Source organism: Carassius gibelio, chromosome B4 (genome assembly GCF_023724105.1).
Source record: "Carassius gibelio isolate Cgi1373 ecotype wild population from Czech Republic chromosome B4, carGib1.2-hapl.c, whole genome shotgun sequence".
NCBI classification, from domain to species: domain Eukaryota; kingdom Metazoa; phylum Chordata; class Actinopteri; order Cypriniformes; family Cyprinidae; genus Carassius; species Carassius gibelio.
The window spans coordinates 7,491,045-8,409,808 of NC_068399.1; the positions used below are offsets into that span (position 1 = coordinate 7,491,045).

General features: G+C 39.0%; 15 protein-coding genes and 9 long non-coding RNA genes across 47 annotated transcripts in view; 11 read left to right on the plus strand and 13 right to left on the minus strand.

The window, feature by feature from the left end:
• The window catches only part of LOC127956124 (uncharacterized), a 24,229-nt gene extending 21,021 nt beyond the window's left edge, over positions 1–3,208 (minus strand). Inside the window, exons 1-2 of the long non-coding RNA XR_008153490.1 lie at positions 2,298–3,208; positions 1,653–1,739 (exon numbers count right to left, since the gene is read on the minus strand). This is a non-coding gene — a long non-coding RNA (uncharacterized LOC127956124). The remainder of the gene's footprint in view (positions 1–1,652; positions 1,740–2,297) is intronic.
• A 9,564-nt stretch (positions 3,209–12,772) lies between these two features.
• On the minus strand, positions 12,773–13,393 carry LOC127956130 (uncharacterized). The gene is made up of 2 exons (XR_008153496.1): positions 13,358–13,393; positions 12,773–13,265 (listed from the first exon to the last, which is right to left on the minus strand). It is a non-coding gene; the product is annotated as an uncharacterized LOC127956130 (long non-coding RNA).
• A 17,199-nt stretch (positions 13,394–30,592) lies between these two features.
• On the minus strand, positions 30,593–61,952 carry LOC127955929 (zinc finger protein 271-like). 2 transcript variants are annotated; one of them, XM_052553590.1, is made up of 4 exons: positions 61,376–61,952; positions 38,355–40,078; positions 37,008–37,141; positions 30,593–36,916 (listed from the first exon to the last, which is right to left on the minus strand). In XM_052553590.1, exons 1-2 carry the CDS (start codon positions 61,677–61,679, stop codon positions 38,361–38,363), a joined length of 2,022 nt encoding a protein of 673 aa, XP_052409550.1. In that variant the 5' UTR covers positions 61,680–61,952; the 3' UTR covers positions 30,593–36,916; positions 37,008–37,141; positions 38,355–38,360. The 2 variants fall into 2 exon arrangements, with proteins under 2 accessions (XP_052409550.1, XP_052409549.1); XM_052553589.1 differs by having other exon boundaries at positions 37,008–40,078.
• A 577-nt stretch (positions 61,953–62,529) lies between these two features.
• LOC127956099 (uncharacterized) lies at positions 62,530–66,007 on the plus strand. The gene is made up of 2 exons (XR_008153460.1): positions 62,530–62,599; positions 64,024–66,007. It is a non-coding gene; the product is annotated as an uncharacterized LOC127956099 (long non-coding RNA).
• A 42,070-nt stretch (positions 66,008–108,077) lies between these two features.
• Positions 108,078–115,442, minus strand: LOC127956081 (gastrula zinc finger protein XlCGF49.1). Its single transcript, XM_052553860.1, has 3 exons — positions 115,294–115,442; positions 112,559–112,688; positions 108,078–109,620 (listed from the first exon to the last, which is right to left on the minus strand). Exons 2-3 carry the CDS (start codon positions 112,644–112,646, stop codon positions 109,160–109,162), a joined length of 549 nt encoding a protein of 182 aa, XP_052409820.1. The 5' UTR covers positions 112,647–112,688; positions 115,294–115,442; the 3' UTR covers positions 108,078–109,159.
• Positions 115,443–145,862: 30,420 nt separating this feature from the next.
• Positions 145,863–147,170, plus strand: LOC127956333 (uncharacterized protein F54H12.2-like). Its single transcript, XM_052554170.1, has one exon. The coding sequence runs from the start codon at positions 145,863–145,865 to the stop codon at positions 147,168–147,170; it is 1,308 nt and encodes a 435-aa protein (XP_052410130.1).
• A 25,603-nt stretch (positions 147,171–172,773) lies between these two features.
• On the plus strand, positions 172,774–192,340 carry LOC127955925 (zinc finger protein 271-like). The gene is made up of 2 exons (XM_052553577.1): positions 172,774–173,206; positions 187,268–192,340. The coding sequence occupies exons 1-2, from the start codon at positions 172,963–172,965 to the stop codon at positions 189,175–189,177; spliced, it is 2,154 nt and encodes a 717-aa protein (XP_052409537.1). The 5' UTR covers positions 172,774–172,962; the 3' UTR covers positions 189,178–192,340.
• A 45,124-nt stretch (positions 192,341–237,464) lies between these two features.
• Positions 237,465–553,292, plus strand: LOC127955956 (zinc finger protein 501). Of its 3 annotated transcripts, XM_052553658.1 has the most exons (3): positions 237,505–237,603; positions 237,676–237,974; positions 549,997–553,292. In XM_052553658.1, the coding sequence occupies exons 2-3, from the start codon at positions 237,731–237,733 to the stop codon at positions 551,187–551,189; spliced, it is 1,437 nt and encodes a 478-aa protein (XP_052409618.1). In that variant the 5' UTR covers positions 237,505–237,603; positions 237,676–237,730; the 3' UTR covers positions 551,190–553,292. The 3 variants fall into 3 exon arrangements, with proteins under 3 accessions (XP_052409617.1, XP_052409618.1, XP_052409616.1); XM_052553657.1 differs by having other exon boundaries at positions 237,465–237,974; XM_052553656.1 differs by lacking the exons at positions 237,505–237,603; positions 237,676–237,974 and adding an exon at positions 475,529–476,145.
• Positions 255,154–490,368, plus strand: LOC127956046 (zinc finger protein 93-like). The gene is made up of 2 exons (XM_052553800.1): positions 255,154–255,196; positions 488,890–490,368. The coding sequence occupies exon 2, from the start codon at positions 489,080–489,082 to the stop codon at positions 489,968–489,970; it is 891 nt and encodes a 296-aa protein (XP_052409760.1). The 5' UTR covers positions 255,154–255,196; positions 488,890–489,079; the 3' UTR covers positions 489,971–490,368.
• On the minus strand, positions 277,424–375,253 carry LOC127955934 (zinc finger protein 658B-like). Of its 4 annotated transcripts, XM_052553600.1 has the most exons (4): positions 297,647–297,763; positions 282,148–282,434; positions 281,618–281,685; positions 277,424–281,140 (listed from the first exon to the last, which is right to left on the minus strand). In XM_052553600.1, exons 2-4 carry the CDS (start codon positions 282,297–282,299, stop codon positions 279,510–279,512), a joined length of 1,851 nt encoding a protein of 616 aa, XP_052409560.1. In that variant the 5' UTR covers positions 282,300–282,434; positions 297,647–297,763; the 3' UTR covers positions 277,424–279,509. The 4 variants fall into 4 exon arrangements, with proteins under 4 accessions (XP_052409560.1, XP_052409562.1, XP_052409559.1 ...); XM_052553602.1 differs by lacking the exon at positions 297,647–297,763 and having other exon boundaries at positions 282,141–282,284; XM_052553599.1 differs by lacking the exons at positions 281,618–281,685; positions 282,148–282,434; positions 297,647–297,763 and adding an exon at positions 374,707–375,253.
• Positions 299,476–301,885, minus strand: LOC127956083 (uncharacterized). The gene is made up of 5 exons (XR_008153437.1): positions 301,764–301,885; positions 300,279–300,379; positions 300,110–300,175; positions 299,955–300,027; positions 299,476–299,846 (listed from the first exon to the last, which is right to left on the minus strand). It is a non-coding gene; the product is annotated as an uncharacterized LOC127956083 (long non-coding RNA).
• LOC127955974 (zinc finger protein OZF-like) lies at positions 352,112–357,852 on the minus strand. 3 transcript variants are annotated; one of them, XM_052553699.1, is made up of 3 exons: positions 357,695–357,852; positions 356,870–357,280; positions 352,112–353,817 (listed from the first exon to the last, which is right to left on the minus strand). In XM_052553699.1, exons 2-3 carry the CDS (start codon positions 357,213–357,215, stop codon positions 352,775–352,777), a joined length of 1,389 nt encoding a protein of 462 aa, XP_052409659.1. In that variant the 5' UTR covers positions 357,216–357,280; positions 357,695–357,852; the 3' UTR covers positions 352,112–352,774. The 3 variants fall into 3 exon arrangements, with proteins under 3 accessions (XP_052409659.1, XP_052409658.1, XP_052409657.1); XM_052553698.1 differs by having other exon boundaries at positions 356,870–357,283; XM_052553697.1 differs by having other exon boundaries at positions 356,870–357,333.
• LOC127956093 (uncharacterized) lies at positions 515,477–518,784 on the minus strand. Its single transcript, XR_008153453.1, has 4 exons — positions 518,722–518,784; positions 518,055–518,072; positions 517,519–517,613; positions 515,477–516,937 (listed from the first exon to the last, which is right to left on the minus strand). It is a non-coding gene; the product is annotated as an uncharacterized LOC127956093 (long non-coding RNA).
• Positions 527,294–718,891, plus strand: LOC127955937 (zinc finger protein 271-like). Of its 2 annotated transcripts, none has more exons than XM_052553608.1 (2): positions 527,294–528,027; positions 715,695–718,891. In XM_052553608.1, exons 1-2 carry the CDS (start codon positions 527,844–527,846, stop codon positions 717,446–717,448), a joined length of 1,938 nt encoding a protein of 645 aa, XP_052409568.1. In that variant the 5' UTR covers positions 527,294–527,843; the 3' UTR covers positions 717,449–718,891. The 2 variants fall into 2 exon arrangements, with proteins under 2 accessions (XP_052409568.1, XP_052409566.1); XM_052553606.1 differs by lacking the exon at positions 527,294–528,027 and adding an exon at positions 701,138–701,530.
• Positions 570,516–574,491, plus strand: LOC127955939 (uncharacterized). Of its 2 annotated transcripts, XM_052553613.1 has the most exons (11): positions 570,516–570,691; positions 570,930–571,053; positions 571,285–571,519; positions 571,620–571,896; positions 572,024–572,201; positions 572,317–572,393; positions 572,488–572,668; positions 572,879–573,127; positions 573,243–573,414; positions 573,497–573,645; positions 573,767–574,491. In XM_052553613.1, the coding sequence occupies exons 2-11, from the start codon at positions 571,020–571,022 to the stop codon at positions 573,934–573,936; spliced, it is 1,722 nt and encodes a 573-aa protein (XP_052409573.1). In that variant the 5' UTR covers positions 570,516–570,691; positions 570,930–571,019; the 3' UTR covers positions 573,937–574,491. The 2 variants fall into 2 exon arrangements, with proteins under 2 accessions (XP_052409573.1, XP_052409572.1); XM_052553612.1 differs by lacking the exon at positions 570,516–570,691 and having other exon boundaries at positions 570,766–571,053.
• LOC127956092 (uncharacterized) lies at positions 573,953–575,405 on the minus strand. Its single transcript, XR_008153452.1, has 3 exons — positions 574,735–575,405; positions 574,498–574,652; positions 573,953–574,089 (listed from the first exon to the last, which is right to left on the minus strand). It is a non-coding gene; the product is annotated as an uncharacterized LOC127956092 (long non-coding RNA).
• LOC127956086 (uncharacterized) lies at positions 597,085–603,930 on the plus strand. Of its 6 annotated transcripts, XR_008153442.1 has the most exons (9): positions 597,085–597,202; positions 597,300–597,442; positions 597,542–597,592; positions 597,750–597,892; positions 598,299–598,469; positions 598,613–598,738; positions 600,695–600,894; positions 601,356–601,436; positions 602,728–603,930. It is a non-coding gene; the product is annotated as an uncharacterized LOC127956086 (long non-coding RNA). The 6 variants fall into 6 exon arrangements; XR_008153440.1 differs by having other exon boundaries at positions 597,085–597,442; positions 600,695–600,905; XR_008153439.1 differs by having other exon boundaries at positions 597,085–597,442.
• On the plus strand, positions 604,520–637,172 carry LOC127956006 (zinc finger protein 239-like). The gene is made up of 2 exons (XM_052553751.1): positions 604,520–604,909; positions 632,856–637,172. Exons 1-2 carry the CDS (start codon positions 604,756–604,758, stop codon positions 633,833–633,835), a joined length of 1,134 nt encoding a protein of 377 aa, XP_052409711.1. The 5' UTR covers positions 604,520–604,755; the 3' UTR covers positions 633,836–637,172.
• A 32,981-nt stretch (positions 718,892–751,872) lies between the features above and the next one.
• On the plus strand, positions 751,873–754,127 carry LOC127956088 (uncharacterized). Of its 3 annotated transcripts, none has more exons than XR_008153448.1 (3): positions 751,873–752,048; positions 752,810–753,488; positions 753,593–754,127. It is a non-coding gene; the product is annotated as an uncharacterized LOC127956088 (long non-coding RNA). The 3 variants fall into 3 exon arrangements; XR_008153447.1 differs by lacking the exon at positions 753,593–754,127 and having other exon boundaries at positions 752,810–752,994; positions 753,137–753,509; XR_008153446.1 differs by lacking the exon at positions 753,593–754,127 and having other exon boundaries at positions 752,810–753,509.
• A 17,797-nt stretch (positions 754,128–771,924) lies between these two features.
• LOC127955927 (uncharacterized) lies at positions 771,925–784,083 on the minus strand. Of its 4 annotated transcripts, XR_008153414.1 has the most exons (7): positions 784,034–784,083; positions 783,326–783,546; positions 779,478–781,190; positions 779,284–779,361; positions 779,002–779,185; positions 777,815–777,856; positions 772,563–772,658 (listed from the first exon to the last, which is right to left on the minus strand). XR_008153414.1 is itself a non-coding variant. In XM_052553581.1 (6 exons), the coding sequence occupies exons 2-6, from the start codon at positions 783,347–783,349 to the stop codon at positions 772,429–772,431; spliced, it is 1,905 nt and encodes a 634-aa protein (XP_052409541.1). In that variant the 5' UTR covers positions 783,350–783,546; positions 784,034–784,083; the 3' UTR covers positions 771,925–772,428. The 4 variants fall into 4 exon arrangements, 3 of the variants coding, with proteins under 3 accessions (XP_052409541.1, XP_052409540.1, XP_052409542.1); XM_052553581.1 differs by lacking the exon at positions 779,002–779,185 and having other exon boundaries at positions 771,925–772,658; positions 779,478–781,008; XM_052553580.1 differs by lacking the exon at positions 779,002–779,185 and having other exon boundaries at positions 771,929–772,658.
• A 17,422-nt stretch (positions 784,084–801,505) lies between these two features.
• Positions 801,506–817,955, minus strand: LOC127956059 (membrane-spanning 4-domains subfamily A member 4A-like). Of its 3 annotated transcripts, XM_052553824.1 has the most exons (8): positions 817,887–817,955; positions 817,368–817,555; positions 816,806–816,916; positions 810,366–810,434; positions 804,931–805,083; positions 804,475–804,591; positions 803,876–803,956; positions 801,506–803,709 (listed from the first exon to the last, which is right to left on the minus strand). In XM_052553824.1, the coding sequence occupies exons 2-8, from the start codon at positions 817,539–817,541 to the stop codon at positions 803,638–803,640; spliced, it is 777 nt and encodes a 258-aa protein (XP_052409784.1). In that variant the 5' UTR covers positions 817,542–817,555; positions 817,887–817,955; the 3' UTR covers positions 801,506–803,637. The 3 variants fall into 3 exon arrangements, with proteins under 3 accessions (XP_052409784.1, XP_052409786.1, XP_052409785.1); XM_052553826.1 differs by lacking the exon at positions 816,806–816,916; XM_052553825.1 differs by lacking the exon at positions 817,887–817,955 and having other exon boundaries at positions 817,368–817,560.
• Positions 817,956–847,676: 29,721 nt separating this feature from the next.
• LOC127956071 (membrane-spanning 4-domains subfamily A member 4A-like) lies at positions 847,677–876,396 on the minus strand. Its single transcript, XM_052553847.1, has 8 exons — positions 876,353–876,396; positions 875,745–875,943; positions 875,204–875,314; positions 852,495–852,563; positions 851,824–851,970; positions 851,374–851,490; positions 850,837–850,917; positions 847,677–848,117 (listed from the first exon to the last, which is right to left on the minus strand). The coding sequence occupies exons 2-8, from the start codon at positions 875,919–875,921 to the stop codon at positions 848,049–848,051; spliced, it is 771 nt and encodes a 256-aa protein (XP_052409807.1). The 5' UTR covers positions 875,922–875,943; positions 876,353–876,396; the 3' UTR covers positions 847,677–848,048.
• Positions 876,397–901,013: 24,617 nt separating this feature from the next.
• Positions 901,014–902,894, minus strand: LOC127956133 (uncharacterized). Its single transcript, XR_008153499.1, has 2 exons — positions 902,773–902,894; positions 901,014–901,253 (listed from the first exon to the last, which is right to left on the minus strand). It is a non-coding gene; the product is annotated as an uncharacterized LOC127956133 (long non-coding RNA).
• On the plus strand, positions 902,889–909,673 carry LOC127956065 (gastrula zinc finger protein XlCGF7.1-like). 2 transcript variants are annotated; one of them, XM_052553836.1, is made up of 3 exons: positions 902,889–903,013; positions 906,277–906,512; positions 907,944–909,673. In XM_052553836.1, exons 2-3 carry the CDS (start codon positions 906,344–906,346, stop codon positions 908,531–908,533), a joined length of 759 nt encoding a protein of 252 aa, XP_052409796.1. In that variant the 5' UTR covers positions 902,889–903,013; positions 906,277–906,343; the 3' UTR covers positions 908,534–909,673. The 2 variants fall into 2 exon arrangements, with proteins under 2 accessions (XP_052409796.1, XP_052409797.1); XM_052553837.1 differs by lacking the exon at positions 902,889–903,013 and adding an exon at positions 905,194–905,284.
• Positions 909,674–918,764: the final 9,091 nt, after the last annotated feature.

A 918,764-nucleotide genomic window follows, 5' to 3' on the forward strand; every position in this document is an offset into this window, starting at 1 on the left:
GTGCATTTTGAGTTGAAAAATTTGAACTTTGGCGTCAATTCGCGCCGCGTTAACCAATCAGGAGACTGCTAGGAGTCACTCATTCAACAGTATGTTCCTGCAGCCTCCGGTTGTGCAGGAATACCCTTCTCCACTTATTCAACAAGGAGGAACGACATATGTTGTCAGTGAGCAGTCAACCGGAGCTATATGACAAAAGTTCATATTTCTATAGAGACAGGAATAAAAATGACCTATATATATATATATATATATATATATATATATATATATATATATATATATATATATATATATATATATAAAAAACATATTAATAGATAAATTGAATATAGGCCAAAGATAAGAAACGTTTCATTTTACCCCAAACTAATTATATTTTATCTTGAACCACTAAAGACACATCAGAGCCAGTGGCAAATGTCAGAAGATCTAGCCGAGGTAAGGCTACTCTCGGCGGATACATGATGACGGAGCTCCCGCTGATCGCATGGAGCTCATCTCCGAGATCGGCGAAACACATTTTTTAAATAGACGCTGTCATTATAAATAAACCGCATATTTGAGTTTAAAACAACTACATTCTCGCCTGAAATACTTTTAAAACTACATTTCATGACACAATAACAGTTATATTTTGAAAATTATCCGAATAAAAATGGCGGTTGAAAATGCTGCGTGAACTCAGCTGGCAGAAGCCCCCCCCATGACGCGAATTCGCGTCTGTTGTGAAGTTAATTTCAACCGCGAATGATCTCAAAATTGTCAAGTGGCAAACTAGGCGCGTTAGACGCGAATTTGACGCTCTATTCGCGTTTGGTGTGAACACAGCATTAATCTGTAAACTTAATTTAAAAATGCTATGAATGTTCATGCTCATTTTAAAAAACAGAAATGTCATAGGCTCTTACAACCTTGTGAACAGTTGATAATAGACGGACTGTTATGTTATTAATTGCCATCATTCGGATTTATATTAATATGCTTTAGCAATCATACAACCATCAATTGGCTTGGGTTAGGATAGACCTTTCTCTTATATATTCAACAGTTTGTTATCATACAGACTGAAAGCCTGAATAGTCTCTCTCCCTCTCTCTCTTTTTATGTTTGTGTGTGTTTATGCATGTGTGGGTGCATGCGCAGGAGGGGGGGGGGGCGATTATTGACCACTAATCGAATAATACAAAGCGATTATCGATTATTACTTTTGCTTGAAATGCACATCCCTAAATAGAATGCAAACTAAGTACATAATAAATATTATTTATTCAAATACATTGTGAATATGGAAACATTTTAATTTGTGTTGAATAAATACATTTAATTGAAATGATTTGTTGGGGAGTGAGGGGAACTAAAATAGCCTTTAGGCCTATTTCTGAATTAAATAAGTGACTTGTGTTTTTTTTTTCTCTCAAAAAATAAAAATAAAATAAAAATTATACAAGTAGCATATTTTAACTATGCAGCAAATCTTTTAAAATATTTTTATAAATTACTTTGTAATTTAATTTTGTCAAAATCCTTAACGGTTGGCTAACGGTTAACCGGTTAAAATGAACATCCCTAGATCAACTATTCAGTAATTTCTGCTGATTTCAGAAAAATGTTGCCAAGTAAATATAAAGTTGTCCTGAACTGTGTCCTACCTAGTGTGTCTTGAAAAGATCTGCTGAGTCTTCTTTTCAGGAAGTAGATCTGCCAGGATATCATAGCTTGAATGACTGATAATGTTCCTGAAGACAAAACACAAAATTAGAGAAATTTAACTCACAATTAAGTAACATTTATGGACAGCTTATTTTTATAATCATGTGTTAAAACATGCCAATGTGGAATTACTTATAGGAATTAAATTTATATTATCTATATATATATTATATTAAATATATATTGAATATCATAAAAAATTTGCCAATATCAAGATTTTTTCACATATTGCCAAGCCCTAATCTTAATCAAACATGACTGGTTCTTAGATGTCATGATGTCATTCTTGTTGGACTTTAGTTGAGTTGTGTTATTTTTCATCTGTGTATTAATGATTTGATTAATCTAATATTCAATTGGATTAGAAATATAAAACTTATAAAACAAAAGTATAGAATTGCTTCAGAAGACTTAACATTTGTGCTGCTGGTCATTTCTGGTCACCATTACATCTGCATTAATAGCAAATCATCAAACAATAAAAACAAAAGTACGATGTATTTAAGTAACTGTTTTTAACGGGACAAATTACATCTGGTACAACACTAAAGCCCATCAATTTGTTTAATGTAAATAGTACTTACCGGTACTTCATTTCAGACCCATATTATTGCAGCCTTCTTGCTGCCAATACCACCACACCTTCACTCTCTGCCTTTGCACTAAAAACATTGATTTCAAAGTATGACAGCAATTTGTTAGTATGTATTTTAAATAAGACAACGTGAGGAGCAAATAACTGTAAAATGTGAACTAACGTTAAACAGCCATTATAAACGCTCTTCAGCCCTTTTGTTAAACATTCGGCGGATTTAGTAAACTTGATCAGCATCAGATGGGACAATCTAGATGAAACCTACAGATATTCAGTAACACTGAACACAAAGGTTAAAATGTTTTAATGCAGTGAATGTGTGTTCGCTTTACCTCGCTTCAGATCTGTGTAGGGAGTGACGGTTAGAGATCAGCGTCTCTCTAACGGTAACATTATTTTCAAAATAACGTTACACTTTGCGGGACTCGTCATACGCTGTGTAATGTGATAAACCACAAAAATACTTCTTAATTTACCAATGACGAACTGTTGTGTATGCCACTGCATATTTAACACTTAACACCGTTGATAACTTTGATATAACTTAATGGTGCGTTATCACCTTGCTCCTGTGCTAACCTTAGCTAGAGTTGCACACATTTTGATAATTAAGCTTGTTAATTTTCAGATAAAGTTGACTTTAGAGTGCTTTAAATGGGATTAAAGAAGCTCGAAATGCTTAATGTTAACGTACCTGTATTTTTTACCATGACCGCGTCGTGTCTCGCGAATAACGTTAATCCTGCTGTGGTCCCATCAGCGAGTGAGTGAGCGCGGTCCAGTGTGGATGAGCGGAGTGCACGTGACGTGACTGACTGAAAAATGCGCGCGGTTTTTGAAAAACACACGGATATTATTTTGTCGAGTAAAATAATTACTTTTTTACTCTGTTTAAAAACACGAATTATGTTCATTATTCTTTTAAATATTTTGTGGTCAGCCATTTATACTTAAAAAGAATAGATTGTATGGTAGATTCAATAAATTAATATGTATTTGTTTTAGCTTGAGTTCTGCTTAACCTAAATAGCTTTTGAGTTCAAATCACAAATTAAGATGAAATAATCTTTTACATTTTTGAGTTAAATTAATTAACTTCAATTGGCAAATTTCACTTACACTTACAGTGTATGCCATTCACGTAATACCCCGAAGTGACTTCAATAAATTCAAAAAGATATATAATTAATAATTATAAATTACATTCAGGCGATTAGCCACCACATACTCAAGGTTGTAGTTTCATATTTAAATACATTTATTTTTCTATCCTAATGTATTCCATTGTATTATATTCATGTTTTATATAGCCTATAAGAAAGAAGTTTCTCTCAACATTATGATAACGTTCATAATAACCTGAAAATATAAGGACATGCTGTTATCATAATATTTTAGGATAACACCATAACAACATTTATCAATTAATTAATTTAGAAATTACATTAATAAAATTGAAAGCTCTAAGAATATTGTTCTAAAATTGTTTTCTCTCAACACTGAGAAAATTGAGTACAAATAACGTCTTAAAGATGTTCAGATATCATTGTGCTAAGAACATTATCTATCAACCTTACAAGAACATTAACAACGTTATAAGAACATTCATCAAGTACAGATAACGTCCTAAAGACATTCAGATAACGTTGTTCTAAGAACGTTTTCTAGTGACCCTATAAGAACATTCATCAAGTACAGATAATGTCCTAAAGACGTTCCGAGAATGTTGTTCTAATAATGTTTACTGTCAACCTTCTAAGAACATTCATCAAGTACAGATAACGTCCTGAAGACATTCCGGGAACATTGGTCTAAGAACGTTTTCTAGAGACCTTATAAGAACATCCATCAAGTACAGATAACGTCCTAAAGACATTCCGAGAACGTTGTTCTAAGAACGTTTTCTGTCAACTTTAGAAGAACATTCATCAAGGACAGATAACGTCCTAAAGACGTTCCGGGAACATTGGTCTAAGAACGTTTTCTAGAGACCTTATAAGAACATCCATCAAGTACAGATAACGTCCTAAAGACATTCCGAGAACGTTGTTCTAAGAACGTTTTCTGTCAACTTTAGAAGAACATTCATCAAGGACAGATAACGTCCTAAAGACGTTCCGGGAACATTGGTCTAAGAACGTTTTCTGTCAACCTTCTAAGAACATTCATCAAGTACAGATAACGTCCTAAAGACATTCCGGGAACGTTGGTCTAAGAACGTTTTCTGTCAACCTTCTAAGAACATTCATCAAGTACAGATAACGTCCTAAAGACATTCCGGGAACATTGGTCTAAGAACGTTTTCTAGAGACCTTATAAGAACATCCATCAAGTACAGATAACGTCCTAAAGACATTCCGAGAACGTTGTTCTAAGAACGTTTTCTGTCAACTTTAGAAGAACATTCATCAAGGACAGATAACGTCCTAAAGACGTTCCGGGAACATTGGTCTAAGAACGTTTTCTAGAGACCTTATAAGAACGTCCATCAAGTACAGATAACATCCTAAAGACGTTCCGAGAACGTTGTTCTAAGAATGTTTTCTGTCAACCTTAGAAGAACATTCATCAAGGACAGATAACGTCCTATAGACGTTCCGGGAACATTGGTCTAAGTACGTTTTCTGTCAACCTTAGAAGAACATTCATCAAGTACAAATAACGTCCTAAAGACGTTCCGAGAACGCTGTTCTAAGAACGTTTTCTGTCAACCTTAGAAGAATATTCATCAAGTACAGATAACGTCCTAAAGACGTTCCAAGAACGTTGTTCTAAGAACGTTTTCTAGCGATCTATAAGAACATTCATCAAGGACAGATAACGTCCTAAAGACATTCAGATAACGTTGTTCTAAGAACGTTTTCTAGTGACCCTATAAGAACATTCATCAAGTACAGATAATGTCCTAAAGACGTTCCGAGAATGTTGTTCTAATAATGTTTACTGTCAACCTTCTAAGAACATTCATCAAGTACAGATAACGTCCTAAAGACATTCCGGGAACATTGGTCTAAGAACGTTTTCTAGAGACCTTATAAGAACATCCATCAAGTACAGATAACGTCCTAAAGACATTCCGAGAACGTTGTTCTAAGAACGTTTTCTGTCAACTTTAGAAGAACATTCATCAAGGACAGATAACGTCCTAAAGACGTTCCGGGAACATTGGTCTAAGAACGTTTTCTAGAGACCTTATAAGAACGTCCATCAAGTACAGATAACGTCCTAAAGACGTTCCGAGAACGTTGTTCTAAGAATGTTTTCTGTCAACCTTAGAAGAACATTCATCAAGGACAGATAACGTCCTAAAGACGTTCCGGGAACATTGGTCTAAGTACGTTTTCTGTCAACCTTAGAAGAACATTCATCAAGTACAAATAACGTCCTAAAGACGTTCCGAGAACGCTGTTCTAAGAACGTTTTCTGTCAACCTTAGAAGAATATTCATCAAGTACAGATAACGTCCTAAAGACGTTCCAAGAACGTTGTTCTAAGAAAGTTTTCTAGCGATCTATAAGAACATTCATCAAGTACAAATAACGCCCTAAAGACGTTCCGAGAACGCTGTTCTAAGAACGTTTTCTGTCAACCTTAGAAGAACATTCATCAAGGACAGATAACGTCCTGAAGACGTTCCAAGAACGTTGTTCTTAGAATGTTTTCTAGCCACCTTATAAGAACATTCATCAAGTACAGATAACGTCCTAAAGACGTTCCAGGAACATTGGTCTAAGAACGTTTTCTGTCAACCTTAGAAGAACATCCATCAAGTACAGATAACGTCCAAAAGACGTTCCAAGAACGTTGTTCTAAGAACGTTTTCTAGCGACCTTATTAGAACATTCATCAAGTACAAATAATGTCCTAAAGACGTTCCGAGAACGTTGTTCTAAGAACGTTTTCTGTCAACCTTCTAAGAACATTCATCAAGTACAGATAACGTCCTAAAGACATTCCGGGAACATTGGTCTAAGAACGTTTTCTAGAGACCTTATAAGAACATCCATCAAGTACAGATAACGTCCTAAAGACATTCCGAGAACGTTGTTCTAAGAACGTTTTCTGTCAACCTTAGAAGAACATTCATCAAGTACAGATAACGTTCTAAAGACGTTCCAAGAACGTTGTTCTAAGAACGTTTTCTAGCGACCTTATAAGAACATTCATCAAGTACAAATAACGTCCTGAAGACGTTCCAAGAACGTTGTTCTTAGAACGTTTTCTAGCCACCTTATAAGAACATTCATCAAGTACAGATAACGTCCTAAAGACGTTCCAAGAACGTTGTTCTAAGAACGTTTTCTAGCGACCTTATAAGAACATTCATCAAGTACAAATAACGTCCTAAAGACGTTCCGAGAACGCTGTTCTAAGAACGTTTTCTGTCAACCTTAGAAGAACATTCATCAAGGACAGATAACGTCCTAAAGACGTTCCAAGAACGTTGTTCTAAGAACGTTTTCTGTCAACCTTAGAAGAACATTCATCAAGGACAGATAACATCCTAAAGACGTTCCAAGAACGTTGTCCTAAGAACGTTTTCTAGCAACCTTATAAGAACATTCATCAAGTACAAATAACGTCCTAAAGACGTTCTGAGAACGTTGTTCTAAGAACGTTTTCTAGCGACCTTACAAGAACATTAACAACGTTATAAGAACGTTCCAAAAACATTATTTCAATAAAGTTTTGTACTAACATTTACACAACTTTTAAAGAACGTTAGTGAATGTTGTGGGAACGTTCCCTGTTAGCTGGGAGTATAATGAGCCACGCCCACTGATCCCCGCAGCCAGTACGTTTGAACGGTTTCCACCTAATCAATGGTAAACTAAAACCAGTCTAATTAAGCACTGATCATTTTAGCCAAATGAATTAATATGATATATTTTATGTGTTTAAAATATATCTGGTTTATGTGAACAGAAGGTAGGTAGATATAGGATGTATGTAAAGATGTGTATATATAAGTGAAGCATCAAATTGTTTTGTATTTAATTGAAGGATAAAAATAGAGAAATGGGGTAGGACCTGAAAAGTTTATGAGCTTCTTCCTACTCCTTTTGAACATGACAATTTTCTAATTTGAATTGGTTACAATAATATGGAAAGATTGTGCTGGGAAGTACATGACATAATTTGGTTGTTATTTTAATTATATACGTTTGCATGCCTGTATGTATATAATTTTTTATTTGTATTTTTTATTTTATTTACTTGTTCAAATAAACAAACAAACAGGATATTTCATCTCTACTAACATTAAACATATTAAAAATGGCATCTCTTCATAATGTAAGGCTTTTGGCTAAGATGTCATGTTCAGCAATTATCCTACCTTCAGCCTTTTATGTATTCAACTTATTCCACCGATACCTTTTACTACTGCATTAGTAAATTACTGGACACAGGTTGAGTATTGTTTCCAAAACGAAAAAACATCCCTAAGTGAGAGTGTTTAGAAGTTGCACATCATATCATGTAGCCTGTTGATTGTTGATTCTTCTACAGATTGTTAAAAACCTGTAGAAGTACAACCCAAATACAATATTTAAAGACTAAAAAATAAAAATAATCCTTGCATATTTTGCACTTGTAAGAGAATCCCTCGTACTTAGAAACCCATTGTACTTTTTTTTTTATACTGAAACAAGTTGGGTCTTTTTGGGAAAAACTATAGTTTATGTGAAAACATGTTTTACTAATGTGTCTCATTACAAGAGAGGTGTTCATTTGTGCAGTGAAAATGTTGAACTGTTTGAGAATAGAACCTGAAACAGAATCCATGATAAAAAGAGTATAGGAGCAAGTGACCCGTCTTGATTTTTGTCGACAGCCAGAAGTGGCCCTAAATTTGAAAAACCCCAACTTCAATGTAATACATTTCTACTTAAAATATTAAATGCTTCTTCAAACTCTGATAAAATGTCAGAACCAACAGCCTCGTGCATATAGTGTGGTTGTGCTTCGGGTGATCCTTGAAAGTGTCCCAGCTCTAGGTCCTTTCTGATGCAGTCCCCTCCTCTCTGTCCCACTCGTGCACTTTCTGTAGTAAGTAAAAAATATCAGCTTGTTAAATATCTTTAACTGAAAACTGAATGCAAAACAAAATCACATACAATATTTTCACTTTACAGTTCAATAACAGTGGGGTTGGAAACAAAGTGCACAAGTCTATTTATTAAAAACTTAATGTATTCAGATGAAAGTTTGCAATATTTACAAATTATTCACAAGCAGTGTTTTCAGAGGCCCCAGTTACACTGTTTTAATCAGAATCCCAACTATACAGTGGCTACGTCCGAAATAGCATACTTATTGAGTAGGTAGTAGGTAGTTAACTTCAGTAAGTACCTACTTAATGAGCGTTAAAAGAGTACGTGGTCTACGGCCAAATATCGTTGAGTATGAATGCGATTTTTATTTGGATGAAGCAGCTGACCACCGTGCCCACCTTCGCCTGTCTTTGCCATCCATCAGGTCTATCGTTGCTGCACTCAGACAGGAATCTGACCATGAGTGGGACAGGGATATCGAGGTGCTTGTGTTTCTCTACTGGCTGGCTCATGCAGCATCCTACAGGGTCGTGTCACAGACCTTTAATATCCCCAAGTCCAGTGACCAAAGTGACCAAAGCAATAATTGAAATTTTGTGGAGGGTGACTTCTTTTGCGACTGGTGATGACCTGGAGGCAGTGGAAGCAAGATTTGCACAGCTGGCTGGGTCACCATCTTTCAGCAGGGCAGTTGGTGCAATAGACGGCGGTCATATCCGCATGAAACTGCCGGTAAATAACTCCCACTGTTACAACAAAAGGAACTGTTTCACACCATTTAACTCCAGGCCATCACTGATCACCGAGGGAAATTTATTGACATTTTTGTGGGATATCCTGGGTCTGTGCATGATGCCAGGGTGCTGAGGAACAGCCCTGTGTATACTGCCAACCTGTACCCACCACCAGGGAAGTGCATCCTCGGGGATGGTGGCTATCATTGTCTGAGTGCACCCATTTGCCTCATCACCCCATACTGAGAGCCTCTACAGAACCCTCTACAGGCTCGTTTTAACAGCAAGCACTCCCGTGCCCGAAACATCATTGAGAGAGCTTTCGTGATGATGAAGACACGCTGGCACTGCATTTTCTTCAAGGCCTTAGAGATCAGCCCTGCCTTTGTGCCTGAGGTTGTTGCATGCTGCGCTGTGCTTCACAATCTCGCTCTTCTCAATGGGGGCATTGTTGAGGCAGAGAATGAGGAAGACTATGATGACGGCCCCCCTGAACCTCAAAACCCTCAGGCAAGAGTGAGAGAACATGTGCCGGACAATCTTGCTGCAGCTGTGTCTGCTCCAAACATTTGTGTGGCAGCTCTCCATGAGCATGACTACCCGTAAAATATTACAAAAATCAACGAATTTACACTTCATGTTGTCCATTTCTTGCATAGTTTACAAGTACATGCTAATTTGTTTTGTAGTGTTATCACTTTTGTGGTGTAGTGGGCAAAACCATTTAACCCCTTACTAGTAACCCCCCTTTTTTGGCATGGAGACAGAAATGACATACCCAAAATAAAAAGTTTTCTGCTCATGATTCTTTCTGACTAGATACATAATCAACATTTGTCCACAAAGCTGACACTTCAAAGTTTACTGTTCAGGAATCAGAATCACTCAGACTGTTATGATAATAGAGATATGTAAGCTCAAACATAAAAACAAAAATAAAAATATTAAATAAATATTTTTTAAATGTATTTTTAAAATTGTTAATGTAGGATATGAGTTTGAAAACACAGTGTATGTAGCTAAGGCCACAAGTCTTCCAAAACTTCATAAAAAATGTCATAATCGAATCTGTAAAACTGTGAATTTTATGAAATATTTTCTAAGGCCATGTCATGTGTGTTTTTAGAGAAGGCTAATCAGATTGATTTATGGCCCTTGTCATCTCTGTAAGATCTCACATGTAAACTCTTCTGTGTATTTTGTGTGTGTTTGGTTGTGAAAATTATCCTCATTATTCTTTTATCATTATTCTTTTGTTTTTATTCCACCTTTATTAGCCTTTATTGTGGTTTTTCAGGCTTTACAAAGCAACAAAGCAGCGATCTCACTTCATTCTCTCTTTGCATTTAGCCCTTATTTATCAAAAGTCTTACTATAAAAATACAACAAAACATTTTCTTACGACCTTACGTGTATTATTGAGACAAAAATGCATTCTGAAGAAGAAAAGCACCTGCTTTTAGTAGCATTGGCGCTAACATTAGCATCAAGCTACATCATACAATTTATGAAATTATTAGTACACTTTTACTCAAAACTCACTTTAAACCCCGATCGAGTGTTTATAATAACTTCCTTTAGCGATCAGGGGTCGAATTTGGTCGTTTACTGTTGTAAAATATGTTATTTGTAGCCTTTTTCATCGCTGCACAAGTTAGCATTTCCGATGTACATTTTCGATTTTTTTTATAAAAACGCCCCCGATCTCAAGAAAATCTCATACCAAGCTTTACTATCGTAATCGCGGGTTTATTATTCGGATATTTCGTGTGTACAGAGGTGTTTCAGTGTTGTTTTGGCCAGATAACTACCAGGAAGTGTGCAGGAAGCATGTGACACGATGTGGCGGTGTCCGGTTATGACACTCTAATATTGACGTTGGGAAGGCCCAATCGGAGTCTGAGTGACACACAGCACGAGCTGACAACATAGCAAACACATACACAGATCGCTGGGAGAGGCTGTTTATCATCAGATCGCGTAAATCCGTGGAAAATGAATAGAAATGATGATTCTGTCTGAAGAAATATGAAGTAAACATCAGTAAATATATCCATATATCTCCGCAGATATGCATCTTTGGTCTATAAATCCTTATTGACTGAATATGAGTGAGTGGTGAATTTCTATTCAAAATGTGGCATAATACGGATTTATTATTTTGCACTCCTGACATAAATCACTAAATATCTGTCACTGCAACAATATTTTATCAAAATATTGGTCAAATATCGAAGCTAGAGTCTTTAAACTTTCAATTGATGCACAGTTTGTCCAGATCAAGTAAGACAGCGATGTTTAACATGTTGTGAAAGTGAAACAATAATAAACTGGGGCCGTCAGCGATGTTTGCACGTAAAGGGGTTAAAGGTCCCCTTCTTCGTGATCCTATGTTTTAAACTTCAGTTAGTGTGTAGTGTTGTTGTTAGAGTATAAATAATATCTGTAAAATTCTAAAGCTCAAAGTTCAATGCCAAGCGAGATATTTTATTTAACAGAATTCGCCTACAAAAAACGACCCGTTTGGACTACATCCCTCACGTTCCTGCAGTAATGACGTCACTAAAACAGGTTTTTCATAGGTGAATTGTGTGAAATACTGTCTGAATACTGTGTTTTTTTACATGCGAAACATGAACACGTTATATTGCACACTGTAAACACAATCAAAGCTTCAAAAAAGCGCAAAAAAAAACTGGACCTGTAACTAAGCAGACGGTTGCCGGTTTGCAATCACCAGTTTGTCCTTGAGCAAGGCTCTTTACTCCAAGGGGATTGGGGAGTCCCTGTAATAAAAACACTGTCACTTTGTCACTTTGGATAAAAATATCAGCCAAATGCATAAATATAAATAAATGTCAAATATTTCAGTACAGCCTTTTTAAAAGTGTCTTAGGCACAAAGCTTAATTCAGCTGCTGTTTAAGTAGTAATTAATTAAATACAGACTGAATTTATATGTTTGAGTGAACTAACCCTTTAATCACTGTTACTATGTGTAGTTATTGCAACATGTAAGGTGGTTTGGTTTGTGTAAAAAGTCTGAAGTTCAACTTGGGTCATAGAGGGCCATTGTCCTGTTGAGTTTTCCTTCCCCTAATTGAACACACCTGAACAATATAATCAAACCAATTAATAACACACCACTTGAAATTTACAAACAGGTGTGTTGGAACTAACCCCTGCAAGGTTGTAGTAGCCCTACATGACCTGACTTGAATATCCCTGTATGAGTTCTGTTTGCATTCAGAAGCCAGATAAGACAATAATACAAGGATTGTTTTAAAAGTATGTTTTGTGTGTCTGTGCATTATACCACACACATTCACAAAATAATCACTTTATATTTAAATTAACTTATAAATGTGAATTCATTTTATAAATTATAATTATCACATAATGTCTGTTAATATTGTACTGTGAATGTGTAGAATTATATTTTATTGACACATATAAACGAGTTGTACTAAAGTCTTAAGCAACTATTTCATGTTTTAGAACTGCTATAATGACCATATATAATTATTTTTTTAAACCTGTTTAATAGATTAAAAAAGAAATGGGTGGCCTATAATTTTTGCATAGTACTATGTATATCTATAAAATATTTAAAAATATGCTTTTTTTTTGTTTTTTACACAAACCCAAACCAAATGTATTAATGACCAGAAGATGCATTTGTTACATAATTTATTGGTCTTATTTTTTTTAAAAGAATTTCAAGGAGGCGAAGAAATCTTTCCTCCCTTTCCTTTGCCTCCCTGTCTCTCCTTTCCTCTTTCTCGCACGTTTCCTGGCGACATCGGTCTTCTCTCTCTCTAGATTCTCTTTCTCGTCTCTCCTCTTTCTGTCTTTCTCGTTCTCGACGGTCTTCTTTCTCCTCCATTTCTCTCCATCTTCTTTCCTCCCTCTCAGCTGCTTCCCTCTCCACAATCTCTTTCATCAAATCCTCAATTTTTCTTGTTATTTTTCTTGCTGGGGCTGGGCTTAACGAGGAAGAAGAGGCCAAAGCAACATCTTGACCAGATGAGGCAACAAGGACAGGTGGAGTGATGGATGGTCTGCTCCCTATTGCCTCATCCATAGCGCACCATACCATCTCCAGGATGCTGCTGTGGACGCTCTCTCCATCCTCAGTGCCCACGCCAGTCTGCGGACATTTCAGATCCTATAAAAATGCACAAAAACAATACAAAAGCTGTCACTCTGATACCACAGTGTGATTTCATTTCTGTATTAAAAGTAAAAAAATTAGCTTACTTTATATTTTTGTTTAAGGTTTTGCCTTTTTTTTTTGGTCTTGCAGGCCCTTTTCCACCGCAAAAGCTCTTCGAAGGCACAGAAATCAAGAATCAGAAAATTGCTGTAATAACTCAGTTTGAAATTACAATAATAATTAAAGAAAACAGCAACTTTAGATTTACATAGATTTTTTAAATGTATTTATGTAGTATACTTACTCAAATCCTTTGATAGCTGAATTTATTTTTCCGGTGAAGAGGGCTCCATTAGCAACTCTCCTCTGTGTGCTCATCTGTCCCTGTAATGTCCAGACAAGATTTAAGTTACCTCTGTGATTAATGTGCTCAATAAATATACATGTTGAGGTAGTTGCTTATGTAACTCAATTTTTATCCAACAGAAATGTTAATGTCAACATTACTAATGGACAAATAAAACCGTTAACTTAATTGTTAATTTAAATAACTTACATTTATGTAATGTAAGCAGGATTGACAACAGTGAATTCTGCACAACAGCACACATACATCACTCACTAAGATGCCTATTTGCATGTCTTTTAGATGTTTTAGCAAACATTTTCCTATAAGATGTTAGACATTAAGTTATCATGTATATGATTTATGTAAATGTACTTTGGTGACGTGTGCTTACTTGAGCTCTGCTGTTCGCTATACAGTACATAATAAAACATTTAAGTGCAAATCACAAATATACTATACTATTTAACTTCTTCACACCTTTAGCTGGCATATTAGTATGCAAATTATGTATATGTATGACCGAAACTCACGAGAATTTGGCAATTTTCGCCTACTCTTTTATGAATACTGAGGTTTCAAACATACTAATTTGCTCGCTTACTGCTTTTTGCCTACTATATAGTATGGAAGTATGCGATTTCGGACGAAGCCAGTGTATTTTGTAAAACAAGTAACATAAAATTTCCGTATTTTTCGGACAAGTCACACCTACGTATAAGTCGCACCATCCAAAAATATGTCTGTTTTCAGGGAGAGGCTACAGGAGCACTGAGCAGCATAGAGCACCCTCTCGCAGCTGTAGATGGTAAAGTCTTCTCTTGGTTCATGTCAAATTAATTTTGATAAATAAGTCGCACCTGACTATAAGTCGCAGGACCAGCCAAACTATGAAAAGAAGTGCGACTTATAGTCCAGAAAGTACGGTAAGTACATTTTTTATAAAATAAGTAAAATCACAACCTATCACAAAAGGTCAATGAATCTCTACCAAAAGTGACAGTGCAGTAGATGACAATTCCTCAGAAATTTGCTAAGAATAAGCTAGATCCTTGATGACTCTACAAGGGGAAAGAAATTGTTTACTTAAGTTCTTAAAAAAGCAGGATTTCATTTTATACCATTTCTTTAAACCAGTGGATGGACGTTTCCAAACTTCTCCTGTCCAATCATCCTACTACTTGTCCACTTGATCCGATCCCCACTCACCTCCTTCAAGCGATCTCTTCTTCGTACCTTCGCTTACTCACATTATCAATTATTCTCTTCACTCTGGAACATTTCCCTCAGCATTTAAGCAGGCTCGGGTAAGCCCACTGCTTAAGAAACCATCTCTAAATCCAGTGCTTCTTGAAAACTACAGACCAGTATCCCTTCTTCCATTCATCGCAAAGACACTTGAGCGAGCTCTATTCAACCAGCTTTCTATGTTCATTGTACAGAACAACCTCCTTGACAGCAACCAATCTGGCTTCAAAAGTGGCCACTCAACTGAGACTTCAAAATCCTCAGTACTCATCTTACTGGACCTGTCTGCTGCTTTTGACACCGTTAATCACCAGATTCTCCTGTCCACCCTCAGAAAGATGGACATTTCTGGAAAACCGCACTACTGTGGGTTAAGTCCTACCTCTCTGATAGATCCTTCAGTGTGTCTTGGAGGGGTGATATTTCTAAGTCACAACAACTTGCTACTGGGGTTCCTCAAGGCTCAGTACTTGGACCACTTCTCTTCTCCATCTACATGACGTCATTAGGATCTGTCATTCAGAAGCATGGCTTTTCTTATCACTGCTATGCTGACGACACCCAACCCTACTTCTCATTCCAACCAGATGACCCAACTGTAGCTGCTCGCATTTCAACCTGTCTGAATGACATTTCTAGCTGGATGAATGACCTTCACCTTCAGCTTAACCTTACGAAGACTGAACTCCTGGTGATTCCAGCTAACCCATAGCTTCATCACAACTTCTCTATACAGCTGGGTTCGTCAACCATTACTCCTTCCAGGACAGCCAGAAACCTAGGAGTTGTGATGGATCATCAGTTAAGATTCACAGACCACGTTGCTACAACGAACCGGTCCTGCAGATTCGTCTTATACAACATTAAGAAGATTAGACCCTTCCTGTCAGAGCATGCCACCCAACTTCTTGTCCAAGCTCTTGTTCTCTCCAGACGTGACTACTGTAATGCTCTCCTGGCGGGCCTTCCTGCATGTACTGTCAAGGCTCTACAATTGATCCAGAATGCAGCAGCGAGGGTTGTCTTCAATGAGCCAAAATAAGCTCATGTTACTCCTCTCTTCATCAGGTTACACTAGCTACCTGTAGCCGCTCGCATCAAATTCTACTTTTCAGTAAAAGGTACTGATGCTTGTCTACAAGATGACCACTGGCACGGCACCAACACACCTAAATCAGTGACTACAAGTCAAGCAACTCCACACCAACAGTCACGGACGTCTCCTTCCTTAACGAGCTAAATGACTTTTATGCTCGCTTCAACAGCGACAGCAAGGAGACGGCCACCAAAATCTCAGCCTCTTCAGACCACCAACCTCTCAAACTCACCTCCAAAGATGTCCACACTGCACTGAGCCGGATCAACGCACGCAAGGCTGCTGGCCCGGATGGCATTCCTGGACGTGTGCTTAGGGCATGTGCAGAGCAGCTTGCAGGGGTCTTCACAGACATTTTCAACATGACCCTCATCCAAGCAACTGTGCCTACATGTTTTAAGTCCACATCCATTGTGCCAGTACCAAAACACTCCTCCCCAACATGCCTCAATGACTATCGCCCCGTAGCACTCACACCCATCATTATGAAGTGCTTCGAGCGACTGGTCCTAGCACATCTCAAAGACTGCCTCCCACCCACACTGGACCCACACCAATTTGCCTACCGCAGAAATAGGAGCACAGAGGATGCAGTATGCACAGTGCTGCACTCTGCACTCACACACCTGGACCATAACAACACGTATGTTAGGATGTTGTTTGTTGACTTCAGTTCAGCATTTAACACCGTCATTCCCTCCAAGCTGACCACAAAACTTGGAGACCTGGACATTAACAGCTCCCTCTGCAACTGGATTATGGACTTTCTGACCAACAGGCCTCAGCATGTTCGGTCAGGCCACAACCACTCCACCACCATCACACTTAACACTGGCGTACCACAGGGCTGTGTGCTGAGCCCATTCCTCTACTCCCTTTACACCCACGACTGCAAGCCTGTGCATGGATCCAACTCCATCATTAAGTTTGCAGACGACACCACGGTGATTGGCCTCATCAGTGACAACGATGAGACTGCCTACAGGGAAGAGATACAGCACCTGGCCACATGGTGCGCTGACAATAACCTGCTCCTTAACACCAATAAGACCAAGGAGCTCATTGTGGACTTCAGGAAGAAGAAAGGAAGCACGCATGACCCCATCCACATTAACGGGATGGTTGTTGAACGTGTCTCCAGCTTCAAGTTCCTGGGAACCACCATCTCAGAGGAACTGTCCTGGGCCACAAACACCTCCAGCCTCGTCAAAAAGGCTCACCAGCGCCTTTTCTTCCTCAGGACACTGAAGAAGAACCAGTTGTCTTCAACCATCCTGGTGAACTTTTATCGGTGTGCGATCGAGAGCATCCTGACCAGTTGCATCACAGTCTGGTATGGGAACTGCTCAGTGGCTGACCGCAAGGCACTGCAGAGGGTGGTGAAAACTGCCCAGCGCATCACAGGGACACCACTTCCTGCTCTTGAGGACATCCAGAAGAAACGCTGTCTACGTCGAGCTCGCAGCATTCTCAAGGACTCCTCTCACCCTGACCACGAACTGTTTAACCTCCTCCCCTCCGGAAGGCGTTTCAGGAGCCTCCGGACAAGGACCACAAGATTCAGGAACAGCTTTTTCCCTAAAGCTGTCTCCTTGCTGAACTCTGCCCTCTGACACCCCTCAACACCCCCCACACCACACATAGACTCCTCCCCCTCTTCAACACTCTGATTTATTTATTTACTCACAACAAGCAAAAAGTAACTTGTTATTACTTGCACTACTGCCTGTTCATCCAGGAACAATGTATAATCCATTTGCACATTGAAATATTTTTTTCTATGCACTTTACTGTCCATTGCAATACTGTAAATTATGTTCATAGTCCAGCCTATAGTGTACATACACTTTTACATAGCCCATCTGTATAGTATGTTCATAGTACACCTATCTGTATATCGTGCTTATAGTATTTAATATCTGTAAATTATGTCCATAATACTTACCTGTATAGTTATTGTACATATTATAGACCTTTATTCTGTACTTACTGCTTATTGCACTTCTGGTTAGATGCTAACTGCATTTCGTTGCCTTGTACCTACATGTGCAGTGACAATAAAGTTGAATCTAATCTAATCTAATCTAAACTCACTGGTTAAATCTTATGTGCCCTCCAGAAGTTTGCGCTCTGCAAGTGAACGACGCCTTGTGGTGCCATCCCAAAAAAGTTCAAAATCACTCTCACGGTCTTTCTCCTGGACTGCGCCAAGCTGGTGGAATGACCGCCCAATCTCAATGAGTCTTTACTCATCTTCAAGAAACATCTAGACTCATCTTTTTTGATAGCACTTAACCAACTAATACTAGCACTTTTCCTTCTTTTCCTGTCCTTTCATAAAAAAAAAAATGGCTATGTGTTCTGTACTAGACTAACTGAGACTTGTCTCGGCACTTGTATACTGTTGTTGTTTGCCTGTTGACCTGACTGCTTCTATTGTTCTCATGTGTAAGTCGCTTTGGATAAAAGTGTCTGCTAAATGATTAAATGTAAATGTAGCTTAATTTTCGTTTTTCGTTCTTCAGACAGAACAAAATAATAATAGTGATAATAATACTAAAATAAGATTGTCATTTCTCTTTATTTCTTTTTGTTTGTATTTAGATTTGTCACTAAATCAAACCTGAGACATTCAAATAAAGAAATCTTCATAGCCCAGACTCGGTATTGTTAAAAAAAAAAAATTTGGTTTAATTTTATCAAATTAAACGAGTCATTTCCCTTGGGTCTGGGTCTGAGTGCAGTAATTGGATAGCATATTGTAGAAAGATTGGAGATGTATCCTAATAAACATAACGTTACAGTAAAAATAATAAAATACATTTAAAACAGTGTATTTTTATAATTTCAGCAGAGTGCAGATGCTCTTTTATGTTAGAACTGCGGCGACAGCAGCGCGGACAGTCGTTTAGCTTGCTCACATTATGTAGGGTGAATTGCCCTAAAGTTGGACACTGGCTAATGTATGACACTTAAGGTTTGGTGTTTGTAGCTCACCCATAAATACATGAATGCCATTGAATCTCTGGGTTACCAAAGCTGGAGACACATCCTTGGGTTTTTAAAATGGTATTAGTTGTGGATTTAATGTTTTAATGAAATATGTCACAGAAATCTATAATGGAAAATCATATTGTTTTTATGACGTTGTTGAGAAAGAAATGTCGTTTTAAGGAGATAATGTGGTTTTAACGATGTAACATCTCGTTATTACAAGAAAATATGTCGTTTTGACTACATAACTCATTATTATCAGATGAGCGGAAAAAAATTATGTGTGGAGGTGAAACACAACACTCACGCTCAGATGCAGGCCCAACTTGATTTCTCGCTCGCTGTGTTGACTTTTGTTAAGGATGCACGATGCGGTCACCACCTATCTCTGTCAGTCACAGTTATGTTTTTATAAGGGAACCTATGAACCGCTCTGCCCCAAAATCCATCACTTAATAATTCATTGATTTATTAGAATTAGAGGTGTGGCTATGAGAATACTGCTTTCAAAAGATCACCGCAAATACCCCCCCCCCCCCCCCCCCCTAAAATAAAAGCAGTCCCTGCCCAAAGTTATTCAATTCGCTCTCATGGGTCGCTGTCCCATCTCGTTTTCTCGTTTCTCCCAAACCGTCTCGTTTCCCATATTTACAGGTTCAGAAGCTGGAGCAACCTAAACACTATATGGTACAAGATCTTGAGCCGTGACTATAGGCATGGTATTAAAGGTACTAGAGGGTGGTAAAACTTCCACTTCAGAGGCAGCACACTTAATTGCATTACGGTGTAGAACCTTTTCCTTCCCTCCCTTTTCAGGTCTTACCCGATACACCAACCCAGTTTCTCCTAATGTTCCTATCACAACATGGGGCACTGAACCCCACCAACTGCACAGCTTTCCCCGACCTTGCCTATTTCAGTCCCTAACCCAGACTCGCTGACCATCTAACAAGGGTACATCCTTAGCCCCACAATCATAAGTCTGCTTCATTTTCTCAGCAGCATGATCCATCTTGTTCTTAGCCACTGCGTAGGCCCATTTTAACTTTTTGTAATGATCATGGACCAACCCTTTATGATCCCACTTCTGCTGATCAACCACTACACCCAACCCCAAATCTACAGGGATCCTCACTGTACGCCCAAACATCAGATATGATGGAACAAAACCTGTAGCGCTATGAACAGTGTTGTTGTAGGCTTGCATCAGCTCAGGGAGGAAATCAGGCCACCTATCCTGTTTCTCTTGTTCCAATGTACGGAGCATATTTAACAATGTCTGGTTAACACGTTTTACACTACCATTTCCTGCAAGGTGATAGGAAGTAATTCGTCTCTTCACCGTTCCATATAACAGGCAAAACTCCTGAACCAACTTGAACTCAAAGTTTGGTCCTAACCGTTAGATGTAGTTTAAAGGAGTTCACTTTCAAATGAAAATTAGCCTATGATTTACTGACCCTCAAGTCATCCTACGTATGTATACGACTTTCTTCTTTTAATAATAATAATAATAATTCTTTACATTTATATAGCGCTTTTTTTCTAGACACTCAAAGCGCTTACATAGTCAAGGGGTATCTCCTCATCCACCACCAGTGTGCAGCATCCACCTGGATGATGCGACGGCAGCCATAGTGCGCCAGAACGCCCACCACACACCAGCTTACTGATGGAGAGGAGACAGAGTGATGAAGCCAATCAGCGGATATGGGGATTGTTAGGAGGCCATGATGGTCAGAGGCCAATGGGCGAATTTAGCCAGGATGCCGAGGTCACACCTCTACTCTTTACGAAAGACATCCTGGGATTTTTAATGACCACAGAGAGTCAGGACCTCGGTTTAACGTCTCATCCGAAGGACGGTGCTTGTTGACAGTATGGTGTCCCCATCACTACACTGGGGCGCTAGGACCCACACAGACCACAGGGTGAGCACCCCCTGCTGGCCTCACTAGCACCTCTTCCAGCAGCAACCTAGTTTTCTCAGGAGGTCTCCCATCCAGGTACTGACCAGGCTCAGCCCTGCTTAGCTTCAGTGGGCAACCGGTCTTGGGCTCCAGGGTGATATGGCTGCCGGCTTTTAGACAAATTCATCTGACAGAGACATTTATTATTTTGCAATGATTATGATAAAATCATAAATTCTCTAAATATCATAATGAACCTATTATGCAAACAATTGCTGCACTTGAATTGGTGCTATAATGTCCATGGCCACAATGGCATTCATAATGGTGCATGTCCACTGGTGCTGAGCAAAGGAAGTATTTTCAGTTTATTTTGATGGAAGTTGACCTTTCATAGTAATTTATTGCAAATGCTCGCTCTGCATTTGATGACATGTACTGTGAGTGATTTTAAATTGGAATGTAAAAAGATCCACCTTGCCTCACCTTGTCCCAGTCACATCAATATTATTGTTGTTGTGTTGCTTAACTGGTGGAAAAATGTCCTCACTGTCAGATCCATAGTGAAGTTGTTGTTGTTTTTCCCCCAGAAATTACTTGTAGTTCTTACAATGCAGAAAAGCACAAAAAAGTGAGGTCGAAGGATTCCTTCATAATGTGTCAAATGTTAGTGAAGGAGCAAATCGTCACAAATATTTTACTGCAGTTTTACAGGAGGCAGGAAGGAATAGCCGTGTTGTTGTTTTTGATGTACAAATGCTGAGTCCCAATTTGCATACTATCCATCCTAAATAGTACGCAAAACTAGAATTAGTATGTTGAAAAGAGTATTGAGTATTCCAAAGATACCCGGATGGTTTACTATTTATGGTTAGAATTCGAAGTGCAGATCAATGCACACTCTAAGTGCTAATATTGCCCACAACCCATTGCTTGCGGGAGGGAGGAGCTTTGCGATGGCTTTGCGGTGATGTAAACATGGCAGCCGGATGCAGCAGCGGAGATGCGCCCTCAGCCTTTAAGTGTAAGAATTCAAATGTTTAACCCTAATTAAAGTTATATTTTATTGTCTCATAATATTATTGGGTTTATGTTGTGCTAAAAAAGTACCGTGTTTATCTTGTAGGATCCGATGAAGATACTGAGCGTCTCATTAACTGGCACATTGCCAATGATGCCCTTTTCACAGGAAAAAGAAACGTGGCAATCAAAGGTTTTGAGTAAGTAGCAGTCATTGACATTTGTGTGCTTTTGTAGATGCTGTAGTAATTGGTATTTTACTTTATTTGTTATGTGTCATAGGCTTATATATTTGCTGTTATATTGTGTAAAAAAAATTATCCATCGGATGTAGGAAAAGTCTGTCCCAATGTCTATCCCTCTGATTTGTAATAGAAATATTATTATGAGTAATTAAATATACATCCACTGTACAACTCCTGTAAAATGTTCCTCTGGGTTTTTTTAGTCCAAAGGTGTGCTCAGTAGGAGAAATGATATGGATATGTGTTTACTTAAATAGCTCTAGAAAGGAGCAAGTTAGTGTGAAAATAATTGAGCTCTAAACTCTCATTTAATGGCTGTTTTATTAATATTTTAGGGTGTACAAGTGATACTCATAGGTTTTAACTCAGTGGCATGGGTTAAAAAAAAGTGGGAAAATACAATACAATACAAATACAAAAATACAAAGTAAGTAAATGTGATGTATGTTGTCTTCTATTTTTGCCTTAAATATAAATAATTAGTTAAATAAAATGTTAGTAATTGTAAGTCTTTTTCCCACAAATGTTATAAGATCTTAAGTGTCCACAGTCAGGGGTCAGCACAGAGGGAGGGGAACTGACAGCCACATCCTGGAAGTGGTATGGGGTGTCAAAGCCATCCATCACCCCACCAGTATTAATACAGTCTGGTGACCAGGATGAGGCTGTTGGTCCCTCTGTTCCTGGCCCTTCTAACATTGGAGGCACAAAAAGGAAGAGAGGGTCAGGAGAGAGTGAGCTTCTTTCCTATTTGAGAGAGCTGGAGGAAAGGGAGGCTAAGAGAGAGGAAGAGGCACAGCTGCGAGAAGAAAGAAGAGAAAGAGAGTTTGAAGAGAGGGAGAGAAGAAAAGAGGAAGAGAGGGAGAGAGAAGAGAGAGAGCAGAAGGAGAGAAGAAGAATTTAGAGTGAGAATGGAGATGAGGGATGAGGAGATGAGAAGAGATGTAGCAGCTAGGGAAGGGAGGCTCCTTAATTTGATGGAGGTCCTGACCAAATCTTTAATTAATAAATAATTGTAATTAATCAGTTTGTATAAAGAGTTAATCAGTTATTATAATGAATTAATAAATTAATCAAATTGTAAATTAAGACCATCTCTGGTATGATTTTTCGTTCTGTTTGAGTGATTATGGTATTAATTCGTTCCGTCTTAAATTATATTCCAGGAACAAAAATATGACCATTCTTTAATTCTACAGTAAATGTAAAAGCCATTGATAATATACATTATATATATTCTAGTGCAAAAGGCCTGTGCAAAATCAGTTTTTGAGTGTGTTTTTAGTAATTGTTGGTTTGGTGTGTTTGAGAGCTCATTGTTACAATTACACAGCAAAAGTTCTGAGACATTTTTCTGAGACATTTTTATTTGTCTATGGTAGAAAGCAAAAACTGATTCTGACATAATGACATAAAATAAATGTAAAAAATTGAGGAAAAATATAATATTCAGAAGTAAACAGTATAGCTGATTTAATGTTAAGCTAACAGAGTCTTTATGTCAGAATGTTTATTTTTAAACCACAACTTTTCTTTGTGCTTCTTTTACAGAAACAACCCTCTAATGTCAGAATGTTTATTTTAAACCACAACCCTCTAAAAATGATATATTTAACAATATCATTTGCATTTCTCATCCAAACAACGCCATCTCAAACTTGGCACTGCACTTACTCGTGCCCGTAGCAAGACACCTGTCAAGTTTGAAATCCCTCGGACTAAAGGTTCGACAGATATGCTGTTAACAGACAGACAGACATTTGTATAATTTTTATATATTTATATATATTATGACATATATTTAGTTATACCCTCTGTTGCAGTCCACCATAGTTAATATCAGTTAATTATGTCCATTGGAATGAATGCAGAATCTGATAGGGTTAAAATAAAAATTAATGGGCACTGTATTCAGTTGTTGACAATTGATTGAGTTTATGAAAATCAGTATAGCATTTATGAACAAATTTGATTGACAAACTACACAAAGTATTGTTTTTCATATATAGTAAACATCTGAAATCAAGGGTTGAGTAGTGTTTGTAGAAGCAGCCAGGACAGGAGGAGGTAGTGATTATTTGTGGAGGGTGAGTCATTTTTAAATTCTCCCAAATCCATAGGATTTAATTTTTCTTCCTGGCTACAATTTTGCAGACGATTTTAGAGCTAATTTAATATAATGAAAACCCATGACACATTGTATGTTAATTGGAATATTTTTAATATTAACAATACAAAAGTGCTTATTACTACGATCATGAAATAATTGTTTAACTGAGAATGTGGTTTAATAAAATAAAACTTCTGTAGAACTTTAAAACAATACAATATAAACTTTATAACAAAGGAAAGTAAAGGTGGATGACTCTAAACATACACTGTAATGAATTGCTGTAAAAATTACAGCATTATTTTACAGCCGCGGACTGTTTTTTAATAATACATCATATTGCTGTAAACTGCAATGCATTCTGGGGTCACGTGTAGGTCTGACTCAAATTTACAGAATTTTGCTGTAAATTTCAAATCTTCAGAGCCGCATCGTTAGGTCTTCAACGGTCGAGGAGATTAACGTTAAAGGCAAGAGGAGTGATTCACAACTGTGGTAAGTGACTTCAGTTTTTATATTTCTTATTTGGTAGTTTATAGTATATGAATGCATCTAATTCGCGGATTATATTGGTAACTCCAGATTCAAGCATCATCCGTCCGCGGGGCGCGAGGCAGAATTGCGCGGGGTTTCAGTAGCGCGGTCGCGGTAGGATTTCACACATCCCCCGGCGCTATATCGGCTATTGGCAGAAAATCTCTGGATTCCTTCTCTATGAATGACATGTTTCAGTGCTTATAGTTTATATTCACGGTAACTTCGTGTTTATCAGCACACTTCGTTGTGATTATTTTATGATGTAAAACAACTTTGCACAGGCAGTCATCTGTTAAAGGGTTAGTTCGCCCAAAAATGAAAATTATGTCATTAATAACTCACCCTTATGCTGTTCCAAACATGTAAGGCCTCCTTTTATCTTCAGAACACAGTTTAAGATATTTTAGATTTAGTCCGAGAGCTCTCAGTCCCTCCATTGAAGCTGTGTGTACGGTATACTGTCCATGTCCAGAAAGGTAAGAAAAACATCATCATTCCGTGTCTGTTGTGAGAAAGAGTTCAAATCAAAGCAGCCTGGATATCCGCTTCGCGAACGAATCATTCAGTTCACCAAATCGAACTGAATCGTTTTAAACGGTTCGCATCTCTAATACGCATTAATCCACAAAAGACTTAAGCTGTTAACTTTTTTAATGTGGATGACACTCCCTCTGAGTTCAAACAAACCAATATCCCGGAGTAATTCATGTACTCAAACAGTACATTGACTGAACTGCTGTGATGAACACCGAGCCGAGCCAGATAACGAACAATAGACTGACTCGTTCACGAGTGAAGAACCGTTTCTGTCAGACGTGTCCGATTCGTGAACCGAGGAGCTGATGATACTGCGCATGTGTGATTCAGCGTGAAGCAGATCGACACACAGAGCGTCTGAACTGATTCTTTTGGTGATTGATTCTGAACTGATTCTGTGCTAGTGTTATGGGTGCGGGTAAACCGAAGGCTTGAATCAAAGGCAATCATCGCCAATGACGCCATTACGTCGAGCGCAAAAGAACTGGTGAACCGTTTTCTTCAACCGGTTTATTGAATCGAACTGTCCGAAAGAACTACTGGTGATCCAAACACCGATGCAACCGGTTCTTGACTCATGAATGAGTCAGTCTATTGTTCGTTATCTGGCTCAGCTCGGTGTTCATCACAGCAGTTCAGTCAATGTACTGTTTGAGTACATGAATTACTCCGGGATATTGGTTTGTTTGAACTCAGAGGGAGTGTCAGCCACATTAAAAAAGTTAACAACTTAAGTCATTTGTGGATTAATGCGTATTAGAGATGCGAACCGTTTAAAACGATTCAGTTCGATTTGGTGAACTGAATGATTCGTTCGCGAACCGGAAATCCAGCTGCTTTGATTTGAACTCTCTCTCACACAGACACGGAAGAGAAGACAATGCTGAATAAAGTCGTCGTTTTTGCTATTTTTGGACCAAAATGTATTTTCGATGCTTAAAAAAATTCCAACGGAGCCTTTGATGTCACATGGACTACTTTGATGATGCTTTTCTTACCTTTCTGGACGTGGACAGTATACAGTACACACAGCTTCAATGGAGGGACTGATAGCTCTCGGACTAAATCTAAAATATCTTAAACTGTGTTCCGAAGATAAAAGGAGCCCTTACATGTTTGGAACAGCATAAGGGTGAGTTATTAATGACATAATTTTCTTTTTTGGGCGAACTAACCCTTTAACACGGGCGCCGAAATAAAACGCGTTTCTAAAGCCTCGCGGTCAGTCAGGCCCGCTCACGGAGGATGTGTGTGTCATATAAATTCTCAGTGGTGCTTTTCCAAGAGGTTAACGTAACCAGTGAGATGTACATTTTTTTTGAGCCTTTGCTAACTTCAGGTAACGTTAATGTTAAAACTTTAACAAATCTGTTTGATATAAAGTCTGCTTTGTATAGTTAGCCTAATTTATTAACTTAGGGCGACCAAATACTTTTTCCTTGAAATTATAAAATATCCTATTTATAGATAAGTGTCTATATTTATGTCGGCAGGCAAATCATGTGTGTATTTTGGCACAGGGTGCACAAAGGCACCTTATCAGTGCGGTGACACTGACCAATAAACAAACGAGTTGACTTATTGCGTCTATGACTGAGACTTAGGTCTCTGCAGTGCAAAAGTGGGCGTTTATCACCATGTGGGTGTTTTCAAACTGCTGGGTGTTTCTGAATCATGCAATCTAAATGATCCCCCTTACCCAACCCCACCCCTAAACCTAACGTCACTATTACATCAACCAATTAGGTATCATGGTGTAAAAACACCTTGATCTGGTAACTCCCATTACTTTCCTGCAGAGACCTATACTGGGGCTATGACTTGAATCTTATCATCAGTTGAAGTGATGGGAAGTTCAGATCATTTTACCGAATCGGACGTTCAGCAAAATGAACGAATCTTTTTTCGAGTCATTTCAAATAAACGAACAACCCAAAGGTTCAGGAAGAAAAAAACAAAGTGCTATTAGTCTGCTTCACATTAGGAGGCATTTTGCTGCATAATCGATCCACCACTGACCATATGCAACTATGGAAGCTCAACTTCCATTAAATGGACTGAAAACGCTCAAGTATAAGTCTCAAAACGCTTGCTCTGCGCCAGTGGATAGACACACGCAGTTATGTGCATGTCACAGACTGTCCGGGCATGCACTTCCGCGTTTCAGAGATCCGCCTTTTACTTTCCATCAACATTACATTAATTAACGTTTAGAAAATTGATTTTTGACATTTGTGAATCAATTCAGACTCGTCTGCTTATGCATTGCGATACATTTAAGAATCAAATTTTTATCCCACCCCTACTAAATATAGTATATAATGTAAATGTAAAAATCTGAAATACAAAAAAATAAATAAATAAATAAATAAAATGGTATAGGTATTAATTACTATTGTGATATTGATTGTTTTAGGGGACACTTTGACAATGGGCACTGGATGCTGGGTATTGAAGGTGAGGTGGTGTGTGAGGGCACTCAGCCCAGTTTCCTGTCCGGCCTTGCCACTCGGTTTGCTGCTTATTACTTGTTTAATCTTGAGTATCGGGAGGAAGCAGTGTGTACCTTGGAGTTCATTCAAAGGTAATGGTTGAATTCTAACAACTTCAGAACCAGCATTTTATAGATAAGTTATAGTAGAACATTCCTTTTAATAATGTTATGTTATAAGTGTTATTTCTGTTGAGGCCTTTAAAACAATGTGTCTTAACTCGAGAAGAGAATATATTTGTCTCCCTATTTAACACCAGCAAACTATTGAGTTAAATATGTTTTTTTTTTTTTTATTAGTGGACATCTCCAACTTTCTGGGAGGTCCTAAAACCGATCTTAATTACATATTGTCTGTTTCATGACCCTTTAGCCAAGGGAAAAGTGCCATCGAAATAAAAACAGGACAAGTGATACAGAAGAAAATGTGTGGCAGTCAACCCACGTTGCCACTCTTCTGTGCAAATTCCAGTGGAATTTCTGAAATGTAAGGATACACACACACCAAGATTGCGTCTTCCTTTTATTGTTCTCTATCTGCCTTTGACTGTACCTCTCATCCCTCTGTCTCTCTCTGACTGTATCTCTCATCCCTCTGTCTCTCTCTGACTGTACCTCTCATCCCTCTGTCTCTCTTTGACTGTACCTCTCATCTCTGTATCTGTCACTAACTGTATCTGTCCTCCCCCTATTTGTTTCTGAAAGTATTATTATGTTTTGTAATATATCTAATGTATTGTCCTCTTTGCTCTTTTCAATATTTCTATTCACACTTTGAATCCTGGGATGGAACTTCATCTGGAGCATAATTGTTATTTAGTTGATTTTTATCTGTTTGATGGAAAGTTTGTATGACTTGTTTGGCCATATCGGTCTACTCTTTAATGATGAAAGCTATCTGAAAACGTCTTTGTGGTTTTTAAAGGATTAGTTCACCCAAAAATGAAAATTAAGTCAATAATTACCTATGTCGTTCCACACCCGTAAGATCTTCGTTCATCTTCACAACACACATTAAGATGTGGCTCAGTGAAGCCTGCATTTCTAGCAAGATCATTTATTTTTTATATGCTCTGATTTGAACTGAAATATTAATAAAGCTTCAAAGCTTCATGAAGCAGTGTTTTTTTTAAAAATCATCCATCGCGAAATATTGTTGAATAGTCATTATTTTGTTTTTTGGCACACAAAAAGTATTTTCATCGCTTCATTACACTAAGGTTGAACCACTGTAGTCACATAAACTGTTTAAAATATGTTTTTAGTACCTTTCTGGGCATTGGAAAAGGAAATGATCTTGCTAGCAATGTAAGCATCACTGGGCCATCAGGTTTTATAAAAAATATCTTAATGTGTGTTGTGAAGATGAACAAAGGTCTTAAGGGTGTGGAATGACATGAGGGTGAGAAATGACAGAATTTTCACTCTGGGTGAACTGTTTTAATATGACCATGTTGGTCATGTTTCGGTTATAACGCAGTTTGAATATTTCTTTGTGTCTAGGTCCATGATGGCCAGTATGTTCCAAGTAATAAAAAAGAAATCATGCCAAAATTTCATATCCATTTAAAAAAAAAAATGAAATAATTTTAAAATAAATAAAAATGAGTTCAAAATAATATACTTTTTGTCATTTTTTAATGTAAATTTGAAAGTGATATATAACATTTTGACCTGTTTTTTTTTTTTAATGTTATTTATTTTATTTTTTTGGTGAATTAAGTTATGCATTATATAACACTTTATGCAGTTAAAGTTAAGTCAGCAATAGGGAAAATATATTGTATGCTATCATTTTACATACTTTAAATATAGCAAATACACATATGCTTTTTTCAAAGAATTGCTTTGCACAGTAAACTACTTGAATGTGTGCATTTGCTATTTAAATAATTATGTTAAATGCCATATTCAATATATAAAAAAATGCAGTATAGAATATTTTTTTGTAAAAATGCAGTATACAAAATATAAAAAAATTACTGTAAATTTTACAGTAAAATACTGGCAGCAGGGTTGCCAGCCAGTTACTGTAAATATTACAGTAGTCTTAATGTAATTTAATTCACAGAATTTTACTGTAATTGAGAATACAGTAAAAATCTGTAAATTAAATTACAGTACGACTACTGTAAAAATTACAGTAACTGGCTGGCAACCCTGCTGCCAGTATTTTACTGTAAAATTTACAGTAATTTTTTAACAGTGTAGTCATGTTCCATTATTGCAGGAACGTGGATGTCGGGTGCGGAAACTGCTGCTGCCAGACGGTTCCGCATGAAATCACTGCACAAAACTTCTCTGTTGATGTCAGCGTTGTCTTCGTTGTTGACATCATCATCATCATCGCTGTAGCAACAATGGGTTGTACAGAATAATTAACTCAAATGATATATAGGGAATTTGAATAATTAATCAGGAATATGATTAATATTTATATCTCATATGACAGTTACAATAAATTGTATTGATTATGAAAAATAGCTCAACTGTCTATACCAATAACTAATTACAGGGCACTGTAACTTACTCAATAATATGTCAATATTCCATTCTTCATATCAATTATTGTGATATCTCTTACTGTAAATTACTGCAAATCAAACAGTGGTTTGTCCAGCAAACCAGATTGACCTATCAATTTTCAATAAAGTTATCACTTCTTATAATTCAAGGAAAAATATTCTCTGGCCATGAAAACATTATCCTATCCTTATGATAAATTTAGTTTCTAAATTTAAAGCCTGTAGCTAAAGATCAGACATCTCAGTGACTCGTAATGTGAGCGGGTGGTGGAGACAAGAATCATGAATATATGGGTTTTAATAATTACTAATAATACATCGAAACTACAAATCACACAGAGTAAATATGCGTACGACAATACAGACAGTAAACTTTTTACAAGACATAACGGAATCCAAATAAAAGAGAGAGAGAGAGAAATGAATGAGGTCACAGAATGAGCTCAGATATGGAAATCAGTCAGTAACCCTTCTCAGCCAACAACGGATCAAATCATAGCAACACTTTAAAGCAGCATTTAAATCTCCATAGAAAACGATACTTACATGGCCCAGACGAGGGTCGCACAGGAGAGCAGCGTGTCCAAGAACGAAGAGAGGAAGAAGTGAAGAGAGAGGGCGGACCTTGTTTGGTCGGTTCTTATGGCTTGGGATGGTTCACGCCTCTTTTCGCATGAACAACCAATGAACGTCCGCGATCTGAAGCGGAGGGAAAGTTCCTTTGTCTCTGTGGAAACACCCACCCTAATGATTTAGGGCTTGTCAGATTTCATCAGGGATATTCTAGCAAGTTCGTAATTCCAGAATAAAAAATTTTTCATTACTTTGCTTTAGATAAGTGGGTCTGTCAAAGCATGACGATTACAAGAACACCAAACAGTACATATATATAACTGATAGAAACACAAAGTTACATTCAAATGCAGAATTACACACATTTAAACATTAACACATGCTAATAAATTGCAGATAGTCACAATTTATATGGGAAACATCTAATGTACCAAAAAGAAATACGTAATACATTTATAAAACATAAAAACAAAAAGGTAATGGTTTAGAATGCATTGGGAAAATAAACCAGTGACCTGGCTTCTCTCCTGTCCTGTTGCCCAGGGGGGTCATAAAGTTTATATGAGCTGCAAAGCAGGTGGGGGTTACATAAACATGACTATTTGAGAAAGAGTTAGACTGAGGAGAACATTTCCACTTATAAGTCAGCACTTTAACCATTTACCCAGGATTAACCATTTTTATGCAATACACAAACATTCAAAATACATATTAATAAGGACTTACAAAAGTAAGGAACTTTAAGAAAGGTTTCGTTTTGCGTGTGTGTGTGTTAAGGAATTTGGGGGGTTTTCAGGTCTCCTTTGAGGCTCGCATGGGTATCATAAAATAATTTAAGTCCAGCCAGGCTGGCGCCAGGCCAGGCTTTTAGTGCAAAAAGGGTTTCATTTGTATGCCTGAATTTAACCCATGAATCGATGACCTGCATATGCGTTACACATCCCCCTTTCGTCAGATGAAGTCCCTGTGTGGACATCATCGGACGGCAATCATCAGGATGGGCAGATGACAGGTGAATCGTGATGGTCATGTAGCAGGTGGATCATGATGGCAGGTGGTTCAAGATGACAGGTGGTTCCTGGAGCTGAGGATTCAGCTTGATGAGGTTTGGTGTTGTCTTTGACTTGGCACCCCCTTTCCGGGGATTCCATCGGCGATCTCCAGTCACAGTTGTCGTGGGTTTGGCGGTAGAGGTTTGCGTCTCGTTGAGTATCCTGTATAGGATGAAGGTCACGCCAAGAGTCAGGGCGGGACCCATGACGGTGGAGATGCACCGTGCAGTGTCGGCAGCAGTCCAGGCTCGGACCGCAGATGACGGGTTCAGAAACGGGCTGTCGAGACAGTGCTTGGAGGGCTGTGTCAACAGGAGTAATGTCAATGTGTTGGGTGGTAGCTTTCAGTACTTGGTCAAGCAGCTTGGCACGGGTGGCGGTGTCATGCTGGTCATAGGTCAGTGTAGCTGAGCGCACAGGAGTGTTGACGAGCCATCTGTTACCCACAATCTCTGCTTCCGTTTCTGTGACTTGTGTACGAGGCTTGGCTTCGTTAGGGCAGCGCGTATCGCTGACCCAGGGTTGCAGCTCACAGATTCCTTCAGCGTTGTGTCTGAGGAAGGGTTTGCTAAGGCAGAGATAATGAATGTCTTTGGTCAAAGTACACATGTGCATGTTTGTGGCCAGGTACAGCTGTGTGTCGCTGTCGCGGTAGGCCACCACATCTGGAATGTGTGTCTTGGTGTGGGTGTTGCTTTTCCACATCCTGACACTGACAATGTCTTTAGGTCTGTAGACTTGGCTTGACTCGCTGATGAGTTGGTTCAGGAGCACATTCACTTCTCTCTGTTTGGGGTTGACGTGCCATCGAAAGGCACTATCCATTTACATTTACATTACATTTACAGAAGAAACAGTTGAGCAACATAGAAAGACAGCAGCTTGTGAGTGTTTTGTCTTGTTTTCTCATCAGACTAGTGTGTGATCATCATTGCTAGGAAAGTTTTAGGGTTTAAATTGTGTGTGTCTTAACCTGGTTAATACGTGCTGAAAGTGGCTCTTGGTTTTGCATTTGCCTATCGCTGGACTGCCTGGTTTCGATCTGCTAAATAGCAAGGCGTGGCCAAAGCCAGTGAAAGTACTTAATTAGCTGTTTGGAAAGCACTTGTCAGAAGAAACAGTTTAGCAACATAGAAGGACAGCAGGCTTGTGAGTGTTTTGTCTTGTTTTCTCATCAGACTAGTGTGTGATCATCATTGCTAGGAAAGTTTTAGGGTTTAAATTGTGTGTGTCTTACCCTGGTTAATACGTGCTGAAAGTGGCGCTTGGTTTTGCGTTTGCCTATCGCGGGACTGCCTGGTTTCGATCTGCTAAATACCGAGGCGTGGCCAAAGCCAGTGAAAGTACTTAATTAGCTGTCTGGAAAGCACTTGTCAGAAGAAACAGTCGAGCAACATAGAAGGACAGCAGCTTGAGAGTATTTTGTCTCGTTTTCTCATCAGACTAGTGTGTGATCATCATTGCTAGGAAAGTTTTAGGGTTTAAATTGTGAGTGTCTTACCCTGGTTAATACGTGCTGAAAGTGGCGCTTGGTTTTGCGTTTGCCTATCGCGGGACTGCCTGGTTTCGATCTGCTAAATAGCGAGGCATGTCCAGCTGACTTCAATCACAGGTAATCAGGCTAATACAAAGCACTAGGTTTCACCGTGGCAGCGGTCGTGGCAACCCTCGTGTGAAGCCTCCTCGTGTGAAGACCGACGAGTGTAAAGACAATCGACTCTACCTGCGCGACTCCACCGAGCAAGGACAACGACAGGGCACTTGAGTATTGCTTTTCTCTTTCTTTTTGTATAGCCTCTCAAATATCTTACACTTGTAGTGACTATGTGCTTTCAGATCTCTACTATCACTACTAACACTCGGAGAGCACGCTATGTACGTCGCAGGAAGGCCTGTCTGACAAACCTACGCCATGTCCCTCTGACCTCTACTACTATGCTCTCTATTCCAGTTGGTCTCTGGAACTGCCAGTCTGCAGTTAACAAAGCAGACTTCATTTCTTCTATTGCTACTCATTCCGGTCTCAACCTCATGGCACTGACAGAGACTTGGATCAAACCTGAAGATACTGCCACCCCTGCAGCCCTCTCCACTAATTTCACTTGTTCCCACACTCCTCGTACCACTGGGAGGGGTGGAGGTACGGGTCTCCTTATATCCAAAGAATGGAAATTTGATCTTCAGCCATCACCTACAGGTACTGGTTCATTTGAATCACATGCCATTACTGTAACCCACCCTGTTAAAATCCACTTTGTGGTCATTTATCGTCCCCCAGATCATCTGGGAAACTTCTTGGAGGAGTTGGATGTGCTGCTATCAAACTTTCCTGAAGATGGTACTCCTCTGGTACTGCTTGGTGACTTCAACATCCACCTAGATAAACCCCAGGCTGCTGACTTCAAAACTCTGCTCACCTCATTTGACCTCAAGCTAGTGTCTACTACAACGACTCACAAATCGGGCAACTAACTGGACCTCATCTACACACGCTGTTGCTCTGTGGACACCTCTTCAGTTGCTCCACTGCACACCTCTGATCACTTCCTCATTACTGCTAACCTAGCACTTACTCCTGAAGTGGCACACACTCCAACGCAGGTCACCTTTCGACGGAACCTACGCTCACTCTCTCCATCTCGCCTATCTGCTGTGGTTTCATCCTCTCTTCCACCACTCTCTCAGTTTTCTGCTCTGGACACGAACAGTGCTACGGACACTCTTTGCTCCACTTTAACATCTTGCTTGGACAACTTTTGCCCACTGTTGTCTAGACCAGCACGCACTGCCCCATCTGCCCCCTGGCTGTCCGAGGTTCTCCGTGAACATCGCTCTACACTCAGGGCTGCAGAGAGGAAATGGCAGAAATCAAAAAACTCTACGGACCTCAGTGTGTATCAATCTCTCCTCTCTTCCTTCTCTGCAAATGTCTTCACAGCTAAAACATCCTACTACCACAACAAAATTAACAGCTGCTGTGACGTTCGGACACTCTTCAAGACTTTCTCTTCTCTTCTTAATCCGCCGCCTCCACCTCCTCCATCAACTCTTACAGCGGACGACTTTGCAGCTTTCTTCACAAATAAGACAAGATCCATCAGTGACCAATTCTCCACACCGCAGACTGAGGACAACTTTACAATGACTGATACACACTCTTTATCCTCCTCCTCCCCACTCTCAGAGATGGACGACTAGAAAAATTCTCCTGTCCAATCATCCTACTACTTGTCCACTTGATCCTATCCCCACTCACCTCCTTCAAGCGATCTCTTCTTCAGTCATACCTTCACTTACTCACATTATCAACTCCTCTCTTCACTCTGGAACATTTCCCTTAAAATTCAAGCAGGCTCGGGTAAGCCCACTGCTCAAGAAACCATCTCTAAATCCAGCACTTCTTGAAAACTACAGACCGGTATCCCTTCTTCCATTCATTGCAAAGACACTTGAGCGAGCTGTGTTCAACCAGCTTTCTATGTTCCTTGGACAGAACAACCTTACTGGACCTGTCTGCTGCTTTTGACACTGTTAATCACCAGATTCTCCTGTCCACCCTCAGAACGATGGGCATCTCTGGAACTGCTCTCCTGTGGGTTAAGTCCTACCTCTCTGACAGATCCTTCAGTGTGTCTTTCGAGGGGTGATGTTTCAAAGTCACACCACCCTGCTACTGGGGTTCCTCAAGGCTCAGTACTTGGACCACTTCTCTTCTCCATCTACATGACATCTTTAGGATCTGTCATTCAGAAGCATGGCTTTTCTTATCACTGCTATGCTGATGACACCCAACTCTACTTCTCATTCCAGCCAGATGACCCGACGGTAGCTGCTCGCATTTCAGCCTGTCTGAGTGACATTTCTAGCTGGATGAATGACCATCACCTCCAGCTTAACCTTACAAAGACTGAACTCCTGGTGATTCCAGCTAACCCATTGATTCATCACAACTTCTCTATACAGCTGGGCTCGTCAACCATAACTCCTTCGAGGACAGCCAGAAACCTAGGAGTTGTGATGGATCATCAATTAAGCTTCACTGACCACATTGCTACAACGACCCGGTCCTGCAGGTTTGCCTTATACAACATTAGGAAGATTAGACCCTTCCTGTCAGAGCAAGCAACCCAACTTCTTGTCCAAGATTTTGTTCTCTCCAGACTGGACTATTGTAATGCTCTCCTGGCGGGCCTTCCTGCATGTACTGTCAAACCTCTGCAAATTATCCAGAATGCAGCAGCGAGGGTTGTCTTCAATGAGCCAAAAAAAGCTCATGTTACTCCTCTCCTCATCAGGTTACACTGGCTACCAGTAGCCGCTCGCATCAAATTCAAGGTACTGATGCTTGCCTACAAGACGACCACTGGCACGGCACCAACTTACCTAAACTCACTGGTTAAATCCTATGTGCCCTCCAGAAGTTTGCGCTCTGCAAGTGAACAACGCCATGTGGTGCCATCCCAAAGAAATTCTAAATCACTCTCACGGACCTTTTCCTGGACTGTTCCCAGCTGGTGGAATGACCTCCCAATCTCAATTCGTATAGCTGAGTCTTTACTCATTTTCAAGAAACATCTAAAGACTCATCTTTTTCGCCTGCACTTAACCTACTAACACAAGTACTTTTCCTTTTCTTGTCTTTTTCATTTAATAAAAAAAAAAAAAAAAACCTACCTGGCTATGCGTTCTATACTAGACTAACTGAGACTTGTCATGGCACTTGTATACTGTTGTTGTTCTCTTGTTGACCTGACTGCTTCTATTGTTCTCATTTGTAAATCGCTTTGGATAAAAGCGTCCACTAAATGATTAAATGTAAATGTAAATGTAACTCAAACGTGAAACCTACCTCTGTGCATCAACCCTGCACAATTCAAACTCTCTCCCTTGAAGCTGTGGAAACGTGCTTCTGAGAATTTCTGCAAACTGTGTCTCACTCTGCTCTCTCTGTACAACAAGTCTCTGACTGGCAATGGCATCTATTGGTCAACAATGTGAAATGCTGTTAGTTTAATTTGTTTACAATCAACATCACAATTTCATGAATAGCATTATAAGCAAAGTACTTACCTCTCAAAAGAAGATAACCGATCAACACCAGTCCGGAGAAGAATTACTTTAAATGGACATGTCACATTTCTCCTCCACACCCTTTTGGGACGAGCATGCCATGCAACGGCTGTTCATTGAGGAACATCTCAAACCTTTCAGAGAACATTTAAACATAACTCTACTACGAAATTTAAACATATTTGCTATAACCTAATTAATGATCTGAAATAAAGTAAGTTTGATACTTATTGTTTGTTATTATAATGTCATGATTTAAGTTGTCCAATTAAATCATCCAATTAATTTATGTTTATGTTTTTATTAAACATATTAAGATATTTTTGGTCACTGAGGGTTTCTGTAAAAAAAAAATAGTAATAGATCATATTAATTATTATTAAAAGATAACATTACTACTAATTCTACTATCATACTAATATATATACAAAGCACTATGAATTGATGAGCTGCTGGGTTCATGAATATTAATCACGTTTCTGCCTTCGGTCAAACTGATTTGGAGAACATGGATTCATATTTCAAACAACTTTTGCGGCTTAACATTTACAGATACTGGTCCATATGGAGATTTGATTTGATTAATTTATACTAACTTTGACAAATTCCACGACTGTCCATATTAAAATGTAAGTTTAATTTTCATGACTGGATTTTGAGATTCCGTCCTCGTTTTCTGCTTCGCGGAAATCATAGCGCTGAACCGTGTTTGAACGAGACCTCGGTACTACCGGTACTTAAAGAAACCTGGCACCGTCACATTTACATTTTTTTAGTACCGACTTGGTACCGAAGTACCGGGTCTTTTGACAACACTACTTCTCATACAGTCGAAGACATGACTCGAGAGCACTTTGTTGCTCTTTGAGCACTAGCTTGATACCGTTAGCTATAGTTCCTCAGTAAATGGCAGAATCTTTCATTTTTTTCTTTATTGGTGATTGTTCAATCTGTCTTTCCCGAACATCCTTGACTGTGGCTAGTTGTTCACAATTTACTGACAGGATATATATAATTTCTGACAAAGTGAGCAGACCAAAGGACTATGCGTGCATTGCTGCCGAAGGGTCACATAATCTTCCATGACATTATTTCATAAAATATACAGATTGGCTGTACACACGAAAATGCAAAGGTGTAGCTTTTAGATCCAGCCACTCTGGGACCCGGTTTAAAAAACAAAAAAGTGATTTCACTACAAAAATGCCGGATCCGCCTGGACGAAACACATATACCATACAAAATATTTACAAATACAGCTAAACATGTCTCCATTTGGACAGGACTGTGATTGTTTTTTGTATAACTGTGTATAACAGATGACTGAATGAAACACTTGCCACGTACAGTGCATTAAAACGGTTTCTCTCCAGTGTGGATCCTCTCATGTCTTTTCAGATGTGATGAAACAATGAATCTCTTGTCACAGTGTGAACATTTATACGGTTTCTCTCCAGTGTGGATCCTCTCATGTGTTTTCAGATTTGATGGATCACTGAATCTCTTGTCACAGTGTGAACACTTATTTGGTTTCTCTCCAGTGTGGATCCTCTCATGTGTTTTCAGATGTGTTGATTGATTAAATCTCTGGTCACACTGTGAACACTTATAAGGTTTCTCTCCAGAGTGAATCCTCTCATGTATTTTAAGACTTGATGAATCTCTGAATCTCTTGTCACAGTGTGAACATTTATACGGTTTCTCTCCTGTGTGGATCTTCTCATGTGTTATCAGACTTGATGAATCTCTGAATCTCTTGTCACAGTGTGAACATTTATACGGTTTCTCTCCTGTGTGGATCCTCTCATGTGTTATCAGACTTGATGAATCTCTGAATCTCTTGTCACATTGTGAACACTTATATGGTTTCTCTCCAGTGTGGATCCTCTCATGTGTTTTCAGATGTGTTGATTGATTAAATCTCTGGTCACAGTGTGAACACTTATAAGGTTTCTCTCCAGAGTTAATCTTCTCATGTGTTATCAGACTTGATAAATCTCTGAATCTCTTGTCACAGTGTGAACATTTATACGGTTTCTCTCCTGTGTGGATCCTCTCATGTGTTATGAGACTTGATGAATCTCTGAATCTCTTGTCACAGTGTGAACATTTATACGGTTTCTCTCCAGTGTGGATCCTCTCATGTGTTTTCAGATTTGATGAATCTCTGAATCTCTTGTCACAGTGTGAACACTTATTTGGTTTCTCTCCAGTGTGGATCCTCTCATGTGTTTTCAGATGTGCTGATTGATTAAATCTCTGGTCACAGTGTGAACACTTATAAGGTTTCTCTCCAGAGTGAATCCTCTCATGTGTTTTCAGACTTGATGAATCTCTGAATCTCTTGTCACAGTGTGAACATTTATATGGTTTCTCTCCAGTGTGGATCCTCTCATGTAGTTTCAGACGTGATGAATTTCTGAATCTCTTGTCACAGTGTGAACACTTATATGGTTTCTCTCCAGTGTGGATCCTCTCATGTGTTTTCAGATGTGTTGATTGTTTAAATCTCTGGTCACATTGTGAACACTTATAAGGTTTCTCTCCAGTGTGGATCCTCTCGTGCTGTTTTAAATTGCTCACTGAACTAAATGTCTTTTTACACTCAAAGCACATGTACTCTCTCACACTAGTATGTACTTTCTGATGTACTTTCAAACTTTGTAGATTCCAAAAACTCTTACCACACAAATAACATGAATGTGGTTTTTCCTTTGAATGAAATTTATAGTGTTTCTTAAGACGTGAAGCCCATAAAAACATTTCACCACATTGATCACATGTGTACGGTTTCTCTCCAGTGTGGATCTTCATGTGTCTCTTAAGGTTTGCTGATTGTTTGAAACTCTTCCCGCACTGATCACAAGTGAAAGGTTTCTCTACAATATGAATTCTCATGTGACGCCCATAACTTGCTTTGTGTGTGAAACTCTTTCCACACTGAGTGCAGGTGAAAGATTTCTTGACTCTTTTTTTCTTTAGATCTTTCAAAGGTTTTCCTCCAGTTTTGATATGATTTTTCTCCTCAACTTCACTTGATTCTTCATACTCCTCTTTCTCTTCGATGAACTCTGAAATAAAAGTAAAAATTATTTATTTTTGTTAATTTGTTAAAAGCTGTGAAAAGTGAACATAAAAGTGCTCACTGAATGTTTAGCGTCTGTAAATACACAACTGAGTTTTTTTGTTTCAGATTTAATGGGGACAACTCTTTAAACATAAAATTCACACAATGTAATTTTTTTGAATGCCCTCTACAGATTTTGACACATCGTTGTTCTTTGGGGTCAATATGACCCCAAGGTCTTTGAGCTGTATAAAACAAGAAATATAAACATTTTACTAGGGCTGTGGCGGTGGCAGATATTTATTAATTTTGTTTTATATTTATGTATTTTATATACACAGATAGGGCCTATCTATCTATCTATATATATATATAAAAGGGATATACTGGTATCAAATTTTCCTCTTTCGATTAATTCATAATGTTTTTATCATGGTATTGAAATTTATTTAGTTTAAAAAAAGTGGTCACAATATAGTATAACAAGATTATATAACTTTTTTCTTATAACAAAATTAACCGAACATTTAAATATAATAAAATATATAAAGTGCAAAAGAACTATAAAGACCCATAAGTATCACTTTACAATAAGACCTCATTAGTTAACCTTAGTTAATGCATTAACATTAGCAAAGTTGAATAACTTAGCAAATGTAGCTATTGTTCATTGTGAAAGTCTTGGCTCATTAAATAACACAGTTGCAACTTTCGATTTTTACCAACGTGATATTAAATATTGGAATAACTAAGATTAATGAATGTTCAGATTTATTTTTCTTTGACCGTTTGTGCTAACTAATGAATTAACTGATGTTAACTAATGAAGCCCTAATGTAAAGTGTGAACGAACAATAAAGAAACATTTCAAACAATATCTAGGGCATGTTGTAGTCCAGATTAAAATGGAAAAAAAAAGATTGAAAATAAGTAGCCTAGTCTAAATATTTGGCTCTGTGATAAACACCATGGCAAATACACAAATCTGAATGGGTATTTAAAATGATTTAAATAAGTTTTAGAAAGTAGCACAGCTGCTTTATGGGGATTCCAGGGTAAGGAGCTGCATTTTCTGCAGTTTAGCGCCATCTGCTGTCAGAGAGTTGGTTGTTTTGAGCCCCTGCCCCTATGAGGTCTGGTCTGCGATTTCTTCCGAGGGAAGGGGTGTGCATTATGAATATTTTTGATCGTGGACGATAAAAATGTCTCCACAATCTGCCTTTGAAGAAATATTTTTGTATTATGCTGCATTGCAAATTCTATCCATGGAATGAATATACTGCAACAGCCAACATATCCAGAAACATAGACACAGGTATTTATGTCTATCTCCAGTTCTGCGGTCCCACACAGAGTACGCAGTAAGGCACCATACCAGTTGCTCCAAAAATAAACCTTTCGTTTTATATGTACATTAACGTAAATGTAAATAAACATGTACACAGAATTTTAAAAAATGGGTTTCACGGTGAAGACCACAGACAGGTGAAGCACACGTGACATGCCATTGCTGGAGCCACATGCTCGCTCTCACCTCAATCTTGTCACAGTGTTCAACCATGAAACAAAAAAAAACGACGACAATAAAAATGAATCTACTATGCTTGGTTTCTTTTCATTTATTTTGAACAGACAGTAGTACAATTATTTTTTTCCACCTAGATGTGAAAATACTAAATATTATGTTAAATATATATAATCTTCAGTACATGTGTACATACAAGGAATACGTTCTTTTCAATACACTTAAGGCCCTTTCACACTGCACGTCGGACCCGGCAAATTGCCGGAACATTGCCGGGTCGCCTTCTGTGTGAAAGTAAACGTGTCCCTGGATTGATTCCGGTGTTCAGTCCCGGAACGAGCGCTGTGTGAAAAAAAAGTCAGATCTAATGCCATGTCGTAGTGATGATGCACATTATCACGCGACTCTTTTACCAGGTGTTTTGAAGGAACATCAATGTTCGTGACTGAAAAACATTTGCAAACTGTAATGAAGCAGAGATCAGTTAGTTCCTCATTATCAATGCTGACGCTGGGATAGATTCGTAGCTTCATTGAAAGTATAACGTGCCTAAAGTTTTCGACTCGTACATTACATGTCACACCCTGATGTCACGTGTCGTTATGGGACCTTTACGGGTTGTGTGTGAAAGCACGCACATATTCCGGGTAATCACTGTCAGTGTGAAAGTGCAAAATCTAGCGACCCGGGAACAATTGCCGGGACACATTACCCCTGTATTTGCCAGAATCGCAGTGTGTAATGGGCTATTACTTTCTGCCATTTGAGTTCTTTATTTTATTTTTTCATTGTGAGTGCATGCAAAAAAATAGACCTTTATACAGTGATGCAATATTCAAAGACAATGGTTTAAAGGGATAAGACAAGTGTATAAAGGGATACTCCACCCCAAAATGAAAATGTTCATTTAGGTGCTAGGGTTTTTTGGAAAAAATGCTGTATTTATACATCAATATTGCAAAAGCTTGTGGCCTGAAAGGGCTTAAAGATAATGATCTACTGTAAATTAAAAAAATGTTGGGCATGATCGAAAGTTTATGTTGGCTGTAAATATACTCATCTAATTTGCAAATTATGATGTCACAAGGGGGCAGCCTTCTCGAATTTCATAATATTTAGGAAATATTAGATATTGAATGAATGTTTGAAATTATTTGCAAGGTTTTCCGTATCTGTTTTATTGTTTTGTTATTTGTTATTTGCTATGTTCGTCTTCGGAACACAATTTAAGATATTTTGGATGAAAACCGGGAGGCTTATGACTGTCCCATAGATTGCCAAAAAAGTTACACTGTCAAGGTCCAGAAAAGTATGAAAAGCATCATCAGAATAGTCCATCTGCATCAGTGTTTCAACCGTGACCTTATAAAGTGACAAGAATACTGTTTGCAAACAAAGAAAACAAAAATAACTTTATTCAACAATTCCTTTGTCAACAGTCTCCTCTGTGTCTCCCCACATCACTCAAACTGCCTACGCTTTTCTGTGTCAGCCGCACCACAAGGATGCACTCTTTGCTTTCAAATCAAAGCATAAATACATGTAGAAACAGCACATTGTTGCGCAGCTGACACAGAATATAGAATATTCAGTCTGTGAAAGACACATTCAGTATCAGCACATGGTTACGGTCTAGCAGGCTTTGTTTTCAAGAGCGCAACTCACTTCATTCAATGTTCTTCTGCTGGTAGTCAGCATTGTATCAAACAGCATTGTATTGCTCCGATTAGAGGTCAACCGATATTTGATTTTGCAGATACCGATAGCTAGGTTGGACCACACTGGCCGATACAGATTAATTGTTTTTAAAATGGATAATGAAAAAAAAAAAAAAAAATCTTTATTTACAAAAATTATTTTCCATGATTTAAATTTCCTGGATTCTGTTTTTTTTTTCTTCTTTTTTTTTATTCTACTCCACTCCTTTTTAATAGTTAAATTAAAGTTTATTAATCATAATGCAAGTCTAATTAATTAACAAAAATTACATGATTGAAATGAAAAGTTTTATTTTTTTCTCACCATATATTTTTTGTTACCAAATATTGTTATAGCATGTCTAATTATTTGAATGCATAAAACAAATTAATCTTTTTCTTAAAGAAGCCTAATGGTTTTCCCCTCAAAAATTCTGTGTATTTGGATTTTTATTGTTATCAAATCAAGGCATGAAAATTTTATTTTATTTGTCTTTTAATTACTGAAAATTAAGTAAACATTATTTTTTGGCAAACAAAGGGGATTTACTTTTGAAATTAAAACATGGGAGATATTTTGTGTGATTCTTCCTTAAAAATAATGTTTGTTTCATTTTATTAGTAGTAGTAGTAGTAGGCTATGTACATTATACTGAACAATAGACTTCAAAATCGGACTTTTATTTTGATGGGTTTACGGGATTACCTTTACAGCTTTTATTGTACAGACTTTATTAGAGCCACAGAAAGATAAACATTTAGATGAAAATGCTCAATATACAACTCATTATGTACATTCACAACGATTCGGGGCGAATATAACTTCATTTAATGGAAAACTATGTGAATGGCACTCTGAGGTGCGCAAGGATTTTCTGTCTGAAGTTTCTCTCACTGTTCAGCGTGCATCATCACGTTTCTGAACAAACAGCATGTGCTGTCAGTGATTTCAACGACTAGAGGCTGCTCTTGCACTGTATAATGTAAACAGAACCTTCTCAGCTGCTCCAGCAACAGACGCAACCCGGGAAACTATCAGCCGATCCAGCAAGGTACGAAACGCGGAAAACTATCGGCATGGATTTTTGCCGATAACCAATTGTTCCAGCAATCAACTATCGGTGCCGATTAATCAGCAAAACCAATAAATCGGTCGACCTCTAGCTGTGATCACCCCTTTCTGGATTGGAGGTAGAGCTGGACGATTAATCGAAAAGTAAATCGAAACAGAAATTCAGAACCTCTAACCGTGTTAGAAAAAACACTGTTTCACACACTTATATGTGTGTTGCACACACGTGTAAGCGCGTTTGTGCATGCATGCGTTCATATTTGCTCATGTAACGTTAGCGTTATGTGTATGGGTGCGTGTGCATGCATACATAATTTTCTGTGTGTATGTAAGTGCATGGACATATCTCTCTCTCTTTCTCTCTCTCTGTGTGTATGTGTGTGTGTGTGTAAGTAAGTAAAGTGTGTATGTGTAAATTTATGTTTGTCTAAGTGCATGCATGTGTGCATATGTTTGTGTGTGCTACTGCTAATGTGTGAATGTGTATATGTGTGTGTTTGTGTGACGGTCACGGAAAGACCGCACATTCAACATGGACTTTAATACACACACATACTCACAAACACACACAGAGACTGTTTAGTGATAAGAGTTTTTGATCAGAATGAATGGAATACCTGTAAACGATGTGTATTGTTCCCGTGTAGCATTTGTCCCGTGATTTTTAGAGTCCCGGTAGGAAACAATGGCAGGAATTATTGGTTCCGCTTAGGGTGGGAATCTACCATGTATTAATTGAGCGTGGGGGTTTCAGGGGCAACGCGGCCGAGTTGTTGCTGTTATTTCCTGTTTAATGTGAATGACTTAATAACATCAAAGTAGATTTATTAATTAGAACATCATGCCAATATGTTTCTTTTAGACTCTGTATATTTAGGTGAACATGTGTAAAGTGTTGTATGTGAGTTTGTCCCTCCCCATGGGGTAATGGTGCTGGCCACCAGTATAAATGTGAATGACTTTGTAATGGAAGGGAGTCTGTGTTTGTTGCTGCAGTGGAGAGTGTGGCCTGAGGGTTGTAGGTATTGTGGGTATTTTGATTAGTTATTTTGAAATTGACCTTGTTGTTAAGGAAGTTATTTTTGGAAACTTTATTTTGCATTTGAAATTAATTTGGATTTTTCTTTTTGGTTAAGACTTTGTTCCTTCTATTTTTTTGTCATGTTTAATCATATTATTGGGCTTGGATGATTGCCCTTTTGTAAGTTTAAATAAATATTTGTTTACATTTCAAAGTTGTGTATGCAAACTGCCTCTGTTTAATTTGGCTACAACATTTGTGGTGCCTATTATTAGGCTGACCATTACAGTTTGTGTATATGTGTTTGTGTGTATCTGTGTGCATGTGTATCTGTTTGTGTGCATGTGTGTATCTTATACAGTCTATGATGTGTATGCAAATGTGTGTACGCGCTTGCGTGACTGTATGCATGCATTTATTTCTATATCTGTATATTTGAGTGTGTGTGTTTAGGTGCATGTATGTGTGTGTGATTGTGTGTATGCAAATGTAAGTAACTGCAGGCTTTATTTTTATTATTTTATTTTATTATTATAGTTATTTAATTATTATATTGTTATATATTAATATATTATTTAGGGCCGGGACTTTAACGCGTTAATTGAGATTAATTAATTACACAAAAAATAACGCGTTAACTAAGATTAATTAAATACAGAAAAAAAAAATTCCCGCATTTTTAATAACTTATTTTTGCACCGCGGAACGTTTCTCACTGGATTTGTTTCGGCGGACCAATTATACTGAAGCACCAACTAGCGTTCGCTCCGCATATCACTGCAGCCTACAGCACATCGAGCCTCAAGTATCACCTCAACGCAAAACATATAGCAGCTAGCGTGGACTTTACACTTTATGTTGAACTATATATTATTTTGTTGTTGCAACAGTTTATGTTGAACTCTTTATTGTTTTGGCCAAGGTTATTGAGAGTTGGACTTAGTATGTTATGGCCTCTGAAGCAACAGAGAGATGTTTTCTAATAGTCAGTGTTTCCAATGTTCTGAATGTAATTGACAGTATTGTGTTTTACTTAAAAAACTCTTTACAGAAGGTTCTAGCACCTACAAGCTTCCTGAATTTCTGAAATGTACTATTTCTAAATTGTTTCTAAATATGCTATTGCTACACCTCATGGCAAAAATTGCACTGGTCTGCTAGACTTGGTTGAACAAAAATAAACAATATTTTGTTACTTAAGCTTATGTATTCAGTCATTATTCAATGGTATACTATAAATCCATGTGAAAAAAATTACTTCTCACTGTTTTCAGGTCAAATATTTATATGCGATTAAAATGCGATTAATTTCGATTAATTAATTACAAAGCCTCTAATTAATTAGATTAATTTTTTTAATCGAGTCCCGGCCCTAATATTATTTTTTAAAATGTTCTCTTACTAGTGAAGTGAAGTGAAGTGACATTCAGCCAAGTATGGTGACCCATACTCAGAATTTGTGCTCTGCATTTAACCCATCCGAAATGCACACACACAGAGCAGTGAACACAAACACACACACTGTGAGCACACACCCGGAGCAGTGGGAAGCCATTTATGCTGCGGCGCCCGGGGAGCAGTTGGGGGTTCGATGCCTTGCTCAAGGGCACCTAAGTCGTGGTATTGAAGGTGGAGAGAGAACTGTACATGCACTACCCCCACCCACAATTCCTTCCGGCCCGAGACTAGAACTCACAACCCTTCGATTGGGAGTCCAACCCTCTAACCATTAGGCCACGACTTCCCCAAGCTTATAAATTGCTTCATAATGAAAAGTAGTTTTATGTACATATATAGTGAGTTTGTAACACATGCTGCTTTTTTTTCAGTTTGGTTTACTCCAGTTATCTATGAAGCAGCAAATGGGCCATCTACATCGAACACAACACCATCTCAGAGGGGCTGGGGCCGTGGTCGCAGCTGTAGCTGTACAATAAGTACATGGGGGGACTTGACACCTCCAACAAGATGCTCAGAACAAAGTCGGTGCCCCATAAAACAAGTCATATGTGACCATTTTCCAGCACTTCCTGGACATTGCAGTGACCAACAGCTTCATTTTACACAAAGAACTGTGTGCCATCCACCATGATAAGCTCATGACACAGCAAAACTTTCAGGAGCTGCTAGCTGCTCAGCTCACAGGTTTTCTCCTGGATGGCCGGCTGAGAGAGATGCGATCATCTGCCTGTTCCTGTGAGTGATACTCAAGACCTTTCACAGAGTTGCATATGATGCAAAAGGAGCACCCCATGGAAGTGCCAGGAATGTGATGTGGGACTATGCTTGCAGTTAGACAGGAACTGCTTCAGATAGCACCACATTTATAGGACTGGATTGAAGGATCCAAAAACGCATGGAGAACTGGAGTACAACAAATGGCTCCTGAGTGAAAACTGTGCAATCCAGTGTCTCAAAAAGACTTGTATTTATGTATTATAGTTCCTTTTTCAAGATTGAGGCATTAGATTCTTTCGATCATGAGTTTTCAGGTTTTTTCTAAATAAAAATCAGTACAATTTCTTCCCGTTTTTATTTTTTTTGTCTATTTAAATTATATTTACTAACTCATTACACAAAATACATGTACAATAACTGTAATTCCCTGAAAGCCTATAATTTTCTGAAAAAAATTACACCTTACACTTGAAGATACCACATTATGTTCTAGTTTTATACTCAAAAAAACAAAATGAGTGAAAACGGCCAATTTTAGCTTTAGGTTCTAAAGGGTTAAAAGCATACTACCTGCGTGTAGCCACATGACTCTGCTCCGTCCAGTCAGTGGCATAAAAGCAAAACACGGATGTGAACGCCGGTTCAACACATACTGATGGCCTTGCATCTTCACTAAACTTTGTCAGTTCTATTTGTTTTATGGTTTGGAAATTCAAGCGATTAGATGATCAGATGTGTATTATTATATCGAGCTGCCATGTTCGCACTTGGGCTGTAAAAAAAAAAAAAAAAAAAAAAAAAAAAAATAGAATTTAGATTATTCGTAGAAAAAAAAAAAATCCACATTTGAATGCAAAAATGTTACATTCAAATTGTAGGTGTCCATTAAGGAGGCAGCTTTAAGGCACGCCCCGGGTACACTTCACATTCCGCGTTCTGTTCCGTCTCATACAGCTTCATCCACACAGCTTTCAGAAGGCGGAAGAGCTCGACAAGCAGTACCACTTCGGTCATCATTCACCTCGTACATGCGCTGCTGACAGCCATGCACCCCGTCCACGTGCAGTCACTTTTTCCCAATTGACCACAACATTCTTTTGCATAGACTTGAACATTTTGTTGGCATCAGTGGAAGTGCATTAGCATGGTTTAAATCTTACTTATATGACCGCCATCAGTTCGTAGCAGTGACTGAAAACGTATCATATCGATCACAAGTGCAGTATAGAGTACCTCAAGGCTCAGTACTAGGGCCGCTACTCTTCACGCTTTGTGTTACCCGTGGGAGATATCATCAGGAAACATGGTGTTAGCTTTCACTGTTATGCTGATGATAGTCAGCTCTATATTTCTTTGCGGCCGGTGAAACACACCAATTTGAAAAACTAATGGAATGCATAGTCGATATAAAAAAACTGGATGACAGTGACAGATGACAGTATTTCTTATTGCTAAATTCTGAAAAGACAGAGGTGTTAGGACCTAATTATAGGACCTAAAAACTCTGCTTGTAATAACCTAGAACACTGTCTAAGACTTGATGGTTGCTCTGTCAATTCTTCGTCATCAGTTAGGAACCTAGGTGTGCTATTTGATCACAATCTTTCCTTAGAAAGCCACATTTCTAGCATTTGTAAAACTGCATTTTTCCATCTCAAAAATATATCTAAATTACGGCCTATGCTCTCAATGTCAAATGCAGAAATGTTAATCCATGCATTTATGACTTAAAGGTTAGATTATTGTAATGCTTTATTGGGTGGTTGTTCTGCACGCTCAGTAAACAAACTACAGCTAGTCCAAAATGCAGCAGAGTTCTTACTAGAACCAGGAAGTATGACCATATTAGCCCGGTCCTGTCGACGTTGCACTGGCTCCCTATCAAACATCATATGGATTTTAAAATATTGCTTATTACTTATAAAGCCCTGAATGGTTTAGCACCTCAGGATTTGAATGAGCTCCTTTTACATTATAATCCTCTACGTCCGCTACTTTCTCAAAACTCAGGCAATCAAAATCAACTGCGGGCGGCAGATCCTTTTCCTATTTGGCGCCTAAACTCTGGAATAACCTACCTAACATTGTTCGGGAGGCAGACACACTCTTGCAGTTTAAATCTAAATTAGAGAGCAATCTCTAACCTGACTTACACATAACATACTAATATGCTTTTAATATCCAAATCCGTTAAAGGATTTTTAGGCTGCATTAATTAGGTAAACCGGAACCGGAAACACTTCACATAACACCGATGTACTTGCTACATCATTAGAAGAATGGCATCTACGCTAATATTTATCTGTTTCTCTCTTGTTCCGAGGTCACCGTGGCCACCAGATCCAGTCTGTATCCAGATCAGAGGGTCACTGCAGTCACCCGGGTCCAGTACGTATCCAGAACAGATGGTGGATCAGCACCTAGAAAGGACCTCTAAATCCCTGAAAGACAGCAGAGACCAGGACAACTAGAGCCCCAGATACAGATCCCCTGTAAAGACCTTGTCTCAGAGGACCCCCAGGACAGGACCACAGGAAACAGATGATTCTTCTGCACAATCTGACTTTGCTGCAGCCTGGAATTGAACTACTGGTTTCGTCTGGTCAGAGGAGAACTGGCCCCCTTACTGGGCCTGGTTTCTCCCAAGGTTTTTTTCTCCATTCTGTCACCGATGGAGTTTCGGATCCTTGCCGCTGTCGCCTCTGGCTTGCTTAGTTGGGGTCACTTCATCTGCAGCGATATCGTTGATTTGATTGCAAATAAATGCACAGACACTATTTAAACTGAACAGAGATGACATAAACTGCCTTTAACTATAATTTTGCATTATTGACACACTGTTTTCCTAATGAATGTTGTTCAGTTGCTTTGACGCAATGTATTTTGTTTAAAGCGCTATATAAATAAAGGTGACTGACTTTTTAAGACCGCGTGGACGGATGCATGGCTGTCCGCAAGCCCTCTTGATGGCTGAAATTACATAATGCGGACAGTGCGCGGATGCGGATGGTCAAATTATACTTTGGCCTTTATCAGTGACGCACGAGATGAGATGACAATATAAAAGTTTCATTGCATTATAATGTTTTCGTTAACGTACAGTTGAAGCAACTAGATGGAGCGCTGCGACGTTCAATCAAAATATTGCAGAAAAAGAGAATGTGGAGAAGATCTTGTTTAGGTCAAACCTGAAACCTTATTTCACGCCTTTTCTAGAGAGGGACATCTAATACCGTTGCACTCGCGTCTCACACAATAGAGCCGCATGTTTAGAAAGCCATGTAAAATTAAGGTGGGTTCAGTTTTTTTCTAAAAAATATCATGACTTTATGTTGTCTAGGGTTGTAGCTATCGAATATTTAAGTAATCGAGTATTCTACCAAAAATTCCATCGATTAATCGGATTAAATTTGTTTTTGCTTAATTGAAGTGCAATATTAATTATGCAAGAGAAAATAAAACTCCCGGGTCTCTTAAAATGAATAACTAAGTAATAAATAAGTTTCCTTTTTTAGAAAAAAAATATTTTTATTTTGTTAAATGCATAGAATGCAATGCATACATCAAAAATAAAAATTTTATTATTACACATTGTTTCTCTGTCTGTACTTGTACTCTGAACAATGACAATAAAATTGACAGATGAATTAAGTGCATTTAAGTGCCATTCAGTTGGGGTTTTAAATAAAGCATTTTCTGGGATGCACATTAAACACAAAACATTAATTTAATTTATCTTTTAATTATTTAAAATTGAGCAAACTTAAATGTTGGTAAACAAAGGGGATTTACTACTAAAAATCAAACCTTAAAAAACCTTTAAAAAAAAAAGGTACATTCTGCTGAACAATAGTAATACATATCTGGCAAATACTACCGTATTTTACGGATTATAAGTCGCACCTGAGTACAAGTCGCATCATTCCAAAAACACATCATGATGAGGTAAAAAACATAAGTCGCACTGGACTAAAAGTTTCATTTATTTAGAACCAAGAGAAAACATTACCGTCTACAGCCGTGAGGGGGCGTTCTGTGCTGCTCAGTGGTAGACTACAGGAGCACTGAGCAGCATATGGCGCCCTCTCGGGGCTGTAGAGGGTAATGTTTTCTCTTAGTTCCTTTCTCTCGGTTCATTTCAAATTAATTTTGGTAAATAAGTCGCACCTGACTATAAGTCGCAGGACCAGCCAAACTATGAAAAAAAGTGTGATTTATAGTCTGGAAAATACAGTAAATATTAGATATGTTCTGATACCCTTTTTCTTTTCCTGATACCGATTCCGATACCTGGGCTCAGGGTACGGATCCGATAGCTGGGTGTGTATTGGTATATACAGCTGTATATACTACTAGCTCTGGGTAAATTGCTAGAATTATTATAATGGTGTGCTTCAGACTGATCCATTAATAAAACATGAACAAATACATGGTGAACTACTGTATTCATTATAGTATTTTTATTATCTGACATGAATTAGACCGTATTTATTTAAGCGAAAAAAAAAAACTTCAAATGCAGCCAAAAATCTAACACCGCAAACTAAAAAAGGTATTTTAGTTTTAAAATATAGCTGTATAAAAAACTGCAACAAGTCTAGGAATATAAAAAATTATATATTAATCAGATAATCTCTTTACAACAAAACAAGTAAAAAACAAGCAACCATCTAGGCATAATTATTATTATTAATAGAGACGTATTATTATTACTACATAGAGACATAGCTAAATCTACTGTAGGCTACAACAGTAGCTTAATATATTGTCAATTTGCTCATGTTAAACCAAACATTTATTTTAATGGGCTGCCATGAAGATCTTTGAGTGTCTGTGTTTATGATATGACAGTTTTCTCAAATGTAACGGTAAATTCTAATGAAGTGACGGTTTATGCGTTCGTGTCCTCATATAGTGACACACGGCAGAGACTACAAAACAGCGAGCTCCCTCGCATCTGCGCCCGTCACCCACAGGGATGTAGAATTTGCAGAAGTAATATTTAAATAGTTTTTTGCAGTTTAATATTCACAGACATTAGTATATATTCGGCTACTGTCTGGAGCCCTGCGCTTTGACTAACACGGAAGTGACTGAACGCAGCTGCGGGTACCAAATATACTCGTGAGTCGGTAACTAAACGGGTTGCTTGTGGCAACACAGCACAACTTCCTGTGTTTGCAATGCATTCTGAGCAGCGAAGAAGAACTGTGCACAGCTAGGGCATCATTATATCTGACATTATATCTGACCGGGAAGCCAAAATGCGTGGGGCATTCAAGCTTCTCCGTTCCTCCGCTCGCCATGACCACTGAGTGTGGACTGAACATGCGCAACTTTTTTTTTTTTCATTAATCAATCCACGGATCACGTGTGTGCCGAACCGAAGATATTGATCCGAACGGATCACGGATCAATGATTATCCGTTGCACCACTACTATAGTGTCATTTGAAAACATTGCAGTTGCGTTTTAAAATACAACAAAGAGCACCACGAAACCATTTAAAGAGGCACATTCAGCGGTCTCCTTGACGGGAAACAGTCAACAAAGTAAAATGATCTCCAATGTATGGCGCGCTCTCTTCATTTTATCAAATGATCATAATCACATCTATTCATTTTACGGTCCTGCTACTAGCATTTTATTCAGACTAAAACCCCTTTAATTTGGGTGAGAAAGCTTTTTTTCCAAGTGGCTTTTGCACATAATAATAATACTGCTGCAGACGCATTTTGCAGCATTAAGGTTATTACTTGATCGTTAATTTAAACGACGATCGGTCGTGGAAATTATTGGCATTCCTAAATACAAATGAGTTGGATGGAAAACTGGTTATTGTCTGCATCAAACCATGCTTCCGAACAAATGTGATTCACCATTCTGGGCAGCTCCAGGACAGCTGTCTCTCCGAGCACGGTGCTGTCTGTGAGCGGGGCAGAGTAACGTCAGAGAGAGTTTACTTTGGTAACGTCACGCTGCAGTGTTTGTAAGAGTTGCCAACTTCTCCGCCCCATTTACAGAGTGAAATTCTCTGACTACCTTTATCTCCCAGGGCTGTTGTTGAATCTTCCAAAAGTTTTGGTTTGGGGTGCTTCACATGCAGCGGCAGCAGCACTTTACACCGCACCAAAAATACGGGGCTGCCCGCCGACGTGCCTGACTTTAAATCAGCGATACTAAACACGGATATCAGCCGATGCCAATATATTAAAAAAAATGACAAATACCGGCCCGATATATTGGCCAACCGATATATCGGTCAACCTCTAGTTTATGCAAGTGGTACACGTTGAAAAAACGGTTTTAGGACAATGTAACGTTGCCATAAAAACTGGGATGAGGAAGAGGTGGCAAGAACCAACTTGTATGATGGCCCGCAGCCATATAATTTTGAACCTGCCAGACATGAGAGGGCAAATAAGCAATTGCCAAGAACTGATGTATGTGAAAGCCAATTAAATGCATGGTCCGATGAGAATGAGTGGAGAGTTGGTGAAGTGTCCTGGTGAGTTGTTATCATTTAGCAACGCAGCAATGAGCACTGGAACTAGTCTACGTCAGCAGTGCACAATAACGACACATATAGATTTATTTTTTACTGTCATTTGAGAGCACCGAGTGAAAAATCTAAGTTTTCTTTATCTAGTGGCAGTGATCATGACGTTAGTTCAGATAAGTACTGGTAACCTTTGTCATAGAGCCGTAGTACTGGTAAACTTTGTCTTTGTCATCTAGAAATAAAAGGCATCATGCTAGCTATATGGGCGTTTCTAAGCATTTCTCTCTTACTCCGGTGAAAATGTTGTTGCAAACGTAGCCGCGTGTCTGTCGCCTTGTTTGGCAGGTGCTTGTGTGGGGGCGGTGCCGTCCCATGGAAACTGCGCTGGAAAGCTTGTGCTTGTAGGGAAGTGTGTGCGCTTTGGTCGTTATTGGTCGATATCTATCTGTCTATCTATATAAATTTAATCTATCTGTCTATCTACCTATATGTATTTATCTATAATCTGTGCTATCTGAATGCCCATCATCTACTACTCGTCTCTCTAGTCATTCTCAATGCTATCAAGGCTGGCTTTGGTAAATTCTCTACCCAACGTGACATAATGCAATGCATTGTGGGGGAAAGGAGAATCGTTGCAAACCTGCTGTAAGAAAGTACCTACTTTTTCATATTATATTACATTTTGTGATACCCAACAACATAAAATATAATGGATAACAATTTAAATGTTTATTACCAACAAGCAAATTGCACAAATTCATTGAAAAATTAACCCTGCAACACGGCCTTTAACCCCTTTCTAGGCACCTCCTTTTTTGGCATGGAGACAGAAATGACATACCCAAAATAAAAAGGTTTCTGCTCATGATTCTTTCTGACTAGATACATATTCAACATATGTTCACAAAGCTGACACTTTAAAGTTTACTGTTCAGGAATCAGAATCACTCAGACTGTTATGATAATAGAGATATATAAGCTCAAACATAAAAACAAAAATAAAAATATTAAAAACATATTTTTTAAATGTATTTAAAAATGTGTTGATGTAAGATATGAGTTTAGCTAAAGCCACAAGTCTTTCAAAACTTCATTAGAAATTTCATAATCTAATCTGTAAAACTGGGAATTTTATGAAATATTTTCTAAGGCCATGTCATGTGTGGTTTTTAGAGAAGGCTAATCAGATTGATTTATGGCCCTTGTCATCTCTGTGAGATCTCACATGTAAACTCTCCAGTGTATTTTGTGTGTGTTTGGCTGTGAAAACTGCCCGATTAATCCCTATCTGTTATTCCATTGTTCTCACCAAACGAGTCTTTCACACCTCCGCCAGGTATGACACATTATCCGCATTATTCTTTTGTTTTTATTCCACCTTTATTAGCCTTGATTGTGGTTTTTCAGGCTTTACAAAGACACAAAGCAGCGATCTCACTTCAGTCTCTCTTTGCATTTAGCCCTTATTTATCAAAAGTCTTACTATAAAAATACAACAAAACATTTTCCTACGACCTTACGTGAATTATTGTGACAAAAATGCATTATGAAGAAGAAAAGCACCTGCTATTAGTAGCATCGGAGCTAACGTTAGCATCAAGCTACATCAGACAATTTATAAAATTATTAGTACACTTTTACTCAAAACTCACTTTAAACGCCGATCGAGTGTTTATAATAACTTCCTTTAGTGATCAGGGGTGGAATTTGGTCGTTTACTGTTGTAAAAATATGTTATTTGTAGCCTTTTTCATCGCTGCACAAGTTAGCATTTCCGATGTACATTTTCGATTTTTTTTATAAAAACGACCCAGATCTCAATAAATTCTCATACCAAGCTTTACTATCGTAATCGCGGGTTTATTATTCGGATATTTCGTGTGTACAGAGGTGTTTCAGTGTTGTTTTGGCCAGATAACTACCAGGAAGTGTGCAGGAAGCATGTGACACGATGTGGCGGTGTCCATATATGACACTCTAAGATTGACACTGGCAAGGCCCAATCAGAGTCTGAGCCACACACAGCACGAGCTGTGACCACTGCGCACACACACAGATCGCTGGGAGAGGCTGTTTATCATCAGATCGCGTAAATCCGTGGAAAATGAATAGAAATGACGATTCTGTCTGAAGAAATATGAAGTAAACATCAGTAAATATATCCATATATCTCCGCAGATATGCATCTTTGGTCTAAAAATCCTTATTGACGCTGTTCAGTGAGTCTATGTGAACACAAATAAACCGCTACAGACATGACTGAATATGAGTGAGTGGTGAATTTCTATTCAAAATATGGCATAATACGGATTTATTATTTTGCACTTCTGTCACTGCAACAATGTTTTATCAAAATATTGGTCAAATATCGAAGCTAGAGTCTTTAAACTTTCAATTGATGCACAGTTTGTCCAGATGAAGTAAGACAGTGATGTTTAATGTGCTGTGAAAGTGAAACAATAATAAACTGGGGCCGTCAGCGATGTTTGCACGTAAAGGGGTTAAGGATCTGTGCACCATCAGCATTACGTTAATTTCATCAAGAGGGCTCGCGGACACCCCGTGGTACTGCGCATGTGTCAAGCTCATCCGTCCGCGCTTATCTGCGGTTAATTATACTTTTGAAAGCTGTTGGAAAATAGTAGTGGTTTTGAAACCATGAGATTTTCAAATCATGGTATACCTTGAAACCGGTAATCGGCCCATGCCTAGTAGGTATGTGTCGACAAAAGATAGTATTGTGTATTGACGATAGTCAGAGATAGACGATAGCAGATGTGTCTGTCAATATTTAAGACAATATTAGGTTCATTCTCCTATTAATGTATTATTTGTATTTTTATTAGGCGGCCTATTAAAATTCAGCTATCAAACTGCCCAACTATTTCACTTCAGCTACGCATTTTGCATACACACATGCGCACTCAAATCAGGATTGGGGCCTGTAGCCAATGAAGAAGTCTCCATCAACAAACAGACGTACACTGTCTGCAGATATAAGGTATTTCATTGCACTTTAACAAGTAATCTGAACGGCCTATATATGTACAACATTTTAAACAAGCCCTCATTAACTGAGTTTAATGCCACAGTTATGTTAGAGTGCATTTCATTCTAAAAACTTTTTTATTTAACGTGTTTGTTTATGTCTAATATTAGTGATAAACTGTTGGACTTTCAATGAAATCTAATTTTGATTTTCACCGTTTTTGCAGAACAGACTGATAACTTCCGTGCTCAGATGCGGAAGATTTGTCACAGGACACGCGATATGACAGTTGCGTCCAATTATATATGAACTAGCTGTTTTAAATACAGTATTTTTAAAACACCAAATACTTAATCTATGACAAGAACCAGGGGTGTGATTCTTCTGGAAAAATCCGGAAATCCGGCTTTTCTGACCTGAAAATGATGCTCTCGTAAATCATACAAAAAAAAAATGGGTTATGATGTGTCGGGTATTGGTAAACTTAATGACCGCTCACCATTGTCAATGTTTTTTTGTGCCTCTGATTCATGTCGTCGTGTCACTCCGCAAGTAGTCGAATCATTTGTCACGATTGAAGTTCAAAGTGTATGTGCACGTGCCCAACCGTCTACTCACATGAACAGCTTCAGTTGACTGACGAAGACAGTGAACACGGATGATTAAGCTGAGCAAATCCAATATATTGTCCTTCATTTTTATAAAAAATAATTTCATTTTTATCGATTATTGCACCCCATTCCTCCCCCTTTTGCAGCGCTGCGCTTTCATTCCTCCATAAAAGCCTAATTTCCGGTGAAAATCAGTAAAATCATGCAACGTGACATTTGCAAAACGGGACGTGCTTGAATTATCAAAGTATACTTATTCATGTTTTTAAAGAGAATTTGCACTGCTGCTCAGGAAGATATAAGCACAGAGACAGAACAGAACACGGACATTTAAAATCATCTTTTAGCTCAAGGTGCACGCCTAAACGGTCAAGTACATGCAAAAATGTGTCAAAATGCTGCGCTTGGTGACTATTAATGCATACATTCGTCGGTCATGTAATAAATGAATGTAAAGAGTTGAGAATGAAAATACGGATCCGTGCGGCTCTTAAAGTGACTGCGGGCATTTTATTTTACATGTAATTATTAATTCCTGCAGTAGGGTGTACAACGCTACATGAACCTTTTCATATAAACTGCAATAAATACAAAACTAAAGCCAAACTTAAACTGAAACGAGACAGAGACATTAATAGTAAATGGTATAGCGAATAAATGAAATAATCATACTGCTTGAGACAGCTTGTTCAATTTGTATCTTTTTACTCTTTTGTATTTGTTCCTTTGCTGTTTTATTACTGACAGTTTAATTATTTTCAATCATTTTGAGGACTTTTTGCTTGTTTGAAATTCTGCTGGTCTCCAATATGTAGATGTCCTAGCAAGTCAAGTCAAGTCTGCTTAATTGTCAATTCTTCCACATGTACAGTACATACATACAGAAAATTTAAATTGTGTTACTCTCAGACCCCCGGTGCATACAGATAACACTAACAGTAGAACATTAAACACAGATAATAAAATATAAAGTACAACTATACAAATAGGTCATGTAAAAAGAAAGGGAAGTAAAGCAGCACATGGTAGACAGAGTGCAAACCAGTGAAGTAACCTGTGCAGATATAATGATTGTAGCAGCCTTATTTACAGGAAATTCATATTTGATATCTATCACTATCTTTAAATAAATCACTCATATAAAGTTTTGGTCATATGGCCCCCTCATGATCGTGTTAAATAATCGTTATTTGACCGTACAATATTGACCAAAATATTTGTGATTATGATTTTTGACATAATCGAGCAGCCCTACTTTGAACCGATTCACTTTAATGAATGCTTAAAACTGATCTGGGTCGAGTTTCCTGATAACGATGTATCTTAGCTCTGAAGAGTGCTCTCTACGTGCAAGGTTACAAACCTTCACCACAATTCCATGCGCTTTTCTCCAAAAATTTACTTGACATGAACGCGTTCTACATGCTACTTTAGAGTCGCTGCCAATTCGCGAAATTCATGCTGAAATATAAACTATGGAATCGTATTCTGAATGTTCAACCTAATAATCGTCATCTGTTGTGGATTAGCAATCATAGAAGTATATATAATAAAGCACATACCTACTGGCGGAGGCACTGACAAAATGGCTGAACAAAAACACAAGAAAAGATACCTTTCAAAAATATAGAGGGAAATAAAGATGTTGTTTTTAATAGATGTAAAGGACACCATAGAAATAAGGTTAAAACAAAACATCTGGGAGGACAAGAAATGCCCAATAAATGATTTTTTTGGAATTCATCCCTATTTTCCCTAGTTTGTTTAATCATTTAATTTAGATGTGTATTTCTATGTTTAATCATTTAATTTAGATGTGTATTTCTATTTTTCTTCTATTTTTAATTAATTAAAACAAAAAACTAGTACAATAATTTATTAATTTATTATTATGCTATATAAATTATGTCACTGTGTGTGTGGGGGTGGGGTTCTGTCGCCGTGTCATGGTAAGTGCACCGTATAGTTTCCTGCTTTTTTGTCCTTTGCCAATCACACCTATGCTCGTGGGAGTGAGAAGCTGAAGAGCGGCGGGCGAAAAGACAGGAAGACTGTAGTAGTGCGGCGCCGAAACAGATTGTGAAGTTCACGCGCATCTGGAGTGATTGTTTATTTTTGTAATCATTGTTAAATAAAGTTTCCCATGAGCCCCAGTACGCCGACCCCAGTCTCCTTCCTCTTCATACAACTTAACTCGGTTACACCTATACACTTTTTTTTTTTTTTTACTTTCAGGAGGGTGTACTCATTTTTGCAACAAAGTTATATCGCTTTGATAAGAAAACCTTATTTTGCTGAATAATTTTGGTCATTTTTCTTTGGTAATTGATCTAGCAAGCTAGTTGAAACAGTACAGCTAAATAGTAATTGATGAATTGGTTAAGTTTTAGAGGGAGTGTTCTCATTTATGCTAAACCCTGTATATTCACCATATACAATGCTTAATTTAATTAAAACAAATTTATTTAAGGCTTTAAATCAATTATGTAAGGTTTGTGCCACTGCTGCTCTAAACTAACAGTACTGATGATTACCAAAATCACGTTTTAGCTTTCTATATTGGTTAGTCCTCCGATTTGCGTAAGCTCTTTAGTAACAGTAGTAGGCTATTTCTAATGCTATAATTATTGCTGTTGTCTATGAAAGAAAGGCGGGAAAACGTAGCCTAGTCAAGCACTTTATAGTGTTTTTTTTTTCTTCCCAGATGCCCAATTACAGTCAAAAAATACCTAAACAAGGACAGTGAGAATACAAGCTGTTATCACATGAATAAATACTATTTATTTGTTTGAGTTTGTTATTTGCCTAAATAACGACAATAACATTTTTAGATTTAAACAGTTTTTTTGACAGCTTCCTAAAATATTTCACTTTCTCTTTTTATTATGGTAGGTGGTCTAATAAATTGTTACGCACTGCATGTTTTCATAGCGTTAAATTGGCACTTTTGTTTGAAAGACATTTGGCAGAATTTGAAAAAGTGTTTTTGTCAAAAAAAAAAAATTGGGCTTTAAAAAAAACTAATATAAAATAATAATTAGCCAACTAATAGATTGCCAAAATAATCCTTAGTTGCAGCCCTAAATATAACAATTTAAATAATGTATTATATTCATGCTTTTATGAGAAACAATGTTTATTTTGGTCACTGGCTTGATTTTTCACACACACACACAAAAACATTAACACTTGAGACAAATAAAATCTGACTGAACTTAAATAATTACACATCAGAAATCACTGATTACAGATCAGACATTAGAATGAACAAGTTTATTTCGATGTTGTGACAATGCACTGTGTGCTGTATGTGTTGTGAAATGTATGCTGAATAAATCTGAAAGCTGAATAAATAATCTTTCCATTGATGTATGGTTTGTTAGGATGAGACTATATTTGGCCGAGATACAGCTATTTGGAAGATATCTGGAATCTGAGCGTGCCAAAAAAAAAAAAAAAATAAATAAATAAAAAAAAGTTAAAATATTGAGAAAATAACCTTCAAAGTTAATCGACAGTTGTAGGATTCACAAAAATAAAGTCTAATTAATTAAATATCCTCAGCGTCAGTTAGGTCACAGTCCCATAAGAACTTTGAAACATGCATTTAAGAAAATGCTATGATAATTAAGGTCTTATCTTTACACAAAGGATCTGTGAATGTACCACATTTGTCTTTGATGACTGGAGAATAAAAACCTACCTCCTTGTTCCTCGTGTTTTATTCTGCAGGTTTCGGATTCCTCGTGTTTTATTCTCAATATTTCTGGTTCCTCGTGTTTTATTCTGCAGGATTCTGGTTCCTCCTGTTTTATTCTTAATATTTCTAGTTCTTCGTGTTTTGTTCTGCAGGTTTCTGGTTCCTCTTCTTTTATTCTCCAGGTTTCTGGTTCCTCTTCTTTTATTTTCCAGGTTTCTGGTCCCATGTGTTGTATTTTCCAGGTTTCTGGTTCCTCTTGTTTTATTTCACTCGTGTTTTCCTCACTCTCCTCTTTAACAAACTCCATATTCACAGCAGATCTCAGTTCAGCTAATATTCCTCCAGAATTTCCTGCTTGATTCAAAACTTAGTCACGACTGTGATGATGAGAATATTACAGGCGTTTAATGACCTGATCCAAAAACTTTATTTTTCCACTTACAGAAACAACATTTCTAACAGTTTGTATTAAACTATCACCACGACAAAACAGCAGAGAGCGCGGTGAAACTAATCTTCTTCTTCTTCTTCTGAGGTCTAATGGCGTTTATCTTCTTCTTCTTCTTTGTTTTTAACGGCGGTTGGCAACCAGCTTTTGGTGCATTACCGCCACCTTCTGCTTCGGAGTGTGAATCAGACAATAGGCTTACAATCTAGTTTCCACATTTAAAAAAAAAAAAAAAAAATTAACACCTACACACAATCATTCATTACCCAACACACTTTCCCATATCCCTGTTTATCCTCATAATCTATTAAACAAACCTGTTTCCCTTAAGAAAGTTAACAATAATCTAACCTGTGCTCTGTCACCTATGCTCATCAGTCCTGATAAATTTAATTCCTGAACCCCTAATTCCCTCAAATTATTCTCCTATGGCGTTTATCAAACAAACGAATGTGTTTTAGCGCCACCCGCTGGACTGGAGAGTGAAGCGGCGAGAAGAGGATGGTTTTTTCACACCAGACGCGAAGAGATGGGTATAAACCTTTCTTTTACTGTCTATGGTATAAACGGAGGTCGGAGCCAGCTCCAAATGGGTGGGACTTCAGCTCCAAGTGGGCTGAACAAACCTCCAGAGTCTTTTGATTGGTTTATTTAATGTCATGGGGTTAATGCACGCTGCAAATCCCCACCCACCGGAAAAAAAAAAAAAAAAAAAAAAAAAAAAGACGACGTCAACTTCCCAAGGCTTTTCAGCGTCAAGAAAGAGGAATTTGAATGGGGTAAGTTTAGAGTTGTACAACGTTTTACAAGTTGTGAAAAAGTGCAGTATCTTGGCGGTTGATGTTTTAGTCTTGACGTAGTTAAATCATGATTACAAGTTCATTGCATTCCAGTTTGAAAATGGGAGGACATTCATGTGCAGTTTTTACCTTCAAAACTCATATATGCGATTATTCCGGGATCACGTTAAAACAGCATTAGCAGCACAGATAAATTACATCTTTATTGTGTCTGTTACCTTTTTGTGCTAAATATTTCTGCAATACATATTTAGGATTTACGCTGCAGATTATGGACACTGAAGACCATAAACATATTGTGACTAACGTTACGTAAAATATGTAGGCGTATTATAACTGCACTGATATTTAAGCGATCAATAACTATTTATAGATTTAGTACAGTGTTCCATAAGAATGAGTCTTAGTTAAAACTCCTAAATGATTATGCTCGACTTTAACAAAGCTGGTCATTGTTTCAAAACCTGCTGTTATATTTTTAAAATGTTATCTATTTTTTACGTGTAACGTTAATTCAAATAATGTAATGCAATTGAAACATTTGGTTTAATTACCAAATTCATTTTTCAATAACAGTGGATATATGAAGATAACTGCAGTGTCCACTACCATGCATTACATATCAACAGTAGCCTATAGTAAAATTCATTTTGTCATTGTAGTAAACACCAACAAACAAAAACATTGTGTAAACTTTGTGTTACAGAAAGTTCAAGTCTGGGTGGCCAGAAGTTAAATTTCAATGACCTGGTTACCGCCTCTCTCTGCAAACCCAAAGGATCACTTTCCTGATTTTGTTGTTCTTTCAACCTTTTTTTGTTCTTTATATGCATTAATATGTTTAATTTATTGTGTCTGAAGAATTTTGACTAATGTGTGTGTGTGGGTGGGTCTTTGTGTGGATAAATTATGTTCATACTTTAAAGGTGGACATTTGCAACATCGCTTGTCCCTAAAATTGCTCCAGGGGTATGGTCAGAGACTGTCCTAAATGACAAATGTTGGAATGTAAATGACATTACATTCTGTATCGTCTCACTGTACTTTCATTAATGTTATCATTGTACTTTAGTTAATGTTAACTTGTCAACAGTGAATTATTTTAGGATGTCATTGGACTGAATGTTTAGTGACTAATGACACTTCATTCCAATAAAAATATAATCCATAGCCTTGGAGTGAAAGCAGCAGCAAAGTGTTCCAATGCTGATAAAAATCAAGCAGGTTAAAACCTCAGGTTCCTTAAATATCTATTCTACCGGACAGTATGGGGTTGGACAGATTTTGTAATGGTTTTGAAGTCTGATGCTCACCAGGCCTTCATTTATTTGTTCAGAAATGCAGTAGAAACAGTCATATTGTAAATTGTAATAATATTTTACAATAACTCTTTTCTATTTCAGGCAGCAGTGGATCTACCCCAATCAGCATTAACGGGACCCCTGTGGAGAGAGTGAGCAGCTATGCAAATGCCCTGCAAAGAGTAGCTGAGCGCATCTCCAGAACATCTCTCCCCTCTCTGCAAGAAATCCACACCAGGAGATGTAAATCTAGGGCTGTTAAGATCCTTGAAGACCCCACACACCCTGGAAATCTGCTACAGTCAGGCAGACGCTTCTGCAGTCTGATGGCAAAAACAGAGAGGCTCAGGAGGAGTTTCTTCCCTCATGCTATCAGACTACTAAACATGGACATTAAACACACTGAACTTTATAGACTAGTTGTTTAGGGCTACCCAATAACTCACTGCACACTGCACTTTTTTGACACAACCTAACTATGCAACTCCTCCTCACTGCACATTGTTTACATCTCTGCACATCATCTGTGTAGCAGTTTCTGTGTATCATCTCTACAAATAATCTGGGTAGTAGTTTAATAGTTTAATATTGTGTATATTTCATTATTTGTATTTAATTATCTCCCCCCCAAAAAAACTTTTTATTTTTTTCCTGTTGTTTAATTTTTTGTATTTAAATTTTCTCTTATTTTTTGCACAGTCTAAAAAGAGTATGCCAGACCTATATTTCACTGCTTTTTGCATGTCATATAACAAATGAAACTTGAATTTTGAATGGTGTGGAGCGTTACCTGTGATTGAGTTGGTGATAAAAGGAGATTGAGAAAACAGTGTCTTAAATTGGACTTTAGTACCATTAATATTTTCCTCTTAAGTCTTGGAATGTTTTTTTTTTCTCATTAATTCTCGTATTACTATTTAGATTATTTTTCTTTTTTTTTTTTAATTACATGTTTTGTCAAATTTACTTCCATGTGTGGCCTTTTGTAATGTTGTTTCACCTAGAGCCAAGGGGGTTGTAACAATCTAAACAATATAATTCTCCCTCAGATTTCAAACTTGCATTAAAGAAAAACATTAACATACAGTAAACGTTTTATTGCTTTAAATTACTCATTCATTTTCTTGAAACTGATGTAATTATGAAATGAATATCATTTAATATACTTGAATATTTGCAGTTGTCACAAAATAAAAAAAAAATACCTCTTGTTAATAAAATTTAAACTACAATGAAAAACAATTAATCTGTTTTTCATTAGTATCGCTACTTTATGCCATCCTCATTCGCGCGCACCCCGGAAATGACGCAATTTGAAATTTCCGCGATTGTGTTGTTAACATGGAAATCACGTGACTGATGACAAACGAGGCCTCGGTTTGTGTGTAGTGTCGGTTCCGGATAAAGGGGGTTCGAAACTCACGCCACCTTGTGGGTGTTGTCAGGAGTAGATGAATCAGTTGTAGTAGAGTCAGCGAGTCTATCGCAAGCCGTTTTAGCATTTAAAACGTTGTTTTGACTATCCATAAATATAATTTTGGATATTCACAATTATAATTCGGATAGTCATAATTATAATTTGACTAGTCACAATGACAATTAGAGATATCTGCAATTATAAATGCACTAGTAAGAAATCAGATTAGAGATATCTCTAAATACTTTATGACTAGTCAAAACTACATTTAAGATATCTGTAATTATTTTATAGATATCTTCAATAGACGCGTCATACATCCGCGAATGTAATTAGAGATATCTCTAATTCAATTTCGACTAGTCACAATTATAGTTTAAGATATCTGAATTGCCATTGCTCCAATTCGAAATGCTGTTGTGTGACGTCAGAATAAATTTACTCAGCTCCTCCCCGCCTACTCTGCTAACCGCTAACAACATAATAAAAGTCTGCTTTTGTTGTCACGGAGAGAAAAGCAAATGCATGAAGTGCTTCATGGGTTATTAAATAAATCTGGATGTAGCCTTGTGTGGTAAAATGTCTCCCACGTGCATGTGTTTTAATTGAATCATGTTGCAAAATAGACCAAATGCAGTGTAATGTTCAATAAAGGCAGAAAATCACAAACCCCTTACAAAAAATTACTGCAGTTTTTTAGAAGTAATACTAGAATTTTTGTTACATGTAGAAAAATGCAGTTTTTTGGACACGAAAAAACTGCAATATTGCAGTATTACTGTAAAAAAAAGAAGTCTGAAGTTTTACTTTTGTAGTGTAGTACTACTGCAGTTGTACTGCAGTTGTATTTTAGAAGTACTTCAGCTGTACTGCATCTGTATCACAGTATTATTTTACTAGTACTTTAGATGTATTGGAGCAGATGCAGTACAGCTGAAGTATTTCTGAACTGCAGTACAACTGCAGTAGTACTAAAATAAAGATTACAACTAAAGTACAAGTACTAATAACGTGCTGTACAGATACAACCGGGTTATCCGGAAAATAGTTTTATTTTCACACATATATTATTTTATGTACAAAACAACAGTGAATGCAATTTAACAATACGTTTTTTTATTTATTTAAACTTTAAATAACCGGCTGAGAGTTAGAAACTAAATTAATAAATTAATCATTTGCAAATAAACACTTTATAGTCTATTTTCATTACTCAGGGAGGTTCAGTTTTTTGAATAGCTTGTCCTCGTTGTTAAGCTTGGTTCTTATGACTGCCTTTACATCAGATGAAGACACACTGAATTTCTTTTGGATATAGTCTGAAAAAGAAAAGAAAAAAAGATTCAGAAAAACTATCAAGTTTCAGTTACAGTCTACAACATATAGTAACATATAGCATATAGTATGCTTAAACTGAATTTTGCATTGTGGTTTCACCAAATGTTTGGGGTAAGTATTCATACTGTTCCCTAATTCGTTTGTAATGGCATACTGGTCAGCATTAATGGCAATGAAGATTTCAAGTAAATTAAGTTAAGGTAACACTTTACTTCTTAAAGCATTTATGTATAATACATAATTAAGGTGTGCATAATGCACATTATATTGCATTATATATTTTCATAAGTAATTGTTATTAAAGTTAAAATGCATTATATTTGCAGATTGGTTGTTACATCTGAAATTGGTTGTTTGTCATTTGTTTTATTGCATTACACATTATGCATAACACTTTTGTTACATCTGAAATTGGTTGTTTGTCATTTGTTTTATTGCATTACACATTATGCATAACACTTTTTTTATGAAGCCTGTATTTATAATGCATTAAAAGTGTATTTTTATTGTATTATAATGCATGTATAATGCCTTATAAACAACTTTATAATGTGTTATATCGTCTCATTGATAATCGTAACAATAGTAATAATACTTATTTGTGGTTAAAAGTATTAAGAGTATGACTATTTATAATTGTATTCACTTGTAATAATGGATTATATATCCCATAGTTTCATTTACTTTGTTTCCCCAAGAGTCATACTGTATCTTGACTGTGTTGACTTAAGTTACAACATTGTATTTTTAAATATAAAAGAGTCACCCCCCCCCCCCCCCCAAAAAAAGGTCATAAATAATTCACCCTCATGTTTTTGTGACTAAACCTGTATTGGTTAACAATTTTTTTTTTTTAACTTATACAGGTTTGCAACGACATGAGGGTAAATAAATGAGGATATAACATTTATTTTTAAGGTGAACTATCCCTTTAACTCACTGGAAACTCTTTTACATTTAAAACAATACAATATTGTTTTGTTGATAGCACATATGGAACATGATTTATTTACTATGTATTACAATAAAAATTTAAAAAGCAAATGTCTTATAACCGCATGGTATCTTATGGCTTGTTAAAGCGGACAAAGACTACTCATAAATATCATGAGCACATTGTTAAGTGCTTTAGATCTTTAAAATAAGACTTTGTTATTGTCTCTTTACTTTCACCAGATAAAGAGACTCATTAGATGTAAAATGATACTGTGCGGATCTTCAATGTCAACAATGTCAAGATATGAGTCTTGGGTAAGCAAAATAAAGGAAACTATGGGATATATAATCCATTATTGTATAAGTGAATTAAATTGTTCATTGTGTGTTACAAACAGTCTTACTCTTAATGGTTATTACCACAAATAAGTAATTATTATTAATATTATTACGATTATCCATGAGAAGATATAACACTTATTATAAGGTTGTTTATATTATTTGTTTATATAATGCATTATAAAGGCTCAACCTGGTGTTATGCACTCTTAAACGTTATGACCACAAATAGGTAAGCATTATAATGTATTATTACTGTTTTTATGTTTTTTTATATGATAATACAAAATGATAAGTACAGGCTTCATAGGAATTGTTACTCAAATCTATTGCATTAATACAATGAAAACTACATGGGGAAGTGGTCTCATTACACTCACATATAGAGCAAAACCCACTTCATGGAAAATCATGATTTCTGTTGTTGAAACTTTACTTTTTATTAGGCAAGGTAAATATGTTGTTCTTAAGTTATCTGGGATAATATCCAGCAGTCACTGGAGAAGTACTAAAACTTGAATCATATGCTAACTGATATGATTTATCTTTTTGATATTTTTTCTTTATTTATATAATTTAACATCTGAAAATAGTTGGTTATGTAAAAAAAAAAAAAAAACTTTTCCATATGTATACAGTTTATCAACAATTATTTAATAATTGTAAAAAAAATAATTGAATTAAAGTGTTAATTTTTTTATGTATTTTTTTAAATGTTAAGAATTTAAATGTAAAAGGCATAGAGGGCTTAAGAGCATGTGAGTATCAAATGTGTTTTAATTCCACTCCAGAGTTTTTAAATTTGCAATTAATTAAGTCTTTTATTATCATTTGATGACAGAAGATCACATGCTATTTAAAATGGGAGATAAATCTTGATTTAATACTCACCTAATTCTGAAAGCTATTAATATAACAATTCAAAAATACTTACAAATTTACTATAAACAACTAATTATATACATGGACTGAACACAAAGTAAATTGTTTGACAAATAAATAATAAAGCAACTGATAAAAATTCCAAATACTCTTTCACAGCAGAGCTAGTCTGTGGAAATACATGAGGAGTTACCTATTAAGACGGCCACTGTGTGAGCTGGAAGTGCCTCCTTGCTGGTCTCTGCATTGGGTGCCTTTCTTCCATTTAGAGAGTGAGTGGCAAGAGTTTCTCGCCCAAAGGTTACAAGGAAAAGCTCGCTGGTAATTTTTTTTAAATCTTGGGTGTTGATCCTATCAAACCGGCTTCTCTTGATCCCACCCCCTCCCCCAAATTGATGTAATCGACTACCTAGTGGGGAACAGCAGAGAACAAATTCTTTTCTTTTCTTTTCTGAAAAAGTAAAAGAATTGAAAAAAAGTTGACCACCACAGTGATAGACTACAATCTAAAACAAAATGGCTCAGAAATGCCTTCTAGAATAAATTATAAAGCTACAGAGAAAAATCCAAATACCCAGTACAGAGTTAAAAACAACATCAGCAACCACAAGTTGTGTTAAGTGAAAGAGGTAGATTTTAACACACCTTCTAGCCAGAATTGAAAATTCTGACAGAAAATTGAATACAATAAAATAACTGTATAATTGGGACCTACTTACCTGCTTACTTCCTTGAGCAGAGCATGGTTCTGGAGTTTGAGAACAGATGTTTTGAGAAGATGAGGTCTGCAGATTGTCAGGCTTGTGCTTTGAAATGCACATCTTTATTTCTCGTACTGTGCCTTTTAGCTCCTGCACAACAGCATGCAATTCTGGAAAAAAGCAGAACGACACAATCATGTTCACAATCCACAAAACCTTTACAGTGCCCTCCACATCTATTGGCACCATTTATCCTCTTGGTCTTTCATTCAAGATTCTAATGTAAAATCAAAATAAAATAATTGGGAAAAATATTAATATGAATTGATAAATACAGTCATGGTCAGGATAAATGGGGAGTTGGAAAATTAGCCTATTTCCAAAAAAAGTGGAAAGTGGAGTGTTCCTTTTCATCAGGCACAGCGTTTTCCTAATGAAGCTGTCACTTTAATTGTCAGTTCGCAAAGACCCACCCCCCTTAGTTACTGTCGCTACACTGCTCTCATGACATTCCATGTTCTTACGCAAGGAAAAATACATTGCGTAGCAGAGAGGAGACTGACAACGCACTCACTGACAGACAGGACAGACCAGGTTACTTTTCGGTTACTTTTGATATTTCTGTGTGTGAGATCATTGCAAGATCTCTGTTTGCGAGTGACTGCCTGTGTGTGAGTGTATGTGTGTGTGTGTGTTTGTGTCCTACAATAAAAGCAGCACATTAATTTAGAACAGTGATTCAACTGACTTGTAACCTGTGCATTCATTGTTTAATGCACACTTTCCAGGCAATCAGAATCGAGTATTCAAAAAGAATATGATATTATATATACTGAAGAAGATAGCTCACAAAATTGAGAACAATTGCTACACTATAGCTAGATTTCATTACCTTTCCACTCCCTCAGCTCTCTCTCTGCTTTTATCCTGAAGCGACGCTCATATTTTAAATCTTCTTTAAGCTCTTTAATTTCATTTTTTAACTCTTTGATCTCTTCAGCTATGTCTGACCTCTTACATGGCTGAGGAGACGAAGGACTTGGTACACTTGAATCCTTCAGCACTCCCACGGCAGGTCTTGGTTCCTGAAGTACAATATCAGTTATTATGTATTCTAGCTGTAAAGTTATAGTTTATAAAAGATTAAATAAAGTAGTTTCCTGCTGACATTTATTTGAGTGCAGCTTTGTTTCACCGCAGCCATAATCTTCTGTTGAATGATGTTTTTGGTCTTTTTCTTTTTTTTGTTACCGGTGCATTTTCCTGAAAATAGAAATCACACAATAAAAAAGTATCCCAGAAAAATGTAACTATTAAACATAAATGCTTGTCTACAGTGCATTAAGTACATGTATAAAATACACAGGACTAGGCATACATGTAACTGGATTTCTTGATCTCATTTAAATACTTTTCTTGATCTCATTTAAATACTATCTAAAATTTTAATTATTGAGCTTCAATGATAGCTACTTTCAGAGGTTTGTTTGTGATGGGACACTCTACTCCACTGATCAGTATGACTCAAAATACTCCAGATGTAATTCCTTGGTAACCATTGGCCAACAGGTTGCAAAAATTGAACACATCATTGTTGTTCAAACACAGGCCACCCCCAGACAACCAGTTTTACTGGTAAGGTTAACAAATCAAATTCAAGCCTTTCACAAAAAGTGGATAGTTTGCATGGATTCTCACATACTTAATGTCACATTCTGTGCAGGCTACAAGGCAGTACTTCCATCTGAAGTAACAAACAAATGTATAGAAATTGTAAAAAGACCAGATGGGCTTGTCATTTTGCCCCTACCAAACACATATGAAAGAGATTAAACAATAAGCAGAATTTGATTTACTGTAGTATATCAGTGTACTATGTGAGGAGGAGAAAATTAATGCTTTGAGAAAATAATGTTTACGGATTAATCATTAGTACAAATTTAGTAAAATTGCACTTGTGTATGCTTACCCATCTATTCATTAGAATAACTCAATATAAATATATTTCTTGTATTAACTGCATGTTTCAATCTCAGAATGTGACAAATGATATGTATATATGTATAAAAAGTACAGAATGCAATACAAATAAACATTAATTGAAAGTCACATGTGTACTTGCTTATTTAAAATAATTACTAACGAGATTAACAAATAATCAGATTCAGATTTATTGTGACAGTATCTCTATGCAAAATGTGACGAGGAGAAAATTAATACTTTGGGTATATAATTTATATTATTGCATCCTTAGTACAAATATAATTAAAAAAAATATTCTGTATATTTACCCATGAATTTTGAGAACTCCATTTAAATTTACACAAACCATTTGCATCTTTTATGCATTGGCTATATCTTAATTGTTGTGTTTTATTGATTTTATATGACGAATTGAATTGTCAGCAAGTGTCCACAAAGTCACCAAGTCTCATGCCATTTAGATTAAGACAACTTTTATTATTATAATTATTATTTAAGATAGCTTAAGGTTTAATGTTGCAGTGGTCATAGCTTTTACTTTCTGTACAGTAGTAGCCTACTGTTACCACAGTTGCAGTAATGTAGTATGAGTGTAGGTTTATACCTGCATTTCAGTACTTCATTATATTGGAAAACTACAGTTGTACTTCATTTGACTGCAGATGTACTAAGATGTACTGTAGTTTTACTGCTGTCGTACTTCAATGTACTGCAGCTGTACTGCCATTATACTGCAAATCTACGGCTGTGCTTAATTATACTGCAGTTAAACTGCTTTGTACTGCAGTTTTACTGCAGTTGTACTTCAATATACTGCAGTTGTTTTTTGTAAGGGACTGCTCATCTGAATTTATTTATTATATATTTAGACAATGAAAAACAATGTTTGTTTATTTATTTATTTATTTATAACAGAATTCATTTATAACACCTCAGTATTGTAGTAAAACAGTACGCAATAATAACTTTTTAATTTGAATTTGAATTTAGAAATTTTAAATGGATGCCACCTTACTGGGAAAATTAAAGCCCTGCCTACACCTACCCTAACCCTACCCAATATTTATTTTAAACTTTTTAAATATTTCCTTAATTTTTATAGAAAATAAATGCCTTTCTGATACAATATGAGATGTGAAAAAGGAGAAAAAATGTTTGGGAAAAGGCGGACGCGAAATCGTGTCGATTGTGTCAAAAAGCACATACGTTAATCGCTAATCCACCACAATTGATACTGATATGTAGGTGGATGATGGTAGTCTTGCACTTATTGTAAATAGACACTGATTCTTTTATCATTATATCAAATGTTGCAACAGCTGACATGAAGCTTATGCATGTGTTCTTTTGTAAATATGTCTCAACATTACGAAACAAAAAAAAAAAAAAAACAGGACTAAAGCCTCTCTGTCTAATCTCTAATCTCTGTCCTCTCTGTCTAATCTACCACTTTTACACATGCTCCAGTTATATTTTTATTTCCATACTTTTGAATTACTTCTGTATAAAACAGTTTAAAATCTCCCAAAGTCGCGGGACCTTTATTATACAACTCTTAGGCAAAATTGCGTATGACAACAGTTTCCAAGCTAGGATTGGTTAAGTAAAATGTTCAAGGTGGGGCTCAACAAAGGTGTATTTGCATGCACATTGTAGATATCTACAAACGTATTTTGACTAGTTAAATTGTTAATTCCAGATATTTACATTGCAATTACGCCTAGTCACAAAGCTAAATGCAGATATCTCTAAATATACTTCTTCCTAGTCAAATATCTGATTGGGATATCCATAATTAAATTCCAGATATCTTTAAATGGGTTTTGACTAGTCAAAATTCCAATTAAAGATATCTTAAATTGTATTTTGACTAGTCAAATCATATTTAAAGATATCTTGAATTGGGATTACAGCTAGTCAAAACTCATTTGAAGATATCTCTAATTGAATTATCACTAGTCAAATTGTTATTTGAGATATCTCTAATTAGAGTTTTGACTAGGCAAATCATAATTAAAGATATCTTGAATTGGAATTATGACTAGTCAAAACTCAATTGAAGATATCTGAAAATATTTTTCAATGGAAGTCAATGGAAGATTATGACTAGTCGTAATAGCATTGCAGATATCTTAATTCCAATTACGACGAGTCATAATTGCAATATAGATATCTGGAATTACAATTGTGACTATCCGAAATTATATTTATGGATAGTCAAAACAACGTTTTAAATGCTAAAACGGCTTGCGATAGCGAGTCAGAGTTAGAGTTAGATAGTTGTGTCGTCATCGTTATTGTGTCATATATGTGTTAGGGCTGTATATTATTAGATTATATCAGGTTATATTAGTTATAGTATATTGTTATTATTAATTAAAGTAGTTATATTATATTATTTTTATATTAATTAGATAATATTTTTTGGATTTATTTGTTTTTTTTTTTGGATTTGGACTGGACCGCTTTTTGATTTGGATAGTCCTTTTGCATTTGTTTGCTTTTTGTAACCTCTTCCTTTTTCCTTGTAATGGAGCCAGCAAGAAAGAGGAAATCCTCCTCTGTCTGGGAGTTTTTTTAAATGGTTGGTCACAATAAAGTATGTGTATTGTTATTGTTTTACTGTCTTGATCTAATAATAATACTCACTGTAAGGCTGTATTATATTTCATGTCTATTTATTTATGTTTCTAGGTGAAATGCTTGCTGTGCCTAAAGGAGCTGACATACAACAATAACACCTCCTCCATGCTCAGGCATTATCGAGCACTGCACGAGCATGCACAGACTACTAACAATCTTTATCAAATGAATATTTATCCAAAGTGAATCTCACAAGATCTGAGGATCCACTAGTATATTGGGCTCAACATAAACATCTTTCTCCTCATTTATACCAGCTGACACTGACATTTTTATGTTCTCCCGTGTCCTCTGTTCCATGCGAAAGGATCTTTTCCAAGGCTGGAGAGGTTCTGTCCAAAAGGAGGAATCGTCTAAGCTCCAACACAGAAAAAAATTCTGTTCCTCAATAAAAAGAATGTGTGATCCTTCCTTCACCCACCCAGTGTTGCAGTTTGTTCCTTTAAATCCATAGTCCCATAAGCACAACACTGCACTAAAACTAGTAACAGTTTAATGCACAAAACACACCAGAAACAATTCTTAACCTTTCCCACCCCACACTTTTCTGTTGTAATTTGCGTTATTACACTCCCTCCACCATAAGAACTACAATCAACACAGTTTCACTTTTGTTGTTCCTGCTGTCACTATCCAAAAAATGTATGAATAATGAATGAACTGTGTGTGACAGTTGTCTCTGCACAAGTAAATTCAGACAGAGAGAGAAACATATTTTATTTGATACCCAGGCAATGGACCAATGTCTGCTCAGGTCATTGATTCAGTATTTTTATTGGTCTGCTATTTATTTTGCACAGTATCTAGGTGTCTCTAGTGAGCAATAATGAATGAAGTTTCGAGTAATGAACCTTTTGGTGAAGCAATGGGCTGCGAGGTCTCAGTGGTTCAGCAAGCCTCATTTTGCCATCACTACGTTTGTAGTTTTAAAACGTATTTGCACCACAAAATACAACGTTGTGATTACAAACGCCGTAACAAACGTGCGAAATGACGCCGTTTTTAAAGCCGTTCAAGTTGCCATATGACAGCGTTTTGCTAATAGTATAATGAGCCACGCCAGTGGCTGCGTCCGAAATCGCATACTTAACGAGTAGGTACTACATTTCAATAAGTACTTACTTAACGTGCGCTAAAAGAGTACGTACTCTACAGCCAAATCTCGTTGAGAATGAATGAATTCCGCCATGTTTACGTTATCATGTGACCTATGACGTTATAACAACTTCAAATATATGACTGACTGCTACAGGTTTAATATTTACTACCTAAATATTTTGATGTTGATGCAATTTGCTCCTTTTGTGGTCGGTCTTGTTGAATACACAAATGCCCTTTTATTATAATTGTAGTTTAACCAATATATTTGTGTTGTTTTTGTTTTAACTCTATTGAAATGACCCACAGTTTAATCCTTGAAGATTAAACCCTTCATAGCATCAGTAACTCCACAACCCTACCTCGTACGGTTTTCCTCAGGTTTTGCAGTATTTGTAATATCTGCACAAATAAGACGTTGATCAGGTGCTTGAAGATCTCGTCTTTGGAGAAGAATGTTGATTTTACACTTGAAAAATGTAAGTATTACTTACTTAGAAATTAAGATTACCTCAGAAAGCATTTCTAGCCCACCCCAACACTTATCAACAATAATAATGATAAATGGTGACTAATAATTATATATATTTTATATATATATTTTTTTTCATATCTACGCATAACTTCACACTAGACAAATGCAGCTAAGATGAATACATCTCAATATTCAGTCAAGAAATGAATTAATGTATGTGTTAATGAAGCAATTAGGCTATATTTTATTTACTGACAACAACAGGAGACATGAATAAACAAGTAAAATAATAAATAAAAGTAACCGTCACAATAAATACAATACAAGTCAACAACACATGAAACAAAACTTTATTCAGAAATTTTTCTGTATTTGAATGTTTACAGATGGTGAACCCACATCCGTCCATCAGGTCCCTCACTGCTGCAGTCAGACTGAATCTGATCACGACAAGAGAGGGACCCCTGCTAACAACATTACGTAACTGCAACGTAATCTGGTGACCAAAGTTTCGTTGTGTCGACGTGGCAACCGGAAAAGTAAAAGGTGCGTATACGTCGCCACGACGTAACTTTGTGAAGTTGCCAGTAAGTAACTGCGACGTCGTGGCAACGTCGCGGTTCGGTGGTCGTGTGCTGGTAATCAGTTGGTCATTTTTTTTTTTTTATTCTATGGGCGGAGATGCAGTACTTGAACCTAATTTATGTCTTCATATACCCAAACTAATTTAAAGGCTGTTTCAGCAGCTGTGAATGATGAATACATACTCGAAATGAATTCAGTTAATTTATTAACAAGCAAATATTAACAGTAATACACCCATATTATTAATAAAAACAGGATATACAGCGAAATATTAATGAAAGCATTCAGCACATACAGAAGCACATAAATTGAGATATATTAAATAACAAATACATTTCCATATATTTAAATATCTATACCCTTCTGTAAGCATCCAGGGTCAAAACATTATGCACAAACATGCAAGTCTTAGTAAGCACTCAGCACATTGCATTTAAATATTATCATTAACAATGCACACATTCATCAACTAATCACAAGCTCAAACAATAAAACGTCAGCTAATCACACCCTTAACCGAACCACTACAAATAATTCATTGAAAATAATATGCAATAGCTTATAAACAGATGTATTATAGCAAATCAAGTTTAATGAATCTCACACCTATCATACAGCATTATGGCCAGTTCACACTGCCAAAAAAAAAAAAAAAAAAAATATATATATATATATATATATATATATTAGGGCCGGGACTTTAACGCGTTAATTGAGATTAATTAATTACACAAAAAATAACGCATTAACTAAGATTAATTAATTACAGAAAAAAAATTCCCGCATTTTTAATAACTTATTTTTGCACCGCGGAACGTTTCTCACTGGATGAGTTTCGGCGGACCGATTATACACAGCACATCGAGCCTCAAGTATCACCTCAACGCAAAACATATAGCAACTAGCGTGGACTTTACACTTTATGTTGAACTGTGTATTATTTTGTTGGTGCAACTTGCAGTTTATGTTGAACTCTATCGTTTTGGCCAAGGTTATTGAGAGTTGGACTTGGTATGTTATGGCCTCTGAAGCAACAGAGAGATGTTTTCTAATAGTCAGTGTTTCCAATGTTCTGAATGTAATTGACAGTATTGTGTTTTACTTAAAAAACACTTTACAGAAGGTTCCAGCACCTATAAGCTTCTTGAATTTCTGAAATGTACTATTTCTAAATTGTTTCTAAATATGCTATTGCTACACTTAATGGCAAAAATTGCACTGGTCTGCTAGACTTGGTTGAACAAAAATAAACAATATTTTGTTGCTTAAGCTTATGTATTCAGTCATTATTCAATGGTATACTATAAATCCATGTGAAAAAAATTACTTCTCACTGTTTTCAGGTCAAATATTTATATGCGATTAAAATGCGATTAATTTCGATTAATTAATTACAAAGCCTCTAATTAATTAGATTAATTTTTTTAATCGAGTCCCGGCCCTAATATATATATATGTGTGTGTGTGTGTGTGTGTGTGTGTGTTTAAGCAATTAACATTAAATTCTAAAATCTTAAGTAATTCTTACTTTTTCTATTCTTTCAATATTCAAGTGTTTGTGTCCCTGAGTAATATCTGCATCCACCGAAGTCTGAAAAGAACACAATATGCTAGTAGACACCAATCCTCGTGAGAGAGAGGTCTGGTGTGGAGGGTGGATCTGGAACTGACTTCTCTTGATTATCGGTCTTCACAAACTGCCCTGAAATACAATTCAAACATTAACAATGATTGTTATAAATGTAATGTAAGGCTCTTACATTCATAATGCTCATTTTGGAAATACAGTTATATCAGTAATATGCAGCATGCACGATACAAGGAAGCGGTCAGTAACTACACTTTAAGGTATGATATCTATATCAGTAAGGCTACCTTTGAGAAAAAATTAAATGAATAAATTAAGTTGTGTTATGCATTCAAATAGTTAGACATGCTAAAATACAGAATTTGGTAACAATAATAATAAAAAATAATATGCTGGGGAAAAAATGTAACATTTCATAGGGCCCTAAACATGTTTTTTTTTTTTTTCTTTTTTTTTTACTTTTAATAAATTGATGTGAAAATGTATGTACTACGAAAAAGGAGTAGAGAAAAATGAAATATTTATTTTATCATTGAGGATTTCTTAAAAAAAAAAAAAAATCTCGTCTCGCTCTCATGAACCCAGTCTCGTGTCTCGTCTCGTCTTGTGGGATAAGTGTCTCGTCACACCCCTAGTAGCCAGAGCAAGAGATACATTAGATTTCTTTTGCATGTCTGACAGTCTAACATTAAACTGAAGTATTTCGAATGAGTTAAACCTGTATCCTGTTTTCTGGGTAACATTGAGAATATCACTATATATTGTTGCAACACCTCCAGTCTGACGGGGCTCATGCTTATAACAGTAGTTTAGTGGAGTTTAGACTAATGCTAAATTAAAAATGCCTGTCAAAATTAACACTGGAACAAATCTTTATTGATTGGACAGCACAAGTACTTCTATTTGAGCGTGTAGAACAAAAGTCATCATAACAGTTATTTGAGAATTGGCTTACTAGTCATATGGAGCGAAGTGTCCTGGAGACGTTGTCCAACAGGAGATCTAAAAAGCCTTGGACGCTCCCAGAAAAGATTCCAATTATTAACAAAAAGCAGTTTCTGTTCTTTACACCATGACAATAACAATTCGTTTAAAGCAAAAAGTCTGCTGAACCTTTCATGTCCTCATCTATATGTGGGAAGTGGTCCTGACACGATGATCATCATGTAGGCGATATGCTGCTCCTTCTGCCGTAGCATGGTGTCTTTAACCCCAGCGTGAAGCACGTCCACTCCGATGCTCCCCTCACCCTTCAGGATCACGGGAATCTGTGCAGAAATATCAAGAACATGAGCACCAGGGAAACAGTGAGTGTGGACTTTACCTTCAGCTAACATAGCACGAACGTGCCGGACGATGGAGTCTCTGATGATCACAGCATTGTGTTCTGTCTCGCGAAGTGGAGCGAATCAGGTTCTGGCGGAGATCCTGAGGACCGGAGGCGGCAGATGGAGAGAGGTCGTCGCCCAGGGCTTGGTTCATGTCTTACTCTGTGAAATAGGGTGAAGGACATCTGGGAAGATCGCATCATGGGTACACCGGGCCTTTGCAGAGAACCACACAGAGTAGAGGTGGTAGGAGGGTTAGCTGCAAGGGTGCTGCACAAGATCCCGGGCCCTATGCATAGGCAGTCCTAATGGGCCCCCCTCCCCATTGAAAATATATATTCCAGACTTTTAAAGGGCTCTCTCTTCCTTTGGGGCCCTGGTAATCAGTACTGGTTTTACCCCCAGTCCGACGCTCCTGGTTAGCTGTATACTTACCCTGGACTTATGAGCATCAACCCCTGAATATTTCCAGCACAGCTCTCCACACGCTCAGCTGGGCCTGCTTCTCCACAATATCATGGATCTGTTTCTTCACGGCCTCCAGCTCCTTATTAGAAATAAACAAACTAGAGAATAGGGGAAATGCAGAAAAGAAAAATAGTAATATGGAAACCATACAAAACTATCCTAAGATACCAGAATTCACATGTTTAGATTTTACAGATGCATGATGATATATTGTACAAAATAAATATGAAGTTATTTAATAAGCTTTCTCGGATCACCTGTGTTTTCTATCTCTGTCAGCAGCTCCCGTTAGACATTTTCTTGGAACTTCTCTGTTTTAGAGGCTTTTTAAGACACTCCTGAAATCACTGTACAATTTTATTTATCAATATTTGTTTACAATGAAAAATCAGAACAAACTTGAAACAGTGGTTTGAAATAGTTTCAGCCCATTTTAGACCGCGAGTGACGTCACTGATAGACTTTATAGAGGTCGGGATCATTGCGTCACGTCGCAATGCATTGTTGGAATCGTAGTACAGAAGTAGATGTACTGTATAGTATGCATTAGGTAACGTTGGTCATTTGGTCATTAATTTTGATTATTTTTGGAAAATGGTTCAGTATTGCTGTATTGTGAACTGCTGTAATCGGTTTCATGATCGACAGGGCAAACGCCTCGTGAATCATATTAGTTTTCAACAGTTTTGTCTGAAATCACCAAGAGGCGTCAGATGGCTTGGGTCGCCGCTGTACGGAGGGAAACCATCACTTTCAATAATATTATAATACATAGTTATGATGAGACATGTTTTGTATGGTCTCTCTCTCTCTCTCTCTCACACACACACACACAGACACATTACGTTTTCTCTAGTTTTTGGCCAGTAAGGGAGTCAGTTTAGTGTCTGTATTTTTGGTTTAAACATTTTCTTTTGACCCAATCCTGAACTTAATTTGCTTTTTGATATTTTTGTGCTGACTGTATTTAACAAATTTGAACAACTGGAACGAACTTCAAAATAGGAAGTTGAGCGTCTTGTTTTGGTGAATGGTGGGTTGTGTCTGAGGTGAATGTTCGTCAATATTATACCGGATTACAGAACTACCGGATGAAAACAGTGGATTTTTGAAAGTATGATAGGTGAGTAATTACTCCTGAAGTGTAACAAACCCGCATAGACAAGCTTCATAGCTCGCAGAATCTGATAAGTGTGTGTGTGTGTGTGTGTGTGTGTGTCACCACTGATGCTTGGTTGATGTTAACATTTCCTTAGTGAGAACGATAGTTTTCTCCACGTTTAATTTGCAGATCCATTTGTGATCTGCAGGTGAGCCTCCAGTGGAGGTGATCGGAGGTGTAAGCGCTCACTCCACAGACCCGGTAGGAGAAATTATCAGGAAACTGAGGCTTGATAAACTTTCATGTGTTCATAGGGATCGATTCCACCTACAACCTCTTTTTTTTTTAAGTAGCGTTGTTTGGCTTCGTTATTAAGTTTGTCCGTATAGGTATAGGCAACTTTTTTTGTCACGTTCTATAACTTTTTCTGGAGACCGGACCGGCTATTATCTTATTACAAACCTGCTTTGCGATGCCTCTAAAATGGCCGCCGTTACCCACAATGCACCATTCCATAACGTCTACGCCCGAGCTCTATAGGCTAAATTATCTTAGCTTTACTTAATTTATCTATTGACAAATTACTATCAAAAACATTTACAAAGCAATCAAAACCGATCCTTTACGCATAAGACATAATGAAAAAAGCCCAAACTTTCATTAATAAGAGCTCAAATCTAATACGCTATAACGTTAATTATGTTTCTATGCTAGCGTAATACTTGATAGCAGACATTTCAGGAAAAATACCATAATCACAGAGGTATAAATATTAACAAAAAGTACTTAAAATAGACTGTGGATAATATTAACTTGTTACTTAACCAATCTGTCGCAGTTGTTGGCCTTTTCTTTTGGTATAACTGTCGAGAAACAGAGAAAATGTAAGACGAGTCCTCTCCTCTCCAGCAGCTGATGTGTACGCGGTTGCCATGGTAACTCAACGGTTGGAAAGGCTAATAAAAACAATAAAATAATCAAAAAAGGTTTTGGCGACGTTAGACTTTTGTTTTTACTTTATTTTATACATTTTATCAACATATTTATTTAATATAAATTGTTAGCCTCACCTCAGAAAAGCCAATTCTCCTGTCAGGCACAGTTGAAGTGAAAAGTGCCTCAAACAAACGCGCTGTCCTTCTGATACAACAGTCTCTGCTGCAGATTAGATGGTGTAGCCAGTCTGTGTCATTATTTCACGTTATAACTCCTTACGAGATAGAAAGTTTCACAACTCTTTTTTTTGTCAACACTGTGCGCGCGGTGCGTCAGTTGTGGAAGCGCGCGCCTGAATGTCACGTCACTATATATTAAAAGCATGTCCATATTATGACTTTGTGAAAAGAAATATATTTCATCTTTAAGGAACGTTTAATCTTGTGTCTGAAGTTTAATTACACTTTTTAAATAGCTCTATACTCAGAGGGCATACAAAGAACGTACAAAAAATATGGTAATGATATTACGTGCATACAACGTTGTAGTTACATTGCCAGTAAGTCATGAAGTTACATATTACCAATAGAGGACCTATCTGGGATGTTCTTGGTTATCTGGTCACGTTGGAAGGACGTACTGACGACGTTGTGAGTTGGTAATGTGATGGTAATAAAATTACGGGCATGCGACGTCGTAGTTACGTTGTCAATTGGTAAGTCATGGAATTACCCAAAATTACTAGTACGTAACGTAACTGTTACGTCGTGTGTTAGCAGGGACATCGAGTCCTTGTCTGAGTGCACAGAGAGGATGAGGAAGACCAGGATGAAGACACTGAACCACACAACCCTGAACAAGAGCAGGAGAACATGTGCGAGACATGTGTGTCTGCTCTCCATGAGCACCACGACCTGGAAAACACACAGAGTAAAACACTTTATATCATGTTGTCAGCATTCTATTTATTGCTGAATTACTTTTTATATTTTTACAATTGCATGTTAATTTGATAAAGCTTCATTATTTCTGTGATTTAGTGAACTGAACTGGTGAGCAGAAGGTTTCTGGATCAATCTCCACCGGTGTGTCTTTACTCCAGGTGACTCAAGAGGGATTGAGATCCTGTAATAAGAGCACTGTAAGTCACTTCAGATAAAAGTGTCTGGCAAATTAATACATGTAAATGTGAATTTTGTGAATGCTTTTTTGTATCTTGGGCAGAAAAATGCCTAATAAAGCTGCTTATTTCTTAAAGCTTTTTTTCTTCAATGTTCTACTATAATATTAATGCATGCATACATTTAATACAGATTCTATTTGGGGTTTTAAAGGGTCAGGTCATCTAAACATATAAATTCAGTCATTAATGACTTGCCTCCATTCTGTTCAATCCTTTGCCTGAACAAAAAAGGTGATGTTGGTCAGGTTTCTCCTGCTGGTTTGTGTCCATACAGTATCAGTCAATGGAGCCTGACTTTCAGATTCTTCAGGACATTATTTGATGATACTTTAGAAACTTCTGAAACTCAGGCTTCATTTACTGATGTTGTATGAACAGAAACCAGCAGAACAAACTTGACCAAAATCACATCCTCAATGTCTTTTGGTTTTTCTCTAGATGCTCTCGCTGGCTCTTGGGTCACACTGAAGATGAAGAGACCACAGCAGGATCTGGTCCTGATGAGAAAACAAGAGGAGATGCAGTGATGGAGCATTTCACCCATGGCACTCCATCTTCTCCATCTTCAGAGCACACAGCTGTCTGCAGACATTTCAGATACTATAGAGCTCGGGCGTAGATGTTATGGAATGGTGTATTGTGGGTAACGGCGGCCATTTTAGAAGCCACGCAAAGCTGGTTTGTAATAAGATAATCACGTAGCCTACCGGTCTCCAGAAAAAGTTATGGAACGTGACAAAAAAAAGTTGGCTATACCATATGCGGACAAACTTAATAATGAAGCCAAACAACGCTACTTAAAAAAAAATGAGGTTATAGGCGGAATCGATCCCTATGAACACAATGTTTGGTGTAATAATTATGAAAGTTTACCATACCTCAGTTTCCCTGATATTTTCTCCTACCTGGTCTGTGGAGTAAGCGCTTACACCTCCGATCAATTTAAAAATTTCAAGTCACTGGAGGCTCACCTGCAGTTCACAAATGGATGGGTGCAAGATCTGCAGATCTGCAAATTAAACATGGAGAAAACAATCGTTCGCACTAAGGTAATGTTAACGTTAACTAAGCATCAGTGGTGACACACACACTTGTCAGATTCTGCGAGCTATGAAGCTTGTCTATGCGGATTTGTTACACTTAAGTAGTAATTACTCACCTATCATACATGCAATAATCCACTGTTTTCGTCCGGTAGTTCTGTAATCCGGTATAATATTGACGAACATTCACCTCAGACACAACCCACCGTTCACTAAAACAAGACGCTTAACTTCCTATTTTGAAGTTCGTTCCAGTTGTGACGTCGGCCTCGCCTGATTGGTGGCTGGTGAACCAATTTAAAGGGATATTTTAATAACTAACCTAGTGGAATATCAACGTAATAAAATATTATTGCAAATGTCTGTATTTATTTGTGCAAAAAAAAAAGCTTTTTTTTGTATTATGTCAATTCTTTTTTAGGTTATGCACTCCCAGCGGCTGAATGAACCTGAAGAGTGGGAGAACATGTGTGGGACAATCTTGCTGCAGCTGTGTTTGCTCAAAACATTTGTGTGGCAGCTCTCCATGAGCATGACTACCCGTAAAATATTACAAAAATCAACAAATTTACACTTCATGTTGTCTATTTCTTGCATAGTTTAACATGTTTACAAGTACATGCTAATTTGTGTTGTAGTGTTATCAATTTGTGGTGTAGTGGGCAAAACCATTTAAAGGTCCCCTTCTTTGTGATACCATGTTTTAAACTTTAGTTAGTGTGTAATGTTGTTGTTAGAGTATAAATAATATCTGTAAAATTCCAAAGCTCAAAGTTCAATGCCATGCGAGATATTTTATTTAACAGAATTCGCCTACAAAAAACTACCCGTTTGGACTACATCCTTCACGTTCCTGCAGTAATGACGTCACTAAAACAGTTTTTTGACTAACCTCCGCCCACATGAATTCACAAAAAGGTGACGTGGTCTTGTTGTGCTCCAACGGAGAAGAAGGAAGAACTGCGTTTGTGCTTGCCATGTCATTGAAACGCTGTTATTTTCATCTCTGAGTCCAATCACCTTTGTTTGGCCTTCCCAGGGACGCTATACTTAGAGATCAATGGTTACAATTTATGTTTAACTCGGTTCCCAAAAATTATAATCCACATGTAAAACTATGTGCAGCACATTTTTCTGAAGATAGCTTCCTCAATCTCAATTAGTTTAATGCCGGATTCACACAAAGATTATTCTTGAAAGATGGAGCAGTTCCCTCTTTGTCAGGAGAAGGCGTTGTTTATGGGCCACAATAATAAAAAGAATTTATTATTTAAGTTGCTGCATTTAACAGTTTCTGTAACTTATTACACAAAGGGCAGCGCTGTTTAGCTTTGTTAACTAGATGTTAGGGCTGTGCAAAAAAACGAATGCGATTGTCATGCGCATCTCGTCAGTAAAAACGCTCCTGTGACTATAAATACATCTCCAGCACATGCTCCTGCCCACTTGCTTCTCAAAACTACTGCTTCTAATACACTACGTTTACAGGAGTGCCACGTGCGCTCAGCTGCTGTCAAAAAAGCGCGAAAAACTGGACCTTTAACTAAGGCCGGGCATACACTGTGCGAATTTCATCCGATTTTGAGCCGAATTCAGACTTGTGCGACTCTTTTTCGGGTCGGGCCGAATTTCAGCATTTTCGTGCGTCGTTTGTCGTGCAGTGTTCGTGCAGTGTACAAGGGGAAACGAGAGGCGATAAGCCTCTCCCGACCGGCAATCGGTTGGTCGTATGGATTTCTGACATGTCAGAAATTTTGGTCGCCTCTCGTGAGGTATCGCACTATTGAAGCAGGGCTACGAACTGATTTTCCGCGTTTCCCTCACTGCGCGTGCGCGAAACCATGAACGAAACCATGGTGACACCTGACACAGCGTGTAGTGAACTGAAGTGATGGAGGGATAACTTGTGGAGTTATGGCAAAGAAAAATAAAAATAAAAGAGGAGAAAAAAACGCCTGCTTACCTCCAGTTCGCGTTGCAAAATGGATTGACCATATTGATCACGTCTTCCCAGCCATCTGCCTTTTTATTTTTTTTGGACATTGCAGCACACAGAATTGCGCTTTGCGCATATCACCAAAACAGTGCATTTATCCCGGGAAAGCATGTTTATTCTGAAACCGCGACAAACATCCGGGTTCTGAGGGATCCTATGTGTTGATTCGGTTGATTACTCACGTATAGTGTGAGCAGTCATATCGCAACTCAGCAATCGGACCGTACAGTGAGCGCACAAAAATCGTGAACTTTGCCTTTACATCGCATGCGATCTACCCATACAGTGTGAGTTGGTACCTTGCCGAAATCGCACAGTGTATGCCCGCCTTAAGCAGAAGGTTGCCGGTTTGCAATCACCAGCTTGTCCTTGAGCAAGGCTCTTTACTCCAAGGGGATTGGGGAGTCCCTGTAATAAAAACACTGTCACTTTGTCACTTTGGATAAAAATATCAGCCAAATGCATAAATATAAATAAATGTCAAATATTTAAGTACAGCCTTTTTAAAAGTGTCTTAGGCACAAAGCTTAATTCAGCTGCTGTTTAAGTAGTAATTAATTAAATACAGACTGAATTTATATGTTTGAGTGAACTAACCCTTTAATCACTGTTACTATGTGTAGTTATTGCAACATGTAAGGTGGTTTGGTTTGTGTAAAAAGTCTGAAGTTCAACTTGGGTCATAGAGGGCCATTGTCCTGTTGAGTTTTCCTTCCCCTAATTGAACACACCTGAACAATATAATCAAACCAATTAATAACACACCACTTGAAATTTACAAACAGGTGTGTTGGAACTAACCCCTGCAAGGTTGTAGTAGCCCTACATGACCTGACTTGAATATCCCTGTATGAGTTCAGTTTGCATTCAGAAGCCAGATAAGACAATAATACAAGGATTGTTTTAAAAGTATGTTTTGTGTGTCTGTGCATTATACCACACATATTCACAAAATAATCACTTTATATTTAAATTAACTTATAAATGTGAATTCATTTTATAAATTATAATTATCACATAATGTCTGTTAATATTGTACTGTGAATGTGTAGAATTATTTTATTGACACATATAAACGAGTTGTACTAAAGTCTTAAGCAACTATTTCATGTTTTAGAACTGCTATAATGACCGTATATAATAATTTTTTTAAACCTGTTTAATAGATTAAAAAAGAAATGGGTGGCCTATAATTTTTGCATAGTACTATGTATATCTATAAAATATTTAAAAATATGCTTTTTTTGTTTTTTACACAAACACAACCCAAATGTATTAATGACCAGAAGATGCATTTGTTACATAATTTATTGGTCTTATTTTTTTTTAAAGAATTTCAAGGAGGCAAAGAAATCTTTCCTCCCTTTCCTTTGCCTCCCTGTCTCTCCTTTCCTCTTTCTCGCACATTTCCTGGCGCCATCGGTCTTCTCTCTCTCTAGATTCTCTTTCTCGTCTCTCCTCTTTCTGTTGTCTTTCTTGTTCTCGACGGTCTTCTTTCTCCTCCATTTCTCTCCATCTTCTTTCCTCCCTTTCAGCTGCTTCCCTCTACACAATCTCTTTCATCAAATCCTAAATTTGTCTTGTTATTTTTCTTGCTGGGGCTGGGCTTAACGAGGAAGAAGAGGCCAAAGCAACTTCTGGACCAGATGAGGCAACAAGGACAGGTGGAGTGATGGATGGTCTGCTCCCTATTGCCTCATCCATAGCGCACCATACCATCTCCAGGATGCTGCTGTGGACGCTCTCTCCATCTTCAGTGCCCACGCCAGTCTGCGGACATTTCAGATCCTATAAAAATGCAGTAGTAATGCATGCCGCAGTAATTTGGCCTTGCAGGCCCTGTTCCACCACAAAGGCTCTTCGAAGGCACAGAAATCAAGAATCAGAAAATTGCTGTAATAACTATTTATGTAGTATACTCATTCAAATCCTTTGATAGCTGAATTTCTTTTTCCGGTGAAGAGGGCTCCATTAGCAACTCTCCTCTGTGTGCTCATCTGTCCCTGTAACGTCCAGACAAGATTTAAGTTACCTCTGTGATTAATGTGCTCAATAAATGTACATGTTGAGGTAGTTGCTTATGTAACTCACTTTTTATCCAACAGAAATGTTAATGTCAACATTACTAATGGACAAATAAAACCGTTAACTTAATTGAATTTAAATACTATGTAACAGTGTTCGTGGGAGGGAAGGAAGAGGACAAAGGGGTCGGCTGGACTGCTGACAGGTTTTTTATTAACCAAACAAAAAAGGTTACAAACACCAAAACGGTGACTTTTATTCTGACACTCTCAGTAGCACTTTCGTTTTACTCTTTTCCGGTTTACGCTTCCGGCTTGGGTCAGCAGTCCGTCTCTCTCTTGCTTGCTTCCGTCTCTCCTGGCGTTTTATACTCTCTCCACGCCAATTACTAGAACAAGAAACAGGTGATGATAATTTTTGCCCAAACCACTCACTTACTACTCGTCTCCTGATTCTCTCTCCCGCTGCAGACTTCGCTAAACCACGCCCCCCCTGTCACATACCCCCACCGCCCGACTCAGGCCGGGGAGCCATCCGGCCTGCAGCCCCCCTCCCATTTCTGGAGAGGAAGTTGGCGACCGCCATCTGAACACCCGACCTGTGGATCACCTTGAACTTGAAAGGCTGAAGAGCTAGATACCAACGAGTGATCCGCGCGTAGGTATCCTTCATGCGGTGGAGCCACTGCAGCGGAGCGTGGTCCGAATAGAGGGTGAACTCCCGTCCCAGGATATAATAGCAGCGGGGGAGGACGGCCCATCTGATGGCAAGGCACTCTTTCTCGATGGTGCTGTACTTAGCCTCTCTATTTGAGAGCTTCCGGCTAATGTACAGCACCGGCCGTTCCTCCCTCTCTATCTCCTGGGACAGGACTGCCCCCAGCCCCCTGTCCGACGCGTCTGTCTGCAACAGAAAAGGGAGAGAAAAATCAGGAGAGTGGCCCGCCACACAGAGCAGCCTTGACCTGAGTAAAGGCCTGCTGACACGGCTCCGTCCACTGGACTGTATCTGGAACCTCCTTTTTAGTAAGGTCAATCAAAGGGCTGGTGAGGTCCGAATAATTAGGAATAAACCGTCTATAATATCCCACCAGCCCCAAGAACTGCCTTACCTCCTTTTTGGTCTTGGGTCGTGGGCAGGTCGCAATAGCGGCTGTCTTATCAATTTGGGGACGCACCTGCCCATGCCCCAAGTGGAAGCCCAGATACCTCACTTCCACACACCCAATCGCACACTTCTTTGGGTTGGCCGTGAGCCCCGCTCCCCTCAGCGACCTCAGGACCGCCCTCAGATGCCGCATATGCCGCTGCCAATCATTACTAAATATAATAATATCATCTAGGTAGGCAGCTGCATACGTGGCATGGGGCCATAGAATCCTATCCATGAGGCGCTGAAAGGTAGCTGGAGCCCCGAACAAGCCAAACGAAAGGGTAACAAATTGGTGTAATCTGAACGGCGTTGTGAAAGCTGTCTTTTCTCTGGACAATGGAGACAAGGGGATCTGCCAATAGCCCTTTGTTAAGTCCAATGTCGAATAAAAACGAGCCGTGCCTAGCCGATCAAGCAACTCGTCAACCCGCGGCATTGGATACATGTCGAATTTCGACACAGCATTCACCTTGCGGTAATCTACACAGATTCGGACTGAGCCGTCCATTTTCGGAACCAAAACAATCGGGCTCGCCCAGTTGCTATTAGATTCTTCTATTACCCCCATGTCAAGCATAGCGCCCAATTCAGCCTGAACTACTTGTTTCTTGTGCTCAGGTAAACGATACGGCCGGCTGCGAACTACCACGCCCAGGTCGGTCTCGATATGGTGCTGAATTAGGTTAGTACGGCCCGGTAGGGGCAAGAAGACGTCTGCAAACTCTGCCTGCAATCTCGTTAAATCATTGAGTTGGGACGGCGAGAGGTGATCTCCACCTGGAGCCAGGGCGAGGGATTGTGGTTTGATATTCGCCTCTGGCCTGAGATCATCCTCTCTGCCAATCACCGTTGCCTACATCACTGATTCCGCCTCATTCCATTTTTTAAGGAATGTATCATAATCGAGATCTCCGACCTGTCGTGCGACCTCAAACGGTCCCTGCCACTTAGCCATTAATTTGGAGCTCGACGTTGGGAGTAATACAAGTACTTTCTCTTCCGGTGCAAATTTGCGTAACCTAGTTCCCCTGTTATACAGCTGGTTCTGGCGGTCCTGGGCTTGTAACAAATTCTCCATCGATAGCCGCCCCAATGTGTGGAGTTTTGTTCTCAAGTCCAGCACATACTGAATTTCGTTTTTGCCCTGAGATGGTCCCTCCTCCCAAGTTTCTCTCAGTACGTCAAGCACCCCCCGGGGCTGGAGTCCATAGAGAAGCTCGAAGGGGGAAAACCCCGTGGAGGCTTGTGGGACCTCTCGCACAGCGAACAACAAGGGCTCTAACCACCTATCCCAATTTTTGGCGTCTTCGTGAACGAATTTACGGATCATGGATTTAAGTGGGTGATTAAATCGTTCGACCAGGCCGTCGGTTTGTGGGTGGTAGACACTAGTTCGAATCGATTTAATGCCCAACAATCCTTACAGTTCGCGTAGCGTACATGACATAAACGACGTGCCCTGATCGGTGAGGATTTCTTTTGGAACCCCCACCCGGGAGATAAAACGAAACAGGGCATCCGCAACACTTTTAGAGGAAATGTTACGGAGGATTATCATGTTGCATAATCAACTATGACTAATGCAAAGCGATGTCCTCGTGCCGATCGCTCTAATGGCCTGATGAGGTCCATGCCAATTCCCTCGAAGGGGACCTGCATTAAGGGAAGAGGGCGCAAAGGCGCTTTTGGGGCGGCCGGTGGGTTTTACCAACTGACATTCCGGACAAGACGTGCACCACCTGCGCACGTTGTCATGAATGCCCAACCAAAAGAAACGGGCCATGAGGCGATTTAGTGTTGCGGCCTGTCCCAAATGGCCCGCCATAGGATTAGAATGAGCCGGCTGGAAAAGCATTTCCCTGCGGCTCTTTGGAATTAACAACTGGGTTGTATTCAATTTTGTCCGAGCGTCTTGGGTCACTCGATACAACCGGTCTTTTAAAATGGCAAAATACGGATAGGAGAGCGGGAGGGCAGGTTGGAGAGACTGGCCATCGATGGCGCGGACCTGTTGAAACGCATGTTTTAGCGTCTCATCCTGAGACTGCTCCAGAGAAAAGTCATCATGCTCCGAGAGAATTAGTCTCCCGATTTCGTTAGGCTCCCCTGGAGCAGACCCCAGCGGCCCTGGCTCAGTTTCTCCCACCTGTACCCGCACGGTCTTCTTCCGTGCCTTATTTCCCCAAGAGGCATCCGCACATAACGACCCCAATAAAACCGTAAACGCGGGCCAATTCGTTCCCAAAATTATCGGATGCCGGAGGTGGGGACTAACCGCCACCTCTACCCTATGCGTTTGTCCCCGGAATTGAATGCTAATTGGGACAGCCGGATACTCCACCACATCCCCGTGTACACACCGCACCTTAACCACGCAGCTTGTATCCAATGCCCCCGGTTGAACCAGGCTTTGATGGATTGAGGTTTGGTTACATCCTGAATCCACCAAGGCCGGATATGTACCCCCCTTGATACTCACGGGTATTTGGTACTCGCGAGCCTGACCGGGGCTCCACGAAATGCTCCGGGTCCCCGCAACGCCAACAGGCCAGCCCAGACCTACCCGCCGCCCCAGTGGCAGGGAGTGGAATGGAGAATTGGCGCAGAGAGAGCGGAGAAACGGAAGCACTGTCCCCTCCGGCAGCCACAAGCCCCGCCCCCCTGGGCGGGACCCTTGGACTCGCGAAGTGGCCTTGGTCAGTCCTGTCCCCGGGGCGGGACACGAGGAGGGCCGGATGGACGGGACCTGGGGAGCGGGACAGGGCGAGAGAGAGAAAGGGGAGAGAGAGAAGGAGAGAGAGAGTTAGTAGGTGGGGGTGTGCCGACCCCTGGGCACCAGGTCGAGGACATGCTCCACGTTGCTTCCCTCGGCTAGTAGCAACTTGCGGCAGGAGTCCCGGAGCTGTTGGGCCATCAAGAAGGGCCGGCCGGCCTTGCCAAAGTCCAGGGACCGGAACCGCTGGCGATGTTGTTCGGGCAACCGGCCGACCCGCTGGATGACGGCCCTCTTTAGGTCGTCGAAGATTAGGAGGTTCGCCACCGGAAGTTGTTGGGAAGCCACCTCCAGAGAGCAGGGGAATGAGGCGCACCGGCCACTGCTCCCGGGGCCACCCGCAGGCCTCCGCCGACTTTTCAAAGAGCTCCAGGAAGGCCTCCGGATCGTCCTGGGGCCCCATCTTGTGCAGCAGGAGATGCACGGGCGCGGCGGGCGGCCCCGGCACGAACCTCCCGGTCGATCCAGCTTCGGAACCTCTCGCGGTCCTCCTGCTGGGCCTGGACGATGGCCTGGAACCGCCTCTCCTGATCAGTCCTCAGGTTCGCTAAACCACGCCCCCCCTGCCAAAGCCTTCTATATAGTATGGAAGTATGCGATTTCGGACGAAGCCAGTGTATTTTGTAAAACAAGTAACATAAAATTTCCGTATTTTTCAGACTACACTGTAAAATGTAACAAGTTGAATTAACTTAAAAAAGTGAGGAAACCGATTGCCTTAAATTTATAAGTAAAGTATAGTATTCATTTTAAGTTGGCAAAACTAAATAGTATTTGTAAACTGAATTATCAAGTACTATTAAGTACTGGTGACTCAAAAGCATTATTTGAGGTAACTTATTATTAGTGTTCACTTTACTTGTAAATATAAGGAAACCAATTGCCTCACATTTTTAAGTAAGCTAAACTAACAGAAACGAGTAAAGCAAAAATTTAACTATTTTTCAAAACATTCATTTTATTGTAAGAGTGTACAAAAATTGCTTCTTTAAAGCATGTTTAAAACAAAAAGGGTTGAAAGTGAGTGATTAAAACAACCAATAATTCAACCCTACAATAAAGCATTTGTGTTACTGTAAACACACAGATAATTGATTATCTTTTTTATTAACGGGGAAGTCGTGGCCTAATGGTTAGAGTGTTGGACTCCCAATCGAAGCGTTGTGAGTTCTAGTCTCGGCCCGGACGGAATTGTGGGTGGGGGGAGTGCATGATCAGCTCTCTCTCCACCTTCAATAAGCAAGGCATCGAACCAGCAAGGCATCGAACCCCCAACTGCTCCCCGGGCGCCACAGCATAAATGGCTGCCCACTGCTCCGGGTGTGTGCTCACAGTGTGTGTGTGTGTGTGTGTGTGTGTGTGTGTGTGTGTGTGTGTTCACTGCTCTGTTCACTGCTCTGTGTGTGTGCATTTCGGATGGGTTAAATGCAGAGCACAAATTCTGAGTATGGGTCACCATACTTGGCTGAATGTCACTTCACTTTCACTTAAAACAGACATTTTTGTTCTGGGTATAGGGATTTGTCACCCATCAACCTAGATATAACACCTGCAATAGACACAAGACTAAATCTTTGTTAATACATCTTGTTGAACATTCTAAAGTCCATCCATAAGACCCTCCAAAATGATTGCTGTATCAGTGACCTCCTGGCAAACCTTGTGGAGACATCGGGCTGTCCTCTGGCATCACAGTGAGAATTCCCTTTGATTCTTGAGGTTCAACTATATCACAGACCTAAGAAAGAAAAGCTATATTAAAATACATTCTTATATTGCAAACGCAAACAAGCGCATGTTCCTTTAAAAAATGTAAACTGCTTAAGGTGCTGTTACTAGTTCTTGAAGTAACATTTAAATTTGTAACAGGGCTTCAGTGGAAAATTGTCAGTGATAATTTGGACCTTTTCAGCAAAAGCATCTTTAAAATGTTTAATAGCAATGTCTTTAGTAAAACCGTTACATCCCTACCATGATCGGTTTGGTTCCAAACGTTCCTCAAAATGTTCCTTTGTGTTCATCAGGACAATGAAATTTATACAGATTTATAAAAAATTTGATCTTTTCCCTATCTTTTTAAGGTTTAACTTATTATTTAATGCTAATTATTGGTCATTGAAAGGTATTTGTTTTTGTTGTTACAGCTGAAACAGTCTATTCCAGCAGAGAGTGAAGCGATAGGGTGCAGAACGGATGCTACGGGACATAGGTAAGGAATGGCTATATAGAGAGACCTTTTTTGCGCGGAGTAGCTGGATTGAAATTAGATTGAAAAAAATTCAAGACACTATTCTGTATTAGATTTTTATTGTTTGAAAACAGTTTCATCCACATTTTAAGATTTATTTAATCAAATGCTATGGAAAACAAAGTATATTTTATTTGCACTTAAATGTATCTTCTATGTACTTTATATAAGATCTCTTAAATAGACGTAATGCTGACACAAAAATTGGGACATCTTTCTTGTAGCACAGATATTAAATAAGAAGAATACTTACAAAGCATGTTTTGAAGAAGTCTGTAGTGTCTTCCACAAGAAGGACAGCAAGGCCACAGAGAACTGCTGTCTGTGGAGCAGTGACATCAGTGATGTTCTAACGAATAATCAACAAAAATAATCAACATCAAGATCAACAGTGAAAATCGAACACTTTAAACTTGACAAAATAGACATGCACTATTGTTTAAAAAAACAACACTTACTGCAGACCTTTTTTCAGCTGTGCCTTTCTTTGAATCGAAAACTTCCAGAAAACGAGATGTATGTTTATCAAGGGCTGAGAAAAATTCTTGCTTGAGGTTTTTGCTTGTGATCCGGTTGAACTCAGCAATAATCTACGTAAAGAGAACAAAATTTCAAAATCTCTGTCTTTGTATGGGCACTGAACCATTTCATTAATTTTCAGATGTTGACGCAAATGACAGAAAAACAAGAATTCTGTGCAGGCTAAATGAAGAAGTTGAGTTTAAGCACTTTGTGTGGGGAAAAAGTTGGAATTACTTAATTGTAAGCTCAGCAATTACATTTTACAGTGTATAAGTCACACCTACGTATAAGTCGCACCAGTCCAAAAATACGTCTGTTTTCAGGGAGAGGCTACAGGAGCACTGAGCAGCATAGAGCACCCTCTCGCAGCTGTAGATGGTAAAGTTTTCTCTTGGTTCATGTCAAATTAATTTTGATAAATAAGTCGCACCTGACTATAAGTCACAGGACCAGCCAAACTATGAAAAGAGTGCGACTTATAGTCCAGAAAGTATGGTAAGTAAATTTTTATTAAAATAAGTAAAACACAACCTATCACAAAAGGTCAACGAATCTCTACCAAAAGTGACAGTGCAGTAGATGACAATTCCTCAGAAATCTTCTAAGAATAAGCTATAATGAAGGATAATGAAGGATTCACATAATATTCACATAATGAAGGATGACCTAGAAGATGGGTTGTTGGTAGCCATGCACCTCAGAGTAGTTTCCAGATCCTGGTTCAATCTCTCAGTTTGGCCATTGGACTCAGGATGGAATCCAGAAGATAAGCTCACACTTGCCCCCAAAAGTTGACAGAATGCCCGCCAGAACCGAGAGCAGAACTGAGGGCCTCGATCAGAAACAATGTCCTGTGGGATGCCATAAACTCGGAAAACATGGTTAATGATCAACTCTGCAGTCTCTTTAGCAGTGGGCAATTTGGGCAAAGGAATGAATCTGCCAGCCTTAGAAAATCTGTCAACAACAACCATAATGATAGTGTTACCTTGGGACGGCGGGAGTCCGGTAATGAAATCCATGGAGAGGTGAGACCAAGGTCTTTGAGGTATAGAGAGAGGATGGAGCAACCCTTGAGGTGAACGATGGGAGACCTTCCAATGATTGCATACGGGACAGGTGTTAACAAAGGTCTTGGTATCCTCATTGATGGTCGGCCACCAAAAATGTCTATGGAGGAATTCAAGGGTGCGAGTGGTACCTGGATGGCAGGTCAGGCGAGAGGAGTGACCCCACTGAAGAACCTGTGAGCGAACAGCTTTAGGAACAAACAAGCCGTTGTCTGGCCCTCCTCCTGGGTCTGGTTCCCGGGCCTGGGCTTGTCTTACTGTATTTTCAAGTTCCCATCTTACAGGGGCCACTATCTTGGAGCTTGGGATAATGGATGTGATAGGATCTTCTTGGTTACTGCTTGCGTATACTCGAGACAGGGCATCAGGTTTAAGATTTTTCGAACCAGGGCGGTAGGACAGAATGAACTGAAACCGGTTGAAAAATAGAGACCAGCGTGCCTGACGAGGGTTGAGTCACTTGGCCTGCTGAATGTACTCTAGATTTTTGTGGTCGGTGAGTACTTGAAATGGGTGTTTGGCCCCCTCAAGCCAATGTCGCCACTCTTCAAGTGCCAGTTTAACAGCCAGTAACTCACGGTCTCCCACATGGTAATTCCTTTCTGTAGGTGTAAGTCAGTGTGAAAGGAATGCACAGGGATGAAGTCGGTTATCCTCCCCCCTCTGGGAAAGCACTGCTCCAACACCCACATCCAAAGCATTCACCTGTACCACAAAGTGTTTGTCTGGGTCCGGGAGATTAAGAATGGGTGCTGACGTAAAGCGGAGTTTGAGTTCATTGAAGGCTGACTCTGCTTCAGGGCTCCAACAAAACCCAGCATTATTCCGTTTAGTGAGAGCTGATAGGGGAGCCACCACAGAGCTGAAGTTCAAAATGAATTTGCGGTAAAAGTTGGCGAAGCCAAGGAATCGTTGCACCTCTTTCACTGACACAGGAGTGGGCCAATCCGTGACTGCTTGAACTTTCTGGGTATCCATTTGAATATGGCTAGGCTTAATGATGAATCCCAGGAACTGTACTTGGGTCACATGGAATTCACACTTTTCAGGTTTCACAAAAAGGTGATTATCAAGGAGGCGTTGGAGAACTTTCCTGACATGTCCCATATTTCCATTGAGGGAAGTTGAAAAAATTTGAATATCGTCCAAGTAGACGAATACAAACAAATTGAGCATGTCTCGAAGGACATCATTAATCAATGCCTGGAAAACTGCAGGAGCATTGGTGAGGCCAAAGGGCATAACTAGGTACTCTTAGTGTCCAGTGGGCGTGTTAAATCCGGTCTTCCACTCATCCCCTTGTCTAATGCGTACAAGATGGTAAGCGTTGCGCAAGTCAAGTTTGGTAAATATGGAAGCTCCCTGCAGTAACTCAAAGGCTGTAGCCATAAGAGGCAATGGATAACGATTACGGATGGTGATTTTGTTGAGGCCTCTGTAATCTATGCAGGGCCGAAGACCCCCATCCTTTTTTCCCACAAAGAAAAAACCAGCTCCAGCCGGAGATGTGGATCGACGAATAATCCCTGCTGTGAGGGCCTCCTCAATGTAGTTGTCCATGGCAGCACGCTCGGGAGAAGACAAGGAAAAGATGCGGCCTCTGGGGGGACAGGTACCTGGAAGCAGGTCAATGGCACAGTCATAGGGACGGTGTGGTGGTAAAGAGGTGGCTTTCTTTTTATTGAAGACTGCCTTGAGGTCATGGTACTGGGAGGGGACTTGAGAAAGGTCTAGGGGATTTTGAGACTCGAGGATAGGGTCAGGGGAACTCTGGACAAAACAGGTAACATGACAAGTGGGACCCCAACTGAGGACAGTGCCAGTGGACCAGTCAAGATGAGGGTTATGGTGAAGAAGCCAGGGGTGACCAAGGATAACCGGGAATTCTGGAGACCGTATCAGATGAAAACACAACTCCTCCTGGTGTTGGTGAACAGAGAGGAGAGGGAGAGAGGTAAGAAGTGTTACTTTGCCTGGACCCAGAGGCCTTCCATCCAGAGCAGTAACTGTCAGAGGGGTAGCGAGTGATTCAGAGGGGATCTGGAGACTCCTAGCAAGAGAGAGGTCCATAAAGTTCCCGACTGCACCTGAGTCCACCAAGGCTTTGAGTTGATGCTTATGATTTCCCCAAGTGAGTGTGATGGGGAGAAACAATCCTGAATTGGAAGGTGGGGCAATGTGAGTAATTTCCGTTACAGTCCTTCCTTGCCTGTACGGGACCGAGCGTTTCCCGAGAGCTCTGGGCAGGCAGAACGGAAATGTCCAGGCATTCCACAGTATAGGCAACACCGCTCCCTTATGCGGCGATCACGTTCTGATGGGGAGATCTGAGTACCCCCCAACTGCATAGGTTCGGAAAATCCTTGGAATGGAGGTAACTTCTCTGTGGGAAGGGAAGTGACAGGGGGTGTAAGAACAGACCGTCGACTCAAATTCCTCTCCCTCAGACGATTATCCAGCCGCACTGCCAGGTCAATGAGGCTCTCAAGATTGTGGGTAGGCTCTCGTGTAGCAAGTTCATCTTGAAGTGTCTCAGAAAGACCGTTCTGGAAGCATACCATGAGGGATTCCTTGTTCCAGCCACTCCCTGCTGCAATGGTACGAAAGTGGATGGCATATTCTGCAGCACTGCGGGTACCCTGTTGGAGAGACAACAAACGTTTAGATGCTTCTCGGCCACTGGTGGGATGATCAAAAACTCGTTTGAATTCCTCTTCAAATTCAGAATAACTTGAACAGAAAGGGCTCTGTGCATTCCAAACAGCTGTTGCCCAGGAGAGGGCCTTGCCAGAAAGGAGTGTGATGACATATGCAATCTTGGCCCTATCTGAAGGAAAGGATGAGGGCTGTAGCTCAAATGTGAGGGAACACTGAGTGAGGAATCCACAGCAGGCACTGGGATCTCCAGAGAACCGTTGTGGTGGAGGTAGGCGGGGTTCTACAAGGGGAGCTGACGTTTGAGGACCCGGAAGTGGAACAGAATCTGCAGTTGAGGCCATGGCTCGAGTAGGGGGCAGACGATCGAAGATCTGACGGACAGAGGTCATGACATCAGACAATAATTGTGAATACTTAACCATCAAGGCCTCCTGCTCGACTAGCACTGCTTCATGATGTTGGACTGAGGCCTCATGCTGAGCCACAGTAGTGAGTAGCTCTTGTGTGCTGGGCGTCTCTGGGTTCATGTTGGCTTGGTGTTTCTGTCAGAGCCGGGACTAGAACTCGGGTCTCCGGCATGAGAGTCAGACTCACAGTCCTTGAGCCAATGGAGAATGGTGAACCCAACAGTAAGACACACTTTGGAGAAGTAGAGATGCAGAGAAAAATCTTTAATAAAAGTTCAAGCAACAAAAAATCCACAGTTGGAGCAAAAAACTGCAAAAGAATTTATCAAAAACAAAAACTGTCCAAAAGGGAATTCCACAAGAAATAATTCAAAAATTCAAAGAGATCTTGAAGCAAAAACTCCACAAGAGAAGGTCCACAAAAATACTAGAGAAGGAATAATCCACAGGCAAGAGAAAAACTAAAAAACATCCCAGATACAGAGAACACTTACTCAGTCAACTGGCTTCAGAACAACTAAACACCAAGCAAAGAAGCTATTAGACAAAGTTACTTAAATACACACAGCTGAACGAGACACAGGTGACTCTAATAACACTTATAACAAGCAGAGTAAGCTGGTCATGAGAGCATCATGAGGACCCCTAGAGGCCAAAACAGAACATAACAAGCAAAACACTGACAAAGCACACCTGGCGGGTATAGGCTGAAGAGCTGGGCTGAGTTTGGAGTCTGTAGAGTTAAAGCTCTAGGAGGAGTAGCAGTTGCAATATTTTCGGGCAGATGAATAATAATAATAAGAAGAAGTTTAAATAGGATTTCAGTAAGTTGGATTTCTCAAGCCAACTTAATTATTATTCCTACAAAAGACCAAAAGCCTCTTCTGCTTCTCTGAAGCTTACATACTGTCCTGATGGAAAAGGGTATGACAGTCTGATGGCACTGACAACACAGGATGGAAGAACCCTCCTGTTGCGTCTTCCCAATTTCTCCCCTTTCAGCATCCATTCCAGAACTATCCGGTATGCCACCAGCCTATATATTTAATGTTAAAATATGACAAATGATAACATATGTATATGTAATAATCATACTACACAGGATACTTACTCAACTGTCCTTGGGGCCTCGGACGGCGTCTCCAGTTAATTTTGGGCAAACTAAAAAACACCTCTAACACGCTGTTGCTCAGTAATGGTGGAAATCCATTTTGTTGGTGTAAAAAGGTTCAACACAGTCTAATAGGAAGGAAGAAGGCAGGGGTCGGCTGGTTGCTGGGATGCTCGTTTATTCAGCATACAAAAACAAATAATGATGCCCTCTAGGCATAATCAGCATAACACAGCTTAAAGGCCATGTTGCAGGTTGAACACCACTTTCGATTAATGGGTACATAAATCACTCAAGATATGTATATCATTTTTAAAATGTCTCAAAAATAGGCTTAAAGACCTATTTTTTAGTTTTTGTTTTTTTTATGCAACTCGGTGATGACGTCATGTTGGGGAGAAGTCGAGGAAAGGTAGCCTCAGTCTAGTATGATGCAGCGTTTCAGGCAACCCGTAACCCGTGTTTTTCCAACCTTAAACCCGTGAAAGTGCACTGGAACGACAATCAACCCCGTGACTTCCCACCCGTGAACTCGTGTCTCATACTAGATCGATGCAATCCGAGTTCCGAGGTCACACAGCACGCGAAACAATGATGACAGTCCATACGAATAATACTGCCTGCGGATGCAGTGTTTATGCAAGTAGTAGGCCTACACGTTGAAAAAACTATTTTAGGTCAATGCAACGTTGCTGTAAAATAAATAATCTAGTTAAAATTCCTTGCGCTGAGAAAGTTTGGCTTAACTTGCCTGGAACAGTACAAAGTCGTTAGTAGTGGTATGAAATAGTGATTACGAGCTCAAAAACCTGCCTGGGACGCAGCATCAGAACTATAGCGACTGACTGGGATGAGGAAGAGGTGGCGAGAGCAAACATGTATGATGCCTGCAGCTGTGTAATTTCGATCGAGCCAGCCATGAGAGGGCAAATGAGGAATTGCCAAGAACTGATGTCCGTCAAAGTCTATAATGTATGGTCCGAGGAGAATGAGTGGAGAGTTGGTGAAGTGTCCTGGTAAGTTGCTATCATTTAACTTAGCATCGCAGCAATGAGCACTGGAGCTAGTTTACGAGCAACAGTGCACAATAACGACATACACACACACACACATATACATACATACATATATATATATATATATATATATTGTTTTTTTTTTCTGTCATTGAAAAGCACCGAGTGAAAAATCAATGTTTTCTTTATATCTAGTGGCAGTGTTTATGACGTTAGTTCAGAGAGGTACCGGTAACCTTTGTCATAGTGTCGTAGAACTGGTAAATTTTGTCTTTGTCATCTAGAAATAAAAGGCATCATGCTAGCTATATGGACGTTTCTAAGCGTTTATCTCCTCCTCCGCTGAAAATGTTGTTGCAAACGTAGCCGCGTGTGTATCGCTGTGTTTGACAGGTGCTTGTGTGGGTGCTGTCCCATGTAAACTGCGTTAGAAAGCTTGTGCTGTAGGGAAGTGAGTGCGTTTGGGTCGCTATCTCTCTCTCTCTCCATCTGTCTGTCTATCTATCTATATACTGTATCTAGTCTATCTATCTATCTATATATATATGTATTTATCTATTTATCTATAATCTGCGTTCTGTGCTATCTGAATACTCTCGTCTCTCTAGTCACTCTCAATGCTCTCAAGGGCGGCTTTGGTAAATTCTCTCCCCAACGTGACGTGATGCAATGCATTGTGGGGAAAGGAGACCGCTGTAAGATAGTATCAGAGGTGGAAAGTAACGAATTACATTTACTTGCGTTACTGTAATTCAGTAGCTTTTTTGTGTACTTCACAAAGTACTTGTGTACTTTAAGTAATTTTTAAAATCTGTAATTTTACTTTTACTTAAGTATATTTTGTTTGAAGTATTGTACTTCGCTACATTTTAAAACACATTAATTACTGAGTAAAAAAAAAAAAAAATAATAATAATAATTCGCTCCCTGGAAACTACGTCAGTAAATAATGGGCAGGAGAACAAACTGGCGCTAAAATCACAAGAAAGATGCAGACGGACAAAACAGGCGTTAGTGGTGCAGACACCGCTGAAAACGAAACCCAGTCATATTCTGAAGTTGAACTCAAAGGAAATGAAGTGAACCCCTGGCCATATTTATGCTCTATGCAGTGTAAACTGTGCTTACCTAGAGAGACCAAACTAGCAGCTTATAAAATCTCGACATCAACCCTTCGCAAGCATGTAGAGGTAAGCTAAATAATTGCAACGTTGCATTGGTGGTTAAAATGAAGCTTTGACATTTTAGCAAGAGGTTTTGCACAAATTAGCCAAAAAGACTGGTGCGGAGTGTGCGATTTATCTGGGATATATCGTCTGCTATAATGTCATTGTTGTTTTAACAATGTGCGCGCGCATTTGCAGTGTGTTCTTTCACTGTGTGATTCAGTCTGTTAAAATGCATTTAAACTGATCACAAAATTGAAGATATAGGGGCAGAAAATTTACATATATAATTTTCATATAGTAAATCAAAATCACACAAAGAATGCAGTCTTTTCCTCCAAAAATCATCATGATTATATACATATATATATATATATATATATATATATATATATATATATATATATATACATATATATATATATATATACACACATATATATATATATACACACATATATACATATATATATATATATATATATATATATATATATATACATATATATATATATATATACATATATATATATATATATATACATATATATATATATATATACATATATATATATATATATATACATATATATATACATATATATATATATATATATATATATATATATATATATATTACAACAGGTCAGTAAACAAGTTAATTAAGAGACTTGCGTTTTAGATACCATATTGCCTGTTTTTGCTCTATTTTTACAACAAAAAATAATTCCAAACATCGCCACCAAAGCACAGTTTTGCATCTCTGAGCAACATGACTGTTTAGTTCCTGAATTAATCAACCGTTTAAATGATTTGGTTCAATCGCAATGACTCACTTATTAACAGTGACTTGCTGACACATACTGGCCATTTTAAGTTCACAATTAAAGTATCTTTTGATTTTGTTTTTAAATAATTTATTTCTTATCATTTCAAATGAGTATTCAACATTTTATGTCTTGTATATCAAAAAATTATTCATGCATTTGTAACTGCAGGTTAAATGCATTCTTGTCCTGCACTAAACAGTGTGTAAATACATCTAAATGCCACTTCCGATGAAGCTTCTGCATTTCGTCTGCATTGAAAAGATGAGTTTGTTGATACTGATTTGCCTGGTAACAGCCCAAATGTCTTATTATTCTAAATAACTGATTTCTTTAATTAAAAACAACTAGTTTGAGATTAATAGGCCTGTGCCAGGGGTGTCAAACTCAGTTCCTGGAAGGCCATATAGCCCTGCAGAGTTTAGTTCTAACCCTGCTCCAGCACACATATCATGTAGTTTTCAAATAAGCCTAAATGATTAAATTAGCTGGATCAGATTTGTTTAATTAGGGTTATATCTAAACTGTGCAGGACACAGTTGGTCCCATTTTTGCCTCCCCATCACTGTTAAAATGTAACTAAGTAATTTTTACTCTGAGTAAATTTTAAACAAGCTACTTTTTACTTTTACTTGAGTAGATATTTAGACTGGTACTTTTACTTGAACTTAAGTAAAATTTAATTCATGTAATGGTACTAGAATATTTTTGTACTCTTTCCACCTCTGGATAGTATCTACTTTTTCGTATTATATTCCGTTTTGTGATACCCAACAACATAAAATACAATGGATAACACTGTAAATGTTTATTACCAACAAACAAATTGCACATATTCATAAAAAAATTAACCTTGCAACACGGCCTTTAATCACAGTCATTAACTTTGTATTCAGAGTTTAAGTCTTCCCAGTGCAGCACGAGGTTCCAGCGTGTCTCTCTCTCTCTCTCTCTCTCTCTCTCTGTGGTGACTCTGCTTATATCCGGTCTCTCCACGCCAATTACTGCAATCAAACACACTGCAGCCTTTCATGTGATGGGGAAAAGATCGAAAAAATAATTATATAATCAACACTTCCACGATTCGTTAAAGGGGGGGTGAAATGCTATTTCATGCATACTGAGTTTTTTACACTGTTAAAGAGTTGGATTCCCATGCTAAACATGGACAAAGTTTCAAAAATTAAGTTGTACGTTTGAAGGAGTATTTCTGTTCCAAAAATACTCCTTCCGGTTTGTCACAAGTTTCGGAAAGTTTTTTTCGAGTATGGCTCTGTGTGACGTTAGATGGAGCGGAATTTCCTTATATGGGTCCTAAGGGCACGTCTGCCGGAAGAGCGCGCGCTCCTGTATAGCAGAGCAATGAGAGGCTGAGCACAGACTCACTGATCAGAGCGAGAGCGTCGCAAAATGTCACAAAAGAAGTGTATTTTTGGTTGCCAGGGCAAGACAACCCTGCACAGATTACCAAAAAAAAAAAACAGCATTAAGGGACCAGTGGATGGAGTTTATTTTTACAGAGCATCAATGGAGTTGTGCAAGTGTTTGTGTTTGTTCCTGCATTTCGAAGATGCTTGTTTTACAAACGGATTTGCGTATCGTTTATTTCTTAAGGATGATGCAATCCCAATGAAAAAGGGCCACGATCGTGTGTTGGAACCGCAGGCGGTGAGTAAAACTGCTTCAAATATCTCTGCCTCCTTGTTAGTGCGTCCCCTCCCATGCCAGAGACCGGGGTTCGAGCCCCGCTCGGAGCGAGTCGTTGCTGCTGCTGCTCTCGTTCAGTTTCAGCCTCGGCATCTGATTCTGGATCATAAATATATGCTGAATCTGACTGTAAGCCATGGTTTGTTTTGGTTGGTTTTTTCCTCACAGTGTCACATCTTCCAAACACTCTCAACGCAAAAGCCTACTGGCGCTCTTGATTCTTAGCTCCGCCCACACGTCACGCCTCCAGTCGGTCATTTTTTTCCGGGAAAAATCGGTACAGACTATCTTTCTCTTATGAATATAATAAAACTAAAGACTTTTTAGAGTTATGAAGGATGCAGTACTACTCTATAGGTACTCAAGATTAACAGGATATTGAGTGAAAACGAGCATTTCACCCCCCCTTTAATCTCGACAGCTGTAATAGTAAAAAAAAAAAAAATATATATATATATATATATATATATATATATATATATATATATATATATATATATATATATATATATATGAGAGGGGTTTCACATGTAATATGCATTTCGAATGCAAAGATGCCAGCCAATCACAACAGTTGTGGTTTACTCGGAGTCTCACAGCAGACACGCCCCTTCAAACAGAGCATTCAACCCAGAGGGCTAATGCCAGGATATAAAAATGCTTTTTATTTCTAAATTTTAAATGTAAAAATCATACTAACAATATAAATACACCTAAGGAAACATTAAAAAGCATTTAAAGAAAAGGAAATAATCCATGTCATTGGACCTTTAAAGCATCATCAGTACCCCTGCCATTATTATATATATATATATATATATATATATATATATATATATATATATGTTCTTCAAGTACTAGAAATCCAGCTGTCCATGGTGAAAAGTAGTCTGTGCTGCAGGCTGTGGTAGATTAACACTTACCATAAGTATTCGTTTAACTAACATCTTTAAAGCCCTCATTTGATGTTTTGGGTATTTTGGATAAATAGCCAGATTGCAAAAAGATTGAATCACAAGATTCAGCTGTATCTATTAAATCCTTGAATCACACTTTTACATTAAAATCTGTGTTTGTGCTGTCGCTGAACTTGCAAAATCTTATCATTATTTCTTTACTGAAATACTGGGATAAAAGTTTATAGTTTGAATATAAACACTGTTGTCTACAATAATGATCAAAATAATAATAATCAGAGTACATCACCTTTACCAAAAGGGTGACGGTTCAAATAAAGATTGTATCAATTACAACATAATGCCAGCAGGTGGAGACAAGTGACTTGAAAAAAAAGATTCATTTAAAAACATTGATTAATTCAGGAATGAAGCGAAGTGAATTCTTTATGAGCGAGTCTTTGAATCAACTTCAGCAGTTCAACTTAATTTGTTTTAACAGTTCATTGAATACTGAATATATTTTATAAATAGACTGCAGCCATTTTTACTAGAAACTCATTCATTAAACGTTATTTTGTTTAGTTGTCTTTTTTTCAGAATCGTGGTGTGAGAACAGTGATATCCATTTTAAAAATAAAATGTTTTTTCTTCATTTTTACATACATCCCAGATTGCGCAGCTCTATTTTGGTAATTTATCCACATGTAATGTAAACAAATAAATTACCTTTAATTTTTAAAGCATCGAGGATGTGGTCAGATAGGCTCAGCATCCGGAACGTTTATTGTGTATTCTACAAATGCATTTACTTATTTAATAAAATGTGTTGCTGTTCTGTTTTAAGAAATCTTAATATATTCCTAAATGCATCTACTTTCAGAAGGCCAAATAAAGTGCTTTTGTTTCTCATAGAAACACACAGCATCACCCTGACATGACTGCTTCAACACTAACTGTGGTTACTGAAACCATGCATCTTTGTTTGCGTGAATATTTGAGCGGCATTACTGACCATGGTGTTACCTTTTGTCTTTATTGTCTGTTGATGCTTCTGACTTTATAAAAATAATAATAATGAAAAAAAAGGGTTATATGATTGATTTAAATTCTTCCTTTCTCTTTGGAGTGTTACAAGCTCTTGGTGCATGAAGAATGTCTGTAAAGTTACAAAGAGTAAAGTCTCAAATCCAAAGAGATATTCATCAAAGTTAAGACTCAGCCACACCCCCCTAAAACACCTAGTTTAAACACGTCCCCATGTCTACATCACTATGTGGGAATATTTGTGTTATCTGTCCTGTGTCCTGCAGCCCAGGGCAAATTACTTTGTTACTACATTTCTATTGCTTTCCACATTGAAGGACTTTCGTTTTGTTTCATGAGTTCACGTTTGCATATAATTAGCTGAGGTATGGTATGCAGATTTGGTGTGCTGTCCGGGGAAGGGGCTCCGAGCCTAGAGTACCCCCCCCCCACCTTTCCCATCTAATTTTAAAGTGAACTCGAAGTGAGGAGATGGGGTGGAGGAGGGATGCTGATAAACCGTCAATGGATAGAGGTAAGTCAGGAATATTTATACTGTGGGAGTGATTACTAGATTGTGGTCCACCTGTGTCGATTAGGCTGACGCGCTCCTCCCGAACCTTGTTAATGAGAAAATCTTTTTTTTTTATTTTAAGACGTTTAAAGTTTAAAACACATTCAAAACCTAATTTGTACATTGTGAATGAATGATGCTTTATATACCGTCACAGTTACTCACAGCCGCATTCACATGTTTTGCGCATGAGCCACACACAGCCCAACATTAAATCGGTTAACCGGCCATCGATAGCCTTAATCGATTGCATTTCTAATATTCATATATATCATTTCATTATCAATATCACACAAAGAGAGCTTTTTATTTCTTTAAATATCAGCATGACTACATATAGATTTTTTTTTTTTTACAGTTCAATAAATGAAGATAATTAAGAGACACCATATGGCCTCTTTTTGCTCTATTTCGACAACAAAAATAGTTCCAAGCACAGCCACCATAGCAGTTTTACATCTCCGAGCAACTTAAAAGTGTTTCATTCCTGAATAAGTCAACTATTAAATTATTTTGTTCAATCGCAATGACACACTTATTAACAGTGACTTTCTGACACCTTCTGGCAGTTTTAATTTTACATGTAATGTATCTTTTGAGTATTGAACATTTTATGTCTTATATATCAAAACATTATTTCTGCATTTGTAACTGCAAGTTGAATTAATATATATTTCCTGCATTAAATACATTTAAATGCCACTTAAGATTAAGCTTCTTGAGTTGAATTGCAAAGTTGAATTTTGCTGATACTGATTTAATTTGCCTGGTAACAGCCCAAATGTCTTCTTATTCTAAATAACAGATTCCTATAATTAAGAACAAATAGTTTGTAGTAGCATCTGGTCGATGCTACAAAGCACTGAGCACCAGAATGCCCTGACCCAGAAACAGTTTCATCACTAAGGCAATCCATCTCATTAACACCGGACATTAATTGTGGAACACACACTATTTATACATTTATTTAACACTTAGTCGACATTTCAATTTGCACATAATACTGTATACTTGTGCATACAACTGTCTACTGTTAAATATCTGTATATACAATTTTCAATTTTTTTTTATTCCTTATTTACATGTTTTTTTGTTTTTGTTTTTTGGTCTATCACTGTCATTCTGTGTGTAAACATACCTGGCAATAAAAGCTGATTCTGATATAAGCCCATGTAATTCCTCCTAAGTTCCTGTAAGTTCCTCCTTCCCTCTGTTAAAAACTTAGTAAAGACGGTTCCTACACATTTCCATTTCAAAATTCCATACTTTTCCAGACTCAAATTTCCAAACCTCTCTGTTGATTTTCAGACCATATTTAACATAAATGGTTAATAGTGCCATTATTTTCAGCTTTATATTTGGTATAGTCATCTGTAAATATTTTTTCCCCATTGATTTCCTCGAAGTGACAACATGCATAATCATTCATATGAAAAATGTTTAGCATGCTTATGCATTAAGATCTTTTTGCATCACTGCCATCCTACTATGAATAAAACGAGAGCATGAATGCATATGAATTAAGATATCTACCTGCTCCAAAATGATCAGTTCTTACAGTAGTACTTCTAATATCAAGGCCTAATGTCCAAATGAGCAGAACATTTGGATTGTCACTTTTTTTTTTTTTACTAGTCAATTCAAAAATGTTACTACATGATTCAAGTTACTTTTTCTTTCCTAAGCTAGAAAAAAAAAAAAAATGTCTTATACATACTATGTGTTATCTGGTATGATGAATTTATTTTCACTAAATTCTGAATTTTACATTGTATATAAAAAAAAAGAAATCTGGGCAAAAGTCTGTAAATACAAATATTTTTCCATACTCTGCTTTCTTTTTCATACTTTCCAGACATAGAAAATACTTCAATCAAATTCTGTACTTTTACAAGCCCCATAGGAACCCTGTCAAAAATAATGTATACTTGGCGTAAATTTTAAATAAGCAACTTTTACTTGAGTACATTTTTTGTCTGGTACTTTTATTTGTAAAATGCCAATCATGTAATGGTACGTTTACTTTTTTTTTCTTTTACTTTGAGTAGATTTCTTTTTGCACTCTTTCCACCTATCACTGACATGAAGGTTCATGTGATTGTTAAGTTTCTGTTTTGTTGTGACGCTCTTTCCACACAGGTTACAGCTGTAAGGCTTCTCTCTAGTGTGAACTTTCATGTGTGTTTGAAAGTTTCCTCGTTGAACGAAACGTTTTCCACATTGATGGCAGGTGAAAGGCTTCTCTCCAGTGTGAATCATCATGTGCATTCTGAGGCCGGATCGATTACTGAAAGTGTTTCCACACTCTGAACAGATGAGACGACGTCTAATTGGTTTCTCCTTAGCTTTTGCTGGTGGAGGAGTCTCTTCAGTTTTTTCTCCAGTACTGAAATCATTATGCTTTGCACATTGCTCTTGTTCCTGCTCTTGTTCCTGTTTCTTATGCTGCTTTTGAATCTCCTCTATTATTGCCATCAGGTCTAGGATGAAAAGAGACGGATAAGAGTTAAACCCTGTTTAAGCACAACAGCAGAAAAGAGAACAATAATGGCCCAAATCTGCCATTTATTGAAGGGATACTCCACCCCAAAAACAAAATTTTGTCATTTATCACTTACCCCCATGTTGTTCCAAAACCGTAAAAAGCTTTGTTCGTCTTGGATGAAAACAGAGACGGCTTGTTGTTTTGAGGTGGAGTATCCTTTTAAGGAATGTCAAACACAGATTGTGGAGTTAAAATCCAACCTGCTACAATTTACCTACCTCTAGATTTCAACAAAGTTAGTGTTCGAGCAAAACTCTGCAAAACTCCGGTTTGTGATTTCCTTGGTCTAAAATATTAAAGACTATTATGCATTTATGAATAATAGCAGTCAGGATTTAAGTCCTATTGTTAAACAAACTGTGCTTATCTCTTCTAGAATTATTAGATCACAACATTTTCCAAGTATAACTTATGATCAGGCATTTGTGGACAAGAAATTAATGGTTTATGTCCTATTTGTTAATGAAGAGTGGAGTGTCAGAAGGGTCAGGTTTAGGCCCTTTGCTTTTTTCTTTGTATAGGTTTCCTTGAGACATTACGGTAACAACACTTTTCACTTCACAAAGTACTAGTGTAACAGGAACTATATAACTACATTTTGTAACAACAATATGTATAAGAGTGACTGGAACCATTTGATCCAGGGGGTAGAGATGGATAGGTTTAGGGGTGGGAATGGGATCCAAGGGGTAGAGATGGGGAAGTTTATGGGTGGAAATGGGATCCAGGGGGTGGAGATGGGTAGGTTTAGGGGTGGAAATGGGATCCAGGGGGTAGAGATGGGTAGGTTTGGGGATATGTAAAGTGGGGGGAGTTGGTGCTTCATTGTAATATTAGTGTACTTACATGGTAACTCCTCAGGAACTGTCCACAGTATAAAGTGTTAACATTCTGGACACCAATCACAATTTGTATATAAAGCCTAACTTACTGGCTGCTGCTTTGTAACATCAGAGAAATTACATGATAAAATCTAATATAAAGTGGACCTGTTAGTCCTGTTAACACAATTGTACTTTCATTACCATAAAGTGTTGCTATCAATGTCTTGTTATACATTTGTACTTATACTATTCAGTGGGTTGTTACATTTGTGTATTTACACAGATATTACAGCTCTAGATACTGTGTTCCAATGTGCAATGTGCGTTTACATACTATGTACATACTAAGTACAGAGGTATTAGAGACAGTTATTATAAAGTGGGACCAAATATCAAATATGAGATGGCTAGTAATATTCTTGAACTAAAAACTTTCTTTGAACTGAATTCTAAATACTTAACTTCTACATTTATAGAACAGCATTCTTGCTCAGAAATTATTTAGGGTCAACTAATAAGCTCGAGTTGTTTTAAAATGCAGTGACTTAAGTGCTTTACAGACTTTACAGTATTTATTACAGACTCTAAGGTCATGTCCACACTACAAAATTTTTTATTGAAAATACATATTTTTATCTCATTTTGGCTAGGGGTGGGAGAAAATAATTTCTGCATCGATGCATCGCGATTCTCTCTCCAACGATTCAGAATCGATTTTACCAGATACGTAATGACGCGGAGTTTGCTTTAGAAACACCCATACCCTAATCTCTTCTAATTCCTTGCACACATACACCACTCGAACTTTCCGTACAATAATTTTTCATAAAGGTCAGACGGTTGAAGCAAATTACATGGACATTTGCGGGCTTCATTGCACAGGATGCGCTATGTGAGACACGCTTTACACTTGAAGTGTGTAGTCTCTCCAGTCTGTATTTTCCTTACAAATGCTCTACGAAGTCATAATTTGTGTGGTTTGGAATGCAGTGGACCTCACTAACAGAAAACGTCTTTTAATTTACAAATACCAATGCATGCTTTGTTTTTAAAGACTGCTCTTACATGCAGCTGTGCGTAACTCACAGTAAGGTTTAATGCACTTGCGTCTCAAAATGTTTTTTTCATAACACAAAATTTATGTAAACACAGCCAGTTATTAGGGTTGCCACCCGTCCCTTAAAATACGGAATTGTACCTTATTTAAGGTAAAATGATTTATCCCACATTTTACAAAAGCCAACACATATTTGAATAAATAACTATTTTGTTGTATTATTTTCTATTTATCGGCCGAATAATTCTGGCTGCCTAACATTCAGAGTATCCCTAGTAAATAGTATGTTATTGCGTTGATGATAGTATACAGCGCCTGATAGTAGTCCCCAGCTAGGTAACTAGTTATGATACATGGTATGGCAGCAAAGCTTGATTATAACGTGGAATGAGAGTAAAGTTTCTAGCCATAGCCTAGAAAATCACAACTTTTCATTTCCTGTCGGTTCTAGTACACTGTAACTACAAAAGAGACTAGTTTTAAATAGGAAAATATCAAAACTCTTTGGTCATTTTTGAGCGAGGTGCTAACGGTCTAATCAGATTCAATGATCAATGCTTAGCTAAAAATACTACCGCCAGACCTGGAGATCGACTGAATGGATTCAAAAACGGTAAAACTCTTGTCAAGTTATAAAATGAGCATATATCCAAAAAAAGTGGAGTGTTCCTTTAAAGTGATGGATTTATTTGGGGTACTTCTCTATTATTTTTTTCAGGGTACTTCTATATCTTTTTTTATTTTTTTATTTAATGCTCAACATGCTAATATTAACAAATTTACAGCTTGTAAGTAGGATCTTGTCAGCTAAACTTGAAGGCAGCATTATTATTTGTCATGTGATCTAAACATGTCTGTCCAAATGAGACACTCCATGTACCTGCAGTAGTTATGACACTCTTATGATATTCTTCAAAAATATATTAATTTCTGTACAGCTGAACATTTTTTATAAAAAAACAAATGAGCGAGTTTTGAGAATGAAAACCCACCTAATCCGTCATCATCACTATCTTCATGTTTGACTCTGATTGTTTCCTCAATTTTCACATCTTCACTCTCTTCTTTAATAAACGCCATCTTTATAACAGTGTCACGTGGATCTCAGTCGCTTCACCTTTTCTGTATAAGATGAGAAAAGATGAACAGAAAAATAAATAAGAAAGCTATAATTTAAAATAAATCTGTGGGTGCATCCAATCAGTTACCTATTCCAGAGTAAAAGTTTGTATACTTAAATAAATTACATGATTATCCAAAAACACACACAAAAAAACAATAGCTTTATAAATTTAATAAAACTATTTCGGCGTACATGGTTTGCATTGGTATTTATTGACATTTAAACGTTTACTTTTTTAAAAACACCTGCAGTTTGTTTGTAAAAGTTGCCGTTAACGTAGACTAACCATGTTCTGTACACAACGATGTTCAGTACAGGTGACGTTTAAGCACTGATTGGTGAATAAATAGTTTCAGGTAGTACATAAACTATGTATCGGTGTCATCCTTATTTCTCCCTCTTTCACCCCCAATGTAAACAGAGACCCATCTGCTGTTTGTTTCAGTAAGATTTTAGTAAGTTTGCTCAGTGCACCCACCGCGCTAGGAAATGGATGGTGGGCAAGAAATATTTTAAAACTTCAGCTTGGGAGGGAAGATAACTAGAGCAGCAAAATTGTAAATTTCTATTTAATTTATGTTACCCACAGTACTACAGCCTTTATGAAACTAATATTATGTTATCACAAATTGTTAAATAAATTACCTTTTCTTGAATAAATGCTTTGAAATGGGAGCTTTTAAACACTAGCAGCGTTCACATGGACACTACTAATCAGATCGTAATAGGACTAGAAGCACAGTCAGCATAAAAAAGTGACATGTAAACACGTCAATCGGATTTAATTGGCCAGATCCGACTAAAATTTTGATCGGATTGTAAAGGGTGGTTTATTCCTTTTGTAATCCGAGTGAGAGGACATAACTTGATCGGATTGAATAGACCCTTTTACAGCCCACGTGATCAAATAGTTGTGCGCGCATTTTGGCAACGGAAGAGGTGTTGTTCCCCAGTGGTTCTAACGTGTTAGCAACTCCGAAAGCTTATCAAAACGGTTTCCCAGCATCAAAATGCCTGACTGTTGCGTTTACAGTTGCACTAATCGATATTCCACCAATGGGCTTAAGTTTTATAGGATTTCAACAGGATCACGGCTGTTTCAGAAGAACCGGCGGCGCCTGTGGCTGCAGGCGATTAAACGCGTTGATTGGAACGAGGACATAATAAAAAATGCTCGAGTCTGCAGCACCCACTTTATATCAGGTATATCTATGTAATCTTGGTTTATCTATGTAATCTTGAGTTTACTGGAAAGCATGGTTTACATTATTGATTGTCTGTATGGTGTAGTGTATCAGTGCAGATGAAGTTTGATGACCACATGCATCTAGTTTCATAAACTGCCGTTGGATTTGGCTAGTAAACAAACAGTGTGTGTGTTATTTGCAGATGAGGCATAGTTAGACTATAGTAATTCTCGTTTACATTAGTGAAGTTTCACAAATAAGTGTCCTGTCTTTATAAAACACCTCTTTCACTCAGCGTATGTGAAGTGGAACAGGAACATGTCCCACCAGTCCTTGTTTAAGACACTAGTTTTGGGTGTGGGAAGGGGCACTTTTACCCTTTTTTTTATTAAGTAATGTTAAGCAGCACAACAGTTCATGTGCTGTTCGTCGCCTAATTAGGACATATCATGTGTGCTTTTAAAACAGCATGCAACAGCAGCGGAAACTCTGTATATTCATGCAGTGTGTGCATGTCAGAAGAGTAAAACCTGATCAGAGGCTTGTGACATATAAACGCGCATATCAACCCAATCACTTTATTCAGCGTGCATGTAAACGCTATGTTCGTATTCGTCAATAAGGATTAATTCATTCCGATCGAAGCAAAAAGTGTCCATGTAAAAGCCCCTAGTGATTGCGGGCGATGTACACCTGAGACAGGCAGCAGAAATATCTTACGTTATTAATTTTTCGCATTATTGGATGATCTTTTTAATTATTGTTAATCAGTGCAAAGTGTTTGCGCTTCTTGTCTTCAGAAAGACATGGAAATGGTATTCACTAATGCTTCTTCACGTGGTTCATTCTTAAAGCAGCAATTAACTTGCATTTTTTAACCAAGTAAAAAGGTGCACATCTTTCATATTCACTTGTGTACACTGGCGGAGGAGGAACTTTTCTCAACTTTTAACAAAAACTATTGGTCCTAAATACATCAATCACAGTGTGGCCTGTATAATAGGTATCCCCCCGGAGAAGGAGCACACAAACATGCGCGTCTGTCTTTTAACAACGGAGGAGTGCTCGCTGGCGCGTGCGGAACATGGTTAGTCTACGTCACATGTGTTTTGTTTTGAGCAGCAAAACTCGTCGAGCGACTCAAAACAATGTATAACTGTGTTAATCGTTTGGTTTAATTGACTCTTATATGCACAAAGCCTTGTGCTTGCGTTCACTGATCCACAGTAACTGAACCCGAATTTATGATAAATTGTGTTTGACAACAAAGGAGTGTAATGAGACGCGGGAGCCATTAACGTTACTCATAGAAAATAACATGCCTTGACGTGAGAGTAGGTACGACAATGTTGCATTCAAGTAAAGTTTGAGAAACCTGTTAAACTGCTTAAGTCGATTGTATTAATTTAAAACCAACCTTTCTGTAGTCGATGCACAACAACAAATGCCCGAGTGCGGCGTAGCGTTGTGACGTCACATCGCCAAACCAAAATAAAAGTCCTGTGCACGCGAGCACAAAAGTAGAGGAATTTAGGGTTGACTAGTGATGTGACATTTGAACCGAGGCTTGTGTCGAGAAAAAAGGGGCGTGCCAGATGAAGCCGCGATTCGAGGCTCGTGTTGTTAACATGGAAATCACGTGACTGATGACAAACGAGGCCTCGGTTTGTGTAGTGTCGGTTCCGGATAGAGTCAGCGAGTCAAGATAGTTGTGTCGTCATCGTTATTGTGTCATATATGTGTTGGGGCTGTATATTATTGTATTATATCAGGTTATATTAGTTATAGTGTATTGTTATTATTAATTAAAGTAGTTATATTATATTATTTTTATATTAATTAGATAAGATTTTTTGGATTGATTTTTTTATTTTATTTGGACTGGACTGCTTTTTGATTAGGATTGTCCTTTTGGATTTGTTTGCTTTTTGTGACATCTTCCTTTTTCCTTGTAATGGAGCCAGCAAGAAAGAGGAATCCTCCTCTGTCTGGGAGTTTTTTAAATGATTGGTCACAATAAGGTATGTGTATTATTATTGTTTTACTGTCTTGATCTAATAATAATACTCACTATAAGGCTGTATTATATTTCATGTCTATTTATTTATGTTTCTAGGTGAAATGCTTGCTGTACCTAAAGGAGCTGATCATACAACAATAACACCTCCATTCTAAGGCATTACCGAGCACTGCACGAGCAAGCACAGACTACTAACAATCTTTATCAAATCAAATCAATATTTATCCAAAGTGAATCTCACAAGATCTGAGGATCCACTAGTATATTGGGCTCAACATAAACATCTGTTTCCTCATTTATACCAGCTGACACTGACATTTTTATGTTCCCCCGTATCCTCTGTTCCATGCGAAAGGATCTTTTCCAAGGCTGGAGAGGTTCTGTCCAAAAGGAGGAATCGTCTAAGCTCCAACACAGAAAAAATTATGTTCCTCAATAAAAAGAATGTGTGATCCTTCCTTCACCCACCCAGTGTTGCAGTTTGTTCCTTTAAATCCATAGTCCCATAAGCACAACACTGCACTAAAGCTAGTAACAGTTTAATGCACAAAACACACCAGAAACAATTCTTAACCTTTCCCACCCCACACTTTTCTGTTGTAATTTGCGTTATTACACTCCCTCCACCATAAGAACTACACTCAACACAGTTTCACTTTTGTTGTTCCTGCTGTCACTATCCAAAAAATTTATGAATAATGAATGAACTGTGTGTGACAGTTGTCTCTGCACAAGTAAATTCAGACAGAGAGAGAAACATATTTTATTTGATACCCAGGCAATGGACCAATGTCTGCTCAGGTCATTGATTCAGTATTTTTATTGGTCTGCTATTTCTTTACACAGTAGCTAGGTGTCACTAGTGAGCAATAATGAATGAAGCTTCGAGTAATGAACCTTTTGGTGAAGCAATGGGCTGCAGGTCTCAGTGGTTCAGGAAGCCTCATTTTGCCATCACTAGGGTTGACTTATTGGTGAAATACATATTTAAATACATGTCTTCAATTGTGTGCCGAACATGCGAAGACCCACCGACAAAATTACCGAAAAGATTGTCCTAAATACAAAAAATATATAATGTAATGAAATGTAACTGTTTTTCAAATATCTAATGCAATATATCCATTATATATCAGCCTAGACAGCAAGCAGATCTGGACCAACACTATGTTGCTATCTGGGAGATAGGTATTCATTTCAGATTATATGTAGTGAATTGCTCGCCTCTCCTCAGAAGACTCAAAATCATTTCTAACTGAAAAGGTGTCTATACCTCATTAATGTGGTGTCAAAATAATAGCTACTTTAAACATGATGATAATATGCCTAAAGCTAAACTTCCCGTGAAGACTTGCAATAAGAAGCGTTTCTAAACCAGTTGTCCAACAAGAGATAACAGTTTTCACTTCACAACATCAGTCAAATGCTTAATTTTGTGGTCTGATGTGGCTTCTAATCATAGAATGAGGCAGAAATATGTTCTACATATTTCATATTCTATACTGTAAAAATGGAGATTGGCAAAGGATTAGAAGTATACTTAATTGTGAAAATACCAGAGATGGCTTTAAGAAAACATGTATAAACACATTATCGCAGTCTGTTTATTGGCTTATGTGATGCATAAGTGGAGTCTGTAGTGAGCGCGTCGTCCGGCTTCAAGTATGAATGAAACTTACATTACATGTTAATATCATCCAATAATGGCCAATCCATCCTATTTGGATAAAAACAGGAAAAATACATCTTGAGTGAATCTTCATCAGGTTCTTGATTGTGATGGTTCTGTGTGACGCTGCAGTCATCAAGACTGACTAAAGCACTGAATCCATGTAGTTCTCTATGGGATGATTATAGTCTCATTATGATTAATAAATGCACACACAATTATCCATGTACTAGATACATTTTGTGAATATATTTTACTAACCACAAACAAATGCCATTTAATTTGAATCTGTGGAATTCGGGATTGAATGAGTGTGCAGGAATTTGTATAAATACAGACATGTTTGCAAATAAACATGTTCTGTTATCAATCAATCAATAAATAAAAAACGCTCATTCAAAAATGTATCTGTGCATTTGTGGATCAGAACACGAGTGCATTATTTGAAATCTTGTTCGAATCGATCGTGTTCGGTTCATTTGGATTTTGAGACTTCCTTTTCGCAGTTTACAGCATTCCACCCACCCACACAAACACCCACAACTAACGAACATGCAGTGCTATTCATTAACTTGAACACAATTCGTAAATGGGTGTCACTATACAATGAAACAAATGCTTTTCAACCAGTGTAAGAATTACATACAAGGGCTTCAATTTGTAAAAATAAATGTATGTGAGTAGATATGTTCTACTTTGTATTAACGGGTGACAATTACCGCATGCAAAAAGGAATCGGTGGATTTCTGAACTAGGCGACACGCGTGCATTTATTGATTCCTTGTTCGAGTCGATCCTGTTCATTTGGATTTCGAGACTTGCTTTCCGCAGGTTTCAGCATTGACGATCCACACGCAACTGAAAGGCAAGGCAAGCAGCTACCACTAGATGGCAGTCGCAGAATTACAGAGCTTGGCTGCCCTAGTTCGACAACCGGTAGGTGACAATGGACATTGTTCGCATTCTCCCAAAGAAACTTTAAAACATGGATAATAACGTTACCATTTTAAACCAACAAGCTGGTTTAAACAAATTTTAACTACATAACTGGATGACAAATCTAACCAGAACATGACTAGAATGCTTGGTTTCCCATTAGTCATCACCAGCATCATAGTCTAATCTTAACCTGTTTCATCCCAAATTTTTTCTTGCAAGTTGAGTATATGCATTTTACATATACTGTTAGAAAAATGTAGGTGTGAACTCATTCAGTGCATCGTAGAATGGGTTATTTGTGGTCATGTGTGGGGCACACCAATTAGATCTCATGAACATCTGTCTAATCCTCCAGAGAGTTCACCTCTGCATCATTCAATCATCTACCTGGCAAACAGGCCGTTTCACACTGGTACTCCCTATCTGAGCCATCAATATCACAGTCACTTTCAATTGAGGAGCTCTTTTCCAAAACGCTATAAATCCATTTTAATCATTTTCATGAAAATGACTTTTTTTTACCTAGACCCATACATTTTGTTAATATTTAATTCATCCTTTTAAAAAGGTATATTGGCTCAGTCTGAACATGTTAAAAAAAAAAACTAAATGAAACAACAATATTTTTGATTACAAATTCAAAGTTTATTTATTTTTTCTCAAAACGCTACAAATCCATATTTTTTTCCAAAATGCTACAAATCCATTTTTTTTAATTGTTGGTTTTATGTCTTTTTTTATAAAAAAAAACAACAACAACAACAACAAAAGAACACACAACATATGACAACAGGGACTCATACTATAAATTAATATAAATAAAATAAATATTTGTCCACCACATAAAACAAATAATTTAAAAATAACACGCATACATATACTACCAATTAAATAAACCTACAACAATGTTAACATTACATTCAAATAATTTAGTAAAACATTTAGGTTAATAGTCATTCAGTGCTGAACCTGTAAACAGTAATGATAGTAATCATAACAATCCTCAATAGGCAAGTAATTTAGAAATACATTCAAAGCCTTTTTTTTTTTGTAATGTGTCAAACCTGTAACAAGTAGAACAATTTGACCGCTATATATGCATGAAAAAAAAACTAATAATGATAACAATATTCATAGGCAAGTCATTCAATAATACATTGGTATTCCGTAAAAGTGTCAAACTCGTAAACAGAAGGACCATTGTCCGCTATACATAAAACTAACCACATAGTGTGTGAAATGTGCTTTGAGTGTGTGAGAGGACAGAGAGAGAGAGAGAGAGTGTGTGTGTGTATGACAGAGAGTTAGTGAGTGAGTGAGTATAGATCACTCTGCATCTTCATCACTATGGCCTGCGTTGTCAGTCACATGATACAGTGCATCATCATAAAAAGCCCTCACTACATCAGACACACCTACTGCTCCTAATAGTGCCAGCACATCGCGCTTCTTTGCTGCCTTCACAGAGGTTCGCTTTGGAAGTAACTCAGGTTTAAGGTCAGCCCACCGCTTGCCCCGCTTTAATACACTATGAAAACAATACTCCCCATTGTAAGTAGTCTTCAAACCAACCTTGTTGGTACTCAAGTCAAGCATGCGTGCTTCACTGATTTTAAAGCTCTTCTGAGCCTAAAGCAGAATTGTGTCGATTTTCCTGATCTTCTGCTCAATTCTGCCAAAGACTCGGTCTGCTGGGAGAAAACTGTGGCCCCTTACTGGAAAGGTATGCTCTATGCCAAGGTTGGGAAAAAGCTGACGAAATTCCATGAGCATGGACACCATGTTCATGTTTTTGTTTTGCCCAAAACAAGAGTCACTGAACAGCCGAAGTCCCCTGGATCTGCTGACTTTGTCCTGAAGTCGAACCTTGAGGCAGTCACTCAGTGCAGAAGCAATCATATTGCTGTCTTTGCTATTCTCATTCTCCTGCCACACATAGAGATGGACATCATCTTTTTCCTGTTGGCTGTTCTCACCATGATGTACAACAACACCAAACAGGTACAGATACATCTGCCGTGAGTAATAGGCCTGTCCTATTGGGTTTTTGCATCATATCAAAACTGAGGGTCACATGACCTTCAGCAACCCTGCCTAACAGGTCATAAAACATGTGAGCTCTGCGACGATGCAAGATGAATGATGCAGATTCCATCTTCTTCTCTGTCTCAGTTAGGTTTGGATCTGTAATCCTGATCTTGTACTTGACACAATCAGAGCATGCATCTGTAGCTGGGTGACCGAAGCCAAGATTGAAATCCTTGGAGAACACAGAGTAATAGAGGGAGTAGCTGGTCTGAGCATGGTTCTGAGCCTCAAAGAGCTCATGCATCTTGTGCACATTCAAGTCAATGGGGACATACTTGCGGCCTGGTGCTCCTCTCCGACCATAATGGCTGGCCCTGCAGGTAAAAGACTGGATGTGCTCAACAATGAGTTGCCTTCTCCTTTCGTGCTCCTCGCTGTGTCGTGCACCACCTCTTCTCTCTGGGCGAGCCTCAGCAGTCTCAGCATAATATTTAGCCACCCGGGACACACGGTCTTTGCTGATGCCTGTGAAAGTAAATAGTTAAGATTGAAATAAAGAATTACACACAACTAACTTGCTATTATCCTTGAATTTGAATTTGAGATTGCAAACAGGAAGCTGAATCCGAAGTAGAATTTGAATTCCATAAAATTCAAATAAATTCATAATAATTAATTAAGGTGCATTTAACAATGAAGCTTTACAATATATATAACATATGATTACAACATGAATTTCATAAAGTTATTATTGTATGAACTTTACACACAAATTAACATTAAAACATACTCTATAAAACAGATTATTAAAATTGTAATACCAAAAATTGCTTAATTTGATTACTTTGAAATTAAGATATTGCTAATTATTCTACATTAAGTGAATATATGCTTAATGTTAGTGTCTGTACTTCAATTAGAAAGAAAAATCAATGTTAAAAGTAACGTATCACATTCTCACTTATATGTGATAAGAAATTTCTCTGAATTGTTATGAATTCAGTTCCACTTTTTCAAGTGAATTTCGCAATTCCAATTCAATTCAACATCCTGTAAGGTGAAGTCCATTCAAATTCATTAATTGAACTGAATTAAATTCTGAATTTTGCATAGCCCTGGCAGGTCAGTAGGCTAGTATTATTATCGGTAAGTTACTTTCCATGTCACGTTAGCATGCTTGTTTACAGCAAAAAATCTTTGTCACAAGGGAGAAACCTACAAAACGGTATTAAACTAGGCAAATCTAAAATGAAAATTGTACTTACCGAACACTTTAATGAAGGTCGCCTTGCAAATGGGCACCTTCTCCGGGTGATTGCCGCACAAAAGATTGTACTTGACAGAAATGTTCCGGTCTTTTCATTTGTTAACATCCAGGACTTTCAGACGCTGCCTTTTCACACCCGTTATGTCCAGGAGATTAAGAATGGTCCTGTCCTGGTCAACCTTGTTTGGTCTTTCATAAAACTTACTGAAATTCATCATAAGGTCGTCTGGTGACAGCTTCTCTGCCTGACAGAAACCGGTCGCTTCAGCCTTGTGATGACATCCCACAGTGGGTATTAACGCGCCGCCTGAGTGGCGAAGCTTCTTTTTTTTTTGTTTTTTGTGATTTTCTTTGTCCAATCGGCGTTTTCTGCCACCAGGTGTAGGTCTCACTGGCTCATCCAGGCCATCAAAAGTGTTATTAGCACTCATTTTGAAGACTGAGCAACACAAACAAGTTCCCGATTCAGAGCGCCGCCAAGATTGCGTCAATCGCTCGCCGAATTCTGATTGGTCGATAGGATATATCGCATTTAGATTAAATACAGGTTTGGCGCTTATAGCGTTTTGGAAAAAAACTGCATCTTGCAGTACATTTTAAACAAGGAAATATAGCAATTTAGCATGAAACATTGATGGAGCAGAGAATAGGTTCAGTACACGGCATAATGGCATGACGAAGTCATTTTTTTAAAAATTTGGCGTTTATCGCGTTTTGGAAAAGAGCTCTTCAATTGCCATACGTCTAGAAGGTCCAACACAACTGATAGTTTCTGGGAGGCTGATAAATTTATTTTATTTAATAACATTATATAAATTTAGACAGATTTGTGAAACATATTTTTTGTTTACATAGAAAATGTCTTGTCAATGAAAAATGGGGTCAAAAACAAGAGTGTTGTGTTTATAATTTTGTTTGGTGTTGGATTAACACCCAAAACCTGTGTTTTCAATTGAAGCACTGTGTTGTACTACTGGTCACATTTGTGACCGTTAACAAATTTACACATCTTACGAGCAAAATACGCAGGAGTATAATTCTCAAAATACATCAGTAGTTGACTCTTTAAAGAATATATGTACATAAATATGATAGATCTGTTAATTAAGATGTTTTACATACTACTTTTTGTAGTAGTCTGAGGAAGACATTGTCTTACAGATGTGCAAGCAGGAAGTAAACCTACCTGGTCATGTGACCTTTCAAACTAGTCACATGACACTAATGGATGGAATGTAATTGCCAGTTTATTTTGGGGTTGTGAAGGAGGAGCCAGGGATGACCGAGTACTATGGGTGCAAGAGGAGAGTCAAGGATGTAGAATGAGATGATTTCTGAGTGGTTGCCTGATGTGATCAGGGTAATGTTTTCAGTGATGTTTGAGATGACCGACAGTCTCTGTCCATTGAGGGCGTGAACCGTGATGTGGTGAGTGAGGGGTCTGAGGGGAATTTGAAGTCTGCGTGCGAGTGCATAGTCCATGAAATTACCTTCAGCCCCGGAGTCCAGAATTGCTTGACAGTCGTGAATCTATGCTGACCATCTTAGTCATACCAGGAGGAGCGTAGATGATAATGAGGTCTTCTCGGCGGAGATCCCACCCGATAGTAGCCTCATACTTACTACCGGGCTTGGCCTTTTACCGGACAGATGTAGGCGTGATGACGGTCCCCCCACAGTAGAGGCACAGACCCAGGGACCCCCGCCTCTCCTTCTCCCGGGAAAGCTGAGCTCGCCGCGGTCAGCCAGCCCATGCAGGAACATGTCCCACTGTGCCTCCTCGTTCCATTGACACTCCACCGCCAAGGTGCGGAACTCGATAGAAAAGTCTGAAGTTGATCTCTCTCCTTGACGTAATTCAGCTAGCTTCCTAGCCGCCTCTCTCCTGGCGACGTCTCGATCAAAGACCCACTTCATCTCGGCGGAGAGTGTCTGGAACGAGGCGCAGCATGGATCTTGATTCTCCCACACCACCGTTCCCCATAATGCCACCCTCCCATTGAGCAGTGTTAACACAAACGCCACCTTGGCTTGTTCGTTGGAGAAGGTCCTGGGTCGAAGAGAGAAGTGCACATCGCATCATGTTAAGAAAGCTCTACAGAAATTTGGCTCACCTGAGTAGGTTTCAATGATGGGAAATGGGAACATTTCAATGATGTTGCCATCTGTACAGCGTTACAAAGCTCTCGGATTTCTTAAAAAATATCTTAAATGGCTCATATAATGCTACATGCACTTTTACAAGTTGTTTGAACTGAAATGCATGTTAGCAGTGTGTGTACAAAACAACCCTATAATGATAAAAATCCACCAAGCGTGTTTTTCTTGTTAAATGTTTTCCCCTTTCTCAAATCGAGCCATCTGTGTGACATTACACGTTTGGAGGCCCTTCCCACGATTGTTTGATTAACAGCAGCGTTTCAGCACAGAATGGACTTGTGTCTTTCCTCAGACCCACCCAGAGTGAGCCGTCATCAGTAGTGATGGGAAGTTTGGATCATTTTACCGACTCAGACTTTTGAGTCTCATTCAACAAAATGTATTAATCTTTTTTATAAGTAATTTTTTTTTTATGAGTAATTTCGTTCATTTTAGCTCATCTTTTGCATTTTTGAGTCGAATTTGAAGGCGCTTTTGACTTGAAGCAGCGGTGCACAGAATGATCACTGTATGACATCAAAGTACCGCAAGAGCGATAAGAGAGCACACGGCTCCAATGCATTCGAATTGCTCTCGCGGTACTTTGATATCATACAGGTGATCATTCTGTGCAGCGGTGCTTCAAGTCGAACGCGCCTTCAAACTCGACTCAATGACCGTCGGATGAACCTTGAGTCATTCCTTAATCACGTGACAGTCACATGACTATGGGGAAGTGAGACCACTAGTGGACACCCAGGGAAACACAGACCAAACACTGTGATATTACCCCCCCTCTAAGGAGCAGCTACCAGATGCTCCACCGAACACAAGAGCAAACCAAGGAACACAGAGACCAGGAGGGAGGTGGACTGGTGGAGGATGATGGAGAGGGATGGAGGGCCAGGTCCATAGAAGGGAACAGGCACAGGAAGTGGAAAAAAACAACAAGGAGACCAGGAGGGAGGTGGACTGGCAGACGACCAGGGGAGGGATGGAGGGCCAGGTCCATAGGGGGAAACATAGACCGGAAGTGAAAAAAAAACTACAACAAACCAAAGAAGCCTGGAGGAAATGGAGAGTTAAGAGGCCCAGGGCAGAGCAGACAGGGCAGGAATCCAGGGTGGAGCAGGTGGAACTGGAGCCCACCGGGATGGCGCAGATGGAACTGCAGCCCACCACAGCCAAGCAGGCCGGACTGACGCCCACCAGGGCAGTGCAGAGAACCACCACAGCCTTGCGGTTGAGACAGAGGCCCACCAGGGTGGCGCAGAGGACCACCACAGCTGAGCAGACGAGACAGATGCCCACCAGGGCGGCGCAGAGGACCACCACCTCCATATGGTCGAGACAGAAGCCCACTAGGGCAGCGCAGAAGACCACAATAGCCGTGCGGTCGAGACAAGCTCACCAGGATGGAGCAGAGGACCACCACAGTGGGATCGATGGCACAGGAGAGTCTGGTCAGGTAAGGTTAAAATAGAGAACATGAACAGGTTAAGGATGGCCTCCGTGGCCCTGATGAGATGGTAGATGGTCTCCATGACCATGACAGGGCAGGTGGTGAGTTCCTGGATGATCTCCATGGCCATGACAGGATAGGACGAGCACTCTGGAAGTTCGGCTGAGATGTGACGAGGCTCTGGAAGTTCAGCAGAAAGGGTAAAGAGGCTCTGATAGAGTCGTGGTGATTTGACTGGATTCAGGAAGATCAACTGGAGCTAGACTTCTTTCAGGAAGATCAAAAGTGGCTTGACTTTGTTCAGGAAGATCAACAATGACTTGATTTTGCTCATGAAGATGATTGGTGACTTGACCTTGCTCATGAAGATCATTGGTGACTTAACTTGACTTGTGAGGTCTAACTGTGGTTTTGCTTGACTCATGACCGTTAATGGTGACTTGACCTGACTCAGGACGGTCAACGGTGATCTGATCTGAAACAGGACAGACAATTGTGATCTGACTAGACTCAGGATGGTCATCGGTGTAACGCATATGCAGGTCATCGATTCTTGGGTTAAATTCAGGCATACAAATGAAACCCTTTTTGCACTAAATGCCTGGCCTGGTGCCAGCCTGGCTGGACTTAAATTATTTTACGATACCCATGCGAGCCTCAAAGGAGACCTGAAACCCCCCCAAATTCCTTAACACACACACACACAAAAAGAAACCTTTCTTAAAGTTCCTTACTTTTGTAAGTCCTTATTAATATGTATGTTGAATGTTTGTGTATTGCATAAAAATGGTTAATCCTGGGTAAATGGTTAAAGTGCTGACTTATAAGTGGAAATGTTTGATTTCATTCTAACTCTTTCTCAAATAGTCATGTTTATGTAACCCCCACTCCTTTGCAGCTCATGAAACTTAATGACCCCACGGGGCAACAGGACACAAAGAGCCTTTCACTGGTACCTTTTTCTCAATGTATTCTAAACTATTACCTCAGACGTAGTCTAAAAGGATATAGTATTGTTTTGTTGGTGCTTTGAGATGTTTCCCATATAAATTGGGACTATCTGCAATTTATTAGCGTGTGTTTATCTTTAAATCTGCACTGGTCTTCAACTGTCCCAAAACCTCCTTACGCCTCACACGCTGGACTCTTCGGCTGTGACAATTCAACTTTCAGTTTCATCCAAGGAAAGGCTCCCTTAACATGGGGCCAGATGCCTTGTCCAGGGTAGGTGAGCTACCTTCTAGTCATGCTGTCCCATGTCTTTCCATAAGTTCTCACCACTCATCTACCTTTCCAAATTCATTGGAAGAAATTGCCGAAGATCAAGGATTGGATAATACCATCACTCACTTAAACTCTGACATCCCCTCCCGATCAGCCAAAGAACATCCCATCGTCTTTGAAGACCTCTAAGGGGTTTGGTAACGCAAAATTCCATTGAAGAATAAAGGAGGAAAATATCAGCTTGTGGTACCACAGACAATAAGAACTGACCCCATGCACTATTACCATGATAATCCCCTAGGAGGTCATCTTGGACAGCTAAAAACACTGTTGAAAATCCTGGAGGTTGTGTGGTGGCCGTTCGTCAGTAAGGAAGTTTGGCATTACATCAAAACCCAGCAATACAAAACCATCTGGACTTTTACAAAGTTCACATATCACAGAACCGGGACACATTCTAGGGATAGAATTAATGGGGCCATTACCCACTAGTAATAAACAGAACACTTACCTCCTGGTCATCGTGGACTGCTATACAAAGTAAATAGCAAAGGATGCCAAGACCAAGAAAATAGTGAAAATCCTCAGGGAGGAGATTTTTACTCATTGGGGAGCACCTAAGATCCTGGTGTCTGACCATGGTCCCCAGTTCACTTCTAGCATTCTGGACAATCTGTGCAAGACCTGGGGTTGTGTTCAGAGACTAACAACAAACTGTCACCCATAAACAAACTTAACAGACTGTAAAAACAATGATTGCAGTCTATGTGGGACAACAACTTCAAACCTGGGACCAGTGGCTACCAGAATTCAGCTATGCTATCAACACCGCCCAGCAGGAAAGCACAGGGAAGACACCTGCAGAGCTCATGCTAGGTAGGCAAGTGTTGGGACCTCTGGAACGCCTAATCCACCGACCACCTTCAACAGGACATCATGGTGGAGGAGGTGAAGGATGAGTCAAGGCAAACAAGTTAGGTACTATAATTACCGTTGAAACAATTCGCACCCAAACCGGGTGACCTAGTTTGGATAAAAACCCATCCTCTTTCCAGTGCCTCTAAAAAAATATCTGCCAAGCTAGCGCCCATGTTGGAGGGTCAAGCTGAAATAAAATGTAAAACAGGTCCAGTAATTTACGGGGCGTACAGGGGCAACCCACCTAAAACAGATGTGATGAATGTGGTTAATTTGAAGAGTTATTATGGACACTCACCTTATACGCCGGAGGCCGTGGGGAGGGATATATGTAGCACGGCCACATAAGATGTATATTTATAAAGCTGTTGATTTAATGTTTATGTGATCGTAAATGTGTCACAGCTGTTATGTTCCTTTGTTTGTATTGCCCCGTGGAGAACTGTTTCTTCTCGCAAGAGTTCGCTCGTGACACATCAGGGAATCCCAGTGACATCATCTGGATCAGCTAAGTTGACACCTCCAATAAGAGAAGCGGGGGGGCGCTCAAGATGGCGATGTAAATGGTTGTGTTTTTATGAGCTGAGACAGAAATATAGGGTCCACGTAATTCAAGAAGATTTAAATTGTATGGTTGCTTAAAATCGCTAGGTATTCATTTGTGAAGGAACTTTAGGAGGTCTTTAACAATCTGTTTTGTTCACCTGATTGAATTGATGGACTGCGTGAAGTATGGAGGACTCAGTTGAGATGGAGACGGAATCTACATCGGCAAAAGACAAAAGGTGTATTAATGATCTGCATTCTTATGCTTGCAAAATGGTTGATGGAGGTATTTGTAATACCAATCCCAATACTCCAATTAAATGTCCACCGAAGAAAGCTAAGAATGATGGAGGGAGTGAGCTGTCTTTGACTGAGATGCAAGAGAACATCATTCGTATTCTGATGGCAAAAATCGATCAAAGAGCTGACCAAATCGACATGGCAGTCAAACAGAACACTCTACAAATTGAGGGACTTAAAAAGTTGCTGGATAACTGTTATCAAGACATTGGCGATTTAAAAAAGGAGAATGCATGTAGAAAAACACAGTGCGCCGAATCACAAAAGAAACTTCAAGAAATGGAGCAAAGGTTGAATGACGCGGATCGGTACAGCAGGCGATGGAATTTCCATCTTTACGGAGTACCGGAGAGATCTGAAGAAGATGTCAAAGCGGTTGTGAAAGAAATATATAAAGAGATCCTCCCAGATTCTGAGTGTGCTTCAGTGACAGACATCGATGTTGTCCACAGGATTGGCAAACTTTCAGAGCTGAAGAAGAATGTAACTCTGCGACCAGTGATCATCAGATTTCTTTCTCGGATGATAAGAGACTTGGTGTGGAGAAATGCGAAAGCAAATGAATATCTGGAAAAGAAACGTCTACGTTTCAAAGAGGATCTGACCACTGCTGATAAAGAAGCACGCACCAAGTTATGGTCTCTTGTTGAAAAGGCACGCAAAGAGGGAAAGCGAGCGTATTTTGTGGGTAACAAGGCATACATAGATAAGAAAGAGGTTCGAGTTACCTAATGTTATATTAATTGAAAGATAGTCTGCTTGAGTAAAAAGCTTTCTTTTGAGTAAACAGGAAAAAAAAGCAAAACTGTGTTTACAGGTTGTTATATTTTGTTTATACACAGCAGAACGTTAAATGTAAGATATTCAACTAATTCAACATGACCCTTGTCTAATAATTTAGTTTAAAAAAAGAGGACGAGTGATAAATGTCTATTTCAGTTTTCTCAATTAATGCCAGAGGTTTACGTAATGTTTTGAAAAGGAAATCTTTATTTTTATTTTGTAAAGGAAACGGTGTTGATTTTTATTTTGTGCAAGAAACGCATGCCTGTGAAGAAGATGAAAAATTTTGTAGAAGCCAATGAGGAAATGACATATGGTTTTCACATTGCACCACTTAATCTGCAGGGGTTGCTATATTAAAAGGAAACTTCAAAGGTCAGGTCCTAAGCCATGAAATTGATAATTTAGGTAGAATGGTAATATTACATGTTAACGTTGATCAAACTCATTACACTCTTGTGAATTCATATGCCACCAATAATAGACAATTTAACAATGTTGTTTTTTTTTCAAATATTGAAACTAAATTGAAGCAAATTAAGAATAAATGTCCCCTGGTGAATATTATATGGGGAGGTGATTTTAATAGTATATTTGATGAAGATTTAGATCGATGACCATCAAGAAGCAATGAAACTCTTTGTGAAATTAAGAATGTGTGTGCCCATTTGAGTTTAGTTGACATCTGCCGTCTCAAAAATCCAGACACGAGGATGTATACATGGAATAACAAAGATTATTCTAAACAATCACGTATTGATTTTTTCGTAATATCACATGAACTGGAACAGTGTGTCCAGTCTGTGTGTATAGAGCCATCAGTTTTAACAGACCATAGGGGTATATCAATCTTTATTAATGTACATGGCCCAGTTGACTCAAAATTCAAAAGAGGTTATTGGAAATTGAATAAAAAGTTATTAGATGATCACAATTTTAGAATAATGGCTTGAAAAATAATTGACAAACACTGGACTCAGGCTAAAATAATTAATGTTTATGGACAACAGTGGGAAATATTAAAATATGAAATTAGGAACTTAGCTATTTCAGTGGGGAAATCCATAGCTTCAAATAAAAGACAAAATGAACATAAGGTTATTAAAGAAATAATGCGATTGTCCAGTAAAGGTGATTTAAATATGCAGGAATTAAAGGGGGGGGGGGGTGAAATGCTCTTTCATGCATACTGAGTTTTTTTACACTGTTAAAGAGTTGGATTCCCATGCAAAACATGGACAAGGTTTCAAAAATTAAGTTGTACGTTTGAAGGAGTATTTTTGTTCCCAAAATACTCCTTCCGGTTTGTCACAAATTTCGGAAAGTTTTTTTCGAGTATGGCTCTGTGTGACGTTAGATGGAGCGGAATTTCCTTATATGGGTCCTAAGGGCACGCCTGCCGGAAGAGCGCGCGCTCCCGTATAGCAGAGCACTGAGAGGCTGAGCACAGACATTCATTCACTGATCAGAGCTAGAGCGTCACGAAAAGTCACAAAAGAAGTGTGTTTTTGGTTGCCAGGGCAAGACAACCCTGCACAGATTACCAAAAAAAACAGCATTAAGGGACCAGTGGATGGAGTTTATTTTTACAGAGCATCAACGGAGTTGTGCAAGTGTTTTTGTATGTTTCCTGCATTTCGAAGATGCTTGTTTTAAAAAACAAGGCCCAGTTTGACGAAGGATTTGCGTATCGTTTATTTCTTAAGGATGATGCAATCCCAACGAAAAAGGGTCACGATCGTGTGTTGGAACCGCAGGCGGTGAGTAAAACTGCTTAAAATATCTCTGCCTCCTTGTTAGTGCGTCCGCCTCCCATGCCGGAGACCCGGTTCGAGCCCCGCCCGAAGCGAGTGGTTGCTGATGTTGCTCTCGTTCAGTTTCAGCCTCGGGATCTGATTCTGGATCATAAATAAACGGCTGAATCTGACTGTTAGCCATGGTTTGTTTTGGATGATGGTTTTTTTTCCTCATGGTAATGTCACAGCTTCCAAGCGCTCTCAACGCAAAAGCCTACTGGCGCTCGTGATTCTTTAGCTCCGCCCACAAGTCACGCCTCCAGCCGGTCGTGTTTTTCCAGGAAAAATCGGTAGACTATCTTTCTCTTATGAATATAATAAAACTAAAGACTTTTTGGAGTTATGAAGGATGCAGTTCTACTCTATAGGTACTCAAGATTAACAGGATATTGAGTGAAAACGAGCATTTCACCCCCCCCCCCCCCTTTAAGAGATTTATCATCATTACAAGAACAATTGGATAAAATGTATGAAGAAAAAGCTGAGGGTGCATTTATCAGATCAAGATATAAATGGTTGGAACAGGGGGAAAAAAACACTAAATATTTTTTTTATTTGGAAAAACGGAATGGTGAATTGACTTCTTTAAGTAGATTGTCAATTAATAAAACAGTTATAGAAGATCAAAAAAAGATTTCACAGTTTGTTGCTCAGTTTTATAAAGATTTATATACTTCTAAATTATTATTTTCTGATTTGAAAAACTTTCTAAATAGTGTCAAAGATAAAGCCAAAGTTATTGATGATGATTTCAAGTTGTGTTGTGATGATGATCTAAAATTGGAGGAAGTTATAGAATGTATTGGTAACCTTAAAGATAATCGTTCTCCAGGTAATGATGGGCTTGTTAGTGAGTTTTATAAATACAATTTAGCTCCCTTTTTACTAGCAGTGTTCATAGAATCCATTGAAAAAGGGGAATTACCCGCCTTGTTAAGACAAGGTGTTATTACATTAATCCCAAAGCCAAACAAAAATATTCTTTATTTAAAAAATTGGAGACCCATTAGTCTATTAAATAATGATGCCAAATTATTTGCTCTAATATTTGCTAAAAGACTGAAAAAAGGATTAAAAAGTATTATAGATGAGGAACAGACAGGATTTATTCAAGGAAGACACATTAGTAATAATATTAGATTGATTCTAGATATGGTAGACTACAATGAATATATTTTAGATGATAGTTTTATTTTGTTTATTGATTTTCACAAGGCATTTGATACCATAGAGCACAATTTTTTATTCAGAGCAATTGAATTTTTTGGCTTTGGTAGTTACTTTCAAAATGCTATCAAAACCTTATACAAAGGATGTACTAGTTCTGTAAAATTAGCAAGGGGCACTTCTGGCAGATTTAATATTGGTAGGGGAATTAGGCAAGGGTGACCGATCTCCCCTTTTTTGTTTTTGTTAGCAACGCAAATAATGGCCCTTCACATAAAAAAATGTAATTTTCAAGGAATTGCTGCATTAGGGGGAACATTTAAGTTGTGTCAGTTTGCCCATGACACTACCTTATTTGTGAAAGATTTGAATGAAATCATTAAAGCAGTGAACTGTATAAAAGAATTTTCTGAAGTATCTGGGTTAAGAATGAATATGAATAAGTCAGTTCTGTTTCCTCTCAACAAATGTTTTTTAAATGATTTCCATAATATTCCAATTAAAAACCAAGTAACATATCTGGGAGTTGTTATATGTACTGATTAATTTATGCGCAATAATTTAAACTTCAATCCAATTATTACTAAAACAAGTAAGAGGTTTAATATTTGGTTGCAAAGGGATTTGTCTATTCAGGGGCGGGTACTTCTGTCAAAAGCTGAAGGTATTTCCAGATCAGTCTATACATCCTTATCATTGGATATTCCTCCTAAAGTTATCAAGCAATTGGATAAAATGCTTATTAATTTTGTCTGGAAAAACAAGCCTCATTACCTGAGAAAAGACATTTTATGCAACTCCAAAGATCATGGTGGTTTAGAGGTGTTGAGTTATGATACGTTAAACAATGTATTTAAAATAAATTGGCTTATTCAATATTTAAAAAATAAAGACAGTATTTGGAACTCCTTTCCCAACTATTTGTTCAAGCAATTGGGTGATCTCGAATTTTTGTTGAAGTGCAATTATTCAATTTAAAAAATACCGGTGAAGCTTGCAAAATTTCATAACAAGCTCTTATGGCATGGACTCTAGCCTATAAACATAATTTCTCACCAAGGAGGTACTATATTTGGAACAACAAAGACATCTTATACAAAAATAAAATTTTATATTTTGATTACTGGTTTGAAAACAATATTATAGCAGTTAGCCAGCTCCTAAACAATGATGGAGTTTTATTAACATATAAAGAATTTTTGAATAAATTTAAAATACCAGTTAAACCTAAGGAATTTGCAGTTGTAATGGATGCAATCCCTCAAAAAGTTTTGTTTCTTCTTAGAAATGCATTACATGAGAAAGATTTGAATTTTGAAGAGATCAAGAATAAAATCTTTATTGTTAATACAAATATTATACAAAATAGAGTCTCAAATAATTATATTAGGAATATACTTAATAACATTGTTTATCCTCAAGCTCGCTTTTTCTGGTCTTCTGTATTTGGAGATGTTAATTGGCGTAAAGCATGGCGAACAGTAGACAAATTTTATATTAATAATGAAGTAAAAGAGCTTTCTTTTAAAATAATGCATAGAATATATCCAGTTAAACGTGTTGGAACGCTTTAAATTAGAAATTGATTACTCTTGTGATTTTTGTAAAGGTGAAAAGGAAACTATTTTTCACTATTTTGTCATTGTATACAAAAATATTTTGGATTGATATGGAGTTTTTATTAAGGAAATATTGGACATTTCTTTGCAGTTGAGTGGATATGATGTAATAATATACTTCAGTGATCATGGAGTTGGCAAAGATGAAGCATATCTCATACAATTGATAATTTTAATGGGGAAGTTTCATTTCCATAAAATGAAGTGGTCAGGCTCCAAACCAAACTTTTCTCATTTTCTAAATGATTTCAAGCTGTATTGTAGGATTTTATGTAATTGTACAAGTAAAAAAGCTATTCGAACTTATAGTATTGTAAACAGGTATGCTATTGTATAAAGTGACACCCCCAAAATATTGATTTATTGATTTATTTATTTTTATTTTATGGTTGTTATTGTCCTCTGGCATGGTTTTCATATTGTTGTTCATATTTTCCTTCTCATTTTAATGTTCCTCGTTGTATTGTTTTGATGTATGACATAATAAAAAAAATTTTTTTTTTTTTTTTTTTAAACGCTCCGTTGCTCAATGTAGGATATAGCGATCGATCACATACTCTTTATTACCTGCTGTCTCATGCTGGGACTTTGACTGCTTCTTTGTGGAAATAACTGTTGTCATTGGATTATTTTGCAAAGGACATCGTCAAAGACCAGTGCTCTTCTCATCGTGCTCCCAGACTTGGATTGTGGCACCGGTGAGGCCGAACTGAACACGCACGCACACACACAAACACATACACCTTTGAACTTCCATGGACATTACTCACACACCCGCATACATTTATTGTAAATATTGTCTCTATATATATATATATAGTATGTTTTTTTTTCTTGTATAATACACTCTGGGTTGGCATTAATTTGTTAGTGAGGGGGTTGTTCATCATTCCTGCATTCTTACAAACACCACTATTATGAGGTAAGCAATTTTTTTATTTGTGTAACCAGTTTACTTTAGGCTGAGTATAACGGAGTTAAAAGGAATGTTAAATTAATGCATAAATGGGGACAGCGCCATCTATGTGCTGTGTGATGTGATTTAGCGTGTGGAGTAGACATTGCTGTGGGTGAGTTGTACGTTTTTCACGGTCTGAGAATTACCATTTATAAGTGTCCTAAACAAATAAGTAGTTGCTTTATTGTGACTGTATCTTTCAATGAATATGTTGGAACTCTGTTAAGCCTTGTTTGGCTTCGAGTGTGTTGCTCAATATTGAGTTATAACGTGTTTAGAGACCCGATGGTAATCAATTCGTGTGTTGCCTTGTGTTTCATGTAGAAATGGTTTATTCTCATTCTGAATTGATGGAAACCCTATTTACACACACCTTCTCAATTTGTGCAGGTATCCTGTTAAATGTTTGTGAAATTGTTTTAATCAAAATGAGTTGCTCAAGTTCTCCGCTAGGTGGAGATGTTTCCCTTGACTAAGTTTAATTGTATTGCTCTGTGATTCATTGAGGATCTTTATTCATTGATTTGTGATTTATAATTAATTGAAAATGTGTAATCTATATTCAAACTGTAGATATTTGCAACTGAAACACTATACGATCACAAAGTTAAAAAGAATTTGAGTGACAGAATAAAAAAAGAGAAAACTGTTTTAAATAAACAGAGCAGAGTTAATGAAGCATTGCTGTGGAAATGGTTTATTCTCATTCTGAATCGATGGAAACCCTATTTACACACACCGTCTCCATTTGTGCAGAAAACAGACCGACCAAGCAAGACCGTCACATTGGTGCCGTGAAGTTGTGATGCCGCTGTGTTGCTATGGTTCGTGTCTTCAAGCAAGTTGATTGAGATCACCGTGCTGCTGCATTAGGACTGGAAGCGTGTTTCATCAGTTGAACAGTTCGTCATCATTCCACAGCCTTTGCTGATTGAGGGACTCATTGACTTTATCCTTTTTCGCTCTATTGGACTTTTCTCTTTCTGCTCTTTGACCTTGAGTTAATGCCTGTACTTATTATAGCGTATTTCATTGCTTAAGATGAGTAACATCAATAGATACTTACCTGATCAATGTACTCCTGTCCCAGTGGGTAGAGGCAGAGGGGTTCTAGGTTTCCCAATTCCCTTTCCGATGGATAGCCCTGACACTGGCAAGACCTGGTAGTAGACCTGGTCTTACAAGAGGGGTGTGTTTTAATCGAGAGTACGATACAGCAGACATGCAGTCAGATGTCAATCACAGAGTAGCCTCCACATCTACACCCAGCAATGATAGTGTGCCTGATATGTTAGGGCAGATGAGTTCAATTGTCCATCAAATTGGCCAACAATTAGCAGAGAACATTATGTCTCATCTCAGTTCCCATAGCTTTGACACTGATGCACCAAGTAAAAAACACACTGATGATCATAAGAGTGACAGCCCCTCAAGCATGGCTAATTTGTCACAAAGCCAAGTGATTCAGCACAGAAAATTCAAGGAGCCACCTTCATTCAGAGGAGATGGTTCAGATACAATTGAAATTAAGGAATGGGAAGATCTGATTAGGACATTTGTTAAAAAGAGCAACTTGAATGTGGATGAACACGTGGAGGAAATCTTTGTACACCTGCGTGGTAAAGCTAAAGATGTAGTCAAATTCTGGATCAGAAACTGTGACTCTGCCACCACCTTCTGAATGCTTGCAAGAGCAAGGTAAAACACTTGACAAGCCCAGCGTGGAAATAGTCCACATGTTTATCAGACACTGCCCAAGTAAAGACTTAGCCTTAACCTTCAGATCCAAACCGATTGACAAATGGTCAGCCCATGAAGTACAGGCTGTGCTTAATGACTATCAATCTGATTTATCATTCAAAGCCACCAGTGCAGTGCATCGCAGCCAAAGTGAAAGAGTTTCAATCAACAAGATTGATGTTAACGCAGTTCCAGTGCCCGCTCCCACGTCTTGCTAACAACCAAAAAGCACAGATTTCTAACCAATTCTAACAAACCTCCATCTCATCCTAGACGCCAGCCTCAAACCAGACTTCCTAGGATCGAAGGTCTTGATGCCTTACCATGTTCTATTTGTAATGATGCTGCCCATTCCGCCTTGATGCACTGTCGTGAGCACCGACTATGTTTCCAGTGTCAATCACCATTTCACTCCAGGCGTTCCTGTCTTCGGTGGAGAAGTCAATCCACCCAGCCCAGTCCGGAAAACTAGCAGGTCTGTGCAGAAGGGAGGTTAGCACAGACCAGATTGAAAATCCTCCCATATTTGTGACACAATATTATGAGTCTATTTTTTAACAGAAAAAACCCAGTGTCTCACCTGGGAAAACTGCTGTCTTTCAAGGAATACAGAAAGTCCCTAGAGCTGATTCATTATTTTACACTACTGTGTCTGTAGAGCATGGCCCGTCTTTCGCTGCATTACTTGACAGTGGTTCAATGGCCTGCACTCTCAGTCAGGCAGCTGAAGCTAGTTTGCTGGCAAGCACTTCTACGTTTACAAAATCTTCTGCTGATGATGTTGTAATTATTGGTTGTGGTGGTCATCGAGTCACACCAACGGCGATGTATGATTTGTCCGTCTGTGTTTACGGATGTAAACTGATAATACCTGTGCTGGTCGTTCCAGGCCAGACTGATGAGATGATCTTGGGCAGCAACGCCATCAAGAGCTTGCTGACTCTCCTGAAAAATACAGATGACTACTGGAAATGGATTTAGCTTCCGAGCAGTAATGGACAAAACGAGTGTTTAGAGTTTATTTCTTTGCTTTCCAACACACAGAGATGGAGAGGTGATCACGTACCTGAGAAAGTTGGTACTGTTAAACTCAAGCACTGTGTGACACTTCAACCCCAGAGTGAACACCTTGTATGGGGCAAGCTTCCTGTCAACACTATGTTGTTTGCGGGTAGTACGGTGCTGGTGGAGCCCACCCAGTCCAGATGTGGCCCGAAACAGATCATGGTAGGCAGAGTCATTACACCTTTATGAGGCAATGGTTGGATACCTATAAAAGTTATAAATCCTACAAAGAGTGTGTTGACATTAAGAAGAAAAGCTAAGATTGCAGATGTCTCTCCATGTATCGCTGTGGAAGATTTTCCAGAGAGTGACCCTATAAATTCTCAAGTTCAGCACATTCAACTAGAGGACAGTTCCCAGGAATTTGAATATGAGATGGTGCAAGCCTTAAATGACTTGGGATTGAGAGACCTGGATCTGACAGCGTGTGAAGGGTCTTCGGTGTGGAAAACGAAGTTACTCCATCTGATCAAGAAATATGAGTCAATATTCTCAAGGAATAAGATGGACTGTGGAGAAGCCAAAGATTTTGTACATCTGATCCGCCTAGTGGATGACAAACCCTTTCGTCTCCCCTACCGTCGTGTACTTCCAAGTCATTATGAGAAACTGATAGTAGCACTGGATGAAATGGAAGAGAAGGGCATAATCAGAAAATCAAACAGTGAGAACGCTTCCCCCTTGTCCTTGTGTTGAAAAAGAATGGTGATTTGAAGATTTTTGTACTGATTTTCGATGGCTAAATGCAAGGACTGTGAAAGATGCCCATCCTCTGCCACACCAGTCAGATGCTTTAGCTGCTCTTGGAGGAAATGCTTTCTTCTCGACTATGAACCTTACTTCAGGCTTCTATAATGTACCATTACACAAAGACGATAGGAAATACACTGCTTTCTCATCACCATTTGGGCTGCATGAATATAACAGAATGCTACAGGGCCTCTGTAATAGTCCCGCGACATTCATGCGCATGATGATGTCAATCTTTGGTGACAAGAACTTCACAAGTTTACTGTGCTATCTTGATGATCTCATGGTCTTTGCCCCCAACGAGCAGGTTGCACTTGAAAGGCTGGAGATGGTGTTTTCAAGACTCAAGGTCCACAATCTCAAGCTTTCACCTAAAAAATGCCATTTCTTGAGAAAATCAGTTAAGTTTCTTGGACATGTCATTTGTGAGGAGGGTGTTAAGACTGATCCGGGGAAAGTTAAGGCCATCACAGATGTTAAAGCAGCGGACTTGATGGACTCTGACGAAAGCACTCCATGTCACGAGAAAATAAGATCATTCTTAGGTATGGTGTTGTACTACCAACATTTTATAGAGAGATGCTCTGTTAAAGCCAAACCGTTATTCGATCTGATTTCAAAAACTTACACTGTGGGCTCTAGAGGCAGGAGGAGGAAACTCAACTCAAAGGCTGTGTGTGTTAAACTTTCACCAACAGATTGGAACGACAATTGCCAGAAAGCATTTGACACTTTAAAGGAGGACCTTCTCACAAGTGTAACGCTAGTACACCCTGATTTTAACCGTGACTTCATACTAGCTGTAGATGCCTCATTTGATGGCTTGGGAGCTGTTCTCTCTCAGATCCCAGAGGGTAGCACTATGGCCAGACCAGTGGCATTCGCTAGCAAGACACTTTCACGTTCTCAGATGAATTACCCGGCTCACAGGCTAGAGTTCCTCGCACTTAAGTGGGCGATATGTGACAAGTTCCATTATTGGTTGAAGGGGCGTCACTTTACAGCTTGGACGGATACTAATAATCCCCTCACCTACATACTCACCAAGCCAAGACTCGATGCTTGTGAGCAACGCTGGGTTGCTAAATTAGCCTCTTTCATCTTTGACCTGAAATACGTACCCGGCTCTAAGAACATTGTCGCCGACACACTGAGCAGGGAACCTTTTGTTCAGTCTAGTGTAAGCCATCGACTTGTAACAGAACCTTACCACTTCTTGCTCAATCAGGTTAACGGAGTTGTAGATCAAGTGATCCAAGATTCTTTCAGACTTACCGGTAATTGTCAAGTATTAAGCCCTGCTGATGATCTTTCTGAAGCAACAGGAGTAAGTGGCCAAGGTCAGATGACTGCAGGTGCTTTGAGTTCACAGGATGTAGTTGCACTATTGGATGCACACTGTTCTGGTGGTGTAGGACGAATGATGGGCATGGAAAGCATTCCGCATTTCATCCATGTGGACCAGACTACTGCACTCAGTGTGAGCACTCTGTCGGCTACACAAGCACAGGATAACACAGTGAGTAGAGCACTCTTTTACGTTCAAAGACACCGACGTCCTGACAAGCATGAACGTGCTAGTGAGCCCTGTACTGTCTTAAGGCTTCTTAAGCATTGGAATAAACTCACCATCAGAGATGGCATGCTTTTCAGAGTAAAAAGAGATAATCACATGAACAAAAGTTGTATCAATTCATTGTCCCAGATGCTCTAAAACAACAAGTGCTTAACGGTCTGCATGATGCTGCTGGTCATCAAGGTTGCTCCAGGACACTTTCGTTGGCCAGACAACGGTTCTTTTGGACAGGCATGGAACGGGACATAGCTAATTATGTGAGGAACTGCATGCGGTGTATTGTCGGCAAGACCCCTGAACCAAAAGATTGTGCTCCTCTTGAGAACATACACACCTCTGAGCCGATGGAACTCATCTGCATTGATTTCTGGACAGCAGAACAGGGTGATAACAGAAGTGTGGATGTTCTGGTAGCAATAGTCCATTTCACCAAATTAGCCTATGCTTTTCCCTGTAAGAACCAATCTGCGAAGCAGGTTGCTCATCATTTATGGAAAGGTCTCTTCTGTATTTACGGATTCCCTAGGCGTGTACATTCGGATCAAGGTCCGAGTTTTGAGAGCAGATTGATGAAGGAGTTGCTAGAAATGGCCGGTGTTAAGAGTAGTTCTTATTCTATAGCTTCTGTCATGATGATTTATGACTTTGACCTTTGACCTTTTGACAGGTTGAACTTCCGGTAACCTTATGATGGATGGACGGAACTTTCCGACTTCAAGGGTTAACCTATGACCTTCCCACGCATCGATCATGTGCTTTTGACAGAAAGTTTTACCCTATTGACCTGTTAGTTCTAAATCATGGTTTTGACGGCTAGTTTAAACGGAAGATGAAAGACTCCCCAATCATCGATCATGTGGTTTTGACAGAAAGTTTTACCCTATTGACCGTTAGTTTGTTTGAAGTGTGTGCCATTTGTTTGAACTCTGTGTCAGTTAGTTTGTTTCAAGTTTATCACAGTTATAAGGTTATGTGTGTGTGTGGTTATAAGGCTTCTCCCCCCTCCCATTACATTTATGAGCGGTGTATAAATGGGGTCGGTGTGTTCTACATGCATCGCCAGAAAGGGAAACATGAGCTACATGAGCATGGATGGTTTATCCCCCCCTCAATCGACAAATGCGGCGCCGAGCAACAGGATGACGGATAGTCTGACTATGGCGCCGAGAAAACCTTTCGGACACATCCGTTTGACAAGTTTTCTCCATGAAATTTCAGAATGGACTAAAGGTGAATTTATGATGCGTAGTAACCGCGTATTCGGATACAAATTTCACAAACCAACTCGAGTCGTTACGCTCTACACCACCGACGGCCTCGGTGAGTTTCAGGCAGGGGAAGACGAGTGTCTGGTATTTCCTGAAAAAGACTGGTCTCTATTTTACAAACGTGTCTGGAATGATCTGAATGACGGCGGCGAGGAGCCTTTGTACGTGGCGGAGTGGGACGGTGCGACCCCGAATGTCCGGTACCGTGTGGTGGGTGACCATACTCAAAAGAGACCGAATGATTCTGTTTACATATTCTGCTGTAAAGACAAGACAAAGCTCAACAACACACGGTTTGGACGCATCCTGCCAAACGAGCATCACGATCTGTATGAAATGCAGTTTTTGTTCAAGTGGTGCGATCTGGATCTACTGAATAGGCTTTTTTCAATCATCAACAAAATGTTCAAATGGTGTGACATGCATGACGGATACAACAAAATTAAAGTGCAACTGTTCCACCCCGAGAGATGTGCTCGGAGCAGTACATACTCTCTGCCGTCCCCGCCCATTCACTACACCCATTCTAAAGCTCCACGGTCGGACCTCGTCAAGCGCCGTGTATAAATCAAGGCTGAAGCGCTCCAACGCCCCCTCCCCTTTTCCACAGCGATCATAAAATACCGCGACTCGACCCTCCCGAGCATCATTTATAAACCATGGCCGAAGACCACGTATGCAGCTGCGGTATCTCTTTCGACAGCATTCTCGACCCTCCCGGCGACGACGCAACCCTACATACTCCGACTGACGCCGGCGGTCCATCGGGCCTCCACAACGACTGGGTCTCGGCTAAAACGGTCAGACGGCGCATAGAGTTAGAATCGTGCCTTGAAAATGATTGGGCTCCCAACAACATCGTCACCGCTGAAGCCTCGGACCTCCAAAACTACTTCGGTCCACCTATCAAACGTAGCTTAGACTCGGATCTGATGATCGGGAGTCCCAGCCCCCGCGGAGGGGACAAAAGTTTAGGGGTCCAATCGCAAGACTCCTCTACATTCGACCGAACCCTTCCTCATTCTAATCCTGACTTCGACGCCGTAGACGGATGTTTCACCGACGTCGGATTCAAAATCGTGAAAGCCGCGACCGTGGTTTTACTGCAACATCTCATCAACGATAAGCAGAAGGACGAGTGCGAGGGTTGCGCGATTGACCATCCTAGTCAGCTGCAACATTCCTGTCTGTTTGACCCTCCCAACTACTACTTCGACACACACTTTGACGAACTTTCGGGCAAGCTGTTTAAACCCTCTTTTCATTCCATCATCACTACCCTCCTGGAGCGGTGCGGGTTAAAATCTCAACCCCATCGTATTCAAGGAACAGTCGGGACTATTCTGCGCGAATTAAAAGACAACCATTCATCGTCTCCAAGGTGGAAGAAATCAGGGCGAGACTTCTGGACAAACCCTGTAAGGAAATAGTCGGCGACGTCGTTGATCTCTGGGAAAATCTCCCAAACGCGAATGGCCAGTGACCAAACCGCCTCCAACATGGGTGCAGCCTGTAGCCTAAAGTACTGTATGGAATTATTGTTTAAAGACCATTACAGAGAGCAGATGACGAATCTCGTGAGCAAGATTATTATGGACGCATCCCACCCCGATACTCCGTGTCACGATACCGTGCGCGAGGCAAATCTAAAGAAAAATATGACGTATATAAGAGGACTGGTTAGCTCGTGGGACTATTTGACGGACAAATGTGTTGACGGTAACGATCCACCCATTGTAATGATAAAACAGGTTCTAGATATGTTGTGTGAATCACGATCCCCGCTCGAGATCACCGATCTGCTGAGTACTTGTACCTACGTGGCAGATGTCTGCACCGAGCTGATGAAGAAATCAAAAGAATATGACTCCGATGATCAGGACGACGTTGTCAAAATCGTCGAAGTGATTACAAACGTGGACAAAATTGTCGTAATGTACGTAGATTACATCCTTGACAAAAACATGATGGCCTGCCGCGATTTTCTTTTCTGGTTAGATTACCACTGACGGTATTATTAATCCATTTTGTATCCTGTAACATCCCTGTTATAACCATTGTACTTTTTAGTCTGTGTATGTAACATCATTATATCCATTTTGCATGTTGAATCATATTAACCCCATTTTTTTTTAATCAGAGAGTATGTATTATTTTTACATGTTGTATTAATACCATTTTACTTATAGTATGTATCTTTTCTATCCTCTATTATATCCATTTTACTTATAGTATTTCTATTATATCCATGTTTACTATCTTTTATTATATTCATTTTACTCGTAATTATATCCTGTAACATTTTTTTTAAATAAAAGATTGATTCAAGCCGCTTGTACGCGTCATTCTTTTTGACGATTGCGACGGTACCATGTCGGAGCTCATGAAAGAGGCTTATTACACCCCCTCCAACCCGGGCTCTTTAGGCGGTAAAAAGCGATTAAAAGACGCCGTCTTGAAAGACACCGGGGTCCGTCTAAGCGATAAACAGGTTTCAGAATGGCTGGCTGGTGAGGACGCTTACACATTACACAAACCAGCGCCTATAAAATACAAACGAAACAGAGTGGTCGTGTACGGGGTCGATACTCAGTTCCAGGCCGATCTCGTTGACATGATCGCCTACGCTAAGGATAACGACGGTCATAAATATCTGCTGACGTGCATAGACGTATTTAGCAAGTACGCCTGGGTTCGTGTGTTGAAGAATAAGAGCGGTCTCGAGGTCGCTAGAGCGTTCGAGTCTATCCTCGAAGAGGGCCGCGTGCCTCAGAAATTGCAGACGGATCAGGGAAAGGAATTTTTTAACAAACAATTTCAAGATGTGATGAAAAAGCACGACATTATTCATTTCGCTACCGCTACCGATTTGAAAGCCAGCGTCGTGGAACGATTTAACAGAACCTTAAAAAGTCGTATGTGGCGATTTTTAACGGCTACAAATTCCCGTCGATACATAGATGTTTTACAAGACATCGTGCAGGGGTACAATACCAGTTATCATCGAAGTATCAGAATGAGACCCGTGGACGTCGGTAAAGTAAACGAGGATCAAGTGTTTCAAAACTTGTACGGCGATATAAAGAAGACCGAGAGATCCGTATTTAATTTCAAAGTCGGCGACGTCGTCAGGATTTCTAAAGTGAGAGGTCCGTTCGCAAAAGGTTATGAGCAGAACTACACGGAGGAATTTTTCACCGTATCCTCGCGTATTCCGCGTCAACCCCCGGTCTACAGACTCACCGATTACGACGGCGATGTCATCGACGGGGTTTTTTACGAAAAAGAGCTGCAAAAAATAATTGTGAGTAAAAACAAATCTTTTAAGGTGGAAAAGATTTTAAGCCAGAAAAAACAAGGGAAATCTACGCTCGTTTTAGTGAAATGGCTAGGGTGGCCTTCAAAATTTAATAGTTACATAGATAAAAAAACTCTGCTGGACTTAAAACACCCCGTCGTTTAACGGATGAGATCATACCGGCCAAGGACCGCCATGGACGATCACGGGTTCTACGTCACGTTACCGTGCAATGCGTCCTCGTCGGTTTATCCTGAAAATCGCATATCCTCCTATACGACCAGGTTAGCAAAAGCTATAGACTTGAAAGGACAATGGGAAGTCGGACTCGCCGAAATCGAATATCCTAGAAGTTGGTACAACTTTGATGACGAAGACGGTCATTTCTTCCTACATACGGTCCCGGAACCCCCGGATAGCAAGACCTCCAAAGGCTCTTATAGCGGTTTTTCTGTAATTACGAAATTACACATAAGCGGCGGGTACTACGCAAACATTCGTACAATCCTGCGTGCTATAAATCAACTTACCGCACCGGCGGCCGTATTGAGTCTCGACGAATTCAAAAACAAGGTGAATCTGACCGCGAAACCCAACATTTCGATAAGTTTTCGAGGGAGGCTAGCCACTATTTTAGGAACGACGCTAAAACCTCTAGGAGGTTTAAACTATCATAAAAAACCAGATTTTACCGTAAACGCCGTCGTGGACGCCCCTCATCAATGCGATATCAACGGGGGGTTCTACACGATGTACGTCTACACGGATATTATCCAATATCAAACGGTCGGCGATTCTTACGTTCCTCTTTTGAGATGCGTACATATATCGGGTAAAAGCAACGACTCGGTCATTGCTAGATACGACAACCCACATTACGCATCGATCAGCAAGGATCACATCACCGACATCACCATAGAGCTGAAGGACGATCAAAACCGCCGAGTACCATTTTCTTACGGGAAAGTCATCGTAAAACTACACTTTAAACCGAAAAATGGTTTATTATAGACCCGGAGAGACCGCCGACTACGTCAGCTACTACCGAAATCAGGCCGGCGGGGATTTGCCGGGCTATGCCGGGGGAGGGGTTATGTACGGAGCGGGGTTAGGGGGTCTTTTCAGAGGCCTGTTCAGGATGGCTGTACCTCTGTTAAAAAGAGGATTTAGCATCGCGAAACCCCATCTAAAATCGGCCGCTAAAAATATAGTATCCGACGTCGTCTCAAACGTATTGACGCGGTCTCATAACGATAAAGCTCAAGACGGATCCGGTCTGATGGTCATGGCCCGTAAGAGGATGTCTAAACCACCCGGTGTGAGGAGGCGTGGTCAGTGGGGAAAGAAGAAAACAACACTCGGACCGAAGAAACGCTCAGTCGTACGCAGAAAGCGTAAGGCGGCTGTTAGACGAAAGGCGTCGATCAAGAGAGTCGTAAAAACCATCTTCTAACATGGCGTTATTGCACCGCATGTCGGGGGAGTGCATCAAGTCCGAGTTGGACCTATTTACGGTCCCGCTGACGCAGACCGTTATTGAGAAAAACGGCTATTTAGAAGTAGCCCCATTATCGGCCATATCGTACTCTGCACCGTTGGAGTTTTTTATCGCCGGCAACGGCGACGATTATTTGGATCTTAACAACACGATGCTCTATCTACGGGTGAAAATCACGGGGCCTGACGGAGCAGATATCGCTCACCCGGCTAAGGTGGGACCGATAAATTACCTGGCAGCTACCATGTTTTCACAGGTCGACGTAACCCTCGGCGACCGTCTGATATCTCAGAGCTCCGGAACTCATCCGTATCGCTGCATCATCGAAAGTCTGCTCAACTACGGTAAAGATACGTTGGAAAGTATTTTCAGCGCCGGGCTGTTTCACAAAGACACGGCCGGTCACATGGACGTACATGACCCCGCAGGTCGTAACGAGGGGTTAACGAAGAGATCGCTCTACACCGGCCGAAGCAGCGAGGTGGAACTGCTAGCCCCCATACACAGCGATATATTCTTTCAAGAGAAACTTTTAATTAATGGATTGGATTTAAAATTACGGTTCATACGGGCAAAGGATGAATTCTGTCTGATGAGGTCCGACGACTTGGCTTACAAATTACATATAGCGGCGGCGTCCCTGTTTGTCAAAAAAGTTTCCGTATCACCCCCGGTGAGACTGGCTCACGCCCAAACGCTGCTCTCGACCACGGCCAAGTACCCCATCGACAGGGTCTGTCTTAAATCGTTCTCCATACCCGCCGGCTCTCGAGTTTCCAATCAAGAAAATCTGTTTCTAGGAACGCTGCCAAAGTCTATCGTTATCGGTATGGTCGATAACGACGCATTCACCGGTTCCTACGAGAAAAATCCATTCGCGTTCAAACATTACAATCTGGAATTCCTAGCGGTCTACGTGGACGGTCAACAATTTCCCGCCAAGCCTCTACAACCTAATTTCGACGCCGGTTTGGCGGTGCGCGAATATTATCAGCTGGCGATGACGACCGGGAGACACCTTAAAGATCGACCGCTCTGTATCAGCAGGAATGATTTCCTGAACGGATACACGCTCTACGCATTTAACCTGACGCCGGACGAGGACTGCGGTCAGCACATTTCCCTCATCAAGTCCGGGAACATCAGAGTCGAAGCTCGTTTCAGACAAGCTCTGCCGAATACCGTTAATTTAATAATCTACGCCGTATTCGACAGCCTCATTGAAGTGTCTAACCGTAGACAGGTACTGATCGATCACTACTGAGAGATGAACACGCTACAACTCACAGCTATCGTGGATAAAATAGCGTGCGGGACTCATTTTCTCGGGGTTCTGCCGAGCGATCAACTACCCAAAAAACCGTTGGGGATCTTACCGTCGTTCTGCATCGTTAATACCCACCCCTCTCGATCGCCGGGGGAGCATTGGCTAGCCGTTTATTTAGCGCGAGAGGGGACGGCTTGTTTTTTCGACAGCTTCGGCAATCCGCCCGACAGCCCCCGCTTTCCAATCAGCATCAATAACTTTCTAGACGTCAACGACGTCGACGTATTATACTCCGACAGACGCGTCCAGGATTATTCATCGGATACCTGCGGACAGCACTGTGTGTTTTTTCTATATCATCTAGCCAGAGCTCGCGACTATAGCCACGTGATGAAACTATACACCGATGATTATATTAGAAATGATAAAATGGTGTCCCTCTTTGTGAAGAGATTGAGACCGCATGTTTGTAATGATAAAATGTTATCGTGCGTTCATTGTGTGCAGACATGTTTGACGTATAAATAAAAAAAAATGCTTAAACCATTATATTTCTTATCGTCTTTTATTTATTTAATCATAAGATACAAATGAATGAATGCTCGATCTAAGGAGTCGTTACATTTCCAGCCATTGTCGTAGGTCGATAGTCGGCGATTTAAACGGCGAGTCTTCAAAATCTCCACCCGAGGGAGGTGAATATCTCCTCCCTTTTTTTCTTTTATAAGGTCTAACAGACGGTGATGGGGGTTCTAAGGGTTTACTCTTTAGAGAGTTAATCGTACGTCTGACCTGTTGGTTCGGCACCGTAGAAAAAGGGATGTTTAATTCGCCAAAGGCGCGTAGAAACTCCGACCATCCCGGAGGTCTCCGTTCATCCCTAACGTTTTGCGGAGCCGTAACATTTTTTAACAAATCGACCATGTGCGAACCTTGTACGGCTTTACCCCTGAACACAAACTCCCCGGATTCGTTCCATGAGCTTAGTCCTTTAGCTTTAGACATCTTGTCTAATATGTATCTGCTGTTTTTCACGCTTCTCGACGGGACGTTCTTCAGAACTTCGGCGACGACAGCCTCCGCGGCTTTACCGTCTTCGACGTTAGCGGCAGTCGGCGATTCGTCTTTAGGACCGGGGTCAAGATGGGGTAACGAAAGCGTTAAAACACCGCTCTCACGATCCCCTTGTTTAACGACGGTCAAAAACCTGTTCAGGGTTTGGCTGTAAAGTTTGACTTTTTCATAAGGATTCAAATCGTCGCGGCGTAAAATATTTCTTATGGCGGCGTCCAAATCGCTCTCCACGGTCTGTTGAATGTTCTCGCGAGCATTTTCACTCTTGAGCTTATCCAGTTGATGATGAGGGACTAAATACATCTTTTCGGCATACTCCATCCTAACGTTTCGCTATCAAGCTCGTGAGAAACGGCACGGCGACACTGAGGAGCGGTAGCAGGAACCCTCCCTTCTGGTTGAAGACTCGTTTCTTGGCCGCTATGCCGATTTTTTTATCGGCTACAAATTTAATATCCGCTCTTCTCTTTTTCAGTTTTTGGTACTGTTGCCTGCTGACCGGAATGACCCCGTAGAGGATGTTTAGAGCCACTTCGCAGAGCGCTAAAATGAATTCGTCGGACGCGGATTGTAATATAAGGCGTCGTTGTTTAGGAGTGGCTTTATGTAGCATTTTTAACACCGGCAGATGCTTACAAAGCCTCGCGGACATGGTGATCACGTTCTTCTTTTTTTCGGGATATAAACCACTTGACGGTCTGAAAGCAATCCTGTTCTGAGACGGTACTGCTCCGGAGTTTTCGCTTTATAGTCTATCATTAGATATCCGAAAGGTCGGTCGACCGCGTCGTGATAACACTCCATAAAGTATTTCGTGTTTCCGGGGTACATTTGACGACCTAGCATCGCCACTTGATGGACGTCCCGAGGATTTTTAAACAGGATCATATAATTGGCGTTTAAGCTGATGGTTCGACTCGACTTTCCCTGCGCGAATAAATTTTGCACTATGTAAATAGAACTGAGATTACGATGGTGACAGTATTGAGTGAACACGCGCTGCAGTTCGACGTTAGCGCTAGCTTGCTCCATGAGATCGTCGACGACGAGAAGGTTGGCGGTGGTAACAGGCAGTAAATCATCATCATTCAGACTCTGGGGTATTCCTTGTATAAATTTAATGTCATACAATTGAAGTAAATCATCGTACAAAGTTTGCCAACAATCATACAACCAAACAATGTTTTCAATTTTCTTCGAAATGATATTCAAACCTTTTTCCAACAAAAGTTTCACAAAATAAGACTTTCCGGAATTGGACGGTCCGGATACAACGCAGCTGAAAGGGTGTTGAAGTCTGAAATCAAAATCGGACACATCCTGAGAACCTCTGTGCATCGCCATCTGATCAGTAGCCGTAAGGAAGCGTGGTATAATCGCTTAAAAGCCGACGTTTATCGTAGACGACCTTAAACCTTTTAACGACTGATTTGTTTTGTAATGTGTATATGCTGGACTAGAGCTACGTCGTCTGAGACGAATGAGAAATAGGTCAAGGTGTCGGTGTTGCCAAAAACGATTCTGGTGAAATCTTCGGGCTCGCGCACCAGAATCGTTTGAGGTAAGTTCGGTCTTAAAGAGAAGCGTCCCCACAAACTATTCAGAATTAATTTAGTGATCGCCCTTTGGGCGGCGTTGTACTTGATTTTTTCCGGATCGAGTTGAATACCCTCTTTTTCAAAATAGTCACTAATGTAAGCCTCTTTCTCAGCATCCGTGACGACGTTCGGAGGGTAGCCCGAAGCTTGTTGTTTCAAACATAAGAAGGTCTTTACGTATTCGGCAAACAACGTGTCTGACCGTTGTGGAAAATGCCAAACCTCGTCTATCTTGGCTATCACATAGCCCTTCTCGATGGCTTTTAAAAGCTCGATACTGACCCAACAGCCCGAGAGTGATCTTTCCTCGTCCGTGTGGGTACAGCTCGAGGTCTGGTTTTGGTCTTGAGCGCAGGTTCTACATAGCGCAAACGTCAGCTTCCCGTTCGAACGGAAAGGGAGGACTGGATGGAGTAAGTTGCGGGGAGGGTACACGGTGGCTTTGATAAGTCCGTAATAATTTTCAATCGGTTCGAAATCTGCGAAAATGATTTCGGGGTGTCCGATCGGGTAGCTTTTCCTGGCCTGACAGAAAGGGTACAGACTGGTGAAATCCAGATATCTTATTTTCTCATCGCCGCTCACTTTGTGGTATAGCTTATAGGAGTTGGTGCGGCCTCCATAGAGCGTTTCGCGAGGATTCAGCCTCTCAGGGGCGGAATAATCGGCCATAAATTCTATCACGGAGGGATCGGTCTTTTTCATCCGATTCCATTCGCATTCCCACAGAACCTCGATCTGCAAACCGTACGCTTTCCGGAGAATTTCAATCTTATCGTCAAACTGGTTCCTGAGAACCCCGTAGGGTACTCCGGACAGGGGGTGCGTCTGATTGGGTTCAAAGCGACAGCAATGTCCATGAAAAACACAGCCCGAGAACTCTAAACCGTGCCTGACGCCGTCCTGCTCGTAGTAGCCGTCTAAAAAGAACTTACCGATCGATACCTCGCCGTGGTTTACGGCGTGATGAACGTCCACGTTTCGAGTCTTTTTTATATACTCGAGCCATTGGATCGAACCGCTCGAGTAGGACTTATTCTGGTGGATGTACGCTTTGTTATGCGTCAGGGCTAGCGTGTTTCTGGCGAGATAATGTGTTTTGAAGACCCCCATTGCGCAGCTGGCGATCGTCGTGAACGCAAAAGGGTCGAGTTGGGTGCACTGTAGGAATGACGTCCTGTACTTCATACAGCCTTCACGTAATAACACGACGTCGTTAACGCCGTAGTCGTACAGTTCTTTCTTGAAGTTAAAGAGCTCACCCTTGACCGTGCTGTACCACGCGTCAAACTTTTCTTGGGCTTTATCCGACATGTTCTCGTAGTTGTAGAACTTTTTGTCAGGGTACGGTCCGACGTAGTTCTCATTTTCCACCCTGTTGAAAAGATGGGGGAAATAGCCTTTTTCAGTCGTCGTCAAGTCTAACGCCGCGGGCATTTTGGCGAGAGCGAAAGGGAAAAATGAGTAGCTATCGATGTATCGTTGGGCAAATGCGTCGTCGTACATCAGGAGTAGTTTGCACCCTTGCATTATGACCTCGAGCACGATCCCCGCTTTGCAAAAATACTCCAGAATTAGAAAGGCATCAAATCTGGAGGCGTAATGAGCGATGAAGCAGTAGCCTTTGTATCGGGGTTGTCTGAAGCGCTTGATTAGCTTAGCGATACAGTCCGTGCCGTAGGCGGTAAATTTCTGACCTTTGAACGTCATGGCACAGACAAAATTAGCCTCGTGGCGTCCATTTTCATAACGCGATTCAAAGTCGTAAAAAATATATTTCTCACACGGTTCCTTAAGCTCTAGAGGTTGTATAAAGCATTGATGTGCTCCATCGTCCGTCAGAGACTCTCGACAATGCACACATTTGTCTGGGGAGCATATGTGTTTGGTTTTCTCAGTGCCCGGTTTAACGTCGTAACGTCGGTTACATAGTTTGCAGTATTTGATCATATCACAGGCGGGGTATTCCTGACCGGGAGGTGGGTTTTTTTTATGCATTTCAAAACAATAAGCCGATTTACAGTAACGCAAACAATCGGGGCAATGTATGATTCTTACAGGGAACCTGTAGCATTCCGCGTCGAAACATATGTTGCAGACGTGCTTACATCGATGGTATCTGAGGTTGCTGTAAGATTTGTAGCAAAATGGACACACATATGGTGAGCCGAGGAACGCCTTCAAACTCGTTATCATGTAGTAGTGGTCGTCGTGGAGATACAGAAAGACCGTTTTTGGATGGGGTTCGTCTGAATTTTTGTAGGTTTCTAAGATCATGGCGTTAGATCTGTGAAATACGACGATTTTAATGTCTAGCGCTCGTTCGAACGAGGCTATGTCGCCGAGACCGATTCGGTCTTGGATTGAGAAGCCGACGCTGTTTTGGATGACGGAAGCCAGTTTTTCTAACTCGCTCTCGGGGAGTTGGGGGTTGAGAAAACGGGCGAGACAGATGGAGAGGCACAAATTATTTGAAATATTGATCGGGCAAAATAAACTCGTCTTTTTCCTTTTGATCACCTCATCCACAGCCAAGTCCGTGAGTTTCCGATGTCGACCCCCGCCTTGTCTGTTCATGGCTACGGAAGCTTCAAATTCTACGGTTTGGTCAGATAGTAACCGGTCGTTGCTCTGTAAAACTTTTTCAATTTGATCCATAAACCCATCCACGTCGTAATTATTACCGCGGGTTAAAATCCCGCTAACGGGCGTCTGTAAACTGGGAGTCGTCAATGTGATATTGATCACCGGAGAATTTTGGTCAAATTCCCTAGCGAAATTCACAATTCCAGTAAGCATGTCGTGTAAGCGGGCGTGGTAAGAGGCCAAATCTGTAGAGTTAATCTCTCTCAGATTCGTAGTCCTTCTCAATGTCACGCTATTGAAACGAGGTCGCGGTAAAACATGATATCCGTTAACGTCCCCACCCTCACGAATCAACCTGTCAACGTCTGTACGCCTTAATCGAGTCTGTGTAGTAGGGTCGACGTTACCTGATGTGGACGCTTGCGGAGTTTCATTACCGGCGGGGTGCTCTGTGTTGTCAGGATCAGGATCGGTGCACGGCGCCGGTGGGCTGTTTAAAACACCGCCGTGTTGTACAACGGGATCGGTGTCTAGGCTTAGCAGAGGATCGAACAAATTCATATTAGGATTTACGGCTAATTCAAAAAGATCCAAAATAGGAGTGGATTCTTGATTAAACAAATACTGTTCTAAAGAGTCCGGAAGTAAACTTAGCATTTCGATCTCGTCCGGCGTCAGTTCTGTGGAGGATTGGCGTAAGTCGTCTGAACCGTCCATTTTTAGATTTCAGACCAAAACACGTACTATTACAAAATCATAGAGTTAAAACAAGCATACATGAACTATTACACATTTCATAGAGTATAAAAAAAGCATACATGAACTATTACAAAATCAGAATACAAAAGCATATATGACAAAATCAGAGTATAAAAGCAGATATCGGATTATATATGTAAAACAAAGTATAAAAAGCATACATGAAATATTTAAACAATCATAGCAGACGTGAGATATAAGAATTACTTGAAATATCGGATTATATGTAAACAAAGTATAGATGGAATATAAGAATTACTCTGAATACGTCTATATTCAGTTTGACTCCGCGGTCTCATCTACGATGGTGAGAATGAGGTGGTGCAATATTAGCATCAATTCCCTTTGGTATTGAGTCACCGTACGATCATTTCTATCAAACTGCCGATCAATCGTCGATCTCATAGCATTGACGCGTTGGAATATTTCATTGGCCAGATCCTGAATAAAGCGATCCTGAGCATCGAATCGACTGCGTGTCTCGAGGTGATACGCACGGAGCTCACCGTGCAGAGCGTCTAATCTGCTAAGGGTTTCGATTTGTCTGTCGCGAGACTCGTTGCCCAACGCGATCAATTTGTTGTTAATATCATCTTGTACGTCGCGGAGTTCGACATATTTGTTGTTTATGTCAACCTGCGCGTCGCGAAACTCTTGACCGAATGATTGTATCGAATTAATGGGGCTATGGAACGGAGGCAGATCATCGAATGATTCATCAAGCGGCTGAGGCGCCGGCACTTCTTCCACTTCTACTTCTTCGGACGACGGTGAGGGAGAAGGATATGGCGTTTGACCCGCGTTGGTGTCGGACACCTCGTCACGCTCGCTCGTCCAAGAACTCTGGTCCCAGACATCGATTTGAGACGGTCCCCAGGTAGTCACGTCGTCCTTATGGCTTCTACTCGAGTCTGCTGGATGTAAAAAAAAAAAAAAAATCTTAATGTTTGACACCGTCTGGTTTAAATGCAAATAATGTAGTTAGTCTTACCATAAAACAGATCGGTCTCAGGACTGGTCGCCGGGCTGTTCGGTGGTACCGGACAGAGAGTTTTCCTCTCTGGAGGGCTCTCGGGACTGATCGCCGGGGTAAAACGATAAGCCTTTCTCGGTAGTTCGCCGTTCGATTCAGGTCGGACCACCGCTGTAAAACGATAAGTCTTTCTTGGTGGTTCGTCACACGGTCCAGGACTGACCGGAGAGGTGGGGCGATTCGTTTTTCTAGTCTTCTTTCTCGCTGGTTCGTCGGCGGGTCCAGGGAGTGATTCGTCGCAGGATCCTATTGGATTCTCGATGTGGGCCGGGGCGGGATCGGGTAGAATGTTGTCTGTTACGTTGACGGTGGGATCTTCATCGCCATCTTGCGTGAGATCGATAACTGTCTGAAAGGCGGGTTGTGTGATGAATTGGATAAAATCTAAAGAAAATAATAATTAGATTCCTCATAAACATAAAAAAGTTACAATTTTGATTTCTCATAAAAAAAATTATGGAGATGGATCTTGTCTTACCGTCGACTGCGCTGTCTGGATCAATCCCGGCCTCTGTGAATAAAAAAAAAAAAAAAAAAAAAAAAAAAAAAAAAAAATGATAAAAAAATAATAAAAAATAAAATAAAATAAAATTATATATATATATATATATATAAAATTATATATATATATATATATATATAATAAATAAAAAACGATAAAAATTAAATTAATTAATAATATACAAAATTAAAATACATTCATTTTAGTTTATAAAAAGAATAGTTAATACGTACTTACGTGTATTAATAGCGTCAAAGGCTTGGTGCTCAATATTTGAACCTGAGATAAAAAATAAAAAGTGTTATGATTTCAAACACATGGAGAGGGTTTTTATTTTACAGTTTAATGGAGCACACACACACACACACACACACACACACACACAGTGACAAAGACATCGTGATGTCATAACATTAAACCGCAAGCAGATGGCGCAATTTTCAATATAACGGTGTCATTTCATCCAGACTCACCGGGGGGAGCCGTTTCACCATCATATCCTCATATGTCGTTTCACTGCGAACAGTTAGCAAACGGGAAAAATGGTTTTCTGAGTTACGCTTAGTCACGATTACACCTCCCGCGATGTCGTGTTCATAGATGACAAACGGATAACGCGATGGCAAAACATCGATTTAACGGAGCAGAATTGTTTTTTTCTGAAATCCCTATACGTAGCATTGAAGCAGGCAAAACTAAGCCCGCGTCAACCGGACGTCGTCATATTTTCAAAATAAAAGTGTTTTCAACAGGATATCGTCATATTTTCAAAATAAAAGTATTTTCAACAGGATATGGTGATATTTGCAAAATAAAAGTATTTTTTCATACAAACAGTGATTGGAACGTTAGACGCGGAGATATTAAGTCAAATAACACATACTTTATATTGTTAAAAATATCTCTATCAGCATATGACTGCGTAATCTGCTTAACATGAAATATTAAGACGTCATAAAGACGCCATAGACTGTAAAAATAGGCTTTGATCAATGAATAGTTTTTTTAAATATCACTATCGGCAGATGTCTGCGTAATCTGCTTAACATGAAATATTAAGACGACATAAAGACGTCATAGACTGTAAAAATAGGCTTTGATCAATGAATAGTTTTTATTTTAAATATCACTATCATCAGATGTCTGCGTAATCTGCTTAACATGAAATATTAAGGCGCCATAAAGACGTCATAGACTGTAAAAATAGGCTTTGATCAATTATATATTTTTTTAAATATCACTATCAGCAGATGTCTGCGTAATCTGATTAACATGAGGAAAATTACGGGGGATGACATGAAATATGGTTTAAAACCATCATAGACTGTAAGATAGCATAATTTGATCAATGAATTGTTTTTTATTAATATCATGCTTAACATGAAGAAAATTACAGGAATGTCATGAAATATGGTTTAAAACCATCATAGACTGTAAGATAGCATAATTTGATCAATGAATTGTTTTTTATTAATATCACTACCATCAGATAACATGAAATGATAAAATACTCACTTTGATCCATTGTCTTGGAAAGCAAATGTCTTGGAGAGTCGTCCAAAAAGTTTTTCTGCTTCAAAGTGATGGTTTGTAACGCGTATAAATAGGTTTATAAGGGGCGCTGTGAAAGAAAATCGGTGTTGAGTGACCACTAGGTGTCATCCTTGTTCTATGAATGAACTTGTTCAAAAGGTGGGAAACTGAGCCAGGGTCGCGCATGTCGTCATAAATTAGAGGGGTACAAAGAGATGCTAGCCGCTCGCCCACCGTAATTCATAGATGCAGCCGTCAGAAAACTGTCAAAAACATGGTACTCCTTCGTGAGATACGTTAGTTTTAATTAGCAATGTCTTTGAAGATATTATGATTTTGTAGTAAATTCGGAAGAAAGTGAAGTGTAGCGTGCAAACGAAGACGCTGTGAATACTTGCGGGTCAGGAAGGTGATGTGAAAACAACTCCTTTCAGCTCTCTAAACATGGATCTCATTTTATCTGAAAACAGTCGGTTTCAGTATATTTTTTATAACGGTTTCATTTATAACCTTTTTTAAAAGAACAGAATGTTTTTCAACCTTAGAATATGTATATTATATAAAGAACTACGTGTTTTCAAACTCTGTTGTACTGTTGTACTACAAAGTCTCTGTCTCACTCCCTGGGGCACGAGCGCGCGCCTGCAGGCGCGCTCTCTCTCCGTATCTCTCCTGGGGCACAAGCACGGCTCAACCGTGTGCTATCATTCAGAGAGAGTCCGACAGATGGAGCTGGAGCCCGTTTCTCACAAAGCTGAAGCTTCTGTCTAAATAAGGTAGGTGGATTGCTTTAGTAAGCTTTTTCAACCTTAGTTAAATTGTTTTTAGATTATGTATATTATATAAACTATATAATGTTTTATATATATATATATATATATATATATATATATATATATATATATATATATATATATATATATATATATAATATATATATATATATATATATATATATATATATATATATATATATATAAATGTGAAATAATTAAAATGTGTTTTAGATTATATAAATTATATAATGTTTATATATATATATATATATATATATATATAAATGTGAAATAATTAAAATGCGTTTTCAACCTTTAATTATTTTTTAGAATTATATAAAATATAGAATGTATATATATATATATAAAATGTAGAACACACCGACCCCATTTATACACCGCTCATAAATGTAATGGGAGGGGGGAGAAGCCTTATAACCACACACACACATAACCTTATAACTGTGATAAACTTGAAACAAACTAACTGACACAGAGTTCAAACAAATGGCACACACTTCAAACAAACTAACGGTCAATAGGGTAAAACTTTCTGTCAAAACCACATGATCGATGATTGGGGAGTCTTTCATCTTCCGTTTAAACTAGCCGTCAAAACCATGATTTAGAACTAACAGGTCAATAGGGTAAAACTTTCTGTCAAAAGCACATGATCGATGCGTGGGAAGGTCATAGGTTAACCCTTGAAGTCGGAAAGTTCCGTCCATCCATCATAAGGTTACCGGAAGTTCAACCTGTCAAAAGGTCAAAGGTCAAAGTCATAAATCATCATGACAGAAGCTATAGAATAAGAACTACTGTTAAGAAATCTCACACCACTCCTTATCACCCAATGTGAAACGGAATCACTGAACGCTTCAACAGAACCTTAGGGAACATGATAAGAGCTTTACCTCCCCAGTCCAAAGTCAAGTGGCCGCAGTCTTTACAAATGCTGACATTCTGTTATAACTGCACCGTTCACGAGACCACAGGCTTTGCGCCTTTCTATCTGATGTTCGGCAGAGTCCCACATCTTCCTGTCGATGCGATGTTTCAACATGTTCTCAGGGATGATACTGTTGTGAAATATTCAGATTTTGTATCCAGACTTAAATGTGACCTTGGCGAAGCTGCAAAGATTGCACAGAAGCACAGTTTTACTGAGCAAGCTCGGCATGCAAAACTCTACAATCGGAAAGTGAGGGGTTCACGTTTGACTGTTGGTGACCGAGTCCTTCTGGCAAACCGAGGTGAGCGTGGCAAACGGAAAATTGCAGATAAGTGGGAGTCCAATCTTTATGAAGTGATTTCAATGAGATCACCAATTAATGTCTATCGGATAAAGGACACAGAAACAGGCAGAGAAAAGACTGTGCACAGGAACCTTTTACTCCCTGTTAACTTTCTGTACGAAGATGATGGAATTGGTTTACCATCTCAGTCTCATTCAATCGATGCGACCTCAGACTTGCCTGATCATCCCGACAGTGATAAAAGAACAGCTCACTGGGTTATGCAGTCTGATCAGCCCAACTTCCCTGGAAATGACACAGATTCAGTGGCTTTGTCTGAAGTTCAGTATTCTTTGGATGTCCAGAAATCCAATTCAAAGGCAGACTCTGTTACCTGTGACGGCTCTATATCCACTGAACAGGCCAGTGACATTCCACATTTGTTGGATGATAGACTACCTCCTGACGATGACTTGGACCAGATATCCACACAGCATTCCTTGGCTATGCCAGTTTTTCCACCTTCACATGCAGACAATAATTCTGTTCCGGATACAGTTAACCCTGTAGTTTGCACTCAACCAGAACACTTTCAAACAGGCACAGTCAGAACTAGGGCTGGTAGGACCATTAAACCTCACAAATATTGATCTGTGAGATGAATAATTAGTTTGTGCAGGATTCCTCACCTTCAGTGATTTCTCTTTTAGATGTGGTGAAAACCATTTTTCATGGGTAAATACATATGGTTACGACTTAGATTTTTGCCATTTTGAGTTGATATTTTTCAATCCTTGAATTGTGTATGTGAAGAGAGGTGTTTAGGGCATGTCTTTGGTCTATGTTTAGTCTGGATTTTGGTACCAGTCCATTCTTGCATACCTCTTATGGAGGAATTTTGTAATTGATATTTACGCTGAAATGTCAAGGAAATTCACAGTAATTTTCTTGTTTTGTTTTCTTTACCTTTTTCTTGTTCTTGTGTTAAGTTTTCCTACTGTACTGACGCTTCCCCAGTTTAGCATAATTTAAGGGGGGTGTATGTAACGGAGTTAAAAGGAATGTTAAATTAATGCATAAATGGGGACAGCGCCATCTATGTGCTGTGTGATGTGATTTAGCGTGTGGAGTAGGGACAGCCCACAGCAGAGTTAATGAAGCATTGCTGTGGGTGAGTTGCACGTTTTTCACGGTCTGAGAATTACCATTTATAAGTGTCCTAAACAAATAAGTATTAGCTTTATTGTGACTGTATCTTTCAATTAATATGTTGGAACTCTGTTAAGCCTTGTTTGGCTTAGAGTGTGTTGCTCAATATTGAGTTATAACGTGTTAGAGACCCGATGGTAATCAATTTGTGTGTTGCCTTGTGTTTCATGTAGAAATGGTTTATTCTCATTCTGAATCGATGGAAACCCTATTTACACACACCGTCTCCATTTGTGCAGGTATGCTGTTAAATGTTTGTGAAATTGTTTTAATCAAAATGAGTTGCTCAAGTTCTCCGCTAGGTGGAGATGTTTCCCTTGACTAAGTTTAATTGTATTGCTCTGTGATTCATTGAGGATCTTTATTCATTGATTTGTGATTTATAATTAATTGAAAATGTGTAATCTATATTCAAACTGTAGATATTTGCAACTGAAACACTATACGATCACAAAGTTAAAAAGAATTTGAGTGACAGAATCAAAAAAGAGAAAACTGTTTTAAATAAACAGAGCAGAGTTAATGAAGCATTGCTGTGGAAATGGTTTATTCTCATTCTGAATCGATGGAAACCCTATTTACACACACCGTCTCCATTTGTGCAGAAAACAGACCGACCAAGCAAGACCGTCACATGAGCATTACACTGTGTCATGTGAAAGTCTGTATGGTGAATAAACGGATGTGTAGTGACTGGGAGAAATTTTTAGAAATTTTGAACAAACTATGTTACAGACTTTTCATTAAGCACCTAAAGAATCATATCAACTTGTGGAAAATGTGCATTATATTATGGAATTATATTTGCTTAAAAAATAATTAACTTTATAAAACTGAACGTAACTTTTTCAGAAACTATACAAAATATTCAATTACAAAAAAAACCACAATGACAACAAAAAAAATTCACTCAGTCGCACAAATTTAACAGGCTCTTCAAATTTGGCTTAACAATGATCTACTCTGATTGGATAGTGATTTTTTTTAATATTAGGTGCTCTCTGACCTGGAAGTACAGACGTCACTCAGTGGTGCACATGTTGGAAAGATCTCGTGGAGATTAAATCTGGTCTCTACCACAAAAATTATATTTCACAGACAAAGTGAAAGAAATGTATTTTAAGCTCATACACAGATTCTACCCTGTAAAGTTTTTTATACAAAGATTTAAATATATGATATGATATGGATCTTACAAGCTCTTTTTGTTCGAGTTCTGAAGAAACTGTACACTTATTTTGGTCATGTCACTACACTCAGAAACTTTGGGATTATATTGGTGTGTTTGTCAAGTGTAAGATTTTGCCAGGCTTCTCAGTACATATGAAAAACATTATTTTTGGGTATTATGACTCCGACCCCACAAACAAAAATATCAGTTTGGTTATTAATAAAAAAAAAATCCTAAGCAAATTTCAAATTCACAACTGAAAATTCTCCAACTTTAAACCTGTATTCTTTGTTTTCCTAAAAAGAAATGGAAAGCTATCTGAATGTATTCTCAGTATCTACTAACAAGAAAGCTATAAGGACTGTTAGATTTGCTATGCCTTTGATGTCCTTGCGGTGATTTGTATGCAATACGTCGTGCTTTGTATAACTAAATATATATGTGTAACTAAATATGTGTAACTAAATATGTAAATAATATTCAACCTTGGATCATCTCAGTCTATAAAGATGAGCTCTCAGGAGAGACACAGAGCGACAGCATCTTCCTCCACTGCTTGTCCTTCAAGGCAACATGAAGTAAGCTTGTGTTAGTGAAGTAACCAATAACATCGATACAAGTTTTATTCATGTTACAGTGTGCTACAGTTCGTTGTGAGATATTGTCACAAGCTTACTTCAAGCTGCCTTGAAGGACAAGATCTCATCTTTACAGACTGAGACGATCGAAGGTCAAATATTATTTACATATTTAGTAATACAAAGCATGACATATTGCATACAAATCACCGCGAGAGCTTTCCAAAATGTCCAAAACAAACAACAAACAATAGGTAGGTTCCAGTTTCTCTATACAATGAATTTGGAATAATTGGAGATCAATACAAACTAAACTTCCAGCTGCTTCACTTTTATCCTGAAAACAAACAGATTGAGAAATTTGTCAGTTTGTAAAAGTTGCCAAAAATACCAGGAAAATATTCTTTAAAACATGACACAAATCACTAATTGAACTTAATAGGCATTATGTGAAATATGGCACTGTAACGGAAACAGGTCAATTTAGCTCAAAGGGAATCATTTAAGATTTTAAAGGGAATTTGAACAATCACTGTTTCACGGCTGATCACTGAGACGCCCTGCGATTCACTGAACGAGCCGTTTAACATCAAATCTTGTGAGGTAGTAAATGAGCGGTCATGTGAAGTGTTTCGATTAGCTAGAGAAAGATGTGAAATGGATGCTGAGTAGATGCAACATGATCTTAAAGCATTTTTTTTGGCCCGGACTGAAAAAGGATGTAGTTTGCTATTGTCGTTCTTGTCACACATGTCAAGTTGTTGGAAAACCAAACCAGATTGTTCCACCTGTTCCATTGAAACCAATCCCTGTGCTAGGAGATCCGTTTGAACATGTACTAGTAGACTGTGTGGGCCCTTTCCCAAAAACGAAAAGTGGTAATCAATTTTTACTAACCGTGATGTGTTTATCTACTAGGTTTCCAGAGGCGATTCCTTTAAGAAAAATTACGGCACCGAGTGTTGTGAAAGCACTTGTGAGATTTTTCTCGATATTTGGGTTGCCTAAAATTGTACAAAGTGACCAGGGTACAAATTTTATGTCCAATGTATTTAATCAGGTAATGAAGACCCTAGCAATTACCCATCGCACGTCTAGTGCTTATCATCCGGAGAGTCAAGGTGCGCTGGAAAGATTTCACCAGACACTGAAATCTATGTTGCGAAAGTACTGTCTAGAGACAGGTAATGATTGGGATGAGGGAATACCTTTGTTGATGTTCGCTGTAAGAGAAAGTGTGCAGGAATCTCTTGGATTCAGCCCTGCTGAACTTGTATTTGGACACCAGGTACGTGGTCCTTTGAAGGTTTTGAAAGACAAAATTTTGGAGAATGATCTCAGTGCGAAAACAAATTTACTGGACTATGTGACAAAATTCAGAGAACGCTTGGATAAAGTTTGTTCGTTAGCTAAGGAATCTCTTGCTAAGGCACAACAAGGAATGAAACGTAACTTTGACAGGAAGGCCGTTATGCGTTCTTTTATGCCTGGAGATTCAGTTCTCGTATTTTTACCCATCCCCGGATCTTCACTTTCTGCTCGATTCTTTGGTCCTTATGAGGTAAAGGAGAAAATTAGTGAAACTAATTATGTGATCTGTACTCCTGACAGAAAACGGAAGACTCGTATCTGTCATGTGAACATGTTGAAACTTTATCATGTTCGAAAGTCACCCGAGGCAAACGTGGTTAAAGCTGTCGAATCTCCTGTTTTCTCCGTTGCAGCTGTGACTGAAATAACATCTGTACCTGATTTAAATCCTGAGGATGATGGAGTAATTTTTCGCAATCTTCCTCAAGTTACTGTGAGGTTGACTAACTCTGAAATTTTGAAAGATCTTAGCTCATATTTTAAAAATTTGGATGAACATCAGAAAAATGATCTTATTCAGCTTATTTCAGAGTTTAAATGTCTGTTTAAAGATGTGCCAACATTGACAAATGTTTTGCACCATGACATTGATGTTAAAGATGCTCGTCCGATTAAACAACATGCGTACAGAGTTAATCATGTGAAGCGTGCGGTAATGCGTCAGGAAGTTGACTATTTATTGGAGAATGGTCTTGCAAAACCAAGCTGTAGTCCGTGGAGTTCACCATGCATTTTAGTTCCAAAGCCGGATGGTTCTTTTAGATTCTGCACTGATTTTAGGAAAGTGAACGCAGTTACTGTGCCTGATAGTTATCCACTTCCTCGAATGGAGGACTGTGTTGATAATGTTGGTTTTGCACAGTTTGTAAGTAAGTTAGACATGTTAAAAGGCTACTGGCAAGTCCCGCTTACTTTTAAAGCTTCTGAAATCGCAGCTTTCGTTACCCCTGATTCATTTCTGCAGTATACTGCGATGGCTTTTGGACTTAGAAACGAACCGGCCACATTTCAAAGGCTCGTTAATAAGATTTTAATTGATGTGCCAAATTGTAGTGCCTATTTGGATGATTTGGTGGTTTATTCCAAAGAGTGGAGTGAACACATTAAGTCACTTCGAATGGTATTTGAGCGTTTGGCAAAAGCCTTATTAACTCTTAATTTAGCCAAGTGTGAATTTGGTCAAGCGACGGTGACTTATCTTGGGAAAGAGGTGGGGCATGGTCAAGTTCGACCAGTAGAAGCTAAAGTGAGGGCAGTTTCAGAATTCCCTGTTCCTAATACTCGACGAGAACTTCGAAGATTTTTGGGAATGGTTGGATACTATCGGAGTTTTTGTAGGAATTTTTCATCCGTTGTTAGTCCTCTTACTACTTTGTTAAGCCCTTCGAAGTCTTTTATGTGGAATGCTGAGTGTCAGTATGCTTTCGAAAGCGTGAAAGCGCTTTTGTGCAATTCACCTGTTCTTCAGGCTCCCAACTATGAACGTTCTTTTCAGCTTGAAGTAGATGCTAGTAATGTTGGAGCTGGAGCTGTTCTTCTGCAGGAAGACGAACAAGGAATAACCCATCCAGTGAGTTATTTTTCGCGAAAGTTTAACAAAAACCAGTTAAACTATTCTACGGTCGAGAAAGAAACTCTAGCTTTAATACTTGCTCTACAACATTTTGAAGTTTACCTTGGTTCTAGCATACTTCCAGTTGTTGTGTATTCCGATCATAGTCCACTAGTGTTTCTTTCTAAAATGTACAATCATAATCAAAGATTGACTCGTTGGTCTTTGTTGCTCCAGAGTTATAATATTGAGATAAGACATAAGAAGGGGGCTGATAATGTGTTCGCAGACACTCTTTCTAGAGTTTAAACTTTTTACAAAAGGTTTACTCTTAAGTGGGGGAGTGTTACGGTCCGCGATCTTTTGTGCTGTGTTTTTTTTTCTCCATTTTCACTCTCATGCTCTCAGGTACCACCTTCCTTGGATTCTATTGGATATCTTTGCTGTCAATCATCATTAACATCGTTTCCTTTGCCAATCATGCTTGCATCCAAGAGGTTTAAAAGGAGGACATCTGTGAAAGAGCGGGAAGGACATTTTCTGCTGTGACTATGGTGTGCGTTTGTCGTTTTGCTGATTTCTGATCTGATGTTTTCTCAGCTTATTGATGGTTTGGAAGACAAGGAAGGAGTGGAAGAGTTTAGTAAGTCACGTGACCTACATATCTGCACGTAGTGATTTTGGATGTATTAGAAACACTAGTTTAGTTGTGTGCGCTTGTTTTTGTATGTTTTGGCTTTAGTGCAGTTAGTGTAGTTTATGACGCTTTTGCGTTGAAGACTTTTCTTTTCTTTCTTTATTAGTTTAGGGGTTTGGGAAGTTAGTTAGTTAGTGGGGCTCATATTTCATTTTATGATTTAAGCGCCACTTTAACTTCCCTTCTCTCCTTTGTCTTGTCTGTTTAATTTGTTGTTCCTTGAGGGCAATAAATATTTCTTGTAGTGCAGTTGTGTCATGTATTCCATTGCCACCTCTTTCCCTGCCTCATTTCTTTAAAATGCAACTTAATGTTACCTCTTTTAACCCCTAGTAAAAACAATTTCATCAGAGACGTAACAGGAGGCTTGCCTCTGGCGAAAATATGTTTTGGTTGCACCAGCAACAAAACCAAAGTTCTGAGGTGTGGAAAAGTTTTGACCATGTTTATAATGAGAATAATGAGTGAATAATCACCATCAGTGAGCACCGGAACACATTGAAGACATCTACAGTGGATTCAATCATTTTCCTCCACAAAAACATGTAGACCTAGCATAATCTCTGTGATTAATGGTTTTTCAAATGATAACTATATATTCATTAAGGCTTAAATGCATAATGTGGACTGAGTATTTACGCTAATGTTGGCATTATTCTTTTGTTAAATGTCAGCTGATATGTGGAGAAGCAAATCCGGCGGAGCTTTTATCTTAATTTCGTTATTGCCAAATACTCATCTTAATTTAAAATTTATCTTAATTTAATCTGTTAAAAAAGACTCGTTTTTATTGGTGCGTTGGTTTATTTATAGGCTAAATGAGTCTATGTCTATTTAGAGTGCTGAGATGTTACGATGTTACAGAGGACTTATTTTATTTCTTTATTCCAACTTCCAAGTGGTATAGTCTACGTTAGTTATGAATAAATTATGTTAAAACATGTATAAATGACTCATTGTTGACAAAAGGCAAAAGAGCTGTGTTTATATGCGCACATCTGAATGTCGGGCTGCGCTGCACACTGGTTCGGGCTTTTAAAAAGCTGTCAATCAAAATGTACTTCTCGGGCTTGGGCCGAAACCTGTCGAGCTCGGGTCCTGTTGGGCCTAACTTTTAAGGCCCGATTACAGCTCTAATGCCAATTAATAAGAAATATTGCTGACTTGTGCGTTTACAAGCGCTCTCATTCGTCCGATAGGCTATGTGGCATTGAAAAAGGAAACGTCTTTTTTTTAGACATGGAAAATCGATTTTACAATCGATTCAATGAACACTTATGTCTTAAAAATCGAAAATGCTTTTTACACAAAAGTGACAGCCCTCTATCTGCATAGCATTTATCTAGATACCTTGCAAATGTCTTTCGGTCCTGCAAGGGTACAGAGCTGTCCGTAATCGTAAGCAAGTCTCTAAATGACTGCGATACCACAGTCGACAAGGGCAGCATTTCCTCCACCACACACGCTGCTACAGCTCTCTTCACCTGTCCAGATGTTACCTTCCCTCCCGATCTTGAACAAAAATCTCCGTCCATTTTAACAGCACGAGTTCTCCAGTAATTCATTAAAGCGCATGCTCAATAACTGACGCAGCTGCCCCAAAACGTGAGTAGAAATGCATTTTAATTTATTTACTTTAATATTTTTTCTTACCAATACATTTGTAACGCAAGTAACTTAATTTTATTGACATCAGTAACTGTAATCAAATTACATTTATTTTAAATGTAATGAGTTACATTACTGCGTTATCACGAAAAGTAATTAGAATACAGTAACGCGTTATACCCAACTCTGAAGATAATATATGATTTATGATACCCCCGAGCCAAGACAATATCTGATTGGTCAAGACAACATTTGAGGTGTGGCCAACAGGCCAGTTTAAATACTTAGGACACCATAAAATCTTGCTTTTACATTTTAGCTATGCTTCTTAGCTTTTGCTATTAGTCATGTTTGCTTTTAGTTTTAGCCTTGCTTCTGCTATTAGTCATGATCGCTTTTAGCTTGTAGCTTTGCTTCTTAGCTTTAGCCATGCTATTAGTCATCACTGTTCTTTGAGCGCGGTTCCAGCATGCTTCGGCCTGCACGTCTGCTGCTACTTAGCCATGATGAGAAGAAACACCACCTAGTCTTGTCAAACTTTACTTCTTTTCTTTTCCGTTTGAGAGTTTCGTGTTCTGAAACCGTCTGACCGTCTAACCTCGACTGCCAACCAGCCCACACAACTATGCATCTTCAGCCAACGCCCCACCACGGGCTTCCCAAGACGTCACTTCAACGACAACTGAGCTTCCAGCCAATCAGCGACATCGGGAGACCCCCTTTCAACGACAACTTTACACAGGCAATGTACCTCCAGACTCAGACATTTGTACTGGTGTATCTAATATAATTTTAACCCCATTGAGGAACTCAATGCGAGGGTTAATTAAGTGGTTGATGGTTGTTCATGTCTATGGAATTTCACGTATTGCTGTAAACTTGGGATTCCACATTTCCATTCTCTTAAACTCATCTTTCCCTAAATTTCGATCTTCCTGCAACTTGTGTGAATGTGTGAGTGCGTGCGTTTGTGTGTTAAATTAGTTTATATGTCTTAGATTTATCTAATAAAGCCTAATATCCACTATACTTTGGATATTAATATCCAGCGCAGATTTGATGTTAAACGGCTCGTTCAGTGAATCGCAGGGCGTCTCAGTGATCAGCTGTGAAACAGTGATTCTGTTCAAATTCCCTTTAAAATCTTAAATGATTCCCTTTGAGCTAAATTGACCTGTTTCCCTTGCAACACAAAGGATGGACAAACACTGCATGGCACAACACACGTCATAGAAGACCCCACACCAATGGTTAGTTTACCTCTACTGAAACCCCACCAACCAGACCTGGAATCTTCACAGCTTTTTCAGACCAAGGAAAGCCACCTCAGTCTAAAAGATCGTCAAAAGACTTGCTCCCTAGTTGGAATTGAAACAGAGCCTAAGCTTCCTGTGTGTCTAGCAGAACCTCTTGACCACCTGAGCATCCTCTCGTATTTAGTGCATAGCTGCCCTATTGTACTATTGAAGGACCTGAAATCAAGTTGTGTTGCTCCAACATGAAGTTAATTTTAAGCATTTCTCATCCCAGATACCATCCCTGAAACTATGATCAGCTATGGTCCCTTCTTCCCCAAGTCACCAACAAACCTAGATGTGGTTGAACAGTACTGCATGGATGTGTCGAGAAAACATGGTCAAGAGTATGACATCATCACATGTGATCAAGCAATCTATGAGGTGGTTCTGAGCATGCAAAAAAAGAACAAAGAGAAGTATGCCAAACTTACCTTGCACATGGGTGGCTTCCATATTGCTCAGAATTTCCTTGGAGACATTGGGCATTTGATGCAGTCCACTGGAATCGAAGACATCATGGTCGAAGCAGATGTCTGTCTCCGAGGAACAGCAAACAAAATCATCAGTGGAAAAGACTACTATGCAATGCTGCACGTCCACACTATGGTGTATGCAGCCATGTTTGCCCTACACTGGGAAGCATTTGCCAGATGGTTGGTTGATGAATAGAAGGACCTGGAGAACATGTGTGTGCTTAGCAACAATGTCCAGCTACTCCTAGATGCCCTGTCAGAAGAGGATGTAGAGAAGGCAACTACTGCGTGTGCTGATGCAACTGATCAACTGAAAAAGCTGACATGTTTGATGGCTGAGTTTGATGAAGCACGTACCTCACCTACCACAAAGTTATGGCTAATGTACATGGATTTGGTGATGATTCTTAGATGGTTCATCCATGCTGAGTCTGCAGGTGTGTTGTAGGAGCACCTGGCTGAAGTGGAAAAGATGTTACCATACCTTGTAGCTTCTGGCCACTACAAGTATGTATTCTGCCTGCCCCACTACCTAGAAGCTATGAGAAGCTTGCCTACATTGGCTCCAAACATCTATAGTGATTTCAATGATGGGATGTTCAATACACGTCAAACAGAAGGACGGCTCAATGGTGTCTGGACAGACATGGCATCAACCGTGATTCCAAGACAAAACTCTCCACTGGCATCAGTCACCAGCCAGTGGCCATGGAGAAATACTTCAAAAAGCTCTTCCAGTTCTGACAGCTGTGTCAGAGCAGACAAAGGCTATGGCAGACCTGGATGCAGATGACACCAAACACCACAAGTCCAAGGACAGTCAAGTTGCAAAGGAGGCAGAAGATGTAAGGAAAATAACAGATGTCATCTACAACCAGATGATCAATCCTTTCACATGTGAAGAACAGGAGCCGATCAACATATCAACAGGCCACAAAGCCACATCTGCTGACTTGATCTGTGCTTGTGGAAAGGACTGGAGGCACTGGCTAAAGCCAAAGAAGTCAATATTTATGGCATTCAAAGCCAAAAAGGTAAATGAGGAGGAGAGTGCAGTTGTGCGGAAACCTTTGTTCAGGAAGGTGAAAGTGTTTGGTCATGAATGGACAAGTTGCCCAGCCTCCCTGTTTGAGCCAGATCCGTCCCTTGAAGTAATGCAATGCATAAAGGAAACAAGGTAGACTACTTGACTGCAATCAAGACAGCCCTTGGCAGCTCATGGGGGGGAAGTAGACAAACTACCACCGTCTGACAAGCCTGTTGTAATGCCATGATGCCATGGCGTTCATTTAACGTTACCAACATCTTGGGAGCAACACTTCCCATGAACTGCAAGGATAGTACTTGAGAAAGCTCCTTGGAATCCTCCCAGACAAGTGTGACTGCATCCACTTTGTTGGTGATTGATTTGATGTTTCCCCTGCTGAAAGTATGAAAGGTGAGGAACGAGAGAAGAGGATGAAGGCATGCCCCAGCAAAATGAAGGAGTACAAGCCACATGATACTTTACCTATACCTGAATGGAAAGGCTGCATTCACAATCCACTGAATAAAGTTAGTCTGTTGAACTACAAGGGGGAAGCATAGGCAGATCAGAACAAGTCACTTCCTGCAGGATGCACACTTATTCTTGGAGGAACCTTTTGTGATCCTGGTCGCCCTGTCCTCTTGTCAGGTTGAGTTTCCAGAACTTTCCTGTGAGAAAAATGAGGAGGCTGATACCATGATGTTTGCTCACTTTGCATACCCAGTACAAATTCTACACCACAAACGGGCTGTAGTGGTAGCAACTGACACAGATGTGATCATGATGTGCATGTACTACATCACACACATGGATGGGCTGTGGATGAAGACGATGGATATCTTTCTACCTAATCATGCCATCACAGACGGCGATACATGGTGTCACTCTATGACAGGAGTGACTTTGGTAGTACTCTAGATGCACTGCAAGCCCATCTCTTTGTGAGCATCAAAGGAGACGTGCATTGCCTTCCACCAACTGAAGACACCTTCCTATTACACCTTTGCCGAGCCCTGCATAAGTAAGCTGTGTGTAAGTGGGAATACATGGTTCAGCTAACCTACCCTGCTGCCTCTGATTTTGGGAGACAACTTGTCAATGGCAAATTGGTGGCAACCATGATACTGAAAGAGGCATAACCTTCTGAACTCAAACACAGCCAATACTGCCGCTGCAAGAAAAGCATGTGTACCCGAGGATGCTTCTATGCAAGAGCCAATGTGAAGTGTGGCATTGCATGTCTCTGCACTGGGGACCCCAACAGATGTTCAAGGATTGAACTTACGCTTGAAAACAGGTGTGTGTTTGTGTGTATATCCTCAGGTGGTGAGGGTGAAGGTCTGTCCCCAGAGCAGTATCTGCAGTGTGCCACCCTCCTGATTATCCCACCTCACAGTGACCTGCACCTTAAATAAGTTTTACTATTTTTTCATTAAAGTTGTAATAGTTGTCATCGGAGGCAACAAAATAATCATTTAAAGTCATTTTGCTGTATTATATTTCTTGTGTGACACATTTCCATTGGGAAAACAGGGTTATGTTGAAATTAAAAACATGCCTAGGCCATGATGTTTAATAATTAGGACATTAAAAACCCTGTTCAATATCCAGCATGTCTTTTGGAATTTTGAGAGTAGCCTTCAATTCTATTGAGATTCTGAACCAGCTGATCAACTATTAGTGAAATCATCACAGATCCACTGATTTTGGTAGGATTTTTATGATTTTTTTCCTGTGGACTGAGTATACTGTTTGGTGAAAAGAATGACATATTGACTGATGTCATAACTTGGGGGAATAGTTGATTTCCAATGAAGTAAAGATGAAAATATTGGAAAAAGTGAGAAAACACCAATTTGTTTTGCATTAAATTGATGCAAAATCATGTAGAAATGTATTTTAAGAGTTATTTTTTCTGTGTTTGTTGTCAGCACATGTGTTCTGTGTATCTGGACTGCATTTATTGACAGCCTACCAAACCCAGTGAGGATTTGAGAAAAAAATCTAATTTTTCTTATCAGACCCTCCAATTATTGGTTCTTAGGGTCAAAGTTAACAGGAAAAAACACAAATAAAGAGTATGGCAGACCATGTCAGGTTCAAGCCATTTTATTGAGCTTTTGAGACTTTGGCTCCCCGACTATGAAGTTATTAAATTTACCCCTGCAGGTCTAAACTGCAGTCTATGGGGTTTGCGCAGAAATCTCGGATAAGCGACAGGTGGATGTTGAGCATGAAAAACTACGCCTTGACGAGCGATGTATGTAACACTTAGGTCACAGTATTCCAACATGACTGGAGATAGCAAGATGATATTCACCATTTCTATATGTCCGTTCAGGTTCAACAACTGGCGAGCAGTGTACCTGAGACTCATTCGGGCAGGATCCACACCAACAGCAGCCCCACAGCAGTGTAAACAGTGTACGTCGTGGGCCAGTCAACAGAATAGTAAATTCCAGTAAACCACACTCAGAGATAAAAGCAGTAATCCAGCATGTGAAGCATGACTCCACATCACGGAAGAACAGGTTTTTGACAATACATCCATGCACAAACACAGCAAGCTAAAGTTTATGATTATTTTCATCTGTTTTATACAGTATGTTTCCTAAATAAAACTGTTGTTTTACAATTTTGAGCATGTGGTAGTTTATTGAAGTTGATTGTAAAGCCATTGCTGCCAGTCATTTGATTTTTAATCTTTATAATGAACAGTGTTTATCTAAATGCAATCAGCCTCCCTGTCAATCGATCACTGGTGAATCAATGTTGAAATGCCGGCTGGGTAAGATCTTTCTTAGGTTTAGGAATTAAATTACCTTGCAGCAATGTAGGAGGTAAAGCCTCTTTTGCAACACTTTTAGTTAAAAAGGGAGTAAGTTCATCAGTAAATAATTTGTGCCGCTCAGCTGTAAGTCGTTGTTTTTCAAACCCTTAATTGCTCTTTGTTCCTCAGGAGTAACAATGCTTTCACAAAAAAGTTCTATCACTTTCAGATAATTAACTGAGTCTAGAAATGAGGACTCTGTCTGCTCTAAATACCACGAACTATAAAGATTCATATCAAATTGGCACTGTTTGCTATTTCCTTTGGATCTTTAACAATTTTGCCATTGTTTGCCACGGATTTAGTTTTATTCTATTTTATTAGTATTTTTAATAAGACTACTTTGTCATGTTTTTTGTGCAGATCGTTTTTTTTTACACATGACAATGATGAGATTTGTTTTCTTTTAAAAAAGTATCTGCACAAATAAATGAAGATGAATTAAAATGATTGACTTGTTTGATCAGCATTAGAGTACAAAAACGAACTAGTCAAATATTTAATTCAATATAACACAACGTTGCAGCATGTAATATAATCTATGGAAACACGTGACAGTAATATGTAGTCAACAAATCGGCTCACGAAGTAATTTTCCCTGTATTTTCCTCCTCTCGCCGCTTCTCTCTCTCTCCAGTCCAGCGTGTGGCGCTCAAACACACGTGTGTTTGTCAAACACAATCAAGCCTCAGAGGAAGAAGATTAGTTGCACAGCGCTGTCTGTTGTTTTGTTGTGGTGCTTAATACAAACTGTTAGAAAATAGAATTGATGTAAATAAAAAATATCAGGTTAGTTAATACATGTAATATTCTCATAATCATAGTCGTGTCTACGTTTTGAAGCAAGGAGAAATATATCGGGAAAAGTATAAGCTAAAGATGGTGTTTGTTAAAGAGGAGATTGAGGAGAACACGAGTGAAATAAAACACGAGGAACCAGAAACCTGGAGAATAAAAGAAGAGGAACCAGAAACCTTGATAATAAAAGAAGAGGAACCAGAAACCTGGGAAATAAAAGAAGAGGAACCAGAAACCTGGAAAATAAAACAAGATGAACCAGAAACATGGAAAATAAAAGAAGAGGAACCAGAAACCTGGAGAATAAAACACGAGGAACAAGGAGGTAACGTTAGGTCTTTATTCATATTTAATGACTGTTTGTGGTACATTAGGCAAGGCAAGTTTATTTATATAGCACATTTCGTACACAATGGTAATTCAAAGTGCTTTACATAAAAGAAAGTAAAATAATCATGAAGAAAAAATAACAAAAATAAAACAAGCAATTTTAAAACTTTTAAAATGATTAAAACATTTAAAAACAGTTAGAAAATTACTTTAAAAAAAGAAAATAAATAAAACAGTGAAAATATAGTGCAATCAGTTCGGACATTGCACAGTGCTCATTCAATAAATGCACAGCTAAACAGATTTTGAGTCTAGATTAAAATGTGATTAGTGTTTTAGCACATCTGATCTCTTCTGGAAGCTGATTCCAACTGCGGGCAGCATAGTAGCTAAAGGCGGACTCCCCTTGTTTTGTGTGAACCCTGGTATTTCTAACTGACTTGATCCTAATGATCTGAGTGCTCTGTTAAGTTTATATTCAGTGAACATATATGCAATATATTTCGGTCCTAGGTCATTTCGTGACTTATATACGAGTAAAAGTACTTTAAAATCAATCCTAAATGTAACTGGAAGCCAGTGTAAGGACCTGAGGACTGGTGTGATATGCTCGGATTTTCTGGTTCTAGTCAGAATCCTGGCAGCAGTGTTCTGGATGAGCTGCAGCTGTCTAATGGTCTTTTGGGGAAGGCCAGTGAGGAGCCCATTACAATAGTCCACCCTGCTGGTGATAAAGGCATGAACAAGTTTCTCCAAGTCCTGGCTGGAAACAAAACATCTAATTCTTGCAATGTTTTTTAAATGATAGTATGCTGATTTAGTTACTGCTTTGACATGACTACTGAAACTAAGGTCTGTCTCCAGAATCACACCAAGATTCCTGACTTGATTTTTAGTTGTTTGACCCCTAGAGTCAAGGTATGCATTCACCTTGAACACTTCATCTTTGTTTCCAAATGCAATGACTTCAGTTTTTTCCTTATTTAACTGAAGATAGTTCTGGCACAACCAACTATTAATTTCATCAATGCATTGGCAGAGGGAGTCAATGGGGCTGTAGTCATTTGGAGATAAGGCTAGGTAAATCTGGGTATCATCAGCATAGCTGTGATAGGCAATTTGGTTCTTTCTCATTATTTGACTTAGGCCCCGTCCACACGGAGACAGAGCTTACCCCAATCCGATCTTTTTTTCCCTCGTCTCAAGAAATATCCGCGTCCACACGAAACCGCATAATGATGTAGAATACATGCCAGACCAGTATGCGGCGCTGTAATTCTGCCACAGAGATACACTAAAAACAGAGAAGAAGACTTGGACTATGCTCATAAACCTTGCGCGTGGTACACAAACGAACATGGAACAATACATTTATTAATCAGTGTTAATGTTAGTTAATAAAAAGACAATCGTTCAGTGTTTGTTCATGTTTTTGTTGCTGTTACGTGATGTAGAGGTGTCTGACTGGGGGGAGACGTGGGCTGATGATGTCATCGTTTCAGAAAATATACGGATTAGCCGTCCAGACGAAAACGCAAAGATGGCGTTTTCAAATTTATCCACTCTGGGACCCGGTTTCAAAAAATAATGGTTTCACCTTATGAAAACACCGGATCCGTGTGGACGAAACGCCTATCCGATAAAAAAATTGTGCGTATTCACAGAAACTCGTCTCCGTGTGGACGGGGCCTTAGTGGAAGCATATACAGGCTAAACAAGAGCGGTGCAAGAATTGAGCCTTGTGGGACTCCGCATGTCATGGACATCCACTTAGATTTATGCTCTCCTATACTCACATAATAGCCTCTCCCTTGTAAGTATGATCTGAACCATTTGAGTACCATCCCAGAAAGCCCAACCCAGTTTTCCAGTCTCTCTAGTAGTATGTTATGATCGACAGTGTCAAACGCAGCACTGAGATCTAGCAATACCAGCAACGATATTTTGCCAGAGTCACAATTTAAGCGAATATCATTTATTATCTTAATGAGTGCTGTCTCTGTGCTGTGATGCGGTCGGAAACCAGATTGAAAATTGTCCCAGGTATCCATTTGAGTTTAAGTATTTGTTCAGCTGATTAAAAACTACCTTTTCTATAATTTTGCCTATAAAAGGAAGATTAGATATTGGTCTAAAATTGCTCAAAATTGTGTTATCAAGATTAGTCTTTTTCAGGAGGGGCTTAACAACTGCAGTTTTTAGGGAGTTTGGAAATGTCCCAGATAGGGTTGTAACGGTATGAGATTTTCATGGTATGATAATCTTTTAAGAAAATACCGCGGTTATACGGTTTCATGTTAGTAAACAATCAAAACTTTTTGGGGGGGGGGGGGGGGGGGTGGGGTTGAACAAATGTTTGAAAGTAGGGATGCAAAATATTGATTAATTCCATAATTGATTGTCGTTTAAATTAACAATCAATTTATCTATAAATCGTTAACCATAATGCTGTAAAATGGATCTATTGCAGGCAGCAGTCACTGGCATGACAGAATGTGCTAAAGCCACACACACACACACAAAACGCTTTCTCACTTGAATTAAAGGGGGCTTTAGTCTGAATAAAATGCTAGTACAAGGATTATAAAATGAATAGATGTGATTAGGATTATTTTATAAAATGAAGAGAGAGCACCATAAATTTGAGATCAATTTACTTTGTTGACTTTCCTATCCCGCACAGAGACCGCTGAACGTGCCTCTTTAAATGGTTTTGTGGTGCTCGTTGTTATATTTTAAAACACAATTACAATGTTTTCAACTGACATTATGGTATTTAAAATAAAATAATCCCAAATGTAACTGTGGTGCGCGTGTGACTGCGTTGCGTATTGAGTTAACTGCTTTCATCGGCGCTGCTGCAGCAAAACACTGTTGCTCACATTAATTTGATCCTGCTGGATTCTGTTCTAGAAAATGTCAGATTTAGAATTTTTGTGTTCGGGTAGGCCTAGCCTATTTGTTTTAAAAAATCAAGCATACAGTGCATTAGGTCATGACAGCGCGTGAGTGTAGACGAAGGCGAGCGAGCGCAGCTTTGACTAGATTTATTTGGAGATTACTGCTCATGTCTCATTCGGCACAAATCCAAATGTTTCCATATTCGCAATGTATCTGAATGTTAAACTATTATTTATAATGTAAACTACTTGCACATTTGCACATACACAGAAAAGATGATACTCTTCATATGAGCAAAAACATCCTTGGAACAGCAGAGAGGACCGGTGTACGGTCTATTTAAACTGACCAGTGTAACATTTTAAATGTTTAGTTGACTGTATTTTATTTTGATAATGAACAGACTGCGATGTAAGTTTGAATTGCCTGAATATACGTGTTCTCCAGGCTCCGCCGCGATCGAAACAGCTGAGACAGAGAGAGAGAAAAAAAAACACAGGGTTAGGAAAATGTTAGATGACCATGCCTCTGCCGTTCGAGATATAGCCTTCATTAATGTGGCTTAATTTGTTCTGGTTTACCGGTTTCTTTTCTTAAATCTTCTAATTTCGCAGGTTTATTTTAATTATCTTTCACTTTTAATCGCATCTCTTAGGCTACTGTGTGTGGTAAACATGAGAAGGGATATTAAAGATTTCATGAATTAATAATTTGTTCGATTTATTAATTTGTTCCCTTATTTCAGTTAAATCATGGGTTATTTAGGGAACAAAATTAACGAAACATGGACAATTGCCACAAATTAATAAGTAGTAGAAACGAATTAACAAGTTGTAGGAATGAATAGTCTATCTGTCCTATGTCCCGCAGCCCTGCAGAATGCAGTTATCTGATGAAATGACTACATTTCTATTGCTTTTCATGTTGAATGACTTTTGTGTTTTTTCTATTATAATGTACTTTTAAAGTTAAATCACATTAAAAGCTTAATTAGTACACTGTGAATGAATGATGATACGGTCAGTGTAACTCACAGCCGCTCGCACGTGTTCTGTGCATGAGCCGCACCAAGCCCAACATTACATCAGTTAACCCTTTTCAGCCTTAATCGATCATTAGCCGTGTTTCCACTATCGAGCTAAGACCGGGCGTGCTAGTGCGTGCCAGGGCCAGTCGCGTTTCCACAGTCACTTCTGGGGCTTGATCGTGCCTCGCCGGGGCTTCCTCGGGGCCAACGGCCAGGGTTTTTTGGCCCGACGAAAACCTTGAGCCAAAGCGGGCCAGCTGGGGCTAGAGGAGGGGTTACGAACAAAGGCAGAGTTTCTCCGTGTCTAGAGAGCATCAGCGCGGATAATTTCAGAAAGATAACAGCTTTAACACCAGCATTAAAGATGTTTTAAAATCAGTTGACCTCAAAACTCACTCTTAGTTAGCAGCAAGTGTTTGAAATAACTTGATCCGATGTGAATTATAATCATTAAACAAGGCAGAAATATTTATAAGTGATGTAAAAGACTATGCACGCTAAACATTAACGTTACCATAATAAACATGTTAAATATGACTGCTTGGAGAAATCAGACGTCAGCTTCTTATTCTCTATCACAATTGTGTATTTATTAAGTAACATTTTATCTGTCGTCTCGTTTCAAGAGTTTAGCTCCACGTTGCATATCATCAAAATATAATATTGATTTTTGTTCGGGAGCTTTTATAAAAATACAGAGTCTGCGCTGCGGATCATTTCAGAAAGATAACAGCTTTAACACCAGCATTAAACACTTTTTTAAATAAGTCGAGCTCAAAACTCTCTTTCAGTCAGCAGCGAGTGTTTGAAATAACTTGATCCAATGTGGATTATAATCGCTAAATAAGGCAGAAATATAAGCGATGAAAAAGATATGCACGCTAAACATGTTACCATAGTAAACATGGCAAATATGACCGCTTGAAGAAATCAGACGTCAGCTTCTTATTCTCTATCACAATCGTGTATTTATTAAGTAACTTATATTATCTGTCACAAGCCTCTCCTCGAGAGTTTATCTCACGTTGCCTATCATAAAAGAATATAGCCTAATAATGTTTTTTGTTCGGGAGCTTTTATAAAAATAGAGATATCATTCATTCTAAATATGACGGCTATACTGTGGCTAATAAACAGAAACAGACTCGACTGTATAATAAGGCTATTTTCATAAGCATTAAAAATAAATAAATAAATAAAATAGAAATAAGTGTGTTTATGTGTGATTAATTTTGCATGACGTTGTTCTGAGAGGCATGTAAAGGGCGTGTTTTAGTGACGTGCAGCGGTGCTTCAAGCTCCACTATGGAAACCCTGCGCTATTCTGGCCTCGTGCTATTGGCCCGGGGCTATGAGCCCCGCCCGGCCCGCTTTAAGCCCTGGCTCGCACTGGCCCGACAGTGGAAATGCGGCTAATCTCTTATTGACAATTATTTGAAAGCATGTTTTTATTCAAATTTCATTAATCAAAAACAAGAAAATTTTACCATTGATTATTTATTAGTTTAATAACTTTAATAAATAAAATAATAGTTAGCTAGCTGTAAATTCATTGTCATGACTGGATTCTGTGCTTCACTACGCATCACAGAAATCATAATGCATTAACCTTAAATTATAAATGGGACACAGCTGTATCTGCACGGGATGATGATTTTCTGAATAGGTAAACATGTTCGATGCGCTTGCTCATTTTGCAGCCGCTTTTCGACCACAGTTTTTGCAAGCTGTGTCTACCTTCAAGGACAAATAAGCATTCGTCTTTTCTATACAAAAAGTATTCCCATAGGCCTACTAGTGCCAATTTTAACTCATATTTTGACGTGGGATCGAGATTAGAGATAATGGCCTCTGTCTCTGATGTTGTCTCCGCTGTAAGTGTGGGTGAAGCAATAGAACAGTTAAAAGGCCATTCACGTATTGCGTCCTTTGCGCGCTCAAGTTCGTTATTTCAAATGTAGCAAACGCACTCATTTTTTCCAGGCGCCTCTGCACCGCAGCGAGTTAAAAACATCTCAACTTTTCATAATGCTGCGAACGCACCGCAGGTCATGTTCCTCACCTTTCCCTTAACAACATTGAAAGCTCAGCCAAGATGAAGGAACAGCTGATCATAGCTGTATGTGGATAGCCATTTTTAAATAGATATAGTAGCAGAGCGACTGCAAGCAATTTTTAGTGTTGCAAATTCATTTATCCATGGCTGAAATTTCCACTTCTTCATGGAGAGAGCGGGTCATTGTTGCTTAGCAATGGCAGATGCCTCAAGAGCGCTAGTGCCAGAAGGCTTTGGGACAAAATCAGAAAGCAGCTTGTCTAACATTTTCCACGTGTTTCAGGCGCGATATATGAACTGCCCCTTAGGTGGAACGTTGTTGCCTAGGCGCAGGTGAGATTCTGTGTTTGTTATTTTCTCTCAATGTCGTAGATAAGCAAATGTACACGGTATGATAATCGTACATGTTTATATTGCGGTATATCGTCATACTGGTATATCGTTACAACCCTAATAAGAATAATTTAAGAATAACAAGAAAAAAAAAAAAAAAGAGATTCCAGAAAATCCAGAGATTGCTAGAAATGCAGCATTTACAATGAATTATGATGCAAATAAGTGCAGATGTGCTGATGGCCACTTATACAGATGGTAATAACACAAATGTGCCATAAAGTAAATAATCCACTCTCTCTATTCATATAGACGCATTCACTTTGATAGCCGTGATTAGGGCTGGGTAAAAAAAAATATTTTTCGATTAATTGTTTTTTCAAATGTGGTCAATTTAAAATCTATTCTCAAAGGCCATGAATCGATTTTTTTCCATATTTATTTCCGCAGACATTGAACGCAAGATTAGCGTTAATCTAATTACAAATCTTCTCCACTAGATGTCACCCTCTTATGTGCCTTGTGCGATGTTACCAATGAACCTGTCATTCATTCATTCAGTTTAAAGCAGTGGTTCTCAACCTGCGGCCGTCACGAATTCAAATGTGGCCCACCATATGCTGAACACAAACACACAAACACAACTTTTGAAACTCACTTGAAGAAGTTCAAGCAAATGGAAACACCATATACTACGCAGCAATCATCCTTAATTGAAGAAATGTGGCAAAACATCTCTGGAGAAAACCTCATATTATTAAATTCGAAAGTGCTTTCCATATTTGGATACACATAGGCTATTTGTGAACGCACAGTTTCTGCAATGTCGCGCGTCAAGTCATGCTCCCGTGCGCGTCTTACAGTCGCATCTTAAAGCCTCTTATACTTTCCGCGAGTCCGCTATGGACCGCTAGGTAGGCGTGACGTAAAAATCGTCATCGGAGAGTGTGTGGAGAGGCTCTGAGCAGACGATAACGCGGACAGGTGCGCGTGGTCCGTAGTCTTCAAAAGCACAATTGCACGTGTTTTGGCAGTGTGAAGAAGTCCATTGCCAATTGAACCTGTGCAATCCGTCAATAAAGAATATAAAGACAGCTGTAAGAGCCATTTTGGTCTTATGTACAGGTACGTCCAGTAGGGGTCACTCTTGCTTAATTGTTCACAATATATAGGTGGGAACCTTCCTTCAGGTAGCAGGTGTTGCTGGAGGGAAGGTGCACACCGTTTTTGACCGCTACGCTAGGTTGTTTGTACCATGCTATGCAAGTCATTGTAAAGGTGAATGACTGGTGGATTTACTGACTGTTCATTTGGATTCTTGCCTGTATGGAAATGAAGACCAGTAATGGTAAAATAAATCTACAACAATGAGCAATATTAACATCTTGTGTGGACATTCCATTTAATAGTAACCCAAGCATGCGCGTCCATTACAAGCACCATCCAGCATCCCTCAGCAGCTTAAAGTATTAGACTTGGCTGCTTACAACAGCGATGTGCAATGATTCTGGGCAATTGTTTGTTCACATGTTTGTTGCAGAGCGGACAAGCATGCGCTTTCTGAAGTATAAATAGAAGAAGTCCCTGTCAACGCTGGCCGTGTCTGCGTCCGGATTGCTCATGCGGAAAGTATAATACAGGCTTTACAATCGCAACTTCATTGTGCTGTTACTACATCGAGCCGAATTTCACAAAATTGTTCAGCTCCCAACAGAATCATGTGTAGTAGAATTATTTATTTATATCAATGAATCTAATCGATTAGATATCATAATATTTAGTCTATAATATTATAAATCAGGTTGGTTTGTATTGGTGACGTAATGTGCGCACGGCCCGCGAGAAAAAAGGTTGAGAACCGATGGCTTAAAGGGTTTCAGGTGCTTTGTCGACGATGATGCCACCTTCAGATAAAAAGTCAGAGGTATGGAAGCATTTTAGATGTAGTAAGCAAGACGCCGACGATAGTGTTGTGGACAAGAACAAAGCATTTTTCATCCTGCATTAAACTTGTATTTGTTTAACATAATTGTATGCATTTGAAAATTAGAGCCAGGTTCTGTTTTAATGTAGGCTACCCAAGTGTACCTAAAATAAAATAGTTTAATATACAGGTTTGTGGCTCTTAAAGGGTAAGTTCACCCAAAAATGAAAATTATGTCATTAATAACTCACCCTTATGCTGTTCCAAACATGTAAGACCCTCATTTATCTTCGGAACAGAGTTTAAGATATTTTAGATTTAGTCCGAGAGCTCTCAGTCCCTCCATTTAAGCTGTGAGTACGGTATACTGTCCATGTCCAGAAAGGTAAGAAAAACACCATCAAAGTAGTCCATGTGACATCAGAAGGTACGTTGGAATTTTTTGAAGCATCGAAAATACATTTTGGTCCAAAAATAGCAAAAACGACGACTTTATTCAGCATTGTCTTCTCTTCCGTGTCTTTTGTGAGAGAGAGTTCAAAACAAAGCAGTCTGGATATCCGGTTCGCGAACGAATCATTCAGTTCACCAAATCAAACGGAATCGTTTTAAATGGATCGCATCTCTAATACGCATTAATCCACAAATGACTTAAGCTGTTAACTTTTTTAATGTGGCTGACACTCCCTCTGAGTTCAAACAAACCAATATCCCGGAGTAATTCATGTACTCAAACAGTACATTGCCACCGCAAACGTCCAATAGGAAAAATCTACTGCAGTAGCCACCGTTCCACCTGAAGATGGCAGCACTCAGATGTTTTTACACCATATATTGTAGAATTAAAACACTTTATACTCAAATGCCAAAAAAGTTACTTGAATCAATGAACAGCACTAATAAAGCCCCATTCTTACAGATCATTAATTAAAAAAGTTGGTCTAGATTTTAGTTACTCTTTAACGTCATAAATGTGACTCATATTCATGTATAACATTTCATGCATGCACAGGTTTAAAGAAGCTTTAATCGCCTTTTTTGTAACTTCATGCCTTAACTGACTTGCATGCTCATAGTATCTCAATTTGATATAAAAAGATACAGGCTACGTCATGTGCCAGCACCTTTGTGTGTGCAATGGAAGAGCATGTGCTTCGAGCACAGTAGTTAGCATGCTTGTTTGACTCGTGCCTGGCGCTGAAGTGCAGTTGACCAGTTGCTTCATTGCAGTTTGGTACGGCAGAAATACATTCATTTTCAATAAAATGCTGTGCAGTGAATATATGCTGAAATTATAGGCTTAGGCCACGTTACCTTGTTTCAGCAATGCTTGGTGAAACAGCATGGAGTGGATGTTTTCGGTTCAGATGCTGAATCATTGGAGTCAAACTGCTGTGGAATGCCAGGTTTACTTTGCAGTAGACACATTGCACCTTGTTCTCTTCTTTTTTAAGAATGTAATGATCCCAAACTTTAGACATTCTCTGCCATTTGTGGACATCTTTACTCCGCCATCGTGCCAAATGAATTCAAAATATATGACGCGCTATGGTGTGCTTCCTGAACATTGAACAACTGTCCGTGTAAATCAGATCCCTGCGCATATAGTGCACGTCATAGGAATATTTTGAGGCTTTGATGCAGAGTTTTTGTCTCGAGGAACTTTTGTAATCCAATTCAGTTGCAACCTGAATTCTGGAAATGTTGGGACGTATTTTCAATATTTGAATAAAATGAAAACCTAAAAGATTTTTAAATCGCACAAGCCAATATTTCATAGAACATTGAGAACAAAACAAATGTTTAATCAAATAAATTGTACATGTATCCACTAAATTTCATTTCCAGTGTGATGCCTGCTACAGGTCTCAAAATCAGTAATCGAAAAATTTGTTTCTATTTTCAATTCAGCTTAAAACGATTATGATAATACAATGATCAAGATAAAACGATTGTGCCCAATCCTCCCCCTTTCCAGTGATGCGCTTTCGCTTCTTCATAAAAGATTTTTAACTTAAATCGATGCAGTCTGTCAGTCACATAATGGAAGTCATTAGGACCCATGGCTTTAAGAGTAAAAAAAAAACACACAGAAAAGCAAATTTAACCCTACGGCTTGTGACGATACATTGATGTATAAAGACACAAAACGATCAGTCAGTGCAACTATCTTGAATCTACAACAGACGGTGCGTCTTCTTGCTTTACAGTGGATCGCAGACTTATCTGTGTATTACCGCCATCTACAGGTCCTTCTCAAAAATTAGCATATTGTCAAAAAGTTCCATAATGTAATGATGTTTAAAATTAAACTTTCATATATTTTAGATTCATTGCACACCAACTGAAATATTTCAGGTCTTTTATTGTTTTAATACTGATGATTTTGGCATACAGCTCATGAAAACCCAAAATTCCTATCTCAAACAATTAACATATTTCATCCGGCCAATAAAAGAAAGGTGTTTTTAATACAAAAGTCAACCTTCAAATAATTATGTTCAGTTATGCACTCAATACTTGGTCGGGAATCCTTTTGCAGAAATGACTGCTTCAATGCGGCGTGGCATGGAGGCAATCAGCCTGTGGCACTGCTGAGGTGTTATGGAGGCCCAGGATGCTTCAATTGCGGCCTTAAGCTCATCCAGAGTGTTGGGTCTTGCATCTCTCAACTTTCTCTTCACAATATCCCACAGATTCTCTATGGGGTTCAGGTCAGGAGAGTTGGCAGGCCAATTGAGCACAGTAATACCTTGGTCAGTAAACCATTTACCAGTGGTTTTGGCACTGTGAGCAGGTGCCAGGTCGTGCTGAAAAATGAAATCTTCATTTCCATAAAGCTTTTCAGCAGATGGAAGCATGAAGTGCTCCAAAATCTCCTGATAGCTAGCTGCATTGACCCTGCCCTTGATAAAACACAGTGGACCAACACCAGCAGCTGACATGGCACCCCAGACCATCACTGACTGTGGGTACTTTACACTGGACTTCAGGTATTTTGGCATTTCCTTCTCCCCAGTCTTCCTCCAGACTCTGGCACCTTGATTTCCGAATGACATTCAAAATTTGTCCAAAAGTCCAGTGCTGCTTCTCTGTAGCCCAGGTCAGGCGCTTCTGCCGCTGTTTCTGGTTCAAAAGTGGCTTGACCTGGGGAATGCGGCACCTGTAGCCCACTTCCTGCACACGCCTGTGCACGTGGCTCTGGATGTTTCTACTCCAGACTCAGTCCACTGCTTCCGCAGGTCCCCCAAGGTCTGGAATCGGTCCTTCTCCACAATCTTCCTCAGGGTCCGGACACCTCTTCTCGTTGTGCAGCGTTTTGAGGTACCTTGATACAGCACTCTGGGAACAGCCTATTCGTTCAGAAATTTCTTTCTGTGTCTTACCCTCTCGCTTGAGGGTGTCAATGATGGCCTTCTGGACAGCAGTCAGGTCGGCAGTCTTACCCATGATTGCGGTTTTGAGTAATGAACCAGGCTGGGAGTTTTTAAAAGCCTCAGGAATCTTTTGCAGGTGTTTAGAGTTAATTAGTTGATTCAGATGAATAGGTTAATAGCTCGTTTAGAGAACCTTTTCCTGATATGCTAATTTTTTGAGATAGGAATTTTAGGTTTTCATGAGCTGTAAGCCAAAATCATCAGTATTAAAACAATAAAAGACCTGAAATATTTCATTTGTTGTGCAATGAATCTAAAATATATGAAAGTTTAATTTTTATCATTACATTATGGAAAATAATGAACTTTATCACAATATGCTAATTTGTGTATATATATATATATAATGTGTGTGTGTGTGTATATATATATATATATATATATATATATATATATATATATATATATATATATATATATATATATATATATATATATATAAAATATTGTAGTAGTTTTTGGGGGGTTATTACTTTCCTGTAAAGATATCTATATATAGCGTATATCGAGATATAGAAAAATATATCGGGATATATTTTTTGCTCTGTATCGCCCAGCCCTATGCCATGTCATCTGCTGGTGTTGGTCCACTGTTTTTTCTGAGGTCCAAGGTCAACCCTGCCGTGTACCAGGAAGTTTTAGAGCACTTCATGCTTCCTGCCGCTAACCAACTTTATGGAGATGTAGATTTAATTTTCCAACAGGACTTGGCACCTGCACACAGTGCCAAAGCTACCAGTACCTGGTTTTAAGGACCATGGTATCCCTGTATTTAATTGGCATCCAACTCACCTGACCTTAACCCCGTACAAAAGCTATTGGGTATTGTGAAGAGGAAGATGCGATATGCAAATCCCAAAAATGCAGAGAGCAACCTGGGCTCTCATTACACCCGAGCAGTGCCACAGACTGATCGACTCCATGCCACGCCGCATTGCTGCAGCAATTCAAGCAAAAGGAGCCCCAACTAAGTATTGAGTGCTGTACATGCTCATATTTTTCAGTTGGCCAAGATTTCTAAAAATCCTTTCTCTGTATTGGTCTTAAGTAATATTCATATTTTCTGAGATACTGAATTTAGAAATTTCCTTAGTTGTCAATTATAATCATCAAAATAAAAAATAAAAAACATTTGAAATATATCAGCCTGTGTGGAATGAATGAATATAATATACAAGTTTCACATTTTGAATGGAATTAGTGAAATCAACTTTTTGATGATATTCTAATTATATGACCAGCACCTGCATAATCCATGGATGCAACATTTTCATTGTGTTATAAATCATCATACTCTTAAAAGATATAACCACAAATAAGTAAATATAATATATGGCATAAAATGTCACTTTGTTTTTTGTTTTGTTTTTTGTTTTCATTAATATGAGTTTCCTTTCCTGTATATGGTCCCCCAGTGGCTAGAAATTTTGATAGGTGTAAAACAAGCCCTGGGTCTACTCAATGCTCATCACTGCAGCCTTTCATGTGATTGGAAAAGAGTATTATAATAATTATATAATCAACACTTTCATGATTCGTTAATCTCGACAGCTGTAATAGTAAAAAAAAAAAAACATAAGTATTTGAGAAAGGGTTACAGATGTAATACGCATTTTAAATGCAAAGATTTCAGCCAATCACAACTGTTGCCGTTTACTTTGAGTCTCACAGCAGACACGCCCCTTCAAACAGAGCATTCAAGCCTGAGGACTAAATATATAAAATAATATAAAAATGCCTTTTATTTCTAAATTTTAAATGTAAAAGACAAACTAACAATATAAGCACATATTATAATGCATTATGCATTCATTAAAATGTCTTAAGAATACCCTTGTAATGTGTTATAAATACACGCTTCATAGAAAGTGTTATCGTTATATTTATATAGTGCTTTTCTGGGTACTCAAAGTGCTTTATATGAAAGGGGGAATCTCCTCGTCCACCACCAGTGTTCAGCGTCCACCTGGATGATGCGACAGAAGCCATATTGTGGTAGAACGCCCAAAAAACACAACAACTTATTGGTGGAGAGGAGAAAGAGTGAAGCCAATCAATGTATGGGGATGATTAGGAGGCCATGATGGTCAGAGGCCAATGGGGAAATTGGGGTAGAAGATTAATTCTACTGGCAGTTATAAAGTTTCAAGTAGTTTTAGAGCCAATCTTTAGAATAAAACAAAAAGTATGTTGTATTAATGTTGTAGTTGATGAAACATATTGAATAGTTCTCCTTGTAGAAACATGGTGTTTGTGTATGTAATGTTTTAAAAAATATATTTTTATATTTGCAGGAAGGTTTAGTTTATAAAATTGTATCAGAAAGAACAAACTTTTTCAAATTACTGACAAGTGAACTGTTTTTGCTTTTATTTCAGAGTTTATTGATGAAGGTGAGGAGAACAAAAAATGGAGTGAAGTTGAGGAAAAAACTGGAGAAAAACCTTTGAGTTGCTCTCAAACCAAACAGAAAGATCTAAAGAAAAGCAGAGCCAAGAAAACTTTCACATGTAATCAATGTGGAAATAGTTTTGCACACTTAACAACCCTTAAGAGACACATGAGAATCCACACTGGAGAAAAACCTTATAAGTGTTCACACTGTGACAAGACATTCAGATACTCATCGCATCTAAAAACACATAAGATGTTCCACAATGGAGAAAAACCTTATAAGTGTTCACACTGTGACAAGACATTCAGATACCCATCGCATCTAAAAACACATGAGATGTTCCACACTGGAGAAAAACCTTATAAGTGTTCACACTGTGACAAGAGATTCAATGGGTCAAAAGACCTGAAAACACATGATAGGATCCACACTGGAGAGAAGCCTTTTAAGTGTTCACACTGTGACAAGAGATTCAATAGGTCAACAGACCTGATAACACATGAGAGGATCCACACTGGAGAGAAACCTTACGAGTGTTCCCTTTGTGACAAGAGATTCAAACAGTCATCACATCTAAAAAAACATGAGAGGATCCACACTGGAGAGAAATCTTATAAGTGTTCACATTGTGACAGGGGATTCAATAGGTCAACAGACCTGAAAACACATGAGAGGATCCACACTGGAGAGAAGCCTTATAATTGTTCACATTGTGACAGGAGATTCAATAGGTCAACAGACCTGATAACACACGAGAGGATCCACACTGGAGAGAAACCTTACAAGTGTTCACATTGTGACAAGAGATTCAAACAGTCGTCACATCTAAAAACACATGAGAGGACCCACACCGGAGAGAAACCTAATAAGTGTTCACATTGTGACAAGAGATTCAGTAGGTTAGTAGACCTGAAAACACATGAGAGGACCCACACTGGAGAGAAACCTTATAACTGTTCACACTGTGACAAGAGATTCAATAGTTCATCAAGTCTGAAAATACATGAGAGGTTCCACACTGGAGAGAAATTGTACACATGTAATCAGTGCGAGAAGTGTTTCACACGCTCATTACAACTTAAGGATCACATGAACATCCACACTGGAGAGAAACCTTATATGTGTTCACACTGTGAAAAGAGATTCAATAATTCATCAAGTCTGAAAATGCACGAGAGGCTCCACACTGGAGAGAAACTGTACACATGTAATCAGTGTGAGAAGTGTTTCACACGCTCATCAAATCTTAAGAATCACATGAACATCCACATTGGAAAGAAACTGTTCTCATGTGATCAGTGTAATAAAACATTTTTGACGGCTTCAGACCTGAAGAAACACCTGACAGTTCATACAAAGGAGACGCCATATTCATGTTATTTGTGTGGAGAGAGTTTTTCACATTTTTCAATTTTGAAAATACATCAGAAAACACATACTGGTGTAAAAAAGCACAAGTGCTCTGAGTGTGAAAACACTTATACTTCAGCGGGTGGTTTAAAACAGCATGAGAGGATCCACACTGGAGAAAAACCTTATGAGTGTTCACACTGTGACAAGAGATTCAATCATTCAACACATCTGAAAACACATGAGAGGATCCACACTGGGGAAAAACCTTATGAGTGTTCACACTGTGACAAGAGATTCAGTCAGTCAGTACACCTGAAAATGCATGAGATGACCCACACTGGAGAGAAACCTTATAAGTGTGCATACTGTGACAATAGTTTCAGTCAGTCGTCAAACCTGAAAACACATGAGAGGATCCACACTGGAGAGAAACCTTATCACTGCACTGAATGTGGGAAGCACTTCAGTCATTCATCTGCTCTACACATACATGCAAAAAACTATCACCGTAAGGCCCCTTACAAACAGAGATGCATTTAGATGTACATGTACAAATTTTGTATCCTCTTGGTGTGTCCTCTAGAGGGATTCTGCGTTTTGGGAGCATGAAACTGCTAATTTTTCTTAACAGGTCCCAGAGTGGATCAATCTGAAAATGACACCTTTTGCATTTTTGTGTGTAAAGCCAATCAAAATATTTTGTGAAACAATGAAGTAGGGGTGTGTGATTTGGTAATTTTTGATTATTAACAATAATAATGCGTTTGCACTCTGCTTTTGAAGAAATGTTGTAGTATCATGCTACAGTGTACATTGTCAGCTGCAGTTCTTAGGGTTGCCACCCGTCCCTTAAAATATGGAATCGTCCCATATTTGAGAATAAAATAGCGCGTTCCTTTTTGAATCGATACGGGACGGGGTTTGTCCCGTATTTTCGGTGTTGTCTTCATTGCAGCATCTCATGCAGATCATCCCACAGGCATTCTGTGAAGACTAGTCCTATTCTGCCCCTGATTGAGTAATACTCACTGCCATCGGTGGATTGATTGGTCTGTTTCAGGTTCACGGCCAATCTGAGTCAGAGGAGGGCGGGTCTCTTATCAGAGAGTCGATTTGAAAGAATGGAGGAGGCTGATCAAGATACGCCCCCGCCCCCAGCGTCCAGAGCTGAAACGAAAGCGGATGCAAAGGACCGACAAAATTGGGAAGAATCAAATCCTTGGCTGGAAAGTGTGTAAAGCACAATTTGTCGACGAGTTCTCTGTTTCGCACGGTGGCTTGTCAGATGTGTGACAGCATGCCTCGGGAGAACAACATTCATACACTTTACAATAAGGTTCATTTATTAAACATTAGTGGATTAACTAACATGAACTAACAATGAGTAAGCAATACATTTGTTACAGTTATTAATCTTTGTTAATGTTAGTTAATAGAAATAAATCTGTTCATTGTTTGTTGATGTTAGTTCAGTGCATTAACTAATATTAACAAGATTTTAATAAAGTATTAATTAATGTGGGAATTAACATGAACAAAGATGAACAATTGCTGTATAAGTGCAGATCATCATTAGTTAATGTTAATTAATGTAGTTAATCAAATAAAGAAGTGAAGTCTGCACACTGAGAACTACTGCTCCAGAGGAATTTAATTAAGCTCAAGCAACGTTGCGACCTTCAGGTCTTCATCAGGCACAATTAATGTAGTTAACTAATGAACCTTATTATAAAGTGTTACCGATTTGTTTATTACGATTAAGGTGTACAGTCAGACCCATAAGCATTATTTTAATAAGAGATAAGATAGATATATTTAATAATAAAAATATATTGCCTAATTGAAGCAAATAAACAACTAATTTAAATGATTGCATTCTTCAATAGGCTACTGTAGAATTAACAATTAAAAAAAATAGATTAACTTACCAATAATAATAAATAAAAAAAAAATTTTTTAAATGTTAGTAGACCGGTTATATATTATGTGGTTTCACTGTTTGGATGGTTTTGTCTGCAAACGATGACAAATATTTGATCAAAAATCTGTTCACGCCACCTTATACAATTATTAAAGTTCATAAGCAATTAATATTTTTATGAAAACATATTTTAAGTTGTGATTTACCACCACTGGCACATCATCGGACCTGTGGTCATCGTAGCCCTGAGGGGCGTCCCCCCCCCCAGGCGTCTGTTATTTTTCTGTATTGAAGGTGGCAACCCTAGCAGTTCTGGTGTCTCTGTCTGTTTTTGTACAACATCACATGCATTCACATCAGTGTTAACTCTGCTTTAGAGTTACTCTCACGGGTCTCTGCACTTATTCGCAGACACAAAAGTACATTATTTTTTATGTGCTTATGTTCTTTAAAGCTTTATGTGCTGGTTAAATGTTTTAATTCATGCGCTGGTCTGATGTATGCCTTTTCTGAGCGTTGCGTACACCTTCACCAAAAAGCCTGTCAAACAGCGCCTGATCGCTGAACTAAATTATCTGTTGCGCTTATACTGTCAAAACACAAGGTTTACAAATATACTCAGATGGTTTGTGTAAAATGAAAGTAAGCAGTTGAGAGAAAAATGGATGCGCACTTGTAAATTAGATGCATGCTGGTCTTAAAGGGATGGAACTTAATATGCAGTCTACTGTCATTGGGGATAGTTCACCCTAAAATTTAATTTCTGTAATTATTTGCTCACTCATGTTGTCCCAAAGCTGTATTCATTTCTTTCTTACACTAAACACAAAAGGAAGATATTTTGAAGAATATGGGTAACCAAACATTTGCTGGTCCAAAGTGAATTTGAATAAATAAATAAAGCGCAATGGCAGAATTGACAGACCGATGACAATTTGTATTTTTGGGTGAACTATTCTTTTAAGGGTAATAAAATGAAGTGCAAAGAGAAAAATCACTCACTATTCTTGACTTAAAAACAGTTGTAATACAGTTGCTTTAGGTATCAGTTTGTATAGTGTTTTATTTCTAGATTTGTTCATTAAATTTATTGAATGCTAAGTAAACCTTTTGTATCTGAAAATAAGCCATTATTTGATTTATTAGTAGTTGTAGTTGTAATGTGTATCTGTGATGGGTGCATAGCCCACCTCATGTTTAGCTTCTACCACCATTTATTTGGTTATTGCTATATTTAAATTTACTTTGTTTATTGGTTAATGTTTGATTTAGTAATTTGTTATTTTTAAATCCTCTTATTTCTGATTTAAAAAAAACACACAAAAGTAAAGATTATTTAAAAGTATATTGAACATAGAAGGGTGCACACTTCTTAAGTTTCTTTGTTTGTACCTTACCTGAGTCCTAGAGTCTCTGGCCATTGAGTGAATGGTCACATTCCATGAGTCACCAACATTTAAGTAAATGTTAAAATGCATGTTTTGTTGTGAAGCTTTTTGTTTGGTAGAAGTTACATATTTAAAGGTTGTTCGTGCTACCCAGTCAGTCGGTTGATCATCTGGGCTGATTTCATTTCTTCCATTGTATTGTTACTCTGCTAGCAGGGCAGATTTATTCTTTTTTTAGGCCTGCTTTTCAATTCAGTTATTTTTCCTTTATTTTAGTTGAACTTGTAAGATTTATGTTAAACTGGACTTTTGATATATCTGCTTCTGTGGGTTTGATTAACATTTTTGTTATTGTTTTGATTAAAGAATAAATCAACCATTTTTTCCCCCACAACTGTCCTGCTTGTTCTTGGCTACCACCACAGTATCTTTGTTCTTAATTTTTAACACTACGGCTCCTTGAAATACTTAAGTTTGTGAATCTGGAAAAAATGTCAAGGCCCTGGAAAGTTTTTTAAAAATAAACTTACATAGATACAGGTTCTTGAATATATCATGTGCAAGAAGTTTTCTGGGGAAAAAATTATATAATCCCTCTGGTCCGCTAATGTGTTATTTGACCAACACTTCGTGGCCTATGCCTTGATTTACTTTTTTTTTTTTTTAATGCATTTCCACGTAACGTTACATGTAAGATACATTAGCCCCTTTCACACTGCAAATTCGGACCCAACATATTGCCGGAGCATTGCCGGGTCGCCTTCTGTGTGAAAGCAACCACGTCCCAGGATTGATTCCGGCATTGAACCCGGGTTGGGGACCTACTAACATTGCAGGGTTCGACCCGGGACGAGCGCTGTGTGAACAAAAGCCAGATCCAATGCCGTGCGACTCTTTTACCGACTGTTTTGAAGGAAGATCAACGTTCGCGACGAACAAATATGTGCAAACTATAATGAAGCAGAGATCAGTTAGTTCCTCACTTTCCGCACTGACGCTGAGATCGTTCGCTTGCTTCAGTGAAAGTATAACGTGCCTAAAGTTTTTGACTCGTGCATTACACATCACGCCCTGATGTCACCTGTCGTTATGGGACCTTTACGGGTTGTGTGTGAAAGCACGCACATATCCCGGGTAGCATATTCATTTATCTTAAATCTTATGGTTACATTAGCCTAAGCGCTTTTCAGTAAAATCTATGCAAAATGAGGTTGCCAACCATTCTTTATAATACAGAATTGTCGTGTATTTAAGCCATCACTGATGCGTTCTTTATGAAAGTTTTACAAAACAGTTTGTCTTGTATTCGCAGGAATATGCCATATGGCCATCTAGACCATACAAATAAAAAATTAATAATTCTTTTTTCACAAATCATTGTTTGAACTGCGAATGTAGCCTCTAAAGGAAGGCTTTAAGACCTTGCAGAATACTCTGCCACCTAAACACTCCCACTTCAGATGTACAGTCTTTGCCTGGCTTTATCAACTTGTGTTTGAATGTGGGTAGTCCAAGTCAGGTCCTCGGAGATGTTTACACCAAGGTACTTGAAGCTGCTCACCCTCTTCACAGGGGTCCTGCTGATCATAAGAGGAGTTTATAGGGCTGTTGCTGTCTCTTCCTGAAGTCCACAATCAGCTCTTTAATTTTGCTCCCATTCAGAGAGACAGTTGTTCTAGCACCTGTGGTGTATTTTGCCGGTTCTCCAAAGAATCGAACTCGGTCAGGGATTTTTCTCTCAGAAGAAAATACTTTATTTTAAGCAAAACAAAGCCGAGAGCTCGTTGCAAGGAGATCTCTCGAAATGCAATTTGGTTTCTCCTTATATACACTATATGGGGCGTTTCCAAATAGTCAAACTTTTCCTTATGCTTGCAATTTTGATCCCTCCCTAGGGAGGAGAGGCCCCTACTTGTTTTTGTATAACGAAAGGCCCTTTCTGGCCATATGTTTCTCATCAGTTCTGAACATTACAGCACGTAAGCAACTTTCTATCCATTACCTATAGGATTATAATGGAAAAACAACTAGCAACAAAAATGGCTTGATTCACATTGATTATTCTTGATTGATTAAAATCTTACTAATAAAAATCTTCCACATATTCTCCCCTTTGAGACTTTGAGTCTCACATTTGATTATTCTTATCCAGAGTGCTACTCCATAATCCAGTCATATTATTTACACTACCTAGTGACTAAATAAGTCACATTGTATTATCACCAGTGACTAGATTATGAAATTCCACTCTGAGGGATTACTGGACCAAACATCTCTCTCCTAATTTGACAAGGAGTGAGTAAAAGATCCAGTCTCCCTAACCCCTCTTTAATAGTAAACATTGTCAAAAGCATGAATGTGCAAATGGTTCAGCATTTGCCTGGTTATCACAGTTATGTATAAAAGGCATAAAAATACATACACATACAAATACAAATCACATCACACATTGAATATCACAAGATTATAAGAGTTAATCTTCAGCTTAGATACCTTATGTATCAATTTCCCATTATCTTGACATCTTTGAATTTAATTTGCTTAGCTGTGACTTTGACTAGTGACCTCAATATAGGCAGTATACAGTAAAATAGTAAATATCCTGTCATTAATGCAATTCCTAAAAACTTTCCCTATTTAGTTATAATCTATGCTCCACATGTTCCTAACTGTAAATCGAACCAGTCTTACATTTTATTATCTTTTCCAACATTTTCTTTATCTATCATTCTTAGCCTTTTCAATTTGATCAGTTCTTCATTAAATGCTCCCTTCTATAAATACAACATTTTCCCCAAACATAACACATACTTTTCCTTCTTCAATTCACAAATCTTGAGCTTTTCTATTTTGCTCCTTTCATTCTATTTGTTGCTCTATTTTCCCTTCAAATCTTCCTACATCCATATTTCCCTTCTCATAACCTTCAAATTCTTCATCTACCATTACTTAAAATTCTCTTTCCACATTTTCTTTTCTATTTGTTGGCTCATATCTGCACCCAAGTATTTTGATCTCAGTAGCAGTCCCATCACTCTCTCATTCCATCTTCACCAGGGAGACTCTTTGCGAGTCGTTGCAATGGTCTTTCCCTCGTTGGCAAGGGTGGGTCGTTACTAGCACGCCCTTCATCCCTCACTTCATGCTGTGTGGAGTGGTTGAAGCTGGTTGGGGTATTTTAAGGTTAGAGATGTGAACTCAGGTGTCACTCTGTAACCGTTTTGCTGATTAATGCAAGGCTCTTCCTTGAGCTCATAACTGCACCCTCACTGGTTCCCTTTGATGGAGCGAAGCATTCCTTGGCTTTACTGGAACTGCTGTCACCTGTAAATGGAAAACTTAAGAATTTTTTGTTAGTGTTATCAAGCATGCTAATTTGTTCATCTTGCCAGTCGTCCTTCTTGGTGTGACCTGTGGAAATGTAATGTGGGTTGAGGGCTGTCTTGGCCCCTTTTTGAGTTTTCACAATTTCAATGCTGTCTTTTCTATTTTTTTTTCCCCTTTCAATTTTATTCTCAGCAATTTGCTTATTTAGTTATCTCTTTGTTTTGAAAACTGAGTTCCACTATATCACTGGATAATTTATCTAGGTCTATCTTGCTCAGTAGCATAGGCCTTTTGACCTGGAAAACACTCAACCCACTGTATTTATTTTAACAGTCAGAAAGATAATATTTCATCCTTTTGACACAATCAGCTCCATCATGATATGCTGAAAAGAAAGTTAAATGTTGGGTAGACAGAGCAAGCTTGCTTTGCTCTGCTCTGCCTTCCCATGTTATACGCTGCGCATGTGTGGCACTGTTTTTCTTTCTGCCACAACAAAGACCTAGGTACAGACCAGGAAACTTAACCAAATACATCCATTGGTCATTATTTTACTTGGCATAAATTTGCCCTGTGGGCCCACATTCAAATTTGTATACAGCTGTTTGGGCAAATTGATTGAATTGCCTCAGTGTCTCGTCAGACACTCTCTTTCATGCCATACAACACCATCATTCATACTTTTTCACACACTTTCACTCCCCCCTTTTTTTTTTTTTTTTTTTTTGCCAAAAACTTTTCTTTTCTTTCTTTCCTTCCTTTTTTCAAAATCTCATAGATGAATTTGTTTAGAATATTAGGCCTAGGCATTGGGCATTTGAGAGAGCCAATTATCATTTCTCAAATGTCATGTGTTTGTCTAATTTAAAGTTTGGTCAAATACTTTTTTGTTATTGCTCATGAGCGACTCTGAGAAGAGGATTGGAGATCTCTGTAAATCTTGGATCCATGGCCATCAACATTTCCATCTTGTTATCCCCAGTGACGACAGTATATGTGATTACATGATTTTGGATCTTTGGAATAATCTTTTATTTAAAATTATTTTAGTTCAGTTTTACCTTAGAAAATTACCTTTAAACAAAATGGAGTGACCAATATTTCTATTTTCTCAACAATATATATTTTTTCTATTGTTCATCAAGATACCCTTTTTTATTTATTTATTTATTCTCTTCTTTCCCAAAGCGCTCAGCATTGTTGTCAAGTATTTAGTTGTGCATTTTCCCCTAGTTGTTTAATGAAACTGTCTTACTATGCCAAATCCAGCTCCATGTTTATCTGATTGGTGAGTCAAGTACTCACTTCTGTCTGTCAAAGTTATAATTTTTTCTTTAAGACATGAGGCTGGACTGGTACCTATTGAAAAGCAGATTGAGAGAGTTAGTTAAAACACAGAATTTAAAGAAATGCTGTGAGACCAGTGAATAATCAAGATTAAAACATAGTAAATAAAATAATCAAATAAAATAATTAACATTTGAAGCAGTCTCTATAGTGTTCATTGAATATGCAGGACCTGTGCACAGAAGGGATGGATGTCCTTATGGTCAGATCATCCGCCTGGGCTGTTGTACTGGGTCGTCAGTCTGTGATGGCACTCAAAGACCTGATGTTGTGGTGTACGGTCTCCGTTGTTTCTCTGCTTCTTCTCAGTCTGGCTTCTGGTTGTTTTCTGCCAGAGTTTTGCATGTCATAATGTTCTTTTCAACCTCAGGAAAAGTCTCAAGTGAAAGATTCACCTTTTCCTGCTTTAATTCTTTCTCCATGCTGAAAAGTGTTCTTCTCTTTCAGGAGGGGAGGGGAACATCCATCAGCCCCTCCCTCTTCTTCTCTCTGCAGCTGTGTTTGCTGCTTTGCCATTCCTCGACAGACTCCATTTCATTGCTTTCCTTTGTCAAGGCACTGTTCCAGAAGTCATCTGAAAGTTTAACACTCAGAGACTGCATTAATCAAATGTACCTATGTAACTTCTGACCAAATTGTGTCTGAGCAATCAGCTCTTTTTCTAATTTTCACTTTTCAACCTCTTCTTTCAGTGGTCCCTTAATAAAAACAAAATCATCTGGTTGAAAACAGCAGTTCTCTTATTCTTTGTTAGTTAAGCGAGTTCTTCATTGCAGGAAAATAGCAAGCATTTTTTCTTCCTTGCAAAATGCAGAAATCAGCTACCTTTATTATCTAAATATACTGCAATAAAATAAAATTAAACCTTCCTTTTATAACAGCATGACATGCATATGGTAAAATAAAGACTTCAATCATATTTTTTCTTCTATATTTGCATACATGATTCAGAATAATCTAGTATTTGTGAATTAATGTTTCTTAACCAACAGAAAATAATTCCTATTATTGTAAATAAAATAATTAAATTTAATTCTTTAAGCAACTAGTTCCCTTCCTATTATAAAAGGCCTATATGCTTTTGAATCCAAATGTCTATTGACTTGGTCACCCAATCTTGCTTTCATTCCACATTGCACAAGTTATTTCTTTTATTTTTTACATTTACACAAGCCCAATCTCTGAAACTCTGTAATGGATTAACTTTCATACTGTGTCCCAGGGATAACAAGATACAAATTTTAGATGTCTTCACATATTAGATATAAAGTTTTAAGCACGTGCATCTTTTAAATTCTTTAAATTCCTTTAAATTCAGACAAGTTATTAAATAATAAATGCATATCTTATTTTAATTAATTTATTATTATATCTATATTCCACCATATCTGCCATCTCTATATTAGTCCATTTCTTGGAACATTTGTATTTATTTTTCTCTAAAACAACCATCCTTCAGTTAACTTTATTGTTTTAGGGCTCCTGCACTTATCCTTTCTCAACACCAGCCTCTGTAACCTGATCACTCCCAAGTGATGGTCCAGGAGGGGAGAGCACCTCTTGCTCCACCCATGTAATACAACTTTACTGTGGAAACGTCCTCCTTTGTTCTCACTCCCACTGCGCTGAGCTCAGAAAATTTTCTCCCCTTTGCCCCAGACATCCTAAATGCAAAAATCTATTATAGATCTTGGTTCAAACTTTATTGATGCTATTTTCCTAACCTCATACACACTTTCTGCACTCTATATTGAGCTAGAGTGCTTATTCTTGCATACTTTTTCCCTTTATTTAAGGGATAATCAGTCATTAATTGTCCTTTTATTATCAAGGCTCATCATACATTCATCCCTCTCAAGTGGATACTAGTTGTGTCCAACTCCACCCAGCCACCCTGAAGTGACGGTCCAAGAATGGTGCGCAACTTTTACCCACCCAACATAGAATTTATTTGTTCACACATTCATTCGTCCGGACACAAATACATCCACACAACAAAACACAGCTCACCTAGAGCTCCTTAGGGGCCCACCTATTTCTGTCCTTCGAGAATTTCACTTATACATTCTCAAAGCGGTATCCGTGGGACTTTTCCTCGCGATTCCTTAATCTGCTTATCCGTTTATCACTGTCCTACCTAGGCCCAGCTATCCAATAAACACAGACACACAGCATGCCAGGTCTTTCTGCCTACACCATATTTGTCTTAAATCGAGGTTGCCTTCCAAGGCCTTCCTATTAATAATCCAAATATGTGCATGCAGTTATTTCTTCTGGAGTAAAACCCCTTTTTCAATTTAGATATCCTTTTATTTTTCTAAATTTGGAAGAGCAGATTTTAAGTGTCCTTACCACTCAGAACTGACCAGTCAACAACACACACTAATTATATAAGCAAAAAATGCTTACCTTATTCTATGGTGGCCACCACTGTGTGTGTGTTGCTCATCAGTCAGCTCAAAAGCAGTCGTCCACTCTGCTCCTTTCCAGTCCCATCTGGGGTGCCAAATCTGTGGTGTATTTTGCCGGTTCTCCAAAGAATCGAACTCAGTCAGGGATTTTTCTCTCAGAACAAAAGACTTTATTTTAAGCAAAACAAAGCCGAGAGCTCGTTGCAAGGAGATCTCTCGAAATGTTTGGTTTCTCCTTATATACACTATATGGGGCGTTTCCAAATAGTCAAACTTTTCCTTATGCTTGCAATTTTGATCCCTCCCTAGGGAGGAGAGGCCCCTACTTGTTTTTGTATAACGAAAGGCCCTTTCTGGCCATATGTTTCTCATCAGTTCTGAACATTCCAGCACGTAAGCAACTTTCTATCCATTACCTATAGGATTATAATGGAAAAACAACTAGCAACAAAAATGGCTTGATTCACATTGATTATTCTTGATTGATTAAAATCTTACTAATAAAAATCTTCCACACACCATGATGTTAGTTTCTCTAACTCCTCCAAGTATGTAGTCTCATTGTTGAGAATGAGGCCCAGAACCATCAGCAAATATAATCCTGGATATGGAGCTGTGCGAAGACATGCAGTCATGTGTGTAGAGAGAGAGTAGATCAGGGGACTCAGTACACAGCCCTGTGCGGCTCCTATGTTTAGGGTGATGGAGTTGGAGGTGTACTGGCCTACTTTCAGCACTTGAGGTCTGCCAGTGAGGAAATCAAGAATCCATTTGCAGAGTGAAGAATTCAGGCCGAGGTCCATGAGTTTGGAAGCTAGTTTTATGGGGACTATAGTATTGAATGCTCAGCTAAAGTCAATAAATAGCAGCCTTACATAGTTCCTGTTATTGCTGTCAATGTGCGTTAGGGAATAGTGCAGGTTGTGAGAGATGGCATCAAGAGTGCATCTGTTGGGGTGATAAGCAAATTGAAGAGGGTACAACATATCCAGGATGGAGGAGCAGATGTAGTTTTTAACCAGTCCCTCAAAGATCCTCATGACTATTGATGTGAGGGCAACTGGATGATAGTCATTCAGACAAGAGGGTTCAAGAGGTCCGGCTGCTTTCCTGACGTTCACTTGCTTAAGAGCGGCATGGATTGTTTACTGCGGCACGGATTGTTCTGTCCACCCATTTTTTCTGATTTGAGAAGGTCCTTATAGATATTGTTTCAGTTGCTTGCTCTTTTAGCATATTAACAAAGCTTAATGCTACTTCGTGAACTCGCTGACGTCAGATTAACTTGCCCTAAACATGTCCCAATCTACATCATCAAGAGCCACCTGTAAGCATGGCTTCTGAATGGGCGGACTATCGCGTCACCACCCTCTGCACTGGGGGACCTTGAACAAGTATTTTTGTATATTCCAGTTTGAGGATAATGGTGGCATGGTCTGATTTACCGAAAGCCGGTAGTGAGCGAGCTTTGTAGGCATTCTTAAACTGAGTGTAGCAATGATCCAATGTGTTCGGTCCTCTGGTTGAAAAGGATACATGTTGGTAAAAATTAGGCATAACTTGCCTGTGGTTGGCTTTGTTAAAGTCCCCAGCGATGATAATAGCAGCATCAGAATGTTTGTTGATGTTGCCGCTGAGGAGCCAGGAGGTGGAGCACAGGTGGAGCCACTTAAGATAATACACCTTAGGGTATAAATACAGCTGAATTAGCCTACCTGTCTCCATTGACGGTTTGTCAGCATCCCGGTTCGCTCTGTCTGTCATCTTATCACAGACCCAATTTTCCTTCCAGCGAGGAGATCCATACCGGGGATTTTTCAGATCTGCTACTTTTGCTAATACCCATGATCATTAAATACGGCCGTTGAGCACCATCAAACGTCATCACGACAGCTGCTTTTCTCGTCAAGCCACACGTCGTGGACAATAGACCGTGCAAAGCCCGAGCTCGCTTGACACAATGATTGATCCGATCAAGACCGGGCTCTCCTCGAGCGCTGGAATAACAGCAGCAGCAGGCATTCAACCAGCTTGGGCCGCATCTCAGTTACTGCAGCAAGCCTCTCACTTCCCCAGTTTGAGGCTGCCTCCTCTAGCGGTGCAGACCGTGCACCGTAAGTCAATAAATTTTCAGGTGAAGATGCTAAATATAGGTTTGCGGCTAGAAAGTAGTGCGGGAGCTGCGTGGAGTTCCGATCACATACGTATGCGGAAATTCCAGATCCGATTTGAGCCTTGGATGCATTCAAATATTTGAACTTCTGCGACTAGACCGTATGCGAACACCAGACCGGATGTGATGTATTCTAATCAAATCTATCGGTGCGAGGTCAAAATTACCAATATTTTGTTAACTTTAACATTATTCTTCAAACATAAATTATGTAAAATGGTGGTTTATATTAATTATGTGAGGAATAATTATTAAACCATTATTAATGTGATTAGCCCCATAAAACGTTTGGGGCTAATCACATTTTTAATCATTTTTTAGGTTGCCCCATCAAATGTTACTTAGCTGTCTACTCTTCCCACAGCTAAGGAGGGGGAAGTCATGGCCTAGTGGTTAGAGAGTTTGACCCCTAATCTTAGGGCAATACCATGACTGAGGTGTCTTTGAGCAAGGCACTGAACCCCCACCTATTAGCCGGGCGCCGCAGCATAAATGGTTGCCCACTGCTCCGAGTGTGTGTTCACGGTGTGTGTGTGTGTGTGTGTTCACTGATGTGTGTGTGCACTTTGGATGGGTTAAATGCAGAGCACGAATTATGAGAATGGGTCACCATACTTGGCTGAATGTCATGTCACTTTCACTTTTTTTCACTTTCAACAACTACAGCAGCCGAAGCAAAAGAGGACCAAATCTCTCCTCCTCTTCTCATGCTCCCCTTTACTTCTCTCTTTTCTGTATCTCCCCACTGCCACAGCAGTGTCTGCTCCCACAGGAGCCTTTTCTGTATCTCCTTACTGCCACAGCAGTGTCTGCTCCCGCAGGAGCCTTTTCTGTATCCCCTCACTACCGCAGAAGTGTCTGCTCCCACATGAGCCTTTACTGTTTCTCCCGACTGCCACAGCAGCGCCTGAACTTAATCTTGTTTCTGTTGTGGTGTGTCGGCCTCATCATGAGGCGCGTGGTCCGGAGCGTACGACCAATGCATCAGTTTCAACTAAACTTTACTCCAAATATATGAACTTACCTGTTTTGAATACTATATTTAACATGTTCGTTTACGTCCATATTAGAGTTTAATTGTTGAACTTTAAATGAAATCCACTATTGTTTTCAGCATTGACCGATTTGCAGATCATTTAGACAGATAACTTCCATGTGCAGATGCAGCAAATTTTTCACCAGACAAGCGAGATGACAGTAGTACCCAATTACGTGAACTAGCTTTTTATAGTAGTTTTATATTTAACAGTTTATCAGTGAAAGTCTGAAAGTATATTTTCTTTTAGACTATTGGTGATTCCATAGGCTCTCTTTCTTTCAAATGCATGGTTTAAAACAGCAAATAGTCATGCCATGACAAGAACAGAGTCTCTCTCTTACTCCACCCAAGCACGATAACATCGTCGATACGTATCGTCGAGCTCATGCGCTGACAAGATGACGATTGACAATGAGCATATCGTTGATTCATGGCACTTATTTGGGGTACACTGGCACAAGATTTGTAATTTTTCAAATACAATGACTGCACCAAGATTTTCTGACTTGCTTTCGGAAGCAGCTCGTTGGATTTGTTAAACAATTATGCAAGCAATCCTCATAGCGTCTACCCTTTAGACAACCAAATTGTTCTTAGTATTGAACCTCTGTCAGGCACTGCAAGAGTGCTCTCGGTTGAGCCAACCTTTGCCTTTTCCGTTCCAAAAAAATAAAACTCCTTCACTGTCTGGCCAAATACTGCCCATTCAACTTTACCTTTTCATCTTACGTTCAGAGAGGCTTTCTCGTTTGATGTCGTGAGTATTTACCACCCATCAGACATCGGTGAGAGCCCGTCTAGACCACATTATTTTTTCCTTTCTACGGTCGGCAAGGCTTACCCATTCGATGCCGTGAGTATTGAGCTCTTGTCGGATGTTGGTGTGAGTCTAACGGCTAGACAACTTTTTTCATCCTTTGGTCAAATAATGCTTACCCATCCGATTCCGTCAGTATTGAGCTCCCATGGGATGCTGGCGCGAGCCTCCAGGCCACACACCCTTACCTTTTGCTCCTACCGTCATCGAGGCTTACCTGTTCGATGCCATGAGTATTGAGCTCACATCAGACGCCGGTGAGAGCCTCCTGGCAACACAAATTTACCCTTTCCGTCTTACGTCCGGAGAGGCTTACCCGTTCGATGCCTTGAGTATTGAGCTCCCATCGGACGTCGGCGAGAGCCTCCCGGATAGACAACCTTACCTTTTCCTTTCTACGGTCGGCGAGGCTTACCCGTTTGGTGCCTTGAGTTTTGAGCTCCAATCGGACATCGGCGAGAGTCTCACGGCCACCTAACTTTTCGTTCCTGTTCGACGGGTGACAGTGCTCGCTGTACGACGACAAGAGTCTCCACATCCCGTCAAACTCTGTCCAAATATTTTCCCCCCTCCTTGTGTGGATTACCTGTTCGATGTTCTGAGTCCTGATCTCCCATCGGATGCTGCGAGAGCCCGCGCAGTCGGGTTTTCCTCTTCCCACTCCCTGGCCGGCGAGGCTTAACCGTCTGATGCTGTTGAGTATTGTGTTCGTGTCAGATGTCGGCGAGAGTGCTCCTGGTCGGGTTTTCTTTTCTTGCTGCCCACAAACAGGTCTTATCCATCTGATGCCGTGAGTATTGATCTCCCGTCGGGTGTCGCAAAAGTCCTCTTTGTCGGCGGCCCAAAGCCTGTTTATCTGCTCAACTGAGACTTGATCGTCTTGATCTCCAGTCGGCGGCTTCATGGGTCCTCTCGGTCTGTTATCTGCCCTGGCTGCCCACTGACTAGCAGGGGCTCATCAGCCAGTAGGGCCTGGTAGCCAACACCGTGACCTATTCCAGTCGAGGCAACTCGGGCCCTCATGGTCGAGCTATCCAATCACGTTGCTCCTCCGCTATAGGCCGGTAGGGCTCATCCTTTCGAATGCAGTGAGGTGCTCTGGTTATGCAGCGTAGTCCGATACAAGCAGCCGGTAGGACCTATCTCTCCAAATAGGTAAAGTTGCTCCCACTGGAGTACATAGGCTCTTCCAGCCTGCCAACCAGCTGACTTTCTAAATATCAGTCCCCGCCATGATCTCAACGTTATTGTGCGGGGGTTCTTAGTCTGGCGGCTGTCCTTTGCTTTTTGGGGGGTACTCTAGGTTCAGGCCATTCCTGAGCTCGGAGTTCCTTCCCCAGACAGCACGCCAAATATGCATTATAATACTTCAGCTAATTATATGTAAGTGTGAACTCGTGAAATGTAGTTTCATAATAAGGTTCGGGAGGAGCACGTCAGATACTTTGCCTAATTAACACAGGTGGAGCATCCCCCAGCATCCCCCCTCCACCCCATCTACTCCACTAGAGTTAATTTTACACTTTTATATACGGGGGTGGGGGGGGGCTCTATGTTCGGGCCATTCCCGAGCTTGGAGCCCTTTACCAGGACAATAATACTTCAGCTAATTATACGTAAGTGTGAACTCGTGAACCACAATCTAAGCGGAGGTACCTGGACGGCTACAATTCTCGGCGGCCCCATCTTGTTAAAAAAGTGCTAAAGGAAAAAGGTGTTCATTTTTTTCAAACACCCTACACAAGCATACAAATCCATTGGGATAGTGGCGTTGGAACATACAGCAGCGCACACAATGCTGGGATGGAGTTGCAGAAGCGGGGGTTGGAAGTGGAGGTGCCGACAGTGGTTACGGAAGAAGTCACTATGGAGACTCGACTACAGAAGCCCTTGGGATGGCAGCGGAGGCTACTACTGTGCAAGAAGGCAAGAGAAATTTCAGAGAAGCGGGAAAAATGAATGATGATGAGCGTTTGTGTCATTGACACAGAAAGGCCTCTGTAATCCACAGGACTGAAGGAGAGGCACCAGAGATGGAGATAGAACGTTGGACACTTAGGATGGAAGAGGTTTCCAAACCTTACACAGGGTCCTCTCCAGGGTTGTAGCGGAGGATAAACGCCATTTACGCACCAAGATACTTTTTCGTAGGTATTTGTGTGTTACAGGTGTGTACCAATTTTCGTACATGTACGTGAAACATAGCTTTTGGCCTTCAGATCTGTTCAGGCCAGGACTCTTATCACACATGTGAAGTTTGGGGAAGATCAGACATTTTATGCATGAGTTATAAAAAAATGTATTCCCATGGCGAGACATTGAACATTGTCACGGCGCCATGGAAACGCCTTTTGTTTAAAACTCAGTATCTTCACCACTGAACAACGCACATGCCTTTAGAATAGACTGAACACAAAAAAAGACATTGATGTCATAAAACTTCAAGGAGTAGTTTGTTGCAATGTAAAATATGTCACTTCCTTTTGCCAATAGGTGGTGCTATGACTATAACTGTATATGGGCATGTCAATCTGTTCATGTTCCGGGTCTTATCAAATATGTGAAGTTTGGGGCAGATTGGACATTGTATAGTATGTCTGAGTTATAGCAACTTAATTTTTCATGGCGAATCATTGAAATTCGCCAGCCCGCCACGGACACGCCTTTCAAACGAAAACTCAAGATCTTCACAACTTAACATCGCACAGGCCTTTAGATTAGGCTGACCACAAAAAAGACATTGATGTCATAAAATTTCTTGGAGCAGTTCTTCGCAGCGTAAAATATGACAATTCCTGTTGCCAACAGGTGGCGCTATGACTATAACTGAATATGGGCATGTCAATCTATTCAGAGTCTTATCAACCATGTGAAGTTTGGGGCAGATTGGACATTGTATGTCTGAGTTATAGCAACTTCATTTTTCATGGCGAATCATCGAAATTCGCCAGGCCGCCACTGACACGCCCTTCGACAAAAACTCAAAATATTCTCAATTTAACATCACAAAGGCCTTTAGATTAGGCATACCAAATTTGGTGTTGATCTGAATAAGTCTCTAGGAGGAGTTTGTTTAAATACAACGCATGGAAATGGCAAAAATGAAATAAAATTTGCTCATAATATTAAAAATAACCGATTTCCTGTTAGGTTTAGAATTTTGCTCTAAGATACTTTTTGTAGGTACTGGAGAGTTACACATATGTACCAATTTTCATACATGTACGTGAAACATAGCTCGAGGCGCACACCGTTGAATGTGTATACAATACAATTAATGATTTCCTTTTTACGGTCATTTAAAAAAATCACCACGGCAAAACCATTCAAGCTATCCAAAATTCATTCACAATTTAAGTTCCTACATGTTTTTTCAACATGTAGACAAAGTTTGGTGTTTCAAGTGTACTTCTCCTCTGAACAGTATGCATTAATTCACAGCTGAATTTTCCCAAAAATCCATATTCAAGTCAAAATAGCCAACTTCCTGTTGGTTGTAGCTGATGACTGTAAATAAGAAAGTTGTCCGTCTTGTTAAGACCAATACATGTACTGAGTTTGGTGTCTGTAGCTAAAACTAACCCCCCCACTTTTGACAAAAGGTGGTGCTATAGAGTGCCTCCTTCACACCCTTATAAAAGCTTTCGCCATTGTCTAGCTGTCAATAATACTGATATGTGTTCTGAATTTCGAGAAATTCTAAGTATGTTGTATGCTTCAAAATCACCTGAAAAGTTTTCCAGTTTGACATGTTGCCACGGCAACAATGTTTTTAGATATCGATATCCCCACAGCACATTTATATAGGCAGTGTTTTAACATTATTCTGATGAAGTTTGAAGTTCGAGATATCAAAAATCCCCTGGCAATTTTTCATCCCCAATGTCTTGAGATCATGTTGACCGAGTGTGTTGGCAATCGGGTAAAAAACCTATGACAAGTATATCAAATTCCAGAGCATGCGCTTTTTACATAACTCTAAATAGCTGACTTCCTGTTTGGCGGAGCTCCTAAAGGCCACATATTCCAAGGTGTTTGCAAATTTTCAAGAGTTTTTGAGTATGTTGAGGGCCCCAAAAGCCCCCAAAACGGAAAATACGAATAATATACCCTAAATAGCCAACTTCCTGTTGGGCAGAGCCTATTATATGCAATTTTGTATTGATGAGATCTATATGTGTACTGTTTTCAGTGGATTAATCATGATTAATCACTATTTAAAACTACACCTGAATCCTAACCATTTTATTTCTGAAATGCATACCAAAAGATAAATAACAGGACACAGATACATAATTTTCATGTATTGTTTCATCATGTGGTTCTTTTTATCTTAATTTCAAAAGTTTAACATTTACTTAGATCAAATTTACCTGAGCACTATATCAAACCATGCCATTTAACTACAGATAGTGTAAGAGTTTTAGGTGAACCAGTGGTTAAATATAGCCACATATCTATGAAATTATGCATAGAGAAATTTGAAAGAATGAACTCAGAAACACAAACATGTGCCACAATCACATAAGCAGCACTCTGGGCACTCTTGTTTTTGGGAGGTGTTCATTTGCTCTGCCACAATACTTTAGGATCGATATTTTCACGTTCTGAAGGCTTCAAGTGCCAGTAAAACCAAGTAAAAATGCATATGCTTTTCTAAACAGCTGTAATTTTCGCTGCATTGCATGTAGGCGTTCTGCGCATGCGCAGTATGAAACACAAGACGCTATAACACAGTGATCCTCAAATCTGGCTCGCGAGATCCACTTTCCTGCAAAGTTTAGCTCTAACCCTAATCAAACAAGCATGAGTTTGCTAATCAGTGTCTTTAGGATCATTAGTAAATCACAGGCAGGTGTGTTTAATTGGAGTCTGAGCTAAACTCTGCAAGAAACTGGATCTCGCGAGCCAGATTTGAGGATCACTGCTGTAACAGGAAGAAGAAGCTCCAGCGTATCAACTACCAAAGTCGTCTCTGTTTATCGAGCTTGGCATGAATGTATTTGAGAGTAACTGGGGTAAAACCTTAAGCTTCTTCTGTGTTTTCGTCGCGGCGCTCGACGCTGTTTTTTACTATCTTGAGAATTCAGAGATCGACGAGACTTTCCTGACCTGCATAATTTGTCACACTGCGCATGCATGAAATGCGTTAAAAAATTTGACGTAATTAACGACAAACAACTAATTAACGTCGTTAACGCGCTATTTTTGACAGCCCTAATATATATATATATATATATATATATATATAGAGAGAGAGAGAGAGAGAGACAGAGAAAATATATATAGACTGATGTAGATGCATAACAAATGTCTTTCTTTATTACTTGAGCTCCATTAAACTTGGTCTCAAACTTCTTGTGTCCTCTCCTTGTTCACATGTACACACAAAGCCACACCTTATGGACTGCATACACCTAGAATCCACCTTACGAGCTTCTCTGCCATGAGCTCAAAACTGTGCTTCCCAGTTACCAACACACACTTGTTGTTTAGGTGCTCTAATTAAACATAGCCACAGCACCACCCAGTGGACAAAACCTTTATCATCCCCAAAATGGCTCCTACTAATATATATATAAAAAACTTTTGAAAGAAGTTTCTTCTGCTTATCAAGCCTGCATTTATTTGATGGAAAATACAGAAAAAACAGTAATATTGTGAAATATTATTACAACTTAAAATAATAGTTTTCTATTTGAATATACTTAAAAAAATTATTTATTCCTGTGATGCAAAGCTGAATTTTCAGCATCATTACTCCAGCCTTCAGTGTCACATGTAACATCCAGTCTATCACATGATCATTTAGAAATCATTCTAATATTCTGATTTATTATGAGTGTTGGAAACAGTTCTGCTGTCTAATATATTTGATGAATAAAAGGTTAAAAAGAACTGCATTTATTCAACAACAAAAAAATTCTAATAATATATATTCTAATAATATATTTTCTTTACTATCACTTTTTTTCAATTTAACACATCTTTGCTGAATAAAAGTATTGATTTTATAAAAAAACAGAAAGAAAAAAATTACTGTCCCCAAATTACTGACCAGTAGTGTATATTGTTAACACAAAATATTTATATTTTAAAAACATATTTACATAAAACATATATATATATATATATATATATATATATATATATATATATATATTTTACTTTTTATTCATCAAAGTATCCTAAAAAAGTATTACATGTTCTGAAAAAATATTAAGCAGCAGTATTGTTTCCAACTTTGATAATGAATCTTATTAGAATAATTTCTAAAGGATCGCGTGATAATGATCCTAAAAATTCAGCTTTGCATCACAGAAATAAATGATAATTTAAAGTATAATACATTTAAAAACAATTATTTTAAATTGTAATAATATATCACAATATTACATTTTTTCTGTATTTTTGATCAAATAAATGCAGGCTTGATGAGCAGAAGAAACTTCTTTCAAAAACATTAAAAATAGTAATGTTTCCAAACTTTTGGTCTGTACTGTATGTGTATGTATATATATTCAAGTGTACTGTTTCCTTTTATTGCATCTTGAAATAAATATTTCTGAGTTCTGTTTCGATCTGTGTTGTGTTTATTTTTTATTTTTTTAGGAAGATTACGGCCTTTAATCTCCTCAAAATAAATGTGCATATGAACCATGAACAATTTAATTATAGCTGTATTTATAAAATGCTTACTAATGACTATTAATTTTGGGAGAAGGCTATATAAAGCATGAACTGACTATTTATTAATGCTTAGCTAAGGAGTGCAGCTATTATGAAGTGTTACCAATGCATTTACTAATGTTAACAATTGAGACATTATTTTAAATTGTTACCAAATCCTTAAATAATTTAAAAAGTGTTTTGTTATTGTTTTATTGACCTATAAGCATTTGTGAAATAGTTCTGCTTGCATCACAGCTTAGTCTTCATCTGTGAGTTGAACAGTTTTACTGTTACATCCATGAGATTATGTAAATTGAGATAAATCTCATGTCACAGGGTGTCAGAGGTCAGTATCAAATGAGTTTGAAATTATTATTTGCAGCACAAAAAAGTATATTTCAATTTTTTTATTCCTGAAACTGTCAGAAAAGGATAAGGCCTAAGAGATTTCTTAAGCTGTAATGAAAACAGCACAATTAGCAACAACAACAAAAAAAATTCTGGTGATTAAAGAGATGTTTAAGTCTCTCTTTCTCTCTCTCTCTCTGGCTGTCTGCCACTCAGCTCATGACAATCCCTCACTCACACACACACACACACACACACACACAGTCAGCACACAATGGGTCTCATTCATGAAACACGAGCAGAACGAATTTTTGTGTAAATCGCGTGTAAAGTGGTTTTGGCGTAAATTTTCGGATTCATTAAAACGTTCGTATTTTCCAAATGTTAGTTGGTACGAAAGAAATCTACACCTGCTCCCAGCCACGCGTAAATAGTGCGTTTAACTTCTGAATGTTTTGCTCATTAATACGGCTGCATTTTAATTCACCTTAATCGGGTACATATTTACACAGCATTTTGGAAAAAAAAAAATATATATATTAATTACATATGGTTTTTCTTTTAACTTTTATTATGAGAGCCAGTAATAGGATCTGTAATATGCTGCCAAACTTCCTTTTTAGGACCTGATACGCCGCTAGTACGCTTGAAAATAAAATGTGGCATTTTGAATGAACTTCTGATAATAAAACTTCAATTTCTGCAGATGAGAAATGTTTCTTTTTCAGTCGCCTTTGAGAAGACATGTTGAAATCCTTCGTTTGGTGTCATAATATGATGCTCACATATAGTTGTCAGTCGGATTTAATAGGCGGGATTTATGGTAATTGAGAGTGAGCGTGCACGCGCGTCCCATTTATGTCTGATTGGAATTCATTAACACACACACACATTTCACTATCACATCTGACGTTTACGAAGTTTTTGTGAATCAGGAGAAGAGTTTTCGGGAAGTTCTCTTTACGCGCAAATCACTCAGATATTTACTCGTATATTTACGAATGTTTCATGAATGAGACCCATAGATTCCTCACAGAGAGTGACAGAGTGAGATCAGATGTCTGACAGTTTTTTATTTTTCTTTTAATCATACAGTGTGACAAAAATCACCACGACAAAACCGTTCAAGCTATCCAAAATCCATTTGCAATTTAAGTTCCTCAATGTTTTTTCATCATGTAGAAAAAGTTTGGTGTGTATAGTGTACTTCCCCTGTGAGGAGAATGCATTAATTCACAGCTGTAATTTCCGAAAAATACATATTCAAATCAAAATAGCTGACTTCCTGTTGGTCGTAGCTTATGATTGTGAATTAGAAAGTTGCCCGTCTTGATAAGAACAATTTATGTACCAAGTTTTGTGTCTGTAGCTAAAACTAACCCCCCCCCCCACTTTTGACAAAAGGTGGCGCTATAGAGTGCCTCTTCCATGCCCTTTTAAAAGCTTTTGCCATGGTCTAGCTATCTTTAATACTGATATGTGTTTCAAGTTTCATGTAAATCTGAGCTTGTTATCTGCCTCAAAATCACCATAACAGAACATTCAAGTTTGACATGTTGCGATTAGATATCAATATCCCCACAACAGATTTTCTTCTGCTGTGTTTTGTCATTATTCTGATGAAGTTTGAAGCAAATCAAGTAAAAATAAGATGCTGAATTCAAAGCGTTTCTGCTGCCAGTTGGTGGCGCTATAACTTTGACTCCTAATAGTCACATATATACAATCAGTATCATACAACGAACAAGCCAGTTAAGTTTGATCAAATTCAGGAAATGTATGTGGATGCTATTAGACATTTCCTGTTTCTCATTTCTCGCCATAATTTCAACGCCTCGCCACGAGCAAACCGTTCGAGATATCAAAAATTTCTTCGCAATTTAGCATCCCCAATGTCTTGAGATCGTGTTCACCGAGTTTTGTGTGGAGTTCCTCAGAGGAGGATATCAAATTCCAGAGCATGTGTTTTTCATAAAAACCTAAATAGCCAACTTCCTGTTGGGTGGAGCTCATGACATGCAGTGTGAAAGTTGTTTGGTTTGATGAGTTATATATATGTACAGAGTTTCATATGTATACGTGCAAGTATGCATGATATATGGCCCTCAGTACTACAGGGGGTGCTGTAGAGCCCCTGTACCACCCCCGTGTATCAGACTCTACCCGGCCGTAATGGCCGTGGGTTCCAAGTTTTGAGCATTGAAAAAAAGGCCAAAATCCAAACCTTGGAAAAAAATTAGAAGAATAAAGGGAAAAAAAATATTATAATAATAATCCTAAGGAAAACAATAGGGCTCTCGCCCTCCAGGCTTGAGCCCTAATAATCCTAATAAGCCTCTCGTCCTTTGGGCTTGAGCCCTAATAAACGGAGCAATTTCAATAGGGTCCTCGCACTGCAGTGCTCGGGCCCTAATAATTAAATAAATGATTACAATATTTTGTGATAATATAACAAGAACTAACATTAAGCCTGCTTCTACAGAACTAATCTAAAAATGCACCACACATAGCCTGTATTTTGACAAATATAATTAGGCTAATAAAATAAAAGTAACATAAACCCACTATCATACACAATAAATGAATAAACACACAAAACAAACCATTTATTTACATAAATTATAAATACAAAAAATTAACTTAATTATAAAACCCACTCAAAAAATGTGAAAACAAATAAAATTGTCAAAAGAAAATTATGTATACAATTAACCATGACAACAAATTAATGCTTCAATAATGAAACGATAAAAAGACATAGGCATTCAGTACTATTAAATTAGCTTACTATATCAGTGAATTGTTAATTACATAATAACAAAAACATTACAAGCATATATTAACACCCCGAAACAAACATTGACTATGCCCAAACTTAACATCTTAGAGGGGCAGTGCGTAAATTTAAGCAATACACACCTCACACCCCTCCCTTTCGGAGAAGCTATGATGGTTATCTGGCTAACATGTGGTTGTCTGAGTGAACAGAGAGCTTGTGTGAAGCAATGAGGTTTCTTCTTGCTTCTAACAAAGAATGGTCTCTGCTTCTAATAAACCTACTACTACTACTACTACTACTACTACTTCATTCATACCCAACATAATGATGATGCAAGCTGCCTCTAAAGACAAATTATTTAGAAGAATAACAACATAGTGAAGACACACTCTATAGAGTGTTTTTCCATTTAGAGCTGCTGTAGAAACATGCTGGAGCAGTGGCAACTTGACATGATGAGGGGACTCACGGGGTATATGAAAGAAATGGCTCATTCTTAGGTAATAAAAAATAACTTCATTATGTAACGTCTTCATGTACCGCTAACAAACTTAAACATGCAATATCCGGTCTGCCCAAAGTTTGTGTTTTATATGGGTCCTGGCCTGAACTTTAGGCCAATATTTATTTATATTCTTAGCGCCACCTGCTGGAAACTGGAAACTGGAAATTACTTCTTTTACACTAACTTAAACATGCAATGTCTGATTTGCCTGAAACTTTGCATGTTTGGTAAGGGTCCTGGGCTGAAGAAATGTACATTTCGATATTCAATTATAATCATAGTGAAACATGTTGACAGCAGGAAATGTACCACAAATATTTACCATTTTAAAAGCATATGGTCTAACATTCACTGATCTCCTATGGGCACCGGGTGGTGGTGAGCCCGGGTGCGAGGGTCCTTTCATCACTGCTTGCAGCTTTAATCTGATTTGTAATCGAGCCATCATCTAATCAAATCAAATATACATAACATAGACAATGGCTGCAATGTGATTTTGGCTCTATAAAATAGAGTTAGAAGCGACAGAATATCTATTTACCGTATTTTTCGGACTATAAGTCGCACCTAAGTTTAAGTTGCATCAGTCCAAAAATACGCCATGACGAGGTAAAAAACATATATAAGTCGCACTGGACTATAAGTCGCATTTATTTAGAACCAAGAACCAAGAGAAAACATTACCAATTACAGCCACGAGAGGGCGCTCTATGTTTTCAGTGTGGGCTACAGGAGCACTGAGCAGCATAGAGCGCCCTCCTGCAGCTGTAGACGGTAATGTTTTCTCTTGGTTCATTTCTCTTGGTTCATGTCAAATTAATTTTGATAAGTCGCACCTGACTATAAGTCGCAGGACCAGCCAAACTATGAAAAAAAGTGCGACTTATAGCCCGGAAAATACGGTAACAGAAAGCGCTGCTCGTCTCACCCTCTCACTTAACAGATCAGACACAGAGAGGTGTGTGTGAGTGATGGCAAAGCAAGATCTTGCACTTGTACGGCAGTACCAATGAATCACAGACACTCGCTAACATTTGTCCAAGAAAAAAACTCAAATCTTGCGACAAAGTTGCTAAGTTGACAGCACTCTTGACAAACCTATTTTTACATCCTACATTAAACAGTAATCTTTGCTATAAAATGTCATTAAATTCTGTATGAACTTGTGCTTTTATGATTACAGGAGCTGTGAGAAAAAGTTAACACCAATACTTCTTACTAACATATTTCAATGTTTCTGTCTCACTCTTGTCCTAAGGTTATCATAGTTAGCTGGATTTGATCCGTATCCAGACCAGATGGTGGACCTGCACCCCGAGACGACCACAACACAGCCCTGAATGTCAGTGAATACCATGACAAATAAACATCACGACTGGACAGGAATATTCAGGAATAATACTGATTTCAATGTATTGCATAATGTCAAAAGTTGAACTGAACTCAGTTGGTGTTATGTTAATGAACTTTTGTTTCCTTATTTGGTCATCTTCCTTTTCTTGTTTTGGTTAATTGATTGATCCCCACCTGTCCCCAATTTTGCAGCATTTTCACTGATATTGAAATTGTATTAAATCAACATCAAATTGACATGAGGAGAATAATGAAACTTCTCTGCTTTAAAATTCCTTATAGCTGAATTTAACTAATTCATTTGTAAATATAATCTTCACCCAGTTATTGAACTAAATTTTCTTTAGAGGTAAAGTTTTTCATTAAATAAAAGCAATGTTTTTGTACAATTTGTGGTTGCATTTTTTTTCATGTAATTACCTACTTTTTATAGAGTGTTTCATCGTTTTTGGCCAAGGAAAGTTAAGATTTTTTCAAGTTTTTGTTTTAGTGATGTTTTTAATTTGAGGTAAAATTCAACAGGAAACTGTTAAACAATTTAAACTATGTAAAAGTAGGTTAGTGGATTTCAGAAAGGCTAGAAATAGCAAGTTAGCTTTAAAAGCATAAGATCCAGTGTTGCCAACTAATTTTCAGGGGACATAGCTAAAGGTAGATCGATTTGTTGCTTAAAAACATTGTGCTGTCATTGCGTGGAGACATCATTGCATAACCATGACACAAAACAGCGTTTTAATGTAGAATAAACAATTAGATTACTAAAATCATATTATTTCTCAAATGTTATTTGTTCATAAAAATAGTAAATCTCTGGAGATGGAATTGTAGCCTTGAGATAGTCTGTGTTTTTCTACAATCTTTTCTCTTAAATCCACAGACAACTCTTCACATTTATTTCTTTTCTCTATTGCGAGGGTGACACATAACACAAAGCTTGTCACCTTTTCTCCATTGTAACTGGTTGCAAGTATGATTACTATATATTGCCCATACCTGTTACTAGCCACAAGTGAGTCTAAATACAAATTACAGGAGCATCACATGCTTGAAAAGCAATTATTTCTTACAATTTTGACAAGGTATGCCAATCATTTTGTCCAGTCAATTTTTGTGTTCTGTTTGAAATGTTATCAAGGTGTTTTCTTCTCTGTTTTTTTTTTCTGTGTGTTGTTGCAGTGCAAACAAAAACTATAAGCACATGAATACCAATGCATTTGCAATTGGAACAATTTTCTGAGAAAAAAACATTAGGGATCAGATTCCAAATAGGTAATAATAATGAAAAACTTTATTTTATATAGCGCCTTTAAAAGTAGCATCTCAAAGCACTTGACAATAAAAAAATGAAATTAAAAGATACACATGTGCAGGCAGTAAGAACTAATCAAACTAAAAAAATAAAATAAAATAAAATAGAAAGCCAATATAATAACAAATTAAATCACGTAAAAGCTATCCTAAAATCGTATGTTTTAAGGGACGATTTAAAAACACTAAGGGATTCTGCATTCCTAATCTCAGAGAGCAGGGAATTCTACAATTTAGGAGCCAAAGAAGAGAAAGGCTGATCACCCATAGATTTTTGCCGTGTTGTTTGGACAGTTAAACGACCCATCTTCAGAAGAGCGTAGAGCACGTGTAGGAGTGTAGGGGGTTAAAAGCTCACACAAATATTGAGGGGCCAATTTATTATATGAGTGAGCATGAGAATTTTAAAATCAATACGAAACTAACAGGAAGCCATTGCAATTTTTTCAGGATAGGTGTGATGTGCTTTCACTGGTCCTATTCAGAATTCTAGCAGCTGAATTTTGTACCAACTTTAATTTACTTGCCAGCAATGCATTACAATTATCAACGCGTGAAAAAACAAAAGTGTTGATAAATTTTTTTTGGATTAAAAAATGATGCTTTGACTCTGTTACGTACATGATGGTCAAATGTTAAAGGTCACATTTTATATGTTTTTTTGAAGCTTTGATTGTGTTTACAGTGTGCAATATAACATGTGTTCATGTTTCGCGTGTAAAAAAAACAGTATTTTTCAGACAATTCACTTATCTGTATACCGCTGTTTTCACTGTCATAAAAAAGGGCTGATGACTTCCTTGTTCTATGAAATCCCTCCTTCAGAAATACGGAACGAGTTCTGATTGTGCCAGCGGTTCCTGTGTTGTGATTCGACAGCAGCTGTGTGCTCATACTGTGGTCACTGTGTGCTCATACTGTGGTCACTGTGTGCTCATACTGTGATCACTGTGTGCTCATACTGTGATCACTGTGTGCTCATACTGTGGTCACTCTGTGCTCATACTGTGGTCACTGTGTGCTCATACTGTGATCACTGTGTGCTCATACTGTGGTCACTGTGTGCTCATACTGTGATCACTGTGTGCTCGTACTGTGGTCACTGTGATGTCACTGCGCACTCACTGTGTGCTCATACTGTGGTCACTGTGTGCTCATACTGTGATCACTGTGTGCTCGTACTGTGGTCACTGTGTGCTCGTACTGTGGTCACTGTGTGCTCGTACTGTGGTCACTGTGTGCTCGTACTGTGATCACTGTGTGCTCATACTGTGATCACTGTGTGCTCATACTGTGGTCACTGTGTGCTCATACTGTGGTCACTGTGTGCTCGTACTGTGATCACTGTGTGCTCGTACTGTGGTCACTGTGTGCTCGTACTGTGATCACTGTGATGTCACTGCGCACTCACTGTGTGCTCATACTGTGATCACTGTGTGCACACACACACGCACACACACACACACAATAAATTATATTAAATTATAACTCACCTGAAGAAGCAGAACTTTTGGAGTGATCATCCTCATGCATTGCCACATTTCCCTGAAGAGTATCTGTGAGAGTCATGACACAAAATTCTCTCATAAGGTTCCTTGTGATGTGTTAGCATGTGTTAAAGGGAATATCTATTGTCTCACCTAAGAAAACTGGGTTGGGCTGGCTTGAGTTTAAATAACTGTCATCAGGGCTTTCATTGTTATCATCCAGACAGTCACCTGAACAATGTGAATTAGAATGATCAAATTAGCTTAACCAGATTCAATTTAAGAGAAAAAGTGTTTCATACTCACCAGATGTTTTGACACACAGAGCTTTCTGAATAAGTGGACTCTTGACTACTTTCAAGAAAAGACATAAGACATTCAAAATCTGCAAATAAAATAAGTTTCTTAGATAAGTTAAAACACAAGCTTACCATGGTATCTGGGAGTTTTGGCCAGCTGAACATTCTTTGTCTTCAGACCAACTTGCTTCATTGCATTTCTTGACTTCTTTGAATGCACATCATCTGTTTATCACATTAAAATTAGTATGATCCCCTAATCTTTTGCCATAACAAACCTTGTATACACAATGAATAAACAATGTATACACAAGTCATGTGACGTTGTTGAAGATCATGAAATTCTGAGAGGAAGATATAGAAGTAAGTGGCTTAATGTACATCAATACATGAATGCATGGGTTTTCTAACCGGGGTCAGGGGACCCACAACAGGCCTCCAGAGGGTTGTAAGGGTCTTAATAAAATTCATAAAAAACATAAATATTAATATATTCAAACATTGTTACAGTCACATTTTTAAGTTCTTGATAGAGACATTTAAGTGTTTATATTTGTTTTTTATCTGTAGTATGGGATTTGTATTTCTTTGTAAAACAGAATTCTTTGTAAAGCTTCTATAAAACTAATAAATTTGAACTAAAACTGTTTATCTTCAGGTTTACATGTCCAACATTACTCCTTAGCTAAAGGTTCATCATATATGGTGGGTTTTGGCAATATAAAGTGTAAAAACCACTGCATAGTAACACATTATACGCACCATTAATACATGAATTTATCTTTTGTATATGTGTGTATATGTTTAAATCACCTGAAACATCAGAGCCTGTGGGCTTGGGATCATCCTCATCTTTTTTCCCCACTTCTCTGAAGAGTATCTTTAAAGATAGCTCATGCAGAAGAAAAATATTTTTTATTAAATAAAAGTTTAGTTAAAACACTGTCACACTGAACTTTCTGAATGAGCTGAATATTGACTAATGTTCAAAAGAAGAAAAAAACAAACTAATAAAAAATGGATTGAAAAAACATAAAAGTGCTTTAGCAAGTTAAAAGTTCTACATCAAAGTTAAAACAGGCTAACCATGGTATATAGGAGGTTTGGGCAGTGGGACATTTCTTGACTTCAGACCAGATTGCTTCACTTCATTTCCTGACTGCTTCAAGTTCATATAATCTGTTTAGTACATACAAATAAAAAATGAGCACAGAGTTATGGCTAAATTGTTTTCTGCATACCAATCATTTCGATATATACAGACCTTCACAGGAAGATGTCTCTGAATTGATGTCACTTTCATCACAGAGCTTATTTTTCCTTTTTCTCTTCTCAGGTAATTCCTAAACTGCAGGGTCTGTCATTGAATAAGTAATGGAGTCCTCTGCTGCTGAGACCCCTGTTGTGTGATCTGAGATGTATTGATTTGCTTGATCATAGTCTCCTGTGAGTGGTAAATTTATGTATACTATGTGTATAATGGAAATTCGGTCAACTATTTATTCATCATAGAATACATAAATATATTATGATTAGTAAATTTGTAAGACCACCTATCATAATATTGAGAAAAAAAATCTTCCAGAAATGTTAAATACTTACGTAAAACTAAAATTGTGATTGTCTTATATTGGGCTCAACAACTTGAATTTGTGTTCTTATACCCACATTTCAGCATCACATTCATTTTCAATTCAAATGCACCATTATTGCAATTTCTTACCAATTGATGGTCCAACGATCTTGACAATGTCATAAACCTTCCAGTTAGGGTTTGGGGGAGAATTGTTTTTAATGTTTGAGAGTGATGATGTCCATCGACACTTCAATGTTCCATTGTCACGGTAGGAAATCCATTGTTTCCTCCGTGTCATGTTTTGTGTTTGTATTTGTACTCTCGTAGTCTCCATGTCCTCGTTTGGTTAATTGTTGTCACCTGTATGTTGATTGTCTCGCTCCAGCTGATCCTCATCTCCACTCAGCTATAAATACTCACCCATCTCTCTGTCTGTTGTCAGATCCTCATTCATGTTTCAGCCATACAGTTGGATTACCGTCTCCCGTGTTCGTGTTCTGGATTATGTTCGTGTTGTCGTCTTCGTGTGAGTGTTCCGGTCTGTTCCTGGTTTCATCCATTGACCGTCTTCACCTTCACCACCGACTTCACCATCCAGCACTTCTCACGCCACCGTAGACCTTCTATCACCATTGCCTACATTCTGGACAAGTTTTCAATAAACCACTTCTGATTGCCTGCATTTGCTTCCTCCTCTCTTACGAGCCGTGACAGTAGGATCTGACCATCATGGAAGCAGCAGGCGATCGCTCCCCATCTCATCTGGAGGAGTTTCTGCAGAGAGCCGTTGGTCGTATGGATTGCCAAGACAAGGCGATAGATGAGATGGGTCGAGCTTTCCAAGCAATGGTGACGAAGGTGTCCAAGCTCGCTCTCCAGGCTCAACAACAACAACAACCGCCACCCGCTGCGCCTCCCACGCCACCCACACCGCCGATCGTCTCCGGGGGGATTTCCCAGTCCGAACCACGCCTCCCCATCCCTGAGAAATATGCGGGTGAGCCAAAGTTTTGTCGATCATTTCTGTCACATTGTTCTCTGCACTTCGCCCTGCAGCCCCGCACGTTTACCACCGAGGAGATGAGGGTGGCTTTCGTCTTGTCACTTCTGACGGGGAGGGCTGCCCTCTGAGATGGCGGTGTGGGAGAACCAAGACAGCTGCTTTGCCTCGTTCCACGCCCTTTCGGAGGAGATGAGACGGGTCTTCGACCGCTCCGTCGCCGGGAGGGAGGCGGCTAGACTTCTCACGGACCTGTCAGGAAGACAGGTCCGTATCCGACTATTCTATCGAGTTCCACACCCTGGCGGCGGAGTGTAAGTGGAACGAAGAGGCGCAGTGGGATCACTTCCTGCATGGGTTGGCTGACCGCATCCAACAGGAGATCCGCGCCGTTGAGCTCCCCACTTCTCTCAATGGCCTGATTGACCTCGCCATCAGAGTAGCCAACCGACTCGACCAAGCCGCCAGACGGAGGGGGAGAGCAGTTCTCGCGACCAGACCGGAGGCTCAGCGTCAGCGCTCAGAGGTTGCGGTCAGCCCACCTGGAGATCTTGAACCCATGCAGGTGGGGCGAGCTCGGCTCTCCCGGGAGGAGAGGATCAGGAGGGGATCCCTGGGACTGTGTTTATACTGTGGCAGCCAAGAACATCACATCCAGCGCTGTCCGGTAAGAAGACCAAAGCCCAATAGTAAAACGGAGGCTACTATCGGGTGGGATCTCTGCCAGGAAGACCTCATCTACATCGACACTCCTTCCGGTGAGTCTACGGTGGTTCACCCACGCACTCGATCATCACGCTTTGTTGGATTCTGGGGCCGAGGGCTAGTAAGCTCAACATTCCTCTCACCTCCCTCAAACACCCCATTGCACCCTTTGCACTCAACGGACACAGACTGCCAGTCATCACACAGACCACTTTACCTGTTTCTCTCATCACATCTGGTAACCATATGGAGGAGATTTCATTTTTCATCACGGACTCACCTCAATCTCCCATTGTTCTCGGTCACACCTGGCTCCATAAACACAACCCCAGGATCGATTGGCGCCTCGGATCGGTGGTTAGCTGGAGCGAGGAGTGTCATTTGTCTTGTCTTTTGTCTGCTGGTGTTAATGTTTCTGAGTCTGTGTTTCAGGGGGAAGCAGTGGAGTTGGCTAACGTGCCCGCGGAGTACCACGACCTGAAGGAGGTGTTCAGTAAGTCTCGGGCTGATTCTCTTCCTCCTCATCGTCCCTATGACTGTGCGATAGAGTTATTTCCAGGTACTTCTCCGCCTAAGGGCAAGTTATATTCCTTGTCTATTCCAGAGACGGCGGCCATGGAAAAATATATATCCAGTTCTCTAGCAACGGGGTTCATCCGCCCTTCTTCTTCTCCAGCGGGGGCGGGGTTCTTTTTTGTGGGAAAGAAGGATGGATCCTTGCGACCTTGCATTGACTACCGAGGGCTGAACAACATAACGGTAAAGAATACCTATCCTTTGCCGCTTATGTCTTCAGCTTTTGAGAGGTTGCAGGGAGCGTCCGTTTTCACTAAATTGGACTTACGTAATGCTTATCATTTGGTCCGCATCAGGGAGGGGGATGAGTGGAAGACTGCCTTTAACACCCCTAGAGGCCATTTTGAGTACTGCGTGATGCCCTTCGGGCTAACGAACTCGCCAGCAGTCTTCCAAGCACTAGTTAATGACGTGTTGCGAGATATGGTCGATCTGTTCATATATGTTTACCTGGATGACATATTGATTTTTTCTTCGTCTCTCCAGGAACACGTGCAACACGTACGACGAGTGCTTCTGCGGTTGCTAGAGAATGGATTGTTTGTCAAGGCGGAGAAATGCGTTTTTCATGCACAGTCTGTTTCTTTTCTAGGACACATCATTTTGACTGAGGGTGTTCGCATGGATCCTGAGAAGGTTAAGGCTGTGGTAGATTGGCCATCCCCAGAGTCTCGCAAGGCCCTGCAGAGATTTCTGGGGTTCGCCAATTTTTACCGGCGTTTCATTCGCAATTTCAGCCAACTAGCCGCGCCTCTGACCGCTTTGACCTCCCCTAGTTTGACGTTCAGGTGGTCAAACGCAGCCGAGGCTGCGTTTGCCAAACTGAAAAGCTGCTTTGTTTCAGCTCCCATTCTCGTCACCCCTGATCGCTCACGTCAATTCATAGTGGAGGTCGACGCGTCAGAGGTGGGGGTAGGAGCAGTGTTGTCCCAACGCGCATCCTCAGACGGAAAGGTGCATCCTTGCGCGTATTATTCTCACCGTTTATCTCCTGCGGAAGTTAATTATGACATTGGCAACTTGCACTGGAAGAATGGCGTCACTGGCTTGAAGGGTCGGGTGTACCTTTCATTGTATGGACAGACCATAAGAATCTCGAATACATTAGAACCGCCAAAAGACTTAACTCCAGGCAGGCTCGGTGGGCATTGTTTTTCGGTCATTTCGATTTTACACTTTCTTACCGGCCGGGTTCCAAAAACATCAAACCCGATGATTTATCCCGTCTTTTTGAGCGTTCCGATCGTACTGCTACTCCCGAGCCCATTTTACCGGGGACCATCATTATCTCCGCGCTCAGATGGGAGGTCGAATCGAAGGTTTTGACTGCCTTAGAAGGGGTAACGCCCCCGGCTCGTTGCCCACCGAACCGATTGTTTGTGCCGGAGGGGTTACGGTCAGACGTTCTCCAGTGGGGTCATTGTTCCAGTGTTGCTTGTCACCCAGGGGTTAGTAGAACTAGGTTTCTAGTCAAGCAACGATTTTGGTGGCCTGGTATGGCTCGTGACGTCCACGACTTCGTCTTGGCTTGTTCAGTTTGCGCTATTGGTAAGACTTCCAATCGACCTCCAGATGGGTTACTCTTACCGCTGTCTGTCCCTTCGAGACCCTGGTCCCACATTTCGCTAGATTTCATTACCGCCCTCCCGCCCTCTAAGGGCAATATGGTGATTTTAACCGTAGTGGACCGGTACTCGAATGCGACTCATTTCATTCCCTTGCCCAAATTACCATCAGCCAAGGAAACAGCGGTAGCTGTCATACGACGTCTTCTGTATACATGGCCTTCCGACAGACGTGGTTTCTGACAGGGGTCCCCAATTTGTGTCCAAATTTTGGCGAGAATTCTGTAAATTGTTAGGAGCGACTGTTAGTCTTTCTTCCGGGTTCCATCCCCAGAGCAATGGTCAAACCGAGCGAGCCAATCAGGATGTCGAAAGGGTTTTGCGATGTTTGGCTTCCAATAATCCTTCGTCCTGGTGTCAGCAACTCTCAATTGTGGAGTACGCACACAATTCTTTGCCAGTGTCATCTACGGGCATGTCTCCATTTAAGTGTGGTTTAGGGTACCAACCACCTAATTTTGTCAGTACGGAATCCGAGGTTTCGGTCCCCTCCGCACACGCACTAGTCCAGAGGTGTCACCGCACCTGGACCAGAGCTCGCAGAGCTCTGCTCCAGGCTAGGTCGCGCACCAAGGCTAAGGCCAATCGCCACCGGTCGAAGCCTCCCGGTTACGTCGTCGGTCAAAGAGTGTGGCTTTCAACCCAGAATATTCCTATGCGTTCCGTTTCGAATAAGCTTGCTCCCAAATTTATTGGCCCGTTTTCTGATACCAAAATCATTAATCCGGTAACAGTGCGTCTTAGCCTTCCTCCGGCGTACAGGAGGGTTCATCCCATGTTCCATGTATCCAAAATTAAACCGGTGATTTTTTTCCCGTCTTAACCCGCCTGCCCCGGTCCCCCCCCCGCCTCGTATCGTTGATGGGGAAACCACGTATTTGGTTAATCGTATTCTGGACTCTAGACGGAGAGGACGCGGATTTCAGTACTTGGTGGATTGGGAAGGTTACGGTCCGGAGGAGAGAAGGTGGGTTCCTGCTCGGGACATACTGGATCATCACCTTATAGATGATTACAATCTACAGGTAAGGCAGGCTGGGAACGTCAGGTGACGTCCTAGGGGAGGGGGTACTGTCACGGTAGGAAATCCATTGTTTCCTCCGTGTCATGTTTTGTGTTTGTATTTGTACTCTCGTAGTCTCCATGTGCTCGTTTGGTTAATTGTTGTCACCTGTATGTTGATTGTCTCGCTCCAGCTGATCCTCATCTCCACTCAGCTATAAATACTCACCCATCTCTCTGTCTGTTGTCAGATCCTCATTCATGTTTCAGCCATACAGTTGGATTACCGTCTCCCGTGTTCGTGTTCTGGATTATGTTCGTGTTGTCGTCTTCGTGTGAGTGTTCCGGTCTGTTCCTGGTTTCATCCATTGACCGTCTTCACCTTCACCACCGACTTCACCATCCAGCACTTCTCACGCCACCGTAGACCTTCTATCACCATTGCCTACATTCTGGACAAGTTTTCAATAAATCATTTCTGATTGCCTGCATTTGCTTCCTCCTCTCTTACGAGCCGTGACATCCATTGTCATCAAAAATCCAACTGATTGGTACAACAGATGTCTGTCCATCACTGAATAGACAAATTCGATACTGAAAGACGCACGCACACACACACACACACACACACACACACACACACATTATTCATAGTCTTTGGATCAAAATCAGGATAACATGCAATAAAAAAGGCAAAAACCCTGCCTTACTGACTTACTTGACTAACTAATCAAACTGAATGCATGAGCGGTATAAGCGCTACCGCATTGTATTCATCTTTATCAATCAATGACAAAGGTATCATGATTGCTTTATGTCTAAGTTGAGTGGTGTCAGTATGTAACATTTTAGTGTGATTCCGAAATCCTTTGAATATGCCAATTATTCTGGAGTCACATGGCTTAGGCATGGTTCACACGGGACGATTTTAAAATTGTCGGCCGATTTTCCAAACCTGAGAGACCCCACACACGGCGATAAAAAATCACGGGTCTAACAGTTTTGGTCGTTCAGTGTGTGGTGTACAGCCACACGGCAATATCAACACATCACACACGAACCGATTTGACAGGTCAGATGGGAAATCTCGCAAAATCCCTCGAGATCAAACGTGACTTCAGAGTAAACAATCATGGCGGACGAAGAGGATGCAGTAGCCATAGTTTGTGCTTTGTTTTTAACGGACAAAAAAACATAAGAAAAACAAGAAAAGGCGATGGTCAAAGAGGTGGAGACAATGCGAGCATGGACTATACTTGCTACATCATGATATGGAGGAAAGTAGTTGTTTTATCTCATAGAAATGTTGTTACGTACTACACAGATTAATAACCGTTGAAATAAACGTTCATATATTCGTTTCCATGTACTCTGGTGGACTGCAGTTGTGGATGTAGTTATGCCCATCGACTTTATTTGTATGTGTTATATTATATACGCCGGCTGTTTTGATTTTGTTTCCCGGTACTTCCTCGCCACCTCGTCACCTCGCTTTCTGATTGGCTACACGCCAAAGTCCACAGGCTGCGTGATTGTTTGTCCTCGGGGGACACCACACACGAGAAGAAATCGGGCCAAATAAATCCAACATGTTGGATATCCCCGATTTGAGATCGGAGCGGTCCCGACATTCTTCCGAGCAGAGGAGAGCGGTCTTAACACACCACACACGGCAGGAATATTTGATCAGATTATTTTACGATAATCGGAGCTTCCTAAGATTGTCGGAAGGGGTGAATCGGGGCTAAAATCGGCCTAATTATCCTGCCGTGTGAACCAGCCTTTAGTGTACAAAGGTTCCATTCTGCAAAAAACCTTACAAAAAAAATCTGATTTTCTTGAATTCCATGTATAAGGCAGTAGCTTTCATTGGTCATTCTGTAACATTCTTTTGTCTTTGGCGTACCAGAGTTAACATTTAATTTCTTAGAACTTGATATTGCTTGCCTCTCTGCCAATCTGTTAGCTACTTGAATCAGTGGATCACTTGAACCGCGGATAAACCTCTTGATTTGACCCATATTGTTCTCAAACTTGTACGCTGAACAATAGTGTAATGATCTGTTGTAATTTGCAACATCAGTGAGATGTAGCAAGCAATGCACATTATATGAGATGAAACTCATGCTATACATTCTGCTACCTTTTTCAACAAAATATGTTAACAGCTCATCTGCATAATCACGATGCTCCATTAGGTTTTCACTGTACTAGATGCGCATTCCAATACTAAGTGAAAGGAAGTGAATATACTTCTCCTAATCGAGAACATATTTCAAAATCACTGGTCCAGTATAAAGCAAAAATGTTCGGAATTCAGTTGCTTTCCAGTGCTTCAGTTCATCTAACCCCCTGGGTTTCCTATTGAATTCAGGAGGTATGTGATGTCGGACAGCTTGATGAAAATAAGTAATGGTGCTAAAATGTCCAGCTGATAATCTATGGGCCAAAGGTCCTTCTTTCCACAGCATCAACAGTCGCTTAGTCACTCCTAGATCTACACAATGCATGGGATCTATTGGGAACTGCCTGATCATATCAATGTCCAGATTCAAAAGAATGCTATCTGTTTTGTGATGTTCAGGATTTGTCTTCTGTCTAAATGACTCATTGGTTCTGATTTCCTTTATACAAAAAAAAAAAACATTTTGCTCTCCTGAACTCCCTTTACATCACAAAAGTCACAGCCATAGCGGCCATTAAACTGAACTATTCATTCGATGAGGGCTCGTGCTGGTGCATCACATATGATGTTTTTGAGGACAATTCTCTTCCCTTTAAAGCCTGTTTTCATCAGTTCCTTGCAGCTCCTCCATAAAATCCCTCAAAAACTCCAAATAATTTGGTTTCTTTGCTCCAGAAAACAGAGCAACAACAAAAGGACTGTTTTTCACTTCATCAATGTTGATGACAGCACACTGAAGTGGCCACATTGTGAGGTTTTTGGACTTGAAAATGGGTAGGCAATCAATATTCAAAGAAATCTCAAAGTTTTGAAGTGTCTTGCCTAGACAGAGTATGCGTAAGACCTTCCTTTAATTCAAAATATGTGTATTTGCCAACTAAAAACAAGATTATACAGTTCAGTGAAATTTCTGACTAATATTGCCAAATGAGTGCATGGACATTTTCAAAGTATTCTCAAACTGCCAGAAAGAGGTGTTTTCAATAGAGTTCGTCCGTCTGCTGGAACATCAATATGTTCCTTCAAAATCTTAAGCAATGAGTGAGAGAGGTCATGGAGATGTTGAATTTCATTGTCTCTGGAGAAAAAGCTGTCTGAGTGGGCAAAGCTAGCTCCGAGTAACTTTCACTGGTAACATCCATGGAATCATTTAGTCTATCAATTTCATACCATAGCACTTGATCTTGCATATTAATTATGGTATTCTGTTGTGATTCTGAATCATACTGTTTTTGCAAGTCTTCATTTAGATGCTGCTCCACAACATTCAGCATATTTCCTGAGTCGTCTGATGAGAAGTCTGATTCAAGTTCTCTGGAGTAGTGTTCACTATCAGAAGTGTTTTAATTTTTTTTCTGAAGAGCCAAAAATATATTTTTTGATTTTCTTCGAGCTTTTTGTTGCTGTCTTTTCAATGCCTTAATTTTTGTTTTCAAATCCTAACAGGCCTTAGCCACACTCACTGATTACTTCTTTGGACAATTGTTGTGTATCCTAAAGAAAGTGTGTATCATAAAGTACTTTAAACTACACTTTTGTAGATCTACACTTTACATTCTTAATGATGTAGTGTTGCATCTGATGTCTGGGTAAAGTTGCTTGTTATGTTAATAAGAGGATGTGTCAGGATTTGGCAAGGGAGGACCCAGATGCAGAATTATCAGGGGGGAACAGTTTATTAACAAGCGTGAAACACAGCTGATGTAGTAAGACAGTCCACAATAGGACAGGGCACACAACAGGGGAACAGGCTGGTCAGAAGGACATGGCCCCAGACTCTGTGGCAGAAGGAGACCTGGTAGCTACTCCAGTAGGAAGGGCCTGACCCAGTTGAAGGAACCACAATGTCTGTCAGGTCAGAAGAACCAGCGACCAGGGAGGATTCAGGAAGCAGGGCAGGAACCAACACAGACACAAAAGACAAAACAGGGGAGACAAGAATTTGACAGATAAAAGTAAACTTGCAAACCAATGCCTAGAGAGAAAAGAAAACTGAAAAAAGGGAAAATACCAAGTAATACTAGAAATAACTGGAGTTAACTGAAAACAAAAGGATAACAATTGGAAAAAGCTAGGAATAACTAACTAGAACTACAAACCAAAATAAAGAAAACAGCAACCTTGCTGAAAACTAGAAAGAAAATAAAGATGGGAAAAACCCCAAAAGGTTCTATAACAAAGAAACTAAACTACAAAGACTAGAACTAGACTACACATGGGAACAAGTGAAAACTAGAAAACAAGAGGGAACCAAATAAGTTGCAATACACTGATTAAAGAGTTCTCACAAGACTAAATGTATAAGCAAGAGAATGTACACAAGGCACACACAAAACGAACCAGCAAAGACCAGAGGGAAATGATCACAATATAAAGGGAGCAGAGCACACAAGGATCAGGTGAACAATTAGACAAACAAAAGGACTAAACAAGGGGGCGTGGTGATTAGAAACGAGGAGGCAGTACAAGGGGAACACACGGCCAACATAAACAAAGACACAACCATGTGCTCAGGCACAAAATGAACAGAGACATATTAAACAAAGATAGGACAGACAAGACTGTCAGGGCAGGATCCTGACAGTACCCCCCCTCCAAAGGACGCCTCCTGGCGTCCATCCTGGGTGGAGTTAAATGGGTCACAGGGTTGGTAGGGAGCCAAAATGGTACGGACTTGGGGGTGGGTGGGAAGGGACCCATGGATGTCCAGGCCTGTCAGGAAACACAGGGAGTGGGATGGGAAGGGCGGAAAATGTTCCAGGGGAATGGTTTAATGCTGACCAGGGTGGTGCCATCTTAGGAAAACTTTGCAGACTGTGACCAACAGAGGGTGGGTTAAGGGTGGGGGCATAGTTAGTGGCACCTCTACCAGCACATTTCACAGGTGAAGGTCTCCTTCTGGACTGGGTATTATGGCCAAACTCCAGGATATTCTTCGTAGGCAAGACATGACTAACCAGGGATTCGGAGGTGGCATCAAAGACAAGTTGAGGGCTCTCTGGAAGGGTCTCCTTGGATAGAACATGGACAGTTTTCGAAGGTACAGCATGAGAGATAATGTCATCTTCTGTGGGCTTTACATGACTGACAAGACTTTCAGGGTTGGCCTCCAAGGATGTGACAAGACGGACAAGAACTGCTTCTGCAGCGGGGGGAGAGTCTGAAGTGGCCTCTGGGGATATAACAGGGATTCTCTTAGGAGCCTCTGGACCAAGTTCAAATATTGACACTGGACAGCCCTTGGGACTTGTTGAAATGCCCTCCTGGGCTGCAGGAATAGGCTCAGGGACCGACTCTTGACTCCTGCTGGGGGATGACGAACTGCTCTCTGGCACTATGAAGACTGACCAGGGAACTGGCTCTTGATGGCCCTCTGGGGCTGCTAAACTACTCTCCAGATTTGGAACTGGCTCAAAGACAGTCTCAGGAACACCTCCTGTGGCTTCTAAACGGTCCTCTGGGGACACAGCAACAGACTCTGGGATGGATTCTTTGGCGCCCTTGGGGGCTGCAAGGACAGGGTCTTCAGGAACAAACTCTTTGACTGGTACGGAAGCGGATTCTGAAGCAGACTTTGGAATGAACTGGGATGAAGACTCTAGACTCTGGTGAGGGGCTTGTGAAGATTCTGGAGGCTCTAGGGCGAAAGCATATTCAGTGCCTGTAGGGGCTGATGGGTTGAGAATGCCCTCCATGGATGTGACCGACGTAGTGGGCGGTTTAGGAGTGGTGTCCATGGTAGTGACAGGAGTGGCCAGCTCAGGCCTGACATGAATGTCGGTGACAGAGAGAGGTGGCTGCTCAGGAATGATGTCTGTTACCATAACAGGAAAAACATGCTGCTTAGAACCTGCCTCCATGGTCATAACTGAAGCATCAGGCAACTTGGGATCATCCAGGGTAAGTATACGAGGGGTCTCTGAACAATGGGTTCTAGCCATCCTTGCACGGGACCTCCTACCCTTACGCCCCCCAGAGCCGGAATTTGTCATCTTGCCCACTTCTTGAGTGACTTGGACTGACATAAACACACAATTATCAAGACTCGACATGACTGGCTCTGACTTAACTGGGTCAGACTTGACAGACACCGGAACAGAGGTTGACTGGGAAACTTCTCTTAAAGCTACCTTGACGGCTTCAGAAGGCTTCATTGACTCAGATGCAGGAGCTGGCACTGAGCTACTCTCAGAGGCTGGACCCGGCACAGAGGACTCCATGGCAGCTGCAGCAACTTGGGCTGCCCTCTTTCTTCGGCCCCTTCGTTTCTCAGTGGGAGTCAGAAGATGATTGTGGACTTGACTCAAAGAGGATGGGAGGGCAGGTTGATGGTCACTACTGATATCCTCTGGAGGGTTAAGGATTTGCCAGTCCTTGCGGTGATGCACATAATTGGAGAAGTCCCAGAAATTCAAGATACGCAGCTGCTCCATCTCCCATCGAGGTAAGGGGTCATCCAGAGTGAGGTTGAAGGCCTCCTTTAGGGTTGCATCATCATATTCAAGGCCCCTAGCCATGGTCCAAAAGAATTGGGCATAGGACCGTGGTTCCTGGTCCTGCTGATGAAGTGAGGCCAGTGCCTGTTGGAGCGCCAATCTCCCTTCCGCAGTGGCAGGTGGAACAATCTTAATACTCATTCTGCTGGGTCCTATAATGGCTGGTTCGTTCTGTCAGGATTTGGCAAGGGAGGACCCAGATGCAGAATTATCAGGGGGGAACAGTTTATTAACAAGCGTGAAACACAGCTGATGTAGTAAGACAGTCCACAATAGGGCAGGGCACACAACAGGGGAACAGGCTGGTCAGAAGGACATGGCCCCAGACTCTGTGGCAAAAGGAGACCTGGTAAATGGTAAATGGTAAATGGACTGCATTTATATAGCGCTTTCAACAGACCACATGGCCATCCAAAGCGCTTTACAATTTGCCTCACATTCACCCATCCACTCACTCATTCATACAAGGCGCCATCCAGCTCGTCGGGAGCAGCTGGGGTTAGGTGTCTTGCTCAAGGACACCTCGACACTTGGTCAGGTGGAGCCGGGGATCGAACCACCAACCTTCCGGTTTGTAGACAACCTACATGAACCACTGAGCCACTGCCGCCCTGGTAGCTACTCCAGTAGGAAGGGCCTGACCCAGTTGAAGGAACCACAATGTCTGTCAGGTCAGAAGAACCAGTGACCAGGGAGGATTCAGGAAGCAGGGCAGGAACCAACACAGACACAAAAGACAAAACAGGGGAGACAAGAATTTGACAGATAAAAGTAAACTTGCAAACCAATGCCTAGAGAGAAAAGAAAACTGAAAAAAGGGAAAATACTAAGTAATACTAGAAATAACTGGAGTTAACTGAAAACAAAAGGATAACAATTGGAAAAAGCTAGGAATAACTAACTAGAACTACAAACCAAAATAAAGAAAACAGCAACCTTGCTGAAAACTAGAAAGAAAATAAAAAGATGGGAAAAACCCCAAAAGGTTCTATAACAAAGAAACTAAACTACAAAGACTAGAACTAGACTACACATGGGAACAAGTGAAAACTAGAAAACAAGAGGGAACCAAATAAGTTGCAATACACTGATTAAAGAGTTCTCACAAGACTAAATGTATAAGCAAGAGAATGTACACAAGGCACACACAAAACGAACCAGCAAAGACCAGAGGGAAAAGATCACAATATAAAGGGAGCAGAGCACACAAGGATCAGGTGAACAATTAGACAAACAAAAGGACTAAACAAGGGGGCGTGGTGATTAGAAACGAGGAGGCAGTACAAGGGGAACACGCGGCCAACATAAACAAAGACACAACCATGAACTCAGGCACAAAATGAACAGAGACATATTAAACAAAGATAGGACAGACAAGACTGTCAGGGCAGGATCCTGACAGGATGAATGTCAGTCACTTTGAGTTTTGGTAAATGGGAAGTGACGTGGGAAGCTTTTATCAAAACAGCTACAGTTCCGCAGATAGAAGTTGTTGTTAGAAAAACTAGTCATATAGCGTGGTGAAATAAGGCTTTTTATCTTTAATATGAGTGTCTAAGAGTAGGCGTACTTCATCTTTTTATGAAGAGCAATGATAGTTTACGCTATTCCACCAGTGCAGCATTCTTACTTACTGTTGTTTTACAGCGCTTTTTAATTATTGAAATATAAGTATAAATAAAAAAAAGTAATATATTGAAATATAAAGTTAGTAATGTTGTAATGATCTGACATAACAGGCCTAACAATTCACAAATACTGATATGCAAACTAGCTGCAGCTAGCAATTTTGGTGTGATTACTGAAGGTAAGATGGCTGGTGCACATGTAGCATGGTAAATAGTAAAAAAAAAAAAAGACCAGACCACATTGCACATCTTAAAGTATGTAAATAGGCCACTCACCATTTCTGCGGTGTAACAATACCATGCACAACTTTTTCTCCTTCTTTACATGTTTTATGGTGTTTGGAAGACCAACTTAGATGGTGCATTTACCACCGCCAACTGGACCGGAGTGTGAAGCATTCACAATGAGCTCACGCTTTACACACTTGCTGAGGATCACAGTATGAGGATCAGATGAACTCACGTTGAGCTCACGCTTTACACACATGCTGAGGATCACAGTATGAGGATTGTGTGATGTCACTGTGATCATCGCATGATCTCAAGGGGTTGACTGGGTTAGCGGATGTGACACAGTGAGCTCTCTGTACAGAAGAGGAAAAAGGCAGGCCTACACAACTGCTATTAAACACCTGACAGAACTTCTGCTGCTGTGCAGGTACAGTGACCCTGAGGAAAGCCTGGATGTTCAGGAAAAGGTTTTAACAGCAGCACAGTGATACATGGTGTCACTCTATGACAGGAGGGACTTTGGTAGCACTCTAGATGCACTGCGAGTCCGTCTCTTTGTGAGCATCAAAGGAAATGTGCGTTGCCTTCCACCAACTGAAGACATATTCCTATTACACCTTCGCCGAGACCTGCATCAGTTGGCTGTGTGTAAGCGGGAACACATGGTTCAGCTAACCTACCCAGCTGCCACTGATTTTGGGAGACAACTTGTCAATGGCAAATTGGTGGCAACCCTGATGCTGAAAGAGGCAAAACCTTCTGAACTCAAACACAGCCAATACTGCCGCTGCAATAAAAGCATGTGTACCCGAGGATGCTTCTATGCAAGAGCCAATGTGAAGTGTGGGATTGCATGTCTCTGCACTGGGGACCCCAACAGGATTTAAGGATTGAACTTGCGCTTGAAACAGGTGTGTGTGTGTGTGTGTGTGTGTGTATATCCTCAGGTGGTGAGGGTGAGGGTCTGTCCCCAGAGCAGTATCTGCAGTGTGCCACCCTCCTGATTATCACACCTCACAGTGACCTGTACCTAGTGAATTAAGTTATGCTAAATATATTTTTCATTAAAGTTGTAATAGTTGTCATCGGAGGCAATAAAATAATGAAAGTCATTTTGCTGTACTATATTTCTTGTGTGACACATTTCCATTGGGAGAATAGGGTCATGTTGAAATTAAAAAGATGCCTAGGCCATGATGCTTAATAATGTGGACATTAAAAACCCTGTTCAATATCCAGCATGTCTTTCGGAATTTTGAGAGTAGCCTTAAATTCTATTGAGACCGGCTGATCAACTCTTAGTGAAATCATCACAGATCCACTGATTTAGGTTGGATTTTTATGATTTTTTTTCTGTGGAATGAGTAAACTGTTTGGTGAAAAGAATGATGTCATAACTTGGGGGAATAGTTAATAGGAAAATATTGGAAAAAAGTGAGAAAACGCAACATTTTTTTTTGCATTAAATTAAAAAAATATATCTAAATTACGGCCTATGCTCTCAATGTCAAATGCAGAAATGTTAATCCATGCATTTATGACCTCAAGGTTAGATTATTGTAATGCTTTATTGGGTGGTTGTTCTGCACGCTTGGTAAACAAACAACAGCTAGTCCAAAATGCAGCAGCAAGAGTTCTTACTAGAACCAGGAAGTATGACCATATTAGCCCGGTCCTGTCCACACTGCACTGGCTCCCTATCAAACATCATATAGATTTTAAAATATTGCTTATTACTTATAAAGCCCTGAATGGTTTAGCACCTCAGTATTTGAATGATCTCCTTTTACATTATACTCCTCTACGTACGCTACGTTCTCAAAACTCAGGCAATTTGATAATACCTAGAATATCAAAATCAACTGCGGGCGGCAGATCCTTTTCCTATTTGGCGCCTAAACTCTGGAATAACCTACCTAACATTGTTCTGGAGGCAGACACACTCTTGCAGTTTAAATCTAGATTAAAGACCCATCTCTTTACCCTGGCATACACATAACATACTAATATGCTTTTAATAACCAAATTCGTTAAAGGATTTTTAGGCTGCATTAATTAGGTAAACCGGAACCGGAAACACTTTACATAACACCCGATGTACTTGCTACATCATTAGAAGAATGGCATCTACGCTAATATTAGTCTGTTTCTCTCTTGTTCCGAGGTCACCGTGGCCACCAGATCCAGTCTGTATCCAGATCAGAGGGTCACTTCAGTCACCTGGATCCAGTACGTATCCAGACCAGATGGTGGATCAGCACCTAGAAAGGACCTCTACTGCCCTGAAAGACAGCGGAGACCAGGACAACTAGAGCCCCAGATACAGATCCCCTGTAAAGACCCTGTCTCAGAAGAGCACCAGGACAAGACCACAGGAAACAGATGATTCTTCTGCACAATCTGACTTTGCTGCAGCCTGGAATTGAACTGCTGGTCAGAGGAGAACTGGCCCCCCAACTGAGCCTGGATTCTCCCAAGGTTTTTTTCTCCATTCTGTCACTGATTGAGTTTCGGTTCCTTGCCGCTGTCGCCTCTGGCTTGCTTAGTTGGGGTCACTTCATCTACAGCGATATCATTGATTTGATTGCAAATAAATGCACAGACACTATTTAAACTGAACAGAGATGACATAACTGAATTCAATGATGATCTGCCTTTAACTATCATTTTGCATTATTGAGACACTGTTTTCCAAATGAATGTTGTTCAGTTGCTTTGACGCAATGTTTTTTGTTTAAAGCGCTATATAAATAAAGGTGATTGATTGATTGATTAAATTGATGCAAAATCATGTAGAAATGTGTTTTAAAAGAAATTCTTCAGTGTATGTTGTCAGCACATGTGTTCTGTGTATCTGGACTGCATTTATTGACAGCCTACCAAATCAACTGAGGATTGGAGGAAAAAAATATTTTTTCAAATTTTTCTGATTGATTGTTCGCAGACCCTCCAATTATTGTCAGGTTCAGCCCATTTTATTGAACTTTTGAGACTTTGGCTCCCCGACTATAAGTTATTAAAATTAACCCCTGCAGGTCTAAACTGCAGTCTATGGGGTTTGCGCAGAAATCTGGGATAAGCGACAGGTGTAGATGTTGAGCATTAAAAACTATGCCTTGACGAGCGATGTATGTAACGCTTAGGTCACAGTATTCAAACATGACTGGAGATAGTACGTATGTCATTTTCCATTTCTAAATGTCCGTTCAGGTTCAACAACTGGCGAACAGTGTACCTGACAGCCATTCGGGGAGGGTCACAGCCTCACAGTAGTGTAAACAGTGTACGTCCTGGGCCAGGCAACAGAATAGTAATTCCAGTAAACCACACTCAGAGATAAAAGCAGTAATCCAGCATGTGAAGCATGACTCCACATCACAGAAGAATAAAAAGACAAAGGTAGTATTCACTGGTTCATAGAAAGAAACTACTAAAAATTAATGCGAGAGAGGAGCGGCAGCCAAATGCGCCAGCGTGCCCTTTCAACTGGAACCGGTAGATGAGGGATTATTGATACATTTTTTTATTTGTATTCCTTTTGGATTGTTCTTCTACAGGTTTTTGACAATACATCCATGCACAAACACAGAAGCTAAAGTTTGGGATTATTTTCATCTGTTTTATACAGTATGTTTCCTAAATAAAACTGCTGTTTTACAATTTTGAGCATGTGGTAGTTTATTGAAGTTGATTGTAAAGCCATTGCTTCCAGTCATTTGATTTTTAATCTTTAGAATGTACAGTGTTTATCTAAATGCAGAGTTGGGTATTCACCCATGTTGAAAGGTACGACGATGAAACAACGTTGTAGTATCAACTTTGATTCTACTGGCAAAATCGAATCAGCCTCCCTGTCAATCGATCACCAGTGAATAAATGTTGAAATTCCGGCTGGGTAGAGTAAGATCTTTCTTAGGTTTAGGAATTAAATTACCTTGCAGCAATGTAGTAGGTAAAGCCTCTTTTTCAATACTTTTAGTTAAAAAGGGAGTAAGTTCATCAGTAAATAATTTGTGCCACTCAGCTGTAAATCCATCACACCCTGGGGATTTATTGTTTTTCAAACCCTTAATTGCTCTTTGTTCCTCAGGAGTAACAATGCTATCACAAAAAAAGTTCTATCACTTTCAGATAATTAACTGAGTCTAGAACTGAGGACTCTGTCTGCTCTAAATACCACGAACTATAAAGAATTATATCAAATTGGCACTGTGGTTTGCTATTTCCTTTGGATCTTTAACAATTTTGCTATCAGTATCAACACAAGTTGTCCATTGTTGAGAGGGTAAACTTACACTTTTCAAGATTAAAAAATATGCTGAATTGATGCGGATTTAGTTTTATTCTATTTTATTAGTATTTTTAATTATACTACATCTTATCATTGTCATGTTTTTGTGCAGATCTTTTTTTTTTACACATGACAATGATAAGACTTGTTTTCTTTAAAAAAATACCTGCACAAATAAATTAAAATGAATTAAAATGATTGACTTGTTTGATCAGCATTAGAGTACAAAAACGAACTAGTCAAATATTTAATTCAATATAACACAACGTTGCAGCATGTAATATAATCTATGGAAACACGTGACAATAATATGTAGTCAACAAATCGTCTCACGAATTAATTTCCCCCTGAATTTCTCTCTCTCTCCAGTCCAGCGTGTGGCGCTAAAACACACGTGTGTTTGTCAAACACCAGCCTCAGAGGAAGAAGATTCGTTTCACCGCGTTCTCTGTTGCTTTGTTGTGGTGTTTAAAAACTGTAAGAAAATTAATTTATGTAAATAAAAACATATCTGGTCAGTAAATACCTGTAATATTCTTATCTTCATAGTCGTGTCTACGTTTTGAAGCAAGGAGAAATATATCGGGAAGAATATCAGCTGAAGATGGTGTTTGTTAAAGAAGAGATTGAGGAGAACACGAGTGAAATAAAACACGAGGAACCAGAAACCTGGAGAATAAAAGAAGAAGAACCAGAATCCTGGAAAGTAAAAGAAGAGGAACCAGAAACCTTGAAATTAAAAGAAGAGGAACCAGAAACCTGGAAAATAAAAGAAGAGGAACCAGAAACCTTTATAATAAAAGAAGAGGAACCAGAGACATGGAGAATAAAACACGAGGATCAAGGAGGTAACGTTAGGTCTTTATTCATATTAAATGACTGTTTGTGGTACATTAGTCTTATGAAGCATTAATCCTCTGGGTCTGAGGGGGTTTGGGGACCTGGAGAAGTTTTGACATTTGTGCTCTTTCATTATCTTAAAAAATGTTAATGATTGAAGTTTGATTACACTCTAATCAGCAGAAACTGTGATACAATAATATGTGAGCAGCATGAATGTAGCCTTCATGTGTTTTTGAGAAAATAACATGGTTAGTGAAAAACTACAACTTTTAAGTCATTAAATAAGAACATAAAACACACTTTTGTTCACAAGACGTTTGAGAGCTGGATCTCATAGACTAGAGTTTTTGCTAGGGCTGCTCGATCATGGCCATATGTCCAAAAATTTCTAGAGTGATTTACTTGAAGATAGAGGTGTGTGTGTGTGTGTGTGTGTGTGTGTGTGTGTGTGTGTATTGTTGGTATAATTTTAAGATTGCATGTGAAATTTTTGCAATGTAAAAGTAGGGTAAACATACCTATTAAGCTCACCAAAATCTAGATTAAAACCTTTTCAGAGCACAATATGTTACAATACAATGTTTATTTATATAGCACATTTAAAACATCCGAAGTTGACCAAAGTGCTGTATAGAGAATTCAAAACAAACCAGTCAACAACGTAATAAACAATAAAACACAAACTTATAAGACACACTGTAAAATGGATGAGGTTCACCAAAATAAAGGATCATTGCACAGTAAGTAAAAATACATTGACACACACACACACACATATATATATATATATATACATACATAGATATATATATATATATATATATATATATATATATATATATATATATACATGCATAGATATATATACATACCAAGGATAAGAAATACGTTTTAAGAGTAGACTTTAAAACAGATAGAGATGAGGAAGTCCTGATATGAATTGGGAGACTAATTCCAAAAAAAGCACCACAACCTGTTTTTGAGACGTTCCTTGGGAACTTGCAATAAACCAGAATCAGCAGATCTGAGTGCTCTTGCCTGAGTATATGGATGTAACAAATCGGATTTGTACTGTGGAGCTTTATTATGAAGACATTTATAGACAAACAGTAAGATTTTAACATCAATTCTGTATTTGACTGGCAGCCAATGAAATGTAATCAAAACTGCTGTAATAGACTCCTATTTGCGCTTCCCGTAAAGAGGCCGAGCCGCTTCATTCTGAACCAACTTTTGATGCGAAACGCATGACTGAAGCTCAGATATACAATGAGTTGCAGTAATCCAATCATGATGTTACAAAAACATGCATATCCATTTCAAATTTATTTTAAAGACAAAATGGTTTCACTCTCGTCAGAAGACGAAGATGATAAAAAAAAAAGACTTGACCACCACACTTATCTGCTTATAAAATGTAAGATTATTATCGAACTAAACAACTACGTTTTTTTTGCACATGAAGTTCTATATGGTATGGAAGTTTTAACCTGTTATGCTGTGTTCACACCAAACGCGAATAGAGTGTCAATTTCGCGTAACCTGCGTATAGTTTGCTGCTTCAAAATTTTGAGATCATACGCTTCGTCATGCATCTTACAGCCGCATCTTAAAGCCTCTTATACTTTCCGCGAGTCCGCTATGGACCACTAGATAGGCGTGGCGTAAAAATCGTCATCGGAGAGTGTGTGTGGAGAGGCTCTGAGCAGACGATAACGCGGACAGGTGCGCGTGGTCCGTAGTGTTCAAAAGCACAATTGCACGTGTTCAGGCAGTGTGAAAAAGTCCATTGCCAATTGAACCTGTGCAATTCGTCAATAAAGAATATAAAGACAGCGATGTGCAATGATTCTGGGCAATTGCTTGTTCACATGTTTGTTACAGAGTGGACAAGCATGCGCTTTCTGAAGTATAAATTGAAGAAGTCCTCATCCGTGCTGGCCGTGTCTGCGTCCGGATTGCTCATGCGGAAAGTATAACACAGGCTTTACAATCGCAACTAGGGGTGTCACGATTCTCCAAATCCTCAATTCGATTGCATTTTCGATTCTAAGCTCACGGTTCGGTTCGATTCGATTCTCGATTTTTACATTTATTCTTTTTAAAGCACAGATTGTCATTTTTCAAACTAGACTTTTATGCAATATAATATCTGACCTTTGTTTGCAATGTACCACACTACATTGTCAAATTTAAAAGATATCTATTTAAAAGATTAAAGATAAAACACTTGTTAAACACTTCACTGTCATTCATTTAGATTTAGATTTATATATATGTATGTATATGTGTGTGTGTGTGTGTGTGTGCATCATTACAGTCTGTGAAATATGTGTATCTCTTATTACAAGACTGCAATCACTAGCAATCAGAAGAATTCCAGTTAATCAAGTATCTACAAAAGATCTACTCCATAAACAATGCATTATATTACATTAAAGACAAAAATAAATTAAACAAGAAAAAGAAATGATTACTCACATGTATCTGGTCCACTGATGAAGTCATGGGTCAAGTCAAGTGAATTATTAATCATTTTCTAACAGGCGTCGAATACTGACTTTAGGAAAAGGGGAATAACCAATGACATTTGAGATAACAACTAAAACAGCAAGCCCCGCCCCACGACTGACAAATTAAAATTGTTCGCGCGAGCAGAGGTGAGATGATCGAGCGCGAGGATGTGGGGAATGAGCATGCGCGCGCGGGCTTGTATTGCGCGCAGAGTACATGTCACGCGCGCGCAAGAGTTTGAAATGAGCTCGCGGGCTCCTGTTTCTTCGCATCCGATTCAGTTTTCCTCTCGAGGAAGCCATATAGTGCGCGCGCCAGCATCAGTTGTATGCTCGGTTATTTTTGTCATTGATTTGCCGTCATACAACATGGGGGCGTGGCAGCATCGACGATTCCATTTTTTAATTCGAAGTTCGAGACTGTGACTTAATTTCGATCGATTTCGAAATCGTGACATCCCTAATCGCAACTTCATTGTGCTGTTACTACATCGAGCCGAATTTCACAAAATTGTTCAGCTCCCAAGAGAATCATGTGTAGTAGAATTATTTATTTATTTCAATGAATCTAATTGATTAGAGATCATAATATTTAGTCTATAATATTATAAATCAGGTTGGTTTGTATTGGTGACGTAATGTGCGCGCGGCCCGCGAGACTTGTAGCTAATTGGACCATAATGCGGCCCGGTGGGAAAAAAGGTTGAGAACCGATGGCTTAAAGGGTTTCAGGTGCTTTGTCGACGATGATGCCACCTTCAGATAAAAAGTCAGAGGTATGGAAGCATTTTAGATGTCGTAAGCAAGACGCCGACGATAGTCGTTGTGGACAAGAACAAAGCATTTTTCATCCTGCATTAAACTTGTATTTCTTTAACATAATTGTATGCATTTGAAAATTAGAGCCGGGTTCTGTTTTAATGTAGGCTACCCAAGTGTACCTAAAATAAAATAGTTTAATATACAGGTTTGTGGCTCTTAAAGGGTTAGTTCACCCAAAAATGAAAATGATGTCATTAATAACTCACCCTTATGCTGTTCCAAACATGTAAGACCCTCTTTTATCTTCGGAACAGAGTTTAAGATATTTTAGATTTAGTCCGAGAGCTCTCAGTCCCTCCATTGAAGCTGTGTGTACGGTATACTGTCCATGTCCAGAAAGGTAAGAAAAACATCATCAAAGTAGTCCATGTGACATCAGAGGGTCCATTGGAATTTTTTGAAGCATTGAAAATACATTTTGGTCCAAAAATAGCAAAAACGACGACATTATTCAGCATTGTCTTCTCTTCCGTGTCTGTTGTGAAAAGAGAGTTCAAAACAAAGCAGTCTGGATATATTGAATTAGTTATAATTAATATGTTGTAAAAAAAAAAAAACTGTCATTCAAATAAAAATGAATGTATTCATCAGTAGTTGATGCAATGTTGAAACCCTTCTTAAACCTGAAATTATTTAGGTAAATCCAGGTCAAATGCAATTGCCACCTGACTAAAGACTGATCTTTGTGTAAAATGTCCACAAAACTGGACTATACATATTAGGGCTGCACGATTCTGGATATAGAGATCATGATTCTGAACTAAATAAAAATAATGTGTGACAAAATATTATTGCAGCAGTCGATTTAAAAGTGCCTAATTAATCTGAATGAATTATTAAACATTTTAATATACACTACCAGTCCAAAAGTTTTGGAACTGTAAGATTTTTTTTTTCTTCTCACCAAAGCCTACATTTATTTTATCCAAAATACAGTAAAAGTAGTATTATTGAGAAATATTTTACAATTTAAAATAACTGCTTTCTACTTGAATGCATTTTAAAATGTAATTTATTTCTGTGGTCAAAACTTTGTTTTCAGCATCATTCCTCCAGTCTTCAGAGTCACATGATCTTCTCAAATCATTCTGATATGCTGATTTGCTGCTCAGGAAACCTTTTTTATTATTAGGGGCCAAACACTGAAGGTGCAAGGCACCTATTGTATCCATTAGCGTAATTTTTTTTCTTCCGCCGCAAGTCTATGGCAGCCCATAGAACCGCTTGTGGGAAAGTTGTATAATTTGCCACATTGATAAAGGACAGTCCCATCATTAACTATAGCAAATTTTAAGTCTCTAACTTCAACTCTCTAGCGCCACCACTTGTCCAAAGTTTCAATATTTTTATGTCACTAACTTTTGAACTATAAGCTAGAAAATGAAAATAATTTTTTCTTCTGAATCCTTGGCTCATACCAAGTCGAATTAACCCCAAAATTCAAGAATTAGTCGCAAGAATTAGTTTTTTCACTATTTTCAACTTTTCAAAACCTACTTTTTTAAACTCGTCCTAGACCAGGGGTGCCCAACCCTGGCGATCGACTGTCCTGCAAAGTTTGGCTCCAACCCTAATTAAACACACCTGCCTGTAATTTTTAAGTGAGCCTGAAGACCTTAATTAGTTGCTTTAGTTGTGTTTGATTAGGATTGGAGCTAAACTTTGCAGGACAGTCGATCGGCAGGAGCAGGGTTGGGCACCCCTGTCCTAGAAGGTTAGTCTGATTTTAACGAAAATTGGATCAAATCATCTTTAGACAGAGCTAGCAAAAAGTTATGGAATTCAAATTAATTTGTCCAACCGTTCTTGAATGACATGTGAACAAATTTGACGAAAATCACTCAAATTCATGTGAGGCTATATCTCAGCAACGGTTTGGCATATTGAGACCAAACTTGGAGTGTGTTATAATAACCATGACCTGAGACTACCTGAAGTGTTTCGACGCAGCGCCACCTAGTGGTCAGGAGATATTAAAAATGCATATTTTTGCTAATAACTTCTGAATAGTTCGGCCAAAAATCACACAACTGGTCTCTTTAGATTCAGTCATGTTGAGACGAATGATATCCATGATTGCCCGTGTCAGCCATTTTAGGCATCGGCCATTTTGAATCATATTTAAAATGCTGTATTTATTGAACGCATTATCGTATTGTTTATGAAAATAATTACAAAAATATTCGGCTCCATGCCCTGAAGGTACGAGTAATAATGAGTTATAATGAAATGTCTAAAAAATGCTAATAACTTTTGAATAGATTAGACTATTGAAATGAAAATGGTCTCCCTATATTCTTTGGGTCATGCCGAGAACATTGATTCCAATTATGCCAAAATTGGCCATACTTTCTGTCCGCCATTTTGATTAATGTTGAAAGTCTACTTTTTCAGACTCCTAGACCATTATTCAGATTTTCACAAAATTTGACGATGATTGAGTATTTTAAAATGTAACTTACCCTAATTGCAAGTAATTAAATTTTGGAATCTGATTACATAAGATTTATAAATGCTGTCATTCAATTAAAAAAATTAACTAATCAATCACTTTTTTCCCTGAAATTAATTGCGATTAATCCCACTTAACATTAGTTTTTAAATATAATTTTATACTGGAACAATTTCACATTCAATCTTCAAATTAATGTACAAACAACATAAAGAGAGTATACTTTCAATACTTGTTTTAAGGCATTTATTATGACTGAAGGCCAGTGATAACAATTAATATTAATTTCACTACTATTTCCCTAAAATGTTTCCCCTAAATTTAACCATTGATTATAGCCATTCCACATTGCATTAATTGCTATCAATTTTAACATGTATTAGACTTAATTTATTCTTTCAAATTTAAAGGGGGGGTGAAATGCTCGTTTTCACTCAATATCCTGTTAATCTTGAGTACATATAGAGTAGTACTGCATCCTTCATAAATCCAAAAAGTCTTTAGTTTTATTATATTTTTATTATATTCCGGCAGTTTTATTATATTCCGGCTGGAGGCGTGATGTGTGGGCGGAGCTAAAAAATCACCAGCGCGAATAGGCTTTTGCGTTGAGAGCATGTGGAAGCTGTGACATTACCGTGAGGGAAAACCCATCATCCAAAACAAACCATGGCTTACAGTCAGATTCAGCCGTTTATTTATGATCCAGAATCAGATCCAGAGGCTGAAACTGAACGAAAGCAGCAGCAGCAACGACTCGCGCCGAGCAGGGCTCGAACCCGGGTCTCTGGCATGGGAGGGGGACGCACTAACAAGGAGGCAGAGATATTTGAAGCAGTTTTACTCACTGCCTGCGGTTCCAACACACAATCGTGACCCTTTTTCCTTGGGATTGCATCATCCTTAAGAAATAAACGATACGCAAATCCGTCGTCAAACTGGGCCTTGTGAACAAGCATCTTCGAAATGCAGGGAACAAACAAAAACACTTGCACAACTCCGTTGATTCTCTGTAAAAAATAAACTCCATCCACTGGTCCCTTAATGCTGTTTTTTTTTTTTTGGTAATCTGTGCAGGGTTGTCTTGCCCTGGAAACCAAAAACACACTTCTTTTGTGACTTTTCGCGACGCTCTCGCTCTGATCAGTGAATCGCTCTGATCAGTGAAATGTCTGTGCTGCTCAGCCTCGCTATACAGGAGCGCGCGCTCTTCCAGCAGAAGTGCGTCAGGACCCATATAAGGAAATTCCGCTCCATCTAACGTCACACAGAGCCATACTCGAAAAAAACTTTCCGAAACTTGTGACAAACCGGAAGGAGTATTTTGGGAACAAAAATACTCCTTCAAACGTACAACTTAATTTTTGAAACTTTGTCCATGTTTAGCATGGGAATCCAACTCTTTAACAGTGTAAAAAACTGAGTATGCATAGCATTTCACCCCCCCTTTAAGTGAACTTAAAACAATCTTCACATAAACCCATTATAATAAATGTCATAAACCTGTGCCCTTCAGGATAAATATACAGGAATTGAATAAAGTTATCAAACACTAAATTCTAAACTAAATACAGATGGATTCTTAAAGCTATAGAAGTTATGATTACCTCTTTTTTTTCTTCTTTATTAACAGGCATCACAGCAGCTGGTTATTAGGTTGTTTTGGCTGCTATTTCTTTAAAAGTCACTGTGGAGCATGACACAGATCTGACACACATCGTGTTTTCTCTCAACTCTCTTTACATTTTCTGACCCATTTCAGTCTCTACTAATGAACTGACGGACTGAATCAGGTGTGTTAGATGAGAAAGACATATAAAGGGTAACTAAACCCCTGGTCAGAACCTGACTCCACCCACTGGCAATATTTGAAAAATGCTGAAAACTGGGCAGATCACAGCGGAGATAGAGGGACGAGCCGGGGGTGGGGCTGAGCGGGTTGGGTGTGAACCTGAGACCCGCAGTGAGGAATTGATTGACAGCTGCTGTCAGAGTCATTAAAATGGAGAGTGACTGTAGTGACCCAAGTAGCTTTGCAACAGAGCGTTCATTTGAAGTAGAGGACTTTTCCTCCCCACCTTCACCTGAAGTGGAGGATGTCAAGGTGTCTGTGGCCTGAGCCTAGATATATTGCGGTGATTAATATGCATGATATTGTTATCGTGGGCACTTCTAAATACCGTGAATAAATATACATTTCAAATTATTCAGAATTTGGAATGCATTTTAAGAATAGTATTCCCATCAGCTGCTTAAAATTCACAACATCGCTGTATGCTGCTCGAAAGAGCTCATGCGCTCTTATGTAAACGAGCGCATGAGAAGCACATGGAGGAACACGTGAGAGACGCGCTGAATGAAAAAGCACATTCACTCTCTGACAGCAGATGGTGCTAAATTCAGCCCTTACCCTGTAAACACAGTAAACTACTGAAATATTTAGACTTAATAGGCTATTTATCTTCAAACATTCTTTTTTTTTTTTTTTTTAATCTGGTCTACACATGCCCTAGATATTGTTTGAAAGTGTTTTGTTCTTTTATTGTTCATTCACACTTTATATTATGGCTTCATTAGTTATCATAAACTGCCAATGAAAAAATCATTCTGAACATTCATTAATCTAAGGTATATTGCAATATACAGTGTATTGCACTGTATATTATGTTAAATCATTTTCTATTTTTAAACTGTCTTTAAAATCATTCAAAATTGAATCATTCAAGTCAATTTTTAAATAATTTTCATTTTCAAGTTCTTAAATTGCTTGTTTTATTTTTGTGATAATTTTTCTTCATGACTTTTTTTACATTTATTTTTGAATTACCATTGTGTACGAAATGTGCTATATAAATAAACTTGCTTTGTCTTGAATGTTAATGCATTACCTAAGGTTAACTAATGAGGTCTTATTGTGAAGTGATACGTATTGGTTTTTATAGTTCTTTTGCACTTAAATGTGTAAAACATTTAACTTTTATATGTTTTTCTGTATTGCTTTATTTTTTAAAAATGTTTAGTTATTTTTGTTATAAGAAAAAGTTATTTAACCTCTTATACTGTATTATGACCACTTTTTTAAAACAAAATTTCAATACGGTGATAATACCGTACACCGTGATAAAAGAATTATCAATTAACCGCAACTTGAAAATTTTATACCGACATATCCCTACCTGAGCCATATCATTTCGAGCCGCTGGTTCAAACTGTGATCTTGACTCCCACATCCATCAGGCATCCGGGCCAGTCTCCGAGTAAGGAACTGCATCACTTTTCAGCGCGAGCTGTGTGGAGAAGCCCATTTCCACTTCCATTGCGTTGGAGAAGCAATCCCGCGTAAAATGCAGTTTGCACACCCCATCTTTAGGCAGGAACTCATGGCCTTCTAGGCCAATTACATGCAACCACTGGCAGTCCAGCAGTGCTGTTGCAACCAGCAACACTACACCAGAGCCATATAGAGGCCCTGCACTACACCTACGTACCATCCTGACCACTGTAAATAAATCTACGCTAACTTGAAGCTATCCTAGCTGCTGCAATACTATGTTAACTAACTATGCTTTTAACAATACTAACATTACATTAACAACTATGCTAATTAACTACATAGGCTACACGAAATAATCTAAATAAGTGTATAAATGCTATGCTAGAAAGATTCTAAAATACTCTATCCTGATTGTTTTCAGTACTCGCAATTCCAATTCCTGACTCACTACAGTGATTTTGATGGAACAAGATGGTTTTATGAGCTGGAAACTGCTTACATCACTTGCCACCGCAACCATCCAATAGGAAAAATTGCAGTAGCCACCGTTCATCCGGAAGAGGGCAGCACTCAGATGTTTTTACACCATATATTGTAGAATTAAAACACTTTACACTCCAATGCCAAAAAAGTTACTTGAATCAATGAACAGCACTAATAAAGCCCCATTCTTACAGATCATTAACTAAAAAAAGTTGGTCTAGATTTTAGTTACTCTTTAATGTCGTAAATGTGACCCATATTCATGTATAACATTTCATGCATGCACAGGTTTAAAGAAGCTTTAATCGCCTTTTTGGTAACTTCATGCGTTAACTGACTTGCATGCTCGTAGTATCTCAATTTGATATAAAAAAATACAGGCTACGTCTTGTACCATCATCTTTGTGTGTGCAATGGAAGAGCATGTGCTTCGAGCACAGTAGTTAGCCTGCTCGTTTGACTCGTGCCTGGCACTGAAGTGAAGTTGACCAGTTGCTTCATTGCAGTTTGGTACGGCAGAAATGCATTGATTTTCAATAAAACGCTGTGCAGTGAATGCATGCTGAAATTATTGTTGCGTGGCTACATAAGTTTAAGCATATGTGATGAATTGCCGTGATTGGTCTGACTAGCACGTGAGAGAGACAAGGGTGCATGCTTGTGTGTGTGTGTGTGTGAAGGGTTTTTTTAAAGGCTATACTCTTTCAATTGAACTTGAATGTGAATACCTTTACTACTTAAAAACAACAAAGCTAAACATCATATCTAGTCAAACCGTATCATGACATCGCTACAAATACAGTGTGGGATTAAAATCAGCGTACATCAATGTATAGGCTTAGGCCACGTTACCTTTTTTCATCGACGCTTGGTGAAACAGCATGGAGTGGATGTTTTCGGTTCAGATGCTGAATCATTGGAGTCAAACTGCTGTGGAATGCCAGGTTTACTTTGCAGTAGACACATTGCACCTTGTTCTCTTCTTTTTTTAAGAATGTAATGATCCCAAAGTTTAGACATTCTCTGCCGTTTATGGACATTTTTACTCTCTGCCATCGTGCCAGATAAATTAAAAATATATGACGCGATACGGTGTGCTTCCTGAACATTGAACAACTGTACGTGTGAATCAGATCCCTGCGCGTATAGTGCGCCTCATAGGAAATTTATAAGGCTTCGAGGCAGAGTTTTTGCCTCTAAAAAATGTTTGTAATCAATTTAATCGAGTAACCCGTTGAATCATTTCAGCCCTAGTGTAGACGTTATTTGATTTGAAGCCGTTTGCGCATTTTAAAAGGGAGAGTACGTGCAGTGATTCGTGAAATTACACCTCAAATAAGGTTTTCAAATTACTTTATTTAATGAAGAAATCTGAATTGTACCTCACCTTCAACATTTTAATTATTCACCCACGCCGGACAGAGACTGAGACGGTGCGCTGCATGTCTGTCCAAATCTCTCACAGCAGGTGCATCATCAACTAGAGATTTTTGAGATCTGCCTAATTAGAGACTGCCGATCAAACAGTCCCAAGCGATTATTTGCCAATTGTAATCGGTAGCCGATCAATCGGAGAACCCCTGCTGATTATTCTTATAGACTGAAACTAAAGTGGTAATGTCAGGATACAGAATGAGAATGAGACACAATAACGGTGTGCTAAGCGAATATGTTTTGTGAAGTGCTTCGTGTTTTCGTTTGACCACTGAATGGGATCCTTATCTGGTGGAATACATGGCTCCAGCAAGAACTGTTCCCACTCGTCTCGGCTGGACTCTCTGTAATCATCGCTGTAGAACTGGCTCAGCCTTTTCCGACTAGTGGGCATTACATCCTCTTCATCGTTGGTGACGCACCACTCCCATCAAGGAAAATGTTCTGATAATGTTCAAAAAAGTTTTTTTTTCTCTCATGTTTTTATCGAGAAACCTGAGATGTTTGTGCCGAGTGTCTAGGGCAGACGCGAGAAGAGGAGTTTACACTGCATTATCCAAGTTAGCGGTGTTTATTCGTTGCTTGAGATGCCGCAACAATGTTCTTGAATTTGGTCACTTTCTGTGATTCTCCACTGCATATTTGAAGTACTGTAGAAGACCGCAGTTCTTAGGGTCCATTCACATATCGTGTCTTTTGCACGCTCAAGTTCGTTATTTCCAATGTAAGCGCGCGGTATGCACGCTCATAATGGAAGAGACGCGGTCAAAATGCGCACGCGGTGCAACGTGCCCGCTTTTTCCAGGTGCGTCCTCACCACATCGAGTTAAAAACATCTCAACTTTTCAGAATGCCGCAAGCGCACCGCAGGTCATGTGACAAGAACTAAACATTCAGCTTCATCCTTTCCCTTAAAAACGTTGAAAGCTCAGCCAAGATGAAGGAACAGCTGATCATAGCTGTATATGGATTGCCATTCTTTATTCATTCATTCATTATTTTTTGCTTGCATACATCTTCAAATATGTCGTAGAGAATCACAGAAAGTGACCAAATTGGGTTTTATTTTGATTTTTTTTTTTGCAAAATTCGAATATCATTTTTATTTATCGAATAATTAGAGCAGAACGAATATTTGAATGTTCGACTATCCGTGCACACCCCTAATTCTTACAGTGAAAAAGTGCTGGTTCAAACACCACCCCCCCCCCCAATATGATTATGATTTTGTTATTATTAAGCCGCCCTAACAAAAACATGTTTCTGGACATGGGTTCATTCTTTTCCAGCAGGACACACATCTGGAGCGCTAAAACAGTTGGCTCCCCAGTAACGGCTGTACACAAAGCAGTGCTGAGCTCATGAACACTACTTTACGAGATAAAGTGAAAATGACATCAAACCTTTTCTGAAGACTGTTACCTTCAAAGAACCCAGTCGGGTTTCCAGGGGGTTCCCCGATACAAATTGCGTCCCGGGGTTAAAATGCACGGTTTACAGTCCAAACTAGTCCAAAACTAGCCCAATCGCGTTTCCAGAGGTTTCCCCGATAAAAATTTAGTCCCAGGGTTAAAATACTCGTTTTTTTGGCAGAATTGCATTGGTAAAATTCACATTTTAGGGGCTAAATACCAAATTATTGGGAATGGGGTCGCTTCAACCCGAGGACATGAAAAATAACTGCTTCAACCCGAGGACATGAAAAATAACCGCAGATTTGTCAACACTGGTCGGACTTTGCTACACAGAGCCGTAGTTCATTGACATTCTACTTAAAATCGCTTTTAAAATCGGCAATGAATCGACTACGATTTTGTGTAGATTGTCATTGAACTACGGCTCTGTGTAGTAAAGTCCAATCAGTGTTGCCAAGTGTGCAGTTCTTTTTTTCATGTCCACTGGTCGAAGCGACCACAATCCCAATAATGTGATATTTAGCCCCGAAAATGCAAATCTTACCAATGCAATTCTGCCAAAAAAACGAGTATTTTAACCCTGGGACTCAATTTTTATCGGGGAAACCTCTGGAAACGCGATTGGACTAGTTTTGAGAAGCAACTGTGCAGAACCTGGCAATTCTGATCTGAACGCACTTGCTAGAAATAGACTAGGAGTGCCTTTATTGACTAGATGAGCATTAAATTCACCTTTGATTTTTCGCACAGCCCTAGATAATGTATATTGAAATATCATAAAAACAGTTTTCTGTTAATCTGTTAAACTAACTGTATCTGAGATTAACCCTTTTTTTGAGGTGATGTGGGCTTTTACATAATAATAATAATAATAATAATAATAATAATAGTCACATTGGTAACACTTTCTATGGAGCCTGTATTTATGAAACATTATAATGGTATTCTTAAGGCATTATAATGAATGCATAATGCATAAAAAAACGTATAATATTTTATATAAACTCATAAATAATCATAACGTCAATCATTAATAACTTACCCTCATGTTGTTCCAAACCCGTGAGATCTCCGTTTATCGAGAACGAGTCAGTCTGTTGTTTGTTATCTGGCTCGGCTCAGTATTCATCTTCAATTCTCTCTTCACAGCAGTTCAGTCAGTGCACTGTTTGAGTAAATGAATTACTCTGGGATATTGGTTTGTTTTAACTCAGAGGGAGTGTCAGCCACATTAAAAAAGTTAACAGCTTAAGTCATTTGTGGATTAATGCTTATTGGAGACGCTAACCATTTAAAGAACATGATGGTGACTTATTAATGACATAATTTAGATTTTTGGGTGAACCTAACCCTTTAATACCCCAACTGATTTTTTTTTTTTTTATTTGGTTACATTTTCTTTTGATGGTCCCCTTAATCAGTTGACTATAAGCAATTTTGCAACTACATGCCATCTAACTCTATCATTAGAGTATCGGTGTGCTCAAGAATGGCTGAATCTAATAATACAGAATAAGCTAACATACTTGCAAAGACCCTTATAGTTTATCTGTTGGTTGACCATCAAAGTAAAGATATCATATATTTAGCAGACATACTAATACTTGACTGAACGCAAGTTGATATGTAGTTGCAGAGTTACTTATCAGCTGTCTAAAGGGACCATTAAAATAATAAAACTGATATTAAAAATAAAATAGTTCAAAGCAAAGTGTCATATCACACATTAATCTGGTATCTGATATCTGATCTTATGGCTGTTAGAAAGGGGGAAAAAATACAAGTAATTACTACTTATTAGTGGTTTTTGACTGCTTTAAGTAGCATCAGAAAAACGGCAAGATTTGGGACTTATACATTATAACTATGAGAAATACAGGTGCTGGTCATAATTAGAATATAATCAAAAAGTAGATTTTAAATAATTCCATTCAAAAAGTGAAACTTGTATGTTATATTAATTAATTACACACAGTCTGATATATTTCAAATGTTTATTTCTTTTAATTTTGATGATTATAACTGACAACTAAGGATAATCCCAAATTCAGTATCTCAGAAAATTAGAATATTGTGAAAAGGTCCAATACTGAAGACACCTGGTGCCACACTCTAATCAGCTAATTAACTCAAAACACCTGCAAAGGCCTTTAAATGGTCTCTCAGTCTAGTTCTGTAGGCTACACAATCATAGGGAAAACTGCTGACTTGACAGTTGTCCAAAAGACCATCATTGACACCTTGCACAAGGAGGGCAAGACACAAAAGGTCATTGCAAAAGAGGCTGGCTGTTCACAGAGATCTGTGTCCAAGTACATTAATAGAGAGACAAAGAGAAGGAAAATATGTGGTAGGAAAAACGTGTACAAGCAATAGGGATAACCGCTCTTTAGAGAAGATTGTGAAACAAAACCCATTCAAAAATGTGGGGGAGATTCACAAAGAGTGGACTGCAGTTGGAGTCAATGCTTCAAGAACCACTACACACAGATGCATGCAAGACATGGGTTTCAGCTTCGCATTCCTTGTGTCAAGCCACTCTTGAACAACAGACAGCATCAGAGGCATCTTGCTTAAAAAAGGACTGCACTGCTGAAGAGTGGTCCGAAGTTATGTTCTCTGATTAAAGTAAATTTAGCAATTCCTTTGGAAATCAGGTCCCAGAGTCAGGAGGAAGAGAGGAGAGTCACACAATCCACGTTGCTTGAGGTCCAGTGTAAAGTTTCCACAGTCAGTGATGGTTTGGGGTGCCATGTCATCTGCTGGTTTTGGTCCACTGTGTTTTCTGAGCTCCAAGGTCAACCCTGCCTTGTGCCAGTTTTAGAGCACTTATGCTTCCTGCTGCTGATCAACTTTATGGAGATGCAGATTTCATTTTCCAACAGGACTTGGCACCTGCACACAGTGCCAAAGCTACCAGTACCTGGTTTAAGGACCATGGTATCCCTGTTCTTAATTGGCCTGCAAACTCACCTTACCCTAACCCCATAGAAAATCTATGGGGTATTCTGAAGGGGAAGATTCAGGCAAAAGGAGATATTGGGGTAATGGGGTATTCGGGCAAAAGGAGCCCCAACTAAGTATTGAGTGCTGTACATGCTCATACTTTTCAGTTGGCCAAGATTTCTAAAAATCCTTTCTTTGTATTGGTCTTAAGTAATATTCAAATTTTCTGAGATACTGAATTTGGGATTTTCCTTAGTTGTCAGTTATAATCATCAAAAAATAAATAAACATTTGAAATATATCAGCCTGTGTGGAATGAATGAATATAATATACAAGTTTCACATTTTGAATGGAATTAGTGAAATCAACTTTTTGATGATATTCTAATTATATGACCAGCACCTGCATAATCCATGGATGCAAGGTTTTCATCGTCTTATAAATCATCATACTCTTAAAAGCTATACCCACAAATAAGTAAATATAATATATGGCATAAAATGTCACTTTATTATTATTATTATTTTTTTTTCAATTAATATGAGTTTCCTATCCTGTATATGGTCCCCCAGTGGCTAGAAATTTCGATAGGTGTAAAAAAAAAAAAAAAAAAAGCCCTGCTCTGCCTTTGAGAAAATGAGAGCTTAGACTTACTGTATTCATGTCGTGTATTCATGTGTTTGTTGTTAATTGTGGCGAAAGCATTTTGTGAGAAAAAACGCATTGCAATGACAAGATCACTGCATTTGCGCGATTATCAGACTCTGTCTACTCAATACTCATCACTGCAGCCTTTCATGTGATTGGAAAAGAGTATTATAATAATTATATAATCAACACTTTCATGATTTGTTAATCTGTAATCTGACAGCTGTAATAGTAAAAAAAAAAAAAAACATAGTAAACGTATTTGAGAAAGGGTTACAGATGATTTTGAATGCAAAGATTTCAGCCAATCACAACTGTTGCCGTTTACTTTGAGTCTCACAGCAGACACGCCCCTTCGAACAAAATTTTAAATGTAAAAATTATACTAACAATGTAAGTACACATCAGGAAACATAAAAAAAAGCATTTAAACAAAGAAAATAATCCATGTCATGGGACTTTTAAAACGGTTCTCATGAATATTCATGAGATGATACAACATACGTTTTTTTTTTTAATAATGCATTATGCATTCATTATAATGGCTTAAGAATACCCTTATAATGTATTATAAATACGGGCTTCATAGAAAGTGTTACCATTACATGTATATAGTGCTTTTCTGGGTACTCAAAGCTCTTTACATGAAAGGGGGAATCTCCTCGTCCACCACCAGTGTTCAGCGTCCACCTGGATGATGCGATGGCAGCCATATTGAACAGCCAAATACACACCAGCTTATTGGTGGAGAGGAGAAAGAGTGAAGTCAATCAATGTATGGGGATGATTAGGAGGCCATGATGGTCAGAGGCCAATGGGGAAATTTGGGGTTTTTAATGACCACAGAGAGTCAGGACCTTGGTTTAATGTCTCATCTGACCCCAGAAGATTACTTCTATTGACAGTTATAACGTTTCAAGTAGTTTTAGATCGTTTGTTGTAATAGAAACAATCTTTAAAATTAAAATTTCTAGCAGCAAATAGGGGACAATTTTTTTCAACAAAAAGTATGTTACATAATGTTGTAGTTGATGAAAAATATTAAATAGTTCTCCTTGTAGAAACACGGGGCTTGTGTATGTAATGTTTTAAAAATATTTTTATATTTGCAGGAAGGTTTAGTTTTATAAAATTGTATCAGAAAGAACAAACTTTTTTTAAATTACTGACAAGTGAACTGTTTTTGCTTTTATTTCAGAGTTTATTGAAGAAAGTGAGGAGAACAAAAAATGGAGTGAAGTTGAGAAAAATCATGTCAAAACTGGAGAAAAACCTTTGAGTTGCTCTCAAACCAAACAGAAACATCTAAAGAAAAGAAGAGCCAAGAAACCTTTCACCTGCACTCTGTGTGGAAAGAGTTTCACATACAAATGTCATCTTGATTTTCACATGAGAATCCACACTGGAGAGAAACCGTTCACATGTAATCAATGTGGGAAGAATTTTGTACGGAAAGGAAACCTTAAAGAGCATATGAGATCTCATACTGGAGAGAAACCGTACACTTGTGATCTGTGTAATAAAACATTTTTTAGGGCTTCAGACCTGAAGAAACACCAGACAGTTCATACAAAGGAGAAGCCATATTCATGTTATTCGTGTGGAAGGAGTTTTTCACGTCTTCCATATTTGAAAGAACATCAGAAAATACATACTGGTGTGAGAGAGTACATGTGCTCTCAGTGTGAAAAAACTTTCATTACAGCGAGTGGTTTAAAACAGCATGAGAGGATCCACACTAGAGAGAAATCTTATAATTGTCCACACTGCAAAAAGAGATTCAGTGATTCAGGAGACCTAAAAACACATGAGATGTCCCACACTGAAGAGAAACCTTATAAGTGTTCACACTGTGACAAGAGATTCAATAGGTCAACAGACCTGAAAACACATGAGAGGATCCACACTGGAGAGAAACCTTACAAGTGTTCACATTGTGACAAGAGATTCAAACAGTCATCACATCTAAAAAAACATGAGAGGATCCACACTGGAGAAAAACCTTATGAGTGTTCACATTGTGACAAGATATTCAATAGGTCAACAGACCTGAAAACACATGAGAGGATCCACACTGGAGAGAAGCCTCACTCATCACAACTTAAGGATCACATGAACATCCACACTGGAGACAAACCGTGCTCATGTGATCAATGTAATACAACATTTTTGAATAGATTCATGCAATTCGGGTGGAAAGAGTTTTTCACATTTTTCAATTTTGAAAATACATCAGAAAACGCATACTGTGAAAAAGCACAAGTGCTCTGAGTGTGAAAACGCTTACTTCAGTGGGTGGTTTAAAACAGCATGAGAGGATCCACACTGGAGAAAAACCTTATGAGTGTTCACACTGTGACAAGAGATTCAATCATTCAACACATCTGAAAACACATGAGAGGATCCACACTGGAGAAAAACCTTATGAGTGTTCACACTGTGACAAGAGATTCAATCATTCAACACATCTGAAAACACATGAGAGGATCCACACTGGGGAAAAACCTTGAGTGTTCACACTGTGACAAGAGATTCAGTCAGTCAGTACACCTGAAAATGGATGAGATGACCCACACTGGAGAGAAACCTTATAAGTGTGCATACTGTGACAATAGTTTCAGTCAGTCGTCAAACCTGAAAACACATGAGAGGATCCACACTGGAGAGAAACCTTATCACTGCACTGAATGTGGGAAGCACTTCAGTCATTCATCTGCTCTACACATACATACAAAAAACTATCACCGTAAGGCCCCGTACAAACAGAGATGCATTTAGATGTACATGTACAAATTTTGTATCCTATTGGTGTGTCCTCTAGAGGGATTCTGCGTTTTGGGAGCATGAAACTGCTAATTTTTCTTAACAGGTCCCAGAGTGGATCAATCTGAAAATGACACCTTTGCATTTTTGTGTGTAAAGCCAATTAAAATATTTTGTGAAACAATGAAGTAGGGGTGTGTGATATGGTGATTTTTGATTTTTTGTTTACAATAATAATGCGTTTACACTCTGCTTTTGAAGAAATATTGTAGTATCATGCTATAGTGTACATTCTGTCAGCTGCATTCTGGTGTCTCTGTTTTTGTACAACCTCACATGCATTCACATCAGTGTTAACTCTTTAGAGTTACTCTCACGGGTGTCTGCACTTATTTGCAGACACAAAAGTACATTATTTGCATGTGCTTTAAAGTCTTGCTGGTTAAATGTTTCATTCATGCGCTGGTCTGATGTATGCCTTTTCTGAACGTCACATAAACCCGAAGCGTACACACCAAAAAGCCTGTCAAACAGCGCCTGATCTCTGAACTAAGTTATCTGTTGCGCTTATACTGTCAAAACACAGAAGGTTTACAAATAGACTCCGATGGTTTGTGTAAAATGAAAGTAAGCAGTTGAGAGAAAACATGTTGATAGCTCTTAATGCAATGTTGAATGGCTATAGTCAATGGTTAAATATAGGGGGACAGTTTTAGGGGAATAGTAGTGAAATCAATATTAATTGTTATCAGTGAGACTGGCCTTCAGTCATAATAAATGCCTTTAAAAAAGTACTGATAGTATACTCTTCTCTTTATGTTGTTTGTACATTAATTAGAAGATTGAATGTGAAATTATTCCAATATAAAAGTACATTTAAATCTTTCATGTTAAATGGGATTAATCACAATTAATTTCAGGGGAAAAAAGTGATTGATTAGTTAATTTTTTTAATTGACAGCATTAATATATCTTACATGTTATCTGGATTATGTAATCAGATTCCAAAATTTAAGTACTTGTAATTAGAGTAAGTTACATTTTTAAATAATCATAATCGGACTACAGTTACTTTTTAATTAGATGCGATATACAATGTGGACATCATTATTTTAGATCAGATTCCAATCGGATACAAAGATAATCGTATTTGGACTAACAGTGTGAATGTAGTTAACTACGTCAACATTTAAGCCATAGTCTGCGCTTCTTTTACACATGTACTTTAACTGTACCTCTCAACCACAAACGCCTTCTTTAAATCACTTTTTTGCTCTCTTCTCTTTAACTTTTCACAGAACTCGAAATGTTTTTAACCTATGCGACCGATTAGTACAGACCAAAACTCGAGTCCCGAGTCCCATTCAGAATATAAATTTTTCAGCAGCAATAATCAGCCAAATTTGCAAGTCCATTCAGTGGCATTGATTATGTTCAGTGCCTCCAAAATGGCCGACTTCTGGATTGATGACGCGCCGAAAAAAACCCTCTTTGTTGGTTGTGATTATACACAGTCTATGGATTAAACACAGTAGACTATAATTATATGTATTTATGGTGTAATTACAACATTTTTGTGTCAATGCATGTTCATATTCATGCAAACAATGCTGTGTTACTTTAAGTTTTCTGCGCTGCACATGCTGAATTAGTGTTTGCATAGGGCTGTTCGATACCACAATTTTTGGAATCGATTCCAATTCCTGGATTTGATGGGAATCGATTCCAAGAATCAATTCCTCACTATTGTTTTCTATTATTTTCCAATTCTTGTTTTTTTTTAGATCGAAGGAAGCGAATCTCTCCACGATGACTGCAGGATAAGGTATCCTTCATATAATATGAAGCTTTGTTTGTAACAAAAAAAATTTATATGAATTTTTTTTTTATTTTGTCAGCTTTGCCCGTGTTTATTATAATTATCATTGGCTGATAGAAATGTTTTATAAAATAGTATTTTAGATGGTAATGATCAAGACCCTCAATGACATCATGATTTATCCTGTCATACAGCGCTCAAAATTGTGGACAAGCATGTTGTACCGCAAAATAACCTCCAAATAATTTTTTTTAATATAAAATTGAAAATAATCTTTTCTCACACAACTGTTGTAATTATGGCTTTGGTGAATTTTGCTTCTGAAATGGAAGGCTAGATCCTAAAATTCAAACTCATTTTCTTTCTGTTTATTTTCGTGAATTTAGATGTGTGCAGCCTTTGTCGGATGTAGCCTTCTGTTAGATAAGCTTTGTTGAGCTGAAAAAGACTCTGAATGAGAAGTCGAATCGACTGTGCGGTGACCTATGGAGTGAAGTATTGAACACAGCTGAGCAATGTGATACTGCTGTACAGCCCTCTGCAAAAAAGCTAAGCTCTCAATTTAATGCAGACTGTGAACCCAGTACAGGAGTCAGATTCGGAATGAGAAAAAAAGATAGTTTTCATACAACCCTTTCTACCCTGTTCTAGATCAGATGCTCAATGAGCTTAACAGAAGGTTTTCTAGCAAAAACTGTGAAATAATGACTGGCATCCAAACTCTAAACTCTTCAAGTGATGTGTTTCTCAAAGAAAAATCCCTGTTTTCATTTGCTAGGATGTATGAATCAAATATTGAGGACTTGAGGTATAAACTACATACGTTCATAAGAAATTTAGAAATAAAAATACAAAGTGGCATGCAGAACCCCTCCAGTGTAGTAGAGCTGGCATTAAACCTGTCTCTGGTCCACAATGTCAGATGACAGATTAAGCAATTTAGGTGTTGGCCTTACCAACTTAGGTTTAGGCAAAGGCCTTACCATCTAGATGATTTTTTTTTTTAAATCGTAGAATACGTTATCATCAGTTTATTGGTTAATCTGACTGATATTGAATATGTAAAAAAAATTGTAAAAAAATAGATAACGGAAATTCATTTACAGTTACTGGAACTAATACTGAATATTTAATGCAAATGTATAATAAAAAAAAAAAAAAAATGATTTTTTTGTTGCTGATTTAACACGTGTCATTTAAATGTGAGTTAAGCGAGCAGTTTTTGAGATTTCAGGGTTCCCCCATTCATTACGCTAGGTTTTGTACGAACTGCCCGGAGGCATTGCAAATATTGTAGTCCAGTTTCTGCTGATTAGAGATTAAGTAAATGTCAGTCATTAATGTGTTTTTAAGATACTTAAAAAGCACAAATGTCCAGGGGATGTTAAAACTTCTCCAGGTCCCCCAAACCCTTTAGACTAATGTAACCTTACCACAAACAGTCATTAAATATTAACAAAGACCAACCTCCTCGTTCCTCGTGTTTTATTCTCCAGGTTTCTGGTTCATCTTCTTTTATTTCACTCGTGTTCTCCTCAGTCTCCTCTTTAATAAACACCATCTTTAGCTGATACTCTTCCCGATGTATTTATCTTTGCTTCAAAACGTAGACACGACTATGATGATGAGATTATTAAAGGTGTTTACTGACCTGATTCCAAAACTGTATTTATCCTGTTTACAGAAATTATATTTCTAACAGTTTGTATTAAACCAGCGCCACATTAAAACAACAGAGAGCGCGTGAAACAAATCTTCTTCCTCCGAGGCTTAATGGTGTTTGAGAAACACACAAATGTGTTTTAGCGCCACACGCTGGACTGGAGAGAGAGAAGCGGTGAGAGTAGGGGAAATATCTTTCTTGTACATCCCAGCAGATCAGATACCAAGCTTCAGCTGACGCTGCGTGTTCAGCTCATCCAGCTTCCACACTGATCTCCTCAACCTCCAGGATGATCAGAGCTACTTGCTCCTTCTCCTCAGGCTCTAGATCCGGTGATCTAGTCCTGTAAGCTCTAAAAATGTTATCACATCCTTAAACCTCTGTCTATCACTCAACCCCTTTCCCAATAAATCCATTATACTCACTGACCTGTTCTTTATATTTTTTAAAAGATCACTACGCTGTTCTTCATATTTACTACACTTAAAAAACACATGTTCTACTGTTTCAACCACACCACATTCATCACACATACCATTTCCATGTTTTCCCATTAATGCCAGTGATGAGTTTAATCCTGTATGCCCCATGCTTAGTCTAGAAATCATTACTTCTTTTCTATGTCTTCCATAGCACAATTATTGTTTTCCCTACTGACTTAACCATATTATAATACCACCTACCTGTACTGCCACTTTTCCATCTGTGGTGCCATATTTTTGTTATTTCTCTATTAATTATTGATCTAACTTAATTTCTTCCTAAAGGTATCTAAATATCTATCAAGTCTTTCCTTAACGCTTCCTTTGCTAACTTATCCGCTATTTAATTTCCTGCTATTCAAATATGTACTGGCACCCAACAAAAGTATACAATTATACCCTCTATGCTCAACCTACCCAGATAGCAATTACATTTGGCCCGGATCCGTTTTAAGCCCCTTGCCTCCGTTTCTATCTTAGAGATGTTTTCTGATTGTGAACCAGATCCATGCCAGATAGAGGTTTCAGCTTAAACATTCTAACTGCCATCAGTTCAGTATTTTTATCATTTTACAGATCTGGCCCAGATCACTTTTCCCATGGGTAACCGAAAGACATCAGCTGTGTCTGACACTGACTTGGTCCAGATCTGCAATATGAATCTGAGCCGATACTGTTTTCACATAGGCTACACTGGTGTGGCCCGAATCTGTGATACATATCTGAGCCGACTGCATTTAAAAAAGGGCTAAAAACTGCTCAGGCCCATATCTGCAAACAGATTTGAGCCAACACTGTTTTGACTGTCAGAGACTACCTGATGTGGACCACATCCGAAATGCTTTTCTCAAACTGTGTGAAGAACTCTGTGGAATAAACATTTTCAAAACAACATGGTTACCTGTCTGCATTTTTTTTTCTATCTAGAGCATGAGATAAATGCATTGTCATTAAGCTGAGCAATATTATCAGTGTTTAAAAACTATACAGCAACATTTTATGATGCTATAAGGTCCGTTTGAGCTCCGTTTTACGACAGCGCCAAAAATGCCAAGTAAAGCACCAAAAAATTATAAAAAATATCAAACCAAGCTGTCAACGGAGATTTATCTGACCAGCTAGGCTACCACACGTAAGTTTTTATGTGTCTATGTGTTTATTATGTACATCTATTTTTATGCGTTTATTCTAATTTACTGTTTATTACTTAAATGTGCAAGTGAAATGCTGTTTGCTTGGTAGATAGCAGTTACAGGCTGTTATTTGCGCACCAGTCTGTGTTATGTTAAAGCCGCATCTGCTATAGCGCTACTGCGCTATACAAATAGCCTATGAGTGTAGCACAGAATAGACCAATTATAGGATAACCGAATCAACGTTTTAATATCATAGCATATATTTGCGCTAATGTGCTGAATTTTAAAAGTTACTCTTAGCAATGTCCAGACGAGTAAAAAACTTTTTGCGCATTTTAATAGTATGCTTGCCTAGTGCGCACTGTCGGTTACGTTCAATAATAATAATAAAAACACACACACATGTGTCACAGGTCGGAGCAGACCACAGATGTCATGAGTCTCCCCCCTCCCTAGTTTCCACCTCGAGGAGGTCCCAAGAACACCCCAATGACCAGACGCACGAGAGAGAGTGGGTATAATTAAAACAACTTTATTTAAATTATTTAAAAGGTGTGAGGGGAAGGGAAAAGGGAATCTAAAATCCACTCTTGAGGCCAGAGAGTATAGGTCCGAGTCGCTTCTGACTCTGTCACGGGGACTCTCAGGTAAGCCTGTAGGTGAATTGGTGTCCTTTCCTTCACGTGACTCAACAGGGTTTTTCTCAGTAGTGCCTTTGTGTTTCTCCTGCAGGAGAGCCGTCGGTGGGGCCCTTCCAGTCCCTGCACGCAGAGCAAAGAAGGTAAGTAATTCTGATTAATTGGGTGGGGTGCGTACCTGACGCCGTTCGCCACGAGATTCTGGGTCCGCGGTTGGAAATGCCTAAAAGGTCCACAGGTAAGTATGCAGGTGAATATATTGGGGTCTTGGCCTTCAGTGTATAGGTAAGTATGCAAGAAAGATACACAATCCTTAACTTCGTCCAGGTAAACCCTACGGATGGAGTTTGCAGGTGAGTATGCAAGGACGATGCACTGGTATTTCACTCGGGGCGTACAGGTAAGTATGCAGAAGGACAACTGGGTCTTTACTTTGGACGTACAGGTGAGTATACAAGGGCAACTAGAGCTTGACTCTGGGCATACAAGTAAGTATACAAGGACAATACACTGGCTCTTAGCTTTGGGTGTACAGATGAGTATACAAGGACAATATGCTGGCTCTTAGCTTTAGACGTACAGAGGGGTATACAGGGGCAACTGGAGCTTGACTTTAGGCATACAAGTACAGTATTGTTCAAAATAATAGCAGTACAATGTGACTAACCAGAATAATCAAGGTTTTTCGTATATTTTTTTATTGCTACGTGGCAAACAAGTTACCAGTAGGTTCAGTAGATCCTCAGAAAACAAATGAGACCCAGCATTCATGATATGCACGCTCTTAAGGCTGTGCAATTGGGCAATTAGTTGAATTAGTTGAAAGGGGTGTGTTCAAAAAAATAGCAGTGTGGCATTCAATCACTGAGGTCATCAATTTTGTGAAGAAACAGGTGTGAATCAGGTGGCCCTTATTTAAGGATGAAGCCAACACTTGTTGAACAAGCATTTGAAAGCTGAGGAAAATGGGTCGTTCAAGACATTGTTCAGAAGAACAGCGTACTTTGATTAAAAAGTTGATTAGAGAGGGGAAAACCTATAAAGAGGTGCAAAAAATGATAGGCTGTTCAGCTAAAATGATCTCCAATGCCTTAAAATGGAGAGCAAAACCAGAGAGACGTGGAAGAAAATGGAAGACAACCATCAAAATGGATAGAAGAATAACCAGAATGGCAAAGGCTCAGCCAATGATCACCTCCAGGATGATCAAAGACAGTCTGGAGTTACCTGTAAGTACTGTGACAGTTAGAAGACGTCTGTGTGAAGCTAATCTATTTTCAAGAATCCCCCGCAAAGTCCCTCTGTTAAAAAAAGGCATGTGCAGAAGAGGTTACAATTTGCCAAAGAACACATCAACTGGCCTAAAGAGAAATGGAGGAACATTATGTGGACTGATGAGAGTAAAATTGGTTTTTGGGTCCAAGGGCCACAGGCAGTTTGTGAGACGACCCCCAAACTCTGAATTCAAGCCACAGTACACAGTGAAGACAGTGAAGCATGGAGGTGCAAGCATCATGATATGGGCATGTTTCTCCTACTATGGTGTTGGGCCTATTTATCGCATACCAGGGATCATGGATCAGTTTGCATATGTTAAAATACTTGAAGAGGTCATGTTGCCCTATGCTGAAGAGGACATGCCCTTGAAATGGTTGTTTCAACAAGACAATGACCCAAAACACACTAGTAAACGGGCAAAGTCTTGGTTCCAAACCAACAAAATTAATGTTATGGAGTGGCCAGCCCAATCTCCAGACCTTAATCCAATTGAGAACTTGTGGGGTGATATCAAAAATGCTGTTTCTGAAGCAAAACCAAGAAATGTGAATGAATTGTGGAATGTTGTTAAAGAATCATGGAGTGGAATAACAGCTGAGAGGTGCCACAAGTTGGTTGACTCCATGCCACACAGATGTCAAGCAGTTTTAAAAAACTGTGGTCATACAACTAAATATTAGTTTAGTGATTCACAGGATTGCTAAATCCCAGAAAAAAAAAATGTTTGTACAAAAAAGTTTTGAGTTTGTACAGTCAAAGGTAGACACTGCTATTTTTTTGAACACACCCCTTTCAACTAATTGCCCAATTGCACAGCCTTAAGAGCGTGCATATCATGAATGCTGGGTCTTGTTTGTTTTCTGACAATCTACTGAACCTACTGGTAACTTGTTTGCCACGTAGCAATAAAAAATATACTAAAAACCTTGATTATTCTGGTTAGTCACATTGTACTGCTATTATTTTGAACAATACTGTATGTATACAAGGGCAATACGCTGGCTCTTAGCTTTAGGCGTTCAGAGGGGTATACAGGGGCAACTGGAGCTTTGCTCTGGGCATGCAGGTGGGTATACAATGACAATACTGAATGGATACAACTCAAAGACCCTCGACGAGGTGGACGTCAGGCTTTTCAGCTCGGGAGTCTAGAGAAGGTGTATATGTCACGACAACTGTAGTCTTCTTCAACGGGGCAGACTTCCCAGACCAACACTCAACACGGTTGCCTCCAACCACGGAAACTCTCCCACGACGACTCAGAGCCTCAAGCTCAGACCTGTAGGACTGGTAAGCAGACAGACAGAGTTCCTTCACAAATGTGCTTAGCTTCAGTGAATATGTGGAGAAAGACACACCACCTCTCGAATTAGACCAAGAGTGGATAAAAGTACAGATTGAAGTTGCTGCAAGTTTGGCCTTCCACGGCCTCAGCTGGGGCCACCACGCTGGGTGACTTCAGGTAGGTTTGTGCCACCGGGTATGTACCTCAGGAATGACTCGAACGCTTCCCTCTCCTCTCTTCCAGACAACGGACCAGAGATCTAGACAGGGGCGAACCTCTGAAAGCGCTCCACAAACAGGTATTCATACACAAGGGCTACACAGCTGGATGTTCATATAGCAGCCAACACTCCTCTCAGTCGTCGTCCCCCACAATATGCACACTGTTCCTTACTTGCTATTGTTGACACGTCACCACTCGGCGGAGTAGGGGTCCAAAAGCCACGAGCGGGCATGTATATAAAAGACGGTCATCTCACAACACCGGTGCACGTTCTTCTCCACAGGGTTTTCTCTCCCAGCCTAGAGGGTGATTACTGACGACATGACACAGCACGACACTGCAGACTTCAAGTGTACACACAGCAAAGAAAAGGACTCACCCACTGCACTCCACACACTCACAGTGAATTAGGGTCAAAACCACATAGTTCCTGGACGTTGGGGATTAGTTCCTGGACGTTGGGGGCACCGATGCAGCAGACGGCCAGAGGAAATGTCACAGCCACGACAAGGCACCAGACTCCTTTTTCGCTGGTTCCGGCTCACCCACCAATCCTATTACGGTGGGGCCGCTCACACTGGTCACAACTCACAAGAGGTATATGGATATCCCACACTTGTAAAATAACTGTTGACTCGATGAATATTTCAGTGTACTCACACTTTCATTAACACTATCCTTCCACTTCTCTTCCAGATAACCGACACAAATGGCAGCACGATCTCCTTCCTGCAATCTTAGCAAATCTTCAATGTGTGTTAACTTCACCTCACACAATGCATCTGAACACAATGCTCCAATAAAGATATTCGTATACTCAGCCCTGTGTGTGTCTCTCTTTGCCCAAGCTCCACAGTACACCATACACTCTCTCTCCACCTCTCTCCTCCGCTCCGTTGCACCCACAATAACTACTGGGAATCACCAACCACTTCCTGTGTTTCTGATGCCCTATTTATGTGTCTCCTCTTCACCAAATTGCCCAATCAGTGATCGCCACGCTCCACAAGACACCTGTTCCCAATAACACGCCGATTTGGGTTCGCCAGCGTTCCCGGAAGTGGCGGTGTTTACGATATATGGTCCGGGCGGAACCAATCTCCGTCACTTTTAGTTCCACCCTTACAAAGTCACTCCGTGACATCCTCCCCCGCCAATCCGTTCTAGTCCCTAGAACGTCTCTTTGCCCACTCACCGTAACGGGCAGGGGGGCATCCTCGGTTCTCTCGCTGGGACTGCCGAGGTGGCGAAGCAGGGTCGACTCTGGCAGGCACATCCACAGGGCCCCTTGGGACTACTCGGGCGGGCACATTCACAGGGCCCCTTGGGACCACGGCCCATCCCCCAATCCACGGGGCTACGGGCGCCGGCTCTTTTGGAGCCTCCTCCATGGGGCTAGGGTAATTTGGACCGGGGCGGATCATGTTACGGTGGACTACTCGGTCCGGCCCGGCCTTCCCTTCTGGGCGAATCTTGTACACGGGTTGTCCAGGCCGCTGCTGGCCTTGGATCACATATTGAGTGGTCTCCCACCGGTCACTCAACTTTCCTTTACCTTGTCGCCTGTGGTCCCGCACCAGTACTCTTTCTCCAGGGAGTAGGGGGGCCTCTCGTGCCGTCCAATCGTATAGCCGCTTGTTCTTATCTCCGGCCACTCGTATCCGCTTAGTGACTTGCTCATAAGCAAAATGGAGGCGTTGATGATGACGGCCCACCCACTCGGTCAGGCTCACCTCTTCCTCGGCCACTGCTGTTCCCAACATCAGATCTGTGGGCATCCGCACATGTCTGCCAAACATTAGATAAGTAGGGGCATACCTCGTAGTACTGTGTACACTGTTATTGTATGCCTGGATTAGATTTGGCAAGGCACTCACCCAGTCGTTCTGATGATCCCTGTCCAATGTGCCCAGTAGGCCCAGCAGGGTCTGATTAAACCTCTTGCACCCCCCGTTACCCTGGGGATGGTAGGAAGTAGTGTGAGTCTTCGTACACCCATACAATTGGCACAGTTCCTTTATCACTCGAGACTCAAAGTTGGGTCCTTGGTCCGAATGCAGGAACTCGGGGCATCCGAACAGCTGGAAGACAGCCCTCCACAAGGCCGTGGCGGTGGTGTTAGCCGTCTGATCTAGGGTAGGAACAGCCCAAGCATATTTCGTAAACAGATCAGTGACCACAAGAATGTTCTGATAACGGTCCATGTGTCGGCCCAGCGTCAGGAAGTCCATAGCTACCATGTGGAGAGGGGCTTTTACATTTATGGGGACCCATCGGTGCTCTGGCCTCTTGCCTTGATTTAAATAGAGTACATCGGGGACACGCCTGGATGAAAGCACTCACTGATGCCTCTAGTCCTGGTCAATAAAAGTGTCGGCGCAGAAGGGACACCGTTTTCTCCTGTCCTTGATGCCCCAGCTGGTCATGGTAAGCCGCTAATAAAGCTCGTACCTGATCTTCTGGTACCACAATCTGGCAGATCTCCTCATCTAGCCCCGGATCTCTGATGATTCTGCACAGTACTCCGTCTCTCAACTTGAGCTTCGTCCATTGCCCCAGCAACTTTCGTCCTTTCCCAACTTGGGCTTGCCTTTCCGCCGGTGTTGGCCTTCAGCCCTGTTCCAGCCATTGACTCAGGGTCCTCACCTCTCTGTCTCCCTGTTGCCTCTCCCTCCATCGGCGGGGGTCCCATCCCCAACTTACGGGCACCACCTCTCGTTGACCTCCAGGCGCTTCCACCACGCCTACCATGTATGAAAATTGAGGGATGTCTCTCGTCAATTTGCCCCCTCATCTTGAACATTGTGAACACCTCCCTCATTACTGGTTCAGTTCCAAAAGCCCTTAAAATTGCAGCTATTACACCAGTCCTTAAAAAGCCTGGATGTGATAAGTCAGATCTATCTAATTACAGACCTATCTCAAACTTACCCTTTCTTGCTAAAGTTTTAGAACGTGTTGTTGTGGCACAGCTCCACTCACACTTGTCTTCCAACAAGCTCTTTGAACCTTTTCAGTCAGAGTTTAGAAAGGGACATAGTACAGAAACAGCCCTGGTTCGAGTTATGAATGATCTGGTTATCTCAGCTGACTCTGGAGCCTCCACCATCCTGGTCCTGTTGGATCTTAGTGCTGCATTTGATACAGTGTGCCATTCTATCCTGATAAACAGCCTGGAGAGATGGCTTGGTATCACTGGTACGGTACTAAACTGGTTTAATTCTTACCTCACTGATCGTACCCAGTTTGTTGTTTTGGGAAACAACAAATCTGAACTTGGACAGGTCTGTCATGGGGTTCCTCAGGGATCTGTAATGGGTCCTATATTGTTTAGTGTGTATATGCTTCCTTTGGGACAAATTATTAGGAAATATGGTTTGGGGTATCACTTTTATGCAGATGATACGCAAATTTACATCAGCTCCAAGTCTGATCCTACTCACACCTCAACAGTTCTTTCAGAGTGTGTGCTGGAAATAAAAACAAGGATGCACCATAATTTTTTAAAACTAAATTCTTCTAAAACAGAGGTTCTACTCATTGGCACACCAGCAGCTATTCATAAGGGTAGTAATCTTAATTTGACTATGGATGACAGTGTAGTACTTCCATCTGCTCAGGCTCGTAACCTTGGAGTAATTTTTGACACTCATCTGACACTAGACTCTCACATTAAGAACATTACAAAATCTGCTTTCCATCACCTCAGAAACATTGTAAGAATTAGGCCTTTCCTCACTCCACCCGACGCTGAAAGGCTTATTCATGCATTTGTTACTTCGAGGATTGACTACTGCAATGCACTATTCATTGGCTTACCTGCTAAATTAATCAAACGCCTGCAGTATATCCAGAATTCAGCTGCTCGTATTCTCACATATACTCCATCACGTCAGCATATCACAGGCGTGCTTTATAGTTTGCATTGGCTTCCTGTACAGTCACGTATCGTTTTTAAAACTCTAACATTAACATATAAAGCTATACATGGAACTGCCCCTTCTTATATTTGTGACTTAGTCACCCGATACATGCCTTCTCGTTCCCTTCGGTCTGCTGATTCCCCTACTCTTCAACAGCCTCCCTATAGATTAAAATCTATGGGGGAGAGAGCTTTCTCTGTTGCTGCACCCAGGTTATGGAACGCGCTCCCCATTGCTCTTAGAGAAGCTCACACAATAGCCAGTTTTAAGAAGCTGTTGAAAACTCATCTTTTTAAAATTGCTTTTATGGACTATCAGTAATATTCTACTATGTTGTACTATAATGAATATTTTATGATTTATACTTTTTTTTTTTTTTACTTTGTATTTGCATTTATTGTAGTTTTTGAATTGTATTTCTCTGTAGCGCTTTGGGTTCTAGAAAAGCGCATTATAAATAAAATTTATTATTATTATTATTATTATGTACCCCTCCTCTTCTTGGTCTGATACTGGTTCTGATGGACTCCTCGAATTCCCCACCGCCGGGAGTCGGGACAAGGCGTCGGCATTGGTGTGCTCTCACCCCGGCCGATACTGGAGCTGGTAATCATAATTCGCGAGCTGGGCCACCCACCGCTGCTCCACAGCCCCCAGCTTCGCTGTCTGTAGGTGCACAAGCGGGTTGTTATCGGTGACCACTGTTACCTGAGCGCCCCAGAGGTAGTCTTTGAATTTTTCGCTGAGTGCCCACTTCAATGCCAACAACTCCAGTTTGAAGGAACTATAATTGGTAAAGTTCCTCTCAGCAGGATGAAGACTCCGACTAGCATACGCAATGACCCGTTCCACTCCCTCCTGCCGTTGGGCTAGCACTGCCCCCAAGCCGAGGTTGCTGGCATCTGTGTAAAGAACGAAGGGTTTAGTGAAGTCGAAGGGCATCCGGTCCCATTCAAAAAGACCAAACGGGGTCGTGAAGGCGGTCTTTTCCCGGTCTACCTCTTCCACCTGCACCTGCCAATATCCGCTGGCCAAATCCAACGTGGAGTACCAAGCTGATTTTGTTAAGCTGGCGAGTGAGTCTTCAATCCTAGGTAATGGAAAGGCATCCTTCTTAGTCACTTGGTTCAGTTTTCGGTAGTCGACACAGAACCTCCAGGCCCCTGTCTTCTTCTCCACCAGTACAATAGGAGCCGCCCACGGGCTGCTGCTTTCTCGAACGATCCCCTGTTCGAGCATACCTTGCACCAGAGTCCGAACCTCAGTATATAAGGTAGGTGGTATCGGCGATATCTCTCGCGACTGGGTCCAGCTTCCCCCGTGGGGATCCGATGTTTCACTATGTTCGTACATCCGTAGTCTTCATCATGGGCAGAGAATACATGCTGCCACGTCCTTAGAAGTTCCTGTAGCTTACATGTCTGAGTCTGCTCCAATTCCTCGCCTCGTAGGGATTCGCCCAATAGATGGCCGGGCACCTCTTCCCCAGCCCTCCGGGAGGGCGAGTCTACTTGAGTCAGGCCCACTTCGACCACTGTAGGGCATACCTGGCGGAAACTCACGTCCCTTTCTTCTTGCACTTGAAGGGGTTCCACCATCGTTACTCTTGCCAGACGTTTGTGTTTGTGTAGATGTATGGCAAAGGGCTTCTCATTTCGTACCTTTACCGTAACTCGTCCTTGTCGGACCACCGCCAGTCCTCGGGCCACTTCCACATACTGACAATCCAAATGGGGCTCTACCAGTACCCAGCCTTCTGGCCCGTGTTCTTGTTGGGGGACCCTTACCCATACTATAGCCTCACTTCGGGCCCGTACGGACAGTGCATAGTGGCAAGCTACTCGACCAGTCTCCTCCCGGTCCCTCCGGACCCTGGTCATCTGTACCTGGCGACAATCAGTCACAACACGTTCCCATTCTTGTCGTTCTGCAGGCGGTATTTTCTGAACGGTCTTGGCCTGAAATAATTCCTCCCAACACTCCGAGAGGACGTTCATACCGAGGAGGGCTCAATGAGTTCCCAAGCAGTGGTCTTGGACAATGATCACTCCTTTCTGGGGCACGACAATTCCGTGAATTTCCAAGTCCGCTAGTCTGTAGCCAATATAGGGAATGTCTAACCCATTTGCTCCCTTCAGGGTGAGCCAGGGGGCCTCTGTTCCTTGCATGTTCTGTTTCCCAAACAGCTCTTGTGACAGACTCTCAGAAAATAGGGTGACTTGCAATCCAGTGTCAACGAGACATTGTACCTTGATGCCACACACGTGGACCTCCACCACAGGGCTATGCCCAATCATCTTGTCCTTCGAGCCAGCTTCTATAGATGGGTCATCTAAGGGGGTCCCGACCACACGACCCACTGTGGCCGGTCGACCTAAAAACCCCCCTCCGAGCCTCTTCGGGGACCACACTGTCGACTGTAGTGGCCAGGTTCTCTGCAACGGTTACAAATCGGTCGCCCCTGTTCATCCCACTCGAATCGAGGGCTGGTAGGCCAGCTAGGTCGCCTTCCTGGGTCTCGGTCACAATCTAAATACCCACGGTCTCGGGTGTCAGGCCTTACCTCTTGCCTCGAAGTGCCCAGTCGCAGTTCCTCCAAAAGTGTCTTAGATAACTTCGTCATTTGTTCACGGACATCTTTGAGGAGTTCCGACTTCAGGGCCTGTTTCCAGTCTGCTGCTTCTGGAACAGCCGTTGCACTGCCACTTACGGCTGCACACAGAGGGGGGTCTTTTACTTCAGCCTGATCGATCTCCAGAGCCACCGCCTCCTTCTTCAGATCCTCGAATGTAAGCTCAGGGTCTCTTTGGAACTGCACTCGCAGGCTCTGACGTACTGGGCCTTCTCTCAACCCCAGCAGAAATTGGTCTCTCAACAAGGTCTCTCCGTCCCCGAGACCATGATCTTGACGTCCTCGTAGCCTTGTAAACTGCTCTCGCAGTCGCAGTGCAAAAGCTCTGATGGGTTGTCGGGGGCCTTGTTTACAGTTAAAAAACTGTGCTCTAAGGACAGCTACTGGGGTGGTATCGCCATATTGTTCCGTCAAGAACTGGAAGACGGTTTGAGCGGTGGCTCGGACGGCTTCTGGGGCGGCCTGGACTTCCCGCCGTGCTTCCCCCTCTAGAGAATTAAGAACAAATTGCAGCTGCTGTGCTGCACTCAACCCTTGAATCCCAGCCAAATATTCGATCTGAGCTTTCCATTGGGCTAATTGTACTTCAGACTCAGTTCCGAAGGACTTCTGGATCCAGGGGTTCCCTATAAACACTGGCATGACTCGGGGTAGGGCCTCTGGCAAATCGTTGTCGGCCATTGGGGAACCTTGGTTGCTCAACCTGAGGGGAAATCCTGCCGACTACGCCAAAATCTGTCACAGGTCGGAGCGGACCACAGATGTCGTGAGTCTCGCCCCTCCCTAGTTTCCACCTCGAGGAGGTCCCAAGAACACCCCAATGACCAGACGCACGAGAGAGAGTGGGTATAATTAAAACAACTTTATTTAAATTATTTAAAAGGTGTGAGGGGAAGGGAAAAGGGAATCTAAAATCCACTCTCGAGGCCAGAGAGTATAGGTCCGAGTCGCTTCTGACTCTGTCACGGGGACTCTCAGGTAAGCCTGTAGGTGAATTGGTGTCCTTTCCTTCACGTGACTCAACAGGGTTTTTCTCAGTAGTGCCTTTGTGTTTCTCCTGCAGGATAACCGTCGGTGGGGCCCTTCCAGTCCCTGCACGCAGAGCAAAGAAGGTAAGTAATTCTGATTAATTGGGTGGGGTGCGTACCTGACGCCGTTCGCCATGAGATTCTGGGTCCGCGGTTGGAAATGCCTAAAAGGTCCACAGGTAAGTATGCAGGTGAATATATTGGAGTCTTGGCCTTCAGTGTATAGGTAAGTATGCAAGAAAGATACACAATCCTTAACTTCGTCCAGGTAAACCCTACGGATGGAGTTTGCAGGTGAGTATGCAAGGACGATGCACTGGTATTTCACTCGGGGCGTACAGGTAAGTATGCAGAAGGACAACTGGGTCTTTACTTTGGACGTACAGGTGAGTATACAACGGCAACTAGAGCTTGACTCTGGGCATACAAGTAAGTATACAAGGACAATACGCTGGCTCTTAGCTTTGGGCGTACAGATGAGTATACAAGGACAATACGCTGGCTCTTAGCTTTAGGCGTACAGAGGGGTATACAGGGGCAACTGGAGCTTGACTTTGGGCATACGGGTAAGTATACAAGGGCAATACGCTGGCTCTTAGCTTTAGGCGTTCAGAGGGGTATACAGGGGCAACTGGAGCTTGACTTTGGGCATACAGGTAAGTATACAAGGGCAATACGGTGGCTCTTAGCTTTAGGCGTACAGAGGGGTATACAGGGGCAACTGGAGCTTGACTTTGGGCATACAAGTATGTATACAAGGGCAATACGCTGGCTCTTAGCTTTAGGCATACAAATGGGCATACAGGGGCAACTGGAGCTTTGCTCTGGGCATGCAGGTGGCTTTACAATGACAATACTGAATGGATACAACTCACAGAGCCTCAGCTCGGGAGTCTAGAGAAGGTGTATAGGTCACGACAACTGTGGTCTTCTTCACCGGGGCAGACTTCCCAGACCAACACTCAACACGGTTGCCTCCAACCGCGGAAACTCTCCCACGACGACTCAGAGCCTCAAGCTCAGACCTGTAGGACTGGTAAGCAGACAGACAGAGTTCCTTCACAAATGTGCTTAGCTTCAGTGAATATGTGGAGAAAGACACACCACCTCTCGAATTAGACCAAGAGTGGATAGAAGTACAGATTGAAGTTACTGCACATTGGGCCTTCCACGGCCTCAGCTGGTGCCACCACGCTGGGTGACTTCAGGTAGGTTTGTGCCACTGGGTATGTACCTCAGGAATGACTCGAACGCTTCCCTCTCCTCTCTAGAGATCTAGACAGGGGCGAACCTCTGAAAGCGCTCCACAAACAGGTATTCATACACAAGGGCTACACAGCTGGATGTTCATATAAGCAGCCAACACTCCTCTCAGTCGTCGTCCCCCACAATATGCACACTGTTCCTTACTTGCTATTGTTGACACGTCACCACTCGGCGGAGTAGGGGTCCAAAAGCCACGAGCGGGCATGTATATAAAAGACGGTCGTCTCACAACACCGGTGCACGTTCTTCTCCACAGGGTTTTCTCTCCCAGCCTAGAGGGTGATTACTGACGACATGACACAGCACGACACTGCAGACTTCAAGTGTACACACAGCAAAGAAAAGGACTCACCCACTGCACTCCACACACTCACAGTGAATTAGGGTCAAAACCACATAGGACCGGGGATTAGTTCCTGGACGTTGGGGGCACCGATGCAGCAGATCGCCAGAGGAAATGTCACAGCCACGACAAGGCACCAGACTCCTTTTTCGCTGGTTCCGGCTCACCCACCAATCTTATTACGGTGGGGCCGCTCACACTGGTCACAACTCACAAGAGGTATATGGATATTCCACACTTGTAAAATAACTGTTGACTCTATGAATATTTCAGTGTACTCACACTTTCATTAACACTGTATCTTTCCACTTCTCTTCCAGATAACCGACATCCGACACAACTGGCAGCACGATCTCCTTCCTGCAATCCTAGCAGATCTTCGATGTGTGTTAACTTCACCTCACACAATGCATCTGAACACAATGCTCCAATAAAGATATTCGTATACTCAGCCCTGTGTGTGTCTCTCTTTGCCCAAGCTCAACAGTACACCATACACTCTCTCTCCACCTCTCTCCTCCGCTCCGTTGCACCCACAATAACTACTGGGAATCACCAACCACTTCCTGTGTTTCTGATGCCCTATTTATGTGTCTCCTCTTCACCAAATTGCCCAATCAGTAATCGCCACGCTCCACAAGCCACCTGTTCCCAATAACACGCAGATTTGGGTTCGCCAGCGTTCCCGGAAGCGGCTGTGTTTGCGATATATGGTCCGGGCGGAACCAATCTCCGTCACTTTTAGTTCCACCCTTACAAAGTCACTCTGTGACATCTGCAGAGTTTTATGGGGGGGGGGGGTCTGCAACTCAACTTTGGCTTCTTCTTCATTTTGTTCTCCTTCTCTCACGGTGTGCGTTGACTGCACTTTCCTACCAAGGATGATCGTTTCTTCCTCTGTCATCTTCTTGGGCTCTTCAATATTCATGTCGTAGTCGTAGTGTCGTAGTCACGGGACCAGGAATATTATCTAGCGCATAAACTGCCAGCCTGCTTCAGGTAAAGCTTCATATTTCGCATCTAAAATAGATATGATTCAGGCTTTCAGGTTGGCTGTCAGTTGTTCATCCTCATCCGATGGGGCAAATGTGTTGTCTTTAATGACATGAAGCCCAGGGAGAAGAGATTATGCTGATTATGCTGATCTTTGATGTGGCTGTCTCTTGGCACGTAGCATTGTGGCTGCATTCAGTTTTTAATTATAGTGTATGCTCTCTTTTAAATTAAATTATTTATAACTATTATTTTTACTTAATTCAAATAAATATTTAAGAAAAAATGAATACTTAAAAAAAATCAAAACAACGGTGGGGACGGTGTCACGGTGGAAAATCATGTAACCAGTGTTGCGGCTTAAAACCGTTGCGGCTTAAAACCGGTAACACCGTTAACTTCAGTCTGTGTGCCCTGAATTTATTTAATATACAGGTTTCGCAATTTGAGTTGAATTCCTGAAATAGATTAACTTTTCCACCACATTCTAATTTACTTAGATGCAGCTGTATATGGACCAAAGTGCTTCAGGGCAGTGGCTATAGCTAGGGCCAATAATATGCACCAATAAAGGACTATAGGCCAATAACAGTCGCAGGAGGGGGGGGCACGATGCCAATGTTGAAATGCACAAATAGAACCCTGATTCCAGACCCACCCCAAAATATTGGTCTGGACTGGGGCAACGATCATCTTACTGGGAGATAAGCATAGACTGGATGGCAGGAGGGCCACTAAGACCTTTTTCCACACTTAAAGAAGATCCTCAAGGGTATCGGCACCACAGTACAGGTCATCAGCGACCTTGGCCATCTTTCCCTGCTAAAGGAGGTCGCCAGTCTTGACAGCTATCACCTGCGGTCTATTTAAATTCCCATTCTTCAGTGTCTCTTCCATCGCATTGCTGCTTGCAATTAACTCCCTTCTCCAACCCCAACTCCACCGACTGAACCAGTAATCCAATCTAACTTTTTTTTTTCTTTACAGTCTCTTCATTGGAAGCAGTCGCTCACATTTTGTTTACAACTCACGTAATTGTAAAGTGTAATTATATATATGCTTATAATGGTTCTGTTCTGTACCTCAGGGGGGTTTGTCTTGCTGCTCTCTCCGCTCTGTCCAAGCATGGACAGGCGTGTGGAGTGTTGCCCAGAACATAACCATACCGCCAACATTAATTGTATGCAATTATAATTGTCATAAATATACTTGACGGAAGTGGTCCTGATTGAAGTGAAATTAATGTTCAGACAACTTGCAAAATAGTAAAACCAACATAAGAAAGAATTGTGATAAAAATCGTGAATTGTGATATTTTTGAAAGAAACTGTGGTATGAGATTTTTTCCATAACGCCCACCCCTACAGTATCTTCCTGTTCTGCGTCCGAGTCAGGATTAGGGGTCAGCGGTCTCTCTCGACGTTCCCAAACACTCAACCTCGGCAGCTGCTCCTGGTAGTGGTTCCACTCAAACAGTGTAGGGAAAACACCTTTTTTTCAGACGAGCCCCTTCCATAAAGTCATCAGGTCTGAAATGAACGCTACACACCATTGTGTTTTTGTTGACTTGGAAGTCATCTGTCCTGATCTGAACGTGCCACTTTTTTCTGAGATCCTCCTCCACTGGAAATGAATGGAAACTCACAGTCGAGTTGTATCTTGCTGACACAACGGCACACAACAATGTTCCGATCTAGGTCGCAGTAGCTTTTGGTATCGGAAAACTATTTTCTCCATGTTTAAGATGCCAAAAACTATATATACTTACAACCAGAAATGTTTGTCGCTTTTAAGTTTTGCGCCATACCCAACGATCTCGTGAGGGTTAGCGTCAGATGTAAATATGGAACCGGAAACTGTTAGCCCAGTAGAGAGAATGGTCGGAAACACGTCACAGTTCCTGCTGCATAGAGCCTATAGCGGACCAGAGGGAATATAGATGTATCCATGTATGATTCTTTTTTAAAGAAATTCAGATTCACAAACCTTCAAGGACCCGTGGGGATAGTGTGTTAATAATTAAGAACAAAGATACTGTGGTGGTAGCCAAGGACAAGCAGGACAGTTGTGGGAAAAATTGTTGATTTATTCTTCCACCAAAACAATAACAATAATGTTAATCAAATCCACAAAAGCAGATATATCAAAAGTCCAGTTCAACATAATTCCTGCAAACTCAACTAAAACAAAGGAAAAATAACTGAACCAAAACAGGCCTACAAAAATAATAAATCTGCCCTGCTAGCAGAGTAACAATACAATGTAATAACTGAAATCAGCCCAGATGATCAACTGACTGACTGGGTAGTACCAACAACCTCTAAATATACCCATGTAGTTCCTACCAAACAAAATAAAAAAGTAAACAATCAGATAACACTTTAACAGAAATCCCAAATAACAAAAAGATTCACAACAAAATGTGCATTTTAACATTTACTTAAATGTTGGTGACTCATGGAATGTGACCGTTCACTCCATGGCCAGAGACTCTAGGACTCTAGGAAACATAAGAAGTGTGCAGCTTTCTATGTTCAATAAACTGTTAAATAATCTTTACTGTGTGTGTGTGTTTTTTAATCAGAAATAAGGGGATTTAAAAATAAATTACTACAACGAATAAAACAAACAATGGCTTATTTTCAGGTACAAAAGGTTTACTTGGCAGGAACATTCAAGAAATGCAATGAACAAATCTAAAAATAAAACACTATATAGACTGATACCTAAAGCAACTGTAATACTTAAAACTGTAATTCTTTTTAAGTCAAGAACAGAGAGTGATTTTTCTCTTTGCACTTCATTTTATTACCCTTAAAAAATAGTTTTATTTCATTTAATTTTTGGCCAAAATGTAACAACTTTTTTCTTGTAATTTAACAAGTTTATTCTCAATATTTTGTTTCGACATTTCTCTCAAAATGTAACGACTTTAATCTCAAGAGGTTTTTTAAATTTTTTTATTGCATGGCCTTAATCCTCTTCTGTGGATTGCCGTCAGCACAAGTGAAGTGGGAGAGTTCAGGCGGCAGAGTATTCTGCAAGGTCTTAAAGCTTTTCTTGAGAGGCTACATTCACAATTCAAACAAAGATTTGTGCAAAACAATGATTGATTTGTTATTTGTATGGATAGGATGGCCTGCGAGTACAGGACAAACTGTGTTTTGTATAGCTTTCATACAGAACACTTCTCTGATGCCTTAAATACTTAGGATAATGTAACCAGAAGATTTAAGATATACGAGTATGCTTTTAAGTTTTTCTTTCCTCATGAGTTTACAATACCTTAACAAGCAAATCAATTCAACATTAATTTCACTGTGTGTCTGTGAAAGGTTGAGGTACCATCGTAGAAGTTTTGTGTGCATTTGAATGTCATGGCACGTACAACACAAAGTATCTTACACGTAACATAACGTAACATGGAAATGCACAAACTACCATACCATACCATCAAGGCATAGGCCACGAAGTGTTGATGAAATAACACATTAGCGAACCAGAGAGAATATGGAATTTTTTTCCAGAAAACTTCTTGCACAAAAAAGTTCCATCTCAACTCCTTACTTTCATTTTATTATTAGTCTACTTGTGAACCTTCTGTGTTTTGACAGTATAAGCACAAAAGATAACTTAGTTCAGCGATCAGGCGCTGTTTGACAGGCTTTTTGGTGCGCACGCTTCGGGTGTATGTGACGCTCAGAAAAGGCATACATCAGACCAGCGCATGAATGAAACATTTAACCAGCAAGGCTTTAAAGTACATGCAAATAATGTACTTTTGTGTCTGCGAATAAGTGCAGTGACCCCTGAGAGTAACTCTAAAGCAGAGTTAACACTGATGTGAATGCATGTGATGTTGTACAGTTCAGACAGAGACACCAGAACTGCAGCTGACAAAATGTACACTGTAGCATGATACTACAATATTTCTTCAAAAGCAGATTGTAAACACATTGTAAACACATCAGATTGATCCACTCTGGGACCCATTAAGAAAAAATTTGCAGTTTCATGCTGCCAAAACGCAGAATCCCTCTAGAGGACACACCAATAGGATACAAAATTTGTACATAAACAGCTAAAGGCATCTCTGTTTGTAAGGGGCCTTACTGTGATAGTTTTTTGTATGTATGTGTAGAGCAGATGAATGACTGAAGCGCTTCCCACATTCAGTGCAGTGATAAGGTTTCTCTCCAGTGTGGATCCTCTCATGTGTTTTCAGGCTTGTTATCCTATTGAATCTCTTGTCACAATGTGAACACTCAAAAGGTTTCTCTCCAGTGTGGATCCTCTCATGTGTTTTTAGATGTGATGACTGTTTGAATCTCTTGTCACAATGTGAACACTCAAAAGGTTTCTGTCCAGTGTGGATCCTCTCATGTGTTTTCAGGTCTGCTAACCTACTGAATCTCTTGTCACAGTGTGAACACTCAAAAGGTTTTTCTCCAGTGTGGATCATCTCATGTTTTTTCAGGTTTGTTATCCTATTGAATCCCTTGTCACAATGTGAACACTCAAAAGGTTTCTCTCCAGTGTGGATCCTCTCATGTGTTTTCAGTTCTGCTGACCTACTGAATCTCTTGTCACAGTGTGAACACTCAAAAGGTTTTTCTCCAGTGTGGATTCTCTCATGTATTTTCAGGTATCCTGACTGAGTGAATCTCTTGTCACAGTGTGAACACTCATAAGGTTTTTCTCCAGTGTGGATCCTCTCATGTGTTTTCAGGTATGCTGACCTACTGAATCTCTTGTCACAGTGTGAACACTCATAAGGTTTTTCTCCAGTATGGATCCTCTCATGCTGTTTTAAACCACCCGCTGAAGTAAAAGTGATTTCACACTCTGAGCACTTGTGCTTTTTTACACCAGTATGTGTTTTCTGATGTATTTTCAAAACTGAAAAATTTGAAAAACTCTTTCCACCCAAACAACATGAATATGGCTTCTCCTTTGTATGAACTGTCAGGTGTTTCTTCAGGTCTGAAGCGCTCAAAAATGTTTTATTACATTGATCACATGAGCACAGTTTCTCTCCAGCGTGGATGTTCATGTGATCCTTAAGTTGTGATGAGTGTGTGAAACACTTCTCGCACTGATTACATGTGTAAGGTTTCTCTCCAGTGTGGATACTCTCATGTTTTTTTAGATGTGTTGATTGATTAAATCTCTTGTCACAATGTGAACACTTGTAAGGTGTCTCTCTAGTGTGGATCCTCTCGTGTGTTTTCAGGTTTGTTGACCTACTGAATCTCTTGTCACAATGTGAACACTTAATAGGTTTCTCTCCAGTGTGGATCCTCTCATGTGTTTTTAGATGTGATGACTGTTTGAATCTCTCGTCACAATGTGAACACTTATAAGGTTTCTCTCCAGTATGGATCCTCTCATGTTTTTTCAGGTCTCCTGAATCACTGAATCTCTTGTCACAATGTGAACACTTGTAAGGTTTTTCTCCAGTGTGGATCCTCATATGTGCCATAAGGCTTCTTTTTTGTGTAAAACTCTTCCCACATTGTTTACAAGTGAACAGTTTCTCTCCAGTGTGAAATCTCATGTGAAAATCAAGATGACATTGGTATGTGAAACTCTTTCCACACTGAGTGCATGTAAAAGTTTTCTTAGCTCTCAAAGGTTTTTCTCCAGTTTTGACATGATTTTTCTCCTCAATTTCACTCCATTTTTTGTTCTCCTCACTTTCTTCAATAAACTCTGAAATAAAAGCAAAAACAGTTCACTTGTCAGTAACTTGAAAAAAATTGGTTCTTTCTGATACAAATTTTATGAACTAAACCTTCCTGCAAATGTGAAAATATAAGGTTTAAAACATTACATACACAAACCCCAATGTTTCTACAAGGAGAACTTTTCAATGTTTCATCAACTACAACATTATCTTACATACACTTTGTTGAAAAAAAGTTGTCCCCCATTTGCTTTATTCTAAAGATTGTTTCTATTACAACAAACAATCTTAAATTACTTGAAACTTTATAACTGTCATTAGAATTAATCTTCTGGGGTCAGATGAGACATTAAACCAAAGTCCTGACTCTCTGTTATTTTTAAAAATTCCAAATTTTCCCATTGGCCTCTGACCATCATGGCCTCCTAATCATCCCCATACATTGATTGACATCACTCTTTCTCCTCTCCACCAATAAGCTGGTGTGTATTTGGGCGTTTTACCGCAATATGGCTTCTGTCGCATCATCCAGGTGGACGCTGAACACTGGTGGTGGACGAGGAGATTCCCCCTTTCATGTAAAGCACTTTGAGTACCCAGAAAAGCACTATATGAATGTAATGGTAACACTTTCTATGAAACCCGTATTTATAATCCATTATAAGAGTTTTCTTAAGCCATTATAATAATATAGCATTATAAAAAAAAACATGGAATATTCATGAGATGATACAACATATTATAATATTTACTTATTTGTGGCTATAGCTTTTAAGATTATGAAGATTTATAATAAAATGAACAGGTTGCATCTACTTTTTACAATGGATTATAAAGGTACTGGTCATAATTAGAATATCATCAAAAAGCTGATTTATTTCACTAATTCCATTCAAAAAGTGAAACTGACAACTAAGGAAAATCCTTATTTAAGTATCTCAGAAAATCTGAATATTACTTAAGACCAATACAAAAAAAGGATTTTTAGAAATCTGAAAAGTATGAAAGTATGAGCATGTACAGCACTCAATACTTAGTTGGGGATCCTTTTGCCTGAATTACTGCAGCAATCCGGCGTGGCATGGAGTCGATCAGTCTGTGGAACTGCTCAGGTGTTATGAGAGTCCAAGTTGCTCTGATAGTGGCCTTCAGCTCTTCTGCATTCTTGGGTCTGGCATATTGCATCTTCCTCTTCACAATATCCCATAGATTTTCTATGGGGTTAAGGTCAGGCGAGTTTGCTGGTCAATTAAGAACAGGGATACCATGGTCCTTAAACCAGGTACTGGTAGCTTTGGCACGGTGTGCAGGTGCAAAGTCCTGTTGGAAAATGAAATCTCCATACAGTTGGTAAGCAGAAGGAAGCATGAGATGCTCTTAATTTTCCTGGTATATGGCTGCGTTGACCTTGGAGCTCAGAAAACACAGTGGACAAACAACAGCAGATGACATGGCACCCCAAACCATGACTGACTGTGGAAACTCTACACTGGACCTCAAGCAACGTGGATTGTGTGCCTCTCCTCTCTTCCTCCTGACTCTGGGAGCCTGATTTCCAAAGGAAATGCAAAATTTACTTTCATCAAGAAAGGTGTCAATGGTCATCTTTTGGACTGTCAAGTCAGCAGTCTTTCCCATGATTGTGTAGCCTAAAGAACTAGACTGAACTAGACTGAGAGACCATTTAAAGACTTTGCACATGTTAGGAGTTAATTAGCTGATTAGAGTGTGGCATCCACAATATTCAAATTTTCTGAGATACTGAATTTGGGATTTTCCTTTGTTGTCAGTTTTTAGTTATAATAATCAAAATTAAAAGAAATAAACATTTGAAATATATCAGTCTGTGTGTAATGAATTAATATAATATACAAGTTTCACTTTTTGAATAGAATTATTGAAATCAACTTTCTGATGATATTCTAATTATATGACCAGCTGTATTTCCTGTATTTCTCATAGTTATAATGTATAAGTCCTAGGGTTGTGCCAATAGATAGTATCGTGTATCGACGATAGTCAGAGATAGACGTAAGCAGATTTCTCTGTCGAAAGTCAAGATGATATTAGGCTCATTCTCCTATTAATGTATTAAATTAGAATAATAATAACTATTATTATTTTTATTAGGCGGCTTATTATAATTTGGCTATCAAACTGCCCAGCTATTTCACTTCAGCACCGCATTTCACACACACAAACAAACACACACAGCACGCGTACACCGAGACTGATCACTTAACTTATAACGCACACTATGTGGTGATGACGTAGAAGGACTATGTGAGAACAACTATGAATAAGTTTGCGCTTTGCCACCTCGTTATTATTTTCATGCACAAAACTCAGGGTTTTGGCCATTAAAAAGTCTCCATCCTCAAACAGATGTACATCATCTGCAGATAGAAGGTATTTCATTGCACTTTAACAAGTAATCTGAATGACCTGTATGTGTGCAATATTTTAAACGAGCCCTTACTAACTTAGTTTAATACCACAGTTAATGTTAGAATGCATCTCATTCTTGTTTCTGTGGCCTGGCGTCAGACACGTCATGAGGCGAGCAGTCCAGAGCGCTGTATGACTGATGCAGTTCAGTTCAACTTTATTCCAAATATATCAACTTACCGGTTTCAAATAATTTATATTTAACGTGTTCGTTTATGTACAATATTAGTGTTAAACTGTTGGACCTGATGAAATCTACTATTGATTTTCACCGTTGTCTGATTTTGCAAAACATTTAGACTGATAACTGATTCTTCCGTGTGCAGATGCGGCAGATTTGTCACAGGACGCGTGATATGACAGTTGCGTCCAACTATATATGAACTAGCTGTTTTAAACAGTATTTTTATATTTAACGTTAGTTTATTAGTTTGCTTGAAAGTATATATTTTTTTAATTATGTGATTACTTAGGCTCTCTCTCGCGCACCTGTGTGGTTTTAAACACCAAATAGTTATGCTATGACAAGAACATAGAGTCTCTCTCTTGCTCCACACATGCACGATAATATCGTGTATCATCGGCTGACGATATGACGATTTGAAAAATGACCATATCGCCCAACACTAATAAGTCCCATATCTTGCCATTTTTCTGATGCTACTTTCCTTAAAGCAGTCAAAGACCATTTATAAGTAGTAATTACATTTTTTCCTCTCAAACAGCCATAAGATCAGATTTCTGATACCAGATTAACGTATTGTGGTGGAAAAAATTCATTAAACACTGCTTCTGTATGCTTATATATATATGCATGTGTTTTCTTAGAACTGCTGTGTGGGTTCAGAAGGGCTACACCTGGGGGGAAACAGATGTCTGAGAAATGACCTGAGGGGGTCACCTAATGCCACGTTTCCACCGCAGGAACTTTACCCAGGAACTAGGGACTTTGGCCTGGTACTCAGTGTGTTTCCACCGCAGCAACCAGGAACTAAAAGTTTCGGGTAAAAAAATGCACCTCAGAAAGTCCCTGCTGGCGAGGTGGTACTTTTTCAAAGTTCCGTAACTTTCGGGGCGGGACTTGGGCGCTAAACATGCTGATTGGTTGAGTTCACGCAGCATTGGTTGTGTTCAACCACCATTTATTCGGATAAACATTTTCAAAATATTACTGTTATTGTGTCATGAAATGTAACTTTAAATGTATTTCAGGTGAGAAAGTTGTTTATTAAAACTCAAATCTGTGGTTTATTTATAAAGACAGAGCCTATTTAAAAATGTGTTTCGCCGATCTCGGAGACGGTGAGCTCCACTCGATCAGCGGGAGCTCAGTCCTCATGTATCCGCAGAGAGCAGCCTCTCCTGGGATAGACCTTCTGATGTGTGCCACTGGCTCTGATGTCTCTTTAGTGGTTAAACATAAAATATAATTTGTTTTGGGTAAATCTAACAGGTTATCTTTGGTCTGAATTCAATTTATCTCTATGTTAAAATGAAAATAAAAAAGGCAAATTTATATAATATTTTGTTTCATTGTAATGGCTGTATATTGTAACGGCGGCACGCCATTGCAAAAGGTTTTTTTTTTATTAATTCGGGCGCCAGGTAGAATTAAGGTCTACCACCATAATATATTATACCGGGATAGCTCGTAAGCCACCAGTTACACAAAACATCCCACAAGAAAGATTTAGTGTAAATATTTATATTATTCTTTTACAAAACAAACAAACAAAAAACATTTCTCACAACAGAGGTTACAATAACGAATCACAATGACTTTTATGTAGGTCAAGTGTTGTAGGCTCGCAGTAATCAATAGTCCATGATTTGCAAAGTTTAACTCAAGATATCACACTCATGCAAAATCGTCATGCTCAAAAATAATCATACAAAACATGAACAAAAGAAAAGCGCTCGCTCTGAGCGTATCTTGAAAGAGTTAGAATGAGTAATTATGAATGTTCGTTTGTGTGTGTGTGTGTGTGGGTGTATAACGTAATGTGTGTTTATCACTCACTGACGTGACTGCACAACGCCACAGAGGAGACTTTCGGGCTTGAATGGAATGGATTTGGAGTGAGTACCTGAGGTAAGGCTTTAACACCCGGCAACGCTCGGCAGCTGGTGTCTGACGGTTCCAAAAATGCGGCGATTAAATCCCTTTTTGCAAGGGCGTGACACCGTTACATAAGTATCACATAGTATCGTATACACATATCCCTGAACTAAGTAAATTTCTGCAGCTGTTATTATGTTTAAATGAAAACAAAAGGAGGCAGTGGTATTTGATATCCTTTTTTGTTTTATTCTAAGTATACAGAGAGGAAAATTGCAGTAGTCAAAGCGAGCTGACTGAAGTTATCAAGTACGCTGCGGTTTGCAGAATTACCGGATTTGCATCGTCGCAGACATCACACTCCTGAGTCGAATGCACAAAGTCCGAACTACCGAGGATGCAAGTCCTAAATCTGCGTACTTTGTATTGCGCGCAGACCTACGACACCAGTCTATTTGCCTAATCTTCCCGGTACATTACACCGCGGTGGAAACGCAGAAAGCAACAGGTCTGGGGGGAAAAAGTTCCTGGAAAAAAAAGTTCGTCGTCTAGCTCTTACAATACACACATAGTGGTTTGCTGGTGTCCATTAGAGCCTTTAATTATCGTTCTGTATTAATGAGCTGCTTACTGACACACACACATATCGGAAATCGCGCAGCTCACACATCCAGGAGAAAATAAACTTGTCAATGCTGCCCCAAGACTTTTATTAAATACAGTTTGAATACTGAATCGCTACATTATATTTTCCAGCGACGAGAGGATACAATTGCTGTTTTTAAGAAAACTCACTCTAAAAAGATAAACGCACAGACGCGAATACACCCAACTTTCATCTCTCTCTCTCTCGAATAGGTAATATTTAAAAAATGATTAAGCGATTTCTAATTACTGGGGGGGATTAGTCTACGGCAGTTATCGCCCTGATCAGACATATGCTGTGGCACTATCATGCATTCTGTAATGATATGACGTTAGCAAATATTAGCAATTTTTTGCAAACATTTCTGTGAGTAACATGACCGTTAATATGAACTCTCAATTGAATGAAACATAAAACCAATGATTACTTTTCCTTAAAATCTTTATGCCATAAAGCTTACATTAATGTGTCTTTTTGTTCGCCGTAGCAGCCATGTTGCAGAGATAATTCATACCCCTTCGTTTGAAGTGTGGTCCCGAAATATCTTCATTTGAAGGGCTATCTGGCCCTTCCCCTTACCCCTTCCCCTCCAACCAATAGAGAATCGAGACACCCCTACCCCTTCACGTGAACGCGCGAAACAAAGGGGTAGGAAAGGGGAAGGGCTAAGGGGTAGAATTGGGACTGGGCCTTAATTTTGCCACAACAGTGTGATATGACACATTTGCTATTTTTATTGTAAGATCAGTTTGACTATTTTGATGGTACCCTTTAGACAGCTGTGGATAACAATTACATATCAACTAGCGTTCAGTCAAGTATTAGTATGTCTGCTAAATATATGCTAACCCTTTTTTTGATTGTCAACCAACTGATAAACTGACTATAAGTGTCTTTGCAAGTATGTTAGCTTATTCTATAATACTTGATTCAACCATTCTTTAGGACACCGATACTCTAATGATAGAGGTAGTTGGCATGTAGTTTCAAAATTGCTTATAGTCAACATTAAGGGGACCATCAAAATAAAACGTAACCATATAAAACTAGAGTTGTTCCGATTCCGATACTAGTATCGGAAATATCTCCGATACCACAACAAATTATGGCATCGGCAAGTACATGAACCCATATACCGATCCAATACCATTTTCTTAAACAAGACCTAGTCATGACCGCTAGCTTTGCCTAACCGCTGCACGGTTTTTCTTCGCTGCTCAGAATGCATTGCAAACACAGGAAGTTGTGCTGTGTTGCCACAAGTAACCCGTTTAGAGCAGCGTAGAAGAAATGAAGACAGCACTTAGCAGCACTGATCTATATATGACTGGATCGCTCATCGCGTTCTAAACTGCCAACAGACAGTGAAGCCGCTTTTATAGCATAGATCAGTGGTTAGCAGTATGTCTCTGTAGTACTGGTAGTTACCGACTCCCGAGTATATTCGGTACCCGCAGCTGCGTTCAGTCACTTCCGTGTTAGTCAAACCTAGGGCTCCTGACAGTAGTCGAATATATACTAGTCTGTGAATATTAAACTGCAAAATACTATTTAAATATTACTCCTGCAAATTCTGCATCTCTGTGGGTGACGGGCTCAGATGCGCGGGAGCTCGCTGTTTTGTAGTCTCTGTCGTGTGTCACTATAGGAGGACACGAACGCATAAACCGTCACTTCGTGAGAATTTACCGTTTCATTTGAGAAAACTGTCATATCATAAACACAGACAGTCAAAGATCTTCATGGCAGCCCATTAAAATAAATGTTTGGTTTAACATGAGTAAATTGACAATATATTAAGCTACTGTTGTAGCCTACAGTAGATTTGGCTATGTCTCTATGTAGTAATAATAATACGTCTCTATTAATAATAATTATGCCTAGACTGTTCTTTTTTTTTACTTGTTTTGTTGAAAAGAGATTGTTTGATTAATATATCATTTTTATATTCCTAGACTTATTTGTTGCAGTTTTTAATACAGTTATATTGTAAAACTAAAATACCTTTTTTAGTTTGCGGTGTCAGATTTTTGGCTGCATTTGAAGTTCTTTTTCGCTTAAGAAAATAAATAATATTACTGCCAAATTCATGTCAGATAATAAAAATACTGTAATAAATACAATAGTTCACCATTTATTTACTCATGTTTTATTAAGGGATCAGTCTGAAGCACACCATAAAATAATTCTAGCAATTTACACAGGGCTAGTAGTATATACAGCTGTATTTACAGATACACACCCAGTTATTGGATCAGTACTCGGTATCGGCCGATACCCTTAGCCCAGGTATCGGAATCGGTATCGGGAAGAGAAAAAGAGTATCGGAATATCTCTATATAAAACATTGCTTTTTTCAGTTGGGGTATTAAGCTCACTTCAACTAACATTAGCTCCACAGAAACACTCAACATCTAACCACTAACAAGCTTTAGTAACATACTGTACAGATCTTAATGTCAAGATATGATACAGGCCATTATACTATAAATGAAGTAGATATATTATGGTGTTCATTGAGTGTTATAAATAATCATACTTAAATGTATAACCACAAATATGTAAGTATTATGACATTATAACTGACATGATTATTCAAATTATTATTATTATTATTGTTATTATGTAAATGCCCACATCACCTCAAAAAAAGGTTAATCTCAGATACAGTTAGTTTTTGGAAGAAGGCGTGCTGAGAGGAATGAGACAGAGGGGGTTTCCCAATCAGAAATCAAGCCTAGTACTGGACTAAATGGACCTTTAAACCAGATTAACAGAAATCTGTTTTTACGATATTACGATATACATTATCAGTGTTTCTTATACACTGATTTACCACTAAAGGCTTTTGACAATAAACATGAGCACAACATGTTTTAAAATCTCAACATGGTGTGGGTGATTTATATGAAAGTATCTTTGAAGGGAACTGTTTTCAGAAAAGGTTTGATGTCATTTTCACTTTATCTCATAAAGTAGTGTTCATGAGCTCAGCGCTGCTTTGTGTAAAGCCGTTACTGGGGAGCCCACTGTTTTAGTGCTCCAGACGTGTGTCCTCCTGGAAGAGAATAGGGCTGCTTGATTATAGCAAAGTCATAATCACAGTTGGGGGGGGGGGGGGGGGGGGGTAATGTAATTAATGTAACAGCACAGTCTTCAATGTAAGAATTAAACATGCTTTGTTTTTTCAGTCAAGAAAAGTGAGTGATTTTGTCTGTCTACTGTTTGATTAATATTAAGCACAGAAACAGCAAAAATAATATTACAATTAATCGATTAATCATTAACCATAATACTGCAAAATGCATCTATTGCAGGCAGCTGCCATGACGCAAAAGCCATACACACACACACACACACACAAAACGCTTTCTCACTTGAATTAATGGGGTTTTAGTCTGAATAAAATGCTAGTAGCAGGATTATAAAATAAATAGATGTGATTATGATCATTTCATAAAATGAAGAGAGCGCGCCATACGTTTGAGATCATTTTACTTTGTTGACTATTTTCTATCCCGCACGGAGACCGCTGAATACGCCTCTTTAATTGGTTTTGTGATGCTCGTTGTTGTATTTTAAAACACAATTGCAATGTTTTCAACTGACATTATGGCATTAAAACATTATGACAATTATTACAGTATTTTTAGAATTTTTGCGTTCCGGTACGGCTAGCCTATTTGTTTGTAAAAAACAGACATACAGTGAATTAAATCGTGACTGTATGTGCGTGCAGACGACGAGCGAGCGCGGGTTTGACTAGTTTTATTTGGATATTACTGCTCATGTCTCATTCGGCACAAATCCTAATGTTTCTTTATTTGCAATATATTTTAATGTTAAACTATTATTTATAATGTAAACTACTAACACAGTCGCACATAGACAGAAAAGATGATCCTCTTCATATGAGCAAAATGTCCTTGAACCAGCAGAGTGGACCGGTATACTACGGTCTATTTAAACTGACGTTTAGTTGACTATTTTATTTTGATAATGAACAGACTGCGATTTAAGTTTGAATTGCTAGAATATACGTGTGCGCAAGGCTCGAGGGTGATAGAACAGCTGAGACAGAAAACAACAACAACAAAAAAAAACTTCTCGCAGGGTTAGGAAAATGTCTCTAGATGCCGTTCAAGATAGCCTTCATTAATGTGGCTTTGTTCTGTTTTTTTTTTCTTAAATCTTCTAAGTTGGGAGATTTATTTTTATTAACTTTCACTTTTAATCGCATCTCTTACTGTGTGTGGTACACATGGGTAGGGAAATGAAAGATTTCATGAAATTAAGAATTCGTTCTATTTATTAATTTGTTCTTGTTATATATCGTCACCGTCACTCACAGCCGCTCGCACGTGTTCTGCGCAAGAGCCGCACGCAGCCCACCATTAAATCAGTTAACTGACAATCGACAGCCCTAATCGTTCAATCTCTTATCGACAATTAACCGATAATTGATTAATCATTTGCATCCCTAAGTCTGACACCATGGTATAATGAGCATACTCGCACGCTAAAGAGAGCAGCCCGGAAAATGGAGCGCAGCTGGAGGAAAACAAAACTAGAGAGTCGTAGTTTGCTGACAAGCTATGCAATATCACGTTCATAATCGCAGATGAATCGCATACGATTACGAACGCGATATTGCATAGCTTGTCAGTGAACTACGGCTATGTCTATTAAGTGCCGCTCCATATGAAAGCAGGTGATGGACATTTACCGCTAATCACAGAACCGGCTTTACTAATGAGACACGCATGACAATCGCATGTGATTAATCTTGCCGCCCTATTTAAAATATTGCTTATTACTTATAAAGCACTGAATGGTTTAACACCTCAGTTGAATGATCTCTTGTTAAATTATAATAGAATATCAAAATCAACTTCAAGCGGCAGATCCTTTTCTTATTTGGCGCCTAAACTCTGGAATAACCTACCTAACATTGTTCTTGAGGCAGACACACTCTTGCAGTTTAAATTTAGATTAAATACCGATCTCTTTAACCTGGCTTACACATAACTCACTAATGTGCTTCTAATATCCAAATCCGTTAAAGGATTTTTAGGCTGCATTAGTTAGGTAAACCGGAACCGGGAACACTTCCCATAACACCCGATGTACTTGATACATCATTAGAAGAATGGCATCTATGCTAAAATTAGTCTGTTTCTCTCTTATTCCGAGGTCACTGTAGCCACCAGATCCAGTCTGTATCCAGATCGGAGGGTCACTGCAGTCACCCGGATCCAGACATGATGGTGGATCAGCACCTAGAAAGGACCTCTACATCCCTGAAAGACAGCAGAGACCAGGACAACTAGAGCCCCAGATACAGATCCCCTGTAAAGACCTTGTCTCAGACGACCAGAGGTGTCAAGTAACGAAGTACAAATACTTCGTTACTGTACTTAAATATAAATTTGGGCTATCTATACTTTACTGGAGTAATTATTTTTCAGCCGACTTTTTACTTCTACTCCTTACATTTTCACGCAAGTATCTGTACTTTCTACTCCTTACATTTTAAAATAGCTTTGTTACTATTTAATTTCGGCTTGTTTTCATTCCCGCTTGTAATCATGCAAAAAAAAAAAAACCTATCCAGATAAATCGCGCCATCCGGATGGAGTGAATTTGATTGTGGTTGGATGAGAAGTATAAACATAAACCATTCCGACACCCTATTGGTTTGTACGCGATCCATCGCACCTGCACATGACACACATCACACTCCAGCAAGGACATAGCCAGTTTTGGGTTAGTTTATCAAAAAATATATTTCTTTAAAGTAGGGTTGGGTATGGAACTGGTATCCAATCGCCTCAGAGTCAGTCACCTTAAATTTCATATGAAACCGGCGTCAGACCGGTCTCCTCCCGTCTTTCAGCGCGCTCTTCATACCGCAGACCGCGGCGGAGCAGCGTGAGCTCAAACAGAGACAGAGGACACAAGGTATGCGTTTATCGATAGATTGTTAGAATATCCATATCTGTGCAGTACTTTGTCATAAATACGGTTTACAAAAGGTCACGAAGAAGCAGTCGGTTTCTCATCTACTGTAAAGTTTTCGCTTGTCACTGCTCATCACACCACAGCCGTTTCCTCCAGCGAAAATCTAGCCCTTAACACATATAAACGAACATGTACTTTAATTACACTTATTTAAATATACTTAATTTAATCATACGTACTTTATACATACACTAGCTACTGTGCAAAAGTTTAGGCACGTTATTTTCAATTAAAAGAATGGTGTTCATTTTGCTGTAGTGTGTCAGTGAAAAATATCAGTTTACATATCCAAACATTCATTTTGCCGTTGTCAAACTGCTTGTGCATTCAAAATCGCACTAGATTATTATTCAAATTAATGGCAAACTGATATTTTCTACAGACACACTACAGCAAAAGATATGAATAACTGGCTTAAAACCATTTTTTGGGGTGAAAATACTATTTCTTTTCCATAAGACTTTTGCACAGTACTGTATTTTAAAAATGACATTGTTGCTACTTTATAAAGAATGAGCATACAGTAATTCACACAACTGATTAAAAACAGAGACAGACAGCACTCATCTTAACTAAATATCAGAGATTGACAGAGATACAGTAGAAACATTATGTGTGGTTTTGTATTAAATAATGACCCAGATTGTGAAATACATTTATTAGCCTTAGATTAAAGGAAGCACAACTTGGGAAATGAGAGCATCCAAGGTGAAAGCTATGGATTTATTTTAAATATTTGTAATGTTCTTTAAAGTTATCCATAGTTTTTTTTTTTAGGTTCTTTTTTTTTTTAAGGTATCGGTTCAGGCACCGGTAGGGTTTTAAAAGTATCGAAAAGGCACTGGACACTACTTAAAAGTTATTATTTCTCACTGGCTCATTTACCAAATGCTTCCTCCAAGTGCTTCCTCCTCCACAAAGTAAGCTACTGTAGGTAGTTCGGTAGAGAGACATTTGAATAAATTATTGTTTGCGATTGATGACGTGATTGACAATATTGTGATTACTAGGCTTTACCAACTTTGTAACTCATTACCCCCCAAACACTGGACATAGCACTAGCAGACATATGTACGGAATTCAGGAAGCTATCATTCAAAAAGGTATCAGGATGAGTTATTTTTCATTTTTAGTTTTTGATTAATCACTTGGATTAATCATTAATTTTGACAGCACTATAATTTGGGGGGAAGTCGTGGCCTAATGGTTAGAGGGTTGGACTCCCAATCGAAGGGTTGTGAGTTCTAGTCTCGGGCCGGACGGAATTGTGGGTGGGGGGAGTGCATGAACAGCTCTCTCTCCACCTTCAATACCACGACTTAGGTGCCCTTGAGCAAGGCATCGAACCCCCAACTGCTCCCCGGGCGCCGCAGCATAAATGGCTGCCCACTGCTCTGGGTGTGTGCTCACAGTGTGTGTGTGTGTGTGTTCACTGCTCTGTGTGTGTGCATTTCGGATGGGTTAAATGCAGAGCACAAATTCTGAGTATGGGTCACCATACTTGGCTGAATGTCACTTCACTTTCACTTTCACTTTCACTTTTTATTGTATATAGACAACCATACAAGTGTAATTGTTACTAAGCCTGCACTAATGTTCTTGTCCATTGTCCTCATAGATTCCTGCAGCTAAACTTGGATGTACATTTACATTCCATCAAAGGTTATTGATTGACCTCTGAAGTTTGACTTTTTGCACCATAACAATACTTACTGGCAACTGGTCATCATATCTCTAGCTCTTTAAATGTATTTGCATTGTACTAAAATGCGTTCATTTTCAATGGGTATATAGGCGTCTGAAACAGGTAGCCTAGTGCATCCCAATTTTTTCAACATTAACCTTTTATAGGTCCCATTTTACATGCTTTTTTGAAGCTTTGCGTTTACAGTTTGCAGTATAACATGTGCTCATGTTTCACGTGTAAAAAAAACAGTATTTTTCACACAATTCACCAATCTGTATAGCGCTGTTTTCACTGTCATAAAAACGGGCTGATGACTTCCTTGTTCTATAAAGCATACCTGCCAACCTTGAAGAAATTTTATGAGTACTACACCCCCCCCCCCACACACACACACATGCTCGAACCTTACAGCCCACCACCAATGACCAATGTATGCTCCACCGTTGCACACACATCTGTGAGAAACCTATGAGATACCTAACACTATAATACATATTATACACATAATATCCTTTCACCAATTAAGATTTATTAGTTACTCCATAACATATACAAGTAGACCATAAATGTTATACAATTTCTGCAATCACTCCGAACATTTTGTACTGGAGGCATAGACCATGGAAACTTCTTCCACCTGAAAATCTTGTCAGAAATAAAAGTAAACTGAGGACATTCTTTCTAAATAAATAAATCAAAACATTAAATAAATGTGCAAAACCAGCAGTTATCAATATCAAAATCAGTTTGCTAAAAACAAACAATTTTTTTTTTTCATGCAAAGCGTTTAAACTTTTGCATTGTTTAACTTGTTAAAGGTTGCAGATTTGGCTTTTTTAAGTAGTGCATCAGTGAAAGTCTCTTTGTAACAAATGCTGCCTTTGGAGGCAATCATGACTTTTCTTGTCACCAGAGAACTAAACATCTCTGTGCTCATATTAATATATTATTATTAATGTTGAAAAGAGCTGAGAATATTTTTTTTTTCAGGTTTTTTCGGGGGAATTAATTGAAAGAACAGCATTGTTTGTTACATTTGTTACAGTTACATTTATTTGTTACATTTATATTATTTACATCAAGCTTTTGAATGGTATAATATTGCATATTGTTATTGAAACTTCATAATGTTTTACTTGATTATACATTTAGTCAGGGATTATAGTTTGGAAAAAGTATAACTAGTAAAATGTTTATACGTTATATGAACTAGTACAAGTATATAATTAAATAATAAGAGACTTACTCATGTTTATTATCTCTGCTGAATAAAGCGCTTCATTCTTTTTTTCTGAGGAAATCCAAATCTCAAATACTCAACCACATCACATTTCGGGTGACTTATATCTTATTCCTCTCATCGCAAAGCAAACAGTAAAATAAAAATAAAAACTTTATTTAACATAAGAATCTGAATAGAGCGTTCATTGTGGGGGCATGGTCGAATTAGAAGATAATAAAGGGAGATGTGAAAAACGGACAAGACATCGCGTTGTTTTCATATGGATTACTTTATCACAGAATATTTGTTTTCGGCGGCACTTGTTTAGTTGAAAAGTAAACATGTCAATTTTTCTATATATATATATATCTCTCATGTCTCTTCTTTGAGTATTCACTGAGTTACAGTTCATTTTAATGACGTGCTTGTAAATGAATATCACAGCAGACAAAGGCTGCAGACAGCACACCTTGTTTGTTATCTTTATTTTATGTGCACAAAGTTTTGTTGTTATTATGTCTGTATACAAATAAAAGTAGACCCTTTACAGATTCGATTTTGCTCTTATCTGTACGATCAAAACTGAAAGCGTAATTTAAGTTCTTTTCGGGGTTATCAGGAGAAAATGACTCATAACACGTATACGCGTTAAGCGACTCACGAGGGTTGAACAGAACACTTCAAAACGAAAGAAAACAGACTGCTTTCTGCTTATGTAACGTTAATCCGTATGAAATGTGCATTTCTCTGGCGCGTTCACTACTGCGAAGATCGCAAGACAGCATCGTCAACTTTATCTTTGCAGTCGACACGACATTGATACAGAAAACACTTGTTTATTAATAATTATATTCATAAAATATAAAATATTCATAATCATTACTTTTGCCGGTTCTTTGTAACAGCTTTTAGGTGCGTTATTGGCAGGGCCACCCTTACATGTTAGCCTACATAAACTGAGCTAGTCACAGCTGGACTGCTTGTTATAATGTCAAGGTCATTTTTAATGCCCATAAATTAAATTAGGCTTAACATAGCCTAACTGTTACCTTTATCTTACGTTAATCAGCACCTGGCCTGTCTAAAACCGTCTAGATTTCAAGCCATTTCACCACTTTTCTAACTGCCAACTAAGCTTGTGGATAGGAGGGGCAGGTGGGCGGTGGGTTAACATGCACCACTCTGATTGGCCGAAAGCTTTTCACTCCACTTTGACGCTGTTTTTGCATAGAATAGATTGCATAGAAACTGAAATCTGCGAAATGCGAGACGCAACAAAATGCGTACCTAGAGAGCAGCGAATCGTACAAGCGTACTTATGGGTCAAAATGCGTGCAGAGTACGAAAAATGCGTACATGTTGGCAGGTCTGTATAAAGTCCCTCCTTCAGAAATATGTAACGACTTCTGTTTGGGCCAGCGGTTCCTGTATTGTGATTCGACAGCAGCTTACAGCACGCTGCCCTCCTGCAAACGCAATTGGACTAGTTTGGGAGTCGTTTTGAGAAGCAAGTGGGCAGGAGCATGTGCTGGAGATGTATTTATAGTCACAGGAGCGTTTTTACTGACGAGATGCGCATTTGATTTTTTTGCACAGCCCTAACATCTAGTTAACAAAGCTAAACAGCTTTTAAAGAAAAACTAACAAAAAAATGATTTAACTAAAGTGGGCATGCTGTGATCTGTGCTGTATTTTTTCACTGTAACTTAAAGATTCTGTCTGAAAAAAAAAAAAAAAAATTATATATAAAACAACATGGGAGAGGGAGAGATCGTGAGTCATTCTGGGAAATGGGACGGGAATTTCTCCCAGTTATTTTGTGGGATTGGGACGGGATCTTTTTTTGCGGGAGAGGGACGGGAGAGATTTGAAAATCCACTCCCGTGTCACTATCACCCTCTACTTCACACACACACACACACAGCTGCCATAGCAACAACGAGTCGCATTGGAGTGACGTCAACTCCCCCTTGAACTGATTGGCTAGAGGCCCAGCTGTCAATCTAGAATTTGCGGCCAATGGTGACGCTGAAGCCTCCCCTGATTTACATGAAACTCAAACTGCAACTTTTAGAAACGCAAGCGCAGCGTGGAAAAAAGAGGAAAAGACCACAAGCACACAAAAAAATAACATATGAGCAGGAAACCTGATTTTGTTTGCGATTTGGTAAATGTTGAATTCATGTTTCAGATTTGTGTAATCCATGACTGCACTGTTTGTTATTTTAAAAAATTGAATTTTTTTTTTGGTTTTGTGCATTATTATTTTACACGTGTTTTTAAATATTTTATTTATGCGCATTATTTTTCGATCTGTGACTGCAATGCATTTGGTGGGAAAATAATCCCATACAGGTCCCCAAACCCCCTCAGGCCCAGAGGATTAATGCTTCTTAAGACAAACAGTACCACAAACACTCATTAAATATGAATAAAGACCTAACGTTACCTCCTCCTTCCTCGTGTTTTATTTTCCAGGTTTCTGGTTCCTCTTGTTTTATTTTCCAGGTTTCTGGTTCCTCTTGTTTTATTTTCCGGGTTTCTGGTTCCTCTTCTTTTATTTTCCAGGTTTCTGGTTCCTCTTCTTTTATTCTCCAGGTTTCTGGTTCCTCTTCTTTTATTTCACTCGTGTTCTCCTCAGTCTCCTCTTTAACAAACACCATCTTCAGCTGATATTCTTCCCGATATATTTCTCTTTGCTTCAACACTTAGACACGACTAATGATGAAGTGAATATAACATGTATTCACTGACCCGATTCAAAAACTGTATTTTCCTGTTTACAGAAATTATATTTCTAACAGTTTGTATTAAACCAGCGCCACATTAAAACAACAGACAGCGCGGTGAAACGAATCTTCTTCCTCTGAGGCTTGATGGTGTTTGAGAAACACACGTGTGTTTTAGCGCCACACGCTGGACTGGAGAGAGAGAAGCGGCGAGAGGCAAGAGGGTCTGGCTGCCATAGACAGTAAAAGAAATGGACACAGCGACCCCATTGGAACTCAATTGAGACAAATGAAGCCCAGTTTTAGCGTTTTTTAGCACTTCCGTTTCTGACGCGCAGACTCAAACGAAGCTTGACGACGTCAGCAACCTGTCTGCCAGATGTAAATCTTCTAAGTGGCTGTGCGTGCAAACTGCCATCGGTAATCTTGCAGAGACGGCGAGCTTGAGCGGGGAGTTCTTAGTCGTGAGTGAGCAGGAGTAAGTATTCTGATAAATTATTTTGTATAGTATTTTAAAATGTAACGCCAGTACGCCATATTAAGTTAATTGCCTGCGAGCTTCTCCTCCTGTCTGTACGGTAATGCGACAGCGAGACGAGTGGTTATGACGCAATCGTTAGCCTATTTTTTACAAAAACTGTTTATACGGGGCCATAATGTAACATAGAAGGTAATGGAGCCCTTTATACATTGTCGTGTATCTTTAGAAATAAATAATGGACAAACAGAGTCTTTAAACGCCTCAGATGTAAAGTTATTCGCTGTCAAAGTGACGCCAAAATGAATGGGAGTCAATGGAAATGCTAACGCAAGTGAAGTTCTGCTAAAAGATGGCAGCCCCCACCCGACTTCAACTTCCGGTCGAGTTCCTTGCCCCTTGCTGGCTGCAGACATATGGGCGAGTGGAGCTCCACTCAAGAGCGGAAATACGTCACCTCCACTAGGGACGCCGCCGCCATGTTGGACCGGGCCACACTTTCCGTAGAATTACGTCGCCTCCACTAATGACGCGGCCGCCATGTTGGTCCGGGTAACACTTTACGTAGAATTACGTCGCCTCCATGGGGGCGAGTGGAGCTCCATTTAAGAGGGAAAATATGTCACTACCACCAAACTTTCGTTTTGTATTACTTGTTATATACACGTATAAAGGGTGCTTTGCCAGTTATGTCACCTCTTTGTACGTAATGTTAATATGTTCTGTACTTTTATCTTTGTTACTTTTACCTAGTAGAAAAAAAAAAAATATATATATATATACTAATCTTTTACGGTTTATGACAAGACAGCATTTTTTTTACCCCCCCCCCCCCCAGCAATTTGCACTACAGACATCAATTTGTTCATGTTTGTTTTACCAGTGTACAACTGCCAATGTAACATTCCATACATTTTAGAAAGTTAACCTTATGTTTTTAATATTTAGCAGTGAAAAATAAATGAAATATTAAATAAATTATTAAAATAATACCTCAACCAGAATTATGTGTGTTGAATTTTGTATTTTAATCAAAATAACAACATATACAAAATAACCACAGTAAAATAATGAAGAATAACTTCCACAATTTAGAAGTTTTAATGGTTTTTGAGTAATAATAATAATTAACACATCTTACACTACATTGAAAACACATGAACTGCAAGTGACCATAATTGTTACTGTAATAACACAATGTGTTCACATGCACGCACACTTTACTCTTCAAGACCTCCATTGTCTGTGAAGCAATCCCAGCTACAGTAGCCAGGGTGGTCATCTGAGGAGTAAAACCCCAAAAGCACTCCTTGTTGGCCATTTTCCTGGTGACCAGCCCCACAGTCTTTGTGAAGCTGGCTGCACTGTAGGCGATTGCACCTAGAGATTATGTACGGCTTTCTGTACTTTAGATAGTGTCTCTTTAAATATCTTCACTGCACCTGTTCAGTATCAACAAAAAAAAGGGTAATGTTAAGGAAATGGAAGAGAGTGAGATTACTTAGTCTAATTGTTATAGCCACAAAAACAAGAGGGTTGACCACACTTACTGAAGTCACCATCAAGCCAGCTGAAGTGTGCCTCCTGTTAAATATGCTCCTGACTGACAGTGTTGTTAAATCTCTGGCATGAACAATTACGTCAGATGGGTCAAGTTTAATTACAATACTGACATTTAATTATCATTAATGTTAAAGCAATTTACTTGTTGCTGAAGGTGCCTGGTCCACCACAGTTGTGCTTTGTTGTTCTGATGCATCTGATTGCTGGGCTGGGGACACAAAGAAGACATGAGCACAGCAAAACTGGAACAATACTATGTCTGTGTGCTGATGTTAGGTAAATTCAACACAGAATAGTACTGCATCATTCACCTATGACAGTCCCATAGCAGACAAGGTGATGGTGCTCAGAAGTTTCAGTCTCTATTTGTGGAGGTGTTATGAGGATGGATAACACTTGATATACATTTGATCTGAAACAAAAAAAGTAAAACAATAGAATAACAGAACAACAAAATAGAAAAAATAAATATGTTAATGTCACATGTAAAAAGACCTTGACTTCTAAGGTGGCAACATACATTTAAAATGTAAAGAGTGCTGCATCTTCTATGCCAATCCTATACCTGGAAGTGAATGAAAAATTAAATATGAAAACAACCACCTCATATGACCTTTTTAAAATTATACAACAAATGCTAAAGGAATACACATACAAAACGATCGTGTCCTTTCATTATTCACTATGTTATTTTACCACAAGCCACCAAAAACTAAGTTACATCTATGCTATCCATCATGTACTAAAGGTAAAAATTTAAAGAGCAAACAATTAACAAATAAGTTTATCAGAAATGTATTATCCAAACTGTACTTCCCCAGTCAACTGAAATGAAAGTATGTTCTTCAAGAATTTATTGAAGAAGAGGCAAAGAAAGTAAGGAAGCTTTATTTTACTTATCCAGTTCTTCCTAAAGCCAAAGAAGTAACATTTAAAATTCTAAAGGACATTTATCCATCTAATCACTTCCTACTACAAGAAAGATTTAATTGGGAGAACAATTCATGCGGGTTCTGTGAGAAAGATATTGAAACTGTAGATCATATGTTTTTCCAATGTGAATCTGTACAGACTTTTTGGCTGGAATTTCAAAACTGGCTTCATTTCAAACAGATATCAATACACCCTTTGACTGTGATCTCAGTTAAGGTTGGAGTATTGTTGAAGGAAAAGATCCTAGACTTTTTGATAAATAACTTTACAATTACTTTGTGCAAATACTAGATTCATAGATAAGTAGATAAGTAAGATAAGTACGTTTTTAAAGGTTAAACCTCACTTCAGCGGATGGAAGAATGAACTAAAGATATTTGCAAAGTCTCTTCATTACAGGATTGACAGGAACGCCCAGAAACTCTTGTATGCTTTGAACTTGTTTTTGTTGTTAGAATAAGACCCTAAGACATCTTTCTTTTTCTTTCCGTTATTTATTCTGTTTTATCTTATGGTGTGATTATTGTTATTTGTTTTTTTTTCCATCTTTTTTCTTTCTATTTGGCTGTATCGACACTAATAATATGTGTTCAGTTGTTGAAATGTGGGGTAAAGGTTTGTAATTGAACTTGATAACTTAATAAAAAAACACATTGGACAGAAACATTGATCTATAAATTACTATATGTGGTGTATATATGATCAGTGGCCAGACATCAACATTGCTCGCGATATAAATCTATAAATCCATAGTGTTTAGTATTCTTATGTTACTAATTTCACGTAAGCCCTGTGCGTTTTTCTTACACTGCGCGTTACAACAGCGTCAGTTCACCATTTTAGCGATGCAGAGATAAAATTACCTGAGTTTAAGTTTGAAGTACTCCCGGCGACGCCATCTTGATGTTTTCAAGTGGAGGTGACGTATTTCCGGTTTGAGAGTGGAGCTCCACTCGCCCATGGTCTGCAGCCAGACCATTCTCGCGAGAGGAGGGAAATACAGGGAAAATTACTTGGCGAGACGATTTTTTTGACTACATATTATTGTCACGTGTTTCCATATATCTTAGCTAATATTAACATGCTGCAACGTTGTGTGATAGCCTATTCATTTATATTTGACTAATTCGTTTTTCTCCTCTAGTGCTGATCAAACAAGTCTATCATTTTAATTCATTTTCATTTATTGTTTGCAGATCGGGGATTTTTTAAATAAAACAAATCTTATCATTGTCAAGTGTAAAAAAAAAAGTGTGTCACATATTTTCTTAATCTTGAAAAGTGTAAGTTTACCCTGTAAACAACTGAACAACTAGTGTTGATGGCAAAATTGTTAAATATCCAAAGGGAATAGCAAACCACAGTGCAAATTTGATATGAATCTTTATGCAGAACCTGATTTTACCAAGTGAGACATGTTCCTGGGACAACATCTTTGTTGACACTGGAACAACATTGTGATTAACCAATCAGATTTGAAGAGCAAGTTTATAAATTTTTTGAAGTTTATGCTTACAATCACTGTTAGTTGCTTGTACATCAGTGTCATTCATCTATCATTTTTTCTGATTTTAAGGATCACTCATGGTTAAGGTTAGGTTTAGGTGTAGGGATATGGTCAAGACTACATTTTTGGAGTAAAATCTTGTTCCAGGATCAACAAAATTTGTTGACATAGGAACACATCTAACTCAGCAATATCAGGACGTGCAATCTTTATAATTCGTGGTATTTAGAGCAGACAGAGTCCTCATTTCTAGACCCAGTTAATTATCTGAAAGTGATAGATCTTTTTTGTGAAAGCATTCTTATTCCTGAGGAACAAAGAGGAATTAAGGGTTTGAAAAACACTAAATCCCCAGGGTGTGATGGATTTACAGCTGAACGGCACAAATTATTTACTGATGAATTTGCTCCCTTTTTAACTAACAGTATTGAAAAAGAGTCTTTACCTTCTACATTGCCGCAAGGTAATTTAATTCCTAAACCTAAGAAAGATCTTACCCAGCCGGCATTTCAACATTGATTCACCGGTGATCGATTGACAGGGAGGCAAATTGCATTTAGATAAACACTGTACATTATAAAGATTAAAAATCTAATGACTGGCAGCAATGGCTTTACAATCATCTTCAATAAACTACCACATGCTCAAAATTGTAAAACAGCAGTTTTCATTTGGAAACATACTGTATAAAACAGATGAAAATAATCCCAAACTTTAGCTTGCTGTGATTGTGCATGGATGTATTGTCAAAAACCTCTAGAAGAACAATCCAAATGCAATATAAATTAAAAAAATGTATCAATAAGCCTAAGTTTTTTTTTTTTTTTTTTTCAAATTCCAGTCATGGCCAAAAATATCAGCCCCCTTGCAATTCTGTCAGAAAATCCAACACTTCTCTTAGAAAATTATTTGAATTGCAAATGCTTTTGTATTCATAAGCTTATTGTTTTTATTTGCACTGCAACAAAAAACAAACAGAGAAGAAAAGTCACCCTTAATAACATTTCATACAGGACACAAAAATGGACTGGACAAAATGATTGGCGACTGAAGCTTTGTGTTGTGTCACACTGAGCATGGAGAAAAGAAAGAAGTGTGAAGAGTTGTCTGTGGATTTGAGAGAAAAGATTGTAGAAAAACACAGACTATCTTAAGGTTACAAGTCCATCTCCAGAGATTTACTAATTAAAATATTTTTGTTTATAATATTTTTATGAACAAATAACATTTGAGAAATAATATGATTTTAGTAATCTTGTTGTTTATTCTACATAAAATGCTGTTTTGTGTCATGGTTATGTAATGATGTCTCCACACAATGACATCACAACGTCTTTTAGCAACAAATCGATCTGCCTTTAGCAATGTCCCCTGAAAATTACTGGGCAACACTGGATCTTAAGCTTTTAAAGCTAACTTGCTATTTCTAGCCTTTACATAGTTTAAATTGTTTAACAGCTTCCTGTTGAATTTTGTTAAATTTAGGTTGGGGTGTATTTGCAAAAACCCCAAACTTAAAAGTGTAGATAGCAAAATGATTCCACAAGCTCCAGAATGGGTTCATCTGAGAGTCCACTTGCACAGCGCAACGGATCTGGAACAGATAAGGATTATGGATCCAAACTGGTCCAGAGGTAAGATTTGAAGAACCCTGGTCTATACCAAATTAAAAATGGGTACTCTGGCCAAAACTAGCTATGGAATTACCCAAAATAGAGCTGACAAATATTATGTAGACTAGATTGCTCTATAAAAGCTTAAATATTCCATGTCATTTAATAATAAAGCATAAAATCATTCAAAATTTTCTAAGTTCTTAACTTTCAAAATCTTAACTTTCCTTGGTCAATAACAATGATACACTCTATAAAAAGTAGGTAATTACATGAAAAAAAAAATGCAACCACAAATTGTAAAAAAACATTGTTTTATTTAATGAAAAACTTTACCTCTAGAAAGACGGTTCATTTCAGTAACTTGGTAAAGTTTAACTTTACAAATGAATTCAGCTATAAGGAATTTTATAGCACACAAGTTTCATTATTCACCTTATGTCAGCTTGATGTTAATTTAATAAAATAAAAATTCAATGTCAGTGAAAATGCTGAAAAATGAATACATTAGGAAACAAAGTCGATTTGGCAATAAAGCAGCTCTGGAGAAAACTGATTTCATAATCTGACTCCATTCAGTTCAAGTTTTGTCATTGTGCAATACAATGAAATCAGTATTATTCCTGTCCAGTCGTGATATTTACTTGTCATGGTATTCACTGACATTCAGGGCTGTGTTGTGGTCGTCTCGGGGTGCAGGTCCACCATCTGGTCTGGATACGGACCGAATCCAGCCAGCTATGATAACCTTAGGACAAGAGTGAGACAGAAACATTGAAATAAGTATCGGTGTTGACTTTTTCTCACAGCCCCTGTAATCATAAAAGCACAAGTTCATACAGAATCTACAGACATTTTATAGCAAAGATTAATGTAGGATGTAAAAGTAGGTTTGTCAAGAGTGTTCCCAACTTAGTGACTTTGTAGCTAGATTTAACAATTTGTTTTTTAAGCGACTAGTAAACGAGTCTCTGTGATTCATTGGTACTGCCACACGAGTGCAAGATCTTGCTTTGCTAGCGCACACACACCTCTCTTGATCTGATCTGTTCAGCGAGAGGCGAGACAAGCAGCACTTTCAGTTAAATAGATATTGAGTGAATGTTGGACCATATCCCTTTAAAATGGTAAATATTTGTGCTACATTTCCTGCTGCCAACAGGTGGCGCTATGATTATAACTGAATATCGGCATGTAAATGTCTTCAGGCCAGGGCTCTTACCAAACATGCAAAGTTTCAGGCAGATCAGACATTGCATGTTTAAGTTAGTGTAAAAGAAGTAATTTCCTGTTGCCAGCAGGTGGCGCTAAGAATATAAAAAAATATTGGCCTAAAGTTCAGGCCAGGACCCATATAAAACACATAAACTTTGGGCAGACCAGATATTGCATGTTTAAGTTTGTTAATGGTACATAAAGACGTTACATAATGAACTGTTATGTTTTTATTACCTTAGAATGAGCCATTTCTTTTATATACACTGTGTTAAATTTACACACTGCACCTGTTAAGTTTGGGCAAAGTCAATGTTCGTTTTGGGGTGTTAATATATGCTTGCAATGTTTTTGGTATTATGTGATTAACAATTCACTTAGGACTTCCGGTTTGAACGCCATCATGCGTTAAGACAACGCAATTATGTGCTTAAAGTTAGATAAGTGAGGGGGTAAGCAAAATACACCAAAACTGAAGCTTCGACGGAGCCACATAGTGGGTGATTAAACCTGGGAAAATAGTGCTAGCATCCCTACTAGCGCTAATGTGATTCACTGCTCATCACAAGGTTGCACACTGGTGGACTGCTACCGCACAGTGAAACGGTATGGCCAACATAGACATGGTACTTCAGGAACTGAGGGACTTTCAACCAAGAAAACAATGTGAGTTTGGGGGAAATTAAGGAAGAAATGTCCAAGATGAGCGCGAGAATGGACGAGGCTGAAGGACATAACCTCAGTGAGGCCATAACCATTAAGGGCCTCCTCCTCTGACTGATGAAGAAGTTGTCTTTAAAGGCTAAGCAGGGTCCACCTCAGAGACCCCTACCTTGGAAGTTGGAACTATTTCAGTTTGATTTTTGCCCTGTTTTCTTTTCTTTTTTTATGTTATTTGTTCACGTGTTCCATGTTCAGGGTTTACAAGGGTGGGCGGGGAGCCTATTAAAATGTGTGTGTACTCGTTGTATAATTTAGATGAGTAGCAGATGAGTGAAAATGGTATCAATCAATATTAATGGTTTATATAACCTGGTTAAAAAGAAAGCCCTATCTAAATTTAAAAGAAATAAAGCTCAGATTGTTTTTATGCATGAAATACATCTGTCTGATAGCGAACACAAACATTCTTAATTATCCAGATTTTAACGATCGTTTGAAGAAAGAAATAGAGGAGTACTTAGAATATAACGATAAGGACGAGGTGTCACCGGGAATACTATGGGATGCACTTAAGACAGTGATTAGGGAAAAAATAATTAGTATTTCCTCTCATATGAAAAAAGTAGATCAGCAAAAACTCCGGCATTTAGAGGATAAGTTGTTATTAGGGCCGGGACTTTAACGCGTTAATTGAGATTAATTAATTACACAAAAAAATAACGCATTAACTAAGATTAATTAATTACAGAAAAAAATCCCGCATTTTTAATGACTTATTTTTGCACCGCGGAACGTTTCTCACTGGATGAGTTTCGGCGGACCGATTATACTGGAGCACCAACTAGCGTTCGCACATCACCGCAGCACATCGAGTCTCAAGTATCACCTCAACGCAAAACATATAGCAGCTAGCGTGGACATTACACTTTATGTTGAACTATGTATTATTTTGTTGGTGCAACAGTTTATGTTGAACTCTTTATTGTTTTGGCCAAGGTTATTGAGAGTTGGACTTAGTATGTTATGGCCTCTGAAGCAACAGAGAGATGTTTTCTAATAGTCAGTGTTTCCAATGTTCTGAATGTAATTGACAGTATTGTGTTTTACTTACAAAAAACCCTTTACAGAAGGTTCCAGCACCTATAAGCTTCCTGAATTTCTGAAATGTACTATTTCTAAATTGTTTCTAAAGCTTATGTATTCAGTCATTATTCAATGGTATACTATAAATCCATGTGAAAAAAAATTACTTCTCACTGTTCAAATATTTATATGCGATTAAAATGCGATTAATTTCGATTAATTAATTACAAAGCCTCTAATTAATTAGATTAATTTTTTAATCGAGTCCCGGCCCTAGTTGTTATATATGCAACACCAGCACTCTAGGTCTCATAATGGTAATATTAAATTGGATATGATAAAACTAAAAAAATAAATAGATGATTTGAACACCATGGACATAGAGAAAAAACTGTATATTCTCAACCTCATGTAGACAATAACCAGGACATCAATACCTTTTTGTCTGAACTTGAGTTACCACCAGTGACATAGGGAACAAAATAAAGTTATTATTGTCATGATTCTGCCTTCATGTCCTGACTTTTCTCTAGTCTTGAGGCAGGATCATGACAGACCTGTGTTTTGTGTACAAGCACATGGCCTTATCTTTGGGCCATGTGCTTGTGTTGTCTTGTTCCCTTGCCCCGCCCTCCTTGTTATCCTAGTCTTGTCGTGATTGCCTTATCTGTGCCACCTGTTGTGTCTTGATTAGTTCCCCTATTTAGATCCCCTAGTGTGCTCTGTCTTTTGTCGGTTCATTGTTCCACATATGTGTTTCTACCTGTCAGCCTTGTGAGATATCGTTTCCTTGTAACCCCTTTAAGAAGTCTTTGTATAACCGTGAGTGTTCAGAGTCCTTGTTTATCGTGTCTTGTAAAGTAATTTAGTGTCTACCCTAGTCGTTGTTTTCCCCCTCGTGGGTTTTGTTTTCCCCTTTTTGTGATTTAATAAATCCTGTGTTTGGTACTTCCTGTCTGCATCTGAGTTCATCCCAACCCCTCCACACAACAATTATCCACAATAAGTAAAGAAGAAATTCAACTAACAATTAAAGGGATTCATCAAACAAAGACAGATTTAAGACAATATTAGGAAGGTTTTACACATAATGAGGTGGGTGGATAAGCAAATATCAGAGACCTTAGTACTGAGTTTAGATGCCGAAAAGGCATTTGATTCAGTGAGGTGGTTCTTTTTATATAAGGTGCTCGAAATATTCAGTTTTGATAAATCTGTAATTGAGGTTATCTCAGGGTCATACAATAACCCAATAGCTAGGATCAAAATTAATGGAAACCTCACTGAGTCATTCACACTGGAGCGCGGGACTCGACAAGGGTGCGTGCTGCATCTTGCCTCTCCTCTTCGCCTTGTTTATCGAACCTTTAAGCCAGTGGATCAGGCAAAGAAAGGATATAACTGGAGTAAGACCAGTAGGAGGGGAGCAAAAATTTTCACTTTGCTGATTATTTGCTATTGACTATATCTTACCCAAGACAGGTTGTTCCTAAAATCATTAAACTCATACTAGACTATGGCTCTATTTTTCAGGGTACAAGGTTAATGTAAATAAAACACAGGTATTAACTCTGAACTATGTCCCACCAGAAGAAATCAAATATAGATATAAATGGAAATGGGAGGCAGACAGTATCAGATATTTAGGGGTGGTACTGCACCAAGACTTAAATGTTTGAAGCTAATTATGGCCCTCTGAATACAGCAATAAAATTGCATATACAAAGATGGAATACCATACCTTTTTTTGGACTTTTTCTTTTTCTTTTTTGGACATTCTAGGATTGATTCAATAAGATTAAAATTCTCCCCCGACTGTTATACTTATTCCAGTGCCTACCTTTTGTCATACCTTAAAAAAAAATTTGTAGAGTGGGATAGAATGCTGTCTAAATATATTTGGAGAGGAAAAAAAAACTAGAGTTAAGTATAAAACCTTACAATTGAAGAAAGATAAAAGAGGTCGTGGTCTCCCTTGTCTGCGAGAATAGCCTACTACTGTGCTGCACATTTAAGACCATTAATATGTTTGTGTTCTTCATATTACACTGCAGGATGGAAGGATGTGGAGGGGACAACTATTGAAGCAATACCAGTTGGAGCTTTATTAGCAGACATCAAACTGCAGGATAAAATTCATTTAACAGACAAACCTATTTCACATTTAATGATATCAGCTTGGAATGAAGCAACTGAGATTTGTGATTTGGAAGACACTTCAAAAATCCTAAAATGGTGTGCATACGATTCTGATTTTACCCCGAATCAGCATGATGATAGATTTAAAAATGGGATTTTGAAAGGATTGACTGATTATTACTTATTTGTTCACAAGGGGGCGCTCCAAACGTTTGAATCCTTGCAAAGAAAACATGGAATAGGCTCTGCTGACTTCCTTAGGTATCTTTAGATCAGGCATTATTTTAATCAGGACCTGAAAGTGAATTTAAACAATCTACAATTTGTGGGAACATTTATATCTTTAACTACAAATTTAGTTAATTTGTAAAAAAGATAACACACATTATGTTAAAGCGAAGTGGGAAAAAGAAGGTAATTTGATAATCACAGAGGAATTTGGGAACATATGTGTGAGATACAATGGGTTACTACTGGATCTAATGTATGGCGTGAATTCTGTTGGAAAAATATAATGAGATCCAACAACCGAGGATTGGATAAACATTGTGCAAGAGTTCTACACAATGGAAAAACTGTCCTTTTCACTCAAAGTGCAGAGGGAGACTTTCTATAGGATATGGTCCAAGTGGATGGAATATGTATGAAAAATTTTAAATGAATAACATAATTTGGAAGTCATTTGGTTACTCCGCCACCCACACCTGAGTTCTGTTGTTCCCGTAATAGAAATTAAAAATAGAAAGTAAAAAATCTGTAAAACTCAACATGCTGAAACAGGTCAAATTAGCTCAAAGGGAATCATTTAAGATTTTAAAGGGAATTTGACCAGAATCACTGTTTCACGGCTGATCAGTGATACGCCCTGCGATTCACTGAATGAGCCATTTAACATCAAATCTGCACTGGATATTAATATCCAAAGTATAGTGAAAACACTATCAATTAGCACAGTAACAAGATCAGCAGTTTAAGACATTAACTTGTAAGCACAAAACACAAGATACTTCTCTTTTCAATATGAATAAGGCTTTATTAGATAAATCTAAGACATATAAACTAATCTAACACATGAACGCACGCACACACACATTCACACAAGTTGCAGGAAGATCGAAAGTTAGGGAAAGATGAGTTTAAGAGAATGGAAATGTGGAATCCTAAGTTTACAGCAATACGTGAAATTGCATAGACATGAACAACCATCAATCACTTAATTAGCCCTCGCATTGAGTTCTGCTGAAAAAACCAGCTAAAACCAGCCTAAGCTGGTTGGCTGGTTTTAGCTGGAAATAGCTGGTTTTAGCTGGTCTCTCAGCTTGGCCAGGCTGGTTAAGCTGGTTTTAGCTGGTCTCCCAGCTTGGCCAGGCTGGTTAAGCTGGTTTTAGCTGGTCTCTAATTTTTACCATATTTTCTATCGCCCTACAACTAAACCTACCCCTTACATGAAAACAATACACTCCATTCTGTGTGATTTATAAGCTTGTTTCCCCATGGGGACCTAAAAAAATGTCACTACAAGGTCAAACTGTACTGGTATTAGGCTTACTATTCTATACTTACTATATTTACATTTGGTCCCCATAATGTGATAAATCATTAAAAATAATAGATGATTTAATAATTAATTAAGTTATTTAAGTTATGTTCTAATTTTAAATGTTTATTTATGTACATTCTGCGTGACTGTGACGTGTTTAAATGCCTGTGCGTGCTGAACATTCGAGTTTCATTCAAACACTGGAGCGGAGGGAGTTGCCATGGAAACGGAGCGCTAACACAACAACTGACAAGCAGGGATTCACTGACTTTTGCTGCTGTTTTCAAAGCTTTCGGTAAGTTTAGTCCCTAAAATCACACAGATATTACATACAACTGTTCCAGACATTTCTCTTGCTTTTTTTTGACTCGCTTCCGTTGAATTTACTTCATAGAAATGGTTAATGTCTTCGAATCAGTCCGTTAGCATCTTACCAGTTTCAGTGGAGGTAACATTAGGCTAACTCCATAGACGGAGCTCTTTATTAAATTTTGGGATTTCTATTACATCTTTATGTGTACATGAGAGCATTTGACAGGTCTATGAAATGTTTGCTGTGTTTTATATATTTATTTTAAATGGGTGATTGGAAATAGGCTCATTTATTTAACCTAAAGTTAAACATCTAAACTGTAAGTTAACCGTTAATCGGTGACATCACTTATATCAGCGCGACAATAAACTGAATCATGTGTTTAATCTCTCATGGTAAACAAATATTGACAAAAACTATTGATTTCAGCCTTTCAGGAGAGGAAAAAACCTCAGCAACAGGGGAAGCTCCAAGATTTAGCTATTTCTGAAGGCAGAAGAACTGGGAAAGCTTCTTTTTTTTAAGAAGGCTTTGACATCCATAAGTAAGCAATATTAAATAAGAAAACCTAGAAACAAATTCTGTTATGTTTTCTTTATTTTCTTCTTTTTCTTTTCCTTAGCTTGGTTCCTTGTAATAAAACTGGCATATAAATATGGTTGTCTCTGTGACAAATTGCTTATGTCCCTATATTCTTCAATGCTAATGGCCTGCTACACCCTGAACACTGAACCATACAGTTAATAACCACCAATATACACTATTGTTCAAAATTCAGTAAGATATGTTTTTGAAAAGACATCTCATGCTCACCAAAGCTTTTTAGTTTTTAAGGGAAAAAATTCAAAAGAACAGCATTTATCTGGAAAAAAAAAGTGACACTAACTTTTCATCGATTTAATGCATCATTGCTGAAAAAAAATGTTTTCTTTTGTTTTTAACTAAATTATTAAGCTGTAGTGAGCGGGCTTGGTTCATCCACCTGTTATTGGGAGAAGCATGCACAAGCTCTCAGTCCAGTCTGTTTTTTCACCTTGCCGTTCTCCGGTGGCTTTTTACCCAATCTCTCCACACCAGTTACTGCATCAGACACAGGTGTTTATCATTTTGCACTTTACTCAGTGTTCGTCTCCCAAATATCTGTCCAGCTGGCTGCTGCAGACCTTACTGAACCATACACCACTTTGCCACATAAACTTTTAGTGTACAATACCATTCAAAGGTTTTGGGTTTATTTAAAATAGAAATAAGTTACATTTTACTATATTCACACACAAGACCGCTATTCAGAAAATTCAGCTTGGATCACAGTGATCTATTACATTTTAACATAATTCACACATAACACATCTCATAACCGTGCACTACAGTTATATGTGATGAAATAAATCATCTTTTGTATGAAATAATACGAACAGCAGCTATGCTAATCTTTCTCCTTTTGGTTTCCTGTTTCTATCTTGGGATGCCCATCTCAAAGTTACTAGACATTACGCCAGTTCCAGTTTGAATCCAGCCTTCAGAAGATGCTAACACTCACTATGACTTCAGAAGATGCTAAGACTCACGATGACTTCAGATGATGACAACTAAAGATGAACATACAAGTCTGCCAAATATTATCCTTATATTGTGATCATTGCCCTAAAAAGTAAGTTCACAGATTGTTAGCCAGCTTTCTATTGTTACAGTGTTGGTAATATATGTAAATTAACAATGATTACATGTTCTCTGAATTACATGTACCAAAATATCACCATTTATTTGGAGGCAGAACTTTGGCAGATGATGCAAAAGGTTGACTTCATGTCTCACTTGTGTGTCCTGGTTAGCTGCGTTTTCTGCCTTTGTATTCTCACTGTTTGTTTGCACTCAAACTACTATACTACTTGTTTACTACTATTCAATTATTAATTAGTTCGGGCATCTTTTTACCATGTTTACCTAAAAAAAAAAAAAAAAATAACCCATTGAAAATAGTTGAAAAAAGTCTTTTTTTTCTACTTTAGTGAGGAACTTCTCAACAAATTCACTTCACAGCGCATCAATGGAAGGCTTTCCTATGTAACAAACACGGTTTTCCACTCTTGTATTTATTCATATCAGGTTTGTAAATTTATGGGGGGTTTATACTGTATTTTGCATCATTAATATTGTATGAAAATTATATGAAAAAGAAAATATGACAAGGTCACTGGACTTCTCACGGAATCCCAGTATTATACCACAAATATTTTCTATTTAGCTAATCTTAAAATTAAACTTGGATTGATACTTAATAATACCAGATGTGATAATTCATAATACAGGGGTCCGGTTCCTGGAGTTCTACCTTTCTGCAAATTTTCAGCTCCTCAGGAGCAGTTGACAATTACAGCCAGATCAGGGTTAGATCTGAATTCTGCAGGAAAGGAAGATCTCCAAGAACAGGAATGGGCAGCCATGTTATATTGGTTATGTATGATTGATTTTGAACTGTACTATATTTATTGCAGGTTTTCTGGGATCCCACTTGAAGACATCAGAACATCAGATGTTGGTCTGGACAGCTGTACCTACAGTACATCACACTGACCTCTCTGCTTTTGCACAGATAGCTGACTACTACCATGTTCTGTGAAGGTATTATTATAGCAAAACTGATCACCTGTGACAGTGGAATCTGCAGCTGTAAAAGTAGCAAATGCATATCAGTAAACTGAAGTCACAAAAGTTTTTTTAGGAGTTGCAAATGTTTTATTTACTCGTTCTTTCTCATAAACACAACACAAGAGTAACACCATTTCAAATTCTGAGGTGCACAAATCATATTCTACAAATCACAAAATAAAGAAACCATATGCTCACAGTTTGGACAGAGCTGCTGTAGTGAATGTGGGGCAAAACACTGGTCTGTTTTCAGTTTCGATTTACTGTCAAAGCTGTGCTAGTGTCACTTTAATTTGCATTTGGGAATTCGACATTCATAATTAGAATCGTTTATAAATCTGTTGTTGTTTACAGAAAGAAGTTTCAGTGTCACATGATCATTCAGAAATCATTCAAATATGCTGATTTGCTGCTCAAGAAGCATTAACTATTTATTATTAGCAATATTAAAAACAGTTTTTCAGGGCTTGAATTTCGGTGCGGGAATGCGGGGATTGCGCATAATTTAAACCATTCCCGCAAGGTTAGCTTTTATAGTGCGAGAAATTCCCGCACAAATATATTTGCTTCATCTCAGAGCAAATGATTAAAAAATAAATTCACAGATGCGAGAAAAAATATTTCAAATTGTCTAGTCAAATTGTCTTTTATTTTCGAATTTAATTCCTCAATCAGCGCTGGACCGGCATTTTCTGTCTCAGCGCTGAGCTCATAGACAGTAAACGGCGGAGCCCTGGCTGCTGTAGACAGATCATGTTTCACGCTGTCAATGCAGCGGTCTGCGTTGCGCTGATCTTATTCACACTATCAAGTGTAGGTGCAGCATTCTAACATTTTGAGTCAAAATGAGCTGTTTGTGAAGAAATTATCCGCTTCCAAATTGTCGTTGTAATAACGAAACTGAAACATTAAAAAACATTTTGCTCTTTATGGTGTGCCAGTGATAGAGCGCGGCAGCAACGAACCAACTGATCAGCTTACAGCGTCACAACATTGAATGCTCGGCCGAACAGCTGATCATAGCTGTACAGGGCGCCTTTATTATTTTTCATCTCCATAAATATATCTATAAATATATCTAGTAATAAAGTTAACGCAAGGGCTAGAAATCAATTAATATTTTGCTGATCCTTCTTGTCATCATGGAGAGCGCAGTTGGTTGCATGGCAACGACAGACGCCACGAGAGTGCAAGCGCTTGTGGAAATGAGACTGCGGCGCGCGCGCCCGAGCTTTCCACTTTTTTGAGCATGTGACTGCGCGTTTCCCCTTGTTTTCTATTCATTATGCGCAGCATATTTCCCGCGCGCACAAACACGGCCACAGACAATGAATTGTTTGGTTAGCGTAGTAGTTTAAATATGGACCGTTGGCTGAAGCGAAAGACAAGTTCGGATGATGCAGATCACGATCCAAAGAAAAAAGTTTTCACTGAAATGGAGAAACTCATTCAGACAGCCATGGTCATACCAGTAGCGAGTGTGTCGTGTGAACGTGGATTCAGCACACAAAACAGGATCAAAACTAAATTCAGAAATTCACTGAATAATACAAGTCTCACAAATCTAATGATCATTACATAGCTTGGACCTTCCCTTGAGCAGTTTGACTTCAACTGGAAAGAAATGAAGATGAGGAGACAGATGAGAAACTTAGAATAAGTCACATGAAAAAAAGAAATGGAAAAAAATGACTGAAATAGAACTGAAATGTATGAAAGACAAATACTTATAGTTTAAACTGAGTTCTTAATATCAATTTACGATATCAATATCAAAAGTAAAAAAAAAAAAAAGCAAAGAATTGAACTGAACTGAAACACATGAACTGAAATAGACATTAATATATAGCATAGGCCTAGTTTAAACAGAGGTCTTAATGTCAATTTGAAGAGCATGATGTATTTTGTATAAAGTTTTTTTTTTTGTAAACTTACTTGAGAACTGGAAATGCACAATTCATGCATACAAATCTGTAGATATTAATAAATGAACATGATTAAATTAGACCGATGCATCAAAAGTTATTCTCCCCCCCATAATCTTTAGATCCCCCCCATGTGACCCATGTAAGGGGGGAATTCCCCCCCAGTTTAAAAAACGAAATTCAGGCCCTGGTTTTTGCTGGTTAACTTTTTTGTGGAAACAATGATACCACTCAAAAATTTGTAGAAAGATTTAAAAAGAGAGAGAAAAAAATAATTTAATTCATCATATTGTACATTGAAGTGCTGAAAAGTGAGTGAAGACATTTAAAATGTTTCAAAAGATTTATATTTAATAAATGCTTTAACAAATTTAATACATATATTTGATACATGCAAATAAATACTGTTCAATGAACTTTCTATTTATCAAAGAATCCTGAAAAATACAATGTATCAGCATTTCCACACAAAATATGAAGCAGCAAAACGTACTCGGTTACTGACATAACCTCGGTTCCCTGAAATACGGAAGGAGTTGAAGTAACCTGAATTCCTGTGTCGAAGCGGCCAATATATATAGCATCTTAGACGCAGTACGAGTGAAGTATTGAAAGGGAAATGTTTTTAACATTGATAATTATCAGAAATATTTATTAAGCATGAAATTAAATTGTAATGGCTTCTAAAGGACCATGTGACACTGAAAACTGGCGTAATGATGCAGAAAACTCTGCTTTGAATCACAGGAATAACATTATTACATTTTATAATAGACTAAACTAGAAAATCTTAACACATTTCCACTTTTTTATTTTTATTTGTAGTAATATTTTACAATATTTTGATCCAATAAATGCAGCCTTGATGAGCAGAAGAGATTTATTTCAAAATCATTAATAATTTATGTTAATGTTTCCAGATGTTTCCATTTATATTTTATTATTGCTATATTATAATATTTTCATGATTCTGAAATGCTGTTTTATTAATTTTACAAGATAATAGTATGTATTATTACAGTATAAGATATATATGGCGAAATATTTTTTAATGAGTGCTACTATTTCATATTCAATATTCTAGGCTAAATTAAAGGGATATAGGTCACTTTTATGGATATTTCTTTACAAACTTCATAATTATTATTATTTTATTTTTTTGGGTTTTGCCTGTCCATGATCGAATCCACAAATACCACAGTTACATTTTAAGAAAGTCTGTAAAAATGTGGAAAAAATAAAGATTACAATAAATAAAAATGAAATATAATATTACAGATTATTCCTGATAAAAATGAAATATATCCCTGCATAAATCTGGTATTACAGCCTGTGAAGTTTTTAATTTGTAATTTGTAGAATAGGATTTATACTAAATATTTTGAGAAGGTGTAACTGGTTTGTTATTTTTGTGAGAGAGAGAGAGAAGGAAACAAAATACAAGATTGCAACTCCTAAAACATTTTTTGATGATATATAAAATAATTGAAATATTCTCTACAAATTCTACTGTCAGGTGCTCACTTTTGCTACAATAATTTTAGATACAATAAATGTTCTGTATGCAAATACAAAAAAGGGACATAAACAACCGAATATTCAGGGATGCAAACTTATCATCTTTAAGTGAAAATTGTCATTTTGAATCTAAAATAGATAATTTGCGTGATTTATGTAAGTCCAAAGAGTTTTTGAAAATGTGTGTAGTAAATAGTGATTCAAAGTAGTATCGATTTAATTTAGGTACCTGCTGAAAATGACTACCTTCAAACGCTCCTGTGCATATATTTGTGGCTTTAAATTTGTAAAATGTGCTTAAAAAAAAAAAAAAAAGAACCGCATATTCACTGACTATCGTCTATTATGCACTCACTGTATAATCCATTCACAATTAGGAGAACAGTGACAACCAAATTTACCCAATTACAGGAGTGAATCTGATCAAATGTTCTGAGTAACTTCCTAAATTGCTATGATTGACCCCACCCTCCTTAGTTACTGTTGATGTGTCTGATAAGCCATGCCGCTCTCTCACTCAGTATACCGTCGCAAGAGCTGTGCCAAGTGTGCGTGCCTCTAAAGGGCCTCGCTCCTGGCCTGCATTTTATGTTTAATTTTTATTACTGTTTTTTTTTTTCACCCATTTTGTCCTTTGAAAGACTAAAATAGTCATAGCTGATAGACTGTATAAGACTCTGTGTACAGGAATGAGTAAAGCTGTTTGTTGTTAGGATGACAACATTTTTAAAAGTTAAACTTATAGGCTGGTCTAGAGCCCTGCATTTCACCCCAACTTTTTTATGTCCCTCGGACTGGGCTTCGGGCCAGAATGATTATGATTTAAATTAATAAAACAGAATGATTATAATTTAAAGCTTTCTATTGTAAGTTCCAGTTCATTTTTGCTTTATATTTAACAAACGTTTTCTTAACTTAATAATAAAAATAATAATAAAAACTATAAAATATACAATCAGTTTGCTATTACATACAAAACGGAACTATTTTAATAGCTGGAACAGTAGTATAAGCTTTCTGGGAGAAGGGGGGAAATACAGACTCAGGCCAGTAATTCTGATAAGCTGTCGGACACTGGCATATTTGGTACAAAATAACATAAGTTTAATTCTTAAGTAAATTCTTTTAATTTGTAACTTGAGACTATTTAAATTAGCATATAATTTACGTTATACCTCTTTGTGTGTATTTGAGTGTAAAGGCATTTTCGATATTAGTCGTATAGAAGCTTTGTATACAGGTTTGTATGATGCTCTAAACATTTGTAACTGTATATTTTGTATAAATAAAGACATTTTGACTAAATGTGATGTGTGTTTAATTAATTATTACTAATGTATCTATTATTAAGTATGTGAGATATTTTTTTAAACAAGCAGAAAATCAACATTGTGTCAGTGCCAAAGAAACATTGATTATATGTATGTTCACTATGTCAGTTTGCTATCTGGGTGGTCTCCCAGCCTGACCAGCTAAAACTATCTTAAACCAGCTAAGACCAGCCAGTCTAACCAGCTAATACCAGCTTGACCAGCTAAGACCAGTCAATCTGACCATCTAAAACCAGCTATGTTCGGCCTGACTAGCTAAAACCAGCTAAAACCAGCTAAGACCAGCTTAGACCAGCTAAGACCAGCTGAAACCAGCTAAAAAAGTGGACAAAACCCCTCTAAAACCAGCTTGATAAACTAGCTATGACCAGGCTGGGAGACCAGCTAAAACCAGCCTGACCAGCTGACCATCACGTGATGGACTGATATTCATTTATAAGTCTTTTTGAGTTCATTTTGGTCCATATATATGTAGAAAAGACAGTTTCTGTGCCATTATCTGACATAGGGATGTTCTGTGGAGACCAGAGGTTAAAAGCCCCCCCCATAGGAATTTCAGTCTGGTTCTGATAGTTGGGGGAAGTCAAAGGATCTTGTGTAGTACTCTCATGGGTTTACACGTGATGTCCGGCCGTTGCCTATCAATTACGAAACAACAAATTTGACAATCTCTTCCATGAATTAAAATAGTCAATAATTGTTCTAGTGGTGTTAATGTTGAAAGCTGTTCTGTGAAAGCATTGGTTGGTTATCTTGCTTGGGACTTGTGGCACAGAATGTTTTATGACTTCCTGTTGCCTTACTGAGGAATTTGGCTCATGTTTCAACCACAGCCCTGATAGACTCTTTAATTTGTCTAGTTCGAGTCAGATCGGCTACAATGCTTTCTCAATAAAAGTTAATTAAAAAATAAATAAAACAATTCACTTAAATAGTGAGCTAATTTAATTGTACTGAATGTATATGTGTTTTTATCGTTTCATTGTGATATCAGCCATTCTTGATGGCTGATAAAGAAACTAAAGTTTATCTTCAGTGATGCATAGTATTGTTTGGCTGTGCTAATTAGATTCCATGTTTAATCATGGTACTCATTCTCAAGTGTCTAATTCTCAAGGAAATATTGGCATCCACGTATGTTGAGCTGCTGTCATCCTTGTTCCCTCCATCTATGCTTGAGGATGACTCCAATGTTCTCAAGATGTGGGATGTAAGTGATTATATTGCTTAAGCCTATGATAGACCAGGCAATAAGGGTGTGCCTGTATGAGTATCGGTACTGAATTGTTCACGGGCAAATTCTATATAGCATAGTTTAAAAACTCTTTAAAATATAAAATTTGTGTTTATTTGCAACAGTTATGCTAATAACAATGTAAGACAATAATGACAGTAAAACAGTGCATTCTCAAGTCAAGTCTGCTTTATTGTCAATTCTTCCACATTTACAGTACACATACAGAGAATTTAAATTGCATTACTCTCAGACCCTTGGTGCATACAGATAAAACTAACAGTAGAAAAATAAATACAGCTAAATTATAAAAACAGAACAATGGAAAAATACAAATAAGGTAATGTAAAAAAAAAAGATAAGTAAAGCAGCACAAGGCACATGGCAGATGAAGTAAACCTGTGAAGTATAAAAAGACAGTGCAGATATAATTCTACTGCAAAAGAGCTTATTTAGTTTGATTAAAGTGACAAAATCTCAAAGAGCTTTATTTAAACTGACAAAAGAGGTTCTGCTGACAGACACTGTGCTGTGTTTTCAAGGGAACATGCCAGCTGAAGATAATGAGGGAATTACATAACTTTGTTTGACCAGTGCATTTAAAATTACTACATAATGGCCCACATGTGCCCTGCTTTTTCCTAAGTTTCAACTCCAAGGGGATAGAGTTGATCACGTCCCAAAGTATCAAGATAGAAATTTGTTGCCCACTGTCAATGGGAAAGTGTTTAACAACATTGCTCAAAAAAGTTGTCCTGTGTATAATTTTTTTTAATTTAGATGAATCACTAAAAGTTCAAATGCTGCCTAGTGTTAATTTACACTCTTTTATAGAACACCAAAGAATTATTACAATTATAAAGGATATATTCAAGATCTGAAAGTATAGCCTGAATTATATCTGGATGCTAGGAGAGATTACGGGTAACCAAACCGTTTTTGTTCTAACATTGTCACGGTTCATGGATTCATTGACTCGCCCTCGCTATGTGGTTGCACGTGGGTTGAATATGTGTGGCTCATCAGCACGGCTCAGGTTCCGCTGATGAGCTGATCAGTGCCAGCTGTTTTGAATGAGTATGTCCTATATATTTTTTGTCACTCCGACTTGTCTTTGTCAGATGGTTGTGGAGGTTCTCTGGTCGGCACGCTCCGTCAATTCTCCTCGCCTTAGTTCCCGGTGTCCGTTTGGATTTCTGTCTTGTTCGGAGGATCGTGTGCTGGTCTCCTGCTTGCTGTCTGCCCCTGAGTCCTGTGTTGCCGAGCCTGGTTTCTACTCTGCCTGCGGTCTTTGGACCTACACTACCTCTGTTCTTTGTGTCATTAATAAACTGTTCACTTGCTGTTGAATCCTTGACTGTTCTTTCGAGTCATGACAGAACCATCTGACCACACCCTGGATTCAGCGAGTGCAGCCAGTCTCGAACAGATGTTCGCCAGTAACCACGCCCGCATGGATCGTCAGCATGAACAGATCGGAGCCTCGGGTCAGTCGATACAGGCTCTGGTAACGCAGGCGACCGAGCTCACCTCTCAATTACAATGTCTGGGAGGTCCCACTGCGCCAGCACCGCCCCCGCCTGTTTCCCTGGCTTTCCATGACCAGACCCTTCAATGCTACCCTCCTGTCGGTCCTGAGACTCCAGTGGGCAGGCAGCTCTTTCAATGGCCAGGCGCTGGTGGATTCGGGAGCGGAGGGTAATTTGATGGACTTCTCTTTGGCTCACAAACTTCTCCCCATCACAGCGCTGGAACACCCCATCACCATTCATGCACTAAATGGACAGGAACTCCTGGGCATTACTCAAACCACTGGGCTCATTACCTCGGGTAACCACACTGAGAGGACCTCACTCTACCTCACCCAGTCACCTCATGCCCCCATTGTCCTGGGTCATCCATGGTTGGCTAAACACAGACCCAGGATAGAGTGGGGTCAGAACTCCGTGTCCAGTTGGAGTACTCAATGTTATGCCTCATGTCTTTCGTCTGCTGTTCCGTATGTTTCTTGTTCTGTGTTGCAGGAGGAGCCAGTGAATCTGTCCAACGTGCCACCGGAGTATCTCGACCTGAAGGAAGTGTTCAGTAAGTCCCGGGCTGCTTCTCTTCCCCCGCATCGTCCCTATGACTGTGCTATGGATTTACTGCCAGGTACATCTCCAGTGCAATTTATATTCACTTTCTGTTCCAGAAAGGGAGGCTATATAGAAATATATTTCTGATTCTCTAGCAACGGAGTTCATCTGCCCTTCCTCTTCTCCAGCCGGGGCGGGATTCTTTTTTGTGGGTAAGAAGGATGGTTCTCTGCGACCTTGTACAGCATCACGGTAAAGAATACTTATCCTTTGTCGTTGATGTCTTCATCCTTTGAGAGGTTACAGGGAGCATCAATCTTCACAAAATTGGATTTACGCATATCATTGCATATGCACATCATTTGGTTCTCATCCGGAAGGGGGATGAATGGAAGGCCGCATTCAACAGCCCCTGGGGGCGCTTTGAATATTTGGTTATGCCGTTAGGGCTTTCCAACTCCCCGGCGGTCCTCCAGGCACTCGTCAATGATGTGTTGAGAGACATGGTAGATCAGTTCACATATGTTCACCTGGATGACATATTGATTTTTTCTTCATCTTTCCAGGAGCACGTTCAACACGTCAGACGAGTGCTTCAGAGGTTGCTAGAAAATGGGCTTTTTGTCAAGGCAGAGAAATGCGCTTTTCATGCACAGTCTGTTCCTTTCCTAGGGTACATCTTTTCATCTGAGGGAATACGAATGGACCCTGAGAAGGTTAAAGGCCGTGTTGTAGGGTTAATTTTTTTTGGTAATAAACATTTAAACTGTTATCCATTGTATTTTATGTTGTTGGGTTTCACAAAAAGGATTATAATACGAAAAAGTAGGTAATATCTTACAGCGGTCTCCTTTCCCCCACAATGCATTGCATCACGTCATGTTGGGGAGAGAATTTACCAAAGCCCGCCTTGAGAGCACTGAGAGTGACTAGAGAGACGAGAGTATTCAGATAGCGCAGATTATAGATAAATACATATATATATGTATATAGATGGACTAGATAGATAAACAGACAGATAGATAGAGAGATATCGACCAACAGCGACCCAAACACACTCGCTTCCCTACAGCACAAGCTTTTCATCGTAGTTTCCATGGGACGGCACCCACACAAGCACCTGCCAAACACAGCGACACACACGCGACTACGTTTGCAACAACTAAAAACTTTGTACCGTTCCAGGCAAGTTACGCCAAACTTTCTGAGCGCAAGGAATTGTAACTAGATTATTTATTTTATTGCAACGTTACATTGACCTAAAATCATTTTTTCAACATGTACCACTTGGATAAACACTGCATCTGTAGGCAGTATTATCCGTAGGGGCTGCCATCGTTGTTTTGCTTGCTGTGACCTCAGAACTCGAAGTACATCGATCTAGTATGAGACACGAGTTCACGGGTAGGATTTTAAAAATGATATACATATCTTGAGTGATGTATGTACCCATTAATCGAAGGTGGTGGTTAACCTGCAACATGGCCTTTAAGGCTGTGGTGGAGTGGCCAAGCCCAGATTCCCCCTAAGGCCCTACAGAGGTTTCTGGGATTTGCTAACTTCTACCGGTGTTTTATTCGCAACTTCAGCCAACTAGCCACACCTCTGACTGCCTTGACCTCCCCCAGAACAGCGTTCAGGTGGTCAGACACAGCTGAGGCTGTGTTTGCCTAACTGAACGGCCATTTCATTTCAGCCCCTATCCTTATAGCCCCTGATCCATCATGTCAGTTTGTGATGGAGGTCGATGCATCAGAGGTGGGGGTAGGAGCAGTGCTGTCCCAGCGTTCTCCTACATACCACAAGATGCATCCCTGTGCGTTTTTGTCCCGTCGTTTATCGCCTGCCGAACATAACTACAACATTGGTAATAGAGAGTTGTTGGCAGTCAAGTTAGCGTTGGAGGGTGGTTAGAGGTTAGAGGGGTCGGGGGTACCCTTTATTGTCTGGAACGATCACAAGAACCTGGAATATATCAGAACCGCCAAAAGATTGAACTCTTTTTTCCGGTCGTGGATATTAGGGATTGTAAGATTCACTGATTTGCATCGGTAAATCGGCATAAGCTTACGATGCGATGCATCGATTTAAATAAGCCTACATCAGATACAGTTGGCATTTGCATATTGCGATGCATCATTTCTGACATATTTGCATTGGTAAAAAACGATTGATACATATATAATTATTAGTAGATGCGCTATTCTTTTACTATTTATAAAGCGAACAAAAATTTTTTCATGTAACTTTTAGATTGACTTCTCCTTTTTGAACTGTTTCGAAAGCGCGTTCTCTCATCACCACTGCAGCTGCTACGTGATTATGACATATCACAACAACACTATGGAGACCGAGAGGTGTCCTCCTGAGAGTTACCACCTAGAAGGGATTAACATGGCAGACTCGGAACTCTTTCTTCCACCAAGTCATTTTAAATCGAGTGTTTGGAAACACTTTGGGTTTTATAAGCGAGATGGAAATCTTGACAAAACCCAGCCAATTTGTAAAACATGTTGCGCCGCAATAAAATATACAGGCAGTACGACTAATTTGACAACACACTTGAAGCGCCGACACAATATGAGTGCAGCAGAGACTCCCTCCCCTTCGGAATCCGCTGTTGCTAGTACTAGCAGCTGTGGTACCACTAGCAGGACGCCAGGTGAGCAAACAATTACATCTTTTTTTCACTCCCTGCTGGCGGTCACCTCTGCTCGTTCCAAAGCAATAACCAACGCGATCGCCTTTTTTATTTGTAAAGACATTCAGCCTTACAGTGTTACTGTAGGCCGACCTGAGCCAGATAATGAACAAAAGATTGACTCTTCTCGAGTATTACCTTTCTGGACATGAACAGTATACCGTGCACACAGTTTCAACGGAGGGAGTGAGAGCTCTCGGAATAAATCTAAAATATCTTAAACTGTGTCCTGAAGATGACAGGAGGTCTTACAGGTTTGGAATTTATTTTAATTGGTATTTTAATTTTAATTTTAATTGGTAATTTATTTTGCCCCCCCCCAAAACATATGATTCGACTATCAGTCGAATATCAGCAAGATTTGAAAATTCTGATTCAACTATGAAAATCCTTAGTCAGGGACACCCCTAGTATGTTGCTGATACATATGCTTGTGTGGTCTATATGATTTCTTATATGTCCAAGTCAGAAAGGGAGATGGGGTTGCTGTAAGGTAATGCACAAAGAAAAGCATGTAAAGAGGGAAATATTGGTGCAAAAGATGCACAGAAAAACCTAGGAAGTGTTTATTGCAGTTTACAGTATAGTATTTATTTACATAACAGAGATGTGTGCCCCACGATGTATGGCAGCATTTGCATCAGAATATCATGTTTTAAGTAAAAATGAACAATCTTAAATTAAACAATGGTTGTGGTTTTATCACCAAAAGACCACGAACACAGTTGTTTATGTAAGCTTTTCTGAAGAAACTAATCCAGAATCGTTTTATCAAAGTATTATCCAGTTGTTTCTGCCATACCGTTCAGATATCAAGCTGAAACCTCAGAATTTTTTATCAATTGAGTAATTTTACAAGAATGGTCATGCATTGTTTAGTTATGAATCTACACACTCAGTTAAGTCAGTTGTTGACTTAAATAGAAATAAGTTTGAATTAGAGGCAGATGAACTGGATAATATTCAGAATACAATTGATAGTGACGGTGTAACAGAAGATGGTTGGTGTGAGCTATGTAAGTGATGGTCTAGCCTTAATTAGATCTTTGCATGATTGGCAACATCTGCATTATCTTCTCTAATAGATTAGAAGCTCTAGCCCCCATCAAATTAAAAAATGTTGGAGAAAAACATACCTGTGCCATGATATAACAGTAATACAGTGGGTATTGATGTTATATCATGGCACAGGTACGTTTTTCTCCTACCTTTTTAATTTTTTTCTCCTAAGAAAGAAACTTGTAGTCTTGAGCGCAAATGGAGAAAAAATAACTTGAACATTTTTAGAATTTCCTGGAAAGACGGTATGTCCAGTTAACAACAGCACCACCATGGCAGCGCCTCAGGTGGATGATCATACAGCTACAACAGCACCACCACAGCAGCGCCTCAGGTGGACGATCATACAGCTACAACAGCACCACAACGGCAGTGCCTCAGGTGGACGATCACACAGCTACAACAGCACCACCACGGCAGAGCCTCAGGTGAACGATCACACAGCTACAACAGCACCACCACAGCAGTGCCTCAGGTGGACGATCATACAGCTAACGGCACCACCACAGCAGCATCTCAGCGGAAGAGCCTGCAGCCAACAGCAACACCACGGCAGTGCCTCAGGTGGATGATCATACAGCTAACCGCACCACCACGGCAGCGCCTCAGGTGGATGAGCCTGCAGCTAACGACAGCACCGTTATCTTACTTAGGCTAGATCAGTCATATGCTAATTAGACTTTAGCCATTTAGATATTCAATTCAATTCAAGTTTATTTGTATAGTGCTTTTTACAATACAAATCGTTACAAAGCAACTTTACAGAAAATTATGTTTCTACAATATTTAGTAGTAGCTTATGGTGGTGACTGTCAGTTTGTGCAAGTTTGACAGGATTTTTAGAAAAAATAATACAAGACGTAGTCAGCCAGACGATGAACATTAATATTATTAATTAATAATTATTATGTGATGCAGTCACACTTGTGGCAATATTTGTTAGTTCTGTTTGTTGATTCAGGGTTAGCATCATCTGAGGTCCTCTGAGGGTCAGCATCATCTCTTCTCAGGTGTTCTGGATCCAGACTGGAGCTTCCGTGGCAAAACATAGAAACAAAATAGAGACATCATTAGCATAAATGCTGTTCCAGCAAAGTTAAATTAATTAGTTTAACCCAAGCTAAAGAATAAGAATGCACATTTGATCAGATGCAACTACACTCACAATTTAAGAGATACATTATTTGAATGCTTGGCGAAAAAGATGCGTTTTTAATCTAGATTTAAACAGAGAGAGTGTGTCTGAACCCCAAATATTATCAGGAAGGCTATTCCAGAGTTTGGGAGCCAAATCTGAGAAAGCTCTACCTCCTTAAGTGGACTTTGCTATCCTAGGAACTACCAAAAGTCCAGCATTTTGTGACCTTAGGGAGCGTGATGGGTTGTAGCGTGGTAGAAGGCTAGTTAGGTACGCAGGAGCTAAACCATTTAGGGCCTTATAGGTAAGTAATGATAATTTGTAACTGATACGGAATTTAATAGGTAGCCAGTGCAGAGATTGTAAAATTGGGGTAATATGATCATATTTTCTTGACTGTAGAGGAAGTAACAGTTCATCCGTCTAGTTGCAGATCGTAATCTACAAGATTCTGTGTAGTGTTTTTTGGTCCAATAATTAATATCTCTGTCTTATCCAAATTTAATTTGAGAAAATTATTTGTCATCCAATCTTTTACATTTTTAACACACTCTGTTATCTTAGATAATTTAAAGGTTTCATCTGGTCTCGTTGAGATATATAGCTGAGTACCATCAGCATAACAGTGGAAGCTAATTCCGTATTTTCTAATAATATTACCAAGGGGCAAAATGTATATTGAAAATAGAAGGGGACCTAGGACAGATCCTTGTGGCACTCCATATTTTACTGATGATAAATGCGATGACTCCCCATTTAAGTAAACAAAATTGTAGCGATCGGACAGGTAGGATCTAAACCATCTTAGAGCTTGCACTTGAATACCTGTATAGTTTTGTAATCGATCTACACTGTGTGCAGAATTATTAGGCAAATGAGTATTTTGACCACATCATCCTCTTTATGCATGTTGTCTTACTCCAAGCTGTATAGGCTCGAAAGCCTACTACCAATTAAGCATATTAGGTGATGTGCATCTCAGTAATGAGAAGGGGTGTGGTTTAATGACATCAACACCCTATATCAGGTGTGCATAATTATTAGGCAACTTCCTTTCCTTTGGCAAAATGGGTCAAAAGAAGGACTTGACAGGCTCCGAAAAGTCAAAAATAGTGAGATATCTTGCAGAGGAATGCAGCACTCTTAAAATTGCCAAGCTTCTGAAGCGTGATCATCGAACAATCAAGCGTTTCATTCAAAATAGCCAACAGGGTCGCAAGAAGCGTGTGGAAAAACCAAGGCGCAAAATAACTGCCCGTGAACTGAGAAAAGTCAAGCGTACAGCTGCCAAGATGCCACTTGCCACCAGTTTTGCCATATTTCAGAGCTGCAACATCACTGGAGTGCCCAAAAGCACAAGGTGTGCAATACTCAGAGACATGGCCAAGGTAAGAAAGGCTGAAAAACGACCACCACTGAACAAGACACACATGCTGAAACGTCAAGACTGGGCAAAGAAATATCTCAAGACTGATTTTTCTAAGGTTTTATGGACTGATGAAATGAGAGTGAGTCTTGATGGGCCAGATGGATGGGCCCGTGGCTGGATCGGTAAAGGGCAGAGAGCTCCAATCCGACTCAGACGCCAGCAAGGTGGAGGTGGAGTACTGGTTTGGGCTGCTATCATCAAAGATGAGCTTGTGGGGCCTTTTCGGGTTGAGGATGGAGTCAAGCTCAACTCCCAGTCCTACTGCCAGTTTCTGGAAGACACCTTCTTCAAGCAGTGGTACAGGAAGAAGTCTGCATCCTTCAAGAAAAACATGATTTTCATGCAGGACAATGCTCCATCACACGCGTCCAAGTACTCCACAGCGTGGCTGGCAAGAAAGGGTCTAAAAGAAAAAAAACTAATGACTTGGCCTCCTTGTTCACCTGATCTGAACCCCATAGAGAACCTGTGGTCCATCATGAAATGTGAGATTTACAAGGAGGGAAAACAGTACACCTCTCTGAACAGTGTCTGGGAGGCTGTGGTTGCTGCTGCACGCAATGTTGATGGTGAACAGATCAAAACACTGACAGAATCCATGGATGGCAGGCTTTTGAGTGTCCTTGCAAAGAAAGGTGGCTATATTGGTCACCGATTTGTTTTTGTTTTGTTTTTGAATGTCAGAAATGTATATTTGTGAATGTTGAGATGTTATATTGGGTTCACTGCTGAAAATAAATAACAAAAAAACAAATATATACCCATTTCAATTAAGTTGCCTAATAATTATGCACAGTAATAGTCATCTGCACACACAGATATCCTCCTAAAATAGCTACAACTAAAAACAAACTAAAAACTACTTCCAAAAATATTCAGCTTTGATATTAATGAGTTTTTGGAATCATTGAGAAAATGGTTGTTGTTCAATAATAAAATTATTCCTCAAAAATACAACTTGCCTAATAATTCTGCACTCCCTGTATGAGTATGTCATGATCTATGGTGTCGAACGTAGCACTAAGATCAAGTAAGACTAGAAATGAGATGCAGCCTTAATCTGACGCAAGAAGCAGGTCATTTGTAATTTTAACAAGTGCAGTTTCTGTGCTATGGTGGGGCCTGAAACCTGACTGAAATTCTTCATACAGATCATTTTTGTGCAGGAAAGTGCTCAATTGAGCAGACACAACTTTTTCTTAAATTTTAGACATAAATGGAAGATTTGAAATAGGCATATCATTTGCCAGTACACTAGGATCTAGTTTTGGTTTCTTAATAAGATGCTTGATAACCGCCAGCTTGAATGGTTTAGGGACGTGACCTAAAGATAACGACGAGTTAATATTATTGAGAAGCGGTTCTTCGGCTACAGGTAACAACTCTTTCAGTAATTTAGTGGGAACAAGATCTAATAAACATGTTGTTGGTTTAGATACAGTGATAAGTTTATTTAGTTCTTCCTGTCCTATGGTTGTAAAGCACTGCAGTTTATCTTTGGGTGCGATGGATGTAACTGAAGTGTTAGACGCTGTAGAATCTACATTCGGTATTGTATTTCTAATGTTGTCTATTTTATCAGTGAAGAAATTCATAAAGTCATTACTATTTAACGTTGGTGGAATATTTGAATCAGGTGGCATCTGGTAATTTGTTAAGATAGCCACTGTGCTAAATAAAAACCTTGGATTGTTTTCAATGAGTTTGTATTTATGCTCTGCCCTAGCAGTTTTTAGAGCCTGTCTATAGCTGGACATACTATTTTTCAATGCATTTCTAAAAACTTCCAAGTTAGTTTTTCTCCATTTGCGTTCAAGACTATGAGTTACTTTCTTGAGAGAGTGAGTATTAATGTTATACCATGGCACAGTCCGTTTTTCTCTAACCTTTTTCAATTTAATTGTGGCAACAGCTTCTAATGTATTAGGGAAAATAGTGCCCATGTTGTCAGTCATTTCGTCTAATTCATGTGTATTTTTGGGTACAAATAGCAGTTGAGATAGATCAGGCAGGTTATTTGCGAATCTGTCTTTGGTGGCTGGAACAATAGTTCTGCCCAGACGATAACGCTGAGACATATAGTTAATATCAGTGATACGCAGCATGCACGATACAAGGAAATTGTCTGTTATATCATCACTTTGAGGTATAATATCTATAGCAGTAAGATAGATTCCATGAGATATAATTAAATCTAGTGTATGATTAAAACGATTAGTGGGCCCGGTGACATTTTGCTTGAAAAGAGTTTATTAGCTCAGTAAACGCAAGTCCTAATGCATAATTTGTATTATCAACGTGAATATTAAAAATCTCCCATGATTAGCGCCTTATCAACTGTAACTAGAAGGTCTGAGAGGAAATCTGCAAATTCTTTTAGGAATTCTGTATACGGCCCTGGTGGTCTATACACAGTAGCCAGAGCAAGAGATACATTAGATTTCTTTTGCATGTCTGACAGTGTAACATTTAGCAGAAGTATTTCAAAAGAGTTAAACCTGTATCCTGTTGTCTGGGTAACATTGAGAATATCACTATATATTGTTGCAACACCTCCGCCACGACCAGTCTGACGGGGCTCATGCTTATAACAGTAGTTTGGTGGAGTAGACTCATTTAGACCAAAATAATCATTTGGTTTTAGCCAGGTTTCAGTCAAGCAGAGTACATCAAAACTATTATCTGTGATCATTTTCATTTACAATAACTGCTTTGGGTGTGAGTGATCTAATATTTATGAGCCCAAACTTTAAAAATTGTTTTTGTTCATTTGCTTTCCATGTTTCTGGTTTAATCACGATAAGATTTTTTCTAGATCCTACATTATATTTATATTTTGACCTCACCGTTTGGGGAACAGACACAGTCTGAATAGTTATTACAGCGCAAGAACTTTTATCATTTAAGCGGGTTGAACAAAAGTCATCATAATACTTATTTGAGAATTGTCTTCCTAGTCACATGGAGCGAAGTGTCCTGGAGATGTTGAGAGAGAGAAGCTCTCTGATGGAGAGAATCCATCAGAGCGAAACCTAGGACGCTCCCAGAAAAGATTCCAGTTATTAACAAATAGCAGTTTCTGTTCTTTACACCATGACAACAACCATTCATTTAAAGCAAAACGTCTACTGAATCTTTCGTGTCCTCGTCGATACGTGGGCAGTGGTCCTGGCAAGATGATTGTCGCCGCGGGCATCGTGCTGCGAACCGTCTCGATCAGGCTGCTGAAGTCCCTCTTCAGCGTCTCCGTCTGCCGCAGCGTGGTGTCGTTAACCCCGGCGTGAAGCACAACTGCTTTGGGGCTCTCGTCGGCCTTCAGGATCGCGGGTATCTGCATAGAAACATCGAAAACACGAGCATCAGGGAAACAATGAGTGTGCACTTTACCTTCGGCTAACGTAGCACGGACGTGTCAGATGATGGAGTCTCCGGAGCCGGAGTGAAGGACATCTGGGAAGATCGCATCCTGGGTGCACCGGGCCTGTGCAGAAAAACACACAGAGTAGACGTGGTGGGACTGTTAACAGCACGCTATATACTTACCCCAGACTTGTGCGCGTCAGCCCGGGATGATTCCAGCGCGTCTCTCTGCTCTCTCAGCTGGGCCTGCCTCACCTACAGGTTGTGAATCTGCTTCTCCATGGCCTCGAGATCGAGCTGCACCGAATGTAGCCCGAACTAGTCCCCACCTGCAATCAAAGGTAGACATTCATCCGCCATTAAAGCAAGTAACAGTGAACAACAGTGGTAATGTGTGTGAATAGAGTATTAGCAATGTAAGCGCCACTGATGCTAACGGGCTATAAGCTACCTTATAATAATTAAGGTAGGACCCGGGAGATCAAAATAAACTAGTGATAGCGAGGCGCTCTAATTGTTTTTGTTGTAGAATACAATAGAGTATATATATATATATATATATTCACACGTTATATAAACGGAAATGATGGTGTATAAAATTGATTTTTAAGTTAAAAATAGTCGATAAAGAGAATATAGTGACGGAGCTCAAACACAGTACAGGCGCCAACAACAAACAGGAAGTCATTCACAATCCCCAAAGTATTTATAAGAAGTATTTATAAGAAACTGAAAAAAGCACAAATGTCAGGGCATGACTAAACTTCTCCAGGCCCCAAAAATACCCTTAGACTCCAGAGGGTTAATGCAGTCCATTCATCCCCCTCTCGAATTATCACCAGGTGATATGCAATACGGAGGTATAAATTAGTGAAGATGGTAGCGCCCTGGGGAAGTCCAAAGGCTGTAGCCATAAGTGGTTATATCGTTTCTTCACCCTGATGTTATTTAGGCCATGATAATCGATGCATGGGCGAAGACTTCCATCCTTCTTACCCACAAAAAAAAAACAGCCCCTGCTGGTGAAGTGGAAGGCCTTATAAATCCATTCTCCTGTGCCTTACAAATGTAGTAATCCGTTGCTTACGTCTCTGAATATGACAACGAAAAGAGTCTACCTCTTGGAGGGCCAGTTCCTTGTAGCAATTCAATGGCTCAATCATAGGGTCGGTGAGGGGGAAGAGTATCGGCCCGGGATTTACTAAACACATCCTGGAGATCGACATATTCCTGGGGAACTCGGGATAGGTCAGGAGAAGAAACAATCAGAGCTGGAGGTGTTTGACTTGTGGAATGGCTAGTACCCTAGTTCTTGACATATTTGACTCATGCTGGTCCCAGGGTGGTTTAGGCCCCCCAAAAGACTCCAGGAATGAAAGAATTCTGGCGCTTGGACATTCACATCTTCATCGGGTGAAACATCTAGTTGGCCAGTCAATCTGAGGATTGTGAAAAACAAGCCAAGGGTAGCCAAGAATAACCAGGAACTCGGGAGTGTCTATAATGAGAAAAGACATTGATTGTTAATGGGAGTCTATTTCAACTGAAATAGGAATGGTACAGTGCATTACCTGGCCTATAGTCTAAAGATGTTATAGTGAGCTTATACTAGAGAGTTATTAGTGGTATCCTCAAGCTCTTGGCCAGAGTATTGTCCATGAAATTGCCAGCAGCGCCAGAGTCAATAAACACAGAACCTTTATGCCAACCATTGCCCCAGTAGAAATGCATCACTGACGAAAATCCAGCAGAAGAACGGGGGTCAGTTATTTCTCTCGTCTCAGCCCCCCTCTCTCTGGATGAGAAATCACTTTTCCCAAATTCAGGGCACTGAGTTCGAAAATGCCCCAGTTCACCACAGTACAGACATTGCCGCTCCCGCATACATTTGTCCTGTTCAGATTGTGATAAGCAATTTTTCCCAAGCTGCATGGGTTCCTCTGTGAAAAGAGGTTGTTTCTCAAACCTCCGATCTCTAATTCGGTTGTCCACTCATTGATGGTGACATCAATGAGAGAATCAAATGTGCAGGATATAAGAAAGCTAATTCATCTTATAGCTCTGTTGCAAGAGCCTGATGAAATCCAGCTTGAAGAGCCTGTTAATTCCAGCCACTCTCCGCTGCAACAGTATGGAACTCAATAGCCATTTCTGCTACACTGCATGCTCGAGTAAGTTGAAATAATTATTGGTCATTTCCTATTCCTCCTCCTGGATGATGGAAGACCCTCTTCATCTCTGCTAGGAATTGCTCAGAATCAGAAGTGACTGGTGAACGATTTTCCAAGAGCGCCATAGCCCATTCCAAAGCTCTTCCAGTTAATAAGGTGATGATATAAGCCACCCGACTGCCCTCCGTAGGAAAACAACTGGGTTGAAGTTGGAAGGCTAGAGAGCATTGTGTGATAAAGCCTCGACAGCCCCTGGTAGTCTGGGCTCAAGAAGAGGAACCACTGGAATGGGTTGAGGTTGAGGAAGGATGGGAGGTGGTGTGGGTAACTCAAGAACCTCCTGAGCCAGAGGATTTTGGGGCAAGGATAGAGTTCAAACACTGAAGTATTTGTGTGAGTATCTGTTCATGATGTTGAATAGCAGAAACTTGATGGGTGAGCTTGGATAATATTCTCTCCACACTTGATGAAGGGCCTTGACTCTCTGCTGGGTCCATCTTTTGGTTCAGTCTTGCAGTAATAATACAGAAGCAGAAACTGTGAGGTTATAGATAAAAATCTTGAATGTTGTTTTAGGCAGGGTTAGTACCCTGATCTCCTAAACACAGAGCTGGTGTTCTTCCTTAGTGAGCTAACTCAAGGTTGGGTTTTTTTGAGATGCAAGTGCAGAGGAATAACAAAAACAAGAAGACGAGAGGTATAAACTCCAAGTAGCTTTACTTGTAGAGATCCCCAAAACAAGGAACAAAGTAACAACAAAATACAGAAGCACAGCTTCCAAATGTCAAAAAAAGAGAAAAATAAAACAAGCACGATGGCTTAATAGACTCACAATATGCATTTGGATACACAGGTACAGTATTGTTCAAAATAATAGCAGTACAATGTGACTAACCAGAATAATCAAGGTTTTTCGTATATTTTTTTATTGCTACGTGGCAAACAAGTTACCAGTAGGTTCAGTAGATTCTCAGAAAACAAATGAGACCCAGCATTCATGATATGCACGCTCTTAAGGCTGTGCAATTGGGCAATTAGTTGAATTAGTTGAAAGGGATGTGTTCAAAAAAATAGCAGTGTGGCATTCAATCACTGAGGTCATCAATTTTGTGAAGAAACAGGTGTGAATCAGGTGGCCCCTATTTAAGGATGAAGCCAACACTTGTTGAACATGCATTTGAAAGCTGAGGAAAATGGGTCGTTCAAGACATTGTTCAGAAGAACAGCGTACTTTGATTAAAAAGTTGATTAGAGAGGGGAAAACCTATAAAGAGGTGCAAAAAATGATAGGCTGTTCAGCTAAAATGATCTCCAATGCCTTAAAATGGAGAGCAAAACCAGAGAGACGTGGAAGAAAACGGAAGACAACCATCAAAATGGATAGAAGAATAACCAGAATGGAAAAGGCTCAGCCAATGATCACCTCCAGGATGATCAAAGACAGTCTGGAGTTACCTGTAAGTACTGTGACAGTTAGAAGACGTCTGTGTGAAGCTAATCTATTTTCAAGGTTACAATTTGCCAAAGAACACATCAACTGGCCTAAAGAGAAATGGAGGAACATTTTGTGGACTGATGAGAGTAAAATTTTTCTTTTTGGGTCCAAGGGCCACAGGCAGTTTGTGAGACGACCCCCAAACTCTGAATTCAAGCCACAGTACACAGTGAAGACAGTGAAGCATGGAGGTGCAAGCATCATGATATGGGCATGTTTCTCCTACTATGGTGTTGGGTCTAATTATCGCATACCAGGGATCATGGATCAGTTTGCATATGTTAAAATACTTGAAGAGGTCATGTTGCCCTATGCTGAAGAGGACATGCCCTTGAAATGGTTGTTTCAACAAGACAATGACCCAAAACACACTAGTAAACGGGCAAAGTCTTGGTTCCAAACCAACAAAATTAATGTTATGGAGTGGCCAGCCCAATCTCCAGACCTTAATCCAATTGAGAACTTGTGGGGTGATATTAAAAATGCTGTTTCTGAAGCAAAACCAAGAAATGTGAATGAATTGTGGAATGTTGTTAAAGAATCATGGAGTGGAATAACAGCTGAGAGGTGCCACAAGTTGCTTGACTCCATGCCACACAGATGTCAAGCAGTTTTAAAAAACTGTGGTCATACAACTAAATATTAGTTTAGTGATTCACAGGATTGCTAAATCCCAGAAAAAAAAAATGTTTGTACAAAATAGTTTTGAGTTTGTACAGTCAAAGGTAGACACTGCTATTTTTTTGAACACACCCCTTTCAACTAATTGCCCAATTGCACAGCCTTAAGAGCGTGCATATCATGAATGCTGGGTCTTGTTTGTTTTCTGACAATCTACTGAACCTACTGGTAAATTGTTTGCCACGTAGCAATAAAAAATATACTAAAAACCTTGATTATTCTGGTTAGTCACATTGTACTGCTATTATTTTGAACAAAACTGTAGGTAGGCTCAAGACTGAACCAAAAGCATTGGCTAAAGCAACAAAATACAGAAGCACAGCTTCCAAATGTCAAAAAAAGAGAAAAATAAAACAAGCACGATGGCTTAATAGACTCACAATATGCATTTGGATACACAGGTACAGTATTGTTCAAAATAATAGCAGTACAATGTGACTAACCAGAATAATCAAGGTTTTTCGTATATTTTTTTATTGCTACGTGGCAAACAAGTTACCAGTAGGTTCAGTAGATTCTCAGAAAACAAATGAGACCCAGCATTCATGATATGCACGCTCTTAAGGCTGTGCAATTGGGCAATTAGTTGATTAGTTAAAGGCAAACTTATATAGGACCCTACACAGGTGAGTGTCATCAACAATGATTGCTAAGAACAGAGATCTTGCTCATGGTTGCCCCCTGGCAACTAGGCAGAAAATTGCAGTGAATTATGACTTAAAAATTTGAAATGATGACTAGTTAAATAGAAATTGACTTAAAAAAATACAATTATGAGATTAAAAAAGTTGAAATTATGAAAAAAAACCCTCAATTATGAGATTTTAAAAATCTAAATTATGACTTGCTGACCTACAGCCATATGATCTAACAAGATACAACACTGAGGGTCCGATGAATTGTGAACATATTAAGGAGTATTTTAAATGTGGTTTTACTAATGGCAAAATTCTTGATTTTATTGGTGGAATAGCATGGAATAGCTCTGAGCAAACGCACACACATTGTCTTAGAGTTTGTATTTGACTAACTGGGGCCCAGGTCAGGAAGCAGACAGACTGGCTAAACCGACCTCAAGTCACAATATTCAGTTAATTCTCAGCACATAGAGGCTCCTTCACCTAGATAACACACTATAGAGACTGTGTCTGTTCCCCAAACTAGAAAATACAAAAAAAGTCCAAAACAATTAAGAGTATCAATTTAATTGCTTGGCTTATTAAATATCAGGTCCCTAATCTAGATGTGCTCTGTTTGACAAAAACCTGGCTAAAACCTGATTTTAAACAAATCTACCCATGAGCCACGTGGTTCAATTAATAACAATGTTTTCAGGATTTCTCAGAGGACAGGCTTCAAGTATAGCTCATTTGAAGTAATGGTGCTTCATATAACATTATCCAGAGAAACAAATGTTAATGATAAATCCCATACAGTACTGGCTACTGTATACAGGCCACCAGGGCACCATACAGACTTTATTAAAGAGTTTGCAGATTTTACATCCGAGTTAGTTCTGGCTGCAGATAAAGTTTTAATTGTTGGTGATTTTAATATCCATGTTGATAATGAAAATGATGCATTTGGATCAGCATTTATAGACATTATGAATTCTATTGAGGTTGGACAACACTTCTCAGGACCTACTCATGGTCGAAATCATACTGTTTAATACTGTCACATGGAATCGATATTAATGGTGTTGAAATTATGCAGCCAAGTGATGATATCTTAGATTTTTTTTTGTTTTGTCACACTTCATATAGCTAATACTGTAAATTAAACCTGTAAATTCTACTTCTTGCTAGAACCATCACGTCTACCTCAAAAGATCGCTTTGTAAGTAATCTTCCTGATGTATCCGAATTCCTTAGCATATCCAAAACCTCAGAACAACTTGATGATGTAACAGAAACTATGGACTCTCTCTTTTCTAGCATTTTAAATACAGTTGCTCCTTTATGCTTAAGGAAGGTTAAAGAAAACAGTCTGACACCATGGTATAATGAGCATACTCGCACCATAAAGAGAGCAGCTTGCTTAGTTGGGGTCACTTCATTAACAGCGATATCGTTGACTTGAATGCAAATTATTGCACAGATACTATTATTTAAACTGAACTGAGATGACGACATCACCAAATTCAACGATGAACTGCTTTTTAACATTATTTTACATTGTTTTCCTTATTAATGTTGTTCAGTTGCTTTGACGCAATCTTTTTTGTTTAAAGCACTATATAAATAAAGGTGACTTGACTTGATGATTCAAGACTTATAGCTGGATACTTCATGGATTCAGTAATTAAAGCTGTGGGTGTCCAGCTAGAGTAAGGCTAGATTTAGGAACAGAAAATGTTCATTTGGCTGAGATGCAAAATTTTTGGCTTTCTGAGGTTCAACCAGAAATGGACCATGTAACTTTTGGTCAAAGCTCTGAAAACCAGCACATCAAAAGACAGTGGCTCACTCTGCGAAGTGAATGTGTCCAAGTTTGGATAGACCTCTTTGACAAACTGAGAGAGGATGGGCACTTCACAGCCAATTATTTGGGCAAATCCTTGATCCAGTTCTGTTTCCTTGGCAAAATCCAGGTGAGATCTCATTTATCGCAGCTGCCTTGATTGATTAATGTCTTTAAGAGGACTCTGTAGTTGCCAATTTTATGTGGAGTTAAGCAGGCTTAATAAATGTCTAAATTTATGTTGAGATACTGAATGAATGAATGCTTTATTTTGAACATAAGCATAAAACAAGTAACAAAAGAAAGTAAACTGAAAATAAAAAGACAAACAAACCAAACAATTAATGATAATAATATGAAACCAACATGTCTGAAAAGGAGTAGGATGAAGCATAAGCTTATTAAAACCTACCCCTTCTCCACTATTCATTAAACAATCAGTTTTCCCTAATGAACATATTTACATAATACCTATCTACAAAAAATAGAAAATAAAAAAATTAAGAAAACAAATACATAAATTATGTTTTACCGATTGCTAAATCCCTTCCTCCTCCCTATACCTTGTGAAAACAATATGTTTGTACTGCTTCTTAAACTGGGTCATACTTGGACATAGCTTAACCTCCACACCCAAACTGTTCCACAACCTCACTCCACAAACAGAAACACAAAAACCTTTTATTGTTGTACGTACCCGCTGATGTTTTAAATTAAGCTCCTCTCTCAGGTTATAACCCCCCTCTCTGTTAAAAAACAATTTTTGTATATTTCCAGGAAGTTTTTTGTGTATTGCTTTGTACATGATTTGTGCTGTTTGAAAATGAACCAGATCAATGAATTTTAATATTTTTGATTTTAAGAAAAGTACATTTGTGTGCTCTCTGTAACCAGTATTATGTATTATTCTTATGGCTCTTTTCTGCAATATGAATAGTGATTGTATTGAACATTTATAAGTATTGCCCCAAACCTCTGCACAGTAATGTAAATATGGTAAAATCAATGAACAATAGAGAATGTGGAGTGATTTATGGTCCAGAATTTGTCTTGCTTTACTTAGAACAGAAATACTCCTTGACAATTTGCTGTGAACATATTTTATATGTGACTTCCAGTTATTACCCCAAGAAACTTATTTTCATTTATTCTTTCAATGCCCACCCCATCTATTTGTATCTGTACCTGTGTATTCTTATTGCAATTACTGAATAATATGAATTTGGTTTTACTTAAGTTTAATGATAATTTGTTTCTATCAAACCACATTTTCATTTTGCACATTTCAGAAGTAATCCTCCCCAGTAGTTCATGCAAATCTCCCCCAGAACAGAAAATACTAGTGTCATCTGCAAATAATACTATTTTTAATGTTTTTGAAATGTTGCATATATCATTGATATAAAGTAAAAACAGTTTTGGACCTAATACTGACCCCTGGGGGACGCCACAAGCAATGTCCAAGCATGATGATGAATATTCACCCAATTTCACAAATTGTTTTCTGTTGCTTAAATAACTTCTCACCCAGTGCAATACTAATCCCATACCGTTCCAGTTTATTGATTAATATTTCATGATTGATTGTGTCAAACGCTTTTTTAAGATCTATGAATATTCCAACTGAATGCAGTCTTTGGTCTATTGCCTCTATGATCACCTGAATTGATTCAGTTAGTGCCAGTGATGTTGAACTGTTTGCTCTAAATCCATATTGACTGTCAGAAAGTAATTTGTATTTGTTTATGAAATTTTCTAATCGGTTATTGAATAGTTTTTCTAGTATTTTCGAAAATTGTGAAAGTAAAGAAACAGGCCTGTAATTTGTGAAGTGGTGTCTATGCCCAGTTTTATACAAAGGTACAACTTTTGCTATTTTCATTTTATTAGGAAATTTACCAGTTTGGAATGATAAATTACAGATTTACCAGTTCGGAATGATAAATTACAGATGTATGTAAGTGGTTTTGAAATCCCATCAATGACCTTTTTTACAACTTTCATATCAATTTCATTTAAATCAGTAGATGTTTTACCTTTAAAGTTATTTACAATATGTATTATTTCTTTTTCTTCAACTGCTGTAAGAAACATTGAGCACGGATTTCTCACTATGAGATTATCCTCCCAATCCACGGATAACAGTGAATCAGGAATTTTTTCTGCTAAGCTTGGTCCAACATTTACAATAAAATTATTAAAACTGTTTATCACATCATCCATATTATCTTTTTTCATATTGTTATCAATAAAATATTGAGGGTAGCTCTTTTGTTTCAAACCATTTTTAATAATGCTATTCAATATGTTCCATGTTCCTTTAATATTGTTTTTGTTATTATCTAATATTTTACTATAGTAATCTTTCCTACATGCCCTTATAATATTGGTTAACTTATTCTTATATTTTTTGTATTTATTTTCTGCCTCTTTAGTCCTTCGTTTTATGAATTCTCTATATAGTGTATTTTTCTTTTTACAGGAATTTTGTAATCCCTTTGTGAGCCATGGTTGATCTTTGTATTTTTGTTTTCTGTAGTACTGTCTTATTGGACAATTTTTATCATATAATGACGTGAATATACTTAAAAAAGTTTCATATGCACTATCAATATTACTTTCATTATATACCTTTTTCCAATTTAGTGCTAGTAGATTGTTCTTAAATGCAGTTATATTTTCCGCTGTCCTTACTCGTCTGTATTTTAGTTTTTCTTCTGGCTGTTTTCTCTGGCTATTGTTATTATAAACAGTAAAAACTGGTAGGTGGTCACTGATGTCGTTAATTAATAGTCCACTCACTGTATTATTGTCAATATCATTAGTGAATATGTTATCGATTAATGTAGCACAATGGGATGTTATTCTACTCAGTCTGGTAATTTTGGGGTATAAACTCATGCTGTACATTGTATTAGTAAATTCATCAATCATTTTGTGCTTATTTGGATTAAGCATGTCAATATTTAAATCACCACAGATAAATACAACTTTTGGATTAGTTTTTGAAAACATTTCCTCTATCCAGTTATTGAATGCTTCGATACTAGAGCCTGGTGCTCTGTATATACAGCTGATTATTACATTTTTTACTTTTTTCTTCATATATTTCAATTTTTATACATTCTAATAAGTTATCAATCACAGTTGTCATTTTTTCCACTACTTTATAATTTAACATTTTATCTACATACACAGCCACTCCTCCTCCACTCTTGTTCTTTCTATTTACACAGTTAAATTCATATCCATCCAGTTCAAAATCCATTCCTTTATCTTTATTGATCCATGTTTCTGATATAGCAATAATTTTAAATGGTTTTATAAACTGACTAAGATATTCCCTTATGTTATTGAAATTTGCATACATACTCCTGCTATTAAAATGGATCATTGATAATTTGCTATCCTTTTTATTGGTCAAATTGTACTGTTCATCTGTGTAGTAGCAACAGTTGTTGTTAATATTAAGAGAAAAAATTATTGTCCGTGTCTATGTCATGCTCCATGTCCAGTAAATTATGATCAGTGTATTGAAATGTTCTCAATTCAAGTTTTTCATGATCAGCAATCCTCTGTGTTTTATCTCCAATGCCTCCAGATGTAGATGAATAACTTCTGTCAGACCGAGTCATTATGGTGTGTTGTGTATGAGTCATCATACCTTACTGTCCGGATTGTAATGATCATTCGTATTTTTCCAGTTCCTCGATGTTCCTGATGACAAGGGCTTTGGCTTGTTCAGGTGTCCCATTAAGTTTGATAAATACTTTACAGTTTGATGTCCATGTATGTTGAATTTTTCCCAGTTTTTTCATAAGACATGCTTTTCTGGCGATATCAGTGTTTCATTTTGTCAGATGCTCATTAATGAATACGTTTGATCCTTTCAGTTTCCTTCCTTGTTTTAACAGAGCTGTTTTGTGTTTTCGGCTGATAAATCTCATAATGACAGCTCGTTTGTCGTTACCATCTCTCCGGGGCAGAGGGTGGCAAGCCTCTATGTTGTTGCAGTCCATTTCAATCCCTTTGGATTGTAGGAAGGCAGCCACCTGTTGCTCTATGGAATTTACTTCCTGTTCACCGGGCTCACCCCCGTTGTCATCGGTCACCGCCCGAGCGTATGACCAGGGTTTAATCCGGAGTCCGGTCACAATCACATCATTTATCTGGGTGTACTGCTCCAGCTCCGCCACTCGACTCTCCAGGTACACCAGACACCGGTCCTTCTCCGCGTTCTGGATCCTGAGTGCCTTTACCTCCTCCACCAGGTCCATGATGGCTTTTTGCTGCAGTTTCACAACAGAAATCTCCTCAGACAAGTCCAAAGATTTTTTAATGTCGTCACCCTCCTCGGCTGTCAATGCCTTCTTCGGACGCTTCGAGGTAGCGTCGTTACCCCAGCCGCTTGCTAGCTAGTCTGTCAACTAGCCGCTTTGCTCCGTTCTTTCAGTCCGTGTTTCAAAATCAGCATCGTTAAATCAGGCAGGATTGTGAATCTATATTGTGAATCTATTGTTGATATTCAGTATTTCACCCACTTGTGGACAGAGACATAATTTATAATGTCTGTATTCAAAGTTATTTGTCTAGGCATTAAAAGTTACAAAAGTTTTCTTAATATGTTTACTGAAAAAGGAATACTGTGTAGGTGGTTTAAACCAACAATAATTTACACATTTTGTTCCTTCGATTATGAGAACTGAAAATATATAGCTGATTAACACAAGAAAAAATAGCAAGTGTTTATCTGAAAACATTTTTTACTTTAATCTGAATGGAGCAAGGCTTTGAGATTTTGTCCACACAGGGCTTCAAAACACACACTCACACACAAACAAACAAAAACCTGATCATATTCAATACACTTTATTAGATTTAACTATAGCATAAACCTGGTGTTTAAGGGCAGAATTAACTATAGTTAGTTATTATAAACTGAAATAGGTCAGATCAAAAGTAAAATAACATTCGGTCCATCCATTCGATATGAGCAAATGTCACAAAATGTTGTCTGTCCACCAGATGTCACCTATATTCTAACATGGAATAGTAACTTGGTTCACCTCTTTTATTAATGCGCCTCCTCAGTGTATTTTTTATTTTATAATTTAATAACTTTTATTATGCATACCAAAAATGTCTAATTTATACAAATTCTATTCATTGCACATTTTCTGTGATTTGATTACCCTGGATCCATGATGCATGCTCTGTGCGATTTTCCTGCTAGACACAATACGTTTCCTTACAGGAAGAGCTTGATGAGATTTTCTTAGATTGGAACAATAACAGAATATGGCCTGTCCACAACTCACAGTCACCACATGGCCGACCATCCATCATGTAAGTGGTATCTCATCTATATGGAGCCACAGACCACATGCATCCAGTGCATCTAGAGAGGGTTCAAGTCTGTTTAGAAGTTTGTGTTTTAAAGGACATTCAATGCGATGAAGACATAATTAACACGTTCATCTTATGTCAGAGCATGATTTGAACCTTAAAATTGATGTGTTTGCTGCAGTGGACTTGTACATATAACACTTAGGGAGCTAATTAACAGTGAGTTAGAGCCACATAACTAAAAAAAATGTGTTTATTGAAGAGTTAACATTTGAGATTTGTATTCTACCAGTCAGTAGTGAAGATAGTTGTTTTAACAAGGGAATGGTTTAATTGTCCCACAACAACATGTTCCAAAATTGCAATGGGAAAGACATACAAAAAAGGAAAGCTTTGTATATAATGTGTACAAATATATTTTTTATCAACATACATGACTAATTGGGGTAGAATCCTTTTACTGGAATAACAAAGAGGGCCTTTCAAACTATGTGCCTCTTATTAACAGGAACATTGGAAATGTGAACATGTAAAACACATCTTGGGGAAAAAAATGACAAAAACTAAAAATAAAGTGTGCTTTTAGCCCAATTATGTTATTTAAACTTAACATCAGTTCCTACTTTGCCTTAGAGATAATATAAACAGGAACTTGGGAAATGTGAAAATGTAAAACACATCTTGAGAAAAAAATTTACAAAAATAAAGCTTGCTTAGACCTCAATTACGTTGTTTAAAGTTTATCTTCAGTTCCTTGTGGCCTTTATAAGATATAGAATTATAAAGAAATATGGATATGCAGCCTACAAGATTTACATTACTGTATTAACAGAATTGAATTTATTGTGATGAACAGTACTAGTAAATAAATAGAAGCAGAACTGCAGCAAACTATATTACACATGAGATAGTTTTTTGACAAAGTGGGACCAGAGGGGCTCCATACATTTGTGATATTTTCAGAAGAAATATGGTTCGCTGATTTAAGTTGTACATGTTTGCTTTCATCAACCAGCAAAACTATGGCATCCTTGTTATGATGTCCAGTTTATAAATATAAGATTAAGAAGAATATAATTTAGTTTATTAAATATATATAATTAAGTTTATTAAAAACACAAACTGTAAAAGTATATCCTTCATTAGGTATTAAAAAGTACAAATAGATTTTATTATATAAGTGAAGTTATAGTTTTGAGACAAAATACCTGCGATATCCAAATAACTCAAGATTGAGGATCAGGAGACGGAGTGAATCTTCATCAGGTTCTTGATTGAGATGGTTCTGTGTGGCGCTGCAGTCATCAAGACTGACTAAAGCACTACATCACTGTAGTTTTATACAGAGTTCAGGAGTCTGTCATTAGAAGATAGAGTATGCAAATGATGTAAGCCGGTAAAGGATTTAGCTCAGATTTTCAACAACTCTTATTCCATCACTCATTATCACAGAGATCAGGGAAGGTCACACCTACAGGCATCACTTTCACACTTAACCCAGATGCTGATTAGCAACAATGACCGAGAGTTGTACCGTGCCGCACTTCACTGGACAGAAGCAGCAAGAGGTCATTTGTGTCATGCTGTCTGGTCTCTGTTTCCCTGAGTCTCCACTAGTGGGCTCACTTCCCCATAGGCACCTCACTGCAGGCACTACAATTCCCACAAAGCCTAGTCCCTTCATCACAATAATTGCACTGTTAATTGGACTCAGGTGTCTGCTGTGGAAATGCTGCGCTATTCTGGCCTCGGTGCTACTGGCCCAAGGCTATTAGCCCCGTCCGGCCCGTTTTAAGCCCTGGCTCACACTGGCCCGACAGTGGAAATGCTGCTACTGTGGACCAGCAACTGTTTGGTTTTCCACGTTCCTCAAAATAGCATTTATTTTCAGAAGAAGAAAGAAACTTATTCAGGTTTAAAAGCACTTTTTAATGGGTAAATGGAGGTATAAAAACAAAACACTATGACAGAAATGACAGCTGACAGAAGTTTTATTTTTAGGAGAACTATTTGAAATTAATAAAACAACAAAAAGAGAAACATCATTCACTGCTCTTGACTGAAGAAATTTAATACAGTTGCTTTAGGAATCAGTTTATATGGTGTTTTATTTTAATATTTATTAATTCAATTTGAATGCTCCTGTTAAATACACTTACTGTACCGGAAAATAAAGCACTGTTTGTATTATGTGTTGTTGTAATGTGTATATTTGTCATTCTTTAATCTTTGTTATTAAAAAATAAGTACAAAGATATTTGTCTTCACCCTCTGTGTCCTAAATATGTGCCATTCTTTTTTCTTTTCTTTTTTTTACCTTGAAAGACTTTGTCTTTATAATAGGGAAATTAGTTTGGCTGTCATGCTCAGACAACTTGTAAAATAGTAAAACCAAAATAACAAATAATCATGATAAAAATCGATAAAAATGCAGAGTGGACTGCAGCTGTAGTCAGTGCTTCAAGAATCACTATGCACAGATGTATGAAAGACATGGGTTTCAGCTTCGCATTCCTTGTGTAAAGGCACTCTTGAACAACAGACAGCGTCAAAAGCATCTAACTTCAAAAAGGACTGGACTGCTGCTGAGTGGTCCAGAGTTATGTTCTCTGATGAAGAGAAGGAAGAGAGGAGAGGCACAGGATGGTTTGGGGTGCCATGTCATCTGCTAGTGTTGGTCCACTGTGTTTTCTGAGGTCCAAGGTCAACACAGACATATACCAGGAAGTTTAAGAGCACTACATGCTTCCTGTTGCTGACCAACTTTATGGAGATGCAGATTTCATTTTCCAACAGGACTTGGCACCTGCAGACAGTGCCAAAGCTACCAGTACCTGGTTTAAGGACCATGGTATCCCTGTGTTTAATCGGCCAGCAAACTCACCTGACCTTAACCCCATAGAAAATCTATGGGATATTGTGAAGAGGAAGATGCAATATACCAGACCCAAGAATGCAGAAGAGCTGAAGGCCACTATCAGAGCAACCTGGGCTCTCATAACACCTGAGCAGTGGCACAGACTGATCGACTCCATGCCACGCCGCATTGCTGCAGTAATTCAGGCAAAAGGAGCCCCAACTAAGTATTGAGTGCTGTACATGCTCATACTTTTCATGTTCATACTTTTCAGTTGGCCAAGATTTCTAAAAACCCTAAGTAATATCCTTAATTTTCTGAGATACTGAATTTGGGATTTTCCTTAGTTGTCAATTATAATCATCAAAATTAAAAGAAATAAACATTTGAAATATATCAGTCTGTTTATAATGAATGAATATAATATACAAGTTTCACTTTTTGAATGGAATTAGTGAAATAAGTCAACTTTTTGATGATATTATAATCATATGACCACCACCTGTACAGGAAAAATGATTATATCCAGTGGCTTTTTCCAATTTTCTTAGTGCTTATTGTGCCAGTTTATCAGTAAGTGACGATTTTATTCTCTTTGACTCATTGGATGGAAACAGTGCTTGTTCGCAAATGTTTTGTGCAATATTTAAATTTTGCACATAGGTTCAATTCCCAACTCTGGGTGGAAACTGCTACTGACAGAGTGCTGACAGAGAGGAAAGAGCAGGTTACTTCTTGTATGAAACAAAGTCTCAGCCTTCACATTTTGTTATTTTTTAAAGAAATTCAAACAACAAATACCCCTTTGTGGCTCTTTAACACTAGAACTACCAAGTCAGTCATTTTGACTGTTTTAAAGATTTGCAATGTAATAACTTTGTTGAAATAAAACCCATATAACTACAGTTACATGACTTTTCTTAATTTAATGTAAATTTTATTTTAACATTGTTATTTTATTAAAATTACAAAACACAAAAGAGTTCTGAGTATTTCTACCTTAAATGGCCATAGCGGTCAAGTTTGTGGTCCAAACATTTCCGATAATGCTAAAGCATTGTAAACTCCAAAAGCCAAATGTATTGAATAAAGACAGAAGTAATCATTTCCAAAATTCACAATATGTTTTTATCTAACGAAATATTCTGCTTCATTTTATATTTGTTGAAATTTTGACTTTCAAAAACAACATTTTAACTGCGGTGAAAAACTTAGATCTCCAGCTTGCCGGATGCAAATTGCGGAAAGCAAATTGCGGCATGCACTTTTGTGGGAGGTCTAGTAGCTCTTACACAATAATATCACAAACATATTATATTATGTATGCTTAAATTACCCCACATTTTTCATAAAACATGACCATAGAAGCTTTGAAGTAAATATAACATGACAAAAATGACATTCACTGCTGTCTGGTATGAACAGTCAAAATGTAGAGTTCTAGTAGTTATAGAATTCCGGTAGTGCTAGTGTTAATGTGTGGTGACAGGTCACTAGTGCCTCAGTTTAACTGGTACATGAACCAAACATGTTTTCATATAAAGCATGAAATAAACACAAAAAAAACATCATAAGGCATTTTATTTCAACAACAAAAAGACATAAATACACACCATTTGTCAAGTTTAAGCCACCCATGTTAATCTACTCTCTTGTCTGGATTCAATGTTATGACTGACCAACTGTCAGCTCAGAATCAGAATCTGAATGAGCTTTATTGCCAGGTATGTTCACACATACGAGGAATTTGTTTTCGTGACAGAAGCTCCACACTGCAACAAAGTGACAGAACAAAAAACACAAAATGGAATAAAAAAAATAAAAAAATACAAATAGGTAGATAAGGAACGAAAATATACAAATTGATAATGTATGGCAGGTATATTACAAAGAGCATTATTTATGTACAGGTATATTATGTGCAAAAAATTTAAGTGTACATTAAGTATGTGTGTTAGATAAATAAGTGTATGTATTTATAAATATAAATAGTGTAGTGTATTCCACAGTTTTTATCAATTGTTCATTAGATGGATTGCCTGAGGGAAGAAACTGTTCCTCAGTCTGGTCGTTCTAGTGCTCAGTGCTCTGTAGCATCGACCAAATGGCAAAAGTTCAAAGAGGGAGTGTGCTGGATGTGAGAGGTCCAGAGTGATTTTGCCAGCCCTTTTGCTCACTTTGGATAAATACGGTTCTTGAATAGGAGGGTTGAACCGATGATTCTCTCAGCAGTCCGGACTACCCTCTGTAGTCTTCTGAGGTTTGAAGCTGAGCTGAACCAGACAGTTACTGAAGTGCAGAGGATGGATTCAATGATGGTGGAGTAGAACTGTTTCAGCAGCTCCTGTGGCAGGTTAAACTTCCTCAGCTGGCGAAGGAAGTACAACCTTTGTTGGGCCTTTTTCACAATGGAGTCAATGTGAATGTCCCACTTCAGGTCCTGAGAGATAGTGGTGCCCAGGAACCTGAATGACTCCACTGCAGTCACAGTGCTGTTCATGATGGTGAGTGGGGGGAGTGCAGGGGGGTTTCTCCTGAAGTCCACAATCATCTCCACTGTTTTGAGGGTGTTAAGCTCCAGGTTGTTGAGAGTGCACCAGACAGCCAGCTCTTTTACCTCCTGTCTGTAAGCAGACTCGTCACCGTCCTGAATGAGTGTGGTGTCGTCTGCAAACTCCAGGAGCTTCACAGAGGGGTCCTTAGATGTGCAATCGTTGGTGTAGAGGGAGAAGAGCAGTGGGGAGAGAACGCAGCCCTGGGGAGCTCCGGTGCTGATTGTACGGGTGCTGGATGTGTATTTTCCCAACCTCACTAGCTGCTGCCTGTCTGTCAGGAAGCTGTTGATCCACTGACAGATGGAGGTGGGCATGGAGAGCTGAGTTAGTTTGGGCAGGAGGAGGTTTGGGATGATCGTGTTAAAGGCCGAGCTGAAGTCCATAAACAGGATCCTCACATAAGTCCCTGGTCTGTCTAGGTGTTGCAGAACATAATGCAGTCCGATGTTTACTGCATTGTCCACAGACCTGTTTGCTCTGTAGGCAAACTGAAGAGGATCCAGCAAGGGTCCAGTGATGTCCTTCAGGTGGGCCAGCACCAGTTTTTCAAATGACTCCATGACTACAGAAGTTAGAGCCACAGGCCTGTAGTCATTCAGTCCTGTAATTTTGGATTTCTTTGGGATGGGGATGATGGTGGAGCATTTGAAGCATGAAGGGACTTCGCACAGCTCCAGCGATCTGTTGAAGATCTGTGTGAAGATGGGGGCCAGCTGGTCAGCACAGGATTTCAGACAGGCTGGTGTAACACAATCTGGGCCTGGTGCTTTTTTCCTTTCCTGCTTCCGGAAGACCTGGCGCACCGAATCCTCACTGATCTGAATTGCAGGTGTGGGGGAGAGGGGGGATGCAGGAGGTGTGAATGGTGAGAGCGCTTGATTGGAGATGTGTTCAGGGCAGGTTGCAGGAGTTGTTATAGGTGTGAACGGTTGTTTGGAGAGGTGTACAGGATGGGTTGCAGGAGCTGTTAATGGTGTGAACGTTTGTTTGGAGAGGCATTCAGGGCTGTTTGCAGGAGTTGTGAGTGGTGTGTACAGTTGTTTGGAGAGGTGTACAGGATGGGTTGCAGGAGTTGTGAATGGTGTGAATGGTTGTGTGGGGAGGCGTTCAGGGCAGGTGATGGGTGTTCTTTCAAACCTGCAGTAAAACTCGTTCAGATCGTCTGCCAGTCGTTGATTCTCTACAGTGCTGGGGGGTGGTGTCTTGTAATTGGTGATCTTCTTTAGACTTTTCAACACTGATGCGGAGTCGTTCGAAGTAAACTGAGTCCTTTTTTTTCCAGAATAATTCCTCTTTGCCATTTTGATCTCCTTTTCCAATGTGTATTTAGCCTGTTTATACAAGACATTGTCCCCCTTCATGTAAGCATCTCCATAAGAGTTCATCCAGATCGGTGGCAGCAGCTTCAAAAATACTCCAGTCAGTGAGGTCAAGTGAGCAGTGTAGCAGATCTATTCCAAACACGTTAACCTGGTGAAACTGATTGCAGGAATATAACTAAAGACAGGACAAACTAACAAAAACACAAAAACAACTGCATAGCACATCACAGAGGCAGCCATCCTGTATCGGCATCAACGAAATGTCTCCCTGCGAAGGGTCAATTGTACTTGTAGGGGGCAGTTGAGACCTGAGTCTGTGTGTGTGTATGTGTGCGTCTACGACCTTGGATGGGTTAAATGCAGAGCTCAAATTCCGATTATGGGTCACCATACTAGGCCACAAGTCACCCCTTTTTATCAATCCAATTGCATATGCAAAATAACATTCTTGAAGACAAAGAGTCATAAAAGTTCCCTCCAAAGATAACCTTCCTCATTGGCTCACTCAAATCCTTATTTTTACATGCTTTAATGCAGTAGTCCTGTAAAAAATGTATTTGCTGTGGCCATGAAAATTTAATTAATAGGGTTTATATGAAATTACACTCAATGTTTGCTGGACGAATGGATTAGTTGTTGGTTATATTAATTATGCTAGTGTTACTACTGGCAGCTGAGATAAATTATTTCTAATAAATTGGATTAATTGTAATTACGTCATGATAACTTTTAGAGTGATTGGCATGGTAATGTACATGACAATGTTAACGTGTTTGGAATAGATCTGCTACACTGCTGCAGCAGACTTGCTATTGCCAATACATCCTAAGTGTGCTATTTGATAGCAATCTTTCCTCAGAAAGTCATGTTTCTAGCATTTGTAAAACTGCATTTTTCCATCTCAAAATATATCTAAATTAAGACTATTCTCTCAATGTCCAATGCAGAAATGTTAATCCATGCATTTATGACCTCAAGGTTAGATTATTGTAATGCTTTATTGGGTGGTTGTTCTGCACACTTAGTAAACAAACTACAGCTAGTCCAAAATGCAGCAGCAAGAGTTCTTACTAGAACCAGGAAGTATGACCATATTAGCCCGGTCCTGTCAACACTGCACTGGCTCCCTATCAAACATCGTATAGATTTTAAAATATTGCTTATTACTTATAAAGCCCTAAATGGGTTAGCACTTCAGTATTTGAATTAGTTCCTATTACATCCTATTTGGCGCCTAAACTCGGGAATAACCTACCTAACATTGTTCGGGAGGCAGACACATTCTTGCAGTTTACATCTAGATTAAAGACTCATCACATTAACCTGGCTTAAAAATAACACACTAATACACTTCTAACATCCAAATCTGTTAAAGGATTTTTAGGCTGAATTAACCTGTTAACCAGACCACCCATTATGGGACTCACAATTGAAAGTGCCCTACCTAATTTAAAATTGGAACAGTTCCTTATGTTTGTTACACAAATAATTTTGGTGTCTTTCGAAAGAAGACCCTTTGGACTTTACTTTTTAATATTTTCCTCAAAAATATGAAAAGTTATAGACACTGAAGTGCATTGAAATTTTTTTATTTGATATAAAAATATCATGAAATCAGTCCTGGAACAATCTAGAAAAGTAATGGTGTGAAAGTCACGTCTCACGAGTTTCCATTTCAAATCCGAAGAAGATACCATGAAAAATTAAATTCCTGCAACCTATTTTTTTTAGACTTGTTAGCTCCCCTACTTCCCCATATATTAAAAATATTTAACAACTGTATTGAAGACTTCTACAAACTATTTTAGTCATTAAACATACCAATGGCGTTCACATTGGTAGTTGTGATTACACAGTAATAGCGAGCTGATTTGCACTCAAACAGATAGTAATCATGCAGATACAGCCACATTCAACATAAAACACACTCACACATATATGAAAAATGTTGAAATGTAAAAAAAAAAAAAAAAAAAAAAAAAGAAAGAAATAAAAAGCAGATCGAAGAGTTCCACCTCAATCAGCTGTGTCTGGAGAGGGCGCCAGAATTCAAATAAACAATCTTATGCCTATCTTTCCCTTTTTTTTTTTGTGGATCATCTCAATCTGGTCGTGACACTGTACGCTACAAAACCATAAGCTGTTTTTTTACTATCAATACGCAGTTTTCTGAATGTGAGCTATTCCATAACGCACACAAACAATTCTGTCCCTGAACAAAGGAATTATGATCCATTTTACAACGTTATTGCTTTCTTGGACTGAACATGCTCAATGAGATATATCGTTCGGTAGACCCTTACTTTCCTCACTAAACCGGGATTTACAGCAGTGGATTTGTTTATGGCTCGGTGGTCTCATGTCTTATGAATTCAGTGATGAACTGCCTTTAACTGTCATTTTGCATTTTTGTAACCCTGATTAACAGTCATCATTGTCATCAAAAAAAAAAAGGATTTCACAGGCAAGGATATTGCTACCAGTAAGAGCAATCACACTGGTGCTACTTCACATCCGAAACTCTGATCACATGTAAACTGCTTCTCTCCAGTGTGAACCTTCATGTGTTTTCTAAAGTTTCCTCTTTGAGTGAATCTCTTTCCACACTGGCAAGTGAAAGGTTTCTCTCCAGTATGGATTCTCATGTGGTCTGTAAGGTTTCCTTTTCGAGCGAATCTCTTTCCACATTGTTGGCAGATAAAAGGTTTCTCTCCAGTATGAATTATCATGTGGTGTTTATGGTTTGATTTTCTAATGAAGCTCTTTCCACACTGTTTGCAGGTGTAAGGTTTCTCCCCAGTGTGAATTCTAATGTGCCTCTGAAGGGTTCCACTTTTACTGAAACTTTTTCCACACTGCTGGCAGGTGTAAGGTTTCTCTCCAGTATGGATTCTCATGTGGTCTCTAAGGTTTCCTTTTTGAGCAAATCTCCTTCCACATTGTTGGCAGGTAAAAGGCTTCTCTCCAGTATGAATTCTTATGTGGCCATCAAGTTGTTGTTTATGTGTAAAACTTTTTCCACACTGCTGGCAGGTGTAAGGCTTCTCTCCACTGTGAACTCTGATGTGGTTTTTAAGATTATATTTTCGAACAAAGCTCTTTCCACATTGTTGGCAGGTGAAAGGCTTCTCTCCAGTGTGAATTTTCATGTGAAGATTAAGGTTCCCTATTTCAGTAAATCTTTTTCCACATTGTTGGCAGACAAAAGGTTTCTCTTCAGTGTGACCTCTCACATGATTTTTAAAGTTTGCTCTTCGAATGAAACTCTTTCTACACAGTTTGTTGGTGTAAGGCATTTCTCCAGTGTGAACTCTCATGTGGACTTCAAAATTTCCCTTTTTGTTGAAACTTTTCCCACACTGTTGGCATGGGAAGTAACTTCTGTTTGCCGTCTTTTGAGCTTTTTTTCGTGAATTCTTTTCAGTATGTGAGCAGCTAAATGATTTTTCTCCAGTCATTGAACCATATTTCTCATGGTGAACATTATCTTCCTTTTTACTGAATTCTTGACTCTTCTCTTTCAGTGTCATCAGGTCTATTGCAAAAAGTACAAATCCAAAATTAACAAAATTTTTAATGGCACAAAGAACAAACACCAAAACCAACAACATGTATATCTTATACACTATTAAAGGAGGTATTAAATGTAATCTCAAAAAACTCCCATATATTCAAATTGATGATGAAAAAAAAAACTCTCTATTAAAATTGATGATGAAAAAAAGAGCAATGTGTATTGTATAATTATAGCTTCACGTGTTTCAATGGTCATTTTTGAGGTTATGGATGTGATCCATGGGGTGTACAATTAGGAGGTGATGCTAGGGTCATGTCCCTACCAATATCCAGTAATTACCAAACTGTCCCTTTGGAAACTATAAATTTTGGTCAAACAATTAAATATATGTATATGTTTTTGTAATTTTGGATTAATCTGAAATGTTTCATACTATTGAAGTTACCCACAAATTTTAAGTAAATACGCTAGAAAACCGCACACTTTTAAGAACATACATTTAATACATGGACAGAGTAAAAACGTAAGGCAGTCGCTCACCAGACGAAAAGCACCACATTTACAACAACTCTATTGCCTATTGCATTTAGTTCAAAATGGCAGTCAAACATTAAAAAAGAAAAGTTCCCTTTAGGAATTGAATTAAGTTGTAATGATGAGTTTGAAATACTGTGTTTGACAAAACAGCAAACAGAAAAAGAAAGTGTGATCTATGGAAAAGGCTGTGCTAAAAAATCAAATGTGATTTTTATGCGCATCTTGTCAGTAAAGGCACTCCTGTGATTAGTAGTAAATCTCCAGCATGTGCATCAGATCAGGGTTCCAGGTTTTCAAAACAAAACCTGCCCAATTGCTTCTCAAAACTAGCCCAATCACGTTTTGAAGGGGTTGCCCGATAAAAATTACGTTCCAGGGGATTACATACATGGTGTTTGGCTGGGTTGACTTGGTAAAATTAGCATTTTAAGGGCTAAATATCACGTTATTGGGGTCACTTCAACCCGCGGACATGAAAAACATCTGCAACATTTACAACAGAGAGCCATAGTTCACTGGAAAGCTACACAAAATCGGCAATTCATTGCCTATTTTGAAAGCAATTTAGCCCCTAAAATGCAAATTTTACCAAGTGAACCCCACCAAAATATGTGTATTTTAACCCTCTGAATGCAAATTTTAATCGGGGAATGCCCTTGAAATGCTATTGGGCTAGTTTGTTCAGGTTTTGTTGTGAATACCTAGCAACCCTGATCTGAACAGATGTCCCGGAGACATAAGTGCTATAAATCACTGGAGTGCCTTTTACTGACGCGATGTGCATGAAAATCAAATTAGTTTTTTGTTTTTTTACACAGCCCTATCTATGGATATTATTAGCTCTCTATATTAGTGATAATTTCATTAAGGAAATCTATGTCAAAAATGTTCATCAATGTTTTTTTCCCCTGACGAAAGCGAGAAGATGAAGAGACGATAATAAGGTCATTAAACGATAACTGAGATTAAATTAACATGCAATATCATTGACGAAAAAAGATTAGATTAAATGTAGCTAAAATAACAAAAACTTTATTAAAACCTTTTTATTATTGTTGAAAAAGGTGGAACCAAAACATTTCATAGTGCTGCACAAGACTATTATGTGAGCATTCATATATTTGCGGTTGCCAGATATCAATCATTGTCATCATCATTTTAACCATTTTACAGTAAGACGAAATATATATATAAAGCATTTGACAGGACTAAGACTAAATTAAAAATAGCTGACAAAATTAACACTATATTAATCATACGACAGAAAGACGAATGCTGTGCTGAAAGATACACCTACACACAATCTTCCAACCTAGGATGAAGTCATTATGTACAGTAACAATAATCTGGGACAGTTATAACGTGATTGGATCACAGCAGACTTTAACTAAATGTTGGTAAACTGAATGTACAAATGTACAAACTGAAATATCAAATGAATAACAACTGAAAAAAAGAGCATGCGGTTTATCTGTCAATCAGGTGCACATTAAAGTTTCTTTATACAACAACAGTAGAATTTATTTTAGAATCATCCTGGGTCCAATTTACTTAATATTAAAATAAAGTTGTATGTGATGATTAAGACACCCAGCACTCTGATGCTGCTGTAATATTGGCTCAGAAAATCACAATTTTTGTAATTGTCTGCAAAACATAGTCTACAAGCATAAAAAAACTCTGTTTAGGAATTAAGAAATTATGAATATGTTGGTTACCTAAAGCTATAAAGAAAGTGTTTAGATGGCATGAAACTGTGGCCCTACCATTTTTACCATTATAAAGTTTATATGTATAAATCATTTGACATGACTAAGACTAATTTAGAAATAGCTGACAAAATTAACACTATATAAATCATACGACGGAAAGACAATTTGCTGTGCTGAAAGATACACCTACACACAATCTTCCAACCTATGATGAAGTCATTATGTACAGTAACAACAATTTGGAACAGTTATAATGTGAGTGGATCACAGCAGACTTTAAATGTTGGTAAACTGAATGTACAAAGTTAGCTGAAATATCAAATAAAAAACATATGAAAAAAGAGCATGCGGTTTATCTGTCAATCAGGTGCACATTAACGTTTCTTTATACAACAACAGCAGAATTTATTTTAGAATCATCCTGGGTCCAATTTACTTAACATTAAAATGATATAAATTTTGGCTCAGAAAATCACAATTGTTTAATTATCTGTAACACATTCCCTACAAGCATAAAAAACTCTGTTTAGGAATTAAGAAATTACGAATATGTTGGTTACCTAAAGCTATAAATAAAGTGTTTAGATGGCATGAAACTGTGGCCCCACCTGGGGTTGCCCTGTTCTTTTGTGCACAGTAATGTCCAAGGCAAACCTTGATGTGATCTCAACATATCTGTCCAGATCAGTGGACCCACTTCATATAAATTAAAACATTTTTAATTTCAAACTTATATGATATTCTTCAAAAATATTATAGTCTGTAGAGTTATGCATTTTAATAAAGATCAGTTGAGTTAACCTTTGAGAATGAAAACCAACCTGTTCGTGTCTCAGTATCTTCATGTTTGACTCTAAATGTTTCTTCAATCTTTATGTCTTTACTCTCCTCTTTAATAAACTCCATCTTTGTTTGTTCCTCAGTATCTTCATGTTTGACTCTGAATGTTTCTTCAATCTTTATGTCTTTTCTCTCCTCTTTAATAAACTCCATCTTTGTTTGTTCCTCAGTATCTTCATGTTTGACTCTGAATGTTTCTTCAGTCTTTATGTCTTTTCTCTCCTCTTTGATAAACTCCATCTTTGTTTTTTCCTCAGTATTTTCATGTTTGACTCTGAATGTTTCTTCAATCTTTATGTTTTTACTCTCCTCTTTAATAAACTTCATCTTGGTTTGTTCTTCAGTATCTTCACATTTGACCAAGAATGCTTCAATCTTTGTGTCTTTACTTTCTTCTTTAAAAAAACAGCATCTTTAAAAAAAGTGTCACGTGGATCTGTGATTCCTAAATGAATCAGATTCCTAAAGTTAGCAATAACACAGATCTACTATCTTACATAAGCAAATGTTAAGTGCTATCAATTCACTATTAATTCCGGAACATTTGTGGTATTTAGTTAAGAAATGCGTATCTTTATATGAGCTTTTTTTCATAAGCAAGAAACATGGTTCACTGATTGAAGCTGTACATGTTCAGTTTGATCAACCAGCAAAAATATGACAGCATACTCAGGTGTTACATCTATCATTGTTAGAAGTGAACAATATCCAGTTTCTAAATAAGACGCATTAAGCAGACTTAAAGAGACTTTTAAAGTGTAGAAGTAGATCCTTCACATGGTATAATAAAGTAAACAAATATTTACCTTTAATATCCAAATACGCCTGTAGTAAACTCAAGATTGAGGATCAGGAGACGGAGTGAATCTTCATCAGGTTCTTGATTGAGATGGTTCTGTGTGACGCTGCAGTCATCAAGACTGACTGAAGCACTACATCACTGTAGTTTTATACAGATTTCAGGAGGCTGTCATTAGAAGATAGAGTATGCAGATTTAGTTCACCAACTGTAATCCAATCAGCATAACTATAACACTCATTATCACAGAGATCAGGGAAGGTCACACCTACAGGCATCACTTTCACACTTAACCCAGATGCTGATTAGCATGAACAATGACCATCAGTTAAAGGTGCTGTATGTAGTGGTGTATAAAGTACCTGAAAGTCATACTCAAGTAAAAGTACAAATATCTTACCAGAGTAAGGTAGACTTTGGTAGAAGTTGAAGCCACGGTTTAGAATATTACTTGAGTAAAAGTCTTAAAGTATGTGATATTTATTGTACTCAAGTACAAAAGTATTTGTTTTTATCTTAAATTTACTTAAGTATTGAAAGTAAAAGTACAAGTTACTGCACAATGTAGAAGAAGCAAATATATATGTATGTATATATATATATATATATATATATACATATATATATATATATATATATATATATATATATATAAGTGTATTGTTGTAATATAATTTTATGACACAAATTTTGAAATAGGCTTCAATCAAACACATTTTAATTCAGATTCTGTATAGCAGGCTGATCTTAACTGATCTTAACGTCTGTTAACTAATGACTCATGCAGCCGTTCGCGCCGTGGTGATTTAAAAAAAAAAGTGGAACGTTGGCCTATTTTTACGTTTGCACGTGACTGTTTTGAACCCGTGTTTTGCTGTGTCCGACCCGATTTGCGGGTCACCAGTAAGTACCCGAACCCGTGCAGGACTCTAATACACCTCTGTTTTTCAGAATTTAGCAATAAGAAATTACTCGTCATCCAGTTTTTTATATCGACTATGCATTCCATTAGTTTTTCAAATTGGTGAGCTGAGTAACATCAGCATAACAGTGAAAGCTAACACCATGTTTCCTGATGATATCTCCCAAGGGTAACATATAAAGCATGAATAGTAGCGGCCCTAGTACTGAGCCTTGAGGTACTCCATACTGCACTTGTGATCGATATGAAACATCTTCATTCCCTGCTACGAACTGATGGCGGTCATATAAGTACGATTTAAACCATGCTAATGCACTTCTATTAATGCCAACAAAGTGTTCAAGTCTATGCAAAAGAACGTTGTGGTCAATTGTGTCAAACGCAGCACTAAGATCCAATAAAACTAATAGAGAGATACACCCACGATCAGATGATAAAAGCAGATCATTTGTAACCCTAAGGAGAGCAGTCTCAGTACTATGATACTGACTGGAAGTCCTCACATATACCTTCTCTAAGAAGGTATATAATTGTAAGGATACCACCTTTTCTAGTATCTTGGACAGAAAAGGAAGATTCGAGATTGGTCTATAATTAACTAGTTCTTTGGGGTCAAGTTGTGGTTTTTTGATGAGAGGCTTAATAACAGCCAGTTTGAAGGTTTTGGGTACATATCCTAATGACAATGAGGAATTAATAGTCAGAAGAGCATTTATGACTTCTGGAAGCACTTCTTTTAGGAGCTTAGATGGTATAGGGTCTAACATACATGTTGGTTTAGATGATTTAACAAGTTTATACAATTCTTCCTCTCCTATAGTAGAGAATGAATGGAACTGTTCCTCAGGGGGTCTATAGTGCACTGTCTGATGCGATACTGTAGCTGATGGCTGAGTGGTTGCAATTTGATCTCTAATAGTATCGATTTTAGAAGTAAAGTAGTTCATATAGTCAATACTGCTGTGGTGTTGGGAAATGTCAACACTTGTTCAGGCTTTATTTTTGTTAATTTAGGCACTGTATTTAATAAATACCTGGGGTTATGTTTGTTTTCTTCTAAAAGAGAAGAAAAGTAATTGAATCCAGCAGTTTTTAATGCCTTTCTGTAGGATAGGTTACTTTCCCGCCAAGCAATACGAAATACCTCTAATTTTGTTTTCCTCCAGCTGCGCTCCATTTTTCGAGCTGCTCTCTTTAGGGTGCGAGTATGCTTATTATACCATGGTGTCAAACTGTTTTCCTTAACCTTCCTTAGGCATAAAGGAGCAACTGTATTTAAAGTGCTAGAAAAGAGAGAGTCCATAGTTTCTGTTACATCATCAAGTTGTTCTGAGGTTTTGGATATGCTAAGGAATTTGGATAAATCAGGAAGATAACTTAAAAAGCAGTCTTTTTTGGTAGAAGTGATGGTTCTACCATACTTGTAACAAGAAGTAGAATTTACAATTTTGGCTATATGAAGTTTGCACGAAACTAAATAATGATCTGAGATATTATCACTTGGCTGCCTAGTTTTAACACTATCAACATCAATTCCATGTGACAGTATTAAATCTAGAGTATGATTTCGACAATGAGTATATCCTGAAACATGTTGTCTAACACCAATAGAGTTCAGAATGTCTATAAATGCTGATCCCAATGCATCTTTTTCATTATCAACATGGATATTAAATTCACCAACTATTAAAACTTTATCTGCAGCCAGAACTAACTCAGATGTAAAATCACCAAACTCTTTACTAAAGTCTGTATGGTGCCCTGGTGGCCTGTATACAGTAGTCAGGACAAACATGACAGGGGATTTATCATTAACATTTGTTTCTTACGAGTTCATTACTTCAAACGAGTTATACTTGAAGCCTGCCCTCTGATAAATCCTGAAAACATTGTTATAAATTGAAGCAACACCTCCTCCTTTGCCTTTTAGACGCGGCTCATGTTTATAACAGTAATCTTGGGGGGTGGACTCATATAAAATAAAGTTATCATCAGGTTTTAGCCAGGTTTCTGTCAAAAAGAGCACATCTAGATTATGATATTATTTACAAAAAGTGTTTTCGTAGAAAGGGATCTGATATTCAATAAGCCAAGCTTTATCATTTGTTTATCCATAGTGCATTTGTTTTTTATTTGTTGAACCTCAATTAAATTGTTAGCCTTAACTTGGTTTGGATGTTTTTTGTATTTTCTAGTTCGGGGAACAGACACAGTCTTTATAGTGTGATATCTAGGTGAAAGAGTCTCTATGTGCTGAGAATTAACTGACCTCTGTGACGTGTGGCAGCTAGCAGACGGTCGGTTTAGCCAGTCTGTCTGCTTCCTGACCTGGGCCCCAGTTAGTCAAGTATAAACACTAAGACTATTTGGCATATTTCTAGAGAGAACAGTGGCGCCACCCCAGGAGGGATGAAGACAATCTCTTTTAAACAGGTGAGGTCTGCCCCAAAAGCTCGTCCAATTGTCTATGAAACCTATGTTATTCTGTGGGCACCACTTAGACATCCAGCCATTGAGTGATGACAATCTGCTATGCATCTCGTCACCACGGTAAGCAGGCAGGGGACCAGAGCATATTACAGTGTCTGACACCGTGCTTGCAAGTTCACACACCTCTTTAATGTTATTTTTAGTGATCTCCGACTGGCGAAGTCGAACATCAGTAGCGCCAGCATGAATAACAATCTTACTGTATTTACGTTTAGCATTAGCCAGCACTTTTAAATTTGCCAAAATGTCAGACGCTCTGGCTCCCGGTAAACATTTGACTATGATGGCTGGTGTCTCTATATTCACGTTCCGTACAATAGAATCACCAGAGCCCTAACATTCTTACTGTCCTCAATTAAAGTTTGGATGCGTGTGTCTAATTCTGAAATCTTCTTTGTCCGCCTAACTATTTCCCTGCATTTATCACATGTGAATCCCTCATCTGCGAGAGAGAGAGAGATAAACTGTACATGTGGCAAGAGGTGCAAATAACAATACCAGGAGAAGCCATTACTCACCGTGCTTGATGAAATATTCTTACTGCAATTGTTTGATGAACTTGTGAAAAACTGGAGCGAGAGAGAGGAGAAAACAGGGATAGGTTCGAATGAAAACGCTAATGACAAGCTAACGAGTGCTAATGCAATGCAGGTGTACTGCACTCATGGATATAAAATAAAAGTGAACGATCAAAATTAATCTAAAAAGATTGATCGAAAGTATCAGAAATATGGTATAAATTAAGTTATATTTATCACTTAAAAAAACAGTGATAGTAAGATAAAGATTCTAGCGAAAAAATAAAATAAAATAAAAACAGCTACACGGAGCTACGATTAGCTACAGAAGGCCAACAGGAAGTAGAGAAAACACTGTCCAACAGCGACACCCGCAGTCAGGGAGTCTAAGCACACAAAGTGTTGGTGAAATAACACATTAGTGGACCAGAGGGAATATAGATTTTTTTTCCAGGAAAATTCAAGAACTTTCAAGAAACTGTATCTATGGATGTTTATTTTCAAAAACTTTCCAGGGCCTTGAATTTTTATTTTTCAGATTAACAAACTTTCAAGGATTTCAAAAAGCCGTGTGAACGGTGTGTTAAAAATTAAGAACAAAGATACTGTGGTGGTAGCCAAGAACAAGCAGGACAGTTGTGGGAAAAATATTTTTGATTTATTCTTCCATCTAAACAATAACAAAAATCCACAGAAGCAGATATATCAAAAGTCCAGTTCAACATAATTCCTGCAAACTCAACAAAAACAAAGAAAAAATAACTGAACTTAAACAGGCCTACAAAAAGAATAAATCTGCCCTGCTAGCAGAGTAACAATACAATGTAATAACTGAAATCAGCCCAGATGATCAACCGACTGACTGGGTAGTACCAACAACCTCTAAATATACCCATGTAGCTTCTACCAAACAAAATTAAAAAGAAATCAATCAGATAACACCTTAACAGAAATCCCAAATAACAAAAAGATTCACAACAAAAAATGCTTTTTAACATTTACTTAAATGTTGGTGACACATGGAATGTGACAGTTCACTCCATGGCCAGAGACTCTAGGACTCTTGGTAAGGTACAAACAAAGAAAAGAAGTGTGCACCCTTCTATGTTTAATAAACTATTAAATAATCTTTACTGTGTTTGTGTGTGTGTGTGTGTGTTTTTTAATCAGAAATAAGGGAATTTAAAAATAACAAATTACTAAATCAAACATTAACCATTAAACAAAGTAAATTTAAATATAGCAATAACCAAATAAATGATGGTAGAAGCTAAACGTGAGGTGGGCTACGCACCCATCACAGATACACATTACAACTACTAATAAACCAAATAATGGCTTATTTTCAGGTACAAAAGGTTTACTTAACAGGAAAAGGAACATTCAATAAATGTAATGAACAAATCTAATAATAAAACAAATAAAAAAACTGGCCCGCTTTGGCCCAAAGTTTTCGTCGGGCCTAAAAACCCTGGCCGTTGGCCCCGAGGATGCCCCGGCGAGGCACGATCAAGCCCCGGAAGTGACAGTGGAAACGCGACTGGCCCTGGCACGCACTAGCACGCCCAGTTTAAGCTCGATAGTGGAAACACGGCTACTGTGGATGTTCATGTGATCCTTAAGTTGTGATGAGTGTGTGAAACACTTCTCGCACTAATTACGTGTACAGTTTCTCTCCAGTGTGGAACCTCTCATGTATTTTAAGACTTGATGAATTATTGAATCTCTTGTCACAGCGTGAACACTTATAAGGTTTCTCTCCAGTGTGGATGTTCATGTGATCCTTAAGGTGTGCTGAGCGTGTGAAACACTTCTCACACTGATTACATGTGTACAGTTTCTCTCCAGTGTGGAACCTCTCATGTATTTTCAGACTTGATGAATTATTGAATCTCTTGTCACAGCGTGAACACTTATAAGGTTTCTCTCCAGTGTGGATCCTCTCATGTGTTTTCAGGTCTGCTGACCTATTGAATCTCTTGTCACAATGTGAACACTTAAAAGGTTTCTCTCCAGTGTGGATCTTCTCATGTGTTTTTAGATGTGACGACTGTTTGAATCTCTTGTCACAAAGTGAGCACTCGTAAGGTTTCTCTCCAGTGTGGATCCTCTCATGTTTTTTCATGTCTGTTGACCTATTGAATCTCTTGTCACAATGTGAACACTTAAAAGGTTTATCTCCAGTGTGGATCCTCTCATGTGTTTTCAGGTCTGTTGACCTATTGAATCTCTTGTCACAGTGTGAACACTCAAAGGGTTTTTCTCCAGTATGGATCCTCTCGTGCCGTTTTAAACTGTCCGTTGAAGTGAAAGTTTTTTCACACTCTGAGCACTTGTACTCCTTCACAGCAGTATGTATTTTCTGATGTACATTCAAAATTGAAAAACATGAAAAACTCCTTCCACACGAATAACATGAATACGACTTCTCCTTTGTATGAACTGTCTGGTGTTTTTTCAGGTCTGAAGCGCTCAAAAATGTTTTATCACATTTAACACATGAGCACAGTTTCTCTCCAGCTTGGATGTTCAAGTGATCCTTAAGATGTGATAAGCGTGTGGAACACTTCTCAAACTGATCACAAGTGAACGGTTTCTCTCCAGTATGACATCTCATGTGAAAATCAAGATTATATTTGCTTGTCAAACTCTTTCCACACTGAGTGCAGGTGAAAGGTTTATCCTCAACTTCACTCCATTTTTTGTTCTCCTCACTTTCTTCAATAAACTCTGAAATAAAAGCAAAAAAGTTCACTTGTCAGTAACTTGAAAAAGTTTGTTCTTTCTGATACAATTGTATAAACTAAACCTTCCTGCAAAAATAAAAAATATCATTTTTAAAACTTATTTTTGAGACTATTTATTTATTCAGATTTGAAAAAGAAAATCATGAGACATGTGGCTTTCAACCCATTACTTTTCTAGATTCAACTCATTTCATGTATTTTTATATCAAATAAAAAAAAATGTAAGTGTGTATAACTTTTAATGTATATCAGTGTCTATAACTTTTAATATTTTTGAGCACCATCAAATCTGGTTGATTAAAAAGTAAAGCCCAAAGGGTCTTCTTTCCAAAGACACCAAAATTATGTTTGTAACACACTAAAGTAGGAAACTGTTACAATTATAAGTTAGGTAGAGCACTTTCATTTGTGAGACCCATAATGGGGAGTGCTGGCTAACAGGTTAAAAATCCCAAATTTCCCCATTGGCATCTGACCATCATGGCCTCTTAATCATCCCCATACATTGATTGGTTTCACTCTTTCTCATCTCCACCAATAAGCTGGTGTGTATTTGGGCGTTCTACTGCAATATGGCTTCTGTCGCATCATCCAGGTGGACGCTGGACACTGGTGGTGGACGAGGAGATTCCCCCTTTCATGTAAAGCGCTTTGAGTACCCAGAAAAGCACTATATAAATGTAACTGTAACACTTTCTATGAAGCCTGTATTTGTAATACATTATAAATGTATTCTTAAGTCATTATAATCATTGCATAGTGCATTCAAAAAAAAAAAAAACTATGAATATTCATGAGATGATACTACATATTATAATATTTACTTATTTGAGTTTATAGCTTTTAAGAGTATGATGATTTATAACACAATGAACAGGTTGCATCTACTTACAATGTATTATACAGGTGCTGGTCATAATTAAAATATCATCAAAAAGTTGATTTCACAAATTCCATTCAAAAAGTGAAACCTGTATATTGTATTTATTCATTACACACAGACTGATATATTTCAAATGTTTCATATATTTCAAAACTCAGGTGAGTTTGCTGGTCAATTAAGAACAGGGATACCATGGTCCTTAAACCAGGTACTGGTAGCATTGGAACTGTGTGCAGGTGCCAAGTCCTGTTGGAAAATGAAATCTTCATCTCCATAAAGTTGGTAAGGAGAAGGAAGCATGAAGTGCTCTAAAACTTCCTGGTATACGGCTGTGTTGACCTTGGACCTCAGAAAACACAGTGGACCAAAACCAGCAGATGACATGGCACCCCAAACCATCACTGACTGTGGAAACTTTACACTGGACCTCAAGCAACGTGGATTGTGTGACTCTCCTCTCTTCCTCCTGACTCTGGGACCTGATTTCCAAAGGAATTGCTAAATTTACTTTAATCAGAGAACATAACTTCGGACCACTCTTCAGCAGTGCAGTCCTTTTTGAAGCAAGCCGCTTCTGATGCTGTCTGTTGTTCAAGAGTGGCTTGACACAAGGAATGCGACAGCTGAAACCCATGTCTTGCATATGTGCGTAGCGGTTCTTGAAGCACTGACTCCAGCTGCAGTCCACTCTTTGTGAATCTCCCCCACATTTTTTATTTTTTGATAATCCTCTCCAGGGTGCGGTTATCCCTATTGCTTGTACACTTTTTTCCTACCACATCTTTTCCTTCCCTTCGCCTCTCTATTAATGTACTTGGACACAGAGCTCTGTGAACAGCCAGCCTCTTTTGCAATGATCTTTTGTGTCTCGCCCTCCTTGTGCAAGGTGTCAATGGTCGTCTTGTGGACAACTGTCAAGTCAGCAGTCTTCCCCATGATTGTGTAGCCTACAGAACTAGACTGAGAGACCATTTAAAGGCTTTGCAGGTGTTTTGAGTTAATTAGCTGATTAGAGTGTGGCACCAGGTGTCATCAATATTGAACCTTTTCACAATGTTTTAATTTTCTGAGATACTGAATTTGGGATTCTCCTTAGTTGTCAGTTATAATTATCAAAATTAAAAAAAATATATCAGGCTGTGTGTAATCAATGAAAAGAATATACAAGTTTCACATTTTGAATGGAATTAATGAAATTAACTTTTTGATGATATTCTAATTATATGACCAGCACCTGTATTTCTCATAGTTATAAATGTATGAAAAGTCCCATTTCTTGCCATTTTTCTGATGCCACTTTACTTAAAGCAGTCAAAGACCACTTGTAAGTAGTAATTACTTACATTTTTTTCCTCTTAACAGCCATAAGATCAGATATCAAATTAATGTGTGATATGACACATTTGCTTTGAACAATTTATTTTGATGATACCCTTTAGACAGCTGTTAATAAATAACTCTGCAATTACATATCACCTAGCGGTCATTAGAGTATTAGTATTCTAAATATATGCTAACACTTTATTTTGATGGTCAACCAAGAGATAAAATGAGTATAAGTGTCTTTGCCAGTATGTTAGCTTACAATACTAGATTCAACAATTCTTGAGCACACTGATACTCTAATGATAGAGTTAGTTGGCATATAGTTGCAAAATTGCTTTTAGTCAACTGATTAAGGGGACCATCAAAATAAAATGTAACCATATAAAACATTGAATTTTTTTCAGTTGAGGTGTTAAGCTCACATCAATTAGTTAACATTAGCTCCGAAGAAACACTCAAATAACACTCAACATCTAACCACTCACAAGCTGTAGTAAGATACTGTACTGATATTAAATATCAAGATATTATACAGTCCATTATACTATTAATGAAGTAGATTTATTATGGTGTTCATTGAGTGTTATAAATAATCATACTCTAACTTATAAGCACAAATACATTAGTATTATGACATATTATAATTGACGTTATGATTATTCATGAGTTTATATAAAATGTCATACATATTTTATAATGCATTATGCATTCATTATAATACCTTAAGAATTCCCTTATAATGTTTCATAAATACAGGCTTCAAAGAAAGTTTTACCAATGTGACAAATTATTATTATATGTAAATGCCCACGTCACCTCAAAAAACAGGTTAATCTCAGATACAGTTAGTTTTAAGTAGGCGGCGTGCTGAGAGGAAGTTCCCGGACAGAGATCAAGTCTAGTATTGGACTAAAACGGCCCTTTAAACCAGATTGAACAGAAATCTGTTTTTACGATATTACAATATACATTATCAGTGTTTCTTATACACTGATTTATTTGTGGTGTCTTACCACTAAAGGCTTTTAAAGTTTGACATTGTTGAATAAACATGAGCTCAACATGTTTTAAAATCATAAAATGACGTGGGTGATTTATATGAAAGTATCTTTGAAGGGAACCGTCTTCAGAAAAGGTTTGATGTCATTTTCACTATATGTCGTAAAGTAGTGTTCATGAGCTCAGCACTGCTTTGTGTAAAGCCGTTACTGGGGAGCCCACTGTTTTAGCGCTCCATAAGTATGTCCTGCTGAAAGAGGATGAGCCCATGTCCAGAAAGATGTTTTTGTTAGGTCTGCTTGATTATGGCAAAAATCATAACCATAGTTGGGGGGTGGGGGGTGTAATGTAATTAATATAACAGCACAGTCTTCAATGTAAGAATCAAAAATGGTTTCTTCATTCAATAGAATTGAGTGATTTTGTCTTTGTCTATTGTTTGACTCATATTAAGCACAGAAACAGCAAAAGGAATATTACTTATTGCCACTTTAAGAGCCTCACAGATTAAAGTTTCTGTTACAGTTGAATCTTCATTCTTAACTGTTTACTCTCATTTAAAACATAACTGATTTAAGGTTTACATGAATATACATGAACACCAAGTGCTGCATTTTTGCATTTATATGATGGTATAAAGTATACTGTTTTTCCCAGTCAACACATATTTTGATAACCAAGGCAATAATAATCGGCTCTCTTGGATAGGGCTGTCACTTTCAGTTCAAAAATCAATTGCACAATCGATCTGACCAACCAAAAAATTAACTTAATCCCAAAAAAACCTTTCCACTGCATTTCATTGCTGTGATTAAAGCTGTCATTAAAGCACCTGCTGAGATCATTTCAGTAATCGTCTTGTTAACTCAGGTGAGAATGTTGACGAGCACAAGGCTGGAGATCATTATGTCAGGCTGATTTGGTTAGAATGGCAGACTTGACATGTTTAAAAGGAGGGTGATGCTTGAAATGATTGTTCTTCCATTGTTAACCATGGTGACCTGCAAAGAAATGTGTGCAGCCATCATTGCGTTGCATAAAAATGGCTTCACAGGCAAGGATATTGTGGCTACTAAGCACCTAAGTCAACAATTTATAGGATCATCAAGAACTTCAAGGAAAGAGGTTCAATTCTTGTAAAGAAGGCTTCAGGGAGTCCAAGGAAGTCCAGCAAGCACCAGGATCGTCTCCTAAAGAGGATTCAGCTGCGGGATCGGAGTGCCACCAGTGCAGAGCTTGCTCAGGAATGGCAGCAGGAAGGTGTGAGTGCACCTGCACGCACAGTGAGGCGAAGACTTTTGGAAGATGGCCTGGTGTCAAAAAGGGCAGCAAAGAAGCCACTTCTCTCCAAAAAAAAAACATCAGGGACAGATTGATATTCTGCAGAAAGTATAGTGAATGGACTGCTGAGGACTGGGGCAAAGTCATATTCTCCAATGAAGCCCCTTTCCGATTGTTTGGGGCATCTGGAAAAAGGCTTGTCTGGAGAATAAAAATGTGAGCGCTACCATCAGTCCTGTGTAGGGATGGGTATAGTCAAGGTTTTAACGGTATTACTACTCTTACCGATATTGCTTAACGGTCCGGTACTTTAACGGTATTCTTATCGGTACTTTGCGTTGTGTTAGGCAGTCGAAAACTTTGCATTTCTCTGTCTGCACATAATGCACTTTTGAAAGATGCTTTGACAGTTTGCTTGTGTTTCCGCCCTTACATGCAAAGATTTTGTTGCACTTATGACAACCAGTGTTGTCTGCATCAACTCTAGTAAAGTATAACCACACTTTGGAACGTTTTGTTGTTTCCGCCCATCGTCACTCTTTTTTATTAAGCAGGAGTTTTCGTCCTGTAAGTGGCCATTCACATATCGCGTCTAAAAACGCGTGGAAAACTCTAGGCGCGCCGCTTTCTGATTTTTTTTTTCCCCAAAGCCTTCGGCCACCTGCGCTCCCGAGGAGTCTGCCGTTTCTAAGCAACCATGACCTGATCTCTCCATGAAGACGCGGAAATTTCAGCAATAGATAAATGGATTTTGCAGCACTAAAATCTGCTTGCAGTAGCACTGCTACAAAATTAATTTAAAAATCCACATACAGCTATCAGCTGTTCCTTCATCTTGGCTGAGCTTTCAACGTTTTTACGGAAAAGGTGAGGAAGTTACATGACCTGCAATGCTCTTGCGGCATTCTGAAAAGTTTAGATGTTTTTAACTCGATGCGGTGCGGATGCGCCTGGAAAAAACGAGTGCGTCACACCGCGTGCGCGTCGCAACGCTTCCATTATGAGCGCGCATAACGCGCGCCTACATTTGACATAACGAACTTGAGCGCGCAAAAGACATGATATGTGAATGGCCCCTTATGCGTGTGTGTGCGTGCCGTGCTTGTTCTTGTTTTGTGTGTGTGACACAGACAGCCTCCGCGGCGCGCATGAGAGAACTCGCAGATTTCACAGACAAACGTCTTAATAATATAACAAATTAGAACTGTTTGGTTAGATAAAATGTGCACGATAACATTATTAAGCAAATCTCTTCGCCATCGTCACTCTTTATTATCAAGCGGGAGTTTTCATACGGTAATGTCTGTGCATGCGCCACTCTCGTTGTGGTGTGTGTGTGTGTCGGTGTGTGTGACTGACAGCCTCCGCAGCACACATGAGAGATCTCGCAGATCTCACAGACAAACGTCTTAATATGATCGCACATTAGAAATGTTTGGTGAGATTAAATGTGCACGATAACATTATTAAGCAAAAATACATAGTACATTAATTTTTCACCTTCAGTACCGAAAGCAGAACCAATACCGTCAGATCTTACTGATACTACGGTCTTCCATAATTTAGCCCCGGGGCCATTTTAATGCCGGGTTTTGGTACCCATCCCTAGTCCTGTGTCATGCCAAAAGTAAAGCATCCTGACACCATTCATGTGTGGGGTTGCTTCTCATCCAAGGGATTGGGCTTACCCACAATTCTGCCCAAAATTACAGCCATGAATAAAGAATGGTACCAAAACACCCTCCAACAGCAACTTCTTCCAACAATCCAACAACAGTTTGGTGAAGAACAATGCATTTTCCAGCACGATGGAGCACCGTGCCTTAAGGCAAAAGCGATAACTAAGTAGCTCGGGGACCAGAATGTTGAAATTTTGGGTCCATGGCCTGGAAACTCCCCAGATCTTAATCCCATTGAGGACTTGTGGTCAATCCCCAAGAGGCAGGTGGACAAACAAAAACCCACTAATTCTGACAAACTCCAAGGAGTGATTATGAAAGAATGGGTTGCTATCAGTCAGGTTTGGCCCAGAAGTTGATTGAGAGCATGCCCAGTCGAATTGCAGAGGTCCAGAAAAAGAAGGACCAACACTGCAAATACTGGCTCTTTGCATAAATGTCATGTAATTGTAGATAAAAGCCTTTTGAACGTATGAAGTGCTTGTAATTATATTTCAGTACATTACAGAAACAACTGAAACAAAGATCTAAAAGCAGTTTAGCAGCAAACTTTTTGAAAACTAATATTGATGTAATTTTAAAAACTTTTGGCCACGACTGTATATGCTTGTGTGCTAGTTAAGATGATTAGCTAAACGAGATGCACTTGTGCCAAATTGGATGATTATCTGATCGTGCTCCTCCTGAATTTTGTTAATAATTCGATTAGGTGAACTGGTTACATCGAGTAGAAGATAGAAGATCCAGTTACATCGAGTGATTCATTCACGAACCGGATATCACTAAACTGCTGTGTTTTGAAATCTCACAGACCTTGAAAAGAAGACAATGCCGAATAAAGTCGTAGTTTTTGCTATTTTTGGATCAAAATGTATTTTTGATGCTTCAAATGTGGACTACTTTGATGATGTTTTTCTTACCTTTCTGGACATGGACCGTATACCGTACAGACAGTTTCAATGGAGGGACAGAAAGCTCTTGGACTAAATCTAAAATATCTTAAACTGTGTTCCAAAGATGAACGGAGGTCTTACGGGTTTGGAACGAGTTTCCGGTGATTTAGGCGTCTGCTGTCTCACTAAATAAGGACGTGAACACATGAACAACATCTCCAGAACTGCCCTGACAGTCACTTCATGAGCATTTGACCGTTTGATTGGAGTAAAACTAGCGTCATATAGGGCTGGATGATTAATCTAAATGTAATCGAAACTGAAATTCGGAACCTCTACCCGACTTAATTTTCCCATGTCAGTTATTTCGTTTTTTTTTATCCTGTTAATACTTCCCCCTAAAAAACATACTACCATTTTCATAGTATCATTTTCATGTGTTATTAAGCCTTGCCACTTGCCAATTTAACCATTCAAAAAACTTTAAAGCATTCAAACACAAGACGTGGAAAAGCTGAAATGAGCAGCTGGTTACTCGCTCTGTGCTCGGTGCGCACGAGAGAGAGAGCCGCATCTCACAGACGGTAACACTGAACTGGGCTCTCATTTGTGGAATTGCTAATGCAACCTTTTCACACCACAGACTAAACACAGTTAATCATTGCTTGGTAATTGGCCAAGAAAGTATTGACTGTTGTCTTAAGTTTTGTTTGATAGAAAGACATGTAATGGATTACAAATCAAAGTTATCTGAAATTATCAAGATTAATTTGTTCTGACAGTTTAACTCTGAGTTCTTGTCATATTTTATTACCATTTTCTAAACTATAGCAAATAAACTGATAATGTGAGGAATCTTGAAGGTGTCTGAATAAATTTTGTTTTGACTGTATGCTTAATTTTTACAGTGCTATTTTACATTTAATTATTCGGTTTCTGTACCTGGACAAACTTCAGTCAGAAACGCATGAATGAGAAGCCCCGATATACAACGAGTTGCAGTAATACAATCGTGATGTTACAAAAACATGGATATCTATTTCAAACTTCTTTAAAGACAAAAAAATGGTTTCACCCTCGTCAGAAGACGAAGATGACAAAAACAAGCACTTATCTGCTTACTAACTGCTTTGACTGATACTGAATATGTAATGCAAATATACAAAAATAAATATAAAATGCAAATACTTTGTTGAATGGTTATAAACATGGTATTTTGCATGTTAATGCCTGCAGTGCAGAAAATTATATGACAACAATAAAGTCTAAATGTAACTGGCCCCAGCTTGCAAAAATGTACAAATATGGCCGCCGAGTGAAGAGACTTTCCTCAAGAGGGATTTTGTTTTAGAATTATTTAATGTAATGTGTAGTGTAATGAAACTTTAATCATTAGTATTTTAAGATACTGAAAAAGCACAAATGTCCAGGGCATGTCAAAACTTTTTTTTTTACATAAAAAAGTTTGTTTAAAATAAACAAGATTTTTTAATAAAACATGATGTGAGCTTAATGGGAACAGGGGTGTAAAATGTACCATTAAGCACAGCCGGACTTTTTGCATTTAATGATGTATATCTTAAATGAAGTGCTTTTGTCATTTAAAATAAAATGTTAATCTTTAAACTTTTTCTACTTTAATATATTACAATACAATACAGAATACAATACTTGAAACTTGTGTTGGCATTTGTGGCACGGTGTTGCAGTGGTTTTGTTCATATCTCACCAACAGGAGGTATGTTGTTAGTATTGGAAACCAATCCTCATCTGAGACGTATTTAAAGTCTGGTGTCCCTCAGGGCTCAATTCTTGGTCCAGTACCGTTTTCTCTTTTTTATGCTTCCTTTAGGAAGCCTCAATGAAAATAAAACTGAATTTATTTTGTTTGGCCCAAATGACCACTGTATGCATGATTTTGAATCTGAACTTGTTACTCCATATAGAACTTCATGTGCAAGAAACTTAGTTGTTTAGTTCGATAATAATCTTAAATTTGATAGGCAGATAAGTGCTTGTTTTTGTCATCTTCGTCTTCTGATGAGGGTGAAAAAAATTTTTTGTCTTTAAAGAAGTTTGAAATAGTTATGCATTTTTTTGTAACATCACGATTGGATTACTGAAACTCGTTGTATATCGGGGCTTCTCATTCATGCGTTTCTCATCTAAAGTTGGTTCAGAATGAAGCGACTCGGCTTCCTAATTGGAAACACAAATATGAGTCTATTACAGCAGTTTTGATTACATTGCATTGGCTGCCAGTCAAATATAGAATTGATTTTAAAATCTTACTGTTTGTCTATAAATGTCCTCATAATCAAGCTCCACAGTACCAATCCGATTTGTTACATCCATATACTAAGGCAAGAGCACTCAGATCTGCTGATTCTGGTTTATTGCAAGTTCCCAGGGAACGTCTCAAAAACAGAGGTGATCGTGCTTTTTCTGTTGTTGGCCCTAAGTTGTGGAATAGTCTCCCAGTTCCTATCAGGATTTCCTCATCTCTAACGGTTTTTAAGTCTACTCTTAAAACGTATTCCTTCTCCTTGGCATTACATATTTTATATATATATTTTTTACTTACTGTGCAATGATCCGTTAGTAAACACTCATCCATTTTACAGTGTGTGTTTTTTAGTTTGTGTTTTATTGTTTATTACCATGTTGTTGACTGGTCTGTTTTGCATTCTCTGTGCAGCACTTTGGTTGACTTTGATTTAAATGTGCTATATAAATAAACATTGTATTGTAATATATTGTGCTCTGAGAATGTTTTAATCTAGATTTTGGTGAGCATAATAGTTATGTTTACCCTACTTTTATATTGCAATAATTTCAAATTCAAACTTTAAATTAAACCAACAATACACACAAACACAAACACACCTCTGTCTTCAAGTAAATCACTCGTAGAAAGTTTTGGACATATGGCCGTGATCGAGCAGCCCTAGCAAAAACTCTCAAACGTCCTGTGAACAAAAGTGTGTTTTATGTTCTTATTTTAGTGACTTAAAAGTTTTAGTTTTTCACTATGTCATTTTATCAAAAACACATGAAGGCTACATTTATGCTGCTCACATATTATTGTATCACAGTTTCTGCTGATTAGAGTGTAATCAAATTTTAGCCATTTTTTTTTTTTTTAAGATACTGAAAGAGGACAATTGTCCAGGCCATTTCAAAACTTCTCCAGGACCACCAAACCCCCTCAGACCCAGAGGATTAATGCTTCATAAGACTAATGTACCACACACAGTCATTAAATATGAATAAAGACCAACCTCCTTGTTCTTCTTGTTTTATTCTCCAGGTTTCTGGTTCCTCTCGTTTTTTTATCCAGGTTTCTGATTCCTCTTCCTTTATTTTCCAGGTTTCCGGTTCCTCTTCTTTTATTTTCCAGGTTTCTGGTTCCTCTTTTATTTTCCAGGTTTCTGGTTCCTCTTTTATTTTCCAGGTTTCTGGCTCCTCTTCTTTTATTTTCCAAGTTTCTGGTTTCTCTTCTTTTATTTTCCAAGTTTCTGGTTTCTCTTCTTTTATTTTCCACGTTTCTGGTTCCTCTTCTTTTATTTCACTCGTGTTCTCCTCAATCTCCTCTTCAACAAACACCATCTTCAGCTGATATTCTTCCCTATATATTTCTCTTTGCTTCAACACTTAGTAACGACTATGATGATGAGAGTATTACATGTATTTACTGACCTGATTCAAAAACTGTATTTTACTGGTTTACATAAAATAATTTTCTAAAAGTTTGTATTAACCCAGCACCACATTAAAACAACAGAGAGCGCGGTGAAACGAATCTTCTTCCTCTGAGGATTGATGATGTTTGATAAACACACGAATGTGTTTTAGCGCCACACGCTGGACTGGAGAGAGAGAAGTGGTTAGAGGAGGGAAATATGGGAAATACTGGGAAAATGACGTCTTCTTCTTCTTCTTTAATGTTTAATGGCGGTTAGCAAACCAGCTTTGTTGCATATTCCGCCACCTACTGGGATGGAGTGTGAGGCATTGATATCAGACGTAAACAGGAGAAGAAAAAAACATACCCTACCTTTCTATATTCTCTTATATAAATTAGTTGCTTTCAAAAACAAAACAAGAGCTTCATATCTTTTGAAAGAACTATTAAGTATATTCGGCAAAGTTAAAGAATTGATGCCAACAATAATTAAATTGTTTTTTTATTTAATTCTTTCCCGTTCATTTGCTATATAATTGATTATTACATGCTCTACAGTTTCTGGAAATCCACATTTATTGCACTGAACAGAACAATGTTTTCCTATCATTTGAAGTGATTTGTAGAGGGCGGAATGACCAATTCTTAGAAGAGCATTTCTCTGTATCTTCCTTTCTGTTGTCATAACTAATTCTAACTAAACCAACTTGTTTTTGTATTTTATACAGATGTCAAACCTTTATTTCCTTTATCCCACCTCTCCTGCCACATATTTTTAATAGCGTTTTTAATTAAACTTTTAATTTCAGATTTACCCAAAGGTATTTCTAAATCAATAGCATTGTGTTTAAGGGCCTGTTTGGCTATCTTGTCCACTTCCTCATTACCCTCCACACCAACATGAGCTGGCACCCATAAAAATACTGCTGAAAGTCTTAATTGACACAATCTATATAGAATTTGTAAAGCTTCTATTAATAAATCTTGTCTTGAATCTGATTTCCCACTTATTAAACTAGTAAGAACTGAAAATGAATCCGAGCAAATTACTACTGCAGATGGTTTAACTTCTTCAATCCATTTCAATGCTATCAAAATAGCCACCATCTCTGCAGTATATACAGATATATAATTAGTGATTCTTTTTGCAGCTTTATACTTAGAAAGAGGGATATACATAGCTGCAGCTGTTCTTCCAGTTACTGGGTCTTTGGAACCATCTATGTAATTTTGTAAAAAACTGAAATATTCACTCTCAAAATGCTACTGTACTACTATCACTTTAGGAACTTGATTTTGTTCATCTTTTATATTTTTAAATATCTGGAGATCCACAGAAGGCATTGAGAAAAACCAAGGTGGAGATACTGGCAATGCTACTGTAGGACTAATATTAACATTATTAATACCTATTTACTGAGTTTGCTTTTCTATTATCCATCCAAAGCTTTTAACCTGTGATTGTTCATATTCCCAGCAGTTTCCCAAAACATATTTAACTGGATGGTTTAAAAAATGATCTTTAATATTTGTCCAGTAGACCAGTTTTACTAACTGTAGCTCACGTAGATCCAATGGCATCTCTCCCATTTCTAGTTCTAACAGCTCCACAGCAAACCCTTAATGCTTGACTTTGAACTGTATCAATGTTTTTTTTTTTTGCAAAGTATTTGATGCTGATCCATAAATTATTCTTCCTTAATCAATCGATGATCTAATTAATGCACAATATACTTTCTTTAGTGAGTGTCTTGTGGCACCCCAGTCCAGTCCTGCCAAACATCTCAACACATTAACTCCTTTCTTACATTTATCGATTACCTTTTGAATATTTGCTCCAAATATTAGCTTTGAGTCCATCCATACTCCCAAATATCTAATAATAGACACTTGCTCTAAAGTTTGCTCATATAACTTTAATTTAACTTCAGGGGATTTCCTCTTTTTTGAGAACCAATTACTTGAGTTTTTGCTACTGAAAGACGAAATCCCCACTGGTTAGTCCAGCTTTCAACAGTATCTATTGCTTTTTCTGCATTTTCTTCTCTAAATATCTTAAATTTCTTCCTCTTCCCCATAAGGCTCCATCATCTGCATATAATGACCTTCCTATTTCTGATCCTATTGCCTCAAATATACCATTTATCATAATATTAAAAAGTACAGGACTGCAAACGCTACCTTGAGGAGTTCCGTTATCAATTACATAGGTATCAGAGTATCCTTTACCTACTCTTACATGTATTTTCCGTTCTTTTAAGAAATCCATAATCCAATTAAACAACTTCCCATCAATGCCCATTTGACCTTATTTAATTAAAAACCCTTTCTTCCATACCATGCCATAAGCTTTCTCGATATCAAAAAATACTCCTAGAACCATTTCTTTTCTTACTTGAGCTTTCCTATTTCATTTTCTAAGCAAATTACTGCATCTATGGTGCTATACGTCCTTTCCTAAACCCACTCTGATCTGTTAGATGTTAACGCTATTGGTCTATAATTAGCTGGAACCCTATTATCTTTCCCAGGTTTTGCTATTGGCACCACTATACCTCATTTCCATGAGCTAGGAAGTCTCCCTTGCCTCCATATTTCATTATAAAGTCTTAAAATAACATTTAGTCCATTATCTGAAAGATGTTTAATCATTTCATAACATACTTCACCTTTCCCTGGTGACATATGTTTAACTCCTTCCAAGGCCTGCTTGAGCTCATATAATGTAAAAACAGCATCCATAGTACCCTCTGTTAATTCTTTTTTATCTAACATTTTTTGATTATCTCTTACCATTTTTTCTCTTAATTCCCTCATATTATCTGAAATATTGCTATTGCTATGCACCTTTACAAATGCTTCTGCCAACACCTCAGCCTTTTCTTTAGTACTAATGATTTGATTATATTCTCTTATCAAAACTGGAATTCTATTAGATTTTTGTATTCCCCCCCATTTTCCTAATCATTCCCCATATCTCGCTAATGTTTATATTTTTACCTATTTTGTCACAATATTCTTTCCAGTACTTTCTTTTAGCTGCACACTTTCCTTACTATAGCCTGTGCTCTTTTATACAATATAAAAACATCAAATTAATATGATTTCCTTACTTTCTTTAAAAATCTATTCCTTATTTTAATTACCTCACTACACTCAACAGTCCACCAAGGTACATTTTTCTACTTTAATCTACCTATACTTTTCCTATTTCTTCTGCAACTTTACAAAGACTTTCACAGATTTTATTGTTATATTGCTCTATATCTTCTATTAAACAACTTAAGTTAATTTAATTCCTTTCACTTTTTTCTTGAAATATGTCCCAATCAGCTGATTTAAATTTCCATCTAGAAAATCATTCCAATATCCATTTTAGATATTCATAAATCAATTTTACAATTAATTGGAAAATGATCACTACCCATCATATTTTGATCTATTATGTTCCACATACTTATTTTAGCTAGATTTTCTGACATAATTGTTAAATCTATAACTGAATATTTCATTTTGGATACATCCAACCTGTGCTACTAGGTTGGATGTATCCAAAATGAAATATTCAGTTTTAGATTTAACAATCATTTCAGAAAATTAATTTATACATACCAAATTATTTGTTTCCAAAAATTTCTCCACTTCCCTTCCATTATTATCTGTGTGTATACTACCCCATGATGTATTGTGTGCGTTAAAATCTCCACACCACACCTGATTAGACTTGTGTCATCCCACTATTTTAGTCAAAGCTTCATTATTTAATCTTTTACATGGATTGATCAGATTTTATAAACGCTATCACTCCACCACCAGTACCAATTTCCCTATCCCTTCTAACTGCGGAGTACCCGTTTAACTCAAATTTTAAATGTGGCACAAGCCATGACTCTTGAATACAAATTACATGAGGTTTATCACTAATATCTTCCACAAATTTCTTAAATTCTAGACCATTTGATATCAAACTTCTGGCATTCCTTTGAAGAATAGCTAACACCATTAAGATCCACCACATGTTGTCTGAGAATTTGTTACCTTTACCTTTAATTTCTCATTTATTTGATCCATTGTTACTTCTTCTACGTTTAAGTATTTTTCAGCTGCCCTTAGAATTATTCTGATTTTTCTATACGCCTTTCTGTTTTACGCTGAGCAATTAACCTCTTCTGCTATAAATGCAATAAAAGACATCTTATCAACCAACAAGGTATTTTCATTTTTTTTACTACTGTTTGCATGTGGTACTACCCCTACCGATGGATCTTCCAGCGGGATTGTGTTTTCAGTAACGTTACACGTCTTTGTGCTTTTCTGGACTCGCTTTAATGCATCTGCATATGAAATTCCTTCAAATACTCTTAGACATTGAACTTTCTCAGCATCTTTCCTTACCTTACAACCCCCATATCCTGCACTATGATTACTTAAACAGTTGCAGCATTTTGGAAGAACTCCATGTCCACATTTCCCGTATTCATGATCATCTCCACACCTTGCACAGCGATGTTTTCCCTTACAGCTTTCAGCAATATGACCAAATCTTTGACACTTGAAGCATCTAACTGGTGGTGGTACATATGGCCGAACTCTGTAACTTACATACCCAATAAACACTTTACCAGGCAACTATTCCTCATCAAACTGAATCATAACTGACAAGCTATCCATCTTTTGTTTATCTTTTACATATTTCAGTCTCCTCACATCAATCACACTTGCCCCTGACAAGTTTTCCTTAAATGTTTCAACTGACATATCTGTCGAAACCCCTGAAATCACTCCTTTTACCCATTTCTTATCTTCCATTACTGAACATGATACTTTTATTCCTAGTAATGTTTTTAATCCCACAGCTGCTTTCTGTTGATTCTTGTCTTTACAAAATGTCAGTAGTCTTCCATCTCTTGTCATTTTTGCACTTACAATTTTTCCAATCACTTCTTTCAATGCCTTTGTTATTTTAACTAGGTTTATACAACAATTTTAGCATTACCGTATTTTCCGGGCTATAAGTCGCACTTTTTTTCATAGTTTGGCTGGTCCTGCGACTTAGTCAGGTGTGACTTAATTATCAAAATTAATTTGACATGAACCAAGAGAAATGAACCAAGAGAAAACATTACCGTCTACAGCCGCGAGATGGCGCTCTATGCTGCTCAGTTCTCCTGTAGTCTACACTGAAGACATAGAGCGCTGTCTCGCGGCTGTAGACGGTAATGTCTTCTCTTGGTTCTAAATAAATGCGATTTATAGTCCAGTGCGACTTATATATGTTTTTTTCCTCATCATGACGTATTTTTGGACTGATGCAACTTATACTCAGGTGCGACTTATAGTCCGAAAAATACGGTACTTTGAATTCTACTTTCGGTTTTCTAATCTGCTGTTGATCTATTTCATTTTCTGATCCAGATGTTTGATACCACGTTTTCTTTCTTTGCGATTTTCCACTAATTTCCAATTACTTGCCGAACTTTTTTAATTCACCGCCATCCATACCATCCATTTCCGGATCACTTCCTGATTCAACGAAACTTCCTTCCATCTCCGCCTCAGTCACACCCCAGTGTTGCCAACCTTCTTTCCCCCCTTCGCAGTCAATAAGCCTACTTTCCAGTTCTTTGCGGCAAGCTTTATGTGCGCGTGAGCGTGGAATAGGCTATAAATGCCTATTTATTAAAGGATGGTTTAATAGGTTATTATATTAATCTATTTAATATAAACATGGGACTAGTTGACTAGGAAAAAACTAAATATTACCAGCACAAACATAGCACAATCAAAGAAGATTTTGGGTAAATGGAGTATGTGTGTGGTTGAGTGACGCACAAACAAAAATATTTACAGCACAAAGCAGCACAAACAATTGAGGCAATTTTGCTGACGTTTTGCATTGGGTGGGGTGTGTAATTATTTTTTTTTTTTTTACGTTTAAGAGGGGATCTAGTTGCTGTGTTTCTTTCAACGGCACAAATCTAGCACAAACTAAAGACACCGGTTTGGTGCGATTTAGATGAAGTGGAGAGTGATGTCGCTGTCCCGAATTATGTTTGTTATTTCTAAAGGAGGGGGTATAGATAGAATGTTAATTTTAACAGCACAAATGGGCACAAACCAGCACAAACTAATGGCACTGGTTTGGAGGGATTTGGACAGTATGGGGTGGAGAGTGACGTTTTGTATTTGTTATTTCTGAAGACGGGAAATAGATACAATGTAAATTTGAATGACACAAACCAGCACAAATTGAGCAAAAACGAATGGCACCGTTTTGGAACGATTTCGATTGCATGTTGTGGAGAGTGATGTCACTGTTTGTAAAAAGTTAATTTTTGTTATATAAAAGAAGCGGTCATAGTTAAAACCTCTTAGCCTGCACTCCTACACCCTTGTCCTCAAAGCCACTCAACTCGCACGTGTCAGTGTTTATGAATAGATTAAATGAAACGGGACAAATTTAATCTTGAAAATCTATGTATCATTGTAAATATCTAAGCCTCAAGCATCGACGACAGATCACTGTTTTCCAATGGAAAGCTTATAAAGACTGTATTTGCTACATTTGTGTAAGCAGTACACATACAAACATGAACATTAGAAACGCTGTACATACCAGATCCATCATAATAACGAGTCATAAACACATCCACAGCTGTAAATCCCGGTTTAGTTAGGAAGGTAAGGGTCCACTGAACGACATCTCATGAAGAACGTTTAGTCCAACTAAGCAATAATGTTGTAATATAGATCATAATTCCTTTGTTTTCGTTTAATTTCTTCAGTGACAGAATTTTTTGCATCCGTTATGGAATAACTCATGGTTGGAAACTGTGTCTTGGTAGTAAAAACACGGCATGGTTTTGCAGCGTACAGTGACAGAACAAGAATGAGGCGATCCATCGGAAAAAAGAATGAATGAAATTTGGCGCTCCCTCGAGACACGCTCTGACGCACCTGTCAGCTAATGGAGGCGGAACTTACAGCGATCGCCTTTTCCTTTGTTTGTTTTATTTTTAAACAGTTTTTATATATGTGAGAGTGTGTTTTATGTTGAATGTGAATGTATCGGCATGATTACCATCTGTTTGAGTGCAAATCAGCCCAAATCAGCTTGCTATTACTGAATGATCACGGCTATCAAAGTGAACGCATCTATATGAATAGAGAGAGTGGATTATTTACTTTATAGCACATTTGTGTTATTACCATCTGTATAAGTGGCCATCAGCACATCAGCACTTATTTGCATCATAATTCATTGTAAAAGATGCATTTCTAGCAATCTCAGGATGTTCTGTAATTGGCAAACAAAGTTAAATCTTTTTTTCTTTTTTTTTCTTATTCTTATTTTTCTTACTCAAATTATTCTTATTGTATTTTTCTAGTCCTCAAATAAATCACTTATATGATCTCTAAGTTTCTGTCTAGTGTTTTATAATTGAAAAAAAACTATGCAGTGGTATGTTTACTGACTAAATAGTTTGTAGAAGCCTTCAACACTATTGGGAAATATATTTTCTTATATTTAGGGGGTGGGGGTGTAGACATAGTCTCATAAAAATATTTGCAGGAGACTCATTTTTCATGATATTTTATTCAGATTAGAAATAGAAACTCATAGAAAGACATGTGGCTTTCAACCCATTACTTTTCTAGATTGCTCCAGAACTCATTCAGAGATTTGGACGAACTGGGGTGGAGAGTGACGTCACTGACCAGAATTGTTTTTGTTATTTCTAAAAAGGAGAAATATATTTGACGTTCATTTCAACAGCACAAACCGGCACAAATTGAGAACAAACGAATGACACCTGTTTTAAGATTTAGATGAACTGGGGTGGAGAGTGACGTCACAGCCTCCGAAAATATTTTGGATGTATCTACGGAAGGAAAATAGATACAGTGTTTGTTTTAACGGCACAAATGGGCACAAATCGAGCACAAACAAACTGCGCTGGTTTTAAACAATTTGGGCGACATGGGGTGGAGAGTGACGTCACACAGTCAAAAATTATTATCTCAAACACCAAACCATCACAAACGTTCATTTCTGTAGCACAAACGAATGGCACAATTTTGGTGATTATTTATTTTTATGGGGTGCCAACTTCACGGAGGTTGCGCCGTGTCCTGGGGGATGTATTGACGTCCTGGAGGGCAACCCGGCGGAGTATTGGGAGAAGGATTGAAGGAAGGTAGGGTCTCGGCGGACCAGGTGATTGGACTGACGATTATCTTCTCAGGAAGTATAGTTTCAGGTTATACTAGGTACTCTTCTGGGGCGTGACACCGCGACAGGGTGTCAGCCTTGATGTTCTTAGCCCCTGGGCAGTACGAGATGGACAAGTTGAAGCGGGTGAAGAATAACGCCCAGCGGGCCTGTCTTGGATTCAGCCTTTTGGCGATGCGTAGATACTCGAAGTTCTTATGGTCTGTGAGGACTAGGAAAGGGTGTTTGGCTCCCTCCAGCCAATGCCTCCATACCTCCAGAGCCAGCTTGATGGCGTAATTAAACTCTGCCAGGTTAAGCTTCCGAGAGAAGAAGGCACATGGATGGAGGTGGCTGGGGCTCCCCTGCTGCTGCTGCGACAGGACCGCTCCCACTCCGGTGGTGGAGGTGTCGACTTTGATGACGAAGGGTCGATTGGGGTCAGGATACACCAGGAGTGGAGCGGTCATGAAGGCCTCCTTGAGGGAGTTGAAGGCCTCTGTGGCGGATGGGGTCCTGGACAGAGACTTGGGTTTGTTATGGAGGAGGCTAGTTAGATGGTTGGTGATGGAAGTATAGTTTTGAATGAAGCATCGAAATTGGCAAAGCCGAGGGATCGTTGGAGTGCTTTGATGGTGGTAGGAGTGGGCCAGTTTTTTACAGTGTTCACCTTCCCCTCGTCCATCCAGATGCAACTGCTATCAATGTTATACCCAAGGAACTGCACTAAGGGCTGATGGAAGGAGAATTTTCGGCCTTTGAGGTATAGCCTCAGGCATTGCAGGACCTCTGCAACATGGCGACGATGTTCCGCTAGGCTCCGGGAGTAAATGAGGATGTCATCTATGTAGACAAGGACGAACTTATGGAGGAACTCCTGGAGCATCTCATGGATGAAGTCTTGGAATACGGAGGGGGCGTGGACAAGTCCATACAGCATCACCAAGTACTCATAGTGGCCAGTAGGGGTGATGAAGGCAGTTTTCCACTCATCACATATCGAACATATTGAACACCAGATATCGATGGTTCTAGTTCCTCCACCTTAACGCTTGCTTACTTGTTTACCCTCGTGAAACCAACCTATCTAAATTTTTGTTGTTTTCTCAGCCATCTTTGTTCTTCATATCCCTTCTGTGTTTAGGTTCAAAGTCCTCAGAAGAGCCTTCATAAGCTTCTGTTCTCTTATTTATTCCCATCTTCTGTCTTAGCTTTTCAAGCAGTCTGTCTTGTATGTGATTAACTTGTTTTGCTATTTTGCTTACAGAAAGCCCTTGCCGCAATCCTGTCAGCAAAGATGGGAATGTACCTTGACAAGTTGTCATTATTAAGTTCTCCTATAGTAGTAGCATCTATCTGTTAAAATATATTAAAAATAAGATTTAATGATTATAGATCACCAGACAGGAAATGCCCAACAGATAACATAAAAAACATGCTTAACTGTAAGCTATTATGGGTAAAGTTAAATAAAAGTAAAAAAGAAAAAGAGTAATACAAAAATAAATTCAGAATTACATGTATTAAAATTAATTATATTTGTTTATATAGTAATTCTTTTATTCACTTATTCTGCATGTTTGGTCTTTTTTTTAGCATTTAAAAGTATAGTTAGTGATTCCCGTTTAATGTAGCCTATTGCTCAATGTTATTATTATACTGAACCCAGTTTGCTAATATTGCCTGCACATTTTCCTAATGTCTTAGTCTCTCGATTTAGCTTAGTAGAATAAAGCCTATTAAGAATGCAAACCGCCACTAAATTAAATATGAGCCAAAAAATACCCTTGTGTGGGTTTTTGTCTTATTTATATAGTTTCATCATATAGTTTACCAACATCAAAAGCAAGAGTGCTTTTTTACAGAATATCTGCATGACTGCCAATGTGAAACTGATTTTGTAAGTGATTTTGTAACTGATTAAACAAGTGTTGCATTTTATACGGAAAAAAATTTCAATATTGTCTGTTTTCGCTCAATTTCACCAACAGTGTTTCATTACTCTAGGGTTTTTAATGAATCTGGTGAGCCAACGATTCAATAACCTATTTATTAAAGACAAAATCATTGCTTATTTCCTGAATGAATTAGGAATTATTAGAATTATTTATTCCATTGAATGACTCGCTCATTAAGGCAGTGACTTGCTGCCACCTAGTGGGTTGTTTTTTATATTATTTAATAAACTAATTTTTCCATCAACCCACTTAAAACATAAACATTATTTGTTCATTTTAAATGAAAAATGGGTTGCTTTCTATTAATCACAAAATGTTAACATGACTTGTTTGGATGTTATGTTCATTTATGGTTGTGGTAGCCAAATCCTGCTCAGTAAACTGATATGAACGAACCTCTAAAAAGACACAGGGCCTACGATTGGTGAATCTTAAATGGTTAACAAATTATTGTAGTTTAATTTAATCATAATTTCTTCGTTTACCATCTTGTTTACAAACCCCTGTCTATAGTTTACATCAACACATAGACTACAATTCAGAAACATAACTTGTCCTCCTTCATTTTGTGAATATGTTCCTCTAAACCCCTCGATTTCAAAGAAAAATCCAAAAATCCATGTTTACATTGTTTTACAAACAAACAGTTGGCTTGTGCTTACTGTTGACAGTCTGACATACTATGGCAGAGTCAGCACAGTTCAGTTCCACAAATTAAAGTGGTTGAAAATTTGTCATTTTACGTAGGCTATGTCGTAATAACGAGATGTTATATGTTGTTTTTACGACATAAGATCTTGTTACTACGACATAATTGAGGGGGAAAAATGTAAATGGCGGTGATGTGGATTATTCATTTGCAGCCAGGCAGTTGGCTGAAACAGGTGGGGCAAGGACCAAGCACTAGGGATTGATGTTGGTGGGGGTGTCGTGGTCCAGGTTGGCATTGTTGAGGAATGAGGTGGAGACTGACAAGGATTCAGTGCACTTGCTAGAGTGCCCATTAGTTGCAGAAACATCTGGTTAGTGGTCTGTTGCTGTGCCTGCATCACCTGGAATCTTCTCTCCTCAGCCTCCTGTTGTGCTTTCAATATTCTCTCAAAACAGGCAGCCTCTTGAGCCACTTTGCTCTGTTCAGCTCTATGCAATTCTGTCAGCATCATTCTGTTGTCCATCATGTATGCCTGGATGTCAACATTAGCTTTGCAAGACTTTATCTTTCTTTTTCGAGCTTTGGCTCCAGGAATGGGCAGTCTCCCTCCTATGATGGCTTCTTCATTGGCACTGCTCTCTGTACCTGGATCTTCAGACATTCCTGTATCAGCTTCTGGTTAATGTGAAGTAACCTAACTTGCCGTCATATTTGGCATGGCAAAGTATAATCAATACCTAAGGTTACACCATAACTTCTGTTATAAGTGCTTTGTATTGGTAATTGCAAAAATGAAATAAACTCACAATCAATATCGATATCAGATGTGGTAGCTTGGTCAACTGTTCTAGCATCAGTAACATCATTGGAAGCGGATGGTGTTGTACTTTCATGGGACTCGACAACATCCACCAGATCGACGTCCGGTTTTGTCCAAGTATATTATTGAGGTCATCATATCAGGGGAACTTGTCTTTCTCCTTACCCGAGCTGCCTGTTTAATTAAGTGCATCCCGAACTTGGATGTACTGCTGGTGGAGCTTCTTTGCCTTAACCCGGCACTGTTCCACAGCTCTATTAAAACCCCTTTCCCTGAGTTGTTTGCTAAACAATGAGAAGATTGTGATGTTCTTGTGAGTTTTGGCACCTAACATGGTCATCAGACCAAATTTCTATGAGGCTTTGCACCTTCTCACTACTCCAGGTTTGTCCACGAGCTGCCATGCTGTAGTGCAAACTGTGAACAAACACTTCCTCATCCCATAATGCACAGCGCAGCTGACTACGGCAGCTGGTTTAGTCCAAAAATGATCAGTACTTTTTGCAGTTGGGTCTGTTCGAGGTTGCATCATGTTCTCACCAACCACCTCTTCAAGCAGGTCTCGGTACGCTTGTTTGGTTTGCCACCCGATTGTGATTGCTGCTTTCACACCTGCCCAAACGAACCACACCAAAGGGGGAAACGAACTCTGGTACGATTCAACCGAACTAGATGAGGCAGGTGTGAAAGCACCCAGAGTAAACATTTTAAATCCATTCATCATTTGTTTAGGCAAAAGTGTATTTTTGTACACAAAAGTAAAAAATAAAATAAAAAATATTAAATATCCTCCTGGGACCCAGGAACAGACTTTTGTACACTGTAGTAGACATTATATTTTAGTGAATTTCAAACATTTAACAGTTTTACAGGACAAATGGATGTCCTGTTAAGAGCATATTTGGGTACTTTCAAAGATAACAAATGTTTGAAGTTTTTACCATGACAAAAATTTCTCCTTAGTCTTTAAAAATGACTGAGTTTATTTAAAGATGAAATGAAACACTCTTACAGAAATATAACAAATATGACTTTCTGTAACAAAACAGGGCCACTGTAAAGGACATCACAGGCCAGTTGCATGAACAAAGCCGTTATGTTAAGACAGTGTCTTAAGTGATAGTATGACCAATTAGCGGTTAATCAAAGGGCAATCAGTTTAACCTTATAGTATCAAATTAGACAAATGTCTGGTTTTTTATGTAACTGATTTAAAATAGTTACTTTGAAAAAATTTTTATAACTATCTAGTAAAACTAGTCTTAGCAGTCTCCCTTAGTTTGGGAGGACAAAATATCAATATTCATATGAAATATTACATATTATTATGAAAACGTTATAAATTCCATTATTAAACTTAATTTTTTATTACTGTTGCCACAACACATTAATATGCAAATTAGATACAGTTTATAGATACATTGGGTCTCATTCACTAATTTTTGCATACAATTTTCTTATTTATACGCACATTTGAACTTCTCACGAGAACTTTCCGCCTAATTCACAACACGTGCGTACGCACATGAGCTTGTTCTTAAACTCGTTCATCTGTTAGTGAATTTGGAGTCTTCTAAATGAGCGCCCGCGTGCAAGAGGTCAGTAATTAGCATAATTCACGCCCAAACCAGCTCCATATAAGGGCTTTCCACAACGAGGCACTTGTACAGAGCAAGACAATTATGGCACCGAAACAAAAGACAAAGAAAAAGAACTTTAACGATAATGAACGTGAGGTTTTGCTGTCGGAGGTGGAAGCCAGGAAAAATTATTTGTTATTTAAAAGTGTATCCACTGGCATAACGGGCACAGGTAAAAAGAAAGCATGGGTTATAACACAGGCTTGGAGATAAGGTGGTATAGGATGAGAGTGGTTGGTGATGTGGCTTAGGTGTGGTTCCAGTGAGTTGCATAAATCAATGAGGACTTCTCTGGGCAACCTAAAGCGACTGAACAGCCATTCGTCACTCTCCGCGAACATATCTGTGCGCTCTCTAAAGACGCGCTCTCTCCTTACGCGCCGCGATGTCTTCAAGCAGTACCAAGTGTGCCATGCCCCTAAACACAAGATGAGACACATTAATCACCGTTTATATAAGGATAGATTATTGTTTGGACCTCTAATATTATATATAATATATATATATATATATATATATATATATATTAGGGCCGGGACTTTAACGCGTTAATTGAGATTAATTAATTACACAAAAAATAACGCGTTAATTAAGATTAATTAGTTACAGAAAAAAATTTCCCGCATTTTTTATAACTTATTTTTGCACCGCGGAACGTTTCTCACTGGATGAGTTTCGGTGGACCGATTATACTGGAGCACCAACTAGCGTTCGCATATCACCGCAGCACATGATCGAACCTCAAGTATCACCTCAACGCAAAACATATAGCAGCTAGCTTGGACTTTATGTTGAATTATGTATTTTTGTTGGTGCAACTGGCAGTTTATGTTAAACTCTTTATTGTTTTGGCCAAGGTTATTGAGAGTTGGACTTAGTATGTTACTAAGAGTTGCTCTCTGAAGCAACAGAGAGATGTTTTCTAATAGTCAGGGTTTCCAATGTTCTGAATGTAATTGACAGTATTGTGTTTTACTTAAAAAACACTTTACAGAAGGTTCCAGCACCTATAAGCTACCTGAATTTCTGAAATGTACTATTTCTAAATTGTTTCTAAATATGCCATTGCTACACTTAATGGCAAAAGTTGCACTGATAAGTTGCAAAAATAAACAATATTTTGTTGCTTAAGCTTATGTATTCAGTCATTATTCAATGAAGATATTAAATCCGGCAAACAGTGGGAATACAGTAATCCTGACAAAGGTGAGCTGCGCTCTACCTAGCAGCTAGTTTAGTTAACAACTGCTAACAACCATTCACACATAAACTTTTATCTATGTGTTTCAAAAGTGTAGTTTGTAGCTATCAACCCTCCCATTTTTTTACTGTTCTCACATATTTGAGTTATTTTCCTGCTGTCTTCCTGTTTTAGTATTTTCCTGTAAAAAATCCTGTTAGCCCCTCCATCGGACCTGTGAGTCTCTGTACTGTTGTCCTGTTGCTAGTCCTTGCCCTTCCCATGAAACAGGTGTTTTCAATGCATCCTTTTGCTTACTTGAAAGCAACCTTAGCGTGGTGTTGGGATTTTTAAGATAGCGTGGTTGTTGTGAGAGCACAATTTCACGTAAATCGGTAAGCAAAGTCACATTAGACCTAGCTTCACAACCTGTTTAGTTAATGCAGCAGTTTTGTAGTACAAATTTTTGCTGTCAGCAGAGGGTTAGCAACAAGAAGATGAATGTTGAAATTTTCCCGTATTTTGGATGATTAACCCAAGAAATTTTCCATATTTTCAATGTCGACTTAAGTTATATAATTTAATATTCAGATGTTATACTTTACTGTCGTATATATGAATTTAATTTAAATGTCATGTATACATATTACATATTACAAACATCCACTAGAGGTCACGCTATTTTTTGACAGTAGACCTTTTCACTCATCATGCTGCTAGCAAGATTAAAATTGAAAAATCACCTCTTACATTTGGACTATTTTTGGCTGTACTTTCAAAGGTGAGTTTATTTTTTCAACATTTTGTATCATCTAACAGGTTACTTAACAGAATTATGTAAATTGATGCAAAACAGAAACCTCTTATAATGGTCAAATAATTTTTTTAAAACATGATTGACCATACGGTTGAGTTGGCACTCCATGGTAAACCTTGGCATGGAATGACAGCTCAACGGCATGGTAACAGTTTGGTGAAGTTATGCTAATTTTATTAAAATGCACAATTTTCCATGGAATAAAAACACTGCTGTTCATGCATTGTTATCAATATGTTACAGTTATAGTGTTATTATACTTAAATGGTTTAATATATATGATTTTTGTAACATGTTGGCATTTATATATAATGGTGCATCATTTCCAGGTGAATTTCCAGGAGAATCTGGAAGCATGTCGATATTGAGGAATTCCAGGTTCCTGATTCAAGTTTTGCACCCCCTGATGCTGTCAAAACACCCTTCCAATACTTCAAAGGGATCTTCACCTATGAGATGATTTAACATATTGCTCATCAAACAAATCTCTACTCTGCCCAGGAGTTGGGGGATCCAATCAAGACTAACCCTGGTGAGATTGAAGATTTCCTTGCTATGCTGGGTGTTTTTGACTTCCTGGCCATGGAGGACTACTGGCACCCTGCATCACGCTTCAACGAGATTGCTGATATCATGCCGCAGAGGCGATTCAAGCAATTACGTCGCTACATTCACTTCAATGATAATCAGCAGTGTGATGGGAGCCCTGACCGATTTTACAAAATCCGACCCCTTTTTGAGATGCTTCGTAAGCAATACAAAGAAAGCAAATCTTGGCTAACTGAAAAGTATGAACATGAAAAGTATGAACACGTACAGCACTCGGTACTTAGTTGGGGCTCCTTTTGACTGAATTACTGCAGCAATGTGGCGTGGCATGGAGTCGATACGTCTGTGGCACTGCTCAGGTGTTATGAGAGTCCAGGTTGCTCTGATAGTGGCTTTCAGCTCTTCTGTATTCTTGGGTCTGGCATATTGCATCTTCCTCTTCCCAATACCCCATAGATTTTCTATGGGGTTAAGTTCAGGCGAGTTTGCTGGCCAATTAAGAACAGGGATACCATGGTCTTTAAACCAGGTACTGGATGCTTTGGCACTGTCTGCAGGTGCCAAGTCCTGTTTTGAAAATGAAATCTGCATCTCCATAAAGTTGGTCAGCAGAAGGAAGCATGAAGTGCTCTAAAACTTTAGAAAACACAGTGGACCAAGAAGTGCCTCCCCCCAAGACCCCCCAAACCACAACCAGATGTACGCTACAACAACTATGGACATTTGCCACTTCATACTGACAACCGGGGTTGGTGCTGCCTCTACCCAAAGGGTGTGTGTCAAGATGGAAATGGGAAGTGCAATGTTTTCCTGTGCTTGATCGGAGAGAGGGAATGCTTCGTAGCATACCATCGAAAATAACGTGGCCAAGGTTCCCATAGGTCCTAGTTTGTTTGCGCATTTTATTTGAAAGATGTTTCATTTTTGAGTTCATTCAATGCAAGAACAAAAGTTCTTTGGAGATTATACACAGCAGAGCTGAGAAGTTGGAGAGGGCCCCATATGTTTTTGACAATACAATTGTCGTTAAAATGTTGACTTGAACTTGACATGAATTGTTTCATGGTATTTTTACATTTTAAACTTTCAACAATTTTGTCTTTGTAGGTATTAAAGGATCATTTAAATGCTATTATACATTTATAATTATGTAATAGGTACTTTTACCATCAAGCAGCATCTCAACCATTTGGTAGAGGCCTATATTTAAAAAACTGGGTGGTATATAATTATTTATTTTTATTAATTGTGTTATTAGTGCCCCAATAACCTAAAAAAGGCAAACAAGTAATTTTTACATTGTTTTTTTTCTTGGAGTGAACATTAAAGGTATAAACAGGGCAGTTTGTTTGTCGAAAATGGATACCTACTATAAGGACTACGCTGACACTGTCCAGCCACCTGTAATGCCAAAACCCCTGAAAGACCGTCTGCGTGACCCACAGTTTGATCATGCTCCACTCTCTGTCCTTCTCCAGCACTGTGAAACAGTGAAAGACATTCATCTTCAACATCGAGATCATCAGCACACACACGAAGCAGCATAAGTCATCTGCCTGGTATGGAGTACGGGCAGGGAGAGAAACTGCGTCAGCTATGCATGCTGTTGTTGTTTGCAACATTGAGAAGCCGGCTGTGTCCACGGTGAGAAAATTGTGCTACCCAACAGCACTGTTGCCTACGCAAGACACAAGATGGGGAACTGAGCATGAGGAGACTGCAAGGAGTGCTTTTCAGGCCAAACACGCACCACACCACACTGACCTGAAAATTGAGCATCAACCCTGGGTTTCCAGAATTAGGCGCTTCACCCGATGAATTACTTCACTTTATCTGCTGTGGGAAAGTCTGCCTGGAAATAAAGTGTCCATCAAAGAACAAGAATACCACTGTCCAGGAGGCTTGTGATAGTGACAGGGACTTCTGTCTCCAACTTGTGGACAACACATTTCAACTTAAACGAGCCCACAGACACTACACACAGGTGCAGACACAGATCTTTGCGACTGAGTCCAAATATTGTGTCTTTGTAGTGAGGACACAGAAAGATCTCGTTGTTGTCCGAGTTGTGCCAGATTTCAAGTTCTGGGAGTCATGTCAGCAAAATACACAGGAATTTTCCCTGAAGGTTTCCCTCCATGAGCTCATTTGCCACCACTGCACACAAGATGCCTCCACAACAGAGCCCTCAAGAGTTATGGCTGTGAAATCTTGTAACACTTTAACAGTCCCACAAGTAAGAGGTTAAAAAATAGTGGCCCACAGAAAATAAAGAGAATATGTGGTGCATGTGCAAGGGCCTGAGGGACTGGATGACATGGTTGCACGGACAACAATAACTGTGCGACGGAGTGGTTCCACCTTTCTTGTTGGACTTGATGCAACCACTGCCTCAGGTGACTCCTGGTTTTGTGATGCATGTCTTTAGTCACAGCTGTCCAAAGACATATATTGTATGTTATATTTACATATATTATATATTGTATAGATACCTATTTATTTATAGAATGGAAAGAAATAAGAAATGTGTATTTTTTATTATTATTATTACCTAAGAAATTGCACTACCTCCATTTTTATTTTTTATTAGTTATTGTATTATTGTTTACTATATTTATAATTTGCAATACATCCATTTTTGTGTCCATTGTAATTATTTCATAGATACCTATTTATTTATAGTAGTGAAAGACTTCATAAAAAAAGTGTATTTATTATTGTTATAAAAGAAATTGCACTATTTTCTATGTCCATTTTTTTTACCTTGAAGCATTCCAACTGCACTACACCGTTCTGTGTTCTCAGATTGCACTACTTGCAAATAAACACTGAAAAACATATGATTGTATGACACTTCTTGCTTTTGCACATCATACTGTTATTGCTTCTTGTTTATAAGACACATGCATTTAAGTGTTTATTGTGAATATTTTGAGTATGGATGCAACAGACAATTATGGCTGTATTTAATGCACATTTATTTCAGCACAACACTAGGGCTAATGTTTGTCAGAGCACAACATACAGACACAATCTTATCAAGGAATGTCATGTCTTCATCCTTGCATGGCAACAGCATGTGAATCGGTACTTTATCTGACAAAATAGTGTACTTGTTGCGGACTGTTCCAATCATCCTTTCCACATGAATTCGGAGGTAGGCAATATTTCTTGTGCTCTCCACATCTCTTGCATCAAGCTGAAAGCATCCTTTTGTGAAAGCAGGAATCTCTACTTTGTCACACATAAGTCCCAGACTGTCTTGTATGTCAAAGCCACGATCAGACAACATCAAATCCGCAGGCAACAGTTTGTCCAGAATCCCACAGTTATCAGTTATGTGCTTATCGCTGACGTGGCCCCCCCATCCCTTTGAAATGAATGAAATTGGGCCCTGTGGTGTAATACCAATAAGGTACTTCATAGTTGTGTTGTGTTTGTAGTGGGAATATGACCGAGCTTGAGCTTTAAGATTTGATGGCCCCTGTATGAATATTTCGAAACAGTCCAGAATAACGGCCATAGTGTAGTACTTCACTTTGACATTGTCATTCTTCAGGAAATGTTCATCCATTTTTCTCTGGCCAAGCTCACATTTCAGGGCCCTGTTGTCTTCCAGCAAGCCGAAGATTTCATCGTGCCAACGCTGGCAAAAGACACATTCTGTCAGCAGTCTCTGGTCAGCTCCATCCTCTACTGGTGCTGGTGTCTCCACTGTGGATCAGATAAGGAATTGTTTTAGCTAAAAGTGCCACATGCAGCTGCAACAGCAAGAAAAACAATATAAGGTCTTATTCTGTCCTGGCAGTTACGTCTCTGTATTCTTAGACAGATAGCGAACATCAACAATAAGACTCAGTAGGCTTGACTCCAGGTTGAGTGTTTTCTTTACTGAAATCTTGGTTGTTGTTGTTTTTTTTTTGTAAAACTGCAATACAGTATAAAATAAACACTGTTACAGTCAAATATGTGCTGCATCAACATAAATATAATAACCACAGCATATATTACAATATGATTCACTCAAAGAACATAAATAAATGGGCTAAATGAATGAATGGGCAAATGAATAATCATAAATGAGGCTTAACAGCCTGCTAACACTGAATATATAGCCCAGCTAAATACATTCAAGCGGTTAGCATCACGATTTGCATTAACCCGATTTTCACTGAAAATAGATGCTTTTAAACAACAGTAGTAGAACGTCTACACGTTTTAACTTAAACAACAGAGGGACCATACTCACTGATGGATCTATTCCAAGGATATACAAATAATGCTAGTGATGGAGCATTCAGTCTGCTTGTACACCCGTTGACTGTTGACCGACACCTGTAAAAGAGAACTCAATTACGTTGTTGCACTGTGTGAGATGTTTTATTTGCGCACATATCTGAGGCGTGTACATAAAGGCAGGTGTCAGCAAGCCCACAACTCCCAAATTGGAACAGAAATTAACATTTTTTCTGTGAACATAAACAGCATATAACGGAAAGTCAAACATGCAGCAATTTAAAAATGGATTAATAATCTTTCTTTTTGCAATTATACTTTTTATTTGCTGGGATCATCCACATTTATGCTACATATCCTATCATCACAATGCACTGTCTAACAAACGGTCTGTGTAACTTTAATGACTAAATGAAAGTGAAAAGTGACGTGACATTCAGCCAAGTATGGTGACTCATACTCAGAATTCGTGCTCTGCATTTAACCCATCCAAAGTGCACACAAACAGAGCAGTGAACACACACACACACACACACTGTGAGCACACACCCGGAGCAGTGGGCAGCCATTTATGCTGCGGCGCCCGGGGAGCAGTTGGGGGTTTGATGCCTTGCTCAAGGGCAGCTAAGTCGTGGTATTGAGGGTGGAGAGAGCACTGTACATGCACTCTCCCCAACTACAATTCCTGCCAGCCCGATACTCAAACTCACAACCCTTCGATTGCGAGTCCGACTCTCTAACCATTAGGCCACGACTTCCCCATAAAGGTAAATGTCTGTATGCCCCTGCGATCATATCTATTAATTCACTGCCCTCTTGAGAAAGGTGATTTCAATGTCTGTATTATAAAAATGTCTTGGTTGGAAATACTTAAATAAATAAGAGTTTTCCAGTGTTTATCCATCTGACGACTTCTGAATTTTGGAGAGTACAATGGCCAGATCAACAAATTACAATCCCCTTCCATTTTGTATTTATTCAGTACATCCCACCTGATCTTAATTGTTTTATCTACTATAAGATTTGATTCTATAGGTTGGTTAGATGTTTTCTCACCCAACCTTGTTTGTGGTTGGGATGTTCCGTAGTTTCCATTTGGAGTAATATTCTGATGAACACTAAATTAAATTTTAATCAGCTAAATTACATCTGTATGCTGATGAAACAGTTATTTATACCTCAGCATTTTCCTTAAATCAAGCAATGAAGCAACTACAGAATGCATTTCAAGTACTGCAACTCATAACAACTAAAATTGGCATTAAATTTAAAAAAGACAAAATATATGATTGTTAGTCGAGGTTGCTTTAAATTAACTGATATAAAAATTACAACTACAAATGGTATACCATTAGAAAGAGTGAGTTCTTACAAATATGTAGGCATATGGCTAAATTAGGTTTCTTCTATTGTTTTAAAATTTGTTTTCCTTATGAGCCTGTCACGCTGTCAGTCTCTGTTTTCCTGGGTGTTCCCTAGTGAGCTCACTTCTCCTTAGGCACTTCACCATAGGCACTTTAATTCCTCTAGTCTGGTTCTGTCTTCACAGTAATTGCACTCCAATTAGAATCGCACAGGTGATGACAATCCTCTGTCATTAGTCTCCCTATGTATAGCTGTCTTTCTCTGTCATTTGTATGGAGTCCTTACCCTATGTGTTGATATGTTCTCGTCTTCCGAGACATCCCCTTACCTTCTCGTTCCTCCGAGTTTCCCCGTTATATCCGGTTCCCTCTTTTGGTTTGTTTGTCTTTCAAGACTGTTTATTTTGTATTTCCCTTTTTGTTTAATAAATCATACTTTGCAATTGGATCCTACCCTTTCCTTGTGTTTTCCCTAAACCCAACCGTCACAGAAGGACTGCATCAAATTGGATCCAGCGGTATGTCTGCTGCCATGTTCTCCCCAGCCAGCAAGCGGGAGAAAGGTGGCTTCGAGGGCTCTCGCCTAGTGGTGTTCCGGGGAACCAGGGGAGGTCGCTCCGGAACAAACAGCCAGGAGGAGATCCGGCAGCGATCTCCACTGTGGGCGCCCGTCGACCCGGGATTCGGTTGGGGGCTGCCAGTTCCCCAGTATGTCCCGAGAGGAGAGGGGAAACGCAGATCGGCCGAGCCAGCGCCGTGGAACCAGATGTTCGCCAGTCCTGTGCATCGGCACAAAATGGCCGCCAACCCAGCACCACAGCACAAGATGGCTGCCAACCCAGCGCTACAGTACAAGATGGCCGCCAGTCCAGCGCCACAGTACAAGATGGCCGCCAGTCCTGTGCTGCTGCACAAAATGGCCGCCCGTCCAGCGCCACAGTACAAGATGGCCGCCAGTCCAGCGCCACAGTACAAGATGGCCGCCAGTCCTGTGCTGCTGCAATTACTGTGAAGACAGAACCAGACTAGAGGAATTAAAGTGCCTAAGGAGAAGTGAGCTCACTAGGGAACACCCAGGAAAACAGAGACTGACAGCGTGACAGGCTCATAAGGAAAACACATTTTAAAACAATAGAAGCCTAATTTAGCCATATGCCTACATATTTGTAAGAACTCACTCTTTCTAATGGTATACCATTTGTAGTTGTAATTTTTATATCAGTTAATTTAAAGCAACCTCGACTAACAATCATATATTTTGTCTTTTTTAAATTTAATGCCAATTTTAGTTGTTATGAGTTGCAGTACTTGGAATGCATTCTGTAGTTGCTTCATTGCTTGATTTAAGGAAAATGCTGAGGTATAAATAACTGTTTCATCAGCATACAGATGTAATTTAGCTGATTAAAATTTAATTTAGTGTTCATCAGAATATTACTCCAAATGGAAACACATTGATTTTAACTACGGAACATCCCAACCACAAACAAGGTTGGGTGAGAAAACATCTAACCAACCTATAGAATCAAATCTTATAGTAGATAAAACAATTAAGATCAGGTGGGATGTACTGAATAAATACAAAATGGAAGGGGATTGTAATTTGTTGATCTGGCTATTGTACTCCCCAAAATTCAGAAGTCGTCAGTAGTACCTATAATATACGTTCTGTCATGATGATTTATGACTTTGACCTTTGACCTTTTGACAGGTTGAACTTCTGGTAACCTTATGATGGATGGGCGGGACAAATGAGTTCAAGGGTTAACCTATGACCATTCCCACGCATCGAATAAACCTGAATTTAATTGAATTGAATGTGGGTAGTCCAAGTCCTTATAGATATTGTTTCAGGTGCTTGCTCTGGGGGATCTTGAACAAGCCTTTGTGTATATTCCAGTGTGAAGAAAATGGTGGCATGGTCCGATTTACCGTAAGCCGGTAGTGAGCAAGCTTTGTAGGCATTCTTAAACTGAGTGTAGCAATGATCCAGTGTAACAGGTGTGGCGTGAGGGTCGGTGGAGACTGAAAATGTTACGTCACGGGGGAGCGACTTACAATAATAAATATAACCAGACTACGCCACGATGGGAATTTCACCCAAAGATTTTAATCAAACCACCTTTTAAAAGGGCAAACACAGGTTCGTATCACCAATTATATATGAGTCAGAGACAGAGGTAACAATATAAAAATAATCTTTTTATTGACAGTTAAAACCAATATTAAAATAGGCAATGGAGCATTTGGTTATTCAGCCCAATGGGCCACCAAGAGAAATTTAATACAACGGCAAAAGGCAAGGGGCTGGAGCTTACCACAGGACAGCGGCTGACCAGACCACACCACCTATAAGTGAATCACGGTGTGCACACACACACACACTTGAAGACGCACCACAACACACTGAGAAATCACTGCACACTGTGACGGGGGTGCCACCACCTAAAATAAGCTGGTCCTCTGCCCTGGTGCCCAGACCCTGCCAAGACAAAAATATTATATATATATATATATATATATATATATATATATATATCAAATGAACAGTTTCTCTAAAACTAGGTTAATTGAACAAAAAAAAAGAAAAAAAAAGAAATACTTTTGCAAATATAAAATCTGCAGCTGCCTCGCGGGGAGGTCACAGTAACAATATAAATGAATACAAAAGAAAATCAAAATTTAACAGATATCCAAATATATGGAATAAACACAGCCACTGGAGAAGAGCATGTGGCCAGAAAATAAATCACAATATAATCAAAAAAAGAAACAAAACAACAATATAAACCTACCACAGAAATAAACAAATAAATGGAAACAGAAACAAATTCAACAAGATATAAGAATATGAAGACAGAAAGGAAGTCACGCAATTAGGACTTTGTCGTAAAACAATTCAAATATCAAAAAGAATAGCAGATAATGCAACTGAGGCAGGTAGACAAAATCAATGAAAAACAACCAGAGCAACAATATTGAAAAAAAAAACAAGAAATCGAGAAAAAAGAAAAAGAATATTTGAAAACAAGAAAATAATATTAGAAACCCAAAGTATTATTTGGGAAAAAAAGAAAATAATAATAAATTAAAGCTGCAAGCAGCGATGAACGGGCCCTCGCACCCGGGCTCACCGGCAGCGAGTGGCTTTAGTTAATAGGTGAACGGTGAGAAATATGCGTTTAAACTCATAAATATAAGTAGAATATATCAATGATTATTCCATATATGTGCCAATCTTCCTGTTGCCAGCAGGTGGCGCTATCATTATAATGGAATATTGGCCTTCAGATGTGTTCAGGGCAGGACTTTTATCGAACATGTGAGGTTTGGGGAGGATTGGACATTTTATGCCTGAGTTACAACAACATCCTATTTCATGTCGAAACATCGAAATTTGTCAGGCCGCCATGGACACGCCCTTTAACGAAACCTCAAGATCTTCGCAATTTGAGATCGCAAAAGGCTTTAGATTACACTGACCAAGTTTGGTGTTGATCTGAATAGATTTCTAGGAGGAGTTTGTTAAAGTCCAACCCCTGAAAATGGCCAAAACAACACTAATTTTGCAGAGAAAATTCTAAATAACTGACTTCCTGTTGGGATTCGGATTTCGTACCAAGAGACTTTTTCGTAGATATTGGTGTGTTACATGTGTGTACCGATTTTTGTACATGTACGTGAAACATAGCTCGAGGCGCACTCCGTTTAAAGTGTATACGCACTCCGTTGAAAGTGTATAGGTGGCGCTATCGAGCCATTTTGCCACACTCTATGGAATATTGGCCTTCAGATCTGTTTAGGCCAGGACCCTTATCACACATGTGAAGTTTGGGCAAGAACGGACATTTTATGCCTGAGTTATAACATCTTTTATTCCCGTGGCGAGACATTGAAATTCATCACGGCGCCATGGACACGCCTTTTAACAAAAATTCAAGATCTTCACAACTAAACATCACACAGGTCTTTAGATTAGACTGACCACAAAAAAGACATTGATGTCATAACATTTCTAGGAGTAGTTTGTCGCAGTGTAAAATATTTAACTTCCTGTTGCCAATAGGTGGCGCTATGACTATAACTGAATATTGGCATGTAGATCTGTTCAGGTCAAGAGTCTTATCCAACATTTGAAGTTTGGGGCAGATTGGACATTGTATGTCTGAGTTACAGCAACTTCTTTTTTCATGGCGAAACATCGAAATTTGTCAGGCCGCCATGGACCCGCCCTTTAACGAAACCTCAAGTCCTTCGCAATTTATTATTGCAAAGGGCTTTAGATTACACTGACCAAGTTTGGTATTGATCTGAATAAATCTCTAGGAGGAGTTCGTTAAAGTACAACCCCTGAAAATGGCAAAAACAACAGCAATTTTGAAGGGAAAATTCAAAATAACCGACTTCCTGTTGGGATCCGGATTTCGTACCAAGAGACTTTTTTGTAGGTATTGGAGTGTTACATGTGTGTACCAATTTTTGTACATGTACGTGAAACATAGCTCGAGGCGCACTCCGTTGAAAGTGTATAGGTGGCGCTATAGAGCCATTCTGCCACACCCGGTGGAATATTGGCCTGAAGATCTGTTCAGGCCAGGACTCTTATCACACATGTGAAGTTTGGGGAAGATCGGACATCTTATGCCTGAGTTATAACATCTTTTATTCGCATGGCGAGACATCGAACTTCGTCGCGGCGCCATGAACAAGCCTTTTAACGAAAACTCAAGATCTTCACAACTGAACATCGCACAGGCCTTTAGATTAGACTGACCACAAAAAAGACATTGATGTCATAAAATTTCTAGGAGTAGTTCGTCGCAGCGTAAAATATGTCACTTCCTGTTGCCAATAGGTGGCGCTATGACTATAACTGAATATGGGCATGTCAATCTGTTCAGGTTCGGAGTCTCATCAAACATGTGAAGTTTGGGGCAGATTGTTCATTGTATGTGTGAGTTATAGCAACTTCATTTTTCATGGCGAATCATCGAAATTCGCCAGGCCGCCACGGACACGCCCTTCAACGAAAAGTCAGGATCTTCGCAATTTAACATCGCAAAGGCCTTTAGATTAGGCATACCAAATTTGGTGTTGATTTGAAGAACTCTCTAGGAGGAGTTCGTTAAAATACAACACATGGAAATGACCAAAATTACACAAAATATGCTCATAATATTAAAAATAACCGACTTCCTGTTGGGTTTAGAATTTCGCTCCAAGAGTCTTTTTTGTAGGTATTGGTGTGTTACATATGTGTGCCAATTTTCGTGCATGTACGTGAAACATAGCTGGAAGGCTGTTGATTTTCTTGGTATAGGTGGCGCTGTCGAGCCATTTTGCCACACCCTCTTCTGAATCCTATATCAGACGAAAATTTTCACCAGGTTTGACGAGTGTGCAAAGTTTCATGACTTTTTGAGCATGTTAAAGCCCTCAAAAATGCGATTCATTCGGGAGAAGAAGAAGAAGAAGAAGAAGAATAATAATAAATTAAAGCTGCAAGCAGCGATGAACGGGCCCTCGCACCCGGGCTCACCGGCAGTGAGTGGCCTTAGTAAATTGGTGAACGGTGAGAAATATGCATTCAAACTCATAAATATAAGTGGAAAATATCAACATTTATTCCACATGTGCCAATCTTCCTGGTGCCAGCAGGTGGTGCTATCATTATAATGGAATATGGCCCTTCAAATGTGTTCCGGGCAGGACTCCCATCGAACATGTGAAGTTTGGGGAAGATCTAACAAATTATGCCTGAGTTACAACAACTTCTCTTGCTGTGGCGAGACATCAAAATTTGTCATGGCGCCATGGACACGCCCTTTAACAAAAACTCAAGATCTCCACAAGTTAAAATTGCACAGGCCTTTAGATTAGACTGAATACAAAAAATACTTTAATCTCAAAAAAATTCTAGGAGTAGTTTGTCGCAGCCTAAAACATGTCACTTCCTGTTGCCAGCAGGTGGCGCTATGACTATCACTGAAAATGGGCATGTAGATCTGTTAAGGGCAGAAGTCTTATCTAACATGTGAAGTTTGGGGCAGATTGGACATTGTATGTCTGAGTTACAGCAACTTCCTTTTTCATGGCGAAACATCGAAATTTGGCAGGCCACCATGGACACGCCCTTTAACGAAACCTCAAGATCTTCGCAATTTAACATCACAAAGGCCTTTAGATTACACTGACCAAGTTTGGTGTTGATCTGAATAAATCTCTAGGAGGAGTTCGTTAAAGTACAACCCCTGAAAATGGCAAAAACAACGCCAATTTTGCAGAGAAAATTCTAAATAACCGACTTCCTGTTGGGATTCGGATTTCGTACCAAGATACTTTTTTGTAGGTATTGGTGTGTTACATGTGTGTACCGATTTTTGTACATGTACGTGAAACATAGCTCGAGGCACACTCCGTTGAAAGTGTATAGGTGGCGCTATAGAGCCATTTTGCCATACCCGATGGAATATTGGCCTTCAGATGTGTTCAGGCCAGGACTCTTATCACACATGTGAAGTTTGGGGAAGATCGGACATTTTATGCCTGAGTTATAACATCTTTTATTCCCATGGCGAGACATCGAACTTTGCCATGGCGCCGTGGACACGCCTTTTAACGAAAACTCAAGATCTTCACAACTGAACATCGCACAGGCCTTTAGATTAGACTGACCACAAAAAAGACATTGATGTCAAAAAATTTCTAGGAGTAGTTCATCACAGCGTAAAATATGTCACTTCCTGTTGCCAATAGGTGGCGCTATGACTATAACTGAATATGGGCATGTCGATCTGTTCAGGTTTGGAGTCACATCAAACATGTGAAGTTTGGGGCTGATTGGACATTGTATGTCTGAGTTATAGCTACTTCATTTTTCATGGCGAATCATCAAAATTCGCCAGGCCGCCACGGACACGCCCTTCAACGAAAACTCAAGATCTTCGCAATTTAACATCTCAATGGCCTTTAGATTAGGCATACCAAATTTGGTGTTGATCTGAATTAATCTCTAGGAGGAGTTCGTTAAAATACAATGCATGGAAATGGCAAAAATGACAAAAAATTTGCTCATAATATTAAAAATAACCAACTTCCTGTTGGGTTTAGAATTTTGCTCCAAGAGTCTTTTTTGTAGGTCTTGGTGTCTTACATGTGTTTACCGATTTTCAGACATGTGCGTGAAACGTAGCTCGAGGCGCACACCGCTGAACATGTATAGGTGGCGCTGTCGAGCCATTTTGCCACGCCCACTTCTGAAACCCATATCAGACGTAAATTTTCACCAGTTCGGAGGTGTGTGCAAATTTTCCTGACTTTTTGAGTATGTTTAGGCCTTCAAAAACGCGATTCATTGGGGAGAAGAAAAATAATAATAATAATAATAAACAGAGCAGATACAATAGGGTCCTCACACCTTCGGTGCTCGGGCCCTAAAAACAAAGCAGATACAAGAGGGTCCTCGCACCTCGGTGCTCGGGCCCTAAAAATAGTTTCTGGAAACAGGACAGCAATGCAGCTGTAAAAGGACACGAGTGCCTCGAATGAAAAGGAGTTACTGGCTTCCCCAAACCTATACACAAAAACGAGACTCTGTTAGATTGGTTCTCTCCCATTCCAATACAGGAACAGATTAAAAATACCTTACCAATCGTCAAGGAGATTTGAATAGCACACACGACAGGACTCTCACAACCAAAGCCAGGGTAGGAATTAACAAAATTACAGCGACTGCATTGGGTCTCACAGCTGAGAAAGGGAGCAAGTTATCGTTCTCAACTTTTCAGTTGCTATAAAATGTGCGTCATGAATAAATACACAAAGCATTCATCCTACCGTCGTTAAAGTCTACGCACGGCTTGTTTACATAGCCGCACGGCAGCAATCACTGAATCGAAACAGGCGCTCCAAACTAATTGCAACCTTGATATTTGCTAGCGCCAGGGAGTGACGGATGCAACAATTCAACAGGTAACGTATCCCAGGTAGCACATCATTTACCTTTTTATAGCCAGTGAGCGCCCTCAATTGGCTAAACACGGCAGGTGACGTAACAACTGCCACACAGGCATAACTTGCCTGTGGTTGGCTTTGTTAAAGTCCCCAGCGATGATAACAGCAGCATAAGGATGTTTGTTGATGTTGCCGATGAGCGCATCGTGAAGCTCAGACAAAGCCAAACCGGTGTCTGCTTGTGGTGGGATTTAAACAGCAGTGATGATGATTGATGAAAACTACCAGGGCAGATAGGATGGGTGGCAAATAATGGCTAAATGTTCCAGATGAGGCGAGAAGGAGCGTGACAGAGTGGAGATATTCCTGGGGTCACACCATTTCTTGTTAATCATGAAACACTCCTCCACCTTTGGATTTAACAGCCTTGGCTGTCCTGTCCACCCTGAAAACAGAGAAGTTATCAGACGGCATTACAGCAGCTTCCGGGACAGAGGACGTGAGCCATGTTTCAGACAAACAAAGGATGTTACAGTACCTAATATCCCATTGAAAACTTATCCTGGCTCTAAGATCGTCCATCTTATTCTCCATAGATTGGACATTGGGCTGTGTGCTCTTTTCCTCGGTCTGTTGTGGATCCCAGCACGTTTCCCGCAGTGTTTCTTGATCCGACGCCTCGGGTGATTATTCAGGCGGCCATTGTTCATCTCGGCATTCCGAAACAGGTTAATGAAGCGGTGTCCAATGTCCAAAAGTGTTCCTTTGTCGTAAGTAAAAAAAGAGAAAGCAAAAGTAGGTAAAAAAGTAAAGAAAAACACAATCATTGTTCTTGTTTAATTTATTTTTTAAACTCGTTAAAACTCGTTTTCGTTATTAGTTCCTGTTCACTTTTGGGGTCTAGAGCAATAATTTACTTACGGTATGAGTGGGTCATCTATCTGAAAATTGAGACAATAAATGTAAATAGTCTGGGTAACCCAATTAAGAGTAGGGTGATAACGATATAAATATGGCAGATATGAGATTGTTAAAGGGAGGATTGATAATACTGTTGTCATATTAGTCAATGTGTATGTCACTATGATCGAGTCTCGAGATCCAAGTGCGAGGGCAAAAAAATGTTTATTTGCATATATACAGTACAGACCAAAAATTTGGACACACCTCATTCAAAGTTTTCTTCATTTTCATGACTATGAAAATTGTAGATTCACACTGAAGGCATCAAAACTATGAATCAACACATGTGGAATTATATATGTAATTATATACATAACAAAAAAGTGTGAAACAACTGAAAATATGTCATATTCTTGGTTCTTCAAAGTAGCCACCTTTTGCTTTGATTACTGCTTTGCACACTCTTGTCATTCTCTTGATGAGCTTCAAGAGGTAGTCACCTGAAATGGTCTTCCAACAGTCTTGAAGGAGTTCCCCAAGAGATGGCTTAGCATTTGATGGCCCTTTTACCTTCTGTCTGCGGTCCAGCTCACCCCTAAACCATCTCAATTGGGTTCAGGTCCGGTGACTGTGGAGGCCAAGTCATCTGGCGCAGCACCCCATCACTCTCCTTCTTGGTCAAATAGCCCTTGATGCCTTCAGTGTGACTCTACAATTTTCATAGTCATGAAAATAAAGAAAACTCTTTGAATGAGAAGGTGTGTCCAAACTTTTGGTCTGTACTGTATATAGATCCTACCTGTCCAATCGCTGCTATTTTCAATATTCATGTTGCCCCTTGGTAATATAAGTAAATACAGGATTAGCTTCCACTGTTATGCACATTCTTATTCTTTAGCTTGGGTTAAACTAATTAATTTTACTTTGTTGGAACAGCCGCTATGCTAATAATGCTTCTATTTGTTTCTTTATTTTGCCACAGGATTTACGTCCCATGGTAACTGGGATTTACACAAGCTCCTGTCTGGATACAGAACTCCTGAGAAGAGATGATGCTGACCCCTCAGAGGACCTCAGATGATGGTAACCCTGAATCAACAAACAGAACTAACAAATATTGCTGCAAGTGTGATTGCATCTTATAATAATTACTGTTAATAGTGTTCATTGTCTGGTTGACTATGTTTTGTATAAATCTTTCAGAAAATTCCTATCATATGCACATAAACTGACAGTCACCACTATAGAGTTCCGGGGGATGACGTAGTTACGTGACAGGAAACCGTGCGCACCGCCATTTTGGCAGTACTCGGAAGATTGGCAGACAGTTGTGGTGAAGGCGGCTAAACATGGTCGATAACTGTTGTGCACCAGGTTGCACAAATAAACGTGGGAAAAAGAAAGGTACGTCGTTTTACCGCATTCCTAAAGATGCGGAGAGGCGAGCTAAGTGGATCAGCGCTATTAAAAGAGCCAGAAGCGATCACTTCATATCAAGTAAGTTACCGAACATAAGTATCTTCATTATTTAATAGGCTATAATTGTGGTTTCTGATCAGTATAATACTAGCTAACATTAGTTGAATAGCATGCAATTCGATGGGATAACAATGTCATGAAAGCTAGCAAGTGCTAATGTAGTAAAGAAAACCCAGTTCGATACTGAAATGTTTCTACCGGTATTTATTTTGTAGGGAGAAAGAGTGATAATCCCTTGAGTCCGGACTTTGTTCCATCTATTTTCAATTACGTTGCATCTCCAGAGAAGAGGAAAAGAAAAATGAGACTGGAGGTTTTCAACAGACGACAGAAAGCAAAGCTACAGAAGATAGAGCAGACAAAGCTATCTGCGAAAGCCATCCCTCCCAGGTGAATATATCAAAGTTTCTTAACCTGTTCAACCCCACTTTCATGGACTTTAAAATTATAAACCAAAAAGTTTTCGTACAATTCATTGTAGGTTTAATAACACCTAATGAGCTAAAAACCATAACATCTGTGACTGGTTTGAAATCATCACACACCTCTACCGACTTGCATTTGGCAGCAACTGACTATGCATTTGATTGTCACAGTAATTGACAATATTTATCTGGTATGCAATCGATAATATATATTATGATGTAATTGTGCTATACAAATAAGATTTACTTACTAATGAAAGCTAGTGTATATACTGCAGAAAACAGAGAGTGATTGACAAAAAAAAAAGACAAACTGTCATCAGTTGTGTATACATATACTCTTAATCTTAATCTGTTTTCACCAGAGCATCAACCGATTATCCCCAAGACAGCAACAAGGATCCTCCTGCAGACCAAACTCCCACCACAGAGCCTTTGAAGGAATCTACCCATGAAGAACCTGGAAATGATGTCCAGCCTTTTCTCCATGAGGATGATCCAGCAACTCCACCATGCAGCAACGAAACCTGTGGTAAACACATCCAATCTCTTGAGCAAGAATGCCAAGCTCTGAGGACTGAAAATATGTTGTTGAAGTAAAAAGTGAATAGGACTACACTAAATGAAATGAGCTTGCATAACGATGATAAAAGGGTTAATACTCTCACTGGTTTATCAACATATTCAATTCTCATGACAATTTTTCATATTGTGGCTCCTTTTCTCAAACTTAAATCTTGTTTAACAAGTTTTCAGCTTTACATGTTAACTTTAATGAAGTTTAGAATGAACTTGTCCTTTGAATTTTGGGCTTTTTATTTTGACATTGACTCTTTAAACACTGTATTAGTGTGATGCATTGTAGACTGGTGCCAAGTCTAGTGTTGTGGCCTGACAGAGAAACCTTAAGAAAATCGCTTCCATATGCATTTTGAAACAGTAGCTTTGAAAAGACTGTTTGCATTATAGATTGTTTTGAAATATTTCTAGAGAAACCCAGTAGATTGCTAGCCAGTGCTCAGTGTTATTCCTCATACAAATCACACAACACAATGAAATATTTAATTGCAATTTGCCCTCAAGGTTCCATTTGTTTCATTTCCACTGGATGGGGAGGTCGCACAAGTGATAAGTTATTACATCACATTAACTTGATTGTACACCATCTGGAAATGACAATTTATACACAGGAGCAGTTACACACTGTATGCCCTATTTTACCCTAACTCTTCTATGCTCATGAATACCTGGTAGCCTCACTGGTGAAACTATGGGACTTTGGGTAGCATATTTGTCTTATCAGAGACACTGCAGGCTTTCTGATGTCTGACTTTGTGGCTGCTCTGAAGGTAGATCCTGTTACCCTACCACTCCTTTGCTCAAACCAGATTTTGGACTTGGACTGGGCTCGGGTCTCCTCCTCTACAATATCACTCTGAAAACATGATGATCCAAACTGTTACACATAACTTTTTAAGTTAGCACAGAATTTACAATTAATTTGCTATGTTTTCAGATCAATATATTTGTTTCCTTGAAATTGTAATTAACATAAGTGCATAAAATCTGAATCATAAATCTTTTTTTTCTGTATAAAATAATACTACCATTAAAAACACATTTGTTTTTCTTTTTTAATCGATGAAGAATGTGTAACTTAAAAATAAACAGATTAGTGCTCTGTTTTATTACAAGAAATGAAAACCAGTGCAATATGATGAATGTCCAAAAGAGGAGATAATATTTGCTTTTGAACAGTGTGTGTGTGTGTCTGTGGTTGGTTGACAGTGGTAACGGTTTGACAAAGGCACAGTGAGGTGTTTTACACAAATATAAGTAGGCTAAACAATTTGCAGTTTGAATAATATCCAGTATGAACAAAATCAAAGAGTATGTTTTTATGTTTCCACTCTTTGATCGTGCCCATGCCTCTCTCTGACACAGACACACACATTCCAGCAATGATAGATACAAATTTTCTGTACCTGTCCTTTGGTCACAGTTATGTCTTCAAAAAGTGCTTCTGCTCGATCTTGTAACTCTGCCAGGTTGAGGTCCCTTAACTGCTTGTTATACAGGTTTGTGAGGGGTTCTGGTACATTCAGCATGACAGCCTTTGGCACATAGGATGCTGCATACTCTGACAACAGACAGGACTACTGGTTTGATGATCTGCTCCTCTTGTGTGCGGCATTGGGAGAGGTTGTTGTAGAGTTGGGCTTGCTCAGCAGCGGTCAGAGGTGGGAAAGCTGGGGAGGCAGAATGACCTTTCGAAGATTTTCCTTTTTTATATTGTTGAGTGTTGTTAAAAATTATGTCCTTGCCCTGCTGATACTCCACTTTCTTTAAAGAGTCCTCACTTGGGGTGGCCCACTTGCACTTCTTAGATGTTACAGCTATCTCTTCTTTTCTTCCATTGTTATGTTGCCATATGCTGAACAACACAGCTGACACATGGGAGCAGCTCTCACCAAGTCAGCTGTGCAATTGCAGTGGGCTCCCAAGACAACCCCATCATTCCTCACCACCATCCATGGCTTTAACTGAGGGTCATTAAGCCTTTGGGAATGATTAACCTATACATGAAATTAAAAATGTCAGCTAACTTGGTTGAGTACATTAAAGATACAAACTAACTACAGATAGACAGACGCACCGCGGTAGATAGCCAAGCTATCAAACAAACAAACAATAAGCCATGCTAACGATACACTACTAACGTTACTTATTAAACTTGGACACTTACCCTTCCAGTGATGATGCAGCATTTTTTTGCTTGAAGATTCCACATCTGGATGTTCGTTACGAAACCAGAATGAGTCCATTTGTAACCCTCCAGGCTTTTGTAGGCTTTTAGAGAGTCACCCGAGTAGGAAGATGGGAAGTTTATCAGGTAATTGTATATATCCGGATACTGCAAATCTGGGACATCTTCTTCAGCGGAGATACTTTTGAAAAGCACCCCGGGGGCATTGTATGGGTCGGTAATATTTAACCTATTTAATTTTTTTATATGAAGCTCAATGTCATTCGAATTAAAGTGAGATGAGTACTCCGATGGCTTGAAAGCTTCGGCACTGGCGCTGGCCATTTTACTGCCAAAATGGCGGCCCGAACACTGGTGGTCACGTGGGGTCCGGAGCTCTATATAAATAAACTTGAATTGAAAAGTTAAGTTACAACCAGAATTTCGGAAAATTTTATGCACAAATTGAGCTCATTTCAAATGTGATGCCTGCTCAGGTCTAAAAATAGTTGGGATGGGGGCATGTTTACCATGGTGTAGCATCTCCTCTTCTCTTCAAAACAGTTGGAAGATGTCTGGGCATCAAGGTTATTAGTTTCTGGACTTTTTGTTGTTGGAATTTGGTCCCATCCTTGCCTGATATAGGTTTCCTGTTGCTGAAGAGTCCGTGATTGTCTTTGAAATATTTTTTGTTTAATGATGCACCAAATGTTCTTTAAAGGTGAAATATCTGTACTGTAGGCAGGGCAATTCAGCACCCAGACTCCTCTACTACCAAGCCATGCTGTTGTAATAGCTGCAGTATGTGGTTTTGTATTGTCCTGCTGAAATAAACAAGGCCAGTCCGTGATATATATGTTGTCTGGAAAGGAGCAGATGTTGCTCTAAAACCTTTATATACCTTTCAGCATTCATAGTGCTTTCCAAAACATGCAAAGCTACCCATACCATATGCACCCCCAAACCATCAGAACTGAACGCTCATAACACGCTGGAAGGTCTCCCTCCTCTTTTCCCCGGAGAACACAGCGTCTGTGATTTCTGGCAAGAATGTCAAATTTGGACTCGTCTGACCATAGAACACTTTTCCACTTTGAAACGGTTTATTTTAATTGAGCCTTGGCCCACAGGACATGACTGCGCTTCTGGACCTTGTTCACATATGGCTTCCTTTTTGCCGGACAGAGCTTTAGTTAGCATCAGCAGATGGAATGGCAGATTGTGGTTACCGACATATGACAAACAAAGATCTTCAGCCTTGTCCCTTACGCACAGAGATTTCTCCAGTTTCTCTTAATCTTTTTATGATTTTGTGCACTGTAGATGATGCAATTTGCAAAGCCTTTTTGCAATTTTATGTTGATGAAAGTTTTTTTTGAAAGTCCACAATCACTTTTTATATTGAAAATGTCATTTTGTGTGTTTTTTCCCCAAATCAGTGATATAATTTATGAACTTGGTAATGAAAGAGTTAAAATCTTGGATTTTTCTTAAACATTTGGTAGTTTTAATCAGGACTGAGGTTGATCAATAGATTTATGCAAAAAAATTGAAAAAAAAAAATATTTATTTGATACATTTTTACAGCAGTTTAATTTAGTGGATGTTTTCATCCACGAACATCCCGAAAGGGTAGTGAATTTGCCCACAGTGTCTTGTTAAGTTTTTAAAAAATTTCAAGTTTTCCATAGGTGGTTAAATTAGTGCCTGATTATAAAGAAAAATATTTACTTTGTCATTCCTGGATAACGACATGTCATTCTGTGATAACAAAAAACCTAGCCAGGACATGTCACCCGTTATCCAGAATGACATAGGCATAAAAATCTAGTTTTTAAATAACATTAACATTATTTACATAATAGTATGTTTTTTGCTGTATTTTTGCTGTCATTCATTTTGATTTCATATGATTCACAATCAATTATCATTGAATTGAACTTTTGTACTCTTAATGCTCAAATCATAAATAATGTAATCATTTTTATTAATAAATCCACATTTAGTAATACTTAATAATAACTACACGTAATGAATCATTAGTTAAGCATCATTTAACAGTTACTTCATTTATAAAGCATTACTAAACATTAATAAGAATTTTATAAATGCAGCTATAAATGCTTTATGGTTGATTTATAAGCCTATCTATAAGTATGAATTTAAAGTATGAAAATACAATTATTAAACACATTATAGATATGCTTTTAAATCAAGAATAAAGAATTTATAGCTGTATTTATAAACTGCTTATTAATGTCTATTAATGCTTTATAAATGATGAATTAACTGTTTACTAATGTTTAACTAATGATTAATAGCGTGCTGTTATTATAAAGTATTACCCATTTTAAAAATTTTGTATAGCTTCTGGTGTTTTAAGGTCAAGTCTGTTCTTCCAGATGCCTCTGTCTAATAAATAGAGGCAGAGACTGTTCAGAGCAAGGATTAACACAGATGCAGAAGCTAGGGCTGAGTATCTTGCATAAAGAGAGCAAGGTATTATGGTGATGATACAGTGGAATAATAATGTGTCAGTAACAAGCAAACTTGAAATATTAATCAAAATGGATTCACACTCATTTGCAATAAGCCTAAATTTTTTTTAAATAAGTTTTAGCTGTGTAATGTGTTATTACACATTATACACTCTACCCCTGGCCATTGTTTATGAAGCATTATAATTTTACAGATTTACTGTAATATTTTGAAAATATTATTGTAATGAAATTGGTGTGATTACAACCTGCATCTAATACTCATAATTATTATTATTATTGTGTGTAGCTACTACAAATCAAGCCCAGTTCCCAAAAAGCCTGTTGTACAGCAGATGACCCCTTCTGCTGCAAAGAAGAAAAGGGAGCAGTGGAGGGTAAACCAGAGGAATCGGAGGGGAAGATTAAAGCAGATCAATGAATTAATGAACGACACTCCAGTCTCAATGAATGAGTCTAATCTTGAAGAACCTCAACCCAGAGAGCCAGATGACCCTCAAGAGAATCTCCAGCCACTTGCTTTATCTGCCCCAGAAAGAAATGGCAACGTGCGAACAAAAAATGCAAGCAAAAATAAACTAAAGAATGAAATATTCAAACTTAAAAGGCAACTTGCTCTGTCAAACAAAAAAAATGAGAAACTAAGAAAACGTCTTCAAAGGGTTAACAAAACAAGAGTAGTGCACGTCAATGAGAAACGGAAGTCACAGGGAGCCAAGAAGTTTTCTGCAGTAAATAAGGCACAAGTTACTCACTTCCTGTGCAGGGATGAAAATAGTAGACTTCTCCCAGGAAAAAAAGACAGTGACAAAAAAAAAGAAAAAGTTCAAAGAAGAGTCCTACAAAAACCAATGAAAGAGTTAACATTTACAATACAAAAAAGGAACTCACACTGTCATACAGACAGTTTGTGCGCTTGCGTCCCTTCTACATAACGGAACCTAAAACAAGTGATCGCAACACATGCGCCTGTCTTGACCACAAAAAAGTTCAGATGCTTGTGGAGAAACTATTTCAAAGTGGAAAGGATTTCAGAGTTGTTGGCATCCATCGTGTGTGATCCTCTAAGAAAGGATTGTATGTATCGTGTCTGTGTTAAGTGATGTTACAAAGAAGTGGAAATAAGTCCTCAAGAACAGGACACCACCACCACATGGCTACAGTGGGAAAGGGTCAAGACCACCTGCGGTGAGAAGGAATTCACAAACTTGGTGAAAAAAAACAGAATGTGGAACGTGGCAGGACCTTCAAAAAATACTGAATGAAAAACTTGATCTGCTTGCCAAACATCGCTACAACTGGATACACCAGGTTGAACAGTGCAGACAAGTGAAGGGAACCATCAGTGACACAGAGTAGTGGTCCACATGGATTTCTCTGAGAACTATGCTTGTAAGCTCTACACTGAGATTCAAGCTTTCCATTTTGGTGGAAGTCGTAAACAGGCCACAATTCACACCAGTGTGGTCTACACATCAGATGGGAGTCAATCATATGCCACTATTTCAGACAGCTTATGTCATGATGAAAGAGCTGCGTGGACACACATTGAGCCATTTTTAAAGAAGTTGAAGGAGCAGAAGCCCATTCTTACAAGCATCCACTTCATGAGTGACGGGTCTGTTACCCAGTGTAGAAATAAGCACTTTCTATCTCCTGACCACACTACCATTTATTTTGGGGTTCAAGGATGTGACCTGGAATTTCTCTGCGAAAGCCCATGGTAAGTGTGCACCAGATGGCGTGGGTGGAGCTGTAAAGCGCACGGCTGATCAGAGGGTGAAAATGGGAGCAGATATTCAGACACCAAAAGAGCTCTATGAAGCTTTACAGAACACAGCCTCTGCACTTTTGGTACTTTTGGGTGTCAGAAGAAGACACCTTAAAACATGATGAAGCTGTACCAAAGAAGCTGCCTGTTGTGAAGGGCACAATTAAAAATCACCAGATTGTGTCTCTTACCCCTGGACGGTTTAGGCACAGAGAGCTGTCCTGCTTCTGCAGCCGACAGAAGGGTATCTACTTTGACTGCTTCAGTCCCAATGAAGTGGACATGAATTGCATAGATGTGTGTGAATTACCCACCAATGCTCCAGCAACAACACCACATCTTACTATGACACAAGATATAGTTGGAAGGTTTGTGATTGTTAAATATGATGCCCAGCCATTTGTACACCAAGTCCTGATTGTGATGGGTGATCAGAATCAGAATCAGAATCAGAATCAGAATGAGCTTTATTGCCAGGTATATTTACACATACGAGGAATTTGTTTTCGTGACAGAAGCTCCGCAGTACAACAGAATGACAGCGACAGAACATAAAACACATAATAAAAAAGAATAAAATATAATAAAAGAATAAAAAATACAAATATGTAGACAGTGAATGACAATATACAAATGACAATTGTAGGCAGGTATATTACAAAGTGAAGTTATGTATGTACATATATATTGTGTGCAAAATTTAAGTGTATACTAAGTATGTGTGTTAGATAAATAAAGTGTGTGTATATAAATATAAAGTGTAGTGTGTTCGCCATTATTATCAGCTGTTCATAAGATGGATTGCCTGAGGGAAGAAACTGGTCCTGTGTCTGGTCGTTCTAGTGCTCAGTGCTCTGTAGCGTCGACCAGATGGCAACAGTTCAAAGAGGGAGTGTGCTGGATGTGAGGGGTCCAGAGTGATTTTGACAGCCCTTTTTCTCACTCTGGATAAGTACAGTTCTTGAATAGATGGGAGAGTTGAACCGATGATTCGCTCAGCAGTCCGGACTACTCTCTGTAGTCTTCTGAGGTCAGATTTAGAAGCTGAGCTGAACCAGACAGTTACTGAAGTGCAGAGGATGGATTCAATGATGGTGGAGTAGAACTGTTTCAGCAGCTCCTGTGGCAGGTTAAACTTCCTCAGCTGGCGGAGAAAGTACAACCTCTGCTGGGCCTTTTTTACGATGGAGTCAATGTGAATGTCCCAATTCAGGTCCTGAGAGATGGTGGTTCCCAGGAACCTGAATGACTCCACTGCAGTCACAGTGCTGTTCATGATGGTGAGTGGGGGGAGTGCAGGGGGGTCTCTCCTGAAGTCCACGATCATCTCCACTGTTTTGAGGGTGTTAAGCTCCAGGTTGTTGAGACTGCACCAGACAGCCAGCTCTTTTACCTCCTGTCTGTAAGCAGACTCGTCACCGTCCTGAATGAGGCCGATGAGTGTGGTGTCATCTGCAAACTTCAGGAGCTTGACAGAGGGGTCCTTAGACGTGCAATCGTTGGTGTAGAGGGAGAAGAGCAGTGGGGAGAGAACACAGCCCTGGGGAGCTCCGGTGCTGATTGTACGGGTGCTGGATGTGTATTTTCCCAACCTCACTAGCTGCTGCCTGTCTGTCAGGAAGCTGTTGATCCACTGACAGATGGAGGTGGGCACGGAGAGCTGATTTAGTTTGGGCAGGAGGAGGTTTGGGATGATCGTGTTGAAGGCCGAGCTGAAGTCCACAAACAGGATCCTCACATAAGTCCCCGGTCTGTCTAGGTGTTGCAGAACATAATGCAGTCCAATGTTTACTGCATCGTCCACAGACCTGTTTGCTCTGTAGGCAAACTGAAGAGGATCCAGCAAGGGCCCAGTGATGTCCTTCAGGTGGGCCAGCACCAGTTTTTCAAATGACTTCATGACTACAGACGTTAGAGCCACAGGCCTGTAGTCATTTAGTCCTGTAATTTTGGGTTTCTTAGGGATGGGGATGATGGTGGAACGTTTGAGGCATGAAGGGACTTCGCACAGCTCCAGCGATCTGTTGAAGATCTGTGTGAAGATGGGGGCCAGCTGGTCAGCACAGGATTTCAGACAGGCTGGTGTAACACAATCTGGGCCTGGTGCTTTTTTCCTTTTCTGCTTCCGGAAGACCTGGCGCACCGCATCCTCGCTGATCTGAATTGCAGGTGTGGGTGAGAGGGGGGATGCAGGAGGTGAGAATGGTGAGAGTGCTTGATTGGAGAGGTGTTCAGGATGGGTTGCAGGAGCTGTTAATGGTGTGAACGGTTGTTTGGAGAGGCGTTCAGGGCTGGTTGCAGGAGTTGTGAATGGTTGTGTGGGGAGGCGTTCAGGGCAGGTGATGTGTGTTCTTTCAAACCTGCAGTAAAACTCGTTCAGATCGTCTGCCAGTCGTTGATTCTCTACGGTGCTGGGGGGTGGTGTCTTGTAATTGGTGATCTTCTTTAGACTTTTCCACACTGATGCGGAGTCGTTGGAAGTGAACTGAGTCCTTATTTTTTCAGAATAATTCCTCTTTGCCACTTTGATCTCCTTTTCCAATGTGTATTTAGCCTGTTTATACAAGACATTGTCCCCCTTCACGTAAGCATCTTCTTTGGCCTGACGGAGCTGTCTGAGTTTTGCAGTGAACCACGGTTTGTCATTATTGTAAATTAGTTGAGTCTTTGTAGGAATACACATATCCTCACAGAAACTGATATATGATGTTACGGTCTCTGTGAGTTCATCCAGATCGGTGGCAGCAGCTTCAAAAACACTCCAATCAGTGAGGTCAAAACACGATTGTAAATCCTGCTCTGCTTCATTAGTCCATCTTTTTACAGTCCTTGATACAGGTTTAGCTGATTTTAGTTTCTGCCTGTAGGACGGTATAAGATGAACCAGAAGGTGATCAGAACGTCCCAAAGCTGCTCGTGGAACAGAGTGAAATGCATCCTTTATTGTGGTGTAACAGTGATCCAATATATTACTGTCTCTTGTGGGACATGTAACATGCTGTCTGTATTTTGGCAGTTCACGGGACAGATTGGCTTTATTAAAGTCCCCGAGAATGATTAAAACAGAGTCCGGGTGTTGTTGTTCTGTCTCTGTGATCTGATCAGCGAGTTTCTGTAAAGCTGAGCTCACATGCGCTTGAGGATGGATGTAAACACTGACCAGAATGAACGAGTGAAACTCCCGCGGTGAATAGAACGGCTTGCAGTTAATGAAGAGTGTTTCGAGATTTGAGCAGCACGTCTTCTTTAACACAGTTACATCTGTACACCACCGTTCATTGATGTAAAAGCATGTCCCGCCGCCGCGCGATTTTCCAGTGGATTCTGATTCGCGATCCGCTCTAAACAGCTGAAAGCCCGGCAGATGGAGCGCGCTGTCCGGTATGGTGTCATTCAGCCAGGTTTCCGTGAAACACAGAGCAGCAGAGTGTGTGAAATCCTTATTAGTCCGAGAAAGCAGAAGGAGTTCGTCCGTTTTGTTGGGTAGAGAGCGGAGATTTGCCAGATGGATGCTAGGCAACGGCGTTCGAAATCCGCGCTTCTTGAGTCTGACGAGCGCTCCCGCTCGCTTCCCCCGTCTGCGCGTCCTGAAGCGCTTGATCAGCGCCGCCGCTCCTCCGATAACAACGTTCAGTAAAACGTCTGAATAATTGAAATCCGGAAAAACATCTTGTGGTGCGTTCTGCCGAATGTTCAGCAGTTCTTCCCTGGTGAAACTGATGGCAGGAATATAACTAAAGACAGGACAAACTAACAAAAACACAAAAACATATGCGGAGCTCGTCACGGAGGCAGCCATCCTGTATCGGTGCCAGCGTGTAGACAGCGTGTAGAGTGATGATGAACTTGAAGTGAGCTGCATGCGACAGACCATGGGCAGAAACGCCTTTGTGTGGCCAACCCCCCCAGATGTAATATTTTATTACATATCTGATATGCAAGCCATCCTTTCGGAGCCTGAGCCATTAATAAACCGCTCATCACAACTATGTATCCCAGACTGTGAGAAATTCCAAAACCTGTGGTAGTCACATAGCCAAACTCATTGTGGGTGTCCTGAAGTTCATATGGAAACGTTCAAAGGTTCCAATCTTCAGTGTCACAGAACAAAAATGCCTGAAGTTCATATGGAAATTTTCAAAAGTTCCAATCTTCTCTTTATTTTATAGTGTTGTGAATTCATCTGATTAAATATGTTTGTTACACAAATCGTTACGTGAATGCTTACAATGTCACTTATTCAGTAAGTATAATTTCTAATGTAGGTAATGTTATTACCAAATCAAATTTAGATACAAAATGTATGAAATATGTTAAGTATTAAATGTTTTATTACAAAATGTATGAAATGCTGTTACATGTATGTGTTGGCTGAAGTAATCAGTTTACATAACAAAATGTTGATTAAAACTAGTGATCGACCGATATTGGTTTTTTATAACCGATACCGATACCGATTATTTGTATGTTTATGTACCCGATAACCGATATGCAGAACCGATATTTATTTACTGTTATACTTCTGTTTCTGACAATTATTACAACACAAATGAGCTGAAAAAAACATTTTATTTATAACAATCACTCCCCCCTTGCATACAAAAAAAAAACTTTATATTTATACACAAATAAATAGAGGGGTCTGAGTCCAAAAAATTTAAGCGCACTGTTACTAAGTGTCTTTGTTTTAAAATAAAAGCTTTGATGAGGTAAAAAAATAAAAACAGGTAAAAAAATAAAGCACAAAAATGATTCTAACATATTGGTGGGGGCGGGAGGGCTATTTAGGAGTGCATAGCTATTTACTCCCAGTTAAGCAGAACTAGGTTTTAGTGTAGAAAACAGAGTCTTTCAGCATTCTGCCCTGTAAGCCTGCTTCCTTCAAAAATGTCATGCAGTGGCCGTGCTTGAGGCTTCCTGATCATCAACCCAGTCAGGTGCTGAGCAATATGAACGAACTTTTTTTCCCGAGACTATATAAAGTTAAACAGCACTGGTCAGTTGGCATTTTATGATCTAGATTCAATCGAACGTTAGATCATGAAATGCCAACTGACAAAGTGCTGTTTGACTATAACTTAATCAACCGCGATCGCGCATGGAGATAATAAATAATTAATTTCCACAAAGCGGTATATGTAGCCTATATTTGTATTAGAGAAATATTTGTTATGTAGTAAATGATAATATAATCTAGGGTGTTTAAACAAGATAATCTTGTCAAAAGTTTCATTCAGTGGCATCGCTTGAGGCTTCCTGATCATCAACCCAGTCAGGTGCTGAGCAATATGAACGAACTTTTTTCCCCGAGACTATATAAAGTTAAACAGCACTTGTCAGTTGGCATTTTATGATCTAAATTTAATCTAACGTTAAATCATGAAATGCCAACTGACAAAGTGCTGTTTGACTATAACTTAATCAACCGCGATCGCGCATGGACATAATAAATAATTAATTTCCACAAAGCGGTAGGCTATATATATATGTGTATTAGCGAAATAATTGTTATGTAGTAAATGATAATATAATCTAGGGTGTTTAAACAAGATAATCTTGTCAAAAGTTTCATTCAGTCGCCGTGCTTAAGCCTCCAGATCATCCGTCAGTTGCTAAGCAATATGAACAAACTTTCTCTTCTAGACTAATGGTGAGCAAATACAACAGATAAAGAATTAAATTCAACGCTTTTATTTTCAACATGCACTCATTCTTGTCTGTTGTCTGTTTAATTCATGTAAAGATACGTCTTTATTGGGGCAGGACACGATGAATTACACTACGTGACTCAATGAGTTCGTCTCAATTGTTTAGAAACAAGCTGCATAAATTAACTATATCAGGAATTTATGTCTCAGATCTCATTTGTGCATGTCTGTTATGTTAAATAAAGTTGATTAATTAAAGCAAACCAAGTAGAACACATATTTACCTGTGCACTGAGTTGTTGACTGATCTCCTCAGACACCCGGGCTGCAATGGCGGAAATCTCAAAACGGCCACAAGATGGCGCCGTAAATCGGCGAATCCGATATTACAAAACCGATACCCGATTATGGAAAAATGCTTAAATATCGGGAAAAATATCGGTAAACAGATACATCGGTCGATCACTAATTAAAACTTTTTTAAATCATTAAAAACTTGTCAGTGTCTCTTACTTTATTTTCAAGTTTGAGTGTTGGAAAGAAAAATTAAACTGATGATGGTTTTCATGGTAATCCTGAAAAATATTGCAGTCATTCCGTCTAAGGCCGGGTTCACACCGCAAGTTTCAGCAGAGCAGAAGCAGCGCGTTAGCAGCAAGTAGGCAGAGCAGAAGCAGCGCGCGCCTATTTTGCTTTCACACCGGCAGCGGAGGCAGCGCGCAACTGAACAGCAGATTTTGGTCAGAGTGCTCTATAATGGGTACGTTCGCATTGCTTTATTTCCCATTTAAAATACATTTAAATAAAAAGACTAGGCAAGAAGCTTTTTTAATTAATAATTTAATTGTTACTTTTGTTGGATCTTTGTTTTGCTGTCTTTGTTTTCCGTGCAGTACGTGTTGTTGATAGATGAAAGGCCATCGCGCTATATTTGTTATTAAGGAGACTAAAAAGACCCAGACTTTGGGTTCATCCCATTAACCGACGTAGGAGAGAACATGGTGCATATTACCATCTTGTCACTGGGTTTGTTTGCAATCAAATTTACCAAAAAACACCCTGAAAACCAATTTAATAAACGGTTTTAAATTATGTGTATTGTAAATGGTTCACAGCCTTGACTTCCTGCTCATCTTGAAATCAGCATTTACTTGTTTATTATATATGCACGTATCACCTGCTTTTGTTATTTGTGTGCTTATGTGTAATTTAGAAATTGTAAATAAATGGTTCAAATTGAATCAATTTTGAATCAAATATTGAGTTGTTTGCTCGTGTGCCAGCCAAAGCGTCAAAAACACTATAAAATTAATTACCATCTGCAATAAGAGCCGCTGCAACTTCATCCCATGCTTTTTCCTTCTCCTGCAAGTCTTTATAAAGTACATTGTGTGGATCATAAAGAACTTGATATTTCTCAACTTCCACAATGAGACGAGTGTCGTCCATTATTGTCTTTCCAGGTGCACTCTGAAGACCACCGCCTGTGACACCACGTGCTGTTGTTTATGATTGTTAGCACGACATCCGTTCTTCTGCCAATACATAGGCCTAGTTAAAAGAATAGGACAACTACTAATAATAAATAAATCTCCAAGGCTAAGCTAGAAATATAAATTATTTAAAGTTGTTTTTGTATTTTGGCAAAAAAAAGTATATTTTTGGATAGAACTGTAAGTACTTTAACAGATTTTGTAAAAAAAAAAAATATATTAAAAATAAAATTATAATAAAAATAGAAAAATATGTGGTTTTAAATATCATACATTTTTTATGTAATTTGCTAAGAACACAGTAGATATCATTAATGCAAATTTTGGGCAAATTTTCGTTTAAGTACATGTGTATTTTGGCCATGATCATGATCATTTTGGCCATGGTCACTTTATCTTCTATACATATTTTTTTATATTAATTTCCTTTTCGTAACATACTCTAGTTCTTGTTAAAACACCCTAGATGTGCTTTTTTTGTGCAGTTAGAGCACTTTTTGTGTGAAATCATATTTATTTTGTCCATCAAAGGTGTACTTTCACTTTAACTGAGCGTCAGCAGCGCTGCAAAAATAGACCCAGCGCCGAAACGATCGCGGCACTGCTGCTTCTGCTCTGCTTCTGCAACGCTCTGCCGCGCAGCTTCTGCGTGCGGTGTGAACGCTCTCATCTGTTAACATAGGCACCGAAAAAAATACGCGCTGCTTCTGCTCTGCTGCAGCTTGCGGTGTGAACCCGGCCTAACAGTATGTAATTCCGGCTAACAATGACACGGGCAATTCATTTAACCCATATTTGTGTGTTAGATTACACAATTCAGTTTTTTTGTTGTGTTAATGATAAAATAAGTCTTATTTACTTTATTGGTAAACATTTTTAAACATTTTCCAGGTTTTTTTTTTTATTTGGTTCTGAATTTTGAGTTAGCAGCAGCCAAAAATCAGCCTGTGTCTATATGAAATCCCAAATTTATTATATTGTGATTAAAATGTAGTTTTCCGAGCACTAATTGTTTGTTGAGCTCCAAATATGGAGATCATTACATTTGTATATGCCAACAATGTAATTAATAAATAAATTCATTATGTTACCCAGGAATGACATATTCATGGGGAAAAAGATCTGATTCACCAAAAAAATGGTTAATTACATTCTTGAAATGTGTAAATATCATTGCATTACATACACAACATTCTAATAAGTATAGAAATTCCTAAAATGTAATTTTTTTCACATTTTAAATACTTATTCGCCATTCACCCGTATATAATATTGTTTTTAGTTTTTTCTCATTCCAAATGATCAGGGGGAAAGAAATGGGAAAAGTAGTAAATTATTACTATATTACTGTGCCATAGTAAAATAACATGTGCCTATTTTTTGATCAGTTGACCAGCTATCTGCCCAATCAGATATCTAGGTGATACAGTTTATAGTCCTTGACAATGTGACCTAGACTTGGTGGTAGTTATTAAATTGTCGACCAAATTGACTACGCCACCCACAAACTCTGGGATGTGGGACCCTAACACTGATCTGATCTCTTTTTTTGTTCTCACAAGTGGTTCAAATAAATGAACTAGAAGCCAGAGTACAAAAAGAGTTGATTATTCTCTAGAATGAGAAATATCGTTCTTCTCTTATGACTGAAATGACTTGGTAACACTATTCAGAACACAAAAGAAAACAAAAATAAAATAAAATAATTACAACAATTAAACACCACTCTAAATGGATTTAAAGTAAACTAAACCAAATACATTTTCAAAAGAAATAGTAACAACGCTCCAAACAAATCAAAATCTAACATAATACAATAAGAGAAATAAATCATTAATCTAAAATTCAGATTAATTAAACAAAAAAATCATACTTTAGATCAAAAGAAAACATGATGAGAATTACACTCGAAATAACACCAAATCAACCTAGAATCATAAAATGGGAAATACACCACATTGGGAGGAAGAAAAAAAAAATCAAACCCAATCAAACCATTATACATAAAACACACAATCAAACAAGACCTCCCAATACAGCGATATACCATTTAGATAAGACAGGCAGATCTCGCAAAAATGAATGCCACAAATCAAAACATAACAAATAAACAAAAAATATAAAGCAACCAAATCCCAAGTTTGGTTGGGAAAAAACGATGGCCACTTGCCAAGGAAGGTTTTGACCTGTAATTAAAACCATTTAAATTTTAATTACACACACAACATTCTACTTTGATCATAAAATATCATAAAAAATATACTCACGTCGCTAATACACTAATGCTCTCTTAATGGATAATTAACATACATAAGTCTCAGTCAAAAAAGCAGAAGCATTGCAATGCAGTCGTGACTCGACCAACCAATATTGCTCCTAAAAATATGCATTTTAATAGTTTAACAATTTAAAATAAACAAACTTGATCGTTACTTACGTCCAGTGGCCGTAACAAACCGCAAAATAGCATGCACATTATGTTCTCACATCAGTTATTGAAACAAGAAAAATCCTAAAACACATTTACTATAGTGAACACAATTTTTACTGACATGCATCTCCTTTAAGATCGACTATGGTTAAAACTGGTTTACTCACTCCAAATTGTCGGGCAAAATGGGTCAAGCTGTTTTTTCAACGCGCCAGCAGAGGAAGAAACAAAAACTCGCTCACCGATCGTATAACGAGAGCTACCGCTGTTTCGTTGATGCCTGCGAGACTTTAAACACAGCCTACCCATAAGTCATCTACCCACTTAACAGCACAACGTACTCATTACGGTTACAACAGTATACCTCTCATTGCATGGCACAGCGCAGAGCGCTCCAACTCCACACTGACTGCACATGTATTGTCTGCCAGCGGCTCTTAGAGCGTGCGCGATCAGCAACAGCTCTCCTATGGACACTGTGACCACCTTCACCACTGCCACCCGCATCCCCATTGGGGATTTTCTCTCATAAATCTCACCATTTAGTCACACGCTATGAAATTAACTGCTTCCGCATCAATGACATGAGAGCTCACTTGCTCTGCTATTTCCTTGAACACTTTGAATAGGCTATATGCACACTCACTTCCGCATTCCAAGTCAGCCAGCCAGTTCACATCCGGCGTGGACGGCGCACGTATCATCAATAACAACTATGGCGATTTTCACTCGGTCCCTTCAAGATATCCCAAAGGTAACGGTCAACAACGTGAGTCGAATCATACAAAAGTTATGTCACACTTCGACAACGCGAACGGCTGCATGAGTCATTAGTTAACAGACGTTAAGATCAGTTAAGATCAGCCAGCTATACAGAATCTGAATTAAAATGTATTTGATTTAAGCCTATTTCAAAATTTGTCATAAAATTATATTGCGCATACAGCTCAAATAACGCGATCGTTATAAAGGTGTTTAAACAACAATACACTTCCACTTGCATGTATTTGACAATCGGAATATCAGATATTTCATTCCATAGCTAACACATTTGTGAATATGGGCCTAATCTAGGCTATCCAGGGTTGTTGTTTTTTTGACTTTGTGCAGCTCATTCACATGCGCGCTCTGGCGCAGATCCACCTCTCGCGATGCTCAGCTGTGAACGATTTAAAAATGGGTGCGTTCGACTTGAAGCACAACCTCAGACGGTGGTATGATTCGCTCTTTTGTTGTTCTGTTTTCTATCAGGATCAAATATACAACAAATGAAAGCGTTTATCTGTATTTCCGACTGATGAGAACTATGCATATACATTCATAAATCAGTCAATTTTGTATTTTATTATGCAATTTTATTCTAATGTGATCAGTGACTCAAACACTGATGGACCAAAGAGCACGTATTTCGACATTTGCAGTAAAAACGTAAAATATAAATTCTCAGAAAATGCATTTAATACCAATATATTGAAACGTCTGTTTATATAGCCTAATCCATTAATAAAGGAGTCCAGACATTGGAAAAATATCAGTCCACATGTGTTTTATATTTAATATGAGGGAAATAGACATGCATGCATCTGTGATACAAAAAATATTTAACTTTTAGGTAGCAAAATATTTTTTTGTAATTCTGTCAATTACACTAATATTATTTCATTGTCTGCTATAAATTTGCTTCTTATATATTAAAATATGGGCAATTGATAGATAAAACATTGATCAAAATTAAGATAAAATGTATAAAAAATGAATATCTTTTAAAAAGAGTTTTCCACAAATAACTTCTGTATGACCTGGCATTAAAATTCGAAAAAAGTGTGTCTAATGTGACTGGCTTAACTGATTTGATTTCGGGTGTGGGTCGGGTGTCGGTTCTATTTTAAGCGGGTCGGGTCGGGTGTGGATTTTAATTAGTGCTGCTGTCGGAAAACGGGTCGGATGCGGTTTTAAGCACTGCGGGTACGGATTTACAAAATCGGACCCATGCAGCTCTCTGATTAGGATCCATACAGAGATGAAGTTAAAAGCGACCAAACACAACCACGTTTTCCCTGCTTAAAAACTGTTACACGAGTAGTTACACGACCAAGTATGGTGACAAAAAATAAAACATGGCGCTTCTCTAAGCGGGTAAAAAGGATAACTATAATGTATGGCAGAATAGCACTTGGGAGCACTTTGACTCGGCGCAATAATATCATCACTCCTAAAAAGATATTTCTGTGGATATTACTGCGCCGAGTCAAAGTGCTCTCAAGTGCAAATATAGTAGTAATGCATTTTCTGTAGTAATCAGTGAGACCTCAGATAAAGTAGTAATTTCATCATATGATACATTGTATGTTTAAATAAATAAAGCTTTTTTTTGTTATTTTGTTTGTTCAAATTATATGTAACTTACTTTATGGCTCATTTAAAAAAATAAAATAAGTTAAAAAAACATTATTTTGTTTTTTCCATAGGAGCAACTTGTGTAAGGGTGTCAAGGCACAGAGCTCTGCTGCAAATCTTGCCAAAAGACTTCTGAGACCTAGCCATCAGACTGCCGACATGAGGAGGGGGCTTGACATGGAACCTGCAGCAGTAGAGGAGTACTGCAGAGTAAGGGAGGTTAACCACTATCCCTGCGGCTTCCTTATCCACCCTGATGCACCCTGGATGGGGTCATCACCTGATGGCATTGTGTACAATGCAAAGGGGCAGACAGTGTTTGGCCTTGTTGAAATCAAATGCCCCAATGTTGCAAGCTATGTTGACTGCACATATATTAAGATCAGTGAGCGCACACACACATTAAGGAAATCTCATTCCTACTTTTGGCAAATCCAGGGCCAGATTTTGATTTCTGGTTTAGACTGGTGTGACTTTGTTGTCCACACACAGGAGGACATGTTTATTCTGAGGATTCCCAGAGACAATGAAATCACCAAAACAATGAAAATAAAAATTATTTATTTTATTTTATTTTTATTGTTACTTCTTTGCTTCCCTAAATAATTAGATTCTGATTGCCTGTCACACTTCTTTATAGATTGCTGTTAATTTCTCTTTTCTCTATTTCTCTTACTGGCAGTTCCTCTTTTTAGTTCAATCCATTTCAAAATATTTGTACATATATATTTGATTCAGGTTTTTATTTTATTCTTAACTGTGTTAAAATGTTTCTTGTATTAATACTAATCTATTATTAAATTACATGTTACATGTTCTTCCGATTCTTTTTTTTGATAATTGGTTACCTAAAAATAGTATTTTATAACTGTTGTTTGTAAATTGGGAGCCCTAAATAAATGTTATTCAGTAAATAATTCACTGTGCATGAAAGTATTATTCTTTTATTACTGATGGCTTAAAAGCACTGGTGAGGTAAAGTACATATAATATGCAAATAATTCAGTAGTTCTTTATTCAAAGAGTATTTGCAATGTACAGCAGTGCATACATGACATTAACTATAAAAGTCAATTTATACAAAGTAATTTACAAAGGTACACTTAAAAAAAGTAGTTTTACAAATGGTCATAGGTTATAATTTTTTTCTACTACTGCTACTCTGGCTTCTTTGCCCAAGCCTTTACAAGAGGCCCCTTTTTCATAGTTCGTCAGAAGACATGCAAAAGTATACAGCTGATTAATGTTGCCAAAAAGCCGAAGTGAAATCCCTGTGTCAAAGAACTTGTGTTCCTTAACACGTCGTATGAGGCGCTCAACATGCACCCTGAGGCGTGCAATTGCTTGGGTCTCCCTGACCTCACAGGCAGACACCTGGGATCTTCCAGAGAGAAATGCTGGCCTATAAATCTTGCAAGGTACAAGGTCATCAACAAGAAAACCTCGGTCGACCATGATGGCCATCCCAGGTCTCAAAAGGGAGAGAATTCCAGACTGAACAGTGATCTGTTTGTCACTGATGGAACCAACGTACAGTTGAGAAATAAATGTGACCGCCCCATGAGGAGCCACTCCATGCAGCCCTTTGAGAGTACAGTGGGACTTGTATGCTGAGAACATTTCATTTTGGAGAAGAGGTGATGAAGGGCACTGGCAACTTAGCTCTGTGCAGTCCAGGATGACTGTAGTGTCTGCATAGTCCTTAAACTCAGCTGGCAGATGTGTACTTATTTTCTCCTCTGGTATCCAGATCCTCACAGACCCTAGCACAGTGTATGGAAAGTTGCTCCACGTTGTAATGATCCGATTGACTGTGGACTGGTGGACCCCATACCGGTCAGCAAGATCATGCTGTTTTGAACCCAGTGCAAGGTAGTTGGGAAACATGAACATCTCACCAATGGGCTGCAGGAAATGAGTCTGTTCAAAAGAAATACAATGTGCCTTATGTTTCTCTCAACCTCTATTAGCCCTGATCTTTGTTAAAGGGATAGTTCGCTTCAAAATTTAAATCATATACTCAATGAATTTCTTTCTTTCTTCAAAATATCTTCCTTTGTGTTCAACAGAAGAAAGAAATTAATACAGGTTTGAAACAACTTGAGGGTGAGTATATGATGACAGAATTTTCATTTTGAAGTGGACTATCCCTTTAAGTTGTATTGTATGGTCTATGTAAATAACTATTTACTACAGTGGAACTTGGCTCTGTAAAGGTGCCTCTTGTGCCTCTTGTGTCACTCTGACCATATATGGCAATGATGGCTCTATTAAGGCCCATAATCTCATCAGCAGGTCATAGGATGCAAATCTAAATAAATACAATTCAGATATAAGCATTTAAATATTATATCAGTGTATACTATGAAATTACTACCCTTACGAAAATTAACCATGGTTTAACTACAAATAAAACCAAAAAAGCATGGTTACTATAGTTAAACCATGGTAACCACAAAATAACCACGGTTTTGCTATATTAACCATAGTTTAACCATGGTATTTGTAGTAAATCTGTGGTTATACAAATGGTGGTCAACACGCCAAAAAACCATGGGTTACTACAGTTTTACTATAATAAAACCATGGTTATTTTTCGTAAGGGTAGGAAGCATTTCAAATATACAACTCTGTTAGCCTTCCTCTCTCTCTCTCTCTCTCTCTCTCTCACACACACACACACATACAACTATATCTGTTGTTGCAAAAGTACTACAAAATAATCTGGATGTCTTACCTTTTGAAAAAACTAATGTACTTATCTGAGGCAGCAAAACGATGAATTCCAAAGCGCTGATTCATTGTCAGCTTCTCTACGGGTTCCCTCAGCTTGAGAATCTCATCTCTGAGAAACATGTTGTCATCAATGGCTAAATCAACAATTGCAGGATCTGAAGCCGAAGAGTAGTAGTGGTCCATAGGGATATCAGCTTTCTCGCCTGCATCGCCGTCATCCTCCGACATCGGAGGCGGACGCACTCTCCTCTCCCACACCCTCGGTCATGAAATGGGAAGGGTGAAATTGTTCCACCCAAACAGTGCTGGGACAGCTCCCTTGTTTAATAGCCGCCTCCCCGTCTCTGATACGGGCTCACGAACATCCTCATTGTTAAAATGCCAACTACATACTCGGGTACGTAATGTGGAGGTCTAAATGAGGCTTATGTTGCTTTTTGGAAGTTTTTCACCGGTCTCATGAAAAAAGTATATGTAACATACGTCTCCAAAGTGGATTTACATAAACCGTACTAGGTAGGGTTGTGATGTTACTGATAGGTGTTTAATCTTTAAAGATTAAACTGTGGGACATTTCAGAGTTAAAAATATAAAAACTTGTATTACAAAATGTATTAGTTATACTACAATTACAATAAAAGGGCATCCGTTTTTTCAACAATACCACAAATTAGCTAATTTTATCAACATCAAAATATTTACAGATAGTAGATATTAAACCTGTTGCAGTCAGTCATATCTTTGAAGTTATTGCGCTTCCTTTAATGCAAAATATCGCATGATAATGTAAACATGTCGGTTCACATTCATACTCAATGAAATTTGGCTGTAGAGTACATACTCATTTATCGCTCATTAAGTAAAAACTTATTGAAATTAAGTATCTACTTATTGAGTATGAGTATCAGTCAAATCCTTTGTTTCTGAATGAATAAGCAGTTTAAATGAATAATTTGAATCTAAATGACTCACTCATCAACATTCACTTGCTGTCACCTACTGGCGGTTTTAATTTCATATTCCGACCAATTTTTTTTTTTTTTTATGTTTTAAATATATACATCTATCATACTCTATTTCTACATCTGTGTATGCATTTTAAATACATCCATGTCCCCTCTGAGATATGTTAACTCTGTAAATATATGCTATTTCAGATGCAGATTCAAGAAATGTTTTCTTATGTTGGAATGAAAGATACTAAGTACCGGAAGAAGTGCTTCTTATTCTTACCCAAAAATACAAAATGGAAGAAATTGTTAAACCTGAACACAGTCTTGCTATTCAAGCTGTGTATGAACATTTTATATTATATATATATATATATATATATATATATATATATATATATATATATATATATATATATATATATATATATATTTGCTTCTTCTACATTGTGCAGTTACTTGTACTTTTACTTTCAATACTTAAGTACATTTAAGATTTTAAAAAATACTTTTTGTACTTGAGTACAATAAATATCACATGCTTTAAGACTTTTACTCAAGTAATATTCTAAACCGTGGCTTCGACTTAAACCAAAGTCATTTAAAAAATTGGTAAGATATCTGTACTTTTACTTGAGTATGACTTTCAGGTACTTTATACACCACTACATACAACACCTTTAACTGATGGTCATTGTTCATGTTAATCAGCATCTGGGTTAAGTGTGAAAGTGATGCCTGTAGGTGTGACCTTCCCTGATCTCTGTGATAATGAGTGTTATAGTTATGCTGATTGGATTACAGTTGGTGAACTAAATCTGCATACTTTTTCTTCTAATGACAGCCTCCTGAACTCTGTATACAGAGCGTATTTGGATATTAAAGGTAAATATTTGTGTACTTTATTATACCATGTGAAGGATCTACTTCTACACTTTGAAAGTCTCTTTAAGTCTGCTTAATGCGTCTTATTTAGAAACTGGATATTGTTCACTTTTAACAATGATAGATGTAACACCTGAGTATGCTGTCATATTTTTGCTGGTTGATCAAACTGAACATGTACAGCTTCAATCAGTGAACCATGTTTCTTGCTTATGAAAAAAAGCTCATATAAAGATACGCATTTCTTAACTAAATACCACAAATGTTCCGGAATTAATAGTGAATTGATAGCACTTAACATTTGCTTATGTAAGATATTAGATCTGTGTTATTGCTAACTTTAGGAATCTGATTCATTTAGGAATCACAGATCCACGTGACACTTTTTTTAAAGATGCTGTTTTTTTAAAGAAGAAAGTAAAGACACAAAGATTGAAGCATTCTCGGTCAAATGTGAAGATACTGAAGAACAAACCAAGATGAAGTTTATTAAAGAGGAGAGTAAAAACATAAAGATTGAAGAAACATTCAGAGTCAAACATGAAAATACTGAGGAAAAAACAAAGATGGAGTTTATCAAAGAGGAGAGAAAAGACATAAAGACTGAAGAAACATTCAGAGTCAAACATGAAGATACTGAGGAACAAACAAAGATGGAGTTTATCAAAGAGGAGAGAAAAGACATAAAGACTGAAGAAACATTCAGAGTCAAACATGAAGATACTGAGGAACAAACAAAGATGGAGTTTATTAAAGAGGAGAGTAAAGACATAAAGATTGAAGAAACATTTAGAGTCAAACATGAAGATACTGAGGAACAAACAGGTTGGTTTTCATTCTCAAAGGTTAACTCAACTGATCTTTATTAAAATGCATAACTCTACAGACTATACTATTTTTGAAGAATATCATATAAGTTTGAAATTAAAAATGTTTTAATTTACATGAAGTGGGTCCACTGATCTGGACAGATATGTTGAGATCACATCAAGGTTTGCCTTGGACATTACTGTGCACAAAAGAACAGGGCAACCCCAGGTGGGGCCACAGCTTCATGCCATCTAAACACTTTATTTATAGCTTTAGATAACCATCATATTCATAATTTCTTAATTCCTAAACAGAGTTTTTTATGCTTGTAGGGAATGTGTTACAGATAATTAAACAATTGTGATTTTCTGAGCCAAAATTTATATAATTTTAATGTCAAGTAAGTTGGACCCAGGATGATTCTAAAATAAATTCTACTGTTGTTGTATAAAGAAACGTTAATGTGCACCTGATTTCCAGATAAACTGCATGCTCTTTTGTCATATGTTTTTTATTTGATATTTCAGCTAACTTTGTACATTCAGTTTACCAACATTTAAAGTCTGCTGTTATAACTGTTCCAAATTATTGTTACTGTACATAATGACTTCATCATAGGTTGGAAGATTGTGTGTAGGTGTATCTTTCAGCACAGCAGTTGTCTTTCCGTCGTATGATTTATATAGTGTCAATTTTGTCAGCTATTTCTAAATTAGTCTTAGTCATGTCAAATGCTTTATACATATAAACTTTATAATGGTAAAAATGGTGGGGCCACAGTTTAATGCCATCTAAACACTTTATTTATAGCTTTAGGTAACCAACATATTCATAATTTTTTAATTCCTAAACAGAGTTTTTTTATGCTTGTAGGCTATGTTTTGCAGACAATTACACAATTGTGATTTATTTTCTGAGCCAATATTACAGCAGCATCAGAGTGATGGGTGTCTTAATCATCACATATAACTTTATTTTAATATTAAGTAAATTGGACCCAGGATGATTCTAAAATAAATTCTACTGTTGTTGTATAAAGAAACTTTAATGTGCACCTGATTGACAGATAAACCGCATGCTCTTTTTTTCAGTTGTTATTCATTTGATATTTCAGCTAACTTTGTACATTCAGTTTACCAACATTTAGTTAAAGTCTGCTGTGATCCAATCACGTTATAACTGTCCCAGATTATTGTTACTGTACATAATGACTTCATCCTAGGTTGGAAGATTGTGTGTAGGTGTATCTTTCAGCACAGCATTCGTCTTTCTGTCGTATGATTAATATAGTGTTAATTTTGTCAGCTATTTTTAATTGTCTTAGTCCTGTCAAATGCTTTATATATATATTTCGTCTTACTGTAAAATGGTTAAAATGATGATGACAATGATTGATATCTGGCAACCGCAAATATGAATGCTCACATAATAGTCTTGTGCAGCACTCTGAAATGTTTTGGTTCCACCTTTTTCCACAATAATAAAAAGGTTTTAATAAAGTTTTTGTTATTTTAGCTACATTTAATCTAATCTTTTTTCGTCAATGATATTGCATGTTAATTTAATCTCAGTTATCGTTTAATGACCTTATTATCGTCTCTTCATCTTCTCGCTTTCGTCAGGGGAAAAAAACATTGATGAACATTTTTGACATAGATTTCCGTAATGAAATTATCACTAATATAGAGAGCTAATAATATCCATATATAGGGCTGTGTAAAAAAAACAAAAAACTAATTTGATTTCCATGCGCATCGCGTCAGTAAAAGGCGCTCCAGTGATTTATAGTACGTATGTCTCCGGGACATCTGTTCAGATCAGGGTTGCTAGGTTTTCACAACAAAACCTGACCAAACTAGCCCAATAGCATTTCAAGGGCATTCCCCGATTAAAATTTGCATTCAGAGGGATAAAATACACATATTTTGGTGGGGTTCACTTGGTAAAATTTTCATTTTAGGGGCTAAATTGCTTTCAAAATAGGCAATGAATTGCAGATTTTGTGTAGCTTTCCAGTGAACTACGGCTCTGTGTTGTAAATGTTGCAGATGTTTTTCATGTCCACGGGTTGAAGTGACCCCAATAACGTGATATTTAGCCGTTAAAATGCTAATTTTACCAAGTCAACCCAGCCAAACAACATGTTTGTAATCCCCTGGAACGTAATTTTTATCGGGCAACCCCTTCAAAACGTTATTGGGCTGGTTTTGAGAAGCAATTGGGTAGGTTTTGTTTTGAAAACCTGGAACCCTGATCTGATGCACATGCTGGAGATTTACTACTAATCACAGGAGTGCCTTTACTGACAAGATGCGCATAAAAATCACATTTGATTTTTTAGCACAGCCTTTTCCATAGATCACACTTTCTTTTTCTGTTTGCTGTTTTGTCAAACACAGTATTTCAAACTCATCATTACAACTTAATTCAATTCCTAAAGGGAACTTTTCTTTTAAATGTTTGACTGCCATTTTGAACTAAGTGCGATAGGCAATAGAGTTGTTGTAAATGTGGTGCTTTTCGTCTGGTGAGCGACTGCCTTACGTTTTTACTCTGTCCATGTATTAAATGTATGTTCTTAAAAGTGTGCGGTTTTCTAGCGTATTTACTTAAAATTTGTGGGTAACTTCAATAGTATGAAACATTTCAGATTAATCCAAAATTACAAAAACATATACATATATTTAATTGTTTGACCAAAATGTATAGTTTCCAAAGGGACAGTTTGGTAATTACTGGATATTGGTAGGGACATGACCCTAGCATCACCCCCTAATTGTACACCCCATGGATCACATCCATAACCTCAAAAATGACCATTGAAACACGTGAAGCTATAATTATACAATACACATTGCTCTTTTTTTCATCATCAATTTTAATAGAGAGTTTTTTTTTTCATCATCAATTTGAATATATGGGAGTTTTTTTAGATTAAATTTAAAACCTCCTTTAATAGTGTATAAGATATACATGTTGTTGGTTTTGGTGTTTGTTCTTTGTGCCATTAAAAATTTTGTTAATTTTGGATTTGTACTTTTTGCAATAGACCTGATGACACTGAAAGAGAAGAGTCAAGAATTCAGTAAAAAGGAAGATAATGTTCACCATGAGAAATATGGTTCAATGACTGGAGGAAAATCATTTAGCTGCTCACATACTGAAAAGAATTCACGAAAAAAAGCTCAAAAGACAGCAAACAGAAGTTACTTCCCATGCCAACAGTGTGGGAAAAGTTTCAACAAAAAGGGAAATTTTGAAGTCCACATGAGAGTTCACACTGGAGAAATGCCTTACACCAACAAACTGTGTAGAAAGAGTTTCATTCGAAGAGCAAACTTTAAAAATCATGTGAGAGGTCACACTGAAGAGAAACCTTTTGTCTGCCAACAATGTGGAAAAAGATTTACTGAAATAGGGAACCTTAATCTTCACATGAAAATTCACACTGGAGAGAAGCCTTTCACCTGCCAACAATGTGGAAAGAGCTTTGTTCGAAAATATAATCTTAAAAACCACATCAGAGTTCACAGTGGAGAGAAGCCTTACACCTGCCAGCAGTGTGGAAAAAGTTTTACACATAAACAACAACTTGATGGCCACATAAGAATTCATACTGGAGAGAAACCTTTTATCTGCCAACAATGTGGAAAGAGATTCGCTCGAAAAGGCAACCTTACAGACCACATGAGAATCCATACTGGAGAGAAACCTTTCACTTGCCAGTGTGGAAAGAGATTCACTCAAAGAGGAAACTATAGAAAACACATGAAGGTTCACACTGGAGAGAAGCAGTTTACATGTGATCAGAGTTTCGGATGTGAAGTAGCACCAGTGTGATTGCTCTTACTGGTAGCAATATCCTTGCCTGTGAAATCCTTTTTTTTTTTGATGACAATGATGACTGTTAATCAGGGTTACAAAAATGCAAGATGACAGTTAAAGGCAGTTCATCACTGAATTCATAAGACATGAGACCACCGAGCCATAAACTAATCCACTGCTGTAAATCCCGGTTTAGTGAGGAAAGTAAGGGTCTACCGAACGATATATCTCATTGAGCATGTTCAGTCCAACAAAGCAATAGCAATAATATGGATCATAATTCCTTTGTTCAGGGACAGAATTGTTTGTGTGCGTTATGGAATAGCTCACATTCAGAAAACTGCGTATTGATAGTAAAAAAACAGCATATGGTTTTGTAGCGTACAGTGTCACGACCAGATTGAGATGATCCACAAAAAAAAGTGAAAGATAGCCATAAGATTGTTTATTTGAATTCTGGCGCCCTCTCCAGACGCAGCTAATTGAGGTGGAACTCTTCGATCTGCTTTTTATTTCTTTCTTTTTTTTTTTTTTACATTTCAACATTTTTCATATACGTGTGAGTGTGTTTTATGTTGAATGTGGCTGTATCTGCATGATTACTATCTGTTTGAGTGCAAATCAGCTCGCTATTACTGTGTAATCACAACTACCAATGTGAACGTCATCTATATTAATCGAGAGTGATTATTGACTTTATGGCACATTTGTATGATTACCATCTCTATAACTGGCCATCAGCAATCTCAGAATGTACTGTAGTTGGCACACATTGTTAAGTATTTTTAATTTTTCTTATTTATTTTTTATTACTCAAATGATTCTTATTGTTTTTTCTAGTACTCAAATCAGTTATATGATGTAAAAGTTTGTCTATTGGTTTGTAATTGACAAACAATGCAGTGGTATGTTTAATGACTAAAATAGTTTGTAGAAGTCTTCAATACAGTTGTTAAATATTTTTAATATATGGGGAAGTAGGGGAGCTAACAAGTCTAAAAAAAATAGGTTGCAGGAATTTAATTTTTCATGGTATCTTCTTCGGATTTGAAATGGAAACTCATATGAGACGTGACTTTCACACCATTACTTTTCTAGATTGTTCCAGGACTGATTTCATGATTTTTTTTAATATCAAATAAAAAATTTTCAATGCACTTCAGTGTCTATAACTTTTCATATTTTTGAGGAAAATATTAAAAAGTAAAGTCCAAAGGGTCTTCTTTCGAAAGACACCAAAATTATTTGTGTAACAAACATAAGGAACTGTTCCAATTTTAAATTAGGTAGGGCACTTTCAATTGTGAGTCCCATAATGGGTGGTCTGGTTAACAGGTTAATGCAGCCTAAAAATCCTTTAACAGATTTGGATGTTAGAAGTGTATTAGTGTGTTATTTTTAAGCCAGGTTAATGTGATGAGTCTTTAATCTACATGTAAACTGCAAGAATGTGTCTGCCTCCCGAACAATGTTAGGTAGGTTATTCCCGAGTTTAGGCGCCAAATAGGATGTAATAGGAACTAATTCAAATACTGAAGTGCTAACCCATTTAGGGCTTTATAAGTAATAAGCAATATTTTAAAATCTATATGATGTTTGATAGGGAGCCAGTGCAGTGTTGACAGGACCAGGCTAATATGGTCATACTTCCTGGTTCTAGTAAGAACTCTTGCTGCTGCATTTTGGACTAGCTGTAGTTTGTTTACTATGAGTGCAGAACAACCACCCAATAAAGCATTAAAATAATCTAACCTTGAGGTCATAAATGCATGGATTAACATTTCTGCATTGGACATTGAGAGAATAGTCTTAATTTAGATATATTTTGAGATGGAAAAATGCAGTTTTACAAATGCTAGAAACATGACTTTTTAAGGAAAGATTGCTATCAAATAGCACACTTAGGATGTATTGGCAATAGCAAGTCTGCTGCAGCAGTGTAGCAGATCTATTCCTAACACGTTAACATTGTCATGTACATTACCATGCCAATCACTCTAAAAGTTATCGTGACGTAATTACAAATAATCCAATTTATTAGAAATAATTTATCTCAGCTGCCAGCAGTAACACTAGCATAATTAATATAACCAACAACTAATCCATTCGTCCAGCAAACATTGAGTGTAATTTCATATTGTCACGGAGACGAACCCCGTGATTCCCTCTACTGGCCAGCAGAGGGTCCCATCCCCGGAATACTGACTCTCACACTCACCTATACTGATTCGCACTACACTACCCATCATCCCCGCACATTTCACTCTGATCATCACACAGGTGGAGCTCATTGGCACGGGTACTTAAGCTGCACAACTCCATCAGCCAAACGCGAAGTCTTGTCTTGCTCCGGCTAACATTTCCAAGCGTTATTTCCCGTGTTTGATTTCCTGTTACCAGTACTGTTTTGTTTACCGTCTCTTGAACCTTTGCTGCCTGCCTCTTGACCTTGGATTGATTATTGGACTCTGAATCTTGCCTGTTTCCCCTGAACTTCTGCTTGTGTTTGACGACGATTCTGGTTATCTCTACTGTTGTGTTTGCTGGTCCTGATCCCCGCCTGTACGACCTCGAGTCTTTCAATAAAGCCTGCTAAATGGATTCCCTGTCTGATGAGTTGTTACAGAAGACTTCGCCACAACCGAATCCAGCGGCTTACGATCATCTGTGTGCTACCATGGCAGCCCAGGCAAATCAGATCGCTGCTAATCAACATCAATTGAATCGTCTCACTTCCATCACGGAGGAACTGGTAAAGGCTGTTCAAAACCTCCACAGCCCTGCCGTGACGTCAACCCCACCTGCAGCGGTCACCGCTTCCCACATGGCAGGAACGCCAACTCACGTTAATCCTCGACTGGCTTACCCGGAGAAATTTGACGGGGACTCTACCAAGTGTAAGGGCTTCTTACTACAGTGCTCGCTGTTCGTTGAACAACAACCCACCCTTTACACCACTGATGCTGGTAGGATCGCCTTCGTGTGTTCATTATTGACGGGAAGAGCTTTGGAATGGATAACGGCTGTATGGCGCGAGGATGGAACGGCGTTCACCACTTTCACTGACTTTCTGATACGTTTCCGTGAGGTGTTTGATCACCCCCGAGAGGGGAAAGGAGCGGGTGAGCGGTTGCTTGAATTATCGCAGGGAGGATTAACAGCAGCGGAATATGCCTTGAACTTTCGCACTTTGGCTGCTCAGACGTCTTGGGTGAGTGACACGCTGAAGGTATTGTTTCGCAAGGGGCTTAATCACGAACTGCAAACCGAACTCGCTTGCCGTGATGAGGGGAGAACTCTGAGTGATCTTATTTCACTTACTATAACCATTGATAACCTGCAACGCTCTCGCTGTGTCAGTGCTCCACGCCTCTTCCCCGCTGCGGTAACGCGACCCGTAGAAACTACAGAGCCCATGCAGATAAACTCCTATCATCTGACTGAGGAGGAACGTCACCGCCGCAGGGTTAACCGACTCTGTCTCTACTGTGGCGCTCCGGGACATCTACGAATCACTTGTCCCAATCGCCGCTCTTCTTACACTCCGAAATCGGTGAGTTTACCTTTTAACTGTGTGTCAGTCCCTCTGATAATCAAGACCGACAAGGTTCAAATAGCCACCACTGCTTTACTTGATTCAGGAGCAGCTGGGAATTTTATCTCTGAGGAATTTGCCAGAGGGAATAACATCTCTTTAATTTCATGCACTAATTCTCTGTCTGTAGCCACAATAGATGGGCGCCCTTTGGGGTCTGGGTTGATCACTCACCGCACCCAAGATCTCCAAATGTTAACCGGCCTGCTACACCAAGAAACCATTCAGTTCTACGTGCTCCCTGTATCTAACACCCCTGTTATTTTGGGATTGCCCTGGCTCAGACTGCATGATCCTCAGGTGTCGTGGAGAGAAGGACAAATTCTTAGATGGAGCACCCAGTGTCAGAAATCATGCCTCTCGACCATCTCTCCCATGACGGTACAAGTTGTCACATTAGACTCGGAGACCACCAGCATTCCCAATCTGCCCAAGGAGTATCACGATCTCGTCACCGCCTTCAGCAAGGTACAGGCAAACACATTACCACCACATCGCAGCTATGATTGTGCCATTGATCTCATTCCAGGTTCATCACCACCCCGGGGTCGAATATTCCCGTTATCATTACCCGAGTCAGAAGCTATGGCCAAGTACATCAAGGAGGAGCTGGAGAAGGGGTTCATACGTCCATCCACCTCTCCTGCTTCAGCTGGCTTCTTCTTTGTCCGCAAGAGGGATGGAGGTCTGCGCCCTTGCATCGATTATCGTGGACTCAACGAAATAACAGTAAAGTTTCGCTATCCTCTACCACTGGTGCCCTCTGCTTTAGAACAGTTACGTACTGCACAGTACTACACCAAATTGGACCTGCGCTGCGCATACAACCTCATCCGCATTAGGGAGGGGGACGAGTGGAAGACAGCTTTCTCAACCACCAATGGGCACTACAAATACCGGGTGATGCCGTTTGGACTGGTCAATAGTCCTTCGGTTTTCCAATCCTTTGTCAATGACATCTTCAGAGACATGCTAAATAGAACTGTTATCATATACATTGACGATATCTTAATCTATTCAGATACCCTGGAGGAACATGTCCAACATGTGAGAGCTGTACTGCAAAGACTCATTGAACATCAACTCTATGCTAAGGCGGAGAAGTGTGAATTTCATACCACCTCCACCACCTTCCTGGGGTACGTCATCAGCCCAGAGGGGGTCGCCATGGATGAGAGCAAAGTCAATGCCGTTCTCAAGTGGTCAGTACCAGGGACACTAAAGGAGCTTCAACGCTTTCTGGGGTTTGCTAATTTCTATCGCCGTTTCATCAGGAACTTCAGCTCTGTGGTTAGTCCCCTCACGTCTCTGGTCAAGAAAGGAGCCCATCGGCTACACTGGGCTGAAGCTGCTCTTCAAGCTTTCCAGGAACTAAAGAGAAGGTTTGTGACCGCCCCCATACTCCATCATCCTGACCCATATCTCCAGTTTCTCGTCGAGGTGGACGCCTCCAACACTGGTATCGGGGCTATTCTCTCCCAACGCCAGAGTTCTACCGGTAAACTCCACCCATGTGCCTTTTACTCCCGCAAACTCAATGCTGCTGAACGTAACTACGACGTGGGAGACCGTGAACTTCTCGCTATGAAAGCAGCCTTCGAGGAGTGGAGACACTGGCTGGAGGGGGCCAACTTTCCTTTCACCGTACTAACCGATCATAAGAACCTCGAGTATTTGCGCTCAGCCAAGCGCCTCAATCCACGGCAGGCCAGATGGTCACTGTTCTTCTCTCGATTCGACTTCTCAGTTACCTACCGTCCAGGCTCCAAGAACACCAAGGCAGATGCGCTATCCCGTATTCACGAAGATGAACAGATTCCATCCGAACCAGAGTCCATACTCCCCTTCAAAGTAGTCATTTCACCAGTACAATGGGACATCATGACGCTTATCCAACAACACAACTCTCAACACGCACCTCCAGCAGCTTGTCCTCCTGGAAAAGTTTACGTACCACCTACCTTACGTGATCAAGTTCTCAACCACACGCACTGCTTGCCTGCATCCGGTCATCCAGGTATCACGGCTACCATTCACCTGCTTCAGAACAGGTTCTGGTGGGAATCATTACCCAAGGACACTGTAACTTTCATCCAACAATGCCAGACCTGTAATGCACACAAGACTCCCCGCCAATTGCCAGCCGGATTGCTGCAACCTCTCCCCATCCCACAACGACCCTGGTCCCATCTGGCGACAGACTTCATCACTGATCTACCTGTCTCTCAGGGTAACACTGTTGTTCTGACTGTAATTGATCGATTCTCCAAAGCCTGTCGCCTAATTCCCCTACCTAAATTGCCTACTGCTCTACAGACTGCCGAACTACTCTGTAACTGGGTCTTCCGTCTCTACGGACTACCGGAGGATATCGTCTCCGATAGAGGTCCCCAATTTACCTCCCGTCTCTGGAAAGCCTTCTTCCAAGCCCTCAATATAAACGTTAGCTTGACCTCTGGTTACCACCCTCAATCCAACGGCCAGGTCGAAAGGCTCAATCAGGAAATCACCCGGTTCCTGAGATCATACTGTAGCTCCAACCAAGAAGATTGGGCACGGTTCCTCCTTTGGGCTGAGTACGCACAAAACTCCCTGGTCAAACCAGCTACTGGTATAACTCCCTTTAAGTGCATCCTAGGCTATCAACCACCCATGTTTCCCTGGTCCGGGGAACCCACCGATGTACCCGCCGTCACGGACTGGTTGCAACGCAGTGAGGAGACTTGGAATCAAGCTCACGTACACCTTCAACGAGCCATCCGCCATCAAAAAGAACATGCCGACCACCGTCGTCGTCCTGGGCCTATATACCAACCCGGACAATGGGTGTGGCTCTCTACCCGAGATCTCCGTCTCCGACTACCCTGCAAGAAACTAAGTCCAAGGAACGTGGGTCCCTTCAAGATAACACATCAGATCACTCCTGTTTCATTCCGTCTTGCATTACCTGACACCTATCGCATCTCTCCCACCTTTCATGTATCTCTGCTCAAGCCCGCTGTGGCCCCTGGAGTGGAGGGAGAGGGGAGGTCCCGTGAGCAGAGTCCCCAGCCCGTCCAGATCGAGACTGAGGAAACTTACCAGGTGCGAGAGCTTCTTAACTCCAGGCGTCGAGGACGCATCCTGCAGTATCTGGTCGACTGGGAGGGGTACGGTCCGGAAGAACAATCTTGGGTCAACGCTGACAACATACTAGACCCCAACCTCATCACGGAGTTCCATCGGTTACACCCGGAGAAACCGGCCCCTCGACCACGCGGTAGACCTCGACGTCGGCTACCATCTCGCGCCAGGAGTCGCTCGCAGGGAGGGGGCTCTGTCACGGAGACGAACCCCGTGATTCCCTCTACTGGCCAGCAGAGGGTCCCATCCCCGGAATACTGACTCTCACACTCACCTATACTGATTCGCACTACACTACCCATCATCCCCGCACATTTCACTCTGATCATCACACAGGTGGAGCTCATTGGCACGGGTACTTAAGCTGCACAACTCCATCAGCCAAACGCGAAGTCTTGTCTTGCTCCGGCTAACATTTCCAAGCGTTATTTCCCGTGTTTGATTTCCTGTTACCAGTACTGTTTTGTTTACCGTCTCTTGAACCTTTGCTGCCTGCCTCTTGACCTTGGATTGATTATTGGACTCTGAATCTTGCCTGTTTCCCCTGAACTTCTGCTTGTGTTTGACGACGATTCTGGTTATCTCTACTGTTGTGTTTGCTGGTCCTGATCCCCGCCTGTACGACCTCGAGTCTTTCAATAAAGCCTGCTAAATGGATTCCCTGTCTGATGAGTTGTTACACATATAAACCCTATTAATTAAATTTTCATGGCCACAGCAAATACATTTTTTACAGGACTACTGCATTAAAGCATGTAAAAATAAGGATTTGAGTGAGCCAATGAGGAAGGTTATCTTTGGAGGGAACTTTTATGACTCTTTGTCTTCAAGAATGTTATTTTGCATATGCAATTGGATTGATAAAAAGGGGGTGACTTGTGGCCTAGTATGGTGACCCATAATCGGAATTTGAGCTCTGCATTTAACCCATCCAAGGTCGTAGACGCACACACACACACAGACTCAGGTCTCAACTGCCCCCTACAAGTACAATTGACCCTTCGCAGGGAGACATTTCGTTGATGCCGATACAGGATGGCTGCCTCTGTGATGTGCTATGCAGTTGTTTTTGTGTTTTTGTTAGTTTGTCCTGTCTTTAGTTATTGTTGTGGCAAACCGCCCGTTACCCCGCCTTCCCTCATTAGTACCAGGTGAAACTAATCCGCAATCTGTTGTGCGTGCCTGGGCTGGATAAAGCAGCGCACCAGTTTAATTATTGTATACACGGGGAACTGACGCTACGAAAAGAGCAGTGCTGACTCGAAGAAAAATTAGTATTCAAGCTTGATATCACTGTGCGGGAGCAGGTACTCACCAAAGAACTCTGAAGTGACAGCCGGTGAGTTGAAGTACTGATTGTTAAAGAATGCTGCGTGTTTCCTGCATGCTGAAATCGTAACCGCTATCAGAGTAAATGAATGCATCATTCAATGGCGCTCTGTAGATCGCGCTGTTGGTTTGAGTAGCATATCTTTAATTCATGAAGTGGTTTTATAGTGGGTAAAAATGTCTTTGTATATGGTATATTTTGTTTAACAATTTAATTTGCCTGATTTAACTTTGGTAATTCACGATTTGGATTATTTAGATATTTTTAAATACTATGGAATATTGCTTCGGATTAATTGTGTATACATGACTTAAATTCTCTGACTACATGATTAAAAACTAAATTGTTGATTATTAAATGGCAAATATGGTTAAAGCACAGGTTAGTTCATAGTCTCTGTGTTAGAATCCAGTAAACTAAACTACACATGCGTTTAAAGTTAATATGATCTATTTATTGTGTATTCAAAATGTAAAGCTAATGATATTTAAATGCATTGTTATTGAGCTGAGTAAGATCTACCAGCTTTAATGTGAGATTTAACAACTGTGCAATATAGTAGGTCTGGTGAAATATTCATGGTTCATTAACTTAAGCTACTAATGTTTGTGTAGAAAAGTTATAATTGAGTCATGTTAAATCTGTTAAGTTATGCATTGTATTGGGTTTGTTGGTGATTTTACAATGTTTGCATCTTTAAAGGTTTTTCACCTACATAGCTTAATGCTATAAGCCAATAAATGGATGAAAGGACCTTTTCCTGGACTGTGCCCAGCTGGTGGCATGACCTCCCAATCTCAATTCGTACAGCGGAGTCTTTACTCACTTTCAAGAAACATCTAAAGACTCATCTTTTTCGCCTGCACTTAACCTACTAACACCAGTACTTTTCCTCTTCTTGTCTTTTTCATTTTATTTAAAAAAAAAAAAAAAAAAAAAATACACCTGGCTATGCGTTCTATACTAGACTAACTGAGACTTGTCATGGCACTTGTATTCTGTTGTTGTTCTCTTGTTGACCTGACTGCTTCTATTGTTCTCATTTGTAAGTCGCTTTGGATAAAAGCGTCTGCTAAATGATTAAATGTAAATGTAAATGAAAGAAATTCCCAAGGCCTATTCATTGAGTGGAATCCAGTTTAAATTCTTCAAATAGTGAAACCTATCTTTTTCAAGTGTGGGAGAGCGCACAGTTTAAGAAAACACTTGACAGTTATATTCCTGCAATCAGTTTCACCAGGTTAACGTGTTTGGAATAGATCTGCTACACTACTCACTTGACCTCACTGACTGGAGTATTTTTGAAGCTGCTGCCACCGATCTGGATGAACTCACAGAGACCGTAACATCATATATCAGCTTCTGTGAGGATATATGCATTCCTACCAGGACTCAACTAATGACAAACCGTGGTTTACTGCAAAACTCAGACAGCTCCGTCAGCCCAAAGAAGATGCTTACGTGAAGGGGGACAATGTCTTGTATAAACAGGCTAAATACACATTGGAAAAGGAGATCAAAATGGCAAAGAGGAATTATTCTGGGAAAAAAAGGACTCAGTTTACCTCGAACGACTCCGCATCAGTGTTGAAAAGTCTAAAGAAGATCACCAATTACAAGACACCACCCCCCAGCACTGTGGAGAATCAACGACTGGCAGACGATCTGAACGAGTTTTACTGCAGGTTTGAAAGAACACCCATCACCTGCCCTGAACGCCTCACCACACAACCATTCACAACTCCTGCAACCAGCCCTGAATGCCTCTCCAAACAAACGTTCACACCATTAACAGCTCCTGCAACCCATCCTGTACACCTCTCCAAACAACCGTTCACACCTATAACAACTCCTGCAACCTGCCCTGAACACCTCTCCAATCAAGCGCTCTCACCATTCACACCTCCTGCATCCCCCCTCTCCCCCACACCTGCAATTCAGATCAGCGAGGATGTGGTGCGCCAGGTCTTCCGGAAGCAGGAAAGGAAAAAAGCAACAGGCCCAGATTGTGTTACACCAGCCTGTCTGAAATCCTGTGCTGACCAGCTGGCCCCCATCTTCACACAGATCTTCAACAGATTGCTGGAACTGTTCAAAGTCCCTTCATGCTTCAAACGCTCCACCATCATCCCCATCCCAAAGAAATCCAAAATTACAGGACTAAATGACTACAGGCCTGTGGCTCTAACTTCTGTAGTCATGAAGTCATTTGAAAAACTGGTGCTGGCCCACCTGAAGGACATCACTGGGCCCTTGCTGGATCCTCTTCAGTTTGCCTACAGAGCAAACAGGTCTGTGGACGATGCAGTAAACATTGGACTGCATTATGTTCTGCAACACCTAGACAGACCGGGGACTTATGTGAGGATCCTGTTTATGGACTTCAGCTCAGCCTTTAACACGATCATCACAAACCTCCTCCTGCCCAAACTAACTCAGCTCTCCGTGCCCACCTCCATCTGTCAGTGGATCAACAGCTTCCTGACAGACAGGCAGCAGCTAGTGAGGCTGGGAAAATACACATCCAGCACCCGTACAATCAGCACCGGAGCTCCCCAGGGCTGTGTTCTCTCCCCACTACTCTTCTCCCTGTACACTAATGATTGCACATCTTAGGACCCCTCTGTCAAGCTCCTGAAGTTTGCAGATGACACCACACTCATCGGCCTCATTCAGGACGGTGATGAGTCTGCTTACAGACAGGAGGTAAAAGAGCTGGCTGTCTGGTGCACTCTCAACAACCTGGAGCTTAACACGTTCAAAACAGTGGAGATGATCGTGGACTTCAGGAGAAACCCCCCTGCACTCCCCCCACTCACCATCATGAACAGCACTGTGACTGCAGTGGAGTCATTCAGGTTCCTGGGAACCACCATCTCTCAGGACCTGAAGTGGGACATTCACATTGACTCCATTGTGAAAAAGGCCCAGCAGAGGTTGTACTTCCTTCGCCAGCTGAGGAAGTTTAACCTGCCACAGGAGCTGCTGAAACAGTTCTACTCCACCATCATTGAATCCATCCTCTGCATTTCAATAACTGTTTGGTTCAGCTCAGCTTCAAACCTCAGAAGACTACAGAGGGTAGTCCGGACTGCTGAGAGAATCATCGGTTCAACCCTCCCATCTATTCAAGAACTGTACTTATCCAGAGTGAGAAAAAGGGCTGGCAAAATCACTCTGGACCCCTCACATCCAGCACACTCCCTCTTTGAACTGTTGCCATCTGGTCGACGCTACAGAGCACTGAGCACTAGAACGACCAGACACAGGAACAGTTTCTTCCCTCAGGCAATCCATCTAATGAACAATTGATAAAAACTGTGGAACACACTACACTATTTATATTTATAAATACATACACTTATTTATCTAACACACATACTTAATGTACACTTAAATTTTTTGCACATAATATACCTGTACATAAATAATGCTCTTTGTAATATACCTGCCATACATTATCAATTTGTATATTTTCGTTCCTTATCTACCTATTTGTATTTTTACAAATACATTTTATTCCATTTTGTGTGGTTTTTTTTCTGTCACTGTCATTTTGTTGCACTGTGGAGCTTCTGTCACGAAAACAAATTCCTCGTATGTGTAAACATACCTGGCAATAAAGCTCATACAGATTCTGATTCTGAGCTGACAGTTGGTCAGTCATAACATTGAATCCAGACAAGAGAGTAGATTAACATGGGTGGCTAAAACTTGACAAATGGTGTGTATTTATGTCTTTTTGTTGTTGAAATAAAATGCCTTATGATGTTTCTTTTGTGTTTATTTCATGCTTTATATGAAAACATGTTTGGTTCATGTATCAGTTAAACTGAGGCACTAGTGACCTGTCACCACACATTAAAGAGCCACCAAGGGGTATTTGTTGTTTGAATTTCTTTAAAAAAATAACTAAATGTGAAGGCTGAGACTTTGTTTCATACAAGAAGTAACCTGCTCTTTCCTCTCTGTCAGCACTCTGTCAGTAGCAGTTTCCACCCAGAGTTGGGAATTGAACCTATGTGCAAAATTTAAATATTGCACAAAACATTTGCGAACAAGCACTGTTTCCATCCAATGAGTCAAAGAGAATAAAATAGTCACTTACTGATAAACTGGCACAATAAGCACTAAGAAAATTGGAAAAAGCCACTGGATATAATCATTTTTCCTGTACAGGTTGTGGTCATATAATTATAATATCATCAAAAAGTTGACTTATTTCACTAATTCCATTCAAAAAGTGAAACTTGTGTATTATATTCATTCATTATAAACAGACTGATATATTTCAAATGTTTATTTCTTTTAATTTTGATGATTGACAACTAAGGAAAATCCCAAATTCAGTATCTCAGAAAATTAAGGATATTACTTAGGGTTTTTAGAAATCTTGGCCAACTGAAAAGTATGAACATGAAAAGTATGAGCATGTACAGCACTCAATACTTAGTTGGGACTCCTTTTGTCTGAATTACTGCAGCAATGCGGCGTGGCATGGAGTCGATCAGTCTGTGGAACTGCTCAGGTGTTATGAGAGCCCAGGTTGCTCTGATAGTGGCCTTCAGTTCTTCTGCATTCTTGGGTCTGGTATATCGTATCTTCCTCTTCACAATACCCCATCGATTTTCTGTGGGGTTAAGGTCAGGCGAGTTTGCTGGCCAATTAAACACAGGGATACCATGGTCCTTAAACCAGGTACTGGTAGCTTTGGCACTGTGAGCAGGTGCCAAGTCCTGTTGGAAAATGAAATCTGCATCTCCATAAAGTTGGTCAGCAGCAGGAAGCATGAAGTGCTCTAAAACTTCCTGGTATACGGCTGTGTTGACCTTGGACCTCAGAAAACACAGTCGACCAACATTAGCAGATGACATGGCACCCCAAACCATCCTGTGCCTCTCCTTGCTGATTTCCAAAGGAAATGCAAAATTTACTTTCATCAGAGAACATAACTCTGGATCACTCAGCAGCAGTCCATTCCTTTTTGAAGTTAGATGCTTTTGACGCTGTCTGTTGTTCAAGAGTGGCTTTACACAAGGAATGCGACAGCTGAAACCCATGTCTTTCATACATCTGTGCATAGTGATTTTTGAAGCACTGACTCCAGATGCAGTCCACTCTGCATTTTTATCGATTTTTATCATGATTATTTGTTATTTTGGTTTTACTATTTTACAAGTTGTCTGAGCATGACAGCCAAACTAATTTCCCTATTATAAAGACAAAGTCTTTCAAGGTAAAAAAAAGAAAAGAAAAAAGAATGGCACATATTTAGGACACAGAGGGTGAAGACAAATATCTTTGTACTTATTTTTTAATAACAAAGATTAAAGAATGACAAATATACACATTACAACAACACATAATATACAAATAAAACAAACAGTGCTTTATTTTCCGGTACAGTAAGTGTATTTAACAGGAGCATTCAAATTGAATGAATAAATATTAAAATAAAACACCATATAAACTGATTCCTAAAGCAACTGTATTAAATTTCATCAGTCAAGAGCAGTGAATGATGTTTCTCTTTTTGATGTTTTATTAATTTCAAATAGTTCACCTTAAAATAAAACTTCTGTCAGCTGTCAATTCTGTCATAGTGTTTTGTTTTTATACCTCCATTTACCCATTAAAAAGTGGTTTTAAACCTGAATAAGTTTCTTTCTTCTTCTGAAAATAAATGCTATTTTGAGGAACGTGGAAAACCAAACAGTTGCTGGTCCACAGTAGCAGCATTTCCACTGTCGGGCCAGTGCGAGCCAGGGCTTAAAACGGGCCGGACGGGGCTAATAGCCTTGGGCCAGTAGCACCGAGGCCAGAATAGCGCAGCATTTCCACAGCAGACACCTGAGTCCAATTAACAGGAGTGCAATTATTGTGATGAAGGGACTAGGCTTTGTGGGAATTGTAGTGCCTGCGGTGAGGTGCCTATGGGGAAGTGAGCCCACTAGTGGAGACTCAGGGAAACAGAGACCAGACAGCATGACACAAATGACCTCTTGCTTCTTCTGTCCAGTGAAGTGCGGCACGGTACAGCTCTCGGTCATTGTTGCTAATCAGCATCTGGGTTAAGTGTGAAAGTGATGCCTGTAGGTGTGACCTTCCCTGATCTCTGTGATAATGAGTGATGGAATAGAGTTGTTGAAAATCTGAGCTAAATCCTTTACCGGCTTACATCATTTGCATACTCTATCTTCTAATGACAGACTCCTGAACTCTGTATAAAACTACAGTGATGTAGTGCTTTAGTCAGTCTTGATGACTGCAGCGTCACACAGAACCATCTCAATCAAGAACCTGATGAAGATTCACTCCGTCTCCTGATCCTCAATCTTGAGTTATTTGGATATCGCAGGTATTTTGTCTCAAAACTATAACTTCACTAATATAATAAAATGTATTTGTAGTTTTTAATACCTAATGAAGGATATACTTTTACAGTTTGTGTTTTTAATAAACTTTTTTAATTATATTGTTCTTAATCTTATATTTATAAACTGGACATCATAACAATGATGCCATAGTTTTGCTGGTTGATGAAAGCAAACATGTACAACTTAAATCAGCGAACCATATTTCTTCTGAAAATATCACAAATGTATGGAGCCCCTCTGGTCCCACTTTTTCAAAAAACTATCTCATGGCCTCAAGATAAGTAACTCGTGGCCTCAGTGAAGTGTCTGACACATGGACCCTTTGTTATTAAACTGGACCCTGTACTGTAGTGCAATGTAATACTTCACATTCTGTGCAATATTCTCTGTTTTAATATTCAGAGTAATATAGTTTGCTGCAGTTCTGCTTCTATTTATTTACTAGTGCTGTTCATCACAATAAATTCAATTCTGTTAATACAGTAATGTAAATCTTGTAGGCTGCATATCCATATTTCTTTATAATTCTATATCTTATAAAGGCCACAAGGAACTGAAGATAAACTTTAAACAACGTAATTGAGGTCTAAGCAAGCTTTATTTTTGTACATTTTTTTCTCAAGATGTGTTTTACATTTTCACATTTCCCAAGTTCCTGTTTATATTATCTCTAAGGCAAAGTAGGAACTGATGTTAAGTTTAAATAACATAATTGGGCTAAAAGCACACTTTATTTTTAGTTTTTGTCATTTTTTTTTCAAGATGTGTTTTACATGTTCACATTTCCAATGTTCCTGTTAATAAGAGGCACATAGTTTGAAAGGCCCTCTTTGTTATTCCAGTAAAAGGATTCTACCCCAATTTGTCATGTATGTTGATAAAAAATATATTTTTACACATATTATATACAAAGCTTTCCTTTTTTGTATTTCTTTCCCATTGCAATTTTGGAACATGTTGTTGTGGGACAATTAAACCATTCCCTTGTTAAAACAACTTATTTATCTTCACTACTGACTGGTAGAATACAAATCTCAAATGTTAACTCTTCAATAAACAAATTTTTTTGGTTATGTGGCTCTAACTCACTGTTAATTAGCTCCCTAAGTGTTATATGCACAAGTCCACTGCAGCAAACACATCAATTTTAAGGTTCAAATCATGCTCTGACATAAGATGAACGTGTTAAATATGTCTTCATCGCATTGAATGTCCTTTAAAACACAAACTTCTAAACAGACTTGAACCCTCTCTAGATGCACTGGATGCATGTGGTCTGTGGCTCCATATAGATGAGATACCACATACATGATGGATGGTCGGCCATGTGGTGACTGTGAGTTGTGGACAGGCCATATTCTGTTATTGTTCCAATCTAAGAAAATCTCATCAAGCTCTTCCTGTAAGGAAACGTATTGTGTCTAGCAGGAAAATCGCACAGAGCATGCATCATGGATCCAGGGTAATCAAATCACAGAAAATGTGCAATGAATAGAATTTGTATAAATTAGATATTTTTGGTATGCATAATACAAATTATTAAATTATAAAATAAAAAAATACACCGAGTAGGCGCATTAATAAAAGAGGTGAACAGAGTTACTATTCCATGTTAGAATATAGGTGACATCTGGTGGACAGACAATGTTATTTTACTTTTTATCTGACCTATTTCAGTTTATAATAACTATAGTTAATTCTTCCCTTAAACACCAGGTTTATGCTACAGTTAAATCTAATAAAGTGTATTGAATATGATCAGGTTTTTGTTTGTTTGTGTGTGAGTGTGTGTTTTGAAGCCCTGTGTGGACAAAATCTCAAAGCCTTGCTCCATTCAGATTAAATTAAAAAATGTTTTCAGATAAACACTTGCTCTTTTGTCTTGTGTTAATCAGCTATATATTTTCAGTTCTCATATTCGAAGGAACAAAATGTGTAAATTATTGTTGGTTTAAACCATCTACACAGTATTCCTTTTTCAGTAAACATATTAAGAAAACTTTTGTAACTTTTAATGCCTAGACAAATAACTTTGAATACAGTATCCCAACATAAATTTTGACATTTATTAAGCCTGCTTAACTCCACATAAAATTGGCGACTACAGAGTCCTCTTAAAGACATTAATCAATCAAGGCAGCTGCGATAAATGAGATCTCACCTGGATTTTGCCAAGGAAACAGAACTGGATCAAGGATTTGTCCAAATGAGTGGCTGCGAAGTGCCCATCCTCTCTCAGTTTGTCAAAGAGGTCTATCCAAAATTGGACACATTCACTTCGCAGAGTGAGCCACTGTCTTTTGATGTGCTGGTTTTCAGAGCTTTGACCAAAAGTTACATGGTCAATTTCTGGTTGAACCTCAGAAAGCCAAAAAATGTTGCATCTCAGCCAAATGAACATTTTCTGTTCCTAAATCTAGCCTTACTCTAGCTGGACACCCACAGCTTTAAATACTGAATCCATGAAGTATCCAGCTATAAGTCTTGGATCATCAAGTCAAGTCACCTTTATTTATATACAAACAAAAAAGATTGCGTCAAAGCAACTGAACAACATTAATTAGGAAAACAATGTAAAATAATGTTAAAAAGCAGTTCATCGTTGAATTTGGTGATGTCATCATCTCAGTTCAGTTTAAATAATAGTATCTGTGGAATAATTTGCATTCAAGTCAACGATATCGCTGTTAATGAAGTGACCCCAACTAAGCAAGCTGCTCTCTTTATGGTGCGAGTGTGCTCATTATACCATGGTGTCAGACTGTTTTCTTTAACCTTCCTTAAGCATAAAGGAGCAACAGAATTTAAAATGCTAGAAAAGAGGGAGTCCATAGTTTCTGTTACATCATCAAGTTGTTCTGAGGTTTTGGATATGCTAAGGAATTCGGATACATCAGGAAGATTACTTACAAAGCGATTTTGAGGTAGACGTGATGGTTCTAGCAAGAAGTAGAATTTACAGTTTAATCTAAAGTTTTAGCTATATGAAGTTTGACAAAACAAAATAATGATCTAAGATATCATCACTTGGCTGCATAATTTCAACACCATTAATATCGATTCCATGTGACAGTATTAAACAGTATGATTTCGATCATGAGTAGGTCCTGAGAAGTGTTGTCTAACCTCAATAGAATTCATAATGTCTATAAATGCTGATCCAAATGCATCATTTTCATTATCAACATGGATATTAAAATCACCAACAATTAAAACTTTATCTACAGCCAGAACTAACTCGGATGTAAAATCAGCAAACTCTTTAATAAAGTCTGTATGGTGCCCTGGTGGCCTGTATACAGTAGCCAGTACAAACATCAAATGGGATTTATCATTAACATTTGTTTCTCTGGATAATGTTATATGAAGCACCATTACTTCAAATGAGTTATACTTGAAGCCTGCCCTCTGAGAAATCCTGAAAACATTGTTATTAATTGAACCACGTGGCTCATGGGTAGATTCGTTTAAAATCAGGTTTTAGCCAGGTTTTTGTCAAACAGAGCACATCTAGATTAGGGACCTGATATTTAATAAGCCAAGCTTTTATCATTTGTTCATCCGTATTGCATCTGTTTTTTATTTGTTGTACCTCAATTAAATTGATACTCTTAAATTGGTTTGGACGTTTTTTGTATTTTCTAGCTCGGGGAACAGACACAGTCTCTATAGTGTGTTATCTAGGTGAAGGAGTCTCTATGTGCTGAGAATTAACTGACTTCTGTGACTTGAGGTCGGTTTAGCCAGTCTGTCTGCTTCCTGACCTGGGCCCCAGTTAGTCAAGTACAAACTCTAAGACAATGTGCCATATTTCTAGAGAGAAGAGCGGCACCAACCCAGGAGGGATGAATCTCTTTTCAACAAATTAAGTGTGCCCCAAAAGCTTGTCCAATTGTCTATGAAACTATGTTATTCTGCGGGCAGCACTTAGACATCCAGCCATTGAGTAATGACAATCTGCTATGCATCTCATCACCACAAGAAGCAGGGAGGGGACCAGAGCATATTACAGTGTCTGACACCGTGCTTGCAAGTTCACACACCTCTTTAAAGTTATTTTTATTGATCGATTTTTAAGTCGAAAATCATGCTCCTGGAAAATCCATCTATACATCCAGTTATTCTTATTCCAAATGGCTTCAGCTCGTCATAGCCATTTATGTGCCACACAAAAATTCCCTATCAGTTCATTTTTGGTGCATCCAGCTATATAACCATTGGACTTGACCATAGGTTTGAAGTTGCTGTTCAATAAAAGCTGCAACTTCATCCACATCCATTTTGTTCTTTCTGCGCCAAAGCTGGTTCTTGTTTAAAATCCTTTTAAGATTGCTTTTGCTCAGAACTATTCCATGCTATTCCACCAATAAAATCAAGAATTTTGCCATTAGTAAAACCACATTTAAAATACTCCTTAATATGTTCACAATTCATCGGACCCTCAGTGTTGTATCTTGTTAGATCATGTGGCTGTAGGTCAGCAAGTTGTAATTTAGATTTGTAAAATCTGATAATTGAGGTTTTTTTTTCATAATTTCAATTTTTTTAATCTCATAATTTAATTTTTTACAGTCAATTTCGATTTAACAAGTCAACATTTAAAATTTTTAAGTCATAATTCACTGCAATTTTCCGCCTAGATGCCAGGGGGCAACCATGAGCAAGATTTCTGTACTTAGCAATCATTATTGATGATACTCACCTGTGTAGGGTCCTATATAAGTTTGCCTTTAGCCAATGCTTTTGTTTCAGTCTTGAGCCTACCTACCTGTGTATCCAAATGCATATTGTGAGTCTATTAAACCATTGTGCTTGTTTTATTTTTCTCTTTTTTGACATTTGGAAGCTGTGCTTCTGTATTTTGTTGGTACTTTGTTCCTTGTTTTGGGGATCTCTACAAGTAAAGCTACTTAAGAGTTTATACCTCTTGTCTTCTTGTTTTTGTTATTTCTCTGCACTTGCATCTAAAAAAAACCCAACCTTGAGTTAGCTCACCAAGGAAGAACACCAGCTCTGTGTTTAGGAGATCAGGGTACTAACCCTGCCTAAAACAACATTCAAGATTTTTATCTATAACCTCACAGTTTCTGCTTCTGTATTATTACTGCAAGACTGAACCAAAAGATGGACCCAGCAGAGAGTCAAGGCCCTTCATCAAATGTGGAGAGAATATTATCCAAGCTCACCCATCAAGTTTCTGCTATTCAACATCATGAACAGATACTCACAAAAATACTTGTGTTTGAACTCTATCTTTGCCCCAAAATCCTCTGGCTCAGGAGGTTCTTGAGTTACCCACACCACCCCCATCCTTCTTCAACCTCAACCCATTCCAGTGGTTCCTCTTCTTGAGCCCAGACAATGTTCTCTAGCCTTCCAACTTCAACCCAGTTGTTTTCCTACAGTGGGCAGTCGGGTGGCTTATATCATCACCTTACTAACTGGAAGAGCTTTGGAATGGGCTACAGTGCTCTTGAAAAATCGTTCACCAGTCACTTCTGACTCTGAGCAATTCCTAGCAGAGATGAAGAGGGTCTTCCATCATCCAGGAGGAGGAATAGGAAATGACCAATGATTATTTCAACTTACTCGAGAATGCAGTGTAGCAGAAATGGCTATTGAGTTCCATACTCTTGCAGTGGAGAGTAGCTGGAATGAACAGGCTTTTCAAGCTGGATTTCATCAGGCTCTTGCAACAGAGCTATAAGATGAATTAGCTTTCTTATATCCTGCACATTTGATCCTCTCATTGATGTCGCCATCAATGAGTGGACAACCGAATTAGAGATCGGAGGTTTGAGGAACAACCTCTTTCCACAGAGGAACCCATGCAGCTTGGGAAAAAATGCTTATAACATCTCTGAACGGGACAAATGTATGCGGGAGCGGCGATGTCTGTACTCTGGTTAACTGGGGCATTTTCAAACTCAATGCCTTGAATTTGGGAAAAGTGATTTCTCATCCAGAGAGAGGGGGGCTGAGACGAGAGAAATAACTGACCCCCTTTCTTCTGCTGGATTTTTGTCAGTGATTCATTTCTACTGGGGCAATGGTTGGCATAAAGGTTCTGTGTTTATTGACTCTGGCGCTGCTGGCAATTTCATGGACAATACTCTGACCAAGAGCTTGAGGATACCACTAATAACTCTCCAGGATAAGCTCACTATAACATCTTTAGACTATAGACCTCAGGGGTCCGGCCAGGTAATGCACTGTACCATTCCTATTTCAGTTGAAATGGACCCATTAAGAATCACTGTCTTTTCTCATTATAGACACTCCCGAGTTCCTGGTTATTCTTGGCTACCCTTTGCTTGTTTTTCACAATCCTCAAATTGACAGGCCAACTAGATGTTTCACCCGATGAAGATGTGAATGTCCAAGGGCCAGAATTCTTTCATTTCCGAAGTCTTTTGGGGGGCCTAAACCACCCTGGGACCAGCATGAGTCAAATATGTCAAGAACTAGGGTACTAGCCATTCCACAAGTCAAACACCTCCTGCTCTGATTGTTTCTACTCCTGACCTATCCCCTTGATCCCACAAGTTGCTACAAGGAACTGGCCCTCGAAGAGGTAGACTCTTTTCGTTGTCATATTCAGAGATGTAAGCAATGGATTACTACATTTGTAAGGCACAGGAGAATGGATTTATTAGGCCTTCCACTTCACCAGCAGGGGCTGGTTTTTTTTTGCTGGTAAGCAGGATGGAAGTCTTCGCCCATGCATTGATTATCATGGCCTAAATAACATCAGGTTGAAGAATCGATATCCACTACCACTTATAGCTACAGCCTTTGGACTTCCCCAGGGCGCTACCATCTTCACTAATTTATACCTCCGGATTGCATATCACCTGGTGATAATTCGAGAGGGGGATGAATGGACTGCTTTAACCCTCTGGAGTCTAAGGGTATTTTTGGGGCCTGGAGAAGTTTAGTCATGCCCTGACATTTGTGCTTTTTTCAGTTTCTTATAAATACTTCTTATAAATACTTTGGGGATCGTGAATGACTTCCTGTTTGTTGTTAGCGTCTGTACTGCGTTTGAGCTCAGTCACTATATTCTCTTTATCGACTATTTTTAACTTAAAATCAATTTTATACACCATCATTTCCGTTTATATAACGTGAATATATATATACAACAAAAACAATTAGAGCGCCTCGCTATCACTAGTTTATTTTGATCTCCCGGGTCCGCTATTAGCTTATAGCCCATCATCTGACACGTCTTTGCTACGTTAGCCGAAGGTAAAGTGCACACTCATTGTTTCCCTGGTGCTCATGTTCTCGATGTTTCTATGCAGATACCCGCGATCCTGAAGGCCAAGAGAGCCCCAGAGCAGTCGTGTTTCACGCCGGGGTTAACGACACCACGCTGCGGCAGACGGAGACGCTGAAGAGGGACTTCAGCAGCCTGATCGAGACTGTTTGCAGCACAATGCCCGCGGCGACGATCATCGTGTCAGGACCACTGCCCACGTATCGACGAGGACACGAAAGGTTCAGTAGACTTTTTGCTTTAAATGAATGGTTGTTGTCATGATGTAAAGAACAGAAACTGCTATTTGTTAATAACTGGAATCTTAACTAGGATTTACACAAGCTCCAGTCTGGATCCAGAACACCCGAGAAGAGATGATGCTGACCCTCAGAGGACCTAAGATGATGCTAACCCTGAATCAACAAACAGAACTAACAAATATTGCCACAAGTTTGACTGCATCACATAATAATTATTAATTAATAATATTAATGTTCATCGTCTGGCTGACTACGTCTTGTATTAATTTTTTTAAACGTGCACAAACTGACAGTCACCACCATAAGCTACTACTAAATATTGTAGAAACATAATTTTCTGTAAAGTTGTTTAGTAACGATTTGTTTTGTAAAAAAGCACTATACAAATAAACTTGAATTGAATTGAAAATCTAAATGGCTAAAGTCTATGCTGCTGTGGTGGTGCGGTAAGCTGTATGATCGTCCACCTGAGGCGCTGCCGTGGTGGTGCTGTTGTAGCTGTGTGATCGTTCACCTGAGGCTCTGCCGTGGTGGTGCTGTTGTAGCTGTGTGATCGTTCACCTGAGGCTCTGCCGTGGTGGTGCTGTTGTAGCTGTGTGATCGTTCACCTGAGGCACTGCCGTTGTGGTGCTGTTGTAGCTGTATGATCATCCACCTGAGGCACTGCTGTGGTGGTGCTGTTGTAGCTGTATGATCGTCCACCTGAGGCGCTGCTGTGGTGGTGCTGTTTTAGCTGTATGATCGTCCACCTGAGGCGCTGCCATGGTGGTGCTGTTGTTAACTGGACATACCGTCTTTCCAGGAAATTCTAAAAATTCTCAAGTTATTTCTTCTCCATTTGCTCTCAAGACTACAAGTTTCTTTCTTAGGAGAAAACAAAAATGTTCGAGAAAAACGTACCTGTGCCATGATATAACATCAATACCCACTGTATTACTGTTATATCATGGCACAGGTATGTTTTTCTCCAACATTTTTTAATTTGATGGGGGCTAGAGCTTCTAATCTATTAGAGAAGATAATGCAGATGTTGCCAATCATGCAAAGATCTAATTAAGGCTAGACCATCACTTCTGCACATTATATTATTTTTCTTTTCTAAATGTGCAACGTTTTGATTACTTGATGCTAAATCTGGTATATTGTCTTCATGTTCTTCCACTAGTTGTTTTTTGTCTTTTCATTTTGTCCTCACACACTAAACGTTCTTACTCTAGCTCTGGACATAGCTCACACCATCCATCTTCTGTTACACCGTCACTATCAATTGTATTCTGAATATTATCCAGTTTATCTGCCTCTATTTCAAACTTATTTCTATTTAAGTCAACAACTGACTTAACTGAGTGTGTAGATTCATAACTAAACACTGCATGACCATTCTTGTAAAATTACTCAATTGATAAAAAATTCTGAGGTTTCAGCTTGATATCTGAACGGTATGACAGAAACAACTGCATAATACTTTGATAAAATGATTCTGGATTAGTTTTTTAAAAAAAGCGTGCATAAACAACTGCTGGCTGTGTTCGTGGTCTTTTGGCGATAAAACCACAACCATTATTTAATTTAAGATTGTTCATTTTTACTTAAAACATGATATTCTGATGCAAATGCTGCCATACATCGTGGGGCACACATCTCTGTTATGTAAATAAATACTATACTGTAAACTGCAATAAACACTTCCTAGGTTTTTCTGTGCATCTTTTGCACCAATATTAATCCTCTTTAAATGCTTTTCTTTGTGCATTACCTAACAACAACCCCATCTCCCTTTCTGACTTGGACACATAAGAAATCATATAGACCACACAAGCATATGTATCAGCAACATACTAGGGGTGTCCCCGACTAAGGATTTTAATAGTTGAATCAGAATTTTCAAATCTTGCTGATTTGAGAGCTCTCACTCCCTCCGTTGAAACTGTGTGCATGGTATACTGTTCATGTCCAGAAAGGTAATACTCGAGAAGAGTCAATCTTTTGTTCATTATCTGGCTCAGGTCGCCCTACAGTAACACTGTAAGGCTGAATGTCTTTACAAATAAAAAAGGCGATCGCGTTGGTTATTGCTTTGGAACGAGCAGAGGTGACAGCCAGCAGGGAGTGAAAAAAAGATGTAATTGTTTACTCACCTGGCGTCCTGCTAGTGGTACCACAACTGCTAGTACTAGCAACAGCGGATTCCGAAGGGGAGGGAGTCTCTGCTGCACTCATATTGTGTCGGCGCTTCAAGTGTTTTGTCAATTTAGTCGTACTGCCTGTATACTTTATAGCGGCGCAACACATTTGAAATTGGCTGGGTTTTGTCAAGATTTCCATCTCGCTTATAAAACCCAAAGTGTTTCCAAACACTCGATTTAAAATGACTTGGTGGAAGAAAGAGTTCAGAGTCTGCCATGTTAATCCCTTCTAGGTGGTAACTCTCAGGAGGACACCTCTCGGTCTCCATAGTGTTGTTGTGATATGTCATAATCACGTAGCAGCTGCAGTGGTGATGAGAGAATGCGCTTTCGAAACAGTTCAAAAAGGAGAAGTCAATCTAAAAGTTACATGACAAAATATTGTTCGCTTTATAAATAGTAAAAGAATAGCGCATCTACTAATAATTATATATGTATCAATCGTTTTTTACCAATGCAAATATGTTAGAAATGATGCATTGCAATATACAAATGCCAACCGTATCTGATGTAGGCTTATTTAAATCGATGCATCGCATTGTAATCTTATGCCGATTCACCGATGCAAATCAGTGAATCTTACAATCCCTAATATCCACAACCGGAAAAAAGAGTTCAATCTTTTGGCGGTTCTGATATATTCCAGGTTCTTGTGATCGGTGCAGACAATAAAGGGTACCCCCTACCCCTCTAACCAGTGAAGCCACTCCTCCAACGCTAACTTGACTGCCAACAACTTGTCACAGTCTTCTGTCTTTCTGTCTTTGTCTTTCTGTGAGCACATGGCTTGTGTTGTGTTATTTGGTGCCATGTGCTCTCTCCTTTCCTTTTCTGACCCCGCCCACCTTGTCACCTCATTACTGTTTAGTTGCTCCACCTGTGTTTCTCCCTGGCTCCCTGACTCATTACCTTATTCACTCTGTACACCTGTTGCATCCACTCACTCTGTACACGTGTGCACATAATCACGCACACAGCTGTTCCCTATTTGTTCACGAGTATATAGTTTCGTCTCACCCACCACTCTGCCTGGCTATATTGTAATGTCTATGTACCTGTGTTTCTCGTGCTCGTTTTCCTGTGATTCGTTTTGGTTTTGTTTTTGCCGTGTTGGCCTTTTAGTTCTCGTTTGTTCTTGTTAAAATAAAGTGTCTCTTCCCTGCACTTGGACCCAGATCTTGTTCTTTCCACGGCGCCGTCTCTACCGCGCTGTGACAGAATATAGCCAGCAAATATGGGTCCAGCAGGGAGATTCCTCGACATCTGCCAAGGAGAGCGAAGCATTGAGGATTATGCTTGGGAGTTCGTGGGGGCGGCTCAGCTGTCAGCGACAGAGAGGACTTGTCTAATGGTTTTCTTCTGGGGAGGACTAGCCGAGCCCTTCAAGTCCCTTATGCCATTCTGGCACCCCGACGAGATGCTGGAGGATTACATCAACCTGGCTCTGCAGTTGAGCGGCTCAGCTGTTAGGGTGGAGTTAGCTGCAGAGCCAGCTCAAGGTTCTCCCAAGGCGACAGTCCAGGAGTCAGCAGAGGCCTCGTCGGCTGCACCCAGTGCCTCACACCTGTTCCTGGAGCGTCACGGGCTGATCCGCTGCATGCGGGATTCACAGTGGATGTCGGTGCGAGCAGCGTGGTCGGCTCGCAGGACTCACAAGGTGGTGGAGCCTGCTGATGTTCCCTCTGAGGCAGTGGGGCTGGATGCTAGCCTTCACAAAGCCGCAGATTCCACTCAGGATTGCCCCAAGGCGGCGGTGTCCGCTCAGGATTGCCCCGAGGAGGCGGTGTCCGCCCACGATGCCCCCGAGGCTGCGTTGTCCACTCACAATGTCCCCGAGGCAGCGGCGTCCGCTCACGATGTCCCCGAGCCAGCGGCATCTGCTCAGGATTGCCCCGAGGAGGCGGTGTCCGCCCACGATGCCCCCGAGGCAGCGTCATCCACCGCCGCCCTGGGGGGTTTCCGTCCTGACCACACGGTTGTGGTGGTCTTTTGCTCCGCCTTGGGGGGCTTACGCCCTGACCACACGGTTGTGGTGGTCTTCTGCTCCGCCCTGGGGGGCTTCCGCCCTGACCACACGGTTGTGGTGGTGTTCTGCTCCGCCCTGGGGGGCGTCCGTCCGGACCACACCGTTATGGTGGTCTTCTGCTCCGCCCTCATAGGGCGTCACATGATGTCCTTTTTGGACTTGTGTATTTGTGTTATTTTTTGTTGTTCTGCGGTCTGTGTCTTTCTTTCTGTTTCCTCCTATGGACCTGGCCCTCCTTCCCTTCCCCTGATCCTCTGCCGGTCCACCTCCCTCCTATGGACCTGGCCCTCCTTCCCTTCCCCTGATCCTCTGCCGGTCCACCTCCCTCCTGGGTTTCTTGTCTGTGTATCTTGTCTCTGTTTCCCCATTCTACCTGGTCCTCTTGTCTCTGTTTTACCATTTTACCTGGTCGTCTGTCTCTGTTACCCCATTCTACCTGGTTCTCTTGTCTGTTTTACCATATTATCTGGCCCTCCATCCCTCCCCCTGATCCACCTCGGTTCCGCCTCCCTCCGTGATTTATTATTTTGGAGTGTCTGGAATCCACTCCTTAAGGGAGGGGTTCTGTCACAGTCTTCTGTCTTTCTGTCTTTGTCTTTCTGTGAGCACATGGCTTGTGTTGTGTTAATTGGTGCCATGTGCTCTCTCCTTTCCTTTTCTGACCCCGCCCACCTTGTCACCTCATTACTGTTTAGTTGCTCCACCTGTGTTTCTCCCTGGCTCCCTGACTCATTACCTTATTTACTCTGTACACCTGTTGCATCCACTCACTCTGTACACGTGTGCACATAATCACGCACACAGCTGTTCCCTATTTGTTCACGAGTATATAGTTTCATCTCACCCACCACTCTGCCTGGCTTTATTGTAATGTCTATGTACCTGTGTTTCTCGTGCTCGTTTTCCTGTGATTCGTTTTGGTTTTGTTTTTGTTTTTGCCGTGTTGGCCTTTTAGTTCTCGTTTGTTCTTGTTAAAATAAAGTGTCTCTTCCCTGCACTTGGACCCAGATCTTGTTCTTTCCACGGCGCCGTCTCTACCGCGCCGTGACACAACTCTCTATTACCAATGTTGTAGTTATGTTCGGCAGGCGATAAATGACGGGACAAAAATGCACAGGGATGCATCTTGTTGTATGTAGGAGAACGCTGGGACAGCACTGCTCCTACCCCCACCTCTGATGCATCGACCTCCATCACAAACTGACATGATGGATCAGGGGCTATAAGGATAGGGGCTGAAATTAAATGGCCGTTCAGTTTGGCAAACACAGCCTCAGCTGTGTTTGACCACCTGAACGCTGTTCTGGGGGAGGTCAAGGCAGTCAGAGGTGTGGCTAGTTGGCTGAAGTTGCGAATAAAACACAGGTAGAAGTTGGCAAATCCCAGAAACCTCTGTAGGGCCTTAGGGCAAATCTGGGCTTGGCCACTACACCACACCCCTAAATATCTGATACTGTCTGCCTTCCATTTCCATTTATATCTATATTTGATTTCTTCTGGTGGGACATAGTTCAGAGTGAATACCTGTGTTTTATTTACATTAATCTTGTACCCTGAAAAATAGAGCCATAGTCTAGTATGAGTTTAATGATTTTAGGAACAACCTGTGTAGGGTAAAATATAGTCAATAGCAAATCATCAGCAAAAAGTGCCAATTTTCGCTACCCTCCTACTGTTCTTACGCCAGTTAAAAGTGAAAGTGATGTGACATTCAGCCAAGTATGGTGACCCATACTCAGAATTCATGCTCCGCTTTTAACCCATCTGAAGTGCACACACACAGAGCAGTGAACACACACACACACTGTGAACACACACCCGGAGCAGTGGCAAGATGCAGCACCCTTGTCGAGTCCCGCGCTGCAGTGTGAATGACTCAGTGAGGTTTCCATTCATTTTGATCCTAGCTGTTGGCTTAATGTATGACCCTGAGATAACCTCAATTACAGATTTATCAAAACTGAATATTTCGAGTACCTTATATAAAAAGAACCACATCACTGAATCAAATGCCTTTTCGGCATCTGAACTCAGTCCTAAGGTCTCTAATATTTGCTTATCCACCCGCCTCATTATGTGTAAAACCCTCCTAATATTGTCTTAAATCTGTATTTGTTTGATGAATCCCTTTAATTGCTAGTTGAATTTCTTCTTTAGTTATTGTGGATAATAACTTTATTTTGTTCCTCTGCCACTGGTGGTAACTCGAGTTCAGACAAAAAGGTATTGATGTCCTGGTTATTGTCTTCATGAAGTTGAGAATATACAGTTCCTCTTCAGGAACTCAAGCTGCGTCGAGCGCTTTTGGGGAACGCCTTTGGCAAGAACAACTCTGAATAGTGAGGGAGGGAGGAGCCGACTGTCCGCATTGTGAACGATTGCCAATGCGGACGCTTCGATCCCGGCGGAGCTCTCTTCGAGGGGGGAGCCTTCGCCAGCGTTCCCCGCGGCTCTGGCCCCGCTTCTGCTGAGGCAGAGTGGCTGCTGCACTCCTGGGGTTCGCAGGTGGATCTGGCTGAAGGAATGGAGATGGGCCAGTCCTTATCTCCTTCCTCATCTGCTAGATCCAGCGCCCAAACCCTGGGATCGGAAGCATGCTCGTCGGTTTCTTCCCCCCAGGGCGAGGGGTCGACACTCCATCTCTCTTCGTCTGATGAGGTGGATGTGGAGACAGTTGGTAGGGATTCGCCACCCCTTTCGCCCCAGTATGAGGAGCTGCTGGAGGTGGTTACTCGCGCAGTCGAGAAGTTAAAAATAGACTGGCCCCCAGAGAAAAAACATGAACCGCAGAGAAGTAAACTTGATGAGCGGTATCTCAGGCCCAAACCACCACCTCCAGCCCGGAGCCTTCCCTTTTTTCCCGACCTCCACGCCGAAATAGCGAGGTCGTGGAAACACCCATATTCCACCCGTCTCTTCGGCCCTGATTTGCAGTATTATGGGAATGTGACAGGGCTCGATAAGCGTGGGTACAGAGTGATGCCACGGGTTTAACAGACGCTTGCGGGCTATCTGTCACCCATCTGGCATCGTCTCTGAAGGCTCCGGCCTTGCCTACAAAAGCATCAGAATCAGAATCAGAATGAGCTTTATTGCCAGGTATGTTTACACATACGAGGAATTTGTTTTCGTGACAGAAGCTCCGCAGTACAACAGAATGACAGCGACAGAACATAAAACACATAATAAAAGAATAAAAAATACAAATAAGTAGATAGTGAATGACAATATACAAATGACAATTGTAGGCAGGTATATTACAAAATGCAGTTATGTATGTACATACATATTATGTGCAAAATTTAAGTGTATACTAAGTATGTGTGTTAGATAAAAAAAGTGTATGTGTATATAAATATAAAGTGTAGTGTGTTCGCCGTTATTATCAGCTGTTCATAAGATGGATTGCCTGAGGGAAGAAACTGGTCCTGTGTCTGGTCGTTCTAGTGCTCAGTGCTCTGTAGCGTCGACTAGATGGATGTGAGGGGTCCAAAGTGATTTTGACAGCCCTTTTTCTCACTCTGGATAAGTACAGTTCTTGAATAGAAGGGAGGGTTGTACCAACGATTCGCTCAGCAGTCCGGACTACCCTCTGTAGTCTTCTGAGGTCAGATTTAGAAGCTGAGCTGAACCAGACAGTTACTGAAGTGCAGAGGATGGATTCAATGATGGTGGAGTAGAACTGTTTCAGCAGCTCCTGTGGCAGGTTAAACTTCCTCAGCTGGGGGAGGAAGTACAACCTTTGCTGGGCCTTTTTCACAATGGAGTCAATGTGAATGTCCCACTTCAGGTCCTGAGAGATGGTGGTTCCCAGGAACCTGAATGACTCCACTGCAGTCACAGTGCTGTTCATGATGGTGAGTTGGGGGAGTGCAGGGGGGGTTTCTCCTGAAGTCCACGCTCATCTCCACTGTTTTGAGGGTGTTAAGCTCCAGGTTGTTGAGAGTGCACCAGACAGCCAGCTCTTTTACCTCCTGTCTGTAAGCAGACTCGTCACCGTCCTGAATGAGGCTGATGAGTGTGGTGTCGTCTGCAAACTTCAGGAGCTTGACAGAGGGGTCCTTAGATGTGCAATCGTTGGTGTACAGGGAGAAGAGTAGTGGGGAGAGAACGCAGCCCTGGGGAACTCCGGTGCTGATTGTACGGGTGCTGGATGTGTATTTTCCCAGCCTCACTAGCTGCTGCCTGTCTGTCAGGAAGCTGTTGATCCACTGACAGACGAAGGTGGGCACGGAGAGCTGATTTAGTTTGGGCAGGAGGAGGTTTGGGATGATCGTGTTGAAGGCCGAGCTGAAGTCCACAAACAGGATCCTCACATAAGTCCCCGGTCTGTCTAGGTGTTGCAGAACATAATGCAGTCCAATGTTTACTGCATCGTCCACAGACCTGTTTGCTCTGTGGGCAAACTGAAGAGGATCCAGCAAGGGCCCAGTGATGTCCTTCAGGTGGGCCAGCACCAGTTTTTCAAATGACTTCATGACTACAGACGTTAGAGCCACAGGCCTGTAGTCATTTAATCCTGTAATTTTGGGTTTCTTAGGGATGGGGATGATGGTGGAACGTTTGAAGCATGAAGTTACTTCGCACAGCTCCAGCGATCTGTTGAAGATCTGTGTGAAGATGGGGGCCAGCTGGTCAGCACAGGATTTCAGACAGGCTGGTGTAACACAATCTGGGCCTGGTGCTTTTTTCCTTTTCTGTTTCCGGAAGACCTGGTGCACCGCATCCTCGCTGATCTGAATTGCAGGTGCCCCACCTGAGAGGGGGGATGCAGGAGGTGTGAATGGTGAGAGTGCTTGATTGGAGAGGTGTTCAGGATGGGTTGCAGGAGCTGTTAATGGTGTGAACGGTTGTTTGGAGAGGCGTTCAGGGCTGGTTGCAGGAGTTGTGAATGGTGTGAATGGTTGTGTGGGGAGGCATTCAAAGCAGGTGATGGGTGTTCTTTCAAACCTGCAGTAAAACTCGTTCAGATCGTCTGCCAGTCGTTGATTCTCTACAGTGCTGGGGGGTGGTGTCTTGTAATTGGTGATCTTCTTTAGACTTTTCCACACTGATGCGGAGTCGTTGGAAGTGAACTGAGTCCTTATTTTTTCAGAATAATTCCTCTTTGCCACTTTGATCTCCTTTTCCAATGTGTATTTAGCCTGTTTATACAAGACATTGTCCCCCTTCACGTAAGCATCTTCTTTGGCCTGACGGAGCTGTCTGAGTTTTGCAGTGAACCACGGTTTGTCATTATTGTAAATTAGCTGAGTCTTTGTAGGAATACACATATCCTCACAGAAATTAAGAACAACATCTGCGTTAGTGGGCAAGGGCTATGTGGCAGCAGGTCAGGCAGGGGCGTGCCTTCACACCATGGCCGTCCTTCAAGCATATCAGGCCGACCTGCTGAGAGATGTAGACGAGGGAGAGGGGATCAAGTCCGAGGATATTGCAGAGCTTTGACGGACCGCTGATCTCTCCCTTAGCGCCACCAAAGAGACCGCTCGCGCGATTGGGCGGTCTATGGCAGCCTTGGTGGCCGCGGAGAGGCATTTATGGCTGAACCTGTCCCAAATTAAAGACCATGACAGGTTCTGCCTCCTGGACGCCCCGCTCCAAGCCTCGGGCCTGTTCGGCGACACAGTCAATACTGTCGTCGACAGGTTCCAGGAGGTCCGTAAGCAGGCGGCGGCGTTCCAGAGTTTCCTCCCTCGTCGCTCTTGTGGGTTATCTGGACGGGAGATACTCACACCACTAGCAGGCTCCTCATACCGCGAGGCTCAAAAGCAGAGCGTCGCCACTCGCGCTCTGAGTCGGGGGCTCCTAGAATAAAATCTGATCTTCGTACAGCTATTGAAGCTAGGAAGCCCTCGACAAAGAGGTCCTGATGCCAGTATTCCAGTGACCTCGAGGGTAGCCCCTACGGGGTCAGAGCGGTATCCACCTCATTATACGGTGCCCGCCTCTCCCCGGTACCCTCTGGAGGCCGGTCTGCCAACCCTGCCAGTGTTTCAGGGCGCAGCGGTCTTTCCGCCCGTGAGCGTAGCGGAGCTGGGAAGCTCGCCTCCCCTTCGGGGGCCTCTTACTACAGAGATGCGTGGAAACTTCTGCCAAATGTATCTCAATGGGTCCTGCACACAGTAGAAAGAGGCTATGCTATTCAATTCGGCCGTCCACCGCCGAGATTCAATGGGGTTACACCGACAGTCGTCAGCCCCCAGCAGGCTCTGGTTATGGAACAAGAAGTGAATACCCTATTAAGGAAGGTAGCCATCGAGGTGATTCCTCATCTAGACAGGGAATCCGGGTTCTACAGCCGGTATTTCATAGTTCCAAAGAAGGATGGGGGGTTGCGTCCGATCTTAGACCTACGTCAGTTAAACCTCTCAGTTATGTCACTGAAGTTCAAAATGCTTACTGTCAAACAGGTTGTAGCTCAAATCAGATCCGAGGACTGGTTTGTCACGATAGATCTCAAAGATGCATACTTCCACATATCCATCCTTCCACAACACAGGAAGTTTCTGAGGTTCGCTTTCGGGGACAAAGCTTATCAATATCGAGTACTTCCATTCGGCCTTGCACTCTCACCCCGCACGTTCACGAAATGTGTAGATGCGGCTCTGGTACCCCTCTGTATGCAGGGCATCCGCATTCTAAATTATATCGACGATTGGTTGATTCTAGCTCAATCAGAGCAGATGGCGGTTCGACATCGAGGTGTCGTTCTCGCCCATATGGGGGAGCTGGGTTTGAGACTGAATGCCAAGAAGAGTGTACTTTCTCCAGTTCAGAGAACCACCTATCTAGGCGTAGTATGGGATTCGACCACGATGCAGGCACGTATGTCTCCTGATCGGATCGAGTCGATCCTCACATCAGTCAAGAGAGTCAGAGAAGGCCAGTCACTCACTGTGAAGGAGTTTCAGAGACTGTTAGGGCTCATGGCAGCTGCGTCCAACGTGATACCTTTTGGTCTCCTGCACATGAGGCCCCTTCAGTGGTGGCTCAAGACCAAGGGGTTTTCCCCGAGGGGAAATCCTTTCCGAACTATTCAGGTCACGTGGCGATGCCTTCGTGCCTTAGACATATGGAAGAAACCTTGGTTCTTGAATCAGGGCCCGGTGTTGGGAGCTCTTGGTCGCCGTGTAACGCTAGTGACAGATGCGTCCCTCACCGGTTGGGGTGCGGTCATGAGTGGCCACCCTGCCCGCGGTCTGTGGAGCGGTCGCCATCTGACATGGCACATCAATTGTCTAGAAATGCTAGCAGTATATCGAGCTTTAAAATATTTCCTCCCAGACCTGAGAGGCTGTCATGTGTTATTGCGCACCGACAACACAGCGGTAGTCTCTTATATCAATCACCAGGGGGGTCTGCGTTCACGCCCCTTGTACAAGCTGGTGTACTAGACCCTCCTGTGGTCCCAGGGCAAACTCCTCTCGCTAAGAGCAGTGTATATTCCTGGGCGATTGAATGTGGGAGCAGACATGCTGTCGAGACAGGGGCCGAGGCCCGGGGAATGGATGCTTCATCCCAAGGTGGTGAAGCAGATATGGCAAATATTTGGCAAAGCTCAGGTGGACCTCTTCGCGACCCGAGAGACATTGCAATGTCCCCTCTGGTTCTCTCTAGTTCACCCAGCTCCACTGGGACTAGATGCCATGGCACAGACTTGGCCGAGGCTTCGTCTGTATGCATTTCCCCCCATCGCTCTGCTCCCGGGAGTTCTGGCGAGTGTTGTTAGTAGCCCCATTCTGGCCGGGCCGAGTATGGTTCGCAGATCTGATTTCTCTTCTCGACGGCTCTCCATGGCAGATTCCGATCAGGACAGATCTACTCTCTCAGGCGCAGGGCAAAATAATTCACCCTCGCCCAGAGTTGTGGAAGCTGTGGGTGTGGCCCCTGAGGGGGCACATCTGTTAGCAGCTGGTCTCTCAACCGAGGTTGTTGAGACCCTACTCCAATCCAGAGCTCCCTCCACGAGAAAACTGTATGCCCTGAAGTGGAAACTCTTCACTTCATGGTGCAGAGATCGCCACCTTGACCCTGTTAACTGCCCAGTTGGTAGAGTTCTGGAGTTTTTACAAGCTAGGCTCTCTGCGGGGTTAACCCACTCCACCTTAAAGGTGTACGTGGCGGCCATAGCTGCTTACCACGTCCCTTTCAGTGATCAGTCACTGGTTAGACACTCCCTAGTTACACGTTTCCTCCGAGGTGCACTGAGGCTGAGACCTCCAGTACAGTCCCGTATTCCCCCATGGGATTTGGTTGTGGTGTTAGAGGCTCTCTGCAAAGCTCCATTCGACCCAATTCAAGAAATCTCAGACAGACAACTGACACTTAAGACTGCCCTATTACTGGCTATTACCTCTCTAAAGAGAGTTGGAGATCTTCAGGCCCTCTTGGTGGCCCCTAACTATCTAGACTTTGCCCCTGGTATGGCCAAAGCATTTCTATACCCTCGAGCGTGTTACATTCCTAAAGTTCCCTCTGTCACACCACAACCTGTCGTACTGCAGGCCTTCTGTCCTCCTCCCTTTCGGGAGCCAGACCAGGTGAAGCTAAATTGTATGTGTCCAGTGCGAGCATTGGACGCATACATCCACAGAGCTGCCCTGTGGAGAAAGTCTGACCAATTGCTTGTATGCTATGGTCCTCCTAAAAAGGGTTCTCCTGCCTCTAAGCAGACCCTTAGTCGTTGGATAGTCGAGGCTATCAACGTCTCCTATGAGTCCTCTGGTCTTCCCCTTCCTTTGGGAGCCAAGGCTCACTCTACGCAGAGTATGGCTGCCTCTAAGGCCTTTCTAGCAGGTGTGTCCCTCTTGGACATCTGCAACGCTGCAGGGTGGTCCACGCCCTCTACATTCGCCAGATTTTACAATCTCGATATGCGAGCCGCTCCTGGCTCTTCTGTCCTCTCGTCCTAAGCTGTGCTCTTCGGATACACACTAGGCAGGGGCTTGGTAGTCTGGCAGCGTTGGCACATCGTTCCCCAAAAGCGCTTGACACAGCTCAAGTTCCCGAAGAGGAACGTCCCTAGGTTACGTATGTAACCCTAGTTCCTCGAGGGAACGAGACGCTGCGTCGCCGAGCCATACTCCCGGCACCCCTGCCTGCGCTTGCTTCCCTACTCGAAGCTGAAGCCAGCTGCGTGGCACGTGCCTTTATAGCTTCCTGGTCGCTACGTCACCCTGTCCGTGACGTCACGCTATTCCATTGAACTGATTGCAAACGATATTCAGAGTTGTTCTTGCCAAAGGCGTTCCCCAAAAGCGCTCGACGCAGCGTCTCGTTCCGTCGAGGAACTAGGGTTACATACGTAACCTACGGACGTTTTTTCTCTATGTCCATGGTGTTCAAATCATCTATTTATTTTTTTAGTTTTATCATATCCGATTTAATATTACCATTATGAGACCTAGATTGTTGGTGCTGCATATATAACAACTTATCCTCTAAATGCCAGAGTTTTTGCTGATCTACTTTTTTCATATGAGAGGAAATACTAATTATTTTCCCCCTAATCACTGTCTTAAGTGCATCCCATAGTATTCCTGGTGACACCTCATCCTTATCGTCATATTCTAAGTACTCCTCTATTTCTTTCTGCAAACGATCGTTAAAATCTTCATCAGTCAGAGGAGCAGGCCCTTAATGGTTATGGCCTCACTGAGAATAAACACCCTCCAAAAACCTTACTTATCCTCTTATTATACACCATTAAACAGATTTAGTGTTTTTTTTTTAAGGATCAACAAAGAAGGTAAACCTCACTTTCCTGAAGGTGTAGATGTGGTCCTCTTAAAGGCTCTGAGTTTTTCTTTGTAACCGGTGTCCCGCCTCTTGTTCGCTGCACTGCTCCCTGCTCCTCTGCCAACTCTGCTCCAGGTCCGCTGTTTCATTTGCTCCAACATTGTTTCTGGCGATCCGATGACCTTCTGGACCTTCATAACCTCTTCTGGACATATCAGCAGTAGCTTCCACCACTGAGTCGTAAATCTTAGTTTCTTCAGATGGCGTTCAAACCAGAAGTCCTAAGTGAATTGTTGATCACATAATACCAAAAACATTACAAACATATATTAACACCCCAAAACAAACATTGACTTTGCCCAAACTTAACAGGTGCAGTGTGTAAATTTAACACAGTGTATATAAAAGAAATGGCTCATTCTAAGGTATTAAAAACATAACAGTTCATTATGTAACGTCTTTATGTACCATTAACAAACTTAAACATGCAATATCTGGTCTGCCCAAAGTTTATGTGTTTTATATGGGTCCCTGCCTGAACTTTAGGCCAATATTTTTTTATATTCTTAGCGCCACCTGCTGGCAACAGGAAATTACTTCTTTTACACTAACTTAAACATGCAATGTCTGATCTGCCTGAAACTTTGCATGTTTGGTAAGAGTTCTGGCCTGAAGACATTTACATGCCGATATTCAGTTATAATCATAGCGCCACCTGTGATTTTGGCTATGTTTGTATTTAAAATAGAGTTAGAAGCGACAGAATATCTATTTAACTGAAAGCGCTGCTTGTCTCGCCTCTCGATGAACAGATCAGATGCAGAGAGGTGTGTGTGTGCTGACAAAGCAAGATTGTGCACTCGTGCGGCAGTACCAATGAATCACAGAGACTCGTTAACTAGTCGCTTAAAAAACAAATTGTTAAATCTAGTGACAAAGTCACTAAGTTGGCAACACTCTTGACAAACCTACTTTTACATCCTACATTAATCTTTGCTATAAAATGTCATTAGATTCTGTATGAACTTGTGCTTTTAAAATTACAGGGGCTGTGAGAAAAAGTCAACACCGATACTTGTTACTTATTTCAATGTTTCTGTCTCACTCTTGTCCTAAGGTTATCATAGTTAGCTGGATTCGGTCCATATCCAGACCAGATGGTGGACCTGCACCCCGAGACGACCACAACACAGCCCTGAATGTCAGTGAATACCATGACAAGTAAACATCACGACTGGACAGGAATAATACTGATTTCATTGTATTGCATAATGACAAAACTTGAACTGAATGGAGTCAGATTATGAAATCAGTTTTCTCTAGAGCTGCTTTATTGCCAAATCGACTTTGTTTCCTAATGTATTCATTTTTCAGCATTTTCACTGACATTGAATTTTATTAAATTAACATCAAGCTGACATAAAGTGAATAATGAAACTTGTGTGCTATAAAATTCCTTATAGCTGAATTCATTTACCAAGTTACTGAAATGAACCGTCTTTCTAGAGGTAAAGTTTTTCATTAAATAAAACAATGTTTTTGTACAATTTTTGGTTGCATTTTTTTTTTCATGTAATTACCTACTTTTTATAGAGTGTTTCATTGTTATTGACCAAGGAAAGTTAAGATTTTGAAAGTTAAGAACTTAGAAAATTTTGAATGATTTTATGGTTTATTACTAAATGACATGGAATATTTAAGCTTTTATAGAGCAATCTAGTCTACATAATGTTTGTCAGCTCTATTTTGGGTATTTCCATAGCTAGTTTTGGCCAGAGTACCCATTTTTAATTTGGTATAGACCAGGGTTCTTCAAATCTTACCTCTGGACCAGTTTGGATCCATAATCCTTATCTGTTCCAGATCCATTGTGCTGTGCAAGTGGACTCTCAGATGAACCCATTCTGGAGCTTGTGGAATCATTTTGCTATCTACACTTTTAAGTTTGGGGTTTTTGCAAATACACCCCAACCTAAATTTAACAAAATTCAACAGGAAACTGTTAAGCAATTTAAACTATGTAAAGGCTAGAAATAGCAAGTTAGCTTTAAAAGCTTAAGATCCAGTGTTGCCCAGTAATTTTCAGGGGACATTGCTAAAGGCAGATCGATTTGTTGCTAAAAGACGTTGTGATGTCATTGTGTGGAGACATCATTACATAACCATGACACAAAACAGCATTTTATGTAGAATAAACAACAAGATTACTAAAATCTTATTATTTCTCAAAAGTTATTTGTTCATAAAAATATTATAAACAAAAATATTTGAATTAGTAAATCTCTGGAGATGGACTTGTAGCCTTGAGATAGTTTGTGTTTTTCTACATTCTTTTCTCTCAAATCCACAGACAACTCTTCACACTTCTTTCTTTTCTCCATGCTCAGTGTGACACAACACAAAGCTTCAGTCGCCAATCATTTTGTCCAGTCCATTTTTGTGTCCTGTATGAAATGTTATCAAGGGTGACTTTTCTTCTCTGTTTGTTTCTTGTTGCAGTGCAAAAAAAACAATAAGCTAATAAGTTAATACAAAAGCATTTGCAATTCAAATAATTTTCTAAGAGAAGTGTTGCATTTTCTGACAGAATTGCAAGGGGGCTGATATTTTTGGCCATGACTGGTATTTGAAATTTTTTTAAAAAAAAAACAACTTAGGGATCAGATTCCATATAGACGAGGGCTTATTGATATATATATATATATATATATATATATATATATATATATATATATATATTTTATTTTTATTTATATTGCATTTGGATTGTTCTTCTAGAGGTTTTTGACAATACATCCATACACAATCACAGCAAGCTAAAGTTTGGGATTATCTGTTTTATGCAGTATGTTTCCAAATGAAAACTGCTGTTTTACAATTTTGAGCATGTGGTAGTTTATTGAAGATGATTGTAAAGCCATTGCTGCCAGTCATTAGATTTTTAATCTTTATAATGTACAGTGTTTATCTAAATGCAATCAGCCTCCCTGTCAATCGATCACCGGTGAATCTATGTTGAAATTCCGGCTGGGTAGAGTATGATCTTTCTTAGGTTTAGGAATTAAATTACCTTGCGGCAATGTAGGAGGTAAAGCCTCTTTTTCAAAACTTTTAGTTAAAAAGGGAGTAAGTTCATCAGTAAATAATTTGTGCCGCTCAGCTGTAAATCCATCACACCCTGGGGATTTATTGTTTTTCAAACCCTTAATTCCTCTTTGTTCCTCAGGAGTAACAATGCTTTCACAAAAAAGATCTATCACTTTCAGATAATTAACTGGGTCTAGAAATGAGGACTCTGTCTGCTCTAAATACCACGAATTATAAAGATTGCATGTCCTGATATTGCTGAGTTAGATGTGTTCCTATGTCAACATATTTTGTTGACCCTGGAACAACATTTTACTCAAAAAATGTAGGCTTGACCATATCCCTACACCTAAACCTAACCTTAACCATGAGTGATCCTTAAAATCAGAGGAAATGATAGATGAATTACAGTGATGTACAAGCAACTAACAGTGATTGTAAGCATAAACTTCAAAAAATCTATAAACTTGTTCTTCAAATCTGATTGGTTAATCACAATGTTGTTCCAGTGTCAACAAAGATGTTGTCCCAGGAACATGTCTCACTTGGTAAAATCAGGTTCTGCATAAAGATTAATATCAAATGTGCACTGTGGTTTGCTATTCCCTTTGGATATTTAACAATTTTGCCATCAACACTAGTTGTTCAGTTGTTTAGAGGGTAAACTTACACTTTTCAAGATTAAGAAAATATGTGACACACTTTTTTTTTTACACATGACAATGATAAGATTTGTTTTATTTATAAAATCCCAGATCTGCAAACAATAAATGAAAATGAATTAAAATGATAGACTTAATTGTTTGATCAGCACTAGAGGAGAAAAACGAATTAGTCAAATATAAATGAATAGGCTATCACACATTGCAGCATGTTAATATTTACTAAGATCTATGGAAACACGTGACAATAATATGTAGTCAAAAAAATCGTCTGACCAAGTAATTTTCCCTGTATTTCCCTCCTCTTGCCGCTTCTCTCTCTCCAGTCCAGCGTGTGGGGCTAAAACACACGTCTGTTTCTCAAACATCATCAAGTCTCAGAGGAAGAAGATTCCCTTCACCGCGCTCTCTGTTGTTTTAATGTGGCGCTGGTTTAATACAAACTGTTAGAAATATAATTTCTGTAACAGAAAAATACAGTTTTTGAATCAGGTCAGTAAATACATGTTATATTCACATCATCATAATCGTGTCTAAGTGTTGAAGCAAAGAGAAATATATCGGGAAGAATATCAGCTGAAGATGGTGTTTGTTAAAGAGGAGACCGAGGAGAACACGAGTGAAATAAAAGAAGAGGAAGCAGAAACCTGGAAAATAAAAGAAGAGGAAGCAGAAACCTGGAAAATAAAAGAAGAGGAAGCAGAAACCTGGAAAATAAAAAAAGAGTTATCAGAAACCTGGAAAATAAAACAAGAGGAACTGGAAACCTTGATAATTAAAGAAGAGGAACCAGAAACCTGGAAAATAAAACAAGAGGAACTGGAAACCTTGATAATTAAAGAAGAGGAACCAGAAACCTGGAAAATAAAAGAAGAGGAACCAGAAACCTGGAAAATAAAAGAAGAGGAACCGGAAACCTTGATAATAAAAGAAGAGGAACCAGAAACCTGGAAAATAAAAGAAGAGGAACCGGAAACCTGGAAAATAAAACATGAGGAACGAGGAGGTAACGTTAGGTCTTTATTCATATTTAATGACTGTTTGTGGTACATTAGTCTTATGAAGCATTAATCCTCTGGGTCTGAGAGGGTTTGGGGACCTGGAGAAGTTTTGACATGCCCTGGACATTTGTGCTCTTTCTGTATCTTAAAATCATATTAATGATTGAAGTTGCAGAAACTGTGATACAATAATATGTGAGCAGCATGAATGTAGCCTTCATCAGTTTTTGAGAAAATAACATGGTTAGTGATAAATTAAAACTTTTAAGTCATTAAATAAGAACATAAAACACACTTTTGTTCACAAGACGTTTGAGAGCTGGATGTCGTAGACTAGAGTTTTTTGCTAGGGCTGCTCGATCATGGCCATATGTCCAAAAATGTATACAAGTGATTTACTTGTAGATAGAGGTGTGTGTGTATTGTTGGTATAATTTGAAGATTGAATGTGAAGTTACTCCAATATAAAAGTAAGTAAACATACCTATTAAGCTCACCAAAATCTAGATTAAGACATTTTCAGAGCACAAGATATTAGTTTTAGTAGAAAATTTTTAAAGGTCCCGTTCTTCGTGATCCCATGTTTTAAACTTTAGATAGTGTGTAATGTTGTTGTTAGAGTACAAATAATATCTGTAAAATTCTAAAGCTCAAAGTTCAATGCCAAGCGAGATATTTTATTTAACAGAATTCACCTACAACGATCAGTTCTGACTACATCCCTCTAGTTCCTGCAATAATGACATCACTAGAACCGTTTTTTGACTAACCTCCGCCCACATGAATATACAAAAAAGAGGGCGTGGTCTTGTTGCGCTCAGACGGAGAAGAGGAAGCGTTTCTGTTTGTCGTCATGTCGTCAAACGCTGTTATTTTCATCTCTGAGTCCAATCACATTTGTTTGGCCTTCCCAGGGATGCTGTGCTTGGAGATTAATGGTTACAATTTATGTTTAACTCGGTTCCGAAAAATTATAATCCACATGTAAAACTATGTGCAGCACATTTTGCTGAAGACAGCTTCTTCAATCTCAATCAGTTTAATGCCGGATTCGCACAAAGATTATTCTTGAAAGATGGAGCAGTTCCCTCTTTGTCTTAAGAAGGCGTTGTTTATCGACCACAACTGGTAAGTGTATTTTGTTATTTAAGTTGGTGCGTTTAACAGTTTCTGTATTACACAAAGGGAACGTTGTTTAGCTTTGTTAACTAGATGTTGTGCAAAAAATTTTTTATTTAATTTGATTTTCATGCGCATCTCGTCAGTAAAAACGCTCCTGTGATTATAAGTACATCTCCAGCACATGCTCCTGTCCACTTGCTTCTCAAAACTAGTCCAATCCCATTTCCAGGAGGGCAACGTGCGCTCAGCTGGTGTCGAATCACAACACAGGAACCGCTGGCACAATCAGAACTCGTTTCATATTTCTGAAGGAGGGACTTCATGGAACAAGGAAGACATCAGCCCGTTTTTATGACAGTGAAAACAGCGGTATACAGATAGGTGAATTGTGTGAAAAATACTGTGTTTTTTACACACGAAACATGAACACGTTATATTGCACACTGTGAACACAATCAAAGCTTCAAAAAAGCATGAAAAACTGGACCTTTAAAGATTAATCTCTCACACAAAAATATGAAATTGTATTTTAAATGACAAAAGCTATATATATATATATATATATAAGATATACATCCTTAAATGCAAAAAGTCCGGCTATGCTTAATGTTACATTTTGTACCCGTTCCCTTTAAACTCACATCATCTTTTATAAGAAATTCTTGTTTATTTTAAACAACCATTTTAAAGATTTATATATATATAAATATTAGGGGTGTAACAGTACGTGTATTCGTACTGGACTGTTTCGGTACAGGGCTTTCGGTACGGTGTGTATCGAATGCAATATTTTGTGTGCGGAACATAGGTACATTTTCGTGTTTCCAAACAAACATATTAAATGGTTAATGGAATGCATTTATATAGCGCTTTCAACAGACCACATGGTCATCCAAAGCACTTTACAAGTTGCCTCACATTCACCCATTCACACACTCATTCATACACTGACTGAGGTGTCAGCCATTCAAGGCGCCACCCAGCTCGTCGGGAGCAGTGGTGGAAGTCTCCGCGTTCAGCGCAAATCCCGCTCTGCAGATGATTCTAAGGCCGGTGACACACTGGCTGCGTGGCGTGAGCGTGGTGTTTCTGCTGCGTGTCAGTTGCGTGACGGCTACCTCACGTTTTTTGTGTCTTTACAGATATAGATTATAGATTAATTTTTTTAATCTAGATTAATCTCACTATGATCTTGAAATTAATCTATATTAATCTAGATTAAAATGGCTCATTCAAATTCTGCCGATGGCATTCAGAACATGTGTGTTACCCAAATAAAATTGACAAACAGTAAGTCTTTGAGAAGGGGTTTATCAAGCTAGGTTGTGTATTAGAAAAGGGGCTCATCTCCTGTTTCTAAAATGCATCACAAAGTGCTTGAAAAAGCTTTAAACTAATTCCACATTGCACAAGGTGCAAACAACCTTAGCTGGGGTCAGCGGGGCCCCGGTAAAGGTTGTACCAGTGGGCCCTGTTTGAAATTGTTTAACTTGTATATTCGTTTATTTTAATTTATTTGTGCTATTTAGACAATGTTTACGTTTTTTTCAAGTTTGTAGGTGTCAAGATACAGAAACCAAATAATTAAATGTAAAAAGCACTGGATAGTCTTCAATGTAAAAATGAAATATACATTCAAACCTACATCTATTCAGACACCTTCAACATTTCTCACATTATTACGGTTTTGCTATATATATCAAAAATTATATCTGATGTCTGAATAATTTTTGGTTTGACTGTTAAAACTACAAAGTAATTCAGTCAAGAGCAGTGAGTGATTTTCATTTTCTTGGATTAACATTACAGCAGCTAGATCTCTAAATTAGGTGCGGTCACTTTAAGAGACGATGAACGCATCCAATATAATACGCATCCCATTTTTTTCCTCAACTGTTTACTTTCACTTAAGAAATAACTGACAGTTTTTTCGAGAGTAATTTCCATGGTGGATATTTTGGCATATTTTGTATGTACAGTAGGATGACAAGCTAAATGGGCTTTACCGCCGCAGCGGTGCCGTGGCATCAACTGAATTCAGTCGCGTGTTAAAATAATTCGCTTAACTACCGCCAGGTGGCACAAAGGGACAAATTTTGAACTGACTGTAATTAGGGCTGGGATAAACGATTATTTTTTAAACGATTAATCTAGCGATTATTTTTTCGATGCATCGATTAATCTAACGATTAATTTTTCCAGACCGATTCGATTTTGATTATCTCCCCATTAATTGACTACTTACAATTTATACATGTTGATTTACATATCTGAATGAAAAAAACATGAATTCCTTAACATTGCAATATATGTTTATTGCTCTTAAAATTACAAAATAAAACACTGACTAAGAATGCATTATTTTGCACTTGTAGAGAGATAGCGTTCAATAAAACCTTGAAGCCTTGAAAACACATAGCTTACTGAAACAAGCTTACTGAACACATAGGGCCTAGCTTACTGAAAAAAAGTTCTTCTTTCAGATGAAATTAACAACAGCTTGAGGGAAAATGACTAGTCTTGAGGGAAATATAGGTTTTATTAGTTTTATAAATCACAGATCTCACAGACGGACGTCTTAATATGATCGCACATTAGAAATGTTTGGTGAGATAAAATGTGTACGATAACATTTAGCAAATCTCTTCGCCATCGTCACTCTTTATTATTAAGCAGGTGTTTACGTTAATGCATGTGCGTGCCCCGGGCTCGTTGTGGTGTGTGTGTGTGTGTGACTGACAGACAGCCTCCGCGGCGCGCATGAGAGATCTCGCAGATCTCACAGACAAACGTCTTAATATAATCGCACATTAGAGATGTTTGGTGAAATAAGATGTGCACGATAACATTATTAAGCAAAAATACATAGTACATTATTTTTTTTCCCTTTGAATACCTGACTTATATTTTTTCCTCTTACAAACTCTGCGTGTTTAAAAAAAAAACAACAACAACAACAACAAAAAAACATGCAGCAAACAGTAGGGCTGTAGTCAACCACGAAATGCTTAGTCGACCAAAGTACCGTCCTGTGCACCGATTAGTCGACAAAAAAAAAAAAAAAAGACAATGTTTTGCATTTTGATTGAACATTTATTAAACAATTATTATAGAGCATTTAAACAACTATTAAAACAACAACGCAACACCAGCAATTAAAACAACAACGAAAAACATCAATAATACATAAAACTATAATAATACAATTATTTGAAAATTTAGTTATTTTTTAAACTGCAAAGTGAGGAGTTCTGTCCTAGGTCTACAGTGACCGTCACAATCGTGCACCTGACAACACCACAACGCTACAAAAAATATAACTGCTAAAACTGCCAAATAATGAAAAATCCTAACAAAAGCTCTCGATTATACAGGCTGTATATTCATCTTTACTTTCAAAGCTATGGGTTAACTTTTGTCCAACCGATCTAGGCGTTTTAAAACAAACACAAACAAACTCAAAATAGCCTTAAAAAAACACTAATAATTATAGGCTGTATAGTAGGAAGGCCTATATATTTATTTTCGTTTCGTTACATTATATAGGCTATTTTCAAACGCGTCAAGTGTACAAATAAATTGAGTCAAAATCTATTGAGTCAGCATAATAAAGCCGTTAAGGCTACTTACAGATCTGCAGGCCTAGTCCACCTTTTTTATGTTGTGGGCCAAAAACACTAACATGTCCACATTCTTGGGTAAAAGACAGCTCCTCGACTTGTTAACAATAAATCCCGCTTTGGAAAATATGCGCTCTGCAGGAGTGGAGGTTGCAGGGATGCAGAGCAGGCGTTTGGCTGCCCGAGCAAGTCGTGGATATCTCTCCTCATTATTTTTCCACCACGCAAGTGGCCCAGCAGTGTCCACTTTACTTCTGTCCTGAAGATAATCTTTAATTTCTTCGCAAGAGGATCTTTGTGCGCTTGGCTCATCAGGATCATCCTCTTCACCATGTCCACCAAAAAGCATCACTATCTCCTTTTCTTTTGCCGTTTTCTGTTTTTTTGCCAACGGGTCCTCATCATCCCCTCTCTGCTCTGCGCTGTCTCCCGGGAGGCTTAGCCTTTGTGCTAGTTTCACGACTTCAGAATAGGCCTCATCCGTTTCTTATCATTAAGAAAAGGTAGCTGTTTGAAGCATTTCCAGTACTACAGTTAAAATGTACAGGCTGCTTGTCATCACAACTCGGTCTTTGAGTTTCCATCGACTATCTATTTCCTGCACAAGCTTAAGTTTCAACTTTTTCTTTGTTGGACTATCGTTATCTGTGATGGCAAGATGACATTTTTTTAGATTCTCAAGCATTGGGAAGGCCGCTGACAGGGATGTGTTAGCCTCCTCTGACAACAGCTCGGTCAGTGTAATAAAGGGCTTAAGAGGGTCTGTGATGTCTTCAGCCATATTCCCCTGCTCTGTTGTCATGTCCAAAGTGCTGTTGTCACTCCTCTTAGTGTAATTGAGGTCCGATAAAACGGCGGTGATGGGCCAGCGCTGCTCCAACAGTCGCTCCAACATAAAGCAGGTGGAGTTCCACCGGGTGGCCACATCCTGGATGAGTTCGTGCTCAGGAGCTTTTTGCTGCACCTGTTTCTCTTTGAGACCCGTTTTTGCTTTGTGTCCTTATTTAAAGTGCCCAACAAGACGTCGCGCCGCAGCCACCGAGCGCGACACCGGGTCTTCTTTTAAGGCAGCATTTACGCACAGCTGCAGGGTGTGGCCTGCACACCTAACCAATCTACGTCTGGCCACTGACCGGATCCCTTCAGTAATTCCACCGAGAGGACCATGTTGGCAGCGTTGTCCATTACCACTGACACCCGCTTCTCTGGTGGAATGTGGTAAGCTTCCGCGACTTGAGTGAGTCGCACAGCCACATTTTCTCCCGTGTGCGCTTCATCCATTTGCTTTGTTTCTAAAACAACGCTATTCATTTTCCAGTCCGCATCAATAAAATGGGCCGTAACGGTCATGTATGCCTCCATTCTTAGTTGTGAAGCCTACAGCCTCGGAGGATTGGAGTAACTGGTTTACATTTACATTTATTAAGTCCATCAAACCGCGAACTTAGCGCACGCATGACCGTCTCCCGTGCTGGCACAGTATAAATTGGCTCAACGATTTTAAACATGTTCTTAAAGCCCTCTCCTTCCACCGTATTGACTGGCCTCATATCTTGGGCGATGTAATGCACAATCCCCTTAGTGATGTCCTCCTTTCTCTTCGCCGACAGAGGATGGACCAACTCCAGTTGCGTCTGGGTGCTTCCTGACGCCTGTGGCATGGCCTGTGGATGCGCCTAGTATATAACCAATAAAATATATAAACTTTTCGACATTTGACATAGCAAAGCTGTCTGACAAATTTATATCTTGCTTACCGCTTTTAGGTGATATGTCATATTGGTCGTCTAGCTTTAGGATGCATAGCTTGCACTCCACAGTCTTGTCGTCTTTTTTTGTAAAATGCAGCCAAACAATTGATTTAGATTTCTTGGACATTTTTTCTACTAAAGCCCAAAACGAGTAGCGTTCTAACTAAATGAATACTTTTCCTTACTGAACGCGAAGCAGCAGTGCAGCCAACGGTGCGGTTCCCGAGTGGTCATGTGGTGCAAACTGTGGCGCCATTATAAAATAGCCTAAATTAAAGCATTTAAAGTTTGGTATAAAACATAGGCTAATTATATTTAGAAAACTGTAATATATAACTGCTAATAAAGGAATAAATATCAAGGAGTAAATCAATGAAAATTTCTTTTATTGGTAAAAAAAAAAAAAAATTGCCGACCAATGAGAATGTCAGTCGACCAAAACGACATCGAACGAACGACTAAAGTTGACAGCCCTAGCAAACAGAGAATAGGTGATGAATCCGTTAAAATGCAACTATAGACGACTTGTATATTTTTCCTCTGACAAACGTAATAAATTTTTTAGCATGTTTAAAAAATTAAAAATAAAGAAGACATGCAGCAAATGAAAATAGGCAATTAATCCGTTAAAATTCTATACTTCAGAGCAGAGCCTGGGCCTAATATAGGCTATCCAGGTTTTTTTTTTTTTCATTGCATCTGAAAATGACTTGATCAGCCTCCCGCGATGCTTAGCTGTGGACGATTAAAAAATGTTTGATATAAAGGTTGCTGTCCCATTTTATACAGGAGTTTTTCATGTTAAAAAATCTAATTATATTATTAGCACAAGTTCATTTAGACTATTTAACATGCACTGTGACATTTTAGCATTTTTAATTCATAAACTCCTTGATATTTTAAAGTTAGTTTAATAGTATTTAGACTCAAGTTTAAAAATATGTTTTAACTGCTAAATACCAACAACCATACTGCATGTGAATAAATAAAATGCATCAATACTTCAATATAATGAGCTCTAAGTTTAATAGCCCTAGACTGGCTCTCTCTCTCTCTCTATTTAACAGCATTAGCTCAATAAAATACGTCTTCCTTTAGGTAGAATGAATGTTTTCCTGCTTGCTAAATGTTGGGCTCATGATCAAGAAGTTGTATTCGCCTCAATCTGATTCAGTAAAGTCAAACCGCAGACAGTGAAGCCTTGGAGATCCGCGCGCTGTGAGGCGGGAACAGAGGACTCCGCTTAGTCTTAAAGCATTCCGCAAACTTCCACGATCACAAATAACAATGATTTTCATAAAATAATGATTCGTTATTATCATTATGGTCTTGTGAAAATAATAATATGGGCTGCAAGAATAAAGTGAATACAAAGAGTAGTGCTGCTGAGTCCAGTCATGTTTCAGCCCAGTAACACATCGTTCTGCACAGCCAAAACACAGACCGAATTCTGTTCAGCTGGAGGGGGTTGGGTTTTTGGGGTTAGTTATCTGTGGCTTGTGGGGGTCGAGATAAAGGTGTGAATTGCTCTTTCATATGGACAGTGTCTTATGAGGCTTTCAAAGTTGCTGAACCGGTTTATATAGGAATGTTGTTTTGGTTAAGACAAAAAAATGGTATGTCCCCACATAAGATTTGTCTAGTTCTAGTCGTTCATTTATTATATTCAACTAATCAGAGTTTTATATTAAATTTACATAATCAAATCTTAATATATTCCGCGCTCAAGCACATCCATTAAGTTTGCCACAAAGTAGCCTACATGCAGAAGTAGCCTAATAACTGTAAAAAATGAGACATTTTAATTATTTATTAATAAACAAATGTTTTCTTGTCTGCTGCAAGATGAAATTCACAGTGCTGGCTCTCTGCGCCAGAGAAATGCAACATTCACAGATTGTTGAATGTTGAATATTAATGCGCCCTGTCATTAATGCTAATTAATAATTTTTGCACAAATACTTGCATATGAATATTAATTCACATTTTGCATTACAACGAAAATTATTTTTTACATGCAATTTTCCAAAATGAAACCAAACAAGATTTGTAATGAAGATAAAATAAATAAGAATAAAAGCTTCACATCTACCAACACACGTGCAGTGCAAATCTTGCACATATTTTACACACCTGCATTTAAATGAAGCTGCATTTTTTTTTTCATTAAATAATATGAAAGCAAGTATGGGCTTAGTGATAAATTGATTTTATCAATTAACTCGAATTTTTAATTTACATCGGTTTGTTTGAATGAAAATCGGTTTTCTTTTTAACATCCACCGACGCACCACTGAGGCTCCCGTAGTATAACCCTCCCCCGCGAGTCTGACAGAGACACGCTGCCGAGCAAAGGATGAGCTGAATCTGACTGGAGCCTCCATCACGAGTACAATTCATGCCAACAGCCCGAAATATAACCGCATATTCAGCAAGAATTCATGTTAAACATATTTAGCTATATGGCTTGATCAAGTTATAATGACTGCAATAGTAGAGCGGGATGTTAAAGGCTATATGAGTTTGACTGTTTCTTTTACTGATTATTTTCGGGTTAAAGCATGATTTAAACAGATAAAGCACATTCACACGCAATCGCTTTAGCAATAATGCCGCGTTTCCAACTAAATTACCCGAGACATTTGTACCAGGAACTTTTTTTCCCAGGAACTTTTTCCCCCCAGACCTGTTGCTTTCTGTGTTTCCACCGCAGTGTAAAGTACCGGGAAGATTGGGCAAATAGACTGGTGACGTAGGTCTGCGCGCAATACAAAGTACGCTGATTTAGGACTTGCATCCTCGGTAGTTCGGACTTTGTGCATTCGACTCGGGAGTGTGATGTCCGCGACGACGCAAATCTGGTAATTCTGCAAACAGCAGCGTACTTGATAACTTCAGTCAGCTCGCTTTGGCTCCTGCAATTTTCCTCTCAGTATATATACAATAAAACGAAATAGGATATCAAATACCACTGCCTCCTTCTGTTTTCACTGAAACATAATAACAGCTGCAGAAATTTACTTAGTTCAGGGATATGTGTATATATACAGCCATTACAATGAAACGAAATATATAGATTTGCCTTTTTAATTTTCATTTTAACACATAGATAAATTGAATACAGACCAAGATAACCTGTTAGATTTACCCAAAACAAATTATATTTTATGTTTAACCACTAAAGAGACATCAGAGCCAGCGGCACACATTAAAAGGTCTAGCCGAGGTGAGGCTGCTCTTGGCGGATAGATGATCACTGAGCTCCCGCTGATCGAGTGGAGCTCACTGTCTCCGAGATCGGTGAAACACATTTTTAAATAGGCTCTGTCTTCATAAATAAACCACAGATTTGAGTTTTAAACAAATACATTCTCACCTGAAATACTTTTAAAATTAAATTTCACGACACAATAACAGAAATATTTTGAAAATGTTGATCCGAATAAATGGTGGTTGAACTCAACCAATGCTGCGTGAACTCAACCAATCAGGATGTTTAGCGCCCAAGTCTCGCCCCCCGAAAGTTACGGAACTTTGAAAAAGTACAACCTCGCCAGCAGGGACTTTCTGAGGGGCGTTTTTTTTACCCGGAACTTTATTTATTTCCTGGTTCCTGCAGTGGAAACACACAGAGTACCAGGCCAAAGTCCCTAGTTCCTGGGTAAAGTTCCTGCGGTGGAAACACGGCATTAGGTGACCCCCTCAGTTCATCCTCAGGCATTGTTCCCCCACTATGTGGCCCAATGACCCTCTCAGGTCATTCTCAGACATCTGTTTCCCCCCAGGTGTCGCCCTTCTGAACCCACACAGCAGTTCTAAGAAAACACATGCATATACAAGCATACAGAAGCAGTGTTTAATGAATTTTTTCCACCACAATACATTAATCTGGTATCTGAAATCTGATCTTATGGCTGTTTGTGAGGAAAAAAATGTAATTACTACTTATAAATGGTCTTTGACTGCTTTAAGCAAAGTAGCATCAGAAAAATGGCAAGATATGGGACTTATTAGTGTTGGCCGATTTTTCAAATCGTCATGTCGTCAGCCGATGATACACGATATTATTGTGCTTGTGTGGAGCAAGAGAGAGACTCTATGTTCTTGTCATAGCATAACTATTTGGTGTTTAAAACCACACAGGTGCGCGAGAGAGAGCCTATGTAATCACAAATAATAAAAAAAACATATACTTTCAAGCAAACTAATAAACTAATGTTAAATATAAAAACACTGTTTAAAACAGCTAGTTCATATATAGCTGGACGCAACTGTCATATCACTCGTCCTGTGACAAATCTGCCGCATCTGCACACAGAAGTTGTGTGTGTTTGTGTGTGTGAAATGCGGTGCTGAAGTGAAATAGCTGGGCAGTTTGATAGCCAAATTATAATAGGCCGCCTAATAAAAATAAAAATGATAATAGTTATTATTATTTAATACATTAATAGGAGAATGAGCCTAATATCGTCTTGACTATCGACAGAGAAATCTGCTTACGTCTATCTCTGATTATCGTTGATACACGATACTATCTATCGGCACAACCCTAGGACTTATACATTATAACTATGAGAAATACAGGAAATACAGCTGGTCATATAATTAGAATATCATCAGAAAGTTGATTTCAATAATTCTATTCAAAAAGTGAAACTTGTATATTATATTAATTCATTACACACAGACTGATATATTTCAAATGTTTATTTCTTTTAATTTTGATTATTATAACTGACAACTAAGGAAAATCCAAAAATTCAGTATCTCAGAAAATTAGAATATTGTGAAAAGGTTCAATATTGAAGACACCTGGTGCCACACTCTAATCAGCTAATTAACTCATAACACGAGTGGTCCAAAGTTATGTTCTCTGATGAAAGTAAATTTTGCATTTCCTTTGGAAATCAGGGTCCCACAGTCTGGAGGAAGAGAGGAGAGGCACACAATCCAGGTTGCTTGAGGTCCAGTTTCTACAATCAGTGATGGTTTAGGGTGCCATGTTATGTGCTGGTGTTGGTCCACTGTGTTTTCTGAGCTCCAAAGTCAACGCAGCCATATACCAATAAATTTTAGAGCACTTCATGCTTCCTTCTGCTGACCAACTTTATGGAGATGCAGATTTCATTTTCCAACAGGACTTGCCACTATCAGAGCAACTTGGGCTCTCATAACACCTGAGCAGTGGCACAGACTGATCGACTCCATGCCACGCCGCATTGCTGCAGTAATTCAGGCAAAAGGAGCCCAAACTAAGTATTGAGTGCTGTACATGCTCATACTTTTCATTTTCATACTTTTCAGATTTCTAAGAATCCTTTTTTTGTGTTGGTCTTAAGTAATATTCAAATTTTCTGAGATACTGAATTAAGAATTTTCCTTAGTTGTCAGTTTCACTTTTTGAATGGAATTAGTGAAATAAATCAACTTTTTGATGATATTCTAATTATGACCAGTACCTTTATAATCTATTGTAAACGTGGATGCAATGTGTTCGTTGTGTTATAAATCATCATAATCTTAAAAGCTATAGCTGTAAATATTATATTATAACATGTTGTATCATCTCATGAATATTCATGTTTTTTTAAATAATGCATTATGCATTTATTATAATGGCTTAAGAATAGTCTTATAATGTATTATAAATACAGGCTTCATAGAAAGTGTTACCGTTACATCTATATAGTGCTTTTCTGGGTACTCAAAGCACTTTACATGCAAGGGGGAATCTCCTTGTCCACCACCAGTGTGCAGCGTCCACCTGGATGATGCGACAGAAGCCATATTGCAGTAGAACGCCCAAATACACACCAGCTTATTGGTGGAGAGGAGAAAGAGTGAAGCCAATCAATGTATTGGGTATGATTAGGAAGCCATGATGGTCAGAGGCCAATGGGGAAATTGGGGTAGAATATTAATTCTACTGACAGTTATAAAGTTTCAAGTAGTTTTATATCGTTTTTTGTAATAGAAACAATCTTTAGAATAAAAATGGAGCAGCAAATGGGGGCAATTTTTTTCAATAAAGTTAATGTTGTAGTTGATGAAACATATTGAATAGTTCTCCTTGTAGAAACATTGCGGTTTGTGTATGTTATGTTTTAAAAATGATATTTTTACATTTGCAGGAAGTTTTATTTCATAAAATTGTATCAGAAAGAACCAACTTTTTAGAAATAACATCAAATGAACTGTTTTTGCTTTTATTTTAGAGTTTATTGAAGAAAGAGAGGAGGACAAAAAATGGAGTGAGGTTGAGGAGAAAAATCATGTCAAAACTGGAGAAAAACCTTTGAGAGCTAAGAAAACTTTCACATGCACTCAGTGTGGAAAGAGTTTCACATACAAATGTCATCTTGATTTTCACACGAGATTTCACACTGGAGAGAAACTGTTCACTTGTAAACAATGTGGGAACAGTTTTACACAAAAAAAGAAGCCTTATGGCACATATGAGCGTTCATACTGGAGAAAAACCTTACAAGTGTTCACACTGTGACAAGAGATTCAGTGATTCAGGAGACCTGAAAAAACATGAGAGGATCCACACTGGACCAAAACCTTATGAGTGTTCACACTGTGACAAGACATTCAATAGGATAACAAAACTGAAAACACATGAGAGGATCCACACTGGAGAGAAACCGTACACATGCAATCAATGTAATAAAACATTTTTGAGCGCTTCAGACCTGAAGAAACACCTGACAGTTCATACAAAGGAGAAGCCATATACATGTTATTTGGGTGCAAAGAATTTTTCTAATTTTTCAGTTTTGAAAATACATCAGAAAACATATACTGGTGTAAAAAAGTACAAGTGCTCAGAGTGTGAAATCACTTTTACTTCAGTGGGCAGTTTAAAACAGCATGAGATGATCCACACTGGAGAAAAACCTTATAAGTGTTTACACTGTGACAAGAGATTCACTCAGTCAGGATACCTGAAAATACATGAGATGATCCACACTGGAGAAAAACCTTTTGAGTGTTCACACTGTGACAAGAGATTCACTCAGTCAGGATACCTGAAAAAACATGAGAGGATCCACACTGGAGAGAAACCTTTTGAGTGTTCACACTGTGACAAGAGATTCAATAGGTCAGCAGACCTGAAAAAACATGAGAGGATCCACACTGGAGAGAAACCTTACGAGTGTTCACATTGTGACAAGAGATTCACTCAGTCAGTACACCTGAAAACACACGAGAGGATCCACACTGGAGAGAAACCTTATCACTGCACTGAATGTGGGACGTGCTTCAGTCATTCATCTGCTCTACACATACATACAAAAAACTATCACAGTAAGGCCCCGTACAAACAGAGATGATGCCTTTAGCTGTATATGTACAAATTTTGTATCCTATTGGTGTGTCCTCTAGACGGATCCGGTGTTTTGGCAGCATGAAACTGCGAATTTTTCTTAACTGGTCCCAGAGTGGATCGATCTGATGTGTTTACAATGTGTTTACACTCTGCTTTTGAAGAAATATTGTAATATCATGCTACAGTGTACATTCTGTCAGCTGCAGTTCTGGAGACTCTGATGTGAATGCATGTGATGTTGTACAGTTCAGACAGTGTTAACTCGGCTTTAGAGTTACTCTCAGGGGTCACTGCACTTATTCGCAGACACAAAAGTACAATATTTGCATGTGCTTTAAAGCCTTGCTGGTTAAAAGTTTCATTCATGCGCTGGTCTGATGTATGCCTTTTCTGAGCATCACATACACCCGAAGCGTGCGCACCAAAAAGCCTGTCAAACAGCGCCTGATCTCTGAACTAAGTTATCTTTTGTGCTTATACTGTCAAAACACACAAGGTTAATAAAATCTATTCAAAATAGGGATGCCCAACTGTTTTGTATAATACAGAATTCTCCCGTATTTAAACCATCAGATAACCATTCTGTATGAAAGCTATACAAAACAGTTTGTCCTGTATTCGCAGGTAAACGTTGTATGGCCATCTTAACCATACAAATAACAAATTAATCATTGTTTGCACAAATAATTGTTTGAATTGTGAATGTAGCCTCTCAAGAAAGGCTTTAAGACCTTGCAGAATACTCTGCCGCCTGAACGCTCCCACTTCACTTGTGCTAACGACAATCCACGGAAGAGAATTTGGTCCATGCAATAAAAAATAAAATAAAATAAAAACTTCTTGTCGAATGTCGAACAAAATATTGAGAATAAATTTGTTAAATTACAAGAAAAAAGTTGCTACATTTTGGCAAAAAATAAAATCGAACAAAACTATTTTTTAAGGGTAATAAAATTAAGTGCACAGAGAAAAATCACTCTCTATTCTTGACTTAAAAACAGTTGTATTACAGTTGCTTTAGGTATCAGTTTATATAGTGTTTTATTTTTAGATTTGTTCATTGCATTTCTTGAATGTTCCTGCTAAGTAAATCTTTTATATCTGAAAATAAGCCATTGTTTGTTTTATTAGTTGTTGCAATGTATTGCTATAATTAAATTTACTTTATTTATTGGTTAATGTTTGATTTAGTAATTTATTTTTAAATCCCCTTATTTCTGATTTAAAAAAAAACCACACACACAAAGTAAAGATTATTTAACAGTTTATTGAACATAGAAGGGTGCACACTTTTTATGTTTCTTTGTTTCTTTCTTTGTTATGTTTGCTCTGAGTCCTAGAGTCTCTGAACATGGAGTGAACGGTCACATTCCTTGTGTCACCAACATTTAAGTAAATGTTAAAATGCACATTTTGTTGTGAATCTTTTTGTTATTTGGGATTTCTGTTAAAGTGTTATCTGATTGTTTACTTTTTCATTTTGTTTGGTAGAAGCTACATGGGTATATTTAGAGGTTGTTGGTACTACCCAGTCAGTCGGTTTGAAAAGCTGATTTCAGTTCTTACATTGTATTGTTACTCTGCTAGCAGGGCAGATTTATTCTTTTTGTAGGCCTGTTTTAGTTCAGTTATTTTTCCAATGTTTTAGTTTGAGTTTGCAGGAATTATGTTGAACTGGACTTTTGATATATCTGCTTTTGTGGATTTGATTAACATTTTTGTTATTGTTTTTGTGGAAGAATAAATCAACAATTTTTCCACACAATTGTCCTGCTTGTCCTTGGCTACCACCACAGTATCTTTGTTCTTAATTATTAAGTATTTTTTAAATAAACATACATGGATACAGGTTCTTGAAATTTTCTGGGAAAAAATCTATATTCCCTCTGGTCCGCTATTGTTTTATTTCACCAACACTTCGTGGCCTATGCCTTGATTTATGTTATTTTATGTGCATTTCGTAAGATACTTTGTGTTGTACATTACCATGACATTCAAATGCACACAAAAATACTACGATGGTACCTCAACGTTTCACAGAAACACAGTGAAATTAATGTTGAATTTATTTGCTTGTTAAGATAATGTAAACTCATGAGGCAAGAAAACTTAAAAGCATACTCCTATATCTTAAATCTTCTGGTTACATTAGCCTAAGCTCTTTTCAATAAAATCTATGCAAAATAAGGTTGCCAACCATTCTTTATAATATAGAATTGCCCATATTTAAGCCATGAGAGAATCGTTCTGTAGGAAAGCTATACAAAACACAGTTTGTCCTGTATTCGCAGGAATATGGCGTATGGCCATCTAGACCGTACAAATAACAAATTTCTAATTCTTTTTGCACAAATCATTGTTTGAATTGCGAATGTATCCTCTCAAGTAAGGCTTTAAGACCTTGCAGAATACTCTGCCACCTGAACGCTCCCACTTCACTCATGCTAATGGCAATCCACGGAAGAGGATTAGGGCCATGCAATAAAAAATAAAAAAAATCTTGAGAAAAAGTTATTACATTTTGACAAAAAGAAAATTAAATAAAATGTTGCGAATAATTAAATTGAGGAATAACTTGAGAATAACATTCATTTTATGCTTATTTAATCTAATTGGACAGCATTATTCAGTGGTGAAAGTTAGAATAATGCACGGGGTATTGTATTTTACGATCGAACCAGTCTTTTGCCAAACTCACTTTTCTTCCTTTTTTCATCTAATATCACATCTGAAAAGTGTAAGTCAATTGCTTAACAAGTGTTTAATAGTAATGTATTAATAAGGGGTGGGCTGGTAATGGAGTAACGAGACAGAAGTGTTTGGTGACAGCTCTATAAGATTGATGGAAAATACCCACCAAAACTCAACGATATATAATAGGCAAGGCAAGGCAAGTTTATTTATATAGCACATTTCGTACACGATGGTAATTCAAAGTGCTTTACATAAAAGAAAGTAAAATAATCATGAAGAAAAATAATAAAAATAAAACAAGTAATTTTAAAACTTTTAAAATGATTAAAACATTTAAAAACAGAAAATGATTTTACATAAAAATAATAATAATAAAACATAAAACAGTGAAAATATAGTGCAATCAGTTCGGACATTGCACAGTGCTCATTCAACAAATGCACAGCTAAAAAGATGTGTTTTGAGTCTAGATTTAAATTTGACTAGTGTTTTAGCACATCTGATCTCTTCTGGAAGCTGATTCCAACTGCGGGCAGCATAGTAACTAAAGGCAGACTCCCCTTGTTTTGTGTGAACCCTTGGTATTTCTAACTGACTTGATCCTAGTGATCTGAGTGCTCTGTTAGGTTTATATTCAGTGAACATATCTGCAATATATTTCGGTCCTAGGTCATTTAGTGACTTATATACGAGTGTAAAAGCACTTTAAAATCAATCCTAAATGTAACTGGAAGCCAGTGTAAGGACCTGAGGACTGGTGTGATATGCTCGGATTTTCTGGTTCTAGTCAGAATCCTGACAGCAGTGTTCTGGATGAGCTGCAGCTGTCTAATGGTCTTTTTGGGAAGGCTGGTGAGGAGCCCATTACAATAGTCCACCCTGCTGGTGATAAAGGCATGAACAAGTTTCTCCAAGTCTTGACTGGAAACAAAACATCTAATTCTTGCGATGTTTTTTAAATGATAGTATGCTGATTTAGTTACTGCTTTGACATGACTACTGAAACTAAGGTCTGTCTCCAGAATCACACCAAGATTCCTGACTTGATTTTTAGTTGTTTGACCCCTAGAGTCAAGGTATGCATTCACCTTGAACACTTCATCTTTGTTTCCAAATGCAATGACTTCAGTTTTTTCCTTGTTTAACTGAAGAAAGTTCTGGCACATCCAATTATTAATTTCATCAATGCATTGGCAGAGGGAGTCAATGGGGCTGTAGTCATTTGGAGATAAGGCAAGGTAAATCTGGGTATCATCAGCATAGCTGTGATAGGCAATTTGGTTCTTTCTCATTATTTGACTTAGTGGAAGCATATACAGGCTAAACAAGAGCGGTTCAAGAATTGACCCTTGTGGGACTCACTTAGACCTATGCTCTCCTAGACTCACATAATAGCCTCTCCCTTCTAAGTTTGATCTGAACCATTTGAGTACCATCCCAGAAAGCCCGACCCAGTTTTCCAGTCTCCCTAGTAGTATGTTATGATCGACAGTGTCAAACGCAGCACTGAGATCTAGCAATACCAGCACTGATATTTTGCCAGAGTCACAATTTACGCGAATATCATTTATTATCTTAATGAGTGCTGTCTCTGTGCTGTGATGTGGTCAGAAACCAGATTGAAAATTGTCCAGGTATCCATTTGAGTTTAAGTATTTGTTCAGCTGATTAAAAACTACCTTTTCTATAATTTTGCCTATAAAAGGAAGATTAGATATTGGTCTAAAATTGCTCAAAATTGTGTTATCAAGATTGGTCTTTTTCAGGAGGGGCTTTACAATTGCAGTTTTTAGGGAGTTTGGAAATGTCCCAGAAAGAAGTGAGGCATTCACCACTTCTAAGAGATCTGCTTTTAAGCAGTCAAGCACACTTTTGAAAGAAGATGTGGGAAGTGTGTCAAGACAACAGGTTGATGATTTTAGTTGCTGCACTATGTCTTCCAGAATTTTACTATCAATTTTTTCAAAAATAGACATAGTATCTTTTTGATATTTTGGCCGAATCTGTCTGACCTCTGCATTACTTGAGGATGTGCTAATCGCCTTCCTGATAATTATGATATTCTCAGAAAAGAAAGAAGCAAACTCATTGCATTTGCTGTCTGATAGCATATCAGTGGGAATCTGACTTGGGGGGGTTTGTCAGTCTCTCAACAGTGGCAAAAAGAGTACGAGTGTTATTTAAGTTACTATTTATAAGGTTTGAGAAGAAGTTCTGTCTAGCTGTGGCTAGTTTCACATTAAAAGCATGAAGGATGTCTTTATAGATGCTATAGTGAATTTCAAGTTTCGTCTTCCTCCACATCCGCTCGGCTTTTCTGCATTGTCTTTTCATAGTCTGAACTGCTATTGATCTTCTCCAAACTGATTTCTGTCTGTTTGTTTTCTTACTGACTATTATTGGTGCAATATCATCAATAACATTCTTAACTTTTGAGTTGAAGGAATCAAGGAGAATATCAACAGAGTCTGCAGAAATGCTTGGTGTAAAAGATATAGCCTCCATAAATAGTACACTTGTGTTCTCGTTAATGCATCTCCTTCTGACAGAGACAGATCTAGATTCAGTGGTAGCAGAGATCAATATATCAAAGAAAATACAGAAGTGATCAGATAGTGCTACGTCCTTAATAACAATGGATGAGATGTTTAGACCCCTACTGATGATTAGATCCAGAGTGTGTCCACCTTTGTGTGTGGGTCCATGCACATGCTGAATCAGGTCAAAGGGTGTTTAGAACCGTTATCATTTCTTTTGTAGTTTTGTTTTCTGCATTATCTATGTGAATATTAAAATCCCCTGCAATTGCAAAACAGTCAAACTCTGAGGAAATTATTGATAACATTTCTGTGACCTCTTCAACAAAGGCTGGAGAGTATTTTGGAGGCCTGTAAATAATAATAAACAGAATGCGTGGAGCACCATGAAGTTAGGAGGGGCTGCTTCATTTAGGATTGTTGCACTGCACCTGTCTTCTAGCCATGTTTCATTTAGAAACATAAAATCCAGATTGTTTGTGGTTATAAAGTCATTGATTAGAAATGATTTATTTTTTAGTGAGCAAATGTTTAAAAGTGCTAGCTTGATGGCAGTGCTTTGTGTCTTTACATCAATCTTAGTTTGATGCATAATAGGCCGCAGATTAGATGAGTTTGCCCTTCGGCTTGAGAAGGCCTTAGACTTTCTATCACGTGATAAAACTGAAATAGAGACAGCTACAGGCTCACTGGGTTCCCGCTTGTTCAGTAGGCATTTGTCAATGTTGCTGCAATTAGAGCGGGGACCCGACACATATCACTGAGAGCTGCTATCAGTTGTTCTTGGTTCACCTTCAGCAGATAGAGGGTTTGGGCATTGGCATTGTGGCAGCGGTCGGAGAGCTCTCATAGGAACAGGGCCCACAGGCTTTGGTGGTTGGGGGGCCCGCCGTTTTTTAGTTGATATCTGCGGGCTAGCAGTGAATGAGTGGGAGAGTTTAGTCCCAACATACACCAATTCCTCCATTTTCTGTGAGAAGCACAGAAGTGGAGATGCTGGAGAGAGGGATAATGTGTCTGGTGAGATGGGCTGTGTCTCTGGTGTTTCCGGTGGCTGTGATGTGTTGTCCTGGCTTCCCTGGCTGTTTTCCAGAAAGTCGTACTTGGGTGGTGAATCTTGTAGCTGTTTTGATACATCACAGTCTGTCTGTGAGGAGCTCTGTTGGCAGGGCTCAGCAGGGATAGTGTCTATCAGCAGTGCTTGTATTGGCTGCGTGGTGTTATCAGTGTCCTTGTGGGATATGTCAACCACATGATGACTCGGACCCGGTGTGTGTGTGCTGAATGGATTGACACACTCTGCTGAAGGATGACGAAGGGAAAAGTAGATATTGTCATTAAAGACTCTTGCACCAAGTTTGTTTGGGTGGAGGCCATCCGGTTTAAACAATTGTCTATGGCCCCAGAAAAGATTGAAGTTGGCGATGAAATTTACTCCTTTTATATAACAAGATCGTTGTAGCCAGCCCAAGCAACCGTGAAAACATATTTGTTCCCCTTGCTGGGAGTGGTCCACTGATGAACGACTGAACTTTGAGTCTTTGAAGTGTTTCAAAGAGTTCAATGAAGTCCTTCTTAAGGAGTTCTGACTGCTCTTTCCGAATATCATTCTTTCCCACATGGATGATGATTTGATTTGCAGTCTTGTGCTTCATCAGAATGTTCTGAAGTTCCTTGTTCACTCAGAGACCGTTGCTTGAGGAAGGCAGCATGTTGTTGTAGTCCTGCTACGGATGTTTCTGATAACAGAGTCACCCACTATCAGAGTCCTTGGCTCGGTTGCGCTCTGAGCTGAAAGCCGCTGTCTGCTCGTCCTTGAGCCCCTGTTAGTAGCGGTGTTTGCTGCTGGCTGATCAGATCCATGTTTAAATACATTTGGGGATTCCTCACCCACATTTATTAAATCTTGAAATCTCTTCTCCAGATGTATAGGGGTGGTAGAATACCAGTATTTACAAGCCTTGTCATAGTCGAATCTGGGGTAGAGGAAGCTATGGCAGCAATACGAGAAACCCAGTTCCTTTGGGTCTTGCTCCCTGTTTGTGCCAACGATTGGTGTGGTGATCAGATACGGCTTGTTCCTCTACACTTGGTATAAACTGCTGTTTGCTGAGGGGCTCCATGACGACGGTCTGCTAAGTGTTCCGTCTGTTTTGGAAGTCCAGAAAGTAACTTTGTTTCAAGAATCACAATCCTTTGTAGAAGTTTACAGCAGTTCATGCAACAAGTAGATCCAACAGGAGGCATTTTCTCTCTCTTCTGTTTGGTAGGCAGTTGTTTCCCCATCTCCGGAATGTAAGCTGTTCGCAGTGGGAGACAAAGTCTTCTTTTTGTAGTATTATTCCAGTCCCAGTGTTTCTAGTTTTAGCGTTTGTGCCAAAAAAAAATTTTTGAGCACTGTGCTAATCTGCTGAAGTAAAAATTTAAGAAAAATCTGAGAAAAGTACAGAAATAAGAAGCAAAGCGCAGAGCAGTAAGCTAGAACGTCCGAACGGTAGCAAAGCCGGAAGCAATACTCAAATGAGCAATACTCAACCCCACTCAAATGCTTACCTTCCTTTATTATAATACAATAATAAAGGAAGGTAAGCATTTGAGTGGGGTTCAAAACATTAAAGCCAAAACGACACAAAATACCCAAAGGAGACAAATTAATAACCGCGACAAAAGCTAGCAACACAGCCGAGCAAGCAAGCACAAGCCCAGGTGGAACTAACAAAACCTTGAGCGCTATATTGGAAGCAATAGAAACACTTAAATTCAAACTGAAGGAGGACAATAACAAACTAAGGGAGTAAATTAATACCCTGCACTAGGAGATGGGTAATAAACTTTACAATCTGACGTAGGAAGTGAGAGACCTGACTGAAAGAATGGAAGAAGTGGAGAATCGCGTGGGACGTGTTGAGGACATGACACTGGATTTGACTTAAGTGCTGACTTAAAGCATTAAGCGACAGAGGAGTAACCAAAACAAACTGACTCATCTCGAAATCCAGATCGTGAAGGAACAACATTCGCTTTTTCGGAATGTCCTCAAGCGTGAATTACATTTTCCAGTGGACTTTGATCTTAAAATTCAGCGAGCCCACAGTCTCTTCGCAGCCAAGCACCAAACCTAGGCTAATTTTGAGTTTAGGAGCCTGATGGCCTGGGAGAAGAAACTCCTCCTGATTCTCTCGGTTTTAGCCATCAGGCTACAGAAGCGCTTACCAGATGGCAGCAAAGTGAAAAGATGGTTATTGGGGTGAATGGAGTCCTTGATGATTTTAACAGCTCTGCTTTTGCAGAGTTTGAGGTAGATGTCCTGCAGAGAGGGGAGAGCAGACCCTGAGATGCGCTCAGCTAAGCGCACAACTCTCTGCAGGGCTTTGCAGTCTTGACTGGAGCTGTTCCCATACCACACTGAGATACACTGAGTCAATACACTTTCTATGGCCCCTGAATAGAACATTTTAAGAATTGCTGGTGAGACCCTGAATTTCCTCAGCTGTCTCAGATAGTAGTCTTTGCCTGGCTTTATTAACCTGTGTTTGAATGTGGGTAGTCCAAGTTAGGTCCTCAGAGATGTTTACACCAAGGTACTTGAATCTCCTCACCCTCTTCACAGGGGTCCCGCTGATTCAATTCAATTCAAGTTTATTTGTATAGCGCTTTTTACAATACAAATCGTTACAAAGCAACTTTACAGAAAATTATGTTTCTACAATTTTTAGTAATAGCTTATAAGTGGTAACTGTCAGTTTGTGCACGTATGACAGGATTTGTAGAAAAATTAATATAAGACGTAGTCAGCCAGATGATGAAAATGATTAATATTATTAATAATTAATAATGATTATATGATGCAGTCACACTTGTAGCAATATTTGTTAGTTCTGTTTGTTGATTCAGGGTTAGCATCATCTGAGGTCCTCTGAGGGGCCAGCATCATCTCTTCTCAGGTATTCTGGATCCTGACTGGAGCTTGTGTAAATCCTAATATAGAAACAAATAGAGACATCATTAGCATAGCTGCTGATCCAACAAAGTAAAATTAATTAGTTTAACCCAAGCTAAAGAATAAAAATGCGCATTTGATCAGATGCAACTATACTCACAATTTAAGATACATTATTTGAATGCTTGGTGAAAGAGATGTGTTTTTAATCTAGATTTAAACAGAGAGAGTGTGTCTGAACCCCGAACATTATCAGGAAGGCTATTCCAGAGTTTGGGAGCCAAATGTGAAAAAGCTCTACCTCCTTTAGTGGACTTTGCTATCCTAGGAACTACCAAAAGTCCAGCGTTTTGTGACCTTAGGGAGCGTGATGGATTGTAATGTGGGAGAAGGCTAGTTAGGTACGCAGGAGCTAAACCATTTAGGGCCTTATAGGTAAGTAATGATCATTTGTAACTGATACAGAACTTAATAGGTAACCAGTGCAGAGACTGTAAAATTGGGGTAATATGATCATATTTTCTTGACCTGGTGAGGACTCTAGCTGCTGCATTTTGGACTACCTGTAGCTTGTTTATTGAAGAAGCAGGACAAACACCTAGAAGTGCATTACAATAGTCCAGTCTAGAGGTCATGAATGCATGAACTAGCTTTTCTGCATGAGAATCAGACAACATGTTTCGTAGCTTGGCAATGTTTCTAAGATGGAAGAATGCAGTTTTTGTAACATGGGAAATATGATTTTCAATAGACAAGTTGCTGTCTAATATTACACCCAGATTTTTGACTGTAGAGGAAGTAACAGTACATCCGTCTAGTTGCAGATTGTAATCCTGCAGATTGTAATTCTGTGTAGTGTTTTTTGTTGTAATAATTAATATCTCTGTCTTATCTGAATTTAATTGGAGAAAATTATTGGTCATCCAATCTTTTACATTCTTAACACACTCTTTTAGCTTAGACAATTTAGAAGTTTCATCTGGTCTCGTTGAGATATATAACTGAGTATCATCAGCATAACAGTGGAAGCTAATTCCGTATTTTCTAATAATATTACCAAGGGGCAACATGTATATTGAAATTAGAAGGGGACCTAGGACAGATCCTTGTGGCACTCCATATTTTACTGATGATAAATGAGATGACTTCCCATTTAAGTAAACAAAATGGTAGTGATTGGACAGGTAGGATCTAAACCATCTTAGAGCCTGCCCTCGAATACCTGTATAGTTTTGTAATCGATCTATGAGTAAGTCATGATCTATGGTGTCGAACGCCTAGAAAGGCTAGAAATGAGATGCAGCCTTGATCTGATGCAATAAGCAGGGGCCTCATTTATAAAACTTTGCGTAGATTTCATCCTTAAAGTGTGCGTACGCACTTAAAGCAGAATTTACGTACGCACAAAAGATTTCAGATTTATAAAACCGTACGTACGCCAGAACCTTCGCAAGGTTCACTTTATAAATCAAAATTATCTGAATATTGTGCGCCGGTGCACGTGCTTATAGCTTACCCCAATCTCCTCCCGAAATAACCATATTTGGAGGTTAAGACCGCCTATTTTGAATATGCATTATCTCCCTGCATATTAATATGACCGATTATTGTCATTTATCTATTTGGCTAAAAATGGAAGAACAGAAACGAAAACAAAAAAAAGAAACTTCACCGACTGCAAGATGGAGGTACTGCTGTCTGAGGTGGAGGGCCGAAAAAATTTGCGGTGACGATGGTAATTGATTTATCTACACATTATGTACGCTTTTGTCTGTTTAAAATTCTGCTTTTTTGTTGTGGATAATTTAAGTGGAAAGTCCTAAAATATCCAAGTGACAAATCTAGCAATAGATGCAGCTGCCCTTAAGATATACGTTTATTAAAATAGTCAATTTTCCTGTTTATTCATATGCTAAAAATTTTACTTAAAAAGACAAAAGCAAGTCATCAAGTGCACATTTTATTTCACATATTTACAGATATGCAATACAACCTTTATTTAATTAAACATTTTTTAAAGGGGGGGGGGGGGGGGTTGAATGCTCATTTTCACTCAATATCCTGTTAATCTTGAGTACCTATAGAGTAGTACTGCATCCTTCATAACTCCAAAAATTATTTAGTTTTATTATATTCATAAGAGAAAGATAGTCTGTACCGATTTTTCCCGGAAAAACACGAGCGCCTGGAGGCGTGACGTGTGGGCGGAGCTAAAGAATCACGAGCGCCAGTAGGCTTTTGCGTTGAGAGCGTTTGGAAGCTGTGACAGTTGTGAAGGCTGAAACTGAACGAGAGCAGCAGCAGCAACGACTCGCTCCGAGCGGGGCTCGAACCCGGGTCTCCGATGGGAGGCGGGCGCACTTACAAGGAGGCAGAGATATTTTAAGCAGTTTTACTCACCGCCTGTGGTTCCAACACACAATCGTGACCCTTTTTCGTTGGGATTGCATCATCCTTAAGAAATAAACGATACACAAATCCGTTGTCAAACTGGGCTTTGTTTGTAAAACAAGCATTTTAGAAATGAAGGGAACAAACACAAACACTTGCACAACTCCGTTGATGCTCTGTAAAAATAAACTCCATCCACTGGTCCCTTGATGCTGTTTTTTCTTTGGTAATCTGTGCAGGGTTGTCTTGCCCTGGCAACCAAAAACACACTCCTTTTGTGACATTTCGCGACACTCTCGCTCTGATCAGTGATTGTCTGTGCTCAGCCTCTCAGTGCTCTGCCATACGGGAGCGCGCGCTCTTCCGGCAAACGTGCCCTCAGGACCCATATAAGGAAATTCCGCTCCATCTAACGTCACACAGAGCCATACTCGAAAAAAACTTTCCGAAACTTGTGACAAACCGTACAACGTACAACTTAATTTTTGAAACTTTGTCCATGTTTAGCATGGGAATCCAACTCTTTAACAGTGTAAAAAACTCAGTATGCATGAAATAGCATTTCACCCCCCCTTTAATGATTAAAGGAACAGTTAATCCTGGAATGCCTTCAAGCCCGGTGAGTGGTCCAAGTGGGGTAGACAAGGGATGTAGGCTTAGATACTACGTGTAACCGCCGCCGCCATCCTGTGTGCCTCCAATGTCCAGTGTGCCGCCATCATCAAATGCCCAAGCAACCCCATCCTGTGCGCAATCCAGGGCATCATCATCATCCTTTGTGCCACCACCGAGCGCTGGTAACTCAAGGCATGTACTGACGGAAGAAGTAATGCAGACCCAACGTCACATGGTTCATGCTGTTAATGCGGTGTGTTCTGAACTGAAAGAAATAAAACAATTTTATACAATTATACAATTATAGCAGTTTTCGCACTGTTCCATGCGATATAATTAATTTTAGTGTATGATTAAAACGATGAGTGGGCTCGGTGACATTTTGCTTGACTCCAAAAGAGTTTATTAGGTCAGTAAACACAAGTCCTAATGCATCATTTGTATCATCAACGTGAAAGCGTGGTCCCGCTGATCATAAGAGTATAGGGCTGCTGCTGTCTCTTCCTGAAGTCCACAATCAACACTTTAGTTTTGCTCATATTCAGAAAGAAATCGTTGTCCTGGCACCATGATGTTAGTTTCTCTACATCCTCCAAGTATGCGGTCTTATTATTGTTGTGAATGAGGCCAAGAACCACAGTACCATCACCAAATTTGATTATAGATGTGGAGCTGTGCTAAGACACGCAGTCATGTGTGTAGAGAGAGTAGAGCAGGGGACTCAGGACACAGCCCTGTGGGGCTCCTACGTTCAGGGTGATGGAGATGGAGGTGCCTACTTTCAACACTTTAGGTCTGCCGGTGTGGAACTCAGGAATCCATTTGCAGAGAGGGAAGAGTGCAGGATGTGAGATCTGTTGGGGCAATCTGAAGAGGGTCCAAAGCATCCAAAATGGAGGAGCAAATGTAGTTTTTAACCAGTCCCTCAAATTCATTCTTGACTATTGATATGAGGGCAACTGGACGGTAGTCATTCAGACAAGAGAGTTTATTGTTCTTAGGCACAGGGATGTTTCACAGGGATTTTTGAAGGAGGTTGGAACCATTGAGGTAGCAAGGGGCTCATTAAAAATAGATGTAAACAAACCAGCGAGCTGATCAGCGCAGGACCTCAGAACACAACCAGAAATCCCATCAGGTCCGGCTGCTTTCCTGATGTTCTCTTGCTTTAGAACCCTCCGAACCTCGTCCTGCGACACGGTGATCATATGATCATCACTGCTTTGACTGCTGCTTCCTGACGTTCTGATCGGCAGACTCACGCTTCTTAGATTGCTTTCAAATTGGCCATAGAAAGTGTTTAGCTCTGCTCTCACCTCTAAAGGATTTATCTTCAAAGGCACAGATGGTCCTTAGTCCTTGCCACATGTGTCTGAAGTCATTTAGCTGGAAATGTCAAGTCACCTTTATTTATATAGCGCTTTAAACAAAATACATTGCGTCAAAGCAACTTAACAACATTCATTAGGAAAACAGTGTGTCAATCATGCAAAATGACAGTTGAAGGCAGTTCATCATTGAATTCAGTGATGTCATCTCTGTTCAGTTTAAATTGTGTCTGTGCATTCATTTGCAATCAAGTCAACAATATCGTTGAAGATTAAGTGACCCCAACTAAGCAAGCCCTCTGGTGACTCTATTCGTTCCCTGTATCTGTGTTTTGCGGCTCTTACTGCGCGTCTGAGAGCATAGCTCAATGCTTTGTACTCGCTCATGATTCCCGAGAGAAGACCGGCATTGTGAGCAGCAGTGCATTTGTTTACTGCAGCACTGATTGTTCTGTCCACCCACGGTTTCTGATTTGAGAAGGTCCTTATAGATATGGTTTCAGTTGCTTTCTCTGCTAGCGTGTTAACAAAGCTTAATGCTACCTCATATTTTCAAACTCGCTAACATCAGATGAACTTGCCCGAAACATGTCCCAGTCTACGTCATCAATAGCTGCCTGTAGCATGGCTTCAGAGTAAGTGGACCATCGTGTCCCCACCCTCTGCACCAGGGGATCTTGAACGAGCCTTTGTTTATATTCCGGTGTGAGGAAAATGGCGGCATGGTCCGATTTACCGAAAGCCAGTAGTGACCGAGCTTTGTAGGCATTCTTAAACTGAGTGTAGCAATGATCCAGTGTGTTCAGTCTTCTGGTAGGACAGGATACTTGTTGGTTAAAATATCAGACATGGCAAATGAGGAGACAGAAAAGAAACAAAACAAATCTTTTATGAATCAGGGGCCTGTACCATGAAGCTGGATTAGGTGGCAAATTTTTTTCCTTTTTGTTTTCTCGTTATAACGACTTAATTTTCTCGTTATAATGACTTATTTTTCTCGTTATCTCGACATAACGAAGTTCGTTTTCTCGTTATAATGACTTATTTTTCTCGTTATCTCGACATAACAAAAGTTTGTTTTCTCATTATAACGACATGACAGTTTTACTGTTGCTATAGTAACGAACTCAACTTTGACAGGCATCTGATGGACAACCATGCACGCGCTCTTACTGTAGCCTATATTTCAGCAAATTTAGCTTCGCCTAGGTAATAACGTCTACAATACTGTATATAAATAAAGGCTGATCAATCACTGTTGATTTTTTCAGAGACAGTACAACCAACGTTTTGTTTTTGTAATTAACATGTTTAAATGGCAACATCGCGAAATTAGAGCTGCTTGGATTAAACTCACTTTTCATTTTCCCTTTATTTGAAATAAAATTACATATCATTTGTAATTTGTAGTAGTCATTATATGATGTAGCAGATATCATGTGTGTTACAAGCTTCTGTTTGAAAAGAGCGTCCATGTGTACGTGTAGTGTGTGTGTGTGTGTAGAAAAAACTATTACAACATTATAGAACAAAACGAATGAATTAAATAAGCCTATGGATTTTAAATGTACATCACATTTCTCATCAATGTGGTTAACAATAAAGATTAGTAATAAGGAAAAGAAGCACATCAGCCTACATCGTTAAATCCCGTCCTACTGTAAATAAACAGAATACAGTGATGTCAACCTTGGTTTTGATAAGCAGTTATTTTATGACACAGAACACGTTGGTGAAACTCATGCATCTAGCAGGAACTTAATACACAAAATATTCATATTGATTCAAGCATTTAACATTTATGAATTAATTAAATGTCAGTAATGAAGACTGCACAAATTATAGCGATCACGAGGAAGGTCCGCGTACAGTAAAGTGGATAGTGTACAACACCTCATCAGTTATATTCAGGTCTATAGTGGCACCTGCTGGCGCAGTTTTGTAACTTCTTAGAGAAAATTAAGTCTTTATAACGAGAAAACGAACTTCGTTGTCGAGAAAACGAACTTCGTTTTGTCGAAAATGAGAAAATGAAGTTGTTATAATGAGAAAACGAACTTCGTTATGTCGAGAAACCGAGAAAATTAAGTCGTTATAACGAGCAAACAAGAAGAAAAAATATTATAATGCATGGCTGCTTAGAACTTGATATTTCATTTATATTTTGTGTAAATTCATGTTTAAATTTAAAATTGTGACTCAAAGCACACTTAGTAATTAACCTCTGCTGCATTTTGAATCAAAAATCACATTTAAAAACAAATAGAGCTTGGGAAACTACGTCACTGCGCATTGCATTCTGGGTAGTCGCGACCATGTTTTGGAACACGCTCATCAGTAAAAGTGAAAGTGAAAGTGACATGACATACAGATCAATTGTAAGATTACATATAAAGAAAAACTCAACAAGGAAGCAAAGATGCGGTATTTAGAAAAAAATCAAGACAATCAACGAACTCAATCTGCACGAACACAAAGAGTGGTCGGATGATCTTAAAGAGCTGCCGCTCGTAACCTTCCCCAATGTGTTTTCTTACCTTGTTTGTAGTGTCAGAGCGTACACCTCTGATCAGTTTAAAAATGATAAATCTCTCGAGTCTCACCTGCAATTTACAAATGGATGGGTGCAGAACCTTCAAATTTTCCGCGTCAACAAGCGGAAGACTGTTGTCTCCTCAAAGGTCTTGAATTAATCAATTTTAACAATTGTCTTTGTATGTACCTTTTTCACTTATTACATTATCTATTTTCTTGATACTTGAAGGTTACTGTACTATACTTGAAGGATACTTGAAGTGCACTGAACTTTTTTTTTCAATTTTCACTGCCCTACCTGTGGTCTTGATACTTGTTTACCTAATTACCTTTTATGTGTTACACTGCCCCTTTACTTTTTATTATGCGTTATTGTAAACTGTACAAATTAACCTCAGTGTGTTATGATGCACAAATAAAGAGATGCAGAATTGGTCAATTTTGCCGTTTATTACTTTAATAGGTGGTATGCAATATGCATAACACTGATAATGCAGGAGATGTTGTTCATGCATAGGTAACATTTAATGTCTGTCAAATCGATTAATCACATCCAAAAAAAAGTTGTTTATATAACGTACATTTCTGTATATTTATATATATATATATATATATATATATATATATATATATATATATAAATGCACATACATACGTGTGTATATATCAGACCAAAGGGACAATCCTTCTTTTCCTTCTTACTGCTGCTAACCAAGCTATGTGACGATGCTTTGTTAACTCGGAGACCTGAGATCAAGGTGCGGTTTTCCAGCGGGAAAGCTGAAAAATCTCACTCCATTCAAATTATTTTTCCATGCCGGTCATGAGTACGAGTATGGCAGTTAATTACACAACAAGCTTTTACCATTGTAACTTATTTTTTAGCTGTAGAGAGCAAACAAAACAGTATATTATCAATCCAATACAATACATACAGTAGTGGCCGTGTCCCAAAGTCCCAGAATGCATTGTGTTGCTGACGTCATGTTCCCAGACTCTACACTACTGAGATTCATTTATTGATGCTATATACAAAGTAACGTGACTGCAAACTAAACCAACAGGGTACTATAACAGCTATCCTGAAACTGCAGCCATCGCTTTATCGTCCAGTACGGTATGGTGGCGCTGTCACGAAAAACTAGGGTCCTAGAACTCCGGTCCTTTTTTTTTTTTTTTTTCGTTTCTTTCACTTTCGAAAAGGGGTTGTTTTTTATGGTTTATTAATTCAATGCCACAAGAACATGAGGTATTACATATTCACATAATCAAATTAACATTAGCTGCCAGAGAAAAGAGAGCGAGAGAGAAAAAGAGTTACATACACTTCAAGAACTGCGGTCCTGAATCTGCAGCCGCCTCTCGTGAGTAGGGGGAGGCTGCAGACCTGGAGCCGGTAGTTTTCAAGCAGTTTTTACGCCCCAAGCAGTTTTACGCCCCTGTTGTTCTTCATGCGTCCAGTAGGGGGAGGCTGTATATTAGTATATGAGCCTAGTCATCAAAACAGCAGACCATATCTGTATGATGGCAGCAGACATTTTTTGAAGCGATACGAATTGAGGTATGTAAATAAGTTATTGTTGTTGATTGTATTGTAATGATGCAACATTTATTATTTATAAACGATTGATGTGATATCAATTCAAAAGATGGGTCAGTAATTTATTTCGAGAGGCAAAAGTACTTGATTGAGTCAGTCTGTCTGACTCAAACTTAGCTAACCACGTGTAGGTTAAGCTGCCCCTAGTCTTCTCTTTACCCGCTCTGTCTCACTCACTTTTAAAATTAATTACATTTTTATTTTTATCTTGTTGTCTGTCTTTAGCTTGCGTTACATGGCTTCTTCTGGTAAGTGAGCTTTTCTATTTTCTTCCTTAGAAGGTTGCTATAAAGTTTATTGCTGGTCATTAAATTCTAACAATACAACTTAAATACTAATCCTGTAACATTACAATTTCTGTTAGCTTGACATGCCTGCAATCAGGGAGTGGTGGTGTCTACGTCTAATTGAGCGGTTTGAGACAGAGGGGTATGTGTATTAGTTTCTTTACATCTCAGTTTGGTGTTTCATTCTTTGTTCCTTTCTTGTCAGTAGAAATAATTGACCAAACTGAGGCATTAAAGGTCACTAAATTATTTATACATTATACATTGGTTATATGTAATTATTAATTATACATTAAATTATCAATGCAGCCTGTTTATTGTCCACAACAAGAGGTGTCCTATTGGGGGCCAACAATGTAGATTCTTTTTCTTTTTTAAACAGTCCCTCCAGAAAAACGCGATTATGCGATCGCGTGATTTAATGCATAATCAGCCAAGGGCCGCATATTTATGCGGAGGTCGCATTTTTTTAAATACGCCGCATAAAATCCCGATTTCAGGAAGCAAAATATGCGGAGGTCGCATGATTTCATATTCATAATAATTTTCGTTGCAAAAAGTCACATATATCTTAGCAGAAAGTTGAAAAATGTTGCGTTTACTTCACACAAGTAAATCCCCAGCAGGCACCGGACGTCAATATAACGTCATGCTGACATTGGATCCCAACGTTGGTCAGACGTTGTAATTTGGTTGAAAATGAAAATCGGGTTGACGACAGAACCCAACGTCATATTGACGTCGATCTCCAACGTTGGTCAGACGTTGAATTTTGGATGAATATGAAAATCTGGTTGACGTCAGAACCCAACGTCAGGCTGACATCGATCTCCAACGTTGGTCAGACGTTGAATTTTGGATGAAAATGAAAATCTGGTTGACGTCAGAACCCAACGTCAGGATGACGTCGATCTCCAACGTTGGTCAGACGTTGAATTTTGGATGAAAATGAAAATCTGGTTGACGTCAGAACCCAACGTCAGACTGACGTCGATTTCTAACGTTGGTCAGACGTTGAATTTTGGATGAAAATGAAAATCTGGTTGACGTCAGAACCCAACGTCAGGCTGACGTCGATTTCTAACGTTGGTTAGACGTTGCATTTTGGATGAAAATGAAAATCTGGTTGACGTCAGAACCCAACATCAGGCTGACGTCGATTTCTAACGTTGGTTAGACGTTGCATTTTGGATGAAAATGAAAATCTGGTTGACGTCAGAACCCAACGTCAGGCTGACGTCGATTTCTAACGTTGGTTAGACGTTGCATTTTGGATGAAAATTTAAATCTGGTTGACGTCAGAACCCAACGTCAGGCTGACGTCGATCTCCAACGTTGGTCAGACGTTGAATTTTGGATGAAAATGAAAATCTGGTTGACGTCCGAACCCAACGTCAGGCTGACGTCAATCTCCAACGTTGGTCAGACGTTGCATTTTGGATGAAAATGAAAATCTGGTTGACGTCCGAACCCAACGTCAGGCTGACGTCAATCTCCAACGTTGGTCAGACGTTGCATTTTGGATGAAAATGAAAATCTGGTTGACGTCAGAACCCAACGTCAGGCTGACGTCGATTTCTAACGTTGGTCAGACGTTGCATTTTGGATGAAAATGAAAATATGGTTGACGTCAGAACCCAACGTCAGACTGACGTCGATCTCCAACGTTGGTCAGACGTTGCATTTTGAATGAAAATGAAAATCTGGTTGACGTCAGAACCCAACGTCAAGCTGACGCCGATTTCTAACGTTGGTTAGACGTTGCATTTTGGATGAAAATTAAAATCTGGTTGACGTCAGAACCCAATGTCAGGCTGACGTCGATCTCTAACGTTGGTCAGACGTTGCATATTGGATGAAAATGAAAATCTGGTTGACGTCAGAACCCAACGTCAGGCTGACGTCGATCTCCAACGTTGGTCAGACGTTGAATTTTGGATGAAAATGAAAATCTGGTTTAGGTCAGAACCCAACGTCAGGCTGACGTCGATCTCTAACGTTGGTCAGACGTTGCATATTGGATGAAAATGAAAATCTGGTTGACGTCCGAACCCAACGTCAGACTGACGTCAGTCTGCTACGTTGGTCAGACGTTGCATTTCGGATGAAAATCTGGTTGACGTCAGAACCCAACATCAGACTGACGTCAATCTCCAACGTTAGTCAGATATTGCATTTTAGATCAAAATGAAAATCTGGTTGACGTCTGAACCCAACATCAGACTGACGTCAGTCTGCTACGTTGGTCAGACGTTGCATTTCGGATGAAAATCTGGTTGACGTCAGAACCCAACGTCAGACAGACATCAATCTCCAACGTTAGTCAGATATTGCATTTTGGATCAAAATGAAAATCTGGTTGACGTCTGAACCCAACGTCAGACTGACGTCAGTCTGCTACGTTGGTCAGACGTTGCATTTTGGATGAAAATGAAAATCTTTTTGACGTCAGAATCTAACGTCAGACTGTCTGAAAATGGAATACACAAATGTTTTGTGGTTTTATCAGAAAAATGACTAAGAGATGAACTGGATTATAACAAATATGATTTATTTATTCACATGTATCATTTACATTTAACATGGAACAGAACATTTACAAAATAATTACATTTTAACATCAACATTATTGGAACTGAATAGTTTTGAAAACATTAACATACATTTTATTAACATCTTTCTTTTTTTCCTGCCACCTCCACCCACCCTGTCTGGTGCACAGTACCGTCGCAAGGGCTGTGCAAAGTGTGCAACTTCACTAGGCCTCACACCTCTAGAGGGCCTCGCCTGCATTTTATGTCATTTATATCTCATTTTTATTACTATTTTTTCCACCCATCTTGTCCTTTGGTAGACTAAAATAGTCATAGCGGATAGACAGTACAAGACTCTAAGTATAAGAATGAGTAAAGCTGTTTGTTGATAGGACGACAAAAAGTTATAAAGTTTAACTTTTAAATGGTCTAGAGCCCTGCATTTCACCCTGACTTTTTTTACACTCCAGGCCGGGTTTCGGGCCAATTTCCACAACATAGTTCAGATGCGGGCTGTCCTTAGGCCTGTTTAAGGCTTCTCCTTATTTTTATATTTAAGACATCCATCAATTAGTGATGAAAAAATTGCCGCACTGAGGGAAACAACACGAGACCGTGCTAACATGACTGTCAATAGCGGCTTAACAGTGTTAAGTGTCCCGCAGCATCACAGTGTTCTGATTTTAAATGCACGCAATAGGCTTAAGCTTGACATAAAGCATCTTCAAAAAATTATTACCATAAATGAGTCATGGGGTAAATAGGAATGAGATTGAATTATTTACTAATAAATAGTTTTCTGAGTTGGTGTAGCAAGGATGATGTTGCTAATCCTGACTCGCCAACTCTTAATTTTACAAGCCTTAAGAGAAAAGTTCATCTTTATGGATTATCTTTATAATGAATGAGTTTTTGTTTCTGATGTGTTGTATTTTGTTAAGTAGTCTTTTAAAGTTTTCTATAGATATATTTGTCACGTCCGTGAGTCATGTATTCACTGAGCTTTGGTTCATTTTTGTTAAGTGCTCCTGTTCAAGACGAGACGGTAGAAAGCGCATCATGACTATTTTCTTTTTTTTTTATAAAAGCACAACGATTTGTTGATAATGTGATTGCACACAAATAAAAGTAGACAATTTACAGTTACGAATGATGTATTACTCTTACCTTTATGAGCAAAAATTACTGCATATCCACTGAAAAAAATGCAAGTGATTGCACTGGCCAGCACGCTTTTGCTTGCACTCTCCGCACAAACTACTGGATATAGCGCACATTTATCTAGGTTTAATTTTTAAAAATACTTGAACTGTTTTATATATCTATAGATTTTATTTTAGGCAAGTCGTGATGATTTAAGAAGGCTAAACTGATCCATAGGTTCACTGTCTGGCACTGGCCGCTTGGCCATTAAAAAAAAAATCTAGGTCTAGGGATAGGGCTTAAATTTGAGGTCCGTGCAAGGCTCTAGGCTGGTCTGCCTCAGTGGTCGAGATGGCCAATCATATCAAAGAATGTGGGTCTTACTGTCACAACATAACTAGAGTTTGTGGAAAAATGTAAGCAGTAGCCTACGGTATTAGAGAACTGTTTTATGATTGAAATGTTCAGCGACCAAACATAATAGACTATCTAGAGATGCAAACTACTCAACCTTTTATGAAATTTCGCCCTTTTGAATTGAAAAAATGCGATAGGTTAATGATTCATGTAAAACATAAAATAAATGTGACAATAGACATTTGCGTTTTCGACTATTAAACATACGAATAAGAGTGAGAGTGCACATTTTAAAAGAAAATATTATTTTCAAATAGTGCAAATTGATTTTAGATGTAAAATTCAGCTGCAAAAACCTAGTACCGTTTAATTTCACTTTAATAGCAATAAACAGTTTCTTTTCTTTCCCAATAAAGTGAAATACTGAACATAAACATAGGAAGATGAGAAAATATTGGATCGCTCTTTCCATCTGAACTCTTCATATATAACTGTCTACAAGCCTAGAACTAATTTAAGCATTCTTATTAACTTATTATAATTATGATTGTAGATCCTTATGAGCTAGTGTGTGGCCATGATTTGTGCGCAAGCATGTCAGTGAGCAAGGCATCACAATCGAACAGATGCATGTTAAAGTTGAGTTTGTTGCGGTTCTGGCTTTGCTACCGTTCGGACGTTCTAGCCTACTGTTCTGCACTTCGCTTATTATTTCTGTACTTTTCTCAGATTTTTCTACGATTTTTTACTTCAGCAGATCAGCACAGTGCTCAAACAAAATATTTTTGGCACAAACGCTAAAACTAAAAACTTTTTTTGACTGGAATAATATTACAAAAGAAGACTTTGCCTCCCACTGCCAGCAGCTTACATTCTGGAGATGGGAAAACAACTGCCTACATTCAAATGGAAGAGAGAGAAAATGCCTCCTGTTGGATCTACTTGTTGCATGAACTGCTGCAAACTTCTACAAAGAATTGTGATTCTTGAAACAAAGTTACTTGCTGGACTTCCAAAACAGGCGAAACACTCAGCAGACTGTCGTCATGGACCCTCTCAGCATACAGCCGGTGAGTCCCATGAATCTTCTGAATCTCAACAGTTTGTACCAAGTGTAGAGGAACAAGCCGAAACGGATCATCACACTAATCGATGGCACAAACAGGGTGCAAGACCCAGAGGAACACAAGACATCAGATTGTCATGAGTTTCTCGTATTGCTGCCGTAGCTTTCTCTACCCCAGATTCAACTATGACAAGGCTTGTAAATACCAGTATTCTACCTCCCACTATACATCTTGAAAACAGATTTGAAGAATTAATGAATGCGGGTGAGGAATCCCCAAATGTGATTAGCAGCTAACACCGTTACTAACAGACAGTGACATTCAGCTCAGAGCGTAGCCGAGCCTAGGACACTGATAGTGGGTGACTCTATTATCAGAAACATCCGTAGCAGGACTACAATAACATGCTGCCTTCCTCAAGCAACGGTCTCTTATGTGAACAAGGAACTTCAGAAAATGAAGCACAAGACTACAAATCTAATTATCAATCCATGTGGGGAAGAATGATACTCTCAAAAAGCAGTCAAACATCCTTAAGAAGGACTTCAGTGAACTCTTTCAAACACTTTGAAGACTCCAAGTTCAGTCGTTCATCAGTGGACCACTCCCAAATGATAACACCATGCAGCCACAAAAAGCACTGCTGATGGACACCATCCCGGAAGAGACCTGCCCTCAGAGCTCCTCACAGACAGACTGTGATGTATCAAAACAGATACAAGACTCAGCACTCAAGGATGACTTTCTTGAAGACAGCCGGGGAAGCCAAGACAACATATCACAGCCACAAGAAACACCAGAGACACAACCCATCTCACCAGACACATTATTCCTCTCTCCAGCATCTCCACTTCTGTGCTTTTCACTGAAAATGGTAGAATTGGTGTATGCTTGGACTAAACTCTCTCACTCATTCGCTGCAAGCCCGCAAATGTCAACAAGAAAACAGCAGGCTCCCAAAACATCAAACCAAAAACAACTGATAGAAGCTCTCAGTGATATGTGTCGGGTCCCTGCTATTATAACCGCAACATTCACAAATGTTTAAAGAACAAGTGGGAACCCAGTGTGCCTGTAGCTTTCTCAATTTCACTTTTATCATGTGACAGAAAGTTTAAGGCCATCTTAAGCCGAAGGGCAAACTCATCTAATATGCATCAAACTAAAACTGATGTAATGACATAAAGCACTGCCATCAAGTTAGCATCTTTAAACATTCGCTCACTAAATCAGTTCTCAATGAAGCAGTCCTTCCTAACTTCACTTCCATGAGTGTTTGCAGGACTGTTAGGAGAGGTGGAGGTGGAGCTGCTTTTTTAAAGATGTCTATCAATGCAAACAAGTGTCATTTGGTCATGACTTGTCTTTTGAATATTTAGGGATTGTGCTAAAAGGTGCTCAACACATTCTTTTTATTATTATTTACAGGCCTCCAAAATACTCTTCAGCATTTGTTGAGGTAACAGAAATGTTATCAATGATTTCCTCAGAGTTTGACTGTTTTGCTAATGCAGGGGATTTTAATTTTCACATAGACAATGCAGAAAACAAAACTACAAAATAAATGATAACAGTTCTAAATACCTTTGACTTGATTCAGCATGTGCATGGACCCACACAAAGGTGGACACACTCTAGATGTAATCATCAGTAGGGCTCTAAACATTTCATTCATTGTTATTAAGGACGTAGTACTATCTGATCACTTCTGTATTTTCTTTGATATATTGATCTCTGCTACCACTTACTCTAGAACTGTCTCTGTCAGAAGGATATGCTTTCAAATGTAGCCGCACTTAATAACCAGAGCCGTAGTTCGCTGACAAGTGGTGCATTATTGCGTTCAAAATCGCAGAAGAATCTCATGCGGTTATGAACGTGATATTGCGTAGCTTGTCAGCGAACTACGGCTCTGTCTATTAAGTGCGGCTCCATTTGAAAGCAGGTTATTGACATCAACCGCTAATCACCGCTAATCACAGAACCAGCTTTACTGACGAGACATGCATGACAATTGCATGCAATTAATAGTGCAGCCCTAACAAGAACACTAGTGTACTATTTACGGAGGCCATATCTTTAACACCAACCGACTCTGTTGATATTCTCCTTGATTCCTTCAACTCAAAAGTTAAGAATGTTATTAATGATATTGCTCCAATAATAGTCAGTAAGAAAACAAACAACATTTTGGAAGACATAGTGCAGCAACTAAAATCATCAACTTGCTATATTGACACACTTCCCACATCTTTTTTCAAAAGTGTGCTTAACTGTTTAGAAGTAAATCTCTTTCTGGGACTTTTCCAAACTCCCTGAAAACTGCAGTTGTTAAGCCCCTCCTGAAAAAGAGCAATCTTGATAACACCATTTTGAGCAATTATAGACCAATATCTAATCTTACTTTAATAGGCAAAATTATAGAAAAGGTAGTTTTTAATCAGCTGAATAAATACTTAAACATCTGGTTTCAGACCGCATCACAGCACAGAGACAGCACTCATTAAGATAATAAATGATATTAACTTAAATTGTGAATCTGGCAATATATCAGTGCTGGTATTGCTAGATCTCAGTGCTGCGTTTGACACTGTCGATCATAACATACTACTAGAGAGACTGGAAAACTGGGTCGGGCTTTCTGGGATGGTACTCAAATGGTTCAGGTCATACTTAAAAAGGAGCGATCATTATGTGAGTCTAGGAGAGCATAAGTCTAAGTAGACATCCATGATATGTGGAGACCCACAAGGTTCAATTCTTGCACCGCTCTTGTTTAGCCTGTATATGCTTCCTCTAAGTAAAATAATGAGAAAGAACCTAATTGCCTATTACAGCTATGCTGATGATACCCAGATTTACCTAGCCTTATCTCCAAATGACTACAGCCCCATTGACTCCCTCTGCCAATGCATTGATGAAATTAATAGTTGGATGTGCCAGAACTTTCTTCAGTTAAACAAGAAAAAAACTGAAGTCATTGCATTTGGAAACAAAGATGAAGTTTTTAAGGTGAATGCATACTTTGACTCTAGGGGTCTAACAACTAAAAATCAAGACAGGAAACGTGGTGTGATTCTGGAGACAGACCTTAGTTTCAGTAGTCATGTCAAAGCAGTAACTAAATCAGCATACTATCATTTAAAAAACATTGCAAGAATTAGATGTTTTGTTTCCAGCCAAGACTTGGAGAAACTTGTTCATGCTTTATCACCAGCAGGGTGGACTATTGTAATGGTCTCCTCACCGGCCTTCCCAAAAAGACCATTAGACAGCTGCAGCTCATCCAGAACACTGCTGCCAGGATTCTGACTAGAACATCTGAGCATATCACACCAGTCCTCATTAACTTCCAGTTACATTTAAGATTGATTTTAAAGTACTTCTACTTGTCTAGAAGTCACTCAAAGACCTAGGACCAAAATACATTGCTTCCAGAATCAGCCTCCAGAAGAGATCAGATGTGCTAAAACACTAGTCACATTTAAATCTAGACTCAAAACTCATCTGTTTAGCTGTGCATTTATTGAATGAGCACTGTGCGATGTCCGACCTGATTGCACTGTATTTTATGTATTAACTGTAAGATCATTTTCTATTTCTAACTGTTTTAAATTCAAGTCAATTTTTTAATAATTTCCAAAGTTTTAAAATTGCTTGTTTTAGTTTTGTTCTTCATGATTATTTTACTTAATTTTATGTAAAGCACTTTGAATTACCATTTTGTTCGAAATTTGCTATATAAATAAACTTGCCTTGCCTTGCTACAGCAACCTCCCCCACCACACACACACACACGCAAAATTGTAGAGGGCCTCGCACATCAACTTTGCACAGGGCCTCTCACCCTCCTTGCGACGGCTCTGCTGGGGCATATTTTAAACAAAAGGCAGTGGCTGCTGCAGTATTTGCCCCGTCTCTTTTGATGTTTTCTGGACACTCTCTGTAAGAAATATTTGAATAAGAAAATGTGTAAGTATAGGATATGATGCACTATAGTAATCACTGAATGTAATCATTAACCACTTTTTTATGCCTTCCACAGAATACATTTAGACCACTTACACTATTGATTTGGTTTCTTAGAAAAAAATAAAAATCTACCCTAGCTTTAAGAGCCATGAATGTAAATTACATGCTATAAGTCATCAAAATATATTTCAGCTTGTGATGCAATTGACAAACACTAAGCAGACAATCTAGCAAAAGAAAACCATGACAACAAAGACACATTGCAGTATTTTTTTGCAGAGTGTCTTAAGGTAAATTAACATTTAATGTCTAATACATTAAATGCAAAAACAATTGTTAGAGTTCTGAACAATAAAGATAGGCTGGCAACAGGAATGACCTGCCAATCAATAAGAAGTGTATGGAAGTTTGTGTGATTTCTGTGTGACAGATGAGTACCTACAATACGAGGTTACTGGTTTTCACTAAACCAACTAAAACAGAAACTAAACAACGCTGAATGTCACAATGATATTATGCTAATATTTGTATTATATGTTAATTTTGTTTTACCTGTGACAACAGTGTACAGATTGATCTTGGTGAAAGCAAGCTTCCCCTTCCCCCACTTCATACTGAAACAGGCCATGACCTCATTTTTCATCAACCTGTGGATACAAGAGTAATGCCCAAATAATTAATTATACATGACACATTATGAGGCAGGTGTTATAGTTTATGTTACGTGTTCATCATATCTAGTATAATGCAGATATCATACAGGTCCTCCAGTTGGTACTAGATTAAAAGTCATAGGCTCACCCAAACTGGCAGGTTTTTATCTTATTGCAAAACAACTGATATTGTGCAATTTCAAAATTTAAAACCAACACTATTTCAACAACTTGGCCTGTAAATATTAATTTCATTCATTTTCTCCTTGCTAGCAACTGTAAAGTGCAAAATTATAGGATAACAGAAGAGCACACAAGAAAACCAGAAGAATCAGATTAACTACCTTCAATCTATTAATATTTTAATCTAATTAATGTAATATATTAAAGCAGATTGTTCTAGCGGCTCTTTTATAAATGAACAAAAAAACATACCTTACAACAATATGGCTTCTTCAGAACATGGCAAAGAGATAAATGCAAAACAAAGCAAAAACAAAACAAAAGTTATAATCTCATATAGTATAGCCCCTAAATTCACACTATATTAAATACTATACCTTAGTGATAAACTTGAACCCCAAATATAAAACTAGAGCTTGTAGAAGAAAAGGCTGTTTTTGCTTAAAATAAATAAAAAAGGAGCCTCTTTACATCGTGTGTAGAAATCTGACAACTAAAGGAGATCCAAAATTTATTAAACACAGCAGAATATTAAGTTACTATAAACACCTGTATAACTAATTCGCATGACACAATTGAAGAAAAAAAAAGCATTGAATCGAACAAATTTCATGATGAAAAGCTTAACGTTAAATTATTCGAAACAATAATAATAATAATATAATAATTAAAAACATATGTCTCAACTTTATTTGAACTGTTTTTCAGCGCTAACAGTTAGATGGCTTTAATGACTCAGGCGTTTTTATTTCAGGGATATAACAGTTAACGTTACCATTTTTTTATTAATTATCTCTACCCATCGGTCTTGCAGCTAAAACACTTCGATGTATTTGATACGTATTACAAGTAATATCATTATATAGGGGGGCATAAACACTTTTACGTTATACATGATCTAATATCCAGATATACTCACCACAGTTTGAGCTGTAAGTGCACCGCAGGCCGCCTGATAAACTGATGCCTGCCGATCCAAAAAAGACCGCCAAGTAGTCGCAAAATGGTGCAATAGCGCGATGTCACCGTGTTGCATTATGTTTGGGCGTGGGATTATTTTTTTAAATAAAAAAAATACAAATAATAATCATAATAATAATAAAAATCCAAATAAAATAAACAATAATATACTTTAAATTAACTTGTATTATTCTGTAGTGCTTATTCACAAAATCCATACACAGAAAAAGTTGAAGCATATTCATCATTGATGGATGAGATCAACATTTAAATATGAAATTTGTAATTTTAAATTTTTAACTAGAATGTACTTTAAATATGAAAAATGCAAGTAAGAAGCAGCAATCAATCTGATCAATTATTTTATATATTAAAAAAAAACATATATAAGAACAGACTAAATTATAGCAAAGGAATTAGACATTTATATTGCATAATTATAAGACTGTACAATAAACAGTAATGCTTGCATTGTCTGCATGCACTCACTTTACTTTCCAACACAAAGATCAACAAGTTTATGTTTTGATAAACAATGTTTCCAGCCCAGAATTAAGTAAGCAATACTGTTTTGATCCTCCTAAATATGTCTTAACATGTTTGAGAGTGTTTGAATTGCATTATATTGCAAACAAGATTGTGTCACGGGCCAGCAAAGAAAGAACAGGGTCTGGGTCCAAATGCAGGGAAGATTAACTTTAACCCTCTGGAGTCTAAGAACAAAAAAGCCAACACGGCAAAAACAAAACCAAGATGCAAAAAAACACGAGAACCAGTAACACTTACAAGACGTTGAGGTGACAAGGTGGGCGGGGTCAGAAAAGAGACAGGACAAAAGCACATGGCACCAAACAAACACAACACTCACAGAAGACTGTGACAGAAAGACATAAGACTGTGACAGAAAGACAGAAAACTGTGACAGATTGGATATCAATTTATATAAACTGTTATGGTTCATGAATGGTCATGGGTCAAATTAAAGTCATAACACTTTATTTTCATAGTCCCTTTTGAATATTCTATTGACAATATAAGTATTGCACTTACATGTCAACTAACTCTCATTATAGTACTAATAGACTGTCTGCTTAATTTCTAATTCTGATGCTCTCCCAGAATATGTTTGACTGACTACAAGTAACTTTGCAAGAACATCAACTTATTCTAACACTCTAATGAAAGCAGGTACAGTCGTGGCCCAAAATATTGGCACCCTTTGTAAAAGTGACCAAAGAAGGTTGTGAAAATTCATTGTTAATCCTTTTGATATTTTATTTAAAAAAATATTCACAAAAATGTATCCTTTCATTGGATAATAAGAAATGAAAAGTTTTTTCTCAAATGCTCATTGGACACAATTATTGGCCCCCCTAGAAATTTTTATGAGTAAAATATCTCTGAAGTATATTCCCATTCAAATTCACAATTTTGAGCACTCAAGCTTGATTATAAACATGAAATTATCCAGCTATGGCTATGGCTACCTGTTTCACAGAAATATAAAGAGGAGGGAAAACAAAGCCCAAATTCCCTTAATCATTCATCACAATGAGAAAAACCAAAGAATGTATTTCTGATGTGATAATTGAGATAATTGAGCTTAACAAATTGGTGAAGTGGCTTTAAGAAAAGAGCTAGAGCAGTGAAAATTCCCATTTCCACCATCAGGGCAATAATTAAGAATCTCCAATCAACATAAAATGTTACAAAACTGCTTGGAAGAGGACTTGTCTATATCGTCCTAATGTGTGGTGAGAAGGAGAGTTTGAGTAGCTAAAGACTCGCCAAAGGTCACAGCTGGAGAACTGCAGCAAATAGCAGAGTCTCTGGTTCAGAAAACCTTTTAAAAAAAGTCAAACAGAACCTATATCAACACATGTTGTTTGGGAGGGTTACAAGAAAAATTATCCTAGCTCATTCAAAAACAAACTAAAGCATAATTCAGTTATCAGCCAAGACTGGAACTTTAAATGTGAATGGCTTCTATGATCAGATGAAACCAAAAAAATGAGATTTTTTTAGCAGCAAACACTCAAGATGGGTTAGGTGAACACAGAGAGAAAAAAGTAACCCATGTGCACAATGAAATATACTGCTGTATTTGTTTTTTTTCTGGGCCTATATTTCTGCTGGAGGCCCTAGACATCTTGTTTAGAAACATGGCATCATGGATTCTATCAAATACCAACCGATAAAAAATCAGTAAGTTACTGTTAGAAATCTTATAATGGTCCATGTTTTGATCTTTCAACCATACAATAATCCAAACACAAACCTCGAAAACAACACAGAAATGGGTCACTGAGCTCAAAACCAAGCTTCTGCTATAGCCATTCCAGTCCTCTGACCTGAACCTTACAGAACATGAGAGGAGTGAACTGAAGAAGCACCAACATGGAGCTGGGAATCTAAAGGGTCTGGAGTGATTCTGGATGAAAGAATGGTCTCTGATCTCTTGTCAGGTGTTCTCTAACCTCATCAGGCATTATAGAAAAAAAAAATAGACCTGTTAATCTGGCAAATGGAGGTTTCAAAAAGTACTGAATAAAAGGGTGCCATTAATTGTGGCCAATGTGTATTAGAAAAAAAAAAAACATTTATTTCATAATGATATTTCCCCCTGTTTTAAATTCTTATTATCCAATGAAAGGATAAATTTTTGTGAATTTTTTATATAAAAGTGCAAAACGATTAAAGCAGATGAATTTTCACACCCTTCTTTGATCATATTTACCAAGGGTGCTGATATTTTTGGCCACGACTGTAGGTGCAACAACGCAACAACATAAATTTCAAAAGGAACCATAACAATAAAGTGAAACCACTATATTAAATAACAATTAAAAAAAATAAAATAAATTGATGTTATAATTTGACGTTGTTTGGATGTTACCATTATGACGCCTTGAAAACACTGGATTATGGTTGCCATACCTGATGACTAAATATCAGTATTTGATGTCAATCTGACGTTGGTTTAAGAGGTTGACTCGACGTTGGATTTTGATTTGCTAATGCCACAACCTAAAACTAACTACAGATAAACATCAAATGATGTTTTAATTTGAAGTTGTGTGGACGTTGCCATTATGACGTCTAGAAAACTTTGGATTATGGTTGCCATACCTGACGACTTAATATCAGTATTTGATGTCAATGTGACGTTGGCCTGAGACGTTGGCTCGACGTTGGGTTTAGGTTAGTTAATGTCACAACCTAAAAACAAACTAAAGATCAAAGTCAAATGGCGTTATAATTTGACGTTGTTTCGACATTAACATTATGACGTCTTGAAAACGTTGGATTTTGGTTGCCATACCTGACGACTAAACATCAGTTTTTGATGTCAATGTGACATTGGCTTGAGATGTTGGCTCGACGGTGGATTTTGGTTAGTTAATGTCACAACCTACAACTAACTACAGATCCACGTCAAATGATGTTTTAACTTGACGTTGTTTGGACGTTGCCATTATGACGTCTAGAAAACGTTGGATTTTGGTTGCCATACCTGACGACTTAATATCAGTATTTGATGTCAGTGTGACGTTGGCTTGAGACGTTGGCTCGACGTTGGATTTTAGTTAGTTAATGCCACAACCTAAAACTAACTACAGATCAACGTCAAATGATGTTTTAATTTGACGTTGTTTGGACGTTGCCATTATGACTGCTAGAAAACGTTGGATTTTGGTTGCCATACCTGACGACTAAACATCAGTTTTTGATGTCAATATGACATTGGCTTAAGACGTTGGCTCGACGTTGGATTTTGGTTAGTTAATGCCACAACCTAAAACTAACTACAGATCAACGTCAAATGATGTTTTAATTTGACGTTGTTTGGACGTTGCCATTATGACTGCTAGAAAACGTTGGATTTTGGTTGCCATACCTGACGACTAAATATCAGTATATGATGTCAGTGTGACATTGGCTTAAGACGTTGGCTCGACGTTGGATTTTGGTTAGTTAATGCCACAACCTAAAACTAACTACAGATCAACGTCAAATGATGTGTTAATTTGACGTTGTTTGGATGTTGCCAATTTGACATCTAAACAACGTTGGATTTTGGTTGGTTAATGCCACAACCTAAAACTAACTACAGATCAACGTCAAATGATGTTTTAATTTGACGTTGTTTCGACGTTGCCGTTATGACGTCTAGAAAACGTTGGATTTTGGTTGCCATACCTGACGACTTAAGATCAGTATTTGATGTCAGTGTGACATTGGCTTGAGATGTTGGCTCGACGTTGGATTTTGGTTAGTTAATGCCACAACCTAAAACTAACTACAAATCACCGTCAAATGATGTTTTAATTTGACGTTTTTTGGACGTTGCCATTATGACGTCTAGATAACGTTGGATTTTGGTTGCCATACCAGACATCTTAATATCAGTATTTGATGTCAGTGTGACGTTGGCTTGAGACGTTGACTCGACGTTGGATTTTGGTTAGTTAATGCCACAACCTAAAACTAACTACAGATCAACGTCAAATGATGTTTTAATTTGACGTTGTTTCGACGTTGCCGTTATGACGTCTAGAAAACGTTGGATTTTGGTTGCCATACCTGACGACTTAAGATCAGTATTTGATGTCAGTGTGACATTGGCTTGAGACGTTGGCTCGACGTTGGATTTTGGTTAGTTAATGCCACAACCTAAAACTAACTACATATCAACGTCAAATTATGTTTTAATTTGACGTTGTTTGGACGTTGCCATTATGACGTCTAGATAACGTTGGATTTTGGTTGCCATACCTGACATCTTAATATCAGTATTTGATGTCAGTGTGACGTTGGCTTGAGACGTTGGCTCGACGTTGGATTTTGGTTAGTTAATGCCACAACCTAAAACTAACTACAGATCAACGTCAAATGATGTTTTAATTTGACGTTGTTTCGACGTTGCCATTATGACGTCTAGAAAACGTTGGATTTTGGTTGCCATACCTGACGACTTAAGATCAGTATTTGATGTCAGTGTGACATTGGCTTGAGACGTTGGCTCGACGTTGGATTTTGGTTAGTTAATGCCACAACCTAAAACTAACTACAGATCAACGTCAAATGATGTTTTAATTTGACGTTGTTTGGACGTTGCCATTATGACGTCTAGAAAACGTTGGATTATGGTTGCCATACCTGACGACTAAACATCAGTTTTTGATGTCAGTGTGACATTGGCTTGAGACGTTGGCTCGACGTTGGATTTTGGTTAGTTAATGCCACAACCAAAACTAACTACAGATCAACGTCAAATGATGTTTTAATTTGACGTTGTTTGGACGTTGCCATTAGGACGTCTAGAAAACGTTGGATTTTGGTTGCCATACCTGACGACTTAATATCAGTATTTGATGTCAATGTGACGTTGGCTTGAGACGTTGGCTCGACGTTGGATTTTGGTTAGTTAATGCCACAACTTAAAACTAACTACAGATCAACGTCAAATGATGTTTTAATTTGACGTTGTTTCGACGTTGCCGTTATGACGTCTAGAAAACGTTGGATTTTGGTTGCCATACCTGACGACTTAAGATCAGTATTTGATGTCAGTGTGACATTGGCTTGAGACGTTGGCTCAACGTTGGATTTTGGTTAGTTAATGCCACAACCTAAAACTAACTACAGATCAACGTCAAATGATGTTTTAATTTGACATTGTTTGGACGTTGCCATTATGACGTCTAGAAAACGTTGGATTATGGTTGCCATACCTGACGACTAAACATCAGTTTTTGATGTCAGTGTGACATTGGCTTGAGACGTTGGCTCGACGTTGGATTTTGGTTAGTTAATGCCACAACCAAAACTAACTACAGATCAACGTCAAATGATGTTTTAATTTGACGTTGTTTGGACGTTGCCATTAGGACGTCTAGAAAACGTTGGATTTTGGTTGCCATACCTGACGACTTAGTATCAGTATTTGATGTCAATGTGACGTTGGCTTGAGACGTTGGCTCGACGTTGGGTTTAGGTTAGTTAATGTCACAACCTAAAACAAACTACAGATCAACGTCAAATGATGTTTTAATTTGACGTTGTTTGGACGTTGCCATTATGACGTCTAGGTAACGTTGGATTTTGGTTGCCATACCTGACGACTAAATATCAGTATTCGATGTCAATGTGACGTTGGCTTGAGACGTTGGCTAGACGTTGGATTTTGGTTATTTTATAACACAACCTAAAAACAACCTAATATCATCGTCAGATGATGTTGGTCTTGGACGTCAATTTAACGTTGTCATTAGACGTTGGCTTGACATTGAATTTTGGTTACCTGACGTCGCGACCTAAATCTAATCTAATATTAACGTCATATGACGTTGTGTGCCTGCTGGGTCGCCATTATTTCCCAATGGGAACCTTATGAAGTGACGTAATTGCGCGACGTGAACATCATCTGTGAAGCCTGCGGTGAAACCAGGGTGAAGGACGCAAATCATTCTCATCTGCCAACAAAAATAAGCGCAAAAGACGAAGAAATAAGCGCGAAGCAGTTACCCGGTGTGTTACATGACAGTGGGGGCAAATTATTTTGAAAGAGGGATGAGGATGAGGATGGCGAATGATAGGCCAGTGTTAAAGGCTACGCAGTTAGTTTTCATTTTCACATTGGACTGTTGTAGTTTCATTCAGAAGTTGATGCACCTCTACAGTTGTAAGATTGTACTTTTTTGTTACAGAATAGTACCAAAACCTTACAGTTGTAAGTATATTAGTAGTATGTAAAATAATTTACGTTGCAATAAGAGATTGCACTTTGCAATTCCTGTTAAACAGCATTTGTATATTTGTGTGTATATTTTATTTGCATTAATTTTTACAGAAGTAGTTGAATATTCCTTTTGTAAAGCTAGAGAACTTGTTTGACTCAATGTTTTGTAAGTTTGAGCCATGTGTTAATTAAGGTCTGAAATAAAACAGAATGAGAACTTAAATATTCTGTGATTTAGTATGCTTGCTTATCATTGGAAGTCATAAGAAATGACTCTTTACAGTAAGGTAGTAGCCTAGTGATAACAGGGTGTTGGGGGGGGGGGGGTCACCTTTTTTTTCTCTTTTTTATCAAACCGCAGTTTTTGCAAGTTCCCACAATCTCATCGCATAAGATTGCAAAAATATCCCGCATATTCCATCGCATTTTTTAAGAAAACCTGCCGCATAATCAAGGATTTTTGCCCGCAACAATCACAAAAAAAATCCAAGTTTTTCTGGAGGGACTGTTTAAAAGGCATGGGAAAAGGTTCGCCCACTGGGCCGAGGAGGCAAGATGCCTGACTGAAGGGACATTACGACCACTTTACAGGAGTTTTCCAGGACTAACACATGACTTGCCACAACATGTTGTTGCCAGGAGGAACCGAAAGTTATCCAACCAGGCTCTGGTGGACTTCATTGTGGCAAGAGGAACCGATAACCACATTCAGGTACATGCATCAAGAATGCATTTCTTAACTGCATTCTAAACCAATAGCTTGTCTAGTAAATAAACAACTTACACATACATGGAAATGTTTTTAATGTCATTTTCAATTTTCTCTGCACAGTCCATCATCAATGGACAAAAAAAAAATCACAGTGGCTTGACACTTTTTCCAAGTGTTCCATAAAGAAAGTGCCTGTGCCATTGTTCATTGAAGATCAGGAACAAATTGATATTATCTACACTCACCTGACTTCAATTCTGAACAGTACACCCACACACACCCACAGTGACCAGATCAGATTTATTATGGATGTCCTTTTTGCAGAGGTAGGACTAATGTGTTAGTTGTGCTCTGCATGGTGTCATATTCACATTGTTTTTAATGTCAAATAGTTTATCCATAATGTTAGACCATTGCGCTAAAAATAATAGTTTTGTGCTTAATATAGAAAAGGCACTTTTGATTTTGTTTTAAAAACAACAACAACAACAACAACAAAAAACTAAACATGCAAAATGATGCTTGGCTTATTTGGGCAGTGATAAATCTCAATTCTTTCTCTAGTAGTCCATCATCTGTGCTCTTGCTGTTGTGGAACATGTGTCCATCTTGGAGGCTGAGGAGAAATTCCTGCGAGGACCTGCCATTGCTGCAAGGTACTGTAAGGATCCTATAAAGGAAATATTTATAATTAACCATTGTTTCTACCACTATGCAACTTTTGCTTTATTTATTTTTATCAGTGAGCGGGAGCACTTTGACAGCAGGATAAAAAAACAATTAAAGAAGAGTGGCAAGCCATAGGAGAGTCTACAGGAGTCATGCAGAATCTACAGGAGTCATGCTGTTAAGAAATAAAAGTCATGGTGTTAATAAATATTTTTGTGAACAACAATATTGTCTCTTTCTTTTAAATGACCCTTGGAGTTTTAGAAAAGGGTTAAATTGTGTTTGTCTTCATAAAATACTATGTAGGACATGTTTTGTAGCTGTATGACGACCAATTGTGAATTGTACAGCAGATATTTCATTTAGGATGCAAATGATTAAACAGTAGGCTACTGTATGTCTAATGGCATAAATATGGTTAATATCTAAATATAGCTTAATATAAATTCACAACATCATATATCAGTCAGTCTCCTGTATATAAAAACAGTTTATAAATAAATATAAATAATACATTTTACAGTAGGTCATAGGTCTGCTCTGCAGCCTCCCCATATAGTGTTATTCGCCGTATTTCCTTCTCCCCCTACTGGACGCATGAGGAACAACAGGGGTGTAAAACAGCTTGGGGCCTATATCTACCGGCTCCAGGTCTACAGCCTCCCCATTATAGCCTCTCGTCGCTTCTCTCTCTCCAGTCCAGCGTGTGGCGCTAAAACACATTCGTGTGTTTCTCCAACACCATCAAGCCTCAGAGGAAGAAGATTCACTTCACCGCGCTCTCTGTTGTTTTAATATGGTGCTGGTTTAATACAAACTGTTAGAAATATAATTTCTGTAAACAGGAAAATACAGTTTTTGAATCAGGTCAGTGAATACATGTTATATTCACTTCATCATTAGTCGTGTCTAAGTGTTGAAGCAAAGAGAAATATATCGGGAAGAATATCAGCTGAAGATGGTGTTTATAAAAGAGGAGACTGAGGAGAACACGGGTGAAATAAAAGAAGAGGAACCAGAAACCTGGAAAATAAAAGAAGAGGAAGCAGAAACCTGGAAAATAAAAGAAGAGGAACCAGAAACCTGGAAAATAAAAGAAGAAGAACCAGAAACCTGGAAAATAAAACACGAGGAACGAGGAGGTAACGTTAGGTCTTTATTCATATTTAATGACTGTTTGTGGTACATAAGTCTTATGAAGCATTAATCCTCTGGGCCTGAGGGGGTTTGGGGACCTGTATGGGATTATTTTCCAGCCAAATGTATTGCAGTCACAGATCGAAAAATAATGCGCATAAATAAAATATTTAAAAACACGTGTAAAATAATAATGCACAAAACCAAAAAAAAATTTCAATTTTTTAAAATAACAAACAGCGCAGTCATGGATTACACAAATCTGAAACATGAATTCAACATTTTAGTTTCAGTAGAATATTAGTTTATATTAATATTAGTTTCAGTAGAAAAAGTTTAAAGGTCCCGTTCTTCGTGATCCCATGTTTCAAACTTTAGTTAGTTTGTAATGTTGTTGTTGTTAGAGTATAAATAATATCTGTAAAATTCTAAAGCTCAAAGTTCAATGCCAAGCGAGATATTTTATTTAACAGCATTCACCTACAACCAGCGACCCATTTGGACTACATCCCTCACGTTCCTGTAGTAATGACGTCACTAGAACCGTTTTTTGACTAACCTCCGCCCACATGAATGCACAACAAAGGGGGCGTGGTCTTGTTGCGCTCCTACGGAGAAGAGGAAGTGTTTGTGTTTGTCGCCATGTCGTCCAATCACCTTTGTTTGGGCTTCCCAGGGACGCTGTGCTTGGAGATCAATGGTACAATTTATGTTTAACTCGGTTCCCCGAAAATTATAATCCACATGTAAAATGTGCAGCACATTTTGCTGAAGACAGCTTCCTCAATCTCAATCAGTTTAATGCCAGATTCGCACAAAGATTATTCTTGAAAGATGGAGCAGTTCCCTCTTAGTCTGGAGAAGGCGTTGTTTATGGACCACAGTCGGTAAGTGTATTTTATTTAGTTTCTGTAACTTATTACACAAAGGGCAACGCTGTTTAGCTTTGTTAACTAGATGTAAGGGCTGTGCAAAAAAATCAAATGCGATTTTCATGCGCATCTCGTCAGTAAAAACGCTCCTGTGACTATTAATACATCTCCAGCACATGCTCCTGCCCACTTGCTTCTCAAAGCTACTCCCAAACTAGTCCAGTTGCGTTTGCAGGAGGGCAGCGTTCTATAAGCTGGTGTCGAATCACAATACAGGAACCGCTGGCCCAAACAGAAGTCGTTACATATTTCTGAAGGAGGGACTTTATAGAACAAGGAAGTCATCAGCCCGTTTTTATGACCGTGAAAACAGCGCTATACAGATTGGTGAATTTTTTTACACGTGAAACATGAACACGTTATACTGCACACTGTAAACGCAATCAAAGCTTCAAAAAAGCACGTAAAACGGGACCTATACAATGTTAATGTTGAAAAAATTGGGATGCACTAGGCTACCTGTTTCAGACGCCTATATACCCATTGAAAATGAACGCATTTTAGTACAATGCAAATACATTTAAAGAGCTAGAGATATGATGACCAGTTGCCAGTAAGTATTGTTATGGTGCAAAAAGTCACTTCAGAGGCATGTCATCAATAACCTTTGATGGAATGTAAATGTGGGTCAGTGACGTTTTAGAATTTCAAAACCGTTAAAAAATAAAAATGAAATGACAAATTCAATCTAGCATTTTTTTGTGTAAATCTATGTGTATATTTTTTGTTTTTATAAATGCCCTTTATAAAAAATAACAATATATGACATTTTAATGTGTTTCTTTGTATACAGTCCTTGAAAATGTCATACGGTAAAACAAAGTGATTTTTTTAAAATAAATTAATATTGATATTCATGACACGGTTAAATACAACCAAGAATGTAATATATATATATATATATATATATATATATATATATATATATATATATATATATATATATATATATATCATACTATCTCTCCTCCATTATTTTCATTAACCATGTAAACAAAGTATTTATTTTTATTTCTTTTAAAATTCAATGTTTTACCATATGACATATTTTGTTTTACTGTATGACATAGTACAATTTCAATGTTTCATTGCATTTTTAATGTAATAAATTGATTTCTTTTCTGAACTCTCTTTCAGTACAAGGAACACATAGGACGTGCTACAGGTCCTTCTCAAAAAAACTTGCATATTGTGATAAAAGTTCAGTATTTTCCATAATGTAATGATAAAAATTAAACTATCATATATTTTAGATTCATTGTACACCAACTGAAATATTTCAGGTCTACTGAATACTGATGATTTTGGCATACAGCTCATGAAAACCCCAAATTCCTATCTCAAAACATTAGCATATTTCATCCGACCAATAAAAGAAAAGTGTTTTTAATACAAAAAAAGTCAACCTTCAAATAATTATGTTCAGTTATGCACTCAATACTTGCTCGGGAATCCTTTTGCAGAAATGACTACTTCAATGCGGCGTGGCATGGATGCAATCAGCCTGTGGCACTGCTGAGGTGTTATGGAGGCCCAGGATGCTTCGATAGCGGCCTTAAGCTCATCCAGAGTGTTGGGTCTTGCGTCTCTCAACTTTCTCTTCACAATATCCCACAGATTCTCTATGGGGTTCAGGTCAGGAGAGTTGGCAGGCCAATTGAGCACAGTAATACCATGGTCAGTAAACCATTTACCAGTGGTTTTGGCACTGTGAGCAGGTGCCAGGTCGTGCTAAGAAACGAAATCTTCATCTCCATAAAGCTTTTCAGCAGATGGAAGCATGAAGTGCTCCAAAATTTCCTGATAGCTAGCTGCATTGACCCTGCCCTTGATAAAACACAGTGGACCAACACCAGCAGCTGACATGGCACCCCAGACCATCAATGACTGTGGGTACTTGACACTGGACTTCAGGTATTTTGGCATTTCCTTCTCCCCAGTCTTCCTCCAGACTCTGGCACCTTGATTTCCGAATGACATGCAAAATTTGCTTTCATCCGAAAAAAGTACTTTGGACCACTGAGCAACAGTCCAGTGCTGCTTCTCTGTAGCCCATTTCCTGCACACGCCTGCGCACGGTGGCTCTGGATGTTTCTACTCTAGACTCAGTCCACTGCTTCCGCAGGTCCCCCAAGGTCTGGAATCGGTCCTTCTCCACAATCTTCCTCAGGGTCCGTTTACCTCTTCTCGTTGTGCAGCGTTTTTTGCCACACCTTTTCCTTCCAACAGATTTCCCACTGAGGTGCCTTGATACAGCACTCTGGGAACAGCCTATTCGTTCAGAAATTTCTTTCTTTGTCTTACCCTCTCGCTTGAGGGTGTCAATGATGGCCTTCTGGACACCAGTCAGGTCGGCAGTCTTACCCATGATTGCGGTTTTGAGTAATGAACCAGGCTGGGAGTTTTTAAAAGCCTCAGGAATCTTTTGCAGGTGTTTAGAGTTAATAAGTTGATTCAGATGATTAGGTTAATAGCTCGTTTAGAGAACCTTTTCCTGATATGCTAATTTTTTGAGATAGGAATTTTGGGTTTTCATGAGCTGTATGCCAAAATCATCAGTATTAAAACAATAAAAGACCTGAAATATTTCAGTTGGTGTGCAATGAATCTAAAATATATGAAAGTTTAATTTTTATCATTACATCATGGAAAATAATGAATTTTCATCACAATATGCTAATTTTTTAAGAAGGACCTGTAAATGACAATATCAGTCAGATTTAAAACAGTGAGATAACTTGTGAAAAATTCAGTTTTTAACATTCAGTTAAAAAAGAACAGTAACATTCATGTCTGCTATCAAAAGGTTATGAACAACCTAATCTCATATAATTTACAGTAATAGCTCATATCAAAAGATTAATCACTTTTTCATGAAAAACGTATAACAGTAACATTGTGAAGACAAACAGTAACAGTAACATCTTGAGGTGAGAAGTGTTGAGATGGCCCAGGATGGTCATGGTGTTTGTCCGCAAAAGAGTCCTCAGACACTGACTACGTTTACATGCAGCCAATAACCCGTTCAAAACCGGGATATTAGCAATAACCCGGTCGCGCACGGCCATGTAAACACCGGCAAAAACCCGGATTTGCTCATATCCCGGTTTTCTAAAAACCGGGATATTAAACCTGGGGTACCCCTTTTCTAACCCGAATATTTGGTCTTGTAAACGCGTTTCGGCATATCCCCATCAAAATGTGTGTTCTGCGCATGTTCTATTCGCAAGGAATCTTGGTCTTTTTAGCCTTTGGATACAGGAAGAAGAATCGGAAATGACGCATGTTGCGTATTACGTCCATACGCTAACCGTGCGTCGCCGTTTACATCGGGATATTGGCGACTGATTACACATTCCATGTATACAGGAGTAACTCTCTCTGCTCACGCATGTAAACGGGTTATGCCGAATGTTTCAGAAACCCAAATAGTGACCTTAACCCGACCATAACCCTAATTTTAACAGTATGTAAACGTAGTCACTGGTGTCAGATTCATCAGTGCCTCCACCTGCCTCTTTTTCTCTCTGCATCGTCTCTGGTTGAGCCTCCACTGTTCCGTCCTCTTTGCATGTGCAGCTACTGTCAACTCTTTGACCGCACGATAATAATCACCCTGTCCAGCTTGCTTCCTCTGCCGTTGCCTGCGTGTACACGTACATTTATTGATATTTATTCATAAATGTACATACAAATAATATATCTATCTATCTATATATATATATATATATATATATATATATATATATATATATATATATATATATATATATATATATATATGAAGCCACTTTCCAGAAACATGGTGATGCTGACTTCAACTCAGTTCTATAGATAAGATACTGCCTATACTGACAAAACTGGCACATCCTGACATTACTGACATCGTATACTCTCACAGTTATACCTTTCCCTCCTCTTAGCTAGGTTCTCCTCTCTAGCTGCAGGATCTGCCCTTTGCTTTGCACGGAAACGTGCACCCCTCTCCTTACTAGAAAGAGGCATCTGTAATAATGTGAAAAAATGCTTGAAATAGGCAGAAATATATTATATATGTTAATATTAATTCATAGTAGTTGTACAAACTATATATGTGATAAAACAATTAAGAAATAACGAAATAATTCAGTTAAATGCTCTGTGTCATATGGTATAACAACATGTCATACGGTAAAATCGTTTGTCCGTATGACATTTTTTGTTTGCCCTTATGACAGTTGTCATTTATAACAGGCAGTTGCTTGGCCACCTCCTTCCACCATTGCACTTTACCTTGACTTTTAAACTTTATATTTCACCTGTAAATCAATATTTTTAAAAATTTTAAATGTATTAAACCCTTTTTTGACGTTTGACCCTATGACACCCAAATCTGTGACACATGGTAACGCACTTGGAAAAGGTGAAATTACCTGAAATTTGGGAGCAAAACCTTAAACTTGCCTTCAGCTTGGCTGGTCTTCAGGAGTCCTCTGAGTGATGTCATCACGTCACATGACTTAAGTCATTAATATTCAGTTCCAAAACTTCCAAAGTTTGTTTTACCGTATGAGATAGGGAAAATGTGTCTTTGTGGAACAATTTGTTTTAGATACTAATAACATTTCTTAAAGGTCTATCTTACTGATACTTTAATATGCTTATCTTAAGACTTGGAAAAAATATGCCAAATGAAAAATGTTATCATTTTTTAATATTTTTAATCATTTTAAATGCAATTGTCTTAAATAACTTTAAGTGAATTCCGTTTGACCGTATGACATTTGACCACATTAATAGTCTAAAAGTTACCTATTTTTTAATTTTTCACACAATTATGAACAATGAGGAGGACAAATGATGTGAGATTAAAGCATATATATAATTTTAAACCTATTTTATATAAAAATATAATATTTATTGCTCCTGGAAGTCCAAATCAGTGCGGCACGACACTGACCCATGTACATCCAAGTTTAGCTGCAGGAATCTGTGAGGACAATGGACAAGAACATTAGTGCAGGCTTAGTAACAATTACACTTGTATGGTTGTCTATATACAATAAAAATTATAGTGCTGTCAAAATTAATGATTAATCCAAGTGATTAATCATAAACTAAAAATGAAAAATAACTCATCCTGATACCTTTTTGATTGATAGCTTCCTGTATTCCCTACATATGTCTGCTAGTGCTATGTCCAGTGTTTGGGGGGTAATGAGTTACAAAGTTGGTAAAGCCTAGCTATCACAATATTGTCAATCACGTCATCAATCACAAACGATAATTTATTCAAATGTCTCGGTACCGAACTACCTACAGTAGCTTACTTTGTGGAGGAGGAAGCACTTGGAGGAAGCATTTGGTAAATGAGCCAGTGAGAAATAATAACTTTTAAGTAGTGTCCAGTGCCTTTTCGATACTTTTAAAACCCTACCGGTGCCTGAACCGATACCTTAAAAAAAGAAAGAACCTCAAAAAAAAAAACTATGGATAACTTTAAAGAACATTACAAATATTTAAAATAAATCCATAGCTTTCACCTTGGATGCTCTCATTTCCCAAGTTGTGCTTCCCTTAATCTAAGGCTAATAAATGTATTTCACAATCTGGGTCATTATTTAATACAAAACCACACATAATGTTTCTACTGTATATCTCTGTCAATCTCTCTGATATTTCGTTAAGATGAGTGCTGTCTGTCACTGTCTTTAATCAGTTCTGTGAATTACTGTATGCTCATTCTTGGGTATTAATACAACAACGATACAACAACGAGCATCACAAAACCAATTAAACAGGCCTATTCAGCGGTCTCCGTGCGGGATAGAAAATAGTCAACAAAGTAAAATGATCTCAAACGTATGGCACGCTCTCTTCATTTTATGAAATGATCATAATCACATCTATTCATTTTATAATCCTGCTACTAGCATTTTATTCAGACTAAAACCCGATTAATTCAAGTGAGAAAGCGTTTTGTGTGTGTGTGTGGCTTTTGCGTCATGGCAGCTGCCTGCAATAGATGCATTTTGCAGCATTATGGTTAATGATTAATTGATCGTTAATTTAAACGACAATCGATTATGGAATTAATCGATATTTTACATCCCTAGTCAGACTGTTTTTCTTAACCTTCCTTAATCGTAAAGGATCAAATGTATTTAAAATGCTGGAAAAGATAGAGTCCATCATTTTTTTTTTGCGTCATCAAGTTGTTCTGAGGTTTTGAATATGATAAGGATACATTCGGATACATCAGGAAGATTACTTACAAAGCAGTCTTTTGTGGTAGAAGTGATGGTTCTACCATACTTGTAACAAGAAGTTGAATTTACAATTTTGGCTATATGAAGTTTGCACAAACTAAATAATGATCTGAGATATCATCACTTGGCTGCATAATTTCAACACTATCAACGTCAATTCCATGTGACAGTATTAAATCTAGACAGTGGTGGTAAGTAACGAAGTAAAAATACTTTGCTACATTACTTAAGTATTTTTTTCGGGGATCTGTACTTTACTTGAGTATGTTTTATTTGCATCTACTTTCACATTTACTCCACTACTTTATTAAAGACAAAGTTTACTTTTTACTCCCAATACATTTCCCCATGCCCGCTTCAAGAATTTATTACACTGATTTTACAAACCTATGAAAAATTTGTTTTTCTTTTGAAAAAAAGAACGCGCGACTTTGTGAGTATACACAAAGTATACACAGCATACGCTCACGCAGCAGTTAGTTTGAGGTGGAAGATGATCGCTAAAACAGGTGATAGTGCAGCTCTTGCTGCCCGCAATGATCCCGAGATTCCCGACAGGGATCACCCATGGCCATATCTCAAGGATATGTTTGGATTCACTGAAGTCAAGGCCGATTCTTATCGGCTGAGATGTATTCTTTGCCTGCCACGGGTGAATGAAATTTCAGTAGGGCTGTGTCGAATGCGTTTTTCATGCTCATCTCATCAGTAACGCTCCTGTAATTAGTAGTATATATTTCCAGCACGTGTATTCAAATCAGGGTTGCCAGGTTTTCACAACAAATCCTGACCAGTTGCTTCTCAAAACTAGTCCAAAACTAGCCAAAAACGCGTTTCCAAAAATTGCTTCCCGGGATAAAATATACATTTATTGGAAGGGTTGCCTTGGTAAAAGTCACATTTTAGGCACTAAATATCAAGTTATTGGGATGGGGTTTCTTCGACCGGCGGACATGAAAAACAACCACAGATGTGGCAACACTGGTTCAGGTGGAGCGGCAGTTACTACACAGAGCCGTAGTCCACCGACAACTAACACAAAATCGAGAAAAAAAATCGATTTTGTGTAGATTGTCAGTGAATTACGGCTCTGTGTGGTATATGCCAACCAGTGTTACCAAGTATGTGGTTGTTTTTCATATCCGCAGGTCGAAGCAACAATACCAATAACGTGATATTTAGCCCCTAAATGCAAATGACAGAATTTCCATTTTTGGGAGAACTAACTCTTTAAAGAGGTGGTTCTTCCTCATTGATATTCTGAAACGGTCTTACCTTGTATCTTGCACATCTTCTGTTTGATGCAGCTATGATTTTATGGAACATGTCTATTTGAGAGTTCAACCCCTATACTGCGAAAAGGTTCTTCATTGTCTTCAAAGAACCGGCAAAACAGAACAGACTGCATGAGAGAAGAGAACCAATCAGAGCCTGACTTATTGAGACGTGAAGCGAAGGTTTTCAGTTTTTATGAGCTCCCGGGAAGTCGGCATTCGAAGAGGTGATAGGGACTTTAAGCAACAGCCTCTGGTGGAACGGCAACGCCATTCTGGCGTTGTATTGCGCTTGCGCGAATTTAACTGCTACTTTGTGACGTTCTAATTTAACGGTCTACTACGGGAGAACAGCTGATTTGCCGGAGTCGCTACAACGTGAGAGGTTAGGTAAATAAATGTTATGTTTTTAGACTTATTTACATCATACAATATTAAAAACTCCTCTTCTGACAAAAGATTGTCATTTAACGCCAAAAGCAATCCTTCTCTTGCTTTTTTAAATTATATATTTTTTTGGATCTCAATAAATGAATTAATGCTGCGTTGCGCTGTTCTGTTTTACCGTTGCTTAGTGACTTTTACGTTCTTGGCTACAGTGGTGTGACGGCAAACTTCCGGTCGCTGTAGCCGTTCCATTCGCAGCTGTTGCTTAAAGTCCCTACTGTCTAAAAGAGCGACAAAATGTCCACAGCTCACTTCACGTTTGACGACGAACAAAACAAAACAAAGTGTAAAGCACGCAGAGCGCTCATTCGTGGCAAGAACACAACTAATTTGAAAAGACATTTACAGACGAGCCACCCGGACATTTTCTCAAATGTAATTTTACAACGATGTTCTTTTGTTTATTGAGCTAAGCAAAATTGGAATAGTGCAGTGGGTAGATGTTGTAGCATTAAATATTACGAACTGAAAAGTACTGTAAAATAGCCCCTTCTTCAAATTAGATGCGAGCACAATACTAATACGTAATATCATGATAAATACATTTGATTAATACTAATGTTTAGTATATTTTATAATGTTCTACTTGTTGACAATATCACAAATATTTCTATATTAGTCATGTGAAACATGAATGTTCACATCCTATCATTATACATACAAATCTAGCAATATTGTAGTATTTAAAACATACAATATTGCTAGACAAATGAATACCTTATAAAATCTTGTTACTTTTTTTATCCACCTAGCTGCCAACTTATTAAATATTTACTTTAAATGTATGCACTTATTGTTCAGCTCAGCTGTAAGCTTTAAGGTCCTGGACCTAAGGTTATTTTTCTTTTATTGATGGTCAATTGGCAGCTAGTTATTGTTTACATTATCATGACAGTGTTTGTTGCTGCATAAAAGCTTTTGAATCGAAATAAAGACACAGTTGTGTTGAAATAAAGTTGAATTTGTGTTTTATATATTTTGGTTAAGTTTGTTTCCTATACCAGCTGTAAAAAATTGTCTAGTAAATCTGTTATTGATTTTAGTCTTATTTTAGTCGACTAAAATACCAAGCAATTTTAGTCGACTAAAATACCAAGCAATTTTAGTCGACTAAAATAAGACTAAAATTAAAACAAATCAGATGACTAAAACTTGACTAAAACTAAAAAGAATTATAGTCAAAAGACTAAGACTAAAACTAAATTAAAATTTCGTGTCAAAATTAACACTGGGTGTGTATCTGTAAATACAGCTGTATATACTACTAGCCCTGTGTAAATTGCTAGAATTATTTTATGGTGTGCTTCAGACTGATCCCTTAATAAAACATGAGTAAATACATGGTGAACTACTGTATTTATTACAGTATTTTTATTATCTGACATGAATTTGGCAGTAATATTATTTATTTTCTTAAGCAAAAAAGAACTTCAAATACAGCCAAAAATCTGACACCGCAAACTAAAAAAGGTATTTTAGTTTTACAATATAACTGTATTAAAAACTGCAACAAATAATTCTAGGAATATAAAAATGATATATTAATCAGACAATCTCTTTTCAACAAAACAAGTAAAAAAAAAAAGAACAGTCTAGGCATAATTATTATTAATAGAGACGTATTATTATTACTACATAGAGACATAGCTAAATCTACTGTAGGCTACAACAGTAGCTTAATATATTGTCAATTTACTCATGTTAAACCAAACATTTATTTTAATGGGCTGCCATGAAGATCTTTGAGTGTCTGTGTTTATGATATGACAGTTTTCTCAAATGAAACGGTAAATTCTCACGAAGTGACGGTTTATGCGTTCGTGTCCTCATATAGTGACACACGACAGAGACTACAAAACAGCGAGCTCCCACGCATCTGAGCCCGTCACCCACAGAGATGCAGAATTTGCAGGAGTAATATATAAATAGTATTTTGCAGTTTAATATTCACAGACACTAGTATATATTCGACTACTGTCCAGAGCCCTAGGTTTGACTAACACGGAAGTGACTGAACGCAGCTGCGGGTACCGAATATACTCGGGAGTCGGTAACTACCAGTACTACAGAGACATACTGCTAACCACTGATCTATGATATAAAAGCGGCTTCACTGTCTGTTGGCAGTTTAGAACGCGATGAGCGATCCAGTCATATCTAGATCAGTGCTGCTAAGTGCTGTCTTCATTTCTTCTACGCTGCTCTAAACGGGTTGCTTGTGGCAACACAACACAACTTCCTGTGTTTGCAATGCATTCTGAGCAGCGAAGAAAAAACGTGCAGCGGTTAGGCAAAGCTAGCGGTCATAACTAGGTCTTGTTTAAGAAAATGGTATTGGATCGGTATATGGGTTCATGTACTTGCCGATGCCAGAATTTGTTGTGGTATCGGAGATATTTCCGATACTAGTATTGGAATCGGAACAACTCTAGTTTTATATGGTTACATTTTATTTTGATGGTCCCCTTAATGTTGACTACAAGCAATTTTGCAACTACATGCCAACTAACTCTTATCATTAGAGTATCGGTGTCCTCAAGAATGGTTGAATCAAGTATTATAGAATAAGCTAACATACTTGCAAAGACACTTATAGTCAGTTTATCTGTTGGTTGACCATCAAAAAAAGGGTTAGCATATATTTAACAGACATACTTATACTTGACTGAATGCTAGTTGATATGTAATTGCAGAGTTATCCACAGCTGTCTAAAGGGTACCATCAAAATAGTCAAACTGATATTACAATAAAAATAGCAAATGTGTCATATCACACTGTTGTGGCAAAATTAAGGCCCAGTCCCAATTCTACCCCTTAGCCCTTCCCCTTTCCTACCCCTTTGTTTCGCGCGTTCACGTGAAGGGGTAGGGGTGTCTCGATTCTCTTTTGGTTGGAGGGGAAGGGGTAAGGGGAAGGGCCAGATAGCCCTTCAAATGAAGATATTTCGGGACCACACTTCAAACGAAGGGGTATGAATTATCTCTGCAACATGGCTGCTACGGCGAACAAAAAGACACATAAATGTAAGCTTTATGGCATAAAGATTTTAAGGAAAAGTAATCATTGGTTTTATGTTACATTCAATTGAGAGTTCATATTAACGGTTTATGTTACTCTAAGAAATGTTTGCAAAAAATCGCTAATATTTGCTAACGTCATATCATTACAGACTGCACGATAGTGCCACAGCATATGTCTGATCAGGGCGATAACTGCCATAGACTAATCCCCCCCAGTAATTAGAAATCGCTTAATCATTTTTTAAATATTACCTATTCGAGAGAGAGAGAGAGAGAGATGAAAGTTGGGTGTATTCGCGTCTGTGCGTTTATCTTTTTAGAGTGAGTTTTCTTAAAAACAGCGATGGTATCCTCTCGTCCCTAGAAAATATAATGTAGCGATTCAATATTTAAACTGTATTTAATAAAAGTCTTGGGGCAGCATTGACAAGTTTATTTTCTCCTGGATGTGTGAGCTGCGCGATTTCCGATACGTGTGTGTGTCAGTAAGCAGCTCATTAATACAGAATGATAATTAAAGGCTCTAATGCACACTAGTATATGTGTGTATTGTAAGAGCTAGACGACGAATGATGGCATGTGATGTCTTCAAGGACTTGCATCCTTGGTAGTTCGGACTTTGTGCATTCGACTCGGGAGTGTGATGTATGTTCAGTTTTTATGAGCTCCCGGGAAGTCGGCATTCGAAGAGGTGATAGGGACTTTAAGCAACAGCCTCTGGTGGAACGGCAACGCCATTTGTGCATTCGACTCGGGAGTGTGATGTATGCGACGACGCAAATCCGGTAATTCTGCAAACTGCAGCGTACTTGATAACTTCAGTCAGCTCGCTTTGACTACTGCAATTTTCCTCTCTGTATACTTACAATAAAATGAAAAAGGATATCAAATACCACTGCCTCCTTTTGTTTTCATTTAAACATAATAACAGCTGCAGACATTTACTTAGTTCAGCGATATGTGTATATATACAGCCATTACAATGAAACAAAATATCATAAATTTGCCTTTTTTATTTTCATTTTAACATATAGATAAATTGAATTCAGACTAGTGATGGGATTTATGGCTCTTTGAGGGGATCCGGATCTTCGCGATCCGTTCCTTTCAAAGAGCCGTTCAAAAGAACGGCTCTTTTGGCTCTTTTTAAATATTTAGTCAGTTTTAAGAAGCCAGCTTGGGGGCATCTCAGTTTATCCTGGAAATAATCACTGGGAGGAATGATGAGGTGAGATTTGTAGTCAAATAATTAAAACTCGGATATCACACACCAATATCTGAGTTTGAATTATTCTGAAATATTGATGATTACCTCATTTGTCATGTGTGGACTATATTCCATAGGGTTGCACAAATCCCTCTGCTTAGACAGTGACATCACTATTTTGGATTTACCTTTAGTACAAAGTGTGTGTGTGTGTGTGTGTGTGTGTGTGTGTGTGTGTAAAGCTACGTTGACTTATGTTATTCATACAATACCTACTCACAAATAAACATCAAAAACAAAGCCGGCTGCAATGAATTTCTGTGCAAAACAGCTTTTACTACAAACACTTCCACACAAGAACATTATCACACAAGAACATTTTGATAGAAAACAAAAAATATTTAAAGTAGATAAAATTAGAATAAATAAAATGGAAATGTCTACATACTACATACTATTACTACTGTAAACTTTGCAAATAGGACATCAGCCCCTTCAAGTCAATGAACAATAACAAAGTGGGCTGCAATGAATGTCTGTGGAAAACAGCTTTTAGTGAAAAATTTCAATACAAGAACAGTATCACAAAAGAACATTTTTAATGTTTTTAAAAGAACAAGGTTTAAATGAACACAAAATGCAATGTAAATAAATACAAAGCAGTTCCTTACTTTATGGCTTTTTCTGCCTCTCTTTTTTGTCTTTGGGCAAATTTGCATTAAGGAAGACAAGAGCTCTGACCTTTTTGGGCTTAAGGCGACTTCTCCTCTCTGAGATTATCTGTCCAGTTTTCGAGAATATTCTCTTAGAGGGAACTGATGTCGCCACAACACAAAGCTTCTTGGCCATCAGCTTGCTAAGCCTGGGGTAAACAGGGGCTCGACTCTCCCACCACTTGAGGGGATCCTCATGTGTTGGAAGAAGAGGCTCCTCCAGGTAGGCTCGCACCTCCATGACAGCATCAGCGGTTGGATTCCTGGCTTCCACTGTTCCAGCTACCTGCTCATAGGGGTGGGAGATATAACAATGGGAGATACCATTTTTATGTGATTAGAGTACATTAAATTATATTCAACTTTTGTCATTACACAGTGTAAGAGAACAGAGTAATGAAATGCAGTTTAGCATTTAATTAGAAGTGACAATAGTAGATTTGCATATGTACAGTATTTGCAGGATGTACAGATTAAATGCAGTGATTTACAGCTATTGGAAGTTTTAGACTGAGATATCAAATATCTAAAAAAATGTGACTTATTGTTGCCACCCTTACTTCCTCATGGAAATAGCTCCAAACTATTGATCCAGCACCACTGCCTGCTCCTTCCAGTCCTTCCACAGCTGGTTGCTGTTGGATGGGTTTGCCACTGCTAATTCTTGCTGCTGCAGTTGACAGCCTTTGAAACGTCTCATCTGCTGTTCTGCCATCAGGGAAGGCCATCCTCTTAAAACGCGGGTCAAGTGCAGCAGCCTCTGCTAGTATGTGGTTGGCATGAATCCTGTGGAATCGCGATGACATACTTGCACACAGACTGTCGATCACACCTTGTGCTACCGCTGTTGTAGTTTTTCGCCGGAAATCAGCTGTGGCTCTTTGAAGTCCCCTGGCCAGCACTATGACCTTCGAGGCTGTCAAGTAGCTGGTGAAAAAAAGAAAAAAAAACTTTAATGTTACAATTTTAAAGCTGAAACAATGATAAATATTACAATGTATTAAACAGATATCTATGTGGTATCAAATATCCAAAAAATTTTATCAGGAAATTGGCATGCAGGATACAAAAATCTACTGACAATGATATATACTCCAGTGTATTACACAGATTTCTAATATGGTAAAAATATTCATAATTTACTATTATGTACTATGCATGCATGCTAAAGAAATATACTGCTGTGCAACTGAGCAACATACCTTTCTGCACTGAGTTCTACAGTGACTTCCTCAAATGGTTGCAAGATTGTGCACATTTCTTGCACTGTGGTCCATTCCTCCTGGGACAGGTGGCGGACAGGTGCATTGGTGACGGCCAGGGTGGAGATTATAGCATTTTTACTGGCAATAAAGCTTTTCAACATGTAGTAGGTGGAATTCCACCTTGTAGGACAATCCTGTTTTGGTCAGAGCTCCTCCATCTTCATTTGTAGTTGAGTCTCCTTCAGTTTTTGTGCCCCCATGGTGCTTCTGTGAAAGTATTCCACTGCCTCTTTCACCTTATCAATGATGGGCTTTGAAGCTTGCAGGGCATCTCTTACCACCAGGTTAATAGTATGGGCCAGGCATGGTAGGTGCATCCATCCAATGGTTTGTATAGCCTTAGTAACATTTGCCGCATTATCGGTTAGGCAGCACACTACTTTCTTGTCCACCCCCCACTCTGCTGCAACACTAAGCAGCTGTTGTGCAATGTTGTCTGCTGTGTGCCGCTCACTGAATTCAAAACAGTCCAGGAGACAGGAGGCCACACGGAAATCCTCGATAAAATGGCAGGTTACAGACATATATGATGCTGTCGTTCTTGAAGTCCAACAGTCTGTGGTTAAACAGACAGCTGGTACTTTTGACACCCTTCTCTTCAAAGATGCTGTCTCCCTGTCATACATATCGGTGACCTTCTGGGCTAGTGCCTTCCTACTTGGAGGAATGTAGGAGGGGTTGAGCGCCTGTGAATATTTTTTGAATCCTGTGTCCTCCACTATTGAGAAAGGCTGGAAGTCAGTGGCTATCATTTTTGCCAGCTCTTCGTCTATCTTCTCCTGTCTTAATGGGGTCAAGACAGGAGGTAAATATTGACTGATGGATGTCTGCTTTCTTTTTGGTCGTGCCTGGCCAGGCAATGTGGGCCCAGTGGGGTCAGAGGCTGCTGTGGCTGCAGCTGCACTTGATGTGGAGGCAGAGGAGGCAATGGACACATCAGTGTCACTGTTGTTGTCTGAGTCTGGCTCTGCTCTCAAACCTGTGACCTGCAGTGTTGGGTGTTGAGTCTTCAAATGCCTGTGTAAATTATTTGTTGACCCAGACTTAAATGAAATGACTTTTTGACAAATGCTGCATTTAGCTTTACTGTTTTCTTCGCGAGAAAAGTGCACCCAAATGCTGCTCCTTTTCCTCTGGCTCATTTTCAGATGTGTCACGTGTGTGTCTTCTTCCTTTCGAAGTCCGAACGACCCGCTATTACTGACGTTGGCACTGAGACAGAGAGGCAATCGCACGAGTTTTTTTTTTTTTTTAGCTGGAGTAAGCATGTGACGGCAGTGTGCACACGTCATGGCTCCGCTCCTACCCAATGACAGAGGAACGCAGGGAGTACTCACGTGAAGGATGCGTGCACAACTAATAACTAATATCATCACGCTATAAAGGGTTGGCCTGCGCTGGGTGCGCCCCTCCCCCTATAACTGTTCTGTCTCGCGGAGGAGCTCATTTGTATGAATCTGTGTGAAACACGCATAGGAAAAAAGAACGACAGAAAGAACGGCTCTCCTCCAGCCGCGACTCGGCTCCCATCGTTCATGTTTATGAGCCGTTCAAAAGAATCGGTTCGTTCGCGAACGTCACAACTCTAATTCAGACCAAAGATAACCTGTTAGATTTACCCAAAATTAATTATATTTTATGTTTAACCACTAAAGAGACATCAGAGCCAGCGGCACATATCAGCAGGTCTAGCCGAGGTGAGGCTGCTCTCGGCGGATACATGAGGACTGAGCTCCCGCTGATTGCGTGGAGCTGACTGTCTCCGAGATCGGTGAAACACATTTTTAAATAGGCTCTGTCTTTATAAATAAACCACAGATTTGAGTTTTAATCAACTACTTTCTCACCTGAAATACTTTTAAAATTACACTTCATGACACAATAACAGTAATATTTTGAAAATGTTGATCCGAATAAATGGTGATTAAACTCAACCAATGCTGCGTGAACTCAACCAATCAGGATGTTAAGCGCCCAAGTCCCGCCCCCGAAAGTTACGGAACTTTGAAAAAGTACCACCTCGCCAGCAGGGACTTTCTGAGAGGCATTTTTTTTTAAATCTGATCTTATGGCTGTTTGAGAGGAAAAAAAATGTAATTACTACTTATAAATGGTCTTTGACCGCTTTAAGTAAAGAAGCATCAAAAAAATGGCAAGATATGGGACTTATTAGTGTTGGGCGATATGGTCATTTTTCAAATCGTCATATCGTCAGCCTGTGAGATCGACGATACACGATATTATTGTGCTTGTGTGGAGCAAGAGAGAGACTCTATGTTCTTGTCACAGCATAACTATTTGGTGTTTAAAACCACACAGGTGCGCGAGAGAGAGCCTATGTAATCACATAATTAAAAAAATATATACTTTCAAGCAAACTAATAAACTAACATTAAATATAAAAATACTGTTTAAAACAGCTAGTTCATATATAGTTGGACGCAACTGTCATATCACGCGTCCTGTGACAAATCTGCCGCATCTGCACACGGAAGTTATCAGTCTAAATGTTCTGCAAAATCAGGCAATGGTGAAAATCAATAGTAGATTTCATCAGGTCCAACAGTTTAACACTAATATTGGACATAAATGAACACGTTATAAATTATTTGAAACCGGTAAGTTGATATATTTGGAATAAAGTTGAACTGAACTGCATCAGTCATACAGCGCTCTGGACTGCTTGTCTCATGACGTGTCCGACGCACCGCCACAGAAACAAGAATGAGATGCATTCTAACATTAACTGTGCCATTAAACTAAGTTAGTAAGGGCTCGTTTAAAATATTGCACACATACAGGTCATTCAGATTACTTGTTAAAGTGCAATGAAATACCTTCTATCTGCAGATGATGTACATCTGTTTGAGGATGGAGACTTTGTAATGGCCAAAACCCTGAGTTTTGTGCATGAAAATAATAACCAGGTGGCAGAGCGCAAACTTATTCATAGTTGTTCTCACATAGTCCTTCTCCGTCATCACCACATAGTGTGTGTTATAAATTTAGTGATCAGTCTCGGTGTACGCGCGTGCTGTGTGTGTTTGTGTGTGTGAAATGCAGTGCTGAAGTGAAATAGCTTTTAGTGAAATTTATAATAGGCCGCCTAATAAAAATAAAAATAACAATAGTTATTATTATTATAATTTAATACATTAATAGGAGAATAAGCCTAATATCATCTTGACTTTCGACAGAGAAATCTGCTTATGTCTATCTCTGACTATCGTCGATACACGATACCATCTATCGGCACAACCCTAGGACTTATACAGTATTGTTCAAAATAATAGCAGTACAATGTGACTAACCAGAATAATCAAGTTTTTTTGTATATTTTTTTATTGCTACGTGGCAAACAAGTTACCAGTAGGTTCAGTAGATTCTCAGAAAACAAATGAGACCCAGCATTCATGATATGCACGCTCTTAAGGCTGTGCAATTGGGCAATTAGTTGAATTAGTTGAAAGGGGTGTGTTCAAAAAAATAGCAGTGTGGCATTCAATCACTGAGGTCATCAATTTTGTGAAGAAACAGGTGTGAATCAGGTGGCCCCTATTTAAGGATGAAGCCAACACTTGTTGAACATGCATTTGAAAGCTGAGGAAAATGGGTCGTTCAAGACATTGTTCAGAAGAACAGCGTACTTTGATTAAAAAGTTGATTAGAGAGGGGAAAACCTATAAAGAGGTGCAAAAAATGATAGGCTATTCAGCTAAAATGATCTCCAATGCCTTAAAATGGAGAGCAAAACCAGAGAGACGTGGAAGAAAACGGAAGACAACCATCAAAATGGATAGAAGAATAACCAGAATGGCAAAGGCTCAGCCAATGATCACCTCCAGGATGATCAAAGACAGTCTGGAGTTACCTGTAAGTACTGTGACAGTTAGAAGACGTCTGTGTAAAGCTAATCTATTTTCAAGAATCCCCCGCAAAGTCCCTCTGTTAAAAAAAAGGCATGTGCAGAAGAGGTTACAATTTGCCAAAGAACACATCAACTGGTCTAAAGAGAAATGGAGGAACATTTTGTGGACTGATGAGAGTAAAATTGTTCTTTTTGGGTCCAAGGGCCACAGGCAGTTTGTGAGACGACCCCCAAACTCTGAATTCAAGCCACAGTACACAGTGAAGACAGTGAAGCATGGAGGTGCAAGCATCATGATATGGGCATGTTTCTCCTACTATGGTGTTGGGCCTATTTATCGCATTCCAGGGATCATGGATCAGTTTGCATATGTTAAAATACTTGAAGAGGTCATGTTGCCCTATGCTGAAGAGGACATGCCCTTGAAATGGTTGTTTCAACAAGACAATGACCCAAAACACACTAGTAAACGGGCAAAGTCTTGGTTCCAAACCAACAAAATTAATGTTATGGAGTGGCCAGCCCAATCTCCAGACCTTAATCCAATTGAGAACTTGTGGGGTGATATCAAAAATGCTGTTTCTGAAGCAAAACCAAGAAATGTGAATCAATTGTGGAATGTTGTTAAAGAATCATGGAGTGGAATAACAGCTGAGAGGTGCCACAAGTTAGTTGACTCCATGCCACACAGATGTCAAGCAGTTTTAAAAAACTGTGGTCATACAACTAAATATTAGTTTAGTGATTCACAGGATTGCTAAATCCCAGAAAAAAAAAAATGTTTGTACAAAATAGTTTTGAGTTTGTACAGTCAAAGGTAGACACTGCTATTTTTTTGAACACACCCCTTTCAACTAATTGCCCAATTGCACAGCCTTAAGAGCGTGCATATCATGAATGCTGGGTCTTGTTTGTTTTCTGAGAATCTACTGAACCTACTGGTAACTTGTTTGCCACGTAGCAATAAAAAATATACTAAAAACCTTGATTATTCTGGTTAGTCACATTGTACTGCTATTATTTTGAACAATACTGTACATTATAACTATGAGAAATACAGGAAATACAGCTGGTCATATAATTAGAATATCATCAGAAAGTTGATTTCAATTATTCTTTTCAAAAAGTGAAACTTGTATATTATATTAATTCATTACACACAGACTGATATATTTCAAATGTTTATTTCTTTTAATTTTGATTATTATAACTGACAACTAACAACAAAGGAAACCAAATTCAGTATCTCAGAAAATTTGAATATTGTGAAAAGGTTCAATATTGAAGATGGTGCCACACTCTAATCAGCTAATTATCTCATAACATGTGCCAAGTCTTTTAAATGGTCTCTCAGTCTAGTTCTTTAGGCTACACAATCATGGGAAAGACTGCTGACTTGACAGTTGTCCAAAAGACGACCATTGACACCTTTTCTGATGAAAGTAAATTTTGCATTTCCTTTGGAAATCAGGGTCTGGAGGAAGAGAGGAGAGGCACACAATCCATGTTGCTTGAGGTCCAGTGTAGAGTTTCGACAGTCAGTCATGGTTTGGGGTGCCATGTCATCTGCTGGTGTTTGTCCACTGTGTTTTCTGAGCTCCAAGGTCAACGCAGCCATATACCAGGAAAATTAAGAGCACTTCATGCTTCCTTCTGCTTACCAACTGTATGGAGATTTCATTTTCCAACAGGACTTGGCACCTGCACACAGTGCCAAAGCTACCAGTACCTGGTTTAAGTACCATGGTATCCCTGTGTTTAATTGACCAGCAAACTCGCCTGACCTTAACCCCATAGAAAATCTATGGGATATTGTGAAGAGGAAGATGCAATATACCAGACCCAAGAATGCAGAAGAACTGAAGGCCACTATCAGAGCAACCTGGGCTCTCATAACACCTGAGCAGTGCCACAGACTGATCGACTCCATGTCACTCCGCATTGCTGCAGTAATTCAGGCAAAAGGAGCCCCAACTAAGTATTGAGTGCTGTACATGCTCATACTTTTCATTTTCATACTTTTCAGATTTCTAAAAATCCTTTTTTTGTATTGGTTTTGAGTAATATTCAAATTTTCTGAGATACTTAAATAAGGATTTTCCTTAGTTGTCAGTTTCACTTTTTGAATGGAATTAGTGAAATAAATAAGCTTTTTGATGATATTCTAATTATGACCAGTACCTTTATAATCCATTGTAAAAGTGGATGCAATGTGTTCATTGTGTTATAAATCTTCATAATCTCAAAAGCTATAGCCACAAATAAGTAAATATTATAATATGTTGTATCATCTCATGAATATTCCATGTTTTTTTTTAAATAATGCTATATGCATTTATTATATTGGCTTAAGAAACTCTTATACTGGATTATAAATACGGGCTTCATAGAAAGTGTTACCATTACATTCATATAGTGCTTTTCTCGGTACTCAAAGCACTTTACATGAAAGGGGGAATCTCCTCGTCCACCACCAGTGTGCAGCGTCCACCTGGATGATGCGACAGAAGCCATATTGCGGTAAAACGCCCAAATACACACTAGCTTATTGGTGGAGAGGAGAAAGAGTGAAGCCAATCAATGTATGGGGATGATTAGGAGGCCATGATGGTCAGAGGCCAATGGGGAAATTTGGGATTTTTAAAAATAACAGAGAGTCAGGACCTTGGTTTAATGTCTCATCTGACCCCAGAAGATTAATTCTAATGACAGTTATAAAGTTTCAAGTAATTTAAGATCGTTTGTTGTAATAGAAACAATCTTTAGAATAAAAGCAAATGGGGGACAACTTTTTTTCAACGAAGTGTATGTAAGATAATGTTGTAGTTGATGAAACATATTGAATAGTTATTCTTGTAGAAACATTGGGGTTTGTGTATGTAATGTTTTAAAACTTATATTTTTATATTTGCAGGAAGGTTTAGTTCATATAATTGTATCAGAAAGAACCAGCTTTTTTCAAGTTACTGACAAGTGAACTGTTTTTGCTTTTATTTCAGAGTTTATTGAAGAAAGTGAGGAGAACAAAAAATGGAGTGAAATTGAGGAGAAAAATCATGTCAAAACTGGAGAAAAACCGTTCACTTGTAAACAATGTGGGAACAGTTTTACACAAAAAAGAAGCCTTAAGGCACATATGAGGATCCACACTGGAGAAAAACCTTACAAGTGTTCACACTGTGACAAGAGATTCAGTGATTCAGGAGACCTGAAAAAACATGAGAGGATCCACACTGGACCAAAACCTTATGAGTGTTCACATTGTGACAAGAGATTCAGACACCCATCGTTTCTGAAAACACATGAGAAGATCCATACTGGAGAGAAACCTTATAAGTGTTCACATTGTGACAAGAGATTCAAACAGTCGTCACATCTAAAAACACATGAGAGGATCCACACTGGAGAGAAACCTATTAAGTGTTCACATTGTGACAAGAGATTCAGTAGGTCAGCAAACCTAAAAACACATGAGAGGATCCATACTGGAGAGAAACCTTACAAGTGTTCACATTGTGACAAGAGATTTAATCAATCAACACATCTAAAAAGACACGAGTGGATCCACACTGGAGAGAAACCTCACACATGTAATCAGTGCGAGAAGTGTTTCACACGCTCATCACAACTTAAGGATCACATGAACATCCACACTGGAGAGAAACTGTGCTCATGTGATCAGTGTAATAAAACATTTTTGAGCGCTTCAGACCTGAAGAAACACCTGACAGTTCATACAAAGGAGACGCCATATTCATGTTGTTTGGGTGGAAAGAGTTTTTCTAATTTTTCAGTTTTGAAAATACATCAGAAAACACATACTGGTGTAAAAAAGCACAAGTGCTCTGAGTGTGAAAACACTTATACTTCAGCGGGTGGTTTAAAACAGCATGAGAGGATCCACACTGGAGAAAAACCTTATGAGTGTTCACACTGTGACAAGAGATTCACTCAGTTGTCAAACCTGAAAACACATGAGAGGATCCACACTGGAGAAAAACCTTATGTGTGTTCACACTGTGACAATAGTTTCAGTCAGTCGTCAAACCTGAAAACACATGAGAGGATCCACACTGGAGAGAAACCTTATCACTGCACTGAATGTGGGAAGCGCTTCAGTCATTCATCTGCTCTACACATACATACAAAAAACTATCACAGTAAGGCCCCGTACAAACAAAGATGCCTTTAGCTGTATATGTACAAATTTTGTATCCTATTGGTGTGTCCTCTAGACGGATCCGGTGTTTTGGCAGCATGAAACTGCAAATTTTTCACAACCGGGGTCCCAGAGTGGATCGATCTGATGTGTTTACAATGTGTTTACAATCTGCTTTTGAAGAAATATTGTAGTAACATGCTACAGTGTACATTTTGTCAGCTGCAGTTCTGGAGTCTCAGTCTGAACTGTACAACATCACATGCATTCACATCAGTGTTACATCGGCTTTAGAGTTACTCTCACGGGTCACTGCACTTATTCACAGACACAAAAGTACATTATTTGCATGTACTTTAAAGCCTTGCTGGTTAAATGTTTCATTCATGCGCTGGTCTGATGTATGCCTTTTCTGAGCGTCACATACACCCGGAAGCGTGCGCACCAAAAAGCCTGTCAAACAGCGCCTGATCTCTGAACTAAGTTATCTTTTGTGCTTATACTGTCAAAACACAGAAGGTTCACAAGTAGACTAATAATAAAATGAAAGTAAGCAGTGGAGATGGAACTTTTTTTTGTGCAAGAAGTTTTCTGGAAAAAAAAATCCATATTCCTTCTGGTTCGCTAATGTTATTTCACCAACAATTCGTGGCCTATGCCTTGATGGTATGGTATGGTATGGTAGTTTGTGCATTTCCATGTTACGTTTTGTTACGTGTAAGATACTTTGTGTTGTACGTGCCATGACATTCAAATGCACACAAAACTTCTATGATGGTACCTCAACTTTTCACAGACACACCGTGAAATTAATGTTGAATTGATTTGCTTGTTAAGGTATTGTAAACTCATGAGGTAAGAAAAACTTAAAAGCATACTCATATATCTTAAATCTTATGGTTACATTATCCTAAGTATTTAAGGCATCAGAGAAGTGTTCTGTATGAAAGCTATACAAAACACAGTTTGTCCTGTACTCGCAGGTAAACGTCGTATGGCCATCTTAACCATACAAATAACAAATTAATCATTGTTTTGCACAAATCATTGTTTGAATTGTGAATGTAGCCTCTCAAGAAAAGCTTTAAGACCTTGCAGAAATACTCTGCCGCCTGAACGCTCCCACTTCACTCGTGCTAACGGCAATCCACGGAAGAGAATTTGGTCCATGCAATAAAAAAATTAAAAAAACCTCTTGAGATTAAAGTCGTTACATTTTGAGAGAAATGTTGAAACAAAATATTGAGAATAAACTTGTTAAATTACAAGAAAAAAGTGAAATAAAATAAAATGAAATAAAACTATTTTTTAAGGGTAATAAAATGAAGTGCAAAGAGAAAAATCACTCTCTATTCTTGACTTAAAAAGAATTACAGTTTTAAATATTACAGTTGCTTTAGGAATCAGTCTATATAGTGTTTTATTTTTAGATTTGTTCATAGCAGGAACATTCAAGAAATGCAAAGTAAACCTTTTGTACCTGAAAATAAGCCATTGTTTGTTTTATTCGTTGTTGTAATGTATTGCTATATTTAAATTTACTTTGTTCATCTTATTTCTGATTTTAAAAAACACACACAAAGTAAAGATTATTTAACAGTTTATTGAACAGAAGGGTGCACACTTATGTTTCTTTGTTTGTACCTCATCTCAGTCCTAGAGTCTCTGGCCATGGAGTGAACGGTCACATTCCATGAGTCACCAACATTTAAGTAAATGTTAAAATGCACATTTTGTTGTGAATCTTTTTGTTATTTGGGATTTCTGTTAAAGTGTTATCTGATTGTTTTCTTTTTCATTTTGTTTGGTAGATACTACATGGGTATATTTAGAGGTTGTTGGTACTACCCAGTCAGTCGGTTTATCATCTGAGCTGATTTCAGTTCTTACATTGTATTGTTACTCTGCTAGCAGGGCAGATTTATTCTTTTTGTAGGCCTGTTTTGGTTTCAGTTATTTTTCCTTTGTTTTAGTTGAGTTTGCAGGAATTATGTTGAACTGGACTTTTGATATATCTGCTTTTGTGGATTTAATTAACATTTTTGTTATTGTTTTGGTGGAAGAATAAATCAACAATTTTTTCCCACAACTGTCCTGCTTGTCCTTGGCTACCACCACAGTATCTTTGTTCTTAATTATTAACACACTATCCCCACGGGTCCTTGAAGGTTTGTGAATCTGAATTTCTATAAAAAAAAATCATACATGGATACAGGTTCTTGAAATTTTCTGGAAAAAAATCTATATTCCCTCTGGTCTGCTATAGGCGGTTCCATATTTACATCTGACGCTAACCCTCACGAGATCGTTGGGTATGGCGCAAAACTTAAAAGCGACAAACATTTCTGGTTGTAAGTAAATATAGTTTTTGGCATCTTAAACATGGGGAAAAGGTTTTCCGATGCCAAAAGCTAATGCGACCTAGATAGGAACAATGTTGTGTGCCGTTTTGCGTTGTGTCGGCAAGATGCAACTCGACTGTGAGTTTCCATTCATTTCCAGTGGAGGAGGATCTCAGAAAAAACTGGCACGTTCAGATCAGGACAGATGACTTCCAAGTCAACAAAAACACAAAGGGGTGTAGCGTTCATTTCAGACCTGATGACTTTATGGAAGGGGCTCGTCTGAAAAAAAGGTGTTTTCCCTACACTGTTTGAGTGGAACCACTACCACGAGTTGCCGCCGAGGTTGAGTGTTTGGGAACATCGAGAGAGACCGCTGACCCCTAATCCTGACTCGGACGCAGAACAGGAAGATACTGTAGGGGTGGGCGTTATGGAAAAATCTCATACCACAGTTTCTTTCAGAAATATCACAATTCACGATTTTTATCACGATTCTTTGTTATGTTGGTTTTACTATTTTGCAAGTTGTCTGAACATTACAGCCAAATTAATTTCACTTCAATCAGGACCACTTCCGTCAAGTATATTTATGACAATTATAATTGCATACAGTTAAAGGGTTAGTTCGCCCAAAAATGAAAATTATGTCATTAATAACTCACCCTTATGCTGTTCCAAACATGTAAGACCTCCTTTTATCTTCGGAACAGAGTTTAAGATATTTTAGATTTAGTCCGAGAGCTCTCAGTGCCTCCATTGAAGCTGTGTGTACGGTACACTGTCCATGTCCAGAAAGGTAAGAAAAACATCATCAAAGTAGTCCATGTGACATCAGAGGGTCCGTTGGAATTTTTTGAAGTATCGAAAATACATTTTGGTCCAAAAATAGCAAAAACGACGACTTTATTCAGCATTGTCTTCTCTTCCGTGTCTGTGTGAGAGATAGTTCAAATCAAAACAGTCTGGATATCCGGTTCGCGAACGAATCATTCAGTTGACCAAATCAAACTGAATCGTTTTAAATGGTTCTCATCTCTAATACGCATTAATCCACAAATTACTTGTTAACTTTTTTTTAAATGTGGCTGACACTCCCTCTAAGTTCAAACAAACCAATATCCCGGAGTAATACATGCACTCAAACAGTACATTGACTGAACTGCTGCGAAGAGAGAACTGAAGATGAACACCGAGCCGAGCCAGATAACGAACAAAACATTGACTCGTTCACGAGTCAAGAACCGTTTCTGTCAGACGCGTCCGATTCGTGAACCGAGGAGCTGATGATACTGCGCATGTGTGATTCAGCGTGAAGCAGACCGACACACAGAGCATCTGAACTGAACTGATTCTGTGCTAGTCTTATGAGCGCGGGTAAACCGAAGGCTTGAATCAAGGGAAATCATCGCAAATGACGCCATTATGTCGAGTGCAAAAGAACCGGTGAACCGTTTTCTTCAACCGGTTTATTGAATCGAACTGTCCGAAAGAACTACTGGTGATCCGAACTCCGATGCAACCGGTTCTTCACTCGTGAACGAGTCAGTCTATTGTTCGTTATCTGGCTCGGCTCAGTGTTCATCTTCACAGAAGTTCAGTCAGTGTACTGTTTGAGTGCATGCATTACTCCGGGATATTGGTTTGTTTGAACTCAGAAGGAGTGTCAGCCACATTTAAAAAAAAGTTAACAAGTAATTTGTGGATTAATGCGTATTAGAGATGAGAACCATTTAAAACGATTCAGTTCGATTTGGTCAACTGAATGATTCATTCGCGAACCGGATATCCAGACTGTTTTGATTTGAACTATCTCTCACAACAGACACGGAAGAGAAGACAATGCTGAATAAAGTCGTTGTTTTTGCCATTTTTGGACCAAAATGTATTTTCGATGCTTCAAAAAATTCCAACGGACCCTCTGATGTCACATGGACTACTTTGATGATGTTTTTCTTACCTTTCTGGACATGGACAGTATACCGTACACACAGCTTCAATGGAGGGACTGAGAGCTCTCGGACTAAATCTAAAATATCTTAAACTGTTAGAACCATTATAAGCATATATATAATTACACTTCCAATTACGTGAGTTGTAAACAAAATGTGAGCGACTGCTTCCAATGAAGAGACTGTAAAGAAAAAACAAAGTTAGATCGGATTACTGGTTCAGTCGGTGGAGTTGGGGTTGAAGGAGGGAGTTAATTGCAAGCAGCAATGCGATGGAAGAGACCCTAAAGAATGGGAATTTAAATAGACCGCAGTTGATAGGTGTCAAGACTGGTTTTGTGCACGTTAGCTGATGCAAGCATGACTAACGTGTCCTGACTGAACTAACGCGATGCTCGATTATTATAAAGACAAAGTCTTTCAAGGTTAAAAAAAAGAAAAAAAGCTAATATTTAAGTCGCAGAGGGTAAAGATAAATATCTTTGTTTTCATTTATTTATTTAACAAAGATTAAAGAATGACAAAGATAAACATTACAACTACACATAATATGCAAATAAAACAAACAGTGCTTTATTTCAGGTACAGTAGGTGTATTTAGCAGGAGCATTCATCAAATTGAATGAACAAATATAAAAATAAAACGCCATATAAACTGATTCCTAAAGCAACTGTATTAAATTTATTCAGTCAAGAGCAGTGAATGATTTTTCTCTTTTTGTTGTTTTATTAATGTCAAACAGTTCACCCCAAAATAAAAATTCTGTCACCTGTCAATTCTGTCACAGTGTTTTGTTTTTATACCAACATTTACCTATAAAAAGTAGTTTTAAACCTGAATAAGTTTCTTTCTTCTGAACATAAATGCTATTTGGGGGTACATGGAAAACCAAACAGTTGCTGGTCCACAGTGACTTCCATATTATTTTTTTCTACTATCAAATTAAATGTGGACCAGCAACTGTTGGGTTAACCATATTTTGTGTTCAGTACAAGAAAGAAATTAATACAGGTTTGGGACAACGTCACAGTGAGTAAATAATGACAAATTAAATTTTGGGGTGATCTATCCCTTTAATGACAGTCGCATGTTTATTAAGCCTACTGTCCCTTTAAGACCTGCACGCATCTAATATACAGGCACGTATTTGTTTTTCTCTCAACTGATTACTTTAAGTTTAGACATAACCAACTGAGTATACATGTAAAACTTTGTGTGTTTTAGTAGTAGTAGTAGTAGTAGCCCTTTATTGTCACTAGTCACAAGTACCAGCGAAATTAGCCATCAACCTGTCCATACATACATACATACATACATACAATATGACAGTGGGGTAGACAGGACAGGAAGACAGGGTATTTGAGGAAGAAATAAGTACAGCATAACATTAGGTAAGTGAGGAGAAAAAAACCCAACACCCAGACTATGCTCCTTATGGGAGCACAGTATGAGAACAGGAAAAACACCTCAGCACAAAAAAGCACATAATCAATACAACATAGACACACGACTTTGCAACTGGGTATGGAACTTGGGGTGGTTAAGGTAATCCAGCGCAGGCAAACAGCCATCCGGTCCAGCGCTAGTCACAGACCCACCTGCCAGACTGGCGGAACAAAGCGGCGAAGCCGGGGGATGGGGGTTGGGAGGGTGAATGCATATCTGTATATGTGTAAGAGTTTGTGTATTTGTAGGCCTGGAGAGTTGAGACTCTCTCTAGATGCCTCAGTCAGCAGATTTTACAGCGTCACAGCAAGTTGCTATGGAGACGTCCTTGGTCAGGTCCTAGACAGAGTCAACAATCAGCAGGTGTCTGTGGGAAAGGGTGGAGGAATGCAAGAGAAGTCAAGCTGCCCTGCTCGCCTGGGAGATTTTTGTCATCCAGCCAAGGCTGGTAAAGAAAGCCAAAAGAAGATAAGATACCATTTGTTTGGTCTAGTAGCCGCATTTCTTTTCACGGTCACTATGATTTTTCATTGTCCATTGGTCTCCAAATTCTCCAATTTCTTTTCCAAATCCATGAGCTTCTTCATGATGTTATCCATATTGCGGTTTATAGTCTCAGTCTCAATGCTGACCGCTTTGCCCACTACTTCAATCATGACGGGCAGCCTTGTGAGGCTTTGGACGGCTGTTCCCGTCTTCTTAATTTTCCGATAACCCAGGGCAAAGCCTAATCTGGTCTGTGTGGCATCAGACAAATAAGAGTGGCACCAATTGGTCATATGGAGATAGACATGCTATTCGGCATGCTCTAACTGAAAAAATCTGAATTCCCAATCTGACTGACGCATCACAGGGCATTAGAAAACATGATCATGTATGCCGTGTTCGTATGACCTACATACCAGAGCCCCAAACTGAACAAGCCCAGGTGGAAGTTCCCAAAGCTGTCACTCGCGAGCCCAGTATGCACAATATAACACTATTCTCTGACCTTATCTCACTAGATCCCAATGGCATTATGATGGTGGATATTGGAGATTAATTTCCATGGGGAATGAGGTCTTCCATCCACAGTTTAGGGGCTTTAATGGCACTCCTGGCCCCTTCCAAGCAAGGTGTAAACATGGGGCCTGTCCAAATGCCTCAGCGGAAGGGAAGGGTCCTGCAGTACTCCAGAGACCAGCTGCAGGAACTGCAGGCTCAGTTTGATGCACTAGAGTCACTTGGTGTTTTTCATAAGCTTGAGGACATTGATGTCAATGTGGAATATGTCAACCCATCGTTTCTTGTCAAATAGGCTAACGGGGGGTTTCGTCTTGTTTCAGCATTTGCCGATGTGAGCTGTTATAGCAAACCCCAACCATCACTGATGCTGAATGTAGATGCCACACTGCATCTGATAGCTCAGAGACGATATATCGTTGCGACAGACATCACCTAGGCATTCTGCCATATTCCACTTTCCAAATATTCTATGAAGTACTGCGGAGTAGCCACGTCATTTAAAGGAGTCTATGTATGTGCCATGGACATGCATGACTTGGAAACCAGATTACAGTTAACCTGTTGCGTGCTCGGCAACCTCCTTTAGCAGGGAAAGATGGCCAAGGTCGCTGATGACCTGTACTGTGGTGCCAATACCCCTGAGAATCTTCTTTCGGTGTGGAAAAAGGTCTTAGTGGCCCTCCTGCCATCCAGTCTGTGCTTATCTCCCAGTAAGATGATCGTTGCCCCAGTCCAGACCAATATTTTGGGGTGGGTCAGGAATCAGGGTTCTATTTGTGCATTTCAACATTGGCATCGTGCCCCCCCTTCTGCGACTGTTATTGGCCTATAGTCCTTTATTGGTGCGTATTATTGGCCCTAGCTATAGCCGCTGCCCTGAAGCACTTTGGTCCATATACAGCTGCATCTAAGTAAATTAGAATGAGGTGGAAAAGGTCATCTATTTCAGTAATTCAACTCAAATTGCGAAACTTGTATATTAAATAAATTCAGGGCACACAGACTGAAGTTTAAATCTTTGGTTCTTTTAATTGTGATGATTTTGGCTCACATTTAATGAAAACCCACCAAACTCCACAAATTAGAATACTTCATAAGACCAATAAAAAACATTCTCTATGGGGTTCAGGTCAGTTTGCTGGCCAGTCAAGCACACCAACACCATGGTCATTTAACCAACTTTTGGTGCTTTTGGCAGTTTGGGCAGGTGCCAAATCCTGCTGGAAAATTAAATCTGCATCTTCTAAAAGCTGGTCAGCAGTAGGCTTGCTGCGATAGATGGTGTTGACGGTGTTACCGGTTTTAAGCCGCAACACTGGTTACATGATTTTCTGGTCTTAAATATTTATTTGAATTAATTAAAAATAATAGTTATAAATAATTTAATTTTAAAGAGAGCATATACTATAATTAAAAACTGAATGCAGCCACAATGCTACGTGCCAAGAGACAGCCACATCACAGATCAGCATAACTGCGTCATCTGTTCTCCCTGTGCTTCATGTCATTAAAGACAACACATTTGCCCCATTGGATGAGGATGATCAACTGACAGCCAACCTGAAAGCCTGAATCATATCTATTTTAGATGAGAAATATGAAGCTCTGCCAGAAGCAAGCCAGCAGTTTATGCGCTAGATAATATTCCTGGACCCGTGACTATGACACTACGACTACGACATGAATATTGAAGAGCCCAAGAAGATGACAGAGGAAGAAACGATCATCCTTGGTCGGAAAGCGCAGTCAACGCACACCGTGAGAGAAGGAGAACCAAATGTAGAGGAAGCCAAAGTTGAGTCGCAGTATCCTAAGTTGTTTACTCTTCAAAAAGGAGTGATGAAAAGCCTTATAAAACACATCCAATTGAATCCTCTCCACTGTTTGGAGTTGGTGGAGGTCTGGAGTAGACAGCATGTTTGGTACCATTCCTCCTCTAAGAGGACAATCTTAAATCCAATACTTTGTAACATGTTTCCTTTTGCATTAGAGTAATGGGTATAGTCTCTTTGTATGGGTTGTAATAGCCTCCATACATCTACAAGTCCAATTTCTTTAAGTGTAGTGTTTACAAATTCTCCAATTGCTTTTTTATTTCTGATTTGACTAGTTGTGTCCAGATTATAATTCAGTATTACATTTAAGATCCCCACCACAAATACAAATTCCCTCAGATTCTAGAGAGATAACATCGAATAAGTCTTTTAAAAAAAAGTGTCTGTCGTTATTTGGAGGTGCATATATATATAAACTAAAATCAATTTGCTGTTTTCAGCTTTGCCCTTCACTATAACATAACGCCTTTCTTTTTTATATGTCAAATTTCAACGACTTCGAGATGAAGATGACTACAGCTCTTTTGTGACTATAAGAACTGTGGCATATTTTCTCATATCCAAATTTGTTACATTTCTCGTGCTATTGTGGTGACAAATGGGTTTCCTGTAGAAAGATAACGTGCTTATTTTCTTTCTTTTTTTTGTCATTACCCTTGCTCTTTTGATTGCATTCCCAAGACCGTTTACATTCAGTGACATTATTTCAAGTTTTTGTATCATCAGATAATAATAAAATAAAATGTATCTCTTCCTCCTCCCAAAGCCTCCAAAACGAAAAGCAACAAAAAAAGAACTAAAGAACACACGGAAGTATACTTAAAATGAACACAATGACTTCCAAAATGAGGTACTAGAAGTACACTCTGGGTTGTAATCCCAACATTAAGTGAAGGGGAAAAGCCTCGCACGAAGCGAGGGCCCCCTCCCAGAACTAGTTATAACACAAAAAAATGTTTCACTCATTCCAGCTCAAACTTGTCATCCTCAAAGTAGGGTAAATATATTCCTAACGCCTAGAATATCATCAACTTTTTAAAGTACAACCGTAGATCTAATCAGCACGTTTATATGTGGGTTAATGGTCCCAAAATACACAAATGAAAAGCACCTGTAGGACATGCCAAAATTTTGTTAGGGCGGGGAACGTTGAAACTCCTGTAGTCGATCGCGTACGCATTTGATAGTTCCCTTGTCTCTGTGGCGAGGGGCAGGTTGCCATGGTGATGCATTCTCCAGCTGATCCAGCAGGACAGTTGTGTCGAGACCTCCGCGATCCTGGGTTTCTTCCACCTCGATTTCCTGATTTCTCATTTACTTTTCACTTCGGAGTAGGTTTTCAACGAGGGTCGTTGTGGAGTTGCCCTCTTCTCCTTCACGGACCCCGTAAATTTTCAGATTATTCCTTCTCCCCCTTGATTCCAGGTCGCTAATCTTGTCCAAGATCTTCTTTTGCTCCTTTAGTGATTGTTTGAGCGTGTCTTGCTAAAGAGTGCCTTGAAAAAGGCATTTAGTAGATGGGCAACAAGATCTGGTTTAGGCTCCGGCATGAGCGGCTTGGAAATTCACAACTAAACGTGTTGCCATGGACATGGACATGGATGAGCTCTGGTAGCTCAGCAGAGACGTGCAGAGACTCTGGTAGATCCGTGGGGTTTTGACTGGATTCAGGAAGATCAACGGTGACTTGACTCTGCTAATGAAGATCAACGGTGACTTGACTTTGCTCATGAAGATCATTGGTGAGTTGACTTTGCTCATGATGATCAATGGTGACTTGACTTTGCTCATTAATATCAATGGTGACTTGACTTTGCTCATGAAGATCAATGGTGACTTGCCCTTGCTCATGAAGAACACTGGTGACTTGACTTTGCCCATGAAGATCAACAATGACTTGACTTGACTCCCGAGGTCTAACTGTGGTAATGCTTAGCTCATGAGTGTTAATGGTGACTCGACCTGACTCTGGAGTGTTAACAAGAACCTGACTCGACTCTGGAGGGTCAACGGGAACATGACTCGGCTCTGGAGGGTCAACGGGAACATGACTCGGCTCTGGAGGGTCAACGGGAACCTGACTCGGCTCTTGCGCCGTGGCGCTGGGCTGGCGACCACCTTGTGCTGTGGCACTGGGGTGGCGGCCAAATTGTGCAGTGGTGCTGGGCTGGTGGTCTTCCTGTCTGTAGACCCCGGTCTAGAGTCGGCCATCCCACCGGGAGAGACAGGTGTGACTGGGGTGTCCCACTGAGACTGATGTTGTATGTACAGAATGCACCCCCAAAAATCAAAGGCCTCCAGCTCATCCATTTCCCTATGTGTCACGGGGTTGTCTAAACAGATGTTAAAAAAGTCTTTGATGGCCGTATCCCAACCCCACCTCCAAGGTCCAGAACTCTTTTGCCAGACCACCCACCTCATTCCCCCTTTGACGGAGGGTGGTTCATTTGATGAATCTTGCCCTCCACTTCTCCATACTGGCTGGGGAACAGATATGAAGTCCCACACCGCTGGATCTAGACATGATTGAGTCCTTCTGTAACGACTGTGAAACGGGAGACGAGAGATCCAAGAGCAGTGTGAGTTATTGGGTAATCCAAAATCAGAATCAAACAAGCAGGGGGTTATAACCAAAATCAGTCCAAAAAACAAACAAACAAACAAACAGGAACTTCGAAATACTAGGAACGCGAGGAAACCAGGAGACGGAAAGTAAGGACTCCATAACACAAACAGAAACAGACCAGTATAAATAGGCAGGATAATGACTATGAAAGTGAAGACACCTGAGTGCAATTTACAAGTGTGCAATTACCGTAATGAAGGGACAAGGCTTTGTGGGAAATGTAGTGCCTGCGGTGAGGTGCCTATGGGGAAGTAAGACCAATAATGGACACCCAGGGAAACACAGACCAGACACCGTAACACCCAATTCCAAAAAAGTTGGGACACTGTACAAATTGTGAGTAAAAAAGGAATGAAATAATTGACAATTCTCATAAACTTATATTTTAAACACAAAAGAATATAGATAATATATCAAATGTTGAAAGTGAGACATTTTGAAATGTCATGCCAAATATTGGCTCATTTTGGATTTTATGAGAGCAACACATTCCAAAAAAGTTGGGACAGGTAGCAATAAGAGGCCGGAAAAGTTAAATGTACATGTAAGGAACAGCTGGAGGACCAATTTGCAACTTATTAGGTCAATTGGCAACATGATTGGGTATAAAAAGAACCTCTCAGAGTGGCAGTGTCTCCCATAAGTCAAGATGGGCAGAAGATCACCAATTCCCCCAATGCTGTGGTGAAAAATAGTGGACCAATATCAGAAAAGAGTTTCTCAAAAAAAAAATTGCAAATAGTTTAAAGTTATAATCATCTACAGTGCATAATATCATCCAAAGATTCAGAGAATCTGGAACAATCTCTGTGTAAGGGTCAAGGCCCTGACTATAAGTCACACTTTTTTTCATAGTTTGGCTGGTCCTGCGACTTATATATATATATAAACTTTATTACAGGCTCTAGATCCAACAACAAGACAAACAACATAACAGAAGGAATAGATACATAAACACATAAAAAACATACTTTGATTCATGAGAGTCTTAACAGGCACCCATGCCAATGTTTCCACAAATATGATTTATATCTAACCGAGCTGCACCTAGGGCTTGTGAGCATAATTATAATATATTTACATTTACATTACATTTATTCATTTAGCAGACGCTTTTATCCAAAGCGACTTACAGATGAAGACAGTGGAAGCAATCAAAAACAACAAAAAGAGCAATGATATATAAGTGCTATAACAAGTCTCAGTTAGGTTAACACAGTACACGTAGCATGGGATTTTAAATAATATAATAAATAAAAAGAAAACAGATAGAATAAAAAATAAAAGAATAGAGCAAGCTAGTTAGAGGTCTTTACACATACACACACATACATATACAATTGCATAATAAATGAAAAGAAAATAGAATACAAAAAGATTAGAAAGGTAGTCAGATTTTTAAAGAATAGAATTAGAATAATGAGTGTTAAAGTTAGAGGGTCAAATAAAGATGGAAAAGATGGGTTTTTAAGCCGATTCTTGAAGATGGCTAAGGACTCAGCTGCTCGGATTGAGTTGGGGAGTTCATTCCACCAGAAGGGAACATTTAATTTAAAAGTCCATAAAAGTGACTTTGTGCTTCTTTGGGATGGCACAATCAAGCGACGTTCACTTGCAGAACGCAAGCTTCTAGAGGGCACATAAGTCTGAAGTAACAAATTTAGGTAAATGGGTGCAGAGCCAGTGGTAGTTTTGTAGGAAAACATCAATGCCTTGAATTTTATGCGAGCAGCTATTGGAAGCCAGTGCAAATTGATAAACAGAGGTGTGACGGAACAAGAGCTTGAACAAGGAGTTGTGCAGCCTGTTCTGAAAGAAAGGGCTTGATCTTCTATGTTGAATAAAGCAAATCTGCAGGATCAGACAGTTTTAGCAATGTGGTCTGAGAAAGTCAGCTGATCATCAATCATAACTCCAAGGCTTCTAGCTGTTTTTGAAGGAGTTATGATTGAAGTGCCTAACTTGATGGTGAAATTGTGATGGAATGATGGATTTGCTGGAATCACAAGCAGTTCTGTCTTGCAAGGTTGAGTTGAAGGTGATGGTCCATCATCCAGGAAGAAATGTCTGTTAGACAAGCTGAGATGCGAATAGCTACCGTCGGATCATCAGGATGGAATGAGAGGTATAGTTGAATGTCATCAGCATAGCAGTGGTATGACAAGCCATGTGGTCCAAGAACTGAGCCCTGAGGCACCCCAGTAGTTAGATGTTGAGACTTGGACACCAAGATACTTTGAAGGACCTATCTGATAGGTAAGACTCAAACCATTGAAATGTGGTTCCTGAGATGCCATTTGCCAGTAGGGTTGGTAGGATGATCTGATGATTAACCGTGTCAAAAGCAGGGGACAGATCAAGCAGGATAAGTACTGAAGATTTGGATTCTGCTCTTGCCAGTCTTAGAGCTTCAACAACTGAGAGCAAGGCCATCTCAGTTGAATGTCCACTTCTGAAGCCAGATTGGTTGCTGTCAAGGAGACTGTTGTGTGTGAGAAATGAAGAGACTTGTTTGAACACAGCCCGTTCAAATGTTTTTGCAATAAAAGGAAGAAGGGAAACTGGTCTGTAGTTCTCTAAAAGAGATGAGTTGAGGTTGGGTATCTTAAGTAGTAGAGTTATACGTGCCTGTCTAAATGATGAGGGAAAAACACCAGTGTGGAGGGAAGTGTTGATGATGTGAGTGAGTGCAGGTACAACTTCAGGAGAAATGGCTTGAAGGAGATGAGTAATAATACAGTTTTAATACAGTTAAATACAGTTTTGAGACTCATCAAGTCGGGACATGAACTTAAACATTAGGTTCCTCAAGAGAGCCTGTAAAGTGCTTAGCCCTGAGTCACAAAAGAGCTTACTTGCACTGCTACTCCTGGGCTTTTCTAGCAGTATCCTCATGGCAGTCATTATGTGCTACCTGAAGTTTGCGCATGGTCTCCTTTTTGTAGTTGACCCACAATGGGGCTGCATACATAGGGGTGCAATATGCACGAAACAATCTCACTTTCACATCATCAGAACAGTTATGGAATTTCCGGACTAACCTGTTTGCTTGAACATACAACATTCGTCTCTGCCTATACATATCTGCATCATCTTCCAACCTGTAAGTGATGATGTGTCCAATATATTTTGTACAGTAAGATACACAGAGGGATTGCCCTAGGTAAAACATTGGAAATCCTCCTTGGTCCTTCATATCAATACAACACTCTTTTTTTCATTGTACTTTACATCAAACTCAACCCCATACTCAGAGCATATATCTAATAGCTGCTAGAACCCAACAATGCTGGGGGACATAATAGCCAAATCATCTGCATACATCGGATGGTTTAACAGAGTGTTCCCTATTAGACAACCTGTCTTACACTTCCCCAACTGTTTTGACAGGCTGTCCATGTATAGGTTGAACAGAGCTGGAGACAGAAGCCCCCCCTGCCGTACTCCATTACCTACACTGAAGGGTGAGAATGGGCTGTTTCCCCATTTAACTTGCATATTTTGTTTGGCATACGAGTAAACCAGGATACGTATGATGCATCCAGGCACACCCCTAAGCTTGAGTTTAGTAAAAAGCTTATGGTGATTTACCCTTTCAAATGGCTTGGAGGCATCAATAGACCCTAGAAATATTGTAGAGCCCTGCCTTCTGTAGGATTCAACAGCTTCTTTCAAGGCATAGATACATAGATCTGTACTGTGCTTGGCCTTAAAACCAAATTGATTTTCTGTAGTATAAATGAACTCACTCAGTCTATCTAGTAGCACCTTTTCTAACACCTTTGAAAGAATGCTGGCTAAGGCGATGGGTCTATAGTTATCCAAACTCCCTATTTTACCTGCCTTATCCTTAATGACTGGCACTAATGTGACTGTCAACATGGCGTCTGGCAGCATGCCATGTGTCATCAGCCCTGTGAGGCAGATGGACAATAGAGCTGCTACCCTGGGGCTGGCTAACTTAAGGGTGCTCCGCAGTGACGTTATCCTTGCCACTAGCTTTGTTATCAGCTAGTTGCTCTATAACATGATAAACCTTGCTAGGAGTAAAATTAATCACTTCTTCCTTTAACTTGCCCACACAATAAGGCTCACTTTTAATTAGGGGTGCTCTTATCACGATCGGCCGATCATTGATGCGCATCTCGTCAGTAAAGCCGGTTCTCTAATCAGCGGTTAATTCCATCAGGTGCGTGATTTCACATAGAGTAGCTGTTACTACACAGAGTCGTTGTTAACTGAGAAGATGCGCCAAAAAACGCTGAAAATGAAGTGGATTTGTGCATCTTCTCTATTAGCAACGGCTCTGTGTAGTAACAGCTGCTCTATGTGAAATCACGCACCTGATGGAATTAACCGCTGATTAGATAACCGGCTTTACTGGCGAGACGCGCATAACGATCGGCCGATAGTGATCGGAGCTCCTCTACTTTTAATACAATTATACAGAGCTGCGTAGTGCAGCCTCCACTGCCTCCACTATTTGTAGCTTTTACCTCTCTCCAGAACTCAGTGACATTGTTACCAAGCAAATTTTCAGCCATAGAATGAGCTCTTAAGGCTTGCTCATGCTTCCCAACAAAGTGCACTGCATATTTGTATCTAGCATTTGTAAGTTTCTTATGCTCTAATTCTGGCCCCTGTCTGGGTCTACCAGCTATAACCCAGGCTCTATGAGCTGTCTTAGCAGCTTCTTGATGGGCAGCTACATACTTTGTCCAACCAGGCTTGGTATTCTTAACCTTTCTGGGGTGAGTGTGTAGAGGTCTACTGGCCTCATATATAGCACTCACTATACTATTGTACATTTCACATAGGTCATTACAGTAAGTGTCATGATCAAAGTTAATATTTGAACATACAATAGCATCCATGGGTAGCTGTACTTCCCTTAAGAGAACATCTGTCCTCCCACAATAAAACATGACATCCTCTTTAGATTGTTTAGCCCAATTCACTTTGACCCCATTGGTGCCATCTTCTGTCGATCTGCTGCAATCAGGTAGGTTATCAACATTTATCATCATAGAGACAGGTAAGTGATCAGCGGTAGTCAACCCATACATAATTTCAACTGTTTCCAGACTATCATGAGCATCAGATGTACAGATTACATGATCAAGCCAGGATGCTGTATGAGATTTTTATAGCAATCACATGGGGTATAAACATTTAAAATGATAAAAAAGTTCATTCAAAGGTTCACAAAAGTTCCTTCAGGCCACAGCTCTGGATTGTAGATTTCACCCACTTCTTTGCACTCTGCAGTTATTTTAAATGAACTGAACCGGCTTTGTAAAGTATCTATCTTTTGACAAGCTACATCACGCCCAAGTTTATCTTTCATGTAACTAGACAGAGTCTCAGAGTCTAAATCAGGTGAGAATTTTGTTGCAAATACACTCACCAGCTTTGACTTAATGACTTGGATGTCTCCAGCAGTAACAGTCCCAACAATGCCACCAGTTTTCTTACCTTTGGGAAGATGCAGACGAGGTTTGGTTTTAACTGAAGCATTATCGGGGACCTGTTTCCAACGGCTGTTGCTCCTCTTGTCCTGAACCAAGTTCCAGGGTGGGGTAGCGGCCACGTCACTCCATGTGACATGAGGGTCTCCCTTTGTGGCGCTGATTGGCCCTTTGGAGCCCAAGGCAGAACTCTCCACCTTCTGGCTTGAGTCTTTCTCGCTGGTCTGGCCCTCCATGCCAACTTGGGTCTTCTCACAGACTTGTGGAGTGGACGATCTCTGACTTGTTCCAGGCTTGTTGGTTTGGAAAATAGGCCCTCTCTCCAGATTTGGTCTAGGCTGCTCAATTGCACCCAGGCGTTGATTTATGTTTGCGGTGATAATCTGCAGATCATCACAGGTGTTTGTCTGCAAAGACACTGTCTGTTTCATGAAAGTAATATCTGCATCTAGTTGTTCAATCTTCCCAAGCAAACAGGAAACATCAAGGCTGTTAAAAGTCACAGGTGGTAGTTCATCAAGATGGTGAGAAACAAACCTTGGATCATTTTCACCAGCTTCATTGAGAAGTCTAAGGCAATTCCTAACATTCTTTGAATCTTTTTTTCAGCCCAGTATGAGCCACAAGGAGTTTGTAATCCATTCTGATCCAAAATGGTCCACAGCCATCAAAACAATCAAATCAAATTTCACAGTTTTGATCTTAATAGAAAGAAAGTTTAAAAACTCATCTTCCACAACTATTTTCCCTGTATCTGTGCGGTAGATTTCAGGTTGTGTTCGAATTATACTTCTGCCTGCAGCACCTGCACATGCAGCGGCGGCCATTTTGTCTTCTCTTATAGTTGGGTGCGACTTATTTATCAAAATTAATTTGACATGAACTGAGAGAAATGAACCAAGAGAAATGAACCAATAGAAAACATTACCGTCTCCAGCCACAAGAGGGCGCCCTCTCACTGCTGGACACGGTAATGTTTTCTCTTGGTTCTAAATAAATGTGACTTATAGTCCAGTGCGACTTATGTTTTTTTCCTCATCATGACATATTTTTGGAATGATGCGACTTATAGTCCGAAAAATATGGTAGATGCCCATGGTCTTTGGGCCCTTAGATGGCACTGCATCACATACAGGAATGCTAATGTAATGGAAATCACAACATGGGCTCAGGAATACTTCCAGAAAACATTGTTGGTGAGCACAATCCACCGTGGCATTCACCGTTGCCACCTAAAACTCTATAGGTAAAAAAAGAAGCCATATCTAAACATGATCCAGAAGCGTAGGCATTTTCTCTGGGCCAAAATTCATTTAAAAATGAACTGTGGCAAAGTGGAAAACTTCTGTTGTCAGACAAATCAAAATTTGAAGTTCTTTTTGGAAAACTGGGACGCCATGTCATCCGGACTAAAGAGGACAAGGATAACCCAAGTTGTTATCAGCGCTCAGTTCAGAAGCCTGCATCTCTGATGGTATGGGGTTGCATGAGTGTGTGTGGCATGGGCAGCTTACGCATCTGGAAAGGCACAATCAATGCTGAAAGTTATATCCAAGTTCTATAACAACACATGCTCCCATCCAGACGTCGTCTCTTTCATTTTCCAACATGACAATGCCAGACCACATACTGCATCAATTACAACATCATGGGTGCGTAGAAGGATCTGGGTACTGAAATGGCCAGCCTGCAGTCCAGATCTTTCACCAATAGAAAACATTTGGTGCATCATAAAGAAGAAGATGTGACAAAGAAGACCTAAGACAGTTGAGCAACTAGAAGCCTGTATTAAGCCCTATTTGGACGGGACTAGTTTTACAGGGGGTCGTTAGAGAAATCTGCATTTCACAGACTTACTTGGTGATTTTAATCCCGTCCGAATCTGCCACGTTTGTGTTTTTCTCACACAACCTCTGATAATTCCAGAGCAAATTACCTACTGTTTTTCAGCAAACTCAAACTAATCCCGTCCCAATGCGAATGTCTGTGATTGCCGGTGATATTTTATTTCACAACGTGTTTACTTGTGTGTTTTGGCCAATGTGAATTACCGTAGATGCTCTTACCACGCGGATGTTTGATATATTTACTTAGCGGCAAATAAATAATAAAAAAATTATAATAAAATCAAGAGCAAGATCACGTAAACTGTTAATACCGGCTATTGTAATATCAGCATCTGGTAAGATTACTCACGTTCATTTATGTACTCAGTTACATAATGTTTTAATTACATATAATAAAAAAAAGGAAAGGAAAGGAAAACAAGTTAAACTAAAGGAACCACACATTAAAGGGCACCTATTATGCAAAATTCACTTTTACATGGTGTTTGACCATACATGTGTGTTGGCAGTGTGTGAGCAAAACCACCCTAGAATGATAAAAATCCACCTAGTGTTTTTTTTACAATCTCAATAATTCATGAGCACTGTCTCAAAACGCCCTGTTCTAAGACTGCTCTCACTGTGACGTAGAATTGAGCTAAGCCCCACCGACGTGGTTTGATTGACAATCTGGTTTTGGCATAGAGCCCGCCCTCCGTGATCTGTACACCATCCTCCATTGTTTCAACGACAGCCGGTAATGTCTCCTAAGAAACATAAGTGTTCTGTTGTGAGATGTAATAATGAACATAGTAGTTTTCACTTACTTCCGACATCAGAGCCACTGATGTCATTTTATTTATGAAGGAAAGGCGCCACTCAAAATTCCAAAATACGTTTATGTTTGCGCGAATCATTTTTTGACTGACTGTTTTGAGAACGAGGGTCAATTCAAAGCAGGTCTTGCTTCAAAGTTAATCCTCAAGTCTGGATCGTTGCCTACTGTTCGCGATGCAACGTCACCTTCAGAAGAAGTAAGTGTATTTCATGTTTTTTTAGAAAATAGTCATTTCAGTCGATGTCAGCCAGTTCAATAACAAATTGCGTCTAAAGTTGTTGTCGTCGTCGTAGAAAATCTGACTGTGTATATAATGTAAACCTTGTTTGTAAAGTGTGTATCCACACGTATATAATTTTTTAAAGATATTGTATTAAAAACCGTGTATGTTTTCTGTAAAGACAAGACATCAAAATTGCTATGTTTATACAAAGGCCAGCACATCGACACGAAGCTGTAGAACGAGGGATATTGGCGTGCAGACAGAAACATCAAAGCTATGCAGTGTTGGTACACAACTGTCAATGAGGACGCTTCAAACACACCACAGGAGTGTCTGTATGTTTATGTTTTTAACTATATTTATATTATATAGTATACAATATAATATTATATAATTGTATTAGCTAATTGTATTTTTATATGCACATTTCGAAATTCATTTTCTGTAAAGTTGCTTTAAAACAATGTATTGTGAAAAGTACTATACAAATAAATTTGAATTGAATTGAATAGCCACGATAGAGAAAGTGAATCTTTGCTGAAACTTTGCTGAATTATATATTCCAGGTGTCCAGACAGAGACAACATTGTCAAGTTTTGATGTTAGCACAAAATTAGTTTCTCATACAGCTGTTGCGTCTTCCACGCCCCTCAAGACTTCATCAAAAAGACCTTGTCTGGACCTTGAGGAAGATGAAGATATCCTGCAGGAATGCTCTTCAATACTAACACCACAAGAGACTGATGTCACATTTAATCCTGCAGAGGCAGACACATCAATAACAGAGCCAAAAGACTTGTCGTAAGTTTATATTATATTTTAGAATAATGTTTGTTTTAATTATAGCATATCTAATTTTTCTGTAGTGCTTATGTAAATTAATGTTTTTTTTTTTTTTCAGAGCTCAAGAATCCAGCCCTATTCAAAACATTTGTAAATATATTGTCTATGAGACCTGCATCATGGAACTGTTTGATGTGTGCCCGGTATGTCATAGAAGCTGTCATATAAGATCACAAAGGATTGGAACATTTCTACGTGTTGAACAACTCTGCCACCATTGTCAGTTCTCACGGAAATGGAACAGTCAGCCGATTTTGGGCAGTACTCCAGCTGGAAACCTTCACCTTTCTGCTGCTGTGTATCTCAGTGGTGCTTCATTTTTCACAATTGAAAAGGTATTTGTAAATGAAATAATCAATAGCTTTGCAGTTACATGAGACTAAAAATGTGTAATGTAAAAAAAAAATATGTTTATTCATTTATTAATTTACTGCTTACCAACTCTTCTCTATGTGTTGTCAGATATTTGCAGCTATGAAGTTACATCTTTTCAAGTACGACACCTTTCGTCGTCATGCACGAATGTGCATTGAGCCTGCTATTGTTTACAAATGGAGAAACTGGCAGGATGAGATGCTACAGCTGTTGGCTCAAAGGGAAAAGGTCATTGTTGGAGGAGATATGAGGGCTGACTCACCAGGTACATTGTGGGACAAATTTACATAGTTTTTTTATAAATAAAAAAATATATAGAATTTTATCTTATAGACAGGGCACATTGTGTAATAAGAGATTATGTATTTTTGTTTTTGAAGGGCACTCTGCCAAATATGGCAGTTACACAATGATGGACCTGGAGACAAACACCGTTGTTGATGTACAACTCGTCCAGGTAAATGAGCAGAAACCTTTGATTCAATGTCCTGGAAAACTTGAATATTTTATTTTAAACGCAAAAAAATAATTATATTTTAATCAATTTTCAGAGTAATGAAGTGGGAGGAAGTTACCACATGGAAAAGGAAGGTTTGAAGAGAGGTCTTGACTTTTTGGATGCTCATGGAGTGACTCTGGACTGCATTGTGACTGACCGACATCCGCAAATACAAAAATTCCTCAGGGAACGCAATGTCAACCAATTCTATGATGTCTGGCACATAGAGAAAGGTAAATAACCTTACTACCATCATATCATTTTCTAAATTTTTTACCGACTAATAATTGTGTGTGTGTGTATATATATATATATATATATATATATATATATATATATATATATATATAAAAAACACCACCATTACATTATATGTAATGACACATTGCTCTACTTATTGTGTGTTGTCATGTTTGTATTTAATTAATGTATTTAATCTCCAGGAATTTCAAAGCAGCTGGAAAAAGTGTGCAAGCTAAAGGGTTGTGAGAAAATACGTAAATGGTTGCATAGTATAAAAAACCACATCTATTGGACTGCTGCATCATCAAGAAGTGGACCTGAAAGAGTGGCTAAATGGATGTCTATGCTAAACCACATGCAAAATAAGCACACACATGAAGACAGCAATTTTCCAGCATGTCTACATGGAACAAGGAGAAGTCGAGACACAAAAAAGTGGCTAGCTGCTGGTATGTAGGCTAAAGAAGCAATAGTTACTTTTAAAAAATGTATACAGATCATATAGCTTGCCTTTTTTTATTTAAAATTACATATCATACTATAGTAACACTTCCAATAATTTAGGAACACTGCCATATCTCAAGTTGGAGAAAGTTCTCTCCAACAAGAGAATTGTGAAGGATGTTGCCAAGCTAAGTCCACACTATCAGACTTCTTCTATCAAGGTTTTCCACAGTGTAATACTACGGTTTACACCAAAAAATGTGGTTTTTCCATTTCTGGGAATGTTGTGCAGGTAATGTTATTGTTGTAAAAATAAATTTACTTTTACATACACTGTAGACATTGAATGTTGAAAATGTATTTATTGCTTACAGACTATACCTGGCTGCACTACATTACAATGAGAATGCCGGGCGTCCTCAAGCCACGACAGCAGCTGGTCGACCGGTGTTCAAAGTGACCTTTCCAAAGGCCAAGAAGGGAGAATACCGGGTCAGAGAAGTAAAGACACAAGCAACATTCAGTATGTATAAAATGAGTTTACTTAACAAATTTACATATCTTTTTTGCATAATTTCTTACAAGCTATTAGAAAACTCAATATTTGACTAATTTAAAATAAAATAAAATGTTATATTGCACAGAATATGTGGATGACCTGCTGGACCTCATATTTGATAAAGTCTTTGTGGATCCTGCACCATATGTGGATGATGTTTTGAGGATACCAATACCACCAGCATTGTGCGCAGAGTATGACCGGCCAGAGAAGGAGGAGGCCATCTCTAGTAGGGTATCTCGGTTTAATCAATAGGTGGTCGAAAAACCTACATAACTACCCTGGGCATCAGGAAACTCTCTTCGAATCCTCAGGACCACACAGGATGGAATCACAACTCGAACTTTTCGTCCAAGGAAACCCCAGCACCAGCTCACAAAACTCCGATAAGCTAAAAATCTGTAACGACTAAGGCACACACACACATAGCCACGTTCTCAAAACAGGGTTCAAGGATTTTTCTGTGTTTTTTTTCTTTCAAATATCTATCATTTGTTGTCTGGAGTTGAAATATTTGATATTTAATTGATCATGGTTCAATTTTTTTTGGAGGAATGTCCTTTTATTAAAATTATTTAATTTCTAAACTTATTTGTACAGTTCAGTGTCTTTATACATAATGTAAATAAAAAAATGTATATGCAAGTTGTTGTGAAATTATTTAAAGCTATAATATGTTTTGTTTTCACTATAATTTCCTTATAACCCGGGAAAATATTAGACTAAAAATTAATTCATCAAAAATTCATAAAAACATTTGTAATATTTAGAAGAAATTGACATTTTTTCTTAAATGTGCTAATCATTAACACTCACTGTTGTACTCCACGAAGTCGCAGGGGACCATAGTCAGCCCTGTAAATGTTAAAAGCGTTTTGTAACGAAAACACATTTAAACAAACTGGATCCATTCCGGGATGGTCTACCATACATGATGGAGTGACTTCAAGTTGTTGCATCCGTCTTGTAACCTTTGATACAACAAATAGCGTATGACAGTTTTATGTCACTTATTATTTTTTGCAACAATTACAAATGTAAATAAATTAATACCTGTTCTATCTCCCTGCAGCATATATTTTCTGGTTCTGTAGCCATCTTCTCACATTTGCCACATAAACACCTGTACGACAAGTAATGTCAACATGACGCAATCGTTCCCTCGCATAAATATAATTTCGTTTGTACTTAGCAAACGTTATCACAGTATTTGTGTTTGTAGTTTAAAAAAATTGCGCGAACGTTATCACAGTGCGTGTTGCACATCCATAATTGCAAAGGGGACGCGATTAAAATATAAGTACATAAATGTATCAAACAACCATTCAGAGACGTCCTGCTCCATTCTCATTTGTGTTTCTTCTGCCGGAGTCTCTTCATCATCTGGGTCTGATTCTGGTTCAAACATATACGGCTGAATGCCATACAAAACAGCGGGTCTCCCACTCTCAGCCATTCTGCTTCTACCGATACCGATCGCTCATTGTAATAGGTGTGCCAGTTACGCCCTCATCCAAAGGCAGGGCGGGGATATGCAGCTCATTTATATTTAAGGTGGTACACACCAAAACAGCTCTTTTTAAAACAGGCCCCAAAAATGACATTTTCAAATGGTTATAATAAATTAACTGTGGGGTATTTTGTGCTGAAACTTCACAAATACATTCTGGGGACACCCAAGACCATTATTATATCTTGTAAAAAGGGGCATAATAGGTGCCCTTTAACATGGTTTTGTTATACTAACCATTTAGTATTTATTGTGTAATAATACTAAGGCAATCATTCTGAATGAATTAAATGCACGCATACAGAGCGCGTGATCTCTGTGACACCCAGATGCACAAATCAGACCCTCCCACCTCTGTAATAAACATGGAGGTGTTAGTCCCATCCAAATTGGTACATGAAAATCACAGACGTCAGGTGGTAAGAATCGAAACTCGAACGTAGTTTAGAAAACTAGTCCCGTAGGAATAGTGCTTTAGACAAGAATGGGACAACATTCCTATTCCTAAACTTGAGCAACTTGTCTCCTCAGTCCCCAGACGTTTGCAGACTGTTATAAAAAGAAGAGAGGATGCCACACAGTGATAAACATGGCCTTGTCCCAACTTTTTTTGAAATGTGTTGATGCCATGAAATTTAAAAATCAACTTAATTTTCCCTTAAAATGATACATTTTCTCAGTTTAAACATTTGATACATCATCTATGTTGTATTCTGAATAAAATATAGAAATTTGAAACATCCACATCATTGCATTCTGTTTTTATTCACAATTTGTACCATGTCCCAACTTTTTTGGAATTAGGTTAGTAAAAAGAAACCGTGATATGATATTTTTTCCATATCGCCCACCCTTAATATAAAGCCTGTCTCTTTCTCTTCTCTGTCAAACTTCTATTCCTAACAAAGTCTCTGATATTTTGTAAAGAGCGATTAGCCAATGCAGGATGCTCAGCATTCTTGCACTTCTGACAATTAATTTTAGAGTCAAGTTTTCCCTGTGTAATATGACTTTCAAAGTGTTGTGCTGTTTTTGTTTCCTTCTGGCAATCTTCTTTGCAGCAGGATTTTCAGGAACAACTTGTAACGATAGGCCACGGGAGACGAGAGATCCAAGAGCAGTGTGTTTATTGGGTAATCCAAAAATCAGAATCCAAACAAGTGTAGCAGTATGCATTAGTTGTGCCTATTAACACTCGGCTGGATGGTGATTTAGCTCTAGTTAGGAGTACTATAAAGGCGTTTGGTGTACGTCACCTGGCAGGGCATTTTACGTGACGTCATGTCATTGTTGTTGTTCCGGTGCAGTGTGCAAGAGCTGGAGAGTGGACAGCGGAACTAATCGGCATATACTCGGCGGCGCTCGTTGTTGTTCGAACTTCTAGAGAAGCGACCACAAACTTACTAGCCCATGTGCTGCTATACTGAGTAGCCTTATTGACTAGCGTCATTTCGACATCTCCGATCTCGACGGCACCAGGAACGTTAACTTATCTTTTTCCTACTAGGAGGATTGGTGCGGATGTTTCGGTGCGGATTGAAGTGGTGAACGTGTAAAATTCAACAATGTAGTGGGGTAATGATCATCTGGAATGTATCTTTCTATGACGAGAATGCTTGTTATCACACTGGTTTGAGACGAACATTCTGCATTTGGGTCAAATTGTTGTTTTTGTGTATTTCTTTTTTTTTGTTTTCTTTATTCTGTGGTGTTTGAGTCTGATGTGTGTTTTGTTTATTGTAGGCCTGGGCGGCAAAGAAACTAAGGGCGGCAGCCTTCCTCATCTTGGTGGTGGTGTTTTGGAGTGATTGCTGTGCCACTTGGAGGTGTGTGACTGAGTGCACGTGTGTTTGTGGTTTTCTTTGTTTCTTTCTTTTTAGGAGAATAGAGGGGCCCCTTGGGTTGAAGGATTTAGCTGCCGTCCCCAATTTCCGTTGCCAGGAGCGTTCAGTTTTGTATATCCTTTTTTTTGTTGATGGTGGTTTTCTTTCTGTATGATTGTTTGGATCATTTTAATTAATAAAAGTGATTTTGTTTGTACCCCACCCATGTCTCATGCCTGACTCCAGCTGATACGAGCCTGAGAGCCTTGTGTGCTCCTAATATGTTAAGGGTGAGTCCCTGGTAAAAAGCCCCCAGGGTGGCGTAGTTGGTCTATTTATGTTGTGTTTCTGTTCTAAGAGCTCGGTCGCCACACAAGCAGGGGGTCAAAACCATGAAATCAGTAAGGAAACAAAACAAACAGGGAACTAGGACTAGACAACACAAGGGACCGCGAGGAAACTGGGTGATGGAAAATAAGGACTCCATCACACAGACAGAAAACAGACAGGTTATATAGACAGGATAATTCAAATTCAAATGTATTTATAAAGCACTGAATAAAACAACAAAGTTAACCATAGTGCTGTACAAGCAATAAAACAATGAACAGAGAGAAAGAAAAAAAATTATATCCATAAATCTAAATAGGTAGTATAAACATCAAAAAGTAAAAAAGGACACAAGCACCCTTCACACTTATCTTGATCGAACACTATCATAAATATGTTTTCAGATGGCTTTTAAACTGACTGAGTGTAGGAAGGTCCCTCATTTATAAAAGGTAAACTGTCCCATAATTTAGGGGTGGCGACCGCAAATGCGCTATACCCTCTGGACTTCATCTGAGACAGAGGAACAACAAGACGTTTCTTAAATTGTGATCGTAGTGATCTCATTGACATTTGTTCCTTGATTAGATCAGCAATATAAGATGGGGCTAAACCATGCAGAGATTTAAATACAAATAACAAGATTTTAAAATGTATCCTAAAAGTGACAGGCAACCAATGTAATGATAATAACATCGGAGTAATATGATTGAATTTGCGAGTGCTTGTGAGCAATCTTGCAGCCACATTCTGGACCATCTGCAGTCTATCTAAAACTTTATTTTTGGCACCATAATATAACAAGTTGCAATTGTCTAATCTCGAGGTGATAAATGACTGAATTATTTTTTCTAGATCTTTCTGGGATAAAAAAAGGCTTAATTTTGGAAATCATCCTCAATTTAAAGAAACTCGTTCTAATGATTTCATTTATCTGTTTTTCAAATTTAAGTGCACTATCACAAATGATCCCCAGATTTTTTACATGATGTTTTCTAAACAGGCTCAGAGGACCCAGCTCAGTTTCAACTGTATTATCAAGGTCTAAGGGACCAAAAATAATCAATTCTGTTTTCGATTCATTAAGGCTCAAGAAATGTGTAGACATCCATGCCTTAACTTCATTTAAACATGTCAACAATCTTTCTATGGCAGTGGAGTCATTTGACTTAAGTGGTATATACAGCGGTGTATCGTCTGCATAGGAGTGAAATGACGCACTGTATTTATGTCAGATGGGGAAAATGTAAAGTGGGTTGAGGGATAGTATGGCTCCCTTGTAATGGGTGTGTTTTAATTTGATTGCAGTGTAGTGTGCAGTGTCAGTGTGTAAAGATATTGAGCACGTGTGATGTGTGTTTATAATGAGCACGTGTGTTAACGTTGTTTTGTTGGAAGCCTACTGTGGGTGTGTCACTACAGGTGATCCCCATTGACTAAATGGCTGCCACACCTCCTTATCATTATAATCATAAACTTATAGCTCTATAAAAGGGACGGAAACTTACGATGCAGGAGGGGAGTCCGGACGCTGATCTATCTTTCCTATGCGGGTGCTCCTCGGCTGGCAGACAACACGATTGATCGAAGATACGAGTAAACAACGCACGCAAGTATTCCTATAAAGGGACGTTCTTTTTTTTCCTTTCGAAATCCATTGCTTGATGCCGATGGTCTAGCGCTCGCTGTGGTTGCTTTGCTGAGGACTTCCTTTTTGCTGATTCTTTATAGGACAGAAAGTTGCCAAGCCACACTAGAGACAGGCCGCCTGCTCGACAGCGCAAAGGAGTGGAAGGCGTCATTCCCATCCTGGACAGGAAAGTAGTTTTTCTGCACTCGTCCAGGAATGAGAGTTTGAGCTCTGTTGCGGTTCTGTCTTTTATTGATTTGCCATATTACTCCTTGTTTGGGTCGGAGAAGATACGTTGCCGGTGGTGAAGACGTTTCCGGGATTCCCCGCTCTAACGCGTCTGCATTCGGCCACGCCTCCAGGGAACCCCTGTGTCTCGCTGTCGCCACGCCCTCCCTTCTCCTCCCCCGGCGTGGGTTGACTTAAACGGCCAGCTTGAAGAGCAATCTGGCTAGCTGTTGTTTGGGAACAGATCTTATTTTATTTGTAGAAAACTGTGTATTTATTCATTGTGGCAAAACCTGTTTTAGTGTGTGAATTATAAGGAATAAATTGGATTTTAAGGTTTCTAAAATATCTGTTTGGCTCTAGTTCCTGTGATTCTGTTAGTGTGTAGAGGGGTATTTCCGACATTTACGCAAGATTGAACCCAAGGGAAGCATATAAAAAGAAAAGAGAAGTGGTGCTAAAACGGACCCTTGTGGAAGGCCACATGATAAAGGTGATGAAGCTGATGTGCAATCACCCATACAAACAGAGAATCGTCTATTTAAGAGATAGGACTTAAACGAATTGAAGGCATTTCCAGAAATACCTACACATATTTCAAGCCGGGAAATAAGAATATTGTGATCAACCATGTCGAATGCTGCTGTGAGATCCAACAGCAGAAGAACAGTCACATTCCCTTGATCGGTTGCCAAAAAGATATCATTAAAAGCTTTCAATAGCACTGTTTCTGTGCTATGGTGCTTCTTAACAATGATTTCTAGTGCATTCGAAGGCACAAATGTACAATGCTGTATGTTATTCCGAACCTCTGATATAGGGCTGGGCGATAAATCGATTTTATCGATTAACTCGAATTTGACGTTAAGGGCGATTTGTTTTTAATGAAAATCGGTTTTCTCTTTAACTTTCACCACCGGCTCTCCCCTTCCATAGTTCAGAGTGGGATCACCCTCCCCCCGCTTTCCTTACAGCCGCACACAGACAACATTACAGTTAACAGCGCAGAGCTCGTTCCAAAGAAAGGCACCGTTTCATCCGTTGTTTGGAATTGGTTTGCTTTTTTAGTGTCAGACACAGAACAAATAACGCCACATTGCAAAGTGTGTTTAAAAGCCGTTGCTACCAAAGGTAGCAGCACAACAAATTTATTCCAGCATCTTAAACCGAGGCATGCAGCCAAGTAGGGCTGTCAAAATTGCTCAAAAATGACATTCGAATATTCCCTCTAAAAAATACACGAACATTCGAACTTCTGGTGGCGCATGTTGTCAATGACGGGCATTACGTCAATAACAGGCCAAAATAATGCAAAGAGACATAACTACTTGTATAGATAGTCTATTTAAGTTTAAACATATATGACAACGTATTACCTATACAAAAACAAGGAAATCAACTAATGGCCAAGACTGCAGACCTCACGCTCTCTCACCCTCACGTTCTCTGCGCATAACGGTTTAAATGAAAAAATATTTTTTTTGCAAGCAATTTAAGGTCACAAGTGTTGTCCCAAATATAGCAGGCTTCATTCAGTGATTGAAACAAATATTATTAATATTGATTGAATTTTTAAAGCATATAAAACTGACATTGAATGCTCCGAGCTGTGGTAAACATGGAACTTTTCCTTGACATGACGCAATAAATAATCAAACCTCGGATCCATTGCTTGACTGAACTCCCCGAAGCATGCCCCATCCGCGGTACTTATCGGTCTCATGTCCTTACAAATGAACGAAATTAATTTATCCGTTATGGCCTCTTGCCGTGTTGCAGACAAAGAGCCTGTGCCGGGCGATGCAAAGTAACGTTAAGTGTCAAGACGTGACTGTTTAGCTGGAGTTCTCAACGAAGAGAACAAGACCGCAGTTCACACACACCCGCAAAAAAAACAAACTACAATTTCAGGGATTCAGGAAAACTGTTTAAAGTTTTGTTTGGACTTTATGAATACCACTGTGACAAGTATGTATTTTTGTAATAGATCTAATTTTGTCATTTTTGTTACATTTTTTTAACCAAAAGTGTTTTATCAAAGAGGGACACACAATTTTATTTATATTTTAATTTATTTTGAAGGTGTGTCACTGTAAGTCACACAAAGGGGAAATTTAGATTAAACTGCATAAGTTTAGAACAAAATAAAGAGTACATTTGTTTTGAGCAATTTCTTTGTTGGTTGTTGTTTGTTTTTAAATAAAAATCGATTAAAATCGAAAAGCGGGTTTGGTGTGAAAAAAAAAAAATCAGAGATTTTAAGCCATATCGCCCAGTCCTACTCTGATATGTGATCAACAAGTGTAAAAAACCTTCACATAAATCAGTAGAAAAAATAGGAAATGCCTCTAATTAAGGATTCAAAACAATCAATTGTTGAAAAAAGAAATCTCGGATTTTGGCGATTTTTCTCAAAAGCATTAGCGAAAAAGTTCATCCTAGCAGATTATACAGCCCGTTGAAATTTAGACAAATGAATCTTTCAACATTTCATAAGAGATTTGCAACTTATCTTTCTTCCATTTACTGTCACATCTTCTACATTCCCTTCTTAGGAGCCTAATATGACCATTTAACCATGGAGTTGGTTTGTGCTTTCTATGCACCTGCCTTAGAGGTGCTACCTGATCAAGTGAGTCCAAACAAACAGAATTAAGAATACGGACTCCTCCATGCTAAAACGGGGTGATAGGAAGTCCGTTTTTATATCCTGCACAGAGTCCATAAAAATTGTATTGAAATCCCCATGTATAGTTGTAAACCATTCTCTTTGTTGTACAGACTTTTTTCGGTTGACATGGAGGGAGAACAGTAAATAAAACAGGATTTAGATCAGCAACCAGGAGATCATCTATGATAATGTCACTTACTGATAAACCAAGTGACAGAATCAAATCCAGCGTGTGTCCATGGACATGTGTAGGACCGTTAACCATTTTCTGAAGGCCAACAGAGTCGATGAGATTTAAAAAGTCTTTTGAAAGAGAATATGTTGGACAGCATACATGAATGTTGAAGTCACCCAGTATTAATATTTTCTTCACAATAATATCTGCTAAAAACACAGACAGCTCTGAAATAAAGTTCTTATTAAGTCCAGGTGATCGGTAAACAATAGCACAAAGCACAGGAGATAACAGTTGCATTTCAAATACTTGGAGTTCAAAACTTGAGAAGCTCTCAGTATTGAGCCTATTACAAATAAAAGTATCCTTAAAAATAGTGGCCACACCGCCTCCCCTTCCCGTTTCTCGGGGAGTATTAAGAACTGCAAAACTGCTAGATACATATCCCCGGCATTCAACCACGTTTCAGTAATAAATAAAAAAATCTAAGTTTTAAAATAAGTATTGTTTCTCAAAGAACGGATGTTTATCAACGCCAACCTGATTTCTGGTCCTGCATCGTCCACCGAGATACCATAAGACTGCTGAAGGCTAAGTGGTACAGGGCGAAAATTCCGCAGATTAGCTCCCCTCCAGTAGGAACGCAGGGCACACCACGGATGACCACCACGGGCTCCACCAGTCTGAAGAGAGACCAGGTACGCTTTTAGTTTCACCAACTTTCCTCCCCGCTTTCCACGACGACGCCGTTTCTTTTCCAGAGGAGGCCAGGGCTTGCGTTTCAGCCAGGTAGGAATAATCAATGGCGGCTTAGTGATTGGGAGCCGCAAATCACCTCTTCCATCTTCAAAATATTTCTCATATGAGCTTCAAATATTAAAAAGTGTATGACGGTCATAAATCAATGCGGAGGTAGCGTCATGTATAAACAATGCTGTTAATGAAACCATAAAATACAAAAAGGAAAGGACAGAGAGACGGCATGCCATAAGCACCGACGCCATCTTACTCCCAAATATTCCCTAATGATAGTAATGCTCCCACTCCTGTCAGTGTTAGGAAGTGAAGTGATAACGAAGGAAGTGGAGACAGCCATTAACTGTGATGAAGGGACAAAGCTATGTGGGAAATGTAGTGCCTGTGGTGAGGTGCCTATGGGGTTTTGAGACCACAAGTGGACACCCGGGGACACACCGACCAGACACCGTGACACGACTACAAAAGAGAAAAACAGATTACTAAAATAAACACAATGATGACCAGATCTCATCTTTCTATTCTTCCAACCAGTCTAATAATTATATTTAGTCTAGCCCCGTGGTTCCCTAATTACTGCCATTCTCAACAATGCACCTTTCTAAAAGTGGGGATTTAGCACGTACTCGCATGAAGAACAAATACAGACACAGATAGAGGATTGATACCAATTTAAGACTCAGACTGTCTTCTATACAAAAACATACCTTGTGTGAGCTCTTGTATTTAATGATGATAACGGGCAAGAATGCAATTGTTCCCAAATATCCACATGAAGGCAAAAGTGACGTCATTTTACAACAGGTCAAAAAATATTATCCTCAACACTGTAAACTTATTTTTATTTCAAATTTTGATTACGTTTAAGCTTTCTTTAAATTCTTTAACCTGTAAAGCGCGGAAGAATAATACACTGCAATATTTTAAAAGTAGTGTAGTTTAGCAGGATATCATGGACTTGGACCGTTCCAAATAGGCCGAATGGCGTATAGAGGCTCACAGAAACAGATACTAAAGTGGCTTGATATACATGATTGTCTAATAAAGTGTTCATTGTGCATTTTTGCTGTTGTTGTTATTTTTTTGCCGGCTTGTACATGCTCTTTTCCTTACTGCTGGACTTCTTTTTACTTTTTTGGTAAACTGCTTAAAATTAAAACATGTACATCTAATTTAAATCAATCAAGCAAATGAAAGAAGTCATCCAGACCAAAATCTAGATTATATATGCCACTGATTTTTAGCTTTGACAAACATTTATTTATATTTAAAACAGATTAGATGAAAATTTCCAGCTTGTCTTACCTGCAGATGGCCTTTCTAAGCCAGGGTTGTCATCTGTGAAAGGATAATAAAATACTGTAACATACAGAAGGAACTGCTTGGTCTACATAAACTGAATCAAACCTTGCTAAAAAAGGCAAAAGAGATAAAGGCCCATACCATCTGAGGTGCCTGGAAGATCCTCGACAGGTTGCCTAATTTGCTTTAGTGTTGAGGTATGAATAATTTAGTTTACTATTAAGGTTTTGGTGTCACATGCTTATTTATATACAAGCATAAACTAGAGTAAACAGCATGAGGACTAGACCTCATCTCACTTTTCTTTCAAGCAGTCTAATAATTATCTTTGGTCCATCAGCAGTCAGTTCTCAGTTCCACACACACAGGAACTCAGTCCAAACATATCTACAGCCAGAAACCTCCTCTCTTCCTTATTGACACTTACAGAGGCAGAAGTATCTAAACTTCTACACTCCAATCATCCTACCATCTTCCCTCTAGATCCCATCCCCTCTCACCTTCTTCAAGCGATCTCTCCAACACTTTTACCAGCATTCACACACATCACCAACATCACCAATCTTTCAACATGGGCATTTTCCCCACAGCCTTCAAGCAGGATTGGGTAACCCCAATGCATAAAAAACCCACATTAAACAAATCCCTTATAGATAGCTACAGACCAGTCTCTATCCTTCCAGTCATAGCGAAAACACTTGAACGAACAGTTTTCAACTAAATATCATCATACCTCTCACAGAATAATCAGCTGGATCCCAAACAATCTGGTTTAAAGAAAGGCCATTCAGAGTCTGCATTACTGTCAGTTACCAAAGCAATACGGATTGCTAAAGCTGATTCCAAATCATCAGTTATCCTTCTACCAGATCGGTCAACTGCATTTGACACTATGAATCAGATCCTTCTGTCCACCCTTGCATCTCAGGACAGTGAAGTGGAGTTCCCAAGATGCCCAATCTCACAGGTAGGACTTCCAGGGTTGTCAGGAGAGTGGAGATATCCAAAGAGCATCAATTGATCACAGAGGTTCCTCAAGGTTCAGTTCTCGGACCCCTCTTCTTCTCTATTTACACTACATCACTTGATCCCATCATTCAGGCAAATGGTTTATCCTACCATTGCTATGCTGATGATACACAGCTCTTCCTTTCATTTCAACCAGATGACCCCACAGTAGAGGTCTTCAGGTTACCTGTGTAGATTAACAACAAAGTATTGACAAATTCAATTCTCAATTCTCTGAGTAATAAAACATTTCAACAGAAACCTGTGTTTGAATGAGCATATATAGAACAACTAGATTCACTTTTCCTAAATACATACCATCTGTGATGTTTTACTCCCATCTCCACAGACGAGTGAGTCAGGTTCTTCACTCTGAAGTTACCTGTGTAGATTAACAACAAAGTATACTAAAGTATCACAAATTCTCAACATGATTAAAGCTTATGTTTGAATAATTGTTTAGAGCAAAATAACATTTAAGAAATAGGTGGTATCTATACCTGGTGTCTCCATGGCCATTCAGAATCCCCATAGTTATAACTGATTTCTTCCACTTGTTTATCAAATAAACACAAATGGGGCTTCATTGTGATAATTTTCCCTTTACTGTTGGGGTTCACGTTATCATCATTCACAAGACGCCCTAAAGAGCCATCTTCTTTGGCAGCATCAACCCTGAAACATAAAAAAACATAATTCTACTATAACTTAATGTATAATAACAGATTCAATTACGCAGCACGTACATTTAAGTCACTAGTTTACCATTACTGTTGAAATTACTTGCAGAAAATGCAGTTTATATTTCTGGTTGACTAATAACTGTATATTCATAAAACATTGTACATTAAATTAAAGCATAAACATACCATAATTGTTTTCAATTAAAACGGAATTCAAATAAAAACACTTAGAGTAAATTGTCATATAATTTGAGTTTTCTTTCATATTTCTCTTTTTTTATGACCTCTCCTTGATATTCAATCAGAAAATCTCCTTTATGAAAATGAGAAGTGGTGAACACTCCCCGACCTAACAAAGAATTTGTCTGATTAGTCACAGAAAATTTTTAACTAAAGATTAAGAGCATGGTTGGAAATCCCTGACTTAAACATAGGTCTGTGTCACTTACCTTTGAATGAATTAATATATTTTGTTTCAAATCCACCCTGGTCTTTACACATTGATGCATAACATACTGCCTCCTGTTCTGTTTTTTTTTTTTTTTTTTTACGTCTCCTGGGCCTTATTCCTGACATTTTCTACAAAGGTCCAGAAAAGCAAGTAATTTTTTTCTTTTTGTGAATTATTGTTTTATACATAAAATCATCTTACATAATCAAAGAAACATTATGTTAAAACAGACAGGGTTATATATGAAGCTGAAACATTAAAGAACTGAAAACTTAAGAACATTATTTATAACTCATAGTGATGTATAAGCTCAAACCAAGTAAAATGACAACATTAAAGTTATCATACAGCTACAGAAGCGGTTGCATTTCTTAGGGATGCAAAAATAAGTATTTCAGTAAGGTTAGCATACAGATTAGATTAATAGATTACAGTAACAGTCAGGGGCATACATTTCATCTGGCAGTTGGGGGGGACAATAAACATGACATTTATTAAGAGCAATTTTTGATGGGGACACAAATAATACAGCCAAAATTTTACTTATAAAGGATATATGTAATATTACACAGGAGAAAAACTTATTACTATTATTAGTCTAGCATGGAGACTGTGCCATATGCTCATTATTTCTCTTTGATTACATAAAAAAATTGACTAAATTTACCAAAACATTCTTCTTCAAAACCATTTAACTTATTTATTGAAATATTTCTGAAGTAGTTTACAACCAAGTTACCAAAATACGATGAATACACATTGAGCAAAACCCAGCACACAACAGTAAATCTATTAGCCTTATTACAGATATGCTTATCTCAATGTTAGTTGTAGTTGGCATGGGTGACTTGGTATCCAACAAGCTAACGTTACTGTACACAAGCTAACGTTACCAAACAAGCTAGGTAAAATTATAATCTATAAAATTGTGGATTTACAGGGAAAAAAATAATCAGTTATCATTATATCATTATCATATTTTTGTTGTTGTTCAGTATACATTCAGACGGTTGGTCTGGGAACGCCCCCGGGAATGCCCCGTCACGTGATGTGAATTTAGCCTGTGGGGGAAAACATTGCCTTGGCGCCAATTGAAATACATGGGACAATCATGCCGAAGAGTTGCTGTGTCCTTTTCTGTACCTCCAATAAACTAACAAATAACTAATTAAAGTTCTACATCCTTCCTAATAAACATACAGAACCGGAAAGGAGGACAAAATGGCTACAAGCAATAAATTGTGAGGATGATCAAGGGAAGTTGTGGAAATCCCAAGACTAAGCATGTTTATGTGTGCAATCGGCATTTCATCACGGGCAGGTTACATTAACATTGTGTTCATTATTAGCTTTATCAAAATTGTGTACGATTGTTTCAGAAAGTGGCATGCATATATAATTAGCCTTATTAATCTACCTGAAGCAAAACTATGTAACGCTTAGCCTAGTGTCGAACCTAAACTCGCATGAAAACACGTCTGTTAAGAGCTGTAGTCTACGTGATACCATTAGAAAAGACCAAGACCCATGTAAAAAAAGCGTGAGGATGCGTAACAACTTGGTTTTGTGTCTGAACTTTTACATTTTCATTCATAAATTCACCCCATCTGTGTTTGTGAAGCGACACAGATAGAATCGCAGAATCCAGTCACAAATGGACCTGGCTATATAAAACAGAACGTCACAGAATATGGCTATTTTTGACTAAATACATCTACAGTACGGTTGTAAAATGAATCAAATATCGATATGGACTAGTGTATATGAATATTATAGTTAAAAGAGACTAGAATTGAGCGCTCAATATGTGCATTTTTGTCATTCAAATACACACAATGTTCGCTCTGTTTTTTCCCCCACGCTGACTCCGCCCCTAACTATGACTAGATGCCGACTGTACAGTATAATGTACTTGTATAATACTATGTGATTTTCCTTAGTTGTCAGTTATAATCATCAAAATTAAAAGAAATAAACATTTGAAATATATCAGTCGGTGTGTAATGAATGACTTTAATATACAAGTTTCACATTTTGAATGGAATTAGTGAAATAAATCAACTTTTTGATGATATTCTAATTATATTACCAGAACCTGTATATATTCATAGAAAATTTGTAATCTAATATTTTTCTAAATGTGGAAATCTACCCGTTTCGGTGATGATAATCAATTTGTCGTGTACACATTCTGACAAGATAATTTGTAACTTTTACCTGGAACAATATGAAGAGATCTGCCTACCTTGTTGGTATTTTGAAGGTTCTGCCACGTGTTGCCTAATTTAAAATCAAGATTTATATTAAAAAAACAATTGTGTGTAAATGGCCCTCAAAAAATGTTGGGGAGGATGAGAACATTAGTCATGGACACTTTATTTTTCCACTACTGTATTATTATTATACATGAATATTAAGAATATTAAGTTTTTCTGTCATGTGAAAAATTAAAGAAGAATATCCATTTACTTTTTTCAGAATATTTGAATTTGGTTAAATTACAACATAACATAAGTTTAGATACAGCTGGACACATTGCAGTAATGAGAATTTCAGCAGAAAATGCAATTAAATGCAAAAATAATTAATTCCTATGTTGAAATTACTCTTTGTGCAAGGTAGAAAACAGTACTGTCTTTATTGTGGTGTTTTTATATTATTAAATTGCATGTTTAATATCTAAAATAATTAGTGCCATGGCGTTTCAACAGTTTCGTGAGAATGACTCAGTTGTTCAATTGATGAGAGGGTAAACTTATTCTTTTAAAGATTAAAAAAATATGTGCAGATCGTTTTTTTTTTGTTGTTTTTTTTTACACATGACCAGGGGCGTAGGAGCCATTATACAAGACATGCCCCCCCCCCCCACACACACATTTCAAAAACTAAGTTTTGTCCCTCTCACTATTTCCCAATTTAAGATTTTATTTTGCATTGCCTGCCTATCTCTGCCAAATTAATCCATTCGGCAACTTTTAAATGCATATTTAAATTTAAAAAAAAAAACAGTTTTTGGGGCGGGAATTCATTGGCCGGATCTGCCAAACAGATTTTGACGGTTGATGTTAACGTCCATCAACTAACGTTAAAAAACAATATTATTCACAGACGCACTTTGTATTTGAGGTAGGAGTAGGCTAATTCAGCCAATGAAATGGCAGATTGCTGGTTTTCAGTTTGATTACTAGTTTTATTGTATTTTGAAACTGTCAAATGTAGCCTAGTTAGAAGCATTTTTTTATTTTATGTTGTGTAAAACAGGCAAATGATAGCTAATTAGCTAATGTGAATTCAATGTGCCATTGATACGTGTCCATAAACTATGTAAGAAGTAACATTAGTCAAAATGTTCACACAGAGATGAGCATCCTTCAGTACTTTAAGATGAAGAGGACAGATGAGAACAAGCTTGTAAGTTATATGGATAGCTAAATACAGTATATTCTAAAATTCACATAGTAAAAGTACTTTAGATCAGTAAAATTAGGCTAATGGCATGTCATAAGAGTGCATTGAAACCAGTTCTGTGTCCTCAAGCATGTTATTTTCCTAGACAGGAGATGGAGAGACCACAGAACAGGGAGAGTTAGGTCCAAGTGAGAAACAGGTAATGGGAATATGACAGAATGCTCATTTGTGTAGAATAACAGAATACGTTGGTAGTGTGTTGAGTTGTTGTTATGATTAAATATATATATAAATTTAAATGTAAAAATAGTTTATCGCTATAGGCCCTTTGAAATCCTACTGGATATAGTACACCATGTTTTGATGAAGGATTTAAAGTTTTTCAATCACGTCTCCAGTGAAGCTGATCTTCTGTTTGCATTCACTCACTTCACACGGACCTACCGTCACTCAGAGTAATAACATGTTTATGCCGGCTATAAATGAACACTTCACAAGATATCACCACTGGATTCGATTAAATCTGCATGGTTTGTTAAATTAAATGTTTATTAGATATTCATATCAGAGATTTGTTTAAATTATGTAGATGCACATTTGCTGAATGTTGAGGGCAGATTAGTAAATATTTTAACATAATAGTTTGCCTTTTCTGTTAATAATAATATAAAAGCAGACGCTTTACTTTTTCGCATACCATTTACTTTCTTTGTTTACCAGTTCTGTCTAACAAAGAATTAGATAGATATGAGTCGACTGACATCCGACTGAAGACGAAGAATTTGAGTGAGCAGCAGTGTGAATGTGATCCAGCGTTTCCCCTTCTCTTCTCTTGCGCAACGCGGCCCGTCAAAATAAAAGTATTGGCCTTGGCGATATATCAGTTGACTACTAGTTTTTCTGCATCGCAGGAAATCAAAGGGCACTACATGCAAAGATTACCTTTCTTAGTAAAGTGGCTTTTTATGATAACAATTTTGAGTTTGATTTGTGTTATTTCATGTACATTCTATAGAGCAGCCAGAATTGGAGAGAGGCCAGGGTTTCAGAGCAGGTCAGCCAGACAGAGCATCAAAAGCCATATCAACCTAAGGCAGGATGTATCATTCGGCAGCAGCTGGCAAGCAAGACACTTAGTTTCCAGGATAGATGGTACAAGAACCACACATGGCTACACTACTGTCCTGATGTGACAGGTATACTCTGTTTCTATTGCATGAAAGCATTTAGAAATCAGACAAGTCCCCTTGCTAAAAGTGTAGATCAGTCATTTGTATCTACATGATTCCACAACTGGAAAAAAGCAATAGAAAAATTGAAAGCACATGAAATGTCTCAAGCACACAAAGTGGCCATAACAACACACACACATCCGGCAAAATCTATAGACACAGAGTTATCATCAGCAAAGGCTCTTCAGCCATCTGCTAAAAATTGTTAGCTCATTGCAGTTTCTTGCTAGACAAGGTACTGCTATTCATGGTCATGAAAACAGTGAGGGAAATTTCAGGCAGCTCCTTCGTCTCAGGTCAGAGGATGTTGAGGGACTGGAGAGTTGGATAGAGAGGAGGTTGAATTTTCTCAGCCCTCAAATCCAAAAATGAGATTTTACAGATCTTGTCTTTAAACATTGTGCGGAACTTGCCGACACTCCAATATTCCATCATCATGAATAGCACCCAAGATTTTGCATGGGTAGAGCAGGAGGTAATTTGCATCTGGTATGTGGACCATGATCTAATACCTCATGAAAAGTTTGTCAGTCTTTATGAAGTGTCTTCGACCACAGGGGAAAATCTAGCTAGGGTTGCCGTGTATGTCCTCCAGAGAATGAATTTGCCACTATCTGGTCTCCGTGGACAAACGTACGATGGAGCTGTAAACATGTCTGGCAAGACTGGTGGAGTGCAGGCCAAAATCAATGAGATTCAGCCTCTTGCCCTCTATGTTCACTGTGGCCCACATTGCGTCAATCTTGTAACAAAGGCTGCCTGCAGTTCATCCTGTGTGGTTATGGATGCACTGTCATTGGTCCACAAACTTGGAATCCTTTTCAATCAGTCAGGCAAGTTTAAAATGGTCTTTAAAGAGATTGCCAAATCAGAACATGGGAAAAACAAAACACTGAAGCCCTTATGCCCTACCAGATGGGTTGTCAGGATATCGGCGATTCGAGCTGTTCTTAGGCAGTATGAGACAGTGCTGTCTTGAGGCGATGGCTTCATCTGGTTAGAGAGAAACAACAATTAAAGCTTAGGGGCTTTTGGAGCGATTCCAAAAGGGGACCATGGTGCTTGGGCTGCTTCTTGCTTGTGAAGTGATTGGAGAACTAGAGTGTCTGAATTACTCCCTACAGACATCAACAGGAACTGTCATGGGCATGACGGCAGCTGTGGACTGCGTGAAGTCAACTCTGAAGGCAAAGAGGTCAGATGAAATGTTTCACCACATACACACAAAGGCCACTGAGTTAGTCACCAGCACAGGTATTGAACCTATCCAGATGCCGCATGATGCAGAGCCTCACTCCATCACCTGGCTCTGCCTCAGCCTTTGATTTATTTGTTCTTTATTAAATAAATAACTCTCCCCGGTTCAAAATCGCTCCTACGCCCCTGCACATTGTTGTGTCTGAATAGTTGTGCTTCTTTTAAGTCCTCCCCTAGATGGCACTGTTGTTCATACATGTTCTATTGTAGGATAGCAATGTGGGAGGAGTGAGAAAAAGAATAAAGAAAAGAACTAGTGTGGTTCAGTAAGCTACTACTTGTTTTCTGCTTCTTTATTTTACCGATTCCCAACATAACAATTGGCGACGAGGATGCCAGGATGTCTCTGCTCTCTCTGAAACCCCCAGTAGCGATTCTCGATTGCCCAGGTGAACCGAAAATTCCCTTTGATGCATGGGAAAAGTTGTTTCAAAACTACCTGCTTGCTATCGGTGGCGAGGAGTTTTCTGCCGAGAGGAAGAGAGCATTACTAATACACTGTTTGGGAACAGAAGGGCAGCGAATTTACAATACTTTGCCTCTTACCGCTGATACATATAATGGATCTTTACAAGCATTGAAACAGTTCTTCTCCCCTAAACTGAATGTTGTTTCCGAGAGATATCGCTTCAGGTAACGCGCTCAAGCCGTGGGTGAGTCTACAGATCACTACGTTGCTGCGCTTCGTGAACTGGTAAAAACATGTGCTTTTGGCAATTTGGAGCATGAAATGGTCCACGATCAGATTGTGGAAAAAACGTGGATGCCCCGAATTCGTGAAAGACTGTTATTAGAGCCAGATCTAACCCTTGAAAAGACGCTTATTATTGCAAGACAAATTGAAGCAGCCGTTGCAGATGCCAAAGTCATTGCTGAAGGGGAATCGAAACAAGTATCAGCAATTCAAAAACAAACTAACATGCGGATGCAGAAAGAGTAAATCGAGAGAGGATAGACGCATATAGGGACAACAGCAATGTTACCGCTGTGGTTCTGTGAATCACCTTGCAAATGAAAAGTCCTACCCAGCTAAAGACTGCAAATGTAGAACGTGCGGGAAAATCTGACATTTTCAACAAAAAGTACGTCACTTACCACTATCAGTATGAGCAGCAGTGTCAGAGGAACTGAAAACACTGGAAGAGAATGGAATCATTGAAAAAGTCGACGCATCCGAGTGGGTGTCACCCATTGTCGTCACAAAGCGAAAGAATGACACAATTCGTATGTGTGTTGACTTAAGGGAGCCAAATCAGCCTATAGTACCAGATAGCCATCCCTTACCATTGATCGAACACATACTGTCTGCACTACATGGATCAGTAATGTTCTTTTCTCTCGATCTCAAGAATGTATATTACCAGTTAAAGCTACATGAGGAGAGTAGAGGACTCACTGCCTTCATCACTCACGAAGGCCTATACCAGTTTTGTAGAGTTCCCTATGGCCTGTGTTCAGCACCCTCTGCTTTTTGGTGTATGATGACAATGATCTTAAAAGGCCTTGAAGGTGTACAGTGTTACTTGGACGATGTAATTGTCCATGGTGCGTCTGAAGCCATTCACAATGCAATCCTCCACGCTGTTCTGCACAGGATCAGTGAAGCTGGCCTGAAACTAAATCCGGAAAAATGCAAGTTTAATTTAACTTCACTAAGTTTCCTTGGTTACAGACTCTCAGCTGCTGGCCTGCACCCTGATGACTCTCATACCACTGCAATTACAAATGCACCACGCCCTACAGATGCAGCTACACTACGGTTGTTTTTGGGCCTCACCACCTGGTACAGCAAGTTTGTCCCTGCCTATGCTACTCTGGTTGAACCGATGAGAGCTTTACTTCGCAAAGATTGTGAATTTCAGTGGACGGATGCAGCACAAGAAAGCTTTGATCAGGTCAAAAAGGCTATAGTGAACAGTCCTGCACTTTCCCTCTTCAACCCCAATCTCAACACAATACTTTCCTGTGATGCTTCAGATTATGGGGTAGGTGCTGTCTTGACTCAGCTTGATGACCAGGGAATAGAGAGAACCATTGCTTTTGCTTCGCGCTCCTTATCTGACGCAGAACAAAAATACTCCATCGTGGAAAAGGAGGCTCTTGCCTGCGTCTGGTCTGCGGAGAAATGGCGTACGTGGCTGTGGGGGAAGGAAATTCATGTTACGTACCGACCATCAAGCTCTTACTACTCTACTCAGCAGTAAAGGTAATAGTCGAGCTGGCTTACGTGTTGCCAGATGGTCTGCACGTTTACTTGAGTTTAATTACGACGTTGAGTACAGACCTGGCCCCCTGAACAGTGTTGCTGATTGTTTGTCAAGAATGCCACTCCCTAACACTGATCATAACTATGCTGAAACAATTGAATCTGTTGCTTTGATCTCATTTGCTTCTAGTGCAATCTCCAAGGGTGATTTCCAGAATGCATGCAACAACTGCCCAGTGTTGACTAAACTGCGTACATATCAGCAGACTGGCTGGCCAAAGTCCAAGAAGGATGTAGACCTGCAAGTACAACCCTACTTTTCGATCCGTCATGAGCTGGCTGTAGTGGAGGGATGCATAGTCAGAGGTACACATCGTCTTTTAGTACCTGAGTCACTACAGAAAAAACTCATAGACCTTGCGCATGAATCGCATCAAGGCATGGTTCGTACCAAGCAGCGGCTTAGGCAACTGTACTGGTGGCCAAAAATGGATAGCCAGGCTGAAGCTCTGATACGGGACAGTAAATGGCCGGAGGTTGCTTTCTCACCCAGAGTTGACACAGCTGCTGTCGTACAGTCCCTGACTTCAGTTTTCACCAGTGAAGGGAATCCAAAAGAACTCGTCTCAGATAATGGACCTCAGTTTATTTCCTCTGAGTTTTCTGAGTTTCTTAGGGATAGAGATATACATCATTTCAGATCTGCTGTGTATCATCCACGTGCAAATGGAGAGGTTGAGAGGTTTAACAGGGTCCTAAAAGACTGTTTGCAAACTGCTTCAATTCAGGGGGAGCCTTGGAAATCATTCACTCAAACATTCCTGATGGACTACAGAAGTACCCCTTCATGCTACGTCTGGCGTTACACCCTCATAGTTGCTCCATGGTCGATACATGAGAACAAAACTACAAATCATGGACTACCCTGTGAAAGAAATAGACAAAAGCATGCTACGACAACATGTGAAAAGGAAACAAGACAAAGTCAAACAGTACACTGATGCCAGGAGAAACGCAAAGTCCTGTACACTCCAACCTGGAGACCTGGTGCGGATTAAGAAACCCTGGAAAGTAAGGAAAGGTGACCAAAAGTTCACAAAACCAAGATCTGTTGTGCAGAAGAGAGGTGAGGATTCCTAACTCCTGGATGACGGAAAAATATGGAATGCTTCACGTCTTGCTGGAGTGCCAGAACCGAGGGATGCTGACACTTATGAAAAGCAACAATCTGCATCACCAACTGTTAACCGTCCGAATGTGCCATTTAGGTGTACTAGAATAAGGCAGCAACCTATCTGGACAAAGGACTATGTTTTACATGAGTAGAAAATGAAGAGAGGTTTAAATGTTAAAATAATTGAGTCAAGAAGATAAAAAGTTAAAATATTTAATTATGGTTCACAGTACCTGTTTATTCTTGGCTTATACATATTTCTGTTATTTAAAGCCTGCTATATTATTTCTGTAGAGGGGAAGATGTTGTGTCTGAATAATTGTGCTTCTTTTAAGTCCTCCCCTAGATGACACTGCATGTTGTTCATACCCCAGACAGCACATGTACGTCTGGCCGACGTCGGCCCAATATCGAAACGTCGGCCTCTATACCTAAAACATCTATAAAACATCGGCCTGGCGGAGGCCGATATCATTTGGTCAGTGCTCTGTCCTCCAGCTCATCAGTCGTCGGCCCTGAGTTGGTTCACGACCGCGGGGCGATGCCGCGCTTATCTGTGTGCGCGTGCCCAGTATTCGTCTCTTTTAGCCACCCAGAGAGAGAGAAGAGGATAATCCCAGCGACATCTGTGGCTCTGAGGCATACCTGTCAAGTTTTGGATTTGAAAATAAGGGAAATTTTCCAGCGCCCATTGCGAGCAGTCCCACCACCCCAACAAAGCTCCAGTATCCCTTACATTTTAAGACAGGTGTTATAGCCCAAATTAAAACACAAAAGGGTATATATGAAGAGCATTTATTTAAAGGCTTATTTGCATATTTTCTGTTAATTTAACATTGATGTCTTTACATTTACATTTTATTTTAATTCCACATATTCTTTTCATTTCATATTGCTTTTCTTTAACAGTTTTTCTTTTCATTTCACATAACTTTTCTTTTTCTCTTTTAGTGAGTTGTTGTACCAATTTGTTGCAGACTTTGCATTCTTTAAAAAAGTAAATTCGCTGTCCCATTTATCACGGTATTTACACATGGGTTTTGGTTTTTTGGCAGGTGTGCCTTCACTCTCTATTGTAGCATCCATCATCCGTCTCTGTTTTTTCTTTTGTTGTTGTTGTTTTTCCCACGTTATAACTCATGTCATCTGACCTCACACACCCCTCGCGACAGGCTACTACAGGTGGGAGTTATCGCGAGACTAGTGACAGAGCTCAGATTGGGAATGTTTTTATTAATATTATTTTATTAATAACGCAGGTAAAAAAAAAAAAAAAAAAAAAAAAAAATACGGGAGATTTACGGGAAAATACTAATACGGGAGGACGGCGGGAAAGAAGGGTAAAATACGTGACTTTCCCGGCCAAAACGGGATACTTGACAGGTATGCTCTGAGGTAACGTTACGATTTCACTTCAGCTCAACTAGACAAAAAATACTACTTTGTTAATTCTGTGACACTGAAAAGGTACTGCGTTTATACAGTCTATGGGCAGCTATAGAGTCTGGATCATTTTCAGCGATTTTTTAACATTAATGTTAACGCCTAAATGCGTTTTCAGAAGTTTCTCGGAGGGAAAATGTAAAAGCGGATTATTAAAGAGAAGTCCTGACTGCTTTTTCACCGTATTTTTCACTCTTTTACAGGCTTCCAGAAATAATCCGGTGAAATAATATGGTGAGCTATTGTTGCTGTTGCTTCTGAACTACAAAATGATTTTTAAATGTATTATTGAATGAGACTGTACATTATAAATGTAATGCTTTAACTCTAGATGTTTGTTTGTGTGAATGCTGTGTGTGCGGTGAGTCCTGCGCGAGCGGGGAGCAGAGTTGCCATGGAAACGGGGCGTCAACACAAAAACCGTTACTGGCAAACAGTAATCTCCGTCTCTCGCTGCGGTTTACACTGTTTTAGGTAAGTTTAGTGTCTAAAATCACACAAATATTACATACAAATGTTCCTGACGCGTTTCTTACTTGTTATTGACATGTTTCAATTAAATTTATTTTATAGAAACGGTTTAGTGTCTTCGGAAAAGTCCGTTATCATTTTAGCAGTTTTCAGGTAAGGTTAGGCTAACTCTATAGACTGAGCTCTTGTTGATGAAACTCTGGGCTTTTAATCAAATCTTCGATTTGATTAAAACAAAATGATTTTTAAATAATTATTGAATGATTATTGAACGAGACTGTAAATTATAAATGTAATGTTTTAACTCTAGATGTTTGTTTGTGTGAATGCTGTGTGTGCGGTGAGTTCTGCGCGAGTGGGGAGCAGAGTTGCCATGGAAACGGGGCGTCAACACAAAAACCGTTACTGGCAAACAGTAATCTCCTTCTCTCGCTGCGGTTTACACTGTTTTAGGTAAGTTTAGTCGCTAAAATCACACAAATATTACATACAAATGTTCCTGACACGTTTCTTGCTTGTTATTGACATGTTTCAATTAAATTTATTTTATAGAAACTGTTTATTTTCTTCGGAAAAGTCCGTTAGCATTTTAGCAGTTTTCAGGTAGGCTAACTCTATAGATTGAGCTCTTGTTGATGAAACTCTGGGCTTTTAATCAAATCTTCGTGTGTGTATGAGATATTTTGATGGCTCTGTGAATGTTTTGCTGGTGATTTGTCAGTATGTTATTGGAAAAGGCTGATTTACTGAATCGATGACGTCACTTACAGTGAGAGTGTAATCGGCTGAAATCAAGTTCACATTAGTTTTGATATTTCATGATAAACAGATATTAATACAAATTGTTCTGTGATTACAGGAGGACAGAAAGAAACTCTACAGAACAGAAGTGAAGCTCCAAGATTTCAACATTTATGAAGGGAGATACTGACTTAGAAATACAGGTGAACTGAAGAAGCTCATGAAATACATGAATATGCCTTTTTCAGAATACATTTCACCAATTTTAAGAAGTCCCTGACATCATGACGTAAGTCACACTCAAGCTAAAACTAAAAATATAGATTGTGTTATTTTAAGATTATATTTTTAGTAGTAGAATATGTATATTACATATTATTATAATTGTTATATATTATTCTGTCTTTTATCTCCATTTCACCTCTACTCTAGCTTGTTTCCTTCTAATGAACCTGGAACTGCAGAGTAAATATTGTTGACTCTGTGTCAGATTGCTTGTTTTGTTCCTGGACTCTTCAGTGATGACGATCAGAGTCTGAGTGAACCTGCTGTCAGACAGTGAGTACCGTGGGGTTTCAGTCAGGGCCTTCAGTAAACAACTGTTAGATACCTGTACACATCTTACACATCTCTGTTACAGCTAACGCAGCCATATGTGTAAAGGTGCGGTCACACTAGCCTTTGAACGTGCAAAATTATTTTGGACGCCACTGCGAATATGGGCGGGAGCAAGATATAACGGTTTCCCCTCATCACAACATGGGTTAATCTGTGCTTTTACTGTGTCTTTGGCGATGGTGTCGAAAGCGTCTTATTATATTGCACTCTGTCTCTCTCTCTCTCTATAAATATACACACTAAACAATAAAAAAATATAGAACGTGTCCTCATTCAAATGTGCCATCTGTTCCTGTTTCCATTGACACTGCGAACCATGCAGCTTCTTTTTAAATTATCTCTTAAATATGTATTATATAAAATAGGATGCTGCACTACGGCTAAAATTAGCACTTCATTTTTTAATTTCTGTACAGAGAGGTCACGCAGTGACGTATTGATCATCTACTGGTCCCACGACTTCACGTGATGCGAATTCGCAGGTCAAAGTTCACCAAACTTGAACTTTCGAACGCAGCGAAATGCGAAAATTTTCGCATGAGACTGGGTTTCCGGTCTGACGCATTCGCATGTGTATGAATGGAAGTCAGTGGAACGAAAAGTGCAGTGTGACCGCCCCTTAATGCACATATTATGCCCCACACAGGCTCTCAACAACAATGACGGGGCTGATCAACAACTTCAGCAGTAGGCTAGATTAGTGTGGGTTAAAGGGATAGTTCACCCCAAAATGAAAATTTGCTGTTAATTTACTTTCCCTCAGGTCTTCCAAGGTGTGGGTGACTTTTTGGTAACAATTTATAATAAAGTTCAGTTGTAAGTCACTTTTAAGTGAGTAGTTAATGATGAACTAATCATTTACAAAACATTCATAAGCGCCTAATAAGTGATATACTAATAATTTGTGTACTTTTTGTAAATTCATTTTAAAAGTCATTTACAAGTAATTAGATTATGATTAACTAATTATTTACAAAACATGACTGTGTTCATAGAAATAAATGATGTTAATATTTTTATCTATGTTCTGTAGATTAAGTTATAAATAATTTACAAGTGACATGAATATACATTCACTAATGATTAAGTAATATGCTATGATTTACACATCTTTCATAAGCAATCTTAAAAAAAATAACATCATGAAAAAAATCAAACAGATCCTTAATGGTTAATAGTTAGTAGTTAATATATTATGAATCACTTATAAATCATTGAAATGTCAACATTGTACTATTATCTCACTGAACATTATAAATCATTTACAAAGCTTTCTGCACCCCCCAATCTAAGGTGTAAACTACTCATCAGTTGTAAATGTTTTACAAACTTTGTGGTTTCCAGTTGTGTGTGCGTGTATATATATATATACATACATAAACACATATATATATATATATATATATATACACACACACACACACACACACACACCAACACACACAAAATCAACCAACCTGTAACCGGAAAGTTTACATTTACAACTGATGAGTAGTTTACACTTTAGATTGTGGGTGCAGAAAGCTTTGTAAGTTATTTATAACTTAATCTACAGAACATAGATAAAAATATTAACATCACTTATTAATCATTTATGAACACATAGTCATGTTTTGTAAATGATTAGTTTACCATTAGCTAATTACTTTTATTACATGGCTCTGTGGGTACTTGATTCTGATTGGTCAGTTGCGACATTCCGATGCATGTTATCCCTGGATAAAAACCTGTAAAATGTACTAACACAGGCTCATCCGGGTAACAGTAGTTGGTGCTGTACTCTTGCTTTAACTATTTTTTTTTATTGGTGGAAGCTGTGCATTTGTTTAGCTAATAAATTATAAAAACTGTGTACAACAGTTGTGTACAATTGTTTAATTATGTCATCCTGGTTAGGGTTGGCCTGATTGACGATGCCATCGTCCATCGCCGATGGCTGATAGACATCACGATGCTGCGCCGGAAACAGCGTCATCAGCTCCAGTATCTCGCGCGTGCATCTGTTGTCATGCGACAGAGAAGTCACGTTCTATAGAGAGTTTCTACAGACAGTTGTGAACGTGCTGACAGCTGGTTGCCCAGGCTATGGATTAAAGGTAATACTGTTGTAAGTAGTGTTCATTTTCTCCTAAATACCGATCATTTCGCTTCATTAGACCTCAATGTATCACCAGTAGCCACCGGTATTGATTTGGTCTTGTATTATCAACTACATTATTATCAACTAGAGATCAACCGATAGTGGATTTTTCCAATACTGATAGCTAGTTTGGACCACACTGGCCGATACCGATTTATAGAGGGCGTGCTGTCATTGAATGTCAAAATTTGATTGGCTGATGATTCTGTCATTAATGCTTGTAACAAATCAGATGTGACTTCTTTCATCAAAAGGGGAGCACAATCTGTAGTGCTGGCCATAGACTTTTTGTAATGTAGGATATTCCAGGTCAACCTCAACTAAACTAATCACAAGCAATGTGTGAACATTACACAAATGTAAATGATAACTAAATAGTCTGTAAAAGCATTTTTCACACAATTTTGTTTTTTATAGGGCCAGCAGAGCCCTGCTCACCCTGACGGCCCACCGCTGCTGTCAGACAACATCTCAAAGATGCTATAAACTGCAGGACTAGTAAGTACAAACTTGAACATGCACAACTGTTTCATAAGTTTGGGAAGTTATGTTTTTTTTTTGTGTTTTTGAAAGTCTTTTATGGCAACCACAGTTTAATATATGAAATGAAAACAGTTCACTACAATTTAAAATAAGTTTTCTATTTGAATATATTTAGAGAAGTCATTTATTCCTGTGATGGTAAAGCTGTATTTTCAGCATCATTACTCCAGTCTTCAGTGTCACGTGATCTTCAGAAATCATTCTTATATTCTGATTTGCTTCTGAAGAAACATTTCTGACTATTATCAGTGTTGAAAACTGCTGTGTTCCTTCATTTTTTCAGGATTCTTTGATGAATAAAGTTTTAAAACAGTACAGTGTTTGAAACAGAAATGTCTGTTTTAACTTTTGATAATTGATAAGACAGTGATAATAATTGAAAATGTTTATTGAGCAGCAAATCAGAATGATTTCTGAAGGATCATGTGACACTGTAGACTGGAGTAATAAAAATTAGCTTAGATCACAGAAATAAATTACATTTCACAATATATTCACGTAGAAACTGTTGTGTTAAATTGTAATATTTCACAATATTACAGTTGTTTTACTTGCTTTTGATCAAATAAAGGCAGCCTTGGTGAGCAGAAGAAATTTTTCTCCAAGATGTAAAAAAAAAAAATCGTACTGACCCCAAACTTTTTAACGGTAGTATAAATTATAAATTACAAATATAATGTTCCACCTACTGAAATGTATATTCCATTCTAAAGAGATGCCTGTTCCACAAATAATACATTTACAGGGATCACGTGAAACACTTCATCAATAAACTGATTTTTGAGAGCATTAGTGGCAGTGTGTCGATTTTTGTTTATTGATTGGTGAATTGGAAGTGGATGTGTGTTTATAACCTACTTGTGATTAAATCAGATATATATATATATATATATATATATATAGCAAAATAAGCTCAAATTGAGGCAGCAGCATCTATGGTGCATGGCCTGTAGTGAGGTCACTAAATTCTAATACCAAGAATTTATCAAAGTCCACTAAAGGAAGTAAAACCTATTGGTATTTTACTTTGAAAATAGCCTTCCAAATAATATTTGGGGCTCGGACACACTTTTTTTTGTTGTTGTTTAAATTAAATTAAAATACATAGTTTAGTATTCACACAACACATCTAATAACCATGCACTCCAGTTATATGTGATTAAATAAATAATATTTTGTCTGAAATAATATGAACAGCAGCAGCTATTCTAAACTTTCTCCTTTTTATTTCCTGTTTCTATCTCAGGATCGCCATCCCAAGGTTTCTAGAGATTACACCAGATCCAGACTGAATCCAAACTCACTTTTGAAGACTTCAGATGACACCAACGCTCACAAAGACTACAGACGACAACTGTACATGAACACACAAAACATTGGACACACAAAACAATTATTATCCTTATTTTGCCTATAAGGGTAAATTTGATGATTTTCAAACTGCTTTATTGTAACGTCTCTTATATCTGTAAATGAACAATATTTACTCTCTGAGTTATGTGGACCTACATGTCCCCTTTTATTTGTAAGCATCACTTTAAAAATGTTGAAAGATAATGTTAATGTTAACTGAATACAAAACTAGACTTGTTTAGTAAGATTTTATCAGAAAATATTTTTGAACTTTTATCATGCAATTTAAAACATTTTAATTGCTTAATTAGGAAACACTTTAGAATAAGGTTCCATTAGTTAATGTTAGTTAATGTATTAATTAACATGAACAAACAATGAATAATACATTTATTACTGTATTTATTCATCTTCGTTAATGTTAGTTAATGAAAATACAGTTATTCATTGTTAGTTCATGGTAATTCACAGTGCATTAACTAATGCTAACAAGCACAACTTTTGATTTAAATAATGCATTAGTAAATGTTGAAATTAACATGAACTAAGACTTATAAATGTTGTAGAAGGATTGTTCTTGCTTAGTTCATGTTAACGAAAGTAGTTAACTAACATTAACTAATGGAACCTTATTCTAAAGTGTTACCCTTAATTATTGTTTACCTGGTTTTATTTTGTGTTTATGTAACTTTTTAAAAAGTTCTTGGCATAAAGTTTGCATGCGATGCTGACAGCACTGAACACATGACTTTTTATTATGAACTAGATGGTCTTCCCAGTGAGTCTCAGTCATCTCTGGCTTTTTAAACTGTAACCTTGAAACATGCATTTCCTGTAAACCTACTTTGAAATAAGTATTGTCAAAAGGTGCTATACTCATACAACATTTAACCATGCAAGTACTGTAGTAATGGTTATTTTTGTTTTTACTATGGTTTTACTGCAAAAGCTGTAGTAAAATCATGGTTAATGTTCAAAAGACTACAAATAATCCCGAATTATCCACTTTTGATCAAAGCATCTGGTAAATGTTATTGTATTTGTACATGTAATATGAAATAAATGAAAATATTAATAAAGTTGCGTCTGTTCTTGAGAGTGGTGTGTATTGTTTTATTATAAACCAGCGGCGGTAGCCGCGGGTGGTCCGTAACGATGAGCAAAACGTCGGTGAACCGCGTCTACGCAGAGCAGCCGGGATGTATCGTCCCAGCATCGGCCGGAGAGCATTTCCGATCAGAGGCCGACGTCGCCGAGACATCTTGCCTATTAGCAAACGCTCCCTGAGCGATATCGTCCCGATGGAATTTTGTAGGTCGGCTCGACATCGGCACAACGTATGTGTGCTGTCTGGGTACATGTTCTATTGTAGGATAGGAATGTGGGAGAAGAAGTGAGAAAAAGAATAAGGAAAAGAACTAGTGTGGTTCAGTAACTTACTACTTGTTTTCTGCTTCTTTATTTTACTGATTCCCAGCATAACACACACGACAATGATAAGATTTGTTTTATTTTAAAAAGATCTGCACAAATAAATGAAAATTAATTAGTCAAATATTTAATTGGATAATGGAAACACGTGACAATAATATTTAGTCAACAAATCGGCTCCCGAAGTAATTTTCCCTGTATTTCCCTCCTCTCGCCGCTTCTCTCTCTCCAGTCCAGCGTGTGGCGCTAAAACACACGTGTGTTTGTCAAACACCATCAAGCCTCAGAGGAAGAAGATTCGTTTCACCGCGCTCTCTATTGTTTTAATGTGGCGCTGGTTTAATCAAAATTTAATACATAATTTTTTCGGTAAACAGAAAAATACAGTTTTTGAATTAGGTCAGTAAATACATGTTATATTCACTTCATCATTAGTCGTGTCTAAGTGTTGAAGCAAAGAGAAATATATCGGGAAGAATATCAGCTGAAGATGGTGTTTGTTAAAGATGAAATTGAGGAGAACATGAGTGAAATAAAAGAAGAGGAACCAGAAACCTGGAAAATAAAAGAAGAGGAACCAGAAACCTGGAAAATAAAAGAAGAGGAACCAGAAACCTGGAAAATAAAAGAAGAAGAACAAGGAGGTAGGTCTTTATTCATATTTAATGACTGTTTGTGGTACATTAGTCTTATGAAGCATTAATCCTCTGGGTCTGAGAGGGTTTGGGGACCTGGAGAAGTTTTGACATGCCCTGGACATTTGTGCTCTTTCATTATCTTAAAAACACATAAATGATTGAAGTTTGATTACACTCTAATCAGCAGAAACTGTGATACAATAATATGTGAGCAGCATGAATGTAGCCTTCATGTGTTTTGAGAAAATAACATGGTTGGTGAAAAACTAAAATAAGAACATAAAACATATTTTTGTTCACACGTTTGAGAGCTGGATGTCGTAGACTAGAGTTTTTGCTTGGGCTGCTCGATCATGGCCATATGTCCAAAACTTTCTAGAGAGATTTACTTGAAGATAGAGGTGTGTGTGTGTGTGTGTGTGTGTGTGTATTGTTGGTATAATTTGAAGATTGAATGTGAAATTATTATACTTTAAACTCACATCATGTTTTATTAAAAATTCTTGTTTATTTTAAACAAACATTTTAAAGCTCGGTAGTAGTGCAGAGATAAAAATAATAGATTCCCGCTGGGGAGGCGCTGGGAATCAAGAGTCGATTCCAACCCAGCCCGCATTTCAACATTGAAACAATGTCAGGTGCCATGGTTGAATCAACGTTGAATTACCTTTTGATTTTGCAAATTGGATTAACATTGAAATCAGGACGCTGTTTCACCATCTTACCTTCATCATAGGTGAATTGTGATCGTACAGGAGACCTTGGATTAACGTAGAATGAGGTGTTGATTTTGAAAAGTTATGCATTTCTAAAGCGAACCCCCCTGGACTGTCTTTTTTTTTTACCGTGAGGAACGCGGAATCTGTTTTTTAGTGTACAGTCTCTCTCATGTCTATTCGTTGAGTATTCACGGAGTTCCAGTTCATTTTAATTACGTGTTTGTAAATGAAGATCAGCGCAGACAAAGGCTGCAGACAGCACACCACGTCTGTTATCTTTATTTTATAAATGCACGAAGTTTTGTTGTTATGTCTGTATACAAAAAAAAGACTCTTTTTTTCAGATTTGAATGGTGTATTGCTCTTATCTGTACGATCAAAACTGAAAGTGTGATTTGTTATTTTCGGGGATATCAGGAGAAAATGCCTCATAACGCGTATACGCTTTATTCGACTCCAAAGGGCTAAAGCAAATATATTTGGTGAATAAGGTTTAGATGACAAAGTTAATGTAACTAAGAAATTAAGTGAATATGTGCATTTGAATTAGTTATAATTAATAATGTTGTTAAAAAAACCTAATTCAAATAAAAGTGAATGTATTCATCAGTAGTTGATGCAATTTTGAAACCTGAAATTATTTTGGTAAATCCAGGTCAAATGCAGTCGCCACCTGACTAAATACTGATCTTTGTGTGAAATGTCCACAAAACTGGACTATACATGGTAGATATAATATGCATATAATCGGTAGGCTGTTTTAGAAATGAAAATTTAAACGACCACTGAATTTATCGCAAAATCAAGCAAACACCGAAATTTTCACTAAAGATCGCAAATTTTTGTAATTGCCCAAATTTTCAGCATAATTTGGGCTTTAGAAAGCGTCCCGTGACGTCATCGCAATGTGTATTCAGTCAAAGAAAGGCCTTATGTTCTCATCAGGATTTACAAGAGCTACATTAGATAAACCGAAAGCGGAATGAATCTGCGCTACTAGTTCGGGCTGCAAATTTTTTGGGCCAAAATGTATTTTCCATGCTTCAAAAAATTCTAACTGACCCTCTGATGTCACGTGGACTACTTTGTGTGTACGGTCTAATGTCCATGTCCAGAAAGGTAAGAAAAACATCATCAGTTTTAATGGAGGGACTGAGAGCTCTCGGACTAAATCTAAAATATCTTAAAATGTGTTCCAAAGATAAACAGAGGTCTTACTGGTTTGAATGACATAATTTTAATATTTGGCTGAACTAACCCTTTAATACCCCAACTGAAAAAAAACAATGTTTTATATGGTTACATTTGATGGTCCCCAGTTGACTATAAGCAATTTTGCAATTACATGCCAACTAACTCTGTCATTAGAGTATCAGTGTGCTCAAGAATGGTTGAATCTAGTATTATAAGCTAACATACTTGCAAATACACTTGTAGTCAGTTTAAGCATATTTAGTGGACATACTAATACTTGACTGAACACTAGTTGATATGTAATTGCAGAGTTACATACCAACAGCTGTCTAAAAGCGTACCATCAAAATAAATAATCAAACTGATATTACAATAAAAATAGCAAATGTGTCATATCACACATTAATCTGGTATCTGAAATCAGATTTTATGGCTGTTTGAAAGGAAAAAAAATGTAGTTACTACTTATAAATGGTCTTTGACTGCTTTAAGTAAAGTAGCATCAGAAAAATGGCAAGATATGGGACTTATTAGTGTTGGGCGATATGGTAATTTTTCAATTCGTCATATCGTCAGCCTGTGAGATCGACGATACACGATATTATTGAGCATGGGTGGAGCAAGAGTAGTTGTGCTCCGATCACGATCGGCCGATCGTTATGTGCATCTCGTCAGTAAAGCGGTTCTCTAATCAGCGGTTAATTCCATCAGGTGCGTGATTTCACATAGAGCAGCTGTTACTACACAGAGCCATTGTTAATAGAGAAGATGCGCAAATCCACTTCATTTTCAGCGTTTTTTGTTGCAACTTCTCAGTTAACAACGGCTCTGTGTAGTAACAGCTGCTCTATGTGAAATCACGCACCTGATGGAATTAACCGCTGATTAGAGAACCGGCTTTACTGACTAGATCGGCCGATCGTGATCGGAGCACCCCTACCTATTTTCATTTTCAAAAGGTTTTTTGGTTGGTCAGATCGATTGTGCAATTGATTTTCGAACTAAAAGTGACAGCCCTAGTCCTGGACTATGGTGATATATTATATATGCATTCATCTGCTCAATGCCTTCAAATGATTGACACAGCCTATCATGCATCGCTGAGATTTATTACTAATTGTAAAGCTCGCAGCCACCACTGTGAGGTGTACTCTCGTGTAGGGTGGTCTGCTCTGGCCACACGGAGACTTTGTCATTGGTACATATTTATAAGGCTATTCTTGGTGTGCTTCCATCCTATTTATGTTCATTTTTGTGTGTCTTTGTACGTATGTAATGATGTTATGTAATTCAGCTGCCTATCTTGGCCAGGTCTCCCTTGCAAAAGAGATTTTTAATCTCATTGGGCTTCTCCTGGTTAAATAAAGGATAAAAAAAAACAGGGCCTACTTTTCGCTCGCTTCATTTGCCTTGCCCGTTTAATATGTCTGTAGTCATGTGGGTGCGTGTGTCAACGCACCCAATGAGTTTTCACACACAGAGCGCGCGCACGTCCTTTTCTCCTTTCCAAAGCACTTGGGCAGCTGCGCTCCTGAGGCGTCTGTTGTTGCTGTTTAGTGCTGTCTGTTGTCAGAGAGTGAATGTGCTTTCATTCAGCACGTCCCTCACGCGTTCCTCCATGTGCTTCTCTTACATGCTTGTTTACATCAGAGCGCACAGAGTCTTTCAAGCAGCATACAGCGGTGTTGTGCATTTTGACCAGTTGATGGGAATAGTATTCTTAAAATGCATTCCAAATGCTGAATAATTTGTAATATATAATTATTCACGGTATTTAGAAGTGCCCACGATAACAATATTGTGCATATTCAGAGGAGGGGTTATGAACAAAGGTGGAGTTTCTCCGCGTCTGGAGAGCGGCAGCACTGCGGATCATTTCAGAAAGATAACAGCTTTAACACCAGTATTAAAGACTTAAAAAAATAATTTGAGATCAAAACTCACTCTTAGTCAGCAGCGAGTAATTGAAATAACTTGATCCAATGTGGATTATAATCACTAAAGGCAGAAATATTTATAAGCGATGTAAAAGACTATGCACCATAAACATTAACGTTACAATAGTAAACATGGTAAATGCAAGCACTTGGAGAAGCAAACGTCAGCTTCTTATTCTCTATCACAATTGTGTATTTATTTAGTAACATTTATCTGTCGTCTTGTCTCGAGAGTTTAGCTCCACGTAGCATAGCCTATCATCAAAATAATATAATGATTTTTGTTCGGGAGGTTTTATAAAAATATAGAGTGTGCTGCGGATAATTTCTATAACACCAGCTTTAAACACTTTTTTTTAAGTAAGTTGAGCTCAAAACTCACTTTCAGTCAGCAGGAGTGTTTGCAATAACTTGATCTGATGTGGATTTATAATCACCATACACTCTAAAAAGAAAAGGTGCTAAATAGCACTAAAAGTGGTTCTTTGGCTCGTAATCATAGAGGAACCACTTATCTTTAAAGGTGCTGTACAGCACCTTTGTCAAATGGTGCTATATAGAACCATAAGAGGTGCCATAAAGCACCTTGATTGTTTACAATTTCTTCAACAAAAATGGTGCTCAACAGTGGTTCTTTTGCTCGTTATATAGGGGAACCCCTATTTTGTCATTAATGGCACTTAAGCCTCACAGCACATTTGTCAAATAGTGCTTTATAGAACCCTTTTTTTAGGTAGTAGGCCATTATCATGCCATATACAGTACTACAACGTTTGAGTCAATATGCTTTTAAATGATGCTTTTATACCAAATCGTGGGTTGAAAGATTCAAAATCCTGTACTAAAAGCTTACTGATAAACAAAAGTACATTACACTTTTAAAATAGTTTAATTCATTTCATTTAGTTTCAAATATACTGTAATCAGTGCTTTTTAACATTAACAACACTGGCTAAAGGAGTTAGAACAAATAGAAGGAAAATTCAGAAAAGAGAGAGAGAGAGAGAGAGAGAGCGACTCTATGCACAGATTGAGTTGTACACTCTTTTAATTGTGACAGGAAGTCCGGCTGCATCCTTAATTTTTAAGACAACGCACTCCAGGTCAGTGTCTTTTTCAGTCCTTTAGGATATTGGATCCCAAACAGAAAATCTATACAAAGAATGAGGCCCAGTGTCATTGAGATGTCCTCACTCTCCTCAGTAATGGACTGGCCATCCAACATGACGACAATGTGGTCGTATTGCAATGGGATGACCCTCCCTGCAGCCTTTGAGCACCATTTTATGTGTTGGTGTGTCAGGAGGGCAGGTCTGAGCATGGCCCTGGGGGAGAAAGTATAATAGCATTAACCATCTTCTAATTTATTTGAAAGGCAAACCTTAAATAGTTGAATAAAACAATAAGCCCATTGAAACTGTTTTAAAGTGAATTTAAAGGGTTAGTTCACCCAATAATCAAAATTATGTAATTAATAACTCACCCTCATGTCGTTCCGAACCCGTGAGACCTCCGTTTATCTTCAGAACACAGTTTAAGATATTTTAGATTTAGTCCGAGAGCTCTCGGTCCCTCCATTGAAGCTGTGTGTACGGTCTACTGTCCAGAAAGGTAATAAAAACATCATCAAAGTAGTCCATGTGACATCAGAGGGTCAGTTAGAATTTGTTGAAGTATCGAAAATACATTTTGGTCCAAACATATAAAAAACTACGACTTTATTCAGCATTGTCTTCTCTTCCGTGTCTGTGTGAGAGTTCAAAACAAAGCAGTCTGGATATCTGGTTCACGAACTAATCACTCAATGTAACTAGATCTTCTTGAACCAGTTCACCAAATCGAACTGAATAGTTTTAAATGGTTCGCGTCTCCAATACGCATTAATCCACAAATGACTTGAGCTGTTAATTTTTTTAATGTGGCTGACACTCCCTCGGAGTTCAAACAAACCAATATCCCGGAGTAATTAATTTACTCAAACAGTACACTGACTGAACTGCTGTGAAGAGAGAACTGAAGATGAACACCGAGCAGAGCCAGATAATGAACGAAAGATTGACTCTTTCACGAGTCAAGAACCAGTTGCCTTGGTTTTCGGATCACCAGTAGTTCTTTCGGACAGTTTGAGAACGAGTCAATCTTTCGTTCATTATCTGGTTTGGCTCGGTGTTCATCTTCAGTTCTCTCTTCACAGCAGTTCAGTCAGTGTACTGTTTGAGTAAATGAATTACACTGGGATATTGGTTTGTTTTAATTCAGAGGGAGTGTCAGCCACATTAAAAAAGTTAACAGCTTAAGTCATTTGTGGATTAATGCGTATTGGAGACGCGAACCATTTAAAACGATTCAGTTCCATTTGGTGAACTGGTTCAAGAATATCCGGTTACATCGAATGATTCATTTGTGAACCAGATATCACAAACTGTTGTGTTTTGAACGCGCTCACAACAGACACGGAAGAGAAGACAATGATGAATAAAGTCATAGTTTTTGCTATTTTTGGACCAAAATGTATTTTCGATGCTCCAAAAAATTATACCTGACCCTCTGATGTCACATGGACTACTTTGATGATGTTTTTCTTACCTTTCTGGAAATGGATAGTAGACCGTACACACAGTTTCAATGGAGGGACTGAGAGCTCTCTGACTAAATCAAAAATATCTTAAACTGTGTTCAGAAGATAAACAGAGGTCTCACGGGTTCGGAACGACATGAGGGTGAGTTATTAATAACATAATTTAGATTTTTCGATGAACTAACCCTTTAATTAGACTTGCTTCACACTCAGTCAACTGTTCATGGCTCACCTCAACTTCAAACAGCAACCCCGGGACCTCCTTAAACAGTGCAGGCAAGAGCAGAATAGCTGCTTCCAACTGTATTCCTTTAAACAAAACAAGAATTAGGTTAACATAACATGGTTGATGTTTTTATCTAATAAGTTTTCTTTGTTTTTCAATTAATTACTAAGACAGTAATTATTACTATATTTAATAAACTAGAAATAAGTCTTTATTATTACACAAGACCGATACATGCAGGAATGTATGATCTCACGCAGATATGGGTGTCAGTCAGTGATACACAGAAAATCTAAGCAGTGCAGATTTAATTACCTTTTTTCAGTCAGTCATCTTCACAGTCATCCACCACACACCTGAAATTCTCCATCAGGGAACTCTGTTGGTCCACATCAACATTGGTATGGTCTCTCATATCCCAAAGGAGCGTATGTTAAGATGAAGGCAAAGTAGAAAAGACATAGTCAAAACTCGTTAGTCATAAGTCATAAATAAGGAGGCAATTATACACTACTGTACTTACCATTTTGGCCAGTTTCAAACATGGAGACTCAGAGATAATCTCCTCCGTGCTGTGGTTAGACACAACATTTTCTGGTAGATTTTTATCAGCCCCATCCTTTCTTTAAGCTCTACAGTTGGTCTAAGCTTCTCTGTTTCCTCCTTTATTGCTCGTAGATGTTCCCTGATGCTTCATTCATCTTCTTCTGCATCAACCTATTGGGATAGTTAAATTGTTACAAACTCTCAAACTACAACATTGGGACCAGCAACTTTAAAAATATGAGGCAAAATGGACTGATGGTCAGTCTAACCCGTGAAGTCTGTCATAACCTGAAGAAAGAGAGAAAATAACAAAACAAACAAATTACAACACTAGGATGAATACAAAGCCTATAGAGTAACTTATAGACCTAACATTATCTACAGCAGCCCAGTGATGACAAACATTAATAATTTAAATATTTTGTGCATGTTGACAGTATTTTATGATTTGACACGGACATTTGAACATTGGGATAGTTGGTTGACATTCAAATCTGAATGTGTATGCCTCAAAAATTATTATTTGTTTTCAACTGAAGTAATAAAGACATGGATATCTTGGATGACATCGGGGTTAGTAAATTATCAGGACATTTTGATTTTAAGGTGAAATAACTTAATCCTTTAAATATTCTCTACACTATCAGACGAGACACTAACGTTACATGTGAATAGGGTAAGACTACACAGTATCCATGGTAACGAAGCCCGCCACTTTTCGCTATTAGTGATTTGAAAAGATGATAAACGGTAACGTTAGTGTTGTAACGTTATATCTGGAGAAAGTCAAGAAAAGAACGACCCCAGTTAACTTACAATTAAGTTACTTAACTTAACATACAGTTCAGTGTTTGTGAAACAACATATTTATTAGCCAACACTGTATGTCAGGCTCCTCACTCAGCTAACATTAGATTGATACTGAATTTACCATTAATGTCACAAAACACGGTGAAACTTTTGCAAAATACAATAAAGTTTCCCCTGACAAGTAACTTAACGCTAATTATATATTTCAGTCACAGTATGCGTTATGACACTCACCTCGAAAGATAACTTCGGTCTCTTTTTAGAAAGGTGTTCGTCACGTTCATCATCGTCCTGGTTTTGATTGACGTCGAGTCCAACGGTCCAGAGTGTTCTTTGAGGAATGCGGCCGGCGCTTGCCCTCGCGCACCTGAACTGCACAGTGCACACTATTCGGCGCAAACTCGCATAGGTTTTTATATATATGTGTATAAATGTGAAAATGTGTGAATTTTTTTAAGTTCAATAAAAGAAATAATAATAATAATTTTATATATATATATATATATATATATATATATATATATATAATATTTTTTTTATTGAACTTAAAAAAATCTTGACACATTTTCACATTTTGTAAGTAGAAATTGAAACAAGTTTTTAAACATAAATTCTCTACTCACTCATTTTAGGCTAATTATTTGAGCCCTATACCTACACAAATAACAAAAAAGCAATTGATGAATATGAATATACGTTTTTATTTAAGTTTGTGACATAATTTCGGTATATATCTGACTTCATATTCACACCAAAAAAATTTCTGTGGTCAAAAGTCTTGTGTGGAGGCCTTGGATATGTGCCTTGTGTTCAGGAAAATCACAATATTTTAATGTCATTTTTCTAATCCTATCACCAACTAAAGCTAAGACACTTATGATATTAGAGAACTAATATCACTAAGAATTAGGAGCTTAACAGGTTATTTGCATGGCAGTGGTGCCATATAGCACCATATCCACTGCAAAGAATCGCTGAAGAACCGCTGAAGAACCAAACTGGGCTTAACAGATTCTTTAAATAGTAATGGTGCTATATAGCACCATATCCACCACAAAGAACCCCTGAAGAACCGCTGAAGAACCATTATTTTTTAGAGTGTACAAGGCAGAAATATTTATAAACGATGCAAAAGACATTACCACAGTAAACATGGTAAATATGACTGTTTGAGGAAATCAGATGTTCAAGTTCAGTTTATTTATAAAGCACAAATAAAAACAGCCACAGGCCGACCAAAGTTCTGTACAAGTTAGGAAAAATAAAAGATTAAGTACTCTAAAGTCAGCAAGATGGTTTAAAACAAAACACTTATAAAGTACACAAATAGTAGCAAAACAATTTATGATAGAAACACTCTTATAAGCTAAAAGCAACAGAGAATAGATACGTTTTGAGACATGATTTGAACTCAGACAAAGTGGAGGCAGATCTAATAGGGAGTGGGAGCTTATTCCACAGTGTTGGGCCGGCCACTTCAAAGGCTCGGTTACCCCTCGATTTTAGCCGGGTTGTGGGAATCTGAAGGAGGAGCTTATCTTTGGATCTAAGGCCTCTAGTGGGAAGGTAGGGATGGAGTAGATCGGACAAATAAGAAGGTGCTAAATCATTTAGTGATTTAAAAACCAGTAATAAAATGTTGAAATCAATTCTAAAATTAGTCGGAAGCCAGTGAAGGGATCTTAGGAGGGGGGTATCATGATCAAATTTCCTCTTTCTTTCAGAAATCTCGCCGCTGCGTTTTGAACGACCAGTAGGCGTGCCGTTTGGGATATACCAAAGTATAGGGAATTGCAATAGTCCAGGTGAGAGGTAATAAGAGCATGGATAGCAGTCTCCATGGAGCGCTTGGGGAGAAAAGATTTGATTTTTGTTTAAGAGTGAAGAGAGAAGAAGCTGGACCCAATGACTGCGCTTATCTGCTTGTCAAATTTGAGGCACCTATCTACCATCACACCTAGATTCCTTACTTTGGGAGAGATTAACTGATTTAGAGATTCAAGGTCAAGGTGATTACTTGGCCTGGATACTGAGGAGTTAAAAACAATTATTTCTGTTTTGTCTGAGTTCAGAAAAAGAAAATTATTGGTAAGCCAAGCTTTCACATCCTCAAGACATGCTGTTAAGTTCCCTAGAGAACTGTTATTTTTCCTAGACACAGGTATATAGATTTGCATATCATCAGCGTAGGAGTGAAATGAGACATTATGTTTCCTAAAAATGGAACCCAAACAGGAGCTAAAACAGAGCCTTGTGGCACACCACAGGAAAGATTGCTAGGAGAAGAAGAGAAATTTCCTATTTTTACTGAGAAAATCTATTGGTAAGAACAGATTTAAACCAGCTTAGAACAGCCCCCCCTAACCCAATGCAGTGTTCCAGCTGAGAGATAAGAATTGAGAGATCAACGGTATCAAAAGCAGAGGACAGGTCTAACATTACTAAAATGACAGAGTCCCCCGAATCTGTTGCCATATAAATATCATTGAGAACTTTTACAAGAGCGCTTTCTGTGCTGTGCAGTGATTTAAACTCCAACTGGAACTTCTCAAGAACCTGATTATCAGTCAGGAAGGTCTGGAGCTGTAAAAAAATTTTTTTTCCAGTATCTTAGAAATAAATGGCAAAATGGAAATCGGACGAAAATTTGATAAAATAGAAGCATCAAGTGAGGGTTTCTTTAAAACAGTTGTAACCGTGGCAACTTTCAAGTTAGATGGCACAGCTCCTTCTAACAAGGATTTGTTAAATGGTGGCACCAGCCCTGGGCCGACAGTGTCAAATATTTGTCTCAGTACGGATATAAGGTGTCGTGTGAGCTAAAGTAGGGTTTGAGTTTAAGCATAACTTCCTTACATAATGCAGAGAGACAGGATTGAAAGAAGTCCACAGGACAGGTGATGTCATCTCTGTTGGTATTACCCGATCAAACTTGAAGTTTTATTGCCGAATTAACTAGAAAAATTCTCACAAAGATCCAAAGACGGGCAGTGAAGAGAAATAACAGGGCGGTTTAGAATGGAGTTAATAACAAAAAAAAGAACTTTTGGGGTGTGGTGGTGTTTTTCAATTTGTTTAGAAAAAAAGGAAGCCTTAGCTTTCTTAACAGCGTACTGATTTGATGATAGGCAATTTTTTAAGATCTCATAAGAAATCTGTAATTTGTCCTTTTTCCACTTCCTTTCTGCTTTTCTGCATGACTGTCTCAAGGAACGAATACTGTGGTCAACCCATGGCTCCGATTTAGATGTAGGTTTAGGTTTAAATAGTTTAAAAGGAGCTGTAAGGTTTAATGCATCTGTCCATGTGGTATTTAAAACAGTAAAATGATTTTCAGCATTAAGATCAGATAATAGAGATTCTAGTAATACAGGAGGGTGGACCTCATTATAGAGTTTGACAAAATCCTCACAAAAATGAGGCAAATATTTGCGGGCATGTGTACCTTCTGAGGCAGGTGTAAGAGAAGGCAGTGGGAGGGATAATTTAAATAAAACAGGAAAATGATTAGAGATGGCAGAATCAACAACTTCAATGTCAGTTACAGATAGACCATGTGACAAAAGGCTAGGGCTGCACGATATTGGGAAAAAATTACATTGCGATATTTAATTTTTCTGCGATATATATTGCGATATTTTTTCTTACAAACAAATGGGGTGAGCACACTTACATTCTCATTTTAAATGATTTAAACATTGACACCATCGTGTCAATTGATTAATATGCGCGAGGGAGAGAGAGCAAGACAGAGCTCGTGTTGTTTGAAAACGGCTCGCGCTCTCTCGGTCTCTCTCTCTCTCAATTCAATTCATATTGCTTTATTGGCATGACATACAAAGGTACATATTGCCAAAGCATTGTACATATCAGAATAGAAACAAACAAAACAAAAATACATATATATATATATATTCATAAGAGAAAAAAAAGAAAAAAAATCCATATACATTTCTATAAACATTGATGGTACTTCTAATGTACTCTCTCTCTCTGTCTCTCTCGCGCGCGTTCTCTCTCTAGCAGTAGACACAGAAAGTAGTAAAGACACAGAAAACTCGAGGCGGCCACCACGCTTCTGGGACGCTTCAGACACGCGCCGCTCACGCCACGCAGCCAGTGTGTCACCGGCCTCTGTCTCTCTCGCGCACGCTCTTTCTCTCTGTCTGTCTCGTGCGCGCGCACACTGTCTCTCTCTCTCTGTCTCTCTCTCGTGCGCCCGCGCTCTCTCTGTCTTTCTCGCGCACTCTCTCTCACTTTCGCGCTCCCTCTTTCTCTGCCCTGTTAAACTTGCATGTGGTTTTAAGTCCTGTCAATGATGAACATTCACTCAATGATGATTTAGCTGCGCAATTAATCCGCGAATCACATTCGTCAAGGGCCGGGGAGCAGCTGGCCCGTACAGTTAATGAATAACGGATCAACTACGACAGCCTACATCGCACATCCTGCGATGTGACTATCGTGGATTCGTACATCGCGATATCGATGCTTAAATGACACATCGTGCAGCCCTACAAAAGTCCAAAGTATGTCCATGAGTATGTGTAGGATGGTTAACCCACTGCAGTAGGTTAAAAGAGTCAATTATGTTTAAAAACTCAGGAGTTAGCTGCTTAGTGGGGCAACATACATGGACGTTAAAGTCACCTAAAATGAGGATGTGATCGTGTCTAGTGATCAGATCCCCTACAAACTCTGAAAACTCTTCTATGAAGTCTTTGATTAGATATGTGGTAGTCTATAGATCAAAGCTAAGACCACAGGTTCAGACCAGATGCTTTTCTCAGAGGACAGAGGTTGGCAGTATGAGCGCCCTCGCGGTGCGGCCGGATAATAATCCGAGATTGGAGATATTCCTGTTGAGTCCGGAAGACAGGAGAAGCAGGAGCAGAGGCAGGGGGGTCCATCATGATTGACCTAAGCCAACGTGTCACTCTCCAGCGCCGTAAAGCGGTCCGATACCATAACCCGTGATCAAGGCAACGAACTGGGTACTGCCAGAGAACCAGCTCTCATTAAGGTTTTAATTCTGACAATCACACCCCCACGTTTCCCGTGTCTTCTCCGACGCTTTCTGGGAGTAGTGTCCAGAGGTAGTTGCCGGAAGAAGGCCGGGATGTCCCGTAAAAGAGTCCCATGTGTGTGGTTCGCGAAAATGCTCAAATTCGCATCCAAGACACTTACACAGGAACTACGAATGTTCAAGAGAGTCTGACGATCATACGTGAAAGACTCTACATGGTTGTTAGACAGGAGGGCACTTAAAAACAACCAAACAATAAACAGGGCAGAGAGCAGAAGACGGCTCGCCACATACACAGGCGCCATCTTTTTTTTTTTGTGAGGATCGTTGATTTGATGCCAGCTTCTTATTCTCTATCACAATCTTGTAATTATTAAGTAACTTATATTATCTGTCATATGTCTCATCTCGAGAGTTTAGTTCCACGTAGCCTATCGTAAAAATATAATAATGTTTTATGTTCTGGAGCTTTTATAAAAATAAAGATATTATCATTCATTCTAAATGTGACTTATAGGCCACTTTGGCTACAAATAAATAGAAACTGACTCGACTGAATAAGCAGGCTTATTTTCATAAGTGTTAGAAAATAAATAAAATATCTAACACGTGTGTGCTCATTCGTGTGGCCTGAACACGATCACATACACACTAAGGCCGTCTTCTATCGTACCACTGTTGTGGTCGGGGCCATTACTATATCCACTTGTTTTGTTGCTTCGCAAAATCTGTAATTTACTATCTTGAATCGTTTCCCTTTAATGGTGTACCATACAGTTGTGAAACTAGTGATTCTTGTAATTGTTGAATTATCAGTTCTGTCATCTCACATTTCGCCGCCCATCATCTACTGAGTGCGCGTGTCCGCTTCAGCGAGACAACTCCACTCTAATGCCATCGAGAGCACCGGGACATTTCTGGTCCGGTTGAGTGAGAGCTGACTGCTGAAGCGAGGGAATTCTCCCCCACTTTAGGCACTGTTTCTAAATTACGCAAAACTGCAAAAAAGTGTGAAGCGGAGCTATGCACTTAATCCGCAAGCTGCATGCAAGAGCAGAGTCTCCCGCACAGCACTGTGTTTGCACAACAATGTAAAGTGTAGGGCTGCAACTAACGATTATTTTGATAATCGACTAATCGGTCTATTATTTTTACGATTAATCTGTTTATGTACTTCGGTGGGAGACATATAAGCCTGAAAAAAGTTTTTATTTTTTACTTCAAATATTAGGCATACAAAATATTGATTTGTGTTGTACCGACTCTTGCATTTCCCAAAGTAAATGTGGTCTTTTAGATTTTGTATTTGAAATTGGATTTATTCACAATTTGTGGCATTCGTGCCTAAAATTGTCATATGGTGTGACCATAAAAGTTATTCTATATAAAATGAAAATGGAATATACTCTGCCTAAGTAACTAATTTCAACATAAATCGTTATCATTACTATCTTAAGATTAAACATTTATTTTGTGGAGATTCATTAGATTTTGTATTGTTTTTCTAAATCATCATGCAAAGTAATCTCTTCTCTGCCTTTCCAGATATTTTAGATTAATTATGTTAAACCCTGTTATAAATCTATGAAAATGCTTGTGACTCTTGCTGATACTATTTCTCTTGTGTTCCACTGACTTTTGTATGATTTATAATTAAAGTATTTTTACTGGCACAATTCTGGATGTCACACCAAATTATATAGTGTCACACTATATGATGAACTGCGCCACTCCACAATTTGTTAACCCAAAAAACTGTGTTTTATTTTCATTCAATTAATTCAATTCAGTTAACATTAATAAGACAAAAAACATACTAACATTCTTAAAACGTTTTAAATTATAAGAAACTCAGAAATATGAGTAAATCAAACACCATCTAATTTCAATAACATTCAACATGAACAATTTAAAATTAGAGGAGAGTGTGTGTTATAACAACAATTCTAATTGTTTAACAATAAAAAACGAATCAATTTACAATTAGTTGAATGTTTTAGATTGAAATTTTATAGATATTAGTGTGACGAGTGGGGCGGGGCCGAGAGACATGGGAACGAGGAGTGAGGCCAGGTGTAGTGATTGGAGATGAGCTACACCTGTAACCCACCACCGGTCTCGAGTCCCACGTAGGAGATGGAAGGATATAAAACTGGAGCGACGACAGTGAAGGACGAGAGAAGCCTGGGATTTTAGTTGTGTTTTTGAGCGCACCAGTCGTCCGTGAGGGGCTGGTGCGCTGTTTTGTGTTTATTTTGAATAATTGAAATATGATTTGATTGTGCGCCGGTTCCCGCCTCCTCCTTCCCGAAGATTATGAAGTTAATATCGTTACAGTGGTGCCGAAGCCCGGGAGGGACGCGCTGCTGAAGATCCCTCGCCGCTGTGGTGAATCCGCGTTGCCATCGAGCTGGTGAGGAGTGTGCCGCCATGGACGCTCAAGGCGGTGGGCTGGAGCGAGTTGCCGGGGACGGGCGAGCTAGCTGCCGGCCGCCCATGATGTGGAGGGGCGGTTGCCGTCTGTGAGGGAGCGGAGGAGTCAGCTCTGTTCGCCAGGGTGCCGGAGCCTACTGCCATCTGCCGGAACGGGGAGGAGTAGGGAATGGGGGACTCCTGCCGGCTGCCCAAAACCTGAGGAGCCGTCGCCGTCTACCGGGCGGCGGAGCAGTGTCATGCCATCCTCCGAGGGCCGTCCAGTGACACCGCCAGGCACCGCGGAGGAGATCACCCAGCTGGTGGAGGGCCGAGCAGCAGTGTGTCTGGGAACCGGATTTTTTTTTTTTTCTCCCCTCTCTCGTCTCTGTCGCTCCTCCTTCCATCTCCTTTTCTCTTGGCTCGTCTGTCCTACCCCCAGGTTCCCGCAGGTCCCCGTGAGTGGTCCCCCCCGGAGGGAAGGGGGTGGGGGGGTGAGGTAGAGCGCAGTCTCAAGTGTACCCCCCGGCCTGCGAGGGGCGATGGGGGTATGTAATGAGTGGGGTGGGGCGGGGCCGAGAGACGTGGGAACGAGCCAGGTGTAGTGATTGGAGATGAGCTACACTTGCGACCCACCACCTGTCTCAAGTCCCACGTAGGAGATGGAAGGATATAAAACTGGAGCGACGACTGTGAAGGACGAGAGAGGACCAGGCCTGGGATTTTAGTTGTGTTTTTGTTTTTATTTGAGCGCACCAGTCGTCCGTGAGGACAGTCACACCACATGACAAATTTGATGTTTAGATAAAAGTTTTAAGTAGAGGTCTTTAAACACCAACTACAGCTATGGTATGCTGTAATCATTTCTTGTCTGAGGAACAACATGAGACATCATGGACAGGTAGAATTGCATGTCATGTCTCCCACCACTTATATTTTAGTTTTGCCCATTTTTTCCCCAAGCAAATTATTAATAAAGGGTCTTTATCATTCAACGTAGACTTTTTAGAGATTTTAACCATTTTGCATTGTCATATCCTCATCAAAAATATACCTGGAGTTGTGTTTTATTGTGTGTTAGTAATCTAGTAAATTTCGCAAGCAGATTTCAAATAATGTTTTCACCATAGCAGTCTTCAGGGCTTCTAAAGTAGTTTAACATCCTGAACAAAGCTGAAGGAATCTTTCAGAAAATATTTTCACGAAGAATAAGAATAAAACAGAATAAGATTGCAGTACATCATTTTTTTTTCCTGTAAAGACACAGCTTATACCTGCGAAACAGCTGTATAGCTTATGCTGTGATATTGTAAACAATCCTTGAATAAAGTGCCAGTGGCACAAAACCTGAATGGAACTCATATTTTAAAGTAAAATCCATCAGAAGGTTGTCCAGAAAAAAAAAATTGGACACACACAAAAAACCTGCTGTGTGAAAAATAGCAGTGTATACTTAGGAAAAAAGTGCATTTCAAATACATTTAAAGGGGGGGTGAAATGCTCATTTTCACTCAATATCCTGTTAATCTTGAGTACATATAGAGTAGTACTGCATCCTTCATAAATCCAAAAAGTCTTTAGTTTTATTATATTCATAAGAGAAAGATAGTCTGTACCGATTTTTGCCGGAAAAACACGACCGGCTGGAGGCGTGACGTGTGGGCGGAGCTAAAGAATCACGAGCGCGAATAGGCTTTGCGTTGAGAGCATGTGGAAGCTGTGACATTACCGTGAGGGAAAACCCATCATCCAAAACAAACCATGGCTTACAGTCAGATTCAGCCGTTTATTTATGATCCAGAATCCGATCCAGAGGCTGAAGCGGGGCTCGAACCCGGGTCTCAGGTATGGGAGGCGGACGCACTAACAAGGAGGCAGAGATATTTTAAGCAGTTTTACTCACCGCACGCGATTCCAACACACGATCGTGACCCTTTTTCCTTGGGATTGCATCATCCTTAAGAAATAAACGATACGCAAATCCGTTGTCAAACTGGGCCTTGTGAACAAGCATCTTCGAAATGCAGGGAACAAACAAAAACACTTACACAACTCCGTTGATGCTCTGTAAAAATAAACTCCATCCACCGGTCCCTTAATGCTGTTTTTTTTTTGTAATCTGTGCAGGGTTGTCTTGCCCTGGCAACCAAAAACACACTTCTTTTGTGACATTTCGCGACGCTCTCGCTCTGATCAGTGAATGACTCTGATCAGTGAAATGTCTGTGCTGCTCAGCCTCGCTATACGGGAGTGCGCGCTCTTCCGGCAGAAGTGCGTCAGGACCCAAATAAGGAAATTCTGCTCCATCTAACGTCACACAGAGCCATACTCGAAAAAAACTTTCCGAAACTTGTGACAAACCGGAAGGAGTATTTTGGGAACAAAAATACTCCTTCAAATGTACAACTTAATTTTTGAAACTTTGTCCATGTTTAGCATGGGAATCCAACTCTGTAACAGTGTAAAAAACTCAGTATGCATGAAATAGCATTTCACCCCCCCTTTAAACATTTACCTTTCTCATTCAGTCATAATTAGGCTGCAAGAATGAATTATGAACTGGTAAACGACAAACTGATCACAGACCATGTTTGTAAAGCTTTAAATGTTAACTGTTAAAAAGCAATGTTTTGCATTTGCAAACAACATTGTACTGGAGAATCTGCACAAATAAAATTCTTAAACAGTTCAGTAGTGCAGTGTTTACAGGTTACTCTTCTTTTTTGAAGACACAAAGACACTTTGGATGACTTTGTTCGATTAGTTTTATCTTCAGCTTTTTTCTTTTTTTTTCTCAAGCTTACTTCACTGCCGCCTGCCTCTGTCATCTCGCTGAATGCTGCAGAGATCGCAGAGACGTTCGGGAAGCACGTGAAATAAAACTAGGCCAGCTATTGGCTATTCGCTACTTCTTCCACTGTACTGGCTGAGTAAAACCTCCAGTGGCTCATTACTGCCACACTTTGGTCACCGAAGATTTAAAATATGCACAAATTTAGCCGCTTACGGCAAATAAAAGTTATTTAGCAACTAATCGATGACTAAATTTGTTAAACTATTTTAATAATCGCTTTTAATCAATTAAATCGATTAGTTGGTTTAGCTCTAGTAAAGTGATAAACCGCATCATCCATTCAGACATGAAACAGAGTTATTGATACTGTCGTGTCGTGTGACATATGAGAACAGTAAAGGTTCTGTAGTGTTGCTGGCTGAAAACATCCACAATAATGTTAATGGCATGAAGAGGAAAACTGGAAAACACCAATGCATGTCAATTCAGCCTAAGACCTTCTTTAATGCAGCTCTGAAATGAATTGTATAATGATAAAAAATGAATCTGTAATAATTCATACAATGACTGGCAAATTTAGCAAATTTTGGTCAAGTGTTTTCATTGAGCTATTCACTATAATAGGCTGCAAATCCGAAAACTGAAAAATGCTGCCTTCGGAGGTCACATTCCAAGGTAGGAAGGAATCCATGTCCGCTTCATCTCCTGAGATGACTTCATCTGGCCGGTTTTTGAAGGCAGCATAGATGTAATAATAATCATACATTTTATTTGAAATGCACTTTACATTTGGACAATCTCAAAGTGCTACAGAGGATCTAAAAATCAAAGTAATTCAATATAAAAAGAAAACAGAACAACATAAGCCTATAAAAACGTTCATTGAAAAGCTTTTATAAAAAGAAATGTTTTAGGTTGCGTTTAAAAGCATCAGTAGTCTGTGGGGCCCTCAGGTAGTCCGGGAGGGTATTCCACAGCCTCGGAGCAGCCGATGAAAAGGCCCTATCACCCATGCTGCAAAGTTTTGTTCTGGGAATTTGGAGGATGTTTGAGTTTGCAGAACGAAGAGCGCGTGCAGAGTGTGAAAAGGTCGGGTGGGTGAGAAGTTCCTGCAGGTAGAGGGGGACATATCCGTGAATACACTGATGGGTGAGGAAGGAAACTTTAAACTCAATTCTCAGTGTGACAGGGAGCCAGTGAAGAGATTTCAGGATGGGGGTGATGTGTTCATGCTTGCGCACCCTCATCAGGGTTCTGGCAGCGCTATTTTGGATGTATTGAAGTCTCTGGATGCTTTTGCCAGAGATCCCGATGAGAAGTGCATTACAGTAGTCCAGCCTGGAAGAAACAAAGGCATGGACGAGCTTCTCTGCATCCTCCATGCTGAGTGTTGGACGGAGTTTGGCAATGTTCTTGAGATGGATGAGGTCTTGCATAGGTGTTTAATGTGGGTGTCAAAGGTGAGATTAGGATCCATTTTGACACCTAAATTACTGACCGATGTGGAAAGGGAGATATTTTGGCCGGAAAAAGTGATGCTGGTGATGGTTGAAGTGCGAAGTTGATGTGGTGTACCAATTAAGATGGCATCAGTTTTAGAGCAATTTAACTGAATGAAATTGAGCTTCATCCACATCTCTATCTCCTCCAGGCAAGTGGTCAGTGTGGATGTTGGTAGGGGAGCAGATAAAGTGGAGGTTGTACTTAAATACAGCTGTGTATCATCAGCATAACAATGGAATGATATACCATGTCTACTAATGATTTTACCGAGGGGGAGCATGTAAATGGAGAAAAGTGTGGGACCCAGCACAGAGCCCTGAGGAACACCAAAGGTGACATTATGAGTGAGTGATTTGGCTTTGCCCAGGGCAACGTACTCAGTTCTACCAGTCAGATATGAAATGAACCAGTCATAAACATTTTCTGAAAGTCCAATGGTGTATTTAAGGCGGTGTAAGAGAATGTTGTGGTCTACTGTGTCAAAAGCAGCTGTTAGATCTAGCAGGATAAGTAGTGATGGGGAACCAGTATCTGCTGCCATCAGAAGGTCATTGGTGATCCTGACCAAGGCTGTTTCAGTGCTATGACCAGGGCGGAAACCCGACTGAAATTTTTCAAACAGGTTTTTTTTTTAAGGTGAATATGAAGTTGTACTGCAACTGTTTTTTCCAAAACCTTTGATAGAAATGGTAGGTTTGAAATGGGCCTATAGTTGCAGAGAACTTCAGGGTCCATAGTTGTTTTTTTAAGTAGAGGGTTGATGACAGCGGTTTTTAATGTGGATGGGATATGACCAACCAGAAGGGAGTTGTTTATTATCTTGGTGATGAATGGAGAAACAACAGAGAGTTCGGCCTTCAGCAGAGTGGAAGGGAAGGGATCCAGGGGACAGGTGGCCGGCTTCATCTTTCTGATAACATCCTCCACTTCTTCCTGTGTGACATCAGTGAAAGAGCTGAGGGGCTGGACAATCTTCAATGCTGGATCTTCCGTTGGAGAAGGCAGAGCAGCAGTGCTAGTGAGTTGAGAGCGGATATTATTTACTTTTTGTTTGAAAAAGGTAATAAACATATTACACCTCTCCTCAGTGGTCTCAGAGTGGGAGAGTACGGGGGGTTTGAGAAGGTGGTTTATTGTTGAAAAAAGTAGTTTTGAGTTTCCAGGATTGTTATTGATGATAGTGGAATAATACCGTGACCGCGCGTCTCTCAGAGCTTCTGCATAAGCCCTCTTTTGTTTCCTGTATGCCTGTTTGTGAACAGTCAGTCCAGAGGCCTTGAACCGCCGCTCAAGGACACGCCCAGCCGCTTTCATCTTTCGCAGCTCGCAGGTGTACCAAGGTGCTGATCGTGTGAATGAGACGGTCCTCGATATCAGAGGGGCATGGAGGTCCAGAAGACTGCTCGGGGACTGGTTATAAAAATCCACCGAGTCAGCAACGGAAACCAAGTCAGAAAGGCCAATGGAGAGAGAGGAGATATGTTGAAGGTCCTGGACCAGGACATCCGCATTGATGTTTTTCAACTTTCTGTAGTAGATCTGTCTCTTTGGTATGATGTGAGAGAAAGGAAGGGGCAACTCCATTGCCACAACCTTGTGATCTGAAACTCCAAGATCATAAACCTGTAGGTTACTGATGAGAGCTGAGTTTGAAATGATTAAATCAAGTATGTGTCCCTTGGAATGTGTGGGGACATCAACATGTTGTTGTAGGTTGAGGGAGTCTAGCAGCTGAAGAAAATCAGCAGCAAGATGACATGAGGGGGTGTCAACATGAATATTTATATCTCCCATGATAATAGTATTGGCCAAGGTAGTACAAAGAGGTAGGTGCTCCTTGCAGTTATAAGAATAGTTTAAAAACACAGTTTAAAAATCGCGGGCGAGCAGAGTGGAGAAGCGGCGAACACACAGCGCCAGCGTCCTCTCCCTCTGTAAGGTGCAATACAGCCTCACAGATGTATCCTTCGTTGCCTTTGATATCCCAAAATCCCGTGCGTTCCATTCCGTGACAGTTAAACCAAAAAATAAAGATGGCGTCTGAAAGTTGCAGTCGGTGGTCAGTTTGTGTGTAAATGTATGTTTCTGAACAACGTTTTCCACTTATGTAATTTCTAGCGACAAATTAATATTGCAGTAATGAAATATCCACTTAGTTATAACCAAAGCTCTCTATATTTTGCTGTAGATCATTAAACCATTACTCCGCCGTTTCATGAGGTGTCTTCAGGCAAAAACGCTACCTGCAAAGTCATTGACATTGATTGCTTTGGAATTTATGGATGCTTTTTTGGCCCTTCCAGCTCATAGTGATTTGATATCATTGCAGAATCAGAATGTTGAGGAGTTGGTAAATTGTTTCAATTCTTCTTGTTTAGAAATTTTAAACATAATTGCCCCTTATAAAACCAAAGAACTGAAATCAAATAATCAACCATGGTTCAATAGTGACCTAAAAGTCTTAAGAAAAAAATGTAGAAGAGCAACAGAAGGACAAATTACAAATCTCATCAAAATTCAAATCTTACAGAGTAACTTGTCTGACTTCCAAGAAGCAGTTTCCTTGGAAAGAGCAAGATACTTCTCTAACATAATCTCAAAATATTCCCATTGCCCCAAGATACTATTTTCTGTTAAATTCAGTATTAAACCCTTCTAGAACGGCTGGCCCAGAACCTAGCCTAGACTTATGCGAGAAGTTCTGCAACTTCTATATAAGAAAAGTTACTTTAATTAGGGCACAGATCTCTAGTAATTTAACTCCGAATTATCAATATGCAAAAGTTTGCCCCTCTGCTTTTTCAAATTTTCACACAATTTCACACTCCGAGATGTTAAGCATGATCTCTAACATGAATCCAACCACTTGCTCTTTTGATGCCATTCCAACAAAGTTACTAAAGGATGTTCTGCCTTCTGTGTTGCCAAGTCTACTTTCTATTATCAATAGCTCCTTACAAATTAGTTCTGTACCACTCTGCCTTAAACAGGCTGTGGTCCATCCTTTACTCAAAAACGATAATCTCTATATAATCCTATGTAATCCTTCTGATTTTAATAACTATAGGCCCATTTCGAAACTTCCAATATTCTGGATCCTTTTCAGTCTGGCTTCAGAGCTAAACACAGCACTGAATCTGCACTTTTGAGGGTAGTAAATGACCTCATACTATCCGCAGACTCTGGTAACTGTTCTATTCTTCTATTATTGGACTTAAGTGCGGCTTTTGATACTGTGTGTCATCGTATCTTGTTAAAGAGATTGGACATTTTAGTTGGCATTCGTGATGGTGCACTAGATTGGTTTGCATTATATCTTGCAAACAGGAAATTTTTGGTGGAAATTGGAGAATTTTCATCAAACTCAGTTCCTGTCACTTGTGGGGTGCCCCAGGGCTCAATTCTGGGTCCAACCTTATTTTCCTTATACTTACTCCCTCTTCGTTCCATTTTTGAGGCCCATAAAGTTTCATATCACATTTATGCCGATGACACTCTATTTTCCATTAAAATCAGGTACTGATTAATTTCCTCTCTTCTAGCTTGTTTAGAGGACATTAAGACTGGATGGACAATAATTTCCTTCAATTAAATCAGAAGAAGACTGATGTTATGTTGTTTGGCCCTTCACACCTTTTAAATAATATAATATCTACCCTAGGCCCCCTTCGAGATGGCATTCGTGATAAAGTAAAAAAAATGGGAGTTACACTTGATCCTGAATTAAAATTTGATAAACAAATAAATGTTATCATCACTTCATTGGCTACCTGTTCGATTCAGAGTTGATTTTAAGGTTTTAGTATTTGTATTTAAATCACTTCATGGTCTTGCCCCTTCATATATTTCAGACCTTCTCCACTCGTATTGTCCAGTGAGAACACTCCGATCCTTCACTCAGATGATATTAAATGTTCCAAAATCTCGACTTAAATCTCGACTTAAATCTTGACTTTAAGGCGACAGAGCTTTCTCAGTTCTTGGTCCTAAGCTCTGAAATTCCTTACCTTTGTCTATTAGACTTTCCCCTACACTTTTTACATTTAAATCTTCTCTTAAAACTTTTTTTTTTCTCAGGCATATGCGTAACTTGATATTTATTATTAAATTAATATTACTATTTTTTTGTCTTAATTATTGTTTTAAATTGCATGATGTTTCCGGTCTTAATTCTATTATTTTTGTTTTGCTTTCTTTTCATATTTTATTATTAGTTTTAAAATTTTATTGTACAATGGATGATTTGTTTGGTATTAGAGCTGAAGATCTTTGCCCGAACCCGACGGGTTCGGTCGGGTTCGGGCTTAATTTCTATCATCTTACGCGGGCTCGGGCCGGGCTCGGGCTTGCGCTCCGGTTTCGAGGTAAACGAGCGGTCATGTGATGTGTTTCGATTAGCGCGAGAAAGATGCGAAAAATGAATGCTGAGCAGGTGTAACGGAGGCTTGCCTCTGGTGATTACGTTTTGGTTGCACCAGCAACTAGAGCAAAGTCTAAGGTGTGGAAAAGTTTTAACCATGCTTATAAAGAGAATAATGAGTGAATAATGACGCACCATCATGACGCACGCGCAGGAGCGCGCTGAAGACATCTACAGTGGATTCAATCATTTTCCTCCACATAAACATGTAGACCTAGCCTAATCTCTGTGAGTAAAGGTTTTTCAAATGATAACTAAATATTCATTGAGTCTTAAATGCATAATGTTGACAGAGTATTTACGCTAATGTTGGCATTATTCTTTTATTAAATAAAGCAAATCCGGCGGAGCCTTTATCTTAATTTCGTTATTGCCAAATACCCATCTTAATTTAAAATTTATCTTAATTTAATTTTTTTTAAATGACTCGTTTTTATTGGTGCGTTGGTCTATTTATAGGTTAAATGAGCCTATGTCTAGAACGCTGAGATGTTACGATGTGACACAGGACTTATTTTATTTCTTTATTCCAACTTCCAAGTGGTCTAGTCTACGTTAGTTATGAGTAAATTATGTTAAAACATGAATAAATTGCTCATTGTTGGCAAAAGGCAAAAGAGCTGTGTGCGTGAGCACATTTGAATAATGTCGGGCTGTAAACGGGTTCGGGCTTTAAAAAAGCTGTCAATCAAAATGTACTTGTCGGGCTCGGGTCCTGTCGGGCCTAACTTTTAAGGCCCGATTACAGCTCTATTTGGTATGTTGTGCAGCACTTTTGTCAGCATTTATGTTGTTTTGAAGGGCTATATAAATAAACTTGACTGATTAGACAGCAAGGCAGCAAGTCACCTGCCTATGTTTTCAGATTCAGCCATAGTGTTGTTTCAAAGCTGAAAAGCAGTTAATTGTGCTTCACTTACTACATCAGTTTTCTGCTCTGGTCATGAGATTCCAGATTCCATTCTAATGTGTGTTATTGTATAACTGGAATTTTATCATCTTTGCCCACTATTTCCCAGTCTCTACTGTAATGTCAGTGTCTACTAATCACTGAATGCACAACATTGCCGACATCACGTTCCCATTCTGATGACAGACTATTGATGTGATTACATGGATACAAGTAATCAGTTTACATGGCAGGATTTTCATTTAGTTCAGCTATAGAAGGTTATCCTATCTCTCAACAGATTACCATTCGGTTTAGGCATTTTTATTCTGACTGAGGTGTTTATATGGAGCATTTTCATTCAGACTGGATGCCATTCTAAGTTTCCGAAGGGTGCATGCTTCCCCTGCTGGACTACCACCCTCCATTATGCAACCTACAGCATTAATGCACATTACATGTTCCTCATGCCACAGCAAGGGGTCATATGTATCACATATTTGCTTAAAGGGGGGCTACAATGGTGTTTCATGGATTCAGAGTTGTTCAGTGTTAAAGAGATTTTCATGCCAATCATGGCCTATTCGGATGAGTGGGGACATCTTTCTTCTGGGTGGTACAAGTTTCGGTAGTTTTTTCGATGATGGATCTAATGATGTAGGGGATGGTGGAAATCCTTATGAGCATTTCTCTTGGGAAAGCACGCACATGATTACCAGAGGAGAGCGAGACCTCACCCACAAACACGCTTCATCAAGAAATCGTTGGCAGCGCTGCATAGGATTTGTTTTTAAATGTCTCCAAATAATTTTTTTTTGGATGTGAGGGGGAAGTTTACCATGTTCAGCTTCTCAAAGAACCTAGCGTTACATGGACCGTGGATGCAGTTGCTTTTCTGGTGTAGCAATGGAGTGTAGCAAGTGTTGTCTTCTCGTCATTAAAGTGATGAATGTTTTATAAACAAGACCAGGTTGACACTGGATTTGCACATCGTTTCCTATTAAAACTTGGTAGAAGACCCCAGACAGGTAAGTACAACTGCTTCAGATTTCTGTCTTTTGTTGGAAATCAGCACATACCGTATTTCTCTGACTAGAAGTCGCACCTGAGTATAAGTCGCATCAGTCCAAAAATACTTCATGACGAGGAAAAAAGCATAAGTCGCACTGGACTATAAGTCTCATTTATTTAGAACCAGGAGAAAACAATACCGTCTACAGCCGATGATTTCAGTGGTAGGCTACAGGAGCACTGAGCTGCAAAGAGCGCCCTCTGGTGGCTGGAGACAGTCATGTGAAGTCTTGGTTTATTTCTCTTGGTTAATGTGAAATTAATTTTGATAAGTCACACCTGGAAAATACGGTAAGTTAATATACGTTATGAAAACAACACAAAACATCAGTATTATAGCTCCGCCCACAGCATGCCCCCAGGAGTTTGGTTTTTCCAGAGAGAATCGGAAGCTGTATTTTTGTTTTGCAGGTATGACCAGGCTGGGGACTTTTGGAGATGGGGATTCGTACTGCTCTGTGGGTACTCGGGATTGGCATGAGATTTAAGCATTTCAAGAAACATGCTTGTTGCACATCCTCAGTTGCTTAACTTGGGGTGACGCTCCCACCCCCCACCTTAATGTGATTTTTCAGCATGTTAGACTTAAATTGAATGATATACGAACTGCCATCGTATTAGGCTGCTGCTGCTGTTAGGGGTATATGCTTCCCCATACAGCTCATTCAAATATTTCACATAAGCAGCTAAAGCAACATGCTTGTTGTATGCTTCTCTCCGAGTTTGGGTGATGCTTCCCCCATAAATATAGTATCAAGCAACATTTCTCATTGTTGGCCATTCAAATTGCATCAGTTGTGTTGGAGTTTTGGCATATGGTTGTTTGGGGGTTTGTCTTGCTGCTCTCCCCACTCTGTCCAAGCATGGCTCCATGGACAGGCGTGTGGAGTGTTGCCCAGAACATTACCATACCGCCAACACTAACTGTATGCAATTACATTGTCATAAATATACTTGACGGAAGTGGTCCTGATTGAAATAAAATTAATCACACAGAAATAAATGTGAGTCCTGATAAATTAATTCATTATGATCAATGTATAATTTATTCTATAGTAAAACATTGATGCTTTTGAATTGGAATATTGACCAAAGCATGCAAACAAACGGCTGCTTTTATCATGTTCGTTTTGTGATCGCACTAGTTCCAGTGACTTATTTCTTAGTTTTCTGATAACTTTTCTTTGTTGGTGATGAGGTTGATGTCAAATGATGAGGTTGCGTGACGTTGTTCCTGAGAGGCGTGTAAAGGGCGTGTTTTAGTGACGCGCAGCGGAGCTTCAGACTCGACTGTGGAAACCCTGCGCTATTCTTGCCTCGGTGCTACTGACCCGAGGCTATTAGCCCCGCCCGGCCCATTTTAAGCCCTGGCTCGCACTGGCCCGACAGTGGAAATGTGGCTATTATATTAGTTGAAACTGGTCTTAGAACGACAATATTAACATTTATCGCGATAATTTCTGGGACAATTTATCATCCAGCTAAATTTGTTATCGTGACAGCCCTATCAGGACCTTGGTTAAATGTCTCATCCGACCCCAGAAGATAAATTCCACTGACAGTTATAACGATTCAAGTAGTTTTAGATAGTTTGTTGTAATAGAAACAAAATGGGGGACAATTGTTTTTCTACAAAGTGTTAGATAATGTTGTATTTGATCAAACATATTGAATAGTTCTTCTTGTAGAAACGTGGGTTTTGTGTATGTAATGTTTTAAAAATGATATTTTTATATTTGCAAGAAGGTTTAGTTTAAAAAAATTGCATCAGAAAGAACAAACTTTTTTCAAGTTACTGACAAGTGAACTGTTTTTGCTTTATTTTAGAATTTATTGAAGAAAGTGAGGAGAACAAAAAATGGAGTGAAGTTGAGAAGAAAAATCATGTCAAAACTGGAGAAAAACCTTTGAGTGGCTCTCAAACCAAACAGGAAGATCTAAAGAAAAGAGCTTTCACCTGCACTCTGTGTGGAAAGAGTTTCACATACAAATATCATCTTGATTTTCACCTGAGAGTTCATACTGGAGAGAAACCTTTCACTTGTAATCAATGTGGAAATAGTTTTGCACACTTAACAACCCTTAATAGACACATGAAAATCCACACTGGAGATAAACCTATTAAGTGTTCACACTGTGACAAGAGATTCAATAATTCATCAAATCTGAAAATGCATGAGAGGATCCACACTGGAGAGAAACCGTACACTTGTGATCAGTGTGAGAAGTGTTTCACACGCTTATCACAACTGAAGGATCACTTGAACATCCACACTGGAGAGAAACCCTACTCATGTGTTCAATGTGATAAAACATTTTTTAAGGCTTCAAACCTGAAGAAACACCTGACAGTTCATACAAAGGAGAAGCCATATTCATGTTATTTGTGTGGAAATAGTTTTTCACGTTTTTCACATTTGAAAGGACATCAGAAAATACATACTGGTGTGAGAGAGTACATGTGCTCTGAGTGTGAAATGACTTTCACTTCAGCGGACAGTTTAAAACGGCACGAGAGGATCCACACTGGAGAAAAACCTTATAAGTGTTCACACTGTGACAAGAGATTCAATCAGTCAGCACATCTGAAAACACATGAGAGGATCCACACTGGAGAAAAACCTTATAAGTGTTCACACTGTGACAAGATATTCAGAGACTCATCGTATCTGAAAACACATGAGAGGATCCACACTGGAGAGAAACCTTATCACTGTACTGAATGTGGGAAGCGCTTCAGTCATTCATCTGCTCTAAAGAGGCATACAAAAAACTATCACAATAAGGCCCCGTACAAACAGAGATGATGCCTTTAGCTGTTAATTTTGTATCCTATTGGTTTGTCCTCTAGACGGATCTGGTGTCCCAGAGTGGATCGATCTGATGTGTTTACAATGTGTTTACAATCTGCTTTTGAAGAAATATTGTATCATGCTACAGTCTACATTCTGTCAGCTGCAGTTCTGGTGTCTCTGTTTTTGTACAACATCACAAGCATTTACATCAGTGTTAACTCTTTAGAGTTACTCTCACGGGTCACTGCACTTATTTGCAGACACAAAGTACATTACTTGTATGTGCTTTAAAGCCTTGCTTGTTCATTAAATTTATTGAATGTTCCTGCTAAGTAAACCATGACATTCAAATGCACACAAAACTTCTACGATGGTACCTCAATGTTTCACAGACAAACCGTTAAATGTTCAATTAATTTGCTTGTTAAGATAATGTAAACTCGTGAGGAAAGAAAAACTTAAAGCATACTCATATATCTTAAATCTTCTGGTTACATTATCCTAATGCAATATAGGGATGCCCAACCATTCTGTATAATGCAGAATTGACCCGTATTTAAGGCATCAGAGAAGCGTTCTGTATGAAAGCTATACAAAACAGTTTGTCCTGTATTTTCGCAGAAATATGCCGTATGGCCATCTAGACCATACAAATAACACATTAATAATTATTTTTGCACAAATCATTGTTTGAATTGTGAATGTAGCCTCTCAAGAAAGGCTTTAAGACCTTGCAGAATACTCTGCCGCCTGAACGCTCTCACTTCACTCGTGCTAACGGCAATCCACGGAAGAGGATTTGGTCCATGCAATAAAAAATAAAATAAAAAACTCTTGAGATTAAAGTCTTTACATTTTGAGAGAAATGTCTAAACAAAATATTGAGAATAAACTTGTTAAATTACAAGAAAAAAGTTGTTACATTTGGACAAAATATAAAATGAAATAATTTTTTTTAAGGGTAATCAAAATGAAATGCAAAGAGAAAAATCACACTATTCTTGACTTAAAAACTGATGTAATACAGTTGCTTTAGGAGTTAGTCTATATAGTGTTTTATTCTTAGATTTGTTCATTAAATTTATTGAATGTTCCTGCTAAGTAAAACACACACACACACACACAATGTAAAGATTATTTAACAGTATACTGAACATAGAAAGCTGCACACTTCTTATGTTTCATTGTTTGTACCTCTCCTGAGTCCTAGAGTCTCTGGCCATGGAGTGAACGGTCACATTGCATTTGACACCAACATTTAAATAAATGTTAAAATGCACAATTTGTTGTGAATCTTTTTGTTATTTGGGATTTCTGTTAAAGTGTTATCTGATTGTTTTCTTTTTCATTTTGTTTGGTAGAAGCTACATGGGTATATTTAGAGGTTGTTGGTACTACCAGTCAGTCGGTTGATCATCTGGGCTGATTTCAGTTCTTATGCCGCGTTTCCACCGAAATTACCCGGAACATTTGTACCAGGAACTTTTTTTCCCAGGAACTTTTTTCCCCCCAGACCTGTTGCTTTCTGCGTTTCCACCGCGGTGTAAAGTACCGGGTAGATTAGGCAAATAGACTGGTGACGTAGGTCTGCGCGCGTTTCTCAATACAAAGTACTGCTGATTAAAAAAAAAAAAAAAAGTACGCTGATTTTGGACGTGCATCCTCGGTAGTTGGTTCAGACTTTGTGCATTCGGACTTGCAACTACGCAAGTCCGGTAAATCTATAAACAGCAGCGTAACTATATACTATATATATATATATATATATGATAACTTCAGTCAGCTGGTCTTGGCTACTGCAATTTTCCCTACTGTATATTTACAATAAAACGAAATATGATATCAAATACCACTGCCTGCTTTCGTTTTCATTTAAGCATAATAACAACTGCAGAAATGTACTTAGTTCAGGGAAATGTGTATGCAGCCATTACAATGAAACGAAATATTATATAAATTTGCCTTTTTTATTTTCATTTTAACATATAGATAAATTGAATACAGACCAAAGAAAACCTGTTAGATTTACCCCGCAGCTGAATTATATTTTATGTTTAACCACTAAAGACACATCAGAGCCAGCGGCGCATATCAGAAGATCTATCCGAGATGAGGCTGCTCTCTGCGGATACATGAGGACTGAGCTCCCGCTGATTGAGTGGAGCTCACCGTCTACGAGATCGGCGAAACACATTTTTAAATAGGCGCTGTCTTTATAAATAAACCATAGATTTGAGTTTTAGACAACTACATTCTCGCCTGAAATACTTTTAAAATTACATTTCATGACACAATAACAGTAATATTTGAAAATTATCCGAATAAATGGTGGTTGAACTCAACCAATGCTGCGTGAACTCAGATCGCTTTGACTACTGCAATTTTCCCCTCAGTATATTTACAATAAAACGAAATAGGATATAAAATACCACTGCCTCCTTTCATTTTCATTTAAACATAATAACAGCTGTAGAAATGTACTTAATTCAGGGATAAGTGTAACGTTATATACAGCCATTACAATGAAAGAAATATTACATAGACTTGCCTTTTTATTTTCATTTTTACATATAGATAAATTGAATACAGGCCAAAGAAAACCTGTTAGATTTACCCCGCAGCTGAATTATATGTTATGTTTTAACCACTAAAGACACATCAGAGCCAGCGGGGCATATCACAAGGTCTATCCCAGGAGAGGCTGCTCTCTGCGGATACATGAGGACTGAGCTCCCGCTGATCGAGTGGAGCTCACCATCTCAGAGATCGGCGAAACACATTTTTAAATAGGCGCTGTCTTTATAAATAAACAACAGATTTGAGTTTTAAACAACTACATTCTCGTCTGAAATGCTTTTAAAATTTCATTTCATGACACAATAACAGTAATATTTTGAAAATGTTGATCCGAATAAATGGTGGTTGAACTCAGCCAATGCTGCGTGAACTCAACCAATCAGCATGTTTAGCGCCAAAGTACCGCCCCCGAAAGTTCCGGAACTTTAAAAAAGTACCACCTCGCCAGCAGGGACTTTCTGGGGGGCATTTTTTTACCCTGAACTTTTATTTAGTTCCTGGTTCCTGCGGTGGAAACACACCAAGTACCGGACCAAGTCCCTAGTTCCTGGGTAAAGTTCCTGCGGTGGAAACGCGGCTTTACATTGTATTGTTACTCTGCTAGCAGGGCAGATTTATTCTTTTTGTAGGCCTGTTAAAGTTCAGTTATTTTTCCTTTATTTTAGTTGATTTTGCAGGAATTATGTTGAACTGGACTTTTGATATATCTGCTTCTGTGGATTTGATTAACATTTTTGTTATTGTTTTGATGAAAGAATAAATCAACCATTTTTTCCACAACTGTCCTGCTTGTTCTTGGCTACCACCACAGCATCTTTGTTCTTAATTTTTAACACAACGTTCCCATGGGTCCTTGAAGGCACTGGAAGATTTTTTAAATTAAACATACATAGATACGGGTTCTTGAATATATACTTTGTACAAGAAGTCTTCTGAAAAAATAAAAAATTCCATATTCCCTCTGGTCCGCTAATGTTATATCACCAACACTCTGTGGTCTTTGCCTTGATTTCATTTTGACAAAAAAATTAAATGTTAAGAATAAACTAATTGAATTTTAAGCACTTATGCACAAGATATTTGAAACGTACAGAAGAATATTGGCTAGATGGCAAAAAAATACTACTGCTCCAGTCTTCAAACACAAAAAAACAATAGCCTTTACAGACATAATGTTTGAGTAAAGAAAAAGTTCAAAGTTATTTGTTTACACTTGCTTTTCAAAAAAGCAGATCTGTCTCCTCCAGGCTGTGTGGGGTGCGCCTGAAGTAAGAGGTTTCACGAGAGCTTGAGGATCCAGTGGCATTACGAAGTTTAACAAGCTCCTTTAAATACTTATCATTGGTTAAATATTTCTAAAACCCTGTGATTTAAAATAATATTAAGAATTATAATAGAGATATGAATTTTGGATAGTTTTTCATGGCACATATTTCTGTCTGCCATACTGAAACGCCACCCCTGGAGGAGGGGGATCTACCAAAATGAGGTGCCGGATCGGGTTTCGGAGGTGCTGGATCCGGCTTGTTCCGGTACAAATTAAGCCCTGGGTATAGGGTCTAACATACATGTTGTTGGTTTAGATGATTTAAGAAGTTTATACAATTCCTCCTCTCCTATAGTAGAGAATGAGTGGAACTGTTCCTCAGGGGGTCTATAGTGCACTGTCTGATGCGATACTGTAGCTGACGGCTGCATGGTTACAGTTTTATCTCTATTAGTATCGATTTTAGAAGTAACTTAGTTAATAAAGTCATTGCTGTGCTGTTGGGAAATGAAATACTGTAATTTAGCCACTGTATTGAATAAATACCTTGGATTATATGTGTTCTTCTAAAAGAGATGAAAAGTAATCAGATCTAGCAGTTTTTAATGCTTTTCTGTAGGATTGATTACTTTCCCTCCAACCAATAAGAAAAACCTCTAGTTCCCTTTCAGTCGGTCACGTTCAACGTTACGAATGGGATCTCGCCCGAGAGCCCAATCACCTTTGAGTGGTACAAAACGAGCCAATGGTACACAAAGTACCTTGGTCTGCGGAATTTGCATCGCGAGCTCCGCCCCGCAGAGCGGGTATATAAGGAGCAACGCGAGCAACTCGCATTCAAGCTTTCGCTTCGGAGCCGAGCACATCGCTTGCTGCAATCACCGGAGTGTTTACAAGCAAGAGCTGGTGTTGGTGTGACGGCGCGATTCAGCGGTTCGTCTGGGTTTCCTGCGACAGCTCCCGCGTTCCCCTGAGCGCTTCAACACCTCTAAAAGAGACAAATTTCTCTCACAAAAGAGATACGGGCCGATTTGCCTCTTTTTAAAGATGTCATTTCGCCCGTGTGTTTCTGGGTGCGGTCGATATATCGCTCCTCATGATGGTCACGATCGCTGTGTCACGTGTCTGGGCTTCCAGCATGCTGAGACTGCGTTCGTGGATGGCTCATGTTCTCATTGCGGGGACATGACCATCTCGGCGTTGAGATCGAGACTCGATTACCTTAAAAGGTATAGAGTCCCCTCTGCTACACCCCGTTCTAGCTCTTCTTCTCGTAAGAGAGCTACTTTGGCTGGTGGCCAGGGTGATCTGAGGGTTACCGTGTGGACTTCCCCGACGGGCAAACCTCCTCGGGCCACACCCCCCTCACATACGCCGCAGCCGGTTGAGTTCCCGGATGAGTTTGCTGGACCCTCTCAGGCTCCTGACATCTCATTCGGGGCTCGCGAAGGGGACCGTATGTCGATCGCCGCATCACAAGACGGGCTTGAGTCCTCGGGAGATGAAGGTTCGGCTGTGTTGCCTCCCTCGGGAGTGCCAGCGTTGTCTGAGTCTGTTCCCGTGCTGACGGCCGTGCTTTCCCAGGCAGCAGAGAGAATCACCCTGTCCCGAGCGCTCGAGGCTGGATGATTGGTTCCTGGGGGCTGCTCATGCAGATCGCCAGCACCCCCCTCTGGTTCCTTTCTTCCCGGAAGTGCACCAGGAAGTAACTAGTTCATGGAAGGCACCTTTAACTGCCCGAAACCGTTCTGGTTCTTCCTCCGCCTTCACTGCCCTCGATGGCGGGGCGGCCAAGGGGTATGCTGGGATTCCCCCGGTGGAGCGTTCTGTTGCGATGCAACTGTGTCCACAGAGCGCCTCCGCTTGGCGTGGTGGTCCCAAGCTGCCCTCCAAGGCCTGTAAGTTCTCATCCACGCTTGTGGCCAAGGCTTACAGAGCTGTGGGCCAGGCCGCTTCTGCCCTGCATGCCATGGCCTCACTTCAGGTCTATCAGGCCAAGCTGCTCCAGCAGCTGCACGAGGGCGGTGCTGACCCAGGGGTTTTTCAGGAGGCGCGCACTGCTACCGACCTCGCTCTCCGGGCGACGAAGGTCACTGCGCGCTCCTTGGGTCAGGTGATGTCCACTTTGGTGGTCCAGGAGCGCCACCTATGGCTGAACCTGGCAGACATGAGGGAGTCTGATCGGGCTCAGCTCCTCAACTCCCCGGTCTCCCAGGATGGCCTCTTCGGCGATGCGGTAGAGAGCTTTGCCCAGCCCAGCCTTCACCCCCGGCCGCAGCGAGGAGATGGCCGCAGAAGGGCGGCACAACCCGTCTCTGCCCCTAAACCTGCTAAACGCCAGGCCAAGCGGCGTTCCTGAGACGGACGACCCGGTGTTGGAGACGTCAGCTCATCAGGAGATGGTAGCAGGACCACTCCTTCCCCCGGAGGAGGGCCGGGAGAGAATCCTTTGTTCTCGTTTTCATTTTGTTCCGCCACTGGCCCTGCGGCCGGTGGTACCCAAACCTTCACTAAAAGAGCTGTTTCCTCTACCTCCAGGTCCCAAGAGGCCACGAACGACAGCTGGCGACGTGCTTCCTCGCCGCTCTCATTCTCCTCTCCCCTTGCCAGTTTCCATGCAAAGATGGCTCAAGAACGCTTCGCCTTCTCATGCCCTCTTTGCCACTTGGAGTCAGACGAGTGCCCGCACTCCGCCCCCGCTAAGGGACGCTATGCCTCCCATGCCGGGACTGTCTGCTCCACCACGCTGCCCCACTGTGGGTACTCCTGTAGTCCACTTGACCCCGCTGGTTTGGTTCTCGGGAGCCTGGCTAGAGCTCCCCAGGCCTTCCCGCTGGCTCATCCGGACGCTCAGGCTTGGCTACGCGATTCAGTTCGCCTGGCGTCCCCCCAGGTTTTGGGGTGTCCACGCGACGATGGTGGGCAAAGATGCCCCTGTCATGCGCGCAGAGGTCGCGACCCTGCTGGCAAAGGGCGCGATAGAGCCGGTCCCTCCAGCCGACATGAAGTCCGGCTTTTACAGCCCTTACTTCATAGTACCCAAGAAGACAGGTGGGTTACGGCCAATCCTGGACCTGCGTGCCTTGAACCGAGCTCTGCACAGACTCCCGTTCAGGATGCTAACGCCCAAGCGCATTTTCGAATGCATTCGTCCGATGGATTGGTTTGCAGCGATCGACCTGAAGGACGCATACTTTCATGTCTCCATTCTTCCTCGACACAGACCGTTTCTTCGGTTTGCTTTCGAGGGGCAGGCATATCAGTACAAGGTTCTCCCATTCGGGTTGGCCCTGTCTTCCAGCGTCTTTACGAAGGTCGGGGAGGGAGCCCTGGCTCCTCTCAGGGAACAAGGTGTCCGTATCCTCAACTACCTCGACGACTGGCTGATCCTAGCTCTCTCTCGAGAGCGGTTGTGCGAGCACAGGGATTTGGTGCTCAGACACCTCGCCCAACTGGGTCTTCAGGTCAACTGGGAAAAGAGCAAACTCTCCCCTGTGCAGAGGATCTCTTTTCTTGGTATGGAAATAGACTCGGTCGCCATGTTCGCGCAGCTTACGAACGAGCGCGCGCAGTCACTGCTGAATTGCCTGAGACAATTCGAGGGCAAGAGAGCGGTTCCACTGAAACTGTTTCAGAGGCTCCTGGGGCATATGGCGTCCGCGGCGGCAGTCATACCGCTCGGGTTTCTCCATATGAGACCGCTTCAGCACTGGCTTCACGACCGAGTCCCGAGATGGGAATGGCAACAGGGCACGCTCCGAGTGACCATCACTCCGGCCTGCCGCCGATACTTCACCACGTGGTTGGACCCCTCGTTTCTACGGGCCGGCATGCCCCTAGAACCGGTGTCCAGACATGTTGTTGTGTCAACAGATGCCTCTGCCACGGGCTGGGGTGCCATGTGCAACGGGCATGCTGCGTCAGGCTCCTGAACAGGGCCCCGACTTCAGTGGCATGTCAATTGCCTCGAGTTGCTAGCAGTACGTCTTGCTCTGCACCGCTTCAGGGCCCTGCTAAAGGACAAGCACGTTCTGGTCCGTACGGACAACACTGCGACCGTAGCGTACTCGCTCGCCATCTCCTCCTGTGGAGTCACAAGCATCTGAGGTCGCTTCGAGCAGGCTCAATCGTGCAGCCGACGAGCTCTCACGACAGCAGTCTCGCCCCGGGGAATGGAGACTCCACCCCCAGTCGGTTCAGCTGATTTGGGAACACCTTGGAGAAGCTCAGGTAGACCTGTTTGCCTCTCCTGAAAATTCCCACTGCCAGTTGTTTTACTCCCTGACCGAGGGGACCCTCGGCACGGACGCCCTGGCACACAGCTGGCCGCTGGGCTTGCGCAAGTATGCGTTTCACCCAGTGAGCCTTCTTGCACAGATGTTGTGCAAGATCAGGGAGGACGAGGAGCAGGTCCTCATCGTTGCGTCTTTTTGGCCCGGCCGGACCTGGTTCCCCGAACTTGTACTCCTCATGACAGCCCCTCCCTGGCCAATTCCTTTGAGGAAGGACCTTCTTACTCAGAGACGGGGCACCCTCTGGCACCCACGTCCCGATCTGTGGAACCTACATGTGTGGGTTCTGGACGGGTCACGGAAGGTTTAGGTACCTTGCCACCACAGGTGGTAGCTACCATCACTTCAGCTAGAGCCATGTCCACCAGACATGCCTATGCTTTGAAGTGGAACCTCTTCGTCACTTGGTGTTCTTCACGGTGTGAGGACCCCTGGAAATGCCCGGTTGGGTCAGTTCTTTCCTTTCTTCAGGAGGGGTTGGAATGAAGGCTGTCTCCTTCCACCCTCAAGGTCTATGTGGCTGCCATTTCGCCTCACCATGACCCCGTTGAAGGTAAGTCTCTTGGAAGGCACGATCTGATCATCAGATTCCTGAGAGGAGCAAGGAGGCTCAATCCGCCTCGCCCTCAGCAAGTCCCCTCTTGGGACCTCGCAGTGGTTCTATCAGCACTGCAGAGAGCTCCCTTCGAACCCTTGCTCTCAGTAGAGCTAAAGTTTTTATCTTTGAAAACTGCGCTCCTGACGGCTTTGGCTTCGGTGAAGAGGGTCGGGGACCTGCAGGCATTTTCAGTTGACGAAGCGTGCCTGGAATTCGGGCTGGCTAACTCACGTTATCTTGAGACCCCGGCCTGGGTACGTGCCCAAAGTTCCCACCACTCATTTTAGGGATCAGGTGGTGAACTTGCAAGCGCTGCCCCTGGAGGAGGCAGACCCAGCCCTGGCACTGCTCTGTCCAGTACGTGCGCTCCGCACCTACGTGGAAAGAACTCGGTGCCTTAGGACCTCAGACCAGCTCTTTGTCTGTTACGGAGGCCAGCAGAAGGGAAAGGCTGTCTCCAAGCAGAGGTTATCCCACTGGATAGTGGATGCTATTGTCCTGGCTTATCAGGCTCGAGACCTGCCATGCCCCCTAGGGGTGAGAGCTCACTCAACTAGGAGCGTAGCTTCCTCCTGGGCGCTGGCGCATGGCGCCTCGGTAGCAGACATCTGTAGAGCTGCGGGCTGGGCGACACCTAACACATTCGCAAGATTTTATAATCTCTGTTTAGAGCCCATGTCCTTCCGGGTACTCGCACTTTCGGGGTCAGTAAGGACCTATGTCCACAGTTAGTCTCTCCGCAGCATGTGTCTTTCCCTTGGCAAGCCCCTTGCCAGCTCTGTCGTTGAAATTTCCACCCCTCGGGCTGGGTACCTCAGAGTTCTTATGTTTCACCACCTTGGTAGATACCTGCCTTCTGTAAATTCTCCCATGGGCAGGCAGCCTGCTAGCATATGTCCAGCTGGAATATGCTACCCAGTGTATTCTGTGCGAGCTAGGCCCTCACTCGTGCTGGCCTCATGACAGGGTGCTATCACTCACACGGGTCGCTGGAAGACAGCCATGTGGCGTTTTGTAAGGGACCCCATTCGTAACGTCGAACGTGACCGACTGAAAGGGAACGTCTTGGTTACGTATGTAACCCTCGTTCCCTGAAGGTGGGAACGGAGACATTACGTCCCCTTACCACATCGCTGTTCCGCTGAACGGCCGGGTCACTGGCTCGGCTCCTCAGCGAAGACTTGAATGCGAGTTGCTCTCGTTGCTCCTTATATACCCGCTCAGCGGGGCGGAGCTCGCAATGTAAATTCCGCAGACCAAGGTACTTTGTGTACCATTGGCTCGTTTTGTACCACTCGAAGGTGATTGGGCTCTCGGGCGAGATCCCATTCGTAACGTCTCCGTTCCCTCCTTCAGGGAACAAGGGTTACATACGTAACCAAGACGTTTTGTTTTCCTCCAGCTGCGCTCCATTTTCCAGGCTGCTCTCTTTAGGGTACGAGTATGCTCATTATACCATGGTGTCAGACTGTTTTTTTGCATCCTTAAGTGCAATGGAAAAACTGTATTTAAAAAGCTAGAAAAGAGTGCGTTCATAGTTTCTGTTACATCATCAAGTTGTTCTAAGGTTTTGGATATGCTAAGGAAATGGGTTAAATCAGGAAGAATCAGGTCTTTTGTGGTAGAAGTGATGGTTCTACCATACTTGTAACAAGAAATAGAATTTACAGTTTTAGCTATATGAAGTTTGCACAAAACTAAATAATCTGAGATATCATCATTTGGCTGCATAATTTCAACACCATCAACATCAATTCCATGTGACAGTATTAGATCTAAGTATAAGTAGTAATTAGCTACTATTTATTTACACTTATTGCAAAGATCTGCTACTTTCACATAATGTAAATAGAATAGCTATATTCACTTAGTGTAAATAGCACATTTAAAACGCTGCACTGAAAGAAGAAGAGCGCTACTCATGTGAAACATGCAGCACAGAACATTATTAGCTCTGCCTAAAGATAGCGCAGTAATTGTGTTTACTCGCAGGTCTCAATCTCTGAACAGCGCTGTGAGAAGCATTTGGGTTTACAAAAACAGATATCACAGCGATATAAATTAAAGGCAGATAAAACCGTTCTGCCATTATCAACAACAACTGTCACGGAAAACAAGAGAAACACAGTGTGAAAACAATCCACTTAGAATACTTTTCAATCCACCAATTAATATTTACAATGGTTTACTGTAGTAACACTAGACCTACCTAATTAAAACATTAATACATCTATGAAATGAACAAGAAACCAAGTGTTTATTATCTTTTTTTCTCTAAATTTAAAGACTTTATCTATTCATATCACTGAGTTTTTTTTCTCATAACTGAATGTTTATTCTCAACATTTTATTTGAACCTTTTCTTGAAATGTATCTTTTTTTATTTTAATTTTTTTATTTTTGTTAATGAGTTTATTCTCAACATTTTTTTCTCACAATTGAATGGTACTTTTCCATGATGTTCACAATTGAACAAAACTACTATGATGGTACCTCAGCATTTCACAGACATGCTGTGCTGTGGAATTAATGTTGAACTTCTTTGTTTGTTAAGATGTTAAACCATGATGCAAGAAAAACTTGAAAGCATATTCATATATCTTAAATCTTCTGGTTACATTAGCCTAAGCTCTATTCAATAATCTCCATGCAAAATAGGTTTGCCAACTGTTATGTATAATATGGAGTTGTCCCATATTTAAGGCATCAGAGAACCGTTCCACAGATATAGGCCCAATCCCAATTCTACCCCTTAGCCCTTCCCCTTTCCCCTACCCCTCTGTTTCGCGCTTTCACGTGGAGGGGTAGGGGTGTCTCGATTCTCTTTTTGTTGGAGGGGTAGGGGGAAGGGGAAGGGCTAGATAGCCCTTTAAATGAAGATTTTTCGGGACCACACTTCAGACAAAGGGGTATGAATTATCTCGGCTACAGCGAACAAAAAGACACATAAATGTAAGCTTTTTTGGCGTAAATAAAGATTTTAACGAAAAGCAATCATTTGTTTTAGGTTACATTCAATGTTGAATTCATATTAATGGTCATGTTACTCAAAGAAATGTTTGCAAAAAATCTGTGCGTTTATCTTTTTAGAGTGAGTTTTCTTAAAAACAGCGATTGTATCCTCTCGTCGCTGGAGAATATAATGTAGCGATTCAGTATTTAAACTGCATTTAATAAAAGTTGCGGGGCAGCGTTGAAAAGTTCATTTTCTCCTGGATGTGTGACCTGCGCAATTTCCGATATGTGTGTGTGTCAGTAAGCAGCTCATTAATACAGAACGATAATTAAAGGCTCTAATGCACACCAGCACACCAGTATGTGTGTATGGTAAGAGCTAGACGACGAATGATGGCATGTGGCATCATGGTCGTGGTGTCCCAATCCTTAGGGGAATATTTTCTCCCCTACCCCTTGACACTCTGTTTCAAGGGGGAAGGGGTAGGCAGACGGGAAGGGGTAGGGGTATAAAATAGAATTGGGATTGGGCCATACACTGTATGACAATCTAGTCCAGGGGTTAGTTTACATTCAAAGGTCTGAATGTGAATTCTCATCAACATGAAAAGGTCCGAAATAACTTTTATAACAAAACTTGTTTTTAGTAAACATGCTTATAACTTTATATAACAATTCAACTTTATATATGCAATTATCATATTCATTGTCATTAAGTCGTACTTGCATATACTCTCTGAACTGTTCACTACATAAAGTAGCATATTCCATTTTTATACAACTAAATCCCCAATGAAGCAGTTCTCTTGTACATATTTTCTGTTTCTGAAATAATACGTCAGTGTTACCTAAAGTCACTTCAACTTAATTGCAAACATCTTGAATTATAACTGCAATACGCTGTTACAACAGTGAATTATTTTACTTTATTTATATCATACAGCACAGACATCTGTCTGAGTAACAAAACGTGTGCATATTTAGGCTTAACATTTACAGATGAACTACATTCATGTTCATATGCCCAGACAGTCAACATAGGTCTATTTCACAGCGTGACATCAGCGAGCCAGAAGTAGGTAAACTTTTTTCCGGTTAAAGCATTTCCAGAACAATGGCACGAGTAGTCAATCTTGTTGTGTACCTTTGTGTTTCAACTCAAAGAAGAAAGAACCATACTTATCATTTCATACCTTTCCCAAAGCTGAAAGCACGAAAAGGCACTGGATTTGGGCTATACGAAGAGATGAGGGTGCTGCATTTACATTTGTGTGCTATGCACTTCACAGAGGATGAAGTCTGCATCCATCCACAGGCCGGACGTAAATTTCTCACACCGCAGGCTGTGCCTTCCAGGTTTTCGTAGAACAATTGGGGAGACATTAATTCATGCCAGACATGGACGGCAAAAAGAGGTCTCTGTGCTGAGCAGGAGGATGCAAATTTTGAAATGGAGAGTGTTGATGTGGCGCTGCCGGTGCTGGAGCACGATTACAGCAGCCGCCCTCCTCCGGGAGAGTGAAGCATGTTGTTCGCCAAATACAATAACTACAAATATCCCAGAGTGGACAAAGATAGACAGTAGAACAGTAGGTAATATAATTAATTAATAAATATGCAACAATAGAGAGAATGCAATAAACAAATTCAATACAATACAGGAAATGTTGATTTGTAATAACGGCATGTGAGATTAGTGTGAATAAAGAATTTACATTAATGTTCTAACTTTTATATAACTGCATAAATCTGTAATATTTTTTACCCAATTGAGTCGTTTTTTCATCAGAAATGTGCTCCAAATATTTGAATTGTCATTTTTAACAATATAAAAAAGTTTTTTATTTCTTTTTAATTAGGTACTCTTGATGAGGCATTGGAAAAATAAAAGAGCTGGAGGAACTGGTGTCAAGCCTTACCATCTCTCAAGCTTTGCTGGATAGATGGTGTGTGTCTGATGAAGACTTGAGGTATTTCATCAGGTTCTCAAACAAAACATCTTTTTTGTGTTCTGGAGATCTATTGAGCCCTCTGCATCCAATATTGTGTACTGGTCCAAAGCCAAGAGGATTGGAATTTCAACTGTGGAGAAAGAGGTTGTGAAGCCAAGCCCCAAGCACAAGATGCAGCTCATTGATGAGTTCTTCATGTTTTGCTTGTCGCTCTGTCTGTCTTAGAGGGAGAGTTTTGGCCAAGATATTCCAAGTGAGCAGTTCTACGGTGAGTGATTATAATAACATGGTCCAACTACTTATACCTTGTGTTGGGATCTGTATAAATATGCATGACCCGGCAGCAGGTGAGACAGACAATGCCTGTGCAATTTCAGCAGTACTACCCAAATGTGAGGGTCATTATTCAGGGCTCCAAACTGCGATTAAAATGGTCGCATTTGCGACCGAATATATTTATTGGCGTGTGAAATTTCTGTCAAGGTCGCCATTGGCGACAATAAAAATGTACTCCCTTTGATTGTAAAATTTGCATCCTACGTGCATGTTTAATAACCAGCAGCCTATCGCTTCATTCGTTTTGTTAACGTCATGAAATGAGATGCTTTGCGTGAACGTCACTGAGTGAACAGGTAAAGCGAATGTCACCTTTCCACGGCAGAAAAAAATGTCAAAGCGAAAAATATCTGAGTTTTTCAAACAATCCTCATCTCTGTTAATCACCAGCACGGATGACACTCCTGCTAACAAAAAAGCAGGCTCCAGCAGCTGTGCCAGCACAAGCGCTGTAGAGAACGCCAGAGACACAGGGATTCATCTTTCCGCATCAGTCAATGAACACTGTGTCGAAAGACATTTCAAAACGTCTTTCAGTGCGGGAATCAATCCTGGGACGTGTTTGCTTTCACACAGAAGGCGACCCAGCAATATGCCGGGTCCGACATGCAATGTGAAGGGGCTAAGGTGTGTAATTTCCTCTGTTTTGCTTGGCCCCCAACAAACTCAGTGTGTGATGCCGCTCCTATGTCTTTCACATCAGGGCACTTAACTTCTACCAGGCCATAGGGAGGGTCTTCATTTAGGTCTACCACCTTGCCATTTGGACTAGCACCAAGGTGTGGAGCTCCGGAGTGGATGATGAAACCGCATGGAAGAACACTGACATTGAAGGTCTCAGCATAGCAGAGAAGAACCTCTGGCTCAATTCCACTCCTCTACGCATTGATTTGGTCTGAGGGGCCCCTTTTAATGATCTGGCCAGAAAGTGTTTTTGCAGTAGATTCTGACCTCACATGAGCTGCTTCATAAAACTTCCTTGCAGTAAGCCGTAGGCGACGCATGGTAAACCAGAGTGGGCTTTTGGATTGATCCCATGTTCCCTTCTCAATGACCCCTTACATTTCAGGTGTCACCTCCAGGCTCTGCATGTGCATGAGTTCAGCCCAACTGCCAGGGACAAAATGATATTGTGGAAGTGTGTATTGTGGGATAGGTAATGGGGGGAATTCTGGTGCATATGGATGGATAAGCACATCCCTTGGCATCACAACAGGACACTGGTAAGAAAGCAGTGAACCTTTTGGCCTTCTCCAAATTTTGATGAAACCATAGTTACAGCAGACATCCCATCAAAAATCTTCGCAATTAGTGGTTGAAGTCAATATGAGGAAAGGAAATGAGGGATGCTGCTCCAGCAATCACATCATTATCAGGCAAAGGTCCTAAAACAAAATGTTTATGTCTCACTTGTTAATTGTTAACTTAGTATTTGGGGAGTACCTCCATATGCTTTGTATAAAGTTGACTGAACACTGCTCCTACCAGAGGCTTTTGGCAAGCTCATCCACTGGTTCTGGAGTTATGCCCTAACAAAACATTCATTTATATATTGTACAGTATTGTAACCTGATTTGAACATTATGCACTTTACAATATGTGTGTGTATATATATATATATATATATATATATATTTATTTTTATTTTTATTTTTATTTTTTTACTTTTTTTATTAATGGTGAGTTATTTAATACTGCTTTGTTTATTGTTATCTGTTGTCAAATTAAAACAGTTTGAAGGATCAGTGGTTTTCTTTTTCATTTTACCTGGTTGCGGGGTCTATCCCAGGCCTGCTGCTTGCTTGTGCATGCAAGGGCAGCTGGAACATTCTTGGTGCCTAGCGTACTAAAATGTGCTGTCTGGTAAAGTAATGCAACCAAATGGTTGCACAAACTTCTTCCAGCAGCACACGAACATGTAAATGCATTCAGCTGAGGTGGGATCTAAAGAAAGTGATACAAAGGCTTGCATGTATTTCACATATTTAACACTTTAGTGTTTACCTGGAATTGTGTATTGTATGTTTGGGACAGCTATTGTTTGTTATTGTTTACTGTATATATCAAATATGTACATATATTATACTCGTATGTATAGAGTGAGTGCATGTGTTTTCATATATTCATATGCACACTTATGTATGCAGTACTATGTGCAGTACCACATGCTATGCTAACTTAATCCTAACTGCAGATGGTGCTGTTACTACTAGACTTCAAATCTATGTTTGATATTGATATTAAGACAAGTAAATCATTATTAACAGCCTTTAGCTAAATACTGAATGCATTTAACCTTACCTCAAGCTGATGTGGTTGCTCACGCTTTCTTAATGACCTATAGCACCTGGCCCTAATTACCATTTTCCCTAAAATAATGTTTGAGACTGAAGTGTCCAAACATACACACAAACACAGTTATTAACAGGACGTTTTTATTATTATTAAACCACTAAATTTAACCACAAAAACAAGATCGATAGTTCAGAAATTAGCAATCATGGCAGCTGTATAACATAATACATACCTTGATAATCAAAAATGTATTGCTCAAAAAAGAATTTATAACCCCTGTCCAACCGCTACCCTACTTCCTCTCTCCGCTGCCATATTGTGAAATAGGCCTATTGACATGTTTTTGGAAATGCTGTTTTTTACTCATTCATTCATCAGTCTGGGCTTTGAGAAGGGCTGATCTAGACCATACAAATACATTTATCATTCTTTTTGCACAAATCATTGTTTGAATTGCGAACATAGCCAGTAGCGGCTCAAGGAAAGCTTTAATTCTCTGCCACCTGGTTGCTCTCACTTCAGTAAGCGGGGCTCACACTAACGCTTTTAAAATTTTAACTTCTAGCATATTACGTAAACCTGGACATCATTATTATTGAATAACAAATTCAAGCACCAAAAGCAACCCACACACTCCAAGTTCTCTTTAACTGAAAAATATTCATTTTCATGAATTCATTAGACTACATGGTTGCAATAACATTTTAATTCAAAATGTTAAATGTCATTGTTTTAAAAAATGTTTTATTGATTTAAGTTTCATAAACATTCAGTTGTTATACTTTAAAATTGTATGTTTTATATTTAATTTCACAGTATATTAACCTCCTAAATTACTACACGTTACAATTCTATAGTGTTATACACAATTATTTGTGTATAACATGCATGACATATTTTGTTACAGATAGGAGGTCAAAGAGCTGGTTGTCTGGTGCAGTCTCAACAACCTGGAGCTCAACAGGCTCAAAACCATGAAGATGATCATGGACTGAGGAGAAACCCCCCCCCCCCCCCATCATCATCATGAACTGCACTGTGACTGCACCACAAAATCATTCTGGACCCTTCACATCCATGAACACTCCCTCTTTGAATTGTTGCCATCTGGTTGACGCTATAGAGCTCTGAGCACCAGAAAAACCAGACACAGAAACAGTTTCTTCACTCAAGCAATCCATCTCATGAACACTTGACAAAAACTGTGGAACACACACTGTTTATACACTTCTTCATTTAACACTTAGTTAGTCTACTTTTAATTTACACATAACATACCTGTACATACAGCTGTCTATTGTTATATATCTGTACATACAATTCTCAATTTGTATATTTTTTATTCCTTATTTACTTGTTCTTATTTATTTTTTAAAATCTTTACCCTTTTTATTTTTTAAAATCTTTACCCTTTACCCTGTGGTAGCTTCTGTCACAAAAACAAATTCCTTGTATGTGTAAACAAGCCTCGCAATTAAAGCTCATTCTATTCTAAGTATTTTTAATGGAAGCATATGGGTAGTAATGATGTGTTGTTCTTGAACGATTCGTTCATTTTGAACAAATCTTTAATGTGACTCGGGAAGAACGAGTCGTCTCATTATTCTATAGGTTCTGTTCTAGTAGTAGTAATTCACCTTTCAGTCAATGCAGTCTTGAGCCGGAAAGAGAATTGATTAGTTCATAGTTCGGGTCTATCGGTTTTTGTCTCGTTCCTTAATCACGTGACAGCCCAATACGCTAAACCCATTGCAGTATGAGCCGGAAAGAGAATTGATTAGTTCATCTCATGATTCTTCGGCTCGAGTCATTCCGTGACAGACAGTAAAAGAATGCAGTATTGAGCCGGAAAGAGAGTTGAATAGTTCATCTTTCGGTTTTTGGGGTTTTTCGTTCTTTTCTCCCGTGATGTGACAACATTGGCTAGATTAATTAGTTAACTTACAACTTTCCTCACAAATGGGTGCGTAGTACTTATTTATTATTAGTATTATTATTTACTCTTACAGTTATGTGATGCATTTCTGGTTTCAAATTGTTGCTTTTAATTTATATTATGATGGTACTTTTCCATAACACTGAATGTGGAAATAAAGAGTTGGTTATGCTTAAACCAGGGAATACCTCCTTGCTGCAGCTGTAAATTCCAGAGACTTTGTCTCCACATTGAAATTTAACCCGCTTGTGGTTTAATACAAACAACGGTTCAAAATTGCTTCCAATAATCTGATTTGATTACAAGTATTTACCCCAAACATTTCTTAAGTATCATGTATTAAAAGACCATCTAGTGGCAATGTGAAAGGAGTGTATCTACTAATGTCAGAGGGGTTAACCGCAGTTTAAAAAAACCAAACAGCATGTGCCAATATAATAATACCCTACTAAAGCATGTTAGCTATATCAGTTTATATAACTAGCAGTTAATGTTAGCATCTTACCTGCTGCACTGTCTGCTGCTTTCTCGTCATCAGACCGATAGCACTATTTTCACTGGTGACATTGTGTTTGAGGCCACAAATGTTACAAAGCTGTCATTAAGTTGAAGTTATCACACAGTCCTCGCTCAAGTCGCTCACTCGCTCTGTTTCATTACAGAACGAGAATTACATTACAATAACATTACTTTCATTACAGTGTGCTCCTTAGCACTGGGAGCTCCCTCTGCTGTTCATAAGGTGCCTCTGCGCACCAGCCATTTCAATCCCAGCCTCCAGTATTTGGGCCACGCCTCCTAATTTGCATACACTCCTCAATCCTCTATCCTCAAATGCCCAATCCTCAATCTTCAAATGCCCAATCCTAAATCCCCAATCCTAAATGGCTAAATTATTAGATGCCCATTCCTAGATAACAAATTCCCAATCCTAAATCACCAAATTCCCAATCCTAAATACCAAATGCCCAATCTTAAATACCAAATTAATCATCGACTTGGACTTTAAGTTAAAAATTTTGATTTTTAGTTTTGGTTTAAGACTTTTAGTTTTAGACTTTTAGTTTATAATCTGACCCAATAAACCCTCCATAGACCCGGACCTGGCTGATCATTTAAAATATAGACTCAAAAATTAAAAGAAAGACCTTTACACAAAGGCTCTTAAGCTTGCTTATTGTTATTTAACAGTCATTACATATATAGGCCTCTCTATCAAAAATGAATATATATATATATATATATATATATATATATATATATATATATATATATATATATATATATATATATATATGGGGTGTGACTAGAGACGAAACGAGATGTGAAACATGGTTCACGAGAATGAGAGGAGGCAAGATATTTGGACATTTTTAAAGAAATCCTCAATTATGAAATGTGGTGGAAAATTTTATTTTATTCAAATGAAAAACACAAAATGCAAACATTTTTAATTTAAATTTCAATTTAAGTTAACACATTTTTCCTTCTGTATATTTTATTCTTACAGATCATATGGTATTAAGCAATTACAGTTGTTCAAAACAATCTATCTAGTTTCACTGATGATTATGCAACTTTCTTGAAACTAAAGAAAGACAAATTTTTGTTTACACACATTTAAAAAAATCTAATTATTATCTGATAAAGTGATGAAAACACATTTAAGGTAATGGATAGAAAATTTTTGTTTAAAGAATTAACATTTATTCACTATATATATATATATATATATATATATATATATATATATATATATATATATATATATATATATATATATATATATATATGTAATTACTCAATATATATGTATTCAGGTTCTTGATGATGGTTGTTCATGGAGGAGCTGTTGACCGCAGGTATCTGCAAAAAATTCAAATAAATAAATGATCAGCTTACTTGCTTATTGATTGCTTTTTAAACAATTATTTCACCAATAACAGAGTGCTTTACAAATTTCCAGTACATAGACACTGAACATTAAAGTCAGATAATGCATTATTTTCTAGCTTCTCTTACCTCTGAGCTGTTAAGATAATGGGAATTATTGGTTCTGAAATCAGAGGGCTGTGGAGTTAAAACTTGTGGAACTAACGGCACCTTTGGGAAAATAAACAATGTTTTATGCCTTTGCTTGAATGCAATAAAACTGGCAGTATTGCCAGACCTCATTGTACTTTAAATGTAATTGGAAAAAAAAGGGAAATACAGGACTCCTTCTGAAATGTCATTGTGTGGAAACATGCGTTCGTCTGGATTTATAAAAAATAATTTCACATAATTCATACATTCACATAATTTCCAGCATTTTTGTGGACAGAATCATACGTTACAAGCCTAGAGGGTTTGAACATTTAAAAGTGAAGAATTTGAGACAAGTTTTTGTATTGTGACTGTAGTGTTAGTTGGTTCTTCTAAAATGTGAACCTAAGTGTGTATATATATCCATTATTTGTATATTCATAATCTGAAGGGTTCAGGTGACAAAAATGGTTGAGAAACACTGACTTGATGCACCACTCACCTCAGGAGAACGACAGCAACAGGAGACTTTACAAGCAAACGCTGACAGACAGATGGAGATGATGAACTGAAGAAAGGTGAATAACAGCAACACACCACTGATTCCCTCTGAGAGAGTCTGAGAGAAAAATCAACACTAGCCGAGAGAATAATAATAAAATAATTGATAATTAGTACTCAAACAGCTTCACTGGCTGCTCAGCAGTTAAGAATCTATTATTCTTTAGGTTCATGTAGTAATATATATTTATTGATCAACCTGAGCTAAGTTTACAGTTAATGTATAATATTAATATTTTATTTTATTGTGAATTATAAGTAATAGTAAGAGATCTATAAACTACTTCTGAAATGTTGGGGAATAGACTCTATAGATAAATGCAGATTAAGGCTTGACTTCTGATAAGTGTACTGACCAAACAATGATCTTACAACAAATATGAATATAAAAGCGTATCACATACCTCATACTTTTCGTTATCATAATAACATATATAATTGTTGCAGTAAGTGTACTGGTAATTGCGGATTGGTCCTCTTGCCAAATCCAGTGAAATAAAAATAATGGCAATGCCTGCAGTTATAGCACTGATGATGTTCAGTCCAAGTGAACCGTTCACCTATCGGCAGAAAACCAGCATGAAGTTATTTAACACGCTTTGTTAAAAATAGATGTATATGGAGTGTGATAAAAAGTAAACTACTTGATATAAAATATTAATCAGGCTCTAAGCACCAACGCCTTATGTCGATTATTTAGTGATAAAATTAAAAAAAAATTTTATCATGTGTTTTTTACAGCAAAATACAGCCAATCTTGACTGAAAGTTTAGATTACAGCAAATATGCAGATGTCAAAAAATCTCTGTAATTTACACGTCTTAATATCTTAATACATGTGATCGTAAGATATGTTTTGTAGGTGAACTCATGTTAAACATTTACACTTAGATTAATTAAATGGCTTGACCAATGTGACCTGCCAGAAATAATGCTATGCTTGATTTTTACCAATACTACAGTTATGGTGTAAAAGTATTTCAGTTGTAATTATGTAGGTAAAATGTTCATGCAATTTATTGTGTCTTTAATTTTCAGAAACAAGAAAATCAGTACAAACACAATAGTGTTCAGCACTTCAGGTGATTGGACCCATAAAAATAAGTGTTGTGTACATACCAAACAGTTACTGGAGGGCGAATTAACTTTGTTTTCTGCAGCGATGCAGAGTGAGCCTGCAGTTATGTACTGAGAGGAGAGAGAAGGACAAACACTGAGACTTTTGTTGGAAAATGTACAGATGGTACTCAACCAGAAGAAGCTTTTTACCACCATGTGTATCATAAGATTGCATTTTAGAGACTTGCTCGATTATGTTTCCCATAGCATCAGCATTGTCTCATTCCACATCTCAGGGAACCATTGTTACATTTATAATCTGAAACTTATCTCTGTGTTTGGAAGTAAACTTTGTGAATCAGGGGTTGTCATTCAGAGAAATGCGTGTATATATGACGCAATGACATATAAATGATTATCATTAAATGACTAAACTCTTAGTTTGCGTTGTGGTAAGGGTTGCCAGGTTTTAACAACAAATCCTTCCCAATTGCTACTCAAAACTAGCCCAAAACGAGTCCAATCTCATTTTGAGTAGGTCCCACAATAAAAATTATATTCCGGGTGATAAAATACAGTGTTAAAGTAGCCCAATTGGCAAGACTGGTTGTATTCCCCAAACCACACTCACACCAAAGCTGTACGAATCAAAGAAATAACATATTGGCTTCAAATTTATACATCAAATCACACAGGAAACACAATCGCTGAACTTTGTAACCAGCAAAAATTAATTCACGAGTTCACACTTACATATAATTAGCTGAAATATTATAATGCATATTTGGCGTGCTGTACGGGGAAGGGCAGGTCAGAAGAGCCTATGTTCTCCAGTGGGAGCAACTTTACATATTCTGAGAGGTAGGCCCTGTCGAGTGCTTGTATCAGATTGTGTGATTTGGGGCACCCGGTTGGTAGGGCTCGAGCCATTGCACAACCGAAGCACCTCACTGCATTGGAACGGATGAGCCCTACCGGCTGATAGAGGAGCAGTGTGGTTGGATAGCCCAACCAGGAGGGTCCGAGTTGCCTCAACTGGAATAGGTCATGGTGTTTGCGTACAGGCCCTACTGGCTGATGAGCCCCTGCTAATCAGTGGGCAACTAGGGCAGATAACTGGTCGAGAGGACCCATGAAGCCCCCGACTGGAGATAAAGACTCAGGACTCAGGACGTGTAGGTCCTCTCAGTTGAGCAGATTAATAGACTGGGAGGCTCAATACTCAAGGCATCAAACAGGTAAGCCTCTCCGGTCGTAAGACGGAAAGGGTAAAGTTGTGTGGCCAGGAGGCTCTCGCCGGGGTCCAATGGGAGCTCAATACTCAAGGCATCAAACGGGTAAGCCTCGCTGACTGCAGGAGGAAAACGCAAGGGTGTGTGGCCAGGAGGCTCTCGCAGGTGTCGATGGGAGCTCAATACTCAAGGCATCAGACAGGTAAGCCTTGTTGGCCATAAGATGAAAAAGTAGGTAATCTAGTAGGGAGACTCTTAGCCAACATCATACGGGAGGACAATACTCGCAGTGTCGAACAGGTAAGCCTCTCCAACCGTAGAAAGGAAAGAGTAATGTTGTCTGGACGGGAGGCTCTCTGTGATGTCTGATGGGAGGTAAATACTCACAACATCAAACGGGAAAGTCTCTCTGAACGCAAGACGGAAAGGTTAAGTTGAATGGCCAGTATTTGGCCAGACAGTAAAGATAAAAAAAAAAATTGCGGTGACCGATGAGGGTTTGGTGGGCTTCTTTAATGTGAAAATGATTGGTTCTGATGTAGCTTGATAAGCTTCTGAAGGCCTTCTTCATAGAGTTTGGATCTGCTTTTTGGAGAGGCCTTCTTGGGCTGCTGATGTTGCTGCCCCAATGGGAAAGGAGTGGCTGGAGTAGTTTTTTGCTGGGATGCCTGATAATTGCAAGACGGATTTTAGAATTTTTTTTTTTTTATAGTGGATCGTGGGGGAATTTAATCTGATAATTTTTAAGGCGGATGCACTCAGAGATGGACTAGTATGGTTGGATTGGAGAAGAAAAAATCAGTTTGTCTAGCCTGGAGGCTTTCATCGACATCTGATGGGAGCTCAATACTCGCTGCATCGGACAGGTAAGCCTCACTGAAGTAAGACAGAAAGGCAAGGTTGTGTAGCCGGGAGGCTCTGGCTGGCATCAGATGGTAGCTCCATACTCACGGCACGAATGAGAAAGCTTCATTGGAAGTCGGATGGAAAGGCCAAGTTTGCTTGACCGGGAGGGCTTATGCAGCATCCGACGGGAGTTCAATACTCACTGCACAGATGAAGAAGCAACATTGTTAGTTCAAAGAAAAAAAAATTTAACCGGGAAAGCTCTTGGAGTGTCTGACGGGAGTTAAATATTCGCGGAATAAGATGGGAAAGCTTTGCTGGTAGTTGAACAGAAAAGGCAAGGTTTGCTTGACCGGGAGCACTCTTTGCAGCACCTAACAGGGAGTTCAATACAAAGAACAATTTGGTTGTCTAAAAGCAAAGACACTATGAGGATTACTTGCTTAATTATTTAACAAATCCAATGAGCTGCTTCCAATAATATGTCAGAAAATCTTTGTACTCATAAGTTAAGCATAGAAAAAAATTAAATAAATCGAATTTCATGTGCCAGTGCACCCCAAGTGGGTGCCATGAATCTGGATCCATGAGTGTTAGGCGATGTGGTCATCTGTCAAAACGTCATATCGTCAGCCCATGAGATCGATGATACACAATATTATCGTGCATAGGTAGAGCAAAAGAGAGACTCTTTGTTCTTCTCATAGCATAACTACTTGGTGTTTTAAACCATAAAGGTGTGTGAGAGAGAGCCTATGTAATCACAAATAATTGAAAAGTACTTTCAAACGTACTGATAAACTAACATTAAATATAAAAATACTGTATTTATATTAGTTCATATAGTCAGACGCAACTGTCATATATGTTCAGAATTAATGCTCTCCAAAATCAGTCAAAGGTGAAATTCAATATAATTTAAATTTAAATTTTAAACTAATATTGGACATAAAAGAACATGTTGAATATAGTATTCAAAACAGGTAAATTCATAAATTTGGAGTAAAGTTGAATTGAACTAATTAATACATTGCTCCGGACCAGGTGCCTCATGACAAGTCTGACATGGTGCCACAGAAACAAGAATGAGATGCATTCTAACATAACTGCGGCATTAAACTTAGTGAGGGCTCGTTTAGTAGATTGCACATACTGTATAGAGGCCATTTAGATTACTTGTTAGAGTGCAATGAAATACCTTCTAAAGACGTACGTTTGTTTGAGAATGGAGACTTCTTCACCGTCTACAGACTCAAATCGTCCATTGCGCACGCGTGTGTGTGTAGCTGGGAAGTTTGATAGCCGAATTATAATAGGCCACCTAAAATTAATAATAATAATAATAATAACGATAATTTAATACGTAAATAGGAGAATGAGTAAAAAATTGTCTGAACTTGACAGAGGCTATAGACATCTGCTATGGTTGGTACACAATACTATCATCTATCAGCACGACCCATGCATAGGCATAACTTTGAAGCTGAGGTGATGTCGACTATCACCAGAAAAGTGCAAAGAACCATGAAATATATATTTTTTAAAATGATTTTTCATTCTGTCCAACGGTGAGAGAATTCATCAAGAGTAATCAAGAAGATTGTGTTTTAAAACAGCGAGTTATGCAGAGCAGACAGCTCGATTAGAATTTTCTAAGTAGCCACTCCAATTTTTATTGCAAACCGGAGAATGCGGGGCATCAAAAGGGCAGATCATGAAGCCTTGTTCAATTCGCGCCGCCTATGGGGGCAACGCTTAACAGCTTATTTCAGTGAAATGGATGAACGTAATGAATTTCTGAAAAATGGCAACTTTTGATCTCCACATTCAAGGATTAATGATTGCTTTAGAATCCCTGTCGTAAAAAATTGTCTAAAAATTCTAGATTAAGTGTAGGCTACATTTAAATTGAATGTTTAGCCAAACAAGGATTAGATTGCACGGTGAGATGTAAAGAGAATTGTCGGGACGTTGATGCCCTTTGAAGGCTTTTGACATAATACGTGTGCATATTATATGATTTAAAACACATGGTTAGGTTTGTTCAATATCATTTTATTTATAATATTCATATATTTTTATTCCAGAAATTCTGAAAATCTGAGTAATTTCTTTGCATTCTACGCCATTTGCGACGTGGCTAAAAATGACATTGACATCCTTATGTCACAATGTAGTTTAACAACTTTCAGCAATGAAAGACCTGCCTTTTAGCGACTTTACTTAAATGAATTTGCAACACGGCCCCGGCTCATTGGATACCTGCCACTGTGACCCAGCGCAGACGGAGGGCTGGGTCTTGTGCCCCGCAGGGCGACGCTGGTGTCGAGCTTGCTCGAATTATTGGCAGCCTTGCTGGAGTGGATTTAGGAGTGGGGTTTGGATGATTGCTGGAAGATGTATAACTTTCGATTGTACGAATCCACTTGTTTACCCTTTGGGAGGACGGAGCATCGGAATTATTTAGCATTTGTCCCAGGCTTAAATATGATCAATTTATGATTGGAGGAGTTGATGGCACAGACAAAATATAAGAGGATGGGGGGGGGGGGGGATTGGAAGTGACAACGGTTTTAGGTGAGTTTAGGCCTAAGTGTCATGGAAAGCATGTGGCTGGACGAGCGGAGGAACGGTCGCGACGAAGACTGGAGCTCTGCGGCGGTGTCTGACGGAGAAGGAGCGATCCTGTATTGCCTTCAAAACATAATTTTTTTTAAGCTTTTATAACTACTCTAAACTTCAAATTAATTCAGATTGAAAACCACCAAACTTCAAACTTTTAAACTTCCTAATCTTTTTAAAGTTTGTCTTGACAAACTTATTTTTTTTATCTAGTTAACAATGTACTGTCGTTGAAACATATGGACTTTAATTCAATTTTAGTTCCATTGATTTAGCACAGCGGTTCCCAAACTTTTTGTCCTGCGCACCCCCTTCTATGTCCCAATCCCCACTTCAAAAAAAATAACTAAAATAAAATATTAAAATGCCTGTTGAAATGCATCAATGAGTTATTGAAAATTTCAAATGTTTTATATATGATAAGTGTATTAATGTGGTCACAATGCTGTCAAAATTATTTGTATTAGAAAATGCACTCATAATGTTCCCATTATGATCCACATTTTCTATTTATTTTATGGCATAATTACACACACCTCTAATTTGTGATCATCTAAAATACTGGCAATACAGTAAAAAGTAAGCGCACTTCAAGCACTACTGTCATGGTCATATTTTACTGTAACTAATTATTCATGATGAAATATTGGAATGCTGCATTTTTATTGCTGCCAGTAATTTAGTTCCTCTTCATTTATAAAGGAGTAGTACAGTTCTGAGCAATGTTGACAGCCTGGTGTTGATTTTTCAAACGGTTGTTTTTACCGTCATGTCCTTGCGGTGGAGGTACAGTACACATGGTGGTAATAGGCATTTTTGGTTGACTACCTACTGTAGCTTGTATTATACAAGGCAGAATACTAAACTGTATAATTTCTTACGATGATAGATCCCCAGTAAGGAATACCAATAATGACAAAGATGGTTTCTGCATAAACTGTTGCCACAATGCCAAACAGGAGAGTCATCACACCGATCATTATCTGAACAGTCTGTGTAGGACAAGAAAAATTTATTTTTATAAAGTAAAGAGTCTTTTATAAAGTAAAACAGTGTGTCTATATATATATATATATATATATATATATATACATATATATATATATATATATATATATATATATATACAGGTCCTTCTCAAAAATTAGCATATTGTGATCAAAGTTCATTATTTTCCATAATGTAATGATAAAAATTAAACTTTCATATATTTTAGATTCATTGCACACCAACTGAAATATTTCAGGTCTTTTATTGTTTTAATACTGATGATTTTGGCATACAGCTCATGAAAACCCAAAATTCCTATCTCAAAAAATTTGCATATTTCATCCGACCAATAAAATAAATGTGTTTTTAATAAAAAAAATGTCAACTTTCAAATAATTATGTTCAGTTATGCACTCAATACTTGGTCGGGAATCCTTTTGCAGAAATGACTGCTTCAATGCGGCGTGGCATGGAGGCAATCAGCCTGTGGCACTGCTGAGGTGTTATGGAGGCCCAGGATGCTTCGATAGCGGCCTTAAGCTCATCCAGAGTGTTGGGTCTTGCGTCTCTCAACTTTCTCTTCACAATATCCCACAGATTCTCTATGGGGTTCAGGTCAGGAGAGTTGGTAGGCCAATTGAGCACAGTAATACCATGGTCAGTAAACCATTTACCAGTGGTTTTGGCACTGTGAGCAGGTGCCAGGTCTGTCTGAAAAACGAAATCTTCATCTCCATAAAGCTTTTCAGCAGATGGAAGCATGAAGTGCTCCAAAATCTCCTGATAGCTAGCTGCATTGACCCTGCCCTTGATAAAACACAGTGGACCAACACCAGCAGCTGACATGGCACCCCAAGACCATCACTGACTGGGTACTTGACACTGGACTTATGGCATTTTGGCATTTCCTTCTCCCCAGTCTTCCTCCAGACTCTGGCACCTTGATTTCTGAATGACATGCAAAATTTGCTTTCATCCCAAAAAAGTACTTTGGACCACTGAGCAACAGTCCAGTGCTGCTTCTCTGTAGCCCATTTCCTGCACACGCCTGTGCACGGTGGCTCTGGATGTTTCTACTCCAGACTCAGTCCACTGCTTCCGCAGGTCCCCCAAGGTCTGGAATTGGTCCTTCTCCACAATCTTCCTCAGGGTCCGGTCACCTCTTCTCGTTGTGCAGCGTTTTTTGCCACACTTTTTCCTTCCCACAGACTTCCCACTGAGGTGCCTTGATACAGCACTCTGGGAACAGCCTATTCGTTCAGAAGTTTCTTTCTGTGTCTTACCCTCTCGCTTGAGGGAGTCAATGATGGCCTTCTGGACAGCAGTCAGGTCGGCAGTCTTACCCATGATTGCGGTTTTGAGTAATGGACCAGGCTGGGAGTTTTTAAAAGCCTCAGGAATCTTTTGCAGGTGTTTAGAGTTAATTAGTTGATTCAGATGATTAGGTTAATAGCTCGTTTAGAGAACCTTTTCATCATATGCAAATTTTTTGAGATATGAATTTTGGGTTTTCATGAGCTGTATGCCAAAATCATCAGTATTAAAACAATAAAAGACCTGAAATATTTCAGTTGGTGTGCAATGAATCTAAAATATATGAAAGTTTAATTTTTATCATTACATTATGGAAAATAATGAACTTTTATCACATTATGCTATTTTTTTTAGAACACAGGTGCTGCTAATATAATTAGAATATCATCAAAAAGTTTATTTCACTAATTCCATTCAAAAAGTGAAACTTGTATATTATATTCATTCATTACACACAGACTGATATATTTCAAATGTTTATCTCTTTTAATTTTGATGATTATATCCATTATATATTTTGATTATATTATTATTATTATTATATCTATTATACCTAAGTATCAGTATCTCAAAAAATTGGAATATAACTTAAGACCAATACAAAGAAAGGGTTTTTAGAAATCTTGGCCAACTGAAAAGTATGAACATAAAGTATAAGCATGTAGAGGACTCAATACTTAGTTGGGGCTCCTTTTGCCTGAATTACTGCAGCAATACGTGTGGCATGGAGTCGATCAGTCTGTGGCACTGCTCAGGTGTTACGAGAGCCCAGGTTGCTCTGATAGTGGCCTTCAGCTCTTCTGCATTGTTGGGTCAGGCATATAGCATCTTCCTCTTCAAAATACCCCATAGATTTTCTACGGGGTTAGGGTCAATTTTGTTTGCTGGCCAATTAAGAACAGGGATACCATGGTCCTTAAACCAGGTACTGGTAGCTTTGGAACTGTGTGCAGATGCCAAGTCCTGTTGGAAAATAAAATCTGCATCTCCATAAAGTTGATCAGCAGCAGGAAGCATGAAGCGCTCTGAAATCTCCTGGTATTCGGCTGCGTTGACCTTGGACCTTAGAAAACACAGTGGACCAAAACCAGCAGATGACATGGCACTGCAAACCATCACTGACTGTGGAAACTTTACACTGGACCTCAAGCAATGTGGATTGTGTGCCTCTCCTCTCTTCCTCCAGACTCTGGGACATGATTTCCAAAGGAAATGCAAAATGACTAATGCTGTGTTCACACCAAACGCGAATAGAGCGTCAAATTCGCGTCTGGTTTGCCGCTTGACCATTTTGAGATCATTCGAGCGAGTAATTCGCTTGATTCCCGCATGAAATTAACTGACGCGAATTCGCGTCATGGGGGGGCTTCTGCCAGCTGAGTTCCAGCAGCATTTTCAACCGCCATTTTTATTTGGATAATTTTCAAAATATTACTGTTATTGTGTCATGAAATGTAGTTTTAAAAGTATTTCAGGCGAGAATGTAGTTGTTTTAAACTCAAATATGCGGTTTATTTATGACAGCGTCTATTTAAAAAATGTGTTTCGCCGATCTCGGAGATGAGCTCCATGCGATCAGCGGGAGCTCCGTCATCATGTATCTGCCGAGAGCAGCCTCAGCTCGGCTAGACCTTCTGACATTTGCCGCTGGCTCCAATGTCTCTTTAGTGGTTCAAGATAAAATATAATTTGTTTGGGGTAAAATGAAACATTTCTTATCTTTGGCCTTTATTCAATTGATCTATAAATTGTTTAGATATATAAATATATATCCTTTTTCCTTTTTATTCCTGTCTCAATAGAAATATGAACTTTTGTCATATAGCTCCGGTTGACTGCTCACTGACAACATCAGTCGTTCCTCCTTGTTGAATGAGTGGAGAAGGGTATTCCTGCACAACCGGAGGCTGCAGGAACATACTGTTGAATGAGTGACTCCTAGCAGGCTCCTGATTGGTTAACGCGGCGCGAATTGACGCCAAAGTTCACATTTTCAACTCGGGCGGCAGATGCGAATTCGCGTCAAACACTAAATGCACCAAAAGCACCATTCGCGCTTAACGTGCCAATAATGCGAATTCGTGTCTTCTGCGCCACGCTTAACGCCCCATTCGCGCTGCGAGACCTCCAGACGCATGTAAACGCGCCTTTGCATTGACTTAACATTGAAATCATTCGCGCCAGATGCTCTATTCGCGTTTGGTGTGAACACAGCATTAGTCAGAGAACATAACCTTGTACCACTCAACAGCAGTCCAGTCCGTTTGTCTTTAGCCACTTATCATGCTGTCTGTTGTTCAAGAATGGCTTGACACAAGGAATGCAACAGCTGAAAGCACTGACTCCAGCTGCAGTCCACTCTTTGTGAATCTCCCCCACATTTTTGAATGGGTTTTGTTTCACAATCCTCTCCAGGGTGTGGCTATCCTTATAGTTTGTACACTTTTTTTCTACCACATCTTTTCCTTCCCTTCACCTCTCTATTAATGTGCTTGGACACAGATCTCTGTGAACAGCCAGCATCTTTTGCAATGACCTTTTGTGTCTTGCCCTCCTTGTGCAAGGTGTCAATGGTCGTCTTTTGGACAACTGTCAAGTCAGCAGTCTTCCCCATGATTGTGTAGCCTAAAGAACTAGACTAATAGACCATTTATAGGCCTTTGCAGGTGTTTTGAGTTAATTAGCTGATTAGAGTGTGGCACCAGGTGTCTTCAATACTGAACCTTTTCACAATATTCTAATTTTCTGAGATACTGAATTTTGGATTTTCCTATGTTGTCAATTTTAATCATAAAGATTAAAAGAAATAAACATTTGAAATATATCAGTCTGTGTGTAATGAATTAATCTAATATAAAAGTTTACATTTTTGAATGGAATTAGTGAAATAAATAAACTTTTTTATTATATTCTAATTATATTACCAGCACCTCTTTATATCTATTCATGTATCTAATATATATATATATATATATATATATATATATATATATATATATATATATATATATATATATATATATATACACTTATGTTTTAAAGTTTAGTGCCCTCTAGCGGCATAAAAATAATGACAGTGTTACATCTCTCGTTATGAAATGACGTATTACTGTCATTACCAATCAAAATGTGAGTTTATTTAAATGCAGTTTGTGGACTTTTTACATGGTCTTACCCAATCTCGCTACAATCTGTAAATACTTTACTAGGTGGCTAATTCATACAAATTTGTACAAATGACCGTACCTAACCCCGTTTTTAAACCTACCCTCAAAGAATTCATTCAAAATCAAGATTTACAGTGCATATACATTTTATGACCACGTTATCTCTGGGTTTGAACCCATGATCATGATTGCATATTATCATATAAAACAATCCTCTACCAACTGAGCTATATGAATCTCAAATTATGATGCAGAGAAAAGAGTACAAAGCATTAATATGAAAGTGTCCTGTTGCCTATGGGGCAAAATTGCAGAATACGGTCTGGTGGGTCGTATTTCAGGAATTTGGACAAATGACCTATGCAGGTGTATTGGTTAAAGGACATGTTGCAAATTTCTCACCCCAAGAGCTTTTGGTTGGCCTTTTAGAAATGCCCGAAGTCCATGAAGAATTGGAAGTCCTGTTATCTGCTGGACATAAACAGGTGCAGGAACATTTGCTGTTGTTGGTATTGGTTGTTGCAGCTGGATGACAAAAGAGTTCATGGGAATAGCATTCGACATTGTTTCAGGATCTGAAACTGACCTGCACACAATTATAGTAAATCAATAAATGTAAATGATATTATTATAAAATACATTTTCTGTAAAAAAAAACAAAAACAAAACATGTTAAATAAACATGGTCTTTAAATTGTTTACATACATGAATGCAGTTATGCCACAGTTGTTATTACCATCAGTAGAATTCTTGTTATTAACTATAATAAATCTATTAGACATTGAAAACATGGAATATACTGTAAAACAAACAGATGTTTAAACTGATCTGTATATCATTTCCATTTAAGGCATTTAGCAGATGCTCTATTTCAAAGACACTAGACATAATAAATACCCTTTATTACCAAATTGATTCATTAAGAAGAAAACTGATTCATTAACATTTTAGTTTTAAACACATATATACATACAAATGTGTTTTAAGATATTCAAATGTAGTGTAAATATATTTATTGCTTTACCAGGGAACAAAACTCCTCTCTTCAGTTTCTCGTGCTTTACTCTGAAGTTCTGTTCAGTCGTCTGAAGACAATGCAAATTCTGTCATATGTGTAACTGCTGATACTTTTTACCCAGAATGAAAGAGGAAGAAGGTGGAGCTCAGGTGATTATGAAAAATGGCAAAGCTGGCCATTTCATTAAATAAAAGCCACAAAAAAAATAAAAAGAGAAGTTTTTATAAATGTGTAGTGAAATTAGGTAAAATTGCCATAGTGAAACCAGGTAACTCTCTTTAGATGATAACAGACTAAACCCTTTTGCATCTCAGAAGTGTAATAAATCTGAAATAATTAGTATTCATTTTCCTCTTGTCAAAATTCCAATCAAATAGCATTGTTGTGTTGTGAGTACACTCATAATACAATTAATCATTATTCCAAAAATGGGGAAAAAAGTTTACACTTTACTGGTTTGATACAGCTTAAAAAATATACAAATATTGTTGCATGTTCAATTTCCATTTTTTCGAATCACATTTTCATAGCTGTTAGTATAGGCCATGTCCACACCTACACAGGTATTTTTTTTTAATAAATGGTGTTTTTCCTTCTTCCGTTTAAAAAACTCAAAACTAGCCCAATCCCATTATAGGTAAAATAGGGTAAAATTTTTGTTTTTTTATTTTTTCAGTAAAATTGGCATTTCAGGGGCTAAATATCATGTTAATGGGGTCTTTCAACCAGTGGACATGAAAAACAACACGTACAATTCTGTGGGAAAACACTGAGGTTGTGATATAATCTCAACTCTAAAGCCATGTTGGCATTCAAAAGATGTTGGTTTGATCCAAGTGCTGTGTTATGTCATGTTCTGGACTATTGATGTGAACCCAGTCAAAATTTGAAACGAACTCTGGGTTAACAGCAGGGTTTAATGTTAATACTTTGGGTTCTTTGCCAAAGTTGGATCCTTCACACCTCTGAAGAGTCTAACACATTATTTGCATGTCTATGGGGGGTCTGGAGGATTTGTGCAGTATTAAACAGAAACTTACTAAAACAGTATGATAAAAGTTATGGTAACATACACACATAATTAACATATATACACATATAAATAACATATATACACATAATTACTTACGATATCAAATGCTGGTAGATCTGGTGCTGGTCTGGTCTGAATAAAATGTTATATTATACTATTGTATGCACTTTATAAGTACTAATAAACAACAAAAATAAATAAAAAGGAAATAGAAACCATAGGAAACAAGTGATAAAAACAGAAAATGGAAATGCTGAGGTTGAAGCAGATATTTAAATGTTCAATGGTTTTTTTTTTTAATCACAAAAAATATGACCAACAGAAAAAAGATGTGGACACGTATCGGACAAGGAAGAAAAATGAATTAGGCTTTTGTTTAGAGTAATAACCAAATGATGTAATGTCCTGAATGACAGATGAGAGCAGATATCAGAGCCATAGGTTTGATTTTGAGATTGGTGGGGACATCCCCGGAAGCTGAGGATTCACGGAAATTATTAGGATAATGTATTAAGGTTTTTACTCTACATTGACCTATGTTAATTGAACATTGAATATTTTAATGAATGAATCCTGTAATGTTACAGGTATAACAAATAATGACGAAACAGTTTGACAGACTTATTACTGAATTAAATATTGCATTACACTATAAGCAGAGTGAAGTTAATGTTACAGGTAACAAATAATGGCAAGGAGACAGTTTGACAGAGACTTAATTTTGAGTCTGCTGTCTTGTTCCTTACTATTTGAAGTAACCAAACACGTCTACGTCTGTCATTAACAGAAATTAACTGTTGGCATATTTGTTTGACATCAACTTTGTCCAGTTTGTCCTGGTGGACATGGCACACAGCAATACTGTTAAGTCTCAATTGTGCCATTGCTGATCTGAGCCATGTTTTCTGTCTCCTTAGAGCACTGAAACTTCTTTCAGCCTCAGCTGATGAGACGGGGATGACTAAAAGCAGCCTGACAAGGGTTTCAACTCGATCAAACAAGCCTCTCACTTCAATAGCCATTACTTTCATGATATTAGCCACTTCAGTACTTGATTTGAAAATATTTTAATCCGAAACATGGCTAATTGGACTTTAAGATTATCCCTATTCAGTTCTGGATAGTGATCAACAATGTCATTTACTTTTCCTGTCAGTAGAATTTCCTCTAGCTTCTGCACTTCTTCTAAATCTGTTTGGTTGAAGAACCTGTCCTGAAGCTGAGCATTTCAACACAATCTATCATTTTATAGAACTCTGTTTTATAATGCTCCTCAGCTGACTTGGGAGTGTGCTGGCTCGACCCACCAGTGTAACATTTTGGTGGGTGTCTTTGATGAGGAATCTGAATAGATTCAATCCTAAGGGAGTCAACCATTGCCACTGCTTTTCTGACACAGTCTATTGACCTTCTCATTCCTGCAATTGTTTCTGTCCATTTTTGCAGGGACTTGTTCAGATACTGTAACTCATCAATCACTTCTAATGCCAAAAAAAAGTCCAAGCACAGTTTTCCCCTTTTCAAATGTCTCTCGTAGTCCATTTGCCCTTGTACCTGTGTTAGATCCATTTGATGTCATCTCCAAGCCAGATAAAACACTCTCATACAGAGACAGCACTGCTCTGATAGCTTTTCCTCAGACTGGCCGCCTGGTTGGGCACAATGGTCTGAGTGATATCGACTCTTTCTGAACCACCTGCTACTGATGAAAATAAGGCCTTAAATTTCCCAGATTGGTGGCTTAATGTCCCTAGCTCATGGACCCACTGCAAGGCATTATGTATCACGGGACCGTCTAGGAAAGCAGACTTTGTGATCAAGTTAAGACAGTGGTACCAGCCTAGGGCTCACCTGTGACCCAGCCCCTCCACCTGCCTCTCTTCCTAAGCTTCTGCCTAGCATGACGTTTTTTGTCATATAACAATACATGCATATAAATGAGACAACTTGTGGCTGCCTAATCAAAGTGCTCATTTCAAACTCACATTGAAGAACTATATAGCAGATCATCTGCCTTACAATGGTCTTAATAATGAATCTCACTATACTAACATGTCAACATCACATAGATTGACCTCACCTATGACCCTGGCTCTCTACTACCTAGCAGGACGGTTTCGGTCACCTCAGCTGGCAAAACAACACATTGATGGAATTAACAGCGAGAGAAAACATTTATTGCTAATTGTTATTTTTTGCAATTGTTGATGACTCTACACTTTAGCAATTGAGAAAATATGTTAAATTATTTACTTTTTTTTTTAAGTAGCTCCTAATGTCTACATTTCTTCTTTCACTATATTAGTAAGCATTGCAGACTTCCACTTTTTATATTAAGTTCATAATTCATATTTTATATGACCTAAGCCAAGCCCCACCCCTAATCACAACTCTTACAGAAACTTGTGCAAAACACTAAACTTAAATAGAAACATGATTTGTCAGATTTATACATCTTTTTAAATAGCAAGCACATATACATTTATATTAAATATTACAATTATATTTTACAATTATATTTAAATAGCCTGTTGTCATGATCTTTCACTGTGAGTGCCCATCACAAAGTGTACACACACACACACACACACATTTTTTATACTGTACAAACTGTGTAAAAATAGTCTACACGAACCCTACCCATCACAAAAAACGTTTAGCATTTTAAGATTTTCAAAAAACATCACTTAGATAATTAATACGCTGTTTTCCTCATGTGGATCAAAAAAGGACTAGGATTACAGATATTGCCATCATTGTGGGGCACTTCACACCCACAAGGGTTTACCAGGACATAAAGAGAGAGACAGAAAGACAGACACACACTCACACTTAAAACATCCAACCCCCCCACACACACACAGTTTGGGTTTGCTACTTATCCCGCAATTGTCATACATTGAAAAAACTGCACTGTCCAAGAATCAATATTTGACGTGATTTGTCCCATATTTTTGTTCACAGAGCTATTGATTTCTCCCTCATTTACCGCATCTAGGTTTCTGAGCTTTTTTGCCACTTCCCACAAATAGGCACTTACCACAATGACATCTGAAAACCTCAGATTTTTCCGCAAAGCAGGGTATACGTACTTCCATTTTAACTTGTGCGCGCTGGTTAACATTACTTCAGGAAAATACAAAAGGTGATAACTAACAACACGAAAGGTGAATTTTAAAATAATAATGTTTACGTTTTTAGCATTATTGGTTCTTATATTTAGCTTATTTTGATAACGTTAATGATTATTTCCAGTAACTTATAGCATTCTTTGACGTGTAACTGTCGTGGAGGGGAAAGTAGACTAGCTAGCAACAAGATAAATAGTGGTCAGTTTGTGTTGATAAAAGTAAACTTTTATCAAAGCTAGATGTCAAACCATTCCCATATGCTGATGTGATTTATCATTTGTTTCTTTCTGTTTTAATTTTACAACAGTTTCATATCAAATAAGCATGGCACAGTCATCTTGTAGATGCTATTGTAGTGTTCCTTGTTGTTCAAACAACAAACACAAATTTCCCTATTTAAGTTTCAAATATTTTCCAGTGCAGGTTAAAATACTTGCACGTTGGGTTAGGGCAATCAAAAGAGATGAGGGACCGAGTTTTAAAATCCTCCGTAGGAGCACTTACATGTGTAGTCACCTCAGAGGAAATAAGTACATCAGCCAGTGGACGAACCAGGATTAAGAAAGGAGCAACGCCGTCTAGATTCCCCTGGAATGACTGGGGTAAAGGTAGGACACTATTAAGCCTGGTAGTATTTTACAATAACAATAAATCATAATTTATTACATTATTTACAGTTTACATACAATTATGCTTATATGAAATAAATTAAGAAAAAATGGTTACTTTTTTTTATATAGTTTATTAGTCCATATAAAAAAGTATAATAAATCTTTCTGTTGCCATTAAAATTGCCATTTGTTGTAATTGCATTTGTGGGGGTATTATACATACTTTTTGGGTCCTGAGAAAGGATTATGTAACGGATATGCAGATCATCGATTCATGTGTTTAATTCAGATTTTCCAAATGAAACTCTTTTTGCACCAAGTGCCTGGCCTGGCGCCAGCCTGGCTGGACTTAAATTATTTACGATGCCCATGCGAGCTTCAAAGAAGAAATGAAAACCCCCAACCACATTCCAACACTGGAGACAAAGGAAACCTTTCGTATAAGTTCCTTACTTTCATTTTATTATTAATATGTATTTTAATTATGTTTATGGATTGCATAAAATGGTTAATCCTTGTTATGTGAAGAGTATAAGTTGCAAGCTCATACTTTAGGAAATGTCTCTCCTCACTTTAACCTTCTCAAAGAGAGCCATGTTTCTGCAACCCCCACTTTTGCAGGTTGTAAAAGTTTACGAACACACAGGACAGGAGAGAAGCCAAATCACTGGCTTCTTTTGAACAATGCATTCTATGGAATGTATTCATTAACTTTCTGTTTTTATGTTTTATAAATGTATTACGTATTCCCTTTTGTTACATTTAGATGTTTCCCAACATCTGCAGTGTTATCATGTGTTAAGCAAATCTTTAAATGTGTAATTCTACATTTGAATGTAACTTCATGTTTTGATCATATATATATTATGTTTAGTCTTGTTCTAATCGTCATGCTCTGACAGACCCATTTATCTAGCGCAAAGTAATGAAATATGTATGTAATCTGAATTACAAACTTGCTAGAATAATCCCTGGAATTTGGACAAGCCCTAGATCTCCAGGGGGGGTTGTCTCCACAGAGACAAAGGAACTTTTCCCTCCGCTTCAGATCGCGGACTTTCATTGGCTGTTTACGCGAAAAAGGGGCGTGAACTATTTCAAGCTATAAGAAACAAGGTCCACCCGCTCTTCTTCCTCTTTTTCTCATTCTCCGCTCTCGGACACGCTGCTCTCCAACGTTGCTTCCGCGCGGCCATAGGCCGCGCTCATAGCGCAAACCCCCTCAGCACAGGGGCTGAGAGAAAAAGCCATTTTAATGGCTCCTTTGGAAGCTTTCGTTTTCGTTCTTTTCTTCTTCTTTTCTTTACTAAGTTTATTCAACTATTCGCCTCTCCACGCAAGGAAGACGAATTCTGGAACAATGTTTGTTGAACCTTTCAAATACCGCGCGAGGACAGAACAAAGGACCACGTGCTCCACGCTCACGCCAAGAGCCAGCGCAGCGTGCACGCGCGTCACATGGCCTCCGTTTCATGGCACATGGCTGTTTCAACGGAAACAGCGCGCAAAGCTCACAAGCTCGACGCCGATCTCACGCCACGCTCACATTGGACACTTTTGCAAGTATCACTTTCTCTATGGAGATTTAAATGCTGCTTTAAAGTGTTGTTATGATCTGATTTGTTGTTGGCTTCCCAAAAGTTACTGACTATGATTTTCATACCTGAGCTCCTTATGTGATCTCATTCTATTTTCTCTCTCTCTCTCTCTCTCTCTCTCTCTTTGTTATTTGGATTCGTTATGTATTGTATAAAGCTTACTGTTTGTATTGTCGTACGCATATTTACTCTGTGTGATTTGTAGTTTGATCTATTACTAGTTTAATTATTAAAAACCCATATACTGACGATTGGCTTGGACTCCACCCCACTCACATTACGAGTCACTGAGATGTCTGATCTATAGCTACAAGCTCTAAATTTAGAAACTAAATTTATCATAAGGATGGGATAATATTTTCATGGCCAGAGAATACTTTTCCTTGAATTATAGGGCGTGATAACTTTATTGAAAATTGATAGGTCTACAGTGGTTTGCTGGACATACCACGGTTTGATTTGCAGTAATTTACAGTAAGAGATATCACAATAATTGATATGAAGAATGTAATATTGATATATTAATGAGTAAGTTACAGTGCCCTGTGATTATTTATTGTTATAGGCAATTGAGCTATTTTTCATAATCAATCAAATTTAATGTAACTGTCATCTGAGATATAAATTAATCATATTCCTGATTAATTATTCAAATTCCCTATATATCATTTGAGTTAATTATTCTGTAAGACTCATTGTTGTTATATTATGGTGGAGATAACGCGGGCATTTCAAACTTCGTTTTGTGAGCAATCAATCTGTGTATATGGTTTTTAATAATTTCTGCACGTGCGCTATGAAATTATGTAACGTTACTGGTGAGATAAGTCGCAAGACGCGAACTCACTCAACTGACTGAGGCAAAAAGCTGGTCAGTCAGCGCTAGGTATTTGTAGAAACTTAACAGTATAGTCACTGTTATTTTTGATGAAAGTAAACTGCAGTATGATGTTAAAAAGTATCCTGTTAAGAAAGACCAAAATCTTTTTACAGTGAGAACATTTTAATATGAATAATTAAAAGATAAAGAAATCTTTTATTAGTTGCAACATGTAAATCTGAACATGAGCGATGTTCCTCTGATTCAGTTAAAAAGGCCTTGCTTATTAAAATATCGTTATTGAATTCGTGGTAAACCACATGATATTAAAAAAAAATAAACGATAAAAACTCCTGGTCTAAAATTGGCTTAGCTACCCGATTTTTAAACCTAAAACATTTAAATCATAAGTGCTATTTTGATAAATGTTTATTGGAGTCAACAGTTGGAAAATTCCTGTTTTTGTTACATTTGTGTTTTGGAATATAGCACCTCAGAGATTAAAACTTTCTGTTTGTTACTTGTGATTTTTGATGCAGAAAATCAGCCTGACAAACGATCAGATAATTTCTAAGTCATATTGAAATTGTAATTCCTCTATCTAAACACCAGAGGGAAGGCGTGGGTTAGAAATTTCAGTGTACGCCCTGCTTTCTGATTCCAGCTTGCATGAGTGCAAAGCTGCCATCCTGTGGCCATTTCAGATAATGCGCTCTGATTGCTAATTTATAATCCCTTGTGATGTATTTGAATTAGATGTCTAAATTCTCGTTAAGTATTTGCATTTACAGCTTTACTCGTGCGAATATTATTACAGGGAAACAAAAGAATGTTCCCTGCCTTTGACTGTTTACATTTACTTTGAGTTTGGTTCAAACATGATTTGAATTAAAATGTAATTGTTAATAGTGGAAATCTAGATGTGTCAGGTCAACTACGGTTTGACCCACTTAGAAGGTAAGCCATCTAGTGGCAGTCTCCTGTTAAATCGACTAACAGACCTCTGTCTTTTCCATTCTGTTTGAATTGCATGTCCACTTTTACCCTCTTTGATTAATCTCACACTGTTTGATTAATTTCATGATCATTAATGATAACTTACAAGCTATCAATGGTTATTATAGGATATTATTCAGATTTTCCTTTTTAATTCATACATGCTTATTTTAAATTTTGATTTAAACCAGTTTTGAATTTTTAATTTGAATTAAGTTTTCTGCTCAGCAGGTTAAAGACAGAGAAGCAGTACTCCCCCCCCCCCCCCTTGTGGTGAAAACCAGCTACTCCTTCTCTCTTGTTTCATTCCTGTTTTTTTTTTTATTTGATGTTTATTATTTTGCTTCTCTCTTTTGACTTAGGTTATTTTGATAATTACCATTATTATCATAATTCCTTTGTTTTGTTTTATCATGATTAGGTAAAGCTGTTACCTTTCCTCTCTACATATAGTTACTCAATTGATGTTAAACAAACCAAACCTTAATTAACTTTAAGTTTCCTTTGTTCATCCTTTGTGTATTTGATTGTAGAACTCCCTTGGTGATTGGACAGTCATCTCAGGTTTCCAGTGAGCAAGGCTGCCCGACCGGTGTTACCGATACTGGCTGCGAGTGAAACTCGGTTCCTCTTGTCTCAAGAGACATCAGCAATTTTGGCACTCCAAAGGTTGTGCTAAAAGTCACAAGCCGTGCTGTCCTGCGACACGCCAGAGTAACGGAGGACCGGGGACACTGCGGTTCAGTGTTTGGGGAGCACCGGGGAGTTTGACCAAGCCACTGGTTCCCACCTGAATGACTTCAATTCAACCAGGTGAACCAAAAGTGATAAAACCTATCCACTTATTATAAGCCACAGAATATTAGATATTCCCCCGGATATATTTTAAGTGTTCTGACCCTTTTGCTTCTTTAAGCCACACCATATTTCTAGGTTTCCTACCCAGATAGCCCACTCACCTGTTGGCCCTATCTTAAAACCTAGCAGTAGGCTTAGGCCTCCTTATTCCCACTAACACATTGTGTTTCTATTGTTTTCATCTCATTTCAAGTGTTGTGCTTCACTTTGATCTTTTTCTACCCTCTGTTCTGTTGTGATTTGTTTCTTTCATTTCACATAGAGACAGTAACCTGGGAGCCACCAACGAAGTTAAATAGTAGAGCGACCACCAGCAGCCGGTGTCATCACACGACCCGCTAGGCTACTGCCTGTCAAATCTCCATTTCAGGTCCTTCGTTGACCCAAGTTAATTGGCTACTTGAATATAATGAATATAGCTCGTTAAATGTAGAACGAACTTGCATTGGTCTTTTTGTGTGTGTGTTGCTGTGCTTCTCTCGCCGACAGAGAATCAGGATGTTCCAGGCATCCAGTCCAGCAGTCCACGGGGGCCACCTCTCGACATGGTTGAAAGCAGTGACGACCCCCTTCCTGCCCAAGGACGCCAGCAACCTGCAGCACCCAGAGCAACTAGACACCGAGCTAGATGAACTGATGGCACGCGATCCAAACCAAAGCGACTACTACAGAGAACTCGCCAGGATCTTCGGAAGCCTAGTTCACATTCTCGTCGCCCAGGCACGGCTCAGTGAACGGAGCAACATCGCGGAGGAGGCCTGGAAGGACCAGGCCCCAACCCAGAGTCATCTTGATCAGCTCCTCCTCGAGACCCAGAACCAGTGCAGGTGGCGCTCTCCTAAAAAGAGCAGAGACTGAACTGAAAGAAAGAGACTATAAAACCTGGGCCTGCAAAACACACTTGCAAGCGGCCCGAGCTAAATTCAACAAGCTTACTCTGCAGAGAGACGAGCTCCAAGATGAACTTGACACTGTTCACACCGAACTGAGACAATCTCACAGATTACAGAGTGGCTGGATCGGAGAAACGCACACCACAAAATTTCTCCCGGGCCGCCACTCCAACCCTTTCAGCCAAGAACCCAGAGCTGGAAAAGGAGATGTAAGCTCACTTCTAAGGAAATCACCAGCCAGCTTACAAGAACATCTGTCAACAACGGAGGGAAGAGAACCCTTCCAGAGAACGCATGTCACTAAATCCTGTACTGCTCACAGAGAACTTCACAAGCTAGCCAGAAGCATCTCTACATTCAATCCAGATCCTGCAGGAGGACATGACGTTCATGCTTCTTTACAAGCCATTGACTTTCATTTGCAAACTGTCGCTAACGTGACAGATGTGAACACATTGTACCTGTTAAAAATCACGTCCAGCCGTGATGTGCATTGCTTTCTGGATCGTCAACCAGAGACTGTCAAAGCGTACTACCAGCAACTGCTACAGACTTTGATTCTTGAATTCTCTGATCCAAACTCAGATCATGGGCTCCTTATTGCTATGGACCTCAAACAGGGCCGATTTGAAAACCCACAGACTTTCTGTAGTCAGCTACGAAACACCTACTTCGGAGCATGCAACGAACCAGGTATGGAACAGGATTTCAACTTAAAAACTCTGTTCCTCCTAAACCTACATGCCAGTTGGAGTTTTCATCTCAGAGTCCCAGCGTGTCCACGTAACAGGACTACACAAGAGTTACGGAACTTAGCCCACAAAGCTTGCACCAAGCAAAAGACTATCTGTGAAAAGACTGTGAAAAAACCCAAAGTCTCTGAGCACTGCTTGGAGTTAACCCTAGATGGCGCCCTACAACACCACAGTCACAGACATTTTTGCAGAGAGTCAATACCGCTCCAAGCCAGCAGAGGGCAACACAATCGTAATGGTGCTCATCCAACGCACCAGAGTGAGCGATTCCTACCATCCAGGACACAAAGCCCCAACATCCGGCAGTGGAACCACTCTCGACTCGACACTGGTAAGCTCAGTCCTGAGCCCACGTCAGAAAAACACAGTGCAGCCACGTCTGAGACAGCAGAGATCCTGAGGGTGCTGAAAGATCTTCTTCACATGAAAACTCGCAAGGAAGATGAGCCAAGCACCCAGAACACTGCCCGTCATCTACAGACCACAGAGCTAACTGTTACAGCACAAAGTGACAATAACACCCAAGCTCCACAGTCAACAGCTGCACACCCTGAACGAGGTAGCACAGGTCCTCACACCAGGTACCACAAACACAAGGTACCAGAAAATGCTGTTTTGACTACCTGCCTTCGCAGCGAGCTACACAAGACCGGTCCTCACCAACCACCGATCGTCACACCTGCCCTGATGCCAACATTCCTGGGCAGCCTTGTCAAAAAGGGGGTGGGCCGAAAAGGAGTCAACAGGGAAGACCTGATCGACACAGGATTAAACCTGACGGTGATCTCATCTTACCTTTTCAAAAGACTCCAATTTAAAGCTAAGAGACAAGATCGAACTCTTACACCTCAAACTTATGAACTGAATGTACAGGTGTACAGACAGGATGACATCCAGTTTGAACAGGTTGTTTCCATTCACCTGACATTTGTTCCGATGAGTCTAATACATCCCATGTATGTCCCACCAATGAACACTCATACATTGCTCATCGACAAAGACCTGCTAGAACACTTTGACCCTTTTCTGAACTTCAAACAGCTAAAAGACTTTGCTCAAGTGCGAGAACCTCTTTCTCTCCAGCCACACAGGTTGCTAGAGCCAGACTGTCAGGTCGCAGAGGTCACGGGAACTCCCACAGAGCCAGACGGTCAGGTCACAGAGGTCACGGGAACCCCAGCAGCCAGCCATGAGTACAATGCCCTAACAACAGGCCCAAGTTCAAGCCTCTGTACCTTAGTCAACAAACAGGGTACGGTGGTACCAGCTTACACCAAAGGGGTCGCTGTTCGGCTCAACCTGCAAGGTGGTCAAACCTTACACCACACGCTATGTACAAATACACCTGGCCAACTCTCTGAATAGCGCCTTCCTACGGCACGTAAACCCCAAACAGAGAGAAGTGAACGTGCTCCTGAACCAACTCATCAGCGAGTCAACCAAGTCTACAGACCTAAAGACATTGTCAGTGTCAGGATGTGGAAGAGCAACACCCACACCAAAACACACATTCCAAATGTGGTGGCCTACCACGACAGCGACACACAGCTGTACCTGGCCCCAAACATGCACATGTGTACTTTAACCAAAGACATTCATTATCTCTGCCTTAGCAAACCCTTCCTCAGACACAACTCTGAAGGAATCTGCGAGCTGCAACCCTGGGTCAGCGATACGCGCTGTCCTGCCGAAGCCAAGCCTCGTACACAAGTCACAGAAACGCAAGCAGAGATTGTGGGTAACAGATGGCTCGTCAACACTCCTGTGTGCTCAGCTACACTGACCTACGACCAGCATGACACCGCCACCCGTGCCAACCTGCTGGACCAAGTACTGAAAGGTACCACCCAACACATTGACATTACTCCTGTCGACACAGCCCTCCAAGCACTGTCTCGACAGCCCATTCTTCACAGCCCATCCTTCATCCTACACAGGATACTCAACGAGATGCAAACCTCTACAGCCAAACTCACGACAACTGTGGCTGGAGGTCTCCGATGGAATCCCCGGAAAAGGGACGCAAAGTCAAAGACAATACCGAACCTCACCAAGCTGAATCCTCAGCTTCAGGAACCACCTGTCATCATGACCCACCTGCTGCATGACCATCACGATTCACCTGTCATCTGCCCATCCTGATGATTGCCGTCCGATGATGTCCACACAGGGACTTCATCTGACGAAAGGGGGAAGTGTGTAACGGATATGCAGATCATCGATTCATGTGTTTAATTCAGATTTTCCAAATGAAACCCTTTTTGCACCAAGTGCCTGGCCTGGCGCCAGCCTGGCTGGACTTAAATTATTTACGATGCCCATGCGAGCTTCAAAGAAGAAATGAAAACCCCCAACCACATTCCAACACTGGAGACAAAGGAAACCTTTCGTATAAGTTCCTTACTTTCATTTTATTATTAATATGTATTTTAATTATGTTTATGGATTGCATAAAATGGTTAATCCTTGTTATGTGAAGAGTATAAGTTGCAAGCTCATACTTTAGGAAATGTCTCTCCTCACTTTAACCTTCTCAAAGAGAGCCATGTTTCTGCAACCCCCACTTTTGCAGGTTGTAAAAGTTTACGAACACACAGGACAGGAGAGAAGCCAAATCACTGGCTTCTTTTGAACAATGCATTCTATGGAATGTATTCATTAACTTTCTGTTTTTATGTTTTATAAATGTATTACGTATTCCCTTTTGTTACATTTAGATGTTTCCCAACATCTGCAGTGTTATCATGTGTTAAGCAAATCTTTAAATGTGTAATTCTACATTTGAATGTAACTTCATGTTTTGATCATATATATATTATGTTTAGTCTTGTTCTAATCGTCATGCTCTGACAGACCCATTTATCTAGCGCAAAGTAATGAAATATGTATGTAATCTGAATTACAAACTTGCTAGAATAATCCCTGGAATTTGGACAAGCCCTAGATCTCCAGGGGGGGTTGTCTCCACAGAGACAAAGGAACTTTTCCCTCCGCTTCAGATCGCGGACTTTCATTGGCTGTTTACGCGAAAAAGGAGCGTGAACTATTTCAAGCTATAAGAAACAAGGTCCACCCGCTCTTCTTCCTCTTTTTCTCATTCTCCGCTCTCGGACACGCTGCTCTCCAACGTTGCTTCCGCGTCATAGCGCAAACCCCCTCAGCACAGGGGCTGAGAGAAAAAGCCATTTTAATGGCTCCTTTGGAAGCTTTCGTTTTCGTTCTTTTCTTCTTCTTTTCTTTACTAAGTTTATTCAACTATTCGCCTCTCCACGCAAGGAAGACGAATTCTGGAACAATGTTTGTTGAACCTTTCAAATACCGCGCGAGGACAGAACAAAGGACCACGTGCTCCACGCTCACGCCAAGAGCCAGCGCAGCGTGCACGCACGTCACATCGCCTCCGTTTCATGGCACATGGCTGTTTTAACGGAAACAGCGCGCAAAGCTCACAAGCTCGACGCCGATCTCACGCCACACTCACATTGGACACTTTTGCAAGTATCACTTTCTCTATGGAGATTTAAATGCTGCTTTAAAGTGTTGTTATGATCTGATTTGTTGTTGGCTTCCCAAAAGTTACTGACTATGATTTTCATACCTGAGCTCCTTATGTGATCTCATTCTATTTTCTCTCTCTCTCTCTCTTTGTTATTTGGATTCGTTATGTATTGTATAAAGCTTACTGTTTGTATTGTCGTACGCATATTTACTCTGTGTGATTTGTAGTTTGATGTATTACTAGTTTAATTATTAAAAACCCATATACTGACGATTGGCTTGGACTCCACCCCACTCACATTACGAGTCACTGAGATGTCTGATCTATAGCTACAAGCTCTAAATTTAGAAACTAAATTTATCATAAGGATAGGATAATATTTTCATGGCCAGAGAATACTTTTCCTTGAATTATAAGGCGTGATAACTTTATTGAAAATTGATAGGTCTACAGTAGTTTGCTGGACATACCACGGTTTGATTTGCAGTAATTTACAGTAAGAGATATCACAATAATTGATATGAAGAATGTAATATTGATATATTAATGAGTAAGTTACAGTGCCCTGTGATTATTTATTGTTATAGGCAATTGAGCTATTTTTCATAATCAATCAAATTTAATGTAACTGTCATCTGAGATATAAATTAATCATATTCCTGATTAATTATTCAAATTCCCTATATATCATTTGAGTTAATTATTCTGTAAGACTCATTGTTGTTACATTTACTAAATATCCATATTGACATTTATGTGTATCTATTTCACATTTCTAGGAAGAGCCTCACAAGCTCGACAGCCGGTTTACCAGAGAGCAAGGAAGCATTTTAAGGCTACAGTCCTAGATGAATCTCAGGAGATGCCTGTCCCAGGACACATCACAGAGGAGGCCCTCCCTGCGGGTGGAGTAGCAAAAGATCATGACTATGCCTACCATCTTTCTCCTGGTTAGTAACAGGTTATTCTATGTGGCAATAAATTATTTTGTAACTATAGGGTTCGTCAGGTTCATGTTTTTACAGGAAGCTCAGTTACTTTGAATAATACCACACAATTTGACAATGATTTGGATGATTGAGAATCTCTACAGATATTATGTTGTAATCTTAGTTTTTGTAGTCTCTTTATTTCATAAGAGCCAAGAATTACTGTCAAGCTAACTAACAAATAACATCCAATAATAAAGACGGGGTGAAAACTAGTATATAACTTACTGATAAACATTAAGGTGTATGCTTTTTCTTGCTTATAAGGTAAACTAGGTGCTGCTACATGGAGAATTCAAGAGTTGGAGCTCCAGGTTTTGTCACTAGAATGTGAAATCCAGCAGCTGACAGTGAAGCAGCAGCAGCCTCTGATTTTCAAATTCTGTGTCACAGATGAGGTCTTCCGTTACTACACTAGGTTCAGCTCAAAGCAGGTCTCCAGTGTGTTTTGGGAGTCAGTTTACCCTTCTGCTTCAAGCATTTTGTACTGGTCCAAAGCAAAGTGAACAGCACAAGAGAGACCTAGCCCTCAGCGAAAACTTTGGCTCATTGGTGAAGTGTTCATTATTCTCTGTTGTGTTGCAGCTGGGGTTCAGGAGAAAACGTGCGCACGTACGCGCCCTGTCAGGCACAGCAGTCATTCTATTCTACATCAGGCCGGCGACACACTGGATGCGTGGCGCAAGCGTCTCAGCTGCGTGGCGTGTCTGTTTTTAATTCGGCTCCCATGTTAACAGGTTAGAGCATGCAGACTGCCTGCGTGAGTGTCGCGAGGAAAACGTGTGCATGCTAGAAATAGAACCGACGCCTATTTTTCACGCTTCTGGTGTGTAAATACACAGATCACGTGAAGCAGCCACCACGCTTCTGGCACGCAGCAGAGACGCCACGCAGCCAGTGTGTCACCGGCCTCATTCACTGATCAAATAAGGCTTTGTCAGCCGTCAAATAAAAAGATCAATGCAGAAAAACCCCTGGATTGGTTATATAACATTGGACAGACTGCTGATCCGGCCAACACGTATATTCAGCGCACATAAGGTAAAAGTTTTGCAAACGTTTTTTAGAGAAATAAAAACAGGTCGACGAATCGATGCGCATATTTTGCGTCGAGGTATTTTTTGCATCTACGTCATCTATGACATCGACACGTTGTCCCAGCCCTAGACAGGAGCAAACAACGTGATTGGGAACAGCTGTGTGCAATGAACAGTGATTAGTCCAGATAAAGGCTAGTGGGAAATGCAGTTCCTGAAGTGGGTTGACGATATGGGGAAGTGAGACCTCTAGTGGACACCCAGGGATACACAAACCATACACTGTGACAACGGTTAGTCATATCATCCAAACATGGTCAAGCTACCTTTACCAGGTTATTGGCTCATTACCATTGTGGATAACAAGAGAGCAACTGCAGGCCACAATGCCTGACAAGTTCAAGCTGTACTGCCTTCAGGTGAGAGTGATAATAGACTGCACTAAGATCTGTTGTAAAATAGCATCTTCTCTCTTACTACAGACCACACCACCTTTAAAGGTCTAACTGGCATTGCCCCATGTGGGGTTATCACACTTATTATCTAAATTGCACACAGGCTCAATAGTAAGTAAAATTTATTTATATTATCATAAAATTTATTTATATTATTTATATTTTACAGAATATTTATATTTTCACAGATAAAAAATCACTAAGTTCTTCACAATAAGGTGTAATACAATAACAATAAAAAAAAAACAGGAAACACAACAAACAACCATGAAAAACCCTCAACTAACCAAAAGCCTGCTTGAAGAGAAGAGTCTTCAGTTGTTTTTTAAAAGAATCAACAGAGTTTGCACAACGCAAAGAAAGAGACAAAGCATTCCACAGCCTAGAAACGACTGCCTGGAATGACTGGTCCCCTCTAGTTTTAAAATGAGTATGGGGAACGACTAATAGCCTTTGGTCAAATGACCTGAGACTCCGGGTAGGAGTATGAAGCTGAATCAGGTCAGTGATGTATGTGGGGGCTTGGCCATGCAAGGCTCTAAAAGTAAGGACCAGGATTTTAAAATGAATTCTATACTGGACTGGTAACCAGTGAAATGCTACTTAAGCCGGCGTGATGTGTTCTCTTTTCTTAATGTAAGTTAAAAGCATTGCAGCAGAGTTCTGGACAGCCTGGAGACGATAAAGCTCCTTCTTATTCAAACAGGTAAAAAGGCTGTTACAGTAGTCTAATCGAGAGGAGATGAATGCATGAATGATCATCTCCAACTCACCCTTGGTCACAAATGATCGTAATTTGGAAATGTTCCTCAGTTGAAAGAAACAGTTTCTAACTAATTGTTTAGAATGCAGCTTCAAGGTCATAGCTGACTCGAAAAGAACACCTAAGCTACTGAGGCTCGGTTGGACAGACGAGCCCAAATCACCAATATGTTTTTTTATCTTGGGGATTTTACTTTTAGGGGCAATAATTTGTGTTTGAGTTTTGTCAGAATTCAGGAGCAAACAGTTCTCACACAACCACTGTTTGATACTAGTCAGGCAGTTGGTTAAAGAAGACAATTTAAAGAGCTCAGTTTCCTTAAAAGAACAATACAGTTGAATGTCATCCGCATACAGATGGTAAGATATGTCACTAAACTGGCTAATTATCTGACCAAGAGGAAATATGTACAAGAGAAACCAAATAGGTCCCAATACAGAACCCTGGGACAACTCAGCAGTTTCAGACATAATCTGATTCACATAAACACTAAAGCTTCTACCAGTCAGGTAGGATGAAAACCATTTTAAAACTGATCCAGACATACCAACCAGATCACGAAGTCTATTGATCATAATACTATGATCAATGGTGTCAAAAGCTGATGAGAGGTCCAATAAAACCAGCACTGTATATTCTTTCGAGTCAGCTGACATCATAATATCACTCGAGACTTTAAGTAATGCAGTTTCTGTGGAATGTTTTTTTCGAAAACCAGACTGGAATTTGTCAAATAACTCATTTTGTCAAATTCCTCTAGAAAAAGAGTGAGTTTCTCTGCTACAACCTTTTATAGAATTTTTCTATCTTCGATATAGAAATTATTCGGCAATCACAGATCTTGCAGTTACTTCAACCGGAAGATTGAATAATGGCTGATAAGGGGCTCCAAATTGAGAAGATGCTGTCACAGGTGGGAGCAACCCTCATCATCGCTCCACTGAAAACATTGAATCAGCTCAGCACAAAGGACACCCAGAAAACACAAGACTATTGCCCGCCTGAGAATTTTAGTTGAGAGGGCGATACGCAGGATGAAGGGAGTACCACATTTGGCATGGGCTTGTTCTTCTTTCTATGGCAAGTTCAGTGAATCAGCTGTGGGTCATCTGTTGCCTTCTCTCAAACTATCAGGGACCTCTTGATATCAAAGGGGACAAACCTGTCTGAAGCATTTCCTTTCCTTGGCCCCTGGGCGATACGAGATAGAAAAGTGGAAGCGGGTGAAGAATAGCGCCCAGTGGGCCTGTCTCGGGTTCAGCCTCTTGGCGACCCACAAATATTCGAGGTTCTTGTGTGAGGACTAGAAAAGGATGTTTGGCTCCCTCCAGCTAATGCCTCCATTCCTCCAGGGCCAACTTGATGGCCAGCAGCTCACGGTTGCCGATGTCAACAGTCAAAAAGTTTTAAGTAAAAAGTCCAAATATACAAATCCATTGAATCTTAAGTAAGTGTATCAATCCATATATTCACAGAAAGATTTAAAAATAATGTAGAGTTAGGCAGAATGCGTTTAGATGTGTTGCATTACAGCCTACGTGTTTATTAATGTTCAAATTTTGGCGCGAGGAAGCTCCTCGTCAGCCCGCGCTGTAGCTTGTTGGTCAATAATATAAACTTTAAACCTTAGTTTAGTGTTGGGAGCTGTTACTGAACAGCACACTGTTTGTAAAATTGAAATGAAAACATTTATGCCAAACTTATTTTTAAAACTGCGTTATCCACAACATGGATTTTTATTTTGAAATACTTCGTTTGTGCAGCTTGCATTGCAGAAAAAGCATTTAGCTCCTCTTTAGGGGGTTAACGTTATCATGCATTTGCAACGTGTTAATATTCTTGTTTCTAATAGAAAACGTTAAAGGCATAAAGGTTCTGCATTGTTTTTAAATAAGCAAATTTACAAAGTTATTATTTATATATATATATATATATATATATATATATATATATATATATATATATATATATATATATTAGTGGTGGGCCGTTATCGCCGTTAACGTGCTGCGTTAACGCGAGACTCTTATCGGGCGAAAAAAAAAATATCGCCGTTAATCTATTCTCAAAGTTGGGTTGGGAGCTGGGTCTATACTAAGCAAGCTATGATGACTTTCACCTTGATATTTTATATAACTGACTCGCTGAGGAGTGACGACAGCCTAAAAAGATGCTCAGGACAGTTGACGGGCCACTGCTGCCCATCGTCACGAAAGCTTATCTTTATCACATGTTGTTAAGCCATACCGCTTGTCGATTTAAACATTAAAGCATCCAAAAACTAGACACGGAAAAGCTGTAAAGAGCAGCGCTGGTCAGTGCTGTCATGGATTGCAATATTCTGTTCAGTGAGACCTCTGAAGGTGCAGAGTTGTCTTCTTTCAAATGCAGAAAGACATTCATTGAGCACAACTATCCAGTTGTAATGCCATTGCAATATGACTTGCAGCAGTCTGGAAGTTTTAGTACATACTTTCCAGTTCTATCAATGATTCAATCACTGTTTTGAAATTCTGACATCCTTACCAAGATTACTGTAGAAAATTCTGAGGTTGGTTGTTATAGATTTTAAGTTGATGGAACTTATTACCGTGAAAATGTTGCAGAAAATGTCGATGATTTAGAAATCGCCAATCCTTTAGGGACAGCTCGCAAAATTTTTGCGAGTTGTGTGCAGTCTATTGAACCAATTTACACCCTAAGTATCGCTCAGCACTACATTCCATTCAGTTAGCTGTGCTTTGTAAAGTAACAGACATCCAGACATATGGATACCCTACTGTACTAGCACCACTGTTGCATGATCTCCAAACTCTTGAATCAAATGGTGTGTTTATTGACTCAGTCGGTCATAATGTCAAAGGAACAGTGTTTTGTGTTTCGGCAGACAATTTGGCTGCTCACGGATTAGCAGGCTTTGTTGAGTCCTTCAGAGCAGGTAATATTTGCAGATTTTGTTTGGCTACTTCTGAGGAAGTGCAGGTTAGTTCAGTCAGTGATGGGACATTTGTCCACAGAACCAAAGCTGAGCATGATCTTCATGTTCAAAGTGTGATGCACAATGACTCTGTTGACAGTCTCTGCGGAGTGAAGAGAGACTGTGTTCTCCGTCAGTCACTAACACATTTCCATCCAATTACAGGTTTCCCACCAGACATACTTCACTACTTCACAATACTATTGTACCAGCTGAATTATGTCTATGGATTAAAGAGATGTTTCAACTCAAACACTTTATCTTTTGATTCAACCATTCTAGTGTAATGTCATTCCCTTATCAGTTCTCAGACAAGGTAGATAAACCTAAGCCCTTACCGAAAACATTCATGTCTAAAGGTACGATAGAAGGCAATGGGCATGAAAATGCCAATTTACTGAGATTGCTTCCTTTACTTATAGGAAATGCAGTGCATAAGAAAAGTGCTCCATGGGCAGTTCTAATGGAACTAAAGGATTTGGTGGAATTGGCAATGTGTCCAATTTTTTTCACAGAGGAAATGTTAGAATATCTGTGATGCAAAATTGACGAGCATAGACAAACACTGAAAGAAGTATTTCCTGAATGGAGACTACGACCCAAGCACCATTATATAGAGCATTACGCTGATCTAATTAAGTGCTTTGGACCCTTGGTTCATCTTTGGACAATACGGTTTGAGGGGAAGCATCGCTTCTTTAAAAAGGTAGTGCATGATTCTCATAACTTTAAAAACATTCTCAAGACTATGGCAGTCAGACACTAATACATTGCCATCTAAGTTCTGGCTCCTTTTTCAAACCTAAAATTCAAACAAGTGCTGTTAACTCCATTTCTGTGTCATCCCTACCAGACATTGCTCAGATGTGCATCAAAAAGCAAACAGACAGTGATTCATTTTCAGGACCTTGAAGGTAACAGTTGATGATACAGAGTATGCCAATGGCATGTTTGTATCAGTGGGAGAAAGTGGAGGATTGCCAAAATTTGCCAAAATTTTGCAAATCTACTTGGTAAATAATAAAGTTTCTTTCTTCTGTACTGACTATGACTGTTGGTATATAGAACACCTTCGTTGCTATGAACTGTGTCCTCCTGTATTAGGGCATTGTCAGTCTTTCTACTTGCACTCTCAACTAAATGACACTGTGACTTTGTGTTGAAGGACGGTTATTGCTGACTACAAAAAGGTTCTTACCAGTTACACACAATGGAGGCATGTGAAAGGTGGGTGAAATATGCATTTTGTACTACTATTCCTGGCATATCCAGTTAGAATAAATAAATAAAATTTGAGTGAGTCAATATTTGTCATTTTTCCTACTCCTCCCATAGCACATCAGCAAGCGCAGAGTCTTGTGCAATGATACTGCGTGTTGTTGAAGCAGGCCGTGCAAGGAAAGTGAAACTTAGTGCACGACCAGCCTCAGTGCACTTATTCAAATTTTAAAAGACCAACTTCAGCTGGACCTTGAGTCCAGTTTACAATATGAGGACCCTGATTTTAATAATCAGCTGACTTCCTTGGATGATATAAATGAGTTGCCTCAAAAGGCAGTGGTCCATATCCTGCCAGTGGAATCAGATGGCTCCACTTCATCTACTGAAATTCTATCAGATGTGTCGAATCCTGAACGTGCTAAGATGTGGCCTCGTGGTGATTTTCCAACACACAGTTTTCCTATGATGTTGAACTAAGGCTTAGACAGGGAAATTATGAATTTGAGAAGATTTTATGATTTTAAGGCATACCCAGATGACAAACAGATAAGTAGCAGAGGCCCTTGTAACAAAGCATCCTTGTTTGAAAGAGCCCGGCTCTGACACTGGTTGGAATGGGTGGAAAATCAGTTTGAAGTTCAAAATGGGCAACTTTTAGGAACAAAATGAGGAAAATTGAAACAATAAAGCTGAAAACCTGTAACCACTGACTTGGAAAAAAATATTCGAAGTCAGTGGTTACAGGTTTTCAGCTTTTTCATTTTTTTTAGTGCTCAACAGAAAAAAATACTGAAAAAGATTTGGAACAAGTGAAAGAGGTTTAGTCTTGGGTGATCTACACTTACAACACCGAATTTATATAATACCCTTTGATAGTAACTGTCCTAGACCAATTTTTTTTTCTCTCTAAGTGTAGTTTAAGCTATGCAGTCACTTACCAGAATGTTAAATGTATTTTTATTTATTCGAATATTTAATTTTGTCAACTTAAATTATTTTTTCTTGAAGCTCTTGTTTAAACAAAGTTGGTCATGTTAAATTGTTAAAAAATATTTTACAAAACATATATTTATATATAATTTTATTGACATAAATCACCGGGTTCTGTGCATTACTTGTTCCTGATTTTTTTTTTCTTTACAGGAGTCATGTTGATTTGTTGTATATATTTGTCAAAAAGAACACCATAGAAAGACAGAATTGTTTTTTTATTCTCCATTGTATTTGCATTCTGGGCATACTTTATTCATTTTAAAATGGTGTTTATTGTAAATCTGTTACTGCCAAACAGTTTTAAAGGTTTTAAGAAATTTGCATGTTTATAGAAGGCATGTTTATTGTAAACATTCATGTTGGTATAACCTTTTAGACATTTTTGTTTAAAAATAAATGTCAAAAATGGTATTGTGTGTTTGCTTAATTACAGATGCATTTTCATACATGTATAGTGTTTAGAGATTTAGAATTTGGTTAATTTGATTTATGAAACTCAAAAGGGAAATGTTAGTTAATAAAAAAGTCATTTGCTATCAAAATGTATGAGCTGGGTAAATTGGGTATTTTAAGTGAGAAGATTTTTTTGAGTACAACAAACTCAAAACTAGAGGTTTCTGCTTACTTAAAATAAGACGTTTCATAATTTAAAAAATTTGATGTAACTGATTACCTCAAATTTTTTGAGTTTTGTCAACTTATTTGGGATTACAGTGTTGAGGTAGAGCTGAAAGGCCCTCAGACATTGCAGGAACTTCGCAACGTGGCGACGTGTTCCGCTAGGCTCCCGGAGTAAATGAGGATATCATCTATATAGATGAGGTTGTATGTGCTGCAGAGGTCCAACCTGGTGAACACAGTGGCACCACGGAGATGTTCCACAGCAGCTGGGACAAGGGGAAGTGGATAGCAGAACTTACAACTTATGTTGTTCAGGGCACGGTAGTCTATACAGGGCCGTAAGGCTCCATCCTTCTTCTCCACAAAGAAGAAACTGGAAGCAGCAGGGGAGGTAGATGAACGAATGTAATCCTGAGCCAGCGCCTCCTTGACGTACTCCTCCATGGCCTTCTCCTCTGGGATGGAAAGGGGATATATCCTTAGGCACTGGTTCACCCAGAAGCAGATCGATTGCACTGTCCCACGGCTGATGTGGAGGCAGCTTGGAGGCCCATTTGGGGCAGAATACGTCGCTGAAGGGGATGTAACAGATCAGAATGGAAATGGATTGGTTTTCCACTGGACTCTCGAAGGAGGTGGTACATACAGAAAGAGATGCTGGGGAAAGTTTGGCCGAACCAGAGTAGGGCGCCGGCTTGGCTATGGGACTGGCGTGCACGGCAAGTGAGGAAGTGGTGGAGTTGTCTGGGGAAGTGCTCGCAGGTGTTGGGGATGCAGTAGGGTGGTGAGTGTCAGACGCAAAGCATTGACCAGGTCCTGGAAGGGGTCCGTGAGGCTCATGCTTGTGCCAATCAGTCTTGGTCTGGTCTTCTGTTACGGAATACCAGGACAGGACACTGTGGGTAACAGAAACACAGTTTATTGAGGCACAAGCAGAGGAGCGGGGAGTGCTGGGTGAAGTGATGGTGCCAGTGAAGAATGGATCCGTAAATGAGTGGTTTTGACACTCAAGGAAGAGGCTGTACCACACACATGCACGATGAATACTTGGAGCTTCTGGAGATTGCTGGAGAGAGGTAAATAGAGATAGCGTTAGTCCTTAGAGTTAGCATACAGGTGAGACCTTGTTGCGAAACGAGACCGGATGCTGAGTGTGTGTATGTGGTATTTGTAGTGCTGAGGTGATTGCTGGTGGATGAGGATCAGGTGGGAGTGATTAGTATTCAGGTGAGGGAGTGCGCTTTGATTGGTAGGAGGTGGAACCTGGCGTGTCTAACAGTAATGGGTCGGTTCACATTTAAACATTTAAACCAAGTGCCAACTCTTCTGGCAGGGTATAATGTGGGGACGCAGGACCACCACCTGTTTTTTTCTGCTCTGCCTTTTTCTTGTTTGCTGTTATAAACAGACAAACGCATCATTTACATTTTTTTGGGTGAAACAAACTAAACAGTAGAAGTAGAAAAGATTATCATTTTGGAGAATGTTCTTGTACTTGACTTTTACTTGTTCCCATGTTCTTGTGGGTCCTGAGGTGGCTCTGATGTTAAACAATTATGAAATTATTAAAAATACAACAATATATACTGGTATAAGTGATAGAACCATAACATGGAGCTCTTACTCATTACTCATCCCTGCTACTTTTTGCCAGAGTTCTTATTTGGTATTCTAGTAAGAATTCTAGCTGCAGAGTTTTTAGGTCCTATAATTACCACCTCTGTTTTTTTTTTTTTTTTTTTTTTAGAATTTAGCATTAAGAAATTACTTATTATCCAGTATTTTATATCTACTATGCATTCTGCTAGTTTTTCAAATTGGTATGTTTCGCCGGTACACCAAGAAATATAGTATCATCAGCATAACAGTGAGAGCTAACACCGTGTTTAGGTAGCATGTAAAGTGTGAAGACTCATCATCTAGTTCAGCTTTCTTTCAATGGTGCACTAGTTTATCCAAGCTGCAACACAAGTCACATAGACCAGAGTACTCGTGCAACATAGCAACAGTGACCAAAGTAAAATCAAAAGATTTCTGACATAACAAGAGTCCAATCGAGCAGCGAGTTCTTTCGTAAAATCTTCTTTAAACGACAGCAGCTTTTAAATTTGGGTGGAGAGTGGAGCATTTGAATCGCCATGCTCGTAAATAACTGAACTGTGAGTGAACGTTACCATATTAAGGACTCAAAAACAGGAATGACAGCCATATTCTACTGCTGTGTGAACATGGCCTTTGTATTTTCTTTTTTTTTTCTTACAGTTCTTTAGGAGAGCACATTGAAATCTTGACCTCTTTTTTTTTTGCCCAAACTAGTTCCTTTTTAATTAGGATTCTGTCTGTGCAATGAATTCTCAGTTTTTCTCAAAGGTGAAGAGATAACTGTTGTTGCATGCATGTGACACCTTGTTTGTTAAACAAATCAGATTTTATTTGATCAATTCTAAACTCTGTCGGTTAGCACTGCATCCTGCTTCCATGCAAATTTTATATGCTTCTGCCCTTTCTTAAATCCCTCCATGTTCTAACATGTCCTATTTTTAAAAATGTTTGAAACCTTCTCATGTTATTTCCCCTTGATGAATTGCTTGCTGTTTTCGTCATTTGTAATTCCCTTTGGATAAAAGTGTATGCTTTATTAAATTGAATAATTAAATTAAATAATTAAAATTAATACTTTATATGGTTAAATGTAAATGCATTTTATCAAGATCGGGCCTATGATGCTCATCTTGTGTCAAAGCACATTTCTGAAAGCATGCACATATCATATCAAGATGTGTTGCATACTCCATTAGATTTTATATTCTTACATTACTCTCCAACCTATGCCTCTGCAGATAAAATTCGACACGATCCAATGAGATTAAATGAACATGACACTGCTGTATATTCGCCGCATTTTATTTAGACTTTTTTAAGTTAAGCATGTTACATGAAATGTCGGCTCATTTCAACACTGTACAAATAACAACACCGCCTTTCAGTTGGTTTTGCGATGTGGCACTTAAACTCTCAGTTTGTATAGAGTTAAATTTATCTTAATTCAAATAGCAGCTTCCTGCTGTAGTTATTATATCAATCTCAGCAATTTGATTCTCCGTGCCAGTTTTTCTGGACACAAACATAAAAGTTTTCCTTCGCTGTTGGTACACAGTTAAAATTTACTTGATCAAGCTTTTAAAACACTCCCATTCAAATTACTCTCGGACACACGCCGTGTTACGTGAGATTGCATTCACTTTGTGAACGGATACAAATGGGCAAACATTGTTCTCTAATGTTTAACGTTAACTTAGGGGAGTCGAATATCAAATTTGATTCGGCAGTGGAACACGCACTGGCAATCAAACTATATGAAATATGAATACGGGGACTTTGATAAATAGATTGAGGAACCCGCTCAAAACTATTCTTTATTCACCGATTTATATCCCTTTTGAAACACTAAGTTTAGCTCCGTTCAGCAAACAGTGACTGAGATAGCGTTTGAGACACTGGAACACGCAATGAAATCAAATCAGCTATAAAACAAGGCATTACACAAATGAGGAACACGCTCAATTTCTACCTTATTGTACGATCTCAGATGTTTACTTTTAAGTTCACTTACTGCTGTTAACAAAGGGGAGACGGACTCGAGTTAAAGTCTCCTCTAGCTCCTTTCATTCAAGCGGGAGGGCGCGCGCTGCTTTCGTCACGCGTCACACAAACACACACACACATACTCCGGTCTCGCAAGCTTCTCAGCTTTCATTCCTTTAGCAAAATCAAAGATTAAATAAACTTGGTTTATGCTCACAATTTAGATTAAACTGCCCGCATTCTCCACCATTATAAATGTAAGGGAAACAGGTCAATTTAGCTCAAAGGGAATCATTTAAGATTTTAAAGGGAATTTGAACAGAATCACTGTTTCACGGCTGGTCACGGAGACGCCCTGCGATTCAGTGAACTAGCCGTTTAACATCAAATCTGCGCTGGATACTAATATCCAAACTATAGTGAAACACTATCAATTAGCACAGTGACAAGATCGGCAGTTTAAGACATTAACTTGTAAGCACAAAACACAAGATACTTCTCTTTTCAATATGAATAAGGCTTTATTAGATAAATCTAAGACATATAAACTATTCTAACACATAAACGCACGCACACACACATTCACACAAGTTGCAGGAAGGTCGAAAGTTAAGGAAAGATGAGTTTAAGAGAATGGAAATATGGAATCCCAAGTTTACAGCAATACGTTAAATTGCATAGACATGAACAACCATCAATCACGTAATTAGCGCTCGCATTGAGTTCCTCAATGGGGTTAAAATTATATTAGATACACCAGCACAACAAATATCTGGGAATACGTTGCCTTCGTTTGCTGTGAAAGGGACTCCCGTTGAAAGGGGTATCCCGGTGTCGCTGATTGGCTGGAAGTTCAGTTGGCTGAAGTGACGTCTTGGGGAGCCCGTGCTTGGGCGTTGGCTGAAGCTGGAGTTGTGTGGCTGGTCGGAGTTCAAACGCGCAGACGAGGTCGACGTTACAAAACTTAACTCAGAACACGAAACTCTCAAACGGAAAAGAAAAGAAATAAAGTTTGACGAGACTAGGTTGTGTTCCTTCTCATTGTGGCATAGAAGCAGTAGGCAGGCACGCTGGAACCGCGCTCAAAGAACAATGACGACTAACCGCATGGCTAGATGCTTATAGCTAAAGCTAGGTAGCAAAGCTACAAGCTAAAAGCTAAGAGCAGGCATGACTGATAGCACGAGCAAGGCTGGAACTAAAAGCAGACTAAAAGCCCGCATGACTGATAGCACAAGCAATGCTAGACTAAAAGCCGACATGGCTAATAGCAGCAGCTAGACTAGAACTAAAAGCAGACTAAAAGCAAGGCATGACTGATAGCACAAGCAATGCTAGAACTAAAAGCCGACATGGCTAATAGCAGCAGCTAGACTAGAACTAAAAGCAAAAATTTAATCGTATCCAAAGTATTTAAACTTTCTTGTTGGCCACCCCTCAAATGTTGCCTTGACCAATCAGATATGTTCTTGGGGTGGGTATCATAAATCATTTGTTTATCTTACCAAACATGATTCCTATAACATGATTATGATATATTTTACAAATAAATGATTGTCAGGACAATATCAAGCAAGAAAATGCAATTATTTCAATACTAGACATGACTATGTATCCTATAGTTATCAAAAGACATACACAATAAGTGATTAAACATGATAGTCAAATGTGTGGGTTACACGTAAATGAATATGGAGTTAAGCAATGGAATGATTCATTCATAAGTCTTTTTTGAATTCATTCTGGTCCATATATAATGTATAAAAAGGGTTTCTTTGCCATTCTCTGGCAAAGGACTTTTCTGTGAAGACAAAGGTTTAAAGCCCTTCCCCCTTAGGAATTTCAGTCTGGTTCTTCTGGGTGGGGGGAAGTCAATGCAAGTATTTAACTTGATCTCCTGGGTTTACATGTGATGTCCAGCGTTGCATTTCAATCACGAACAATAAATTTGATTTTAATATCTCTTCTTCGAATTAAAATTGTTAATAATTGTTCTATTGGTGTTAATGTTGAAAGCTGTTGTGTGAACAAGTTGGTTGGTTGGTTATCTTGCTTGGTTCTTGTGGCACTAGAACTGATTTATGACTTCCTGAGGAATTCAGCTCATGTTTCAATGCACACAGCTCTGATGGACTCTTTGATTTGTCTGATTCGACTCATTTCTGCTACACCACTCTCAAGAATTGCATTTTTGTTCCCGTTTCTGCACATTTAGCGGTCCTTCAGTGGGGTCACGTGTCCAATGTTGACTGCCCATCCCGGCGTTAGGGGTACTCCCGCTAGTATTCGCCAACGCTTTTGGTGGCCAACGCTTCGCTTTATTGACTCTTGTTGAGTAACTCCCCTCCAGCAGGTCTTCTCAGACCTCTCCCCATCCAGTCACGTCCTTGGTCACACATTGCCTTTATGCAGCGTTGTAAATGTGCTTGGAGAAGGGTAAGGTCAGCTCTCTGTCATACTAAGGTTTGTACACAAAGTGCCGCTAACAAGCGTCATGTCAAGAGTCAGAGATATATTTGTGGTCAGAGAGTGTGGCTTTCTACCCTCAACCTGCCACTCCAATCTGTCTCCTGCAAATTGGCTCCCCGACTTATCGGTCCATTTCAGAACGTTAAGATTATCAACCCAGTTACTGTCAGACTCAAACTATCCCCTAACCTACGTCGCATCCACCCGGTCTTCCACGTTTCATGCATCAAGCCTGTCATGCATGCTTCTCTTTGCCCTACTCTTTCTTCCGTTCGTGTCGAGGGAGCTGCAGTTTACAGGGTTCGTAAACTCCTTGATATATGCCGTCGGGGTCGTGGAGAAATGAGAAAGATTAATTCTATCCTGGAAAGAAATACCATTCATTCATCGTAGCAATAAGGATAAATCGGCAATTAAAGATCAAACAAGTATTTGATTTTCAAGGACTTGGTATGAGCGGATAAAAAGGCTAGCCGACTGCAAAGTAGCTGATGCTTTATTCTGCTAATTTACCCATGCATTTTGTTCCATCCCGAAGACATCGCATGGACAACTACAGGTGTCACCGAAATGCATTATCTCCCAGAGAAGTTGAAAAATATAAGTGTAAAATATAATTATAAGTGTAATATAAGTGAGTTGGGTAAACAGTCATTTATGTGACTTCAATTATTTCTTATTAAAATGAAATCAAAGTATAATTTACAATTTCAATCACTGCAAATGTCTTTCTCTCAATCTGTAAAAAAAAAAAAAAAAAAAAAAAAAAAAATATATATATATATATATATATATATATATATATATATATATATATATATATGCTGTGTGTGCAATAATTAAGTTTTGCTGATGTCTTGACTGATTTTATGATATTCACTGCACAAATACTTTTAACACTCATCTAATACGGTACTTTCTACATTCAAAACTTAGACTTTCTTAATTAGCGACAAATTCATTAAGTTGGCAACACTTTACAGACCTACCTTTACATCCTACATTTAACTGTAATCTTTGCTATGAGATATCATTCAATTTTGTATGAAAATGTGCTTTTGTGATTACGGGGCTGTGAGAAAAAGTCAACACCGATACTTGTTATTTATTTAAGGGTTTCTGTCTCCCTCTTGTCCCAAAGTTATCATAGTTAGCTGGATTTGATCCATATGCAGACCAGATGGTGGAACATGCACCCTGAGACGACCACAACACAGCCCTGAATCTCAGTGAACAACAGCACAGAACCTCAGAAATGACCATGAGAAACAGACAAGTCCTCTTCACAGACTCCACGGCCATCAGTGAATGTGTCAGGCCAGGAGCTGCTAGGACCACAATGCAGTTTCATCATGCTTACAGTCCACTACTGGTTAAAAAGCAGCGCTGCTGGACAGACTACAACTTCTCTGACCAAATAACAGCGTGACATATCCTGATTTTCCAGCAGTAGGAGCTGAATGAAATATTCTGAATGTCATCAACTCACAGTCTCACTAGTGATGCCGCCTGAAACCATAATCACCCCATCTTTGTTCATTTAACCAGAAGAGAGCAGAGTTGTCTGCTCCTGGTTTATCCCAAGGTGTTTCAGTCCCTTACTGAAGTTTGGGTTCCACTGTCACCTCTGGATTGCTTAGCTGAGCTTTAAAATACACTGCATATTCATTATGATTTTTTTATTGCACATTTACATGATGTGTGGGTTTTAGGTCTGATTTTCTATTTAGTTTAATGTACTCTATTGGCATAGTTTGTGTCTACATTAAAGCATGTCAGAAAATTAATAATTGTGATCATAGTAATATACAAATAATAATATGAAATATTAAAATTCCCATACAGCAATATAGTGTTGGCCCAGATCCGGCCCACATCAGGCCCGCATGAAATCCATTCGGGCCGGATCTGGGCCCACACTGCTTGCTGTCTGGGTCAGGTCTGGGCTATATAAGGCTCCGTTGTGGCTCAGATTTGGGGATTCTGGTTTACTAAAGGCTGAGAATTGGCACCAATAATAAAACCTGTTTTGGCATAGATCAGGGCTAGCTAAGGCTGATTAACTGGCTGAAATTCAGGCCGGTTATGGCCCATGTGTGGCCCTAGTCTTTAATCCAGTTCTGAGCCACTTCCGGGCCGTCATTCTTTACGGTACTTGGGCCGAGGGAAAATTCATTAGGCTTTTTTAAGATGCACCTTGCCTCGCCTGAAATGTATGTGAGAGTAGGTGGCTGCAGTGAGAGGAGGAGTGAACAAAGTGCAGGCAAGCCGGACAGATCTCTCTTCTCGTTGTGGATCTGACACCTGTTAGATCAAAGATGGCTATCGCGGGATTCACGCTAGTGCACAGTGTTGCTAATAAACTGGATGTAATTCAAGTTCTGTTGCTTTTATATGAAAATAAATAAAATGAACAAGACACCCATTTAATTACATACCAAAGATGTGATTATCAATATTTTTTTCTTTAAAACAGACATATGTGTTTTTATTTTATTTTTTAATTTTTTTATAAAAATTAAATTGCATAACCCAAAGAGATCTCACTTTCAGATAGTTTGGGAATATTCACACATAACATAAACACACAAAACATGATATTAGAGTTTTAAAATCAAACATTTTAAAAGAAAACATTACATCACCTTTGTTTAAACCAATGATCATTAAGCTGTGTCGTCAGCAAGTTGTTTCCCATCGTTCTTTTGATCAGCACAGTTGGTGGAGAGCAAATGCTCCCGACTGCAGAATCCGATGCGATTTTTGACAAATGTCAGCATGACATCAGAGCAAGGCTGACTGCACTCGTACACATTTCTAACTGGCATGCATCTCACGCTGATCACCGGTGATCGGTTCTGTGCAGATTTTGCTGATCTCAAACAAGCCTATTGTGTGACTTGTATCTGGGCCTGAAGATATTTGCTATGTGGGTTATTGCCAAATCGTCTTTGGTTAATAATGTATTAATTTTGCAACATTTTCACTGAAATTGAATTTATTATACCAGCTATTCTATTGCCCACACCTCTAAATACAAATTACAGGAGCATCATATGCTTGAAAAGGTGCCGATAATTTTGTCCAGTCCATTTTTGAGTTCTGTTTGAAATTTTAAAAGTGGTCAAATCAATGAAGTTTTATCCCCCTTTCTGAGTGGTGTCCATAAGTACAGATTTTCTAATACAATTATTTTTATTCTTCCAAACAAAGTTGAGAAGCACCGTACAAATTATTTTAAAAATGGCTTTGTCAATACTCAGAGAGAGTGGCATAAGTTAACCTTGACAAAACTTCAGCTTTCGCTAGTAAGATTCTTCCATTCAGTGAGAGATCATATTTAGTTTTTAAGAACACCTTAAAGGGGGGGTGAAATGCTATTTCATGCATACTGAGTTTTTTTTACACTGTTAAAGAGTTGGATTCCCATGCTAAACATGGACCGTTTCAGAAATTAAGTTGTACGTTTGAAGGAGTATTTCTGTTCCAAAAATACTCCTTCCGGTTTGTCACAAGTTTACGAAAGTTTTTTTCGAGTATGGCTCTGTGTGACGTTAGATGGAGCGGAATTTCCTTATATGGGTCCTGAGGAACTTCTCCCGGAAGAGCGCGTGCTCCCGTATAGCAGAGCAGAGAGATCAGAGCGAGAGCATCGTGAAATGTCACAAAAGGAGTGTGTTTTTGGTTGCCAGGGCAAGACAACCCTGCAGAGATTACAAAAGAAAAAACAGCATTAAGGTACCAGTGGATGGAGTTTATTTTTACAGAGCATCAACGGAGTTGTGCAAGTGTTTGTGTTTGTTCCCTGCATTTCTAAAATGCTTGTTTTACAAACAAAGCCCAGTTTGACGACGGATTTGCGTATCGTTTATTTCTTAAGGATGATGCAATCCCAACGAAAAAGGGTCACGATTGTTTGTTGGAACCACAGGCGGTGAGTAAAACTGCTTAAAATATCTCTGCCTCCTTGTTAGTGCGTCCGCCTCCCCTGCCGAAGACCCGGGTTCAAGCCCCGCTCAGAGCGAGTCGTTGCTGCTGCTGCTCTCGTTCAGTTTCAGCCTTCACAGCTGTCACAGTTTCCACATGCTCTCAACGCAAAAGCCTACTGGCGCTCGTGATTCTTTAGCTCCGCCCACACGTCATGCCTCCAGTCGGTCGTGTTTTTCCGGGAAAAATCGGAAAAATCTTTCTCTTATGAATATAATAAAACTAAATACTTTTTGGAGTTATGAAGGATGCAGTACTACTCTATAGGTACTCAAGATTAACAGGATATTGAGTGAAAATGAGCATTTCACCCCCCCTTTAAGTTAAGATACATGATCTTTGATTTGAATATTACAGATCTCTTCAAATTTCACTTTGAGAGGTTCAAGAACAGACTTGATGCTTTGGACATTTGCTGGATATACTTTAGTGCTGAAGGAACTTGGTTAGCATCTAGCAAAAAAAAAAAAAAAAAAAAAAACGCTGTGACTGTTTGTCAGTAATAGAGATACCAATGAAGACAACAAATAGAAATATAAGAAGAAAATATCAGGGAAACTAGACAAAATAAATTAGGCGATAATGGACACACTTGCCTAATATCATGTGACAAGTAAAATCTAATTTTGCTTACATAGTTCTTACTGCCATACAAAAATATTCACCACAATCAAACTTTTCCACTGATTTAAATGTGAATTTATGGCCAGCTGAATCAAAAGCTTTAGAAAAATGCAGGAAAAGAATACAAGTATTATGTTCAAGCCAAACAATATAATCCAATAAGTTTAAAATGAATCTAATATTATTAATTATATGTTGATCCCTCATAAATCCAGACGGAGTCTCAACTGTAATAGTATAAAACAAAAGTAATTTTCCCCGTTTAATTTCCCTCCTCTCGCCGCTTCTCTCCCTCCAGTCCAGCGTGTGGCGCTAAAACACTTTCATTTGTTTGTCAAACACCATCAAGCCTCAGAGGAAGAAGATTAGTTGCACAGCGCTGTCTGTTGTTTTGTTGTGGTGCTGGTTTAATACAAACTGTTAAAAAATGTATTTCTGTAAATAAAAAGGGCAGTTTTTTAATCAGGTCCGTGATCTGTAATATTCTCACAGTCGTGTGTAAGTGCTGAAGCAATCAGGGATATCTGGAGGAGTATCATCTGAACTGAGATCTGCTGCTGTGAAGATGGAGTTTGTCAAAGAGGAGACTGAGGAGAACACGAGTCAAATAAAACAAGAGGAACCAGAAACCTGGAAAATAAAACAAGAGGAATCAGAAACGTTGATAATAAAAGAAGAGGAACCAGAAACCTGGAAAATAAAAGAAGAGGAACCAGTAACCTGGGAAATAAAACACGAGGAACAAGGAGGTTGGTTTTTATTCATATTGGTACATTAGTCTTAAGAATCATTAAACCTCTGGGTCTGAGGGGGTTTTAGGGACCTAGAGAAGTTTGTGCTTTTTCATTATCTTAAAAACATATTAATGACTGAAGTTTGATTACACTCTAATCAGCAGAAACTGTGCTACAATAATGTGGGAGTAGCATGAATGTAGCCTTCATGTGTTTTTGAGAAATTAATAATAAAATATAAAACTTTTAAGTCATTAAATAAGAACATAAAACACTCTTTTGTTCACACGTTTGAGAGCTGGATGTCGTAGACTAGAGTTTTTGCTTGGGCTGCTCGATCATGACCATATCTCCAAAGCTTTCTAGAGTGGTTTACTTGAAGATAGAGGTGTGTGTGTATTGTTGGTATGATTTGAATATAGAATGTGAAATTATTGCAATATAAAAGTAGAGTAAACATACCTATTAAGATCACCAAAATATAGATTAAGACATTTTCAGAGCACAATTTATAACAATACAACAGATTTCAATTGAGATATACACCATTAAATGCAAAAAAAGTCCAGCTGTGATTAATGGTACATTTTGTACCTTTTAAGCACACCCCTGTATCCATTAAGCTCACATCATGTTTTATAAAAAAATATTGTACATTTGTAAAATCCAAAAAAATAAATAAGCAACAAAGCATTCAGTTTGATCAGTTATATATATTCATAGGGAAGTGTCATTTAAGTGCATGGCAACTAGTCCACGTTGAGCTAAGTAACACGCAAAAAATCTAATTAAAAAAACAAACCAATAAAACATAAAAAATGGAAGTCATGGAAATAATGTTACATAGAAACGCAAATTAAATCCTGTGGCTCATGACGATACATTTAAGAGCCAGTAAGATGAAAATTCCTGTACAACAGGTTTAAATCCATCCAAGGTTAAGAAACATTGTCATTTTGTCAAAATATCATTTTAAAATTACCTCAATTCTCAGAGATCCCCAAATGGTTCGCGCGAAGCTGTTCAAAAGAATCAGTTTCCTTAAACCCCACCTTTCGGTAGAATACTGTGTTCTGATTGGTCAACTGGCATTGTTTTGATTGGTTGTTCTGCACACAACTTCACGGTAAACAATGCGTTAGCATCTTTTTGGGGTGAATTATGTCTTATTCCTCTCATTGCGAAGCAAACAGTAAAATAAAAAACTTGAAGAACAGTCTCGCTGCTTTTTCTTCTGTGTGGGTGTAATCAAGCCGCGGGCTTCAGTTTGAATCTGAATAGAGCGTTAAGCGCGGGGGCGTGGTCACATTAGATAAAATGAAGGGAGACATGAAAAATAGACATCGCGTTGTTTTCATATGGTTTACTTTATCACAGAATATCTGTTTTCGGCAGCTTTTCGTTTAGTATTCACAGAGTTACACTTCATTTAAATGACGTGTTTGTAAATGAAGATCAGCGCAGACAAAGGCTACAGACAGCACACCTTGTTTATCTTTATTTTATAAGTGCACAAAGTTATGTCTGTATACAAAAAAAAATTAGACCCTTTACAGTTTTGATTGATGTATTGCTCTTATCTGTATGATTAAAACTTAAAGTGTAATTTAAGTTCTTTTCGGGGTTATCAGGGGAAAATGACCCATAACCCGTATCCGCGTTAATCGACTCCAGAGGGTGCTAGCGCGACATACTGACGGTAGGCGGAGGTTATTATGCAAAGAGTTCTAGTGACGTACATAGAGCTGGGCAAAAGATTTTAAATCTATAACGACTCGTTTCAGCGATTCAGAGTCGACTCCTTACTTTAGAAGCCAATAACTTTATAAATCGTGTACTTTTTGGTTTAATTACTTTGCACATTGTTTACACTGATGGACAGTTACATCATACACTGTAATACAGGAAATTTTTGAGTTCCCATCTGTTTGGCTCTTTAACTGCGTTAACATGGACCCTACTAATCTGATCATAATAGTGCTTGTTTAAGACTCTCATCAAACAAACGACTGGTTTTGGGTATCGGAAGGGGCACTTTTCATATGTTTTTTAAAGAAAGCAGTACTGCACAATGGTTCATGTGCTGGTTGTTGCCTACGTAGACCCCGAAAGTAGATAAATATCACGTCTGCTTTTTAAAACAGTGTGTGACAGCAGTGGGAAACTATATTCATGCAGTGTGCACGTCAAATGAGTTTGATTTCTGTTAATTTAGTTTGAAAGGAGGACTGGACGATATGGCCAAAATTGATGTCACAATATATTTCTTCATTTTGGTTTATACAATATAATTCCGATATCAATATGAACACTATAAAAAAAAATTTAAAAGCCGCGTAAAAACTACCAAGACCATACACAAAAGACGTCTGTACAAACAAACTTTTTCAGTGTCCTAAGGGAAGAAAGGGCTGGTGAGGCTACTTGACCAGGCTGGAGGTGTTTTTGGTCCAGGACAGATCTTCCGAGATGGTGGTTCCCAGGAACTTGAAGCTGGAGACACTTTCAACAACCATCCGGTTGATGTGAAATGGTGTGATGTTTGCTTCCTTTCTACTTCCTAAAGTCCACAATGAGCTCCTTTTTCTTAGTGGTGTTGAGGAGCAGGTTGTTGTCAGAAATAAAATCACTGGAATTAGCGCGATCACAAAATGAACATGATAAAAGCGGCCATTTGTTTGCATGCATCGGTAAATTCAAAAGCATCAATGTTTTACTATAGAATACGTGATACATTGAGCATAATGGACTAATTTATCAGGACTCAAAATGAATCACACAAATTTTATTTATTTTTAATACTTATGAAAATAGCCTTTTTAGAGTCTTTCTGTTTATTTGTAGCCACAGTCGCCTACACACCATATTTAGAACATTATTATATGTTTATGATAAGCTACGTGGAGCTAATCTCTTGACGACACTTATAAAAGATCATGTAAATTACTAAATAAATACACGATTGTGATAGAGTACAAGAACCTGACATCTGATTTCTTCAGGCGGTCATATTTACCATGTTTACTATGGTAATGTTAATGCCTAGCGTGCACAGACATTTGCATTGCTTATAATCCACATCTGATCAAGTTTTTTCAAACACCCGCTGCTGACTGAAAGTGAGTTTTGAGCTCAACTCATTTAAAAAAGTCTTTAATACTGGTATTAAAGCTTTTATCTTTCTGAAATGACCTGCAGCGCTGACGCTCTCCAGACGCGGAGAAACTCCGCTTTTGTTAATAACCCCTCCTCTAGCTCCAGCTGGCCCACTTTGGCCCAAGGTTTTCACCCTGGCCGTTGGCCTCGCGGAAGCCCCAACGAGGCACGATCAAGCCCCAGAAGTGACCGTGGAAACGCGACTGGCCCTGTCACGCACTAGCACACCCAGTTTAAGCTTGACAGTGGAAATGCGGCTATTGTCTCTGTTGAGGCCAATCACCGTGGTGTCATCAGCAAACTTAATGATGGAGTTGGATCCATGCATAGGCTTGCAGTCGTGGGTGTAGAGGGAGTAGAGGAATGGGCTCAGCACACAGCCCTGTGGTACGCCAGTGTTTAGTGTGATGGTAGAGGTGCAAGTGTGGCCCAACCTTACATCCTGAAGTCTGTTGGTCAGAAAGTCCATAGTCCAGTTACAGAGGTAGGTGTTAAAGGTCCCGTTCTTCGTGATCCCATGTTTTAAACTTTAGTCAGTGTGTAATGTTGTATTATTAGATAGTATAAATAATATCTAATAATTCTAAAGCTCAAAGTTCAATGCTAAGCGAGATATTTTATTTAACAGAATTCCCCTACAACGAACCACACGTTTGGACTACATCCCTCTAGTTCCTGCAGTAATGACGTCACTAAAACCGTTTTTTGACTAACCTCCACCCACATGAATACACAAAAAAGCAGGCGTGGTCTTGTTGTGCTCCGACGGAGAAGAAGATTTGTGTTTGTCGCCATGTCGTCGAAACGCTGTTATTTTCATCTCGGAGTCCAATCATCTTTGTTTGGGCTTCCCAGGGACGCTGTACTTAAAGATTAATGGTTACAATTTATGTTTAACTCGGTTCCAGAAAATTTTAATCCACATGTAAAACTATGTGCAGCACATTTTGCTGAGGACAGCCAGCTTCCTCGATCTCAATCAGTTTAATGCCGGATTCGCACAAAGATTATTCTTGAAAGATGGAGCAGTTCCTTCTTTGTCTGGAGAAGGCGTTGTTTATGGACCACAACCGGTAAGTGTTTTTTATTAAGTTGGTGCGTTTAACAGTTTCTGTAACTTATTATACAAAGGGCAACACTGTTTAGCTTTGTTAACTAGATGTTAGGGCTGTGCAAATAAATCGAATGCGATTGTCATGCGCATCTCGTCAGTAAAAACGCTCCTGTGATTATAAGTACATCTCCAGCACATGCTCCTGCCCACTTGCTTCTCAAAACTAGTACAATCGCGTTACAAGGAGGTCAGTCTGCTCTAAGCTGGTGTTGAATCACAACACAGGAACCGCTGGCACAATCAGAGCTCGTTACGTATTTCTGAAGGAGGGACTTTATATAACAAGGAAGTCATCAGCCCATTTTTATGACAGTGAAAACAGCGGTATACAGATAGGTGAATTGTGTGAAAAATACTGTTATTTTTTTTTTTTTTACAGGCGAAACATGAACACGTTATATTGCACACTGTAAACACAATCAAAGCTTTAAAAAAAGCAAGAAAAATGGGACCTTTAATGTCCAGGTTGAGGTTTTGTTATTGTCTAAATGTGTGAGTACCAAGTGCAGCACTGTGCATACTGCATCCTCTGTGCTCCTACAGTTAAGATCAGTGTGGGTGGGAAGACAGTCCTTGAGGTGTGCTAAGATCAGTCCCTCAAAGCACTTCATAACCATAGGTGTACGTGCGACGGGGCAGTAGTCATTCAGGCACATCAAGGAGGATTGTTTTGGCACTGGCACAATGGATGTGGATTTTAAACATGTTGGCACAGTTGCTTGGGTGAGGGACAGGTTGAAAATGTCTGTGCAGACACCTGCAAGCTGCTCAGCACATGGCTTAAGCACACATCCAGGAATGCAGTCCGGGCCAGCAGCCTTGCATGCGTTGATCTGGCTCAGTGCAGTGTGGACATCTGTAGAGGTGAGTTTGATAGGTTGGTGGTCTGCTGAGAGTGTGATGCCCCCGTGCTGAAATCCCTACTGAGATTATATGTTTCACTGATGTGCGCGGCTTGAATACGGCCACACAACAGAAGACAACGCAGTGAGACTGTTCTTCAAGTTTTTTTATTTTACTGTTTGCTTCGCGATGAGAGGAATAAGACATAAATCACCCCAAAAAGATGTGATGTGCTTGAGGATTTGAGAAATGGATTTCCTCAGAAAAAAAGAATGAAGCACTTTATTCAGCAGAGATCATAAACATGAGTAAGTCTCTTTTTATTTATTTATATACTTGTACTAGTTTTCACATAACGTGAAAACATTTTACTAGTTAGACTTTTGCCAAATACGTTTTCCAAACTATAATTTCTGAATAAAAGTATAATAAAGTGAAATATTTTGAAGTTTCAATAACAATATACACTACTATACCATTCAAAAGCTTGATGTAAATAATATAAACATAAAAAATAAATGTAACTGTAACAAATGTAATAATGCGTTTTTTTTCAATTTACCCCCCCCCCCCCAAAAAAAAAGAAACCCCCAAAAATATTCTCAGCTCTTTTCAACTTAATGATAATAATAACAAAAGTTTTTTTTTTTTTTTTTATCCGATTGTTAAAAGGATTTCTGAAGGATTGACTGGAGTAATGATGCAAAAAAAATTGTTCCTAATAAACTGTTTAACTGCACTCCCAAGTGGATATTAAATTATGTTGTGCGATAAGTAAATATATTCTAAATAAACTACAAGCATAAAATTATATACTTTTATTTTGTCCCCACATTCTTCCCTCTCAGTGACACACAGCTGACTGAGAGGCTCATTATGCAGCTCATTATTAGATTAGATTAGATTCAACTTTTGTCATTATGAAGAGTACAAGTACAGAGCTAATGAAATGCATTTAGCATCTAACCAGAAGTGCAAGAATAGTGTTTTATATACATAAAAGTGCAGAGTCAGTAAAGTTATGGTATACAGAATGTACAGTGGAGTTGCTACAAATAATATTGATCAGAGTATATACAGAATATAAGTATGAATGCAATGTAGGGTACATTATGAACAGAGCAATGAAGGATTATATATACATTATGAATAGCAGGAACGTGAGAACAGTGGTAATAAATACAGTTGGATGAGTGTGCAAAAGTATTGTTGAACAATGTATTAAATGCAAAAAAACAGTAGTGCAATGATATTTTTGTAGAAATAGTTTACTGTGCTTGCACAGTAACAACTTGGTTTATAGTGTAATAGCTTTAACCATGTGCAGTCTGTGCAAAATATGAATAGTGCAATACATGTATGTAAAGTACTGTGACCAGTGCAGTAAGAAAGCTGGTGCAGGTTAGATTGGTGGTGTGGCGTTCAGAAGTGTCACAGCCTCGGGGAGGAAGCTCTTCCTGAGCCTAGTACTTCGAGAGCGTAGGCTTCTGTAACGCCTGCCGGATGGAAGGAGGGTGAAGAGTCTATGGTTAGGGTGAGAGGCATCCTTGATGATGTTTCTTCCTGCCCAGACAGCGCTTGTAATAAATGTTCTTGATGGAAGTTAACTGTGTGCCGGTGATCCGTTGAGCAGTTTTCACCACCCGCTGCAGTGCTTTGCGGTCAGATGTGGAGCAATTGCTGTACCACACTGAGATGCAGTTTGTGAGTATGCTCTCAATGGTACAGCGGTAGAATTCAGCAAGGATCCTGGGACTGAGGTGAACTTTCTTAAGGCTCCATAAGAAGTAAAGGCGCTGCTGTGCCTTTTTGACCAGGCTGGAGGTGTTTAGGGACCAGGTGAGGTCATCAGAGATGTGGATGCCAAGGTACTTGAAAATCGAAACGCTCCACTATCACCAGTGATGTAGATGGCTGTGTGTGCATGATTCCTAGTCCACCTGAAGTCCACAATGATCTCCTTAGTCTTTTTGGTTGTTGGTGGCACACCACACAGCCAGGTGCTGGATCTCATCCCTGTAGGCGGACTCATCGTTATCCTTGTTCAGACCTACCACCGTGGTGTCATCTGCAAATTTGATTATGGTTTTGGAGCCATAAACAGGAACACAGTCATGGGTGAATAGGGAGTACAGGAGAGGGCTAAGTAGACTGCAAAGGAGAAACACATTGGGGCAATGGAAGGCACCACGGCTGTAGCCAGGGTGTGAAATTTTTGTGGTCTGGGTGGGAACTGTGCTATAATAACCGTACTCTATTTGCTATTTGAGGTAGGAAATGAAAGAGGTGACTGAAAGAAGAGAAAAATCTGACAAAGGCATGTTATAAGAGACATCGAATGTTTTAAAACATCTCATAGCAGTCACTTAGGATTTGGAGGGTCCTGGGAGAAACTGCATGGAGGATAGTGTCGAGTTATGCATCAAGCAGGGGTTTTAACGGTGGGTTATGGGAATATTAGTTCTGAATAGCAAGGTACTGGAGTTGGGAATTGATTCGCCTCTTGAGACAGCGTCCTGAATGTCTGAAACAGAAGACAGGGAGTCAGCGATTTTGTTTTCTGACTCGGGATGTGTTTAGCAATTATGATAAATTGGTTGCAAGCTGAAATCCAGGTGAGATGCCTTAAGAGTGGCATCAGAGCAGGTGAATGGCTCTGTTGCATCGTTGTCGCAATGCACTAAAATGCTACTAGCGGCCCATTCTTTCCACCATTCTTTCTTGAAAAAATCCCCCGAAACCGATTGAGGGGGAAGCGGCTGTAAGCGTTTGGATATCGGTCAGGATGAAACAAGGTTGTTATAGAGAAAGGATAGGCCATTCCACTGGTTTAAAAATGTTAACCAATAGCCTGAGTTTGTTGTGACATGCTTGAGTTATGGAAATGAGGTCCTCTAGCAAATGGACTGAGGATGCGAGTGAAAGGAAATGTGATATGAAGGGGCAGCTCTGCGGAATGATGAGCATTGCGAAGTTTAAATGTCCGAGCAGAGATAGGAGTTCGTGTTTTGAACAATTTGAGTTTTCAAGGAGAATAGAAGAGATGAGAATTATTCGTTCAATTTTCTCTTTGGGCAGGAATGCTTGGAATTTGTCTGAATCCAAATCAATTCCTAGGAACTCAATGGATGTTGCAGGTCCCATGTTTTTTTTCACTCTGTGATAGGAATTCCTAGCTCAGAAAAAACGTTTTGGACTGTAAGGATGTGTGTGGCTGGGATGGAATTGGGAGGCGAGCTTTTAAAAAAATCATCCAGCAGGTGAATGAGGTGGGGAATGGTGTAGTTGTTAGACAAAATCCAGCAGACGGCTTCTGATAGCATGTTGAAAATTTTAGGGATGCTTTTGCATCCGAAAGTTAAACGCACTGCGAAATAATATTTCCTGGGCCAGCGAACTCCAAATATGTGCCATGAATCTGGAAGGATGGGCATTACTTTGAAAGCAGATGAAATGTCAATTTTTGCAAGCCAAGCGCCCCGACCTGCGATTTTGATCATGTTGATACCTTGGTCTATGTCGGTGTATTTAAGCGAAAATTCATCGAGAGTGATCAAGCTGTTCATGCTTGGGAATGGGGAATTGTTCGGGGATGACAGGTCGATTATTTTTATTTTCTTTACCCGAGAATTTTATTGTAGCCACTCCAGTGGGGCTAATACAAAACCGATTAAATGGAGGATTGTCAAACAGGTCGATCATGAAGCTTGACTCAACTTCTTTTTTTATCAATTTGTTTACAACTTCAGCTTCTATGAGGGTGGATTGAAGATTATTACATGTGATGTTTTGGGAGAGTGGGCATTCAAAGCCGAGTTTAAAGCCATCTTTTAGGCTTGACAGCAGATAATTGGTAAATTCAGCATCCGGTTGATAAGCTAGTTTGAAGTGCATTCGAAAAATATTTACAGGAGTTACCAAATAATAATTTTTGGATTTTTTTTATACTCAGATTTGTATAGACCCCTTTTGCGCGGACGTCACAGGTACGTCATGGCGCTAGCTGGAGGCAAAACAAACAGAAAACTGGAGGCGGCTAATACAAACCAACACAGGATCGGCTACACAAGGAGCTTAAAATATCATCTTGTTGTGTTGTTGGTTGCCAGAATCGACGGAGAACAGGCAATTTGAAATTAAAAAATGAAACTAATTGATATCTTGTTGCTCATCTCATATCATAGCTAACACAACAACATCACTAACACAACATCATGTTAGATAGCATAACTGTTAACAACAAAAGTGCTTTTTCCATTTTAATTCAATATGAAATGTGATCTTTCTAATCTGATATTAGCTACTCAACCAGCCATGCAAGTGCAGTTCGCCGTCAAGATGTAGTTGTTTCCTCTGTTTACAATGACCCAAGCCTGATACATGGTCGTCTTCTGTCCTTGACACTGACTAGGCAGAACTTCGGATCGTACAACACAAAATTCGTCTGTTATATCTTTGTATTTTAAGTCTTGTACGTGACCATTCAGTACGTAGTTTACGCGTCTAAGGATTTATACGCTCGGTTTCTCTTATCAGGTAAATGTAGATGTCAGGCCACTCAATCGGAGGTAACGTTAATCCTGTCAGATCGTCCATCCAATGAGTGATTGTGTACGGGTCGACCAATCTGTTTCCGTCCGTTAAAGTTAACTTTTTCAAATAACTATCGCGGTCCCGGACAGTGAGTGACCTTAAGTATTCAGATAAAGCAGATATATTCAGATTTTATCCAGCCATTGTTAAAAAAACAAGCTAAGAAAACTCGCTAACTACCATTTGTTCAAGTGTTGAGGGGAATCTTTCTGCCTCCAGCTAAGCCCCGCCCACACAAATACATCACATTGTTTACCAACTGTAAAAGGGTCTATACTGGACGTACAACGTGGGCATGAGTGCCACCACAGAAGTTACAGATGTGCATAAAACGGCAGCGCACTCTGAAAATTCTATTTTCTAAGCTATTGAAAATTCTGAAAATGAAAGAACACGAGATGAGTGAGTGTTTGTGTTTTTCAGGGTAACTGAGAAATCACCACAATCTATTTGGTGGTCTGGTTCTGCTGAGGAGACTAGAGAGAGAGAAGAGAGGAAAGGTCTACATCCGCACCTGAGAGGATCTGTGCGCACATACATTAGGATAGATGTTGGTGGTTCCATGGTGACTGCGTTGGACGGAACGGGCATCAGAGTTGCTGTGAAGAGAGAATATGGTGATTTAGTTTGCATTAGAGAGCTGGGAAAGGTATAACCTTTCTTGGATGACCCGCTGTGGCTTGAATGGATGAGTTATGGGCTTGAGCTGCAAGCGGAGGCGGCCCTGCGCTTGTTTGAGCTACTGAAGCTGCAGGCCACTGGAAGTGGGTGGAGTTGTAACCTGGTGGATAGAGTTGTTGACATGGTTGGGCCGGTGCTGCTAGCGGCAATATCCTCACGCTAGTGTCTGCAACAGGAGCTAGAGGCCACTGAAAAGTAAAAAGGTTATGAACAGCAGGAGTACAAAACTGAGTGGCTGTGGGGAGGCCGCTGGGCCCGGCTGCATGTGGTGCTGCGGTCGCTGGAACCGTGGTGGAGGGCTGAGCCTCATCGAGAGGTGGGGAGTGGCCCAGGCTCGCTGAAGGTCTGTTGCTGCGGCTTGATGGGTGAAGCGAGCCGGATCCTGTGCGGGAAAATGACAGTGGTGACTGTGCAGCTGAATTTTGGGCCCTACGGGCTTTGCTCTGCCTGTGGGTCATCTTGGGAGTTGACTGCAAGGAAAGATCTGGATGAACAAGTACAGATCATACATCACTGTTTTGTTTATTTTTCGTGAAGCCTGTATAACTGAGTTGCCCAGCGCTTGCCTCAATCCAGCTACAATAGTAGCTGTCAGTAGTAGTGGTGGGCCAGTTTGAAAAAAAGCTAGCCAGAGAACGCTTTGTTTTCTTGGTTGGTACAAAAATGTCTCTCATGGCTTCTTCTCTGGACTCCTCTTCCCTGACCACAACAGATCTCTCTCCCTTCAGCATATCCAACACAGCTCTCTCTTTGATGTATTCTCTCTTCTCCTCCTGAGTGTACTGAAGCTTGAATCTTGGGTCAACGAGGCATGCCAAGTAGATTATCCATGGCTGGGTCATCATATTTTTGGTAGGTATCCCATCACTGTTGTCTTTATGGTCCTGGTGAGCTCTGTGTCATCCTCTGCTTCCTTCAAGATGGAGGTGTTGAAGAGATGCATCACTGGTTTTAGAAATGATACACTGACATAGGATTCACCAGACAATGCATCAGTGAATTCGAGGAGTGGGCTTAGAGCTGCATCTATAGACTCTAACATCCACATCTTGCCAGTTAGGAACCAGCGGCCTGGTCTTCTAGTCCTTTGAGAGGACTTCTGTGATGGCCCTTTTCTGCTCCAGAACCTGCTTCACCATTTGTTGACGGGAGCCCCATCTTGTTGGTGTTTCACTGATGAGCTTGTGCTTTGGCAAGTGATACTCCTCCTGAGCAGCTGCAAGGTCCCGTTTCTTCTTCTAGGAGTAGGAGAAGGCAACCACCACCTTTTTACTGACCCCAATTGCTCTGTCCACCCGCTTGTCTTGGTTAACTTTCTCTGTAGACAGTGAAAAGCAATATATACTTATAATTTGTATTTATATTTTAACTACAATTTGTCGTTTAATCATATTATTCTTACTGCAAAATTTTTCTGCTTGCATATTTTTTTTTTTTTTTTACTTCACACTTGATTTGGCAAATTAACATATGTAACAATGTTCATATGTTCACATATGTAAACATATGTTCCAATGCCAGTAAAACACCTTTGAATTTAATTGAAAGAATTGCTGTATGTATAATCCATACAAATATGTCTCGAATAAAGATTAAAGGAATAGCCTATAAAATCACCTAATCAACTACAGGGTAAGTATTATAGTTACAACGAAGTACTAATTAAGAACAATGATTTAATATAAACAAAATCAATTAAAGCTGCTGCAGTCCGTAACGTGTGCTGCTCTGCATGCATCTTGTGGAAGAACATTGTAGCCGGAACTACTTCTCTCTGTTTATGTCTATGACGAATCACGCAGGTACTGGGCTACTCCACAGCAGAGCCGAGCCGAAGTAGTTTAAAATAGTCTGAATATAAACACTTATTATAGTGTACCGTAGTGATTCAGGATAAGACACAAACACGGTTTGGATATTGGATTCATGATGTACTGGCTCATTATATACATTTTGCAAATTTTTGACCAAAAAGGTTACATGCAGCTTTAACATAACACTACCATTTATATTGCTGTGTATAACTTACCAATAGCAGAGTTCAGTCGATGCCCGAAGCATTGTAGTATTGTCAATCTTTTCAACTTAGCAACTTTGATGATATTGGTCCCGCTATCTGTGGTGATGCAGACGTGCCGGTCCTCGCGGAGTCCCCAGGAGGCGAGCGCATCTGCAAGTCCAGCTGCAATTGATTCGCCCGTGTGATCCTCAGGAAAGTAGACCGTCTGAAGGCATAAGCTGACAAGCTTCCAATCTTGATCAATAAAGTGGACTGTCAGGCTCAAGTATGGTTCTGAGGTTCGGCTTGACCACAGGTCAGCTGTGGTCGCGAAATATGACACTGACTCCAGTTGTTCCTCCACCCTTTCCCTAACTTCACCATAAAGTGCAGGGATAGCTGCGCGTGAAAAATATTTTCGCCCAGGGAGCTCGTATCTTGGGTCGATGATTGAAATCATTTTCCTGAAGCCCACGTTTTCCACTGTAGTAAACGGCATCATGTCCTTAGCCAAGAAGTTTGTTACAGCCTTTGTATTGTCTTTATGACGTTTAGACTGTTTGTCATAAGGCATGAATGCAGCGATCTGTGTTTGCTGCATGGGTTTCTCTTTTGACACAACTGGTGTTGGGGATGATGATGGTGGTGTTGTTTGAGGGACAGGTTGTTGGCTTAAACTTTTATGGTGCCTCATCTTCTGACTCTCAGAATGTTCTATCGGGTGAAACTGCTTCAGTTGGTGGAACAGATTTGATGTGTTCCCGCTGCTAGTCGGCACTACTCTCCGGCACATTTTGCAGCACGCTGAAACCTGAAGTTTATCAGATCTCAGATAGCCGAACCACTTCCATACCACTGAATTAGTCTTTCCCCTCTTATCAACCATTTCGTCTGAATTCTCCTCACTTGTGGAAGCTCGTTCAGTCACATTTGTATTGCGTTCAGGGGCGCTCATTTTTGTAGCGTTGGAGATCAGCCTACTACTGCTGTGCTGAGCACTGGTTGCGTGACTCTGCGGTGTACGTCATCACGAAAGTAGCCAATGGTGTTCTGCTCTGTCTGATGGCTGCGCGCCTAACGTCAGTCAGCGATAAATGCTGTTATGTATATTATTATTATAATATATATTATTATTTCGAAATATCGAAAATGTTTTTAATAATAATAACCGTTATTAAAAAAAAAATATCACGATATATATTGATATTTAATTATTGTACAGCCCTACTTCCTATACATCTATTTAATACGTATGAGAGGCAAGTATTCACTGAGATTCAGGATGTTTAATTTACATGTCTGTGAAGAGAGGTAAAAGATGGCAGAGAGTGCAACTTTTTTTTTTTTTTTTTTTTACAAAAGCACATTATTTTGTTGTATAACCATACCCAAATAAAAGTAGCCCCTTTGCAGTTTCAAATGATTCTTTATTCTTATCTGTGTCATCAAGAAAAAAACATGATCAACCCCAGAAGATTAATAATACTGACAGTTATAAAGTTTCAAGTAGTTTTAGATCGTTTGTTGTAATATAACAAAATCTTTAGAGCTGTTGAATAATATAAATGGAGCAGAAAATAGGGGGACACTTTTTTTTCCAACAAAATGAATGTTAGATAATATTGTACCTGATCAAGCATTTTTAATTGTTCTCATAGACACATGGTGTTTGTGTATATAATGTTCAGGGAAGTTTAGTTTATAAAATTGCATCAGAAGGAACCAAGTACTTTCATATTCATGTTTATTTTTCCAAATTACTGACAAGTGAACTGTTTTTGCTTTTATTTCAGAGTTTATTGAAGAAAGTGAGGAGAACAAAAAATGGATTGAAGTTGAGGATAAAAATCATGTCAAAACTGGAGAAAAATCTTTGAGTTGCTCTCAAACCAAACAGAAAAATTTAAAGAAAAGAAGAAGCAAGAAACCGTACACTTGTGATCAGTGTAATAAAACATTTTTGAGGGCTTCAAACCTGAAGAGCCATCTGACAGTTCATACAAAGGAGAAGCCATATTCATGTTATTCGTGTGGAAAGAGTTTTTCACGTTTTTCAAATTTGAAAAAACATAAGAAAATACATAGTGGTGTGAGAGAGTACATGTGCTTTGAGTGTGAAAACACTTTTACTTCAGCGAGCAGTTTAAAACGGCACGAGAGGATCCACACTGGAGAAAAACCTTATGAGTGTTCACACTGTGACAAGAGATTCACTCAGTCAGCACATCTGAAAACACATGAGAAGACCCACACTGGAGAGAAACCTTATAAGTGTCCACACTGCAACAAGGGATTCAGTGATTCAGGAGACCTAAAAACACATGAGATGTTCCACACTGGAGAGAACCCAAATAAGTGTTCACATTGTGACAAGAGATTCAATAGGTCAACAGACCTGAAAACACATGAGAGGATCCACACTGGAGAAAAACCTTACAAGTGTTCACATTGTGACAAGAGATTCAAACAGTCGTCACATCTAAAAACACATGAAATGATCCACACTGGAGAGAAACCTTATAAGTGTTCACATTGTGACAAGATATTCAATAGGTCAGCAAACCTGAAAACACATGAGAGGATCCACACTGAAGAGAAACCTTACAAGTGTTCACACTGTGACAAGAGATTCAATAGTTCATCAAGTCTGAAAAGACATGAGAGGATCCACACTGGAGAGAAACCATACACATGTGATCAGTGCGGAAAGAATTTCGCACAAAAAAGAAATCTTACAGAGCATATGAAAGTTCATACTGGAGTTAAACCGTACACTTGTGATCAGTGTGAGAAGTGTTTCACACGCTTATCACATCTTAAGGATCACATGAACATCCACACTGAAGAGAAACAGTGTTCATTAGATCAATGTGATGAAACATTTTTGAGCTCTTCAAACCTGAAGAAACACCTGACAGTTCATACAAAGGAGAAGCCGTATTCATGTTATTTGTGTGGAAAGAGTTTTTCACGTTTTTCAAATTTGAAAAAACATCAGAAAATACATACTGGTGTGAGAGAGTACATGTGCTTTGAGTGTGGAAAAACTTTTAATTCCATGACCTGTTTAAATCGGCACGAGAGGATCCACACTGGAGAAAAACCCTACAAGTGTTTGCACTGTGACAAGCGATTCAATCATTCAACACATATGAAAACACATGAGAGGACCCACACTGGAGTGAAACCTTACAAGTGTTCACACTGTGACAAGAGATTCAATAATTCAGCACATCTGAAAAGACACAATCGGATGCACACTGGAGAAAAACCTTATGAGTGTTCACACTGTGACAAGAGATACAGTCAGTCAATACATCTGAAAATACATGAGATGATCCACACCGGAGAGAAACCTTATGAGTGTTCACACTGTGACAAGAGATTCAGTCAGTCAGTACACCTGAAAATACATGAGAGGATCCATACTGGAGAAAAACTGTATTACTGTACTGAATGTGGAAAGCGCTTCAGTCATTTATCTGCTCTACAGAGGCATACAAAAAACTATCACAGTGAGGTCCCAAACAAACGGAGATGCCTTTAGCTGTTTTTGTACAAATTTTGTATCATATTGGTGTGTCCTCGAGACAGATCCAGCACTTTTGCAGCCTGAAACTGCTATTAACTCTGCTTTAGAGTTACTCTCACGGGTCACTGCACTTATTCGCAGACACCAAAGTATATTATTTGCATGTGCTTTAAAGCCTTGCTGGTTAAATGTTTCATTCACACGCTGGTCTGACATATGCCTTTTCTGAGCACCGTGGTGCACAAAAAAAGCCTGTAAAAAAAGCGCCTGAACACTAATACTGTCAAAACACAAGATTTACAAATAGAGGTTTGTCTAAAATGAAAGTAAGCAGTTGAGAGAAAAATGGATGTACGCCTGTTTATTAGATGCATGCTGGTCTTAATGGGACCCAATTAAACATGCAGTTGACTGTCATTAGGGATAGTTCACTCTAAAATCGACCAACATTTATCATTATTTTAGCCATTATTTGCTCACTCACGTTGTCCCAAACCTGTATTTATTCATTTTTTTATGTTGAACACAGAAGATATTTTGAAGAATGTGGGTAGCCAAACATTTGTTGGTCCAAAGTCACAATGGACCAGCAACTGTTTGGTTTTCCATGTTCAGCAGAAGAAAGAAACTCATTCAGGTTGTAAAACAACTTTTGAGTGAGTAAATGATGGTATAAAAATAAAGCGCCTATGACAGAATTGACAGACAGACGACAGTTTTTATTTTGGAGTGAACTGTTCTTTGAAGGATAGTGTTTTATTTTTAGATTTGTTCATTCAATTTCTTGAATACTCCTGCTTAATATACCTGTTGTACCTGAAAATAAGCCCTTGTTTGTTTTATTTGTATATTATGTGTAGTTGTAATGTGTAGCTTTATTCTTATTTTTTAATAACAAAGATAAGAAATGACAAAGATTGTTACCTTGCCCACTTTTGCCTTTTTTGATCCCTTGAAAGGTTTATTCTTTATAATAGGTAAATTGGTTTGGCTGTTATGCTCAGACAACTTATGTAAAATAGTATAACCAACATGATAAAGAATCGTGATAAAATTCTGAGTCGTGATGTAAAAAAAAAAAAAAAAAACATTTTTTCCATATTGCCCAGATCTTTAACCTAGTCAGACACTGCTACTTCACATAACAGCAACAACAATAACAATGGCAGACTACATGTTTGTGTTCGTCTTGCAGAAGCCTATTAACTTTACTAGATTTACTTGTTGTTTTGGGTTTTGTATACAGCAGCAGAGTGTACAGTACAAATATAAAGGTATACAAGAAGTGAAAAAGTCAAAATATTGTATAGTACCATAATATGTAATTTACATTGCATCTGCACTTGTCATGAGATGCTTCACTAGCGTGCAAAACTGCAATTAATAAAAACCAGCAGAGTGAATTCTGACAAATTAAAACATATTTTATTGGCCATTACATTAAAGAAATCCAACAGATTGTCTGTGATCGGCTACATTGCTTAAAGGGGGGGTGAAATGCTATTTCATGCATACTGAGTTTTTTACACTGTTAAAGAGTTGGATTCCCATGTTAAACATGGACAAAGTTTCAAAAATTAAGTTGTACGTTTGAAGGAGTATTTCTGTTCCCAAAATACTCCTTCCGGTTTGTCACAAGTTTCAGAAAGTTTTTTTCGAGTATGGCTCTGTGTGACGTTAGATGGAGCGGAATTTCCTTATATGGGTCCTAAGGGCACTTCTGCCGGAAGAGTGCGTGCTCCCGTATAGCGAGGCTGAGCAGACATTTCACTGACCAGAGCGATTCACTGATCAGAGCGAGAGCGTCGCGAAATGTCACAAAAGAAGTGTGTTTTTGGTTGCCAGGGCAACACAACCCTGCACAGATTACCAAAAAAAAAAAAAAACATCATTAAGGGACCAGTGGATGGATTTTATTTTTACAGAGCATCAACGGAGTTGTGCAAGTGTTTTTGTTTGTTCCCTGCATTTCGAAGATGCTTGTTTTAAAAACAAGGCCCAGTTTGACGACGGATTTGCGTATCTTTTATTTCTTAAGGATGATGCAATCCCAACGAAAAAGGGTCACGATCGTGTGTTGGATCCGCAGGCAGTGAGTAAAACTGCTTAAAATATCTCTGCCTCCTTGTTAGTGCGTCCCCTCCCATGCCGGAGACCCGGGTTCGAGCCCCGCTCGGAGCGAGTCGTTGCTGCTGCTGTCTCGTTCAGTTTCAGCCTCGGGATCTGATTCTGGATCATAAATAAACGGCTGAATCTGACTGTAAGCCATGGTTTGTTTTGGATGATGGTTTTTCCCTCACGATAATGTCACAGTTTCCACATGCTCTCAATGCAAAAGCCTATTCGTGCTCGTGATTCTTTAGCTCCGCCCACACGTCACGCCTCCAGTCGATCGTGTTTTTCCGGGAAAAATCGGTACAGACTATCTTTCTCTTATGAATATAATAAAACTAAAGACTTTTTGGAGTTATGAAGGATGCAGTACTACTCTATAGGTACTCAAGATTAACAGGATATTGAGTGAAAACGAGCATTTCACCTCCCCTTTAATGCCGATATTTTTGACCATGACTATATATATATATATATATTAATCATCAGCAAACATATCGGCACCCTTGGTAAATATGATCAAAGAAGGATGTGAAAATTAAACTGCATTGTTAATCCTTTTGTTTTTTTGTTTTTTTAAATCACAAAAATCTAACCTTTCATTTGATAATAAGAATATAAAATGGGGGAAAATTTCGTTTTTGAAATGTTTTTTTTCTAATACACATTGGACACAATTAACGATTTAGCCATTTATTCAATACTTTTTTAAAACCTCCATTTGCCTGACAAGAGATCAGAGACCATTCCTTCATCCAGAATCACTCCACAGGCCAGGGTGGCCATTCGTGCCATTTTCGCAGGACACGTCCTGGCCAGGATTTCTATATTGCCTAAAATATCGAGGGTTTTGGCTTTGGTTTCCCGTTTAAATATTTAATGACGGTAATGATCATTTGACCAATAACCTGCAGACTTTGTACGTAAATCGACCAACTGTGGTGTGTGAGAAGGTGGGATCTACAGAGAACGGTCAAAGCGATGCAAATACGTGTAAATTTTAGTGTCGGACTGGAAAGCAGCCTTGAGCTGATTGATTGGTGTATGGCATCAAAGTAATGTGATGGCGATTCAAAAGCACAAGAAGCCATTGGTCTGTGCAGCACAAACAAAGCTAAAATGTTGATATTTTAGGCAATATAGAAATCCTGGCCAGGACGTGTTCTGCAAAAATGGCACGAATGGCCACCCTACTCCAGACCCTTCAGATTCCCAGCTTCTCCTCTTCAGTTCACTCCTCTCATGTTCTGTAGGGTTCAGGTCAGAGGACTGGAATGGCTATAGCAGAAGCTTGGTTTTGAGCTCAGTGACCCATTTCTGTGTTGTTTTTTAGGTTTGTGTTTGGATTATTGTACGGTTGGAAGATCCAAACATGGCCCATTATAAGATTTCTAACAGAGTCAGTCACTTTTTGATTTTTTATCTGTTTGATTTTGATAGAAGCCATGTATTTAAACAAGATGTCCAGGACCTCCAGCAGAAATATAGGCCCACAACAGCAAAAAAACATGGGGTACTTTTTATCCTTATGTGCACCAAACCCATCTTGAGTGTTTGCTGCTAAAAAGCTATTTTTTTAGTTTCATCGACAATAAAAGCCAGTCCCTTTTGAAGTTCCAGTCATGTCTGATAACTGAATATGCTTTAGTTTGTTTTTGGATGAGCTAGGAGAGTTTTTCTTTTAACCCTCCTAAACAATATGTGGTGATGTAGATGCGGTTTTACTTTTTTAAGGTTTTCTAACCCCGAGACTCAACATTTTTCTTCAATTCTCCAGCTGTGGTCCTTGGAGAGTCTTTAGCTACGCAAACTCTCCTTCTTACCGAGCATTAGGACAGTATAGACACACGTCCTCTCCCAGGCAGTTACATATAATTTTCTGTTGATTGGAAATTTTTAATTATTGCCCTGATGTTGGAAATGGGAATTTTCACTGCTCTAGTTCTTTTCTTAACCCTTAATCAGTGTTTGGGGTCCCAGGGGACCCCACTGGACTTTTCCTTCATTTTTTTAAAGTGTTACCCTCATCTCAGGGGCATGAAACTCGGTGACTTTTCCTAACCATGCACAAAATACTGGGCTTGATTTGGTTGTTCTGAAGGTGTTTAATATATATATATATATATATATATATATATATATATATATATATATATATATATATATATATATATATATATATATATAAAATTTAAGGTGTTTTCCAAAAAAAAACTTTTTGTTTGTCAAAAAAATAGAAGTAAATCCATTATAAATCTCAAAATTTCTACGTATAAACCAATTTATGGTCTTGGATAAATAAATAAAAAGTGGAATGAACTTTCCGTCTCATACACACACACACAAATGTATGTGCAACAGAGAGCATTTTTTACAGAAATTGGCAAATAAAATAAACAAAACTGGCATAACACAAATTTCACAAATGCAACATGGAACAGACACACACACAGAGAAAGAGAGAGAAAGGGAAAAGTGCAAATAAACTTTTGCACTCTGAGAAAGTTTACTGTTCGATGAAAGAGCTGCAGCAGTATTTTGAAAACATCACAGTTTAAGTATAAAAGTGTCAGTCTGGGTCCCGCACACAGCTGATTCTGTGACCATGGACAAAAGGTACAGATAATATTAAGTTACTAAACACGACTTGTTAATAAGGAGCTGACGTCTGATTTCTTCAAGTGGTCATATTTTACCATGTTTACTATGATAAGTTTAGCGTGCATATCTTTTTCATCACTTATAAATATTTCTGCCTTGTTTAGTGATTATAATCCACATTGGATCAAGTTATTTCAAACACTCGCTGCTGACTGAAAGAGAGTTTTGAGCTCGACTTATTTAAAAAAGTGTTTAACGCTGGTGTTAAAGCTGTTATCTTTCTGAAATGATCCGCAGCGCAGACTATTTTTATAAAAGCTCCCAAACAAAAATAATTATTATATTTTGATGATATGCAACGTGGAGCTAAACTCACGAAACGAGACGACAGATAAAATGTTACTTAATAAATACACAATTGTGATAGAGAATAAGAAGCTGACGTCTGATTTATCCAAGCGGTCATATTTACCATGTTTACTATGGTAACGTTAATGTTTAGCGTGCATAGTCTTTACATCGCTTATAAATATTTCTGCCTTGTTTATAGTGATTATAATCCACATTGGATAAAGTTATTTCAAACACTTGCTGCTTACTAAGAGTGAGATTTAAGCTCAACTTATTTTAAAACGTCTTTAATGCTGGTGTTAAAACTGTTATCTTTCTGAAATGATCCGCGCTCACGCTCTCCAGACGCGGAGAAACTCCGCCTTTGTTCATAACCCCTCCTCTAGCCCCAGCTGGCCCGCTTTGGCCCAAGGTTTTCATCGGGCCAAAAAAACCCTGGCCGTTGGCCCCGAGGAAGCCCCGGCGAGGCACGATCAAGCCCCGGAAGTGACAGTGGAAACGCGACTGGCCCTGGCACGCACTAGCATTCCCGGTCCTAGCCCGATAGTGGAAACACGGCTATGGTCTCTGATGTATAACCCAGGCCCAGATGTAACTGTAGATGAGTGCTTGATTCCATTCAGAGGAAGATGTGCTTTCAAGCAGTACATTCCCAGCAAACCTGCAAAGTACGAAATCAAGATCTGAGCTGCATGTGATTCCAGAACAAGTTATGCTTGGAATATGCAGCTGTACACAGCAAAGCCTCTAGGTGGAAAGCGTAAAAAAAAAAAAAAACCAGGGTATGCGAGTGGTCCTTCACTTGACTGCTGGTCTTCAGGGACATATAATAACCTGTGACAATTTTTTTTTATGTCACATGCCCTTGGCCAGGAGCTCCTAAAAAAACCCAGCTAACAATGGTTGACAATAAGAAGAAACAAGCCTGAGGTTCCACCTGCTCTTCTCTCAACAAAAGGCAGCGATTGCCTTTCTTCTGTCTTTGCCTTCAGTGACACACATTGCTTTGTATCTTATCGTCCCAAAAAAGGCAAAAATGTGTTACTAATGATGTCCTGCCACAAGGAGGCCATAGTAAGCAACAGGAAATGGACAAGAAGCCTCAAGTAATCTTGAAATTCAATCATTTCAAAGGAGGAGTTGACAACATCGACAAGGTATTTCCAAATTTGATATTCATATACATTTTGCTGAATATTTGCTAAATATATAATGCATTTCTTTTGTCAGTGAATGTACAAATTTGTGTGTCTTTGTAATATTGCAGATGATTGCAACCTACAGCTGCAAGAGGAAAACAGCTCGTTGGCCAATGTCTGTTACAGCCATGCTTGATGTGTCTGCCATCATTGCTTTTGTGGTGTGGAAAGAGATAAATCCTGCATGGGAGAGAGGAAAATGTTTCCAGAGAAGTCTCTTTCTTGAACAGCTTGGAAAAGTTCTGGTGAGTCCTCACATGAAGAGCTGAAAACACCTGCCTAGTACACCAGCCTCAGTCAAATTATTGATGAAAATGCAAAATCCTCCTCCTGACAGTGAAGAGGCTCCAGGACCCTCCACCCAACCTCCATCCTCAAAAAGAAAGTGCTGTGAGGTGTGTCCACGGAACAAAGACGTGAAGTCCAAAAGGCACTGCACAAACTGCAGGAAGAACATCTGCATTGCCCATAATATCAATATCTGCCAGATGTGCATGAACTTTAGTTCATGATACCAAGTACCATTAACAGTGTTTTGCATTCTGCTTGTTCTTTCACTTGTTTATTAGCCATGTGATTTATATAAAGTTGTATTGTTCTGTGTACCCTTTACTCCTGTTCCTTACAGTTTAGTGGTGCTGTTGTTTTGTTTTTTATTATATTGTTTTATTTACTTTGTTAAATTCATCAAAGTTGTGAGAAGTTGAAGCGTCAGGAAAAACTACGTGAAAATCCCTATGGACCTCTATTGGTTATATGTGGTCATTGCACTTTCTTTCTTTAATTATAATTTCTAAAGTTTTTTCACAAACCAGCAGATGTCAGTATTCTATCCCTAACACAGGGCAGTGACCAAAAACAAATTAGATTGAATATTTAAGTGATTTTTTTCTTTAAATTTTTTTTTTTTTTCATAAGCCAATTTATGGCCTAGTTAAGTAACTGTGCAGTAAATAGGTAAAAAAAAAACATCAAAATTTCCACAAAAACAGCATCAATTGATTGATTAGGGCGTATAGCCACTTCACTAATTTATGAAGCTCAATCATCTTTTGCTGCACATCAGAAATATATTCTTTGGTTTTTCTCATTGTGATGGATGATTAATGGAATTTGGACTTTGTTTTTCCTCCTCTTTATATTTCTGTGAAACAGGAAGCCATGGCTGGATAATTTCATGTTTTTTAATTCATGTTAATTGTGAATATGAATGGGAGTATACTTCAGAGATATTTTACTCAATAGAATTTTGCCCAACATGTATTTCAGAAAAGCATTTATATGATAATGATATTTCCCCCCCATTTTAAATATTTTTCCAATGATTTATTTTTATTATTTAAATAAAATATCAAAAGGATTAATAATGCAGATTAATATTCATATCTTTCTTTGATCATATTTACCTATGTGACCCTGGACCACAAAACCAGTATTAAGTGTACATTTAAAAAAAAAAATGGTTTGTTAGGATAGGATCATATTCGGCTGAGATATAACTGTTTGAAAATCTGGAATCTTAATTTTAAAAAAAAATTAAAATATTGAGAATATTGCCTTTAAAGTTGGTCAAATTAAGTTCCTAGCAATGCATATTACTAATCATGTAAATGCGGAACGTAACCGCACAGGAGCGGGATGAAAAAATTGTCCCATGCAGACCTCTACTTTCAAGGCGAGGCATTTTTCATCTTTATGTATGTAATCTATTTATTTATGACACTATATTTAATAATTTCTTGACAATCTTTTTTACATCTTAATTATTTGCTACATGATAAGTAAAGGAATAATCCACCAAAGCTCCCTATCAAACACTTCCTATGCCTTCTGTTTTCTAAGTCCTGACCAAGAAAATAGCTATGTGTAAAGCATGTCTGTATCCATACTTATTTTTGTGCATGGTTTATTTAGTTACTTCAACACCAAGGAGAAGAAGGTGCCAGGTTCAATATTTTCATCTTATTTTTATCCCTTTTGTTTAACTGTACTAAAACATAGAATGCACAAAACAACCACAACTTACTTTCAAAATTTTAAACTTGATATAACTTTACACAACATGATATGCATAACTTCAAAACAAACACAAAAACATCTTATTTTTTATATTCAGATCATAATGATGTCATAAATCATTGCCATAGTAAGTATAAAATTATTGCTTCACATGATGTGCCTTTACATGAAATACTACTGATCAGACTATATATACAGATTACTGTAAGCCAAATTTCCCATCATTCTTTTATCAATATCAAGCTATCATAAATTCGATACAAAAACCCCTTCATTGATTAAACAGGTCCATTAAAACAACTTAAAACATTTCTGGGAGAATATTTCATGGTCAAGTATTGAGCTCACAATTGTATTGAAAATTGCAAAGCGTTGTCTTCCTCCATCAGGGATTTATTTTGCGATAGCTTCTCAATTTCATGGTGACGTTGCTTTGAAGTCCAAACCTCATCAACTCCTCTTTTAACTGAAAATATATGAGCTTTATGACATCCATGCACTGATAAGATATGGTAGTCATACTGTAGCACATATATTTATTATTCACATTTAAAAGTATTTGCTGTTTCCTAGAAGTCTTTTGAAATGAAATGTTTACATAGAAAATGATGTGTAGTATTTATAAACTAAAAGTAATATACATTATGTAAATATTACCGTATTTTTCGGACTATAAGTCGCACCTGAGTATAAGTCACATCAGTCCAAAAATACGTCATGACGAGGAAAAAAATATATATAAGTCACACTGGACTATAAGTCACATTTATTTAGAACCAAGAACCAAGAGAAAACATTACCGTCTCTAGCCATGAGAGGGCGCTCTATGATTTCATACAGGAGCACTGAGCAGCATAGAGCGCCCTCTCTCGGCTGGAGATGGTAGTTTTCTCTTGGTTCATTTCTCTCGATTCATTTCAAATTAATTTAGATAAATAAGTCGTACCTGACTATAAGTCGCAGGACCAGCAAAACTATGAAAAAAAAGTGTGACTTATAGTCCGGAAAATACGGTAATTGCTGATAGATTAATGCCTTATGTTAAATCTTGAGTTGATTACCTGTATAATCACAAGCTCTTCAATCTGAGACTCTGACCAATTTTTTTGACTCTTAATCTTCACTCGCATTCCTATCACTGATCAATGGGGGAGAAACACATCTTTAGTGTTTTATGTATTGAAAACAGCAGAAACAATCACATATCCAAGTAAGCTTACCATACTCAGCTGACGACGGTGGGTTGATATGATGGCCATCAGATTCACCTAACAGCAAACCGAAATATCATATGTTACACTTATGATACAGACTTTTGTTTCTTTTTATTTTACAGCATCCACATTCATATCCATATTGTCACTGTTGGTTTCTTATTTTTGGGTATAATAGCCTAATGCTTATTCATTTTCACTCTAGAAGGTATATTTGCGCACCACTGTAACAGAAGAAAGGCAAACTGTCAAAGCATCTCTCATCTGTCCACTGACCAAAGTGTTGTAAAGATACAGCCGTGCAGTGCTGAGACCCCTGCTGCCCTGAAATAACCGCACCGTTATCTGGTTCTGCAGGAAGATTTTGAGTTGATGGAAGCCAGTATGTGAAGGAAGAGCTGCTCTGATCTGACCACAGTCTGTTTCGGTGCAGACCAATCCATACATTTTGAAAAAATCATTCAATGCTCAGTATCTGTTGACGCTCTGTCTCATTCCTCACGCTGGCCAGGTCTGTGTATTCCTCTCTACAGTAGCTCTGAGCTTCAGTCCAGGTCCTTTCCTCAGATACCCAGACATACTTCTGAGAGGAGTTTTCTCTACCTAGGATAAAAATGTTAAGACAGTAAGTCAATTCATTTGTTACTTCATCTGGCCATCCATCTTTTTAAAATGCATTTATTTTTACAATACACCTGCATTAACAAAACACACAGTTTTTGGGAGGTACACCGGATTTTTGATCCAAGCCAAGTCTTACCACAAGGACAGTGATGGTTGTTGAGACTTTGACTTAAAGTGATAAAAGTAAAAGCAGTGTGTACATAAAAGAAATACATTTTCAATTGGAATGTCTTACCATCATAGCAGACAAATGTGTAAGGATGGTCACATGAATAATCAAACCATTCCCCATTAGAATCCATGTAAACGCACAGCTCGTTCCCACCACTGTTGTCTGGTTGATGTAGCCAGTTCCTGAAATCTCTCTCTCCTTCCTGATAGAAATCATTGTCTTCCAGTGACCATCTCCAGCTGTTCACATCATCATACAGTCCAATCCAGGCTGAACCACTGTAACTCCCATTAACTGTGTTAATGAGTCTGTTCATTTCCTCCATGTTATCAACGGTGGCCAGATCTGTGTAATTCTGTCTGCAGTAGCTCTGAGCTTCAGTCCAGGTCTTAGATTCATTGACAAAGTGATACTGATGGAATGATGCTGATGCTATCAGTGTGAAGAAAAAATGTAATGATACAAAAGAAACATGTTTTATTCAGTACCTTTCAGGGCTGTACAGTGTGACATTTGTGCTATGAAAAATGAATAGATTTACCACTGTAGCCTGTATGAGATACAGTTTTCCGTGGTTATTACACAGCCATTTAGTACTGTGAAGTGATTTAGTTGTGCTTGGCTGTGTATGAGATTATGCTTATGCTTTTGAAGAAATAGCCTATCTTGGCTTCTATCAGCTGCAGCTCTGGTACGCCGTCTCAATATCCTTCTGCACAACATGATATCTACACATGGCTGTAGCCAGCTATGAGGTCATCGAGGTCCGGACCTCTGTAAATATTTCATGTTCGAAAATAAAATTTGTTCTGTGATTGACTAATTTGTTGCTAAACTTCCGAAGTGAACGAAGACTCACTTCGGAAGTGTCTCGCAGCGAATATTTTCATACCGCTAAGAGTTGTTAGCGAGATGGAGTAGAAAGTTAATAAAGTAGGAAGTTGCGGTTTAGGGCCAGCGATCACTTGATCTGATTTCAAAATATTTTGAAATAATTTCGGTTTAAATGTATTTATTTATAGGTTTTTGTTTATTTTAATAGCAACATCTGGCAACATTGCATCTCCAGCATTAGTCTTAGTAGTTAACAAAAAACTACAAAAAAATAGCAGCAGCTATTTACACTAAGTGCAAATATCTATAGATTATATTTATACTATACTATATTTATAATATTTTTCTTTTACAAGAGGGAAATTAGTAGTAAATAGCAAAACCAACATGACGAAGAATCATGATAAAATCATGAATTGTGATATTCCTGAAAAAAACATTGTGATCTGATATTTTTGCCTTATCTTCCACCCTTGGCCTGTGTTACAAAACTTTCAACCTCTGTAGCACCAGTGCTATAAGCAAAAAGGTTAATTCACAGCCCTGTCTTTATTTTGTTCTAATATATCTTTTTCTTATTCTTTTCTAATCGCAGGTTATTTTTCATTTATTTATTTTCCTGGGTACTCACCACTGTAGCAAAAGAAAGGTAATGCAGTGTTGCAGTTTTCATCAGTCCAGCTCCCAGAGTCACTAAGTGACACTGCAGTGCAGTATTCATTGTTTCTAGCATTATCTGGCTGTCCTGTCCTCCAGTTACTGAATGAAGAGTTGCTCTGATCTGACCAAGATCTGGTTCTGTAAAGTCCAATCCAAACACTTTGAAGAAGTGGAATTAATGACTGAACCCTGTAGTTTTCCATCTCATTTCTGATACTGACGAGGTCTGTGTGATGTTCTCTACAGTAACTCTGCGCTTCAGTCCAGGTTTTATACTGGTAAACAAACACATAGCTTGTACTAGCATTCGCTTGTCCTGTGGGAAGCAATTTAAATGTGATTTATCATAAAAGCATAATTTGTTCAAAATACTTCTTTAAGAGTCTATAAGCAGTTCTCACCATCATAGCAAACAAAAGGAGCTGTACTGTAGCAAGAGGTTTCACCCCATATTCCATGATTAAATGGCAAGTACACACACAGACTCTGTCCACCCGAGTTCACTTGTTGCTGAACAAACCAGCTTTTAAAACCTTCACCTAATGCTGCATTTTCCAATGACCATCTCCAGCTGTTCAGATCATCATAGAGTCCAATCCAAGTCGATCCATATAAAGTGCCACGTACTGTTTTAATGAGTCTGTTCATTTCCTCCATATTATCAATGGTGGCCAGATCAGTGTAATTCTGTCTGCAGTAACTCTGAGCTTCAGTCCAGGTCTTAGACTCAGACACAAAGTGATACTGACGGGTGCATGAAGATTGTGTGCAGGTCCCTGTGAATTGTTTCACAGCACAGAAAACAAAGAAGAGGGAAAAAGTTCTGAAGAAAATTATAAATACAACACTTTTGTTTTTACCCCCATTTTTCATGAGTTGATCTCAAAGATCTAAGACTTTTTCTATGTACACAAAAGGCCTATTTCTCTCAAATATTGTTTCAAATCGGTTTTATCAATATCCAGCAACTTTGGACAGCCATTGAAGAGAAGTGGACCAACATCCCACAGGCCACAATCAACAACCTGATCAACTCTATGCGAAGGAGGTATGTTGCACTACTTGAGGCAAATGATAGTCACACCAGATGCTGACTGGTTTTCGGACCCCCGATACAGTAAAACTGCACATTTTAGAGCGGCCTTTTATTGTGGCCAGTCTAAGGCACAGCAGTGCAATAATCCTTATTTCTAATCAGCATCTTGATATGCCACACCTGTGAGGTGGATGGATTATCTTGGCAAAGGAGAAGTGCTCACTAACACAGATTTAGACAGATTTGTGAACAATATTTAAGAGAAATAGGCCTTTTGTGTACATAGAAAAAGTCTTAGATATTTGAGTTCAGCACATGAAAAATGGAGGCAAAAACAAAAGTGTTGCATTTATAATTTTGTTTCAGTGTACATCTGAATAAATATGCTTTTCATTCATGTATGGTTTGTTAGGATAAGACAATATTCGGCTAATACGACTATTGGTGCATCTCAGTAAATTAGAATGTCGTGGAAAATGTCATTTATTTCAGTAATTTCAACTCAAATAGTGAAACTTGTGTATTAAATATATTCAATGCAAACAGACTGAAGTAGTATAAGTCTTGGTTCTTTTAATTGTGATGATTTTGGCTCACATTTAACAAAAACCCACCAATTCACAGAACAATCTCCACAGATTTGCATATGGTGACATGCCAATCAGCTAAACAACTCAAAACACCTACAAAGGATTCCCGAGCCTTCAAAATGGTCTTTCAATTTGGTTCACTAGGCTACACAATCATGGGGAAGACTGCGGATCTGACAGTTGTCCAGAAGACCCTTCACAAGGAGGATAAGCCACAAACATCCACAGCCAAAGAAGCTGGCTGTTCAGAGTGCTGTGAGTTAAGTGGAAGGAAAAAGTGTGGAAGAAAAAAATGCACAACCAACCGAGAGAACCACAGCCTTATGAGGATTGTCAAACCAAACAATGCAGATGAGCTGTAGGCCACTGTCAAAGAGACCTGGGCTTCCAGACCACCTCAGCAGTGCCACAAACCCAAGTATTGAGTACATGAAGAGTAAATTAACATACGTTCCACAAGGCCAATAATTCACTAAAAAAATATTTTTTTTTGTTGAGATAGTGAAGTGGTGGGTTTTTGTTAAATATGAGCCAAAATCATCACAATTAAAAGAACTAAAGACTTAAACCATTTCAGTCTGTGTGTATTGAATTTATTTCATACAGAAGTATCACAATTTGAGTTGAATTACTTAAATTAAACTTTTTTTCCAAAACATTCTAATTCAGTGATCCTCAAATCTGGCTCGCGAGATCCATTTTCCGGCGAAGTTTAGCTCTAACCCTAATCAAACACACATGAGTTTGCTAATCAGTGTCTTCAGGATCATTAGAAAATCACAGGCAGGTGTGTTTAATTGGAGTCGGAGCTAAACTCTGCAGGAAACTGGATCTCGCGTGCCAGATTTGAGGATCACTGTTCTAATTCATTGAGATGCACCTGCATTAACAAATCTGGGATCTGTGGGTGCAAAAAAAAAAAGAAAAGAAAAGAAAATCGAAATATTTAGAAAATCACCTTTAAAGTTGTCCAAATGAAGTTCTTAGCAATGCATATTACTAATGAAAAATTATGTTTTTATATATTTACAATAGGGAATTTACTTAATATTTTAATGAAACATGATCTTTACAATATCCTTATGATTTTTGGCATGAAAAAAAAATTAATAATTTTGTACCATACAATTTTTTTTTTTTTTTTGGCTATTGCTAAAAATATACCCCAGCGACTTATGTATTAGGGTCTCATTTATGACAGATTGATTCACACTGAATTTTATGCAAAATGGGTATACGACACTTGAGGAATTTAAAGAAGAGTAAAACGTATACTGCTGTGCATTTGACCCTAATTAACAGTTGTTTGATCCCTATATGGTGTACTCCATGATATTTAGTTGTAAAATAAATTAATGAAAAAAAAAATAATAATAACAGTAAAGTTTTGAAGACTAAAACCATTTTGGGGATCAGTCCCTTTGGTCATATTTTTATTTTCATTGAATCATTAACATGTTAAGTTTTACCAACATTTTACAAAAGGTTTTCTACAATAAATTTCAATGTCTTTTGAATCCACATATTTTCTGGTGCTAAAAGTCTATCTTATTTGTCACAAATTATGACATCCATAAAAGCGAGAGAACTTACTGTTGTAACAGAAGAAAGGCATGTTGATTATACAGATCTCATCTGTCCATCGGCCTGAATGTCTGAATGATACTGCAGTGCAGTGCTGATAGCCTGCAACATAATCTTGACTGCCACCGTTATCTGGTTGAGCTTTTAACCCAGGAATTTCAGGCCTCCAGTTTTGATAACTGTTATTCTGACTGTTTGACCAAACTCTGTTTCTGTACAGGCCGATCCAGACTCCTCCACCTGTTGTCTCATAGATCCTCTGGTTCTCAGTCTGATTTCTCACATTGGCGAGATCGGTGTAATGCTCTCTGCAGTATCTATGAGCCTCTAACCAGGGTTTCCCATAATTGATACTGATAAAACTCTGTGTGGCGGTTTCTCTACCTGATATGAAATATGACAAATTTATTTGCACATCAGCGATCAAAAAAAAAAAAAAAAAAAAGAAATCGTTACCATCATAGCAAACAAATTGGAATGCAGAGTCACATGACAAATCAGCCCATTCCCCATTAGAATCCATGTAAACGCACAGCTCGTTCCCACCACTGTTGTCTGGTTCATGTAGCCAGTTCCTGAAATCTCTCCTTCCTGATAGAAATCATTGTCTTCCAGTGACCATTTCCAGCTGTTCACATCATCATACAGTCCAATCCAGGCTGAACCACTGTAACTCCCATTAACTGTGTTAATGAGTCTGTTCATTTCCTCCATGTTATCAACGGTGGCCAGATCTGTGTAAGTCTGTCTGCAGTAACTCTGAGCTTCAGTCCAGGTCTTAGATTCATTGACAAAGTGATACTGATGGGATGATGCTGATCCTGGCAATAGAGGAACAAATTAAGCATTTATTTGTTTATCATAGTATAACAAATATTTCTAATGAATTCAGTGGACTCCAATCTGAGACTACTAACAACATTTAAGCATTTTTCTCATTTAATGAATTATTTACTGTTAGAAATTATATGATCAGTATTGGGTGGACAAATGAACACAAATTTCAGAATATAGTGTATAGTAGTTGGATTTGTTTTCCTTTTGCTTTAAACAAAGTAGCCATTGAACTGCATGAAATTCTCAATATTGTGTCACACTAAAATTGTTAATGGTCACCAATATATTTTGGTTACCAACATTCTTCAAAATTTCTTCTGTGTTCTGTAAAAAAAAAGATATGCATACCAATTTGGAATGACATGAGGGTGAATTAATGATGACCCAATTAAACATATTGGGGGAACTAGTATGCCTTTAAAGGCACGTTGACACCAAGAATGACAACAGTAATGATATTAGCACCCATACCAATGCATGAAAACATTCTGCAGAAGAGTATGTTATGTTGTCCACCACTTTAAATGCTCAAACTACTTAAAGTAGGGTGGATTCTGATTGGCTAATTGTTAAAGATTTTATCACCCAACATCTGGAAAAATCTCTCTAAAATTGATTCCAACTATATTGTTGTTATTGTTATATACAGTGGCCGAGAGAACTCAAGAGAGAAATGTTTCAAGGGCATCCAAACAATGCTTAAGAAAATGAACCATGGTTTTATTATAGTAAAAGTGTAGTAACCATTTTTTAAATATATATATATATATATATTTTATTTATTAACATTTCTTGGGCGTACCATTTATATAACTACAGTTGCACACATACCATCTGTACTACTCGCAGCTCATTTCTCTATTTGGGTGTGTTGTGAGTATTTAAAATTCAGCACGTGCTGTCAAACTGCTGAAGAAATTTTCTTAATTTGCTGGTGCTTTTTCTGTTTGCATTTGTTATCTTAAATTCAGGCTTTGAGCTCCCTCAGCCACAGGGCCGGCCCGCGGCATAGGCGGTATAGGCAAATGCTAAGGGCGCCACTCATCCATAGGGGCGCCAGAATGAGTGAACTAGTGATTTATTTATTTTTTTTACATATTTTTTTTATAATAGGCTACTATTTAAAAACCATTAATTTGAAATACTAACCACTCTTCAATCTTCCCCCGCCCATCGAGTGCTTGAAGTGCATCAGAAACAGAGCGCGCGCACAATCAGTTGTTGGTAATTTGTTGTGTAGCGTGCCTGACGCCGCATCCAATGTAGACAGCACTGCTTTTGTTAACACACAGCTCGTAGAAACGGGCCTGGCAGCTCGCGCCAGTTCTACACAGGGTGAAAGTTTCCTGATTGTGACGGAAGGCCGAATTTACATGACACTTTATAAATGAGCATAGTCTGCGATAGATACAGTGCCAAAAAGAAGAGAAGAGGATAAAGACAGAGGTAAAGAGATGTAGTGAAAGAACAATTTATTGCATAGGAGTAAGATACTATAATTTCATGGCAGTTATTTTTTACCTTAAACTTAAATGTTAGCAGTTGTTCTAAGTTCTGAGTCCCCAGACTGTGATTTTGTACAATCATGTCAGTTTTAAGGCGCATTTTTTATTATCACTTTTTTATTAATGTTTTACTCTACAGTTGTGCAGTTTTGGGGGGATACAGTACAGGCCAAAAGTTTGGAAACATTACTATTTTTAATGTTTTTGAAAGAAGTTTCTTCTGCTCATCATGCATGCATTTATTTGATCAAAAATACAGAAAAAATGTAATATTGTGATATATTATTACAATTTAAAATAATTTTCATTTATTTATTCATAAGCATCATTACTCCATTCTTCAGTGTCACATGTGACATCCAGTCTATCACATGATCCTTTAGAAATCATTCTAATATTCTGATTTATTATGAGTGTTGGAAACAGTTATGCTGTAATGTGTGTGGATAAATATATATATATATATATATATATATATATATATATATATATATATATATATATATGCTAAATCATGAACACAATGACAGGGTCAAATGGGCTGTGATGCATGGGGCGCCAGGTAAAATCTTGCCTAGGACAGCAAATTGGTCAGGGCCGGCCCTGCTCAGCCACCATAGCTAACAGTTGTTTGGTGAATTTCCCTATTCTCATGGAATTTGCATTTTTTAAACTCTATATTGGTGTGAATCGCTTATATGTTCTACTGTACTCACCACTATGGCAAAAGAAGGGAAACGCGACTTTGCAGTCTTCATCAGTCCATGTCCCAGAGTCACTAAATGACACTGAAGTGCAGGATCCAGCAGTATCTGGCTGCCATGTGCTCCAGTAAGTAAATGAAGAGTTGCTTTGATCTGACCAAGACCAGGTTCTGTACAGTCCAATCCAGAAACGGTCATAATAAACATTTTGTAATAAATATTGGATCTTCTGGTTTTCAACCTCATTTCTGATACTGACAAGGTCTGTGTGATGTTCTCTGCAGTAACTCTGAGCTTCAGTCCAGGTTTTGTATTCGTTGGTATAAACATAAGTTGCACTGGCATTTTCTCTTCCTGAAAAATATAAACAAAATGTAATTCAGAGAAAGGATGGTTTAGTTGTTTTTAGTTTGGTTCACCATCTTATGCGTTTTAAAAGAACAGCTCACCGTCATAGCAGACTGCAGAATGAGTTGCGGAGCAGCTTTCCGTAGACCATATCCCTTTGTTTATATACACACACAGACGTTGTACTTCAGAATTCCCTGGTCCTTTATTATACCAGTTCCTGAAGTCTTTTTCTCCAGCCTTAAAGAAGTCACTGTCCTCTAGAGTCCATTTCCAACCATTCAGATCATCATAGAGTCCAATCCATGCCAAATCAATGGAAACATCATTCACTTTGTCCAATAACTGGAGTGTCTGTTGATTATTTTCAATGGTGACCAGATCAGTGTATTTCTCTCTACAGTATCTCTGAGCTTCTGTCCAATTCTTGGATTCATTCACAAAGACATACTGAGAGGCACACAGTGTGAGGGGAAAGAAACCTGTTGAAAAGACAAAAGTTGCCTTATAATGACATCATATGATAATGTCTCAGTTATGTCCATTGTCAGACATTAGAAGCCCTCTCCCAAATCCTCTGAGTCCACACTTTTGTAACGTATTGCCACTTTGACTATCGGGTCGAAGTCTTCTGTGGAGCTCACCTTAGTGTGGGCTCAGCAGAAGTGCACATCTAGGGTGCAAAGGGGGCATTTGCGAGCACCCTTCTTAAAGCTATAGACCCTTGTGACGTCACGTTCTACTCGCGCAAATTCTGAAAGACATGACGGACGGCAGAAGAGCTATGCTGTAGGACGGATGGCAAGCCAAGCGAGTACGAGTTCGTGTTCGTTCATGTTATACTTTTTTTTTTTACTTGTATGTAAGCACAGTGCAGTGTTAATGTTCAAACTGTGTATTTACAATGTTAAAGTGGCTGACAACAATAAATATTCTTATTAGGAATAAAACTGCTTCGATTTTTTTAACTGTGCAGAGTAGTAACGTTAACTGAATAGTTAGGCCTACTAACGTACGCTATTGTATTTTAATATTGGTCATTATGGTGGTACTTGGCCAGCCAAATATTTGGTACTGAGGTGGTACTTGGTAAAAAAGTTATAGATCAAGTGAATTAGAAAGTTGCTCTGGCACACCCAGTGAACAACGGTAACTTAAGTGGGTAGCCAAGAACGATGTCCTCTAAAAATAGGCTACGTGTTATAAAGAATACACATTAATACAAAATAAACCCTAGATTGATGTCTTACCTCTGCCATTTTGAGGTACCTCCCCGTGCCGTGAGCGTAGCATCACGTATCTGTCTCCCAGCCAGTTACAAAGAACTGTTAAGCATCCAGACTTTTAAAAGCTTTGAGGTCAGCACCAGTGTATGGGGATACCCCGTTTACCACATAATTGTACAGATCGTGTGGAATGATGTTGGGTAGATTTAATGAGGTCCGTGAAAATGGAGGAAGAAGGTAAGGAACGGTATCCAATCCTTCGACCTCCAACTCCAACTTTTATTAAATACCAATAAAAAACCATACATTTTATTGGTATTTAACATTAAACTGATTGAAACTTCCTGCTTGTCTACTATTTAGCTTGTGCTTCCGGTGATTCTGCCCTCCATCATTGCGTCATCACGTGGTCGTACTGACGTGTTTGCAAAGGGTCTATAGCATGATAAATGGGATTGGGGTTGGGGGTAGAGGTTTAATGCTGTGTTCACACCAACATTTTGTATGCATTTGCGTGTCTAGAGCGAAATAGATGCACATAAAAAGAAGCTAAATTGACGTGCGTCCGAGGGGAAACCTGCTTCTTGTGGGAGGGGCAAGTGCTAGGCGGTTGTCTGTTTGCAAGATGGCTGATGTTGATCGAGCATTCATCGAGAAAGTTACTGCTAAATAAACACATTATCTTGTTAGCGAAAAGTAGCTTTTTATTAGGGGGAAAACAGTTGTAACAAAATGTCAGGAAGGCCGCAGGTTGATAAAGGTGTACGTGACTCAAAAGTAAAATGTTTATTTACAACTTACCAGGTTGCCCAAACTCCTCACCGACACTCTTCTAAGCAAGGTCCTTTTTATTCCTGTCTCTAAAGAAATATGAACTTGTGTCATATAGCTCCGGGGGACTGCTCAATGACAATATCAGTCGTTCCTCCATGTTGAATGAGCGACTCCGGGTGGGCTTGCCGCCACAACAGCAAGCAGCCTCCTGATTGGTTAACGCGGTGTGAATTGACACCAAAGTAAAAAAAATTCAACTCTGGCATCAGACGCGAATTCGTAAATGCACAAAAAGCACCATTCGCATCAGACACTCAATTTGCATCTGCCTATCGAGACTTCCAGGTGCATGTAAACGCATCTTTTCATTAACTTAACATTGAAATAATACACGCCAGACGGACTATTTGCATTTGGTGTGAACGCATTAGGGATACTATCCCTGTAATATACTTTTTTTTTATTAATATGAAATGTATATGGATTTTCATATTTTTTATTCATATGGAATATATACATTTATTATTAAAATTTTACTCTAAATAAGAAACTAAAACTTCCAGTAGATGGCAGTAAATGTCTTAATAGTAAGTAATTGAAATATTCATTTGATTTATTCAAATGGCTGATTCATTCAGGAATGAAGTAAATGGCTTGCATTATTTTTATTACTTATTAATTAGATTAACGCATTTTTGATTAGATTGTGCCTTGATTGTTATGATGATAGGAAAGTGGAGATGGATATGACAGCAAAACATAGGGAGGGGAATCAAATTCGGGTCGCCGGAAACACAACACGCTACTACAGGTAAATAAAAAAACTTTGTTTAAATTAAAATGTTGTGTACCTAAAAGTTAAATAAAAACTGTATTGTACTGAAATGTAAAAACGACTTTATTCAAATAAAGAAATTCAAATGTATTGTGTTTTAACAGTAATTTATAATTAATTTAGTGATTCCTCCGTGAACAACTGAGTCCCACTAGTGCTTCACGAACCACACTTTTGAGAACCACTGGTTTAAGCTAATATTTGGTAGCTAGAGATATCTCACAGTTGACATCATGATGGTATTATTGATCTTCAGTAACTTACCTTCATAGTCATGAACACATTTTAAACACTTATAAAATTTGCCTTCACGACTCTATAGCTGTGCAGTAAAATTCCCTTTAAAGATATACTTTTCATTCATTAACACTTTTATTGTACTGAAGTATAAAGTGTAGCAGGTGCAGGAATCACAAGTCTCATGTCATTTAATAAAAAAAATATGTTGTGCAACATACAATGAACAATGTTCATCCGGGTGAGTTTAAGCAAACTGCAAGTACTATTTGTTAGTAAAACAAATATGGTGAGTGTGAATTTCATATGCTATGATAATTCGAACAAATTTTTATTCTTATTGTAAAATAATAGAACGCCTTTGGGTTTCTTTTGGTTACTGTTAGACTGGAAAAATAAAGAAATTAAACACACATAAGCCAAATGGTTGCAACTGCACTGGCACATCTGACACATTAACAAGAAAGAGCAGCAGTAGTTCCGGTAGCTCAGTAATGATTCAAGATTTACACCAGTGGAATTACAAATAAATTGTAATAGATAATTTTATAAAGCTGACTCATCTCAAACTGCACTGATCTTAATCTGACAAAAATGGTCTCTGGATTGAGAATGTGCCTTCCTACCTTCTTCCATCAACTAGTAAATCCTGTTTATGGCTGACTTAAAGCTATTTGTTTTTGATGATGTGATATGATGTCAAATTCCAACTTGTTTCACTATGTCAAAGAAAATAAAACTGCAACCATCAAGCAAAGAATAACCTGCACTTACTTATCCATTTTTATCCTGAACAACCAATGGGTGCCACCATGATAACTAGCTACTGTTTATTGAATCCTGTTTTGAATGTCCAGTCTAAATTCAACTGGTAAAACGTGAATCAATGAGCACTTAAAATAAATAAATAAATTAATTAATTCAAGCAGCAATGCATGCTAACAACTTTTTGGGTTAGAGTTGGGTTAGAGGGTTAGGTTTTTCAGTGTAAAATGGTTTATTCAGATGGCTCATCATGAAACATTATTTTTTTAAACACTTTAAAAACAATTTATGAATTTGTAAAAAAAAAAAAAAAAAAAAAAAAGGAATTAACCAAATTTAGTAATTAAGTTGCCTGCGTAACTAACCAATTTTTTCTCTCTCTCTATTATTATTATTTTTTAAATTCTATTTATCGTAATGCATAATGTGGGTGCAACTACTTTTTTAACATCACCAAACCTGTTGGGTGGCCTATAATTAAGCTACCAGCTTAAAGAATACATGAATATTATTTTTTATAATTGTTTATGATAATTTCAATTCTAGCTTAGAAATTTTAAATTTCAACTTAAGTCTACAAGGCTAGAAACATGCTGTCATACCCCATTGGACTTGTTCTGTGTTTCCTTTCCCCATGTGTTTGCCCTTATTTGGTCCTGTTCCTGATCTCACTAGTTCATCATTAGTTAATATTCAGCTCACCTGTTTGTCCCTTGTTAGTCAAACTACTTAAGTTCAACTCTTTTTACTGGTTTTTGTGCTCTGTACTGATGACAATGAGCCTGTGAAAAGGGCAGCATTTCCTGCTACTATTGCAGTATACACGTATATAGAAAATATAATTCAAAAACATAAAAACAACCTTAAATAAGTGGTCATTTGCTAACAATGCAGAAATATAAGTATTTACCAAGTTCCAGACCCCATCCCCCGACATTTATTTTTAAATAACTAAAAATAACTTTTAGATAAGGATTCAAAATAAGTAAAAAGATTCCAAACCTGATAGTAATACCAGTGAAAACATGGTTCTGGAGGAGATCATGCCTGTTTTATTGTAATTTATGTGTTAAAAGTAATCAAGCACATTTTTTGTCAAAAAATCTAGTTGACATCAAATCCCGTCTTTCTCATCTGTTTATGTTTGGGGCTGTCTTTATATTTATTGCAAAAATGTGGGTGGGATCTATAAAATCACAAAACCTGTTGGGTCACCAAGCAGTGTGAGTTTCTTCAGCATAACTTCACAAAATAAAGATGTGATCTGTTTAACACAACCTGTAGTAAAAGCATAAAGTAGGAGACATGGTGTAAATTGGAAAATGCATTAATGAATTTCTGTTCATCAGCTTTCTATTCAATTTCGACAGTAGCTTTTCATAAAAAAGGCAATGGATCTTTAAATAATATGAAACCAGAAAGACCAGTGCAAAAGGAAGTTTATTTCTTTCAATATATATATATATTTTTGTTATACCAGGTCTAGTCTACCATTCTATAGTTCAATTCAATACAGTTCAATAATGATAATAAAGACTGTTCATAGAGGAATTTATGTATCAGTTGTCTGTAAGCCATGGTTATGTCCAAACAAATACAGAAATATATTATACTAGCTTAAACGTACACTATGTTTGTGCAGTTTTAGTGTACGAGACCATCCAAAAAATATATTCACTGATCGCTTTAGAATTTGAACAGATAACCTGTATTTCGTAGCAACATTTATTAACTTATTCTCCTAAAATGGACCAGCATTTAGACTGGAACATAAAGTAAATTAAACACACATAAGCCAAATGGTTGTAACTGCACTGGCACATCTGACACATTAACAAGAAAGAGCGTCACTAGTTCCTGTAGCTCAGTAATGATCCAAGATTTACACCGGTGGAATTACAAATAAGAAATGCACATTCTGAAGACAATAAATCAATAACTTTTTTAATTTTATAAATAATTTTATAAAGCTGACTCCTCTCTAACTGCACTGATCTTAATCTGACAAAATGGTCTCTGGATTGAGAATGTGCCTTCCTACCTTCTGCCATCAACTAGTAAATCCTGTTTATGGCTGACTTAAAGCTATTTGTTTTTGATGATGTGATATGATATGTCAAACTCCAACTTGTTTAACTATCTCAAAGAAAAGAAAACTGCAACTGTCAAGCCAAGAATAACCTGCACTTTCTTATCCATTTTTTTTTTCTGAACAACCAATGGGTGCCACCATGATAACTGGCTACTGTTTACTGAATCCTGTTTTGCATGTCCAGTCTAAATTAAACTGGTAAAATGTGAATCAGTGAGCATGCTAATAACTTTTAGGGTTTAGGAACGAATGATATCCATAAGCAGAACCATAGTTCAACATAGGTAAATGCACTGTCCTTCTTATACTCATGAAGGCCACCTGTTTTCACTTCTCGAGCAGGGCCCCACAGCCCAGGCCCACAACATCCTCCTAATTAAGAAAAATTTTAAATTAATATGCTGTTAAACTCATTATTTATGATATAATGGACGTAGATAGGGTTGGAGTATATAGGTTTCAAACTACCAGGGATAGAATGGGTAGGTTTTAGGTGTAGCGTGGTTCAATTGGTTAGGATTACCGTATTTTCTACTATAAGTCGCACTTTTTTTCATAGTTTGGCTGGTCCTGTGACTTATAGTCAGGTGCGACTTATTTATCAAAATTATTTGACTTGAACCGAGAGAAATTAACTAAGAGACATAAACCAAGGTAAAACATTACCGTCTCTAGCCTCTAGAGGGTGCTCTATGCTGCTCAGTGCTCCTGTAGTCTACACTGAAGACATAGAGCGCCCTCTCGCAACTGTAGATATTAATGTTTTCTCTTGGTTCTAAATAAATGCAACTTATAGTCTAGTGTGACTTATATATGTTTTTTTCCTCATCATGACGTATTTTTGGACTGATGCGACTTGTACTCAGGTGCAACTTATAGTCCGAAAAATACGGTAGGTTTTGTATGGTTCTTCTGGGTAGGTTTAGGTGTAGTATGATTTAAATTGGGTAGGTTTAGGTGTATTGGTTTGGTTTAGAATGAATGAATCTACATTTCTCTATTTTGTTTAAAAGGTTATGAGTATGCTGATAAATTCTGTCCCACGAATTGTCTCTTTACTTATTGCAAAATATCATAAATATACAGTTGGTAGTTTCCACTGAAGTATTTGAAATCAGATCAATCAAACTGAAATATCTGTTTACTGGTCCTATTCTTTACCCATCTCAAATACACACAACATTTACATCAATCAATCAATCAATCACTTTATTTATAAAGCACAATTAAACACAACTTGCATTGAACAATGTGCTATACAGAATTCAAAAATTTAAAATATGGACCATAACACGATAAAAGACAATGACAAACAGGCCAACTGCATCAACATTCATTTTGTATAAGACAGATCAAATAGGAAAGTCTTTAACCTCACTTTAAAAATGGACAGGGTGGGTGCATTTCTAATTTCAGGTGGGAGATTGTACCACAGTTTTGGAGCAGGAATAGAAAATGCTCTATCTCCTCTATTTGTAAGTTTTGATCTAGGAACCACTAAGAGGTCTAAGTTTGCAGACCTAAGAGCTCTTGTAGGTTGGTGAAGTGTTAGTAGATCAGAAAGGTAAGTGGGAGTTACATGTTCCCGTTTACGAACTCCTGTCAAAACTCTAGCAGCAGCATTTTGGACTATCTGCAGGCGAATTATGGATGATTTACTGATCCCCAAATAAAGCGAATTGCAATAATCTAGCCTTGTAGTGATAAAACCATGTATACATCTTTCAAAATTGGAGAATTAAAGGAAAGACTTAATTTTTATCAGGGTTCGAAACTGGTAGTAGCTTGCCTTCACAACTTGATTTACCTGTCAAGTTTTAGGGCACTGTCTAGTACCACTCCCAAGTTTTTAACGTATGGCTTAACATAAGGTCTCAAGGCAACAAGATTCACATTTGTTGTATCATGTACACTGGAAGATGTAAACACCATAACCAGTCTTATTCTCATTCAGACTTAAAAAATTCTGTGACATCCATGCTTTAACATCCTCAAGGCAAGCAGCCATCTGTTCTAAACTATTTTTGTGTTTAAGGGGAAAATATATTTGTGTGTCATCTGCATAACAGTGATAACTGTAGTCATATTTCCTAAAAGTAGTACCTAAAGGAAGCATGTATAAAGAAAACAACATAGGGACTAGTGTGGAGCCTTGAGGAATTCCACACGTCAGCTTTACAGAGGAAGATCGATAGTTACCAAAGTTAACTGAGAAACTCTTGTTTGTCAGATAAGACTGAAACCAATGTAAGACTGAGCCTCTGATGCCCACTATGTGTTCTAAATGAGACAGCAAGACATTATGGTCTACCGTGTCAAATGCAGCACTTAAGTCCAGAATTACCAACACTAACGAGTCTCCAGAGTCAGTGGCTAAGAAAATGTCATTGAACACTTTTACCAGAGCCGTTTCAGTAGAGTGAAATTTTCTCAATTTTATTGTCGACCAAAAATGTTTGAAGCTGGGACAGTACTACTTTTTTACTATTTTTTTGTCAACAATGGGAGATTACAAATGGGGTGAAAATTATATAATTCGGAGGAATCCAAGTAAGACCTCTTAAGTCTGGGTTGCACTGATGTGTTTCAAATACTCAGGAACAACTCCTAACTCAAGGCATTTGTTTATAAAATTTAAAAGTGTCAGACCCATTACATTAAACACTTGTTTAAATAATCGTGCCGGGATAGTATCTAATGGTGAACCTGTAGGTTTTAGCTGCTTCACTGTCATGATTCAAGAGGCGGAAGCAAGATGCAAGTGAACACTTTATTAGGAGATGAAAAAGTCAATGAGCAATACTGGAGTTCGGGTGGGCTGGTGGTGCAGGGACTAGATGGTCAGCGTGCTGGTGAAGACAGGTGACGGTGAACATCCAGACGAGACGACGAGAATCACAGGAACAGCGAACAGGAACTTGGAACCGAACAGGACTGGTAGAGCACATGACGAACACCGTGGACACCAAAACAACGATCTGACAAAGAGAGGAGAGTGCGGTGAGTTTTTGTAGGTGAGTGAATTGGCAGTAGCTGGTGCGGTGAATGAGATCTGCTGGAGTGCTGATCAGTAATAACGAGCGGTCACGCCCACTCACACACAGAACAACAAATACATGGCACACGAAGAAGCCAGTGAATTCATGAACTGTGACAGTACCCCCTCTCCTAAGAACACCTCTTGGCGTTCCTTACCTGTTGATTGTAATCATCAATAAGGGAGTGATCCAGGATGTCTCTAGCAGGAACCCAACTTCTCTCCTCTGGACCGTAACCCTCCCAGTCCACCAAGTACTGGAATCCGCATCCCTTCCACCTTGAGTCCAGAATACGATTAACCGAATATGTTGGTTCCCCATCTACAGGTCGCGGTGGGGAACCGGGGTATAGGTGGATTAATATGGAAGTGAAACACAGGCTTCATTTTAGAAACATGGAAGGCGGAATGAATCCTCCTGTACACTGGAGGTAGTTTGAGGCGGACTGCCACCGGACTAATGATTTTGGTGACAGTGAACGGGCCGATAAATTTGGGAGCAAGCTTATTAGAGACGGAGCGGAGAGGAATGTTCTTGGTAGAAAGCCACACTTTTTGACCAACGACGTATACGGGAGGCTTAGACCGGTGGCGATCGGCTTTAGCCTTGGTGCGCGCTCCCGCTTGGAGTAGAGTCTAGCAGGCTCTAGTCCAAGTGCGATGACACCTCTGGACGAAGGCGTGAGCGGAGGGAACCGCGACTTCAGATTCCAGACTAGGAAAGATTGGTGGCTGGTTACCTACACTACACTGAAACGGAGATAGGCCCGTGGATGATACTGGTAACGAATTGTGGGCGCACTCCACCATTGACAGTTGTTGACTCCAAGAGGAAGGATTCTTGGAAACCAGACATCGCAACGTTCTTTCTAAATCCTGGTTGGCTCTCTCAGTTTGCCCATTGCTCTGGGGATGAAACCCTGAAGACAGACTAACAGCTGCGCCCAGTAATCTACAAAACTCTTGCCAAAATTTGGACACAAATTGGGGTCCTCTGTCGGAAACCACTTCCGTCGGGAGGCCATGTAACCGAAAGACGTGGTTGATGACTATTAACGCTGTCTCTTTGGCTGAGGGTAATTTGCGCAAGGGAATTAAATGGACCGCCTTCGAGAACCGGTCCACCACGGTCAAAACTACAATGTTACCCTGAGAGGGTGGGAGGGCGGTGACAAAATCTAGTGCGATGTGGGACCAGGGTCTCGAAGGGATCGGCGGCGGTTGAAGGAGCCCATCTGGGGGCCAATTGGAAGTCTTACCAGTGGCGCAAACGGAGCAAGCCAAAACAAAATGGTGAACGTCGCGAGCCATACGTGACCACTAAAATCGTTGTTTAACTAATGATGTAGTGCGACTGACTCCTGGATGGCAAGCTACATTGGAACAATGCCCCCATTGAATAACGTCGGACCGTAATCCCTCTGGCACAAATAAGCGGTTCGGTGGGCACACGACCGGGGGCGTTACCCTTTGTAAGGCCGTCTTGACCTTCGATTCGACCTCCCATGAGAGTGTGGAGATAATTAGGGTCTCTGAAAAAATGCACTCGGGAGTAGACGTGCGATCGGAACGGTCAAAAATGCGAGATAATGAATCGGGCTTGATGTTTTTGGAGCCCGGGCGGTACGAGAGAGTAAAGTCAACACGTCCGAAAAAAAGTGCCCACCGAGCCAGCCTGGAGTTCAATCTTTTAGCGGTTCTAATGTATTCCAAATTCTTATGATCGGTCCAAACGATAAAAGGTACCCCCGACCCTTCTAACCAGTGACGCAATTCCTCCAATGCTAACTTGACTGCCAACAACTCTCTGTTACCAATATCATAGTTACGTTCGGCAGGGGACAAACGGTGAGACAAAAACGCGCACGGATGCATCCTGTCATCTGTGGGAGAACATTGGGATAGCACTTCACCTACCCCTACCTCTGACGCATCTACCTCCACCACGAACTGACGTGATGGATCAGGGGTAATTAAAATGGGAGCTGAAACAAAACGGCCCTTCAGTTTGGCAAACGCAGCCTCCGCTGCGTCTGACCACCTGAACGTCGTTTTGGGGGAGGTCAAGGCGGTCAGAGGCAAGGCTAGTTGGCTGAAATTGCGGATAAACTGTCGATAGAAATTGGCGAACCCCAGAAACCTCTGTAGGGCCTTACGGGAATCTGGACTTGGCCAATCCACCACAGCCTTAACCTTCTCAGGATCCATACGCATTCCCTCAGACGACACGATGTACCCTAAAAAATGGACAGTCTGTGCATGAAAAGCGGATTTCTCCGCCTTGACAAAAAGCCCATTCTCTAGCAGCCTCTGAAGCACTCGTCGAACGTACTGCACATGTTCCTGGAGAGAAGAAGAAAAAATCAATATATCATCTAGGTAGACATATATGAACTGATCGACCATATCTCGCAGCACGTCATTAACGAGTGCCTGGAAGACTGCTGGGGAGTTGGACAAGCCGAAGCGCATGACCAAGTATTCTAAGTGCCCCCTGGGGGTGTTAAAAGCAGTCTTCCATTCATCTCCCTTCCTGATGCGGACCAAATAAGCATTTTGTAAGTCCAGTTTAGTGATGATCGACGCTCTCTGCAACCTCTCGAAGGCTGAAGACATCAGCGGCAAAGGATAAGTATTCTTTACCGTGATGCTGTTCAACCCCCGGTAGTCAATACAAGGTCGCAGAGATCCGTCCTTCTTCCCCACAAAAAAGAACCCCGCCCCCGCCGGAGAAGAGGAAGGGCGAATGAACCCCGCTGCTAGAGAATCAGAAATATATTTCTCCATAGCCTCTCTTTCTGGAGCAGAAAGTGAATATAACTTGCCCTTAGGCGGAGACGTACCTGGCAGTAACTTTATGGCACAGTCATAGGGACGATGCGGAGGAAGAGAAGCAGCTCGAGACTTACTGAACACTTCCCTCAGGTCCTGATACTCTGTGGGCACGTTTGACAAATCCACTGCTTTCTCCTGGAACACAGAAACAGAAGAACAGGCAGACACAAGACAGGACTCATGACATTTACTACTCCACTCCAACACTGATCTCTGCTGCCAGTCAATTTTAGGGTTGTGTCTGATGAGCCAAGGGTGTCCTAAAACGATGGGTGCGAGGGGAGAATCCAGAATGTAGAAGGAGGTGGTCTCAGATGAGTGACCCGGGTCCAGTGGTGAATGAAATGTCAGGTAGGGCTTGGCCGTTAAGGGCGTGAACAGAAATGGTGCGGGTGAGAGGTAACAGGGGGATCTGAATCTTGAGTGCAAATGTGTAGTCCATAAAGTTATAATAACGGTAATAACGAGCGGTCACGCCCACTCACACACAGAACAACAAATATATGGGAAACGAAGAAGCCAGTGAATTCATGAACCGTGACATTCACAGTGTCATTTAAAAAAGTTATTGAGATAGGTGTGAACTTACTAAGAAAGCCATTGTAGTTTAACTGACCTGCAGGATCACCAGTGGTCAACTGAATATTGTGTCTAATTCCAGCTATCTTGCCTATGAAAAACTGGCAAAACCGCTCACATATAGCCACTGACTCTGTCAGGTAAATAGAAACAACAGGGTTCAGCACAGTATGAATAACATTAATAAGGATTCTAGGGTTATTGTAATTCTTGTCTATAAGGGTGGAAAAGTAGTCTGATTTGGCCACTCCCAACTCATTCTGAAACTTAAGAAGGGAGTCTTTAAACATCTCATAGGAGATCTGTAATTTATCTTTTTGCCATTTCCTCTCGGCCCTTCTACATGCCTGTCTCCGATTCTGAGTAGTATTATTCACCCATGGCTCAGGGATTGACTTTTGATGTTTTGTTCTCATTGGAGCGCCATCATCTAAAATTGTACCGCATTTGTACATGATCATGCTTTGGGATTCATATTGGTATTAAGACTTTGTATTTTACTTTGTACTAGAATATCTAGTAGATTTTTATTTCTTTTGTAGGCCATAATTGGTTTGTGATCCTGTAAATGAGAAGTCTCTTTCAAAAATGTAGTGACATTTTGTTTAGTAACCCAATTTAGTTGTGTGCTTTGAGATGAGTAAAAAGTTACCAAACGTAAAATTTTCTGTTATGTATTTTGAGCTGGCAGTGCAGGTTTTTCAATCTTTTAATTCTCTCAAGACATTTCTCAAAAATGGTCTCGAATAACTTCTGTGTTTGAGTGCTTTAAATAAAATTTTGACTGCTTTTAAAAATTCTTCTTTCTGTGAGCATATACAGTAGAATCTCAACAATTAGGATTTAAGCATCCCTTTGAAAGTGTGTCTTGGGTGAAAACTACTCCTACATAGTAAACAATGTGTATCCGTCTCTTTAAAGTAGACCTTTATAGTCTAGTTGATTGCTCTGTTGAAATTTAGGTCCCTAATAAGTCACTAAATCTAAAAAAAATTGACTCTTTCACTGTCCAACTCATTTTATTTTAATAGATTATTAATGTTGATTCAAGTGCTCATTAACTTTCATAAAATAATCTTTCAAGTATGTCCACACTCCCCAGGTGTCATCTAAGAATCTGAAATACGAAAACAGTTTAAGTGGTGCCATAGCCAAAGCAGTCTCTTCCTAATGGGCCGTGAAAATATTACCATATGAGGGTGCAAAGCATTTTCCCATCGCACTTCCTTTTATTTGTAAGAAGCATTTCGAGTGGAATTTCAGGTAACTTTAATAAATATTCATCTGGTCGTTTGCTTTCTGGATTTCTGCGCATGCACCCCCGTACTTCTACAGGGCCTGCTTTGGTTTCTATGTTTGTATAGAGACTATGTCAATTGTGAACAACAGTGAATCAGAAGGGATCCTGAGTCCCTGGGTCTTCTGTATAAAATCATAGGTATCCTTTAAATAACTATTATGTTTCTGTATTTAAATGACATTCAATAAATTTTGCTGTATTATATGTTTCGCAATTAAAATCGGATGCTATCGGTCTCCCTGGTGGTATCTTATCTGGAATACTCCAACTTTTTATGTATTTTTGGGAATAAATAAAATCAGTTCCTCTGCCAAGTTCTCTGAGGTGTGTCTGTCGCTGAACTCAAAGCAGTCTAGAATACAGCTAGACATTGAAAAATCTTCAATAAAGTGACATGTAACTGACATGTAATTAGTGGTTATCCTTGACGTCCAGCAGTCAGTGGTAAGGCAAACTGCAGTAGCTTTTTTGACTCTTTCCTGCACTGAAGCCCTTGTGCTCTCATACAGTTGTGGAATAAGTGATTTTGAAATTACTTTCCTGCTTGGAATTGTGTACATTGGATTTAGACTACTGCTTTAATTTCTAAAACCTCTGTCCTCCACGATCGAAAATGGCTGGGAATCGGTGGCAAACATTTTAGCCAATGCAATATCAATTTGGCCTTGTTTTGCTACAGACATTGACTTTTGCATAAACTGGTCCATTATAGAAGTGGGTCTCGGATTAGGCCTACTTGACTGAGTGGACACATCTCCATGTGAGGTGCTGGTTCCAGTCACTCCACCACCATCACTAGCAGGACCGCTAGTTTCTCGAAGCTCCGCTAACTTCACAGTTGGGTGCACAGTTCGCATATGCCGGTGTAGGTTGTGCGTAGAACCGGCTTTATGTGAGATTTTCTTTTGGCAAATTCTACACTGTGCTTTATCATTGTCTACATCATTAAAATGATTCCAAATACTGGCGTGCTTCCTTCGACTCATTTTCCTGCTTTTGTTCTCACAGCTGTTGCGTTTTACCTCTCCTCTCCTCCGAGTTTGACACTGTGTATGGTGTGTGTGTGTGATGGCTCGGCCCCTCCCTCATGCCGTTTAATTGGTTGACACCTCGTGTATGATTGACAGGAACAGAATGTGACGCTGATCAGACAGTCGAAACGAATATGTGCGCCTTCAGGGCTATATAATAAATTTTTGTCTTTTTTTTTAAAATAAAATCTATCCATTATTTCATTATTACATAATGATTTCATTTCTATAGGCTATATATATATTTTTAAATAGAGTCGGCTCTTAAGATATGCGAGCCTGGTCCCGTTGTTCACCTACAAGAGCCGGCTCTTTGAGTCGGCTCATTCGCGAACGACCCATCACTAATAAGGATTATTTTTATTACCACACTGCCATATAATTTTACTTAAGTACAATGCACTTAATTTAGATCCCCCCAGGAAACAAGACTAAGGCCCAATCCCAATTCTACCCCTTAGCCCTTTCCCCTACGTTATATATAAAATAAAATAGAATTGGGATTGGGCCTAAGAATCTTATATCATTTTCTTATATAGAAAATCAATCTTTATTTTATTTAAAAAAATATATATTTGTACTGGGGGGGGGGGGGGGACACTTCATAAGAAGAGCATTTTTCCAGCGTGCATCAATGAAGTGTTTAAAAAGGGGGAGGAGACCGAAAGAAACTCTGGGTTTACCAAAGAAAACATGCTCCTGACCAGGTTAGGTTCATAGAGTAAGTTACCATGGTAACTGACACGGAGTATAAGTTAGCTCTCTTTCAGAAATGGGCTTGACTTACCCTGCTTTGTCAGTTTTGACAAACCTCCCATTCTGAAACAGAAAACAGGATAACATACTAAGAGTTTTCACTTAACCTCCTTTGTGAAACAGGCCCCTGGATCCAGCAGGTATTCCTTCTGTTTACTGTTGAAAACTTTGTTTTCATGCATCTCTTCTAGGATCTCTTTAACTTCTATCTGGGTGTGTGGATATATAGACTAGAGGGCTATAATGTTCAATATTCTGTAGCTGTCTCTTGCCTTCCAAATTATAATTGTTTCTGCTTATAATTACAACTGTGTTGCCTTTATCATCCAGATTTATTACTATCCTTTTGTTTTTCTTTAATGAACTCAGCGCTCTTTCTTCAATAGTGGTCAGATTGAGGATTTAATTTATTTCCCAGTGTAAATGTTTAAATGCCTCTCAATCAGCTTCCACAATTTCTGTGATTTGTTGAGGTAGACTGGAGAGAGGGGGAGTCCAATCTGAACCACCAGTGAACAGTTTCTTTTCTTTTATTTTTATTTTTCCTTCAAAGAAGGCTTCAAGCTTAAAGCCTTCTATGGTATTTCCAGAGCCATATAGAGTGAGAGTTGCGACAACTCCATTGACTCCAATGGAACGCTTTTTTTACAGCAATGGCGGCTCGTGGAGCCTCTCAATAGTTCCCGGAAGTAGCAGCAAACCGATGCCGCGCCGTAGAGATGCAGCAGAACAAACCGTTTGCGACGCACTTTTAACAGGTAAGACGTTTAAATAATAAGATTGAATATTATCAGTACATCTTAATAACAATAAATTGCAAATTAAAACCTTCTAGTAGATAATCACTCATTAAATGCGTAGATTTAAGGTTTGTTATCAGATAACTAACAGATTAGGCTAGGACTGGAGCTGAATAAAGTTAGTAACGAACACCCTAATAATTGTAAAATCTGTTCTCATAATTCAGTTTCATCCATCGTGTTTGCAATTAGAAAAAAAGGAGTATAAAAATTTTTTTGCAGGGTGGGGAAAGTTAGCTAACGTTACATAGCCTATTACGTTAGTTCAATATAACGTGTGACAGCGGTGAGTGGAAGTGGTAAAAATGAGGTTATAAAGTTTGTTCCTTATTACACGTATTAAATTACTTAATAATAAAATGCACCCTATTGATATACATTTAGAGTGAATTGAGTTTGCAAAAACATGGGTGGAGTGTTTTTAGTCATTGTGATTCATTTACTATTACCTGTCTATATTATATAATAATACTGTATTATATACTTAAACTTGTTAGTGTATAAAAGTAACATACTGTAACATTTTGTGGGTTCTGGTGGGTGGAGGATTAGTGGTGCCACTGAAGTGTTCTGGGATGGAGCATCAGTGATGATGCAGGTCAGGAGAGCTGAAGGGACCTTTTTTTTTTGATAGCTGAATTTTCATTATTTTTCTTAGTGCTGCCTTTGCATTGCTTCATCTTTATTTTTTTTTCTTGTCTCTTAAATTTTTTTAATAGACCCAGGTAACTGGCTGATGGTTCACAGGAATGCTGACTGGCTGCTGACTGACTTGCTGCTGGTTGACTGGGCTGTGTCACCTGTCCCTGTCTCTCCTCTCTAGCCATGTCCTTTTTCTTCACTCTCACTTTCCCTTCTCTGAGTGTCCTCGTTCTTTTTTCCTCAACCTTTGAAACTGATAGAGGTAGAATACATGGTTTTGCTAATTTTAAATATTGAAAATATCACATCACTTTACTTCAACTAGTACGAGTTTGTACTTATTATATATGAATCACCTGAAATAACATAGCTGTAATCAGTAGCCATTTCTTGTATGTTCACAGGTCTAGGGGTGCATCGTGGAGCAGGGCCCTCCTCTTTTTGACCACAGGACGATGTACAAAGATTGTGGGAATAGCATCTGGTCTCAGCCTACTCTTGAATTTTTTGGTCATGACAAATTGCATTGCCGCAATTTGTCTGCATGCTGACTTCAGTTTAGTTTCCACACACACCTTTTTTTTTTATCTACCCACATACAGTACATACACATGGTGGTTAAATGCACAGTTATAGGTAACACTGATGACTCCCTGCAATGTCTCACCATGAGTCTCAGCTCCCTGGGTTTTGCAAGGCTTTGCTTGTTCCTTATTTCTAGTAAAACATTGTCAATGTAAAAAAGTGCAAATAAATGTAAGTATAATTACCTAACAATTTTTTGTTGTTGTAATTTTTATTTGTATTTAGATTGCTCCTGCTGACTTGAGCCAACCATTATTTGCTCCTCTCTATGTCAGCGGGGAAGCCATACATTCGCACACCTTTCTCTGACCGAGTGGAGCATCCCCATGCAGCACAGTAAACCATGGTGGAGACTATGCAAGGACAACATGAAAGAAAGGACACATACAAAATGCTTGTCATGCTATTAAATTTATTAGAAATGTATTCATGAATTGCTGTAAATAGTTAATTGTATAATTACAACTTAAAATAACTGTTTTCTATTTTAAAATGGAATATACTCCTGTGATGCCAACCTGAATTTTCAGCATCATTACTTTTGAATGGCTGTGTACATGTTTATATACGAGTATGCTTAAGTTGTTTTAAACCTGAATATATTGTATACATGAATAAGTATTGTAAGAATTATACTAGATATAATAGGTATATTATTTATAATACATAATTATATTACTATATGTAATTGTAAGAATTATAAACAGTAAGCTTCATTTTACATTTATTTAACATGCTAATTACTGCTGCTAACAGTTAATTGACCCATAGTGCGGTGCGAGCTGAAAATCACCTGTTACCAGCCTGTCTCTGTACTACCTGAGAGTCATCAATATGACATGAGTTAACATTAGATCAGTGAAAAAATTGACAATATGTAACGTAAAAAGGCAACAGGAACCCGTGTTTATAAAACTTAACGTTAGCCTGAAATACGTTTTTAAAATAACGGTAATTGAACACTAATCCTCAAATATTACCCGATTTGATATTTTAAAAGCAACATCGCTGTAACTACATACTCATGCTACATACATATGTCAGTGTGTTGTATAAACATATAAAATAAATGCATTTATTGACTCCTTATTACCAGAAATCGCAGTTCTGTCACTCTACTCTTATCAGTTTGAATGGCCGCCAACGCACTTCCTGGAACTATTTGAAGTCTACACGAATCACGTGACAACCAAACATTTCGAACTTCCGTTGTCACAACTCTCTCTCTATATGGCTCTGGGTATTTCTAAAGGCCTCTGAGTAAATCATCTCTTTTTTATGTGCAGGAACGAAGACTATAAGACTGCTGTTTGATCATCTGAGAGACTGAGTGATGGTGCTAAATTCACTATTAATTTCTCAGTGCCATCCATCAGCCTGATGTTCACGAGAAGTTTAATGGATCTAGCCAATGGGTTAGCAATGCTTTTGCTGTTCCAGTGGTCCAGTGTATACAATCCTCCTCCACCTCGAAATCCTCCTTGGGAAGCTCTTTAATGGAGACCTATGTGTCCCTTATATATTTGTTCATCTTTTCTAAATGGACCTGAATTTCATGCTCATGTTCAATTTCATGTTACCTGTTCATCCAAGGGTAGATTTTCCAAGAAGTTGACCAACGGGAAATACAAATCTGTGTGCGGCAATCGGTCTCTCACCATTCTGTATGTTCTATTTGTCTCTTAAATGGTTAGCTTAATACATCTCTGTGCTTGGTGTGGCGGGGTGAAGAAGGACACGATGTGAGAATGCAGTAAAGTTCCCCGAAGGGTGGATTTTATTAATGAAAAGGTGGTGAAAGTGGGGTTGGCGTGAGGCGGTTTGGTGCTTGGCTTCCTCTTCAATTGGTGCACTGTGTGGTGTGGGTCTGTGCACGTGTCACAGTGGTTATTAATCCCCAGAGAAAAGATCAGCAACTCAGACTCCGTTGTTATGGTGGCCTTTTCCATCAAGTTGCCACGTGTTGGAATGTCGGTCCTGGGAAACAATTTGCAGATCTGCATGATTAAAGGTGGAGATTCTGCCCACATTAAAGCCCCCAATGATGACATATTTTCATTTGAAGTTTAGACTCCAATCTTGTTTCTTTCTGGAGATATGAATTTGTTTACTGGGTCTGCCCATTAATCTTGGGGTCTCTGGTGTCCCAGGAAGCACTTGTTCAAATGCGGTCAAATTCTGTCTCTTTTTCTAACCTGGTTGCCTCATCTATCTGTCCTATTTCATCCGCGTTCTCCTCTAAAAACCTTGTGAGAGCAGAATTCGGGGCGATACTAGTTAGTGAACCTTCATTAGATTCCTCTGAGAATGAGACAGATGAAAACATCCAAAGGAATGTCGTGCAGGCACCGGCGGTTGATTTATTTGAGCTATGTGATCACTATTATCTCTTACAGTGTTTTCCTGTGCTACTGTTTCACTTACACTCTCTCTTGCAGTGATCTCTCCATCTTTGATGTTGTTAGCTCCCTCCATTGTAGGAGGTTGAGCCTGTTTTGCTGTATTTATTTCACCACTGGGTAGCTCAGTGATCTCATCTTCTTCCTCCAGCAGCAATCTTTGGTATATTCTGCGGGGTGTTCTTGTGCTTGTGGCCTGACAGGCGTTGGTACTATGGCAGGAGGTTCTAAATGTGGGAAATCATGTTTATCAAATGACCACTCTCCTCTAACCCTATTTGTCTGTGGAGATCTTTGTTCCACCAGAATGGGCGAGGTCTGTGCATTCACTGTTTCTCTCTGTATTACTTCTATAATTTGATCCTGTGTACGTGTGTCAGTGATTGTGATCATGGCAGCTCGAACATTATGTGTCTTTGTGGTCATGTGTGCCAAAAACATTGCTTCAGTTTTCTCAAATACCTCCGTGATTTTATTTCTATAGTTCTCTCAGACCCAGTTACATGCCACTTCGAAAGCCTGTTTCCATTCGTCCTGATCTGTTCTCTCTTTCAGTTCTATGATTGCTCGATCTCTGTCTTGTAATGTTGCTCTAAAAATCACTTGTGTGTTATACACCCAATTTTTTTCCATTCCCCTCCAACAATTCTGCATTTCTTCTTCTTGGGGCTGCTGGTTTCACTGTGTTAATCAAGAGTTCTCTTAGTCTCTTAAAACCACATGGGGTATTGTTCATGACTACCGGAGGTTCCTCATCAAAATCTTTGTGTCTGATGATTTTTGACCTCGAGAAGGTGCCCACCATATGAATTTACATTTGTGGCCCTTTCTGTTTTTAATTTTATTGAGTAATTGGTTCATGTGTGAACTCATTTCTTTCTCCATTGTCCTAATCTGTTTCTCTAAAGTCAAAATCTGTATTTCTGAAATCCTGACTAGTTCTTCTGTTGTCAAGATCTGTTTCTCTGAAGTCACGTTCGGTATGAATGAAGTCAAAAATAGTACGGAGGCATCTTTTGCCTCTACCTTAATTTCTGCTCCATCCTTGTGAATAGGTCGCCCGTATCCCAAGCGGCGAGAATTATTTTTTAAATTCTCTAAATGAGCCATCCCTGTCCTCAAACCACCTTGGGAAGTGAGAAGTGCCAGCACAGTTGTGTGTAATGAAATTTCTGTTGAGAATAACTCAGCTGGATGTTCATTTAAATCGATACCTCAATGTGGAACTTCTCCTCGTTCCCTACGTGTTCTGTATCCGTACATATCAGATGATTACACATTAAAAAAATCAAAACTGAATGACACCTAGTGAACTCATGACGTTTTGAAGCAAAAATAGCTTCTTCTTCAGGCAGTGTATCACTACAGCGTCGTTAAAGCAAAGATGTATACATTTGTTAGAAAAAGAATTAACCTAATTTAGTAATAAAGTTGCCTGTTTTAATAGCCAATTCATTTTTTTTCTCTCTCTTTATTATCTTTTTTTTTAAATTATATTTAGCATAATGTGGGTGCAACTACTTTTTTTAACATCACAAAACCTGTTATGTGGCCTGTAATTAAGCTACCAGCTTAAAGAATGCATGCATTTTTTTTTCTTCAGCCACTTCCCATTCAGTTTCTATAGCGTTTTATATTTTTACAAAATGCATCATGATCTTTATAATTGTTTATGATGATTTCAAACAAATGTTATACTTCAACTTAATTCTAAAAGACAAGAAGCATGCTGTCACACCCCATTGGACTTGTGTTGTGTTTTCTTTCCCCATGTGCTCTGTTGATGCCAGTTCCTGTTTGCCCTTATTTGGTTCTGTTCCTGATCTCATTAGTTAATACTCAGCTCACCTGCTTGTCCCTTGTCTGTCAAACTACTTAAGTTCCCCTCTCTGTACTGGTTTTTGTGTATTTTGTGCTCTGTATTGATACTGTACTGTGCTCGCTGCGTCTGACATTGCATACTAAATGAGTAAATACATAATTTCAATAAGTACTTACTTAACAAGCGCTAAAAGAGTATGTACTCTACAGCCAAATATCGTTGAGTATGAATGTGATCTTCCATGTTTACGTTATGATGTGACTGAAGTTGTTACACTTGTTATAACATCATCAAAGTTATGACTGACTGTGACCGGTTTAAAGGTCCCCTTCTTCGTGATCCCATGTTTTAAACTTTAGTGTGTAATGTTGTTGTTAGCGTATAAATAATATCTGTAAAATTCCAAAGCTCAAAGTTCAATGCCAAGTGAGATATTTTATTTAACAGAATTCGCATACAACGAACGACCCGTTTCGACCACATCCCTCTAGTTCCTGCAGTAATGACGTCACTAAAACAGTTTTTTGACTAACCTCCGCCCACATGAATTCACAAACAGGGGCAGAGGTCTCGTTGCGTTCAGATGGAGAAGAGGAAGAGTTGCGTTTGTGTTTGTCGCCATGTAGTTGAAACCCTGTCATTTTCATCTCGGAGTCCAATCATCTTTGTTTGGGCTTCCCAGGGACACTATACTTGGAGATTAATGGTTACAATTTATGTTTAACTTGGTTCCCAAAAATTATAAGCCACATGTAAAACTATGTGCAGCACATTTTGCTGAGGACAGCTTCCTCAATCTCAATCAGTTTAATGCCGGATTCGCACAAAGATTATTCTTGAAAGATGGGGCAGTTCCCTCTTTGTCTGGAGAAGGTGTTGTTTATGGATCACAACCAGTAAGTGTATTTTATTATTTCAGTTGGTGCATTTAACAGTTTCTGTAACTTATTACAAAAAGGGCAACTCTGTTTAGCTTTGTTAACTAGATGTTAGGTCTGTGCAAAAAATCAAATGCGATCTTCATGCGCATCTCGTCAGTAAAAATGCTCCTGTGACTATAAATACATCTCCAGCACATGCTCCTGCCCACTTGCTTCTCAAAACTACTCCAAAACTAGTCCAATCGCGTTTCCAGGAGGGCAGCCTGCACTCAGCTGCTGTCGAATCACAACACAGGAACCGCTGGCCCAATCAGAACTCGTTACGTATTTCTGAAGGAGGGACTTTATAGAACAAGGAAGACATCAGCCCGTTTTTATGACAGTGAAAACAGCGGCATACAGATTGGTGAATTGTGTAAAAAATACTGTGTTTTTTGTTTTTTACACGCGAAACATGAACACGTTATATTGCAAACTGTAAACACAATCAAAGCTTCAAAAAAGCGTGAAAAACGGGACCTTTAATATCTACTATGTTGATGCATGTTGATACAATTTGCTCCTTTTGTGGTCTTGTTGAAGAAACGGTTGCCATTTATTGTGTTATTATTATTATTATTATATTAGTATAACCAAAACACTGTGTTAAGTATTTGTATTTTCACTCTACTGAAATGACCAACAGTTTAATCCTGAAGGATTAAACCCCTCGTAGCATCAGTAACTTCACAACCCTAGCTCGTACTTTTTCCTCAGCGTTTGAAATATTTTTAATATCTGCACAAAGGAGACGTGGATCAGCTGCTCAAAGATCTCGCCTTTGGAGAAGATTGTTGATTTTTATTCTTGAAAAATGTAAGTATAACTACTTGCAAATTAAGATTACCTCAGAAAGCATTTCTAGCACACCTCGATGCTTATCAACAATAATAATGATAAATGGTGACCAATAATATCTTTTTTTTGTAAAACAAATTGTCATTAGTTGTTTTTTCATATGCTTTTAAATTTTTTTCATATCCTATGCATGACTTCACACTAGACAAATGCAGTCAAGATGAATACATCTAAATAATCAGTCATGTAATGAATGAGTTCATGTGTTAATGAAACAATTAGACTATATTTTATTTACTGACAACAACAGGAGATATGAATAAATAAAAGAGGATGAGGAAGACCACGATGAAGACCCTGAACAAGAGCAGGAGAACATGTGCGGGACGATCTGACTGCTGCTGTGTCTGCTCCAAACATCTGTGTGCTGCTCACCATGAGCATGACTACCTGGAAAACATTTACACAGAGTAAAACACTTTATATCATGTTGTCAACATTCTATTTATTGCTGAATTTAATTTCATATTTTTACAATTGCATGTTAATTTGCTATAGCTTCATTATTTCTGTGGTGTAGTGAACTGGAATAGTCAGCAGAATGTTTACTCCAGGTTCTCCAGAGGGATTGAGATCCTGTAATAACAGTACTGCCACTTCAGAAGTGTCTGACAAATTAATACATGTAAATGTGATTTTTGTAAATGCTTTTTTGTGTCTTGGGCACAAACACTCAATAAAGCTGCTTATTATTTTAAGATGTTTTCTTCAAGGTGCTACTATAATATTAATGCATGTATATATTTCATACAGTCCTATTTGGGGTTTTAAAGGGTCAGGTCATCTAAACATATAAATTCACTCATTAATGACTTGCCTCCATTCTGTTCAATCCTTTGCCTGAACACAAAAGGTGATTCTGGTGAAGTTTCTCCTGCTGGTCCATACAGTATCAGTCAATGGAGCCTGACTTTCAGATTCTTTGTGACATTATTTGATGATACTTTAGAAACTTCTGAAACTCAGGCTTTACTGACTGATGTTGTATGAACAGAAACCAGCAGAACAAACTTGACCAAAATCACATCCTCAATGTCTTTTGGTCTTTCTCTAGATGTTCTCACTGGCTCTGGAGTCACTGAAGATGAAGAGACCACAGCAACATCTGGTCCTGATGAGAAAACAAGAGGAGATGCAGTGATGGAGCGTTTTATTCATGACACTCGACCATTTCCAGGATGCTGCTGTGGACTTCAATACAATAATTCAATTAAACTACAACTTAGCATTTCGCATTTCTTCATCAGTCTCTCTTCAGCAGATAAACACACGTGTCTCATATGTCCCTGTAAAATCCAGACTAGAGTCAGTCTCCTCTCTGATTTAAAACATTTGTCCTTATGTGGGCATTTATATAAACTGATTGACTTCTCAGTCGCCTTCTGTGCTCCAGCTGTAAGAATCTTTGTAAAGCTGCCATAGTTGAGCACTTGAAAAAAACATAAACACTGTTTTATTAGGAGAGGCATTAGTGGACCTGCTTTTGAGTTAATAGAAACACCTTGGCTAATAATCATTCTAAATTAATTAATTTTACAATTAATTAAAACTTATACAATTAATTATTACCATCTTTGATTTGTTATAGTAATAAGATACAACATTAATATATTGTATATGTTGATTTGCTTTAAAATAGACTGTTATCATTCTGTTATTTCATAATTTTCATTCTTCTCTTAAGAATAGTCTTAGTAATTAAGAGTGTTTTGTGTTATGTTTGGCTTATATTGTCATTGATGATATTAATGTTGTGAATGAACAACATTTTCATTTACTTTATGGTCTATGTGATGGTGGCTCCCCACTAAAATAAAATCAAGGTTCCATTTCATATGTTTCATTATCAGGCTTGGTCTCGTTATTCAGGTATTTAATAAAGGATGACATGGCATATTAAACATGCTTCAGCTTCACTCAGTAATGCCTGCATTTTTATATGGCATTAATATTCTACTTTGAGTCAGGTTACAATAGTATGCTCTTTTCCTTATATTAAACTGAATGCCCAGTGTATTAGAAAATCACTTGAAATACATATTACAAAAGAGTATATTTGGCCATAACATTTTTTATTTATTTGTATTTCAGTTCAACTGCTGAAGGGTTTTAACTTCATCACTCAAAAACAAATTGAATGCCATGCACCACACAGCTTCACCAGAGCCCCATTTGCCAGAAGTGAGGCATGATGGCAAACAATGTAGCCAAAAAAAAAAAAAAAAAGAGGTTTACATCTGTGGATCTGAAAAAAAAAGAAAAAAAGATTACATGGCTGTCAGCCACACATGATTTGACTTTCCATACTGAGTAAATAACACAATTTTCACTTATTGTCGGTTGGTAGAAACATGGTTAAAAAGGGCTTGCTGGCTTGTTGTTGCAGGAGTTCCAATTTAGCCCTCCTATAGGCCATAACCTCCTGATGATATTGGCCTTTCTGCTCCTTCAGTGCCCTCAGTTCTCTCCTGATTCCCTGGAGTTCACATAATTTCTTCTTCTCCGACTGAAGCAGCTTCTCACTGCAGCCAGAACGTCCCCTGTTTTTCCTTTGGCGGGAGATTAATGGCTGGTTTTCTGGAATGCCAGAACGACGTTTCCCAGCACATGAGGAGGCCTCAGACTGAGGGGAGTCAGAAGAAGGAAGCAATAGCCCAAGACCAGGACTCATTGCTGATGTTCCAGGGGCAGGCTGGAGGGGTTCTGATGTTCCAGGGCCAGGGTGGAGGGGGCCTGATGTTCCAGGGCTCAACTTTGAATTCAAAGGCCTGGTTGTCGCACATGCATCTATGCCTCCAGGGATCCCTTCCAAGTCCCCAGGCCTCAGGCCCCAGGATGGCCAAAACTCTCTCTTCCTCTGCAGTCAGAGGAGGAACGGAGTTGATACCCCCACCAGTCTTTTTTGCTTCCCTTCTACGTGCTGCAGCCCTCCGTTTTGTCACACTTGCGAAGTCCGTCCACTTTTTTCTAACTTCTTCTGGGCTTCGCTCATAACCATAGCCAGCAGCATTTATTTTTTGGGTGATTTCTGCCCAGGATTTTTATTTATCAGCATTTGTTATAATTAATTTTTCAGCTTTGAAAATAGCTGTATTTTTTTATTCTCACCTCCTCCAAAAGAACTGTAACTTCATTTTTTGAAAATTGTGGTTTTCGCGTCATTTTCATATAGGTCATATGAACACATAACTGTATGGCAAGGGGACTTAAATAGGTAGGCTAATGATCTTAAGCAAAATATGCAACAGGTGTACACAATAGTATAACAATCACAGTGATCATTGATCAACAGTAAAACCCATCATTTATTTTCATTTAAATTTTGCTGATCTATCAATGTTCAATAAGAAATTAATAAATATGAAATTGTGAAATTAATAGGTATAGATTTTTGGGAGCATATTCAATAAGAAATTAATAAATATGAAATTGTGAAATTAATAGTTATAGATTTTTGGCATCAGAGAAGACAACATTGCATTTATATATGTTTATATTTTATTGTGCAAAGAATGCATGTTGAGTTGTTAACGTAATTACTCCACATCGTCACTAAGTCGAAAAGAGAAAAGAACCAAATTTACAGCAGGTGGCGATATGTGCTCATAGCACCAGTCCGCCATTAGATCGAAGAAGAAGAATGTCATAACGACAGCTCCAACCAATGTGGTTCAAACCATGGTTTTGCAACACAGGTACCATGGTTTTGGGAAACAGTAGTGACTAGTTAGTTGATTTCTTTAAAGATGCATCGTACTATGGTAGATAAACCAGTGAGTTGCATCATTGTACGGGAAACGCATCCCTGGTTCATTACTCAAAACCGCAATCATGGGTAAGACTGCCGACCTGACTGCTGACCAGAAGGCCATCATTGACACCCTCAAGCGAGAGGGTAAGACACAGAAAGAAATTTCTGAACGAATAGGCTGTTCCCAGAGTGCTGTATCAAGGCACCTCAGTGGGAAGTCTGTGGGAAGGAAAACATGTGGCAAAAAACCCTGAGGAAGATTGTGGAGAAGGACCGATTCCAGACCTTGGGGGACCTGCGGAAGCAGTGGACTGAGTCTGGAGTAGAAACATCCAGAGCCACCGTGCACAGGCGTGTGCAGGAAATGGGCTACAGAGAAGCAGCACTGGACTGTTGCTCAGTGGTCCAAAGTACTTTTTTCGGATGAAAGTAAATTTTGCATGTCATTCGGAAATCAAGGTGCCAGAGTCTGGAGGAAGACTGGGGAGAAGGAAATGCCAAAATGCCTGAAGTCCAGTGTCAAGTACTCACAGTCAGTGATGGTCTGGGGTGCCATGTCAGCTGCTGGTGTTGGTCCACTGTGTTTTATCAAGGGCAGGGTCAATGCAGCTAGCTATCAGGAGATTTTGGAGCACTATATGCTTCCATCTGCTGAAAAGGTTTATGGAGATGAAGATTTCGTTTTTCAGCACGACCTGGCACTTGTTTACAGACGTGCCAGAGAGTTTAAAAAAACCCTGTGAGTTCACATTTACTGACTACTAGATGAAAACTAAAAGTGAGGAACACGTGATACAACCGTATAAGAACCATTGATTATCTCATTCAGGCGTGTTTGATTAAAGATTAAGACTATGTATGACATTTTCCTCATCCACCTGAATCTAACAGCTTTGTTGATCCTCTGAAGTAATAAGAGCATCATCAATCTTTTTTTCCCTGTATTTTTCCTGTTCCTCTATTGACAGCAATAGAGACAAAATTGTCCCATCTAGGGATCCAGTTCTTAACATTACGTGAAATCACAATGAAGTGTCTTTAAAATTACAAATACAGCCAACATTTCATATTGTGCTATACGATCTTTAAGATATTGCCACATAAGCAAGTTCACAGGTTTTGTGTAAATATAATCTAAAAAATCACGCTTATAAAGGAATTTTCAAGTTAAGCTCTACTAACAGCATTCATGACATGCTTTTGATTGTCACAGACTTATCTGAAAAATCTTTTTCAGTTTTAAAAACAAACAGAAGTCAAGCACTAACAATGGAAGTTTTATGCATTTACAGAAGGTTTTAAAACACAAATGTTGTGAAAGTTGTGCACACCCATCTTTCATATAAATGAACCTGATTAAAATTAGACTTGTTTACAACATGCTAGGACACACTAGATTTGTTTAAATCATTAACTATTTATAATAATGATAAATGTTTTAATAGTTTTAGTTTTAAAGACCGTTTAATAAATAAAAAGAGCTTAAGACATTGCAGGTGCTTTGGTAAGCTTATAATCAATAGTTATTCATGCATGATATAAGTGAGTGAGTGACGTGACATTCAGCCAAGTATGGTGACCCATACTCAGAATTTGTGCTCTGCATTTAACCCACCTGAAGTGCACACACACAGAGCAGTGAACACACACCCGGAGCAGTGGGCAGCCATTTATGCTGCGGCGCCTGGGGAGCAGTTGGGGGTTCGATGCCTTGCTCAAGGGCACCTAAGTCATGGTATTGAAGATGGAGAGAGAGCTGTTCATGCACTCTCCCCACCCACAATTCCTGCCGGCCCGGGACTTGAACTCTCAACCTTTCGATTGGGAGTCCGATTCTCTAACCATAACAACTGGACCAGTCATGCCATTAATTATGATTTTATCAGTCTTTTGCGCACCAAAGGGTATTTCTACATATACAGGTGCATCTCAATAAATTAGAATGTTGTGAAAAGTTCATTTATTTCACTAATTCAACTCAAATAGTGAAACTTGTGTATTAAATACAATTAATGCACACAGACTGAAGTAGTTTTAAGTCTTTAGTTCTTTTAATCATGATGATTTTGGCACACATTTAACAAAAACCCACCAATTCACACAATCATGGGGAAGATTGCTGATCTGACAGTTATCCAGAAGACAATCATTGACATCCTTCACAAGGAGAGTAAGTCACAAACATTCATTGCCAAAGAAGCTGGCTGTTCACAGAGTGCTGTATCCAAGCATGTTAACTGAAAGTTGAGTGGAAGGAAAAGGTGTGGAAGAAAAAAATGCACAACCAACCGAGAGAACCGCAGCCTTATGAGGATCGTCAAGCAAAATCAATTCAAAAATTTGGGTGAACATCACAAGGAATGGACTGAGGCTGGGGTCAAGGAATTTGGCTACAGTTGTCATATTCCACTTGTTAATCCACTGCTGAACCACAGACAACATCAGAGGCGTCTTACCTGGGCTAAAAAGAACTGGACTGTTGCCCACTGGTCCAAATACCTCTTTTCAGATGAGAGCAAGTTTTGTATTTCATTTAGAAACCAAGGTCCTAGAGTCTGGATGAAGGGTGAAGAAGCTCATAGCCCAAGATGCTTGAAGTCCAGTGTTAAGTTTCCACAGTCTGTGATGATTTGGGTTTTAATGTCATCTGCTGGTTTTGGTCCATTGTGTTTTTTGAAAACCAAAGTCACTGCACCCATTAACCAAGAAATTTTCATTTTCCAGCAGGATTTGTTCACACTGCCAAAAGCACCAAAAGTTGGTTAAATGACCATGGTGTTGGTGTGCTTGACTGGCCAGCAAACTCACCAGACCTGAACCCCATAGAGAATCTATGGGCTATTGTCAAGAGGAAAATGAGAAACGAGACCAAAAGATTCAGATGGGCTGAAGGCCACTATCAAAGAAACCTGGGCTTCCATCCCACCTCAGCAGTGCCACAAACTGATCACCTCCATGCCACGCTGAATTGAGCAAAAGGAACCCCTACCAAGTATTGAGTACATGAACAATAGAAGAACATAATTTTCAGAAGGCCAACAATTCACAATTTTTTGTATTATTGGTCTTATGAAATATTCTTATTTGATATGATAGTGAATTGGTGGGTTTTTGTTAAATGGGTTCTTTTATTTGCAATGGTTTTGGCTCACAAGACTTTTGAATTTATTTAATACATGAGTTTCACAATTTGAGTTGCATTACTGAAATGCACCTGTAAATGCACCTGATGATTTTCCCCTGGAGCAGTCCCAGGATGAAACCATAAAACGTGCATTTGAGCGGGCCCAATCAAATGACGGTCAGGCTCTCCAACTGGCATGTCTGCTTCCCTATCCCTATTTTGCTATCTTCAAAGAGCGGTTGTACCGAGTGACACAAGACACTCAGACAAATCAGGATACAACACCATTTTTAGTTCCCAAAAGTCATCTGGAAATGTTATTCCAGGCGGCTCATTGTAATCCAATGGCGGGACATTTGGGACAGGCGGTGACACAAAATTGCCTCATGACCCCATTTTTTTGGCTGGGCATTTGAGAATGTGTCCAGGTGGTGCGTGGCTTGTTCCTGTGTGTGTGTACCACACATTACACCCCTATCTCGTTACACCCCTAATTATTATATATATATATATATATATATATATATTTTTTTTTTTTTACTATTTTCATCATTTCATCATTGAATGTAGTGTTGCTGGAAGGTAGTAAGTAATGTTGAGTAATGCAAGTCCATCAATCAGCATTTGCTTCAAAGTTTAAGTTTTTTTACATTATAAATAACATTTTGCTTTTCAAGCAGGAATAAGCTGGTTGGCCAAATAGTCCCTTGAGGTTTAAGACACTTGTTAATTTAACAAAATTAATGAAATATAAATCGTTATACTTATAACTATGTATACACACTCCACAAAGCCCATATTTTACAAATAATAATACAGTCAGGAGATGTTGTGATGCAATGAGTGGTTCCCACTTTTTTAAACATTTAAAATGCATTAAAATAAATATTTTCTGTCACTTTGTTTATCACTCATGAAATGACCTGTACACTAAATAATCAAACCCTCATACTTGCATAACAATAGCAGTCTATTTTTTTAGTTTTCCAAGCTGAAGTCAGTATATATATTAATGACAATATGGGACAAATATAATGTAATTTAGTGGCAGCAGGTGCTGCACACTGGCAGTTCATGCACAGTCAGACAAAACGATCTGCACAGTTATCAAAGGCGCAAGTGCGCATACATCCTTTGGGAAAAATGTTTGGCAGTTAAAGACACGATGCGACTAGGCAAATCTGTGGAGTGCACATTATTGGAATCATTGTGCTCAGTAATAAAAGAGGCAGGGTGGCGTTTCTTTTATTTGGTTTGTGACATCCCCAACGCCTGTTGTGGCAAAATTTAAATAAACTCTCATCAGCATAAGAGACAGACTCACTCTCATGTTATAATTAAAAAGAAAGCTTTTATTATTTGCAAAGAATGATTTTTATTGAATGATTATACAACTCGAGCCCTCCTGGTTGGGCTATCCAATCACGTTGCTCCTCCTCTATCGGCCGGTAGGGCTCATCCGTTCCAATGCAGTGAGGTGCTCCGGTTCTGCCACGGCTCGAGCCCTCCCGACCAGGCGGCCAAAATCACATAGTCCAATACAAGTAGGCGACACAGCCTATCTCTCCAAATATGTAAGGTTGCTCCCACTGGAGTACATAGGGTCTTCCGACCTGCCAACCAGCTGACTTTCTAAATATCACTCCCCGCGAGATCTCAACGCTATTGTGGGGGGGTCCTTAGTCTGGCGGCTGTCCTTACCGCTATTGCTTTTTGGGGGGTACTCTAGGTTCGGGCCATTACCGAGCTCGGAGCCCCTTCCCCAGACAGCACGCCAAATATGCATTATAATACTTCAGCTAATTATATGTAAGTGTGAACTCGTGAAATGTAGTTTCATAACAAGGTTCGGGAGGAGCACGTCAGATACTTAGCCTAATTAGCACAGGTGGAGCCACTTAAGATAATCAACCCTAGGATATAAATACAGCTGACTTAGCCTACCTGTCTCCATTAACGGTTCATCAGCAGCCCCCTCCACCCCGTCTCGTCCAATACAGTTCATTTTACACCTTAATATACAGGGGGGTACTCTAGGTTCGGGCCATTCCCGAGCTCGGAACCCTTAACCGGACAGCACGCAAAATATGCATTATAATACTTCAGCTAATTATATCTAAGTGTGAACTTGTGAAATAACAGCGCATACTCCAACAACACAAACCAAAAACTCTGGTTTCGCTGTCTACACGATAACACTGCAACCATAGTTTTTGAAAATCTTCACCCTGGCACCCTGAGTTTTCAAAAATGATCGGTTTCAGTAACCTAATGCTGCATTTGCATGTGGCCGAACATCCAAACCGCGTAGATAAAGCTACGGTTAAAATAACCATGTTCATGTGGACAGGGCCTTAGACTAGTATTAAAAATTGTTAAATTATGTGCAACAGTATTGAATATGAATCACTTTTTGAAATCTAGATGGAATGATACCTTGTGAAACTTAAGTTGATCTTAGACATTCAACAATGCCTTTACAGGACTCAAAAGAAACAGGCTGAAAATTGCTCTACAGCATCAGACTGCTTGACCTCTCAGGTTGAACAGAATTCCCCAAGGGCAGGTTAGAACTTAACTGAATGTTTTTCTCATTAAAGAATGTACAGAATTGTTCACACAGTAACACGGAAGCATCAAGAAAAATGTTGGAGGATTGAGCACAGAATCAATAACAGAGAAGAGGGTCATAGGTCGGTGTTGTCACCAATACACTCAGATATTTGGACTTGGCGGCCTTAACAACTCTATAATAAACATAAGTTGTCTTTAACCATGCTGGTGAAGTTCTACTTGTGTGCGATCGGTAACATCCTGACCAGTTGTATCACAGTGTTGCATGGGAACTGCTCAGATTGCTGACTGCAAGGCACTGCAGAGGGTGGTGAAAATCGCCCAACACATCACAGGGACAATACTTCCTGCTATTGTGGACATCTGGAGAAACGCTGTCTACATCGAGCTCGCAGCATTCTCAAGGACTCCTCTCACCCTGACCATGGACTGTTTAACCTCCTGCCCTCCGGGAGGTGCTTCAGGAGCCTCCGGACAAAGACCAGCAGACTCAGGAACAGCTTTTTCCCTACAGCTGTCTCCTTACTGAAATTTGCCCACTATGCACTTTTTTTAATGGCCATTGTACTAGTGTAAATGATAATCATAGTTTCTGCCTATAGTTTAAATAAACTTATTACACAATCCATCTGTATACTGTGTTCATTCACCTATCTGTATATCATGCTGATAGTATTTAAAAGTCTGCAAATTATGTCCGTAGTACTGCCTTATCTAATCTAAAACTGCGTTTCCACCGCAGGAACTTTACCCAGGAACTAGGAACTATGGGCTGGTACTCTGTGTGTTTCCACCACAGGAACCAGGAACTAAAAGTTCCGGGTAAAAAAATGCCCCTCAGAAAGTCCCTGCTGGCGAGGTGGTACTTTTTCAAAGTTCCGTAACTTTCGGGGGCGGGACTTGGGCGCTTAACATGCAAATTGGTTGAGTTCACGCAGCATTGGTTGAGTTCAACCACCTTTTATTCAGATCATTTTCAAAATATTACTGTTATTATGCCATGAAATGTAATTTTAAAAGTATTTCAGGCGATAATGTAGTTGATTAAAACTCAAATCTGTGGTTTATTCATAAAGACAGCACCTATTTAAAAATGTGTCTCGGCGATTTCGGAGACGTGAGCTCCACTCGATCAGCGGGAGCTCAGTGATCATCTATCCGCCGAGAAGCAGCCTCACCTGGGCTAGATCTCCTGATGTGTTCCGCTGGCTCTGATGTCTCTTTGGTGGTTAAACATAAAATATAATTCGTTTTGGGTAAATCTAACAGGTTATCTTTGATCTGTATTCAATTTATTTATATGTTAAAATTAAAATTAAAAAGGCAAATTTATATAATATTTTGTTTCATTGTAATGGCTGTATATACACATTTCCCTGAACTAAGTACATTTCTGCAGCTGTTATTATTATGTTTAAAAAAATGAAAGGAGGCAGTGGTATTTGATATCCTATTTAGTTTTATTGTAAATACAGTGAGGAAAACTGCAGTATCCAAGGTGAGCTGACTGATATTATCAAGTACGCTAGCATCTGCAGAATAACCGGATTTGCTTCATTGCAGACATCACACTCCCGAGGATGCCTGTCCAAAATCAGTGTACTTTGAGAAACGCGCACAGACCTATGTTACCAGACTATTTGCCTAATCTTCCCGGTACTTTAGACTGCGGTGGAAACGCAGAAAGCAACAGGTCTTGGGGGGGGGAAAGTTCCTGGGAAAAGAAGTTCCTAGTACAAATGTTCCTGGTAATTTCGATGTAAACGCGGCATAATAAGGAATCTATCCACATTTCATATGAGACCTGTAACTTAACCTTGCACCATTTTTGCTCTGCTCTTCAGCAAGCCTTTCTGAGAAAACAAGTTGTATCATTAAGCCATCGCTGGGGTTTAGTAACAACACGTTTGGGTTTTAACTAAATAATAAGATTCAGAGTAGATAAACATTTTCGACTGAACCAATTAAAGTCTGTTCACATCCTGCAAAGTAGAGGTCAGTTCAGGCAAAGGTGGATCAGTTATAGCATAAGAGGCAGCAAATCTCTCACATGACTGAATGGAGAAATAATGATTCAGTGAAGGTGAAGGTGTAGCAACTACTGGATCAGGAAATTTTATGGAAAAAGTACCAGTCAGTGGTCAGAAAACTGATTCACTGACTTTAATGTCCGATATTTGGAATCCGTGTGAAAGTCCAACATCTGCCCATGAGCAGGCTCTTCCACCCACTGCACAAAAGCATAAAATCAGTTACCAGGGGTTTAGTAGGGTAAAATAAATGGATATTAAAATCACCCAACACTAAGATGTGTTCAAACAGGGAAATCAGTTCTCCTAGTAAATCAGAGAATTCATTTAGAAAGGCATTGTTAATACACTGTGAGCGATAGATATTCGCACAGAGAACTGGACGTACCAAATGGATTTTAAGAAGCTGTACCTGGTCGATTGGGCACCAGTCTACTGCCGGGAGCAATTGGAAGAATCCACTGTTAGGGCCTCTCCAGTAGCTTGCCACATAATGATCAGAGACGGGCCAGGATGCCAGTGAGCGAAAGTCCGGATGCCAAGTAAATCCAGAAAGTGAACCGGGCTTGATCCTGATCGTTACACCAGCTCACTTCCCTCATCTCCTGTGATGTCTTCTCAATGGCATGTCGAAAGGCCGCCCTCACAGAAAATCGGAAATGGCTTAGCTTAAAGAGGTTCATCATCAAAACTGCATGCATTTAATTTGATTTAACTATAACAACTGAATTACTATTCAGCCCGTGTAAAATAATTCTAAAATATATCTGAGAACAACTTTAAACCATTTTGTTTTTATGGATATTTTCATATATTTACTAACAAACATAAGGATACTGGATCATTTTTAGCAATAAAAATTTGTATGGCACAAATGGCATTATAGTCCCCATTTCATATTTCCTTAATGTCTCGTGTTAAACATGGTGTCACGTGCATGTGACTATGCATGGAAATTATATGCAGATGAGGTTATGCATGGTAAAACAAAGCATTGTAAGCTCCATATATGGTTATTTCGGGGAGGTGACGAGGTGGAGATGAACGTACGCAAAATCTCTGGTTCTGTAAATTTAGCTTTAGTGCTTATGTACACTTTTAGGTTTAAATCTATGGTGAGTTTTATAAATGAGACCCCTGATGTATAACATTATATATACACTTACAGTACAGTAGGACTTAATAGACATTCTGTATCATTAATGTTCATCCAACAATAAATGAAAAGATGGAATAACTTGCTGCTCTTGATTGAACTGCTTTGTAGAGTTTTTTTTTTTTTTTGTAAGTATTTTTAATAGTTTCACATTGCACAATAAAACAAAATTAATGAAAAAAACTAAATACATAAAATAATTACAATAATAGAAGTTTTAAAAGCAATCACGCAATCAGCATTTGCAGTGGAAAAACAAAGCAGCACTCAATAGAGGGCAGAGATATACAAAGCACCTACATTGCTGGTCATTGTAAGCATTACATTTGTGCAAATATTTTAGAAATGGTTGCCATATACTGTAAAACTGATCAAGATTACTCATAACAAGCTGTTGTACCCCTAAGAGGTACAGTTTTTACATTTTTCTTTTCTATACATCTTTTCTTTTGAACCTCACTGGGTCAACAAAAAGACCTAACATAAGAACATGTTTTTTTTCAACCGCAAACCTCGGTTCCTCACAAAATCCCTTATATTCTGTACTGTTCTTTCTCTTAGAATTGGGTCCTCTGCAGCCTTGCACTGCTTGCACTCTGCTGTTGTTACGAGGAGTCCTTTTGAAATATGGCCTTTGAAATGTTTCATGACTGCTTTCACTTCATTCGGGCTCCATGGCCTTTTCCCAATTCTCCTCGATTTGGCCTCTGCAAAATGAATAAATAAATTAATGAAGAGTTTAGTACCAAAACATGATATACTTATTTTTTCATTGAGTTTCCGCTAAAATTAAAAATGCAATATTTTCAGAGTTATTAGGTCATTTTTTTCTCCCTTTTTTACAGAATGTGATATATCCGCTGAACCAATCACAGTGCACCATTCCATGGCACAGTGATATTACGTAGTCCCTGAAAATAGTTCCCATCAACTCCGCTATTGCTGCAACTACACTAGCTGTGCACTAACTTATTTGCAACTAGCTGGGGACTATTTTCAGGTGCTGCATGATATCACTGCAGCCATGTTATGGCAGCACAGTTCCTTGATTATTACGCTGGAATTGAAGTATAGTTCCAAACTTTATCGGCCTAGAAAATCGCAACTTTTCATTTTCCACACAATATGACTACAGAAGAGTCAAGTTTTAAAATAGGAAAAATATCAAAACTCTTTGGCCATTTTTGAACGTGATGCTACTGGTCTAATAGAATTCTATGATGTATGCTAAGCTATGCTAAAAGTGCTATCGCCAGACCCGGAGTTTGGCTAAATGGATTTGAAAATGGTAAAACTCAATTTATTAACTCGGGGGAGTTGGAGAAAAAGCCTATTTCCAAAAAAAGTGGAGTGTTCCTTTAGGTCTGTTAGCCTTTTTGCCATGATGCTTGCTTTGCTTATACAACAATAATTTGGTTTTAACAAACAGGAGATCTAATTTCACCATAATATTGTGCTTTGCAACAAAACTGTTACAAGTTCAGTTATTTTTCCATCAGTTGGGTTAATGTTAGGCCCTGTAATTAGCCAATGGAATTTTCAAATCTGTGTAATTATAATTTAAATCGGAAAAATTTCAAATTAAAATTATAATAATAAATGAAAAAATATACTGGTTCTTAAGGGGATATAGCGTATAGCTGTATAAAACAATCCTGCGGTTTGTGTGATGGAGTTGTGCTATATAGAACATTTTTTTCTATATTTTATTTGTATATTCTTAATATTTTATGTATTTATGTATTTTTGTTGCACTCTGCCCTTGTAAAAAAAAAATGTCATTGTATATAATTATGTTTATAATTATTATATATAATTACTTATGTTTTTATAAACAGCATAGTAAGTTCAGTGTTTATTTTCATCACTTTTTTAATATGAAAAATAACTTTCATATTGATTAAATTGATTTATTGCGTTTAAAAAAAAAAAACTATTGCATTTTTTTTGTTAAATATCTAAATCTGGGTTTGAATTTTTAATATTATTATAACCTAAAGCTATGTACAAGTTTAAAACAGTTTTTTTAAACAAAGTTTTGCCGTGAAAGCGAAATCTGTCAAAAGGCTCAAAAGTCAAATCAAAAGGAGTCTTCCATGTTTGTTGGTGCCAAAACCTGATTTGACGCATCCTTTTTGCACAGATTACCATTGTGTTAATAACTTAAAAGCAGACTTCCTTTTCCTTATATAGAGGATTGTGTGGACAGGCAGGGGTCTTCATAAAAAAGTTGGATCTTCTAAAGGTACATTGGCAGGTGCTTTTGACCAGTGTTGAGTACTCGAGACTCGGACTCGGTCTTGGACTCGGTCTCGAGACCGTATTTTAATGGTCTCGGTCTTGTCATGGACTCGTGTGCATTTTGACTCGGTATTGACTCGGACTCGAACATATTAGGAATCGGACTTATGCCCGAGTCCACTCGAGTCCCAATCAAAATATTTCATGATTATTACTGTATGTTAATGTTTATTTAAATTGATGTATGTTTGAGACATCCAATGACTGGTGATTTTCTTTTGATGTGAGACGTTAGGCCAGCGACACACTGGATGTGTGGCGCAAGCGTCTCAGCTGCATGGCGTGTCTGTTTTTAATTCGGCTCCCATGTTAACAGGTTAGATCTTGCAGACTGCCTGCGTGAGACGCGCGTAAAACCCGTGCATGCTAGAAATAGAACCGACGCCTATTTTCACGCGACACGCGTGCATGTTGGAAGCGTTTCCAGGCAAAAAAGTAAAATATGTTTATATGTCATTTTGTAAACAAATACATATTAATTCATGACATTTTGATATTTTAAAGTCTATAGGTTGGCATAAATTCAGATATAAATGTAATTTAAAAAATAAATTAATAATGAAGTTTTTCAAATACTGCACCTGTCAAACATACTCTATTGTGCAGTCAATACTGTTGACGGTGTCCTATCAGTAGGTGTGTAAAAAAAAAGTTGATATTGTTGTCATGAAGACAAGAGCCTGGTTTTTCGGCGCCCTCCCGCTATGTCTCCTACAGCAGCAGCAGTGCGCCAAGCGGCGCGTGCAGGCATGCTTCTGGTGTGTAAGACACAGAAAACGCGAAGCAGCCACCACTTTTCTAGCACGCAGCAGAGACGCCACGCAGCCAGTGTGTCACCGGCCTTAAGTTACTCTCCTGCCATCCGCCTGTAGTGATCCCGCTTTCCAGAAAGCCACATTGCTACATTATTTCTCTCAACTGTGTTATTTTTACAAAGTAGGACAAAATGGTCACAGAAAAAAAACAAATATCGTTTAATAAACTTATATAATGAATACAGACACAGACTGACTGTCTCAACACTAATCATCTCCCCCCAAAAACATGTCTGACAGAATGCATTGAACTTATATGGCATTTCATCCAGCTTTCTTCCCCTGGCACATACACACTTTTGCATGAAATTTTCCTGGACAGTCAGTCGGCTCTTGTGTGTATGCCCTACGTAACAAAAAAAAAAAACTTGTACTAGTGTGTATTTTCCTCGCATTAAAATGCACCATCCAGTGAAATTAGCATTAGATTATCCGTTGCTGTTACAGAAAGTGATGAAATGGTAACTTTTGTCAGTCCCCGCTTCCTCTGCACCAGTAGAGAGTGTTTTTAGTCGGGGTGGATTGATCATGAGACCACATCATGCTTGGTTGGGTAGCAGGATGGTCTCCTCACTTATTTTTTTGAAAGGTAATTATGCCCATCTTTAATCTTCACAACATCTAAAGTGCACATAATCCAAGACATTGTAAGGATATTAGCAGTCATTAGTTAAGCTTCAAGGTTAAAAGTTATGTAAAAGCTGTTACAGTTTAACATTTACAGGTATAGTGGTACAGTAATGTTACTTGTACTAGAAAGGTTATATGGATGTGTATAGTGGTACAACGATGTTATGTGAAAATGAGCACTTAATAATGACAAGTTACAATTCATAATTCTAATAAAATTACCTTTACACCACATACTATGTGGCCCTTTTACCCTTTATTGTTTCCACCAAACATTTTACATACTCTTGAAGATTTCTTTAGGTCTTGTCTCAGACCCAATCTCTCTGGTCTCGGTCTTGACTCGGACTCGACCCTTTCTGAACTCGGTCTTGACTCGGACTCGACCCTTTCTGAACTCGGTCTTGTCTCGGACTCGACCCTTTCTGAACTCGGTCTTGACTCGGACTCGACCCTTTCTGAACTCGGTCTTGACTCGGACTCGACCCTTTCTGAACTCGGTCTAGTCTCGGACTCGACCCTCTCTGGACTCGATCTGGACTCGGACTCGAATGAGCTGGTCTCGACTACAACACTGCTTTTGACCAAACATGCTTCAGATCTCTGCATTTGTAACCCCAGACAACTTCCTGCAATGTGTACCATCTTAGCTTTCGGGATGCGAAATGCACCGGCTACCTTCCAATGACTTGCAGAAGTTTTTGTCTGAGATAGAAGACTGTGAAGCTTATTTATATGACATAGTGGTGTACTCAGATTGCTGGGAAAATCATAATGAGAACTCTTGAAACAATCTTCACTCGTTTAGATGATGCCGCACTTATGCTAAATATGGCAAAGTGTGAGTTTGTTAAGGCAGAGGTAACCTACTTGGGGGGAAAAAGATCCGTAAAAACCTATTGAAGCAAATGTTTTTGCTATTCTAGAATTCCTCATACCAACATCTCGGGTGATCTCGGTATGGATATTATTAAGGGCTTTTCTACTATTGTTCCTTTAACAGACATACTAAGTAATTAGAGAGGTTTTGAATGTTCTGCTTATTATGAAAATGCCTTTTTAGCCGCAAAAGATCATCTTCCTCATGCACCAATCTTAGCTGCTCCTGAATTTTGTCTGGCTTTTGTACTTGACATAGATGCTTGTTTTTCTGGTGCAGAGGAAGTGCTCCTACAACCAGATGATCACGGACTTGAGAATCCTTTCTGCTTTTTTCCCAGATTTTTTTCCCAAATCTTCCCACACAGTGACACAGACGTGTGGACATGTTTGAATTATTATATTGTTTAGAAAGCCATGGACTAGTTTTAACTTTTATGAAGAATATCTTTGGGTTTTGAGACTTTAGTCTTTGCAATTTCACGGATCTTATCTATGCACAAACAGCTTGAAACTGGAAAACACATCATGAGACACTTTTAAGCCAATATTCATATATAACTAACTTGAATATGTTTCGGTTAGCAACTAAAATAATAAAAATTGTGCCTGTGTCCAAATATAGATGGATCGAACTGTATTTTCTCATCTCAGAACAGTATGTCTGCTGTGCATCTGCTATGGTACAAAGTAAACAGTTTTTAAACCGTTAAATCAACAAATCTATTTACAACCTATCTGTATATATTCACAAGGATCCTATATTCACATTTAATCATCTTAACAAATAGTCTAAAAATGATCAGAACACATATGATCAGAATACAAACAAACTGTATTAGGTATAGATATGCCTTATCCAGTATTTTGTGTTGCCTCAGCATTATATTCCCTGAATCTTATGTTCTGGTGGTGACATCTGGTAATGTTAACAAATTTGGCATTTCTTTAACAAAACACAGGGAGTTCATGTAGTAGCCAATTAGTTTTCTCTGTTGATGTGAGATGCCAAAAGATCCTGCTTCAGGAGAATAGAATTATCTAAATATTTCAAATAATTCCCTCAATTTGTAAGATTATGTTGACATATCATGGTTGAGACTAGAGTTGTTCCGATTCCGTTGTGTGAATCTACAATTGTCATAGTCATGAAAATAAAGAAAACTCTTTGAATGAGAAGGTGTGTCCAAACTTTTGGTCTGTACTGTATACACACACACACACACACTTAAACATACCTGTGGAGCTCTCAGTCTCATCTGGTGACAATTTTCTTTTTCCTATGGAAAGAAAGCAATACTTTATCTCTTTTCTCTACAATCTAAAAATTTCCGACCATCTTAAATCTGATTATGTATAAATATAATAAAAACATTTAATTAAATGGAACTTTCTGCCTCTTCCTGGGTCAACTTCATCCCTATTTTATTTTTAATTGCTTTTTTTTCTTCAAAGGATTTAAATGCATTTCTAACTGAAACTTGCTCATTTATTTTCAGCTATATGTATGTCAAAGTTTGAGCATTTTTTGTTCAGTACATTTCACTGTGGATTCTTTGGTAAAGCAGTCAGTTTCAGCACACGCAAGCCTGGATGAAGACAGCAATAGCCGCATTTCTACTGTCGGGCCGGGCGGGGCTAATAGCCTCGGCCTAGCAGCACTGAGGCCAGAATAGCGCAGGGTTTCCTCAGTCGAGTCTGAAGCTCTGCTGCTAGTCACTAAAACACACCCTTTACACGCCTCTCAGGAACAACATCACGAAACACCATTTCACCAACAAAAAGAAGTTATCAGAAAATTAAGAAATAAGTCACTGGAACTAGTGTGATCACAAAACGAACATGATAAAAGTGGCCTTTTGTTTACATGCTTTGATAAATATTCAAATTCAAAAGCATCGATGTTTTAATATAGAATAAGTGATACATTGATCAAAATAAGTTAATTTATCAGGATTCAAAATTAATCACACTGAAATAAAATGTATTTCTGTTTCTGTTAATGTCACATTAAGAATAAACGATAATATCAATTTTTATAATAGCTCCCAAACAAAAATTATTATTATTATATTTTTATGATAGACTACGTGGAGCTAAACTCTCAAGAAGAGACTTATGATGGATAATATAAGTTACTAAATAAATACATGATCGTGATAGAGAATATAAAGCTGACGTCTGATTTCTTTAAATGGTCACATTTACCTTGTTTACTGTGGTAATGTTAATATCTAGCGTGCATAGTCTTTTGCATCGCTTATAAATATTTCTGCCTTGTTTAGTGATTATAATCCACATCGGATCAAATTATTTCAAACACTTGCTGCTGACTAAGAGTGAGTTTTGAGCTCAACTTATTTTTAAAAGTCTTTAATACTGGTGTTATTGCGGTTATCGTTCTGAAATGATCTGTGGCACTGACCCTCTCCAGATGCGGAGAAACTCCACCTTTGTTCATAACTCCTCCTCTAACCCCAGCTGGCCCGCTTTGGCCCAAGGTTTTCGTCGGGCCAAAAAACCCTGGCCGTTGGCTCCAAGGAAGCCCCGGAAGTGACAGTAGAAACGCGGCTGGCCCTGGCATGCACTGCTAACACACCTGCTTTAAGCTCGAAAGTGGAAACACGGCTAGTGAGCCTTTTGTGGCAAGTCCTGTAGTGAATACACAATCCCATTGATGCACACTGGAATAAAATGCATTACCTACCCATTACAACATGGACAGGACCTGACTCTTCATCTTCATCACTTATTTCTTCCTCGTCTAATTCCAGATCAATTTCATCTACAGAAAAGCATATTTGACAAACCTTTAAATACACACTCCTAAACTCCTAACTTCTATTATTTAAATAAATGTTATATTATTATTTTCATCATTATATAAAACTATGCACATACCTTCAATCTCAATTTCATTGAGTGTTTTTCCTTGGAATCTTGCGAGATCTCCTTTTTCCATTGCTTGTAGCAGATTTGCGATTTTTGCAATTTCTATAGTTGCATCTGGTAACCGATAATAGTCCCTATGGACCAGAATATGAAGGCCCAAAAAGTTGGCAAGTTGGTCCAGCTCGTTATCCTTAAGACTGAGAATCTGGGACACTGTTGCCACTTGTTTGCGGAGCTGTGGAGACCCGAGAAGTTCTGGGTTCTTCACACCACACTGAGTTGCAAAAAGCTTGATGCAGTCCTGTCCTCTGAAGAAGCTGGTGGGGGAGCAATCTGGTCTCCCAAATAGGAAGGGGTTGTCCCGGTCTACTTCACATGCATCTCTCTTCTCCACAATAATTTCAATGGCCCTGACAAGTTCAGAATTGAACAAGATGGCAACCTTTCTCCCTTTCTTGTCCATGATTTCTACTCTGCTGAAATGCTTGGACATTTTTTGTTCAAATGGAGAGAGACCTAGAGCCATGTCCTCGTGGAGCTCAGTCTGGTTTCTTTTCTTAAAGCACTCAAGCGTCATTTTGGAGACTTCTCCTGCACTACATCTGTTGAATATTATTACTTGTGCAAGCGTCACTTTGGCAAGTTCTGCATATGTTTGTGAAGACTCATGATTTTTCAGGCTTTCAAATGCTTCAACCGATTTCTTCTCTAGGTACTGATGGAGAAGCTGCACGTCCTGTGTGAATGGTATAGTAGATGGTTTGCTGAACTTGTTCAAAGTAGCAAGAGCAGCATGGGAGACATGTCCTGTCCATTCACTTGAGCACAGTCTTTTGAATTGCTCTGCTGCTCTTGTCATAACATCATCCTCTATTGCGATGGCCCTGCAGAGAATAATGTCCCCAATCTTGTTAAGTGAATGTCCTAACTTCAGTGGAAGACTTGGCGTCTTATACAAATGGGTGTTTTCGTCGTAACCAGCAACATCTTGCACAGCCTCAACGACTTTGTAAAAATTGTTCGGTTTCACAGCATCTTCAAAGCTATAGATGGAATATTTTCTTCTCAACTCTAGCAAGAGTCTTCCCAGTTCTCGAGCCTTCTGTCTGATGTATTCTGATTTTGTTGGGTCACCGCCATGCTTGTTGTAAAGACACTGACTCAACAGAAGTATGAGGAAATCATTTCGAACTACTGATGAAATGTCATCATTCTTCATTTTTCCCAAGATCTTCCACACCTCAAGAGATATTGGTTGAGAGAATATTGACTCCGCAATATCAGCCAAATCTAATACTTTGGCCTTGTCAGTAGCTTCAGACATCTTTGAAGGGCATCTCCGTGTATGGCGCCACAGCTCCTTGCGAACAAACAGGCCTTTACAGTATACACAGTGCACAAATGTTTTGGCACTCAGTTCGATTTCTGACCTTCCGGTGCGCCTCCTTATTTTCAGTGGTCCTCTTTTTCTTTCTATAACCTCTTGATTGTGTTGGTAGTTGCCTCTGTTTCGTAGCTTCTCAAGTAACCGTTTTCTGTCCTGGGAGTGTTTAGGGAGAGAGAATGCAAAAGCAATTTCCTTCTCGCTGTTTTCATGCAGTTTGAAGTGACGTGAAATTTTAGACTGAGGTTTCTTGCAGACGTAGCAGTAATTTTTGGGGGTGGTGAAAGATTCTTTGGGGTTTGGCACATCCACTGTTGCTGACTGGTTATGACGAGACTCTGTTGGTGTATAATTTTCATTACATGCCAGTTGTTAAGAGAAGCTGGATTTGTAAGACACTGAAACAGCTGGGTTTGCTTTATACTATGGTGAATTGAATGTACTTTTATACTGGTTTCAAAAAGTTAAATACTTTAAAAATTCTGAGACAGAAATTTACCAAGTGCACATTGTTGACTTCACGGAGGATTTAGTGACATGATCTTGAACTGGGTCCTTCAACTAATTAAAAGTTGTGTGTGAAACTATCCAATTTAAAATAAGGATAATGAATCATGCTGGAGACCAAGTTCCTAAGCTTTTTTAATATTTTTAACTAAAATAGACACTTCTAAAACTATGCATTTATTATATTTTTTTAATTAAATAACACCACAGCTTTAACACCAGGTCCATGAAGTACAAATAAATGTTTAAAAACCATTTACTGCTTTTTAAATATGACTATAGTAATTATCAGTTTTTTTTTTCTTAAAAAGATTTTTAATTATGTAAGGTCTTCTTGTCATTTGGAGCGACCATAATCATATAGTGCGACTAATAATAGCAATAACTGCATTAAAAATATAATTTATGTAAATTAAAATTACATTTATGCATTTAGCAGACGTTTTCATCCAAAGCGTCTTACAGTAACATTCAGGCTGTAAACAGTTTTTACCTAACATGTGAATAACATAATGTGAATGAAATATGAATTAATACAATCATATGCTTAAGTTAATGATATTTTTTAAATGATCAGTTTTATGTAATTTACAGAAAATTAAGATTGCTAACTACATTTAAGGAGGCAACTTTTAAATTATAGAACAAAAATATGAGGTAATTTAAAAAAAACACATAAGAAATGCAAATACTTTGTTTCTAAACACTTTAATTACTGAAAACTATCAGAATAAAGATGTTAAGTAATGTTAAGGAAATGTATTTTAATATAAATCATGGTCACACCACATGACTTTAAGGCTATCACCTGATTCATCTTGATATATTAGAAGTTTGTTTTATAGCAAAAGCAGATTTAATGGTTTTTGCAAATTAACCTTTTCAGTTAACTATTTGTGCACACCCCTAGTTTAATGTTACATAAAATAATGGTTTGGTTTTCTACTTCTATAATGTTTACATATCTGTTTTTCTGTAGAACTGGACATTTATATACGTTACCCTGGACCACAAAACCAGTCATAAGTAGCACCAGTGGTGGCTCATCGGGAGGAGGCACAGCTTTCCCCGAAATTTTGAGGTGAAAATGGGAGAAAGACGATTCAAATGTAAATAAAATTCACAATTTAATTCAATTCATGTCTCAGAATGTGTATTTTTTTGGTTTATAATTTCACAGCTGTAATACCATAATATTACTGAAGCAGGAAAGTGTCGCTTTTCTATCGTGAATATGCCGGATCTGCTTATTTAATGGCAACAGTGATAGAGCAGAGGAGAGATGAGCTCACGTGTCTCAGTTGGTAACAAATAAATAAAATAAAAATGGCCAACTGCCATCAAGTGTTCACGTTCAACGCTAAAACATTTTGAGAAAATAAACCTCAGAGGGGAGGCTAGCCTCGCTTCTGGTACATCACCAGAGTCATAGATTAGTTGATATTAGTTTAAACATTTCATACTGAGCTGATAATGTACAAAGTTGGCTGCCTCATGATGAAATCACGATATTGAATAATCGATCGCCCACAGATTTTCCAAGCTGTCAGTCAAACATTATATATACAAATCAAAAACAAAGGACAACACGCCTACGCTGGATATAGGCTACAGCAGTCAGCTTAATTAAATAGTTAAACACCTGCTGTAAATACATCAAAACTTAATTTTCTATTAGTTGTATGGATTGCTACGAACCTCATTTGGTCAACTTTAAAAGGTAATTTTCTCAATATTTAGATTTTGTTTATTTTGCACCATCAGATTCTCAAATAAGTTAGTTGTTTCTCAGCCAAATCTTGTCTTTTCCAAACAAACCATACATCAATGGAAAGCTTATTTATTATTTTATTATATTCAGATGATGTACAACTTGCCAACTGACTCTTTCCACTGGTTTTGTAGTTCAGGGTCACATATAAGGATCAAATGAGTTGAGTTCAGCTTTGAGAATAAAAAAACCAACCTGTTTGTGTCTCAGTATCTTCATGTCTTATACTGAATACTTCTCCAATCTTAATGTCTCCACTCTCTTCTTTAATAAACTCCATCTTTACAACAGAGTGTCACGTGGATCTCCGTTTTTCTGTGTGTTTGGACACTTTGTCGTGTTAAAGATTAAAATAATTGACAAAATGAAAAGTAAATCTGTGGGTGCATCTCAGTCAGCTCCCGGTAGTCAGTACACTGATGAGGGAGAGAGTCAGAGTTAATAGACTTAACAAAGATAAAAACAACAACAACCAAACCTAGCACTCAAATAAACAAAAAATAAATTTATATTTGGTATTTACTGATTTATAGATTGTTAAAAATAGTCCACTTTCATGAGAACATTTGCAGTTGTTTTGTAAAAGTGATCAATACACATGCTTGTGTTGGTCTTAACTTTACACTGTTTTGAGCAAAACCGTGAATCACTTTGAGATTCAATTGATTCAAAGTTTCAAAAAGCTCCGTGAATCCCTCACTTACTTGCCCATGATTGAACTAGTGTTTGAGACGCACCTTTGCTGTTATCATGTATGTGTGCACTTTAAAAGCACATAATAATTAATGAACAACTAATATCCCCCGATAAATATGACATTACAAATAAAGCATTTCATTTTCATGCTAAATTTTCGAAACGAGTGTGTTGATTTAAACATTTTACACTTTTAAAACCACACACCTTTCTTCAGCCGAGTCACAGATGCAGGAGCGCAGGGTTATGACGTCACAACGCCAGACCAAAATAGAAGTCTTTAAGCAAAAAAATAAATAAAATTAAACCCACTTATTACACTGTTGCCATTTTAGCAATTTTGTTGCTAGATTAAGTAACTTTTAATACTACCCTAGCAACTTTTTTTTTTTCAAAAAGCACCTAGCAACAAATGTAGCTATTTGTAAAAAAAAAAATAAAAAAAAAAAAAAGAGAAAATTGGAAACATTTAGCAACTTTTTTTTTTAAAGAGACTCTACTGATAAAAGGAGAAAGATGCATAACAGTAGAAACATAAAATGTGCATTAAGTTGCTAGATCCAATTGGTCATTAATAAATGCACATTTATGATACAGCATGTTATTAGCTTGTATATTTAATTGTCATTCAGTTAAAAACTGAAAAGGTACTAGTCATTGGCTGCCAGGATGTTATCCAGTAAGTTGTAACCCTGTAACCTTAAAACACAAAATGCAGTGTGGGATTTTAAATCACAGTTAAAACATTTGTGAAAAATTAATACGGATTGTTCCTTCATACTAACAATACATTGTGTCTTATTTTCACTTTTTTTAACTACCAGAACACAGCATTAAACTATAGTTGTTGAGAATATGCAGTTTTACTAGTTGCTAAGAAGATACAAAAAGTGTGTAACTGTTCAATAATTCAATGTTGTAAAAAAAAATCAGATCATAAAGATGTTACCGTATTTTCCGGACTATAAGTCACACTTTTTTTCATAGTTTGGCTGGTCCTGCGACTTACAGTCAGGTGCGACTTATTTATCAAAATTAATTTGACATGAACCAAAAGAAATGAACTAACAGAAAACATTACCGTCTACAGCCGCTAGAGGGCGCTCTGTGCTGCACAGTGCTCCTGTAGTCTACACTGAAAACATAGAGCGCCCTCTGGCGGCTGTAGATGGTAATGTTTTCTCTTGGTTCTTTGTTCTAAATAAATGCGACTTATAGTGCAGTGCGACTTATGTTTTTTTCCCTGGAAATGACGTATTTTTGGACTGATGCGACTTATACTCAGGTGTGACTTATAGTCCGAAAAGTACGGTACTTATGCTACTTTTACAATTTAAAATATGTTATGTTATTATAGAGATTTCACTGAGATTTGAGTAATCTCGTTATGTATTCTAACGCGGTTTCTGTTCACGGTTAGGTCATGTGTTCATCATGCTATGACATCACAACATCATTTAGCAGTTTCTAGCACCAAATTGATCTGCCTTTAGCAACTTCCCCTGAAAATGAGTAGGCAACAGTGCACACACATCATACCTGATAACAAATGTGCTACACACAATACAATAACGCCCCATGGACAGCCCATGATACACTGATCTAATGGGCCATTTGAGGCACAGTCACAATGTAAATGTGTCTGAATTAATGTACAGTATAATCTTTCAACATATTACTCCTTATCTTCCCTTATTCTAGTGAATAGATCAGTTAATAAATACAATATGCAAAACAAAGTTTATTAGAAAATCAAACTCTAGTAGTAAATCCTAAAAAGTATGTAATGTTACATTAGTGTATTAGTGAAGTTTCGAGAACAAAATAGCTAGCACCAGCTCTAATGCAATCTGCAGAACTATAGCACTCATAATCAGAGAGATCAGTGAAAGATCAATTCACAGTGAGTCAACTCAGCTAATCAGTTACTAACCAGCACTGACAGCAGCAAAGACAGTTGATAATACATTATGACATTACATTGTTATTCATTCTGAATTCAGTTTTAACATACATGCTGGAAATCCACAAATCACTTACAATCATAATGATACTTGCAGGTATTAGGTTAAACATGCACATTACAAACAGATGTTAACTGGCCAGAACTGCACAATCTGCAAAATCAGCAATGAAGGGTGATCCTGTAAGACTGAGGAACACTGTCATATTCACCTGCAGTACAGTAAAACTGATTTACTTATCTTTTGCATTCATGACCTCAAGGTTAGATTATTGTAATGCTTTATTGGGTGGTTGTTCTGCACGCTTAGTAAACAAACTACAACTAGTCCAAAATGCAGCAGCAAGAGTTCTTACTAGAACCAGGAAGTATGACCCGGTCCTGTCAACACTGCACTGGCTCCCTATCAAACATCGTATAGATTTTAAAATATTGCTTATTACTTATAAAGCCCTGAATGGTTTAGCACCTCAGTATTTGAATGAGCTCCTTTTACATTATAATCCTCTACGTCCGCTACGTTCTCAAAACTCAGGCAATTTGATAATACCTAGAATATCAAATACAACTGCGGGCAGCAGATCCTTTTTGTATTTTTTTCGTACTAGAAAGGACCTCTACATCCCTGAAAGACAGCAGAGACCAGGACAACTAGAGCCCCAGATACAGATCCCCTGTAAAGACCTTGTCTCAGAGGACCACCAGGACAAGACCACAGGAAACAGATGATTCTTCTGCACAATCTGACTTTGCTGCAGCCTGGAATTGAACTACTGGTTTCGTCTGGTCAGAGGAGAACTGGCCGCCCAACTGAGCCTGGTTTCTCCCAAGGTTTTTTTCTCCATTCTGTGATTTGTAAAAGTACTTTAAAATCCTAAATGTAATTGGAAGCCAGTGTAAGGACCTGAGGACTGGTGTGATATGCTCAGATTTTCTGGTTCTAGTCAGAATCCTGGCACCAGCGTTCTGGATGAGCTGCAGCTGTCTAATGGTCTTTTTGGGAAGGCCGGTGAGGAGCCCATTACAATAGTCCACCCTGCTGGTGTTAAAGGCATGAACAAGTTTCTACAAGTCTTGACTGGAAAAAAACTTCTAATTCTTGCAATGCTTTTTAAATGATAGAACGCTGATTTAGTTACTGCTTTGACATAACTACTGAAACTAAGGTCTGTCTTCAGAATCACACCAAGATTCTTTATTCTTCCGGCGTGCCGCTACAATGGCATCGCTGACGAGCGCTCTGTGCAAACTTTGCTGTTTTTCATGGTTTTTTTGTGTTTTTCATGTTACTTAGTATACATGCTTTTGCTCAGACAGTACAGACTCTATCACAGTATGAACGACAAACACTACTGGACATCCGATAAAATTTAAACTTCGGTTAGGAAACAACGCCGCCTCTGAACTCCAGCTTCATCGTCTACATGCTCCCTCTGTTGTCGGCTTGCGTCCTAAGACACCGTTGGAAAAGGAGGAAAGGCAAACTTGCTGGAATTATATGCAGATCGCGGAAAGTAAGTTGTAATCCTCCTCTCCCTACCATCTTGTTAACCAACATACAGTCTCTGGATAACAAACTTGACGAACTTAATGCGAGAATCATATACCAACGGGACATTCGTAACTGCTGCGTTCTGGCTTTCTGTGAGACGTGGTTCCACTCAGAAGTACCCGATACGGCCATTAAACCGCCTGGATTCTTCGTTTTTCGTCATGACAGATCGCTAAACTCCGGTAAGAGCAGAGGTGGAGGTGTGTGCTTTATGATTAACACTCGCTGGGGCACTGATATTACAGTTTTATCTAAAGTGCGCCCCTTCTACCTCCCGTGGGAGTTTAATTCAATCATTCTTACAGTGGTCTACATCCTCCCTCACGTGGACAAAACTAAAGCATTGGACAAACTGTACAGCACCATAAACGGATTAGAAATTGCTCATCCTGACTCTGCTTTTATCGTTGTTGGGGATTTAAACAGGGTGAATATGAGAAAAGTTCTTCCCAAATTCTACCAACACATAAATTTCCCTACACGAGGTGATCAGACATTAGATCACTGCTATTCAACACTAAAGGACAGTTACAAACCCCTCCCCCGACCAGCATTTGGCAAAGGTGACCACATTAGCATACTGCTGTTACCAGCCTACAGACAATGCCTCAAACAGGAAAAAACGGTTACTAAAACAGTCTACAAATGGAGTTAAGAGGCCATCTCCACACTGCACGACTGCTTTGAGTCCACAGACTGGCAGATGTTTCAAGATGCAGCAGGAGACAACATACAGGAATACACAGTCTCTGTGATAGGCTACATTAACAAATGCACAGAGGATGTTGTTCCATCCATTAACGTTAAATCATTTCCAAACCAGAAACAATGGGTCAACGGTGAGGTGCGGGCACGGACTGCTGCCTTCAACTCTGGTGATTTAACTGCTTATAAGAAGTCCAGGTATGACCTTCAAAGATCAATCAAATCAGCCAAAAGAGACTTTAGGGACAGAGTGGAGTCAGAATATCATGGCTCTGACCCCCAACGCATGTGGAGCAGTCTACGCTACATCACAGACTACAAAGGAAGGAAAAGCAGTGGTGTGTCTTTGTCTGCCTCTTCACCAGATGAGCTCAATACATTCTATGCTCGTTTTGAGGCAGACAATACATTTCCTGCTGTGAAAATACCTGCTGACACCGACACCTGCCCCTTGGTTCTAACCACACACGAAGTGAGTAAGGCCTTCAAGAGAGTCAACGGCCGCAAAGCTCCAGGTCCAGATGGCATACACGGACATGTCGTGAGGGCCTGTGCTGTTAAGTTAGCAGATGTTTTCAAAATCTTCAAACTCTCCTTGAGACTTAGTGATCCCCACATGCTTCAAGCAAACCACCATCATCCCTGTTCCCAAGAAAACTGTCTCCAGCCTGAACGACTACTGCCCTGTAGCACTGACATCAGTCATCATGAAGTGTTTCGAACGGCTAGTCAAATCTGCTCCTCTCTGCCGGACACCTTGGACCCATTACAATTTGCTTACTGTTCTAACAGATCCACTGATGACACCATCGCAATTGTCATACACTCTGCACTACAACACTTGGAGGGAAGAGACACCTATGTGCGGATGCAGTTAGTTGATTACAGCTCTGCATTTAACACCATCATCCCTACCAAACTCATAGCCAAACTGAAAAATCTGGGTCTTAACAGTCACTTGTGTAACTGGGTCCTGGACTTCCTGACCGGCAGACCCCAGGTGGTCAGAATTGGCAATCACACATCCTCCTCACTTATACTCAGCACTGGTGGCCCACAGGGATGTGTACTCAGTCCTCTCTTTTACTCACTGTTCACTTATGACTGCAGGAGGAGTGTGGCAGGAGGCATACACAGTAGCAGACTACGCCACAATGGGAGTTACACCCAAAGAATGTTATCTTGTTCTAACCAGGCACTCAAGTTCATGGATGGATCAGCCAGAGACAGTGGTCCAGTACAAAAATATAATTTTTATTTTTACTTAAACACACAATGGTCACTGCAAACATAGAAGGGAATCTTCACAGCAAACAAAATACACAGTACACCAAATCAAAAACCAAAACACACAACCAAGAGAAGAGGAGAACAGGGCGGAACAGTGGCTCGAGCAATGAGCATTCATAAAAGACACCCCAATCACCAGTATCGAATTCACACACACGCACCACAAGGGAAATGACCACACTTGGTGAACACACAGCCACAGTGTCACAGGTCGGAGCGGACCACAGATGTCGTGAGTCTCGCCCCTCCCTAGTTTCCACCTCAAGGAGGTCCCAAGAACACCCCAATGACCAGACACACGAGAGCGAGTGGGTATAATTAAAACAAACTTTATTTAAGTTATCTAAAAGGTGTGAAGGGAAGGGAAAAGGGAATCTAAAATCCACTCTCGGGGCCAGAGAGTATAGGTCCGAGTCGCTTCTGACTCTGTCACGGGGACTCTCAGGTAAGCCTGTAGGTGAATTGGTGTCCTTTCCTTCATGTGTCTCAACAGGGTTTTTCTCAGTAGTGCCTTTCTGTTTCTCCTGCAGGAGAACCGTCGGTGGGGCCCTTCCAGTCCCTGCATGCAGAGTAAAGAAGGCAAGTAATTCTGATGAATTGGGTAGGGTGCGTACCTGACGCCGTTCGCCACGAGATTCTCGGTCCGCGGTTGGAAATGCCTAAAAGGTCCACAGGTAAGTATGCAGGTTAATATATTGGGGTCTTGGCCTTCGGTGTATAGGTAAGTATGCAAGAAAGATACACAATCCTTAACTTCGACTTTCGTCCAGGTAAACCCTACGGATGGAGTTTTCAGGTGAGTATGCAAGAGCGATGCACTGGTATTTCACTCGGGGTGTACAGGTAAGTATGCAGAAGGACAACTGGGTCTTTACTTTGGACGTACAGGTGAGTATACAAGGGCAACTAGAGCTTGACTCTGGGCATACAAGTATACAAGGACAATACGCTGGCTCTTAGCTTTGGACGTACAGATGGTCATACAGGGGCAACTGGAGCTTTGCTCTGGGCATGCAGGTGGGTATACAATGACCATACTGAATGGATACAACTCACAGACCCTCGAAGAGGTGGACGTCAGGCTTTAGCTCTTTTCAGCTTGGGGGTCTAGAGAGGGTGTATATGTCACGACGACTGTGGTCTTCCTCACCGGGGCAGACTTCCCAGACCAACACTCAACATGGTCACCTCCAACCGTGGAAACTCTCCCACGACGACTCAGAGCCTCAAGCTCAGACCTGTAGGACTGGTAACAGACAGACAGAGTTCCTTAAATTTACTTAGCTCCAGTGAATATATGGAGAAGGACGCACCACCTCTCGAATTTGACCAAGAGTGGATAGGAGTACAGATTGAAGTTGCTGCACCTTGGGCCTTTTACGGTCTCAGCTGGTGCCACCACGCTGGGTGACTTCAGGTAGGTTTTGTGCCACCGGGTATGTACCAGGAATGACTCGAACGCTTCCCTCTCCTCTCTTCCAGACAACGGACCAGAGATCTAGACAGGGGCGAACCTCTGAAAGCACTCCACAAACAGGTATTCATACACAAGGGCTACACAGCTGGATGTTCGTATAGCAGCCAACACTTCTCTCAGTCGTCGTCCCCCACAATATGCACACTGTTCCTTACTTGCTATTGTTGACACGTCACCACTCGGCGGAGTAGGGCTCCAAAGCCACGAGCGGCCATGTATATAAAAGACGGTCGTCTCACAACACCGGTGCACGTTCTTCTCCACAGGGTTTTCTCTCCCAGCCTAGAGGGTGATTACTGACGACATGACACAGCACGACACTGCAGACTTCAAGTGTACACACAGCAAAGAAGAGGACTCACCCACTGCACTCCACACACTCACAGTGAATTAGGGTCAAAACCACATAGGACCGGGGATTAGTTCCTGGACGTTGGGGGCACCGATGCAACAGACGGCTAGAGGAAACATCACAGCCACGATAAGGCACCAGACTCCTTTTTTGCTGGTCCCGGCTCACCCACCAATCCTATTACGGTGTGGCCGCTCACACTGGTCACAACTCACAAGAGGTATATGGATATTCCACACTTGCAAAATAACGGTTGACTCGAATTTTTCAGTGTACTCACACTTTCATTAACACTGGATCTTTCCACTTCTCTTCCAGATAACCGACATCCGACACAACTGGCAGCACGATCTCCTTCCTGCAATCCTAGCAGATCTTCAATGTGTGTTAACTTCATCTCACACAATGCATCGGAACACGATGCTCCAATAAAGATATTCGTATACTCAGCCCTGTGTGTGTATCTCTCTTTGCCCAAGCTCCACAGTACACCATACACTCCCTCTCCAACTCGCTCCTCCTCTCCGTTGCACCCACAATAACTACTGGGAATCACCAACCACTTCCTGTGTTTCTGATGCCTCTCTTCTTCACCAAATTGCCCAATCAGTGATCGCCACGCTCAACAAGACACCGGTTCCCAATAACACGCCGATTTGGGTTCGCCGGCGTTCCCGGAAGCGGCGGTTTTTGCGATATATGGTCCGGGCGGAACTAATCTTCCTCATTTTTGGTTCCGCCCCGTCACAGTCACTCCGTGACAACAGCACACACCAAGGGACCCACCACCGCAAGGGACACCACTCCCACTGGCAGTTCTCAGCACCTGAACAAAAACGGACACTTGAAAGTTAAACAAAACACTTAAAAACATGTTGCAGAAATAATATAGACAAAAACAAAACAATTAAAGTGGTGCCAGCTAGCCCAGCAAACACACTTTACACTCAACCACTGATTCCCAACAATAACAGGAAGGATCAAACAGAGTTTAACTGGAAGAATCAAACGGAGGTGAACCGGCAATAGTGTAACACGCCAGTCAGCCGTCTGTAAACTCGAGCTAACCACAGGTCCAATAATCATAGATCCCGGGTGAACAAAGCCATCGGGTACGATGAAAGTCCGTACACCAGACGTAACAGGAAAAACATAAGCAAAGCAGCAGTTGTTCAGCATCAATATAGCCAACTGGCGGCCACACCCCCGGTTAAATAACACTCCCTATGATTAACAACGTTGCGTCACAGGCCCTGAGCTCTGATTGCTGATCGCAGGGCGCACACTCAGCTTGTGAAAGGGCTGCTGCCGCACCGGGGATTCTATAGCATAAAACATTCCCTATAACCTCACATTATAAAGTTAACGAGTGGAAAGAGAAACGAAGCTAACCATACCTGTGGCGCTACCGTAGACAGGTAACTAGGCAGACATCAGGTCACTGGGCAGGTAAACAAGACAAGTCGCGTACCGGTAGCATCATTTGTCAAAAGAAAAGTCCCGGTTTATAAAGGGGAGTAGTCCTCGCGATTGGATCAAAGTTAACTGCCCAGAACCACTCACAGCTGCCGCAAATTAAACGTCACTTAGGGAGGCATGAGCCAGACAACTGCATCCTAGAAACAGTGGAACATGTTCTTCTTCAGTGTAGGAAAAATAATATTAATAGGGAGCACCTCTTTCAGTCACTACGGAAGGCAAAACATCATCGTCTCATTGTCAAGTCTCTTGGGGAAAACAGCACGACAGATATATTGTTATATAATTAGGTTTCTTAAAGAAACTGAATTAATTAAAAGAATCCGAGTTTAATAAGTATTATTATTTATTAGGCTACTTGGTTCCCTTTCAAAGGAACTTTGAACAGCGTCCTCTAGGGGTCTCTATTAAGGAATGCCTCATCATGACCCATGTCTGAAGCACACATTGAACACCAACAACATGTTGGCCGGCAAGGGCCCATGATGTCACTACCGAGTATAGTATAATCTAGAATATCATAATTTGAATTCCACCTGGTCTCAATGAATTGTTTGAGGGATGTCTTCAAGCTGTTCTGCAGTCCTGGATGTATGAAATATTTGTTAAAAAAAATTGCAGTGGTCAACAGTTCAGACAGCACGGGTGTCTTGGCCAACACGTCTGGGGCAAATGTACTGGACAGGATGACGTTTAGGATATGCACTTTGCAGTTCAGCCTGGTGTATCCAACAACTATGTTGGTTCCATGATCAGTCACATACACAACACGGCCAACAAGCAGTGACGTGTTTATTCCAAATGCACAGAATTTCTGGAACAGCAAGTTTCTAAAGTTCTCTCCTGTTTCTGACATGCCGTCAGTGTTTGTGTAATGAATGGTTCCAGGAAATGAATGAAGTTTTATGGTAATCCTCAGTCCATACACCCATATGTCTCAATAATGGGCTTTATCTCCATTGCCACAGATGACTGCAGGGCCTGTGCTTTTCCCTCAATATGTCTAGATACAGTGGTTGGATGTGGCAGTGTATCTTTCACATCAAATATACCACATTTATCAGCTATGTTAACAAAGTGTTGAACTATGTCAACAAAGCCTTTCCAGGCAAGAAAGTCATACAGCAAAGTGCAACACATTTTTCTGTAGTTTCTTGCGTAACGTGAGCAAGAAGTGCTTTATGGGGGAACAAAAGCTTGCTTTGACCACAGAGAACTGTGCAAGTATGTCACCTCAGGGCAGAGGTGCCAGATTTGTGTCTGTTGTAAATGAACACTTTTGTACATCTATCTCAATTTATGAAGTTTAACTCCTTCCTATTTTTTTCAGTGACAATTTAGAATTGTGTCTCATTCCCTATTCAGGGAACCATGGTTACATAAGTAACTTGAGACATTCTCATTATTTAACTTAGTGAGAGCATATACAGGCTAAACAATAGCAGTGCAATAATTAGCCTTGTGGGACTCCATCCACTTAAAAGGGAGAGGTTATTATGTAAGCATACGAGAGCATAAGTCTAAGTAAAGTGAAAGTGAAAGTGAAAGTGAAGTGACATTCAGCCAAGTATGGTGACCCATACTCAGAATTTGTGCTCTGCATTTAACCCATCCGAAATGCACACACACAGAGCAGTGAACACACGCACACACACACTGTGAGCACACACCCGGAGCAGTGGGCAGCCATTTATGCTGCGGCGCCCGGGGAGCAGTTGGGGGTTCGATGCCTTGCTCAAGGGCACCTAAGTCGTGGTATTGAAGGTGGAGAGAGAACTGTACATGCACTACCCCCACCCACAATTCCGTCCGGCCCGAGACTAGAACCCACAACCCTTCGATTGGGAGTCCAACCCTCTAACCATTAGGCCACGACTTCCCCAAGTATTGACCTGGGCAAATTTAGAACCATACCGGAAAGCCAGACCCAGTTTGCCAGTCTCTGTAGGAGTATGTTTGATGGACAGTGTCAAATGCATTACTGAGATCTAGTAGGAGCAGCACTGATAATTTGGCAGAATCACAATTTAGGCGAATATCATTTATTATGTTAATGAGCCTGTCTATTCTGTGATGCGGTTGAAAACCAGATTGAAAATTGTCCAGGTATCCATTTGAATTTAAGTTATTGTTGAGCTGATTAAAAACGACCTTTTCAATAATCTTGCCTATCAAAAGGAAGATTTAATATTGGTTTATCATTGCTCAGTGTGGTGTTATCTTTTTCAGGAGGGGCTTAACAACTGCAGTTTTCAGGGAGTCTGGAAAAGTCCTAGAAAGAAGTGAGGCATTCACCACTTCTAAGAGATCAGCTTCTAAACAATTAAGCACACTTCTGAAAAAATATATGAGAAGTGTGTCAAGATAGCAGGTTGACTATGTAAGGTGCTGTACTATTTCTTCCAAAATGTTGCTATCAATTGCTTCAAAAATAGACATAGTATCTTATTTTTGAAATTGTGGTCGAATCTATCTGATCACTGCATAACTAGAAGATGTGCAAATTGTCTTCCTGATATTATTGATTTCCTCAGAAAAGCAGAAAGCAAACTCAATGTGTATTTGCTTTCAGAGAGCATTTCAGTGGGAATCTGACTTGGGGGGTTTGTCAGTCTCTCAACAGTGGCAAAAAGAGTGTTGTTTGAGCTGCTGTTTAAAAGGTTTGAGAAGAAGGACATTGTCTTTTCATACTCTGTACTGCGGTTGATTTTCTCCAAGGTGATTTTTGTCTGCTTACTGACTTTTACAAGAGCAATATCAGCAATAACATTTTTGCTTCATACTGAATCAGGTCTAAAGTGGTTAAAACAGTATAATTTCATTGTAGTTTTGATTTCTGCATTATCCATGTGAATATTAAAATCCACTGCAATAACAAAACAGTCAAACTCAGGAAATCATTGATAACATTTCTGTGATCTCTTCAACAAATGCTTGAGTGTATGTTGGAGGCCTGTAAATAATGATAAACAAAATGCGTGGAGCACCTTTTAGCACAATCCCTAGATATTCAAAATACAAGTACTGACCAAATGACACTTGCTTGCATTGATAGACATCTTTAAATGGAGCAGCTACACCCCCACCTCTCCTAACAGTCCTGCAGACACTCTGTAAGTGAAGTTAGGAGGGGCTGCTTCATTGAGGACAGCTGTCTTCAATCAATGTTTCGTTTAGAAACGTAAAATCCAGATTGTTTGTGGTTATTAAGTCATTGATCAGAAATTGTTTATGTATTAGTAAGAGAATGTTTAGAGAATGAAACTCTTTCCACACTGTTGGCAGATGTAAGGCTTCTCTCCAGTGTGAATTCTAATGTGGACTTCAAGGTTTACTTTTTTAATTAAAAGTATTTCCACACTGTGGGCAGATGAATCAACCTGGAGTCTCAGTTTTCTGAGCTCTTTTTTGAGAGGAAGACTTTTCAGTCTGTGATTTTTCTCGGTTATGAAATCACAATGTTTCTCATACTGATCTTTCTCTTCCATTTCATTCAGATCTCGACTCTCCTCTTTCACTGCCACCAGGTCTAAAGCTAGGTAAATAAATAAAATACAAATACATGTTAACACCAGTATGATAGCATATAGCAAGAGACATTTGGTGCTGTAACAGGCACGCCAGGTTCCATAACCAACCAATCACAGCGCACTCCCTCACCTGAGTACTAATCACTCCCACCTGCTCCTCTTCCACCGGCAATCATCACTACCCATAAAAACCACACATATGCTCCCAGTCAACGTCCGGTCTTGTTTGCAACAAGGTCTTACCTGCATGCTTACTCTAAGGACTAACCTATCTCTCTGCTTACCTCTCTCCAGCAATCTCCAGTATCTCCAAGTCTCCATCGTGTGCGTGTGTGTGTGTGTGTGTGTGTGTGTGTGTCCACTACCTCCAGCATCTTGTGTTCTTCACCAACGGGTCCATTCATCACTGCTACCTCCAGCACCATTACCTCACTGTGCACTTCCCGTTCCTCTGCTTGTGCCCCAATAAACCGTGTTCTCCTGTTATTACATCCTCCTGTCTTTGCTTACCGTAACTGAAGACCGGACCAAGACCTATCGGCACAAGCATGAGCCTCACGGACTCCTTCTGGGACCTTGTTGAAGCTTTGCGTTGCACCCTCACTACTCTTCTGGCATCCCCATCACCTGTGAGCACTTCCGCTGACAACACCACCACTTCCTCACCTGCTGTGCATGTCAGTCCCATGGCCTAACTGTTCCTGGAGATGCAACCGAACTTATACCCCACTGAACAATCGAAAATGGGCTTGCTGATATCTCAACGCCAAGGTAAAGTGCTTCAGTGGGTCGATTGTATTTGGACACAAAATAATCCTGTTATACAGTCTTATTCTAGCTATGGTTGCACAATACACCGATACTTCAAAAGTATCGTGATTCTCGGAAATTAAAAACCTCACGATTCCTAAATTTATTAGTATCGATACTTCAAAGAATGACTGCGTTCCAGATTTGTAAGAGACGTATTTCATGTTGGGGTGTGCCACGCATGCTTCCAGTGCCATTTCCGAAAAGTTACTGGCAGACCGGCATGGGATTCTTCTTTTTGCGAGAAGCTTTACAATTTAAAACAGGAAAAAATGTCTGTCAATGAATATGCTCTTAAGTTCAGGACTATTGCAGATATTATAGTATTGGCTAAAAAACGTGTCACAGCACTGGAGGAGGACAGACAACAACGGAACTTTCCCCATTGGACAACCACATAGCCTGCATCATCGGAGACACTGCTCTGTCCGAGATTACTAAGGACGGTGACACTGATGCTCTTGCGACAGAACAATCCGGGCCATCTAACACCCAAAGTGAAGGTAAAATAAACCAACTGGAATAGGATATTGTGTTTTCATACATTTTATTTCAATTTGTAAACTTTTAATGAAATCATTCATAGGATAAACTCAATTAAATTAATGTGAACATGTGTTTCCTTAATAGCGACACCCGTTGTGCCTGAGGAGCTTGAGGAGCCGGGCCCATCCATTGCCCCTTCCATGCACCGTGCGCCAAGAGTGCTGAGTGAGGCGGTGCTACAAAATCAAGAGGAAACCACAAAATCTATTAATGACCTAAAGGATCAACTGAGCAACATAACGAATGTATTGATTCAAATCAACGAGTCTCTGAAACAGATTGCCTCTTGCACAAATACAATTGCTAATAAACCATAAACCGCTAACTAATGTGATTTCCGTTATTTGTTTCCACAAAGCTGCAAAACACAAAATGAAATCGCTGTAATGTTTCTGCACTCGACCAATGGCCAGACTTACCTAAAATGTCTGTATGATCCTCTGTCTTGTCTGAATGCCAGTGGCATTAGGAGGTGGCAGGGGCACTGCATCGGGCATAGGGCCGTCTGGTCTTGGGGGTTCCTGCAGAGGGATGCCCTGTCTGATGGCCAAGTTGTGTAGCACACTGCAAGCCATGATGATTTTGCATGCTTTTTCTGGGTGATACTGCAGTGTCCCTCCCGTGCTTGACAGACACCGCCATCGTCCTTTCAGCAGGCCTATTGCGCGCTCAACTGTGCTCCTTGAGCGCGCATGGGCACGGTTGTACGCCTGTTCCTGCTCAGTACTCGGGTTGGTTAGGGGGGTCATTAGCCATGGCTTTAGCGGGTAACCTTGATCACCTAATGATGAAATAGTTTTAAGTAATTGTACATAGCCCTACAATAGCATTTAGACGTGTTGTAGCCTTAAATTCACCAATGAGCCAGCCATCCTCAACAGCGCCTTCTTGGAGATGCACACCCACAGAGCTATTCTGCAGAACGAACGAGTCGTGTGTTCCTCCAGGCCACCGCGCAACGACGTTTAATAACAAATTTGCATCACAAATTATTTGCACGTAAACAGAATGAAACCCTTTTCTATTTACATAATTAAATTCGTTGGTTGATGGTGCTTTTATGGCGATGTGGGTGCAGTCTATAGCTCCAATTATGTTTGGGAATCTAGCAATGGCATGAAAGTCCCGTTTTATTGCGGCTTGTTGAGGATTTCGATAAGGGAACTGGATGTAGGTTGGGGCGAAGGAAATAATTGCATCCAACACTGCCAGCATGATCCTACTCACTGATGGCTGGGATATACCACATATGTCTCCAACGTCACGCTGAAATGTGCCAGTAGCTAAAAATCCAAGGGTGGACAGGAGTTGGATGTGCACGGGAATGGCTTTCGTGCGATTTGTTTCTCTCTCCAACACTGGTCCTAAATCACGACACAAATCCAGCAGTACATTTTTGGGAAAGCGGTACCTACTTAGAAGCCACTCTGTACTCTCGCCAAGCAGATCAGCGCGATCTTGGAAAACACGCTCTCTGCGGAGCGCATTGTTTGCCAATAATGCAAGATAAGCCATTGCACTGAGACAAATATATTTCACATCTGTCTTTCATAGGGTTTGACACCAATTAAGCATCGTGTTTAAAACTAGACAAATTATAAATTGAGTGTTTTAAAGGAAACACAGGACATATGTGGATCGCTTAATGCTTACTGTGACACTCTTAAATGCTTTTTATGTGTAGTGTCGCTATTCTACCACTAGATTATCTGCGTAAGCATGCTCAGAGGTGTGCTTATATTTACACACATTTCTACGTATAAGTACAACTTGGTGAATCCCACACTTTGCGTGAAATTGTTCTTACGCACTCACTACGCACAAATCTGTCCGTACGCACCATTGATAAATGAGGGCCCAGGATTTCATCCATGAGGTACTCTGGGAGTTCCGCCACAAGTTCGTTCTCGTCTACATTGATGACATCCTCATTTACTCCCGGAGCTTAGCGGAACATCGTCGCCATATTGCGGAGGTCCTGCAACGGCTGAGGGCCTTTCACCTGTACCTCAAAGCCGAGAAATGCTCGATCCATCAGCCCTCAGTGCAGTTCCTTGGATATTACATCGACAGCAGTGGCATCTGGATGGACGAGGGGAAGGTGGACGCTGTCACTTACCATTCTCCTTTGTAATATGCCCAAGTCTCTGACCTGGACCCCTGCGGCCACGGAAGCTTTCAACTCTCTCAAAGAGGCTTTCACTAACGCTCCACTCCTGGTACATCCTGACCCCAATCGGCCCTTCATCATCAAAGTTGATGCCTCAACCCATGGAGTAGAAGAGGTCCATCCATAAGCTCAACCTGGCAGAGGTCAACTACGACATCGGTAACCGAAAGCTAGAGGAGTGGAGGTATTGACTGGAGGGAGCCAAACACCCTTTCCTAGTTCTCACAGACCATAAAAATCTAGAGTATCTACACATAGCTAAGAGACTAAATCCAAGACAGGCCCGCTGGGCGCTATTCTTCACCCGCTTCAACTTCTCCATCTCGTATAGACCAGGGGCCAACAACATCAAGGCAGACGCTCTGTCCCGGTGTCACACCCTTATGGAAAGCCTGGAAGAACCCGAAACAATACTTTCCGATAAGGTAATCGTCAGTCCTATCAACTGGTTGACCGAGACCCTGCACTCCTCCAATCACTCCTCCAACACTGCAATACATCCCCAGGACACGGAACACTCCACTCCTCCACTCTGCACATACTTCTCTTGGCACTGGCCACCCAGGGTTCAATTAAACCCTGTCGCTGCTGAGGGAACGCTTCTGGTGGCCCAATATGGCATTGGACATCAGAAAGTACGTGCACGGATGTAAAGACTGCGCTATTTCAAAAAGTCCATGCCACATACCATCAGGCATGCTCCTCCCTCTGCCCGTCCCGAACCACCCGTGGTCACACCTAGGGGTGGACTTCATCACGGATCTGCCTCCCTCTTATAACAGCACATGTGTCCTTAATATAGTTGACCGGTCCTCTAAATAATGTCATCTTCTCCCCCCAAAAGGTCTACCCACGGCCATGGAAATGGCCGAGCTAATGTTAAATCACGTCTTCAGATACTTTGGCATTCCGAAGACATCATCTCCGACAGAGGCCCCCAGTTCATCTCCCGGATTTGGAGGGCCTTCCACTCACTCCTAGGTGTGGCCATCAGCCTTTCCTCTGGTTACCATCCCCAATCTAACGGGCAGACAGAGAGGAAGACACAGGAGATCGGCCACTTCCTGCGTATCTTCTGCCATGGACTCTTGGAACCAGTTCCTAGGGTGGGTCGAGTACGCACAGAACTCTCTACGACAGCCTTTCACCGGACTCATTCCATTCCAGTGCATGCTCGGCTACCAACCACCACTCTTCCCATGGTCAGGAGAACCCTCGGACATTCCATCGGTCGACTACAGGTACCGAGAAAGTGAGAGGGTCTGGGACGTGGCCCACCACCAACTGCAACGGGCCCTACGTAGGAGCAGGATGACAGCAGACCTGCGCTGCTCAGACGCTCCGGCATACCAACCTGGACAGAAGGTCTGGCTGTCAAACAGTGACATCCGCCTGCGCCTACCATGCCACAAGTTAAGTCCCAGGTTCATTGGCCGGTTCACCATCACCGAGCAGATCAATCCGGTCACCTTCAAACTCCACCTTCCACCTGAGTACCGGATCCAACCCACTTTCCATGTCTCACTTCTCAAACCTTACCGTCCTTCTGTTTCTCCCTCCACAGAGCCTGGCATAGCCAAAACCCCCCTACCACTCTTCCTTGACGATGGAGCTGCCTACAAGATTCTGGACTCCCGGCGGCGTGGTGGACAACTTGAGTATCTAGTGGAGTATCTACAGTAGTATCTTTTTGTCATCAAGGTTTCATCTTTGTTTCTGAGATAATATGCAAAATGGAAAATAGGGATGAGACTTGAAGTACTTTTTACTCTCAATTTTATGAGTCTTGTAACAAAACATACAAAATTGGTGTGATATTCAATATTTTTCTTTTTTGTTTTCTTCCCAACCCCCTCCTTTTTTCTTTATTTTTTCTTTATCTGTTGAGACATCCTTACAAGTATGGATGTATAGAAGTATGTGAAGTACTTAGAAGTATGCACAGAAGACTTTCTATGAATGGTAGAGCCCAAACGAAGTCTGGATTGACAAAAAATCACTGCCTGTTAACAATGTCGATGCAAGAGTGCAACTGTGGTTCCTTGAGAGAAATTCTTATAGATGGTTTCATCAGGCACCTGGCCCTAAGTTACCTTCGGGTCTGTTTTTGTTTATCAGTCTGGCGCCATCAACAAACAGAAGTTGGGCCCAAGTGGTTGTGCTGTGGGATGTGTTTCCGATACATTTATTCATTTGTGGCACTTACAATATCAAAAATGGTTTTCCAAAGGCTTCGTTGAATAAACATGAGCACGTACTGCACATTTAAAAATCTAAACTAGGTGCGGGTGTTTTTATTTCACTGTATTTCTGAAGGAAGACTGTCTTTAATTAGTCTACAGAATTTTCTATGTAATTTTCATTTCATCTTTCATGTTATATGCTTGATAAAAGCAGTTTTTGTGAGCTCAGCACTGCTGTGTGTACAGCTGTTACCTGGGAAACCTGTTTCTCCCACTTTAAAACATCTCCACTGGGAAAAAAATGAATTAGCATTTTTAGAAAGTACTTCATATTCACGCTGCAAACATATTTGGCTTGTTATCTAAAATATTCTACTCTAGAGGGACCATTTAGCTATTGTTATTGTTTCTATTTGGAAGTCAACCGGAAGTTAAGTTAGGGCCACAAAAGCATGCTTGCGCAGTAACGTTTGTTTATGTTGTTGCCATTGAAACCATCTATGATGGTATACTGTGGCATTTAGAGGCTTCTGGACATCTTAAAGGGATAGTTCACCCAAAAAACTAAATTATGTCATTAATAACTCCCCCTTGTGTCGTTCCAAACCTGTGAGACCTCCTTTTATCTTCGGAACAGAGTTTAAGATATTTTAGATTTAGCCCGAGAGATCTCAGTACCTCCAGTGAAGCTGTGTGTATGGTATACTGTCCATGTCCAGAAATATAACAAAAACATCATCAGAGGAGTCCATGTGACATCAGAGACAAGCATCGAAAATACGTTTTGGTCCAAAAATAGCAAAAACTATGACTTCATTCAGCATTGTCTTCTCTTCTGTGTCTGTTGTGAGAGAGTCCAAAACAAAGCAGTTTGTGAAATCTTGTTTGCGAAGATATCATTCATTCGATGTAACCGGATCTTTTTGAACCAGTTCACCAAATCGAACTGAATCGTTTTAAACGGTTAGTTTTAATCGTTTTAAACGGCGTCTCCAATATGCATTAATCCACAAATGACTTAAGCTGTTAACTTTTTTAATGTGCCTGACACTGCCTCTGAGTTCAAACAAACCAATATCCCGGAGTAATTCATGTACTCAAACAGTACACTGACTGAACTGCTGTGAAGAGAGAACTGAAGATGAACAACGAGCCGAGACAGATAATTAAAAAAAAATTGACTCATTCTTGAGCAAAGACATGAGGGTGAATTATTAATGACATCATTTAGATTTTTGGGTGAACTATCCCTATAAATATTGATATACATTTCTGGGTATCTGGCAATGTAAATAAAAACTTTATTTTACATCATTTACAGACACTCACTACATTCCCAAACAAGCTGACAGTGCTCGCTTTATTACAGAATTCTGTTCTATATCTATGTTTGTATTGGTTTAATTTTGTTAAAGCAAAAAAGTAAGACTATTTTGAGTAGTTAATGTCACAGTTCTATCAGTCTTGTTAAAGAAACATTTTCTTCTGTTTTAATTAAAACATGAGTTAACACATTTATCCTTCTGTATACTTTATTCTTACATATTATAATGTTTTAAGCAATTACAGTTGTTCAAAACAATCTATCTAATTTCAATGATGATAATGCAACTTTCTTGAAACTAAAGAAAGTAAAGTTTTTGTTTACACACATTTAAAGAAAATCCAATTATTATCTGATAAAGTGATGAAAAGACATTAAAGGTAATGGACAGGAAATCGTTGGGAAACCCATGTGTTTCTAGAATTAACATTTATTCACAATTAGTGTATTCAGGTTCTTCATGACGGTTGTTCATGGAGGAGCTGCTGACCACAGGTATCTCCTAAAAAACAAGAAAAAAAATATTAATATTAATATTATCAGCTTCCTTGCTTATTGAATGCTTTTTAAACAATTATTTCACCCATTACAGAGTGCTTTACACATTTCCAGTACATAGAAACTAAATACTAAAGTCTGATAATGCATTATTTTCAAGCTTCTCTTACCTCTGAACTGTTAAGATCATGGGAATTATTGGTTCTGAAATCAGAGGGCTGTGGAGTTAAAACTTGTGGAACTAACGGCACCTTTGGGAAAATAAAAAATGTTGTATAAACTTCATTGTACTTCAAATGGAATTGAAAAAAGCAAAAGTTCTGATATATCCTGGTGTGGAAACATGCTTTCGTCTGAATTTGTAAAAAAATAATTTCACACAATTCATACATTCACATAATTTCCAGCATTTTTGTGGACAGAATCATACTTTACAAGCCTAGGGGTTTTGAACATTTAAGAATGAAGAATTTTTTGTATTTTAACTATAGTGTTAGTTGGTTCTTGTAAAATGTGAACCCAAGTTTCTTAAACGTGAGCCAAAATCATCAATTAAAAGAACCAAAGCCTTAAACTACTTCAGCCTGTGTGCACTGAATTTACTTAATACACAAGTTTCATAATTTGAGTTGAATTACTGAAATGAACTTTTCCACGACATTCTAATTTATTGAGAAGCACCTGGATTTCCATTATGTATATATGCATATATCTGAGTGATTCAGATGACAAAAAAGCTTGGGAACCCCTGACTTGATACACCACTCACCTCAGGAGGACAACAGCAACAGGAGACTTTACAAGCAAACGCCGACAGACAGATGGAGATGATAAACTGAAGGATGGTGAATAACAGTAACACAACATTGAATCCCTTAAAGAGAGTCTGAGAGAAAAAACAACATTAGCACAGATAATAATAATTGATAATTAGTACTCAAACAGCTTCACTGGCTGCTCAATAGTTAAAAAATCTATTATTCTTAAGGTTCATGTGGTAATATATTTATTGATCAAACTGAGCTATGTTTACAGTTAATGTATAATATTAATATTTTATTGTAAATGATAAATAATAGTAAGAGATCTATAAACTACTTCTGAAATGTTTGAGAAAAAGACTGGATGAAAAATTACAGATTAAGGCTTGACTTCTGATAAGTGTACTGACCACACAATGATTTTACTACAAATATAAATATGAATATAAAAGCTTATGACATACCTCATACTCTCCTGTACCATAACATGTATAATTGTTGCAGCATGTGTACTGGCCAGTGTAGAATGGTCTTTGTGTCAAATCCAGTGAAATTAAAATAAGTACAATGCCTGCGGTTAAAGTACTGATGATGTTCAGTCCAAGTGAACCATTCACCTATCGGCAGAAAACCAGAATGAAGTTATTTAACACGTTGTGTTAACGTAGATGTAAAGGTTTATGGAGTGTAATAAAAAATAAATGACTTGACATAAAATATTAATCAGGGTCCAAGCACCAACACCTTATGTCGATTATTTAGTAATACAACTGCAATAAATATTTTTTACTTAGTAATACAACTGCAATAAATATTTTTTACTATTATTACTATATAATGTTATTTTTTACAGCAATATCCAGCCAATCTTAGCTGAATGGTTAGCTGAATTAGGCTACAGCAAATACGCCAAGGTCAAAACATCTCTGTACACTTGTCTTAAGACATGATCATAAGATATGTTTTGTAGGTGAACTCACATTAAACATTTACACTAAAGGCGGGTGTACACGCTGCGAATTTGGATGGTCGGAAGCTCGTACGACACGATTTTACGACCTGCCGATTTCCGAAGCAATCACACGAAGTTGATAGGCATGTTCGACTTGAAGCTGCGCTGTACACAAGGATCACTGTATGACATTAAAGTACCGCGATAAGTGACCACACGGATCCAATGCATTCGAATCACTCTCACGGTACTTTGATGTCATAAAAGTGATCATTCTGTGCAGCGCTGCTTCAAGTCGAACGCGTCTAATATAAGTGCTCTCCCTCTCTCATAACTGCATATAAAATATTGATACGAGCCGTGACTGTTTCCTACACACAGGTTCTTTTTCAGCAACAGGAAACCGGGACGTCTGGTCACCCTAGTGTGTGTGTGTTCTTGTTTATGGTTTATGGGGACACAAATATCTATAATGACATGGGTATTTCAATGTAAACATGGTTTATGAGTTCACTTCCTGTACCCTCGTAAACCCAATGCCAAAAAATACTAAACAGTGTTTAACTGAAATTTTAAACATGCATTTTTCCGTAATGGATATTGGTAGTGTATGCAGATAGAATATTCAGTTTGTACAGTATAGAAAACTGTTATGTCTATGGAGAACCACATGCATTGTGTGTGTGTGTCATGATTCTGCCCTCGTGTCCTTGATTTTTCCTAGTCTTGAGGCAGGATCATGACAGACCCATGTTTTGTGTACAAGCGCATGGCCTTGTCTTTGGGCCATGTGCTTGTGTTGTCTCGTTCCCTTGCCCCGCCCCCCTTGTTAACCTAGTCGTGTCTTGATTGTCCTATCTGTAACACCTGTCGTGTCTTGATTAGTACCCCTATTTAGATCTCCTAGTGTGCTCTGTCTTGCGTCGGTTCATTGTCATTGTGATTGTACCTGTGATTGTGATTGTTCCACTCTGTGATTGTTCCTTAAGAAGTGTTTGTATTACCGTGAGTGTTTGTTTATAGTTAGTATTTAGAGTCCTTGTTTATCTTGTCAGTCCAGTCCTGTTTTAGTTATTTAGTCTTTACCTTGCTCCGTGTTTTCCCCCTCGTGGGTTTTTGTTTCCCCTTTTTGTAATAAACCCTTTGTTTGAGAATCCCTGTCTGCACCTGAGTTCCTCCCTTACCAAGAACCTGACAGAATGAACCGACCACAAAGGAACTCAGCAGACAGGAGGCAATGCTGGATGGCATCAGCCAGCCAGCGAGATTGTTTTGAGGGCTCTCGCCTTGTGGTGTTCCGGGGGACCAGGGGAGGTCGTTCCGGAGTGAGCGGGCGAGAGGAGGAGCCCCAGAGGTCCCCACCTACCCAGCTGCCGGCGATCCCGGAGGGTCGTGTCCTGGCCGTGGCAACCCTGGGGGGTCAGGCAAGCCCCTCCCAGAGTCCTGAGGTGCCCTCCTCAGCCAGCAGTCTCCCCATGAAACGAGGGAGACGGTTTTCATGGGAGTCAACTTCTGAGTCTTCGGCGTCCGAGACTGCCCTGCCCGAGACCAAACTCCCCCAACCCGCCTCTGACCCAGCTGTGGCCTCTGCACCGCGCCCAAGGAGGAAGAGGAGGAAGAGGGGGCCTGCCGGTCCTGTGACCCTGTCTCCTCCCGTGCCAGCAGCGGAGAGCGCTGGCGTGCCCGTGCCAGCAGCGGAGAGCGCTGGCGTGCCCGTGCCAGCAGCGGAGAGCGCTGGCGTGCCCGTGCCAGCAGCGGAGAGCGCTGGCGTGCCCGTGCCAGCAGCGGAGAGCGCTGACGTGCCCGTGCCAGCAGCGGAGAGCACTGGCGTGCCCGAGCCAGCAGCGGTGAGCGTGCCCGAGCCAGCAGCGGTGAGCGTGCCCGAGCCAGCAGCGGTGAGCGTGCCCGAGCCAGCAGCGAGGAGCGCTGGCGTGCCCGAGCCAGCAGCGGTGAGCGTGTCCAAGCCAGCAGCGGTGGGCGCTGGCGTGCCCGAGCCGGCAAAGAAGAGGGCAGTATGGAAGTCGGCAGTCGTGAGAGCGCAGGAGAGTGCCGCGGCCGACTCTGCAGCAAAGACTTTAGTTCAGTGTATCTCATCTCGTAAGGAGATGCCAATTGTCTTAGCGGCTAAAGCCTTTTCTGATTATTTGTCTAGTCTTGTCCGTATCCTAGAAGTCCCCGTCAGTCCTGTCTTGTCCTCAGACCCTGTCCCCAGAAATCCCGAGTGTCCTGATGTCGTCTCCCCGTGTCCCGTAGATGTCGTCTCCCCGTGTCCCGTGAGTGTTGCCCCGTGTCCTGCTGATGAAGTCATGTATCCTGTTGATGTGGCCCCGTGTCCCGTAGATGTCCCGTGTCCTGTTGTCCCCCCGTGTCCAGTAGATGTCCCGTGTCCAGTAGATGTTGTCGTCCCGTGTCCAGTAGATGTTGTCCCCCCGTGTCCAGCTGTCGTCTCCCCGCGTCCCGTAAGTCTTGCCCCGCGTTCCGTAAGTGTTGCCCCGCGTCCCTTGTCTGCTCCTGTCATGTCCCCTGTCAGTTGTCCCGAGACCCCTCCCCGCCCCTCACCACCCAGACCTGCCCGTACCCCCCGTCGTCAGCCTTCGTCCTGTCCTCCTAAGATTCCTACCCCTCCCACCCGCCCTGGTCTGTCCCCCATGAACTTTGTGGTCCCGCCCCCTCCCCTTCCCTGTTTGTTTTTTTTGATTTGTCACCCTAACCCTGCCGTTGTGTACTCATGTTTGCCTTTGTTGTTATTTGTCATGTCTTGCTGGTTTGTGTCTGTGTCCCAGTCTGTCATGTCAGTCATGTCCCATGTTTGATGTTCCCTTCAGGAGCGTCTGGAAGCCGCTCCTTAAGGGAGGGGTTCTGTCATGATTCTGCCCTCGTGTCCTTGATTTTTCCTAGTCTTGAGGCAGGATCATGACAGACCCATGTTTTGTGTACAAGCGCATGGCCTTGTCTTTGGGCCATGTGCTTGTGTTGTCTCGTTCCCTTGCCCCGCCCCCCTTGTTAACCTAGTCGTGTCTTGATTGTCCTATCTGTAACACCTGTCGTGTCTTGATTAGTACCCCTATTTAGATCTCCTAGTGTGCTCTGTCTTGCGTCGGTTCATTGTCATTGTGATTGTACCTGTGATTGTGATTGTTCCACTCTGTGATTGTTCCTTAAGAAGTGTTTGTATTACCGTGAGTGTTTGTTTATAGTTAGTATTTAGAGTCCTTGTTTATCTTGTCAGTCCAGTCCTGTTTTAGTTATTTAGTCTTTACCTTGCTCCGTGTTTTCCCCCTCGTGGGCTTTTGTTTCCCCTTTTTGTAATAAACCCTTTGTTTGAGAATCCCTGTCTGCACCTGAGTTCCTCCCTTACCAAGAACCTGACAGTGTGTGTGTGAGAAAGAGAGAGAGAGAATTAAAAAGCATGGTACACGCTGCTAGAAACCTCATACAGCGCTCGCTGTTCCTGCCAGAGTTTAGCGAGTTTATCCTCCTGGTCAATAGTCCACATTCGCCGAGGCGCTGCCATCTTTGTCTTTCTTCTTTTGTGGTTTTCCTAGTTCGTTATTGGTCAATTTCAAATAGATCAACAAATCGTCTCGTTCAACCACACACGTCACGAATTCAAACGAATAGCTCACAAACTTTTTAGACATGTTTAAAAAAAAATGATCGGGAGGTCCGGGAAGTGCTTGTAAGGCACTCTGCTCGGCTCTTAATTCCTCGCACATGATACAAGCCACGACCATACGAGCATACACGATTTCCATACGATTGAAAAAAATCGCATGCAAATTCATACGACAACAAAAATCCCACTGTGTACGCCCGCCTTTAGATGATCTGAATGGCTTGATCAACGTGACCTGCCAGAACTAACGCTACACTTGATTTTTTTTACCAATCCTACAGTTATGGTGTTAAAGTATTTCAGTAGGTAAAATTTTCATGCAATTTAATGTATGTTTTTGATTTTCAGAAACAAGAAAATCAGTGCAAACACAATATTGTTCCAGCACTTCAGGTGATTGGACCCTTAAAGGGACAGTAAGTAGGAATTACTCCCATCTAGTGGTGAAATTGTATTTTGCATTCAAACTAATTTTGCTCTCCAGCGCCTCGCTTTTTCAAATGCGTGTTGCATCTACGGTAGGCGATATGTACCAAAAAGCTTTGACAGGATGTCTTCTAATAGCACTTTGTCGAGTTTTCCTTCAGGTGAACAGGTGTGTTATTTCAAACAAACTGCAACATGACCATAAACAAACGAATGTTACAGTATGAATTACTGACTGTGGAAAACATGAAATATTGTAATTAGTAGTTATGTCTTCTTTATTCGTTATATTTTCTGAATTATGTGCATTGTTAGATATCATCATCAGATGATCCAACAATAGGGAGAGGAAGAGGGAGACGGAGAGGACAGAGAGGCAGTGGATCAGTGGGATCTGATTAGGGATCTGATCAGTGAGACCCGACATTAACTCTTGTTTTCTCTAATCTACGGTCACGTTTCCTTTTACGTTCTATTTTTGACTGTTTTGGCGACGATGTTTTCTTCTCCTGTGGCGCGGCATATGTATGGTCCATAATAAGAATGCAATCCAGACTTTTAAACTTGCCGGTGCAGTTTCAAGCGCCTCTCACTGATCTGCACCTGCGTTTCTGGCTCTGACCGAAAACGCGTTGTGGAAACGCGTTGGCTTAGTACTTTTTGTCCCTCTCTGCTATTATGGTTTTGCAAGATGGCGGAACTACATGGAAGCCTCCGTCGACCTACCCGTCCCATGTATAGAAAGATAATAAATTCTTCATTTACGAGGATTAGTTTAAACATTGGCATAGGTACTTGTACACCATTGAGGGCATATTTATGAATACAAATATTGATTTTAGATAATAAAATACCTAAAAAGTTACTTATTGTCCCTTTAAAAATAAAAAGTGTTGTGTACTTACCAAACAGTAACTGGAGGGTGAATTAAGTTTGTTTTCTGCAGCGGTGCAGAGTGAGCCTGCAATAATGTACTGAGAGGAGAGAAAAGGACAAATACTGAGGCTTTTGCTGGAATATGTACAGATGATACTCAACCAGAAAAAAGCTTTTTACCGCCATATGTATCATAAGATTGTTGTGTTTAAGAGACTTGCTTGCCATTCCCCATAGTATCAGCTGATGCCTCATTTTGCCTCTCAGGAACCATGGTTACATTTATAATCTAACACATTTTACTGCACCTTATCTCAGCATTTGGAAGTAAACTTTGTGAATCAAGAGTTGTCATTCAGAGAAATACAAACCTGATTCCAAAAAAATTGGGACACTGTACAAATTTTGAGTAAAAAAGGAATGGAATAATTTACAAATCTCATAAACTTATATTTTATTTACAATAGAATATAGATAACATATCAAATGTTGAAAGTGAGACATTTTGAAATATCATGCCAAATATTGACTCATTTTGGATTTCATGAGAGCTACACATTCCAAAAAAGTTGTGGAAGGTAGCAATAAGAGGCCGGAAAAGTAAAATGTACATATAAGGAACAGCTGGAGGACCAATTTGCAACTTATTAGGTCAATTGGCAATATTATTGGGTATAAAAAGAGCCTCTCAGAGTGGCAGTGTCTCTCAGAAGTCAAGATGAGCAGAGGATCACCAATTCCCCTGAATGCTGCGACGAAAAATAGTGGAGCAATATCAGAAAGTATTTTCTCAGAGAAAAATTACAAAGAGTTTGATGTTATCACCATCTACAGTGCATAATATCATCAAAAGATTCAGAGAATCTGGAACAATCTCTGTGTGTAAGGGTCAAGGCCAAAAAACCATACTGGATGCTCGTGATCTTCGGGCTCTTAGACGGACTGCATCAGATACAGGAATGCTAATGTAATGGAAATCACAACATGGGCTCAGGAATACTTCCAGAAAACATTGTTGGTGAACACAATCCGCATGCATTTTCTCTGGACCAAGGCTCATTTAAAATGGACTGTGGCAAAGTGGAAAACTGTTCTGTGGTCAGACAAATCAAAATTTGAAGTTCTTCTTGGAAAACTGGGACGCCATGTCATCAAGACTAAAGAGGACAAGGACAACCCAAGTTGTTATCAGCGTTCAGTTCAGAAGCCTGCATCTCTGATGGTATGGGGTTGCATGAGTGCGTGTGGCATGGGCAGCTTACACATCTGGAAAGGCAACATTAATGCTGAAAGGTATATCCAAGTTCTAGAACAACACATGCTCCCATCCAGACATCGTCTCTTTCAGGGAAGACAATGCATTTTCCAACATGACAATGCCAGACCACATACTGCATCAATTTCAACATCATGGCTGCGTAGAAGGAGGATCCAGGTACTGAAATGGCCAGCCTGCAGTCCAGATCTTTCACCCATAGAAAACATTTGATGCATCACAAAGAGGAAGATGTAACAAAGAAGACCTAAGACAGTTGAGCAACTAGAAGCCTGTATTAGACAAGAATGGGACAACATTCCTATTCCTAATCTTGAGCAACTTGTCTCCTCAGTCCCCAGATGTTTGCAGACTGTTATAAAAAGAAGAGAGGATGCCACACAGTGGTAAACATGGCCTTGTCCCAACTTTTTTGAGATGTGTTGATGCCATCAAATTTAAAATCAACTTATTTTTCCCTTAAAAATAATGCATTTTCTCAGTTTAAACATTTGATTATGTCATCCATATTGTATTCTGAATAAAATATTGAAATTTTAAACTTCCACATCATTGCACTCTGTTTTTATTCACAATTTGTACAGTATCCCAAATTTTTGGAATTGGGTTAGTAAATGGATATTATTAAAAGACAAAACTGTTAGTTTGCGTTGTGTTCCCTCTAACAACAAGTACACCAAAACTGTGCAAATCACAGAAATTAAATACTGGCTTCAGATTTATACATAAAATCACACAGGGAACACAATCATTGAACTTTGTAACCAGCAAAATGTAACAAGTTTAACCGTCCCCTGTCAGACTTTGTTCTGTTTTGTGTGTTTTTGCTCCCCATGTGTCTGATCTTCCCCTGATTAAGTTCTGATCTTAAGGAGTGTTTTGATCTGAGTTCTTTGTCCGGTACTGTTCATCAATCCCTCAGTCTACGTGTGTGTTCCTGGCTATAATCCTTGTTATTTGGATGAATAAAGACTGTTGATGTTATTCCCCTTGGTTTCCCCGCTCCTTCGTCTCTGCCACAGTAGGCGAGCCATGACAGAATACCGGAACAGATACAGTACACAGCACCCCTTCTTCTGTGTTTTGTTGTCATTTTAAACAGTGTTGTGTTTTAAACTCCACCCAACTCCAAACCACCCCCCACCCCCCGCGGCATGGAAGTCGTCACCACAAAATCAAGCCAGCTGGCAACAACTAAGTCAAGCCCGTCGGCCACCCTATTCACCAATAATCAGAAGAGGAGGATGAGGAGAAATGGTTGGCTCAGGTTACTCTTCCTAACCCATTAGTGCCCCCCAGTGTCGGCTCCAGCCCCGGAATTCACTTCCGTGACCACTCCAGTCGCTGAATCCAGTCCAGAGATCACTCCTGTGCCCGCTCCTTGAAAGTGCCCTCCAGAGCCTACTCCTCAGTAGTGCTTGCGCCTCCAGAGCACCCTCATGACCGTTTCAACTAAAATGACTGTAAATCTCCCCAAGTATTTTTGGGTCGAGGCAGGATATAGGGTTCCAGACTTTTAGGCAGGGACTGGGGCAATCCTCTGTATTGTTGGTCAGATAATACTTATCTTCCTCTTCACAATACCCTATAGACCAGGGGTGTCAAACTCATTTTGGTCTGGGGGCCGCATACAGCTTAATCTGATCTCAAGGGGCCCAGACCAGTAAACTCATAGCAAAATTACATAGAACTAACAATAAGTCCACTTTTTTTCTTTGTTTTAGTACAAAGAAGTAAATTATAAAAATCTTTATATTAAATGAATTGTCATTTTACGAAATATATTATGAACAACCTAAGTAGTATGTGCAATTTCAACAACACTATAACTCAGTTTAACATTTATTTAAGTGCATTATGCATAAAAACTGATCACAGTTAGTGTACAATGTCGCAAAACATTTAGTCACAGTTTTATGGAACTTAAAAACACTGTCCTGCATGTTAAAATAAATTAAACATCAAACTATAGAAATTATTTAAAATCCATTTTCCAATTCTAGGAAAGCAATTCTGAACACATGAATTGACTTCACACATTTAAAATCTTAAGTGGCAGCTTTTAAAAAAATAAAGTATTTGTAAAATGTGCAAATTTATACATTTGTATGTTGTTGTTTTTTTTTTTAAGTAAACAAATTTACTTTATCAATTTGCCCCTGAAACTTGGCATCTTTTAGCCTGCACAAGTGCATCAATATCAGGCATCATGTCCTGAGTAGCAGCCACTTTAGAATCTCATTTAAGTGCTTTTGTGTGAGCTTTGAGCGAAGTTTAGTTTTATTATTGTTCCTTACTGAGATAATTTGCGAATTCTGTCTCGAGCTCGCCAAAGACCTGAAATTGTTTCTCAAACTCCCTCAGCAACCCTGAAATCTTGTCTTTGTACTGTCTCATGTCAGGATTAACACTTGCTGTGCACACATCTCTTAGACAGGGAAAATGAGCAGGGTCATCGCTTGCCATCTGCGTCTCCCATAACGTGAGCTTTAACTTGAATGCACGTATGGTGTCATAATGCTGTGTTATAATTTTTTTGTGTCCTTGCAACTTTTTGTTCAGATTATTCAAGTGCTCTGTAATATCAACCATAAATGCAAGGTCCTGCAGCCATAGTGCCACTGTAATTCCTTAACAGGTTTACTTTTTCCCTCCATGAAATGTCCGATTTCCCCACGTTTCCCCACTGGCTCGGCTGAAATTAACAGTTCGGACAACCACCTCCATGACGTGATCCATTTTTAACGACTTGCAGCATAATGCCTCTTGATGCAAAATGCAATGAAATGTCCAAAAATCACCCCCTCCATTTACAGCTTGTACTTTCTCTCTGAACTTTGTCACAACACCTGCCTTTTTTCCAATCATTGACGTCGCACCATCTGTAGCCAGGCTTACTGCGCGGGACCAGTCCGCCCCGACTCTGTCCAGCGCTCCAACAACGGAGCAGAAAATGTCCTCAGCTGTTGTGGTGTCGGTCATAGGCACCAACTCAAGAAACTCCTCTGTGACAGTCAAGGTCTCGTCAACTCCTCGAATTAATATGGCCAGTTGCACGACATCCGTAATATCGGTACTCTCATCAATTGCAACAGAAAGTGCCAGAAATGACTCCACTTTGCGTGTCAGTTGACTGTCCAAATCTGCCGATAGTTCCGAAATACTGTCTGCCACGGTATTTCTCGTCAAGCTAATATTGGCAAAAGCTTGTCACTTCTCAGGACATACAATTTCGGCAGCCTTCAACATGCAATTTTTGACGAACTCCCCCTCACAGTACGGCTTTGATGCTAATGCTATTTCGGTAGCAATTAGGAAGCTGGCTTTCACTGCAGCATCACTGGCCTTTCTGCTCCGAGTGAAAACATGTTGCTGTTTCCTCAGACCTACCAACATTTCATTTATCTTTTGTTTTCTCAGTGTATTATTCGCCACGCTGAGTATCATAGTGGCGCTGAATATTATATTCCTTAAGAACTGAAACTTGCTGTGTGCACACCAGGCACACGGGTTTCCCATTCAGCTCCGTGAACATATCGGAAGATGTCCATTTTTCTTGAAAAATCCGACACACTGTGTCCACTTTTCTCTTTTTTGACAAAGACATTTCTCTTATGAGGGCGCCAGGGCCAACAGAAAAGCGGGAAAACTGATTGAACCAAATGCCACTCAGACCCTGAAGCTCAGTGCTACCATCTGCTGTTAGGTCCGCCAAAAATGAATTTTTTTTCATATCGCAGGTTTGTCCCGCGGGCCGGACTGAACCCCCTGGCGGGCCTGTTCCGGCCCGTGGGCCGTAAGTTTGAAACCCCTGCTATAGACACTCTGTGAGGTTCAGATCAGGTGAGTTGGCTGGCCAATCAAGCACAGTAATATTATGGTCATCAAACCACTTTGAAGGTGACCAGGTGCTAAAGTCCTGCTGTTAAATGAAATCAGCATCTCCACAAAGCTTGTAAGCAGATGGAAGCATAAAGTGCTCCAAAATCTCCTGGTAGGTGGCTGCACTGACTTTGGACTTGATAAGACGCAATGGACCAACACCAGCAGATGTCACGGCACCCCAAATCATATCTGACTTCAAAACTTCACGCTGGACTTTGGATTCTGTGCCTCTCCAGTCTTCAGACCTTGATTTCCAAATGAAATGGTAAATTTGTTTTTATCTGAAAAGAGAACTTTGGACCACTGAGCAACAGTCCAGTTCTTTTTCTCCTTACCCCAGGTGAAATGCTTCTGATGTTTAAGGAGTGGCTTGGTTCTATGAATGTGACAGCTGTAGCCCTTTTCCTGAGTGTGTTGACTCTTGATGTGCTGACTCCGGCTTCAGTCCACTCCTTGTAAAGCTCTCCCAAAGTTCTTGAATCAGCGCTTCCTGTCAATCTTCCCAAGGCTGTAGTCATCCCTGTTGCTTGTGCTTGTCCTACCACACTTTTCCCTTCCAGTTAACTTTCTATGAATATATTTTGATACAGCACTCTGTGAACAGTCAGCTCTTTCAGCAATGACCTTCTGTGGCTTACCCTCCTTGTGGAGGGTGTTGATGAATGTCTTCAGGGCAACTGTCAAGTCAGTAGTCTTTCCCATAACAACAACAAAAAACTCTTGAAATATTTCAGTTTGTGTTCAATGGGTCTAGAAAATAATAAAGTTCACTTTTTTTTATTAAATTACAAAAAATAAAATACCTTTTTGATGATATAATTTTTTTTTAGATGCACCTGTATTAATATGGTCACAATGCTGAAAAAATAAACAAATTATTGTGTTAGAAAAGACACTCCTAATGTTCCCATTATGATCCACATTTTCTATTTATTTTATGGCAATATTGCACACCATGTGATCATCTAAAATTCTTGCAATAAAGTAAAAAGTAAGCACACTTAAGCACTACCCCCTCGGTAATATTTTACTCTAACTAATTATGATTAGATAGTCATGATTAAATATTAGAATGCTACATAATTATTGCTGCCTGTAATTTAGTTTATTATTTTATCTAAATTTATAAAGTAGTACAGTTCTGAGCAATATAGACAGCCTGGTATTGATTTTTTCAAACGGTTGTATTTACTGTCATGTCCTGGCAGTGGAGGTACAGTACACATGGCGGTAATAGGCATTTTTGGTTGACTACCTACTGTAGCTTGTATTATACAAGGCAGAATACTAAACTGTATAATTTCTTACGATGATAGATCCCCAGTAAGGAGCACCAATAAAGACAAAGAAGGATTCTGCATGAAATGTAGACACAATGCCAAACAGGAGAGTCATCAGACCAATCATTATCTGGACAGTCTGTGTAGGACAAGACAAATGTACATTCTAATTAACAGAAAAGAGTCTTTTATAAAGTAAAACAGTATTAAATGTACAATAATTTTTTTTTGCACCTGCAGTTCTTCTTATTGTATCATATATATATATATATGTGTGTGTGTGTACGTGTGTGTGTGTGTGTGTGTGTGTGTGTGTGTGTGCAGTTTTCACTGTATGATTTCACATACTCATTTGTGGATATGCCATTGTTTTTGGATAGTTTGCTTCTAAAGCATTGTGCATTTTACAATTTTACTCTCTAAATGATAAATCTCATATTTGTGTCTTTACTGCATTCTTATGCTTTGTTAATGTGTGTACCCCTCCTTCTTTAGAACTGATTCGTGTAATTTTCTTACCTCACACTAACATGCAAAAAAATACAATTAATAAATAAATAAATAATTTGGGTTTATGAAAAATTTCTCACCCCAAGAATTTTTGGTTGGCCTTTTAGAAATGTATCAAGTCCATGAAGTGAAAGTCCTGATATTTGTTGGACATAAACAGGTGCAGGAGCATTCGTTTCCGTCCGCACTGCTATTGTTGGTATTGGTTGTTGCAGCTGGATGACAAAAGAATTTATGGGTATAGCTGTCGACATTTTTGTTTCAGGATCTGAAATTGACGTGCACAAAATCATATTTAATCAAAGCATGTAAATGATATAATAAAATAAATTTTCTGTAAATGACAAAAAAAAAAAAAAAAAAAAAAAAAAAAATTCCATTTAAGGCATTTAGTACATGCTCTATTCCCAAGATACTAGGGCATATAAGTGCCCTACTAGCCATTATAAATCCCCTTATTGCCAGACCAATTCATTATTAAGAAAACTGATTCATTAACATTTTTGTTTTATAAACCTAAATACATACATACATACATGCATACATACACATTTGTATTAAGGTATTCAGATGTAGTGTAAGTATATTTACTGCTTTACCAGAGGAAACAACTCTTCTCTTCAGCTGGTTTCGCGAGCTTTACTCTGAAGTTCTGTTCAGTCGTCTGAGGTAAGCAAATGTAAATTCTGTCATATGTGTAACGGCTGACACGTTTTCCCAGAATGAAAGGGGAAGAAGGTGGAGCTCAGGTGATTATGAAAATTTCCCATTTCATGGGATAAAAACCACCAAAAAATAAAAAGATACGTTTTTATAAATGTGTAAGGAAATGTGGTAAAATTGTCATAGTGAAACCAGGTAACTCTCTTTAGATGATAACAGACTAAACCCTTTTGCATCTCAGAAGTGTAATAAATCTAAAATAATTTGTAGTAGTGTTCCTCTAAGCAATTAAATTTTAATCGAATAGCATTGCTGTGTTGTGAGTACACTCATATAAACAATTAATTATTGTTCCAAAATCAAAACAAAACAAATGTTTACATTTTACTGGTTTGATACAAAAAAAACAAACAAAAAAAAAACATGTGCTTTCAATTTAGACACTGACTATTGGGGGTCTTGTTTTCAAATTGTTTTCAATTTCAAATTGTTGTAAAACAATAGTCACACCTGAGTTGTTCTTGGTCAAAATGATCACTTTCCAAAGTTTTGAAGAAGTGAAATACAATAAAAGAACTTCTGCAGTTAACGAGATTTTTTTTGGATTCTTGTTATTTATCACAGTCAACTGAAAGTCATAAACATTTAACTTCCACTGATCTGTTTGTCCATTAGTCTTTTTCTGTAATAATACACAAGTGCTTTTAGTAAAGTTCATTTGCAAATAATGAGAGTTAATTTAACAAAAGATAAGAGTCAAGTGGTCAACTAAAGGAAACTCCAATAACCATAATAGTGACTTTAAATCAAACGTTCAATTTGTCACCTAGCTAAACCTCTGTTTAATCTCAAGTACCTTTGTACAACCCCAATTGAAAAAAAGTACAAATAAAATATTTCCAAAGTTTTCACTGACCAAGATAAATGTATTTTTATTTTGATGGCTGCAACACACTACAAAAAGTATGGTAAAAGGCTTGTTAAACACTTTCACATCAACCTTTCTTTTTCTTACGATGTTTCATTGTTTGGGAATTGAGGAAACTAATGGTTAAATTTTTGCAAAAAAAATCTTTGTCCAGTCCAAACAGTCTGTGATTGTCATAGTCTGATTCTTCTTCACATGACTGTTCATACATTTTCAACAGGAGTCAGATCTGGACAGCAGGCAGCCCAGTCTAGCACATTCACTCTGAGCCTACAAAACTATGCTGAATACATGCACACGACGAGCTTGCATATTCTTGATCTAATAACAATGGACTTCCCATGAAAGGCATCACCTTGATAGTAGTATGTGTCTCTGTACAGTCCCAATATATGCCTCGATGTCAATATTCCTTTCACACGTATGCCAGTCAACGGATGCTGTTTGCCCTGCTGCACCCCCATACCATGAAAGACATTTGCTTCTGTCGCTAATGAAAGTCTGGATGGTCCCTTTGGTCTTGAAATGTGGACTGATCTGAGTACAGCACACATTTTCATTGTCTTTTTGACTATCTGAGATTAGCTCTGGCCCAGAAAACCCTGCAGTATTGCTGAATAGAATTGATGTATAGCTTTCTCCTAGAGTAACAGAGATTCAAGTTTCATTTCTTGATGCAGCAGCAGACTGTGTTAAGTGACAGCAGTTTTCTGAAGTACTCCTGAGCCCATGTGGCTCTATTTAACACCGCTGCATGACAGTTTCTTATGCAATGCCATCTGAGGGCTCAAAGTAGAGACCTGCGTGGGACAGATTTTTCAGTCTTGCTCACGTAAGATTCTGTACCGCATCTGCCTCCTTTTGTTAAATTGTGTTAAATTGAGAGGATTCGTGGGCAAATAATCTCAGCACTGCGATGAGTAGATTCTAATTTATGACGCTTTTCCACTGCATGGTACAGCTCGGTACGGTTCACTTTTTAGGGGGGGTTTCCACTGGATACAGTACCTGGTTAACTATAAACTCTGCTTATCAGGGATTGGCTGGAGAGAATAGTCACTACTTGCGTCACTGAAATTGCGACACAAATGCAACAGAACCGCTTGATTTAAATGAGCACAGCTAGTCAAAGATTGAACGCACGTGTTTTGAAAGAGCACACCTTTTTTAACAACCAAAAAGTGTCTCTTTCGTTGTCTGTTGAGAAAGTACAGACGTTCCTCTCGTTGATAGCAGAGGAGTGGTTCCAGTGAACATCCAATGCAGAATGAAAATGTTTTTCATGAGTCACAGCAATAGAGGTGGCGCAACTTTCATGACGTGAATAATCCCACCCAATCTAAAGCAATACAAAACTCCAGTGGAAAAGCAAACTGAGCCGAGCTGAGCCGTGCCGTACTGAGCTGTTTCCGAGCAGAGTTGTACCACACAGTGGAAAAGCTCCATTAAACACCTCTGATTGGCCTCTGCGTTCCAGAAATTAGCAGCTGAGCCTGTGATTGCTACATTGCGCAACCCTTTAAACACATGTCATAATTAGAAACTATGCCTAGCTTGCACATGTCAATCATTACAATGTTAATATTAGTTGTTCTTTTTGCTTTTGTGCAACAGATAAATAACAATTTATGTTTTAGAGATAACTTCTATTTTGTCGGAGACCTGAAAATCAATTTATACTTCCGCATCCTGCACATCCCATATCCCGCACTCACCTACTCGCAACTCAAGAGTCACCACACCCTGTTGCATCGGGTCCTGCAGTTCTCCCGCAGGAGGTGTCTGCCTTGCCCTAGATATACTGTGATTTCTCTGGATTCCCTTAACCCCTTTGCGGTCAAAGATCGTCAATGGCCCCAGATTATTGTTTCACTTTCACAACACATCACTCTCTTACTAGATCTGGAGGAACTGTGCATCAGTTGAAAGTTAAAAGACTCTAGCTTCAATATTATATATTTTGTTAAAACATTGTTGCAGACAGTTATTTAGTAATTTATGTCAGGAGTACAAAATAATAAATATGTCTGAGTAATTTTTAGAATAGAAATTCACCAAGCATTCATATTCAGTCATGTCGGCAGTGGTTTGTTTGTGTTCACATAGATTCACTGAACAGCGTCAAATAGGGTTAGGATTTAGTTTGTCTTAAAACCTTTTTTTGGGGTGAAAATAGTAATGTGCCTAAGACTTTTGGATAGCATTGTACTTTACAAACAACATTGTTTCTACTTTCTAAAGAATGGCAAAGCAGTCATTCACAGAACTGATTAAAGACAGCACTCATTTTAACTAAATACCAAAGTGATTGACAGAGATACAGTATTAACATTATGTGTGGTTTTGTATTAAACAATGACCCTGAAATACATTTATTAGCCTTAGAGTAAGGGAAGCACAACTTGGGAAATGATAGCATCCAAGGAGCGTGTGAAAGCTATGGATTTATTTTTAATATTTTAAATGTTCTTTAACGTAATACATAGTTTTTTGTGGCTCTTTTTTTTAAGTATCGGTTCAGGCACTGACAGAGACCTAATTCGTCCATGTCTTGTCCATCATAACTGTGCATCATATCCCGCATAGTCCTAAGCATGATGTATTTCCTGTATACTTCCGTGTTGATATATGACCACATAAACACATGATTACGATAGTAAATTGTTGGTATGTGATTTTCTTGAGATTTGGTGCATGTGAATAACAATATTAAAAGATGGACATCTGAAATGCTAACTTGTACAACAGTAAACAACCAAATTCCAAATGTGATCGCAAAAGGAAGTAATTACAAACACTGGTTCGAGATTAAAGTGAGTTTTGAGTAAAAGTGTACAAAAAATTTCAGAAATAGTCTTATGTAACTTGATGCTAACGTTAGCTCTAATGCACCTACATAGCAGGTGCAGTTCTTCTTCATAACTGAAGATGAACACTGAGCCGACCCAGATAACGTTTCTCGAGTCAAGAACCATTTCTGTCAGACGCATCCGATAATTGAATCAAGGGGAATCATTGCAAATGACGTCATTTGAGCACAAAAGAACCGGTGAACCATTTTCCGAAAACCGATGCAACTGGTTCTTGACTCGAGAACGAGTCAATCTTTTGTTCGTTATCTGGCTCGGCTTCATCTCCAGTTCTCTCTTCACAGCAGTTCAGTCAGTGTACTGTTTGAGTGCATGCATTACTCTGAGATATTGGTTTGTTTGAACTCAGAGGGAGTGTCAGCCACATTAAAAAAGTTAACAGAAGTCATTTGTGGATTAATGCGTATTGGAGACGCGAACCTTTTCAAACGATTCAGTTCAATTTGGTGAACTGGTTCAAAAAGATCCAGTTACATCGAATGATTCGTGCGTGAACCGGATATCACAAACTGCTTTGATTTGAACTCTCTCTCACAACAGACACGGAATAGAAGACAATGCTGTCAATGCAGACAAAGTCTGAGTTTTTGCTATATTTGGACCAAAATGTATTTTCGATGCTTCAAAAAATTCTGATGTCACATGGACTACTTTGATGATGTTTTTCTTACCTTTCTGGACATGGACAGTATACCGTACACACAGTTTCAATGGAGGGACTGAGAGCTCTCTGACTAAATCTAAAATATCTTAAACTTTTTTCTGAAGATAAATGGAGGTCTTACAGGTTTGGAACGACATGAGGGTGAGTTATTAATGACATCATTTTGATTTATGGATGAACTAACCCTTTAAGTATGGTACTTGGAGAAAGACCTAAATAATTTAGCAATTTTACAATGTGGAATGTGATTATTATTATTTTTTTACACTTCTCTCATGTAATTTGACACAAAGTGGTGAGCCATGAACCACATTTTTTTTATTTACAAAATACATTTACTTTGATCAGTGAAAACTTTGCAAATTTTTTCTTTGTGCTTTTGTCGATTAAGTAATAGTTTAAGAGAATGAACAAATCACAGATTCTTGTCCCAGCTTCCGTGGAATTGGGGGTTTGTAAATAAGCAATACCAGAGGCTTAAAGGGAGTTTCTTCAATTGATAGTTGTTATTCTGAGTTTTAAAGACAGGAACAAGTTTAACAATTTGCTAAAACAGACTTCATGTTATCTATGGGTTTTATCCATAGCAGTAGTGGCTGAAGTGCTTTTTAAGAGGGTGAAATAGTCTGTACAAGCTCTTCCCATGTCAACTATAAAGCTATAGAACTGTTACACAATTGTTTGTACACAACACTCCTGTTAAACAACTGATACAAGAAATAGAAGCTATCTTTTGCTTTGTTTAATAAATGTTTTTTTTTTCATGTACTGCAAGTTACCAGTTGTAGGCTCTGTGCTTGCTCTTCTGTTTATCAGAAATTAAGATATGTAACTTTGAGATGGAACACACTGTGGCTTGGTTTGATCCAAGTGCTGTGTTATGCAGTGTTCTGGACTATTCATGTGTGCCCAGTCAAATGCTGAAATGAACTCTGGGTTAACAGCAGGGTTAAATATTACCTATACTTTGGGTTATTTCCCAAAGTTGCATCCTGTATTTCACTGAATAGTCTTTAGTTTTGAGTGGGAAAATGTTTCCTTGTCTCGTCTGAAACCTTATTTGCATGTTTATGAGTTTCTGGAGGATTTGTACAGTATTAAACTGAATTGTACTAAAACAGTATAATGCAAGTTATGGAAACATACTATGAATACATCAATATTTAGGATATCAATAGAAGGTCATATCAGTAGTGTTTTACAAAGTAGATCAAGCTGCAGTCGTATCTTCCGGATGTGTTTTTGATACTTTGATCGAGGCCGGGTTCTGTCTGTTAGTTGCAGTTCAGGGGTAGTTCACAAAACTCTACTACATTGTTTGCTTGTTGGGTGAGAAGTATTTTGGATAATTTGTTAAATATAACAAATAATTGCATGTCTGATCTGTCTCAGACACTACACTCTCCAGGAGTATACTCCTCTTGATCTGCCCAAGCCAAAAGGAAAAAATAAAACACCTCCCATTTCATACATTTTTATGAATTCATCAAAAATTGTTTCGGTATTCCAGGTTAAAAACAGAAAGAAATTAAGACAGCCAGAAAAGATGTGAAGTTATCCTATTTTCATTCTATTTTTTGAGCAGAGTAGTCTTGAGTAGTCTTGAGTAAAATCTACTAAAAGACCGATTTACAAAGCAGAATTATATTTTAGGCCCAAGTCAGAAATTTTGCACTACAACAACATTTGTGAAGTGCTGCATTAAACACTCCTTCATAAGAAGGAGTGGCCATTCTCTTTTATTATCCTGCTCAATTTCAAGCGTCCAGTAATATAATCACACGTCTTGTGGAGCATACATTTATTTGTTATTTTAACTGTTAGGAAACAGAGTGTAAATGTGGAATTCCTTCAAATATTTCTTATCCTGTTGTGCCCTCTATAAGGAGCAATGAATAGTCGACGTCAAGCATAAAGGTCCCGTTTTTCGTGCTTTTTTTGAAGCTTTGATTGTGTCTACAGTGTGAAATATAACGTGTTCATGTTTCGCGTGTAAAAAACCCAGTATTTTTCACACAATTCACCAATCTGTATACCGATGTTTTCACTGTCATAAAAACGGGCTGATGACTTCCTTGTTATATAAAGTCCCTCCTTCAGAAATACGTAACGAGTTCTGATTGTGTCAGCGGTTCCTGTGTTGTGATTCGACACCAGCTTAACGCACGCTGTGGAAGCATGGAGAAAAAGCAGTTGGCAGGGTCACTATCATCTTGTAGGATCTTTAGGCCTTTCTGATGTTATACGGGCCTCGTAGATCTCACAGATGGGGGAGAGTTTGCAGCCAGTGATTTTTGAGGCTGTATTAACAGGCTATCCTGTCTAGCTGCAACCTCTGCTGGACAGTAGAGTTGCCATACCAGACAGTAATATAAAAAGTTAAGGACACTCTCAATAGCAGCTCGGTAGAACTGCAACATAACCTCAAAGGCTACCCCAAATTTCTTCAGCTGACCAAGGAAAAAAATACTCCGATGTGCTTTTTTTGATAATGTTGGTTATATTAACATCCCATTTTAAAGAAGATGACATCGTTGTACCTAAAAACCTAAAACTGTCCACCAGGGTTGGGGAGTAATGGAATACATGTAACAGCGTTACGTAATCAGGATACAAAAATCCAGTAACTAATCCATTACAGTTGCGTCAAAAAACGTAGTAATCAGATTATAGTTACATTTTGAAAAAAGGGGGAATACTTTCAGAATTACAATGGTTTCATTTAAAACTAAATAAATCAGTATTTTGGCATAATAACACTATATAAAGCGCAGCTTGATTGATGACTCACACGTGTGCCACCCACTGTCTACAATCTCCTCAGACGCAGATTGAATCACTTCTGCTAAACGATATGCTGCCCGCGGGCAAAAATGCATTTATTTCATGGAAATTCCACTGCTATTTTGTTTTAAAAGAAGAAATTGCAAACAACATGGTTGTAAAGTGCAAACTGTGCCTTCTGTCACAGACTACGTTTACATGCAGCCAATAACCCGTTCAAAACCGGGATATTAGCAATAACCCGGTCGCCCATGGCCATGTAAACACCGGCAAAAAACCGGATATGCTCATATCCCGGGATATTATACCTGGGGTACCCCTTTTCTAACCCGAATATTTGGTCTTGTAAACGCGTTTCGGCATATCCCCATCAAAATGTGTGTTCTGCGCATGTTCTATTCGCAAGGAATCTTGGTCTTTTGAGTCTTTGGATACAGGAAGAAGAATCGGAAATGACGCATATTGCGTCTTACGTCCAGATGTTAACCGTGCGTCGCCGTTTACATCGGGATATTGGCGACTGATTACACATTCCATGTATACAGGAGTAACTCTCTCTGCTCACGCATGTAAACGGGTTATCCCGAATGTTTCAGAAACCCGAATGGTGACCTTAACCCGACCATAACCCGAATTTTAACAGCATGTAAACGTAGTCACAGTCTTCTGTCTTTTTCTTTCTGTGAGCACATGGCTTGTGTTGTGTTTATTTGGTGCCATGAGCTCTCTCCTTTCCTTTTCTGACCCCGCCCACCTTGTCACCTCATTACTGTTTAGTTGCTCCACCTGTGTTTCTCCCTTGCTCCCTGACTCATTACCTTATTCACTCTGTACACCTGTTATGGCGGGTGGAATGTGACAGGATTACCTGCCGAAGTCGAAAGTCGTGTACTTTAACGTGTGAGAAGGGTAAGCCTAATCAACTGACGCATGATAAGCACGTCGCCTCAACTGACGTTGCCTCAACTGACGCATGATAAGCACGTCGCCTCAACTGACGTCGCCTCAACTGACGCATGATAAGCACGTCGCCTCAACTGACGTCGCCTCAACTGACGCATGATAAGCACGTCGCCTCAACTGACGTCGCCTCAACTGACGCATGATAAGTACGCTGCCTCAACTGACGTTGCCTCAACTGACGCATGATAAGCACGTCGCCTCAACTGACGTCGCCTCAACTGACGCATGATAAGCACGTCGCCTCAACTGACGTCGCCTCAACTGACGCATGATAAGTACGCTGCCTCAACTGACGTTGCCTCAACTGACGCATGATAAGCACGTCGCCTCAACTGACGTCGCCTCAACTGACGCATGATAAGCACGTCGCCTCAACTGACGTCGCCTCAACTGACGCATGATAAGTACGCTGCCTCAACTGACGTTGCCTCAACTGACGCATGATAAGCACGTCGCCTCAACTGACGTCGCCTCAACTGACGCATGATAAGCACGTCGCCTCAACTGACGTCGCCTCAACTGACGCATGATAAGTACGCTGCCTCAACTGACGTTGCCTCAACTGACGCATGATAAGCACGTCGCCTCAACTGACGTCGCCTCAACTGACGCATGATAAGCACGTCGCCTCAACTGACGTCGCCTCAACTGACGCATGATAAGTACGCTGCCTCAACTGACGTTGCCTCAACTGACGCATGATAAGCACGTCGCCTCAACTGACGTCGCCTCAACTGACGCATGATAAGCACGTCGCCTCAACTGACGTCGCCTCAACTGACGCATGATAAGTACGTCGCCTCAACTGACGTCTGCCAAAAAAAAAAACATCTCTGCATTACACTTACTCTCTAAATAATACATCATCATTGGAGGTGTAATTTTACCAAGTATTAAACAGTAATACAATGAAAGAGAACATGTTTTTCTATAATCCAGTGATATAAGTTAAAATAAGTAATATCTTAAGTATAATTTCATGCATATAGTAATGCATTTGATTTTACTTAAAGGGATGTATTTGTATTTTACTTAAAGGATAGTTTACCAAAATCAAGAACTTCATATTCAAGTAATCACTGAGTAATCATTTACTCATTTTCATGTCTGTCCAAACCTGCAGGATTTTATTTCTTCTATGGAACATAAAAGTTATTCTAAGACCTTCCTATAATCCAATACTTTTTCCATGTTCCTCAAAGATATGATTTTTGGCTTCCAATAAGAACAATGGCTCATTTCACTGAATTTTACAAAAAACTATCATGACTAGTAATATTTATAAAACATATCATATATGGATTCATTTAAAAAAAAACAAGTATCACCCATGCTCAGAATTCGTGCTCTGCATTTAACCTATCCAAAGTGCACAGTGAACACACACCCGGAGAAGTGCCACTTTGTCACTTTAGTAGTTTATCAATTTATTTTCTGGTATTTTTCCCCCATTTTAATTTGTTGGCTTCTGCTGTTTTCAGATTTCATTACTTAAACATTGTTCGTACTCTGCTTGCTCATGGAATAAAGCAAAGTATAAAAAATTGACACTGCTTTATTTAATATTGTGGGAAGAGTTCTTAAAGCCATCACAATTCACTGAATCATAATTTTGGATTGTGAGAAATCTAGATAAACAAAAAAAATATTAAGAATAAAAATCAAAGTATACTTTCATACTGTTTTGATGACTTAAAAAATACAAAATAGACAAATGTTTTTTTTTTTTAAATGGTTATTAAACATTTAAACTTGAGTAAAAGTCACAACAAGAAAACCATGTGATGTTTCAGATGAAAGTTTAATCATTTAATAACAAATATATTATTGGCTGGAGTTTTTGTAAATGTTTTACAATAAAATCTTTAATCTTTAACTGTTATTTAATTAACAAAAGTACAAATAAAATAATTTAAAAGATTAAATATATTTTGTAAAAATAAAAACATTTTAATTTTGATGGCTGCAAAATAATAATAATAATAATAATAATAAAAATAAAAATAAAATGAAAGTGAAAGAACACCTCCTGCATGAAAAATAATCAAATTAGTAAGTAACCCCTGAATGAAATAACCAAAAAAATATTTAAAAGCTTAGAATATCTCAGCTCTAATGAATGTAAGTAATATTATTTTTGGGCTTTATTTTTTTTTTGCTCATAAAACATAAAACAAAAATAAACACCATTATTTAGATTCTCCTGATTAAAAAGGGCCCAAAATCACCATAATCCATCATTATCTAAAGATATTCCTCATGAAGTTATAACACGCATTAAACTACACAGGAGCTTGGCAAAAAACAAAAACAAAAAAAAAACATCAAAGGTATCTGTAATGGTGATTTCGTTCGTAACCTCATGAAACATCATATATCATAGAAAAAGGCAGGTCATTATATGCAGAAAATCAATCATTTAGATCCTAAGATATCTCTCATAAAGCTATAATACATTAAAAATTAATTATGACATGTAGCTGAGCAAAATATAAATTAATTAAATAATATATATAAAAAAGGTTGCACTCCTGCCACACATGCATAGATCTTGAAAAATGGCACATTCTTTTCAGAAAATCCTTCCAATTAATAAAACAAAATTTACCATAATCAGTCGATCAGATCGATAGATATTCCTCATAAAGCACAACACATTGAATCAGACAGGGTCACAGGGACACATATGATGCAGCAAAGAAAAAAAGGCCCAATGTTACAAGTTTTTATTCGTAACTTCTCGAAACATGCACATAATTGGATGTCATTATTATCAGGAAATTCTCCTGATTAAAAAGAGTTTACCATAATCTGTGATAGATCTAAAGATATTCATCATCTAATTATACATTGCACATTGTGTAACTTTCTTGTGGATTTTTATGCTGGTCATTTCATAACTCATGCTCTGATTGTGGAAAATGTCCTATCATTATTTACAGCAGATTCTCACGATTGAAATAAGTGTAAAATCAAAACAACCCATTTCGTCTTTCATGTGAATAATAATACCTAAACCCATGAACCAAAGAAATCAGTTGGAAATATCCTTTGAACACTTGGCAAGCAGAATATAAAACCTAGAATGTTTCTGTATTTTATCTTTTATATAACTTATATAACTATATATAATTAAAGCATACAGCTCAGTTAGTCATTGTCATATGTAATTTGAAAGGTCTCATAGTAAAATAAAACTAGTGTAATTATTTAGGACTTTGACTAAACTTGAAATTCAAAACAAAAGTTAATAGTTTATTCGTTTTTATATATCCCGTGTCTAATAGGAGAGTGGTGATGATTGGAGCGATTTGACAGCTGACCACATCAGCTGTTCACAGCCTTGCCTCCATGGCCTGACTGAACTAACGCTGCGCTCGATTTACCCAGAGATAAATATAAGAGAGATATAAAAAAATATGTCCCTTGACCACGCAAATTTATCTTACATTTTATCATCTGTTTCTCCACATGAGAATATTCAGAGGGGAAAGATTTTTTCCCCTAAAAATATAGAAATATTTCTGTCAATTGATAGCATCCTTTTGACTCTCCTTGCTACAGTTTTTGAGTTATGAGTCATTATATTTGTGTATGTCAAAGCAAAAACAATATCTTCACTGAGGTGAACCCTCAGGGCTTAAAGGGTTCAAACGGTCTATAATCAGGGTAGATTGGTAATAGGTCAGGGTATCAGGTTTGACTCATCAGAAAGCTATACATCAATTCTATGCAGTGATAGTGGACAGTGGAAATGTGTGATGTGCTCAGATGAGTCCACTGGGAAAAACAGATGAGTTCTCAGTCCCAAAGACCAATGGGCTATCCAGACTTTTACCAGTGATAGATGCAAAAGCAAACATTTGTTATTGGATGGGGGTTTATCAGAGCAAGAGGAATGGGTGACTGGCATGTGTGAGGGTACACTGACATGGAGGCATTACATGTCATTGGTATTGTAGAGAGACATATACTGCCATCAACATGACATCTTTCAAGAGAAGTCCATGGTTATTAGACCAAGACAACACCAGCTCTCATTCTGTCCTTCTCTCATTCATGTGCTACAACAGCATGGTTTCGTAGAGACAGAGTGAATGTTCTAGATCAGTCCAGATCTGTCTCCTATATTGAACATCATGAACCCTAACCCATCATGAAAAGGACATCCAGGCAATGATGACCACAGACTGATGAGCAGCTGAAGTCTTGTAAAAAAAAAACTATTAGTATCTTTGATTTACAAACAATTAAACATTGTAATTTAAAAGAGAGTTGCTGGGACACAGTGTTAAACATGTCTCTGTCCCAGTTATCTTATATTTACAGATTACCAATTATTTGGTCAGTGAAAACATTGAAAATCTTTTCTTTGCACTTTTACCAATCAAATAAACAATAGAATTACGATTATTATAAGATCTTGATTTTATTGCATTTAAAAAATCTTTTTCTGATTTGGGGTTGTATTTAATCCTATCTTGATGTTTCATGTCTTATTGATGTCTATAAAAGTTAATGTAATGATAAATATAAAATTCAAAGATTTCTATGTACTGTAATTATATAAAACTATACTGTCGCAACATAGTTATGCAAATGAAGTAGATCATCGTGTTTGATTCAATTCATAAGGAATTAAAACTTCTCGAAGCACATTTGGGTTAAAATCAATCCCATGGCGCTATCTAGTGGACAACCTTAATATCACAGCCTTACCGTCCCAAATATCATAAATTAATAAACATAAGCATGTTTGCTTAGAATGACTTGGCTCTCGACGCAATTTAATGTTAAAGATCAAATGTCTCATTAATATCTATTATAAATACAACTTTATTTCTGTTAAAATTACACTCTATGTCAAGATCACAAGGAAACAAGAAAGAAATGTAATTCAAGCAGAAATCATGCATTTCCTCTCAGTTTTTCCCTACCGTTTGTAGCATCCAAGCAAACTGAACTTTAATGTGCTTGTACTTCACTTCAACACCATCTTAACAGATAAACATAATTTATCAAACATAAAATAGACTTTATGAAGTTATTATTATGCACTATTACCACGTTTTGGGAAATATCTAAATAACAACCGGTTACAAATGCATCTACTGTAATGCAAACTTTACATTTCATGTAAAGCGAAGTATACTGAGACGATGTATCAGGCTTCTTGTGAGGCAACGTATATTGAGACGGCGTATATATCAGGCGTCTTGTGAGGCAACATAGCTAGTTCAGATGTACTTAGACACATACAATTTGTAATAAATTTCTTACGTACGCCGTCATCACGTCGCCGCCTATGATTGGTTCCAACAGTGACGTCGCCGCGGGTCTGTCGTCTGCCCTCCCATTCAATCCCATTCAAAAATGGACACGGACTGAAGGCGACGGAAGGGTCGACTGCCCCTTCTCCTGCTAAGCCTTTGATGTGTCACAAAATGCACGTCATACACCTGTTGCATCCACTCACTCTGTACACCTGTGCACATAATCACTCACACAGCTGTTCCCTATTTGTTCACGAGTATATAGTCTTGTTTTCTTATTCTGTCAGGGCGCAGTAGAGATGGCGCTGTGGAAAGAACAAGATCTGGGTCCAAGTGCAGGGAAGAGACACTTTATTTTAACAAGAACAAATGAGAACTAAAAGGCCAACACGGCAAAAACAAAACCAAAACGAATCACAGTACAAGCAGGAAAACGAGCACGAGAAACACAGGTACATAGACATTACAATATAGCCAGGCAGAGTGGTGGGTGAGACGAAACTATATACACGTGAACAAATAGGGAACAGCTGTGTGAGTGATTATGTGCACAGGTGTACAGAGTGAGTGGATGCAACTGGTGTACAGAGTGAATAAGGTAATGAGTTTTGAGTTTTTAAAATTGGTAGTACATTTTACCCCCCAACATGCAATTACTATTATTGTGACTTACAAGCCTCCGAATGTTGCTACTAGTGCCTATTTATCTCAGTTCTCTAACATAATTAAATCTGTTACAACAAAGGAGCTTGTAATTCTGGGCGATATTAACCTTGATTGGAATGACAGTTCATCAAAATCTTTGAAAAACATTGCAATGAAATACGGACTTTGTCAATTAATTAAGGAACCAACAAGAATTGGTAAAACCCGTAGCTCAATCCTAGATCTTATTTTTACAAATCAGCCTTCAAAATATGCAATGTCTGGTGTTATAGATTCGGCTATTTCAGATCATTTTTTAATTTATGCAGTTAGGACAACATTAAAATCCTCAAAAACTCATGCTCCTTATTCTGTACCAAAAATACCAACTTCTAAATTACCGCAATTTAATGCGGAATTTAATGCTACTGATTGGAGCAATGAGATGTCAATGGAAAATCCAGATCAAATTTTAACACAATTCCACACTAAACTCCAGAAAATACAAAATAAATATATCACTACCAGCAAGGTTCGATCTAGGCAGTGTAAACTACCATGGATAAATTTTGATATATTGCAACTCCTTAAACAAAAGGCTTCTCTCCTTAAAATATATAGGCTAAGTCGAACGCCGGAGAGCAAAATTAATTTTATACAAATTAGAAATAAATGTACTGCTGAACTGCGTAAGGCTAAGGCGAACTATTTTAAACAACAGATTACTGTATCCGCTGCTAATCCAAAGATGTTATGGCAGACCCTTAAGGTGATCACCGGCGAAAATGTGAATAAAAAGAATGTCAATATCCAAATTTCCCTGCAGGGTATTCTTATTTCAGACTCAGACAAGATTGCAAGAGCTTTTAATGATTATTTTGTATCATCTGTTAAAGAACTTGCAACCAACTTTGAAATTCCTTGCTTTTCACCTGTTCTTTCTTTAGCATCTGATCAGTTTTCATTTTCTGAGATTTCACAGAATGAAGTAATATGTTTGTTGCGCTCATTAAATAATTCTCATGCCTGTGATACTTATGGTTTAAATACTTCATTTATGAAGACTCATGCTGATAGCCTTATACCTCTTTTTCATCATTTAATTAATTTATGCATTAGGCTCTCGATCTTTCCGACTGACTGGAAAAGAGCACAAATTACTCCAATTTTTAAATCTGATGATCCTACTCTTGTTTCAAACTATAGACCTATAGCAATACTTCCAACAATGTCTAAGTTGCTTGAAAAAATCTTGTATAACCAGTTAATTTCTTATTTAGAAATGTATAACTGGCTTAACGACTGTCAACACGGTTTCCGCGCTAAGCGATCTACTATGTCAGCATTACTACTCTTTACTGAACAAATATTTAATGCACTTAATAAAGGTCACATAACAGGAGCTGTTTTTATTGACTTTCGTAAAGCCTTCGACACAGTGAATCATCAGATTTTGCTAAACAAACTTTACTCATTTAATTTGTCTTTATCTGTGATAGAAATGCTTTTTTCTTTTTTGACAAACAGGTCGCAATCTGTTAAAATTAATTATGTAACATCTCAATCTTTAATTTGTGATACGGGTGTTCCTCAAGGCAGTATTCTTGGACCTTTGCTTTTTCTTTTATATATTAATGATCTCCCTCAAGTGTGTAAATATTCAGAATGCTTAATGTATGCTGATGATACTGTGATTTTTTTTTTTCTCTGACTCAAATGCTGATGCTATAAACTCTAAACTAACATTTGATCTTCAGTGTTTACATGATTGGTTAAATAAAAACCATCTGACCATCAATGTAAAAAAAACTGAATGTATGTACTTCCATTCACCCAGGAAAAGTCTTTCTTATGCTGACCCTATTACTTTTGCAAATCAAGATCTTGTCACGACAAAGACTTATAAATATCTTGGTGTGTTACTTGACACACACCTTTCATATCGGGATCATATTTCTGTTTTAACAAAAAAACTGAATCAGAAACTTTTTGTATATAACAAGATTAGACCATATCTTTCCTCTTCTGTTTCTGAAACTTATTTACATGCAATTGTGTTATCAACAATGTCTTACTGTCTTCCAATTTGGTCTCTTACCACTAAAGAAATTACTGAACCAATAGCACGATTATACAATCGTGCTTTTAAAATCCACAGTAATCTCCCAAAATGGTCCCATCATTGCATTGCGTTGAAACGCTCAAATGCACTGACTTTTCAGCATTATATAAATAGTCATGCTATTAAATTTTATTTTCAAATTCAAAATGCTACTACATCAACATTTGACGCAATTCATCAATCAGACAATAGGAGGCCAGTACGCCATACTAGGTCAGTATCACAGGCACTCATACCAGTCCCTTCATACAAAAATAACTATGGTCAGAAATCCTTTTTTTATACATACACAAAAATTTGGAATGATATTCCACATCACATAAGAAAAATACCATCTGTTACAGGTTTCAAAAAGGCATACAAACATTTTTTTTACTGAACAGTTACACTTGTGTTCATTAATTGTTTTTATATTGTCCTAGTTTTGCTTGTATTGTTGTTTTTTAGTTCTCTGTATTTGTTTAGCTTATGTTTAAAAGTGTTGTTTTTCTTTTCTTTTTATGTTGTAAATTGTGTTTTGTTCTATGTTCTGCAGAACAGGAACCTGCTGGAAACCAGTTTTTAAACTGAGTCAGGCCCGTTTAAATTGTATCTCAATGTTACTTTTTAACCTTTCCTGTATAATAAATGAAATGAAATGAAATGAGTCAGGGAGCCAGGGAGAAACACAGGTGGAGCAACTAAACAGTAATGAGGTGGCGAGGTGGGCAGGGTCAGAAAAGGAAAAGAGAGAGCACATGGCACCAAATAAACACAACACAATCCATGTGCTCACAGAAAGACAGAAGACTGTGACACCTTCCAGCAACGATATTCTTATCTCTTGGTCAAGCCACTATTCATGAAGTACAATACCACATTGCCTTCTAGTGCTCCTGTTGAACGTTTATTTAGTTATGGGTGAAATGTACTTGCATCATCTCGAAACAGAATGTCCGATGACCACATGGAACACTTGTTTTTTTAAGTCATGTCAACTTAAACGTAAGTAAAGACAACTTCACAATTTAAGTTCATACAACTTAAATGTTTATTGCACTTGTTTTTTTTTAAGTTCTGTCAACTTAATCGTAAGTAAAGACAACTTCACAATTTAAGTTCAGACAACTTAACATTTTAAGGCAGCACGAACACTTTTTTAAGTTGAAACAACAATTTTTTTTTTACAGTGTAGTTGCCTGGGGCCTCCAGATGCTGTAGAATGGAATGGCGACATAACGATACAGCGTCCTCAACAGACCTGTTTGTCCTATAAGCAAATTGGAAGGGGTCGAGTCTGACCACACTGGACAGTTGTTTACATACTATTCTCTCAAAGATTTTCATTATAACTGATGTTAGTGCTACAGGTTGGTAGTCATTCAGGCAACTTATGATGGGTTTTTTGTGCACCGGGATTATGAGAGCGGATTTAAAACATTTAGGAACAGTGCATTCCCTTAAAGGCCAGTTAAATAAGTCCGTGAGGACTGGGGCCAATTAATCTGCACAGTGTTTAATAATAGCAGAGGATACAAGGTCGGGACCTGCAGATTTCCTGCAGTTCTGCTTTTGCAGTAAGAGCCCAACCTCATCCTCCTCTATTACAAAAGGAGGGTTGGAGGTATCGATGTTCCACAATTTTGTGATGTCATCAACATAGTTCCAGTCAAAGTGACAGTAAAAATAATTGAGACTATCAGGCAGCTTAGGATCATCACTGACGCTATACTAGTATAATTAGTAATCTGCTTCAGACCCTCCCATACCCCTCTATTGTCATTAGCCTTTAGTTTGCTTTCCAGCTTGTGCCTATAGTCAGCCTTGGCCTTATTAACAGCTCTCTCAAAGTCATATTTAGCCACCTTCTATAAATCTCTATCCCCACTCTTATAGGCGTTATGTTTATTTTTCCATAGATGTTTTATCTCTCTGCTAAACCATCGCTTATTATTGCTGTACACGGTCACTGACTTTATAGGCACACATATATTTTCAGCAAAATTAATATAAGCATTAACCTACTCAGCAAATTCATTTAGATCACAACATGACTCTTTAAAAACAGACCAGTCTGTATTATCAAACAGATGGCTTGAGAAGGCTATTGTTTAACTACCTTAGTTTTTGTTTTTACAGATTTAAATTTCGGACGATAGACAGGGATCAAAAGGACATTATTATGGTCTGACTGCCCCAAGGGAGCCCAGGCTACTGCATGAAAGTCATTAGCAATAGTACAATAACATTGATCCAATACTTTACCATAGCTGGTGGGTACAAGAATCTGCTGCTTTAACCTTGGCAGAGACACAATACGCAAATGCAATTTTTATATCATTTTGCAAAAGTGCTGCTGAAAAAGAAAGATCATAGTGAGGGAAAGGTTAAAAACCATTACCAGCATAAATGCTATTTAAATTATTTAAAATAATAATTAATGGACTTTTATGTAGTATAGTTATATTTTAAAATCAAAACTTTTTTTGTTGTATTCTGTTCGATTGTTTCTTAGGGATGCAAAAGGCACAGATTTTGTGGATTGACCCATCTTCATAGTCAAGTCAAGTCAAGTCACCTTTATTTATATAGTGCTTTAAACAAAAAGGATTGCGTCAAAGCAACTGAACAACATTCATTAGAAAATGTGTGTCAATAATGCAAAATGATAGTTAAAGGCAGTTCATCATTGAATTCAGTGATGTCATCTCAGTTCTGTTTAAATAGTATCTGTGCAATCATTTTGCAATCAAATCAACGATATCGCTGTAGATGAAGTGACCCCAACTAAGCAAGCCAGAGGCGACAGCGGCAAGGAACCAAAACTCCATCGGTGACAGAATGGAGAAAAAAACCTTGGGAGAAACCAGGCTCAGTTGGGGGGCCAGTTCTCCTCTGACCAGACGAAACCAGTAGTTCAATTCCAGGCTGCAGCAAAGTCAGATTGTGCAGAAGAATCATCTGTTTCCTGTGGTCTTGTCCTGGTGGTCCTCTGAGACAAGGTCTTTACAGGGGATCTGTATCTGTATCTCTAGTTGTCCTGGTCTTTTGTGGTAGAAGTGATGGTTCTACAATACTTGTAACAAGAAGTAGAAATTACAGTTTTAGCTATATTAAGTTTGTTATAAATTGAAGCAGCACCTCCCCCTTTACTCTGTGGACACGGCTCATGTTTATAACAGTAATCTTGGGGGGTGGACTAAAATATAGCCATTTAAAATGTAATTCAGCCAGGTTTCTGTCAAACAGAGCACATCTAGATTATGATCAGTGATCATATTATTTACTAAAAGTGTTTTCGTAGAAAGGGATCTGATATTCAATAAGCCAAGCTTTATCAGTTGTTTATCGTATTGCATCTGTTTTTTATTTGTTGAACATCAATTCAATTATTACTCTTAAATTGGTTTGGACGTGTGTGGTTTTTGTTTCTAGTTCGGGGAACAGACACGTGGTCTCGTGGTGCCCAACCCTGCTCCTGGCGATCGACTCTCCTGCAAAGTTTGGCTCCAACCCTAATCAAACACACCTGCCTTTAATTTTTAAGTGAGCCTGAAGACCTTAATTAGGCCCCGTCCACACGGAGACGCGTTTCTGTGAATACGCACAAATTTTTTATCGGATAGGCGTTTCGTCCACACGGATCCGGCGTTTTCATAAGGTGAAACAGCTATTTTTTGAAACCGGGTCCCAGAGTGGATAAATTTGAAAACGCCGTCTTTGCGTTTTCATCTGGGCGGCTAATCCGTATATTTTCTGAAACGATGACGTCATCAGCCCACGTCTCCCCCCTAGTCAGACACCTCTACGTAACAGCAACAAAAACATGAACAAACACTGAACGATTGTCTTTTATTAACTAACATTAACACTGATTAATAAATGTATTGTTCCATGTTCGTTTGTGTACCACGCGCAAGGTTTATGACCATAGTCCAAGTCTTCTTCTCTGTTTTTAGTGTATCTCTGTGGGAGAATTACATCGCCACATACTGGTCTGGCATGTATACTACATCATTTTGCGGTTTCGTGTGGACGCGGATATTTCTTGAGACGAGGAAGAAAAAAGATTGGATTGGGGTAAGCTCCGTCTCCATGTGGACGGGGCCTTAGTTGTTTCAGGTGTGTTTGATTAGGATTGTAGCTAAACTTTGCAGGATAGTCAATCGCCAGGAGCAGGTTTGGGTACCCCTGCTCTATAGTGTGATATCTAGGTCAAAGAGTCTCCATGTGCTGAGAATTAGCTGACCTCTGTGACGGGAGGCAGCTAGCAGACGGTCGGTTTAGCCAGTCTGTCTGCTTCTTGACCTGGGCCCCAGTTAGTCAAGTATAAGCACTAAGACTATTTGCCATATTTCTAGAGAGAAGATTGGCGCCACCCCAGGAGGGATGAAGACCATCTCTCTGGCTTTAATGTTATTTTTAGTGATCTCCGACTGGCGAAGTCGAACATCATTAGCGCCAGCATGAATAATAATCTTACTATATTTACGTCTAGCATTAGCCAGCACTTTTTGCCATATTTTCATGCGCTCTGGCTCCCAGTAAACATTTGACTATGGTGGCTGGTGTCTCTATATTCACGTTCCGTACAATAGAATCATTAATAACTAGAGCACTTTCATCAGGTTTTTCTCAGTAGGTGCATCACTGAGTGGGGAGAACCTGTTTAATGTTTTGATCGGAACAGAAGAGCGGTGTTTTGACCCATGACTACGCTGCCTCACCGTCACCCAGTTGCCCTGCTGCAGAGGCTCTGTTTCCGGCACAGGACAATGTACAGGAATCCCTGAGCTAAACGTATCCATAGCTATATCAAGAGCCCCATTCTTACTGTTGTAATGGGGTGGAGGTAGCATTAGTCGTGGCTCCATATTAGGCATGCTTGGGACTACAAATGTGTTGGACTACAGATCCCATGAGTCCAAGTACTATAAAGTAGAGGTGTGCGATACCACTAGATTTGGTATCGATCCGATACCAAGTAAATACAGGGCCAGTATCGCCGATACCAATACCGATACTTTTTAATAATTAATCAACCTAATTAAGGTGCGTCTTCAACCTAAATCTAAATGAATTTTCATGACTTTTAATTTGTTTTTGTGATTTGCATTTTGGGTTATTAATCAGTACTACAAAAGCTTTTGTTCAGAAACAACTTTTGGTTACTTCTGATTTATTTAAATAAACAAAGTTACAAAATGATTACTTCACAAATATAAAAAATGTAAAAACAAATTCTCTTTTCAAGTAGCATGTTAATAAAAAAATGTTTCTCCTCTTTAGTGCACTTCTTTTCAGGATTTTTTTCTTAAAGTCACAACGTTTTACTTCACAATGTAAAACAAATTCTCCTTATACAAAATTTCTGAAGCCGACATCTTCCACTATGGAAAGAGGCTGCAGTTCCTTCACAATCATTTCTGATAGGCGCCTTGTAATATCCACTGCTCTTGGAGAATCAGCTATTGATAAAATAATAAAAAAATTAAGTCTGGTGCACAACTAGGTGAAGTTTAAATATAGAAACTAGTATCACTTTCACAGCTAACACAAAAAGGGTAGATCGGCCTGAAAATACAGCCATACAACGCTCCTCTTTCTCTCCGCCTCTGACTGACTGCTGTTAGAAATGCGCGGCTGAGCAGTGCGCGCGCCTGACTGCTGGTGGTAGCGCTAGTGGTGAGTCGCGTGACGGTACAACACAGGAGAGGGGGCGGAGAGCAGTGTCGAGGATGAGCAGCACTCTTAAGAGCTTGCTCTGCTCTGTGACAGCAGCAGCATTTTGACAAACACGGCCAGGTCGCAAAACGAGAGAAACTGAAACTTAAGTATCAATATTTTCCCGTTGGTATCGATCAATACCGATACCAACGTTGGTATCGATATTATCGATATTAGTATCGATCTGCCCACCTCTACTATAAAGGGGGAAATCCAATCTTCTGGCCTTTCTCTTTGTGGGACCATGTGCTGAGTAGGAGAAGCTGTGTGGTATGTTTCAACGCTTGGTGATAATGAAACTAGTCGTTGCTTTGTGAACATTATTAAAGTAAATTGTGGAAGTAAGGGTTGTGACTCATGGTTATGGTTAGTGCAGTCCATTTTAACGTGTGTTTGTTTGTTTTATAGTATGCTTAAAAGATATATACTGGTGGATGCCTCAGAAATTGAGTAGATTCATTCATTAACACAGGTACGGATTTTAATTGAATATTGGAGTACGTGAAGTTTGCTTTTTTTTATTGTTAAAGCGGGGGTGAAATGCTATTTCATGCATACTGAGTTTTTTACACTGTTAAAGAGTTGGATTCCCATGCTAAACATGGACAAAGTTTCAAAAATTAAGTTGTACATTTGAAAGAGTATTTTTGTTCCAAAAAAAACCCTCTTCCGGTTTGTCACAAGTTTCGGAAAGTTTTTTTCGAGTATGGCTCTGTGTGACGTTAGATGGAGCGGAATTTCCTTATATGGGTCCTGAGGCACTTCTGCCGGAAGAGCGCGCGCTCCCGTAGAGAAGAGCAATGAGAGGCTGAGCACAGCCTGATCAGAGCGAGAGCGTCGCGAAAAGTCACAAAAGAAGTGTGTTTTTGGTTGCCAGGGCAAGACAACCCTGAACAGATTACCAAAAGAGAAACAGCATTAAGGGACCAGTGGATGGAGTTTATTTTTACAGAGTTGTGCAAGTGTTTGTGTTTGTTCCCCTGCATTTCGAAGATGCTTGTTTTAAACAAGGCCCAGTTTGACGCCGGACTTGCACATAGTTTATTTCTTAAGGATAATGCAGTCCCAACGAAAAAGGGTCACGATCGTGTGTTGGAACCACATGTGGTGAGTAAAAACTGCTTCAAATATCTCTGTGTTGTTAACTTCGCTATCAGCGCATAAGCACATCAAGTAAACAACATGCACTTTCCACATGTACAGCTTAAAAAAAACAAAAAAAAAAAAACAGACGACATAAAGTGGAACTTTGTCATTTTCCAAAACCACTAAGCAAATATATAGTTTCAGTACATACCACATAGAGACGCCTTTGCTGCTGCTGCTCTTGTTAAATTTCAGCCTCTGGATCTGTGTCACAGCTTTCAAACGCTCTCAATGCAAAAGCCTACTGGCGCTCGTGATTCTTTAGCTCGCCCACACGTCACGCCTCTAGGCGCTCGTGTTTTTCCGGGAAAAATCGGTCCAGACTATCTTTCTCTTATAAATATAATAAAAATAAAGACTTTTTGGAGTTATGAAGGATGCAGTACTACTCTATAGATTAACAGGATATTGAGTGAAAACTAGCATTTCACCCCCCCTTTAAGTGTTTTTAATTCTGTTTTTAATTCTAATATTTTACAGGGGCAATCGTGAATTGTATTTTCTTTGTTTTGCAGATGATGCATGATTGCCGTTTACTTTTATCTAAAATATTGGTGGGTTAGTGTTGGGTTGTAATATATAACTTTTAACAGTTACACTATGATGAAGTGATTAGAATTTTTTGTGGGACTGTGATTTTGTTTTTGTTTTATTTGTCTTCGTTTTGTTTTAATCAACCAAAGACAAAGGGGTTCCCATTCTTGTATGCATGGTTGACTCTCTTAAGGTGATTGGGCACAATTTGTAGTGGTTTGAGTCAAGTGCGTGTTGGTTTTCTATTACACTTGTAGTGTTATTGGTTTTGTGCTGTGATTTGAGTGTACTCTTTAATAGTGGAATTGCCATTGTATGGGATTGGGGAACCCTATGGTCTGTAGTGGGTTAAACCTTTGTGTTCTTTTCGTTTCTTTGCCACTTCTTATTACCATTTGTGTTTAATAAATTTGTTTGTGCTTGCAAGGAAACACACTGTGGTTGTTGCCCTTCTTTTACACCTTCCCCATTACTTGTAAGCCATGGGGAGGGTTACACTGTCATCTATTAAAGTTTAGATGTGTGTCTCTAATTCTGAAATATTCTCTTTCAGCCTAACTATTTTGCTGCATTTATCACATTTTAATCCCTCATCTGCGACAGAGATAGATAAACTGTACATGTGGCAAGAGGCACAAATAACAATAGCAGGAGAAGCATATTCTTACCACAGTTGTTTGATGAACTTGTGAAAAACTGGAGAGAGAGAGAGAGAGAGAGAGTAGCGAGAGAGAGGAAAGGAGAAAAGAAAACAGTGATAGGCATGAATGGAAATGCTAATAACAAGCTAACGAGTGCTAACTCGATGCAGGTGCACTGCACTCACAGCTTTAAAATAAAAGTGAACAATCAAATTAATCAGATTCGATTTATAAATAATATCAGAAATATGGTGGGAATTAAGTTATATTTTATCACTATAAACAACAGAGAGTGATAGTAAGATAAAGATATATGCGTATATATGCCACCAAAATTGAGGTGCATATATGTGCATATTCAGGAAATATAGGTCTCGTGTATTGCTTCTTCATATCCACATATAAGCCCTATACATACAAGATATGTCTTCAATATAGCTAATGGGAGGATCTGGTCATTTTGTAGCTCATATCTCCTTTTTGACTGTCATACATGATGCCTAGCTCATATTTTCTATTATCAACTAAGAATAAACGAAAAAGATTATGCAAGAACTTATGTATGTGCGAACATGTGAAATTGGTATCACATGTAATTGGCATGTTATGGAATTTAACTATGACAATATATTAACATGACATACAGAGCCGGACAGTAACAGAGTACATTTACTTGAGTACAATACTTAAGTACAATTTTGAGGGATCTGTACTTTACTCAAGTACATTTGAGAGGCAAATATTGTACTCTTTACTCCGCTACATTTCTATCCATAACCGTAAGTACCCGTTACATCTTCAGCCCCGTCCACACGGAGACGGACCTCCGATCTTTTTTCCCCTCGTCTCAAGAAATATCCCCGTTCACACGAAACCGATGTAGTATACATGCCAGACCAGCATGTGGCGCTGTAATTCTGCCACAGAGATGCACTTAAAACTGAGAAGAAGACATGGATTTGCTGATAAACCTTGCGCGTGGTACACAAACGAACATGGAACAATTCATTTATTAATCTGTGTTAATGTTAGTTAATAAAAAATACAATCGTTCAGTGTTTGTTCATGTTTTTGTTGCTGTTACGTGATGTAGTGGTGTTTGACTAGGGGTGAGACGTGGGCTGATGACGTTATATTTTCAGAAAAAATGTACGGATTCGCCATCCAGATGAAACGCAAAGGCGGTGTTTTCAAATATATCCACTCTGGGACCCGGTTTCAAAACATCTGTTTCACTCTTCCAAAATGCCAGATCCGTGTGGACGAAAACGCCTATCCGCTAAAAAAATTGTGCGCGGAAAAAAGAGGAAAAAATAAAAATGTCGGACACCCTATCAAACGTCATTGGATAGTGCAGGAAGGAAGAGGAAGAGGAGGAGGTGGCGGAGGATGATGATGAGGCGCGTCATGACAGACTTTCAAAGAATAATAAAGATAAAAAATATTTTTTTATATATATATATATATATATATATATATATATATATATATATATATATATATATAGGAAACCAGCCAATTTTATATGCGTCACATATATTAAAGGGGGGGTGAAATGCTATTTCATGCATACTGAGTTTTTTACACTGTTAAAGAGTCGGATTCCCATGCTAAACATGGACCGTTTCAGAAATTAAGTTGTACGTTTGAAGGAGTATTTCTGTTCCAAAAATACTCCTTCCGGTTTGTCACAAGTTTCGGAAAGTTTTTTTCGAGTATGGCTCTGTGTGACGTTGGATGGAGCGGAATTTCCTTATATGGGTCCTAAGGGCACTTCTGCCGGAAGAGCGCGCGCTCCCATAGAACAGAGCACTGAGAGCACAACAGACATTTACTGATCAGAGCAAGAGAGTCACGAAATGTCACACAAGAAGTGTATTTTTGGTTGCCAGGGCAAGACAACCCTGCACAGATTACAAAAAAAAAAAAAACAGCATTAAGGGACCAGTGTATGGAGTTTATTTTTAAAGAGCATCGACGGAGTTGTGCAAGTGTTTGTGTTTGTTCCCTGCATTTCGAAGATGCTTGTTTTACAAACAAGGCCCAGTTTGACAACGGATTTGCGTATCGTTTATTTCTTAAGGATGATGCAATCCCAACGAAAAAGGGTCACGATCGTGTGCTGGAACCGCAGGCGGTGAGTAAAACTGCTTAAAATATCTCTGCCTCCTTGTTAGTGCGTCCACCTCCCATGCCGGAGACCCGGGTTCGAGCCCCGCTCGGAGCGAGTCGTTGCTGCTGCTGCTCTCGTTCAGTTTCAGCATCGGGATCTGATTCTGGATCCTAAATAAACGGCTGAATCTGACTGTTAGCCATGGTTTGTTTTGGATGTTTTTTTTCCTTAAGAGGAAATTTCAAGCTATATGTCTGATTTATTTATTACACATTAATTTAAAACATTTTCAGCTTTCTCTTTCTGCAAATTGTATGGTGTAATGATATAACCGCACCCAAAATACTATAAAACTTTACAATGCATCTCCATACTTCGCAAAAAATGGATAAAAAGGCACAAAGGAAACAAATCCTTGAAAAATGCCAAATGCAATGTCACTTGCAACTTGTTAAATTAGGAAAAGTGTGAGCCAAAAAAAGAAAGAAAAAAAAGTGTCTCTCTCGCTCTCTGCTGTTAGAACCACGGTAATAATTCTTGCAGACTTGACACAATCATATTTAATATATTTCAAATCAGCAACAAGATCTGAGGTGAACTGTCACATGAATGTTTTCGATGACGCTCAGATTACGTTAAAAAGGTTGATCCAGCTAGCACACATGTTCAGTCTCTCGAGCGCATGTCATGTTTCTATGGCAACGAGTGAGGGACAAACCCTGCTTTACATTTTCTACCATTTTTATAATAATGAAAATGAACTGTTTAATCTTAAAATTGTAGTGGTCAGATTCCGACTCGATGCAGAGCAGAGAGCACAGAGATGATAGCAAATAAACACTGTTGGGAACGTTACTTTAAAAAAGTAATTAGTTATAGTTTCTCACTACTTGTTCCAAAAAGTAACTGAGTTAGTAACTGAATTACTCTATAATAAAAGTAACTCGTTACCAGGGAAAGTAACTATTTGCGTTACTGTAAAAAAATAAATAAATAAATAGCTATATGTCAAAGAATTTTTTTTTTTTTTTAGCAGTTTTCACAAGTCAGTTGAAATGAGTAGAACAGACAGGTGTTCGTACATAACTATCCTGCACTTCAAGTATTATCTTTGTAAGAAAAGTGTTTTGGGCCACTAGCTTTGTAGATGCGTGTCACCCATTATATGTACACATTACATGCACGTTCTTTCCTTTGACCACAATGAATTTGAAGTAGCACTTATATCTCCACCTTGAAAATGCCAAATTTTCATCGGATTGCTCCTGACTCGCCATTTCTGCTGCTGCAAATCTCTGTGTAGCTGTTGCGTGTGTGTTTTACACAACAGGTTTATTGACTTGTAATAGCAATTTAAGGTGGAATATGTGACAATCAGGTCCAGTCGGGTCAGTGTCTTCCCGGCGGGTTCGGGTTCAGCTTTCAAATAATAGACGGATCCGAGTCAGGTCCGGGTAGGCGTTTCTCGGATCTACACGGGACCGGGTCCTGCTTTTGAAATAATAGACAGGTCCTGGTCGGTTCAGTGTAGTACATTATCGGTCCCTTTCCAGATTTGTGCACAAATTTTTGGACCCGTGAAGACCTCTACCTCATTGTTCGATGAGCTATGGTAGGAAATATATAGCAGATTCAGATGGGATTAACATCACAGACAACCTCCGCAATTATAACAAATGTCTGGAGGTCACCATGTAATACTAATCCCAATGCGAACAGGCCTTATCAGCCATTCACACTTCCCACAAAGGACTGATTATGGAAATGGTATGGTTCTTTTGTATCGCAAACATGACCCGTCTCAAACCTAGATTGTCTACACTTATTCATTTTATTGTGGGGGTGTTGGAAAGTTCGGAAACAGTATACTGTCGCTCAGCCTTTTCAAACGTATTTTTTTCCCCCGAAACGAAGAATTAAAACAAATTAGTTTGAAGTATATTGGGGCCTTTACAAATTTCCAGGGCAAGACAACCCTGCACAGATTACAAAAAAAAAAAAAACAGCATTAAGGGACCAGTGTATGGAGTTTATTTTTAAAGAGCATCGACGGAGTTGTGCAAGTGTTTGTGTTTGTTCCCTGCATTTCGAAGATGCTTGTTTTACAAACAAGGCCCAGTTTGACAACGGATTTGCGTATCGTTTATTTCTTAAGGATGATGCAATCCCAACGAAAAAGGGTCACGATCGTGTGCTGGAACCGCAGGCGGTGAGTAAAACTGCTTAAAATATCTCTGCCTCCTTGTTAGTGCGTCCACCTCCCATGCCGGAGACCCGGGTTCGAGCCCCGCTCGGAGCGAGTCGTTGCTGCTGCTGCTCTCGTTCAGTTTCAGCATCGGGATCTGATTCTGGATCCTAAATAAACGGCTGAATCTGACTGTTAGCCATGGTTTGTTTTGGATGTTTTTTTTCCTCACGGTAATGTCACAGCTTCCAAACGCTCTGAACGCAAAAGCCTACTGGCGCTCGTGATTCTTTAGCTCCGCCCACACGTCACGCCTCCAGCCGGTCATGTTTTTCCGGGAAAAATCGGTACAGACTATCTTTCTCTTATGAATATAATAAAACTAAAGACTTTTTGGAGATATGAAGGATGCAGTACTACTCTATAGGTACTCAAGATTAACAGGATATTGAGTGAAAACAAGCATTTCACCTCCCCCTTTAAAAACCTGTATCAAAACCTATATTGAAGCATATATGTTTACATAGGTTTTTTCCATGTGGGTCATTTGTATTGCACCTTACCACAATACAAATTGTTTAAATTTTAGAAAAGACATCATTCCTCCTCCTTTCTTTCTTTCTTTCTTTATCAGTAGAGACAGCCTTACAATTATGGATTTATAGAAGTATGTGAAGTACTTAGAAGTATGCACAGAATACTTACCTATTAATGGTAGAGCCCAAAAGATGTCTGGATTGACACCAAATCACTGCCTGTTAACAATGTTGATGCAAGAGTGCAACTGTGGTGCCTTGATCGAACTTCTTATACTGGTATATTGTGGCAGTTAGAGGCTCCTGAACATCTGAAATCTTCATATACATTTCTGGGTTTCTGGCGCTGTAAATAAAAACTTTACCTAGCACCAGAGCAGGCTCAGCCAGCACTTTTACGGACACTCACTACATCCCCAACAAGCAGAGTGTGCTTCCCTTAGTACAAACAGAATCCTGTTTTATGTCTTAAGTTTATAACAGTTTACCATTGGTAAAGCAAAAAAGTAAGGCTATTTTGAGGAGTGAATGTCACAGTTCCATCAGCCTTGATATAGAAACACAATTTTTTTGGTTTTAATTAAGACACGAGTTAACACATTTATTCGTCGTTATACTTTATTCTTACAAATTATAATGTTTTAAGCAATTACAGTTCTTCATATCAATATATCCAGTTTCACTGTTGATTAATCAACTTTTTTTAAACTAAAGAAAGAAAATCATTAAATAGTCGGTGTAGTCTTGATTAGTTTTCATCAACTTTTTTTAAACTAAAGAAAGAAAATCATTAAATAGTCAGTGTAGTCTTGATTAGTTTTCGTTTACACACATTTAAAAAAAATCCACTTATCTGATAGAGAGATGAAAAGACATTAAAGGCAATGGACAGGAAATCGTTGGGAAACCCAGGTGTTCCACGAAAGTTCTATCACACACAACTGCAGGAACAACCTTTGTCCACTTTATTTTTTATAATAATTAATATTTATTCACAATTGCTGTATTGAGATTCTTCATGATGGTTGTTCATGGAGGTACTGCTGACCACAGGTATCTGCAAAAAAATTATATAATCAGCTTCCTTACTTATTGCTTTTTTAATCATTATTTCACACCTTACTGAGTGCTTTAAGCCCCAATATACTTCAAACGAAATGGAAGAACAAACTTTTTGAAAGTACGAGGACGTCATTTTGAACAAAATCAGGCCGAAAAAAAGTTTGTTTTGAGTTTGTATTGGCAGTTCAAAACAGCTGACCAAAGCGAACTTGCTGGTGGAGTTTGATTTGGTTCCAAACAACAGAGCTTCCATTGGTCCGTGGAGGTTATGCAATTGGTGGGTGTATTCTGAAGGTTCACCTTCTTTGACATGTGATGTAGTTTTTTCCCGGTTCAGTTCGTTTCTCATTCAACAGAGGTCTGACAGGAGAACAACATCTCCTGAATACACTGAAGTGTCGAAAAGCTTAGTTGCACAAATATATCCACACCTGTATTATCACTCGTGGAGAGAATTTGTAGATTCACAGAAAGCATTTTATTCCTAGAAAAAAATTCCAACGAAGCTTGGTGTTGATGACCCAGAGTTATATAAAAAGCAACGTTGAAAAAACATCCAAGACAAGTTTTCCAAAGCCATGAAAAGAATGAAAGGAAAAGGTAAAGATATAAGGTAACAGGTACGATTTAATGTTATACCATACGTTCTACTGCTTTTTTTGTTCTTTCAATAAGCAAATTTAAAAGGTATACAGTTAATGAAATGCCAAATGAACATACAAGAATAAACCTTTGTTTTTCTCAAAAGTAAATCATGAAACCACAAAATTTAAAAAGGTGTAACAATTTTTCCGCTTTAATAAAATAAATGAACTAAAAATAACCGTAACAAAATGATTCCAATATTTTTCTCCACATCATGCTAAAGTTTTCAGACTATAGCCCTATTCGCATGGGATTAATATTATTTGGTGGCCTTGTGTGATTAAGAAATTTCAAGCTATATGTCTGATTTATTTATTACACATTAATTTAAAACATTTTCAGCTTTCTCTTTCTGCAAATTGTATGGTGTAATGATATAACCGCACCCAAAATACTATAAAACTTTACAATGCATCTCCATACTTCGCAAAAAATGGATAAAAAGGCACAAAGGAAACAAATCCTTGAAAAATGCCAAATGCAATGTCACTTGCAACTTGTTAAATTAGGAAAAGTGTGAGCCAAAAAAAGAAAGAAAAAAAAGTGTCTCTCTCGCTCTCTGCTGTTAGAACCACGGTAATAATTCTTGCAGACTTGACACAATCATATTTAATATATTTCAAATCAGCAACAAGATCTGAGGTGAACTGTCACATGAATGTTTTCGATGACGCTCAGATTACGTTAAAAAGGTTGATCCAGCTAGCACACATGTTCAGTCTCTCGAGCGCATGTCATGTTTCTATGGCAACGAGTGAGGGACAAACCCTGCTTTACATTTTCTACCATTTTTATAATAATGAAAATGAACTGTTTAATCTTAAAATTGTAGTGGTCAGATTCCGACTCGATGCAGAGCAGAGAGCACAGAGATGATAGCAAATAAACACTGTTGGGAACGTTACTTTAAAAAAGTAATTAGTTATAGTTTCTCACTACTTGTTCCAAAAAGTAACTGAGTTAGTAACTGAATTACTCTATAATAAAAGTAACTCGTTACCAGGGAAAGTAACTATTTGCGTTACTGTAAAAAAATAAATAAATAAATAGCTATATGTCAAAGAATTTTTTTTTTTTTTTAGCAGTTTTCACAAGTCAGTTGAAATGAGTAGAACAGACAGGTGTTCGTACATAACTATCCTGCACTTCAAGTATTATCTTTGTAAGAAAAGTGTTTTGGGCCACTAGCTTTGTAGATGCGTGTCACCCATTATATGTACACATTACATGCACGTTCTTTCCTTTGACCACAATGAATTTGAAGTAGCACTTATATCTCCACCTTGAAAATGCCAAATTTTCATCGGATTGCTCCTGACTCGCCATTTCTGCTGCTGCAAATCTCTGTGTAGCTGTTGCGTGTGTGTTTTACACAACAGGTTTATTGACTTGTAATAGCAATTTAAGGTGGAATATGTGACAATCAGGTCCAGTCGGGTCAGTGTCTTCCCGGCGGGTTCGGGTTCAGCTTTCAAATAATAGACGGATCCGAGTCAGGTCCGGGTAGGCGTTTCTCGGATCTACACGGGACCGGGTCCTGCTTTTGAAATAATAGACAGGTCCTGGTCGGTTCAGTGTAGTACATTATCGGTCCCTTTCCAGATTTGTGCACAAATTTTTGGACCCGTGAAGACCTCTACCTCATTGTTCGATGAGCTATGGTAGGAAATATATAGCAGATTCAGATGGGATTAACATCACAGACAACCTCCGCAATTATAACAAATGTCTGGAGGTCACCATGTAATACTAATCCCAATGCGAACAGGCCTTATCAGCCATTCACACTTCCCACAAAGGACTGATTATGGAAATGGTATGGTTCTTTTGTATCGCAAACATGACCCGTCTCAAACCTAGATTGTCTACACTTATTCATTTTATTGTGGGGGTGTTGGAAAGTTCGGAAACAGTATACTGTCGCTCAGCCTTTTCAAACGTATTTTTTTCCCCCGAAACGAAGAATTAAAACAAATTAGTTTGAAGTATATTGGGGCCTTTACAAATTTCCAGTGCATAGAAACTGAACACTAAAGTCAGATAATGCATTATTTTCAAGCTTCTCTTACCTCTGATTTGTTAAGATCATGGAAATTATTTGGTTTGAAATCAGGGAACTGTGGAGTTAAAACTTGTGGATTTAACGGCACCTTTGGAAGAATAAACATATAATGTTTTATGCCTTCTTTGCTATCAGAGGTATAAAGGCAATTAAACTGACAGAAAGTTCCAGTTTTACAGGTATATAGTCCTCATTGTACTTCAAATGGAATTTAAAAAAAGCAAAATACAGAACTCCTATTGAAATGTCATGGTGTAAAAACATGCTTTCCGCTGGATTTATGAAAATAATTTCACATAATTCATACATTCGCATAGTTTCCTGCATTTTTGTGGACAGAATCATACTTTACAAGCCTAGAGGGTTTGAACATTTAAGAGTGAAGAATTTAAGACAAGTTTTTGTATTGTGACTGTAGTGTTAGTGGGTTCTTGTAAAATAAGAACCCAAGTGTGTAGATATATCCATTATGTGTATATGCATATATCTGAAGGGTTCAGGTAACAAAAGAGCTTGGGAACCACTGACTTGATGCACCACTCACCAGAGGAGGACAACAGCAACAAGAGACTTTACAAGCAAATGCTGACAGACAGATGGAGATGATGAACTGAAGCAAGGAGAATAACAGCAACACACCACTGATTCCCTTGGAGAGAGTCTGAGAGAAAAATCAACAGTACAGAAAATAATAATTGATAATTAGTACTCAAACAGCTACACTGGCTGCTCAATAGTTAAAAATCTAATATTCTTAAGGTTCATGTGGTAATATATGTATTGATCAAATTGAGCTAAGATTATAGTTAATGTATAATATTAATATTTTCTTGCATTGTAAATTATAAATAATAGTAAGAGATCTATAAACTACTTCTGAAATGTTGGGGAAAAGACTTCATGGATAAATGCAGATTAAGGCTTGACTTCTGATAAGTGTACTGACCACACAATGATCTTACTATAAATATTAATATAAAATCTTATGACATACCGTATACTTTCTTGTATAGTAATACCACATATAATAGTTGTAGTAAGTGTACGGGGAAGGTCCTTGTATCAAATCCAGTGAAATTAAAAGAAGGGCAATGCCTGCGGTTACAGCACTGATGATGTTCAGTCCAAGTGAACCATTCACCTATCGGCAGAAAACCAGCATGAAGTTATTTAACACGCTGTGTTAAAGTAGATTTAAAAGTATATGGAGTATGATAAAAAACTTTACTACTTTACATGCATAAAATATTCATCAGGGTCCAAGCACAAATGCCTTATGTTGATTATTTAGTGATAAAACTGCTGTTTATTACAGCAAAATCTAGCCAATCTTCAATGAAAATCTAGGGTTACAGCATACATGCAGATGTCAAAAATTCTCTTTTTACTTAAGTAAACATTTTAATGTTTTAATACATGTGATCATAAAATATGTTTTGTAGTTAAACATACGGTAGACATTTACACTTTATTTTTAATTAAATGGCTAGACCAACGTGACCTGCCAGAAATAACGCTATGCTTGATTTTTACCAATCCTACAGTTATGGTGTTAAAGTATTTCAGTTGATGCAGAATTTTCAGAAACAAGAAAATCAGTAGAAACACAATAGTGTTCAGCACTTCAGGTGATTGGACCCCTAAAAATAAGTGTTGTGTACATACCAAACAGTTACTGGAGGGTGAATTAACTTTGTTTTCTGCAGCGATGCAGAGTGAGCCTGCAATAATGTACTGAGAGGAGAGAAAAGGACAAATACTGAGACTTTTGCTGGAATGTGTACAGATGATACTCAACCAGAAAAAAGCTTTTTACCGCCATGTGTAAGATTGTTGTGTTTAAAGACTTGATTGCATTCCCCATAGCATCTGCTGATCCTATGGGGAATGCAATCGTCTCATTCCACATCTCAGGGAAACATTGTTACATTTGTAATCTAAGATATTTTACTGCACCTTATCTCTGTTTTCGGAAGTAAACTTTGTGAATCAGGGGTTGTCATTCAGAGAAATGCGTGGATATGTGATGCAATGTCATAAATGGATATCATCACATGGCAAAACATCTCAGGTTACCTGAGTAGGGAACGGGACACTGTGTCCTCTATGGGGCGCTATGGGGAATACTTAGTCGTGGCCCCATGTCTGAAGCATACATTGAAAAAACACCAACTTGTTGGCCGGCTACAGTCTCTGACGTCACTACCGGCGGGACTATAAACTGGCACAGAGAGAACACATGATTCACTTCTTCGTTTGAAGTTTGCCTCTGAAGCATGGCAGGGAGCTACAGGATGCAGTGTTTTGTTCCCCATTCAGGGAACCATGGTTACATTCACAACCTGAGACTTTTTCTTTCAAGGGAACTTCCAACTGCGTCCTTTAGGGGGGGCACTATGGGGAACAGTATACCCACGCCGCCATGCTGAGGGGAGTGCAGGCCAGAATCGTTGCGAGCACTAAGTACCAACTCTACCATTTTCATGGGAGTTGCCCCTCGGACGTTTAGACGGCTGTCTGTGACAGTACCCCTTACGGCCACAGGCCTAAGCTGTATACACAACTTAATTTTTAGGGCCTCGGCCCAGGGTAGCGCTGAAGGCTTGGAATCGGGAAAGATTCCTCTAAAGGGATAGGGCTAAGAACCTAGCATTTTAAACCAAGTCTTGGCTGTCACACAGGGGCTACTGCTAGCTATCGCATAAGCTTGCTGAAAGAACTGTCTCAACAGTTCTTTAGTAGCAACACCCTGTTTAGATAGGTATCCGAGGATACATAGGTGGAGTGGCGCCCAAGATGAACTGGGCTTTTACCAACTCAAGAAAGGGCATGACGCAACCATGCAAAGCCCTCAGCATATAGGGTTAAAAAGCAGAATACTAGCGTGCGAACTTACCACTGTGTGGATTTCAGAAAGTATGCAAAGACTCCACATGCAGATTTAACATAGCATGGACTTTCAAATACTGTTCTAAGGAGGAAGGAGGGGATCTCGTGGCACTCTGATAGAGTTGCTCATAGATGTAGTGGTGCATCTCAAAACAGTATGTTTGAGAGTCATCAGCTTGATCTATGGAAACAATACTGGAGCGCTCTGGGGTAAAAAACAGAGAATTCTGACTCATATGAGAGGAGAACTCAGAGCTCAATGTAGCGCACTCATAGACGACCCTTTCTGGAAAAAGGGGAGCGCTGCTAAACTTCTATGAGAATCACCCAAATAGCCCCTCATGTTGAGGGAAGCGATGCTTGAAGTGTATACATAAATACACACTGGCTGAATGGAGCCCATGGAACCAAGTTCTAATCATCTCAAGAAGGGAACGAGGCGTTCGTTTATTTGTTTTCAGAAAGAGTCTTGCATACACACTTACCACTTACATGGATTTTAGAAAGTGTGCAAAGTGTTCACGTACACACTGACCACCATGTGGTTTTGAGAAATTACACAAAGCTTAGCGTGTGTACTTAAAGGTTCCTAGGCATCGCAGAGGTGCTAAATTGCACAGGAGAGGCAAGCTCAAATTTTACAAACCTCAGGCGAGGGGAGCATCACCTGAGGCAGCATATACAAGAAGACTTCTGTAACTGCCACCTCCACTTCCTGCTAGATGCGACAGCACTACTAAGCAGCCAGGAAACCCCTCAGGGTTACCTGGCCGGACATCCATGAAATTCCCTGCAGTGCTGTGCCAGGCCTGATGATCAAGAAGGCTCCAGCTGAAACCGGTGATCTCTGCAGCGTAATACCGGAGTTTATTAGTAGACACATAACCACCAGCAATTTAATACACATAAGTATATACAGTGAGGGTTACATATTCACCCACCCTCCTGCGCTGTATCCCCGCTCAAGGGGACGCCTCCTTTTAGTCCGGACCATCAGTAGGGTGGTTGCTATGAACATAGAACCAGCCTAAAACACTATAGGTCCAGAATAGGAGACTGTTATTTACATTTACATTTACATTTAGCGGACGCTTTTATCCAAAGCGACTTACAATTGCCATATATGTCAGAGGTCGCACGCCTCTGGAGCAACTTGGGGTTAAGTGTCTTGCTCAGGGACACATTAGCTGCATTTCCACTGTCGGGCCAGTGCGAGCCAGGGCTTAAAGTCCATCACTAAAACACGCCCTTTACACGCCTCTCAGAACAACGTCATGCAACCACAAAATTTCACCATCAAAGAGAAGTTATCAGAAAACTAAGAAATAAGTCACTGGAACATGTGCGATCACAAAACGAACATGACAAAAGTGGCCGTTTGTTTGCATGCTTGTTATATATTCAAATTCAAAAGCATCTATGTTTTAACTATAGAATAAGTGATACATTGATCATATTGATTTAATTTATCAGGACTCAAAATTAATCACACATTAATACACTTATTTCTATTTTATTTTATTTTTAACGCTCATGAAAATATCCTGCTTATTCAGTTGAGTCTGTTTCTGTTTATTAGCCACAGTAGCCGTCATATTTAGAATGAATGATAATATCTCTATTTTTGTAAGCTCCCGAACAAAAAACATTATTAGGCTATATTCTTTTATGATAGCTAGGCAACGTGAGATAAACTCTTGAGGCGAGGCTTGTGACAGATAATATAAGTTACTTAATAAATACACGATTGTGATAGATAATAAGGAGCTGTCGTCTGATTTCTTCAAGCGGCCATATTTTGCCATATTTTACCATATTTACTATGGTAACATGTTTAGCGTGCATATCTTTTTCATCGCTTATAAATATTTCTGCCTTGTATGGTGATTATAATCCACATTGGATCAATTTTTATCAAACACTCGCTGCTGACTGAAAGAGAGTTTGGAGCTCAACTTATTTAAAAAATGTGTTTAATGCTGGTGTTAAAGCTGTTATCTTTCTGAAATGATCCGCAGCGCAGACTCTCTATTTTTATAAAATTATTATATTTTTATTATATTTTATTATATTATATTATTATATTTTGATGACAGGCTATGCAACGTGGAGCTAAACTCACGAAACGAGACGACAGATAAAATGTTACTTAATAAATACACAATTGTGATAGAGAATAAGAAGCTGACGTCTGATTTATCCAAGCGGTCATATTTAACATGTTCTCTATGGTAACGTTAATGTTTAGCGTGCATAGTCTTTTACATCGCTTATAAATATTTCTGCCTTGTTTAGTGATTATAATCCACATCGGATCAAGTTATTTCAAACACTTGCTGCTAACTAAGAGTGAGTTTTGAGCTCAACTTATTTTAAAACAACTTGGTGTTAAAGCTGTTATCTTTCTGAAATGATCCGTGCTGACGCTCTCCACACACGGAGAAACTCCGCCTTTGTTCATAACCCCTCCTCTAGCCCCAGCTGGCCCGCTTTGGCTCAAGGTTTTCGTCGGGCCAAAAAACCCTGGCCATTGGCCCCGAGGAAGCCCCGGCGAGGCACGATCAAGCCCCGGAAGTGACAGTGGAAACGCGACTGGCCCTGGCACGCACTAGCACACCCGGTCTTAGCTCGATAGTGGAAACACGGCTATTGGTATCTCACAGTGGATTCGAACCCTGGTCTCGCACACCACAGACGTATGTCTTATCCACTGCGCTAACACCACCCCTAGAGGTTTCCACATAACCTCGATCAGGTGTAGAGCTGGTGGTTACAGGGGAATTAGGAGGGGGAGGGTATCAAAATCCCTAAAGTGAACGAGTAGATTCCTTGGTATCACTCTGATTCGGACAAGAACGCTGCCTAATTTAGATCACATCCCTTAGGTTCTGCTTACCTCCTTTTGACCCATGATTCCTCTTTCCCCTGCCATTTGATCCTCGGTATCACTCTGATTCGGACAAGAACGCTGCCTAATTTAGATCACATCCCTTAGGTTCTGCTTACCTCCTTTTGACCCATGATTCCTCTTTCCCCTGCCATTTGATCCTCAGATCGAGACAGGCCAGACCTGGACCTTCGTTCAGTTTCTTTCTTCAGTTAAACAAGGAAAAAATGCAAGTTATTGCATTTGGAATTAAAGCTGAAGTTTTCAAGGTGAGTGCATACCTTAACTCTAGGGGTCAAACAACAAAAAATCAAGTCAGGAATCTTGGTGTGATTCTGGAGACAGACCTTAGTTTCAGTAGTCATGTCAAAGCAGTAACTAAATCAGCATACTATCATCTAAAAAAATTGCAAGGATTAGATGTTTTGTTTCCAGTCAAGACTTGGAGAAACTTGTTCATGCCTTTATGACCAGCAGGGTTGACTATTGTAATGGGCTCCTCACCGGCCTTCCCAAAAAGACCATTAGACAGCTGCAGCTCATCCAGGACATAAGGTATGCATTCAACTTGAACACTTCATCTTTTTTTCCAAATGCAATGACTTCAGTTTTTTCCTTGTTTAACTGAAAAAAGTTCTGGCACATCCAACTATTAAATTCATCAATGCATTGGCAGAGGGAGTCAATGGGGCTGTAGTCATTTGGAGATAAGGCTAGGTAAATCTGGGTATCAGCATAGCTGTGGTAGGCAATTTGGTTCTTTCTCATTATTTGACCTAGTGGAAGCATATACAGGCTAAACAAGAGCGGTGCAAGAATTGACCCTTGTGGGACTCCGCATGTCATGGATGTCCACTTAGACTTATGCTCCCCTATACTCACATAATAGCCTCTTCCTTCTAAGTATGATCTGAACCATCCCAGAAAGACTGACCCAGTTTTCCAGTCTCTCTAGTAGTATGTTATGATCGACAGTGTCAAACGCAGCACTGAGATCTAGCAATACCAGCACCGATATTTTGCCAAAGTCACAATTTAAGCGAATATCATTTATTATCTTAATGAGTGCTGTCTCTGTGCTGTGATGCGGTCGGAAACCAGACTGAAAATTGTCCAGGTATTCATTTGATTTCTGTCTGTTTGTTTTCTTACTGACTATTATTGGTGCAATATCTTCAATAACATTCTTAACTTTTGAGTTGAAGGAATCAAGGAGAATATCAACAGAGTCTGCAGAAATGCTTGGTGTTAAAGATATAGCCTCCATAAATAGTACACTTGTGTTCTAGTTTAAGCATCTCCTTCTGATAGAGACAGATCTAGATTCAGTGGTAGCAGAGATCAATATATCAAAGAAAATAATGATCAGATAGTGCTACGTCCTTAATAACAATGGATGAAATGTTTAGACCCCTACTGATGATTAGATCCAGAGTGTGTCCACGTTTGTGTGTGGGTCCATGCACATGCTGAATCAGGTCAAAAGTGTTTAGAACCGTTATCATTTCTTTTGTAGTTTTGTTTTCTGCATTATCTATGTGAATATTAAAATCCCCTGCAATAGCAAAACAGTCCAACTCTGAGGAAATTATTGATAACATTTCTGCGACCTCTTCAACAAAGGCTGGAGAGTATTTTGGAGGCCTGTAAATAATAAGAAACAGAATGCGTGGAGCACCTTTCAGCACAATCCCTAGATATTCAAAAGACAAAATAGACATCTTTAAATAGAGCAGCTACACCCCCACCTCTCCTAACAGTCCTGCAAACACTCATGTAAGTGAAGTTAGGAGGGGCTGCTTCATTTAGGATTGTTGCACTGCAGCTGTCTTCTAGCCATGTTTCATTTAGAAACATAAAATCCAGATTGTTTGTGGTTATAAAGTCATTGATTAGAAATGATTTTTTTTTTTTTTAGCGAATGTTTAAAAGTGCTAACTTGATGGCAGTGCTTGGGGTCTTTACATCAATCTTAGTCTGATGCATAATAGGCCACAGATTAGATGAGTTTGCCCTTCGGCTTGAGATGGCCTTAGACTTTCTATCACGTGTTAAAACTGAAATAGAGAAAGCTACAGGCACACTGGGTTCCCGCTTGTTCTGTAAACATTTGTGAATGTTGCTGCTATTATAGCAGGGACCCGACACATATCACTGAGTGCTGCTATCATTTGTTTTTGGTTCACCTTCAGCAGATAGAGGGTTTGGGCCCTGGCGTTGTGGCAGTGGTCGGAGAGCTCTCATAGGAACAGGGCCCAGAGGCTTTGGTGGTTGTGGGGCCCGCCGTTTTTTTGTTGATATATGTGGGCTAGCAGCGAATGAGTGGGAGAGTTTGGTCCCAACATACACCAATTCCTCCATTTTCTGTGAGAAGCACAAAAGTGGAGATGCTGAAGAGAGGGATAATGTGTCTGGTGAGATGGGCTGTGTTTCTGGTGTTTCTGGTGGCTGTGATGTGTTGTCCTGGCTTCCCTGGACAACACATCACAGAAAGTCGTACTTGGGTGGTGAATCTTGTAGCTGTTTTGATACATCACACTCGGTCTGTGAGGAGCTCAGTTGGCAGGGCTCAGCAGGGAAAGTGTCTATCAGCAGTGCTTGTTTTGGCTGCATGGTGTTATCAGTGTCACTAGTGGGATATGTCAACCACATGATGACTTGGACCCGGAGTGTGTGTGCTGAATGGATTGACACACTCTGCTGAAGGATGACGAAGGGAGAAGTAGATATTGTCCTTAAACACTCTTGCACCAGTTTGTTTGGGTAGAGGCCAATTTGCTGGGAGTGGTCCACTGATGAACGACTGAACTTTGAGTCTTTGAAGTGTATCAAAGAGTTCACTGAAGTCCATCTTAAGGAGTTCTGACTACTCTTTCCGAATATCATTCTTTCCCACATGGATGATGATTTGATTTTCAGTCTTGTGCTTCATCAGAATGTTCTGAAGTTCCTTGTTCACATCAGAGACCATTGCTTGAGGAAGGCAGCATGTTGTTGTAGTCCTGCTACGGATGTTTCTGATAACAGAGTCACCCACTATCAGAGTCCTGGGCTCGGCTGCGCTCTGAGCTGAAAGCCGCTGTCTGCTCGTCCTTGAGCGCTTGTTAGTAGCGGTGTTAGCTGCTGGCTGATCCGGTCCATGTTTAATCACATTTGGGGATTCCTCACCCACATTTATTAATGCTTCAAATCTGTTCTCCAGATGTATAGGGGGTGGTAGAATACCAGTATTCACAAGTCTTGTCATAGTCGAATCTGGGGTAGAGGAAGCTATGGCAGCAAACGAGAAACTCGTGACAATCTGATATCTTGTGTTCCTTTGGGTCTCACTCCCTGTTTGTGCCATCGATTAGTGTGGCGATCAGTTTCGGCTTGTTCCTCTACACTTGGTATAAACTGTTGAGATTCAGAAGATTCATGGGACTCACCGGCTGTATGCTGAGAGGGTCCATGACGACGGTCTGCTAAGTGTTCCGTCTGTTTTGGAAGTCCAGAAAGTAACTTTGTTTCAAAAATCACAATCCTTTGTAGAAGTTTGCAGCAGTTCATGCAACAAGTAGATCCAACAGGAGGCATTTTCTCTCTCTTCTGTTTGAATGAAGTTGTCATCCCGTCACAGGAATGTAAGCTGTTAGCAGAGGGAGACAAAGCCTTCTTTTTGTAGTATTATTCCAGTCCTAATGTTTTTAGTTTTAGCGTTTGTGCCAAAAATATGTTGTTTGAGCACTGTGCTGATCTGCTGAAGTAAAAATCTTAGAAAAATCAGAGAGAAGTACAGAAATAAGAAGCAAAGCGCAGAGCAGTAAGCTAGAACGTCCGAACGGTAGCAAAGCCAGAAGCAAGTCCCGGGAGAACACGTCAGGCAGAAATGGAAGGCTCACCTGAGCTGGAGGACTATGGTCAGAAAGTTTTTTGTTTTTTTTTTGTGGCCTCACAGCATCACCTTTTTAGTGCATTTTAATGGCAAGTCCAACTTTGCTGTGGCGCAATCCATAAGCTCTAACAGCTCTACATACACAGGGGCGAAGAATTGAGAAGGCTCAGCCTCAGCTTCTTCACCATCCTCAAATATCTCCTGCTTTTCCTGGGTAAAAACCCAGCAGAGCACTAACCTCAGTATCAGATAGTGTTAAAGATATAACATCATCCTCCCAAGGCTCTCTCTCGTCCGCCACCATTACGAGCCAGAAAAGGAAAATCCCTCTTTAAACCATTCAGACAGATCCATCTGTATTCTCCTCCTTGCCTCAGCAGCAGCGGATCCTAAACTGCGGGAAGCAGATGGCTGCCTTTTTTTTTTCCGGAAGAGAGACAAATGAGAGCTGATCATTTTTTAATTGATTTAACCCTCTTGGCGCCACGGTCGAGTTTACTCGACAAAACGGCCGATTTTGTCAAATAGGGTGTCAAATTTCATGCCACCTCCCCTGCATCAGATAGCATACATGTAATACTTCATCTCTGACTGAAAAAAACGTCATGCTCCTATACAAAATCTTCGAGCTAGAGCGCATTGAAACAGTGCGAAAAAAAAAAAAGCGGAGCTTGTGTGAGAGTGAGCCATTTTATCAGACCAATATTGTCAACGTCAGCGAGTATTGGCATTAGATTATTATTATTATCATTATTATTATTATCTAATGGCATCAATAAAGCTTCAATAAAGCCGCAATGAGGTTTTGGGACTTCTATTCGCGGACACTGATTCTGAAGGGGAATATCTGCATTCAGAACAGTGATACTGAAAGTGAAAGTATAGCCCTACACCAAGCACAAACGGTCCAATGTAAATGGTCCTTTGCCAAATATCAGAGGTGTGAACAATGTTTGCTTGGGTCAGAGTGTTCGTCGCGAAATTAGCAGGCGTGTTATTGTTGCGGGGACGAGGCGGGAGATTTTTACCGCGCTAGACATGTAGATTTGTCTTCTGACCGCACCTCTCCGCAATCGCGGGGACAGTATTGTAGTGGAGACTTTGTCTAATGCCACTGGGTATGTTAGACGAGGTCGAAGTATTCATAGGACAGTTAGGAGGCAAGGTGGGGAGTCGGAATGACACTGACAGAAGTCCGAGCTGTGCCCACTCGGCGCGTGCGCGAGGCAGATCTAGCCGCGCTGCTCATCGCAGAAGCAGATGAACTAAACAGGTCTTGTCTACTTGTGTTTGTGTGTCATATGAATAATATATATGTGCCCCATACTTGGAATCAGAGTGCCTGCTGCATGTAGTAAATTGAAAATCCCAACCGCTATATGCATTCGGTTTGTTTCTATCATTTATTAGTAATGATTTACACAGTTTGTTTACTACTTACTATTTACCTGACCATTCAATATTGTGCAATATAGCACACAGAAGGTGAGGGACATTTTTTGGGGGAAAGAACTGCTGCATTTTATCATTTAAACATGTGACTTTTCATGAAACTTCTATAATTCAAGATGACCACCTCCATATGACGTCATAATATGCAAATTAGATGGGAAAATAAAATCCCTTCATAAACATTGGGTCATCCTTAATATTTTTATAATGGACAGAAAGTCTCTATCTTTTATAAATTTTAAGATATAGCCTTTTGAAATTAAGATGTCAAAATCGAACATTTTAGGAAAAAACCTCTGGCGCCTAAAGGGTTAATTGCAGATTGCCTCCTCAAAGACATTGCCTGTGTGCTCTTCACCCAAACAAATTAAATCGCGTATGTCATCGGGTGTCAAATAACGCCGACACGGATGCACACATTGTCTAAACGCTTAATAGTAGTCGCCACGATATACAGAGAAAGATCGCTCTTAACAGTTCTTTCAGATGCACGCTTCAAACAGAACAGTCAGTGAAGATGAAGAAGAGAATGACGTGTTCTCCCGCTGCCTGTTTATAGTCGTGCCGGTAGTGACGTCAGAGGATGTAGCTGGTCAACAAGTTGGTGTTTTTTCAATGTACTCTTTAGACACGGGTCACGACGAGGGGTTCCCCATAGCGTCCCCTAGAGGACGCAGTTCGAAGTTCCCTTGAAAGGGAATTGTTAGTTTGTGTTGTGTTCAGGGTTGCCGGGTTTTGTTGTGAAAACCCAATTGCTACTGAAAACTAGCCCAATCTCATTTTGAAGAGGTCCCCCGATATAAATTGCAATCCTGGGGAAAAAAATACATGTTTTTTGGCATGGTTCCCCTGTTATAATTTGCATTTTAGGGACTAAATATCATGTTTTTGGAATCCCCAACCCGCAGACATGAAAAACAACCTGCATTAATAGTGTGCTGATCCTGGGTCTCCTGATCCTAGAGAATGGAAGATTTTGATTGGTTGTCAACGTTTCAATTGATTGTTAGTTTGAGTATTTAACAGTGTTATGAGTTATTTGGGGTAGGCACTCCTGGTGTGATAGTTCTCTCAGGAGTAACTCTTTTTCTTTTTTGGTTTGTTTGTTTCTTTTGACATTGCTTATTTTATGTAGTTAATGTTTTGTTGTTATATTAATTAAATTACTTCCATTAATACCCCTAGATTATTGTTTCTTATTATTGATGGTTGTTGCATCTGTTATGGAAATTTTTTTGTTTTGTTAATTTGACATTGATTGCATTAATCTCATTTAGGTATATTTTAACATACAATGATCAAAGTAGTATATATAGTCCATAGGGACACTGAGTTCTTTGTGTAACCTGTGCACGTAACTGCTTTAGGCTGAAAAACAACTTCTAAAGAGGAACCATGTACCAGGACAGTCCGTACCAGGGAGAGGTGCATGAGATGTACATGAGTTATGAGGTGATGTGCACTGAGCAACATGATTGGCTCAAATATCCTAGTCTGTCCTTCAATGTATCTTTTTACATACTATAAAAAGTGGTCTGTTAGTCTGTGTTATCTCTTTGCACATAGACTCAGAAGCTGTGTTTAAACCTGATCATTCTCTGCAGAGAATTAAAGCAATACAAAGACAAAACTCTGTTTGGTTTTTCATTGTTAATTCAAATTGTTATTGAATTAGAATTTCCACTACACATCGAACTGCATTGATGCTTCAAAGCTTTTGACAGTGCTCTACCTTGCCATCTGCTGGTCAATAAAAAGTCTTACACCAACTGTATCATTTAGATGTTTTGTTCATTGGGATGTCATAAGGTTTAATTGTCTATTTTATAAGATATGTGATAGTTTCCCAAATCTATTGTATATTACACAATAAAGACTTATATTATTACACAATAAAGACAATATTTTCTTCCTTTTTACTTGCATCAAACGTGTGTCTTTTCACAAAAATAGTGTTTAATATGCCACCAAATTACACTTAAGTCATTTTTCATTGCATTTCATTTTGTATCTTCCTTCCAAAATAACACTAACATACACATTGTCAAAAAACACAAATTCAGTTATTGCATTTACAACATTTTGCAATAATATAAATATTTTTTCTCAACAATGTGAGCTGTTGACAACAGAGGACAGCATTTACAAGCAGCAAAAATGTTTGTGGTTAGGGAAGGACTTTTATCCATTTTGGATAGGTACCAGTGATGCGCGGGTCAATTTATTAATAACCCGCACCCGACCGACATTTTCAACTAACCCGCCCACAACTCAGACCGCAAAAAAAGGAAAAGAAAATATTGTACCCGACCCGCTTCCTGACCCGCATTTTTAAAATGTAGTAAATGCTCATCATATCGTCATTGGGCCATAGACGTAGGAACTAGGCAAAAAAAAAAAAAAAAACGTCAATAAGCTCATCATTTGTTCTAAAATAGTCTAGTCTGGCTATGTCTATTTTTATGTTTCTGTTCAGCAGACATGAGGTTTGGGTTTGCGCATTTCTCCATATATTACGCTCCGTTTGCTCATTCCGTGGGGTCTCGCTCAACCCAGAATGGCCTGCTGGTTCCAAAATATGCAAGGAGACATTTAATTGTTTAGTAATAAACTGGTGTTTTCTGTGTCGCTGCAAAGATTAAGTTGACGATGCAGACTAACGCCAGAGAGAAATACACATTATGGATTGCATAATCAGAGAGTAGCCTATTTATTTTGGTTTTAATATTTTCCTTTAAAAGTAGACATTTCAAGCTTTCTGTTATAGATAGCCTTATATTTGACAAATCTGTGAGGCACACGCTGAGTTTCGGCGCCATCCAGGTCACATGCAAGTGATCCTGGCGGCGCCTCATTACATTGTCTGTTATATATTTGCTTCTTATTCATAAAATACAGGCAATTGATTGATAAAAGATTGATCAAAATTAAGAAACAATTTTTAGAAAACGAAAATCTTTATCTTAACAATCTGATTTTCTACAAAAAAAAACATTTATTATTATCATCATTATCATTATTATTATAATTAATGTTGAAAAGAGCTTAGAATATTTATATATATATATAATATTAGGTTTATTAGGGGGGATAAATTGAAAGAACAGCATTATTACATTTGTTACAGTCACATTTATTTGTTTCATTTATATTATTTACATCAAGCTTTTAAGTATTGTATATTGTTACTGAAACTTAATAATGTTTCACTTGATTATACATTTAGTCAGGAATTATATTTTGGAAAAAGTCTAACTAGTAAAATGTTTACAGGTTATGTGAAAACTAGTACTACAAGTATATACATAAATAAAAAGAGACTTACTCATGTTTATGATCTCTGCTGAATAAAGCACTTCATCCTTTTTTTCTGAGGAAATCCATTTCTCAAACCCTCAACCACATCACATCTTTTTGGGGTTCATTATGTCTTATTGCTCTCATTGCGAAGCAAACAGTAAAATAAAAAAACTTGAACAGTCTCGCTGCTTTTTCTTCTGTTATTGGCGTATTCAAGCCGCACGCTTCAGTTTGAATCTGAATAGCGCATTCAGCGCGGGGGCGTGGTCACAGTAAATATAATGAAGGGAGACCTGAAAAACTAGACATCGCGTTGTTTTCATATGGATTACCTTATCACAGAATATCTGTTTTGGCAGCACTTGTTTAGTTTAAAAGCAGACATGTCAAGCTTTCTATAGATATCTCTCTCATGTATCTTCGTTGAGTATTCACGGAGTTACAGTTCATTTTAATGAGGTGTTTGTACATTACGATCAGCGCAGACAGCACACCTTGTTTGTTAGCTTTATTTTATAAGTCCACAAAGTTCTGTTGTTATTATGTCTGTATTCAAAAAAAGTAGACCCTTTATAGATTCGATTGATGTATTACTCTTATCTGTACGATCAAAACTGAAAGTGTAATTTAAGTTATTTTCGTGGTTATCAGGAGAAAATGACTCATAACACGTATATGCTTTAATCAACTCCAGAGGGTTAAAAAGAGTTTTCTATAAAACAAAACTTAATGAAGTCGTTAAAATGATGTTTTACCAAAAACAGGTCTTCACCTTTTCTCGTGCCGCTTTCATCTCTACGTGCAGACTGAGCGCCAGTTATTCAGCCAATAAAGGTCTATGTATTTCAAAATTGTGTCTAGTACTATATTAATTACAAAGGTTTAATTGGCATCTATATTTCAAACGACCCGACCGACTGCGACCCGAATATCATTAAAAATATTTCTGGATGACTCGTAACTGCGGGCAACCGCGGGTGACCGCAGGCACCTGCTCATTTTGGATCAACCCGCGCATCACTGATAGGTACATGTTGATAGCCTGAATGCACTGTAAGTCGCTTTGGATAAAAGCGTCTATTAAATGCATACATTTAATTTTAATTTTTTTTGGGAACAGCGGTTGAGCAAGCAATGTTTTTTAATTTTCATTCAATCAACTAACATTCACATTTCATTGTTTTTAATAATAGTACTATAATTTAACACTGATACACTGCACATAAGCATGTTCACTAATATAACTATAACATTTGACTAAATGGATCGCAGGTATGGGACAGCGCAAATGAAGCGCTTTGTAATTGAGCCTACTCAATTACAAAGTCATCAATGATCGTCATGAGCAAAGTCAAGTCACCATTAACATCTGTGAGTCAAGTCACAGCTGATCTTCATGAACCCAGTCATGAACCACGAATCTTCCCGAGCCTCGTCACTTCTCAGCTGAATTTACAGAACTCTCGTCCTATCCTGGCATGGCTATGGAGGCCTTTTGGGAACTCCCTAACCACCTCATCACGCCCACGGAGGCTGCCATTAACCTGTTTATGTTCTCTGTTTCAGTCCTACCTGACCAGATTTGCTCTCCTGCTCCATCGACACCACTGTGGTGGTCCTCTGCTCCGCCCTAGTGGGCTTCTGTCTCATCTGCTCGGCTGTGGTGGTCCTCTGCTCCATTCTGGTGGGCTTCTGTCTCATCTGCTCTGCCATGGTGGGCTTCAGGCCCGTCTTCTCGGCTATGGTGGTCCTCTGCTCCGCCCTGGGGGGCCCAAGCTACACCTGCTATGCTCTGGTGGGCTCCCACACCACTTGCTCTGCCTTGGTGGACCCCTTTTCCCGAGTTAAGCCCATGGCGGGCCCCTGTTGGTGTTCATCCGTAAAAGTTGCAGCAAAGGGACCACTTAGACCACAGAGCAAATTTTTCTGGTAGAGTTTAAAAAGTGTTTTCCAATTTCTGTTGTGCCATATCTAAATTAACACAAACTGACTAAATTAATTAGTCAGGCAGATTAATTTGTTCTTACTCATGTGTCTGCTAGTCACTTTTAGTCAAATTTAAGCTTAGTGTCTCTGAGAAAAATAAAAAGGTTGTACACCAAAATGCTGTGTCAAACACTTCTGCTGACAATGGGTTAGTCATACGCACAAAAGCTGAGATGGTTTGTTTTTAATGTAGAAAGCCAGGACAGTCATTTATATTTGTTGCTCTCAAAAAAAAAAATACAAAAAAATAGAAAGATGTTAAAGGGTTAGTTCACCCAAAAAATGTAAATTATGTCATTAATGTCTCCCCCTCATGTCGTTCCAAATCCGTAAGACCTCCCTTCAACTTCGGAACACAGTTAAAGATATTTTAAATTTAGTCTGAGAGCTTTCTGTCCCTCCATTGAAAATTTATGTACGGTATACTGTCCATGTCCAGAAAGGTAATAAAAACATCATCAAAGTAGTCCATGTGACATCAGAAGGTCAGTTAGAATTTGTTGAAGCATCGAAAATACATTTTGGTTAAAAAATAACAAAAACTAAGACTTTATTCAGCATTCTTCCGGGTCTGTTGTGAGTGTGTTCCCACAATAATGTAATGTAGTGATGTCCTGTTTGTGAACGAATCATTCGATTTAACCGGTTCTTCTTGAACTAGTTCACCAAATCGAACTGAATTGTTTGAAACGCTTTGCATTTCCAATAAGCATTAATCCACAAATGACTTAACCCTCTGGAGTCTAAGGGTATTTTTGTTAGTAAAAGTCATATGCTAGTAGGCGTCAACTATCATGAATATCATTGTGATTTACACCTGAGAAGACAAAGGCCTGCATAATGAGCTGCATAATGAGCCTCTCATTCAACTGTGCCACTGAGGGAGGACTTACAAGATTTAATTTCTCAAATCTTCAACCACATCACATCTTTTTGGGGTGAATTATGTCTTAGTCCTCTCATCGCGAAGCAAACAGTAAAATAAAATAAAAACTTGAACAGTCTCGCTGCCTTTTCTTCTGTGTGGGCATATTCAAGCAGCGGGCTTCAGTTTGAATCTGAGTAGCGCGGGGGCGTGGTCACATTAAATATAATGAAGGACATAAACAGATATTGCGTTGTTTTCATATGGATTACTTCATCTCAGAATATTTGTTTTCGGCAGCACTTGTTTAGTTTAAAAGTAGACATTCCAGGCTTTCTATAGATATCTCTCTCATGTCTCTTCGTTGAGTATTCACGGAGTTACAGTTAATTTTAATGAAATGTTTGTACATGACGATCAGCGGAGACAAAGACTGTAGACAGCGCACCTTGTTTGTTATCTTTATTTTATAAGTGCACAAAGGTTTTTTGTTATTATGTCTGTATCCAAAAAAAACTAGACCCTTTACAGATTCGATAGATGTATTGCTCTTATCTGTACGATTAAAACTGAGAGTGTAATTTAAGTTCTTTTCGGGGTTATCAGGAGAAAATGACTCAAAACGCATATATGCGTTAATCGACTCGAAAGGGTTAAGCTGTTAACTTTTTTTAACGTGGCTGACACTCCCTCTGAGTCCAATATCCCGGAGTAATTAATTTACTCAAACAGTACACTGACTGAAGTGCTGTGAAGAGAGAACTGAAGATGAACACTGAGCCGAGCCAGATAACAAACAAAAGATTGACTCATTCTCAAGTCAAGAACTGATTGCATCGGTACTAGTTGTTTTGTGATGTCTTGTGGTGTCTGTGTCTGTTGTGTTTCTCCCCCTCCAGCCCTGCCCGGCCATATGTGGTTCCCTGTCCGCTGGTTCCCTCATCCTGGCACCTGTGCTGGTTCTGAGCAGGTGATCCTCAAGCTACAGTTCTCTGCTCCTTTGTGCCTCGCCAGGTCATCTACATTCTGTCTGGTCTTACCATCTCCTCAGCAGTGGTCCAACCTGCTGCCACCCTATGCTGGTTCCAGTGGTCGCCCTCAGCTTATCCGTCATTACCTCAGTATCCTCTCCTGTTGGACTTTCACTGCAAGTGACCTTCTGCGCCCTGGCTTTGTCAATAAACCCTTGTACTTTGACATTGTTTGATTGGGTCTTCCCTTCCAGTGCCTGACACCATTGGTTCCTTTACAGCCGCTGTGGTTACCACTCCTTTTGAACATTTGATTGTTAATTGCATTAGACCTTTACCACAATCAAAGGCTGGGCATAATTACTCACTGTGATGTCAGTCTACAAGTTATCCTGCAGCTTATCTTTTACGATCAATAACAACTAAGTCAGACCTAAAACTCTTTAAAACATTTAAGTTTATTTTTGGCATTCCAAAAACCAATCAGTCAGATCAGGGCTCCATTTCATGTCCAGATGGTCTTCTCTAAAGTCATGCAGTCACTCAAAGGTAAACACTATCTTGAGTGCCTATCACCCTCAAAGCCAGGGAGGGTTGGAAAGATTCCACCAGACTCTTAAGTCACTTTTGAGATCATATTGCATTGAACTGCAATGAATTGCATTGGTACTGGGAGGATGGACTTGGATTCTCTTAGCTGTTTGGGAGGTTGTGCAAGAAAGCACAGGTTTTAGCCCTAATGAGTAAGTCTCAAAGTGAATGCATACCTTGACCCCTCCACTACACCTCGAGAACCTCGTTAACATGACAAACCTGTGTTTTCCCACGTCGATCAGGCATGTTTAACAAATAGTTTTGGTTTACACTTATTTATCATATAGGGTCCAGTAAACCTATCCTGGAATGGACTATTCAAAACTGTTAATACAGCAAGCACTTGCTCACCTACTTGAAAACTAATAGACTTAACCTTGCGATCAAACAACCTTTTTGCAAACAAGCATCTTTTCCTGAGACTTGTCTAATTTTCTGAACGCAATAGTTCTAGCTTCATAGAATTGATAACGGAAACTACTTACATGATCCACCTGAGAATGTCTTGGACTAACTGTTTCCACTCAATGGCCAAGACAGCAATAACTGCTGTGAAGAGAGAACTGAAGATGAACACAGAGCCGAGCCAGATAACGAACAACAGACTTACTCGTTCTCAAGTCAAAAACCGTTTCTGTAAGACGCGTCCGATTCGAGAACCGAGGAGCTGATGATACTGCGCATGTGTGATTTAGCGTGAAGCAGAACGACACACAGGGCGTCTGAACTGAACTGATTCTTTTGGTGATTGATTCTATGAACTGATTCTGTGCTAGTGTTATGAGCACGCCATTACGTTGAGCACAAAAGAACTGGTGAACCATTTTCTTCAACTTTATTAACTTTATTTATTGAATCGAACTGTCCGAAAGAAGTACTGGTGATCCGAAAACCGATGCAACTAGATCTTGACTCATTATCTGGCTCGGCTCTGTGTTCATCTTCAGTTCTCTTTTCACAGCAGTTCAGTCAGTGTATTGTTTGAGTAAATGAATTACTCTGGGATGTTTTTTTTTTTTTACTCCGAGGGAGTGTCAGCCACATTAAAAAAGTTAACAGCTTAAATAATTTGTGGATGAATACGAATTGGAGATGCGAACTGTTTAAAACGATTCAGTTAGATTTGGTGAACTGGTTCAAAAAGATCCGGTTACATCGAATGATTTATTCGTGAACCAGATATCACAAACTGCTTTGTTTTGAATTCTCTCACAACAGACACGGAAGAGAATAAAGTCGTAATTTTTGCTATTTTTGGACCAAAATGTATTTTCGATTCTTCAAAAATTCTAACTGACCCTCTGATGTCACATGGACTACTTTGATGATGTTTTTCTTACCTTTCTGGACATGGACAGTATACCATACACACAGCTTCAATGGAGGGACTGAGAGCTCTCAGACTAAATCTAAAATAACTTAAACTGTGTTCCAAAGATAAACGGAGGTCTTACGGGTTTGGAACAACATGAGGGTAAGGTATTAATGACAAACTTTTGCTATTTGGGTGAACTAACCCTTTAATAACCATGGATGAAATGTTTAGACCTCTACTGATGATTAAATCTAGAGTATGTCCACCTTTGTCTGTGGGTCCATGCACATGCTGAGTCATGTCAAAAGTGTTTAGAACCATTATCATTTCTTTTTTAGTTTTGTTTTCTGCATTGTCTATGTGAATATTGAAATTCCCTACAATAGTCAAACTCTGAGGAAATCAGTGATAACATTTCTGTGACCTCTTCAACAAAGGCTGGAGAGTATTTTGGAGGCCTGTAAATAATAATAAACAGCATGCATGGAGCACCTTTCAGCACAATCCCTAGATATTCAAAAGACACTTGCTTGCATTGATAGACATCTTTAACTAGACCAGCTACACCCCCACCTCTCCTAACAGTCCTGCAAACACTCATGTAAGTGAAGTTAGGAGGGGCTGCTTCATTTAGGATTGTTGCACTGCAGCTGTCTTCTAGCCATGTTTCATTTAGAAACATAAATTACAGATTGTTTGTGGTTATAAAATCATTGATTAGAAATTATTTTATTTTTTAGTGAGCGAATGTGTAGAGATGCTAACTTGATGGCTGTGCTTTGTGTCTTTACATCAATCTTAGTTTGATGCATAATAGGCTGCAGATTAGATGAGTTTGCCCTTCGCCTTGAGAAGACCTTAGACTTTCTATCACGTGCTAAAACTGAAATAGAGAAAGCTACAGGCACACTGGGTTCCCGCTTGTTCTGTAAGCATTTGCGAATGTTGAATGCAGATAGAGGGTTTGGGCCCTGGCGTTGTGGCAGTGGTCGGAGAGCTCTCACAGTAGCAGGGCCCACAGGCTTTGGTGGTTGGGGGGCCCGCCATTTTTTTGTGGATATCTGTGGGCTTGCAGCAAATGAGTGAGAGAGTTTAGTCCCAGCATACACCAATTCCTCCATTTTCTGTGAAAAGCACAGAAGTGGAGATCCTGGAGATTTAATGTGTCCGGTGAGATGAGTTGTGTCTCTGGTGGCTGTGATATGTTGTCCTGGCTTCCCTGGCTGTTTTCCAGAAAGTCGTCCAATGGGTGCTGAATCTTGTAGTTGTTTTGATACATCACAGTCTGTCTGTGAGGAGCTCTGTTGGCAGGGCTCAGCAGGGACAGTGTCTATCAGCAGTGCTTGTTTTGTCTGTATGGTGTTATCAGTGTCCTTGTGGGATATGTCAACCACATGATGACTCGGACCCGGTGTGTGTGTGCTGAATGGATTGACACACTCTGCTGAAGGATGACGAAGGGAGAAGAAGATATTGTCCTTAAACACTCTTGCACCAAGTTTGTTTGGGTGGAGGCAATCCGGTTTAAACAATTGTCTAAGGCCCCAGAAAAGATTGAAGTTGTCGATGAAATTCAGTCCTTTTTATATTACAAGATCTTTGTAGCCATGTATACAGCCTAAGCAACCGTGAAAACATATTTGTTCCCCTTGCTGGGAGTGATCCACTGATGAACGACTGAACTTTGAGTCTTTGAAGTGTTTCAATGAAGTCCATCTTAAGGAGTTCTGACTGCTCTTTCCGAATATCATTCGTTCCCACATGGATGATGATTCGATTTGCAGTCTAGTGCTTCATCAGAATGTTCTGAAGTACCTTGTTCACGTCAGAGACCGTTGCTTGAGGAAGGCAGCATGTTGTTGTAGTCCTGCTACGGATGTTTCTGATAACAGAGTCACCCATTATCAGAGTCCTGGGCTCGGCTGCGCTCTGAGCTGAATGTCGCTGTCTACGGCAGCAATACGAGAAACTTATGAAAATCTGATGTTTCATGTTTCTTTGGGTCTCACTCCATTTGTGCCATCAATTAGTGTGGTGATCAGTTTCTGCTTGTTCTTCTACACATGGTATAAACTGTTGAGATTCGGAAGATTCATGAGACTCACCTCCTGTCGGCTGTATATCCGCCTGTTTTGGAAGTCCAGCAAGTAACTTTGTTTCAAAAATCACAATCCTTTGTAGAAGTTTGCAGCAGTTCATGCAACAAATAGTCCAACAGGAGGCATTTTATCTTTCTTCTGTTTGAATGTAGGCAGTTGTTATCCCATCTCCAGAATGTAAGCTGCTGGCAGTTGGAGGCAAAGTTTGCTTTTTGTAGTACTATTCCAGTCCCAAAGAGTTTTTAGTTTTAACGTTTGTGCCAAAAATCTGTTGTTTGAGCACTGTGCTGATCTGCTGAAGTAAAAATCTTAGAAAAATCAGAGAAAAGTACAGAAATAAGAAGCAAAGCGCAGAGCAGTAAGCTAGAACGTCCGAACGGTAGCAAAGCCGGAAGCAGTAAAAATTAAGTAGAACCTAGTTTAAGTTCTTGGAGTTCTCTCTACATTTTAGTGAGTAAACCTGATTTAAAAAATTATCATTTTTGCACTGATTATGGAGGAAGCTTAACTCTTTGTCCTGACTGTTTCCCTATGCCCAGATTTGACGACTGTGTAGACCGTGTGTCTTCTGCACAGTTTTTAAGCAAATTCAATCTTCTGAAAGTCTACTGGCAAGTACCACTAACAACTCATGCTAAGGAATTATCTGCTTTTAATACACCTGATAGTTGTTGTTGTTGTTTTTTACCATATACAGTTATGTCTTTTGGGGGTTCGAAACACTCCCACAACATTTCAACGGTTAGTAAATCATGTGTTGTCTGGGTTGTCTTGATGTGAAACTTATCTGGATGATGTTGTTCTGTACAGTTACACTTGGATGGAACACCTCACACAAATTGGAGTGCTTTCTGAGCAGTTGTCAAAAGCTAACATGACTATTAGTCTATAATTGTGGCCATTAAAAAGATGGTTTTCGGTTCAATAAATTAACAAAAAACTGTATTAAGGATTTTTATTAAACTACAGTTGGAATGCTGTGTTCTGTAAGCTATTGTGTTTTTTTTTAAATGTAACTAAAAGATTCCGGCCCGAAAAAAATAAAATAAAACAGGAATGGGGGAGGGAGGTGGGTTGGTATTAGGACGAATTTAATTAATTAAAATTATTTTTTTATTTTTTTTGTGGGAGTGGGACAACGGACAGGGCTGGGGAGTAACTAAAAGCATGTAACGGGTTAAGTATTTAAAATGCAAAATATGAGTAACTTTATTTCGTTATAATTACATTTGAAATAAGGGGTAATCGGATTACAGTTACATCTGAAAAGTATTTTAGATTACCAAAGTGATTGTAGCACAATGTCACAAGAAAGACTGTCCATTTTATCTCTCCTGAGTATTGAGATGGCCCGTGCTCACAAAATTGACATTAAAGATGCAGTGAAAGACACAAAAACGAGCGGAGCACAAAGGATTCAGTAGAGTTTCTGTTTTGTCAGCTGATCGTCAGATGTTGGTATGCAAAGATCTTTAAATTTAAAGTAGTTTTTTAAATGTATAAATCTTAAAGTGTAGAATGATTCCTTTAAAATTTTCTCCTAGTTCTTTTACTGTTCTTTTTCTTACTACACGATGTAAATTTTAAATGCATAATAATTTTTTTACAATTAGAGATACTTGTATAGGCTGGGCCGCATTAATGCATGGGCTTACCTGGGCTTAAACCCAGGGCCCCCGGCTTGGGGAGGGCCCTGATGATGCCAGAAAATATTGTAATCAGATTTTATAATTCGTTGGCTGTCCCTTTAAAATTACACTTTATCGCTTTGCTTTGAATGCACGTGCAGACGTTGCAAGTCCTTCTCGCAGATCCGTTGCTAGTGGGGTGAAAGGTGACTTTCTGCGTTTTTATGACTGGATAAAGTCTACTCTGCCAGGATATCGTCACATTCTCAGTCGGATCTTGCAAGATCTTGTCATACCCCTATAAAAAATTTGAATACTACATAATTATTACTGCCAGTAATTTAGTTTATTATTTTATCTTAATTTATAATGAAGTAGTACAGTTCTGAGCAATGTTGAAAGCCTGGTATTGATTTTTTTTACAGTACACATGGCGGTAATAGGCATTTTTGGTTGACTACCTACTGTAGCTTGTATTATACAAGGCAGAATACTAAACTGTATAATTTCTTACGATGATAGATCCCCAGTAAGGAATACCACTATAGACAAAACCGGTTTCTGCATGAACTGTAGCCACAATGCCAAACAGGAGAGTTGTCACACCGATCATTATCTGGACAGTCTGTGTAGGACAAGAAACAAGTACATTCTGAATAGCACAAAAGAGTCTTTTATAAAGTAAAACAGCATTAAATGTACAATAAAAATTTGTGCGCTAAAAAAGTGTGCAATATTTATTGTATGATTTCACATACTGATTTGCAGACATGCAAAATGTGGCCATTGTTTCACATTTCTGAATAGTTTGCTTCTAAAGCATTGTATATTTTACAAATTTTACTCTCTAAATTATAAAACTTATCTTATGTTTGTGTCTTTATTGCATTGTCACCTAGACAAAAAAGTCACATTCTTCAATAAAATGTGTTTATGCTTTGTAATTGTGTTTACCTCTTCTTCTTTAGAGCTGATTAATGTACTTTTCCTACCTTAGACTAACATGCCAAAAAAAAAAAAAAAAAATTGATTTGGGTTTATGAAAAATCTCTCACCCCAAGAGCTTTTGGTTGGCCTTTTAGAAATGCCCGAAGTCCATTAAGAAGTGAAAGTCCTCCTATCTGTTGGACATAAACAGGCGCAGGAGCATTTGTTTCAGTCCGCACTGCTGTTGTTGGTATTGGTTGTTGCAGCTGGATGACAAAAGAGTTCATGGGAATAGCATTCGACATTGTTTCAGGATCTGAAACTGACCTGCACACAATTATAGTAAATTAAAACAATCTAATTATATGATTATAAAATACATTTTCTGTTAAAAAAAAAAAACTTAAAATAAACATGGTCTTTATATTGTTTACATAAATTAATGCAGTTATTGCACAGTTGTTATTACCATCAGTAAAACTCTTGTTATCATAACTATAGTAAATCTATTAGACATTGAAAATATGGAATATACTGTAAAATAAACAGCTAATGTTTAAACTGATCTCTATATCATTTCCATTTAAAGCATTTAGCAGATGCTCGATTCCAAAGACAACAGAAAACAGATTCATTATTAACATTTTAGATTTATACACACATATCTATATACATGCATACAAATGTGTATCAAGGTATTCATATGTATTGTATGTAAGTATATTTACTGCTTTACCAGGGAAAAAACTCCTCTCTTCAGCTGGTTTTGCAAGCTGTTCAGTCGTCTGAGGTAAGCAAATGTAAATTCTGTCATATGTGTAACTGTTGACACGTTTACCCAGAATGAAAGGGGAAGAAGGTGGAGCTCAGGTGATTCCAAAAAAGGGCAAAGTACAAAAAGTACCAAAAACTAAAAAGAGAAGTTTTAATAAATGTGTAGTTAATTGTGGTAAAATTGACAGTGAAAACATGTTACTCTCTTTAGTTGTTGACAGACTAAAAATATTTGCATCTAAGAAGTGTAATAAATCTGAAATAATTAGTATAAATGTTCCTCTTGTCAAATAAATTCCAATCAAATAGCATTGTTTTGTTATGAGTACACTCATATAATCAATTAGTTATTGTTCCAAAATGTAAGACAAGTTGGTTGTGCTCTTCTGTGTGCGACACAGCATAGCTCTTCAAGTCAAGCTTTATTTAGTGTTTGTGTTGCTATTGACGCTATTGTATTTTAACATGCGATATTTCAGAGCGCATGTCAAATATAATCATGAGACTTTGTAAAAATTAGGAGAACTAAGTCATAGGGGATCTTTTGATTCAAACATTTTTGATTCATTTCCAGAGTTACATCTTCACGCTGGAGGAAAGCCAGGCCAAATTGCTGCAGGGGTTTTTCAGGCATTCGAAGGCTGATTCAGAAGTGTGGCAAGTGGGGAGGAGCGGAAAGGAAACTATGTCAGCTGGATAGCAAAGGGCAGCTATCTCTCCCGATCATACTTTTCACCAAAGTCCAGTTCCAATAAAAAAGATGATCTTCTCAGTCAGTTGGTTGCACAGAGGCACATTGGGGTTTTGTTCCATTTGTTCCGGGGATTTGTTCCATTGAAACATGGCTTGGAGAGAGAACCCCTGATGAAGCTATAACACTGACAGTTTACACCATCTACAGAGCCAATTGCAGCTCCATGGAAAGTGGCAAAACTCATGGGGGAAGAATAGTGGCAGTACAGACAATACAATAATATTATTTCCCCACTAGTGGAAATAATATTCTGGATAAAATGTTACAGCAACAGGATGCTTATACTGCTGTTTCCAAGCCGCATTTTGGAAAATGTGACCATCTTGCTATTCTGCTACAGCCAAATTATACCAGGAGGCTCAAAGAAAACCATGACAATGTTAGGTCTGTGAGGTTGTGGACTGATAATGCAGTGGTAGAACTGCAGGGATGTTTGAAAGCCACAGATACTAAAATTTTTAAGGAAGCTACAGGAAATATCACAAGTCCTCCATTATAGTGGCAGTTCCAAAAAATACAAACATAATCACAATGAATGATTTTAGACCTGTGGCATTCACTTCGGTTGTCATGTAGTGTCTGGAGAAGCAGATATTTCAACACATTAATTCAGTGGTCTCAGTGACAGTTGACCCATTTCAATTTGCTTACTGCTCGAATAGCGCTTTTTACGATGCAAATCATTGCAAAGCGACTTTACAGAAAATTAAGTTTTTACAATATTTAGTAGTTGACAGTCAACCAGATGATGAACACTATTACCTGCAATTATAATGTGATTGCATAGTAAGTAGCAATATTTGTTAGTTTTGTTTGTTGTTTTAGGGTTAGCATCATCTGGGGTCCTCTGAGGGGTGAGCATCATCTCTTCTCAGGTGTTCTGGATGTAAATCCCATGGCAAAATAGAGAAAGAAATAGAGACATAATTAGCATAGCTGCTGTTCCAACAAAGTAAAATTAAATAGTTTTACCAAAGCTAAAGGATAAGAATACACATTTGATTAGATACAAATGCGGTCACAAATTATGGGAAGCATTATTCAAATATTTGGTGAAAGATATATTTTTAATCTAGATTTAAACAGAGAGAGTGTGTCTGAACCCCGAACATTATCAGGAAGGCTATTCCAGAGTTTGGGAGCCAAATGTGAGAAAGCTCTACCTCCTTTAGTGGACTTTGCTATCCTAGGAACTACCAAAAGTCCAGCGTTTTGTGACCTTAGGGAGCGTGATGGGATGTAGCGTGGTAGAAGGCTAGTTAGGTAAGCAGGAGCTAAACCATTAAGTGCCTTATAGGTAAGTAATGATAATTTGTATCTAAGAATAATATTAACTATCAAAATATTTATGAGCCCAACCTTTAAAAAACATTTTTGTTCATTTAATTTAAATGTTTCTGGTTTAATCACGATGAGATTTTTTTCTAGATCCTACATTAAACTTTACATTTTGTCCTCACTAATCGGGGATCAGACACAATCTTAACAGACTGAACAGTGCAAGTACTTCTATCATTTGAGCGTGTATAACAAAAGTCATCATAATAGTTATTTGAGAATTGGTTTACTAGTCACATGGAGCGAAGTGTCCTGGAGATGTTGTCAGAGAGCAGCTCCACTCCGACTCTGTTGGGGTGCAGGCCACTAGCACGAAAAAGCCTAGGAGGCTCCCAGAAAAGAGTTCCAACTATTATAGTGTCGCTAACCCCAGCGTGAAGCACGACCACTCTGGGGCTCTCGTCGGCCTTCAGGATCGCGGGTATCTGTGCAGAAACATCGAGAACATGAGCACCAGGGAAACAATGAGTGTGCACTGTACCTTCAGCTAACGTAGCACAGACATTTAGGATGATGGAGTCTCCAATGATCACAGTGGCACATCCCATCTCACGCAGGGGAGCAAAGCGGTTCCCGGGTGGAGATCTGGAAGACCAGAGGGGGAGAAGTTGTCGCCCGGGGCCTGGCTCGCGTCCTCCTCATGATCTTGTCATGGGTGCACCAGGTGTAACAGAAATGAGTCGAACCAGACAAATTAAAGAGTCTATCAAAGCGATGTTTGAAACACGAGAGCCATATTCCTCAGGAAGTCATAAATCAGTTCTAGTGCCACAAGAACCAAGCAAGATGACCAACCAACTTGTTCACACAATAGCTTTCAACATTAACACCACTGGAACAATTATTTACAATTTCAATTCAAAGAAGAGAAATTTGGTGCCAAATGTGGTTCGTAATGGAAATGCAACGCTGGGCATCACATGTAAACCCAGGAGATCAAGTTAAACACTTCCATTGACTTCCCCCACCCACCAGAACCAGACTGAAATTCCTAAAGGGGGAAGGGCTTTAAACCTCTGTCTTCACAGAACATCCCTTTGTCAGAGAATGGCAAAGAAACTTCTTTTGTACAGATATGTGGACCAGAATGAACTCAAAAAGACTTATAAATGAATCAGTCCATCGCTTCACTCCATATTCATCTATGTGTAACCCACACATTTGACTATCATGTTATAATCACTGATTGTGTATGTTTTTTTTAATAACTATGGGATAGCTAAAGGATACACAGTCATGTCTGGTATGTGTGTGATTGAATTTTCTTGCTTAATATTGTCCTGACAATCATTTATTTGTAAAATATATCATAACCTGGTGATAGGAATCATGTCCAAAATTAGACCCTACAAGGCAGGAAAATTCGGACCACATGCTTGGTAAGATAAACAAATGATTTATGATACCCCCGAGCCAAGACATTATCTGATTGGTCAGGACAACATCTGAGGTGTGGCCAACAGGCAAGTTTAAATACCTTTGGACACCATAAAATCTTGCTTCTAGTTCTAGCCTTGCTTGTGCTATCAGACATGCCTGCTCTCTGCTTTTAGTCGGCTTTTAGTCTCTGGCTTTTGGTCATGCCTGCTCTTAGCTTTTAGCTTGTAGCTTTTAGTCTCTAGCTATGCTTCTGCTAGCTTGTAGCTTCTAGCCATGCTGTTTAATTAACCCTTTTTTTTTTAGCACGGTTCCAGCGTGCTTCGGCCTGCAAGCCTGCTGCTACTTAGCCACGATGAGAAGTAACACAACCTAGTCTCGTCAAACTTTATTTTCTTTTCCGTTTGAGAGTTTCGTGTTCTGAGTTAAGCTTTGTAACGTCGACTCTCCGACGCCTGACCTCAGGTGCCTGTTCAACTTCAACCAGCGTACACGACTCTGCACTTTCAGCCAACGCCCAACAACCACGGGCTTCCCAAGACGTCACTTCACTACTGAACTTCCAGCCAATCAGCGACACCGGGATACCCCTTTCAACGGGAGTCCCTTTCACAGGAAACGAAGGCAATGTATCCCCAAATATAATATATTTGTTGTGCTGGTGTATCTAATATAATTTTAGTCACATTGAGGAACTCAATGCAAGGGCTAATTACATGATTGATGGTTGTTCATGTCTATGCAATTTAACGTATTGCTGTAAACTTGGGATTCCATATTTTCATTCTCTTAAACTCATCTTTCCCTAACTTTATATCTTCCTGCAACTTGTGTGAATGTGTGAGTGCGTTTATGTGTTAGATTAGTTTATATGTCTTAGATTTATCTAATAAAGCCTTATTCATATTGAAAAGAGAAGTATCTTGTGTTTTGTGCTTACAAGTTAATGTCTTAAACTGCCGATCTTGTTACTGTGCTAATTGATAGTGTTTCACTATAGTTTGGATATTAGTTTCCAGCGCAGATTTGATGTTAAACGGCTCGTTCACTGAATCGCAGGGCGTCTCCGTGACCAGCCGTGAAACAGTGATTCTGTTCAAATTCCCTTTAAAATCTTAAATGATTCCCTTTGAGCTAAATTGACCTGTTTCCGTTACACAGGCCTGTGCAGAGAAACAGTAGATGTGGTGGGACTGTTAGTAGCACACAGTATACTTCCCCCGGACTTGTCAGCGTCAGCCCGGGAGGATTCCAGCACAGCCCTCCGCTTTCTCAGCTGGGCCTGCCTCACCTCCAGGTCACAAATCTGCTTCTCCACTGTCTCCAACTCAAGCTGCACTGAATGCAGCTGGAACGTGTCCTCACTTGCAATTAAAGCAATTAAAAGCAAGCATACATCCGCTATTAAAGCAAGTAACAGTGAGTAAAGCAGCGGTAATGTGTGTATAGAGGATCAGCAATGCAAGCAGGTTTAGCAGCGACCACTGTGCCAATACTAACGGGCTATAAGCTACATAGCGGACCCAGGAAATCAAAATCAGAAAGTGATAATGAGGCTCTGATTGTTTTTGTTGTAGAATACGATAGAGGATATATTCACACATTAAAGAAACTACAATTATGGTGTATAAAATAGATTTTTAAGATAAAAATAGTAGATAAAAAAATAATGTGACGGAGCTCAGATGCAATACACATGCCAGCAACAAATAGGAAGTTACATCCCAAAAGAAGGTCTCTACTAAAGTTACAGTGTATATTGTTACCCACAGGGCTCTTGTCTTAGTCCAAAACTCTTTTCACTGTACAAGTATGATTGAGTTTCCACTCAGGACAACACTATCTCATCAAGTATGCAGATGATGCACCAATTATTGGTCTTATTAAAGGGAAGGACGAGTCTTCATACAGAAATCTGGTGCATCCAGAAATCTGGTGCATAAGATTATCAACTATGAAGAGGACAATGATTTTGTTCTATGTCAAAGCATATTATGATCCACAGCATATTATGAGGGTCTGGAGGATAGTTAGTTGCAGTTCAGGGGTAGTTCAGAAAACTCTACTACATAGTTTACTTGTTGGGTGAGAAGTATTTTGTATAATTTGTTAAATATAAAAAATATATTTCAAGTCTAATCTGTCTCGGACACCACACTCTCCAGGAGTGTTACTCACATCTAAACATGTAGAGTGTCAGCAAAGATAATATTTACTTCCTTTGTCCCGTGAAGAAGAGGAGTTTTGAAGAACTAGAGCACCCTCCCTTCCTTTTCCAGAAATGCATTCACTTAGTCTTTCTTTAGGCTCAAAGAGAAGTACTAAATTAAAAACTTTATAAGAAGGAATGGCCGTTATCTTTTTCATTCATGTACACTAAGTGAAGGTGTGGAGTTTATGACACTGTGCCATCTTAAATTAGGGCCATCAAATCATAACATAACATAACATAACATGACATAACATACCTAGAGTTTTCACTTAACCTCCTTTGTGAAACAGTCCCCAGTTCTGGAAAAAATATGGTATTATATTATTGTATTGTTACGTCCCAGGGTCTTTTTATATAATCTGTTGTAAGAAAATGCTCGTCTGCCCTGTATTGCGCTCTGTTTCTCTCCCTCACTCAGGTTAATTACCATCAGCTGCACCTCGTTGGGAGAATGCCTGAGTCTGAGCTGAAGAGTATTAATACAGCACTCAGAGAAGCCCATGGAGAGGAACACTTCTCCCCCAGCCTCAGATTGTGTGTTTTGGTGAAAACTCTGCTTATCCTTGAGTTGACTCATATTGGTGCCAAGAAGTGATCAGGTTTGCTTTCTAATGTTGACTTTTCTACCTGTGGGTAATTAAAAGGTATTGTAGATAATCTTATCAGCTTTGTTTTGGATTATCTGTGAAATGTAGGGAGAATGTGCCTTTTTATTTTATACATTCTTTTTCTCCTGTTTTTGGTTAGCGAGGGAGCTCATGGAAGTTTTTGTTGTTGATTTTTCATCTTCGCTTTTGTATAGGGCAGATACCTCTCTTAACCCTTAGTAAGTCTCTGGTTTTCTTTGTTATTTTAGGCCCTGCTCTCTCCTGAAGACCTATTTCCATCCTTTGTTAACCATTTCAACTTCTAACAGAAGTAAATACTTTTTTTCTTGTTGTTGTTGTTGTTGTTATTATTATTATTATATTTTTTTTAAATATCATCTTTGTTACTTCCCCTCCTGACCCGTAGACTGGGAGGAGAACGTAACAAGTGGGAGCTCGTCCATTCCAGTTAATAATAGTGTCAAGTCACTCATATTTGGGTGGGTCTACTTTTTTTCATAAGCTGTTTGGTTGGTTTAGTTTTTTTTGGTATGGGGAGGAAACTGTGGTAGTAAGATGGCGTTTGATTTGATTAAGATCACTCTCTATCCTACACCCAGAATAATGATGGGTTAAAAATAACCCAGCTTGGGTTGTTCTATAACCCAACCCCTGGATCACTATTGCACCAGACCAACAGTAGTTAATATGACCCAGCAAGATGGGTTGATCATTTTTAACCCAACATATGAGTTAAATATTCTACCCAAACATTGGTTTAAATTAAATACAATTATGGGTTGATGTAATTACATTAAGCTGGGTAAAATTAACCCATAAACCAGTTTAAGTCTAACATTACAGTACAATAAGAAAATAAACTGCAATAGACTACCCCATATAAAACTGTGAAACCACAAACCTCGAACTGAATACATGCTACATTATGCAATAAACAATACAAAAACAAAGGAATGGAATGTTTGAAAAAACTGATTAATATCAACAATATAGTAGAAATGGTGCAGTTCACTCAGGCTGGAAAACATTCGGAGCAAAACAATTTCGATTGAGTTGGCTGAACATTCAACAGACCAACAGCAGCTCTATAGTGAATAAATTCAAATTCCTAATTACTGCTTTTAAGAGCCATTGGCACTACTTCAACGCAAGAATTCTAGTTTGAATAAACTTAACCATTTTAGACGAAGGCCTGAAATGTACTCTGATCATTTCCCAGCGTCAGGATGTAGGGGTATGACTTGCATGAAGGAGCAAGTCATACCCCTCGCTTTAAACAAGCTTTCAAATTAGCCTGGTGAATTCAGTAAACATGACTATATGCTCATGGGCATTATGAACTTATTTAATTAAAAGTTAATTAATATAATTCAGACCAAACGGATAAGCTGTAGGCTACCAGTGCTTCCATGATAATGGCTAACGTTAGCTACATTGTTTGCCAAACCAACCAACTTGCCTCGACAATATACTACTTTAATAGGTAACACAGACAAAGTGAATTAGACATGTAGTGTACACATACCTTTTATTTCTTTGCCTCGCTGAATGAACAGTCAGGTTCTCTGCTGTGTTGAGTGCTCGGTGTGTGGACCCTGGTGATGATGAGGCTCGAAGCACAAACAACCCATGTGCTGGGTCAACCGATATAAGTTGGGTTGATAGATATTGACGCAACGCAAGAGTTGCACAAAATAACCCAAATTCCATATAAATAACCCATAATGGGTAAAGCATTTCATAACCCAGCGGTTGGGTAGATTAATAAACCAGCATTTTTTTAGAGTGTACAACAGAAGTCTTTGAGCACTGTAGAAAAGCGGATTTAATTCTGATTGCTAACTTTTTTTTTAAATATTAAAAAAAAAAAATTTGTCTGGTCAGAGGAGAACTGGCCCCCCAACTGAGCCTGGTTTCTCCCAAGGTTTTTTTTTTCCTCCATTCTGTCACCGATGGAGTTTCGGTGGAGTTTCCGAAATATCCAGCGATATCATTGACTTGATTGCAAATCTATTTAAACTGAACAGAGATGACATCACTGAATTCTATGATGAACTGCCTTTAACTGTCATTTTGCCTTATTGACACACTGTTTTCCTAATGAATGTTGTTCATTTGCTTTGACGCAAAGTATTTTGTTTAAAGCGATATTTAAATAAAGGTGAATTGACTTGACTTGACTGTGGTAGAGCCTTCTGTCGACCCAAAGTTGGCATTAAAGATGAAGGAACTTAATTTGATGATTAAAAAACAAGAGCATCAAACAATGCTGGTTAAATTGCGCATGATAGAGGTGGAGACTTAGTTTGACCATTTAAGTAATTTATTTAGATAGGGAAGCAATAAATGTCCTCAGGAGAGGGCCTGGCCAAAACAACAAACAAAACAGCAGCTGACTAGCAGGAGGAGTACTAAATAATCTATCAAAGCAAGAGAAAATAAATCAACAACAAAAGCTTTCAACTCCCTGCCTCAACTCCCTTACTAACCAAAAACAATAAATCGTATAAAGTGAGTTACAATACCTCTTAACACCTTAACAAAAATGAAAATAGAAAATTAATTTGATACACGCTGTGGCTTCAACACACCACTTATGAACCGGAATACAATTCACTTTCAGTTCTGATCACTTAACAACTCTTTTAACCTTGCACCATCGACAAGAAACACAATGCAGGTCTAAAGCAGGGGAGAAGTGAGCCTCTCCCAAGCAGTGTTTACTCTGCTCTTTTGTAACAGCACCGTCTGCAGCACACACGCGGATGAGTACCACCTGTGGGCAATTTGAAACTGCCTATCAATCAGAGAGCGGTAGAGAGCTAGAGAGAACACACACAGGATACATAACCACACTCCAAAGGGTGGGGAAAACATACCTCAACAATTAATTTAAAGGAACACTCCACCGTTTTTGGAAATAGAGCTTATTCACATTATTTCCTACATTTAGATAGGTGGGCAAATGCATTTTTGTGTCAGTGCATGCATTGTTTTAGTTTGACTGGGTCGGCGTTAGCTTAGCTTAGCACAATGAATGGAATCCTTTGTTGCCAGCTAGCATGGCCTGAGTAAAAGTGATCAAAAAAAAAAAAAAAAAAACCACCTAATTACTTCTTGTGGCCTGCGTATTCACAACGAGTACAAATAGCGATCCAGATTAACACTAGGCGATTTCCTAGGCAGATATTGACTTGGGACTATATTATGGGGAAGCACAGGCGAAGCACTGCTACTTCGCACTGCTACTTCGGCGCAGAGATATCACGCAACACATGAAAACATCAACTCTATGTGAATACAGGTATAATATGGGTCGATCTATACATGCGTCATGATTGAAATAATCACTTACTCTGTGGACAGCTGTCCATTTGGTCCATTCGGCGTGGGGCGTTTTTTCCAGTTCACTTTGTCACACCGGAAAAAAAATCGAGTACTGCAGAATGGATCAGCGCCGTGAAATCCTCTGTAGATGTGACACAACTTCGGGCACGCTCATCTTGATCTGACGTGTTGAGCCTGGTCATCAATGGCAAAAACATGTCCCACTCTCTACAGCAAAGACACTCTATTTCCGTCGGCATAGATTGGCATATTCCCCCACATTCACACCACCAGTTCATGTTGGCTCTCCTCCTCACGTCCTCAGGCTGTTGAGCGATCGCAACTAATACACGCGCATATAAATTTCACTCGCGGCTGGCTTGACGGTGTTTTTCTGAAGTGCGGCTGGCTTGACCGCGGTCTCCTCCTGTCGTTCTATTTCCAAAGCACGCAGCTCGTCTTCTGTAAACTCTGGTTCAAATAGGTATGGTTCTGGTTCTTGACTGTCTGAGAAGTCACCCTCTTCGTCTCTCTCAAAATCAGCCATGTTCATCGCCATTCGTGTACTGTAAGGAAAATAGCCAGGCAGGCAGCTACTATTCACGCCGGTATGTTGACGGAAGTCGTGGGATTTCATGTGTTGCGTGATTCTCTGCCCCGAAGTAGCAGTGCTTCGCCTAAGCAGCAGTGCTTCGCCTGTGCTTCCCCATAATATAGTCCCAAGCCAATATCTGCCTAGGAAATCGCCTAGTGTTAATCTGGATCGCTATTCGTACTCGTTGTGAATACGCAGTCCACAAGAAGTAATTAGGTGGTTTTTTTTTATTTTTTTGATCACTTTTACTCAGGCCATGCTAGCTGGCAACAAAGGATTCCATTCATTGTGCTAAGCTAAGCTAACGCCGACCCAGTCAAACTAAAACAATGCATGCACTGACACAAAAATGCATTTGCCCACCTATCTAAATGTAGGAAATAATGTGAATAAGCCCTATTTCAAAAAACGGTGGAGTGTTCCTTTAAAAACATACATCCTAGGGATGTAACAAAAAGCAAGAATTGAAAAACAAACCTGTACCTTTGCCTCGTTCACAAACTCCTTCTGTTTGCTCTCCTTCTGATAGCCATTTTGTGGCACTTGAAAATTCGCATGAGGCTGATGCCAATTAAAATTTTCATGTAAGCAGGTACTTGAAACTGGTTCCGCCATTTAGGGAAAGCAAAGTAAACGCATATTTTGTTACTTTTGAGCGCATGGCCATGAAGTTGCGCTGGCCTAAAGACGTGTGGGCATTGCTTTTGCAGGGTACCCTTTCTGGGAAAGCCCAGGACGTATCCTCTACCTCAGTGGTTCCCAAACCTGTCCTGGCGTACCCCCAACACTGCACGTTTTCTTTGTCTCCCTAATTAAACACATCTGATTCAACTCATCAGCTCATTAACCCATGTGATAATGAGTTGATGAGTTGAATCAGATGTGTTTAATCAGGGAGACAAAGAAAACGTGCAGTGTTGGGGGTACGCCAGGACAGGTTTGGGAACCACTGCTCTACCTTGCCACTAGAACAATCACTCGACCATGACATTGTGGAAGCCACTGTACTTAGAGCTTATGAACTAATACCGGAGGCGTACAGACAAAGGTTCCGTTCTCACACCAGAGTTACCAAACAGACTTCTGTTGAGTTCGCCAGAGAAAAGTGCACACTTTTAGAGAAGTGGTGTCTTTCTAATCATGTTGCAACTTTTGAACAACTACAAGAGTTAGTCTTGCTAGAGGATTTCAAAAGTAGTGTGCTGGAAAACATGGTAATTCACCTAAAATAACAGAAAGTAACTTCTATTGTTGCCGCAGCTGTAGCTTCTATTGTTGTTTTAGCTGATGAATTCGTATTAACTCATCGGAATGTATTCTTTACTCCACAGCGTAATGTAATGTCCTCTGTTAACATTTAATACGGATAGAGAGGCGACACCTGTCTGGTCACATGCTAAATCGGTCACATGCTAAATCAGTCACACAACCAAGTGTACTTTGTAAAAACAACAAGCGTTTTTTTTTTACTTTTTTCTGGATCCAAGTCACTTAATTTCTGAGTGTCGGGCTTGGAAACAGAAAACTGCGGCTTCACAGCCTAAAAGTGCAGCTTTGGTGCACACCGTCGATAATGGTAAGGGTAATATGGGGACCGTTACGAGTGCGTATCAGCCGTTTTTATTGGATGGCACGGTGTCCCACGCAGTGAGTAGGTCGGTGAAGATTTTGAGAGACACTGGGTCAGTCCAGTCATTGATTTGTGAAAGATCATTACCGTCTAACCGTTTACTCCGGCACCAATATCAAAAAGGATTTGGCATGGGATGCCTTAGCTTATCATTACATGACGTGTACCTCAAGTCAGACTTGGTTACCTGTCCTCGGAGTTTGCTCACATCTACCAGTTGATATGGTAGATGTTATTCTAAGGAATGATCTCGCTGGTGGAGATGTTTTTCCTAGACATTTTGGTTATTGGAGAATCAACTTAAAATAACAGTTTGTCACTTGTGCATAAGTTTCCTTCTGCCTTTCCTGCATGTGTAGTTGCGCGTACCCCAAAGAAAGAAGATGGGAGATATTATTACTGATCTCTCTGAGAGCTTCTTAGTTGATTCAGATGATCGCAACTTTACGCCAGAGAAGGCAGGTGTTACGAAAATCAGAGAGGTAGATTATGGGCCTGAACTGAGAACTGTATTAGGAGTGGGCAGAGAACCATTGGCTGCTGCTCAGAGAATAGATCCTTCTTTAGCAAGCTGTATTGAGTCTGTTGTGAATCTCAAAAGTAGACCTCACGATAAGGTGAAGTACTTTTGGGAAGGGGAAGTTTTAATGCAGAGATGGAAACCCATCTGCCATCTGCCAAACCCATCTGCCGCTCATGTGCTACCTGTCAAATAGCTGGTAAACCAAACCAAAAACTTCCAGTTGCTCCCTTGTATCCTATTCCTGTTATGCGAGAACCTTTTGAGTGTCTGTTATTAGACTGCGTCCAAATCTGGTCACGAATACATACTGTCTATAATGTGTACTTCTACACGATTCCCTGAAGCAATCCCCTTGCGCTCCACGAAAGCCCACGTAATTGTTTGTGAACTGATCAAGTTTTGTACTGTCTTTGGATTGCCAAAGGTCATACAAACTGATCAGGGTACAAATTTCACCTCAAAATTGTTCTCACAGACTTTAACTCAGTTTGGAATTAAGTATAAACTGTCAAGTGCATTCCATCCTCAATCTCAAGGTGCTGTGGAAAGGTTCCACTAAACGCTTAAGATGATGCTGCGGACTTACTGTTTTTCTAGTGGTAAAGATTATGCAGAAAGTGTACTCTTCTTGATGTTTGCGATTCGGGAAGCAGAGCAGGAATCCCTTGGATTCAGTCCTGCCGATCTAGTCTTTGGTCACATGGTGTGGGCCCTCTTAAAGTGTTGAGCTAGCAGTTGTTGGCTAAAGATGCCATGCCTGTCACCAAGGGTGTAACTTTGGTTTGAGAAGTGGGGGGGGGGGGGCACAAAATGGGGAATTTTTTTTTCGATTTGAATCCCATTTCCTCCATTTACATACAGTTAGGGACTATGGTGATACAAAATCCAGGGTTAAATTCTGCCAAAAAGAATAAAAGGCTACTATGTATAAGAAAAAGGTAGTTAGTTTATTTATTGTTGAATAGCCAAGACTTGAGAGAATAATTTTATAAAGTCAAAAACTTTCACTAAAAATGTTCCCTGTCTCACCTATGAAATATGAAAATGTGCTAGCCTGTTTCTGACATGACATAATTCAAATTAAGTACCTGACCCTTTACACAGCACATACCTGCAACTCTGAGCTACTTCTCCCTGTCTCACCCTCGCTGTCTTTAAGCAGCTTCAACGATCTGTTCTCTAATATGAAAGCATGGCATAGAAAAAAAATAAACAAAAGTTAATCACAACTGAAACTATATTATAACAGTCAACTGATTCTGTTTCTCTCCCACCACACAAGTGAGCAGGTAAATAATATGAAACCACACCCACGTGATGATGTGAACATGTTAAAAAAATATTCTAAACAAATAACAACACTCAATTTGGTTCCTACAAGAAGAACATTTAATTTGATAATATTCAGACTGTATTCACTATTTATCATGTACACTTCTTCCCTTTTATCACCAACAAATCAAAATCACCAGGCCTTTCATACAGCACATAATCTTCCTGTAACGTTGTGCTGCTACTGTTTTTCCCTATCTCACCCTCTCTGTTCTGAAGCAGCTCCACCTCATCTGTGCTCTGATATGAAAACAACTGAGTTATGATCATATTGAGTCCACATAGCCAGAAAAGAGTCTCTGGATGTACATCTTAAAAACTGGGTGTGCCACATTCATTTTCAGATTAATGTGTAAAAAAAACCTGACTGAGTATCAATAACTTTACAGACTAGACTGGTCTGATGTGTAAAACTATACTCAGGCTCACCACATAACCATAACACTATATAAAATATAGGCTAATTCAGGCTAGCTCGACATTAAAGCCTTTTCTTTGAACAAGTAAATCAATTTTTACAAATTAACTTCCATTTTAAATGAACAAATATTGTAAGTGAACAACAATAGCTCAAGTTTAGAAAAGCATTTATTAAGACTTATTTTATTTCGGCATCTGAGTATAATGAGTTGAGTAGCCTATAACAGCAGCCAGAGTCTGCTTGTCATTCATAGCTGACAGAAAACGCTGCTGTTTAAAGTGGACACAGAATGTTCTAGGCAACATTAAATGTTTAGGTTAGCTAGCTAACAGCCTGGAATTACCTAGTAACAGTGTATGTTAACGTTAGCTCATCAACAGGGGTAGACCGTAAAAAATAAGTAGACAGTTTAGACATTTTAATTACCCTGACCTGAGCTAATTTACTGAATAAACCAACTCGCATCTCCTTTCTTTTTTTTCATCCATGAAGACATTAAAGTCATCTGTTGCTGGTGTTTCATGACTGACTGCGATACCGGCTACTTCTATCAGCGCCTGGTTCCTCCCTTCATGCTAAGTTCACCGGTCCTTATTCTGTAAAAGAAAAACTTAGTGACACAGACTATGTTGTCAGTACTCCTGTTGAGAAAGTTGAGAGACGCAAGACCCAACACTCTGGATGAGCTTAAGGCCGCTATCGAAGCATCCTGGGCCTCCATAACACCTCAGCAGTGCCACAGGCTGATTGCCTCCATGCCACGCCGCATTGAAGCAGTCATTTCTGCAAAAGGATTCCCGACCAAGTATTGAGTGCATAACTGAACATAATTATTTGAAAGTTGACATTTTTTGTATTAAAAACACATTTCTTTTATTGGTCGGATGAAATATGCAAATTCTTTTAGATAGGAATTTTGGGTTTTCATGAGCTATACTTTCATGTATGCCAAAATCATCAGTATTAAAACAATAAAAAACCTGAAATATTTCAGTTGGTGTGCAATGAATCTAAAATATATGAAAGTTAAATTTTTATCATTACATTATGGAAAATAATGAACTTTTTCATAATATGCTAATTTTTTTAGAAGGACCTGTATATACTGCATATATGCGTATATATGCCACACACAGGCAAAACTGAGGTGCATATATGTGCATATACAGGAAATATAGGTCTTCTGTATTGCTTCTTCATATCCACATATAAAACCTATACATACAAGATATGTCTTCAATATAGCTAATGGGAGGATCTGGTCATTTTGTTGCTCATATCCCATTTTTGACTGTCATACATGATGCCTAGCTCATATTTTCTATTATCAAGGCAAAAACCAAGAATTAACAAAAAAAAAATATGCAAGAACTTATGTATGTGCGAACACGTGAAATTGGTATCACATGTAATTGGCATTTTATGGACTTTAACTATGGCAATATATTAACATGATATACAGAGCCAGACAGTAACGGAGTACATTAACTTGAGTTAACAGTACTTAAAGGGGGGGGGGGGGGGGGGGGGGTGAAATGCTCGTTTTCACTCAATATCCTGTTAATCTTGAGTACCTATAGAATAGTACTGCATCCTTCATAACTCCAAAAAGTCTTTGGTTTTATTATATTCATAAGAAAAAGATAGTCTGTACCGATTTTTCCCGGAAAAACACGAGTGGCTGAAGGCGTGACGTGTGGGCGGAGCTAAAGAATCACGAGCGCGAGTAGGCTTTTGCGTTGAGAGCGTTTGGAAGCTGAGGAAAAAAACCAATCAAAACAAACCACGGCTAACAGTCAGATTCAGCGTATATTTATGATCCAGAATCAGATCCAGAGGCTGAAATTTAACAAGAGCAGCATCAGCAACGACGTCTCTATGTGGTATGTACTGAAACTGTATATATTTGCTTAGCGGTTTTGGAAAATGACTAAGTTTCACTTTGTCATCTTTTTTTTTTTAAGCTGTACACGTGGAAAGTGCAGTTTGATGACAACATCGCACGTTGTTTACTTGATGTGCTTACACGCCGATAGCTAAGTTAACAACACAAGAGATATTTGAAGCAGTTTTACTCACCGCCTGCGGTTCCAACACACGATCGTGACCCTTTTTCGTTGGGACTGTATCATCCTTAAGAAATAAACGATGTGCAAATGCGACGTCAAACTGGGCTTTGTTTGTAAAACAAGCATCTTTGAAATGCAGGGAACAAACACAAACACTTGCACAACTCCGTTGATGCTCTTTAAAAATAAACTCCATCCACTGGTCCCTTAATGCTGTTTTTTTTTTTTTGGTAATCTGTGCAGGGTTGTCTTGCCCTGGCAACCAAAAACACACTTCTTTTGTGACTTTTCGCGACGCTCTCGCTCTGATCAGTGAATCGCTCTGATCAGTGAAATGTCTGTGCTCAGCCTCTCAGTGCTCTGCTCTACGGGAGACGTGCCTTAGGACCCATATAAGGAAACTCCGCTCCATCTAACGTCACACAGAGCCATACTCGAAAAAAACTTTCCGAAACTTGTGACAAACCGGAAGGAGTATTTTTGGAACAGAAATACTCCTTCAAACGTACAACTTAATTTTTGAAACTTTGTCCATGTTTAGCATGGGAATCCAACTCTTTAACAGTGTAAAAAACTCAGTTTGCATGAAATAGCATTTCACCCCCTCTTTAAGTACAATTTTGAGGGATCTGTACTTTACTCGAGTATCATTTTTGGGGAGTACTCATGACTTTACTCAAGTACATTTGAGAGGCAAATATTGTACTATTTACTCCGCTACATTTCTATCCATAACCGTAAGCACCCGTTAACATCTTCAGCCCCGTCCACACGGAGACTGACCCCCGATCTTTTTTTCCCTCGTCTCAAGAAATATCCACGTCCACACGAAACCGATGTAGTATACATGCCAGACCAGCATTTGGCGCTGTAATTCTGCCACAGTGATACACTTAAAACTGAGAAGAAGACATGGATTTGCTGCGTGTGGTACACAAACGAACATGGAACAATACATTTATTAATCCGTGTTAATGTTAGCGTTCAGTGTTTGTTCATGTTTTTGTTGCTGTTACGTGATGTAGTTGTGTTTGACTAGGGGCGAGATGTGGGCTGATGATGCCATATTTTCAGAAAATGTACGGATTCGCCATCCAGACGAAACACAAAGGCGGCGTTTTCAAATATATCCACTCTGGGACCTGGTTTCAAAACATCGGTTTCAATCTTCCAAAACGGCAGGTCCGTATGGACGAAAATGCCTATCCTCTAAAAAATTTGTGCAACGAAAAAAAAAATAATAATGATAATCACGGACACCCTATCAAACGTCATTGGATAGTGCAGGAAGGAAGAGGAAGAGGAAGAGGAGGAGGCGGCGGAGGAGGAGGAGGAGGATGAGGTGCGTCATGACAGACCTTCAAAGAATAATAAAGATAATTGTTTTTTTCTGTTCAGTTTTTTTTGTTTTCTTTTTTTTCTTTTACTATTTGATTGATCTTAAATAGATAAATAATGTACATTTCTACATTATGGACTTTTATTTATGTTGCCTAGCAGCTATGGATTTTAATTTTACTATTATAGATGAAGATATAGCTGCATATATACATGCACTTATGTACCTATATAGGTATATGTATGCACATATATATGTGTACATTGAATTGAGAGTGGACTCATACTCATTTGTGTGGTACTAAGAAGTGATCAGGTTTGCTTTCTAGTGTTGACTTCTTTACCTAAAATACCTTTTAATTACCCACAGGTAATCTTATCAGCTTTGTTCATTTTGGATTATCTGGGAGATGTAGGGAGAGGGTGCCTTTTTATTTTATACATTCTTTTTCTCCTGTTTTTGGTTAGAGAGGGAGCTCAGGGAAGTTTTTGTTGTTGATTTTCATCTGTGTTTTTGTGCAGGGCAGATAGCTCTCTTAAACCTTAGTTAGCCTCTGGTTTTCTCTGTTATTTTAGGCCCTGCTCTTTCCTGAAGACCTATTCCCATCCTTTGTTAACCATTTCAATTTATAACAGAAACCCTTTTTCTTGTACTTGAATCTTTTTTTTTTTTTTGCTCTCACTCTGAAGCCTGAAGCCAAAGTGTATCCTCCACGTAATTTAGTTTTAACGTTACTCCTTTTTTATTTTAAATATCATATTTTTCTTCATTACTTCCCCTCCTGACCCCTAGACTGGGAGGAGAACGTAACAGTATGTACTTTAAAAGTACTAATAAACAGGCAAAAAATGGAAATGGAAAAGATGGCAAAGAAATGATAAAAACAGGAAATGCAAAGCAGTGTTTGAAGCAGATATGGAAATACTAGCTAGGTACAGACTCTCCACTCTCATTTAAACATTTAATGTTGTTATTATTATTATTTTTTTAAGTCTCACATGAAAATTCAAGGCTCGCACAAGGCATTGATGTTTGCCTACAAAACTACCACTGGCTCTGCACCCATTTACCTAAATTTGTTACTTCAGACTTATGTGCCTCTAGAAGCTTGTGTTCTGCAAATGAAGGTTGCTTGATAGTGCCATCCCAAAGAAGCACAAAGTCACTTTTAAGGACTTTTAAATTAAATGTTTCCTCCTGGTGGAATGAACTCCCCAACTCAATCCGAGCGGCTGAGTCCTTAGCCATCTTCAAGAATCGGCTTAAAACACATCTCTTCCATCTTTATTTGACCCTCTAACTTTAACACTCACTATTCTAATTCTATTCTTTATAAAAAATCTAACCACCTTTTTCACCTTTTTGTATTCTATTTTCTTTTCATTTATTATGCAATTTTGTGTGTGTGTGTGTGTGTGTGTGCGTGTGTGTTTCTGAAGACCTCTAACATTAGCTTGCTCTATTCTTTTTTTTTTATTCTGTTTTCTTTTTATTTATTATATTATTTAAAATCCCATGCTACGTGTACTGTGTTAACCTAACTGAGACTTGTTATAGCACTTATATATCATTGCTCTTTTTGTTGTTTTTGATTGCTTCCACTGTCTTCATCTGTAAGTCGCTTTGGATAAAAGCGTCTGCTAAATGAATAAGTGTAAATGTGTAAAAAGTGTCCCCGACTATGCAAGCCAAACGCAACAGTGACAAGGAAACAAAACTCCTTCTGTGATAAGAAATGGAGAAAAAAAAAACCTACAGAGAAACCAAAGCGTGGTTTAATTCCAGGCTGCAACACAAGTCAGACTGTGCAGAAAACTCGTCTGGTTCCCATAGTCTTATACCGAGGGACTGAGCTGCAAACAGAGTATGTGTGAACCTGGTGCAATGCTGCAGTGCATTCTGAGTGCACTCATTTTAATAAATTATGAGCTGAATAAACTTCTTTTGTTCGTACCGTTCTTTAGTAGAGCTCAGTCAAATCCTGACTGACCTTTTCCAAAAATAGTTCCTGTTTAATTCCGATTCTGTCTGTACAATGAATTCTCAGTTTCACTCAAAGGTGAAGAAGTGACCTTTTGTTAGATGCATGTGCCACCTTGTTTGTTAAACAAATCAGATGTTCAGTAATGTAAGCATTGCTTGACTCTATGCAACTCTTCCAGTGAGCACTGCATCCTGCTTCCATGCAAATCATATATGCTTCTGCTCTTTCTTATATCCCTCCATGTTCTAACATGTCCTATTTTGGACAATGTTTGAAACTTGAAACCCCCTTGATGAATCACTAGTTGTTTTCCTAATTTGCAATTCCCTTTGGATAAAAGTGTATGTTTTATGATTAAATGTAAATGCATTTTTTCAAGAACGGGCCTATGATGCTCATCTTGTTTGTGTCAGATCACATTTCTGAAAGTATGCACATATCATATCAGGATGTATTGCATACTTAATTAAATTTTATATTCTTACATTACTCTCCAACCGGTGACTCTGCTGATGCTGTTTCAAGACTTTGAAACTAAGAATGGTTTTATTTTTTAATAATTACTTGGCCCTAATCTTCTTCAGTAGGAAAGTTGTGGCCTAAAGGTTAGGGATTCAGATTTGTAATCCAAAGGTTGTGAGTTCAAGTCTCGCACCGGCAGGAATTGTAGGTGGGGGAGTGAATGTCTAGTGCTCTCTCCACCCTCAGTCACTTTTAAATGGTTGTGTTCCCAAGAAAATGAAAATTGCAAAAGTTATTCCACTATTCAAAAATATAAATAAACATAACTTTACAAATTAAAGACCAATCTCATTGCTTATCTTTTTGGCAATCGAGGTCTTTAGAAAACTGGTTTGTTATTTTTAAATGGTCCATTGTAAGAATAATGACGTGTGTGTGTGTGTACCAAAAATAATTTGGTTAATGGAAACAGGCAGTTATTATTATTATGTGTTAGCATCTAGTGTATGTCCAGTAGAGCAAAAAGAAAAAAATTGGCATTACAAATAATCATGAAACTTTTTTTTTTAAAGTGGCCACTGATTTTTCAGATGGGTCTATTTATAAGTAACACAAGCCGTTAAATTCTTTTGTCACACAATGTGCAATAAAGTGCTTCTGAATAGAGCCATTTCACCAGTTAGCAGGGTATTGTTGTAGCTTTGCCCTGTTATTGTTATGGGTGATTGGTGAACAGTTGTAAGAATCTATGGTATCACATCATTTGCATTTAGATTTTTATCTTTTACATTTTTTTTAAGGAATCTTCGGCTGATAGTGATTCCTGTTCCCCCTCAGATGGTACCAACAGTGACACATGGACTGGCACCCATGAAGAGCCCAGCTCCATTGAGGTGGAGCTATGGCCCAGTACACCCTTGCCTGAATCCACGATCTGTGGAACTCTGTGGAGTCTACAGCTGAGTCCACAGCCATTAGAAAGAAACCAAAATACTCCAAAGCCTCCGGGGAAGCACAGGAAGATGCAGGATGAATCCTCCACTGAGAAGTCCACATACTTAATGCGAACCATCGGCAAAACTCTGGAAAAGTTGGCATCACAGGAGAACACCAATGATGTCATCTCAGCTTTCAGCAAAAATCTAGAACACAGAATGCGGAGTTTGCCACCACATGTACTGCCACATTTTCAGCATGAGGTTGATGATTGCATTTTCAAATATTCGGTGGGCCACAACCATTCCCTGGATGCATCTGTCAATCAGTATACACACCTCTAATGTGTTACATTGCAAAAGTGTTATCATGTTTGCAGTATATTGTAAGTTGTACATGTAGATTTGTAATTTATATTATAGGTGTATTATAGTGCTTGTACAATTCTATTTAGAATTTAAAGTCTCTTCTATTTTTGGTATTTTTAAATAATTTACCTTCTAGCTAATTTTTGGGGCATCGTTCTGAGCATTGCAAAATAAAACATTGACTTTTGGTAAAAAGGTACTTGCATTCACAATTCTTTATGTAAAAAGAGATCACAAAAGACATAATTATGTCAAATCCTGACTTTTATTGAACAAATTCACACCATTGTCATAAAACACAAAATTTCTTCTGCGAGCATATGATAAAATATGATATCAAATATCAGGTCCAAAAAAATACAAAATGCAAATTCTTCCAAAATGCTTCCTGGTCAATTGATGCCATGTATGCTTCACAGCACTCTGTACGCAGAAAGTTGTGCAAAGCACAGCAAGCCAACACAACGTCAGTGTTGTCCAACACAACTTTGGCAGTGTTTTGAATATTAATGGTAGTTAGAAAAACTCGAAAGTGATTTGCCAGGATGCCAAATGCATTTTCAACTACCCTCAGAGCTCGCGAAAGCCTGTAGTTGAATAGGCGTTGCTTAAGAGATAGCCTGTGGTTCGGATATGGCTTCATGAGGTATTCCTTCAAGGGAAATGCCTCATCTGCCACAATGCAGTAAGGGGCCAGCTGGTCAGATTCAGGAAGTGGTGCAGGTGCAGGTATGTAAAGAGCATCCACCAAACACTGCACCATCTGAAACACGCCCATTGCAGCCCACATCAATGTAAAGGAATCTGTAATTGCTGTCAACCAGTGCTATTAGAACAATGGAAAATGTACGCTTGTAGTTGTAAAATGTCGAACCAGTTCCTGGTGGGGGACGAATGTTGATGTGTTTGCCATCCAGAGCACCCAGGCAGTTTGGGAAGTTCCAAAAATACTCCTTACGGTTTGTCACAAGCTGTGGAACGTTTTTTCCGAATACGGCTCTGTGTGACGTTAGATGGAGCGGAATTTCCTTATATGGGTCCTGAGGGCACTTCTCCCGGAAGAGCGCGCGCTCCCGTATAGCAGAGCAGAGACATTCACTGATCAGAGCGAGAGACCGAAATGTCACAAAAGGAGTGTGTTTTTGGTTGCCAGGGCAAGACAACCCTGCACAGATTATCAAAAGAAAAACAGCATTAAGGGACCAGTGGATGGAGTTTATTTTTACAGAGCATCAACGGAGTTGTGCAAGTGTTTGTGTTTGTTCCCTGCATTTCGAAGATGCTTGTTATACAAACAAGGCCCAGTTTGACGCCGGATTTGCATATCGTTTATTTCTTAAGGATGATGCAATCCCAACGAAAAAGGGTCACGATCGTGTGTTGGAACCGCAGGCGGTGAGTAAAACTGCTTAAAATATCTCTGTGTTGTTAACTTAACTATCGGCGCGTAAGCACATCAAGTAAACAACATGCGATGTTGTCATGAAACTGCACTTTCCACATGTACAGCTTAAAAAAAAAAAAAAAAACGACATAAAGTGGAACTTAGTCATTTTCCAAAACTGCTAAGCAAATATATACAGTTTCAGTACATACCACATAGAGACGTTGCTGATGCTGCTCTTGTTAAATTTAAGCCTCTGGATCTGATTCTGGATCATAAATATACGCTGAATCTGACTGTTAGCCATGGTTTGTTTTGACTGATGGTTTTTTCCTCACGGTAATGTCACAGCTCCCAGACGTGCTTAACTCAAAAGCCTACACGCGCTCATGATTCTTTAGCTCCGCCCACACCTCACGTCTCCAGCCGGTCGGGTTTTTCCGGGAAAAAACGGTACAGACTACAGCCCGAAGCCATTTGTTTTGAGAATAATGGCTGGCTGATGAAGTTATTGGCTGGCTAGCCAGCTCAGCCAAAACCTAAATGGCTGCTGCAGCCGCCAATATTTTCACAGCTGCAAATGGCTGAAGTTGCCACTTCATGTCTACAGATGTCTATGTTATACTGATGAACTAGATCTCAATCTTTCCAAGCAATGCCTGGCTTACACTATATTTCTACAAAATGCAATACAGTGTAATAAAGAAAACACCAGATTTTACTTTCACAACGTATGTACATATTTATTTTGTAGTCTGTATGCTACTAAACATTTTCAAATAGCCTACAATGTGTTGTGTTTAGGGCTGAAAACGAGCAGGCATTCACCGGCCATAAAAACAGTACTGTGAACGGTTGGAAGCAAGTTGTTGAATATAATTTTTCTTCTTAATTAAAAAAAAATATTAAATGCCAATGTTAATGTTGCATCATTTATAATTTAAATGCTTAACCATTGTCCTTTGTGAGTTAATAATGAATGCTTTACAGGGATAGATTATATGTTTTTAAACCTTTAATCTCATTGGATTTTCTCAAGAAAAGTGCTTCAGACAATTGGACTGGAGGGGAAAGTTACACCACAACAAGCCCGGAAGAAGTGGGACAACTTAAAAAAGAAATATAAGGTATGTTTTATACATATTCTTGGTAAATACACATGCATTCTACAGCTTATAAAAAATATATATATTTAAATAGGAGGTAAAAAACCCACCAACTGGTTCAGGGTTGGACAGGGGAGAAGATACATCTGCATCATGGCCCTGATTCACCCTATGGATGAGGCTTTGGGTCAGAAGCGTTCAGTTACTCCTCCAGTACTGCTTGCCTCAATGTCCCAGGCCTGTTCCACTTGTGGTGGGCTAGGGTCTTCAAATGCCTCTCCCTTGCCCCTCAATGAAGACAGAGAACCTGAACCAAGCAGACGGAGGGGTAAGAAGAGGAGCCTCATTGAAATGTTCAGGGAGGAAATGGCCAGAGAGGAAGCCAGGGAACAAGCCAGACAAAAGGCTGCAGAAGAGAGGACCAACCGACTTCTCAATTTACTTGAGACTCTTATTAATAAAAACTAAAGTGTATATAGGTTATGTATTTAAGTTATGTTAAAATAAGTTTGTTTACTTGTGTAAGTACTGCAGTGGTTTTGTTTTGATATAAAAGATCAGCATGTTAAGATAATTTGGGAATAAACTTACTTAAATTGAGATGGTAAGGTTTTATTTTCTGAGGTTCCAATCTCAATAGGTTTAATTTATTTATGTCAAGTCCGCTTTATTTTGTACAGTGCTTTATACAATACAGATTGCGCTCAAAGATGCTTTACTTTGACAAACAGAGAATAGCTGGATAGATAATAACAAACATTCATTTTCAGTGTCGTAGAGGTCGTCTTTAGGTGACAACCTCATGGGTAAAACTTATGTACACTCCTATGAGATGAAGACACCAGTCATATCAGTAACTTTTATAAATACTGTTTATTCTACATTGACCTGTGATGTTAGTATTGAATGTGTTGAACAAGAATATAGAAAAATAATAACATAATGTCAAAGATGTTATGCAGTATGGTGCATGCCATCACAACATCTGGAACGAATGACGTGTCGACCTCCAGGGCGTGGAAGAAGATGGCCCTCCACCTGGCCTTCATGATGCCGAATGCTCGCTCTGTGCCGACTTTGACATGATGAGCATTAAACCTGTAAAGCCCCAAAAATGATCATTTAAATACAATTTAATTATAAGACACATGTAATGAAGCTTAATTTTATTTTTATCGCAATGGGCCTCTCCAAACAGGGGTAGCCTCCATCACCCAGGAGGAAGTGTCCCGGTGGTGGGTATGCCCCACTGTGATACAGGGGGCTGTGTCGGAGGACTCTGGAGTCATGGACAGAGCCAACTAAGACATCAATAAACCTGGGTCTGTGGTCACATACAGCCTGCAGCTGGATTGAGGGAAACAGTTTGCGGTTTCTGTAGTACTGGGCATGGGGTTCTCCAGGTACTTTGATACGGATGTGACATCCATCAATGGCACCCACTGACCATTGAAAAGCTGTATGCCCTGCAAGTTGCCTGAAACCCTCACCCACCTCCCTTTGTGCATCCAAGGTTTTTAGGACACTAATTACATGTGGTGTCAAATGCCCTGGACACCACAAGGTAGGAGCTTCCACTGCCCAGCCAGAAAAGGCAGACCAGTTTTTCAATGGTTGGACCCCACCCATGAATCCCCCTCCAGCAGCTGGAAAAGGGCTGTAATGGATGCATGACTTAGCCGGAAATCAGGCCATGTGTCACCCCCTTCAAAAAAGATGCGCAGGAGTGGGACTGTTTGGTTGCGGATGGAATAAACTGGCGAGTTCTGTTGGGAATAGTAAATACAGCTGAAAAACTGCTCATTAGGGAATGCATAATATGTTTAATAATTGTTTATTAAAATTTATTTTAAAATCTAACACTTGCTATTGTGTAATTTTTTTTATAATATTTGCGTAGAGGTTTTGAAAATATATACAATAATGAACTGTAATAATAAAATAAAAACGAAAAAACCTCAACTAGACAAGACATTTTGTCAGACATTTTACAGATTTTATTCAGAATAAAATCAAAAACAATTATTAATTTTGTATGGATGCCTGCACATATAGGTATAGAAGGTAATGAAGTGGTGGATCAGATAGTAAAAAAAAAATATATATATATATATATATTAAAATGTCCAGACATAGAATTTAATAGTCCAATGAGTAAATTAGAAATAAAAGGGCTAATTAAAAAAGCATTAAAAGATATGTGGCAAATTAAATGGGATGCTGAGAATAAAGGACGGCATTTATACAATATTCAAAGAACAGTTGGAAATGAGAGGAGAATTTGTGGGAATAGAAAGGAAGACCGCATAATATCTCTCCTTAGAATCGGACACACTGCACTTAACCAATCTTTACTTATAATTGGTAAACATGAGTCTGGACTTTCTGTAAAATGTGATCTTCCGGAAACAGTTGAGCATATTTGAATAAAATGTAAAGGATATGATAAGGAAAGATTACAACTTACAGAATCAATTAATATAGAAACAAATCAGATCTCACTTCAGAAAATTTTAAATAAAGATGTGGATATAGAAATGTTCACAGATTAATTAAGTATCTCAAAGATACAGAGGTCAATACTAGGATTTAAAGAATGACCACTTAGGTTAGTTACCTGTTTTTTTTGTTTGTTTTCATTACCGTCAATGCTCCACACTCCATCCTAGTAGCTGGCGGTAAATGCACCTAAAGCTGGTTTGCCAACCGCCATAAAACGTCAAAGAAGAAGAAGTCACCTACCTAAGTTCTCGGATGCAGCCTTTAGTGTACAAAGGGGACTTTTATTTTGCACTGGCGATGTGACGTCATAAAGAAGCGCTGCGCGCCTGCATCTATTGTGATTCGGCTGAAGAAAGGTTTGTGGGGTTTTAAGCTTTTAATTTAAATCAGTTCAAACTGTTCTATCACTTTACACTGTTTTACAAGCTACGTTAAATAAATGAATCGATCTCAAATATAACGGTGTAGTAATCGTTTATTTAGCGTTATGAATGTGACTATTCTTACATTAATAACAGAAAAGGTGCGTCTCATATTTCTCGTTAAGTTATACCGTGATTTAAGAATGAATTGAGAAAGAAAAGAAGTGAGAGAAACTGAGAATCCAAGTATTCTGAACAAAATCACTCGTAAAAAGATTCAGTGATTAGAATTAGCGCGCGCTTACGACCAACGAGAACAAACACGGTGTTGTATATTAATGTGATTTACGTTGTGTGTGTGTGAGTGAGTGAGTATCATGCCAATAAACTATTTTAAACTGAGATTGAGAAGCACACAAGAAAAATCAAGCCTACTTTATAGAGGTAGAATTACGTACATTAATTTGAATTCATTTTTATACATATAAAGCACGCATCCTGTCATCTAAACTTTAAAAAAAAATATAGCAAAGATAAAAAGATGAGCGGGAACGCTAAACTGAGGGGAGCAGATCAGACACCGACTTTGGTAAAGCTTTACAACAGGTGTATCTTACTTATATTCATGCTTAAGTAATGCACAGATTATCATGAGTTAATGATTACTGCATCAGCAACTAATAAACATATATAAATAATAGATTAAGTACTAAATAAATGTTTATTAGTTAAATGTGTCATCATGTGTTAATTGCCTAATAACATATTAAATTACCTAATGATGTTAATGCATATTAATAACCACAGTGAAAGCTATGTACTCCAACTTCCAGTTGTCTTCTTTTATTAATAATTAGCTTATGATTTGCAAAGATATCATGTTATGATTTTCCTTTTTGAGTCACATGACTAATGCAAAATCCATATCCACAACGACATATTTATTAATTACTAGTTAATAGTTATGTGCCTAAAAAAAAGTAAAGTCACATCAATATCTTTGCAAATCATTAGTTAATTATTAAATTCATCAGACAACTAGAAGTTGCGCCTACTGTTCTGATGTCCCAATTCACGTCATGGGAACTGTACGCGGTCCCTCGCGTACGTGTAAAAAGTGAAGTATACTTCAAGCTTTGCTCGACCCATAGCCTTTTTATGAATGGGGGTGAGAATTTGAGATGACTTTTGCTGTCATAAAATTTGCAATGATTTTGATGTAATTATATAATAAGCTGTTGTTTAACGCGCTACATGTCTGCCGTTAAGGTACTGGGTTTAGTTTCAATTCAATGTTAGTTCTAGCTGCGATTGTTTTAAGTCTGTATTTGAGAACGCAAAATTCGTCATTAGAAACTTTTATAAATCTGTTGTTATTTACAAAGAGAAGCTTCAGTGACGCACGATAATCCTTCAGAAATTATTCTAATATGCTGTTTTGCCGCTCAATAAACATTTTAGTTGCTTATATATTTTTGTGGAAATGATACCATTCAAACATTTGTAGAACATGTTAAATTTTTTTAAATTTTATTCAACCTTTAATGTTTCATTATAAAACATTTAAAATTATACCTATTTAATAAATGCATTAACAGATGTAATTAATATTTGATAAATGCAAATAAATACTGTTCATTAAACTTAATATTTATCAAAAAATCATTAAAAATATAATGTATAACCATTTCTACAAAACCTGAAGCAGCAAAATTTATTATAATTACTGATAATAATCAGACATTTTTCTTGAGTCAAATCAATTGTAATGATTTCTATAAGATGTGGTGCTGAAAACTGGAGTAATGATAAATAATTGTCTGCTATGTATCACAGGAATACCACTACATTTTATAATATATTAAAATTGAGAACTTTTTTTTTTATTTGAAATTAGGGATGCATGATATATAGGCCACCATATCGATATCGGCCGATAAATGTTAATTTTTCTGTTATCGCTATCGAACCGATAAGAGAATTCAGCCGATAAATAATGCATTATTTCCCTGCAGAGACACTTCAGATGTTCACTTGTAATATAATTGGAAATACAATGAAAAGGAAAATACAGCGAACTGCAACATGTGAAGGGAAAGTCTGTCATATAATGAGATTATTAGCTACTGTAAAATAATGTAACAAATCTTTGTTCGCCTGTGTTCTAGCGCATTGTTAAGAGAAGAGTGCATCCACAATGGATTCACACCATTAGCACTGTTAAGTGCATATAACATTTTCCTCACAGACTGCGAGTGACCGCATGTAAGTTATGCAGTGATGCACTATGAAATTGTTGCAAAGCAAACTAATTGTAATATTAATTTAATAATAAAAGTAACCTAATAATAGCCAGAAAATAACAGGCCTATATTAATTGGTAATGCCAAATACTCTTAAAAATTACAATATTTAATGATTTTGACAATGTCTGGCTATAATCCTTACATGCTGGACCTATTTCAACACACTCCATCGTCATATTCCCTTATATTTTTTTTATATGCAAGTAATTTTGTCCAGTAACTTGTTTCCATTATTTAAGCATAGTTTTATTTATTTGTAAGTCTGCTCTATGTTTGAGTTATGTTGAAATGTTTAATGCCTTTTAATGGTGAGACTTTTTTGGTAATCAGACTCTTTAAAAATTATGTTAAAATGTGGATTTAGATTTTTCGGCCATCACATTGGCTTTCATATTTAAGGAATTATCGGTTATCTTATCGGCCAATATGTTCATATGGGTGCATCCCCATTTGTAATAATATTTCACAATTTTACTTTATTTTGATTAAATAAATTCAGACTTGATGAGAAGATATTATTAAAAAAATTGATATTTTTCCAAGCTTTTGGCAGGTACTTAATAAAAACAATTGAAATAAGTGCTGGGGCATGGCTTGTGGGCGTGGTCAGATTTCCCTTTTTTTTGTCTCTAGCTGATCACATGCCTGCACCGTATTGTAAATTGTTACCACAAAATGCGTAATGACAACTTTTACAAACCAGCTGCAAATAGTTTTATGAAAGTGGAATATTTATTATTATGTATAAAAAAAGAAAACCAAATATAAATCACAAATACCCAACTATTAACTATATATTTAAAACGGGTCATTTAAGTCCATTAACTATCTCTCTGACTGACTCCCACACCAGTGCACTGATTAACTAGTGATCTGATTGAGACGCACCATAGATTTAGCTTACATTTATTTTAGAGATTATTTTACTTTAATTATTTTCTTCTTAAACAGGATAAAGTGTCCAAGCACACAGAATAATTGCTGAAGTTGCTGAGATCCACATGACACTTCTATAAAGATGGCTTTAATTAAAGTTGAGAGTGAAGACATGAAGATTGAAGAGATATTCAGTCTCAATCATGAAGATACTGAGGAACAAACACAGATGGAGTTTATTAAAGAGGAAAGTGAAGACATGAAGGTTGGAGTATTCACTCTGAAACATGAAGATACTGAGGAACAAACAGGTTAGTTTTCATTCTCAAATCTGAACTCAATTATTTGATCCTTATTTAAATGTCCAGCTCTACAGAAATGAATGCTATTTATGAAGAATGTCACAGACGTGTTGAGGTCACATAACCAGACAAATACTAACAGTGCCTTCTGGTGCAGCCGAGATCATGATTTCACTCCTCTGCATTTGTTATATTTTTTCTGTTACATTAAAAATAGCACTTAATTATGCAAAAGTATTTTAATCTTTTTTTTTTTTTTTGCACATAGTGAATCTTGAAATGTAAGTGATTACATTTGGCCTTCTGCATGCTGTCTATATTTGTTAATTTAAAGGTATTTAGTGAGCAAATAAAACTACTTTAAGGCTACATCTACATTAATCTGGATACACATGAAAATGGCTTTTTCCACTTTAAAACACTCTCCATCCTTACTTGAGTTTTCAAACATTTTCTAAATGTTTCTCACCCACACTGAAACATCAGAAAGTGTTAATTTCAGTTTTCTCTGCATGCATAAAGCCTCAAATATATCATTGAGACAATACAGACAGAAAAGAGATTTTAAGATTTTATGCTATTCTTCTGGTAGGATCATTTTGGTTTCCAAAATATCTCACCATTTGCCTCCCTCTCAATCACCATTATATGTTTGATCTAAAGGGAAGAAGCGACAATGACATTTGTGTTTACCAATTCTAATAAACCATTGCCTGTCTGAGAGATATAAGCTTAGCCACTTGAGGACAGTTCCTGTAATGCCTGCCGCAGAAAAACGAGACTCGAGTATAAAATGGCAAACAGTATCAAAATCTGTGCTCAGGTCCAAGAGTACTAGAAGACTAACACCACCAGTATCGGATTCAAGGAGCAGGTGGTTCACTACTCTTGTATGGTTCATGAGAATCATATTCTTTTGCAGCCTTAATGTGCATTCATACCAGATGCGACTCGCAAAAATAAATTGCGCTATTCGCGTGTAGTTGGACGCTTGAACATTTTGAGTTTGTTGTCTTCATTCACGCTTGAAATTAACTTCACAACAGACGTGAATTTCAAGCGTGTCAATTGTTTGAATCTCAATTTAATAATCGAATATTCGGATTCAGCCCTAAATAGTGCATGACGATTAGTAACAACACCTAACCAAGAGTGCTGTTTTCCTAAATATCCACATGATTCCAACTGTGACTTACATTTTAGAGATAAAATTGACCGATGAAAGTAGTTCCAAAGAAAGATCACAGAAGAGTAAGTTGCTTATGTATATGTCATAAGATTATCTAAGTTTTTCAATGAATTGTATAATGGCCAGCTTTAATTCTGTTGGACACTGTATAGGATCTAGCATACATGGATAACATAAATACATGTTTGGATGTTGATTGCTTTGAGCCATTAAACTGGGGTTAACTTTTATGTTTGTTTTTCCCACCCTAGACCTAATGGCACCGAAAGAGGAGAGGGAAGTATTGAATGAAAATGAAGAGAAAGATCAGAATGATAATCTTCATGATTTCACAATTGAAGAAAGATCTTCTTTCTTACAGTCTGAAATGACTTCCACACGAAAAGGAGCTCAAGAGACAGGAACTAAGGGTAACTTCACTTGCTTTCAGTGTGGAAAGACTTTTAGTCATAAAGGAAAATTTAACAGGCATTTGACAGTTCACTCTGGAAAGAAGCCTTTCAAATGTAATGAGTGCGGGAAAAGTTTCAGTGAAAAAGGAAACCTTAAAACGCACATGAGAATTCACGACAGAGAGAAACCCTTCATCTGCAAACAGTGTGGAAGACGTTTTAAAAAAAAAGGAACCCTTGATTACCACATTCTAGTTCACACTGGAAAGAAGCCCTTCATCTGCCCTCTGTGTAGAACATTTTTCAAGCGTGAACGAAACCTTAAATCTCACATGAAAGTTCACACTGAAGAGAAGCTTTACAAATGCCCACAGTGTGAAAAGAGTTTCAAGCTAAAACGATACCTTGAAGCCCACGTGAGAAGAATTCACACTGGAGAGATGCTTTAACTGTGAAGGTAACCTTCAGTACCACATGAAGATTTACTCCAGAGGGACCTGTTTGAATGTCATCAGTGTGGAATGAGTTTAACAGACAAGAAAACCCTAGGAATCATTCTGTGACATCGTAGAGAGAAGCATGTCATGTGCCATCACTGTGGAAAGACTTCCAGAAACAAAGCAAGTCTTGAGTTTCACATAAGCTGGATAATTGCATACCATCTTCTGTAGAGCTGCTTTACAGCCGAATCGTGTAACATTGACAGTGGTACCTAACTCATTTCAGTCAAAACTAAACTGGTTCTAATTGAATAACTTGATTGCCGTTTACAGCTGAATTTATGTAATTTCAAACTGATGAACTTCACTGTTGTTTTGTTATTTTCCTTGATTATTTTCCTGTATCTCTTTAAGTGCTTTGACAGTCTGCATTATAAAGACCATTATTCAAATAAAGCTGACTTGACACCAAAGCTCCAGTATGCGATTTGACCACAAGAGGGCGCATTTCCAACAACAACAAAGGCGAAGCTTGATGACACTATGAAGCAGGTGACGATGGGAGATGTCTTTTTTTAATCCGTTTTCACCATAGCAATGTATCTAAATTGGATAAACGAATCATGATCACGGATGAGGTAATTTATTCGTTTTTGTATTGCCTGTATATCTGATCGTATTATTTTATGTCATCATAATTAATGAACTGCAAGGAACGTGAAATGTTATACTATATTATCCCGTTACAGCTTACAGCTATTTGTTAAATTATTTGTTGGGTTAATGTTGTGCATTGTTACGTGTTTATGGTTAATGCCGTTGTTGTTTAACGTGCTCAAACCAATCGTTCTAAAAGTAAATTTTGAACGAACATTTGCAAGTAATGACTAAATATATTTTTAACAACACATATCCGATTGTATTTAATTGTACTGCCATAATCTCGGTCACCACACGTGATAAAAATCCTTACCTTAGTACAAAGAGCAATATAACTTTGTTTATAAGTGCTATTATTGACAGTTGCATGTGTTGCAGGGAAACACAGATACATCCTCACTGGAATTATCAAATCCAGATGAGACCTGGGCCATCTTTACTGTAACTGTTACGTTAATTGTACAATAACAAAATAAATAATTGATTTGCTTACCTGTCTATCAATACACTCGTGAGAGCAGAGTCTCTGTCAAGTCCAAGATTTTCGCGCAGCTCTCTCCATCTCGTAAATGCCTGGCCGATATTTATCCTGGTTTTATTCCTCCGTTTGTCACACAGTCTGCGTGTATCCGAATATGGACGCTTATGTTTTACTGGCACTTCAATACTCACCAAAGAGTAATCGTGATCCATAACGACGACAACCAAACCATACGCGCGGTTATAACATAACCACCACTTCCGCATTTGACCATGTGATATTCTGGTGTGGTGGAACATCACATGGTCTACACCGGAAACAAAGTATAGAGCGGACATTGCATCACTGACAGGCGACATTTCTTTTCCGGGACGACCAGTTATTTAAAATCGGAATTTCTCGTTTTTTTGTATTCGTCATCCTAAAAATTTGTCACACACAGTTGATGAGCTTGACAATTGCCATTCTGGATTTTGTCATTTTAACTTTCAACGTTTAAATATATCAGATGAATTTTAAGCTTCAAGTCTTTGCATTCAGATCCAGCTAATCAAGTCATTCAGGGTTATTTAAAAACTACAGGTACACTCTTAAACCTTTTTGTCGGCATGGTTTTATAAAGAACCTTTAACATATGAAAATCCTTTCTGTTTCACAAATGATTCGTTGTGGTGAATGAAGATACTTTGGATTATAAAAAGGCAAGAAAGAGATGGTTCTTTAAAAAAACCACTGACTGAATGGTTTTTGTGGAGCCAAAAATGGTACTTCTATGGCATCACTGTGCACCTATATTTTTAATAATGTATGTGTGTTGGAGCATAGTTTGAGTCTTCCATCCCTGGTGTAGTGTATCAGGAGGAAAGCTCGTAATTGGATGGAAGTAAATCAGGGAATCATGCAAAATACTGCTACAATTACTACCAGAGTATTCTCAAAGTGTCACATTTTTGAATGTTTGTGACGCTCTGTAAAAACCCTGATAAAGACATTTTTGTGATTCACTGTTTTCTACATAAAATCATCCTACATAATGTAAAGAATCTTCTGTGAATATATAACCTTGACATTGTTAATATTGAGTTAGAAAATGGAGGATTTGCTTAATTATGGACGTATAAAATCACGTTTTTGAGAAATTCCAATTTAAAGATAAGTTTTGTAAATCGGATATTTGTATTTTGATACACATGTTCAAGAAGCATAATAATAATAATAATAAATAAACATAAATAATAATAAAACAATGAAATGAATGGAGAGACCACAAGAGTTTGAGTGTAGCAACAGCTACCAAGTCAATTCACTGAAATAGCCTGTATAACTTACTAGTAAAATAAAATGTCAGTAGAAATGTCTCTTCTACTTCAAACTCATCAGCAGACTGGGTGTTTTATGTCTTAAACCAGAAGTATTTTCTTCTCAACCCTCTTGAGCCAATCGTGTCATACAGTAGGTCCCTCCACTGTGATCATCAGGAGAAGAGCTCTACATTCATCTAGATCTCAGCATTGCTACTCACCCCTTGACCAACACCAGTGTCGGCTCCATGTAGGGGAAATCCCTTTTCATATCATGCATTTCTTTTAAAAGAATGATGTCTTGATGTGGTCTAATTGTCAATACATTTGTTTGATCAGTCTTTAGGCCTCTAATGAGTAATTAAGCAATAAAGAAGCATTTGGCATATTTTCACTTATATTTTTGTGAAAGAACACAAATAAACTACAAATAACATTAGCAGAAGTTTTTTACTTTTCCATACGTAAATTAATTAAAAACAATATTAGGATGAAGTGATCGAGACAAAAGAAACAGCACATTTGAGCATATTTATATGTGGAATTTGTCTAACTTTACAAGTGTTTTTTTATTATTATTAAAATTTAGGTTAGCATATATAGTTTAATCAGTGCTCTCAAGTTTTATAAAAAATTTGGAGTGAGGTTACATTTGTTAGGGGAGGAGCCACTCAAATATTTGAAACTGGCCCCAGCTCTCTGTGAACTCGCGGGTCCTGAGCCGGCCTAAATACCGGTTCCCCACGCCAATCACTGCAACGAGAGCCAGGTGTTAATCATTTTTCACTTGCCCAACTTACCACAGCTTGTCTCCTCACTCGCTCTCCCGTCGCAGACCTCACAGAACCACGCCTCCCCTGATTTTAAGCTTCTAGAATTGAACAGTATTTGTCTCTTAATTAAAAGACAAATGTAGATTTATTGTGAAAGTCTTGATCTGGAGAGTAGCCTATATCACAGATTTTGGAAATATTTAAAGGGATAGTTCACCCAAAAATCATAATTATGTCATTAATAACTCAACCTCATGTCGTTCCAGTAAGACCTCCATTTATCTTCGGAATACAGTTTAAGATATTTTAGATTTAGTGCGAGAGCTCTCAGTGCCTCCATTGAAACTGTGTGTACGGTATACTGTCCATGTCCAGAAAGGTAAGAAAAACATCATCAAAGTAGTCCATGTGACATCAGAGGGTCAAAAATAGCAAAAACTATGACTTTATTCAGCATTGTCTTTTCTTCCGTGTCTGTTGTGAGAGAGTTCAAATCAAAGCAGTTTGTCATATCCGGTTCGTGAATGAATCATATGATGTAACCAGATCTTTTTGAACCAGTTCACCAAATCGAACTGAATCGTTTGAAATGGTTCACGTCTCCAATAAGAATTAATCCACAAATGACCTTTTAAAATTTTTCCATCTGAGTTTAAACCTACCAATATCCCGGAGTAATTCATGTATTCAATCAGTCCACTGACTGTAAATCAAACATTTGCAGCCATAATTAAATAAACAATGTTAAATAAAACTTAAAAAAAAAAAAAAATTCAAAGACGCTCTTTGAAAGGTAGTATATGTCTACTGAGCGGCTTCATCACTCTGTCTCCTCTCCAACAGTAAGCTGGTGTGTGGTGGGTGTTCTGGCGCAATATGGCTGCCGTCGCATCATCCAGGTGGATGCTGCACACTGGTGGTGGATGAGGAAATACCCCCCCGTCTATGTAAAGCGCTTTGTGTCTAGAAAAGCGCTATATAAATGTAAGGAATTATTATTATTATTATATGTCCCGCTGACAATCTCGAAATCATGTCTACTCTAGCCTACCAACTAAAACCACAGATTTCAAGTCTTGGTGACCCCCCCCCCCCCCCCCCCCAAAAAAAATCATATATAAATATAGCTTAATGTGCTTTGTTAATATAGAATAGTAAAGACACATTTTTGTAACCCTATTCCTCGTTGGGAAACCAGAAGAACTGCAAGTATGGTGATTGATTTATACATGTTGAAAGAAGTTCAATGGCGCATCTCTTGTGGGAATTGTAGTTTATACAGTTTTTTTGTCCAACTGCTTACACAAAATCTTTTTTATTTCACACGATTTTTTAAAACCTCTCATTCAAAGTGCAAAACTACACGCCACATCTGCAAAACAATAAACTATTTCTCAGCCTTTGATTCAGTTTTCAATTGCATAAAACACTTTTTTTCAAAACACTACACACAATTTTGTGTGTGCAGTTTTGGAAAAGTTTTGAAAAAAGGTGAAATAGTTTTGAAAATGTGTGCAAGCAGTTGGAAAAAAATCTCTAAATAGTGTACATTGGAGATGGCCCTGATGGTTGTTCTACGACTACAATAACAGTCAAATATACTCAATGACCTGATAGCTTTGCAATTTTTTTAATCTTGATCATTTAAATATAGTATAATGTATGTTTCAACTGTAGGAGATTGTTGATGTACACTCACCTAAAGGATTATTAGGAACACCTGTTCAATTTCTCATTAATGCAATTATCTAATCTTTTCACATGGCAGTTGCTTCAATGCATTTATGGGTGTAGTCCTGGTCATGACAATCTCCTGAACTCCAAACTGAATGTCAGAATGGGAAAGAAAGGTGATTTAACCTGTTAGCCTGCACCCCGGCGCTTTCGTCCTGAAAGCCCCTAAACTCGCACGTGTCAGTGTTTACGAATAGATTAAATCAAACGGGACAAATTTAATCTTGACAAACGATGTATCATTTTAAAGATCTAAGCCTCAAGCATCAACGACAGATTGCTGTTTTTCTCGTGACGTGCTCTGACGCACGTCAGCTGATGGAGGCAGAACTTATAGCGATTGCCTTTTCTTTTTTTTTTTTACACTTTTTATATATGTGAGAGTGTGTTTTATGTTGAATGTGAATGTATCTGCATGATTACCATCTGTTTGAGTGCAAATCAACCCATATCAGCTCACTATTACTGTATGATCATGGCTATCAAAGTGAACGAGTCTATATGAATAGAGAGAGTGGATTATTTACTTTATGGCTCATTTGTGTTATTACCATCTGTATACGTGGCCATCAGCACATCTGCACTTATTTGCATCGTATTGTAGAAGCCTTCAATACTATTGGGAAATATATTTTCTTAAATTTGGGGGGTGGGGGGTCATAGTCTCAGAAAACTATTTGCAGGAGTCTCATTTCTCATTTCTAAATCGCTCCAGGACTCATTTCATGTATTTTTATATAAAAAATATATATATATATTTAAGTGTGGTAAAAAATGCATGGTTTTATAAAGAACCTTTAACATATGAAAAACCTTTCTGTTTCACAAATGATTCGTTGTGGTGAATGAAGGTACTTCGGATTATAAAAAGGCAAGAAAGAGATGGTTCTTTAAAAAAACACTGACTGAATGGTTTTTGTGGAGCCAAAAAATGGTTATTATTGGTTATTATAAAACATTTTCAAGGCACTTCAGTGTCTATAACTTGTAATATTTTTGAGCATTATCAAGTCAAGTTAGGTAGAGCACTTTCAGCTGTGAGTTTCATAATGGGGGGGTGCTGGCTAACAGGGAAAGCAATTTTGAGCATGGCATGGTTGTTGGTGCCAGACCGGCCGGTCTGAGTATTTCACAATCTGCTCAGTTACTGGGATTTTCACGCACAACCATTTCTAGGGTTTACAAAGAATGGTGTGAAAAGGGAAAAACATCCAGTATGCAGCAGTCCTTTGGGCGAAAATGCCTTGTTGATGCTAGATGTCAGAGGAGAATTATAATAAGATTGTTTCATAAGGCCAAATAACTTAAATTGAGTAAAATGATATCACCTATTCAAATCTACATAGCAAGATGATTGGCACTTTTATGTGTATCGCTGAAATGGGACCAGGCTAGCTTCTGTATAAAACAACTTAAAGCAACATGGCTCACTGAGGTGACTTTATGGAGGGAGGCCCAAAGCAGCATATATACACATACTAGCATAGCATGTCTGATAGCTGTCTTAACAGTTTTCTTCTTCACTACAGTTGTGCTGAAATAACACATTTTGTTACCTGCTGACCAGCAAGGTTTTCTATGTTGATTGATATGGAGATGATAATAATAAGATTAATCTTGATGTCATACTAACCACGTTTAACACATCAGGACACAAATTTCAATCTTCAAATTATTTTGTTCATTTACGCTTTCAAGTAACAGCCATAGTACAACAAATCTGCACCTCTTTCAAGCAAATGTGAATCTTTATAGCCTTACTGACTTGTTACCATAGCTACAGCATAGCTGCCAACTCTCATGCATTCAGTGTGAGACTCACGCAATCGACCCAATTCTCACGCTCTCACGCTACACCCCCATATTCTCATGCATACTCGTGCAGGCAAGGAAAAAAAAATTGCGCCACATGATTTCGCAAAGCAACGCACAGAGAGACAAGAATGAAAGTTTAGTGATTTATTTATTTATTTATTTATTTTTTGACAAATGCGAGGGAAATACTTTATTCCCATAAACTGTGTAGAAAGCCGTTTTCCCTTCTGCACCTTGTGAATTGTGAACGCAGGTAGAGGACTGCATTGGGTTTGGGGACCCCCGGGACCCAACGCAAATCTCGCAGGAGCGGGCAGTTTTACGTTTGCTGTGGGCGGGAGTGGGCGGTCATAAAATTTCGCGAGAGACCCGCAGGGAACGGTGGTGTGTAGTAGTAATTGAGTCAACACAAGAAGTCGAGAAGAAAATTAAAGCTGCTGTTTACTTAAGGCAAAGTAAGGCAAGTCAAACATCTGGAAACAAACAAAATGTGTTTTATTTTGAGCATTGCCAGAGCATGTGAAAGGATCGGAGTGCTAAAATTTCCTGAAGAGTGCTGAGCGCTTTCTGGAGATTCTGCTCTGCTCGCTCAACCCAGTCAATAATCTATGCGTTTTTTAAGTGCATTTTATCTTGTGTGCTTTTCACAGGCTTTATAATCTAGGTGTATTTTGTAAAGATCTACGCACATTAAATCTCGTGTGTGTGTGTTTGTGTTTTAATGAGCCTGTTTTGAATGTTCTATTGCAAAACAACAGCTGCTATTTTCACTGAAATAAACTTAAAGTGAACGAAAATCAAATACACTTCTTCAGTGTTTGCATTTCAGGTAGGCGGTTTGCTAAGATTTGATTATTATACTTAAAACATTTTAATTAGCCTAATACAATTAATAAATTTAGGAAGAATGTAAGAATTTCGCTTTGAAAAATTGCTATTTATCAGCGTGCATTATTTTAGACAATTAACAAAGAACTTCTACATAAAATGTATCTAGGAGACCTAATTGTTTAATACTATATATATATATATATATATATATATATATATATATATATATATATATATATATATATATAGTATTATGTTTTTTCTTTTGTTAAAATTATATCTAGCTTATTTTCAAAGTTCTCTAAAAGTAAACAAAGTGTTCAGTTAATTTTAAAGTTATTTATGTTTGGTGCATGTATGCAGTAGGCCTAGCCTGTGTTTAAAAAATGAGGTGCCGCTTTTGGTTTTGTTTTAACGGTTTAATTTTATTTTTTTATAATGCTAATAAAAATACCCAATGTTTTTGCCATGTGTGGTGCTTTGGTTTAGCATCGGTTACTTCATATTATTTAAATGCAATCATGTTTAAAATAGGTTATTCTGGATTTTAACTTGAACGAATATTTAATCTGAGTAGCCTACCTGTTTGTGTACATTTAAAGTCCGCGGGAGCAGGCGGGGAGCGTGCGGGTGCGGGTTTAAGAAAACAGTCCCGCGCAAGGCTCTAAATGCAGGCAGGTCAGTGAGTTACAGGGTGCTCCGTTTCTCCATCCAGTTAAGGCTAGTAATTAATAGGCCTGTGCTGTTATATAGTTTACATATGATTAAGTTAGCATTAGCAGAGTTGTTTGTTTTGCAGCACTGAGCAGTTATTTTACATAACTTCATCATAACAAAACAGTACAAAAGCATTTCCAGATGACAAATATTTGGAAATGCCTAGTAGTTAATGTTAATTATTGTTTTCTAAAAACATAATGTCAAGCCAAAGACATCCCATATTAAAAAGATTTTATTTATATCAATCACAACTCATCAATCATGTCCAGATATTTGACTGGTGGTGGTGTCAGTATGGATGCTAATCCTATTTCTGTAAAATGTTTGTGAAAATAAAATGTAAATCCCCCAAGAAATTCTGTACATATACCAAATACTTTGACAGTCAATATATACTTAATACACTTCTGCCAATGCAAAGATTTGGTGTTTGTATTTTGTTCCACACCAAGCCACGCCCCTCCATAAGCCCCTTAGCCTCATTCTAAGATGAACTCAAAAGTTGGCAGCCCTGCTACAGTTACAACTTTAATCCCTATTTCATGTTCAAAGGACCTCGGCAAAGAGAGCAATAACCGTTCTACTCCATCCAAGTTCTGTGACTGATGTGTTTTTTTTTAACACATTACATGGACAGGGTTTTAATTAAACTTACCCTCCTTAGCCAACTTGTTCTTGAGAACCATTGCCAGGCTCTGCAACCACGTGCAGTGTTGTGCCATCTCCAAAACCAAAACTCGTTTCCTCATACAGTCACCTCGTTTACATCACTTGGTTGTGCACTCGTTTCTTGATTGAAATGTTTGCTAAGAATCAATAACAGTTATATGTATACATGAGACAATCTTGCATAATCACTACAAACATTTACTTTTTTATCAAACTGATACATAAGAAATCTGAAAATACACCAATAAACTACATGAATATTACAACACTCAATGTAACATGCATGCCTTAGTTCAATATACTCTATAAAGCAGAACTGAAAATAAATTCCTGTGAAGCATCTAAAAACAGACATATCACTGCCATGAACCTCCCACGGCCATATTTGAGAAACGGTACTCTCTCCAGTTAGGGAATGCTCCACCACAGCTACGTCAATGGTTGTTGCCGATTCTAGTACAAGATCATTGTATTTCTGTATCTCCTGAAGATATCTATCGCTAGCTTCCTTCGAAGGCGTTGGCGAAACTTGCTGCTGTCTAGAAAGACATGAAGTACAGAGGCAGAGGTTTTTGACAGAACTCTTAAGCAAGAAAGAAATGATAGCACCAAAAATGTTTAAAACAAAGTTGCAGTTTGGAAAGATAGAGGTGAGGGAAGCTGGTTGCAATCGTCAAATCTCAATGATCGATACCACTAAATCCTACAGACTGGTCATTTAAAGAACAGAATTCAATGATTGAGCTCAACTGTGCTACTACATTATTACTAAGTCCTACTAATTCCATGTTGGTGGAGTAGGATGCATACAGTAGCTTGAACCTATTATATTGTAGAGTTATACCATTCTGACGGTAGAGGGTTCGCTTCCGGTGCCTCACACAAGGTACAGCCCCTCAATTGATTGCTGAATTCCTCTGTGTGTTGTGCCTTGACTGGCACGAGATGTATCAGGTGTCTCTGTAGAAGAAATAGTGAAAGCAAATCCACTTTTAAAACAACACAGAACCGTCTATCTGTTTGAATTTTATGTAAAACCTTTTAATCACACTTACTTAAACTTGGTATGTGCACTTCCTGCAAGGAACTGGAATATTCTAATAAACCTGACATAAATGTGGCATCACATTAGATGATGATCCGCCTACTATTTTTTGCTGCTCTTTAATATCAAACATAAAATGTAGATTGTAGAAAGGGATGTTTGTTGTTTCTTTTATCTGGTCATGCTTACCACCAGCTGCCCATTCCTTTAC

Coding starts and splice junctions, on each gene's coding strand:
- LOC127955929 (XM_052553590.1), bottom strand. CDS start 61,679: ATGGAGTTTGTTAAAGAGGAGAGTGAGGAAAACACGAGTGAAATAAAA. Junction 40,079..61,375: donor AAAACACGAGGAACAAGGAG/GTAGGTTTTTAT, acceptor CTTTTATTTCAG/AGTTCATCGAAGAGAAAGAG.
- LOC127956081 (XM_052553860.1), bottom strand. CDS start 112,646: ATGGCGTTTATTAAAGAAGAGAGTGAAGATGTGAAAATTGAGGAAACA. Junction 109,621..112,558: donor TAGTGATGATGACGGATTAG/GTGGGTTTTCAT, acceptor TTTTCATCCTAG/ACCTGATGGCAATAATAGAG.
- LOC127956333 (XM_052554170.1), top strand. CDS start 145,863: ATGGCGTTATTGCACCGCATGTCGGGGGAGTGCATCAAGTCCGAGTTG.
- LOC127955925 (XM_052553577.1), top strand. CDS start 172,963: ATGGTGTTTGTTAAAGAGGAGATTGAGGAGAACACGAGTGAAATAAAA. Junction 173,207..187,267: donor AAAACACGAGGAACAAGGAG/GTAACGTTAGGT, acceptor CTTTTATTTCAG/AGTTTATTGATGAAGGTGAG.
- LOC127955974 (XM_052553699.1), bottom strand. CDS start 357,215: ATGAAGTTTATTAAAGAGGAGAGTAAAAACATAAAGATTGAAGAAACA. Junction 353,818..356,869: donor AGATACTGAGACACGAACAG/GTTGGTTTTCAT, acceptor TTTTTGCAATAG/ACCTGATGACACTGAAAGAG.
- LOC127955934 (XM_052553599.1), bottom strand. CDS start 375,034: ATGGTGTTTGTTGAAGAGGAGATTGAGGAGAACACGAGTGAAATAAAA. Junction 281,141..374,706: donor AAAACAAGAAGAACAAGGAG/GTTGGTCTTTAT, acceptor CTTTTATTTCAG/AGTTTATTGAAGAAAGTGAG.
- LOC127955956 (XM_052553656.1), top strand. CDS start 475,722: ATGGTGTTTGTTAAAGAGGAGACCGAGGAGAACACGAGTGAAATAAAA. Junction 476,146..549,996: donor AAAACATGAGGAACGAGGAG/GTAACGTTAGGT, acceptor CTTTTATTTCAG/AGTTTATTGAAGAAAGTGAG.
- LOC127956046 (XM_052553800.1), top strand. CDS start 489,080: ATGGCACATATGAGCGTTCATACTGGAGAAAAACCTTACAAGTGTTCA.
- LOC127955937 (XM_052553608.1), top strand. CDS start 527,844: ATGGTGTTTATAAAAGAGGAGACTGAGGAGAACACGGGTGAAATAAAA. Junction 528,028..715,694: donor AAAACACGAGGAACGAGGAG/GTAACGTTAGGT, acceptor CTTTTATTTCAG/AGTTTATTGAAGAAAGTGAG.
- LOC127955939 (XM_052553612.1), top strand. CDS start 570,882: ATGTTTTCTGTAAAGACAAGACATCAAAATTGCTATGTTTATACAAAG. Junction 571,054..571,284: donor AACACACCACAGGAGTGTCT/GTATGTTTATGT, acceptor TATATATTCCAG/GTGTCCAGACAGAGACAACA. Junction 571,520..571,619: donor ACAGAGCCAAAAGACTTGTC/GTAAGTTTATAT, acceptor TTTTTTTTTCAG/AGCTCAAGAATCCAGCCCTA.
- LOC127956006 (XM_052553751.1), top strand. CDS start 604,756: ATGGTGTTTGTTAAAGATGAAATTGAGGAGAACATGAGTGAAATAAAA. Junction 604,910..632,855: donor AAAAGAAGAAGAACAAGGAG/GTAGGTCTTTAT, acceptor GCTTTATTTTAG/AATTTATTGAAGAAAGTGAG.
- LOC127955927 (XM_052553580.1), bottom strand. CDS start 783,410: ATGGAGTTTATTAAAGAAGAGAGTGGAGACATTAAGATTGGAGAAGTA. Junction 781,191..783,325: donor AGATACTGAGACACAAACAG/GTTGGTTTTTTT, acceptor ATACACCAACAG/AGTCTCGTCATAACCAGTCA. Junction 779,362..779,477: donor CAATGAAATTGAGATTGAAG/GTATGTGCATAG, acceptor GCTTTTCTGTAG/ATGAAATTGATCTGGAATTA.
- LOC127956059 (XM_052553824.1), bottom strand. CDS start 817,541: ATGTCGACAGCTATACCCATAAATTCTTTTGTCATCCAGCTGCAACAA. Junction 810,435..816,805: donor CTTACTGGGGATCTATCATC/GTAAGAAATTAT, acceptor CTCTCCTCTCAG/TACATTATTGCAGGCTCACT. Junction 805,084..810,365: donor CACCCTCCAGTTACTGTTTG/GTAAGTACACAA, acceptor TTCTGCCGATAG/GTGAATGGTTCACTTGGACT.
- LOC127956071 (XM_052553847.1), bottom strand. CDS start 875,921: ATGTCGAATGCTATTCCCATGAACTCTTTTGTCATCCAGCTGCAACAA. Junction 875,315..875,744: donor GCCAACCAAAAGCTCTTGGG/GTGAGAGATTTT, acceptor TGTCCTACACAG/ACTGTCCAGATAATGATCGG. Junction 852,564..875,203: donor CTTACTGGGGATCTATCATC/GTAAGAAATTAT, acceptor CTCTCCTCTCAG/TACATTATTGCAGGCTCACT.
- LOC127956065 (XM_052553836.1), top strand. CDS start 906,344: ATGGCTTTAATTAAAGTTGAGAGTGAAGACATGAAGATTGAAGAGATA. Junction 906,513..907,943: donor AGATACTGAGGAACAAACAG/GTTAGTTTTCAT, acceptor TTCCCACCCTAG/ACCTAATGGCACCGAAAGAG.